This window comes from Oryctolagus cuniculus, chromosome 8 (genome assembly GCF_051225735.1).
Source record: "Oryctolagus cuniculus isolate XC-2025 breed Fujian yellow rabbit chromosome 8, ASM5122573v1, whole genome shotgun sequence".
Classification (NCBI taxonomy): Eukaryota; Metazoa; Chordata; class Mammalia; order Lagomorpha; family Leporidae; genus Oryctolagus; species Oryctolagus cuniculus.
The window spans coordinates 147,590,712-148,728,589 of NC_142874.1; the positions used below are offsets into that span (position 1 = coordinate 147,590,712).

At 55.9% G+C, this 1,137,878-nt stretch overlaps 7 protein-coding genes and 3 long non-coding RNA genes across 46 annotated transcripts; 4 read left to right on the top strand and 6 right to left on the bottom strand.

Moving 5' to 3' along the window:
• Nucleotides 1–4,312: 4,312 nt before the first annotated feature.
• On the top strand, nucleotides 4,313–7,083 carry LOC149125230 (uncharacterized). Its single transcript, XR_016212255.1, has 2 exons — nucleotides 4,313–5,619; nucleotides 5,910–7,083. It is a non-coding gene; the product is annotated as an uncharacterized LOC149125230 (long non-coding RNA).
• Nucleotides 7,084–15,834: 8,751 nt separating this feature from the next.
• KBTBD11 (kelch repeat and BTB domain containing 11) lies at nucleotides 15,835–41,586 on the bottom strand. 4 transcript variants are annotated; one of them, XM_051838787.3, is made up of 2 exons: nucleotides 41,202–41,586; nucleotides 15,835–18,310 (listed from the first exon to the last, which is right to left on the bottom strand). In XM_051838787.3, exon 2 carries the CDS (start codon nucleotides 17,968–17,970, stop codon nucleotides 15,979–15,981), a length of 1,992 nt encoding a protein of 663 aa, XP_051694747.1. In that variant the 5' UTR covers nucleotides 17,971–18,310; nucleotides 41,202–41,586; the 3' UTR covers nucleotides 15,835–15,978. The 4 variants fall into 4 exon arrangements, with proteins under 4 accessions (XP_051694747.1, XP_051694746.1, XP_089158968.1 ...); XM_051838786.3 differs by lacking the exon at nucleotides 41,202–41,586 and adding an exon at nucleotides 32,098–33,183; XM_089302842.1 differs by lacking the exon at nucleotides 41,202–41,586 and adding an exon at nucleotides 31,958–32,069.
• A 1,554-nt stretch (nucleotides 41,587–43,140) lies between these two features.
• On the bottom strand, nucleotides 43,141–161,260 carry ARHGEF10 (Rho guanine nucleotide exchange factor 10). 5 transcript variants are annotated; one of them, XM_089302831.1, is made up of 29 exons: nucleotides 156,960–156,991; nucleotides 146,017–146,106; nucleotides 145,296–145,436; nucleotides 137,864–138,004; nucleotides 137,074–137,361; nucleotides 134,080–134,143; nucleotides 131,365–131,441; nucleotides 129,849–129,905; nucleotides 124,552–124,715; nucleotides 119,114–119,228; nucleotides 115,582–115,688; nucleotides 107,505–107,582; nucleotides 106,453–106,632; nucleotides 104,416–104,532; nucleotides 102,480–102,572; nucleotides 99,890–100,060; nucleotides 98,195–98,340; nucleotides 95,156–95,331; nucleotides 76,556–76,671; nucleotides 76,042–76,169; nucleotides 75,792–75,892; nucleotides 73,685–73,806; nucleotides 72,174–72,260; nucleotides 70,389–70,612; nucleotides 69,374–69,531; nucleotides 62,279–62,421; nucleotides 52,985–53,159; nucleotides 47,024–47,146; nucleotides 43,141–44,631 (listed from the first exon to the last, which is right to left on the bottom strand). In XM_089302831.1, exons 3-29 carry the CDS (start codon nucleotides 145,330–145,332, stop codon nucleotides 44,150–44,152), a joined length of 3,870 nt encoding a protein of 1,289 aa, XP_089158957.1. In that variant the 5' UTR covers nucleotides 145,333–145,436; nucleotides 146,017–146,106; nucleotides 156,960–156,991; the 3' UTR covers nucleotides 43,141–44,149. The 5 variants fall into 5 exon arrangements, with proteins under 5 accessions (XP_089158957.1, XP_069903339.2, XP_069903340.2 ...); XM_070047238.2 differs by lacking the exons at nucleotides 146,017–146,106; nucleotides 156,960–156,991 and adding an exon at nucleotides 161,240–161,260; XM_070047239.2 differs by lacking the exon at nucleotides 146,017–146,106 and having other exon boundaries at nucleotides 102,480–102,569; nucleotides 156,960–157,058.
• LOC149125231 (uncharacterized) lies at nucleotides 48,699–49,365 on the top strand. Its single transcript, XR_016212249.1, has 2 exons — nucleotides 48,699–48,834; nucleotides 49,153–49,365. It is a non-coding gene; the product is annotated as an uncharacterized LOC149125231 (long non-coding RNA).
• A 9,265-nt stretch (nucleotides 161,261–170,525) lies between the features above and the next one.
• CLN8 (CLN8 transmembrane ER and ERGIC protein) lies at nucleotides 170,526–191,767 on the bottom strand. 3 transcript variants are annotated; one of them, XR_016212256.1, is made up of 4 exons: nucleotides 186,224–186,376; nucleotides 177,634–178,275; nucleotides 171,047–172,886; nucleotides 170,526–170,973 (listed from the first exon to the last, which is right to left on the bottom strand). XR_016212256.1 is itself a non-coding variant. In XM_002724257.6 (3 exons), the coding sequence occupies exons 2-3, from the start codon at nucleotides 178,174–178,176 to the stop codon at nucleotides 172,563–172,565; spliced, it is 867 nt and encodes a 288-aa protein (XP_002724303.3). In that variant the 5' UTR covers nucleotides 178,177–178,275; nucleotides 190,322–191,767; the 3' UTR covers nucleotides 170,526–172,562. The 3 variants fall into 3 exon arrangements, 2 of the variants coding, with proteins under 2 accessions (XP_002724303.3, XP_051684926.3); XM_002724257.6 differs by lacking the exon at nucleotides 186,224–186,376 and adding an exon at nucleotides 190,322–191,767 and having other exon boundaries at nucleotides 170,526–172,886; XM_051828966.3 differs by having other exon boundaries at nucleotides 170,526–172,886.
• A 45,606-nt stretch (nucleotides 191,768–237,373) lies between these two features.
• Nucleotides 237,374–808,813, bottom strand: DLGAP2 (DLG associated protein 2). 6 transcript variants are annotated; one of them, XM_070047250.2, is made up of 16 exons: nucleotides 807,500–808,813; nucleotides 711,733–711,837; nucleotides 662,745–662,799; nucleotides 447,641–447,673; nucleotides 345,818–345,883; nucleotides 331,311–332,377; nucleotides 322,860–323,062; nucleotides 289,142–289,289; nucleotides 284,563–284,782; nucleotides 258,321–258,667; nucleotides 257,737–257,778; nucleotides 253,045–253,130; nucleotides 251,594–252,009; nucleotides 242,682–242,773; nucleotides 239,765–239,917; nucleotides 237,374–238,620 (listed from the first exon to the last, which is right to left on the bottom strand). In XM_070047250.2, the coding sequence occupies exons 2-16, from the start codon at nucleotides 711,745–711,747 to the stop codon at nucleotides 238,402–238,404; spliced, it is 3,162 nt and encodes a 1,053-aa protein (XP_069903351.2). In that variant the 5' UTR covers nucleotides 711,748–711,837; nucleotides 807,500–808,813; the 3' UTR covers nucleotides 237,374–238,401. The 6 variants fall into 6 exon arrangements, with proteins under 6 accessions (XP_069903351.2, XP_069903350.2, XP_089158958.1 ...); XM_070047249.2 differs by lacking the exon at nucleotides 711,733–711,837; XM_089302832.1 differs by lacking the exons at nucleotides 662,745–662,799; nucleotides 807,500–808,813 and having other exon boundaries at nucleotides 711,733–711,832.
• Nucleotides 808,814–812,762: 3,949 nt separating this feature from the next.
• ERICH1 (glutamate rich 1) lies at nucleotides 812,763–891,759 on the top strand. 9 transcript variants are annotated; one of them, XR_016212250.1, is made up of 8 exons: nucleotides 812,809–812,907; nucleotides 816,508–816,644; nucleotides 834,616–834,762; nucleotides 859,263–859,388; nucleotides 881,714–882,181; nucleotides 884,766–884,960; nucleotides 888,762–888,897; nucleotides 890,678–891,660. XR_016212250.1 is itself a non-coding variant. In XM_089302835.1 (7 exons), exons 2-7 carry the CDS (start codon nucleotides 817,589–817,591, stop codon nucleotides 888,229–888,231), a joined length of 1,023 nt encoding a protein of 340 aa, XP_089158961.1. In that variant the 5' UTR covers nucleotides 812,782–812,907; nucleotides 817,512–817,588; the 3' UTR covers nucleotides 888,232–888,575. The 9 variants fall into 9 exon arrangements, 3 of the variants coding, with proteins under 3 accessions (XP_051695219.3, XP_089158961.1, XP_069903357.2); XR_011378083.2 differs by lacking the exon at nucleotides 816,508–816,644 and having other exon boundaries at nucleotides 812,763–812,907; nucleotides 890,678–891,759; XR_016212252.1 differs by lacking the exons at nucleotides 816,508–816,644; nucleotides 888,762–888,897; nucleotides 890,678–891,660 and adding exons at nucleotides 872,779–873,015; nucleotides 888,158–888,575 and having other exon boundaries at nucleotides 812,763–812,907.
• Nucleotides 891,760–990,238: 98,479 nt separating this feature from the next.
• Nucleotides 990,239–1,036,906, top strand: TDRP (testis development related protein). 3 transcript variants are annotated; one of them, XM_051839247.3, is made up of 5 exons: nucleotides 990,245–990,340; nucleotides 990,799–990,963; nucleotides 1,030,217–1,030,357; nucleotides 1,033,712–1,033,809; nucleotides 1,034,803–1,036,906. In XM_051839247.3, the coding sequence occupies exons 1-5, from the start codon at nucleotides 990,260–990,262 to the stop codon at nucleotides 1,035,146–1,035,148; spliced, it is 831 nt and encodes a 276-aa protein (XP_051695207.1). In that variant the 5' UTR covers nucleotides 990,245–990,259; the 3' UTR covers nucleotides 1,035,149–1,036,906. The 3 variants fall into 3 exon arrangements, with proteins under 3 accessions (XP_051695209.1, XP_051695207.1, XP_089158962.1); XM_051839249.3 differs by lacking the exon at nucleotides 1,030,217–1,030,357 and having other exon boundaries at nucleotides 990,239–990,340; XM_089302836.1 differs by lacking the exon at nucleotides 1,030,217–1,030,357 and having other exon boundaries at nucleotides 990,799–991,023.
• A 17,963-nt stretch (nucleotides 1,036,907–1,054,869) lies between these two features.
• On the bottom strand, nucleotides 1,054,870–1,098,457 carry FBXO25 (F-box protein 25). 13 transcript variants are annotated; one of them, XM_089302838.1, is made up of 13 exons: nucleotides 1,098,198–1,098,457; nucleotides 1,097,905–1,097,931; nucleotides 1,096,407–1,096,472; nucleotides 1,088,188–1,088,328; nucleotides 1,080,011–1,080,114; nucleotides 1,078,707–1,078,756; nucleotides 1,075,307–1,075,399; nucleotides 1,068,933–1,069,026; nucleotides 1,067,837–1,068,021; nucleotides 1,060,398–1,060,580; nucleotides 1,059,193–1,059,336; nucleotides 1,056,180–1,056,206; nucleotides 1,054,870–1,055,737 (listed from the first exon to the last, which is right to left on the bottom strand). In XM_089302838.1, the coding sequence occupies exons 4-13, from the start codon at nucleotides 1,088,319–1,088,321 to the stop codon at nucleotides 1,055,648–1,055,650; spliced, it is 1,104 nt and encodes a 367-aa protein (XP_089158964.1). In that variant the 5' UTR covers nucleotides 1,088,322–1,088,328; nucleotides 1,096,407–1,096,472; nucleotides 1,097,905–1,097,931; nucleotides 1,098,198–1,098,457; the 3' UTR covers nucleotides 1,054,870–1,055,647. The 13 variants fall into 13 exon arrangements, with proteins under 13 accessions (XP_089158964.1, XP_089158963.1, XP_089158965.1 ...); XM_089302837.1 differs by having other exon boundaries at nucleotides 1,097,872–1,097,931; XM_089302839.1 differs by lacking the exon at nucleotides 1,097,905–1,097,931.
• A 22,864-nt stretch (nucleotides 1,098,458–1,121,321) lies between these two features.
• Nucleotides 1,121,322–1,124,278, bottom strand: LOC138843404 (uncharacterized). Its single transcript, XR_011378088.2, has 2 exons — nucleotides 1,123,974–1,124,278; nucleotides 1,121,322–1,122,560 (listed from the first exon to the last, which is right to left on the bottom strand). It is a non-coding gene; the product is annotated as an uncharacterized LOC138843404 (long non-coding RNA).
• Between the last annotated feature and the right edge of the window lie 13,600 nt (nucleotides 1,124,279–1,137,878).

Genomic DNA, 1,137,878 nt, shown 5'->3' on the forward strand with positions numbered 1-1,137,878 from the left:
GTGTCACCGCGACCCCAGCCAACGGTCCCCCTGAGGCTGTGGCCCACGGCCTCTGCTGACCCCTACGGTGCCGGCCGCGGCAGACGGGGCCGTGGCCGTGCTGGGGGGGGGGGGGGCTCAGGCCCCTCTCAGAGGAGGCCACGGAGACCCTCACCGCTGCCACCGCATTGGGACACAGGGACCTCGGCGTCAGCCGCCGGGGCTGGGAGCGGAGTCTGTGCCCGCGGCCCCACCTGAGGCGCTCCGTGCCCGTAAACGGGAGAGAAGCCGGAAGCAGTACCTGCCGGCGCCGACCAGAGAGCGCGTGAGCCAGTCCTCGCTGGAAAACGCGCGCTCTCCCGCCATTGCCTCCTTTTAGAGGGACGGGGGCGGGGCCCACTTTGATAGACAACCGGTGTGGTGTCTGAGCATGCGCCCTGACCCCCGATGCGCGCAGGTGCATCCTGGGGGACGCCTCAGCCTGACTGGGAGACCGTGTCACTGTGCAGGGCCATGAGGGCTCCAGCGCGGAACGTCTCTAACGGTGACAGCGGGACGCACGGAGAGGGCTGTGGGCCTGGATTCCGACTTCGCCCGCGACGTCGCAGTGCAGTCGCACGGGGGTCTCGGTCTCGGTCTTCCCGGCAGGCGGCCCGAGGTCCGGGGTTCGAGACCCTGCCCTGCTTCCCGTCGTCCTCCCGCGGTGCACCTGCCAGGCCGACCTGGCCGGGGCTCCTGGCCCGGATCCGCGGGCACTGGGGAGGGAACCAGCACGCGGAGAGCTCTCCCCGCCGCCCTCTCGCTCCGTCGCTGCCTCAGATGAATACAAACCAACAAGCTTCCTGCGAGGGGTTGGAAAACCGCAGGGGCCGGAGCTGAGCCTCCCTCTCCGCGCTGCGCGGCGCCAGGCCCAGCATCGTAGGCACTCAGCAAGCGTTGCTAGAGTAGGCGTTTCAAAGGAAAGAAATGACGGAGCCAGGATGTGAGCTCGGGCCAGGAATGCAACGTTGTTTTTGAAATATTTATTTATTTGAAAGGCAGAGTGAGAGAGAGAGGTTCCATCCACTGGTTCACTCCCCAGATGGCCACAACGACTGGAGCTGCGCTGATCTGAAGCCAGGAGCCAGGCGCTTCCTCCCGGTCTCCCATGGGGTGCAGGGCCCAAGCACTTGGGCCATCCTCCACTGCACTCCCGGGCCACAGCAGAGAGCTGGATGGGAAGAGGGGCAACCGGGACAAGAACAGGCGCCCATATGGGACGCCGGCACTGCAGGCAGCGGCTGTACCCACTGTGCCACAGCGCCACCCTGGGGAGGGCTTTAATCCTATGAAAACTAAAGATGGGACATCAGCTGCCGGCTCTTCTGTTGTTGATTTATCAAAAACTAACGGTATGTTTGTATAAATTTATCATATAACAGGTCATTCCAGCTTGGGATTCAGTGTTATACTTTACGGTTGGTTATCTACAGGCTATAAAGTCCTATTCTTTATCCAAATGTTTTCAAACTTTTTGTTCTGAGGACACCCAGGAGCCTTAAAATCTACTGAGATCCCAAATAGTTGCCTGTAGGGTACATCTGTGCACACTTCATTCTGGAACTAGGCCGGGAGGTTCCCATACATGTACTTATTCATTTTAACATAACCGTGAACCCACTGTATGTTAATAAAGTGTTTATGAAAAGCAACTGAACTTTTCAAAATTATTTATTTTATGTATTTGAAAAGCATCAAGATGGGGGGGGGGTCCTTCTGCTGGTTCACTCCCCACATGGCCACAAGGCAGCCAGGGCTGGGCAGGAGCTGGGAACTCCTCCAGGTCCCCAGCGTGGGCGCAGGGATCCGAGCACTGGGCCGCCTCCCGCTGCTGCCCAAGTGCGTTAGCACAAAGGTGGGTTGGAAGCAGAGCAGCCATGACTCAAACCGGCACTCTGATGCAGGATGCCAGAGCTGCAAACAGCGGCCCAGCTGCCACAATGCCAGCCCTGACAACAAATTCCTTGAGGAAAAAAGCAAGAACAGGCCGCTTATCGCTTTGCAATCATGAACGTTGTTGGTCGCTGCTTGCACCCAGTTTGCTGCAATCCAGATTCTGTCTGAAACACACGAAGACATTGCAGCCTCAGTGCTGTGTGGGACAGAGCACCGAGGGCAGAGGACAGAGGGCAGAGGACTGGGGACTGGGGACAGAGGACAGGACCGAGAACAGAGGACAGAGGGCAGAGGACTGAGGGCAGAGGGCAGAGGACTGGGGACTGGGGACAGAGGACAGGACAGAGGACTGGGGACCGGAGACAGAGGACCGAGAACAGAGGACCGAGGGCAGAGGACAGAGGACCAAGGGCAGAGGACTGGGGACTAGGGACAGAGCACCAAGGACAGAGGACCGGCAACAGAGGACAGGACCGAGGACAGAGGACCAAGGGCAGAGGACTGGGGACAGAGCGTTGAGGACAGAGGACCGGCGACAGAGGACAGGACCGAGGACAGAGGCAGAGGACTGAGGACAGGGGACAGAGGATAGAGGACTGAGGACAGAGGACCAAGGACAGAGAGCAGAGGACTGAGGACAGAGGACCGAGGACAGGGGACCAGGGACAGAGGATGAGGACCAAGGACAGAGGACCGAGGACAGAGGGCAGAGGCCACTTGTAAGGTCCTTTCCGGGCCGCTCTGCCCAGCGTCTCGCGAGGCTGGAAATCCACAGGATGACTTCCCAAGGCTGGGGTGCACTGTGGAATCGGAACTCTTACGAAGCTTTTTGCTTGGCTCCATGGAAATCCTCGGGTCTCTCTTGCGCTGCGAGCTGACTGGACTTGCCCGTGATCTTGCCACAAGCATCAGTCATTTGGAAAATCAGAGCACACTGAGTGCGGTGGACGTCAGATGATAGCGTCCAGGACACAACGTCCACTGCTCTCAGCAGCAGCGCCCAAGTCAGGCCAACCTCCCGGCTTCCCCGAGAGCGAGGGACCCAGGGCTCTCCAAACCACGCCTGGAGATGGCCGCTGAGCCTCCCCCAAGGCCCCAGCCCCCAGCCCCAGATGCCCGAACGACCTGAAGATTCCACGGAGTCCACTAGAGGGAGCGGCGGCCACCAGGAAGCTTCATCCTGCGGGGGAAAGATCCACAAGTACCCATTCTGCTAGAAACACAGGCATTCACAGCGGAGAGGAACGCATGGCCAAGAACCAAGAACTAGGGCGTCCTTTACAGTTAAAATGGCTTTGTTAATTCTACTCATGACACGCTCACACCCAGCACGAGGCACACCCCCACACCCAGCCCACGACACACCCCCACTCCCAATCCACGACACACCCCCACACCCAGCCCACAACACACCCCCACTCCCAATCCACGACACACCCCCACTCCCAGCCCATGTCACAGCCCCACACCCAGCCCACGACACACCCACACACCAAACCCATGACACACCCCACACCCAGCCCACAGCACACCCCCACACCCAGCACGTGACACACCCCCCACACCAAGCCCGTGACACACCCCCACACCCAGCCCACGACACACCCCCACTCCCAGCCCACAACACACCCCCACACCCAGCCCACGACACACCCCCACTCCCAGCCCACAACACACCCCCACTCCCAACCCACGACACACCCACACACCCAACCCATGACACACCCCCACACCCAGCCCACGACACACCCCCACTCCCAGCCCGTGGCACAGCCCCACACCCAGCCCACGACACACCCCCACACCAAGCCCATGACATAGCCCCACACCCAGCCCGTGGCACACCCACACCCAGCCCCAGATACACACCCACAAGCCCCAGACTGCGTGCCTCTGAGCCTCCCAGCCGACCGTGCTGGCTGCTGGTCTGAGCGTGGTGTTGGCTAATTCTGATCTGTTGTCGCTCAAGACGTTTCTAACAAAAAGAGCAGGGGCCACACTGCGGCGTAGCAGGTAAAGCCGCCACCTGAGGCTTCAGCATCCCGTGTGGGCGACGGTTCAAGTCCCGGCTGCTCCACTTCCATTCCGGCTCCCTGCCAACGCCCCTGGGAAAGCAGCTGAAGACAGCGGCGCCCTCGGCCCCGCCCTTCCTGCCCCTGCATCCCGCCTGCATCAGCCCTGCTTCCTGAGAAGAGCAGGGCCTGGGGCCATGCCCACAGCTGCAGCCCCCAGCCCCCCCGGGGACGCCTGAACACCACAGATGACCCAGGTTAGGAAATGACACGTGGGACTTCCTCGGGGTGAACGCTCCCAAAACCTTCAAAACTGCGGCAGAGGAACGCACGGATTCCCAAGGAAGATGGAATTAAAAGAGAAGTTTATTTTGGTGCAAAAAAAAAAAAAAAAGAGAGAAGGAAATCTCTGCACTGCTTCTCCACAATGCGCACTTTGCACAAGACTTCATTCACGTGCACCAGCGCCACGGGCCGCCCTGCCAGGGACTCTTTGCAGACTGTCTATATTTTTTCAAGTGTTCACAGGAAATAAAGGAGACAAGGGGCTGGCGCCATGGCGCAGTAGGTTAATCCTCCACCCACGGCGCCGGCATCCCACATGGGCGCTGGTTCTTGTCCCGGCTGCTCCTCTTCCAGTCCAGCTCTCTGCTGTGGCCTGGGAAAGCAGTGGAAGATGGTCCAAGTGCTTGGGCCCTGCACCCACGTGGGCACCCAGAGGAGGCTCCTGGCTCCTGGATGCAGATTGGCTCAGCTCCAGCCACTGTGGCCATTTGGGGAGTGAACCAGTGGACGGAAGACCTTTCTCTCTGTCTCTACCTCTCACTGTAACTCTGCCTCTCAGATAAATCAATAAATCTGTAAGATAAATCAATAAATCTGTAAGAAAAATAAAGGAGAGCGAGTACTAATTCTTGTCTCTTTCTCCAGAATCTGAATTCAGTCCTCTGATCCACGCCTGGGAAGCCGCCTGAGTTCGCACACAGGACGAGCAGGAGCGTGCGTCTCGGCACACTGAGCTCCGAGTCCCGCGCTGTCACTGCACTCCTCACACACTGAGGGCAAGCATCTCAGGGCTGACGGGTCCTGCCCGTCGGTGTGGGAGGTGGGTGTCTAACCACTGTGCCACACGCCTGCCACAGTGTGCTCATGTCTGTGCTGTTGGATGGAACATCTCTGTGTCTCTCCCTCTTTCTAGTAACTCGGAATTCCAAGTAAATAAATAAATCTTAAAAAATTTTAAAAAGAAAAAATGCACCTCATTTCTTTAATTGGCAAGCAGTTAAAGAAATACTATATAAATAATATCAAATACACCTTGATATTTTTAAAATACCTTAAGTATTCCAATATACTTTTATAGCTGGAAAGTATTTGAAATATTGTGATATTTTTCTAATTCGATGTCCTGAATTTTTTCAGAACATTTACAGAAATGTAATGGTCCCTAATCACCAGCAGGTGGTGCTGTTGGATAAGGCGCTGCACCTGGAAGGCCTGTAGGGTGATTACCGGTTAGGGAGAAAACCTGGAACCACCTGGATCCACCTGGAGCCGCCTGGAGCCGCCAATTGCCTGGTGAGAATGGACACCCGGAAGCCACGCAGATCAGAAACGGGCCCGAGAGCTGTCTGAACCAGGGCCAAACGTGAGGACAGAAGTCCTGTTCCCTCACACAGAACGAGCTGAGCAGGTAGCCAGGGAAGCCGCGGCTTGGGACACCCACACCCCGCATCCCAGCGTCCCTGGGAAAGCAGCAGAGGACGGCCCCAGTGCTGGGGCCCCTGCACCCACGTGGGAGCCCTGGATGGAGCTCCGGGCTCCTGGCTTCGGCCTGGTGCAGCCTTGCAAGGAAGACCTGGCTGTCTCCTCTCGCTGTCACTCTGGTTGTCAAAGAATGAAAGGGAGGGAGGGAGGGAGGGGAGAAACTTTAAAAAGAAAAATAAAGCTGAGACCCACCTACTTGTCCGTATGTCATTTCAGAAGCTGAGGCAAGGGGCCAGCGCTGTGGCACAGCAGGTAAAGCCACTGCCTCCGACCCCAGCATCCCACGTTGGCACCGGTTCAAGACCCGGCTGCTCCACTTCCAATCCCGCTCCATGCTAATGTCCCTGGGAAAGCAGCAGCAGATGGCTCAAGTGCTGGGGCCCCTGCACCCACGTGGGAAGAAGCTCCTGGCTCCTGGCTTGGGCCTGGCCCAGCCCCAACCCTTGTGGCTGCTTGGGAAGTGAACCACGGGGTGGAAGACCTCCCTCTTTCAAATAATAAATAAATACATCTCTCTCTCTTTTTTTTTTTTTTGGAAAAAAAAGACACCGAGGCGAGTGTCGCGTAGGCATGCATGCAGCCCCCTGAGTGCTCGGGTGGCACCTAACCCAGACGAGGCAGTGTCCAGAGGTGGCCAGGGCTGGCCAGGCCCCGGAGGGCGGAGCGCGCGGTCCGCAGCAGGCGGAGCCGCCGCCAGAGGGCGCTGTGTGCGCCCGGGAGGCCCGGCCTGGACAGCGGACCACATCCTCCGGCCTGGAGCTCCGTCCAGCGGGCGGGGGCCGCAGACGCCCTCAACGCCACAGCCCCAGGGTGGCAGCCGGACGCCAGTGCGGCGACTTCCTGCCGCGGGCTAAGTGGACCAGCTGCTCAGAGCGGCTGCGGGCAGAAGCCCGGGGCCCCGCGAGCGCAGGATCTGCGGGCGGGAAAGGACACCGGCCTCGGTGCTCGCGGGCCTGGAGGGGAAAGGGCAGCCGTGGGCGCGTGTAGGAAGCAGGCGCGGCGACTTCCCGCGCTGACCTCCTGACCCGGGCGCGGTCACAGCCAGAAGCCCCAGGACACCCAGGTGCCGGACAGCTGTGCGGCCTTAGCACGCCATCCCTGCTGCTCCCACCGCGAGTGGACCCTGGACTTCCTGTGCTTGCAGGCGGCAAACAAAACGGACTCTGGACAATGTGGGCCGGGCCCTGAGGCCGCCGTGCGTGGCCGCCGGGGGCCCTCCCCGGTAGCAGAACAGTGGGGCGCCCCGTGGGGAGTGTGGGCCACTGCTCACTGCGTCTGCGCGCGGAGGAGCGCGGCTGAGCCACCTGCCAGGCAGGGTTCATGACGGACGCGGGCTCTGTGTTCCAGGAACTCGCAGCCCCAAAGAAAGTGCACTGGGGAGCAAACAGAATGGCCAAACGCGTAAGAGTCAGTTTCTCTACGGACCGCGTTCTTCATTCGAGGGTCACACAGAGCCACAGCGCAGAGCGTGGGCGGGAGACAGGGCTGGGAGATGGGGTTGGGAGAGGCGGGCAGGCAGACCCTGCCCGGCCCCGCCCCCGCCCCGCCCTGCCCCAGCTCTTGCCCCTGGCTTAACCTCAGCATGGTGCGTGTCTGTGGCTGGCTGGGAGCTGGCCCTGGCCTGCCCCTGGGGTGCGGATTCCAGGCAGCTGTCCCGGTCTCTGCTGGTTCTCAGCTGGCCTGAGCCAGGACCACCGCGGCCATGGTCACGGCCTCCCCGGGGAGCCGCCCGCCAGCAACATAGCGCTCTTCCCCAGGGAGCAGGCTTCAAGGCTATGTCGTGCCCCCAGCCCCGAGAGCCCGTGGTCACCCACCGCCTGCCACAGAGGCCCAGCAGGCCACAGCCCCGCTGCCCTTGCTCCTTGCACCATCCCCGTGTGCAGGGCCCTCCAGGAGCCTGGCCCAGGCCCCACCAGCCGCCCCAAGCTCCGGGCATCCTGCTGAGGCGGGGACAGGGACAGAGCTGCACAGGACCCCTCCCCCAAGGCCCCTCCCCCTCCTGTCAGGGTCAGAGCTGCACAAGTGATGAGAGAGAGAGAGGAGAGAGAGGAAGAGAGGACAGGAGAGAAAAAAGGGGAGGGGAGGAGAGACAGAAGGGGGGAGAGGACAGGAGGGGGCGTCCCGGCGGGGCCCACTGGGCAGCCACAGAGCCCGGCTCCCCCAGCCTGGCCGCGCTCCGACCAGGAACCCGCCGGCACCGTCGCTAACAAAGCTCAGGGGCTGACAAGCAAGCGTTCTTTGTCCCCGCGCGGTCCCAGGCGGTGCCCTGAGTGCCGGCCCGGCGGGGGAAGCCACAGGACAGAAAGCTTTTGTCTTCCACATCCGTCCGTCCCTTGTCCCTTCCTCTCCTTCCCCACGCAGGAGGCTGTGCTCGGGGCCACGCGTGACCGGTGCCTGTGGGGAAGGTGTCAGTGGGCGGGATGCAGCCGGGGCACCCAGGAGCCGGGGGCAGAAGGCAGGAAAGGGAAGGAGTGGGGTGGCCGGAGTGGCCGAGGCTGATCCCAAGCAGCCGCCTCCGACTGGCGGCCGTGGCTCCATGAGTGGCCCACGCAGTGCAGCCCTGCACTGGCCACCGATTCTGCTTCCATCCGGGCTATTTCTGGCCGGCCATGTGGCCGTCTTGTCTGCTCCATCTGCTGATGGTGGGAAAAGCCTCTGAGGGCCACTTGCATGCACAAAGGGAGGGACTGAGGGCAGAAGCTGGCACCACAGCAGCCGCCGTGTCACCTGAGGGTCCCCGGGAAAACTCTAAGCAGCAACAGCTGATGGTAAGGAAGTGGGACCCAGGCCTGGAATCCGTCTGAAGGGCGAGCATTCTCCCGTTGCAGGCGTGGCGCTTGCCCTGCCCGCACTTCACCCAAGGGGCTTGTGTCTCGTGCCACAGGGACCTGGGCCCGGGGGTGTGGCACCAGGATTCCACGGTGGGGGGCGCAAGCACATTTCGGATGGATTGCCCCTTTCCTGGCTTCTCAGGCCGGGCCAGCGGCCTGTCACCCTCCTGCGGCCAGCTTTCCAGGGGGCCTGCAGGCAGATCTTACGGCGGTGCTGCATGGGGCAACGCCACAGAGCAGCAGCCTGGTTGATTTTCATCCCCCCAGAGCTGAGTCCAGCGCCCGGAGCTGAGCTGCATAACCTGCTCAGGCTCCAGGCTCCACACGCAGCGGCACGCGGGCCCGGGCGAGCCGCCCGCGTCTTCCTGAGGACCCGGGCGCTGGGGCAGGCACGGGAGCTGCAGACCTGGGGGTCTCTCAGGGGCCCTCTCCAGGGATTCCAGCCTCACGCTGAGCCACGCGGCAGCACTCACCCAGGCTGGCAGTCAGGAACGGCTCCCAGTCCCCGGATGCTGGTAGAGCGCGCCCTGCACCTGAGCAGGTTTCCACGGCACCGCTCTGCGTCTGACACGGAGCTGGTCTCCCAGGCCCGGGCGAAGCCGTGGCCCCTCACGGGTGCTCCCTGTGGCCCGAGGCGGGGTCCTGCACGGGCAGCCTCCTCTCTCCAGGGCACCTGTCCCCTGCGCCAGCGCCACCTGTCCTCGTCACTTGGGTCCTCACGTTCTGCGTGGATCCCGTGCTGTTCCCTTTCCTGAGTGGCTTGGGTTTGTGGCGGGCGCCTAAGTTAACCAGCTGCATCTGGGGGCATCCGGGGTCTACCGGGTTACTGAATGTGCATCTGACGCCGCCCGACACTGAAGGGACCGGTCCTCGTCCACGTGCAGCCCCAGCCCGGGGCCCTGCCGGGGTCCTGTGGGACGCCGTGGCGCGCAGCTCCCCACGTGACATTGCTGCATCGCGTGCAGCGTCCTGATTTGTGTCATTGCCCCGTTCAGCTCGGTACAGCTTTCTGCATTAGAACAACCTTGTGGCAGTAGGATTTCCAGGTAAAATATGCCCTCCCGGGCACACTGGCTGGGAGCTACATCGGAAGTGAAGCCGCTGGCACTCGAACCAGCACCTGTATGGGATGCCAGCACTGCGGGCACCCGTTTTACCCACTACGCCACAGCGCCAGCCCTCCTGCTCCTCTTCCGATCCAGCTCTCTGCTGTGGCCTGGGAAAGCAGCAGAAGATGGCCAAGTGCTTGGGGCCCTGCACCCGCGTGGCAGACCAGGAAGAAGCTCCTGGCTCCTGGCTTCGGCCCGGCCCAGCCCTGGCAGGTACGGCCATTTGGGGGAGTGAACCAGCAGAACGAGATCTCTTTCTCTCTCTCTGTCCCTTTCCCTCTGTAACTCAGCCTTTCAAAATAAATAAATAAATACTTAAAATTTTAATTGAAAACTTAAATTTTTCCGAAGAGGAGTGGGTGCTGGGCTCACTGCTTGGGACTCCAGCGCCCCAGCTCTCTGCTTCCTGTCCAGCTCCTGCTAATGTGCACCTGGTGGCAGCGGGCGACGGCTGAAGTCCTTGGGTGCCTCCACCCATGTGGGAGAGCTGAGCAGAGTTCTGGGCTCCTGTTTGACAGGCAATGGTGGACGCCCGCCCTGTACCCCTGTCCACACACACGTACACACACAGGCACAGCCCCCTCAAGGGGACCCCACTTAGGCCTAGGGACTCTGGGTGCTCCTTGGACGGTGGCAGCTGCACCCGTGCAGGATGGACATTGTGGAGGCCGTGAGCACGCAGGGTGGGAGCTCCGTGGGCAACCCCTGAACCTCAGGTGGACGCGAGCCCGGCTCACGATCAGAGGGCGAGGAAGGGAACCTGGCGTCCTGGGGGTCTGCAAGGATTACCTAAGACCCTGGGCTGTCCCCACGAGGTCCCCAGTTTGGACCTCTCCCCGGGTCACTGGAGTGCGTGTGTGCCACGTGCCGATGTCACCGTCCCTGCTCTCAATCGCTGCTGGGAGCCGGGAGGCCAGACGACTGGGCTCTGAGTCGGCTCAGTGCTACTACCAGCCGGCCTCGTTACACGCCTGTTACCTGCGACTCGCAAGGGCTAAGCCAGATTCTAAAATGTCCTGAATTTGCAAAGTGATCTAAAGGAGGAACGAGCTCCTCGCTGGGTCTGCACAGAAGCCCCCCCCCCCCCAGTGACCCTGAGTCCCTCACTCCCTGAGGCTGGGAGCGGCCACCTCACTATCAGCTGCACACGGGCGCCAGCCCTGAGGTCTCTCACACCAGGAGACCCCTGCCTGAGGACGACAGTCTCCCCGGGGCCCCATCTGGACCCAGGCCAGCTGCTAGGGCTGCCCCAGGAAGGGACTCTCCTGCCACTCAGCCCTCCCGGGCCCTGCTCCCCACCACAGCGGCTCCCAGCTCAGTGGAGGGGGCCAGGGCGACCCCCACGTTCATTCCTCGTGGAAGACGTGGACTCTGGTGCCCCCTCCACAGCACCCCCTCCCGAACAGTCCTCCAAGTCTTTACAACTGGACAGGGCCTGTGTCCACCAGTGTGCTCCAGAGGGGGCACCTTGGGGGTCTGCCTGCCCAGCATGGCAGCCAGCAAGTCGACAGGCTGCAGGGGGCCTGAGGCTGAGACCAGGTGAGTGTGGGGTCCCAGGCCCAGGACGCCCCTTCTTCGGGGGCCTCGGGTGGGCGGAGGGGCCCACCCACCCATGTTCCGGGGCCCATGTGCCTGGCTCACAGCGCCTGAGTTAAGGGTAACCTCAAAGTTAGCTGCACAGGTGGCCCCCACGCCATGCTGACACCTACACGCCGGGGACACCGCGTCCAGGGGACCCCAGGGGCTTCCCACGCCCACATCCCGTCCGGGTCGGAGCCAGGCCCCGAGTGTGAGATGTGGACAGACTGACCACCCCCGTGGGCGGAAGGCAAGTCGCATGTCCCGGCAGCAGGCAGACGCTTCCTCAGCCCAGCGCGCCCCCAGCAAGCTCCGACAGGCAAGTCGCAGGAGCTGGGCACTGCTGGGTCTCCGCTGCGCCAGCAGGGGGTGGCTGTGTGCACCGGCGCCTTCGTTTCCTTGTGGCTTTGCCTGCAGGTGTCTAAGGCCCGACTCAGGGGCTGGGCGCTTCTGTCTGCTCCTGTGCCGGGGACCCTATTCAGCACTGCTGCTCCCCACCACTCAGTCCCCACCTTGCAGGAGAACAGCCGGTTTGCAGAGCCCTTTCAGCCGAAGGACCCTCGGTTCCATGCTGCTGCCCGGTGTGAATAACCAGGGCCCCAGCCTGAGACCAGTCAGGCGCCGAGGGTCCGCGTGCCCTGAGCGGCTTCTTCCGTGGGGGTGTGGGGCCCACCGCGCATCCCCACTGCAGGTGCCAAGCGTGACTGTGGTCCGAGGCCGGGCCGCAGGGCCCAGACCAGCACCTAAGACCTCCACCCCTGCTGCCGAGCCAGGAGCAGGACATGGCCTCTGCTCTCACGCGGGAGGACCAGGCTGGAGCCCTGCAGAGGGCGGTCCCTGGCGAGGCCCTGCCCCCTGGACGCGGATTCGGCAGCCGTCATGTGCTGGGCGCACTCTGGGATCCGCCCCCATCACTGATGCCAGAGGCCTGGCAGGCTTGGGGTCCCTGTGCACAACCCGCCGGTAGCAAAGGTGGCCTTCGGGTCTCTGCTGCTCACGGCCCCTGCTTCCTGTGCAGAACCTGGGGGAGATGTTAGCAGGACATGCGGTGGTGCCCCCCGAGGGGCGGGAGACACTCATCCCCACGGGGTCCATGCGGCTGGAGCCCTCCGGAGTGAGGGCAGCGGGCGGCCAGCTGTACCAGCAGGTCCTGCTCTCCATGCTTTGGGGGTCGCGCCTCCTTGCCCTACTAGGTTCAGGTGTGGGAGGAGCAGCCAGGGAGCAGGTGGGGGGCCATCCTGAGCCCAAAGCCTCCCCTACCCATCTCCTTCCCCGACTGCCACACCCAAGGCAGCCTTGACTCTGGGTCAGCCCTGCAGGGACCAGGCGACCAGGGACCCCACCACCACCCCAAGCCCTACGGTTTTCCCACCCAGGAGGGCCTAAGCCGTGTGCTGTGCCCTGGCGCCTGCCTCCCCCAGGGACGCCCTGATGAAGGCCCTGGCCTCGCCTCTGCTTGCTCCCGTCCAGGCTGCCCTGCAGGGTGCGGCCCAGCCCTCACCGGGACCTGGGAGTGTGAGGAGCTTTCTCCTCCCGGGCCTGGTTCTGGGGCCACCCTGCTCCCAGCAGCAGCCCCGGGAAGCCGGGCAGGGGAGGGGAGGGCTGGAACCCCGACTCCTCCCCAGCAGCCCACGCCCTGGCCCTGGCTCAGAATGGCCGTGCCAGAAGCCCCACCTTCCGGGACAAGACGGGCGCCCCGGCCCGTGCCGAGCGGGAGACGAGCGGCCCCACAGACCTCAGGAGCTCGGGCGTTTTCCACGGGTTTATTTCACCTCAGCATTAGGGGCACGTACAGTACAAGGCTCAACGGTGTCTCTGGCAAGCACTGGGGATACATCGGCCACACACAGGCAGCAGCTGGCCCCACGGTGCCTTGAACAGGTCCGGTTCATCTTTAACAAATGGCAGCACCTGAGTGCCAGGCAGAGAGCCTCGCCCAGCTTGGGAGGAGCTGCCGTCTCATGTTCCTCTTGGTTCCTGAAGTGTGGGTAAGGCACCTGCCAGGACCAGCCGCCGTGCACGGCGCTGGCCCGGCCTGGCTACTCCTGCAGGTGGGGAGGCACGAGGAACGCGGGCTGAAATCCACTCGGGAGCGGCACTCATCCGCACGCTCCCGCCTGGGCTCATGCCGTTGTCCTCTCCTGAATAACACGACACAGAGGAAGGAAGAACCCAAAACACTGATTTTTAGCTTCAAAATCAAACTCCTGGCTCCTTAGGGAAGCATCTAGAATGAGGACACAAAAGGACAAGTTTGTTTCCCGGTAAGCTACGGAGATGGTACAGCAGGTCACATCCTAAAGGATCCTGGTTCAGAACAGGGCAAGGGAACCCGAAACACCGCGTTCCCGGGGCGTCTGCGGGAAGCCACCTGGGAAACCAGCGCATGGAACAGCCGCCCCCACAATTCAGTGACAACAGATGACAGGGATTCCCTCCTCACTTCAGGATGCGCAGCCAGACGGAAGGTAAGAAGTTTAACCAGTGACCGAGGAACTGTCACAGCGTTCGTCTTACAGGGGAAGGTGGTGCCTCATAGACTCCGAAGCGAAACCACCACGTTCCCCGGCCACGCGCCGCAGAGCTGCTGGGAGTCCACGCCACGGGGGTGCAGGTGTCCCCGGGACAATGCACACAGCACACTGAAGAGCTCACGGTCCTCCCCTGGGTTCTAAATGAACCTCCAGTGGCAGCACAAAAGTCATTACTCGTCACCGACTTCCCCTCTTCAGCCACCCCGGCCCCGCAGACTGGGGAGTGTCGGAGCACACGGTGAGTTCTGAGTCCTGGGCTGACGTCGTGGGCACGGCGGCCCGAACGCTTGGAACCGACGGCGCCCAGCCACACAGCCTGGCACGCTCGCACCTTGGGGCAGCCCTCGGTCAGCGGTGGCTTCCCTGCGTGTCTGATGCTCCACACGCGCCCCAGGGACTGAGACCCCAGCACAGCACGAGATGGGGGGGCCCCGGTGTCTGTATGAGATGTTGGTGCTCAGAAACTGGGTCCACGCGTGTCTGTCTTTCCCCAGCAGGGCGGCTGGACGCCCGTGGGGACTCGCCCGCCCACTCCTCCCACTCAGGTCAGGCTTCCTCCAGGACCCTGCTCGGGCCCCCAGGGCGGGGATCCCTCGCAGTGCCGCTCACTGACTGCATTTGGAACCCGATTTCCAGGGGGACAACACAGGAGTCACTCCTCACGTCACAGTGATGACACGTTGCGGATCTGCCGTCTACTGAATGGAACTTCAGCACTCACAGTGGCGTTCCAGAGCAAAATCACATTCTCGCTCTGTGCGCTTTTACTACGACCATGTCTGCACCACAGTGCCACAAAGACCAGCAAGTCGGGGCGAGGTGGAGTCTGTTCACCATGCTAACAGGGCTGGCGGAGTTTCCGGTGCACTCTTGGTGTAGGAGGAACCGCGAGGTGCAGCTGGCAACCGGCATCGGCATACACTGGAATCGTGAATTGTAACTCCCGTCCCCCGCGTCAAGCCTAAGCATCACGCGGGTCATTTCTAAACACTTGGCCCGGAGCAGCACAGCCACGCACCTGTTCCCCCTTCCTGTCTGATCCCTGGAGAGAGATCCCACCCCTGGGCTCACAAGCACACCACGAGCCGTGGACTCATCTAATCACACTCCGGTGACTTCTGACGGGAACGGGTTGAATTCAGAGTCCTCGTGCACCTTATCCTACGAACATCAGTCCTCTGCTCATACTGGAGAAGCAAGCTGCTCCAACAGGGAAAGACGGCACATGGATGGCACGCTGCGCCCAGCCGAAGCAGCCGTCTCCCGTTCACTCTGGCAGGGCACTCCGCGACTCACAGGCGAGTGTCCGTTACCCCGCACTACCGTAGCCACGGCTTCGTCCCCCCCCCCCCCGTGGGTTCCTCGCCCTGCCCATCCTCACTGCCTGCTCTCCTCACAATGATGCCTGCGGAGTTAATCTGCCTGGTCAGTGTTACGTAACACACATTCAGACCATCGAACGGGCACTGTGTCCTTAACACGGCAGAGAAAGGACCTGGCCGCCTTCTCCCGGCAGTCACGCTGGCCTTCCGCTCACTCGCAACCAAAAGCTGAAGGCGGCTGGCCGCGGGCTGGCCAGGGCTCTCCTCTGGGCAGTCTCTCCTGCCCCGCCGCCAAGGGCTGGCCCTTCCCACACCGTGGATCACAGCCGTCACAGCCCAGGAGCCGGGGCGCCCTGGACCCGAGACTGCTGGTCCACTCGGGGTGTGCGGCTGCCCCCTGGGGTGCCACCCCGTCCAAGCCTCCCTGGCCGAGAAATCACCCTGGCGCTCGAGAGTGACCTTCAGTACTGGAACTGCTGCTGTGGCGCGGGGCCAGCGAACTGCAGCTCCACTCATCTGTGCTAATTTTAAACCTCAAGCCAAAAAAAAAAAATTAAAAATCCAAAAACTTAAAGGCGACATCTCCTTCTTGGTCCACCCACAGTGGGCACCGGCCTACTTGAGGGGCACAGCTCAGGCACAGGGCCCTGGCCACCCACAGCCACGCCCAGGCGCACCCCCGTGCCTCTGCAGCCAGGTCTCCCGCCCCCGAGTATCTCCTCCCCAGAGAGCTGCTCGCAAATACACGGCCCTTGGCCCCAGCGACCCCGTTAAGCAAAGCGAAGCAAAAACAAAACAAAACCGAAAAACACAAAGCAGGGCGGGGTCCCAAGAGGCTTCCCAGCGACCAGCGGCCCGGCCCGAGACGACGCTCGCCCTCCGCTTTCCACCTGCGACCTCCGTCCACTGCCCTAGGCCGTGCCCGGCTCGCCGCGCTCCGGCGGCTCCGGCAGGTGCAGCACGAACGGGAGGAGCACGCCGCGGGAGTCCGGAGCGGCCCCGAGCGGCTCGGGCTCGAAGCTGCCGCCCGCGTCCGCGTCGCCGTCCGGCGGGGGCACGAAGCGCCAGGTGCCCGCGCGGCCCACGCAGTAGATGGCCCCGTCGAGCGCGGCGCAGCGGAAGGGCTGCAGGGCGGCGGCGCCCGGGGGCCGCAGCTGCGAGGCGCAGGCGCTCCATTGCTTGGCCAGACAGTGGTAGCGGGAGACGCTGACGCCCGCGCCCGGGCCCGCCGCCGCCGCCGCCGGCCCGTCGCCGCGCGCCCCGCGCAGGTCGAAGCGGTAGAGGAAGCCGTCGAGGGCCACCATGTCGGCCGAGCGCTCGCGGCTGCTGCTGCACGGGCACTCCTGCCACTCGTCGCGCCGCGGGTCGTACTTGAGCAGCCGGTAGAACAGCGAGCCCCCCGACACGTAGATCTCGCCGTTGCAGGTCGCGGCCTCGTGCGCCACGGCGAAGGCGCCGCGGGGCAGCGGGGCCACGGCGGCCCAGCGGTCGGCGCGCGGGTCGTAGCGCTCCACGCTCAGCAGGCACTCGCCGCCCACGGCGTACAGGTAGCCGTCCAGGGCCAGCAGCTGCAGCTGCGAGCGCGCCTGGCGCAGCGGGCGCACGGCGCTCCAGCGGTCGGTGGCCGGGTTGTAGCAGAAGACCTGGTCGGACGGGCGCGCGCGGCCGTCGGGGCCCGCGGGCGCCACGCCGCCGGCCACGAAGAGGTAGTTGTAGAGCACACAGAGGCCGCAGCCGCGCGCCGGCGCGCCCTCGGGCAGCCGCGTGAGCTCGCGCCAGCCCTCCGCCGCCTGGAAGCAGTAGACGGCCGCGTCCGCGCGCGCGCCCGCCTCCCCCGAGGGGCTCTGCGGCCGGCTGCCCGCGCGCTCGCCGGCCGGCCCCAGCGCCGCGGCCAGCAGGCGCGCGCGGCCGGAGCGCAGGCGGCGGCGCAGCAGCAGGTCGCGCTCGGCGCCGGACAGGCGCCCGAACACGGCGGGCTCGCGCAGCACCTCCAGGTAGTGGTCGCTCATGAAGCGGTAGGCGGCGTCGCGCAGCTCGGTCAGCCGCTGCCGCTTGGCCGCGCTCAGCACTTCGAAGCAGTTGGCCAGGCTCAGCTGCGGCGCCACGGCGTCGGTGGCGCGCTGCGCGGCGCCGGGCAGCTGCAGGCGGCGCGCGCCGGCCACCACTTCGGCCACGTTGTCGGGCCGCACGCCCGCCATGCGCCCGCTGTACGCGTCGGCCAGCAGCAGCCGCAGCGCCGCGAAGCTCACGCCCTGCACCCGCAGCACGTCCCGCGACGCGCGCGCGCGGAAGTAGTCGCTACGCGCCGCCAGCACCGCCTTGTGCGCTCGCAGCCTGCGGCCGGACACCTCGAGGACCAGGTCGGGCTCCCCGTGCGCGGTCCCGACGCCGGGAGGCAGGGGCGCCAGCTCTCCGGGCTCCTCTGGGGACGCGGGCTCCTCCAGGGACCCGGGCTCCTCGGGGGTCGCGGGATCCTCCAAGGACACGAGCTCCTCCAGGGACGCGGGCTCCTCCGGGGACGCGAGCTCCTCCGGGGACGTGGGCTCCTCCGGGGACGCGGCCTCTTCCGGGGACGCGCGCTGCTCCGGGGCCCCGGCGCCCACGCCGCTGACTTTGCACTGCGTCTCCACTACCCGCTGGCCGCTGCACCGCGGGGGCGGGGAGCCCGCCGTGCACTCCGCCGCGGAGGCGCGAGACTGCGGCGGGGAGCCGTCCCCAGAGCTGAAGCACAGGGACGCGCCGAGGCTGCAGGGGGTCTGCGCCGCGTCCGGCGCGTGCGGGCTGCCCTCTCCCCCGGCGCCAGACTGGCCGCGCGCCGCGGGGACAGGGACGGCTCCGGGCTCGTCCCCGCCGACGCGGTCGTCCCCCGGGCGGAGCACGCAGGCGGCCCCCGAGTGCTCCATGGGAGCGCCGCAGCCCCCAGGTCTGCGCGAGGTCTAGCGCGGCGCGCGGGCGGGTTCCACTGCCTCCCCGGCCTGGCCTCTGCCGCGTCCCGCGGGGAGGGCGGGGCCAGCTCGCCCTGAACTTGCGACCCGCTGCGGCTTCGGCGGTCGGTGCCGCCTGGGTTCCGCGGGATCAGCCGTGGCCTCCGCGCAGCGCCGCCCCTGCAGGCCTTGGCGGGGTGCAGCTGGCTGCGTAGTTAGCTGGGCAGGTGGGCGGGGGCCGCGCGGCCACGGCGCGCATCCGAGCGGCGGTCCCGGTTCCTGCGGCGCCTCCCCTGGGCACTTGGGTACTCCCGCGTCCCTGTTTGGAGAGAAAAGGAGAGAGGCTGTCAGAATGTGCGTTTTTCAGCGCGGCTGCTTGTGCTGGTGGCGTCGGGCTTGCTTCCCTGCCTGGTGTTCGGATCTCAGAGTTTAGCCCTGGCGGTAAGGGCTTTGCGGCGCGTGGAGTGCACGGAATACCGGGGCGCTTGGTGTGGCAAGGCGGCCTGTCGAGGCTCCCCCTCTGCTTTGGCCCCAGCAGGCCAGACCCGGCTCTGGCGCGCCCCACAGAGCCGCTGTCTCTGCTGCACTTAAGGACCTAATGTAGCCCGGGGCAGAACGGAGGGCTCCTTTCCACGGGTGTAACTGCACTGATTTCATCAACACGTGGCGGCCTTCTGCCCTGCTGCCCGGTCACTTAGCTCAGGCTCTCTGGGACTGGCCTAAGAGGCTCCACCCCCAGGCCTGTTGGACAGGGTGGCTCCTGGAACTACCCCCTCAGTCTCCAGAGAAGCAGTCATCCAGACAGCGGGAGAGGCACCAGCAGGGACAGACGGTGAGAAGACAGAGGGGCACCTGCCGATGAGTGGCAGGACAGAGTGAGTGTCACTCCCACACGGACAGCAGGGCCACTGCCCCTCCCAGGCCTGCGGGGAGGGGGCTCCAAGTAGTGCCAGGAAGAGCAGAGACCACGACTCAGGGGGAGGGGGATGACGTGACAGCCCCCCCACCCCCCCGGGACGCTCTGCCTCTCCCACAATGCCCTTCCTGCCCCTGTGAAGGCTCAGGTGCACCTGCGGTCCTGCCCCTTCTGTGAGTCGCTGTCAGCAGCCAGCCCGTGTCTGGCACGGATGTCCCCACAGTGGTTTCCTGGCCTGCTCTCTGTGTGCTGGTGCACTTGTGGGCTCCGGAAAGCTGCAAGGGCCAAGGTCACGTGCTCACAGGATGCCGAGCAGGACCCAGCGCTCCTGTGTTTGTTCAGCTGTGCCGCACCCCACACGGGCCCCAGCCTGCACCTGGTGGCGCCCTGTCCCAGGACACGGCCGCGGGGACGTGAGGCCAAACAGGAAACCCCGTGTGGACCGCACATGTGAAGGCACCGCACCTTGGGGTTCTCAGGGCCATCCCAGCCATCTGAGCAGCCAGAGGGAGGGGGCCCAGATCCAGGCACACTCGTCAGAAGCGCACACAGGCCTCGTGTCTGAAACGCAAGCCCAGAGCTCGCTGTGCTCGGCACCCCACGGCTGCAGTACTGATTCAGACACCTCTGAAAGCTTTCCACCGCTTCTGTGCCTTTCGGCTAGAACCGAGTGCACCGTGTTCGCCCTGTGAGCCACAGAGGGGTCCCGGGGTCCCCAGGGCTCTCTGGCGGGACTGCCAGGGCAGCGTGGGGGTTCTTACAGAGCTCACACCAGCTGCGAAGGGAAGTCCCGCAACAGTTCCAGACACTCCGGGGCCAGCTGGGGGCCGGAGGACGCTAGGGAAGGCCACATGTTGTCATAACAGTGCTCCATCGCGAGCCACACCCCCGCGCTGGAGCAGACCAGACCCCAGGCGACACCACCGGGAGCAGTGCAGTGGCCCGGGGAGCTCCCGACGCCACACACGAGTACCACGCGGTGCCCTCAGAGCTAAGCCCCTCCTCCAGGCCCATCACCCCTCCCACTGGCAGGTACCAGAGCCAGTTGGCTGTTGGCCAAGGGTAGCATGGCCGGGCCTCCTGTGCTGGCCCCGTGGGTTCAGGACAGCCTTGGGTTTGTCCCTGCCTGCTGCACCGGGGAAAGAGGAGCCCGGGGCCCGTTTTGCAGTGGTAGTGAAAGACACGGAAGGTTGATGGTTGCTTTTTTTCCAGTGACCCACTGTGGTGGTTTTACCTTGACACAGATAAGCGGGCGTCAGCCCATCTACTCTTGACAGTGACTCAGCAACTCAGACTGCTCTGCGTCAGGTTTCTCTGGGCTGGAAGCAGCAGTATCCAGAGGATTCTCCCGTGTCTGTGGTGGCACTAGGACCAGGACCCCCAGAGAATCAGGGTCGCGTGCAGGAGCCCGTGCTGTGAAAGACGTGGACGCCCCCTCTGGTGGGGCAGGGGGGTTTCCACCCCCAAGGACCAGGCATGGGCTTTGTCACCATCAGGTGGGCAGTGGTGAGGAGTGTGGACAGGTGCACTTATTACCTCTGGTTAGTAACCCCTGTCCTGAGAACCAGTTTGTTGTTTAAAGATTTATTTATTTACTTGAAAGGCAGAGTTAGAGAAAGATCTTCCATTCCCTGGTTCACTCCCTAAATGGCCGTAACGGCCAGAGCTGGGCCGATCTGAAGCCAGGAGCCAGGAGCTTCTTCTGGGTCTCCCTCGTGGGTGCAGGGGCCCAAGCACTGGGGCCATCTTCTCCTGCTTTCCCAGGCCACAGCAGAGAGCTGGATCGGAAGTGGAGCATCCAGGACTCGAACTGGTGCCCGATTCACATGCCACCCTGCAGGCGGAAGCTTAACCCACTACGCCACAGCACCAGCCTGAGAACCAGTTTTCATTAAATACAATTAGGTAGCATTTTCCTCTGAAGGGTACACATTTCTTCTAGACCTTATAAATACCTAGAGATTTAGAGCTTGCGCTCGCTTTTCACTGTTATTTGAACTTTACGAGCGTAGGGGCTGGCGTTACGGCACAGCTGGTGAAGCTGTCTCGGGTGATGCCCGTAACCCGTGCTGGAGCGCCAGCCCGAGTCCCGGCTGACGTGCCTGGGAGGAGCAGCAGATGATGGATCAAGTACCGGGAGCCTGCCACCCGGGGGGCCTGAGCGCCTGGCCTCAGCTCGGCCAGCCCCGGCTGCCGCTGCTCTTTGCAGAATAAACCAGCACATGGAAGAGCCCTGTCTCTCCCTCCCTGTCACTCCACCTTTCAAATAAATCAGTAAGTCAAAAAGAAAAAAAAAAAGATGGTGTATGCTTTCCCAATATGGACATTACTGCCGTGTGGACATCAGTTTATTCAGAGTTAAATGTCACGCTTCGCTATAGTACTGCTTGCCAAAGGCTTCCCTTCCAAGAATTGTCAACCGCGGCTGTCAGAGGCAGGGCGTGACCAGAGTCGGGGCACGTGCTCGGCTTGTGAGGAGTTCCTTCTCGGTGTCCGGCACCCGGCATGGTCACAGCCCCCCGGGAACTGGTGCCCGTGCGGGCGTAGCAGACGGCCAGGGGATCGGGAAGAAAACCCACAGAAGAGATACGGCGTCCCAAACTCGCAGGGACCCGCGGCATTTGTTTGTTTATAACAATGTGCTGATTCACTTTCCTCCAGTGTTTTTCCGGGTTACCCCTCCCAGGCCCAGTTCCTGGGTGGGCAGGGAAGCCGGCCTGGGGGTGAGGAGCGCCGGCCCCAGGTGCCCAGGGCAGGCTGCCGGCCCTCACCCGTGCCCTGCCTCTCACCCTCAGTGCCTGCTGCGGCAGGGAACGCCGCCCTGCCCACGGCTGGCCACGAACAGGTCTCGCTTTGAGACACCTCCCCACGCCCCGCGCTGCCGTTGGGCCCCTAAACCCAGAGGCTGCACCGGCCCTGAGGGGTGGGAAGGGGTCTGCCCAACAGCCCAGCGCTGCTGACGGGGAACACACGCTGGCCCCAGGCACTGATGCCTGTGTGGACGACATGCAGCAGGGGCAGGGCGGTGCCGAGGCACAGCCGGGAGTCGCAGCCTGCCGCTTCCAGCTCCAGCTCCCTGCTAATGCCCCCGGCCAGCAGCAGCCGTGGGCCCTGATACCCACATGAGAGGCCCAGCTGGAATTCTGGGCTCCTGCCTTCGGCCTGGCCCAACCCCAGCTGTTGCGGCCACTTGGGGAGGGAGCGAGTGGATGGAAGAACTCCCTCCATCTCTGCCTTGCAAGTAGTCTTTAAAAAAAGAAACGGAGCCGCCATCCGAAGGGTGAGTGGACTCGTGGACATGCACTGTGTGCCGGGTGCTTCCCCGGGGTCCTTCCCAGCAGCGCCCAAGCCGCCGGCTCCCAACGCGAGCTGGAAGCAGCGCTTCTCCGGGCCCAGACAGACTGAGCATCCGGGCACTGCAGCACCAATGCTCGCCTCCTCACCGTGCTGTGCCGACTCCATGCCGGCCCACAGCCCACGGGCGTCCCCAGCCCGACCCTGGGAACTTGAGTCTTGTGGCCTGACACAGTTGGCGGAAGTAAAATTCGAGAATTCCCAGAGGCAGGTCTCGTCCTGCCCAGAACCTACCTCTCGCAGTGGCCCCGCCTCCCCAGCCACCACTTAGGGGGCACCTGGCCTGGGCCACCGCTGCCGGCCAGGACAGCTGGGCAGGCTCACTTCCCAGTCGCACAGGGCAGCCCCTCCAGGCCCCGCCCGGCAGGAGGCCTGAGCTCAGCGCCGGGCGTGTCGTTTCTCAAACAGGCACGGGGGAAACACGGGACGGGACCAGGAAGGAAGGGAGAGCACCTTAACTGGCATCCTGGGCGCACGGCGGCCTCTGCAGAGGAGTGAATGAATGAGTGAATGAATGAGTGAATGAATGAGTTACCCAGGAAAAGGACAGGTAGGGACAGCACCAGACAAAACCGTGCAACGGCGTGTTGTCACTGAGGTATGACGCCCTCACACGTCTGCTTCGTCCAAAGGTTCAGAGGTCACCTCTGGATTTGTCTTGGAGATAGGACTATGATCTCTGTAACTATGCTGAGTTTCCGTAGTTCCTAAAATAATTGGTTTAAAAATTGCTAAATCCATGCATAGTTTTTTTAATATAGTTTTCATAACTAAAAAGGATTTATTGATTTATTCAAGAAGCAGAGGTAGAGAGGGTGAGATCTTCCATCTGCTGGTCCATTCCCCAATGGCTGCAACACGCAGCCAGGACCCAGGAGCTTCTTCCAGGTCTCCCACGTGGGTGCAGGGCCCAAGCACTCAGGCCATTCCTGCTGTCTTCCCAGTGCATCAGCAGGGAGCTGGATTGGAAGTGGAGAAGCCCGGAGGGGACCTGGTGCCCATGTGGATGCCCGTGTTGTAAGCAACAGCTTTACCTGCTACACCACAATGCCAGCCCCAAATAACTGCTTGTATATAAAAAGTTGTAGACTTTTCATGTATAAACCAACTTTAAAAATAGTCTTAACTATCTAAAGAATGAAAGTAAGAATAGGGTCTAGGAGGTTTTTGTATTTTCTTTGTACATTTTTTCCCATCATAAACAGGTATGGTTTCTATGGTTCCATTCCTAAATTACTCGGCGCTCTCTCCGGCCACGTCTGCCTCCCACACCACCTGCTGGCTGGGGCAGCACAGCCACGGCAGCTCCAGGCCCGTCCCCGAGCCCACTGCCCGCGGCCCTCCTCTGCTGTGGGGCACCCGGGAGGCTCAGGCCAAGACCCGCGCATCTGTTCTGCGCTGGGTGCAGCGGGGTGCACGCCACATCCCTCACCTGTCCCCAGACAGCCCAGGGAGGTGTCCAGGGGCGACGAGGTTCCCCTTGTCCCTCTCCAGGCAGGGGTCTGGGACGGCCGTGCCCAGAGCACCTTTCAGAAGGGGTGGGGTTAAAACACTCAGGGCCAGGGTTTGGTGCGGGGCTCAGACGCCGCTTGGGCTGCACACAGCCCACACCGAGCGCCTGGGCCCAAGTTCCGGCTCCGGCTTCCTGTTGCCGCGCATGCTGGGAAGAAGCACATGCTGACTTGGGTTCTTGGGTCCCTGCCACCATGAGGAAGACCTGCCTTGGGATCCCAGTTCCTGGATTCAGCCTGGCTCTTGGCTTCCCTGAGACTCACCAGCCCTGGGCCCACCCGCCCACCTGCTGCTCTGAGATGCACCATGGCCCTCCCTGCCACGCCCTGTGCTGGGCCTGGGGGTGGTGCCGCCCCGGGAGACACACCGCCTGCTCCTGCCCGCCCTGCACACACGCTGGGCCTGTGGTCTGCAGCATAAGGACCGCATGGGCCGGGGCCAGGCTCACGCTGGGGGCACCTCAGCCTGCAGGTCTGTGGGGGAGAAAGGGCCCTGCCTAGGGATACCAGGAGCTGGAATGCAGGGGAAGCCTGGGTTCAGTAAGGAACCTCACACGTGTGTGAAAAGCTAAGACCCGCAGCCCACACCGCAGTGCCTGGCGTCCGGTGTCACCCTGGGCGGCCGTGGGGACGGCTCAAGCACTCAGGTGCCTGCCACTGACATGGGAGACCTGGATGGAGTTCCTGACTCCTGGCTTTGGCCTGGCCCAGCCCCAGGTGTTGCCAGCATTTGGAGAACCAACCAGCAGATGGGAACGTCTCTCTGCAGCCTCACTGCTGGCCGGAGCCAGCGTGAATGGAGCTCCCTCTTCGGAAACAGGCGTGAGCCTGGCAGGGAAGCCCAGCACCCTGGGAACCCGCGGAGCTCGGCTGGAACCCGCACGGCACAGCTCCCGGCGGAGAGGCCGTCACAGACAGTGAGAGCTTCCACCCCGAGGACAGCAGAACCCCCAGGAAGAGCCCGGACGGCGCCGCCATGGCAGTGAGGACCAGTCTCGCCCCTGCAGTCGCACCCCCAGAGCCATCACTGTCCTGACTCCGTGACAGGTGGCAAGCTGCTGTCAGAGAAGACCCGGCCAAGCTGGCCAGGGACCAAGCCAGCGCCCGCTGCCTCCCACCCGTCCCCGGAGCTCTCAACACGCCGCTTCAGCGACGCCACAGGCCACTGGCCACGTGGACGGGGGGGTACCCCGTGGTCAGGACCCAGGCGTGCTCAGCTGTAACTGCAGCACCCGTAAGGACCACACTCCCGGCCCAGGCCCACAGCGGATGCAGCCTTAGCTGCCGGGAGGGCGCCGAGGTGGCGGGCAGAGCAGCTGGGTCGCAGGTGTCCGGCTGGACGCCAGGGCGGCGGAAGCCTGCCGAGCAGACTGCCTGCTGCGCTCAGCCGTGGGTTTGTTCCAGTTCAGCAGTGCTGGGACCCGAGGCGCCGTGCCTCACATCTCCACGGCGTACCTTGGCGCACAGCCGCCGCCGTCACCGCACTGGGGGCAGGAGGGGCGTGCACCACGGCACAGGGCGGTGGGGTCCAGCCCAGTCCACTGCGTCACTGCCCCACCTCCCGGTGTCACAACACCGTCCAAGCCACAAAGGGCTGGGAGAAGAGCAGGTGGAAGTGAATCTGTTCACCACGTCGGACGGGAACTTGGTGAGGCGTCCACCCTTCCTTCCAGCGGCTCCGATCGCAACGTCAGGATTCAGCCAACACCCCACTCGCGGTCACAGACTCCGGAGAGCGCCACACATGGCACGGAACTGTCCTGAACCTCGTGGCTGTGAGATCCAGCTCTGAGCGATGTCCTGGGCAGCTTCTCTCAACCGTTTAGAACTCTATTCATTTTATTGGAAAGGCGGAGGAATAAGAGAGCCATCCTGCATCCACCAGTTCACGTCCCACACGCCCACGACAGCCAGGGCTGCGCCAGGTCGAAGCCAGGGCCAGGAACCCCACCCGGGCCTCCCAGGCACACAGCAGCAGGCAGCTGGGTGGAGGGCAGGGCCAGACTGGAACCCAGCACTCTGATGAGGGCCGTGGGCATCCCCCGCAGGGTCGCACCGGCCCGGCTTCACCCCACGAAGCAGATCTGTTTTGTGACTCCCCGAAAACAAGACCGAGCATCCCATCAATGACAGGCAGCTGGAGCCTGAATAAACCAGTTTGCACAGCTATCCGTCGGCTCCCTTTGATTCTTCCTCGCTGGCCAGTGGGGAGGGACACTCGGGCACTCATCTGCTCGCTGACTGGCAGATGTGCAAACTCGGCGCTCCTGCAAGGAGCAGACGGGGCAGGGCAGGCACCGGAGGCCCAGCCAGCGCTGGCCGTGAGCCTACACCTGTCCTAGCGGAGGTACCGCCCCTCGCCAGGGCACAAGGATCTCACACAACAGACACACGCTCCCAAGGGCTCACGGGGAACCCAAGTGAAAGCTGGCTTCATGTTGGTGCCAAAACTTGAAACCTGTGCCTACAGGAGTCTTCGGAAAGTTCATGGAGAGTGTCTATGCATGCATTTCCCATTTTTGTAGCAAAATAAACTTACCTTTAATTCTGTTCTCCCATGCACATTTTGAAGTGCCATCAGATGTACATTTTCAACATTAAGAAGACAGCTACATGGGGTGTGCCTTGTTCGGCGGGGAGGAAGACGTGGGCGGGCGGGTGGGCCCGGAGGGGCTGCCACCGGCACTCACTGGAGAGGAAGGAGCTGGAGTGGCTGCCCCAGGCTCCGAGTCACGGGCTTCCGAGGCCAGGATTTGCAGCAGACAGCACAATGACTGCTCAACCCTGGGGGCACGTGTGTGGTGACACTGCTTCTGTTGGAGACTTTACACACAGGATTGTGCCGCAGCGGCAGTGGCTGCCGTGGCCCAAGGTGGGCCCCACAGTCTCGAGCATGTAGAGCTAACCGCCAGGGACGAAGCGCCGACACCAGACGCTGCAGCCGGCCTGCATGGAGGGAGGTCCACGGGAAGTCAGGCTGTGGAGCTGCTACAGCTCCAAGGCTGTGCAAGGTCACCTCCAGCCGCGGCAGATGGCCAGCCGGCCCCCTGTAGCCATCGCACCTGCCCACTTGCCACAGCCGGTGCCTCGGAAGGCGGCCAGCAACCTGAGTCCTTCGCCCGACGCCCTAACTCCAGTGCCTCAGCCCTGCCGCCGACTCGTCAGAGCTGTCGGCCCGACTCCCAGAGGCCAGTGTCCAGCAACTGACACTTCCTGTCCATACCAGCAGGGAGGGATGTGAGCAGGAGCCAGACTGCAGCCAGGGGCGGGCTTCTGCCTGCAGGACGCCAGCGAAGCCACTCACGTCCCGCAGCAGTCTCTGGGTTCCACGGCAACGTCAGCTCCCTCCCGACGTGTTTCCTGCTAAGGCAGGCCTGGGGGCACAGGGATGGCTAAGTGGTGGGGACCTGGGTGGGGTTCCCAGCTCCAGGCTGCCCCGCTCCAGCTGCTGCAGGTACTTAGGAGTGGGAATGCTCTCTCCCTCTCTTGCTCGCTCCAATACCAGCTGCACAGAGCCACATTTCCTCTCTGCTGTGCCTGATACGAGGCTGGGAGGAGAGAACAGGGAGACGGCGGGATTTATCCAACTCAAGTGCATCCTGTCCCTCCAGCCAGCGGGGCGAGCGGACGCGAGGGAGCCGGCCGCCGCGAGCGCCGATCCTTCACGCTGGCTCTGAAGCAGGGGTACCAACACCAGTGCACTCCTGAGCAGGAAGACAAGTCTGCAACCAGCGCGCCTGCTTCAGGGTCCTGGCGTGGATGCCGAAGCTGTGCCTGTGCCGATGCCTCGAGGCTGACGCCGCTGTCCGTGCAAACCCCTGGACGACTAACCGGGCCCTACGTGTTGACCGTGGGAGGCTGACGCTGTGGCCGCCAGGGTGGGGCACGGCTTGGCCTCACAGACTGCACCGGGAACCAAGGACCCGGCCCTCGCAAACACCCCCGGAGGGCCCCCAGGTCCACAGGCTGCGGCTTGTGTGGGTCACGCCCGATTCCCGGACAGGCCGGCTGCAGTCTCGCCATGCAGACCTTCCAAGGAGCCCCAGGAGAGAGGGAGGACCCCGCAGGGCCCGAGACGGTTCCGGCAGCACTGCAGCAGGGCCAGGGCTGCACGGCTGCCTATGCACAGGGTCACGCGCCTCCGGCCTTCGCCCTTGAGCTCCTGGCAATGCACCCTGGCCACAGTGGACACAAGCTCCAGAGCTCGGAGCCAGCCCGGGGTGTGCATCCCTCCGTGACTGCCGCCTTCTCCCGCAGGTAGCCCCGTCCGGCCACGGCCACGGCCGCCACCTCAGACACAAGAGCCTGACATCAAAAAGGGGGCTGCTCCCTGGGGACCCTTCATCAAAGCACACGCCGGCCCCAAAGCCAGCAGCGAGTGACAGCAGCAGCCGCTGAACCCGTGCACGCAGGTGCTCCTGCGCACAGCGGGGGCCGTGCCCGGACACCGTGTCCTCCGAGTGGGCCTCATCCGCTGTCACCGTGCCCACTCCCACTTGTGCTGGTGTGGGAGTGGCTCTGTCTGCCGCAGGCACGCCAGCAGCGCCATGGAAAAGGTGCGGTATGCTCAAGGTAATTGCACAGGATGGAATCCTGCCAGCTCAGTAAATGGACCAGCTACCGAAAGGATGCGAGCAGGCCCTGGGCGCCCAGGCTGCCACGGGCGCGACGTGGCCAGGAAAGCACTCAGCTGCAAACAGAGCAGGAGGAGGAGGAGGAGGGGTGCGAAGCCAGGGCCTGGCTGAGAGCAGTGGGGGAGGAGGTACCCGGGAGTTGGGGCTGCGCCCCCTCCCGCCTGCCTCCTGTTTCCCTCTCCCTGAACGGCTTATGATGGTTAGTTTTACGGGCGCCTAGGCAGGCCGCAGTCCCCACGGATTGGTCAGACCGCAGCCTGAGCATCTGTGTGACAGTGAAGACCAGACCGGCAGCGGAGTCGGCAGACCCTGCACCGAGCAGCTCATCCTCCATGCGGGGGCCTCACCCCCCCTGCCGCAGGGGTCAGGAGGAGGAGACCCAGGCGTCCCACGGCACAGCCAGAGGCTCCAGATGCAAGTCTGTGGATTCACTTCTGCCTGCGACTTAGTCTGCTTCCTGTCACCATAATGGAGTCGGAGCAGGGGGCTGGTGACCAGAGCTCCCAGTTCTGAGGCTGGGACAGCCAAGAGCGCTGCCCTGGCCTCTGCCCGTGTGGTCCCCTCCCACGGTGCTGAGCCAGCGACCACGGCCATCACGGCCCCTGCTGACCTACAGGCCCCTGGTCTCCAGGCTGTGGCCCAGCCCCCTCGCTCCATCTCTCCCCCGCTCCGCCCAACCCAGCACATGCACACCTTGCTCGGGGGACGCCGGCCCCTGGCTGTCCACTGGGTGTGGGGCAGGGGTTGCTTCTCCGTGGTGTGAGGTCCTCACGGGGACAGAACAAGCTGTCCTGCAGGACTGGTGGCCGAGGAGGCTCCCCCACACGTGGCTTCAACAGAGCACCTCACCCTGCGGCCCAGGCCCAGTGCCACGGCAGGCAGGAGGGTGGCGAGCGTGGGGTCAGAGGCCAGGCAGGGGCAGGGCTGCTGTCGCCAGCTCGGGGAGGGGACCCAGTGTGAGTCCCCAGGCTCCTCCCAAGGCCGGCAGGCTTCCACCCTCCGCTTGCTCAGGCCCTCCCCGCGGCTGGGAGTCAACACGGACGGCCAGCTGTAGCCCACCACCACCGATGGCAAGAGGCCCAGGGGCTCCCCGTGGCTCCAGCCCTGCCGAGAACCCGCGAGGTGTAGCAGGACACCGGCTCCCTGAGAGCAAGACAAACATTGTTTGCGGCCACCAGTGCCCAGAACAAGGGTCTCTTTGATCACGGTGGGTACCGTGGGCTACATCCCACGGCAAGGAGGAGCCCCCGAGGGTCCAGCGCCACAGGACGCGTGGGTTCTGACCACGGCAGCTGCCCCACTGAGAGCAATCAGGACACACCTCACCTCGCCGGCACCCGGCTCTTTGCTTTCCCAACACTCCATCTGCATCCTGCCCTGTGGCAAGTTCACTTGGTGATGGCGAGAGCTCAGCTCTGTGGAGATTAACCCCGGGCCAGCAAGCCCTGAAGCGTGAGGCTCTGTCGACTTCCGGAACACCAGTGCTGACCGCACCTGCTGACCGGAGCGGAATCCAGCCGCCCACGTGCCGCAGTGCTGGGGGGCCCCTTGCTGCCCTGAGCCACAGGGCCCTGCTCAGGACGCCCCCGCCGTGCCCCGAGCCCCTGCCTGCTCTCAGGCCTCGGGGTGCCTTAGCCACGTTTCCACAGGAGATCATTCTTGCCCTTGCAGGAGCACCCACACGATCACAGGTTAAAGCCATTCGGGGCGCCGTTGTGTGCTGGCACCCAGGGCCTAGGGACTGTGCCTGGCCCACAGCGGTCACCCCGTAGATATCCACGTGTGACCCATCCAACGGAACCTGCACGAGATGTGCACCGGTTTTGCTTTCCAGGGCTCCGGTTATTTTATTAGAATATCGTTCCTGGCAGGAGCCACCGTGCTGTTGGCCAAAGAGGAGCTCCTGTAAGTTTTAATTTTATTGTAAAAGTTGTTCACTGTTAAGTCTTTGCAAATATGTGCCAGGTGCCAACACTATAATTTCAGCATAATTGTGGTGACTTCTAGGGCACTGACAAACTCAAGGCCACAGTGGAGACGGAATCCCTGAACTGCCGGGTCACTAGCAGAGGACATGGGCGGTCCAGAGGGCTCAGGGGACCTCTGCAGCCCCCTCCTCCGCGCCCCCCACCACAGCCCTGGAGCTCCTAAGTCATTCCAGATTGAGCACAGCTATGATTACCCACCAGTTTAAGCTGCTGGCATCTACAAACGCTGAAATTCGATCCCAGACAGAGGCGGTGGCCGGGGCTCCAGGGTGCCTTTGTTCCCGGTGCTGGGCAGCAGTGAGCCAGATGAGGCTGCAGGCCGCCCTGGCTGTCCCACCACCCCTGCGGCGACCCCCGCCGGGACAGGGGGCGGAACGCCTGGGAAAGCAAGTCTGCAGGATGCACCCGAGTTTCCCACCTTCGGGGTGGTGGGTCAGAGGTGGCCAACACGGGGGAGGGAGCTTGCCCTGCTTCAGCCCTGGTCTAAGGTTCGCCGTGACCCCAAGCCCAAGCCCAGAAACACTAACCAAAGCACTTCGGCAGTTTCCACACGGCTTCCTCAAGACCTGGCCTGAAAACCGCGGAGCCCGGAGCGCACAGGGGCCCTCGGAGCCTCGGGCACGACTCGGGGCCGCGCTCGGACAGCGGCGCCCACGGGGTCCCGACCAGGCTCCCCGGGGGCTGCGAGTGCAGCAGAGCGGGGCGCGCCGCGCCCACAGCGAGCGAGCAGGGGCTCCCGCGCCGTCCGCCCCCTTCCCGCCCCCGCAGAACCCGGGGGAGGGGGCAGCAGCGGGCCGTGCGGTTTGTCTGGGGCCTCCGCTACGATTCCGGGCGCGGCTGGGGGTCCCCCGGCGGGGAGGCAGGGGGAGGCCACGGAGTCAGCTCCGCCCCCGTCTGTCTGGGATGGCGGCGCGGGCTGGGCTGGGCTGGACGCGGGGTCTCCATCTGAATACGGGTCGTTCTCCCGATTCCCCCGCTCGTCCGCCCGCCCACCCACAGTGATGCTGGCGCTTTTGAGCGCCGCCGCCAGGGCTCTGGGGGCTGGACGCGCGCGAGTGCGGGCCCCAGACACCCCCGACCCCGGCACCCGGGCGCTCCGAGAGCGAGGGGCAGGGGCGCGGCGCCGCCTCCGCACGAACCTCCAGCCCTCGCTCCCTTCCCGGGGCCCCAAGTCCGGAAGAAGCCCGGTTCCCGCGGCCCCCGCCCGGCCCCCACGCCCGCCGGGCCACAGCCACTGGGGAACGAGGGCGGCTCGGCACGGCCACCACGGGCGCAGCGGCGCGTCGTCCCGGGGCGCCGGGGCCTTGGGAGACCCCGCACGGCCTTCGCCCCGCCGGCCGCCAGAGCAGGGCCCCCTCCCCCAGCAAGGCCATGCCCCTTGGAGCAGCGGCCCCTGGCTTTCATCCTCGGCCTCCAGGGGCGACCGCCACTGCCCTCCCCCGGGGCCCACCCCTACCTCGCCGCTCTGCGCTCTCCCTCCACCCCGGCGCCCACCCGAGCCCGCGACGCGCGGCCGGGCCGGTGGTCCGTCGCGCGCATGCGCCCGGGCCTCTTCCCGCGCACCTGTGCGAGCGCGGGGCAGTGCGCGGGCCTTCGTGGCGCACCTGTGTGAGCGCCCGCGGCCGGGGTGCTGCCCGCGCACCTGTGAGCGCGCCGGGCTCCTCGCGCGCGCCGGGCCCGACCGCGGGGCCCCGGGCACTCACCGCGTCCGCCGAGGCCGCGCCGGGGCCGAGCGCTCCGAGGGGCGCGCGCGGGAGCCCGGGTCGGGGGGCGGCGCGGCGCGGGGGTGGCTGCTGTGGGGCGCGCGTGCACTCGCAGCGTCGCCCCCGGGCCGAGCGCGCCGCCAGGCCAGAATCTGCCGAGAGGCTGTGGCGACCCAGCGGGCTTCCCGGCCGGCGCCGCGCACTCCGCCCGCCCGCCCGCCTGCTCCGGCGCTCGGCGGTTAACCCTTTCTCGTGCGGAAGCTCCTGGGCACCGAGGGCGGGCGCCCCCTGCAAGCGTGAGCCCTCCTCGGACTGTCTGCGTGGCCGCGGACAGGTGCTCGCGCAAGAAGGAGGTGTGGTGTTTGTCTTCGCCAAAGTAAAGCGAGTGCGTGGTGGACGTCTTCAGGGATCTGGATTTAGTCTGGGGTGACCCCCTGCCCTCGTCCTTATGGATTCCAGGACACGGAAGTGGACGCCAAGTGGGCATTTTCCCGAGGATCTGCGGGCGCGAGGCCTGGACCTGGGCAGCGCCTCTGACCCAGGCTGCTTCCTGCCGGGTACTGCTGAAAAAGCCTGGCCCCCCCAAGAGGGGATGCAAGGGGAAAAGGTTTTGTGCAAATTGATGGCCAGAGCGCCAGGAGCCCGGAGAATCCGGCCTTCTCTTCCCGGCTTTGGCGGTCTGCGGCCTGGCCCCAGAGCGAGCCTGTGCGGCCAGCACCCAGACCCCCCTCGGACTCCTTTCTCCACATTTGCAGGAGCGCCCCTGACGCCAGGATCTGCGCGAGGAGGCAGAAACGGAGCCAGCTGTCAATCAACTGTGCAGAAACAAACCCTCTGGGCTTAAACATTCTTATTTTTGCTACATTGTTCAGTTTTCAGCACAGACATTTCAGGGCTTGGGTGGGAAACACTGGCAGCTCCCGAGCTGCGGTGGGAAGTGTGGGTCCCCAACAGCTTCCAGAAGCCAGACCAGAGCCTGAGGCTCCCTCACCCACCCCTGAGACCCGGGCCCTGGCCCAGGCTGCCTCCATCACCCACCCCTGAGACCGGGCCCTGGTCCAGGCTGCCTCCATCACCCACCCCTGAGACCGGGCCCTGGCCCAGGCTGCCTCCCTCACCTACCCCTGAGATCCGGGCCCTGGCCCAGGCTGCCTCCCTCACCCACCCCTGAGACCGGGCCCTGGTCCAGGCTGCCTCCATCACCCACCCCCGAGACCGGGCCCTGGCCCAGGCTGCCTCCCTCACCCACCCCTGAGATCCGGGCCCTGGTCCAGGCTGCCTCCCTCACCCACCCCTGAGACCGGGCCCTGGCCCAGGCTGCCTCCCTCACCCACCCCTGAGACCCGGGCCCTGGCCCAGGCTGGCCTCCCTCACCCACCCCTGAGACCCGGGCCCTGGCCCAGGCTGCCTCCATCACCCACTCCTGAGACCCGGGCCCTGGCCCAGGCTGCCTCCCTCACCTACCCCTGAGATCCGGGCCCTGGCCCAGGCTGCCTCCATCACCCACCCCTGAGACCTGGGCCCTGGCCCCGGCTGCCTCCCTTAGCCAAGGCCACTGCCGCAGCAGACTGGGAGCAGGGCTCTGTCTTGCCCACACTGTGCCAGCTTCTGGAGATGGGGAGCGTGTCCTGGCCACCTGCACCCCCACCCCCACACACCTGTGGACTTACAATGCCCAAAGCACCGGAGGTTCTCAGCAGATAGCTACCGAGTGGGTGGGAAAGCCAAGGGACGCACCCTCCCCACCCTCTCGCAGATGGGGATGTGCAGGCCCCCCCGCCCCCGCCAGGCTCGAGCACTTCAGGGGTTTGTCTGTAAACCAGAGCGGAGCATTCAGAGCGTCCCCGGGCGCCGTCCTGCCGAGAAGCAGGCCACCCATCTTAGAGAGCAAACGTCTCTCCAGGTGACAGTGTTCCACGACGTGGCTTCCCTGGGCTCCGGTAGCCGTGGAGACGTGTGGGAACATCACGGTGCGAGACTGCCCCTCGGGATGGGCACCAAGCTTGCCCGACTCTCCAGAGAGGGCCAGGGGTCCAGGCTCAGAGGTCAGAACTCCCCTGGAGCTGTGGAGGCACAGGAGCTCCGCCAAGCTCGGGGTGTGCGGTGCTCAGCGTGGAGAGCGAGACACCCGACCACGCTGCCGGGTACCTACACCGGGGTCGGACCGCAGGACACCTGCCATGCCCTCCGCGGTGTCCCTTCTGTCCTTGCCACTCTTGGGGTGCTGAGCAAACGTGTTTTGGCCTCTGCACCCCTGCAGAGCACTGGGGCTCCCCAAGACGTGGGGGCCTGTCTGGCGCCATGGCACCCCTCCCAGGAGAGCACCTTGAAGGTACAGGATGCCGCCCTCACACCACACAGCAAATACTCCTGTGCGCTCAGCAGCCCCTCCCCCGGGCAGCCGCCCTGCAGTAACTCTCAGGAAAGGAGCCGAGTGCGATAAAGCACTTGCAGTTTCTTTCAAGGAAAAAGCCATTAGCACCTGTGTGGTGGTTCTGACACCGTGTTCCCCGGTTCAGACCGTATTGCAGCAGTCAGGTCGCTCCGCCGCACGCCTGGTCCCTGCCAGGGCTGCTCCCGCAGCGCGCGTGGCCTCGGCATGCACTGGCGTGAACGCGAAGCCCCGCGTGCTGCAGGCCAGTGCCCGAGACCCCGGCCCTCGAGACCCCCACCTGTTAGTTCTTGTCTCTCAGTGCTGACTCCAGGGGCAGGCGTGGCCGCACAGCAAGTCCAGTGCTGCTAGCGACACTGGCATCCCAGGTTGGCGTGCCGACTCGAACCCCGGCTACTCTGTCCTGAAGCTCCCTGCCAGTGTGCCCAGGAAAGCACCGGAAGATGACCCAAGTGCCTGGGCAACTGGGATGGGGATCCTGGCTCCTGGCTCCTGGCTTTGGCCCCAGCCCAGACCTTCTGCCCTCTCTCTCCCCGCCCTCCCTCTCTCGGCCACTTTCACATGAAGAAATAAATCTTTTCTTTAAAAATGGCTATTGCAGGGCCCACGCTGTGGCTCGATAGCTAAGCCTCTGCCAGCAATGTTTATCAGTGCCGGTTCGAGTCCCGGCTGCTCCTCTTCCCATCCAGCTCTCTGCTATGGCCTGGGAAAGCAGTAGAAGATGGCCCAAGTCCTTGGGCCCTTGCTCCTGCAAGGGAGACGGGGAAGAAGCTCCTGGCTCTTGGATTCGGATCAGCTCAGCTCTGGCTGTTGTGGCCAACTGGGGAGTGAGCAGCAGATGGAAGACCTTTCTCCCCTTCTATCTCTCTCCCTCCCTCTCTCTCTCCCTCCCTCTCTCTCTGCAACTCTACCTCTCAAATAAATAAACAAATCTTTCTTTAAAAATGCCTATTGCTGGCACACACATGCTGGCCAGGGGCTCGGGGGCCTTCTGGGAGTTCCACTTCCCCAGCGGGCCTCGGCAGGAGGAAGTTCTGCCCAGGACTTGCTGAACAAACACACCAGGACTGCGCGCCCTCCCTCCGCGTCCTCCGCCGTGGCTTCCCTCGGAGAGCAGGGACTGCCAGCCGCCAGGCGTAGTCTTGCGGAGTGAAAAGGTCTGGCAGGCACTGAATGGCGGTTAGTTCATCCTTGCTAACGCCGCTCAATGCTACGTGGGAAAACACACAGGAAGTTAACTGTAGCTGTGAGTTTGAGGAGTCCTCGAGGCCTGCATGGTAACTGGGGCACGTTATCCGCAACCCAATGTGGTTTTGTGCAGGTCCCTCCGTGCGTCCACCCACAGGGCATCTGTGGTCCTGCATGCGGCCGGCGGCTGGCAGTTGTGTGCGTCTGCAGCTGAGAGCACACGGCCCAGTGTAGCGCAGCTCGTTCACGCTGGGGACGGGGGCTCCAGTGCTGTCTAACCCGAAGCCCCAGCGCAGTCGACCCTCCCCATGGAGGCCCACCTGCAGACGGAGGCGGCCCCTCTCCCAGGAGGCCCACGCTGACCCGGCCGGAGCCAGCACCCTCACAGTTCTCACAGTGCAGTCCCCCCCACACACTGGAAAGGCCTCGTGCCACGAGTGGAAAGTGGACCACGGAGCTCGAGTGCCCCATGAGCTCTCCCTCTTGGAGTGGCTTGCGGCACCTGAAATGCAGGAACCCGAGTTTGGGGTTGGGTGCCCCCGCGCGCCTGGGCTCCAGTGGGTGACAGAGGCAGGAGTGGAACACCAGGAGGGAGGGAGCCCCTCAGAGCCAGGGCACCTGGCAGCCGCGTGGACTGTTCTGCACCATGCAGCGCCAGGCGGACGGGACACATCCAAACACAAGCCTGGTCTGCGAAGACACTGATCTCCCGGACGCAACACAGCAACGGCGGGGCCGACTTCCCCGGGCCGAGTACTTAGCGCAGGTCTGAACGGCGAACCCCCAGAGGCAGAAAAGCAACCAATCCTTCATCAGGGCACATTCCTGCGGACCTCACCGTGAGGGTGCCGTGGGCGGGATCGCGTCCCTGTAGCAAGGGAGCCTGCGGTCCCTGCCGTCCACCTCTGCAGAGGGGCTGTGGGGGCAGCCCTAATCCCCGGGGACCCGGGTCCTCACGGGAAATGGAGATCCGGACCCAGACTCGGCTGAGCCCAGGTGGCGGTGGAGCCCACGCAGAGCAGGCGGCCCAGCTGTAGCCGGGGCAGTCAGCTAGTGGCCAGCTCCCAACATCGCCCTCTGGGCAGGGACCCATGGCGGCTTTGTCCTGAAGGGACCGAGGCCTATAGCATGCTCAGAGGAGGCACAAGGCCTGGTGTGGCCCCAAGAGATCTCAGGGCCGGGCGGGCACAGCTGGGACTTCCCTCCACACTGCCTCCTGCGGAATTAGGCAACACACTTAAAAAAAAAAAAAAAAAGAAAAAAAACTAAGTTTTCATGAGTGTAAATATTTGAAAATGGTCTCGTAACTACTTCTGGCCATGTAAGTGGAAATCAAACTGCCTGCCAACAGACCCGGGACCCTGAGCAGTGGCCTCATCTCCCTGCTGCTGTCCGGGACCCATGCCACGCTGCAGGGCCGGGCTCAACAGCACTGCCGCTGCCCCGCTGCCCCGCTGCCCCGCCGTCCCTGCAGAACCCCGCCCGCTCCGACCCTGTGCTAAGGAGGTGGCCCAGTTCCCCCGGCCTCGGCTCCAGCGACAGGGAAGTGGGCAGCGTGGGCTCCGTGAGGCACCCGGCCACTTCCTCCCTTGCTGCCCCAGGTTGCTGGTTCTCTAGCGGGAGGCCCAGGAGGGGAGGGGTGAGCAGAGCAGGGCCGCCCAAGGCCTGGTCTCCCTCCAGCCCGAGCCTGGAGCCGCCTGATCCTGCCCGCTCAGAGCAGGGCGGAGCTGCCCTCCTGTTCCCTGCTTGCCCCCCCCCCCCCCCCCCGCGACTCTTGCTGCTCCCACCTGAGCCAGCGGGGGCCTGCTTCTGCCCCGGGCTCACACCTCACACAGCCCGGGCCTAACTGCTCACAGCTCACACACAGCCCGGGCCTAACTGCTCACAGCTCACACACAGCTGGGCTTGGCTTCTGAGGGCCCCCTCTTCCCAGGGAGCGTCTCCCAGCCCCCACCGCCCCAAGCACCCCAGGACTCTGTAGCCACCACCCTCTGCTCCAAACGCACACACATACCTCGCAGCCCCCACACCTGTGCTGCCTGGGAGGGGCTCCTCTGACCACTTCACCCCATCCCAGCACGGGTGTGTGTCCCCAACTACAGACACACGGCCCCCCCACTGCAGGCACACGGCCCCACTGCAGGCACAGGGTCCCCCACTGCAGGCACACGGCCCCACTGCAGGCACACAGCCCCCCACTGCAGGCACAGGGTCCCCCACTGCAGGCACACGGCCCCACTGCAGGCACACAGCCCCCCACTGCAGGCACACAGCCTCCCACTGCAGGCACACGGCCCCCCACTGCAGGCACAGGGTCACCCCACTGCAGGCACACAGCCTCCCACTGCAGGCACACGGCCCCCCACTGCAGGCACAGGGTCACCCCACTGCAGGCACACAGCCTCCCACTGCAGGCACACGGCCCCCCACTGCAGGCACAGGGTCACCCCACTGCAGGCACACGGCCCCCCCACTGCAGGCACACGGCCCCACTGCAGATACACGGGCCCCCCATTGCAGGCAGACGGCCCCCCACTGCAGGCACATGGCCCCCCCACTGCAGACACATGGCCCCCCACTGCAGGCACACGGCCCCCCACTGCAGGCACACGGCCCCACTGCAGACATACGCCCCCCTCCATTGCAGGCACACAGCCCCCCATTGCAGGCACACAGCCCCCACTACAGACACACGGCCCCCCACTGCAGGCACAGGGTCTGCTGCCACTGCCGGCTTCTGTCTGTCCCTCAACAGTGCAGGTGCGTGTCTGCAAGCCGGCTGGCCCCTCTAGTGCCCACCCAGGTGCCTCCTGTGCAGGGAGCCGCCTCTGGCACAGTGCTGGCAGGCAGCTGAGTTTGCAGCTGCACGGTGGTCCCCACCTGACGCCCTAGGGAAGACGACAGGGACTCAGCCCCCAGCCGCTCATCCGTGCTCTCCCCTGGGCTGGGCACAAAAAGTCCACTGGGCATTTTGTGAACTCTGCTCCAGGGCTCCTCACCACCCCCGCACTAAGCCCCCCAGCCCCGCCCCTGCAAGGATCAGCCAGGCTTCTGCACACCTGAGCTGTAGCGGGGCCTCCAGCCCAGGAGCCTGGGGTCAGGACCCCCCATCACAGCCTCATGGGCCTGGAGGACGCAGCCACTCAGGCCGGTGTTTCAGCACCTGCTGCTCGTCCCCGTTGAGTCCTGGGGTGCCACTGCCCCGGCAGGGCCTGGCAGGGCGCAGGAGCTGGTGGGCAGGCTTGGGTGGGATCCACGGCCCCCAGTCCTGTGGGCTGCACATCACAGACGAGGTGGGGACAGAGACCAGCCGGGCAGTGCCTGTGTCCACCCCTGCAGTCACCTCCCTCACCCTGGCCCCTCGCTGGAGGACCAGGCTGCCTGGGCCCCCGGGGGCTGGGAGTGGGCACTGCACTGCCACAGGCAGAGCTGCTGGCCTGGGGCGTCCCGCGCCCTGCCGCTTGGGGGGCCCAGTGCTCCTGGGCGGGCTCCCCTGTGGCACGTTTCACCTGCAGCACGCGCCAGCCCCCCATGGCCGATGGCCATCCTGACAAGCACACATGCGACGCTGGCTTTGAACGAATGTTGCACGCTGGTCCTGGCTCTCGCCTCTGTCTGCACAGCCTCCTGCCTGACCCCCTGCCTCACTTGCATTCAGAGCCCGAGGCCTCACACCCCCTCTGGGGCTGGGGAGGTCCCAGCGACCAGGAATGGGGACACCCACCCCTTGGGGCTATCGTTCCGCCCATCCTGGGGAGGGGGTTAGACCGCTGCTTACAGCACACACATCCCATGCAGGAGGGCTGGTTCCAGTCCCGGCTGCTCTGCTCCCCATCCAGCCCCCTGCCACCATGACTGGGAAGCACCAGATGATGGCCCAAGCGCTTGGAACCTTGCTACCCTCGTGGGAGGCCAGGATGGGGCTCCTGGCTCCCGGCTTCCGCCTGGTCCTGGCTATTGTGGCCATTTGGGGAATGAACCAGGAGATGGAAGATCTCTGTCTGTCTCTCTCTCTCTCTCTCTCTGTTGCTGTGCCTTTGCCTTTCAAATAAATCAATCAATCTATAAAAATGAAAATTGGGGGGGGGTGCGTGTGGGAGAAGACGGAGCACAGCGGTGGGTCAGGGCCTTGGGGAAGAGGCCCTGCCGCCTGGCTGTGCTCTGTGGCCCCGGGCAGGTGGGCAGGACACACGTGTTGAGAGCATGGGCCCGTTACTGGGAATCCGGGCACACCTAGAGCAGTCGTGGCTGTGCAGTCCCCGGAAGTCCCAGCTGCCGGTTCCTAACAGGAGCTGTGTGCCGGGCACGGTGTCCAGGCCCCTCCACCAGCCACCTCATCCACGTCCTCTGCCAGCCTTGTTCACCTGCTGCTACCAGACGGCAGCCCTGCGGCTTAGGGAGGCGGCGTGCGTGGCCCATGTCACCCCAAGTCCAGAGCGGGGGTCTGGGGTTCCACACTTGTTCAGTGCCCTGCGTGTGTCTCTCAAGAGCTCCGTGGAGGGAACACTCAGAGGCAAACAGGCGTAGGTGCTGGGGCCGGTTCTGCCTCACCCTGCGGCCGCCCTGTCGAGCAGCCCCGGGCCCGCAGAGGCTGGGCCGGAGAGCTGGAGGCTCCGACGGTGGGACGCCCACCACGCCAACAGCCTGCAGCGAGGCGTTCGGCGTGAAAATCTGGACACGCATATGCTGGGTTGCCGCAAATAGCGTCCATTCAGTGTGTACTGACAGGGAGCCCTTCTCTCTGTGTGTTGGCACGGAGAACCCACGCCCCTGGGTGTGACGTCACAGCGCGGCTGGCTGCCTGAGAACAGGGTGACTACACCGGTGCTCCCGTGTGGGCCCCGGAGCCTGCATTTCACCACCGAAACCGGAACAGCCGCGCTGAAAGGAGGCCGCTGAGACCCGTGCGTTCAGGAATGGCACAGGGATCCCGTGTGCTCACGACACCGAAGACAGCAGTCAGCGGTTCTCCACAGAAGAAAACAAACATGGACCCTCCCACACGCACCAGCTGGACCCAGGCTCTGGCCTCGGCTGCCCCTGCTCACCTCCCACCCGCCCAGCGGCTCCCGGCCCACTGGCAGCCAACAACGTCCCCAGACCGTGCCAGACATCTCCTGGCTGGGGTGGGGCGGCCCGCCGTGCCGAGACCCCTCCCTGAACAGGAGGATTACAGACAGAGCGGGAGCCCCTGCTGCACCAAAGCTCAATGGAAATTGGGACTGGGCCCAGCAGCGCCCCTCCCTCAGCGGACAGGAGCCCCGCACCATCTGTCCCCTTTCCCTGCCGGGAGGGGCCCTGTCCCCTGTCCCCAGCGCTGGCCCTGGGAGTCTGCCTTCCCACTTCCCGCGCGCTCCTGAGAGGTCCTGGCTCCCTGGTGCCACCCTCTCCCGCCAGCCCCCCGCCCCCGAGGGGCTGTGTCCAGAGGCTGTGGCCAAGGAGACCAGGCAGGAGCAGGCCAGCAGCCACAGACCCCGCAGCCCCTCTGCGGCTCAGGCCTGGTGCCCTGCACCCCGACACTCACCAGCGATTCCCCGGGCGCCTCCTGGTCTCAGTGTGGGGACGCCAAGCAGCCACTCCAGCTCCCTCTCCCAGACGTCATCTGGATTCCAAGCAGAGGCAGCTGGGAGTACATGAGCCACGGGACGCAGGACCCTGGGCCCTGGACGGCGACCGCCGAGTCAGAGGACCCAGCCCCGACCCTGGCCTGGGCTGCAGCCTCCTGTGGGTGTGTGCTGTGCCCGGGCTGGGTGCCGCGGAGGGCAGCTGTGCCATCCTGGCCGCGCCAGGGCCCTCCAGAGGGTCCCGGTCCCAGCCCCCCCCACCTCTGCGACCTCCACCCCGGCGACCTCACTGTGGTAAACTCCAGGAAGGACGGCTGCTGGCCCACACCCCGGGGTCCTGCTGGCTGCCCGGAAGGCGCTGCAGCCAGGGCGAGGAGCAGCTTCTAGCAGCCCGGGCTGAGTCACCCTTGGCAAGACTCCCGCCTGCCCTCCCAGAGTCACGCTGTGCCCATCTGCCCACACAGTGCAGCCGCCACCTGCCCTGCAGCCTTGAGGGAGATCCCCCAGGGCAGGGGCGCGGCCCCCCAGGAGTGGCCGGGGCGAGGACCCCCTCTTCCAGGAGAGGACAGGGGACTCCCAGCTGGGCGCCCAGCACTAGGGCCGTCTCGCCCAAGGCAGGCACAGGTGCCACCCACTGCAGGCCCACAGGCAGCACAGGCTCCGTGGGGCCCTGGGAAGGAGGGGTGTGTGTGTGGATGTGCGTGTGTGGATGTGCATGTATGTGTGTGTACGTGTACGTATATGTGCATAAGTGTGTCTGAGTGTGTGTTTATGTACATGTGTGTATGTGTGAGTCTATGAGTGTATGTGCATATGTGTGCATGGGTGTGCATAGGTGTGAGTGTATGTTGTGTATGTGTATTTATGTATGAGTGTGTATAGGTGACTGTATGTATGTGGGTATTAATGTGTGTATATGCATGTGAGTAAATGTGTGTATGTGTATGTGTATGTGTGTGTGTGGGCACGTGTATTAATGTATGTGCATGAGTGTGTGAAGTATGTATATATGTGTGTGTCTGTGTAAGTGTTGTATGTGTATGTGTATATTAATGTGTATGTGTGTATGAGGGTGTATGTACTTGTGAGTGTGAGAGTATGAGTGTGTATGAGTGTGTATGTGTGTGTGAATGCGTGTACTAATGTGTATGTATGAGTCTGTGTACATATATTGTATGTACTAATGTGTATATGAGTCTGTAAGTGTGTGTGTCTGAGTCTGTATAAGTATGTGTGTATTAATGTTGTGTGTACTAATGTGTGTGAGTGTGGGGGACATGGGCCCATCAGTCCCCTCACCAGCGTGCTGGGTGTCTGCCCTCCTGTGGTTGGTTAGCCACCACGCGGGAGAGCCCAGGGCTCCACGTAGGGTACAGCGTGTGAAGTTTCCATCCAAGGCCAGCTCTCGGCCTCTGTCCTACCCTGGGCCGGCACCGAGCTGTGGTCAATACGGGTTGTCCATGATCCAGCGCACAGACTGTCCATTCCACAGCAGGAGTCCCTGCTGGATGCCACCTCCAGGCTGGCCCCTCTGGTTGTCCTGGCTCCCCAAGGTGGCTGTGAGAGGGATGGCCAGCACGTGGGTCCCACTCTGCCCACCCCGGCATGATCCACCGTGTGGGAACATGGCTGCCCACCGGGCTTCCGTTCTCAGCTAACCCGGCGTCTCCCCCATCTCCGCAGATGAGCAGTCAGCCCGGGTCCCGCGAAACCCTGCAGTCCCAGGATTTCATCTGGCGCTCACTCAGCAGTCTCTCAGAGGACTCTGGACACCCGGGGGTGTCCCCGTGTCACAAAGTGGCGCCGTGGCCTCTGAAGGGGCCGGCCAGGTGCCCCGCTCCCCGGCAGGCTGCGGTGGCCCTGGGCGTGTGGTGGGGAAAAAGGCAGCTCACCGCTGTATTTTCAATACAAAGGCTTTATTTGTGAGCTACGGCAGCGGCTAGGAGTCCACGGGAGCTCGGGAGGCTGTCGCTCACACGGGGCGGGCACGCGGCTTAGCCCACGCTCGGCGAAGTCACAGCATTAGCGGTTTGGTCTCCAAAGTGCTGCGTCCTTTCTTTCTGGAATGCCTGTGCCAGGCGTCGCCTGCTCTCCCCGCAGGAAGCACAACCTTGCCCTGGAACTGTGGGCGGGCCACGGCGTGGGCAGGGAGGGCAGCGGCCGGCACGAGGGCTGCCCGCATCAGCAGGCGCAGGAGCACTGAGCACCGGGCACCGGGCACCGTCACTGCCTGCTGCCCGCCACGCGGCCACCTGCGTGTTTCCAGAGGGGCTCAGTCCAGGCAGCCCCGCCCTGGGCGCACGCCTCACCCGGCGTCCACAGCACGAGTTTTGGTTAGAGCCAACGTTCTTTAAGAGAAAGATACTGGCTAAAACATGAACTGTTAACTTCTTAATAGAAAAATGCGATTTAAAAATGCTACTTGTTAACATTTACAGCAGACACAGTTTATCACTTTGGGAAACCAAGCTCCCTTCCCACAGCAAATCGTGCGAGTTTCCGGCCTTTTACAATTGTTACAGGTTCAGCTCTGTAATTTAAACTATGGAATATAAATACCAGTAGCGAACCTGAAGCTGATACAATTGTTTTAGAAACTGTGAACCGATTCCTATGCTACGGAATTCGCTGCCTCGCAGGCCCTCCAGGTCACATGACACAGGAACAGGACTCCCGGACGGCCACAGCGGCTCCGAGGGGCGTGGTCTGTTCCCAGGGCGCAGCGGCCACGCAGGCCTCCGCCTTCTTCCAGGCCCCTGCACTGAGCTGTGTGTGCAGAGGAGGAGCGGGGAGCCCCGCAGAGCCCCTGCGGCCATATTGCACGTATCCCCCAGAACCGCGTCTGACCGGCCCCCAGCACACCCTGGGCAGCCCCGAGGCGAGCCGAGGCCAGGCATGGCCGTGTCACCTACACGCCCAGCAGGGGGATCTGCCAGACCATCACGGACGACACGGGCTCCTCCTGGGTGGGCGGCCTGGCCTTCCGGTGCACCCGCCGGTGGCCCTGACCCCCGCACACCACCAGTGCTGAGCTGGCCCTGGCCCTCCTCCCTCGCCTGGCTCTGCTCCTCGGGCAGAGGGCGGGGCCCTGCAGGAGGTCCTCCGACCTGTGCTCCAGGGAGCTGGAGCCCTGGGACAGGCTCAGGGAGCCGGAGGACGAGGACGCGTCGCTCCCCTGGGTCAGGGACCCCGCAGACTCCCCCAGCCACACTGCCGCCTCAGGCCCGGCCCCCTCGCTGGGGGGCGCCTCCTTGGGGTCCTCCTCTTGAGGCTCGTGGCCGGGAGGCGGGCTGTCCCTCGCACCGTCCTTGTCCCGCTTGTGTGAAGCCGTGGCGGTGACGATGAACTTGACCGGACCGCTGTGTGCATGGTAGGAGACCATGCCTCTTCCTGAGGGGCAGCAATGGGACAGTGAGACACGGGGCACCCGCTCCAACCTGGGGCCCCCAGCGCGCGTGCCTCCAGGGTATCCTCCGTGCGCTTTTGGTTTTTTTCAAGAAAGCCTTAGAAGCGGGGATCTGTAAGGCACGCCCGGGCCTCCCGCGCCACATCTCGGCCCGACACCCACGCTGTGTTTCCGAAGGAGGGACAGCGTTTTCCCGCGCTCCGCGAGCAGTGCCTTCCCACGTGCTCAGGAAACAAACTGAATTCTCCTAAGTCTCCGTTCTTGGAAATCTAAGCCTGCAACGTGTCAGGTTTTAGAACAAGATGCCTAAGTTACCAGTAGCTTCCTGTCAGTGTTCACTACAAAAGGGTGCAGGAGCTTAGCACAATTCTGCGGTCTCAGCTAAAATGAGCACTTCTCCATTTCCAGGGGACGGGGTTCGAATTTCAGCATCGCCACCCTGCAGGGCTTCCTGTGAGCCCCAGCCCCGTGCTGCTCCCTGCGTGCAGCTGCCTGCAGGGTGGAACAGGCCCCAGCGCCACCCTCGCCCTGCATGGCCACAGCCGGTGAAACTGCGGAACGCTGGGTGCCGAGGGCCTCGCTGGTGGTGAGCTGAGCCGCCCAGGCAGTCGGCCGTGCTGGGGGTGGAAGCCGGGACGCCGCCGCAGCGTCTGCCAGCACCGCTGGTGCCCGTGGGCTCCACCTCCAGCAGCTGCAGCCCTGGACCCACCGGGAGGAACTTGAGAAGACAGAGCGAGCCCCCAGCCACCAGGCCACTGTCTGGGTACCTGCAGCGGCCAGGCCTGGAAGCCAGGAACACCATCTGAGCCTCCCACGTGGGTGGCAGGGACCCAAGGCCTTGGGCCATCGCTGCTGTCTCCCAGGGCCTGAGCTGGGCGCCCGATCAAGGCACGGAGGTGGGATGTGGCTCTCCAGACACGAAGCTGAAGTCCCACCCCGGAAAATGAAAAGCTTTTTAAAGTGCAAATTGGCCAAACTCAGAGGGAACCCAGTACGCGGAGATGATGTGAAGCGTCCTGGGCACAGGGCGGGGGGTGCGAGTTCTGTGAGGGGCGGCTGGGCACAGGTGTCTGAGCCTTGTCCACTCCAGGCTGGGCACTGGCGGCGACTTCCACCGTCGCTGTCTAACTGCACAGGGTACTTATGGTGTGGGGCGCTTCAACCCACAGGGTGTCACGGAAGTAGAAGCGCAGACACGAATCCCTTAGCCCCAACAGGCGGGTCTACCTGCAGCCTCATGGGACCTGGGGTCCAGGGCGGGGGTGCTCGGGGGCCGACCCCATAGGTCAGCGTGGAAACACTGGCCAGTTCCCTACACATCCTCCCCCTTAATCCTGTCTCCCACGTGGACACTATCATATAAACTGGCTAAACCTCCGCACAGTTTTCCGCATCTTCTTTCTCTCAGGGGCAGAGTGAGTGAGCGAGCTCTCCTTCACGGCTCCCCCAGCGCCCGGAACAGCCCTGAGCAGGCCAGGCGCGGGAGCTGGGGACTCAGTCCAGGTTTCCCAGGTGGGAGGCAGGGATGCAGCGAGCGGAGCCACCACGGCTGCCCCCCCCCCCGGGGTGCCTCGTGTGGGCAGCAGGTGCCCCAACCACGGCGCTCCACGCTCAGCCCGGGCCCCCGTGGAAGCTCTGCTCCCCCCTCCTTTCTGCCGGCTGCCCACACAGCCCCTGGCAAGCACAGGCCTGCCCCTGCTCTGGGGCGGTCAGGCTGTGTCCTGGGCACAGCATCCTTGTGCACTGGGCTCTGAGCCCTGCGCTGGACGTCCTGCCCCCCGGGAAGAAGCGCATCTTACAGCGTGAGCTGCTCCCCCGAAAGGCTGCACCCATGTGAGCTGCTGCTGACGCTGCCTCGGGCACAGACGCCCGGGCATTCCCGGCCCCACTGGTGGAAACTGACCACTGGCTATAAAGGTAACAGGGACCTCACTGTGGCGTAGCGGGTAGAGCCGCTGCCTGCACCCCATATGGATGCCGGTTCAAGTCCCGGCTGCTCCACTTCTGATCCAGCTCCCTGCTAATGCACCTGGGAAATGGCGGAAGATGGGCCAAGTGCTTGGGCCCTGCACCCGCGTAGGAGACGTAGGAGACAGGGATGGAGCTCTTGGCTCCTGGCTTCAGCCTGGCCCCACGCTGGCCACTGTGGCCACCTGGGGAGTGAACCCTGGATAGAGGATCTCTGTCTCTGCCTCTCTCCGCAACTCTGCCTTTCTAATAAAATTAATAAATCTTACTTTTTATAAAGGTAACATGAACACGTACTCCTGGAACAAGATCTCCCGGGGCCACTAATGGGAGAGAACACAAGGCACAGACGAGGGCTCCACCCTGGCCGGCGCTGTGCGGCCTCCCGCACCCGGGGAGCCCACTCACCGGTCACCTTGGGGATGCCCTGCAGCCGGGGCACAGGCAGGGCCACGACCACGCCCAGGCTGGTGCCCACCATCAGCAAGCCGTGGCAGACGAGTAGGCTGGTGACGGAGAGCCGCTGGTGCCCTGGGTGGGAGACAGAGAGGGGCTCTGTGTCCTGCAGCCCGACCCCCACAGCACATGCATGTGCACACACAACACAGCACACACATGTATGCACACAGCACACACACAACACACACCCATACAACACCAGCACACACATATACAAACACACATTCAACAATAGCACACAACACACACATACAAAACACACAATAGAGCACACACATACAAAACACACAACACAGCACACACATGTATACACACAACACACAGCACACACAGCACACATAAAACACACACCCATACAACACCAGCACACACGTATACAAACACACATTCAAAAATAGCACACAACACACAACACAGCACACACATACAAAACACAAACAGCACACACGTATACACACAGCACACATACAACACTCACCCATACAACACCAGCACACATGTATACAAACACACATCCAACAATAGCACACAACACACACATAACACAGCACACACATATAATACACACCCATACAACACACAGCACATACAACCACATACAGCATGCATACACACCACACATACATACAACATACTGAAATACACACAGCACACACATATACCAAACACATGCCACACACAGCACACATATATAACACAACACACACAGCACAAAGAAGTACAAATAAAGACATCTGGTTTTGCTTCAACACTAGTTCCTGTTAGTTTTTTTTTTTTTTAAGATTTATTTTATTGATTTGAAAAGCAGAGTTACAGAGTGGAGAAAAAAAGAACAGGTGACTTTCCATCTACTGGTTCACTCCACAAATGGCCGCACCTGCCAGGGCTGGGCCAGGCTGAAGCCAGGAGCCAGGAGCTTCCTCTGGGTCTCCCATGTGGGTGCAGGGGCCCAAGAAGCCATCTTCCGCTGCCTTCCCAGGCCACAGCAGGGAGCTGGATGGGAAGTGCAGCAGCCGGGACTGGAACCAGCGCCCAGATGGGATGCTGGCGCTGCAGACGGCGGCCTCACGGCTGGGCAGCAGTGCCAGCCTGTGGGGAGCAACTCGGACTAGGCTAAGTTACTGGAATTAAGACTTATTCTATGCATCTGCTCTCCCACAATATGGCGCTGGGAGAGAAGTAAACAGCTTCCGCACAGCTGCCTCTCACCAACTTGACAAGCTGCAGGAGCTGCTCCTGATTGGAGGAGAGCAGCATACTCGGCGTGTGGGTAGCAGAGTTGGGATTGGCGGAAGAGGACTATAAAGGAGGAGAGAGACAACATGCACCAGGAACATCTAAGGGGAACACCTGTGCAGCCCCTGAGAGAGCCGGCTGGCGGTGTGCCGCTCCCCCGCGGAAGTGGGGAAAGTGGCAGGGGGAACCGCCCTTCCACGGAGGTGGAAGGGACAGTAGCCAACCCGGGAAGAACCAGCAGCAAACCCGGGGAGGGCCGAGCAGACGAAAGAACAGCGCAGGGTCCTGTGTCGTTCCTCCACGAAGAGGGGGAGCGACATAATGGTGCCGTGACTCGGATATGAAGCCTAGGCAGGGTTTAGTGTCGTTCCTCCATGAAGAGGGGGAGCGACACCAGCCCCTCACATTAGCTGTCAACAGCTGAGAATCCTTATGTCCCAGGGACTCTGAACGCTTGCCTGTTTTGAGTGACGCGGCCTCAGAGACAGGTCTCGGCCCAGTCCGTCCATGGAGCCATCCCACAGGTGTGTAGTGCTTGTTTCAAAACTGACGAGAAGCAAGGCAGGGTGAGAAGCTGGCGCCACAGGTGTTGACCGTTGCTTCCCGGCTTCCTGGACAGCAGCTCAGGGCATGGCAGCCTAGCGGGCGGGGGTGGGCCCCGGCAAGCCTGGGGAGTGCCGGGCGGGCACTGCATGCCAAGTCAGCACACGAGCCGCGAGCGGGCCAGCACTGCTGGTGGACAGCGGTGGCACCTGTCGACTGTGTGCACCTGTCCTTCTCGAAGGCACCCGGCTTCCCAACTGTGCCAGAGAACAGGGCTGACGTCTCGTTCTCCACCCCAGGCTTCCGGCGTTACCAATCTCACAGCAGGGACTTGGCTTCTGGCGTTACCAGTCTCACAGCAGGGACTCAGCTTCCGGTGTTACCAGTCTCACGGCAATGACTCCGGCTTCCAGCGTTAGCAATCTCACAGCAGGGACTCCGGCTTCCGGCATTACCAGTCTCACAGCAATGACTCCAGCTTCTGGCGTTAGCAATCTCACGGCAATGACTCCGGCTTCCGGCGTTACCAGTCTCACAGTAATGACTCCAGCTTCCGGCGTTACCAGTCTCATGGCAGGGACTCGGCTTCCGGCGTTACCAGTCTCACAGTAATGATTCCGGCTTCCGGCATTACCAGTCTCACGGCAGGGAGACTCTCACTGTCACCTCTGGATGGGGCTGCCAGGTGCCAGCACCCCTTCCTCAGCCACTGGATGTGGGGTGCACCTGCTGGAACACCCCCACTGCCCCTGTGTGGGGCCAACATCCTGAGAAATACTGCAGTACTGGAAGTGAGAGAAATGGCCCCTGGGCTAAAGGCATGGCCAGGGTCCCCCGGATTCTGTGGAGCTGGGCCACGGGGTCACTCTGTCACCTGGGTCCCTTCCCTGCCATGAGCAGGCACTGGGCTCCCTCTTGGTGGTCTGGCGTCGCCTCTCATGCATCTAACACTGGTGCTGCTGCCGGATCCTGGGACGCCTGGCCTGGGGGCGAGGCAGGGTGGCAGCAGACGTGGGGACCGAGCACACGGGTGGCACAGGTCTTTACAGGGCTCTGTGGGGCTCGACTCAGGGGGTGAGGGCGAGCCCAGCCGTGGCCGTGGAGAAGGGTTTGTCTGCAGATGGCTGGAGTGGACAGAGGCAGCGTCAGTGGCGCAGTGGTGGGGCTGGTGCTAGATGCTGTACGTGGCGCACACATATGTACGGCTGGAGTCGAAACACACACCGAGGGTGACCGGGAGCGACAGCGGTCTCTGTGAGGTGCCAGCCTGAAGGAGGCCTCCACTCGGCCCCTCTGAATCACAGACAGTGACCCGGGGCCACCTCGCCCAGCCCGTCCAATGACACCACAGCCCAGCACGACCGAGTGAGCGCGGGGACAGCCTCTGGCCCCTGCCCTCGCGAGCTGTGAACAAAGGGTCCAAGTCTCCTGCAGGTCATGCTCGGACAGAAGTCTGGAGCCTTCCGAGCCGCCTCCGGTGGCACCTGGGACCCCCAGGGACCCCGGGAGGTGCCTGTGCTTTGGTGGTGACCATGTGGCCTGAGAGGAAGGCACTCGAGGCCAGCCTGCGTCTGTGTCCTCCGGGCTGCCACAGCACAGGCCATGGGGCAGGGCTACAGAGCATGGAAGCTTCTAGGGGCTGTAGCCCGGGTCTGCAGCGAGGTCCCAGGTCTCAGTCGGCAGGCCGTGCCTTCTCGCTGGCCCGTGCAGGGAGAGAGGGACCGAGCCCTGGTCGCCTGCTCACTGTGCCAGGGCACGGGTCCCCTCATGGGGCTCCCCGCTCACGCCCTCCAAGAGGCCACGCCTCCTGGCCATGCCTCCGGGCACTGGGCTCCCTGTGGGAGTTAGGGATCACGTTCAGCCTGTAGCACCGACACTGAGGACGCTTGGGGAAAGCACAGCAGGTTGGGGGGCGGGTTACGGAGAGAGTGGGGCCGTCCTCGGACAGGGAGGGAGCCTGAGGGAGGAAGCTCCGTGGGGCTGCCCAGCCTGGCAGGCGAGGAGAGATCTACTTCCTGTGCAGTTGTGTTTGGGACACCCCGGCTCCTGTACAACTCCCAGCGAGGAAGTGGGGAGCACGGGGTGCACGAGTGGCTGCCCCCCCCCCGCTGCGCCTGCGTCAGACCCCAGAGCTAAGCCCTGCACTGACCTTTGCTGTTCGGCCCGGGGTCCCTGGGTTCGAGTCCTTGTCAGACCTGTCCTGCCTCCCCTCCAGACTGAGATACGCTGGGGGCTGAGGGGCTCCAGGGCCTGGGCGGCGTCTGTCCCAGGGTCTCCTGGCCGCCACGCCACCTGGGAACGGTCTTGTCCCCGTGCAGCAGCCGTGGTGACACCTCACCAGCACCGCAGCCCAGGACCACACACAACCCCTTCCACACACGCTGCAACAGCAGTGATGGACGTGCTCACACCAGGGACACACTCGCACACATATGTAACACACCAGCAACATGCTCACACATACCAGGGACACACACACGGCTGTGACACACACACCAGGGACACGCTCACAGCTGTGAAACACACACCAGGGACACGCTCACACACAGCTGTGACACAGGCACACAGCAGCCACATGCTCACACACACCAGGGACACGCTCACACACAGCTGTGACACACACACCAGGGACACGCTCACAGCTGTGACACACACACCAGGGACACGCACACACACAGCTGTGACACAGGCACACAGCAGCCACATGCTCACACACAGCTGTGACACAGGCACACAGCAGCCACATGCTCACACACACCAGGGACACGCTCACACACAGCTGTGACACACACACCAGGGACACACTCACACACAGCTGTGACACACACACCAGGGACACACACACGGCTGTGACACACACACCAGGGACACGCTCACACACAGCTGTGACACAGGCACACAGCAGCCACATGCTCACACACACAAGGGACACGCTCACACACAGCTGTGACACACACACCAGGGACACGCTCACAGCTGTGACACACACACCAGGGACACGCTCACACACAGCTGTGACACAGGCACACAGCAGCCACATGCTCACACACAGCTGTGACACAGGCACACAATAGCCACATGCTCACACACACAAGGGACACGCTCACACACAGCTGTGACACACACAAGGGACACGCTCACACATGCCTGTGACACAGGCACACAGCAGCCACATGCTCACACACACCAGGGACACGCTCACACACAGCTGTGACACACACAAGGGACACGCTCACACATGCCTGTGACACAGGTACACGAAAGCTACATGCACACACCAGCTACACACATACCCACCAGGGACATGTTCACACACACCAGCTACTTCACACACACCAGTGACACACCCATGAGTACACACCAGCTACAGGCCTACACACGCTGGTCACACACAGTTCAGGGCCCCTCCTGCTTTGTGCATGTGCAGCCCTGGGTAAGCCCTCCCCCGCTGCATCCTCACACCCAGCTCATGGCTTCGTCCTTCGCCCTCCCACCCAAGGTCCCGGCTCCGCCCAGCACGGAAACGGCCTGTAGCAACCACGCTCTGTCTTGGTGTGACTCTCACACGCGTGGGGTGGCCCCATGCCCCTCCCCCACACCTGGCAGCACGTGGTGCACGGGTGTTGGCGTCACTCTCACACGTGTGTAATGGTCCCGTCCCCCCCCACCTGGCAGCACGTGGTGCACGGGGTTTGGTGTCACTCTCACACGCATGTAATGGTCCTGTCCCCCCCCACCTGGCAGCATGTGGTGCCCGGGGTTTGGCGTCACTCTCACACGCGTGTAATGGTCCCGCCCCCCCACCTGGCAGCACGTGGTGCCCGGGGTTTGGCGTCACTCACACACGTGTAATGGTCCCGTCCCCCCCACCTGGCAGCACATGGTGCCCGGGGTTTGGCGTCACTCACACGCGTGTAATGGTCCCGCCCCCCCACCTGGCAGCATGTGGTGCACGGGGTTTGGCGTCACTCACATGCGTGTAATGGTCCCGTCCCCCCACCTGGCAGAATGTGGTGCACGGGGTTTGGCGTCACTCACACGCGTGTAATGGTCCCGCCCCCCCCACCTGGCAGCATGTGGTGCACGGGGTTTGGCGTCACTCACACGCGTGTAATGGTCCCGCCCCCCCACCTGGCAGCATGTGGTGCACGGGGGCCGCGATGTTCACGTCCTGCAGGTGCTTGAGTGTCTCGGTGTGGAAGAGCCGCAGCGTGGAGCCCGTGGTGAAGGCGATCCAGATGCCGACGCCGGCCACGGCCATGTGGGAGATGACCATGCCTTCCTCCTGGTGTGCCTCCAGCTGACTCTGTGGGAGGGGCGAGATGTCACAGGCGCAGGCCTTGGCCCCGGGCACTGGCAGCGCTGCACACAGACCCTGTCCCCACGCCCTGCCCTGCGGGGACCCACGGAGGCTCCCGCCTGGGCCCGTGTCCAGCACCCGGCTCTGCTCATGCCGTGGGTGCCCCCGGGCCTCAGGAGCTCCTCCCTGGTTGCAGCAACGGCTGCAGCTGCTGCTCCCGCCTGTCGGGAGGAAGCAGGAGGGTGGGGGTGGGGCTTCGAGACCCCGTGCACAGTCGCACACAGCAGGTCCTGTGCGGCTCTGACTTGGAACACACTAAGCTGACAGCTCCACAGGAGAGAGACAGATGGGCTGCCCTGGCCCTGGAGTCCGAGGACAGGGAGAGGCTGCTGGCCACCCAACACCGCAGGGGAGGCCCTGTCTGCTCAGCCTCTCAACGCCCTCCCCTCCCGAGCTTGGCCGTCAGGGTTCCGTGTGCCCCACGGCCAGCCCCGCACCGCTCTCACTAAACAGAGCTGAGGGGACGTGCTGACTTGCACTGGGGATGGCCAGCAGCCACATGGCTACAGCATCTGACCTCATTTCAAGGGAGGGGTCCATGGGGAGAGGTGGGCCTGGCTGGGGCTGGGCCCGGAGCTCAGGGCCCCAGGGAGCAGCTGTGAGGGGAGGGGAGGCCTGGGGCTGGGGATCGGGATTCCAGATTGGCCCAGCTGAGGCTGGCCTGAGCAGTCCCAAGCCCGACCACTGTGCTCCTCGGTGGACGCCACACTTTCTCTGCCCTAGGAGCAAACCCCACGTGCGTCGGGCAGGGCAGGGGCCCTGTCACCAGCCAGAAAGCAGGGTTAGCAGGTTTCTCTAAGGGCCACCCGCTGCTAAAACACCCCTCCCCCCCATAGTCAACTCTAAACCCCCTCCTCCCAAGCCCCTTTTTCCTCTTCCGACGTGGCCACGGCCATGCACCAGGGGACAGGAACCAGCGAGCGCTGTTACAGAGGGACCCTCAGGCCACTGACCTGAGGGGCTCTGGCTCCTCTGCCCGGCAGATCCACAGTATTTTCACGAATGGATTTCACAGGCCCCAGAGACGTGCAGACCAAGAGTTCTGGCCTGGAGTTCGGAGGTTGGGTTCTGATTCCGGATTATTCGAGCTCTGGTCTACTTCAACCCCCTTGCCTCCCGCTCCCCTCTGACTCTGCCCAGAGCAAGGGGCTCCAGGCCCACAGCCACCTGTCTGTCAACCTGCAACCTCGGCCCTGCCCTGCAGCACTGCAGGCGCCGGTGAGCGCCCCCCGCGCCCGCACCAGCTCCTGCGGCCCGACTCCTGTTTCCTGCTGGACTGCGCCCTCTCTGCCTGTGGCGCTCAGCCCCAGCGGGTGTCTCACTCACCTCACTGAGAAAGAGCAGCCTCGTACCCCTGTCCAGCTGTGGCTCCCGTGTCCCCCGCCTCTGTGGCCACTGGACACCTCCTCACTGTCCCCACTGGGCTCAGGCTGATGCCAGGAGGCCCCAGGACCTCCACAAGTGCCAAACCCAGTGGATGGCCCCCTTTTGGTGAAATCAAGATAAAACCCACACATCACAAGGTTGTGTGGTACCACATCTCACCCATTTCACAACACTTCACCGCCGATGAGCGGTCACTTCTCACTCCCACGCCCTCGGCCCCCGACGACTCACGGTCTACTTCCTGTCTGTGGGCCTGCCCATCCTGGATGCTGTCCATCAACAGAATCACGTGACACGGGGCCTGCATGTCGGCCTCCTTTTCTGCGACACGCGTGGAGCCTCAGGTCTCTGCAGCTGGGCAGTAAGCTCCCACAGACCACGTCCTGTTGGTCCACGCGCCAGCGGGTGGGCACCTGGGCTGCACACCCCTCTCCCTGACTGCTATGGGCAATGCAGCCGTGGAAGTGTGTCCGAGTTCTTGTGCACACGGATGTTGAATGCTCATGGGCGTGCACCTACGACTAGAAATGCCAGGTCACGAGGAACTCCGCGTGTCACTTTCTGAGGAGCTGAGAAACTGTTTTCCAAGAGCGCTCCACGTTACACCCCAGCCTGCAGCATACAAAGCCCGTGATTTACACATGCACACGCGTGTGCACACACTCACACTCACACACCCAGCGTCTGTGCAGCGGCAGCACAAGGCAGCTGGGCCCGGCTCCCTAATGACGCCGCGGTTCCACTCCGGTGTACGTGGGCCGACGGGATCTCTGGAGGAGTGTCCCGCAGCAGCTTGGCTCATTTTGAAGTCGGCTTATTTTTCTTTTCATCGGTAAGCACGTAGAGCCGGTCATGCCGTGTGGCTGCCCCCAGCCCCTCGCCACAGGCACCGCAAACGTCCCCCGCCCCAAGGGCTGTCTCCACACCGCCTTGATAGTGGTCTCGGCAGCAGCTACGCGTTGATTTTCAATGAAGTTCAGTTTCTCTGTTTTTCCCATCGGTTGCCTGGGCTGTGGGTGGCCTATCCCGGGAACCACGGCCTGGCCCAACGCCACGAGCTATCCCACGTTTCCTTCTAGCCTGCTATGGTCTGGCTCTCCCACGTGGGCTTGGCCTGCTGGGTTGAGCTGTGTGTGTGCTGTGCCGTCGGGTGAAATCTCTCAGGCGCGTGGCTTGCAGCTGCGCCAGCACTGTGTGGGGAAGTTTCTGCACCAAGCTGTGTTGGCTCCTCGCTGAAAATCAGTGGACCACGGGTGGACGCGCGGCTCCGCCGGGCTCTGTCCTCCATCTGCTGGTCTGCCCCGCGCCAGCGCCGCACCATCTCCATCGCGTGGCTGTGCAGGAAGAGCCGAGCGTGCGTTCAGCGCTGCCCCTCAGGGTGCTTGGGCATTCCGGGCCCTTGCATTTATTTGCATGTGAATTTCAGGCTCTGATTACGTTTTGTTTTAAGAAAGCACTGGTGTTCTGACAGGGACGGTGCTCAACCTGGATCCATCTGCGGCCTCTCCCTCCTACCAACACTGAGCCTTCAAGCCACAGACAGAGCACGCGCTGCCATCTGCTCGGGCCGGGGTTCTCCAACCTCTCCCAGGAGGCCCTGCGCCCTCAGAGCACAGGGCTCGAGCCGTTCCTGTCCCACTCCTCTCGGAGCGTGCTGTCCCGGATGCTCCGTAACACGGCTGCCTCACTGCTAGCGTAGAGAAATCAAACAGGTTTCACAAATCAATCTGCTTCCTGCGACCTTGCTGATCTGATTAGATCTCACAGGTCTGTGCAGGATGGGGGCAGACACACGAGAGCACGTCACACACACATGCACACACACATGACCACATGTCACACACATGCACACACGACAGCACGTCACACACACGACTCCCCCCCCAGGACTCCCCACACACGACTCCCCACATACGAGAGCACGTCAATCACACACACATGATCGCATGTCACACACACATGCACACACACGACTCCCCATACATGAGAGCACGTCACACATGACTTTCAACACATAGGACTCCCCACACAAGACTCCCCACATACGAGAGCATGCCACATATGCACAGACTGCCCACACATGACAGCACATCTCACACACACATGACTCTTCACACACAAGAGCACAAAACACAGACTCCCCACACACGAGAGCATGTCAACCACACACACATGACCGCATGTCACACACACACATGCACACATGACTCCCCATACATGAGAGCACGTCACACACAGGACAGCACATCACACACACGACTCCCCACACACGAGAGCATGCCACACACGCACAGACTCCCCACACATGACAGCACATCTAACACACACATGCACACACACACGACTCCCTACACACGAGCATGCCACACATACACACAACTCCCCACACAGGAGAGCACGTCAATAACACACACACATGACAGCATGTCACACACACACATGCACACACATGACTCCCTACACACGAGCATGCCACACATACAACTCCCCACGCAGGAGAGCATGTCACACACACATGCACACACACAACTCCCCACATATGAGAGCATGTCACACACATGACCACATGTCACACACACATGCACATACACCTCCCCACATATGAGAGCATGTCACACCCACATGACTGCATGTCACACATACACACATGACTCCCCACGAGAGCATGTCAATCACACACATGACCACATGTCACACACACATGCACACACACGACTCCCCATACACGAGAGCACGTCACACACACACAACAGCACATCACACACAACCCCCCACACACGAGAGCATGCCACACATGCACAGACTGCCCACACATGACAGCACATCTCACACACACATGCACACACACACGACTCCCTACACATGAGCATGCCACACATACACACAACTCCCCACACAGGAGAGCACGTCACACACACACATGCACACACACGACTCCCCACACAGGAGAGCACGTCAATCACACACACGACAGCATGTCACACACACATGCACACACATGACTCCCTACACACGAGCATGCCACACATACACACAACTCCCCCCACAGGAGAGCATGTCACACACACAGGATTTCCCGGGTTCCTTGCACCTGGGCGCCCCACTCTGTGTTCTGCACCCAGCCCTGGGGCTACAGCCCCCCTGCACTGAGTGAGAGGTAACGGCCGTGTCCTTTCCCTGCCCTCCGGGGGAAGCCAGCCATCCTTAAGCACCTGCGCGATGAAGCCCTGGGCTGGGCACCTGCCATCGTGAGCTGGCTGGGGGTTTTGTCAGACGGCTTTGCGGCTCCTTCCGCCCTGCCTCACGCTGTCCATGTGGAGTCCTGGGCTGACCCTGGGCTGCCCGGGGTCCGCAGGTTGAGTCACCCTCACACTCAGGGTGAATGTCAATTGGCCACGGTGGACGCTCGCTCAAGATGCTGTTGAAGTTATCTTCCAGGTATATCTCCCACCTCCACGCAAACTGGATTGCGAGATAACCCTGGGTGCAGGGAGGTTCCGAAATTCATGCACGCAGCCTCCAGACATTCATGAAAACCGCGCACCGTGGGAAAAGTCTGGCCGGCATTTTGACGCATGGGTAAAGCTGCTGCCTGCCATGCTGGTGGCCCAGATGGGCAGCGGTTCGAGTCCTGGCTGCTCCACTTGCCACCCAGCTCCTGGTAATGTGCTTGGGCCCCCACACCCACGGGGGAGACCCTGAGGAAGTTCCTGGCCTCTGCCTGGCCCAGCTGCAGCCACTGTGGCCACTTAGGGGGTGAACCAGTGAACAGATCTCTCCCTAACTCTGCCTTCCGAGTAAATCAATACATCTTTATTCATACACATAGAGAATAAAGTGTCACCTATCTCATTTTTTGCACCAACACAAGCTTATCTTTTAGTGCTATTTTCCCAGGAACTCCTGGAAACACCTTGTGCCCTGCTGAGGGTCCCGCATGCACGCAGGAGCGGCCCTGGCCTGCAGATCCCCGTGCTCGCCGCGTCTGCCTGGCCTTTAGTCAGTCACCCTTGCCGCAGAGTGCGAGAGGCAGTCTTCCCTCCTCCTCAGCCTGAGGCGGCGGGGCAGCCCTGAGGCTCTCTGGTGGCTGCTGGGAAGACCCTCGCCACCGCCGCCAAGACTCCGTGTCTTCCAGATCCAGCCCGGTGCTGTGTGTCCTTGGCTGGCTCCCCTCACCTGCTGCTAACGCTCACGCTCACGGTGCTTCTGGCCTTTGGGGCCGAGTGCAGAGCCCCGAGGAATCACGGCCGGGGCGGGGTGGCGGGCACGGCGCTCCAACCCTGCCTTCTCAGGGCCCCACTCGCCCCCTGCAGGGTCCCTGACGCCCCACCCCTGCTTCCTGGTGAGCCCGAGGCAGGCTGCCGCTCAGCTCTGCAATGACTACAGGGCGCCCACCACCCCAGCCTCCGACCCCACCACGGAATCCAGGAGCCTGTGGTAGTCGCCTGTGGGACTCCACGCTCCACTTCCCAGCTGCTCCCGCAGTCTCTGGGCAGCTGGCGGCCAGAGCAGACACGAGCCTGCTGCCGCACCTGTAAAAGCCCGACTCCTGCCCGCACCGGCAGCCCTGACCCCTGCGTAGACCCCAGGCAGCTCAACCCACGCCCACTGCCCACAGGGCCCCTGCACAGCCCCTGCCCTCCCAGCAGGTGGGCCCCGCCCACCAGCAACCTCAGTGTAAATTTCCCTCTTTAAGGCGGCAGCAGCTCTCTCTCTAAATGCAGTTATTTCAGCACTAAAATACGCACAGAAAGAGACATATTTGGATCCAAAAATATTATTTCTCAGTCTTTGAGATCTACAGCATATAAATTCCTTAGAACATTTGGAAACGGTATTTTGGTTACGACAGTCACAATTTTGGGACGTCCTGCTATTAGTGAAGGCTGCGGAAGCCATCGTTCCAGCCTCTCTGGGCAGAATTCACACAGAAGCGACGCATTATTTTTGGAGAAGCGTCCTAAAGGACTGCCGCACTATGATTATTCCTGATCTGCCGGAAAAGCAAAGCACACAGCACCTCACCAGATGCTATTCCCGGCCCTTGGGCGTCTCCCGGAACGAGGCTTCGTCCTGACCGCGAAGACGGCGACCACGCAGCGCTCTCTGCCAGGCACGCCGAGCTGTCGCCTTGCCCACGCCCAGCCTGGGGATGGGAGCCACCCAGCTACGCTCACTCGCTTGCTCGCTCGGGCAAGGGCAGGACTCAGGGCCCGCCGGCTCTGACAGTGGTGACCTCACTGGGGCAGTGCAGGGCTGGAGCTTCCGACTGGCTGTGCAGCCCCAGAGACGGCGCCAGCACCCACAGTCGGGGTCCCCAGGATGGAATGCGGGCGTCCCCCTCTAGGGGCGTGTGCGTGCGTGCACGCACGTGTGCATGTGTGTGTGTGTGACAAAGCTGGTCAAATGCAGGCAATTTAGCAAAACGCCACCACAGGGGCCAGCGGTTAGGCCGCCTGTGCCACTGGCACCCCCCATGCGGGTACTGGATAGAGTCCCGGCTGCTCCACTTCCCATCCAGCCCCTTGCCAATGCACCTGGGAGGGCACAGGAAGACGGCCCCAGTGCTGGGAGAGCGGATGGAGCTGCAGGCTCTTGCTGTGGCCTGGCCCAGCCCTGGAAGAGCTCCCAGGGGTGGCGCCCCTGAGTCTGCAGAACCCGGAAGCAGGAACCGTGTGTGTAGCTAGGCCTGATCTCCCGCCCTGGCCTGGGACAGCACCTGTGCAGCGCCTCCCAACACGGCCACTATGACCGCAGTGTGGCCAAGCCGTGCTCTGCCGTGGAGGGGCCCTGTGCTGGGGAGACACGGTGCTGTGACATGTATCTTGTGTGTGTCATGTGTCCTGTGTGCATACCACAGTGTGGGAGTGAATTGTTATGCTCTGTGTGGCAAGTGTCTGTCATGGTGAGTGAAGGCATGATTGCACGCATGCTTTGTATCACATACATGTCACCTATGTGGCACAGTATCTGTCACATGCATGTCACATATATGTTACACATGGTAGCATTTGTCATATTGCATCACATGCATACTACATGTGTCATAGTGTTTGTGTCGCATGTATGCTACATATGTATTTTAGTGTTTACATCAAGCATGTCACTTGTATGTTATGTTGAATTATAGCATTTATGTGTGTTTCACATGTTACATGCTACAGTGCTTGTGTCATATGCATGTTATAGGTGTATTATAGTGTTTACATCACATGTGCCGTGTGTTACACGTGTGTACAGCATGTATGTCACATGCATGTCAGTGTGTTACATGTGTGTTGTGATGGTTGTCCCATGTTACGTTGTGTTGTGGTGTGTGTCATGTGACATGTGCATACCATGTATGTTATGGCATTTATGTCACATGGGCTAGTTGTCATGGTCCATGGGAGTGCCACTGTATGTGTGTGCAGGCGGGGGACAGCGTGTGAGCGTGTCCCAGCGTGAGTGAGGTCAGGTCACTGCTCTGTGCACGTCTGCCTCCAGGCCTCGGCCTCTTCCTGGAAGGCTCTGGACAGAGTGCACAGGAGGCGTTTCCCGGCTCTGTCAGTCACACGCACCTCGGCGCACACTCACGCACAGCACTGGACGGGGCAGCAGTGACCCTGTACCACCCTAACCCACCGTCTTCTCTGTGCCACGACCACTGCTGGGTCCGTGGCGGCCGTGCAGAGACCTCTCCACTGTAAAGGAACAAAAGCGCTTGACCACCTGCTCCGGTCAGCTGATGCTTCCGTCCGTGTTCACCTGGGCTTTGGGCAGGGAGGGGCGGGCCTGCCTGCTCTGGACAGAGCACCCTGACCACAAGGAGCACCTCTAGATGGAGCACCTCTAGATGGAGCACCTCTAGATGGAGCACCCTGACCACACGGAGCACCCTGACCACATGGAGCACCTCTAGATGGAGCACCTCTAGATGGAGCACCCTGACCACACGGAGCACCCTGACCACATGGAGCACCTCTAGATGGAGCACCTCTAGATGGAGCACCCTGACCACATGGAGCACCCTGACCACATGGAGCACCTCTAGATGGAGCACCCTGACCACATGGAGCACCCTGACCACACAGAGCACCTCTAGATGGAGCACCCTGACCACACGGAGCACCCTGACCACACGGAGCACCTCTAGATGGAGCACCCTGACCACATGGAGCACCTCTAGATGGAGCACCCTGACCACATGGAGCACCCTGACCACATGGAGCACCCCGACCACACGGAGCACCCTGAACACACAGAGCACCTCTAGATGGAGCACCCTGACCACATGGAGCACCTCTAGATGGAGCACCCTGACCACATGGAGCACCTCTAGATGGAGCACCTCTAGATGGAGCACCCTGACCACATGGAGCACCTCTAGATGGAGCACCCTGACCACATGGAGCACCTCTAGATGGAGCACCCTGACCACATGGAGCACCCTGAACACACAGAGCACCTTCGGACGAGCACCCTGAACATCTCCAGTGGCTGTGCTCGCGCTAGGACGCCCCAGGACCTGGCCTCAGGGGATTCCCAGCTAAGCTTGTCTTCCCGACCATAACCCAGAGGGCGTCTGCTTCAGCTCACGGCCAGGCCGGCGCCGCCCGAGAGCTCTGTGTCAGAGGCTGCTCTGGTTTCCCGCGCTGGGAGCCGCGGGGACACGCGTGGGCGCGCACTAGAGGACCCACCTCCACGGTGTGCGTCTCCAGGCCGATGACGAAGACCTGGCCTCCGGAAGCCGCCCACAGCGTGTCCTCCATCACCAGCAGGCTTCGCACCGGGAGGACGCCCAGTTTGATCACGTGCTGAGGCTCGCAGTTCCAGGATCCATCTGGAAAGAAAACATGTCCTCGAATTCCCTTCAAGTTCAGGTCACACAGGGGCACAGGGACAGGGAGACGGGATCGCAGCTCACCCAAAACAGGCGACCACAGTCCACCTGCACCGTGGGTGCCGGGCTTGGTCCCGGGCGTGTGCAGAGGCCCAGGAGGCTACAAAGAGGCCATCGGCAGGTCTTCCACTGGGTACTGGACAAAGGACCCATTCGCCCTAAACCCAGCTTCCTGATGTGTAAAATGGGCACGGTGCTGCTGCTGGCCTCCAAGGCTGCGTTGAGAACTAGCAGGGAGGGTGCCTGTGCAAGCTCAGATCACAGGGCCTGGCGCACAGGCGTGCGGCACGACCATGACGGACGGCAACAGCACATGGCACAGCGTGGCCTGCCATGCCTGGAATGCACCCAGCGAGGCCAGCATCCATGCTCCCGTGCCCCCAGGACCTGCCTCCGTGTGAAAACGTCCTTTGGCGAAAACACTCAGAGGACGGACCACACTCATCCTCCCTGCAGAGGGAAACCAGAGCTGAGCGGAGGGGACTCCCTGTGTGGAAGCCGAGGGGCGAGGGCGCACAGGGGACGTCTATCAGGCCTCACAGAACATGCAGGCTGGCAGCTCGGACCCCAGTGGAATTATGCAGGACTGAACACAAAGGGGGCCGGCACTGCGGTACAACAGATAAACCACCACCTGCAATGCCACAGAACACGTGGGCGCTGGTTCGAGTCCCGGCTGCTTCCTGCTATGGCCTGAGGAAGCAGGTGCTCGGGCCCCTGCCCCCAGCTGGGAGACCCAGGTGAAGCTCCTGGCTCTGCCCTGGCCATTGAGGTCACTTGGGGAGTGACCTCTGTTAGCTGATGCTCTCTGTAACTTTTTTTTAAAATTATTTGAGATGTAAAGTTAGAGAAGGGGAGAGATAGAGAGAGAGATTTTTAATCTATTGGTTCACTCCCCAAAAGGCCAGAGTGGCCAGAGCTGAGCTGATGCAAAGCCAGGAGCCAGGAGCTTCTTCCAGGTCTCCCACGTGGGTGCAGGGGCCCAAGCACTTGCCCCGGCTTCCACTGCTTTCCCAGGCCACAGCAGGGAGCTGGATTGGAAGAGGAGCAGTTGGGACATGAACTGGTGCCCATATGGGATGCTGGTGCCACAGGCAGAGGTTTAGCCCACTATGCCACAGCACTGACCCTCTGACTTTCGAATAAACAAATCTTAAAAAAAAAAAAAAACAGCATTTACAAAAAGGATTTAACACAAGTTTCAGAAATGCCTGCAGTAATCGCCCCGCAGTAAATGCGGCTGGCCGAGGCCAGGGGCAGGACGCCTCTAAGCCCGAGCGCCTCTGGCCTCCTGGGGAATCAGCCTGCCCTGCTCACAGGGCACAGGGGCCGGCTCTGACCTCTCGGCTCTGGGTTTAGAAAGAGGAACCTGCGCACACACAAGTTCCTCTCCACCCTCGGGGCTGAGGGCAAGGCTGCAAGCTGTGGCTTGTGAGGCACACTTCCAGTCACGGCTCAGCCTTAGGGACAACGCGGCCACCTGCCATCAGGCTGAAAGGCCTCACCAGCCTTAGGGACAACGCGGCCACCTGCCATCAGGCTGAAAGGCCTGACGGGACAGCCCCTTATAGCCCTGACGGACATCGGACTTCCTTTATGAAGACTGCAGTGTCCACACTGGGTCCACACCATGTGGTCACACACTTCCATGCTCAGGCAAATGCATGCATGCACACTCACACACACGTGCGAGCACACTAGCACAACCACAATTCACCCACAAATGCATGCACACACATGCACACACATGACATGCATGCTTCCATGTACACTCCCACAGCAAACACATACCCTCATCCACAGGTGTGTGTACGCACAGGTCTAAGAGCCTCCCACCTGCCTCCAGCAGCCCTAGAGGCAACGCAGCCTCCACGTCGCATGGGGACACCTGGCTGCAGAGTAGAAGCAGGGTGTTCTCTGAGAGCCTCGTGCTCCATGGGTGCAGGGTCCCCGACCTGGGGGAGACCCCACCCCTGACTGCAGGGTCCCCGACCTGGGGGAGACCCCACCTCCTGACTGCAGGGTCCCCGACCTGGGGGAGACCCCACCTCCTGACTGCAGGGTCCCCGACCTGGGGAGACCCCACCCCTGACTGCAGGGTCCCTGACCTGGGGAGACCCCACCCCTGACTCCAGGGTCCCTGACCTGGGGGAGACCCCCACCCCCTGACTGCAGGGTCCCCGACCTGGGGAGACCCCCACCCCCTGACTGCAGGGTCCCCGACCTGGGGGAGACCCCCACACCTGCCTGACTGCAGGGTCCCCGACCTGGGGGAGACCCCACCCCCTGCCTGACTGTAGGGTCCCCGACCTGGGGGAGACCCCACCCCTGACTGCAGGGTCCCTGACCTGGGGAGACCCCACCCCTGACTCCAGGGTCCCTGACCTGGGGGAGACCCCCACCCCCTGACTGCAGGGTCCCCGACCTGGGGGAGACCCCCACCCCCTGACTGCAGGGTCCCCGACCTGGGGGAGACCCCCACACCTGCCTGACTGCAGGGTCCCCGACCTGGGGGAGACCCCACCCCCTGCCTGACTGTAGGGTCCCCGACCTGGGGGAGACCCCACCCCTGACTGCAGGGTCCCCGACCTGGGGAGAACCCACCCCTGACTGCAGGGTCCCCGACCTGGGGAGACCCCACCCCTGACTCCAGGGTCCCTGACCTGGGGGAGACCCCCACCCCCTGACTGCAGGGTCCCCGACCTGGGGGAGACCCCCACCCCCTGACTGCAGGGTCCCCGACCTAGGGGAGACCCCACCCCTGACTGCAGGGTCCCTGACCTGGGGGAGACCCCACCCCTGACTGCAGGGTCCCTGACCTGGGGGAGACCCCACCCCTGACTCCAGGGTCCCCGACCTGGGGGAGACCCCCACCCCCTGACTGCAGGGTCCCCGACCTGGGGGAGACCCCACCCCCTGACTGCAGGGTCCCCGACCTGGGGGAGACCCCACCCCCTGACTGCAGGGTCCCTGACCTGGGGGAGACCCCCACACCTGCCTGACTGCAGGGTCCCTGACCTGGGGAGACCCCTCCCCTGCCTGACTGCAGGGTCTCTGACCTGGGGAGACCCCACCCCCTGTGTGACTGCAGGGTCCTCGACATGGGGGAGACCCCACCCCTGACTGCAGGGTCCCTGACCTGGGGAGACCCCACCCCCTGACTGCAGGGTCCCTGACCTGGGGGAGACCCCACCCCTACCTGACTGCAGGGTCCCTGACCTGGGGAAACCCCACCCCTGACTGCAGGGTCCCTGACCTGGGGAGACCCCACCCCTGACTGCAGGGTCCCCGACCTGGGGAGACCCCACCCCCTGACTGCAGGGTCCCTGACCTGGGGAGACCCCACCCCTGACTGCAGGGTCCCTGACCTGGGGAGACCCCACCCCTGACTGCAGGGTCCCTGACCTGGGGGAGACCCCACCCCCACCCAATTGCAGGGTCCCTGACCTGGGGAGACCCCACCCCTGACTGCAGGGTCCCTGACCTTGGGAGACCCCACCCCTGACTGCAGGGTCCCTGACCTGGGGAGACCCCACCCCTGACTGCAGGGTCCCTGATCTGGGGGAGACCCCACCCCTGACTGCAGGGTCCCTGACCTGGGGAGACCCCCACACCTGCCTGACTGCAGGGTCCCCAAACTCGGGGAGACCCCCACCCCCTGACTGCAGGGTCCCTGTCCTGGGGGAGACCCCACACCTGCCTGACTGCAGGGTCCCCGACCTGGGGGAGGCCCCACCCCTGACTGCAGGGTCCCTGATCTGGGGGAGACCCCACCCCTGACTGCAGGGTCCCTGACCTGGGGAGACCCCCACACCTGCCTGACTGCAGGGTCCCTGATCTGGGGGAGACCCCACCCCTGACTTCAGGGTCCCTGACCTGGGGAGACCCCACCCCTGACTGCAGGGTCCCTGACCTGGGGAGACCCCACCCCTGACTGCAGGGTCCCTGACCTGGGGAGACCCCCACCCCCTGCCTGACTGCAGGGTCCCTGACCTGGGGAGACCCCACCCCTGACTGCAGGGTCCCTGACCTGGGGGAGACCCCCACACCTGCCTGACTGTAGGGTCCCTGACCTGGGGAAACCCCACCCCTGACTGCAGGGTCCCTGACCTGGGGAGACCCCACCCGACTGCAGGGTCCCTGACCTGGGGAGACCCCACCCCTGACTGCAGGGTCCCTGACCTGGGGAGACCCCACTCCCCGACTGCAGGGTCCCCGACCTGGGGGAGACCCCACCCCCACCCTGATTGCAGGGTCCCTGACCTGGGGGAGACCCGCACTGCCTGCTGGGACGGCCAACGCCATGCGGCTGACGGCAGCTCCTCTGGAACAGGAGCCGAGTGAGCTCGGCTAACCCAGTTCGGACACGGCCTCGGGTCAGCGCTGACGTCCAGCGGCAGCTCTGTTTTCCGATGCCTGAGCTGTGCCTCCTACAGACACCGAGAGCGCTGTCCAGGAGCGCGGCTGCTGGCGCCTCTCGGGCCGTGGCTCCCGGGTGTCTCTGTGACCCTGTGACGGAAGGGGCCGCCCTGTGCTACCTGACACCTCCCAGAGCCTGATGGCCCAGCTCCGCCTAGGTGACCTGGCTGCGAGCTGGCACCGCAGATGTGAGAAGCGGCTCCGCGGGGACACGGTGAGGGTGGGGTGGCTTCGCAGGAGCTGCACGCGGCTGCTGTAGTTCCAGCCCCCACGCGTGTGCACCTTACCCCTGGATAAATTCACTGTTACGTGTAAGGCTGGAGACAGGGACCCAAGCAGAAAGGGAGAACTCCCTGGCCGAGCAGCACCCAGAACCCAGCAACCAGAACTCTGGCAACATTTCACACACAGGGAAACCGTGTCCGACGAGGAACTACGAGAACGTGGCATCGCCGTTACTGGTGCGTCTGGGCGTCCGAGGGGACCAGCGAGGGGCTGGCAGCAGGTGTCAAGATGGAATATGGGAATGGGGGGGTCACACTGAAGAAAGCAAGGTCACCGGCAGAATGGAAATCAAGGGGCTAACGGGGAGACAGAGGCACGGGCGGGGCCAGTGAGGCCAGCTGGGGGGGACAGGGACCAGAGCAGGGGCCAGTGAGGCCAGCTGGGGCGGGCAGGGACCAGAGCAGGAGCCAGTGAGGCCAGCTTGGAGGGACAGGGACCAGAGCAGGAGCCAGTGAGGCCAGCTGGTGGGGGGACAGGGACCAGAGCAGGGGCCAGTGAGGTCAGCTGGGGGGGGGGGGCAGGGACCAGAGCAGGGTGGGAGCCAGTGAGGCCAGCTGGGGGGGAGACAGGGACCAGAGCAGGAGCCAGTGAGGCCAGCTGGGGGGGGGACAGGGACCAGAGCAGGAGCCAGTGAGGCCAGCTGGGGGGGGGACAGGGACCAGAGCAGGAGCCAGTGAGGCCAGCTGGGTGGGGGACAGGGACCAGAGCAGGAGCCAGTGAGGTCAGCTGGGGGGGGGGGCAGGGACCAGAGCAGGGCGGGAGCCCGTAGGCCAGCTGGGGGGGGACAGGGACCAGAGCAGGGGCCAGTGAGGCCAGCTGGGGGGGACAGGGACCAGAGCAGGAGCCAGTGAGGTCAGCTGGGGGTGGGGCAGGGACCAGAGCAGGGCGGGAGCCAGTGAGGCCAGCTGGGGGGGGGCAGGGACAGGTGAGGTTTACTGGCGGGAGAGAAAGGAGGGAAAGAGAGGGGGAGAAGGGGTTGGGGGGGAAAGGGAGAGAGAGAGAGAAAGGGAGGTGGGAGCCAGCTGAGGTTTACTGGAGAGAGGGAGGCACGGATGGGAGCCAGGTCAGCCTGGGCCCCCAGGGGGGATGGGAAGGGAAGTGCCCGGAGCCAGCAATGGCAAGGCTCAAGGTGCCAGCTGGGACGGCCGAGATGGCCGAGGGGCCAGGGCCGCCTGCTGCAGGTTGGGGAGAGAGAGAAAGAGACCGCATGCTTTGCAGGAGAGCGGGAATGAGGCTGCAGGGGACCGGGGATCCAGGCAGGGGGCAGGGGGCAGGGGGCAGGGGGCAGGGGGCAGGGGGCCAGGAACAGTGGAGCTTGTGGGTGGGTGATCTAGACATGGGGCCGTGGGGCGGGGGTGGGACCCAGACCGAGTCCCGTCCCCAGAGCAGCATTCACGGGCAAGACCCTCAGACCCCGTCTTGGGAACGCTGTCCCTGAGACTCCTGTCGGGTACCAGGGGGACTGGACTCGGGGCCACAGCATTGATGAGCTGAGCCTGGACAGGTCTGCAGTGAGACGGCGTCCTGGGGCAGGCTCCAGGCTCGTCTCCGGCGTGGCAGCACCGTCCCCGGGAGACTGGGCCAGCAGGGCTGAGGCAGCAAGGTGACCCCTCAAAAGGCAGGCTTCCAGAGAGGAAGCCGAAAACCCCTTTCGGGGAGTGCTCAAGAGAGCGGAACCCCAGCAGCGCCGCCTGCACCAGAGTCATGGATCGGGGTGCAGGAGGCTGGACAGAGCCCAGGAACGGGCAGCACACTGGCCAAGGGGCTCACAGCACAGCGAGGTGGCCCACGCCTCCACGGCGGTCTCTCCTGTCTTCCCAGGAGCCTTGCAGAGCTGGGGCCGTGCACGATGAGGAAGACTAGAGAGGGTTTGGGGGCTACACCAGGGCCACCAGGGATGCCCAGGCCAGAAGGGACCAGAGCACAGCCCCACGTGGGGACAGAGGAGTCCTGCCCCATGTGGGGACGGCTGGCCATGCAGTGACCCGGCGCAGCTTGTCCTGGAGGCCTCCAGGCTCCAAGGAGAACAGTAACAGGGCAGGAGTGTCTGAGGGCAGCAGGAGGCGCTTTGTGGGGTGCGGGGTGTCCCCAAAGGCCTCCCTTTTGGGAAGGAGAAGGTCACAAGGCCCACAGGGGACACGAGGTCGACACCGCCCCAGGGTCAGCCAGGAGCCAGAGGCGCCCTCACCTGCAGCCTTGGCGTAGCTGGCGACAGTCCCGTTGACGAGCCCGGCGTACAGACCCCGAGACGAGCAGGCCAAGCTCATGACCGTGGACTTCTCGGGTGTGAAAAAGTGCTGCAGCCTCACCTTCTTGGAGCCTTGACTGCTTTTGTAGACGGAGATGCTGTCAAGGAGAGACACACGCGGTGAGCGGGCCATTCCCAGGAAGGCGGCAGGTGCGCCTACCAGGAGGACCGCGGCGGGCCCCCCTCCCCCGCGCCTGGCCGCACCTCCACAGTCCCTGTGACCGCTTTGATTTCTTTCTTTTTTTTTTTTTTTTTTTTTTTTTTGGACAGGTAGAGTTATAAACAGTGAGAGAGAGAGAGAAAGGTCTTCCTTCTGTTGGTTCACCCCCAAAATGGCCGCAACGGCCGGCGCTGCGCCCATCTGAAGCCAGGAGCCAGGTGCCTCTTCCTGGTCTCCCATGCGGGTACAGGGCCCAAGCACCTGGGCCTTCCTCCACTGTCCTCCCGGGCCACAGCAGAGAGCTGGACTTGAAGAGGAGCAACCGAGACTAGAACCCGGTGCCCATAAGGGATGCCGGCGCTGCAGGCGGAGGATTAACCAAGTGAGCCATGGTGCCAGCCCCCAGTTTCTTTCATTTTGAAAGGGAATTCTTGGCTATAAAAACGTTAGCTCTTCCCATCTGTGTGGGACCCGTCGTGGGGACGATCGTCCCAACTTTCCTGTCAACAGGTGATTCTAACACAGATATGGCTGTTTTCTCCCTCAGTAAGGAAGGACTGGGCTATTTTAAAAAGCAGGAGTATAAATAAGACATTTCGGAAGCAGATAGTGTGGTGGGGCTGAAACCGCCCCCCCAAAGGACTACCTTTTCCTGGTGATTTCCCAGTGCACCCTGCCCCCCGAGTCCCACGGTTCCCACACACGGGGCCAGCGAGCCTCCTGCTGCTGGCTGCCTGGCCACCGTCCACGGACCCAGCGGACGCGGGTTGCTCAGGCGCAGTGACCAGATCCTACCTTCCCTCCTCCGTCCCCAAACAGACGGTGGGGACGTCCGCGGCTCTCGGGGCTGCAGGCTCAGGGTCAGGGGCCGTGCTGGGCTGCGTGTGGTTGCTCCGGACGGGGACGTACACCATGCACAGGATCCGGGACTCCACGTTGAAGCACTCGATGACTTTGGGGGCCGTGTTTTGGAAGGAGACGATGGCAATCTGACCCATCTGCTGGGTACAGCTTCCGATCTGGACAGAGGAGTCGAGGGGGACAAGTGATGAGGCCACACACGGACGCTTCCACACCATGCAAGGATAACGGCCACGGCACGCCACACCCCACCACATGAGGGCAAAATGGCCATGGCACACCACACCCCACCACACAAAGGCAATGGCCACAGCACACCACGCCTCACCACACAAGGGCAACGGCTATGGCACGCCACACCCCACCACATGAGGGCGATGGCCATGGCACGCCACACCCCACCATGAGAGGGCAATGACCATGGCACACCACACCCCACCACGCCACGCCCCACTCCATGAGAGCAACGGCCAGCACCGATTTCCCATGGGAAACGCAAGAACAGCAGGTGGGGACACACAGCCGGCTCACACAGCCTCCTTTCTGTTCAAGATACTCTACTCAACATATAGAATTACGTATTAACAGGGGCACAACGTTCAACCTTCAGAAAGCTACATGCTTCAAAAAACACAAACCCATCGCTGCACAAGGGTAACGGCCTGTCACACGCGATTCTGGGAAGCAGATGACGCAAATGCGTTCCCTCTGGGGCTAGAGCTTATCCAAGGGCCCAAGTCTTCCAAACAGTGACACTCATTAGGAACGGCCCCGCAGTGGGTCCCCGGCGTGCGACACCGGACGAGGAGGGGCACTGGGCTCTGGAATCCCAGTGTCTGGGTCTTTGCGTGGCCAGCGCCTCCCACGGCTGCCAGACGCTAACTGCGGGGTGTCAGCTGACAAGTGCCTGGTGAGCGCACGGCTCTTCTTCCCACCTATTTTGGGACTGGTTCTGCTTTGGGTCCACGCAGCCCAGGAGCCTGCCTGAGCTTCTCTGGGGATGGGCGCCCATGCAAACCCCAGAGCTGGGCCCCGGGAAGTACTGACGGCTACAGAACCAGCTGGATGGGAAACAGCGCTCTGCAAACGCAAACCCCGCGGGGACTGGGCCACCTCTTCACCCGCAGGCCGGCACAAACAAAACACCAGCCAGCTGATCAGGAGGTTCCAACAACACCTACCGAGGACGCAGACCAACCCGGAGCGGGAGAAGTGAGCCTGGAGGCAGGCACCAGGGCCGAAGTCTGGGATAGGCACGGGGCTGTGAGGAGGGCCAGGAAGGGAAGGGGGCTCCGGGGCGGAAGGAGAGGCCGAGACCCCAGGTCACTCCCCGACAGGAAGCAGAGAGGCCGGCTGCCGCTGAGCCCCACCCAGATGTTGGACTTCCCAGGGGACAAACTAACTTTAACCGCTGGGCTGCCACTGTGAGAGGCCAGCGAGGTCCCGGGGAGTGGGGGAAACAGGGAGCGTCACCCCCAAACCGGGAGCAGTCCTCAGATGGTCCTCGTGTGAGATCAGCGGCCCGGGTCTGGACTCAATCTAAGCTGGGAGAGTCTTACACGAGAAAGAAAAGAGCAAATGTTCTCATGGCATCCGACCCTGCCCCTGTGTGAGGACAGCGCTGGCAGCCCCCCGCCACGCTGGCCACAGCTCCGGCTCCCGTGAACGCGCGTCGACCACGACCAGGACCACGACCAGGACCAGGACACAGCAGCTCACCCACAGGAAGCCGCGGGCGGCCGAGCAGGGGTCCGGCTGGCTTTCGTTGCTGACGTACGGCTCAGGGTTGTAAGCAGCACATTCGATCTGAGACAGGAGGAGAGTGGACGCAGGCATCAAGGGACTGCGTGGCTCCCGGGCTCCGCGTGCCCCCAGAGCCTGGGGCCTGGCCTGTCACACGCGGAGGCAGCACGGGCAGGGGACTCAGGTGGACATCCCAGGGCTGATGTCCTACAGGGACATCTAAGGGGCTGCTGCTGGGGTCGTGTTCTGGGTCCCCTCACCCACCAGGAGGCAGCGACACAAGGAGGGGAAGCCCCAGGCAGAAGCACAGCCCAGGGACGGCTCGTCCCTGCCCGCCTGTGCCCTCGCTGCCCGGGCTGTGCTGTGAGGTGTCACAGGGAACAGTCCCGGGGGCCGGCGAGATACCCGGGCTCCGAGGGTCAGTGCAGCCACAGAGCAGCCAGAGCTCACGGTGTCCTGACTTAGTCTTTTTTTTTTTTATTTGACAGGCAGAGTTAGACAGTGATAGAGACAGAGAGAAAGGTCTTCCTTCCGCTGGTTCACCCCCAAAATGGCCACCATGGCCGGCGCACTGTGCTGATCCAAAGCCAGGAGCCAGGTCTCCCATGTGGGTGCAGGGCCCAAGCACTTGGGCCATCCTCCACTGCCCTCCTGGGCCACAGCAGAGAGCTGGACAGGAAGAGGAGCAACCGGGACAGAAACCTGGGGTACCAGTGCCGCAGGCGGAGGATTAGCCAAGTGAGCCGTGGCGCCGGCCCTGACTTAGTCTTACAGACAGGTCCCGAAGCCACCGAAGGGCCAGCATCCTGGCACATCTGGTTAAATTGCTGCCTGCAACACGGCATCCCATATGGGCGCAGGTTCAAGTCCTGGCTGCTCCACTTCCCATCCAGCTCCCTGCTAATGCACCTTGCACAGCAGTGGAAGATGCGCCCTGCAGCCACGAGGGAGACCTGGAAGGAGATGCAGGCTCCTGGCTTCAGCCTGGCCCAGCTGCAGACATTGTGGACATCTGGGGAGGGAACTAGCAGATGGACGATCCCTCTCTCTCTCTCTCTCTCTCTCTCTCTCTCTCTCTCTGTGTCTCCCCCCTCTAACTCTGCGCTGCCAATAAGTAAATAAATATCATTTAAAAGGACCGACCATTCTGCAGACGTCACCAAGCCCATCTCCTGCCCACCCTGCGCTGCAGGCAGACACCAGGCCAGGGGAGGGGGCACTCTGCCCAGCCACACCCCAGGGAGCCGGCAGAAGCCAGCAGGTCTCCATGCCTGGGCTGTAGCAGCAGAGCTCACGGCCCAGTGTCCTGCAGGGTCAGCCCCAGGGGCCTGCGCCCAGGACAACGGCCGAGCAGCATGAAACCGCTTGTGGGTGAACTTCCCCTGGGAAGCACTGGCCCGGGGAGGCGGGGTTGGGGCGATGCCCCCTTCAGGGCCCCCAGGGCGCCAGCTGGAGGAGGCGGGGATCCCGCAGGGCGCACAGGGCACCTTGAACTCCGGCTGCTTGGCCACCATCACAGGCGTGTGTCCCACGAGGAGGGGGTGCGTCTCCCTCTTGATCTGGTTACCGTCGTCCTCCACGCAGAACCAGCCCATGCGGTTCTCCTCTTCTGTGAGGAAAGAAAGAAGCAACGAGGGCCATGTGGGCTCGGCCGCCACAGAAACCCGTGGCTCCCCGGTGCCACAACGCCACTGATGCCCTGCTTGTAAACGGAGTACTACAGCCGCGCCATCTGCTCTCGGGTGCACCTCACGCCCATTGCTTTATTTTGCAGAGTGCCGCAGGCCACCTCCGTGGGACCCCGCACCCTCCGCGCTGCTCCTGGACTGCCACCGTGCAGACTGGGTCAGCCGGGTAGGTCTGATTTCTGATTTCCTGCCTCTGCTTAGTTCTGCTGTCAAGGCTGAGATTGGAAAGGTGGACACGCAGTGGATGTGTTAGACAGCATGTGATTCTGGGCGGTGCAGGTGTGCAGAGAAATGCAGAGCTCGTCCCCCAGCTCGGAAGATCATCTGGCTAACGTAAAGACGGAGGGGCCGAGCTGCACAGTCAGCTGATTCTGCCCTGCGGGGCCTCTCCAGGGCTGCTGAGTCACTGTGACCCGACCCAGCATGACGAAGCACTAATCACAGGGCAGCGAAGGGGCAGTACCGTGTCCAGGTGCAGCTCGCGGGAGAGACAGCCGCGGCGCCTCGGTCCTGCCTGATATTTACAGCCAACGGGTCAGATAGTGTGCACGTGATGGGTCTGTACACACACAGATACACACACACGCAAATGCACATATGCACACAATACACGCACACGCATATACACACATACACTCACACCCCAAACACATGCACACACACACAACTTCCCCACACACATGCATACACATACACAAACACAGCCCACACACATACACACAAATGCACATACACACAATACATGGACATACATACACATACACTCACACCCCAAACACATGCACACACAATACACACACCTTCCCCACACACATACATACACATACACAAACACAGCCCACACACATACACACATACACACAAATGCACATACACACACAATACATGGACATACATATACACACACATACACTCATACCTCAAACACATGCACACACAATACACACCTTCCCCAAACACATACACATATACCCACATACACACACCTCAAACACACATACACACAAACATACACACAGCCCACACATCTATACACACATACATACATAATACACGTACACATATACACACACACACCCCAAACACATACACACACATACATACACACATACACATACCCCAAACACACAATACACATATATACACACATAATATACAAATACATTTATATTCACAATCACACATACATCCATCCACACACATGTGTACACACAACATACACTCATATATGCACACATATGCAAACACACAATACACACATAAACATGCAGGTACATTCATACAAGCACACATATACACACGCACATGCACACATGCCCACCCCACACATACACATGTGCACATACACATATCCCACACATACACACACACCCCAAACACACACATACATATGCAAACAAAAATCCACACACATACATGCACATGCACAAATGCATTCGTACTCACCAGCACATGCACATACACACACATCCGCATGCCCACAGTGCGCCACCCCAGCGTGCTCGGGCAGCACCTCTGCGTGTGTGTGAGTTAGCGCACTACATGCCGTGTGACAGGCAGCAGTGAGGACCAGGCTGCCCGTCAGAGACCCACGCTGGACCCGGCACGAGGCCCACCTGTCCCCGCCACGGCACACAGGCTCACACAGCTGTCCAGTGCGCCTGCTGCATTGCTGCCGTGAAGGCACGCCACGGCTTGGCTCCTACCGTGCCTCCATCACGACAGCTGCTTCAGACTCACTGGTGTGGGGTTAACTTTTCCTGCGTCTAAGCACGCAGCCCTGCAGGTTAAAGGCGGGCAGAGCGCTATTTCCGGCCAGGCCTGTGTCCCGAGCCTGATCTCATCCTCACGGGTATGCACCCCTCACGTGGGTGTGCCTCAGCCCTGCCCATCAGGCACAGCTTACCCAGCGCGAGCTTGGCCATGTGCAGGCTGTGCACCCAGGACTCTTTGATGGCAGGGGTGAAGGTGTTGAACACGGCCGTGAAGAACGTGGGTCTCCCGGACCTGTCAGGAAACGCACACATGCCCTCAGTCGCGTCCCAGGACACGCTCCCCTGGCCGAAGCGGAAGCACGTGCCCGGCCGGCCTGGAGCAGCCCCCAAACCGCGAATGTGGACGTTGTGACAAGGCGGCGCTGGCCGGGCCCTGCTCACTTGTCCTGCTTGCCCGGGAGCTGCAGCTGGATCCTGCAGCGGTCAGCGGCTCTGATCTCATCTTCTTTCTTCAAGATAAGCCTCTGCAATCCTGCTGTCCAGTCGTGGGCGACCGCCTGGTTTAAGTTCTGCAAAGGAAATAAATACATTTGAGTGGCGTCCAAGGCAGGAGTATCGGAGCATCATCGCAGCAGGAGGGAAAGCAACACTGTAGCGTGAAGATTCCCGGGAGACAAAAAACACTTGCATCTGTCTAGGGACAGAAAACATTTGCATCTGTCTAGGGACAGAGGCCCGGTCAGGCCTGGCTGTGGCACCGCTGAGCCTCTGCTGGGACAGAACTGACACCCAGCTGTGCCTGCAGGAGAAGAAACCTGAAGCCCCATCGGCCGGGTGATTCTTACAGGCGGGGTGAACCCTCCCAGCCAGCAGGTGCAGCCTGGCGACACGACCACGCACACAGGGACCTCAGCCGGGACACCGGGGTCTCGCAGCCAGGTGCCCCGCGGCCTACCTGATAGACCCCTTTCAGGTTTCCTATCAGCTGAGTGATCTGGCCGATCACGTTGAGGTCGTGCAGCAAGTTCTGGAGGTCTTGGTACAGCTGCCCTGGGCCCATGTACACCTTGTCTGCAAGAGAGGAAGACCGCTGCCCTGAGGCCACGTCGCCCCAACACTTCGGGGCGGAAATGCCGGAATCCCACTTCAGGGCGTTCGGTGCTGAGGGACGCGGAATGATCTATAGCAGCCATTTCCACACATTCTGCCGCCCTCCCGCTTCTAACCTTTATTTTCAAAGAAACTAGACTTGGAGAAAAGTTGCAAAGGCGGCACAGACAGAGGCCCCTCATGCAGCGAGCCTGGAGGTCAATGTCATGCCCGAGCCTGGCACCAGGCTCACAGCCAGGAAGCTGTGTGGCCGCCACACCGGAACCCACGTCCTCGCCGCCCTTCCTCCCCTATCCTGTCCGGGCTGCCTCCAACCTGGGAGCGCTCAGCAGTCCCCTGTGTCTCTCGTGCCCAGCCAGCCTGGAGGGATGCTGGCGGAATGTCTCCCAACATGGCTTCGGTGATGTTCTGCCACTCTAGTGGTTCTTAAACACTGTTGATGTCATGGCTGTCAGTAAGGCATTTACTCTCAAACAAATTTCCAGTAACTGGGCTTAGGCAATGTCCAGTCTCCGTTCAAATGGAACAGAAATGGTTTACCTGCAGTGGGTTAGGTCAGTGGAATAACGTGTGCCCCGTGGTCTGCCTGCCCCAGCGAGCGCAGCTCCACACTGAGAACTCACCGCGTGCCCAGTGGGCAGCGGCCCACAGCAGACCGTGGGCTCCCATTTCCCACCTCACTGGCAGGGAAGACGCCTGCGGCCATACATGACAGGCAGGCAGGACCCACACTCAGGCCGTGCCCAAACCCAGGCTCTGATGCCGTATGTGGTCCAAACCTGCCTGGGTCCCACAGCCAGCAAGAAGAGGCCAGAGTTCACACCCAGGCAGAGCAGACGCATTCTGATGGAATAAAATGACAGCTTCCTGGCCTCCGTGTGCCAGCAGCGCCCGTGGTGGGGCCTGGCCCCAGGCAGGCTCTCGGCCCCAGCACCCGCGTGAGGATCTGAGGCTGACGTCTGGAAATCTCAGTGAAGCTCAACAAGGGACCCTGCCAACCGTGTGGCCTGCTCCACCTTCAGGGCTGGAGATACTACAGTCAGAGAGACAGCTGCCCCCGTGCACGTGTGTCAGAGAGACAGCTGTCCCCAGGCACGTGGGTCAGAGAGACAGCTGTCCCCAGGCACGTGGGCCAGAGACAGCTGTCCCCAGGCACGTGGGTCAGACAGACAGCTGCCCCCGTGCACATGTGTCAGAGAGACAGCTGCCCCCGTGCACGTGTGTCAGAGAGACAGCTGTCCCCAGGCACGTGGGTCAGAGAGACAGGTGTCCCCAGGCACGTGGGTCAGAGAGACAGGTGTCCCCAGGCACGTGTGTCAGACAGCTGTCCCCAGGCACGTGGGTCAGAGAGACAGGTGTCCCCAGGCACGTGTGTCAGACAGCTGTCCCCAGGCACATGTGTCAGAGATAGCTGTCCCCGCGCACGTGTGTCAGAGACACAGCTGTCCCCACGCACGTGTGTCAGAGACAGCTGTCACCAGGCACGTGGGTCAGAGACAGCTGTCCCCAGGCACATGGGTCAGAAAGACAGCTGTCCCCAGGTACGTGGGTCAGAGATAGCTGTCCCCAGGCAGTGTGTCAGACAGACAGCTGTCCTCATGCACATGTGTCAGAGACAGCTGTCACCAGGCACGTGTGTCAGAGAGACAGCTGTCCCCAGGCACGTGTGTCAGAAACAGCTGTCCCCAGGCACATGTGTCAGAGACAGCTATCCCCGTGCATGTGTGTCAGAGACAGCTGTCCTCATGCACGTGTGTCAGACAGCTGTCACCAGGCACGTGTATCAGAGACAGCTGTCCCCACACACGTGTGGCAGAGAGACAGCTGTCCCCAGGCACGTGTGTCAGAGATAGCTGTCCCCACACACGTGTGTCAGACAGCTGTCCTCATGCATGTGTGTCAGACAGCTGTCACCAGGCACATGTGTCAGAGAGACAGCTGTCCCCAGGCCCGTGTGTCAGAGAGACAGCTGCCCTCATGCATGTGTGTCAGAGAGACAGCTGTCCCCAGGCACGTGTGTCAGAGATAGCTGTCCCCGTGCACGTGTGTCACAGAGACAGCTGTCCCCAGGCACGTGTGTCAGAAACAGCTGTCACCAGGCACGTGTGTCAGAGAGATAGCTGTCCCCAGGCACGTGTGTCAGAGATAGCTGTCCCCGGGCATGTGGGTCAGAGAGACAGCTGTCCCCAGGCACGTGTGTCAGACAGCTGTACCCGTGCACGTGTGTCAGAGACAGCTGTCCTCAGGCACATGTGTCAGAAACAGCTGTCCCCATGCACGTGTGGCAGAGAGACAGCTGTCCCCAGGCACATGTCAGAAAGACAGCTGTCCCTGGGCATGTGTGTCAGAGACAGCTGTCCCCATGCATGTGTGGCAGAGAGACAGCTGTCCCCGTGCACATGTCAGAAAGACAACTGTCCCCGGGCACGTGTGTCAGAGACAGCTGTCCCCATGTGCATGTGACACAGACTACACATGTCAGCTGTCTCTGTGTGCATGTGACATAGATATTACACATGTGTCAGAGAGCTGTTCCTGTGTGCATGTAACATACTACATGTGTGTCAGAGAGCTGTCCCTCTGTGCACATGTGACAGATATTACACATATCAGCAAGACAGCTATCCCTGTGTGCATGTGACACATAGACTAACATTTCAGGTGTTCTTGTGTGCATGTGATAGATATTACTCATGTCAGAAAGAAAGCTGCCCCGTGTGACACACATACATGTATCAGACATCTGTCCATGTGTGCATGTGACAGATATTATACATGTGTCAGAAATACAGCTATCCCCATGCATGTGTGGCAGGTATTACATACATGTCAGAAGGAAAGACAGCTGTCCCTGTGAGCATGTGACACACACATTCTATATATTAGAAACACAGATAGCTAAACATGTATATATGATATAGAAGATGTTATATGTGTAAGAATGAAAGACAGGTCTGTGCGTTTCAATACAAATGTTTCAGATACACATATCTACACTCTTCATGCTTCACTGAGTGACACAACCACGTGTAATTAACAGGTATGGTATGTTGCAGACATGATTACGTGTTTACATACCTTATCGCTCATCTAGAAAAAGTAAAGTTGAAGTTGCACAAAAGGAGGCAAAAACACTCCAGCAGTTACGCATATCAACTCCACGTCCTTATAGTATGTGCATAATTTAAAATATTTTTTCTGTTAATACATGTTTATTTTTATAAAGTTTTGATGATAGACTCTATATACACAACCTTGTAATTAAATTTTAAGTATTCTATTAATAATTGTCAGCATCTATTTTTATGCAATTATTATTCAATAAAATTAGTTTTGTTGAGCAGTGCTTTGAATTTTAGTACATGTGTAGATGCAAGTAACCTCTCCCAGTCAGCCTGCAGAACGACTCGCACACCCCTCACAGCAGCTCAGCACTCCTGAGCCTAGCTCCTCACCCCTCACAACATCCCAGCCTGCCTCAGAACGCCTCAGCCCTCAGAGCAGCCCATCCCCCCAGAACACCCCATCCCCCTCAGAACCCCATCCCCCTCAGGACACTCCATCCCCTCAGAACACCCCATCCCCCTCAGGACACTCCATCCCCTCAGAACACCCCATCCCCCTCAGGACACCCCATCCCCTCAGAACCCCATCCCCCTCAGGACACCCCATCCCCCTCAGAATACCCCATCCCCACAGAACACCCCATCCCCACAGAACACCCCATCCCCTCAGGACACCCCATCCCCTCAGAACACCCCATCCCCCCAGAATACCCCATCCCCTCAGAACACCCCATCCCCCTCAGGACACCCCATCCCCTCAGAACCCCATCCCGCTCAGGACACCCCATCCCCTCAGGACACCCCATCCCCTCAGAACACCCCATCCCCTCAGAACCCCATCCTCCTCAGGACACCCCATCCCCCCCAGAATACCCCATCCCCCTCAGGACACCCCATCCCCTCAGAACCCCATCCCGCTCAGGACACCCCATCCTCCTCAGGACACCCCATCCCCCCCAGAATACCCCATCCCCCTCAGGACACCCCATCCCCTCAGGACACCCCATCCCCCCCAGAATACCCCATCCCCCTCAGGACACCCCATCCCCTCAGGACACCCCATCCCCTCAGAACAGCTGGATGGCCCACAGCTCCAACACCCGCAGAACACCCCACTGCTCCCCAGAACAGTGTCTGCACAGCCTGCAGCCGAGCTCCCTGTTGCTCAGCATGGCTCCATCACCAGGAAGTGTCTTGCCGACCCTTTAGGGTCACACAGTCTCCCCCTCTGCCCTGGGTACCCTGCCCCACAGATGAGCCCTTTGCCGGAAGTCCTTGCTTTTGGAGGACAAGTGTAACTTGTGTCACGATGTTATCGCCAGTCATCAAGGTCACCAGCAAACACTGCACAGGTACCCATCACAGACAACCCGAGCCGGCACTGTGGCGTGGCGAGACTCCGCTCCACGTCTCCCCCCACCAGCTCTGAAACACATGGCTGGCGAGCCGGAGGGGTGCCCACGCTTCTCAACTGGCTGTGCCAACAATCTGACGTCTGGGCTGGCAGTGGGAGAGCAAATTATGTCTTCCTCCTGCTAACCTACTCTGTGAGTAAGCGCACGTGAAAACAAACTCACTTTAACATTACACTAGCATCGCAGGAGACAGAGCCTGTGCTGCACAGCGAATGTGCGCTCTCGGCGGCAGGGTGGACGTTCTGTCTGCTGAGGGACCAGTGTTGCGTGGACTGCCCGTGACTCAGGGACCAGTGCTGCATGGACTGCCCGTGACTCAGGGACCAGTGCTGCGTGGACTGCCCGTGACTCAGGGACCAGTGCTGCGTGGACTCCCTGAGATCCCCCGTGGCTAAGGGACCAGTGCTGCGTGGACTCCCTGAGATCCCCCGTGGCTAAGGGACCAGTGCTGTGTGGACTCCCTGTGGCTAAGGGACCAGTGCTGCGTGGACTCCCTGAGATCCCCCGCGACGCAGGGACCAGTGCTGCGTGGACTCCCAGAGATTCCCCATGACTAAGGGACTAGTGCTGCATGGACTCCCTGAGATCCCCCGTGACGCAGGGACCAGTGCTGCGTAGACTCCCCGAGATCCCCTGTGACTCAGGGACCAGTGCTGCGTGGACTCCCAGAGATCCCCCGTGACTCAGGGACCAGTGCCACGTGGACTCCCAGAGATCCCCCGTGACTCAGGGACCAGTGCCGCGTGGACTCCCCGAGATCCCCCGTGACTCAGGGACCAGTGCCACGTGGACTCCCCGAGATCCCCCGTGACTCAGGGACCAGTGCCACGTGGACTCCCAGAGATCCCCCGTGACTAAGGGACTAGCGCCGCGTGGACTCCCCAAGATTCCCCGTGACTCAAGGACCAGTGCTGCGTGGACTCCCTGTGGCTAAGGGACCAGTGCTGCATGGACTCCCTGAGATCCCCCGTGGCTAAGGGACCAGTGCTGCGTGGACTCCCTGAGATCCCCCGTGACTCAGGGACCAGTGCTGCGTGGACTCCCAGAGATTCCCCATGACTAAGGGACTAGTGCCGCGTGGACTCCCTGAGATCCCCCGTGACTCAGGGACCAGTGCCGCGTGGACTCCCCGAGATCCCCTGTGACTCAGGGACCAGTGCCACGTGGACTCCCTGAGATCCCCCGTGGCTAAGGGACCAGTGCTGCATGGACTCCCTGAGATCCCCTGTGGCTAAGGGACCAGTGCTGTGTGGACTCCCTGTGGCTAAGGGACCAGTGCTGCGTGGACTCCCTGTGGCTAAGGGACCAGTGCTGCATGGACTCCCTGAGATCCCCCGTGGCTAAGGGACCAGTGCTGCATGGACTCCCTGAGATCCCCCGTGGCTAAGGGACCAGTGCTGCGTGGACTCCCTGAGATCCCCCGTGATGCAGGGACCAGTGCTGCGTGGACTCCCAGAGATTCCCCATGACTAAGGGACTAGTGCTGCGTGGACTCCCAGAGATCCCCTGTGACTCAGGGACCAGTGCCACGTGGACTCCCTGAGATCCCCCGTGACTCAGGGACTAGTGCCGCGTGGACTCCCCGAGATCCCCTGTGACTCAGGGACCAGTGCCACGTGGACTCCCTGAGATCCCCCGTGACTCAGGGACTAGCGATGCGTGAGGTCCCCAAGATTCCCTGTGACTCAAGGACCAGTGCTGCGTGGACTCCCCGAGATCCCCTGTGACTGAGGGACCAGTGCTGCGTGGACTCCCTGAGATCCCCCGTGGCTGAAGAACCAGTGCCACCAAAGAGCCCACCCCTGCCCAGGGATACCCCTTGCCAATCAGCCAAGCCCCACCAAATAGCCCGTTCCTGCCCAGGGGAGCCCTGTGGCAATCAGCCAAGCCCCACCAGAGCCTGCCCCTGCCCAGAGGTGCCCCTTGTCAATCAGCCAGGCCACAGCAGAGCCAGCTTTCACTCAGGAAAAGCAGGGTTTTAGTCGCACTGCCCAAGCTTTAGGGAAGTCAAGTGAGTGCCTGGTGTGGCCCTGTTGTAAATGCGCCGGCCTGTGCCCTGAACTGGGTGAGCGCGAGGCGCGGGAGGCCGGGCGCGGGCCTGAGCAGCGACTGAAGGCCCCGCGCCTCTCCCCAGGGCCCTCCCTGGCTCTGCCCCTGTTCTCCACTGGAGCACTTGGGGAGGGGCTGTGATTTGGTCTCTCCTGCAGTGGAAGCCCCCCACCTGCCAGACAGAGGCAGTGGCCGCTGTCTGCCTGCTGCTGTGAGAGGCAGGAGCGGGGCTGGGGCAAAGGAGAAAGCAGTGGCAGCTCTGCCCAGTGCAGCAGGTCTGTGGCCGAAGGACAGGAACAGAAGGGCCCAGGCACCCCCAGGGCAGCTCTGCACTGGGAGTCCACCGGTCACTGGCAATCTCACGGAGATGTCGCCCACGCTTCCCACAGGTGGGAGCAGACCCCGTGGGCCTACCCTGTCCTGGCCAGAGGGGTGGGCAGTGACAGAGACAAGACAGGGAGAGGGACCAAGGCCAGGAACGCAGCGCCAACGGGAATTTGGGCTGACGACGGGCAGCTGGTAGGTCTGGGCCCTCAGTGGGCAGGCCCTAGGTCAGTGGGGGTGGGATCTGTTCAGAGCAGCTGGCAGCTCTCACATAGGAGCAGGAACCAAGAGCAGCCCCCGCACCGCCCAGATTCTGGGGCCAGCAGGGCTGGGAGTCGGGGTGTGGCTTCTTCCTAACCTCCCACGCCTGCCCCATCCCTAACCTGAAGCTCACAGGGGCTGACACCTGTGAGAAAGGAGGAGGGTCCACAGCCCACCGCACAGCACAGCTGTGGTCCGTGACAAGGTGGACCCAGCCCTGGAAATCGCCCAGGGCAGATCCCAGCCTTCTCTCCGAGAGCAAACCAAACCCCGAGCTCGCCAATCAGCTCAACTGGGCCACCCCACGGCGCATGAGGCCACATGAGTGAGCCTGGGCAGCCACGGTGGGCGTCTGGTGCAGTGGCCAGCAGAGCAGGGGACACCCACGGCACCCAGCAGGATGGGGCCTGCACTGAGACAGAGCAGCAGAGCAGGGGTCTCTGCCAGCGGCACTTCCGGCTCAGAGAACCAGGGTCGGAGCCTCAGGTACCACATGCATACACGCCGTGGCCACACGCCTGAGCTCTCGGGGCAGCAGGGGATGCCATGGCGCCCAGCACACACCCTGCAGGACGGGGCCTGCACTGAGACAGAGCAGCAGAGCAGGGGTCTCTGCCAGCGGCACTTCCGGCTCAGAGAACCAGGGTCGGAGCCTCAGGTACCACATGCATACACGCCGTGGCCACACGCCTGAGCTCTCGGGGCAGCAGGGGATGCCATGGCGCCCAGCACACACCCTGCAGGACGGGGCCTGCACTGAGACAGAGCAGCAGAGCAGGGGTCTCTGCCAGCGGCACTTCCGGCTCAGAGAACCAGGGTCGGAGCCTCAGGTACCACATGCATACACGCCGCGGCCACACGCCTGAGCTCTCGGGGCAGCAGGGGATGCCATGGCGCCCAGCACACACCCTGCAGGACGGGGCCTGCACTGAGATGGAGCAGCAGAGCAGGGGTCTCTGCCAGAGGCACTTCCGGCTCAGAGAACCAGGGCCGGAGCCTCAGGCTGCAGCCAGGACCTGCGGAGCCACAGGGCACCTGCCAGTCAGGAGCTGTGTGAGCACGACTCCCAGCCAGGCTGCCGCACACGGCCCGGGCAGGAGGGCCGCGGTCGCAGCGCCCTCACACTGTTGCCCTGTTTCTCTGACCTTTCTCACGGGCGGACGCTGCCCGTTTCCATGGAAATCCCCGTGAGCGGTTTGAAAATCCAGGGGCTGTCGGCTCAATGGAGTCTTGTGTGGCAAACAAGGAAGGGGCTGTGTGGCTCCTTCAACAGCAAGGGCGGCCACAAAAGCCCTTGGCGAGGGGTCTCGGGATTCCCGAGAGCCCGGCCCGCGGGGTGACACCCCCTGACTCCTTGCAGGCTGGAATGGGGGCGAGGTGTGGGGACGCACCCAGGCAGGGGCCAGGCTCGTAGCAGCTCCCGGGGGTGCGTGGGGGTGGCATGGCAGGCGGAGGGGCCCCTTTCCGAGCTGTGCTGGGAGTCCCCTCCTCCCTGGAATCAGCAGGGCTTTCTGGCTGTGAGCTGTGCCCCAGGCCCTCACCTGAGCTCCCCCACCGCACACCTGCACCAGGTGGGACACCCGCACCAGGTCAGAGCCCCTCGGCCTCCTCCAGGGCAAGGCGGGGCTTCCCCAGGAGCCTGAGCCAACAGGGCCGCCTTCTCCTTTCAGAAGGAAGCAGCCCCATCCAGATCTCCCTCGCAGCTGGAGAAGCTGACCGTGCGATGCCCGCCATGCTTGGGGCCTGTGTGCCTGTGAGCAGCAGGAGGGCCAGGTCAGGGGCGGTCAGGAGGAAGTGGAGCCTCCCCAGCTGCAGCACCAAACTCCCAGAGAGAAAGGCCTCGGTCTCTGGCGGCTGGGCCACTCCCTGTGTCCGGAGGCAGAGCGGGGTCCAGGATCTCTACCTGGACGCCAAGAGCAGGAGCCCGGGCAGCAGCAGGAACCAGAGGGACAGCCGAGCCCTGATGGGCGAGGGGCAGGAGGCCGGGCAGCAGCAGGAACCAGAGGGACAGCCGAGCCCTGATGGGCGAGGGGCAGGAGCCCAGGCAGCAGCAGGAACCAGAGGGACAGCCGAGCCCTAATGGGTGAGGGGCAGGAGCCCAGGCAGCAGCAGGAACCAGAGGGACAGAGGAGCCCTGATGGGTAAGGGGCAGGAGCCCGGGCAGCAGCAGGAACCAGAGGGACAGAGGAGCCCTAATGGGCGAGGGGCAGGAGGCCGTGTAGCAGCAGGAACCAGAGGGGCAGAGGAGCCCTGATGGGCGAGGGGCAGGAGCCCGGGCAGCAGCAGGAACCAGAGGGGCAGAGGAGCCCTGATGGGTGAGGGCAGGAGGCCGGGCAGCAGCAGGAACCAGAGGGACAGCCGAGCCCTGATGGGTGAGAGGCAGGAGCCCGGGCAGCAGCAGGAACCAGAGGGACAGAGGAGCCCTAATGGGCGAGGGGCAGGAGGCCGCGTAGCAGCAGGAACCAGAGGGGCAGAGGAGCCCTGATGGGCGAGGGGCAGGAGCCCGGGCAGCAGCAGGAACCAGAGGGACAGAGGAGCCCTGATGGGTAAGGGGCAGGAGCCCGGGCAGCAGCAGGAACCAGAGGGACAGAGGAGCCCTAATGGGCGAGGGGCAGGAGGCCGCGTAGCAGCAGGAACCAGAGGGGCAGAGGAGCCCTGATGGGCGAGGGGCAGGAGCCCGGGCAGCAGCAGGAACCAGAGGGACAGCCGAGCCCTGATGGGTAAGGGGCAGGAGCCCGGGCAGCAGCAGGAACCAGAGGGACAGAGGAGCCCTAATGGGCGAGGGGCAGGAGGCCGCGTAGCAGCAGGAACCAGAGGGGCAGAGGAGCCCTGATGGGCGAGGGGCAGGAGCCCGGGCAGCAGCAGGAACCAGAGGGACAGCCGAGCCCTGATGGGTAAGGGGCAGGAGCCCGGGCAGCAGCAGGAACCAGAGGGACAGCCGAGCCCTGATGGGCGAGAGGCAGGAGCCCGGGCAGCAGCAGGAACCAGAGGGACAGCCAAGCCCTGATGGGCGAGAGGCAGGAGCCCGGGCAGCAGCAGGAACCAGAGGGACAGCCGAGCCCTGATGGGCGAGGGGCAGGAGCCCGGGCGCTTTCTCCCCCCACCCCGCCTCACTTCTGGCAGCAGCCCCGTCTGCTTCCTCTTCACCCAGAGCAGGGGCAGGAGCGCGCGCAGACTCGGGACACAGCTCCAGAGCTCACTCGTCCTGCACGAAACAGACTCTGTGCCCTCCATGTCCCACCCCTGCCCAGGCCCAGGCCAGCACCATCCCACCCTCTGCATCCACAGAGAGCCTACGCAGAGGCGGGGCTGTGCGGCGTCCCACCCCTGCCCGGGCCCAGGCCAGCACCATCCCACCCTCTGCATCCATGGAAAGCCTACGCAGAGGCGGGGCTGTGCGGCGTCCCACCCCTGCCCGGCCCCAGGCCAGCACCAACCCATCCCTACCCAGGCCCAGGCCAGCACCATCCCACCCCTGCCCGGGCCCAGGCCAGCACCGTCCCCTCTGCGTCCATGTCCACGGAGAGCCCATGGAGAGGCAGGGCTGTGCGGCTGCTGGGCCCTCTACACCTGGCTCACCTCGCCCAGCCCAGCCCCTGCCGGGTGCACCCAGGTTGTAACAGGAGCCAGAGGTCCCTTTCTGGGTTGAGGATGGTGCCAGTGTGCGTAAACATCGTCCTCACCCGGCTGATTCCCGGCCCTGGCTGCTGGGAACGGTGCTGCAGCACGCAGCAGTGCCCGCATCTCTTCCACCGACTCATCTTACATCCCGTGGACACGCCTGGTTCACGTCCCGTGGACACGCCCGGCCGGGGTGTGGACCGCACAGATCTGGATTTAACTGCCAGAGACCTGTGCTGTCCCACTTACAGCTGGGTGGCAGTGCGCCAGGGTTCACTCCCTCACATCCAGGCCCGCGCAACATCCCCTGTCCCACACTCGAGAGGTGGCGCCTCCCTGTGGCTGTGATCGGCACTTCTGCAAGGACTGGTCGGGCCCTGGCAGCTGCCAGCTCTCAGAAAGTGGCCGTGGTTCAGGGTCTGGAACAAACATGGGTGTTGACCTGACTGCTGTGGTCACAGCTCCCCACAGACTTGTGTTCTAGAAAATTCCAACTGGAGGGGCCGACGCTATGTCGTAGTAGGTAAAGCCACTGCCTGCAGTATCGGCATCCCATATGGGTGCCGGTTCGAGTCCTGGCTGTTCTGTTTCCAATCCAGCTCTCTGCTATGGCCTGGGAAAGCAGAAGATGGCCCAGACGCTTGGGCCCCTGCACCCGCACTGGGGACCTGGAAGAAGCTCCTGGCTCCTGGCTTCGGATCGGCGCAGCTCCGGCTGTTGCAGCCATCTGGAGAATAAGCCAGCAGATGGAAGATTTCTCTCTCTCTCTCTCTCTCTCTCTCTCTCTCTCTGCCTCTGCCTCTGCCTCTGCCTCTCCTCTCTGTAACTCTGCCTTTCAAATAAATGAATATTTAAGAGAAGAAAATCCCAATTGGGAAGGCTGACAAAAGTCCCTTGCAGACACGTTTGGTGCTTACTGACCCCTGGAGGAGGCAAGCTGGCACCTGCACGGCAGAATCCCACCAGGTCACACAGACGGCTCGGTTCTTCACAACCCCACTATTTAGAAGGACCACAGCAAGTTACCTGACACAGACACTGCCGACACAAAAACCCCTGAGCGTCTACAAACTCCTCCTGGTCACCTGGCTGCTAGCAGGGGCGGTCGGCCAGACCAACAGGTACAGGCAGAGCAGCAGGAGCCTGTGTGGGGCGCACAGGCCCAGGAGCTGCAGGCAGAGGGCGCTGTGAGCGGGTGTCCCTTCCCCACCTTCTGGGACACTCTGTCACGGCTGCCACTATTTCTTCCCCCGCAGGAGCGCCAAGCTCAGGGCTGTGAGCTCTGCCTCTCAGCCTCCAGGCTTTCCTGGCGGGCTCTTGCCGTGTGAAAGACTTTTCATGGTGTCCCACGTGGAGACTCGCCTCCTGCACGGAATCCTGGCCACGCGGGGTGCCGCTCCCAGGGCTCACCCACGGGCCCTGGGTCTCGATGATGGAGAGCTTGTATATCCAGGGAGGACCTGCCAACCTCCTGTCATATGGGAAAAGGGCACCGTGTCCCAGCATCACCACCCCACCACACACACACATATACAGACACACACAGATACACACATACACACACACAATACACACACAGATACACAGACACACAAAGACACACACAGATACACACAGATACACACAGACACACAGACATGCACGCACACATACACACACATGTGCACACAGACACAGACACACACATGCACACAGGATTCATGTTTTGGGTCCCTCACATCACAACTGCCTGTTTCAAGTCCCTCACAACTTGTCTGCGTGTTCCAGGTCCCTCATGGTTTGCCTGCGTGTTCCAGGTCCCTCATTTCTCGGCTGCATATTCCGGGTCCCTAGTGTCACAGCTCCGTGTTCTGGGTCCCTAGTGTCACAGCTCACTGTTCTGGGTCCCTAGTGTCACAGCTCTGTGTTCCGGGTCCCTCATGTCTTGTCTGCATGTTCCGGGTCCCTAGTATCACAGCTCCGTGTTCCAGGTCCCTAGTGTCACAGCTCCATGTTCCAGGTCCCTCACGTCTTGTCTGCATGTTCCAGGTCCTTCACATCTCATCTGTGTGTTCTGGGTCCCTCACGGCTCGTCTGTGTGTTCTGGGTCACTCATGTCATAGATCCATGTTCCAGGTCCCTCACGGCTCGTCTGTGTGTTCTAGGTCACACATGTCTTTCTGCGTGTTCTGGGTCCCTCAAGCTTCCACAGGGTGGGCTTTGTGACAAAGTTCGCCCTCGCACACTAAGGAACAAGAACTCTCCTGCTTCCAGCCAGGGGGAGGCTGGGCCACAGGCGCTGGTTTGCGAGTAGAGCACTGTCCCTGACCACAGCAAGGCAGTGCGGTTGCTGTCAAGGCCCAGAGTCCAGGCCGGCTCCTCTTTGCCACTGCAGAGGGACCAGGAGGCCTCGGAGTGACCTCACAGGGCCCTGGAGGCGACACAGTCTCACAAGGAGCAGTTGTACTTCTCTTTTCCACCTTAGCACTGGAGCTGGGCTTTAGGTTTGACATTTGCTCCTGTTTTTAGGGTCGAGTGACTACAGACAAAGTCATGGGACTGGTTGTTTCCTAATCAAATAAAAAATGATTGGTATTTGCACAACACGTCCAATGTGCACTCTCACTTCAGAAACACTGGAGAGCGTGTCCATGGGAGGCGTGGGAAACAGGTGTCCAGCAGCCCCTCCTGGAAGCACCCGAGGGTCACATCCTGTCTGGTGAGCACTGAGCGCTCCGGCCAAGTGGGGCCTGCAGGAGGCGTCTCTGTCCACTTCCTGTGCTCGCAACGGCTGCTGCGTCATAAGTCAGGAAACTGACCAGAGTCACGAAGACCCGCAGGAAGCAGGTGCGCTCGGGGCCACTTATCTCGGGCCCCAGGGAAGCTCCGCTTCCCCACCAGGATGGGGCAGGGCAGGAGGTGTCCTAGGACCTCCCGCAAAGCCGTCCTGTGGACCAGGGCAGCGGATGGCCCAGAACCTTCTCTCCCACCGCAGTCCCCTTCAAGAAAGTCAGTGAAAGCTGTTAAGCAACCTCAGAAAAATGCACAAAATTTTGCAAAATAACGTCAGGGGTTCCGGAAGCTCCGACCAACCCCTGGGCCCCTGGAGCAGGGTCCGAGGCCACTGGCTGGCGAGTCCTGGCCCGGAGGTAAGACGTTAATGTCCTCGCTCCAGGAGACAATCAGGCTCCAAGCAGTGTTTTTCCAGGGACGTGGTGGCCCCCACGCGGCGCCTCGCTGGTTCCTGTGCTGGTTGCCAAGCCGCCCTCGGCACAGGCAGAGGTTGCTAGGCAGGGCCGCCCACGCTGTGCCTTCCGCATGGAATAACAGCCCAGCCTTCCAGCGCTGCACGTGAAACAGCCGTGTAAACAGCGGAAGAGTCACACGGAAGTCACTGGAGAATGACCTCTACCTTAGCGTCCCAAAGCTACCTAGGGACGACAGACACAGGGGACGACAGGCAGAGTGCAGGTGGGCGGGGAATGCAGGCTGCTCTGCTCCGACTGCAACCAGAGGCGGCCAGGCCCAAGAGCCACTGAGCGTGCTCCACAGCCCATCGGCATGAACCAAGAGCAACACGGGGGTGTAACGACACTGCGGCTGGGTGCGATGGAGATCAACACCTCCGTGTGAGTCCAGAGCGCGCCCACCAAGCCCCCACGGACCCCCTGCTGCAGGCCAGCCTGCACCTGGGGCTCTGTCTCCTCCCAGCACCAGGACAACAGCTGTGCCAACCTGGCCAGCTGACTCCAGACAGCACAGAGGGTTCTCCCGGACCGACCATCCAACACAGAGAACACGGCAAACATGAAACGTCTTTAATCTAGCAGGCACTAGAAAGCCTCTCCGCACTTCCTGTCAACGCTTAGAGCAGAAATGAGACCTGTGTGGGTAGGGGGCTAGGGTCCTGGAGGCACCCAGCTCATGTGCACACTCGGGGCCACGAACCCAAGGGACCACCTGGTCCCAAGCCTGGCAGCAGCCTCTACACCGAGGACCCCAAATGGAGCCCCCCTGCCTCAGACTGGGCACCCAAAGAGTCCCCAGCCCCCTGCCCACCTGCTGGCCATGTGCACCTCCACGTAACATGTACTGAACACTCCCGGTGTGACAGCGTTACCACATGTGCAGACCAGGAGGGACAGATCCATGCCTACAAGAGGGACACATCCAACAGACGACCCAATTCTAGCCACCCCTGCAACCTGCTGGGCCTGACGTCTGTCTCAGGAGGAACTGGCTGCAGCCTGTGCGCTCCCAGCAAGCCCTGCCCAGTCCCTAGTAGGGCGAACATGCTTCCCAGCTCATGACTCACACTGTCAATGCTACTCGACTGAGACTGCTCTGTGAGTGCCGGCTCTAGTGTGGGGCAGCGTCTCTCACTGTGGGGGGATCACTGACCACACTGCTCTGTGAGAGCCGGCTCTAGTGTGGGGCAGCGTCTCTCACTGTGGGATGCACACACTGACCACACTGCTCTGTGAGAGCTGGCTCCAGTGTGGGGCAGCGTCTCTCACTGTGGGATGCACACACTGACCACACTGCTCTGTGAGAGCCGGCTCCAGTGTGGGGCAGCGTCTCTCACTGTGGGATGCACACACTGACCACACTGCTCTGTGAGAGCCGGCTCCAGTGTGGGGCAGCGTCTCTCACTGTGGAGGGATCACTGACCACACTGCTCTGAGAGAGCCGGCTCCAGTGTGGGGCAGCGTCTCTCACTGTGGGATGCACACACTGACCACACTGCTCTGTGAGAGCCGGCTCCAGTGTGGGGCAGCCTCTCTCAACATCTGGAATGTAAGAGCACCTCTGTTGTCAAGGTCAAGGATGACCACATAAGCAACAGCCGGGCCCCTCAGAGGCACTGGAGAAATGGCATTCAGGAGGAACAAAGGGAGGCCCAAACCTGCAAGCTTTGGGGTAGAAACTAGTCCAAGCCTCAGTTTCTTATTTGGAGGTTGGAAACAATCATGGAGAGCATCATTCCTTAAAGAGGAGTGGTGGTACCACTGCATGCCACGTGTGGCCTCCCTACCAATCACTGTGCACTGTAGTCACGGCTTAGACCTTCTGTGCCACGTGTGGCCTCCCTACCAACCACTGTGCACTGTAGTCATGGCTTAGACCTTCTGTGCCATGTGTGGCCTCCCTACCCAACCACTGTGCATTGTGGTCACTGCTGAGACCTTCCATGCCACGTGTGGCCTCCCTACCAATCACTGTGCACTGTAGTCAAGGCTTAGACCTTCTGTGCAACATGTGACCTCTCTACCCAACCACCATGCACTGTAGTCACTCCTGAGACCTTCCGTTTCCACGTGTGGCAACCCTACCCAACCACTGTGCACCGTGGTCACTGCTGAGATCTTCCGTGCCACGTGTGGTCTCCCTACCCAACCACTGTGCATCGTGGTCACTGCTGAGACCTTCTGTGCCACACGTGGTCTCCCTACCCAACCACTGTGCACCGTGGTCACTCCTGAGACCTTCCGTGCCATGTGTGGCCTCCCTACCCAACCACTGTGCACTGTGGTCACTCCTGAGACCTTCTGTGCCACATGTGGTCTCCCTACCCAACCACTGTGCACCGTGGTCACTGCTGAGATCTTCTGTGCCATGTGTGGTCTCCCTACCCAACCACTGTGCATCGTGGTCACTGCTGAGACCTTCCGTGCCACGTGTGGCCTCCCTACCCAACCACTGTGCGCCGTGGTCACTGCTGAGATCTTCCGTGCCACGTGTGGCCTCCCTACCCAACCACTGTGCGCCGTGGTCACTGCTGAGACCTTCCGTGCCACGTGTGGTCTGCCTACCCAACCACTGTGCACCGTGGTCACTGCTGAGACCTTCCGTGCCACGTGTGGCCTCCCTACCCAACCACTGTGCATCGTGGTCGCTGCTGAGACCTTCTGTGCCATGTGTGGCCTCCCTACCCAACCACTGTGCACTGTGGTCACTGCTGAGACCTTCTGTGCCATGTGTGGCCTCCCTACCCAACCACTGTGCACTGTGGTCACTGCTGAGACCTTCCGTGCCATGTGTGGCCTCCCTACCCAACCACCTGCCACATGACACAGGCATACACCTGCCAGCTATGTGTGAAGCTTAATTCAATCACCTGAGGCACAGACAACAGGCAGGCTCTCTGTCCATCCCAGTGAAAATGAGGAAATCCACTGAATAGAGCCTGAACCTCTTGCAATAATCAGCCTGACCCAGCAGGAGACGTCACAAACAGAGAGTGAGAGGCTGAGCAGCGTCAGGCAACCTTGGGGCAGGGGAGGCACCTGAGCTCCTGCGGGCCCACAGATGAGGGCCTGGACTCCACACCCAAGGTTTTGGTGGGGCCTGAGAACCCCTGGGCAGGGGTGAGCAGGACAGGAGGAGCAGAGGGTGGTGAGGGGCTCTTGTGGGCCTGCCTCTGCCACAGCAGGTGTGCCACCACCCTCTACTGCTCAGAGGCTTCGTGAAGACGAGGTGGGACAGGGCCATGGGACGTCTGATGGAGGCAAGGCTTCTGGGTGCTCCTGCCATGGGGGAGCGGCACCAGGAAAGACGGCGGCTAACTGTACTCTCACACCCACAGCCTGCTCTGAGAGCCGGCAGTGGGCTGGTGGCCTGGCACGCGAACCCATCCCACATGGGTGAGGATCACACACTAAACACCACGCTTCCCGACACCACGAGGCAGACAGGTGCATTGCTCACAACTGTGGTCCCAACTGTTCACAGCAGTAACTGAAACCGCAGACCAGGAGGACCAGTGGGGAAGACAGGACAAGGGCGCCTCCGTCTCCCACGGTAGCTTCTCAGTGCAGAAGTCTACGTGAGAAGTGACAGCAACAGGATGCAAACGAGAAGGTACCAAACTCAGAACCCACCGGGAGACCACCCAGCTCCACCCACACACAGACAGGGCACCTGTGGGCACCCAGCTCCACCCGCCCACACAGAAGGGCACCTGAGGGCACCCAGCTCCACCCGCCCACACAGACAGGGCACCTGTGGGCACCCAGTTCCACCCACACTCACAGACAGGCACCTGAGGGCACCCAGCTCCACCCACCCACACAGACAGGGCACCTGTGGGCACCCAGTTCCACCCACACTCACAGACAGGGCACCTGAGGGCACCCAGCTCCACCCACCCACACAGACAGGGCACCTGTGGGCACCCAGCTCCACCCACCCACACAGAAAGGGCACCTGTGGGCACCCAGCTCCACCTACCCACACAGACAGGGCACCTGTGGGCACCCAGCTCCACCCACCCACACAGACAGGGCACCTGAGGGCACCCAGCTCCACCCACCCACACAGGGCACCTGTGGGCACCCAGCTCCACCCACCCACACAGACAGGGCACCTGAGGGCACCCAGCTCCACCCACCCACACAGACAGGCACCTGTGAGCACCCAGCTCCACCCACCCACACAGACAGGGCACCTGTGGGCACCCAGCTCCACCCACCCACACAGACAGGCACCTGTGAGCACCCAGCTCTGGCCATTGTGGCCATTTAGGGGAACCAGCAGATGGAACATTTCTTTCTCTCTCTCTCCCTCCCTTTGTCACTCTGCTGTCAAATAAATAAATGTAAAAATAGGATAAACTGAAGATTCTAGACTGTGTACCCACTCAGCCCACTAAGCTCTGAGGCCAGAACAAGAGCCTGGACATCCACAGCCTGTGTGGGCCACATGTGTCGAGGACACGTGGGTGTCACTTACATGGCTTCACGTTGGCCACCACGGCCAGGCTCTCGGGCGGGTGCGTGGCGGGCAGCCTGCCGTGGTCTCCGGGGCCCGGGCCGTTGGTGTACTCCACCACCTGAACGTGTCCGAGGGGGACGCTCCACTTCAGCAGGTACCTCTGGCTGGTCACGGTGCTGCCTTCGTGGGAGGTGCTGCAACACGAACAGGTGTCACTCAGGAGTCCCGAGTGTGCCGGGCAGCTGGCCCTGCCACACCTGGGCACGTCAGAGAGCTCACGGAGACGAGGAACTAAAACGTGAAAACACACAACACTGAACCCACGCGTGGCTGCCACAGCACACTTTCCCTGTGCTCAGGTGGGGACTCTGGGTTGCTGCGCGTCTGGCTTTGCACTCGTAGTCAGTATTTAGATCCACAAGGAGACCTGTGCAGAGACCGTCCTTAATCCCAAAACGGGGACAGGGAGCTGACCTGCTCCCCAGGGAGCATGGTTTCCACAAAGCCGACGGGCGAGCTGCCAGACCAGAGCCGCCACGTGCAGAGGCGTCGCCTCACACGGGTCAGCGCCCGCGTCTTCCTCCCATGGCTGCGCTGTGTCCCAACCACGCCCATACAGTCCACATCACAGCACTACAGCTCTTATCTTACCGTAAAATGGAACACACGTGCGCACACAGACACAGAGAACCCTTGTGTGCAGCCCAGGGGAGCAGCCAGCACTGGGCCAAGGCTGGAGCTGGCCGCCACACCTCCCCATTCACCTGTGCCCAGGGTCCTCGGTTTGTTGTGGAACACAGGTAGGTAGGGGGAGGGGCTAATGATTGACAGCTCCACACTGATGCCGACTCCGCCCCAGAGCTTTAGTCAATGAGTGACAACTCCAGCTGGGGTTTGATAGTGAGGAGCCAAACGGAGTCTGACAGCCTGGCCAGACTGCGAGACGGTGCAGGTCAGACCAGCTCACAGTCACCGCCAGTCACGGAGGCCCTGACCACAGCCAAGGGCCGACCTGCCACAGCCTGCAGCTGTCCCTGTGAGAGGCCGGCCCGCCTGCGTGGCGGGGCCCCTTGTGTGCGCCACGCCGCTCTCCCACCCCCTCCTGTGCACAGGCCAGGCCTCCTACACAGGGTGCAGGCCCCACTCCCCTGCACCTGCTCCCTGCCCTCTGAGCAGCAGAATCCACAGGCCCCGCGACGCCAGAAATGTCCACAGGGCTGCAGGACGCGTCCCCTGGCCCCAGGACCTGTGGGTGACTAATGTCACTGGACTCGAATTACCATGGGGTACACCTGCACTCATCATGCCAACAAGACCATGACACTTCTAATACCTCAAGTGGGCAGGAAGGACTCCAGCCCCGCCCACAACCCCGCCCCTTTCGAATAGCCAAGTGGGCTCCACCCTGGACACCACCCCTTGGCCCCTGGAAAGGCCTAACCCTGTGCCTGCACTCTTTTTTTCTGAATGGGGGCTTTTTTGCAATCAGGGACTTTTCTTGGCTGGGGGCTTTCCCACGGCTGGATGCTTTTCTTTGGGGCCCTTTTTGCGTTTTTGGCTGTTTCTGGACTTGTACTTCTGTTTTGCTCTGGGTAACCCCTGCTCTCCTGTGCACCGCTGAACCTCCAGCAGAGGGGAGAACCTGTGGAAAACTCAGCCGGGAGCCCCCAGTCCCTCGGTCAGCACTGGTCCCGGCACTGTGGCAGGAGGCACGCCGAGCGGCAGACACAGCCCGCCCCCCATACAGTCTGGGCATTCACTCAGCTCTGCCTGTGTCCTGCCAGGCTGAGAGCTCTGTGTGGAGCCCAGCTGCCCAGGGCCCCATCTGCTCAGCCGCACCCACCACGTGCCCACCACTTGCCCCTGGAAACTGCCAAGCGTGGACAAGCCCACCAGTGGCCCTCAGGGCACTCGCCATGGGGCTCTCGACACTGTGGCCGGTGGTTTGGGAGCAGGGGCAGGGGTTGGCCTTCCCACCACGTTTAGACAGGTAAGGAAAGCTGTGCAAGGAGTGGCCGCGTGGGCACAGGCCGCTGCTGCTTACAAGGTGGCCCGCACGCAAGCTGTGCCTCCCGCCCGGGGTGTCCAGGACTGGGATCAGCTTTAAGATTCCCAACCTGCTGGGGCCGGTGCTGTGGCATAGTAGGTTAAGCCTGCACCTGTGAGGCTGGCAACCCATATGGGCGCCGGTTCAAGTCCTGGCTGTTCCTCTTATCCAGCTCTCTGCTGTGGCCTGGGAAAGCAGTAGATGGCTCATGCACTTGGGTCCCTGCACCTGCCTGGCAGACCCAGAAGAAGCTCCTGGCTCCTGGCTTCGGATTGGCCCAGGTCTGGCTGTTGCAGACATCAGTCTGGCCCAGGTGGATCAGCCCTGTGTGAACAGGGGGCCTGGCCCAGCACACAGAACATGGGGGAGCAGCCATGCTCTTACCGAGAGCTGACCGTGGCGCACATCAGAGCGCGGGGGAGGGGCGTGCTCTTACCGAGAGCTGACCGTGGCGCACACCAGAGCGCGGGGGAGGGGCGTGCCCTTACCGAGAGCTGACCGTGGCGCACACCAGAGCGCGGGGGAGGGGCGTGCCCTTACCGAGAGCTGACCGTGGCGCACATCAGAGCGCGGGGGAGGGGCGTGCCCTTACCGAGAGCTGACCGTGGCGCACATCAGAGCGCGGGGGAGGGGCGTGCCCTTACCGAGAGCTGACCGTGGCGCACACCAGAGCGCGGGGGAGGGGCGTGCTCTTACGGAGAGCTGACCGTGGCGCACACCAGAGTGCGGGGGAGGGGCGTGCTCTTACGGAGAGCTGACCGTGGTGCACATCAGAGCGTGGGGGAGGAGCCACGTTCTTACCGAGAGCTGACCGTGGCGCACATCAGAGCGCGGGGGAGGGGCGTGCTCTTACCGAGAGCTGACCGTGGCGCACACCAGAGCGCGGGGGAGGGGCGTGCCCTTACCGAGAGCTGACCGTGGCGCACATCAGAGCGCGGGGGAGGGGCGTGCTCTTACCGAGAGCTGACCGTGGCGCACACCAGAGCGCGGGGGAGCAGCCATGTTCTTACCGGGAGCTGACCGTGGCGCACATCAGCACGTCGTTCAGCATGAACAGCCGGCGTTCTTTGGTTTTCACGACCTCCCCTCTGTCATTGTACACTGTCTCTATCATGTCGTCAGACCGAATGAGGTACCGATTCCCACTGCTCAGGAGCTGAATGCAAAAGCAGCACACTTAGCACGCTGGTTGGCACCACGGAGAAAGCAACACAGAACGAGTCGTGCAAAGATATGTGTCAGGGCGTCCATGTGGGATGCAGTTTCCCTTTGGAGGGAGGCCCTGTGTTCCCGACACTTCACGGTGGAATCAGAGGTGACTTATTAAACACTGGCACGGACACCAGGGTGGGAGTGAGCCCCCGGTGACAGGAGCCGACCGTCCCCGCACCTCCGCCATGGGCTGCCTTCCTCACCCCTGCCTCCACGTGCGGTCTCTGAACCTACAGCCTCTCAGGCCACGGCCAAGTGCTCAGCGGCCTGGGCTCAGTGTGGCGGCTGCTCCCCCCTGCCCCGGTGAAGGCAGCAGAGGGCCCAAGTGCTTGGGACCCTGCCACCGGTGTGGGACACCCAGACGGAGCTCCTGGCTCCAGCCTGGTGGACGCCACATCTCGGTCTCAACCTCTCAATCTCCCTTTCTCTTGCTCCGCCTTTAGAATAAAGAAATCTAAAAACCACATTCCATCACTTGGAACAGCCGGAAGGGGAGGCACTTACTTTTCCCAGGGGCACCTGGCGCTCACTGAGCCCAGCAGACACTGGGGGAAGACGCCTGGGTCCACCCAGGGGCACTCACACCATCTACAGCAGTCAGCCCGGCAAGCAGCCCGGAGCCTCCCCACAGAGGCGCCCGCGGCCCTCTGAGCCTACACCTATGCTGGCGGCCCAGCTCCAGGCCACCACGGAGGAGCCGGCTCCTGTGTGACAAGGCCCCGTGCACATTCACACCTGCCCCAGGACTACCAGCCACGTCTGACTGCACACCACACCTGGCAACCCCCTGCCCTGTCCCCTCGTTTCCCCGTGCCCTGGCTTCTCAGGCCACGTGTGTGATCCAAGCCCTTCAGTACTGCAGGGAACCACGACCTCAACACAAGCCAACGTCAAGCACGTAACTGACAGCTGTCTCAGCCCCCTTTACAGAACACGAGCACTCTCGTTGCTTAATGTCACCGGCAAAGTGGTCACAGCCGTGCGACAGGAGGTTGCTCCCCCGTGGGAAAGTGCCCCTCCGGAGAGCACAACAGGTGACTGTAGCGAGGACGACCATTGGATGCGACTTATGCGACACAGCCTTGGAAGACCAGGGCCTTAACTAGACGTGGCAGAAGTCTCAGGTCAGGGCATGGCAGCAGGAAGACGGCTTCGTGCCTCAAAGCTGAAACGCGGCCCTGCCAACGACCACGTTCGGGCGTAAATCTGACTCCGTCTGCGTGCCGGTGAGCACAAGACATCGGCAGGCGTGTTCAGCTCTCAGTCGCCATGCCCGTAAACACGGCATCGGGAGCAAAGCTAAGAGGGAGGCTCCTGACCGCCTGGGGTGGCCCTGGGCCCCGCGACGGCCCGAGGAGTCTGCACAGCCCTTCTAAGACCTGCGCCGGGCCCCAGCCTCAGCCTGGCAGAGGAGCTGCTCCAGGTGTTCCAATGGGTTAATGAGAAGCCGCTCGTTAGCGCAAAGCAAACACCACGTCAGCGCAGGCGCGAACCTTGTTCAGGTATCTCTCGTTGATGGCTTTCGCTATCTGTTTAATCTCGCAGCGCTGATCGGCGTCCCTCTTCCTCTCATTCAGCTTCTCCGCCAGGGTTTCCAGCTCCGTCAGCGCCATCTGCAGGGGCAGCCGGTCAGGGTGTCCTTTGGCTGTGTTCTTCAGCATGTCCTGTGGGTGCCAGGGGAGGGCAGTGGTCAGCACAGGTGCTGCCCCTCCCCACCAGGGCACCACGTCACTCAGGACCGACACCTGGAGCCATGTGCAGCCATCGGCTCCTTCTGGAGGACACTCGATCGGCATCGGCAGGGCATGACCAGTAAGTGAGCAGTGCGCTTTGCAAAAGCCAAAATGATGCTGACGACAAACCACATCCTGCAGCCCAGGGCACTGGAACCACGAGCATGCCACAGCCCCAGAACTGTAAGCATGGCACAGTACCAGAGCCGCAAGCATGCCACAGCCCCAGAACCACTAACATGCCACAGTCCCAGAGCCGTGAACATGCTACAGCCCCAGAACCACTAACATGCCACAGTCCCAGAACCACAAGCATGCCACAGTCCCAGAACCACTAACATGCCACAGTCCCAGAGCCGTGAGCATGCCACAGTCCCAGAACCGTGAACATGCCACGGTCCCAGAACCATGAACATGCCACAGTCCCAGAACTGTGGACCTGGATGCTGCCTTGTCTCTGACTCCATCCCTGCCTCACTCACCCTGCTGCTCTCCAAACCCACTCCTACCCCACCAGCCACGGAGGCACAGAAGCACAGCGCCAGGCAGAGGAACCCACGCCTGCAAACCTGGGGCCTGGGCTTTGTTTCTGCCACAGAGGCTCCGTTTCCTGGGAGGGAACAACTGACAGGTCACCATGTGGGTGACAGTTTGAAAGAGCATGCTAAATTTTTTAAAGCACAGCTGGAGCCGGCGCTGTGGTGTAGCAGGTTAAAGCCATGGCCTGCAGTGCCGGCATCCCATATGGGCGCTGGTTCTAGTACCGGAGTCCACTTCTAATCTAGCTCTCTGTTATGGCCTGGGAAAGCAGTGGAGGATGGCTTGAGTGTGTGGGACCCTACTACCCACAGGGAGACCTGGAAGGAGCTCCTGGCTCCTGGCTTCAGCCTGGCCCAGCCCCGGCCATTGTGGTCATCTGGGGAATAAACCAGCGGATGGAAGATCTCTCATTCTCTCTCCTTCTCTGTAACTCTGACTTTCAAATAAGTAAAGAAATCTTTAAAACAAAACAAAGCACAGGTGTTTCTTGAATCTACAATAATGGCAATTCTGAGATTAAGAATTCATATGGGGGCGGGCTTTTGTGGTGCAGGAATGGAGCTACTCACCTGGGGCAGGTGGGGATGGAGCCACTGGCTCACCTGGGCAGGTGGGGATGGAGCCACTGGCTCACCTGGGCAGGTGGGGATGGAGCCACTGGCTCACCCGGGGCAGGTGGGGATGGAGCCACTCGCTCCCCTGGGCAGGTGGGGATGGAACCACTGGCTCACCTGGGGCAGGTGGGGATGGAACCACTGGCTCACCTGGGGCAGGTGGGGATGGAGCCATTCGCTCACCTGGGGCAGGTGGGGATGGAGCCACTGGCTCACCCGGGGCAGGTGGGGATGGAGCCACTGGCTCACCCGGGGCAGGTGGGGATGGAGCCACTCGCTCCCCTGGGCAGGTGGGGATGGAACCACTGGCTCACCTGGGGCAGGTGGGGATGGAGCCATTCGCTCACCTGGGGCAGGTGGGGATGGAGCCATTCGCTCACCTGGGGCAGGTGGGGATGGAGCCACTCGCTCCCCTGGGCAGGTGGGGATGGAACCACTGGCTCACCTGGGGCAGGTGGGGATGGAGCCACTGGCTCACCTGGGCAGGTGGGGATGGAGCCACTGGCTCACCTGGGGCAGGTGGGGATGGAGCCACTGGCTCACCTGGGGCAGGTGGGGATGGAGCCACTGGCTCACCTGGGCAGGTGGGGATGGAGCCGCTGGCTCACCTGGAGCAGGTGGGGATGGAGCCACTGGCTCACCTGGGGCAGGTGGGGATGGAGCCGCAGGCTCACCTGGAGCAGGTGGGGATGGAGCCATTCGCTCACCTGGGCAGGTGGGGATGGAGCCACTGGCTCACCGGGGCAGGTAGGGATGGAGCCACTGGCTCACCTGGAGCAGGTGGGGATGGAGCCACTGGCTCACCTGGGCAGGTGGGGATGGAGCCACTGGCTCACCTGGGGCAGGTGGGGATGGAGCCACTGGCTCACCTGGGGCAGGTGGGGATGGAGCCACTGGCTCACCTGGGCAGGTGGGGATGGAGCCGCTGGCTCACCTGGAGCAGGTGGGGATGGAGCCACTGGCTCACCTGGGGCAGGTGGGGATGGAGCCGCTGGCTCACCTGGAGCAGGTGGGGATGGAGCCATTCGCTCACCTGGGCAGGTGGGGATGGAGCCACTGGCTCACCGGGGCAGGTAGGGATGGAGCCACTGGCTCACCTGGAGCAGGTGGGGATGGAGCCACTGGCTCACCTGGGGCAGGTGGGGATGGAGCCACTGGCTCACCTGGGGCAGGTGGGGATGGAGCCGCTCACTTACCTGCAGCAGGAGGATGAACTGCGGGAACCTCTGGATGGGCTTCATCATCAGGCTGTAGAGCGTGACCCGGTCGGGACCAGACTCCTGGCTCTGCTGTAGGGACAGCATGCGGCTCTCACACTGCAGACCGCAGGGACGCCACACCACTATGCGGCAGCCCCAGACCCTGGTCTTTGACCAAGGTTCACCTCTAAGCACTTCCCACCCCAGCTTGCCCGAGCTGTCACCGCCTGTCCATGTGGGAAGAACGCTCTAGAGCAGAAGGGGCTCTGCCCGAGCTCTGTCTGCCCCAGAGGCTCCTGTCTGCCCCAGAGAGGCTCCTGTCTGCCCCAGAGAGGCTCTGTCTGCCCCGGAGAGGCTCCTGTCTGCCCCGGAGAGGCTCCTGTCTGCCCCAGAGAGGGTCTGTCTGCCCCAGAGAGGCTCTGTCTGCCCCAGAGGGGCTCCTGCCTGCCCCAGAGAGGCTCTGTCCGCCCCAGAGAGGCTCTGTCTGCCCCAGAGAGGCTCTGTCTGCCCCAGAGGGGCTCTGTCTGCCCCAGAGAGGCTCCTGCCTGCCCCAGAGAGGCTCTGTCTGCCCCAGAGAGGCTCCTGTCTGCCCCAGAGGCTCCTGTCTGCCCCAGAGAGGCTCCTGTCTGCCCCAGAGGGGCCCTGTCTGCCCCAGAGAGGCTCCTGTCTACCCCAGAGGGGCTCTGTCTGCCCCAGAGAGGCTCCTGTCTGCCCCAGAGAGGCTCTGTCTGCCCCAGAGGCTCCTGTCTGCCCCAGAGAGGCTCCTGTCTGCCCCAGAGGGGCTCTGTCTGCCCAGAGAGGCTCCTGTCTTCCCCAGAGGCTCCTGTCTGCCCCGGAGAGGCTCCTGTCTGCCCCAGAGAGGCTCCTGTCTGCCCCGGAGAGGCTCCTGTCTGCCCCGGAGGGGCTCCTGTCTGCCCCAGAGAGGCTCTATCTGCCCCAGAGGGTCCTGCCTCTTCCGAGCACCGCTCACCAGCAGGTCCCCCGGCTGTCCCAACCAGGGCTGCAGCTGGGGCATCTCCAGTGACCTGGTCGGGAGCTGCAGGCTGCACAGGGAGACCACGCAGCATGGCTTGGCCTGTGGCTCCCCAGCCAGCAGGCACCGGGCTCTGAAACTGGGCAGGGGCCCCAGCAAGACCCTAAGAACACCCTCGGCAGAGGGGAAGCCTCAGCTCAGCCCTGCTACCTCCCCCAGGGAGAGAAGCGCTGCAGCTCCTCCCTCCGCTGGGGCCGGGGCTTCACCTCTCAGCAAACCCTAACTGCCGACAGCAGCAGGGACACTGCCTCCCCGCGCCACGTGAGGAGGGAGCACGGCGAGATGCTATGGCTCACGTCACAGTGGCTGCTGACAAGAACACCTCCCCCGGGCGCACCTGCTGGGCCCGGGGAGTCTCCAGGCACACAGAGGGCATGGGCACAGCCCTGCCCTGAGGGCCTGTGACACAACAGGACCTGAGCTCAGTGGACAGACAGGTCTCTGAGTGCTGCCAAGGTCCTTTCTTATTGATGTCACTGCCTCTGACACACACCTCCCACTGGAGAGGCCCTGCCACGTCCCCTATCACGGCCATCGCCACCACCGCGGGAAGCCACAGGGTGTTTTCCCGATGTCAGTATGGACAAAGCCTGGATCTCACCAATCTCGGGGCCCGTCCAGGCCACTGCAGCCTGCCCCAAAGACCACTGCTGGGGTCTCGCAGTTCCCAACATCTGTGCAGGCACAGGCGTCCCTGCGTCGGCCCCTCCCCTTCTGTGCACCCACTTGGGAGCCGCACAGGTACGAGGCACTTTCAAGTAGCCATGTTCTTCACGCCCACCGCAGCACGCGGGCCCTGCTGCTCTGACGTCTCCGTACCAGCCTTCTGCGCTCAGGGCAGGGTCTGCGGCCTCCCCGTGTGGGATTCCGCCCAGCCCCAGGGCAGCCGGCGGCACTCACCTTCAGGAACTCCAGGAAGGCCGGCTTCGTGGCACATGTCTTCTTGAGGATCGCGACGGCGGTGCTGAAGTTGTTCACGTACTCGCTGTAGGCGTCCAGCACCATGGACTTGGAAAACTGGGGCACAGGAGGGGATGGAGGGAGACGTTACGGACAGGCCAACACTCACTTTTCAACTCAGGATGGAGGCTCGACACTGCCCTAATGCCCCCCTCCAGTGGCCATGATGTCTCATAGGAGAAATGTGTACGGGTCACTCTGCTCTTTACGAAGCCTCCGGGAGCTGTGTGAAAGGCCGGCTGGATCTAACTCTGTGCCCTAACGCACTTCCATGGCTCCTTGTGCAAAACCGTAGCCATCTGTGGCCGGCATCGTGGCACAGCACGTAAAGTTGCCACCTGCAGTGCCGGCATCCCATATGGGCGCCAGTTCAAGTCCCAGCTGCTCCATTTCCGATCCAGCTCCCTGCTAACGCACCTGGGAAAGCAAGAGAAGATGACCCAAGTGCTTGGGCCCCTGCACCACGTTGGAGACCCAGAAGAAGCTCCTGGCTTCAGAGCGGCCCAGCTCCGGCCATTTTGGTGGCCACTTGGGGAGTGAATCAGAGAATCAAAGTGCTCACTCACTCTCTCTCTCTCTCTCTCTCTGTAGCTGACATTCAAATAAATAAATCTTTAAAACAAAACACAAGACCGTGGTAATTTAGGCCGTGTTCTGCTGACAAAGGGGTGGAGATGACAAGTGTGGATGAATCTCCCGACGACCCTGCTGAGCCTCACTTGGTAAGGAAAGAGCACCAGGTAGCTCGCTGTGCAGGATCAGACGGTGGGGGGAAGGGCCCCGGGACGGGAGCGGGGCTGGCACGCGCCTCTGGGCCAACCCACGGCCGCCTAGGCTTGTTTTCCCAGAAGCACAAAGTTTCCAGAGGCAGAAACCTCTCGCCCTTGGTGGCAATGTCCACAGGGAGAACCCTCCAGAGGGCGCAGCGGCGAGAGCGGTGTGGACACCGGCACAGACATCGGAAGGGTTTCACCTGAGCAGGCTTTTTAGAAAAAGATTTGTTACATTGTTAAAATACTTTCCAAGGGGACCGGCGCTGTGGCTCACTTGGTTAATCCTCTGCCTGCAGCGCCGGCATCGCATATGGGTGCCAGTTCTAGTCCCGGTTGCCCCTCTTCCAGGCCAGCTCTCTGCTGTGGCCCAGGAGTGCAGTGGAGGATGGCCCAAGTGCTTGGACCCTGCACCCGCATGGGAGACCAGGAAGAAGCACCTGGCTCCTGGCTTCAGATCGGCATAGCTCCAGCCATGGCAGCCATTTGGGGGGTGAACCAACGGAAGGAAGACCTTTCTCTCTGTCTCTCTCTCTCTCTCTCTCACTGTCTAACTCTATCTGTCAAATAAATTAAAAAAAATAATTTGCAAGGAAAATATTTAAAGAAGAATGATAAAAGTTGAGGCAGAAGTGCAATAGCAAAGTAAATATCCCCTATTTCTCTTGTTCCGTCAGGTCCATGGAGGCTTTGCACAAATGTTTCAGCCAGAACTCTGCTTTCCCACACGGTCACAGCATCCTGTAACCCCCACAACTGCAGATGGAGAAACCCGGAGCCCACACTTCGCAGCAGGTGACCCGGGGCCCAGGTCTGCACTGCTGTCCCTGAGAATGTTCCAGATCCAAGAGGAGGCGTCTGGAAACCCTCCCGCTTGGGACTTCCTGCTGCTCCTGGGCACGGAGGACCCTGCACCCAGACGGTGAGGCCCGGCTCAGGAAGACAGGGCCCACACAGGGCTGGGATGGGGCTGCTCTGAGAGTGCCGGCAGCGGAAGCATCACACGGTGCAGGGATGCACCCGCGGCGGCTGCAGCCTCCGTCTCCTGCCCGCCAGCTGCATTGCCCGCCCCCCCGCCCCGCCTGCTGGTGTCTACCAGGTCACCTCCCAGGAGCCCAGGAGCCCTCAGCCTGGCCCTGGCGGCACTTCCTGTCCTCAATGAGAAGAGAGAAGAGAGCCCACGGGTGTGGGGGTGCCCGGCCGTTACCGAGGCCACGAAGACGTCGCCGATCATCTCCACAGAGTCCCACTCGGCCACGCGGCTGGCCAGCGCGATCTGGAACATGGAGTGGCACTGCAGGATCTCCTTGACGCGGTGGAAGACCGTCCTCAGCTTCCTGTCGCTCAGCAGCCGCGGCTCCATCTCGGACAGCGGCTTCTCGTATTGCTGCCACGGGACAAGCATGCGGCACCCGAGTCACCCCGACCTCCGTGCCACGACGCACATAGGACACGTGTCCTCGGGGACGCGGCACGGCGCCTGCCTTATCTCTGCAGTCACGCTTATTAACACACCAGTTAGGGTGGCACGTTGCCACACGCTGCCACACACTACCACACGCTGCCACACGCTGCCACACTGAATTCAGAACTACATAAGACAGGGCAATGAGACGTGCAGGCACACTACCACATGCTACCACACTGCCACATGCTGCCACACGCTACCACGTGACATTCAGAACTATGTACAACAGGGCAGTGAGATGCAAAGACATGCTGCCACACATTACCACATACTGCCACACGTTACCACACATTACCACACACTGCCACATGTTACTACACGGTACCACACACTGCCACATGTTACCACACATTACCACACACTGCCGCATGTTACTACACGTTACCACACACTGCCGCATGTTACTACACGTTACCACACTGCCGCACGTTACCACACATTACCACACACTGCCACATGTTACTACAGGTTACCACACACTGCCGCACGTTACCACATATTACCACACACTGCCGCATGTTACTACATGTTACCACACGTTACCACACACTGCCACATGTTACCACACGTTACCACACACTGCCGCATGTTACTACACATTACCACACGTTACCACACACTGCCACATGTTACCACATGTTACCACACACTGCCGCACGTTACCACACACTGCCACATGTTACTACACGTTACCACACACTGCCGCACGTTACCACACACTGCCACACATTACCACACACTGCCACATGTTACCACACATTACCACACACTGCCACATGCCGGTCAGGTACCTCCAAGATCCTCTTAAGAGCATCCACGTAGTTCTTTTCACTGTCAACAACGGAGCCCAGGATGTATCTTCTCACAACCTGCAGGAAATGTCACAGTATGATGGGTCCAGACCGCTTTGGAACACACACGAGAGAACTTTACTCCTGTGTGGGGGCTCGCTGACAATGCTGTCTTTGTAGAAAAGGCGTTGAACGGTGAGCTGACTAAACAGCATTACAGGAACAACCATTTCCCACATTAACACACAAATATAAATTATAACTACAGCCAAGTAAAATGCATGCACTCACGCAGTGACAACAGCCTGAATTAACCGATTGTGTTTCATGTGTCCGACACATACATTAGACGATATTTCAGTATAAATTAAATACAAAAAATTCCAGGGGTCAGCATTATGGCGCGGGGTGGGGGGGTTAGGCCGCCTCTTATGACGCAGGCGTCCCAAGCCGGACGTCCAGTTCAAGCCCCGCTGCTCCACTTCCAAGCCAGTTTCCTGCTAATGTGCCGGGAAAGCAGCTGCTGATGGCCCAGAAGGACGCAGTAGAGCTCCAGGCTCCCAGCTCTCCCTGGTCTGACCCAGCCCTGGCTATTGTGGGCAAGTGGGGAGGGAACCAATGGATAGAAGACATTTCTCTCTCTCTCCCTCTCTGTCAGTCTGCCTTTCAAATAAATACATTTTTAAAAATTCCACTCTTGATCAAAGAACGCTATTATTGACAGTTATCCACAATTACGGACAAACAGAAAGCGTGTGGAAGGCGGAGCAATTCTGGCACAGGTCCTTTGACCGCACGGAGACTGACCTAAGGCAGAAGCGGTGAATCCCTCACGTTCTGAGATGTCTGCATTCCAAGCACTGCCACCAATTTCAACCCACACGGTGTGGCCGAGACGCCTGTGAAAGGCCACCTGGTGCTTCCCTCACCCTCCACACAGTCCAGGAGGAGGAATTTGCCAGCAGATGGAGAATACAGCATAATATTACGACACAGTTGCTTTCAGACCAGCACATGTGCACTCGCTCGCATGCACACACACCAAACCATGTGCACACACTTATCACACACACACGCCCAACATGCACCACAAACCTGCATACCCACACACCACCACACATACCACACATGTGTGTATCCACATACCCAAAACACGCATATGAACACACATACCACACCACGTATAAACACATGCACAGAGTACATGCATCTGAACACACAGTCACACCACACCACACACAAGCACGCATCTGAGAACACAACACGCATGCATCTGCCCACACACTTGTAGAAGCATGCACACACCACACGTATGCATAAGAATACGTGTGCACACACACGCACACACAGGCATGCTCCAGAGTTTGGCTGGGCAATCCCTGCCTCTGAGTGAAGCCACTTAGAGAGACGTCGGTGCCACCCAGTGGGCAGAGAGAGCATTTCCACAGATGAGTTAAGTAGACCCCAGGGCAACCAAGAGTTACCCCCACGACCAACAAAGGGGCCACCATTCTATATGTCAAGAGCTAGTCCAATTCACAGAAGTAAGACAAGAATCAACCCTTGTAGGATACCTAATAAGAGACTGATGTATTAGAAAACACAGCCCCCCCCCCCAAAGATGGGGCTGGCATTATGGTATAGTGGCTAAAACTGCCACCTGCATGGCCAGCATCCCATATGGGCACTGGTTCGAGTCCCATTTGCTCCCCTTCTGATCCAGCTGCCTGCTAGCCTGCCTGGGAAAGCAGCAACAGATGAGCCAAGTGCTTGGGACCCTGCAGCCACGTGGGAGACCTGGAGGAAGCTCCTGGCTCCTGCCTGGTTCTAGCCCTGGCACTTGCAGCATTTGGGGAGTAAACCAGCGGATGGAACCCCCTTCCGCCCTCTCTAACTGTAAGTCTGCCTTTCAAATGAATAAAATAAAAATCTTAAGAAAAAATGAAAAAGCAAACACAGCCATGGCTATGCATGAACGCCTCCCACAGCCCAGAATGGATGCTGGGAAGCCACAGTGCTGAGCAGCCTGGCCCTGCTGTGTGGCTGACCCCAAGCCCTGGGTCCTCAGACCCTTCACTGCTGATGGTGACCGAGTGACTCCCCACCTCGTCTCTACCAGAACTCAGATCCCCAGACACCACCCAGGCCCCTGCGTACAATACTCGGGGAATCAGAGCCATCTTCCAAAGTCCTGAGATGATACAGACAAAGCAGGTCAAAAGGCCTAAGACTGGCATAAACTAATTGAAACACAAGCCAAACTGGTCTCCCAGATTTCACGGCCACTGCACGTGCTGTCGCTCATTTCAGGCAGTCACGTGGGACAGACCAAACGGGACGGCCGGCCAGGTGGTCAGGGGAGGGTTTGCAGGGTTCAGTGCTGTGACCATTGGCCGAGAAGCTCAACACAGGGCAAGGCCACGTGGGAGCGCTCAGCACTGAAGGGTGCTTTTCTGCCTACGTGAACGGAACAAAGCAGGGGACTTGTCCCCTGGCAGGAGGGAAAGTGGTGTGCGGATGTCCGGGTTTGTGGGCCAAGCCCAGGGAAAGCGGGGCTGAGGGAGGGGCAGCTGCTACTGTGTCTGAGGCCCGGACAGGCTCAGGAGAGCCCCCTCTCTGCCACTCCACACCCCGAGAGGGCGACAGGAGGACTTCCAGCTCCAAGGGTACGTTTCACACAAACAACCACACAGGAAGCAGGAAGACGCCCCTTCCCCCACGTGAGGCCTGCAAAGAGCTCAGCACGCGGCAGCTTTAGTTACGCATCCTGATGTCTGCTTTCAAGAAAAAACAGTAATTAAGGAGATCAACACCCAAGTTTGAGCTTTAAAGAGCAAACCCCACCAAGTGGTCAACAGGAAAACTAAAGCTGGATGGAGAAACAGAGTCCTGAACGCTGAGAAATCACTGTGTTCGTGAGCTGGCCACGTCTGCATGCAGTCCACAGCGCAGGCCCCTCACGTGGGCCCTGCCTGTGTGTCCCCTACCCCAAGACCAGCACGGCACCACAGGACGCGGTACCGCGAGTACAGGGAAGGTGAAGACACTGAGTGACGCTGAGTGACTAATCCACCCCGACTCTGCCACGCCCCACACGCAGGGACCTGCGACGGGATGCAGCTCGGACAGGTCCTCGCACCTCACAGAGTAAAAAAAAGCAGGTGGAAGTCACGCAGCCCAGAGAAGACCACGCGGCCAGGGGACAGACAGGTGCTCTACCCACTGTCCCCTCACAGACCCACAGCCACCAACGTCTCCTCAGACACACACCCCTACTGATCCCTCACAAAGTCACACACCCCTACCAATTGTCTCCTCAAAGACACACACCCCTACCCACTGTCCACACAGACCCACACCCCTGCCACTGTCCCCTCACAGACCCACATCCATCAACGTCTCCTCAGACACACCTCTATTGATCCCTCACAAAGTCACACACCCCTACCAATTGTCTCCTCAGAAACCCATAACCCTACCTACTGTCCCCTCAGAGACCAACACTTTTCTCCACTGTCCCCACAGACACACACCCCTACCCAGACTCCTGAAAGACCCATAGCCACCAATGTCTCTTCAGATACACACCCCTACCGATTGTCTTCCTAAAGCCATACAACCCTACCCACAGTTTCCTCACAGAGCAACACCCAAACCCACTGCTTACACAGGCCCACACCACTACCACTGTCTCTTCACAGACCACACCCCTACCCACGGTCCCCTCGCAGTCCACACACAATACTCAGTGTCCCTTCACAGACCACAGGACGTCCTCTCTCAGCAGAGGCTCACACCCCTACTCACTGTCACCACACAGACCACACCCCTCCCCATGGTCTCCTCACAGACCACACCCCTCAAAAGGGTCCCAACACAGACCACTCCCCTCCCCAGGGTCCCTCACAGACCACACCCTCCCCAGGGTCCTCTCACAGACCACACGCCTCCCCATGGTCTCCTCACAGACCACACCCTTCCCAGGGTCCCTCACAGACCACACCCCTCCCCACGGTCCCTCACAGACCACGCTCCTCCCCATGGTCTCCCACAGACCACACCCCTCCCCACGGTCCCTCACAGACCACTCCCCTCCCCACGGTCCCTCACAGACCACACCCTCCCCATGGTCTCCTCACAGACCACACCCTCCCCACTGTCCCTCACAGACCACACCCCTCCCCACGGTCCCTCACAGACCACTCCCCTCCCCACTGTCCTCTCACAGACCACACCCCTCCCCATGGTCTCCTCACAGACCACACCCTCCCCACTGTCCCTCACAGACCACTCCCCTCCCCAGGGTCCTCTCACAGAACACACCCCTCCCCATGGTCTCCTCACAGACCACACCCTTCCCAGGGTCCCTCACAGACCACACCCCTCACCACTGTCCTCTCACAGACCACTCCCCTCCCCATGGTCTCCTCACAGACCACACCCCTCCCCACTGTCCCTCACAGACCACGCCCCTCCCCATGGTCTCCCACAGACCACACCCCTCCCCACGGTCCCTCACAGACCACACCCTCCCCACGGCCCCTCAGACCACACCCCTCCTCACTGTCCCTCACAGACCACTCCCCTCCCCACGGTCCCTCACAGACCACACCCCTCTCCAGGGTCCCTCACAGACCACACCCTCCCCACTGTTCCTCACAGACCACACCCTCCCCACAGTCCCTCACAGACCACACCCTCCCCAGGGTCCTCTCACAGACCACACCCTCCCCAGGGTCCTCTCACAGACCACACCCCTCCCACGCTCCCCTCACAGACCACACCCCTCCCCAGGGTCCCTCACAGACCACTCCCCTTCCCAGGGTCCCTCACAGACCACACCCTCCCCAGGGTCCTCTCACAGACCACACCCCTCCCCAGGGTCCTCTCACAGACCACTCCCCTCCCCACTGTCCTCTCACAGACCACACCCTCCCACGCTCCCCTCACAGACCACACCCCTCCCCAGGGTCCCTCACAGACCACACCCCTCCCCAGGGTCCTCTCACAGACCACTCCCCTCCCCACTGTCCTCTCACAGACCACGCCCCTCCCCACTGTCCTCACACAGACCACACCCTCCCCACTGTCTCCTCACAGACCGCACCCCTCCCCAGGGTCCTCTCACAGACCACACCCCTCCCCATGGTCTCCTCACAGACCACACCCCTCCCCACTGTCCTCTCACAGACCACACCCTCCCCACGGTCTCCTCACAGACCTCACCCCTCCCCATGGTCTCCTCACAGACCACACCCTCCCCATGGTCTCCTCACAGACCACACCCCTCCCCACTGTCCTCTCACAGACCACACCCCTCCCCAGGGTCCTCTCACAGACCACACCCTCCCCAGGGTCCTCTCACAGGCCACACCCTCCCCAGGGTCCTCTCACAGACCACACCCCTCCCCAGGGTCCTCTCACAGACCACACCCCTCCCCATGGTCCTCTCACAGACCACACCCCTCCCCACTGTCCTCTCACAGACCACACCCTCCCCACGGTCTCCTCACAGACCACACCCCTCCCCACTGTCCTCTCACAGACCACACCCCTCCCCAGGGTCCTCTCACAGACCACACCCTCCCCAGGGTCCTCTCACAGACCACACCCTCCCCAGGGTCCTCTCACAGACCACACCCCTCTCCAGGGTCCTCTCACAGACCACACCCCTCCCCAGGGTCCCCTCACAGACCACACCCCTCCCCTCGCTGTCCTCTCACAGACCACACCCCTCCCCAGGGTCCTCTCACAGACCACACCCCTCCCCTCGCTGTCCTCTCACAGACCACACCCCTCCCCAGGGTCCTCTCACAGACCACACCCCTCCCCAGGGTCCTCTCACAGACCACACCCTCCCCAGGGTCCTCTCACAGACCACACCCTCCCCAGGGTCCTCTCACAGACCACACCCCTCTCCAGGGTCCTCTCACAGACCACACCCCTCCCCAGGGTCCTCTCACAGACCACACCCCTCCCCATGGTCCTCTCACAGACCACACCCCTCCCCACGGTCCTCTCACAGACCACACCCTCCCCAGGGTCCTCTCACAGACCACACCCCTCCCCACGGTCCTCTCACAGACCACACCCCTCCTCAGGGTCCTCTCACAGACCACACCCCTCTCCAGGGTCCTCTCACAGACCACACCCTCCCCAGGGTCCCTCACAGACCACACCCCTCCCCAGGGTCCTTCACAGACCACACCCCTCCCCAGGGTCCCTCACAGACCACACCCTCCCCATGGTCCTCTCACAGACCACACCCCTCCCCAGGGTCCCTCACAGACCACACCTTCACTCACTCTCCTCCTAGAGCCTGGTCCTACTTCCTGTCTCACAGGCACACTCGCTGCGCACCAGCCCACACTCAGGGCCCGGCTTGGCCACTGTTCGCCATCAATCACGTGTCATCCCGCCCACGTCCATCTCCACGCTCAGGGCCCAGGCCGTGCCAGCCCCGATCCTGCCATCCTCACAGCACTCCTCTTTGCCCTGGCTTTGGAAACCTCAATTTTCCTTCTCCACTGCAATGTCTGTCCAAGTCCTGTCCAAGTCTCACGTCTTCCGCCCTCACCCCAGGCCCTGGTAAGCGCTCACAGCAGTGACACGCGTGTCAGTGAGTTATCCAGCCTCAGGCCTGCAGAACCACGGAGGGGACGTCAGCCAAATCCCTTTTTCATTCTCACGCAGCTGTGATGAGACAAACGTGGAGCGGAAGTGCGAGATGCTTTGCTTCTGTGAAAATCCGCCGCAGGCCAGCCTGGCCAGCCGGCAAGGCGCAGGTCCCCACCGAGCAGAGGGCGCAGGTCCCCACCGAGCAGAGGGCGCAGGTCCCCACCGAGCAGAGGGCGCAGGTCCCCACCGAGCAGAGGGCGCAGGTCCCCACCGAGCAGAGGGCGCAGGTCCCCACCGAGCAGAGGGCGCAGGTCCCCACCGAGCAGAGGGCGCAGGTCCCCACCGAGCAGAGGGCGCAGGTCCCCACCGAGCAGAGGGCGCAGGTCCCCACCGAGCAGAGGGCGCAGGTCCCCACCGAGCAGAGAGGAGGTAAGAAGTGTGGGCTGAGAGCACAGACGGGCCAGGAATCGGACTCCCGCCGGCAGAGCTGCGGGCGTGATTTGGATGACTGACCTGCTCTGACCCTCGGCTCGTGTGCAACGCTTTGTGTGCATGACACGCCGCCGCCGTGCAGCCCGCGATGCAGCCTGCGGCCTTCCAGACCGAGCGCTGGGCAGCGGCACTTCCGCTGTCCCCGAGCTGTCTGCACCCCGTCGGCTCATGGAGCCCAGGGACATAATGTGTCTGCTTTTCCTCATTAATTTCAACCTGTGCTTCCCTGTCCGCTCAGAATGCAGCGCTCCTGCTGTGACCTGACCGATTACCAGCGCCTCCTCGGATGCTTTCCAGTTCCTTCCCAACTCTGAGCTGACCCCCGGGCATTTGACGTGGAGGAGGTGAGACCATATTGACCTATGTATCATCCATGTATCTATAATCTATTAATCAGCCTATTACCTATGCATTTACTCACCTTTTATCCTGCCACCTCACTCTCCACGCTCTACACAAATCTACCCTCGTGGAAAAGAACTCCAATCCCATCCAAAGACACCACCACCTGCCCTCAAGATGTTACAAAATGCATCATGTTCAGGCGATGTGACTGCCGATTTTAAACCTATTTTAGTGTCAATCTTGGTACACACATCACTTCGCGTACAGCACCCGTCTTGTCTTCCTGCAAGCGTCCTGTCAATGCAAACTCGTGCAAGTACCTGTCACCCAGAAGGAGGTTCCACCCGCTTCTCAGTTACACTCAGAACACGCGCTGAGTATCAGGAACCCAGATGAAGTCTCTGGCCCCAGCTGTGCCCGACATCAACCTTGCATGGCCAGACCAAGGCAGAAATGGAAGGCCCGAGAGGAGGGGAGTGGGGAGGGGCTGCAGACAGCGACCACAGGGCCTGTAAGTATCCACACGCTTTGGAGACCAGCCTGCTGCCCTGGTCACACCGCTGAGCTCAGCCCGGGCACAGGTGCAGGCCCCGACCCCACCCTCTGGAGGGGCCCACCCTACCTGCTGCGGAGACAGCCCCTCCGGCATGGGCAGCAACACGGCCTCCGGGTGCTTGCAGTCCACATCAATGAACAAGTTCTGCTCTTCTTCGAGACCAGATCTGTGATCTGAGGAGAGCGACCAAACGTGAGCTTCACGCTGACCGCGCGTCTCGGTAACACCCAGCTCCCTGGGCTGGCGCACCAACCTCCATGCAGCCAGCTCGACGCTACAATGGAATTTCAGCAAAGCCACTGAAACCTCTTTCCCTGATGGTAACGACGGCTGAAACGGTCAAAATCTGAAACTTGACCTCAGAGGGCAGAGGTGGCACCTGATGCTAGGTGGTCGGGTGGCTACGGGCATTTCTGTTCCTACCCTGTACAGCGCCCTGGTCAGAACACGCAGAGACAGCCGAGAACAGCTAAAATCTCTGCTCCTACCCTGTACAGCGCCCTGGTCAGAACACATAGAAAACTGAGAACCACTGGAATCAACCTGGGTTGCCTGGGATTCGGCCTATTTCTGGGTCTCCAAAGGAGGCTGCAAAGGTACAGTTTCCCACAGATCAGAACGTCTAACCAAAACTAAATCCAGTTTTGAGAAGTGGGACACAGCTGCCGACACGGAAGAGACCACAGAACGGCGGGGAGCCAGGAGGCCACGGAGCCTCCCGTAAGAGAAGCCCGAGGAGGCAGGACCTGGAGCCCAGGGCCTGGCCAGAGGGGCTTTCACAGTCCAGCATGGCTCCAGGCCCGCGTGGACGCTGATCAACTGCGGGTGGGGGATGCCTGGCACAGGGTAATGTTTGGAAATGCTCCAGGGACATTTTCGTGCGCCTGGAACAGGAAGCAGTGGTGCAGTGGGGACCACTCCCTTCCAGCTGAGGGAGTGAGGGCAGAGGGGTTGGGATTCTCCTGTTAACCAGTGACCTCCACCCGTGACCCGCCGAAGATCACCTCCCCTAACCAAGACGCACTTCACCGTATCGGGGCCTGCTCAGGACTTTCCGGGCCACCTGTGGGTCCACCCCCTGGGGCCCCGCCAGCCTGCAGGTCGGGCTACAGCCTGCATGGGGCCAGGCTGGGCATTTCTGACCAGCTCCCGGAAAGTGCTGCTGGCCACACAGCACAGAAGGTGGTGCAATTTCTCCCTGTGCGTCCAGGGGGTGGCCCAGGAGCCATCCCCGGGGAGCCTGTCCTTGGGCATCGCTCCACACGTGGCTGGCGTCCCGGCCAGGACACGGATGCCACCGCACAGCTTTCGGGAAGGCACCTTGACCCCTGCGGGGTCTGACAAACTTCCCTGCCGGGCTGGAGGTGCAGAAGTGGGGCTGGGGCTGGAGGGGTGAGGCCTCGCTGGTTTTCACGCACGAGTGCCCACCCGAGGAAACACTTGATGTCCTTTGTGCACACAGACACGCACACGCCACACGGGAAAGCTGCGGGAACCACAGCGGCTGCTTGGTTCTCTCAAGCACCCTCCCCACACATCAGGGCCCAGAGCTGACACGGGATTCCTCCCGACGCTAACGAGCTCGGCCGCTGGCTTGCCGCCAACGCGGGATCTACTGAGACATGTTCACTTGTCATGCGTAACCACACACGACTGGCCCCTCAGCAAGGCCTCGGGAAAACTTGAAAGCCCTGCCCTGCCCTGCCCTGCCCTGCCCCGCCCCGAGGGAGAGGGGTCTGAGCCCTGTGGTTAGAATGCCCCGGGCGGCCCACACACTCACCGGCTCATGGCCACTCCCCGAGTCGCTCAGAATGCACGTGGACCGGGGCCCTGCACACAGGCGGCACTACCCAGGACATCGGGGAAGGGCACACAGGCGGCACTACCCAGGACACCGGGGAAGGGCACACAGGCGGCACTACCCAGGACACCGGGGAAGGGCACACAGGCGGCACTACCCAGGACACCGGGGCCCTGCACACAGGCGGCACTACCCAGGACACCGGGGCCCTGCACACAGGAGGCACTACCCAGGACACCGGGGCCCTGCACACAGGAGGCACTACCCAGGACACCGGGGCCCTGCACACAGGCGGCACTACCCAGGACACCGGGGCCCTGCACATAGGAGGCACTACCCAGGACACCAGGGAAGGGCACACAGGCGGCACTACCCAGGACACCGGGGAAGGGCACACAGGCGGCACTACCCAGGACACTGGGGAAGGGCACACAGGCGGCACTACCCAGGACATCGGGGAAGGGCACACAGGCGGCACTACCCAGGACACCGGGGAAGGGCACACAGGCGGCACTACCCAGGACACCGGGGAAGGGCACACAGGCGGCACTACCCAGGACACCGGGGCCCTGCACACAGGCGGCACTACCCAGGACACCGGGGCCCTGCACACAGGAGGCACTACCCAGGACACCGGGGCCCTGCACACAGGAGGCACTACCCAGGACACCGGGGCCCTGCACACAGGCGGCACTACCCAGGACACCGGGGCCCTGCACATAGGAGGCACTACCCAGGACACCAGGGAAGGGCACACAGGCGGCACTACCCAGGACACCGGGGAAGGGCACACAGGCGGCACTACCCAGGACACTGGGGAAGGGCACACAGGCGGCACTACCCAGGACATCGGGGAAGGGCACACAGGCGGCACTACCCAGGACACCGGGGAAGGGCACACAGGCGGCACTACCCAGGACACCGGGGAAGGGCACACAGGCGGCACTACCCAGGACACCGGGGCCCTGCACACAGGCGGCACTACCCAGGACACCGGGGCCCTGCACACAGGAGGCACTACCCAGGACACCGGGGCCCTGCACACAGGAGGCACTACCCAGGACACCGGGGCCCTGCACACAGGCGGCACTACCCAGGACACCGGGGCCCTGCACATAGGAGGCACTACCCAGGACACCAGGGAAGGGCACACAGGCGGCACTACCCAGGACACCAGGGAAGGGCACACAGGCGGCACTACCCAGGACACCGGGGAAGGGCACACAGGCGGCACTACCCAGGACACCGGGGAAGGGCACACAGGCGGCACTACCCAGGACACCGGGGAAGGGCACACAGGCGGCACTACCCAGGACACCGGGGAAGGGCACACAGGCGGCACTACCCAGGACACAGGGGAAGGGCACACAGGCGGCACTACCCAGGACACCGAGGCCCTGCACACAGGCGGCACTACCCAGGACACCGGGGCCCTGCACACAGGCGGCACTACCCAGGACACCGGGGCCCTGCACACAGGCGGCACTACCCAGGACACCGGGGAAGGGCACACAGGCGGCACTACCCAGGACACCGGGGAAGGGCACACAGGCGGCACTACCCAGGACACCGGGGAAGCGGCAGTGCCATCGCCGCTGCCACAACTCCCCGCGTCGACAGCTGCTTACCGTGCAACGCCCCCTCTGTTTCTGGAGATCCCCAACCACCCCACAGCTGCCCCCATCTGAGAGGGGAGGCCCTGGCCGGCCAGGCTTGGTCTAACCCTGGGATCCACAGGTGTCCCACACCCCAAGGCTGTGTGAGAATGTTCCACGCCACGCCCACAAACATGCAGACCTGCGGAGATGAGGGACTTGGTCCTGATGAACGAGCGGCCCCTCTTCACAGCCGCCTTCGTCTTCTCCAGGCCGTCTCTGGTGCCCTCCTTCGCCGCCTTCATCAGCTTCTGCATCTGCCAGGCAAAGGGGGTACGCATGAGACGGGAGGGGAGACGGGACAGGAGACAGGAGCGGGAGATGGGAGGGGGGACAGGACAGGAGACAGGAGCGGGAGTAGGGATGTGGGACGGGAGGGGAGATGGGACAGGAGACAGGAGCGGGAGATGGGAGTGTGAGATGGGACAGGAGACAGGAGCGGGAGATGGGAGTGTGAGACAGGAGGGGAGATGGGATGTGGGACGGGAGGGGAGATGGGACAGGAGACAGGAGCAGGAGATGGGAGGGGAGATGGGACAGGAGACAGGAGCGGGAGATGGGAGGGGAGACGGGACAGGAGACGGGATGGGTATGAAGCCGCCAGCTGCTGCTGTTGTTCTAGAAGAAAACAGTCAATTGGCTTGGGCTCCAAACAGCGCCTGCAGCAGTGTGCATACCTCAGGGGAGAGAGAGAGGGAAGGAGGGGGTGGGGAGAGAAGGAGGGGGTCTGGGGCTACTTTCTGCTTCCCCGCTGTGGCTGCCACATTTAGAAGTCGGTCTTTATTTCTGTTATAATCACCGACGAACTCATGGCTCTGCCCAGGCTGCAAATGGCAAACTGCCTGCCCAGAGCCAGACGGTGCAGCCACTGCCCGTGGGCCCTTGCGGCTCCTGTTCCGCCTCTGCATGCTCTCTGCCGGCCCTGCCTGCAGCCCAGGGCCCTAACACCGAGGCAGCCCCGCCCCCATGGCCCCTGCCTGCAGCCCAGGGCCCTAACACCCGAGGCAGCCCAGGGCCCTAACACCCCAGGCAGCCCCGCCCCCATGGCCCCTGCCTGCAGCCCAGGGCCCTAACACCCCAGGCAGCCCCGCCCCCATGGCCCCTGCCTGCAGCCCAGGGCCCTAACACCTCAGGCAGCCCCGCCCCCATGGACCCTGCCTGCAGCCCAGGGCCCTAACACCCCAGGCAGCCCCGCCCCCATGGCCCCTGCCTGCAGCCCAGGGCCCTAACACCTCAGGCAGCCCCGCCCCCATGGCCCCTGCCTGCAGCCCAGGGCCCTAACACCCCAGGCAGCCCCGCCCCCATGGCCCCTGCCTGCAGCCCAGGACCCTAACACCCGAGGCAGCCCTGCCCCCATGGCCCTGTCCCCAGAACCTGGGCACCAAAAGGGCGAGACAGAGACCTGCGGCTGTGATGTGGGCAGAGACAAGGCCGCCCAGGAGCCAGGCTGCCCTGCAGAGAGGGCTCAGAAGGGGACGTCCCCTGTGGGCCGGGCCAGAGCCCACCAGCGGCACTTTCACCAGCCAGAGTCCTAGGTCAGAGTCTCAATGGGGGCCGCGCTGGGCACAGCAGGTGAAGCCGTGAGCATCCCATGCGTGCCCCGGTTCGAGTCCCAGCTCTTCCACTTCCAATCCAGCTCCCTGCTGATGGCCTGGGAAAGCAGCAGAGGAGGTCCCAAGTGCTCGGGCCCTGCACCCACGTGGGAGACCTGGAAGAAGTTCCTGGCTCCTGGCTGTGGCTTGGCTTGGCCCTGGCCATTGCAGTGATTTGGGGAGTGAGCGAGTAGATGGAAGACCTCTCTCGCTCTCTCTTTCAAGTAAACGAATAAATCTTATAAAACACTAATCCAAAGACCTGCACCTGCCTCCCACTGGCATTCTGAAACCCAGCACCCGAGGCCCTGATGCCGGAAGCCAAGCGAGTCTCCTCTCCCAGGAGGCAGCGCGTGCACCCCTTGCTGCGGCCCCGTCACCGGGGACAGGGCACCTGCCGACGCCGGCGCTGGCTCTGCCGACCCTGGCCCTGACCCTTGCATCCGTCGACGCCCACAGGTGCCCTTCCCGAGGAGGTCCACATAACCATGCTGAGGCCCGGCCACACCAGCCCCACATCAGAACCATCAACGCCGCCGTCAGCCCCTGCCGGCGCGGCCCTTAACCCCACACGGGAAGGCGACTCTGCTGGCACGTCCTTGTCCTGTTCCCGCCGGGCTCCCACTGCCGGTGGTCTCCAGCCTCACGTCCTGACCCCACCAGGCCTCGGCCACTTCCTGTCCAGCACTCTGCCAGGCCCTGCTCCTTCTCGCCCAGACCCGGGGCTGCTGTCCTCCCAGGGAGCAGAGCCTGGCAGGTGCGCAGCAAGGTGGGGGCTGCAGCAGACGGGGAGGGTAGGGGAGGGAAGGCTGCTTACATGCACCCCACCCTCCGCCAGCCCTTCTCCCTGAGGGAGCCTTGGGCAGGCTTACATCTCACCCTCACAGGTGCGCCCACTTCGCCTCAGACCCCCTTGCTACACCTGTGCCTGTGTCCAAACAAGACTCGGGCATCACCCTCCGTGGGGGCCACCTCTCTACAAGCTCCCGGCTCCCACCAAGCCGGTGGCTCCTGGAGAGCCTGGCAGGTGCCGCTGTCCCGGGGACCCACCTCTGGGGGCCGGCACCTGCCCACGGGGCTGGGGCTGGGGCCGCTCCTGGAGCCCGAGCAGGGGGTGGCTGCTCCAGGAGCCCCAGAAGGACCCCTGCTCTCACCGAGGCACCAGCCAGCACCCGGACAAATCACAAAGTATCCCTGGAAACAGGGCCGACGCGAGGGGACCTACTCCACAGTGAAGAACGGACCTCAGGACGTTCAGACCCAGCTGCTCTCAAACTTCCTGGTCCCAGGAACCTTTTAAGGAAAAAGCACTGAGAAGCCCAGGGAGCTCTGGTTCCCCTGGATCTCCATTTCCTGCACCAGCAGCTCCAACGGAATTCCCCATGCCTCGGCCAGCATTCAACGGCAGCACACCCATCACGTTACGTCAAATAACACTTACGCCAGGAACCGTATTTTCCCCAGCAAGAAAGAGCGGCACTGCTCTGCGCTTGTCTGGATCTCCCTTAGATGCAGTCGGACCCAGCGCGCAATTGGCAGAACTTCTAGAAAGTCCTGCACACGACAGTGAAACCCCGGTGCCCCGGAGCCCCAGGACCACCTTCTGAGAACTGCTGTTCCCACAGCACCGTCTGGTCCTCCCCAAGAAAGCAGGCGTCTGCTGCGGCGCTGGCCGAAGGTGGCGTGCACCAGCCTGGACTGCCATCAAGCGTCTCACTGTGTTCTCCTAGCGCTCTCTAAGCAGGCTCGGTCATGAGACCCACAGCACAGAGACACAAGCGGTTCCCACAGGCGCTCCACGGTGCCTGCAACACGCTCTCTCAGACAAACGGACCAACGGGCGGACAGGCTGACGGGAAGACAGACATCAGCCGCAGCAGGCTTGCCTGCACGTGCCGGCTCTTGAGAGATGAACATGCAGACGAGTGAGGCGTGCCATGGCAGCACAGGTGCACCCGAGCCAGGGCGCCACGTTCCGACACACAGATATGCCTGACACCTGTCCCACGTCGGACCCAGGAGACGCCTGAGTCCACCTGCACTGAGGGCAGCTGCCTGGGGACAGCCACCTGGGCACTGTCTCCACGATGGCGCCGGGCTCCCTGACGGGGGCGGCAGCACCTGTCCACCAGCCCTTGGCGCCTCCCACGTCCCCGGTGCACCCCTGGGGTCTCTTGTGTCAAGCACGGCGAGGGCACTTGCAGCAGTTTTCATAAAAAGCTGCTCTGAGGTGGTTTCCAGCAGCTTACAGGTGTTGCAGAAACACAGCTTCTGGAACCTGAGAACTCCACCCTGAGCGGGGCCTGACCGCGAGGCCCCACGTGGCCACACCCCTGCCGGGCTGTCTGGCAGTGTGGACGCAGAAGGGCAGGTGCTCCCTCCTGCTTTTCCCCTCCTGCTACCTCCCGCACTTCTCCCAGCAGCACGCAGCTCGGAGCCCCCACCAGGCGCCTGGCTTGCAGCGGGGACTCAGGTCCACTCAGCGCCAGGAGGGCAGATGGCCACCAGCCAGGCCTGGCCCAGTCCGTCTGCCCACAACCGTGAAAGGAAACCTGACTCAGCCAGCATGGAAGGAGCCCCGCCTGCTCACTGCTGAGGTCGGAGCCTGCACCGTCGTAAGTCTGTGTGCACTGAGCCTGACCCAGCTGCATCCACTCTAGCACCTCCTCGGGCGCCACAGCCCTCACTGTGCCACGGCCCTCACTGTGCCACGGCCCTCACTGTGCCACGGCCCTCACTGGGAGCCACGGCCCTCACTGGGTGCCATGGCCCTCACTGGGCCATGGCCCTCACTGGGAGCCACGGCCCTCACTGGGAGCCACGGCCCTCACTGTGCCACGGCCCTCACTGGGGGCCACAGTCCTCACTGTGCCACGGCCCTCACTGGGAGCCACGGCCACAGGGAGTCTCAAACTGCACAGGAGGCTTCAGGATCTCAACGTGTGAGAATACTGTTCCTGCTCTCCCACCGCACACGTGACAACACCCCGTCCCCGCACACGGACTGCACACGTGACAACACCCCGTCCCCACACACGGACTGCACACATGAGAACACCCCGTCCCCACACACGGACTGCACACGTGACAACACCCCGTCCCCACACACGGACTGCACACGTGACAACACCCCGTCCCCACACACGGACTGCACACATGAGAACACCCCGTCCCCACACACGGACTGCACACGTGACAACACCCCGTCCCCACACACGGACTGCACACGTGAGAACACCCCATCCCCACACACGGACTGCACACGTGACAACACCCCATCCCCACACACGGACTGCACACGTGACAACACCCCATCCCCACACACGGACTGCACACGTGAGAACACCCCATCCCCACACACGGACTGCACACGTGAGAACACCCCGTCCCCACACACGGACTGCACACGTGACAACACCCCGTCCCCGCACACGGACTGCACACGTGACAACACCCCGTCCCCGCACACGGACTGCACACGTGACAACACCCCGTCCCCGCACACGGACTGCACACGTGAGAACACCCCGTCCCCGCACACGGACTGCACACGTGACAACACCCCGTCCCCGCACACGGACTGCACACATGAGAACACCCCGTCCCCGCACACGGACTGCACACGTGACAACACCCCGTCCCCGCACACGGACTGCACACATGAGAACACCCCGTCCCCGCACACGGACTGCACACGTGACAACACCCCGTCCCTGCACACGGACTGCACACGTGACAACACCCCGTCCCCACACACGGACTGCACACGTGACAACACCCCGTCCCCGCACACGGACTGCACACGTGAGAACACCCCGTCCCCGCACACGGACTGCACACGTGACAACACCCCGTCCCCGCACACGGACTGCACACATGAGAACACCCCGTCCCCGCACACGGACTGCACACGTGACAACACCCCGTCCCCACACACGGACTGCACACGTGACAACACCGCGTCCCTGCACACGGACTGCACACGCACCTGCTTTTTGTGGTTGCTGCGCAGGAAGGGCCGCGGGAGCCCATGCTTGCACTCCGAGTCGCTCTGCTCTTCATAACTTTCAAATTCACTTGAGCTCCACCCGTACTCCAGAGAGCTGTTCCCACCTTCATCTCCGTTCTCCACGTCATCGTAAATCATCTCATCTGGAAACGCAATCACATTCAAGTGCAGTCACTCGACCCTGTCACAGAGCTGGGCACGCACAACGCAGACTCCTGAGCACAGCCCCGGCAAGGTCCCCTGGAACCCCTGAGGTGCAGACAGTGAGGCTGCGGTCTGAGGAAGGTCTCGGGGTTCTGACGAGTACCCAGCCCATGAACATTCTGACCACCAGGGATAAGAACCAATCACACCAACACCAAATAGCTGTGGTGATGTGGACTTTGCTTGAAGGAAATCACTCTATACATGAACACACAGAATACGAAATATTTGAGAAACTGAGAGATAACTGAGAGATGACAGAAGGATCGATGGACAGACATGAGGGAAGACTAGGTGGATAAACAGACATAAGTAGATGAGGGCCAAATAATGGCAGATGGATAGATGTACAGAGATATGATGGATCAATGGAAAGCTAAGTAATGGGTGGATGAATAGATGATGGATGGATAGATGGACTGAGGGAGGATGGATGGATGGACAGATGATGGATAGATGCATGGACATATGATGGCTGGATGGATGGACAGAAGATGGATGGATGGATGGGTGGATAGAAGATGGATGCATGGACAGATGATGGCTGGATGGAGAGATGATAGACGGATGGACAGATGATGATGGATGGATGGACAGATGATGATGGATGGATGGACAGATGATGGATGGATGGAGAGAAGATGGATGGGTTGATGGATGAACAGATGGGTGCAATGGATGGACAGGTGGAAGGATGGATGGACAGGTGATGGATAGATGACGGAAGAGATATTCAAATACTAACATAAGTGAAACTTACTTCAAATAGTTAAAATTTTTTGCTTTTGTGCTAAAAATGTTATAATAAAACTTACAAATACCCTGCTAACGTATTTAAGTGGCTTCCTCCCATGAGTCACTTCAGAATTACTGAAGACCACGTCATGCTCAGGCCACCAAACACAGTACAAAAGATCCTGATATCAACCCCCAGGGAGGGCTGCACATCTTCTATTTCATATCCTGTATTCTGCAAACATCCACTGAACCACGTGGTGCTGCCTCAGGACCCCCTGCTCCCCAGTCCTGGGTGAGGACTGAGACCCCAGTGCAGATGCCAGGAGAGCACCATGAGACACACACTAACAGGGAAATTAGCGGTGGGACAAGTCCACCCTGGCTCCCCACTCCCAGCGCCAACTGCACAGCACCAGGACTACAGAAAGTGAAGACAGCAGTTATCACCCCCAGATCACCGCCATTGCTCAGGAACTACGGCACACACGCTTCATGGTGCTCCAAGGTATACATGGCTTAAGAATGACTTGTGGGCTGGCGTTGTGGCACAGCGGGTTATGTTGCCGCCTGCAATGCCGGATCCCATGTGAGCACCGTGTGAGCCCCAGCTGCTCCATTGCCCATGCAGCTCTCTGCTGTGGCCTGGGAAAGCAGCAGAAGATGGCCCAAGTGCTTGGGCCCCCGCACCCACCTGGGAGACCTGGAAGAGTTCCTGGCTCCTGGGTCAGCCTGGCCCAGTCACAAAAACTTGGGGAGTGAATCAACAGATGGAAGTTCCCTTTCTCTCTTTTGGATAAATACATCTATTTTTTAAAAAAAAAGAATAATTTCTACAATTCTACTTTCCATATACTTGGTACTGGCCATACATTTTGCATTACACAAAAATTGGAATTCCCGAGATGTAAAAATATGAAACTGATTCCATATGCATGTCCAGCTGCCCACTCGAATGGAATTCAGCCTTCAAATCCTACGTAAGAAAGCCCTGGGGAAGCTCTTCTTTAAGACCAAGAGCAAGCTTGGCCCAACAATGACACTCAAAGGCTTTCACTGGGGCCGGCGCTGTGGCGCAGCAGGTCAAAGCCCTGGCCTGAAGTGCAGGCATCCCACATGGGCGCCGGTTCTAGTCCCAGCTGCTCCTCTTCCGGTCCAGCTCTATGCTATGGCCTGGGATGGCAGAGGAGGATGGCCCGGGTCCTTGGTCCCCTGCATGCACATGGGAGACCCAGAGGAGGCTCCTGGCTCCTGGCTTCAGATCCGCGCAGCTCCAGCCATTGCAACCAATTGGGGAGTGAACCATCAGATGGAAGACCTCTTTCTCTACCTCTCCTCTCTCTGTGTTTAACTCTGACTTTCAAATGAATGGATAAATCTTTAAAAAAAAAAAAAACTTTCACTGGCCAGAAGTCAGAATGAACTTCCCACTTTAAAAATCCCTACACGTTTCACGTTGCCCGAGCCTTGTAATACGTCTCCACCGAATTCAGGGTAGTTCTTTGGGCACACAAACCCCACCAGCTCACTTTCAACGCTCCCCAGAGCTTTTACGCAGAAACTCAGCAGCTGTGTCTCTCCTGACCAGCCCCGCTGTCCACGCTCAGCCACGGTGCAACCGAGGGGACCCCACTGCCAGCATGGGGAGGGAGGGCTCAGCGCCAAGGGCCAGGTTTATGCCACGTGAACTTCACCACAATAGAAACAGAGGGCAGCAACGTTCTGTGCCTCTCTGACGTTCCTCAAGGCCCTCCTCATCTCTGAGAACCTAACCCTGGGTGAGCACGGAGCAAGAAGCAACGTGGACCTGGGCGTCCCACAAACACCTGCAGCCCCACGTCCATCAGGCATGTCAACTGGTATGAGCAGCAAATTCCACAGTTTCTTAGACGGAGTCTCAGAGGTACAGTGCATCCAATTCCTTTAAAGCTATGTTTACTGGGGCAGCCATGGGATTGAGTGGCAAAGGCACCAGTTAAGGCTCCTGCACCCAGTATCAGCGCCTAGGCTCCAAGGCCAGCTGCAGCTCCCAATTCCAGCTTTCCTGGGAGGCAGCAGGTGCAGGCCCAAGCAGCTGGGTCCCCGTCACCCACACGGGAGACCTGGACTGAGTTATCAGCTCTCAGCTTCTGTCTGGCCCATCCCTGTCTGCTGCAGGCACTGGGGGAGCCAACGAGCAGATGGGGTCTCGCACTGGCCCTCTCTCACCCTACTTCTGCAAAATAAGCAAAAAGGAAACACGTGTGTGCGTGCGTGTGTGTGTGTGTGTGTGTGTAACAGTCACAATATACCACAGCACAAGGCAGGCATGTTTGAACATCACTTCTGAGCTATTAACGTATTATGCTACTTGTTCAGTGCTCGCTGAACTAAAGGCAGCAACACAGTGCTGCAGGGACACAGCTTAGGACCTGCCCCTCGCTGAGACTGGCACAGGTCTGTGCTGCAGTGAGCCACACACCCCCGGCCTAGGCTGGTCTAAGGTGATACGCTCAGGTGCCTCGATTCCTTCTCATCTTGCTTTGTGGTTGTCACTGTCTCTGACCACATACAAACACACACAGACACACACACACAGAGACACACACACACACGCATTAACGCAGATCACTGACTGTTAACCACGGTCTAACAGTCCACCCTGTAAATTCACCACGAAGACCACTCCAGCTGGACGGCCACCAGCGTCCCTCCTCTTCCTCTCCCACCAGAGCTGCACATCGGCACCGCACTCTTCTCTCCCTGCATTTGGGGGGGAGGGGAGGCTACTGGAGAAGGTACCACGGGGCCCCGGGCCAACGGCGGCACCGCGGTGGAGGACTGTCTGTGTGATCAAGTCAGACTCGTCTGCTTGACCTGGTCCCTCAGCTGTCACTGCTGAAGACTGTGCAGTTGCTTCTCTATTGTACACAGGTACACAGGTGTCGTCGCTGCTGGGCGCTGTGTGTCCCCCTCTGTAGTACACAGGTGTCCTCACTGCTGTGCACTGTGTGTCCTCTGTAGTACACAGGTGCACAGGTGTCCTCACTGCTGGGCACTGTGTGTCCCCCTCTGTAGTACACAGGTGTCCTCACTGCTGGGCTCTGTGTGTCCCCCTCTGTAGTACACAGGTGCACAGGTGTCCTCACTGCTGGGCGCTGTGTGTCCTCTGTTGTACACAGGTGCACAGGTGTTGTCACCTTGAGCACTGTGTGTTCTGTAGTACACAGGTGCATAGGTGTCGTCACAGCTGGGCACTGTGTGTCCCCCTCTGTAGTACACAGGTGTCGTCGCTGCTGGGCGCTGTGTGTCCCCCTCTGTAGTACACAGGTGTCCTCACTGCTGTGCACTGTGTGTCCTCTGTAGTACACAGGTGCACAGGTGTCCTCACTGCTGGGCACTGTGTGTCCCCCTCTGTAGTACACAGGTGTCCTCACTGCTGGGCTCTGTGTGTCCCCCTCTGTAGTACACAGGTGCACAGGTGTCCTCACTGCTGGGCGCTGTGTGTCCTCTGTTGTACACAGGTGCACAGGTGTTGTCACCTTGAGCACTGTGTGTTCTGTAGTACACAGGTGCACAGGTGTCGTCACAGCTGGGCACTGTGTGTCCCCCTCTGTAGTACACAGGTGTCGTCACAGCTGGGCACTGTGTGTTCTGTAGTACACAGGTGCACAGGTGTTGTCACTGCTGGGCGCTGTGTGTCCTGTTGTACACAGGTGCACAGGTGTCGTCACTGCTGGGCGCTGTGTGTCCGTCTCCTCTTCCTCACACACACCTTTGTGCCTGTCAGCCCTGATCACTGGGAACTCCCCCAGCAAGTGTTTGGATAACACTTCATTATTCAGGTCAAACTATTTACTGATCCACTCAGTGATCTTTTGGACCCTGAGCTAGAGAGCAGTGTGATTTCTGACTTCTAAATGTTTTGCTCAATCTCTTATTGCTGTTGCCGGGCTGTTATCTGGGAGTGAGATTGAACCAGTCGCTCTCCATCTGTTTATATTTTCTTTGAGTCACACTCACAGTTCATTCTTGGAAATAGTCTCCAAGTTCTGGAATCCACTTCCTCGAACACTCGGTTCAAGGATCCATGTCTCTAAGCCAGTCGTGCTACTGTCTTGTTCTGATCTCCCCAGTTTTTATTTGCATCCAACGTTAGTCAGTAGTTAACTCTTTCTGCTTGCTCAGGGTAATTAACTGCCTCACTCCCAGTGTTGTGGCACACACGTGCACACTCACACACACTCACACACACATACACATCCTACCACACGCCACCACTGAGCTGCAAGGCCACAGGTGAAAGTGGGGCCGCGCCACCAAGCTCAGTCTCCCAGAACCCAACCCAGAGATCCAACCTGGCTCAGAGTCTGAGTTTTCCCTTGGAACATCATCGTAAATTGCTTCTTCCGGATCTGGAATAAAAGGAAGGGACATTTTGAAAGCTTACCAAAGCCAACCAAGAGCAGTTCAAATCCGTCGTGTGCTCTGACGCTGTAGCCCTCCCCCAGGCTTCCCCAAGCACGAACCCCACTGCCTGGCAGAGCGTCTGCGTGGCGTGGGTGAGGGCAGCACACCAGCACCTGCCGGGAGCCCACGGCTTCCACGACTCCACGCTCAGTGACAGCTCTAGCGGCTCTGAGCACCTTCCAGCCGATGAGCTTAAGTGCAAAGCTGGGACAGAGATCCTGAAACACAGGGCGAACCAGGTGCTGCAGGCAACGGAGACCCTGACAGGCGATGACGCCACAGCGCTCTGCCTGCAGGGGCTGACGGCCAGACGTGGGCAAGCACGCGCAGCGCCCGGCCTCCCCTGGACTGCAGAACCGCGACCGCTTTCTCAGAAGCCAGGGGCTGGGGTGCGGGTTGTGGTCCACAGGAAAATATTTAGAATGTGCTGCAAGATGGCCACACAGCCATGAGCTTGGAATTTGTTCAGGTATCACGTGGAAATCCGTGTCTAAAAGAACGCTTGCGAGCCTCCAATGCACACGAGGAGTCCAAACCACAGGGCACCGCACGGAGCCGCGAAGCTGCTTCTGAGAAAGCAGTGGGAGAAAGGGACAAGACGGACACGCATGGACGGGGGCGGGGGGCACCCGCAGAAAGCCCTCCTCATGGCTGCGATCCAGGTCCGGCAGCACGGACGCTCATCGAACCGCAGCCACGGCGACGCCCTCCAGCCGGGCACTGCCCAGGGCTGGCTCCCAGGGCTTGTGTCCAGGCAGAGCCCCTGTCAGCGGCCGTCATGGGTCCCAGCACCAGGTAAGGGAGCACACAGCCGGATGTTACCCTGGAGCTGAGTGGCTACACCGTGATGTCAGCCTGGGACAGGTACCCCGGGAGCCCCGCTTAGCAGAGCCGTCATTCACGAGCACAACCCTCCAGGAGATAACCCCGTGAGCAGAATGCTCAGAGGGTTCTGCCCCGCCGGCCAGGCGTACGACCTAATGGCACAGTCGCCAGTGGCAGCAGGAGACCCGGTTAGGAAATCACCTTGGCTTTACCTTTACGGATTAAAAAACAGACACGCAGCTCTGGGTAAAGTAGTGCAATCTGTGAAATCACGCGTGGAAGCAAGGGAGGGAGCTCAGCGCACCCCCGCCTGCACCCCCACTCCCCGCTGGGGTCCCACTGTGAGCGGCTGCGCCCCCGAGGCCGGTGCGTCCTGGACGGCAGCCGGCATGCGGCAAGGCGCCCACACCCAGAGCGCGGCCTGGCAGCCCTGGAAGTCTCCGCACAGGCAGCTCGCGGCTGGGAACGTATCCCCAGCCCCCCCGCCCCAAGCCCGGGCAGCCCGGCGTGCACACTGCCCCTGTGCTGCTCAGGTGAGCCCGCGCCAGCGAGGACGAGACCGTGAGGGGCGGTACTCACTCTCCATCCACGCCGTGTTGGCCGGGTCAGCCACCCAGCGGGCCAGGGCACTGTCTTCCTTATTAACCTGGTCATCGCTTGGAGAAAAGAGACGTGGCATCAGAGGACTGCACACACTCTGCCGGGTCACTAGGCTGCTGACTGCGCCCAGAGTGTGTGGTGTGTACATGTGTGTGTGTGTGTGTGCATGTGTGCGACTACATGTGTGTACTTGTGTGTGCATGTGCATGTTCATGTGTGTAAACATGTGTGTGCGTGTGTATTGTATGTGTGCAGTCTGTGTATGTATTGTGAGTACGTGTGTACTTGTATGTGTGCATGTCTGTGTGGTAACTACATGTGTATGTGTGTATATGCATGCATGATTACATGTGTGCAGCTTTACGTGTGTCTCCGTAGGTGTGTGTGCATGTGCGTATTTGTGTGTGTAAACATGTGTGTGCATGTGTGTATTGTATGTGTGCACATCTGTGTATGTATTGTGAGTACGTGTGTACTTGTATGTGTGCAGTCTGTGTGGTAACTACATGTGTATGTGTGCATGTGTGAGTACATGCATGATTACATGTGTGCAGCTTTATGTGTGTCTCCGTAGGTATGTGTGCATGTGTGAATATGTGTGCACATGTGTGTATTGTATGTGTGCACATTCACAGATTCATAGAATTGCATACTAGGGAAAAAACTATGCAGAGACTTCAAGTCTCGCACCAAAGTGAACTCCCTAAACCTTAAATTCCACGTGTCCACTTGTGCAGTGCCTCGGGAGGCACGGATGCACGGGACAAGCAGGTCACTCATGCCGAGGGCTGGCTGGCGCGAGAGTTCATCACGCGGCTTATAAACCGCTTACTCCTGGGATTTGCCAGGAACATGTTCAGACTGCACTGACCGTGCGGAAACCAAGGACAGAGAAACAGTGGACGTGGTGGACGTAGAGCCCAGGGCAGGCTGCACGCAGCTTGTGGGCTGTGTGGATGGAAGCCAGGGCCACCCTCAGCGGGGTCGCCTAGGGCTGCATGTGCCAGCCTCCGTGGTGGGATCACATCTGGACACAAAAGAACGGCGGCCAGGAGGAACTGGGCCCGGTATCTAACCACCCTGCAGGTGTAAACTTCTTCCTAACGGCAGAAACCCCGAGGCTGTCGTCACACGGCATTCCACAGTCTTTTCCTTATAATACTCATTCTTTAAAACAGATTTTTATTTACTTATCTGAAAGGCAGAATTACACAGAGAGACGGGGGCGGGGGGACAGAGGGAGACGAGAGAGAGAGGGGGAGAGAGAGGTCTTCCATCCGCTGGCTCACTCCCCAGGTGGCCACCGCAGCCAGGCCGGGCCAGGCCGGAGCCAGGAGCCAGGAGCGCCACCCAGGCCTCCCACATGGAGACACCTGAGCCATCCTCTCTGCCTTTCCCAGGCCATGAGCAGGGAGCTGGATCAGAAGAGGAGCAGCCGGGACAGGAACCGGCGCCCACATGGGATGCTGGCGTCCCAGGCGGCAGCTCCACCTGCTGTGCCACAGCGCTGGCCCCAGGATCCACCCTTTGATGGGCATGTTTCTCTCAATCAGCGTGAGATCACCGGTGACAAAGCGCTGGTCTGGAAGTGTGTGTCCCACGAGGGGCCAGGCTGGCCGCACTCGTGGTGTAATCACATTCAGCCTCAGAGGGCGGGCGCTGTGGCGCACGGGTTAAGCCTCCATCTGTGACGCCAGAATCCCCCGTCAAGCCCTGGTTCAAGGTCCTGTCGCTCTGCTTCAGACCCAGCTCCCTGCTGCGGCCTGGGAAAGCAGCCGCCGACGGTCCAAGCGCTGGAGCCCCTGCACCCACGTGGGAGGCCCCGATGGCGTTGCAGGCTCCAGCACTGGCCATCATGGCCACTTAGGAAGTGAACAGCAGATGCAAGATGGATGACCCATCCTTCTCTCTGCCCTTACTTCCTGGAGAGATACTTTGTCTCTCCAAGCCCTGGCTGGCCAGATAAACAAAGCAACAAAGTAAGCGTACAAGCCAGCAAAGGGGCAAGGGCTCAGCGCCAGGGTCTGACTGATCCACCCCAATGCCTCAGGGAAGACTGGGGTCCCCTCTCTGCAGCCCCCCCTCCCTCCCTCTCTCCCCCTCCCTCTCCTTCTCTCTCTCTGCAGCTCCCCCTCCCTCCCTCTCTCTCCCCCTCCTTCTCCTTCTCTCTCTCTCTCTGCAGCTCCTCTCTCCCCCTCCCTCTCCCTCTCCTTCTCTCTCTCCTTCTCTCTCTCTCTCCCACTCTCCCGCCTTCTCTCTCTCTCTCCCCCATTCTCCCTCCCTCCCTCTCTCTCCCCCTCCCTCTCCTTCTCTCTGCAGCTCCCCCTCCCTCCCTCTCTCTCCCCCTCCCTCTCCCTCTCCTTCTCTCTCTCTCCCACTCTCCCTCCCTCTCTCTCCCCCTCCCTCTCCCTCTCCTTCTCCTTCTCTCTCTCTCTGCAGTTCCCCCTCCCTCCCTCTCTCTCCCCCACTCTCCCTCCCTCTCTCTCTCTCTCCCACTCTCCCTCCCTCTCTCTCTCTCCCCTCTCTCTGCAGCTCCCCTCCCCTCTCTGCTTTCTCTGATGTTGCACAAAGGGGCTGCCTGGTGACCAGGGAGGCCGGTGCACTGGGGAGGGCCCCCCGGGAGAGCTGGGGAATGGGCACTGGGCAGCGGATGCGCCTGGCGGGAGCGGTGCAGACGTGAAGTCCGTGAGGTACCTGTTCGGAGGGTCCTCGGAGCTCAGGGAGTTACAGGGGCGGTCTTCAGGGAATCCCGGTGTTTCTGTGGGGACAGAAAACAGCAGGGCTTTATGCCTGACCAGTGCTGTGACGACGACTTCCTGTTTCCCTTTCTTATCAATCACGGCCAGCCTTAAACAGCAGGAAGACGGCCACAGACAGGTTGGAAATTCTTAGCTTCTAGATAAAACGTACCCAAAAACAGAGAATACGATGTGATATCCCTCGGTCTTTTGAAACGGCGGCAGCAAAACACTGGCACCAGAATAAACCAGCCGGAGTGAAAAGGAAACACGATGCTCCCTCCCATGTCTTCAGTTTTCACGGGGACTTTGATTTATTTGAAGGCGCCCCTAACTGGCAAACTCAAAAGGTTTTCCAGGGAGAAGCAGGTAAGCTGGTGGCAGATGACAGCAAGCAGGCACACACACGCACACATTCAGTGCACGTCTGCCTGGGCTCTGTCCCGGAGGCCCGTGCCTGGCTCTCCAGCACCACCGGGGCTCGGCAGAGGCCCAGGTGCAAGCTCTGTTCCACCTGCGAGGGCGGGACGCGTGGCGTGTGCAGGAGTGAGGACCCCTCGCGTGCAGATGCAGGCGGCTGGCGGACAGGAGACGCAGCGACCACAGCTGCATACTGCGCATGGCCGCCTGCCCCCGAGGGCCCTGTCCCTGCCGTCAGCACAGCCCAAAGTCCACGTGGGCAACAGGAGAGGCCCTCGGCCCAGCCTGCATGTCCGTGAGCTGCACCGGCAACGCTGCCCGTCAACAGCCTTCCCAACAGGCTCACTGGACGGCTAAGCAATAGCTCCTGACCAAAGCCCAGTAGCACAGAGCTCAGCCACAGCAGCTGGGCCACCTCAGCCCCGAGGACGCTCTCCTGGCCACTAGGGGACGCCAAATTGTAGGGGAGGCACACGCTGAGTGGCGGGATCTGCCAGGCCACCAGGAAGGCAGGCACCCACCACCCGCACCCCGAGGACCACCACCGCCCATTCCTGCGCCAGGGCCCGCAGCAGGTCACGGGCAGCTCCAGGGAGACAGCGGGTCCACTTGCTCCAACACTCGCTCTCCCCACCACGGTACAAACAGCCCCGAGATGCTCACGTGCCACGCAGGTGGAGGGGCCGGGCCCAGCTGTCCGCCCCGTGGCTCTGGCGTGGATCCCACACTGCCCTGTCTGCTCTCACAGCCCCACCCAGGGAAGGTTTTCCTTCCTTGAGCTCCTCTTCCCAGGAAGTGGGGCCTGGGTGCCGAGTTGGGGGAGATGGAGAGCAGCGGCCGAGGTGGGGAGGCGGAGAGCAGCAGCCGGCACGACACAGCTGGCTCTGTGCCCCCCACCGCTCCACCACCCGCCCCGGCAGGCTTGGGGCCAGGGAAGCGTGCAGGCTGAGCGTCCCTCATCGTCAGTGCTCGGGGTAAGCAGGGCTGGGGTCCGGAGTTCTTCACTTGCTGGGACATCGGCAAATACGTTGGGCGGCCTCTTGCGTGGGACCGGGGTCCAGGCAGGAAACTGCCCCACACGCACGGATTCCCAAGGCCACCCTGTATCTCTCGTGTGCCTGTGTCAGGCACGGAGTGCCAGTGCGGGGCCGCGTCGGCGCTCGGCAGCTCTCAGATCTGGGGGTGTGCAGGGCCGAGGGTTGAGGCTCGGGCTCTGGGTGCGATTCCTGCCTGCTACTGCCTGGCCTGGCGCCACCCTGGGGAAAGCCACGTCGGGTGCCTGGGACCCTGAGCTGGCCCTTGGCGGGGCTGTGGTCACAGGGCAAGCCTGGCACCTGCCTGCCCTGTGGCCTGTCACACATGCACCACTGCCCCGAGTCCCCCGTGGGAGCAGGGCTGCAGTGGGCGCCGCGCCCTATAACCTCAGCACCGTGAGTGCAGGGGCCCTCTGCTCCCCAAGTGCCTGGCCTGCAGAGACAGGGAAAGTGACTGAGGGACGCTCTCCCCAATGCTGGCACGGACGGCAGGGCTCAGGTGGCAGCTCCAGCGCCGGCTCTAGGTGGGCAGTGTGGGGGTCAGCAAATTGGTTGAAAATCGCACCAAGCAAATATCTGTAAGTGGTGCTCCATTACGTAGAACGGTCACATAATTTCAAAGCGCAAGCAAACCGCACTGACACGGGTGCGACTTCCTTAACCACACACTCTCCACGGCCCCTGTGCCCTCATGGGCCTCACCCCTCCCTCGGTGACAGCAGCTCCAGCAGCGCCGTGAATCCCGGCAAATTCCCCGCAGACACTGCTCATCCCCGCGGGAGAACGCACGGAATGGGGGCCGGGGCCCGGGAGCTGACCCCTCCGGGGAAAGACGGCACGCGGTGGGATTCAGCGGGGAACACCGATGCTGCCTCAGCGTCTCAGCTGGGTCGACTCTGAACCCACCAGGAGGGGACCGCCCTGTCCCCCACCCTCCCCCGGCACCTGACCTGCAGCAGGCAGCTCGCAGCCCACCCCCGGCCTCAGCTGACTCACAGGGCCCCGGGCAGGCCTGAAGCAGCAGACCTGGCCGGGTCAGCCCAGCCACAGGGCGGCAGGGGGCCCTCCACCCTCCCTGGAGGGGATGCGGAGGCAACACCAACACCCGTCCCAGAGCCAGGGACACGCGGGCCTGACAGCTCCATGCAGCTGCTGCTCCCCCGTCCCTCTGCACCCCACCCCCCGCACCGCGCCCTCTGTGGCTGCAACCCCAGACCTCTGGCCCTGGGAGGCCCCTCACCCCAGCACCGCAGCGTGGGAACCAGCACTGCCAGTTGTCCTCGCCCGTCCCCCCACCCCCTTCCATCCAGCCCAGGTGCACAGCTGCTCCCCCATTGGCATAACCCTCGGGCAGAACAGCAGGTGACAAACCCCAGAAGGTGGCACAGGGCTGGGGCAAAGGTCACACAAGTCCTCCCTAGTTGACAGCTAGACTAAGCACACACCACCCAGCCAGCAGATCCCTGAGGCCGGCAGAGGGCAGAGGGCGGCCGTACCTTCTTCCTCCACCGACGTGGTGCGGATGATGACCGGGCTGGAGTAGGCCGGCAGCAGGAGGGGCAGGCTCGAGGGCACGGCATAGCCGCAGGGCACAGGCACCGAGTACCCACTGGGCACGTGCGGGCCCACACTTTCCTCCTCGGCGAGCGGGTCCGGGGCCGGAGGCGGGTCCTCCTGCAGGGGTGTGATGTCAATGACCGAGTAGGGGTTCACTCTGGTCGGGGCCACAGGCTTGGCTGGTTCTGCCACCAGGCCGGCTTCTGTTCCAGCTCCGGTTTCAGCCCCTGGAGGACCCAAAGGAGACCTGTCAGCAGGTGCAGGGCGCAGTGGACCGCCCCCCACCCAGTCCCACCTGGCCAATTGTCCAGGGCGTAGCCTGCCTGCCATCCAGGCACAGGCCGGAAGGGAAGGAGGTGCCAGACCCACGAGGTGGCTCCCAGGCACATCCACAGCTCCCGGGGGACTAGCTGAGCCAGGACGGCCTCACAGGGAGATGGGGGAGCCAGTGCAGCCAGAGGCACAGGAGCCCACAGGCTTCGGGGGCCACGTGGACTGCTCTGAATCCCTCCACCGCCTCTGCACTCAGAGCCTTGGCAAAGCCCTGTGGGAGGCGGCAGGACGTCCCCCTTCCGGGATACAAAGCCAGAGCGACAGGGCTGGAGCCCACTGGAGCCTGGGTGCCGTTCCGGTCCTCCGGCCCCTGGAAGGCGAGCCTCCCCTGCAGCACTCAATCTGGCAGGAGAGGAGGAACCAGGATTCCCGAGCCCAGGCCAGGGCGGGACTCACCCGAGGGGCCGGCAGCTGACGGGGCGCCTCCCCGGTCTGCTTCTGGGATTTCATCTCCGCTGTCAAAATCAAACTGCTCCCCCTCCTCCTCCTCCTCCTCCTCCTCCTCGTTGTTGTTGGTGTCGTATTTCACTTCGTTTTCTGAAATTACAGCCGCATCGGTTACAGCGCCGGCATCCAGGCACGTTCTGGACCGGAGAGGACCACGAGGCAGCTGTGGACAGCACACGCACCCACTGGGACGTGGCCAAGCCTCCCGTGGCACCTGCCGTCCGCCCTGCCCCAGGACAAGCACGCAGCTTGTCCGACTTCCTTTGAACAGGACCTGCAACCCAGCCCACGGCACGGTCACCCGCTGACACAGCGCATTCCACTACGCAGAACCCAAGACTGGGTGCCGACTTCTGGGAGCAGAGCAGTCGGCTGATCTCTTTCTAAGGCCCAGGGCGCTGCCATTCCTTCTACAGGTCTCTATCAGGAGACGCACGCCGTGGACGACGCTGAGGCAGCTCTGGAACCCACGAGTGTGAGTGTGGCCCCTCAGGACTCTGCAGGACTCTCAGTCCTCCGAACTGAGCACGTGCGGAGGTGGACACAGAGGCAGGCCTGCCCCAGGGTGGGTGCTTGCGGCCAGGGACATGGGGGCCTCCGGAAGGTGGGGCCAGTCCCTCCCTGCGCCACCCCCTGCGGGGGGCACCCAGGCCCCTTCTGTGCCCTCCCTGGCTCCCACCGAATTGGCTGAATTCCAGGGAAGTGGTCAGGGCTCAGCTCTCCAGCCCCTAGACGGAGAGGCACGGTCCCAGAGAAAGACTTTGCTGCCTCGGACCACGAACGGGGTCCACGAAAGCTCCCCTGCCAGGGATCAGGGCCAGCACAAGACCCCCAGCACCAGGATGCAAGAGAGAAGGGGACTGCAAGCGCAGGCGACAGAGTGGCCACTGTCAGGTGGGGAGGGACCCAGGGAGAGCATCCACAGAGCTGCCCCCGCCCCATCCGCCCCAGGAACCTGGATGGTCTCAGAGAGAGGCCTGCACATGCCAGACCTACCCATAGGCCACTGCAAAGAGCAACGTGCTCCGGAGACCTCTGCAGGGAACTGGGTCTCAGGTCTCCAACAACAAACAGCACCAGGCACGATCAGAACACACGACTAGGACACAGGTGCACACAGCACTGGGCACACCCAGGACACACGACTGTGACACAGGTGCACACAGCACTGGGCACACCCAGGACACATGACTAGGACACAGGTGCACACAGCACTGGGCACACTCAGGACACTTGACTGTGACACAGGTGCACACAGCACTGGCACACCCAGGACACATGACTGTGACACAGGAGCACACAGCACTGGGCACACTCAGGACACTTGACTGTGACACAGGTGCACACAGCACTGGACACACCCAGGACACACGACTGTGACACAGGGGCACACAGCACTGGACACACTCAGGACACATGACTGTGACACAGGTGCACACAGCACTGGGCACACTCAGGACACACGACTAGGACACAGGTGCACACAGCACTGGCACACCCAGGACACACGACTGTGACACAGGCGCACACAGCACTGGCACACCCAGGACACACGACTGTTGTCGCTCCCCCTCTTCGTGGAGGAACGACACAGGACCCTGCGCTGTTCTTTCGTCTGCTCGGCCCTCCCCGGGTTTGCTGCTGGTTCTTCCCGGGTTGGCTACTATCCCTTCCACCTCCGTGGAAGGGCAGTTCCCCCTGGCCGCATTCCCCACTTCCGCAGGGGAGCGGCACACCGCCGGCCGGTTTTCTCGGGGGCTGCACGGGTTCCCTTAGATGTTCCCCATAGATGTTCCTGGTGCATGCCGTCTCTCTCCTCCTTTATAGTCCTCCTCCGCCAATCCCAACTCGGCTGCCCACACGCCGAGTACGCTGCTCTCCTCCAATCAGGAGCAAGTCCTACAGTTTATTGGTTGAACTGGAGGCAGCTGGGTAGAAGCTGTTTTCTCCTCTCCCAGCGCCATATTGTGGGAGAGCAGATGCATAGAATAAGTCTTAATTCCAGTAACAGTCTAGTCCGAGCTGCTCCCCACAGAGGAGAGCAGATGCATAGAATAAGTCCTAATTCCAGTAACTTAGTCCAGTCCGAGCTGCTCCCCACAACTGTGACACAGGGGCACACAGCACTGGACACACTCAGGACACACGACTGTGACACAGGCCCACACAGCACTGGGCACACTCAGGACACACAACTATGACACAGATGCACACAGCACTGGCACACCCAGGACACACGACTGTGACACAGGGGCACACAGCACTGGGCACACTCAGGACACACGACTGTGACACAGGTGCACACAGCACTGGGCACACCCAGGACACATGACTAGGACACAGGTGCACACTGCACTGGGCACACCCAGGACACATGACTAGGACACAGGTCCACACTGCACTAGGCACACTCAGAACACATGACTAGGACACAGGTGCACTGGGCACACTCAGGACAAACAACTGAGGCAGGTCCACACTGCACTGGGAACACGCAGGACACATGACTAGGACACAGGTGCACACTGCACTGGGCACACTCAGGACACAAGACTGTGACACAGGTCCACACTGCACTGGGCACACTCAGGACACATGGCTATGACACAGGTCCACACAGCAGTAGGCACACTCAGGACACACGGCTATGACACAGGTCCACACTGCACTGGGCACACCCAGGACACACGACTGTGACACAGGTACACACAGCACTGTTGTGACACAGGAGCACATAGCACTATGCACACTCAGGACACATGACTATGACACAGGGGCACACTGCACTGGGCACACTCAGGACAGACTATGACACAGGAGCACACTGCACTGGGCACACTCAGGACACATGGCTATGACACAGGTCCACACTGCACTGGGCACACCCAGGACACACAACGATGACTCAGGTACACACAGCACTGGGCACACTCAGGACACACAACGATGACTCAGGTACACACAGCACTGTGCACACTCAGGACACACGACTGTGACACAGGGGCACACTGCACTGCGCACACTCAGGACACACAACTGAGGCAGGTGCACACTGCACTAGGCATACTCAGGACACACGACTGTGACACAGGAGCACACTGCACTGGGCACACTCAGGACACAAGACTATGACACAGGTGCACACTGCACTGGGCACACTCAGGACACAAGACTATGACACAGGTGCACTGTGCACACTCAGGACACACAACTGAGGCAGGTGCACACTGCACTGGGCACACTCAGGACACACGACTATGACACCGGTGCACACAGCACTGGGCACACTCAGCACACACTACTATGACACAGGTGCACACAGCACTGGGCACACCCAGCACACACTACTATGACACAGGTGTACTTGCTATGATTTCTCTGCCCACTTGTGCCATAAATCATATTTCATGGCTGCTGATCTAAATTGCATTTAGCAATGCATTTTTGAAAACTGATTTTTCTTCAAGTTTGGCCACATCTGGCACAAAACGGGCTCTTGGGTGTCAGTGACAGCTCCAGTGCAGGCTGTGGGAACCCACGTGCCCCTCGGCAGGGAAGCCCACGGCCGTCTCTGGGGCTTCAGGAAGGAAAGCTGACACAGCAGCCCGCAGGCTCTGGGGACAAGGACCTGTGTGTTCTCTAACAAACACGAGCATGCAGCCGGCACTGACTGCTCCCACGGGACACGCCCTGCCACGCGAGTGAGTGATGAGCAGGTGAGGGGCCTCCTGTGTCTCTAAACTGCACTCATTTCCACTGACAGAACTTGAAACCCACAAGTGGAAGAGAAACATCCAAGAAATTCCTCCCTTCCCAACACCAACCATCCTGTCCATGTCAGATAACACAGAACCAGCAGTGTACACCACACCTGTGTGCACAACACTGTCTCAGTGCACACACCTGTGTACACAACACTGTCCTCAGTACACACACCTGTGCACACTGTCCGCATGTACACACCTGTGTACACAACACCTGTGTACACAACACTCTCAGTGCACACAACTCCAGTGTACACAACACTCTCAGTGCACACACCTGTGTAAACACTGTCTCAGTGCACACACCTGTGTACACAACACTGTCCTCAGTACACACACCTGTGCATACTGTCAACATGTACACACCTGTGTACATAACACTCTCAGTGCACACACCCATGTACACAACACTCTCAGTGCACACAACTCCAGTGTACACAATGCTGTCTCAGTGCACACAGCTGCAAACACAATACTGTCTCAGTGCACACACCTGTGTACACAATACTCTCAGTGCACACACCTGTGTACACAACACTGTCTCAGTACACACACCTGTGTACACCACACTCTCAGTGCACACAACTCCAGTGTACACAACACTGTCTCAGTGCACACAATACCTGTGTAAACAACACTGTCTCAGTGCACACACTTGTATACACCACACTGTCCTCAGTGCACACACCTGTATTCACAACACTGTCCTCAGTGCACACACCCTTTTCACAACACTGTCCTCAGTGCACACAACACCTCTGTATATAACACCTGTGTACACAATACTGTCTCAGTACACACACCTGTGTACACAACACTGTCTCAGTGCACACACCTGTGTACACAACACTCTCAGTGCACACAACTCCAGTGTACACAACGCTGTCTCAGTGCACACAGTTGCAAACACAACACTGTCTCAGTGCACACACCTGTGTACACAACACTGTCTCAGTGCACACACCTGTGTACACAACACTGTCTCAGTGCACACAGCTGCATATACAACACTGTCCTCAGTACACACACCTGTGTACACAACACTGTCTCAGAGCACACAACACCTCTGTACATAACACCTGTGTACACAACACTGTCCTCAGTATTAGGGAAGAGTTGGCTCCCCCACCGTGGGGTCACAGGTCACAGTGAGAGAAGGGACAACTCTTGCACACTGGGGTCACAGGTCACGGAACTTTTCTGTACACACTGAAAATATGGAGGACTCTGTTCTCATCAGGCCGACACCTCTGCAGTGTGATGGTGACACTCATCTCTGTCGTTATGCCTTGTGTGTCATTACACCATGTGTGTCATTGCACCGTGTATTGTCACACCACGTGTGTCGTTACACCACATGTCGTTATGCCACGTGTTGTTACACCATGTGTGTTGTTGCACCATGTGTGTTGTTGCACCATGTGTGTTATTATGCCATGTGTGTTATTATGCCGTGTGTGTCGTTACACTGTGTGTCATTACACGTGTGTCGTTATGCCACATGTGTTGTTGCACCATGTGTGTTGTTATGCCGTGTGTCATTACACCATGTGTGTCGTTACACTGTGTGTCATTACACCACGTGTGTCGTTATGCCGCGTGTCGTTATACAGCTTGTTATTACACCGTGTGTATTGTTACACCATGTGTGTCGTTATACCATGTGTGTTGTTATGCTGTGTGTGTTGTCATGCCATGTGACATTACACCATGTGTGTCGTTACACTGTGTGTCATTACACCACGTGTCATGCTGCGTGTCATTATACAGCTTGTTATTACACCGTGTGTATTGTTACACCATGTGTGTCGTTACGTCGTGGTCTCTGTATGCAATCGTCTCAGTGAACTCCATGAATGTGCACAATTTTGCCGCAGAAAATCTTCCAGGTAAACAGAGTGGCGACAGGCGGTGCCTGCCTGAACTCGACCTTCACGGGCATGTGTGAGGGGCGGGTTCGCCTCACATGGGAAACTGTCTTTACGTGGACAGTGTCACCGTAAAAGCCAGAGCCGTGGACCAGCCACAGCGTCTGCCTCTGTCAGCGCGTCTGAGCGGGCGAAGCGCCACTGCTACTTCTCGGTCACCGCGCTCTCCCTACCCAGGCCCACGCTTCCCCAGCTGTCAGCCAGGAAAGACCACCGGCTGTGACGGACACGCACCCCGTTCCCTGGAGGCGGGGTGGGGTGCAGCTGGCAGACCGCAGGTGTGATGTCAGCAGCGGTGTCTGTGGGCATCCTACGTCCCGTGGCTGGGGCAGCCCAGCCCTGTCCCTGGCCAGACCCTCTGACTCCAGGTTCCCAACTTGGCTCTCTCCGTGCTGGGGTCCCCGAGGGCTCTGACCCGGGACGCATCAGCACCTGCAGATCTGAGGACGCCAGCGGCGTGAAGACGGAGGGTGGCGGGATTGGGGGTCCCAGCAGTGCCGTCGTGAGGTGCGCTTCCCGGGGGCACACTTGCCCAGCCACAGCCCGCAGCCAGCAGAGGTGCGCTTACAGGGAGGAGGCGGCCTTGGGCTCCCATGCACAGTGACAGGACAGGGTGGAGAGCGGCAGCCACGGCGCCAGGCCATGGCCACTCGATGGAACAGGCTCCCAACTCACCGCAGGGAGGGCCTCAGCCCACTCCCTGACCTCTCTCCTCCCCCCAAGACCTCAAAGCACGGTGGAAACGCTGCCCCCACCTCCCCTGTGCCGCAGCGGGCCACACAGGCGGGGAGACCCACACAGGCTGCTCAGACAGGACCCTGCCCCCAGACCAGGCACCGGTTCTCACGTTCCAGAACACTCCAGAAGGTGGACGCCCATGGCTGACCACACACAGCTCAGGAGAGTCCTGGGGGGTGTGGCCAGGGCCGCTGGCTGCTGCCTGGGCACTCCTCAGTCTACACAGTCCCCTTGCCTAGACCACGCGTGGCTTCTCCCAGGCCCTGCACACTCGGGGGACGACTTCACCTGCAGCTGCTTCTCTGTGACCCACATGCATCCCCCACCCTCGGCCAGAGCAGGACAGGGCAGCCCAGGCCCACAAGCAGGCTCTCCCAGCCCCCACCTCCCAAGCCTTGGCCCAGGCTGAGCCCACACGGCTCACCCAGACCTGTGGGGCTGCACCTGCTGTGGTTCCAGCCCGCCAGCCCCACAGCCCAGCAGGCACTGGGGCAGCGCAGGCCATGGCACAGACAGCCCCCTCCTTCCCCGCGGGCCGGTGTTCCAGCACACACTCCGTGGAAGTGACAACAGAAAACCGTGGCCGACAGCCCACACCCACACCGGCAGACAAAGGTCAGCGCCTGACCCTGAGCCAGGGAGGAAGGAAGCAGGAAGGAAGCCGAGGAGCCCGCGGCTACCGCTGGGGGCCAGCGGCGCGGGCGGAAACTGGGAGGCCCCGCTCCCGACAGCCTCCCCTCCCCACTCAGTTCTGGTGGACCAGGCGAGCGCAAGCCTGGCCCACAGGAGAGCCTGGGTGGACGGGCAGCGCGCCGGCACACGGGCACCGCGGCAGAACCGTGCCTTTCCTCCAGCAGCTCTCACCCAGGACGGCACAGCCGTCCCAAGAACGGAGTCCTGGGGTGGAGCCCTGCACCCCCGCGCCCCAGCCTGCCAGGGCCAGCGCGTCACCTGTGGGAGCCGGGGGCGGGGCCTCTCGCCGGTCCATGCTGCAGCTCCACTCCGTGAGGGAGACCCGGCCAGGGCGCAGGCGGCCGTCACGTTCCAGCGTCAGACATGGCCCTCGCCGTGCAGGGGTCTCAGAAGATGACCCTGGGGAGGAATGGCAACTGTCACTCAGGGCTCAGCGGAGGAACTCCAGGCCACCCTCCCTCGCAATGACATCGACTGCAGAACAAAGCAGCGGCTTCCCGGCCTCCCTGGCGTCACCTTGAATCCTGGCCAGGAGTTTATTTTGCCACTCGGCTTCCCCGGCCAGGCCCCTCCCGACTCAACCTGCGTGCCGAGAAACGCGATTCCAGACAGGAGCTGCTCCTCTCTCCTCCTCCCACATGCTCTCAGGAGGGGCTCGGGGGTGCAGCGGGAGATTTTCCTCTCGCCGCCCCGCGTTACCCCAGAGGCCGCGTCTACAGTGAGGTCAGCAGGCCCGGCAGGGCCACTTCTGTGCTCCCCCGCAGGCATCCAGGAGCTGGCTCCCGCCCGGCCCCCTGAGGCCGTGGAACACCTGCCCTGCCTTCTACACGCCCTGCGTGCACACCTTGGCCGTGAGCGCCCCGCCCCCGCACCTCCACCCCCTGCTCCCAAGCCAGGGCCGGCGCCGGCCTCACGCGATCCAGGATGAGAAGAGACAGGAAGAGCCGCAGGAAAGGCCTGGCCCGGGTCTGCACCACACCTGGCTGCGAGCCGGAGCTGACGGCAGGCGCTGGCACCTTCAGGGCAGCAGCACGGGGTGAGCCGGGAACTTGTGCCGGGGCTGTCCTGGCTGGGACAGAGAAGGCCCCACCGCTGCACACGGAGCCTGCCCTCTGCCCCAAGCCCCTGCCGGGGCCTCGCTCAGAGCTCGAGGCCGTCCCCCCACACCACAGCCTCAGCGACCGGGACAGAGAAGGCCCCACCACTGTGCACCGCCCTCTGCCCGTGTGCCCTCTCCCGGGGCCCTGCTTGGAGCCCAAGGCTGTCCCCCACACTCAGCAGCACTGGGACCCCCAGCCAGGGACTTAGCACAGCCCCCAAGTACCTGGCCCTCGTCATCCACCACATGCGGTCTCGGCCGGGAGGTCTGTGCCGTTTCGCACTCACAGGCGGCCACGTGGGCACACACACAGCTGCCCACGGTGGCCCTGCTCAGGCACGCTGTGACCCCACGTGGCAGCCACATAATCACCATCACAGCTCTGAGAGAGGGGCCGCATCTCCCACCCACGAGCTGGGAGCCCCACACAAGGCCTGCATCCTCCCGGTGCTATGGTCCGGCCGGGGACCCAGCGCTGGCAACGACGCCTAGCCCAGGGCACTGCTGCTAAGCAGGACATGCGGGCACAGGGCGCCGGCTGCAGCCCCGTTGCTGCCACAGTCGGCGGCACTCTGCTCCTGGTCAAACTCGTTCTCTGGCCACGCGGCACACGTCTCAGTGCAACGGGCTTCTCTACGTAAAAGGTGAAAACAGAGAGGCCAGCGGGGCTGCTGACCAGCGGACAGGCGCCAGGCAGGCCGGATAACGCTAGGGAGTGGTGTCCTCCACCCAGCAGTGCACGCGGCCAGCCGCACGCCTGAGCCCGCACCTCCCCACTTCATGTCCAGGGGCAGACGCATCCGCCCTCCGCGGCTGGCGCTCCCGCTACCAGCGCCCTGCAGCCCCAGGACCCCCGAGCAGTCCCGCAGCATCCCCTGCCCTGTGCCCAGGGGCTCCAGAGCCACACGCAGCTCTCCAGTGAGGACACCCGCCCAGGGCTCCACATGCCTACTTGTCTCGGCTTCCCAGAAGGATTTTCCCCACAGCGGCTGGGGGGTGGGGAGCGCGGGGCAGGGCCCTCCACCTGCCGAGGCCGGTGCACTCCAGACGGCCCCGGGGCAGAGCCCAAGACTGCACTTGCAAACATGAGATAATGCCAGGCTGCCTGCCGGCCTGTTTTCATTACTGCTGTCATTTTCCAATTTAAGCATTGTAATGAAAGATCGCATTGTGCATTCAGATTGTGGTTTAAACAGAAAGATGACACATCCGGGGAAAGAGAGGCTGGCGACGGACACAGGCGCCGGAGAGCAGCTCGCGGCCACACCGGGCACAGCTGGCCCCTGAGCCCCGCCCCTTTCTCAAGCAGGGTCCCACAGGGGTGAGCTCTTCACACCTCGATCGCCGTCTGCCCAGGTCTGTGCACCTCGCCCAGGTCTGTGCACCTCAGGGGCAGATGTCCAGGGATGGACCACACGTGGAGACCTCAGGACGTCCTCCAGGGCGCCTCGGTCCAGCAGGTGGCTTCTGGGCCCTGAGCGTGGCGCCATCAGCCTGGGCTCCCCTCGGCTCCCCACTCCCCACTGGATGAGGTGCTGACACTTACACGGGGCAGCCCCACTCACAGGCTGCTGAGGGGTGGAAGGACTCCCTGGTTCCCAGGAAGCACCTGGGCAGGGCCGGCACGGAGCACGCTGCCCACATGGTGAGCGCTCGCCCTTCCACACTAACTGCTCAGCCACGCGAGCCACGCAGGTCTCGGGCATCCTGGGCCCTGTGGCAGGGGCCCAAGTCCACCCTGCAGCTGTTGCTGTCCTGCAGAGGGGGGGCCCAGCCAGGGCCGGTCCTGAGTCCCCACCACAGTGCACCAGCAGGGGGCACCATGGCTCCTGCCAGATGGGCCCAGCTTGTCCAGCACACAGGCCTGCCCCGTAGTTCCCTCTCAGCTCCGCGCTCGCCCCGCATCCGTGGTTGTGCCCTGAACCTGCCCTGTCTGAGCCTTCTTGGTTGGCGCGTTCCGGGAGTGGACACGCGGAGGGCAGGACCTCGCTCTGTCCACAGACTCAGCCCTGAGCACCCTGGCAGTGTCCTGTGGATCGGGCAGCAGCAGCACCAGACACTGCTCTGGTGGCCGCCACCCCGCCCCCATCGGGGAGGCCCCAGCGTCCTCACCCTGCTGTGGCTGTCCCCAAGGAGGCCAGGGTCCACCCTGCTTCCTGAGCCATCAGCCTCAGGCCCCCCGGGTGAAGTCAGAAAACACATCTCGGGGCCTCCCCAGTGGCCTGGGCTGTGGCCTCCATGGCCGCCAGGCTGTACAACCTTGGGCCATCGGACACAGCTGCTGCTACGGCCAGCATGGCCCAGCAAACGAACACAAGCCCTGCTGGTTCCATGCGCAGCTGCTCTGTGAAGCAGACCGGAGTCACTGACGGCAAACAGTGACAGGTAGGTAAACTGTCCTCACAGCCCGCCCCCTCGGGACCACTCCTCCACGGTTTGCTTCCCCGCAGGCGGGGGTCCCACGGCAGCAGTGGGGTGGGGGTGGGCACCTGTGTCCACAACGGCTCAAGAGAGTGATGCACACAGGACAGCCATGGCTATGACCGCTTCATCCTAAAGGAACAAGCCGCTCGGCAAAGCCTTCCTGCCGTGAGCGCCGAGCGAGGGCGACCCAGCGGCAGGCGGGAGAAGTGCTCGGCGCTGTGGAACCACACAGGACTCCGGCCACAGAGTGGAGTCTGGCTGAGAGTGACCAACAGAAGCTCTGTGGGGACCAGCTGGCTGCAAGGAGCGGACGTGCTCTGTCACCACTGTGACATCACGCACCTGCCCCACCAGGGCGCCCCTCGTGGGTAGAAGCCAACAGTGGCACCGGCTGCTGGCCTCGTCCAGGCCACGACAGCCACCACCTCTCACACATGGCCATCAGTGGACGCGGCGCTCCAGGGCCACCCCGGCACCTTCCTTCCTGCCACACTGGAAGTGGGCAGCCCGCACCCCAAGGTCCCTGCCCACGTGAACTCTCAGCCCTTGCACACGGGCAGCGGCCACATCTCCAGCTCCCAGGAGCGCTCTTGGGGTGTCCGGGGCCACAGACTCTCCCTGCCCAGCATGGGCCCTCAGGACTCAGCATGTGGTGGAGCACAAAGGCCACAGACACCCAGGCGACGATGGCCCCTTACCAGGCTGGCACCCCACGGGCCGGCAGTGGCACCTGTTCATGGGCCGCCCCCTGGGCCTCCTCCGGGCCCACGTCAGCCCTGGTCCTAAGCGGCCCCAACATCAGCCTCACCGCCTCCTGTGGGTACCAGTGCTGCCACCTACGCCTGCAGCAGGTGGCGCTGAGCAGGACCCAGGCTCAGAGGAGTGCTGAGGATGGCAAGCTCTAGACCTGGCCCCCAGCCCTCACTCCAGGTCCCTGCGGCCCCCAGCGACCTGTCTGCCACCTGTGACTGGCACAGGCCACGCCCAGCCAGGCTCTGGGTCCTCCTGCTACAGCCGCTGCAGGTCTTGGCTCCTCCCCGCCCCCCAAGTCAGGGGACTCTATATCCCAGCACCCCTCCCACACACCCTGAAGCCCGGTCCCTTCTCTAGCCTGCTGCACCCCTTCTGCGGGGACCCCCATATGTCTGTGAACCTCAGGCTCCCAGACTGTTGCCCACAGCTGTCACAGGTGGACGTCAGGAGGAGCTCAGTCCAGCAGCCATGTCTGCCCAGGCCACGAAACCACACAAACCTCAGGACATTGCCCACTCAGAACAAACCCAAACCATCTCAGGGCCTCAGCCCTCCTCCTCCCCCACGCCCGCCATGACCTCCGTCACAGAGCTCGTTAGCTCCGGCATCCACACATCCACCGCCCTGCCTGGGCCACACCGCCCTGCTCTCGGCCAGGGTCACGTGGGGGCCAGCGCCTCCATCTTCACCTCCCTCCCTGCCGACAGTTCCCAGCTGTGCAGGGAGGGCGGCCCCCTAAAATGCTCAGACTTTCTCAAAAGCCCCCATGGCCCTGTCCTGCCAACCTCCACAGCCGCACCACTGACCCCTGGGCTCTCTGTCATGTCCACTCCTGTGGGTCTGTGGCACCAACCCCCGCTCACGGCACCTGCCACGCTGACTCCCCGCACACACCATGGCACCTGCGGCACCAGCCCTGGTCCTCACTCGGCAGTACCTGTCGTACCGTTGCTCACTGATAGGACGTCCAGGCCCCCAGCACGCAAGACTTCTGCAGCCACTGGCCTACCTGCTGCCTCTCAGACACGCTGGGACACGCAGGCCCCAGGACCTCTGCACATGCTGCGGCCAGTGCCCGCACAGCTCCGAATGTGCAGCCCGGCTCTAACTGGCCTCCCCTCATTCTCAAAGGCAGTTATCCCTTCCCGGGGAGGCTCCCCCGGCCACCAGCCTGCAGTGCCCGCTTCCCTACCCCCTCCCCAAGTCAGGGGGCCCCTCCTCAGCCCTCCCCACCTCACCCCACAGAGAACTTCCCTGTCCCCCTCCCCTCATGGGGACCCACCCCCTCCCAACCTCAGGGGGACCCTCCCCTCCCCTCCCCCCTCAGGGGGGCCTGCCGCAGCCATCTCCCCCAGAGAGACCCTCATCTCCACTCACCCCTCCAGGGGAACCCTCCCTCCCCTCCTCCCCTCATGAGGACCCACCCCCCCTCCCCAAGTCAGGGGGCCCCTCCTCAGCCCTCCCCACCTCACCCCACAGAGAACTTCCCTGTCCTCCTCCCCTCATGGGGACCCACCCCCTCCCAACCTCAGGGGGACCCTCCCCTCCCCTCCCCCCTCAGGGGGGCCTGCCCCAGCCATCTCCCCCAGAGAGACCCTCATCTCCACTCACCCCTCCAGGGGGACCCTCCCTCCCCTCCTCCCCTTATGAGGACCCACCCCCCGCCCCACCTCAGGGGGACCCTGCCCTGCCCTCTCCCCTCAGGAGGACCCCCTGCCCTCCCCACCTCCCCCTGCTGGCTCCCGCAGCCTGACTCCTCCCCTAACCCCCGTGCCGTTCTTGCTCGGGTCAGCTCCCTAGAGGTCTCCGGCTGAGAGCAGCAGGACTCTGCACGGGGCAGAGGCCCCGAACCCCTGAGCTGCCCAGAGCCCCCCGCAGGTGTACAGAGCCAGGCCGCGCCGCCACGGGACCCCAGCAAAGGCCCCCTGAAAAGGGCCTTTCTTTTTCAGCAATTGCCTTTTTCTTTTTTTAATACTTTTTTTTTTATTTAGAGAGAGAGAGAGAGAGAGAGAGAGAGAGAGAGAGAAAGGTCTTCCTTTTTCCGTTGGTTCACCCCCAAAATGGCCGCTACAGCAGGCGCACTGCAGCCGGCACACCACACCGATCCGAAGCCAGGAGCCAGGTGCTTCCTCCCGGTCTCCCATGGGGTGCAGGGCCCAAGCACCCGGGCCATCCTCCACTGCACTCCCGGGCCACAGCAGAGAGCTGGCCTGGAAGAGGAGCAACCAGGACAGAACCGGCGCCCCGACCGGGACTAGAACCCGGAGTGCCGGTGCCACAGGCGGAGGATCAGCCAAGTGAGCTGCAGCACCGGCCGGCAATTGCCTTTTTCAAAGCACAAGAAGTTGGTTTTAAAAACACAGGAGGACAAACGGGACTACACGTATTTCATCAGGAGAGATGGAGGCCTCGGGCCACCACTTCCCCGGCCCAGGAGGTGCCTTGTGGCGAGGGCACCAGGCAGCTGAGTAGCTCAGGGCCTGCCCAGCCCGGCTCTGAGGGATGCATGCGTCTGAAACTGGAGACCCTCTGCGACAGGGGTGCCCACCCAGCCCCAACCTCTGCAACAGGGACCCTCACCCCAGCCCTCCCGACCTCTGTGACAGGGACCGCCACCCTGGCCCTCCTGACCTCTGCCACAGGGCCCAGCCCTCCGACCTCTGCGACAGGGACCCCCACTCCAGCCCTCCCGACCTCTGCGACAGGGACCCCCACTCCAGCCCTCCCGACCTCTGTGACAGGGACCCCCCGCCCCGGCCCTCCCGACCTCTGCCTCAGGGCCCAGCACTCCAACCTCTGTGACAGGGACCCCCACCCCAACCCTCCCGACCTCTGTGACAGGGACCGCCACCCCAGCCCTTCGACTCTCTGTGACAGGGACCCCCACCCCAGCCCTTCGACTCTCTGTGACAGGGACCCCCACCCCAGCCCTCCCGACCTCTGTGACAGGGACCGCCACCCTGGCCCTCCTGACCTCTGCCACAGGGCCCAGCCCTCCGACCTCTGCGACAGGGACCCCCACTCCAGCCCTCCCGACCTCTGCGACAGGGACCCCCACTCCAGCCCTCCCGACCTCTGTGACAGGGACCCCCCGCCCCGGCCCTCCCGACCTCTGCCTCAGGGCCCAGCACTCCAACCTCTGTGACAGGGACCCCCACCCCAGCCCTTCCGACCTCTGTGACAGGGACCGCCACCCTGGCCCTCCCGACCTCTGCCACAGGGCCCAGCCCTCTGACCTCTGCGACAGGGACCCCCACCCCAGCCCTTCGACTCTCTGTGACAGGGACCCCCCGCCCCGGCCCTCCCCTCTCCAGGCTGGAAGGTCACCAGCACGCCCCACCCTCGCCTTAACACAGAGGCAGAGCACGCGCGATCACGCTGGCTGCGAGGCACCAAGCCCCACCTCGTTAACTTCCGACCGTTCCCGCCCTTGGCACCCTGCGCTATTACATCACCCAGAGCCACACAAGCCCAACGCGGCCCCAGCCACGCCCCAGCAGCCCACACCCCACCCGTTACTCTACCCTGGGTCTCCTGGGGTCCTCAGAACCTGAGGCCCCAACAGAAAAGCGGCCTCTTCTTCGGGGCCCAACGCTGGACTCCTGCTCCTGCCGGGGATCCCGGAGCCACCCCGCCCGGCCCCATGCTGCTTCTTGGGCGGGGCGGGCAGCTCACTGTCAGGGACCAGCGCCTCACTGGGCTGCGTCCGCCCACCTGCTGAGTGGGGTGCTGGGGAGCAGGGCCTCAGCCCACCTTCTCACCACTCTCGTGCGGCCAGGCCGGAGCAGGCTGGTCTGTCCCCCATGGAGCAACAGCCCCCAGCCCAGCTCAGCCCCATCGCACCTGTGGGGTCCCGGGGCCCTGCCTGGCGCAGCCTGCACACACCAGGAAACCAAGCCCCCCCAGCCCAGCTCAGCCCCATCGCACCTGTGGGGTCCCAGGGCCCCGCCTGGCACAGCCTGCACACACCAGGAAACCAAGCTCCCCAGCAGGGCTCGGCCCCATCGCACCTGTGGGGTCCCGGGGCCCTGCCTGGCACAGCCTGCACACACCAGGAAACCAAGCTCCCCAGCAGGGCTCGGCCCCATCGCACCTGTGGGGTCCCAGGGCCCCGCCTGGCACAGCCTGCACACACCAGGAAACCAAGCTCCCCAGCAGGGCTCGGCCCCATCGCACCTGTGGGGTCCCAGGGCCCCGCCTGGCGCAGGCCTGCACACACCAGGAAACCAAGCCCCCCAGCAGGGCTCGGCCCCATCGCACCTGTGGGGTCCCGGGGCCCTGCCTGGCGCAGGCCTGCACGTACCTGGAAAACCAAGCCCCCCCAGCAGGGCTCGGCCCCATCGCACCTGTGGGGTCCCGGGGCCCCGCCTGGCACAGGCCTGCACGCACAAGGATACCACACCCCCCAGCAGGGCTCGGCCCCATCGCACCTGTGGGGTCCCGGGGCCCTGCCTGGCGCAGGCCTGCACGTACCTGGAAAACCAAGCCCCCCCAGCAGGGCTCGGCCCCATCGCACCTGTGGGGTCCCGGGGCCCCGCCTGGCACAGGCCTGCACGCACAAGGATACCACACCCCCCAGCAGGGCTCGGCCCCATCGCACCTGTGGGGTCCCGGGGCCCTGCCTGGCGCAGCCTGCACACACCAGGAAACCAAGCCCTCCCAGCAGGGCTCGGTCCCATCGCACCTGTGGGGTCCCAGGGCCCTGCCTGGCGCAGGCCTGCACGTACCTGGAAAACCAAGCCCCCCCAGCAGGGCTCGGCCCCATCGCACCTGTGGGGTCCCAGGGCCCCGCCTGGCACAGGCCTGCACACACCAGGAAACCACGCCCCCCAGCAGGGCTCGGCCCCATCTCACCTGTGGGGTCCCGGGGCCCTGCCTGGCGCAGGCCTGCACGTACCTGGAAAACCAAGCCCCCCAGCAGGGCTCGGCCCCATCTCACCTGTGGGGTCCCGGGGCCCCGCCTGGCACAGGCCTGCACACACCAGGAAACCACGCCACGGAATTCCTTCCACCCCAGCTCAGCGCTTCCACACACACACACCGCGATCCTCACCAACACCACACTTGCCTGTATGTCTGCCCCGAGGGCCTCCCAGCACCACTCAGCACAGGCCCTAGTCCCAGGCCACTGCCACGGGGGGGGGCCAGCCACGGCCCAGACGCTCTGCTCAGCCAGGCCCGAGCCCCCTCACAGCGCCTTCAACTCATCACGCTCCCAAAGAAAACCTGAAACCACTGCCCGGCTTTCCTATCAGAAAACACAGAGCAGCCTCCGCTGCCTCCTGGTAAAGTCGCTCCTGCTGTGCACACCCAGAAACAGCAGGAATTGGAAACATTGTCTCCACGTTGCTGCTGGCTGTTTACCTTGAAAAGCCAACGACTGAACTGCTGTCCTGGGTACGAGGGCGAGGTCTGCCTGCTGACCCGGGCCAGCACCCTTGGCCGTGACCAGGACACACACTGCAACCCCAGGAGGCGGCCAGGCCCCCAAGGGCCCCCACTGCCTGCAGCCGTCAGCATAGGGAAGTGCCCAGGCATCGTGGCCGCCCCCAGCCGGACGCCAACCTGACTAGGCCTAGGTCCAGACCAGGGCACCCGGCGCTCTGCATGGACGCCAGCCCCGTGTCTGCTGCACCAAGCTGCACTTGACTACCATTTCCACAGCAGGAGGGGGCTCCTGGGAGAGAAGAGCCTTCCGCCTGAACTTCACTACTGTATCCTTTCCCTACTGTGTAATGGAAACAGCGATCGGCCGCACACAGGCCGCACCGGCCACACAGGCCACAGCAGGTGTCCATTACTCCAGGCCGCAGAGAGCAGGACCCAGCGAGGACGGAAGAGGAGCACACAGTCAGGACGGCAACCCCGCAGCCGTGGAGAAGCGAAGGCACGTTCCCGGCCTGCAGCTCTGGAGAGGCTGAGCCGGGAGGAGGCCGTGGGGACGGGGCTCAGGGTGCGGGCTGCTGGCACAGCCCCTGGCTGCACCCCCACGATGCCCACCTGTCCACACAGGCAACGCTGCCTCTCTCTGAGCACACGGGGCTACCGCCCAGGGCAGTGCCACGTGCTCGCCGTCGGAGCACGGTCACGGCCTCAGGCCCCTGCCCAGTCTCCCTGGACGCCAGCTCCCCGTCCCGCTGCAGGACTCCTCACGCTGGGCCCCGTCACCCTCCCAGAATTCCTCTGTAGCTGTCTCGGCAAGCACCAGGCCGAGCCGGGCATCGCTCCACCTGCCTGTCTCACGGGGGCGTGAACGGCGACCACACCCGAGTCTCTCAGCCTCTCCTTTCTAGGCTGCGTTGTGCAGTCAAAGAAACACGCATCATGCTACAGGGGGCTCTCGATGCAACAGGGGCCTCTCGTTTTTATCCTCACACACGGAAAAACAAAATAACCATTGTGCTTTCTTTTGCTCTAATTTCTGCAGAACGATTTAACTTCGAGAAGCATTTTCTTACAAAGTGCCTTCCAGCAATTTCCTAAGTGGGCAGCTGAAGTCCTGGGAGGGGCTGACTCACACAGGGCCCGGCCCTGGAGCTGCATCCCGCCCATCACCGGAACGCAATGGTCCCTGGTGCCCCAGAGGGGTCTTCTGACTTCACCAAGACGGCCGAGAAAAACAGCATCGACCTCTGGAAGATGAAGCCGACTGTGAGCAGCTTTCTTCCACCCCTCCCGGCCACCCGTAACGGCTCCGCCAGGAAGAGCTTTGGACGGGGGACTCCCAGCTCCGAAACAGCACCTGTCCCGCAGCTTGGCCACCCGGGGGTTACCTGGCAGCAGTGCCGGCCCCCCGAGGTCCTGCACAGATCCCGGCAGAGCGGGGCGGGCGGCACAGCGTGCAAACCTCAGTGACTACAGTCAGCCTGCCGCAACAGGTGCTCCGAAGCCAGGAACACCTGCCCCCAGGCAGGGCTCTCCCCCCGGGCTGCCCTCCCGCAGAATCCAACAGCAAGAACCCTGTGGCTCCCCAAAGACAGGACTGGAAAAGCCGGGGCCCTTCGAAGAGGGATTTTCACCTCCAGCCAAGCCAGTCAACGAAAGGACACTGACTAGGCCGCCGCTTCCTGGGAAGACCACATCCTAAAAGCCCAGCCTGTTGCAAGCACAGCTTAGGGTCCCGCACAGGGACACGCAGGGCCAGCTGGGGAAAGGGAGCACCTGCTGACTGACGGACCCCAAACTGAGCACGGGGGACTTTACCAGCGTCCTTTGTCCTAGTAGGAAAGTTAAACCACCACCCCCCCCCTCCACACACACACACACAAGCACCCGACCGGCCACTCCTCAGCACCAACAGCGGGCTGCAGGGCGGACCGCGCGTCTCCAGGCCCAGAGCGCCTGTGCCTCCCGCGGCCAGGGACCCCTCCCGGGACAGGGACCCCGGGGGTGGGGGAAGGGTGCTGCTGCCTGCACCATCTGTGCCCTGAGGACCCGGACACCCCACTGGGGGCGTCGCTCCTTGCACCGTCTGTGCCCTGAGGACCCCGGGCATCGCCGAGGTTGGGGGGCTGCAAACCTAGAGGTGGGATCAGCTATTTCGGGGGACACTGAGCAGGAGAGCAACTTTTGAAGGAAACTAGAAACCTCGCGAGTGGACGCTCGCCAGCCCGCCCGCCCGCCAGCCGCGGGACGCCAGCACTCACCTCTGGGGCCAGGAAGTCCCACCACCCCGGGGCCACCGTCCGTCCCGCGCCCCCAGCCGGCCCCCGACAGCGATGCGCCCCGGCCCCTCCCGTTCTGCGCGGCCGGCTCCACCCGCCACGCTGCGATTGGCAGGCCCGGGTCGTCCCGGGTTCCCATTGGCCGCCGCGCCTGCCGGTTCTCGGCCGCGCCCCGCCCCCGCGCCCGCGCATTCCTGCGAGGCCACGTGGCCGCCCTCGCCCCCCTTCCTCAGCCCAACGCCCCGCCCGGGCTGCGCACGCGTGGGAGGGGTTCGGGGCGGGGGCGCCCGGGTCTGCGGAGCATCGCCCGCACCCCCGTGACGCGTCGGGGTGCTCCGTGGGGAGGGGGCGCAGGGCGGACAGCCCACCCCGGCCACCGTCACCGGCGAGTCCGCCCCCACCGGCTGCGCTCACCCGGACTGTGGCGTCCGCGGCGCCCCTCTGAGTCCCGGGCGTCGGGGAGCGCGGCGGGACCGTCCCTGTCCTGGGCAGTTTGGCCGCTGGGAGCTGGGCAGCGGCAGTCCGTCGCAGGACCCCCGCAGAGCTGCGCCCTTGGGACCCTGGCCTGGGCTCCCGTGCGGGGCCTGGCGTGGCTGGCGTTTGGGGAGTGACCCGCGTGCACAGGCTTCCTCAGCTGCGCTCTGGGGACCCTGGCCTGGGGCACCTGGGAGGCCGCAGGTGCGGGGCCTGGCGCTGGGACTTCCCCGCTGTGTGCGGGCTCCCCGTGTCCACTAGGCTGCACTGAAGAAGCGGCGAGGGAGAAGGCTGTGCCACCCGGTGCCGGCAGCCTAGTCCTGACCTCTGCTCGCCGGAGTTCCCCGAGCGATGCGCATCCTGTTTCAGCGGTGGGCTTTCTAGGCCTGGGGCAGCAAGCTTGTCCCTGCGCAGGTGCGGCGGCCCGCAAGTGGACGGGTGGTTTCCGGGCAGTGTTCCCGGGGGCTCGTCACACTGCGGGTACAGGGCGTGGGGCCCCTCAGGGCGACTCTCCTCCCCTGCAGGGTGCTCTGACTTCCACAGGGACAGTGGAGGGTGAGGCGTCACCGCGGTGAGAAGTCCAGCACTCAGCCCTCGTCCACCCGACACCCGGGAGCCTGGCACTCAGCACCTTTCCCCAGGGACCAGAGACGGGGACGTGGAACAAACTGCGTTTCCTCGCGAGATCAGGCAGCGGGGGTGGGACCACAGGGCAGTGCCCGCCACGCCTGGCAGAGAGGACCCTGGCGGGCTGAGAACCCCGTCAGCTGGCACACTCTCCCACACCGGCCGCTGCTTCCGGAAGCGCTACCTGGAGAAGCTGGGATCATCCTGGGGTTCCCTCTGTAACCTATGGTGTTGTGAAAAGGTTGTAACATGTAAGGCCAGTCAGCACTTGCTGATCAACTATAGCCTAATTCCACTGCAGCTGAGAAAGAAAAAACTGGGATTTCAGTCTGAAAATTCAGAGACTGGGGCTGGCACCACAGCTTAGTGGGTAAGCTGCTGCCTGCAATGCCAGCATCTCATGTGGGCGCTGGTTCAAGTCCTGACTGCTCCACTTCTCACCAGGTGCTAATGCGCCTGGGAAAGCAGCAGGTGGCCCACGTGTGTGGTTCCTGCCACCCACATGGCAGGCCTGGATGGAGCTCCTGGCTCCTGGCTTCAGCCTGGCCCAGCCGTTGCAGCCATCTGGGGAGTGAGCCAGTGGAGGGAAGAGCCCTGTCTCTCCCCACCCCCATAGCTCTGCCTTTTAAATGAATAAATAAAATCTTTGAAACAGTTCTTCAGCCCTCTGTGCAGTGTTAGCACTTGTCATTTATCTAGTGCTATAAGAGAAGGCAGCAGGGGCTGGCGCTGTGGCGCAGCTGGTTAAGCCACTATCTACAGTGCTGGCATCTCACAGGGGCGCTGGTTCCAGTCCCAGCTGCTCCACTTCCGATCCAGCTCTCTGCCGTGGCCTGGGAAAGCAGCAGAAGATGGCCCAAGTCCTCGGGCCCCTGCACCCACTGGGGAGACCCAGAAGAAGCTCCTGGCTCTGGCCTGGCCCAGCCCGGGATGTTACAGGTATTTGGAGAGTGAACCAGCAGTTGGAAGATTCTCTGTCTCTGTCTCTCTCTCTCTTTCTCTCTCTCTCTCTCTCTCTCAACTTGCCTTTCAAATAAAATAAATAAATAATTAAATATTTTTTAAAAAGATAAGGGAATAGAGGTAGAAGGACCCAGCATGGGGGAGTGTGCAACTTCAGAGACAACATGAGTGTGTACACAGAAAACCCCAAATAGCGCACGAATAACCATGAGAACTGAAACTGGAGTGTGGGAGTTTGAGATGGATCAGAGTCCCTGGAGAGAGGCCAGCAAATGAGCCGCCAAGCTTCAGGACACAGAGCGCACCGGCCGCTCAGGAAGGACTAAGTGGCACGAGGCTGAGGCTGGGCAGGGTCCCCTCCTCTCGTGATGTAGGTGAGGAAGAAGGCGAGCCTCAGGCTGGGAGCGGACAGCGGGCGCCTCCCCTGCCCCGTGCTGTGCGGCCAGAACAGAGTGCCCGAGACCCGGCCATTTACAATGAACGGAAACTGACGGCCACATCCTGGAGTCGGCTGGCTCCTGCTGGGGACTTCCTGCAGGCCATCCGTGCAGAAGGCAGAGCAGGGGCAGCGCGGGGAAGCAGGGGAGAGCACCGGTGACAGCGAGCCTGGCCTTGGGTGAGGGACCCACCCCTGCTACAGGGGCAGGAAGGGCGGTGCGCATGTGACCACACCCCCAGGCCCCGCCCCCAACATTGCCCCATCGAGGGTCAAGTTGCCCACACGTGAACCATGGCCCCGTAAACACAGACCGGCTGAGAATCACAGATGAAGAGAGGCCTCTGAAACACGGCTGGAAGCCTTCCGTGCATCCCGGGAGAGCGACCGCAGGCCAGGGAGAACAGGAGTCGGGGCTCAGTGCTCTTACGTCCAGGAAAGTCCACGCTAAAATCACGATGCGATGCCGCAGCTCCCACGAGGAACTGGAATCCCGGCCCGAGAGAACACAGGTGGGCGGGGCTGTGGTGCACCTGCAGCCGCTACGTGGTACTGATGGGATGCGGCACGCACAGCACACACAGAACTGGCTGGCGTGCTCTCAGAGATCAAGATCATGGAAACCCACGCCTCCCAAGAGACTCTCAGGGGAATTTTCTATCGGATCAACTGTCCAGAAGAGGCCAGAACTACTGGAGAGAACCCAAATCCCATGCCCAGGTGAGGGCATCAACAAAGGGCGGCCCATCCAGCAGCGGGGTGTGGTGCTCAGAGGCAGGGCTTAACCTCCAAAGCACGGAGCTTATGGACCGAGACAGAGTGCACTTCCCCTGCCATCCACGGGTTCACTCCCCGGATGCCAGGGGCCTCACCTGGCTTCCCCTGCGAGTGGCAAGGATCCAAGACTGGGGCCGTCACCTCAAATCCCAGGGTCTGACCAGTGGGTGAACCCAGGACTGACAGCAGGGGTCCTACCAGTGGGTGAACCCAGGACTGACAGCAGGGGTCCTACCAGTGGGTGAACCCAGCACTGACAGCAGGGGTCCTACCAGTGGGTGAACCCAGGACTGACAGCAGGGGTCCTGACCAGTGGGTGAACCCAGGAATGACAGCAGGGGTCCTACCAGTGGGTGAACCCAGGACTGACAGTAGGGGTCCTGACCAGTGGGTGAACCCAGGACTGACAGCAGGGGTCCTACCAGTGGGTGAACCCAGCACTGACAGCAGGGGTCCTACCAGTGGGTGAACCCAGGACTGACAGCAGGGGTCCTACCAGTGGGTGAACCCAGGACTGACAGCATTGGTCCTACCAGTGGGTGAACCCAGGACTGACAGCAGGGGTCCTGACCAGTGGGTGAACCCAGGACTGACAGCAGGGGTCCTACCAGTGGGTGAACCCAGGACTGACAGCAGCTGTCCTACCAGTGGGTGAACCCAGGACTGACAGCAGGGGTCCTACCAGTGGGTGAACCCAGGACTGACAGCAGGGGTCCTGACCAGTGGGTGAACCCAGGACTGACAGCAGGGGTCCTGACCAGTGGGTGAACCCAGGACTGACAGCAGGGGTCCTACCAGTGGGTGAACCCAGGACTGACAGCAGGGGTCCTGACCAGTGGGTGAACCCAGGACTGACAGCAGGGGTCCTGACCAGTGGGTGAACCCAGGACTGACAGCAGGGGTCCTACCAGTGGGTGAACCCAGGACTGACAGCAGGGGTCCTGACCAGTGGGTGAACCCCACCCTGAGGATGAACCAAACCAACCTGTGCGATGCGACCAGGTGACGACCAACTAGGAAGGGGCACCGAGGAATCTGGGGAGCTGATGAAAATACCGGAGATGTAGACACAGACGAGATGACCAGAGGCTTGACGGACAGGAGGTGGAGGAGGGTGGGGGAGGGAGGAGGCAGCTTGGAGCCTCTTTGTGTGCAGAGGCGCCTGTCCTGCCCCCCCTCGCTGCACCGCAGGAAAGCCCCTGGCACACTGTGGGGGTGGCATAGGATGGGGCTCCCTCCCACACGGCCCTCTCCTGCCCGCGCCCTCCTGGCCGCTGGACAGCGGCTCTCTCTGCCCAGAGCTTGCTCTCTGCCTCCTGTTTGGCACTGAACGAAGCAAGAAAGCAGGCTCAGTTGTTGCAAGGGCTGCGGAGACAAAACGGCCACTGTTCGCCTCCCGGAACAATGCTTCCCTCTGCCATCCTCCTGACCCTCGGGACAGCGGCCTTATCGCCGAGGCCGCCCACCCCCAGCCCCTGCGCGGCTGCTCCTCGCTCCGTCCTGTCCTCCCCCACCCACGCTTCCACGGAGGGCCCGGCTGGCGGGCAGCCGGGAAGGACAGCGAGCACAAGGGTGGGCCATGCTGGAGTCCCTGTTCTGCTCCCTGCACGCCAGCACTGCGGCCTGGAGCTGAGGGGCGCAGGGGCTCCTCGGGGGCTGCTCTGTGCCGGGAGGCACAACAGCTTCCACGGGCAAAGAGTCTGCACCGGCGCTTCTGCAGCTGCCGGGCCCAGCCGGCCATTGGGTGCCCGGTGGGGCCCGAGCCAGATGCCGCCACCAGACCCCTCCTCCCTCGGAAAGGGAGGATCCCGCTCCGCCCCAGAACCCTGCGCTTCTCCAAGTTGGGTTTCCTGTGATACGGCTCAGCCCTGCCTCCCACTCCGATGGTCACAGTGTGCCCAAGGCTAGGGGAAGGCCAGGCCGGGGAGCAGCAGCCGCCCACACCTAAAGACCAACACACGGAAGACCCAGCCAGTGTCACCGGCTGGCCGTCCAGGAGAGCACAGGGCACACAAGGACTGGGCCAGCAGAGACTCAGGGAGAGGTCGGCACAGCAGAGAGGCCCTGAGAACGGGCGGCCACAGCACGTCCCTTCCACGCATAGGCCAACACGGGCACAGCGCCTGGGCTGTGTCCTGATGGCAGTGGGCAGGGCCCTGGCAGCTTCTAGATCCTGAGTGCCCGTCCGACGTGCCTGCTGGATGGGCGGCGGCTGTGCAGCGAGTGCTTGGGAAACACAGACTCTGAGAGGGCAGAGGGGGCTGCAGCAGGGACGTGGGGAGAGACAGGCCGCTCTGGGCAGACCGTGACCAGGCAAGCCACCTTTTGGTGACGTGGCTTCCGTTAGGAGCAGATGCGGCGAGTGGGTCCTAGTGGTTCCTTTTTGTTCGTCTGTCTCCACCTTTTATGCGGCAGTGGAGCGAATCAAACTGTGGTTTCGCGTCCGTCTCTCCCACGGCAGCGTCTGCAGATCCCGCTATGTTTAGGCCGTAATTACATGGAAGGCTGCAGATTTCGGATTCCTAGGGTGCGTGCAGTCGGGAGGAGAAAGGCCAGCAGCGGATGAAGCTGGGGTCACGGCGTCCCAGTGGGCATCCGTGTTCTAGCCTCTGATGCACCCGGGACGCCATGGCCAGGGCTCCTGCCGGACAGGAGCAGAGGAAGCCGGCTGGTGCCCCCCACCCGGGGCACAATGGGCCACTGTCCTTCCTTTTTCTTAATCATCTTTCTTCTCTTGTTTTGTCCCAAGTCACTCTTTGTTCCCTTTGGAATCCTCCTAAATGGCCCTACTCCGCGTTTATTGAGGCGCGACCCTAGGGCTGTGAGGTTAAAGACGCCCCAGCCCGCCGCGGCAGGGCCCTGGAGCAGCTGACCTTCTGACTGCGTGGGAGTGGAGGCAATGCACCCCGTTCTTCTACTGGAGAAGGGCCTGCCCGCCACGTGACCAAGCACACGCTCAGCACACACGCAGCAGTTCCACGCTCGCACCGGAGTGTCACATCAGCTTTGTCGTCCCACCCCGCGGACACAGCCAACAGCAGGCGAGCAGCCTCGGCCCAGCCACAGGGACGGACAGGATCGCTCACGCCAAAGCCGCACGACAGGCCACGGGGCTGCCTGGAGGCGGGGTCTGCGCGAGGCACGCTTCTGGAGAGGGGACACGCGGCTTTGACATGCCCCTGTGAGCGCTCAGTGAGCACCCGGTGAGCACCCTGTGTACACCCTGTGAGCACCCTGTGTGCACCCTGTGTACACCCCTGTGTGTACCTTGTGTATACCCTGTGAGCGCCCTGTGAGCACCCTGTGTACACCCTGTGAGCACCCTGTGTACACCCTGTGAGCACCCCTGTGAGCACCCCTGTGAGTACCCTGTGAGCACCCTGTGAGCACCCTGTGAACACCCTGTGTGCACCCTGTGAGCACCCTGTGAGCACCCTGTGAGCACCCTGAGAGCACCCCTGTGTGCACCCTGTGAGCACCCTGTGAGCACCCTGTGTACACCCTGTGAGCACCCTGTGTACACCCTGTAGGCACCCTGTGTACACCCTGTAGGCACCCTGTGAGCACCCCTGTGAGCACCCTGTGTACACCCTGTAGGCACCCTGTGTACACCCTGAGCACCCTGTGTACACCCTGTGAGCACCCCTGTGAGCACCCTGTGAGCACCCTGTGTACACCCTGTGAGCACCCCTGTGAGCACCCTGTGTACACCCTGTGGGCACCCTGTGAGCACCCCTGTGTGCACCCTGTGAGCACCCTGTGTACACCCTGTGAGCACCCTGTGTACACCCTGTGAGCACCCCTGTGAGCACTCTGTGAGCACTCTGTGTACACCCTGTGAGCACCCTGTGAGCACCCCTGCGTTCCCTGCTGAGGGAAGCTCAGGTTAAGTTCTCTCTTCCTTGACTTCGATGTAAGTAACCATAAAAGCACCTGAAGGCAGTATCTGGGGAAACTTACCTGCTCAGTTTTAAATAAAGATTTGTTTACTTGAAAGTCAGAGTTACACAGAGAAACAGAGAGAGTGGTCTTCCCTCTGCTGGTTCACTCCCTAAACGACACAATGCTAGGGCTTCGCCACACTGCAGCCAGGAGCCAGGAGCTCCCTCCGGTCTCACACGAGGCGCAGGGGCCGGACGTGGGCCGTCGTCCACTGCTTTCCCAGGTACATTAGCAGGGAGCCAGATTGGAAAGGGTGAACATACTTATTTCCCTTAAAATTCCTTGAAGTTACACTCCTGGGTGTCATGTGTGAGTGCGCATGGGAGTGCACGGGGGCCTCAGGTGTCCCTGTGTATGTACACACGGGAGTGCACGGGGGCCTCAGGTGTCCCGTGTGAGCACACACGGGAGTGCACGGGGGCCTCAGGTGTCCCTGTGTATGTACACACGGGAGTGCACGGGGCCTCAGGTGTCCCTGTGTATATACACACGGGAGTGCACGGGGCCTCAGGTGTCCCTGTGTATATACACACGGGAGTGCACGGGGGCCTCAGGTGTCCCTGTGTATATACACACGGGAGTGCACGGGGGCCTCAGGTGTCCCGTGTGAGCACACATGGGAGTGCACGGGGGCCTCAGGTGTCCCGTGTATATACACACGGGAGTGCACGGGGGCCTCAGGTGTCCCGTGTGAGCACACATGGGAGTGCACGGGGGCCTCAGGTGTCCCTGTGTATGTACACACGGGAGTGCACGGGGGCCTCAGGTATCCCTGTGTATATACACACGGGAGTGCACGGGGGCCTCAGGTGTCCCTGTGTATGTACACACGGGAGTGCACGGGGGCCTCAGGTGTCCCGTGTGAGCACACATGGGAGTGCACGGGGGCCTCAGGTGTCCCTGTGTATATACACACGGGAGTGCACGGGGGCCTCAGGTGTCCCGTGTGAGCACACACGGGAGTGCACGGGGGCCTCAGGTGTCCCTGTGTATATACACACGGGAGTGCACGGGGGCCTCAGGTGTCCCGTGTGAGCACACACGGGAGTGCACGGGGGCCTCAGGTGTCCCGTGTATGTACACACGGGAGTGCACGGGGGCCTCAGGTGTCCCGTGTGAGCACACACAGGAGTACACGGGGCCTCAGGTGTCCCGTGTGAGCACACACGGGAGTGCATGGGGGCCTCAGGTGTCCCGTGTGTGCTCACACAGAAGTGCACGGGGGCCTCAGGTGTCCCTGTGTATATACACACGGGAGTGCACGGGGGCCTCAGGTGTCCCTGTGTATGTACACACGGGAGTGCACGGGGCCTCAGGTGTCCCGTGTGTGCTCACACGGGAGTGCACGGGGGCCTCAGGTGTCCCTGTGTATGTACACATGGGAGTGCACGGGGGCCTCAGGTGTCCCCGTGTATATACACACGGGAGTGCACGGGGGCCTCAGGTGTCCCCATGTATATACACACGGGAGTGCACGGGGGCCTCAGGTGTCCCCGTGTATGTACACACAGGAGTGCACGGGGGCCTCAGGTGTCCCGTGTGAGCACACACGGGAGTGCACGGGGGCCTCAGGTGTCCCGTGTGAGCACACACGGGAGTGCACTGGTGTCACACGTTCTTGGAGCAAAGAAGAACTGCAGACGCATCATGATCCCCTCCCGGCAGCCCCGGCCTCGTGCTCGTGTGGGCACAGCAATCCCACCCTCCTAGCAGGTGCCAGGGCATCACCCCATGGCAAGGGGGGAGGGGGGTGTGGGTGGGAGGCCCACGGGCTGGGAGCGGCCTGCCGGGGTCTCGGGAGAAAGGCAGACCCAGCGCTGTGGCAGGGGGCGGCGCCTCCTCTCCACCCTCGGGGCTGCAGCAGGCCCCAGCCAGCAAGCCTGGGACGAGCTCAGCGTGGACACACGTGAGGACAGCAGGAGCTGGGCGCTACCAGACCGGAGCGAAGGCACAGGGAAGCCGTGGCCCCGCTGCTGTAACTGCAAACAGGCAGGCGGCAAAGCTCCTGGTACGGGCACTGCTGTGGCGGCCACCAGGCTGGGCAGAGGGCGCGGGGGCGCAGGACTGAGGCACGACGCAGCTGGTGGTCAGTGGGGCGGCCAGCCAGCACCTTCTGCTCGTGAGCAACTTGGCCACCGCCAGCAAGGGCCAGACAGACCGATGCCCCAGTGTGAAAAGTCTCCAGCAGGACAACACACAGCCCCAGGCTGCTAACTTGAACCCCACCCGGACCGAGGAGAGAGGGCCGGCTCCCACCCAGACCGGGCCGCAGGCTGGGCGGAGAGAGGCCCGGCTCCCACCCGGACCGGGCTGCAGGCAGGCGGAGAGAGGCCTGGCTCCCACCCGGACCGAGGAGAGAGGCCCGGCTCCCACCTGGACCAAGCTGCAGGCCAGCCTGGACAGACGCATGTTGCATAACAGCTGCTGGTATTTCTCAGGGAAGGTACAGCCGGGGGAGGCACCGAGGCAGTCGATGCCAAAGCGGAGGAATTACTGACTACAGTCTGTGGCCGTGACCGGTCCTGGGCAGGGGAGAGAAAGACCTGGAAGAAGTGTGCAGGTCGGAATGTGGACTGTGAGAAGGGAGGCCCCGACTCCTGCTCTGGTGACTGCTGTGGTTACACAGGGGGCGTCTTTCATGCAGGAAGCGAGCGCCAAGGCCCTGTGGGCACAGGGCAAGCAGAGAAGGGGGAGACAGGGGCGGGGAGCGAAGGGGGAGGGGTGGCGGAGAGATGGAAGAAAGAGGGAGGGAGGGAGAGAGAGGGCAAGGGAGAGGGAGAGAGGGGGAGGGAGAGGAAGGGGGGAGATGGGAAGGGAAGGTGTGTGTGGGTGGGTGGGTGGGTGGGAGAGAGGGAGGGAGAGGGAGGGAGAGAGAGGGAGAGAGAGGGAGAGAGAGGGAGAGAGAGGGAGAGAGAGAGAGAGAGAGAGAGAGAGACTGGAGGCTGGCGCCATGGCTCACTAAGCTAATCCTCCGCCTTGCGGCGCCGGCACACTGGGTTCTAGTCCCGATCGGGGCGCCGGATTCTGTCCCGGTTGCCCCTCTTCCAGGCCAGCTCTCTGCTATGGCCCGGGAGTGCAGTGGAGGATGGCCCAAGTGCTTCGGCCCTGCACCCCATGGGAGACCAGGAGAAGCACCTGGCTTCTGCCATCGGATCAGCGCGGTGCGCCAGCCGCGGCGGCCATTGGAGGGTGAACCAACGGCAAAAGAAAGACCTTTCTCTCTGTCTCTCTCTCTCTCACTGTCCACTCTGCCTGTCAAAAAGAGAGACAGAGACAGAGAGAGAGAGAGAGAGAGAAAGAGAGTAATGGATGGCAAACCTGGGCAGAGAGCATGGGAAGCATGGGGTTGGAACGACCACTCCCAGTTTTCTGTAAGTTAAGTCGGTTCAAGTAAACACAGAACAGAACGGAGCAGAGCAACTCAGCATCACAGTGGCGGCTCCTGAGACCCAGGGAAGACGGCCGAGGCTGCAGGTCCCCCTGGTGCTGCCCCGAGGGCGCTCCAACCCTGCCAGCAAGGGCTGAAGCGAGATTGCAGCTGGCCCAGGGGACGGCGCCCTGGTGGGTGGCTGAGACAGGAGGGTCTTCTCTGGGACCAGGGACTGGGAGGCGGGCCAGGGCGGAGCTGTGTGATGCTGCCCTGTGGCCGTGTCCCGGGAGTTCCCTCAGGAGGGCAGCAGGTGTCTGTAGCCCTCAGGACTGAATCTTAGGCAGAAAGGAGACAGGAAGGCAGCAGGAGGCCCTGCCCTCTGAGCCCATTTTCATCTGCAACGGAAATGTCACTACCCAGGGGCCCCATCCTCTCTAGCCAGAAACCCCATGGCCGGGGAGCCGCCGGGGAGCCAGGAGCTGAGCGACCAGAGTCCCCCGCACACTCGCAGGGCGCAAGGTGAGACGCCCTCGCTGCTGACGGCTCAGGGCGCTGGGGCGCAGGTGAGCAGGACACCACTCAGGAGGCACAGTGGGCGCGGGCGCGGCAGCCTGGCCCTCCCAGGCCCGCACGCTCTGCCAGACGCTGCCTCCGGCTCTCCTCTGGGTGGAAGCAAAGTCCCCAGGGCAGAGCAGATCTGAGACGGAAGCACCTGCCGCCCCGCCCCGTGCCTGTGCCCGGGATGTGACGGTCCAGGTGTCGCTTCTGACGGCTGCTCAGCTCCCCCTGCAAACGCCCCAAGGGCCCAGCACCCAGCACCTGTGCGACATCGGGCCCCTCCGCTGGTTTGGGCTTCCAGGTCTAAGGGCTGGGAGCGCCCCGAAACCGCCACACACAAAGCGCTGTGGGCTCAAGGCAGGGAGGCTGGAGCATCCTGGATTGGCGTCTGAGAATGCCTGGCCAGTTTCCCGGAAGCACGGGTGTGGCTGAAGACAGGGCGGCAGGCCCCGGACACCCCGCAGCCCGCTGCGGACCCGGAGCTGTCAGCAGAGCGAGGGCTGACACGCGCCACACCCACACAACTGATATGGCAGTTTGAGGTGAGAACACCCCGCATCTGACATGCACAGGCAGGCAGGGTGTGGGCCGAGTCACTGGTGCCCAGGTTCCAGGGAGCCGCTACTCGGAGTCAGCGGCCTCCAGCTCTCTCCTATGCCGGCTGCAGCAGGGCGGCACCTGTCACCCCGCGCAATCTCACCATCTTTGTCCCACGGACACCGATGTCCAGGGAGGGACACGGAGGCACAGTGGGCAGTCCCTGGGAGCCCTGCACCGGCCATGGTCTTCCTCTCCACTGGAGCTGCTGCGTGGGTGAGTGGCCACAGTGCCAGGGCTGCCCCTGTCCACCAGACAGTGCCAGGGCCCTGGGCTTCTGTGAGCCTGTGGCTGCCCCTTCTCTAAGCCTGCAGGCCATGTTGGAGGAGGGGCTACGAATATACCCAGTGCCGCCTGTGAGTCCCTGACACACTCGGCGCCCCGCCCTGCCATGCATTCCTAAGCCTGCACCCCAGCTGCGGGGGACGGGGCGGGGTCTCCGCGGCTGCGCTGGTGTGCAGAAGAGCAGTGTCCACACGGCAGCAGCCCAAGGCTGCATGTCAGGAACACGTCAGACACATGACAGGAGAGGCATCCGCACGCCATCGGCTGGCACCCTCCCCCGGGCTGGACTGGATCTCGGTGCCCGGAGGTAGCCACTGAGAAGGTCCTCTACGGCCACAGGCCTTGCCTGAAGACGCCCAAGGCCATGTGCACCCTCCGCCACTCACACGCACTCGCTGGCCAGGCCCAGGCTCGCATGTCAGGCGAGAGCCAGGCAGACCCCAGCGCACGTGGGGCTCCCGCTCCAGTGGCCCGGGGCATGGCTGCACGTCTCCCGCTGCATGCGGGAGCCTGGCTCCAGGCAGAGGGGTGGCCGCTTGGCTGCTGCGTCACCCTGGGGGTCGCGACCTCTCTGAGCCTGGAGATCCCTCAGCTGCCGAGAGAATGCATCAGCGCCCACGTGCCCCTGGACGTTGGCCCCGCACGGGAGACAGAAAACCCACATGCAGCACAGTCCCAGCTGTGTCTGGCGGTGCCACGGCGACTCGGGCGATGCGCTGAGACCGGTCCCGTCAGAGTAATGGGTGTGGGGCTCAACACAGAAAGGCGGAGAGGACACAGGCACCGCGGCCTGGAGGCCGGCGACGGGGGCACAGCCCGACCCCCGCGAGAATGCGCACTCCCTGCATCTGCTGTCACTCAGCTCCGGGCCTGCTCTGCTCCCGGGTTCCCGGGTTTGGAAGAACTACCCCTGGGTAGAGCAGCACCCCAGGGTGCACAGAACACGTGGTGCCCAGCAGGAGAGCACAGCCAGGCCGAGGGCAGCCGCTTCCCACTGTGGACACCTGCGGCCAGTGGGGCTTCGAGGCCAGTAACCGCCCAATCTTCTGGTTTCCCAAAAGACCCCTGAACTCCATGGTTCTGTGAATTCTCCCACTTAACAAAGGCTGTGCCAGTTGCACCAGGCACACAGGGGCCGCTGGCCAGCGCGGCCAGGCCCAGGCTCACACGGCGGGGGCAGGTGCCGGCCGCGGACGAGGTACCAGTGCTGGAAGCCCGGCCAGCATGGCCAGCGGTGCGACGCGGGCTCTGGTGACGCTCCGGGAAGGAGCTGAGGCCTTCCCACGCTTGGAAGCCCAGGCAGGCAGGGCCGAGCAGGGGCCCTCTGGGGGCGAGCAGGTGCCGGCGCTCCCGGCTCCGCACGGGGACCACGCAGCTGCTTACGGTGGGAGGTGAAGGGTGAGCCCGGGGAGGCCAAACCCTGCGAACTGCACCCCGAACCCGAGCTGGGGAGCTCTGCCCCCGCGTGGGCCTCTGAGGTGCCACTCCCCCCGACAGGAACCGACAGCTGCGCGGGCTCTGCACGCAGCAGGTACTTTATTAAACTTCAGCTGGCCGAGCAGACACGGCTCTCACTGACCCCGCGCGGAGGGCGACACTGCACGGGGAAGACATGGCTCTTGCTGACCCCACGCAGAGTGACACTGCACGGGGAAGACACGGCTCTCGCTGACCCCGCGCGGAGAGTGACACTGCACGGGGAAGACACGGCTCTCGCGGACACTGCACGGGGAAGACACGGCTCTCGCTGACCCCGCGCGGACACTGCACGGGGAAGACACGGCTCTCGCTGACCCCGCGCGGAGAGTGACACTGCACGGGGAAGACACGGCTCTCGCGGACACTGCACGGGGAAGACACGGCTCTCGCTGACCCCACGCAGAGTGACACTGCACGGGGAAGACACGGCTCTCGCGGACCCCGCGCGGAGAGTGACACTGCACGGGGAAGACACGGCTCTCGCTGACCTCACGCGGACACTGTACGGGGAAGACACAGCTCTCGCGGACACTGCACGGGGAAGACACGGCTCTCGCTGACCCCACGCAGAGAGTGACACTGCACGGGGAAGACACGGCTCTCGCGGACCCCGCCCGCAGGGCGACACTGCACGAGAGCCCTCCGGAGCCAGGGGTGGGGTTCACAGTCCCAGCAGGTGTAAAATGAGATCCGCAGGTAACGTCAGTCTTGACCCAAACGTCATCAGCAGTCCAGAGTCCAGCAGTCAGACCGCCTCCTGCGAGGGCCCACGGTGCACGAGCACGGCCACGCGTGGCGCTCTGCAGACACCTCACAGGTGCGTTCCCATCGCACACGCACGGCACACGGACTCCCGTGTGCCATGGCTAAAGCACTAGGCTGCTATACAAACTCCTCCTGGGCCTCACCGTCCCAGGCAGGGGACCACGGGGTGGCTGTGGCCTCTCTGGGTGGCCAGGGAGGCTGCAAGCTCGTAGGGAAAGTCGCCACGATGCTGCCTGGAGACCCACAGAGGAAGAGGAACAGAGCTGGGGGTGGGCGGGTCAACGCGGCTCCCAGAGCTACGCACCTGGCCACTGGCCACCGGCCTTGCTGCCGACTGGACAGCATGGCACAAATAAATAATTCATATTTCAGAACAGGTCCTTAATTAGAAAAAAACTTACAAGACTTCACTTCAACCAGGGCAAGGGGGTGTCCATAGGACCCCCCACCCCACCCCACGTCAGGGCAGGGAAGTGGGGGGCTCTGCTCTCAGGACCCCCACCCCACATCAGGGCAGGGGATGTGGGGGGCTCTGCTCTCAGGACCCCCACCCCACCCATCAGGGCAGGGGAAGTGGGGGGCTGTGCTAACACAGGACCCCCACCCCACCCCCACATCAGGGCAGGGAAGTGGGAGGCTCTGCTCACAGGACCCCAACTCCACCCCCACGCCAGGGCAGGGAAGTGGGGGGCTCTGCTCACAGGACCCCCACCCCACGTCAGGGCAGGGAAGTGGGGGGCTCTGCTCTCAGGACGCCCCCCACCCCACGTCAGGGCAGGGAAGTGGGGTCTCAAGGCTCCCTCAGGAAGGCAGTTACCCCAAGATGTCTTCATACCATTTGCCACCAGATGGCACTGTTCTACAAATGGTTTTCAGCTTCGGGACACTGGGGAATTTTGCTAAGGGTAACAAGCCTATTACTTCCTTGGGTTAATTCTTTCCAACTGAGACACGGATGGCGTCTCAAAGCACAAGACGTGCACATGAGACCAAGTGCTCCATGGCACTCGCCACGTGAGGATCAGACACGGCTCCCCAGCAGCCACCACAGCACCACGTCCCTCGCGCAGCCCTCCGCCCTCCTTGGTGCCCAATGCGTCCAACGCGGGCCAAGCTCGGACGCCAGCCGACGGTCAGGATCGAGCTCCTGAAGACACTGCGGCGACCTCCGTGTTAATGCTACACACAGCAAGTTAGTGTCCACGTAGAACCAGACGGTGTGCACGGCTCCATAGGCTGGGGGTCCTCGCGGGCAGAGCTCCCAGAGCCCGCCGCCCTCGTCCGCGGGGGTCCCGCCGCCCGGCGCGGGCAGCTACGGCCTCTTCTTCTGCAGCACCTGGCCGTTGGTCCTTTCTGGCCGGCTGCTCTTGGCTGCCGGCTGCGCGAAGTTCCAGTCCACCGGGTTGAGGAGCTGCTGCGTCTTCTTGTGGGTCCAGTACGGGTTCAGGACGAGCGTGAGCAGGGCCAGCCCCACGAGGAAGAGTGCGAAGTGGGGCAGGTACAGGCTGCCGACGAGGCCGTCCCAGTGCCAGAAGCACACCCACCACATGTGGTAGGTGAGCACCATGCGGCAGTGGAACATGTGGATCATCAGCCACTGATTGAGCTTCCAGAACAGGGAGTCCGACCAGCCGGCCTGCGGGACACAAAGCGCACGTCAGTCCTCCTGCCCAGCCCCCGAGCTCCCGCCACCTGATCCCCCCAACACAGGTTTCCTTCAGGGCCACAGGGCCTTCCTGCCCCCGCTCGGCCCGCACCGAAGAGGGGCTGTGCGTGCGGAGCGCTGGGGCCAGCGGGTAGCCTGGGCCGTGTGTGCAGAGCCCTGGGGCCGGCGGGTGGCCTGGGCTGTGCATGTGGAGCCCTGGGGCCGGCAGGTGGCCTGGGCCATGCGGGCCATGCGTGAGGAGCCCTGGGGCCGGCAGGTGGCCTGGGCCATGCGGGCCATGCGTGAGGAGCCCTGGGGCCGGCAGGTGGCCTGGGCCATGCGGGCCATGCGTGAGGAGCCCTGGGGCCGGCAGGTGGCCTGGGCCATGCGGGCCATGCGTGAGGAGCCCTGGGGCCGGCAGGTGGCCCAAGCTGTGCGTGTGGAGCGCTGGGGCCGGCAGGCCCAGCAATCCCACTCCTGGGTGTAAACTCTGTGCCAGAAACCTGCACCGTCACTCGTGTTCACAAGTCAACAAACAGAGCAGCCTAAGTGGGCGCCCACTGATGCATGGCTAAGCTAACACAGTGCACACCCACGATGGTTTGGGATAGCGCTCAGCCACACAAGGACGGAATCATGCCACGTCACGTGGAACAACACGCATGGAGCTGCAGGTGGCCACGTAAGTGAAATAGCTGAGAACAGAAGGGCCGATGCCCTGGGTCACAGGCGTATGTGGAGCCCAAGAGCATGAGTCCCACAGGCGCTGCCACAGAACGGCGTTGGCGGAGGCCGGGCAGCTGAGCGGGGTGGGCGGGGTTGACAGACGGGCGCGGAGTGGCGGCTGCACAGGACTGAGCCACTGCCCCACGGTGCAGATTCTGCACGCGTGCCGTGCACGTCTCAGACAAACTAGAAGGGAGGATTCTGAACGTCTCCCTGACACAGACAGGCTAAGTGTGGAGGGGAGAGCCGTCCGTCCTGATTGGCGCTGTGCGACAGTCACACAGCAGCCCAAAGAGGGACATTTCACGTCAGCTGAGAGAGTGGAGAAAGCAGTCAGCCCTCACAATACAACAGAATGTGCACACAGCTCTAACCAGAAGGGCAAACATGCCACGGAACCGATGCCTGAGGGATGGCCTCAGAAATGTATCCAACAGGAGTGGCGGGTGCTGTGGGGCAGCTGTGAGCCACAGCTGGGCTGCCCGTGGCCCTGTGGGAACACAGCTGCGGGGCTGCCCGTGGCCCTGTGGGAGCACAGCTGGTGGGCTGCCTGTGGCCCTGTGGGAGCACAGCTGGTGGGCTGTCTGTGGCCCTGTGGGAGCACAGCTGCGGGGCTGCCCGTGGCCCTGTGGGAGCACAGCTGGTGGGCTGTCTGTGGCCCTGTGGGAGCACAGCTGGTGGGCTGCCCGTGGCCCTGTGGAGCACCACAGGGACTCAGCGTTTCATCCCTCCCCACCAGCACCCTGCTCAGGAGGCCTCTCTGTCTCTCTGTTGCTCTGCCTTTCAAGTGAATGAAAAACAATAAATACTTAAAGGTACACAGGAAAAACAGACTAAAAAAAGACCCCAAAGAAATTAACTGTGATTTGAAAAACTGAGTTTCCCTAAAAATAACTTCATAAAAATGATTTTTTCAGGGCCTGTGTTGTGACACAGCAGGTAAAGCTGCTGCCCGCCAAGGCTGGCATCGCATCCGGGTACCAGCTCATGTTCTGGCTGCTCCACTTCCCATCCAGCTCCCTGCCAGTGGCCTGGGAAAGCAGCAGAAGATGGACCAAGTGCTTGAGCCCCTGCACCCACATAGGAGACCCCAATGGAGCTCCTGGTTCCTGGCTCCAGACTGGCCCAGCCCCAGACCTTGCAGCCATTAGAGGAGTGAACCAAAGGATGGAAGATCTGTCTCTCTCCCCTCTTCCTTTCCTTCCCTTCTCTCCAACTCTCTCCAATAAATACATCTTTAACATTTGACTTCTCTGCCACACTGCACTACTGATGCTGGTGCTAAGGACGTGACCTGTACACAGACCTGCTCTGCACTGCACCAGTGTGCCCCAGCCCGATGGCGGTGCCCGGGGGGGATCAGCGCAGGCTGTGGGTGGTCTCCACGATGAGACTGGTGTCCATTCCAGACAAGGGAGGGATGGAGCTCGCCACCCACCCCGAGGACACGGCCACCAAACTCCCTCACCAGGAACAGAGGTGGCCTGCGCCTCGCGCCGGCCGTGCAGCCTCCAGCAACTCATTTTAAATGGGTGAATAAATCCTCAAAACAAACAGAAACACACCTTGTATCTGCAGGTGCCAGGCCGGGGCCGGGAGGGGGACTGCCCAGACCAGAGACTCTGAGGACGTGAGGCTAAACCCAATGCTGTTTCTGCCGAGACACTGCACGGCCAGGCTGCGGGTCCCGTGGCTCCTCGGCCTGTCCACAGCCGAGGCCACGCAGGCAGCTGGTCCTCGGTTCACACTGCCTACAGTCCCGGGCGTCCTCTTTAAATCCCAAGTGGCCAAGTCTGGGCAGCAGAGGCCAAGGTCGCTGCCAACCACCAGTCTCCAGGTCTGAGGATGGTGCGGCAGGACCAGGCTGGGCACAGGTGCGTCCTCGTTGTCACGGCTTCCTCAGGCCCAGCAGAGTGGCCCCAGGGCTTGCTCCTTGGTGCAGGTGCCCAGCTGTGCCCACCAGGGGCGCTCCTGACGGGCGCGGCTGGGGGCAAACGTGTGAATTCCAAGTCTAAAGACGTTGCTATTCTCTACTTCCGTCCTCTGTTTGTTCATCTTTAAGAAGACACTGTTCATTTTATTAGAAAGGCAGAGACACTGTCCAGCTTCTTAAAAAATGGAACATACACATCGGGAAGTGAAAACCACGGGCGCATGCAGAAGACGGCAACCACGCGGGCCCAGAGTGACCGCCACAGCCAGGCGGCCCGCGGCTGCCCGCTCACCCCGAACATCTCCCCAGGACGAGCACAGCCCCTTGTGGAAAAGTGAAGTCGATTGACTGCCACAAAAAAATCAAGTTGAGGGGCTGGTGCTGTGGCGTAGTGAGCTGAGCCTCCATCTGTGGAGCCGGCATCCCATGTGGGCGCCAGTGCAAATCCCCGCTGCTCCACTTCCGGTCCAGCTCTCTGCTGTGGCCTGGGAAAGCAGCAGAAGATGGCCCAAGTGCTCGGCCCCTGCACCCACATGGGAGACCTGGAAGAAGCTCCTGGCTCCTGGCTTTGGATCGGCCCAGCTGCAGTCACTGTGGCCATCTGGGGAGTGAACCAGCAGGTGGAAGACCTCTCTGTCTCTCCGCCTCTCTGCTGTAACTCTGCCTCTCAAATAAACAAAATTTTTCAAAAAATTCAAGTTGAAACTTACTGGGAAATAGTTCACATATTCTTTTGAAAAGAATACCATAAATGTACTAGAAGAAAGCAAAGGGAATAATTCTGGAATTGTTGAGTGGGTAGTGGCTTTCTGAATATTATGTTCGAAGTCAAGAATCTCAGAAATAAAACCTGAGCTCCTAAGTGAAAAGGAAAGCTGGAAGAATGCGTGGAGAAACACTTTGAAGTCTTCAAACCAGCAGAGAAAGCCCCACCCACCAACTGAACAGGGGCGGGCCCAGGTACAGGGCCAGCACAGCCCCCACGTTCCTGACACACGGGCCTGGGTGCAGGGCCAGCACAGCCCCCACCACGTTCCTGACACACGGGCCTGGGTGCAGGGTGAGAGCAGTCCTCACTGGGAGACCCAGAAGGAGTTCCTGGCTCCTGACTTCAGCGTGGCCAGCTCTGGCTGTTAAGGGCATTTGGAGACTGAACCAACAGATAGAGATCTCTTTCCAAAAAACAACAAAAAACAAAACAAAACAAAAAAGGAAAAGCAGAAAGAAAGAATGGCTTTTTAAGATCTACAAACATCACATCTTTAAAAAAAATAATAATAAAATAAAATAAAAAAAGGGGCCGGCTCTGTGGCACAGTGGCTTAAAGCCCTGGCCTGGAGCACTGGCATCCCCTATGGGTGCCAGTTGGAGTCCCAGCTGCTCCTCTTCTGATCCAGCTCCCTGCTGTGGCCTGGGAAAGCAGTGGAAGACGGCCCAAGTGCTTGGGCCCTGCACCCACATGGGAGACCCAGAGGAAGCTCCTGGCTCCTGGCTTCAGATCAGCGCAGCTCTGGCCGTTGTGGCCAACTGGGGAGTGAACCAGCAGATGGAAGACCTCTCTCTCTGTCTCTACGTCTCTCTGTAACTCTGTCTTTCAAATAAATAAAATAAATCTTTAAAAAAATAAAAATAAAAAAGATTTACAAACATCAAGTACTGAGTTGTAAAATCCACTGAGATTTCTTTTAAGGAACAGGAAGCCCTAAAAGATGTGAAATTAAGACAATAGCATTTAACCCTTCTAATGAACACGCACGCTGTGGCACAGCCTGCCAATGACTCTGGCACGGATGGGCTGTCCTGACCACGGACCAGCGTGCAGGACACACCCACTTACGCTGTGGCACAGCCTGCCAATGACTCTGGCCCGGCCGGGGCCATCCTGGCCATTGACCAGCACGCAGGACACACCCACTTACGCTGTGGCACAGCCTGCCAATGACTCTGGCCCGGCCGGGGCCATCCTGGCCATTGACCAGCGCGCAGGACACACCCACTTACGCTGTGGCACAGCCTGCCAATGACTCTGGCCCGGCCGGGGCCATCCTGGCCACTGCCCAGCGCGCAGGACACACCCACCTTTAAGAGCATCCAGGAAGTGCAGGTGAAGGGGGTGCTCATCTCCAGGAGCAGCGTGGTCATGGCCAGGTAGTGGCCAGCTCCGAGGTTGGTCACCAAGCCGAGAAACCCCAGGAAGGCAAAGAGATGGTGGACAACCAGGAACACGTCGAAGGTCCGGAAGAACAGGTTGGACAGGTGAACGGCGACGTTTTCAAAGAAGAAGAAGCCGGTGGCGGTTGTGATGTGAAACCAGCACCAGTCCTGCTGGCCGAGCGCTTTGTCCGCCTGCAGCACTGGGTCCCCCAGCAGAGCCCACAGGCCCGCGGCCGTGCTCTGGACACCAAAGACGGCACGTGTGGCTGCCAGGTCCCAGAAGACCTTCTCTCTGGCCACCAGAGACCGGTAGGTGGCGTTCAGGGAAGAGGACAGCTGGTGGCAGACCACGAAGACGCCCAGGTAGAAGACAAAGCCCGCGACCACCAGCGTCGAGCGGATCTTCCAGGAGGCATAGTCCAGCTCAAAGACGCTCTCCAAGGGGCCCCCACTGCCGGCCGACGTCATTGTCCCACACTGCACAGCTGCTCAGCCCCACGCTGTGTCCTGTCCAGGGAGCAGAGCCGGGGCAGCCGCGTCGGGGGTCTTCATCTACCCATCTTCAATCTGCAGAAGACAGAGGCAGGTAATGCGCTCAGTGCTGGCTGACAGAGCTGGGACACGCTGCTGCCCCAGCAACACAGAAACACGCTAACAAGGGCGAGCGTGCGGTGCAGGCCCTGTCACGCTGCTCGCGACACCTGCATCTCACACGGCAGTGCCTGGCTTTGGGCCCGGACCCAGCTCCCTGCTAATGTGCACCCTGGGAGGCCGCAGGTGATGGCCTGAGTTCTTGGGTTCCCGTGATGCGACTGCCGGAGCCAGGCTGAGTTCCAGGCTCCTGCCCTTGGCCTGGCCCAGCCCCAGCTCTTGAGCGCATTTGGGGAGCGAGCCAGCAGGTGGAAGATAACTGCTTCTCCGACTTTCAAATAAATAAACATAAAAAAGACTACATTCGGTGCCTTAGTCTTCTGCATTTACAGAGATACTCAAACACAGCAAGATAACATCAACTGGTAGTACAGGAGGACCACATACAGTAAACTGAGGGCACAAGCCGAGGTGTGTGGCTGCCGTGGACATGGGGCCTGAACTCTAGCCACAGTCCACACGCTGGGTGCTCCCTTCAGAGCACCTGGGAGCCAGCTGCACGTTTGGTTTCATGGGGAAACAGAGTGGACCACACAGAATACACTCTGGTAAAGTGTCTTCCAGAACCTGGAATGAGAACATCACCTCAGCCATTTACGAGCCACGTTCAGCACAGTCCACGGCTCAAGGTCTCGTCAAGCTGGGCGTGTCTGGGTTAAAGCCCTGCTCTTCCATGTACCGGTCACGTGGGCTCTGGACTTGGGCTCAGCTCCTCATACAGAAATCGGCAGGAACGGCAGAGGAGGTAGCAGGCACCAAGGGACAGAAGCCAGGTCTGGCACGCGGTGCAGCCTGAGCACCCCGATCCACAGGTCTGTAACGCCCCAGAATCTGACACTCGCTGAGCCCCAACAAGAGATCTCAGTGGCAAAGGCTCATCTGACCTCATGGGGCGGAGCCATCAAAACACATGCTGTGACGCGTATTGTGTATTTAGTGTACTAAACGCTGCAAAATTACCCTCAGGCAACAGGTGTGAGGGGCGCTCAGTCATCCCCAAGGTACCTCCGCCTGTCCGTGCAAATGCTCCACCGCGCAACCGCGGACACTCAGCCTTCCAGGAAGGTGGCTCTCAGCCTGCAGGTGGGTGGGAGGAGCATCCAGCAGGCCAGCTGTCCTCATGGACAGCAGAGGCAGAGTGGGCCTCAGGCGCAGTGGTAACTGGCACAGTGTGAACCCACCGTCCTCAGCGCCCACCTGGGAGGAGCCCTGGACAGCCCGAGACCCGGCCACGCGTGCCGGCTGCAGAGCACGGCAGCAGGGGGCTCTGGTCCGTGGAATCTGCTCCCGTTCCACCCTCCTGGCGCCACACGGTTCCCGCCACGCTGAGAGGCACTTGCCAAGCGAAACCCCACCCCCAGATGAGAAAATCTTGACGGTTTCTCTAGCTCTCAGATGCGAGGTGCGACTTCTCACTGCAACCACGAGAAAAACACCCTGCCCTGATCGGCACACAACGACTTCACCCGAGTTCCAAACACACCTATCCTAACAACAGCGGCTGCCCCAGACAGCGGCGCGACCCCCTGCGAGCGTCCCCACTCCAGACCTAAGCGAAGGGAAGGCAGTCAGCGAGCTTCCTCCCCCACAGCGTTCCCCACTCCAGACCTAAGCGAAGGGAAGGCAGTCAGCGAGCTCCCTCCCCCACAGCGTTCCCCACTCCAGACCTAAGGGAAGGGAAGGCAGTCAGCGAGCTCCCTCCCCCACCGCGTTCCCCACTCCAGACCTAAGCGAAGGGAAGGCAGTCAGCGAGCTCCCTCCCCCACCGCGTTCCCCACTCCAGACCTAAGCGAAGGGAAGGCAGTCAGCGAGCTCCCTCCCCCACAGCGTTCCCCACTCCAGACCTAAGCGAAGGGAAGGCAGTCAGCGAGCTCCCTCCCCCACCCACCGCGTAGACGCCGAGTCTTCGTGCGCTGCGCCCTGCACAGCTCAGCTATTCGCCATCAGCCCATTTTCCATTCCGACTGAAGTCTGACTTCCTCAAACTCCGCTGCCTGCACTCGACGGGGGTCCTTCTGCTTGTTTCACTCCAGTCATCACCCTACGCGTGTCCTGAGAACCCCTGTTCCTATTTCCTGCTGGTTCTTGGCTGGGACCCTGCAGGGGCTCCCCAAGGCTGCATTCCTGCCCCGCGCCCCAGCAGGCTGTGGGCGCCTCACTCCACACTGCAAGGACGCCCGTTCTCCTTGCCTCTGGGCTTCCCGAGGGGCTGTGCTGACCTCAGCTCTCAGCTCAGCTGCTGCAGACACCCTCCCAGGCTCAAGGGGCACCGACGCACCCTGCGTCCCCCCTCTGCTGTTCCTGCAGCGCCAAACCTCCACTGGACACCCAGCTGTCCCAGGGCCCAGGCCACACCTGCCCGTCCACCTCCACACGCCACTGCCCAAGAGAGCAGGCTGTCACGGACTGCTGCACACGTATGCAGACCCACACTCTGCCCAAGTGGCCACATTTGCCTAAATTTGCACTTTTTTGGTTTGCAAAAGGAACCTGTGAATGCCCAGGAGCCCCTGCACAGAGAGGAGGCCTGAGCTCAGAGGCCTGGCCTGCAGCTCCCACAGCCCCAGGGCGCACCTGCCCCTCACCTCCTCACTCCTCTTGTGAGTCAAGGGCAGGAGCACCCTCCACCCCCACTGGAGCCCGGGGCAGTGCTGGCCTGGCTGCTACCTGTGCAGCTTCGGCGAGCAGCGGCCGTGTCGGCTGCCGGTCACATAGCCCGAACCGAAGCTCTCTCAGCCAACAGAGTGAGCTCCGGGACCTGCTGCACAGGCGACTCCCGATCTGGCAGTGGGCACGCCACGAGGGACAGCCACAGAGGTCTGCTTCCCGTCTCAAGAGCACTACACTTGGAGACAGGCAAGCTCTAGGGCAGCTACCTGGTTGTGCATTCTGCCACCGTCCTGGACCTGGGCCGGCATGGTGGGGGTTTGGGGGTCTGCCCTGAGGCGGGCGTGACCTCCACCTCCAGCACGCCCCCACCGACCGCTGGTGAGGCTCCAGTGTACTTACACAACACACACACACTTCAGGGTTGGCCTGTGCCCACAGCATGTTTAACACTGCAGCAAGAGGCTGGCAAGAGCTCTTGGCTCAGGCTCCCTGTCTCAGTCACCCATCACCCTGCACTCCACAGGTCCAGCGCCAGCCGGGGAGGAGGGCGGCCTCACCGCCCGGCCCTGCACAGCGACCCAACACGACGGCCCGTGCTGCTGACACACAGATGCCCACAAGTCAGCCAGCAGCTTGGGGTTCCGGCTCCCATCTGGCCACGACTGCATCCCGACGCTCTTGGCCGAGCCACCCAGCTTCTACCTGGCCTCTGCCTTGACAGAGGAGGGTGACTGAACAGCTGGCCCCGGGCAGTGACTGAATCCGGCCTGCAGAAGCCAGAAGCTCCCGGTCAGCTGGGTGTGAGGCACCCCAGGGCACCGAACCAAGGGCTTAGTGGGTCCCCCTCTTGGTTTCACTGTTTAGAAGCTAAGACAACAAGTTTCTTGTGGTTGTGGGAATAAGTGGCACACACACATACAGCACAGTGGGGCATAAAGCTCCTACTATGTGCCAGAAACATTGACCTTGTTTGTCTAACTTCACAACACAGAGAATGGTTTCCAGGCCTCCTGGGCCCCGTTTGGAGATGACATCATCGACAGAGAGAGAGCCGCAGACAAGTTACCGACACAGCCAGGCAGAGCTGAGCCCGGTGAACCTCCCTGCAGTCCAGGGCAGGCGGCAAACACAGACCCGGAAGCAGTCTCAGAATCCAATCTCAGCCTTCACACCTGCCACCAACTCCCCAGCTGCAATTCCACCCAGCAGCCCCTGGCCACGGCACTCCCCGTCACCCTGCGCACCCATCTCCGGTCTAACCTGCGACTGGGGGCCCATGGCGCTCCCCGTCACCCTGCCCACGCGTCTCCGGTCTAACCTGCGACTGGGGACCCACGGCGCTCCCCGTCACTCTGCTCACTCGTCTCTGGTCTAACCTGCGACTGGGGACCCACGGCGCTCCCCGTCACCCTGCGCACGCGTCTCCGGTCTAACCTGCGACTGGGGGCCCACGGCGCTCCCCGACACTCTGCGCACGCGTCTCCGGTCTAACCTGCGACTGGGGGCCCACGGCGCTCCCCGTCACCCTGCGCACGCGTCTCCGGTCTAACCTGCGACTGGGGGCCCACGGCGCTCCCCGACACTCTGCGCACGCGTCTCCGGTCTAACCTGCGACTGGGGGCCCACGGCGCTCCCCGACACTCTGCGCACGCGTCTCCGGTCTAACCTGCGACTGGGGCCCACGGCGCTCCCTGTCACTCTGTGCACGCGTCTCCGGTCTAACCTGCGACTGGGGACCCACGGCGCTCCCCGTCACCCTGCGCACGCGTCTCCGGTCTAACCTGTGACTGGGGGCCCACGGCGCTCCCCGACACTCTGCGCACGCGTCTCCAGTCTAACCTGCGACTGGGGGCCCACGGCGCTCCCTGTCACTCTGTGCACGCGTCTCCAGTCTAACCTGCGACTGGGGGCCCACGGCGCTCCCCGTCACCCTGCGCACGCGTCTCCAGTCTAACCTGCGACTGGGGGCCCACGGCGCTCCCCGACACTCTGCGCACGCGTCTCCAGTCTAACCTGCGACTGGGGGCCCACGGCGCTCCCCGACACTCTGCGCACGCGTCTCCGGTCTAACCTGCGACTGGGGGCCCACGGCGCTCCCTGTCACTCTGTGCACGCGTCTCCGGTCTAACCTGTGACTGGGGGCCCACGGCGCTCCCTGTCACTCTGTGCACGCGTCTCCAGTCTAACCTACGACTGGGGGCTCCAAGTTTTCTGAGTGACAATCAGCATCCTCCAGCCAGGGTGCAGGAGTGCAGCTCATCCCTCAACCGCCTGAGCTACGCGGGTGGAAGGCCAGGCCCTGCCCAGGACTGCAGATCCCGGGGGCCCTCCCTGGGTCAGTGCTACACTGGGAACCAACGCAGTTCACCCGGAGTCACAGACAGGCGGCCATGAGCAACAGCGGGCAGTGCAGACGGGCGTGGGAAGAGCCCCAGTTCTCCTTTTGCCTCTATTTCTGCTTCGCACCCCGACCACATCCCTCTCAGATTTGATGGACATAAGGGGACGCGGGGTCACCACCATTCCGCGCCTCGAGCCTGCGTGAGGACTTCCACAGGAAGTCGTAGGCAAAACCAGAGACCAAACGGCACAGTCTTATCACGCCCTTGCAACCCCGAAGGCTTCAACCGATCAGACCAGTGCTGTAGGCACCGGGACCAGGAAAGCGAGTCTTGGAGGGCTGCCAGCCCAGCCCAGCTCGGCGCAGCTCAGCTCAGCCCAGCTCAGCTTGGCCCAGTACAGCCCAGCCTGGTCCAGCTCAGTTCAGCCTAGTCTGGCTCAGCTTAGTGTGGCCTAGCTCAGCCCAGTGCAACCCAGCCCGGCCCAGCCCAGCTCAGCCCAGCTCGGCGCAGCTCAGCTCAGCCCAGCTCAGCTCGGCCCAGTGCAGCCCAGCCCGGCCCAGCCCGGCCCAGCTCAGTTCGGCCCAGCCCGGCTCAGCCCGGCTCAGCCCAGCTCAGCCCAGCTCAGCCCAGCCAGGCTCAGCCCAGCTCGGCTCAGCTCAGCGTGGCCCAGCTCAGCTCAGCTCAGTGCAGCCCAGTGCAGCCCAGTGCAGCCCAGCCCGGCTCAGCCCAGTGCAGCCCAGCCCAGCTCAGCCTAGGTCAGCCTGGCCCATCTCAGCCTAGCTCGGCCCAGCCCAGCCAGGCTCAGTCCAGCTCAGTCCAGGTCAGCCTGGCCCAGCTCGGCCCAGCCCAGCCCAGTCCAGGGCTCCATGTCTGGACTCTGCTGACCTGCATGGTCCTTGGGGAAAGCAGACTCGCCAGCCTCACTGGACGCTCTGTAAGAGGCAGCGGTTTAACCACGCATTACAGCAGACTGTGCCTTCTGACAATGAAAACGCGAACCCGTGGGTGAGAACGAGTCCACAGGTGCAGCGGGACCGGGCCGTGTCCTGCGTGCCCCAGCTCCTGCTGCTCGCCGGGGGCCAGCCCATGGACACCAGCACCGTGCTGGGTGCTCCGCGTATTTCACCCAGCCCCGAGTGCATGGGAGGATGGACGCTGTTTCCTCAGCACCCGCACTCCCTGCTCAGCGCAGAGGGCCCCGGACGGCTCAGCCCAGTGACAGGCGCACCACCCAGAGAGCTCTGAGGTTCACCCACCTGCTCTCCCCCCAGCAGGGAGAGAGAAAGCTCCCAAGGCGGGGCTTCCGGGCAGGGACCGGCAAGTGGCGCCCACAGGGCAACCTCCAGTCCGCCTTCCTCTCCCGCACTCCGTTTCTCTCTGGCACGGGGGGGCCCCCTGGGAACGAGTTCAACAGGACGTGACAGGGACAGTGTGCTTCTACCATGTCGACAGTTCCTAAAAACCCTTCCGGAGTTAAAGGACACAAAACTAAAAACGTGCACTCCTCCTGGGAGGCTCCGGGCACCACCATCGTGCCTTGGTGCCTGCTGGGTCTGAGATAAACAGAAGCCACCAGCGCCTGGGGGCTGTTTCTCTCCCCCCACGGGTCCTCTGGCACAGCCCAGGGCCCTAACCGGATTTATCCAGTTTGCTGCTGAAACAGGCTGCGGCGAACACCTCGGAGGCCAGCTAGGGCATCTCTGGAATTCTTCTAGGGGAGCAGCCACAGCTCCCAGGGCCCGCCACGGCCAGGCAGGTGCAGGGCAGCTGGGTGGGGCAGGGGCTGTCCCCAGCCCTGACCCACAGACGTCCTTCCTCACAGCGCTCCTGACAAGTTGTAAGCAGTCAGGTCAGTAAGCTGACCTGACCCAGCACCTGTCACCCCCACCCCCGGCCGACTTGACCCAGTGCCTGTCACCCCCACCCCCGGCCGACTTGACCCAGTGCCTGTCACCCCCACCCCCGGCTGACCTGACCCAGTGCTGGTCACCCCCACCCCCTGTTGACCCGACCTAGCACCTGTCACCCCCACCCCCTGCTGAACTGACCCAGCGACTGTCACCCCCACTCCCCGCTGAACTGTCACCCCCTCACACCCCCCGCTGACTTGACCCAGCGCCTGTCACCCCCACCCCCGGCCGACCTGACCCAGTGCCTGTCACCCCCACCCCCTGCTGACCTGACCCAGTGCCTGTCCTCCACCCCTGGCTGACCTGACCCAGTGCTGGTCACCCCCACCCCCTGCCGACCTGACCCAGCGACTGTCACCCCCACCCCCTGCTGACCTGACCCAGCGACTGTCACCCCCACTCCCCGCTGACCTGTCACCCCCCACACCCCCTGCTGACCTGACCCAGCGCCTGTCTCCCACCCCCTGCTGACCTGACCCAGTGCTGGTCACCCCCACCCCTGGCAGACCCGACCCAGCGCCTGTCTCCCACCCCTGGCAGACCTGACCCAGCGCCTGTCCCCCCACCCCCTGCTGACCTGACTCAGCTCTGTCCCCTGCAGCCCCAGATGACAGCGGAAGCCACACCCGTCTCCTGTGTCCTGGAAGGAGGCCTCCCCAGCCTCACCAGCACACAGGTGTGCGCCCATACCTGCCCAGCAGGTCCCCGGGAGCGAGGGACAGAGTGACATCGCCGCCTCATCAGCTGGTCCCCCTCCTCTGTCCTGCCGGTCGGCGCCCACCGGGACCTCCCACGCCCCTACACAAGCTCGCGCGGCTCGGCGCGTCCCGTCCAGGGTTCAGCACGGTCGGGGGGCTTCCAGCTCACAACGGAGGGGGCCGCCGGGGACCTGGACCAAGCCCCAACTCCGCCCTCGCCGGGGCTCCCCGCGCCCCCTCCCACACCCCGCCCCCGCCTGCGAGGCCACTGCCCTCGGACCCGACTGCCCCGCGGGCTCCTCACCTGCGCTGGCGCCCCTAGCCTGCGTCCCGACGCCCAGGGGACCCCCACAGGCCGCCGGCGTCACGGACGGCACAGGCGCGCGCACGACTCGCCGGCCGCAAGCACGCCCCGCGCACACGCACGCGCACGCGCACAGGGGCGTGGCGGCGGCCGCCCAGACCGGACGAGACCACGACGGGCGCGGGGGGATCGCGGGACGTACCACGGGCGGGGGGTGGGCGCCTGGCGGCGGCAGGCCGGAAGGAGCTCCGGCCGCGTGGACGCCGGGTTCCCGTCTGGGCAGTGAGGACGCGGCCATTGCGCCTCCCAGCCGCATGGGCCCCGGGACACCCGCTCGCGGATCCCCCCCAGAGACGCGGCCAAGTGCCCCCGTTAGGCGCGCGGCCGGCGGGACTGGTCGCGGCAGAGCGCGGCAGGGCTCCAGGCTCCATCCCGGAGCTCGCACCCCGCGCGGGCAGCCCCTCAGGGACTGCGGCGGGTCACTTCGGTGCGCTGAGGCGTCCGCTCCTGCGAAATGCGCCCCGGCGCTGACCCGGGGCCTCCGCGGAGGACGAGGGCCTGGGGCCGCGAGCTCGTGGTCGGGGGAGGGCGGCCTCAGGACCCCGCGGGCCCAGTGCGGCTGCGGCTGCCACGGATCCACGTCCAGCCTGGGCCCGGTACTCCCGCGGACGCCTCTGTCGTCCAGCCTGGGCCCGGTGCCCCCGCGGCCCTCGGGAGGGTTCTCTCAGTTGAGCTGGGAGCCACAGGCCCTGGGCTCCTGCTGTCTCTAGCACAGGGCGCTGTTCTGCCCAGGAAGCCACAGGGTCCGCGCCGCCCCTGTGGGGTTCAGCCCGACGCCAGCTCCCCCTCTGCTCACAGCCAAGGCAGGCTTTCCCTGCCCACGCTGATCACGCACAGGGAGGCGGTCACAGCCACCCTGCCTGCACCGGGCACCGCGCACGGGGAGGCGGTCACGGCCACCCTGCCTGCACCAGGCGTCAGGCACAGTGGGGCGGTCACGGCCACCCTGCCTGCACCGGGCACCTCACACGGGGAGGCCACGGCCACCCTGCCTGCACCAGGCACCAGGCACAGTGGGGCGGTCACGGCCACCCTGCCTGCACCGGGCACCAGGCACAGTGGGGCGGTCACGGCCACCCTGCCTGCACCGGGCACCGCGCACGGGGAGGCCACGGCCACCCTGCCTGCACCGGGCACCTCACACGGGGAGGCGGTCACGGCCACCCTGCCTGCACCGGGCACCAGGCACAGTGGGGCGGTCACGGCCACCCTGCCTGCACGGGGAGGCGGTCATGGCCACCCTGCCTGCACCAGGCGTCAGGCACAGTGGGGCGGTCACGGCCACCCTGCCTGCACCAGGCACCAGGCACAGTGGGGCGGTCACGGCCACCCTGCCTGCACCGGGCACCGCGCACGGGGAGGCCACGGCCACCCTGCCTGCACCGGGCACCTCACACGGGGAGGCGGTCACGGCCACCCTGCCTGCACCGGGCACCTCACACGGGGAGGCGGTCACGGCCACCCTGCCTGCACCGGGCACCAGGCACAGTGGGGCGGTCACGGCCACCCTGCCTGCACGGGGAGGCGGTCATGGCCACCCTGCCTGCACCAGGCGTCAGGCACAGTGGGGCAGTCACGGCCACCCTGCCTGCACCGGGCACCGCGCACGGGGAGGCGGTCACGGCCACCCTGCCTGCACCGGGCACCAGGCACAGTGGGGCGGTCACGGCCACCCTGCCTGCACCGGGCACCGCCCCAGACGCTCCCGGGAACGGGCTCACTCCTGGCTGCACTGGCTGCGGCACCACCATCTGCTTTTGGCAGAAGGAAAAGGAGCGTTCAGGGAGCTGGAGGCTCAGTCCCGTGTGCCCTCTGTGGCCCTGCTGAGGGGCGAAGCTGAGGTTTGAGATCCGGCGCGGCGCGGTGTTTGAAGATGAGAATGAGGCTTCCGGGGAGAGGCCGGCACAGACTCGGCCTTCTCTGCTGTCCCGGTCAGGGAGCGACTTGCTCACTGCAGCGTTCGGAGGTTTCAGGGAGATCCCAGCCCTCTGCCTGCTGCTCTCCCCTCAGCTCAGCAAAGTGGCAGCTCTCTGGGGGCTGGTGTGGTGCAGCCGTCTGCAATGCTGACATGCCACGGCTGTCAGTTCAAGTCCTGGCTGCCCTGCTCTGAGCCAGCTCCCTGCCAATGCGCCTGGGAAGGTAACAGAAGGTGGCCCAAGTGCTTGTGCCCTGCTACCCACGTGGGAGACCCGGATGGAGTTCTTGGTTCCTCTGTCTCTGTAACTCTGTATTTCAAATGCATAAAATAAGTATTTTAAAAATGACAGTTTGCAGAGGGTTGTATCAGAGTGGAAGGAGAAGAGAAATTTCCTGATTTCTAAACCCATAGAGAGTGCCCCTGGTCCTGTGGTGGGAGCAGAGCGTGGCCGACACTGGGACAGGGTGAGGGCTGCTGGCAGCGGCTCGGTGGCCGACACTGGGACAGGGTGAGGGCTGCTGGCAGCGGCTCGGTGGCCGACACTGGGACAGGGTGAGGGCTGCTGGCAGCGGCTCGGTGGCCGACACTGGGACAGGGTGAGGGCTGCTGGCAGCGGCTCGGTGGCCGACACTGGGACAGGGTGAGGGCTGCTGGCAGCGGCTCGGTGGCCGACACTGGAACAGGGTGAGGGCTGTTGGCAGCGGCTCAGCAGCGAGCACCTGATGCTTGGGGGTCTGTGGCTCTCGGGCGTCAGGTGCTCAGCACCGGGGGCAAGGACCCTTCCTGACTGAACTCTGCTCACACGCCCCAGGCCATGGGGCCAGATGTGGACCAGACTCGGCAAAACTCCTGCTGTCAGCTGAGGGAGCCCCCCCCCCCCTCTGCTCAGACCTGTCACGCTCGGTGTCTTCTGAGCTGGCCCGCCTGAAGCAGACCTGTGTGTCAGCTCCGGGGTTTCCTGGAGTCCTCTCCCACCCACGCCCCATCCGCCCTGCTCATAAACTGCCCTGGTCCTTGTTATGTTCAAAGCTGACCCAATCTCTCGCTCCCTGTAAAACCCACGTGAGCTCCAGTACCTGTATAAAGTCCGCCTGACTCCTCTTCGGCAAGTGCCGGAATGATTTCTTAACAACTGTGTCGAAAGTAAATCTAGGAAAAAAGTGGGTCCCAGAGAAATGTGCCACCGTACACACACTTCAGCTTCGGCGAGCCTTCGCCGTGTCCATGTTGGATTCTGAACAGCACGTCCTGCTGAAAACCTGAGGAATCTGCAGCCATAAAATGCACGCAGCGTGTATGGCCTGGATCCGAGGATGTGGCGCAGGGCCCTGACCGTCTTCCCAGCGCCCTTGCTCCCCCAGGATGCTGCTACTGCTGGCTGGGTGACCTCACGCAGGGGCGCAGCCTTTCTGAGCCACCCCGGCAGCGAGCTGAGGCCGGGGGCGGGGCTTCCCTGTGGGAGACCCTGACCCGGCGTGGATGATGGCCCTCAAGGAGTCCGTAGAGCTTGGGTGGCCAGAGGCTCTGCCAGCACAGCGGAGTGTGAGCGGCAGCCTGGCCAGAGGACGCTGACCTCAGAGCTCCCAGCACAGCGGAGTGTGAGTGGCAGCCTGGCCAGAGGACGCTGACCGCAGAGCTCCCAGGCAGGCTGTGTGGGGCAACTGGCAGTGTCCGGAGACACTTCTTGTCATCCCTAGAGATGGTGGAGAGCAGGGAGCTGCTGCCCAACGTCCCACAGCAGAGAAGCGTCCAGCCCGAAATGTTAGCCGCGCACAGGCGAGACCCTCACCCGGAAAGGGAACCCTCTGCAGGTAACCCTAAGACCACATGGAGCGGGTCGCGGTGCTCTAGGGACGCCCAGCTCGCCTGCCCAGTGACGGCCTGGCGTGACGTCTGCGGTCAGGAACCTGGGGAACTCCGGTGCAGTGTTAAGAGACGCGAGCTTCATATCCGCAGAGTGTAATCGCCTGATTTCACCACAATTGCTATTTAAGGAACAGATCTACAAGAATTCGTCTCCCCTCCCCCCAAACAACGCGCCATAAAACGAACCTGTAGGCACACTGGAATGTCAGAATGACACAAACTAGGCAGGCCCTGGCCGGGCGGTGAGAACTTACCAGAGAGTTTCCTTTCCAGACTTGTCTCCTAGGTGAGTTCAGACTTCGGGTCAGGCGGTCGGAAGTCACCAACAGTAGTCAAGAGACGAGATTCCAGGACGCGGCTTCTCCCTCTCCTTTAGCCAGACGCAAGTCCTGGGGAAGGGACGGGACTCCTGACACAGAGCTGAGACAGAGCGCACCCAGTCTCAGCGCCACGCCCACGTCCCAGAGAGCCAGGTGGAGCCAACTCTAATTCCAGCGAGGCCGCGGCCGGCCTGGTGCTCTTTAGCCAAGAGGTGTGAGTCAGTGGAGGCCAGCAGAGGGTGTCAGGACGCAGGCCTCCCCCGGGTGCAGCGCGGTCACTGTGCCTCCCACAGGCTGGGCCACGCAGCAGCGAGTGGCTCTGAGCAAAGCTGGCAGACTGGTGTTTCCTGTGTCACTGCAGGTGAGCAGGCCGCCAGGCGCTGGGCAGGCCTGGGACATGGCAACCCCTGTGCTGCCCCACCGGCTGGGGTGTGGCTCACTCATCTCTAGCCAACGGCCTTGTGGCTCCGGCTCAAGTGTAAACGAGGCTTCTTCAGCTCTCTCTGCCTCTTGGTCTCCACCAATCAGCAGGAACCATGGAGCTCCATTAGCTGCGGACTTCCGGGCACACAGCAGAATTCTTGTCAATGTACTCGCAGGAAGTAAAATGGCTTGTGCTTAGGTTTAAAATCACCAAGGAAAGGAGATATTAACCTTGGGGGCGACCACCACTTCCAGGAAGCAGTAACAACCACGTCCAAGGTGGTCGCTTGGTCGAGTGTTTCCTAAACAGCACTTTGGTACAGCGTGTGCTCAGGAAACAGTGATTAAAGGAGGAAGTCTAACCTACAGAACAGGCACGCGCGCTTTGGGACGCAGGGCGAAGAGAGTGTTCTGTAACAGAAGCACCCCCGGCTTAGTGGTACCGTTTATGTCACATATGCACAGGGTCACGCTTCTTTTTTTTTTTTTTTTTTTGACAGGCAGAGTGGACAGTGAGAGAGAGAGACAGAGAGAAAGGTCTTCCTTTGCCGTTGGTTCACCCTCCAATGGCCGCCACAGCTGGCGCACCGCGCTGATCCGATGGTAGAAGCCAGGTGCTTCTCCTGGTCTCCCATGGGGTGCAGGGCCCAACCACCTGGGCCATCCTCCACTGCACTCCCTGGCCATAGCGAGAGCTGGCCTGGAAGAGGGGCAACCGGGACAGAATCCGGCGCCCCGACCGGGACTAGAACCTGGGGTGCCGGCGCCGCAAGGCGGAGGATTAGCCTAGTGAGCCGCGGCGCCAGCTCTGGGTCACGCTTCTTAACTTTCTGCATTTGAGTTTCTGTATTTTGTGCTGCTCTGACTTCTTGGGGCCTTGCCACTCCCCTGCCCCAGGGCTGGCAGGCCCCTGGAGATAGCAGATGCACCCCTGTTCACACCGACCGCCCCAGCCCCAGCCCCAGCCGGTGTGAGCTCGGCTTTATCTGGCTGTTCCACTGGGGAGCCACAGCCTCCACCCTGCCTCCCACACTGGGCTGGGCGGCAGACGGGGCGGCCAGCACCCGGAGCCTGCTGTGAGGACTCCGCCTCTGTGCAAACCGGGTCAGCCAGCCCCTGCTCGCCAGTTGCTTCCCCCCAAAACCACAGCGAAGGTCCTGCCCACGCTGCCCGCGCTCCGCCTTGCCCTGTGGGGCAGCTAGAGTGTGACTTCCTCCTTCCTCAGCGCCCTTCTCACGACTTCACCTCCACAGTGCCAGGACGGATCCTGTCCCCCCGTCAGAAACGGACAGACACGGAAACAGGGGCCACGCCGACCCAACTCGGCCGCCATCTCGCCCACAACCTGCGGGCGTTGTACACACGCACAGGAGAGACTGAGCGGCAGCTCCTGCTGAGTCCAGCACGGAAACCCGAAGACACGGTGGTCACCTGCTTCCTAGAAGGGATGAGAAATTCCGAGAGACGCTTGTGCAGAGCGCTTACCGAGAAGCAGCAGGACAGCCAGCCCCGGCCACCGCCCGGTGCACTGACAGTCGTGGAGGTCCCCAACTCCCCAGGGACCTGCACAGCTCCATAGTCGCTCCCCGAGTTGGGTATTCAGGTCCCAGCTGAGGGCTCCTGGGCTGAGGCCATTGCAGGCCTGCCCTGGTCACCACCCAGGCGTCCTGCCCCGAGGAGATTCCTGTAGGACACGAGGGGGTCCTGGGTGTTGGGTCTGCTTCTGTGCAGCCACTGTTGAGGTGGGTAGCCCAGGAGTGGCCGTGCAGCTGGGGGAGGGGCAGGCCCAGGAGTGGCCATGCAGCTGGGGGAGGGGCAGGCCCAGGAGTAGCCATGCAGCTGGGGGAGGGGCAGGCCCAGGAGTGGCCATGCAGCTGGGGGGAGGGGTAGGTAGCCCAGGAGTGGTCATGTAGCTGGGGGAGGGGCAGGCCCAGGAGTAGCTGTGCCACCTTGGGGGGAGGGATGGGTAGCCTAGGAGTGGCTGTGCCACCTTGGGGGGAGGGGCAGGCCCAGGAGTGTCTGTGCCACCTTGGGGGGAGGGGTGAGTAGCCCAGGGGTAGCTGTGCTACCCTGGGGAGGGTATCCAGGGTAGCTAGCTGTGCCACCCGAGGGGACCCTGGTCCTGCAGAGCTGGGCAAGCTGCCCTCAAGCACACATAGAGCGTTCAGTGGGAGCAGCAGGGGCCTGGGGGCCTGGATGAACCTGCAGAGCACGGAGAACAAGGGTAGGGCTGGGGCTGGAGCTGCCGGCACTCAGCTGGGACAAGGGACAGAGGGCGTGGGCAGTGTGTGTGGCCAGAAGTAGGCCTCAAGTGGTCTTTTAAATGTTTATTTATGTACACTTATTTAAAATGCAGAGAGAGAGAGGGAGAGCGAGGCTTCATGTGCTGGTTCACTCCCCAGGTGTCTGCAGCACCCAGAGCCGGGCCAGGCTGAAGCCAGGAGGCAGAAGCTCCACCCAGGTCTCCCTGGAGAGAGAGAGAGAGAGAGAGAGAGAGATCCTTCATTTGCTGGTTCACTCCCCAGGTGTCTGCAGCACCCAGAGCTGGGCCAGGCTGCAACCAGGAGGCAGGAACTCCACCCAGGTCTCCCTGGAGAGAGAGTGAGAGAGAGAGAGAGAGAGCCAGAGAGAGAGAGATCAAGAGAGCGAGAGAGATCGAGAGTAAGAGAGATCTGTCAATTGCTGGTTCACTCCCCAGGTGTCTGCAGCACCCAGAGCTGGGCCAGGAGCTCCATCCAGGTCTCCCCGGGTAGGTGACGGGGCCCAAACACCTGAGCCAGCCCTGTGCCCTCCAGGATGCACGTGGGCAGGAACCAGAGTCAGAGCAGAGCTGTGTTCCAGTGCAGGCGCCCCCACACAGGACGCAGGTGTCCCCAGCAGGTGCCACAGCACCCACCTCGAGGTGTCCCTCACCATCGACAGGGCATGCAGCATGGCCCCACCCAATACTGAGCAGCAGCAGGCGAGCCTGGCCCACCAGGGTCGGCCCAGCCGGGGGGGAGGGCGCGGGAGCACCCCCACTCGCCGGACTGCAGGGGGCCAGGCTGTCCTCAGTGAGCTCCCACCAGCTCCTGGGGCGGCCAGTGCAGGAAGTGGCTGACAGGGGCTCCTCACCCCGGCCCCTCCCCCAGGCTCCTCTGCCACTCACCTGCGGAAGCAGAGCTTTGGGCCCACCCGGCAGTGCCCCGGTACATGGGCTGGACTCACTAACTGCAGTCAGCCCCTTCTGAGCCCGGTGTCAGAAGCAGCAGAGGCCAGGCCTGTCCAGAGCCGGCCCTTACGGCACAGGGGTCTGGGTCCCGAGCCCAGGGCCCAGCAGAGCCGTGTCTGCTGGTTCACAAGATCCCCACATGGTGACAGGGGCTGGGAGGCTTCACCCATGACCTAGCCACGCCCAAGACCCCAGCCCTCCCACGACCACCTTGGAGGCTGGGGTGCCACCATGTGGACTGGTGAATTTGGGGAACATGGGCACCCAGCCATAGGGTGGACTGGAAACCCGCGATTGCTCTCTGAGGCCCCTCCCTCCCCGACTCAGGGTCACTGTGCTGTGCTGAGCCCAACTCCTCCCTCTTCCAATCCAGCCTCCTGCTAATGTGCACCCCGGGAGGCAGCGGTGATGGCCCGAGTGCTTTGCCCCTGCCACTCACACAGGAGGCCCACCTGGAGTTCCAGGCTCCTGGCCTCCGCCTGGCCCAGCCAGGGCTGTTGTAGGTATTCAGGGGATGAACCGCTGGATGAAAGCGTGCGTTCTCTCTCTCTCTCTCTCTCTCTCTCTCTCTCTCCCAGCCTTCCTTCCTTTCCTTTTTAAAGATTTGATTTATTTATTTGACAGGTAGCGTTACAGAGGGAGAGACAAAGAGAAAGATTACCATCCGCTGCTTCACTCCCCAAATGGCCACAACGGCTGGAGCTTTTCCAGGTCTCCCATGTGGGTGCAGGGGCCCAAGCACCTTCCACTGCGTCCCCGGTCAAAGCAGGGGGCTGGATCAGAAGTGAGCAGCCGGGACTCGAACCGGCACCCTTATGGGATGCTGGCACTGCAGGTGGAGGCTTAGCCCACTACACCACAGCGCCAGCCCCTCTAGGTCTCTCTTTCTCTAAACAATGCCTGTGTGAACCCCGGGAGCCCCAAGACGTCCAGGCGCCTCAGTCCTGGGGGCTGTGGGTCCTAGCGGGCAGTCAGAGCTGGCCTGGACGCCTTGCCGGCCCATGAACTGCTCTGTGCCTCCTGTGACTGCTGTCCGGGGCCGAAGGACCTGCGTTCTGCCACTGGGCATTGTCCGGAAGGCTGGGCTCCGCATTCACAGGTCCAGGCAGATCCGGACCGAAAATGTTTGCAAAGTCCTGAGCATAGGCCGAGATCTCTGCGGCACGGTGCCGCGCCTACTTGCACAGCAGTGTGCGCGTGGGGTTTCCTCATCCCCGAGGGGGCCTGCAGATGTGTGCAGACACGGCGTCGTCTGTCAGAGCTGCTTGGGCACACACAGGCCCTGGAACCGAGACACTGTGGGCTCACATCCACACGATGGGCTCGGGGGTGCTTCCAAGGGGCCAGCGGCCCGGTTGGCGGTGCAGGTATGCGGCGGTCAGAGCTGCCTGGGCACACGCGGGTGTGGGTGGCCGCAGGACCCTGGAACCGAGACGCTGTGGGCTCACGTCCACGTGACAGGCTCAGGGGTGCTTCCAAGGGGCCAGCGGCCCGGTTGGCGGTGCAGGCGTGCGGGATGCCAATGGAGATGGATAAAACTGCCCTTCCCGCAATCCTGATGTGGTGGAGTGGGCGCACATCGGAAACAGATCACCAAGGCCATCCGCAGAGCATGGTGGGGCCCGTGGCGTGGGCCCAGCCCTCGTCTGCGTGTCGGCTCCGGGCAAGCCTCACCGTCAGAGGTGACAATGTTCGGGGACAGACACCCGCTCCCAGGCAGGATTCCACAGCACCCACTCACCGGGCCTAGAGAGACACCTGCAGCAGAGCGCAAGGAGCCGGTGACCCCGCGGAGGACGACACACCACAAGGGTGGACCCTGTCTCCTCCACCACTCAGGGGCGAGAGAGGACCATGCAGCCGGCATGGCGTCCGCACCGGGCCCCACAGCGCTCCCTACTGGAGAAGGGGGCTCAGCCACCTGGTTCCAGTAGACCCCTGTTGGGCATTGCCTAAAATCTCCATTACAGCATGGCGCCTGGCAGATGTTCGAGGGGCGTGTCTGCGGCTGCTGCGGTTAAGCTACATAAGATCAGACCACCGGCAGGGATAGGTCCGCTTTGGTTCCGGACACATGGACCGTGCGTGATCCCTATACTTTGCTTAAGGTGCCCCGTGCGTGGTCCACCCGTGCCTGCGTGACCTTTTCGCTGACTGGCTCCCCTACTGCACATGACCTTCGTAAGCTTTATAAGCCTGTACGCTTCCTCAATAAAGCGGTTCCTGCTTTGACAGAACCCACGGGTGCTGTGGTGTGTTCTTGACCCGTCGACCTTACCTCTCCCGTTCGCCTTGTTGGGGAGAGCTTGCGCTGCCCCTGCTGGTCAGGGGCTAGCATTGGGCTTGAGACCCCGGCAGACCCCTGCCCCTCCACCTGGACCCCAGGACCCAGGAGCACCCAAACTGCCCAGCGTTCTCCGGCGGTCCTGTCACTCACTGAAGCCTCGGCACACGGAAACCACAAACAGGTAGATCCAAAGCCAGGCCCGCCGGAAGCCGTGCCCGCCCGAAGCCGCGCCCACTGGAAGCCAAGGTCAGCCTGTGCGCGTGGACTCCCGCTGGGGTGTCCCTGCTGGCCCTGGGCGTGCCTGGGACAGCGGCTGCTCGCTGTGGTGACGGGGAGCGGCTACAGGGGCAGCCCTGAGACCAGAGAGCAAACCACAGCTCTGGCGCGGCCTGGCGGACCCTGCTTCCAGGCCGGCGTTTAGGGGACTGGACGTTGAGGAGTCACGGGCATGGGTGCGGCCAACACGGGCTTCCTGAGAGGCTCACCCCTGGGCTTCCGTGGGGCAGCAGCCTCGCTCCCTGGGGGCACAGGGGCTTCTCCCCGAGATACTGGGGAGGGAGGTGGCCGGAGCCCGGGACAGCGTGGCCGCGGCCAGACCCCTCCCGAGCGACCATGTGTCCCTGTCACCTTGCGGCTGCACACCCTCAGCCTGCTGTTTCCGGGCAAAGCCAGTCTGAGGGCCAAAAGGCTGAGCCCGCGCTCTCTGGCGCAGGAGCCACCACCGGCCACGGCTCCAGGCGGCCGGGTTTCCCGCATCGCATCTCAGGCTCAGTGACCGCTGCAGAGCATGGCCCCCTGGGACGGCAGGGCGCGTGACCACGGCAAGCGCTGTCATGCGGTGGAACTCGCTCTCCGCGCCCGCCACTGCTCTGCTGTCCTGCTGCACCTCTGCGCGTGCGCTGGCCCCGGGGTGCTGAGTCACGTTCCCCCGATTGATTCCACGGTGGGGCAGGGCCATCCTCCGTGGGTGCTGGGTCGTGTTCCCCTGATTCCACGCTGGGGCAGGGCCATCCTCCGTGGGTGCTGGGTCGTGTTCCCCTGATTCCACGCTGGGCAAGACCATCCTCCGTGGGTGCTGGGTTGTGTTCCCCTGATTCCACGCTGGGCAGGGCCCAGAGGTGCTGTCTTCCATGGGTGCTGAGTCATGTTCCCCTGATTCCACGGTGGGGCAGGGCCATCCTCCGTGGGTGCTGAGTCACATTCCCCTGATTCCGCGGTGGGGCAGGGCCCGGAGGGGCCTCTCCTGTGGGTGCTTGAGTCACGTTCCCATTCTGCGCTTGGGGCGAGCCGGGAGGAACCCTCTCCCTGGTTGCTGAGTCACGTTCCCAATTCCAAACTGGGCCAGGGCCCCGGGGGGGCGTGCACCAGGGCAACTATAGAGCAGATTCAGGCTAACGAGGGATGGGGTTGCTCATCAAGCCAGCTAACTAGTGTAGAGAGGCAGGAACAGCAGTGGAGTGGACGCTAGGTGCAGGACCACCCGCCGAGTGCCTCACACAACACACGTGTTAGAGTGAATCCAGGCTGGGACAAGCAGAAAGGAGCAAACACATGCAAAGCAGACTGCCTAGGAGCACTGTGACAGCAGTGTGAGGGCTCCCACGTAGGGGTACTGTGAGAGCACAGTGTGAGGGCTCCCACGTAGGAGCTGTGAGAGCAGTGTGAGGGCTCCCACGTAGGGGCTGTGAGAGCACAGTGTGAGGGCTCCCACGTAGGGGCTGTGACAGCACAGTGTGAGGGCTCCCACGTAGGAGCTGTGACAGCACAGTGTGAGGGCTCCCACATAGGGGCACTGTGAGAGAGGTGTGAGGGCTCCCACGTAGGGGTACTGTGAGAGCAGTGTGAGGGCTCCCACGTAGGGGCTGTGAGAGCAGTGTGAGGGCTCCCACGTAGGGGCACTGTGACAGCAGTGTGAGGGCTCCCACGTAGGGGCACTGTGACAGCAGTGTGAGGGCTCCCACGTAGGAGCTGTGAGAGCAGTGTGAGGGCTCCCACGTAGGGGCTGTGAGAGCACAGTGTGAGGGCTCCCACGTAGGAGCTGTGACAGCACAGTGTGAGGGCTCCCACATAGGGGCACTGTGAGAGAGGTGTGAGGGCTCCCACGTAGGGGTACTGTGAGAGCAGTGTGAGGGCTCCCACGTAGGGGCTGTGAGAGCAGTGTGAGGGCTCCCACGTAGGGGCACTGTGACAGCAGTGTGAGGGCTCCCACGTAGGGGCACTGTGAGAGAGGTGTGAGGGCTCCCACGTAGGGGCACTGTGAGAGAGGTGTGAGGGCTCCCACGTAGGGGCACTGTGAGAGCAGTGTGAAGGCTCCCACGTAAACTGTTACAGGATGACATGATTGCGCCGCTGCATGTTTTCTAGTGTGGAAAAGGAAATATGCATATGTATGCGGATTCTCTTATTCTTGTTTACTTGAAAGAGGGAGAGAGACAGGGAGCGCAATCTGCCGTCCACTGGTTCACTCCCCAGATGCTCTACAAATGCCGAGCCAGATCCGGGCTGCAGTCAGTAGCTGGGCACTCATTGAGGTCTCCCATGGGTGCCGGGGACCCAAGTACTTGGCCGTCACCTCTGCCTCCCAGGGTGTGCACCGGCAGAGAGCTGGAGTGGAGGCCGGGTCTCCAACCCAGGCGTGCGCTGTGGCGCGCTGTGCATCCCAGACCCCGTCGTCTGCGAGAGCCCTGTGCTGAGGCTCCGGAGCTCGTGGGTGTTTGGTCCAGTTGGACACTGCCCAGGTGGGACTGTGGGGACGTGAGTGAGCCGGAGGGACGCAGTGAATGCGACAGAAGTGTCGTCCCGGAACCTGGTCTTTGGCGCGTGTGCACTTAGCTTTGTGTTGCTTTTCTGAGCATTTGAAAACTCCCATGAGTGAGATGTTTGATTACTCCAGCTTTATTGTAGCCCAACCACGTGGTGCTTTTCTGATTGCAGTCTTGGACAGGACGGTGTGGGGGTCAGAGGTGCGGGGTGGAGCCGTCTGTCCATGCACCTGCTCCGTCGGCCAGCCCCTGGGAGCACTGCTCTGTCGTCTGCTTCAGTTCCCTTTGGTTCCAAATGGCGCTAATGTGCCTGCCGCTGAGGCCTCACCCGCATGGCTGTCCTTGTCAGCATCCGGACACTTCTCAGCCAGGTTGGTAAGGAGCCCATGCCCGGGACCCTCCCGTGGGCCGTGATCCAGGACCTCAGTTTGCACTGAACTGCTCGGTTTTGTGAGTGCTGCCCCTGTGCACCCCTTGGGGGACTGGGGTGAGCACACTCCACGGGGGTGGCTCCGTGCGTGTGAGCTGCAGGAAGCAAGTCCTTTGTTTTTACGGAAGCCCGGGGGTCCCGTCGTCATCTTATGGTCAAGGGGAAGATGGAGGGTTAATGTTGAGGTTGTTAATTTCTTAGCTGAAGTGGGTCATTAAAAAATAATTGAAAAGAAGGCGAGGTGGGTCGGCAGGCGGGCCACGACTGTCCTTCTCGGGCTGAAACGTGACCAGCAGATTCCAGTGACCTGAAGTTCCTAAAGCAGGCACATCCTGTGTGCAGATGGCCCGGAGGTCAGCCAGGTCAGCTGGGACCGGAAGCTCCCAGCAGCCGTCACGTCGACCTCAGACCCAGACTTTTTGTCCAGGTTCTTCAGGATGGTTTTGGGGAGAGGCGCTAGGCAGAAACCCATAGATGTGTGGAGCACCCATGGCTGACCTGGAATCGTGGCCACGCTGGACAGGAAGGAGGAGGCGTGGCTAATGTGTGTGGCTGGGGACACGGCTGGGAAGAGCCGGAGAGAGGGCACAGACTGCAGGGCAGAGGCTCAGGAAGTCGTCCAGAACCAATATGAGGTTCACTAGGCTAATCCTCCGCCTAGCGGCGCCGGCACACTGGGTTCTAGTCCCGGTCGGGGCGCCGGATTCTGTCCTGGTTGCCCCTCTTCCAGGCCAGCTCTCTGCTGTGGCCAGGGAGTGCAGTGGAGGATGGCCCAAGTCCTTGGGCCCTGCACCCCATGGGAGACCAGGAGAAGCACCTGGCTCCTGGCTCCTGCCATTGGATCAGTGTGGTGCGCCAGCCGCAGCACGCCGGCCACGGCGGCCATTGGAGGGTGAACCAATGGCAAAGTAAGACCTTTCTCTCTGTCTCTCTCTCTCTCACTGTCCACTCTGCCTGTCAAAAAATTAAAAAAATAATAAATAAATAAATAAATAAATAAATAAATAAAGAAAGAAAGAACCAGTATGAACTCAGTCATGTGGATCGGGCATTGAGTTAAGCTGGAAGCTCTGTGTGCCCCGATCTTTTGCAGGCCAGAGAACTTCCAGCAAGGCGGGGAGATTCCAACAGGCAGCAGCACCTGCCAGTTCATCTGCAGCCCCTGCCAGGTCGGAGCCCAGAGGAGCCACTGCCTGCCTGCTGGTGCCTGGGTCCAGCTGGAGTGCAGGCAGGAAGGCCTGAGGGGTCCTTCCCGCCCTCTAGGAGTGCCAGGTGTATGTGGGGTAAGGGGTGGACTTGGCCCTTATCCCAGCGCGGTGCGCCAGTCACATGTCCATGCCTGTTTCTGTCTGTAATTATGTCTGTCCATGTCCAAGCCCCGCCCCCTCCCACGCCTGTGTCCATATCCTGTCTCCACCTGTCTGTACAGCAGCCATGTGTCTGTGTGTGTGGATACTCATCTATGTCAGGTGCGGAGAAACCACGTGGCTGCCTCACGGGGCAGGTCAGGACCGGCTTTGCAGACAGAGTTGCATCTGTAACCGCAGCCCCCTCAGCCCTCTGTGTCTCAGGGTCTGTGTTAGCTTCTGAGGGCACCGTGGCACCCCACCCTCTGCCAGCCAGCACCGTGTATCCCAGAGCAAGGCAGATGCATGAGGGAGGGACCTGTCCAGGCCTGGCCTCTGTCCCTGGGGGCCTTGGCTACCCGCGTGTCCTAGACCAAGGCAGACGCGTGAGGGAGGGACCTGTCCAGGCCTGGCCTCTGTCCCTGGGGGCCTTGGCTACCCGCGTGTCCTAGACCAAGGCAGACGCGTGAGGGAGGGACCTGTCCAGGCCTGGCCTCTGTCCCTGGGGGCCTTGGCTACCCGCGTGTCCTAGACCAAGGCAGATGCGTGAGGGAGGGACCTGTCCAGGCCTGGCCTCTGTCCCTGGGGGCCTTGGCTGGCGGTGGCTGAACTACAGCTTCCCCGAGGTGCTCTTCCACTCTTGGGCCGGGTCCAGAATTCCCCTGCTCGTGGGGACGAACCCCAGTCGTGTTCAACTCAGACCCAATCCGATGACCTCATTTTCTTACCCGATGAGGTCTGTAAAGACCCAAACTCCATGTAAAGTCTCCCTCTGAGGTATGGGGGAGGGGCCGGGCTCCAGCCCTGAACCATAACTGTCACTCATGGGCTTCCACATCTGCCTTGATCCAAGCCCCTTGGCTAACCGCTAGGTGGCGCCAACAGCAAAGTGCCTGGGCCTTCCCACAGCGGCTTGGGTCTGGCCAACTTGAGAGCATCCCTGCGTGCATTCTGTTAACTGCGGCAGGGTCCTTGAATACTTACGTTTCATAAATGGGCACACTCCCGTCGGGATCCACTCTGCCAGGACCCGCATGGAGGCGTGACTCAGTGTCCACAGGGCAGGTCTCAGGATCAGGTGGCTCTGAGAGGCGGGCCTGCCAGGGTGACTCCTGGGTAGGAGCTGGGAGGGAGGAGCCCAGAGCTCTGCTGCTGTGGTGGGGGGTGTGGTTCCTGCAGCCTGAGCAGGAAGCCTTGCTCAGCAGTCACATGGCAGCAGCCAGGACCTGTCTTGCTTCAGCTCCCCCCGGGAGTCTTGGCGCTGTCTGCCTTCCCTCCGTGTGGTGGGGGTGGGTGGGACCGCGTCTCGGTATGGTCATCACCGTGGGAGGGTGGCCCTGTGCCGGGCGCTGTGACTCAGCGGGGCAGCCCCTGCAGGCCCAGTGCAGGCTCGTGGTGCCGGTTGTGTCACAGGGAAGCTCCCGTGGGAGGAGGGCACAGGCTGTGCGGGGGCCGAGCTTCCGTCCGGACAGACCGGATCCTCGTGTCCTGCGTGGGCAATGCTCTCTCAGGACCTCTGCTGGGGACAGCGCACGTGAGAGTCACGTCCTGGCCCGGGGACAGCCAGGAGGGCGGAGGACCACTGGTGCCATCGTGTTTCTGCTGTCAGGCACGGCAGAGTCGGCTTGTTTTTGTTTCTGGCTTCCAGAAGCGTTGGGCTGGAGGGAGTTGTCCATGATGCTCCTGGGCACAGATGTAGCTGCCAGGGCCTTCAGAGCTGAGCACAAACAGCAGGGACAGGCGGCACGGCCCTCGCGGGTAGGCACGACCTCGGGCTGCCCTGTACCAACTTCTCGGGTGCAAAGGCACCCACGGGGGAGGGGGGCTGGAGGGGGGGCTGCAGCCACCACTTCAGTTTACCACCCCGGGCTCCACGGCTGGATCTCTTCGGGAGCAGCCTCCGCCGTGAAGCCCAGAGTCCCGTCCCCGGAGCTCGTGGCCCTGCGTGGTTTTCATCACAGGAAGACTTTGTGACCCTCAGCAGGCACAGGCCATGCTCTGGGCTCCCGGGGGCTCACTGAGCCAGGCCCCGTGTGACCCTCAGCAGGCACAGGCCATGCTCCGGGCTCCCGGGGGCTCACTGAGCCAGGCCCCGTGTGACCCTCAGCAGGCACAGGCCATGCTCCGGGCTCCCCGGGGCTCACTGAACCAGGCCCCGTGTGACCCTCAGCAGGCACAGGCCATGCTCCGGGCTCCCGGGGGCTCACTGAGCCAGGCCCCGTGTGACCCTCAGCAGGCACAGGCCACTGCTCCGGGCTCCCGGGGCTCACTGAGCCAGGCCCCGTGTGACCCTCAGCAGGCACAGGCCATGCTCCAGGCTCCCGGGGGCTCACTGAGCCAGGCCCCGTGTGACCCTCAGCAGGCACAGGCCATGCTCCAGGCTCCCGGGGGCTCACTGAGCCAGGCCCCGTGTGACCCTCAGCAGGCACAGGCCACTGCTCCGGGCTCCCGGGGGCTCACTGAGCCAGGCCCCGTGGGACCCTCAGCAGGCACAGGCCATGCTCCGGGCTCCCGGGGGCTCACGGGTATGTGTGTGCAAGTGTGAGTCAGGCCCCGTGTGACCCTCAGCAGGCACAGGCCATGCTCCAGGCTCCCGGGGGCTCACTGAGCCAGGCCCCGTGTGACCCTCAGCAGGCACAGGCCATGCTCCGGGCTCCCGGGGGCTCACGGGTATGTGTGTGCGAGTGTGAGCCAGGCCCCGTGTGACCCTCAGCAGGCACAGGCCACTGCTCCGGGCTCCCGGGGCTCACTGAGCCAGGCCCGGTGCCAGGAGAAGCTGTGGGCTTTTTGTTGTCTTTCTTTGTCCTGACGTGTGGAAGGGAGATTTCAGCCTCGTGGTCACATTTGCACCGAGCGCCTCCCGTGCCCGCCCCGGGCCAGGTGCAGAGGTCAGAGCGAGTCTCTGCTCGGCAGACATTCCGTGCCCCCTGCCTCAGGGCCGCCCACCCACCAGCAGCCACTCGGCCAGTCCTGCTGTGCCAGACCTGCGCCTGGTGCGGAGCCTCCCTCCCAGCCCTGAGAGGGCCCGAGCTGCAGAGCACCCTGCCCCCCTCAGCCCTTCTCTGTCACAAAGCAGCCTGTGTCCAGTGCTTCGGCCACGTCAGGCTTGGAGTTCTGGGACCCAGGTCACATCTTAAATAAGCAGGACTACACTGAATTTTGTTCTTATTCCTTTGTCTCAGCTGTGGCTGGGACCCTCGGAGGATCACTCACGCCCTCACGTTTCCCCGGAGCCACTCCCTGTCGTGGGTGTCATCACTGTGCCTTAACTCGTCACTGCTGTTCACTTCCTGTTCTGCCCTCCTCCACCGCATAGGACTGTGACCTCCCTGCTGGGCACGTGTGTGTGTGTGTGTGTGTGTGTTTGGGTGTGGGTGTGTATATGTGTGTGCATGTGTTTGGGTGTGGGTGTGTATATGTGTGTGGATGTGTCTGTGTGTGGGTGTGTATATGTGTGTGTGGCTATGTGTACTTGTGTGTGGGTGTTTGTGTGGGGGTATATGTTGTCTGTGGATGTATATGGATGTGTTTGTAGGTGTATATGAGGTGTGTATGAATATGGGTTTAAGTGTGAATATGTGGGATGTATGTGTATACTGTCTGTGTGTGTATGTGGGAGTGTGTATGAGGGGGATATGTGTATGTGGGGGGTATTGTGTGCGGACATAAGTGTGTGGATATATATGTATGTTGGTGTATGTGTATGTGGAGATGTGTATTTGTGTATGTGAGGTGGCTATGTGTATGTTTATGTGGTATGCATGTATGTATGTAGGTGTGTGTGGCTATGTGTACATGTGTGGATGTGTTTGTGTAGATGTGTTTGTGGGTGTATGTGAGTGTCTGTGTGTATGTATATGTGTGGGTGTAACTGTGGATATGAGTGTGAGTATATGTGTGGGTGTATGTGGGCATATTGTGTATGGCTATATGTACATGTATGGATGTGTTTGGATATGTGTTTATGGGTATAGTTGTATGGCTATGTGTGTGGCTAGGTGTACATGTCTGTATGTGTGGGTGTGTGTATATATGTATGTGCATGGATATGTTTCTGTGTATGTGGGGGAGTTACATGTGTGTGTATATGTGCCTGGATATGTTTGTGTTTATGTGTGTGTGGCCATGTGTACAAATATGGATGCATTTGTGTAGATGTATACGTATATGGGTATATGTGTGTATGTGCGTGGACGTTTGTGTTTGTGTGTGTATATGGGTATAATTACAGATAGGTGTGTGTGTATATCTGTACATGTATGGATGTGTGTGTGTGGATATATGTGTATATGGGTGTGTATGTGTGTACATGCATGGGTGTGTGGATATGTGAGTATGTGTGTTTATGTGTGTGTGGATGTGTGTGTGGATATGCGTACATGTATGGATGTGTATGTGGATGTGTGTTTGGATGTATTTGTGTTTATGTATGTGTATGGATATGTGTACATGTATGGATGTATGTGTGTGCATATATGTGTATATGGGTGTATGTGTGGATATGTGTACATGTGGGATATGTGTATATGGGTGTGTGTGGATAGTGTGTGTGCGTGTATGTGTGGATATATGTGTATATGTGTACACATATGTATGTGTATGTGTGGATATGTGTATATAGGTGTGTGTACATGTATGGATGTATGTGGATATGTGTACATGTGTGGATGTGTATTTGCGGATATGCGTGTATATGGGTGTGTGTGGATATGTGTACATGTGTGGATATGTGTGTGGATATGTGCGGGAATGTAGACATTTATGGATGTGTATGTGTGGATATATGTGTGTATGGGTATGTGTACATGTATGTATGTGCATGTGTGGATATATGTATATAGGTGTGTGTACATGTATGGATGTATGTGGATATGTGTACATGTGTGGATGTGTATTTGTGGATATGCGTGTATATGGGTGTGTGTGGATATGTATGTGTGGATATATGTGTATATGTGTGGGGGTATGTGTACACATATGTATGCGCATGTGTGGATATATGTATATAGGTGTGTGTACATGTATGGAATTGTGTGGATATGTGTACATGTGTGGATGTGTATTTGCGGATATGCGTGTATATGGGTGTGTGTGGATATGTATTTGCGGATATATGTGTATATGGGTGTGTGTGGATATGTGTACATGTGTGGATATGTGTGTGGATATGTGCGGGAATGTAGACATGCATGGATGTGTATGTGTGGATATATGTGTCCATGTGTGGATCTGTATGTGCAGAGTATCGGGTGTCTTTTCCCTTTGATACAGGAAGAGACAGTTTTCCTGCTAATCATGGAGAAGTTATTCTGCACACAGGATTCTTCACTTAGTTTAATTTACTTGAAAGGCAGAGAGACAGACGCAGACAGAAAGAATCACACACAGAATTCTCACAATGGCCAGGCTGGAGGCAGAAGCCTGAGTGAGCCTCCTGGGAGCCGAGGTGCGCTGGCGTCACAGCAGGAATGTTGATGTTGGCGGAGGCTGTGCGTGTGTGTGGTGGGGGCGTGGCACTGCTGGGATTTCCTTGCAATTTTCCTGTGAACATAAAACTGATAAAAAATGAAATCATTGGAAAAGTTCTGATTGGGGCAGCGTTGTGGTGCAGCGGGCAAACCATGTGCAGGGCCCACCCAGAAGCTGGGCAGGGAGTCCCGGTGTGGCCCCAGGCTCTTAGATGAGCAGGAACGACCACAGTCCTCAGGGGACTGGGCACCATCTCCGCCCGTGTGGGAGTCTCCGTGTGGCGGGACAGAGGGACAAAGCAGAAGCAGAAATTCCATGTTCCAGCCACAGCCCCCGCCACGTTCCTGCCTGGGCCGCGGGACCCAGCAGCCGTGTCCGTGTGTCTGTCTCTCAACATCGGCTGACGTGATGTCTGCCCTTCACGGAGCACAGGGTGATGTGTCGATTCCTGTGGCTGTGCCCACTGTGCGGTGATCCAGCCGGGGGCCAACACACGCATGAGCACAGCCTCTCAGAGTCGCGGGAGAGCACGCGTGGTCTCCTCAGCTGTGGGACAAGCCAGGCCCCTGCACCTTGGTCTGGGGCCGTGCTGGGTGACTGCCGGGACAGCCTCAGCAGCACCCTCCTCCCTGCTGCTTTGGAGCTGGCAGCTGTTGGGGGGCGGCCGGCGCGGGAGGGCCTCTGGGCCCCCGGTGGTCGTGGCCTGGAAACTGACAGCAGGCTCCTCGGGGTCCGTCTCGATTCTGCAGGCCGCTCCTTCAACGCAGACGTGGACACTCGCTCTGCTTGGCCAAGTCTGGGCAAAGGCAGCTCAAGGCTGGGCTTCCAGGGCGCCCTGGGGGGCTACAGAGGCGGTGGCCACTGCCCTCCCAGGAGTCAGGACAAGCTGAGTGGGGACAAAGGCTTCTGGGAGTGACTTTGCGAAACGTGAAATTGCATGGACTTAGGCAAGGTGCCTGTCTGCAGTGCCTGTTAGGGCTGTGGGGTTCCAGAGGCGACACCCCCCTTTGAGACGCTGGAAGCTCAGACACTGGGGTCTTCGGCCTCAGCGTTGGGTGTGCCGTCGGCTGTCCAAACCTAGGCACAGGCGTTTCCTCAGGTGTCAGTCAGTTCTCAGTTCTGCCGATGCGCGCGGCCAGTGGGCTTGTGCCCCTGTGCGGCTGTAAGAGGGAGCAGCGCAGCACGGGGCCACGGCGGGAGCTCCAGGAGCACGCTGTATCTGGGCCACGCACCTGTTTTCCATCACAGCAAGAAAACAGGTCTGCTTCTGTAGCTTTACAACCGAGGCTCTTCAAGGAAGCCCCCTTTGGGGAAGCTGGCGTGGGAACTGTCCCAGCTCAGGCCGAGGTGGTGGCCACCTCCCTGTGGATCCGAGGGACTTGGCTTTTGAACGACTGTTCTGGTTCGCCAAGGGATGGAGAAACGGGTGTGGTCATTTCAGTCCCACCACCCAGAGCTGCTCCGCAGCCCCTCGCCTCCTGAGGATGGGGGGCTCTGTCCTGTGCCCCCCCGCATCCAGCAGGCACTGCTGTTGGAAGCCGCAGGCTGCGCTGGTTTGTCCGTGGTCTGTCCTGGCGCGGTGCCGAGAACCGTGGGGCCAGCAGGAGGGACGGACACCTCCCGCCTGGGCTGAGCCGGGGCCCTGGCGGGCCTGTGGCTGGGAGGAAGCCGCTGTGCACCTGCCCTGCACACGCCTGCGGCCTTGCTGCCCGCGCGCCACCAGAGATCCCTTCCCACGAGGCCTCCCAGAAGCCCCCGCGGCCGCCTCTGGAGCCGCAGAACCGTGAGATCTTGGGCTCCTGTTGGAGCCACACACAGCCGGGGGCGTGGGCCCTGCCTTCGAGGCGCGACCCTGGTTGCCTAAACGGCTTCACAGAATACAGCATTTCTTTCAATGAAAAAGTAACACTCATTTATCATGTTTTGAAAATATGCAATTTTAAAGTTACCTGTAATTACATTTCGTGATAATTTTTAGTTATTAAATATTTCTCTCTAGCCTGCACACATTTCTGAGAATGCTTATTCTTCCCGAATTTTTGTCATTTAACAAGTTGCCTACTAAATGACAAAAAAAGTTGTTACTAGAACTCTATTTTCTATTACGAAGTTACCACTTTTGTGACTTTATTGAATATGGTTTTGCACATTTTTTTTTACTGTGAAATATTTTTGTGAAGAGAATAGATGAAAATTTTAGTAGCAGTGATGTTTGGATTTTGTTGGTAATTTCCTTAATTTTTGATAGTTTTGAAGTGCTTTCCTTAGGAAATATTAATATAAAAAACCACCATCCTTATGAATGTGTCTCTATGTGAAATGTCAGAAATTTTGGTTGAATGTCTCTTGCAGAAAAAATTTGTTATTTTTTGGCTTTGTTATGGCTAAAAAATTAGTTGTGATTCCTTAGATGGTTTATGCTACTGTGAAACAAGGTTTGTGTGTCTCCTGACTTCAACCCTTGGAGACTTGATTTTAGGATAAACTATCTTTGTTAGCGTGTGCTGATGTTGCATAGGTTTTCATTAGAACATCGCCTTTAACACCAATTTAACAAGCACACCCCTGCGTGGAATTACGTCGTGCGTGGCTCTGTTCCAGCCAGGTGCAAACACCCTGCACGCTGGAGGGGTTGCGGACGCAGCCGTGGCCATGCCTGGGCTCTGGGAGGGAGCGGGGCGCAGAGAGGCTGGGCCATGCCTGGGCCCCGGGAGGGAGCGGGGCACGGAGAGGCTGGGCCGGGCCTGGGCCAGGGGCTGGGGGCTTGCGTCCCGTCCCTGCCCTCTCCCTGCCGCCGGCACCATGTGTCCGAGCGTTCCCGCAAGCCTTTTGGGTGTAAACCATAGGAGATGCACATTCTAGAAGTTCTCTTTAGATTTATGAGCCCACGTGGAGGTGGCGATGTGGAGCTGACCAGAGCCTGAAGTAGCCAAGCGGGCGTGGCTGCGCCCACGGGGAGCTCAGGGCCGCCCCCTCCCGTGACCCCTCCTCCCTGGGCTCAGGGCCGCCCCCTCCCATGACCCCTCCTCCCTGGGCTCGGGCCGCCCCCTCCCGTGACCCCTCCTCCCCCGGCTCGGGACCGCCCCCTCCCGTGACCCCTCCTCCATGGGCTCGGGGCCGCCCCCTCCCGTGACCCCTCCCTGGGCTCGGGGCCGCCCCCTCCCGTGACCCCTCCTCCCTGGGCTCGGGGCCGCCCCCTCCCGTGACCCCTCCTCCCCCGGCTCGGGCCGCCCCCTCCCGTGACCCCTCCTCCCCCGGCTCGGGCCGCCCCCTCCGTGACCCCTCCTCCCCCGGCTGGTTCGGGCCGCCCCCTCCCGTGACCCCTCCTCCCCCGGCTCAGGGCCGCCCCCTCCCGTGACCCCTCCTCCCCCGGCTCAGGGCCGCCCCCTCCCGTGACCCCTCCTCCCCCGGCTCAGGGCCGCCCCCTCCCGTGACCCCTCCTCCCCCGGCTCGGGCCGCCCCCTCCCGTGACCCCTCCTCCCCCGGCTCAGGGCCGCCCCCTCCCGTAACCCCTCCCCGGGCTCGGGGCCGCCCCCTCCCGTGACCCCTCCTCCCCCGACTCGGGCCGCCCCCTCCCGTGACCCCTCCTCCCTGGGCTCGGGGCCGCCCCCTCCCGTGACCCCTCCTCCCCCGGCTCGGGCCGCCCCCTCCCGTGACCCCTCCTCCCCCGGCTCGGGCCGCCCCCTCCGTGACCCCTCCTCCCCCGGCTGGTTCGGGCCGCCCCCTCCCGTGACCCCTCCTCCCCCGGCTCAGGGCCGCCCCCTCCCGTGACCCCTCCTCCCCCGGCTCAGGGCCGCCCCCTCCCGTGACCCCTCCTCCCCCGGCTGGTTCGGGCCGCCCCCTCCCGTGACCCCTCCTCCCCCGGCTCAGGGCCGCCTCCTCCCGTGACCCCTCCTCCCCCGGCTCAGGGCCGCCCCCTCCCGTGACCCCTCCTCCCTGGGCTCGGGCCGCCCCCTCCCGTGACCCCTCCTCCCCCGGCTCAGGGCCGCCCCCTCCCGTAACCCCTCCCCGGGCTCGGGGCCGCCCCCTCCCGTGACCCCTCCTCCCCCTGCTCGGGCCGCCCCCTCCGTGACCCCTCCTCCCCCGGCTGGTTCGGGCCGCCCCCTCCCGTGACCCCTCCTCCCCCGGCTCAGGGCCGCCCCCTCCCGTGACCCCTCCTCCCCCGGCTCAGGGCCGCCCCCTCCCGTGACCCCTCCCCGGGCTCAGGGCCGCCCCCTCCCGTGACCCCTCCTCCCCCGGCTCGGGCCGCCCCCTCCGTGACCCCTCCTCCCCCGGCTGGTTCGGGCCGCCCCCTCCCGTGACCCCTCCTCCCCCGGCTCAGGGCCGCCCCCTCCCGTGACCCCTCCTCCCCCGGCTCAGGGCCGCCCCCTCCCGTGACCCCTCCTCCCCCGGCTCGGGCCGCCCCCTCCCGTGACCCCTCCTCCCCCGGCTCGGGCCGCCCCCTCCCGTGACCCCTCCTCCCCCTGCTCGGGCCGCCCCCTCCGTGACCCCTCCTCCCCCGGCTGGTTCGGGCCGCCCCCTCCCGTGACCCCTCCTCCCCCGGCTCAGGGCCGCCCCCTCCCGTGACCCCTCCTCCCTGGGCTCGGGCCGCCCCCTCCCGTGACCCCTCCCCGGGCTCAGGGCCGCCCCCTCCCGTGACCCCTCCTCCCCCGGCTCGGGCCGCCCCCTCCCGTGACCCCTCCTCCCTGGGCTCGGGCCGCCCCCTCCCGTGACCCCTCCTCCCCCGGCTCAGGGCCGCCCCCTCCCGTGACCCCTCCCCGGGCTCAGGGCCGCCCCCTCCCGTGACCCCTCCTCCCCCGGCTCGGGCCGCCCCCTCCGTGACCCCTCTTCCCCCGGCTCGGGCCGCCCCCTCTCGTGACCCCTCCTCCCCCGGCTGGCTCGGGCCGCCCCCTCCCGTGACCCCTCCTCCCTGGGCTCAGGGCCGCCCCCTCCGTGACCCCTCCTCCCCCGGCTCGGGCCGCACCCCTCCAGGGCTGTGCCCCAGTGTCTGGGACTTGCTGGTGTGGAGGTCCGCACTTTCCTGCCAGGAGTGTTCCTGGTATCTAACGCTGTTCCTCTTCCTGTAACAGGTTTACTCTGTGCGGTTTTGGAATAATTACCTGCACTTTATAAAATGCGATCACACCAGCGTGGAAACAGGCCTGTGTGTCCCTCCACCCTTGTCGCCCGGGCAAAGTGGGGCCGTCCTGCTGACACAGGTGTCCCCGGGGAGTGGCGCCTGTGCTGGGGACACGTGTGCACCCCGGCTGCCGTCTCCAGTGTCTGAGTGGCGGGGGACGCTGCAGTCCCCTCTCAGGGAAGACCGGGCGGTGGCGGTGTGAATGGGACGCAGGGCAGGAGGGTAGGTCTCCGTGTCAGGGTGGAGCTGAGTGTCAGCCTGTCCCCGAAGGGCTCCCACCGGAGACTGCCCCGCCCGGGGGTCTGGGACAGAGGTGCAGCAGGAGCCCCCGCCGTTGCTGCGGGAGCCCCCTTATCGAGGACCTGTTTGCTCCCCCTCTGGCTCTGCGGCAGGCACAGCTCTCTCCCTGCACGAGCACGCCCCGCGTTCTGTCTGCGTGCAAACACTCACGCACATGCGTGCTCTGTCTCTGTGGCTCTGCATACATGCACTCGTGTCCCAGCTCTCTTGCTGTGTCTCTGACACACGCGTGTGCGCCCTCTCTGTTCTCTCTGTGCATACATGCACTCGTGTGCGCTCTCCCTTGCTGTGTCTCTGACACACGCGTGTGCGCTGTCTGTCGCTCTCTGTGCATACATGCACTCGTGTCCCAGCTCTCTTGCTGTCATGTGCACGCGTGTGCTCGCATGGGCACGTGGGTTCTCTGTCTCGCCTTCCTGTGCACGCTCTCACGCTGTCTGTGTTGCTCTCTGTGCATACATGCACTCATGTGCACGCTCTCTTGCTGTGTCTCTGACACACGCGTGTGCGCTGTCTGTCGCTCTCCGTGCATACATGCACTCGTGTGCACGCTCTCTTGCTGTGTCTCTGACACACGCGTGTGCACTGTCTGTCGCTCTCCGTGCATACATGCACTCATATGCACGCTCTCTTGCTGTGTCTCTGACACACGCGTGTGCGCCCTCTCTGTTCTCTCTGTGCATACATGCACTCGTGTTCGAGCTCTCTGGCTGTCACGTGCACGCGTGTGCTCGCATGGGCACGTGGGTTCTCTGTCTCGCCTTCGTGTGCGCTCTCACGCTGTCTCTGGCCCTGTCGTCGTCCTTCTCCTTTCTGCCCTGGAGTGGAGAATGATTCAGATGAGGGAATTACATAAAAGGACTTGAAACCATCGACAGGGAGTGAGAGTCAGATGTGTCAATCACAATGCAGACGCTCCTGTGCACCCCTGCCCAGGCGTGGAGCATCCACACCTGACTTACCCTTGGGTTCCGCTCTCCCCGGCAGGCAGCCTCCTCCTGGAAGTCCTCTAGGATTTCTTGCTGGACCTAACAGGAGGGGGAGGCCCATGTGGGTGGATGCCCCCTGACCACTGCCCAGTGCCGACTGGTAAGAATTGTGCACACGGGAAACAGGTGGGAAGGGGCGGCAGCGGTTGGTTGGTTTGACTGAGGTTGAACCTCTGTTCTAGGTGTCAGTAGCTGTGAGGGTCATGGCTCATTATTCCGAAGGGAGGCGCTAGGTTAGAAGACATAGTAAGTATTTCTTGCCAGCAGGGCAGCTGTAACTTTGTGATGATGTGTATCAAAGTGCCTGTTTGAAGCACAGTGTGGAGCGGTCGTTGGCCGGGTTGGTTAAGCTGGACGCCCTGATCCTGCATTAGGGAATCTGGGGTCCAACTCCGGCTTTGCTCTCGACTCCCGCGACCTGCTCCGGCTTTGCTCCCGACTCCCGCGACCTGCGCACGTGCACCCTGGGAGGCAGCAGACAGTGGCTCGAGTATCCAGGTCGCTGCAAGATGAGCGGAGGCCGGGGCTGAGTTCTGGCCCTGGCTTCAGCTGGCCCAGCCTCCGCTTTGTAGGCACCTGGGGGTGAACCTGGCAGCGACAAGGCTTCTGTGTGTGTCTTTCCTCTCTGCTCAGTCTCTACGATCAACTGAAGCACAAACAGAAACGTAGCAGGGCTTCACCAACGTCCACGCATTCAGCAGAAGTGATACTGGGTGTGATTGTCCTGGAAAATCCCCGTGTAAGGACGGCGTGTGCGGCGTGGGCCCGAGCACAGGCCGGGGGCGGATATGCCGCGTGGCCCTCACAGGTGTACGTCTGGGGCTGCCCGTCAGGCTGACACGCTGGGTGTGGATACTTAGTGCAGGCAAAGCGGCCCAGCCAGCCGATTGCTCCTGCCGGGAACTGCCGAACACAGCGTCTGTGCCTGTCTGGCCTGGCGCCACGGCTGGCGACGTGGGGCGGTCACGGGCTTGTGGGGAAAGCCTCAGGAAGCCACTCTCTCCTTTGTGAGGTTATAACAGCTCCTATTGGAACTGGACGTTTGAAAGCCCCCTGCTTTGTTTTCTAATAAAACGCAGGGCGGTGTCGTGGTGGGCACAGCAGTCACCTTGGGGGCTGAGGTGGACGGCTCCCGAGGTCCACTGGGAATGGGATTCAGGGTGACTGGCAGGCGCCTCTGGGCGGAGCCCTGCTCTCCTGCAGAGGCCTTGCCCTGGCCGGTGGCTCTGGTCACCCTGCACACTGGCAGTGAGGAGGGGCAGGCCTGGGACAGAGGCTATGTCCACACGGAGGAGGGCCAGGATGTGGCCTCAGGGGAATTCTCCCTGTAGGTCCTCCCGGCACCGGAGTGTGTTCCCAGGTGCCCCCGGGCTGCTGCTCCCTGGACGGGGCCTGCAGCCCAGGGAGGCAATGCTGCCCGAGGCGGTAGGAGCAGGCCGCCTCCGCTGCGGTTGCACAGGGGTGCCTGGTACACAGCCCGGGGGTCACATTCTCAGCCGGGGCGCTGTCCCCTGGAACCAGTGAAAAGGTCAGTGCGCACTGTCGCACACTGTCGCTGTGGGGAGAAGTAAAACCTTCGTCTCCAGCCCCCAGACTCCCACACATCGGCTTTCTGCCAGCAACAAGGCCGTGATGACGGGCAGTGGATTCCCTTGTACGTGACGTAGAAGGCCGTCTGGCGTGTCACGGCGCGGCCCCATTGTGGAGTAGACCCTCCTGCTGGTAGCCGGTGGCTGAAATTCCAGCAGGAGCCCCCACGCCCAGCAGGTGTGCATTCAGCAAGCACTGGGCCCGCGAGCGGCCAGTAGACGCCGGGGGCTTGGCTGTGCCCTCACCACTCGCTCATACGTGTACCAGGGATTTTATTGTCTTTTAGTCTTTAACAGCCTCGATATAGTTTGTGAACATAACACTCCTTTCCCCTTCCCTCTCCCTTTCTTCCTGTCTTTTTTTTTAGTTTTTGAGATAAAAACTTTTAAATTTATGTCGTAGTAAAAAGGCTTACTGCTTCACCCAATAAGAAGTTTAACAGGCTGGCGCCGCGGCTCACTTGGCTCATCCTCTGCCTGCGGCACTGGCACCCCGGGTTCTAGTCCCGGTCTGGGCGCCGGGTTCTGTCCTGGTTGCTCCTCTTCCAGGCCAGCTCTCTGCTGTGGCCCGGGAGGCAGTGGAGGATGGCCCAAGTGCTTGGGCCCTGCACCCGCATGGGAGACCAGGGGAAGCACCTGGCTCCTGGCTTCAGATCGGCACAGCGCACCAGTCGTAGCAGCCATTTGGGGGGGTGAACCAACGGCAGGAAGACCTTTCTCTCTGTCTCTCTCACTGTCTAACTCTGCCTGTCAAAATAACTAACTAACTAAATAAATAAATGAAAAAGAAGTTTAACAAGGAAAAAACGAAGACCCCAGTGTAAGAGGAATACACACAATGGCTATCAACAAAAATTGAATGGAAAATGGCGTTTTACCCGCATACAGTAAATTTTAAAGTCCTCACAGATCATACAACTATAGTAGCAGAACTTCTTAACCACTGGTTTGACAAAAGCATGAAAGTTTCACAAACCATATTTGCGGGTCTGGTGCTATTGCGTAGCAAGTAAAGCCACCGCCTGCAGTGCCAGCATCCCATGTGGGTGCCAGCTGGAGTCCCGGCTGCTCCACTTCCTATCCAGCTCCCTGCTGTGGCCTGGGAAAGCAGTAGAAGATGGTCCAAGCCCTTGGGCCCCTGCACCCACGTGGGAGACCCAGAGGAAGCTCCTGGCTCCTGGCTTCAGATCGGCGCAGCTCCGGCCGTTGTGGCCATCTAGGGAATGAATCAGCAGATGGAAGACCTCTCTCTCTCTCTCTCTCTCTCTCTCTCTCTCTCTCTCTCCCACATATAAAGGAGAACATGTGGCATTTGTCATTCTATGTCTGGCCTGTTTCACGCAGCATAATGTAGTATCTGGGCGCGTGTGAACAGAGTGGGGAGATAGTTTGCTGGTCCTTTATAGCCGGCGGTGGAGAGTGGGCTCATGCCCTAAAGAACTCTCGACCCCGAAGCCCAAAGCAACAGGGTTTATAAAGGCAAAAACCACAAAACTGGGAGGGGAATTCATGGTTACTGGGGTCAAGCTGACCTAAGGCCTATGTGAAACTAATATCAATTATAATCTTAACAATACCAGTTACAATCTTTAACAGTTTCAGTTATAATCTTGACATTAACCCAGGTATTGGCTTTAATCATATGTAGGACATAGACAAATTACACTTTATAATTAACGCAGGTGCAGCCTGTCGGCTTCCAAGCTTGAGCGATCACGCTGGGGGGTTCCTACGCTCTGCCAAGTGGGATGCAGGTTGCCAGGTGTGATGTGGTGGACTGCTGCTGTCTGGGTGTCTCAGGTCATAGTTTCAGACCAGAGTCTCACGGTGGAGGGTGCTTTCTCCAGATGGAAGTCTCAGGTGCTCCAAAATGGAGTCCCTCCTGTCGAGGTGTTACTTCAGTGTCCTCCAGCGGTGTCCATTTTGCTGCAAATGGTAGAATTTCACTTCCTAAGCAGCTGACTACTATTCCACGGTGTGTGTGTCAGTTTCTTTCAGGGTGCGTCTGCTGAAGGACACCTGGGCTCCAGATTTTGGCTGTTGTGAGCAGTGCCGGTAAACACATGGTGCAGGTGTCTGGCACAGTGTGTTCACGCCTTTTGGTCCGTGCCCGGGTCCTATGGCACGTCTGTTTCTAGTGGTTAAAGAAAGGCCCATGATAACTGCACTGAGTGAAATTCCCACCCGCCCGAGGCTGGAGGCCCGGTGGGAGAGGTCGCCAGCGCGCTGGGGACGCAGCGGACCCAGGCCGGGAGCCGGGAGCCGGGAGACTGGGCGACAGTGGCCTGGGAGAGGCAGCAGCCGGGCGAGGCCCACTCCCTCCAGGGCCCTCAGTCTCCAGATACCAAGGCCGGGGGACTTGCTTGCCCTCCCACCCACTTCCTTCCCCTTCTGGGGTCAGGCGGTGATCATGGGACAGTCTGGTTACGACCTGCGCGTGGAGCAGCTGCTGGGACAGCCTCTTGGCCTGGCGTCGGCGGGAATGGGCGGCGGTGACTGCAGGAGTCACAGCTGCAGGGGCACAGAGCGGTCCCTCCTGCTCACTCCCAGAGGGGCCCGTGGCCCTGCTTTTCCATATCCTGTCTGTGCCGCCTTCCATGGCCCGGGCACCAGCAGCGTGCGATGTCCCCTCCGTCTGCGTGCTCTTGCCCTCTGGGATTTTAGCCGTTCTGCCGGGTGAGGTGACATGGTGGCCTTGGTTGGCACGTCCCGGGTGACCAGCGGCGGTGAGCATTCTCGCACGCTTGTCGGCCACTTGCATTCTCTCGAGAACTGCCTCTGGAGAGCTTTTGCCGCCCCCGACCGGGTTGGCTGTGTATTTTGGTGGGCTGTTTCAGGTTGCTGGTGTTTACCGGTGTTAGTCCTCTGTCGGATACGTGGCTTACAAGTGTTTCCCCATTCTGTTGGCTGTGTCTTCACTCTTGAGCGCTCCTGGCTTTGATAAAGCCCCGTTTGCTCAGCTTTGCTTTCGTCGCCCGAGCTTTGAGGGTCTTGTCAAAGAAGCCGTCCCCTGCATCAGTGTCTGAGTGTCTCCTGTTTCCTCCAGCAAATTCAAAGTCTCAGCTTTTAAACTGAGTTCTTTGATTCATCTTGAGTTGATTTTTGTGTATGGTCAGGGGTATGGGTGTAACTTCATTCATACACACACACACACACACACACACAGTTTTGCCACCACCATTTGTGGAAGAGATTATCTATATTCCACTGAGCACTTTTGTCAAAAATCAGTTGGCTGTATGTACGTGGATTAATTTCTGGACTTTATTCCATTGATCTGTGTATTGGTTTTTATGTCAGTGCCATGCTGTTTTTTGTTTAAATTTTATTTTTTATTTATTTCAAGAGCAGAGTTACAGATGTAACAGGCAGATAGGATTAAATTGATTAGATTTGTGAGCTGGAGACCACGTCTTTCCCTGCCCCCCTCTTGATCGCACCTGACCTCACCTGTAAGCCCTCCTGCCAAACAGACTACGTAACCACGCCCCTTTGGAAGTGAATAAAAAGCCTGGAGCACCTGGGCCTTCTCGCTTATTCGCCCCCACACCTCTTGGCGTGGGCGCTCTTTTGGCCACCCCGATGCCTGCTCACCAGGGGGTCCACATGCTCCCCCACCCGGGGGGCTCCCCTGCCCGGGTACTCTCCTGCCCGGGTGCTCTCCCACGGTCCATGTACTCCCCTGCCCGGGGGGCTCCCCCGCCTGGGTGCTCCCCTGCCCGGGTACTCCCCTGCCTGGGTGCTCCCCTGCCCGGGTGCTCCCCTGCCTGGGTGCTCCCCTGCCCGGGTGCTCTCCCACCCAGGTGCTCTCTTGCCCGGGCAATGAGAGATTTAGAACCACAGGGTGCAGCGGGGTCATTACACAGATCGCCCCTGGTGGGAGCAGATTTTTTGAAGATTTATTTAGTTATTTGAAAGGCAGAGTCACAGAGGCAGAGAGGGAGGGAGGGAGAAAGGGAGGGAGGGAGGGAGGGAGGGATCTTCCTTCACTGGTTTATTCCCGAATGTCTGCAGTGGCTGGAGCTGGGCCAATCAGAAGCCAGGAGCTTCTTCCAGGTCTCCCAGTGGGGCCCAAGGACTTGGGCCATCCTCTACTGCTTTTCCAGGCTGTTAACAGGGAGCTGGATTGGGAGTGGAGCAGCCGGGACTTGAACTGGTGCCCATATGGGATGCTGGCACTGCAGGCGGCGGCTTTCCCTGCTGTGCCAGGGCCCCACCGGGCAGCAGATTCTTTTCGGGGCTGTGCTTGTGCTAGCCCCCAGTAGCCTGGGTGAGTCCCCGGCTCACATAGAGCGTGTGATTGCAGCTCTGGGCTGATGCCCCCAAACTCCCGCAGCTGCGGGATTGGGGGACCCGTCCTCTGTCCCACACATTGTCCTGACTCCGACAGAACAGAGGGCGCTGCACGGCTGCTCACTGCCAAGTACGGCGCTCCGCGTGGATGGAGCAGCGAGCAAAGCGTCGCGGCTTCCCTGGGCCCAGCCCTGCAGTCGCTCCGACCCCAGGCAGCTCCCCAGGCTGAGGCCAAAGTCAGCAGTGACTGCAGGGCTCCCCCTTGGCTCCAGCCGCGGCCGCAGGGCACGTGCCGATTTCTCCATCCTTGACGAGGAAGGTGGTGGCTCACAGCCAGCGCGGGCTGCGCCACACCGGTGTCCGTCCTCTCTGCTCTTGTCCCACGGGGTCTTTGCCGTTTTGTTACTTTGCAGAAGATTTCCATCGGACCCATGGAGACGTGTGCTTCTCTTCCTGTCCTGGAGCGGCTGAAGTTAGCCTGGCTGTACCCTTTCAGACGAACTTTGTGAGTCACCAGCTTTGATGAGAGCCAGGATAGCGGGAAAATGATGTTTTGCCCTCAAAAGCCAGTTAGCAAATGCTTTCTGTTTCGTGTGAGATCATATGGGGAGCAGGCTGGGCGTGGTTGTGGGGCAGGGAGCAAGAGTGTGGTGAGTTTGCCTGGGGTGGACAAGGCAGATCTGCAGGGCAGTGATGGGCGATGCCCGTCCAGGAGCTGCCGGGACAGCAGGTGCACAGCAGGGGGCCCAGGGGTCCAGGTGTGAGCCCACGAGAGCCATTGAGTGTTTTCACCTGGAGCAGCCCCTGGGAGTTGCAGGGTGGTGCAAGGCGGCTGCTTGAGCGGCGGCCAGGGGCCCGGAGGTTGGTGCCACTGACTGAGGGGAAGCCGAGAGCGGTGTGGATGCATCCCCACCCCAGGGGAGAACCCAGCCCCAGTTGTGCAGAGCAGGATGGAGAGGGGAGGCACAGGCAGCGGCGTCTCCTGGCTCTACCCACGTGGAGCACCCGTCACAGGCTGGGAAACTGAGGCAAGGCTGGGTGCCAGCCGTGCAGAGGTGGAGGACCCCGCCAGGGAGCTGTGCACGGGGACGCGGTGCTGAGCGGATGGAGCTTCTCACGAGGCAGGTTGCAAGGAGCACGGTGGGGCAGTGAGAGCCCGGGCCGTGGGGTCTCGTCTGCCGTAGCCCCTCTGCGGTGGACGGCCGAGCCGAGCAGCTGTCCCCAGACCCTGTTAGGTGACCCCAACTTCAGAGCTCACAGGATGACAAACCAGAGTCACGCGCAGAAGTCTTGCAGTTCCTAACTGTCACGCGGCAGTGCGGTTAAAACTTCACGCGTGGAAAACCTTCACATTGCTGCATCCGACATCCCCTGATGGCTGCCTCCTGTCTTGTTGCTGCTTTTGAGAAGTTTCGGCTTCCGCACGGCCCGCATCCCTGCCCTGCCTTCCCCTAGTGTTAACTCTGCGTGGGTGTTGTGCATCCCAGCCGAGAGGCCGTCAGGTGCATCGTGGGTAACCAACCCTCATGGTTACTAGTGTCCATGTCTGTGCTGCTGATGGAGGTCCCCACCGTGTCTCCCGCCCTGGCAGCCCTGCGCGCCCCCTGCTGGTTCCTTCAGGTAGGTGGCCTTGGCAGCCCGGCTTCTCAGCTGCTAACCCGCAGCCACGTTCCCACAGACCTCTTTGTGTCTTGCTGGTTTTAAATTGCTGAGCAGTGTTTCGTGGTCCCTTGCCTACTGAAGGGCGTCTTGGTTGCGTCCAAGTTTGGTAAGTGTGGACAAGTGTGTGTGGGCGTCCGTGTGGCTGTGTCCCCACCCCCTGCTGGACTGAGAGGCAGATGGGGCCGGAGCCTGCCATGCGTGGTCGGCAGTGAAGGCCTGGGGGAAGAGGTCAGGATCGCTCGGTTTAAGGGTCCTGGATCTGCGTTGTTCCCAGGGCTGGCGATGGGGGCTCACGCGCGTGGTTAATGCAACATCGATATTTCTGCAGACGAGACACTCGGTTCTCAGACGTTGTACTTCTCCTGGCTCACAGAACTGTTCAGGAACCCAATTCACTTCCTCACAATCTGTGAGTTCACAGCCTCGCTGTCGCCTTTGGTTTGTAAGGAACCGCCCGGAGGGCCGTGCCGTTTGCCCAGCCACCAGCAGTGGTGAGGGCCCTGGGCCCCACATCCTCGCCCGGCAGGCATGAGGTGGCGTCCGCTGCTGGCCTGGTGTCCGTCTCCCCTGTTGTGGGCTCACAGGCCGTGCCTGTGTCTTTAAGGCGGTCTCTCTCGAGGTCTTTCCCTTTTGTAAGTGGGGCTGCCTTTTCCTCACTGTTGAGTTTTAAGAGCTCTGTGTGTCCTGGACAGCAGCTGCGCCTCTGTTTTCTCCCAACCGTGAACTTGTTCCCCAGGGCGCCGTCTTTCCCAGAGCAGGTGGCTTTAACTGTAAGGCAGCCTGACCCGACGACGCGCTCTCGTGGACAGTGCTTCCCTGGTGATCTCAAAAGTCGGTACTGGGGCCGGCGCTGCGGCACTGTGGGCTAAGCCTCAGCCTACGGCGCCAGCATCCCATGTGGGCGCTGGTTCCTGTCCTGGCTGCTTCTCTTCTGATCCAGCCATCTGCTGTGGCCTGGGAAAGCAGCAGAAGATGGCCCAGGTCCTTGGCCCCTGAACCTGCATGAAAGACCTGGAAGAAGCTCCCGGTTCCAGATGGACCCAGTTCTGGCCGTTGTGGCCATTTGTGGAGTGAACCAGCAGAACTCTCTCTCTCCTTTCCTCTGTCTGCAATTCTACCTCTCGAGTAAATTAACAAAATCTTAAATAAAAAAGAAGGTGTCACCAAACTCAGGGCCACTAGACAGTGCCCTCTGTTCTCCTCTACGAGTTTTGTAGTTTTGGTTTTTCATTTGGTTCTGTGACCCATTTTTAGAAAAGGTGTGTTCATGTGTGTGTTGGAAGTTAGAGGGAGACAGGGTAAGCGGGAGATCCTCCATGCCCTGGTTCACTGCCTGTAGAGCCTCACTGGCTGCGCTGGGCCAGGCCACAGCCAGGAGCTTCCTCTGGGTCTCCCCCGTGGTGGGAGGGGCCCGGGCCCAGCCTTTGGTGCCTTTCCCAGGTGCATTAGCAGGGGCTGCATTGGAGTGGAGAGTGGGCACAGGATCCAGGACGCTGGTGTCCCAGCTGGCGGCTTTCCCTGCTGTGCCGCGCCGGCCCCTGTGATCTGTTTTAAAATCAGTGTCACAAAGGCGCAGGGTTAATTTGGACTTGCGTTTGGGTGATGTTTTGCGGATCTGTGCACTTGTCCCAGCACTGTGGGTATAGCTTTCCTTCTGGCCGCTGTGCACTTGTGTGGGTCTCTCAGAGCCCCCGTTTCTGCTCCATTTGATGTCTGTTCTTTACACAACAAGTCTAAGTCGCTGTCTCCAGCATGTAGCCTTGCAGTGAGTCTGAGCACGCGGCCACGCCAGGCCCACGTTCAGCTCCTGTCGACCGACTGCGGAGTGTTTTGTCCGTGACCGCAGGCTGCTCGGGTGACGTTGAAGAGGCCTGGAGTCTCAGACGGGGCCGTCAGAGCTGCCGCACCGGGCAGGGGCCGCCTCCTGCAGAGGAGCCGCGTGTCCTGTGGCCGTGCTGAGATCACGTCACCGTCAGGGTGGGTTTGCTGCCTTTAAGTCCCCTTCCTCTCCACGTGTCCACCTTTTGCTTTCTTATTGTCGCAACCAGGACTTCAGTATGATGACAAGTGGGAGGGCTGAGAGCAGGCGTCCTGGGAGGGAGGGGCGGGCGCCCTGGCTGTTCCCCGGTCTCGGGGGAAGGCGGAGTTTCATGCCTAAATGCAGCGTGAGCTGGGGGCTGCGGGTGGCGTGGATGCAGGTGTTCAGGTGGCGGCTTGGCCTCCTGCACAACACTGGTCCTGCTGCTGCTGCTGCTGCTTTTTTTTTTTTAAGATTTATTTATTTATTTGAAAGTCAGAGTTACACAGAGAGAGAAGAGGCAGAGAGAGAGAGAGAGAGAGAGAGAGAGAGGTCTTCCATCCAATGGTTCACTCCCCAGATGGCTGCAACGGCCAGAGCTACGCCGATCCGAAGCCAGGAGCCAGGAGCTTCTCCTGATCTCCCATGTGGGTGCAGGGCCCAAGCACTTGGGCCATCCTCCACTGCTTTTCCAGGCCACAGCAGAGAGCTGGATCGGAAGAGGAGCAGCCGGGACTAGAACCGGTGCCCATCTGGGATGCTGGCGCTGCAGGCTAGGGCTTTACCCCACTGCGCCACAGCTCCGGAATGCTGGCCCTCCTTCATGTGCGTTTGCTGACTTGTGTCTTTCAAGGTACTGGTCCATTTCCTCTGAGTTATCTGGTTTATAGGCAGAAAGCGATTCATAGTATTGATTTTCTTTTATAATTCTTTGTAAATTTTATTTCTATTTACTGGACAGGGACACACACAGCTTCCAACTACTGGATTACTCCCCCACATGCCCTCCCCGCTGGGACTGGGCAGGGCCACGGCCAGGAGCCCAGAAGTCAGCACACGGCTCCCACGTGGGTGGCAGGGACCCGGCTATGTGAGCCGTCACGGGCACAGGTGAGCAGCAGGCCAGGACGCAGGGCTGCGCCCACATGAGGCGGGGCTGCCCCACGCGGTGCCCTAGCTGCTGTGGGGCCAGGGCTCTGCGCCGTCTCTGCTCTCCTTCCTCACCTGGCTGGAGGCTTCTCGGTCTCACTGCTCCTTCCAAGGACTGGCTTTGGTGCCGGGAGCTCTCACGGTTCCGGTTCTCCGTGTCCTGGAGCTCCACAGCTCAGCGCTCGCGCTAGCTCTGCTCTCTCCTTCCAGTCGCGGGAGGGAGCAGTGCTGCGACTGATGCCCGATCAGCCGTCGTCCTGTGCAGATTGACGCGAGCTGTTTTCGTTTTCGTTGTGTTTCGACGCTAAAGCTTCTCAGGGACCCCTCAGACCCGCGTGTTACTGAGCGGCGGAGGCCTTGATTCCGAGTACTTCGGAACCTGCCGCTCTCTCTGCTGTTGGTTTGAGGCTTAACTCCACCGCAGGCTGGGTGCGTGCCTCCTAGGGTGTGTTGAGCGGGTGAGGGTGTGTTTCATGGCCCGGCGTGTGGTCTCTCCCGGCGAAGGTTCCATGCGAGGGGGAGAAGCGTGCGCTCTGTGGGGCCGGGTGCACAGCACGCGCGTGTCCCACTCAGCACTCCGTCGGCCGCTGGTGCCGTGCACTCCGGCTGCGCCCTGGCTGCCGGCGAATCCGTCCCTTCACAGCGCGGCAGTGAAGCCGTCCGTCTGCTGTCCTGTCACCCGGCGTTCTGATGCTCATCGAGGCGTGTGCAGACACCTTGGAGAGCTGCGCCGCCAGCACTGTGTGAGCCCCGTTCATCGCTGCCGGCACCGCGTGTTCGGAGGTTTGCTTTCTTGGACGTCGGCGCCGCTGCTGCTGTCTTCTGGTCAGTGTTAGCAGCATGTCCTGCTCCGTGCTTTGGCTTTAAAGCATTATCTTCAATGTGTGGACAAGGACTGCACATCTCTGGGGTAGAGTGATCTTCCGTTAGTCTTTTTTTTTTGACAGGCAGAGTGGACAGTGAGAGAGAGAGACACAGAGAAAGGTCTTCCTTTTGCAGTTGGTTCACCCTCCAATGGCCGCCGCGGCTGGTGCACTGTGGCCGGCACACCGCGCTGATCCAATGGCAGGAGCCAGGTTCTTATCCTGGTCTCCCATGGGGTGCAGGGCCCAAGGACTTGTGCCATCCTCCACTGCACTCCTGGCCATAGCAGAGAGCTGGCCTGGAAGAGGGGCAACCGGGACAGGACTGGTGCCCCAACCGGGACTAGAACCCGGTGTGCCGGCACCGCAAGGCGGAGGATTAGCCTAGTGAGCCGCGGCGCCGGCCCTGTTAGTCTTACACGCTGTGCGTGACCAGCTCAGGGCACTGGCTTACCTACCACCTCTTTGTGATGAGGGCGTCACCAGTCCTCTCCTCGAGGGTCGGGGCGTGTGACAGGGTTCCCTTCTGAGAGATGCAGTACCGGAGCCCAAGACCTTATTCTCCCACCTGGCCGTGGCTGTGCCTGCTCACCAGCCTCTGCCCGCCCCCTCGCCTCTCCTCCCCCACCTCTGGTAAACACACTCCCCTGCTCTGCGGTCAGTGAGACAGCGGGCCGCTGACGGAGGTCCCGCGTGGGAGCTGAGTGCTGCCCCGTGTGTGCGCAGGCTCACTCAGGGTCACCTGGGGAGGGCACGGTGCTCCGAGCCTGGACTGCGGTGAGTGGGGCTGCAGTGGGCGTGGGGTAGACATTCTCCCCTCTGCATCCCAGGGTCCCTCCGTCTGCATGTGATTTTCTGTCGTGGCCGCACTCCGGGTGTTCCCAGCGCCGTGTGAGGAGGTCCCCTTTGTGACGTCTTGTCTTCTAGATCACAGCCGTTCTAACCGCGGTGAGGTGTGATCCCACTGTGGCATTGTTTTATACCAGTTATCATTTGTGTGTCTCCTTCCGAGATGTGTATAGTCAGTTCTCTTGCCCACTTTTACGGATTATTACTATTTTTGCTGCTGAGTTATTGGAATTCCTTTTACATTCTGGATGTGAACTCCTTGTCAGATTTATAGCTCCTGACCATTTTCTCTATTTCTGTGGGTTGTCTGTGCAGAAGCTTTGCTTTGATGGAATTCCCTTCTATTCTGCGTTGCCGTCTGTGTTTGTGTTGTCTGAAACACCCATGCCGAGGCTGACATCGCGGGCGTGGCCCTGGGTTCCTCCTGTAGGTGTGCAGTTTTGGGTTTCAGCGTTGACTCCTTGCTCTATGTGAGTGGATTTGCCTGTGGTGGGAGACAGGGGCCTGGTCTCCCCTCCAGCCGCCATCCAGTGTTCCGGTGCTGTTTATTGAAGAGTGTCCTTGTGCCAACGCGTGCTCTTTGAGAACTTGCCTGGCGGCGCACAAGTCCATCTGTCACCTCTGCCCTGCCTGCCGTGCGAGTGCCGGCTATTGTGGTTCCTGTAACTGGAGTCTGTTCTGGAGCAGGTAGTGCACGGCTCCAGCTTTGGCCATTCAGGTTCTTTCATGGTTCCACAGAGTTGCTCTTGGCGTTTTGGTAGGGACTGTGTTCAGGACGCGCTGCCCTCGAGTGGCGTGGCACCGTTAGCGGTGCTGCTGTCCCCCGCAGCGGACTCTGCCTGCCTCTCCCTTTGTGTCCCCTTCAGTGTCTGCACCGTGTCTGTCCCGTGTCTGTCACCGTGTCTGTCACTGTGTCAGCACCGTGTCTGCACCATGTCTGTCACCGTGTCTGCACCGTGTCTGTCACCGTGTCTGCACTGTGTCTGTCACTGTGTCTTCACCGTGTCTACACCGTGTCTGTCACCGTGTTTGCACCGTGTCTACACCGTGTCTGCACCGTGTCTACACCGTGTCTGTCACCATGTCTGCACCATGTCTGTCACTGTGTCTGCACCATGTCTGTCACTGTGTCTGCACTGTGTCTACACCGTGTCTGTCACCATGTCTGCACCATGTCTGTCACCGTGTCTGCACTGTGTATGCCCCATGTCTGTCACTGTGTCTGCCCCGTGTCTGTCACCATGTCTACACCATGTCTGTCACCATGTCTGCACCGAGTCTGCACCGTGTCTGCCCCATGTCTGTCACTGTGTCTGCACCGTGTCTACACCGTGTCTGTCACCATGTCTGCACCGTGTCTGTCCCGTGTCTGTCACCGTGTCTGCACTGTGTCTGTCACCGTGTCTGCACCGTGTCTGCACTGTGTCTGTCACCGTGTCTGTCACCATGTCTGCACCGTGTCTGTCACCGTGTCTGCCCCGTGTCTGCACAGTGGAGAGGTGCTATGTGGGGAGAAGTGTGTGTGTCCAGCTGTGGACAGGTGCTGTGAGTGGGGAGACGTGTGTGTCCAGCTGTGGACAGATGTGTGTGTGTGGGGAGAAGGGTGTGTTCCCCAACTGTGGACAGGTGCTGTGTGTGGGGAGAAGTGTGTGTTCCCCAGCTGTGTGCAGGTGCTGTGTGTGGGGAGACGTGTGTGTCCAGCTGTGGACAGCTGTGTGTGTGTGGGGAGAAGTGTGTGTGTCTAGCTGTGGACAGGTGCTATGTGTGGGGAGATGTGTGTGTCCAGCTGTGGGCACGTGCTGTGTGTGGGGAGAAGTGTGTGTTCTCCAGTGTGGACAGGTGCTGTGTGTGGGAGAAGGGTGTGTTCCCAGCTGTGAACAGGTGTGTGTGTGGGGGGAGAAGTGTCGCTCCCCGTCTTCGTGGAGGAACGACACAGGACCCTGCGCTGTTCTTTCGTCTGCTCAGCCCTCCCCGGGTTTGCTGCTGGTTCTTCCCGGGTTGGCTACTATCCCTTCCACCTCCGTGGAAGGGCAGTTCCCCCTGGCCACATTCCCCACTTCCACAGGGGAGCGGCACACCGCCGGCCGGCTCTCTGGGGGCTGCACAGGTGTTCCCTTAGATGTTCCCCTTAGATGTTCCTTTAGATGTTCCTGGTGCATGCCGTCTCTCTCCTCCTTTATAGTCCTCCGCCAATCCCAACTCAGCTGCCCATATGCCGAGTACGCTGCTCTCCTCCAATCAGGAGCGAGTTCTACAGTTTATTGGCTGAACTGGAGGCACCTGTGTAGAAGCTGTTTTCTTCTCTTCCAGCGCCATATTGTGGGAGAGCAGATGCATAGAATAAGTCTTAATTCCAGTAACTCAGTCTAGTCCGGGTTGCTCCCCACAGATCCCCCTTTCTTTTTATTTTTTGGCGTTGATACGCGCCTGTCTTCGGTGTCCCGCGGCACACACTCTGCTCTACTTGCTAGAGTTGCCACAGGTTCTTACAAGTCCTATCAATCAGGCAAACCGAATCCGGGTCCTCTCTTCGCCATGTTGTGAAGAGGTTTTTAGGCGCTGATGTGTGCCTGTGTTCGGTGCCCTGCAGCGCATGCTCTGCTCTGCCTGCAGGGGCTTACAAGCCCTAACAATCAGGCAAACCGAATCCAAGCCTTCTCATTGCCGTATTGTGGGGGAGACTTATTAGTGTTGGTTCGTGCCTATCTTCGGTGACCTGCAGCTCATACTCTGGTCGAGCTGCTTGCTGGTGCTTACCGCCTTAATCAGGCAGACCGAATCCAAGCCTCCTAATTGCTGTATTGTGGGGAGGCCTTACTGATGTTAATTCGTGCCTGTCTTCGGTGACCTGCGGCGCATAAGCTGCTAGCCGCCCGCAGGTGCTCATCGCCTCACTTAATCAGGCAGACCGAATCCAAGCCTTCTCATTGCAGTATTGTGGGGAGGCCTTTCTATTTCTCTATTTCTCTATCTCCGGGCATTCCTATTTCTCCCATTTTACTTCTATCTTCCAGCATTCCTATTTCTCTCATTTTACTTCTAAACTTCTGTTTCTCTTATCCCCGTGGCTTCCCAGCGGCGCCCGCCCCGCAGCAGCTTCACGGCTCTGCGCGGCTTCCCGGCGCCTTGCCCCGCCGGCGGGTTCCCGGCTCTGCGCGCACACTCCGCGGTCTCCATGCACTTCGCGCCCGCACCACGGCCTCGCGCCAGCCCCGCGTTCCCTATTTATTCACGCCCCGTGCTCTCTCTGCACGCGGCGGCTTCCGCGAATGTTTCCGCCACCACCGGCATTCAGTCCAAGTTCCCCGGACTAACCTGGCGAATTTCAACCTGGCGGCCCACGTCTCTGCCTCTGGTTCCAGATCTTCGCCTCTTGCTCCCCGGGGTGACTTGAAGAATTCCAAGGTGGCTTATATCTCCGCCTCGGCCTGCATTCGCGGCTTCATCCTCCCTAACATTTTTCTCTACCCGGTATGTTTCCTTAAGTTTTCTTCCAACAATATTCCTCTCATTTCTCCTGGCTACTCCCCACAGTCCGTATCCGAGTCCAAGCCTCCTCCAGGTTTCACTTTCGCTTTCAATCTCCTAGCTTCCCCGCCATAGTCCGCATCCGAGTCTATGAAAGCTTTCACTTTCGCTTTCAATTCTAACTTCTTTCCCACAGTCCGTATCCAAGTCTATGCCTAGGCTTTCAATAGCTTCTTCCGGCACCTTTCTCGTCCGGCTTTCCCCTAGGCTCTTCGCTAGTCTCTCTCTCCAGTATTTTCCTGCTTCTTCCCGTTTCTTCCCTCCTAAGTTTTCTATCCGTCCTAGGTTTCCTATCCGAGTCACGGCACCATTATGTCGCTCCCCGTCTTCGTGGAGGAACGACACAGGACCCTGCGCTGTTCTTTCATCTGCTCGGCCCTCCCCGGGTTTGCTGCTGGTTCTTCCCGGGTTGGCTACTATCCCTTCCACCTCCGTGGAAGGGCAGTTCCCCCTGGCCACATTCCCCACTTCCGCAGGGGAGCGGCACACCGCCGGCCGGCTCTCTGGGGGCTGCACAGGTGTTCCCTTAGATGTTCCCCTTAGATGTTCCTTTAGATGTTCCTGGTGCATGCCATCTCTCTCCTCCTTTATAGTCCTCCGCCAATCCCAACTCAGCTGCCCACACGCCGAGTACGCTGCTCTCCTCCAATCAGGAGCGAGTCCTACAGTTTATTGGCTGAACTGGAGGCACCTGTGTAGAAGCTGTTTTCTTCTCTCCCAGCGCCATATTGTGGGAGAGCAGATGCATAGAATAAGTCTTAATTCCAGTAACTCAGTCTAGTCCGGGTTGCTCCCCACAAGAAGTGTGTGTCCAGCTGTGGGCAAGTGCTGTGTGTGGGGAGAAGTGTGTGTTCCCCAGATGTGGACAGGTGTGTGTGTGTGGGGAGAAGTGTGTGTCCAGCTGTGGGAAGGTGCTGTGTGTGGGGAGACGTGTGTGTCCAGCTGTGGACAGATGTGTGAGTGGGGAGAAGTGTGTGTGTCCAGCTGTGGACAGGTGCTTTGTGTGGAGAGAAGTGTGTGTCCAGCTGTGGACAGGTGTGTGTGTGGGGAGACGTGTAGGTGTCCAGCTGTGGGCGGGTGCTGTATGTGGGATGACGTGTGTGTTCAGCTGTGGACAGGTGCTGTATGTGGGGAGAAGTGTGTGTCCAGCTGTTGACAGGTGCTGTGTGTGGGGAGACGTGTGTGTCCAGCTGTGGACAGGTGTGTGTGTGGGGAGAAGTGTGTGTCCAGCTGTGGACAGGTGCTGTATGTGGGATGACGTGTGTGTTCAGCTGTGGACAGGTGTGGGGAGAATTGTGTGTCCAGCTGTGGACAGGTGTGTGTGTGGGGAGAAGTGTGTGTTCCCCTGCTGTGGGCAGATGCTGAGTGTGGGGAGAAGTGTGTGTCCAGCTGTGGACAGGTGTGTGTGGGGAGAAGTTTGTGTCCAGCTGTGGACGTGTGGTGTGTGTGGGGAGAAGTGTGTGTTCCCCAGCTGTGGACAGGTGTTGTGTGTGGGGAGAAGTGTGTGTCCAGCTGTGGACAGGTGTGTGTGTGGGGAGAAGTGTGTGTTCCCCTGCTGTGGACAGGTGTGTGTGTGTGGGGAGAAGTGTGTGTTCCCCAGCTGTGGACAGGTGCTGTGTGTGGGGAGAAGTGTGTGTTCCCCAGCTGTGGACAGGTGCTGTGTGTGGGGAGAAGTGTGTTTCCAGCTGTACACAGGTGTGCGTGTGGGGAGAAGTGTGTGTTCCCCAGCTGTGGACCGGTGTGTGTCTGGGCAGAAGTGTGTGTCCAGCTGCGGACAGGTGTGTGTGTGGGGAGAAGTGTGTGTCCAGCTGTGGACATGTGGTGTGTGTGGGGAGAAGTGTGTGTTCCCCTGCTGTGGACAGGTGTGTGTGTGTGGGGAGAAGTGTGTGTCCAGCTATGGACAGGTGTGTGTGTGTGGGGAAAAGTGTGTGTCCAGCTGTGGGCAGGTGCTGTGTGTGGGGAGACGTGTGTGTCCAGCTGTGGACAGATGTGTGTGTGGGGAGACGTGTAGGTGTCCAGCTGTGGGCGGGTGCTGTATGTGGGATGACGTGTGTGTTCAGCTGTGGACAGGTGTGGGGAGAATTGTGTGTCCAGCTGTACACAGGTGTGCGTGTGGGGAGAAGTGTGTGTTCCCCTGCTGTGGGCAGATGCTGAGTGTGGGGAGAAGTGTGTGTCCAGCTGTGGACAGGTGTGTGTGGGGAGAAGTTTGTGTCCAGCTGTGGACATGTGGTGTGTGTGGGGAGAAGTGTGTGTTCCCCTGCTGTGGGCAGATGCTGAGTGTGGGGAGAAGTGTGTGTCCAGCTGTGGACAGGTGTGTGTGGGGAGAAGTTTGTGTCCAGCTGTGGACGTGTGGTGTGTGTGGGGAGAAGTGTGTGTTCCCCAGCTGTGGACAGGTGCTGTGTGTGGGGAGAAGTGTGTGTTCCCCAGCTGTGGACAGGTGTGTGTGTGGGGAGAAGTGTGTGTTCCCCTGCTGTGGACAGGTGTGTGTGTGGGGGGAGAAGTGTGTGTCCAGCTGTGGACAGGTGCTGTGTGTGGGGAGAAGTGTGTGTCCAGCTGTGGACAGGTGCTGTGTGGGGAGAAGTGTGTGTTCCCCAGCTGTGGATAGGTGTGTGTGAGTGGGGAGAAGTGTGTGTGTCCAGCTGTGGACAGGTGCTGTGTGTGGGCAGACGTGTGTGTCCAGCTGTGGGCAGGTATGTGTGTGGGGAGAAGTGTGTGTCCAGCTGTGGACAAGTGCTGTGTGTGGGGAGAAGTGTGTGTTCCCCAGCTGTGGACAGGTGCTGTGTGTGGGCAGACGTGTGTGTCCAGCTGTGGGTAGGTGTGTGTGTTTATTGTCTCGTAGCAGTGTGGCCAGCTACTCATGTTTGGTATCCACTAGTGTAGCATTGTTTTCATTCCTTCAGATTCAGTGCCTGTGTGTCCTTACAGGTCAGCATGAAGCGAGTTATTTTTCTCATCTGTTCAGGGACTGAATTGTGTGACCCACTGCATTTGGATTCAAGGTAACCAGAGGTCAGGAAGGACTTACGTGCCGGCTGCTGTTTGTGTTCTGGATGTAGACGTTTTTCCTCCTCTTTTCCTTTGTGGTTGAGGCCTTTCTCTGGAGTGTGGTTGACCCCTTGCCTTTTATTTGTAGTGTCCGTATCACGATTTGTTGCTTTGTGGTCGCCATGGGACTCACACAAGCACCATACGGTTATAAAGTGACTCTCGCAGATGTAACTTGCCTTTGATCACAAAGGACAGACACACAGTGAAACTCAGTGTTGCAGCTCCATTTCCCCTCAATGTTGACTTTTTATGTCGCAATTTCCTTTTTATATTGCCTCGCCCTTGACAAGTGTCGCAGTTATAATCCCTTTTATACTTCTGTATCTTAGCCTTCTCATTAAGGATATAAGTGGGTTACACTTCACAGTTATTTGTGGGGTGGCACTGTGGGATAGTGGGTAAAGCCGCTGCCTGCAGTACCGGCATCCCATCTGAGCCTCCCAGGTTTGACTCCTGGCTGCTCCACTTCTGATCCAGCTCCCTGCTAATGTGCCCGGGGTAAGCAGCAGAGGATGGCCCAGTGCCTGGGGCCCTGGTACCCACATGGCAGACCTGGAGGAAGCTCCTGGCTCCTGCTTTTGGCCTGGTCCATATCCGGCCATTGTGGCTGTTTGGGGAGTGAACCAGTGGACAGAAGATCTCTTGGTGTCTGTCTGTCTGTCTCTTTCTGTAACTCTGCCTTCCAAATAAATAAATCTTGAAACATTTTATTTCTTAGTTTATTTGAAAAGCAGAGAGTATGAGAGAGACAGGTGGACTGATGATGACCAGCCTTGTCCTCACTGGCTCCATCCCCAAGTGCCTGTAGCACTCAGGCTTAGACCAGGCTGCAGCCAGGAGCCCGGGATTCCAGCTGGGCCTCTCCTGGGCGTGGCAGGGGTCCAGGTACACCTGCTGACGCCCAGCATGCAGGTGAGTGGGAAGCCGGAACTGCAGTGGGGCCAGGACTTCAGCCCAGGCACTGGCAGGCCAAGCGGGCGCCCCAAGGGACGGCATAACGGCTGTGCCCGACAGCTGCCCCTGCACAACTGCTGAGACAAGCCGAGCCCCTCTGCTGTTTCTTCTCGCGCACGGCGGTCGTGTTTTTGGGTTGGGAAACACCATTAGCATGTCCTTGTGGACGCTCTGGTGGTGAGTTCTGTGTTTGGGTTGCGTTTGTCTCACCGCCTGTCTGAGGGTCTGCTGTCGGCGGCCCAGTGCTCTCGGTGGGCGTGGCCGCGCTCAGCTCTCTGGACCGAGCACCCACTGACCTGCTGGTGTCCGGGCCCAGTGCTCTCGGTGGGCGTGGCCGCGCCCAGCTCTCTGGACCGAGCACCCACTGACCTGCTGGTGTCCGGGCCCAGTGCTCTCGGTGGGCGTGGCCGCGCCCAGCTCTCTGGACCGAGCACCCACTGACCTGCTGGTGTCCGGGCCCAGTGCTCTCGGTGGGCGTGGCCGCGCCCAGCTCTCTGGACAGAGCACCCACTGACCTGTTGGTGTCCGGGCCCAGTGCTCTCGGTGGGCGTGGCCGCGCTCAGCTCTCTGGACAGAGCACCCACTGACCTGTTGGTGTCCGGGCCCAGTGCTCTCGGTGGGCGTGGCCGCGCCCAGCTCTCTGGACCGAGCACCCACTGACCTGCTGGTGTCCGGGCCCAGTGCTCTCGGTGGGCGTGGCCGCGCCCAGCTCTCTGGACCGAGCACCCACTGACCTGCTGGTGTCCGGGCCCAGTGCTCTCGGTGGGCGTGGCCGCGCCCAGCTCTCTGGACCGAGCACCCACTGACCTGCTGTTGGCGGCCCAGTGCTCTCGGTGGGCGTGGCCGCGCCCAGCTCTCTGGACCGAGCACCCACTGACCTGCTGGTGTCCGGGCCCAGTGCTCTCGGTGGGCGTGGCCGCGCCCAGCTCTCTGGACCGAGCACCCACTGACCTGCTGGTGTCCGGGCCCAGTGCTCTCGGTGGGCGTGGCCGCGCCCAGCTCTCTGGACCGAGCACCCGGTGACGCCCAGGTCATTGCTTCTCTGTTCTCGCTGCCCTCCGAGCCCTCTGTCCCGGACTTCTGAGGGTTTTTCCTTGGCGTGGGCGTGGCTGCGAGGTGTGGGCCAGGTCTCTGCGGACCCCGACCTTGCTTGTGTGGACGCTTGTCTCCTCTCCAGGGCTGGGAGCTTTCTGTTCCGTAGAGGAGGCTTTCTGTCCCTTTGTCATGTCCAGGTCCCTCTGAACTGCAAGGAAGCTCTTCTCTCGGCCCCGCCCCGCGTGCCCTTGATCTGCTCTCTCCTCCACCTGCTGGCCGAGCCTCTCCTGCAAGCCTCTGGGGGTGTGGCGCAGCCGTGGGCCAGATGCCCTAGCGTTGGTCATCTCTGCCGGCTCTGTGGGTTGAGGTCTGTGGGGAACCTGACGCTGCCTCAGAGGTGAGACGCGCGATGGAGGGCGAGTGTGACCCCCACTCCAACAGGGCGCTCTGCTGTGTGACCCTGTGTGGAGAGACAGGAGGCGCCCCAGGAAGCACGACCGCAGGAGTCTGCAGGGAGCCGGCGGAGGGCGGCGCGCGGAGCAGGGCAGCCTCACAGCGGGCACTGCTGTGTGGGGCGCGGGGGCCCCGCGTCCACTCGCCCAGTCCCGCAGGCTGCTGAATAGAACGCACCAGAGGCCCCGGGGCGTCGGGGGCTGGGAGCCAGGACATCGTTTGCATAGTTGTATTCATATATTTATATATGCTCTTTTAAAATACTTATTTACTTGGAAGGCAGAGTTAGAGAGAGAGAGAGAGAGAGAGAGTCAGTCTTGCATCCACTGGTTCAATCCCCAGATGGCTGTTATGGCTGGAGCTGGCTGATCCGAAGCCAGGAGCTTCTTCTGTGTTTACCACGTGGGTGCAGGGGCCCAAGCACTTGGGCCGTCTTCTACTTTCCCAGGCCATGAGCGGGGAGCTGGGTCGGAAGACGAGCATCCGGAACATGAACCAGTGCCCGTATGAGATGCTGGCACTGCAGGCGGCAGGCGGCCTTACCCACTATGGCACAGCGCCGGCTCCTCTATATACCCTTTAAAAACTTCAGAACATTGCTTGGGGTCTTACGGGAGGCATTTCCTGCTGTCTCCGGCCACGCCTGCATCTCCAAGTGTGTGGGGAGGTGGCAGGCAAGGTGCCTCTGCCCACGGAGGGGACATACCTGAAGTCGTGCGATACCTGGGAGGCCAGGTGTGCTGGCAGTCCCTTCCTCCCGGCGAGGGAGCCCCCGTCTCAATTCAGCAAGCCAGTCACGGAGGAGTGGGGGTGCTCTGCAGGGACAGGATCCAGGGACGCCTGTGGGACCCTGTGCAGGGGACAGGATCCTGTGGCCGACTGGGGGTGGGGACGCCTGTGGGACCCTGTGCAGGGGACAGGATCCTGTGGCCGACTGGGGGTGGGGACGCCTGTGGGACCCTGTGCAGGGTTACAGGATCCTGTGGCCGACTGGGGGTGGGGACGCCTGTGGGACCCTGTGCAGGGTTACAGGATCCTGTGGCTGACTGGGGGTGGGGTGGGAGAGGAGTGATGGCGTCAGAGACTGGGCCAGGGCTTCTGTGTGGCACCAAGACCAGCCCCAGAGCCTGGCTCTGGCCTTCACAGACAGGCCTGGCAGGGTCTCCACGGAGGCCACGTGCTGCTGGGGAGTCGGGCAGGCGGGCAGGCGGCCTGGCACCTGGGGCGCTGAGGAAGCAGTCGGAGAGGGGTGGGGCGGGGGGAGGCGCTGGGGGCGGCTTGGACGCACAGCACCGTGGGAGGCGCCGTGGCAGGGCCCACTCTCAGCTCTGCTGTCCCGGCGGCGAGCATTGGCCTTGGCCACCTCGGCTGGATGGCAGAGGTGAGACCAGGGAGGCTGTACTGGGCAGGAAGCAGAAAGCGGAAGGTTCCTGGAGCTCTCTGTGGCCCCGAGGGAGCTGGGCTGCCATGGGAGTTTGGTCGGGCTCTCCATTCCACCCCGGGACTCCCCAGGCCCTCGGCTTCCTGCTGCTTCCAAATTTCTTTTCCTGGCGGCTTTCGGATCCTGCAGTTCACGTAAGCTGCAGCTGAGCTCCGGTCATGCTGAGGCAGGGCCGCCTGGCACAGGTGGGGTCAAGGCCAAGGCCAGGGCCCCTGGGAGAGCTGCACCTGAGGCACAAGGGCTGGACCCCATGCGTCCCCAGGCTCTCGGGATGCCTGTGTGGGAGGTCCAGCGCTCTGACCGCTGCAGTCCTGAGCACCGGAAGCTGGCAGACGCTTGTGCGAGAGTTTTCTGGTTCCCCTTCAACGGGGAGCCCCGCTTTTGGCCGGAACCTGTAGAGAAGCATGAAGAAATACACAGGGCCAACAGGTGAGGCCTCCGTGGCTGTGGGAGCGGGAAGCCACGGCGCAGAGTGCACACGTGGGCGGAGCGCCGTGAGGCCTGCTCGGGGGACCTGCCCTGGGGCTCGCAGAAGCGTGGGCAACCCCAGTGCTAGCGGCTCAGCGGGCAGGAGGCGCGTCCACGCCCACGCAGGCAGGCATCCCCCACCCTGCCTGCTCCGGCTCCTCGCAAGGTTCCTGGGCCCCGCCCTCATCCTGCGCTCACTGCGTGTGTGGACCTTCTGGGCACCTGTCATTCTACACAAGGCTGGTGGCTGAGTGGGTGTAGACGGTGCACGTGGTGGCTGTAGCTGTACCTGTCCTGACACAGATGCAGGAGGCCCGGCCTATGCCCCCTGCCCCACCCCCTGCTCGCCCCTGGCACATCTGACCCTGCCAGGGCGCGGGTCCCCAGACAGCACCTCCATGCACGGCCAGGCACGGCGCCCACCTGCCCGCAGCGTCACGGAGGAATGCGCCTGGCCCCACGGAGACACACCTGGCTGTGAGTACAGCGCGGAGCGAGCCTCTCGTGGCAGCCTGGACGATCGGCACCAGCACAGGCTGCCGGGGGGCGCCCCCCACAGTCCGACGAAGGCCGGCAGGTCCCGGCTGGTCTCCGGCAGTGGTGCTGTGGCCTTGGTTTTTTGGAAGAAACCAGCTGATTGTACTGGGCTTTCTTTACCACTTTAACCACTGATACAGAAAACATTCCTTTTAAAAAACAAAAATGCAGCTTTTTGGTTTGTGCAAGTCTGGCTCCTGGCACCCCGTTCTAGATGGTGAGTCTGCCGAGAGGACAGGGTGGCGACCATCACGGTGACAGCCAGGTTCACGTCGGACCACGGAGACAAAGCAGGGTGCCCATTCCGCTGTGGCGGCCCTGCTGGCTCCGGGACCTGCTCTGAAGGGCTGGGAGCCTCGCACTGAGGTCACCTGCTGGCCAGGAGGGGTCTCCCCGGGGACCGGTGTGGCCAGGATGCACTGTTGTGTTTGGCTGTGGTGGGGCTCACAGGAGGACTGAGTCCCGCATGAGCCTGGTGCATGAACTGTGCACCGTGAGACCTGCGTGCCTTCCTCACACCCACGCTGCGGTCACATGGCTTCTGTGTCCCGTGATGGAAGGCCACGGGACTGTGCCGAGTCCTGGGACACGAGTGTCCAGTGCCACCTCCAGTGACGCCAGGGGCAGCCGGGGGAGGGAAGGGGGGGCGCTCACTGCTAGAGGGTTGAGGCCAATGCCTTTGGGGATCCTGAGAGAAAAGGAACACACAAAACGTTAATCCAAATCCAGAGGCCGCCTCTGCTCCGGTGTCGACCCCGGAATCAGACCTGACGGGTACGTGTGGTCTAATTCAGGACCCTGTTCCAGCAGATGTGGCGAGCGAGCAGGTGCAGGCCGCTGCTCTCTGTGGATTTCCTAGGTGACGGCCTTCCTCGTGCCACCTGCTCTTGCTTCTGGCGTTCCGGGTGAACACAGGAGGAACGGCAGCGGCGCCCACTACTCAGGCTCCAGGTGTTTATTTGGGTAGAAAAGTGCGTTCCACACTGGGGAAACAGGATTTATTTCATAGAAGAATATTTCAGGGCTTTTTTTGCATTTTTCAAGGACATACATTCGTACTGATTTTTGCTTCCAAATATGTTTTAAGGCTGTTTGGTAAAATATATACCAGATACGAGGCTCAATTTACAGGGTTCTGTTCTTACAGGGAATTCTTAACTACTCAGCTTTAAAAAAGTAAAACTCTGAAGCTAAACATGCGTTACCCGCGGCTGCGCTCCAGGGCACCCCGCGCTTGCGCTCGGGAGGTGGCCTGGGAGGAGCGGGGCGGAGCGCACAGCCGCGCCCAGCCTCCCTGAGCAGCTCCCGCGGCCGGCCGAGAGCGCAGGGCTGGGGCCAGGGCGTGGAAGTGCGAGGGTCCGGGAAGAAACCAAGTTCCGGACGCGCAGGAACGCGCGCGGGGGAAGCCGTCTGCGTGGAACCCGCGCGCCAGGCTGCAAGCGCAGGGTCCGTGCGCGGACGCCCGCGGCCTGTTCCTCAGCCTGGGGGCCGGGGACGCACTCCTGTCCTCTGTCCCACTGCGGGCGTCGCGGCGCGCTCCCCTCCCCTCCCCACCGCACCGCAGGCGAGACCGAGAGCCTTTGCCACGTGTCTGCAGCTCTGAGCTCCTGGGGCTGCGGCGGCTCAGGGGCCTGAAACCAGCGAGCTTTCCAAGGGCGCCCTGGAGGCAGCCGGCCGCGCAGTTCGGGAAAACGCAGCCTCCGCGGGAGACGGAAGGTAAACGCCCGCCGGAGTGCGGGCTGCAAACCGTAGAAAACGCGGCGCTCTGGCACGAGGCGCGGCCCGCTCCGCTCCCGGCCGCTCCGGCCCGCGCCTGCGGCTGTAGCACCTGCCACCGGGGTCATCTGCCGCCTCTGGCGAGCGTGGGACGCGCCTGTCCGTGGTGAGGGTGCTGATTAGCGCGCGGTTTATAAAAATAGAAGTAACAAAACGTGGGCCGCGCGCCCTCTGGGAGGCGCCCACCGCGCTCCTGGCCACAGCGCGGCCTCTCCGGCACGGCGGGCAGCGGGGCTCAGAGCCGCGTCTGCGCCTCCGGGATGTAGATCTCTATGCTGTCCGCGCGCTCGGCCGCCGAGTTCTGCCGGAAGGACGCGGCGCGCTTGGCCGCCAGCAGCCGCCTTCGGGCCTCCTGGCGCTGCCTGTCGGGCAGGTCCAGAGACTTCTCTCGGGCGATGGGGAATTTCCCCTTGGGGGGCTTCTTTGGTATCGGCGGGGGCACCTTCCTCTCCTCCTGAAAAGCAGCACAAGCGAAAACGGGGGGGGGGTCAGAGCGGGACGTGGGGCCACAGAGCAGGCCCGCCCGGCTCCCACCCAGGCCCTGCGCGGGTGGCACTTGGGTCAGCTCGCTGGACCTCCTGCAGCAGGGGTGGTGAGGGGAAGGGAAGGGATGTGCCCGCAGCCCTCCCACGCGCACTCCCGCAGGCACAGGGGGCAGGTGCGGCCTGCACAGCTGGGCTAACCCGGGGCTGTGTGGGAGCTGCTGGCCAAGCCTCTGGCACCAGCAGTGCGTGGGGGTGCTGTGTGCGCTCAGCAGTTACTTCTGACCCTCGGCTCCAGCTCTCGGGTGAGTCACACCTGGACACCTGCACTCTGCAAAGATGAACTTGACAGTGCTGCAGCAGAAGCAACCCCGGGGGACGCTGTGTGTGGGGAGGTGGGGCCCGCCCTGGCCCGGTGCCTGGTATTGTTCAGCGGCGGCCGCTGGCTTTCTGAGCGGAGTGGACGGGTGCCCAGAGAACCTGCTCTGTGGCTTGACTCCGGCTATGGGGTGAGCCCTGCACCCACTCGGGTGAGTTCCGGTGATCCCCAGCCCCTGTGCGTGGGCCTCCTGTGCACCACCTGCTGCACCTCACCGGGCGGCGGGTCCCTGGGGCCTGCTGATGGGCCCCCGCGCTCCCACACTGTGCCTGAAGGAGGAGGGAGGGGGCGGGTGGTCGAGGAGGCTATGAGACCGCAGGGGTGTTCTGCAGCTCTGTCCGGACCCCGCCCAGGCACCTCGTCTCTGCCACACCACAGAAAGCTCAGCTCCCGAGTGCTACGAGAGGGCCCACCGTGGGAGCGCCGGGCCGGCGCGGGCCAGTGCGGCAGAGCTGCAGGCCGAGGTCAGGCGGCTGCCCACGGACAGTTAGGGCATCCTGTGTCTGACCCGAGAGCTCCCGTGGCCGCTCCAGCGACCCTGCTCCAAGTCTGATGTCAGTGATCTGGGGTTCACTGCCTCGGGAGGAAGGGCCTCAGCTTTACCTGGGGGGCCCTGACCCCTCCACATGGGAGCGCAGAGTGCCATGTGCTGCCTGCCCCGTCCGTGCTCGGCGTGCACATGGACACGGACGCGGGGGAGAACCGGGCCTGGCTGGGGACCCCATGGGCGCCCGAACCTTTCTCTCTGGCGACTCCACCAGCTTCCAGTCGTTGAGCTTCAGCCGGTGCAGCTCGTCGAACTTCATGCTGACGTCCTCGATGGACAGCTGCAGCATGTCCCAGTACCCGGCCAGGTCCTGCGACGTAGGCCTCGGCATGGCGCTGGGGTCCTGGGGACACAGGGCAGTTAGGGTCTGGGGCTCTGCCCGCGAGGCCGACCCTTGGGAAGGCTCACCGGGAGCTCGGGGCACTTGGCTTTGGCACAGGCTGTGTGCCGTCGGCTCGTGTGCACGTGGAGAGCCGTCAGTGCTCCCTGCGGAAGGTGCTGGATGGTGCACGAGACGCCCTCGGGGCCGTGGGGTGCAGTCACGGTGGGTGGCGAGGATGGAGGGCGTGGGCTCGGGGCCAGCTCCGTGCTCCCTGACCGACCCCGCATCTCATCCTGAGGTCTATCAGTGGTGCGTGCCCCTAGCCTGCCCCTGTGTGGGGGGTGGCAGCAAGGAAGCCCCTTGCTGAGTCCCAGGCCCAGGAGGCACAGGCCACGCCCACCACGGCCCGGGGGCACAGGCCACACCCGCTGCGGCCCAGAGTGCCAGCGCCTTCTGCCCTTCCCTGCAATAGTGTGCCGTGTGTGCGGTTGGTCACCTGCCCAGTGGGAGCCCAGCCCCCCGGTGACCTCACACAGCCGGATTCTGGGGGATGGGGGGGCAGGCAGCGCTGATCTGAACTGGCCTGAAGCGCGCGTACCCCCGGCCCCCAGGAACTTATGCTCGGCTTGGCGTCCGCCTCACACTCAGGCCCCCCAGCCTCCCTTGCACACTCTCCTGGGCAGACTCCAGGGACTCCTGCTCCCGCGTCCTTGCCTCTCCGTGTCTTTCACGCACACCTATTTGACAGCTGTCATTCAAAATCCAGCGTGAGGCTTCCTGGGACTCACAGTATCCATGCGAGTCCATGTCCTCGTGCCCAGCCAGGCCCCGGCTCCACTCCAACAGACCTCCGCGTGCGCCAGCAGAGGGCGGCCGCGCGCTGCTCCGAAGCCGGGCTGGAGCGAGGCTCTGAACACAGCGCTGAGCTCTCGCTCCAGGGGATCCCAGGGGCTCTCCGTGAGGTCGCCGTCCGGGGCTCGGCTGGCAGCTCCACAGATGCCTGTGGGCTCCGCGCCGGCCTGAGCCTGCGCGAACAGGGCAGCCGTGGCGCCCACGCCCGAGATCACACCTGGGGCTCCTTCCAGGGGAGGCCCAGGCTTGGGCGCAGGTTTCTGCTCACGGCCCCACGAGGCCGGCCCAGCTGTCCTGTGTGCAGCCTGGCTAGGATCCGGTTCTCTGGGTCAGTGCTGGGGGCAGGTGTTTCTGCCCTTGGGCATCTACCTGCACCGATGGGTTTAGGAACGCTCCCAAGGGCGTCCACGGCCGCACCACGTTGCCTCCCTCGGCCTAGCGTCCATACCCCGACGCTGACGTCAGCGCCTGCACCTCGGCCAGGCCTTCCTTGGTGGCCTCCGCCGGTCTGGGTCGGACGCTGGCGTCTGCCCCCGTTTCTCAAGCGCTCTGATCCCCTGCACCTGTCCTGCGGTTCCCCCTGAAGTGCACTGCACCTATCCTGCCCCAGTGCCATCGCGCTCTGCCAGGCCCGGCCCCCGCAAATTGGTCAGTTTAAAAAAGGAGCCCAGAAGGGGAGGAGCCCAGAGAGGCAGCCGCCCCACCTTCAGCGGCCTGACACCGGGGTGGGTAGGGAGGCCCCGCGGTGGCCGCATGCTGTGTGGGGTCGCCTGTGCTGCAGCCCCATGGGCAGAGGGGCCGAGCACAGGCAGCCGCGGAGCCTGCGCATTGGCGATAAAGGTGACAGGCTTGCGACAACTCTGGAGACAGCGATTTTTAGCAACCCTAACTGAATGCCAGGGGGCGCCGTCTGCTCCGGGAGATCTTGCAGATAGAAACGAAACGCAGCACCTGCCGCCTGTGCCTGCGTGTGCACGCAGCTAACATGCGGCTGGGAGAAGTCCCCACGCAGGCTGGAGGGGTGCAGGAGAGGGGGCGTGTACATGTGTGTGTGCACACACGCCGTGCGTGAATACGTCCTGAGGTGGCTTCAGACCGATGGGGAGATGGAGCTGGACAATGGGAATTCTCCACGGGCTTTCCGGACGCCCCTCCTGTGTGTGAACACGCACACGCGTGTTTAGTCGTGTGGATATGAGGATGCTGTAAAACAGTGGGAGTGCATACTGTGAAGAACTGTGCGTGGACTGCAAGTGTTGACAGCAGGGTTAGTTTAATCCGTCATTTCGCAAACCTCTCCCAGTCCCCGAGGTTTCTTCTCCTCGCTGCAGGAAGAACCGAGCCCGCCGCCACCAGGGCTGAGCCACCGCTCCGGCTCCTCTCAGCGCCTCGGGGGCCGTCTGCTCCAGGCCTGCCCGACCCTGCCCTTGGCTTGTCATGCGACCCAAGCACCAGTCCGCTTCTCTAAGTCTCCGGGCCCTCCAGCCAGGCCCCCACCAACGCGTGCCACTGGCGGCCTCTGCCCCGGCTGCACCTTTAACTGGGGCCCGGGGATGCGTCTGTCCCCCAGGCTGGCACCCTCCTGTCAGCCGTGTGCAGACCCTGGCCTGGGACGCGCGCTCTGCTGTAGGTGGGGCCCATCCCAGGGCTGGGTCCACCCTGCAACACGGACTTGCGGCCATCCCCAGGGCTGGTACACGTGTTCCGTAGCACGCATGCGTGTAGGAGTTCTTTAGTTTTTCACCTGCTTGTAAGAGCGGCGGAGACTGAGGGGGACCAGAGAGAGCCACCATCTGCGGGCAGCAGAGGAGCCGGCACTCGGACTGATGTGGGCCCGGGCCAGGGCCTGCTCCCCTGCAGGTGCTCCTGGGCAGGTCAGGGGCAGTGAGACCGGCAGTCAGGTGTCGAGGGAGGGTGTCCGGGCGGCACTCACCATGTTCTGCTGGCACAGCCAATAAAACTGCTGGAACTTCTGGGACATGAGGAGCTGGGCACTCCCCACGGCGCTCCGGATTTTACCGAGAACTGTGAAAAAACGAAGACAAGGAGGTTCAAGACTGGGTTCCAAGATGATGGGAGGGAGGGCAGCTGGCCTCGGGTGCCTGCCCCCTGCGCCTGCCCCCAGCCCCACTGCGCCTGCCCCCAGTCCCCTGTGCCTGCCCTTAGCCCCCTGCCCCCAGCCCCCTGCACCTGCCTTCAGTCCCCTGCACCTGCCTTCAGTCCCCTGCACCTGTCCCCAGTCCCCTGCGGCAGCCCTTAGCCCCCTGCCCCTAGCCCTGCCCTCAGCCCCCCTGTGCCTGCCCCCAGCCCCGCCCTCAGCCCCCCTGTGCCTGCCCCCAGTCCCCTGCACCTGCCCCCAGTCCCCTGTGCCTGCCCTTAGCCCTCTGTGCCTGCCCCCAGCCCCCTGCGCCAGCCCGCAGCCCCCTGCACCTGCCCCCAGTCCCCTGTGCCTGCCCTCAGTTCCCTGTGCCTGCCCCCAGCCCCACTGCGCCTGCCCCCAGTCCCCTGTGCCTGCCCTCAGCTCCCCTGTGCTGCCCCCTGCCCTCTGTGCCTGCCCTCAGTCCCTTGCACCTGCACTTAGCCCCCTGCTCCTGCCCTCAGCTCCCCTGTGCTTCCCCCTGCCCCCCTGCTCCTGCCCTCAGCCCCCCTGTCCCTGCCCCCTGTCCTCTGCGCCTGCCCCCTCAGCCCCCCTGTCCCTGCCCCCAGTCCTCTGCGCCTGCCCCCTGCGCCTGCCCTCAGCCCCCCTGTCCCTGCCCCCTGCGCCTGCCCTCAGCCCCCCTGTGCCTGCCCCCAGTCCTCTGCGCCTGCCCCCTGCCCCCTGCGCCTGCCCTCAGCCCCCCTGTGCCTGCCCCCAGTCCTCTGCGCCTGCCCCCTGCCCCCTGCGCCTGCCCTCAGCCCCCCTGTGCCTGCCCCCAGTCCTCTGCGCCTGCCCCCAGTCCTCTGCGCCTGCCCCCTGCCCCCTGCGCCTGCCCCCTCAGCCCCCCTGTCCCTGCCCCCAGTCCTCTGCGCCTGCCCCCTGCGCCTGCCCCCTCAGCCCACCTGTCCCTGCCCCCAGTCCTCTGCCCCCTGCGCCTGCCCTCAGCTCCCCTGTCCCTGCCCCCAGTCCTCTGCGCCTGCCCCCAGTCCTCTGCGCCTGCCCCTAGTCCTCTGCGCCTGCCCCCTGCCCCCTGTGCCTGCCCCCAGTCCCCTGCGCCTGCCCCCTGCCCCCTGCCCCCTGCGCCTGCCCTCAGCCCCCCTGTGCCTGCCCCCAGCGTCCCCAACGTCTAACGTGCCTTCCAACACTCGATTCCATTTGTGGTTCTCCGTGTGCTGCAGAAGCCACGGAGCCGATGCGTCACTAGGGAGGGCCGCAGGCTCTCAGCTCGGGGTCTGGTGGTCCACACCAGCCCTGCCCACGTCTCTGACACACTCATGATGTGAGCTCACCTTTTTAGGACATTTATTTGATCCTCCAGCCGTTCCCCAGATGGCCTCAGTGGCCAGGCGGAAGCCAGGAGCTGCTTCTGGCTCTCCCGTGTGGCTGCAGGGGCCCGAGCACCCAGGCCCTCTCCCACTGCTTTCCCAGACCACCAGCAGCGAGCTGGGTGAGAAGCGGAGCAGCCGGGCTGAACCATCGCCAGGACAGGTGGCGGCTGTGCCGGCTGGGCCACACCGCCGCCCGAGGGGACGCCCCGGTGAGGGTGAGCCTGTTTGGTAAGCAGTCAGCTTAATGCTCCTCATTCCTGCACGCTGAGCTTACTGTTTCATTGGTGGGATAAGCAGCAATGTGTGCGCTGGTGCCCACCCTCGGGACCTCACACCCTGAGGGCAGCTGTCACCGGCCACACTGCCAGCCTCCGGACGCTGGGGGAGGCTGCGGTGAGCACCCCTTCCGGGCACACGGCAGGGCGCGGGGTAGGACCCTGGAACCGGTGCAGGGACAAGGCCTGGCCATCCGAGGTCGAGCAGCTCTCTCGGGCCCCAGCCTGAAGGTGACGTCACGCGGCCCTCTCAGCGCTCCTCTGACCACCAGGCTGGGGCAGGGGCTCGGCCCGGGGGTGCAGCCCCGCACCCCACACACGGCCCTGGAACGCCGACTCCCAGCCCACGGGTTTCCTGACTTGAGTGCTGAACGCGTTTCAGGCGCTTGTTTTAGGAAGCCAGCGCCGCAGGAGCGCCCAAGGGATGAGCAAATGCGCCTGTTTCACTGCCCCGAGGCTGCTCTACAAGTCAATCTGTTATATAAAATGCAAGTTTACGTTCCTCATCTCCCCTTACCCTTAAAGCAGACCCCTGAGCCAAGACACTGGGATTTCTAGTCTTGTGCTGAACGTGGCGCTGAGTGCGGCGGGAGCTGCTACCCAGGGCACGAAGTGGGGCGTGGGGCTGGGGGCTGGGGCTGCGCACAGGAATTTGATCGCACTTGGTTCTTTCAGTTTCTTTTTCACGTCTTGTATAATCTCCATTTCCCTTGAAATCTGCTGCAACTTATTAGGACAGCACTGACAGGATTTTCAGGTTCTGACTGTGAGGGGATTTTTGTAGTCTGTGGAGTGTTTCCATGAGCCACGCTGTGCCTGGGGTTTCCAGAAGCTGGGGGAGACAATTGCTCTGGGTGCCTCATGGTCACAGCTGGGCACACCTGTCTTTCCCTGTTCATCTTCCCACGGCTGCTCAGCAGGAAGCCTGGTCTGCCGTGGACGTGGTCCTGGCTGAGCCCTGCAGCGGGGCCACCTCTGTCCTGCTCAGGGAGCGCCTCGGCCTCTCTCCAGCGATACTGTGAGTCCCAGGAAGCCTCGCGCTGGATTTTGAATGACAGCTGTCAAATAGGTGTGCGTGAAAGACACGGAGAGGCAAGGACGCGGGAGCAGGAGTCCCTGGTCTTGTTCCCTCAACAGGACACATCGTGGGGTGGACATTCGGCACAGTGGTTACAATGCTGCTTGGGATGCCCCCCCCCATCGGAGCACCAGGTTCAAGTCTGGGCTCGTCCACTTCTAATCCAGCCTCCTGCCAGTGCACCTGTGGGACCCAGAGTCCCGGCTGCTGGTGTCAGCCTGGCCCAGGCATGGCGGTGGCAGGCACTCGGGAGTGAGCCAGGGAGTGGATGATCCCTCTTGCTCTTCTCTCTCTGCCTCCCAGATCTGCAGGGAGAGGCGGGGCCACCCGACCCTCAGAACCCCTGGGGCTCAGGCATTCCCCACCCCCTTGAAGACAGGGGCTCACAGGGTAGGATGGCCCAAGCTCTGCCCTTCAGCCACCTTGGATGATCGTGTGTGATACGTGTTGGGATCTTCAGAAAGTTCGTGGAAATGCACCATGAGAAAACTGTGCATGGGTCCTTGTTTTTTTTTCCCGTGAACTTTTTAAAAAAAGATTTACTTGAAAGACAGAGATACCAGTGGGTGGGGAAGACCGTCCATCCACTGGTTCCCTCTCCAAATGGCCACAACTGCAGGGCAGAAGGCAGGAACCGGGGCTGCATCTGGATCTCGGAGGGCCCGTGGCTGTGCCCATCACGACACAGCAGGTGGGCAAGCGTCACACTGCCACCCACACGTCCGTGAGCACCTGAGAACCTCGGCTCTCTGTACTCACAGGGCTGGGAAGTAGCACGTGCACTCCCCTCCCCCACTCCACAGACAGCAGCTAAGTGACTGTGTCCTCACCCCACTACTGCTTCATCACGCAATGACACTGCTATAGCGCTGAACCCAGCACACAGGGGGTGGCTACACTGGATGCCTTTGACGTGTTTTCTCAGTGTCTTTCTGCACGGCTCACGCATCCCCACCTTCTGGAAACAAGACTGACAAGACTTGTACCGTGCCTCATCCGCCTGCTTTGCACCTAAAACTAGCACAATATTAATCAAGGTCAGATGTTCCTGGAATAATTCCAAAGGCGAGGCAACCCCAGATTATAGTTTTGTTCTAGGAATTGAACCAGGGTTACTGGTTAGGGCACTTTTAAAAATAAAGAGAAAATCGAGTGGTTTATTAAAACCACTGAGTTCTGACTCCTCTGTGACCAGATACACGCTGGCATGTGGTCACATCAGACCAAGCTTCCTGTTGTACGGACATGGAAATTCTCACATTGGCGTGTAAGCCAATGTGAGGCTGGCATGCCAGGATTTTATGGATCGTGTTAAACCAAATGGTGTATTTTCTGAAACAAATCATCCCAGATCTCCCACGTCCACCACGGTGGGAAACTCACGAGCAGCTCGATGGGGAGCACAGAGAGGATTTGGAAAGCACGTGGAGATGGATTCAAGTCTGTTTTATTGCAAAAAAAAAAAAAAATTGTGAAACTTTGAACGCCTCTTGTTTGCACTGATTTCTAAATTTCTTGCACAAAAAGCACCCGTGGTCCGTGCATTTCCACGGACCTTGTGACGCACCCTGGGATGCGCACAGGCGCTTGCTTACTGGTGGTGTCAGGAACTCCTGGCCCGGACAGCAGTAACGTACAGGTCCACCTGCTCAGCTTCCCCGAGCCATCGGGGCCCCGGGCACCCACTCCTGTCCCGGGTGAGCAGGCGGTCCGTGCCCAGGGACGTCCAGCTGCAGTGGACACTCACAGGGCGCAAGGAGCATGTGGACTGGACTGAGGCCTTGCCTGGGTGTGGCCTGGCCGCAGAGAGGAGGGCGGGCTGGGAGTGCTCAGAGCACTCCCGCGCTTCTCTGCCCACACGCAGCATTTCCCACAGCCTCTGAGCGGTTTTCCTCTGGTCTTGTTCCTCCCATTCTCAGCTTACTCAAGTCAGAGTCGATTCTACATCTTTCTAATTTGTATATCATTTTTCTTCTGTCGGAGGGCTTGCCCTGGTAAACGTTCAGTGTCTATCGACTGCACACATCACTGAGAGTCTGGAAGAGGGTACCCAGGTTTCAGAAAGGTTAGGAAGACACATTAGAGAGTCCTAACTGGGAGGTGGCAGGAATCCACTTTCCAGGAAGACAAAGAAAACCGGAGCAGACCAGTAACCACGGCGGAGACTGCATCAGCAACACAGACCCACGGCCGATGGCTCTGCTGAATTCTACCGGGCCTTTAAGGAAGAGCAAATCCCAATTCCCCATAAACAATTCAAACTCATTCTATGAGGCCAGCATCCCCTTTATTCCAGAACCAGAGAAAGACACCACTAAAAGGAGAACTACAGACCAAAATCGCTGATGAACGTAGATGCAAAAAGCCTGAGTAAAATGCAGCTAACAGCCCAACAGCACCTCAAAAAGATCGACCACCCGGACCTCGTGGGCTTTATCCCTGGTATGCAGGGGTGTTCAACACTTGCAGGCCAGCACACGTGATACATCACATCACGAAGATGAGGGACATGAACCCTATGACTATCCCAGTAGATGAGAAAAAGCATTTGATAAAACACGGTAGCCTTTCATGACAGAAACCTTAACAATCTGGGTGTGAAAGGACCGTATTTTACATGATTAAGGCAATACATGACAAGCCGCAGCCAGCATCATACTGGATGGGGAAGAGCTGGCAGCACCCACTAGGATCCGGAGCCAGACAAGGGCAGCCAACTTCACCAGTCCCGTTCAGTGTGGTTCTGTAGGTTTTAGCCAGAGCCATCAGGCAAGGACATCCGCTCACAGGGATCTGCGTTGGAAAGGAGGAAGCCACCTCCCCTTGTCGCAGATGACGTGATTCTATGTACAGGGCAGCCAGAGACGCCAGGAAGAGGCAAGCTGCAGGCTGCCACTGCCAACAGCATTCTCACACACCAGCAATGCTCTGGCCGAGACAGAACTTGTTCTCGGTTGCCAACGCCAGCATCTTAAATACCTTGGGAAAACTAACCAAGGACGTGAAAAATCTACCATGAAAATTGCAAACCGTTAAGGAGAGGTGTAGCAGACACACAAAAACGGAAAAATATATATTCATGGACTAAGGCAATTAATATTGCCAAAATGTCCATGAAGCAATTCACAGAGTCAACAAATACCAATCAAAATACCAAGGACATTCTCCAGATGTAGAAAAAATAATACTAAATTTTACATGGAAACACAAGACTCCAAATAACCACAGCAATCTTAAAAACAAAGCCAGAGACATCACAACACCAGACTTTATGTGACAGGGCTGTTAGAATCAAGAGACTTGTACTGGCACAACAATAGACACGTAGGCCAATGGAGCAGAATACAAACTCCAGAGTCAGTCCACACATCCACAGCCAACCAATCTTTGACAAAAAAGCCAAAGTCACTCCCTGGAGAGAAGACAGTCTCTTCAACAAATGGTGTTGGGGAAACTGGATTTCCACATGCAGAATTTGAAACAAAACCCCTACCTTACACCCACAGAAAAATTAACTCTCATTGGATCAAGGATCTAAACCTAAGACCTGAAACCATCAAATTCTTAGAGGAAAACATTGGGGAAATGCCCAAGACACTAGTTTAGGCAAATACTTCTTGGAGAAGACTCTACAAACACAGGCAATAAAAGTAAAATTCAACGAACAGGATTCTATCAAGCTAAGAGGCTTCTAGGCAACAGAGGAAACAATAAGGTGATGAGGCAACCAGCAGAATGGGAGAAAATATTCATAAACTATGCATCTGGTAAAGGAAAACATCCAGAATATGTAAAAGCTCTAGAAACTCAATGAAAAACCCGGTTAAGAAATGGGCAAATGACACGAACAGGCACTTTTCGAAAGAGAAAAAAACCAATGGCCAACACATATGTGAAAAGATGCTTAGGATCACTAGTCTTTAGGGGAACGCAAATAAAAACCACAGTGAGGTTTCACCGTTCCCATCCACAACTCATGAATGCTGGCAGGGCCCAGTCCACTGACGGTGGGAATGTACTGGCCCAGCCGCTGTGGAAGACAGTATGGAGATTCCTCAGAAACCTACCAGACGACACAGCAGTTCTACTCCTGGGAGCAGGAGGAAGTGAAATGCAATCAGCATGCCCAAGGTTACAGCTCAGTTCACAGTAGTGAAGATGTACAGTCAACCTGGATGTCCACCAGCTGATGACCGGACAGAACATACCAAAAAAGAACGAAAGAACGAAATCCTGGCATTTGCAGGGAAACAGATGTAACTGCAAGTCAGACCCAAGAAGAAAATAAAGCCACTTTTTCTCACTTGTGGTTCATATTTGTGGATTTGCTACCATAGTTGTAAATGAGTGAGACAGGCATCCTTTCATTTTATTACCATTTACAGCCCTTGTCTGTCCTCCTGCTGAACTGTGGCCATTTCTCTTTTGCTATGTGGAGATCCCAGGTCAAAGCCTGTTTTTTTAAACATAATTTTAAAAACTATAATTCTGAGAAACTACAAAAGTGCCCACTGAATATGGAAAACAGCATAAGGCGAGGATTTCTCTGTGCTGTCTTCAGACGCCAGGCCTCCGAGGGCGTGTGCTTAGCGGCGTCTGATGTGTGGGCGCCGTCTGACAGGGCTCACCTTCCTGAAGCCTCCTGCCCCTCCCCAGGGAGCTCTGAGGACGTGGCCCCGAGCAGGGCACGGGTCAAGCGGGCGGCACCCTCCCCTGCGTGTCGACTCCGAGGTCACAATGACGCATCCCTGTTGTGTTACGGGCAGCTTTGCCCAGGTGACGCACAGCACACGCTGACAGGAGAAATGCTGGAGACGGATGACCCCTCAGGTCCGGGGCCGTGGGCACAGGCTGCATCGTGTGAGCCTGGGCGGCTGAGCAAGCAGGGCGCACATGCCTAGGACACAGCTCCCACGGGCCTGGGACCACCCCTCTGCCCAGCCATGACTGACAGAGACGCACACGTAGGCCAAGGCTGCTTCTCCCCCCTCCCCAGGTGAATGCCGCAGGCTGAACAGCATAACCCTAACATACGACCTGCTAGCCACGGCATCCCAGGGCCCCCAAGCAGTACCCCGGGGAGGGATGGCAGGGCTCCAGGCCCATGGACACAGCTGTCATCTGACCTCAGAACTTCTAGGCACAGGCAAGGGCACCGGGCAGGGCAGCGAGCAAGCCGTCGGCGCGGCCCGGAGCCGCGGCGAGGCCTGGTGTTTCTGCAGCTGCGTAGGCAGCCGTGCGGCCTGGAAGGTGCGCATCCCCTGGCTGTTTGCTTCTGTGACCCTCACGCTTTAACTGACAAATGATCACGGCTTATTTACAGAGCGCAGTGTGGTGCTTTGATCCGTGTCTACAGCATAGAAAGTCAAGCTAAGTAACAGCCCCACGTGCCCCCCGCACTGTTCCTGTGGTCAGGGTGTGGGAGCCTTTTACCAGCTGAGGGCCCTGCAGGGCGACAGACACTGGGAGCTGTCTCCCCAGCGGAACAGAGACTGCGCCTTTGATCAGCCTCCGGCAGCCCCTTTCCACACGTCGCTTCAGCTAGGGGAGCAGATAGAGGAGGGGCTGCCTCTCTCTGCAGAGAGCCAGAGACCCATGAGCCAGTGGGGCTCTGCCCCTCTATGCACTGTGTGTCCGCACCTTCCCTGGGCCTGAAGCCAAGGGACTGGGGCTGATTCAGCAGCTGCCACCTGGGGGAAGCGGCAGGTGTCTGGGAGACGGACCGTGCGCACACGCGCTCTCACCTGCACCTGTGGCCACCACCCTGGGGAAGCGGCAGGTGTCTGGGAGATGGACCGTGCGTACACGCGCTCACCTGCACCTGTGGCCACCACCCTGGGGAAGCGGCAGGTGTCTGGGAGACGGACCGTGCAAATACACACTCTCACTGCACCTGTCAGCCAGGATGCTCGCGTCCAGCAGGGCCTCCAGGGCCGCTCCCCATGCCCTCGTGCCAGGAGCCAAGCCAGCCGGCGCTCTCCTTCCCTACCGGCCCGCCGCCTGGCCTCCCGCAGCCCCAGTGCTTACTCTCCTCGGCGAGGTCGTTCTCCTCGGCTTCCCGCTCCATCTCCTTGCGCCAGCCCTCCATGCGCTTGGTCTCCGTGTGCAGCAGCTTCAGGAACCAGGAGCCATCCCTGCGGCAGGGCGACATCCTCCCGCTGTCCACGGGCTCCAGCGAGGGCTCCAGCCAGGGGTCGGCGGGGGGCAGGCTGGCCGTGTCCGCCTGTGTGCGGTAGTCCTCCCGGTAGCTGAAGAGCCCCTGTGTCCGCACCGTCCGCACCGCCCCGTACTGTGTCGGGGTGCTGGGCTCTGAGCGCCGCTGGAATGAGGAGCCGAACTGCAGGCCCTTGTCCTCCGTAGCTGTGTGGCCGGCGAAGCCCTCCAGCTCCAGGTCGGCCTGCACGGCGGCCGTGACACTGTTGGAACGCTTGAACCGCCCGTGCCTGTGGAGAAGCCACGAGACGTGGTTGCCCTTTGGGGGCCACTGTGCATGTGCCACCCTGCGCCCCGCGGGACCCCTCTTCTCCGGTGCGGCTGTTCCCTCTGCACAACCCTTGCTCTGGAGATGGCTGGACGTTAGTCTCAGCGCACTAGCTGCCCATCCCTGGGCAAGCTTCCTGGATGGTGCGGGGGCCTCACAGGCCCAGCAAAACGAGCCCCCCAGGCTGGACCTCCGCCCAGGGCCACACCCACGGGCAGATAAAGCAGCCAGGATACCCCCGGGGCTGCAGCTGCTCTCTGTGTGCGGACTGATGAGGTCAGGCCTTTGGGTCCTGGGGGCGCTGTCCCGGTGTGTTTAACTGCCAACATTTCCACAGGGCTGACTGCAAGGAACACCCCTAGAACCGCGCACCCAGGGCTGCCTGCCAGTGACACGCGTGCATGTCTGTGCATCCCGTGGCTCTCTAGCTCTGCCCTGGGCGCACTATGTGTGCAGCTGCTTTCCTGTGCTGTAGGCTGTGGCCAGCAGGAGCCTGGGCTGGAGGCAGAAGCCAGGTTCCGAGGTGGTCATTGGCCAGCGTGGAACCTGGGAAGCCCTGGGCAATCTAAACCTTTCCAGGTGGGGTCCCAACCCCTTCCCTCAGTAGGGAGGCCACACCACACGTGGCAGGTGCTGTTGACACGCAAGCCGCCCATCCTGCACGTGTGTGCAGCTGGCGTCTGCAGAGGAAGCAGTCTTGTGGCACAGGCTGTGCCTCCGCAGCCTGCTCTCAGCACTGCCCGGTAGGGAGCACACGCCTGCTTTGCCCTCAGCCCCCTCCCCTCCAGAGAGAGGACCGGCAGTCCCTCCTGCTCCTAGCTGGTAAATTACTTTGAGAAGAATTACTCCCTCGCCTCTTGCAAAAGCCAGAGGTGGTGCTAAGTCATAGTTGAGCGACAGGCGTGGGAACTGCGCTCGGGCGGCCCCAGGTGCACAAACGGCGAGGGCCATGGAGGGCCAGTGTGACCGCGCGGCGCGGCACCGAGGGCTGAGTTACCGCTTGTCGTCTTCCACTTGCACCCCGACAGAGTGAAATTCCCGCAGGCCGCGGCTCTCCGTGTCGGAGTCCGTAGCTGTTTCCACCTAATGCAACACAGAACATCTCGTTGTAGAAGCAAAACATGGGGCCTGGGCCAGGGACTGCTTTTTTCGGTCATTCACTTGTCATTATGCATTTGTTTAATTAATACAGAAACGTACTTGACCCAGTAAAATCACAGAGGGGTGGAGACGCATTCACATTGGAATAGCTTTTCTGCTGCTCTGTGCCACCCAGTCTCACAGAACTACTTGAACACAAGGCTGCACTTCAGTTTTCTAAACATATGCAAATGAAATCGCTTAGATCAGCTCAGGCGAGAAACAAGCTTTGTCCAACTGCACTACAGCAGCCCTGGCTCTGGCCCCTGCACTGCAGCACCGGCAGCCCTGGCTCTGGCCCCTGCACTGTAGCACCGGCAGCCCTGGCTGTGGCCCCTGCACTGTAGCACCGGCAGCCCTGGCTCTGGCCCCTGCACTGTAGCACCGGCAGCCCTGGCTCTGGCCCTGCACTGTAGCACCGGCAGCCCTGGCTCTGGCCCTGCACTGTAGCACCGGCAGCCCTGGCTCTGGCCCCTGCACTGTAGCACCGGCAGCCCTGGCTCTGGCCCCTGCACTGTAGCACCGGCAGCCCTGGCTCTGGCCCCTGCACTGTAGCACTGGCAGCCCTGGCTCTGGCCCTGCACTGTAGCACCGGCAGCCCTGGCTCTGGCCCCTGCACTGTAGCACCGGCAGCCCTGGCTCTGGCCCCTGCACTGTAGCACCGGCAGCCCTGGCTCTGGCCCCTGCACTGTAGCACCGGCAGCCCTGGCTGTGGCCCCTGCACTGTAGCACCGGCAGCCCTGGCTCTGGCCCTGCACTGTAGCACCAGCAGCCCTGGCTCTGGCCCCTGCACTGTAGCACCAGCAGCCCTGGCTCTGACCCCTGCACTGTAGCACCAGCAGCCCTGGCTCTGACCCCTGCACTGTAGCACCAGCAGCCCTGGCTCTGGCCCCTGCACTGTAGCACCGGGCAGCTCTCGCCATGTTCTAGAACGAAGAACATGAGTACAGATGACAGGAGCAAACGAGCGACTTGATAGAATTATGCTGCCAGCTGCATCCACAGACACAGGAAGGAATCAGCGTGATCAGAACAGCCAGGCAAACTCTGCATCTGCATCCTACCCAGCTACGTGTTTATCTACAGGTAACTGTGCCTGTGCAGGTGCACCTGTGTCTACACAGAGCTCCGTGTAGCTCCATGTCCCTGTGCCTGTGCCCACAGGGGCACACATGGATCTAAATGTAGCTGCGTCCATGTAGAGCCACACATGTGTATCTGTGCACTGCCATACCTGCACCTACACGTGCGTGTCTACAGGAGTGCGGCAGCCCCACATCGGGAACAGGACTGCCATCAGGAAGAGGTCAGGGAGTCCACAGGAAACCCCTCCTGCTGCTGCCCCTGCAGGAGTCTCCCGGGAACCCTGAGACGCTCACTGGCTGTGTGACGTTATCCCAAGGGAGTCCTGCCACCAGGCATTTTTTGAGAAAAAATCACCACCTGGAACGTCTCAGTACCAACTGCTGAAACCAGAGGTTAGCGAAGCCGGAAGCACCCAGATGCGGAACCGGCTGTCTGCGTTCCCAGGAGTGTTCCCTGTTCTATGGGGAGGACTGCCGGCCCCCGTCCGGGGCATCATGACTGAGCTGTACACCTGCCTTTCCTTCAAAGCATCACTGATCTCTCCCAGGACAGTGTGAAGATTACAGGACAGCAGCCCCAGGGTCTTCCAAGAGCGTGGTGAGAGCTGCACTCTGAGTGATGGCCTCAAGGCAGAGCCAAACAAACAGGGCGGAGCCGACTCCAGCCACCAGAAGCAAGGCTGTGGGCCGCTTGGTGTTTCTGAGGTGTCCCCCTGCCCCAGGTGCCCTGCTGGGCAGCGTGGCTGCCTGTAATCCCAGAGGGGCAGCCAGGGAGCCAGGGGCGGAACTCGCCCGGGGCTCCCTGCTTGCTGAGGGCACAGCCAGGGGCCTTGCGTGCAGCTCTCTGCCCGCACGGATGCCCCGCGGCCCCTGGCGGGCTTCTGCCGCCTGCACTGGGGCTGCAGTGCATCTGTGCTCCAGTTTCCACAGCTGCAGGCCGAGCGTGGACTGCAGGCAGAATATTCATTCCTGGAGGAAATTCCTAGGCTTCCTGTTGGGATTCAGCCTCCTCCTCCTGGTCTTGTGTGGAGATGAGTTTACACAGGACGGTGATGATGCACTTCCAACGCCATGGCCGCGCCACGAGGCATCCTGGTGCATCTCACCATGGGACCTGACCTCGTCAAGCAGGGAAACTTTGTCTATTTCTAGACTTCTACACACGGCGTGCTGTGGGTCTGTCTACCTTGTGTGCATTTTACCAGTCTGGAAATAGGTCACGGGACACGCAGATGATGGGAAACCACGCATGGGTCTCAAAGTTCCTGCACGCGACTGAATGGCGTTGCTCGGGTCCTCAAATTCCTACCACGTTCGCCTCAGTGGCTGCACTGCTGGAGCCGAGCCTGCAGGCAGGGCCCAGAACACCCGGGAAACGGGGGAGGGGCAAGGCTGGGGGTGCAGCGTGGCGACACCACGCACTCACAGTGGTGGTGACCACTGCAAAATACGGGACTACAGAAAGTGGGTCAGGGACCGTGGACAACAGTGATGGGATGCACGCACACACACACACACACAAAGTGAGCACCAGTGCAAAATGCGGGACTACAGAAAGTGGGTCAGGGGCCGTGGACAACAGTGCCGGGACGCACGTGCATACACACATGCACACACACCCTTGCAGGCACGTACACACTGTGTGACTACAAGTATGAGGCAATCTCTGTATCCAGGTCTCTGACTTAATTTTGCTGGCTGAAGAGTGAAGTAGGAAGCTATAACTGGGCCTCGTCAGATTCTGCCTTTGCCGGCTGTGAAACTCAAGGGGCCCTTTCCTGAGCAAGCTGTCGGCTGGGTGTCAGGCACCTGCGGCAGGCCGAGAGGGCGGCCCGGCACCACGCTGCGTCTCCGGAGCTCCCAGGCACGAGCTGTTAGGAGCTCCCTGATGGAGCCGTGGTGAGCGACAGGTGATGGCTCACGGTGCTTCTGGGACAACCGGGGCTGAGCCGAGGGCCACTCTTGTACAGTCTGTTCAGGACAGGAGTCTGGTGTGTGCACACAGGGCTGATGAGAATGGGCTGGGGCGGGGAGGAGGCCTTGGCGCCTGGGCCCCAGCTTGTGCGTGCACCCGACAGGCCGAGAGGCCCTCTGGGCTCCTCGTGCGTCGCTGTTCCTCTCAGAGCCACATGCTGCACAAGCCACACTGCGTTAGGTGCAAACTGGCTCTGAGTCCGCAGGGACCCCTGGGCAGAGGCCGGGGTGCTGTGCTCAGGCCAGGCGTGTGCAGGAAACCCCACAGAGGTTTTCACCGACACTGCCCCGCACCCTCCCAGTCCCCGCCACCCGCCTGTAGTGAGGATGGGGGCCGGGGGCAGGAGGCATCTCCTGTCTCACACATGTGCCTGGAGAGAACACGGGCAGCTCTGCACGTGTAGCGGGACTCAGGGACGAGTCCCACAGTGAAGACAGCAAGGGGATTGGGCTTGTGGGCACTGGCCTGCACTCGGTGCTGCTGGACGGAGCTGTGCAGGAAGCACTGGCCATGGTCATGGTGTTGTGTGATGCCCTGACTCTGGGCCTGAGACCTGCGCTTCCTGCATGCAGGCTCAGCTCCACCTGCTTCCCTGTGGCCGTGGCTCTGGGAAGGGGCAGCAGCCAGGTGTCAGGCACGATTCGGCTGGCTTTCAGACGGCCGTCACCCTGCAGCTCAGGGGTCTTCACCTCTGCTTTGGGACACTTACCCTCCCTGCACCTTAGTGCAGCCAGCCACAGCCTGGAGGGGCCCACCACGGGCACAGAGCACGGCCACGCGGCCTGGAGGGGACCACCGCGGGCACAGAGCACGGCCACGTGGCCTGGAGGTGCACCCACGACAGCCCGCCGCCCGCTTACTCTGCTTTCACCCTGCCCGGCTTCTCTGCGGCCTGTGGGGTCTGTGCAGGACCCCTCCTTCTGCTCCCTGGCCATTTGTTCTCTGCCCCATCTTTACTCCTGGACTGGCTTCCCCACTGCTGTCTGCTCAGCCGCGGGGTTCCGAGCTCACACGGCCTGTGCCGTCTGCAGTGCCAGGAGAATAGAACCAGCAGACAGGCGTCCTCTCCAGCCCTCCCCCGACGGCCCCCCGTCCACTCACGTACCCAACATTGACCGAGCACTGGCTATGTGCCAGGCACTGTGCTAGGTGCCGGGGGTCATGTGCCCCAGGTGTGGTCCTGGCCCTCACACAACAGCTGTGTGTGGGGGGGGCTCGCAGCAGCCAGCCTGGAGCAGCATTGCCGGGGGCTGCCTTTGCCAGGAGATGTGACCTCCCTGGGTGGCTGAAGTCCCTCATGGCAGCGAGTGTGGCTGGAGGGCCTCTCCGGGCCTCAGCCCCCGAGGTCCCCGCCAGCGTGGAGTGGGTGCGCCCAGCAGGGTGCCTGGCACATAGAGTCAGGACAGAGGGGACGAGAGCAGTTGTGGGAGGGATTGGGGAGGGAAGGCCAAGCCCATGCGCACGTGGCCGACGGAGTCTCGGTACTTACGTCGGACCTTGGGGACGGCTGAGGCTCTGGGAACTCAGACTCCTAAACAAAACAACGAAGCCACAGTGTGGGCATCCAGCTCAGGGCGGAGGCCAGCGGGCCTCCCCCGGCTCCCCCGGCTCCGCCGGCCCCCGCCACGCTTCACGCTGGGCCGCATGGTCAGCTCCCACTCCTCTCCGGGGGCTGGCTGAAATGCCACTGGATGAGTGACGAGAGGCAGCCCCACCAGTCGGGGAGGGGAGAGCCTCTGGAGGCAGACCTGGAGGAAGTCCCTGCCTGCTGGGCTGCCACCTTGTGGCACCGGCCCTGAGCTTGCCAAGCAGGGGTGGGGACAGGAGGGAGCCGGCCGCCCTCTGAGCTGAGGCCCTGGGCCTGCACACGCTTCGTCCTCCCACGACCTTCCACCGCCCCCTCGACCAAGCACCGTGTGCAGAACCAGACGTTCACCACAACACGCCCTCCTCAGCCCGAGATGACGCCGTCCCCACACCGTCTGGGCAGCTGTGGCCCCTCGAGAATGCCCCACACGTGGGGTACGGGCCGCATGGGGCCTCGGCCCACCTCGCTGCCCACAGGGACGCTACCTGGACGCCGATGGAGGAGCGCCGGCTCTTGAGGAAGTCCTCGGCCTTGGATGCCAGCGCGCCTTTGTCACTGGTCCGTGAGGGGCCGCCCTGGCCGTCCGCGTGGCGCTGGGCTGCGGCCGTCTCCAGAGCCAGACTCACGGCCTTACTGCTGTCCAGGCTGTCCGTGGAGCCGTAGAGGCCGCGGCCGTCCTGGGCCCACGGGGCCATCCGCTGGGCCCGGCTGTCCTGGTAGGCGTCCTGCGTGGACTCGGTGCTGCTCTGCGCTGCCACTGAGATGAGAGGCTTGGAGGTGGTCCGGGGAGGGACGGGCGGGGGTGTTTTCTTGTAGTTTGGGTAGGAGACCGCTGCGAGAGAAAGACACAGGGTCAGCAAGAGGTGCCCCACGTGCACCCCGGACGTCCAGCCTGAGAGGGCGACACCAGATCTGGGAGAACACGGCGGTCTGGGCCTGTGACCCCTGCGTGACACGGCGCAGTCCTGGGATCACGGGAAGTGCACTGTTCCCCGCTAAACTATGGCAGACGAGACCCTGACGCCCAGAGAGCCGAGTACGGAGCGCTTGTAACAGGAACCTGCGGGGCAGGCGCTCAGCCCAGGGCCCGGTGCCTGGGTGCAGCCCTGGCTCTGCTAATGTGCCCCTGGGAGGCAGCAGTGCCTGCACCCACATGGGAGACACGGACGGAGTCCCGGCTTCAGCCTGACCCAACCCTGGCTGTTGGAACCAGTGCAGGGAAGACATTCCTCAGGAAACCCTGCCTTTCCGCCACAGCGTCTGCGGGTGGAGCGTCGGGGCTACAGTGCTGCACGTGCACAGGACCAGCACCCGCAGGCGGAGGCACAGCCCTCGGCGAGTGGGGTCTTCACACGACAGGGCAGCCCCTGGCCGGGTTCATCCGCAGGCAGGAGGGTCTCTGTCCTCCCAGGACGGACCTGCAGATCCACTGACCTGGCGGGGCGCGGGGAGCAGCAGCGCCCGCTCCACACTCTGAGGCCGACCGCGCTGGGGGTTCCTGGTGTTACACTGCTGGGGTTCTCACGCAGGAACGCTGATGTGAGCCCCATCTCGGCGCCAGTGCAGGGACCGAGAAGCCTCAGAGACACAAGAATCCATGTTTAAAAAGCACAGGTTCAGGGCTGGCACTGTGGTGTAGTGGGTAAAGCCGCTGCCTGCAGTGCCGGCATCCCATATGAGCACCAGTTCGAGTCCCGGCTGCTCCACTTCCGATCCAGCTCTCTGCTGTGGCCTGGGAAAGCAGCACAAGATGGCCCAAATCCTTGGGCCCCTGTACCTGTGTGGGAGGCCTGGAAGAAGTTCCTGGCTCCTGGCTTCGGATTGGCCCAGCTCCAGCCACTGTGGTCAACTGGGTATTGAACCAGCAGATGGAAGACCCCCCTCTCTCTAACTCTTTGAAAAAAATAAAAAATAAAAGCACGTGTTCTCCACGTAGCTGGGCTCATCTTCAGCGCTGGGCTGAGCAGGCACCACGGCGCACGCGCACATCACTGCAGACGTGGACAGTCACCGAGCGCAGGCTCTCCCAGCAAGCTGAAGCGAGGGCACGCGGAGGCGTCGCAGCCTGGCTCGCTCACACCTTCACGGTTATTCTCCAAGGCTTCCTGACAGACGTGTCCACAATCTAGACACTGAAAGGCTGACCACACCACTAGCTTCCCTCCTGCAGGGGATTCCTTTAAGGCAAAAAACATCTCCACGGTCTAGGAAAATCACCCATCAAATGCATTTGCAAGAGGATGAAGGAACTTTTGACTTCTTTGACACACATTATGGAAAGTCGAGGATTGGAAAAAAAAGATCCCATGTGGACGGAAGCCAAAAGGAAGCAGGCGTAGCCTCCGGAGAGGAGGCACGTATGAGGTTATAGACTGTGCAGCGGGACAGAGGACAGAGCCACCAGCACAGCTGACCCTGCAGATGCCCCCAGCGCTGGGGCACCGATGATGGGAGACCCTGTGCACTTCGCCACCTGACAGTGGGCCTGGGACGCCCCGCCTGCATCAAAGGATGGACACTCCAGTCGGAGAAACCAGTGATGGGAGAGCCAACCCCACCACACCACAGGACCTGGCCGATGAGTGTGGGTTCCCCCAACCCCAACTGCAGGCCATGGGCTCGGCCATGACGCACGTCCCAAGTGGCTCAGAAACGTTGAAATCAGGCATCTTCCCGTATCACAAAGAGCAAGACTAGAAACCGCCCAACACATGGAGACCAAGCCACACTCTCCTCAGTGAACAGAGTCAACACACAGATGAAAACTGAAATAAAAGATGAAAATGGAAACACAGCATCAGAGCTTGCAGGCTCACCCCAGGAGCAGGGCCGAGGGAAGCCGGCAGCAGCAAGAGGAAGCTTGCCAGGGAGGCAGCCTAGCCAGGAAGCAAGGCCAGATCACACCCGACCTAGGACGGAACAGCCCAGACCACGAGGCAGAGGCGCGTCAGTCACACCAACGATGAACAAATCCTGCTGCCCTCAACGGCTGCAGGCCATCACTCAGGAGTTCAATGGGGGACAAAGCAAAAGGCCCTGGTTTAGCAGAACCGTGTGCAGGGGCTACAAGCAATGATCAGTGGGAAGACGGCTGCTTCACCCGTATGTAGCAAATCTCACGGTGGTCACAGGCAATTAAAACTACAGGGCATTTCCAACCAGTCCCTCAGCAACACAAGGACCACTAGGGGCATCTGCAGGCCAGCACATGGGACAATGAGCAGAAAGGGATGAATCTGTAGATGCGTGCAACTTACCAAACCGAACCAGGAAGACACAGGAGACCCATACAGACCTTGAGACTGAGCCGGTAAGAAAGTGTCTCCCAACAAAGATGGCTCTTACTGGTGAATTCCACAAAACATTCAAAAAGAACTAATATAAATTCTTCCTAAACTCTTGCACAAAGTTGGAAAGCGGGACCCTACCAAACTCAGTTCATGAGGCCAGCATTACTGACAGGAAAACCCGACGGAAACCAGACCAGCACCCCCGAGGAACACAGAAGCAAATCCTCAACCACACACGTGCGGCCAGGGGTGCAAGGGGTCACCCCGTGCTACCGTGTGCACCCAGACGGGAGCACCTCCACAGAAACAGAAGCCAGAGAATCCAACACTGTTCACAGTGAGAACCCCCAACGCCACACCACGGCTGCAGAAGGACCATGTCTCAAGCTAATCAAGGCTGTCGATGAAGAACCCACAGCCTACGCCATGCCAAAGGGGCACAGCTCAAAGTGCCCCCTCTCAGACCTGGGCAAGCAGGCGGCCAGCTCTCCCCACACTTCAACAAGTCCTGGGAGTTTCAGAGCAACCAGAACAGAGAAAGAAAGGACATCCCGCCCGGAAAGAAGCCAAAGCCTCCCTGCTGGCGATGGCATCATATCCCACGTAGAAGAATGGACGCACCCCGAGAAGCTACTGGAACTGATAAATGAGTTCAGTGATGTCTCAGAAAGCAAACGCTATGTACAGGAATGAAGTATGTTATGTGTCAACATTAGGAAGTGAACAAGTAGTCCCACTCACACTATCTGCAAAAGACTCAATACGGAGGAACGCACTTCCCCAAGGAAGCGCAAGCTCTCTTCAGTGAAAACCAGGGCACGCTGATGGACTGGTGAGTCCTGTTACAACGTCCGTATGACCCAAGGAATCTGCAAATCCAGTGCAACCCCCACCAACGAACACAAAATAATCACAGAATTCAGACAAAGGGCCCAGGAGAGCCAAGCACGTCTGAGCCAAACAGAACTGGAGGCACTGGAACGTCTGAGTTCACAACACACCTCAAAGCTACAATGATCAGAACAGCTCACGGCTGGCACAGACAGACACAGAGACGAGGGACAGAGCAGGAGTCCAGAAACGGATGCACTGCCTCACAGGCTCCTAACGTTTGAACGAGGCGCCAGTGGAGAACGGATCCAGACGTGGACACTTAACTGGACCGCACCCCCAGGGAGAACACAGCCCTGCTCAAAACGGAGCAAGAGGGAAGCTGTGCGCACGGCTGTGAGGGCCCGAGAGTACTGCCAGGTCTTCAGGCGGTTAAAACCATTCCATCTACACACGTCCGGAACACACATCTGCTCCCGCACACGACGTGACGGCTCTCTGGACCTCTAGAAATCTCTGCCTCTGGCTTGACCCATCCGTGTGCAGGCTTCTCCGGGTTGCGTCCCTGTGCTGAATCTGAGACATTCCAGGCTGACCGCCTATGAGCAGTGGACGGCACAGCCTGTGCGGCCGGGCAAATGCCCAGAGTCCACCTTCTAACACTTGCCCCCACCTTCACAAACCTGGAAGCTGCAACCATCAGTGATTCCCCGGCTCAGCTTTGCAACACTGGGTCAGGGCCTGAGCCAGGTCAGTGGTGAGAGAGGGAGCAACCCAAAAGTCCTTGGAACCCCAGCTCCACTGTTTGTCTGCTGGCTGCCATCAAAGCAATGTGTCTGCCTCCGTGTCCCCTTCTGTGAGATGGAGACAGGACTCCACTGGCCTGGCCCGGCGTCCTGGACCACACAGTGCCCTGTGTGTGCCTGAGACTGAGTCTCGGGGCGGGGAGGCTGGGGAGGAGGCGTGTGGACGCCTGCTCCTTCTTGGCCTTCACTTGTAGAGCAAGGTGGACAGCGGGAGGCTGAGGGGACATCTCTCAGCTCACGCAGTGCCGTTCTTTTACGTCTGAAGTGGGAAGGACAGAGGGGAGCGTGTGGGATCCCCTTCCTGCAGAGCTGGCTGGGCGGGACGTGGCCACATCCATGTGACAGCCTGGGCTTGGCCTGTGATCCCCATGTGACAGCCCGGGCTCAGCCCGTGGGCCCCGCGTGACAGCCCGGGCTCGGCCCGTGGGCCCCGCATGACAGCCCGGGCTCGGCCCGTGGGCCCCGCGTGACAGCCCGGGCTCAGCCCGTGGGCCCCGCGTGGCTGCTGCTGCGACTCAGCTGTGTTGAGTCTCGTCATATGGGAAGGCGAACGCGTGCAGCTGTCAACTCAGGACACTGAAGTAACAGGCCCCGGGGAGGGCCTGGGCCTCCTGGCTCCAGCTCCCTGCTACTCCAGCCTTGGGTCTCTGCCACCCACGTGGGTGACCTGGATCAAGTTCCGGCTCCCTGCCTTGGCCCCAGCCCAGCCCTGGTTACTGTGTGCACTGGAGCAGTGGACCGACAGGTGCTAGTTCTCTCCCTCCGCCTCTGACATGAATCATCAGTTTCCAAAGGTGAACTCAATCCCCGTACATCTGGAAGGCACGGTTTCTCCCGCCTCTTCCCGCCTCACTTACACGGACTAAACCAGCGACGAAACTTCGCTTAAGCGTCCTGCATTTTTTGAAGCCCTTGTCAGAGCTGTATTGTGGGTCCATCCTGGAAAGCCTCAGCCACGAGCCCGCCCTGGAGTCAGAGGGAAGCTCTGCAGAGAGCCGCCGCCCGCGCCCTGGTGCTGAGAGGACAAAGCATAGGCACTGCCGCTGCACGGCCGGAGCGTCCTTGTGTTGTGCACTCGGCTAACCACCGCAGCCTGGCCGGCGTTTAAAGCCTCAGAACATCCGTGCAGAGCAGAATTAAAGTTTATTTTGGTGCAATACAATTTCCAAGTGTGTGTTGGCTTTCCTCATAACACACACGTCCTGTGAACATTAAACAGAGGCATGGTCTTCCTAGAACACTCAGGAGACCAGAAGATGTTTCTAGAAACTTCATCTGACAAGGACTGATATCCAGAATAAGGGACTCCAACAACTCAACAGCAAAACAAATAACCTGGCTCTCGAGTGAGTAAACTGGTGTGAGCCCTGGCCACTCTGCTTCTGGTCCAGCTCCATCAGATGGTGGCCCACGTGCTAGACTTCCTCCCATGTGCGAGACCAGGAGTTCTCTGCTCCTGGCTCGTGGCCTGGCCCCACTCTGGCCCCTGCAGCCATTTGGAGAGTAAAACATCGGACAGAAGATCCCTCAGAGGGTGACAGGCAGGAAGCTGTCACTGCCCAGCTCGCGCGTTATGTGTCTGTCTCAACCGCACCAGACAGCACGGCCCCGCAGTGCACGTTCAAGGATCTGGTTTCCACCACAGCTAAGTGACGGAAACACCTTCACCGACTCCAGTGAGGTCAGTCTGACTCCAGCTACACTTGAACTGCACACCAGGCATGTGTGGCCCAGGGCTGCTGCTCATGGCGCCGGCGGCCAAGGTCCAGCTTGCAGGCCGTGCGAGGGCAGTGACTGGGCACAGCACCCCATCTGCTCACAGAGTGACACGGGACTTGCCTGCAGGTCTGCAAGACGCTGGGTTAGCAACTCTGCTGGGGAAGTCAGGCAACATGCGGCCTGGAGATGAGCTGGGCAAAGCGTTCCCCAGTCTGCGCCTCTGCACAGCTCGGAGCAATCCCAGATCTGCGTGCACCCTGCTGTCCTCACCCGTCTGCACCTGCAGTGTGGACACTGCTTCTGAGCCCAGGCCTTGAAAAGCATTCTTAAGCCAGCAAGGAAATTTAAAAATAAGCATTCCATGGAGTGAGCACAAATGTGTAATCAAGATAAAGTCTCCTTTGAATGTAGCACCGCCGTCCTACACAGAGGCAACAGCCCTGCTTCAATGCACTGCACTCTTAATTAGCGCTTCAAGGAGAAAGGCATAAAAGGAATTACAGTCATCAAGCCTGGAGCGCCAGCTCGAGTGAGCAGGACGGAAGTGAACGCTGAAGGTGAACATTCTTCATCAGAGATCGACACCACGCTGGCACTTTAATTAACGTCGGTCACAAGACACACGCGTAAATCCAACAGCGCACACGCACACAGCGTGAGCCACACAAGTTCCGGCAGCCCCGGGGGTTAACAGCAGTGCTGTCTGCCTGGGACGTGTTAATTAGCAGGGAATCAGAGTAAGCAGCACTTAGCATCGCGCAGACAGTGAACGGATGTGATGACAGCTGGTTTGCTGGCTGATTGTGAATATCGGACAATCAATCACATCACACAGGGAGAGTGTGGGCCTTCTGGAATCTGAGAATGAATCCGCTCTGAATGACACAAATGACATCAACAGTCACCTCAATTTCTAAGCACAGAATTTTCAACGGTCAGGGGCCAGGCTGCAGAACACCAACCCAAGGCCGCTCACCCACAGCTACGGTGCCAGTAAGTGCCGCGGCTCTGATGAGGGGTCCAGAGAAGGGGACGCGTCAGCAACGGTCTGCTCACCAGGACACAAGCAGGCCGCATTCCCAGAGAGCGTAGGGAACAGGTGCTTTGTCAAAGGGCGGCCTTTCTCAGTGGAATCGCCGACAGTGCCCTAGGCACGACGCCGGGGAGGCAACCAGGGACCCGTGAACCTGCTCTGAGAAGCTGTGAGCTGGAGAGCAGATGGCTGGTGTGTGCGTGTGCGTGCATGTGAACACACATGCACGTCCAAGTGTGCAACACGAGTACCCGTGACTGCACGTGTCACTGTGAGTAGGCAGGTGTGTGTGCGTACACCATCTCACTTTGAAGGCCCATGTTAATGAACTGGGATTTGGAGGAAGCACTGTTCTTTTTTTAAATATTTTATTTATTGATTTGAGAGGTAGAGTTACAGTGAGAGAGAGAGAGACAGAGAAAGGTCTTCCTTCCGTTGGTTCACTCCCCAAATGACCACCATGGCCGGAGCTGTGCCAATTCAAAGCCAGGAGCCAGGTGCCTCTTCCTGGTCTCCCATGCGGGTACAGGGGCCCGCCCAAGCACTTGGGCCATCCTCCACTGCCCTCCTGGGCCACAGCAGAGGCTGGACTGGAAGAGGAGCAACCGGGAGTAGAACCCAGCGCCCATATGGGATGCTGGCGCTGCAGGTGGAGGATTAACCTAATGAGCCATGGCGCCGGCCCCTGAAGCACTGTTCTTGTGCGGTCAGTGCTCTGAGGATGCAGAGCCAGTTCTCATGAGTGTGTGTGGACACGCGTGTGAGACTGCTGGCCTGCGAAGCTGATGCATCAGGGCTACTGGGCCTCCTGAGGGAGAAAAAATGCCTTCCCATGGAAACCCAGGATGGAGGTCAGACGTGTGGTCAGTGAGGACGGAGGGCAGACGTGTGGTCAGTGAGCATGGAGGACAGACGTGTGGTCAGTGAGGACGGAGGGCAGACATGTGGTCAGTGAGCATGGAGGGCACACGTGTGGTCAGTGAGCATGGAGGACAGACGTGTGGTCAGTGAGCATGGAGGGCACACGTGTGGTCAGTGAGGACGGAGGGCAGACGTGTGGTCAGTGAGGAAGGAGGACAGACGTGTGGTCAGTGAGCATGGAGGGCACACGTGTGGTCAGTGAGGACGGAGGGCACACGTGTGGTCAGTGAGCATGGAGGGCACACGTGTGGTCAGTGAGGAAGGAGGACAGACATGTGGTCAGTTAGCATGGAGGACAGACGTGTGGTCAGTGAGCATGGAGGACAGACATGTGGTCAGTGAGGACGGATGGCAGATGCGTGGTCAGTGAGGACGGAGGTCACACGTGTGATCAGTGAGCATGGAGGGCAGACGTGTGGTCAATGAGCATGGAGGGCAGACGTGAGGTCAGTGAGGACGGAGGGCAGATGTGTGGTCAGTGAGGACGGAGGGCAGATGTGTGGTCAGTGAGCATGGAGGGCAGATGTGAGGTCAGTGAGGACGGAGGGCACACGTGTGGTCAGTGAGCATGGAGGGCACACATGTGGTCAGTGAGGACGGAGGGCACACGTGTGGTCAGTGAGGACGGAGGGCACACGCGTGGTCAGTGAGCATGGAGGGCAGACGTGTGGTCAGTGAGCATGGAGGACAGACATGTGGTCAGTGAGCATGGAGGGCAGACGTGTGGTCAGTGAGGACGGAGGACAGACGTGTGGTCAGTGAGCATGGAGGGCAGACGTGTGGTCAGTGAGGAAGGAGGACAGACGTGTGGTCAGTGAGCATGGAGGACAGACGTGTGGTCAGTGAGGACGGATGGCAGATGCGTGGTCAGTGAGGACGGAGGGCACACGTGTGGTCAGTGAGCATGGAGGACAGACGTGTGGTCAGTGAGCATGGAGGACAGACGTGTGGTCAGTGAGGACGGATGGCAGATGCGTGGTCAGTGAGGACGGAGGGCACACGTGTGGTCAGTGAGGACGGAGGGCAGACGTGTGGTCAGTGAGCATGGAGGGCACACGTGTGGTCAGTGAGCATGGAGGGCACATGTGTCGTGGCGGTGAGGACAGAGGGCAGATGTGGTCAGTGAGCATGGAGGGCACATGTGTCGTGGTGGTGAGGACAGAGGGCACACGCATGGTCAGTGAGGATGGAGGGCACACACATGGTCAGTGAGGACAGAGGGCACACGTGTCGTGGCGGTGAGGACGGCACACTGGGTGTCCTTGGCTGTTGATGTCTCAGTGCTGCTCCCTAGACCCGGCCTATTTCTCCCACAGCCTCTGTCAGGCAAGTGGGGGGGTCCCCAAGCCCACAAGCAGAGCACCTGGTCTTACCCTCAAGGCCAGCTCAGGGATCAATGCCTGCAGCACAGGACAAGGCCCGGGCCACTGCTGCCCAGGCCCACGGCTGAACTCGGCCTCAGCGGAGCAACAGATGAGCACCACGGGGCTCGCAGTGCCCCTCCCCGCAAGGAGGCAGAGGCTACAGAGACTCACGGCGAGTCGCGCACCAAGTGGCAGCAACTGCACTCAGCGGTCTGCCAGCTGGCACCCACCACCAAAGCACTGCACGTCCGCCTGCCCTGATGTAAGGATCTGGAGAGCCCGACCGTGTGAATCCTGAAACGACTGCCCAGAAGTCCTCTGTAGAGCCGCAGAGAGGATCGGCCATTGAGCTCCATGTCCCAGATGGCTGTGGATCGGGGCCACGCCAGGCGTTGCTGACGCAGCACGAGGAAGCACACTCGCCTAAGCCGCCCGCACGCCCCTGTGCCCGGCTCCCAGGAGAGGCATTCCTCTCCAGTCTGTCACCCATGCTCACTGAAGGCCCGCGGGGTGCCACGCCCTGTCCTAGGCACCAGGAACTCAGGGTTTCTGTTCCAGTGGGGGGGGGGCAGCCAGACCAGGGCTTTGACATCACTGAGAGGCACTCTGTGAGCTGAGGGGTGAGAGGGCCAGCAGGCCCCACCTGATCTCACTTAAAGCACCGCACGGTCCAAAGCCTGACCCGAGGGTCTCACTTAACACACAGCAGCAGAAGGGTGCGATCATGGGTGAGAAAGAAAGTGTCACGTGTGCACAGACACACACACGTGCACACACATGCACACACATACAGGCACACAGCAACCCACACATGCACACACACCCACACATCCACACACATGAACATGCACACATATACACACCCCCACATGCACACACACGCATACACACATGCACACCCGCACATGTACACGTGAACCCACACATGTGCGCACACACATGCACACCCACGGCTCAGCTGCACACCTGCATGTTACTGAATCTTGCACCAGGAAAAGCCCACCTTGTCCTTGAACGGAGAGGGAAGCATGAGGCGAGCGAGGCCTTAGCAAACGCACTCTGGTGCGCCAGGCCTGCCGAAAGCTTGGCCTGGGTTCTCTCGGGAGCCCTCCTCCGTGTGCCATCTCCCATCGAGCCAAGGGCTCCCACGTGTGCGGCCAGGAGTGGGGAGGCTTTGTGACCCTTCACGCATATGATGCTTTCTTATCTGCGGGGGTTCTGAAGCCTATTTCTGAGAGTACACGCGCATGGGGAGACTAAGGGCGGAACCTTCCCTGTAGGCCGGAGCGGCCTGCACATGCCTCTTTCCGCAGTTCACACGCATGGGGAGACTAAAGGCGGAACCTTCCCTGTAGGCCGGAGCGGCCTGCACATGCCTCTTTCCGCAGTTCACACGCATGGGGAGACTAAAGGCGGAACCTTCCCTGTAGGCCGGAGCAGCCTGCACATGCCTCTTCCCGCAGTTCACACGCATGGGGAGACTAAAGGCGGTACCTTCCCTGCAGGCCAGAGCAGCCTGCACACGCCTCTTCCCGCAGTTCACACGCATGGGGAGACTAAAGGCGGAACCTTCCCTGCAGGCCAGAGCGGCCTGCACATGCCTCTTCCCGCAGTTCACACGCATGGGGAGACTAAAGGCGGAACCTTCCCTGCAGGCCAGAGCGGCCTGCACACGCCTCTTCCCGCAGTTCACATGCATGGGGAGACTAAAGGTCAAACCTTCCCTGCAGGCCAGAGCGGCCTGCACACGCCTCTTCCCGCAGTTCACATGGACGACTACACTCCCCCCAGTCTTGGTTCTGCTGCTGGGCATGGCTCACAGACTGCTCACAGCCCCTGGGGCCGATGGACTTGGCAGGAGTGGGCATGGCAGGGCGGCATTTCCAGGAAGACTGGCCATCCCTGCAGCCCTGTGCTGAGGCCGCACCTGCTGTCCTGCCCTGGAGAGCAGCTGCTGTGAGGGCGGGGCAGGGCACCAATCACCAGAGGAGGGGGCTGGAACTCACAGGAGCTGAGCTGCAGACAGTGTGCTCTCTGGGTGGTTGCAAGGTCCTAACTCCCCAGCAGAGAGGACGCTACCGTGGGCATGGCAAAGTTCATTTCTGTCGGCCTAGGGCACCCCGCAAAGACAGGGCTCATGGAACCCAACAGCCACGCCCTGTACCCCAGTGCTCTTGCTTCAGTCTCGGCCCCTCTAGTGAGAAGTAGGCAGGGAGGAGGCGGGAGCCCAAGTCTACTGAGGAGTAGGGAGGGAGGAGATGGGAGCCCAGGTCTATGAGAAGTAGGGAGGACACGGGAGCCCAAGTCTACTGAGGAGTAGGGAGGAGGAGACGGGAGCCCAGGTCTATGAGAAGTAGGGAGGAGGAGACGGGAGCCCAGGTCTATGAGAAGTAGGAGGAGATGGGAGCCCGGGTCTATGAGAAGTAGGGAGGACACGGGAGCCCAAGTCTACTGAGGAGTAGGGAGGAGGAGACAGGAGCCCAGGTCTATGAGAAGTAGGGAGGAGGAGATGGGAGCCCGGGTCTATGAGAAGTAGGGAGGAGGAGATGGGAGCCCAGGTCTATGAGAAGTAGGGAGGGAGGAGACGGGAGCCCAGGTCTATGAGAAGTAGGGAGGGAGGAGACGGGAGCCCAGGTCTATGAGAAGTAGGGAGGAGGAGACGGGAGCCCAGGTCTATGAGAAGTAGGGAGGGAGAGATGGGAGCCCTGGTCCATGAGAAGTAGGGAGGAGGAGACGGGAGCCCAGGTCTATAAGTAGGGAGGGAGGACATGGGAGCCTGGGTCTATGAGAAGTAGGGAGGAGGAGACAGGAGCCCAGGTCTACTGAGAAGTAGGGAGGAGGAGATGGGAGCCCAGGTCCATGAGAAGTAGGGAGGGAGGAGGCGAGAGCCTGGGTCTATGAGAGGTAGGCAAGAGGAGACATGAGCCCGAATCTGCAAACCTCCTGCCAAACCAATCACCTTCAGAACCAGTCCCTGGCTGTGGGGGGCAGTGAGTCTGTCTGTTAGCATTGTCCCCAGATTGCACTTAGGGGGTTTTCTTGGTCATGGACAGTGCAGACAGGCACCTGGAGCTCCAGCAGCGGGCTACAGCCTCTGCCTTTCCCACTGCCCCTGCTGCTGTCACCTGTATCCTACTGACCAGATCCCCAGCACCCCTGCTGCTATACCCATATTGTACTGATCAGATCCCCTGTGCCCCTCTTGTTGTCACCCGTATCGTACTGACCAGATCCCCAGAACCCCTGCTGCTGTCACCCAAACCGTACTGACCGTATCCCCAGAACCCCTGCTGCTGTCACCCGTATTGTACTGACACAGATACTCAGTGCTCCTGCTGCTGTCACCCGTACTGTACTGACACAGATACTCAGTGCTCCTGCTGCTATACCCATATCGTACTGACCAGATCCCCTGTGCCCCTGCTGCTGTCACCCATACCGTACTGACCGTATCCCCAGTGCTCCTGCTGCTGTCACCCGTATTGTACTGACCAGATCCCCAGTGCTCCTGCTGCTATACCCATATCGTACTGACCAGATCCCCTGTGCCCCCCCTCCTGTTGTCACCCGTATTGTAATGATGCAGATCCCCAGCACCCCTGCTGCTGTCACCTGTACTGCACTGACACAGATACTCAGTGCCCCTGCTGCTGTCACCTGTATTGTACTGACAACTGACACAGATCCCCAGCACCCCTGCTGCTGTCACCTGTACTGTATTGACACAGATACTCAGTGCCCCTGCTGCTGTCACCCGTATTGTACTGACACAGATCCCCTGTGCCTCTGCTGCTGTCACCTGTATTGTACTGACACAGATACTCAGTGCCCCTGCTGCTGTCACCCGTATTGTACTGACACAGATCCCCTGTGCCTCTGCTGCTGTCACCTGTACTGTACTGACACAGATACTCAGTGCCCCTGCTGCTGTCACCTGTACTGTACTGACACAGATCCCCTGTGCCTTTGCTGCTGTCACCCATATTGTACTGACACAGATCCCCTGTGCCCCTGCTGCTGTCACCCATACCGTACTGACCGGATCCCCAGCACCCCTGCTGCTGTCACCCATATTGTACTGACACAGATCCCCTGTGCCTCTGCTGCTGTCACCTGTACTGTACTGACACAGATACCCAGTGCCCCTGCTGCTGTCACCCGTATTGTACTGACACAGATCCCCTGTGCCTCTGCTGCTGTCACCTGTACTGTACTGACACAGATACTCAGTGCCCCTGCTGCTGTCACCCGTACTGTACTGACACAGATACTCAGTGCTCCTGCTGCTGTCACCCGTATCGTACTGATCAGATCCCCAGTGCTCCTGCTGCTGTCACCTGTATTGTACTGACACAGATCCCCTGTGCCTCTGCTGCTGTCACCTGTACTGTACTGACACAGATACTCAGTGCCCCTGCTGCTGTCACCCGTACTGTACTGACACAGATACTCAGTGCCCCTGCTGCTGTCACCCGTATTGTACTGACACAGATCCCCTGTGCCTCTGCTGCTGTCACCTGTACTGTACTGACACAGATACCCAGTGCCCCTGCTGCTGTCACCCGTATTGTACTGACACAGATCCCCTGTGCCTCTGCTGCTGTCACCTGTACTGTACTGACACAGATACTCAGTGCCCCTGCTGCTGTCACCCGTATTGTACTGACACAGATACTCAGTGCCCCTGCTGCTGTCACCCGTATTGTACTGACACAGATACTCAGTGCCCCTGCTGCTGTCACCCGTATTGTACTGACACAGATCCCCTGTGCCTCTGCTGCTGTCACCTGACTGTACTGACACAGATGCTCCATCTAGCACCTGGCCTCTAGTACCTCAAAATGCCATGCAGTTCACTTCTGCTAAGTTCCTGTGCCGGGCACTACAAGCCTTCAGGAACTCCCTTGCAGCCACAGCCTTGCAGGCAGAAGAGAGAGGAATTATGACCACTTATGAACCATGGAACAGTTTGTAGCAATTCAAGGTTTATCACAAGGAGTTAAATGCTAACGAGAAGGCAGGAAGTACTTCAAAATGTCTGTGGAAAGGGGCGAGTGTTAGGTGCACCAGCCAGGATGCCATCGGGCACCTGCATTGTGCACCTGCGCGCCTGGCTAAGTCCCTGCCAGCCTGCTTCTGATCCACTTCCTGCCAGTGTGCAGCCAGTGAGGCAGCAGCTTATGGCTCAGGTACGTGGGCCCCAGCACTCACAGGGGAGCCCTGATTCAGCTCCTGGCTCCTGGCTTTGTAGTGGCCAGGCCTAGCTGCTCTGGACATCTAGGAAGTAAACCAGCAGATGGAAGATCTCTGTCTTTTCAACTAAAATTAAAACAAATAAATAAAAATCAATTACAAATGTTAGCAAAAAGATGGGAAATCCATGCCGTTTTTTATAATATGCTTTCTCTGAAAACCTTTCATATGCATGGATTTCAAAATTTCTTGCACCAAAATAAACTTAAAATATCTGAAAACTGTATTTATCGGCGAGGCAAAGGGAGGGAGAACGAAGGGCGAGAGCTATCATCTCATCTGCTGGTTCCTTCCCCAGACGCCACAAGACTGGACCTGGGACCCAGGAACTTCATCTGGGCGTCCCTGCAGATGGCAGGAGCCCGTGCACTGGGGCTGCACCGCTGTCCCCAGGGTCTGACGTGGGCTAGACACCCACCGCACCATCGAGTCTCTGAAGTACAGACATGTACTTCACACTAGTACAGACATGTTTTCATATGACATAGAGGCTGTGTGCACCACTCTGCTGCCCCTGGCATCAGCACTGAACTTGTGTGTGCTTCCAAGTTCTCTAATCTTGCAGCGAGGTCACTACCTGCCATGCAGCAACAGGCTGAGAAAGAAATGTCGGTGTCTGTGGGAGACATAGAGAGGCACAGGCGGACAGCTCAGCACCTGGGAACAGGACTGGCCCCTCTGTGCACTGTGGGCTGGGCAGTGTCTATGAGAGAGAGGGAGAGAGAGAGAGAGAGAGAGCACGAGAGGGAGGCACAGGCGGACAGCTCAGCACCTGGGAACAGGACTGGCTCCTCTGTGCACTGTGGGCTGAGCAGCATCTATGAGAGAGAGGCAGAGAGAGGGAGAGAGGGAGGGACACAGGCGGACAGCTCAGGAGCTGGTTCCTCTGTGCACTGTGGGCTGCTCCCCCAGGACTCCATCCGCGTGCAGCTGTCTGTGTCAGCAGCTGCCTCAGCCCGGCTCGTGCCCATGGGGTAGCTGATGTAATCCATCCTCTCATCTCTCATCGCTTTTCTCCTTGGTTTCCAAAATACAGTAACTGGACAAACCGAGGCATCGAATTCAGTGTGCTTTCCAAAGCCTCCCGTCCCGTCATTTGTGTGTGTGTGTGTGTGTGTGTGTGTTTTTGACAGGCAGAGTGGACAGTGAGAGAGACAGAGAGAAAGGTCTTCCTTATGCCATTGGTTCACCCTCCAATGGCCGCCGCGACTGGCGCACCGCACTGATCCGATGGCAGGAGCCAGGTGCTTCTCCTGGTCTCCCATGGGGTGCAGGGCCCAAGCACTTGGGCCATCCTCCACTGCACTCCCGGGCCACAGCAGAGAGCTGGCCTGGAAGAGGGGCAACCGGGACAGAATCCGGCGCCCCGACCGGGACTAGAACCTGGGGTGCCAGCACCACAAGGCGGAGGATTAGCCTAGTGAGCCGCAGCGCCGGCCACTTGAGTTTTAAAAGCACGTGGCGGTCCTCCACGCCTGTGGCCACTTCAGGATGAAATAAATCTGATGCAGCCGGCGATCTGGAAGTGAGTACTGCCATCCGCGCGTGCGTGTGACCTCACCGCCATCTTTGTGTCATGTGAACCCAGCTCAGCACATGCAGATGTTTCTGCCCAAGTCCCTGAACCGTGAACCTGGCTCAGCACACGCTACTGCAGACTCGAAAGCTGAGCCCTGGCGTGTGCTGGCGAGCAGGGTTGTGAGGACAGGTGCACCTGCACCTGCCACCTCCCCCCGCAGGGGCAACTCCTGCTCCCAGTGTGGACTGAGCCCTTGGGTGACAGTGCGGCTAAGTCTTCCATGATAAAACATGGGTGATAGCAAGGATACAATGACCACAAGCCCCTGTGGTGTGCAGGTGCCGGCCGTTCTAGAAGCTTCTGACAGAAAGGTCAATGGCCCCAAAAGGCAACTGTTCTCATGGAAAAGGGCAATCACTGAGCAAAAACGAAAATCGTTTCTGGGGCTGATGCTGTGGTGCAGCAGGTTAATGCCCTGGCCTGTAGTGCCAGCATCCCACATGAGTGCCGGTTTGGGTCCTGGCTGCTCCACTTCCAATCCAGCTCCTTGCTAATAACCTGGGAAAGCAGTGGGGGATGGCCCCAGTGCTTGGGCCCCTGCACACATGTGGGAGACTGAGAATAAGCTCTGGGCCTCAACCTGGCCTAGCCCTGGCCTGTTCGGCCATCTGGAGAGTGAACCACTGGATGCAAGATTTCTCTAATTCTGACTGTCAAAAAAATAAATAAAAAAAAAATGTCAAAAATAAACGCAGGTGGTTTTGAACAACTGGAATACGGCGCTCGTAACACTGAACTCTGAAACACGTACGCTTGTCTTAACACAGAGTAGGAATGCGGCTGCAGTGGACTGAGTGTCTGTGTGGATCCTCAGCCCAGTGTGATCACCTCAGGGGGTGGCCTTGGGAGGCAGCGGTGTCCGTGGAGCCCTCAGAGCCGAGGTCACAGGACACGGAGAGGGGCGTTGCCTCCGTCAGCATGAGGGCGTGATGAGCAGTGGCCCCTCAGCACTGGACACTGCCCCCCGTGGCCTGCACAGACCGGGCACGGGTCCCTGGGCAGAACAGCCTGTTAGGTTTCACGGCCCCCCTGGCTGCCCACACAGGGCTCTGCCGTCCGTGTCCTGACCGTGCCCCTGACCGAAGCAAACTGGAGATGCAAGTCCGAGGTGGGTGAAAGGAACGCATGTGACTAAGCCAGGCAGCCCTGGGAGAACACGGGGGCCCCTCGGAGCCAAGCAGCCCTGGGAGAATGCAGGGTCCTCGGAGCCGGGCAGCCCCGGGAGTGAGAACACGGGGGCCCCCTTGGAGCCGGGCAGCCCTGGGTGTGAGAATGCGGGGGCCCCTCGGAGCCGGGCAGCCCCAGGAGAACGCGGGGGGCCCCTCGGAGCTGGGAAGCCCCGGGAGAACGTGGGGGCCCCCTTGGAGCCGGGCAGCCTGGGAGTGAGAACACGGGGGCCCCCTCGGAGCCGGGCAGCCTGGGAGTGAGAACACGGGGGCCCCTCAGAGCCGGGCAGCCCCGGGAGAACGTGGGGGCCCCTCGGAGCCGGGCAGCCCCGGGAGAAGGCGGGGGCCCCTCGGAGCCGGGCAGCCCTTGAGTGAGAATGCGGGGGCCCCTCGGAGCTGGGCAGCCCTGGGGGTGAAACGCGGGGGCCCCTGTGCCCGGGCCTTGGGGATGGGGGCCTTGGCCCTGTGCTGAGGGAGCGCCTCACAGGCCTGAACCCAGTACCAGGGGATTCTACATGGTGGCTCACGGTGCCCGGCTTCCGAGCCTTGGCCTGTCACTCACGCCTCTGGGGTGGCGGCTCCAGCTCACAGGATCTTAGCCGTAGCCATGGCCCAAGGCCCTGCCTCGGGGACTGACCTCCAGATGTCTGGCCTCAGAGCCTCTGTGTGGGGCACACTGGCCGCCCTGACGCCCACACAGCTGTGACCCCAAGTCTGGGCCTCCACGGGCTTTCTGACACCAGTGGCTTTTATAGCACAATTTTCTCATATGATTTTCCACTGAGGCGTAACGGACACCCTGAGTCCTGTGACAGCCCACCAAGGGCCTCACTGTGAGTGAGTGCCAGCGCCCTTCACTTTAGCCAAGTTCCTCCAGCCCTGCCACCAGGACCGAGGCTTCTTTTTTAGTGGAGCAGCCAGGACTCAAGTGGTGCTGGGGTATTGGGTGCTGGCGTGGCACAGGGTGGCTTACGCCAGTGCACCACACCACCGGCCCCAGGGCCGAAGTTCTGCTGGGATTCTGAATTTCCCCACTGTTTCCAGGTGACACTTCAGTGGGGGGCTGGGAGATGCGGCCTGCAGGGTGTGGCTGGGAGGGCTCCTCAGAGGAGCAGGAGCCTCGGAAGTGTGTGTGTACAAGTAAGCTCACATGGTCACACACATACACACTCATGCACGGGTACACACACACACTCATGCACGGGTGGTGCACACTCCCACACACTCTCACATGCACTCACATCGTCATGCACACACACTCTTGTACAAGTGCACACCCACACCCACATGTGCACTCACACATGCACATTCATACACAGTCACACACACATACACACTCATGCACGGGTGGTGCACACTCCCACACAGTCATGCACACATACACACACAGGTGCACACTCCCACACATACTCACATGCACTCACATAGTCATGCACACACACATACATACACACTTATGTACAAGTACACACCCACATCCACATGTGCACTCACACATGCACATTCATACACACAGTCACACACATACACACTCATGCACAGGTACACACACAGTCGCACACACATACACACTCATGCACCGGTACACACAGTCACACACACATACACACTCATGCACGGGTGGTGCACACTCCCACACAGTCATGCACACATACACACACAGGTGCACACTCCCACACATACTCACATGCACTCACACACATACACACACACTCTTGTACAAGTACACACCCACACCCACATGTACGTACACACATGTGCACTCACACATGCACATTCATACACAGTCACACACATACACACTCATGCACGGGTGGTGCACACTCCCACACATACTCTCATGCACACTCACATCGTCATGCACACACACATACATACACACTCATGTACAAGTGCACACCCACACCCACATGTACGTACACACATGTGCACTCACACATGCACATTCATACAGTCACACACATACATACTCATGCACGGGTGGTGCACACTCCCACACAGTCATGCACACACACATACACAGGTGCACACTCCCACACATACTCACATGCACACTCACACAGTCATGCACACATGCATACACACATACACACTCATGCACGGGTGGTGCACACTCCCACATACTCTCACATGCACACTCACATCGTCATGCACACACACATACACACACACTTATGTACAAGTACACACCCACATCCACATGTATGTACACACATGCACATTCATACGCAGTCACACACATACACACTCATGCACGGGTGGTGCACACTCCCACACAGTCATGCACACTCAGTCATGCACACACATACATACACACTCATGCACAGGTACACACTCACACATTCTCACATGCACACTTCCACACAGTCATGCACACATGTGTACACACTCATGCACAGGTGGTGCACACTCCCACACAGTCCTGCATACACACATGCACAGGTGCACACTCACTCTCATGCACACTCCCAGTCTCACATACATCTACACACACACGTGTGCACTCACACACACTCATATGCATACTCCCAGTCATGCACATACATCCGCACACACACGTGCACACTCCCACATGTGTCACGCACAGGTGCACACACTCAGTACATGACGAGGCTGGTGCCCGAGAGGATGCTGGTGGCCCAGGCGGAGCAGCCGTCACAGCTCTCAGCTGGGAGTCAGAGGAAGCCTGTTTCTCAGGGGAAAGCTTGGGCTCTGTGCCCCATTCAGGCCCTCGACTGTGCAGGGCCCACCCACAAGGGGAGGCCCCTGCCATCTGGATGCCCTGGCCTCAGCTGGGGAAACCCTGGCCACACACCGTGGGAGGCCATGCTCGTTGACTGAGACCAAGCACAGGAAGGGCATGGGGAGGGCAGAGGTGGCTGGGTGTGCAGTGGCCAGGGTCCACTTCACCTGTGTGGAGGGCAGAGGTGGCCGGGTGTGCACGTGGCCAGGGTCCACTGCACCTGTGTGGAGGGCAGAGGTGGCTGGGTGTGCAGTGGCCAGGGTCAACTGCACCTGTGTGGAGGGCAGAGGTGGCCGGGTGTGCAGTGGCCAGGGTCCACTTTACCTGTGTGGAGGGCAGAGGTGGCCGGGTGTGCAGTGGCCAGGGTCCACCTCACCTGTGTGGAGGGCAGAGGTGGCTGGGTGTGCAGTGGCCAGGGCCCACTTCACCTGTGTGGAGGGCAGCGGTGGCTGGGAGTGCACGTGGCCAGGGCCCACTGCACCTGTGTGGAGGGCAGAGGTGGCTGGGTGTGCAGTGGCCAGGGCCCACTGCACCTGTGTGGAGGGCAGAGGTGGCTGGGTGTGCAGTGGCCAGGGCCCACTTCACCTGTGTGGAGGGCAGTGGTGGCTGGGTGTGCACGTGGCCAGGGCCCACTGCACCTGTGTGGAGGGCAGAGGTGGCTGGGTGTGCAGTGTCCAGGGCCCACTTCACCTGTGTGGAGGGCAGTGGTGGCTGGGAGTGCACGTGGCCAGGGTCCACTGCACCTGTGTGGAGGGCAGAGGTGGCTGGGTGTGCACGTGGCCAGGGCCCACTTCACCTGTGTGGAGGGCAGTGGTGGCCGGGTGTGCATGGCCAGGGCCCACCGCACCTGTGTGGAGGGCAGTGGTGGCCGGGTGTGCACGTGGCCAGGGTCCACTGCACCTGTGTGGAGGGCAGTGGTGGCTGGGTGTGCAGTGGCTAGGGCCCACTTCACCTGTGTGGAGGGCAGTGGTGGCTGGGAGTGCACGTGGCCAGGGTCCACTGCACCTGTGTGGAGGGCAGTGGTGGCTGGGTGTGCACGTGGCCAGGGTCCACTGCACCTGTGTGGAAGGCAGCGGTGGCTGGGTGTGCACGTGGCCAGGGTCCACTGCACCTGTGTGGAGGGCAGTGGTGGCTGGGTGTGCACGTGGCCAGGGTCCACTGCACCTGTGTGGAGGGCAGAGGTGGCTGGGTGTGCAGTGTCCAGGGCCCACTTCACCTGTGTGGAGGGCAGTGGTGGCTGGGTGTGCACGTGGCCAGGGCCCACTTCACCTGTGTGGAGGGCAGTGGTGGCTGGGTGTGCACGTGGCCAGGGCCCACTTCACCTGTGTGGAGGGCAGTGGTGGCCGGGTGTGCATGGCCAGGGCCCACCGCACCTGTGTGGAGGGCAGTGGTGGCCGGGTGTGCACGTGGCCAGGGTCCACTGCACCTGTGTGGAGGGCAGTGGTGGCTGGGTGTGCACGTGGCCAGGGTCCACTGCACCTGTGTGGAAGGCAGCGGTGGCTGGGTGTGCACGTGGCCAGGGTCCACTGCACCTGTGTGGAGGGCAGTGGTGGCTGGGTGTGCACGTGGCCAGGGTCCACTGCACCTGTGTGGAGGGCAGAGGTGGCTGGGTGTGCAGTGTCCAGGGCCCACTTCACCTGTGTGGAGGGCAGTGGTGGCTGGGTGTGCACGTGGCCAGGGCCCACTTCACCTGTGTGGAGGGCAGTGGTGGCTGGGTGTGCACGTGGCCAGGGCCCACTTCACCTGTGTGGAGGGCAGTGGTGGCTGGGTGTGCACGTGGCCAGGACCCACTTCACCTGTGTGGAGGGCAGTGGTGGCTGGGTGTGCATGGCCAGGGCCCACCGCACCTGTGTGGAGGGCAGTGGTGGCTGGGTGTGCACGTGGCCAGGGCCCACTTCACCTGTGTGGAGGGCAGTGGTGGCTGGGAGTGCACGTGGCCAGGGCCCACTTCACCTGTGTGGAGGGCAGCGGTGGCCGGGTGTGCACGTGGCCAGGGCCCACTTCACCTGTGTGGAGGGCAGCGGTGGCTGGGTGTGCACGTGGCCAGGGCCCACTGCACCTGTGTGGAGGGCAGCGGTGGCTGGGTGTGCACGTGGCCAGGGCCCACTTCACCTGTGTGGAGGGCAGTGGTGGCTGGGTGTGCACGTGGCCAGGGCCCACTGCACCTGTGTGGAGGGCAGTGGTGGCTGGGTGTGCACGTGGCCAGGGTCCACTGCACCTGTGTCCGTGTGCACTAGAGAAGGAGCTTTCACAGGCACAGTCTACATTCTAGACACATCTCATAGGAAACTGTTGAGGGTGCATTGTCCCTGTTTCCTGGAGCGCGGGGACTCAGAAGGGAGACTGCGGGACCGGAGCCCACAGCCAGGCTGCTGTTCCTGAGACGGCAGGCGTGGATTTACTCTGGGTGATCACCACCCCGACCACACATGGCGCCCTTCTTCTCGTCCCACTGTGGAGCTGTCCTTCAATCACTGCAAGAAAGACAACCGGACCCCAACGGCGAGTTCACTAAGACACCACAGCACCTATCTGTTTTCTGGGCAGCAGAGGTGTTTCCTTCTCTCTGTCTGTTGTTGGAATACTCTGAACTTTATGAAGCTAAATAATCTGTTTTTAACTCAGCGCTCTCAAAGCTTATGCACTGCAAGGAGCCAGGAGGAAGAAACTGGAGCTGAGCAGACGGCACAGGCAGTGGTGCGCAGGTGAGGAGATTTGGGAAGAGCGAGCCGGGGGAGGGGAAAGGTCCCCGGGATGTGATTGTGGGAGGAGGAGGGGGCTTCACTCAGCAGCTGGTGAGGCGCCACGAATGGGAAATCTCTGGAGCTTCTTCAAACTCAGCCCCACAGAGACCTACGCAGACAGCAGTCGGAAAGCCTGTCTCCTGCCCGCTGCGGTTCTCAACTGGAGACTCCTGTGTGCAGCCCACCCGCTCCTGGCGCAGGGGCTCCTGCTGGCCCTGAGACCGCCCTGGGCAAGGAGCAGGCGACAGTGAGAGCCACTGCTGGTGCCCGTCGGGCTCCCGAGACTCCCTTAGTTTTAATGACTCTGAGAACCAGCTGTGACATTTGTTCACACAATCCCTGACCCAGAGAAAAACCATTATAATCTAATTTACACCATCTTGCGCCGCCGTATCAATAATATTCCCTCCCTAGAAAAACTGGATGTGATGCATATTTAGACAAGAGAATCTGCCCAGTGAATCACTTCAGAGATGAGAAGGAAGCCGTGTGTGAAATGAGAGTTAGATGTTCCCAGAACCACTTCACGGGCTCCAGGACACTATTCTGATAAAGGGCCAGTGGCACAGGGGCCTGTGCGCACACTCCGGCTGCCCGCAATAGGCCGCTCTCGGGGAGCTCCAGGGATGCCAGGGGAGGGGCCGTGTGGGTCCCTGGGAGGGGAGGGGAGGGGCCGTGTGGGTCCTTGGGAGGGGAGGGGAGGGGCCGTGTGGGTCCCTGGGATGGAGGGGAGGGGCCGTGTGGGTCCCTGGGATGGAGGGGAGGGGCCGTGTGGGTCCCTGGGAGGGGAGGGGAGGGGCCGTGTGGGCACGCTCCTGCTGCCCATCCCGGGGTGGGGGGCTGTGAGCATGCTCCTGTGGCTCACCTCAGGCCCTCCCCAGGGGCTCCTGGGATGCCAGGGGAGGGGCCCTGTGAGCACACTCTTGCTGGCCTGCCTCAGGCCCATCCTGAGGAGGAGGAATCCTGGGATGCCAGGGGAGGGCCCGTGTGGGTCCATGGGATGGAGGGGAGGGGGGGCCCTGTGACCACAATCCTGCTGCCCGCCTCAGGCCCATGGTGGGAGGGGCTCCTGGGATGTCATGGGAGGGTCCGAGCAGGTCCCTGGGATGGAAGGGGAGGGGCCGTGTGGGTCTATGGGATGGAAGGGGAGGGGCCATGTGGGTCCATGAGATGGAGGGGAGAGGCCGTGTGGGTCCCTGGGATGGAGGGGAGGGGCCGTGTGGGTCCCTGGGATGGAGGGGAGGGGCCGTGTGGGTCCCTGGGATGGAGGGGAGGGGCCGTGTGGGTCCCTGGGATGGAGGGGGGGCCGTGTGGGTCCATGGGATGGAGGGGGGGCCGTGTGGGTCCATGGGATGGAAGGGGGGGCTGTGTGGGTCCCTAGGAGGGGAGAGAAGGGGAGGGGCCGTGTGTGTCCCTAGGATGGAGGGGAGGGGCCATGTGTGTCCCTAGGATGGAGGGGAGGGGCCGTGTGAGTCCCTGGGATGGAGGGGAGGGGCCATGTGGGTCCATGGGATGGAGGGGAGGGGCCGTGTGGGTCCCTGGGATGGAGGGGAGGGGCTGTACGGGTCCCTGGGATGGAGGGGAGGGGCCATGTGGGTCCATGGGATGTAGGGGGGGCCGTGTAAGTCCATGGGATGGAGGGGGGAGCTGTGTGTGTTCCTAGGAGGGGAGGGGAGGGGCCATCCTAGGGAGGGGCTGTGTGGGTCCCTGGGATGGAGGGGAGGGACCATATGGGTCCCTGGGATGGAGGGGAGGGGCCGTGTGGGTCCCTGGGATGGAGGGGGGGCCGTGTGGGTCCATGGGATGGAAGGGGGGGCTGTGTGGGTCCCTAGGAGGGGAGGGGAGGGGCCGTGTGAGTCCCTGGGATGGAGGGGAGGGGCCATGTGGGTCCATGGGATGGAGGGGAGGGGCCGTGTGGGTCCCTGGGATGGAGGGGAGGGGCTGTACGGGTCCCTGGGATGGAGGGGAGGGGCCATGTGGGTCCATGGGATGTAGGGGGGGCCGTGTAAGTCCATGGGATGGAGGGGGGAGCTGTGTGTGTTCCTAGGAGGGGAGGGGAGGGGCCATCCTAGGGAGGGGCTGTGTGGGTCCCTGGGATGGAGGGGAGGGGCCGTGTGGGTCCCTGGGATGGAGGGGGGGCCGTGTGGGTCCATGGGATGGAGGGGGGGCCATGTGGGTCCATGGGATGGAAGGGGGGGCTGTGTGGGTCCCTAGGAGGGGAGGGGAGGGGCCGTGTGAGTCCCTGGGATGGAGGGGAGGGGCCATGTGGGTCCATGGGATGGAGGGGAGGGGCCGTGTGGGTCCCTGGGATGGAGGGGAGGGGCTGTGCGAGTCCCTGGGATGGAGGGGAGGGGCCATGTGGGTCCATGGGATGTAGGGGGGGCCGTGTAAGTCCATGGGATGGAGGGGGGAGCTGTGTGTGTTCCTAGGAGGGGAGGGGAGGGGCCATCCTAGGGAGGGGCTGTGTGGGTCCCTGGGATGGAGGGGAAGGACCATGTGGGTCCATGGGATGTAGGGGGGGCTGTGTGGGTCCATGGGATGGAGGGGTGCTGTGTGGGTCCCTAGGAGGGGAGGGGAGGGGAGGGGCCGTGTGTGTCCCTAGGATGGAGGGGAGGGGCCGTGTGAGTCCCTGGGATGGAGGGGAGGGGCCATGTGGGTCCATGGGAGGGGAGGGGAGGGGCATTTTGGCTCAGCCCCCAGCTGCCTGCAGACAGAATGCGGAGACGTGAGTCCTGAGCGTCAATGGTAAGGGCAGAGCGTCCCCAGACATTGTCGTGGAGCCGCTCACACTCTCGCCTGATGCCCTGTTACGGTGACACTGAAATCACGCATCTGTGTGCATATAGCTAAGACTTCCTGACAACAACGGATCTTTGAATTCTCAGGCTTACATAAAGAATTCAGTTGAAAGGAGTGTATTCTTCAAAGAGATCTCTTTGGGGTGTTTCTGAAAATAAGGCTTTGGATGTAACTGCAAAGCTACTTAAGAACCATGAAAGAAAATAAATGTACAACAAAACACCTCTCCATCTGCACCCAGGTATGCACTATCAATAAAGACGCATTCACGTTTAAATGCCGGCACTTCGGCCTCCTACACCAAATGCTACACAAACTATCCTTGGTGATTTACGACACGTGGTGCGCAGCAGATTCCCTTCTAAGATGAAGGAGAGCACAGGAGAAAGCAGCGCTTCAGAGCCCCCTGCCATCTGGGCGACTGCCACAGGCAAAGCCGATGCGGCACCCCAGCTCCCGGCGTTCCCGGCGCGTCTCACCTGTGGTGGGCCTGACGGCTGAGGTCATGTCGCAGGGCGTGAGTGCGGGGACACACTCATCGTCCTGGGAGTAGCCAGCTTGAATGGCGCGCAGGTAGCTGTGGCTCCTGGTGCGGAAACACCCGGGGAGGTCGAGGGCGTCCATGGCCTGGGACTCTACCTCACTGAAGACTGACTCACAGACCGACTCCAGATGCCCATTCACCTCGGCCTCGCTCATCTGGAATAAGAACGGCACAGCTGAGGGCGGCCCAGCCAGGGCTGTCCCAGAGGTCAGCAGCCACTGCCGCCCTAGGCCCGCGGTCAGCACAGCTCGTCTGACACCAGCACTGGGGATCCGCTGGGCCTGGAGACACTCCCTGGGTCACTCCCCGCGAAAGCAGACGAGCAGCCGCCTCAGGACAGCCAGGGCTCCCTGGCCCCAGGGGGCAGGTGCTCAGGCAGCTGCCATGCTCCGTGAGGTCAGCGATGCCGTTGTGCTGGGGACAGCAGTGGAGTGGGCCTGGCTGTGCTGTGAGCACATAGGTAAGAGTGTGGCTGCTGTGTTCTTGGCCACGGAAACCACTCACAAACGTGGGGGACATGGGGGACATGCGCTTGCAGCTCACACCAAGGCAGCTGGCCTCAGTACAGGGGCGAGGGGACGGGGGCATGGCGCTAATGCCTGCACAAAGCCACCTGCAGCCCCAACCCTGCAGGGCCTCCCCATCAGGCCTGGGGTAGGGAGTGCACGCGTCAGTGGATGGCTGAGCAGATGTGGGCGTTGTTTCTCCACTCTGGGAACTAAAAGCCCCTGGCTGTGGGCGCAGGTGGCACAGGGGTGGGGGCTCCCAGGGCCGGACCCTCGCTGAGCCAAGGGCCTTTGCCTAGGGCAGCGACTGGGAAATGTGGGCCTCCCGGAGGTCCCACGTGGTCCCTGTGAACCCACTTGAGACGTTTCATGTGGAAACCCATGGCTGGGACATGACGAGACCAGGGCGGAGAGGCTGAGCCTGGGCTGGAAGCAGCAGACACCCACAGGCCCCAGGGCAGGAGGCCGCGCTCAACTGCTCTGCTCGGGCTGTTCGCACGGTGGGAACCAGGTACGACTCGTTTCCCGATGCTGGGGGTGTCTGCCGGGGCGGGGAGAGGATGGCTGCTCCAAGCAGCGCAGGCCGCAGCATGAGCGAGGGGCCCCCGGGCTGAGGACGAGGGCTCTGAGGATTTCCGACTGCGCAGAGACAGACAGTCCAGGGGAGAAGGTGGGCGAAAACCGGAGACCCTCGTACCAGTGCAAAGACGGCTTTTTGTGTTCCACAGACTTCTTCCAGCCTGAGTGTTCACCTGTGTGGACTTAGACCCCCGCGGCTGCAGCCACTCCTCCCAGGGGGGACCCTGCCCTGCCCCGTGACCTCTGCCCTCGAGGAGACGCCAGGAACACGCAGGTGCCTGTCCCAAGTGCGAGTCTGAGGCTCCGGCCAGGCCCCTGCGGAGCCACCAGCCATGGACACTCCCTGGGCAGCCCAGGGATGGGGTGGGTCCCCTTCCCCCAAACATGACAGGTGCCAGGAAGGCTGGGATCGCAAGCTGGCCCAGCAGGGGAGGGCGGCCTGGTCTCCAGACGGCTCTGCTGAGCCGGCTCACCCTGGGGCTTCCAGACAAGGCCGGCCGTGGCCATCGTCCACGTGGCTGATGCCTCTCAGAACTGGGACTCAAGTTGCTCCCAGACAGATGCAGGAGAAACGGGTGAGGGGCAGGATCCAGGACGAGGAAGCCGAGCGAGCGTCTCGGGGACCCCACGGGCGTGACACTGTGGGGACGCAACAGCGTAACTGCTGAGAGTGAGTATGGAGCCCAGCCCCTCCCGGTTATGCACCAGGGACCTGAATGTCGGCTGTGGACACGAGTGCAGGCTGCACACCCAGCAGCACTGGTCAGCGGCTAGGGGAGGCCCCGTGTCCACTGATAGAGATGGACACACACAGTGTGGGGTCAGCGGCTAGCGGAAGCCCCCGTGTCCACCGACAGAGGTGGACACACACAGTGTGGGGTCAGCAGCTAGGGGAGGCCTCCGTGTCCACTGACAGATGGACGCACACACAGTGTGGGATAAGCAGCTAGGGGAGGCCGCCGTGTCCACTGACAGAGATGGGCACACACACTGTGGGATCAGCAGCTAAGGGAGGCCTCCGTGTCCACTGACAGATGGACACACAGTGTGGGGTCAGCGGCTAGGGGAGGCCTCCGTGTCCACTGACAGAGATGGACACACAGTGTGGGGTCAGCGGCTAGGGGAGGCCTCCGTGTCCACTGAGAGATGGACACACAGTGTGGGGTCAGCGGCTAGGGGAGGCCGCCGTGTCCACTGACAGAGATGGGCACACACACTGTGGGATCAGCAGCTAAGGGAGGCCTCCGTGTCCACTGACAGATGGACACACAGTGTGGGGTCAGCGGCTAGGGGAGGCCCCCGTGTCCACTGACAGAGATGGACACACAGTGTGGGGTCAGCGGCTAGGGGAGGCCCCCGTGTCCACTGAGAGATGGACACACAGTGTGGGGTCAGCGGCTAGGGGAGGCCCCCGTGTCCACTGACAGAGATGGACACACAGTGTGGGGTCAGCGGCTAGGGGAGGCCTCCGTGTCCACTGAGAGATGGACACACAGTGTGGGGTCCACCTGTACACTGGAGCATCCTCCAGCCACGACAGGACAGAGACGACGCACGACTCCATGGGAGTGCACGGGGCTCAGGAACAGCCACATCGGCAGACGGACAGCCACCGACGGGCCGGCACGGCACCAGCACAGAGCTCCCTGCGGGAAGAGGGCGTTCTGGGCGTGGACACAGCCCGTCAGCTGAGGGACAGTAGCAAGGCTCTTATGTCCCCGAGTGGGCACTGGCATACAGTGGAGCCCGTGAGTGTATGTTGTGGGTTCTTTATCGCGGTCTTCTCAGACGCACCAAAACCAGGCATCCAGACAATGCACTCTGGAGCCCTGAGTGCTCACTCAGCGTGTGCACTGTGCACTGTGCCCTATTACCAGCACTGTGCAGTACTGAGGGAGGGACAGGGCTCTCATGCAGAGTGCTCACTGCGCACTAGTACCAGCACTGTGCCGTACTGAGGGAGGGACAGGGCTCTCATGCAGAGTGCTCACTGTGCACTGTGCACTAGTACCAGCACTGTGCAGTACTGAGGGAAGGACACAGCTCCCGCGCTCTCAGTACTTACTCAGCATGTGCACTGTGCACTGTGCCCTAGTACCACCACAGTGCAGTACTGAGGGAGGGACAGGGCTCTCATGCAGAGTGCTCACTGTGCACTAGTACCAGCACTGTGCAGTACTGAGGGAGGGACACAGCTCCCGCGCTCTCAGTACTTACTCAGCATGTGCACTGTGCACTGTGCCCTAGTACCAGCACTGTGCAGTACTGAGGGAGGGACAGGGCTCTCATGCAGAGTGCTCACTGTGCACTGTGCACTAGTACCAGCACTGTGCAGTACTGAGGGAAGGACACAGCTCCCGCGCTCTCAGTACTTACTCAGCATGTGCACTGTGCACTGTGCCCTAGTACCACCACAGTGCAGTACTGAGGGAGGGACAGGGCTCTCATGCAGAGTGCTCACTGTGCACTGTGCACTGGTACCAGCGCTGTGCAGCACTGAGGTGGGGACACGGCTCTTGTGCACTGAGTGCTCACTCTGTACTGTGCACTAGTACCACCACTCTGCAGTACTGAGGAGAGGGCACAGCTCTGGTGCTCTCAGTACTTACTCAGCGTGTGCACCTGGATCCTGTGGGTCGTTTGCCCCTCGATTTCTCCAAGTCCTGTGAGCGGGCAGTACACCAGCCAGGCCTCGCCTCAGACCCATGGATGCCGTCTGTGCCGGGTCATCTTCCCACAGAGCCAGCAGTGAGTGCTTCCCCGTCCTGGTGGCACCACACCTGCTGTGTGCCGATGTCCACGCTGTCGTCTGCCCAGCTCCTACTGCGTGCTGGCACAGTGCCCCCAGGCCCCGGTGGCACCACGCAGGGTCCTGTGTCACACTGCAGGTCCATGTGAGCCCTTTACGAGGAGGTTACCGTGGGGAAGCACCGTGCCTGTTTCTAACTCATGTGAGGTTCCGGTAGCGCGCTGCACTCGGGGCCCTGGGCCCAGCCGTGCCCACTGCGCTGCAGCCACACAGTCTCAGTGAGCCCCGGGCAGCACACTGGGCCTCACCCTCTCTCCTGCTCATCTCCATCACGTTCCCGCCGGGCGCCTCCGTGGCTGGCAGGGGAACGTGCCCTGGCTCGCATTAGCCTGGGGCAGTGCTGAGCGCACCAGCCCGCCCTCTGGAAGCCGGAGCCCTCCCTGGGCCGGGTTTTGTCAGAAGATGACCCAGCACAGACGGCCTGTGTGGGCCACAAGCAGGGCCTGGTCACGGGACTCAGGAGATCAGCGGGGAGACAACCCCGTCTTACAACGTCAGAACAGCTAACCTCTAAAGCTCCCAGATCCGTGGTCGGAGCCAAATACAGGCTCACGGTCTTTGCCCCTGGGATGCTGACCAGTGCCCAGCTGGACCGCAGAGCGGACGCAAGGGATCCCCACCTGGCTCACGCAGCTGGCCTGGCTCAGGGTGCTGACGGCCCGCATGTAGCTCTGGTTCCTGGAGCGGAACTTGGGGGAGTTGTGGTTGGCACAGGGGTCCAGGCTGTGGCCAACAGGCACGTCGCTGGCAGCTTGCAGGTAGCTCTGGCTGCAAGACAAGATGGGAGAGAGGCGTCTTAGAGCAGAAGGGGCTGCGGCCGGTGCAGACATCGGGGTCACCCTGCCTCAGACACGCCGGGCTGTCCCGGAAGCACCAGGGGACCCGAGCGGCACAGCTGCTGTGCCACCTGGTTCTCACGGCCAGGGAGACATCAAGCTGACCAGAGCTCGGCACAGAGGCACCACGAGCGCACACAGCAGACTGGACTCGGAATCTAGCCCCAGGCTCCAAGAGCCCCCAAAACTCAGGCGGGTGTTTTGGCAGCTTCACGGAGTTGGCACGCAGAGAACACGGAGGCTGGCGTTCAGCAGTCACTGCGTGCGGCGTGCTCTGGTTCATGGCCCTCAGAGCTGACGCAGAGTCACCTCTGCTCTGTGAGCACAAGGACCATTTTCTCCCACGATCCCTGGGAACACAGTGCTTGTCGCTGGGAGGACCCTGGGTGTGGGGACAGCCAGGCCAGCCCTTGTCACCGCTGACCTCTTCATGGTGCAGCCACGGCTGGAGCTCCGTGTGCAGCTGCTGCTACTTGCCCCTGACACAGCCCCACAGAGCCAGGCCCCTGGGCCAGCACGGCGGGCCATCACCCATGCTCAGCCTTCCCAAAGTCAACTCTCGGCACACTGTTTCCCTGTGATCTGCGTCCGTCTTTAGAAAATGGGAAAAACGTGGGTACGTGGACTGTGGTTGGGCAAAGCCCTTAAGGCCAGAGTGGAAGGCACACTGCCTGCTGTCAGTGATTCCCTCCCCAGAGAGGGAGGGTTGGGGCTCCTGGCTGCTGCCCACCTCTCCCACTGTAGCACAGCAGCCCCAGGCTGGGGACAATGCTGGTTCCAGCAGGCCATGGGCGCTGCCCCCGGCCTCCTCCTCAGTCCCCTAGGCTGTGCCAGTAGGACAAGGGGACCAACATGGACCCCACTCCAGCCTGACCAGGCTCACGGGGTAGCAGACAGCACCAGGCTCAAGTTGGCTTAGATGAGTGGACTCTCTGTGGTCCCGTGAGGCCATATCCTGCTTTCCTCACACATACGTGTGTGTCCCTGTGAGGCCATGGCTCACTTGTCTTGCACACACATGTGTGTCTGTGTGCATTTAATAAAGCATCACGTGCAGAACAGGCATGTACATGTGTGACATGTTAGCTTAAAACAGTATCACATGTGATCCGTGTGCAGGGGAGTGCTGAGTGTGTGAGCGTGCATGTGAAGGCATTGCGTGCAGGGACGGCATGTATGTGTGTGTATGTGAGGTACGTGAGTTTAATACCGCATCATGTACGAGGAAGGTGTGTGTGCACGTGTGTGTGATGTGAGTTTAAAACAGCATGGTGTGCAGGGAAGCCATGTGTGTGTGGACGTATGTGAGTTAAACAAGCATCGCGTGCAGGGACGGTGTGCATGTGCCGTGCACACGTGCATGGTGATGTATGCGAGGGAAGGCACAGGGGTGAGCTGAGCCCCGTGCGGGCTCGGCCCGACCCACCTCCGCCTCTGCACGTCCCTTCCCCGGAGAAGCTGCCACGCCCTGTGCTTCCCCAGTCGCACCGACATCTGTTTCCTCCCAACACAGCCTCCTCTGTCTCCTTAGACGGGGAATCGGAAGGAAGACTGCCAGTCACCAGGCCTGGCGCCGTGAGCGAGGGGCACGCTGACGCACACACATGGGCCACTTCTGTGGCTCCGTGTCAAACCGCCCTCAAGGCATGCTCCGGGCTCTGAGTCGGCTGCAGGCGAAGCAGGCACACTGTGCCTCCACCACCTGCCTCAGGGAGCCCAGTGTCCGGCTGCTGTGCAGGCCGTGGCAGCTGCCCACGGGCTCCGTGTGGGAGTCGCACCAGCCCTCTACACCCCACCTGATGCCAACAGCATCGGAGTCCACACGGCCTGCCCAGGGCTTCACAGCCACGGCCTCTCTTCCCTTCCCCAGCTACCGTGGGGTAGCTGGTCTGGTCCCAACCCAGCCGACACTGCTGATCCTGACCCTGTGGGCCAGCTGCCCTTGGGCTCCTCCAGGTGACTAGGTGCCCCCACTTTCCCATGTCCGGCAGGTTGGCAATGGCACAACCACAGCCAAGCTCCCTCCAGGGGGCACACCCGGAAGGCACTCACTGAGACCCTGGCAGAGAGAGGCAGTGGCAGCTCGAGAGGGGAGGGGCGGCCACAAGTCCACTTGGCTTTAGAAAGGGAAAACGGGATCTCTGCAAAGATGCTCAGAGGCGGGGAGCGGTCAGCAGCCACCCATATGTGCCTGGAGCCCCAAGGCTCTGCCACGTGTGACGCGGCCACTGTGTACAAATCACCACTGTGTCCCCGCCGTGCTCAGAGAGCAATGCGACACGGCTTCCGGTGCCTTGTCGCCATCTCGTCCGCCCACAGCTCCGGCCACACTCGGAGGAGGCTTGGGTGACAGTGACACCAGGTGCACCTGCCTTGGGTCTCCCAGCCGTGCTGAGTGACGTCATCTGTCCTAGTGTTTGCTCTGTGGTTCCCCAGGTTGTCTGTGTAAACAGTCACAGGACTGAGCAAATGTGAACAAAGTCCTGCATGGTCCATCTTGCGCCCACCCTTCCTCCACTGGATTGCTAAGCGCAATGGTGAGCGCTGACGTCCTTGTTTCCTGCTGACCTAGCGAGAGTGTGAATCTGTCCCCAGCTCCGTGCTCCAGGGCAGCATTTCCTCGCAGTCCTCGCTTGCTGAGTGGTCTTCTTCCGTGCGATGGTCATGTCTCGTCTCACGTCCGTGTGATCGCAGCTTTCCTACCTCACTCACCGATGCGGCAGGCCTCTGGCCAAGCTCTGTCACCTGATTCTTGAGTTCTATCTGGTCATGCATAAAACATACAAACTACTAGGTTTGGGCTGTTAGTTTTTTAATGATTTTTGAGAAATGTGGGCCACCAATGTCCTGTTCTGGTGAACTCTGGTATCAGAGCGGGGCTGCTCCCTCACACTCCACCGCGGGTCTGTGTAGGATTTGTTATTTCTTCCATCACGGCCAGAGCTTTCTCTGCGGGAATGTTTCTAACAAATCAGATTTTTTAAATTCATCCCAAGAGCCGTCCTTAGTTTTCTTTCCGGTGTCAGTTTTCCCAGGTGTTTTCTTCGAGGAACGGGAGTGCTACAGAATTTATTGACATGGATTTTCTACTCTTTTTCTTGCCTTTTCAAGTCTGTGAGGGCCACCAACTTGTCCCACAGATGTCGGGGTCCCCTGCCTGGCCCCAGACCGTCTGGGCTCCTGTCTCCTCGTTCTGGCAGCCCTGCGCCCCGCGCTGCCACCCACAGAGACGACGCGGCTGCTCGCTGTGCCTGCTGCTCCCGCCACACGGAGGGGAGAAAGCTTCGCTGATGTCACCGAGCGGGGCTCTCTGTTAGAACGCCAGCATCCCCCACTGTCTGCCTCTGCTCTCAAACAGGCTCACCGGGAGCTGTGGCTCTCACGTGTCACTGAGCTAAGCATTTGCCACGTGTGTGGGGAGTATGCCTTGTCCATTGTTCACTGCTATGCTTGGTGGATTCTTTGGGGAGACCCCTCCTCTGGGGCTGAAGCTGGACCCCCGGATCCCCAAGCTAAGGGGAAAACTGACGAGCTGCTCCAAGGACACCCAATTCCCCAGACCCTGGGGCGAAAGCCATGGTGGGAACCCACCTGTGGGGCAGTGGCCAAGCACGTGGCTCATAGGGTGGCTGCCCACTCCCCAGGACCCCCTCCCTTGTCCTGCGCCCCTGCAGCTGGCAGCTCTGCCTTCAGCACACTCCCATGGAGTGGAGGCTGCAGGCTGGGCCACCTCCCCACATGGCGCGTGCTCCCCGGAGTCTACTTTCCGTTCTGCCAGAGGGGGCTGCCGAGAGCTGCGTGCACACCACCCGCCCCCGTGCTGGGTGCAGGTCCCCGGCATCACCCACAGCACGCTGTGCCTCTGCAAGGCCCTGTTTCTACCGAGACCCCCACTGATCCCGGCCTCTGCAGTCACACAGGAAGAGCGGTGCTGACTCCCGGGCCGGGCAGTGGCTGCAGCAGCAGGTGCCGGCTCCACCGATGACACGGAACAGGACTGAGGTCGCTAAGGAACGCCGTTCCCTGCGATCTACTCTGAGAGGCAGCTCAAGGAGGAGGCCGGCATGAGGGAGCCACGCGCGGACAGGAGGAGAAGGTCAGCAGGGGCTGCAGCAGAGGGACTGGCCTGGGGCGGAGGCGGTCACCCGGCTCGGCCAGACGAGTCCCTGCCCAGCCTGGGACGGAGGCGGTCACTGCTTCACCAACGCCAGCGGGAGGCTCAGCGGAACTCGGCTTTCTCAAGGACAGGCTCGCTCCCGAGGACTAATGTCCTCTTGTAAAAATGCTTTTTCTCAGACTGCTTCAGATCTCACCATCTCAGACAGATGGGAGGGCAGGGCAGCAAGGCTGCACTGTGGACTAGGAATCCGGCTCCTGTCTGAGGGGGAGACTCAGAGCTCAGAACGAGAGTGTGCGTGCTCCTTCTCCCCCGGCCTGGACACCCGGCATCAACCCCACGCGAGAGGGCCCTCAGGACACACGCAAGGCGCTGCTTCTGACCGGAGAAGGCTCCAGAAGCCTCTGAGGTCAAAGAAGAGCAAAGGGATTCCTAAGTGAAGGCTAACTTTGGTGTAAATGTCTGTGCTCACGTACTAAGGCAGGCGCTCGACATTCAAGGGAAGGCCGACTCTGCGTCCACGTGCACACGTACTAAGGCAGGCACTCGACATTCAAGGGAAGGCCGACTCTGCGTCCACGTGCACACGTACTAAGGCAGGCACTCGACATTCAAGGGAAGGCTGACTCTGCGTCCACGTGCACACGTACTAAGGCAGGCGCTCGACATTCAAGCTGCATCACCACATGTTGTACCCACTTTGTAACCTCAGGGTTTCCCACAGATTAAATACTGAGGTATCGGAGAACAGAGTGACCCCGCACCCAAGCATGTACCAACACCAACAGCTGGGTCCCCGTTAAAACTTGTCAGGAGGACACTCAGAGCGGAACCACACACACCCTCAACATCCCCTGACCAGTAAGAGCTAGGCTGTGGTCACCCTTGCATGGGGACATTGTCCAGTCACCACGAGATGAAGCCTGGCCCCTGTGACAGCCAGCGAGCCTGGGAGGAGGCACAGCCACGGGCAGCACCAGCCAGACACCACGTGTCGTGGGACTGCATCTGTGCCGGCGACGGCGGCTCCAGGGGCTGGCAGAGTTGGGGACGTGGAGGCACAGGGCTTCTCGTTCGCATCAAGAAAATGCTCCAGGATGTATTGTGCTGGAACTCATGCAATTCTGTCTTAGAACCCTTGAACTCTGTGCTACAAATGGATGCTTTTTACGATGTCAATTTTATCTCAAGAAAGCCGTTGAAACTAAGACATGGAAAGCACTACAGTTTCACGCCACTTGTAAACGGAAATGAAACGTACGCTCGCACGATTTGGAGGGAGTTTTCACAAACATGCCTCGGCGCTCTGGGACGCATGGCTCTGACGGCTCCTGGGCTCCTGGGGCTGCGGAGGGACACGAGGGGCCTTGGCTGCTGCAGTTGTGGGGGCCACGTCCTCCTCTCTTTGGGGCTGCTCTCCCTGCTCTGAGGGCAGAGCAGTACCTGGGGTTGGGGTGGAGAAGGGAGGGTCCTGGCCGAGGGGGACGAGGCGGCCAGGTCCAGAGAGCTGGCTGTCAGGGCAGGGGCCGCCTGTCCCAGATCTGGCCCTCGTCATGTGAGCCTTACATCTTAGAGAGCCCTGGGTGGCTGTCCCAGCTCAAGGCAAAGCGATGCCGTGGCCAACTAAGTCCCGGCGAAGGCATACTTCCAGGTCAGAACACGGGGATCCCGGGTCCGGCTTCATCCTAACTCTCGTGTCAGCTCCACCAGGGCCTCCTGAACGCAGGCAGCACACTGGCAAGATGGGATGGCCGGGAACAACAGGGCACAGCAGACTCGAACTGCAACTGAGGGGTTCACCCTGAAGCCACGTCTTAAGGACAGCAGAATGGAGCCAGCTTCTTCTTCTTCTTCTTCTTTTTTTTTTTTTGACAGGCAGAGTGGACAGTGAGAGAGAGAGACAGAGAGAAAGGTCCTCTATTTCCGTTGGTTCACCCCACAATGGCTGCTGCAGCTGGCGTGCTGTGGCCGGCGCACCGCGCTGATCCGAAGCCAGGAACCAGGTGCTTCTCCTGGTCTCCCATGGGGTGCAGGGCCCAAGCACTTGGGCCATCCTCCACTGCACTCCCTGGCCACAGCAGAGAGCTGGCCTGGAAGAGGGGCAACTGGGACAGAATCTGGTGCCCTGACCGGGACTAGAACCCGGGATGCTGGCGCTGCAGGTGGAGGATTAGCCTACTGAGCTGCGGCACCGGCCCGGAGCCAGCTTCTAAAGCCAACGCGCATCGTCCAAGCTCCAGAGCCAGAGCTGGGCAGTCAGGAGCGATCCAGCTATCGTCTGCTTGCTTCACAGACAACTTGGCCCCCGCTTTGCTCCTACAGGACATCACACGCCTGCCTGGGAACCAGCCACAGCAGCAGCCACGCGGATGCCCCCAGGGCAGGAGGTCACACGCCTGCCTGGGAATGAGCCACAGCAGCCACGCGGATGCCTCCAGTGCAGGAGGTCACACGCCTGCCTGGGAATGAGCCACAGCACAGCCATGCAGATGCCCCCAGGGCAGGAGGTCACACGCCTGCCTGGGAACCAGCCACAGCGGCAGCCACGCGGATGCCCCCAGTGCAGGAGGTCACACGCCTGCCTGGGAATGAGCCACAGCACAGCCACGCGGATGCCCCCAATACAGGAGGTCACACGCCTGCCTGGGAACCAGCCACAGCAGCAGCCACGCGGATGCTGCCAGAAACACAGATGTGGGGTCTGGGCCGTGGTCTGCTCCACAGCTCCAGCTGCTCGGCCCTCACCAAGGAGACGGCACCGAGGCAGAAGACCTGGGTTTGGGTCTTCTTTCTGGCGTGCTGCTAGTACGAACCCGCGCAAGTCACAAAGTTTTTCACTGCAGGTTTCTTCATTTTTACAATGGAAACAGTACCTATGTACCACCTGCAGGGGGCGCGCTGAGGGCCCGTGAGTTCAACACAGGCAGAGTCTGCTCAACAGAGAAGGATCCCTGGTGCTGGCCGAGGAGCTACCAGCACAAACAGACATCTGGGGTCACTGGCTGAAGACTAAATGGATAGGGCTCTACAGAGAACACGGACTAGATGCAGTAAGCCATCCACAGGGAGCACTGTGCAGGGAGCCGTGTGCTGGGAGCACTGTGCAGGGAGCTGTGCTGGGAGCTGTGTGCTGGGAGCATTGTGCAGGGAGCACTGTGCAGGGGAGCCGTGTGCTGGGAGCACTGTGCAGGGGAGCCGTGTGCTGGGAGCACTGTGCAGGGAGCACTGTGCAGGGAGCATTGTGCAGGGGAGCTGTGTGCTGGGAGCACTGTGCAGAGGAGCTGTGTGCTGGGAGCACTGTGCTGGGAGCTGTGTGCAGGGGAGCTGTGTGCTGGGAGCTGTGTGCAGAGGGAGCCGTGTGCAGGGGAGCACTATGCAGGGAGCTGTGTGCAGGGAGCACTATGCAGGGAGCTGTGTGCAGGGAGCACTGTGCAGAGGGAGCCGTGTGCAGGGGAGCTGTGTGCTGGGAGCACTGTGCAGGGAGCACTGTGCAGGGAGCATTGTGCAGGGGAGCTGTGTGCTGGGAGCACTGTGCAGGGGAGCTGTGTGCTGGGAGCACTGTGCTGGGAGCTGTGTGCAGGGGAGCTGTGTGCTGGGAGCTGTGTGCAGGGAGCTGTGTGCAGAGGGAGCCGTGTGCAGGGAGCACTATGCAGGGAGCTGTGTGCAGGGAACACTGTGCAGGGAGCTGTGTGCAGGGAGCACTGTGCAGAGAGAGCTGTGTGCGGGGAACACTGTACAGGGAGCTGTGTGCAGGGAGCACTGTGCAGGGAGCTGTGTGCAGGGAGCACTGTGCAGGAGGCTGTGTGCAGGGAGCACTGTGCAGAGAGAGCTGTGTGCAGGGAGCACTGTACAGGGAGCTGTGTGCAGGGAGCACTGTGCAGGAGGCTGTGTGCAGGGAGCACTGTGCAGGAGGCTGTGTGCAGGGAGCACTGTGCAGGAGGCTGTGTGCTGGGAGCACTGCGCAGAGGGAGCTGTGTGCAGGGAGCACTATGCAGGGAGCTGTGTGCAGGGAGCACTGTGCAGGAGGCTGTGTGCTGGGAGCACTGTGCAGAGGGAGCCGTGTGCAGGGAGCCGTGCAGGGAGCTGTGTGCAGGGTATGTATGAATATATATAGTATATATATGTATACATATATAGCACAGGTATACTTATGTACACAGGTTTTTTGTAACCAAGTAAACTATTTCTGTAAACATTTCTCAGAGTTGCAATTTTATATATATTTTTTGACAGGCAAAGTTAGACAGTGAGAGAGACAGAGAGAAAGGTCTCCCTTAAGGTGGTTCACTACCAAATGCATGCTGCGGCCGGCGTGCTGTGCCGATCTGAAGCCAGGAGCCAGGTGCTTCTCCTGGTCTCCCATGTGGGTGCAGGGCCCAAGTACTTGGGCCATCCTCCACTGCCCTCCCGGGCCACAGCAGAGAGCTGGACTGGAAGAGGAGCAACCGTGACAGAATCCAACGCCCCGACCAGGACTAGGACCCGGGGTGCCGGCGCCACAGGCGGAGGATCAGCCTAGTGAGCCACGGTGCCGGCCGCAATTTTATATTTTAACACTGGCGTCTGGGCACCACAAACACCCCATCCCATGCTTTGTAATTTGAATCTGATTCACAATTTCTTGGGTGATTGAAAACACTGTAGGGGCTGGCGCTGTGGCAAAACAGGTAAAGCCACCACCTGCAGTGCCGGCATCACATATGGGCATCAGTTCAAGTCCCAGCTGCTCCATTTCCGATCCAGCTCTCTGCTGTGGCCTGGGAAAGCAGTAGAAGATGGCCCAAGTCCTTGGCCCCTGCACCCACGTGGGAGACCTGGATGAAGCTCCTGGCTCTGATAGGCGCAGCTCTAGCTGTTGCGGCCAATTGGAGAGTGAACCAGCGGATGGAAGACCTCTCTCTCTGTCTCTGCCTCTCTGTAGCTCTGCCTTTCAAATACATCTTAGAAATAATAATAACAACAACAACAAAGAAACCCACTGTGGATTCTGGGGTGTGGAAGGCTGGGGTCAGGTCCAGGTGCACGCAGGCAACAAACACTGCAGGCGTCTATGCGGCACCCGTGCATCTGCTGGTGCCCCTGGTGGTCTGAGACTCCGAGGTGTTGTCCGTGTCATGCACAACGCACACACGGCGGCCTCGGGGAATTCCTTTCCTGGGCTGAGAGACTTACAGCTGCATGTCCGGCACTGGTGCTTTACCCAGGTTTCCCGGGGAACCTGCCTGCCCCTGGGCCCCGCCTGACACAGGGCTAGCCTAGAGGGGCAGCAGAGGCAGAGCCGCTCACCCTGAAGCCTTACCCTGTCCGGCAGTAAGCCCCTGCAGCGGCTGCGAGAACGCTGACCACCCCAAGGTGGGGGCTGGCAGGTGTCAGACAACACTCCACACGGGGCAGGCCAAGCTTAAGAAGCTGCCTGGATTCTCAGGGAATATCAAATGGCTAACACTGGCAGTAGCTGCAGTCCAGCAGATGCTCGGGGGATGTGTGGCCTAGCCCACCCACCTAACACGTACTGCCACGGAGGTCATGAGTGGGTTCAGTGCAGCCTGCAGTGGCACCGGCCACAGCCTGGCAGGGTTTGGGAGAAGCAGGCACCTGAGCCCTTCAAGTTGGGGTGGCCTAAGCCCCCAGCCGAGCCAGCCTGGACACTGGCTGCATGGGTATTTCCTCCGTCTGCCTGAGCCCCTCGCCTCAAAGTGAGATTCCTGGTAACACAGCCCTAAGCCGAGCCTGCGGACCCTAGCCAACGTTTCAGACACACCCAGTCCCCGTGACATCCATCAGCCCCGGGGCGTCGGAAACACCAGTGTGTGGGAAATACTGATCCTACCAGAGGACGCCTGACTCCTGTGTCCCCTGGGGCCGCTCCACCCACGCTGGGTGAGCGTCTCAGCCGTGGCAGCAAACCACGAGCGTGGGCTGAGAGGCTCTGGGTGTCTGCACTTCTGACAGAGCTGTGGGAGAGCCGAGGTCTCCTCCACCCTGTCCTGTCCCCTCGCAGGTGCGCGGCCCCACCTCTCGCCCCACAGTAACAGCTGTGCAAGGGCGGCAGCTTTGGTGCTCTGAGCACCGGCTCACCCTGGTCACTCTCGACGTCTGTCGGGGCGCACGCTGTCCCTGGGGCCTGGGTTAGGACCGCGTGGGCGCCAGCGATTTCCCCATGTGGCCGGGTGGCGGGAACCAGCGCTGAGGGTGCGCAGGCGCCAAGGCAGGGCCGCCGCAGACACACCTGGCGGCCAAAGCCCAGGTGCAGGGCAGGGCCGTCGGCGCCCCGTCCACGCTGATGGCCACGCGGGGGCTGGGTCGCCGCGGAAGAGCAGAAAGAGCCCGTAGCCCCGCTACCCCGCCCCCAGCCTCACCTCCGGCGGCGGTGCCGCCTGCGCCCTCTGCGGCTGCCTGCGCCATTCCGCTCAGGTCTCAGCGCCGAGGAGGGCAGACGCCTAGTCTCCTGCACTCACAGCCCGGCCGCAGGGCTCAGTCCTTCCGCTCGGGCCGCGCCGGGGCTCGCCGGGATAGCACAGGCCTCCAGAGGCCACGGCGCCGCGGCGCGGGGGGACGTTCCGCGGGGTTCCACGCCGCCAACCGACGGCCAGGGCGGAAGGGACAGGCGGCGCGTCCACCCCAGCAGGCTGCGCTGAGGTCACGGCGGAACCCTTGAGGCCGGAGCGCGACCCTGAGCGGCTGGGGGTCAGAGGGCGCGACCCTGAGCAGCTGGGGGTCAGAGGGCGCGACCCTCCCCCTCCGCCGCTCGGGGCGGGCAGCCGCAGAGGCGCGTGGCGCGGTGCGTGGTCGCCGTACAGGGGCTCCAGGCCGGGCCCACAGTGGCTCTCAGGTCGCCAGAAGAGTGGCAGCCCCCTCCAAGCCACTCTCACGCCTCACTCAGCAAGGACTTTGGCAGGGTCGCGCGGCCTCAGCCCTTGGGTGCACTCAGGCCTGGGCTGTGGGGTCACGCCCTCTGACCCCAGGCCGCTCAGGGTCGCGCTCCAGGCCTAAGGGCACCTTCCTGACAGCGTCTGACCCGGGCGGAGCCTCTCGCGGGTGCCCTGTGGCCGCTCTGTGGTCCCCGCGGGAGTCCACAGACGGGTCAGCTCGCACCAGAACCGGCGGCTCCGGGGAAGGTGCTGGAGGAAGCGGGCCTGACGGTGTCGGGGACCGCGGTCGGCGCAGGTGCGGCCGCGAGCCGCAGCCTTTGGAGGGAGCTAGCGCGGGGCCTTCCTCCCGGCTCTGTGCCCAGCCCTCCAGGCCGCAGTGTCCTCTCGGCTCTCGGCCGTGTGCGTGCCTTCCTGCGGACAGCTGGCCCTGCCCGTCCTGTGACAGGTGCTCAGGTGGCTCCCTCGCCTTCAGCGTGCGGGCAGCGCCGCCAGGAACACGGGTGAAGGGCTGGTCAGTGCTGTGTCCACGTTCACCTGGGTTCTCAGTCTGGTTGCTGTCAAGCTGCAGGAATTCCGTACATATTTTGTATATTCATCTTTTATTTTCCTTTCAAACGCTTGGGATTCAGATTTGGGAATATTTGCGTTTAGGGAATGAAATGTCTGCGTGTTGAGACCAAAGTGTCAGAAATTCCTGGACGTGTCCCATACGCCTTACAACAGCCCGAACACGCTTTTACAGGAAACTGAAATGCGTGTACACGAAGCAGAGCCTCACAGGGTGGACTTTTCCGTTGGAAACGTTTTGGATGTTGGACTTGGAGCTTGGAGAGGCTGAGCCATGGGTGGTCGGCAGCGCTGCTCCGCTCCGTGAGCAGCTGTGCCCGCCGCAGGCCAACGCCTTCCTGCCTGTGCCCTTGGTGTGGGCCCACAGAGCCGTCCCGTCCCTGCCCCTCCGCCCCGGCTCTTCTTACAGTCACAGCGTTGCTCCTGCTTTGTTCTCCCGACCCTGGCGAGTGTCTTACCACAGTTCCGTGGCCGCCCTGCTCTCCTGAGTGCCCAGCAGATTGTCACGCTGGGCTGCTTCCTTCGAGATGTCTTCGTCCGATGTTCTCCTTTCTTGAAAGGACCTCGGTGTGGTGTGTGCTCGCTGCAAAACAGACCCCCCCCCCCCCGCCTCCTCTGTGCGGAGCTGGTGTGGAAGCTGTGGCTTCTCCCGGTGCCAGCCATCGTCTCTGGGCACAGCCGTGGCCACCAGAGCCCTGCCACTGGTAAGGCACATGACACTTCTCCAGGCAGCCCTGGAGAAGTGGGGTGGGGGGCGGTGGTGCACAGGACCGCCCGGCCCTCCCCAGCGAAGACGAGAGCTGGGCCGGCCAGGGCTGTGAGTCTGCCAGTGTATACCGCCACCTCTGTTCTCCTCGGGGACGAGACTGCCGGACCCTGCAAGTCAGAGCCAGACCCTGGGACCCTCTTGTCAGAGCTGGGGCACAGGATGGGCTAAGTGCTTCCTCCCAGGAAGGGGAGCCAGGGGGCTCCCCAGATCAGGGGCAGGAAGCCAGGGGTGGGGCTCTCAGGGGACCTCCCTATGCCCTTGGTGAGTTGGGTTTAGGTTTGCCCAGGGCGTGGGAGATGTTCAGTTAATCTCTGATTTCTCACAAAGGGAATCCCGCTGCCAGGCACCACTGAGTTGTGCATTTGTGGGGAGGGGTCTGGGGCGTCTACACCAGCACCTCACTAACTCACATCCAGGAGGGGTCTGGGTGTCTACACCACACACTAACTCATGTCCAGAGGGGTCTGGAGCGTCTACACCAGCACCTCGCTAACTCACATCCAGGAGGGGTCTGGGTGTCTACACCAGCACCTCACTTACATCCAGGAAGGGTCAGGGTATCTACACCAGCATCTCACTAACTCACATCCAGGAGGGGTCAGGGCGTCTACACCAGCACCTCACTTACATCCAGGAAGGGTCAGGGTGTCTACACCAGCATCTCACTAACTCACATCCAAGAGGGGTCAGGGTATCTGTGGGGAGCAGCCCGGACTGGACTGAGTTACTGGAATTAAGACTTATTCTATGCATCTGCTCTCCCACAATATGGCGCTGGGAGAGAAGTAAACAGCTTCCGCACAGCTGCCTCCAGTTCAGCTAATAAACTGTAGGACTTGCTCCTGATTGGAGGAGAGCAGCGTACTCGGCGTGTGGGCAGCCGAGTTAGGATTGGCGGAGGAGGACTATAAAGGAGGAGAGAGACGGCATGCACCAGGAACATCTAAGGGGAACATCTAGCTGAAGGAACACCTGTGCAGCCCCCGAGAAAGCCGGCCGGTGGTGTGCCGCTCCCCTGCGGAAGTGGGGAATGTGGCCAGGGGGAACTGCCCTTCCACGGAGGTGGAAGGGTCAGTAGCCAACCCGGGAAGAACCAGCAGCAAACCCGGGGAGGGCCGAGCAGACGAAAGAACAGCGCAGGGTCCTGTGTCGTTCCTCCACGAAGACGGGGAGCGACAGTATCTACACCAGCATCTCACTAACTCACATCCAGGAGGGGTCAGGGCGTCTACACCAGCACCTCACTGATGTAACACCCAGAGAGCATTTACTACTAATGTAAATACTGGTTTAACAACTCAAGTATTCCTTCCCACAAATGTAAAGATCAATGGACATTGGTCATTGGTCAGCAGATCACCTTGTTATGATTGCAGATCATCGGAGCGTTCACTGAGTATGCTCACATTGCAAGGCAGAATCATGGTGCGGTGGCACCAGGGGTTAGATCCCGAACAGCACCTAGCTGCGAGGGCACCCTGGGACAGATCACAACCAGTCCGCAGCCGGGACTGCTCCCTGGGACAGATCACAACCAGTCCCCAGCCAGGACTGCTCCCTGGGACAGATCACAACCACTGACCAGCCGGGACTGCTCCCTGGGACAGATCACAACCAGTCCCCAGCCGAGACTGCACCCTGGGACAGATCACGACCACTGACCAGCCGGGACTGCTCCCTGGGACAGATCACGACCACTGACCAGCCAGGACTGCATCCTGGGACAGATCACAACCAGTCCCCAGCCAGGGCTGCACACTGGGACAGATCACAACCAGTCCCCAGCCGGGGCTGCTCCCTGGGACAGATCACGACCACTGACCAGCCAGGACTGCTCCCTGGGACAGATCCCGACCACTGACCAGCCAGGACTGCTCCCTGGGACAGATCCCGACCACTGACCAGCCGGAACTGCTCCCTGGGACAGATCCCGACCACTGACCAGCCGGGACTGCTCCCTGGGACAGATCACTACCACTGACCAGCCGGGACTGCACCCTGGGACAGATCACGACCACTGACCAGCCGGGGCTGCTCCCTGGGACAGATCCCGACCACTGACCAGCCAGGACTGCTCCCTGGGACAGATCCCGACCACTGACCAGCCGGAACTGCTCCCTGGGACAGATCCCGACCACTGACCAGCCGAGTGGCAGTGTTCATTAGACAGCCACTGCGTGAGGATGACCGCAGCAGTAATAAGAGCAGGTGGGGGCATGCTGCCTGTCTTTGAGCACATAATTTAATCAGGAAGAGGAGAAAAACAGGAGACAAAAATAAGGAAACCACTCTCCGTGCAACTACAGGAAAGTTACAAGTGGAAAATTCCCACGACAGGAATTTTCCAACAGTTACAAGGCATTTGGTGCCGAGCAGGGCCCTTGGGAGGGAAGTCCCGTGGCCGAGGAGAAGGCGCGGGTGGTGGGCAGGGATCAGAGGGAAGCGTGACGAGACGGCGTTCGTGTGTGCAGGCTGGAGAGCCCCAGGAGGGGAGGTGCCCTTTGGGCCCGTCACTGACCTGTGTAGACGAGCGCTGGAGAAACCGCTGCACACCCTGGGAGGCAGCAGGTGACGGCTCCAGTACTTGGATTCCTGCCACCCACTCGGGAGACCAGATGAAGCTCCTGGCTCCTGTCTGGCTCAGGCCTGGTCCTCGCAGGCATGTGGGGAGTGAACCAGTGGATGGAAGGTCAATCTCTCTCTCTCTCTTTCTCTCTCTTTCTCTCTCTCTCTCTCTCTCTCTCTCTCTCTCTCTCTCTCCTCCCCTTAATCCGTAAGACGGCTCCTGGAGGACTGGAGAATGCTTTAAGGCCGAGGTGGAGGGCGGCAGTCCCCAGCTGTGACGGTGAAGCCCACCACGCGGGGCTTGGGCTCAGGGCAGTTCTGGGCCTGCAGCAGCAGTGTAGCAGGGACGCAGGCTCAGCAGCCGCTCCGTGCTCCCAGCAGTGGCATCGTGACAGTGGCAGGGAGGAGGAGTGTCCAGCAGCAGGGCCCAGGAGCAGGGAGACGGGAGGATGGCAGAGGCAGATCCTTGGAAGAGGTCTCACGCTCGGCTCCTTGTGCAGCTGTAGAGTGTCTGCGGCATGGAGATTTCAGCCTCAGACACGGAGAGCTGCCTGTTGTCACGAACAGTCACACAGGATTGAGGAAGGGACATCCGACCCCAGCTGAGTGATGCTGCTCTCGCAGGACGGGCGCGGCGGCACGGTGGTCCTGTCGGGGCACACCTGGGCCCGGCTGGTGGAGATTCCAGCAGAGAAAACTCAGAGCGCGGAAACTGGCTCCAGACGCTGCGAGACGAGAGCTGGGGACCCCGGGCTGCCTTACTCCTGTTTCCTTGTCAGGCCGGGGTCCTGCCTCCGGGTTTCCTGGAACTCAACCTGCTAGGCCAGCTCCACCCACATCTGCCCATACACACACAGCCCGTGGGCGCTGCCCTCTAAGAGCCTGACACACACCTGACCCGTGGCCACAGGCTGAGCGGCTCAGAGCACCAGCAAGGAGCAGCCCTGGCCTGCAGGTCCTGTGCCCAGCACCACTGGCTGGGCTCCCTGCTCAGGGTCTCACAGGCTGCGGTCAAGGCGTTGGCCACTCTGAGATTCATGTGACACTGGGGGAGAACCCAGGGCCTGGCTGGCTGTCAGGCAGGGCTGCCTTCAGCCCCTAATGGCCCCATCCCTCCCGCAGGCCCCTCCGTCGGTGAGACAGCAGCAGCCTCCCTGTCCTCTTCCTGGACCACAGCTCTGGACTCCACTTCTACCGCCAGCCACCAAAGGCTCCCTGCTCTCACCGTGCCCATGCAGCCACATAATCTAGGAACGGTGGCCTTGGAGCCCACTTAGCTCCACCACGGCAAGGAAAGGCCGTGGGGCCACACACAGGCTGCCCCTCAGGCCCTCACCGGTTTTGTTACAGGCGTTCCGCCATCTCTAGAAACTCATTCCTGAGTACAAGTGACGACTTCCTGACGCCATCAAAGCCCTCTGCAAGCCCTTCGAACTGACGGCAGTAGTAAACGCACGCGTCCTCCGCCCCCGGCAAGCGAGTGCTCCTCCACATCCGGTCACCGCCGACCAAAGGGAGGAAGCGGGGCTCTTCCAGCCCATGGCCTGTGTGGCCTGCTTAGGCCTCTTGCCGAATCTTCAGTTGGACGGCACTCGTGGAGCTCGTATGTGGGTTTTACACTTGCACGAGCCCTCAACGGTAGACTCTGTTCCTGATGACACAGCTACAGATGGTGCTGTGCAAGCTGGCTCCAGGTCCTGCAGCCGTGATCCGCACCACGTGGGCCCAGCAGTACCACGGCCGTCCATCTGCGAGTGCAGTGCGGGGCTCCAGACGAGCTGACAGCCCCGCGCACCGTCATCGCACACCGAGGAGCTGACAGCCCCCTGCACCGTCATCGCACACCGAGGAGCTGACAGCCCCGCGCACCGTCATTGCACACCGAGGAGCTGACCGCCCCACGCATTGTCATCGCACACCGAGGAGCTGACCGCCCCGCGCATTGTCATCGCACACCGAGGAGCTACAGCCCCGCGCACCGTCATCGCACACCGAGGAGCTACAGCCCCCTGCACCGTCATCGCACACCGAGGAGCTACAGCCCCCTGCACCGTCATCGCACACCGAGGAGCTACAGCCCCACACACCGTCATCGCACACCGAGGAGCTGACAGCCCCGCGCACCGTCATCGCACACCGAGGAGCTACAGCCCCTGCACCGTCATCGCACACCGAGGAGCTACAGCCCCGCGCACCGTCATCGCACACCGAGGAGCTGACAGCCCCGCGCACCGTCATCGCACACCGAGGAGCTGACAGCCCCGCGCACCGTCATCGCACACCGAGGAGCTGACAGCCCCGCGCACCGTCATCGCACACCGAGGAGCTACAGCCCCGCGCACCGTCATCGCACACCGAGGAGCTACAGCCCCCTGCACCGTCATCGCACACCGAGGAGCTACAGCCCCGCGCACCGTCATCGCACACCGAGGAGCTGACAGCCCCGCGCACCGTCATCGCACACCGAGGAGCTACAGCCCCGCGCACCGTCATCGAACACCGAGGAGCTACAGCCCTGTGCACCGTCATCGCACACCGAGGAGCTACAGCCCCGCGCATTGTCATCGCACACCGAGGAGCTACAGCCCCGCGCACCGTCATCGCACACCGAGGAGCTACAGCCCCTGCACCGTCATCGCACACCGAGCAGCTACAGCCCCTGCACCGTCATCGCACACCGAGGAGCTACAGCCCCGCGCACCGTCATCGCACACCGAGGAGCTACAGCCCCACGCACCGTCATTGCACACCGAGGAGCTGACAGCCCCGCGCACCGTCATCGCACACCGAGGAGCTGACAGCCCCGCGCACCGTCATCGCACACCGAGGAGCTACAGCCCCGCGCACCGTCATCGCACACCGAGGAGCTGACAGCCCCGCGCACCGTCATCGCACACCGAGGAGCTACAGCCCCGCGCATTGTCATCGCACACCGAGGAGCTACAGCCCCCTGCACCGTCATCGCACACCGAGGAGCTACAGCCCCGCGCACCGTCATCGCACACCGAGGAGCTACAGCCCCGCGCACCGTCATCGCACACCGAGGAGCTGACCGCCCCGCGCATTGTCATCGCACACCGAGGAGCTACAGCCCCACACACCATCATCGCACACCGAAGAGCTACAGTCCCGCACACCGTCATCGCACACCGAGGAGCTACAGCCCCGCGCACCGTCATCGCACACCGAGGAGCTGACCGCCCCGCGCATTGTCATCGCACACCGAGGAGCTACAGCCCCACACACCATCATCGCACACCGAAGAGCTACAGTCCCGCACACCGTCATCGCACACCGAGGAGCTACAGCCCCGCGCACCGTCATCGCACACCGAGGAGCTACAGCCCCTGCACCGTCATCGCACACCGAGCAGCTACAGCCCCTGCACCGTCATCGCACACCGAGGAGCTACAGCCCCGCGCACCGTCATCGCACACCGAGGAGCTACAGCCCCACGCACCGTCATTGCACACCGAGGAGCTGACAGCCCCGCGCACCGTCATCGCACACCGAGGAGCTGACAGCCCCGCGCACCGTCATCGCACACCGAGGAGCTACAGCCCCGCGCACCGTCATCGCACACCGAGGAGCTGACAGCCCCGCGCACCGTCATCGCACACCGAGGAGCTACAGCCCCGCGCATTGTCATCGCACACCGAGGAGCTACAGCCCCCTGCACCGTCATCGCACACCGAGGAGCTACAGCCCCGCGCACCGTCATCGCACACCGAGGAGCTACAGCCCCGCGCACCGTCATCGCACACCGAGGAGCTGACCGCCCCGCGCATTGTCATCGCACACCGAGGAGCTACAGCCCCACACACCATCATCGCACACCGAAGAGCTACAGTCCCGCACACCGTCATCGCACACCGAGGAGCTACAGCCCCGCGCACCGTCATCGCACACCGAGGAGCTGACAGCCCCGCGCACCGTCATCGCACACTGAGGAGCTACATCCCCGCGCACCGTCATCGCACACCGAGGAGCTGACAGCCCCGCACACCGTCATCGAACACCGAGGAGCTACAGCCCCACACACCGTCATCGCACACTGAGGAGCTGACAGCCCCGCGCACCGTCATCGAACACCGAGGAGCTACAGCCCCACACACCGTCATCGCACACCGAGGAGCTGACAGCCCCGCGCACCGTCATCGAACACCGAGGAGCTGACAGCCCCGCGCATTGTCATCGCACACCGAGGAGCTACAGCCCCGCGCACCGTCATCGCACACCGAGGAGCTGACAGCCCCGCACACCGTCATCGAACACCGAGGAGCTACAGCCCCACACACCGTCATCGCACACCGAGGAGCTGACAGCCCCGCGCACCGTCATCGAACACCGAGGAGCTGACAGCCCCGCGCATTGTCATCGCACACCGAGGAGCTACAGCCCCGCACACCGTCATCGCACACCGAGGAGCTGACAGCCCCGCACACCGTCATCGAACACCGAGGAGCTACAGCCCCACACACCGTCATCGCACACCGAGGAGCTGACAGCCCCGCGCACCGTCATCGCACACCGAGGAGCTGACAGCCCCGCGCATTGTCATCAAACACCGAGGAGCTACAGCCCCGCGCACCATCATCGCACACCGAGGAGCTACAGCCCCCTGCACTGTCATCGAACACTGAGGAGCTACAGCCCCCTGCACTGTCATCGCACACCGAGGAGCTACAGCCCCCTGCACCGTCATCGCACACCGAGGAGCTACAGCCCCCTGCACTGTCATCGCACACCGAAGAGCTACAGCCCCGCACACCGTCATCGAACACCGAGAGCTGACAGCCCCGCACACTGTCATCGCACACTGAGGAGCTGACAGCCCCGTGCACCGTCATCGCACACCGAGGAGCTACAGCCCCGTGCACCCTCATCGCACACCGAGGAGCTACAGCCCCGCGCACCGTCATCGCACACCGAGGAGCTACAGCCCCACGCACCGTCATCGCACACCGAGGAGCTACAGCCCCACGCACCGTCATCGCACACCGAGGAGCTGACAGCCCCGCGCACCGTCATCGCACACCGAGGAGCTACAGCCCCGCGCACCGTCATCGCACACCGAGGAGCTACAGCCCCGCGCACCGTCATCGCACACCGAGGAGCTACAGCCCCGCGCACCGTCATCGCACACCGAGGAGCTACAGCCCCGCGCACCGTCATCGCACACCGAGGAGCTGACAGCCCTGCGCACCGTCATCGCACACCGAGGAGCTACAGCCCCGCGCACCGTCATCGCACACCGAGGAGCGGCAAAGCTGCGCCCCTCACACAAGTCACTCTCAGGCTGACTCCAGCACGCCGGACAGCAGCGCCCAGACACAGCAGCTGGTTTTCTCCTTCTGGAAAGACAAGCTCTCCGGCTGGCCCGACGTGACCCGCCGGCCATCAGAGGCCTGACTGCAGGGCCTTCGAGATCTCAGGAGCAGCAGAGGCAGGTCTGTGGCCGAGGGGCGCAGCCAACCAGCCGACGCCGAGACTCGGCTTGAAACGGCAGCGAGTTTTACTAAACAGGTCCCATCAGGGGCGGGTCTCCCAAATCTTAAAGATCAGTGATTCTACTGAATTCACTGTCTTCTTTGGTGCACACCTAGGTATGGAGTCATTCACTCACTTGTTGAGTAATAATTAAGCGAAAGCAGTGAATTTATAAATGAATTAACTACCAAGTAAGCAACTCATAAACAAGTGTATAGTTAGGCCATTTCCTACATGCCTAAAGCTAAAGTTAATTAAAATTCCTAAAAGTTATTTTACAGGGGCCGGTTCTGTAGTGTAGGCGGTAAAGCTGCTGCCTGCAGTGTCGGCATCCTATATGGACACTAGTTCAAGTCCCAGCTGCTCCTCTTCTGATCCAGCTCTCTGCTGTGGCCTGGGAAAGCAGCAGAAGATGGCCCAAGTGCTTGGGCCCCTGCACCCATGTGGGAGACCCGGAAGAAGCTCCTGGCTCTTGGCTTCGGATCAGCGCAGCTCTGGCTGTTGTAGCCATTTGGGGAGTGAACCAGCGGATAGAAGACCTCTCGCTCTCTGTGTGTGTCTCTTCTCTCTGTGTAACTCTACCTTTTAAATAAATAAATAAATCCTTAAAAATTATTTTTTACTGATTTTAAAAGTGAGATGTTAATGATTATGATTAAATTGTTTTTAAAACCACCATTTGTGTTTGAAAACAAATGCTTTTGCAAAGCCCTTTACTGAGTAATCTGGTAATAGATACTTGTATTTTTCCAAGAAACCCTCTCTCCTTCATTTCGTTCACTCAGCTCTTCAAGTTGGAAAGCAAAGCAAACTGCAGAGGGCGCAGGAAACAGTGACGACAGAGGCACGGCCCAACAACACACGTGACGCAGCTAAAGACACACTCTTGGGGTCGTTCATAGTGCCACCTCCGTTACTACGTAAGCCTCCAGCTGAAGAATCAAACGACAAAATAGATATAAAGGAGGCAAAATGAAGACTTTAACACTGAGACCAGGAATACATGCATTGGAAAAGGACAGGGAATCGATTCCCCTACCTGAGACTGTCCTGCACGCGGTCCTCACCATGCTCTCTGGGCAGACCCCGAACCTCACAGACCACCGGGGCGACGCCACTTTCCCTAAGCAAGCTCACAAGAACATTCTCAGGTCGTCAGCCACTCAACCACGAATGCACCAGTGTCTCCTGCAGGTGGACAAGCCTTGTGGACGGGGTGCGGACCCGGGACCTCCGGCCCACGGCGTTACACCGGCAAATGTGGTGTCATGTGGAACAGGCAATGGATTGTTGCTGACCAGCAGACCGAGGGGGAGGAGCTGCGGATCCCCCGGCACTGCCGTCGGAGTGAGCAAGGCAGAGGACGGGCGTGTGCTAGGTTGTGAAGCAAAGTGGGGATGCGACTTGTGAGGCCTGAAGAGTCCCCTCAGGTGGACGTGGAGAAAGCAGACGGAGGCCACCTCCAACACACACGTGCGGGCGTGCCCAGGCCCTGGGAGCTGACCGGGGCCGACAGTGAGGACACGGCGGCCTCGATCCCACAACAGCAACAACTGATACGCAAGGAACCGACTCCCACCAGATCCCCAGGAGGGGGCTCAGCCTCTCAGCCCCCGGGGCCCCACTCCCGACTCGGCACCTGCAGACTTCCTGAGGCCGCTGCAGCCGGCACCGACGGCGGGGCAGAGCAGCTGAGAAACTCGGCGCACGCACAGCCGGCCCAGCTCTGTTTTCAAACTGCGTAGCTACGCACACTCGATGTGCACGTGTAGGTGTCCGGATGGGGACAGTGTGGGCAGTGGATCTCCCCAGCCCCAGGGATGTGAGGAGGAGCGAGCGCTACTCGCAGACAAACGCTCGGGTTGGCTTTTACAGCGAGTATAGCGAATTCTGCGCCCCTAACGGCAGCTAACGCCTAGCCGAGCGACGGCTTCCTGTGGGGTCGCTCCAACACCGCACAGACCCTGCCCACGGAGGCGGTGGTGAGGGCTCGGGGCCGCCGGACGGACTTCCTGTAGGCACGCTTCCCGGAGTCTCTCCCTGAGCTGCACTTCCTGTTTGCCCCACAGCGGCAGAGCTGGTTAGCAAAAGGAGCTGGGATGTTCTGGCGTTCTGGGTCTGTGCAGTTAGCCAATCCAGGGTCAGGCAGTCAGCACAGCACCTGCGTGGGCTACCTGCTCATGACCCAGAAGGGCAGGGGTCGGCAGCCTCCTTCTTTTTAAATTTTCATTCTATGAGAGAGAGAGAGAGAGAGAGAGACAGACAGACAGACAGACAGATGCACCTTCCATGCCCCAGTTCACTCCCCAAATGCATCCAACAGCCTGGGCTGGGACAGCCTGAAGCAGGAGCCCAGAACTCAGTCCAGGGCTCCCGCATGGGTGGCAGAGCCCGGCACCGGCATCAGGCACTGTGCTACGGCATGAGGGTGTCCCGAGCAGCTACTTAACTGCTGCATGGACCCCTCCACCCCAGGTCCTCACTGGGAGTTCTGGCTACAGCCAACAACTGGACATTGACATAAGACACTAGAAATACAGAGAGAGCAGAAAATAAGCCAAATGTGAACTTTCAAAACGTTTTGTTTTTCCTTTTCACTTAGGTTTTGAACTGACTACAAGAATCAAATGGCAGAGAAAAGCAGAGTGAGACCACAACTGTGTGCGTACAGGAGAAACAGGAAGTGGAACCGGTACGGAGCTGAGCCTTTACCAGGAAACGGCTGAAACCAATCAGCATCTGGGGAACAGCCACGGGCGGCTGCCCCGACGCTGCACAGTGTGTGGGGCCACCTCCCTAGGGGCAGAGGAAGGCGGTGCCAAGTGACGCTCTCCTGCCCTCGTCCTCACCCCGCCGACAGACATCTCCGGCTGCCCGGGAGCCACCAGGTACAACCCGGCGGGGCCGCCAGTCCACACGCCGGGTGCTGGCAGCAAGCTCGGCAGAGCCTGGCACGGAACGCTAACCTGGTTTCTTCCAGCTAAAATTAAAGCTCTGGGAGCCGACAGCCAAAGGCGGCGCGGGAGCTCCGTGGGAGCAGATGGCTTCCTATTCATTGAAGAATTGCACATTTAGGGTGCACCATGGTCTCAGGGAAGCTACATCTGGTCTCTTCTGACTGCCAGGAGGGGCCAGAGCCAAGGTTCACACACTTCTTGTAAATGGGTCTTCATGTTGAGTTTTCACAGATGAAGATTCTACCCGTGAACTTAATAGAGGCTTGTTATTAAGGTGATTGGCAACGATTCCTGACAAGTGAACCTCAGGACATTAGTGTCCTGGCTTGCTCTGTGGACACGGAGCACGTATGGCATGCTACGCAGAGGACACCTGTGCAGACACAGCCCTTGCCTGCGAGGTTGTGCAGAGCGTGTGCAAGTGAGCACGGAGCCTCACAAAGCCACGGCAGAGGCAGACTCCCTGGGAGAGGCGCTCCTGGGCTGAGGGTGGGGATAGCGCCCGAGGTGCATTGGGCTGAGGGTGGGATAGCGCCCGAGGGGCACTGGGCTGAGGGTGGGATAGCGCCCGAGGGGCACTGGGCTGAGGGTGGGGGTAGCGCCCGAGGGGCACTGGGCTGAGGGTGGGGGTAGCGCCCGAGGGGCACTGGGCTGAGGGTGGGATAGCGCCCGAGGGGCACTGGGCTGAGGGTGGGATAGCGCCCGAGGGGCACTGGGCTGAGGGTGGGATAGCGCCCGAGGGGCACTGGGCTGAGGGTGGGATAGCGCCCGAGGTGCACTGGGCTGAGGGTGGGATAGCACCCGAGGGGCACTGGGCTGAGGGTGGGATAGCGCCCGAGGGGCACTGGGCTGAGGGTGGGATAGCGCCCGAGGGGCACTGGGCTGAGGGTGGGGGTAGCACCCGAGGGGCACTGGGCTGAGGGTGGGATAGCACCCGAGGGGCACTGGGCTGAGGGTGGGATAGCGCCCGAGGGGCACTGGGCTGAGGGTGGGATAGCGCCCGAGGGGCACTGGGCTGAGGGTGGGGATAGCACCCGAGGTGCACCGAGGAGCTGCCTTGTGCACAGGGCCTGGGAGGCTGCCTTCAGGCCTGGAGAAGGGCCAGGACCACACCCTCCCAGGCTGCCAAGGGCTGGTCATGCCTACTGCCACAGTGAGAGGAGCCCGTGACACAGCAGCAGGGTCGGGGGGGGGGGTCTGAGAGAGGCTTAGACAGAGTGGAGCCCCAACATCAGGAAATGGCTGCGGTGAAAGTGTGGGAGCAGCTTGGAAGGGCCCCCCCCGGATGTGCTCTGGCCGCCGTGGCCTTTCGGGCGGCTGACCGCACCGCACCTGCACGCAGCCCTGCTGCCCGTTTGCATGAAGACTGTTTGCCTGGGGAGGTTCGCATCTGCGCACCTGTGAGCGCCTCTCAGCAGGCCCCGGAGGGACTCTCCCCTGCGTACTCAGCTGGCGCGGGGGCAGCGGGCGCCAGGAGCCAGCACGTGCCTTCTGTGCGACGAATGGGCCCACCCAAACCGGGAGCGTCAGGAGCTGAGGCCCACGCGGCGTCTCCTCAGCCTGGGGAGCCGCTTGCTCCCGATTCCACGGTGCTCTCTTCCACTCGCGGGTTCAGGTGCTGAGCCTGTCAGGGTCTCGGCTTCCGGCACAGCTCTGTGAATTTCAGCAAACCCTGTAAGTGCCACGGCACCGCCAGTGCAGCTACGGCGCTCGGCCTTCCGTGCTGACCACCCCACTCCCAGGCACAGGCCGCGTTACAGAGCTTCCTGCGGTAATTCTTACAGCGCGTGCCTGCTGGCCAGCATTTCCCCGGCTGTGGTTTTGTAAGCGAGCCGTTGTTTCGCTCTCCCTGAGGAGCGGTATTTTCTCTAGATCTAGAATTCTGGGTCAATATGGCTTTCTAATGAGGGCTTAAAGGTGTCCGTTCACCGTCCTCCGGGTGGAGTGGGCCCAACGAGGTCTGCCGCAGCTCCTCACTCCTCTGTGCACAGGGAGTTGATTTCACTCTGGTTTTCTTCAAGATCTTCTTTATCCTTCATTTTCCAGTAGCTTGACTGTGATGTGTGCGGTTTGTTTTTCGTGGTTATCTTTCTGGACAATTTCTTAAATACTCCAATCCGTGGCCTAAGGAGCACCTGCTCCGGAACGTCCCGGCTATTCCGTCTCCAGAGACCTCCTCTGTCTTGCCGTCTCTTGGCATTTTGTTCTGGGACCCTGACTGACATGTGTCTGACCATGCGATGTTGTCCCTGGCTCCTGGTCTGAGTTTCCCGCCTGCTCTCTCCCCCAGCTCCTGTGTGGTGACGTCCACAGCCCACCCCAGGGTCTCCGGTCAGTGACCCCCGGCTCCTGGTCTAAGTTTCCTGCCTGCTCTCCCCCAGCTCCTGTGTGGTGACGTCCACAGCCCACCCCAGGGTCTCTGGTCAGTCACCCCCGGCTCCTGGTCTAAGTTTCCTGCCTGTTCTCCCCCAGCTCCTGTGTGGTGACGTCCACGGCCCACCCCAGGGTCTCTGGTCAGCACTCCTCTGCAGCAGGCGCATCACACTGGCGCTCTCCATGGCGGCTCCCTGGCACGCCTCTGTCACCCACATCTCCTCCTGGTGGCCATTTCTTGAGTGGGCCTCTTTTTTCCTGTGGGTTTCCACGTCCTGAGGGAAGGCGGGGCATCCTGCAGAGTGGCACAGCCTGTTGGGGTGGGGGCGTGGACTGCAGCCATGCCTGGAGGTGACCTGCTCCTGCCCTGGCTCGCAGCAGCCCACGCTGACGCAGGCCCAAGCTGAGTGCTGAACGCTTCTTCTCCATGCTGCCTCCTCACCCGACCCAGGCCCGCTCACGGCCACTGGAGAATTCCCAACTTCTCCCACGGATGCACCTCACCCGACCCGGGCCCGCTCACGGCCACTGGAGGATTCCCAACTTCTCCCATGGACGCACCTCACCCGACCCAGGCCCGCTCACGGCCACTGGAGGATTCCCAACTTCTCCCACGGATGCACCATAAGAAAGTGAGCAAAGCTGCATTTTTCACTTCTCGGCATGAGTTTCAGAAATTTATTTGGTGTTGGCTGGCACTGAGGCATAGCGGGTAAAGTCTGAGTGCAGTGCCAGCATCCCATAATAGCACTGGTTCATGACCCGGCTGCTCCACTTCCAATCCACCTCTCTGCTATGGCCTGGGAAAGCAGTGGAAGATGGTCCAAGTCCTTGGGGCCCTGCACCCATGTGGGGGACATGGAAGAAGCTCCTGGCTTCTAATCGGCCCAGCTCCAGCCACTGCAGCCATTTGGGGAGTGAATCAGCAGATGGAATCTCTCTCTCCCTCTGCCTCTCTGTAATTTCCTTTCAAATAAATAAGAAAATCTTATAAAAATTTTATTTGGTGTAAATTTTAATATTTTTATTGTTGAGTGGTATAATCCCAGAAGTTAGTTTTAACATTTTAAGAACAGTGCTTTCCTGGCCTTTGTCAATTTTTACATTAGGGTACTACTTCCTTACATTAGAGTACTACTTCCTTACATTAGGGTACTGCTTCCTTACATTAGGGTACTACTTCCTTACATTAGGGTACTACTTCCTTACATTAGAGTACTACTTCCTGACATTAGGGTACTACTTCCTTACATTAGAGTACTACTTCCTTACATTAGAGTACTACTTCCTTACATTAGGGTACTACTTCCTTACATTAGGGTACTACTTCCTGACATTAGGGTACTACTTCCTGACATTAGGGTACTACTTCCTTACATTAGAGTACTACTTCCTGACATTAGGGTACTACTTCCTTACATTAGGGCACTACTTCCTTATACTAGGGTACTACTTCCTTACATTAGGGTACTACTTCCTTACATTAGGATACTAATGATTTGAGCAGCATCTTTACACATTCAGAACATGAGTATCTGTCTCTTATTCTTCAAAACTCTTTCCCAAGTTTTTGTTATTATTTTACCTTGGTGACAGTACCAACTTTGTTCATTTATTTTTGCCAAAAAGAAACTACATTCTTTAAATTCAAATCAGTCAATATCTTTGTTTCCTCCCATGGAATCATGTTTAAATACATCTGGAGCAAGATTACAGAGTATTCATATCCATACATGTATATGCATATATACACACATGCATGTATGTGAATGTGTCATATTTTATGCTTATATAAATCCATCAGGATTTATCTTTGCATATACTATGAAGTACATTTTTAAAAAGTCTTTAATTTTTCTTTCTTTGAAAAGGGGGGGGAGGGAGAGAGAGAGAGAGAGAGGGAGGGAGAGAGAGAGAGAGAGAGAGAGAGAAAGAGTGATCTTCCATTAACTGGTTTACTTCCCACATGCCTACAGTAGCCAGGGCTGGGCCAAGCTGAAGCCAGGAGCTGAAAACTATCTCGGTCTCCCACAGGAATGGTGGGGTCTCAAGTATGAGAGTCACCTCCTGCGCCCCATCCCAGGGGGTGAAATTAGCAGGAAGCTGGGATCAATCACGAAGGCGCCAGGACTCAAATCCAGGCTGTCCCAGCTGGGCTGCTGGTATTCCAGGTGGGGTCTCAATGACTGCACAATGCCCACCCTGAAGTAGTCTTGAAAGAAGCCCTTTTCCTATCAGCTTCAAGTGCTACCTTCTCCTGAGAATGACTCAGAGACGGCAAGAATCATGAGAGCTTTACAGTGAAAATCACAAAGCACCGATGAAAGAACATGAACAGAAAATCGAAAATCCATGCTCATGGATGAGAAGAATCGATATTGTGAAAAACCTAAGGCAAACCACAGGTTCAGTGTGATCTCCATCAGCACACCAATGGCATCCTTTACGTAATTAGAAAAATCCTACAATTCTAAGGAACGGGAGACCTGGCATAGCCAATGCGCTCCTGAGCAATGCGAATCAAGCTGCAGGCACAGCAACTCCCGGCTTCAAAGCATTCTGCAAAGCTGTAGTCACGGAAAGTGCATGGCACTGGCCTAGAAATAGACACAGCTGAATGAACAGAACAGAACTCCCACATACAGCTGACTGATTTCTCTCTCTCTCTCTTTTTTTTTTTTTGACAGGCAGAGTGGACAGTGAGAGAGAGAGACAGAGAGAGAAAGGTCTTCCTTTTGCCATTGGTTCACCCTCCAATGGCTGCCGCGGCCGGTGCACCGCGCTGATCCGATGGCAGGAGCCAGGTGCTTCTCCTGGTCTCCCATGGGGTGCAGGGCCCAAGCACCTGGGCCATCCTCCACTGCACTCCCGGGCCACAGCAGAGAGCTGGCCTGGAAGAGGGGCAACCGGGACAGAATCCGGCGCCCCGACCGGGACGAGAACCTGGTGTGCCGGCGTCACAAGGCAGAGGATTAGCCTAGTGAGCCACGGCATCAGCCTGGCTGACTGATTTCTGACAAGGTTTCCAAGAACATACATCAGCCTTTTCAATAAATGGTGCTGGCAAACCTGATATACATTTGTGTAAGAATGAAATTAGATTCCTATCTCTCACCCCCATACAAAAATCAACTCAAGATAGATCAAAGTCGTAAAGGTAAGATCTGAAACTAGGGAAAGCTAGAAGAAAATACGGGGGACTTCAAATCGTGGGACCAGGCAATGACTTCTGGATAAAGTCCCCACGTGCACGTGATGAAAGCAAAATAAGACAAATGGAAGTATATGGAACTCAGGAGTTTCTGCACAGCAAAGGGAGCCACCCAGTGAAGAGACACCTGTCAGAAGGCGAGAAGTATTTACAAGCTTCTAATTCAACAAAGGATTAAGAGCCAGAATATATGCAGAATTAAAACTCAACAACACCGCCAAAATCCCAACCAGGCAACAAATGACCGAAGGACCTGACTAGCAGGCACACAGACAGGTGACAAGTGAGCCGCTTGGTTTACTCTCTTCTGTGAGTGAAAGACTTCTATTAGCGTGCCCTATTTAGACAGAGTGTCAAGGTCCAAGTGAAAGGATAGATATGCACAATAAGATTCATATTAAATTACTTGAAGGACTGGGCTGATGTCGTCCATTTCACGGAAGGAAGACCAGGCCAGACAGAACAGCACCATACCAGGAGAACAAGCTCCTGGAGACAGAGCATCCGCGGCTCTGCGTCACATGGTCGATGACAAAGGCTGACAACAGCCACGTGAAAACCAGGCTTCTTCCAGCCCTAAAGCAGTCACCAGAGAATTGCTGGCACAGGCCCTGCCGCCTAACGGCAGCCTGGCATGGAAGGCTCCCGGTGCTAGTGCACCAATGGGATAACTCAATGAGAACCTGGGCCCCAGCTTATCACACTGAAGCCAAGTATCCCCAGCTCACCCTGCAGGTACACCTGTGTCCTTGTACACCTGCTGGAGTTCACAGGAGTCTGCACACAGTCACTCTGCACCTACACAGGTTCTGCCGTCCTGCTCCTGCCAAGAGCTTCTGTACAGAAGGTGGGGGCACTAGGGGCACGGGAAAGCCCAGTGATTTCAACTGTATCTTAATGATCATTTTAGAAGGATCAATTTTGTCTCATACGGCCATTTGGTGTTTAAAAAACCTCTAGAATGAACAGGGCATACGGATGCAAATTTACTTGCAAAACATGAGGTGACGTCAACGTAAGTGATTTCCACACTTTGCCTTGTGGTGTCTGGGAAGCGTCCCTTGGGGCCTGCACCTCCCAGGGTTCCGTGTCTCCCAGGGGCTCGTGTGTGGAGGGTGCAGGGTGGCACGGGCAGGAAGAGGCTAGGGAAAGCTAATCTTGGTCACTGAGTGTGACTTTGCTGACCAGGTCACGGGAATTCTGTCAAGCAGCTTGGAGGAGCGCCGTGGGAGGGAGGGGTTCGCAGGTCAGGACTGGGCGGCTCAGGAGTCGCATGGAAGCCTGCCATGATGGGCTGGTCAGGCAGAGAGCAAGGACGCGGAGACGGAAGCTAAGGTGAACATGGCTTCAGTGACCCACTGCCTCCCGAGAACAACCTCCGGGGTGAGCCCGTGACCGGCAGCCCCGCCCCCAGCGCACTGCCTAGCTGCCGGCATTGTACAGTCTCCACGTAACCCAGTGACCACTAGCACCCACCGGGGAACTGTCAACACGGACTGTGGGCTTGAACGTTCCTGTGTGTCTGGGGAGCCGAGTGCACCTCGGTCCATGCAGGGACCCTTCCACGGGAGCCCCAGGCTGCCGGCTCTCCATCACGTGGAGGCGGCCCCAGCTTCTAGTCACGATGCTTCCCCTTACATGTGTCTCATCTGGTCTGGCATTCTGACACCTCAGCTCCTGTATTTCATTGAGCGGGGTAATACAGACAGGTTCTAAGTTGGTGAAAACATTGTTTGTAATTCAATTTCTTTTTAAATTTTTATCCTGTAACCTAAAGTAAATGATTGGATCTGTCAGAAGTTGTATCCTTGTTGATGAGGCCTGAATGCAGAAAGCTGTAGAGCCGACAGGTGCACCCGGGCAGATCATCCCTCACCTGGTGACTCAGCACCAGGACAGGACACTGCAGAGCCGACAGGTGCACCCGGGCAGGTCATCCCTCACCTGGTGACTCAGCACCAGGACAGCACACTGCAGAGCCGACAGGTGCACCCGGGCAGGTCATCTCTCACCTGGTGACTCAGCACCAGGACAGGACACTGCAGAGCTGACAGGTGCACCCGGGCAGGTCATCCCTCACCTGGTAACTCAGCACCAGGACAGGACACTGCAGAGCCGACAGGTGCACCCGGCAGGTCATCCCTCACCTGGTAACTCAGCACCAGGACAGGACACTGCAGAGCCGACAGGTGCACCCGGCAGGTCATCTCTCACCTGGTGACTCAGCACCAGGGCAGGACACTACAGAGCCACCTCCCCCTCCACTCTGCAGGCACACGGATCCCCTGCTTGCCTGGGAAAGCAGGGGAGGCTCAGGCAGTGCCTGGCCTCCACCCCGGATGCTCCTGCCAGGACGACACATGCAGGGAATGGTGGGAAGCCAGTCATGTCCTTCGGGTCATGTGCATAGCTGACTTACCGGTTTTATCTGTTTATAATTTGGAAATGAGTAGAATTTATCAATAACGTATCTTTGTTCAAATGGACAAGGCATTGATATTCCACTTGTAAAGCTAGTTCTCTCCCCACCATGTGCGAAAACCTGTTTCTTAGAGATGCACTTACAGAGACACAGAAGTCCAGTGGGGGCTCTGTGCACACAGCCTCTGACGTTCACACAGTAGGGACACACACAGTAGGGGCATACACACAGTAGGGACACACGGTCACACAGCAGGAGCATGGGGGTGGAGGCCAGGAACACATTCCTACATCACACACATTCATACCCTCACAGAATAGGGACACACACTCGCACAGTGGGGACACACACAGTAGGAACACACTCATATAGCAGGGACATGCACACATCCCCACACATAACAGGGGCATGTGCCTGCACAGTAGGGACATGCTCACACAGTAGGGACACGCTCACACAGCAGGGACACACACTCACACAGCAGGGACACACACACTCACGTAGTAGGGGGGCACACACACACAGCAGGGACACACACACGGCAGGGACACACACACAGCAGGGACACACTCACACAGTAGGGACACACACAGTAGGGGGACACACACAGCAAGGATACACTCACACAGTAGGGACACACACTCACACAGTAGGGACACACACTCACACAGCAGGGATACACTTACACAGTAGGGACACACTCACACAGTAGGGACACACACAGTAGGGGCACACACACAGTAGGAACACACTCACACAGTAGGGGCACACACTCACACAGTAGAGGCACACACACAGCAGGGATACACTCACACAGTAGGGGCACACTCACGTAGTAGGGGGGCACACACACAGCAGGGACACACACACGGCAGGAGCATAGGCTTGCACACCGGAACATGCTCACACACATTCACACACTCTCGCACAGTGTGGACACACACAGTAGGGATGCACGTATATAGCAGGAACACACACACATACCCTCACATAGTGGGCATACACTCACAGAGCAGAGACACATCCTCACACACTAGGGACACACAGTAGGGACACATACCCTCACATAATGGGCAGGCTCACACGTTAGGGACATGTGCTCACATGACAGTGACACAGACACCCTCTCGTAACAGGGGCACATGCTTTCACTGTAGGTACACACAGACAACCTCACTTAATAGGGGCACACACTCAAACAGTAGGGACACACACACCCTCACACAAGAACCCTTGCATGGTAGGGACATGTGCTTGCATGATAGAGACATGTGATCATACAGTAAGGACTTGTGCTCATATGGTAGGGACACACGCTCACATGGTAGGGACATGTACTCACACAGTAGGGACACATGCTTGCATGGTAGGGACATGTGATCACACCATAGTGACATGTGGTAGGGACATGTGCCTGCATGGTAGGGACACATGCTCACACGGTAGGGACATGTGATCACACCGTAGTGATGTGTGGTAGGGACATGTGCTTGCAAGGTAGGGACACACGCTCACAGTGGGGACATGTGCTCACATGGCAGGGATATGCACTCACACGGTAGGGACATGTGATCACATAGTAGTGACATGTGGTAGGGACATGTGCTTGCATGGTAGGGACACATGCTCACACAGTAGGGACACGTGCTCGCACGGTAGGGACATGTGATCACACTGTAGTGACGTGTGGTAGGGACATGTGCTCACATGGTAGGGACACATGCTCACACAGTGGGGACACGTGTTCGCATGGTAGGGACATGTGATCATACCGTAGTGACATGTGGTAGGGACATGTGCTTGCATGGTAGGGACACACGCTCACACAGTGGGGACATGTGATCACACCGTAGTGACGTGTGGTAGGGACATGTGCTTGCATGGTAAGGACACACGCTCATAGTAGGGACATGTGCTCACATGGCAGGGATATGCACTCACACGGTAGGGACATGTGATCACACAGTAGGGACACACACTCGCAGGGTAGGCACGCGCATTCCCTGACGGAGGCCGGAGCCTGGGTGGCATCAGAGAGGCACCGGCGCATCACACTGCGTCTCAAATACTGTGCGGACGCCGCCATGACACTTCCTCAGAGCCGTCCGCACCGGGAAGTCACCGTCCCTGCTGAGGAGAGCCGGGGCCGCCTCGCTTACGTGTGCAGGGCTCCCAGCGGCCGGGGTCCCGCGGGCCTCAGCAGCGGCTCCCGCGCCGTCGGCGACGTCTTGGGACTGGAGTCCGAGCCGCCGCTCTCCTCGTCGCCCATGGCTTTGATGTAGCTGCCGCTGCGCATCCTGCGGCACGGGATCTCCTCGTCCTTGCCGCCCGCCGGGTACCCGGCCCACTCGTCCTGAGGCACCTAGGGGAGAGCAGGCACAGCCGATCAGTCTGCCCAGCGCGCCGCAGGGAGGACGCTCGCCTGGCGCCCGCCATCATGCACTGGGGCGGGCACGTGGCCCCGTGACAGGATGGGGCGGGAACATGAGGGCATGGGGCAGGGGATGCGGCCACGTGACAGGACGGGGGTGAGGATCATGGGAGTGGGGGATGCGGCCACGTGACAGGACAGGCGGGGAGTGAGGATCATGGGAGTGGGGGATGCGGCCACGTGACAGGACAGGCGGGGAGTGAGGACCATGGGAGTGGGGGATGCGGCCACGTGACAGGACAGGCGGGGAGTGAGGACCATGGGAGTGGAGGACGCTGCACGTGACAGGACAGGCGGGGAGTGAGGACCATGGGAGTGGGGGATGCAGCCATGTGACAGGAGAAACAGAGGAAACGTGAGGGCTTTCGGGCAGGAGGTGCGGCCATGTGACAGGACAGAGGTGGCTGGAAAGCAAGGGCCGCTGGGGCAGAGCTTGTCCCCTCATCAGCGAGAACTGTGCCACGGTGCCGCTCCTGTGGCAGCCTGAGAACAAGGCCAGGCATGGGGGAGGAAATGCGGGTCAGGGTCTGGCCCCCACCTGCCCGCACATGACGTGGCGAGAACCATGCCCGGGGCCAGTGCACATCCCCCTCCCATGCGAGAAGGAGCCCTCGTGCCTCACGCATGTCAGAGATTAGAACCAAGCCGCCCACGCAGTGCCGTCCACCCGGCGTCCAGTGCACAGCCACCAGGAGGAGATGGCCGGCCCACGCTGTGTCCACCCTCGGCGCCCAGCGCCCAGCGCAGCTCTCCCTGCCACTCCACCGGCTTTGGGCCACCACAGCCACGCTCACGGACACAAAACTACAGCAGCGTGTGGGACCCCACAACCACCACGTGGGCCTGCGGTGCGGGGCGCGGCTGCGTGCCTCCTGCCGCACTGCTTGAGGAGATAGGAGAGCCCCGGGGAGGGCGTGTGGGTTCCGTGCCATCATCATGAAAGGGCCTCTTGCTCCCGTCCTGACCCCCATCCCTCAGGCTCCTGGGAGGGAAGCCCCTCGCCCGGGGCCTTCGTTCGCTCTGGAACCGCACACGGATGGGATGCGTGGCTTTGGCAGGTCTGCCTTGTGCACACAGGAGCCCGGGAGTGGGGCAGCGCAGCCCACTGCACTCCTTACACGGCCTGCGCTGGGGTCTCATCAGGCAGGAGCACGACCCTAACCCTGGCTCCTGGTTTTGGCTACCAGCAGCCATCTGGGAGTGAACCAATGATGGAAGACCTCTCTTGCTCTAATTCTGCCTTTCAAAGGAATAAAAATCATTCAAAAAAATCTCAGGGTCAGCGTTGTGGCACAGCGGGTAAAGGTGCACATCTCATATGGCCACCGGTTCTGCCCCGGCTGCTCCACTTCCGATCCAGCTCCCTGCCACAGCTTGGGAAAGCGGCAGAAGATGGCCCAAGTGCTCAGGCCCCTGCACCCATGTGGGAGACCCGGAAGAAGCTCCTGGTTCATGGCTTCCACTTGGCCCAGCCTGGTTGTTGTGGCCATTTGGAAGATCTCTGGATCTCTGTGTCTCTGCCTTTCACATTAATGAATACCTTATTTTTAAAAGTTATCTATTTTATTTGAAAGTTGGAGTTACACACAGAGAGAAGGAGAAGCGGGGGGGGGGGGAGAGCGAGAGAAAATCTTCCATCTGCTGTTCACTCCCCAAAGGACTGCAACAGCTGGAGCTAAGCTGATTTGAATCTAAGAGCTACAAGCTTCTTCCAGGTCTCCCATGTGGGTGCAGGGCCCGAGCACTTGGGCATCTTCCACTGCTTTCCCAGGCCACAGCAGAGAGCTAGATTGGAAGTGGAGCAGCCAGGACTCAAACCGGCACCCATATGAGATACCGGTATTGCAGGCGGCTGCTTTAGCTGCTACACCACAGTGCCGGTCTCAATATCTTATTCTTAATGTAAGAAAAGTCTCCAATGACCCTACCTTTCTGTCCAGGAGACAGAGAGAGATTAATTTAGGTGGGATTAGGGCGAGAGAAGTGAAGAGAAGGGCCACAGGGACTGTGGGAGCAATGGGGGGTGAGGGTGACCGGCGAGGGGCAGGCGTCCCGGGGGCACGGCCTGGGGTTCTGCTTAACTCCTGCTGACCGGCAGGAGGGTACCTGCGGATGAACCGGAGCAGAGGTGCCGGCTCCTGGTGGAGGTGGAGGCAGCGAGGCGGCGGTCACGCACAGGGACAGCTGGAGCCAGGCCCACCTGCTGTCCGACCTGCTCTGGCAGCTTGAGGGAATTCGTTGTGACACGGAAACTGCATTTCCATAGAGAGCAAGGTGAAGACTTCTGCAGCAGACACATTAGCCACTGAGTCGGGCTTGTATGCTTCTGTCTGGTGTAACAAGCCGACACTGCTAACAGCAGAAACCTCTACAGAATCAGCCAGACCCAGAGTCCAATTCAGAAACCCGAGAACGAGGTCCGGCCCCCTGAGCGGGCGTTCTGGCTGTGAGAGGAGCGGCGGAGAGTGCCCGAGACACCCCCACCCCGTGCTCGTCCTGTCCAGGGCTGAAGCCCCCAGCAGGCTCCCGCGAGCAGACCAGGGTACGTCCTCTAGCCGTCACAGTCGTCGCCTGCGATGAGGACGGGGGGATGGGGCCCCTCTGGGGGCTGCAGGGTCCAGAGGCAGAGGGGGTTTGGACAGGGAGGGTGGGAGAGTCCAGCACAAAGGGGGCAGAGAGCAGTGTGGAAAGGGCCAAGCACACCCCTGGTGTACCACTGCATCCCCAGCCAGCTTCCCGACTGCACAGGGGACGCTGCTCCAATCGCCATGGAAACACCAGAGCCCAAGATTCCCCGAGAAGGCGACTCGGACGACCCTGCCAGTCCTGCCCTGTGCCCACCCAGCCTTGCTGGGTTCGTCTCACTTTTCTCGGCCGAAACTCCTTCCCCTCTCTCCTGCCCACACACGCTGTCTCCGTCTCAGCCTCTGCCCTATCTGAGTCCTCCGGCTGTCATTATGCAGGAGAGCAGACTCATGGGAGCATGACTGTGGGCAGGAGAGCACGGGGGGCTCACGGGGTCGGCAGATCTGTGGGGTGGGCACTCAGGGCGCCAAGGCCCCGGCTGAGACAAAGGCTGGGTCCCCGCCTGGGCCCCAGTCTGCCGGGAGCACGGGTGACATAGCCTTGTGTACCGCGGTTCACATCTCACATCTGCTCCGCAGGGGCTGGAGGGCCTGGGGGCGGCCCTTGACCCTGCTGCTGGGACAGCCAAGGAGAGCGCAGCGGGGACCTTTGCATTTACCTGAGCTCGGATGCCGCGTCTCACACGCTGCTGTCTCTCCCTGAGTTCTCTTGTTTTGGAGTGGACCTGGGAATCCAGGATTTTACGTCTGCTTTGGGAGCCGTTGGACACCTCAATAACCGCGTGTGTTGGCCACACCTACAGGCTGCTATGGCCCAACGCCTGGACACCTGGGGCCTTGCTCACTCTGGGCGGCAGCCCCCCCCCGGGGGGGGGGCTGACCAGCTCTGGGGAACAGTTGGCCACTCCCAGGCCATCCTGCCCTTCACAGGAAATCCCCAGAGCCCAATCCCCACCTCCTCCTCCGTGGGACCCCATGCCTGGGTCCGCACCCCATATGCTGCGCCCAGCAATGAGGGACAACATCTGGCCCCCAGCACTGTTGAAATCGCTCAGTTGTCCAACCCCAATGGTCACTGTGTCTGGCACGTTTCCCACGGAAGCAGTCAAGGCTCCGGCTCCTGTTTCTCTGTGCCTCTGGGTGTGGCCCATGTGGCGTGGCCCTGCCTGGTGTGCCCCGTCCTCCTGAGGTTGTGGCCCTGCTCCTGGCCTGCTGGCCTTGCCACACCTGAGTCACAGCAAACCCTGCATTTTAACTCAGCCCGGGACTCTGCGGTGCAGCCGGCCGAGCCGACCCCTTCTGCTCCTCTCACTTGGGCAGGATTCTGCTGCCGGCTTTGAAAGGAGCAGTGACTGCAACCCAGGTTCCTGCCAATCTGTAGATGCTCCCGTTCTGAACACCAGGGGTCTGCAGAAGCCGAGGCCCCCTTGCACCCCGCACACCTGTGCTGGGAGCAGGCCGTTTGGGTTCTCATCCCCAGGGACAGAAACCCGACTACAAGCTTTGTTTCTCACTCTCTGCCTCTGCAGCCAGTATTGTGGAGGATTTCTGAGGAGCTGTCAGTCACTAAGGCACACTCCCGCCTTCCTGGGAGACAGGACTCCTGGCGCTGGCCAGTGGCCACCTCAGCGCCTGCAGGTGCTCTGGCCTTGGAGCAGCAGAGTCTGGTGAGCCCGGGGGCCGGGTGGCACTCATGCCCTCCCTCTGGGATCTGACTGCCTGGCTACTGTCTGGTGGGGCGGAACAGCCCCGCACAGCACGAAGCCCGCATCTTGCAGGGAGACAGAAGTTAATTAGCAACTTGACTGATCGATAGAGACCAAAGTAGATGGACCTGGTGGAGTGGCCCCGGTTCCCAGCCCCAGAGACCAGCAGGTGTGCTGGACCTGCCCAGGCCCACAGGTGCGGCCCCACCCCTACAGGGCTTGTAGAGACGGCAGGTGCCTTTCTTCTGTCGTGAGCACCGTACCACCCCTGCCCAGACGCACTGGAGTGGCCGCACAGCAGGCGCCCTGCCCTCACTGCCGTGTCCGCGCCATGTCGCCTGCCCCGCAGAACACGTGGAATCTGATGGGCTCCCCAGGCAGAGCACCACAACCGCAGGTTGCGGCTGAGAGCTGGACAGAGGCTGCAGTCTGCTGCCCGTGGGGAAGCAGGCCGACCACGCACACCAACCAGCCCCGATGCACTGCCACGAGACAGGCTCTCCCCACCACGAGGCCAGGCTATGAGACGGGAGACAGCAGGAGGGCCACAGGAACACAGCAACTGGAAAAACACCCCGAGGAAAAGGACTGAGGGACGCTTCGCAAAATTCAAAGCGATGACTCTGGGGAAGTCTCAGAGAAAACACAAACAAGTCAATGAAGTTAGGGAAACCGTTACCGATCCGAGGAAGAAACCCAGCAAAGGGAGATCCCTCCAAAGAACCACACAGAAAACGCACAGCGGAGTAACTCGATACGTGAAATAAAAACATAGTCGAGAGTCCCCCAGATAGACTCGTTCTGAGAGGAGAAAGGATTGAAATGAAGACAGGCCTTTTGAGACAACTCAAACAAAAGGATTACAGAAGGCAGGCCTGGCGCTTCAGGGAGACCAGCAGCGGAACGACTGTTGGAATTACGGGTGCTGCAGGCGAGGAGACAGAGTGCTGGGGAGAGGGAAAACATCTGCCAAAACCGCCCAGCAAGGCCGCTCTCCAGACACCAGACTTGAGCCCATCACGAAAACACGCGTGCACACAGAACCCACGAGAACGGGCGCTGAAGAGGAAGGGCAGAGCTACACCCACAACCACGCGGAAGCAGCAGCACTCTGAAACCCACAGGGGCGCTCTTCAAGTCAGCATCCGTGCTGCCTGGACGCGGACTGCACACCGTGGCTGGAAACTCTGGGCGTGCACAGTGAGAAGGCAGGACCCGAGGACCGGCTCGGAGCAGCTCGCTGCAGAGTGAGACGCACACAGGGAAGGGGTGGCGGGGAGGAGGAGGGAGCTGGGAGCAGATCTGGATGGGGAGAGGCCACTGCCCCTCCCCCGGCCACCTCCTCCCCTGCCCAGGGGCAGAGCAGACCCTCAGACACAGCGGGGTCCAGGGCCAGGTGGATGCTGGGACTGGGGACAGCAGAGGACATGGCAGGTTACAAGAGGCCAAAAAGAGAAGGCACAGAGCAAGGGAGGGGCCCGAGGCTGGGGCCTTCAGGAAACTGGGAACCGGAGCCGTCCCAGGAAGTGCATGAGAGAGACCCCAGCTCTGCCCGCCACGCGCCTCTGCACAAGCAGACACGGGACTTTCCAGTCCACAGCTGCTGCCACGGGCGGGGGCACAGCTCTTTCCTACTTCTGCACAAACAGCATTCCATCTGGCCACCACCCAGTCCCAAGCGCCTCGCTGCCAGCCGTCAGCCAGGGCCACACACTGGGACCACCAGGCCGACGGCCGTACAGGGCTCCTGGGAAGAGAGGCGGCTGGCTGTCTGCTGCCTGCAGAGGGAGTCCCCAGCACTGAGCCCCCCACTCACGCGTCCAGGTGCTCTGGCAGGCACAGTGGTCTGCGCACGTTACGGAGAACCCTGGGCTTTCGGGGTCTGCTGGCAGCAGTGTCGGGCAGTGGAAGCAGGGGCAGAGCCGCTGTCGCAGAGGTGGGCGTCCCCAGGGGCTGACGTACACCGGCACCCTCAGGCGGCACGGGACGCACCAAGGCATCGAAACACAGAAGCCCCTCAGCGCACACGCTCCATTACCCACTTGCACTCCCCTTGGCCTTTGGCAAGTTCGTCTCATCCACCCCGGAGAAGCACACGCACCTGCAGAGGCAGACTCTGCGTCAGGTCTGGGAAATGGGCGCAGGATGGCCCTGGGCCCACTCCCGCGGGGACAGACACCAGTGTTCCAGTGAGCACGGATCTGGCGGGTGCTGCAGGCCCTGGGGTGGGGTGGAGGTGCCTGGGTAGACGAACAGCCTGCCTGTGTGGACAACTGGCCCCTAGAGCAGGACGGAGCCCCCATGACCCCGCCTGTGTAGACGAACAGCTCCCATGGCAGACCAGAACCCCCATGACACCTGCCTGTGTAGACGAACAGCCTGCCTGTGTAGACGAACGGCCTGCATGGATGACTGGCCCCCAGGGCAAGCCAGAGCCTCCATGACACCTGCCTGTGTAGACGAACGGTCCCCAGAGCAGGCCAGAACCCCTGTGATACCCTCCTGTATAGACAAATGGCTCCCAGAGCAGGCCAGAGCCCCTTCCACACCCACCTGTGTAGACGAACGGCCCCCAGAGCAGGCCAGAGCCCCTGTGACACCCACTGTGTAGACAAATGGCTCGCAGAGCAGGCCAGAGCCCCTTCCACACCCACCTGTGTAGACTAATGGCCCCCAGAACAGGACAGAGCCCCCATGACACCCGCTGTATAGACAAATGGCCCCAGAACAGGACAGAGCCCCCATGACACCCGCCTGTGTAGACAAATGGCCCCCAGAACAGGCCAGAGCCCCCGTGACACCTGCTGTGTAGACAACTGCCCCCAGAGCAGGCCAGAGCCCCCGTGATTATGTCCCCACAGCCCTTGCACAGCGGCCAGGAGATGGAGCTGACCTAGGCGTCTACAGGCGCACTGGGTAAGCAAGCATGGCGGGAGACCACAGTGGAACACTATTCCCCTGGGTCTACATGTGGGCCCTGGGAGGCCCCATGGTCAGGGAGGCAGGTGGGGCACAGGATGGGCATAGGCTGGGCACAGGACCACAACTGCCACACGTGTGCACTCCCGCACAGGAGCCACACAGAACCCACAGAAGTGGACACCAGTGGCGGTGGCCAGGGCCACAGCGGGAGGGGGCATGGAGGTCAAGGGCCGATCCCCAGGGAGACAGGGAGGAGCTCGGAGGGCCTGGTGATGATGACTGTGTATCAGCAACTGTTTCAGGTGGCACTGAAACTCACAGAGGGTGCCCAGACATGTTCTCACCCTGATGTGCATCCCACTGACACCTCACTCCATATTCCCAAGCAGACATGGCGACACGGATGTCAGCATCCCTAGGCACACGCAGCGATATGGATGTCGACACCCCCAGGCTCACATGGTGACATGGATGTCGACATCCCAGGCACATACAATGACACAGATGTCAACACCCCAGGCACATGCAGCAATATGGATGTCGACATCCCAGGCACACATGGTGACACAGATGTCAACATCCCAGGCACACGCGGTAGTGACGGATGTCACCATCCCCAGGCACATGCAACAACATGAGGTCAACATCCCAGGCACACGCGGTAGTGACAGATGTCACCATCCCCAGGCACATGCAACAACATGAGGTCAACATCCCAGGCACACGCGGTAGTGACAGATGTCACCATCCCCAGGCACATGCAACAACATGAGGTCAACATCCCCAGGCTCACATGGTGACATGGATGTCGACCTCCCCAGACACACAGCGACAGAGTTGTCGATACCCCAGGCACACAGGGCAACATGGACGTCGGCGTCCCCACGCACACATGTGTGTCCAGCACCACACTGGCTCCCACCCTGCATCTCCGTGATGCCTGACCGCTCGGCAGGGGCCTCTCACCTGGAGGTAGTGGCAGGGCCGCAGGGCTGGCTTGAGGCCCTGGGGGGCCAGGGCCTGGTCCAGGTTCAGGGAGCTCTTGCGGGAGGCCTCCTTGGCCTGGCTCACCGTGAGCGTGGACCAGGAGCTGCGCTTCATGTACTTGGCCTCAGGGGTGCCGGCAAAGCCCTCGCAGGCCGAGCACTTGACGTCACTGCTGCTCTTGGAGGTCTTGAGGGACAGGTCCCCGAAGGGGCCGGGCAGTGCCTCGGGATAGCAGTGGGCCATGCGGTCCACGTGGTGCCGGGCGGCCGCGCTGGGCGTCCGGTACGTGCTGTCGCTGTCCAGGTTGTCGTCCGAGCTCCACCAGCTGCTCAGGCCGGCCCTGTGCTTGCCCTCAGCCTTGCGGTCCTTGCTCTTGGCCCTCTTGCTGTGTTTGGAGTGGTGGCCGTGGTGGTGGTCGTCCGCCCGGCCGTCCCCCTTGTTCCCGTTGATGCTGCTCTTGGAGGCGCCCTCCAGCGAGTGCGACTTGGTGAAGAGCTTCTGCACCGAGTGCACGAGGTGCCGGATCCTGCCGGGGCTCTCGCTGCGCTGCTCGGCCGCGGCCGACGTCCGCTGGTACTGCAGGGTGTGGAAGCCGTCTCGGTGCAGCGGCAGCTGCTTCTCGAACTGGTCCAGGAGGTTGGCGGGGATGCGGTTGGCCTTGGTGCTGGTGTGGGCCACGGCGCAGGCGTCCCTGGCGTCGTAGTGCGAGCTGTAGTGCATCCTGGGGAATGTGCTGCTGGACACGTGCTCGCCCAGCGCCACGGGCATCACCACGCACTCCGAGTGGATGGAGCTGCGCGGCGAGCAGCGGTGATGCTCCAGGGGGCAGCCGTCCGTGGGGCTGAGCAGGTAGGGCGGCCTGGCCTCCGGCCCATGGTGCAGGTGGCCGTGGCTGTGCTCCAAGTCCGCAGGCGGCGTCAGGCCGCAGGTGTGGCTGGAGCACAGCGGGGCGGCGCTTCGGCTGGCCGACAGCCCTTTCATGTTCCTGGGAGGGGAGTAGCTCTCCTCATCGAAGGGCGGCGTGGGCGACCATGAGTACGGCCGGTCTGTGGGCAGAACAGAAGCGCCGTTAGCACCTGGGCACCAGCAGCCGGGTCACCGTGGGCAGGAAAGGTGAGATGCCTGGCGCCCATGGGAGGGCGGGATCTTTCCAGCCGTCATGGCCCACGAGGGGACGGTCACGTGTTCACACCACAGCGACCACTCCAGAGAACCAGGAGGCTGGGCAGGTGCCCGGTGCAGTGGCCAAGAGGACAGTCCCGGTTCTCACACTGCACACCATAGGCTCCTGGCTCCCTGCGGACACGGGCTCCCTGCCGACACACACCCCGGAGGCAGCAGGAAGGGTCCCCACCACCCACACGGGAGGTCCTGATGGAGGTCCCGGCTCCCTCGGGGGCATCTAGGGAGTACACCAGCAGACAACAGCTCTGTCTGCCGAGTCTGCCTCTCATAAATGGAAGCCGACACAAGACATTCCCCCTCGGAGCTCAGGAACTTAGGGACAGCAGGTGCCCCTCCCCGCAATGCTGTGTGATGGCGGACGCTCACTGGGGCTGGGCTCGGCAGGTCTCTGGACAGCCAGGGCTCGTGCTGCTCAAAAGCCGTCTAGGGGGACACAGAGCTACACAGAAGTGCATGTGTTATCTGATCCAGCAGCTTCCTGGATGATCCTGGATCCCCACACCCTGCCCCGTGCTCTCCATGGTGGCTCCCAGCTGTGGCCCCTCAGGAACTGGGACTCACAGTAGCCAGCAGGGATCATCGGGCCCCGAGGAACCTGAGAGAGGAGCGAGGTGCTTCTCACACCCGGCAGGGGAGTAAGGCCTCTCCTGCACCCCCGCACAGCGGCCTCAGGGTGGGACCCGGCCCTGCGCCTCCTCTGAGGAGCCGACAGGGTCCCGGGGAGCAGCCCCGTGGGCGGCCACTCGGCGTGCTGCCTGCTCCAGCGGCAGGTTCTAACCGTGCATGTGGCTACGCCAGGAGGGGACAACCAGCGTGGATTGTATCTTTCTACAATTACAGCAAGTTCAAGGGGAATTCAACACGCAGCCGGCAACAGCAAAGCCGTGTTTTGTAGTCAGAATCGGCAGCATCAAGTTGTCATCCCATTATCGTTTGCTTTGTTTCTCATTAACACATAATTTCACAGATCTCCCTTCTTATTAAAAAGCTGCTGATTGTGAATCCACTCACGTATGTATCTCTGTCTAACGTTCACTGTAGAAGCCACGTTATGAATGTGGCTTCATAAAACACGGTAGGAAAGATAAAATCTAACAGTCAGTTAAAGTGGAAGATGACACACTCCCAGTTCCACTGCACGGGGCGGATTCTCTTGAGGTGTGTATTATGATGTGCACGGACTTGATGTGTGCGAACTCGAAGATGACCTCACACTAACGGCAAGCCAGGAGCCACCCCGCTGGCGCCGACAGCGGCAGGGAGGAGCGGACGAGGGCTCCTGCTGGAGCTGGGTGCTGTGTTGGGGTCATTTCTCTTCGTGAAATGAGGCAGCAAACACACAACGCGGGAAGCATCTCAGCTTGCTCATTTCCATCTACGGAAGCCGCCATTTTTGTCACTGTGGCATTGCTGCCTGACCTGCCACGGTGTACCACAGTGCTGCTACCTGACCTGCCACGTGGTGATGGTGGCACTGATAACTTACCCCTCATGTGTGGCCATGTGCAGCTGCCTAACCTGACACAACATGACCACAGCACTGAAAACTGACCCACCACGTCATGACCACGGCACTGCTACCTGAGCTGCCACGTGGTAACCATGGCACTGGTAACTGCCCCGCCATGTCGTGGCCACAGCACTGATAACTGACCTGCCATGTGGTGACGGTGGCACTGGTAACAGACCCACCATGTCATGGCCATATGCTGCTATCTGACCTGCCACATCGTGACCACAGCGCTGCTACCTGAGCTGCCACGTGGTGACCATGGCACTGGTAACTGCCCCACCATGTCGTGGCCACAGCACTGATAACTGACCTGCCATGTGGTGATGGTGGCACTGGTAACTGCCCCACCATGTCATGGCCATATGCTGCTATCTGACCTGCCACATCGTGACCACAGCACTGCTACCTGAGCTGCCACGTGGTGACCATGGCACTGATAACTGACCCACCATGTCGTGGCCACAGCACTGATAACTGACCTGCCATGTGGTGATGGTGGCACTGGTAACAGACCCACCATGTCATGGCCATATGCTGCTACCTGACCTGCCACATCGTGACCACAGCACTGCTACCTGAGCTGCCACGTGGTGACCGTGGCACTGATAACTGACCCACCATGTTGTGGCCACAGCACTGATAACTGAGCTGCCACGTGGTGATGGTGGCACTGATAACAGACCCACCATGTCATGGCCATATGCTGCTACCTGACCTGCCACATCGTGACCACAGTGCTGCTACCTGACCTGCCACATCGTGACCACAGCGCTGCTACCTGAGCTGCCACATGGTGACCATGGCACTGCTACTTGACGCCACATCATGCCGCTGTGACCCTCCCCAAACTCACATGGCAGTGTTTCTTCAGAAAGTATAGTTGGTCTTGTGGGGATGTGAGGCAGCCAGGCCAGTCACTGGGGCCATGGACTCCTTGTCTCTGCTCCTCTTCCCTCCACCCACACTGCTGTCCCCACCTGGGACCCCCAGGGTAACCCCTGCTCAGCCTGCCTTCTCCAAACCCCCGCCGGATCCATGGCTGGCCAGCCGCTCTGTCAGGATGCTGCCTCATAAAAGCAGGACACGGAACATGGAGACGTGGCTGGGAGTGCATCCTGTCTTTGCCACGTGAGGGTCTGGAAGGTGTGGCCTCTGCACGTCACAGGGAACCCGGGTGAAACCCCCTTTAGAAAACTGGGTCCTTAAGATTCGAACAAAGAAAGCACAAGGTTTGAATGCTGACCGCTGTACATTTGTCTTGGGAGACAGAACAAACTAGATAGGGAGGCTCCACACCCAGACTGGCAAGCTGACGTCTTTAAGACAGACGAGCACTCCCCAGTTGTTCCGGGGAGTCCGTGCCGTCCCTCTCGAGTCCTGGCTGCTTCTCTGTAGGCATTCGAAGGCTGACCCTGCAATTCATGTGGGCAGAAAGAGCTAGCAGTAGGTGAGGAATAATAATCATTAGAGCACGCATAAATGAAATGGAGAAAAGGAGAGAGAGGGGGAGAGAGAGAGAGAGAGAGAGAATCAATAAAGCCAAAACCTGTTCTTTGAGGTCATCAAAGGTGATAAATGTTTTACTAGATTGGGAAGAGAGAACTCCTGATCTAACTCACACAGAAGTGGGGGTTACCGCCAGCGAGGGACCACCACGAGCAATTATACATCAACCCTCAGTCACCGGGCACAGCAACGGCTCCCAGAAACACACGCTTTAGCCCAAGAAGAAACCGGAAGTCTCCACACACGGAGAAGCAGGGACAGTGAGTCTGTCACCAAAGCCCCAACGAAAAAAAGCCCCAGCCCAGACGGCTTCACGGGACTCAACCAAACACCTCAGGAAGAACGGACACCAGTCCTAGTCAGACTCCCCAGAAACAGAACGGGGAGCCACTTCCGGCCCATTCCACAGGACCCCATTAGGGCCAGCCTCAGCCTGGCACGGTGGCCAGATGAGGCTGTGGAAGACTGTAGGCCAGCGTCCCCTGTGACTGCGGATATAAACACCCCCCATGAACCACGACCAGAATCCTGTAGCGCATCAGGTGTGCATGCTGGCCACGCGAGCCACGGCACAAACCTGTCAGCGCTTGCCCCGCCCTCACAGGACACGTGGAGACCCCCAGCAGGGGCCCGGGGCAGCACTGTATACAAGGGCAGAGGCTGACGTGGCCCGTTCTGGGTGCCCCGCCCTCACAGGACATGTGGAGACCCCCACCAGGGGCCGGGGCAGTGCTGTATACAAGGGCAGAGGCTGACGTGGCCCGTTCTGGGTGCCCCGCCCTCACAGGACACGCGGAGACCCCCACCGGGGGCCCGGGCAGTGCTGTACACAAGGGCAGAAGCTGACATGGCCCGTTCTGGGTGCCCCGCCCTCACAGGACACGCGGAGACCCCCACTGGGGGCCCGGGCAGTGCTGTACACAAGGGCAGAGGCTGACGTGGCCCGTTCTGTGTGCCCCGCCCTCACAGGACACGTGGAGACCCCCACCAGGGGCCCGGGGCAGCACTGTATGTGATGGCAGAAGCTGACGTGGCCCGTTCTGGGTGCCCTGCCCTCACAGGACACATGGAGACCCCCACCAGGGGCCCAGGGCCGCGCTGTACATGACCGAGTGCCCAGTCCGCACAGGCCAGCGCCGGGCTCAGGCCGAGGTCCTATGTCTCTCTTGCTCCTTTGCTTTGTCCTTTCCCCGATTTTGCATTTGGATTTTATCATCTTTCTTGTTCTTGTTAGTCACAGCTTCATTCCTGATGAAATGAACTGAGGTGTCCATTAGCAGGCAAATTAACTGACTGAACACTTCAACAGGCATTCAAGTTCAGCCACCGCTGGAGGGGGTGGAGGGGGAGGTGGCACTGGGCCTGGGCCGCAGATGCACTGGGGAGTGTCCTACGATGGCCTGTTCCCCTTGTGTGGGCCTGCCGCTGTCACAGGTGGACTGTGTCCCACGCATAGGCCTGCCGCTGTCACAGGGGGACTGTGCCCCACGCATAGGCCTGCCGCTGTCACAGGGGGACTGTGTCCCACGCATAGGCCTGCCGCTGTTGCAGGTGGACTGTGTCCCACGTATAGGCCTGCCGCTGTCACAGGGGGACTGTGTCTCATGCATAGGCCTTCCGGTGTCACAGGGGGACTGTGTCCCACGCATGGTCTGCCGCTGTTGCAGGTGGACTGTGTCCCACGTGTGGGCCTGCAGCTGCTGCATCGCACACTTCCCAACTACCCAGGGAGGCCTCTGAGAGCACCATCAGCCTCATGGCTGCTCAGGGCCGCCCTCCTGCTTGGCTCTGCCCAGAGATGCTGCCGTGTGTGGTTCCATGGAGGCCCTGGGGCTCTTCCTGCAGGTGGGAAACTCAGCCATGGCTTTGACCCAGGAGCCCGGGGGGTGGGGGGATGGCGCTGGGAAGAGGAGAGCTGGTGCTTTCAATTTTCTCCAGAAGCCACAGCAGCATAGAACTGGAGAGGCTGAGGGGGCGGGGCAGGGACCCCTGGCAGGGCAGAGAACACCCTGGGGCAGTGACGCCCGGGGGGGGGGGGGGGGGGGCGGGGCAGAGAACTTCCCGGGGCAGGGACGGCGGCGGGAGTGGGGCAGAGAACACCCTGGGGCAGGGAGGCCTGGCAGGGCAGACGCCACATCTCTCAGTGCAGTGCCTGGGTCCAGTCCCCAGCTGTGGTTCCCTTAGTGGAGTTCCTGCCACCCAAATGGGGGACCTGCGTGGAGCTCCTGGCTCCTGGCTTTGGTCCCAGCCCAGCCATGGCATTTGTTGGACTGAACCAGTGAAATGAGGAGAGGGGGGTGCTCTCTATTTTTCAAATAAATTTTTAAAAATTTAAAGAACAGGGGCCAGCATTGTAGCATAATGGATTAAGCTGCCTGCAATGCCAGTATCTCACATGAATGCCAGCTGGGGTCCTGGTTGCTCCACTTCCGATCCAGCTCCCTGCTGTGGCCTGGGGAAGCAGAAGAAGATGGCCCAAGTGCTTGGGCCCCTGCACCCTCGTGGGAGACCCAGAAGAAGCTCCTGGCTCCTGGCTTTGGCCTGGCCCAGCCCTGGCTTTTGTGGCCTTTTAGGGAATGAACCAGAGGTTGGAAGACCTCTCCCTCTCTGACTCTACCTTTAAAAATGTTTAAGTAATTAAAGGGTTTCTCTGCCTCCCTCTCCCTCTCTTCTACCCAGGCCACACTCCGCCACCGCATCAAACCCTGGAGCACCTGCCAGAGACCAGGACAGCCCCACTTCCTCCAGCCTCCCCTCCCCCACTCCTCCTTTCCAGCCAACCTGGCCACTGCGGAGTCTCGGCAGGTGCTCCTCTGTGTGGGGCTCATGTGCGCACGTGCATATGCGTTCACCTGCTCACTTCAGGAGCCTCATCACTCCATGCACCTGATCTGTGTCAGCACTTGGCGCGTCTGTCTTGGTTCAAGATGGGCCTGGAGTGAAAACACTGGAGCCGGGAGGAGGCCGTGGGGGCGGAGCACACAAGGAATTGGTGACTTTATGGCTCAATTTTGAGGTGAAGAGTGCTGGCGAACGTGGCATTCTGGCGCTCCCAGTCCTGCCATCCTGTGTGATGCTAACGTGATCTGCGACGGTGGGGTTTCGGTCTCTGAGTCTCTGAAGGACCAGACCACGCGCTCCCTGCGCCCGCCCTTCACTCTGCCTGCCGGGTTGGGTCAGTTAACTCTCGCACCACTCGCAGCAGTTTACGCTGGAGATCTTCAGTGCCTGCAAGGAGCGATTCGCCAGGTTTCTCGGAGTCCAAGCTCCACTCCTGTGATTGCCAAATGCTCACTCTGGTTGCTCCACGCCTGCCCTGGCCGTGAGAACAGCCGAACAGCGCGCTTTGCACTCGGGGCTTTCTATAAGCGCGGCCGCAGCCTCGGAACTCCCACGCGGCTTCCGCAGCCGGGAACTGGCGGGAGACTTCGGGTCAGGGTGGTGAAGGCTCGCACAGACACCTCAGGAAGGTGGGACGGGAGGGCTCAGCCCCCTTCCACATCAGCACTGCCTCAGCTCGCACAGAGCTCGCCTTGGCCGGTTGGTTCACGTCTGGTCCCCACCTGCACCTCGTCTGCTGGCCCAGCTCCTGTGTCCGTGCTGCAGGGCCCTTTCCAGGAGGTCATGCGGTCCCGAGCCCCCAGGTGGACACAGGGAGCTGGGCTGGGAACACAGCACTGCTCCTCTCCAGGCTTCCCGGCCGCTCCCCCAGGGGACCTGGCACAAGCTCCTCCTGTGGCCTGAAGCCCCTTCTTCCTCTCGCTCCGTCGCCCTGCCTGCCCTGCTCTGGTGAGAAGAGGACCCCAGCCCTCAGCGACTTTCTGGGAGCCGCAGGCAGTCAAATCCCTCTCCCGGGGGCTGGGTCCCGGCTGCGCCTGACTCAGGGTGGCCTCTGAGGACGTGAGTGGCCTGCCCACCACCGCCAGCCCCTGCCGCCTGGCATCCATCAGGGCGATCGTCTGACCGATCCTGGCTGCCCAGCTGGGCCACCTGCACCACAGGGACAAGGCTCTCGCTGCCGGCAGCAGCACTCGGTGAGAATCTCCCTGATCAGGCTCCAGCCTGACCGTGAGGACCCTGGCGGATGCCGACATCGCCTCTGTTGGAGACCCTGTCCTGGTCCTCGGGCTGCACTCTGCTTCCTTCCACCCCTGCCTGTCCGGTCAGCAGCTCCTAAGTTCTCCTCTCTCTCGTCGCTTCTCCACCTTTCATCAGATTTTTAAAGATGCTCAGGACGGCTCTTTCTCCATGTTTTATGGCAAACGCCTCGGCCCGGGCTGCCGCTCCCGCTGCCGCACATCTCTCACCCTTTCTCTGCCTTTCTCTCTCTGCAGCCTCTGCTGCAGGTGTGGCCACGCCCTCCAGGTCGCCCACCCATCAGTGCCGTCCACAGCGTTCCCCTCCTGGCCAGCGGCTTTGGCTGCCGGTCAGCTGACTCTAATCCCCGGCTGCTCCTCCGACCATGGCAGTCCTGAACTCATTCTTTGGTGTCCAAGTTCAAACACAGAAATGCAAAATGCAGCATGAGCAGCGTCGGCTCTCCAGGGAGCTCAGGACAGCGCGAGGCCCCGGCACCCTCCCCGCAGTGAGGCCGGGGTCCTCCAGACGCCGTCCCAGCTATGCAGAAAAGCGCCCGCAGGCCTCCCTGCTGTGAGTCGACCATCATGGCCGGAACCCGCTCGGCCTCCAGCCGTGCTTCTGCCACCGACCACACCATCCCACCTGGTTCTGTTCCCGTCCCAGCCTTCCCTTCCCTGTGCTCACCTACCCACCCCTTCTCCTGCCTTTGCCCACCTCTCTGTCCCACTTCTGGCTGTGACACGGAGCCAGCTGCCCTGCCAGCCACAGCTATCATGCATTCACGCCTTCCCCTCCCCTGCCGTCCCAGCGCACTGCACCTGCCATGTGTCCCACAGAGGAGACAGCTCACAGGGCGCGGGATGGGGCGTGGACGGCCCACCACCTGCCTCACCCTGCAGCAGCCCGGCCCCGAGACTGCAGCAGGATGTCAGGGCACCCCCCAGAGATGCAGCCGGGCACCCCGATTCCCAACTTCTCACCAATGGCAAGACGGGGGCTGGCTCCAGCTTGCACAGAAGCAGGAGTTTAAAACAGGGCAGATGAATCATGATGCCCCTCCTGCAGTCCCCTTGGTGGGCAGGTCTGAGCGTCCTGCTTGCCCCTGCAGTGCCGTCCCCAGGACCCACGCTGGGAGCAGGGAGGGGGCGGGGCCAGGGGAGCATGGAGGCCTGGGTGCCAAGGACCCAGGAAAAGGAACGGGTTCAGTCCCGGAGCTCTTTACTGCGTAGAGCTCTCAGCCCTGGGTTGGGTCTGGTGAGGGAGGGGGGATGTGGGGGGGGGAGGGAGGGGGGGAGGCAGAGTACCTTCGTATTCTCAGAATTCTATCTATGAGAGACGTGGAATCTGCAGAAACTAAAAATCAATTGAAAAAAGAAAATGAATACGCCAGCCCCAGGAGGATTTGCTACCCTCTTTCTATACAGAAATTCAACACAGCACTGCTTCCACTGTTTCTGGAAATTTCTAGAAATCTACCTTATGGAAGCGAGAGTGGCCAGTCATGGAGGTACAACGCTACAGTCTGAATATGCCCAGGGTGGACCGTGAAAGAGCACAGGAAAAATAAGCAGGTGCAGGGGACTCTGGTTAAGTAACACGTGTGCCCTGACCAGACACACACAACAGTGCTGGGTGGCGTCCCGTTCCCGGGCTTCACGTAACACGCCCTGCTACACACATGTTCAGGACACGCGTGCCTGCCGTGGAGGAAGGCCCTCCCTATGGTCGGGTTAATGCTCACATTTTAAACTGCACACTGTGTCCATTCCTTTCCTGCCGCGTTTCATATGTAATATGAACTTCATATTCTTTAATTATCTGATCACTTACTTTTTAACTGTCATTTTGCGGCGAACTTACCAATGCAAAATTTGGGCCAATACAATGTTTTCCAGAAGTGTGAACAAATCACCAACTAATCACAGTGGATTTTAACATAACTCCGGAGAAACGCCATCCCTCCAGGTCCCCGGGCACATGTGCCAGGCCCAGTGGACTACTGGACCCTGAGCGTGCTCCAGGCCCTGTGTAGGAGGGCGTGGGTCTGCACAGACGGCTGCCAGCCCCCAGGCCAGCCGTCGCTAGGGTGGGGGGTAACACGCACTCAGGACACTCGCAATGCAGAGATGCATTTGCTCTGTGTGGCTGAGTGCATCCACGGTGTGGGCTTGTGGCTGTGCAGAGCTGGCTGCCATCTGCTGTCCCAGGCCAAGATTACAACAGGCTGGGCCTGTGTTGTGGCACAGTGGGTTAAGCCGCCACCTGTACCTTGCATCCCACACCAGAGTCCAGGTTCAAGCCCTGCTGCTCTGCTTCTGATCCACTCCCTGCTGATGCACCTGGGAAGGAAGCAGAAGACGGCTGAGTGCTTGGGCCCTGCAGGCACGTGGAGACCGAGTGGAGCTCCTGGCTCCTGATGTGGCCTGGCCCTATCTGTTGTGGCCATCTGGGGAGTGAACCAGCAGATGGAAGACCTCCCCCTCTGTTGCTCTGCTTTTCAAACAAATAAAACAACTCTTTAAAAAGAATTACAGAAGTGAGTGAGAACAGGTATGTTCCTGCATGTGAAGGTGGTTCTTGCAGACATGACTTCCGGAAAGGGTGGACTGTTCTCACTACAGTCACTCTGTACCTGCTGTGTTACTCATGCTGTAGTCACTCTGCACCTGCCGTGTCACTCATGCTGTAGTCACTCTGCCTGTGCCATCACCCACTGTGTCACTCACATGGCAGTCACTGTGCCCGTGCCGTCACCCACTGTGTCACTCACACTGCAGTCATTCTGTACCTGCTGTGTTACTCACACTGCAGTCACTCTGCCTGTGCCGTCACCCACTGTGTCACTCACACTGCAGTCACTCTGCCTGTGCCATCACCCACTGTGTCACTCACACGGCAGTCACTCTGTACCTGCTGTGTCACTCACACTGCAGTCACTCTGCCTGTGCCATCACCCACTGTGTCACTCATGCTGTAGTCACTCTACCTGTGCCATCACTCACTGGAGGCCATCGCTCCAGTGACTGAGGACAACCAGACATTATCAACAGGAGAGTTTCTCTGTCCATGAGAAAGACACCTGTGGTTTGAACATGTCTGATTTTGGACCATGGAATAGAATATAAACTCCAGAAATCAATTCACGCATCCACAGCCAGCTTGTATTTGATACAGGAGCTAAAATCAACCATTGGAGAAGAGGCAGTATCTTTAACAAATGGTGCTGGAAAAAACTGGATCTCCATGTGCAGAAGTATGAGATTAGATGCCTCCTTATACCCTGCACAAAAATCCACTCAAAAGTGCTTTTAGTTCTAACTTGGCCCAGTGGTGTTACAGATCCGTAAACCTGAGACTTGGAACATGACTTTGAAAAGCTCATAGGTTAGCCCTGTTAACTTAGAGGGAAATGGGAGGTTTAATCTGGAGAAGTCAATGTCTAAAATCACGCCATTTGCTCCTGACACATTACTTTAATAACAGTGGGCTCTCACCCAGGCTTCTTCCTCTCCATTCTGCCTTTCCTGTTCATTGCCTTTTCCCACTCCTCTCCTCAGGGCTGGCCACCCTGGTGCCAAGAGCTCACAGGGTAGGGGCCAGCAATGCCCCCGGGGACACACTTGGGACCTGCAGGCGGCACTGGCATGCCCACGCCCACGCTCACGCCAGCTCCTGTCCCAGCACAGACTCAACCCAGTGTCCACCAGCGACGAGGGGCATGGAAACGGTGGCATCCACACTCTGGAGAAATGAGCAGACTAAGGAGGAGACCTGTCACTCAAGACAAAGTGGATGATGCTGGCGGATGCTGGGCAGCACAAGTGAGCCAGGTCCACAAAGTCAGAAAGGAAGTGGGACTGTGGGTGTGGCCAACAGCAGGGGGCGGGGATTAGGAGAACTCTGGTCAGAAGTCACAAAGTTCCCCACAGACAGGTGCAGTAGGCTCAAGAGATCCAGGGTAGACCTAGTCGGTGCCGGCAGCCCATATGGACCCTGGTTCAAGTCCCAGCTGCTCCTCTTCCAGTCTAGCTCCCTGCTAATGGCCTGGGAGAAGGGCAGAAGATGGCTCATGTCCTTGGGCCCCTGAACCCTCGTGGGAGACCCAGATGAAGCTCCTGGCTCCAAATCAGCCCAGTTCCGGCCACTGCAGCCATTTGGGGAGTAAACCAGTGGATGGAAGACATTTCTCTCTGTCTCACTCTCTCTCACTAACTCTGCCTGGCAAAAACAAACAAACAAAAAAACCCCAAGTGCTTTCCCTGCATAAAAACCTCAGGCCGGGAAGTTTCGATGTTACAGACGCCAAGACCAGCTTCAGACGTGGCATCAGAGCCCACGGGCCTGGGGCCAGGTGGTGGCGGCGGCAGTGCCGATGGACGCAGACCTGGGCCCGGGAGCCCACGGCTCAGCGCTGGGACCAGGACGATCCCCAGACACAGTGCCCGTGCAGCCGCTGCCTTCTCTCCTGAAATCCAGGTGGCAGACTCCCCGCTGTGAGCATGCCCCCCCCCCCCAGCACTGGGGCACGAGGCGCTATGTGTTGGCTGCCAGCCCCTGTGCTCCTGTCTTTGCAAAGCTCCCAGCCTCGCACGGCTCCTTCTCGTTCTAACCCACCAGCCACCTCCATGTGGCGAGATCCGAGGCAGAGCTCGCTGAGAACTTTACGGAAACATGGGGAAGGCGCCTCAGATGCTGAGTGCACACGGACACCCACACACCGTCTCACAGTGGCCACGCTGTCCACAGCCAATGAGGGGCGAGTTCGGCGTGGCGCGCCCACACCCAGCCCCTGAGGCACACTGTGATGTGGCGACCCTGAGAACGCGGTGCAGGGAGACGAGCCACCACCCAGCCAGGGCCGCTGGAGTCATCAGCCCCACACGGACAGGAAGTGGGCTGTGCGGTGCCGGGGCGGGGGAGGGGTCAAGGTTTGATGGGCAGATGCGGGTGATGGAGGGGCGGCAGCAGGAAGGCACTCGTGCACTCAGTGGTGCAGTTAACAATGGTTAAAACGGTAACGTTCGTGCTACGTGTATTTCATCTTGATAAAAGCAACACCATCCACCCGCAGCCCTCCTGCAGGACGCCCTCGCTGTGACTCGGACACGGTCCCCTCAGCCCTTTCCCGCCCCGTCCTGTGGCCCTGAGACAAGCCCAGGACTCCGCGGCCAGGCCTGAGCTGGCTGCCCTCAGAGAGGCCCGCTGTGCTCTCAGCTGGTCCCTTCCTGGGCTCAGGGTCTGAAACTCATCCCCAGTGCGCCTGGGAGCTGTCAGCAACATGAGGGACGGCCCGCCATGGAGGCCCAGGTCCCCTAGGGGGCGCCTGCTCCGGCTCACTTTGCTGCCACAGAAGCATGGCACAGGGATGGCTATTTCCAGGTCACCTTGGTGCTGTCCCCTCGCTCTACAGCCCCATCCCACAGAGTACTGGCGCCGTGGACTCACAGCGGTGGTGTCCTCCCAGATCCAGTACAGGGGGCGGGCACTTTGAGGGTCCCAGGGCATCGGAAGTCAGACGGCCACTGTGCCTGGCAGTCACAGCTCTCAGTGGAGACCTGGCCACCGCCCCCGCGAGGTCCCGGTCTCCCCTGATGGAGGCAGACCTGCTGCTCCGCCCACACTGCCAAGTGGAGACAGACTGTGTGGAACAAACTGAGGACCTGCCCACGGCGGATAACCCACCGCCACCCCTCTCAAACTCCACCTGTTCTCCTGATTCCAAGCAGAAGAGCCAAACTTCTTAGACTGATTTTCAAGAAAGACAATCACAGCTGTGCAAGGCCGGGTCCTTCCGTTCTGTCTTACCCCTTAAACCACGCCAGGAGCCACGGATCCCACGGCCACAGCTGTGAAACGTGAAGATTTCTGCCCACAGAAACCTGCTACCTCGGCTCAGGAGAGACCTGGGAAAAGGCCCCGGGGCGCCCTGGGCTTGCTGTGATGGACGCAGAGCGGGCCTGAGTGCCCAGCGGCAGTGGACGGGAGTCGTCCCTGTGGCGCCTGCTGCCCTGCAGGCCGGAACCAGCCTGTGCCCACCGCGCGTGCCACGTGAGCGGCTGCCATCGCTTAGCTCTGCTGATTCTGGAAGTCCTCATGGGCGTGAAGTCCCCATGCCGACACGTCCTGGCGGGGAGTGTGCCCGGCCACGGCAGGTGTGGCGTGGGCACCGCGTGTCTCTGCGTGGCCACCGGCCGTACTGTACCTAGGTCCTCCTCCGCTGGCCCGGGAAAGGTGAGGCCCGCCTGGGCCAGGTCTCCGCCTTCTTCCTCTGCAAAGAGAGAAACAGAGACAGAGACAGAGACAGTCACTCCTTCAGGTCTCCTCAGTGCAGACGGGAGGCCACCCAGGCCCCCTCAGACGCTGGCTATCAACACAGCCCTAGCACAGGCCACAGTCACAGCTCTCCGAACGCCACTGCCAGAACCGGGCGTCCGCCAATCCCCTCGCGCTGCTCTTCATTTTCTGGCAATCGGCAGTGTGTCCCCATCAGGCTGACGACGTCCCTGCGGAGGCTGGGCCTGGCCCTCTAGCTTCTCCCCACCCCCAGCTGCGTCCCCCGGGAGCCTGCAGCACCGCTTCCTGCTGTGCCGAAAGCTCAGCCCTGGGAGCCCCGTCCTGCGACGCTGGAGCCTGCAGGGGCTGCTGCCTGCTCAAACGTAGTCAGCGCAGGGCGGTGTGGCCCAGAGCAGCGACGCCAGCTCCTCACCCCACGCACCCGTCTGGCCACCTCCGCTCTGTGGGCACACACATCCTTGACCACAGCTACGGATGGAACCACGGGTGCAGACTCCGGACACCGACAGGCGCGTCCAGGACTCACTGCCCGGGCTCCAGCTCTGTGCACCTGCACTCACAGTCCGGGTGAGGACAAGGCCACACTGTCGTCTCCACAGACACCATGTGCACTCAGAGCCTGAGTGAGGAAGGGTCACACTCACCCCAGGGCTGTGACGCAGGATCAGAACCACACACAGGACACCCACACTCACCCCAGGGCTGTGACGCAGGATCAGAACCACACACAGGAGACCCACACTCAGGCCCAGGGCTGTGACGCAGGATCAGAACCACACACAGGACACCCACATTCACCCCAGGGCTGTGACGCAGGATCAGAACCACACACAGGAGACCCACATTCACCCTAGGGCTGTGACGCAGGATCAGAACCACACACAGGAGACCCACACTCAGGCCCAGGTCTCTGACGCAGGATCAGAACCACACACAGGAGACCCACACTCACCCCAGTGCTGTGACTCAGGATCAGAACCACACACAGGAGACCCACACTCAGGCCCAGAATCACACACAGGACACCCATACTTGGGCCCAGGGCTGTGACGCAGGATCAGAACCGCACACAGGAGATCCACACTCATCCCAGGGCTGACTCTGGATCAGAACCACACACAGGAGACCCACACTCAGGCCCAGGGCTGTGACTCAATCAGAACTATACACAGGAGACCCACATTCACCCCAGGGCTGTGACGCAGGATCAGAACCACACACAGGAGACCCACACTCACCCCAGGGCTGTGACGCAGGATCAGAACCACACACAGGACACCCACACTCACCCCAGGGCTGTGACGCAGGATCAGAATCACACACAGGAGACCCACACTCACCCCAGGGCTGTGACTCAGGATCAGAATCACAGCACAGGAGACCCACACTCAGGCCCAGGGCTGACTCTGGATCAGAACCACACACAGGAGACCCACACTCACCCCAGGGCTGTGATGCAGGATCAGAACCACACACAGGACACCCACACTCACCCCAGGGCTGTGACGCAGGATCAGAACCACACACAGGACACCCACACTCACCCTACCCCAGGTCTCTGACGCAGGATCAGAACCACACACAGGAGACCCACACTCATCCCAGGGCTGTGACGCAGGATCAGAACCACACACAGGACACCCACACTCACCCCAGGGTTGTGACGCAGGATCAGAACCACAGCACAGGAGACCCACACTCAGGCCCAGGGCTGACTCTGGATCAGAACCACACACAGGACACCTATACACAGGCCCAGGGCTGTGACGCAGGATCAGAACCACACACATGGCACCCACACTCACCCCAGGGCTGTGACTCAGGATCAGAACCACACACAGGGCACCCACACTCAGGCCCAGGGCTGTGACGCAGGATCAGAACCACACACAGGAGACCCACACTCACCCCAGGGCTGTGACTCAGGATCAGAACCACACACAGGACACCCACACTCAGGCCCAGAATCACACACAGGAGACCCACACTCAGGCCCAGGGCTGTGACGCAGGATCAGAACCACACACAGAACACCCACACTCAGGCCCAGAATCACACACAGGACACCCATACTCAGGCCCAGGGCTGTGACACAGGATCAGAACCACACACAGGAGACCCACACTCGGGCAGAAGGGGTTGGCTCCATGGAGTTGAGGCACCCCTGTCTCAGGGTCAGAGGCACCGGCTTGCACCTAGCGCCTCCTCCACCAAGCCGGCCACATCTGTACTTGCAGAATGCTCTGCGACACGGGCAGGGACCCAGGGTGCAGTGTCAGCCGGAGTCTGCTCTGTGCGCCTGTCCCTTTCCCCACGCCGCCACTTTCTAAGTTTACTTTTGGAGAAAGTGCGCTGAAGTCGACATTTTCGCTGTTTCCCTAATGACAGGCTTGCGAGGCTGCTGACACGGCCTCGTCTGCGCTGGGGAGGACAATGCCTCTGATTAGCTGCCACGCCGGCTCCCTCGCAGCTGTGTCCCCAGCCGGCACTCAGCCGCTGTAATGGGTGCTAATGGCTGTTCTCGGAAAGACAGAGATGAGCCTCATTTTATTTTGGACCAAGGATCAAGTTTCAGCAGGAACAGCCTTGGAGCTGAGTGACACTTACATCAGGCAGGGGAGGAGCCTGGCTGCTAAGGAGGTCAGCCACCCCACCACGTGACTGTGGTGGCTCAGAGCAGGTGGCGCCCAGCCCTGCAGCATGGCCCGGGGCCGTGCATGCCCCCACCCCACATCCTGGCTCTTGTACCCCAGCTCGGGGTCTGCTGGAGCACATACATTCAGCTACATTACAGAGCCGTCTTCAGGACAGCCCCGTGGAGGCTGGGAGAAACATGGGTTTCCTTCTGAATTCCTCTGCCAGAGCGGAGACGCCAACGTAAACAGGCAGACGGTTTCCTTCCTGAAAGCTGCGAGGCTTCACGACGAAGCCCCTCCGTCTGCCCTCCACGAGAGCAGCATCCGCTTGCAAAGTGACATCAGTTATCTTGTACAGCACGTCTGAGATCCGAGTCAACGCCTTGAGTCCTCGCATCTGTGTTTAATGAGGCTTTAGAGCAAACTCGCGCTACAGATCTGTCCATCACGTGCACAGGGAAAACACCGCTTTGGGGGCAGACGAGAGAGAAGTTGACAAAGTTTGGGGACCCTGGCTGCCGACACCTGCGTTACTCAGCTGTCTCCAGGGCAGGGCGACAGTGCTGACCCCAAACCTGTCCTGCCCTGACAAGCGCTCCCCTGCTCACCGCCTGCCTGACGGCCGGCACACAGGGCCAGCTGTCCACTCTGAGCTCCAGGGAAACAGTAAGCTAGTGCTGTATATCCCCCGTGGTACTAGCTCACTCGTCCCCCCCCACCCCCGGAAATGCAAACTCAGTGGAGCAGCCTGTATCTTCATTTGCTAAACCTCACCTCACAGCCCCGGGAGATTTTGTGGGCACAGGCGTCCATGCCTCACCGGGTGAGAGTCCGGCTCGGGGCCTGGGCTGGTCCACTCAGCAGCTCTGGGGCTGAGACGCAGCCGCTGCTCATAGCTCCGCCCCCCTCCCCAGCCACCCTCATTCCCGGACTGCCCACGTGTGTAGACGCAGGGGCCCCTGCTTCAAGGGACCGCCGCCCTCGCGGCCCCTCCGCGTCTGCCACGCAGCGTGCTTTCCGGAGAGCAGCTCCTGAGAAAAGCCAGCTTTGTGCACTCCGAAACTCCTTCGCCCTGTCCTAGCTGTCCCCGGGGGCCCCTCCAGCCTGGCTCTGTCCTGGCCAGGGCAGGGCGCTCGCTGCGGCAGGGGGAGGGTGGCTACGCGGAGGATGGAGCCTTTTCCCGGATCTGTGCAGAGAAATTGAAGGTCAGTAGTGAGGCCCTCATTTTCCTTTAAAAAACAAAACAGACCTGGGAGGCTCTGATTCTCTCTCTCTCTCTCTCTCTCTTTTTTTTTTTTTTTTTGACAGGCAGAGTTACAGACAGTGAGAGAGACAGAGAGAAAGGTCTTCCTTCCATTGGTTCACTCCCCAAAAGGCTGCTGCAGCTACTGCTGCGCCCATCTGAAGCCAGCCGGGTGCCTCTTCCTGGTCTCCCATGGGGTGCAGGGCCCAAGCACCTGGGCCATCCTCCACTGCCCTCCCAGCCACAGCAGAGAGCTGGACTAGAAGAGGGGCAACCGGGACAGAACCCGGCGCCCGTATGGGATGCTGGCGCCGCAGGAGGAGGACTGACCACGTGAGCTGCGGCGCCGGCCACTGGCTTTGATTCTCAAATATCCATTTAAGGCAGGACGGCTGGCACGAGTCTGCGGCTGAAGCGAGGGAAGCCGTGCGGCCCTCGGTCCCTGCTCTGGAGGAAACGGGACGTGCCTGACCACGTGCTGCTGGCCCTGCCACCTCAGCTGGGGGAGGACGGCTACCTGTCCTTTCCTCTCTGAGTTACCTCCATCGGGTCTGAGTCGAAAGAAACGGCGTTCGACGGGCCTCAGTGCAGGCGAGAGCCGGACGTCCCGCTCCGCGCTAACCAGACGGTTACAGTGAGCCGAACGTGCGGCCCCTCCTCCCTCTGACCGGGACCCCATCTGTCACTCTTCCTTCAGGCACATGGGATAACGGAGACTTGGCGGGAGGCCTGCAGAAAGAGCTATCCATCCTCCCTCCCTCCCTCCTTCCTCCCTCCCTCCCTCCCTCCTTCCTCCCTCCCTCCCCTCCTCCCTCCCCCCTTCCCTCCTTCCTCCCTTCCTTCCTCCCTCCCTCCCCTCCTCCCTCCCCCCTTCCCTCCTTCCTCCCCTCCTCCCTCCCCCTTCCCTCCTTCCTCCCTTCCTCCCTCCCCCCTTCCCTCCTTCCTCCCTTCCTCCCTCCCCCCTTCCCTCCTCCCTCCCTCCCTCCTTCCTCCCTTCTCCCTCCCCCCTTCCCTCCTTCCTCCCTTTCCCCCTCCCCCCTTCCCTCCTTCCTCCCTTCCCCCCTCCCCCCTTCCTCCCTTCCCTCCCTCCTTTCCTTCCTTCCCTCCTCCCTCCCTCCTTCCTCCCTTCCTCCCTCTTCCTCCCTTCCTCCCTTCCCCCCTCTCCCCCTTCCCCCTTCCCTCCCTCCTTTCCTTCCTTCCCTCTCCACTCTCCGAGCACCAGGTCTGTACAGGACATGCTGTGGGCTGAGGGGAGGACAGGGACATGTTCAGCCGTGTCTCTACCTGCCGAGGCTTGGGTCTGTGACAGGCACACAGTGAAGACGTGCCCAGCTCGACCTCCAGCCTGGACACTGGCCGAGCCCGGGCATTTCCTGCGGCCACGGGTGGGAGGTGCCGTTCCAGGTAGGGAGCTCTGCTCCGGGGGAGGCAGCTCACCCCGGTGGCAGCCTGAGCCCGTCCAGGCTTTGGTGCTTGGCCACGGCCCTGTCTTCCCGGAAACGGTTTCAGAGCAACAACTGACCATGCACACCCTCAAGCCAGCTGCCCACGAATGGTCTGGTTCCCGCTGAGAGGGAGGACCCCAGGGAGGAGCCCAGGGGATCGGCACCCTGAGACCCAGCGCTGGGAGGTGCACTCGGAGAGCCGCCGTGTCGTCAGCCAGGACTGCAACACAGAGCCGATCAGAGCCCAGCCCACACTCCCCTGCGGCTCTGGGGCCCTTACTCCCCCCACGCTGGGAGTCGGCACCCTGAGCCCCACCCCGGCGCACACCAGGCAGCCAGGAGGACCCATCCTGCAACAACAGCGGGGAGAGAAGCCGCTCGCCTGGCACTGCTCTGACTGCTGTCCTGGGTCTTCACACGGGTTCAGGCGCCCACTCCCCATCAGCACCTGTGCTCAGGAGAGACCCCCCCCCACTCCCTGCCCATCACAGGCTGCCCCTGGCCAGCCGAATTCCACCTTCATGTGGTCTGCCCCAGGTGGTCAGGCGTGGCGACAGACCTGCCTGGGGGGTGATGGCACTGGTGCAGGGGGCAGTGAGTGAGGACCCCCAAGTCTCCCGCCCGGCCCTCCTGGCCATGCCTCTGCTTCCAGCCAGCCCTGGGTGATCCCAAAGGAGCTGCCCAGGAAACTAAACACCTATGACCTGATCGTGGAACATTCTAGCAATGGCTACCTGCATAGCTCTGTGGCTTCACATCCTTAGAAACCTGATGCAAACGGCCACATTTCCACCATCGCGATTCGGCACAGCCGGCGTGCTCTGGAGACGGAAGCTGGAGGGGGTGCACTGAGGAGGATGCGGCCGGGCAGCTCTCGGCAACCTCGGTGGCCACACTCTCGCAGTCATGAACAAATGTATGTGTGGGTGCCTGCTAGGAGGCTTTGTGTGAACTGTCACAACCCACGCACGGCCACCAGCACTCGTGGGCAGTAGAGGCACGGGCCTGAGAAAGGATGCCTGCCACTGGGGCTGGAGACAGGCAGCATCACAGGCAGATGGATGAATGACAGACAGGGAGACACATGATGGACAGGCAGGGGTCATAGGTGGACAGATGATGGACAGGCGGGGTCACAGGTGGACACATGATGGACAGGCAGGGGTCACAGACAGACACATGATGGACAGGCAAGGGTCACAGGTGGACACATGATGGCAGGCAGGGGGTCACAGGCAGACACATGATGGACAGCGAGGGGTCATAGGCAGGCACATGATGGACAGGGAGGGGTCATAGGCAGACACATGATGGACGGGCAGGGGTCACAGACACATGATGGACAGGGAGGGGTCATAGGCAGACACATTATGGACAGGCAGGGGTCGGAGATGGACACATGATGAACAGGCAGGGGTCACAGGTGGACAAATGATGGACAGGCAGGTGTCACAGACACATGATGGACAGGCAGGGGTCACAGGTTTACAGATGGTGGACAGGCAGGGGTCACAGGTTTACAGATGATGGACAGGGAGGGGTCATAGGCGGACACATGATGGACAGGGAGGGATCATAGGCAGCACATGATGAACAGGCAGGGGTCACAAGTGGACACATGATGGATAGGCTGGTTCACAGGTAGACACATGATGGATAGGAAGGGGTCACATGTGGACACATAATGGACAGGCGGGGTCACAGGTGGACACATGATGGACAGGCTGTTTCACAGGTGGACACATGATGGACAGACTGTTTCACAGGTAGACACATGATGGACAGGTAGAGGTCACAGATGAACACATGATGGACAGGCTGGTTCACGGGTAGACACGCGATGGACAGGTAGGGGTCACATGTGGACACATGATGGACAGGCTGGTTCACGGGTAGAGAGTTGAGTTATGTGTGGAGACACTGGCTCTGGAACCAGCAGCTGCACTGTGGGTGTCAACCGTGCCGCCTGGGCTGGGTCCAGGACCTCATGCAGCAAATTAATTTAAAACCGACTGAAGCGTGTGCTGGTGGTTACACAGAATTCATAAACTCAGCACCCTGCACACAGCTCCCGCTTCATCAACCCAGACGCCGAAATGTTCCACAGCTGGCCTGCGACGCTTGTGCTCGGTTTCTGAGGCAACCTCAGGACCATGAGTTGTGTTTGACTGTTGCAAACCCAGAGCCCTGTCAACACCCACTGTCAGTACTGCTGAGCACAACACGGAATTTAGATCTTTGGTCGATATCCCCAGGCCTCGGCACTCCGCACTGACTGCACTCTGGATTTTAATGACAACAAATAGCATTTGTTAAGGGATGGCAGCCAGAAGTGTGTTCCGTTATTCTTCCCAGGGCACTGCTATTTTCAAGCACAGCACACGCCGGCCTCCCTCCCCACGACCACACAAGTGATGGCCCCACGCAGGACCTGGCTGCCAGGCACTCCTGGGGCCCCACATTCTAGGTGGGTGATGATGCAGTCCTCGCCCCAAACCCTCACCCAAACTGCATCACCCCTCCCCAGCTGCTGGCCCTGTGGGCGCCTGGTCCGGGGCAGGTGGGGATGAGTGAGTGGAGCCGGGGCTGCTACCCCAGTGCCCTGCTGGCTGCCCCAGTGCCCGATGCTCACAGATAGACCCTGGCCTTCTGCAATGCACACCGTCCACAGTGCTGGACCCTGGCAGGAAGCCCCTTTATGGCCACTCGGGGTTGGACCAGCAAGAGCAGGGGCCCTGCCACCCAGCCTGGCTCAGGAGCCCCCTCACTCAGGGCCTGGGCCACCCCGCTGACTGTTCTCAGGCAGCGAGTGCCACCCCAGCCCCCGTGTCCTGAGTGGACAACGTCCGGCCCTCGCCCCCATGGGATCTGAGGAGCCTTCACGCTGCTGTCACCTGGGGCTGCCAGAAGTCCCACCTTTCTCCAGGTCCTGGGCAGCTCCTGGTGTATTCGTGTTTTTGCTAACAGCTGTCCTAACTGTGGCTTTGATTCGCCCCTGCTCAGCTCCCCTTCGGCCAGCTGGCCATGCGTGTGCCCTGCTGAGACCTGTCTCCTTGGGCCTCTGGCCACTGAGGACCCCGAGGACTGTCTCTTTTGGCTGCCGTGACCCCAACTCCCTTGCAGCCCTGGACACTAGCTCCTTCTTGGGCACACAGCGTGCAGTCCCTTCTGTTTTGCGCATCCTCTCCTAACCACTGCTGCTTCCCACATCCTCCAGGAACAGAGGTCAGGGTTTCCACGAGTCACATGTCGAGACCTGCACAAACTACGCAGGAAGGGTGAGGTCAGCAGGACCACCCCTGCCACATCCAGTGAGTCCTCATGGCCTCTGCCCTACTGGCCACAGGGAAGTGACCCCAAGGCTCGTCTCTTTGTGTTAAAAGGAAAGCAACAACTTGAAAGCAACTGGGTCTCCCGATGCCACTGAAACCCACGTGTTCTGGAGCACAGAGCAGTTTCCTGACAACCTGTCACGTGAGCAGGACACGCGGCGTGGACAACATGGGAGCTGTTTGCCGTGACCTGGGTCACTGCGCCCTGCTGTGTGACCTCCCCTCCTGAGGGCGGCGGACTTGGCAAGGGGGTGCGTGAGCAGCAATGGTCGCTGGACCCTGCTCCTGCAGGCCCACCCTCAGCACAGCGGGCGAGGAGGCTGACCAGGCTGGGCTGAACGCGGCAGCCCCGCTCCGGTGAGTCCTGTGAGCCTGCTTCTGGAGGGCCCAGTGCTGACGGCATGGGCTGCAGCCACCTGCTCCACCCATCTGCCCAGCACAAGAAAGCAGCCTGCAGCCAGAGCCCAGGCCAGTTCTGGAGGAGGGAGGAGCCAGGGCAGGTGCAAGAGGAAAATGCCCCAGCTGGCCTTGGCCGAAATGAACTTGACGGCGCTGGGCTCAGCTGGGCTCAGCTGGGCTTCGAGAGACTGGGGAGGGTGGAGGAGAAGGTGCCAGGGACGCCGTGGAGCCCGGAGCAGGGCGCGGGCAGCACCGGGACAGGCTCCCACTCAGATGGTCATGGGGGTCGTGGGATCCCTCAGCAGCACGATGCCTCCCTCACACAGGTGTTGTTGTGAACCACAGTGTCTGAGTGCCTCACACGCATGACATGAGGCCGAGCAGCTATGGGGGATGCGTGTCGGGCAGGCTCTCAGGAGAGGATCCTGGCTCTGAGAGGATGTCAGGGAGACATCCTCGCTCAGCTCTGTTCTCCGGGTTCCACTCAGTCCCTGGACGAGCCCAGCAGAGCAGGGACAGCCCTGAGGCTCTGGGCCCTGGGGTCAGGGTTCCAACCTCTAGGGGAACAAGGGCCGGCTCTGCCTGCCGTGGGCTCACACCTGGGAGGAGTTACCACAGACAGCATCTCCCAAAGGACGAGAGTGCACTTCTGAGATGTCCTACAGAAAACACACACATGTAGACACACAGACACAACTGCACACACGTACACACATGAACACACATGGACACACAACTCCCACAGACATGCACATGCACCATAGATACATATACATGTACACAATGGACACACATGCATGCACAGGACACACACCACTCCCACACACATGCACACACACCATAGATACATACACATATACACATATATGTACACACAGGCACATAATATACACACATGCACACACCATAGACATACACACATATATACACACACACGGGCACACACACACCACTTGCAGACACACATGCACACACACACCATAGACACACAAATATATACACACATGGACACACATGCACATGCACAGACACACACACACACCAGTCTCACACAGACACACATGTATACACACACCACAGATACATACACATATATATACACACTCCTGGACACATATATAGACAACACATATACCTCCCTCCCACACACACACATGGACATATACACACACGTAACACCACTCCCACACAGAGAAACATAAACACACACCCCATAGATACATATACACATACATACACACACAGACACATACATAGATGCACACCCATACACCACCCCACACAGACACACACATGGACACATACAAGGAAACACACACATACATGTACCACAAATACCACCCCACAGACACACACACACGGACACACACACGTGGCCATGGACACTGACATAAATATATACACACGCACACACTTTCAGACAACTGCACCCTCCCCCCACACGCATGCACCCCACAGCGCCCACCACAGTGAAACCTGCACACAGAGCTTCCCTGCTGGCTAGCGGTGCAGCACGTATACAGAACACTCTAGAAATGCCCTCAGATGGCTGGCTGCCATAATTCTCCTAGCAAGCAGCTCCTCGACTGCCCAGGGCCAGCACTGGCCTGCGGCGGTGGACCGAGCACTGCTCAGGGCAGGAGCCCAGCTGAGCTGACACGGGAGATGAGCAGGCCCAGGCATTCACGACCTCCTCAGTGTCCAGGCACCACTGGGGGTCCCTCAGAAGACACTGCTGTGTGGGCAGGGCTGGCCGCTGGCTGGTTCTTGGTCACCCGCTGTTCCTCCTTGTGCAGCCACAGGCACCCCAGAAGACAGAAAGTGCGTTGTTCCCGCTGAGCTCCCATAAAGGCCCTGAGAACCCGGGACCACTCGCCTCCGAGCTGCCGCCGCTGGCTAAAACCGGACCCGGCTGCTGGCTAAAAGTGGACGCAGTTGCTAGCTAAAACCAGACGTGGGGAAGGAGGAGACAACAGCGGGCTGGAGGACCAGGCCTGGGTTTAGGGAGCCCACAGTCAGCTGAGAGCCATGGACTGTGGCGCGAAGTGCCTTCTACCCCACCTGCAGACCCTGCCCTGCCTGTCTCCTTTTAACCCAGAATTTCATGGAGGCGCCAGAAGGGGGGAGGGGCGGGGTGCAGGAGCCCAGGGCCCCCGGCTGCCTGCCCCTGGCTTGGCTCGGACTCCTGGGGCTGGGACGCAGGGCTCCCATTTCTGGAACTGGAGCAGGACTTCTGGGAAGCCAGTCCATTACAACTATAAGGTCATAACGATGCTCCATGTCAACGCGACCCCACTTATCCTGCGAGGACGTGAAAGAGGGCAGAGCCTGGTCCTGCTCACAGGCAACCCACGGCCTCGGGCTCTGCGGCGCAGCGTCCACAGTGGGACACGGGGCTGTGTGCAAGGTGCGAGCTCAGCTCTTAGGAACGGCCAGACTGTCTTCCGAAGCGGCCGGCCCCTGCTGCTCCCCCAGAGTCCCAGCCGGGCCCTGCTGCCCCTCCCAGAGTGCGGCGTCTGGTTTCCAGTTCTGGTCACGGTTGGTCGTGGCACTGAGTCAACGGTGAGGGAAAGCTGAAAGACTACAGCAGCTTCCAGTGGGATGCGAAGGCTCGGAGCGTGCGTCTGACCTCAAACACCTCCTGACGTTTACCGGAGCTCAGGACGAGAGCTCCTGCCGCACACACAGCAGGGCACGCACACAGCAAGGCCCAGTGAGGTCCCGTGAGGGAGACGCCACGGCTGAGGGCAGCACCATGAGCCCTGCGCTCCTTCCATCACCAGACATGCACCGAGGCCATGCCTGTGGGCGCTGCGCTGCACTAAGTGTGGGACACGGCTACAGGACAGCCGAGGACGTGGAACGAAACAGCGACTCCATCCAGGGACATTCCTGAGATCCAGTGTGGAAAGGGAGCTGCCCAGCTGCAGACGCGGGGGGGCCGGGGCGCTGCCCTGCCCTGCCGGGGAGGCTGAGCCATGGTGAATGTGCACCGTGCCCTGCTGTCCGTGCAGCCCGCCTGGCCGAGCTCAGAGGATCTGCGCACTGAGCCGTCTGGAGCCCTCACAGAGCCAGGGACTGCCGGCCTCTCAGCCTCTCTCCTCTGTCTGTCCTGTCCGCCCCCCGCACCTCTGCTGCCGGCCCTGGGCCCGAGGGTGTGTTTCTGCCCGGGCAGTGGCGAAACTTCTGCCTTGTCCTCGCTTACTTTATTCTAGAAGAAATGATAAGGCTGGGGCGGCTCTGATAAAACGTAACCCAGACCTGGTCACTCCTTACCATGAAACCCAACGAACCAAACTACAAAACCGCACCAGGCTGGAGGGACCCCATCCCCAGTCAGAGTGACAGCCCCCCCGTGCCCAGCACCTCTCTCAGCTGCCCAGCAGAGCAGGGGAGGACTGCAGAGGCAGGTGCGGTGCTGTCAGACCCTGTAGGGGGAGGTGCTGGGAAGGGGCTGTGGGTGCCTGGACGTGAGCCGAGCTGGTGATGGAGGCCCAGCCTGGGAGTGCAGGGAGGCAGTGGTCAGAGTCACGCCTTGGTCCAGGAACGCCGGCTGGGCAGACAGGCCAGCTCATCACTGTCACTCTTATTCTGCACTGACAGCCACGGTCAGACATGAGACACACAAGGTTCCACAACATTCCAGCCCTTCGTCACGTCTAAACTTTCTGTAGCTTCTTTCTGGGAAGCAAGGGCCACGTGTGTGAGGTCTGGTGCAGCTCACACTGGGGTCTGAGCCCCCGGTGCTCCCACGAGGCTGAGGGGTGTGGCCGGCCTCCCCTCACAACACCACGTGGGAGTCTGGGACCCGAGTGCATCCGTGGAGTAGCAGGGTTGGCCTGCAGCCCTGAGCTGCGTCTCCCAGCGCTCCTCGCTCCCCGCAGGCTGGACAGCCCAGCCCGGGGCCCCTGGGACGCCTGCTTCCCCCGTCACAGTGCGGCCTCGGGCGCAGGAAGAGCAGAGGTGGGAAGATTCTTCTAGAAATCTGCCATGCCCTCCCAGCCGCAGCCCCCGCCGGGCCCTGGCTCCTGGGCAGAGGCCTTCGGGGCCATGGTCTCTGAAGGCCTGGGGTGGCTGGGACAGGAGGGAGCCCTCACGACCCCCGCTGGCCTTCACTGGGGCCTGTCCCCTGCATCCCCAGCAACCCAGGGCTGCTGGGTGGTGCCTTGGGGCTTATGATGTGAGGCGCTCCCTCCCAGGCCCGGCTCACATCCAGCCCCGAACACCTGCACCGTCCAGGCCCTGCCGCCTGCACAGGCACCTGGTGGCGCTCTGGCTCCTGGCCCAAGCCGGCCGTGTGGGCGCCAGCCCAGCAGATGGACGCCCTCTCTCTCTCTCCGTGGTAAATGAAGAAGCTCATTCTCTCTCCTGCTTCGCAGACATTCCCAGGGCCGGCCCCACACGATGAGGACTTCCTCTAATGCTGAGAAAAACTTATGTGCCCCCACACACACGAGCGTCATGGAAGCCACGGGCGAATGGCTTGCAGGCCTGGGGGCTCAGGGACACAGGGGAGGGACCCCGACGCGGCCCTGCCCTGCCTGCAGTCCTGAACCTGCCACTCAGCTTCCCTGTCGTCACGGGGTCACCGTGGAGCCACTGCGCCTATGTGCCCCGGGAGCTGTGACCTAGGACACAGCACAGCCTGATTCTCTGTCACGACGTAAAACAGTGCAGCCATGAGCCTGGGGTGTGCAGACGGAGGCCGCAGCGCCCCCTGGTGGGGGTCTCGGGGTGGCTCGACCCTGGGCCCTGGCTGCTCCGCCATCCACAGGGGCCCGAGTGTAGGACCTGAAGGGGAAAGCGCTCAGGTCGCTCCTGGTCCCCGTGCACAGCTGGGCCCTCCTCTGCTTACTGAGAGTCCTCTGTCAGCCCCCGGGAACGGAAGTGCACACGGAACTTGTGCTGTCAAACTGAACGGTTTCCAGCCAGTGGCCCGCGGTCAGCCACTCCTGCTCCTGATTAAGGAAACAACAGGACTTGAAATGCCAGCAGACAGACGCTAACTGAAACCGACAGCTTGTCAGTGCCATGGGCCTGCCTGTTCCTCGTGCCTGTGCAATTAATCAGCGTAACAAGTCCTGCAGCCGGCACCGCAGCTCATCGGAAGGAAAAATGAGCCGGAGCCCACCGGCGTCTTCCTGCCAGTGACGGACACGCGTGCACGGGCCAGGACGTCTTCCCAGCACCCTTGGTGGCAACGCTAATGAGGGATAATGAGTATCACAGCCTCGAGACAGGAGAAAGACAGGACTGACAGCTGCTTGTCTCTTAACCCAGCCCCACAGATCACAAGACGCTTAGGAGAGCAGAGGGAGCCCCCAGTCACAGCTCTGAACCATCTGGGGTTTCTGGAGCCTGCATGCAAGTGCCGGGCACTGGGAGAGGGGCTGCAGAGGCCGCTGGGCACCGTGCGGCTGTCCCTGGGGCTACACAGCCCTGCGTCGCTGGAGGAGCCCCCACCCCCCGACGTGGAGTCCTCCCTGGTGCTCCTCTCCCCTGCTGGACCCAAATCCACACCCTGCTGCTGACATCAGAGCTGCTGTGGCGTGGAGGGGCTGGAGGCGTGGTCCCCAGGGTGGTGTTGCAAGAGGGGCGCTCTCAGGAGAGGCCCGGCTGGAGGTCCTGGGGGTGCAGTGCCCTCGGTCAGGGGAGGCCCGGCTGGAGGTCCTGGGGGGGCAGTGCCCTCGGTCAGGGGAGACCCGGCTGGAGGTCCTGGGGGGGCAGTGCCCTCGGTCAGGGGAGGCCCGGCTGGAGGTCCTGGGGGGCCAGTGCCCTCGGTCAGGGGAGGCCCGGCTGGAGGTCCTGGGGGTGTAGTGCCCTCGGTCAGGGGAGGCCCGGCTGGAGGTCCTGGGGGGGCAGTGCCCTCGGTCAGGGGAGGCCCGGCTGGAGGTCCTGGGGGTGCAGTGCCCTCGGTCAGGGGAGGCCCGGCTGGAGGTCCTGGGGGGGCAGTGCCCTCGGTCAGGGGAGGCCTGGCTGGAGGTCCTGGGGGGCCAATGCCCTCGGTCAGGGGAGGCCCGGCTGGAGGTTCTGGGGGTGCAGTGCCCTCAGTCAGGGGAGGCCCAGATGGGGGTCCTGGGGGGGGCAGTGCCCTCGGTCAGGGGAGGCCCAGCTGGGGGTCCTGGGGGGGTCAGTGCCCTCGGTCAGGGCAGGCCCAGCTGGAGGTCCTGGGGGCACAGGGCACTGCCCTCGGTCAGGGGAGGCCTGGCTGGAAGTCCTGGGGGCACAGGGCAGTGCCCTCAGTCAGGGGAGGCCTGGCTGGAGGTCCTGGGGGGGGCAGTGCCCTCGGTCAGGGCAGGCCTGGCTGGAGGTCCTGGGGGGGCAGTGCCCTCGGTCAGGGGAGGCCTGGCTGGGGGTCCTGGGGGGGCAGTGCCCTCGGTCAGGGGAGGCCCGGCTGGAGGTCCACCCTGGATCCCGCCGTGAGATGGCACGGCTCACCCCACCCAGGGTCCTGCTGTGAGGAGAGGCCGGGCTCCCACTGGGACCTGACGCTGTGCTGCTCTCGCCAGAGCCTGGACTGTGGGCCCTTGGCCTGAGCTCAGCCTGGCCCAGTACTCATCACGGGACACCGAGCAGCACAGTGGCCACAGCCTCCAGGAGGGCGGTGGAGCACCCCTGACCCCTGCACGCCTGGGCAGTGGGTGCCGGGAGGACCGCGTGCAGCCACCGTGGCGCTGGATGGCCAGAGAGGACTCTGAGGACAATAAAGGCCACAAGTGCATTGCACAGCCCTTTGCCGAGATGTTCAAGGCTTGAGCGACTCCCCGAAGCTCAGCCACGGCCGAGGCCGGCTGACGACTTTGCACGCGTTGGGCTGAGGTGCAGGAAGGCCAGAGCAGTGACGAGTCGGCCCCCCACTCTGTCCCCCCAGGAGGGGAAGTACTGCAGTGTGGGAGGGCGGCTGCCATGTGAAGTCACAGGGAACACGCTCTGTGCTCAGAGCAGGCAACTAACCCCTAATCCCTACCACAGCCATGCTAACCCCTAATCCCTACCACAGTCATACTAACCCCTAATCCCCAGCAGTCATACTAACCCCTAATCCCTACCACAGCCATGCTAACCCCCAATCCCTACCACAGTCATACTAACCCCTAATCCCCAGCAGTCATACTAACCCCTAATCCCTACCACAGTCATACTAACCCCTAATCCCCAGCAGTCATTCTAACCCCTAATCCCTACCACAATCATACTAACCCCTAATCCCTACCACAGTCATACTAACCCATAATCCCTACCACGGACACAACTAACCCTTAATTCCCACCATGGCCACGCTAACCTCTAATTCCCACCATGCCCATACTAACCCCTAATCCCTACCACAGTCATACTAACCCCTAGTCTCTACCATGGATGCAACTAACCCCTAATCCCTACCATGGACACAACTAACCCTTAATCCCTATCATGGTTGTACTAACCCCTAACCCCTACCATGGATGCAACTAACCTCTAATCCCTACAACACACATAACTAATCCATAATCCCTACCACAGTCATACTAACCCCTAGTTCCTACCACAGACACAACTAATCCATAATCCCTACCACGGACATACTGACCCTTAATCCCTACTACAGTCGTGCTGACCCTTAATCCCTGCCACGGTCGTACTGAGCACTCAGAGCTGCTGTACACTTCCACGCATGCTGTGGACACATAGAGGATGTATGACAGCACTTCAACAAGTCTGTGGAAAAGTGGTTTTAAGATAAGCATATTCTGATGCAAACCCTCTGAAATCTATGCTGTTTTCCATAACATTCTCCGTGAACTTCTCTATGATCCCTCTTATCAAGAGCATAGAACAGGCCCATTCCCAGGGTCGCAGGGCAGGAAGGACATCCCGGGGTGGGTGAGGAGCAGCAGGTCTTCCAGGATGAGGGGCGGGGGCGAGGCAGGCGGGCCTGGGGCACCCGGCTCCAACCAAGGAGGTCATGCTCTGCTTGAGAGGGAGGGGGAGTCCGGCAGGTGACATAAAATGAGGGAAAATCACCCCTAAGAAAGATGCCTTCGTTTCAGTTCTGAGAGGCAGAGACAGACAGACAGACAGTGGGACGGAAGGAAAATGAGAGTGAGCGAGGAGAGAACTCCATCCTCTGCTCACTCCCCAAGTGCCTACACAGCCAGGCCTGCCCAGGCGGAAGCCAGGAGCCCACAACTCTGTCTGGGTCTCCCTCACGGGTGGCAGGACCCAACGGCTTGAGCCATCTCTGCTGCCTCCCGGGAGCCTTAACCGCGGGACTGAACGCCCACGCACAGGACGGCATTTCATTAACAGCGGCTCTCGCTTTGTTTCGAAATGAGGCCAGTGTAGACTCAGTTTACGGGGGATCATCTGTCTTAGCAGACTGAAGTTCAGGTTTGGTGCCATAGCTTGCCTTGCCGGCACTGAGGCTGGACCCTGAGCCGCTAGCTGAGAGCACAGACCTGTTCCCGGGAGAAGGGGTCTACACTGACAGATCTGATTCTCCCAGTGCCCACAGGGCACGGACACTCAGGGTCCATCAGACAAGACGGTGCAGAAACGGGCCGGTCCCTCACCCCACAACGCCAGCGGCTGCCGGGGGCCAGGGCTTGCACTGCCAGGAGCAGGTTCCTCAGAGTCCTCACAGCCCCGGGGTCTGGAGATGGACCTGTCAGGGACACCCTGCTGGTGGCGGCCGGCACCTCTGCAGATGGTCAGGGAGTTTCGACTCAGAAGGCAGGGCTGCCTCACCCTCAAACATGTTGAGAAGGCAAAGCTGCGTCAGAGCCAGGAGATAAAACGCAAAATGCGTGGAGAAGCCAAAGCTCCCCAAGTCCACCCTGGCACATGGGTGCCAGAGATGCTGGCTGCAAGGCAGGGACCCCACACCCAGGCAAGACGTGCCCCGCGGACAGGTATGCATCCTGGGCACACTGCAGACGCACACACCTGTCAGACCATCACACCACACGTCACTCACACCACAGAGGCTTACACCTGTCAGACCACACATGCCTGTCAGACCACACACGCCTGTCAGACCACACACGCCTGTCAGACCATCACACCACACGTCACTCACACCACAGAGAATTACACCTGTCATACTACACGTGCCTGTCAGACCATCACACCACACGTCACTCACACCACAGAGGCTTACACCTGTCAGACCACACACACCTGTCAGACCACACATGCCTGTCAGACCATCACACCACACGTCACACCACAGAGGCTTACACCTGTCATACCACACATGCCTGTCAGACCACACACGCCTGTCAGACCATCACACCACACGTCACTCACACCACATGCTTATACCTGTCATACCACACGTGCCTGTCAGACCATCACACTGCAGACACGCTATTCACATCACATGTCATTCACACCACAGATGCACACGCCTGTCAGACCACACACGCCTGTCAGACCATCACAGTGCAGACACGCTATTCACATCACACATAATTTACACAACAGATGCATACACCTGTCACACCACACACACCTGTCACCCTCAGACTCACACGCCTGTCACACACACCCATCACACCAGTCACCCTGAAGACACACATGCCTGTCACATGAGTTGCACCCACACACGCCTGAGACACTGGGTTACATGCAGACACATGCCTGCAACCCTCAGACACACACGCCTGTCACACACACCCATCACGCCAGTCACCCTGAGACACACATGCCTGGCACACCTGCGCTCCCGCTCTGTGTGTGAAGACCCTGCCCTCCCCATGGTGCCGCCCCTGCAATCTGAATTTCCCACGTTTTTTCCTTCCCTGGAACGCAGCCTTTGAAGCTGCCGTTCAGTGCTGGCGTCTCTTCACTCGGATTCTGGACGCGTTCTGCCGGCCGGCACCAGGAGGCTCCGCTCGACACCTCACGTGCCATGAGGAACATCTGGCTTTTTGTCTGTGCACACGTCCAAATTCCAAGACACAAAAACTCCCAAGGCAAAAATATCTCAATGCATCTGAACACCCGGTTTCTATGGAGACTGAAACCAAAATGAACTCTCTAATGAGGGTGCTTTTTTCCATAATTCTTGCCTGATGCCTTACAGTTTTAGAGTGTGTTGAAATGCCTGCTGGTTATTATTCGAAACACATTTGCTAATATGCGATTGCATATGCTAATGAGAGAGCTGATGGCGCCAATGTTCAGCACCGGGCCCCAAAGTCCTCCTGCTCCCAGGGCTTCCTCTGCCCTTCCCGGGCCAGCCCTGGCGCTGGTTTTCTTCCGTGGCTGCCGCAGGTGGATCAAGTGGTGCCCGCTGCTTCCCAGGCAGCCTGCGGGTTTTGTGAGAGGCTGCTGCCCGGTGCAGCGTGTAGATGACTGCCCTTGGGGTCGTCTACTTCATTCTGGGTGCTGTGCTCAGAACACATGTGACTGCCCGGGCACTGGCCTGCATGCTGGCACACACATGGGCTGTCCCTTAGCAGCGCTGGCCCAGCCAGAGAGGGAGGTTCACCATAGCTGGCGCCGCTTTGGAAACACACCAGTCGGTCCTCTCTGGTTCTCAGAGGACGGTGAGGGAGGAACAGCTCCTGGCCAGGCTCCCAGCCCCTCCAGCCTCACCCCCTGACAGGGTCCCCACATCCAGCCCTACAGGACTGATGGCAACCCCACTGCCCGGAACATTCGTTCTCCCTTCAGCCTCACAGACGCATCCTGCCTCAGCCACTCGGCTCGCACTCCAGCACCTCCGTGAAACCTGCCCCTCCCGCCAGGGGCACTTGCGTCTGATACCTCAGCTCTGGCCGCAGGAGCTGCCTCTTCCTGACGGGGTGTCCCTGAGCCTCTCTGCCACCACAGTGCCTGCCTGGGGGTTGCTGACTCCCATACCCCACCTCACAGCAGGGGGCCTCCCCTCCACTGCAGCAAGGCTGTCACTCCAGGTGGCCTCACCCCATAATTCTTCTAAGGGCTGGGACAGGGCTGAGGACCTGACACTCAGAGGCTCATGTGGGCCATGTGTGGAGAGTGCATGGCCCAGGCATGGCTGGGACAGGGCTGAGGACCTGACACTCAGAGGCTCACGTGCGCCACGTGTGGAGAGTGCGTGGCCCAGGCATGGCTGGAACAGGGCTGAGGACCTGACACTCAGAGGCTCACGTGCGCCACGTGTGGAAAGTGCGTGGCCCAGGTGTGGCTGGGACAGGCTGAGGACCTGACACTCAGAGGCTCACGTGGGCCACGTGTGGAGAATGCGTGGCCCAGACATGTATGGGACAGGGCCGAGGACCTGCCACACAGAGGCTCACAGGGGCCACGTGTGGAGAGGTCGTGGCCCAGACATGTATGGGACAGGGCTGAGGACCTGCCACACAGAGGCTCACAGGGGCCACGTGTGGAGAGGCCGTGGCCCAGACTGTATGGGACAGGTCGGGGAGCGGCTCAGCCTCAGAATGAGCATGGGCCCTGGCTGTGGGTGCCTGTGCCCCCTGCCTTCCCCACTGGCCTGTTTCCCTCCAGAATCCTGCAACTCCTCTCCCGTCTCCGACCTCTGCCCGGGACTGGAACCTCAGCTCAGTCAACCAATCTCCGTCCCCTGCATCTGGCAACTCCTGGGTGTGTGGCTGCCATGTGGCCCTGAGAGGCACCTGCTTTCCTGCCTGCTAATGCCCAAAGCACAAAGCACGTGTTCTCCTGCCCTTCCCTGCATGGGGCACGGACCCACGGCACACAGTCCTGACGCCCTGTCCTGTCTCTAACAGGTGCCTCCTCCTGTGGACACCACCTGCCTGCAACATGCAGAGTCTGGGCCTCCTCACAGAATTCCCTGGGGACGGGGCCACCCTGCACCTCCTGAGCCAGTCAGCGTCACTCATCCCCGAACGAGGCTCAACCTAGAAGCAGCTCCCACCCCCTCCTGCCGTGGATCTCCAGGCCAACTCACAGCAAGCGTCCAGGCAGGGCCAAGGTGCCTGGTTGGCCTCTCGCTGCCCAGAGGAGACTTCTTCTGCCTCCTTCCCTAAGGCAACATCACTCGGACATAAAAGCAACTGGTCGGATGAAATCTGGAAGCCGTTCTGGTAGCAAAGTCAAGGGCAGTCAGTGAGGTACTCACAAATGCCACCACCTCCTTCTCGGCCATGGCCTTCAAACTGTGCATGCTGACGCGGTACAGATGAGGACGGGGCGGAGAGAGAATCATCTGATCCCTTAATGACCCAATGCCTGGGGTCAAGCCTGGGTGAGAGCAGCAAGGGCAACCATGCTATGTGGCAACCTTGGTACCAGCCGCTGGTCACTGAGGGTCAGAAGAATCAAGAGTCTATGCAGTGGACGCCTCCGTGTCTCTGAGCCACGGACAGAAACACTAGTGTGAAGGTGAGAGGTGACGTCCAAGGAAGTGGGCAGGGCCTCCAGTCTCACTGGAGAGGACGCTGGAGGGCCTGGCTCCTCCTGCAGGTGTGTCCGGGGGTGACGTGACCGGGAGGCAGTCTCCCAGCTCCACAGACAAGGGAGCATCACCAGCTGTGCGTTCGGTGGGAGGGCTGGAGGCACCAGACCAGCTGCTTCTCTTTCTCTTCCTCCATTCTGGTTCCCTGTGATGGGCTTTACGTGTTCTGCGGGCTCTGGGGCGGGGGTCCCCTGGCGGGTAGCTGGGGTGCACCTCCCTTGGGCACGCCGGGAGCACAGCAAAAGAGCAGGTGAGCCAGACGCCTACTCTGTCACTAAAACCTCAGAGCGATTTTTGGTCTTTAAAAAAAAAACTCACCCTCAAAAAGGGACAGGGCTTGAATGGCAGGATTCTGATCACATGTGGGACCCGAGCCGTCACTAACACAAACGGCCCCCAGCGTGTGGGAGTCCGCAGGCGACGGCCCAGCACTGCTCTCTGAACTCCAGGGAGGTGGGAACAGCCGCTCCTTCCACTCAGCACTCACCGGCAACACCTCCAGGCCCAAACACGGCCTCTGTCCCTCACGGTGGGAGGGGCAGGTGTGCCGGCATCCTTGGCCAATGAACAGCCTGAGCTCCCAGGGATGGTGAGGACGTGGCCAAGGCCCCAGGCAGGAGGAGACCCGGCCTCCTCACCCTCGCTCGCTGTGCTGTGCCTGGCACCCAAGGCGCTGCCCCTCCAGTCCGGCTGAACCCGCCAGCAGTCTAATTTTGAGAGCGTGCAAAGAGTTTTAATGACGGTTCCTTTCTTTCTTTATCCTGCAATTTAAAGCTACTTCTGAGTGGAAACAACTGTGATAGAAAAACACTGGCGACAACGGAGTCTCATTCTGCAAGGAAGCGGAGCTGGCGCTGTCTCTCTCATTCTCCCGGCTGAGACCTGAGCTCAGAGCCTCGTTTTAATTGGGAGACCCTGAGCCCAGACACAGGGTGGGTTTGTTCACGGCACTGCAGCCAACTGGGGCTCAGCCAGCCTGGCTCCCTCCACCAACGGACTCCCCCCAGCACGTGGGACCTCAGCCTCGTGAAACTGGACCAAACCAACCCCGGGGTAAACATCCCCATGATGTCCCTGGACTTGAACACACCCACCCACACACACACACACACATGCACACTCATACATGCTCACAACAAACATTTCCTCTGCTGACCCCTTCATGTGAATTCTGTGCTATCTTTCTCCTGCTTAGCAAGGAGGATTCCTCCGGCTTACTTAGGCTCTAAATGAGGACCTAAACCAAGGCATCACAGAAAACACTCCCCAGCTCCCCAGATCCCTCAACGGGCGCTGGGATGGCTGCTTTCACCTCCCATAAGAAAAGTGAGAGATGGGGGCCGGTGCTGTGGTGCAGTAGGCTAATCCTCCACCTGCGGCGCTGGCATCCAGTGTGGCCGCCAGTTCAAGTCCCAGCTGCTCCTCTTACGATCCAGCTCTCTGCTATGGCCTGGGAAAGCAGTGGAAAATGGCCCAGGTCCTTGAACCCCTATACCCATGTGGGAGACCCGGAAGAAGCTCCTGACTCCTGACTTCAGATCAGCCCAGCTCCGGCTGTTGCTGCCACTGGGGAATGCACCAATGGATGCAAGACCTCTCTCTCTCTCTCTCTTCCTCTCACTGTCTGTAGCTGTACCTCTCAAATAAGTAAATAAAATCTTTATAAAAGTGAGCTACATTCTCAGACACCTGCTGCCCCTGCCCTCCTGCGCCCCTGTGGCAGCACAATGCTGTCTCGTGACATCTGGGCCCATCTGAGGGGCACCGAGGAGGCCAAAGGCAGCAGATCTGAAAAGCACGCCGAGCAGACGCTGCCCACCATGTGCGGCCAAATCACCCCGCACAGTCGGACTGATGTTGCCAGAATTATTTTCCTAATCTCGGCACGAGAGGGAGGGTGTGGAGGGAGGTACACGCTGGGCCTCTAGGGGATGTGTCGATCAGGGGCACAGGGACAGACGTGAACAAGAGAGGAGAAACTGCACCCCAGGCTGTCCGTGCTGCCCGTGCCGCTTGGTGGTCCCAGCCATGCTGGCCCTGGGCGGTGCTGCACGTGTGTCCTTGCCTTCAAGGACCGTGGTTAGGTCCCTGCTGTAGGGACTCCCACCAGTGGCAGCATTAGCAGCCTTGGGTAATTTCTAGTTCACACATCAACAGTAAACAAATCCACATTTCACTCCTGTGTCTCCGGGGCTTTGTCCAGGATGGAAACCACAGCAAGGGGTGAGGCGTGGTCTCAACCCTGAGGACTTTCTGGCCGGGAGAGACCATCCTGGCTGTAAGAGACGTTTACTCGCAAGGCCGTTAGGTTGTGGATCAACGCTGTAAGTTCCTCCACGAGCAAACCACAGTCCAGTGAAAAACACAGATTTCACCCTCAGAAACCACCAAGAAATGACCAACAGGAAATATCAAAAACCACCAATGAACAGCCAACCAGAAACATGGCCTATGAGAAACCGTCAAACGCCCATCAATTGTAAGCACTGTTGGTCAGAAACCACTAACCGAGCACCCTCTAGAAACATCCGCAGTCAGAAACCACCAACCACCCACCAACTGGAGACACTGCCAATCAGAAACCTCCCACAGGTCACAACTCCAGGCATCACCAACGGAACGACCAGCCACCCACCAGCTCCAGACGGTCCCGGTCCCACTCAAACGCCAAATAGCTCCCCCAGCGACCTAACCTGGAGCTGCCACCTGAGCGGAGGACTCCCACTGCCTTGGAACTCGCCTCTCTCGGGCTCTGCACTCTAACCGTCGACTCTGAGAACTCCCAGGACAGCACTCCCAGTGTGAGCTGAGCTGCTCCGCTCTGGCACCGCCCACGCCACAGAATAAACTTCAGAATTTCAGTGCATCCAGTGGCAATGAGACAGGGCGACGGTGCACCAGAGAGGCGGCCAGGCACCGGGAGAGGCCGTCCTGCCCGTGGTGCTGCACTCAGGGGGCTGTGATGGCTCTCCCCTGACACGGGCACCGGGCAGACCTTCAATCTGACACCTGTGCCTACAGCACCCCGTCTTTGCGTCCCCGAGACACTCCCCACTGCAGTAAAGAAATGGGCAGGTGCAGACGCATTGAGGGATTTCACGTCTGCTTACTACCTGCGGATGTCTCTGGCATTTCCCACCTGTTGTCACCAGCCCAGCCGCCCGCACTCTCTCCCCTGTGCCGTCTTTGCCGGCTGCTGCGGTGCTAAGAGCTCTGGCGGAGCAGCTCTCCCTGGGCCTGTGGGCCGGGCACCTGCTCCCTGCCCTCCCCTCGTCTGCTCCTCGCTTGCTCTAGAAACAGGGCAGATCCAGATTTATGACGCTGGGGCCGGCGCTGTGGCGCAGTGGGTTAACGCCCTGGCCTGCAGTGCTGGCATCCCATATGGGCGCCAGTTCAAGACCTGGCTGCTCCACTTGCAATCCAGCTCTCTGTTATGGCCTGGGAAAGCAGCAGAGGGTGGCCCAAGTCCTTGGGTCCCTGCACCCACGTGGGAGGCCGGGAAGAAGCTCCTGGCTCCTGGCTTCGGATCGGCGCAGCTCCGGTCATTGAGGCCATCTGGGAAGTGAACCATCGGATGGAAGACCTCGCTCTCTCTCTCTCTCTCTCTGCCTCTCCTCTCTCTAACTATTTCAAATAAATAAATAAATCTTTAAAAAATAAATTGCTATAAAAACCAGATTTACGATGCTTTATGTACTGGTAATCGGTTTGTATGGATTTTTACGTTATCAGTCAACTTGATTTTTCAAAACATGTCCTTTTTAATCTGGATTTTAATTTTTTGTGACAGATTTGTACATTGTGTTATATGCATCTTTAACTACTATTTTTAAATGTCCCCTGATGCTTCTCCGTCACTTTGGAGAGAGGTTTGTATTTTCAGGGAACCAGCATTTCAGTTTCCGTCCCCACCAGGTCTCTTTCGTCGGTACCATTTGGCTTCTTACATTACTGGGATTTTTTTTCTCGTTTGTTTTGGTTTTGATTTAATGCATTTATTTCCCTTTTTTCCCTGTCATTTTCTGAAAAATACACTCACGGATTTCTAAAACTGCAATCTAAGTTACATTTCAGATGCATCCCCATAAGTATTCCTATTAATTCCTCTGATAACTGCTGATTCCATGTGCTTTATCATGTCACTGCTACGAGAGCGAGTCGCTGCATTATAGTTCTTCTTTATCATTCTATGGTTGTGGTTCGTCTTTAAAGCCACGTGCGCTTGAAAAGAATGCATGTGCCACGTCTGCTGATGTGTGTTTGCCACACGGCGCTTCTCCTCTGGTTCCTGTTCAAATTCTGCGACTGCACACTGTGCAGCGGCTTCTTTGCACTTTGTGTGGAGCTGAGGAGTGCAGCCCGTGCCTGCCGTGTGCTCCTGCCGGCACCGTGAGCCCAGAGCGCTTCCTAGGGCATCCTGTGGGTTTCGCCCTCCCTACGTCACTGCTGAAGCAGAAGGGTCTTGACTCAGTACCTGCCGCATGCATTTCTTTCAAAAAGACTTAGTGAAGTGCCGGTGTTTAGCTGGTTTCTCCACATGGTGCTCTCTGCACGCCCCACCTCCCCCCTTTTCCTTTCTTGCTTAAATCCCCAGGGCACCTTCGACACTCAGAACTCCAGGTGGGAGCGACTGTTCTTGGAGACCTGGAAGCCGTAATTCAGCGCTGTTTCGGGGTCTGCCACTGCCTGGGGAGCCTGTGGGTGCTGGGCACGCACCTTCTAATAAACAGGAAGTCCCTACAGGAGGGCTGAGTGAAGCCCCCTCCACCGTGACACACCCTCACGTGCTGACCAACCAGCCCAAGCCCGAGTCCAGCAGAGTTCAGAAGGCGCCACATCGACCTGGCTACACGAGGAACGCCTGGGGCTGCACCTGGTTTCTCTGGGGGAGAATCCCACATAGGCTGAATGATGCTGGCAGGAGCTGATGCGCCCGGGTCAGCCCCTGCACCCGTCAGCTTCCCTTGCTGTGCCTCACATGCCTGAGCCTCTCAGGAAGCAGGGGTGGGGCTGGGGCTGGGGGTGGGGCAAGGGGTGGGGTTCCTCTTGGCTTACAGGCTGCAGGGTCAAGATCTAGCGGCCCTGCTGGCTGGGACATCTGGCAAAGCTGTAGGACAGCAGCCAGGGAAGCAGAGGATCCTGGGCCAAACTCGTGTGGCCACTGCCTGCATGGCACATAACCCCAGACCGGCTGAGGCCTGCCTGCACGTAACCCCCAGACCGGCTGAGGCCTGCCTGCATGTAACCCCCAGACCAGCTGAAGCCCGCCTGCACGTAGCCCCAGACCGGCTGAGGCCCCCTGCACGTAACCCCAGACTGGCTGAGGCCTGCATGCACAGAACCCCCAGACAAACTGAGGTCTGCCTGCACGTAACCCCCAGACCAGCTGAAGCCTCCTGCATATAACCCCAGACCAGCTGAGGTCCGCCTGCATATAACCCCAGACCAGCTGAGGCACCCTGCACGTAACCCCAGACCGGCTGAGGTCCCCTGCACGTAACCCCAGACCAGCTGAGGCCTCCTGCACGTAACCCCAGACCGGCTGAGGCCCCCCTGGCCATCGAAACATGCCTTGCTGAGCCTGAGCTTCACTGGCCAAGGAGCCTGGACGCGAGCGGACACCTACGGCCCTACAGTCAATCTGGACAAACCTCCAGCGCGGCTCCTTGGGGAGCTGAGTTAAGCAAGAGCCTCCTGCCGTTTTGCTCTGGCTTCTGCAAATGGTTTCCTGTCTTCCACCACCCAGTGTCTGCATCAGGTGAGCAAACCCTGAGTCGGCCATCGACACACTGCAGTGCCTTGGGGCTTGTTGACTGACAACAGCGGAGTGGAGCGAGGAGAGGCTGAGCCAGGCTGCTAGGAGCGAGGAGAGGCTGAGCCAGGCTGCTAGGAGTGAGGAGAGGCTGAGCCAGGCTGCTAGGGGTGAGGAGAGGCTGAGCCAGGCTGCTAGGAGCGCATGTCCTGAGCAAGGGAGCTAGGAGTGGACGTCCTGAGCGAGGGAGCTAGGAGTGGACGTCCTGAGGGAGGGAGCTAGGAGTGGACGTCCTGAGGGAGGGAGCTAGGAGTGGACGTCCTGAGGGAGGGAGCTAGGAGTGGACGTCCTGAGGGAGGGAGCCAGGAGTGGACGTCCTGAGCGAGGGAGCTAGGAGTGGACGTCCTGAGCGAGGGAGCTAGGAGTGGACGTCCTGAGGGAGGGAGCCAGGAGTGGACATCCTGAGGGAGGGAGCCAGGAGTGGACGTCCTGAGCGAGGGAGCCAGGAGTGGACGTCCTGAGGGAGGGAGCTAGGAGTGGACGTGCTGAGGGAGGGAGCTAGGAGCGCACGTCCTGAGGGAGGGAGCTAGGAGTGGACGTCCTGAGGGAGGGGGCTAGGAGTGGATGTCCTGAGCGAGGGACTGTACAGCTTAGTCCCCCCATGTACAGCACAGTCCCTTCGTGTACAGCACAGTCCCTTCATGTACAGCACAGTCCCCCCGTGTACAGCACAGTCCCCCCGTGTACAACACAGTCCCCCTCCATGTACAGCACAGTTCCCTTGTATACAGCACAGTCGCCCCTATGCGTACAGCACAGTCCCCCCGTGTACAGCACAGTCCCCCCGTGTACAGCACAGTCCCCCCGTGTACAGCACAGTCTCCCTGTGTACAGCACAGTCCCCCCGTGTGTACAGCACAGTCCCCCCATGTATACAGCACAGTCCCCCCATGTACAGCACAGTCCCCCACTGTGTACAGCACAGTCCCCCCATGTGTACAACACAGTCCCCCGTGTGTACAGCACAGTCCCCCGTGTGTACAGCACAGTCCCCCCCGTGTATACAGCACAGTCCCTCCATGTACAGCACAGTCCCCCACTGTGTACAGCACAGTCCCCCACTGTGTACAGCACAGTCCCCCCATGTACAACACAGTCCCCCTCCGTGTACAGCACAGTCCCCTTGTATACATCACAGTCCCCCCTGTGTACAGCACAGTCCCCCCTGTGTATAGCACAGTCTCCCTGTGTACAGCAAGTCCCCCTTTGTACAGCTCAGTCCCCCACAGTGTACAGCAAGTCCCCCCTTGTATAGCACAGTCCCCCCGTGTACAACACAGTCCCCCTCCGTGTACAGCACAGTCCCCTTGTATACATCACAGTCCCCCCATGTGTACAGCACAGTCCCCCCCATGTACAGCAGTTTCCCCCCATGTACAGCACAGTCCCCCCGTGTATCACAGTCTCCCCATGTACAGCAGTCCCCCCCTTAGTACAGCACAGTCCCCCCGTGTGTACAGCACAGTCTCCCCTGTGTACAACAGTCTCCCCATGTACAGCAGTCCCCCCCTTAGTACAGCACAGTCCCCCCGTGTGTACAGCACAATCCTCTCTGTGTGTACAGCACAGTCTCCCCTGTGTACAACAGTCTCCCCATGTACAGCAGTCCCCCCCTTAGTACAGCACAGTCCCCCCGTGTGTACAGTACAACCCCCTCTGTGTGTACAGCACAGTCCCTTCCATGTGTACAGCACAGTCTCCCTGTGTGTACAACACAGTCCCCACCATGTACAGCAGTCCCCCCCTTTGTACAGCACAGTCTCCCCGTGTATCGCAGTCTCCCCTGTGTACAAGTCTCCCGTGTGTACAACAGTCTCCCCATGTACAGCACAGTCCCCCCGTGTGTACAGCACAGTCCCCCCGTGTGTACAGCACAGTCCCCCCGTGTACACCACAGTCCCCCCTGCATCCCCCACAGAGAAGTGTGGGGTTCACATGAAGCTAGAATCCTGTGTGTGGAGCTGTGGAGCGGTGGGCTAGCAGCCGGGGCTCATATCACAGCACTAGTTTGACTCCGGGCTGCCCGGCTTCTGATCCAGCTCCCTGCAATGCCCCTGGGAAAGCAGCAGAGGACGGCCCAGTGCTAAAGTCCCTGCGTCCATGTGGGAGACCTGGATGGAGTTCCAGGAATCTGACTTCAGCCTGGCCCAGCCCCAGGCACTGCGGCCATTTGGAGAGTGAATCAAGGAATGGAAGCTCTCGCTCTTTCAAATGAGGAAACACAGCTTGGAAAACAGTCCTGCCAAGGAAGAGCCGTGAGCAGGCACTGTGTGGTCTTGGACGGTGGTGGTCCTAGGGATTTGGACACGCGCATGCGCCTGCCAGAGGCCCTGTCTGTTCCCAGGAGGAAGGTCACCCTTAGCAAGGACGCACGCCCTCCCGGACACCGACACAGAGGCCCACTGCGCCCAGCAGCACACGCTGCCTCACGCACAGAGCGAGCCCGAGGCGGAGGTGGCACAGCACATGGGGCTCCGCCTGGGCCTCTGCTGGGATGCAGAACTGCTGGCTGAGCGCTGGCTGAGCGCTGGCTGAGCCCCAGAGCTGCCCTAGGGACTGCACCTGGGCCCAGCCACGGGCAGCCAGTCCAGCTCAGGGCTGCAAAGACCCCAGTCCGTCTGAGGCCACTTCTGACACGGGATGTCTGCCTCCGCTCGGCGACGCCCCAGCAGCAGGGGCACAGCAGGCTGAGTGCCACGGCGGCAGTGCCCACAGATGGAGTCTGGGCTCCTGGCACAACGTGAGCTGACTTTGCTGAGCGCTAGGAGCCCTCCCTAAGAGCACGTCTGTAACCCGGCAAACCTGCCCCCCCCCCCCAGTGCAGACCGATGGAGGCACCCATCACCCCCTCCCCTGCAGGGTCCTTGTCCACAACCAGGCAGCTCCGGGAGTCCAGGCCTGCAGGTCGGGAGCCCTCCCCAGCCTCTTCCGGCTCCTGCTGTGCCAGTCAGAGCCCGGATCCAGCAGAGCACGGCCCCAGGAGCTTCTGACGGGCTCTGGCGTGGGGAGCCATTCCTCCCATGACCCCGGGGCTCCTCGGGGGCCTGGTGGGTGCTTCCGGGTGGCTGCAGGCACGAGGAAGGTGGGGAGGGTCTGCCACCCCCAGAGACCAGCTGCCTGCAGGAAGTGCTCGTGCTGAAACACAGGGAATGCATCACTGGCACTAATGCAGCTGCTTCAACCTGCAGTGAGCCCTGCAGTGGGGAGGGACAGGCTCCTGCCCACCCGACCTAAGGGCCCAGAGGCCTCGCCGCTCTGCAAGCTGGCAGGGCACCGACTGTGGGCTCCCGGGTTTCCTGGCGCCCTCCAAGGCTGTCGATCCCCGTGAGGGTGTGGTCTCTGTCCTTGTGCGGAGTGCTACCCCGGACCCAGCCTGCCTGGAGCCTCGACTCCTCCGCTGCCCGCAGACACCAGACGGAGGCAGGGACACCGCCGGCCACGGAGCATGTTTTGATGGACAGGCACTTTTTGTCTTCCGAGAAATCCTAGGTCTGGAAACAGTGACTCGCTGGATTTTCCTGCCACACCCAGTGCCACGGTCCCTGGCCCTCCCAAGGCTGCCCTCCCATCCCAGCTGTCCCCACTAAATGCCCCCTGCTCTGGGCTGGTTCCAAAGTGGGCTTTGCTCTGCTCTTGCCCACTGAGGACCGCCGCCCTGCCCTCCACCCCCATGGACAACCACGGCCATGCTCTTTGCCGACTCCTGTCTTAGGAGGTCTGTCTTCTCCCCGCGACCTTCCTCCAGGCCTGGTCCTTTCTACAGCTTTTTCCATTAGCAATATCCAGGAGGCCCTGTTGTGAAAACAACAGCGAGCTGCACAGTGCTAACCCCGTGCTCCAGGGGGGACCAGCACCCTCAGCCAAACACTGCAGACTCCACTGGCACCTGGCACCTGGCCCTGCCTTGCGGGCAGGTAGCACCACCAGCCCTACACTGGGCCTCCTGCATCCTAACTGGCCTGCAGGCCAGTCCTGCCGAATTCTAACCCCAAGCACAAGAAGGGCTTCTGTACCCTAACTCACCTACACCCCAGCTCTGCTGAGTTCAACCCCACACACTGGGGGCGCCTGCACCCTAACTCACCTACACCCCAGCTCTGCTGAGTTCAACCCCACACACTGGGGGCGCCTGCACCCTAACTCACCTACACCCCAGCTCTGCTGAGTTCAACCCCACACACTGGGGGTGCCTGCACCCTAACTCACCTACACCCCAGTTCTGCTGAGTTCCAACCCCACACACTGGGGGCGCCTGCACCCTAACTCACCTACACCCCAGCTCTGCTGAGTTCCAACCCCACACACTGGGGGTGCCTGCACTCTAACTCACCTACACCCCAGCTCTGCTGAGTTCCAACCCCACACACTGGGGGCGCCTGCATCCTAACTCTCCTACACCCCAGCTCTGCTGAGTTCCAACCCCACACACTGGGGGCGCCTGCATCCTAACTCACCTACACCCCAGCTCTGCTGAGTTCAACCCCACACACTGGGGGTGCCTGCACTCTAACTCACCTACACCCCAGCTCTGCTGAGTTCCAACCCCACACACTGGGGGTGCCTGCACTCTAACTCACCTACACCCCAGCTCTGCTAAGTTCCAACCCCACACACTGGGGATGCCTGCACCCTAACTCACCTACACCCCAGCTCTGCTGAGTTCCAACCCCACACACTGGGGGTGCCTGCACCCTAACTCTCCTACACCCCAGCTCTGCTGAGTTCAACCCCACACACTGGGGGTGCCTGCACCCTAACTCACCTACACCCCAGCTCTGCTGAGTTCCAACCCCACACACTGGGGATGCCTGCACCCTAACTCACCTACACCCCAGCTCTGCTGAGTTCAACCCCACACACTGGGGGTGCCTGCATCCTAACTCACCTACACCCCAGCTCTGCTGAGTTCCAACCCCACACACTGGGGGCGCCTGCACCCTAACTCACCTACACCCCAGCTCTGCTGAGTTCCAACCCCACACACTGGGGGTGCCTGCATCCTAACTCACCTACACCCCAGCTCTGCTGAGTTCAACCCCACACACTGGGGGTGCCTGCACCCTAACTCACCTACACCCCAGTTCTGCTGAGTTCCAACCCCACACACTGGGGGTGCCTGCACTCTAACTCACCTGCACCCCAGCTCTGCTGAGTTCCAACCCCACACACTGGGGGCGCCTGCATCCTAACTCGTCTATACCCCAGCTCTGCTGAGTTCAACACCTTGGGAACCAACTCAGTGTCCTAGAGGTGAGGCTGCATCAACTCCTCCATGCTGCTGCCTGCAGTGAGCCCAGACCCACGTGGCCCCTGCCCACACCCAGACACAGGGCCGAGATCTATGTGGCCCCCGTCCACACCCAGACACAGCCCAGACCCACGTGGCTCCTGCCCACACCCAGACACAGCTCACACCCACGTGGTCCCCACCCACACCCAGACACAGCTCAGACTCATGTGGCCCCCATCCACACCCAGACACAGCCCAGACCCACGTGGTCCCATCCACACCCAGATACAACCCAAACCCATGTGGCCCCCGTCCACAAGCAGACAAGGGCCAAGACCTATGTGGCTCCCGTCCACACCCAGACACAGCCCAGACCCACATGGCCCCCGTCCACAAGCAGACAAGGGCCCAGACCCATGTGGCCCCCATCCACACCCAGACACAGCCCAGACCCATGTGGCTCCTGCCCACACCCGGACATAGGGCCCAGACCCATGTGGCTCCCACCCATACCTGGTTTCCCTCCTGGGTGTGTGTTTATTCTGGGCAGCGAGAGACCAGCCACGTGACGTGGACACACTGATGTCTAGCTCCCGCATCAGCCCCCAGGGCACCTGTTCGGGGGGTGCTGTGCCAGTCTGCTCTTCTCTGCATGTGGCAACTCTGCTGGGGGCCCAGATGGCTCCCACACAGCGCTGCACACTTGGACACTCGGCGCTGAAGACGGTCATCACCGTCCATAGCTGGAGGACACCTAGACGGCAACCTCTGGTTTAGCCAGAATTGTTCCTGTGACTGGTCACGCCCTGAAGCATCACCTGGGCTCTCGCACAGCTGCTCCTCAGGACTGTGCTCTGTCCACGTGGGGAGAGGTATGCACGAGTCACAGGAGCTCCACGCGCCCTCCCCTGCTGGGCACGCGGGAACCAGTGCTAGCGTCCACTCCTTGCTTGCCTGTGTGTCCCTCATGGCAGGGGGCTTCACCACCTCAGTGTGCCCAGGGCCACTGTTCCCAGCACCAGAGCCTCCTGCCCTTGGAGCTCGGGGCACTGGAAGGATGAGAGGCCTCTGGGAGTTCCCCAGACTACATGTGGCCCCAGGCTCAGGTGTGGCCCCAGGCTGTAAGTGTGGATCCAAGCTCAGGTGTGACCCCAGGCTGTAAGTGTGGATCCAAGCTCAGGTGTGGCCCCAGGCTCAGGTGTGGACCCAGGCTCAGGTGTGGATTGAGGCTGCAGGTGTGGCCCCAGGCTCAGGTGTGGCCAGAGGGAATAGGTCACACAGACCACAGCATTGTGCTCTGGGGACGGCACCATGGACAGCTTGTTCTTCTGTGCTGGCCCACCCCCTTCTCTCTGAGTGTGGACACTAGAATCGTGTGTTCTTGCCAGTTTGTTCTCTGGTCCTCTCCCATGAGACTCTTCTCCCAACCTCCTGTCAGTTTCACAGCCAGGATTCTTTCTGAGGGGCTCAGGAGAAAGGCGCCGACCCACCCCTCTGGGAGGGCAGAGTCCCCCAAGTGCTGCTCCCGACTGAGAAACCAACTCTGGTGCAGAAGACAGGAAGAGCACCCACCAATGCCAAGACCCTCACCCTTCACCCTCACAGCGTTGTCAGCATGGGGTCATGCTGACCTCAGGTGTGTATATGACTGATGGACAACTCAGTGGGTGGGGGCCCCCAGGACCCTTAGGGAGATGAGGAAGCTCAGCTGGGAGGGTGATGGGCAGAAATGTGCCAACCTCACGTCCGGTTGGAGACCCTTCCCTTTCCTTGGTATGTGCTGAGCAAGAACTGCTACGGGAGCTGGAGTGTCTCAAGAAGCAGTGCAGTGAGGACCAGCAGGAGGGGAGCACTCACAGGGCCAGCCCAGCAGACGCCATAGCACTGCATCGCTGCATCTGCGCTCATCAGCAATGGGCTTCATCACTCAATCATCACTCCACCACCACTCCACCATCACTCCATCATTCCACCATCACTCCATCACTCCACCATCACTCCATGAATCCACCATCACTCCACCATCACTCCATCACTCCATCACTCCACCATCACTCCACCATCACTCCATGACTCCATCATCACTCCACCATCACTCCATCACTCCACCATCACTCCATCACTCCACCATCACTCCACCATCACTCCATGACTCCACCATCACTCCATCACTCCATCACTCCACCATCACTCCACCATCACTCCATCACTCCACCATCACTCCATCACTCCACCACTCCACCATCACTCCATCACTCCACCACTCCACCATCACTCCACCATCACTCCACCATCACTCCATCACTCCACCATCACTCCATCACTCCATCACTCCACCATCACTCCACCATCACTCCACCATCACTCCATGACTCCACCATCACTCCATCACTCCACCATCACTCCACCATCACTCCATCACTCCATCACTCCACCATCACTCCACCATCACTCCACCATCACTCCACCATCACTCCATCACTCCACCATCACTCCACCATCACTCCATCACTCCATCACTCCACCATCACTCCACCATCACTCCACCATCACTCCATGACTCCACCATCACTCCATCACTCCACCATCACTCCACCATCACTCCATCACTCCACCATCACTCCATCACTCCACCATCACTCCATCACTCCATCACTCCACCATCACTCCACCATCACTCCACCATCACTCCATCACTCCACCACTCCACCATCACTCCACCATCACTCCACCATCACTCCATCACTCCACTATCACTCCATCACTCCACCATCACTCCATCACTCCACCATCACTCCATCACTCCACCATCACTCCATCACTCCATCACTCCACCATCACTCCATCACTCCACCATCACTCCACCATCACTCCATCACTCCACCATCACTCCACTATCACTCCATCACTCCACCATCACTCCATCACTCCATGACTCCACCATCACTCCATGACTCCACCCTCACTCCACCATCACTCCATCATTCCATCATCACTCCATCATCACTCCACCATCACTCCATCATTCCATCATCACTCCATCATCACTCCACCATCACTCCATCACTCCACCCTCACTCCATCACTCCATCATCACTCCACCCTCACTTCACCATCACTCCATCATTCCATCATCACTCCATCACTCTGTCATCACTCCATCACTCTGTCATCACTGGAAGTGCTGATTCCAGGGCTGTCCTCTGAGACAGTTGACCTGCGGTCAGACCAGGGACACAGGACTCCATCTCCATCCCTGGACCCTGCCTTGAGGTCAGAGCATCCCCCACCCTGCCCCTCGGGCATCCAGTGACAGGCCGGCTCTAACAGAAATGTGAGGACAGCCCTGTCCAGCACAGGAAAAAGGGGAGGAAGGTCCCAGCTGTGCCGTCACCCACACAGCCTAGCTCCAATTACCAGGACAGAATCCAGCATTTCACCTCCTGAAGGTGCCTGGCGAGAGAACGCACCACACCGCCAACCCCTGCCCACATGCTACCTCAAAGATGTGCCCACAGGCTGCGCCAGCTCAGCAGGCCCTCTCTCTAACACTGATCCATTGTGAACATGAATGCACTTGCGAGACAGAGAGAGTGAGCTCCCTCTACTGGGTCACTCCCCACGTGCCTGCACGCAATCCTGCTCTCCCATGTGGGTGACGGGGACCCAGTCACCGGAGCCCTCACCGCTGCCTCCCAGGGTCTGCATTAGTAGGAAGCTGGAGCCGGGGTTAGAAGTCAGAACCACAGCCACCCAGGCACGCCAGTGTGCTACGGCAAACATCTGTCCCCATTCTGAAAAAGGAGTCAATTAATGTACACTAGTGCTTTACAGCATGGTGCTGTAGGATACACATGGAACGTACATGTACAAGTTACCATGGTGAGGCAGACCAACAGCTGTCATCCAACAGGACCCTTTCTGGGGGACGAGAGCAGCTAGAACCTACCACCCTGAGGTGAGCCCCCAGGGTGGCCTCGCTGCCTGACTCGTGCATCTGACCCGTCTTTAGTCCTTCATTGCACCTGACATGTGGTGCAGAAGCCCAAGTGACGAAGTTACGAAGACAGAAAGCACCACAATGAAGCCACTTGGGCTGTCACCTGGTGCTGCGGCCAAGCCTCAACTCCCAGGTTCCCTCTTGTTCACTCACTTGCACCCTCTGATGCACCACAAAGCCACTCCCAGAAACAACATGTGCATCCACTCTATGACCTGCACTTGCCACCATGCACCCGTCCCCCCTCCCTTGGGTGGGCAGGAGCCCCTGAGACATTGTTCCCTAGGCCCAGAGGGTCTGGGTAAGCTTTGTGACCTCGTGAGCAGAGGCGGGAGAGCCAGGCCCGGGGGACTCGGCACAGGTGCCTGAATGCCTCCTTGGTTTCTGAGTTGGACAACCTGAGCCCTGGCACGCCTCTCGGGTGCAGTGGCCTGGAGCTCCCTGCACTCAGGCTGCTGCGTCTGCTGCAGATGCTGGAGTGCCCCTGTGCTATGGAGGACCCTGGGCATGCAGGGACGCTCCTGTGTGAATGACGGATGTCAGGACAGGAAGAGGCTGGGCACAAGGGAGATGCATCTTGGCAGATGCATCAGAAAGGCTGCCGTCCTCTGCTTTGAGCCTGAGATGCAGCCCAACGCACGCCTGCTCTTCCCGGTCAGCTACTGTCCACTGGTGTCAGTCCTCTGCTTTGAGCCTGAGATGCAGCCCAACGCAAGCCCTGCTCTTCCCGGTCAGCTACTGTCCACTGGTGTCAGTGCCCACAGCCTGCTGTCCAGGGCCATGGGGACGTGCCCTTACTGGACAGGACCTGACTTCAGCCACTGAGAAACCAGTGAGGGAGGAGCTGACTGCAGCAGGACAGGATCCGAGGGTGAAGTGCAGGTGTGCAGGATGGAGCTGCCCACCAGCTGGCCTGGGTGACACCTGGCCGGGGGAGACCCCCTCACCAAGGACCTTCCTCTGAGCGGAGGCTGCAGCCTCACTGCCAAGGACCACGGGCTCAACACCGAGACTCCCTGAGCCAAAGCCTGCACGCTGGACCTCCTGGAGGCTGGAACGTGGGCTGATGATGGTGGGTACCACGTCTCCTGGACCATGCTGCCAGCTCTCTGCAATGCCTTGGGGTGGGTCTGCAGGCAGTGCCACAGCTGCAGACCACAAGGTCTCCGGTAGGACTCGGCTCCATGTCCCGCCCCCGAGGGACCCGGTCCTCAGCACTTCCTGCCCACGGTGCTTGCTCAGCACTGCCGAGCTAGTCTTGGGTGTGCCAAGGATGTGACGACTTGCCCTGGCCACGAGTTCACCCTCCCCACATGGCCCGGGATGCCGTCACGCCCCGGAACGCTGTTCTCTGTCACCTGCTTCTGTCCTCATCACTGGCTTACCATCATGGATCCTAACACCGTCCCCTGTGTGGCACCCCCACACATCGCTGCCATACTCTGAGGGAGCCCCAGGGATACCAGCCTGACAGGCACGAGGGACGGCCTCTCACAGTGCCACCAGGAGCCAGAGTCCTTGGGGATGTCGCCCGGCTCCGTCACAGGCTCAGACTTTTATTGCTGGTGGTGGTGACGGTGGCATTTGGAAAGTCATTTGGTTCTGAAATCAAGGGGGAACACACTCACTGTGCTCACAGTCAGCCAGCCTTGCTGAGAACAGGGCCATGCAGAACAGGAGGACCTCACAGAGCAGTGGCCCCGCCCTCCTCCCGGAGACAGACGGAGAATGCCGACGGCGCCCAAAGGTCTCATGGTACCCACTCGGAAAACAGCTGTGATATAAGCACACATCCTGGAACAAACACGGGACTCGGCACGGTCAGGGAGAAGTACCAGAGCGCTCAAGTGGCAGGGCAACCACGGTCGACTACGCACTGTCCTCACGAAGCCAGAAACAGATCCACGAGCCACAGTCTCTACACCATGGCAACTACACACACTGCACTGTCCCCATCACAGCACAGCACCCACACTGCACTGTGCTCACCTCCACACAGCACCCACACTGCATTGTCCCCACCTCCACACAGCACCCACACTGCACTGTCCCCACCTCAGCACAGCACCCACACTGCACTGTCCCCACCTCTGCACAGCACCCACACTGCACTGTCCCCACCTCCGCACAGCACCCACACTGCACTGTCCCCAGCTCCACACAGCACCCACACTGCATTGTCCCCACCTCCACACAGCACCCACACTGCACTGTCCCCACCTCCACACAGCACCCACACTGCACTGTCCCCACCTCCACACAGCACCCACACTGCACTGTCCCCACCTCAGCACAGCACCCATGGTGGCCAGTATTTCACTATTGGAGGTTTTCTTTTTCTGAAAATGTCTCCCACTGACCAGGGGCTGTTTGCATGCTGAGAGAATGTCCTCCACAGTGAACTCCGCAACCACACGTCCAGGTCAGGGAATTGAGTCCCCTGAAACCTCTCCCACAGTCGTGACCCCAAAGGCTGCGTCTGTTCTCACAGAAGCAGGGCCAATTTTGTTGTAAGACATTCATGATGCAGTATGTGGAAAAACGATATAGATTTTTTAACTTAAAAAAATCCACATATTTTGCCACTAGGAATACTTGGAATTTTACATGTCCAATTAAAACTATGTTTTGTTTTACCTCTTCTCTTCAAGGCATAGCAGTTGTATTTTTCATATTGACTTGAGATTTTTTCCTACGTTAAAGTTTTCAAATCAATATCTTGCAAATGTTTTTCCCTCTTTTCTTTTTTCTGCCTCTTGGCTTTGCAGATAACATTTCTGGCGTACAAAAATTTGACGCTTGTGTTGCAATTCTGATTTGTCCAGATCTCCCTGCAGTCAGTTTCGTGCGTGCCCAGGCTCGCGTGCCCACGTTCGCCCAGTGCTTCACCCTTGTGCTGCTGCTGGAGGCCGAGTGAACACCTCCCTGTGCACCAGCCCCCGCGGTGCTGACACGAGCAGGCTGGGTCATCCTCACCTGCTCCCAGCCATGGGTCCCCAAGCAGCTGCGTGGAGCCCGCAGGCTCTCAGAGAACAGTGAGGGACCCTCAGCTGTGCCTTCTGGTCCCTGGTAGCTTCACTTTCCAAGCCAACCTAAGCCAGCCAGATGAGCTGGACCCCAGGAAGTTCTTCCTTGACCAGAATCCAAATACACCTGTTGGTCCCATGTGCATCTGCAGGCCTGGGAACAGCGTTCTAGAACCGTGTGAACACACCTGCTGGTCCTGTCGGCTTCGGCAGGCTTGGGGTCAGAATTCTAGAGCAGTCCGTGTTCCTGCTATTCTGCAGGGGTGCGCTGGGAGGCGCTGGCCACAGCTGCTTGGTCCCTGAGCCCCCATTCTAGCAAAGGCCATACCCTTCTCTGCTTCCCACCTCTGAGCCCCTCGCTCCTGTGTGGAATTCTCAGGAAGGTCAGGCTGGGACCGGGCCGGCAGCAGGGCGGTGGGAAACGGAGCTGTGCAGCACAGCAGTCCCGATGGAGAAGGGGCAGGCACAGGTCCCGGCTGCATTCCAACTGCTCAGTGACAACAGGCTCTGTGACCTGGGGAGGCACGGCAGCCACTAGGTGACAGCTGCACACAGGACAGGGGCTGCCCCCAGGCACCTCAGAGTACCCAGCAGTGGAGTGGGGCGAATGATTAGGAGCCCAGACCCTAAAATGGCAGGGCGATACTGAGGCACTGGCTCTCGGGGCAGCGCTGGCCCAGTGGGACAGGCGGCTCCTGGGTGTTGGGTGACTGATGTACTTCAGGGGCTTCTGGGACTAATGGCATCTACAAGGTGAAGAGACAAGGACCTGTTCCAATAGCAAAGCCACGCACCGCTGCCTTCAGCAGTTTGAGGGTTTTCATGGACAAAAGGAGCTTGTATAACCCAGCTCAAGGCAATCCTCATCCTGACGCCAACACAGCCATGAGGCATCTCCAGCCCAACTATTGTGAGTGCCGGATGCAGCAGAGAACGAAGGCAAAACACATCCCGGAGCACCAGGAGGCTGTGAGCCTCTCCGCAGTCACCTGCACATCACAGCCTCCTCTGTGGTGGCAGGGGAGAGGCCACGGAACACTCCACACAGTCACTCTGCTCTCCAATACCCAGCCTCAAACACCACTCACACTCACATCACAGGTCACACTGGGTGTCCACACACGGTCAGTGTCACTCATGTCACAGGTCACACTGGGTGTCCACACACATGACATCACTCCATCACAGGTCACACTGGGTGACCACACATACCTCCATGACAGGTCACAGGTTCATACTGGGTGTCCACACACACGGTCAGTGTCACTCACATCACAAGTTCACACTGGGTGCGCACACACAGCCTCAGTATCACATCACAGCTCACACTGGGTACGCACACACAGCCTAAGTGTCACGTCACAGGTCACACTGGGTGTCCCAATGCCCACACAGTGGCCTGTGCAACACCGTGTCTGGTTAAGTTAGAAGCAGCTGGAAACACTGCTGGAGGTTCTCGTCTTTATGACTGCAGTTCTTTGCTTGGATCCCCCGTGGGCACCCCTAGGAGTGAGCCAGGAGGCCGTGACACTGCTTGTAACACAGATCCCAGAAAGACAACAGGACCCTGACAGAACTCACCATGCCACTGGACAGGGAGACAGAGTGGGGACAAGGGTCCCCCAGATGCTGCTCCACGGGCACTGTAGAGCGATGCCTCTGGGGGTCCAGTCCTGGCAGGTGCACAGACGCCCCTCATCCAGGAAGCTGCTCTGCGTGCTCCCAGCCCTGAGAGGGAGCTGCTGCCCACCTGCTGACTCCCACCGGACATACGGAGCTGTCACCGCCTGGAGCCTCCCCCCCCGGCGGCCTCGGAGCCGAGAGCCAGCGCCACTGCTTCCTGCCTCAGGCCAGGCTCCCTCCGTGCTTGCTCCCTTTCTGCAGGGCACCCACCACGAGTGCCCATTTCATTTGCAGCAACTCTGGGCTGCATGTTGCCAGCCTTGCTATTCCGATAAAAGATGCTGAGGGAAACTAAACCATCTGGACTGGATAGCACTGACGTCTGATCCTCAGCCCGCTGCCCGAGTGCATGAGACACAGAACCACAGATAACGGGCGTCTCCCACCACCTCCTTGTTTATTTAAAAGGCAGAGGTGCAGAGAGGGAGACAGAGAACTTCCACACTCAGGTTCACTCTCCAGATGGTTCAACGGCCACGGTCAAGCCAGGCTGAAGCCAGGAGCCAGGAGCTCCCCCGAGTCTCCCACATGCGTGCAGGGGCCCGAGGACTTGGGCCATCACCTACTTCTTTCCCAGGCCATAGCAGGGAGCTGCTCAGAAAAGAGGCAGCCAGGACACGAACCAGTGCCCACGTGGGATGCTGGCGCCACAGGCGGTGGCTTCACCTGCCATGCCATAGTGCTGGCTCCAAGATACTCAACTGAACAGCATAAATTCACAGGAGTCCTGTGTGAACAGGAGCTGCTGCTCCAGCTCCTCTGAGGACGGCTCAGCCACAGGGCACGGCGGGAGTGGACACCCCACCCCCAACCAGGGCTGGGCCATGGCAGGGGGCAGGGGAGGAGCCTGGGAATGCTGAACAAAGGGCAGGGCCTCAGTGTGCCCCACTCTGCAGGGACTGCGCATGCAGGGCTCCCTCCCGGCCTGGTTTCCTCTGTTCTCTCAGGGTCATGTGTATGTGTGTAGTATGTATGTATGTATGTATGTATCTATCTATCTATCTATCTATCCATCTATCATCCATTCATCCATCCATCATCCATCTATCATCCATCCATCTATCATCCATTCATCCATCCATCTATCATCCTTCTATCATCCATCCATCCATCTATCATCCATCCATCTATCATCCATTCATCTATCTATCTATCATCCATTCATCCATCTATCTATCATCTATCTATCTATCTATCTTCCATCCATCCATCTGGAATCCACCTATCACCTGTCACTCTTCCTCTCACTCTCACCCTCCTGTCTGTCTTGCTGTCTGTGATGCGTCTGTATCGTATGCTGAGTCTACAGCACACCGAGTCCGGAGAACAAACCCCAGCCAGCCTTGCCAGGGCAGCAGGCGCCCCTCACCTGTGCTGCTGGCTCTTCCACACCCCTTCCACAGCAGACCACATGGGCTGGCAGGACGCTGTGAAGGGTGACTGATTTTGGACAAGTGGTTAGGGATCGCGGAAGTTCGCGGGGAACACCTGGAGCCCCACGCTTGTTTCCACATCAGCTCTGGTCTCTGGAGAGCCCAGGCCCCACGCCCGCCCCTTTGGGATTTCCTGAGGGCCAGGATCCTGGAACTGTGCAGCTGGAGTGGCCTCTTCCACCAGGGCCGGCCCCCAGGCAGCAGGGCAGGCCCTCTCACGACAGACCCTGGTGCCCACAGAGTCCCACCGCAGAGCCCTCACTGCAGAGCCCCGGGGGCCAGCCCTGCACATCCCTGGCCGGGCCACTGCTGCTCCCCGCACTGTGCCTCTCGGGTTCCCAGCCCCGGTTCCAGCTCAGCCCCATGTGCTGACACCACACCTGACGCCACCCTCAACAACCTGTCATCCCCATCCGCCTACGCCGTCCTGGGCACCACTCTCCCAACACACACTGTAGCACACTATCGGCTGTGCACCTGCTGCTTGCCTCTCCTCCCAAAGCACATCTCCAGGAGGCCCAGGGTCTCATCTGACGGCCTCCACGGGTCCTCGGGCAGAGCCGGCGCGGGCACATGCTGGTGATACGGCAAACACTGACGCAGCTGCGTCCCAAGGAGCGGACCTCTCGCTCTCATTCACCTGCCAGTTTCTAAACGATTCTCCATTTGTTAGGCCGGCAGCTGAGAGCACCTCCACCCAGTGAGCTCACCCCATCCAGATATGTGGACCGGAGCCACAGTCTGGCTCAGAGCCCTGACAGACAAGTGGGCACCTACAATAGAGCTTCAACGTGTCTTAGGACAGGGTGAGGTGGACATGCAGGACGCATGCAGGTTCATCAACGTGGTTTCTTTTCTTTTCTTTTCTTTCTTTCTTTTTTTTTTTGACAGGCAGAGTTAGAGAGAGAGAGACAGAGAGAGAAAGGTCTTCCTTTTTCCATTGGTTCACCCCCCAAATGGCTGCTATGGCTGGTGCTGCGCCAATCCAAAGCCAGGAGCCAGGTGCTTCTCCTGGTCTCCCATGGGGTGCAGGGCCCAAGCACTTGGGCCATCCTCCACTGCACTCCCGGGCCACAGCAGAGAGCTGGCCTGGAAGAGGAGCAACCGGGTCAGAATCTGGTGCCCCAACCAGGACTAGAACCCAGGTGCCGGTGCCGCGGGCGGAGGATTAGCCTAGTGAGCCGTGGTGCCAGCCTCAACATGGTTTCTACTAATAACTGGTTGATTATGAGTTGATCCATGGAACAGCAGAGTTGAATTTAAACTCAGATTTTCCCTGAGCTTTGGACCCAAGGATCCTTTCCCTCCCACTGACAGCTTCTTGGGGGAGGAATTTCTAAAGTGCTTCGTTTTCAGCCCCCGCATACGACTCCTATCCCAGCCATCCCTGCGTCTGTGCATTGAGCTTGCCGAAGTCCAGCCTCCCGTGGCCCACTGCTCCTTTTTTTTAAATAAAGTTTTGTCAGTGCACAGTCACACATCTTTGCTCACACCTTGTCCACGGCAGCTTCTCACCATGACAGTAAACCGTGGAGTGGACATGGAGGCCACGAGGCCTGCAGAACTCAGAGATCGACGTGAACAGGTCTCCGTTCCTCGGCAAGGCAAGAGTGGGTTTCAGGCTCACACATGCCACCGGCTTCCTTCACTTGGGACAAGACCAGGAGCCTCCACACGCCACAGAGGGAACCCACCATCCGTGCACACAGGGCTGGAAGCCCACCGGCCCTGGCGGGTGGCATTGTCTGGGATTCCCTGAACGCGGACTGGTCCTGACCCGGATACAGGAGCCAAGGTCCAGCCACTCAGGCCAGGAGACCCCACCTGGGCTTAGCCACAGCCAGAGAACAAAGCCCAGTGAGGGTGTTTGGTGATGTGTGTGCGTGAACCCACCCCTTCATCCCCACGTGCACACATGTGACAGCTTGCCATGTCCCACTATGGCCGTGTGATGACCCCTGCACCAGGGACCGGCCCCTCCCTCCTGAGGCCAGGCAGGAGAACGGTTTTGGCTTTGTATCCTGGGCCCTTCCTGAGGGCAGCCGAGCCCCAGGCAGCATTGCCCTCCCCTGCCCGCCCACTCCTGTCTGCTTCCTGTTTCAGCTGAGGACAGTGCTTTCCCTCACCTCCCGGCGCCATGCTCTCCCTGGGGCAGCAGCTGGACACGGCCGATGCCCCCTGCAGGGCCTGCCAGTGTGCAGTTGCCTTGCCCGCTCAAAGTCCTCCAACCTGAATGACAGTGAGTCCACTGCCAGGAGCTCTCTGCTGGGATTAGCGTGTGTGGATGGCCAGGTGGGGTTAATGCATGTGGATGGCCGGCTGGGGTTAGCGCACGTGGATGGCCAGGGTGGGGTTAGCACACGCGGATGGCCAGGTGGAGTTAGCGCACACGGATGGCCAGGGTGGGGTTAGCACAGGTGGATGGCCGGGGGGGGGCAGTTAGCACACGCGGATGGCCAGGGTAGGGTTAGTGCACACGGATGGCCAGGGTGGGGTTAGCACACGCGGATGGCCAGGTGGAGTTAGTGCACACAGATGGCCAGGTGGGGTTAGCGCACACGGATGGCCAGGGTGGGGTTAGCACACGCGGATGGCCAGGGTGGGGTTAGCGCACGTGGATGGCCAGGGTGGGGTTAGCACACACGGATGGCCAGGGTAGGGTTAGCACACATGGATGGCCAGGGTGGGGTTAGCACACGTGGATGGCTGGGGTGGGGTTAGCACACGTGGATGGCCAGGGTGGCGTTAGCACACGTGGATGGCCAGGGTGGGGCATGGCCAGGTCTGCTCCAGAGGGACTCCACTGGACACTAAGGCAGAAGCACCGGCCTGGGCCCAGGCCAGTAGACCCCAGGGCCCTCTGACCCTCTGACAGCCGTGAGTTGAGGACATGCTGTTGCTTGTGGATATAGGAAGTTACTGTTCCAGTCCTGTCGTCCATCTCACCTCCCCAGGTCCTTGTCTGAAGTCCCTCAGGGTGGCAGGAGGAGGGGGCCCTTCCTAACTCTGGGGACGGGCTGAGGGCAGGAGAGAGCCCTGGGTCCTGGCCTACACCCTGATCTTCAGCACCCGTGGGGGCTTCCCCTTACCAATGAGCATGGGCTTCCCTCCCCTCAGGGTCTGCAGGAACCACCCAGGCCTGGAAGCCTTAGGCAGCCCCCTCCTGCACCTGCACCCTCGCCCTGCTTTCTGGAATGTTCTCTCCCCCCCACTCCTAACCCTGCACCCTGGCCCTGCTTTCTGGAATGTTCTCACCCCCCCACTCCTAACCCTGCACCCTGGCCCTGCTTTCTGGAATGTTCTCCCCCCACCACTCCTAACCCTGCACCCTCGCCCTGCTTTCTGGAATGTTCTCTCCCCCACTCCTAAACCTGCACCCTGGCCCTGCTTTCTGGAATGTTCTCACCCCCCCACTCCTAACCCTGCACCCTGGCCCTGCTTTCTGGAATGTTCCCCCCCCCACTCCTAACCCTGCACCCTGGCCCTGCTTTCTGGAATGTTCTCCCCCCCACTCCTGTCCCTGCACCCTGGCCCTGCTTTCTGGAATGTTCTCCCCCCCCCCACTCCTGTCCCTGCACCCTGGCCCTGCTTTCTGGAATGTTCTCCCCCCTCCACTCCTAACCCTGCACCCTGGCCCTGCTTTCTGGAATGTTCTCCCCACACACACACACTCCTAACCCTGCACCCTGGCCCTGCTTTCTGGAATGTTCTCCCCCCTCCACTCCTAACCCTGCACCCTGGCCCTGCTTTCTGGAATGTTCTCCCCCCTCCACTCCTAACCCTGCACCCTGGCCCTGCTTTCTGGAATGTTCTCCCCACACACACACACTCCTAACCCTGCACCCTGGCCCTGCTTTCTGGAATGTTCTCCCCACACACACACACTCCTAACCCTGCACCCTGGCCCTGCTTTCTGGAATGTTCTCACCCCCCACTCCTAACCCTGCACCCTGGCCCTGCTTTCTGGAATGTTCTCCCCACACACACACACTCCTAACCCTGCACCCTGGCCCTGCTTTCTGGAATGTTCTCTCCCCCACTCCTAACCCTGCACCCTGGCCCTGCTTTCTGGAATGTTCTCCCCCCACCATTCCTAACCCTGCACCCTGGCCCTGCTTTCTGGAATGTTCTCTCCCCTCTGCCCACGAGGTGGCTCAATCCTACTCTTCTCCTCTCATTGGCCACAGAGTCCCTTTCTAAGCCCACAACACCTGGTCACCTGGCTCAGTGTCCTTGTCACCTGACCACAAAGACCCTGGGCGTGTACTCAGACTGGGACACACAGTCCCATTGGGATCACCAGACGCAGCCCCTGGCTCCCAGTGCACTCAAGGGCATGGACTCTACCCAACACACTCTCCACAGATGTGCTAACAGATCACCAGGCATGTAACTGCTGAGGGTAGATGCTGTGTGCCAGACTGTGGGGCACTGAGTGACAGCACTGCAGATGTGCTAGTGTCTGTGGGGTACTGAGTGACAACACTGTGGCTGTGCTAGTGAATGCAGGGTACTGAGTGACAGCACTGTGGCTGTGCCTGTAGGGTACTAAGTGACAATACCATGGCTGTGCTAGTGTCTGTGGGGGTACTGAGTGACAGCACTGTGGCTGTGCTAGTACCTGTGAGGTACTGAGTGACAGCACTGTGGCTGTGCCTGTAGGGTACTAAGTGACAATACCATGGCTGTGCTAGTGTCTGTGGGGGTACTGAGTGACAGCACTGTGGCTGTGCTAGTACCTGTGAGGTATTGAGTGACAGCACTATGGCTGTTCCTGTAGAGTTCTGAGTGACAGCACTGTGGCTGTGCTAGTGTCTGTGGAATACTGAGTGACAGCACTGTGTCTGTGCTAGTGTCTGTGGAGTACTGAGTGACAGCACTGCAGCTGTGCTAGTGCCTGTGGGGGTACTGAGTGACAGCACTGTGGCTGTGCTAGTGTCTGGGGTACTGAGTGACAGCACTGTGGCTATGCTAGTGCCTGTGGGGGTACTGAGTGACAGCACTGTTGCTGTGCTAGTGCTTGTAGGGTACTGAGTGACAGCACTGTGGCTGTGCTAGTGCCTGTGGGGGTACTGAGTGACAGCACTGGGCTATGCTAGTGTCTGTGGGTACTGAGTGACAGCACTGTGTCTGTGCTAGTGTCTGTGGAGTACTGAGTGACAGCACTGCAGCTGTGCTAGTGCCTGTAGGGTACTGAGTGACAGCACTGCGGCTGTGCTAGTGTCTGGGGTACTGAGTGACAGCACTGAGGCTGTGCTAGTCCCTGCCCTGGTGTGCAGGAGCAGTGCTGGTGCTGGTAGCACTGTGGCAGCCACTGCAGCGCCAGCCCTGATTCCGCCCAGTGTCTGAGATGGCTCTGCAGAGGCATCACAGCGCCCTCGCCGTGTCTGCATTAGGGCCAGTATAGACATCACAGCGCCCTCGCCGTGTCTGCATTAGGGCCAGTATAGACATCACAGCGCCCTCGCCGTGTCTGCATTAGGGCCAGTATAGACATCACAGCGCCCTCGCCGTGTCTGCATCAGTGTCTGTGTAGACATCACAGCGCCCTCGCCGTGTCTGCATCAGGGCCTGTGTAGACATCACAGCGCCCTCACCGTGTCTGCATTAGGGCCAGTATAGACATCACAGCGCCCTCACCGTGTCTGCATTAGGGCCAGTATAGACATCACAGCGCCCTCGCCGTGTCTGCATCTGCCTGTGTAGACATCACAGTATCACAGCTGTATCTGCATCAGTGCCTGTGTAGACATCACAGTATCACAGCTGTGTCTGCGTCAGTGCCTGTGTAGACACCACAGCACCATGGCTGTATCTGCATCAGTGCCTGTGTAGACACCACAGCACCGTCACTGTGTCTGCGTCAGTGCCTGTGTAGACGCCACAGCACCATCACTATATCTGATCAGTGCCTGTGTAGACACCGCAGCACCACGGCTGTACCTGCATCAGTGCCTGTGTAGACACCACAGTATCATAGCTGTACCTGCATCAGTGCCTGTGTAGACACGGCAGCACCACGGCTGTGTCTGTGTCAGTGCCTGTGTAGAAGCCGCAGCACCATCACTATATCTGATCAGTGCCTGTGTAGACACGGCAGCACCATCACTGTGTCTGCTCAGTGCCTGTGTAGACATCACAGCACCGTCACTGTGTCTGCTCAGTGCCTGTGTAGAAGCCGCAGCACCATCACTATATCTGATCAGTGCCTGTGTAGACACGGCAGCACCATCACTGTGTCTGCTCAGTGCCTGTGTAGATGCCGCAGCACCATCACTATATCTGATCAGTGCCTGTGTAGACACCACAGCACCATCACTGTGTCTGCTCAGTGCCTGTGTAAACATCACAGCACCGTCACTGTGTCTGCTCAGTGCCTGTGTAGATGCCGCAGCACCACGGCTGTGTCTGCATCAGAGCCTGTGTAGACACCACAGTATCACAGCTGTACCTGCATCAGTGCCTGTGTGGACACGGCAGCACCATGGCTGTGTCTGCGTCAGTGCCTGTGTAGACGCCACAGCACTGTCGCTGCGGTGGAGTTGGTGCCTGCCAGGCGCCGAGCACCAGCTCTGGGGCAGGGCTGCCCTAGCCGGCTTCTTGCTGCTGCTTTAGCACCACCAGTGGAGCCACGGCACGGGCCGCGGCACGGGGAGAGGCCGTCGGTAGTTAGTGGACACTTCTGCTGTGCGGTGCTGAGAGGTGTGGGGAGCTACACACACGTGTGCTGAAATGCCCACTGCCTGAAGCCGGGAACAGCACAAGGCAGACGAGCGAGGCCAGCGGAGCACTCGTGAGCAACGCCCCAGGTGCCGTGGGGAACAGAGAGCAGCCGCCACGGACCCATCTGGTCCAAACGGCTCCACCACACCCCTGAGCTGCGACCAGCACCACGCCCCGACGTATGTCAGAGTCCAGAACTGTGCCCTGAGACCCGGGCACCCCAAACCACCCCAGATGTCCAGCTCCACCACGCCTCTGAGCTGTGACCAGCACCACGCCCCGATGTATGTCAGAGTGCAGAACTGCGCCCTGAGACCCGGGCACCCCAAACCACCCCAGATGTCCTCACTTCTGGTCACTAAGGAGGAAAAGGCCTCGCGTGGCCTGGCCTCGGCCGGCTGCAGGGGAGGCTGGGCGGGTCCCAGGCCCCTTCCCGGCCCCACGATCCCTCACCTCCCTGCTCTCGCTGCCACAGACAGGCATCCTGCGGCTTCCAGGCAACGTCAGGGACCCCCAGTCCCATCACCCGGAACCCCACCCCACATGCCGCTCCTCCTGTGGTCTGCTGGGGGGCTGGCTGCTGTTGTCTGACAGCTCTGAGATGCCGGCGTGGGCGGGGCCTCAGCAGGTCCCCAGGGCCACCGTCCACGATGTGGACAGGGTCTAGCCCCTCACCAACACCCACCTGTAGATAGGTCACGCTCTGCCTTCCCAGAGCTGTTCCCCAGGGAAGGGAGAGTCACCCCTCAATCACACACCGGCAGCACGAGGGAGGGTCCCGGGATGTCTGAGAAGGGGGCGTCCAGGACATGTGTGCAGACACATGCACACACAGATATGCAGGCATGGCAGACACACAGGTACACACACAGCTATACACACCACACACACACTGACACCACCACCACCCCCTTTCTGTGCCAGGACACTGTGGCTGGGTGTGGAAAGGCAGCTGTGGGGCTGCTCTGAGACAGTGGACACCCTCACTCCAGCCTGCACCACAACTGGCCCACCAGCAAGGAAACCAGCACCTCCCACCCCGGCAGCCTTGGTGCTTCCAGACGTCAGCGGAGACGGCCATGACCTGCCCGAGGACCTGCGCTGGCAGCGGCTCGCGTGCCTACATGCTGGGCTGGCTGGCCAACCCCGTCTCAGCTTCCACGCCGATCAGAAACAAGGGAGAGTGGGGGAGGGGCCGGGGCAGGACAAGGAACAGCTCCAACGCCAAGGACCTCATCCTGGATTCGTCTCCACACGGCTGGGGTGCGCCTATCTCATTTGTCAGAATTGAGCAGCACAGAGGAAGGTTCCAGAAGACAGCGCCAGGCAGACTGCATTAGCCAGGACAACGGCGGCTTAGCAGCAAAGACAGGAAACTCATAAAGCACTCAGGGAAATGTGACCCAGGACGCATGACGTCACCAGAGGAAGCTTCACACCGGTGGGGCAGAGGGGCACAGCAAGGGTCCCACCGGGGCTTCCAGGAATGAGGGATGCAGTGGGGGAAGTGAGCCCTGAGTGGAGTCGGCCTGCAGGACCCTTGGGGACCCCCAGCCCAATTTCCACATGTGGACTTCTTCAGGAGCCTCCATGTCATGCTGAGTCACGTGTGTGTCTGGCTCCTGGACCCTGGGGCAGGGCTCACGTGTGTGTCTGGCTCCTGGACCCTGGGGCAGGGCTCACGTGTGTGTCTGGCTCCATGAGCCTGGGACAGGGCTGACGTGTGTGTCTGGCTCCTGGACCCTGGGACAGGGCTGACGTGTGTGTCTGGCTCCTGGACCCTGGGCCAGGCTCATATGTGTGTCTGGCTCCATGACCCTGGGACAGGGCTGACATGTGTGTCTGGCTCTTGGCTCCTGGCCCAGGCTCACGTATGTGTCTGGCTCTTGGCTCCTGGCCCAGGCTCACGTATGTTTCTGGCTCTTGGCTCCTGGACGAGGCTCACGTGTGTGTCTGGCTCCTGGACCCTAGGACAGGCTCACGTGTGTGTCTGGCTCCTGGGTCAGGCTCACACATGGTGTCTGAATCCCACCGTCAGCACCACAGCCAGCACCATGGGGCTCCCGCTGATCTTTATGGGAGTCTGCATCCTAACCCTTGCCCCAGGGGGCAAAGGTCTCACGTGAGCCTCGGCTGCACACAGCAGACTGCCACCTGCCTCTGGTACATTCAGGAGCTTCTGCCCTCCTGTGTGGGGACGTGTGGGCCACTCAGTTCCAGCCCTGCCAGACACCACATGGACTCAACCGCACACAGGGCACCCTGAGCAAGGAGACCTGTACAGGAGACACCTGTGAACTGCAGGCTTCCCACGACTCGGAAGAGAATGGCGGTGACCCACTCAACAGACGGGTGTCCTGAGGCAGCTGCTCCTTGGTCCCTACTATGCCCCAGGGTGCTGACCACACAGCAGTGAGTGACAGGGCATCTCCTGGGGAAGACAGGAGGTGAGATGCGAGTGTGCTTGTGCACAAGTGCACACGGCCGTGTGTGGTGTCTGCAAGATGGGACGGCTCCACACAGGCTAGTGCAGAGGGGAGGGGGCACTCAGGACACCTGAGGGGAGCGTTGGAGTAGAGCCTGCAGGAAGCTGCAGAGGGCATTCAGGGGCGCCGTGTGCATGGGGCATGGCGGGGGGCAGCGGGTGCAGCCCCACACGCATGACGAAAGCAAGTGGGTCTGTGGCCAGGAGGAGCTGCAGGAGGTAACGCTGGTGTCATTGTGCTCCACCCCACATGAGACACAACTCATTTCCATCACTCATACCCACGCTGGGTACACTTCCCGCCCGCCAGTCACTCCACAGCCGTCCTGGTCACCACATTGTCACCCTGCTATGGGCTGACAGTTCCTGCCCGCCAGTCACTCCACTGCCGTCCTGGTCACCACATTGTCACCCTGCTATGGGCTGACACTTCCCACCCACCAGTCACTCCACTGCCGTCCTGGTCACCACACTGTCACCCTGCTATGGGCTGACAGTTCCTGCTTAGCAGTCACTCCACAGCCATCCTGGTCATCCCACTGTCACCCTCCTATGGGCTAAACAGGTTTAGCTCCAAAACTCAAGCAGATGCTTAATCCCTTAAGTTGTACATCTATGGCAACAGGTTGGAAACTTAGTCTAACTACAGTGCGCAGGAAGCAGGCCTGGTGGGCGCCCTGGGTCTGCAGGCACTGCCCTCAGTGGAGGGTGGGGACAAGGTGACCACCCTGGGTCTGCAGGCACTGCCCTCAGTGTGGGTGGGGACGAGGTGGCAGGCCCAGCAGCTCGCTCTGCCTCCTGCTCTCCATGGGTAGTGGGGGGCTGAGATGAGAGTATGGGGGTCCTGATGTTGGGACGATGCTGGGCATCCTTGGAGAAGCTGAGTGCACTTTGGCCACGGACCTGAAGCCCGAAGTGACCAGCAGTGGAGACGCAGAGTCAGAGAATGGAAGCTGGAGGGGCAGACATGGTGGTGGAGAGAAACGCAGGGCCCAGGCCCCAAGTCTCCGTGGGAGGGAGCAGGGTCACAGGTCTGGTGGGTTGGTTTGCTTATTTGCTTGTGTTCTGCCCCTTAATTTATCACACCTCAGGAAGGGCACGGGAACTCCTAGGGGCCCTGGACTGCTCCAGGCGTGGCACACATGGGAGGGAGGCGGCCCAGCGGCACTGCGAGGCTCACAGCAGCACTGACGTGGGCTCAGAGGACACAGCAGCTGTCCTCAGTGCCCTGGCTGACCCCTGGGCCCAGGTCTGCTGTGGGGGCTCAGGGGGTGTAGTGGCTGTCCTCAGTGCCCTGGCTGACCCCTGGGCCCAGGTCTGCTGTGGGGGCTCAGGGGGTGTAGTGGCTGTCCTCAGTGCCCTGGCTGACCCCTGGGCCCAGGTCTGCTGTGGGGGCTCAGGGGATGTGGCGGCTGTCCTCAGCACCCTGGCTGACCCCTGGGCCCAGGTCTGCTGTGGGGGCTCAGGGGATGTGGCGGCTGTCCTCAGCACCCTGGCTGACCCCTGGGCCCAGGTCTGCTGTGGGGGCTCAGGGGATGTGGCAGCTGTCCTCAGCACCCTGGCTGACCCCTGGGCCCAGGTCTGCTGTGGGGGCTCAGGGGATGTGGCAGCTGTCCTCAGCACCCTGGCTGACCCCTGGGCCCAGGTCTGCTGTGGGGGCTCAGGGGTTGTGGCAGCTGCCCTCAGCGCCCTGGCTGACCCCTGGGCCCCAGGTCTGCTGTGGGGGCTCAGGGGATGTGGCGGCTGTCCTCAGCGCCCTGGCTGACCCCTGGGCCCCAAATCTTCTGTGGGAGCTCAGGGGATGTGGCGGCTGTCCTCAGCGCCCTGGCTGACCCCTGGGCCCCAAATCTTCTGTGGGAGCTCAGGGGATGTGGCAGCTGTCCTCAGCACCCTGGCTGACCCCTGGGCCCAGGTCTGCTGTGGGGGCTCAGGGGTTGTGGCAGCTGCCCTCAGTGCCCTGGCTGACCCCTGGGCCCCAGGTCTTCTGTGGGGGCTCAGGGGGTGTGGCAGCTGTCTTCAGCACTCTGGTCTGACCCCTGGGCCCAGGTCTGCTGTGGGGGCTCAGAGGACACAGTGGCTGTCCTCAGTGCCCTGGCTGACCCCTGGGCCCAGGTCTGCTGTGGGGGCTCAGAGGACACAGTGGCTGTCCTCAGCACCCTGGCTGACCCCTGGGCCCTGGGGCTCTGCTGTTGGGGGTGACTGTAAGCTTGGCTTCCAGGGACCCAGCACAGAGCCTGAGCAAGTGACACCAAGTACGCACTGAATTAGTGTCCCCAAGCTTTCAAACTAGAGTTCCCTCATGCTAAGCACGTGAACACACGCATGCAGGAGGAAAGGAGAGACATGTAAGAGTCATCATCACGTTTGGGTCTGAAACGACCTTCCCAGAGTGGACCCAGCCCCACATGGCCCACCCGCGATGCACTGAGGGCAGGAAGGACTCCGGGGTGTCGTGCCCGCCTGCCCCAGCTGACCAGAGGTTCTGCAGCTCAGTGCCCGGCTGCGGGTCACCTTTCTTCCCCCAGAGCTCTGCCCACACTGGGGGACCCTCTAGGGCCACGTTTATTAAAGCTCCCCTCTGCTGTGGGAAGGAGGACACGGGACCCTGGTCAGACTCCCTGAGACGCCCGAGGGTGACCGCAGAGCTTCGGGTTAAGTGGGGGTCTCTCTGGGCACAGGGCGCTCCAATTGCACTGGTCCATTCTTGAGGGAGGCCGAGTGCCGGGGCCAGCCTTGGGGCGCAGCAGCCGGGGACCTCGAAGCGTGGACGGACCTGACTCCTCCCTTCAGGGACTCTGGTTCAGAACACGTAGCTGCGGCCCCTCGGCTGGGAGGGGAGCTTCTAGCTCCTCCACAGACTGACTGACAGGTGTCTTCTGCCGGGTCCCAGGCAGCAGGCACATGGCTCGCCAAGGAGACCCCAGCTGTCGCGGTGACCCTCTGCTGACGACCCCTTCCCAGCAGGAGGCCACACGTGCTTTCCCTCGAGCAAGAGCGTGTGGGCCCCGTGGCGTCCGGCGATACTGCTGTGTGCCGTGGGGGTGGGTCACACTGCAATGTCACACCTGCAACCAGAACACACGTCTGTCCACACTCACCGTGCTGTTTTAAATTCACGTACCACGCGTGTCACATGTACTCATTGGAAAGGCAGACAGGAGCTCCACAGGCCTCCCATCTGCTGGTTTACTCCCCAAATGCCTGCAACAGCTGGGCTGGGCTGGGGCCAGAGCCAGGAGCTGGGAACCCACCCAGGTCTCCCGTGTGGGTGGCAGGGACCCGGCTACTTGGGCCATAACCACTGCTGCCCAGGGAGCCGGAGTCGGCAGCAAAGCAGAGACCGAGGCCGGGCACTCTTACGTGGGATGTAGCTGTCCTAACCTGCACCTTACCCACGTGTTTCCTTGTGTACAGCTGTCACTCAGCAGTCGTCCACCTGTACTGGGCATTTGGCTCACTTCTTAGTTACCGGGATTTACCGAAATGGACAAGTCTTTAATTTCCCCGCACTTGGAGACCCGGTATGTGCTCTCCGTGGGAAGACGATGGAGGGAAGGCCATGTGGCACCTCTGTGGGGACACGAACTGCCCACACGGCCTCATGCCACACCACGGCAGCCTCCCCGGGGACCCAGGCGAGCCCCGGGCCACTCCCACCCCCTGCTCGGGCCAACACACCTGTGTGCTGACCATCACACCCCCCTACCTTCTCTCGCTCTTGGCCCCTTCCACCCCAGAGACTTGGGCCCTGGACAGGTCAAGTTCAGCATCTCTGAGACTTCCTCTCCCACAGTTATCAGTGATGACCAAATGACCAGGCAGTGAGTGAGTCATTAGGGAGACAGCAATGATGGGGGCACAAATTGTCCCCAGGAACCAGTGCTGTCCGTGAACTTGCAGAAGCATACTCCGCACACTGCGGGCTCGGGGCAGTGCCCGTGACGTACAGGAAGCACCCAGCGCAACCCAGGGGCTCTCCGCCTCTCTCCTGGTGGAGACTTCCGGAACTGCAATTCCGTTAAGCACCGTGCCGGGACGGCTGCACCAGCAGGCTCAGCTTGGGGACCGGCTCCCTGGGCGACCTGCCTTGGCTTTCAGCTGTGGGCACCGCCACTTGATGTTTGTTTACAGCTGTTACGTATGTAATTGAGAGCGACTGACTGATCGCGATTCTTCCTCTTGTTCACTCCCCAAACACTTCCCACGCTTGCTTTTATCTGTTTGTTCTAACTTTTTCCTGATACAACGGGCACTAACGTGCAAAAATGGGAGAGGCACACTGAGACTATAAAATGCTTCGGAGCCGATCTAAGAAATACAACGTGGACAGACCCCAGAGTGAGTTAAGGAGCAGGCCTGCATTTCGGGTTCCACCCGCTCAGCCCCGGCCATCGAGCACCTGTTGTGTGCCAAGTGCTAGGTGGCGCCGAGCGTGTGCCCTGGGCACGCAGCGGCCTTGGCCCTCCATTGCAGCTCCTCCCTGCCCGCTCCCCGCACACGGCAGTGCCAGGGTCTCCCCACCTCCTGGCTGCTCTATGTGCTGGTCACCTTCACGGCGTCCTCTGAATGGGGAATCCCAGGGCCACGACGAGCAGACGCAGGGCAGAGATGGCGTCCTGAGGACAGGGACAGCCTGGGAACCCCGGGTCCCTCTCGCCTTGCTATCCTGCATCGGCCAGGCTCTCACGCAGAAGGCCGGGTGCCCGTGTGGACTGGAGACTGGCAGGGGAGCCCCTGTTCTGGGAAGAGGCGATCCTGCCCCAGGACCAGAACACGCAAGGCCTGGGCGTGGGGACAGCGCTCACGCTACATGTCTCGTTTCCCCCTGAGAGCCGGCATCACACAGAACACAGGCCAACGGCGAAATTCACGCTGACGACGGACACGCTGGGGTTTTCTCTACTTAGACAGATGTTGAAGAGCATGTAACAAATGCCAGGATAAGTCAAGAGACCACAGAAGGCGGGAAAGCGTCAGACCTTAGCCTGTTAGGGGACGAGCGGCCCCCGTTCCCATGCTGCCTGGGCCCTGTGCATGGGGCAGCTGCTGTGTCCTCAGGAGTTTGCAGCTGACGGTGACTGCACCTGACACAAGGCAATGAGAACTGCAGACGGGCATGAGCCGCTTGGCACTGTTGCACACAGGGACCCCTGCGGAGACTCCACGGGGAGCTGAGGGGACCTGACCAGTGTCACCTCCATCCTCCTCAAGGAAACAGACCCGAGTCTGCACAGCTTCCTTGAGCAAGATGTGCCAGGGACGCTGCTGTCACTTCCCTGCCACATCTGCAGGAGGGGACAACGAATAACGTGTGCAGAGCCTCCCCTGGGCTCTCCGTCCAGGCCCCTCTACCTGTGTCTGCACCTGCAGCTGCGTATCTCAGCCCCACCCACATCTACCTTGATCCATCTTCCTAAAGCATTTGGAGAGAGGTCCCTTTGCATCCCAAGTACACAGAAAGACAATGTTAATGAGTCTTAATTTGGGCTGAACTTACGATTTATGCATAGGAAGGTTTTCAAAAATAAATTCATCTTGTGCCCCCCAAGTCTTGAAGTCACAGAAAGCACGGAGCACTCAGGCAAACCACAGGCCGCCTCCCATTCCCTGTGGTGGCACCGTGAGAGCAGGGCTGGGCCCGCGCTGCCCCTGGCTGCAGGAGAGAGGGAGACTCGTGCCAGCTGGGCCTGGGCTCGGCCAGGGAAGGCGCATTGTGGGACTGCCTCAGTGTGCTCACCCCGAGCTCCTGGAATGCCCGCCTCACTGCACACGGGCGTCCAGGATCTCAGAGAGAAAAGGCACCCGCCCCACATTGCCCTGGGAGGGACAGGGACGCTGCCACCCGAGTGGGCGTGTGCTGCTGAGCCGAGCTGGCGACCCCAGGGGACGTCAGCAAAGGCAGAGAGGCACGGCCAAGACGGCGAGCTGGCCCTCACACAGCATGCTGCGGACTGGCCCGCACAGGACCCCTGTGGCCCCCAACTCCTGCCTCAAGTCTGAGTCTGCGTCCAGCAGCTGAGCGGCTGGGCTGGACCTCGGGGGAGGGGCAGGGCGGGCCAGAGAGCGTTTGGTTTTACAGACTGCAGTTCCCGCTCTGCTGGCATCATAGAGAGAGAGCAGGGGCACAGGAATCCCTGTCTGAGCGCCTGGTACACGGAGCCCTCCGCACAGGACAAACGAGAGGTGACACAAACCCAGACTGAGGCTGCAGGACCCGACCCCGCCCCGCCCAGAACTCCGGTTGGGATCGGATTTTGTGTCACATGGAGAAATCCAGCAAAAACGTTTATGAAAAGCAGATATTACAGTGTACTCGAATTACTTTACATTTGAGCGACATGCTAATGATCATGTCTGAAGAATGTGCCTACTGTGTACACTGAAACACGATGGATGAACAGCATGGAGTGACTGGACACGTGTGCAGATGTAACACACCCAATGAATGCCAGAGTGTGCACATGCATGTAGATGTGACACACCCTATGAATGCCAGAGTGTGCACATGCGTGTAGCTGTGACACACCCAATGAATGCCAGAGTAACTGTGCACATGCGTGTAGATGTGACACACCCAATGAATGCCAGAGTAACTGTGCACATGTGTGCAGATATAACACACCCAATGAAAGCAACAGAGTAACTGTGCACATGTGTGCAGATATAACACACCAAATGAAAGCCAGAGTAACTGTGCACATGTGTGTAGGTATAACATCCAAATGAACGCCTCGGAGTAATTCTGGACACATGTGTAAATGTAACATGTCAAATGAATGCCACAGAGTAAGGACATGCGTGTAGATGTTGCATGCCAAATGAATGCCATAGAGTGCACGTGCATGTAGGAATAACATGCTGAATGAACGCCACGGAGCAATTCCGGACACGCATGTAGACATGAGCCACCTGCAGCTTCAGAAGAGCAATGTGACACCCATCCCACTCTGCACAGTCCTCAGAGTCCACGCAGGGCCAGGCTGGTCCTCAGAAGACAGGGACACAGGACCTGGGGCGCCCTGGGAGGAGTGGCCGTGCCCACTACAAGCCGTGGCGCCATCGCAGGCCTCGTGCGTCACTGGGCACGGACACCGCCTGTGCTCGCCAGGGAGGGCCGGATGGTGCTCAGGGTGTGCACACGGCACAGCCCTCTGCCTCTCTCCGTGCACGCATCTGTGTAAGCAGGCTGAGCAGCTGACGAGAGGTGAGGACTGGTGACCGACACCACTGGGTGGCAGCCCGGCAGCGTCTCTGCACTCCACAGGGAGGCACCCGCCTGACCTCATCCCCCTGCTCAGCTCAGTGGCCTGCACAGCCCCGTCTTGGTCTTGTGGTCCATACCACGCTGCAGGGGGCAGATTGCTGACTCAGCACCTCCCACCATGGTGGAGGACGAGCCTGTGAAATCGGGGGTTCTGGTCAGCTTCACATAGTGAGTGAACATGGTCACCATGCTGGCCTTCATCACGGCCATTCCAGCCTCTCAAGCCAGAGGAGGAGGAAGGAGGAGAGGGGGGCAGAGGGAGGATAGCCAGGTGGGTGGACAGCCAGGGCAGAGGACAAGACGACAGATGACAGAAAGGCAGGTCGATCAGAGACGGGCGGGTCGATGGTAACTGTGTTCCCGGGTGCTCCGAGCGTGGCCTCTGCACCATGACAGCCCACTCCTGAGCCAGTCTGCATAGGTCACACTGGGGCTTCAGGGTATTGACTGGACACCCTGCGTGTGGCTCAGATGTGCCGTGGAGTGGACACAGTGCCCCCAGCAGTCCCTGCAGAGGTGGAGTGGACACAGGAGACATGCTGAGTGCACCCTGCAGCAATGGGGGGCTGACAGCCACACGACCTTTCTGCTGCACCCCCAAAGTCTCCATGGAGCTCGCAAGCAGGTGCCACATCCACAGCCGTCCATGCTGCGTTCTCATTCACCCTGCCTGGTGTCTATGGGCCGAGCCAGTGAGGAGAGATCATTGTTGGCTTTGTGCTTTGGAGAGGCGACTCTAGTGGCCGTTGGGGAGTGTGTGGGAGCCCCAGGCCAGCTGCTGGGATGGGAAATAGTCAGAAACACGGCCATCACTCACGAGCACCCTTTCACAAATGCTCAGTTCTGTTCCCCAGTAGGGAGTGATCTCACCAATGAGGGAAGTTGGACCTCAGCATCCACGCACTGTCCACACTCAGTCTGCAGCGTGAGGAGCAGTACTTGGCGTGAGCATCCGAGGGTGGGGGGACAATGCAGCTGTGATGGGTGTCACTCACGGAAGCTACGATGCAGAATGTGACAGGTGTCACTCACGGAAGCTATGGTGCACACTCTGACAGGTGTCACTCAAAGAAACTATGGTGCAGGCTTCAGTCATCTTTCAGTGGACACTGGGCACTTAACAGGACAGCACCTAGGAGGGGCACAAGAGGGCTTTCTCTCCAAAGGTTGAAAATTTATCAGGAGAAATCAGGTTCAACCGGAAGCTGGGTCAGGGACGTCCTGTGTCTCCTGCACAGGGAACAGGGCTCCTCCATGGGAAGTCAGGACAGTGCAGCCATGGCTGGGAGGGGTGTGTGTGTGTGTGTGAGGACAGCACAGCCATGGCTGGGAGGGGTGTGTGTGTGTGTGTGTGGGTGGGTGTGTGTTTCAAAACCTCCACTGGAGGGACGGTGGGTGACAGGGGCAGGGGCGGCCGGGGGATGGAGACCCACCCCAACCGCAGCCTCAGGCCGACCGATCCTCCTCCCCGTGAGCCTCCAAGTGCGTCCCTGTCGTCTCCCCATGCGTGACACACGTGGGGGGGCTGGCATCGTGTGTGCAGTGACACGTGGGGGGGGCTGGCATCGTGTGTGCAGTGACACACGTGGGGGGGCTGGCATCGTGTGTGCAGTGACACACGTGGGAGGGGCTGGCATCGTGTGTGCAGTGACACACGTGGGAGGGGCTGGCATCGTGTGTGCAGTGACACACGTGGGGGGGCTGGCATCGTGTGTGCAGTGACACACGTGGGGGGGCTGGCGTCATGTGTGCAGTGACACACGTGGGAGGGGCTGGCATCGTGTGTGCAGTGACACACGTGGGGGGGCTGGCATCGTGTGTGCAGTGACACACGTGGGAGGGGCTGGCGCCATGTGTGCAGTGACACACGTGGGAGGGCTGGCATCGTGTGTGCAGTGACACACGTGGGGGGGCTGGCATCGTGTGTGCAGTGACACACGTGGGGGGCTGGCATCGTGTGTGCAGTGACACACGTGGGAGGGGCTGGCGTCATGTGTGCAGTGACACACATGGGAGGGGCTGGCATCGTGTGTGCAGTGACACACGTGGGGGGGCTGGCGTCATGTGCACAGTGACACACGTGGGAGGGCTGGCATCGTGTGTGCAGTGACACACGTGGGGGGGCTGGCGTCATGTGCACAGTGACACACGTGGGAGGGCTGGCATCGTGTGTGCAGTGACACACGAGGGAGGGGCTGGCATCGTGTGTACAGTAACACACGTGGGAGGGCTGGCATCATGTGTGCAGTGACACACGTGGGAGGGGCTGGCATCGTGTGTGCAGTGACACACGTGGGGGGGCTGGCATCGTGTGTGCAGTGACACACGTGGGAGGGCTGGCATCGTGTGCACAGTGACACACGTGGGAGGGCTGGCATCGTGTGTGCAGTGACACACGTGGGAGGGGCTGGCGTTTTGTGTGCAGTGACACACATGGGAGGGGCTGGCATCGTGTGTGCAGTGACACACGAGGGAGGGGCTGGCATCGTGTGTGCAGTGACACACGTGGGAGGGGCTGGCGTCATGTGTGCAGTGACACACGTGGGGGGGCTGGCATCGTGTGTGCAGTGACACACGTGGGAGGGCTGGCATCGTGTGTGCAGTGACACACGTGGGAGGGGCTGGCATCGTGTGTGCAGTGACACACGTGGGGGGGCTGGCATCATGTGTGCAGTGACACACGTGGGAGGGGCTGGCATCGTGTGTGCAGTGACACACGTGGGGGGGCTGGCATCGTGTGTGCAGTGACACACGTGGGAGGGCTGGCATCGTGTGTGCAGTGACACACGTGGGAGGGGCTGGCATCGTGTGTGCAGTGACACACGTGGGGGGGCTGGCATCGTGGGTGCAGGACAAGCCCCTTCCCCAGACACCCACACTCCCTAGCAGAGGCTGTCCAACTCCCAGCCCCTCCTCTTCCTCTCTAGCTCCCTGCTGGCACCGGGGAAGGCAGCAGAGGGTGGCTCAGGTGTTTGGGCCCTGCCACCCATGTAGGAACCCAGGGCGGAGCTCCCCACTCCTGGTGTTGGACTGGAACAGCCCAGCTGGGCCATTTGGGGAGTGAACCAGTGGACGGAAGTGCGCTCTCTTTCCCTCTCTCTTGCTCTCTCACCAATAAACAAATCTTTAGCAAAAGCAGAGTGAAGTCAGAACAGCGACAGCTGAGCCCTCGCTGGAGGTGGTCAAAGTGCTGTTTCTGGTGGGGACTCCCCACGGCCTGTGTGGCACAGCGCAGCCCGGCACTTCTCTCACACCACGTATGTGCAGCGGAATGGTCCTGAAGCAGTCAGGAAGCGTGCGCGCCCTTTAGCTGCCTCCCGCTGGGAGACGGGCCCATGCAGGCCTGCAGCGCGTGGGGTTGCACGGCCTTGAGAGAGAGCAGGACTCTGCCCTCCGGGTCACTTTCCAGATCCTTCCGCACGCTTCACCACCTTAAGAGTGTTCAAGTTAGGAGCAAGCACAGGAACGCTGGAGCTGCTGCAGAGCCTAACGCCGACACGCAGGCCTGGAGCTGTTACAGAGCCTAACGCCGACACGCAGGCCTGGAGCTGCAGAGTCTAACGCCGACACGCAGGCCTGGAGCTGTTACAGAGTCTAACACTGACATGCAGGCCTGGAGCTGTTACAGAGCCTAACGCCGACACGCAGGCCTGGAGCTGTTACAGAGTCTAACGCCGACACGCAGGCCTGGAGCTGTTACAGAGTCTAACACTGACATGCAGGCCTGGAGCTGTTACAGAGCCTAACGCCGACACGCAGGCCTGGAGCTGTTACAGAGTCTAACACTGACATGCAGGCCTGGAGCTGTTACAGAGTCTAACGCCGACACGCAGGCCTGGAGCTGCAGAGTCTAACGCCGACACGCAGGCCTGGAGCTGTTACAGAGCCTAACGCCGACACGCAGGCCTGCTTCACGGGTCACTGCCTGAGTCTTAGCATAGCGGTGCAGCTGGATCATCCCCGTGGAAGCCACTGTGGCAGCCTCTGGTGGGAGTCGCGTCACTGCCGCTTTGGCTTGGAGGTCAGGGCGACTCTGTGTGGGGTGATGACCCTCCAGGCCCCCAACTCCGTGGACGTGCACTTTGCTCCGCAGCCACTGCCCCGCCCTGTGTGCGATTCCATCCTTTTAAATTCTCTACCAGAGGCTTTCCTTACTCTCTGGAAACACTGTGTGCGTGTCCCTGACTGGCCACATGGGTGGGTGGCGGGGGCCGTGGAACACGCGTGGGAGTGAGGGCCCCACACCCCCTGCACTGGCTCAGCCGAGGCCACACAGCTGCAGGAAGCCCCGAGCTTACGCAGAGAGAAGGGAAACCGCCAAGAACCTGCGCCAAGTGCTGCGTGTTCATCCAGACCCAGGAGAAATCAAGACTTCCCCAGAACTTTGGACGGGGAGGCACAGACACCGCGGAAGCCTGGGGTGACTCTGCACCCAGATGCACAGGCCCTGGAGCGGCCATGCGGTGAAGGAGGTGGGCTTTCTAAAGCGGCAGCCTCACATTTCACCCGTGAACCCAACGCTGGGTGTCTGAAGCACTCCCGTGGTAAACATGCACACACACTCATGCGCACACACATGTGCACACATGCACAGTGCCGCAGCTGCCGCCCTCACCAGGGTAACCTCTGCTACCACAGCCGTGTCCTGCTTCCTTTCCCAGAGACTCCGCCTGCGCCCCATGTAAGCACACATTCCACCCTGCGGACCCCTGCTCAAACATTCGACCTCTTGGGCTGAGGCCCCTGCACCCCGCAATGGGGTGGGGCTCACACGTGTGCCTCTCGCTCCTTGTTGGGAGCGCAGCGTCCTGGCCTCTGCCCCACTCACCGTGCTGTGAGCCTCCACTGCCCAGGGTCCCCTGGTGCAGGAGTCCCTGTCCCCAGAGATGGCCCTCCCGCCCAGCCCCTACTCCTGCAGCTCCTGGATGTCCACGGAACGAGTTCCAGGTTCAGCGTCGGGTCAGAAGCTGAGTGAACTTTATCAGGGTGAACATGTCTGTGGGGGAGTGCAGAGCACAGAGTCTGCCACTTCACCCGTCCCCTGTGTGCACGCCGGGGCGTCAGACGTACCACGCTGCCAGGAACATCGGCACGGCTTCCACCTGGGAGCCCTGAGACCACGGAGCAGGCGCCCCAGCCCACCAACCTCCCGTCTGCTCTCTCCGCATCTAATTCAATGAAGGCCAGCTGATTAACCCTGCCCTCTCTGGATGGTCCTTGCTGCTGCATGCGCAAAGTCATCGCCAGACCCACGGTCACCTTGATTCCCTCCTGTGTTCACTGCTGGAAGTTTCAGAGCTTTGTACACTTAAAAGGATGACTTCTTTGGGAATTAGAGACAGAGAGAGAGGCACAGAGAGGCCAAGACAGACAGACAATGATATCCCCATCTGCTGGTTCACTCCCCAAATGCTCACAATAGCTCCTGGCTGGAGTCAGGAGCCAGGAACGCAGTCTGGGTCTCCCGTGGAGGTGGCAGGGACCCAAGTACTTGAGCCGTCACCTGCTGCCTCCCAGCGTGCACATTAGCGGGAAGCTGGGCTCACTCAGGAGCAGAATTGGGTCTGAACACAGGCCCTTCCCACTGGCTCCTGTCCCTAGGACACGCCTTTCCCGTTCCTGTCCCAGCATGTTGGAGCCTCCTTCATGGGAGGGGAAGAAGGTCTGGGGTGTGGCCCAGATGTCTCCTGCAGGTGCACCCGGGCCCAGGTGAGGCTGCTGCAGGGGGCCAGGTTCCTGGCCCTGGGCCTGCCACTCACCGACAGGGCGTGCTGAGGTCTCCCCGCAGCTCTGCCGGTTTTACTGGACACTAAGGCCTGAATGGTGCTTGGAGAACTGAGTGCTGCATCCCCGTGGGATGGGATCAGAGCCTGCAGGTGTCGCGGTGAGCCTCTCGATGAAGAGTTCACCTCCTGTTCCTAATTTCCTTGGCGTTTTAGCACACAAGGTGTGAGACTTTGACAAAGGTCCTTTGTGAATCAACTGAGAGTACAGGTGTGGACGTGTCGTCTGGCCTGGTGGGTAAGACACCTCTTGGGCCTGTGTCCCATGTCAGGTGCCTGGGTTCAAGTCCAGCTCTGCTCCTGACGGCAGCTTCCCACCCACACAACCCTGGGAGGGGCAGATGGTGACTCACACAGTCGGGTCCCTGCCCATGTGCGAGACGCCAGTCGGGTTCTGGCTCTGTGTCAGTCTGGCCCAGCTCCAGCTGTCGCAGGCTCCGGGGGGAGGGTGAATCAACGGATGGGGGCGCTCTGTCAAATGCCATTTGTTTTAACCGAGACCTTCAGGTGCTTTGTCCTCCCTTCTGCGATTCTCCTTCATTTTCCTGGAGCGAGCCTTGCTTGTCTGAGGCTAACCCAAGGGGCTGGGTTGGCTCCTTCATGGACGGCTTTGCGCCTGCCGTTCCTGTTCTGATCTCTGATCAGACTTTGGCGCCAAGGGATACGCTAGGGAATAGCTCCTCCCCCTCCTCTGCTCCCTGGAAGTTTGGGAAGCGCTGGTGTTAACTCCTTTCCCTGTGTTTGCTGTAATTCACCAGCGCAGCCTCTTTCTTCCTCGGAATGCTGACACGGCATGCTCACACCTGCTGTGTGCCTGTGAGAGTCCCAGTTAGCCAGTATGGCTGACTTTCAGCCCAGCGATCGGTCCATGGCTCCTGGGTTGTCTAACTGGGTGTTTATTTGTCCACTGCACTGTCCACAGGCTGTTCTTTTTCTGTGGACAGTGGGACTGCCCCAACTTTTTTTTTCAAGATTTATTTATTCATTTGAGAGGCAGAGTTACAGAGAGGTCTTCCATCTGCTGATTCACTCCTCTAATGGCCAGAGCTGGGCCTATCTGAAGCCAGGAGCCAGAATCTTCTTGGGTCTTCCACGCATGTGCAGGGTCCCAAGCATGTGGGCCATCTTCCACTGCTTTCCCAGGCCATAGCAGAGAGCTGGGTGGGAAATGGAGCAGCCGGGACTCGAATCGGCACCCATATGGGATGCTGGCCCTGCAGGCGGCAGCTTTACCCGCTACACCACAGCGCCGGTCCCTGCTCCATTTCTGGATCCTGGTTGTTTATGCCTTCCTCTCTTTGTCCATGCAAGCAAAGCTTTGTGAAGGCTTTGCTCTTCCCCTAGGCTCACTCTGGGGGTGTTCATGCTGCCTTGTTCTGTTTTCACTCTCTGCTCCGTCTCTGTGCCGCCTTCCTTCCGCGCTGGCTACTTCTGGTCAGTGGCGTCATCTGGTCAGCTGGTTTCCCTTGGCTTCCCTTTGCTTCAAGGTAGGTGAGCTCACCCGTGGCAGTCTGTGAATCCTGACCGCCCGCTGTGCGCTCTCTTCCCCAGCTGTGACATTCCCTGTGGCTTCCTTGGACCTGGTGCCAGCTTCCATGTGTGGCCATCTGACCTCCACACACCGTGGATTTCCCAGCATTCCTTGTTACTGATTCCTCGCTTCACTTCACTGTGGCACAAACACTGTGCGATTCAAATGTTTCAGGTATGGAGACTTGTGTTCTGGCCTAACACGTGCTCTGGAGAATGTTCCGTGTGCACTCAGAGGCACGGAGACCTGTTACGGGTGCACTGCCCCGTGCTCATCCGCTGGACTGGCCTGGTTCATGCTGGTGTTCAAACCTTCTGGTTGCTTTGGGTTTTCGCTTTGTTTTCTTTTGCATCGACCTTCAGGCTATTGGAAGTGGTGAATTCAAGCCTTCAACTACTACTGTAGAACTGTCCTTTTCTTCCATTCTGTTTAATATTTATTTATTTTTATTTTATTTGAAAAGCAGAGAGAAATATAGAGGAAGACAGAGACAGAGAGACAGGAAAAAATCTTCCATGTCTGGTCCACTCGCCAAAGACCCACGAAAGCAGGGGCTGGGCAAGGACTGGCAGGAGCCAGGAGCCTGTGACTGGATCAGGGTCTCTGCTGTGGGTGGCAAGGACCTAAGTGCCTTGGCCGTCACCTGCTGCCCCCGGGGTGTGCATCAGCAGGCAGCTGGATGGGAGGAGCAGCTGGGACTCAGTCCCCAGCACTCTGTGGGCGCCCCGAGTGGTGTCTGAGCTGTGGCACCGAGCACTGCGCCCTTTCTCCAACTCCGCTGTTTGTGCTGCACATCTGGGCTCTGTCTCGTGGTGCACATGCACACACAGGGCTCTGTCTGCCCCAGGAACTGACCCTGGCATCAACATGCCCACGTCCACCATCCCTCACTCCCCCACTAAGGCCTTATGCATTCAGGTTTTGTTTTTGCTTACCGAACTCTTTCATCTTTCCTTTTGTGTGTATGTGTTTAAACATTTTATGGGCAAGGTCAGGGTGTTAAATATAATCCTAACATCCTACAGGTAGCCTAGTGTAAGCTAATACAGTGTTGAAAAATCTGCTCCCGCACGGTACTATCTCTCCCTGTTGCTATCACAAATTACGTTTATGCTTGTGTGCTCCACTATATAGACACACAGAACGATGGCTTATGCATTTGTCTTTGAATTTTTTAAGGTGATTTTCATCTACTTGAAAGGCAGTGAGACACAGACAGAGAAAGCAGGCAATCTTCCACCCACAGGTTCACTGCCCAAATGCCCACAGGAGCCCGGGATGGGTAGCGTGGGGGTCAGAAGCCCAGAACCCCATCTGGGTCTCCCATGTGAGCAGCAGGGGCTGGCGCATTTGGGCTGTCACCTGCTGCCTCCCAGGTGCTGGAGCAGGGAGCTGATTGGAGGCAGTGCCACTGGAATGCACACTGGCCCTGCAGTAAGGGACCGGGCACGACATGGCAAGCAGGGGCTGGCCTTCTGCACAACGCCTGCCTCTGTGCCCCCATTTCTGTGGCAGATGCAACGTGGAGTTACAAACCCAACCGTAATGACACCGGCTTCCCTAGGGTCTTTCTCCTTACCCAGCCCTGAGTTACTGCCGACGGTCTTCTTCCAGCCTGAAGGACTGCCTCCGGCACTTCTCTTAGCCCAGGTCTCGTCCTCCTCGCCTTCGCGTCTCTTGCAATGTCTTAATTTCTCCCTTATTAGGCAGAGCTTTTTGACCCACTATAAACTTGGTTGACGTATTTTCCTTTAAGCAGTACACTTATAAAATTCAGTTTCCTTCTGGCCTGTTTGGTCGCAAGTTGGGGCTCCACATGCAAGCCCCCTTGTGTGTGCCAGCCCCCTTTCTCCTGCGGGGTCCGGATTTCCCTTTGCTTCCGCCGCTGGCATCGGGAGCCACTGGTGGGCCTCTCTGCGTTTGCTCTACTTGAGGGTCTTAGGTTGGTAATTCACGTTACTTCCCCAAATGTTCCGAGTTTCGGCTTTCGTTTCTGCAAATGTGCCTTCATCCCTTGCTCTCCTGGGACTCTCATCAGGCGTGTGCCGGGCGCTGCCGGGGCCCAGGCCTCAGGGCTCGGTGCTTCTCCGCAGACTCCCTGCCCGCTGTGGTCACACGGCCAAGTCCGTGGACTCTGCCACACTCAGGTCTGAGTCACTGCGCAGAACTCTTTTCTTATTTTACATTCCTTCTGCGGAATTATTATTTGTATATTTATAATTCCCACCCCTTTGGCTTTTTAAAAGAGATTTATTTGAATGTCAGAGTTAGAGGGAAAGAGACAGAGTGAGAGAGAGGGAGGGAGAGAGCAAGAAAGGGAGAGAGGTCTTCCATGCAGTGTCTCACTCCCCAAATGACCACAACAGCCCCAGGCTGGGCCAGGCTGAAGCCAGAGCCAGAGCTTCCTCCAGGTCTCCCACGGGGTGCAGGGGCCCCAGCACCTGGGCATCCTCCACTGCTTTTTCCAGGCCATAAGAAGGGAGCGGGAGGAAGTGGAGCAGCCGGGACTTGAACCAGTGCTCACAAGGGACGCCAGCTTTACCGGCTACACCATAGCGCCGGCCCTTATCCCTCTGTTTTCACTCACATCTGTCACTTCATTGGTTTCCCATTGCCTTTAGTTTCTGAGCATGTTTAAGGCAGCTGTTTAAGAAACACTTCCCCAGGAAGAGTGATGCCTGGCCCCCTCAGCAATGGTCTCTTTCGATTACTGTTCCTCCAAACGGGCAGCCCTTCCCTGCTTCTTCTTAAGCCTCTGGCCTCTGCTCTGGCAGGACACCTGTGTACTGTGAGTGGCCGCTCTGGTCTCCCCCTCGCCGTGGCTTCTCGCCGCTGAAGGCTGTGCAGTCTGCTCCGTGCCTTTCAAACCCAGCTTGGTAAAGGCCGTGTCCTCTGCCGCTTGTGGCCACGGAATTCTCTCAGCTTCTGGCAGCCAGTGCTTTCACAGAGATCTCACTGCGTGTCAGGAGCTTAAGGCAAACACGAACACCTCCCAGGCCTCACGGATCCCCCGGGGCCGGGGCTTCTTCAGGACCTGGCCGGCTGGTGGGGGCGCCGGGGATCTGGCTGAGGTGTGACTTACGAAGCAAGCAGCTAAGGGCACTGTTCAGAGGTCTGAGGACAGCCACACGTCCACCCTCTCTCAGTCCCTCTGTTCTCAGATAAATAAAGCAGCAACTCACTAAAAATAACAAAAAAGCACACACACACATACACACATACATAAACACACACAGACACATGCATACATACACATACACACATACACACACTCAGATATACACAGAGATACACACATGCAGATATACACACATATTACACACATACACACATGCATATACATACACATACACACGCATACACACACACACACGCACATACACACGCACACACACACGCACACAGTCGTGAAGGCGGTCTCCTGCCCTGCTGCCTGAGGCAGTGGCCCAGACCTTCTCTCTCCCAGGCTGCCGCTGAGCAGGTGGTGTGGACCCTGCTGCTTTGCCATCACACCTGCACTCCATTCACGGCACCTCTGCACCTCACGCGGCAAACCTGTGTAAGTCATGGTATAGCCATCACAACTGAAGCTTCACGTTGTACGGCTCTACACCTCCCATCACACCTGTGCAACCTGTGTCCCATTCACGCACCTGAAGCACACCTGTGCGCCTTATGTCACAGGGCACCTGTAACCTTGAGGCAGAGCTGCGCACATTACACTGCACGTGTGTGCAGCTCTGTAGGCAGCCTTTGGACAAATCAAGGCCCGTCTTGGCTTGTGGAGTTCCTGGGATAAGAAAGTCACACACTCCCATCCGGAAGGAGGATGATAACCAAGAACGCTCTGTTGAAGTTATCTGTGCCACCAGAGGCCCCGATAAGTTGCTTACGTCTGTTGTTATCTTTTGTGCTTCTTTGTGCTGGTTATGTATAAATACCACCGAGACACTGGAATAAACGAGCCTTGATCGGCCTTGTTGTCTTGGCTCCATTCTCTGTGATCGCTCGTCTCTCTTTTAGGTCCCTCTCCCTCCCTCAGGTTCCGTTCGACTGGCGCGGCTGGCCCACACACACCTCGACCTGCCCTTCAGAGCCACAGTATCAGGCACGGTGGCGCTGACGGCTGCACCTGCGTGGGGCACGGAGACGCGTGTTGCTCCCCTCGGTGAGAATGAATAAAACACTGTATAAAGAACCCGCTGCAGGGAGAGGCTGTGCCTCTTCTTACGCGTTCAGGACTGATTGTGACGCATCTGTACAGGGTCTGGGTCCAGGCACACGTAGTGCACAGCAGCTGCGCGCTGTGGGCATTTGGTTCAGAAAGTGGCGAGGGTTAATCATTTGAGATCCTGCTGGCGTCCCCAGAGCAGATGGCCACGCGTGGTGCAGGGGTCAGAGTGGGGAGGCAGCGCGCGCCAGTGCAGGGAGGTGGCACTTCCCTGCAGGTTCCCCCGCTGTGCTTCCTCTCACAGCCCTGACCACGCTCGCTGGCACTTACAGATATGTCAAGGCCGACACAACACTCGGTGGCCGACCTGGGGAGCTGGGAGGAAGCTCAGCCCAGTAAGCACTGCGGACTTCACCAGCTGCAGCCAGGCAAGGGGAGGGCCTGTGTGTACAGCAGCCATGGCCTCTGACGAGGCAGGGGCAGCCTCACTCGGCCTGCAGCTGTGGGATCTTGGGGCACAGTGCGCCTTGCTCGGCATCAGCCACACACACCGGAGGCCCAAGGGCCAGGGAAAGCAGGCAGAGTGACACAGGTGTCCCAGGGATGGAAGCCGTGGGCCCTGGTCGGGAGAGCACCTGCAGGACGCAGACACACAATGCACGGGGCTGCTCCAGGCTGCGCAAACAAAACCCAGCTCTGACACTAGCTGTGCATGCCTGCTCCGTCGGGAGCTGGGGGATAATGACAGAACGGGATACGCCGTTCTATCAAGGCAGTGTCAGACAAGGCGTGTCGGCGACGCTGTCTGACGCGGTTCCCCAGGTACCATGCAAGTCCTCGCAGAGACCCCTTCTCAGGGCAAAGCTGAGGCTTGCCTAAGAGCCAGGAACTCATCCAGTTCTGTTGGAGGCGGAAACAGTGAAAGATGAACCTAGGGATTACCTAAGCCACACAGGGCGACCCTGAGGGGCCTGGTGTCCCGCCCCACGAAACCACTAGAGCAGCTGAGCACCGTGAGCCACCGGGGAGTGGGCACGGCTCCCTGAGCAGACGCATTCCGGTTGTTACAGAGGGAGACTCACACGGTCCCCTGAGACACAGACCACACATCGTGGGTCAGAGCCATCAGGTGTCGGCTCTGTGCCAAGGTCCCGGCCCCTGGACAGGCACGGGAGTGACCACTGCCAGGCAGCGATGGGTCACACACCATGGGTCAGGGCCGGCACAGGTCAGCTCTGTGCCAGGGTCACAGCCCCTGCTCCCCACAGGAACCTGGAACAGCGACGTGGCCCATCCTGCTGCTCATGGCACCAGGATCTCCCCTGATGGCGCTGATCCTGGACGGGGCATTCGCAAGGGAATGGCTGCTTTCTCTGGGTTTGCCAGGCTGGGCAGACATAGCTACCTGCAGTCAGGAGGCTTCCGGAGCAGACGGCAGGGAGCCCGGGGGATCCATGGGAAGTGAGGGCTGCCTGAGAGACCAGTGCCCAGCCCCTGCCCTCCCCCTTCACGTCAGCGCCCATACATGGGAGAACAGCACTCAACGGGTTTTAGCGCAGATGACTAAATTAGGGGCTGATGAAAGTTCAGCACAGCCCCAGATCAGAGCAGAGTGTCACGGGGTGACAGTCATTCCCTGCCACTCTTCCGCCACCACACGCACTCACACGCACACCTGTACATGCACACACACATGCACACTTGCACATACACGCACACACTTGCACATGCACATATACACATGTACACACTCTTGCCCATGCACACACAGGCATGCACATATACATGTACACACACACAAGTCAAATATACAACCCACACCCACACATGCGCACATACACAATCCAGAAACACATGCATCAGCGGGCAGCAGACATGCAGTGCCCACGAGAGCCCTGGGGCTTGGCCAGCAGCGGAGAGGGTGCTGTTCCCATAGGTAACGCCTGTCTTTTTGGCAGCCACAGGAAAGACTGGGAGGCCCCAGCTGGCGGCTCAGCCGCAGAAGCAGCCAGAGAGGGGAGTGAGGGCTGCACTGGACACACACAGAGGAAACCACGCCGGGCTGGCGTGGAAGGCCAGCTCCATCCCCCAGCCTCAGGGCCAGAACCAGGAGCGTTCGGGGAGATGAGCACCAGGCTCTGCTCCGCTTGCAGCCCTCTGCGGTGGGAAGCCGGTTAAGGTCCCGGGACCCCTCTGGCAATGGCGGGGCCGCACCCTGGCTGCAGCAGAGGCATCAGAGAGCCTGGTGCTTCTGCTGGTGAGGGCTGCCAGACTCCCACTGGCCTCTCGCTGGGAGGAATCATGCATGTCCCCTACACCCCATGGCCTGGGTGTTACAGGCGTCCCCGGAACCCAAGAAGAAGGAACCGCGGACGGTGACAGCCACGGCGGCTTTTTGGGTTTCTACAGTGCTTTCCTCTGAGATGCCCTCGGGGGAGCAGAGCTTGGAGACACCAGCACAGGAACAGCTTCCTGGCCTCCGACGGCAGCCTCACAAGGCGGGCGTTTGAAGTGAACCTCCCCACAGGGGCTCATCCATCAGCCGTGTCACACGTGACGTCCACGTCGCGACGGCACCGCTGCCATGAGATTTTACGTTAAATCTACACAGCGCAGCCCCAGAGTACCACAGGGCATCTATTATCAGACATCATTATCATTCTCTAGGGAAAGTCAGATGAAAACCACATGTGAACAACCACATCAAGACCTGATTTTCAGATTTCACACCTGCTCATCCATTAGGTGACGCAGCACAAAGTACCACCGGACCAGCCCAGTGGTCCCTGCAGCCCAAGCTGCCCCAGACAGCGGCAGGTGCGGGTGGCTCAGGAAGACACTGGGTGGCCCACAGTGGCCACTGCAAAAGCAGGGTGCTGCTCTTCATTGCGGAAGCCACGGTGAGCCTGGACTGCAGCTGGCTTCACCTTCTGAACGTGGCTACGAGAGCCCTGTTACCTCCTTCCACGTTCTCACCCTGTTACCTCCTTCCACGTTCTCACTGTCACCTCCTTCCACGTTCTCACCCTGTCGATGCCCATGAAGCTTCTGTTTCCCAGGACCCCAGGCACGGGGGCCCAGCCGTGTCCCTGCAGGGGCCTGATTCTGAGCTCACCCCTCTGCAGGAGGTGCACATCCTCACTCTGGCTGCCCCTGCTCTGGGAGCCACGTCTCTGCCTGTGGGGCGGGAGCCACACCGACGCTGTCACTGTGTGCCGTGAGCGACCACAGTGGAACCACAGCTCCTTCCAGGGCTACCTCTGAGAGAGGAGCGACCTCGCTGTGGGAATCTCAACAGAGAGGCCCTCCTGACCTCTGACCTCTGTGACCCTCTCTGACACGAGGGGGCCTCGGACCCCTCCTCAGGGCAGCCTGCGGCTCACCCTGCAGGACGCCCTGATGAACCACACTGCCCTCACCCCTCCCTGTGTCCCTGTGACGCCCAGGCCCATGGGTGTTTCTACACCCATGTGGGTGTATGGAGGGTGTTGGTATGTCTGTGTGTGAGTAGGAATGTGTATGTGAGTGCGTATGGGGGGTCTGTATGTATAGGGGTGTATGTGTGTGTGTGAGGGTCTGTGTGTGTGTAGTTGTATGCATATGTATGTGTGTGAGGGTCTGTGTGTGTAGTTATATGCATGCGTGTGTGTGTGAAGGTCTGTGTGTATGGGTAGTTGTGTGCATGTGTGTGTGAGCGCCGCCCTCACTGGGTCCCCCAGTGCACTCATGGTTGAGACCCCTGCAAAACGTCCCCCAGAAGTTCTCCCCCAGCACATCCCCACAGAGACCTCTCTTCCTTGAATCTGTGAAAACTGTGCTGCAGAGACAGACACGCATCCTCCGCTGCAGCCCTGGTCTTGGTGTCACCTCCATCATCCTCCCCCGGGTCAGGGTCGGACCACCCAGCCAGGACCTGGAGTCCACTGCAGAGCCAGGACTGCAGGAGGCACCCCCGAGAACGGCACCTGAGGACCCACGCGTGGCCCTGTCCTGCTGTGGCACAGGGACCTCTGGGCATTGCCGACAGTGCCGGCCACGCTTGTTGCAAGTCCTCTGAACCGTCCACAGAGCTGACATTCTCCAGGTTTTTCCTTTTTAAACCAGCAGGGGAAAGACCGTGCTGCTCGTTCACAGCGTTTAACAAAACGCAGAGTGCAGCGAGAGGCACTTGGGTCAGGAGCCGTGCCGTGCCAGCGCTCAGGTAGACGTTCATTCCTACAGAGCCTCAGACAACGGGCAGGGCCTGCGAGAGGGAAGTGGCACTCGCAGGGCTGAGGGCCAGCACACGCTCCACACCAGGAGTTCTGTTCCTAGAAGCTGCACTGCACACCAGGGCCACGAGGGCCATGCGGGTCCCAGCACCAGACGCTGACCCCAAGCAGGATTCCCCCAGGCTTCTTCTCAACAAGGGTAGCTGGCTCCTATGAAAGCTCTGTAAGACCGGGTTAGGAGACACTCAGACACACACACAGACACACATGTACACAACTACACACAGAGACACACATGTACACAACTACACACATACATCACACGCACACAACTACACATGCACACATCACACGCACACGACTATACACAGACACACATGTATACTACACATACACACAGACCCTCACACACACACACATATTCAACTACACACACACAGACCCTCACACACACACATGCACACAACTACACATACACACAGATCCTCACACACAGACACACATGCACACAACTATACATACACACAGATTCTCACACACACACTCAACTACACACACAGACCCTCACACACACATGCACACAACTACACATACACACAGATCCTCACACACAGACACACACACACACTCAACTACACACACACAGACCCTCACACACACATGCATATAACTACACACACAGACCCTCACACACACATGCACACAACTACACACACACACAGACCCTCACACACACATGCATATAACTACACACTCAGACCCTCACACACACATGCACACAACTACCCACACACACAGACCTTCACACACACATGCATATAACTACACACACACAGACCCTCACACACACACATACACCCCTATACACACAGATACCCCATACACACATACACATTCTCGCTCACACACAGACATACCAACACCCTCAACACACCCACATATATACACATACCTACTCACATACCTACACACACATCCATACCCACCTCACCCATATTTACCAATACATACTCACCCCCTCACACATCCATTTCCTCCCCCCACATCCACACCTAAATCACTCACATACACACACCAACACATACACATCCGTGACACACACTCACACACATCCATACCCCCTACACCCATACATACCCTGACACACAAACATACCCACATATCCTCACACACAACCTACATCCACACACCCCCACACTCACCCACACACACTTCCTCACACACATTCACCCACAGAAACACAACCCACACATCCACACACACACACGCACACACACACATCCATACTCCCCACACTCATACTTACTCAGATACACACACACACACACACACACACGTCCATTCCCCCAGAGACACCCACACTACACATCCTCATACCCACACATACTCACAAACACATAGACACACAACCTTTGAAGATGCTAAAATAAACGAAGCAAAAACAGGTGTGATCCTTGAGACAGCACCATAGCACGGCTCTGGGTAGGAGCAGGGCTGATAAACCGTCTCCTGGGTATGTAATTACACACTTAGCCAACTCCTCCCAGCCCCAAACAGGAAGGAAAACGCATGTTCTAGAGCTGACCAACTCAAGAGCGAGCCTGCAGCCATTTCCACTAGTGTCAGCTGTGAGACGCACCCCTGCTGGAGGGGGATTGTGAGACGCACCCTTGCTGGACGGGAGCTGTGAGACCATCCCTGCTGGAGGGGGATTGTGAGACCACCCCCACTGGACGGGGGCTGTGAGACCACCCCTGCTGGAGGGGGCTGTGAGACCATCCCTGCTGGACAGGGATTGTGAGATGCACCCTTGCTGGACGGGAGCTGTGAGACCACCCATGCTGGACAGGGGCTGTGAGACCACCCCCACTGGACGGGGGCTGTGAGACCACCCCTGCTGGATGGAGCTGTGAGACCACCCATGCTGGACAGGGGCTGTGAGACCACCCCCACTGGACGGGGGCTGTGAGACCACCCCTGCTGGAGGGGGATTGTGAGAGCACCCCTGCTGGACAGGGATTGTGAGATGCACCCTTGCTGGATGGGAGCTGTGAGACCACTCCTACTGGAAGGGGCTGTGAGACTACCCCACTGGATGGGGGCTGTGAGACCACACCTGCCGGATGGGGCTGTGAGACCACCCCACTGGACAGGGGCTGTGAGACCACCCCCACTGGACGGGGGCTGTGAGACCACCCCTGCTGGATGGGGCTGTGAGACCACCCCACCGGATGGGGGCTGTGAGACCACTCCTGCTGGACAGGGATTGTGAGACACACCCCTGCTGGACATTCCTGGAGTCCTTGGCCTCCAAGGTGCTGGAGCCACATCCCTGGTGTCTCTGTGTTGCTCCTGGCTTCCGGACCACGCTTTCTTATGGTAGAATTCACACACGGGAGGGAAGCACACATGACACCCAAGGGCAAGGGGCAGCCACCAGCCTCTCATCTCTCCCAAGGCACTGCTTGTGCCGGCAGCCGTGGTCACCACTCACGGACTCAGTGGGAAGGGTTGGCCACCTCTGATGGGAGCTGACATGGGACTCACACGGGCTCCTCCTGGGCAAGCAGGGGTGAGGACCGGTGGCCCAGTGTGGGTGGATGCTTGTCCCAGGCCTGGGTGTAGGCTGCCTGGGGCCTGGGCATGGGGCACGTGCTGACTCCTCCTGGTCAGGCCTGGCCCCCTAGCTGCATCTTGCTGGCATCCAGCTCGTCTGCCCCAGGAAGCGCTGGAGTCTCCATCTGTCCCTGACACCTGTGCCAGGTAGAGACAGACCCCTAACGTGCAGCGTCACCAACAGGCTGTGACCAGGACCCCAGGGACTACTGGGTTTCATGTGGCTTTCCTCATCTCAGGAATCACAGCTTGTAAGAAACGCTGGCTTGAAAGGGACCACTTCAAAACCACCTTGAGCACCTTGGGCAAAACTTGACTTTCTGTGTGCGGATGAAGTCCAGTGCTGGGGGTCAGGAGCTGGGTCAGCAGCAGGGGTAGGAGCCAGTCAGCAGCTGGGTCAGTAGCAGGGGCAGGAGCCGGTCAGCAGCTGGGTCAGCAGTGGGGCATGAGCGTGTTGTCCCATTGCTCTGTCAGCAGCAGAGCCAGCCGTGAAGGGCAGGGCAGTGTCCGAAGCTCACAAGAAGGCCAGGTCAGCTGGGGCAGCAGGATGGCCTGGGGTTTCAGCTCTGGTGGGTGTTTCCATGGGACTGACACTCAGTGGAGACGCTGACGTCCAGCTCTGGGGCACTTGGGGTGTGGGGAGTGCACGCACACAGATGTGGGGGAGCCCGGGGGTAGGTCCTCCCAGAGTGCATCAGGAGCTGACATGACCCAGGTCCACGAGGAGTAAAAGCGGCAAGGGGGGAATGATTGCACACAGAATCATGCATGTGCACACAGACTGACACATGTGCACACACAGGCACACACATGTACACAGGCACACATGGAATGCACACCACACGTAGACATACTCACAGATCTGCACTCAGCACACACATATGTACACATGCCCATGTACCACACAATGCACACACACACACACACACAGATGCATGTGTACACTCACACACACACGTACCATGTGCACAGAAATCCACACACAGACTTGTCAGCAGAGTCCAGCCTGCACAGAGGCTCGTAGGCACAGGACCAGTGACCTTGCTGACCAACAGGGCCCCCGAGTCTCGCACCCTTAGCCGGCTGACACAGACTGAAAACGGCAACACTGAATGCGCTGAGCACGGCCCACGGCTGGTGGCAGAATCGGGGTCTCCTCCCCAGCACTGAGACGGCCGACGCTGTGGGGAGAGATTCCCGGGGCCTCAGGCAGGCGTGAAGCTTCCTAGAGAGCTCGTCACCCCTCTCTTTCGTGGGGAGTGGTGGGAACCGCAGCCCAGGCCTGCTCCAGAGCACAGCTCGGTGCTGCGCACAGGGCGACAAGCTCGGCACACGCACAGATGGCTGGGACGCTGATTCCTCGGGGCCCGCCTTGGACTCAGCGACTCCGACGCACAGATGACCAGGATGTTCTACACCTGAGCGCTGTTAAAGTCCCACACGTGTTCTGGGGCCGGCGTTGTGGCTCAGCAGGCCAGCCAATGCCCGTGCAGCTGGCCACAGACATCAGGCCAAATCGCGTTCAAACCACAGCCGAGTGTCCCTTCACTAAAAACATCTGTGTACAAGCGATTTCTCTTCGCTTGAAACGGTGATCATGGTGTGAGTCGGTGGACAGCAGGCCTGCACCGCCCACACAGCGAGACCCACCAGCGGCATGTCTCCACCCCCAGGACCAGGTCTGTTCGCAAGCTCGCTCTTTTCAAACGCCCTCTCAAAGTCTTCTAACCGCACGACGGCACTTTACCTGTTGGCATCTCCTTTGAGATGTGGCCGAGCTCGCTGGGAAATGGGTCACAGGTCACTCGTGACCCAGAGCTGTACCCACTGTGTCTCCCACAGCCAAGCACAGCTACACACTGACACGGAAGCCACGGGGTCGTGTCCTCAGCAGCTGTGTCATCTGCCGGTGTCCTGGTTCCTCGGGGACACCTCTGACCAGGCACATGGAGAGAACAGCCTCCCGGCGACGCGGGGAACAGACATCGGCAGTCCGTGTGGCTGACGCTGGACTGGACCCCGGGGAGCACAGGCACCAGGGGGCGCTGACAGCAAACCTCAGGGCAGGAGGGTGATGAGTGTGGGGCCTGGGAGCCCCGGGCTTTAGTGCTGCTGGGCGGGAGCCGACGGGGAGCAGGAGACTGCAGGGTGCTTCCTGGGTGAACAGGAGGAGGAGGAGGAGGAGGAGCAGAGAGACGAGCCAGGACGGACAGCCGCTGTGTCCCGGGCAAATCCTGCGTCCTCGCGTGGATGTCGGAACCTGCACGGTGCTCAGGGACCCTGGTGCCCTCACTGTCCCCTGTTCACGAGAAGCCTCTGCTGTGCCAGGAGGACACGTGCACGGGGTCTTCTGAAGCGACTGGGAAACTCTACTGGACATGGGAGCCCGAGGCGGACCCCCGACGGCTCCAGCAGGCGGGCAGACACGCGGTGCCCCAGGCGAGCTCCCCGCTTCCCTGCTGGCCTAGGCCTGGCGATGGTAATCTGTAAACGAGTTTTCCCATAATGGAAACAATGCCACGTGCTTGTCATGGAACATCCAGAATATAAGAAGAAAGAGCAGAGAGGGCCGGCCCTGTGGCATAGTGGGCTAAGCCTCCACCTGCAGTGCCGGCGTCCCATCTAGGCACCGGTTCTAGTCCCGGCTGCTCCACTTCCCATCCAGCTTTCTGCTATGGCTTGGGAAAGCAGAACATGGCCCAAGTAGAAGTGGCACCTGTGTGGGAGACCTGGCAGAAGCTCCAGGCTCCTGGTTCTGTATTGGCCTAACTCCAGCCATTGCAACCATTTGGGGTGTGAACTAGCAGACGGAAGACCTCTCTGTCTCTCCCTCTCTCTATCTCTGACTACACCTCTCAAATAAATAAATGTGAAAGAAAGGAGGGAGAAAGAAAAAGAGAAAAGACAGACATCCAGAGATCTATTTCTAAAGAGAAGCACTTTTTATATGACTACATTTTCCGGATAATTCCGGGGTGATTCTAATCTGGAGATGCCGGCTGCGGCAGTTCCCAGGTTTGGCAAATGTCATAAAACCTCGGAGGGACTGTGCGTGATGTCACCGATGGACTCCGGGCGTTTGCCGGCCACTTTCTTCCTGCGGGGCTGAAGGTGACCTCCTGCTGCGACAGTGCGAGCATAAGCGTGCTGATGCTCACTCATCCTCACCACGGCGCCCCAGAGTCCCAGTGCCGGGCACAAAGCCTGCTAACACTCCCACAGCCTCCGGCGCAGAGAGAATCTGTACCGAGGGAAGGCTGAGCACTCAGCAAGTGTCGTCAGCCTCGCCACAACATCTCCTGAGTTTAACAACACGCCAGGGAACTGGACGTCGTCACCGAGCAGAGCCGTGCGCTGGGGCTGCGGTGAGCTTGACTGACCCAGCTTTCCAGCAGAGGGAAGGAAGACGAATCTCTGTTGACTGAACTTGCATTCGCCATGTTAGGAAGGTACTTTCAACCCAAAGAAAAGTGCGTCTCGAGGACGCGGAAGGTCTGGGCCCCGCTGGGGACAGTGTCCGTGTAGACACAGGACACGGCTACGGGCCTGGGGCCTCTCCCGGAGCAGACTGGAGACAAGCACCCTCAGAACCGAACCCCCGGCCACCCGGGAAGCCTCACAGGCGTGGTTCAGCCTGCCTGGTCGGCTCCTCCTCAGGGCATGCAGGCAGCCGGGGTCTTGTCTGTGTGTGGCCCTCGGAGCTCCCAGGTGAACACAGGGCCAAGTCAGAACCTTCTTTGATACTGGCTCAGCAGTGCTGCTGACCACAGGGACCCCAGGGTGCTGTCCGTGGGCTGACGTGTGGACAGCCAGCATTCAGGGCTGGGGACCCACAGGGGTCAGAACCTCGCCTGAGTGTTAGGCCAGAAGCTAGCAGGGTAGCCCCAAGGACAAGGGACTCTGCGGAGGTTGTGGACACAGCAGAAGCCGCCTGCAAAGCCTCGAGGGCCAAAGGCACGACAGTGCCGTCTTCCTCCCTCGCTGACCTGCACACGGGGCACTGGCTCCGCTGCTGTCTGAGGTCCGTGCTGCTGAGTCAGCGGGGCTCAGCCGCTTCTGGGACACAGACTAATCAACACACCTGCCACACACGTGAATCCGCTGGGAATCGAGCAGCACCACTGTCAGGTGCTTACAACCTCACAGCAACCGGTGAGGGCCTCTGAGCCGAGACGGCCTCATCCGCCCCTCACAGGAAGGCTGAGTAGGGCTGGCCCCGCCTGTCACCACGGGGAGCCCCGCGGGCTCCAAACACCCTGCCCCTCAGCTTCTGATGTGACAGCGATGCCTCATCCCCCAGAAAACACCAAACATGGACGGCGACTGCAGAGATGAGCTGTGGGACGCCCGGAGCGGGGGCGGGCGGTGCCCCCAGTCGCACCCAGGAGTCTTGGTGCCACAAGGTCCCCCGCGAGCGGGAGGTCTGCTCCCCCTGCAGCCTCACTGCACACCGGGTTTAGCCTTGTGTATGCTAACCAGAGCTCTGCCTTCCTGGCCCAAGGGTGTGAGACGGAGCCAGGGCAGCCACAGCGCCGCACCAGCACGAACTGTGGACGAGGGCAGTGGCAGCAACACTGGTGCCACCGAGGGAATGATCTGTGTGGAAACGCAAGTCTTATCAAACATGAATATTCATGATCCATCCAGTAACTGGCAGCGCCGATAAACAGAGCCACTCGAGGCTTGCTTTCAGGTTCTGACAAGGATTTATCTGAATTGGGCTTTGCTTATTCTTCCTGGCATCAACTCCTTCAGCCGGCTAGAAAGACGCTGGGCAGTGACCTGTTCAAGGTCACACAAACAGCAGGGGGCCAGGGCCAAGGTCATACAGATAGCAGGGGTCTCTGGGGAATTTGTCCCCACCCCATCCCTGGCATTCAGAAGGGAGGAGGCCTTGGAGGGGCACAGGTTCCCGCCCCACTCTTATCCACGACCACACCAAGAAACCAGGGAGCCAGGGGCAGCTCTCCCCCTCCAGGGATGGCTCTGCCTGCCGCGGTGTGAATCAACCAGAAAATGACGACGTCACCATCACCTCCCAGGTACGGGGAGGGAGGCCGCTGAGGGCCATCACTGCCCAAAGCCACCTGTCCTCCCGACACCCACAACACCAGCAAAGTGGTGAGACGCGGCGGGTTCTGCCATGCACCTGTCACTCACAGGACTCTGTGCTCCGAGGGGGTGTGGCTGTGCACTGTGTGCCCAGGGCCCTGGGGAGGATGCAGGCCATGTGTGCGAGCAGCAGGCCCTGGCCACAGACCAGCGTGGGTCCTGGACTTGGATAACAGTTCGCTGCCTGGACACTGCCACAGGATGCATCTCTCGGAAGACGCGTGGACACACCCAGCCACACCCTCGCAGGAGGCCACAAGCGGCTCCCACAAACCACCTGTGCGGTCTTCTGGAGCCGTGATTCTGTTGCTGTTGGACTAAGGTGGGACTTCAGGAGCTGGGCTGTCGAATGGGCTTTGTCAGTGCAGCCCCGTGGCACCGCAACGTTAATGAACAGAGAATTCCCTCCCGGGACCCGCAACACGCCGTCTGGGGCTTGTTCTCTCCGCCTTTCTCATGGCCATGGAGTCTCCATGGGAGACCGAGGCAAGGATGCTTCCTTTGGCCCCAAAGCACACGCAGAAAGTTCCAGAGCACGGAGCAGTGTCCCCGCGGCCTCAGTGTCCCACAGACGACAGCGAGGCCCTCTCCTAGGGCTGCACAGAGCAGGGAGCAGTGTCCCCACGGCCTCAGTGTCCCACAGAACAGCGAGGCCCTCTCCTAGGGCTGCACAGAGCAGGGAGCAGTGTCCCCACGGCCTCAGTGTCCCACAGACGACAGCGAGGCCCTCTCCTAGGGCTGCACAGAGCAGGGAGCAGTGTCCCCGCAGCCTCAGTGTCCCACAGAACAGCGAGGCCCTCTCCTAGGGCTGCACAGAGCAGGGAGCAGTGTCCCCACGGCCTCAGTGTCCCACAGACGACAGCGAGGCCCTCTCCTAGGGCTGCACAGAGCAGGGAGCAGTGTCCCCACGGCCTCAGCGTCCCACAGAACAGCGAGGCCCTCTCCTAGGGCTGCACAGAGCAGGGAGCAGTGTCCCCACGGCCTCAGTGTCCCACAGAACAGCGAGGCCCTCTCCTAGGGCTGCACAGAGCAGGGAGCGGTGTCCCCACGGCCTCAGTGTCCCACAGAACAGCGAGGCCCTCTCCTAGGGCTGCACAGAGCAGGGAGCAGTGTCCCCACGGCCTCAGCGTCCCACAGAACAGCGAGGCCCTCTCCTAGGGCTGCACAGAGCAGGGAGCGGTGTCCCCGCAGCCTCAGTGTCCCACAGAACAGCGAGGCCCTCTCCTAGGGCTGCACAGAGCAGGGAGCAGTGTCCCCACGGCCTCAGCGCCCCACAGAACAGCGAGGCCCTCTCCTAGGGCTGCACAGAGCAGGGAGCAGTGTCCCCACGGCCTCAGTGTCCCACAGAACAGCGAGGCCCTCTCCTAGGGCTGCACAGAGCAGGGAGCAGTGTCCCCACGGCCTCAGTGTCCCACAGAACAGCGAGGCCCTCTCCTAGGGCTGCACAGAGCAGGGAGCAGTGTCCCCACGGCCTCAGTGTCCCACAGAACAGCGAGGCCCTCTCCTAGGGCTGCACAGAGCAGGGAGCAGTGTCCCCACGGCCTCAGTGTCCCACAGAACAGCGAGGCCCTCTCCTAGGGCTGCACGGAGCAGGGAGCAGTGTCCCCACGGCCTCAGTGTCCCACAGAACAGCGAGGCCCTCTCCTAGGGCTGCACAGAGCAGGGTGTGGTGTCCTGGCGGCCTCAGCATCCCACAGACGACAGCGAGGCCCTCTCCTAGGGCTGCACAGAGCAGGGAGCAGTGTCCCCACGGCCTCAGTGTCCCACAGAACAGCGAGGCCCTCTCCTAGGGCTGCACAGAGCAGGGAGCGGTGTCCCCACGGCCTCAGTGTCCCACAGAACAGCGAGGCCCTCTCCTAGGGCTGCACAGAGCAGGGAGCAGTGTCCCCGCAGCCTCAGTGTCCCACAGAACAGCGAGGCCCTCTCCTAGGGCTGCACAGAGCAGGGAGCAGTGTCCCCACGGCCTCAGTGTCCCACAGAACAGCGAGGCCCTCTCCTAGGGCTGCACGGAGCAGGGAGCAGTGTCCCCACGGCCTCAGTGTCCCACAGAACAGCGAGGCCCTCTCCTAGGGCTGCACAGAGCAGGGTGTGGTGTCCTGGCGGCCTCAGCATCCCACAGACGACAGCGAGGCCCTCTCCTAGGGCTGCACAGAGCAGGGAGCAGTGTCCCCGCGGCCTCAGCATCCCACAGACGACAGCAAGACCCTCTCCTAGGGCTGCACAGAGCGGTCAGCAGGGTCTGGAGCACTGTCCAGGACCTGGCGGTGCCAAGAGGAAAGCAGGAATCCATGATCCTCTGACCCCTGAATCATGGCCCACTGTGGGTCTGAACCGCGTGTCCAGTGCCGGGCCTGCTGTGGGCGTGCAGCTGACCCCTTCCCTCTGGGTACACACTGGGGGGACAGCTCGGGGAGGGAAGGTTGCACAGGGCACCGAGCACAGTGGGATGGGGGGATGGGGGCCCCTGGCCCACAGCACAGTGGGATGGGGGGATGGGGGCCCCTGGCCCACAGCACAGTGGGATGGGGGGACGGGGGCCCCTGGCCCACAGCACAGTGGGATGGAGGGGTGGGGGCCCCTGGCCCACAGCACAGTGGGAGGGGGGGACGGGGGCCCCTGGCCCACAGCACAGTGGGATGGGGGGATGGGGGCTCCTGGCCCACAGCACAGTGGGATGGAGGGACGGGGGCCCCTGGCCCACAGCACAGTGGGATGGGGAGGTGGGGGCCCCTGGCCCACAGCACAGTGGGATGGAGGGATGGGGGCCCCTGGCCCACAGCACAGTGGGATGGAGGGATGGGGGCCCCTGGCCCACAGCATAGTGGGATGGAGGGGTGGGGGCCCCTGGCCCACAGCACAGTGGGATGGGGGGACGGGGGCTCCTGGCCCACAGCACAGTGGAATGGGGGCATGGGGACCCCGGCCCACAGCACAGTGGGATGGGGGGACGGGGGCCCCCGGCCCACAGCACAGTGGGATGGGGGGACGGGGGCCCCCGGCCCACAGCACAGTGGGAGGGGGGGACGGGGGCCCCCGGCCCACAGCACAGTGGGAGGGGGGGACGGGGGCCCCCGGCCCACAGCACAGTGGGATGGAGGGACGGGGGCCCCCGGCCCACAGCACAGTGGGATGGGGGGACGGGGGCCCCTGGCCCACAGCACAGTGGAATGGGGGGATGGGGACCCCGGCCCACAGCACAGTGGGATGGGGGGACGGGGGCCCCCGGCCCACAGCACAGTGGGATGGGGGGATGGGGGCCCCCGGCCCACAGCACAGTGGGAGGGGGGGACGGGGGCCCCTGGCCCACAGCACAGTGGGAGGGGGGGACGGGGGCCCCTGGCCCACAGCACAGTGGGATGGAGGGGTGGGGGCCCCTGGCCCACAGCACAGTGGAATGGGGGGGTGGGGGCCCCTGGCCCACAGCACAGTGGGATGGGGGGATGGGGGCCCCTGGCCCACAGCACAGTGGGATGGAGGGGTGGGGGCCCCCGGGCCACAGCACAGTGGGATGGAGGGATGGGGGCCCCTGGCCCACAGCACAGTGGGATGGGGGGACGGGGGCCCCCGGCCCACAGCACAGTGGGATGGGGGGACGGGGGCCCCTGGCCCACCGCACAGTGGGATGGGGGGACGGGGGCCCCTGGCCCACCGCACAGTGGGATGGAGGGGTGGGGGCCCCTGGCCCACAGCACAGTGGGATGGAGGGACGGGGGCCCCTGGCACAGTGGGATGGGGGGACGGGGGCTCCTGGCCCACAGCACAGTGGGATGGAGGGGTGGGGGCCCCTGGCCCACAGCACAGTGGAATGGGGGGGTGGGGGCCCCTGGCCCACAGCACAGTGGGATGGAGGGATGGGGACCCCGGCCCACAGCACAGTGGGATGGGGGGACGGGGGCCCCCGGCCCACAGCACAGTGGCGGCTGCAGCAGGCTGTGGTGCTCGTGTTAAATGCACAAGTATTACTCACTAATCCCCCGTGCTCACTGCACAGAAGTCAATCAAGCTGTCTCACACTTTACCTAAAGTGAGGACATTCCAGTTGCTTCTTAAGTTGGTTACATTAACACTCTTATTCTTGTTTCATGATGCCTAAGCCACCACCTTAGGATCTGGCAAAATGGAAAATAATGAGATCATTTTGATGCTGTTATTTTCCAAGTAACCCAGTCAGAATGCTCAATGGCAATTTCTAATTTTTATCGTGACTCATTCCCCGGCTCTGATTGCTTCTTCCTCGAAAGACTACTCAAGGTGTATTCTTGTTTTTACAAGATGTTTACTTACTTGAAAGGCAGAGAGAGAGGGAGGGAGGGAGGGAGGGAGGCACAGAGGGACAAAGAGAGAGATTTTCTATCCGTTGGTTCACTCCCCAAATGGCCACAATGGCCAGGGCTGGGCCAGACCAAAGCCAGGAGCCAGGAGCTTCTTCCAGGTCTCCCACATGAGTGCGGGGCCCAAGCCATCTTACGCTGCTTTCCCAGGCACATTAGCAGAGAGCTGAATTGGAAGGGAGCAGCCAGGATTTGAACCGGCGCCCATATAGTATACCAGCACTGCAGGTGGTGGCTTTACTGCTACGCCAGAGTGCAGCCCCTCAAGTTGTATTCTAGGGGAATCTTCTGCACTCCTTCCCAAACAGAGGCACACATCCCCGTGAGTCAGGGAGCGCGCTGGAGGCTCACTCCACTCTCATCCTGCTGTCTCTGCCACCTGCCCCCAGCCCAGCTCAGATGCTCACAGCATGTCCCTCCAGGTCGTCAGCCGGTTCTGCTTTGGTCTCTCGCCTCGGGAACACCAGCCTCCCACAGTTCCCTGCTGATTCTGTCCACAGACGGCCGTCAGAATGAACTGAGGGGGCCAGCAGGCAGCCACTGCACAACTCCCACAGGCCAGGCACCAAAGGAGCCGCGGGGGTGCACGACGGGTCCCCTGGAGGTGGCTCCTTCCCATTCCCCAGACATGCTAAAGTGTAAGCGTCAGAACTGTGCATTCCAGGGGTACAGAGTGAGCTCTGACATCCCTGGGCGTAACTCGCACGCCCTCCACGGCTCTTGCCACCACGTGTGTGCCCTGAGGACCCTACAGTGCTCTTGGCATTGCCAGCCTCGGCACCCTGGAGTGCGGTAGCTCACAGCTGTGCCTATGGAGCTCCTGACCACTCTGCTCACCACCCCACACCAACCCGGGGCCTGGTAACCACCCCCCCCCCCCAGGATCATGCAGCGTCTGGCTTATCTCACTTAGCATAACATCCTGCAGGCTCACCCATGGTGTTGCAAGGCCTTCCTTCCTTCCTGAGGCCAACCTGGCCCCTGGCATCCCCGTGCAGGCAGAGTGAGGCAGCTCTGCCCCTTCAGAGAGCACTGGGGGCCAGGACCCTGTGTCTTCGGGTGCCTCTCACCTCACCGGCCAATGGAACCCCACTGGGATCCTGTGATTTCCGTATTTGGGACGCAGTTTTTATAAAATAACAGATTAATAACAACTATTACTCTGCAACTACTGATTTCTTTACGACTGTTTATTCCAACTTTTTTTTTAGAAGATTCATTTTATTTATTTGAAAGACAGTTACAGAGAGAGGTAGAGGCAGTGAGAGAGGTCTTCCATCCACTGGTTCACTCCCCAGATGGCCACAACAGTCGGAGCCGTGCCGATCTGAAGCCAGGAGCCTCCTCTGGGTCTCTCACGTGGGTGCAGGGGCCCAAGGACAAGGGCCATCTTCTTCTGCTTTCCCAGGCCATAGCAGAGAGCTAGATCGGAAGAGGGGCAGCCGGGACTAGAACAGGCGCGATATGGGATGCTGGCACTTCAGGCCAGGGCTTTAACCCACTGTGCCACAGTGCCAGCCCCTATTCCAATACTTAAGCCTTAGATTTTCTTTAGAACCACAGCTGCCTGGTCCATCTCTGTATTTCTCCGACAGTGTGATAATTCCTCACAAACGAGGTGCGATGATGGACACAGAGACTGAACAGGCGAGAGTGGACAGGGAAGTGGACAAGAAGTGCACAACAGCACGGATGCCACGAGTGCCCGCCGCATCATATTCCGGAATATGGCTGGACCTACGGCTTCCGAGGCCGCCTTGGAACGTGGGCACCTGTTACCCTCTCTATAGAGGGGGCAGCTGCATCCAGCCGAGTCGCATATTTGCCCCAGGTCTGTAGCCACAATGTAGACTTGTATGAAAGCCTATCAATTCACAGTCTCATGTCACTAATTCATATATTCCTAATTTTGTATTCCCAATGTACATATCTCTGATATGTTGTTCCTAATTTATATTCCTTCTTAAATCACATATTTTCTATTTGGTGGATTTATGATTTATCTCACTGTGTAAATATTTATAATTTAATGTGAGAATGGTCCATCTGCCAAAAGCACCATGGGCTGCATGAAGATACGGGGGAGACCGTGAGCTCCGGCAGGAGGAGTGTGCACCTCCCTTGACACCGGCACCGGCTGCCTTCACCTCCTGCTCGCCAAGGAGGCCGAGGGCCCCGTGGCACAGAGCCCACCTCCGGGAGGCGTCTCCATCCTGTGCAGCTGAGGTTCTGAGCTGTTCAGGCTCCTGTCGCCTGCTCCACGGCCCTCTCCCGTGCACTCAGGGACGGTGATGACCTTGGACAGGCGGCAGGCATCAAAGCAGACGGTAAATTTTGTGCTTTCAGAGTGACACCAGCACTTCTGTCTCTCGTAAGTCAATACAGTGAGGACGATCGATGAAGTGCCTCCCCTCACTCACACTGTACTTGCTGCCGTTCTTCCTGTTTCTAGAAAATTCTCATACATGTCCAGCCCCTCTCCACACGATGCCTCTCCCGAGTGGAGCCCTGTCCACACCTTTAGTGCAAGCTCCTGCATTTCCTGTGTCCATCACGGCCCGGGGCATCTCCCATCCCTGAGACAAACTCCACACAACTCTGGAAAGCGCCGGTGACACCGGGGCAGCAGGGAAGGTGTTGGTGGTGGTCAGAAGCCAGCAGGCTCTCGGTGGAGCATGGGGTGTCCACAGCATGAACCGAAGATGCACTTCCCTCGGGGAGACTCCCAGGACACTGGAGACACGGGGAAGCCACTGTCAAGAACGAACTCACAGCACACAGGAGGCATGGGCATGGACCCTCAGCACACAGGAGGCATGGGCACGGACCCCCAGCACACAGGAGACACGGGCACGAACTCACAGCACACAGGAGGCACAGGCACGAACTCCAGCACACAGGAGACACGGGCACGAACTCACAGCACAAAGGAGGCAGGGGCGCGGAATCCCAGCACACAGGAGACACGGGCACAGACTCCCAGCACACAGGAGACACGGGCACGGACCCTCAGCACACAGGAGACACGGGCACGCACGGACCCCCAGCACACAGGAGACACGGGCACGCACGGACCCCCAGCACACAGGAGACACGGGCACGGACCCCCAGCTCACAGGAGACACGGGCACGAACTCCAGCACACAGGAGACACGGGCACAGACCCCCAGCACACAGGAGACACGGGCACGCACGGACCCCCAGCACACAGGAGACACGGGCATGGACTCCCAGCACACAGGAGACATGGGCATGGACCCCCAGCTCACAGGAGACACGGGCATGAACTCCCAGCACACAGGAGACACGGGCATGGACTCCCAGCACACAGGAGACACGGGCATGAACTCCAGCACACAGGAGACACGGGCATGGACTCCCAGCACACAGGAGACACGGGCATGGACTCCCAGCACACAGGAGACACGGGCATGGACTCCCAGCACACAGGAGACACGGGCATGGACTCCCAGCACACAGGAGACACAGGGAAGCCACCACTGAGCACTGGGCACTTTCAGAAGCTGTCGGGAAATGCACACACAGGGCAAGTTTCTGTCTTGGTGCAAACCACTCTGTGCACAGTTCCACCGCGGGCATCCTTCGTGGACTTTTGGAAAAGCCCTCTAACATGCAGAAGTGTGAGCCCTTCCTGGAGACACCACGCCCAGGAAATCCAGAGCCTGCTGCTGCACGCCCTCCCCAGGCCAGCATCAATGGGCGGGGAAGCAATGTGGGTGCGTGTAGTCTGCCTGGACTGCTCCTAACTCGCAGAGGTCCCGTCTCAGATGCACGGCCTCAGCATCTGTGAAACTCCAGATCCGAAATCATGAACTCTGAATCACAAAGCGGGTTTTCCACGGGGGCGGGGGGGGGGGGTGCACGGTCACGTGGGGTGTGAATATTTCCCTTCTGCGGTCATTCTACACAGACATGTGGGGGTGAGCAGAAGCAGCATTAGAACACACGGCAGGTCCACAAGGGCCTTCAGGAGGGCGGGTTTCTCACGGCTGCCAGTCACACAGACAGAAACACCTGGAACTCAGCCCAAATGTTTGAACCCGGGCACTGGAGCGAGGACTACACACGGCCCAGTGGTGGTGACCGAGCCACAGTGCCCGCCTCTGGAGGCTGTGTTGTGGACACAGGCAGCTTTCTGGAATATTCTCTGTGCACTGAGAGCCCCGTCGAAGCCCAGGGTCCCCTGCATTTCTCCTCAGCAGCCAGAGGAGTGGTTGGGGCTCTGCGAGGGCTCGTGCAGTGCAGGCAGCAGGGGGAGGGATGTCCAGGGGCGAGATGGGGGGCTCATGAACACACAGGTGCCCGGGGCGTTTGGGCCTGGTGGCACCACAACAAGAAGCCCTGCTGCACCAGGGTTTCTTCCCTGTCTCAGATGCATGGCCACGGCCACAGCCACACTGCTCTACAGCATGCAGCGGAGGCCACGGGGCTCACTGGGCCCCAGCACAAGTCCCGTCATGCCAAGACCCCACACGAGGCTCATCATGGCCAGTGGAGGGCGGGTTAGAGAGCCACAAGGACACGGGAGAGATCTGCGCTTGTGTCCCACTGCCGGGCACAGCCCTCTGCGGCTCAATGCAGATGTTAACCGGGTCTCGTATCCAGATCAGGAGGTGCCGTGGTGATACACAGCTTTAAATTACAATTTTTGATTTCAGAGTAGTGGCTTCTACCACGGGGGTCAGCTCTTGGACAGTCCCGTGTTGAATTCCATGTTTAGCTGTGTTTCTGGGGATCAGGAGCCTGCCAGGGATTCCAGGGATAATTCTAGTGTGTGCCTTCTTCCACATCCACCCCCACACACCCTGTTTCCAACCCTCAAATACGCTTCCAGTCCAGCAGACAAGCACCATTCAGCCACAAGGAAGCAGACAGTACTGCATCTAGACACCCACAACCGAGGCCGCGACTGGAACACATTCACTCTCCCCGGGAAGAGCACGGAGTCTCACGCTGCGATGCCAGTCAAGTCCTGGCCCTCAGACACCGGACACCGTTTTCTCTAAGGCAGACAGCAGATCAGCGTTCACTCGCACATCCGACGGCATTCTGTGCAGATGCAGAACTGTGGCGGGGCCCCAGACGCCACACGGCACGCGTGCTCCGCCACATTGTGTGTAACAGCGTGGCACACGTGCCCTTCCCCCGTCGTATGTAATAGCCATGGCAATGTACTCCTTCCTCCCTTCGAATGTAATGGCCACACAACACATGCACTCCTTCACCACCCCCTCACATCGTACGTAATAGCCACGGCTCCCCTCATTGTATGTAATAGCCATGGCTTCCCCCACTTTGTATGTAATAGCCACAGCTTCCCCCACATCGTATGTAATAGCCACAGCTTCATCCCCCCCATCACATGTAATAGTCACACCCCCATCACACATAACAGCCACAGCTCCCCCCCATCATATGTAACAGGCATGGCTTCCCCCATCATATGTAACAGGCATGGCTTCCCCCCCATCATATGTAATAGCCACGGCTCCCTCCTATCGAATGCAATAGCCACAGCTTCCCCCACATCGTATGTAATAGCCACAGCTCCCTCCATTGCATGTAATAGCCACAGCTCCCCCCAATGTGTGTAATAGCCACAGCTTCCCCCACATTGTACGTAATAGCCACAGCTCCCTCCATTGCATGTAATAGCCACAGCTTCATTCCCCCCCATCATATGTCATAGTCACACCCCCATCACATGTAATAGCCACAGCTCCCCCCAATGTGTGTAATAGCCATGGCTGCCCCCCATCGTATGTAACAGACATGGCTTCCCCCCATCATAGGTAATATCCATGCCCCCCCACATCGTATGTAATAGCCACGGCTCCCCCCCATTGTATGTAACAGCCAAGGCTCCCTCCCATCATATGTCACAGCCATGGCTTTCTCCCCCCTCATTGTATGTAACCGCCACGGCCACCTCTCTGACTCAGATGCAGCGTCTGAGAGCTGCCTGCGGGGACACGGCCAGCTCCTCTCACATCAGAAACCTTGGCTGTGAGGAGCAGGGACTGCTGGGCCCTGTGGCTCCCACAGGGAAACGGGCGCCGTCCTGCACCCACAGGGCTCCCGGTCGCCCCTGCTGACACCGGTGCTGCAGCAGTGCTTGCAGAGTGAGGAATACAGGCTCACAGTCACACATGTGCATGTGTGCACACAGCGACACGGCTGGCACACACGTGCGTGCAGCACCCACACAGCTCGCACAGAGGCACCTCTTCCCTCCTGTGCTGAGTCGGAGCATGGGGAACTCACTCAAGGTGGGACAGGTGCACGGCCAATTACTCTACCTTTGCACACGAGACCCATGCCAGATGGCTAGCAGTGCTGGCAACCCCGGGGAGGAACTGGCAGGTCTGCCCTGCACCCTGCCACTGTCACTCCAGCTGTCCATCAGCCCGATGCAATGGGAGCCCAGACTGGACACAGAGACTGCTTCCCAGCCCAGCAAGGCAGCGCTGTCCAGGGGCCTGCGTCCCCCTGGAAGCCATGTCCTTGGTCCCAGCACAAGCACAGAAGATCTGGGTGAGCGCTCGCTGAATCACACGGGGCCACACCAGAGGTCAAAGCTCTTGGACTTGCCAAGAACGGCCCTGTGCTCTGGGGGCAGGGGTGGGGCCCGGGGAGCCCCTGAGGGCGCCAGTCTGGTCACTGCCTGTCTGGTCGGCATCTCCAGCTCCCCCCAGCCCGGAGCCTCCTGTTGGAACTCAGGGGCTCCCACTTTGTCCTTGCACATTGTGAGTCTGTGCCGAAGCCCACGTTTGTTCCAGCTCCTTGGAGAAGCCGCCTTTGTCACCAAGCTCTGTCTTCATTCATCTACAAAACACGACCACCCCTCCCCGCTTTCCTTGACTTTGCCTCGGGTGCAGGGCGATGTCCTTGCTCCCTCTACGCTCAGCGAGTTTCAGACGTTGTTCCAGGGTGCTCGGGCATGGACTTAGATGCTGAAGGCCCTGTGGAGGTGGCTGCAGGCCGAGCGCCGGCATCCAGGATCCTGCCGCATCTCACTACTCGCTTCCCGCTCTGCCGCTCAGCTTCGGAAGGTTGGGTGGGTGGCTGTTTTCATTTACTTGGTTTCTGTCTTGCAAATCTTTGGGTCAGAGAGGCACAGGCATTTCTTCAGGTCTGGGAAATCTGACCTGCATTCCTGTATTCCTTAGACTTCGCCTCTCTTCCTCGTGTTCTAATTTCTGATTTCACTCCGTGCCCATGTGTCTCAATTCTGCTTCCATGTCACCCTTCACTTCAGGTTCGAAGGCCTGGGAATTATCCTCACGCCTGTTTCCTAGTTCACCAGTTCTCTTCTCAGCCGTGTCTGACCCACTTACAGCACTGTCTGCACAGCAACGTAAATGCCCCATCTTGTTTCTAGATTTTTTTTTACGTTAGAGATTTCTTATCAAAGCGTCCCTCGTCTTTTAAAAACCTCTGTAATTAGTTTATTTCATTTTAAAGAAAGACATATTTATGTGAAAAAGAGGCAGAGTGAGAGAGTGAGGGGAGGGGACAGTGAGAGACAGATGCACCTTCCATCTGCTGGGTCATTCCCCAAAGAGCTGCGACAGCCAGGGCTGGGCCAGGCCGAGGCCAGGAGCCAGCAGGGTCCAAGCACTTGAGCCATCACCTGCTGCCTCCCAGAATGCATCAGCAGGGAGCAACCAGGACTTGAACCTGCCATTGGACATGGGATGTGGCATCACAGGTGGCAGCTTGACCCGCTGGGCCACACGCTGACCTGATAATTCTGAGCGCACTCTGGCTGCTCACCCCCTCACGCTGCTTCTTCCTGCTGTGGAGTGCTCTGTGGTGGGGAGGGGATCCTGGGCCCCCACACAGGCAGATTCTGGAAGGAGGACCCGGGACTCTGCTCTCCAGACCCTCGGTGTCTGTCAGGATCGTCACAGGTTCTGGGCAATTTCACCCACGGCCCTCGCTCAGCAGGTCGGGGTGGACACAGACTTGGCCTCGCCCAAGCATGCACCTCTTGCTGCAGACTTTCTTGTATGAAGTGCTTCCTCTGTAGTCTCAGGCCATGTTTGTGGCCCTTGGCCTAGATAGGGAAGCTCCCGACTGAGAGAACTTGATGCCAGGGCACAGGGCACAGGGCACACGTGGATCCTCCACTGGAGCAGAGAGCCCGATGTGTTTCCTCCACTTGTGGTCCTTCCCTACCTCCTGGGGCTCACAACAGCCCAGCTGTGCACTGCAGAGGGCTACTGCAGGCCCCACGTGCCCCCACGTGTGCTCGGGGAGCAGTCACAGGCCCCACGTGCCCCCACGTGTGCTCGGGGAGCAGTCGCAGGCCCCACGTGCCCCCACGTGTGCTCGGGGAGCAGTCGCAGGCCCCACGTGCCCCCACGTGTGCTCGGGGAGCAGTCGCAGGCCCCACGTGCCCCCACGTGTGCTCGGGGAGCAGTCGCAGGCCCCACGTGCCCCCACGTGTGCTCGGGGAGCAGTCGCAGGCCCCACGTGCCCCCACGTGTGCTCGGGGAGCAGTCGCAGGCCCCACGTGCCCCCACGTGTGCTCGGGGAGCAGTCGCAGGCCCCACGTGCCCCCACGTGTGCTCGGGGAGCAGTCGCAGGCCCCACGTGCCCCCACGTGTGCTCGGGGAGCAGTCGCAGGCCCCACGTGCCCCCACGTGTGCTCGGGGAGCAGTCGCAGGCCCCACGTGCTTCCACGTGTGCTCGGGGAGTACTGTCAGAGGCACCACGCACTCCCACGTGTGCTCGGGGAGTACTGTCAGAGGCACCACGCACTCCCAGGTGTCGCTCCCCCTCTTCGTGGAGGAACGACACAGGACCCTGCGTTGTTCTTTTGTCTGCTCGGCCCTTCCCGGGTTTGCTGTTGGTTCTTCCCGGGTTGGCTACTGACCCTTCCACCTCCGTGGAAGGGCGGTTCCCCCTGCCACTTTCCCCACTTCCGCGGGGGAGGGGCACACTGCCGGCCGGCTCTCTCGGGGGCTGCACAGGTGTTCCTTCAGATAGATGTTCCCGGTGCATGTTGTCTCTCTCCTCCTTTATAGTCCTCTTCCACCAATCCCAACTCTGCTACCCACACGCCGAGTACGCTGCTCTCCTCCAATCAGGAGCAGGTCCTGCTGTTTATTGGCTGAACTGGAGGCAGCTGGGTAGAAGCTGTACGCTCCTCTCCCAGCGCCATATTGTGGGAGAGCAGATGCATAGAATAAGTCTTAATTCCAGTAACTTAGTCTAGTCCGAGTTGCTCCCAGTTGCTCCCCACACCAGGTGTGCTCGGGAAGCATTTTGCAGGCACCACGCGCTCCCACATATTCTTGGGGGGTGCTGTCACAGGCCCCCACATGCTCACACGTGTTTTTGGGGGGTGGGACTCGGTTTCTGCCCGGCTACATCGGCCCTGTATGAGCACGGTGTCCTCTCCTACTGACGTGTCTGCTGGTCCCTCGAGCCACGGCCACGCTGAGGTCTGGAGGCCAGGCTGTGGCTCAGGCTCCGGCCCTCAGAGGCAGCCCGGCTTGTCCTAACATGCTGCTCTGCAGGTCTCCCACTCAGCACCCAGAACACACCATTCTTGCCCTAAGCAGGCGGTTCTGAAGGCATGGCCACAGGGAACAAAAGGGCGACCGTGCCCCTTTAAATGCCAGCCCCAGGGGTCTGCAGAGAGGAGGGCTGCGTGGGGGGTGCTGGAGGGTCAACAGAGGTGGGAGGGGCCCTTCCCTCCGGACACCCCCGCAGGCAGTCACAGCCAGTCTGCAAAGGGCACCTTCGGTAGCCACTTCCCCGGAGGTGCTCAGAGGCCCTAAACTCTCAGGATGACTGGGAGCCAATTCAGGGTAGCAGCAGGGAGAAAATCCCCCCAGCCCCGCTGTCACCTGTGGGGAAAATCCTGCGTATCTGGCGTTAAAAACCAAGGGCAAGGTGCTACGAAAACAGTTAAAAGTCCCCACTGCTCCCAGTTCTGAGGCGCGGTGTGGTCTGTCTGCCCCCACCCCCACAGCAGGCAGCAGGTGGCCTGGGCTTCGAAGCCAGCAATGCAGAACAACACAGAATCGGCGTCAGAGAGAACGCCCCTCCCACTTTCTGTGGCAGACCGGAAGCTTGCACTTGAGCTGGAGCTTCCCTGGGCCCATTCCCAGGTGCTGGCCGTGAGTGCCCGCCCCGCTGAGGTCCAGCCCTCACAGAAGGCCGGCGGGGCTGGGTGCGCCCCGAATTCCAGCGGGGCTGGGTGCGCCCCGAATTCCAGCACGCCGAGCGTGCACCGTGGCGGCTTATCCCAGGCCTGGGTTTTCACCAGCTGCACAGCACAGACCCCACCCAGGGTTATTGTGCACTGGATCTCACATGCGCTCTCCTGAGATGCCAGGAAGGAAGCAGACAAGCCCTGGAGCTGACGTGCACAGCTGCCCACAGCGTCCCTCCACCGGTCTTGTTAAACAGCAGCTGGTCCCCCCGGGAAAGGGCTGCATGCCCGCCAGCCATTCCCCACGCAGTCGCGCTGTGGCGAGGCTCAGTCCTCTGTCACTTCCAGAGCCACCGACAAAAAACACTGGGACTGAGCGTCTTCACAGTTAGACTGGAAGACAATGTCAACGACGGAGACGGCTCCCGGTGACCCCGCGGACACTGTGAGACGGCCCTCGGTGAGCCTGCCGATACTTGTCTGTCTTCCCAGGAGCCGCCGCAGGGCGAAGGGCGTCAGAACTCATCCCTGGGAGCTGCACACGTAGCAGCCACACTGCCCACTCCACCAGCACACGGGGCGGGGTGGCGGGGGAGTCGTAAGAATCATCTCCTCAGGTGAGAGGGGCCATTAACAACCGCCAGGCCCCTAACATCCTCATCTCAGAAAAGCACAGTCGTCCACGCCACAGGAACCTTGCAACACGCATGTGCACCTAGAGGTGGCCGTCTCCGTTTGATGTACGATTACAATGTTGCATTCTCTGGAAAACAGGCCAGGCCACTGCAGGGACCCGGCAGCCGAGCTCCAGCGCCAGCCTGACATTGCCAGCTGGGATCTTGCTAATTATTCAGTATGAATCCAAACAACCAGCTCTCCAAAGACAATCATCCCGTGGCCAGCAGGTGCTTCCCCCTCGGCTGGCTTGGCCAGGGCAGAAAGGCTGTGAACGGCGTCCTGACACGGAAGAGTGGGCTGGCTGCCTCTTCCCCAAGCTAGCACAGGACCCCAGACCCCAGCAGCCGTGCCTCTCTGCGGCAGGCTGGTGAGTTACAGAACAGACAGCTGATTGCAGATTCCACTCCTGCACCAGCCAGCTCCCACTCAGGCTAATCACTTAAATGATTTACAGCTGCATGAATATTCATGCGCCCCTGCCTTTCAAAGGAGAAAGCACAGCTGAGACAGCAGCATCAGCTCTGGAGCCCCCCTCCCCCGCTGGAGCAACTTCGCATGGTGGGGGGTGGGGGGGTCAGCCGCGAGGTCTCCTCTCTGACCTGCGCTGTTCCTGCAGGAGTCCCTGTGTGCCTTGAGCCACTCACTCGTGACTGCCCTTTTTCCACTCCCGTGACGCTTGTGACACGGCTTCCCGCATCAGGGTCACGGACGCTGAACAGGGGCAAATGACCGTGGGGAGGCAGAGAGGCCCTCCAGGGCAGTGGGGTCCACTTGGGAGGAGTGACCTGTTTCTCCCACACTGCAGACCCCACGGGCAGTTTCAGGTCAGCTGGGATGATGGCTGGGTCCACTAAGTCAGCCATCAACTAGGATGTTCACAGGAATGGACCAAAGTGCATGCCTGGACCAGAACTCCAGAGACGGCAGAGCAGCCACGCGTCCCCTCCACGTGGGACCCACTGGAGCCACAGGACCCCCCCCCACAGCAGCCCCTACTCAGCCACGCGTCCCCTCCACGTGGGACCCACTGGAGCCACAGGACCCCCCACAGCAGCCCCACTCAGCCACGCGTCCCATCCACGTGGGACCCACTGGAGCCAAAGGACCCCCCACAGCAGCCCCACTCAGCCACACGTCCCATCCACGTGGGACCCACTGGAGCCACAGGACCCCCCACAGCAGCCCCTACTCAGCCACGCGTCCCCTCCACGTGGGACCCACTGGAGCCACAGGACCCCCCACAGCAGCCCCACTCAGCCACGCGTCCCATCCACGTGGGACCCACTGGAGCCAAAGGACCCCCCACAGCAGCCCCACTCAGCCATACGTCCCCTCCACGTGGGACCCACTGGAGCCACAGGACCCCCCACAGCAGCCCCTACTCAGCCATGTGTCCTCTCCACGTGGGACCCACTGGAGCCACAGGACCACCCACAGCAGCCCTTGCTCAGCCATGTGTCCCCTCCACGTGGGACCCACTGGAGCCACAGGACCCCCCACAGCAGCCCCTACTCAGCCATGTGTCCCCTCCACGTGGGACCCACTGAAGCCACAGGACCCCCCACAGCAGCCCCTACTCAGCCACGTGTCCCCTCCATGTGGGACCCACTGGAGCCACAGGACCCCCCACAGCAGCCCCTACTCAGCCACGCGTCCCCTCCACGTGGGACCCACTGGAGCCACAGGACCCCCCACAGCAGCCCCACTCAGCCACGCGTCCCATCCACGTGGGACCCACTGGAGCCAAAGGACCCCCCACAGCAGCCCCACTCAGCCATACGTCCCCTCCACGTGGGACCCACTGGAGCCACAGGACCCCCCACAGCAGCCCCTACTCAGCCATGTGTCCTCTCCACGTGGGACCCACTGGAGCCACAGGACCACCCACAGCAGCCCTTGCTCAGCCACGTGTCCCCTCCACGTGGGACCCACTGGAGCCACAGGACCCCCCACAGCAGCCCCTACTCAGCCATGTGTCCCCTCCACGTGGGACCCACTGGAGCCACAGGACCACACACTCAGCAGCCCCTACTCAGCCACATGTCCCCTCCACGTGGGACCCACTGGAGCCACAGGACCCCCCACAGCAGCCCCTACTCAGCCACGTGTCCCCTCCACGTGGGACCCACTGGAGCCACAGGACCACACACAGCAGCCCCTACTCAGCCATGTGTCCCCTCCACGTGGGACCCACTGGAGCCAGAATCTGCTATCCACATCTATTGCGGCAGCACACAGGAGCACATAGCCCGTGTGTGTTGCCTTTGTTGTTGGCTACTATGTGATGGAGCAGGTGTGTGGAGGTCTGTGTCTCCCGTTTCAGATTCTCGATTCTCAGTCACAGGACCTGACAGCCTTTAACAAAGCAAGGGTGCAAAGCAGCCTACACGTGAAGCCAAAGCTCAGCAGGCACATCCCAGTGTGGGAAACAAGGAAAAGTCGGAAGCATCAGAAAAAAGATAATTTTCTAAAACCTTGGAGGGACCTCACGGCCTCACACCTCCGTGTCTCCAGGCAGCATACGGCACAACCCACTCCTGTCCAGGACACCTCCCGAATCGCCTCCCCATCCTAGAACCGCCGTTTCTCTTGACCCAGGAAGTACCTGGGAGTCAGAACTCTGACCTTTCACACAAAAGTGAAGCCTGAGACTTTCGGACTTCCCACACTGCCTTCCGTGCCCTCTGCCTTTGCTAAACGACCCGGGAGAAAATCTTCCAACTTTGTCACAGCACCCGTCTGGAGCAAGTGTGCCCTGGGAGCCGCAGGCTGAGCCGGCACGGGGGCCCAGGCTTGGGATGGGGGCACAGCCAGGCCGAGCTGGCACTGGGACCCAGGCTTGGGACAGGGGCGCGGCCAGGCCGAGCTGGCACTGGGGCCTAGGCTTGGGACGGGGGCACGGCCAGGCCGAGCTGGCACTGGGACCCAGGCTTGGGATGGGGGTACAGCCAGGCCGAGCCGGCACTGGGACCCAGGCTTGGGACAGGGGCGCGGCCAGGCCGAGCTGGCACTGGGGCCTAGGCTTGGGACGGGGGCACGGCCAGGCCGAGCTGGCACTGGGACCCAGGCTTGGGATGGGGGTACAGCCAGGCCGAGCTGGCACTGGGACCCAGGCTTGGGACAGGGGCGCGGCCAGGCCGAGCTGGCACTGGGGCCCAGGCTTGGGACAGGGGCACGACCAGGCTGAGCTGGCACTGGGACCCAGGCTTGGGACGGGGGCGCAGCCAGGCCGAGCTGGCACGGGGGCCTAGGCTTGGGACGGGGGCACGGCCAGGCCGAGCTGGCACTGGGACCCAGGCTTGGGACGGGGGCACGGCCAGGCCGAGCTGGCACTGGGGCCCAGGCTTGGGGCAGGGTGTGTGCTCAGCATCTGGCGTAGCACGGGGGCCCATGGCAGCCATTCTCGCTCACTCTCCTCCAGTCACTCATGCTGGGTTCTGCACCCAAAGAGGGGGTGGGCTGGCCTGTCCCCCCAGCTCTGGCCAATCTGCCTCTTGCTGCTCACAGCAGACAAGCAGGAACTCTGGTGACGTCACAGCCCCGCGTGCTCACATCTGCTCTAATACACCACGGAAAATCGTGCATCAGCTGGGCTTCCACTGTTCCAGGACAGTTAGCAAGCTACACACACTATAAATGCTTCCCAGTGGGAACCTTGGCTGGAATCTGAGTTTCTGTCCATGCCCCTGTCACCAGGGCTGGCCACAGACTGGTGGCAGCGGCATTGCTGGCCCTGCAGAATCTGAGGCTCCTCGGCACCTCTGACCCCTGTCCATGTCTGGAGCAGACTGGCTAGTGTGCATCAATCAACACAAGCCAGGAGCCATGGCCACGTGGCTGTCAACTCTCCGCTTGAGGCGACCTCCTGCCAGGCTCACCCTGGGCTCCCTCCCCAGTCCTGCAGACACAGACACCGCCCCGACGTTGTTCCACACTCATCTTCCCACGCCCCACGGCAGCCCGCACGTGCATGCCCGCGAGCTACTCACCTTCCGGCTCCCCGCACAGGGTACACTGCGACTCTGCAAACAAAGAGACAGAAAAGCCATTACTCTCATGAGCCCAGACTGCGGCGGACACAGACAACAGGGCAGGATGTGGGCTCGGCGGCCACAGGGTGGACATCTCGGCACACAGGCTGGGCCCGCCTGCAGCCTCGGCCAGCGTCCCGCACGTGACGACAGTGACACCCTCTCTGTCCTGCACACAGCAAACACGACTTCACAACTCCTTCCACATGCTCAGCACACTCGGCACTTAGGGAAGGTAGTACTGGCTACTTTAGAACTCTGTAGCGGCGACTCCAGGCACCGCAACTACGAGCACAAATGTGACACCCTGTGTCAGTAAAACAGCAGCCTGACAAGTGCTGCTTAGTTAGCAGGTCCATGGGCTCAGATTTGGCTCAGCAGGACGGACGGAGCTATCTGAGGACCGTGGTGTTCGCAGTCCCACAGCGAGTTCTGACAGACACACGATGAAGCTAACACTCCAGGGCCAGGCACACCTGTGCGCCACTCTAGCCTCTGTCCACCTGCCCGCAGTACCGGGGCAGGGCTCTGACTGGGACAGTGACAAACCCCATGGAGCACAGGGCCGCACACCAGTGCACTGAACGTGCAAGCCCCTCGGACAGCAGTGGCCTGCACCAGGCCCTCAAGGAGTCCCTGGCCCTCGGTTCTGTCCTGTGCTGTCGGGGCCAGAGAACAGATGCTATCTAGGCTGGGATTTCTGAAGACAGGTGTTGGTCACCCTGCAGTGTCCACGCTAGGTCCAGGCAGGCCCAGTCAGAGCTGGCCCAGCCCCTGTGGCAAGGAGCAGGCACAGGACTCTGAGGGAAGCAGAAGTAGGTGGACGGTTGGCCTTCTGGGAGCTGAACAGTCCATGGTGGCCTGGAGAGCTCTGGAGGCTCCAGGCCCTTGGTCAGCCTGGATGGACGAGGAGGGACAGAGAGGAGCAGGCTCTCTATGGTGCGGTCACGACTGGCCGCGGGAAGGTGGGTGGGCCTCTGTGCACCTGTGATCCGCACCCTGAGTCCAGGACTCAGAACACGGGGAAGCCCCACATCTTCACCGTGAGCAGAAACAGTGAATCGCGCACCACCCCCCACGTCTGACCTGGCACATGTGTGACGCTCCCAGGAGAGCACTGGGGTAGCTGGCGTGGGCCCTGACACAGGGTGGGCAACTGCCCCCAAGCCAGGTAGTGCTGAGTCAGGCCCTCGGGTCCACAGCAGTCCTCCCAAAACTGCGCAGACAGAACCAAGCACCCCTCTCTGACGCCAAGGAGTGTTCACCTCTTTCCCTGTTTCCAAGGCCGGATCCCAGGGCGGCTTCTGGGCTGCACTAGCACACGCCCACGGCAGATAAGGGCTCAAGAGCTCCCGCGTGTGTGTGACTGGAGGGGACGTGTGGAGGACTGGGGCGGGGTGACGGCTCACCAGGGGGTGGCAGGGCTGGGGTGACAGTGACAGCTCACTGGGGAGGTGACACCCACAGCAGCAGCCCAGGTCCCCACGCCCCCACCCCAGGAATGCAAGGGGCTCTCTGCTGAGAAAAGCCTCCTGGAAACGCCATCCCCAAGCCAGAGACACGAGGGGGCTTCAAGAGTGCGGAGCCCGAATACCTCCTGTGGACTGAGAGGCCAGATGTCCGGGCTGCACAGTGGTCACTCCTGAACAAAAGGCTGGGTGCCTGGGACAGCCCCGCTCTGCAGGTCACCACAGCCTTCTCAGCTGAGGCTCCCGGGAGCCCACAGCCAGGGGCAGTTCAGCTCTGTCCCCAGGCCTGACCAAAACTCAGAACAGGAAGAGGAGCAAGCTCAGGGCTCAGGGGCCTGAGACCAGGCAGGGGACACAGCACTGACCACTGCACCCCACAGGGCACAGGGAGAGGCCGCTGGATGGCGCAGACACTGAGACCCCCCAAGCTGGCCCACAGGGGCAGCACCCGAAACAAGCAGGTGGCCCTGTCTCAAGGATCCAGGGCTGAGCTCCAGAGAGAATAAGCCCCAGGCCACCCCAGCCACAAATCTGTCCTCTGTGCTGCCCAGCCCACCTCACACAGGACTTTCCCCGTCTGCCCACGTGGCCTGACGGTCAGCACCTGGCTACTTCCAAAGGACGTGAGCAGGAGCTATGGTCTTGTGTCCACATTGGCTGTGGCTCCAGATCTTCTCAGTGGCCCTCTCTCTGCCAGGACACAGCCCTGTAAAACTGCCCGCCACGGCCGCTCAGCCGCAGCGACCTTGGGAACAAAGGCAGCAGCCCAGCAGCAGGTGTGGCGACGGGCGGCACTCGAGCCCTGAGCACGGCATTTCCTGAGGGACCGTTGGTTCCAGGAAGAGAGGCAGTAAGAACCTGTCCTCTTCGGACATGTTCCAGGGGCCAGCAGGGAGCCTCTGCCCTGGCTGTGGGGTCATCCAGGGGAACGAGGTTTCCTCCCACCGTTGAACGGGAATGCAAGTGGATGACCCCAGGGAGCACTTGAACCTCACCGTACCGCAGTCTCACGGCAGAAGTCAGCCCCCAGACACCAGGAATGGTGGCCAGAGTGTGGGAGGCTCCTGGACCCCGTCTCACTCCTGTTTATGCTGGACAGAGGCCTCCCTGGGAGCAGAGGTGCCTTCCACCATGACTACCTAGGCCCAGAGCAGTGGCCCACGTCAGCAGCGGCCTGCGGACCCCACTGTGCGATGCTCAGCCCTAAAGCCTCCCCGGTCACCTCTGCCAGCAACTCCAGCCACTTTGCAGAGACCGGCCGAATTGTAAGATGGGGGCTGTCCACTGGGGCTTCCTTCTCCCACTCCGCGGCCAAGGCGGGGTCTGCTCTCAGCCCCCTGGGGCTGTCAGACAAAGCTGGCCTCAGGGAGGTGAAACCAGGGCCCACACTGAGTCAGGGGTGAACGCCCCTTCTGGTCCCCCAGCTCCTTGCAACAGCAATCAGGGAAGCGTGTGTGCAAACAGGTGAAACGAAGCAGTCCCTGGTTTAGAGCTGTAACAGGTGGTAACAGCAGAACAGCCTGGGGGCCAGGAGGCTGGGGGAGGGGAAGGAGAACCCCGGCTGAACTGGGACCCTGCTCAGCAGGGGCAAGATGACACCAGCTTTCCTGCCGTTGGGGAGGGGCCCTCGGGCCCTCAGAGCCCAGGCAAGGTGTGAGAAGGGTGCAGCTCCCGCAGGGGCGGGAGGGGGTTGTGGGTGCAGTGAGGCAGGCTCTGGGCCCTCTCTCCTGGGAGGTGGGGCTGGCACTGCAGGCCATGGGGGAGGCAGTGGGAGGGAGCCTGAAGGCTGGCGCAGGGTCCCAGCAGAGGCAGGGACCTCCGTGAGGATAGCGGCAGCGTGGCTTATGGGTGGGTGGGTGGAGTCTCATCTCCTTTAGGTGACCTGAGACTCTGGGGGAGCTGGCAGCTGAGGGCACTGTCACTCATGATTTAAACCGGGCGCTAGGCCCTCTGCCCCACAGAGGGAGCAGTGGGATCCGGACCTTCCCAGGAAGGTTCAAACGCTGGCCAGAGGGTAGGCCCCAGCTTGGGTGTCCTGCAGGTGAGCGGAGCTGCTGCGGATGTGGGGGCAAAACACACCAGCACCCAGCGTCCAGCACCCAGAACCCAGCACCCAGAACCCAGTGCCCATTGCCCAGCACCCAGCGCCCAGCACCCAGAACCCAGCACCCAGCGCCCAGCACCCAGCGCCCAGCACCCAGAACCCAGCGCCCAGCACCCAGAACCCAGTGCCCAGTGCCCAGCACCCAGAACCCAGCGCCCAGCGCCCAGAACCCAGCACCCAGAACCCAGTGCCCAGCACCCAGCGCCCAGTGCCCAGCACCCAGCGCCCAGCGCCCAGTGCCCAGAACCCAGCGCCCAGCGCCCAGAACCCAGCGCCCAGCACCCAGCACCCAGAACCCAGCGCCCAGCACCCATCGCCCAGTGCCCAGCACCCAGCGCCCAGTGCCCAGAACCCAGCACCCAGTGCCCAGCGCCCAGCGTGGGCTGGGAACTGCAGAGCAGCGCCTGCGTCTCCAAGTCCTGCCACACTCGTGTCCATGGCTTCCTCGTCCTTACCCAAGGAACACCCATTCAGAAAATACTCGCAGTGTAGACGGGATGGGGCCGGACCCGTGGCTGAGTCATCCTCGCAGCAGTCTGCCACGGTGAGGGCCGCCCCAGCCCTGTGCAGACCCACGCGGCCATCCTTCCTGGGCAGGGTCCACTTGGGCGCCAGCACGCAAGGGGCCTGGCCCCTCCCACCTCGATCTGCACCAGGGCTGCCTCTCATTTCACTCTCCCGCAGAGGGCCACCCCACATCAGCAGAGGTCCGACCTGGTGCACACTCTCAGGGACGAGCCCTCAACCACGCCTCGCACACTTGGGCCCTGAGTGGGGCGTCCTGCGCATGCACCCTCTGCTGCTGCAGTGCCGGCCCTCACAGCCCTGTCCCCCACAGCTCCGGGACCCCCAGGGTTGGGGTGCACTTGACCTCAGCTCAAGGAGAGAGGGCAGAAAGTGCGGCAGCTCTCCCACCGGAGGCCACTTGGCTGGAACCAGGCTGAGTCCCAGGCTTCCTCACATCAGCCACAGACGTGGAGAGCTGTCCCCTGCACCCTCAGGGGCAGAGCCGGCTGCTGCTGGGACAGGTGGGCCAGCGCAGGCCAGGAGGCCAGCAGGAGGCAACAGGAAGGGCTGGCACCGGCTCCCAGAAACCAGAACTGCACTCATTTCCCTTTGCTCCTCCAAAGGGAACACAGGACTCACTGATGTCCCCTCCCCTGGGGCTCACAGCGCTCAGCCGTCCTCAGCACCTGACGCCCCTGCCAGCAGCCCCTCAACCCCATAACAGGAGCTGGGACCAGCTTCAGACGCCCTACCCAAGCCCCTCGGCCAATGCTGGTGCTTCCCAGGGGGGCTCTGTGCCAGGTGGACGGTGAGAAACGGGGAAGGGTGCCTGGGCTGACCTTCAAACCCTGCCTGGGAAAGCGAGGGGCATGCAGGGAAAATCCAGAGATCCTCAATTACTGCGTTTCTCAAGTTAATGGGAGCAAACAGAAAGCCGGGGATTGATCATGAGAGAGAAGAAAAATAAAGAGAACGAGAATGACCGATGCTGCCTGACAACAGAAAATCCAGACAGAAAAGACTTAAGCCGCCGGCGAAAAGGCACACATGGCACCGCTGAGCTCAGCCCACCTTGCAAAGCAAAGGAGCCCCAGGTGCACGTGCTATGAGATCCAGGGCTGGACGCTACTCAGGGGGCCCCGCGGGCCCTGGTCCTGCCACCTGACTGCCCTCTGACTGTGCCCTGGGCATGAGCAGGCACTGTCACTCCTCCCTCCAACCCTGAGGCCAGCAGGCGCCCAGCCAGGCTGCCTTCCAGAAAGAGGGAAGATTGGCTTAGCACCGTCAGCCACACAGGGACCCCCAAGGGATGCAAGACTCCGAGAGAAATAACACTCCCCTGCCTAGCAGAGGACACACAGGCCAAGGCCTCGGGGAGGGGGGGCAGTGCCTGTGTCCCTCAGGCTGACCCATCCCCAGTGCCCCCTGTCTCCAAGCGTGTGCTGGCCTCTCAGGGTCCCTCAGTGCCCAGGGCTCTGCCAGCAAACTGTGTAAACTGCTTAGGGCTCCCGTGGCAATGAATTTCTGTTGTTTAAGTAAAGCCAAGAGATTTCTGTGCCTGTGAGGGTCACTTCAGGTAAGTTGATGTACAAACAAGTCAGACCCAGTTACAGCAAATCGAGCTGGAGGGAGTCTGGAGGCAGGTCTTCCACCAGCTGCCCTGGGGGAGATCGCACCCCACAGAGAAGCGTGCTCGGACCCGGCACTGCAAAGGGACTTACCGGAAGGACATTCTGACGTGTGACACCTATATTCCTCCCTGCATTTCCGCCCTGTGAAAATTCATGTGTGTGTGTCCCCTCTGAACTGTAAAAGTAAGGCCAGCGTGCACAGCTCCAGCCTGGATTTTTTCACCACTTTCGTGTTTGTCTGATTTAGATCTGCTTCAAACTCGCGCTGAGAAAACCACACAGTTGATTCAAGTCCTTCTCTGTCAAAACGGACGAAGCCCAGGGCAGAGCTTGAAGGGCTCGCAAGCTGAGTGTTTCCTGCTGGGGACAGGCCACACCAGGGGCAGGAAAGGACCCACGCTCTACCTGCTCTCGTGGCCACACAGGCACCTGGGAGTGGCTGCAGCGACTCTGAGGGAGGAGCCCCGGGACTCCTGGCCACAGTGCGCAGCACTGGGGGCGTGGGTGCCAGGTTCGGCATGAATGCTGTACACAAAGCTCTCAAAAAGAAGGCAATGGAATTCTACCCATCTGCAGGTCCCACATGGACGCACCCTAGAACCAAGCCCTCTGGCCGTGAGATCAGGAACGCAGGCAAGGCCTTGCTTAACACGGTTCCCAGAAGCAAAGCCACCTGTCCCCGCTGAGCTGCGTCCTGCAAGATCCATGCGGCAGAGTCCCGACCCCAGCCCCTACAGGTTACGTTGGGGTCACACTCCTCGGAGCAGACCAGGCCCCTGTCCAACATGATGGGCGTGGACAGGAGAGACACACACAGGGACATCATGTGAAGATGGGCAGTGCTACCAGAAGCCACAGAGCTGCCCCACGCGAGGACAGGAGCCCTGCTTCCCCGTGGGGAGGTGCAGGACATGCAGAGCCCTGAGCTGGACGTGGGGCTCCCGGGCTGAGACCAGGCCTCGGTGCCCTGAATCCTCTGTTGTGCCAGTTTGTAAGCAGCAGCTCTGCCTGATGAAGCTCCCCGTGGAATGGTAACCACGCAGGTGTGAGCACGAGAGAAATACCCTGTAGTGAAAGGCTGCCCAGTGGAGAGCCTGTCTTTGCCGGTCTATCTTTGAAATATCTGCCTGCATCCGGGCTTTCGTGCTGCCTTTGCCCCGCACCCCAGCAGATACCTCTGCCTGCTGCTCCAATGCTCAGCACTACCAGTGCACCTAAGATGGTGCAAAAAAGGAATCCAAAGTATGGGCTTACTTTGCTGCAATTTTTTTCATAACATGCAGAAAATGTGTATTATGAAAAATCTATGCATGGGTTTCAAAAAACCAATATACAAACATATAATTTATTTTTGCACAAACTTTAAAAAGCTATTTTCATTTTGTGTGAAGGGGAGAGAGAGACAGAGACGCACAGAGAAATCTCTCGTTTGCTGCCTCACTCCTCAGATGTCTACAACAGCCAGTTTGTGGCCAAGGCACTTGGGAGCCCATGAGCTTGGGAGAAGCCCAAGTCCTTGACCTCACCTTCTGCTCCCAGGTGTGCACCTGCAGGAAGCTGGATGGGAAGTGGGGCTGGGGCTCCCAGGTGTGCACCTGCAGGAACTGGAGGGAGGCAGGGCTGGGGCTGCCCCCAGGGTGTGCACCTGCAGGAGGCTGGAGGGAGGCGGGGCTGGGGCTGCCCCCAGGGTGTGCACCTGCAGGAGGTTGGAGGGAGGCGGGGCTGGGGCTTCTCTCAGGTGTGCATCTGCAGGAAGCTGGAGGGAGGCAGGGCTGGGGCTTCTCTCAGGTGTGCATCTGCAGGAAGCTGGAGGGAGGCAGGGCTGGGGCTTCTCTCAGGTGTGCACCTGCAGGAAGCCAGGTCAGAGTGGCAGGCCTGGGGCTGCCCCCAGGGTGTGCACCTGCAGGAGGCTGGAGGGAGGCGGGGCTGGGGCTGCCCCCAGGGTGTGCACCTGCAGGAGGCTGGAGGGAGGCAGGGCTGGGGCTGCTCCCAGGTGTGCACCTGCAGGAGGCTGGAGGGAGGTAGGGCTGGGACTGCCCCCAGGGTGTGCACCTGTAGGAGGCTGGAAGGAGGCAGGGCTGGGGCTTCTCTCAGGTGTGCATCTGCAGGAGGCTGGAGGGAGGCGGGGCTGGGGCTGCTCCCAGGTGTGCACCTGTAGGAGGCTGGAGGGGGACAGGGCTGGGGCTGCCCTCAGGGTGTGCACCTGTAGGAGGCTGGAGGGAGGCAGGACTGGGGCTGCCCCCAGGGTGTGCACCTGCAGGAAGCTGGAGGGAGGCAGGGCTGGGGCTTGCTTCTCTCAGGTGTGCATCTGCAGGAGGCTGGAGGGAGGCGGGGCTGGGGCTGCCCCCAGGGTGTGCACCTGTAGGAACCTGGAAGGAGGCAGGGCTGGGGCTGCCCCCAGGGTGTGCACCTGTAGGAGGCTGGAGGGAGGCAGGGCTGGGGCTTCTCTCAGGTGTGCACCTGCAGGAGGTTGGAGGGAGGCGGGGCTGGGGCTGCCCCCAGGGTGTGCACCTGTAGGAGGCTGGAGGGAGGCGGGGCTGGGGCTTCTCTCAGGTGTGCACCTGCAGGAGGCTGGAGGGAGGCAAGACTGGGGCTGCCCCCAGGGTGTGCACCTGTAGGAGGCTGGAGGGAGGCGGGGCTGGGGCTTCTCTCAGGTGTGCACCTGCAGGAAGCCAGGTCAGAGTGGCAGGCCTGGGGCTGCCCCCAGGGTGTGCACCTGTAGGAGGCTGAGGGAGGCAGGACTGGGGCTGCCCCCAGGGTGTGCACCTGCAGGAAGCTGGAGGGAGGCAATACTGGGGCTGCTCCCAGGTGTGCACCTGCAGGAGGCTGGAGGGAGGCAGGACTGGGGCTGCTCCCAGGAGTGCACCTGCAGGAGGCTGGAGGGAGGCAGGGCTGGGGCTGCTCCCAGGTGTGCACCTGCAGGAGGTTGGAGGGAGGCGGGGCTGGGGCTGCCCCCAGGGTGTGCACCTGCAGGAGGTTGGAGGGAGGCAGGGCTAGGCTGCCCCCAGGGTGTGCACCTGCAGGAACTGGAGGGAGGCAGGGCTGGGCCTACAACCCAGGCTGAGAGCATCCTGAGCCATGTCTCATACATGTGCCCCTCTGTGAATCCTCTGAGGTGCCCTCATGAAGACCTTGTGTGTCACCAACACTGCTAACTGTCACCACATACACACATTTGTAAGCCACTGCTGTGTACAGAGGACGATGGTTTAGCTGTGGATTACAATGCTGCTTTTTAATGTGTATATTGAGGCACATGCAGAGTGAACCCCTCTGGGAAGCTAACAGTCAACATATCTGCATCCCCAGAGATTGCGTGATCAATACATTCTTTTTGACATAAGCATTTCCCAATAACTCTGAACTCGCACAGAAAACACGATGCCAGGGCTGCTGGATGTGGAGTTAGGCAGCTCTGAGTGGGAGCCCCCAGCCTCTTGCCAGCTGCAGGTTCTTTCAAATGGTCTCTGATTTCTGTGCGGCCACACCCCAGGGCGCCAGCTCCATGCCTTCCCCTGGGCTTACAACACAGGGACAAGACAGAGTCCCTGACCCGCTGGCGGGCACCACAGTCTTCCACTAAACTAAGGGCCCTGGGGGAACAAGCGAGACCAACTCATCTCTAAATACACTGCCTGGCACGCAGAGTCAGTGGATGCACTCAGTGGATGCACTCAGGGGACGCACAGGGACGGTCACAGCAGCAATGTCCCTCATGCCCACCAGTGGACAAACAACAAGGGGGCACCTTGAAAACAGCACGCAACGCGAAACGGAGCAGTCACAAGGGATGGTGACTGCACACACTGACCTGAACACTTGGAAAAGGTGCCATATACCGTGTGTTAACTTTAGCTGAGCTGGTGGAATAAGTGAACGTGTGGATGAGTTGGTGGCCTCAGACAAGCCCCTGCACGGGTACGGAAACATTTGTTCAATGACAGTGACAATGACCGCAGGGTTTCTATGAGGCTGCACAGCAGCATCTGTGTGTCCGACGCTGGGCCAGCGCAAATGTCTGTGGTCAGCCAGGAAGGATCCCATGACCGTTCCCTGTGCAGGCCCAGCTCGTGGAGCTCATGCTGACCCGTCCAGCCCAGCCCTGACAGGTCACTTAGCAGAGAACAGAGCCGCTGCAAGGCCAAGGCAGGAGGCAGTGTTCTCCCATCACCACCACCTGCAGGCCACGTTGTGGTCACCACCATGATAGCATGGAAGGGAGAACTGTAAAGAAGAGGGCAGGGGATGCCCCCACGGACCCCAGCTGTGTGGCTGCTCCACACCTACAGAGCCAGCGGTCATCCCAGGCCCGTGTCCAAGCTGCAACACCTGCTCTGCAACCCTTGGTGAAAAAGGAATCGGAAGTGTGGATTCACACCTTACAGTTCTTTCAAATCCCAAACCAATGCTTTCCTAGGCAATAAGTCAGAGAGCAGAAGGAGAGTGCAGCCTGGCACCCAAGGCTGACCTTCGCACGGCCCCTCTGCTGCCCCAACAGCTGTGTGACAGTGACCGAGGGCTGGGAACACGTTGTGACCTTAACCCTCTCTTTAGGCTGCAGTGCAATTAAGCAAGCCCACCAGAGGTGAGGATGCAGAGCACTCGGGGTGCTCCCACTTCTGTGTGGCCCCAACCATCCCCCGCAGGAACCTGTGCCTCCACAGACTCCCCTCCCTGCCCTGGCTCCCCGATTCTGGATATTCCAGTGAGGCCACACAACAGGTGGCCTTTCCTACCGGCTTCCTTCATTCGGCGATGCCATCTAGCACATGACCTCGGCTCTGGCCTGCTTCTTCCTTGTACCCTGTGAACTGCCTGCTACAAACATGCGTGTGCTGTTTCCTCTTGGTTCGTGTTTCCAGTTCTGGGCACAGAGCACCGTGAAACTGCTGGTCTTTCAGGACTTCTATGTGTGAATCTTTGTGGACAGCCAGAACGGGAGCTGTGTTCCACAGCTTGCATCCCCACTGACAGTGCTGGAGGGTGGACGCCATGCCTTCATTTTTTTCCCACTAACCCCTGCCAATTACTGGGTTTTAAGCTGTGTTTCCTGCCGACTGCTGATCTGGGGAATCCTATGGTTGGTTCACTGGTCATCTGGGCACTTCCTTTGAAGAAAGGTCTATTCTAGCTCTGTTTCAATTAGGTTGTTTATTCTGAATTGCAAGAGCTATCCAAAGGCCGCGAATGCTACATTGTAGCTCTATCCTGTACCTCTTCTTTCACTCTGGTTTTAGTAATCTGATGTCTCTTTTCCGCATCAGTAAACCAAAGGCTTGACAATTTTACGGAACTTCTCCAAGAGTCTACTTTGGTATCACTGATCCTCTCTCACTTTGCACTGTGTATTTCATGATTTTCTGCTCCACTCAGCTAAGGTGACTGTGACCCTGGATGTGAAAGTGACTTCGCAATGAACCTGTGGGCAAATATCAATTCAGTGAGTAAACTGTCTGCCAGCAGGCCCCGCCCTCAGTGCTAGGCAGTGGCAGTGACCACAGGTCTGGACTGGGCACCACCCTCTCACATGGCCCACCACAGAAGGCACCACAAAGTCAGGTGAAAAGTGAAATCCGGTTTCCCACACCTTCACGACTTGGCAGTTCCTTCGGGAAAATGCACCCTCTGAGGGCAGAGAGCCAGTCAGTCACCCCCGTGGAGTAACTCTGCTTTCCACTGTGCCTTGCACAGACCACCCCACGAACACCACAGCCATTAACTGCTTGGTGCTGCATGCTGATGCCTGCCAATCAACATTAAGAACACAGAAAAAAAGAGAAGTCACTAAGAGAGTGAGAAAATTAAGGGTAACAAACTTCACCGGGTTTTTATTGATGATAACCTTGCCTCCTGTTTCTAGTCCATTCCCTATAGATGCTGGGGGAGTGCACACATGGGATGACAGGGCTCAGGGTCACTGGGTGAGAGCACACATGGCGTGACGGGGCTCAGGGTCACTGGGTGAGTGCACACATGGGGTGACGGGGCTCAGGGTCACTGGGTGAGTGCACACATGGGGTAACAGGGCTCAGGGTCACTGGGTGAGAGCACACACGGGGTGACGGGTTTCAGGGGTCACTAGGTGAGTGTACACATGGGTGACGGGGCTCAGGGTCACTGGGTGAGTGCACACACACACACACACACGGGGTGACAGGGCTCAGGGTCATTGGGTGAGTGCACACACGGGGTGACGGGTTTCAGGGGTCACTAGGTGAGTGTACACACGGGGTGACGGGACTCAGGGTCACTGGGTGAGTGCACACACACACACACGGGGTGACGGGGCTCAGGGTCACTGGGTGAGTGCACACACACACACACGGGGTGAAAGGGCTCAGGGTCACTAGGTGAGTGCACACACGGGGTGACGGGTTTCAGGGATCACTAGGTGAGTGTACACACGGGTGATGGGGCTCAGGAGTCACTGGGTGAGTGCACACACGGGGTGACGGGGCTCAGGGTCACTGGGTGAGTGCACACACACACACATGGGGTGACAGGGCTCAGGGTCACTGGGTGAGTGCACACACACACACACAGGGTGACAGGGCTCAGGGGTCACTGGGTGAGAGTACACATGGGGTGACGGAGCTCAGGGTCACTGGGTGAGTGCACACACGGGTTGACAGGGCTCAGGGTCACTGGGTGAGTGCACACACGGGGTGACAGGGCTCATGGGTCACTGGGTAAGTGCACACACAGGGTGACAGGGCTCAGGGGTCACTGGGTGAGAGCACACACGGGGTGACAGGGCTCAGGGTCACTGGGTGAGTGCACACACGGGGTGATGGGTTTCAGGGGTCACTAGGTGAGTGTACACACGGGGTGACAGGGCTCATGGGTCACTGGGTAAGTGCACACACAGGGTGACAGGGCTCATGGGTCACTGGGTGAGTGCACACACACACACGGGGTGACGGGGTTCAGGGTCACTGGGTGAGAGCACACACATGGGGTGATGGGGCTCAGGGTCACTGGGTGAGTGCACACACGGGGTGACGGGTTTCAGGGGTCATTAGGTGAGTATACACACGGGGTGACGGGGCTCAGGGTCACTGGGTGAGTGCACACACACACGGGGTGACGGGGCTCAGGGTCACTGGGTGAGTGCACACACACACACACACACACATGGGGTGACAGGGCTCATGGGTCACTGGGTAAGTGCACACATGGGGTGACAGGGCTCAGGGTCATTGGGTGAGTGCACACACGGGGTGACGGGTTTCAGGGGTCACTAGGTGAGTGTACACACGGGGTGACAGGGCTCATGGGTCACTGGGTAAGTGCACACATGGAGTGACAGGGCTCAGGGGTCACTAGGTGAGTGCACACACGGGGTGACGGGTTTCAGGGGTCACTAGGTGAGTGTACACACGGGGTGACAGGGCTCAGGGGTCACTGGGTAAGTGCACACATGGGGTGACAGGGCTCAGGGTCACTGGGTGAGAGCACACACGGGGTGACAGGGCTCAGCGTCACTGGGTGAGTGCACACATGGGGTGATGGGGCTCAGGGTCACTAGGTGAGTGCACACACACACGGGGTGATGGGGCTCAGGGTCACTAGGTGAGTGCACACACACACGGGGTGATGGGGCTCAGGGGTCACTGGGTGTGTGCACACACGGGGTGATGGGGCTCTGGGGTCACTGGGTGAATTCACACACAGGTGACGGTTCTCAGGGGTCACTGGGTGAGTGCACACACAGGTGATGGGGCTCAGGGGTCACTGGGTGAGTGCACACATGGGGTGACAGGGCTCAGGGTCACTGGGTGAGTGCACACACACACGGGGTGACAGGGCTGAGGGTCACTGGGTGAGAGCACACACACGGGGTGATGGGGCTCAGGGATCACTGGGTGAGTGCACACACACATACACTCACGGGGTGACAGGGCTCAGGAGGTCACTGGGTGAGTGCACACACAGGGTGACAGGGCTCAGGGAATAATGTCTGTGTCGTCATAGCCTCCAGTGGCACTGTATGCAGCACGTGAGCCCCCAGGCTACTGCTGCCCCCAAGCTTGGGGAGATCTGCCTTGATGCTGGCAGAGAATGGAGTTACGGAGTGCGTGGTGGGACTGTGGTCTGGGGGACGACCCTGGGCACAGGACTCCCTGGGGGCCACGGGGACGCCACAGGAGCATGGGGCATCAGGGAGAGGGGCACAGCTGGAGCCACTGGGGGAGGTGGGGGTTGCCAGTTTCCCTCGTGTGGCCACAGGGACCCCAAAGCTCACTTCTCACTAATAAGCTGGATAACAGACACCCCTGTGAGACGGGCAGGCAGGAGACGCCGTCTGTCAAATCTGTGCCGGCTGCGGTCAGCAGAAAGACGGAGCGCTCCAGGATGAAGGTCATTTCCTGCTTTCACAGAGGTACTGTGACTGCTCAGCCCCTCCCCTAGTACTCCTCCTGTGGGCTTCCTCCCGGTGATGCCTTCCCTCACCTCCCCTGCACAGCCCCTGCAACTCCCCCCGTGCTGTGGGAAACCCCCAGCCCACTCTTGCTGCCCTCCGCACACTTCCTTCTCCCTTAACTGGAAACACCTCGGCTCCAGCAGCAAGCGCCCTGCGCCGCCTGGTTAGCGCTGCAGCTCCTGCTTCCTCAGGGAGCAGGCCTATCCCCCAGGGAGACCACCTGACCCCGGGAGCAGCACCTTGACCCCAGGGAGCAGCACCCTAACCCCTGGAAGCAGCACCCTGATTCCTGGGAAGACCACCCTGACCCCCGGGAGCAGCACTCTGATTCCTGGGAAGACCATTCTGACCCCAGGAGGCACCACCATGACCCCCAAGAGCAGCACTCTGACCCCAGGAGCAGCACCCTGACTCCATAGGGGAGCAGCACCCTAGGCCCAGGAGCAACCCCAGGGAGCACCACCATGACCCCGGGGAGCAGCACCCTGATCCCATGTGTGCACTCTCCCCACCCCCCTGTGGGACTTGGACTTGGCCCTGTCCTCCAGTAAGGAACAGAGTGACGAGTGGGCCGCGGTGGGCGCTGCGGGCCCTGGGCGATGGCCGGGGTGTGGGGAGTAGCGACCCCGTTCCCCTGCCAGTCCCACAGAGGCGTCCTGTCCCCTGACGTGCTGCCCTCTGAGGAGCAGGGAGAGGGGAGTTAGCGACGGCGCAGACTGCGGTGGACACTCCGAGAGCCGTGACCAACACAGGAGCCACACAGGGACAGAGAAGCACATGCACCCAGCCACGCGTGAGCTGAGAAATCGCCAATCCGCAAAGCGCAGCTCCCGCCACAGCAGAGCCATGGGGGCGCCCAGGCGAACCCCGCGGGAGGCGGCCGTCCTGGTGGCTGCTGGTTGCAGAACCGGTGCTGGCCGCACTGCTGATCTCGGCTGCCTGCCCGAGTCCTAAGCTGCCTTTGGTCAGCTCACATCAACACAAACGTGACTGCCGTGAGGGATGTCCCAGCAGCGTGGGAAGCTCCACCCGCCCGCGTGGTCACAGCCTCTCCTGAGTGCTCTGGAGCCCACCACCTGCCTGAGCTCAGGACAGGAGGGCCCCACGCAGCTGCCAGCCTCGCCCAGGCTCGCGGGGCTGACGGAGGAGAGGAGGAGTGATGAGGAACGGCAGTGTGTCCTTGGGGACCACTGCAGCCTTGGGTTGGGAAGCCGGGTTCAGGATCCAGACTCACCCACGGGACAAGGAGAGGGTGAGGACTCCGCAACGCGATGTCCAGCACCAGCCCCGACTGCCGAGAGCCACAACACTCCCCCGTGGCGCCACAGGCAACGGCTCGGCCGCCGTGACCTGGGCCATCTGTCGGCTCCCATCTCTTTGAGTCACTGATGTCTGAGGTTATTATTCACCGTGGAAAATACACTGCCACGTTCCAGATGGTGCTTCCTTCCCCGGGCGGGCGGCTCAGAGCCGGGCTGCGGTCAGGGTGAGGCGAGGATGTGGGGCAGCTGTGGGCACCTGCACCATAGCCCCAGCCGCTCTCCTCTGAGACAGGGCGTTTACCTGCCACCCGGCCACGAAGAAGTGGACGCCGAAACCAAGCACCACGCTGTTCACTGACCTCTCTGCACTGGTCACTGCAGACCTGCTGCCCTCTTCCTGCTGCTTTCCATGGAGTGGAGCAGAGGGTGGCCGCAGGCTTAGGAAAGGACAGAGACGTGGCAGAAAACCCCAGGTTGTGGTGGGTGCTTCAGCCAGGGCGAGGCCGCGTCCTGCTGTATGGGTTGCCTGTGGTGCTGAGCCCAGGGACCCCAGGAGCTCAGCCCCTCTCCCCAGAAGCCGCAGCTCCACCCTCAGGGGGCTCTCAGTGCAGCCTCCCTAACTTATGAATATCCTAAGCCAAACATGTTTTTGACACAGAACCTGCTGCACATCACAGCTCAGGGACAGTGCACGGCTGTCTCCCCGGTGGCCATGGGGCTGACCCAGCACCACGTCCACTGCCACTACCTAGCACCATGGGGGATGATGGCAGCAGGCAGCCAGGGAGAACCCCAGGCGTCCACCTCCAAGTGCGGGTCCCATGGGACGCCTGCTGCTTCCACACCCACCTCCGGTCAGAAAAATCCTAAGCAGAACCCCTCATTCGGAGCTCCTGTCTCTAAAACCCCTGGACACAGATACGCGTTTCTGAGCCCAGCGGCACCAGACGGCTGTGAGCCAGTGTTGTATCTGCCTTCCCTCCTCAGGGACAGGGCAGGAGCTGGAGTTATTTCCACGGGGCACACACATCCCCATGGGACACACACATCTGCACGGGGTGCATGCATCCCCATGGGGCGCACACATCTGCACGGGGCACACACATCCCCATGGGGCACACACATCCCCACGGGACACACGCATCCTCACGGGGCACACGCATCCCCCCGGGACACACGCATCCTCACGGGGCACACGCATCCCCCCGGGGCACACACATCCCCATGGGACACACACATCTGCACGGGGTGCATGCATCCCCATGGGGCGCATGCATCTGCATGGGGCACACGCATCCCCACGGGACACATGCATCCCCACGGGGCACACGCATCCCCACGGGGCACACACATCCCCACGGGGCACACGCATCCCCACGGGGCACACACATCCCCACGGGGCACACACATCCCCACGGGGCACACGCATCCCCACAGGGCACACACATCCCCACGGGACACACGCATCCCCACGGGACACACGCATCCCCACGGGGCACACACATCCCCACGGGGCACACACATCCCCACAGGACACACGCATCCCCACGGGACACGCGCATCCCCACGGGACACGCGCATCCCCACGGGGCACACACATCCCCACGGGGCACACACATCCACATGGGGCACGCACATCCCCTCAGGGCACGCACATTCCCACAGGGCACACGCATCCCCACGGGGCACACGCATCCCCACGGGGCACACACATCCCCACGGGGCACACACATCCCCACGGGGCACGCACATCCCCACAGGACACACGCATCCCCACGGGGCACACACATCCCCACGGGACACACACATCCCCACGGGGCACACACATCCCCATGGGGCACACGCATCCCAATGGGGTGCACACATTCCCATGGGACACACACATCTGCACGGGATGCATGCATCCCCATGGGGCACACACATCCCCACGGGGCACACACATCCCCACGGGACACACGCATCCTCACGGGGCACACACATCCCCCCGGGACACACGCATCCCCATGGGACACACACATCTGCACGGGGTGCATGCATCCCCATGGGGCACACGCATCCCCACGGGGCACACGCATCCCCACGGGACACACGCATCCCCACGGGACACAGGCATCCCCACGGGGCACACACATCCCCATGGGGCACACACATCCCAATGGGGCACATGCATCTGCATGGGGCACACGCATCCCCACGGGACACACACATCCCCACGGGACACACGCATCCCCACGCGGCACACACATCCGCACGGGGCACACACATCCCAATGGGGCACATGCATCTGCATGGGGCACACGCATCCCCACGGGACACACACATCCCCACGGGGCACACACATCCCCACGGGACACACGCATCCCCACGGGACACACGCATCCCCATGGGGCACGCGCATCCCCACGGGGCACACGCATCCCCACGGGGCACACACATCCCCACGGGGCACACGCATCCCCACGGGGCACACACATCCCATGGCTTTAGACACATCCCCACAGGGCACACACATCCCCACGGGGCACACACATCCTCACAGGGCACACGCATCCCCACGGGGCACACACATCCCCACGGGGCACACACATCCCCACAGGGAACACACATCCCCACGGGGCATGCACATCCCCACGGGGCACACACATCCCCACAGGACACACGCATCCCCCCAGGACACACACATCCCCACGGGACACACGCATCCCCACGGGGCACACACATCCCCACGGGACACACGCATCCCCACGGGGCAAACGCATCCCCACGGGGCACACACATCCCCACGGGACACACGCATCCCCACAGGGCACACGCATCCCCACGGGGCACACACATCCCCACGGGACACACGCATCCCCACGGGGCACACACATCCCCACGGGGCACACACATCCCCACAGGACACACGCATCCCCCCAGGACACACACATCCCCACGGGACACACGCATCCCCACGGGGCACACGCATCCCCACGGGGCACACGCATCCCCACGGGCACACGCATCCCCACAGCTTGTCGTGAGTGAGGCACCTGAGCTTGCGGAGGTGCCTAGGGTCTGTCGGCCTCTATCCAAGCCTCAGGTCCAAGTCCGTGCTTGCTGCTGAGTCACGAGCCCTCCCCAGGACCCCGGCCCCCTCTGCAGTCCACCTTCCTCTACAGAAACCCCCCGGCCCAGCCCCTTCTCTGAGGAGTCTGTGGGGCTCCGAGAAGAGGTTTGGCCTGGTGACCACGCCCACTCCACACCCCATTCACGCTAGCGATCCTGCATCCCACATGTGGGCTCACACTAACAGTCGCTCGCTCCATGCCCAGCTCCATCCTGTACACGCCTAGACACGTGCCTCACCCAGCTCCACCCTGCACACCCATGCACACGTCCCCCACTCAGCTCCACCCTGCACAGGTGTGCCAGGCCCATCACCCAGCTCCACCCTGCACATGCGTGCATACACCCCACATCCAGCTCCCACTTGTAAGGACCATCTCCCCTGGTCCCTTGGGAAGCCTGGGAACCAAGCCACAGCTGCCCAACGTGCTCTGTGCCATGACCAGCTTCTCCTCCCCACCACTGTCAGCAGCCACTGCTTGATGGATGTGGGGTGGGCAGGCCTCACCTCAGCTCCCACCACCACCAGTACCACCGACCCCAGCTCTCGCCTCGCATGCCCGGCAGTGCCTTGTGGCCTTCCTGGCTGTGCCTGTGGCCAGTACCCACCACAGCTCACCCAGTCACCTCCCGCTGCTTCATCTCCAGTTGCCAGGAGCTCTGCTCAAAGCCACACAGCACGGTGCTGGGCTTGGGTTTGGCTGAGAACACAGGGCCTCCCCTGCTCCTCTCCTTTCTTCCTTAGAATCTCTGCCCTCAGGGTCAGGAGCTGTGTCTCGGTCGTTTGTGTTCAATCCCCCAGGCCTACCAGTGCCACGTGTGACACCAGGGTGTCTCCTGCATGTCTGTCACGTTAACGTCAGAGAGATGTCTACAAGCCGAGGGCACGGCACTTTCCCACTCCCCGGCTGCCAGCACTCGACTTAAACGGCTTATGGCAGAGCCCACGTGCAGGGCATGTGAGGACCTGGGGGGCCGCCCACATCAGCAGCCCAGCAAGGAGCTGGCCAGGTGCCCACCATGATGTAGACAAGAAGGCGGGGTGTACACACGAGGGAAGTTACTCAGTGAGGTCAGGGTGAAGTTCAACAGCAGGCTGGGCCTGGGGGACACAGTGTTCAGGGAACTCAGCCAGGCACAGCACTGTGGTGCCACTGACACTCAGAGTGGGGTGGGCTTGGGGCGGGGGGAGACTCGGGGAAAGGCAGAGTCTTGGCTCGACAGGAGGGTGCAGGTGCCCAGGCTGCGGGCAGGTTGCGAGTGTGCCTCTGTGGGAGCAGATTGCCAGGGTTCTCAGCACAAGAAAGCACTGGGCTGTGCATATGCTAATTAGCTTAATTTAGCTGTTCGCTCGCGTACATATTTCAAAGCATCATGTTACACACTCTAAATATATGATTTGTAGTTGTCAACTGAAAAATTAACACATTTAAATTAGTGCTGTGGGGGAGCTAAGCATAGAGTGCACTCCAATTAGTGCCGGTGGGGGGGGGGGGCCTGGGTGGGCTGTGGTGGGGGTGCTGATGAGCAGCAGCAGCTGTGACCCCCACCGTGAGGGCAGCTTGGACCCCAGCCCATCACCGCAGCGAGCTTTCCTGGGCAGGAGAGAGCCATGCAGAACGCACAGGTGTTGGACAAATCTGAAACCACACCCAGGGGCCTGGAGCCCAGCACCAGCCACTGTCATGACCCTGCCTCCACAGCCGTGCCACAACCTTGGAACACCATAGGCAGGTGAGAAAAGCAGGACCACCACACGGGCCGGCCCTGAGCGTGAGGCTCTGGGACTGACGAGGCGAGGTCCCTGGGAGGAGGTCAGGATGACAGAGGTGGCCACTGTGAGCTGTGATGGGCTCCAGCCCCTTTGGGAGTCTGAGTGCCCTGCGTCTGAAACACAGCTGCACCACTCGTGACGACACGCAGGCTTGGCAGCCGCCGCCTTGTCCTCGGGGAGGAGATGTGGGGTGCATGTCCACTGTGAGGGCAACATGAGGCCTGGGGTGGCCACAAGGCCTGGCTCCCTCTGCCCCCAGCTCGAGGCAAATGGCCCCGGGCCTTGGCCTCCTCTCTTCCAGGGAGCCCCAGGGCAGGTGAACTTTGAGGTGTCTTCCAGGTCAAGGCACCCTGAACCCTACGGTGGACAGCGGCACACCTGTGTCTGCCCAGGTGCTGAGTGCAGGCAGACAGCACTTGAATGCGACCCGGCAGGAGCCGACCCTAGTGGCAGAGGTCAACGATGCCCTGGCCACTGACTGCTGCCCTTACTGTTCCCAGCATGCACCTGGCAATCTCCTCGTGATGCAGGGTTGATTTTATATTTCACCAGGCCACAGGCAGTGACACAGACAGGGACCGGAGGCTGTCTGGCGGCAGCTGGGAATTAAGAGACAGATGGACACATTTCTCTGGACAGAGGCATTTTTGGACAACTGTCATTGGGAGCACAGTCCCACAGCCCTGCCAGGCCCCTGTGTCCTCCTGGGCAGGTCCCACGCGCCCAGTCCCTGAGCTGTCCCAGTGCCCTCCTGCCTCTCCTCCCTGCGGCACCCCAAGGACGGACCCACGCCACAGCCCTGCTCCAGCACATCCGAGCGGGTGCCAAAGGTCAGCTCTCCAGGAAGGACCTGGCCCCGCCCCCGAGCGCCCCCAGACTCTGGCCGTGCGAGTGAAGCATGAAGGGCACTGTGCCTTCACGTTCAGGGCACGGCTTGCACTGGCCTTGTCCTGACAGCTGCAGATTCTGCCCTCGGGTGTGCATCTCCGCGTGGGGTGTGATAGTCGGGAACTGGCCCTGCTGCTGCGTCTGTAGGGAATTCGCTTCTCTCCCAGGGCAACTGGGTGTGGATGCGGGATCCCTGTTTGAACAGCTGAGTCTTCTGTCCCCTGCTCCCAGCCGCCCTGCTCCTGCCCTCCCTGCCCACAGGAGGGAGGCATCTGCGGTGCCGTGGGGTGGGAACATTCCAGCCACCCCTGGGTCTCAGGGACGCGTGTATCATCTGTATCCACGCTGTCTCCAACAGGCCCCCGTGAGTTACATCCTGTGGACACACAGAGAGGGGGACTGTCCTCTCAGATACCCATGAGGACGCCCCTGGGGCTGCCAGCAGTGAGTCGGGGGTGGGGGCACAGACGTGGCAACAGGAGAACGCCACGTGCATCCCAGGCGAGCTATTATTAGGCCAGGCTGCACTGGTGACAGGAGAGGCGGGTGCACTGCACACAGCGGTTCTCGGCAGCTGGGAGACCCATCCGCTCTGTCTCCCAGGTCCAGGCTGGCCATGCTGGGCCAGCAATGTGGGGAGGGATGATGTCCCCGTCCTCTTTTCTGACCCACACACGATTGCTCAAATGCCACCTGGTATCAGGGAGCACTCGGAAAGTGCCCATCTGTGCCTGACTATGGCGTAGGTTCTGAGGGCAGGCGTGGGGGTGCTGAGATGAGTGGAAACCATGGTGATGAGAGAGTCAAAAGGCAAATGCCACCCAGACACTCTGCAGGGGGCTCTGGGAGCCCCAGATGGGACCACCCCTCTGAGGGTCACAGCCCTGGGTAAGACCAGCCCTCTGAGCATCAGGGACCCCAGGCAGCTGAGGGCAGGGACCGCGGGCAGGGGAGGGTCACAGCCCCAGGCAGGACCAGCCCCTATGGGAGTGCAACAGGGCGAGGTGCAGGCGGCACACAGCACACAGTGGGCTCTCAGGGTCCTGGCTGTTGCTGCTGGCACCAGTGTCTGCCTGGCCTCGCCTTGGGGGACATACACCTCCCAGTTCTCGGGCCCCTCCCCCAGCTCTGCTCCATGGAGACCTCAGGCACAGCAGCACAGCCACAGCTCGGGGATGGCGGGCATATGGCAGCTCCCTTGGAAGGGTCCGAGTGCCCAGTGCAGCTGAGAGTTCTGCAGCCAGGTTGGAATCCACATGCACCCCCTCTCTGTCTGGGCCAAGTGGGGTCACCTTTACAGCTCTGAGCTTTTCCCCGAAGTTCTGTGACTGTCACACAGCATTACCGCTGGAGAAACACCCGGAGAAACCTTTCTATGCGCCAGGCACCATCACTTACATGTATTTAACTTAAAGACCACAAAACCACACAAGTTAGTCATTTCCTTGTTTTGTAAATAAACGCGTGGCGTCCAGACCCGCGGATTCACCAGTCAACGGCAGAGGTGAGGGCAAAGCCTGTGTGCGAAGGTTGCGGCATTTGTCTGGGGGCACCCTGCTCTGGAGTTGTAACTCAGAAGGGCAAAGGTCAGGACAGACACCGTGGGGCAGGACCACGGAGACACGAGTGGGACTTGCTTCTGCACTTGGAAACCTGTCTGGTCAGGGGCCGCCGTGGCTCTCGAGGAGGTGGACACCTGCGGTCACTCTCGGCAGCACGTGTGGCACCCTGAGGATGGGCGATGCTGAGGGATCCAACCAGACGCCGCCAGTGGGAAACACACGTGTACACCCGCCATGCACCGCCAAATCTGCAACCGAAAACTGGGCGACTGCTGCCCAGCCGTGCCATCTGTGTCTCTGTGTGGTATTTGCTAGGTCTGTTCGGAGCCCCTCCTCCCCCGAGCTCCCCATCTGCCATTCTATGCCTTTCCGTGGGGCTCCACGGCCACTGCCCTCACAGTTCGGCTCGCGTGTCCCTGTCCTCCCCATAACAGGTCCCAAGGGAGCTGACATCACCTGCTAAGCTCGGACCCAGCTCCTGCAGAGACTGCTCTGGCAGCGCGTGCCCCGCACTCTGCTTGTGCTGTTCCCGGGGGGCTGCCATGGCCCTTCCTGGGTCCAGCACACGGCAGGGTAGCCTCAGCCAGGGTCTCTGCCTGTGCAACTCACTCCCGCCTCTCTGCATTCGCAGCAACACACAGTTTTCCTCGCCTGCTTATGAGCCCCTTGGGGATAGAACTTTGTGTCTCTGTTTCTTTATGTCCTGAGCTCCCTGCAGGTCTGGGGCCTTGGGCTGAGCTTCCACAATCACAAAGCAGTTCCTTCCAACTAATCCCCTCCAAAGGCAGACATCTGATTTCTGTGCCTGCGCTGAGACGCCGGAGTTCCCGGCCACCTCCCGATGTGTATGTGAGGGGCTTCAGGGGAGAGGAGCGGCCGCATCCCTGGACTGGGTGGAGACCCACCCTCACCAGCGGGGTGGGCATCTCAGAATAGATGCCCAGGAAGGGTGGGTTCTGCCTTGTGCTCTGGGACTCCGGGACCCCTCCCTGGCCAGCCCCACATTCAGTCACTGCCATCCTGTGTCCTGTGACCCTGCCCTGCAGGACCCATCAGCCTCCATGCATCCCGTAACACCCCCTCCCCTGGACATCACATCTGTCTGCTGGCTCTGGCCCTGGAGGCCCCGACTCACACCCCCAAGGACCCAGCTCACCCTCCAGCTGCCAGCTCTGAGCTGTTTGCATCTCTCCTGCCCCCACACAGCAGCTGTCGGTGCCGGGAGCAGTGGCTGTGGCTCCCAGGGCTGCGTCTGCTCGCAGAGCTGCTGGGCTGTACTCTCACTTCCTCTCGGTGGCATCTGGTGGATGCTTGCTGCCCTTGGGGACATCTTCTCCCCCCTCACCTATTCTCCTCCCCTCTGCTGATTGAGGGCAGAGGATGGACACACGTGTATATCTGTACGTGTTCTAATGTTCAGTCATGGCTGCCTCCTCCATGAGGACAGAGGATGGACACACGTGTGCATCTGTACAGGCTCTAATGTTCAGTCATGGCTGCCTCCTCCACAAGGACAGAGGAAGGACACACGTGTGCATCTGTACAGGCTCTAATGTTCAGTCATGGCTTCCTCCTCCACGAGGACAGAGGATGGACACACGTGTGCATCTGCACGTGTTCTAATGTTCCGTCATGGCTGCCTCCTCCACGAGGACAGAGGATGGACACACGTGTGCATCTGCACGTGTTCTAATGTTCTGTCATGGCTGCCTCCTCCATGAGGACAGAGGATGGACACACGTGTGCATCTGTACAGGCTCTAATGTTCAGTCATGGCTGCCTCCTCCACAAGGACAGAGGAAGGACACACGTGTGCATCTGTACAGGCTCTAATGTTCAGTCATGGCTGCCTCCTCCATGAGGACAGAGGAAGGACACACGTGTGCATCTGTACAGGCTCTAATGTTCAGTCATGGCTGCCTCCTCCATGAGGACAGAGGATGGACACACGTGTATATCTGTACATGCTCTAATGTTCAGTCATGGCTGCCTCCTCCACAAGGACAGAGGATGGACACACGTGTATATCTGTACAGGCTCTAATGTTCAGTCATGGCTGCCTCCTCCACAAGGACAGAGGATGGACACACGTGTATATCTGTACAGGCTCTAATGTTCAGTCATGACTGCCTCCTCCATGAGAGCAGAGGATGGACACACGTGTGCATCTGTACAGGCTCTAATGTTCAGTCATGGCTGCCTCCTCCATGAGGGCAGAGGAAGGACACACGTGTGCATCTGCACGTGTTCTAATATTCAGTCATGGCTGCCTCCTCCATGAGGACAGAAGATGTACACACGTGTGCATCTGCACGTGTTCTAATAGTCATGGCTGCCTCCTCCATGAGGACAGAGGATGGACACACGTGTGCATCTGTACAGGCTCTAATGTTCAGTCATGGCTGCCTCCTCCATGAGGACAGAGGAAGGACACACGTGTGCATCTGTACAAGCTCTAATGTTCAGTCATGGCTGCCTCCTCCACGAGGACAGAGGATGAACACACGTGTGCATCTGTACAGGCTCTAATGTTCAGTCATGGCTGCCTCCTCCATGAGGACAGAGGATGGACACACGTGTATATCTGTACAGGCTCTAATGTTCAGTCATGACTGCCTCCTCCATGAGAGCAGAGGATGGACACACGTGTGCATCTGTACAGGCTCTAATGTTCAGTCATGGCTGCCTCCTCCATGAGGGCAGAGGAAGGACACACGTGTGCATCTGCACGTGTTCTAATATTCAGTCATGGCTGCCTCCTCCATGAGGACAGAAGATGTACACACGTGTGCATCTGCACGTGTTCTAATAGTCATGGCTGCCTCCTCCATGAGGACAGAGGATGGACACACGTGTGCATCTGTACAGGCTCTAATGTTCAGTCATGGCTGCCTCCTCCATGAGGACAGAGGAAGGACACACGTGTGCATCTGTACAGGCTCTAATGTTCAGTCATGGCTGCCTCCTCCACGAGGACAGAGGATGAACACACGTGTGCATCTGTACAGGCTCTAATGTTCAGTCATGGCTGCCTCCTCCATGAGGACAGAGGATGGACACACGTGTGCCCCTCCATGGGCACAGAGTTCAGACGTGTGTGGGAGCCAGGGCTTCCTGGGAGGGTCTTTCCTGGGTGTGCAGAAGTCTGCCCCTTGTCGGGGAGGGGGCTGTGCTGGGTTCCCTGCTGGGTGTCTGCCCGCTGCACAGTCTGTGAAACCAGGACTAAGCTGGCTTGGGAGACAACACCGCGATCCAGGTCCTCACTGTTGGGGAGGAGGGTGGCGTCTGTCCCAATTGACGTGTTCAATTTCACAGAACGGATGTACACAGAACATGAGCACCCAACAACCTCCTGCCACTGCTTCTCCATTCAGATAAAAACAAATTGGATTATATTTCCACCGTAATTGGCCAGTATAAAACACCAAGCATTTTAATTGCATTTACTTAAACGAGAAGCCCATCTTTATCTCTGGGGGAAGGTTTTAATTTTCTGTCTACTAATCATTTAGTTTTCACATAATTATTTGTGCACTCCAGCAACTGTCACGCATTCAATATTTTTCAATCTATTCTCAACAATCACTGGGCATAAATTTAAGGGTATGCTGTGAACTCTAAGACGCTTTTCCTGTTTAGTCTAAAATCTACACTCCCATCAACAACTGCCAAGAGCATTAACCCTGACAGTGTATAATAACTTGTAGCAGTGTAAATTAACACTGGGCAGTCCAGTGTTGGTCAATGTGTCTCTTTAAACACAGGTGGCACCTGCAGGATACAACGGGAAGCCCCAGCCCCTGCCAGGCAGGGCTCCCTGCTGGCCCTGCTCCGACGTCTGGAATCCCAAACTGCAGCCGGGACCAGCAGTGGGATCGTCCTCTCTGTCAGTGGTAAGGAGTGAAGACAGGAAGCCCACAGAGCAGCCTCGGCTTCCCAGAATGGCACAGACTGGAAGTGTCACTTCCTTCTCCCCAAACAGGCGACGTGTGTGAGTGCTTAAAACTCAGCTCCAGAGAGAAGCCACAGGGCCGGAGCAGAGGCACATGGTCACCTCTCGGAGCACGCCAGGTGACGCGGTAACTGAGCCGGAGGCAGGCGCAGAGGAGCTCCCAAGGGCGGGGTCGGGGCTGAGGTGGAGGGAGGAGGTGGGCAGGCTGGGGGGCCTGCAATGGCAGGGCTGGGCCACTGAGGTGCCTGTTCCTTCCTCGGGCCCCCGGGGTGGTGGGGATGGCCAGGGTCTTCCCAGGTCAGCAGAGCAGCGTTGCACATAAGAGTCGTCACCACAGGGCAGGCGCTGCAGCCCCAGCGTGGCTGACACCTGTGTGTTCTGTGCGTTTCCCAAAGTGATTCAAGGTGGGTTTGAAAGTCAAGATCTCTCCACGTTTCAGAGTTTGGAATAAGAATTCCAAAGAATTCCAGAATAAGCAGCGCTGCAGTTTTCCTGACGAGCAGCGAGAACAGCGCCGAGCAGTCGACGTCTCTGTAAATCCCACATGAGCGGTTCCCAGGCCTCGGGCACACGGCTGCCCTCAGCTCAGATACAAACCCAAGGTGTCCTGCAGGGGAGGGGCGGTGCCTGCCCAGCTGCCCCCGCCGCCCCCTCCCCTGAGGCATGGACTCACTCATCCTAGGGCTCTGCTGTGGTCTGAATGTGGCCCCGCCCCCAGTTCTCCCGTGGACAGGGGTATTTGGGAGGTGATCACATAATGAGGGGGGAGCCCTCACAAATGAGATCCCACCCTTTTACAGAGACCCCAGTGAGCCCCTCACCCTCCAGCACGTGCGGAGGCAGGGCTCCGGAAGGGGCCGAGCCCCTCGCCACACTCGAAGTCCTCCGTACCTGGGTCTCGGCCTTCCCACCTCCAGAACTTGAAGCACGTTTCTGCCGCTCAGACACTGCCCAGGCTACGGTATTGCCCAGGGCCATCCACGTGCACCAGCAAGGCATCGCCACGCCCTCACTGGACACTGAAACGGACACCGTGAATGCTGGAGTAAACCAAGCCACGTAGTCTGGTACCGCAATGCACAGCCTGTGTCAGCACTGGTGACATAAGCATGGACTCCGATTTGCACAAGCGTATGGGAAGTGAGGAGGCCTGGGGCAGCAGATGGCAAACTCAGGAAAATGGACAGAACACACAGCCTATGACACAGGGCCTCCCCTGGGCAACATCACTCTGGGAACATGCGGTTGTGGGAAAAATCTGGAACCAAGTGCGATGGTGTAACACAAAACACACTGCAAGCTGAGGTCTGAGGAAGGAATGCGGGCAAGCGCTGAGGTCTGCACTTACAGGGCGTGGTTCCCCCCGCTGAGACTCACACAGCATTGTGTGAGGGCACTGTGTGAGGGAGAGTGTGGGTGTGAGTGTGTGTGAGTGTGGGTGTGAGTGTGAGTGTGGGTGTGTGTGTGCTCTCTGGGGGCACTGTGTGAGGACACTGTGTGTGTGTGTGAGTGTGGGTGCTCTCTGAGGGCTCTGTGTGAGTGTGGGTGTGAGTGTGTGAGTGTGGGTGTGAGTGTAAATGTGAGTTTGGGTGTGTGTGTGCTCTCTGGGGGCACTGTGTGAGGGCACTGTGTGTGAGTGTGGGTGCTCTTTGGGGGCATTGTGTGATGTGGGTGCTCTCTGAGGGCCCTGTGTGATGTGGTTCTCTGAACTGTTATTGTGGGTGCTCTCTGAGGGCACTGTGTGAGTGTCAGTGTGTGTGTGCGTGTGGGTGCTCTCTGACGGCACTGTATGAGTGTGGGTGCTCTCTGGGGGCACTGTGTGAGGGCACTGTGTGTGAGTGTGGGTGCTCTCTGAGGGCACTGTGTGAGTGTGGGTGCTCTCTGAAGGCACTGTGTGATGTGGGTGCTCTCTGGGGCACTGTGTGTGTGTGCTCTCTGTGGGCACTTTGTGAGAATGTGGTATTCTCTGAGATACTGTGTGTGAGAGTGAGTGTTCTCTGAGGACACTGTTGTGTGTTGGTGTTCTGAGGGCACTGTGTGTGAGTGTGAGTGTTCTCTTAGGACACTGTTGTGAGTGTGGGTGTGAGTGTGTGTGTGGGTGCTGAGGGCTCTGTGTGATGTGGGTGCTCTCTGAGGGTATTGTATGAGTGTGGATGCTCTCTGAGGCACTGTGTGATGTGGGTGCTCTCTGAGGGCACTGTGTGCGTGTGGGTGCTCTCGGGGGCACTGTGTGATGTGGGTGCTCTCTGAGGCACTGTGTGATGTGGGTGCTCTCTGAGGCACTGTGTGATGTGGGTGCTCTCTGGGGCACTGTGTGATGTGGGTGCTCTCTGAGGCACTGTGTGATGTGGGTGCTCTCTGAGGCACTGTGTGATGTGGGTGCTTTCTGGGGCACTGTGTGATGTGGGTGCTCTCTGAGGGTATTGTGTGATGTGGGTGCTCTCTGAAGGCACTGTGTGATGTGGGTGCTCTCTGGGGCACTGTGTGATGTGTGTGCTCTCTGAGGGTATTGTGTGATGTGGGTGCTCTCTGAGGCACTGTGTGATGTGGGTGCTCTCTGAGGCACTGTGTGATGTGTGTGCTCTCTGAGGCACTGTGTGATGTGGGTGCTCTCTGACGGCACTGTATGAGTGTGGGTGCTCTCTGGGGACACTGTGTGATGTGGGTGCTCTCTGGGGACACTGTGTGATGTGGGTGCTCTCTGAGGCACTGTGTGATGTGGGTGCTCTCTGAGGCACTGTGTGATGTGGGTGCTCTCTGGGGCACTGTGTGATGTGGGTGCTCTCTGGGGCACTGTGTGTGTGTGTGCTCTCTGAGGCACTGTGTGATGTGGGTGCTCTCTGGGGCACTGTGTGATGTGGGTGCTCTCTGAGGGCACTGTGTGATGTGGGTGTTCTCTGGGGCACTGTGTGATGTGGGTGCTCTCTGACGGCACTGTATGAGTGTGGGTGCTCTCTGGGGGCACTGTGTGATGTGGGTGCTCCCTGGGGGCACTGTGTGATGTGGGTGCTCTCTGAGGGCATTGTGTGCGTGTGGGTGCTCTCTGGGGCACTGTGTGATGTGGGTGCTCTCTGGGGGCACTGTGTGATGTGGGTGCTCTCTGAGGGCATTGTGTGAGTGTGGGTGCTCTCTGGGGGCACTGTGTGATGTGGGTGCTCTCTGATGGCACTGTGTGATGTGGGTGCTCTCTGGGGCACTGTGTGATGTGGGTGCTCTCTGGGGCACTGTGTGTGTGTGTGCTCTCTGTGGGCACTTTGTGAGAATGTGGTATTCCCTGAGATACTGTGTGTGAGAGTGTTCTCTGAGGACACTATTGTGTGTTGGTGTTCTGAGGGCACTGTGTGTGTGAGTAGGAGTGTTCTCTTAGGACACTGTTGTGAGTGTGGGTGTTCTGAGGGCACTTTTTGCCACCATGCTGTGGTAGCACTCTGTTCCATGTGATTCCGGGACACATCTGTCTGTTTCTCATGAGACTTTTTAAAAGTCAGACTAGTGCTTGTGGAAAGGACAATGACTTCGGTCCATCGAGTCCTGGACAGCGCATTCTGGCAGGGCCAGGGCACTTGGTCTGCACTGCAGAGCCTCTCAGGACAGCAAGCTGCACTGCCACAGTGGCCATGCCCGCTCTGCTCTGGCTTCCCTGCCCCTCAGCCATCCTCTCTACTTCCCGTATTATTTCCCCATGGTAGACATCGGCAGACACCAGATGGAGGCCTGCGGGACCCAAGCTGCAGTCCTGTCCTTGAACTACTACACCCATAGGAAATAAGGCTGTGTCTCTGAGATTGGTCATTCCAAAAGTGACAAGGATGACTCTACCGTCATTCTGCATTGTGTTAAACAACCAGAATGAACTCTCAGAGTTCAGCTCTCGCTGGGCCCCATAGCCTCTGGGAAGATGGGCAAAGTCAGTCTATGCCAGAGATGGGTACACGGTAGACAGTGCACCAGCTGCTCCCACAAAATGAGCTCACTTTGCTCTGGTACTGCTGACGGCGGTCAGCACAGGGAGAGCCCAGGGCTCCCCAGGCTGCGTGGATTACAAGCTGATGGACACACTGCTTAAACTCAGCTCGATGTCCTCTCACCACCCTGTGTGGTCAAGCGCGGTGATGATTCACCACTTCCCTCTGAGCAATGCACTGAGTGCGGGGCAGCAGCCCAGCTCGTCCCTCACCCAAGCTGGGTCTGGGCTCACTGTCTCTGCAAGTGTGACAAATCAAGCCACAACAAAATGCAGGGGCTATATTGACTACAAGGCAGCCTGGCACTTAATCATGTCCACACTGTACTGCTGGACCAACACAGATAGCTGGGACACAGCATTCTCCCTCCCAATGACAGCCTCAATGACACATGATAAATAACTTGCATATTATGTGATCAAATCAAAGTTTTACAACAATATATCTTCCTTATCAATGCAGGGTACTTCAGCTCACCAATATATCCTTAAAACAATTTTTCTACCTGATGACATTCACCCGTAGTCTTGGGTAGAAATGCCACCCCACTCCTCTGGAAGCCAGCCTCCCCCCACAGGCTGGTGCCTCACTACTTCTTCAGCTTACAGGAAATCAAGCATATGCAGACATCACTGTGCTCACTGTGGGTTCCTAGTGAGTAATTTTACAGTCCAGGTGCAAGCATCAGTAGACACATTTTAACACTGAACAAAACAGATTCTCCCAGAACTAAAAACAGAAGGCAGCAAAGTGTGGGACGGAGAACCCTAGATTAGTTTTACTGAGAAACTGAATTCGTTTTGTGCTCCAGTCTGAACCTCCTCTTGTCTGCTGACTACTTTTAAAGATAAATAGCTAATTTTCATTCTTGGGGAAAAGAGGAAAGGGGTGTGTATTTCCTCTCAGTGTAACGACGAGGGCGGAAGAGCAGCAAGAACTCTCACAGAACTATCTCCAGCAGCCTTTGCCATCTCCACTGCTCTCACCCTTGGGAGTCTTCACACAGGATACACGGAACCCACCTGCCACGGTGTAGCCAATACAACAACAGTGATGACAACAGTGCTTGAGGGGATGTGATGGTGATGATGGTGATGGTGATATAGCGATGATTATGGTAGGGCTGACAGTGATGGTGGTGGTGGTGATACAATGATGGCAGTGATGAGGATGGTGGTGAAGATGATGTGATGATGGTGATGGTGGTAGTGACAGTGATGGTGGTGTTGATGATGATGTAATGACAACCACAATGGCGATGGTGTTGACAATGATGGTGATGACAATCACAATGGTGATGGTGGTAGTGATGACAGTAGTGATTATGATGGTGATGGTGGTGATGACAGTGATGGTGGTGATGACAATGATGGTAACAGCCACAATGGTGATGGTGGGGTTGACAATGATGGTGATGACAATCACAATGGTGATGGTGGTGTTGACAATGGTGGTGATGACAATCACAATGGTGATGGTGGTAGTGATGACAGTAGTGATTATGATGGTGATGGTGGTGATGACAGTGATGTTGGTGTTGACAATGACGGTAACAACAACCACAATGGTGATGGTGGTATTGACAATGATGGTGATGACAACCACAATGGTGATGGTGGTATTGACAATGATGGTGATGACAATCACAATGGTGATGGTGGTAGTGATGACAGTAGTGATTATGATGGTGATGGTGGTGATGACAGTGATGGTGGTGTTGACAATGATGGTAACAACAACCACAATGGTGATGGTGGTGTTGACAATGATGGTGATGACAATCACAATGGTGATGGTGGTAGTGATGATAGTAGTGGTTATGATGGTGATGGTGGTGATGATGGGTATTGACAACGATGGTAAGGACAACCACAGTGGTGATGGTGGTGTTGACAATGATGGTGATGAAAACCACAATGGTGATGGTGTTGACAATGATGGTGATGACAATCACAATGGTGATGGTGGTAGTGATGATGGTAGTGGTTATGATGGTGATGGTGGTGATGACAGTGATGTTGGTGTTGACAATGATGGTGATGAAAACCACAATGGTGATGGTGGTGTTGACAATGATGGTGATGACAATCACAATGGTGATGGTGGTAGTGATGATGGTAGTGGTTATGATGGTGATGGTGGTGATGACAGTGATGATGGGTATTGACAATGATGGTAACGACAACCACAGTGGTGATGGTGGTGTTGACAATGATGGTGATAACAATCACAATGGTAATGGTGGTAGTTATGACTGGTAAGGTTGATGGTGATGGTGGTGGTGACAATGATGATAATGGATTACGGTGGTGCTGATGGTGGCAGTGGTGATGGTAATGATGATGGTGAGATTGATGGTGATAGTGGTGATGGTGGTGTTGCAATGATGGTAATGAGGATGGTACTGGATTATGATGGTTGTACTGCTGGTGATGTTGGTAGCGGTGATGGTGATGGTGGTAGCGGTGATGGTAATGATGGTGACAGTGATGAAGGTGATGGTGGTGAAGGTGATGTGATGAAGGTGGTGGTGGTGATGATGGTAGGGAGTGATAATGATGGTGCTGTTGGTAATGGTGATGGTGGTTATGATGGTTGTACTGCTGGTGATGTTGGTAAAGTTGATGGTGATGGTGGTAGCGGTGATGGTAATAATGGTGACAGTGATGAAGGTGATGGTGGTGAACGTGATGTGATGAAGGTGGTGGTGGTGATGATGGTAGGGAGTGATAATGATGGTGCTGTTGGTAATGGTGGTGGTGGTTACGATGGTGAGGTTAATGGTGATGCTGGGAAGGTTGATGATGCCGCTGGTGGTAGTGATGGTGACGATCATGTATTTGTGTGTACACTTATCATACAACCTATAAAATGGCACTTTTTATTGCTGCTTTTCTCCTTTCCAGAATTCTGGAAAACCTACCTGATTCCAAATGCTCTCTTCAGTTCTCAGAGTCTCTGATGCCTATGGCCTCTGAAGTGGCAAGACAGCTGTCATGAATGGTCAGATCAGTCCAGCATTCACTCACTTGCCTGTCTCCATCTCACCACTGAGCACTTACTGGGGACCTGGAGCAGATGCTTAAACGTGACCTCAACTCTGGTGTCTGCCACCACATACATGCTGGCGCCACATGGTGTTCTGTGGATCAGTAGTTCCAGGTTTCCCTAGACCAAGAACAGCCAAGTGCATGTGGAGTGGCCACCCTCCATTTTCTACCACAGCTAATAAGCTAGGGTCACATTGCGTTCAACATAGGCTCAGGTGTTACCTCAAGTTCAGTGCTGTGACTGACTCATTCTCAGGACACTAGGCTGCGACTCGTGTTTAGGGTCCCCTGGGGCTGTGACATCCTAGAAGTCCACTCATTCCCATGGGCACAGCTGTCTGACAGCCACAGAAGCCTGCCCACCCCTGCCTGCGCCTGTTGCTCTGGTTTTGTGATGCTGGTGACAGCACTGCCAGCGGCCTCTCTCCTTCCTGGCTGAGGCTGGCGATGAGCCGTGGGGGCAAAGCCTGAGGGACTTATTCTCGTGGTTTGAAGCCTCCTCTTTTTATCCTAACTTATGTTTCTTATTTTTGGTCACATAAGTCAGGATGCTCTTGTAAATGTTTACGTTTTTTTCCTTGTGAAACTCACTGCTCCTTGGCAACATGACCGCTCCACACACAGAAAACCAGGAAGCGAGTCCTCCTTTCACCAGAGGCCACACTTTCAGAGTATGTGAAATCTGCGTTTAAAAATTGTATGTTAACCGTCAAATAATAACTGTCTATACTTTACCGGGTACCATGTGATGTGCTGGTATGTGTTTATAACGTGCAATGACTGCACTGGGCATTTTTTTAACCTAGGAGATTGAACTGTGACACCATGTTGAGCAGGGGCCTCACTGTTATCAGGAGGGATAAACGACAGAGAGCTAAGCCCCGCCCAAGTGCAGAGACACAGCTCACGAGCTCTGCCCTCAGAGGCCCACCCAGCACCGTGGGGCAGCTCCAGGGGGGGTAATGGGGGAAGCAGGATGCTACCACCCTCCTCCAGGGCCCCTTCCCCAGGCCCCTTCTCCAGGCCTCTCCTCCATGCCCCACCCTCCCCCAGACCCCCCACCAGAGTGCCCATTAACAGCGACTGGAAGGCAAATCGTGACCTTGAAGCCTCCAGGTCCTGGAGGCCCTGGTGAGGGTTTCACAGGGAGTGAGCCCTGGGGCCATCAGCAGGGACTTGGGAAGCAGCCTGTGGGGAAGGAGGAGGGGACTTGGGCGTTTGTTTAAAAAGGGAGAGGAGTTGTAAGACTGGAAGACCCAATGGGACCCAGGGAAGGCAGGGCCAGATCACAGAGGGTGCAGATGTGGGTGCTGGCGCTGCAAGTGCTAGGGCAGTGGGTGCTGGGACCGTGGGTGCTGGGGCTGTGGGTGCAGGGGCAGTGGGTGCTGGGGCTGTATGTGCAGGGGCAGTGGGTGCAGGGACTGTGGGTGGGGGGCTGTGGGTTCTGGGGCTGTGTGTGCAGGGGCAGTGGGTGCAGGGACTGTGGGTGGGGGGCTGTGGGTTCTGGGGCTGTGTGTGCAGGGGCTGCAGGTGCAGGGGATGTGGGTGCTGGGACCATGGGTGCTGGGGCTGTGTGTGCAGGGGCTGCGGGTGCAGGGGATGTGGGTGCTGGGACCATGGGTGCTGGGGCTGTGGGTGCAGGGGCTGTATGTACAGGGGCAGTGGGTGCTGGGGCTGTGGGTGCGGGGGCAGTGGGTGCTGGGGCTGTATGTACAGGGGCTGTGGGTGCTGGGGCTGTGGGTGCTGTGGGTGTGGGGGCAGTGGGTGCTGGGGCTGTGTGTTCAGGGGCTGCAGGTGCAGGGGCTGTGGGTGCTGGGACTATGGGTGCTGGGGCTGTGGGTGCTGGGGCTGTGTGTACAGGGGCTATGGGTGCAGGGACTGTCGGTAGGGGGCTGTGTGTGCAGGGACTGTGGGATGCTGTGGCTGTGGGTGTGGGGGTGCAGGTGCAGGGGCTGTGAGTGCAGGGGCTCTAGGTGTAGGGACTGTGGGTGCAGGGGCTGTGGGTGCTGGGTGGCTGTGGGTGTTGGGGCTGTGGGTATGGGGCCATGGGTGCTGGGGCTGTGGGTGTGAGGGCTGTGGGTGCTGGGGGCTGTGGGTGCTGGGGCTATGGGTGCTGGAGCTGTGGGTCCCAGGGAACCAGGGTAGAAGCCCTCCCCACACCAGGCCCTGACAATGGAGGACCCCCCAGGACCTGTGGGAAATTATTCATGGTCTTCCTAAGGATTATTAAGTTGCTTCCAAATATTACTAGAATTAAAAAAAATACCTAGCAACTACAAAATTTTGAAAGCGGTTAAAATGACACCAAATAAAATATCTTACTATCTTAAAAAGTGGTGGGAAGAATTAATATTTCTAAAGTGATGCACAAGAAATTCAGGCTTTGGGTAACCACAAAGGAAATTTCAAAGTAATAGCTTCAAATTGTGACATTTTAGAGTGTGTTTAACAAACTGAAAAAGCAAATCTTTATAACATAAAACTCACACAGGAAATAACTGAGCTAAAAACATAATACCAACAAATAAAACTAAAAATAGAGAGAAAAAAAAAAACCAGAAATCATTTACCAGCCGCACACTGAGTGCCGGCCCGTGGGCGGGGCTGCTGTCTGTCTCCCGGCTGTGCCTCCAGGGCTGCAGCTCTGCCTGGTCCACAGAGGAACCCCCGGCAGCAACAGCATCACCCTCACCAGAGCCCTGTGGTCTGCACCGAACCAGCGAACACGGGTGTGCACCGTGGGAAAAGGGGCCTCCGGCCTCTGCCTGTTTCCTCAGAGCTGAGTGACGGCAGTGCTGGTACCCAGGGATGGACGGTCTGGAGTCCAGGAAGACACCCTGGCCTGCCCACAGGCAGAGGCCACGAGTGGCCTAGAGAGAGGAGGGGGTCGGCCGGCTTTGCTCAGTGGATGGGGACCAGGAAGGCACTCCAGGCCACACTGTGAAGCCGCGTCCTGCTTCTGGTGTCTCTGCTCTGTCTACAGTGCCCTCATGGCATCGTCAGGATGCACTCACTTGCCACAGCACACAGCAGTGAGTGACAGGGCCCAGGTTGAGGACCCCAGCAAAAGTCACCTGGTCACCACCAGTGCCCCCATTGCTGCTGCCATGCCCAACACCATCACCACAGCCACCACCACCCCCATCACCATGGCTGCCAACCCCAACACCATCAACACGGCCACCACCACCCCCATCACCACTGCTGCCATGACCAACACCATCACCACGGCCACCACCACCCCCATCACCACTGCTGCCATGACCAACACCATCACCACAGCCACCACCACCCCCATCACCACTGTTGCCATGCCCAACACCATCACCACGGCCACCACCACCCCCATCACCACTGCTGCCATGCCCAACACCATCACCACGGCCACCACCACCCCCATCACCATGGCTGCCATGCCCAACACCATCACCACGGCCACCACCACCCCCATCACCACTGCTGCCATGACCAACACCATCACCACAGCCACCATCACCCCCATCACCACTGCTGCCATGACCAACACCATCACCACGGCCACCACCACCCCCATCACCACTGCTGCCATGCCCAACACCATCACCACGGCCACCACCACCCCCATCACCACTGCTGCCATGCCCAACACCATCACCGCGGCCACCACCACCCCCATCACCATGGCTTCCAACCCCAACACCATCACCACGGCCACCACCACCCCCATCACCACTGCTGCCATGCCCAACACCATCACCACGGCCACCACCACCCCCATCACCATGGCTGCCATGACCAACACCATCACCACAGCCACCACCACCCCCATCACCACTGCTGCCATGACCAACACCATCACCACAGCCACCACCACCCCCATCACCACTGCTGCCAACCCCAACACCATCAACACGGCCACCACCACCCCCATCACCACTGCTGCCATGCCCAACACCATCACCACGGCCACCACCACCCCCATCACCACTGCTGCCATGACCAACACCATCACCACGGCCACCACCACCCCCATCACCACTGCTGCCATGACCAACACCATCACCACAGCCACCACCACCCCCATCACCATGGCTGCCAACCCCAACACCATCACCGCGGCCACCACCACCCCCATCACCATGGCTGCCATGACCAACACCATCACCACAGCCACCACCCTCCAATCACCACTGCTGCCATGACCAACACCATCACCACGGCCACCACCACCCCCATCACCACTGCTGCCATGCCCAACACCATCACCACGGCCACCACCACCCCCATCACCACTGCTGCCATGACCAACACCATCACCACAGCCACCACCACCCCCATCACCATGGCTGCCATGCCCAACACCATCACCATGGCCACCACCCCCCCATCACCACTGCTGCCATGACCAACACCATCACCACAGCCACCACCACCCCCATCACCACTGCTGCCATGCCCAACACCATCACCACGGCCACCACCACCCCCATCACCACTGCTGCCATGCCCAACACCATCACCACGGCCACCACCACCCCATCACCACTGTTGCCACCAGGGCTGTCACCATCACTGCCACCACTGCCAGCACCACTGGCACAAGGGAACACCCCAAATATCAACAAGCCATGGAGCACATCCGGTAAAGAGCAAAGCCATTGCCGCTGCCTCCACCAGGAGTTCCTCCTGGGGCTACCTGTCACTCACTAGAGGATGACTCTGCCTCTGAGGCAGCCGTGCCTCCACCCTGACCCTCACAGGCCTCCTGCCACTGGGTCAGCGCCAACACCTGCCCTGCTGGCCTCACTGGGCGGCCACCCTGTGGCCTCTCCTGTGCCCCTGCTTTTTGGCTCAGCCCTGAGACAGCGTCTGCTCATGGCTCTGCACCAGAAAACACCTGCTCACAGCCAGTCTCTGGGTCAGTCACCGTCACAGTGCTCTCTGCCCACAGCAGGAACGCTGGCTCCCACTGCCCACTGCTCCCGGGCCAATCACAGCCAGTGCCCCAGGCCTGCTCGGTGGTGGAGGTGACATCCACAAAGGCAGTGGCCGTTCCCTCCCCCCAGGTCTGAAAACTGAGAGATTCCAGGCAGCTGTGGCACCGCCATGATTTCAGGGCCCAGTTGTAAGAGCGAGGACAGAGGGAAACCTGTGTAACCTGTGTTATTTAGATGGGCGCTGTTCAAATTCAGATTACTTGTGTTGAGCATCCTGTGTGATCCAGATTACCACATAGTTTACTGGCGGGTATTTCAAAGCCATTCCCCTTCCTCCTGGATTTCTGGTCTCTGTTCCCAATGACACCAGGGAGAAACCGCGCCAGTGCAGCACCAGGGACGTGTGACACCATGAAGGCCCAGGGCTCGGTGTGGCTGGAGCCCTGTCACCCATGCCGCGCTGACTCTGAAGCTCACAGATGTCAGTGACAACCGCCAGTGACAGATGTGGAGCCGCCACTCACCAGGGCCTGCACAGAAACCAGGCAGCTGGCAGCCCTGAGGGTAGGGGTGCTACAGCCTTACAAAATGATCAACCACCCAGCTACAAGAAAACAGTGCACGGTGCACCCTCCTTCCCTCCACCGCGAGTCCTGAGGGCAACGCCAGCTCTCCTGGCCGCCCTGCCGAGGGCTGTGCAGAGGCTCTGCTCCAAACTAAAGAACTGACGCTGTGCTCACTGGGCCAGCTGTGTGCACTCAGGCCCCCGCGGGGCAGGCATCCAGGAATAACGACGCAGCTCAGACTCCCAAGACGCCTCGCCGTGGTCTGAGACTCTGGGTGACACTCACTTTTCACCCACTTTAATCCCATGAGGGAGGTGAGAGCGTGAGTCCAGCTTCCGTGTGGTGACCAGGTTGTGACGTAGCCACCTGCTCTGCAGTACAGCCGGCGGTCAACTCCAGCCTGGGACCCCACCCCCGAGGTGGAAGCCACACAACCACATGAGGAGCGAACGCCTATTCAAGCTCCAGGTGGAGGTGCTCTCTGTGAATGCAGGTGTCAGACACACAGGAGGGCACAGGTCCACAGTGCTTTCACTGTGCCATGTCTCAATAACCAAGGATGCAGTCTCACGGCCCCGTGCTGTGAGCATCACACACTCCTGCCCTCCCCGCTGACAGGTGCACTGACGGACAGGCGGCTTCAGATCCCACAAAACAAGCCTCCTCTGGCAGGCAACCGCTTCCTGAGGCCCAGGCAGTTCCTCGGGGTGCTGTGCCCACACGGATTCGTCACACAGAGATCTGAGCTGAAAACACGTACGCCGATCCTCAGCTCACACCAGCTGCACCTGAGTTCAGGGACCTCAGTGTGTCCATGGAGGGGGCAGCAGGTGGCGGCTGTTGTGGTCAGGGAGAAACAACTCCACCAAGTGTGGAGATCCCGGGGCTCCTCGGCGTCTGTCCCGGTGAGCATCCTCTGATTTCACTCAGCCTTGCCCCCCACCCCTGGCCGGCCCCGCCTTCTGCACGAGGCCTATGGGAAGTGGGAAGAGAGGGTCTCCCTAACGTGGTGCCATGGTGCCAGGCCTGCTAGGTCCCTGCTGTGTGGACAGAGCTCCGCCTCCACCCAGGACCTGTCACTCAGATAGATGCAGCCCCACATGAATGCATGCACACCATACAGATGCACTCATACATGCATGCATATGCACACACACCTACACACATGTATGTCCACACATGTATACCTGCACACCTACCTGCACGTGCATGTACAGACATGCACATTTCACAATGTAATATATGTCTAACTACATACACATTACATGTGTAAACATACGTCTTACCTACATACCCACACACATAAATGCATGTGAACAGACATGTACATACACATACATGTATATATACACATGCATACACATACACAGGTCTACACATGTATACACATACATACACACAACTACCTACACACAAATGCCTGTGAGCACACATACATACAAGTGTACACATATATACATACACATATATAATGCACACATATATTCATGTGTACACACACCTACCTACTTACACACAAATGCATGCAAACACGCATAGACATATACATACAAGCATACATGTGCATGCATACACACAAGTGTATGTGCAGAGACACATGCACACATACATGCAAGCGTATAGATATATACATACATGCATAATACACACTTGCATGCATGTGTACAAACACACACACACCTGTGTAGGATGACTGCTACCTTGCAGGGGTGCCCAGAGAGCCGAGTGACCCTGCCTGGGGCAGGGGGACTCACACAGGGCTCAGACACTGCAGGCCTCCCAACCTCTCTGCAGCCAACAGAGGGGCTTTGAAAGCCATGCCAGTCGCTCCTCGCCCTGCACACAGGTGCTGGCAGGTGCTGGCGGGTGCTGGCAGGTGCTGGCGGGTGCTGGCCCTCTTGCACGCTGCCTGGGCCACTGCCACTATGAACCTATCTGCCATCAGGAGGTGTCCCCTGCTCACATATGCCAACGGAGCAGCTCAACACCACCGGGCGAAGGCAGCCCCTGGGGTTGGGGGTGGGAAGGGACCCCTCAGACCTAAAAGGGATGGCAGAAAGTCGCAGTGTCTAGTCTCTGGTGGTGATGCCACCACGGCTGGACCATGCGGGCAGAACAGTGTCCATCCAAGGAGGGTACAGACGTCGCCTGGGCTCCACTGCCCAGCTGTGAAAGGAGGACACAGGCATCTGTGCTTGGCTAATGGTGTGCACACTGCACACAGTGCCCAAGCTCGGGGGCACCCAGCACCACAGCCTCAGCCTCTCACACCTAAACTGTCCCTGGCAGCCACCAGCAAAAACCAAAAGCCCATGGACGACCAAAGGACATGGCAGAGAACATCAGGGTATATGTATGTAGGTGCACCCACGGATCCCACAGAAGGCCCAGTGGAGACACGCAGGTGGGCAGGACGGAGGGAGCAGGTGACAGTCGAACTGCATCATGGCCGACCTGGGCCCCCGGGACACAGCTGAGTCTTCCCCAGGGGCAGCTCCCAGGGTCGCCGTGGAAGGAAGGAGTCCTGTGCCACAGCCAGCACGGGCTCCCAGGGGACATGGGAAATGGATGTCTGGGGCAGACCAAGGATGGGCCTGGGAGGCGAGGACCTGGAGCGTAGGAAGCTCCACCCTCAATCCGCAGTGCGCAATAATTTCATCTCAGATTTATAGCCAGCTGCCTCCTAATGTCGCAGTGGCAGGAAGCCACCACCTTGTGCCCCAGCCGGGAACTGAACCCAAGTGCACTGATGTACGACGCGGGCACCTTGATCGCTAGGCCACACACCCACCCTGGGTCCAGCTTCTCTGATGAGGGGCTTGCATCTGCGGATCTCTGAGTCAGTGCAGGGTTTTTCAGAACCTGGTGGACGGTGCTGACCACAAGCCAGGCAGTCCCCACGGCGGGTGTCGTTTCTCATCAGAGCTGCAGACAGGCCCCCACCGACGCAGTCTGGGGGGCAGAGTGAGGTCGTGAAGCCAACGAGCTCCTCCCTTGGTGACCGCCCCTGAACTTCAATGACCAGCTCTTGCTTGCGACACCCCAAAATCCTGACACTGCACTGTTTGTCCTTCTCCCCACGAGTCCTAAATGAGCACTCCGGGGGTGCCCAAAGCACAAGGCGCCCCAGCTGCCTCTGGGACGCCCCTCGGTGCCTTGTGCCGGGCCTGGCCCTCAGCGCTGCTCCGTGATCTCCCCTCTCACACGGTCGCCCATCAGTCATTCTTCAGCATTCCCTGAAGACTCAGTAAATCTGCACTCGGTGTCCACCAGGAGCCAGCCGTGCTCTCAGTGCCCAGGTGTTCTCGCCCTCAAGGAGCTTAGGGCAGAGGCGGGACTCAGACCCGAGAATCTGCACGAGCTCACGGCCCGGGCAGGACTCAGACCAGGGAGATGACTCCTGAGAAAGCTGGAGAGAGGTGAAACTTCGAGGAATTTCCCAAAATGAGAAGTTTCTGGCAGAAGTTTCTTCTGGAAAGGGTGCACGGCTGTGTGCTCACATGGCAGAGAAAAAGGGCACGCAGCTGTGCAGAGGCAGGGACACGACGCAGACCCACTCACTGTGTGGGGCAGCCTGTTATGCCCCACGCATCACGAGGAGAAGGTCCCAGCGTGTGAACACACCCGTGTGCCAGGAGGGGAAGGTGAGAGTACCCCAGCGCCTGCCCTGTTACAGGTTCGGCCTCGGACAGCTCCAGAGGCCAGCACGGTGACAGCTCCTCCTCCGAGGGCTGTGAGCCTCTGTCACCTCCATGCCCAACCTGCCCGACAGCAGCTACACATCCAGCTGGGCACCATGTCCAGGCAGCCACGGTGGCCACCACTTTCCCTGTCCTCCAACTACTCACACACGTGTCTACTGCTCGGCCGCCAGCAAGGACAGGGAAGAGGCGGCGAGGCGGCCAGGGCTAAGGCGTCAGGACTTAGTGGGAGTGGGAGGAGGAGGGAAAGCGTCTGGAATCAAAGCAGCTGTGGACAACATGGAGCAGAAGATGAAGTGGGGGGTGCTGAGAGGAGCCCCCACCAGGGGAAAGTGAGGCTGCAGCAAGAACCTCCCTTGCCTTTAAACCCAAGTCCTGGCTGCTGAGTTCCCAGCTATCTCGAGGCAGGAGGGCAATGCAGCTGTGTGCAGAGTGCAGGGTGCTCCCAGCTCACGGCTGTGAGGGGCAGGAGGGATGCCACAGCCCTCACTGGGAAACCAACTGGGAGAGCGCAGGGGCGTGCAAAGCCTGCACCACAGAGGAGCTGGGCCACTCGGAGATGGCGAAAATCCAGACTGGAGTGGGGAGACAGGGAGATGGGGATGTGGGAACCTGGGCCAGAGGCAGAGAATCCTCCAGACTGGAGTGGGAGAGGGAGCTGGGGACTGGAAACAGAGCCATGGCCCTGAAGCAGGCGGCCTGGAATCCCAAGTGCAGGCACCCAGCTCCCTGGGGCCGCCGGCCAGGCCTTTGAGTCAGAGATGGACCCAGAAGAGCCTCCATGGGGCCAGTGCTGAAACGTGATGGAGCGTTGACCTCACAAAGCTGGAAGCCGAGTAGGCAGCAGAGGGCGGGGGACAGCTCCTCGGTGGAGACTCCGAGGACACAGAGAAAGGCAGGAGAGAGACAAACATTGCGGTGCACCGCGAGCGGGGATGGTCAGCGGAGGCCGGGGCGGAGGCCGAGGGTATGCCAGGGAGACTCTGCGCTGGAACACCGGAGGACAAGAAAGGAGGCTGCCCCAGGGAGTGATTGCACTGGCTAGGCCAAGGGCTGCCTGGCACATAGGACCCTCCCGGCCACCACCATCCCCAGCCCCGTCTCTGCTGGGGGACCCTGAGTCTCCACACCCAGCAGCCTGTAGTCCCCGCCCCTCCTGGCCTGGCCAGGTGGCCCCCAGTGCTGCTGTACGGTGCGCACAGCACCTAGCCAGCTTGATGCTGGGATGCAGACAGGCCCTAGGTGCAAGGGGTGGATGCCCCAGTGCCCTGGGAACCCTTTCTGTTGTCCAATTTTTATTTTATTTTTCTGAAAGGGAGACAGAAAGATAGCATTCCCATCTAATAGTTCACTCCCTAAATGCCCACAGTAGCTGGTGCTGGCCCAGAATTCCATCCAGGTCTCCCACACAGGTAGCAGAGACACAGCCACTGGAGCCGTCACTGCTGCCTCCCAGGGTGTGCATCAGCAGGAAGCTGGAGTCAGCAGCAGAGCCAGGACTCGAGCCAGGCACTCTGATATGGGATGCAGGTGCCCCGAGCAGCGTCTGATCCATGCTCCAAGTCCCAAAACGCTCCAGAAGCCCCTTTCTCACGTGGAGATGTCCACTGTGACCGAGTGTGTGGTGGCCAGAGCTGGCCCACGCCGCCTCCAGAGCTCATCGTCACAGTGCATGAACTGCACGAGCTGGGTGGTCCTTGCAAATCTTAGCAAAGTTCATGTTGAGCGCTAAATCGTGCCAAGAATAGTAACAGTATCAGTGAGATGTCACCACCAATGTGGTGGTGCTGTGACTTACACCCATGGGGTGACCCACCCAACCACGTCCCCGTCCTGGACGCACAGAACATGCGTGGAGGGAGCTTGCGCACCACGCGCATGGGCAAACATGAAACTCAGGCCCCTGGCTTCCAGAGACCACAGTTCAGACCTCCCACTGGCCTCAGCCCTGAGATGGCCCCACCTCCCAGCCAAGCGCTGGACTTGTCTGGAAAGGACCCCCACCCCCACCCCAAGAGTTCTAGAGGCAGCTGGGGCCCAGCTCCCCGCACCCGTCACACTGCCTAGCAACGCCGGGCCAGATTTGGGAGGATGGTGGTTGCCTAGCAACCTGCCTACACTGCATCACAAATCTGCCACCTTAAATATCCTCCTGCGACGGAAGCTGTTTGGGAAAGTTCCGGGGACCATTTTTAGAATGAATCTGCTAAGGTCGCTCAATGACAACGGGTGCTGCCAGCTGGGTGAGACCCAGGAGTCGGGGCCCCTCCTGGGGGGCTCACCAGTCCCCCCCAGCCAGAGGCCACCGAGGGACCACATTTTGGGAACAAAGTGGTGATGACTTCTTCACTACCCATTCACTCAACCATGGGAGGCTCACAGTGAGTGGGGTTTGTGCCCTGGTCACAGGGAGCCTGGCATGGCCAGCTCTAGTCCCATTTGGTGAACATGCTGTGGTCAGTAGCTATCCCCACAGTGAATGTGGCAGGGCCACCCTGTCCCTCAGTGACCATGACGTAGACACAATGTTCCTCAGTGACCATGGTGTGGACACCATGTCCCTCATTGACTGTGGCATGGACAGCCCTGTCCCCACTGGTGAACACGCTGTGGTCAGTAGCTATCCCCACAGTGAACGTGGCAGGGCCACCCTGTCCCTTGGTGACCATGACATAGACACAATGTTCCTCAGTGACCGTGGTGTAGACACCATGTCCCTCAGTGACTGTGGCATGGACAGCCCTGTCCCCATTGGTAAACATGCTGTGATCAGCAGCTATCCCCACAGTGAACGTAGCAGGGCCACCCTGTCCCTCACTGACTATGGCATGGTCAGCCCTGTCCCCATTGGTGAACACGCTGTGGTCAGCAGCTATCCCCACAGTGAACGTGGCAGGGCCACCCTATCCCTCAGTGACCGTGGCGTGGACACCATGTCCCTCAGTGAGTGTGGCAGGGCCAGCCCCTCCTCAGGAAGCCACATTAAACCCACAAATGGCCACTGGGAGCTAAGGGCAGGATGTGTGAGGAGCGCACCAGGCCAGGAGAAGCAGGTGGAGGCAGGGTCGGGGCCGGTGAGGTGTGCAGATGGCCAAGGGCCCAGGAAGGGCAGATTCTTGAGAGGCCAACATATGGGGTCCCCGCAGGCCATGCCATGACCTGGATGTGAACAGGTGTCCACAGCTGGGCAGTGCTGTGCTCTGCAGGCCACCACAGCCCCTTTTCTTGTAGACCCCTCGCAGGAACCGTCATAACCCCCAAAGGGTCATTGGGGTCACTCTGGGTAGGCACGCACACAGAGGCTCCTCTCCCTTCCCCCGCCAACAGGCACATGGACTCAAAGTGAGAGCGGCTTTGGAAATATGAGCTTGGCTTTCAGTCCTGAGCATACTCTGATGCCCGCCCCCACCCCAGGGGGGGTCTCCCCTGGACCCAGCACTGATAGCAGAGGTGGGAAACCCCAGAGTGCACTGCGCTGGCCACAGGCCGCCCACTGTACCACAGGCAGAGCCAGTTTTATGGCACTCTCAGCTGCCACCTGGCCCTTCCCGAGGGCCATGGCCCAGGAGAGTCAAGTGACCCCTACAAGCACAGGTGCAACAGGTCAGAGTGATGGAGCCTGCAGGCTGCAGGAAGGCGCTGTGCCTTGCCTCGGCATTCCCCCGGCCCCATCACAGGGTCCTGAGCTCAGCTCAGCCACACGGGCAAGGACTGCACCCAGGGACAGCAGGGCTGTTGCTTGGGTCGGGGTAGACTCGGTGCTCAACAACCAGCCTGGAGCACACCGGGCTACACCTGCACCTGCAGGGCTGCCCCCGGTGCTGGGGCCAGGCTCACGGTGCACCAAGGAGACATGAGACAGGGATGGGACCACCGCAGCCCGGGGGAAAGAACTCATCACAGACAGGGGGACGGGACTGCCTTAGCCTTGGTGACAGGAAAGCCCCAGCACCTGCACACAGGGTCCCCAGCTGGGCAGTCCCAGGATCCCACTCAAGGTATCGGCCCTCAGGACACAGTGTGGTGAGCCCTGTGTGTGCCTGGATGCATGGGTGCACGTGTGTGTCTGTACCTCTGTGCATTTGTGTGTGGGCTAAGCATGTGTGTTCAGGTCTGAGGGTGTGTATGCAATGCATGATTCTCTTGGAAGGTATGTCGGCGTGTGGGCTTTCATGTCTGTGGGCACACACATGTCTGTGTCTGTGGTGTCCATGTGTGTGGGAACGTGGATGTGCGTGTCTAATTGTATCCATACACATGGGTCTGTGTCTCCATGTCTGTGTGTCTGTGCATGTGTATCCATGTCCAGGGGTACATTCGTGTGCATGTGTCATTCTCATATCTGTGTGGGCATTCCACACCCCTGTGTGTATGTGTATGTGTGGGCACGCTCATGTCTGTGTGTGCACGTGTACTTCTTCATGTCTGTGTACACAGTCCTGGGTGTAGGTTGTGTGTGTCCATGTCTGTGTGTGTCAATGTCTGCATGGGTGTGTCCACACTCCTGTATGTGTTTGCAGGCGTATCCATGTTTCTGTGTGGGCATGGCTATGTCTATGTGGGTGTGTCCATGTTTCTCTGTGGGTGTGTCTATGTTTCTGTGGATGTGTCCATATCTGTGTGGGCATGTCCATGTCTAGGTGTGTCCATGTCTGTGTGGGCATATCCATCTCTATGTGAGTGTATCTATGTCTGTGTGTGCATGTCCATGTCTGTGGGCATGTCCATATCTGTGTGGGTATGGCCATGTCTGTGTAGGCGTGTCCATGTCTGTGTGGGTGTGTCCATGCCTATGCATTCATGTCCATATCTGTGTGGGCATGTCCATGTCTGGGTGTGTCCATGTCTGTGGGCATGTCCATGTCTGGGTGTGTCCATGTCTGTGGGCGTGTCCATGTCTGTGTGGGTGTGTCCATGCCTATGCACTCATGTCCATATCTGTGTGGGCATATCCATGTCTGGGTGTGTCCATGTCTGTGGGCATGTCCATGTCTGGGTGTGTCCATGTCTGTGGGCGTGTCCATGTCTGTGTGGGTGTGTCCATGCCTATGCACTCATGTCCATATCTGTGTGGGCATATCCATGTCTGGGTGTGTCCATGTCTGTGGGCATGCCCATATCTGTGTGGGTGTGTCCATGTCTGTGTGGGTGTGTCCATGTCTGTGTGGGCGTGTCCATGTCTGTGTGGGTGTGTCCATGCCTATGCACTCATGTCCATATCTGTGTGGGCATATCCATGTCTGGGTGTGTCCATGTTTCTCTGTGGGTGTGTCTATGTTTCTGTGGATGTGTCCATATCTGTGTGGGCATATCCATGTCTGGGTGTGTCCATGTCTGTGTGGGCATATCCATCTCTATGTGAGTGTATCTATGTCTGTGTGTGCATGTCCATGTCTGTGGGCATGTCCATATCTGTGTGGGTATGGCCATGTCTGTGTAGGCGTGTCCATGTCTGTGTGGGTGTGTCCATGCCTATGCATTCATGTCCATATCTGTGTGGGCATGTCCATGTCTGGGTGTGTCCATGTCTGTGGGCATGTCCATGTCTGGGTGTGTCCATGTCTGTGGGCGTGTCCATGTCTGTGTGGGTGTGTCCATGCCTATGCACTCATGTCCATATCTGTGTGGGCATATCCATGTCTGGGTGTGTCCATGTCTGTGGGCATGTCCATGTCTGGGTGTGTCCATGTCTGTGGGCATGTCCATGTCTGGGTGTGTCCATGTCTGTGGGCGTGTCCATGTCTGTGTGGGTGTGTCCATGCCTATGCACTCATGTCCATATCTGTGTGGGCATATCCATGTCTGGGTGTGTCCATGTTTCTCTGTGGGTGTGTCTATGTTTCTGTGGATGTGTCCATATCTGTGTGGGCATATCCATGTCTGGGTGTGTCCATGTCTGTGTGGGCATATCCATCTCTATGTGAGTGTATCTATGTCTGTGTGTGCATGTCCATGTCTGTGGGCATGTCCATATCTGTGTGGGTATGGCCATGTCTGTGTAGGCGTGTCCATGTCTGTGTGGGTGTGTCCATGCCTATGCATTCATGTCCATATCTGTGTGGGCATGTCCATGTCTGGGTGTGTCCATGTCTGTGGGCATGTCCATGTCTGGGTGTGTCCATGTCTGTGGGCGTGTCCATGTCTGTGTGGGTGTGTCCATGCCTATGCACTCATGTCCATATCTGTGTGGGCATATCCATGTCTGGGTGTGTCCATGTCTGTGGGCATGCCCATATCTGTGTGGGTATGGCCATGTCTGTGTAGGCGTGTCCATGTCTGTGTGGGTGTGTCCATGCCTATGCACTCATGTCCATATCTGTGTGGGCATATCCATGTCTGGGTGTGTCCATGTCTGTGGGCATGCCCATATCTGTGTGGGTGTGTCCATGTCTGTGTGGGCGTGTCCATGTCTGTGTGGGTGTGTCCATGCCTATGCACTCATGTCCATATCTGTGTGGGCATATCCATGTCTGGGTGTGTCCATGTTTCTCTGTGGGTGTGTCTATGTTTCTGTGGATGTGTCCATATCTGTGTGGGCATATCCATGTCTGGGTGTGTCCATGTCTGTGTGGGCATATCCATCTCTATGTGAGTGTATCTATGTCTGTGTGGGCATGTCCATGTCTGTGGGCATGTCCATATCTGTGTGGGTATGGCCATGTCTGTGTAGGCGTGTCCATGTCTGTGTGGGTGTGTCCATGCCTATGCACTCATGTCCATATCTGTGTGGGCATGTCCATGTCTGGGTGTGTCCATGTCTGTGGGCATGTCCATATCTGTGTGGGTGTGTCCATGTCTGTGTGGGCATGTCCATGTCTGTGTGGGCGTGTCCATGTCTGTGTGGGCATGTCTCCACAGTGCCATAAGCCACTGTGACACTCAAGTCTGCAGGGCATGCTTGCAACACCACCAGTCTCACTCCTGTAAATGCAGGGTTCTCATGGAATTTTGATGGAGGCCAGAACCTTTGTGCATAGGATGGGGTCTTGTCCCCAGCTCACCCTGGGGAGGTCTGCTACTCCCAGGGCCTGGGCGAGGAGTCAGGGCCGAGAAGAAAACCATAGAGCTGCCACAGACATCATCATAAGATCTCCCCAGGAATCTCCAAAGCAGAAACCAAGCATGGCTGCGAAGCACTCATTCAAAGAGGGCAGCCCGTGTGCACAGACAGAGACAGACGCCCTGATGTCATCCACACACACGCCAGAGGCATCCAGGATTCAGCAGAACAGCAACCGTGGCCCTCAGGATGTGACCTCGCAATGTCCCGAGTCCCCAGACGAGAGCAGGGAGCGCGACTGTGCCAAGTCACCTGGACTTGGACAGGAAGCAGGTGCACACCCGACACAAGCAGGAGCCCCTGTGTTAGCCGCACTGTGCTGGCAGGCACACGGACACCGCCTGACCACTGTCTGGAGGACACACTAGCACCCGTGACCTATCCCTGAAGAACACGTGGTTACCACATATGCGACCAGTCCCTGGAGGACATGCAAACACCACACACATGACCACTCCCTGGAGGACACATGGACAGCACATGCGTGACCAATCCCTGGAGGACACATGGACACTATACATGTGACAAGTCCTTGGAGAACATGTGGACAGCACACACATGACCAGTCGCTGATGGACACTATACACATGACCAGTCCCTGGAGGACACATGGACAGCACACATGTGACCAGTCCCTGGAGGACATGTGGACACCATACACATGACCAGTCCCTGGAGGGACACATGGACAGCACACACATGACCAGACGCTGGAGGACATGTGGACATCATAACATGACCAGTCCCTGGAGGACACATGTACACCACACATGTGACCATTTCCTGGAGGACACATGGACACTATACACATGACCTCTCCCTGAAGGACACATGGACAGCACACACCTGACCACTCCCTGGAGGACATGCAGACACCATGAGGGCAGACACGTGAGCTGTAACAGGGTTCACCCCTCCATGGAAGGTGGGGGACTGCCCCTCTGTGAGCCACACACTGAGGCTGGTCCAGAACCAGCACATCACAGCAGGCGTGCAGACATCGAGGTGACAAACCAGCGCATCACAGCAGGTGTGCAGACAGGGAGGCGACAAACCACAGCGCCCCAGGCCAGCTGCAGGATGTCAACGGACACTGTGCTGGCCACACTCATCTACCACGGCCATGAGGCCATCTGCGGGACCCCCAGGGGACTGGGGCTGGTGTCACACAGGGCTGCCCTCTGACCCATCACCCTGGACCGTTCCCGTGTGTCCACCCTCCTCCACGGCCCTCACCCGGGCGCTGCATCCCTGCCAAGGGTCTGCACACTGTGGTGAAGGGTGCCCGGGGAAGGCCCAGCCAGATGGAGGGGGAGCTGACTGTGCTCCTGGGAGCCCACTGGGGACACGGATGCAGTGAGGGCTCATGGCCCTGGCGGCGAGGACAAACGCAGACTCCATCTTCAGAGCAGCAGGAGGAAGATGGCGCCACCACCCATGGGGCCCTGGGGCCCAGGTCACAGCACAGAGATGTGACTCACACGACAGCAGCTCTGGGAGCAGACTCACAGCTGGGACTCAGGCTCCCCCCATGGGGGCTGCGACCCTGCCCTCGCCCAGGTGAGCCCAGCTGACACCCGCAGCAGATCTGGGCTTTGAACCTGGTACCAGGGCTGCTCTCCCTGCCGTGCAACCTCCATCCACCCGTGGGACTTTGCAGCCGCTTCCCACACTGATGCACCCGGTCTTTGAGGTGAAGCTGTGTGGCGTGTTTCCACGCTATGCACACGTCTGTTTTCTCGTGTTGGGCCTTGGGCCTAGCACTGAAGCTGCTGATTACAACGCCCAGGTGCCCCCGGGTGCACTCCAGACTCCAGCTTCCTGCTCAAGTAGACCGGGGGAGCAGAAGTGATGGTGCAAGGACTTGGGCCCCTGCCACCCACGTGGGAGACCTGGGGCTTCGGCCCAGCCCAGCCTGGGCATTTGGCCATGTTGGGAGGGAACCAGTGGGTGGAGGATCTCTTCATCTCTCCCTGCCTCTGGGACTCTATGTATCTGTCTCTCAAATAAATAATTTTTAGCTTTTAAAAATTTTTTTCTCAATTATCTTTGCCACTGTTTCTGTATTTGTTATTTTATGCCTTAATTCTTTAATATAATTATTTTGATAAGAAAACACAATAGAAGATTATTAGTGAACAGAACCATTGCAGAGTGGTTTGGCTAAGAAGAGGAAGAAGCAGACGAGGGTCTCTGGACTCCAATATCCCTGTTTCTGCCATGGGTGGTCCCAGATGCGTTCATTCAGAGCTCAGTGTGTGAGAACTTATCCCGACTTCTGCGACCATCTGCCCCCATGCAGAGTGAGCATCGGAGCGTCAGAGCAGCACACCTGGTCTGGCCAGGCAAGAAAAGCCGAGTGTCAATGGGCGACGTCCAGCCACGTTCACACCAGCGTGCCTGTGAGCGAAAACAGGCCCCTCATCTGTGCTGCCATGACGTCCTCAGCATTGCTGACAGCGTCACTCAGAAACAAGCAGAACAAGGAGACACAGACAGGGTCTCCGGGCCCTCCTCAGAGTCCTGGACCCCATCACCATAGGGCTCCCGGTCGGGGTCCACGCGGCTGGGAGAGCACCGCCCAGGCGGCGTCCCCAGCTGGCAGACCCAGGCTGCCCCGAAGACCATGCTCAGTTGTTTAGATGCCTGAAAGCCACTTTCATAGCTCTGGAGGGAACCCATGGCAACAGATGAATTTCCCCTTCTAAGGGCGTGAGCCTGGTCACCTGTGCATGCTGGGACAGGGGCTGCGGCTCCACTGCCTGGACCAGGGGGCAGTGACTGAGCCGACATCACCGCCTGGGCGCTGCCGGGGCTCAGGGGGGACCGGCTCAGGAGAGCAGGCAGGTACCCTTTCTTCAAACATACAGAGCTTGGGTGAACAGTAACTGCACATGTGCGTGGTTGCACCGTGACAGGTCAGTGCGTGTAGTGTGTGCTGAGCACATCAGGGTGCCCCAGGCTCCCCCTGACATCACGTGGCAGCGGGAGCCCTGCAGCTCCTTTATTTGCTGGGTTACCATGCAGGGTGGTCTCCCTGTGCTGTCAGCAGGAGCTTGTTCTGCCTGACTCTGACCTGCTGCCTGCACCCCTCCCAGACTCTGGGAATCACATCCTGGGCTCTCCCACACATGAAGGGGACACACAGTGTTGCCTTTCTATGTCTGGCTCATCTCACGGAACGCCTCATCCTCCAGGTCCTCCCACTGCACATACAGAATTCCATTGTTCTCCTGACTGCACAACACTCCCTTGGGTGTCCATGCCATCTTCTCTGCACTCACTGATGACAGGCACTTGCTTGATTCCGCATCCGGGCCGCCATGAACGCGGTGGAGCAGGTGTCTCTCTGAGGCAGCAAGCTCGGGGGACTCCCTGTGTTGCGGCGACCATGACCGGCCTTGAGCCCTGCCGTCCCCGCAGGGGCGATGTCATCTCACCCTGGCGTTGGGTCCCCTTTCCCTGAGCGCAGTGAAGCCGAGCGCTTTGAGCTCAGGGCAGTGGAGCAGGGAGGGCCCACAGCAACTTCTAGGGAGCGGCTTGAAATTCTGATGACTGCGAGCACCTTACAAGGAGCCACGGTCAGCGGGCAGGGCCTTCAAGGACACATCACTCTGCTTCAGTGCCCGTTGGCAAGGCTGAGGGAGGGCGTAGAAAGGACCCCGCTCTGCCCGGCTTCCCTGTGGCCTTAGCAGGGGGCTGGCTGTGAAGGGGCCAATTTGGCAATGTTCCCAAGGGGCAGGCCTGACCCCTTCCCCAACCCGATTTAGCTGTTCTTGACCTCCCTGGCAGCCCCCAGGACTCCATCCCCAACCCAGCCTCCCATTCTGACCCCCAGAGACGCCACAGTACCCTGCGGCCTCACTCAGGGACTGTAGGAAACACCAGGCTTGGCAAAGAGCTCGGATGTTCGGCCTCCCGGTCCACCGGCCCAGAACCAGGGCGCAGCGAGGGCTGCGATGTCACTGCGTGTTCAGAGCAGGGAGTTCTGTGGGAAGCAAAGCACAGCCCTAGGCAAACATGCAGGAAAAATGATTTGCATAATAAAAGACAAGAATATAAAGACACAGCTCCAAAGATAACTGGGAGTACCAGTATCAGCAATATACAAATAATTATTAGAAAAAATACAAAAATCACTAATACCCCCATAATGATAAATATGGATGTCTAAAAAGCTCCCAGCAAAAATATAAATAGGCAGTGAATGTCTGAGCACAGACTGTGTCTCTCCAGGAAAGAAAGGAATACAAACTAAAGCAAGACACAGTGTTGCTTTCTCAATTTTTAAAACATTAAAAATGAATGATAATTTAAAGCTAGTGAGATTGGAGTGACAGAACTGTTCATAAACTTTTGCGGGAATACAAACAAAATACAGATTCCGATGCAAGGCAGAACCGCTAGGATGATGCTGTACACAGAAAGCACGGCACCGAGTCTTCACATTGTTGCACACACACGTGTACGTGTACACGCCACACCCGTGCACACAAACACTGAAAAACAGGCGTCACTCAATCAGAAAAGGAATGAGTCTTTATATATCAGGACTCTCAAAAATGGTTACAATATTTGTCCCTATAATTTTAATTTCTTATTGTAAAGAAATTATCGTTAAGGAATCCAGAGACTCGTATACAAAGAGTTTTACAGCAATAGCACAAATGGCAGTTCTCAGAAACGAGAAGTTCCCAAACATCAGGTCATAGGGACAGCACCCCAGAAGATACCGCGCCGGCCCGGGACTGTCAGAGCAGAGGGCAAGTGAGAAACGGCGACAGCCTGGTAAGGCAGCAGGCGGTGGCTCAAGTACTGGGGCCCCTGCTGCCCACATGGGGACCAGGATGCAGCTCCCAGCTCCTGGCTTTAGCGTGGCCCAGCCCGGGCTGTTGCAGGCATCTGGGCAGTGAGCCGGCAGATGGGAGGTCTCCATCTGTGTCTCTCCCTCCCTCTGCCATTCTGCCTTCAAATAAAAAAGAAACGATGGGCATAGAAAGAGCTCTGGGCCCATCTGCCCACCCTGTTTCTCCTAGGAGCAGGACGTAAATTCCCATCCGCGCCCACACAGGAGATCCATCCACATCTCTGGAGACAGGAAGTCAGCTCCCAGACGGCTGCAAACAAACTCCACTGACGCAGCTGTGACCCTCGTGGGAACCAAGCCCTCTCCCGTGCCGAGTCCTTCTCCACCGTCTGTCACCTTGGTGACATGGTACACAGGCCTCCATGTCCAGCTGTGGCTTTGAGTTTTCAATTTGCTGCAAAGCCCCTTTATTTCAAATGCCAACATCAAACAAAAGGGGCTGTCTTACCCTGCTAATCTCCCTTGTCAGTGTAACTTGCAGGCTCAGTCACAAACCTAGAAGTGTGGAGGGAATGTGCTTCCCCCTTAGAAATAAAATTTGTCCGTGAGGGACATGGCGATCATTCCCAGGTGACCCCAGAGATTCCGATGCAAGGCAGAACTGTTAAGAGGATGCTTGGCCGGCACCGCGGCTCAACAGGCTAATCCTCCGCCTTGCGGTGCCGGCACCCCGGGTTCTAGTCCCGGTCGGGGCACCGGATTCTGTCCTGGTTGCCCCTCTTCCAGGCCAGCTCTCTGCTGTGGCCCGGGAGTGCAGTAGAGGATGGCCCAAGTGCTTGGGCCCTGCACCCCATGGGAGACAGGAGAAGCACCTGGCTCCTGGCTTCGGATCAGCGCGGTGTGCCAGGCGCAGCGCACCGGCCATGGCAGCCATTGGAGGGTGAACCAACGGCAAAAGGAAGACCTTTCTCTCTCTCTGTCTCTCTCTCCCTGTCCACTCTGCCTGTCAAAAAAAAAAAAAAAAAAAAGATGATGCTGTACACAGAAAGCACGACGGCACCAAGTCTTCACATTGTTGCACACACACGTGTACATGTACACGCCACACCCGTGCACGCAAACACTGAAAAACAGGAGTCACAGAATGATGCCGATTATCTCGGGAAGTGATACAATCTATGTCTTCATGCCTGTATTATGCTGTGTGTCGGAAAAAACATGTGACAAGAAGCAGCTTTACAATAAGACGTCTCAGGCGGCAGCACCTCACTTCTGTGGTTTCTGTCCCCCTTCCACCACGGGGTGACACGGCAGGAAGTGAGCGTGGCCCCTCTGCCCTGCCCCCTTGTCTGTCCCCCTTCCACCACGGGGTGACACGGCACCAGACATGGGCCTCCAGAACCGTGAGCCAACACGTCTCTTCAACAATGCTCTGTGGTATTCCTTTCTAACAGTGCAAGGAGCTCTGACGGTGAGACCACCAAGCCTTGTCTGCGGCATGGAGGGAGACTTGACCGTGGATGATGGCAGATACCACGGCGTCCCAGGCTCTCAGAGAGCAGATGGCAGCCAGCTCTGCTTGGGACGCTCAGATGCAGCTGGGGGGACCTGCAGGCAGAACTTCTCACAGGAAGAGACACAAAGCGTGAGACAAGGGAGCTGAGACCCGGGACTGGGGTCAGTGAGATCCCTGTCCACCTGATGAGAAGGGAGACGGGGTGGGGGGGGGTGTGGAGGGACACCTACACAGGGCTGAAGCAGTGGCCACCTCTGGACTCCACAGCCCAAGACAGAGCTTCAAGAAGGAGAGGGAACATGAAGTTGGTTGTTCCTGCACAATTAAAGGAGAGAACTGTGGACAAAAAATCGGGGGTGAAGGGAAAGGATCGCCCCAGAAGCCAAGGGAATGAATGAATGAATGAATGAGGAGCAAAGAAATGAATAAATGAATGTGGAGCAAAGAAAGGCAAACTCAGGAAGAGAAACCACACTCACATCCACAGCACCGAGCAGCCAGAGAAACGCCAGCTGAGCTCGGAGGGTGTGCAGGACTTCCGGCCCTGCGCAGAAGGGATGCGGCTCCACTTGTGCAGGGGCAGGGGCGCCCCCGGGGCCAGCCGAGAGAACAGCAGAGCCCATCAGAGAAGAGTTCTGGTCCATGGGACAGAAGGCAGAAGCGGAGAAGAGAGACCAGGCGACAAAGCAGGTGGGGCTGGAAGGCCAGCAGGTGGTGGGCTCAGAGCAGGCGTGTCAGGAGTTGCTGGAACCGCAGGGAGAACAGAGCTCCAGGACAGCACAGGTCAGGCCTGTGGGGAAGCGGGGGAAGCTGCAGCCCAGGCGTGAACCCAGCGCGGGCCAAGGTCACAGACGCGGGCTGCCCGACCAGGGGAAGGCTGAGTTTGCCCTGATGACTCGGAACCTACACTCCCCCAACGTGACCTCCAGGATTCGGATGACAAACGAGGACATCTGACAGAAAGACAGCAATCTATGCAGACAGATTAGTCAGCAAGTACGGGCAAGGCTTAAAGGGATCTTTAAGAAAGGGCTATTAACACCGAGCCATTGGTACATACAGACCACAGGAGCCAAGAATAAAATAATTTCCTCTTTGAGTGCACAAAGAACATTTGCAAAACCAACCACAGGCTGCAGCCTGAAGCTGGTCCCAGCCAATTTCAGTGATTGAAGTTGTTCAGAACATAACCCCTGACTACGCGGAACTGAAACAAGAGTGCTAACAGACAAATGGATAATTACATCAAAATTAAGTAATGTTCTTCAAAAATTCCTTCTGAGATGAGAAGTCCAACGGAAACCATAAAATATCCTGAGCTGCAGGTCATGGACATACTACAAATCAGAACTCGAGATGCAGCTCAGGGAACGAGAAAAGTCTGCAGTGCTAAACGCATGCACTATAACAGATGAGGGGCCGGCACTATGGCACAGCAGGTAAAGCCACTGCCTGCAGTCCCGGCATCCCTTAAGGGCGCCAGTTCGAGTCCCAGCTGCTCCACTTCCAATCCGGCTCTCTGCTATGGCCTGAGAAAGCAGTAGAAGGTGGTCAAAGTCCTTGGGCCCCTGCACCCACCTAGGAGACCTGGCTTTAGATCGGCTCAGCCTGGGCCATTGCAGCCATCTGGGGAGTGAACCAGTGGATGCAAGAACTTTCTCTCTCTCACTTTTTTTGTGTTTGCCTCCCTGTAACTCTTTCAAATAAAATAAATAAATCTTCAATGTAGAAAGTCAAAAAAGCCTGCAGAAAAACTCATCAGCAATAATTAACACATAAATAGCACAAGATCATAAGAAAAATTAATAAAATTTTTTTCTATAGAACAGCAATGAACCAGTAAATTATTTAAAATGTAGTTTCATTTTTGTAAAAACATCAATGTTTTTGATTTACATGAAACTTATTAATAGTGTGAGGAAATATCAAATACCCAGGATAAATGTAATGAAAATGCACAAGCTACACAAACATCTACCAAACCCTGGAGCTACCTGGGCAGGCCCGAGACAGGAGAATCTGGAGGACCAGAATGGCCAAAGTGCCAAGCCTCCCACACTAACCCACGCACGCAACCAACTCCTGCGAGCTGCTCTTCGTAACACTGAGAACACACCTGCACAAGCAGGGCAGGAACCAGAGCTAACCCCTGAAGGGCACGGATTCCCCTTCAGGACCCAAAGCACCGTGAGGCGGCCACAGCCACAGGGGTCAAAGGGCACAAATGGGCGGTGCCGGAGCTGGCACAGCCACAGAGGATACCCAGACACGTGGGGAAGCTGGGCTCCTACAGTCATTGGGCCTGGACCCACAGGAGGTGAATCAGACCCCACCACATACACGCATGGGGACACACATGCACACGCGTGCTGAGATCTACAGCTAACGGCAAACAGCAGAGCTCCTAGGATGCGGCAGGGTCCCAAGTGCCAGAGAGATATCGGGGAACTGATCCCGACGGCATTTAATAGCCTCCAGCCACCAGGGATTTCGTGGGGGCAGATTTACTAACTGGACTTAGAAAGGGCTCTGTGCAGGCCAGATCAGGAGAACAGACCACAAGGACCACGGGCTGCAGACCTGCAGGCACCTCTCAGAAGAGATGGGAAAGAGGCCCACACCCTGCCCACGGGGTACAGTCAAACGCACACAGAGCCCGGCTCACGTGCCAGCGTGGCTCACGGGAGAAGCTTGCCGTCACCTAGCACTGGCAAGGGCGTGGCCAGGCCTGCCCAGCCCACAGCTGCACTCGCCCTGCACAGGTACCTGTCCACCCAGACACAGGCAGGACGCACCCATGACGCCCGAGAGATCATGCAGCTCATCACACCGTGTGGTGAAACGATCACCAAACCTGACCAAGGGAGGAGGAGGAGGGGAGCCCAAGGCATCCCAGAGCTGTGGGCAGCCCCAGCACGGAACGCTTCTTTTCATGGGACAAACGTGGCTGCACTGGCCACGCCTGGTCAGAGGGACCCCCAGTCAGCGAGCGACACTCAGAACACAAGAATTCGGAAAGAACTCATGAAGGCTCCCGTGATCTGTGTCAATCTGCACAACCTGCTGACTGCTGAACCTCACCAGGTGCCTCCCAGCCCTGTGCACGGTGGCCTCCCCTGCAGACCCCTGCCCCAGCCTCCCCTGCAGGCCCCTGCCCCCAGCCTCAACCGTTCCCAGCCTCCCCTGCAGACCCCTGCCCCAGCCTCCCCTGCAGGCCCCTGCCCCCAGCCTCCCCTTCCCCCAGCCTCCCCTGCCCCCAGCCTCCCCTGCAGGACCCTGTCCCCAGCCTTCCCCTGCCCCCAGCCTCCCCTGCAGGACCCTGTCCCCAGCCTTCCCCTGCCCCCAGCCTCCCCTGCCCCCAGCCTCCCCTGCAGGACCCTGTCCCCAGCCTTCCCCTGCCCCCAGCCTCCCCTGCCCCCAGCCTTCCCCTGCCCCCAGCCTCCCCTGCAGGCCCCTGCCCCCAGCCTCCCCCTGCCCCCAGCCTCCCCTGCCCCTGTGCCCTTCCTGGCCTGCCCCAGTGTCCACACAACAAACATGTCCAGTCCGTCATGCTGGCTGCTGAATCCCACACACACCTGCACCCAGGTGTGCTCAGTGGTCATGGGGCTGTGCAGTCTGCAGGAGTGAACACGGCAACACTGCAGCACAAAGGGGCTGCTGATGGCTTGGGAGGTGGGTGCAGGGCACAGTACAAGAGGAAGACACAAAGCTCCCAGAGTGGCTGGCGTGCAGGACACGCGTGGCTCAGCGGCAGGAAGCACAGACACACCGGGCATCCCAGACGCCAGGCTGGGGGGTCTGCCGTCCTCGGGGAGGGGCGCCCAGGACTCCAGGGTTCCCAGCAGTGAGTTCAGAGGACCCCTGCTGGAGCCAACTGCAGATGCAGCTCCTTCTCCACGTCCTTAACCCAGTGCCTCCACTTCCCGTCAGCATCTCCCTGGCAGGAACCTGCCGACGCTGGACAGCGATGCACGGGGGACCCCTGAGGCGGGGCTGTAGATACAACGGGAAGGCAGAGATGGTGGAGAAGATGCCGGCACCGCTCCGCCGGGTGCCCTCCCAGTCGCAGAGGACTTCACTGAGCTCAGGGAAAGGGGAAGGTGTGCGTGTCTGGGGGCAGTAAGTTTTAAAAGTCACGCGCCGGATTCTCAGTAAGTTTTAAAAGCCACGTGCCGGATTCTCAGTGCATTTTCCACAAACTTTTGAGGACTTCCTTGTATCCCTCAGTTTGCAAATGACAGAACACTGGCCCAGAGGGTGGGGATTTAACTCCAGCACCTGGGAAGGGTGAGTGCTAAGGGCAGGGGCCACCGGCCCCTCCCCGTGCCAGATGCCAGCATCAGCCTGCAGACAGCAGGGGGGGGGGGTCGGAGAGCTCTAGCTTACTCCTGTGGTGTCCACTTCCTCTGCTGCCTCCCCCATGACTCTCAGAGGACAGGGCGGGCCCCATGCTGTCCATGTGCCTCTTCCTGCTCCCGGTCACTGCCGACTCCGCCCTGCAGATGCACACCTGTGGGCCCCGTCCTGCTCCGTGGCTGCAGGCCAGCAGCAAGGCCACCGCCCACCTGCCCGTCCCTTCCATCCAGGGTGCGTAGGGGGCATGAAGCCGGCCGCACTTCACGTCCTGTGTGCACACTTCCTGCCCAGGCTCCAGCAACTCACAAACCCAGCCTGGTCCTCAGGAACCCATGGCTTCCCTGTCTCCCTTTGGGCGCAGTCCAGGCCCCTCCTCACCGACCTCCACACCCAGGGCTGCGCTGACCCAGCCTCGGCAGCCACTGTCCACTGGACCTAAAACCAGGAGGCCTCGGGGCTGGGGCTCAGGGAGGAGAGGAAGGAAACTGTGTGGAGCCCTTGAATTCCCCTCCTGACGCTGATTTCATTATTACCCAGGTGACGCACAGGAGGGGCCACCTGGGGACCCCTGAGCTTCGAGAGCCTCGGTGCCTGGAGTTGAGAGGGAGTGTGGGAGGGCTCCTGGTGAAAGGGGACCACACACGTGGGCAGAACACAGAGAGGCTGAGGTCTGCTGGGAGACAGCAAATATTTGAGTTGTTTCCAGGGAAGTGAAAATGAAGACACTGGCATTTACACATTTGCCACATATAACTCATGGTATGCTCACTAATCGTAAGCTTAGCCGCAGTGCCTTTAGGAATCTACACGAGATTTCAGAGACTCTGAAGGGAACACAAATGTCCTCTAAAAGTCAGACTGAAGCATCAGAGTTCTTGGTGTTTACTGGTGACAGTCAACCTCGAACCACATGTGAGTCAAACACAGGGCTTTAGCTGCCACGTTCTGGTGCACGTTCATGCTGTAATTGCTCTACTTTGTTATTTTGTACGTTTATTTTCATCTACTTGAAAGGTAGAGTGACACAGAGGCATCTTTCATCCCCTGGTTCCCTCTCCAAATGCCTGTGAACGGCCGGGGCCGGGCCAGGCTGAAGCCAGAAACCCGAACTCCATCTGTGTCCCCCGCTGTGGGTGGCAGGGGCCCAAGTGCTTGAGCCACGACCTGCTGTGTCACAGGATGCATTAGCAAGAAGCTGGCTGGGAAGCAGAGCAGCCAGGATCACAGCAGGCACCCCGGTACAGGACGTGGGAGCCCCAGGGGCAGCTTAACCTCCTGCACCCCAACGTTTGCCCTGGGACTTGATTGCGGGGTTTTCAGATTTGTTTCCAAAACTTTGCTAATATAAATAAACAGCCAGCCATGTCTTAGATTACATCAAGGAAAGATTCTCAGGAGTTCTAGTCCTTTAAAGCTATGCATGTTGCATTCATCACGTAAGAAAGATCACATTTGAGGGGCAAGTGTTTGCGGCACAGCTGGTAAAGCCGCTGCCTGCAGTGCCAGCATCCCATATGGGCGTCGGTCTGACTCCCAGCTGCTCCACTTCTGATTCAGCTCTCTGCTAACTGCCTGGGATAGCAGTACAAGATGGCCCAAGTGCTTGGGCCCCTGCACCCATGTAGGAGACCCAGAGGAAGCTCCTGGCTCCTGGTTCCGGCCTGGTTCCAGCCCTGGCTGTTGAGGCCACTTGGGGACTGAACCAGGGGATGGATGCTCCTTCCCTCTCTTGCTCTCTGTAACTCTTCCTTTCAAATAAATGAGCGAGTTAGAAAGCCAGCATCCGACAGCACCGCCAGCAGCGTCTGGCAGCGTGGCCTCATGAGCTCCTCAGCAAAGTGAAGGAATCCACTCTGATTGCATTTCTCTCCCCAAACTTCATTTTACTGGGAAATTAAGTTATGGGATTTAAGAATGATTTAATTTAAAAATATTCAACATTCAAGCTCAATTAAAACAAGCACCTTTTCCTAAGTCAATCACCTCATTGAGATGCCGTCTCCCCAGGCCCATCTACGTCCTCCCTGAAGGCACCGGCCGTGGCCACTCCACACTTCTGTGGCTGGCACAAGGCAGGGGCCCCGAGGCTCTCCACGAGGGTCAGAGGAAACCAAGCAGCGCTTTTGCCCTTTCGTGAGGAAGACGAGGAGCCCACAGAAGTGAGGCTTCTGGCTACTGACAGGATGCCTGCCATGGGCATGCGGGACTGGCCACGAGGTAACCCCGGGGGTGACCTCAGCAGTAAGCTCCACCCTGTGGCTGGGGGGAGGGGGACCACCAGTCCCAGCCCTAGGGAGGGGCCTGGGGAGCAGGGAGAGGCCTCTGGAGGGGCCCGAGGGTCACCGTGGCTGGTCTGGAGCTGGAAACAGCCCCTGGTGGGGTACAAAGGTTCCAGGGCAACCGGGACAGGAGGGGCCATTAGGATGACGGGCAGGTGGTGGCATTCTGCTCTGCCGACGGCAGGGAGGCCACAGAGAGGGGCACAGCCTGGATGTGCTGACAGACTACGGCCAGCGGGAGCAGGGGGGCTACTACCCACCAGGCAGATGTGGGCATGAACCCAGCTCCAGCAGCCCCTCTTCCTGAGGGGCCCTTGTGTGGTGAGGGCCAGGGGCGTCCCTGCCTGAGTCTCAGTTTCCTATGAAGAAAACTGGGATGATTCTTTGGCAAGGCTGCCAGGAGCCTCATAAACACAGGCCCCATTTCAGCCCTGCAGGGAGGCCTCGGGGCACCCTGGAGACCCAGGGCCAGGCTGCAGACCCCAGGCTGCTCTTGCTCCGAAGCCTGGGGGAGTTCTCCCCGCGCTCACCCTGTCTCCTTCATGGTGAAACAGAACCGATCCCGCACTGAGGCCACAACTGCTGAGAGGGTTAAGTAAGTCCGTGCCTTCCAGATTTCTAGAATGGTCCAGGCACAGATTAGACCCACAAGACACCGTCCTCATCCCTCACAGTGACAGCTCCCAGGGGTAGGTGGGACATCAAGTAGAACACGCAGTCCTTGTGTGTTGTGCAGATAGGTGGCTGAATCTCCCAGAATGCATCTGCTGAGATGCAAACCCCAAAGCAACGGTGTCTGGGGCATGTCTGGCACCTGGGCTGGAGCCTCAGTGGATGGGCCCGTGCCCTGGTGAGAACATTCATGAGACGGCTCCCCCCACTGCCCTCTCTGCCACCCCCACCAGGACACAGCACCCGCCAGGCACCAGCTGCATCCACTGGTCTCCGTGCCCACCTGGCCCCTCCAGGGGCTGGACACGCTTTCACATCTCCCTTGGCCAGGGCACCGTGTGCACATAGTGGGCTCAGGAAAGTGCTTGACCACTGAATGAGGAGACACAGTCATTTTAGACACTCATTCAAGGAGAAAGCGCACAGCTGACAAGGCGGCTAACGTCACTGAACTTTGCTCATCAGCAAATGGGGATGCACACTGAACAGATAAAGGGACCAGGGGTCGGCCCCGAGACCCACAGCTGGGGTCTCGCGAGGCAAAGATCTTCCCAGAGCAGAAGTGGACCTGAGCACGCCAATCAGACAGCACTCTTGGCGAGTCTCACTCCATTCAGGACCACACCTGAGCTTCCTGGTGCCGCCTCACGTTCAAGTTAGCACCACGGCTTCCTGTCTTTCACACCCTGGAGCCCCTGGGCCTGATGACCGGCTGTGTCTCCTTCAGCCCCAGGGACTCGGCATCCTCTAAGTGGCTGGTGGGCGGCAGTGCACATGGGAAGGCCACTCAGCCACCCCCACAACACAGGAGGGCACCCATGGGGTCTCCAGAACTGTGGCTCAGCCCCCACCCCCACACAGCAGGGTGCCCACAGGGTCCCCACGGCTGCAGGTCAGCCCTCATCCCACACACAGGAGGCTGCCTATGGGGTCTCCGCAGCTGCAGCTCAGCTTCCTCCCCCGCCATACACAGGAGAGTGCCCACAGGGTCTCCATGGCTGTAGCTCAATTCCAAATTCCCCACACAGGAGGGCGCCCACAGGGTCTCCATGGCTGCAGGTCAGCCCCCACCCCACAAATAGGAGGGCACCCAAGGGATCTCCACGACTGCAGGTCAGCCCCCACCCCACAAATAGGAGGGCATCCAAGGGATCTCCACGGCTGCAGGTCAGCCCCCACCCCACACACAAGAAGGCTCCCACAGGGTCTCCACAGCTGTTCAGCCCCCACCCAACACACAGGATGGTGTCCACAAGGTCTCCACGGCTTCAGGTCAGCCCCTACCCCCCACACAGGAGGGCGCCCACGGGGTCTCCATGGCTGCAGGTCAGCCCCCACCCCACACACAGGAGGGCACCCAAGGGAACTCCACAGCTGTTCAGCCCCCACCCAACACACAGGAGGGTGTCCACAGGGTCTCCATGGCTACAGTTCAGCTCCTACCCCATACACAGGAGGGCACCCAGGGGATCTCCAGGGCTGCAGCTCAGCACCTACCCCCCAACACAGGAGGGCGCCCACGGGGTCTCCATGGCTGCAGGTCAGCCCTTGTCCCACACACAGGAAGGCGCCCACGGGGTCTGCACAGCTGTTCAGCCCCAACCCCACACACAGGAGGGTGCCCACAGGGTCTCCCAGCTATAGCTCAGCCTCTAACCCACACATAAGAGGGCACCCACGGGGTCTCCATGGCTGCAGCTCAGCCCCCACCCCACCAGTGGGGCAGCCTGGGTGGCCCACGCACAGCGGCAGATGCGGCTGCATCTCCCACCAGGCTGCCTGGTCCTACACCTGCCTCTCCTCAAGGCCCCTTCTCCTAGGCCCTGGGATCTGAGAGCATCCTGGCCTGCAGGCAGCTCGAAAGGAGGGAGCAGGGGCTGCAGGGGCACCTTGGAGGGAGGGGCCCATGGAGCTTGGCCAGGGTGGCTCCTTCCACACCCTGGTCCCCCCAAGTGGTAGCTGGGCAAGGGGGGACCCCTGGGAGAACCTGAGAGGGGCGACCAGGAGCTATGCTCTCCACTTAGCTGCTGGGGGCACATGCAGCTCGTCTCACCCCAGATCGATTTTTACAAATCCATCTTTCAGGTGCCCCACGTCAAAGGGACTCAAAGTGGCCGTCAGGGGGGTGTGCAGACATCAAGAAGGGAGCCAGGCCTGTGCCACTTTCTAAAATACACACTGCATTTCAGGAAAACGTTTCACCAGGGCCATCAGCAGGCATCACAGACAGGCGGGTGGGCCAGGGCCGTGAACAGAGACACTCACAGCACAATTCGCTACAGCATTCTGGAGTCAAACTTTCAGAACACTCATCGTCACAATCTGAGCGATTTCTGCAGTGCATGGGGCGAGGAGACGGAGCAGAAAGCCCTGGAGTGACCACTCAGAGACCCTGGGGGCCACCCAGGAAGCCCCTGCAGCCACAGCAGTGGCAGGGGTGCAGCTCTTGGCCAGTTCTGTGGTTTGGTGGGTGCTGTGGACTGACTGCTGCCCCAGCATGTGTGTGGACCTTCTCAACCTCAGTGAGCACAGGATCTTGGGGCAGGGCCTGGTCTAGGATGGCTGATGTCCTCCTACCAAGAGCAAGGGAGACCCAGGGGATGCACCTGCTACAAGCCAGAGAAAGGCCTCAGGAGAAACTGGCCCTGGGGGCTCCCCATCATCTAGCCGCAGACCTGAGGCCCAGTGTCTGCCACGTCAGCTGCTCTGGGTGGCAGGTGGTGACTGCCCCTCAAAGGGCAGCGTCACCGTTTCAGTCCCACAGACATCGCAGCTCAACACAGCCAACAACACCTCCAGAACAAGGTGCGACAGTCGGACTCCTTGCTTGTCACCATAACGGCACTGTTCATTGCTTGAGCCGTAAACACACATCATGGAGCCAGAGGGACTGCGCCTTCTGGGCCGCTGGTGGCACCTGCACACAGCACAGCGTTATCCAGCCAGCACATTCACTCAGAACCAGTCTCCACCTTCCCCGGCGTCCCATCATCGTGTACATCGTGTTGCTTGCATTTCCTGATGTCTCTCGGGTGAGAAAGAGCTCAGGTAGTCACAACTGGATTGCAGAACGCTAGGAGAGCTTGTTAGACATCATAGGGTCTGTCCTCCATATCTGTGACCTACTGTGTGTCAGGCACTGCACATGCTGCTATGACATCTGTACACCAGGCACCCTGCTCCGTGCTGTGTGCACTGTCTACACACCAGAGAGGACACTCAGTGCTGTGTGCACTGTCTACACAGAGACCCTGCTCCGTGATGTCTGCACTGTCTACACACCAGAGAGGACACTCAGTGCTGTGTGCACTGTCTACACAGAGACCCTGCTCAGTGCTGTGTGCACTGTCTACACACCAGAGAGGACGCTCAGTGCTGTGTGCACTGTCTACACAGAGACCCTGCTCCATGCTGTGTGCACTGTCTACACACCAGAGAGGATGCTCCATGCTGTGTGCACTGTCCACACAGAGACCCTGCTCCGTGCTGTGTGCACTGTCTACACACCAGAGAGGACGCTCAGTGCTGTGTGCACTGTCTACACAGAGACCCTGCTCCGTGCTGTGTGTACTGTCTACACAGAGGCCCTGCTCCATGCTGTGTGCACTGTCTACACACCAGAGAGGATGCTCAGTGCTGTGTGCACTGTCTACACACCAGAGAGGACGCTCAGTGCTGTGTGCACTGTCTACACAGAGACCCTGCTCAGTGCTGTGTGCACTGTCTACACACCAGAGAGGACGCTCAGTGCTGTGTGCACTGTCTACACAGAGACCCTGCTCCGTGATGTCTGCACTGTCTACACAGAGACCCTGCTCCGTGCTGTGTGCACTGTCTACACACCAGAGAGGACGCTCAGTGCTGTGTGCACTGTCTACACAGAGACCCTGCTCAGTGCTGTGTGCACTGTCTACACACCAGAGAGGACGCTCAGTGCTGTGTGCACTGTCTACACAGAGACCCTGCTCCGTGATGTCTGCACTGTCTACACAGAGACCCTGCTCCGTGCTGTGTGCACTGTCTACACACCAGAGAGGACGCTCAGTGCTGTGTGTACTATTTATACAGCACACATTCTACTCTGTTATCTGTGCACTATCTACTACTATCTATCTACTATGTTATCTTCAGTGCTGAATATAATGTCTACACAGTGAGCAGAGTTCTTTGATTATGTATCCACCAGACTCCATACTCAGCACTGAATACAGTGGGGTGTCAGCTGTACCCCCCCTCATTAGGACACTGCACTGGACACCGGGCCCTGGGTGTGGTCTGCTCAGCCTGACTCTGGAAACCTCACGTGGGAAGGTTCTGGTGGCAACTGCAATGTTACAGCCATGTTCACATCCAGGGTGGTCACTGCACTGCAGTGCCTCTGTCCTGAAGACACCAGGTGGGGCTGGACTCAGAAAACAGGGGTGCCCGTGCCCAAAGGACACAGGCAGGTAACCCCCTCCCCCGCCAGGGCTGCCCACGCTGCTGCAAAGTCCAGCCCTCCACAGCCAGCAGGTGCCCCTCCATCTCCCGCAGCTCAGTTTGTGGCTTCCCTTTGAATGGGTGCTGTCACTCTACAGGTGGCTTTAATCACTGTCGAATAAGGAATGACTCAAACACAAGTACATACAGCTATACATTAAAGTGAAATATGAGTTAACAAAACAGCTCTCTTTAAACAAGGGAGGCCGCAGCTGCCTGTGCTGGGTGTAACAACCACTAACCAAGGACCTGTTCTGCCCGCCTCCTCATGTCTGGTTTAACCCACGCACAGCAGACAGCGGCTCTGACGTCAACTTCTAATTAGCAGTCCTGTGCCCTGCCCACTGTTGCCACCTTTGTCTACAAGTGTGTGTCTGGAGGCTGCCATGATTTGGGTGTGCGGATATCGGGATCGGCGTGTTCACCTGTGAGTCCAACTGCGTGCATCTGTCAGCCACAACGGACGTCTCTTCCCAGACACACAAAGCAGAAGCGACACTAACATACTGAACATGAGGCCGTGAGAAACCCGACGCTCACAGGTCACGCTGCTTGGCTGGTTTCAGGAAATGCAAGCAACACGATGTACATCCACAAGCAGCCACCCTGCAAAGCCAGCTCAGAGGACCTGCCAAAGTCCAGGACGCCTGCGTGGGGAACAGGAGCTCTGTGCTAGGGTCAGGTCCCCAGCACAGGGACTAACCTCTGTGGAACCGGCAGACGCAGAAAATGTCGTGGAAGCAGCTGGAGAGAAGGTGCGGCAGCCCTCAAGAGTCGTGACTGTGCTGTCTGTGCTGCGCCTCCCACTTGGCCACCTGCCTGAATGCTTTGGGCAGTTGAGGCACAGCACTTAGGACATCAGATTGGTGCACACACCCTCCTGGAATGTCAGTTAGGGAATCGGCTTTAAAGTGCAACCACGTGTCCCACCTGGGAAACAGTATTCTTTCCCTTTTAATGTAAAACACTTATTCATGTTTGCACACCAGTTTTTCTTATAAAACAATGCAGCTACACGTCTGTGAACACATGCTGTCCACTGGAGAAGCTGGGAGCTTATGAAGCCAGCCAGATGACTGGATGTGCTACCCTCTTGTGGGCACCGGCCTGGGGGTATCTCATACACCTTAAGAATGTCAAAGATCCTGAGGTTTTATTGCAATCCCAGCTCACCCCACCATGGACACCAACTCCTCTTTCACTCCTGATTTTACTTAGTCCTAATTCCCACTCATCCTCTCAGGCATGCACCCCAGACCTGACACCTGGCCACGCATGCACTCTGGATCTGACACCTGGTCACATGTGCACCCCTGTTCTGACACCCGGTGACCCAGAACTCATGACATGTCCCCTACCAGGAGGTCAGGCATCTGGGTGACAGCTGCGGGACCAGAACTCCCAACTCCAGGCTGTGCACAGATGCTCAAGAGCGGTTTTTTTTCGGGATAAATGTCATCTGCCCCTAAATATGAGCTTGCTGTGGGTGCCAGTGTCCTTCCCACGGGGACCCGACATGGGGGATCCCCTTACACACACGTACCGGCACCCGGCATGGGGGAACCCCATACACACACATACCGGCACCATATGTCACTCAAGGACACGGTGAGAAAACAGTGAAAGGGGACACTGAGTGTTTCCAGACTTTCCCCTTGATAACGCACAGTGCAGGGGTGAAATGACCCGAGTTTTGTTTGTTTGTTTGTTTTGTTTTGTTTTCAGGTTTTGCAGAGAAGCAGGAAGCCTGGGTCTACCTGAAGGCTGCACGTCAGGTTTGCTTCTCAGCTTCCTTTTGGCAAAAGAAATCCTGGGGTTTCCCCCTCGCATGCTGAGCCAGGAGCTGTTGGCTGCAGACGGGCGTCTGCTTTGGATTCCGTCTCCCATCGACTGTGCTCAGATCCATATGCAACTAATTTCCTTGCTGCTCCCACCACATTCCAGGCACAGTGCTGAGTATTTTTAATGCATGACCTGACCCTGCTCACTCTGAGGTGGTTCCGTGGTGAGGCGTGTGTTACAAAAGGAAGTGAAGGCAGAAGGAAGTGTTTGGGGCGCTGAGGCCACACAGCCGCCTCAAAGCAGTGCTCAGGCCCAACCCAGGCCCCCTCCCACAGTGGGTCTTCCCAGGAGGAAAACCCCTGCGGGGAGCCAGCTCCTCCCTCGGCGACCTCTGTGCCTCTGACAGTGCCGACCTTTCCGGCACTCCCACCAGTTTGCAAGGAGACAGAGAAGACCCACACTGGCCCACACTGCCCAAGCCTCAGGACTCATGCTTGGAATAAGACAACCTAGCACTGAGGGAGCCCCACTCCCAGAACCCACGAGGCATCCTCCTCGGTCAGACCTGAGGGAGCCCCACTCCCAGAACCCACCAGGCGTCCTCCTTGGTCAGACCTGAGGGAGCCCCACTCCCAGAACCCACCGGGCTTCCTCCTCGGTCAGCTCTGAGGGAGCTCCACTCCCAGAATCCACCAGGCGTCCTCCTCAGTCAGCCCTGAGGGAGCTCCACTCCCAGAACCCACTGGGTGTCCTCCTTGGTCAGCCCTGAGGGAGCCCCACTCCCAGAACCCACCGGGTGTCCTCCTCATCAGCCCTGAGGGAGCCCCACTCCCAGAACCTACCGGGCGTCCTCCTCGGTCAGCCCTGAGCGAGCCCCACTCCCAGAACCCACCGGGTGTCCTCCTCATCAGCCCTGAGGGAGCCCCACTCCAGAACCCACCGGGCGTTCTTTTGGTCAGACCTGAGGGAGCCCCACTCCCAGAACCCACTGGGCGTCCTCCTCGGTCAGACCTGAGGGAGCCCCACTCCCAGAATCCACCGGGCGTCCTCCTTGGTCAGCCCTGAGGGAGCCCCACTCCCAGAACCCACGAGGCATCCTCCTCGGTCAGCCCTGAGGGAGCCCCACTCCCAGAACCCACCGGGCGTCCTCCTCAGTCAGCCCTGAGGGAGCCCCACTCCCAGAACCCACTGGGCGTCCTCCTCATCAGCACTGAGGGAGCCCCACTCCCAGAACCCACTGGGCGTCCTCCTATCAGCCCTGAGGGAGCTCCACTCCCAGAACCCACCGGGCGTCCTCCTCGGTCAGCCCTGAGGGAGCTCCCCTCCCAGAACCCACTGGGCGTCCTCCTCATCAGCACTGAGGGAGCCCCACTCCCAGAACCCACCGGGCGTCCTCCTCATTCCTGGGTGCTGGGCTCGGCAGGACACCAGCCCTAGAGGCGCACATGCAGTCCAGAGCAGGCACAGTGCACACACACTGGCCCAGGATGCCGCGCCCTGGCTGAGAGTCCCCGCGCCACCCTCCCACGCGCAAGAGAAAATAAATAGACAGGTTTTGCCACCCACTGAGAACAAATCCTGTGTGTACCTTGGAAGAACCGAGTCCTGGACATGGGCTCCAGCAAGATGGGCCCTGTGGGCCTTGGCATGGGTCCCCAGGGGCCACGCAAACATCCCGTGGGCAGCGCTGTGATTTGCCGTCATGCACGGAGAGCAGTGCCCTTGGCACAGTTAAGGTGAACACCAGCAGATAATGTGTGGTTTACACAAACGGTGACTGGGGAGACAGTGAGGGAGAAAAGAGGGACGCAACCTCAGAAGGAGCCTTAGAGCCGCCCTCGTGGTCAGCACCCCCAGGTCAGCGGCCAGCGGCGGCCACCCCAGACGCCTATACCGACTCCTGTGAGGGGCTGCAGCCCCCGCTGGGCGCCAGTTCCAGCCTGACCTGCACAGGACTGGGACACTTGGGGCGTCTGCAGCCACGACGCCGGGTGGGCAGCATCTTAGCCAGAGCTCCTAACCCTCCCTTACGCAGACGCTCTCAGTCCTCCTGCCTCTAACATGGCTGCAAGCTGTCTCCACCTCCATTTCACAGACAAGGAAACCGAGTCTTGGCCCAAAGTCACAGAACTGACGAGCTGCAAAGCCTGTGTGCTGAGAGTCTCGCTAAGGGCCGCAGAGCTCAAGGAGAGGGGAGTCAGAGAAATCCACTCTGGCACAGAACAGCTGAAATCCATGCCTTCCGGGGTCTTCAGGTAAAAGGCGTGTCATGAAAACTGCAGGGGTTTCAAAGGAGTCTGCATCAAAGCAAGCATCATTTAATTGTCCTTAAAAAGATTTGCTTATTCGAAGGGCACAAGAGAGAGGAGAGACAGAGACCAAGAGAGAGATTTTACATCTACTGGGTTCACTCCCCACATGGCTGCAACAGCCAGCCCTGGGCCAGGCCAAAGCCAGCATCCAAGATTTCCATCCAGGACTCCCACGTGGGTGGAGGGGTCTAAGCATCTGGACCATCTCCACTGCCTTCCCAGGCACATTAGCAGGAAGCTGGATTGGAAGTGGAGTAGCTGGGCCTCACACCGGGATGCCAGGTGGCAGCTTCACCTGCTGTGCCACAGCGCCTGCCGTCATGGAATTCTGTGGCAAGAACTCCTGGAGGTGCCCTCTCTATCTTTCAGTTCTCAGTTTTTGATGGCGGTGTGGTGTCTCCCCAAGCTGCAAAACTCACACCAGTTCTACTTCTGAGATTTTTGTCCATTTCATGCGTTTAACACTGCCTTCCAGATGCAGCTGGCAGGTTTGCTATCATCAACTCTCTGCCCTCATTCCACTCACACTCACGTGGTAAGACTCTCCCCAGGGGCTGGCGCTGTGGCACAGCGGGTTAACGCCCTGGCCTGAAGTGCCAGCATCCCATATGGGCACCGGTTTGCGACCTGGCGGCTCCACTTCCCATCCAGCTCTCTGACATGGCCTGGGAAAGCAGTAGGAGATGGCCCAAGATCTTTAGGCCCCTGCATCTGCGTGGGAGACCCAGAGGAAGCTCCTGGCTCCTGGCTCCAGATCAGCACAGCTCTAGCACTTGCGGTCAATTGGGAAGTGAACCATCAGACAGAAGACCTCTCTCTCTCTCTCCCTTTCCTCTCTCTGTGTAACTCTTTCATATAAATAAATTCGAAAAATTATAAAAAAAATTCTCCCCGAAGAAGCCATGTCTGGGAAGTGTAAGCACACCTACCTTCTAGAAACCTTCAGTTTTACCACGGAGTCTACCTGGCTCTACCCTCATTGTCAAGATTCCCCTTGAACCAGCTTCTCATATGACATTGCTTACAAGTGGTAAGCGTCTACACCCAACTGGAAGGAACCGTGTACAGGCAGTAGATGTCTACACTGAGGCATGATTTCTGCAAGAGGAAATTGTACCTGCTGATAATGTTGTTTTGTTTTTTTGTTTTTTGTTTTTTTTTTTTTTTTTTTGACAGGAAGAGTTAGAGAGAGAGAGAGAGAGAGAGAGAGAGAAAGGTCTTCCTTCCGTTGGCCCACCCCCGAAATGGCCACCACGGCCGGTGTGCTGAGCCGATCTGAAGCCAGGAGCCAGGTGCTTCTCCTGGTCTCCCATGCGGGTGCAGGGCCCAAGCACTTGGGCCATCCTCCACTGCCTTCCCAGGCCACAGCAGAGAGCTGGACCTGAAGAGGAGCAACCGGGACTAGAACCCAGGGTGCCGGCGCCACAGGCGGAGGATTAGCCAAGTGAGCCGAGGCGCCGGCCGAAAATGTTGTGTTCTATCCCCCAGACGTGTCTCTTGTCACTGGCTCCAGCTTAAAAATGCAAACTGTGTCTCTGCAACGTCTTCCTCGCCTGCCAGAAAACAAGGGTGCCCAGCATCACTGATCATCAGTGAAGCGCAGGTCAGCCACACTGGGATGGCAACTACCACAGAGACAAAGGCTCGGGAGTGTCAGGGAGGAGGTGTGCAGCCCAGAACTGTTGTGCCCTCGCTGGGAATGTGCAGTCGCTATGGATACATCCCAGGGGCTCCGCAAGAATTAAAGAGTGGCTTTGTGACCCAGCCATTCCGTGTCTGAGCATATCCCCAACTAATGCAAACAGGGACTGCATGCAACGTCTGCCCGCCCACAAGGATGCTTACGGAGGTGACAATCATGACATCATGAGTGTATACATAAGCCAGACTCATCCTAATGTATACATTACAGTGTTTGCCTGTCAAGTACACCTCAATAAAACTTTTTAAACAATGAATTTCCAAGGAGACCGTTTGGCCTGGTGATTAAGCTGCCAGCTATGCCACCCACATTGCATATCAAAGTGCCTGGGTTCAAGTCCTGGCTCTGCTTCTGGTCCAGCTTCCAGCTAATGTGCACCCTGGGATTCAGCAGCTGATGGCTTGAGCACTTGGGCTGGCACCATATAGGAGACCCAGACTGAATTCTTGGTCCTGGTATCAGCCTGGCCCAGTCCAGGCTGTTGGAGGCATCTGGAGAGTGACTCAGAAGCTAGAAGACATCTTTTTCCGTCTTCTCTTCTCTCTGCCTCTCAATTTAAATTAGCATGCCAATGGAAAAATATAATTTTAAGAACACACACACACACAAGAAAAAAAAAAAAACTGAAAGGGAAGAAACCACAGGTGTTTCTGTGCCGCTGCCCTGCCGCCACCTGTGGGGCAGTTGGCTGAGCTCATCTGGGCAACGCCTGTTCTCTGATAAATTAAAAATGCCAGGACATTATTGCATTAGCGACTTTGGCACTCAGGGGATGATTACATTTACAGGTCATTTTCAATTAGATCTTATTCTCTGTCTACAGAAAAGGAGTCTCCTAATCCTGTTGAGAGCCAAGGGAATTATTTTCTCAGAGAGCCAGCCTGGGAAGCAGCCTGTGTCCTCACTGTCGCCACGGCTGTCCGACAGCTCCTCCTGTGGGGGGCTCCCGCACAGCCTGACTCACAGCCTTGTGCTACACAACAGCCATGCCCTGGGACTGACTGCCTATGGTCATCACAACTCTACTGAGGCCACATACCTGGGTGGCACTGAGTGGGCACCAGGAACTCACAGCCACACCTCCCCACACACCAGACCTTGTCCACGTCCCTCGGCGAGGAGAGGATCAGGACAGCACAGCCCTGCATAGGGGCTTCTGCAACAGGACCCAGGGCCTGAACAGTGGAGGTGGGGCCGCGCACTCCCAGGGTCTGAACAGTGGGGCAGGGGCCATGCAGTTCCCAGGGCCTGATCAATGGGAGTGGGGGCTGTGTACTCCCCAGGGCCATCTGGGGAGTAAACCCCAGTGGATGGAAGATCTCTGTCTCTCCCTCTCTCTGAATAACTCTGACATTCGAATCAATAATAATCTTATCCCCCACACAAAAAGCAAGCAACTCCACAGCATCCACACCGCTGCGGCCGCCTCTCCTCCCCTCCAGGTGCATGGTGGCCGCCTCTCCTCCCCTCCAGGTGCATGGTGGCCGCCTAGGGCTGCTCTTTACCACTCAGGCGGCTGGGTGGCCATGTGAGGGCAGTGGCACAACCTCCTCTAGCACCGAGGAGCTGCTGGTGCTCTTGGGAACTTTACAGTTGTAAGGAGTGCCCCTCGATCCCATAAGGGATGCAGCTAATTGAGGTAATTAACCCAGCAGCAGACATGAGTGCTCCCCAAGGCTCCTCACTGATGAGGCCTGGGCCACACAGAAGCAGAACAGGAGAAGCAGCCTGGGGCTCTGAGACCAGTGTCACCTGGCTCTCAACCCACTCGGGGCCACCCAGCAGCCCTGGGACTTGGATGCACCTCTGATCTTTTATTTTTAAGATTCATGTATTTATTTGAAAAGCAGACATGCTGAAACAGGGAGAGACAGAGAGAGGCAGAAACATCTGCAACCCGCCGATTCATTCTCCAAATGGTCACAACAGCTGGGGCTGGGCCAGGGTGAAGCTCGGAGCCAGGAGCTTCATCCAGGTCTCCCACATGGGTGCAGGGTCCCAAGCTCTTGGGCCATCTTCTGCTGCTTTCCCAGGCCACAGTAGGGAGCTGGATGGTGGGAAGTGAACTGAAGCAGCCAGGATGGGACTGGCGCTCCTGTGGGAAGCTGGCATCGCCACTGTGCCACCCCACTTCTCTGAGCAGCGATATCTTCTCCCGGGAAGTGGGGCTGTGAAGCCTCCTAGGGCAGTCCCAAGGGTGAAACGAGACCAGCGTGCAAGTGGCCCAGCCAGGCCAGAGCATGTCGAGGTCTCTGTCACTGACCTTGCTCGTGGTCCTGCATGTCACAAGCCGGTGTCGCTCAGAAAACGCTCGCTGTCCCATGCCTCAACCCCTCAGGCCTCTGCTGCCACAACCTCCGTAGCTGTGTGGTCTCCGGTGACTTCTTGGGAATCTCCTGACAGAGACCTGGCTGGCACCAACCCCTCCTCAGTGTTGAGCTCTGCCTGTTCTGCTTTTCCCTGGAGGTCCCAGGTGGAGCCTGAGCTGGAAGCGCCTCCTTAACCCCTCCCAGGTAAGCTCCGTGTTGACAGCGTCACTGTGAAGGTGACACACTCGGGTGGTGGAGGCTCACACAGCCCCAGAACAGGACGGGGTCCCCATGAGTGTCCTCCCTCGGCCCGCACTGCTCTCTCTGCCCCATCAGCAGCCTTGGACATGTGGTGGGAATTCTGGGAAGGAAATGGCGGCAATGGCTTGGCTCCAGCTTGGCCGCAGGTCCAGCGTGCTGAGGACGCCACGGTGAGGAGCACCCCTCCACTCTTGAGGCCTCTGGTCTCCCCTTTTTGCCACAAAACGGGGTCTACATGTAAGAGCCCCAGTGGACAGAGGCTGGCTGCCAGCTTGGTTTACTGCAGCTCACCCAGCTCTGTCCCACGAAGTCACGGCCCTAGGGACCGTGTGAGTGTGATGAGGCGCAGGGGCAGGACACGTGGAGAAGGAGCCAGGGGCTACAGGGACTCCCACTGAGTGAGTTTAGACAGCAAGGCCTGGGAGTTAAAAGATTTCAAATACTCAACTAAAACCTCACTCCCAGCTTGAGAATCCACAGATGAATAAAAACAAAACACAACATGGAACAGAACATCTGCCACCGACTTCCTGATCATTTCATCAGTTTCATGAAAGACAACGTGTGTGTTCAGGAGGCCACAGCCTCAGTACAAACAGCAAGTGCTGCACCTGCCACGCAGGGGCCTGGCTTGTCTGTCTGCTGATCCTGTGGGTGACCCGCCATCTACACTGAAGATGCGGCACTGGCGTGTGTGAGTTCATTATACACACATATGTGTGCACACAACTGCACATCCCCAGTAACATATCAAGTCAGCTACTCAGTACTGTCAATTTGTTATATTAATTTATGTATTATAAAGTTATAATACTATCTAATAAACTTATAAATTTGTTATACATTATAAATTATATTAATTTATAAATCTGGTTATTAATTTATATTTCTGAATAAGCCATGCCTACATCACATGCACACACTGTTTTGATTGCTGTCTCCTAGTACGGACAATTCTCATGGCATTAAACATTACTTGCAGGTATGATGCAGGAAATGTGCCATTTCAGCCGTTTCTGGGTGAACTGTCCAGGATCAGTGAGCACATTCCCATCACTGCACAACCAGCACCGCCATCATCTCCACAGCTTTCTCATCTTCCTGGACTGAACCCTCCTCGGAGACAGCAGCGCCCTCCCCTCACAGCCCTGGGCCCGCTTTCCTGTGCTCAAGGCTCCGAGGACCAGGGGCTCTCGGGTCGGTGGCGCAGTGTCTGCACCGCACCTCACTCACCTCACTTACGCGGTATCCCCAAGGTTCCGCAATCATGCCTGAGTCAGTCTCCTGCCCTCTAGGCAGAACTCACCGGAATAACACCCCCCCTCTCCGGCATGACAAAACTAGCTTCTGGGGGCTGGCGCTGTGTAGTGGGCTAAGCTTCTGCCTGCAGTGCCAGCATACTGTATGGGCGCCGGTTCTAGTCCCGGCTGCTGCTCTTCTGATCCAGCTCTCTGCTATGGTCTGGGAAAGCAGTGGAAGGTAGCCCAAGTGCTTGGGCCTCTGCACCTACATGGGAGACCCTGAAGAGGTTCCTGGCTCCTGGCTTCAGATCGGCCCAGCTCCGGCCATTGCGGCCATTTGGGGAGTGAACCAGCGGATGGAAGACCTTTCTCCCTGTCTCTCCTTCTTTCTGTAACCCTGCCTCTCAAGTAAACAAAATTTTAAAAAGCAAAATATAAACAAAAAAAAATCTGGCTTCTGAGGCCCGCCTGAGACAGGGCTGTGTTGAACTCATTCCCAGTCATGGAGAGATGGCTTTGATCTCACGCACTCGCGTGTTCAGGAAAATTCACGGCATTCTCATGTAGCAAACGTTCTGGTCCCTGCCCTGCACGTGCGATCCTACATTAGACAGCCAGAGCAGCGCCACCCCGTCCCGAGGGCTCCAGGAGCTGCTGCTGCCGCCACTCCCTTAAGGATGCTCCAGTAAGCCCCAACGTTAGGGTGTCCAGGCATGAATTTCACTTCACTGAACTGTGCATTTGCAGCGCCCTACAGGGAAGATTCAAATTGCTGAAGTCCAACAGAAAACACCACTCTGGCACTCCATCCCTCAAAGAGCAGGTGTGCTCGCAGACACAGGACAACCAACGGTCCACACCCGGAACCAGCACAGCAACTGCCACTGGACACGACTCAGACAAAACTAAAACACCGTAAAGAAAATTTCAGGGCCAGCACTGTGGTATGGGGAGGTAAGCTGCCACCTGTCACATACGGTCCAGCTCCCTGCTAATGCACCTGGGAAAGCAGCAGAAGATGGCCAGTGCCTGAGTCCCTGCACCCACGTGGGAGACTCAGATGGAGCTTCAGGCTCCCTGTCGGCACTCTTCCCCGCCACAACCTCTGTGGGAGGGGTCACGCCCCTTGGCACTGCACCAGGGACCACAGCCATCTCGAGGGCACCACCAGTTCTGGTGGGCCCACCGCCACAGCCCCAGACTGCCCGTCACGCTTGGCACTCAGCGACCCACTGCTGGATGAGGGAGCCTCTCAGGCCCACAGCGAGCATCTCCAGAAAACACCCACACGGCACCCTGACTGCCCCAGGTGCTCCTTCCCGCCGAGGAGTCTCCATCGGTAGCAGAAACACCAACTCCTGGAAGCACTCTTGGCTCACACCACAGCTTGTACAAGCAGGGCCATCACCAGACGCTGGCGCACGTCGGAACGCCAGAAGCCGGAGCCTGGGACGCTGAGAGCCGGGGAACCCGCATGGGACGGCGTCATGGCAGTGTCTTCTGAGGGTCACGTCAGCCCAAGGGTGTGAGCTGTGAAGGGCTCCCCTCCCCACCTCTGAAGACTGCTCAGCCCGCGTCTTTATTACAGAAGAACTGACACTACGTGTTTTTTTTTCTACATGCTGCAAACGTTTTTAAAATCATCAGACTCTGTTGGTGTCAGATTCCACTGAAGCATTCATTCAACAAACATTTTTTACGTCTCACCAAGCACCAACATCATACACACCTCACTCTTAGGCCCCTGCTCAAAGATGAATCAGCACTTTTTAATGTGTGTAATTGCTTCATTGCCATTACTTCATGTTCTAGAATTGTACAGCTTCTTAGACATCTAGGTGTAGTCTCACCAGAGCTTTCTCCTGGGCCCCAGGACCACCATGCCCTGAGACCAACAAGGGCAATGCTAACACTCTTCCCTGCACATGCACTGACCATGGTCCACCCTGGACACCACTGACCATGGGCACAGAGCTGCATGAATAGCCCACCCTGGACACCACTGATCACAGGCACAGAGCTAGGAGAATGGCCCACCCTGGACACTGTTGACCATGGGCACAAGGCTGGGAGAACGGTCCACCCTGGACATGACTGGCCAGGGGCACGGAGCTGGGAGAATGACTCACCATGGACATCACTGACTACAGGTACAGGGCTGTGTGAACAGCCCAACATGAATACCACTGACCACAGACACAGGGCTGGGAGAACGGCCCATCCTGGACACTGTTGACCATGGGCACAAGGCTGGGAGAACGGCCCACCTTGGACACCACTGACCATGGGCGCAGGGTGGGAGAACGGCCCACCTTGGACACCACTGATCATGGGCGCAGGGTGGGAGAACGGCCCACTTTGGACACCACTGACCATGGGCACAGGGCTGTGTGAATAGCCCAACATAGATACCACTGACCATAGGCACAGGGCTGGGAGAACAGCCCTCACAGCTGTCCCAACAGGTGGGCGTAATTTCCCACTACTGAACAAAGCCGAGACTCAGACTTATCCAGAAGCAAATCCTAGGTTGCTTCATCCACAAGCCCTGTGCTTGGCACTAGGACAACCCTGGCCCACAGGGCAGCCACAGCGGAGGGCCTGCTGGGGGCCCACAGTGAGCAGTGAGCTCAGGCTGCTATGGGGACTGAGTGAGCAGCCAGCCGCTCAGCCAAGGGTCCTGCATCCAGCCAGGAGCCAACTGTGTGTCTGCCCATCCTGGTGCTCTTGCAGCCAACCCAGCTTCTGTTTTCCTCCTGACAAAACAATGGCCACCCCAGCCCTGTGCTCTTGTGTCCATTCTGCCTAAGAACCCCAGAAGACAGGCAACTGGGGCCCTATCTTCCCCCCAGTGAGGATGCGGCTGCCCCGACAGCACTGAGGGAGGGTGGTCCAGGGGCACACGCAGCCCCGGATCCCTGCCTGTCGTCCCAAAGAGGGCCCTATTCCCTTGGATGCGCTTGGACAACACCTCACAAAACAGCAAGACATCCACCTGGGGCTGGGAAGCCCGGTGATAGGGATTCTGATCTCAGCCCCGTGTGACCTGCACCCACAGAGAATGACTGGACACACACAGCCTGAACCACATCACACATGGCACACCAGAGCCCGCGTGCACACACAGCCTGAACCACGTCACACATGGCACACCAGAGCCCGTGTGCACACACAGGCTGAACCACATCACACATGGCACACCAGAGCCCGCGTGCACACACAGCCTGAACCACGTCACACATGCCGCACCAGAGCCTGCGTACACACACAGGCTGAACCACGTCACACATGCCGCACCAGAGCCCGTGTGCACACACAGCCTGAACCACATCACATATGCTGCACCAGAGCCCGCGTGCACACACAGACTGAACCACATCACATATGCCACACACAGAGCCAGCATGCACACACAGCCTGAACCACATCACATATGCCACACACAGAGCCAGCGTGCACACACAGCCTGTACCATGTTATGTGTGCCACATGCAAAGCCAGTGTGAACACACAACCTGCACATCATGCATGTCATAAGCAGAGCCAGCATGAATACACAGCCTGCACATCACGCATGTCACAGAGCCAGTGTACGCACACAGTTTGCACATCACGCATGCTACAAGCAGAGCCAGCATGCACACGCAGCCTGCACTGTGTCAGTTATGCTACAGAGCTGGTGTGCACACACAGGCTGCACATCATGCTTACCACACACAGAACCAGCATGCAAACACAGCCTGCATATCACACACACCATATGGAGAGTGCACACACAGTGTGCACACATAGCCTGCACATCACGCATGCCACAGAGCCAGAATGCACACACAGCCTGCACTGCATCAGTCATGCTAAAGAGCCAGTGTGCACACACAGCCTGCACATCATGTATCACACGCAGAGCCAGCATGCACACACATACCATGTCATGTTGCCTGTGCCACACGTGGAATGAGTGTGCACACACATCACCTATGACATGCAGAGCAAGCGTGGATTTGAGTTTTCTGGACAAGTCCCTAACAGAGCCTAGCACTGGGATGAGCTGCAGATTCGAGTGGCAGCTCATTGGCGTCTCCATGGAAACAAGACATGCTGCGAGGCGTGCTCGTCGTCAAAGGACTGAAAAATTTAAGCCTCAGCAGAAAACAGAGGAAGGCACTTGAAGGTGGTTCTTCTTTTTTTCTGATTTTTTAACCCAGAAAAACACAATCAATTATTCATTCTCTGCACCACGAGCCTCGTACTGCCCCGCTCACACCTGCCTCCACCCACCCCACCATTCTCAGGCTCTGCCCGTAGATGGGAAACCAATCATGTCCACAGCATGACTGTAGAAAAATGCCCAACAGTCTTCAACCTTTGGGGTTGGGAAACTCTAATCACACTGAGCACGCCCCTTCTCCCAGCTTCTGTGGAGGTTCCGTGCCTGGGAGTGGCCAGGCTCCCCGGGCCCTGACCCCCGACCCCCATGGCATGGAGATCTGCCTCCTCTGCAGATGGGAGGGTGTGGCCTCAGCTGACCTTCCAGTCCCAGACAAGCCCTCATGTGAACACTGGGTGATGTGAGCACAGACCCCTGCCCCACCTGAGACCCCCAGGTACACCTCCCCCACCCCAGGCCCCTGGGCCCACGTCCCCCTGCCTCCTGCACCCAAGACCTCCAGGCACATGCCGCACGCCTCCCCCACCCGAGACCTCTGGGCACATGACAACCTGTCCCACCCAAGACCCCTGGGCACACGCCCCATACCTCTCCCACTTAAGACTTCTAGGCACATGATAACCTCTATCCTACCCAAGACTCCTGGGCCCATGTCCCCCTGCCTCCCCAACCTGAGACTCCAGGTCCACGACCCCCTGCCCTCCTCATCCGAGACCCCAGGCCTGCGCCCCACTACAAAAAGAGCACGCGAGAGCCAGGGTGCATGTATGTTGGAGTGGGGACATCAGGCGTCTTGATGGTGGCCTGTGGGAGATGGCCGAGGGCCAAGGACAGCACTGCCCCGAGTATGGGGCAGACACCACTAGCCCTCAGGCCTCATCTGTGGTAGCCCCAACCACACCCATGTCCAGCGGGCGAAGGCACAGGACACAGTCAGGCCCTGTGTTCCTCCTGTGTTTTGTCCACTACCCCACTGGACAACTGGAAACTGCAGCTCAGGTGGAAGCTGACGGTGGAGGAAATGGAGCATCCAGCTGAGTGTCTGGCTGTGGCCCTGGACAGGGTGAGCAGAGGGTGGCAAGAAGGTGGGAAAGGGAGGGCAAGTGGGGGCTTGGGGGCCAGCAGGAGGGCAGAGGACGGGCACGGACATCACGTTCCTCCACCAGGCATTCAACCTCAGCACCCCGACATCTGTCTGCAGGCCCAGGGTCACAAGTCAGGGTTTCTCTGGGTCCCAAGCGACAGGGTGTGGCCCAGTTACCCCAAAACACAGAGCAAGACTAAGTGGGGGAGGGGTCCCTAGGACACGGTGCCATGTCATTTCATTTAGAACGAGCACACGCACGCACGCACACGGCACAGGCAGGCCACACCGCACACTGACTGGGTAGAGGATGACGAACAACGTCTCATTTTTCCTTTGCGACTTCGTCACTCAGCTTCTTTAATCACCTTGCACACTACCAAGAAAGCATCCGTCGTCATCCTGAAAACAAACCCTCGCGCTTGCACTCCCAACTCCAGGATCTCATGCTCTGACAGGTAGCATGGGCTAGAGAGAGCAGAGCTGCCCAGGTCAGCTCCCCGCTTCCCCTAGACCCCATACCACCCCCTCTCTGGATGTGCAGAGGGAAGGCCTTGAACTAGAAGTCAGGATCTCAGAACAGCCTGGAATGCGCAGCAGCAAGTGCAGGCTGCTCGAGGGAGGGACCTCCTGGACACAGACGCCCATCTGAAGCCACGGAAATGACAGCAATGGCTCTACAGGAGTCCCACAGACGTCCACACAGATGAGAGCCCTGGGGGCGGATGGGAGGAGTCTCCCTCACTTGGCTCCCATCTAAGAAAACAAGGGGCTGGTGTGCCAGGCAGCAGACACGTCACCTCCGGCCGCTGGGCTGACTGCCACTCACCCCAGGCCCTCCGCTAGGTGCTCACTGCGGGTGCTCAGACCTGTGTCTCCAGCCCTAGATGTTCAAACTCCTGCGGGCGCCCTCACAGAGGTAAAAACGCAAGAGCCAGACCCTGCCTGGCCAAGCTCTACACCTGCATTCACTCCCCTCACCTGCCACACCCTGTACCAGCACATCTTGCACCAGTCATCCCCTCACCTGCCACTCCCACACCTGCCACACCCTGTACTGCCACACACCCCACCTGCCACACCCTGCACCAGCCACACCCTGTAGCTGTCACTCCCACACCTGCCACACCCTGTACTGCCACACAGCCCACCTGCCACACCCTGCACCTGCCACACCCTGTACTGCCACACAGCCCACCTGCCACACCCCTCACCTGCCACTCCCACACCTGCCACACCCCTCACCTGCCACACCCTGTACCAGCACATCTTGCACCAGTCATCCCCTCACCTGCCACTCCCACACCTGCCACACCCTGTACTGCCACACACCCCACCTGCCACACCCTGCACCAGCCACACCCTGTAGCTGTCACTCCCACACCTGCCACACCCTGTACTGCCACACAGCCCACCTGCCACACCCCTCACCTGCCACACCCTGCACCAGCCACACCCTGTAGCTGCCACTTCCACACTTGCCACATCCTGTATGTGTCACACCCTGCACCTGCCACTCCCACACCTGCCATACCCTGTACAGCCACATAGCCCACCTGCCACACCCTGCACCTGCCACACCCTGTACTGCCACACCCTGTACTGCCACACAGCCCACCTGCCACACCCTGCACCTGCTACTCCCACACCTGCCACACCCTGCACCTGCCACACCCTGTACTGCCACACCCTGTACTGCCACACAGCCCACCTGCCACACCCCTCACCTGCCACTCCCACACCTGCCACTCCCCTCACTTGCCACACACCCCACCTGCCACACCCTGCACCAGCCACACCCTGTAGCTGTCACTCCCACACCTGCCATACCCTGTACTGCCACACAGCCCACCTGCCACACCCCTCACCTGCCACACCCTGTAGCTGCCACTCCCTGCACCTGCCACTCCCCTCACCTGCCACGTCCCTCACCTGCCACTCCCACACCTGCCACACCCCTCATATGTCACTCCCCTCACCTGCCACTCCCACACCTGCACAGCCTGCACACCCCTGTTGCTGCCTGCAGTCACAGCTCCACAGTGCATCCCAGCACCTGGCAGGACAGCAAGGCGGCAGGAGCCTCCACGTCACAGGTCCTGCAGGATGTGGCAGAGCCATGTGTGACAAAGGATCTCACAGGTGGGGATGTCCTCTCCTGTCCTTCAGAGGAAATTGGTCTTTGGTTTGCCGTGACAAACAACAGAACCCTAGATCAGCCCAGTACCTTCCTCACTGCCCCCTCCCCACTCAGCAGCTGTCAGTCAGGTGCACCCTGGGCCTAGACCTCCGCGTGTCTGCCATCGCCTCGGCCCCTCCTGGCACACGACCACAACTTCCTCAGAGGCCCAGGGTGAGCAGCAGACCAGGGAAGCAGGAGCAGCAGGCCCTGGACGCTGGTGGATGGGACGAGAGCATCAGGAGGGCGACGCTCCTTGGGGGGACGAGGGGCGCAGCCATGGGGAAGACACGCCTGGCCTCGTCACGAGACGTGTCCAGGCTGGCGGCACCTGTGCAGACCAACAGGAGCAGGATCTGACTCCTGGTTTGATGCTTACACAGCTGGGATGGCTGCAGGACTGCACAGCCCTTTGGGCGAGGGGCAGGGGAAGCAAGGGCCGTCACTGGCCTGTTTGCCCTCTGGAGACCCCCAGAGAGCTGGCTACTGAGCTGCTTACGATCTGTGACCGACCCTGTGACGATGCACGCATATCAGAGGTCTCACCACAGCCCCACTGCACAGGTGTGGAAGACAGAGGCTGAGGGCGACTGCTGACTTCCCCACAGCATCTCAGAGGCAGAGGTGAGCCAACGGAACACAGGAGGGAGGACAGCTCTCCACACAAGGACAATGGACAGACACAGGCAGCTGCTCACTGCCATGTGGTGGGAGCAGAGTGGTGGCTTTGTCGGCTGCGAGGCTGGCCACAGAAGTGACAGGGCCTGTCTGGAGCAACAAAGTGATTAGGGAGGGCAGGGTGACAGCCTCCTGGCGCCCTGTCTCAGGGCAGGCCCCGCAGGGCACAGTCACAGGAGGTTGAACGTGGCTAGGCAGAAGGCATAATTGGCATGGGATGGGCTGTGCACAAACCTTAAGCCGGCAGAAACACCATGGCTGTTACAGGACGAGACTAAGGGACACTCGCACAAATGGCCATGCATGGTGACACCAGAAATGGACACAGAGACAGCAAGAACCCAGGGCTGTAACCACACTGCAGGCTGCAGATGGCAGCAGGAAGACAAGACCGGGCTGAGGGTCCGAGGGCAGGGAGGTGGATGTGAAACATGGGTTTCTCAAGGCAAAGACACAGAGGCAGGAGGCCGGCCCTGTGATAAGAGGCCCGAGACCCCGAGACCACCCAGGCCTCTTTCAGCCTGAAGGTGGAGGAGATAGGGGAGGACGTGGTGCCCAGCACAGCAGTGCATCATGGTAAGAGACAGGCAGGCGGGGAGGGAGCTGCAATGCGGAATAATCCACAGAGACCCCAAAAGGCACAGGCAGGAACGGCCACATCGGGAGAACGGCCGGCCCCGCAGGTCAGGAAGAGAGGCTCAGCCTTTGGATGACTTCGTGTCCTTGACAGCATCAGGAAGAACTGGCTTTAACAGGGGTGCAGCTTCTCCGATGTTTTGTTTTACAACCAAGTGCGCTGAGGAATCATCGGCAAAGCCAACGGGACCTCAGGATGCTGCAGCTTCGTCCTGTCGGGACCACAGCATGGCCACCTAGGGCTGCCAGTCACTTTCTGCATTGGGAAAAAACTCATGGCTCTGCAAAGTAAGACTTCTTCCTCCCTCACACGTGCCCAGGGCTCTTGCTCGCCACGCAAATGAACGCTCTTAAACTGTTTTCTGGGGTCCTCAGAACAGCGTATGCCATGACTGAAAGACGAACACACACCTCATAAACCACCACAACTCGCTCGCCTGTGCACGGTTAACACTGTCAGGGTGGAAAACTACCGGGGAAGAGATAACCGCTAAATTCATGCTCAAAAGACTTGTGCACAAATATTCCACGAACAGATGATCTCAAAGTACAAACTCGAGTCACAAAATCAACACAAACCTGAACTTTGCAAAAGTCAAAATGACTTGAAAAGGCCCTAGAATACCCAAGACTTCCTGAAAGCAAGCAAGGAGCATCAGAACCCGAGAGGGTCGGCTGCCTCCCCAGCCACTCCAGGGAGTGGGAGGGAGCGGAGCAGGCGGCCCCCCGGCTGTCGCTGGCAGGGGCACAGCTGTCACCCAGGACACCCATCTGCAAAAGTCCCTTGCACAACTCAGCACTGCCCTCCCCAAAGGCGGATCCTCTGAAGAACAGGCACTTCCCTCACTCTGGCAGACTCGGGACCCAGTCCCCCGAGCTAGAACAGTGACCGAGGCAGACGTCTTCCTAGCGCGCTTCAGCGTGGATCCTACCATGGCAGCCGAATGCACAGAAGTGAGACTCCCCACTCTACCTCACTCCTAGTTCGGCGGGTTCTGCCCAGGCCCCGAGACCCCGACTTTGCCCTGCTCTTTTAGGGGCTCTGGACAGCTGGTCTTGAACTCTCTAGCCGCAGATCCATCGGCGGTCACCAAAAGGAAGCTTCTCGCGCCGCCAAGTTTCTGAACCTGCACAAAACGGCCAGGAGGAGGAGGAGCCAGCGCACCATCTTCCTGAGCCGTGGGCATCTCTGGTCCTCAGGCACCTCCCAGCCACGCAGCACTGCCCAAGGGCAGCCCCATGAGAGTAGACACACGCCCTTGCGCACTACCCACAGCTGCCCAGCACGCATCCCGTCCTTGGGGCACCACTGTGCCCGCGCTGCGCGTGTGCACACTTTGCAGCCTGCCTGACCTCGAGGCCCGCTCCTGAGAAGCCCTTTGGAAGGTGAAGACGGTGCAGACATGTCAAAGCCAAGGCAGACACAGGCAGGAGGAGAGGGGAAAGTTCACTAGCTGCCATCTTGCACTTTGAAATGAATTGGGAACCGGCCTGCCAACGCTGTTTGACAGCAGGAGCCAGAGGCCAGGAGCCACAGGCCCTGCACTCACCTGGCGGGCAGGAGGCAGCCCTGGGCCATCTCTCCCCAGGCGGCTCTCCTCAGGGGCTCCCAGCCCATTCTGTCCAGAACTGAGTGGGCCACATACCATTCCTCAGAAGCCAGCCCCGGGTCTGCTGTGAAACGGCCCCTTCGAGATCCCAGAGAAAGGTCTGCAGGAGTGGGCAGCCTGCTCTCACGCTTGCCCCTCAGGCTTGCCCCGCGCTGCTCGGGCTCTCTAGCCTCCCCTCACAGTGCTCCTGCCCCGCAGCTCTCTCTGCGACCCTCACACACTGCTGCCTGCAAAGGCGCCTCCACGAGCCGGAAGGATCGGGCCTGTGAGGAGAGCTCTGGAGCCAGGTGCCCCGCCCTGAGGTCTGGGGAAAATGGAGGAGCAGGAGGGTCCCCTGTGGACGTCCACCCCTGCTGCGTTCTGGATCCAGCCCCGCAGTCAGCAGCTGCTGCTGGAGCCCTGGGCCACCTCCCTTCCCTCCATGCATCCCTGTAACCAGAGAGGTCCGCAAGCCTCCATGGCACGACCCGGGTCAGGACGACACCCCTGCCAGGCCACGGGGCTCTCAAGTCCATGGTCTCCACGGCCTTCCGGCTCTGACCATCTTTTGATTTGGGTGCAGAGGTTCAAGCTGTGCCCAAGCCCAGGGTAAAGCTCCTTCCTGTGTGAGGCAGAGGAGAGGGGGGGGAGGGGGAGGGGAGAGGGAAGGAGGGGGAGGGGCAGGAGGGAGGGAAGGGGCGGTGAGAGGTGGCACAGAAGGCCTGGAGCCATCTGACCAAGAGGAGGAGGAAGTTCCTCTGTCCCCAGGGGCCCTCTGAGCCGCAGCTGAGGCACCCTGGGTGTGAGGGGAGCACCTCTGGTCAAGGTCGACCCCTAGTCTGAAGGAAAGCAGGTGAGGAGAAGCTGGACATACTTCGCTGGACTCTGCCACACTCACTGGGGTGGAGAATGCAGATGCAATGGGCGAGGCCCCTGGAGAACTAACAGAGGCACAGCGAGACCCAGCTGCCCCACACCCGGGTGTGCCCAGGGAAGCAAAGGGGCACCTGTGCTCCCAGGGTGACGGCCGCGCTCCTCACAACAGCCAGGCTATGGAATCGCCCAGGTGTCCGCCTGTGCATGCGTGAATACATGTACACAGACACACGTGCAATGTTATCCTGCCACGGAAGAGTGGAATCCCAGCATTCACAGTAAAATAGATGGAAGCAAAGATCACTGTGTTAACTGAAATAACTCAGACCCAGAAAGGCAAATATCACATGTCCTCCCACATATGAAGTTTTTTTTTTTTTTAAGATTTTATTTATTTGAAAAGAGTTATCGAGAGAGGTAGAAACAGAGAGAAAGGTCTTCCATCTGCTGGTTCACTCCCCAAATGGCTGCAACGGCCGGAGCTGAGCTGACCTGAAGACAGGAGCCAGGAGCTGTTTCTGGGTCTCCCACGTGGGTACTGGGGCCCAAAGACTTGAGCCATCCTCTGCTGCATTCCCAGGCCACAGCAGGGAGCTGGATTGGAAGTGGAGTACCTGGGATTCATAGTGGCGCCCATTTGGGATGTTGGTATTGCAGATGGTGGCTTTAGGCAGCTTTACCCACTCGGCCATGGCACTGCCCTCATGAAGAACTTTAAAAGAAGTGCAGGGGCCGGCACTGTGATGTAGCAAGTAAGGCTGCTGCCTGCAGTGCCAGCATCCCATATGGGCGCCGATTTGAGTTCCAGCTGCTCCACTTCCAATCCAGCTCTCGGCTATGGCCTGGCAAAGCAGTAGAAGATGGCCCAAATCCTTGGGCCCCTGCACCCACATGGGAGACCTGGAAGAAGCTCCTGGCTCCTGGCTTCAGATCGGTGCAGCTCTGGACATTGCAGCCAGTTGGAGAGTGAACCAGCAGATGGAAGATCTCTCTCTCACTCTCTCTCTCTCTCTCTCTGTAACTGACTTTCAAATAAATAAATAAATCTTTAAAAAATAAGTGGAACTGAGAATGGTGACTGGCAGAGGACGGGAAGAGCAGGGGCATGGAGGGCAGAGGGCCATGGGTGCCAATGGTGCCATGAAGCCATGGGTGCTGGCTCACAGTACCCACGCCAGTTCACAGCGCAAACAGGAAAGGAGAGCAGCAGGGCTCCAAGCACAGGGAACACCTAGCCATGCTGACAGTCACACACCGTACCCCCAAAAGGTACACAAATGAAAACATTCACCATGTGAGGAGATGGAAATGCTACCTACCCTGATGTGATCTTCACCTATAAACATGTATTGAGTTATCACACCGTGCCACACACATGTCCTACCCTGATGTGGGCTTCATGCTATACATGTACTAAGTTATCACACCATGCCCACACACATGTCCTACCCTGATGTGGTCTTCATGCTATACATGTACTAAGTTATCACACCGTGCCCACACACATGTCCTACCTTGATGTGGTCTTTCATGCTGCACATGCACTAAGTTATCACACCGTGCCCACACACATGTCCTACCCTGATGTGGGCTTCACCTATAAACATGTATTGAGTTATCACACTGTGCCACACACATGTCCTACCTTGATGTGGGCTTCATACTATACATGTACTAAGTTATCACACCATGCCCACACACATGTCCTACCCTGATGTGGTCTTCATGCTATACATGTACTAAGTTATCACACCGTGCCACACACATGTCCTACCTTGATGTGGGCTTCATGCTATACATGTACTAAGTTATCACACCGTGCCACACACATGTCCTACCTTGATGTGGGCTTCATGCTATACATGTACTAAGTTATCACACCATGCCTACACACATGTCCTACCTTGATGTGGGCTTCATACTATACATATACTGTAAGTTATCACACCGTGCCCACACACATGTCCTACCTTGATGTGGACTTCATGCTATACATGTACTAAGTTATCACACCGTGCCACACACATGTCCTACCTTGATGTGGGCTTCATGCTATACATGTACTGAGTTATCACACCATGCCTACACACATGTCCTACCTTGATGTGGGCTTCATGCTACACATGCACTAAGTTATCACACCGTGCCCACACACATGTCCTACCTTGATGTGGGCTTCATGCTATACATGCACCAAGTTATCATACCGTGCCCACACACATTTCCTTCCTTGATGTGGGATTCATACTGTACACGCCCTAAGTTATCACACCATGGCCACACACATGCCCTACCCTGATGTGGTCTTCATACTATACATGCACCAAGTTATCATGCCATGGCCCATACATGTGTCCTACCCTGATACGATGTTCACACTGAACACATGTACTGAGTTATCACACCATCTCCCTACACATGTACAATGAAAATAAAAAGGCATTAAAACATACATTTCTGTGTAGAAATTACAGAGGGTAAAGGGTAGTAGTTCTCTGGATTACTACCTTTGTGGGAGTTCATGTGTGTGGAGCAATCACACAGACCAATCAAGGCTCAATGGTCTACAAAGCTGCGCCAGCCCTGAGCCACCCACGCCCCACATGGCTGTCTCACTCCCTGTCTTTTCATTCAGGGAACAAAGACACTGGATCCATATTCTGGAGAAACAAAACCATGCTCTGAAAAGCAAGAATATGCCACTGCTTTGGGGTCAGGTGTCTCACTTTTAAGTTCTGAGCCTATCAGTCAGTATCAGTACTCGTGAGTCCCACACCGCGTGTCCATCTCAACCATGGAGATTTCTGTGGGCAAAGGCCTCAGCGGCTCCAGGACTATTTCTGAGAAAAACACAGGGACCGGTTCTTAATTGTGTTAGCTGCAAAACTTCACAGTTCCCATGTAATTTAATAAAGAAAATGCTTTGGCTATTTGTGTTAAATCCACTTTTAAAATTGCTTTTCTTTAGTGTAAATTTTAAAAAGGAAATACAAATTGGTTTCCTCTGAAGGCAGGAGAGAGATGAACTAGCTTCCTCCTACGGTTGTTTCCATTGGAAAAACTGTTCTGAAAGATTAGAAACACACTTTGAAACTGGCTACTAATGGGGCCGGTGCTGTGGGGTAGTGGGTAAAGCCGCTGTCTGCAGTGCTGGCATCCCATATGGGTGCCGGTTCGAGTCCCAGCTGCTCCACTTCCAATCCAGCTCTGCTATGGCCTGGGAAAGCAGTGGAGGATGGCCCAGGTCCTTGGACCCCTGCACCTACGTGGGAGACCTGGAAGAAGCTCCTGGCTTCGGATCAGCTCAGCTCTGGTCATTGCGGCCAACTGGGGAGTAAACCAGCAGATGGAAGACCTCTCTCTACCTGCTTCTCCATCTCTCTGTGTGTAACTCTGATTTTCAAATAAGTAAATCTTTAAAAATAAAAGAAAAAGAAACTGGCCACCGCCTCAACTGGCTCCTGCCGCTTCAGGATTGGCTCACTTACACACACTCTCCCCAGGTGAAATACCTGATGACCCAGAGGCACAGCCAGGCAGCAGTAGTCAGGGGGAGTAGTTAGAATCCTCACCAGGTTAGAACAGGAAGAGCACCTGCCCAAGTGTCTCAGGGCTGCTGGCTGGCAGGGAAGGTGCCAGACAGCGCCCACCTCACAGGGTGCCACCTCGGGAGCTTTCCTTTCCACTCAAGCATGAGCCTGGCAAGCGTCCGTTCCTCAAGCGCACAAAATGTCAGGAACCATAATCCTCGGTCCAAACAGAACCTGCTGGATTCTTGGTGTGCACACCTGACGTACGTCTTTCAAGCAGGAATTGCAAGGGTATCGGGAAGGCCAGGGAGCAGAGTGCTGCACTTAATTTGGCAAGCACACCACCCAGCAAACACCAGGAACCCAGGGAAGGCACCCGCTGCTGCCCTGGGAAGTGCACAGTGAGACTGAGCAATGGGCATGGTCCCACATTGGTGAGCATTCTGCATTGCAAGTTTCTGAATGTCCCGTGAGCTTGTTGAAGCTCCCTCACTGTACTAAAATATACACACATATATACAGTCACAGATCATCTACAGGCACACAGATACACAGTACTCCTGCATGCACAATATATTCACTGATCACACAGATACACATGTGTACTCCTATGCACATACACGTACACATTCACTGATCATCTACACGGACATACATAATGAGAACACATCTACACTCTGCCCGTGGCCAGCATCTCGCAGGCCACCCCACTAAGGGCCAGAGTAGTCACAACTGCCTCAAAGTGGAGTAAGTCAAGCACACAGGACAACGGAACTGTGAGACTGGGAGATGAGTGAGACGGGCAGGAGCTGGCACTGCGGAGCCTCTGTGCGGGGCACGTGCACTGCTCTGGTGCTAGGCGTCGGGGTCAGATGCAGCCAGTGCAGCCCGCAGTGCACCAGGGCTCCTCACAGGGGTCTGGGGGAATCACCTGAGAGACAAGGTCCACACAGGGGGCCAGAGCCACCACTGCTGCTAAGAGTGGGCTTTTCTGTCACCCACAAAGAGAAAGTGGCAGGTGGATCCACGTTTGTCACTACCTTTCAGGCTCTGTCCTGGCTGGGTCCACTGGAGAGAGCACAGCAGGCAATCATGGCGGATGTTCTGTGTGTGAGGACGTGGCACCCGCCCCACTGGCTCCACTTCCCATTCTGGTTCTCAAAGGCACATGAGTCCTAGGGTTGAGTGTCCACTCAGGGCCTCAGTGTGTCTGCTCCCTGGTAAGTCCAAGGCCTTGGGAGTGACCACACGCAGGCCTGGTCACACCAGTGCCAGCCTCAGGGTGAACCCATTCCATGTGACCCCATTCATTCACTAGAACACCAGCTGAGGGAGAGAGCTGCATCGAGCCTCGCTGTGTCAGCTACAGACACAGGGAAGCCCGGTTATGGAAGCGGTGACTCTAAGCTGGCCTCCTCCTCCGAGCACAGGTTGGCGGTGGGCACTGCAAGTCCAGCCTCTTACTCGCGAGGCCTCACGGTACGCCCACCTGACTTTGGTTTCAGGTATTTTGACTAGAAGCTTCCAGGCTGTGTGCTGACAGGATGAACTGCAGGGGACAGGGAATTGCAAACCTCTCCTCTTTACTGCGGGGTCAACCACACCCCGGCCTGGCCAGCTCAGCGGCCAGCGCCCTGTGAGCCCAGCAGTGGTGTCTACCGCACTAACATTCTCGCCCCCATGACCACGGAGCCTCCTTCATGAGAGAGGAAACCCCGCCAAGCGGCCAAGGCTGAGGCAGCCCCGGAACTCCTCCCAGGTTTGTCCACAGCTCCAGCAAACCACAGGGAGCAACCAGCTGGACAGCAAACCCTGGGGTCTCCATAGAGCATCCTCAGAGGGTCCAGGAAGCGGCTTCCTGGGACGGCACAGAATAAGAGACACCATTTTGAGTGCGAGAACCAACATGGGTGCACTGCCCTTTTGCTAGAAGGCCCTACTCGCACCACTTACCAGGGAGCAGACCCACTGAGGCCCTGAGTGGACACTCAACCCGAGGGGCTGGCAGAAGAGAAAGGTGGGCAGCGAGGACCCCCAGGCTCCAGCTGACCTCTGGCCTGTACCTGGCCTGTCATGAAAACCAGACATGACACGGGGCATGAGCGCAAGCCAGCAACTGGCCCTCAACAACACTACTGACCACTGTCATGGAAATACAAGGCACAGTAGGGTCATGTGTGTCATACATTGCCCTAAACACAGGACTGGTCTTGGCAAAGGCCAGGTCATTGTGGGGGCAGCAACAATGATCCCAAAGTGAGGGCGTGGTATGGCCCAGTCTCCCCATGAAACACTCCAAAGTGAGGGTATGGTGTGGCCCTGTCTCCCCAAGAGTTACCCCACGGGGAGGGCATGGTGTGGCCCTGTCTCCCCAAGAGTCACCCCACGGGGAGGGTGTGGTGTGTCTCAGTGTCCCATGGGTCACCCCACGGGGAGGGTGTGGTGTGTCTCAGTGTCCCATGGGTCACCCCACGGGCAGGGTATGGTGTGGCTCAGTGGTCCATGGGTCACCCCATAGGGAAGGCATGGTGTGGCTCAGTGGCCCATGGGTCACCCCATGGTCAGGGCGTGGCAGGGCTCAGTGGCCCATGGGTCACCCCATGGGGAGGGCGTGGTAGGGCCCAGTCTCCCCATGAGTTACCCCACGGGGAAGGCGTGGTGTGGCTCAGTGACCATGGATTACCCCACGGGGAAGGCGTGGTGTGGCTCAGTGGCCCATGGGTCACCCCATGGGGAGGGCGTGGTAGGGCCCAGTCTCCCCATGAGTTACCCCACGGGGAGGGTGTGGTGTGGCTCAGTGGCCCATGGGTCACCCCATGGGCAGGGCGTGGCAGGGCTCAGTGGCCCATGGGTCACCCCATGGGGAGGGCGTGGTAGGGCCCAGTCTCCCCATGAGTTACCCCACGGGGAGGGTGTGGTGTGGCTCAGTGGCCCATGGGTCACCCCATGGGCAGGGCGTGGCAGGGCTCAGTGGCCCATGGGTCACCCCACGGGGAGGGCATGGTAGGGCCCAGTCTCCCCATGAGTTACCCCACGGGGAAGGCGTGGTGTGGCTCAGTGGTCCATGGGTCACCCCACAGGCAGGGCGTGGTGAGGCTCGGCCTCCTTATATCTAACGCCGCAGTGAGGGGAAGTGTGGTCCAGTCTCTGAAATATTTACATTGGTCCCTCCTACCCAGAATCTCCTAAATCAGCCAAGTAAAATCTCCAGTCCTGTGGGCTTTTGCTTTTCACTGTAAAACTTTCAGAGTCGGATTCAGAGGAGGGCGCTGAGCTCGGAGAAGTGGAGTTTTGCTCCAGGCAGGTGCACATGCCCCAGGTCACTGTCTGCCCTGTGCCCTGCCTGGCCTGCTCCCTGGCCCTCCTTCCCTCCGCCCCCAGCCCAGTCTGCCCACTGAAAGAAGTGTACCTTAGCAAATGTGACTGGGGCCCAGTCACTCCGCAGAGATTTTCTGGCCAGCATACTTCTTCCAGCAACTGGAAATGCTGTCCCCATGTCAGGGCCACAACGGCGTGAGTCCTCGTGGGAGCCGCACCGTCTACCAGCCTTCACGCATGTTTGATGTCACCCCAGCCACGTCTCCGTCAGGCACCACCATGGGAGTCCCTCACGCCCGATGCGGCAGCAGCCAGCAGCTGGGAGAGTTCCGGCTGAGCCTCAGCACTCTGCCCTGTGTCCCAGCTTCCCTATCACACAAGTCCTCACAAAACACACACTCAGCAGACGGAGCTGGCTGCGGAGCAGGGGAGACTCACGGGAATGGCGGTTTGGCAGGGACCTCCGGGGTCTGGGCCAGGCCAGGGTCCTGCGGTGATGGGTGCCCCTGGCTCGTCTTTCCTGCTCCCCCCTCTCCTGTCCTGCTCTGCACAGCCTGCCCCTGCCCACACCACCATCACCCCCGGGAGCAGTGGGGAAGCCAGCACAGGACCCGAGACAGAAACTGCTGGCCCTCGGCCAGAACCGGGAGTCCCAGAGCAGCAGAGGCTGGGGGGTGGGGACGCAGGAGCTCTGGTTCATGGGCACACATAGGACACAGCTCCTCCACGTCTTAGGAAACACGAAACTACCACGCAAGCCCCTACCATGCAACCCAGCCGTCTCCCTGCCTGGCATTTACCCAGGCAAGCTGAGGGCTGTGTCCACAGGCAGCCGACACACGGACGCTTACGGTGACTCTACTTGTGATCACCAGAATGTTAGCAGCCAAAACACCCTGCAGGGCGTGAGTGGATTAATTTCCGGGGGCCTCTCAGACAACGGAGTGTCACTCACCACCAAAAGGACACGAAAGATGGAGCTTTGGAAGACATGGAGGAACCTCACCTGCCTTTTAGTAAGTAGAAGAAGCCAATTATTTCTCAGAAAAAGAAACATGCTTTCACATTTTTCATTTACTTATTTTCATTTTCTTTGAAAGGCAGAGAGAAGACGGAGCCAACTCTTCCACCCACTGTTCTCCCCACACCCTGGCAGGGGGCACGTTAGCAGGACACAGAGACCGGACTAGACCCAGGCACTCCGGTGTGGGATCAGGCTCTCCAGTGCGGCACCACGGCACCCACCAGCAGTCCGTGTTACAGGCCTCATGGTGCAGAGTATCCAGAAATCGTCACAAGTTAGAGACAGGAAAAGAGCAGTGGTTGAGCGGGGGAGGATGAGCCATGGCCACTCTGTCTGTCCAAGCCCACAAGGATGGACAGCACTGAGGGTGCTGGGCAGTGACTCCGGGTCACTGCAGCGTCACCAGGTCCAACAGATGCAGCTGCTGGCGGGGATGTTGGTGAGGGGCTCCACAGGACATCTCTGTACCTGCTGTGCAGCTTTGCTGCGTTCTGAACACTCTGGAACACGGAGCACAGGGCCGGCGCTGTGGGCAGCAGGTTAAGCCAGTGCCTGTGAGTGGGCGTCCCATGTGGGTGCTGGTTTGAGTCCCAGCTGCTCCACCTCTGATCCAGCTCCCTACTAATGCACCTAGGAAAGCAGCAGCAGGTGGCCCAAGTGCCAGGGCCTCTGCACCCATGTCGGCGACCTGGATGAAGCTCCTGGCCCCTGGCTTCAGCCTGCCCTAGCCTGGGCCATTGCAGCTATCTGGGGAGTAAACCAGTAGATCAAAGATTCCTCTCTCGCTCTCTGCAACTCTGCCTTTCAAATAAATACATCTTTAAAAAGAAACGCAAAGTGCAAGTCACTCAACCACATGAGTCTTGATTTTCTCATCTGCCAAATGGGCATGAACACAGCTGGTTAGCAGGTATGAGCAGGGACCACAGGACTGGAAAGACAGCCACACTGTGACCTGAACCGCTCCCACCTACAGAAGCCTATGCTGTGCCCTGTCTGCTCAAGAGCACCCCTGGCCTTTGAGGCACTGGGCGATGCACCCCAGGTCTGGGCCGCAGCTCAGACAGGCACCTCCTCCTGAAAACACCACCCAAACAGGAACCCAAAGCCAGGACCAGACTTCCCACAGCACCCAGTCCAGTAGGGTACCCACTCCTCAGCCTTCTCCTCCATAAATGGTAGTGGGGTAAGCCCAGGGATGGTATGCATGGCCAAGAGGTGCAGGTAGGGTGTGCAGGGACAGGAGGTGTAGGGACAGGAAGTGTAGGGACAGGAGGTGCACGGACAGGAAGTGCAGGGACAGGAGGTGCAGGGACAGGAGGTGCAGAGACAGGAAGTGCAGAGACAGGAGGTGCAGGGACAGGAAGTGCAGGGACAGGAAGTGCAGGAACAGGAAGTGCAGGGACAGGAGGTATAGGTTCAGGAGGTGCAGAGACAGGAAGTGCAGAGACAGGAGGTGCAGGGGTCAGGAGGTGCAGAGACAGGAGGTGCAGGGGTCAGGAGGTGTAGGGACAGGAGGTGCAGAGACAGGAGGTGTAGGGACAGGAGGTGCAGGGACAGGAGGTGCAGACAGGAGGTGCAGGGACAGGAGGTGCAGGGACAGGAAGTGCAGAGACAGGAGGTGCAGGGACAGGAAGTGCAGGGGCAGGAAGTGCAGGGACAGGAGGTATAGGTTCAGGAGGTGCAGAGACAGGAGGTGTAGGGACAGGAAGTGCAGAGACAGGAAGTGCAGGGACAGGAGGTGCAGGGACAGGAGGTGCAGAGACAGGAGGTGTAGGGACAGGAGGTGCAGGGACAGGAAGTACAGGGACAGGAGGTGCAGGGACAGGAAGTGCAGGGGCAGGAAGTGCAGGGACAGGAGGTATAGGTTCAGGAGGTGCAGAGACAGGAAGTGCAGGGACAGGAAGTGCAGAGACAGGAGGTGCAGGGGTCAGGAGGTGTAGGGACAGGAGGTGTAGGGACAGGAAGTGCAGGGACAGGAGGTGCAGGGACAGGAGGTGCAGAGACAGGAGGTGTAGGGACAGGAGGTGCAGGGACAGGAAGTGCAGAGACAGGAGGTGCAGGGACAGGAGGTGTAGTGACAGGAAGTGCAGGGACAGGAGGTGTAGGGACAGGAGGTGTAGGGACAGGAAGTGCAGGGACAGGCAGTGTAGGGACAGGAGGTGCAGGGACAGGAGGTGCAGAGACAGGAGGTGTAGGGACAGGAAGTGCAGGGGTCAGGAGGTGTAGGGACAGGAGGTGTAGGGACAGGAGGTGTAGGGACAGGAAGTGTAGGGACAGGAGGTGCAGGGACAGGAGGTGCAGGAACAGGAGGTGCAGAGATAGGAGGTGCAGGGACAGGAGGTGCAGGGACAGGAAGTGCAGAGACAGGAGGTGCAGGGACAGGAGGTGTAGTGACAGGAAGTGCAGGGACAGGAGGTGTAGGGACAGGAGGTGTAGGGACAGGAAGTGCAGGGACAGGCGGTGTAGGGACAGGAGGTGCAGGGACAGGAGGTGCAGAGACAGGAGGTGTAGGGACAGGAGGTGCAGGGACAGGAGGTGCAGGGACAGGAGGTGCAGAGACAGGAAGTGCAGGGACAGGAAGTGCAGAGACAGGAGGTGCAGAGACAGGAGGTGTAGGGACAGGAAGTGCAGAGACAGGAGGTGCAGGGACAGGAGGTGCAGGGACAGGAAGTGCAGAGACAGGAGGTGCAGAGACAGGAGGTGCAGGGACAGGAGGTGCAGGGACAGGAAGTGCAGGGACAGGCGGTGTAGGGACAGGAGGTGCAGAGACAGGAAGTGCAGGGACAGGAAGTGCAGAGACAGGAGGTGCAGAGACAGGAGGTGTAGGGACAGGAAGTGCAGAGACAGGAGGTGCAGAGACAGGAGGTGCAGAGACAGGAAGTGCAGGGACAGGAAGTGCAGGGACAGGAGGTGTAGGTTCAGGAGGTGCAGAGACAGGAGGTGCAGGGACAGGAAGTGCAGAGACAGGAGGTGCAGAGACAGGAGGTGCAGGGACAGGAGGTGCAGGGACAGGAGGTGTAGGGACAGGAGGTGTAGGGACAGGAAGTGCAGGGACAGGAGGTGCAGGGACAGGAGGTGCAGGGACAGGAAGTGCAGGGACAGGAAGTGCAGAGACAGGAGGTGCAGAGACAGGAGGTGTAGGGACAGGAAGTGCAGAGACAGGAGGTGCAGGGACAGGAGGTGCAAGGACAGGAGGTGTAGGGACAGGAAGTGCAGGGACAGGAAGTGCAGAGACAGGAGGTGCAGGGACAGGAAGTGCAGGGACAGGAAGTGCAGAGACAGGAGGTGCAGGGACAGGAGGTGTAGGGACAGGAAGTACAGGGGCAGGAGGTGCAGGGGCAGGAAGCGCAGGGAGGGTCTGCAGGAATGAGCATGGGTCCTGCCCATATGCAGGAGGTCTGGATGGGATATGAGGTAAGGAAGACATCCTAATGGGCAGAACAACCGGGGAGTGTGGCCAGCACCATCCTCCTGGGAGTGGTTGGCAAGAACTTAGAAGGGACAGGAAATACCCCCAGCCAAACCCGAGGCGGGTGTCAGTGCTGGGCTGGGAGCAGCCTGGATATGGGGCCAAGTTTGAGAACCCATGGAGCCCCAGAGGTGGGAGACACTTGGCGGTGGTGTCCCCCAGGTGCTGGGCCAGCCGAGATGCCCCACATGACCCCTGTCAGGGACCCCTAATGTGGACATTTCCTCTTCAGAGACTGCTACCTTCCTTCCCTGAGGGTGTGGATAAGAAACCTGCACTTGCTGAGGACGGGGGGGGGGGGGCTGACTCAGACCTGCACAAACACCGCCCACACAAGGCACCTGCACTGCACCTCATCCAAGGGTCTCAGGAGCCAGGTCAGGCTGGGTGTGGCTTCCCCCACGGAGCGAGGAAGTGAAGAGCAACTGGCAAACCCAGGACCCCCCGGAGCTGGGAGCCCACTGGAGCTCCACAGGTGATTCCGGGGCTCTCACATGGAGACTGGGCCCTGACCGTTCCCAGTGAGAAGAGAACGCCTTGGACAAGCAGGACCCGAGTGCCGGCCAGCCCTGAGCAGCGGCACAGCCGTCTGAGGGGCAGAATGAGGACGGCCGCTGTGTCTGACGATCCCGGGAGGCGGGCGACCATGGGCACGCCCCAGGACGCTGACCAAGGACAAGGTGTGTCCCGAGGTTGTCCTGTTTCCAGGGCTGAGGGTCTCACGCCTGTCCTGAATTCACCACAGATTAGCACAGCACTTTGCGCAGAGGCAGCAAGCAGCGGCTCCGTGCGGACGTGTAAGTTCCCATCCTACCAAGCACGGGACACACCAGACACGGGTGCTGGGATGCGATCTCACAAGGAGGATTCTCTGAACAGAAAATCCAGGGCTCTTTCCCTCCACGCCAGTCACGTGAGAGATGTTGATTCACCAGCACTGTTATCCTAAAGTAATCATGCAGAACATAAGGGCCCAAGAGTCAGATTTCTGGTTCCCGCTGCACCCTGGAAAGCAACTGACCGATCCAGAGCTTGGTTGGCGGCGGCAATGGACGGCGGTGCCGGGCGCAGAAGCCTGGGGCTGAACCCTGTGTGTTTCAGGCCGAGAGTTAATCGAGGCCGCAGTCGGCTCGTCGAAGTGGAACTTGCCCAGGTGTGTCCCTGCACATGCTGCACGCCAGCTCAGAACACCAAGTGGAGAGTCCGGCTGCTCTCAGGACTCAGGCACCAGCACTCAGCCAATGCCCAGGACCAAGGGCCACCCACCCCGTCTCTCTCTGGGGCTGCCCTGCTTGTCCATACCGCAGAAGGAAGCAAAGGCGGGGTGACAAGGCCCGCACTCTTGTCCTGAGAGGCACTCTTGCCGTCACGGCACACGGCAGCAGTGACCACACCACACGGAACGGCAAAGTGCAGCTCCCATGTGTCTGGAGCTCAGCCAGCCTGCCTGGGCAGAGCGTGGGCTTCCCTTGCTGGGGTCAAAGGTGACTCCCTGGAGAGAGAAGCTGCAGACTCAGCGGGGTTTATTCACGAGTGACAACCCTTGGAAAGCAGCGACTGTGGGTTTAAAGTGATGGATGTTGAGAGTGGGGCTGGTCTGCCCTCAGAGCCACAGGTCCTGGCATAGCGCCCGTGTGACCGTGAAGGTGTGTGAGTGCCACACTTGCAGATCCATGCGCAGGCTGCATGGTGCCCAGCGTGGACACCGCCACTGCCCCCAACCTGGCCTCTAGTTATGCGCTTTGCCTTTGATGACAACTGAATGGACAGATCTGATTGAAAAGTTACATTCATCCCATGCAAACACGTGTTACTGAGTGAGCCCCGCAGACCGGGCCGAGGTGCAGTGACGCCTGCCCCCGGGCAGGCACCTGTCAGACCCTGACGCCAGCATTCCGCAGGCACAGCGGCCCCAGGTGAGCTCCAAAGGCTGACCTCCAGGCTGTTCTGAGGACCTTGGCACCCTGTGCGTGGAGGCCTCTCAGCTGAGTGGCATTAGTGATGAATGATTCTGCGCGAGGCAGGACTTGTTGCTAAATAAGAAGCATGAATCACAAAGTGGGGGAAAGAACCCTGACTTGTTCTATTCTGCGAACAAGCGTAAGGTCACAGCATCTCCGCCCCACACCAGGCGTGCAGCTGCACCTGAGGGCTGCAGGAAAACTGTGAATGAAACCGTGTCCCCCCACCCCCCAGAGGTGGACACAGTGGTGACAGCTCCTGATTGGTGCAGTCTCCGTGCTAGGTATTCTGGCTGTTCTCAACAAGAACTTTCAGAGCGAGCAGTGACCTGGACGCCTGGGTGGGCAACGGCCCTCTTCACAGACACCCAGTCTCATCAGGAAGGGCTGGACGCGGCAGGGCCACTGAGAGAGACACAAGACAAAACAGCACAGCAAGGCGAGAAAGCCGGGGAAACGCTCGCAAAGCCCAACCGGAATCTTCCCCCAGAGGAGCAGGTGCAGGGCACTTGCTTAGGCTTCCCCACTGTGATGCCCCAAGCCTTTGCTCGCAGAAGCACGCCTCGTCTGGAGCCGCACAGCCCCGAGGACACTCGCACACCGCCTGCTCCCACAAGGCAGCGGCCGCTGCTCGGTCAGCACTAAACGCTGGGATCGCGTGCTTCGGAAACGGCTTTCGCTTTCAAAGCCAAACACAGGGCAGCTCTTCCCTGCGTCTCCTCAAACACCCTCTTCCTTTGATCCTGCTTCCTGCAGCTGCTGTGAGGCCCGAGTACCCGACTGCACTGGGCTCACAGAGGCACCTTCCCCGCAGGCTTCTGCCCCCAGAGTCTGCAGATCAAGCACCCGTCTTAACAGCTGCAGGGCCCTGGGTTTACTCGCTCCCCAGGGAGCTGGGCAGCAGACCAGCAGCTGCACCCTGGCTACGACAGACAGAGGCCAGCCAGCCAGAGCAGGTCCTGCATTACAAAGTGCTCTGGCATTCCGTGGCCATCCGAATCACGGAGAACTGGAGACTGAACTTGTCTTCTGAGAATGACAGCGCTGCAGTCCTGGGCGGCCGCGCGAGACCGTCCCCCAAACCCTCCATGGCAACTGACAGGCTCCCAGCTGCAGTCACGCCAGCCCCTGGCTGCTGCCGCTGCCTGTCCAGAGAGGAGCGCTTCACTCCCAGGAGCAGCGTAGACCATGGCTGGCGGGAAGGCAGGGAGACATGCCGCCTGGAGCCTGGGGCTGCTGGGCGCCCGTCCGCTCGCCACCCCTCCAGCCGAGGCCACCCTGCTGGGCAAGTGCCCACCCGAGATGGGAAAAGTGAGGAATGACTCATCCGGACTCACCGCCCGCAGCGTCCAGACGCAGAGCAGCAGGCTCCCGGCAGACAGGGCACCGGGCACCCCAGGGAAGCGCCAGCACCGCTGCCGCCGTGGAGCAGGCCAGGAGACTCAGCGTGTGTCCAGGGCTCCGGTCAGTCACAGCCTGGCCGAGGCCGCCACGGGGCTCTGCAAAGCAGGCACACTGCAGCGCGGCAGGCACAGGATGCGATGCATGTCCCATATATTCAAGCGTGATAGAAAACACGGATCTGGAGTTGGCTCCATGTGGATGTGGGGGCGGCCTGGCTCGCAGCACAACAGGCAGGCGCCTGGCTCCTGATGGAATTAGCCATGGACAGGGGCGTCTGAACGGTGGCGCAGTGCTGTCCCCCGGGACATCAATTACCCAGAGCAGGTGCCTCCGCCTCCTGCCTGCCAGATCAAGTCGCTAATCTCATTTCACAAATGATCCCTATTTAGACAGGAGCCACCTATTGTGATGATATCATTGGCTCTGGGAGCCAAACATGGGCAGCTTCCTGGGGAGCGTCACGGCACTGACGACACGGCCTTTAAAGAGCGAGAGGGCCGGGGCTCGCACAGGCCTGGCCACAGCACGCAGCACCACCAGGCTGGCTGACCCGGGATGAAGAGTGACAGAGGGAGCACACCTTTCCCAGCTGGGCTCACAGACGGGGCGGGGCTCAGCACACAGTGGGCACGCAGTGAGTCCCCCAGCTCCTGTCACATGGGGCACAGCACACAGTGGGCACTGCTGCCAGCTCCTCCAGGTCCTCTCACATGGGGCTCAGCACACAGTGGGCACGCAGTGAGTCCCCCAGCTCCTGTCACATGGGGCTCAGCACACAGTGGGCACGCAGTGAGCTCCCCCAGCTCCTGTCACATGGGGACAGCACACAGTAGGCACTGCTGCCAGCTCCCCCAGCTCCTGTCACATGGGGCTCAGCACACAGTGGGCACTGCTGCCAGCTCCTCCAGGTCCTCTCACATGGGGCTCAGCACACAGTGGGCACGCAGTGAGCTCCCCCAGCTCCTGTCACATAGGGACAGCACACAGTGGGCACTCAGTGAGCTCCCCCAGCTCCTGTCACATAGGTACAGCACACAGTGGGCACACAGTGAGCTCTCCCAGCTCCTGTCTCATAGGGACAGCACACAGTGGGCACGCAGTGAGCTCCCCCAGCTCCTGTCACATGGGGCTCAGCACACAGTGGGCACACAGTGAGCTCCCCCAGCTCCTGTCACATGGGGCTCAGCACACAGTGGGCACGCAGTGAGCTCCCCCAACTCCTCTGACACATGGGGCACAGCACACAGTGGGCACGCAGTGAGCTCCCCCAGCTCCTGTCATATAGGTACAGCACACAGTGGGCACGCAGTGAGCTCTCCCAGCTCCTGTCACATAGGGACAGCACACAGTGGGCACGCAGTGAGCTCCCCCAGCTCCTGTCACATGGGGCACAGCACACAGTGGGCACACAGTGAGCTCCCCCAGCTCCTGTCATATAGGGACAGCACACAGTGGGCACACAGTGAGTCCCCCCAGGTCCTGTCACATGGGGCTCAGCACACAGTGGGCACACAGTGAATTCCCCCAGCTCCTCTGTCACATTGGGCTTAGCACACAGTGGGCACACAGTGAGTTCCCCCAGCTCCTCTGACACATGGGGCTCAGCACACAGTGGGCACGCAGTGAGCTCCCCCAACTCCTCTGACACATGGGGCACAGCACACAGTGGGCACGCAGTGAGTCCCCCAGCTCCTGTCATATAGGGACAGCACACAGTGGGCACGCAGTGAGCTCCCCCAGCTCCTGTCACATGGGGCTCAGCACACAGTGGGCACGCAGTGAGTCCCCCCAGGTCCTGTCACATGGGGCTCAGCACACAGTGGGCACACAGTGAGTCCCCCCAGGTCCTGTCACATTGGGCTTAGCACACAGTGGGCACACAGTGAGTCCCCCAGCTCCTGTCATATAGGGACAGCACACAGTGGGCACGCAGTGAGTCCCCCTAGGTCCTGTCACATGGGGCACAGCACACAGTGGGCACACAGTGAATTCCCCCAGGTCCTGTCACATGGGGCACAGCACACAGTGGGGCAATGCAGCCAGGAGCATGCACCCTTCTCCAAATGCTCCCTGCACCTGAGCACAGCACCCACAGCCTGAGGCGCTGGCACAGGCACACAGGGACCCTGAGGAGTGTGGTCGCGGCACAGATTTTGTGCACAGAAGGCCAGGGTGCGCTGGCACTATCCACAGGTATGTGCTGCTTGGTCCTAACACGAGGATGGGCAAGAAGAGCCAGAGTCGCAGCTCCTGCTGCATTTCTCAGTCCTGAACCGCATCTTATGCATCACTGTGTGGTGCTGCTTGCTGCGTTAATGTAACCATTTCCCTCCCTCCGTGCAGTAACAGGCCTTGCTCTGGAGTCGGCGAGAGTGCGCACAGCCACACACTGAAGCATGCGAAGACACAGGCTGCTCACAGCTACAACTCCCTCAGACAGAACCACAGCGAGGCTGGCGTGCTAGCCGGTCCCTGCTCACATTCTCCCGAAAGATGTCCCTGACGCTCGGAATGGAGCTCTCTAATCATCTTTCACAGGCAGACAGGAGAAAGGAGACAGCACAACTAGCAAATTACAGACAGTAAGTAACCTGCAGACTGCTTAGGGTAATGCTGTTTACATCCACTGAGGGAAGAATAATTAGTCATGAAAGATGTATGCCCTTGTTTGCAGCGATGCGGCGAATGACGACTTAGTATAACTGAAAACACCTGCAACATTTGCATCTTCAGATTAACACACACATGGAAACTCCAAGTCCCCCAGCGAGCACTGGAATGTGTTTCCTTGTGGCCCAGGTGAGGGCAAAGGGGCGGCTGGGCTCATTGTCCATGCTGGGACAGCAAGATGGGACTCTGCATGTGCGGAGCCCGTGAGCCTCTTGCTGACCACCTTCTGGGTCCCCAGGGTAACAGGGTTTCCCCACAGTGGGGTGTGCATCACAGGGCAGGCATCAGGGCTTGACTGACACCCGCTCTGGTTGCTTCTCCCAGGGGATCTGTCTGTATGAAATCTGCCCCTATGTTCAGGTTGAATTCACTGGCAAACGAGATCAAAAGGACTAAGTGAGGATTGGTGTTTGCTAACACTCAGAGATGCCACGAACCCAAATGCATGGACACAGCTACATGGACTCTTGTGCCCAGTCTGGCTCTGGCACTGAGACGCCACAGACACAGCTGCATGGACCCCTGTGTCCAGTCTGGCTCAGGCTTTCAGAGACACCATGGACCCAGCTGCATGGACCCAGCTGCATGGACCCCTGTGTCTAGTCTGGCTCAGGCTTTCAGAGACACCATGGATCCAGCTGCATGGACTCAGCTGCATGGACCCCTGTGTCCAGTCCAGCTCAGGCACTCAGAGACGCCACGGACACAGCTGCACGGACACAGCTGCATGGACTCCCATGTCCAGTCTGGCTCAGGTGTTCAGATGCCACGGACACAGCTGCATGGACCTCTGTGTCCAGTCTGGCTCAGTGGGCACACAGAGACACCACGGACACAGACACATAGACACAGCTGCACGGACACAGCTGCATGGACTCCTGTAGCCAGTCTGGCTCAGGCGCTAAAGATGACGTGGACACGGCTACATGGACACAGCTGTGTGGACACTGCTGCATGGACCCCTGTGTCCAGCCTGGTTCAGTCACTCAGAGATGCCACAGACACAGCTGCATGGACACAGCTGCACGGACCCCTGTGTCCAGTCCGGCTCAGGTGCACAGATATCACGGATGCAGCTGCATGGCACTCAGAGATGCCACAGACACAGCCAGCTGCATGGACACAGCTGTGTGGCCCCCCATGTCCAGTCTGGCTCAGATGCTCAGGGACGCCACGGACAGAGCTGCATAGACACAGCTGTGTGGCCCCCCGTGTCCAGTCTGGCTCAGATGCTCAGGGACGCCACAGACACAGCTGCATGGACACAGCTGTGTGGCCCCCCGTGTCCAGTCTGGCTCAGATGCTCAGAGATGCCACAGACACAGCTGCATGGACACAGCTGTGTGGCCCGCCGTGTCCAGTCTGGCTCAGGCGCTCAGGGACACCATGGACAGAGCTGCCGGGACCCCCGCGGCCAGCCTGGCATCAGAGGTGATGCTCCTGTCCCGGAACCACAGGCCAAGGCTGTCGGAACAGCTGCCTCTGGAGCTGCTACCTGGCAGGGTCAGAATTCAGAGCAGTTCCATCTCCTGCAGGCACACTGTTGGTGCTGGCAGGAGCCCTGGCAAATCCGCATCCTGGCCCATGTGCGTGGTGCTCCTGCCCACATTCCCCAGGTCATACTCGGGTCGGTTCAAAGTCTGGGCCCTGCCCCAGGGCTGACCCCTCCTGAGCTTGCCCCTGCCCAACCCTGAAACACTCACTCATGCCATGCCCTCCCCAGCGCTCACAGAGACCACATGTGCTCCTCACAGCCACCATTTCCTGAGGCTCATGGCCCAACACTAAGCAGCAGCTGGTCAGAGACCTTAAATATTGGCCCAAATGCAAGAAGCAAGACTCTGGCTTCCAATTCCGGACTCCCAGCCTCGTGGGGGGCCCTTCTCTGCCAGTGAACCCTCCTCCCGGCTCCGGGGAAGCCACTGTTCACTTCTGCACCACAGCCTGTGGCTGGCAGACTCCGGAGGCCGGGGCTCCAGCATCAGTGCCGGCTGTGTGCTGCCGCTGGTCATCACCACGCCACGCAGGAGTTATGCACAGGGTCCCCAGCACAGCCTGCAAATGTCCACACTGAGAAAGGAAGGCGTTTGGCTCCAGGCTCGAGAAGGAAAGTGCCCAACACAGGACAGCGAAACAAGCAGCCCATGTGCAAATGCTCTGACCCACACAGTAACACAGACGTGGCCCGGGGACGCCTCTGCCACCTCTCACAGGAACGCTCACAGCTGGAAGAGGGACCTGCGACATGTGGGTGTTTCCAAATCACTGTCCCGGTTCAGCCCAAGTCTTTGATGAGCTCATCGTCTCCGTCTCCCCTAAACCAGGTCTTGTCGCCTGCAAACACCAGCAGAACCGCTTGGGGGAGGGGCCTCAACTCACCTGCTGTCAGTACACCTGGGGCAGTACACGAGGCCCTGCGAGCACCTGCCACAGGCCTCAGGACAGGTGACCCCACATTCAGTTTTGGATGTGACATTGTTTAGTGCAGGAAAAACGATTTCTGTGTGCCACTGGCCACATTGGTCATGTTTGTTCTGGCGCTTTCAGAAGACAAACAAAGCATTAATGAAAACATTCGGTGCCGGCACCACGGCTCACTAGGCTAATCCTCCACCTTGCGGCGCCAGCACACCGGGTTCTAGTCCCGGTCAGGGCGCCGGATTCTGTCCCAGTTGCCCCTCTTCCAGGCCAGCCCTCTGCTGTGGCCCGGGAAGGCAGTGGAGGATGGCCCAAGTGCTTGGGCCTTGCACCCCATGGGAGACCAGGATAAGCACCTGGCTCCTGGCTTCGGATCAGCACGGTGCACCAGCCGCAGCGCGCTGGCCCGGCGGCCATTGGAGGGTGAACCAACGGCAAAAAGGAAGACCTTTCTCTCTGTCTCTCTCTCACTGTCCACTCTGCCTGTCCAAAAAAAAAAAAAATCGGTTATGAAGAGTCATTCCAGGAAAGTTGTGGATTTTCCTTACAATTTAATCACGGGAGTCTTTGCTATCAGTGCCCAAAAGAGTTTTTGTTTTCATCTTGACCGTGCAGCCGTAGCACAACCCTAACGCAATGCAAAAACCGGGAACGCACATATTTCACGTAACTGTAATTTCTGTTGTGAACCCTGCTTTGAGCCACTAAATGAAGCAGCCAGCCTTGCTGGGCGCACAGAGCAGGACAGCGAGGCAAATGCCTGAGAATGTTGCAGCTAGTTTCCCATCAGTAAAGAATTCCTTGGGAAATGCAAACATTGTGGGAATCTAACTTTTATTTAATAAATATAAATTTCCAAAGAACAGCTTTTGGATTACAGTGGCTTTCCCCCCTACCATAACTTCCCTCCCACCCGCAACCCTCCCACCTCCCACTCTCTCTCCCATTCCATTCTCATCAAGATTAATTTTCAATTATCTTTATATAGGGAAGATCAATTTAGTATATATTAAGTAAATATTTCAACAGTTTGCACTCACACAGAAACACAAAGCGTAAAGTACTGTTAGAGTAAAAATTAATAAATAAATTAAAAAGTACTGTTAGAGTACTAGTTATAGCATTAATTCACATTGGATAACCCATTAAGGACAGATCCCACATGAGAAGTAAGTGCACAGTGACTCCTGTTGTTGGCTTAACAATTTGACACTCTTGTTTATAACGTCAGTAATCTCCCTAAGCTCTTGTCATGAATTGCCAAGGCTATGGAAGTCTTTTGAGTTTGCCAACTCTGATCTGATTTAGACAAGGTCATAGTCAAAGTGGAAGTTCTCTCCTCCCTTCAGAGAAAGGTGCCTCCTTCTTTGATGGTCCATTCTTTCCACTGGAATCTCACTCGCAGAGATCTTTCATTTAGGTTTTTTTTTTTTTTTCTAATTTTGTCAGAGTGTCTTGGCTTTCCATGCCTAAAATACTCTCATGGGCTCTTCAGCCAGATCCAAATGCCTTAAGGGCTGATTCTGAGGCCAGAGTGCTGTTTAGGATACCTGCCATTCTATGAGTCTGCTGTGCATCCCACTTCCCATGTCGGATCGTTCTCTCCCTTTTTTATTCTATCAGTATTAGCAGACACTACTCTTGTTTGCTCTTGTTTGTGTGATCCCTTTGGCTCTTAGTCCTATCATTATGATCAATTGTGAACTGATTACTTTGGCTAGTGAGATGGCACTGGTACATGCAACCTTGATGGGATTGTATTGGAATCCCCTGGCACGTTTCTAACTCCACCATTTGGGGCAAGTCCTATTGAGCATGACCCAAATTGTACATCTCCTCCCTCTCTTATTTCCAGTCTTATATTTAACAGGGATCAATTTTCAGTTAAATTTAAACACCTGAGAATAAATGTGTGTTAATTAAATAGCTCAACCAATAGTATTAAGTAGAACAAAAAAATACTAAAAGGGACAATGTATTAAGTTGATCATCGACAGTCAGGACAAGGGCTGATCAAGTCACTGTTTTTCATAGTGTCCATTTCACTTCAACAGGTTTCTGTTTTGGTGCTCAGTTGTCACCAATCAGTGAGAACATATGAGTCCCTTTGGGACTGGCTTAATTCACTCAGCATGATGTTTTCCAGATTCCTCCATTTTGTTGCAAATGACCGAATTTCATTGTTTTTGACTGCTATATAGTATTCTATAGAGTACATGTCCCATAATTTCTTCATCCAGTCTACTGTTGATGGGCATTTGGGTTGATTCCAGGTCTTAGCTATTGTGAATTGAGCTGCAATAAACATTAAGGTGCTGACCGCTTTTTTTGTTTGCCAATTTAATTTCCTTTGGGTAAATTCCAAGGAGTGGGATGGCTGGGTTGAATGGCAGGGTTATATTCAGGTTTCTGAGGCATCTCCAGACTGACTTCCATAGTGGCTTGACCAGTTTGCATTCCCACCAACAGTGGGTTAGTGTCCCTTTTTCCCCACATCCTCGCCAGCATCTGTTGTTGGTAGATTTCTGTATGGAATCTAAGACTTTCTAACACACAGTGACCAGATCTTCTCAATGGCCTTTCACCCCAATGCTGAGGTTTGCCTGGCGGCAAAGCTGACCCCTGGGCTACCTCCAGCTGTTTGGTGCAGACACGAACAGGGCCATACAATCTTACAGACTGGGTTGAATAAAGCGCGGCTCCCGAGGACTTCTAGGTACGGGTGAGTGTGTGTGTGGTGGGGGTGGCGGCATCTGTGTGCTCAGACCAGAAAAAGAACAAGCGAAAGAAACGGCCTTCCCGGAAAACACTCTGCAGCCTCCCTGAGCCGCCCGTCCCAGCACCCGAACAGCTCCCTTCCCAATGCGAGCCTGACCAGGAAGAGGAACCAAGGGGACACAGCAGCCGCAGTCCTCCTCACACGGAGACCCAGGCGAGAGTTCCTCTGGAAGACACCCACCCCCAGCACCGCCGAGGGCACACAGAGGGCCTGCTGTGGACAGAGCAGGACGTCGCTCCGCAAGGGAGGTGAGGGTGACGTTTTGGTGCTGGATAACCTGGCTGTGATGGCAATGCCGTGCTGGCCCCAGAATGGACCAGGGGAAGGGGCTCGGTGCCCCACACCCCCACCCCCGCTGACCTCATGTCTCAGTGCCCACCCCCACCCCCACCCCTGAGACCTCATGTCTCAGTGCCCACCCCCACCCCCACCCCTGAGACCTCATGTCTCAGTGCCCCACCGACCTCATGTCTCAGTGCCCACCCCCACCCCCACCCCTGAGACCTCATGTCTCAGTGCCCACCCCCACCCCCACCCCCGCCGACCTCATGTCTCAGTGCCCCACCCCCACCCCCACCCCTGAGACCTCATGTTTTAGTGCTCCACCCCCACCCCCGCCGACCTCATGTCTCCGTGCCCCACCCCCACCCCCACCCCCACCCCCGCCAACCTCATGTCTCAGTGCCCACCCCCACCCCCACCCCTGAGACCTCATGTCTCAGTGCCCCAACCCCACGCCCACCCCTGAGACCTCATGTTTTAGTGCTCCACCCCCACCCCCACCGACCTCATGTCTCGGTTCCCCACACCCCTGGACTTGACACACTCAGGCTGGTCCCTCCCCCCACACCCCCTGGACCTGACACACTCAGGCTGGGCCCTCCCCCCACACCCCCTGGACCTGACACACTCAGGCGGGGCCCTCCCCCCACACCCCCTGGACCTGACACACTCAGGCTGGGCCCTCCCCCCACACCCCCTGGACCTGACACACTCAGGCTGGGCCCTCCCCCCACACCCCTGGACCTGACACACTCAGGCCAGGGCCCTCCCCCCACACCCCCTGGACCTGACACACTCAGGCTGGGGCCCTCCCCCCACACCCCTGGACCTGACACACTTAGGCTGGGCCCTCCCCCCACACCCCTGGACCTGACACACTCAGGCCGGGGCCCTCCCCCCACACCCCCTGGACCTGACACACTCAGGCTGGGCCCTCCCCCCACACCCCCTGGACCTGACACACTCAGGCTGGGCCCTCCCCCCACACCCCCTGGACCTGACACACTCAGGCCGGGGCCCTCCCCCCACACCCCCTGGACCTGACACACTCAGGCCGGGGCCCTCCCCCCACACCCCCTGGACCTGACACACTCAGGCTGGGCCCTCCCCCCACACCCCCTGGACCTGACACACTCAGGCCGGGGCCCTCCCCCCACACCCCTGGACCTGACACACTCAGGCCGGGGCCCTCCCCCCACACCCCTGGACCTGACACACTCAGGCCGGGGCCCTCCCCCCACACCCCCTGGACCTGACACATTCAGGCCGGGCCCTCCCCCCATACCCCCTGGACCTGACACACTCAGGCTAGTCCCTCCCCCCATACCCCCTGGACCTGACACACTCAGGCTGGGGCCCTCCCCCCACACCCCCTGGACCTGACACACTCAGGCCGGGCCCTCCCCCCACACCCCCTGGACCTGACACACTCAGGCCGGGGCCCTCCCCACACACCCGCTGGACCTGACACACTCAGGCTGGGGCCCTCCCCCCACTGGACCTGACACACTCAGGCCGGGGCCTTCCCCCCACACCCCCTGGACCTGACACACTCAGGCCGGGGCCCTCCCCCCACACCCCCTGGACCTGACACACTCAGGCCGGAGCCCTCCCCCCACCCCCTGGACCTGACACACTCAGGCTGGGGCCCTCCCCCCACTGGACCTGACACACTCAGGCCGGGGCCCTCCCCCAACTGGACCTGACACACAGGCCGGGGCCCTCCCCCCACACCCCCTGGACCTGACACACTCAGGCCGGGGCCCTCCCCCCACTGGACCTGACACACAGGCTGGGCCCTCCCCAGCACACGTGCCTCATCCTTGCAGCCTGTGTCTCACATCTACCTCACCTGGTGCAGCCCACCTGGATCAGGACACCCCTGGTGGCACCAGGATAGAGGGCTGTGGCCACACCTCACCCCGGCTCCTGTCCGTCAGTTTCCTCCCCAGGGTGTGTGCTCAGTGGCACAGAGCACCTGGGCCGAGACGTCGTGCACTGTGCGGCCCTGTGAGAAGGAAGGCATTCTATGGCCCGGGAAGCTGGGCTCAGGAAAGGCCGAGGGATTCGCTCAAGAGGACTGAGCGCTACACAGGACAGAGGAGGTCACAGGTCTGCCCAGGATCCCATTTTGATTCTTGAATAAACTCAAATTAAAAAACAGAGCATCCCGTCACCCTTGTGGAAATGCACACAGTGCTGTGCATTGTGTCCATTTCTCTGTCTGTAGGCACACCAGGCACAGTCTGACTGCCATAGAGCAACTCTGCCACGAGAGGGAATGCCAGCAGACTTCCTGTGAAATCTTGTTTACTCATCTGAGGGGCAGGAAAACAGTGAGGGGGGAGGGGGAGGGAGGGAGGGCGGGAGGGAGGGAGAGAGGGAGGGAGAGAGAGGGAGGGAGAGAGGGGGAGAGAGAGAGGGAGGGAGAGAGGGAGGGAGAGAGAGGGAGGGAGAGAGGGGGAGAGAGAGAGGGAGGGAGGGAGGGAGGGGGAGAGAGGGAGGGAGAGAGGGAGGGAGGGAGAGTGGGGGAGGGAGGGAGAGAGAGAGGGAGGAAGGGAGGGAGGGAGAGAGGGGGAGAGAGAGATGGAGGGAGGGGAGAGAGAGGGGGAGGGAGGGAGGGGGAGGGAGGGAGGGAGAGAGGGGGAGAGAGAGAGGGAGGGAGGGAGGGAGAGAGGGGGAGAGAGAGATGGAGGGAGGGGAGAGAGAGAGAGAGGGAGGGAGGGGGAGAGAGGGAGGGAAGGAGGGAGGGAGATGGGGGCAGTAATCTCCCATCACTGGTTCCACCGGTTCACTCCCCAAATGCTTGCAATGCCCAGGGCTGAGAACTCAATCTAGGGCTCCCAAGTGAGTGGCAGAGACACAGCCACTTGCCGTGGCCTGCTGCCTCCCAAGGTGTGCATCAGCTGGGAGCTGGCGACCAGAGCTGGGGCGGGAACTCACACCCAGGCCCTCCAATGTGCGGACACCTTCACGTGCCAAATGCCTACGCCCAGCAGTCAGTGATCAGGGTCACCTTCTGTATTTGCTTAGCTGGGTAATTGCTTGGTTTTCTATATGGACAGACTTGTAGGCAGAGGTAATGAGTTTGTACACTGCGAGCAGCAGTGACTCCCGACTCCCGACAGAGTGTGCCACGGCTCAGAGCTTATTGGGGCTAGCTCTGTGAAAGGCTTACCAGCTCTCAGTATTGGTTAAAACTGATGTTGCAAACGTGCCCCAGCCCACTGAGCTAGCCCAGAAGACCCCTCTCTGTAGTGATCCCCCGGGACCATTCGAATCATCACGTCAACCAGCATAACGAGGCAAGGGAAGGCCCAGGAGGTTTGGCCCCAGATGACACCTGCCTCTGACCCCCTCTCCCTGCGGCAGTCTAAGGGCACCAGCTCCCGCGCCCCCCAGTGAGTCCTGGCTGCCTGGGGTGCAGTCATTCTGTCTTCCCTGATGTCTCCTCACCACTGGGGTGAGCGTTTCCCGTTCACAGTGCACATCAGACTGCGCAGACACCATCTGAGGTTGGGGTGAGGGCATTTAACTGAAAACATCGCGCAGTGCTCAGTCCCTTGGTGAAATCTGTCCTTAGCATCTGTGCAGAGACGGAAGGAACAGCTGAGGGAGTGGCGGGCGCATGGGGAGCGCTGCCCGCTGCACACCTGGGCCCTGCACAGCCCCACAGTCAGCCCAGCACCAGCAGCTTCCGGGGAGGCTTAGGGTCTGCTGCTGCCCTGGGGAGCGCTGCCCATTGCACACCTGGGCCCGACCACACTCAGGAGCTGGACGCAACCCTGGGAGACGGACCCTGATTGCCATTCGCAGAATGGCGGGGATGGGGAGTGGGGGGGGGCTGGGCTGGCTCTCTCTGCCACCTGTTGGAAGAATGAAGGAGCTGGCTCTACCCAGGTGACATCCGGTGACAGACACACGGTCACACCCACTGTGGTCACGAGCCCACACAAGGTCAGAATTAGGGGAAGGTCAGGGCTCTCCCAGGAGGGTCTGCTGGGATACAGAAGTACAGCACAGACACAGAAACCGCCCCTGCAGGGCACTCTAGCTGTGGGGGAGGGGGCAGCACAGAAGGCCCAGTCTGTGCACTCCCACGACTTGTGTGTGACACAAACAGGAACCCCAGCTCTCCAGGAGGTGTGCCACCTGGAGACTGCCCAGCTCCAGTCCCGGGAGTCCCAGGTCTCGGCCTCAGTCTCATGCGCCGCCATCACACGCCAGGGCGTGAGCACCGGCGTCCTCCCGCCTGCACTGGGAAGCTGTGCCAGCTCTTCCCCACGCCGCGGTGACCCAGGGTGAAAGACGCTGCACCTAGAAGATGCGGCCGCTCGCAGGGCCACCGAGCCTTGTGCCTCACTGTGTAGCCCAGGTCTGCCTGCCAGGAAGCAGCTCCCCTCGGAGCAACCACACCGCCATGTCTCCCCACAGCTGCAGTGCTAGAGCCCACAGGAAGCACAGGACACACACGGCACAGACTCCAGACCCCCGAGCCCTGGCTGTGTACAGCAGGCTGAGGAGACCGGCAGCATGACACGGGCACAAGAGGGCCCTGGGACGCTGGGTGCATGAGGAGACAGAGTGACACGGGTACAAGAGGGCCCCGGGACACTGGGTGCATGAGGAGACAGAGTGACACGGGTACAAGAGGGCCCCGGGACACAGGGTACATGAGGAGACAGAGTGACACGGGTATAGAGGGCCCCGGGACGCTGGGTGCGTGGGGAGACAGGCAGAGTGACACGGGCAGAGAGGGCCCCGGGACGCTGGGTGCGTGGGGAGACAGGCAGAGTGACATGGGCAGAGAGGGCCCCGGACGCTGGGTGCATGAGGAGACAGGCAGAGTGACACGGGCAGAGAGGGCCCCGGGACGCTGGGTGCGTGAGGAGACAGGCAGAGTGACATGGGCAGAGAGGGCCCCGGGATGCTGGGTGCATGAGGAGACAGAGTGACATGGGCAGAGAGGGCCCCGGACGCTGGGTGCATGAGGAGACAGGCAGAGTGACACGGGCAGAGAGGGCCCCGGGATGCTGGGTGCATGAGGAGACAGAGTGACATGGGCAGAGAGGGCCCCGGACGCTGGGTGCATGAGGAGACAGGCAGAGTGACATGGGCAGAGAGGGCCCCGGATGCTGGGTGCGTGGGGAGACTGAGTGACACGGGTACAAGAGGGCCCCGGGATGCTGGGTGCGTGGGGAGACAGGCAGAGTGACACGGGTATAGAGGGCCCCGGACGCTGGGTGCGTGGGGAGACTGAGTGACACGGGTACAAGAGGGCCCCGGGATGCTGGGTGCGTGGGGAGACAGGCAGAGTGACACGGGTATAGAGGGCCCTGGACACTGGGTGCATGAGGAGACAGAGTGACATGGGCAGAGAGGGCCCCGGATGCTGGGTGCATGAGGAGACAGAGTGACATGGGTATAGAGGGCCCCGGATGCTGGGTGCATGAGGAGACAGAGTGACATGGGCAGAGAGGGCCCTGGACGCTGGGTGCATGAGGAGACAGGCAGAGTGACACGGGTATAGAGGGCCCCGGATGCTGGGTGCATGAGGAGACAGAGTGACATGGGCAGAGAGGGCCCTGGACGCTGGGTGCATGAGGAGACAGGCAGAGTGACACGGGTATAGAGGGCCCCGGATGCTGGGTGCATGAGGAGACAGAGTGACATGGGCAGAGAGGGCCCTGGACGCTGGGTGCAGAGCCATTAGTGGGGCAGGAAATGAGCTCCTGGACAAGGAACATGAGGAGCCTCCAGGTGTGTGTCGTGCCAGAACACAGCTCCGCCGCAGTTCATGGAGCACACTTAAAAGCCGACTGGGAACACAAGTACGCCACAGACACTCTGGGAGGGCACGCACACATGTACGTACGACTGCACTCACGCACACGTGTGCCTGTGTTTGCACGGGCATTGGAGTTCCTCCACGGATACGTGTGCCTGTGTCTGCATACATGTGCACACATGCTCACACGTTCCTGTGTTTGCCTTTTTGTGTGGACCTGCCTGTGTTCCTGCATGTCTTGCTACATTCATATGTGTACGTGTCCGTGCCTTGTGCATGGGTGTGTTTGCATGTGCATTCTAAAGGTAAACCCAGCAAGCTGGCAGTAGTGGTTGTCTCAGATTGGTGAAACATGGAATAACTCAGTATCTTCTTCACAGTAACTCGTATTTATTTAACCACAGAGGGAAACAGTGGATTTAGCTTCTACAAGCAAAGCAGAAAAGGGTCAGTTTCATCCTGTGCGGCACCACTGGGGTTCTGAACGACGCTGGTGAGGGCAGAGCGAGCCCACACCTCTGCAGACGCTAAGGCTTGGAGGAAAAGGGCCCTTCTGAATTCTCAACACCACTCTCAACGCTGCTACAAGTTTTGTTCCCAGGAACTTAAGAGACAATAAACACAAAATCCTTTCAGAAGGAAAAGCCAGACACCCAGCAGTCTTCTAATGAACCGCTGGTGACTTCCTGAAACATACTTTTGGGAATTTACCCTAAAAGGAGTAAATTCTTCTCAGGGATGACAGCCATGTGGCTTCATGCACTCCTGCCAGTGCCAGGCTGAACACTGCCGTGGCCACCGCTCCCGGAACCATGACTCAAGCTATAATCACCGCGTTTCCCCTCTTCTCTCTGCTCGTGTGGTTTTAAACATGCCTGTGAGAGGCACTTAGTCCCATTTGCAGCTGTCTGAATTTCCAGGTCACGGAGTTCCTGGGAGAATGTCTAATCCCGGACGCTCACTGCACCAGGCCGGGAAGGGGCACACAGGCAGAGGGCCCGGGCTGCAGTACCAGCTGCAGGGCCGGGTAGGGGATGAGTCTCCTGCCCAGGATCAGATTCCCACACAGCCTCCTTCCCCCAGGGCAGCAGCCTCTCAGTACCCAAGTTAGAGCACACCCAGGTATCCGCATCCCGTTAGGGAGCAGGTGTTCCAGCACAGCTGGCTACGTCGCTGAGTACCACTTGGAGTCCTGGCTGCTCTGCTTCGGGTACAACTCCCTGCTAATGGCTTGGGAAAGCAGGGAAGACGGCCCAAGTTCTCAGCCCCTGACTACATGGGAGACCCAGATGGAGTTCGTCTGCCCCAGCTGTTAAGGCCATTTCTGGAATGAACCAGTGGATAAAGTTTTCACATTTCTCTTCCTTTTCTTAAAGCCACTCTGAGCAGACAAGGCAGGATGCCCTTATGGACAGCAGGTACCTCCTGGAGAGACACACGGTGCAGCCTTTGGAAGCTGCCTAAGCCGAGAAGCCTTCATGTGCACTGCACTCAGGGAGTCCTGGGAACCCTCATGTGTCACAGATGCCCTCGCCCCACTGAGGGTCAAGGGAACACCAGGCACCACTCTGGACAAAGTGCAAACTCGTCACATGTGTCTCACTGAAACTTCAGGTGGGTTCTGCAGATCAGGAATCTGAGGCTTAGGATATGGCCAACCCATCGAAGGCTTGAATTCTCACCCAGGACAAATCAGAGTCTCCCAGCCTCAGGGGCCCACGAGCTCTGGGCACAGAGCAAGGCTGGGACTGTCTGGGCTGTCTGAACAGGCTGGATTTGCAGGCTGCTGGGCCAGAACTGAAAGCCGGAACAAGCCATTCAGACAGATCTGTACCAAGGAAGCTGCTGTAGGCATACTATTTCCAGGCCCCAGACTCCTGCACGGGCACCTAACTCCCACGATGATGAGGGAGGTGATGAAGGCACACAGGGAGGGTGCCCTCATCACAGGGGCCCCTCCAGTGAGGGTGCAGGGAGAGGGCGCCCCTGGGAACCAGGACGCCGACCAGACACAGGACCCCGGCACACAGGGTGGGGCCCCCAGCGGATGTGGGCTCCCTCATGGTGGCTGAAGGACCAGGGCAGGTGCAGGACATGGCGTGGAAGACTCCACACAGGAAGCCCACGCGGGGAGAACAGAAGCTGCTGGGAAGTCACGCTGTTAACCTGGTGCAAAAACGTCTGACATTCGTGAATAGCTTCTCCACAATATGAGTTTTCCACGCACTTTGTGAAGACCCGTTTGTACCATACACAAAAACTATTCCAAACAGAGCGTCGACCTGGGTGTAAGCACGGGGGAACCTTTGTGACCAGGGACTAAGCAATGGCTCCCTGGATACAGCAGCAAGGATACGGAGAGCGAAAGCGACACAACCCAGATGAGGAGCCTGCGCTCCTCAAAAGGAGTTCTCCACCAAGAAAGCCAAGACAAAGCTCACAAATCCAAGAACATATTTGCAAACCTTACAACTGCTAAGAGGCTTACATCCAAAAGCCTCAGAAGATAACTGCTGCATACACCCAGTGTCAGAACACGTCTCTCTGACCAAGGGACACAGGCAACTGACAAGCACACAGAACGTCGGCAGTCACCCACCCCGGAAGACAAGCAAGATGGCCCAGCGTCCGCTGCACACCCAGGTCTGCAATGTGCCTGAAAATCCCAGATGCTAACAAGTGTCGGCAAGGACAGAGGGAAGCTGGAGCCACCACACGTAGACAGGGGATGGGGCAGGCAGTGTGGCCGAGTCTGCAGGTTCCTTGGAGAGTGAGTGACCACGGGACCGTCACCTGTGCCGGCACAGACAGGAGACAGGGCAGGCGGTGTGTGGCCAAGTCTGCAGGTTCCTCGGGGAATGAGTGACCATGGGACCATCACCTGTGCCGGCACAGACAGGAGACAGGACAGGCAGTGTGTCCAAGTCTGCAGGTTCCTCAGGGAATGAGTGACCATGGGACTGTCACCTGTGCCTGCACAGACAGGAGATGGGGCAGGCAGTGTGTCCAAGTCTGCAGGTTCCTCGGGGAGTGAGTGACCACGGGACCGTCACCTGTGCCGGCACAGACAGGAGACAGGGCAGGCGGTGTGGCCGAGTCTGCAGGTTCCTCGGGGAGTGAGTGACCACGGGACTGTCACCCATGTTGGCAGAGACAGGGATGGGACAGGTGGTGTGGCTGAGTCTGCAGGTTCCTCGGGGAATGAGTGACCACGGGACTGTCACCCGTGCTGGCACAGACAGGAGATGGGACAGGCGGTGTGGCCGAGTCTGCAGGTTCCTCGGGGAGTGAGTGACCACGGGACCGTCACCCATGCTGGCAGAGACAGGAGACGGGGCAGCTGGTATGGCTGACTCTGCTGGTTCCTCGGGGTGCGAGTGACCTCGGGACCTGGCAAACCCCCGCCCCTCTTATATGACCTGGGGCACTGGGCTGTACCTGGACGTTCACAACAGCATCAGGTAAAAACATCAAAATCAGCAACGATAAAACACTGCCACCCCACGAAAGAATAAACCACAGCATTTTCACAAAAGTTCATGGGAACTGTGAGTGATGGAAACTCGAGGCAGTGATCACAAGTGAGTGGATCCAGGGTGCGCGAGTGCTGTCAGTGAAGTTGCTCTCAGAAACCCACAAGAAGGGCCTGTGCTGGCCGCAGCCCCCACAGAGCTCACCAAGGCTGGCTGCTTGACCCCTGAGGTGCCGGTGGAAACCGGTGGGAGCTAGGAGTGAACTCCAGGTTGAGCCAAAAGCTGAGGGAGATGCACACTCCTCACCCTTCATGGGCTGAGTGGGGGTCGCAGGTGTCGGCACTTGGGGAGCAGCCTTGGGCCCTGATGTGAGGACGGCGCTCAACCCCCACAGCATCCTGGTGACAGCCACACGGGAAAGCTCCAGATGCTACAGCTGGGGGCTCCCTCCCCACCTTCCCCAGCTCTTGTCCTGTAACGCGGCAGAGGAGGCAGGTGACCGCCCCTGCATTGGTCACCAGACAGGGAGGTTCGGGGCATGAGCTGGGATCCGCAGAAGAAACTACAGGCAGAGTGCCGTGTACACTCGGGTGCATGGGTGCCATGGTGACAGCAGAGCAGTTCAAGGCAGGGCACAACAGAGGCAGTGTGGAAGGAGGTGAGACACCCACGTGTCCTCCAGGGAAGATGGAGACAGGGGGGAGGGAGGTGAGACTCCCACGTGTCCTCCAGGGAAGAGTGGAGGAGGTGTGGAGGGAGGTGAGACTCCCACGTGTCCTCCAGGGAAGAGTGGAGGAGGTGTGGAGCGAGGTGAGACTCCCACGTGTCCTCCAGGGAAGAGTGGAGGTGGTGAGGAGGGAGGTGAGACTCCCACGTGTCCTCCAGGGAAGAGTGGAGGAGGTGTGGAGGGAGGTGAGACTCCCACGTGTCCTCCAGGGAAGAGTGGAGGAGGTGTGGAGCAAGGTGAGACACCCACGTGTCCTCCAGGGAAGATGGAGACAGGGGGGAGGGAGGTGAGACTCCCACGTGTCCTCCAGGGAAGAGTGGAGGAGGTGTGGAGGGAGGTGAGACTCCCACGTGTCCTCCAGGGAAGAGTGGAGGAGCTGTGGAGGGAGATGAGACTCCCATGTGTCCTCCAGGGAAGAGTGGAGGAGGTGTGGAGCGAGGTGAGACTCCCACGTGTCCTCCAGGGAAGAGTGGAGGTGGTGAGGAGGGAGGTGAGACTCCCACGTGTCCTCCAGGGAAGAGTGGAGGAGGTGTGGAGGGAGGTGAGACTCCCACGTGTCCTCCAGGGAAGAGTAGAGGAGGTGTGGAGGGAGGTGAGACTCCCACGTGTCCTCCAGGGAAGAGTGAGGAGGGAGGTGAGACTCCCACGTGTCCTCCAGGGAAGAGTGGAGGAGGTGTGGAAGGAGGTGAGACTCCCACGTGTCCTCCAGGGAAGAGTGGAGGAGGTGAGGAGGGAGGTGAGACTCCCACGTGTCCTCCAGGGAAGATGGAGACAGTGGGGAGGGAGGTGAGACTCCCACATCTCCTCCAGGGAAGAGTGGAGGAGGTGTGGAGCAAGGTGAGACTCCCACGTGTCCTCCAGGGAAGAGTGGAGGAGGTGTGGAGCAAGGTGAGACACCCACGTGTCCTCCAGGGAAGATGGAGACAGGGGGGAGGGAGGTGAGACTCCCACGTGTCCTCCAGGGAAGAGTGGAGGAGGTGTGGAGGGAGGTGAGACTCCCACGTGTCCTCCAGGGAAGAGTGGAGGAGCTGTGGAGGGAGATGAGACTCCCATGTGTCCTCCAGGGAAGAGTGGAGGAGGTGTGGAGCGAGGTAAGACTCCCACGTGTCCTCCAGGGAAGAGTGGAGGTGGTGAGGAGGGAGGTGAGACTCCCACGTGTCCTCCAGGGAAGAGTGGAGGAGGTGTGGAGGGAGGTGAGACTCCCACGTGTCCTCCAGGGAAGAGTAGAGGAGGTGTGGAGGGAGGTGAGACTCCCACGTGTCCTCCAGGGAAGAGTGAGGAGGGAGGTGAGACTCCCACGTGTCCTCCAGGGAAGAGTGGAGGAGGTGTGGAAGGAGGTGAGACTCCCACGTGTCCTCCAGGGAAGAGTGGAGGAGGTGAGGAGGGAGGTGAGACTCCCACGTGTCCTCCAGGGAAGATGGAGACAGTGGGGAGGGAGGTGAGACTCCCACATCTCCTCCAGGGAAGAGTGGAGGAGGTGTGGAGCAAGGTGAGACTCCCACGTGTCCTCCAGGGAAGAGTGGAGGAGGTGTGGAGGGAGGTGAGACTCCCACGTGTCCTCCAGGGAAGAGTGAGGAGGGAGGTGAGACTCCCACGTGTCCTCCAGGGAAGAGTGGAGGAGGTGTGGAAGGAGGTGAGACTCCCACGTGTCCTCCAGGGAAGAGTGGAGGAGGTGAGGAGGGAGGTGAGACTCCCACGTGTCCTCCAGGGAAGATGGAGACAGTGGGGAGGGAGGTGAGACTCCCACGTGTCCTCCAGGGAAGAGTGGAGGAGGTGTGGTGGGAGGTGAGACTCCCACGTGTCCTCCAGGGAAGAGTGGAGGAGGTGTGGAGGGATGTGAGACTCCCATGTGTCCTCCAGGGAAGAGTGGAGGAGGTGTGGAGGGAGGTGAGACTCGCACGTGTCCTCCAGGGAAGAGTGGAAGAGGTGTGGTGGGAGGTGAGACTCCCACGTGTCCTCCAGGGAAGAGTGGAGGAGGTGTGGAGCGAGGTGAGACTCCCACGTGTCCTCCAGGGAAGAGTGAGGAGGGAGGTGAGACTCCCACGTGTCCTCTAGGGAAGAGTGGAGGAGGTGAGGAGGGAGGTGAGACTCCCACGTGTCCTCCAGGGAAGAGTGGAGGAGGTGTGGTGGGAGGTGAGACTCCCACGTGTCCTCCAGGGAAGATGGAGACAGTGGGGAGGGAGGTGAGACTCCCATGTGTCCTCCAGGGAAGAGTGGAGGAGGTGTGGAGGGAGGTGAGACTCCCACGTGTCCTCCAGGGAAGAGTGGAGGAGGTGTGGTGGGAGGTGAGACTCCCATGTGTCCTCCAGGGAAGAGTAGAGGAGATGTGGAGGGAGGTGAGACTCCCACGTGTCCTCCAGGGAAGAGTGGAGGAGGTGTGGAGGGAGGTGAGACTCCCATGTGTCCTCCAGGGAAGAGTGGAGGAGGTGAGGAGGGAGGTGAGACTCCCACGTGTCCTCCAGGGAAGAGTGGAGGAGGTGTGGTGGGAGGTGAGACCCCCACGTGTCCTCCAGGGAAGAGTGGAGGAGGTGTGGAGCGAGGTGAGACTCCCACGTGTCCTCCAGGGAAGAGTGGAGGAGGTGTGGAGGGAGGTGAGACTCCCACGTGTCCTCCAGGGAAGAGTGGAGGAGGTGTGGAGCGAGGTGAGACTCCCACGTGTCCTCCAGGGAAGAGTGGAGGAGGTGTGGAGGGAGGTGAGACTCCCACGTGTCCTCCAGGGAAGAGTGGAGGAGGTGTGGAGCGAGGTGAGACTCCACGTGTCCTCCAGGGAAGAGTGGAGGAGGTGTGGAAGGAGGTGAGACTCCACGTGTCCTCCAGGGAAGAGTGGAGGAGGTGTGGTGGGAGGTGAGACTCCCATGTGTCCTCCAGGGAAGAGTAGAGGAGGTGTGGAGGGAGGTGAGACTCCCACAAGTCCTCCAGTGAAGAGTGGAGGAGGTGTGGAGGGAGGTGAGACTCCCATGTAACCTCCAGGGTGAGGCTTCTGTTGCCAGCGGTCGTCACTAACCTCCTCATAACTGCAGGTTTTATGTCTCAATTCCTTTCCAGGATTCTTTTTTAATAGAAAAATCTTCAGCAAAATTTGAGTAGCACATCCCTAAAGTTCTCTCACCTACCACTTCTTCACCAGCAATTTGACCCTTGTATATCTTCACTTTAAAGAAATATTTATGTATGTATGTATTATTTGAAAGGTAGTGTGTTGAAAAGAGAGGCAGAGAGGAGGAATCTTCCGTCCATTGCTTCCCTCTCCAAACGGCCATTGTGCTCTGGGCTGGGCCAGGCTGAAGCCAGGAGCCTGGAACTCCACCCTGGTCTCCCACTTGGAGGCAGGGGCCCAAGCACTTGGGTCACACTCCACTGCTTTCCCAGGTGTACTAGCAGAGAACCGGATTGGAAGCAGAGCAGCTGGGATGCCTGTGTCACAGGCAGTGCCTTAAGCCGCTGCACCACAGCGCTGGCCCTGAATCCCTTCACTTTGAAGTCCCTGTGGGGCCTGGACCCCAGATGCAGGTCTCCTCGGCGTAAACACTCAAACCGTCCCATACCTGTGGGTGGCCATCACTTGCCCCTCCCCCCCAAGGCCCTCAGAGAACCCCTCCCTCCTTCTTAGGCAGATGTCCACTGAGCACTGGCTCTGCTCCAGGAGCTCCTCTGGGTGCTGACATTGAAAAGGGGACAAAAGGGACAGAGCAGGGGTCATGGTGTGGGGGGAGATGCAGGTCCCAGGGAGCACCATTTCCACGAGACAGGAGGGGCAACTCCAGGAGACCCACTGCCCAGCACAGGACCATAGCCAAGGATGACACATGCAGCCCCCAAGACAGTACAGGGCAGATGGCAGGTGTCCCCGGCACGCAAGTAGGCCAGCCCATGTCCCATTCCACAGTTGCACATGTTTCAGAACAGCACACGGCACCTCACAAATACCACGGACAATTTGTGTCAGTGAAATAAGAAAATAATTTTCATGGGCTGGGCACTGTGTTAAGTACTTTATGCAAATTAGCTACTTTACTGCTTACCACCGAGCTGCGCATTAGATACATTCCTCTTCCCTTTGCTAAAACAGGGACGCTGATGGTCAGGGAAAAGTCAAACAGCTCCCGAGCGGCAGGCGGAAGTGTGAAGCAGCGACAGCCCCGGCTCTGGCTTGTAAGGCTGCAGCTTAGGGGATGCACTGGCACTGGGCTGACCCCTCTCAGGAAGGTCGAAGGCTAGGCAGCAGGCCTCTGGCAACTCCATCTGAGTCTCCCATGTGGGTGGCAGGGCCATCCTCTGCTGCTTTCCCAGGTACACAAGCAGGGAGCAGGATCAGAAGTGGAGCTGCCGGGATTCGAGCTGACACTATGATGTGGGGTGCCTGTGTCGCAGGCGCTGGCTTAACCCACCCCCACCGCAGCACAGCACTGGCCCCTTGTGTGTTGATTGGGAAGTGACAGGGGCCTTGTATGCCTGGGGCCAGAGGCAAGCAGGGTGCTCCAGCCTCTGCTCACTAGTAGCCGGGCCCAGCACCTTGCCAGACCTGTCGGGATCTGTCACCATACCCGTCACTCACACACTAACCACCACCAGTAGCTGAGATCGGGGTACAGAGCCTTGCCAGACCTGTCGGGATCTGTCACCATACCCGTCACTCACACACTAACCGCCACCAGTAGCTGAGATCGGGGTACAGAGCCTTGCCAGACCTGTCGGGATCTGTCACCATGCCCGTTACTCACACACTAACCGCCACGTCTTCCAGCGCCCACACATTGGATTCTGAGAAAGAACATGCTCGAGTGAGATCCACTCGTAGCTGCCAAGCCACGGATTCAGCCCACAGAGGAGCCATAGCAAGGCTCAGCACCGCGCAGATTTGAAACACACGCATACAGCCATTGACCAAAACTCCTGCATCCGACAATCTCTGCCGACAGCATAAACTGCAAAATCCTTAGTAAATACCACATATCGTGTGCAGTTAATCTCACTGGTCGGTGTGAACGATGAAACGCTATCCCACGGAGCCGGCGCCCACATCCGGCTGAACAACAGGCACAGGTGAGTGGTGTGATGTGCAGATGCTGATAAAAGCAAGGGGGAAAGAGCAGAAAGCGAACACACATCCACGGGCAGCCGGGAACACAGGTGGCACCAGGAGGTGCAGGGCTCAGACCTGGGCAGGGCAGCTGGCACCTGTGGGGCACCCGCAGGCAGAGGCACAGGGCCAGAGAGGCTGAGGTCAGGGCCGGGGCAGGCAGCGTCCTGCAGTGTGTGACCAGAAGCCACTGGCGACCCTGGAACCTGGAGCACACAGCCTGGGGCTTGGAGGGTCGGGCCGGGCAGCAGGCAGCAGGCAGCAGGCAGTGGGCAGAGTGCACACAGCTAGGTGCTGCTGGCCCAGGAAAGTGGTCCCAGGTCCTGGGTCATGGATTCTGAAGTCAGCAGCAGCAGGAGTTGGTAGGTGACGCTCACAGAACCAGGCAGCGCCACAGGGGCCCTGGGAACCTGCCCCCAAGGAGCGAGGACATTGGGGACCAGGCACAAGGACAGAACCATGCAGCCTGAGGGAAGTCCTATGTCCTCCACAGGTGAGATGCTGACCCACAGGTGGGGGCAGGGCTGTCACAGGGAGGGCAGGGGCTCCTCTGATGGCTTCTGGCTTCCCCAGAGGAGTGGAATCAAAGGCGGGCACCGAGGGCAGGAGGAGGCTCACTGGGGCCACACGGAGTCCAGGGAAGCACATCTCAGGAGCAAACCTGCCCCCTGCGCCTCCATCACCTGTGCAGCTGTCACCTACGATGCTGTCACCAGTGCCTGTCACCTGTGCATCTCCAGTGTACAGCTGTCACTGATGAAGCTGTCGCCTGTGCACGGCCAGTGTGCAGCTGTCACTGGTGAAGCTGTCACCTGTGCACGGCCAGTGTGCAGCTGTCACTGGTAAAGCTGTCACCTGTGCACGGCCAGTGTGCAGCTGTCACTGATGAAGCTGTCACCTGTGCACGGCCAGTGTGCAGCTGTCACTGATGAAGCTGTCACCTGCGCATGGCCAGTGTGCAGCTGTCACTGACGAAGCTGTCACCTGTGCATCTCCAGTGTGCAGCTGTCACTGACGAAGCTGTCACCTGTGCATCTCCAGTGTGCAGCTGTCACTGATGAAGCTGTCACCTGTGCATCTCCAGTGTGCAGCTGTCACTGATGAAGCTGTCACCTGCGCATGGCCAGTGTGCAGCTGTCACTGACGAAGCTGTCACCTGTGCATCTCCAGTGTGCAGCTGTCACTGATGAAGCTGTCACCTGTGCATGGCCTGTGTGCATCTGTCACTGATAAAGCTGTCACCTGTGCACGGCCAGTGTGCATCTGTCACTGATAAAGCTGTCACCTGTGCATGGCCAGTGTGCAGCTGTCACTGATGAAGCTGTCACCTGTGCATGGCCTGTGTGCATCTGTCACTGATAAAGCTGTCACCTGTGCACGGCCAGTGTGCATCTGTCACTGATAAAGCTGTCACCTGTGCATGGCCAGTGTGCAGCTGTCACTGATGAAGCTCTTACCTGCGCACTGCCAGTGTGCAGCTGTCACTGAAGCTGTCACCTGTGTATGGCCAGTGTGCAGCTGTCACTGATGAAGCTGTCACCTGTCCTATCACCTACAATGCTGTCACCTATGCATGGCCAGTGTGCAGCTGTCACCTGTCCTATCACCTACGATGCTGTCACCTGTGCACGGCCAGTATGCAGCTGTCACTGATGAAGTTGTCACCTGTGCAGCTGCCACCTATGCTGCCGCCCCTGTACCCCTGTCACCTGTGCAGCTGCCACATGTGCTGCCGTCCCTGTACCCCTGTCACGTGTGCAGCTGCCTGACTGCAGGCAGGAGAGATGGCGCCCCACTGCACAGGACTGCTGTCGGGCAGAGCTGTGTCCCCAGGGAGGCAGCTGCAACTGAGGCCCCCTCCTCCCGTTTGCAGTCTTGCATGTTCTGCTCATCTGGACGGCACCAAGTCCTCAGGTTTTATGAGCCCCAGTTCACCTCAGCACTGAGGTCTGGGCAGGCGAAGGCAGAGGCCCAGCCTGGAGCTGACCTGCAGCAGAACTGGCAAGGGCAGCGGCCCTCTCAGGTGCCCACAGGTCACGGCTCTGTCTCCAGGGAGGGGCCTGGGCCTCACAGGCAAGAGGAACCCACAGCCCAGAACCATCACCATGGCTACCACCACCCCTCCCTTTGCCACACTTGGTACTACAGTTGTGCACGCCTGGTTACCATGGCCTTGTTCTGACTGTTCCATGGCAACCTCTCCGAAAGGAGCCACAGAGGCTCCGCCCGTCCACGGGGCACTGTGACTGCAGGTGGTCTGCTTGTCCACACAGAGTGCTGGGCATATGACCAAGGGACAGCAGGCTGCCCCAGCACTCGCTCCCTATCAGCTGCAGGATCCAGCCCATCCCTGGGTAGGTAGCCGCAGCCTCATGCCCTTGTCCCCACCCTCACCTGCTCAGCCATCAGTCTGCTGGGGTCACCTCTGGGAGTCCTGAGTCCAGGAGTCCTTGACCACTGCTCCCCTTTGAGACCTCCACTTTTCAAGACTAGAATTGATCTGACAGAGGCTCAGGGCAGAAACCAAACCCCACGCAGCCCCTGTATCATAAGTGTCTTCCCCAAGACCCCCAAACCCTATGCAGATCTGCTTCCTGTGGCACAGCGGTGTTGAAATCAGTGCGAACCAGATGGGCTGCTCTGGAGCAGAGTGGCTCCCATCCACAAGGCCCCCCCAGGCACGGCCCACAGAGGCCTGGCTGTGCCCCAGGAGGACCCTGCTGTCTCTACCCTCCCTGCAGATCTGCTCTGCAAGGTGGGTGGACAGCGCCACCTGGAGGACTCAGATTACTCTGCCAGCTGACTCCCCAGGTGACCTAAACCAGCCCCGGAGAGGACCTGGGGACACTGAAGTTAACCCTCACCCCTCACAACACCGCAGCTGGGTCCTGGAGCTCACCGGCCCAGACCCAGACATGCCCAGCCCTGTAGTGATCAGAGAAGCTTTGCCTGTCGCCACCTATATCCTAAAGCTGGAAAAGACACCTGTCTTCTATTCAGGCCACAGCTCCCTGCCCAAAAGAAGGCCAGAAGTATTGTGAGGGTCACTGCCTAATATCCACAGTTCGTGATCTATCACCCAGTTAACACCACCTCCTCCATCACTCATCAGAGGGGTCGTGACCTCTCACTGTGCTAACACCATCTCCACCATCACCCATCAGTGGGGCCGTGACCTGTCACCCAGCTAACACCATCACTATCTGGTTTTCTTGGGCGTGGTGGGTACTATGTGCCAAATCCTCCAACAGGGAAACAGAGACACAGGGGGAAGACAGGAGGGGACCACACATGGAGCCAAGAGCACAGAGCCACAAATCAGCAGACCCTGTCCCATGAGCCAGTGGCCAGCCCACATTGGCTGAGGGTGGGTGTGGGGGACATGGACAGAGCCCCACTGGCTGACAGAGCAGACGGGGAGATGCTGGGCTGGGGCAGGGAGCTGCTGACTCCGCAGAGGGGTGTGGGGAGGACTTGACAGTGAGGGTGTCCTCCGGGTTGGAGCAGAGCTTGCAGAGTCCCAGGGAACTGCAAGGAGCCAGGCATGCACAAGGTGCTGGGGTCTGGGGACAGTGAGGGGGCTGCTGAGGCCAGCACTGAGCAGCCAGGGCCCCAGCAGGGCAGCGCACCCACCAGCCCCTCCTTAGTGACCAAGGAGATGCTCCCTTGGTTCATAGCCCCCAGGGCACGGCAGGGGACAGAGGGTCTCTCCATGGCTTCCTGGACCCAGGAACATGCAGGCCAGGGCTGCTTCCAGGACAGGACATCCGATGAGCAGCCCCAGCAGCCACATTAAGGAGAAAGAACCTTTGTGGCCTCCTCCTCGGAGGCTGGACCTCAGCCTTTTGCCTCGCCTGCATTCTCTCCAGAACAGTAGCCCCCGGCCCTCCCACCTCACAGGTGACCACCACCCAGCCCCGACCACACCTGGCTGTGCCCTCACGCCCCCTGCCCAGCCCAGCGGGGCCTGCCTCAAGCTCACAGCCCCTAGGGCACCTCACTCCCCAGCCTCACTGTCACCACCAGGTTCACTCCCAGCCCCTGGTTCTGGGCTCAAGACTCCCTCCCTCGCAGCCCTCATCACCACGCTCGAGTCCCCAGGGGAGGGGGGCCAACAGGGAATCCCCCAGCCCTGATTGGGCCATGGGAGGACCCTGCTAACTCCTGTATCTACATCCCCCTCCCTCTGTCCTCCTGAGACCCCGAGCAGCAGCCCCAAGTCACGCCTGGCAGGAGAAGCTTCTGGGGGAGGGGATCTGAGACCCAGGGTTCGTCCAGGCCAGGGCTGCTCCCTGAGCGGGAGACTTGCAGCAGGCTCCCGGCCCTGGCACAGCAGGCCAGGCCCAGCACTGAGCATCCGGGGGAGGGGAGCTGTGCAGATCCCGAGGCGACGAGGGACTCCCATGCCCTCGTTCATCTGCCCACGAGAGGACAGAAGCCCGGCGTCACACACTAGGGCCCAAGGGGCGCCTGACTCCTGGGGCCATCAGGGAGCTCACCTCTCACCCCATGTTACATGCATGCACACCATGCACTGGAAGGATCTGGAACCACAGCGACTTTCCCAAAAAATCACTCTAACGAGGAGCGTCCCCACCAACTGCAGAGGTGCTCCTTTGGAAAGTGTCGCAGGTTTTTATCTTTTTTTTTTTTTTTTAAGATGGCGGCTTCTCTCCACTCTGCCACCTGCTCAGTCCACTCCCACCTCCTGGCCACATGGAGGCCTCCCATGACTCACCCTGATCTCATGCCCTGCGCCCAGGCTGCCACTCATCTCCACTCGAGCCTTAGGGGTGCCAGTGCAAGGGAACCCGGCTGGAACCTGAAAGGGAGTGCTGTCACTGCCTCTCCTTCTCCCCTTGACTTCAGAGGAACCTGATTGTTGAACTCAGTCTCACTGGTAACTGGCACACAGCTGTAGTGAGAACACCCAAGGTCCTCTTCTGTTAGGGACAGCCACCTGCTGCGCAAAAGACCCAGGTCAACACCTGCTGGTGAGATGCTGCGGGCTTTGTCTTGCTGTGCCTGGTTCAGTCCATGGAGCAAGAGGCTCTGTGGTTCTTCTGCGTTGTCACACCCACAGGGTCTCCTTCCAGGCGGAGATGGCCACGTTCCAGTCGCTCACTGCTGGACACCGGCTGTGTCCGCACCTTGGCCATGCACTGCGTGGAGCAGGCACCTCGTTGGCAGGCGTCCCCACTTCCCTTGCACGTGTTCCCAGAGGCACAGCAGTGGGGGCATGGGGCAGACCTGCCTCTGGGGTTCTGAGGAGCAGTTAGGGCGCTCCCTCCTCTGCACGCCTGGCCAGTACCTGCTCTCCTCTGTCTTGTGTAAGCACTGGGGTGTTGGCCTGCGTCTCCCTGATGACTGGCAGTATCGAGAATTTTTTAATGCACCTGTTGGCCACTTCTGAGAAATGTTTGCTCGTGTGCCTGTTTTTTTTTTTAAAGATTTATTTTATTTATTTGAAAGACAGTTACAGAGAGAGGTAGAGACAGAGAGAGAGTGGTCTTCCATCTGCTGGTTCACTCCCTAGATGGCTGCAACGGCTGGAGCTGTGCCGATCCGCAGCCAGGAGCCAGGAGCTTCTTCCGTGTCTCCCATGTGGGTGCAGGGGCCCAAGGAGTTAGGCCATCCTCTAATGCTTTCCCAGCCATAGCAGAGAGCTGGATCGGAAGAGGAGCAGCCAGGACTAGAACCGGCGCCCATATGGGATACTGGCACTTCAGGCCAGGGCTTACCCACTGCGCCACAGTGCCGGCCCTGTGTGCCCATTTTTAAACTGGAGTATCTTTTCCTATTCAGTTGTCTGAGTTCCTAAAATGCTTCTCAGATACACATTTTACAAACATTTCCCTATTGCTTTTTTTTTTTTTTTTTTTTTTTTTGACAGGCAGAATTAGACAGTGAGAGAGAGAGAGAAAGGTCTTCCTTCTGTTGGCCCACCCACCAAATGGCCGCCATGGCCGCTGCGCTGCACCGATCCGAAGCCAGGAGCCAGGTGCCTCCTCCTGGTCTCCCATGCGGGTGCAGGGCCCAAGCACTTGGGCCATCCTCCACTGCATTCCCAGGCCACAGCAGAGAGCTGGATTGGAAGAGGAGCAACCGGCACCCCAACGGGGAGCACCCCAACAGGGACTAGAACCCGGCGTGCTGGTGCCACAGGCGAAGGATTAGCCAAGTGAGCCGCGGCGCCGGCCTCCCCATTGCCTTTCTTTTTTTTTTCTTTTCTTTTTTTTTTTTTTAATCTTTTATTTAATGAATATAAATTTCCAAAGTACGACTCATGGGTTACAATGGCTTCCCCCCCCATACCGTCCCTCCCACCCACAACCCTCCCCTTTCCCACTCCCTCTCCCCTTCCATTCACATCAAGATTCATTTTCGATTATCTTAATATACAGAAGATCAGCTTAGTATACCTTAAGTAAGTATTTCAACAGTTTGCTCCCACACAGAAACATAAAGTGAAAAATAATAGATGATTTTTTTTAAATGATGATGAAATCAGATCAGACCTATTGTCATGTTTAATCCCAGTGAGAGTCAAGTTGGGAATTGATAATTTCTTTCTTTTTTTTTTTTTTTTCTTTACAGAAGATCAGTTTAGTGTACATTAAGTAAAGATTTCAGTCGTTTGCACCCCCATAGAAACACAAAGTGAAATATACTGTTTGAGTACTCGTTATAGCATTAAGCCTCAGTGTACAGCACGTTAAGGACAGAGATCCTACATGAGGAGTAAGTGCACAGTGACTCCTGTTGTTGACTTTACCAATTGACACTCCTGTTTATGGCATCAGTAATCTCCCTATGCACCAGTTATGAGTTTCCAAGGCTATGGAAGCCCCTTGAGTTCTCCGACTCTTATCTTGTTTAGACACGGTCATAGTCAAAGTGGAGGTTCTCTCCTCCCTTCAGAGAAAGGCACCTCCCTCTTTGAAGACCTGTTCTTTCCACTGGGATCTCACTCACAGAGATCTTTTTGCCAGAGTGTCTTGGCTTTCCATGCCTGAAATACTCTCATGGGCTTTTCCCCATTGCCTTTCAAAGTTGAAACTCTTCACTGTGGACAGATCTGACTCATCTTTTAAAAATGTTTATTTGTTATTTATCTGCTATACTTTGTTATTTATTATCACATATTATTTATAATTTATACTTCGATTATCACTACATTTTAAAGTATATTAGATATTCTATATTAAAATTACATATTTATTATTTATGGCTCATAATTACAGATTTATAAATAATATGTAAATCTATTTATTTGTTGTTTTATTGAAAGGCAGAGATAGATAGACAGAGATCTTCCATCTGCTGGTTTATTCCCCCAAAGCCAACAACAGCTACAGCTGGACCAGGCTAAGGCCAGGAGCCAGGAATCTAATCTGGGTCCCTTATGTGGGTGGCAGGGGGTCAGGAACTTGAGCTATGTGCTGCTACCCTCCAGCTGTGCGTCAGCAGGGCACTGGATCAGACACAGACAGACCCTAGAGCCCACGTCCTCGGATGCAGGTGCAGGACACAGGACGCAGGACGCAGGCAGTGACAGCTGCTGCACCACTGGCCCCGCAGGGGTCTGACTCATCTCTACCTCCCCAGCCTCCGTTCTGCTCAAGCCCCAGCTCCCAGCTCCCAGATCACCCCCAGCCACATGGATGCCCCCATCTCCAAGCACATCCTGGCCTCCCAGGCTGTGTCCACTGCCCAAGCAGCTGCACCTGGCACCAAGCCTGGAGCCAACAGGCACCAGGGAACATCTGCTGGATTAACTGTGCAGGATTCACAAGTAGGCCAAGTCTTTGTCGGCCTCTTTTATAACAAGCTGTGTAACTGAAGCATGGGGAACCTCTTTCCATTCCATTCTTTGTTTATAGTTTTTCTGCAAAACTGTGCTTAAATCCATCCTGAACTAAGATCTGAGAACGAGGGTCTGGCCACCACAGACGCACACTGCACCTGCCAGACACCTCCCCGCCACTCAACACCAGGAGAGGGGGTGGGGCCCTGGGTTCCGCAGCCATGGCCCGGGGCAGAGGTCGGTCAGTGCCGACATCAGCTTGCCCTGAACCTCCGAGGGCTGCTGCCACACTCTACCTAAAGCAAACAGAGGAGATCATGTTTGGTTAAATGCTGTCAAACAGCATCTGAGTCCATGAAATGTCTGACACGTGTTGGGTTCTGTGTCTGCTGTGTGCTGGGACACACGGGAAGGGGCTCCCTCAGCCACGGCAGAGCTCCTGGTTCCCAGGTTTGTGAGTTCTGTCAGTCTCCAGTGACTAATCAGAGACAGAGAGAGAGAGAAAAGAAACAAAGCCCTGGAGCCCCGGGGCCAGGGCTTGCATAGCGGGAGGCGGCCCATCCATGACCCGTCCCTGCGGGCGTGCCAAGGGAACGAGCGGCATCATCAGTAAAGCCGGTGGACACCGCCAAGGCCTGCCTGCCAACTGTGATGCTGGCGGGTGGCAGGCGCACAGTTCTGGCTCCCAGGCCTGTGCTGAGTGGCTGGTGGGCGGCAGCAGCAGGTGGCTTCTTAACAAGAGGTAGCCTGGGGGTCTGGCCGTGGTCAAGTCTGATCCCTGGCAATGGGAACTTGAGAGAACCCCCTGCCACGACCCCTCACCAAGGGTCCTCCTGAACAGCCAGCTCTGCTCCTGGGAACCACACAGTGACCTCCAATCCAGCACCTTCTTCAGTCACAAGAGGGTGGAGGCCAGCACCGGGCTCCCTGCATCAAGGCACTGGCTCGGTGCCGGGTCTGCCTGAGCCCCGCCCCTCCAGCAGGAGAAGGAAATGCTCAGAGGAGCTTCGAGTTCTAGGAGACCCCTGCACGCTGGGGGAAGAGGCCGCCCTGCTCAAGGCTGCGGCCACACGGCAGGAGCATGGCGGGGGCTGCTCCACAAGGTCTGGGCACAGCTATCGCCACACGACAGGCAGCCTGGGTGAGGCAGGAAGGAGAGAGGGGGCCCAGAGAGAGACAGGATTGGGGGACAGGAGCAGGAGGCTTCAGCTGCCCCGTGTAGAGTAAACAGCAGGCGGCCAGACTGTGCCTATGCAGGACAGAGCACTCCCTGCAGATTTGCTGGGCGCTGCAGATGGACACACTGAGGCCCCTGAGAACAGAATGAGGCAGACGTGGACCTGGGGTGCCACACGCCCTGCGGAGTGGCGGTGGGGTGCAGGGACAGCAGAAGTGGCTCAGGTGGAGGGCAGCGGGTGATGGTGCAGCCACACTCCAGCCCCTGCCATGGTAAAACTGGCCGCCGCCGCTGCCACACTGCACACGTGTGCTTATACTCTCACGCGTGCTCACACGTGGAAGCGTGCTTGTTCAGAGGCTGGGCTCGCTCTGGTGCCTAGCGCGTCTCTCCACAAAGGACCAAGGGCAGAAGAGGGCTTGAGTGCACTTGGCGATGGCCCCGCTCCCTCCCGAGCAGCGCTCCCAGGGTCGGCCTGTCCCCGACTCCTTCACAGAGCAGATCTGCCTTTCCAGTTAGGGCAGGCTTCTCTTCCTAGAATGCAGGCAGTTTTCTCAAGAATCGGCCAGAAACAAACTGTGCAGCTGCTCGGTTGCCGTCGCCAGGCAAAGCTCCAGTTCTGAGTGACCTCTGACATCGGCACCTGCCTCGTCACAGACAGGCCATGTTGCACCCTGTGAGCCAGTCCACCCTGGTGATCGCAGGGTCGGCACTGCCCCTTGCACGCCCTGGGACTTCTGCAGTGGCAACATCCCCTGGACGCGAGGCCCGTGCGCCCTCAGCTCCCTCCGTGCCTTCCTTGCCAGCACACTCATGAAGGCCCCCAAGGGTCTGACCAGGGCTGCTGAGATCTGCCCGACTCCACAGCTTGGGTCAGTCAATACCTCCTGAACATGGCGAACACCCATGGGGAGGGGCTCTCCCCCCTGGACCCTCCTCTTCTGCAGGCCCCCTGTGTTCTGTGTGGCTGCTTCTCTGAATCTCCTGGAGGCAGCAGCCAACTCCCGCCACCTGGGGCTCTGTAGGGGTCACCCTGCACCTGCCTCCGGCTATGTCCAGGACACAGCAGCAGCGTGGTAGCCTTGGGCCTGCGCAGCACTGGCCCAGCTGTCGGGAAGCTGGGGGTAGACGGGTGAGTGTATGCAAGAGAGGGGTCTCTCAACAACTGGTCCAAGATGTCAGCTGGCCTCAGCATGGCCAGCCCACACCTGCCAATGGTGGTGTTGGAAACCACCACAGATCGCCCTAATGGTTCCGTGTCTCAGAGTGTTTCTGCCTGTCGTCCATCTCTGCACGTCTTCCTGAACACACTGCTCCATGGCAGGGAAAATCTCCCCTCCCACAGGACAACCCTCACCTCCCGTGGTGTGACCTGCTGCTGGGGACACGTGGACATTAGTAGCCGCACAGGGACACACCGGTCACAGGAGCACAGCTCCAGGCCAAGCCAGGCTGGGGTACCCATCCCACGCCCAAGGATGTCATCAGCTGCTGTGGGGGCCTCTGTGAGCAGTTGCGTGAAGGGGAGTGTGGTGGGGGCCTGCCCTGCCCTCGCTGAGCCTGCAGACCCCACCCCCGGGACCCCAGAGCTGAGGAGACAGCTCACGCCTGCCGCACAGCCCAGAGCCAGGATGCTTTGGGCTGCGCCTGGGGGCTCTAACCTTTCTCCCAACACCACTCTGAATCCTCCAGCTGTGCAGGTGAGCTTTGGTACCTCAAGAGCCCCAGGATCTTACAACCAGGGTTGCCATCTGGCCCCACGTGTTCAGCTTACCCCAGCCTCTTGTCCCCAGACACCATCAAGGGCAATCCCAGCATCCTCAATCATTCACCTCCAAGGCCTCAGCCCAGAGAAAGTGCATAATCTGCAGGCAAGGCTTCCTGGGGGAGTAGCCCGGTGGAGTAAGGAAGGGACCTGCACCTGCTGATGGAAGACATCTGTCCACAGCTGCCCCCCAACCCGACACAGCCTGAGGACGGGGTCACGGTCCCCTCCTGACCCAGCCCGAGGACGGGGTCACAGCCCCTCCTGACCGAGCCCAAGGACGGGGTCACAGCCCCTCCTGACCCAGCCCGAGGACGGGGTCACAGCCCCTCCTGACCCAGCCCGAGGATGGGGTCACAGCCCCTCCTGACCCAGCCCGAGGACGGGGTCACAGCCCCTCCTGACCCAGCCCGAGGACGGGGTCACAGCCCCTCCTGACCCAGCCCAAGGACGGGGTCACAGCCCCTCCTGACCCAGCCCGAGGACGGGGTCAGAGGCCCCTCCTGACCCAGCCCGAGGACGGGGTCACAGCCCCCTCCTGACCCAGCCCAAGGACGGGGTCACAGCCCCTCCTGACCCAGCCCGAGGACAGGGTCACAGCCCCTCCTGACCCAGCCCAAGGATGGGGTCACAGCCCCTCCTGACCCAGCCCAAGGACGGGGTCATAGCCCCTCCTGACCCAGCCCAAGGACGGGGTCACGGCCTCATCATTCAGGCCCAAACTGTTCACTTCGGAGCTCAGAAAGATTTAATGGCAGGGTGCCCTCCTTGTATTTCAGAAACAAACAAGTGAACTTTGCTTTAAGACAAACAACAGAAACGGCCACATGGTACAAATACTTGAATAACTGCAGTTTCTCTCCTACTTAAAACATGTATTTGCCTTATAAAAGTTACTTTTTAGCCTTCAAATTCCAATACTTGTGTCTTAAATTAAATACCAAGCAGCTTGACAGCTGACATTTAAAGCATCTTTAATCAAAGTTCAGTCAGAGTTCACAGTAACCCTGGTGTCTGCCCTGCAAGGCAGGCCCGTGCCCTTGTCTGACTTCGCCTGCCACAAGGGGTCAGCAGCCAAGTGGACACCCCCGAGGTGGAGGCCACCCAGCCAGGTCTGCCTCTGTCCTTTCTGTGGAGCCAGGCAGGTCTGAAGGGAGAAGAGCCCAACAAAATCAAACACTACACTCACCACCCCAGGTACCACACCAAAGCCAGCCAGACATCTACAGGAGCCCCGACACCAGCCACAGTGCCACAGCTCATCTTCACAGCCAGCACCGGCTGCACCAGTGGTGGGCAGCGTCCCTGACCTCTCTGTAGAGATGGGGTCCTCCTCCAAGGGCAGCCTGGGGGCTGTGGTCGGCAGTAGTCCTGTGGAGCAGATGCCCCATCCCGGCTCTCCTTGGCTTGACGTAGAAGCCAAGACCTGCGAGACCTCCAAGGTCCCTCCAGCGAGACACCACTGCCTGTGTGTGGGGAAGGCAGCTTCCCAGGCTGCAGGGGCTTCGTGCTCTTTGTGAGAGAAGCATGCTTGCAGGAGGCCAGGTGAGGGTGCACGGTACACTCAGCGACACCTGCCAGGTGAGACCACCTTGGAGAGCTGACCTCCAGGAGGTTTCCCCAGGGCTTGTAGGCCCCGAGTGGGTGGACAGTGACCATCACCCTGCTGGTGCGCACAGGCAGCCCCAGGAGTCACGTGGGTGCACTGGAGCTATGGTGAGCGAGCCCCACAGATCAGCCACCAGGAGGATGGGTGTCAGCCCAGAATGACATTTCCAATCAAGGTGAAAACTATAAACTTTGCTTCCTGTGTATCTACTTTATGCTTTTTACTGAAAGGCAGAGAGACCGAGACAGAGACAGATCTCCTGCCCAACTGGCTGACTCCCCAAATGCCCTCCCACAGCCAGGGCTGGGACAGGCTGAAGCCAGCAGTCGGTAGCCAGTGCAGGTCTCCCACGTGGGTAGTGAGGACCGAAGCACTCCAGCCATCACCTGCTGCCCGCCAGGGTGCGCAGCAGCAGGGAGCTGGAATACAGTGTCAAGCAGGGACTCAAACCCAGGCCCAGCAACATGGACACAAGCAGTGGCCCCGCCGCTGCCCCAAGCTGTATTTGAATATGAGTTGCTTAATTCAAGAGTGTGACGTGATTATGAGGCTGAATCCACTTTACACCAAGAGGAACCGCTGCCGCCTGTCATGTTCACACAGAGCAGGGGACCGGGGTACTGGTCGACCCAGTGGGGCCAGGCTGGCTGGCCCTGACCCTGCCACAGCTGACAGAGCTCAGGCGGTAAAAGGAATAGTTTACAGGACAACTTCCAGCATCACAGCAGACACCATGGTCGGATGGAGGGCTCACGCATCCTCCTTCACAGGCGCCCGCCTGTGCCGGGAACAGCAGCCCCGGGCCCTGTGGGCAGAGCCGAGTCCGGCTCCTGGGAAGTTTGACATTGCATCCGGCGACCACAACAAGGGAGGTGGATCTGGTGGGGTGAGGGGATGGACCTAGGGGGGTGGGGTGAGGGGGATGGACCTGGGGCGGGGGTGAGGGGGATGGACCTGGGGCGGGGGTGAGGGGGATGGACCTGGGGTGGGGGTGAGAGGGATGGACCTGGGGTGGGGTGAGGGGGATGGACCTGGGGTGGGGGTGAGAGGGATGGACCTAGGGGGGTGGGGTGAGGGGGATGGACCTGGTGGGGGTGAGGGGGATGGACCTGGGGTGGGGTGAGGGGGATGGACCTGGGGTGGGGGTGAGAGGGATGGACCTAGGGGGGTGGGGTGAGGGGGATGGACCTGGTGGGGGTGAGGGGGATGGACCTGGGGTGGGGTGAGGGGGATGGACCTGGGGGGGTGGGGTGAGGGGGATGGACCTGGGGTGGGGTGAGGGAGATGGACCTGGGGTGGGGGTGAGAGAGATGGACCTAGGGTGGTGGGGTGAGGGGGATGGACCTGGTGTGGGTGAGGGGGGGTGGACCTGGGGTGGGGGTGAGAGGGATGGACCTAGGGGGGTGGGGTGAGGGGGATGGACATGGGGTGGGGTGAGGGGGATGGACCTGGGGCAGGGGTGAGGGGGATGGACCTGGGGCGGGGGTGAGGGGGATGGACCTGGGGTGGGGGTGAGAGGGATGGACCTGGGGTGGGGTGAGGGGGATGGACCTGGGGTGGGGGTGAGAGGGATGGACCTAGGGGGGTGGGGTGAGGGGGATGGACCTGGTGGGGGTGAGGGGGATGGACCTGGGGTGGGGTGAGGGGGATGGACCTGGGGGGGTGGGGTGAGGGGGATGGACCTGGGGTGGGGTGAGGGGGATGGACCTGGGGTGGGGGTGAGAGAGATGGACCTAGGGTGGTGGGGTGAGGGGGATGGACCTGGTGTGGGTGAGGGGGGGGTGGACCTGGGGTGGGGGTGAGAGGGATGGACCTAGGGGGGTGGGGTGAGGGGGATGGACCTGGGGTGGGGTGAGGGGGATGGACCTGGGGTGGGGGTGAGAGGGATGGACCTAGGGGGGTGGGGTGAGGGGGATGGACCTGGGGTGGGGTGAGGAAGATGGACCTGGGGTGGGGGTGAGAGGGATGGACCTAGGGGGGTTGGGTGAGGGGGATGGACCTGGGATGGGGTGAGGGGGATGGACCTGGGGTGGGGTGAGGGGGATGGACCTGGGGTGAGGTGAGGGGAGTGCACCTGGTGGGGGTGAGGAGAATGATCTGTTAGGGGAGGTGAGGGGGATGGATTTGTAGGGGTGAGAGGGATGGATCTGGAGGGGTGAGAGGATGGACCTGGGATGGGGTGAGGGGGATGGACCTGGGGTGGGGGTGAGAGGGATGGACCTGGGGCGGGGGTGAGGGGGATGGACCTGGGGTGGGGTGAGGGGGATGGACCTAGGGGGGTGGGGTGAGGGGGATGGACCTGGGGTGGGGTGAGGGGGATGGACCTGGGGTGGGGGTGAGAGGGATGGACCTGGGGCGGGGGTGAGGGGGATGGACCTGGGGTGGGGTGAGGGGGATGGACCTGGGGTGGGGGTGAGAGGGATGGACCTGGGGCGGGGGTGAGAGGGATGGACCTGGGGCAGGGGTGAGGGGGATGGACCTGGGGTGGGGTGAGGGGGATGGACATGGGTTGGGGTGAGAGGGATGGACCTGGGGTGGGGGTGAGGGGGATGGACCTGGGGTGGGGGTGAGGGGGATGGACCTGGGGTGGGGTGAGGGGGATGGACCTGGGGTGGGGTGAGGGGGATGGACCTGGGGGGTGGGGTGAGGGCAATGGATTTGAGGTGAGGGGGATGGATCTGGGGTGGAGTGAGGGGGATGGACCTGGGGTGGGGTGAGGGGGATGGACCTGGGGGGTGGGGTGAGGGCAATGGATTTGAGGTGAGGGGGATGGGTCTGGGGTGGAGTGAGGGAAATGGACCTGGGGTGAGGTGAGGGGGATGGACCTGGGGTGGGGTGAGGGGGATGGACCTGGTGGGGGTGAGGGATATGGATCTGGGAGTTAGGGTGAGGGGATGGATCTGGGAGTTAGGGTGAGGGGATGGAGCTGGTGGGGTGAGGGGATGGACCTGGGGTGGAGTGAGGGAGATGGACCTGGTGGGGGGTGAGGTGAGGGGGAGGTAAGGGACATGGATCTGGGAGTGAGGGACCTGGGGGTGGGGTGAGGGGGATGGACCTAGGGGGGTGGGGTGTGGGCAATGGATTTGAGGTGAGGGAAATGGACCTGGGGTGAGGTGAGGGGGATGGACTTGGGGTGGTGAAGTTGATGGACCTGGGGTGGGGTGAGGGGGATGGGTCTGGGGTGGGGTGAGGGGGATGGACCTGGGGTGGGGTGAGGGGGATGGACCTGGGGGGGTGAAGGGGATGGACCTGGTGGGGTGAGGGGATGGATCTGGGAATTAGGGTGAGGGGGATGGATCTGGGGTGGAGTGAGGGAAATGGACCTGGGGTGGGGTGAGGGGGATGGACCTGGGGGGGTGAGGGGGATGGACATGGTGGGGGTGAGGGATATGGATCTGGGAGTTAGGGTGAGGGGATGGATCTGGGAGTTAGGGTGAGGGGATGGATCTGGGAGTTAGGGTGAGGGGATGGATCTGGGGTGGAGTGAGCAGAATGATCTGCTGGTATGGAGCCCACAGGAGGACATGGTCCCAGCAAGCCAAAGGCCTCAGCACCTGTATTTGGTGGCCACCCCCCCACAGGGCCAGGCACCTGGGCCCACAGCACCTGGTCACACACAGGGCGATAGCATCATCAGTCCCTTTCTGGACAAGGACACATGGGCACTGCCTGGCACTCGAGCCCCCAACAAGCACAGCCTGTGGATGAGCCCGCTAGTGCCTCTGATGAGCCCCGTAAGGACCTCACTCACCCCAGCTCGGGCCACGCGGGTGCTGCAGGCTTTTGGGAAAGCCCCTCCCCCTCTGCATGTTTAACCCCAAGTGTCCTTGGAGACTGGACCCCCTGGAGCTCTGCTGACTCTCCACGGAGCTCTGCATGGTAAGGTCTGAGGTGAGGTTCCTCCACCCTGGGTCAGCGCTCCTGCTCGCACCCTCCACCCCCAGACACTCAGGCTCTTCCTGCGTGGGGGCCAGCACACGCCGGCACCCCCAAGATGCTTCTGACCTTCTCACACCCATGAATCAGATCCAAACTGCCGAGGACAACGTACCCTGCTTTCCTCAGGGGCACGCCCAGGATCGCAGTGGACGGCTAAAACCAGGGACAGTGCTGAGCCCTCCACGCCCTGCACGTCTTCCCATATGTCCACGCCTGTGATGAGGGGCACAGCAGGAGGCTAACAGGCTGCAATAAAAAAAGCACAGCACAGGCCGGCGCCATGGCTCAATAGGCTAAAACTCTGCCTGTGGCGCCAGAACCCCAGGTTCTAGTCCCGGTTGGAGTGCCGGATTCTATCCCAGTTGCTCCTCTTCCAGTCCAGCTCTCTGCTGTGGCCAGGGAGGGCAGTGGAGGATGGCCCAAGTGCTTGGGCCCTGCACCCGCATGGGAGACCAGGAGAAGCACCTGGCTCCTGGCTTCAGATCAGCGTGGTGCACCGGCCACATCATGCCAGCCGCAGCGGCCATTGTGGGGTGAACCAATGGCAAAGGAAGACCTTTCTCTCTGTCTCTCTCTCTCACTGTCCACTCTGCCTGTCAAAAAAAATTTTTAAAAAAAGCACAGCAGGTGACACCGCTCACGGCAGCCCAGGGCCACCAAGTACCAGCGCTGCGCTCCCACTGGAGTGGACCTAAGTGACCAGGGGGTGGCGCAGTACACATCTGCACACACTGGACATGGGATGGAGCCAGACAGCAAGAGATTTCACCACACTACTCAGGACGCAGCACAGTTTAAACACAGACACCCTTATTTCTGGAATTTTCCATTTAATGTCGTTGGGGCTCAGCTGGCCTCCAGTAACTGAAGCAGCAGATAAATGGGGGTGACCATGTGCAGAGACCACGCACACACGTAGGAGACCGCAGAAGTCACCCCGGGGTGGGAGCAGCCACAGGAGCCTCCCATCACTGAGGAGAGGTCCTGTCAGAACACCAGGCATGTGGCAAGCACCCGGTCTCCAGGGACCCTCCCAAGCCCACTGCTCCCAGTCCCTGAGCTATCCCAGCTGCGGTTCGCTCGCTGTCTGGTCGTCCTCCCCACCACTTTCTCTGGTCCACTTCAAAATCTCCAGCTGTTAGTGCATCCGGTTCAAGATGTAGGCAGAAGATGGCACAAGTGTTGGGCCCCTGCACCCATGTGGGAGACCCAAATGAAGCTCCTGGACCCTGGTTTCAGCCTGGCCCAGCCCTGGCCAAGGCAGCCAATCGAGGAGTGAACCAGCAGATGGAAGATTCTCTCTCTCTCTCTCTCTCTCTCTCTCTCTCTCTGTGTGTGTATATTTCTCCTCCTCTTTCTAAAAGTCCATCTTTCAAATAAATAAAATAACTCTTTGAAAAATGGCTAAAATTAAAAGACACACACAGACACACACACAGGAGCCCAGCCAGCTTCTGGGTGTAAACTTACTTCCAACAGTCTCCTACCAAGGTGTCTTAAGAAGGCAAAGGGGCCTGGAGTTGGATGACCTCCCTCCTTGAGACACTCGTCCGCACAGGCCCTGCCTCTACTTTGCAAGGAGACCGAGGCTGGACAAGGAGATGCTGCCCACTCTGCAAGCCAGCAGGAGCTGAAGAGAAAAGGTGAGGCCCCTGCTCCTCCAACGCAAACTCCTAGAGCAATGAGGACCTCAGGTGCTGCAAGGGGAGGTCCCAGCTCTGCTGCCCGCTGAGAAAGGCCTCGCTGACACCTGCCACTGCCCTGCAAACCTGACACTCTAACTCAGAATGAGAACCCCACCTCCTGTGCACACTCACAAGGAGACAAACACCAGTGACATCCCTGAAGGGCTCTACAGGGGGGCATCAACCCCGAAATGCAACCAGACCCTCAGTAGTTGCAGCCCCTTCAAAATATCCACCATGACAGGAAGAGCCAGCACTGCACATGAGGCTAGGAAACTCCTAGCAGCATGGGTGCTGGGCCCTGCCGGACCCAATTCTCCTATTTGAATGAAAAAAACCTGGTGGGGCAGGAAAAACAGCTGTGATCCACACAAAGAGGGACAGGAAGGAGAGCTGTGGTCTCACACAGGACGTACAGCTGTGGATACAGACAGGGAGGGGACAGGGAGCAGAACTGTGGGTGCACACAGGAGGGGACAGGAAGCAGAGCTGTGGATGCAGACAGGAGGGGACAGGAAGTAGAACTGTGGATGCACACAGGAGGGGACAGGAAGCAGAGCTGTGGGTGCACACAGGAGGGGACAGGAAGCAGAGCTGTGGGTGCACACAGGAGGGGACAGGAAGTAGAGCTGTGGGTGCACACATGAGAGACAGGAAGTAGAGCTGTGTTTGCACACAGGAGGGGACAGGAAGTAGAGCTGTGTTTGCACACAGGAGGGAACATGAAGTAGAGCTATGGGTGTACACAGGAGGGACAGGAAGTAGAGCTGTGGGTGCACACAGGAGGGGACAGGATGTAGAGCCGTGGGTGCAGGTGGGGAGCAACCCGGACTAGACTGTTACTGGAATTAAGACTTATTCTATGCATCTGCTCTCCCACAATATGGCGCTGAGAAGGGAGAAACAGCTTCTACACAGCTGCCTCCAGTTCAACCAATAAACTGTAGGACCTGCTCCTGATTGGAGGAGAGCAGCGTACTCGGCGTGTGGGTAGCAGAGTTGGGATTGGCGGAAAAGGACTATAAAGGAGGAGAGAGACAACATGCACCAGGAACATCTAAGGGGAACATCTAAAAGGAACACCCGTGCAGCCCCCGAGAGACCCAGCCGGCCGGCGGTGTGAAGCTCCCCCGCGGAAGTGGGGAAAGTGGCTAGGGGGAACCGCCCTTCCATGGAGGTGGAAGGGACGGTAGCCAACCCAGGAAGAACCAGCAGCAAACCCGGGGAGGGCTGAGCAGACAAAAGAACAACGCAGGGTCCTGTGTCGTTCCTCCGCGAAGAGGGGGAGCGACATAATGGTGCCGTGACTCGGATAGGAAGCCTAGGCAAGGTCCTGTGTCGTTCCTCCACGAAGAGGGGGAGCGACATAATGGTGCCGTGACTCGGATAGGAAACTTAGGAGGGAAGAAATGGGAAGAAGTGGGAAAATACCGGAGAGAGAGACTAGCAAAGAGCCTAGGGAAAAGCCGGACGAAAAAGGTGCCGGAAGAAGCTATTGAAAGCCTAGGCATAGATTTGGATACGGACTACGGGGGGAAGCTGGGAGAAATCTCTAAGGTCGAAAGCGAAAGTGAAAGCTAGAACAAACAGACTTGGATACGGACTGTGGGGGAAGCCAGGAGAAATGAGAGGGGAATATTGTTGGAAGAAAACTTAGGGAAACAAACCGGGTAGAGAAAAATGTTAGGGAAATTGAAGCCGCGGGGGCAGGCCAAGGCGGAGACGTAAGCCAGCTTGGAATTCTTCAAGTCAGCCCGGGGAGCAAAAGGCGAAATTCTGGAACCAGAGGCAGAGACGTGGGCCGCCAGGTTGGAATTCACCAGGTTAGTCCGGGGAACTTGGACTGAACACCGGTGGCGGAAACGTGAGCTACGCTGTGTGATTCGCGGAAGCCGCCGCGTGCAGAGAGAGCACGGGGCGTGAATAGATAGGGAACACGGGGCTGGCGCGAAGGCCGTGGTGCGGGCGCGAAGGGCGTGGAGACCGCGGAGCGCGGGAAGCCGAGCCACGCAGAGCCGGGAGCCCGCCGCAGGGCGGGCGCCGGGAAGCCGCGCAGATGAGAGAAGCGCGGGCTGAAGCGGCGCAAAGCCGGGAAGCCACTGCAGGGCGGCGAGGCACCAAGAAGCAGCCTCGGGGCGGGCGCCGGGAAGCCGAGCAGATGAGAGAAGTGCGGGCTGAAGCGGCACAGAGCAGAGAAGCCGCCATGGGGCGAGGTGCGGAGAAGCAGCCTCGGGGCGGGCGCCCGGATGCCGCAGGGATAAGAGAAGCAGAAGTTTAGAAGTAAAATGAGAGAAATAGGAATGCTGGCAGATAGAAGTAAAATAGGAGAAATAGGAATGCCCGGAGATAGAGAAATAGAGAAAAATAAGGCCTCCCCACAACACGGCAATGAGAGAGCTTGGATTCGGTCTGCCTAATTAGCAAGACGATAAGCACCTGCTGGCGGCTAGCAGCTTACCCGCTGCAGGTCACCGAAGACAGGCACGTTATCAACACCAATAAGTCTCCCCACAATACGGCAATGAGAAGGCTCGGATTCGGTTTGCCCGATTGATAGGGCTTGTAAGCACCTGCAGGCAGTTCTAGCAGAGCAGAGCATGTGCTGCAGGGCACCGAACACAGGCACGCATCAGCGCCTAAAAAACTCCTCACAACATGGCGAAGAGAGGACCTGGATTCGGTTTGCCTGATGGGTAGGGCTTGTGAGCACCTGTGGGCAACTCTAGCAAGCAGAGTGTGTGCCGCGGGGCACCGAAGACAGGCGTGTATCAACGCCAAAAAATAAAAAGAAAGGGGGATCTGTGGGGAGCAACCCGGACTAGACTAAGTTACTGGAATTAGGACTTATTCTATGCATCTGCTCTCCCACAATATGGCGCTGAGAAGGGAGAAACAGCTTCTACACAGCTGCCTCCAGTTCAACCAATAAACTGTAGGACCTGCTCCTGATTGGAGGAGAGCAGCGTACTCGGCGTGTGGGTAGCAGAGTTGGGATTAGTGGAAGAGGACTATAAAGGAGGAGAGAGACAACATGCACCAGGAACATCTATCTGAAGGAACACCTGAGCAGCCCCCGAGAGACCCAGCCGGCGGTGGTGTGCCGCTCCCCCGCGGAAGTGGGGAAAGTGGCTAGGGGGAATCGCCCTTCCACGGAGGTGGAAGGGACGGTAGCCAACCCAGGAAGAACCAGCAGCAAACCCGGGGAGGGCCGAGCAGACAGAAGAACAGCGCAGGGTCCTGTGTTGTTCCTCCACGAAGAGGGGAAGCGACAGGTGCACACAGGAGGGGACAGGTTTTAGAGCTGTGGGTGGACACAGCAGGGGACAGGATGTAGAGCTGTGGGTGCACACAGGAGGGGACAGGAAGTAGAGCTGTGGGTGCACACAGGAGGGGACAGGAAGTAGAGCTGTGAGTGCACACAGGAGGGGACAGGAAGTAGAAATGTGGGTACACAGGAGGAGCAGGTACTAGAGCTGTGGGTACACACGAGGGGACAGGAAGTAGAGCTGTGGGTACACACGAGGGGACAGGAAGTAGAGCTATGAGTGCCCACAAGAGGGACAGGAAGTAGAGCTGTGAGTGCACAAGGAGTGGACAGGATGTAGACATGTGGTGCACACAGGAGGAGCAGGAAGTAGAGCTGTGTTTGCACACAGGAGAGACAGGAAGTAGAGCTGTGGGTGCACACAGGAGGAGCAGGAATAGAGATGTGGGTGCACACAGGAGGGGACTGGAAGTAGAGTTGTGAGTGCACACAGGAGGAGCAGGAAGCAGAACTGTGGGTACACACAGGAGGGACAGGAAGTAGAGCCGTGGGTGCACACAGGAGGAGACAGGATGTAGAGCTGTGGGTGCCCACAAGAGGGACAAGAAGTAGAGCTCTGAGTGCACAAGGAAGACACAGGATGTAGACCTGTGGGTGCACACAGGAGGAGCAGGAAGTAGACGTGTGTTTGCACACAGGAGACAAAGGAAGTAGAGCTGTGGGTGCACACAGGAGGAGCAGGAAGTAGAGTTGTGGCTGTACACAGGAGAGACAGGAAGTAGAGCTGTGGGTGCACACAGAGGAGCAGGAAGTAGAGCTGTGGGTGCACACAGGAGGGACAGGAAGTAGAACTGTGTTGCACACAGGAGGAGCAGAAGGAGAGACGTGGGTGCACACAGGAAGGGAAAGGAAGCAGAGCTGTGGGTGCAAAGGACGGGAAAGGAAGTAGAGCTGTGAGTGCACACAGGATGGACAGGAAGTAGAGCTGTGGATGCACACAGGAGGAGCAGGAATTAGAGCCGTGGGTGCACACAGGAGGGGAGAGGAAGTAGAGCTGTGCATGCACACAGGAGGGGACAGGAAGTAGAACTGTGGGTGCACACAGGAGGGGAAAGGATGTAGAGCTGTGGGTAAACACAGGAGGGACAGGAAGTAGAGCTGTGTGTGCACACAGGAGGAGCAGCAGGTAGAGCTCTGGATGCACACAGGAGCGACAGGAAGTAGAGCTGTGGATGCACACAGGAGGGGACAGGAAGTAGAGCTGTGGGTGCACACTGGAGAGACAGGAAGTAGAGCTGTGGGTGCACGCAGGAGGGAAAGGAAGTAGAGCTGTGGATGTACACAGAAGGGGACAGGAAGTAGAGCTGTGGGTGCACACAGGAGGGGACAGGCGGTACAGCTGTGGGTGCACACAGGAGGAGCAGGAAGTAGAGCTGTGAGTGCACACAGGAGGGACAGAAAGTAGAGCTGTGGGTGCACACAGGAGGGGACATGAAGTAGAGCTGTGAGTGCCCACAGGAGGGAAAGGAAGTAGAGGTGTGGGTGCACACAGGAGGGGACAGGAAGTAGAGCTGTGAGGGCACAAAGGAGGGGACAGGAAGTAGAGCTGTGTTTGCACACAGGAGGGAACATGAAGTAGAGCTGTGGGTGCACACAGGAGGGACAGGTAGTATAGCTGTGAGTGCACACAGGAGGGGAGAGGATGTAGAGCTGTGGGTGCATACAGGAGGGGACAGGAAGTAGAGCTGTGTTTGCACACAGGAGGGACAGGAAGTAGAGCTGTGGGTGCACACAGGAGGGAAAGGAAGCAGAGCTGTGGGTACACACAGGAGGGAACAGCAAGTAGAACTGTGGGTGCACACAGGAGGGGACAAGAAGAAGAGCCGTGGGTGCACACAGGAGGAGCAGGAAGAAGAAATGTGGGTACAACAGGAGAGGACAGGTTTTAGAGCTGTGGGTGGACACAGGAGGGGACACGATGTAGAGCTGTGGGTGCACACAGGAGGGGACAGGAAGTAGAGCTGTGTTTGCACACAGGAGAGACAGGAAGTAGAGCTGTGGGTGCACACAGGAGGAACAGGAAGTAGAGCTGTGGGTGCACACAGGAGGAGACAGGAAGTAGAAATGTGGGTACACACAGGAGGAGTAGGTAGTAGAGCTGTGGGTACACACGAGGGGACAGGAAGTAGAAATGTGAGTGCCCACAAGAGGGACAGGAAGTAGAGCTGTGAGTGCACAAGGAGTGCACAGGATGTAGATATGTGGTGCACACAGGAGGACCAGGAAGTAGAGCTGTGTTTGCACACAGGAGAGACAGGAAGTAGAGCTGTGGGTGCACACAGGAGGAGCAGGAATAGAGATGTGGGTGCACACAGGAGGGGACTGGAAGTAGAGCTGTGAGTGCACACAGGAGGAGCAGGAAGCAGAACTGTGGGTACACACAGGAGGAGCAGGTAATAGAGCTGTGGGTGCACACACGAGGGACAGGAAGTAGAGGTGTGAGTGCCCACAAGAGGGACAAGAAGTAGAGCTCTGAGTGCACAAGGAAGACACAGGATGTAGACCTGTGGGTGCACACAGGAGGAGCAGGAAGTAGACGTGTGTTTGCACACAGGAGACAAAGGAAGTAGAGCTGTGGGTGCACACAGGAGGAACAGGAAGTAGAGTTGTGGCTGTACACAGGAGAGACAGGAAGTAGAGCTGTGGGTGCACACAGGAGGGACAGGAAGTAGAACTGTGGTGCACACAGGAGGAGCAGGAAGTAGAGACGTGGGTGCACACAGGAAGGGACAGGAAGCAGAGCTGTGGGTGCAAAGGACGGGACAGGAAGTAGAGCTGTGAGTGCACACAGGAGGAGCAGGTAGTAGAGCTGTGGGTGCACACAGGAGGGACAGGAAGTAGAACTGTGGGTGCACACAGGAGGGGACAGGAAGTAGAGCTGTGAGTGCACAAAGGAGGGGACAGGAAGTAGAGCTGTGAGTGCACACAGGAGGGGACAAGAAGTAGAGCTGTGTTTGCACACAGGAAGGAACATGAAGTAGAGCTGTGGGTGCACACAGGAGGGACAGGAAGTAGAGCCGTGGGTGCACACAGGAGGGGACAGGATGTAGAGCTGTGGGTGCACACAGGAGGGGACAGGAAGTAGAGCTGTGTTTCCACACAGGGGAGACAGGAATTAGAGCTGTGGGTGCACACAGGAGGGAAAGGAAGTCGAGCTGTGGGTACACACAGGAGGGAACAGCAAGTATAACTGTGGGTGCACACAGGAGGGGACAAGAAGAAGAGCCGTGGGTGCACACGGGAGGAGCAGTAAGAAGAAATGTGGGTACGACAGGAGAGGTCAGGTTTTAGAGCTGTGGGTGGACACAGGAGGGGACACGATGTAGAGTTGTGGGTGCACACAGAGGGGACAGGAAGTAGAGCTGTGTTTGCACACAGGAGAGACAGGAAGTAGAGCTGTGAGTGCACACAGGAGGAACAGGAATTAGAGCTGTGGGTGCACACAGGAGGGGACAGGAAGTAGAGCTGTGCATGCACACAGGAGGGGACAGGAAGTAGAACTGTGGGTACACACAGGAGGAGCAGGTAATAGAGCTGTGGGTGTACACACGAGGGGACAGGACGTAGAGCTGTGAGTGCCCACAACAGTGACAAGAAGTAGAGCTGTGAGTGCACAGGAGGGGACAGGATGTAGACCTGTGGGTGCACACAGGAGGAGCAGGAAGTAGAAGTGTGTTTGCACACAGGAGAGTAGGAAGTAGAGCTGTGGGTACACACAGGAGGGGACATGAAGGAGAGCTGTGGGTGCACACAGGATGGACAGGAAGTAGAGCTGTGGGTGCACACAGGAGAGACAAGAAGTAGCGCTGTGGGTGCATAAAGCAGGGGACAGGAAGTAGAGCTGTAGGTGCACACAGGATGGACATGAAGTAGAGCTGTGGGTGCACACAGGAGGGGACAGGAAGTAGAACTGTGGGTGCACAAAGGAGGGAATGGAAGTAGAGTTGTGGTTGCACACAGGAGGGGACAGGAAGTAGAGCTGTGGGTAATCACAGGAGGGACAGGAAGTAGAGCTGTGGTGCACACACGAGGAGCAGCAGGTAGAGCTCTGGATGCACACAGGAGGGGACAGGAAGTAGAGCTGTGGATGCACACAGGAGGGGACAGGAAGTAGAGCTGTGGATGCACACAGTAGGAGCAGGAAGTAGAGCTGTGGGTGCATACAGGGGGGAAAGGAAGTAGAGCTGTGGATGTACACAGGAGGGGACAGGAAGTAGAGCTGTGGGTGCACACAGGAGGGACAGGAGGTACAGCTGTGGGTGCACACAGTAGGAGCAGGAAGTAGAGCTGTGGGTGCACACAGGAGGGGACATGAAGTAGAACTGTGGGTGCACACAGGAGGGGACAGGAAGTAGAGCTGTTAGTGCACACAGGAGGGGACAGGATGTAGACCTGTGGGTGCACACAGGAAGAGCAGGACGTACAGCGGTGGGTAAACACAGGAAGGGACAGGAAGTAGAGCTGTGGGTGCACAGAGAAGGAGTAGGAAGTAGAGCTGTGGTGCACACAGGAGGGACAGGAAGTAGTGATGTGAGTGCACACAGGAGAGACAGGAAGTAGAGCTGTGGGTGCACACAGGAGGAGCAGGAAGTAGAGCTGTGGATGCACACAGGAGGGACAGGAAATAGAGCTGTGAGTGCACACAGGATGGACAGGAAGTAGAGCTGTGAGTTTACACAAGAGGGTACAGGAAGTAGAGCTGTGGGTGAACTAGGAGGATTAGGAAGTAGAGTGTTGGTGCACAAGGAGGGGACAGGAAGTAGAGCTGTGAGTGCACAGAGGAGGGGAAAGGAAGTAGAGTGCGGGTGCACAAGGATTGGACAGGAAGTAAAGCTGTGGGTGCACACAGGAGGGACAGGAAGTATAGCTGTGAGTGCACACAGGAGGAACAGCAGGTAGAGCTGTGAGTGCCCACAAGAGGGAAAGGTAGTATAACTGTGGGGGCACACAGGAGGGATAGGAGGTACAGCTGTGGGTACACACAGGAGGAGCAGGAAGTAGAGCTGTGAGTGCACACAGGTGGGGACAGGAAGTAGAGCTGTGGGTGCACACAGGAGTGGACAAGAAGTAGAACTGTGGATAACACAGGAGGAGCAGCTAATGGAGCTGTGGGTGCACACACGAGGGGACAGGAAGTAGAGCTGTGAGTGCCCACAGAGGGACAGGAAGTAAAGCTGTGAGTGCACAAGGAGTGGACAGGATGTAGTCATGTGGTACTCACAGGAAGAGCAGGAAGTAGAGCTGTGTTTGCACACAGGAGAGACATGAAGTAGAGCTGTGGGTGCACACAGCAGGAGCAGGAATAGAGATGTGGGTGCACACAGGAGGGGACTGGAAGTAGAGCTGTGGGTGCACACAGGAGGAGCAGGAAGTAGAGCTGTGGGTGCACACAGGAGGAGCAGGAAGTAGAGCTGTGGGTGCACACAGGACGACAGGAAATAGAGCTGTGGGTGCACACAGGAAGGGACAGTAAGTAGAGCTGTGGGTGCACTCAGGAGGTGCAGGAACTAGAACTGTGAGTGCACATAGGAGGGACAGGAAGTAAAACTGTGGGTGCACACAGGAGGGGACAGGAATAGAGGTGTGGATGCATACATCAGAGACAGGATTTAGAGCTGTGGGTGCTCACTGGAGGGGACAGAATGTAGAGCTGTGGGTGCACACAGGAGGGACAGGAAGTAGAGCTCTGGTGCACACTGGAGGGGACAGGAAGTAGAGCTGTGGGTGCACACAGGAGGGGACAGGAAGTAGAGCTGTGGGTGCAAACAGGAGGGACAGGAAATAGAGTTGTAGGGGCACACAGGAAGGGACAGAAGTAGAGCTGTGTGTGCACACAGGAGGAGCAGGAAGTAGAGCTGTGGGTGCGCACAGGAGGGACAGGAAGTAGAGCTGTGGTGCACACACGAGGAGCAGGAGGTAGAGCTGTGGGTGCACCGAGGAGGGAACAGCAAGTAGAACTATGGGTGCACACAGGAATGGACAGGAACTAGAGCTGTGGATGCACACAGGATGGGACAGGAAGTAGATCTTTGGTGCACACAATGAGGGACAGAAAGTAGACCTGTGGGTGCACACAGGAGGGCCAAGTAGTAGAACTGTGGATGCACACAGGAGGGGACAGGAAGTAGAGCTGTGGGTGCACACTGGAGGGACAGGAAGTAGAGCTGTGGGTGCACACAGGAGGGAAAGGAAGTAGAGCTGTGGGTACACACAGGAGGGAGCAGCAAGTAGAACTGTGGGTGCACACAGGAGGGGACAAGAAGTAGAGCTGTGGATGCACACAGGAGGAACAGGAATTTGAGCTGTGAATACACATAGGTGTAGCAGGAAGTAGAACTGTGGGTGCACACAGGAGGGACAGGAAATAGAGCTGTGGGTGCACACAGGAAGGGACAGTAAGTAGAGCTGTAGGTGCACACAGGAGGAGCAGGAAGTAGAGCTTTGAGTGCACATAGGAGGGACAGGAAGTAAAGCTGTGGGTGCACACAGGAGGGGACATGAAGGAGAGCTGTGGTGCATACTGGAGGGGACAGGATGTAGAGCTGTGAGTGCACACAGGAGGGGACAGGAATACAGCTGTGGTACACACTGGAGGGGACTGGAAGTAGAGCTGTGGGTGCACACAGGAATGGACAGGAAGTAGAGCTGTGGGTGTACACAGGAGGGGACAGGAAGTAGAGCTGTGGGTGCACACAGGAGGGGACAGGAAGTATTACTCTGGGTGCACACAGGAGGGACAAGGAGCTGTACTTTGCGTCCACTCCAGGATGATCAGGTCTTTTTCCCGTAAGGCAGGCAGGTGACCCAGTGGAGCCGGAGCCCCTGAGGCTGAGCTCTGCTCTGCGCCCCCCACCTGCTGTCTCACCTGGGGAGATCAGGACATCCCAGGGTTGTGGTTCTCTGCTCTCTGTGGAGGTCAGCACCTCTGGGCTGGTGGAATTTGGCCCTGGCTGTGAGGAAGTATGGTTGACCCAGTGCTGGCTTGGGAGGCATGAATGGGGCTGGGCCTCCCAGCTGCTCCTTGCCTCCCTCTGGTGGTGGTTCGGGTGGCAGGACCACATCTGGGGGACCAGCCAGAGACTGGGGGCTAGAGTGAAGGAGACCTGGTGGCTGCTTGCTCAGGTTTCGCATCGCAGGAGAGCAGGTGGCACTCAAGCACTTGCTTTGCTGGAGAGCCTTCACAGACACTTGAGCTGCTCTTCACTGGAATGTACTCATAATTACATAATTAGTGCAATTACATCGTTTTCACTATCCTGTGGCTTCGTGTACACTGGTCCATGCCAGCTGTAAAAGTAAATTAAAAGAAAACTGAAAATATTTTAACTTCTTGACGAAAACTAATGGCAATCCAATTTTCCAATGACCTTTTTATCTTAGCAATTGTTCTGAGTAATAACCGCTGACATTTATTTCTTATCAAAATCTTGACCTTTCATTTTTAAAATACTTCCTAATTTAAAAAGTAAATTACATCCAAATGGCAAGATAGATGAGGAACTTGCTTCATTAATCAATTTGGGTGAAAAATGGAAAATACTTAAAACCTTGTTCTAGCCTGAGGACTGCATGTCACTGTCAAGTGCTGGCTTGCAGGGAGCATGGGGCACTGCCGACGGCCCAGGGAGGGAGAACGGGCTTCCGCCTGCAGGTTCTCCAGGGGACAGGGCTTCCCCAGAGTCCCTGAAGGACGCTGGCGTGAAAGACCCCCCTGAGGCAGGCAGCCGCTCTGTGACAAGGAGGTGCAGGGTGTCGGCAGCTCTGCCTGCGCAGGCCAGGCTTTCAACCAGCAGCAGTTTCATGTGGCCAGCGCCGTCTCTGGCCCAGTTGTCTGGGGATGGAGCAGGAGCTGCCAAACGAAAAGGCAGCAGGAAAACCGCCCAAGGTCTCTTCTGCCCTCTCAACCTCCTGAGAGCAAAGGACAGGCACCACCAGGTCCTCCGCAAGGCAGCCCTGGGAACCCCCACAGCGTCAGAGACCAGACCTAGCAGGATCTGGCAGGCCATGGGGCAGCCAACCCAACCCTGCCCGACCGGGGACATCCCAAACCAAGGAGGATGAGGAGCAGCTGTGGCTGGCAGCCACTGATGAGGATTTCTGCAAGTCCCGTCCCCCATCAGGGTCCACAGTGGCCAATTACAAAAGCCCCTCCCGCTGCTGTCCACATGGGCTGACTTCCTACTTCAGACCCCAACCAACACCTGGTGAAAATCAGGACCCGCTCTGCATAGGAGCCAGTGGGAGGGCTCCCTGCACTGTGCCCCCTTCCTCTGTCCTGACAACGCCCCTCACAGGAGCGTGGAGCACTCTAGGACTCCCAGCAGGTATGCGTGCGGCATGCATGCCAGAGAGGTCAGCTGGGAGGCCCACATCCCACAGCACGGAGCAGCTGGGCTTGGATCCTGGCCCTCTTCCAATCACGGCTTCCTGGGAGGCTGCGGTGACAGCTCTGGTCCTTGGATCCCTGCAATGCACGTGGGAGACCTGGACGGAGTTCCTGGCTCCTGGCTCTGGTGCCAGCCTAGCCCTGGCAGTTGCATGCCTTTGGGGAGAGGACCGGTGGACAGCAGAAGACAGGTCTTTCCCACGTGTCTGCCCGCCACATTCTTTTCCCCTCAAACACACACACACATTTTAAATAAGGAAAGGAATGAAAACAGGGAACACTGTGCTTTCCAGCCCTTGGTAGGCCCCTCACAAAGCAGGTGCCACGTTCTCCAGGACACGCTGGGTAGGACACCCACGGCTTTCTCCAGGACTGCGTAGGATGCCCACAGCTTTCCCAGGACTGAGTACACACGTGAGTGCAGGTCTGAGTCCCAGCTGCTCTACCTGTGATCCCTGCTCTCTGCTGATGCACCTGGGAAGGCATTGGAAGGTGCCCAAGACCTTGGGCTCCTGCCAACCACATGGGAGACTCAGATGGATTTCCGGGCTCCTGGCTTCAGCCTGGCCCAACCTCAGGTGTCACAGCCACTTGGGGAGTGAACCATCAGGTGGGAGATCTTGCTCCCTCTGTGTCACTCTGCCTTTCAAATAAACCAGACGTCAAGGAAATTATCCCCAGGACTGTGTAGGATGCCCACATTTTTCCCAGGACTGAGTACAATGCCCACATCTTTCCCAGGACTGGGTACAATGCCCACATCTTTCCCCAGGACTGTGTAGAATGTCCATAACTTTCCCCAGGACTGTGTAGGATGTCCACGGCTTTCTGCAGGAAGCTCTGTGTAGGACACCCACGGAGTTCCCCAGGACTGTGTAGGATGCCCACGGATTTCCCCAGGACTGTGTAGGATGCCCACGGCTTTCTCCAGGAAGCTCTGTGCAGGATGCCTACGGAGTTCCTCAGGACTGTGTAGGATGTCCACAGCTTTCTCCGGGAAGCTCTGGGTAGGATGCCCGCGGATTTCTGATGGGAGCTGCAGGAAGCAGGCTCTGCTCGGCAGAAGCAGCCAGCAGACACCCTCTTGGGAAGATGCACCTGAAAGCCCACAGCAGCCCCAGCCAGCGGCCTGTGTTGCTCATGGCCAGTGAGCTTCAACCTTTCCTTTTGAAATAACCACAGACACAACGACGGAACGAGGTGCCTCGTCTGGTGTAGTGGTCATTATGCTGCATGGGGCTCCCCCATCTCAGATCCCAGTGCCTGGGCGCCAGTCCCAGCTCTGCTCTGCATCCCAGCCCCCTGCTAATGAGCACCCTCGAGACAGCAGTGTTGGCTCAACCAGTTGGGTCCTTGCCACACAAGGAGACCAGGATGGAGTTCCAGGCTCCAGGCTTCAGCCTGGGGAGTGAGCCAGGGATGGGAGACCTTTCTGTGTCTCTCTCCCTTTCAAATAAAATGCAAGTAAGAAAAACATTTAGCACAGAAAGGCCTGTGTGCCCTTCACCCCATTTCACCATCGACTCACCCACGGCACAGCTAACACATATCAGCTAAGTCACCATGGCTGAATGGCTCCACCCCGATCCACAGCCGCCCGCAACTCCACCACTGCAGACACCCCCTCAGCCCTCCCTGTACCCGCATGCTCTGAAGACGGCATCGCACCTCAGTTCTGCTAAGGTTGATACAAGACATCATGATAATTTCCTTGATGTCTGGTTTATTTGAAAGGCAGAGTGACACAGAGGGAGCAAGATCTCCCGCCTGATGGTTCACTCCCCAAGTGGCTGTGACACCTGAGGTTGGGCCAGGCTGAAGCCAGGAGCCCGGAAATCCATCTGAGTCTCCCATGTGGTTGGCAGGAGCCCAAGGTCTTGGGCACCTTCCAATGCCTTCCCAGGTGCATCAGCAGAGAGCGGGGATCACAGGTAGAGCAGCTGGGACTCAGACCTGCACTCACGTGTGGGATGCCACTGTTGTAAGCAGCTGAGCCGCAATGCAGGCTCCACGACGACCGCAGAGCTGCAATCCCGCCCCAGTGGGGTTCCGTTTGCTGCCAGGCTGGCGAGGAGAGAGACTGCTCTCTGTCTGCTCAAATCCCAAAGGCAGAGGAATGAGTTTGGTGAGTCGCCCTACACGGGACCAACCCCAAGACTGAGAGCTCAGATGTGACCTGGCTCCTGCACAGGTGCTACTCAGGTCTGAGTCCCCAGGGTCACAGGGCTGACAGCTGATACTCGAACACTGCCCAAGTGCCTTCCAGTCCCAGGTTTATCAAGTCTACACTGGACACATGGACAATGCAGCCAGTCAGAACCAGAACTGCCCACAGATCTCACACAGCTCACCTGCTCTCTGCCACCAGGACAGTAATCTCAAAGGCACACTTGGGCAAAACTGAAATGTCTTTGCAGCTAATCGGGTTTATGAAGACAGACAAAATCAAAATGGCCAAATGCGGGTTAGGCTGCGAAGCAAGTTTCTCTCATGTTTTCCAGGGACAGTAGTGTGGGCACTGAAGACAGTTTGTAGGGAGGCATCCAGAGTCCAGTACATGTACACGCCTGGGGCCGGGACCTCTAGAATCCAGCACATGCACACTCTTGAGGCCGGGACCTCCAGGGTCCAGAACACGCACACGCCTGGGCCATGACCTCCAGAGTCCAGAACACGCACATGCCTGGGCCATGACCTCCAGGGTCCAGAACATGCACACGCCTGGGCCATGACCTCCAGGGTCCAGAACACGCACATGCCTGGGCCATGACCTCCAGGGTCCAGAACACGCACACGCCTGGGCCATGACCTCCAGAGTCCAGAACACGCACACGCCTGGGCCATGACCTCCAGAGTCCAGAACACGTACACACCTGGGGCCAGGACCTCCAGAGTCCAGAACACGTACACACCTGGGGCCGGGACCTCCAGGGTCCAGAACACGCACACACCTGGGGCCGGGACCTCCAGGGTCCAGAACACGCACACACCTGGGGCCGGGACCTCCAGAGTCCAGAACACGCACACACCTGGGGCCGGGACCTCCAGGGTTCAGAACACGTACACACCTGGGGCTGGGACCTCCAGAGTCCAGAACACGTACACACCTGGGGCCGGGACCGCCAGAGTCCAGAACACGCACACACCTGGGGCCGGGACCTCCAGGGTTCAGAACACGTACACACCTGGGGCTGGGACCTCCAGAGTCCAGAACACGTACACACCTGGGGCCGGGACCGCCAGAGTCCAGAACACGAATATGCCTGGGGCCAGGACCTCCAGGGTCCAGAACACTCACACACTTGGGGCCAGGACTTTTCATTTCTACCCTCGGGGTTTTGATTTGCTCAGGGAAAGCTTCAGAAAATTAAACTTTAGTTTCAATATCACAAAAGCAAAAACAACATTCCCCTAAGCGTCAGCTCTGCTCTGTCACACCCTGAGCACCAGGGCTCATCATGGGAATAAGAAGTCGGCAGAAAGAGAAAACAAACTCCTGGTACTGGAAGAATTTGTGACCACTCCCGGCCGGCGTCAGCCTCTATGTGACCTCGGCCCAGGGTCCGTCTTCACAAGGTGCTGAGTCACAAGATCTGCCCTCACCCCTCACCTTGAAACAGGGATGGAAACCCCGGGATGGAGACCTGTCCATCACTCTGGAGCGACACAGGAACTGCAGACTGCTGCTGCCAGTCCCAGGACCGCTGCGTCCTTCAGAGCTGGACAGTACACCAGACGCCACAGCTAAAACCCAAGGGCCACGTGACCAAGAACCCCAGAGCCGCCTCTTGTCCTACCTGAGAACGGCTCCACATGGGAGACCCCTGACACTCACCCACGTCACCACGTGAGAGAGCTCTGCAGCCAACAGTGCTGACATGCTCAGTGACGGCTTCACATCACCCACAGAGTTTTCTAGATGGAAACTGAAAAACCACAGATCTCACTTACACTCTGACAAAGGACTGGCCCAGACAAGAATAAATGTTGGAAACAAGCAAAACATGGGACAGCGTGAAGCTGTTCCCAGCAATCACTCAGGCGGCTTTTGGGGGACACACTGTCAAACTGTCCGTCCAAGGCCAACAAGGAGGAGAGCTGTGCACATCTGTCCATCACAGCGTCTGAGGGGGTGGGACTGCGATGGGCAGATGCCCAGGCTCTGCCTACAATGGGGCAGTGACGGCCATCACAAGCATCGCCAGGGTCAGGTGCATCGTGCGTGGGGTGCACAGGTCACCCTCATCTAGAATTCAGACCCGTGTGTCCACGGATTATCAGACCACGTCTGCTTAAAGAGCGCTGATTTCACTCCCCACGGCTGTGGTTCTGCGTCCCCCTTTCTCTAGGAACTGGATTTTATACACTGTATTTTATGCACTGGTACAATCAGGGATGATGGGACAGTTTGACTTCAACAGCTGGCTCAGTAATTTGTCCGTATTTTGGCAATGCCTATGCAGTCTGGACCTTGCCACCATCAGCACACAAAAGCACCAGTTTTCTGTGCTCTAAACCAGATCACACCGTACAGTGACCCTTGGCCTCCTCCCACCCCCTCTCCTGCCCGGGTCTCCACCCCGGACGCCCGTGACAGAACAGCCTGTGCAGCGCCGGCTCACCTGGTCAGAGGTCCCCGCCCCCAGGGCCCAGCCCTGAGCCGCACTCTGGTTCCCCACCCAGGGCACAGTCGCTTCCCGGTCTCTGAGGCCACACACACACACATCACCAAGCGGCTGCCAGGTCTTGCCGACGGAACTCACACCTGCCCTCAGTGTCTCTGCTGCTCATGTGTCTGTCACTCTCAGCTCCCCACACCTTTCTCTCCATGGCCGCGGCTCAGACACAGAGCCACAGCCATTCTGAGCCAACTGAAACTTGCCCAGAGGACAAGGTGTACCGTTGGACTGTCCGTTTGCCACTCAGGGCACCTTGGGTCTACCGTGGTATCTGAACGCCTCACCATCTTTCATCAGCAAGGCAACCAGGAGCAGAGATGTGCGCCAGGTCCTGGACACAATGGGCCTAGTGCGTGGACTCACGGTGGTGGCCCCGCTCCAGGCTGTTTCCACCATCCCCGTTCTTCCTGCAGCCGGGGCAGAGCTCACGGATGATGGCACCAAGGGCAGGCACTGAGCTAGCAGCCAGGTGCCATCACCATGGCGACAGCACATTTTTAGGAAAAACAAGAGAACCTTGGGCCACCCTGTCTGCTCCATTTCTGCTGAGAGGCCTCTGACTCATCTCAACAGTGAAGTCCCCGAGCTTTGACACCTACCAGCACCCAGATTCGCTCCCCTCGTGGTCAGGGCCAGCGTCTGGACTGTGTATTCATGGATTCTGGTGTGAGCGGTGAGCAAGGGTGGGAGACTCGAGCAGCTCAAACCCCGGCAGGCCCTCCTGCCAGCCCCACCGCCATGGCAGTCTCTGGCCTCTGGCACGGGCAGTCACAGCGTTCGTGGTGGAGGAAGGGCCGACAGCTCACCTTGCAGGAGACGTCTGGTGTGTTTGTGGCCCCCAGAATCAGGAGTTGGCACTAGTTTTACCGTGCAATGCTTTCAGAAATCTGCTTTTGTCAGTTCTGCTCAAAGTCAGATTGTGTGACAGGCCCGAGCACAGTGTCCACACCGGGTTGTGACCGAGACAAGAGGCCCAGCCCTCCTCCCCAAGGTTCAACGGACTCTCCCAGGAGACAGCCCTAAGGGACTGTGCTCCACCAGCCTTGCAGAGCCCCTGGGTGTGACATACACCACCCCGCTGCACCCCGCTGAGCAGCCACAAGGAGGCCTGAGCTCAGCATGGGCAGCCATGTGAGGAAGCAGCCCCAGGTGGACCCTGCTGCAGGACACTTTTGTTGTAGAATGCGGCACGCTGTGGGTCCAGAAACCCAGAGTCTGACCCAGCTCATGCTGGGCGTGCCCTCTATGGTGACCAGCAGACACCACCACATCCACTGTGCACAAGGCAGGAGCCAGCGGCCGGCCACAGGCGGAGCAAGCGTGGACCTCACGCCGTCGGAGGAACACACAGCAGGACGTGGAGTGGGGGGTGCTCTTCAGGAGAGAGGACTCTGTCCTCTCAGCCCCTCCAGGAGGAGGCAAGCAAGCCGGCCTCTCTGGGCAGCAGAAGGGACACAGAAGCCTTGCATGACCCTGAAGGTCAGGATTTTGTACAAAGTCACGCCCTCGGTCAGGAATTCTAACAGATTCATGAGACGTACGTCGCTGACTGTGCAGGTCACTCACTCAGCGCGCACCATGGTTTATACCACAGTGAAAACAGCTCGACTGCTTCCCTACGCCCTCCTCACTGCACACGAAGCCCCTCACCCACGGTGGTCCCACCCCCATGTCCCGCAGTTCTACACATGCCCTACAGAGGGAGCCACCTGCCACGCGGCCTCATCTGTCTCCATCCACTCAGAGGAGCTCTTTCCCTTTACAAGAGCAGCAGAGCTGCCACCAAATGTCACCCAGGCCTCCCAGCAGCCGGACACTCACCCAGATGCAGGGGAGCTGGAACCCCAACGTGGACTTAACAACCCCACCACACGCCCACCCCAGCCCCTCCAGTCAGTGGAACGTTTTCAAGGCACGTCAAGGTGTGGCAGGTGTCAGACCCATTTCCACAAGGGTTTCCAAAGGGCATTCCCTGATCCACGGACGCAGCCTCACTCACCCATTCTCTGGTGATGAGTACCAGGCTGTCCTCACTCCTGACCTACAAGCAAGGCTGTGGCCAGCACCTGTGGATGCTGCCGCTGCTCCCGGTGCACCCTGGCAGTGGGACCGTGGGGTGACGCAGTAGCCCTTTGGTGGACACATGGAGGACGTCCCTGGCCAGGCCCTACAGCAGCCAAGATGTGTCCCATTCCTGCCAGCACCTGGGCTTGCCGCCTCTCTGCACCCTCAAAGCACATGCTGTTTCCGGGGCTGCCTGGGGCTATGAGGTGGTATCCCCATGCTTCTGCCTCAAGGCTAATGAGGCTGAACGCCTTTTACATGATTATCACCCACGTGTATGTGTGCCCTGGAGAAAAGTCCCCTCAGGTTCTTTCCCATTTTTCACAAGTCTTAGGTTCAGAGAAAAATTTAGCAGAAAGTACAGAAACTGTACACACAGCTCTGACACCGCCTTCTCCCTCCCCAGCCCTATCGCCTGCCTTGTTGACATCTGCATCTGTGAAACTCTTAGCTTAATGAATAAGCCAGTGTTGACAGAATCGAACACTGTCCATAATAAACATCAGGGCTCACTGCATCTTCTAGGGCTCTATGGGTTTGGACAAATGTACAGCAGCCGTGCCCACCAGTGCAGTGTCATTCAGAGCAGGTACACGGTCCCCCAAATTCCCTGTGCCCCAGCTGTTCAAACCCACCCCACAAATGGCTAGCCATCCCTGGACACTGATTTTCACTGTCTCCGTGGTGCTGTCCTGTCCAGAATGTCACACAGACAGCTGGGACAATACTGTGGGTGCCTTTCCACACTGGCTTCTTTCCCTGAGTAACATGCTCTGAGTTTCCTCGTGCATTATCTGGACGGGCCACAGGCTTCCACGCACCTACTGGGGGACACTGTGGGTGCTCTAGAGCTTTGTTGGTTACAAGCAAAGCTGCGACTTTTGTATCTACAGAGGTTAGCAGTGCACTTGGGCAGACACCTGGAAGGTCGAGTGTAGGATCCTCTAAGACTTGGCATCATGTCAGTACAAAAGGCCGTCCAGCTCCAAGGGCTGCATCCTGCATTTCTGCCAGCAGTGGGAGAGGGTTCCTGCTGCTCCGCACCCCAGTGGCACCTGACAGTGTCCACGTCTGTCCTGTGCCTGAGCCAATGCTCACCTCTGTGCAGCAGTTCTCTGCTTTAACCTGTAGGGCATGGGAAGCCCTTCATACCCTCATTTGTCACCTGCATATTTTGGTCTCCTAAGCTCTTTGTCTATCTTTAATTTTTTCCTTTCGGTTGAGTTTTAAGAGTTCTTTGCATATTGTGGATAACAGGTTTGTATCAGATCAGCATCTTGCAAATATTTTCCCGACACCTGGTCTATAGCTTGTCCTTTCACTCTCTGAGCAATGTCTCTTACAGAGCAGAGATCTTAATTTTAACCAAGTGCAAGCCATCATTTTTCCTGTCATGGACGGCGCTTCTGGCGCTGTTTATGAAGCTACTGCCAAGCCCAAGGTCACCCAGATGCTCGCCTGCATCATCTCCCAGGAGTCTGACAGCTCTGCGTTTGCATTCAGGTCCAGGGTCCACTCTGAGCTCATCTGTGTGCAGGGCGTAAGGGCTGGGCCTCGGTCTGGGCTGTGCATGTGGCTGACGGGTCCAGCACTGCTTCTTTGTGAAAGACTGGCTGGCTTTATCCACGACGGCTCCATCTGGGGGTCCCATTCTGTCCACAGAGCGAGATGCCTGTCCCCTCACGAGTGCCATGCGGTACTGAGGGCAGCGCCTCCCCTCAGGGCTGTGTCCCAGCGTCCTCCAACTTCACACTTGGCTGTCGTGCTGGCCACTCCTAGTCGTCCTCGGCTCCTATGTCTTGACTCCCCATGCCAGTACTCAGAAGGTAATTTGTGGGTCACTTACGGTCAGACAGGAGGTGACATCTCAACAACATGGAATCTTCCTTTGCATGAGGAAGAACTACCAATCCGCTTACTTAGATCTTTGATGTCTGTAACCAGCATTTTGTAGTTTTCCTTGTATAGTTCTTGTACATATTTTCTCAGATTTATACCTAACTATTTTTTGTTGTCAATTTTATTTTAAAATTGAGATTCCTATTTCTCATTGCCAGGTATGGGAAGCACTGACCTTTGTACAGCAGCCTCATATCTGCCAGCCTGGCTGAAACTGCTTGTTATTTGCAGAATTTCTGTTGTTCTTGGGGATTTCCACGGACACAGCCATACCATGTGTGGAGAAGACGGATTTGTTTCTTCCCTCTTGGTGCATGTATCACTGTTTCTGTTCTTGCTCCTTGTGCTAACTACAACTGCCAGTACTGACCAGGAGTGCCTGTACCTGATGTCAGCTGATGTCACTCAGTTCTTCCCACGAAATACGCGGTTGGCTGCAGGGTGGTGTAGATATGAACACGCGGTTGGCTGCAGGGTGGTGTAGATATGAGTACGCGGTTGGCTGCAGGGCGGTGAAGATATGAATACGCGGTTGGCTGCAGGGTGGTGTAGATATGAACACACGGTTGGCTGCAGGGTGGTGTAGATATGAGTACGCGGTTGGCTGCAGGGTGGTGTAGATATGAGTGCGTGGTTGGCTGCAGGGTGGTGTAGATATGAGTACGCGGTTGGCTGCAGGGTGGTGTAGATATGAGTACGCAGTTGGCTGCAGGGTGGTGAAGATATGAGTACACGGTTGGCTGCAGGGTGGTGTAGATATGAGTACGCAGTTGGCTGCAGGGTGGTGTAGATATGAGTACACGGTTGGCTGCAGGGTGGTGTAGATATGAACACATGGTTGGCTGCAGGGTGGTGTAGATATGAGTACGCGGTTGGCTGCAGGGTGGTGTAGATATGAGTACGCGGTTGGCTGCAGGGTGGTGTAGATATGAGTATGCGGTTGGCTGCAGGGTGGTGTAGATATGAATACGCGGTTGGCTGCAGGGTGATATAAATATGAACACACGGTTGGCTGCAGGGTGGTGTAGATATGAGTGTGTGGTTGGCTGCAGGGTGGTGAAGATATGAACACGCGGTTGGCTGCAGGGTGGTGTAGATATGAGTACGTGGTTGGCTGCAGGGTGGTGTAGATATGAGTACGTGGTTGCCTGCAGGGTGGTGTAGATATGAACACACGGTTGCCTGCAGGGTGGTGTAGATATGAGTACACGGTTGGCTGCAGGGTGGTGTAGATATGAATACACGGTTGGCTGCAGGGTGGTGTAGATATTAGTTATCGAGTTGAGGAAACGCCAACTATGAGTTGCAGCATTTTCATTACAAGAAGATGCTGGATTTTGTTGAGTGTTTTTTCGGCATCCATTGATATCATCATAAAATCTTTTCTTCTATAGCCTACTGATGTGATATCACATTCACTGATTTTCAAGTGCTGAGCCAGCCTTGCACGCCTCAGAGGTACCCAATTCAGTGATGGTGTATGAATCTTTTCATGCACTGCTGGATTTGATGTGCTCATATTTTCCTGGGGATGTCTGCACCTGTGCTTGTGAGAGAGACTGAGATGTCTTTGGTTTGTTACTCAGGTGCTGCTGGGTTCACTGGTGACTGAGGAAGAACTCCCTCTGCTTCTGTCCACTGGAAGGGGTAACATCCTCACACTGGGTGGCCGTGCTGGCTCAGCCTCTAGACACGGTAAGCCCACCTGGATTGCCTACTTCTCCTCCAGTGAGCTCGGCACTTCAAGGAATTCATCCAGCTCACCTAGGTCATCAAATCTGTGGGCACATGGTTGTTCATAATTTTGTTATATTTTTAATGGTTATGGGATCAGGAGTGATGGTGTCTCTTTAGTTTCTGATAGTAATAATCTTTTTTTTTTTTGGTTGTTCTGGCTGAAGGTTTGTCTTTTAATCTTGCTTCTTTAATTTTCTCTATTGATTTCCTATTTTAGTATTCACTGGCTGCCAGTTCACATTATTTTTCTGTTGATAATTTTGAATGTAATTTGGTCTTCCACTAGTTTCCAAAACAGAAGCACCTATTATTGATTTTATACCTTCTCCCATTTCTAACATATGCAATCAATACCATATGAATTTAAATACTGACAATTTGTATTTACATTTTCAATTAAGTTCATAACATTTCTTAATTTACCTGGAGAAATTTTCTTGACTTATGTGTTGTTTCAAAGAATATTGTTTAATATCTGAAGATTTGGGTCTCCTGGGTAGCCCTCCGTTACTGACTTGTAGGCAGCTCCACTGTGGTGTGAGGGTGTGTCTGCACTTGGGAGGGTGTGTGCCACGGCCCAGATGTGGGCACCATGGCGAGTGTTCCACGTGGGCTTCGGAAGAGCAGATTCCGCTGCTGCTGGAGGAGACGGCCACAGACGGACTCCAGGGCTGCGGGCTGTGTCCTGCTGCTTCTCCCAGCCCTTCAGATATCTGAGGCCACTTCTTGCCTGCCTAGCGAATTTTGAGGAGATTTTTGCACTTCTCATCTTTACTTTTCCATAGGTTACGTTTTAGTTCTGCGGTTTCTTACATGATTTTCTCTTTGCCTTTGCTTTTCTGAATTTTGAAGACGATTAAGGCGAAGTGTAGCTACAGCAAAGTGTAGCTATTTTTTGGCACGTCCCCTGCTTGTTTCCTTGGTTTCTGGACCTGTGAATTGGTGTCTGCTGTTAGTTTTGGAGAATTCTCAGCCACTTTTACTGAAATATTGTTCTGCTCTTCTATGTTTTCTCTCCATGGTGTTCTCCTTACGTGTGTGTTACAGCGTCTGCAGCTCTCCTACATGCTTCAGTAGTCTCTTCCACAACCTTAACTCTGCCTTCTTCCCAGCTCGAGAGACACCCAGTGACGCAGTCACAGCCTCCCTGATTCTCTGTGAGAATGGCTCTCTCAGGATGAGGCCACCGAAGGCGGTTTTCATTTCTGTTACAGTGCTTTCAATTCCCCGTATTTCTCTCTGGCTCTTTCTCAGAACAGAAGTCTCTACTTATATCACCCATCTGTTGTCCACTGTTTCCACTAGGGACCTGAGCACTCCTGGCCCAACGATTCCAAAACCACCTCTGCATCTCTCATTTGAATGCCTGCTTCCTGTTCTCAGACTCCAGCACAGCTGGGTGTGCTGTAGCACACTGGGTACGATGCAGCAAGTCCTGGGCACAGCTGGACATGATGTAGCACACTGGGTACAACACAGCAAGTCCTGGGCACAGCTGGATGTGCTGTAGCACACTGGGTACAACACAGCAAGTCCTGGGCACAGCTGGATGTGCTGTAGCACACTGGGTACAACACAGCAAGTCCTGGGCACAGCTGGATGTGCTGTAGCACACTGGGTACAACACAGCAAGTCCTGGGCACAGCTGGATGTGCTGTAGCACACTGGGTACGACGCAGCAAGTCCTGGGCACAGCTGGACGTGCTGTAGCACACTGGGTACAGCGCAGCAAGTCCTGAGCACAGCTGGATGTGCTGTAGCACACTGGGTACGACGCAGCAAGTCCTGGGCACAGCTGGACGTGCTGTAGCACACTGGGTACAGCGCAGCAAGTCCTGGGCACAGCTGGATGTGCTGTAGCACACTGGGTACAATGCAGCAAGTCCTGGGCACAGCTGGGTGTGCTGTAGCACACTGGGTACAATGCAGCAAGTCCTGGGCACAGCTGGATGTGCTGTAGCACACTGGGTACAACACAGCAAGTCCTGGGCACAGCTGGATGTGCTGTAGCACACTGGGTACAACGCAGTAAGTCCTGGGCACAGCTGGATGTGCTGTAGCACACTGGGTACAATGCAGCAAGTCCTGGGCACAGCTGGATGTACTGTAGCACACTGGGTACGACGCAGCAAGTCCTGGGCACAGCTGGATGTGCTGTAGCACACTGGGTACGACGCAGCAAGTCCTGGGCACAGCTGGATGTGCTGTAGCACACTGGGTACAATGCAGCAAGTCCTGGGCACAGCTGGATGTGCTGTAGCACACTGGGTACGACGCAGCAAGTCCTGGGCACAGCTGGATGTGCTATAGCACACTGGGTATGACGCAGCAAGTCCTGGGCACAGCTGGATGTGTTGTAGCACACTGGGTACAATGCAGCAAGTCCTGGGCACAGCTGGATGTGCTGTAGCACACTGGGTACGACGCAGCAAGTCCTGGGCACAGCTGGACGTGCTGTAGCACACTGGGTACAATGCAGCAAGTCCTGGGCACAGCTGGATGTGCTGTAGCACACTGGGTATGACGCAGCAAGTCCTGGGCACAGCTGAATGTGCTGTAGCACACTGGGTACAGCACAGCAAGTCCTGGGCACAGCTGGATGTGCTGTAGCACACTGGGTACAATGCAGCAAGTCCTGGGCACAGCTGGATGTGCTGTAGCACACTGGGTATGACGCAGCAAGTCCTGGGCACAGCTGAATGTGCTGTAGCACACTGGGTACAGCGCAGCAAGTCCTGGGCACAGCTGAATGTGCTGTAGCACACTGGGTACAATGCAGCAAGTCCTGGGCACTGAGTTAAATGAGCTGTTACTGTGAGGTTTCATGTTTCTGCAGAGTGCGGCTGTGTTAGTGTTTCCTGTCGGGAGTGGTTTAAGATGCTAAAATTTCTTCCAGCATTCTTAAAAAAAAAAGGTTATCTATTTGAGAGTCAGAGTTATAGACAGAAGATAGGAAGAGAGCGAGAGAGAGAAAGAGAGAGAGAGATTTCCCATCTGCTGGTTTACTCCCCAAATAGCCTCAACGGCTGAAGTTTTGCCAATACAAAACCAGGAGCTTCTTCTGGGTCTCCCACGCAGGTACAGGGGCCCAAGGACTTGGGCCATCTTCTACTGCCTTCCTAGGTCATAGCAGACAGCTGGATCGGAAGTGGAGCAGCCAGGACATGAACTGGTGCCCATATGGGATGCCAGCACTGCAGCTGCCGCCCCCCCCCCAATATTGTTGCTTTGGTCTCCAGAGCTATCTTTGAGTTTCCCTAGAGACTCCTTATACAGGGTCTGCCCCAGCAGTAAGGACTTTCAGCTCTGCCTCGCTATTGTTAACAAGAGCCCTGCTGACAGCATGGTTAAGATGTGCATGGTGGAAAGGAGCCCATGGCCCTGGGCTGTGACCTAAACAGGGGTCCCCTAGCTTTGTTCCCACTGTACAAAAAAGGAAGACTGGGAGAGGCTGGTGTTGGGTGTTTCCCTTCACTCCTATTGCTTAGGGTCGGTGAGTCTTGGCAAAATGGAATGGATTTCTGCTGAGAGCAGGCCTTGTGGAGAGACTCTAGGGCACACTGTGAGATGGTGACTTCCTACTCCTGGCGATGGCATGAAGGGGCTTCCTCTGCTCTTCTCCCTGGGGCCGGCTTCTCCTCACACAGGGACGTGGGTCCCAGGGCTTCTCGCCCTCATGCTGGCCCTGCTCACAGTGGCACCGCCAGTCCCAGATGAAATGCCCTTCTGCTGGGGCTTCCTGGGATAAAACCGGGGATTCCTGCATCCACCTGTCGGTCTCCCCCATCTGGGGACAGTAATTCTCTCCCCCAGTGGGTCTAAGAGAAGTCGTGGGGGCTCCACTGGCTCAGCATGTCTCAGTATGGAAGAACAGGAATGGGGACATCCAAGCTCTTTCAAGTCAGACCAGAATCTCTTGGACTACCTATCCACCAGGTTCTTTGTCCTCATGTTGCTGAGCGTGGAGAATCCTTTTTAAACCCTGCACATGTGTCCCTGTTTGGATACTTGGTTTGAAAACAGCCTACTGTTCAAGCTGTCTATTCAGTCTCTGATGGTGTCCACTGCTGCACAGAAGTGTTTTATTTTGATGAAGTCCAACCGCCTAAACACAGCTTGGATCCTAATCCGTGCTCCCAGTCTTCCCATCATCATTCACAGCCAGACCCTGAAGGCAGAGAGAACGCCCTGACACACAGGGGACCCAGAGTCCATGGTAAAAGGTGATCAGTGAAGGCCGAATCTGTCTCACTTTCACCTGCACCTAGCTGGAAGGAACACTGTTCATTGTGGAAGTGCTGAGATGTGATTTTGCTTAGAAGGCGACAGCTGGTGCCACGGTCAGGATGCTCTGGGCTGGACAAGGGAGTATCTCGAGTGTGTCAGGAGCCCGGGATGGAGGCCAGGGAACATGCCAGAAGCCTGCGCAGCTCAAGTCATACCAGCACCAGCTCAGTTCAACGGTTACGGCATCCCTCATACGCTAAAGCTAAAGCGTAAGAGCATTTTATCAAGGCTGATTACACGTTTGTAAGGACTCAGAGCACAGCTAGTCCCATGGCTTAATCAGCTCCAAGGAGCAAGTGCTTTCTGGCTTGAAAACAAAGCAAAGCTTCTCTAATAATATCCTCCCAAAATCTCACCCTACCGGTGTCTGCTTCAATCCACACAGCAGGCAGGTTGCCTCCTCCCAGGAAAGGTTCATGCCGCATCACAGGACCGGCCTGTGTGCTGGCAGTGGTGGGGTGCTGTGGATTCAAGGCGCATTTTCTACCCGTGGACACAGGAAACAGTGTGAATTGTTAAGTATGGGTATCACTTGGTTTGAACTGGCACACAAGATTTCTGCAGTAAGCCTGGTTCATGCCAACCTGGAGGAGCCTGCAGAACCCCCCCCCCCGCCAAATCCTGCACTGCCCAGTGCATTTGTGGGTCCCCCAGGGAAGCAGGAACCGAGCAGGAGCTGCATCCCAGACCCTGGTCACTCAGTTACGGAGGCCAGTGAGCCCATGACCTGCAGGCAGGTCAGTAAGCTCGGGAGCCGGGAGCCGTGGCAGTGTGAGGGCTGGCGCCAGTCCCAGCTCCCTGCCCAGGGCGGGAAGAACTCCTGCTTGGGGAGGATTGGCTGTCCTCTCCCTTCAGGCCCTGCTGAGTGCACGGGGCCACCCACACTGGGAGCTGTTTCCTTCACCCAGTCTATAGGTGTGACGCTGCCCTCATTGGGAAACACCAGAGACCACAGTGGATGGAAGGGCCAGGCACCTGCGGCCCAGATGTGCTGGCACCCGACGCTGTCCCCATGGTGCACAACTCAACTCTGTCACCAGTCCCTGTGTTTCCCAGTTTACCCAGCTTGCTTTTCTTTCTTTGGGATAGGAGAAAGGTAGAAAATGTCCAGCTGGCCAAGCCTGTGCCCGGCTCTCCTGCCTGGTTATGTGCCCTAGCACAGCCAGCCCTCAGCCATGCATCAGGGAGTGCAGGCACAGAGCGAGCTCCACAGGGGACCCAAGTGTGCCGAGAGTGGCAGGTAAGCCCAGAGGGTGAGCAGAGGCAGGTCCTGGGGGCGATGGCTGAGTCGCTGCGTGTGACCGGGCTGAGCTACACCACTTCTGCCTGAGCAGCCACGGGGTCCCCTCAGCCTGCTGGGCAAGTGTCCTCTCCCATCAGGGTGGAGAACTGTACAGACGGTAGATTGTTCCTGTGGAACTAACTGGGCCAATGCATTAAAGCAATCAGTAAAGTGCCTGGCAGGTGGTAAACACGCAAGAGGTAGCTCCATCGATCTTTTTATTTTTACTGCTCACAGAGGAATTCAGTGAAAAGCCAGATTTTTCAAACTTACAAAGTAAATTGAAGTTGCATTTCAGATTCTGCCTGAAGTCATCAAATTAAGAATAGAAACACAAGGTATGCCAAAAGGAAAAGCTGGTAAGACAGGGGACCGTGTGAGAGTGCAGTGTGCAAGCGTGTGCCTCTGTGTGTCAGAAAGCACAGTGAGAGTGCAGTGTGCAAGCATGTGCCTGTGTGTCAGAAAGCACAGTGAGAGTGCAGTGTGCAAGCATGTGCCTCTGTGTGTCAGAAAGCATAGTGAGAGTGCAGTGTGCAAGCGTGTGTCTCTGTGTGTCAGAGAGCATAGTGAGAGTGCAGTGTGCAAGCGTGTGCCTCTGTGTGTCAGAAAGCACAGTGAGAGTGCAGTGTGCAAGCGTGTGCCTCTGTGTGTCAGAGAGCACAGTGAGAGTGCAGTGTGCAAGCGTGTGCCTCTGTGTGTCAGAGAGCATAGTGAGAGTGCAGTGTGCAAGCGTGTGTCTCTGTGTGTCAGAGAGCATAGTGAGAGTGCAGTGTGCAAGCGTGTGTCTCTGTGTGTCAGAGAGCATAGTGAGAGTGCAGTGTGCAAGCGTGTGCCTCTGTGTGTCAGAAAGCACAGTGAGAGTGCAGTGTGCAAGCGTGTGCCTCTGTGTGTCAGAGAGCACAGTGAGAGTGCAGTGTGCAAGCATGTGCCTCTGTGTGTCAGAAAGCACAGTGAGAGTGCAGTGTGCAAGCGTGTGTCTCTGTGTGTCAGAGAGCATAGTGAGAGTGCAGTGTGCAAGCGTGTGCCCGTGTGTGTCAGAAAGCACAGTGAGAGTGCAGTGTGCAAGCGTGTGCCTGTGTGTGTCAGAAAGCATAGTGAGAGTGCAGTGTGCAAGCGTGTGCCTCTGTGTGTCAGAAAGCACAGTGAGAGTGCAGTGTGCAAGCGTGTGCCTCTGTGTGTCAGAAAGCATAGACAAAACCAGTGAAGGAACCGGAAGAGTGGAAATGTGTGTCTATCACTGCAGTCATCAGGATGGAAACACCCCTGTTGAACCTGACTTTCCAAGAACCGAAATAGGCTTCACAGCCGTGAAACACCGGCAGCAGCCAGCACCCCTCCACAGCACGCAGTCCATGCAAGGACACCACACCTCCAACAGTTGTGCATTTGGGGGCTGAGATAGAAGCCCGCGGCACAGTTCTCCACAGACCCTACTTCAGACTGAATTACTGGTTATCATCATTCTCTCTTCTCACAATGACTGACACACGCGAGCCTGCCATCACCAAGGTATCTGTGCTAGTGACAGCATCCTCAGGGCACCAACCAGAGAAGGCGGTGTTAGATTCAAGTATGAACAATCGACTCCCTCTCAAAGCACAGCACTCCACTCCCTCTCAAAACACAACAATCCACTCCCTCTCAAAACACAACAACCGGCTGGCACCAATCGCTCAATAGGCTAATCCTCCGCCTGCAGCGCTAGAACACCGGGTTCTAGTCCCAGTTGGGGCGCCGGATTCTGTCCCAGTAGCTCCTCTTCCAGGCCAGCTCTCTGCTGTGGCCCGGGAGTGCAGTGGAGGATGGCCCAAGTGCTTGGGCCCTGCACCCACATGGGAGACCAGGAGAAGCATCTGGCTCCTGGCTTCGGATCAGCGCAATGCGCCGGCCACAGTGCACCAGCCACGGTGGCCATTGGAGGGTGAACCAATGGCAAAAGAAAGACCTTTCTGTCTCTCTCTCTCTCACTGTCCACTCTGCCTGTCAAAAAACAAAACAAAACACAACAACCCACCCCTTCTCAAAACACAACAACCCACTCCCTCTCAAAACACAACAACCCACTGCTTCTCAAAACACAACCATCCACTCGCTCTCAAAACACAACAACCCACTCACTCTCAAAATACAAAACCACAACAATCCACTCTCTCTGAAAACCACACCACCACACTGGCTGTCTAAAACAACAATCCACTCATTCTCGAAACACAACAACCCACTCGCTCTCAAAACCAGAATGATCCACTCGCTCTCAAAACCAGAACAATCCACTCGCACTCAAAACACAATCCACACGTTCTCAAAGCACAACACACTTCCTCTCAAAACCACAACAACCCACTTGCTCTCAAAACACAATGACTCACTCACTCTCAAAACCACAAGCTCAAACAGAACAGGCACAGAATCCCCACATCCACACTTTGAAAATGGTTGGAACCTACGTGAGGTTCATCCCCTGCAGTGAATGTACACTGAGAGACACCAAGTTGGACAGGAACTAACCATCCGTGGGTGAGTTAGTGGTTAAACAAAGAGTGGCCCTGAGAGAGGAGTACCGGGGGCAGTGAACTCAGATGTGAGCACAGCACCTGTGGGTCTGAGTGACAGGCAGTGAACTCGTATGTGAACACAACACCTGCGGGTCTGAGCAACAGGCAGTGAAATCAGATGTGAGCACAGCACCTGTGGGTCTGAGTGACAGGCAGTGAACTCAGGTGTGAGCAGAGCACCTGTGGGTCTGAGTGACAGGCAGTGAAATCAGATGTGAGCACAGCACCTGTGGGTCTGAGTGACAGGCAGTGAACTCAGGCTGTGAGCACAGCACCTGTGGGTCTGAGTGACAGGCAGTGAAATCAGGCTGTGAACACAGCACCTGTGGGTCTGAGTGACAGGCAGTGAACTCAGATGTGAGCACAGCACCTGTGGGTCTGAGTGACAGGCAGTGAACTCAGATGTGAGCACAGCACCTGTGGGTCTGAGTGACAGTGAACTCAGATGTGAGCACAGCACCTGTGGGTCGGAGCGACAGGCAGTGAACTCAGGTGTGAGCACAGCACCTGTGGGTCTGAGTGACAGGCAGTGAACTCAGATGTGAGCACAGCACCTGTGAGTCTGAGTGACAGGCAGTGAACTCGGATGTGAGCACAGCACCTGTGGGTCTGAGCAACAGGCAGTGAACTCAGATGTGAGCACAGCACCTGTGAGTCTGAGTGACAGGCAGTGAACTCAGGCTGTGAGCACAGCACCTGCGGGTCTGAGTGACAGGCAGTGAACTCGGATGTGAACACAGCACCTGTGGGTCTGAGTGACAGGCAGTGAACTCGGATGTGAGCACAGCACCTGTGGGTCTGAGTGACAGGCAGTGAACTCAGATGTGAGCACAGCACCTGTGGGTCTGAGCAACAGGCAGTGAAATCAGATGTGAGCACAGCACCTGCGGGTCTGAGTGACAGGCAGTGAACTCGGATGTGAACACAGCACCTGTGGGTCTGAGTGACAGGCAGTGAACTCAGATGTGAGCACAGCACCTGTGGGTCGGAGCGACAGGCAGTGAAATCAGGCTGTGAGCACAGCATTTGTGGGTCAGAGTGACAGGCAGTGAACTCAGGTGTGAGCACGGCACCTGTGGGTCTGAGTGACAGGCAGTGAACTCGTATGTGAACACAGCACCTGCGGGTCTGAGTGACAGGCAGTGAACTCAGGCTGTGAGCACAGCACCTGCGGGTCTGAGTGACAGATAGTGAACTCAGGCTGTGAGCACAGCACCTGCGGGTCTGAGTGACAGATAGTGAACTCAGGCTGTGAGCACAGCATTTGTGGGTCTGAGTGACAGGCAGTGAACTCAGATGTGAGCACAGCACCTGTGGGTCTGAGTGACAGGCAGTGAACTCGGATGTGAGCACAGCACCTGTGGGTCTGAGTGACAGGCAGTGAACTCAGGCTGTGAACACAGCACCTGTGGGTCTGAGTGACAGGCAGTGAACTCAGGTGTGTGCACAGCACCTGTGGGTCTGAGCAACAGACGTTCATTTCTGCATTGTCCACACAAAACCACATGGTGCAGCTAGATCTGCCTCGGGGGAGGAGCAGTCCTGGCAATCCTGCCCACCCTGGGCATCTGCACAGGAGCAAGGCCAGGAGCAGCAGATAAGCAGAGCTGGGCCCTGGCAGAGAAAGGGCCACCCCCTTTCACAGGGAGACGTTCAATTCACAAGCAGGGGCGGAGTGTGGGCACCGCCTCCTCCTCGCCAAGGGCTATTTCCAGAGTGGGAAATGCAGAAGAGGTTACCATCACTCTCAATCCATTATCTCCTGTGCTGTTTAGACACAATCAGGCTACATGAACACACTGTTAGCAAACGTGGAGGAGGAGGAAGAGACGACAGCCCTCACACATGGCCCTGAGCACGGGCGGCAGGAACTCACTGTTACCAAGAGCACCTATTCTTCCAACCTCGCGTTCTGCAGTGTGGATCTTCATAGCTGTGGCTATCTCAGATATATTTTCATTTTTCCCTTAAAGATTTTAGCATCTTCTAGACTGTTTACAACGAGAATGCATTTGTGTATAATTAACATACACAATTAAAAATATCTAATTTTTTAAACTGATAAGAAAGCATCATCAAAACCATCATGGAGCAAATGAATAGATTTAGATTTATTCATTTAACAACAAGAGACGTTGTTTGATCTACCCAAAGGTGTTTAAAATGTAGACTTCCTCAATATGTCGAAGATTTTGAAGATTATATTAGTCACGACTTCTGAGACACTCTTCCTACCCAGATGCCCTGGACACGTGGCCTGCGCTGGCCGCCAGTCACAGGAAAAGCCAGATCCCTGCCGGATGCCACCTCCAGGGCAACATGGCAGGAAGAGGCTGCCATACTGCGGGCCAGGCTCGGCAGGGAGGGAAGACATACGGGGGTCGGGTGCTGAGCGCTTGGGGAACGGCAGCCTCAGAAGGGCTCTCGCCCAAGAGCCGCTCCCCAGTGCAAGAGCATCTAAGTAAAACAGGTGCCCTCATCCTGTGTCCCGGAGGGGAGGCCACACAGGACTTGTGGCCCCTTCTGCTGCCCAGCCCGAGCGTCGTCAAGATCAGAGGCCCTGCAGGGAAGGAAACGTCTCAGCCCCTGGGAGAGCCACATGCCCACCTCCCCTTCAGAAGTCGGCTCCTGAGGAGGCAAGCTCAGCCTCCTGCACACAAAGAGGACGAGAGGTCAGGCTGGACCAAGGGGATGCAGCACCCGCCCTTTCCTCTGTCCATACGCAGGGCCAGTGCCACCCATTGCAGACACAGGCTCCACTCTGGCTTCCTGGGTCCAACCAGGCTGGGAGGTTCTCTGTCTTCCTGTCATCAGCCCAGGAGCTTGGGTTCCAGAAAGCTCTCGTGTGAAAGCCGCCAGCCTCTGTTTCTTCATAAACCATAACTGTTCCTCGCTCTGCAAGACTCGGTTTTCCCTCTACATATACCGGCCTCTGAAATGCTCTCAAATACTAAACCACAACACAGAACCACGAGGCAGCCAACCCCGGCACGGGGGCCCTGCCTCCACCACCTGACCCCTCGGAAGACGACCTGCCACTCCTTTCTCCACGGCCTCTCTCCCTGTGCTCATACACAGGAGCTCCCGGGGCTGGGGCGCTGGCTACTGTGCTGCAGCTGACACCAGGTGCTTCTCGCTGGCCACACTGCAGGCCTCTGAGGACACAGACAGGTGCATCGACAGAAACACCATCCATGCCTGGGTTCTGGGAGGGAATCTGGTTCGGGTTTCAAGGCTCTTGCAGACCACAGTCAAACACCCTGCATGATGACTCAGAGGGCCGAGGTGCCCGTCCCCTTGCTGCCACAGCAGCCCAGCCTCAGTGGACTCACAATGCGCCACGTCTCCTGGAGCACCTGCTCTGTCCACCTCAGGTCACTGTCGACCACCAGACACCAGCCCTCCCACTGTGCCTCAAACAGCTGGACTCCACCTGCTCCTCTCGGATGTCACTCTGCCAGGGAAGGAGGGACTTCCTGAAACTGTTGGGAGGGGCACAGGCTCAGGGCCCGAGTGCACCGGCAGCAGCACAACAGGCATGGAGACTGCAGACCGAGGCCTGACGGGCGGAGTCAGGAGGGCCAAGTCACTTTGGCCTCACGGTGCAAGACCAGGCAGACGTCCACCACGGAGACGGAACGGCGCTGACGGGCTCTGTCTCTCACTCTGCATCCCGCCTCCCCTGCTCTGATGAGCACGTCCTGTCCATTCTTCAATTCTTACTTAGCATTAGTTTTTCAGCCTGAGATGATTTCTTGTTTGATCTAATCGCCTAGAAGTCAGTGAGAAGATCCTAGGAAAAGTCCCCCTTCCATGGGGACTAGAAGACAGGAACCGTCAGGGGGCATAGCTGTGAGGACGACTGTGGTCATCAGGATGCCAAGACAGCGTCCACAAGTACCAGGAGTTCCATCAGAGTCCACGTAAGCTGTGCTGTGCAAACTGCTGGACCCCTCTCCCCAATCCAATCCCTAGGCCAACAGCAGTGCTCTGCACAGCCTCAGAGAGACGAGTGGCATGTCACTGCCCCGTCAGCACCACTGCCCACCCACGGGAGGACATCATGACTGCTCACCCATTGGTGGACATCACGATGGCTCCCACAACGACCCAACCACAGGCGGACGGCCCCCATGACAGCCCACCTGTCAGGCGTACATCACAACGGCCCTCACGACTGCCCACCCATGGGCAGAGGGCCTGTCGCTCCCCCTCTTCGCGGAGGAACGACACAGGACCCTGCGCTGTTCTTTCGTCTGCTCGGCCCTCCCCGGGTTTGCTGCTGGTTCTTCCCGGGTTGGCTACCGACCCTTCCACCTCCGTGGAAGGGCGGTTCCCCCTGCCACTTTCCCCACTTCCGCGGGGGAGCGGCACACCGCCGGCCGGCTCTCTTGGGGGCTGCACAGGTGTTCTTCTTAGATGTTCCTTCAGGTAGATGTTCCTGGTGCATGTTGTCTCTCTCCTCCTTTATAGTCCTCTTCCACCAATCCCAACTCTGCTACCCACACACCGAGTACGCTGCTCTCCTCCAATCAGGAGCAGGTCCTGCTGTTTATTGGTTGAACTGGAGGCAGCTGTGTAGAAGCTGTTTCCTCCTCTCCCAGCGCCATATTGTGGGAGAGCAGATGCATAGAATAAGTCTTAATTCCAGTAACAGTCTAGTCCGAGTTGCTCCCCACAAGGGCCCTCAGGACTGCTCACCTGACAGGCAGATGGCCCCCTCGACAGCCCACCTGTCAGGCTTACAGCCCCCACAACGGCCCATCTGTCAGGCATACATCATGACGGCCCTCACGACTGCCCACCCACGGGCAAAGGGAGCAAACGACTGCTCACCTGACAGGCGGACAGCCCTCAACACTGCCCACCTGACAGATGGACGGCCCTCAACACTGCCCACCTGACGGGCGGACGGCCCTCACGACTTCCCACCTGATGGGCGGACAGCCCTCAACACTGCCCACCTGACGGCCGGACAGACCTCAACACTACCCACCTGATGGGCGGATGGCCCTCACGACTTCCCACCTGACGGGCGGACGGACCTCAACACTGCCCACCTGATGGGCGGACGGCCCTCAACACTGCCCACCTGATGGGCGGATGGCCCTCACGACTTCCCACCTGACAGGTGGACAGCCCTCAACACTGCCCACCTGACGGGTGGACGGCCCTCAACACTGCCCACCTGACGGGTGGACGGCCCTCAACACTGCCCACCTGACGGGCGGACAGACCTCATGACTTCCCACCTGACAGGTGGACGGACCTCAACACTGCTCACCTGATGGGCGGATGGACCTCAACACTGCTCACTTGACGGGCGGACGGCCCTCAACACTGCCCACCTGATGGGCGGACAGACCTCAACACTGCTCACCTGACGGGTGGACAGCCCTCAACACTACCCACCTGACGGGCGGACGGCCCTCACGACTTCCCACCTGACAGGTGGACAGCCCTCAACACTGCCCACCGGACGGGTGGACGGCCCTCAACACTGCCCACCTGAGGGGCGGACAGACTTCAACACTGCTCACCTGACAGGTGGACAGCCCTCAACACTGCCCACCGGACGGGTGGACGGCCCTCAACACTGCCCACCGGATGGGCGGATGGCCCTCAACACTGCCCACCTGACGGGCGGACAGACCTCATGACTTCCCACCTGACAGGTGGACGACCCTCAACACTGCTCACCTGATGGGCAGACGGCCCTCACAGAGTCTGTGCAAGTCTCAGCTACTTCTGAGTACAGTTTAACCATCTGTACTCTAAGAATCTCTTTCTCTACCAGAATAAAACATTTAGATAAACAAGAGTTGTAACCAGAACAAGGTCTGAAGGTCAAGATAAATGTCTTCTTTCAAGTCTGTTATACTGTTGATATAGTTTACAATTTTTAAAAAAATAAACACAAGGCTGGCGTCGCAGGTCAATAGGCTATTCCTCTGCCTGCGATGCCGGCACACAGGGTTCTAGTCCCGGTCAGGGCGCCGGATTCTGTCCCAGTTGCTCCTCTTCCAGTCCAGCTCTCTGCTGTGGCCCGGGAGTGCAGTGGAGGATGGCCCAAGTGCTTGGGCCCTGCACCTGCATGGGAGACCAGGAGAAGCACCTGGATCCTGGCTTTGGATCAGCAGGGTGCGCTGGCCGCAGTGCGCCAGCTTCAGTGGCCACTGGGGGGTGAACCAACGGAAAAAGAAGACCTTTCTCTCTGTCTCCCTCTCACTGTCCACTCTGCCTGTCAAAAAAAATCAACAAACATAAGAGCACTATGATACTACCTTAGAGTGGGTGTGCCCGTGACCCTGACTCCAGCCACCATGGGCCAGTGTGGAGCGTGGCGCTCAAGCTCCCACTTGGGACACTGTGTTCCAACTCGAGTGCCTGGATCTGAGCTGTGCCTCTGCTTCCGCTCCAGCTTCCTGAGAATGTGCACCCCGTAGGGCCCTGGACACCAGGTAGGAGACCTGGATAGACTTCATGGCTCCTGACTTCCACCTGGCCCAGCCCTGGCTGTCACAGCCATTTGGGGAGAGAGCCGGCAAATGCAAGACACATGTTTCTCACTTTGCCATAGCAGTCAAATATCATCTTGTACCACATATGGAGGCATTATATTGTACCCTGTAATTGTTATGTGTCCATAAAAATACACTCTGCTGACTGCACACAGGTATGCTAACTCTAATGTCTGTTAAAATCAGAACTGCTTTATATAGAGTGATGGCAAGGCTCATTATAGAAGGACACCTCTGTGGGGAGCAACCCGGACTGGACTGAGTTACTGGAATTAAGACTTATTCTATGCATCTGCTCTCCCACAATATGGCGCTGGGAGAGAAGAAAACAGCTTCTACACAGCTGCCTCCAGTTCAGCTAATAAACTGTAGGACTTGCTCCTGATTGGAGGAGAGCAGCGTACTCGGCGTGTGGGCAGCCGAGTTAGGATTGGCGGAGGAGGACTATAAAGGAGGAGAGACGGCATGCGCCAGGAACATCTATGGGGAACATCTAAGGGGAACACCTGTGCAGCCCCCGAGAGAGCCGGCCGGCGGTGTGCCGCTCCCCTGCGGAAGTGGGGAATGTGGCAGGGGGAACCACCCTTCCACGGAGGTGGAAGGGACAGTAGCCAACCCGGGAAGAACCAGCAGCAAACCCGGGGAGGGCCGAGCAGACGAAAGAACAGCGCAGGGTCCTGTGTCGTTCCTCCACGAAGAGGGGGAGTGACAACCTCCCCCGTTCAGAGTGGACATGAGGGCCCTGGCCCATCTGACACCAGGGGATATTTTCACACAGTGGACATGAGGGCCCTGGCCCACCTGACACCAGGGGACATTTTCCACAGTAGATGTGAGGGTCCTGGTTCACCTGACACCAGGGGACATTTTCCATAGTGGATGTGAGGGCCCTGGCCCACCTGACACCAGGGGACGTTTTCCCACAGTGGACGTGAGGACCCTGGCCCATATTTCGAAGCGTGAGTCATTAGGGCCCAGACACTCCCAACCCTTTGCAGTTGGTGCTAACTGGAACATGGTTAAGGGCTGGTGACCTGTTTCTCTCAGGAAGAGGACACAGCCTCCAGTGCAGTCTGCAGCTCTGCAGGCCTGCAGCCAGCTTCCTACCCCACACATATGTCTCATGGGGGCATTCACACCCCACATGTGTGTCTCAAGGGGGCATTTATACCCACACATGTCTCATGGGGGTGTTTATACCAACACACGCACATCAGTGGGGCATTCATACCAACTCACATTCATACCCAACATGTGTGTGCGTCATGGGGCATTCATACCACCACACGCATGTCCCATGGGGGCATTCATACCTCACATGTGTGTCTCATGAGGGGCATTTCTTTCTCCATTAGCGCCCTAAGCCTTGGTGAGCAACAGTTCTCCCGTCATTTGCCTTAGTGATGAGGTAAATTAAACCATTACTCATAAAAATGGAAACAACTTTTTTGTCAATGAGGATGTATTCGGGTAAACTTCCTGTTTAAGTATCAGAGGAATGCACAGGGACGAGAGACCTCCCCGAGGATGCAGGGGAGAGGTGACCTCCTGAGGACACGCAGGGAGAGTGACCTCCCCGAGGACGCGCAGGGAGAGTGACCTCCCCGAGGACACGCAGGGAGAGTGACCTCCCCAAGGACGCACAGGGAGAGGTGACCTCCCCGAGGACACGCAGGGAGAGTGACCTCCCCGAGGACACGCAGGGAGAGTGACCTCCCCGAGGATGCAGGGGAGGTGACCTCCCCAAGGACACGCAGGGAGAGTGACCTCCCCGAGGACGCGCAGGGAGAGTGACCTCCCCGAGGACACGCAGGGAGAGTGACCTCCCCAAGGACGCACAGGGAGAGGTGACCTCCCCGAGGACATGCAGACACTCTTACTTAGGGTAACTTTTGCCACCACGTGACAGAAGGCCGAGGGAAGCCACACCCATGAGAACACACCCAGCCCTATTCCATTCCACTAGGCTGGCCGTGCAGGAAGCACAAGGTAGGCTTGTAGGCTCCAAGTTCCTGGGTCTTCTCTCGTTGCCAACACAAGCTCCCCGGCACCACGGCTAAGGCTGCGGAGAAAGGGTGCCCTGGGTGGGGCAGTGCCACTTCTGCCAAGCCCCAGGCCCTGCATGCCTCGCCCCTGTCACACCCAGCATCACCTCCCCACACAAACCCGGAGTTCCACACGCACACGTGAAGGGCTCAACACTGGCCACTCAGGGAGCCCAGCAGCCCAGCTCTCCTTCCTCACAGACAGCTCCTTTCCTTTCCGCCACTGAGAGATACAGAACAAGTTCATAAAAAACGAGGAAACACCACTTTCTAGTCCAGCAACCCTGACCCCATAAATAGCACCGTTAGTGTGAGCCCAGTAGCATCTGGTCATACACAAGTCTCACCACCGTCTCTCGTGCCCACAGGCCTGCAGCTCTCACCGCCGTCCACCCTGGCCCAACACTCAGGCTCTCTCCACACCTGCTGGGGGCTCCATCCCCTCACCCCAGGCATAAGGACGTCATGAGGGAGCCCACTGCACTCCTGGAACCCAGGGCCTCCCTCCTCGCCCCTCTGCCTTGCCTGGCGCCTTGGGCTGCAAGAAGGCCCCTCCCTCCCCTCCAGGTGACTGACATGGGGCAGGCACTCCCACGGCCTTCAGAAACCACAGCCAGGAACATCCCAGGCCCGATGCTGCGTCTGCCCTGCCTGTGTCCCCTGAGCAACAGGGAAGGCAGGGACTGCTTGACAAAATGATTTGGGACTCACGCTGCACCCATTCTGCTACAGAAAATAAGAAGACAGGACAAAGGAGTAGCAAAGCCATTCAAACAGTGTGACCAGCACCAGGGACAGGAGCGAGCCGAGCACCAGGGCACCCTGACCATCTTGACTGACCTCGCCTGAGTCACCGCCACTCCTGTGATGTTTGCTGTCTGTGAACACATACATCAGATGTGCAAGTGTAATGTGTGTGTACATGTTTGTGCTTGTGTCTACTACATGTATATATGCATGCCTGGGGGGGCACTTGCATGTGTGCCCTGTGCATTTCTGTGTGCATGTGCAGGTGTGCACACACATGTGCCTTGTTTGTTCATGTGTCTGCATGTGCATACCTGAGTGTAGTGCATTCTCATGTGTGTGCCTGTGACGTATGCATGTGTGCATATGTTGCACACATCTGTGTACATACGTGTGACTTGTATGCATATCTGTGTGCATGTCTGTTTGCGTGGTGCAAGTGCATATGTGTGTCTGTAAAAGAAAGATAAAATATATGAATCTAAACTTCAGCTTTCAGGAGGGAGTGCTTACTGCCAGTTCTGGTCGGGGCCCCTTCTTGCCTCAGGCCATCTGTGGACTGGGCCTGTGGGGGCCGTGGCCCTGCACTGACTTCAGAGGCAGGGGACAACCTGCTTCTCAGGACAGAGAGGACACCATGTAGCCCCCAGCCGCTCTCACAAGCAGTGGTCTCAGAGCCTCCTGCAGACAAGCAGCGCTTGCTGTCAGCACCGCGGGTGTGCCAATTAATCACGAGCTTCCTGGGACACCGCAGACATGTCTCCTCGGACCGCAGCCAGGCCCTCAGGCAGTGCTGTTGCCACACGGGCAGGAGGTACCCACAGCACATTTCTTCTGCGCAGGAGGTGAGTAAGCCAGCAAGTACGCGGCCCCAAGGCTCACGGCACACACAGGACAAAGGACATGAGCCCGGGCTGGTCACGGTCTCCCACACAGCTGCCACCCAACGTTTCACAGACAAGCACGTGACAGAAGGTGATGAGAATCTCCCAAGATCACCAGTGCACAGCCAAGGCCAGGACTCAGTGCAAGCAGTGCCCATGTGCTCACAGCACGTGTGGCTGCTGGAACCCCTGGGTGACTCGTAACAGTGATCAACTTTATGGTATCTCGAATCTTGGGTCCATGTCTTCTGAGCATTCTGGAAGGTCACATAGCGCGTGTGTGAGTGCCCTTCTCCACAGGCCGTGTGACTGCTGCACACTTCCTGTCAGGGACAGGGACCGCACGTAGAACATGGAGACTCAGACATGGCTGCAGGGGACACGCGCCGCTTTTTAAAAATAATGGGACGGCATATGGCTTTGGATAAAACAACTGATAGTATTTGCTGTCAGTGATGGGATTCAAGATTTCAAAGCCAAAAACAACTCACAGTTTGGAAGATGTGTGTGCATTATCATGAGCATGACAGCTTTGAAAGCTCGAAGGTTTTTTCTGGTAGAACTGGGGTGATGTTTTACACACTGCAGAACGGGCTGTGCTCACATTTTGACAAAGTTTGTGCTTCCCAGTGAACCAGTAATTCCCAAGTGACCATTGAAAAATGCGACAAAATCAGACATGAGTAAAATAACTTTTCTAAGTACAAGATAAACCAATAATTTTTATAATTAATTGATTTATTAATTCGCACAGCAGAGTGAGAGAGAGAGAGAGAGAGAGAGGTATTCCATCTGCTGGTTCATTCTCCAAATGGCTGCGACAGCTGATGCTCATCTAGGCTGAAGCCAGGAGCCTGGAACTCCATCCAGGTCTCCCACAAGGGTGGCCAGGGCCCAGGTACTCAGGGCATCACCTGCTGATTCCCAGGTGCACTGGCAGGGAGCTGGATTGGAAGCTGAGTAGCCAAGAGTTGAACTTGTCTCAAACATGGGATGCCAGCAATGCAAGAGGCAGCTTAACTCAGTGCGTCACAATAGCTGCTCCAGACCAGCAGATTTCAATGCAAGAAAGGTCACAGTGCAGGAGAAAGGTCAGGTCACAGGTCACAGGAAAGGTCAGGTCACAGTGCAGGGGAAGGTCAGGTCACAGGTCACAGTGCAGAGGAAGGTCAGACCACAAGTGAGAGTGCAGGGGAGAGGTCAGGTCACAGGTCACGGGAAAGGTCAGGCCATAGGCCACAGTGCAGGGGAAAGGTCAGGCCACAGGTCACAGTGCAGGGGAAGGTCAGGTCACAGGTCACAGTGCAGGGGAAGGTCAGACCACATGTGAGTGCAGGGGAGAGGTCAGGTCACAAGTGGCATGTGGGGTCACCTCTCACAGCTGCCTCCTGCCCTGCAGGACACAGGTAGGGCCCCATCCCTAAATGCTGCTGTGAGTAGCAGGACATGCTCAGTACACTACATCTGTTCATACAGGTTATCTAAATGATCTGCAGGTTAAGGAAGTGTTCCTCTTCAGTTCTCTATGTCCCTGTCTAAGCTTATCGTGTTCAACAAATCAGATAGAACCAGTGAATCCCTTTCCCACTGAGAAGCTGCAGCACAGCCTGTGGCTGAGCCCAGCACCAAACCACAGCGTGAGGGATGCTGCAGCCCCCACAGCCTTCCTCACAGCCCCTGGACGCCACAGCCATGGCACACCAGGAATACCGGAGGCCCTGATCTGCCCGGCTATCTTCTCTTTGTGCCGTGCTTCAGCAATGTCACCAGAAGCAGCTGGCCCAGGTGAGCACCTCCCTGTAGCAGAAAACTGACACTGCTGCAACTCATGAGCCACGGGGTTCTGGCAGGCGGGAGGCTCACAGAGCCCTGTGTGCATTCAGACCAGCAGTGACCACCCCCAGGCCAGGACATCCTTCCCTCCGTGTAGCTCTGTGTGCTGTGACTGACAGGCAGCCATCTGTCCACGCTGCTGCAGGCACCTGAGAGTCACTTAGGACAACAGAGTCCTTTCTCTGGAAAGGAGGGTGGAGGACAGAGCCACCGTTGGGAAGAGAGAACTAGTTCTCTGACATAGAGAACTAAAGTAAGAAGATGAAACAATGACAAAACAGAACAGCTTCAGAAAACCCAGGCGTGGGCATGTGCCTGAGCGTGGAGGTACACCGTATGTGTGAGCAGGTGTGTACATCTGTGTGTCTGAATTTGGGTGGCTCTATACATGTGTATGAGCACAAAGCTGGTGTGTACTTGTATGTGTCTGAGTATGGGGGGCTCTGCACATGTGTGTGAGCACAGAGCAGGTATGTACATGTGTGTGCCTAGGTGTGGGGTCTCTGCAGGTGTGTGTGAGCACAGAGCAGGTGTGTACATGTGTGTGCCTAGGTGTGGGGTCTCTGCAGGTGTGTGTGAGCACTTAGCAGGTGTGTACATGTGTGTGCCTAGGTGTGGGGTCTCTGAAGGTGAGTGTGAGCACTTAGCAGGTGTGTACATGTGTGTGCCTAGGTGTGGGGTCTCTGCAGGTGAGTGTGAGCACAGAGCTGGTGTGTACATGTGTGTGCCTAGGTGTGGGGTCTCTGCAGGTGTGTGTGAGCACAGAGCAGGTGTGTACATGTGTGTGCCTAGGTCTGGTGTCTCTGCAGGTGTGTGTGAGCACTTAGCAGGTGTGTACATGTGTGTGCCTAGGTCTGGTGTCTCTGCAGGTGTGTGTGAGCATAGAGCTGGTGTGTACATGTGTGTGCCTAGGTGTGGGGTCTCTGCAGGTGTGTGTGAGCACAGAGCAGGTGTGTACATGTGTGTGCCTAGGTGTGGGGTCTCTGAAGGTGTGTGTGAGCACAGAGCAGGTGCGTACATGTGTGTGCCTAGGTCTGGTGTCTCTGCAGGTGTGTGTGAGCACAGAGTTGGTGCGTACATGTGTGTGCCTAGGTCTGGTGTCTCTGCAGGTGTGTGTGAGCACAGAGCAGGTGTGTACATGTGTGTGCCTAGGTGTGGGGTCTCTGCATGTGTGTGTAAGCACAGAGCAGGTGCGTACATGTGTGTGCCTAGGTGTGGGGTCTCTGCAGGTGTGTGTGAGCACAGAGCTGGTGTGTACATGTGTGTGCCTAGGTCTGGTGTCTCTGCAGGTGTGTGTGAGCATAGAGCAGGTGTGTACATGTGTGTGCCTAGGTGTGGGGTCTCTGCAGGTGTGTGTGAGCACAGAGCAGGTGTGTACATGTGTGTGCCTAGGTGTGGGGTCTCTGCAGGTGTGTGTGAGCACAGAGCAGGTGTGTACATGTGTGTACCTGAATTTGGGGAGCTCTGAATATCTGTGAGCACCCAGCAGGTATATAAATGTATGTGCCTGAGTATGGGGGATCTCTGCATGTGTGGGTCCATGGATACTGTGGTGCACCGTACATGTCTGTGCACCAATCAGGTGCATATGTATGTGCATGAGTAAGAGGAGTACTGCACATGTGTGAGCACAGAGCAGTTGCCTATATGTGTGTGAGCACGGGGTGCAGACAGACAAGGGCAGGGGGAAAGAAACAGGGGAGGACATGGGAGGGCCTATAGAAAGCAGAGAAGGTTCTTGCTAGTCTGCCCAACAAGGAACTCCTAGCGACCTGCACTGCACCCCACAGGCTGACACACGGCAGGCTCTCGGCAGACAGGGTCCTCAGGCTCTGTACACATGGACACCTCGGCTGCCCCAGAGGCTGGGTGAGAAAGACAGGGATGGGGCAGGGTCTCAGCCCGCAGGATCAGGGAGATCCAAGGATCAGGGCACACAGAGCGCCACGTGGGCACACGAGGCAGCACCTGTCAGTCTCCCCGGGGGGTTGGAAACTCTCTCCCAGGGTCAAGCACATGAAACTGAGCAACTGAGCAACGTCAGCAGCCCGGGCACCTGAGAGGGAGGAGCTGATGGCCAGCAGCCGACGCCTCGACCTTGAGGCACTGCCTGTGCACACCATAAACTCAGCAGAGAATGGAAACAAAATCAGGAAGTCTTGCTCTCGGGGCTGAAGCTGAGATCCTCACTCAGCCCAGCACTGGCGGCCTCACTGTAGCTCCTGAGACTGGAGAGAAAGGGGAGGAGGTGCTGGGAGTCTTTTTCTTGGACCTGGCACATCAAGGCACAAGGAAGGTGCCAGGCAGGGTCCGGCAGGGACGGCTCTACCCCTTGGAGTGCAGGAAGGGTTGGCTCCCGCCCAAAGGACCACCAGGAAGGGCAAGCAGCAGGCACACGTGTTCGCGTCCTGATGAGGCAAACTTCCCAGCACAGCCAGGCACCAGCCCAGAGCAGTCGCCGCCTTACAGGCACACAGCTGTGCCTCTGGCATGAGCTCCAGGGCATTTGCTCCCAGGGTCCCCGTGCCTCCAGGCCTGGCACTCAATACTCGCAGACCCAGAGCCTAACAGCGAGACTCAGGCCAGCTCCCAGGGCTCATGACCAGAACGTTTCCTCTAACACGAACGTTTTCAGCCTAATCAACACGTAATGTTCACAGATACCTTAATCCAAGTGTGCTTTGGCCGACCCGATGAAACCCCCGGATTCCCAGGCTCTGGCGAGCATCGCCAGCAGATCCGCTGCCACCAGGTGTTGCTGTGGGGACTGAGCTGTCCTGTGTTACTCCGTGGGGAGAGGCCCCGGAAGCTGGCTCCTGGGTCCCCCATACCCAGCCCATGTACCGCCTTCCTCTACAGAGGGTCCCTCTAGCAAACCAGAAGCCTGTGGCCGGCCTCGGGGACCCCGATGCCCTCAGGGTCAGCAGTGAGATCTGACAGCACCTGCTGGCTCCCAGACTCAGAACTGCTTGTACAAGTCAAGGAGAAGCACTGGATGTACCTCTGACCTCCACCGGCCTGGCTGGGAGGACAGAGTGCGGAGCTGGCACCTGTGTGAGGGGGAAAATCGTCATGAAATTCCAAGATGCGGGATCCCGGCCCAGGAGAGCTGGCTCGCAGATGTCCCAGCTGCTGTGAGCGGGAGAGGCAGAGCCGGAGATGCCTGCAGTTCCCGTCTGCCCGGGCGAGCCTTACGCTGCTGGGAGCATGAGAGCTGTTCCTTTGTGCTCCCAGCGGGGTGGAGAGGATGGGCCTCACCACAGGGTGGAGCGAAGAGCCCCCAACAATGCTGTGTGGCCCATAGGCTCCTGCCGGACCTTCCACAGCCAGCCGTGGTGCGGCCTCACCAGCCTGAAGTCCACACCGGAAGCACAGGGGACCTGCACTGGGAGGGTGAGCTCTGTGGCCATGCAGTCAGAACTCGCCGACAGACATGGGTGAAGTGCTACAGGCCTGCAGTGCCACACTCCAGGGGGACAGCTCCAGTGCACAGAAGCCACTCCAGGAAGCCAGCCCGTGGGGACGGTGCCCTGCCGGCCGCCTCTGGTGGCAGGTGGGGGTTTCCCATCAGTGCTTTGTCACCAAAGAGCTACAAGAACTAGGACCCCACTTGACGTGCACATCTCTGAGTGGGTAGCACGGTGCCCAAGACAGCAAAGCCGTGCACACTGCTCAGCCGTAGGTGTCCAGCCCCCAACACGTCACCTTCTCCAAAGTCCCTGACCTCGCTGCCTGATGAACCAATGGCCCCCAGTCCCAACACCAGCTGCCACTCCACTCAACACACACGATCTTCACCCAGGACCGTGCTGAGCTACCTGCCACAGATGCTGAACACATCTGGGTCACACATGATGTCCCCAGGGCCCAGGCCATCCACGCTGTGCTGTGAACTGCTGTGCATCTCCCATACGGACTGAGTGCTGTCGTGGTTCCGGCAAAACCTGCAGCTGGGGACTGTGGGGCTCCGCGCCTCCTGACACAGCAGCCACCCAGCTGCTTCAATGCACCCCACTTGGGCTGACCTGCGGGCTCTGCTGTCCGCTAACATGGCTTAACACAGACACCACCCCCACAGCTGACACACTAAATACACAGACACCACCCCCACAGCTGACACACTAAATACACAGATACCACCCCCACAGCTGACACACTAAATACACACAGACACCACCCCCACAGCTGACACACTAAATACACAGACACCACCACCACAGCTGACACACTAAATACACAGACACCACCCCCACAGCTGACACACTAAATACACAGATACCACCCCCACAGCTGACACACTAAATACACAGATACCACCCCCACAGCTGACACACTAAATACACAGATACCACCCCCACAGCTGACACACTAAATACACAGATACCACCCCCACAGCTGACACACTAAATACACAGATACCACCCCCACAGCTGACACACTAAATACACACAGACACCACCCCCACAGCTGACACACTAAATACACAGACACCACCCCCACAGCTGACACACTAAATACACAGACACCACCACCACAGCTGACACACTAAATACACAGATACCACCCCCACAGCTGACACACTAAATACACACAGACACCACCCCCACAGCTGACACACTAAATACACACAGACACCACCCCCACAGCTGACACACTAAATACACAGACACCACCCCCACAGCTGACACACTAAATACACAGATACCACCCCCACAGCTGACACACTAAATACACAGATACCACCCCCACAGCTGACACACTAAATACACAGATACCACCCCCACAGCTGACACACTAAATACACACAGACACCACCCCCACAGCTGACACACTAAATACACACAGACACCACCCCCACAGCTACACACTAAATACACACAGACACCACCCCCACAGCTGACACACTAAATACACACAGACACCACCCCCACAGCTGACACACTAAATACACACAGACACCACCCCCACAGCTGACACACTAAATACACACAGACACCACCCCCACAGCTGTCACACTAAATACACAGATAGCACCACCCCCACAGCTGACACACTAAATACACACAGACACCACCACCACAGCTGACACACTAAATACACAGACACCACCCCCACAGCTGACACACTAAATACACACAGACACCACCACCACAGCTGACACACTAAATACACACAGACACCACCCCCACAGCTGACACACTAAATACACAGATACCACCCCCACAGCTGACACACTAAATACACAGATACCACCACCACAGCTGACACACTAAATACACACAGACACCACCCCCACAGCTGACACACTAAATACACAGACACCACCCCCACAGCTGACACACTAAATACACACAGACACCACCCCCACAGCTGACACAATAAATACACACAGACACCACCCCCACAGCTGACACACTAAATACACAGATACCACCCCCACAGCTGACACACTAAATACACACAGACACCTCCCCCACAGCTGACACACTAAATACACAGATACCACCCCCACAGCTGACACAATAAATACACACAGACACCACCCCCACAGCTGACACACTAAATACACACAGACACCTCCCCCACAGCTGACACACTAAATACACAGATACCACCCCCACAGCTGACACACTAAATACACAGACACCACCACCACAGCTGACACACTAAATACACAGATACCACCCCCACAGCTGTCACACTAAATACACAGACACCACCACCACAGCTGACACACTAAATACACAGATATCACCCCCACAGCTGACACACTAAATACACAGATACACCTGCACACACAGACACCACCCCCACAGCTGACATGGCTGCACACACAGACACCACCTCCACAGCTGACATGGCTGCACACACAGACACCACCCCCACAGCTGACACGGCTGCACAGAGACAACACCTCCCCAAGCTGACACGGCTGCACACAGACACCACCACAGCTGACACGGCTGTACACACAAACCCACCCTCCAAAGCTGACATGGCTGCACACAGACAGCACCCCCACAGCTAACACACTACACACACAGATACCACTCCCACAGCTGACACGGCTGCATACAGACACCACCCCCATAGCTGACACATCTGCACACACAGACACCACCCCCACAGCTCACAGGGCTGCACATAGACACCACCCCCACATCTGACACGGCTGCACATAGACACCACCCCACAGCTGATAGGGCTGCACACACAGACACCACCCCCACAGCTAACATGGCTGCACACACAGCGGGCATGAGTCCCCCACAGCTGACACAGACACCACTCCCACAGCTGACATGGCTGCACACAGCCACCTCCCCCACAGCTGACACAGCTGTACACACAGCGGGCATGAGTCCCCCACAGCTGACATGGCTGCACACAGACACCATGTTGTGCCAGGCCATTTGCTGCATATGCTGTGAATGTCTGATGTAGAAATGCACATAGCACACACACACACACACACACACTGTGCCAGGCCATATACTACACATGCTGTGTATGCATGATGCAGAGATACATACAACACACACACACACACAATGTTGTGTCAGGCCATAAGCTATACAGGCTGTGTATGTGTGATGTAGAAATGCACACAACACACACATAGGACATACTGCATAGCATGTAGATGGGCACGGTCATGTACACAGCACAGGAGCACAGTATACTTATGTATGCCATGTGTTACGTAGGTCACAGTCTGTGTAGTATGTTGATGTGAAGTATTCTGTGTGTGTGCAGTGTAGACCAGGGTGTGTGTGTGTGTTGTATTGATCTGACCTATTCTGTATGTATTCAGTGTAGATCACATCATATATGTGTTGTGTTGATTTGACCTATGCTGTATGTATTCAGTGTAGACACAATGTGTGTGTGTGTGTTGATCTGAAGTACTCTGTGTGTATGCAGTGTAGACACAATGTGTGTGTTGTATTGATCTGAAATACTCTCTGTGTATTCAGTGTAGACCATAGCACCATGTCTTATGTTGATGTGAAGTACTCTGTGTGTATGCAGTGTAGACCACAGCATGCATATCTTGTGTTGGTCTGAAGTATGTGTGTATGCAGTATAGACCACAGCACACATGTGTTGTGTTGATGTGAAGTACTCTGTGTGCATGCAGTGTAGACCACAGCATGCATGTCTTGTGTTGATGTGAAGTACTCTGTGTATGCAGTGTAGACATCAGCACCATGTGTTGTGTTGATGTGAAGTACTCTGTGTGTATGCAGTGTAGACCACAGCATGCATATCTTGCGTTGATGTGAAGTACTCTGTGTGTATTTAGTGTAGACCACAGCACGCATGTGTTCTGTTGATGTGAAATACTCTGTGTGCATGCAGTATAGACCACAGCACCATGTCTTGTGTTGATGTGAAGTACTCTGTATATGCAGTGTAGACCACAGCATGCATGTCTTGTGTTGGTCTGAAGTACTCTGTGTGTATGCAGTGTAGACCACAGCACCATGTGTTGTGTTGATGTGAAGTACTCTGTGTGTATTCAGTGTAGACCACAGCACCATGTCTTGTGTTGGTCTGAAGTACTCTGTGTGTATTCAGTGTAGACCACAGCACTATGTGTTGTGTTGGTCTGAAGTACTCTGTGTATTCAGTGTAGACCACAGCACCATGTCTTGTGTTGGTCTGAAGTACTCTGTGTATTCAGTGTAGACCACAGTGTGCATGTCTTGTGTTGATGTGAAATACTCTGTGCATATTCAGTATAGACCACAGCACCATGTGTTGCATTGGTCTGAAGTACTCTGTATGTATGTAGTGTAGACCATGGCATGTGTACCTTGTGTTGATGGTGCCATTTGCTGCACATGTTCCCTGCTGACACAGCATGTGGCTGTTGTGCTCATGTGTCACATGCTATGTGCAGACACCACACAGACCATAGCCTTAGGGTGAGGGATGGCCCTGAGACCCAAGAGCCATCTCCACTGGTTTGCAAGGGGAACCAGAGCCCAGCATGGGTCTTCCCCAGGTAACTGCACAGCACGCCTGGGCTGGCCTGTTTTCCATCACAAGGCCGTCTCCTGTCCCCACAGCCACAGGCACCATTTGCTGTTCACATCCCCAGTCTGTCCCAGCCGTCTCCTGTAGCTGCACTAGGATTATCCTAACTTAAGGAGAGTTAGGTGAATGCCGTAACAGTCATAAAACATGCATCAAACTCCACTCATCAAGTGGCATCTCCCAGCTCCCCATCCCGTGGCCTTGCCCACTCTGTGCCCAGCGTCTCCCAGCTCCCCATCCCGTGGCCCTGCCCACTCTGTGCCCAGCGTCTCCAAGCTCCCCATCCCATGGCCCTGCCCACTCTGTGCCCAGCGTCTCCCAGCTCCCCATCCCATGGCCCTGCCCGCTCTGCAGCCAGCATCTCCCAGCTCCCCATCCCGTGGCCCTGCCCGCTCTGTGCCCAGTGTCTCCCAGCTCCCCATCCGTGGCCCTGCCCACTCTGTGCCCAGTGTCTCCCAGCTCCCCATCCCGTGGCCCTGCCCACTCTGTGCCCAGCGTCTCCCAGCTCCCCATCCCGTGGCCCTGCCCGCTCTGTGCCCAGCGTCTCCAAGCTCCCCATCCCATGGCCCTGCCCACTCTGTGCCCAGCGTCTCCCAGCTCCCCATCCCATTGCCCTGCCCGCTCTGCAGCCAGCATCTCCCAGCTCCCCATCCCGTGGCCCTGCCCGCTCTGTGCCCAGTGTCTCCCAGCTCCCCATCCCGTGGCCCTGCCCACTCTGTGCCCAGCGTCTCCCAGCTCCCCATCCCGTGGCCCTGCCCGCTCTGTGCCCAGCGTCTCCCAGCTCCCCATCCCGTGGCCCTGCCCGCTCTGTGCCCAGCGTCTCCAAGCTCCCCATCCCGTGGCCCTGCCCGCTCTGCAGCCAGCGTCTCCCAGCTCCCCATCCTGTGGCCCTGCCCACTCTGTGCCCAGCGTCTCCAAGCTCCCCATCCCGTGGCCCTGCCCGCTCTGTGCCCAGCGTCTCCCAGCTCCCCATCCCGTGGCCCTGCCCACTCTGTGCCCAGCGTCTCCAAGCTCCCCATCCCGTGGCCCTGCCCACTCTGTGCCCAGCGTCTCTCAGCTCCCCATCCCGTGGCCCTGCCCACTCTGTGCCCAGCGTCTCCCAGCTCCCCATCCCATGGCCCTGCCCGCTCTGTGCCCAGCATCTCCCAGCTCCCCATCCCGTGGCCCTGCCCGCTCTGCGGCCAACGTCTCAAAGCCGGCCACCTTTGCTGCTTTAAAATCACCAACGCAAGGTCCTGGGAGTCTTCTGGTGGGAGGGGCCTGAGGCATCTGTGGATCCCCACATGGGTCACACACACGCCAGCACCCGTGACAGCCTCAGACAGTCCTGTCGCATGGGGACGGAGTCCCAGCACCCCAGGTAGAAGCACCAAGTCTGGTGCATTCCGTCACCAGCAGACCTGGGACCAACACGGCAATTTTGCTGCATGTCTTGAGGTTTTCGGGGAGGTCTCTGGGTGTGTCCCCCACACGGCTCTGAGGCCACCACAGGACTTTCCTCCCATGTCCCCCAAGGCAGGCCAAGGCTGCTTCATGCCCTGTGCAGTGACCCTGAGCTAGACAGGCTCCACAGTGGGTCCAGCCCCGCAAGCCATCCTGCAGGCTCCCCACAACCCAGGCTGAGGGTTCCTGCATTTCCCTTGCTTCAGACTCAGCTTCGAGATTCCTCCACCCACACCGGCCAAACCCCCAGCATCAGCCCATAGCTCACACCCAACACATCCAGATTCCACACCAGCCCCTGACAGCCCCAGAGTCCACCAAGGGCAGCTGGGCTGCAACTGCCCCACACTCCTGACTGACACAGGGCACTCAGCTGGACTCACCATGACTAAGACGTGAGGAATTCCCAGAGGGAGCTGCCTCCCATCATCGGTGTGTGGGGCCTCCAGCCTCACCTCTGACCACTGCCCTCATTGGCTGTCAACTTGTTGCCTCACTGTCCAAATGCCACTGAGCACAGGCCCAGGCCACCTAAGGTCACTGTGTGTTCTCACAGCAAGAGTCTAATGAGTTCCAGGAGGCAGACTCGATCACTGCCCTCACCTCCCCAGCATGCCCCTGGGCTGGGCCCAGTCAGTGCCTTCACCTCCCCACCAGGCTCCTCTATAAGGCTGGGCTGGACCTAATCAGTGCCCTCACCTCCCCACTAGGCCCCTCTGCAAGACTGGGCTGGGCCCAGTCAGTGCCCTCACCTCCTACCAGGCCCCTCTGCAAGGCTGGGCTGCACCTAATCAGTGCCCTCACCTCCCCACCAGGCCCCTCTGCAAGGCTGGGCCCAGTCAGTGCCCTCACCTCCTACCAGGCCCCTCTGCAAGGCTGGGCTGGACCTAATCAGTGCCTCACCTCCCTACCAGGCCCCTCTGCATGGCTGGACCCAGTCAGTGCCCTCAACTCCCCACCAGGCCCCTCTGCATGACTGGGCCCAGTCAGTACCCTCAACTCCCCACCAGGCCCCTCTGCAAGGCTGGGCTGGACCTAATCAGTGCCCTCACCTCCCCACCAGGCCCTTCTGCATGGCCGGGCTAGACCCAGTTAGTGCCCTCACCTTCTACCAGGCCCCTCGGCATAGCTGGGCCCAGTCAGTGCCCTCAACTCCTCACCAGGCCCCTCTGCATTGCTGGGCTGGACCTAATCAGTGCCTTCACCTCCCCACTAGGCCCCTCTGCAAGGCTGGGCTGGGCCTAGTCAGTACCCTCACCTCCTACCAAGACCCTCTGCAAGGCTGGGCTGGACCTAATCAGTGCCCTCACCTCCTACCAGGCCCCTCTGCATGGCTGGACCCAGTCAGTGCCCTCAACTCCCCACCAGGCCCCTCTGCATGGCTGGACCCAGTCAGTGCCCTCAACTCCCCACCAGTCCCCTCTGCATGGCTGGACCCAGTCAGTGCCCTCAACTCCTCACCAGTCCCCTCTGCATTGCTGGGCTGGACCTAATCAGTGCCCTCACCTCCTACCAGGCCCCTCCGCATGGCTGGACTAGACCCAGTCAGTGCCCTCACCTCCTAGCAGGCCCCTCGGCATAGCTGGGCCCAGTCAGTGCCCTCACCTCCCCACCAGGCCCCTCTGCAAGGCTGGGCCCAGTCAGTGCCCTCACCTCCTACCAGGCCCCTCTGCAAGGCTGGGCTGGACCTAATCAGTGCCTCACCTCCCTACCAGGCCCCTCTGCATGGCTGGACCCAGTCAGTGCCCTCAACTCCTCACCAGGCCCCTCTGCATGGCTGGGCCCAGTCAGTGCCCTCAACTCCTCACCAGTCCCCTCTGCATTGCTGGGCTGGACCTAATCAGTGCCCTCACCTCCTACCAGGCCCCTCCGCATGGCTGGACTAGACCCAGTCAGTGCCCTCACCTCCTACCAGGCCCCTCGGCATAGCTGGGCCCAGTCAGTGCCCTCACCTCCTAGCAGGCCCCTCTGCATGGCTGGACTAGACCCAGTCAGTGCCCTCACCTCCTAGCAGGCCCCTCAGCATAGCTGGGCCCAGTCAGTGCCCTCACCTCCTAGCAGGCCCTTCTGCACATGCGTCCACTGCGGGCCTCCACCAGGAAATCTTCCCCGTGCTGGATTTCTCCGAGTGACGTGCCTCCAGTCCTGAGCCCACCTTGCCCTCGGTGACCTTGCCCAGGGAACTTCCCAGCTAGACCTCGGGACCCCAGCCTCTCCCCAGTCCCTGGCCCCCTCTCCTTGGCCGGTGGTCCCCTGGCCTTAGCCCTCACTCAGCTCACACAGAAGAGTGTCACACACACACCCCATGGAGTTCAGCTCCGACAGGGAATGCCTGGAGCTGCTCGGGAAGTTGTGCACGCGCCTTGTCCTGGGCTCCTGCGGGAGGAGAGCGGTCCCTGCGGTATCCTGCTGGGCACGGGCAGCTGTTCTCTTTGAGGTCCTGCATCGGTGCCGGCCCAGTCCCCGGCCAGCCCCTCAGCCTTGCGCCTTGAATTCACAATCGTGCATAGCCCTGGCCAGCCCCTCAGCCACCTCCCCCAGGAGCTGTGCAGCCCCCACTCGGCTCAGAGCTGCCGCCCCCTGTGCAGGACCTCACTCCACAGCCTGTCCTCTGCCATGCCTTGCTGAGGTCCACTCAAACTTCAGTCTCCCCTATACTGTGTGGAAGCAAAGAGCAGTCTATGCTGTGCATCTGTAAGTAAGGCCAGCTTTCGAGAGCAAAGCCAGGCCAAGCAAGGCCAACATGGTCCACTGCCCCGCCCCCTGCCTGGGCTCTGCCTGACCCCCAAGCGCCAACCTCAGCCCCGAGCTCAGACCCCACAAATTCCCACTCCCTTTCAGTGGGAGGGACACAGAGCACACAAGTCTGACTTTGATCCTTCACTCCGTGTGCATTACGGCCTCCAATGTACACACCTGGGACCTTGGGTTCCACCCGTCTCAGAGACCATGCTAGCATCACACACGGGGTGTCGGCCTGGCCACTGCCATCCTGAACACAGGTCAGAAGCCATGCCCCCTCCACCCCAAGGCTCTCAGATACCTCATGGTGATGCTGGTAGTGTCCACCTGGGCCCAAGGCCGGGAAGAACTCATCTGTCGCTCCCCCTCTTCGCGGAGGAACGACACTAAACCCTGCCTAGGCTTCCTATCCAAGTCACGGTACCATTATGTCGCTCCCCCTCTTCGTGGAGGAACGACACTAAACCCTGCCTAGGCTTCATATCCGAGTCACGGCACCATTATGTCGCTCCCCCTCTTTGCGGAGGAACGACACAGGACCCTGCGCTGTTCTTTCGTCTGCTCGGCCCTCCCCGGGTTTGCTGCTGGTTCTTCCCGGGTTGGTTACTGTCCCATCTACCTCCGTGGAAGGGCGATTCCCCCTGCCACTTTCCCCACTTCCGCGGGGGAGCGGCACACCGCCGGCCGGCTCTCTCGGGGGCTGCTCAGGTGTTCCTTCAGATAGATGTTCCTGGTGCATGTTGTCTCTCTCCTCTTTTATAGTCCTCTTCCACCAATCCCAACTCTGCTACCCACACGCCGAGTACGCTGCTCTCCTCCAATCAGGAGCAGGTCCTGCTGTTTATTGGTTGAACTGGAGGCAGCTGTGTACAAGCTGTTTCCTCCCTTCTCAGCGCCATATTGTGGGAGAGCAGATGCATAAAATAAGTCTTAATTCCAGTAACTTAGTCTAGTCTGAGTTGCTCCCCACAGATCCCCCTTTCTTTTTATTTTTTGGCGTTGATACGTGCCGGTCTTCGGTGCCCCACGGCACACACTCTGCTCTGCTTGCTAGAGTTGCCCACAGGTGCTTACAAGCCCTACCAATCAGGCAAACCGAGTCCGGGTCCTCTCTTCGCCATGTTGTGAGGAGGTTTTTAGGTGCTGATGCGTGCCTGTGTTCGGTGCCCTGCAGCGCATGCTCTGCTCTGCTAGAACTGCCTGCAGGTGCTTACAAGCCTTACCAATCAGGCAAACCGAATCCAAGCCCTCTCACTGTTTTCTTGTGGGGAGACTTATTGGTGTTGATAACGTGCCTGTCTTCGGTGACCTGCAGCGGGTAAGCTACTAGCCGCCAGCAGGTGCTTATCGTCTTACTAATCAGGCAGACCAAATCCAAGCTCTCTCATTGCCATGTTGTGGGGAGGCCTTATTTTTCTCTATTTCTCTACCTCCGGGCATTCCTATCTCTCCTATTTTACTTCTATCTGCCAGCATTCCTATTTCTCTCATTTTGCTTCTAAACTTCTGTTTCTCTTATCCCTGCGGCTTCCCGGCGCCCGCCCCGAGGCTGCTTCTCCGCGCCTCGCCCCGCGGCGGCTTCCCGGCTCTGCGCCGATTCCTGGCGCCCGCCCTGCGGTGGCTTCCCGGCTTAGCGCGCACTCTGCAGTCTCCGCACCCCTTTGCGCCCGCACCACGGCCTTCGCGCTAGCCCCACGTTCTTTTTTTTTTTTTTTTTAATGTTTTTTATACGGGAACCCCACGTTCTATCTACTTGCGCCCCGCGCGCTATCTCTGCGCTGCGGCTTCCGCGAGTCACACAGCCTAGCTCACGTTTCCGCCACCGGTATTCAGTCTAAGTTCCCCGGGCTAACCTGGCGAAATCAACCTAGCTCACGTCTGCGCCTTTCGGTTTGGCTTCCCGTCTTTTGCTCCCCGGGCTAATCTGACGGATTCCAACCTAGCTTTCGCGTCTCTGCCTCTGGTTTTAGCTTTTCGCCTTTTGTTCCCCGGGCTGACTTGAAGAATTCCAACATAGCTTACGTCTCCGCCTCAGCCTGCCCCCGCGGGTTCATCCTTCCTAACATATTTTTCTCTACCCGCTATGTTTCCTAACTTTTCTTCCAACAATATTCCCCTCTCATTTCTCCTGGCTTCTCCCCACAGTCCGTATCTGAGTCTAAGTTTCTTCTAGGTTTCACTTTAAATCCTAGCTTTCAATCCTAACTTCTTTCCCACAGTCCATATCCAAGTCTATGCCTAGGCTTTCAATAGCTTCTTCCGGCACCTTTTCTGTCCGGCTTTTCCCTAGGCTCTTTGCTAGTCTCTCTCTCTGGTATTTTCCCACTTCTTCCCGCTTCTTCCCTCCTAGGTTTCCTATCCGAGTCACGGCACCATTATGTCGCTCCCCCTCTTCGTGGAGGAACGACACTAAACCCTGCCTAGGCTTCCTATCCAAGTCACGGCACCATTATGTCGCTCCCCCTCTTCGTGGAGGAACGACACTAAACCCTGCCTAGGCTTCATATCCGAGTCATGGCACCATTATGTCGCTCCCCCTCTTCGTGGAGGAACGACACAGGACCCTGCGCTGTTCTTTCGTCTGCTTGGCCCTCCCTGGGTTTGCTGCTGGTTCTTCCCGGGTTGGCTACCGTCCCTTCCACCTCCGTGGAAGGGCGATTCCCCCTGCCACTTTCCCCACTTCCACGGGGGAGTGGCACACCGCCGGCCGGTTCTCTCGGGGGCTGCTCAGGTGTTCCTTCAGATAGATGTTCCTGGTGCATGTTGTCTCTCTCCTCCTTTATAGTCCTCTTCCACCAATCCCAACTCTGCTACCCACACGCTGAGTACGCTGCTCTCCTCCAATCAGGAGCAGGTCCTACAGTTTATTGGTTGAACTGGAGGCAGCTGTGTAGAAGCTGTTTCCTCCTCTCCCAGCGCCATATTGTGGGAAAGCAGATGCATAGAATAAGTCTTAATTCCAGTAACTTAGTCTAGTCCGAGTTGCTCCCAGTTGCTCCCCACACTCATCGCCTGCCCTCACAACACGGGAAGTATAGGCGCCTCCTGGAGGGAGTTACACTGCCAGCAGAACCACCCCCAACCAGCACAGGCGGCCAGCACGGGGCCCCAGGGCACAGGATGCGGCTGGAAGTCCCTTCTAGATGTGCACACACGCACTCAGGACTGCGTGCCCACATCCACAGGCAGGCAGCAGGTGAGGCGTGGCCCCACGCAACACAATGCCTGCAGCTCCCTGAGTCCCACAGGTAGAGGACCGGAGCACCCGCTGCACCCGCTGCATGGCTCAGCACGCATTCAGTAATAGCAGCTCTGGTGTCTTTGGGCGCTTGCTTATTTACAAGCCAGCCTCAGACATTTCCCTCTACCAGTGGTGCTCGGCCCTGTGGTGTGTCCCCGGGGATGGGGTCCCTGACATCTGACACAAACACAGGATGAACCCAGCTTGGCCTCAGAGGCTCCTGAGCTGCTCCCCGGGCACCCAGCGCAAGGTTCAGGCAAAGCAGCAAGGTGCACCCTGACTCCTGGCATCTTCCTCGGCAGCTTTGAAGAGGTGCATTTAAACATCACCAACTGTCTCCTTCCTGGCAAACACCCCAACGGTGAGTCGACCTCAGGAACTGCGAGTTCCAGGGGCAGCATGAGAACAGGCTCGGCTCTCTTCCTGCTGCAGCTCCTGGGTGGAAATTCACGCGTGCAACAGGACACACAGGGTAGAACCACCACAGCCGACTCCCCGTGGGCATCACAGATCCCCACAGCAATCTGTCCGTCAGGACCTTCCTCACACACTACCGCAGGAGGATAGCGGCACTGGAGCCAACTCCCCCCAGATCAGCATCGCCTTTACAACGATGCCCAGACACACAGCGGGCACCTGGTCACCCAGCTTGCTCTGCAGAAGCCTCTCACAAAGCAGGGCACACCCACCAGGCTGTGGTGTAGCTGGTTACACAGCACCCTGGCTGAGACACAGCCTGACATGTGGGAGCTTGTGCCATAGTCAACACAACACGCAGCACCCTGGCTGAGACACAGCCTGACATGTGGGAGCTTGTGCCATAGTCAACACAACACGCAGCACCCTGGCTGAGACACAGCCTGACATGTGGGAGCTTGTGCCATAGTCAACACAACACACAGTAGCCTGGCTATGACACGGCCTAACATGTGGTAGCTTGTGCCATAGTCAACACAACACACAGCACCCTGGCTGAGACACAGCCTGACATGTGGTAGCTTGTGCCATAGTCAACACAACACACAGCACCCTGGCTGAGACACAGTCTGACATGTGGTAGCTTGTGCCATAGTCAACACAACACACAGCACCCTGGCTGAGACATGGCCTAACATGTGGTAGCTTGTGCCATAGTCAACACAACACACAGTAGCCTGACTGAGACACAGCTTGACATGTGGGAGCTTGTGCCATAGTCAACACAACACGCAGTAGCCTGACTGAGACATGGCCTAACATGTGGTAGCTTGTGCCATAGTCAACACAACACGTAGTAGCCTGGCTGTGACACGGCCTCACACGTGGCAGCTTGTGCCATAGTCAACACAACACGCAGAAGCCTGACTGAGACACAGTCTGACATGTGGTAGCTTGTGCCATAGTCAACACAACACGTAGTAGCCTGGCTATGACACGGCTTGACATGTGGGAGCTTGTGCCATAGTCAACACAACACACAGTAGCCTGACTGAGACACAGTTTGACATGTGGTAGCTTGTGCCATAGTCAACACAACACGCAGTAGCCTGACTGTGATATGGCCTGACCCGTGGCAGCTTGTGCCATAGTCAACACAACACGCAGTAGCCTGACTGTGATATGGCCTGACCCGTGGTAGTTTGTGCCATAGTCAACACAACACGCAGAAGCCCGACTGAGACACAGTCTGACACGTGGTAGCTTGTGCCATGGCTAACGGAGCACGCAGAAGCCTGGCTGTGACAGGCTACAGTCAAAGAACAGCCTCAGGACCCAGAAATACTTCAAAATCCATGGCTGCTTTTCCCCACAAGAAACATTTTTTCTTGCCTTCATGGTCTGTGCACCAGTCCTTGATGTCCCTACATAGCAGCCCCAGCTCGCACCCGAGAGCATGCTGGCCATAAATCAAGACTTTCCCTTGTGACTCACGCGCCTCCCAAACACCCGGCTAGCAACTAAACTGCTCGGCCACATCGGCCAGCATCTGCAGGAAGAACCCATCACTGTCCACGTGAGCCCACGTCTGCACACCAGCACAGGAAGCACCCCATGGCCCTGGGCGCATGCAGGGTGCTGCGACACGCCCAGGAGTTTCCACCCCAAACAGCTGTCTTCATCTCAGAGGGACAGGCACGCCCGCTCCAGTCTCCACCTTCACGCACGCGTCTCCACATCAGATGCCTCCGTGGCACTGCTTGCTGTTTAGTTGGCAGCTGTTAAAACTGTCTCTGATCTTCAAACAGGAACTTAAGCAGCAGTTAATCACTCTCCCTCCCTTCCTCTCCCTTCCCACCTCTCCCTCCCTCCCCATCTCTCTATCCCCCTGCCTTCTCTCTCTCCCTCCTCATCTCTCTCCCTTTCCATCTCCCTCTCCATCTTTCTCTCCCCGTCTCTCTCACTCTCTCTCCCCATTTCTCTCTCTCCATCTCACTCCCTTCCCATCTCTCACTGTCTCCCCTTCGCCCTCCTTCCCCATCTCTCTCCCTCCTTCTCCCTCTCCATCTCCCCCTCCTTCTCCCTCCTCATCTCCCCCTCTCTCAACCTCCCCATCTCTTCCTCTCCCTCTCTCTCCCTCCCCGTCTCCCCTTCGTCCTCCATCCCCTTTTCTCCCTCTCCCTCTCTCTCCCTCCTCTTCTCCCCTTCTCTCAACCTCCCCATCTCTTCCTCTCCCTCTCTCTCCCTCCCCAACTCCCCTTCATCCTCCATCCCCTTCTCTCCCTCTCCCTCTATATCTCTCCCTCTCCCTCTATATCTCTCCCTCTCCCTCTCTCTCCCTCCCCATCTCTCCCTCTCCCTCCCTCCCCATCTCCCCCTCTCTCTCCCTTTCCCTCTCTCCCTCCCCATCTCTCACTCCCTCTGTCTCCATCTCTCCCTCTCCTTCCCTCCCCATCTTTCCCTCTCCTTCCTTCTCCCTCTCCCCCTCCCTTTCCCTCTCTCTCTGTCCTTCTCCTTCCCTCCCCATCTCTCTCTCCCTCTCCCTCCCTCTCTGATGCTGGTGGACAGCACATGCCATGGGGGTTGGTTGGGAATGCCTCCTGCCGCTGCTTTGCAGTCCCTGTCAGCTCCATCAAAGGGCTTTTGAGAACAGAAGCAGGAGCAGCCAAGGCCACACTAAACTGTGGTGTCATCTCCAGGGGTCTGACACCAACAACTCACATGGCTTCGGTGCAGGGTGACCTGTTGTCCCCTAGCCCACACTGCAGCCCCCCACTCACTTCCACCCAGGACTGGGGACAGTGTCATCTCAGAGAGAAGCTGTCCCGATCTGCTCCCCAGATGTCTCAGTGACCCTGGAGAGCAGAAGTCCCCCCACCAGGCTGCCTCTGTGGGGCTGACATGGCACACGCCACACACTCAGCACAGACAGGCAGGAAGAGGGGCCCACAGGGGCCGGCAGTCACTCCACACACTCAGCATGGACTGGTAGGAGGCGAGGGGGACAGTCACAGAAAATGAGGCTGAGGCTGCTACTCTGCCGGTAGAAGAGGGACCCCATCGGCCAGGGCCACCCCACACCCCATCGCTGGGGCAATACAAGAAGCCACACCCCTTCTCTCCAGCACGCGTGACCAGATACACAAACTGTCCAAGTCCCAGGAACACGTGGAATGCGGCCACAAAAATGGGAAAGGAACATCAAGAGTGGCTGCTTCTGGCAACACGAGAAAGACCGCTAGGAGCACAGGAGGAAGAGCAGAGAGGCTGCGAAGAGATGCACAGAACAAGATTTATCGGCGAGTGTGATGACACACAGAAAAGGCAGCGCAAGCTGCACCACGTCCCGAAGGTGACAAGGAAGACAAAGTGAGCACAGGCCCCAAGCACGAGGAAAATGATGGATGGGCCACGTGGTAGCAACAGGGAAGACTGGAGTGTGTGGTGGGAGGAGGGGGGAGGGGAAGGAGGGAGAGGGGGAGGGAAGGGAGGTAGGGAGAGGGGAGGTAAAAGGGGGGAGGGGGAGTTAGAGGGAGAGAGAGGGGAGGGAGGGGGAGGAGAGGTAAGAGGGGAGGGGAGTTAGAGGGAGAGAGAGGAGAGGGTGGGAGAGAGAGAGGGGCGGGAGGGAGAGGGAGGGAGAGGGGAGGGAGAAAGGAGGGAGAGAGGGAAAGGGAGGGAGAAGGGAGGGAGGGAGATGGAGAGAAAAGGAGAGGGGACAGGGAAGGCGAGAGTGGGGTGGGGGAGGGGAGGCATGAACCCCCCCCTCCTCACGGCAGGATGCAGACCCACAAGGAGCCAAGTCCTCTCACCATCCTCTCAAGCACTTTCCACAAACATGCTCCCTGGAAATCCTGGCTCCCCTACAACAGGCAGCTGCCCGTCACCCACATAACCCCATTTCTTATGTTCCCAATGCCAACACTAGGCCCTGTTCCTGAGCCACACCATGGCAAGACCTGCATGGCAAGGAACAGCTGGGACAAGCACCCCGTGGCACGCAGTGCTGCCCTGCCCCAGCGGTGGCCAGCCTGTGCCCAACGCTTTGGGCAGAGAAAGGAGAGTGAGCTTCAGAGCCTGCGCCTGGCGGGGTCCGACCTGGGCCATGCCAGCTGACCCCTCACTGGCACAGTTCCTGCTAGCACATTCAGCCAGTGTCAATCACAGCGCCAAGTCCTGTCAACTTCATATCCAATAATGACGGACATTTACACACCAAGACTTTCTCTCTCACAATATGCTTTTGCGGTTTAGTCGGCCTGGATTTGAATGTGTGTTAAAATGTGTTTTGATAATTTTGATTACTTATCAAAGCAATCTAATCCAGTTAGAGCCAGAGAGGAAGACAGCATCAAAGGGCTGGGCACCTTTAGTTCAGAACTGAAGCTGAGTCACTGTGGGCTCCCACAATCACCACTGTGGCCAGAGGACAGCCACGGCTCTGTGTACAGAAGACAGACACAGGCATCAGCATGAATACCAGAGACACGGAGTGACCACGAGGCCACACCATGACCCTCACTCTCCTCCACAGGAGCCGCAGGTCAGCCATCCACACGCCCAGATGACAACCATGAGAGCCCACACAGTAGCCGGGGCTGTCACAATTGGCCAACCCTAAGCTGGACCCAGTCCAGGTTGAAGCCACCAGCAAAGTCGCATGAGGGAAGCATAAGGGGCTGTAAGCAAACAGCAGAGGACCCCGTGAAACAGGGGCCCCCCAGCACAGCCCCTCGGGAAACACCCACCATTTCAACTGATGTCCTTTCGCATAGACTCCCGAATGGCAGTCACCCTTGTCCAGCCACACAGCCCATCCGCAGCTGCAGACATGAAATCCACCCACGAATGCAGAGGCAGGTGTCCCCGCAGGGGAGGGCATGGCCACGCTGTCCCGCAGCCCCTCCTCTTCAAGGGGACCCAGCATACCTCATGACAGAACAGGCAGGGTCACCAAGACAGGCAGGGAAGGGGTACACCGCAAAACACCATGCCCAGATCTCCAAACATGCATGCACCCAACAGTTCTCCGTTAATTCCAGTTTCTCCTCAGACTCTTTTTTTAAAGACTTTTTGAAAGAGTTATAGAGAGAGCCAGAGCCAGAGTGAGAGCCAGAGCGAGAGCCAGAGAGAGAGAGAGAGCAAGAGAGCGAGACAGAGAGGTCTTGCATCTGCTGGTTCACTCCCCAAATGGCTGCAATGGCCTAGAGCTGAGCTGATCTGAAGCCAGGAGCCAGAAATTTCTTCCAGGTCTCCCACAAGGGTACAGGGGACCAAGGACTTGGGTAATCTTCTACTGCCTTCCCAAGCCACAGCAGAGCTAGATCGGAACTGGAGCAGCCAGAACTCAAACTGGCACCCACATGGGATGCCGGCACTACAGGCCAGGGCATTAACCCACTATGCCACAGCACCAGCCCCTCTCCTCAGACCCGGGCAGTGCTGACCACACATCAGCCACGTCTAACCATGGTGTGTTCCTCACCTCTCAGAGTGTGAACCCAGGCAGTGCTGACCACACCTCAGCCACATCTCCACAACAGTCCCCTTAGCCAAGAAGCGAGCCCTTACTTTTTGCTTTTCATTTTCACTGGCGCTCTCGAGAAAATGGCTGCATCACAGAATAGTGGAGGTGGGCAGCTGGGGCCGACCACTGTTTGTTGGGCACTGAGAAGTGTGGACTGGGTTCTGGGTCAGTCCCTGGTGACACTGTGGACACTTTCACCTTCCCACATGTATGTACACGTGTCTCCTGTCACGCTGGGAGAACTACTGGAAGCTCACACACTAACACATGAGGAGCTGGGACTACCAGGAGCAGGAGGGACACAGGAAGCAGGGTCAATGTGGACACAGGGAGCAGGGGACAGGAGCAGAGGTCCTGCGGATGCCGCCAAGGGCCAGGAGCCAAGAGCCACGTGTCTCAGGGGGCTGTGAAACGCAGGCTGAGGGCCTCAGAGAGTCCTCGCTCCTGCAGTGGATTTCCTGAAACCTTCCTGCTCCCAGGGGATGGAGTGGCTGAGCCCGTGGTGAGGCGGCTGAGCCCAGAGGGCACCACACTGTCCATTCAGGCACACAGCAGACTCTGTCCCCACACAAGAGGCCTCGCCTCTGCCCCACAGTCCTCCCCTCACAGTCCACACTCCACCGGACACGCTCTCACAGGCTGCACACGCAGAGTCAGCACCAGGCATGCTGGGTAGCAGACAGAGCAGGTGCCATGGAGTCAGGAACTGCCTCTCCCACCCTAGGCCCCCAGAGCCAGCCGCTGGGGGTGCCCCCAACAATCTGTGCCTGTCTGAGGGCAGCAGATGTCCTCAGAGCTCAGGTGCAGCCCAGAGCTCAGCCTCGAGCCTCAGCTCCCTCCATCCCCATATCAGCCTGGTACAAACCACAGACCTCAGTGCGTGCTGTGGGGTTGGAGGGCAATGACGGCGGCCATGCCTGTCTGCTCTGCCAGCCGCATGGACAACGGGGCCAAGACCGAGCGAGCACTTCCCCAAAGCCATGCCCGTGTTTCCACTTAGCACAAAGAGGCCGTCTGGGCTGGTGCTAAGTTGGTAAAAAGGGGCCGCAGCAGTGAGCAGGGTCGGCCCCCGCCCGCTGACCCAGCCCTCCACTGTTCCAGTAGAGCCATTTCCAGTTCTGAGATGAAGCCCGTCCACGCGTGCCAGGGGTTCTGTCCGTAGTCGGTGGATGGGAGAGAGGGAGCGGGAAGTCGGGCCGCAGGCTGCCGGCCGTGAGTGGGAGGAGGCAGGCCCTGCTGCCTGCATTCACTCAGCTCGGGTTCTGCCTCCGCCACTCTCCGTCTGTGAATCACAGGTGTCCGTCTGCACAGCCTCCAGCCTCTTGGAGAGACAGAAGCCACTGTAAGTGTTCCCCGGCTCTGAGTAGAACAGACTGACCACGAGCAGTTGGTCTTTCAAGGTCAGGTCTGACCTTGAACCCACCTGGAGAGCCACCACCTGACGTTTTCAGGAGAGAAGCTTCTTTGTGGGCCTGGTGCCCTTCCAGCAGCAGGCCCGGCCACCTCATCCACAGGGGGGACTCGTGGGGGCCATTGTGCCACCACCGTGGACCCGGGGTGAGAGGCCTGCATGTGAGCCACAGCCGACACAGAGAGGACGTGGGACGTCCCAGGTCCTCTGAGTCACTTCCCATCTGCAAAACGGGCGTGGCACTTCCTGCCCCACAGGGAAGTGAGCCCTGGCCTGCAGAGGGAAAGCAGCGCAGACACTCGGCATCACACTCAGGCCAGAACCAAAGGTGGCACAGGGGACGGCGCCGCAGCCCCCGCAGGTGTGAGTCGGGTATGGGATGAGTGAAGCGCACTCTGGCTGTGTCACACGTCCACAGCGCCAATTCTCAGGAGCACCTGCCTTGGTGACGGGCCTGCAGAAAGCACAGCGCCTCTTCAGGGTTCTCCTGGTCTGTGCATCTGTCTGTCGCTGAGGCCAAAGCTCTTCACCACCTGTGGCTCACAGGAAACCTGGACGCCAGCACTTCAGCCGCCATGGCCTGGCTGGCTGGGGCAGCTGCTCATCCCTCAGCAGCCCTACTGCCCCTGAAGAGCTGAACAGCGGCTCGCTGTGCCTCTTCCCTGCAGGCAACACCCAAACAAGCAGCAAAATGCTCTGCCCACCCTCTGCAACTTTTTTTTTTTTTTTTGACAGGCAGAGTGGACAGTGAGAGAGAGAGACAGAGAGAAAGGTCTTCCTTTGCTGTTGGTTCACCCTCCAATGGCCACCGCAGCTGGCATGCTGCGGCCAGCGCACCACGCTATCTGATGGCAGGAGTCAGGTGCTTCTCCTGGTCTCCCATGGGGTGCAGGGCCCAAGCACTTGGGCCATCCTCCACTGCACTCCCTGGCCACAGCAGAGAGCTGGCCTGGAAGAGGGGCAACCGGGACAGAATCTGGCACCCCGACCAGGACTAGAACCCCGTGTGCCAGTGCCGGCCCTCTGCAGACTTTTTAAAATGGAAACTTGCGGGCCCAGTGTTCTTGCGAGAGAGTTGCTATGGAGGAGAGGAAACTCTCCTGCAAACAGAAGCGAGAGCAGTCTGCATGCTCACCCTCTGGCGAGATGATCAGATGCTGGCTGGAATCGAACTCGAGTGGGATCTGGGTCGTGGCACCAAAATGTAATGGGTAAAATGGAAGCAGAGAAAAGATTATCTCAGTTCTTTGTCTCACATGGAAGAATTTCCCAGTGGACAGGCAGAGAGAAAAGCAAGATTTATTTAAGTCAGAGACATCCTGGCAGAGTGGCCTGAAGGTGGGTTCCAAGAGAGGGAAAATGCTGTATGTTCCTTTTTAACCGGAAACTCTGCAGGTGTTATAGAAAAGAAAAAGTACACATGACAACTCTCACTCCTTTCCTTTAGCATTTTAATCTCCCTGGGATCATCCTCCACTGTTGTTTTTCATTTCATATTGATCAAAATAATTCAGAAGATCATCAAATCTTCTCCAATTCCACAATCCTAACTTTATGTGCTTCCCAGTATATGACCTGAAGTCCCTGCTGTGGACCCCCTGGCTTCATTCCAGCAGTCTTAAAGCCAAACCCCAAACTGAGTGAGGTTTCTGAGTGATGCTGCAGAATCAACTTTTTTATACCTCTTCACTCTTCTATGTTATGAATAATTATCCTTTGGAATGGTGATGGGATATAAATTTAAAAAATTTAAAAAAATAATTAAAAAAATAAAATAAAATGGAAACTTGCTACAAAGGTTAGATTTCACTCCAAGGCTTCATTTGGCCAATACATGACTGAAGGTTCTGCCATTGTGCAGGGCAGGCTCCAATCACAGCCACCAGTATGGTGTCAGGACGGGTTCTGGACACCAAAGGAGCCGAGGGAACTCCAGTCTGCATCTGCGAACTTCAGGGTAGCCCTACCAATGACCGTGGTGGCAGAATCCACACCACAGACCTCAACAGTGCCACAGACCAGTCACTCAGTGTTCAACAGTGACCGGCAGCTCGCCAGCGCCACCCGACCCCAGAGGCGGCAAGGCCTGTGTCTTTTGGAAGCATTCCATTACCTACCTGCCAATAAACAGCAGCCAGCCCCCTAGAACAAGGAGAACATGTAAACTCTCCCCGCCAACACCTGCACACAAACCGCTTCACCCATTCATGCCCACTGGAGGCGCAGCACTGTCACTCCTCTGTAGCTGTCGGAGTTTGCACGGGTGAGTGCCACCGATGTGCTGCAAAGCCGGCTCACTCTGGAAGCAGGCGACACTCTTGGCAGAAGAAGGGCCATCTTCTGAGACAGACAGGTGCCATGAGCAGTGCCCAGCCAGCGAACAGCCGAAAAAGTAGAATGTACTCCGCTCACTCCTGCCTCGGCGCCAGTCCCCAGGTGGTGTGAACATTCTAAGCCAGCCCCGCTGATCACCAAGACAAGAACTGGGCAGCTGCTTACCCTTCTTTGTCTACACCTCTTCCCAGCTCTCTGGGTGCAGCACACACAGATGTTACTGCAGTCCACCAAGTTGCCTTCAGTATCCACACCCAGTGACTGGAGCCCAGCCCCAACCAGCCCAGGGACACAGGGTGTAACAGCATTGACAGCTCTCTGCTGTGGCGAGGAGATGCTTAAAGATGCTTAAAGACCGGTCCAGTCCAGAACCGGCCACCGCAGGCAAATGCTGTTTATGAAAAGTCACTGCTCAAAAAGTCCCTAAGTCCAGGTGCACACGGGCTGGTGTTCTGCATTCTTAACTGTGCCTAGTCCTTGGATCCCACCCAAGACCTGGCAGCCTAAATCCAGATGCAAAGGAGCCGGCCCTGAATTGAAACAAGGTCAACTCCAGGACCCTGGGCCCCAGTGACCACTGCACTGGGTGATTCCCTCACAGGCACCCTGACAAGGGGAGGGAGGCCAGAGGCAGGGACCAACATGGCGCGCATTCCTGCAAGCCGCCCACGCACCCAGTGTCCGCAGCCTGATCTCTGCATCCTGTTCTTTCCTGCCAGTGGCCCAGAAGACCGGGTGCAAACCCAGGACACACCCAGGGCCGGAGAGTCGCGAGTCAGGGAGATGGGAACTGGGCAGACCGGTCAGGGTCAGGCTCATGCAAATGCGTCACGGAAGCAGCGTCTGCACCAGCTTCATGCTCTCACGAAAGCACGGTGCCTTTGCCAGGTCTGCCCTCAGCATGGAGAAGCAAGGAAACTCCATGGTTTCTCATTGCCGACCAGCTGGGCCACAGCAGTGACAACGGCAAGAGAACTTGGTGACCGGTGATGCTCTTGTCTTCCAAACAGCCGTGTTCAACCCAGAAGCACTTCACTGACCAAGTTATGGTGATTCTACAGGAAGTGAAACTCCAACAAGGAAACAGGGGTGGGATGGGTGACTCAGCTCAGCAAGACGCTCGCTGTAAAGCCACACAACTCAGGATTCACGATCATCGCCCTGTGGAGGAGCTCTGCTCGGAGTCACGAGGGGGGTTCAAGACACCACCATCCAGCTTCTAAATCAGGAACTCTGCCCCCTCCCAAAGCCAGTCTCCTTAATCAGGAATTATGGGAATTGTCCCACACAACCAGCAGGCAGACAGAAACCAGAGCCGCTCCAGGATCCCCGTGCACCATGGGAACGAAGTCTGCATACCTCTCCAGATGCAACCCCTCAATAACTCAGCAGCTTTGGGCAAAGCAGACCAAATCACCCAGCAAAAGCTAACGATCTCAACATCTTTAATTCCAAACGAATTAAAGTTCCAACCACCTCCCTCCCTTCCCACACCCAGTGCTGCAGCTGCAAGTCTGCTCGGACTTCAGAGAGAAGAGCGTGTGAGGTAAAAATGTTTTCAAGGAAACTGCCGAGCAAATGCGCTCAACATCCGGTCTCGAATGAAGGCAGCTTCTCAGTCCTAGAGCAGGACCCCAGGATTTCTACAAAGAGCCACGTTCCCACTGAGCACGAAGCATCTTATAGAACTGTCTAAGAGCACAGAAACTCACTTCAATATTTAAAGCCCACTTAGATTCCCACAGAACAGTACTTTATCCAATGGCTATGTTTTCACCCTCTCAGCATCACAGCAGTGATCCAGCTGGGAAATGTGGCCCAATCCAGACGTGAGCCCCTCTCAGGTGCCCCACACGCCCTGTGGAGCACGGACAGTACAGTATGCAGAAGTCTCTGCTTCCTCCCACCTGACCGTTCACCTTTCCATCAGAGCCCAAGACTTTCAGAAAATAAACAGAGGCTCAAAAACTACCCAACCACATTCCAAACCCACTGCTCCACAGGCAGTGGACTCCCACTGAACTGTAATAAAATCAACAGCAAGAGATTAAATTCTGCAGGCCATCACAAAGTGTCCATTCTGACTCATTTTGTTACAGGTAGAAAGCAATCAAGGAAATATCAGCAACTCTGTTTCACACCCAGCAAAACTCCTCTGCACGCGGACACTCGTGACCAGCGTGGCTGTTCCAGGGATGAATAAACCCCTCTAGAGTTTAGTGGAATCAGAGGCGGCGTTCTCTCTCCCTCAGGACTCAGGATGCCTGTGACAGAATCAATCGGAAGCCCCCACAGCAGAAGGAAACACAGGTCCCCAGGGTAACAGCTCCTGGCGGCTGCACTTTCATTCTTAGCTTGAAAGCAACAAAGTTCCAAAGGTTCCGGTTAGATCTTAGTTTTCTGCATTGTGTCTCCTTGAAAGCAGCACCACACGCCCACAGGTGCCCACAGGCCCTTGGCCACAGCGGCACCACTTCCCAGGCTGGACCCCCGCACTCGTCTCCCTCACTGAGCCCCCCTGTTCTCAAGGGTGGAACACACTCCAGCCCCTCCCCTGACGAGGAGCAAGGCCTCCACTGCAGCCAGCGGTGGTGCTTCCTTGTGAGCAGCTTTGAAAGACGTCTACTCAACGTCGTAAGACAACCAGTTTCTCTTAAAAATCCAAGACAACAATCATCTGAAACTTTGTCGAATAAAATCAGATCTGTATGTGCAGCTCACAGCTCATCATACAGCAGGAAGGTTTTTTTTTTTTAGGAATTTTTGCTTCTTTCAGTTACTATTAATCTTTCACCAAAAACAACAAAGAACAAGCACAAAAACCCACCAAATGCGAACTGCTAAGTCGAGCGCTCACAGACTCCGGCCAGACGAAGAGACGGTGCTTACCTGTGTTCCTGTCTGGGAGGATACAGCAGTGCTTCTGCAGGATGCCGGGCAGCACCTGTTCCAAAACACACAGGTAGAGAAAGCTCTCATTAGCCTCGGCAGGGCTTCCCTAAGGAGGGCGTTCAGTGCCAGGCGGTCACGGGGCCCAGAGCAGCCTGACCATCGTCCGACATCGCCGACACTTCAAGAGGGTGATCTGGACAGGGCTCAGGTTAGTGCAGGGCCCGGGACAGCCGAGCAGCTCGTGGGCCCTGCACTCAGGTAAACGTCCCCGTCCACATTCCCACAGCCTCTGACATAACAGCCCACTGGCAAGAGAGAGCTGCTGGGGCCTGACCCTTCTGTGGGCTCTAAAGGGAGACACGGTCACAGAGGGTGAGTCACCAAGGAGAACAGGGAAGACAGGGACGCGTTTAGTTCCCAGGGCCTCATCAGATGAATGAAGAAAAGCTGAAACTAACAGAAAAAGGCTTTCCCAGGGAAACTCAGCAACACAAAGCAACTGCAAAGCACAGAGGGAAAGGATGTGCAGCGGAGCAGCGCTCTGCAGGAGACTGACCACAGCAGAAGCTGCGGCACTCCGGAACACTGCGATCACAGGATGCCCCTGCCGCTCATTCCAGAACAATCTGCACCACGGAGCGCGAGGGCAGAGGTTCGGAGTGCAAGCACAGCAGGCACGGGGCCTGCCGCACTGCCCAGCAGGCACCGGTGTGATGGATGAAGACACGAGATCTCCCTTCTCTGCCACCCTCCAGCCACACTTCTGCCCTAAGAAAAGAACAATTCTCTCCCAAACGTAACCAGTCACCAACAAGACTGAGCCGCCAACTTCAGACTGGGCAAGTCTGACAGACAGAAGATGAAACAGAGCAGAGCTGTCATCCACTGAGCACCCAGCTAATGCCGTACACGTGTGGGACGGCAGGCTCAGAGCCTTGGCTGTTGGGCAGAAAAGACTGCGTACCATGGAAGAACCACACATGGATTTAAACAAAACGTTTGTGGGGCTGGTGCTGTGGCACATGGGTTAAGCTGCTGCCTGTGAGGCCAGCATCCCACATGAGTGCCACTGAACTCCGCCCCACCTCCAATCCAGCTTCCTGCCAGTGGCCTGGAAAGCAGCAGAAGACGGCCGGAGTGCTTGGGCCCTGCACCCATGTGAGAGACCCTGATGGAGTTCCAGGCTCCTGGCTTCAGCCTGGCCCAGCTGCAGCCATTGCAGCCATTTAGGGAGTGAACCAGCAGATGGAAAACCTCTCTCTCTCTCTCTCTCTCTCTCTCTCTGTGTGTGTGTGTGTGTGTATGTGCCTCTTCCTCTCTCTGTAACGCTTTCAAATAAATACATGGATATTTCAAAGTAGGTAAATAAGTAAATGTACCAAAGCAAACTTATCTTCAGTTCCATTCTCCGTGACTTTCTGAGGCAGTCCCACATAATTCTGATTGAAAACGCCCATCTTTCCATTTTCACACACAGTCTCCATTCTCTTTTCCAGGAGTGTCTGTTACTCAGCGCTGGACATTTGGACCTGGCGTTTATTTAAATCCTCACTTCTGTCTGCCCTTCCCCTCCTGTTCCATTCCTGGGAGCTTCTCTCAGGCCGATGCTCCAGCCCGCAACGGCTTAACTCCTGCCTGCCTCCTGTGGGCACTGCGAGCCTCCCTCCCCTGGTGGCCTGGTCTCTCGGAGGCCGGCGTAGCTCAGGTCCTCTCCTGTGCTTGCTCTGTCAGCCAGACTTTCATCACCAGAACAAAATCCCGGAGAGGCTATGCATGAAGGAAGGCAGATTCACGGCCAAGTCGGCCTCCACTGCTCCCTCTGCTGAGGCTGGAGGATGTGATGGGGGAGAGTGGAGAGGGAGCATAGGCCCCAGGGGGCTGCCCCCCTGGTGTGAGGACAGCCCCAGGCAGCGTCCTGACCACCACAGTGCACGTGCATTTCCACCCTCTCAGAGAGCTGACCACACAGACTGGGCCGTTTGCCCATCTGAGTGGGTTTAGGAGCCAAACCCCACCTAAGACAGAGCACCCGGTTGTCTTCACTCCCTTAGTCCTCATGGAGGTCGCTGTCTGTGAAAACGAGATTCCCCAGCTGCCTGCCCACATTCAGCACCACCCTACCCCCAGCACCACAGCACGAGGGCCTAGAAAGGCAGCAGCACCCACAGGAGCTGCCCGGTGCAGGGGAGGGTCTGGGAGAAGAGCCACACCCTCGGGGGATGACCCTGACTCTCCCTCTCACCCTTGATGTCTGGGATGAGTACTTCCTGTAGCTCTCCCCTCCTCACCTCTGTCTGGGACAAGGACTTCCTGTAGCTCTGTCTCCCTCACCTCTGTCTGGGACGAGGACTTCCTGTAGCTCTGTCTCCCTCACCTCTGTCTGGGACGAGGACTTCCTGTAGCTCTGTCCCCCTCACCTCTGTCTGGAATAAGGACATCCTGCAGCTCTCCCCCGCCCTCACCTCTGTCTGGAATGAGGATGTCCTACAGCTCTCCCCCCTCATCTCTGTCTGGAGCTCTCTGGAGCTCTCTCCTCCTCATCTCTGCCTGTCTAGGACAAGTATTTCCTGTAGCTTTCTCCCCATCACCTCTGCCTGTCTGGGACAAGGACTTCCTGCACTGTCTCCTCCTCACCTCTGCCTGGGATGAGGATTTCTTGTAGCTCTATCCTCCTCACCTCTGCCTGTCTGGGATAAGGACTTCCAGCAGCTCTCTACCCCCTCACCTCTGTCTCAGATGAAGACTTCCTGCAGCCCTCTCCCCCTCACCCCTGCCATCTGGAATGAGGACTTCCTGTAGTTCTCTGCCCCTCACCTCTGTCTGGGATGAAGACTTCCTGTAGCTTTCTAGCCCTCACCCCTGCCTATCTGGAATGAGGACCTCCTGCAGCCCTCTCCCCCTCACCTCTGCCTGTCTGGGACAAGGACTTCCTGTAGCTCTCTCCCTGTACCTGCTCTGTGATGGACCCTTTCTCACTGGACTGAATTCTGTGTAATCTCAATCAAAATTCCTAACGGTTTTTTCCCCAGAAATCTTCTATTTAAGGTATACAAACTTCATGCATTTCATAAATACAACTTTAGGAGCACAATGATCCTCTGCACAGTACCTGCACTCCCACCTTTCTTCCTCTTCCCTCTCTTAATTCCACTCCCACCTTTTACCAAGATCCATTTCAATCAACTTTATACAGAAGATCAACTCTATACTAAGCTTTCAACGGTGAGGGGTGCTGTTGGCAGAGGAAAGCACAAGGATGAGTGGAAACCCGGGTCTGACCCTGTGTCCACCTCAGTCCTGTTCACCAAGGGGGACGACAGACACATCAGTGCATTAGCCTGGGAGAGGGACAACCGGGCAGATGTCCACAGACAAGCATGTGGGCCCTGGATGCGGCTGTGACTTGGGGAGGCTCAGAGGCCTGTGTCAGTGGCCTGACTTGTATGCCTGGGAATCACGGCACAGAGGCCCAACAGGGCTTCTATCACCTCGGCAGTCTCACCACCCTGCGCCGGGGATGGCGAGGCTTCGGCAGACCAAGCATTCGCTGCCAGAGAGAGAACGTGGTAGGAAACAGTGATGGGACCAGTGGTCACCGGCACTCATTCTGAAGAACCGGCTTGGCTGCCCTCCAGGTCCACAGCACACACACTCAGAACCAGGAAATCACTGCCGGGCACACCGAGAGCTGGCTCCTGGATTCCTCAGAGCTCAGCTCAGCTCGGCTGTGTGGGCAGAGAGCTCCCAGCCCCAGGTCTGCCTCACAGCCCGACTTCCCTCACCACCCGGCTCCCCACTAACACCTGATGGTGCCAGAGCCAGGACAGAGGGGGGACCTGCGTCACAGGCTAGGGGCTCAGGAAGGCGAGGATGCGGCAGATGTTTCTGGAAGCCTTTCTCCAAGAAGCAGGAGATGAGAGAGTCAGGTAAAGGCCTGGTGAGGACAGCACAGGGAGCAGAAGGCAAAGGAGGGGTGCCTGGCGTGGTGGGCAGGCAGAGCTCAGGGGAAGGAAGCTGAGGACACCAACAGCCCCATGTGTAAGCACTGGTGTGAATGGGGCCCACCAACTCCGACAGGCCCATGTGAGAGGAGCTTTGTTTTATTTTAATATTTATTTTATTTATCTGAAAGACAAAGAGGGAGAGACAGAGATTCCATCTGCTGGTACATTCCCCAAATGGCCACAACAGCCAGGGCTGGGCCAGGCGAAAGCCAGGAGCCAAGAGCTTCATCCATGCCTCTCACATGGGTGCAGGGGCCCAAACACTTGAGCCACCTTCTGCTGCTTTCCCAGGTGTGTTAGTAGGGAGCTGGCTCGGAAGTGGAGAAGCTGGGACTTGAACCAGTGCCCATGTGGAATGCTGGCATTGCAGGTGGCAGCTTTACCCACTATGCTGAACACCAGCTCCTGAGGAGCTCTGCTTTTAAGGCACGTGGAATCCGGGGCGCAGCCCTGGGAGAGAGGCCACAGCTGAGCACACAAGTTCACCAGCATCACCATAGAGACCTAATCACTGACTGGGAGACCATGGCTCAGGGAGAGATGCAGACCACTGACTGCAGACACCCACACTGTGCAGAAAGAGACCAAGACACAGCCACAGAGAAGGAAGAGCAGGCAGTGTGGCACTGCAGAGGAAGAGGGGAGGTAAGGGCGAGGGCCCTGCAGGTACCACGTGGTCAGAGAACATGCCCGAGAAGCACCTGGAAGTGGACTCTGAGCCCACAGTCGTCTGTGGCTGCCCTGATGTCTCTCTGCTGCTGACCATATTCACTCTTTCTGAGGAACCCCCAGCTGGCTCTGCAGGAGCACCCGGCTGCTCAGACCAGCCCAGCCCAGCCGCTGGACCCCCTGAGGCCAGTCCCACCAACGGCAGCTGCAGGCCAGGCCCTCACCCACAGCCCAGACGGCCTCACCTCACCACAGGTCCCCTGACCAGTCCCTGGTCCCCATTGCCCCCCACAGCACCAGCCCGCCACACGCACTCCCTCGAGGACGGGGCATCTCACTGCTCTCTTTCTGCCCACTGAGCTCAGCTCTGAGCAGAGGTCGGGGATCCAGACGCCTGCTCCTGAGGTGCCTTTTCTTTGTGATTCGCCTCCTCTGAGAACATTAGGAAACATCTGAGTTGCACAATTCTCTCAGCCACAGAGAAATCTGGGGGACAGAGGCCCCAGGTGGGACTCGGCTCCCTCCAGGGGAAGGCATTGGATCCGTGGGTGGAGCAACTGCCTAGGGCCAGTGAGTAACAAGTGACACCAGAGGACGTGGCGGCTGAGGACATCAAAATGCACCCTGGGCAGCTCCAAGCGGCACCGAGTGTTCACTCCAACTCACCACCGCCGGCCTGTGAACTGGTTGGTTATAAGACGTGTGTCTGAGCCCCCTCCACAGGGAAGAACAGGAGAAATCCAGGCCCACACACCTCCCAGCTGCACCTGCAGATGCAGATGCACACAAACATCGCCCAAGCAGCAAAGGCAGCAGGATCTGAGCCCCTGCAGTCAGCGGCCACATCCACGGCCCTGGAGGGACTCACTTGCTGCCTCCTGTGTGCACAGAACCCAAGCTCACGTGGCCATGGGAAGCCCCTTGGCTAATTCTCTGATTCTATGGATCCACTATGCACACTAGTAAGTCAAACAAAACACAGCGGCAACGGTGGAGTCTAGGGAAGTCGAGAAGTCAGCATTTCAAAAGCGAGGCTTCAAATTAAATCACTTCTGTATTTGACTGGAGAGACATGGAATCCCAAGCCACCTGTGATGTGGTCATTCCACAACAGAAACCGAGGCCCAGGCAGAGTCCACTGGATTCCACAGAACCACCGGTTCTTTCCAGGAATAAAACCAGAGTCCTTAGTTGACCACCACCCTCTCCCAGATGCCCGGATGGTGGTGACTCAGCCTTCAGCACCATCCTCTTCCCAGGAGCCTGGGGCTCTCCCACATGGGCTGTGGTGGAGCAGCAGGCTGATTTCCGAGCAGCACCCACATTCAGTGTATTGCAACAGCCTGTGCACTACCCAAAAGCCAGGTTTAAATTATTTCAAATTCAATTATTTTGGATCAACCAAAAGACCCACACTCATGTACATTAGTGAAACTGAAATGATCGTTCATACGTAAATTTCAGAGGAATCATAGAACACTATGTCCAAATATCCATGCAGGAGGTGGGGATTTGTTTCCAAAGAAGGTAAGGGAAGGAGTTGGGGTGTGAGGATTCGATGTGTCCGCCTCTGCCATGGGTTCCTAACAGCCACACAGAGGAGCTGCCAAGCACCATCTGTAGAGTAGCGCACGGTGAGTCCTCGGCAGCAATGGACTCTCGGCCAGGTGAGCAGGAACCTGCCAGCACACGCGTCCCCACCTGGACGCAGGCAGGTGCCACCCACGAGTAGGTTACAGCTGCTGCTCTTACCTGTGCAGTCAGTGTGAAAAGGCTTCCGAGCAGGCCCCCTGCTTCAATAAACAGGCTCCATAGCCAAAGCTGCCAAACGCAGTCTGGCAGTTTCCTGAACGCGTCCCCAGCAGGTTTGGAATTCCCTATTTGATTTCATACTAAAAGGCACCAAGCTTGCAAAAACACTACTTAAAGTAAAAGACATCTCTGAATGCATTTAACTGACTATTGTGTATCTTGACTTTTATCTCTATATTTTATTTACCTTGAATGCTTCCCTCCTGTTGAGTTGGTTAATTTATCCTTCCATTCAACAGCACTTACAGCAGCACTGACAATGCCAACGGCAAGAGCCATGCTAAGAAGTATGAATCCAAGAAACACACATCCTTGTCATTAAAGCACAGCCACAGCGGAATCACTGTTAGGAGCTGAGAAACCCCAGCACACGTGCGAGAGCGGACTATGCACAAGGAAAGCAGTGGGAACGTGACGCAGAGAGGTGAATTCAATACCTGCGCTCACTCTTGTTCGATCCTTTCAGTTCCCTTGGTAATTCACTTGGAGACTAAAGCCGACTTAGCTGTGAATGCCACCTCCACGGGGTGAGTCAGCACCACAGGAACCCTGCTTTGTGGTCCCAGTGGGGTTCAACGCTCACAAAGGACAGCCAGGCCAGTTCCACTGGCATAGTAAGAATGAGACAGAAAACCTACAGGGAGCAAAAGTTCAACAACAGGCTGTAAAGTTCACAGACCAAAGGACCACAGACAGAGAGCCCCCGGGGCTGCTGCCTCCAGCTGTGAGGCCCAGCCCTGAGGCACCCTGGCCACACAGGACAGCAGGAGACTTAAAGTCCCATTCACAACTGGAACTAAAACTGCAAGACGTTTTCCAAGTTTAAATTTAACAAAACCTAAGTAGAACTTCAGTAAAACCCCAGTGGAGACAATGAACACCAGGACTCAGGGCTTAAGGGAAACCCTGACATGCGGACACACACAGCTGGCTCACGTCACAGATGAGTAAGCCCTATGACGCCATCACTCTCCACTGCCAATGCAGAAACCCACACGGACCAACAGCGCTCTGGGACCCTGGGCCAGAACACCAGGTGCAGTGAAATCAGATTTCTGGGTCTCAATGCCAATATGTGTCCCCCTGCAGGTTGGGCAGAGCCCAAGAACGTGTTTCTCACAAGCTCCCAGGTGAGAGCACAGCTGTTGGGCCCGAGATACTGATCCCTGACCCAGATGCAGGAGTCGTCACTGGCTCCCTGCTGCACAGCTGGCCACAGACAGCCTCTGCAAACAGCACCCCCCAACTGCTGCCCAAGAAAGTCACCCCAAGCAGCTTCCCACAGGGCAATGCCATATAGCCGTCAACCACGAGCAGGCAATGTGCCACTCAGAGAAACTCCCAACCACAGCCCCACAGCGGCACACACTTGTGGCCACGCAAGTCAGAACTGTGCACAGAAACTGGCGTGAGGCCAGCAGAGCCAGCACAGGCTAGAGGTGACCTCCGGCGTGAGAGCAGGGGAGAGGACATTCAGTCGCATTCTCCATGCTCTGTGTCTTGGAAGGAGCAGAGCACGAAGCAGTGACGGCTTGAGACTGAGGTTTAGGGAGATGAGGCATGGGTCCAGGGGTGTCATGTTTTCTGTTCTCAGTGAGTGCCTGGAACGGTTTGCAGTAGCAAAACCCTACAAGAATGAACCACACACAAGCAGACCGGGGCTATGTCACATCACTCCATTCATATAAAACTCCTCGCAAACTAACACCTCTCTGGGCAGGTGACAAAACCTCCTCAACTCTCAGTTTCTGATTCAGTCAAGTTGTTATAGGCTAGGTCAAACCAAAATTGATTTCCAGACTCTTGTCTTTTAGTTAGAGAAGAATTCTAAGTACAGACCCAAACACAGCATGCAGTGTGATCAACTTTACGTATAAAGTGAGAAAACTACACAGGCTCATTAGGGCTGAATCAAGGCAGAGCGAGGGAATTATAATTTACTGCTCCGCTCGTCCTGAGTCCACGAGGAGAGAGAGCTTCGTTCTACCTGGTTTTTTTATGAGCTTAGAAAAATGGAAGTATTTGCATGGCACCACCTCCATGTCCCGGGTAAGAATAGGTACTCCCTGGGGAGGGGTCCCTGATTGACAGGTAGGTGAACATGGCAACACAGAGCAAAGGAGGTGCGGCTTCCAGCTCATGAACTTAAAATCATCTAAGCTTCCCGCATCGAAGTCAGGTCCCTGTTGTCCTGGCAGGGTCCAGCAGGCCAGCCTCAAGGAACCTGGATGTATGGAGCGGGAGGGACTTGAGGAAGAGCACCTGTCCAGAAGATCCGTCAGGGAGCACACAGGTGAGAACCAGGGCCCATCACAGAGATGGTGTCACAGACAGGTCTTTCAACAAGCAGATTCACTGGGTAGGGGTGGGACCCGGCCACTGATGGCAGGAGAGGCCACTGCAGAGTGTGGTGTGCGCCTGCATGAGAGTCTGCTCTGCTGTGGCACCAGAGAGGAAGAGGAGGTGGCACACAGAAATTGTGTTTATGTTACATCACTGACAAAATGCTCAGGCCCAGACCAAACTCAGGCCTGATCACGAATTCTCTCATGTCCACATCCAACAGCTACCACCACTGATACAGGCAGGCAGACGGGATTAAATCGATCAGATTTGTGCGCTAGAAGACCACGCCCCCCGTCTGATCTCAACTGTACGCCCACCTGCCAATCAGACTATGTAACCACTCACTTTGGAAGTGAATAAAGGCCTGGAGCATGGTGGGCCCTCCCTTGCTGTCCAGCTCTCAGCCTCTGCTGTCCTGCCTGCATGCTTGCTCCACACGCCTCCATGCCTGCTCTCTGCCTGGTACACACCCGGCTTAGCTTCTAGACTTCTTTCTCCCCTAAATAAAGCCCTCACTCTCCTGTGCATTTCTCTCACTGAATAAATGTTACAACTTACCACATCGCCTGGTTTATCTTGAGCCAATATTCAGAATTCTTGTCTGAACAGATGGCAAGAACCCATAGAATTATGAATATTAAAATTATTAATAAGTCTGGCCAATATCACCATTACACCCTTACCCATCAGCCACCACCCTCACACCTACATCCAATCAATAAGCCACCTCTGAATCCCCTTGCTGCACCCTTCAGCTGCATCAGAATCCAGGAGCCCCACCTCCTCGGCCAAGGATGAGTCCAGGATTCCGCCTGGGCCCTCTGGGCCCTCTGCTGTGGTCACTGCATCCATGGCTCTGAAGGGATGCACCCCCACTCAGTGCCATCTCAGGAGAGCAAAGTCTCCCTGCGGTGTGGACAGCGCTGAGCTGCCTGCCCCAGACATCCACCACCTCCTCAGCCAAGGATGAGTCCAGGATTCCGCCTGGGCCCTCTGGGCCCTTTGCTGTGGTCACTGTGTCCATGAAGGGATGCACCCCCGCTCAGTGCCACCTCAGGAGAGCAAAGTCTCCCCGCGGTGTGGACAGCGCTGAGCTGCCTGCCCCAGGCGTCCACCACCTCCTCGGCCAAGGATGAGTCCAGGATTCCGCCTGGGCCCTCTGGGCCCTCTGCTGTGGTCACTGTGTTCATGAAGGGATGCACCCCCACTCAGTGCCATCTCAGGAGAGCAAAGTCTCCCCGCAGTGTGGACAGTGCTGAGCTGCCTGCCCCAGACGTCCACCACCTCCTCGGCCAAGGATGAGTCCAGGATTCCGCCTGGGCCCTCTGGGCCCTCTGCTGAGGTCACTGTGTCCATGAAGGGATGCACCCCGCTCAGTGCCATCTCAGGAGAGCAGTCTCCCCGCGGTGTGGACAGTGCTGAGCTACCTGCCCCAGATGTCCCCCACCTCCCTTCTGCACATTCCCTCCTATTTTTAAGGTTTTTTTTTTTTATTTGAAAGTGGGGGAGGGGAAGAGATCAATCTTCCATTTACTGGTTCACTCTCCAAAGGGCCACAAAGGCTGACACTGGGCTATGCCCAAGCCCAGAGTCCAAACCCAAGACATTGTGTGACAGATGGGCTAACAGGCAGCTAGGTCAGGTCCCTGTTGGATGAGAGAAGGGGGAGTCCCTTAACAATCAGGGGAGACGCTGGCTTCTCCCCAAAAGCTGTTGATCCCTCCCTTCTGAGTTTCTACTTTATTGTGAGAATAGAAAGATTACCCCCCATTTCTGGTGGCCTTTTGTTTTATCCTGAGCAGGCCAGACAGGAAGACAATGGGCTGATTGCTCCATGAATTGTGCTTTAAAGATTCCACTCTGATCAGTTTCTACGGAGGTTCTGACTTAAACTAAGCTTGCTTTGCTCACTGCCTTGTCTGCGTGGAGACAAGAACAGAAGCCTTCCTCATTGCCACTTTTCCCTGTAACACTTCGGGCCATCTTCCACTGCTTTCCCAGGCCCGTCAGCACAGAGCTGGGTTGAAAGTGGGGTAGCTGGGACTCTGTATGGGGGTGGGGGGCGCCTGCACTGCAGGGAGCAGTTGGCCTCCTCACATACAACTGACCTCAGGCCTTCTGCACATGGTGTTCCTGTTAGGTAGGAAGTTAGCAATCAGCCTGCGTGTGAGCAGGGCCTGAGACATGCAAAGCACCTGCAGAGGCTCACCTGGGAAGCAGCCATGGATTTTATACTTCCTAGGTCTGCCCAGACCCTGATAACTTTTCCTGTGGTCCCAGCCCTCCCCCCAAGGAGAGCTCCCCAGGAGAATCCTCTCTGCTCAGCACCACCCGGGTTACCTGGAGCAATAAATCCTTCACAGCCTTCCTCCAAGGCAGGCGCCCAGGGGAGGCTCCTCTGCCCTGCGCCAGGTGGGCTCCCCAGTCTGACAGCACTGAGCGGTGAAGCCTTGGGAGGAATTCCACCTAACTCACACTCAGCAAGCCCTTCGTCCTGGGGCGGGGGGAGGAGGAGAAGGAGGAGGAGGAGAAAGACTGAGAGAACCGGACCTTAGAAGCCCCAGTCTAAATACGGACTGCACACTCAGCACTGAGCTCTCTGCTGAGCCGCCCGCCTGGCCTGCATGGTGCACGCTCTCCATTTAACCATGCGCCCTTGCTCTCCCCAGTCTGAGTGACCAGGCACACTCCTGGATTCTGTCCCATCTGTTCTGATGGACGCCCTACCTCAATAAACCCTGCTGCCTTGCTTCCCACTGCTCTCTGTCTCAAGTCTGAACTCTTTGTTGCACGAGGACAAGAAGCCACTGCACCCACCTCTGCTGACATTCATGCTAGGTGGAGAGAGTCACCGAATTCTGTCCTCAGGCCATTCAGGTCTCTGCTCAAATGCCACCTTCCTAAGAACCCCCCCCCCTTTCCCTCACCTCGTCCCACTCGTGTGATCCAGACACTCGCTGCGGCCTAAAACATCACCACTGGCCTGCTGACTCATGGTCTGTCTCACCACTCAGACTGCACAGGGTGCCCGGGCCACTGCGTCTCCACCTCCAGCAAGCCTGCCTGGCACACACATGCACCAAGGAAATGCATGTGCAACACACAGATGAAGGTGTGAATCAAAGACGTTCATCATCTATGTGTTCTTGCGAAGAAACAGAAGGAAACGGGCAGATGCATGGTGAGGGGTTCAGGACGGAAAAGCAAGAAGGAATGTGACGGTCTCCGCAGTGAATCACCCGGTCACCCTGCGGGGAGTGGCTGAGGGCACCAGTCCCAGCCGGTCCACCACAGCCTCGGGCGCATCCAGTCCGCCACAGAGTGCAGAGCAGGGTGATGAATGAAAAGCGAGTCCTGGGAAGATGTCTGAAGTGGGGGCGGGCTTTATTTTCAGCCACCCAGTGGCATCAGTGGAGTTGGCAGCAGTCAGCCACTGGTAATTAAAGTGATTTTTCTGCAAAAACCTGGGAAGCCTTCCAGCTTCCAGCTTCTGACCAGTGATGTGAAAATTTCCCTCACAAAGGCCCTGAGAGTGCAGCTAGTGCCACCACAAGGGACGCCAGCTTCCCAGAGGCCACTGGACGGCCACAGCAGTAGGTCAAGGCGACCACAGACCCAGGGGTCACACGCCAGGAGAACACACGGACCCAGGGTCAGAGGTCAGACACCAGGTGAACACACAGAGATCCAGGGTCAGAGGCCACACATCAGGGAGAACACACAGATCCTGGGTCAGAAGTCACATACCAGGGAGAACACACAGAGATCCAGGGTCAGAAGTCACATACCAGGGAGAATACAAAAAGATCCAGGGTCAGAGGCCACACATCTGAACACACAGAGATCCAGGGTCAGAGGCCACACATCAGGTAGAAAACACACAGATCTGGGGTCAGAGGTCACACACCAAGGAGAACACAGATATCCAGGGTCAGAGGTCACACATCAGGGAGAACACACAGAGATCCAGGGTCAGAGGCCACACATCAGGTAGAAAACACACAGATCTGGGGTCAGAGGTCACACACCAAGGAGAACACAGATATCCAGGGTCAGAGGTCACACATCAGGGAGAACACACAGAGATCCAGGGTCAGAGGCATATGCCAGGGCGAACACACAGAGATCCAGGGTCAGAAGTCACACATCTGAACACACAGAGATCCTGGGTCAGAGGTCACACACCAGGGAGAACACACAGATCCTGGGTCAGAGGTCACTTGCCAAGGTGAACACACAAAGACCCAGGGTCAGAGGTCACACATCTGAACACACAGAGATCCAGGGTCAGAGGTCACATGCAAGGGTGAACACACAGAGATCCAGGGTCAGAGGCCACACATCAGGGAGAACACACACAGTTCTGGGGTCAGAGGTCACACACCAAGGAGAACACAGATATCCAGAGTCAGAAGTCACACATCAGGGAGAACACACGGATCCAGGGTCAGAGGTCACACACCAGGTGAACACACAGAGATCCAGGGTCAGAGGTCACACGCCAGGGAGAACACACAGATCCTGGGTCAGGGAGACCACATCAGGGAGAACACACAGAGATCCTGGAATCCTGAGGCCACTTCCTCTGTCGGTGGACTCAGCTCTTCACAAAGGCAGCCAGTGTTCTCATGTCCAGCCATGGGCAGCATCCCGAGGCTCACACATCCAAGGAACAGCAGCACATGGACACTGGGCAGAGGAGGTAGATGCCTCCTATGAACTAAGACTGAGTTGGAGAAACTGAGTTCAAATCCAGGTGTGACATTAGCTACCTCTCGAGGCAAGAGTATAAGTAAGAGTAACTGGTCTTTTTCACCTCTCAGTTTTTTGGTGACAACAGAATAAGTATATTAACTACATTTTTAAATTAGTAAGTTTCATTAGTTTATGGACGTACAGAACACCTGATCAGAAAGCACAGATGTCCAACTGTCTCAGCACCTTTGATGAACAGACTGCCTTTTCTCCTTCACACTGGTTATGCTCTGGGCCCCTCGCTGTAACTGATTTTAGCCATGGGCACACTTCCACCAAGTCCTGGAGTCCTCCAGGATATCCCCTGTGCAGGGTGGTCCTGGGAGCCCGGCGCAGAGCTGAGGCGCTGCACTAAAACTGCAGCAGTAACTACCCCTTTGTAATAGTCACAGCACCTGCAAATACTCAAGTGAGGACTGAAGAATTTCCCCAAAGATTGTGAGGTACTAGGTCTGATCTCACTGTGAAGATTCAGTGTCCAGCACAAGCAACAAGTTTACAAAAAACAGTTGCGGATGTAAGCAAATCACTCCGCAGTTCCATCAACAAATGCGGCCTGAAGTTGAATGCAATCTTGTTGAAAAGCCACAGAAGTTGCACCACTCAGAAAAGATAGTGGCATCTGACTTCCCGGAGTGGACAGAAGTCCATGTTGCTTTCTGGTGGGTATTTTACCCTTCGCAAAGATGTGGGTGCTGTCAAGACATTGGCAGGGCGCGGGGTAGAACCAGTATAAACTGTGTTTCAGAGGATACGGCACTCTGTCTGCAACGTGTATGAAAGCCAGAGATGCTGATCTGCTTACTCACGCAATCAGGCGATCGACGAAGCTGACAGGAGAAAAGCAGAGATGACCACCAACTGCCAAGCAGAATCACGTCGGTAATTCACTAGAATTTACAGCTGATAACAGATGACAGGATCAGGCTGCCTGACTGGATTTTTCATCCATTCTTCCTTCCAAAGAGAAGGCCAAGGAACATATGTGAGGAGTGAACCTCAGACTCCTGGGAGGAGCTAGCGAGGCAGGACAAGGGAGGCCCAGGGCCTGGCAACCGGTCCTTCTGCAGAAACCATGACCCAGGGGAGGACGAGCTGAGATCCATCCCATGGGACAGAGTAAGGGGGAGCAAAAGGCGAAACTGTCATCCCACTAGGTGGAATGCTTCCACTGTTATGTGCCTGTTCTAGCTTCAAATGTGCAGATTCTCGTCACGGAAGCACACACAGGGGAGGGGCATATGTCCTCAACTCCAAAGCAAACCTCTGAGCAGTCACAGGGCCAGCTGGAGCACAGCTCCTCTCTCCTGTCTGGGCCACTGTGACAGAGACTGGACCCTGCTGCTTGGCCCCTCGGGTGAGGTCGTGGACGCCTCTGAGCTCTGTTTCTGAGCACAGGACACAACACAGAGGCAGAGCGTACAGCGGTCTCCATGGCAGCAGCCAGCGCTGACGCTGACACCTCACAGCTCAGACAACTGGGCTGTTCTGGAAGTCCCTGCGCTTCTGAGGCGTGGGGTCTGCTGCCTGACCTGAGAACAAAGACCCTGGCTTCCCACCGAGTTCCTGAAAACGTGGCAACTGCCACCTGTTGACCTTTGAGGAAAAGCTTCCCTGCTCTAATAACACATGATGCCTCCACGTCCTGGGAACTATGTAGGGTGTCCACACTCGGGATCATGATGTCAGCTTCCGCCTGTCAGGGCCCAGCCACAGCTGCCTGCAGACACGGCCAAGCCACCCGAGTCCAGCCTGAGGATCTGCCAGGGGGTCTCCACAGTGACAAAAACCCACGGCGTGCAGCACTGAGGGCTGGGCCACCACTTAGGACGCCTGCGTCCTATACCAGGCCACGCCGCTTCTGATCCAGCTTCTGGCAAATGTGCCCTGGGAGGCTGGCAGCAGAGATGACCCAAGTACCTGTCCCCGTCATTCCTCGTGGGCACCCAGATGAAGCTCCTGGCTTCAGCCTGACCGGGCCATGGCTGTTGTAAGCATTTGGGAGCAAATCAGCAGGTGGAAGGTCTCCCTTCGTCCCTTCCTCATTCCTCCCTCTCCCTCCCCTGAGGCTGGTCTCACTTTGCCTTTCATACAGATAAAAATAAATAAACAAGTAAACATTTTTTCAAACCTACAGCTGTGGTGTGGTGCTGGGCCGGCTGCTGGGGCACAGAGCTGAGGGAGAGCAGTGCTGAACCAGAGCCAGAGGCAGCCTGAGGAGCTGCCTCCACCAGGCAGGCGGGGGCAGAGCCAGGAAGGTCTGAGAGCATCCTACAACTCCACACCGGCTGATATGAAAGCCATAAGCACAGGGGCCCTGAGCTGAGCCTGGGAGAGCAGGAGAGACTGACAGAGAGGGGACAGAGGGCACAGGGACATCTGGCCGACCTGCCATCCTTGTGCACACACTAGAAAGCAAATGCAGCACCACTGCCAGTAAAGCAGCCCAGGCCCCTGCTCAGGGTCGGGGTCTGACGTGGGATCCACAGGGTCATCTGTTTACCTGAGGAGAAGGGATGACGCGAGGAGACAGACACACTGAGTGCCACTGCAATGAGGCCACAGCTGTGCAGTGAGCGCCTGCAGCCCAGGGGCACTGGGGCTCTGGGGTCAGCACTGCTGCACTCCATGTCTGAAAACTGAGCTCAGTAAGTGCACTGGGCGCGGGGTGAGGCCCCTGTCGCACAGCTCCACTTGTGTCTGCCACCAGGGAGAGAGAAGGCAATGAGTTCCGATTGCTGGAAGGGTTTCCTACATCAAAGCTAACAGAAATCGCCTTCGCCAGGCTCACAAAACAAACGGCTCTCACTCAGTGAAATGGCATCCCATAAAATCCATCAGCGTGAATGCCCGGGACGTAAGACAGGCACCAGGCGGCCACAGCTCCTTTGAAACACATTCCCCATCTTGCCAATGTCTTGGCATCGTTCACTGATGGACCACATTCAGCAAATCAGCTGTCGCCTGAATGTCACAGGAGACAAAACAGCACAGTGATCAGTGTGCTAGAATCAAATCCCCACTACCCATGTGGCAAAGAATTTTTCAAGCTGTTTCAGATTTGTTCATGGATCTGATAAAATAAACCCAGACCCACGTGGGAGACCTGGAGGAGGCTCCGGCAGCTGCCTTTGGATCAGCCCAGCTCCAGATGTTGCTGCCATTTGGGGAGTGAACCAGCACATGGAGGGCCTTGCTCTCTATCTCTCCCACTCTCTGTGGCTCTGCTTTACAAATAAATAAATATTTAAGAAACAAGCAATGTTATAAAGAATAAATAAATAAACACAGATCAGGTAGGTCACTGTCTGCAGACTGATGGTTCGCACCACAGCAGGGCTGCTGATCCAGCTCCTGTGAGCAGTGAGGATTCTCTGCACAGTGAAGTCCCACAGTGCCGCCAATACATCCTAAAGTGAGTCAGGGCAACTGGTCACTTTCAGGAGAGGGGAAGGGGCCACTGCCAGGCTGTCACAGACTGGCTTCCCAGCTTTGAAACTAATGCCTTGCTTGGTCGCCAGCGCGTTCAGTGTGCTGGTGTTGCGTATTTTCTTGATCCAGGTCAAAAGATCAGGATTGGTGAAAAACAGCAAGCCAGGTTCTGACAGCCTCAAAGCACTGGGGAGAGAGGGGCAAGGGCGGCTGGGCTGAACTCGGACGGGGGCCTCCACTGGGCCTGCCTGCCGGACAAAGGGGCGTCGGCCGACGCTGCTCTGAGAGGAGTCTCCTGCCCCACCTGCTACTTAACACGGCGCAGGGCAAGGCCTCGTCACTAAATGAGTGAAAAGCGAACCACGCGAGAGAAAAGCGTGACCGATTCCCTCAGCAGGCGTCCGGGCTCTCCGGGGTGGAAGGTCCCACGTTTGCGTGGCTGGGAACGCAGCGCCCGCCACAGCACCGTGCCCCCGGTTCTGAGGAGCAGCACAAGCTCAAAGCAGAACTCCGGCTCCTGGGCACTACGGCTTCCACGCGCGCAAAGCGGCCCTTGCCGGCAGTTCCCTCTACTCCCAGCAAGAGGCGTCCGTGTGGGGCCCACTGCCCGCCGCCTCTGCCCCGACACCCCTCTCCACACACGGCCATGGCTTCATGCAGGGTCCTCAAGTGATCCACGGCAGTCGCTCCAGAAGACACCGCCACGGCCGCGCGCCTAGCCCTAGCCTCACACTCCAGCTAAATGGAGCCTCAGGCCTCAGCTCCGCCCCAGCGTCCAGACCACGCCCCTCCTCAGCGTCCAGAGCACGCCCCTCCTCAGAGTCCAGACCACGCCCCTCCTCAGCGTCCAGAGCACGCCTCTCCTCAAGGCTCAGACCACGCCTCTCCTCAGCATCCAGACCACCCCCTCCTCACAGTCCAGACCACCCCCTCCTCAGAGTCCAGACCACGCCTCTCCTCAGCATCCAGACCACGCCTCTCCTCAAGGCTCAGACCACGCCTCTCCTCAGCGTCCAGACCACGCCTCTCCTCAGAGTCCAGACCACGCCCCTCCTCAGAGTCCAGACCACCCCCTCCTCAGAGTCCAGACCACGCCTCTCCTCAGCGTCCAGACCACGCCCCTCCTCAGAGTCCAGACCACCCCCTCCTCAGCGTCCAGACCACGCCTCTCCTCAGCGTCCAGACCACGCCTCTCCTCAGAGTCCAGACCACCCCCTCCTCAGCGTCCAGACCACGTCTCTCCTCAAGGCTCAGACCACGACTCTCCTCAGCGTCCAGACCACCCCCTCCTCAGCGTCCAGACCACGTCTCTCCTCAAGGCTCAGGCCACGCCTCTCCTCAAGGCTAAGACCACGCCTCTCCTCAGCATCCAGGCTCCCTGCCAGCTCCTGAGTCCAGCCGCCCAGGTGAGGCAGCAGCACCCACAGGTCAGTGCCAGAGCTCCCTGCCCAGCTCCTGAGTTCAGCCGCCCAGGTGAGGCAGCAGCACCCACAGCTCAGCACCCAGCTCCCTGCCCAGCTCCTGAGTCCAGCCAACCAGGTGAGGCAGCAGCACCCACAGCTCAGCACCCAGCTCCTGAGTCCAGCCGCCCAGGTGAGGCAGCAGCACCCACAGCTCAGCACCCAGCTCCCTGCCCGGCTCCTGAGTCCAGCCGACCAGGTGAGGCAGCAGCACCCACAGCTCAGCACCCAGCTCCCTGCCAGCTCCTGAGTCCAGCCGCCCAGGTGAGGCAGCAGCACCCACAGCTCAGCACCCAGCTCCCTGCCCAGCTCCTGAGTCCAGCCAACCAGGTGAGGCAGCAGCACCCACAGGTCAGTGCCAGAGCTCCCTGCCAGCTCCCGAGTGACAGTCCTGCTAATGCAGACCCTGGGAGGTGACGAAGCTGTGGCTGAGTCCCTGCTTCTACCCTCAGTGGCCAGACCAGCAGTGCCCAGGCGACTCCCCCTGTACACACATCACCACCACCCTCCCAGACTCCTAAAGACCCCGAGATCTCTCCATGGGTGCACACCTGTTCTCTGGCAGCTCTTTCGCCCTCCCTTCCCCTGCGAGGTCAGAGATATTAGCCCCAAACCTGACCACGCTAGGGAACCAGTGACACTGCAGACATGAGCAGCCTTCACTCCCATGGCACTGACTCTTGCCAGGTTACACACAGGCCCCAGGTGGTGTGAGGAAACTTAGATGGATAATTCCAAGTTCATGAGCAGAAAGCAGCACCTCCTTTGCTCTGTGTTACCATGTCCAGCTGCCTGTCAATCAGGTGACACTTCCCCAGGAAGGACCTCTTCTTACCCGGGATGTGGGGGTGGAACCATGTAAACACTTCTGTTCTTCTAAGCTCATAAAAAGCTAGGAAGAACGGATGCTCTCTCTTCCTCGTGGACTCAGGACGAGCAGAGCATGGTATGATAACTCCCTTCTTGGGCCCACTTTCCCGAAATAAAACCCTAATGAGCCTATGTATTTTATCGTGTTTGGGCCTGCACTTAGAATTCTCCTCTAGGCAGAAGGCAAGAGTCTGGAAAATTAATTGAGGCCCAACCTGGCCCACAACACAGGGGCAGAGGCTAAGAGGGTAGAGGAAGTGTTTCCCCCTCTGGAAAGTTAGCATCTTTAAAATCACTGTGGTGTTGTGGCCTGTACTTGTGACTAAGTTCAAGATACAAGAACTATGAATAAAACATTTATAAATGGCCACAAACTTTAATTACATTTAAATATTTGGGGAACTTTTCTTTGTGAAATTCATGATTAGGGCAGGCATTGTGGCACGATGGCTAAAGCCACTGCCTGTGACACCAGCATCTCATACGGGCACCGGTTCGAGTCCTGGCTGCTCCACCTCCGATCCAGCTCTCTACTATGGCCTGGGAAAACGGTAGAAGATGGCCCAAGTCCTTGGGCCCCTGCACCCATGTGGGAGACCTGGAAGGAACTTCTGGTTCCTGGTTTTAGATCAGATCAGCACAGCTCTGTCCATTGCAGCCATTTGGGGAGTGAACCAGCAGATGGAAGCCCCCCGCCCCCCGCCGCCGTGCTTCTCTTCCTCTGCCCTCTGTAACTCTGCCTTTCAAATAAATAAATCTTTAAAAAATGAAATCCCTAGTGATTTAATTAATTTTGTATGTAATATGAAGATGTGTGTGCGCAGAGTGACTGACAAATATAAAAATTCAATTATTTAATAGATGCTTAAACTAGGAGTACCACATTAAATACAAATTCAGTAGTCCTCTCCTAAACAAAACCACTTGCAAAAAAAAAAAAAAAAGCTATGAGTAATAATCAACTCTTTCTAAGAGTAGGACAGGTTAGATACTATAATTAAAATTTTCACAGCAAAGAAATATTCAAAATAAAATCTTTCTAAGCTCTGTGTATACAGATATGCTGAAAAATGCAGTTTTGATTCAAAGGTTTAAAAAAATAAATGAAACATTTGAGGTTTTTAAAATGTCAAGAAGATAAAGGAGCTGAAAGCCCTGGAGCAAGGACAGTGGTACTAGGATCTGGGTCTCAACATGCACAAAACAGAGCAGGACCCCTACCTCACACCTTACACAGACATCACCCCTGAGGCAGGGGCAGTCTGTCCACACATAGTGCTGGGGAACTGGACCTCTGTGTGTGCACAAGTACAGAGCAGGACCCCTACCTCACACCTTATACAGACATCACCCCTGAGGCAGGGGCAGTCTGTCCACACATAGTGTTGGGGACCTTGACCTCTGTGTGTACACAACTACAGAGCAGGACCCCTACCTCACACCTTACACAGACATCACCCCTGGATCAGGGGCAGTCTGTCCACACATAGTGCTGGGGAACTGGACCTCTGTGTGTGCACAAGTATGGATAAAGACCCCTACCTCACACCTTACACAGACATCACCCCCCCCCCCAGAGCCTGGGTAGTCTGTCCAACACATAGTGCTGGACAAACAACAAATGCTAGCAAGGATTTGCTGAAAAAGGTACCGTAATCCACTCTTGGTGGGAATATAAACTGGTGCAGCCACTGTAGCAGACAGCATGGAGATATCTCAGACGTCTGAATGTACACCTACCATATGACCCAGACATCTCACTCCTGGGAATCTACCCAAACCAAAATAAATCTGCATATAAAAGGGTGACAGGTACCCCATGTTTACTACAGCTCAATTTATAATACCTAAGATACAGAATCAACCCAGATGTCCATCAGCTGTTGACTGGATAAAGAAAATGTGGTGTATATACACTATGGAGCACTTCTCAGCCCTAGAAAAAGTGAAATCCTGTCTTTGGTAACAAAATGGATGCAACTGGAAACCATTATGTTTAGTAAAACAAAGCCAGGACCCCAAAGGAACACCGTGTGTCTTCCTTGATCTGTGGCAACTAATATAGAACACAAAATTGTACAGGAATGGCAGGGATGTCTTTGGTGTAATTGTTGCTTTAGCCCTTGTTTATGCTCCTGTGGGACTGTGGTCTTTCTATTTTTACTTGTTGACTATTATGGTAAGTGGTAGATTATGCCTGTGATTTTAGAGGGGATTAAAATTATGTCTTTGCAAAAATTAAGAAAAAAAGGAAAGGAAAGAAATGGGGGGATTTAGGGAGGGAGAGAGGGAAGTATGCTTATCATATTAGAACTGCACCTATGAAATACATGAAATCCATTTTTATATTCATAAGTGTGGGGAGCAAACCGGACTAGACTGAGTTACTGGAATTAAGACTTATTCTATGCATCTGCTCTCCCACAATATGGCGCTGGGAGAGGAGTAAACAGCTTCCGCACAGCTGCCTCCAGTTCAACCAATAAACTGTAGGACTTGCTCCTGATTGGAGAGCAGCGTACTCGGCGTGTGGGCAGCCGAGTTGGGATTGGCGGAGGAGGACTATAAAGGAGGAGAGAGACGGCATGCACCAGGAACATCTATGGGGAACATCTAAGGGAACCCGTGCAGCCCCCGAGAGAGCCGGCCGGCGGTGTGCCGCTCCCCTGCGGAAGTGGGGAATGTGGCCAGGGGGAACTGCCCTTCCACGGAGGTGGAAGGGATAGTAGCCAACCCGGGAAGAACCAGCAGCAAACCCGGGGAGGGCCGAGCAGACGAAAGAACAGCGCAGGGTCCTGTGTTGCTCCTCCACGAAGAGGGGGAGCGACAATAAGCATTTTTAAAAAGAGAAAAAAAACTCTCAAGAAAATGAGAACAAAGTGAGAGGCTGGGAGACGATGGTGATGGTGTCTCAGGTGGCCCCACCCACTGGGACAGTGCACCCACAGGTGGGATGTTATGGTGACATCATCTCAGGGTGGCTGCACCCACTGGGACAGTGCACCCTCAGGTAGAGTGTTATGGGTGACAGTGTCTCTGACCCACCCACTGGGTAGTGTACCCTCGGGTGGAGTGTTATGGGTGATGGCAACTCAGGGTAGGAGAGGCTGTGACAAGCACGGTACACAGGAAATCCTACCTGCCTATCAACTTTACTATTAACTTGAAAGCACCCTAAAAAAGGTAACTCTTTTAAGAAAAATAAAAATGAACAAAATGCAATAAATAATCAAATCTCAACTTATTCCTGAAGCTGAAAAATCATTTTAAAACTGCATCATGGGGCAGGCACTGTGGCACAGTGAGTGAAGCCTCTGCCTGCGACACACAGAGACCTCACATGAGTACCGGTTCGAGTCCCACCTGCTCCACTTCAGATCCAGCTCCCTACTAATGTGCCTGGGAAAGCAGCGGAAAATGGCCCAATGCATGGGCCCCTGTACCCACGTGGGAGACCTGGAAGAAGCTCCTGGCCCCTGGCTGCTGCCTGGCTCAGTCCCATACATTGCAGCCATTTGTGGAGTGAACCAACAAATGAAAAATCTCTTTCTCCCTCTCTCTCTCTCTCTCTCCCTCCCTCCCTCCCCCTCTGCCTCTCCCTCTATCCCTCTCAAGTAAATAATTTTTGGAAATGCATTACAGACTTAAATATAGAACCCAAATTGCAAACTTTTTAAGAAATCACAATCTTTGCAGTCTTAAGTTAGGCTGAGTTCTTAAATACAACGCCAAAAGCACAATTCATTAAAAACCTGACGAAGTGTACACTATGAAAGTTAAGATATCTGTTGTTTGAAAGACGTCAGCGGAGGAAAAGACAAGACTAGCATTCAGATACACAAGGAACCTCAGAAACAACCATGAACATAGCCACCCCAACATCTTCCAACAGGTAAAGACCACAACTGACACTCCCCTTGGCGGTGCACAGTGACAGGGAGGGGCAGCAAAACCTCCTGAAGACACGTCCACCCCACGGAAGAGCGAGGGGACAGTGACATCCCCAGGAGGAGGTGCCCCATACCTGCCCATGACACGGGAACCCGGGAGCAGGAGAGCCTGGCAGCACTCAGCTGACATGGCTGCCCCGTCCTTGGCACTGCAGGAGCTGCCCACTGGAATAAAAACTACATTTACATGAACGCACATGGACGGTCAGGGCAGCTTTGTGGGAATGGCTGAGTCTCTGGTGGCTGAGTTCCTAAGAGCTCACAGCCCTTGGAACACTGTGGCGCACGGCAGCACAGATGGGTCTCCAGTGGGTTTGCCAATGGAAAGCAGCTGTGTCACAGGCTTCTGGGACGTGCAACTCCATTCATATGCATTCTGGGAAAAGCAGGGGTACAGGACAGAACACAGGCTGCTGTCTGCCGGAGGCTGGGGTGGGAGGTACAGTTTGAGCACAGCAGAGTGCCACACACCCCAGCTAACAGGAAGCAGCCCACGAGTATCCCAGAGGCAGCCATCGCCCTGTAGCTATTCACAGCTTTTTTCATTTACTTTTATTTGAAAGGCAGGTGTGTGCGCACACACGCACACACACACAGATGTGCAACCTGCTGGTTCACCCCATAAATGCCCACAACAGTCAGGGTTGGGCCAGGCTGTAGCCAGGAGCCTGGAACTCAATCTGGGTCTCCCCAGTGTGTGGTAGGGACTCAAGTAGTTGAGCCATGACCTGCTGCCTTCCAGGTCACACCAGCAGGAGCTGGACCAGACACACAGCAGCCAGGGTGTGAACTCAGGCACTCCAGATGTGGGATGTGACCGTCCCAAGCACCATGTTAACCACTGTAACAAATGCCCTCCACAAGTGTTCACATTAAGTTGAAATAACAGCATAAACAACAAACGAACCAGCGAGCTAAGCACCCCACCGACAAAGCCAGCCACCGAGTATCACCAGGGGAGTGCAGACAGAGATGTGCAAATAGTGACAGGAACAGAAAAGAGAAACCAGACAGGAATGTGCGCAGGGAGCTGAGCCAGCAAAACATTCATCGAGGAGTTGCAGCCAGAGTTACAGGGGAGAAAGACATGTAAAGAAAACTGAAGCTCTCATTAAAACCAATTTCCATTTAATTAAAAATTTAGAACAGCAGGTGTTCGGCACAGCAGCTAAGACACCTCCTGGGACAGCTGCACCCCATCTGGGAGTCGCCTCCATTCAGGTCCTGGCTCTGCCCCCAATTCCAGTGTCCTGCCAGTGTGACCCTGGGAGGCAGCAGGTAATGGCACAAGAGCTTGGGTTCCTGCCACACACTAGGCTTCCAGCCTCAACTGCGCCAGCCCCAGCCGTTGTGAGCACTAGGGGAGTAAAGACCGCACAGGAACTCCCTGCCTGCCTGCCTTTCTGCCTTTCAAGTCGTATAAATAAACACTGAAAAACAAAGAAAAACCCTAGAAAGCAATTACAGATACAACACTGACAATCATCACCATGAAAAGAGGACGGAACTACATGGGATGCAAAGACCACGAGAAATACAGAAATCAGCCAATACATTTGGAAACTAAAGACGGCAGGAAAAAATTCTAAGTACGTTTTCCTGAATTGTGTCAAAAGGAACCAGAAACCTTGAACATTTCTGTAAGTCTGACACTCTAAATCTTCCCAAGAGGAAAGCAACAGGCCCATGTGGGTTCCATGACAGCCGACCGAGTATGTGAGGTAAAGCACTCCTGCCACACGCAGGTTTTCCAGTGTCGGAGCCGCACATCCCGCAGCTCGTCCCGAGGGCTACATGCACCTAACAGCGAATCCTCACGAGGGAACAACAGAAGGAACACTACAGGCCTGCAGAGTGCATGGGAAAAGAATCCAAAACAAAGTAAAGGCAAGCCAAACAGGTAAACATAAGAGAAAGGAAAGTCCAACTGAGCCGCATTTTAAAGACACAAAGAAGATCAGACAGTACAGCAGGCACCAGAGTAACAGGCAAGAGGCAAACGTCACACACGGTTATATCAACAGGAAGCGGCAGCACCCGAGAGAATGTACATTCAGAATGCCTCGCAGTACTCAGTGAATCAGGGACAGAAGGCTGTTCTCCAAGCCTGGTAACCACAAATCAACAGTACTCTGCAGTGATGAAAAATACAGACGTGTGCACCAGAACTGCCCCTCCTCCTGACAGTAAACACACATGTGTGCACCAGTACTGCCTCTCCTGACAGGAAACATGAGAAACACACACATGGGCACCAGCACTGCCTATCCTCCTTACAGGAAACATGGGAAACACACATGTGTGCCAGAACTGCCTCCCCTCCTGACAAGAAACATGAGAAACACACATATGTGCACCAGCACTGCCCCTCCTCCTGACAGGAAACATGGGAAACACACACATGGGCACTAGTACTGCCTCCCCGCCTGACAAGAAACATGGGAAACACACATGTGCACCAGAACTGCCTCCCGTTCTGACAGGAAACATGGGAAACACACACGTGTACACTGGTGCTACCTCCCCACAACAGGAAACATGAGAAACACACACGTGTACACTGGTGCTACCTCCCCACAACAGGAAACATGAGAAACACACACGTGTACACTGGTGCTACCTCCCCACGACAGGAAACATGAGAAACACACATGTGTGCACCAACACTGCCTCTCCTGACAGAGAACATGAGAAACACACACGTGTGCACCAGCACCACCTCTCCTCCTGACAGGAAACATGAGGAACACACATGTGTGCACCAACACTGCCTCTCCTGACAGAGAACATGAGAAACACACACATGTGCACCAGCACCACCTCTCCTCCTGACAGGAAACATGAGGAACACACATGTGTGCACCAACACTGCCTCCCCTCCTGACAGGAAACATGAGAAACACACACATGGGCACCAGTACTGCCTCCCCGCCTGACAGGAAACATGGGAAACACACATGTGCACCAGAACTGCCTCCCGTTCTGACAGGAAACATGAGAAACACACACGTGTGCACTTGTCACCAAAAAGGCCGAAAATGCACACCAAGTGCCCCATTCCCCTGTAACCAAGAAACACGCCAAGTGCTCCATCCTCCTGCAACCAAAAAACACGCCAAGTGCTCCATCCTCCTGTAACCAAGAAACACACCAAGCGCCCGTCTCAGTCTCCTGTAGCCAAGAAACCCGCCAAGTGCCCGTCTCAGTCTCCTGTAACCAAGCAACACACCAAGTGCTCCATCCTCCTGTAACCAAGAAACACGCCAAGTGCTCCATCCTCCTGTAACCAAGAAACACGCCAAGTGCCCGTCTCAGTCTCCTATAACCAAGCAACACACCAAGTGCTCCATCCTCCTGTAACCAAGAAACACACCAAGTGCTCCATCCTCCTGTAACCAAGAAACACGCCAAGCGCCCGTCTCTGTCTCTTGTAGCCAAGAAACACGCCAAGTGCCCGTCTCAGTCTCCTGTAGCCGAGAAATACAAGTGCCCGTCTCAGTCTCCTGTAGCCGAGAAATACAAGTGCCCGTCTCAGTCTTCGTAGCTGAGAAATACAAGTGCCCGTCTCAGTCTCCTGTAGCCAAGAAACACGCCAAGTGCCCATCTCAGTCTCCTGTAGCCGAGAAATACAAGTGCCCATCTCAGTCTCCGTAGCCGAGAAATACAAGTGCCTGTCTCAGTCTCCTGTAACCAAGCAACATGCCAAGTGCTCCATCCTCCTGTAGCCAAGAAACACGCCAAGGGCCCCATCTCAGACTCCTGTAGCCAGCATATACAAATTCAGTGGGATGCCACTTCGTATCCACAGATCCGATCGTGCCACGTGCCAGCAGGACAGAGAGCCGTGGATGCTGATGAAGTGTGGAATGACACAGCAACTCTAGAAGGCAGCTCGTCTTCTAACAGAGGTGGAACAGGGCACACAGGAGTCTGAGCCACCAAGAGGAATATTCACAGAGCCCGAGGCAACAGCGGGACTGGGAACAATTCGCCTGTTCTCGCGCGGAGCATGTAGGAAGAAGTCATGAGCATTCATGCAGTTGAAATCCCAAAAACCGAGCTCCGCTGTGAGCACAGTGCAGTTGTGTCTAAGTCGTGAGACAGAGATAGGCAGAGGGAGCCCTCAGCACACAAAGTCAGAACACAGGGCATCCCCAACCCCCCAGTCCTCCAACATCTCAAATTCCTGAGAGCTGACTCAATGGCACAGGTAGAAAATCCCATCCGCCAGGGCAAGCGACAGGCAGCAGTCAGGACACAGGTGCATGGACGGTACTGTAGCAAACTGCCCCAGGCCCTGTGCATAGGCTGCAAGTACAAAGTGAAGGACTTCGTGCTCAGGCCCGGGTGCCCTCCCCAAGCTGCCTCATTGTGTGCAGGGGAACTGCAAACCATCGCGAGAAAATGGAACTTAAACCGACTGCACACTCACACAGATTTTTTTCAAGTGTCTTCATTTTGTGCAAATATTCCAAAGTCTGGAAAAAAAAAAAAAAAAACCAAGGAGAGACAGAGAGAATCTTTCATCTGCTGGTTCACTCTCCAAATGGCTTCAATGGCCAGGGCCTGGCCAGGCCAAAGCCAAGAGCCAGGAGCTTCCTCCACGTCTCCCACACGGATGCAGGGACCCAAGCACTTGGGCCACCTTCCATTGCTTTCCCACATTCATCACGGGATCCAAAGTGGAGCTGCTGAGACGTGAACTGGTGCCCATCACCACAGCACAGGCCCTGGAATTCTTGTCCAAGCACTGGGGATAAGAGACCCTCAACCTGTACTTGTAAAACTAAGTAATATTTTGTTTAGGGGATAGAAATATCTTAATAAATCTAATTATTAAAAAGACAGAGACTCAAAGGGGGCACAGGCAGACTCAAATGAAACAGCAAAATTTCTATTCTGTTCTGTCATCATTTGTCAGATATTTTACATCTGCATGATATTTAAGAAAATAACTTTAAACAAAAACAAATGCTATAGCCACTAGGAAAATTATCTAACAAAATTTACAAGAGCCCCAAAATCACGGCCTCAGCAGCAGAGGAACAACCAAGTTTCCAGCATGGGACTTCCCTGATCACGTGCCAGAGAGCCTGGCTGTCACCAGAGCTGGTCTGAGCTGGTCTGAGCTGGTTTGAGCTGGTGGGGTCCAGGAGCAGCTGCCCACACTCTGTCTACTTCCGGCCTGCAGGAACGCCTTGAGAGAAGCCACTGTGGCAGGCTGGGTCTGGGAAGAGCCAAGCCTGTGTCACACAGAGCAGCTGGATGCACAAGCAGGTCTGCCACAGCCACGGCTCACAGGCTGCTTCTGAGAACACGCGTGTCCTTGCCCCTCATGATGTGGGCGGGTGGTCCTCACGCAGGGAACATCCACAGCCCGGCGCCCCTGGGGGCTGACAGGGAGGCTGTGGCCGAGCTGGGGGAGACACGTGGGTCTGATGAGACTTGGCAGTGTGCACTTGGGGTGCCGGCCTTCCTGCAGCCCCTGCCGCTGGCACACAAACCACCAGCTGCCACCCATGGCTTGCGCCTCTCACGGCCTGATGGGCGCTGCCCAGAGCCGACAGCTTACAATTGGTGTTAAAAAGGAAAATAAAAACATGGTTACCGCGTCCTGCTGTCAGGCCAGACATGCACACAAGGTGGACAGGCCCCGCTGGGGGTGGTCCTGGGACGGCCCAGCTTTCAGTCTAGCCGGGACAGGACGGTAACACGGTGTTGGAGCTGCTGAGTGCACTCACATTGGAGTGATTCTCCACGCACGGAGAGAGGCACCACACAGGCCTTCTCTTCACTGTGAATAAAACATCGCAAACAACACAGTGACACGCACATCCCCAGGATATGCAGGCTTCTGGCTCTCCACCAGGTCACCGACCGCCGTCACGCCCACACACGCTTGTGTAAAAATGCACTATTTTATTACAAAGCATTTCCCTGTCTTCTACTTTCACATCCAAAGTAAGGACACTGTCAATATTCAATCACACAAACCTCAAAAAGTTCATGAAAAAGCTAAATTAAAACCCAAGTTATTCTGATGCAGAAAACTTCTGCAATCTGTGCACGGTTTTCCATGCCACATGGTCCATGGAGGAAGGCTGCACCAGCTATGACTTTCCTTCCAGGACCCTGAGAGGACACAACATGCATTCATGTGGAGAATGGGAACCCTGCGGGGAAGCCCCCCACCTCGTCCTCGCCGGCTCTGATTCCTGCTCCCACCAGCCTGGCCACGAACAGAGCCTGGAAACTCCCTCAAGGGCAGGCTGCACACAGGATGCCATGATTCAGCCAGGGTAGTGGGAAGACTGAGAACGGCAGCATCAGGGAGACCGGAGTAAGAGCCCTGGCTGGGCCTCGCATGGCCTGGGAGCCACCGCTGGGGACAGAAACCACAGGGCACTCACTGGTCACCTCCTGGGCCATTTCCACTGGCGACCTGCTCCAACCAGCCCTCCCAGATTTCCTCAATGCTCAGGATAAGAGCAGGGGTTCCAGGATCAGCACACTGCAGGAGAGACCCACCCCCCACACAGCACCCTCAGGAGAGACCCACCCTCCACACACAGCACCCTCAGGAGAGACCCAACCCCCCCCCACACAGCACCCTCAGGAATACCCACCCCACACATCCAGCACCCTCAGGAGAGAACCACACCTCACACACAAAACCCTCAGGAGGGACCCACCCCATACACAGCACCCTCAGGAGAGACCCACCCCACACAGCACCCTCAGGAATACACCCTCAGGAATACCCCACACATACAGCACTCTTAGGAGAGACCCACACCATACACACAGCATCCCTCAGGAGAGACCCACCCCACATACATCAACCTCAGGTAAGACCTATACCACACACACAGCACCCTCAGGAGAGACCCACCTCCCCAACAGCACCCTCAGGAGAGACCCACCCCACATACATCAACCTCAGGTAAGACCTATACCACACACACAGCACCCTTAGGAGAGACCCACCTCCCCAACAGCACCCTCAGGTGAGACCTACACCACACACACAGCACCCTCAGGAGAGACCCACCTCCCCAACAGCACCCTCAGGAGAGACCCACCCTCTACACACAGCACCCTCAGGAGAGACCCACCCTCCACACACAGCACCCTCAGGAGAGACCCACCCTCCACACACAGCACCCTCAGGAGAGACCCACCCTCCACACACAGCACCCTCAGGAGAGACCCACCCTCTGCACACAGCACCCTCAGGAGAGACCCACCCTCCACACACAGCACCCTCAGGAGAGACCCACCCCCCTCACAGCACCCTCAGGAGAGACCCAACCCCCCCCCACACAGCACCCTCAGAAGAGACCCATACTACACACAAAGCACCCTCAGGAGAGACCCACCCCACACACAGCACCCTCAGGAAGGACCCACCCCACACAAACAGCACCCTCAGGAGAGACACGCCACATACAGCACCCTCAGGTGAGACCCACCCCACACATAGAGCACTCTTAGGAGAGACCCACACCATACACACAGCACCCCTCAGGAGGGACCTACCCCACACACACATAGCACCCTCAGGAGAGACCCACCCCACACAAAGCACCTTCAGGAGAGAACCAACCACCCCCACACAGCACCCTCAGGAGAGACCCACCCCACACATAGCACCCTCAGGAGAGTCCTATCCCACACATAGCACCCCTCAGGAGAGACCCACCCCACACATAGCACCCCTCAGGAGAGACCCGCCCCACATACAGCACCCTCAGGAGAGACCCACCCCACACATAGCACCCCTCAGGAGAGTCCTATCCCACACACAGCACCCCTCAGGAGAGACCCGCCCCACACACAGCACCATCAGGAAGTACCTCCACGACAAAGGCTGTGCAGGACGAGGGAACCAGTAACACATTCTCAGCCATGGTGCTTCCTGTGCTGTGAGTGGTGAAATCCTGTCTCTGATCCAGGGGTCTCCCTTCTTCTGCCAGCACCCCCACTCATAAGAGACCCCTTCATCAGCTTGTCGGAAAGCAGCAGCCCACCCAGCCCACCCCCAGGTTCAAGGCCGTCTTCTCAACCTCCTCCCCGCTGACTTCCCTAGTCTGTCCCTTGGGGAATAGCTGCACACTTGTGAGCATGCCATGGACAGAGCTGTGGCACCAGGGCCACCGCGCACTGCTGCTGGGTGACTGGCGCCTCCAGCTTTCCAGAGCTATCAGACTCACTGAACACAAAGCCTACTTCACATTAAAAGCAAAACCACAGTTAAAGAAGAGAACTTAGGAAACCATCTCAGGATCCTAAAGTAGAAGATTTATTAAATAACATAAAAAAGAGTGCCAGCACACAGGACAAAATGATGAATTACTCTAAAATTGAGAATACCTGTTAATCAAAGCACACCATTAAGAAAATGAAATTCAGTCATGGAGTGGGACTAAATCATGCAATCAAAGATGGATGCCCATAATCTACAAACCAACCCCGCATAAATTTAATAGGAGCCAAGAAGGAATGCAATTCATTAGAAATTGGGCAGAACATTTTAATAAGCACCTTGAAAATGAGTCAACCATCAAATATATAAAATATTTAACTGCATTCGTCATCGGAGAATAAAAATCGACAGTATAACTGAATACCAACACACACTCCCCAGAAAAACTGAACTAAGAGAAAATGCTGAGAATCACTAAAAAGTGGAGAAACAGGGTCACACATGGCTGGCAGAGCGTGTGTCAGCAGCACCACGTGGGAAATTCCAAACCCAGCCAGATACCCCGCAGAGATGCGCACACAGCAAAGTCCGAGGAAGGACTGCCTCACAACAGCCAAACCACTAACTGACCAAATATCCACCAGAAAGAGACTGGATAAATGCACTGTGGCAAAATCAGAGACTGGATAAATGCACTGTGGCAAAATCACCCTGTGGAAGCCCACACGGTGGTGATGCTGATCGTCTGAAGTCAGAGCAGTGGGGTGGGCGTCAGGCACGGCAGTTAGGATGCCACTGGGACACCCGCATGGCGACTGAGTCCCAGATCCACTCTCCACTCTGGCTTCCTGCTAAGGCTACCCCGGGGGGCAGCAGATGACGGCTGAAGTAGCTCGCTCCCTGACACCCATGAGGGAAGCCTCAGCTGAGTTCTGGGCTCCTGGTTTCCGCCTGGCTCAGTCCTAGCTGTTGTGAGCATTTGAGGAGTGAATCAGAGGATGGAAGATCTCTGTCTCTCTCATTCTGTTTTTCAAATAAATGAAAATAAATAAAACTCGAAAATAAATAAAATGAATACAACAAAAAATCCACAGACAAGTGCTGAAGTGGAAAAACCAACATGGGAGAATGTTCCTGGACACCAGCCTCAGCCCAGGAAGGCAAGTCTGCGCAACATCCAAAGTCAAATGAATGTAACGCACGACAGCAGAGCAGAGGCCAGCACAACACATGCCCAGCTCGGCAGTCGCAAAGAGCGTTCGACAGACGTCAAACCCTCCTGTTCAACACACTCAGCAGACCCGAATGTCAACCCAAGGGGCAGTTCTAGAAATCCAGAGCTAACACCACAGCCCACGGCGAGAGACGAAACCCTTCTGCCAAAAGTGGGGAAGCAGGCAAGGACACCCACTATCTCCATTGCTGTTCCACGTTGTGCTGGAGGTTCTAGCCAGGAATACAGGCAAGAAAAGGGGAGGTGATGTGATCTTTAAAGATCATCCCAAGAAACTGATTTTCTAAAATTCCAGAATAAATTCAGTAAGGTTGTAGAATACAGGATAAACACACAAAAATAATTGTATTCTATACAGTTGCAACAGTCTGAAATTAAGAAAATAACTCCATTTATAATATTGTCTAAAAGAGTACTTAGCAACAAACTTAACTAAAGGATAAGTACCTGGCTCCTGCCATCGGATCAGCGTGGTGTGCCGGCTGCAGCGCGCCGGCCGCGCCGGCCATTGGAGGGTGAACCAATGGCAAAGGAAGACCTTTCTCTCTGTCTCTCTCTCTCTCACTGTCCACTCTGCCTGTCGAAAGGAAGAAAGGAAGAAAGGAAGAAAGGAAGAAAGGAAGAAAGGAAGGAAGGAAGGAAGGAAGGAAGGAAGGAAGGAAGGAAGAGAAGAGAAGAGAAGAGAAGAGAAGAGAAGAGAAGAGAAGAGAAGAGAAGAGAAGAGAAGAGAAGAGAAGAGAAGAGAAGAGAAGAGAAGAGAAGAGAAGAGAAGAGAAGAGAAGAGAAGAGAAGAGAAGAGAAGAGAAACAAAACGAAACCAGGGCCAATGTCATGGTGCAGTGGGGAAGGCTACCGCCTGAGATGCTGGCGTCCCATACAGGCACAAGTTTGTGTCCCGGCTGCTCCACTTCCAATCCAGCTCCTTGCTAAGGCCTGGGAAAGGCAATGGAAGATGGCCCAAGTACCTGGGCCCCTGCCACCCATGTGGGAGACCCAGATGAAGCTCTTGGCTCCTGGCTTTGGCCTGGCTTAGCCCTGGCCATTATGGCCATCTGGGCAATGAACCAGTGGACGGAAGATCTCCCTCTCCCTATAACTCTGACTTTCCAATAAATAAAAAAGACACTAAAAAAAAAAGGCAGCAAGAAGCTAATAGCATGAAAACTACATACACATCATTGGAAACAGCTGCAAACCCAACTAGCAGGAAACACAGCTCATACGCCTTGAGTCAAAGACCTGATAAAGACAGGAATGGACCCACAGTGTAAACGCTGTCTGTCACTCTGACCTTGCCTCTTTCCAGAAGCTGTTCAGTTTTCAAAGAGAGCAAAACTGAAATTCTCAACAAGTTTCAAGGCTTCTTATGATTCTCTTCAAAGTACCCCAAATCACAGTGAGCTACACCTCACACAAGTAAGGATGGGCAGAATCAAAAAGTCAGGTAATAAAGAGTTGGGGAGTGGGAGTGGAGAAGAGCCCCGCACCCTCTGGCAGGAAGGCAGCCTGCAAACCCCTCCTGGTAAACAGTGGCCCAGAGCGCGGGACTCCACCCCTGCATCTACAAGGCCAATGACAGGGCCTGTGCACAGAACCCTACACAGTCCACAGCAGAATGCTTCGAAATGGCAACGCTGCACAGCCACAAACCCCATCAAGTGACGATCGGGAAGTTACTGGTCTGTTCCTACAACTAACTTACTACACTGGAAGACACCCCACGGAGTGCAGTAAGCCCGGCACAAAGGCACACACGCCGAGCAACTGTGTCCCCAGGAAATCCCCGCTTCCAGGAGAACATGCGGACAAGGAGCTCTCCTCCACGCACGACAAACCTCCCCACTTCAAGGCCCTCCTCAGAAGCCCCCCAGACACACGCCAGCCCTGCTCCCAGACACGGCCCAGGTCTGCCTCCCGGCTGCCCACCCAGAACAAGCCCACACATGGAGCTGAGTGCAAATTTTCAGGAAAAGCGAAAGTGAGCCGCACTGTCACTTCCTTCCCTTTCATCCCCGATACCCAGTGCCACGGCCGATGCGGTGCTGCACCACCCATGTGTCCCCGCCCTCCTCAGGGGGTCTGTGTCTCCATCCTTGCCCATGTGTCCTGTGGCTGGCCTCCACCTGAGCTCACGGCCATCCAGTGAGGGGAGCCTGCCCCTCTGCCCCACCCCCTGCTCCGAGCAGGCCTGGGCTTCCTGCTGCAGCATCTGCGGCCTCCTCCACCCTCTGGCTCATTCACACTCGGGACAGAAGACAGCGTCCAAGCCCGCCAGCCACTCCCGAAGCTGCCCATTAAAATCACGCAGGTCCAGCAGGAATTTATTAAAATGCAAGAAAGGCTTCAGGGAGTTAACATAGCCTTTCCCTGTGCTGACCACCCCTTCACACAGAGCCAAAGGCACGGAGGCAGAGGCAGCTCTGAGCGACCACTGCCCCCCCAGCTGTTCAACACACATGTGGTCACATGGGGGAGAAACAACTGGCACCATCCATACACGCATGGCCAGCAGTTCAGCGCCTGCTTCAGTGGGTAAAGACTGCTCCCTCCAGCTGCCCCCTGAGGGGGAAGGGGGCTTTGTGTGAGGTTCATTCACTCGAGGACATCTGCTGATTACTCAGCAGCAGCCATGTCCAGGCCTCAGGCTGGGATCAGGGCCCAGGTCTGCAATCCTGCAGGGCAGCAGGCGGCACAAGGAGAGCTCAGAAGGACCGGCGCTCACTCGATGGCACTGAGTGCTGGCGGTGAAGCCAGTAGCAAAACGAAGGCCAGCCCCTGCATGTGGCTGCTGCTGGGCCAGGCGGCTAAGACTGGCTGGAGAGAACCTTCTGAGTCAGGCCTGGATGTGCTGGGGGACCAGCCTTGAGAGTATTGGGAGAGCATTCCTGGAGCGGAGTTCCCAGATAGCTCTCCCATGGCAGCAGGCACAGAGGCTGGAGAGGAAGTGTCGCCAGCGCATTAAAACAACTGTGGAGAAGAGCAGGGTGCTGGCTTGGGTGGAGGGGGCAGTGCGGCTGGTGAGTGCCAGCACCAGAACCGTGAGGAATCAGTGTGCACTGCCCATGCCCCTGGTGCATCCCTGAGGGCAAGCCCCATAGACCTGCACAGACAGCAAGCAGGTACGCCGCTGCTTGGAGCACCTGTGTTCACCCTCAGATTAGCTGAGCTGGGGCACTCCCACTTCCCAGTGGATCTGAGGGACCCCCACAGGTACCAGGCCACAGTTTGTAGGCGGTGTGCTCCAGGCGTTCATGCATGCCGAGGCTGACCCACTGCACTGGCAGCAACAGCACAGGCCTGGGTTCTATGGACCATTGCCAACCTTGGTTTTACTCTTTTTCACTATGTTGAAAATGGCAATCCTATCTGTCATGTTCTAGAATTCAGCTGAAAGACGAAATTGTATCCAAGTCCATGGTAAAAATGAAATGTCTAAGATGAAAACTACAGGTGGACAGGGCCTGCGCACCTTCAACCTCGGCCACCGGGGCTCCAAGGTGTGCTGGCCCTGCATGCCCTTTCCGGCCCTGTCTGCAGCAGGAATCTGGACTCACGTAGGGAAGGGAGGCAGGGCCTGGAGACCTGGGAAAGCACAGAACAGATCCTTCCCGGAGTCTCAGGGGACCCAGCCCAGCAGCCGCCAGGGCATCCCCCTGGGAGACCCACTTGGAATTCCAGCCACTCAACTCAGACTCAGTGGCCAGCCTGATCCCTCTCGGGAATGGGGCCTGGAAGTGCTGAGTCCACCACAAACCAGACTGCGGAAGAACCAGGGGAAGCGGTGACATGAATGATGATGAAGGAGCAGGGAGGGTGGGGAGCGGGGATGGGGACCTGCACCTTGAGGCCATGAGAACCCCCAGGACCCAGTGCCAGCACCACCCTGTCTCAGTGAATGACAGGAACCCCCTGCGGCAGAAGGAAGCATGGCCTTTCCCTACACCTCCAAGAAGATCAGCAGTGACTGAGGGCAGGGGTGGGGAAAATTAAATCAGAATGAGAGCAGCAAACTGATTGGTTTGTGTTGATGTTCTGTTGTTGGCAAAGAAGGGTTTTTAACAAGCTTCTAATGTATTAAAAAGATAGAGTTGAAACTCAAATGGCATCTGAGGAACAAAAAGCATTTGGATCATAAATCTATGCAATGATTCTGATTTCAAAATCGAACAGGGACCGTCACTGTGGCGTAGCTGCTGCCTCCAACACAAGCATCTCATGTGGGCGCCGGTTCGAGTCCCGGCTGCTCCACCTCCGATCCAGCTCCCTGCTAAGGGGCCTGGGAAAGCAGCTGAAGATGGCCCAAGTGCTTGGGGTAGCTCCAGGCTCCTGGTTCAGCCTGGCCCAGCCCCCGCCATTGCAGCCATCTGGGGAGTGAATCAGAGGCTGGAAGATCTCTCTGTCTCTCCTCTCTCTTTAACTCTGACTTTCAAATAAACAAATACATATATCTTTTAAAAAATATTAAAATAAACATCCTAATGTAGTTACATGGAAATGAGTAAAGACCCAACCATGCAACTCAAACACAAAAGGATGGAAAGGAGAAGGAACGAACTGAGCTCGGCGAGTTCCCTCAACGAGTGACGGTGCCTACCTCCCACCAGCTGCCAACCCTGGAATCAGAGATCCAAAGGAGCAAAAGTGAAGCACACAGGGCAGGGGGAGTGAGCCCTGTTTCCCTGGAAACCACAGCTGCACACACACAGGACCTCTGCGACGGTTCACGGCCAGATATATATTCTGAGTAAGTCATTAAGTCCACGAAAAGAGGGAAGTTGTCCATGTACTCTTTCTTAAACATTTATTTATTTATTTTGAAAGGCAGAGTTACAGAGAGAGGGAGGGAGAAACAGAGAGAGCAAGAAAGAAAAGTCTTCCATCCGATGGTTCACTCCCCAAATGGCTGCAACAGCTGGAGCTGTGCCAATCCGAAGCCAGGAGCCAGGAGCTTCTTCTGGGTCTCCCACGAGGGTGCAGGGGCCCAAGCACTTGGGCCATCTTCTACTGCTTTCCCAGGTCATAGCAGAGAGCTGGATCGGAAGTGAAGCAGCCGGGACTAGAACCAGCACCTACATGGGATGCTGGTGTTGCAGGATGCAGCTTTACCCTGTCCACACACTCTGTATTACCCGAAGATCGGACGTCACTGCCGGCAGTGAGAGACGAGAGTACGTGCTGAGGTGTGCCCACATGGCAGTGGGCTGCAAAGCTGCCCAGAACACCCTAAGAACCTCACCAGGAAGGGGGCTGCCTTAATGCATGGCTTAAATTGGCTGCACAGCTGTCACTGGGACATCAGGCACAGAAGCTCACGTCCTCAGAGCACACCGGCGGCAAACACACAGGCACTGCAAACGTGTGTGGAAGTGGAAAACAGACTTACTTTGGTGCGAAGAACTCTGAAATCCATGCATATGGGGAGGGGGTGTCCACAGCTCATGCAGAAGATGTGTTGGGAAAAACTGGACTTCAAAAGTTTGTGCACCAAAATAAACCTAGCCTTTCACCCCACTTTCCACAAACTTCTTTTCTTGTCTTTTTATTTTAATTTTAATTAATTTGTAACAGATTCAATATGATTTGTAGATACAAATCTAAGAACACAATGATATTCCCTTCCTCCCTCCCTCATCCTTCCTTCTACCCATCATTTTTATTGAGATAATGTATTTTAAATTTACATTGCAGTAAAAAAGCCTTAATAATTCACTGAATAAGAAGTTTAATAAGTAAAAAGCAAAAAGTGTCTAGTTTAGTGTTTGTATAGACAATGGTTATAAACTATAATTGAATGGAAAAATGACCACTTCACCCATGTTTTTTCTTAATATAATGTATAATTATTTGCATATGAAATCTCCATAAAATGATTTGTGTGCACAAAGTGTTGAGAAGAAATGGCTTAAAGTCTAAAGGAACTTAATTATTATCTTGTAACCACACACGAAATATTTAATTTTATGTTGTTAGTGATTCTATTTCACTGAGATAAGACAGAAATCATGAATGTCTAATGCATACTTCTTAAAGTACTTTCATCTAAATCAGGACGTAGAAAACTGTGGGGTGTGAACCCAAGTGTCAGTCATGGCCATCCACACACTTGTCCTCTGTGGTTAAAAAGCTAATTTTCTCCCCTTAGGACACACTGCCTGTAGAATTTCTTAGATGAGACTATTACAACTTGCAATTCAATTTTCACAATTTTTACAAGCTCTGAATTAGTTAAATACATGGTACTTTCACAAATAATTTTTTTAAATAAAAATTTACTTCCTAACTTTCAGAACCAAAAAACTACAAGCCTTTACTTCCAAAAGCTGTAAGAATTCTCACCCCACACTCAGAAGTCCTCCTGACACAAGCACCGTTACCATAAGAGCTGAATGCTGTCACTTCTGGCACAATGAAATGAGACGGCCTGGAACACACTCTCCCACCTCCAGTAAACAGACTGACAGCCCCAAACCACAACAGAGGTCTCCAACCACCAAGCAAAGACTGGCTCTGCACACACAGTCGGCACCCCCTCCTGTCACCCAGAAAGGGGACGCCCTCCGGTACAGCAGGTGACACCGCTGCTTCCTGCAAGAACAAGGAAACAGTCGACCTCTCCTGGGGAGGACAGGACACGGAAAACAAACTGGATTCGCAGGTTTAATAAAGAAAGTTGGGTAACACATTCTGAGAAGTCAGTGGGCATTCCCAAACCCTGCCCAGAAGAAAATGACTCAACACCCAACCAACGGAGCAACAGAACCCACACATTCTAGAGTCTTCTTGGAAGGTGACTGGATGACACACAGGCACTTGGGAGCTGTGGCATTTCTCTCCCTGCACCACCCTTCTTCTCCAAGCAACTCTGATCTACTCACACCTACCTTGAGGGAAGCAAATCTGTCACAAAATAAATTAGGTTCCTACAGACAGAATTTCTGTCTTCTGACCTGGAACAAACACTAAAAATGGTTTGTAAACTTCCTTTTACTTCGAGTGAGATGAAATACCCAAGGGCAACCTATTCTCATGCTTGTCCAAGCACACAAGGAACACCAATAACATTGTTCCATGTTCTGCATAAGGACTGCAGTGACCACCAAAGCAGGTCTACACATCCAATCATGCACACTAACTGTGCTGCCCATGAAACAGAAACAGCCGGAACCAAAGGGAGGCCACACTGGGCACCCACACTGAACCCTGCTGCCCATCAAACAGTAACAGCCGGAACCAAAGTAAGGCCACACTAGGCACCCACATTGATCTGTGCTGTCCATGAAACAGCCGGAACCAAAGCAAGGCCACACTGGGCACCCACACTGAACCCTGCTGCCCATCAAACAGTAACAGCCGGAACCAAATTGAAGCCACACTGATCACCACACTGAACCCTGCTGTCCATGAAACAGCCGGAACCAAAGTGAGGCCACACTGGTCACCCACACTGAACCCTGCTGTCCATGAAATGGAAACAGCCGGAACCAAAGGGAGGCCACACTGGGCACCCACACTGAACCCTGCTGCCCATCAAACAGTAACAGCCGGAACCAAAGTAAGGCCACACTAGGCACCCACATTGATCTGTGCTGTTCATGAAACAGCCGGAACCAAAGCAAGGCCACACTGGTCACCCACACGGAACCCTGCTGTCCATGAAACAGTAACAGCCGGAACCAAAGTGAAGCCACACTGGTCACCCACACTGAACCCTGTCCATGAAATGGAAACAGCTGGAACCAAATCGAGGCCACACTGGTCACCTGCCATGACTGCGCTGTCCCTACAACCCTCCACCTCACCTCTCCTGATTGTGCGAGGCCTCCTGGGTGTGGGGGCTACACACAGTACCCTGACCTCCCTCCCCAGGTGCCTCGTGGGTACATTCCATCCAGGCAAGACAACCAGCAAATGCCTCTGAGGCAGCCAAACGTCCCCTGAGGACCGGCCCCTCCTAGGGCAGCAATGCTGACAGAATGGGCAAGGGGAAGGTCAGCCCTCCAGGTCCTGACACACGCGCCCTTGCTGGGTGGCAGCAACGTGAATGAGGAGACTGTAGAGGCAGGCAGCGGGGACCTCTACCAGCTCTCTCCTCCCCTGAACCCACACAAACGAGGGTGATTTACAGTAATAGTAATGAATTTACAGTAACAGTAATAAACTCCAACACTCCAGGAGTGTACCACATGGTTGGTAAGAACAGAGCTGTCACCCAGACCCAGAGCCCAGAACCCCAGTGGGGATGGGTCTGGGCATACAGGGACCAGGCCACAGGCCCTGGAGGAAGAAGGGCTTCTGGCAAATTCCACCAAGCAAAACTCAGAAGACAATACTGTTCCCTGCATCTTAACCCCTTCCCAAGAACCTCCACAGAAACACAGAGACATACAGGGAGAAATGTAGGGACACGGGCAGCACGGGGACTGCGTCAGAGAACACGGGGGTCTTCATCACCGACCACATCCCTGACCTTGAAAACAAAGAAAGCAAGTGGAAACCAAGGCAAGCAGACAAAAAGGAAACACATAGAACTGCACGACAGACGTCAGGAGAATCCAGCCAGAACAAAACCCAGCTCATGGACAGCAGCACACCTGACACATGTCAGATGGAGGAGGGCAGAGGAAGACCCACAGACCACGCGGGACGAGACCATGGCACAGCCACAGGCGTGGTGGCGTGACTTGGGAGGATGAAGAGTTGTGCTGTCCCACAGGGCGTCTGCTCATCACAGCTGGCGCCATCAGGGTGGAAGCCAGGCAGGGTGCAGAGCACCTGTCCCACTGGGAGAAGCCTATGGCAAAGAACAATCTGGTCCAGATGTCGACCATGGCAACTGTTCACTCTGCATCTTCACCGGTCCACAGAAACTCCCCCTTCCCAACAAAGCCACCCTGTGCAGCAGGTGCAAGGGCACCCTACAGGCACGGGAGGGGCTCAGGCACCCAGGGGACCCTGCAGCAGTGGGCAGTGCTGTGGGGCCTCGGGACAGGGACAGAGGGCAGCCCCACCTCAGGTCAGGTTTGCAGCAGACTCTGGGTGCTGCTCCTAGAAACCTGTTCTGTTCTTTTGAATCTTGCAATATTCACACTGTCCCAAGATACAACACACAGCACGGCTCCTGCTATAGCCAGAACTCGAGCTCCAGGAAGCAGTGCAGGAACTGGGGCAGCAGAGGCTGGGGTGGGGTCTCTCATGTCTCTGTCTCCTGCCCCTGACTGATGGGGGTGGCCCAAATGATAAATGGTCTGGGGATAAGGGGTGGGGGGCGAGTCATGAGGTGTCGCTCCCCCTCTTCGTGGAGGAACGACACTAAACCCTGCCTAGGCTTCCTATCCGAGTCACGGCACCATTATCTCGCTCCCCGTCTTCGTGGAGGAACGACACAGGACCCTGCGCTGTTCTTTTGTCTGCTCGGCCCTTCCCGGGTTTGCTGCTGGTTCTTCCCGGGTTGGCTACCGCCCTTCCACCTCCGTGGAAGGGCGGTTCCCCCTGCCACATTCCCCACTTCCGCGGGGGAGCGGCACACCGCCGGCCGGCTCTCTCGGGGGCTGCACAGGTGTTCCTTCAGATAGATGTTCCTCGTGCATGTTGTCTCTCTCCTCCTTTATAGCCCTCTTCCACCAATCCCAACTCTGCTACCCACACGCCGAGTACGCTGCTCTCCTCCAATCAGGAGTAGGTCCTACAGTTTATTGGTTGAACTGGAGGCAGCTGTGTAGAAGCTGTTTCCCTTCTCAGCGCCATATTGTGGGAGAGCAGATGCATAGAATAAGTCTTAATTCCAGTAACTTAGTCTAGTCCGAGTTGCTCCCAGTTGCTCCCCACAGATCCCCCTTTCTTTTTATTTTTTGGCGTTGATACACGCCTGTCTTCGGTGCCCCGCGGCACACACTCTGCTCTGCTTGCTGGAGTTGCCCACAGGTGCTTACAAGCCCTACCAATCAGGCAAACCGAATCCGGGTCCTCTCTTCGCCATGTTGTGAGGAGGTTTTTAGGCGCTGATGCGTGCCTGTGTTCGGTGCCCTGCAGCGCATGCTCTGCTCTGCTAGAACTGCCTGCAGGTGCTTACAAGCCCTATCAATCAGGCAAACCGAATCCAAGCCTTCTCATTGCTGTATTGTGGGGAGACTTATTGGTGTTGATAACGTGCCTGTCTTCAGTGACCTGCAGCCGCCCACAGGTGCTTATCGTCTTCCTAATCAGGCAGACTGAATCCAAGCTCTCTCATTGCTGTGTTGTGGGGAGGCCTTATTTTTCTCTATTTCTCTATCTCCGGGCATTCCTATTTCTCCTATTTTACTTCTATCTACCAGCATTCCTATTTCTCTCATTTTACTTCTAAACTTCTGTTTCTCTTATCCCAGCGGCTTCCCGGTGCCCGCCCCGAGGCTGCTTCTCGGCACCTCGCCCCACAGCGGCTTTTCGGCTCTGCGCGGCTTCCCGGCGCCTGCCCTGTGGTGGCTTCCCACACACTCCGCGGTCTCTGCGCCCTTCACGCCCGCACCACGGCTTTCGCGCTAGCCCCGCGTTCCCTATGTATTCACGCCCCGTGCTCTCTCTGCACACGGCGGCTTCCGCGAATCACACAGCCTAGCTCACGTTTCCGCCACCGGTATTCAGTCTAAGTTCCCCGGGCTAACCTGGCGAATTCAACCTAGCTCACGTCTGTGCCTTTCGGTTTGGCTTCCCGTCTTTTGCTCACCGGGCTAATCTGATGGATTCCAACCTGGCCCACATCTCCGCCTCTGGTTCCAGATTTTCGCCCCTTGTTCCCCGGGCTGACTTGAAGAATCCCAAGATAGCTTACGTCTCCGCTTCAGCCTGCACCCGCAGCTTCATTTTCCCTAACATTTTTCTCTACCCGGTATGTTTCCTAACTTTTCTTCCAACAATATTCCCCTCTCATTTCTCCTGGCTTCTCCCCACAGTCCGTATCCAAGTCTAAGTTTCTTCTAGGTTTCACTTTCACTTTCAACCCTAACGTCCAATCCTAACTTCTTTCCTACAGTCCGTATCCGAGTCTATGCCTAGGCTTTTGATAGCTTCTTCCGGCCCCTTTTCCATCCGGCTTTTCCCTAGGCTCTTTGCTAGTCTCTCTCTCCGGTATTTTCCCACTTCTTCCTGCTTCTTCCCTCCTGGGTTTCCTATCCGAGTCACGGCACCATTATGTCGCTCCCCCTCTTCGTGGAGGAACAACACAAGACCCTGCCTAGGCTTCCTATCCGAGTCACGGCACCATTATGTCGCTCCCCCTCTTCGTGGAGGAACGACACTAAACCCTGCCTAAGCTTCCTATCCGAGTCACAGCACCATTATGTCGCTCCCCGTCTTCGTGGAGGAACGACACAGGACCCTGCACTGTTCTTTCGTCTGCTCGGCCCTTCCCAGGTTTGCTGCTGGTTCTTCCCGGGGTGGCTACCGTCCTTCCACCTCCGTGGAAGGGCGGTTCCCCCTGCCACATTCCCCACTTCCACGGGGGAGCGGCACACCGCCGGCCGGTTCTCTCGGGGGCTGCACAGGTGTTCCTTCAGATAGATGTTCCTGGTGCATGTTGTCTCTCTCCTCCTTTATAGTCCTCTTCCACCAATCCCAACTCTGCTACCCACACGCCAAGTACGCTGCTCTCCTCCAATCAGGAGCAGGTCCTGCCGTTTATTGGTTGAACTGGAGGCAGCTGTGTAGAAGCTGTTTCCTCCTCTCCCAGCGCCATATTGTGGGAGAGCAGATGCATAGAATAAGTCTTAATTCCAGTAACTTAGTCTAGTCCGAGTTGCTCCCAGTTGCTCCCCACAATGGGGAAGTCAGGGCCCCCAGTGCATGGCAGCGGAAGCCGAGTGGGAAGTCAAGCTGCCTAGCCACGAAGAGCTCCCCAGTCTCCTTCACCAAACGGTACAGGTCTTGACCCTTGGGACTGCTGGCCAAGGGTAGAAGGCATGTGAAGCAGGCATGGGGAACCCAGCCCAAGGGCTCCAGCGTGGCATGTGCTGCTCATGCACCAGCCATGGGCTTAGATGCAATGATGATGGCAGCACGCACCTGGCTCCCTGCAGGTGCTGGCCGCACTGGTGCCCACAGGCAGTGCGCAGGACACGGGCGCAGGCCCTGGAGCACGACTGCCGAGGCTGGGAAAGATGCATGCTGTGAGGAGTCCTGGGAGCACCTCTGGGCTCAAGGGCGCTTAACTGCACAAGGAGCAGCTGCACCTTACAGAGGAGCTACCACTGTAATCTGACAATCTGGGAAGGTGGGCGGCAGCTGTGGACTTCGGGGCTGTGTCCACTGGCAGCTGACCAGCACTTCTAATGCCTTTGGGGCTGCAAATGACCCCTTCCCCAAGTGGAAAGCAAAAGCAACACTCTGTGGCAATGACAACACTTTTCCCAAGCTCCATGGCAGCCAGCGGCCAGCAAGCCCCCCCCCCAGCTGCTTCCCGGCAGCACCCCCAGGAGGGGGCTCTGTGCAGGGGCCTCTGGGGTCTGCTGTCCAGAGGGGCTGAACCCTTCGTCCAGCTCTCTCAGAAGTCTGGAAGAGGCATGATCTCCTGGTTCTCAAGTCCCTTTCTGCTTAAATAAGGCAGAAAGACAAACACGTTGTGGGGAGCAATCCGGATTGGACTAAGTTACTGGAATTAAGACTTATTCTATGCATCTGCTCTCCCACAATATGGCGCTGGGAGAGAAGTAAACAGCTTCCGCACAGCTGCCTCCAGTTCAACCAATAAACTGTAGGACTTGCTCCTGATTGGAGGAGAGCAGCGTACTTGGCGTGTGGGCAGCCGAGTTGGGATTGGCGGAGGAGGACTATAAAGGAGGAGAGAGACGGCATGCACCGGGAACATCTAAGGGGAACATCTGAGGGAACACCTGTGCAGCCCCCGAGAGAACCGGCCGGCGGTGTGCCGCTCCCCTGCGGAAGTGGGGAATGTGGCCAGGGGGAACTGCCCTTCCACGGAGGTGGAAGGGATAGTAGCCAACCCGGGAAGAACCAGCAGCAAACCCGGGGAGGGCCGAGCAGACGAAAGAACAGCGCAGGGTCCTGTGTTGCTCCTCCATGAAGAGGGGGAGCGACATAATGGTGCCGTGACTCGGATATGAAGCCTAGGCAGGGCTTAGTGTCGTTCCTCCACGAAGAGGGGGAGCGACATAATGGTGCCGTGACTCGGATTAGGAAACCTGACTCGGATAGGAAACTTAGGACGGATATGAAACTTAGGAGGGAAGAAACGGGAAGAACTGGGAAAATATCGGAGAGAGAGACTAGCAAACAGCCTAGGGAAAATATCGGAGAGAGAGACTAGCAAACAGCCTAGGGAAAAGCCGGACGAAAAAGGTGCCGGAAGAAGCTATTGAAAGCCTAGGCATAGACTCAGATACGGACTACGGGGGGAAGCTGGGAGAAATCTCTAAGGTCGAAAGCGAAAGTGAAAGCTAGAACAAACAGACTCGGACGCGGACTGTGGGGAGAGGCCAGGAGAAATGAGGGAGGAATATTGTTGGAAGAAAACTTAGGGAAACATACCGGGTAGAGAAAAGTGTTAGGGAAATTGAAGCCGCCGGGGGCAGGCCGAGGCTGAAACGAAAGCCACTTTGGGATTCTCAAGTTAGCCCAGGAATAGGGGGCGAAAAGTTGAAACCAGAAGCTGAAACGTAAGCCAGATTGGGATCCGTCTGATTAGCCCGGGGAGCAAAGGACGGGAAGCCAAACCGTGGGGCGGAGACGTAAGCTGGGTTGAATTCGCCAGGCTAGCCCGGGGAACTTAGATTGAATGCTAGTGGCGGACATGTAAGCTACGCTGTGTGACTCGCGGAAGCCGCCGCGTGCAGAGAGAGCACGGGGCGTGAATAGATAGGGAACGGGGCTGGCGCAAGGCCGTGGTTCAGACGCGAAAGGGTTAAGTGAGAGACTGCGGAGTGTGCGCGCAAAGCGGGCTGAAGCGGCTCAGCCGGAAAGCCGCGGAGAAATAGCCTCGGGGCGGAGCCTGCCAGCAGGGCGAGGCACCGGGAAGCTGCGGGGATAAGAGAAACAGAAGTTTAGAAGTAAAGTGAGAGAAATAGGAATGCTGGAAGATAGAAGTAAAATGGGAGAAATAGGAATGCCCGGAGATAGAGAAATAGAGAAATAGAAAGGCCTCCCCTCAACATGGCAATGAGAGAGCTTGGATTCGGTCTGCCTGATTAAGTGAGGCGATGAGCACCTGCGGGCAGCTAGCAGCTTATGCGCCGCAGGTCACCGAAGACAGGCACGAATTAACATCAGTAAAGTCTCCCCCACAATACGGCAATGAGAAGGCTTGGATTCGGTTTGCCTGATTGTTAGGGCTTGTAAGCACCTGCAGGCAGAGCAGAGCATGCGCTGCGGGGCACCGAACACAGGCACGCATCAGCGCCTAAAAACCTCCTCACAACATGGCGAAGAGAGGACCCGGATTCGGTTTGCCTGATAGGACTTGTAAGAACCTGTGGCAACTTTAGCAAGTAGAGCAGAGTGTGTGCCGCGGGACACCGAAGACAGGCGCGTATCAACGCCAAAAAATAAAAAGAAAGGGGGATCTGTGGGGAGCAATCCGGATTGGACCAAGTTACTGGAATTAAGACTTATTCTATGCATCTGCTCTCCCACAATATGGCGCTGGGAGAGAAGTAAACAGCTTCCGCACAGCTGCCTCCAGTTCAACCAATAAACTGTAGGACTTGCTCCTGATTGGAGGAGAGCAGCGTACTCGGCGTGTGGGCAGCCGAGTTGGGATTGGCGGAGGAGGACTATAAAGGAGGAGAGAGACGGCATGCACCGGGAACATCTAAGGGGAACATCTAAGGGGAACATCTGAGGGAACACCTGTGCAGCCCCCGAGAGAACCGGCCGGCGGTGTGCCGCTCCCCTGCGGAAGTGGGGAATGTGGCCAGGGGGAACTGCCCTTCCACGGAGGTGGAAGGGATAGTAGCCAACCCGGGAAGAACCAGCAGCAAACCCGGGGAGGGCCGAGCAGACGAAAGAACAGCGCAGGGTCCTGTGTTGCCCCTCCACGAAGAGGGGGAGCGACACACGTGACTGCTCGGGCCAGCTCCAGGACGGGCAGGAGCAAGGGAGGTGGTGATGGCTGGGGGGGGGGGGGTGGCAAGCTTGCCCTTTGCCTCTCGAGGTCTCCACAAACCTCCTCAAGTCTCACAAAGCAGCACCACTTTCTGGGATTCCTGAGAGCAGAACGTCCAAGGCAGCCACCGCGTGACACAAGGGAGGCAGGAGACTGGAGCCACGGCCAGAGGCCACGGGAGCCACATGGGTGGGGCCCCCTGACATCTGCACAGTTTTCATGGACTTGGATCTCTTGTAGAGTAAGGCTTAAGGTCACATTAAACTCTGTCCCAGCTGTCCTTGCACAAATCCAGTGAGACGCACTTGCCTGATTTGCTGACTGGCAGTGGGGTAAGTGGTCACCACATGCCCCTAAACACACAGAGAGAGTGTGGGGGCTGTGAGTGCTGGGGAGCCCTGGGCTTCAGCCATGGCAGTGCGAGGGACACCACCGTCAGCATGACCTCTGGCCCACGAAGCCAGGAGTTAACAGCACGGAGAGGGCGGAAACTCAATCCTGTCCCTAAGAGAGAGTTGTTACAAAAGAATCAGCTCCACCCTTGCCATCCGCTGTCCAGCACAGAGCTGAGCAGTGGAGCTGCCCATCCTGGACTCGAACCCCCATAGCAGCAGCTAAGCAAACCGTGGCTGTTTGCAAAGTCAGTCACCTTGGGTGCTGGGTAGCAGTGATGAAATGCTGACTCATACAGATGCTGTCCTGTGAAGCCCTGTCCCTGCTGACCCTGAGTCAGCCCCATGGGCGGGGACCTGCACCCCTCAGTGTGGCAGCACACCAGGCCAGGGCTCCGTGGACGTCACTCTCTCGCCACAGCAAACACCCCTCAGGGACGCAGGCCAAACTGAACACTCCATGCCGCGTTGCCTCCTTGGAGCCCTGGCCAACAGCAGGGCACCTGCAGCTGCTGGCCACCACCAGGCCTCCCTGAGTTTCCTGATGATCCCCGCAGGTTCTCGCCCACCACACTCTGCTTCTGGGTGGTTCATGCACACAGCTCTGAGTAGCAATATCCCAGGGAGCCCCAGGACCCTTCCCCAGTGCAAGCCCATGTCCCTCGGGAAACCCACCCCCAACCCTCTCGCGTCAGCCCCTGCAGCGGGGGGGACTAGAGGGAGGAACCGTGCAGGACAGAGGAGATAGCAGGAGCACACAGTACCTGAGCCGTCCCCATTATGGCAGCCGGGCGCAGGCCGAGGGCAGTCACCAGAGGCTGGGGTGACACCGCGCAGAGCTATGGCTGTGCCTCAGATGGTGGGAAGGCCTAAGACAAGGAGCAGACAGAAATGGGGAGAACATGATCAGGAGCCAAGCACCATGCACCAGGGAAAGACACAGCATCAACTGAGTCAGCTGAGAACCACATCGTGGCAAGTGCCAGGGAGGCCCAAGGGAGAAGCCCAGACAGACAGCATTGGGTGTTGTTAAGGAAGTCCCCCGGGCCAGTGACTGGTGACTGTGAACCAGGAGGCCTACACCAACAGCATTGGGTGTTGCTAAGGAAGTTCCTGGCATGTGGTACACCTGCATTCAGTGTGACTGTGAACCAAGAGGCCTACACCAACAGCATCAGGTGTTGTTAAGGTAGTCATGGCCGGCGCCATGGCTCAATAGGCTAATCCTCTACCTTGCAGCACCGGCACACTGGGTTCTAGTCCTGGTTGGGGCTCCGGATTCTGTCCTGGTTGCCCCTCTTCCAGGCCAGCTCTCTGCTGTGGCCCTAGAGTGCAGTGTAGGATGGCCCAAGTGCTTGGGCCCTTCACCCCATGGGAGATCAGGAGAAGCACCTGGCTCCTGCCTTCGGATCAGTGTGGTGCACTGGCCATGGTGGCCATTGGAGGGTGAACCAACAGCAAAAGGAAGACCTTTCTCTCTCTCTCTCTCTCTCTCACTGTCCACTCTGCCTGTCAAAAAAAAAAAAAAAAGGTAGTCTCTGGGCCAGCACAACTGTGCACCAGGAAGCCTACACCAGCAGCATTGGGTGTTGTGAAGGAAGTCCCCAGGTCAGTGTAACTGTGAACCAGGGAGGCCTACACTGACAGCATCAGGTGTTGTTAAGGAAGTTCCTGGCATGTGGTACACCTGCATTCAGCTCAATTGTGAATCAAGGAAGCCTACACCGACAGCATTGGGTGTTGTGAAAGAAGTCCCCAGGCCAGCATGACTGTGAACCAGAAGGCCTACACCAACAGCATTAGGTGTTGTTAAGGAAGTTCCTGGCATGTGATACACCTGCATTCAGCTCAATTGTGAATCAAGGGGGCCTACACCAATAGCATCAGGTGTTGTTGAGGAAGTCCTCAGCATGTGGTACACCTGCATTCAGTATGATTGTGAACCAGGGAGGCCTATACCGAAAGCATCAGGTGTTGTTAAGGAAGTTACCGGCAAGTGGTACACCTGCATTCAGCTTGATTGTGAACCAGGAGGCCTGCACCAACAGCATTGGGTGCTGTTAAGGAAGTTCCTGGCATGTGGTACACCTGCATTCAGTATAATTGTGAACCAGGGAGGTCTACTCCAACAGCATTGGGTGTTGTTAAAGAAGTCCCTGGGCCAGCACAACTGTGAACCAGGAGGCCTACACTGACAGCATTGGGTGTTGTGAAGGAAGTCCCCGGGTCAGTGTGACTGTGAACCAGAGAGGCCTACACTGACAGCATTGGGTGTTGTGAAGGAAATTCTCAGGTTAATGCGACTGTGAACCAGGGAGGCCTACACCGACAGCATCGTATTTTATTAAGGAAGTTCCCGGGTTAGCATGATTGTGAACCAGGAGGCCTACACCAACAGCATTGGGTGTTGTTAAGGAAGTCCCTGGGTCAGTGCGACTGTGAACCAGAGAGGCCTACAGTGACAGCATCAGGTGTTGTTAAGGAAGTCCCTGGAATATGGTACACCTGCATTCAGCTCAACCTGTGAACCAGGGAGGCCTACACTGACAGTACTGGGTGTTGTGAAGGAAATTCCCAGGTTAATGTGACTGTGAACCAGGAGGCCTACACCAACAGCATTGGGTGTTGGTACACTTGTGTACAGTGGGTATAGTTGTGGAAACACCTCCAAACCTCTAAAACAGGACTTGAAATGGTAATGGTATAAAAAACTCCAGGAAATTAAACCAAAGAGAACAGTAAAACCACACTGTGATTTAGAAGTTGGTATCCTTCTGCCACTTGATGACAGAATCAGCATCTGTAAATTCAGACTGTCTCTGCAGAGAACCAGGCAGACCCCATGAAGGACACAAAGGAGCAGTTCCTACAAGTATTAATAACCGATGCTTTCCTTCCCAGGGAAAACCTGCTATCCACTCAGGTAACAAGGAGTATGGGTATACTATGAAATTCTGTCTTCTCACTGCATACTAACACAGGAAATCACTCTCCCCACAACGACCCAGACGAAGCTGAGTCGGAGGAAACTTGCTGGTCACGTGGCACTGAGCTGGCCCCATCAGCATTACCCTCCACATGCTCTGTGTGGCCCTCAGGAACTGGGATCACATCCGTGGGTCTCATGACACTCAGGGGCACTGCTTTGCGTCCATCTTCTGAAAACAGCCACCAACACCTCCAACCACATGTGCCTTTGATGAAGGTCACCAAATGCCAAGCAACAAGGAGGGAAAGCAGCTGTTGCTTCCTCTGACAAGCACCTCTGGTAAGTGATACACAACAGTGAATGAAGTGGAAAGTCAACCCCTGGCTCGCTCCCAGGAGACACAGGTCTGTGGTGGGAGTCATGCGGGCACGCTCGCTCCCAGGCACACACCCTGGGAGCTCTGCCTTCAGAACAGACAGCTGCCTGCTGACCAAACCCCTCACATTCTGGACGACGCTTCTCCTCGCCAGTACATGGACCACTGGATGCACTGACGAGTCGTAACTGGCCCTATGAGACCCTCATGCTTGGGCTTTGGGGCAGCTCCCGGTTTTCCTGGTTGTTAAGAGTTCTGCATGTTTCTGTAGGATCCTTGTGAGTTTCTGGAAGACAGAAGCCCATAAGTAGAGCACGCTCGCCCCACATGCTGCCAAAGGTCCTGTTCCAATGCACAGGTGCAAGTTACCAACCTTTTTGGTTTGGCTTCTGGGGGAAAATAAGTTTCTGGCCATTTCCACGGAGTTTAGATCTTCTAATAAGGCTTTTGAGCAACTGCATTCCTGTGTAATTTGCCTCTTCCTCACTTTTCCTTTGGGGGTAGATTTTTCAGTCACCACCTAAAATCCTGTTGAGTGTACCAGACCACTCTTTTCTCCACTGCAAACATCTTCGCTCTATTTCTCATTCACCTGTTAACCACATTACAGGATTTCAACTATGGAGAAGGGCTTTAATGTGTGTCCAAATATCAATCTTTCTTAATAGTTTCTGTAATTAAAAAGACCTTCAAAATGTACAGTATGAAAAGCACATTACATTATATTTCCTTTTAGAACTTTTGTAATGTTTTGATGATTAGATATTTAAAGTCTTCAATCCTTTGTGATATGAGGTGGAAATTAATTTTATTTTGTCTCTGATATATAACAAATTATCCCAGCAAATTTACCAAATAGACCATGTTTTCTTCACTGACTTGAACTGTGCCAGCCATACATATTTGTTCTTGCCGCTCCCCCTCTTCGCGGAGGAACGACACAGGACCCTGCGCTGTTCTTTTGTCTGCTCGGCCCTTCCCGGGTTTGCTGCTGGTCCTTCCCGGGTTGGCTACCGACCCCTCCACCTCTGTGGAGGGGCGGCTCCCCCTGCCACTTTCCCCACTTCCACGGGGGAGCGGCACACCGCCGGCCGGCTCTCTTGGGGGCTGCTCAGATGTTATCCGGATGTTCCTGGTGCATGTTGTCTCTCTCCTCTTTTATAGTCCTCTTCCACCAATCCCAACTCTGCTACCCACACGCGGAGCATGCTGCTCTCCTCCAATCAGGAGCAGGATCAGCTCCTGCAGCTTATCAGTCAAACTGGTGAGAGGCAGCTGTGTAGAGGTTGTTTGGTGTCTCTCTCAGCTCCATATTGTGGGAGAGCAGATGCATAGAATAAGTCTTAATTCCAGTAACTTAGTCTAGTCTCAGTTGCTCCCCACAGTTCTGTAGAACGACCTATCTCCCAGCACACCAGGACCCCCTCCCAGGTTTCCTTTAGAAGTCTGTGTCATTCCCCCCAGCAAATGTATTCTGCAAAGTTAATGCTCCCATCCCCTAACCAGATCCCCCATGCCTACATTCACTGCTGCCACAAACAGGAAGAGGTCCTGATGCAAGCTGTGCCATGGGTGTGCTCATATATGCATGTGCATGTGCACACAGACACACCCCTTAGGGCTCACACGCACTCTCACACATACATATCTAATGGCACACAGGCATGCAGGCGTGTACACACAGACACACACACACACCCCTTAGGGCTCACACACACTCTCACACACACATATCTAATGGCACACAGGCATACAGGTATGTTTGCAGACACACACACACACCCCTTAGGGCTCACACATACATATCTAATGGCACACAGGTATGCAGGCATGTACACACAGACACGCACACACACACACACCCCTTAGGGCTCACACACACTCTCACCACATACATATCTTATGACACAAAGGTGTGCATATGTGTGTGCATGCGCACACACACACACCCCTTAGGGCTCACACTCACTCTCATACATACATATCTTATGGTACACAGGCATACAGGTGTGTACACACAGACACAGGAAAAAGTCCTGATGCAAGACACACACACACACCCCTTAGGGCTCACACACACTCTCAAACATACATATCTTCACACAAGTATGCACATATGCACACATGCGCACACACACACCCCGTAGGGTACATGCATTCCCACATACACACACCCTTTCTGGCATACAGGCACACAGGCAGGCATACATGTACACACACATATGCACACACACTCACACATGTCATATGGCACACAGGTGTGCGTGTGTGTTCATGTACACACAGACACACATACCCCCTTAGGGCACACACACACTCACACACACATAGCCCTAACTGCATGCATGCACATATACACCCCTCAGAGTATTGCACACTCACACACACACACACGCACACCCCTTAGGGCACACACACACACACTCACACACATATCCATTACAGTATGCATGCACATATACACCCCTTAGGGTATGTGCAAACTCACACACACACACCTGTAGGGAGTGACAAGACTGCACACTGAATTTCCATTCAGCACCTGGTACTGTTTCATGTCCTTCCAACTCTTCTGTCATGGCTTCTTCCCCAGTTAATCTCCAGCACTCCTGTGCCATTTGTGGTTCTGGAGAGGTCTCTGAGAGCAGGACCCAGTCCCCCACGACTTCCCTACATGCTGTACAGTCACAACAGGACTCATCCTGAGACTGCGAAACCTATCAGAAAGAAGTCTTGGTTTCTCATAGCTCATGTGCTCTCCCAACATATTAAATGGAGACTGCAGACTCATAAACAGTAAAAGGAACTGTAGCATCTCTGTTTGTTCCATATTTTGGCTTTTCCCAATTACTTCCATGTTTGTGGTTGAGATGCCAAGTATACGAGGGGTACTTCAAGAAATTCATGGAAACATGGAAATAAAAGTTTATTTTGAAGCAAAAATTACTGAAGCCCATGCCTGGTTTCTCCATAATATTCATTTCCATGGACTTTAAAAAACCCTCAGGTTCTTATCCATGTTGAAGAAGTCTCCTGCCACTACACCTAGAATATCACCAGAGGGGCTGGCATTATGGTTAAGTTGCCGCCTGCGACACCAGCATCCCATATGGGTGCCGGTTCATGTCCTGGCTGCTCTTCTTTCAATCCAGCTCCTTGGTAATGGCCTGGGAAAGCAGAGGAAGATGGCCCACCTGCTGCCGCATTTCCCCACAAAACCCAGCTCTCAGCTTCCCTACAGAGCCAAGACCTCCCCCTGCACCCCTGCCCACTCTGCGCACTCCTTCCTGGCTCCTGGAGCCTCGACCACTCACGTGGAAGGCAGGACGAAAACTTGGTGAGCCAGCAGCCCAAGTGGAAATTCTGAATGCAGGTCCCCTGCCAATGTGAGACTGAGTGCTGGCTGTGCTCTCAGTCTGGATCCTGTCCAAACAAGAGAAACAAAAGTACATGCAGGACGTCAGCAGCCTCCAGAACCTCAGGTGACAAGCAACCCCAGGGGCCCCTGCACGGGGCCCTGCTGTGAGTGGGGAACTGCCTGGCTGTGGGCACAAGCTGGATTTCAGGGGGACCCTGAGTGAGGGGAGGAGTGAGACATGAGCAAGGACACAGCAGCAGTGCAGAGGGAACCCAGCCCCAAGACACTGGCAGAGCAGAGACCAGAGAACAGCTTCCTGGAACCGAGGGGTAATTCCAGGGACTATGGGGTGTGGCAGGGAAGACGGGGTCACCCTTTCTGAGATCCCCACTGAGACAGCTTCATCGAAATCATTACTATTCCGTCACTATCGCGAGAGAAGCCATTTCCTTTAGACAATAAGAGCGTGCAAACAGCCCGGGGAAGATCTGAAGCCTCCAAAGCGGAAGTCAGCGTGGGGCACTCGGCCCCCATGCTGCACGGCTTCAGCCGAGTTAGAGTGAGAGAAGCATGGTGGGGAAAAGAAGAGATAACTTTCCTTCTTCTGTCAGAATCTTCCTGGAAAAGTACAGGCAGCTCAGAGTGTCCACTGCACACTGCAGGACACAGAGCAAGCAATACCAGGTCAGCGCTTCCTGTGGTCCCTGATGACGTGGCAGTCAGGCAGTGCTGCTGGAAGCCGCTCACTGCAGCCACAGCTCACGCAGGGGCCAGCCAGGGGCTGAGTGCCTGGGGATGCTAAGTGCATGGAGCCCATTATCGCCAACCCTTCTCGGAACTGACAGCCTGGGAACTGGAGCACGAACATCTAAGAGGGTGAAGAGGGAAGCGGTCACCTCAGACGCCCCAGAGTCACCAAGCTAAGTCAGGCTTCAAGGAGCCATCAGAAGAGCTGGGACTCCAGGGAGCATAGAATTCTCCACTGACTGGACGGGCAGTGCATCCCCTGCTTCTAAAGATCTCTGTGGCAGGAACTCTCTGAGGCCAAGGGCAATGAATACCAGCGTGCGGCCATCGAGAAACAGGCTCTGTGAGCCCACAGCATGCACCCTCCCACCTGGAGAGAAGGGAGGCAGCTGGACACCCGCGCTGAGCCAAGCTGGACCATACCTGCAGACGCATCACTGTGTCCAGGACTGCGTCTCCTGCAGAGCTAGAGAAATGCCGATTCCTGACCAGCGGCACAGTACAAAGACAACGTGCTCATCCACTGTGCTCTTAAGCATGACTCGACTGTGATGAGGTGGGGCAGAAAAGCTAAGGCAATGGGCCTGTGCTGTGCTATAGCAGGTGAAGTCCAGGCCTGCAGAGCTGGCATCCCATATGGGCTCCGGTTCTAGTCCCATCTGCTCCACTTCTGATCAAGCTCCCTGCTGATGGCCTAGGAAAGCAGTAGATGATGTACAAGTGTGTGGGCCCCTGCACACACGTGGCAGAGCTGGAAGGAGCTCCTGGCTCCTGGCTTAGGCCTGGCCCAGCCCCAGTCATCGTAATTGTTTGGGGAGTGAACCAGTGGATGGAAGATCTCTCTCTGTCTCTGACTCTCTCTCTCTCTCTATAACTCCACCTTTCAAATAAATAAAGTAAATCTTGGAAGGAAGGAAGGATGAAAAGCCGAGGCACGGTGCACTTTGCCTGCCAAGCAGGAGAAATCGCATTCCTCACCATGAATCTGCTCTCAAGCTGGTTGGGAGCTGTCAAACCCCACACTGATGTGGAGAACAAGGCTCTGGAGTGATCAGAGGTCATGGAGAACAAGTGACATGACACTGGAACCAGTTATGACCACAGCAGCCACAGAGCCTTGGCCCCTGCTCCCATTCAACCTCACACAGAACAGCCATGGCCACAAAGATGCATCTCACTGTCAATCACTCAAATGGTGTTGTAACAGACTTCAGCTACACAGGAGATTCTGCCTATCTTTAGTCACATGCAAAGCATGTGAGATGATGGATGCCCTCAGCACCCTGACCACCTGACTATGGATGCTCTCACCCTGTGAGAGCATGGATGCCTTACCTTGTGAGACCATGGAAGTCCTCACCCTGTGACCCCCTGACCATGGATGCCCTCACCACACTGACCCCCCTGACCATGGATGTCCTCACTCTGTGAGATCATGGACACCCTCACCCTGTGACAACCTGACCGTGGATATCCTCACCACACTGACCCCTTGATCATGGACACCCTCACCCTGTGAGACTATGGACACCCTCACCCTGTGACCCTTTGACCATGGATGCCCTCACCACACTGACCCCTTGAACATGGACACCCTCAACCTGTAAGACCATGAACACCCTCACCCTGTGACCCCGACCATAGACATCCTCACCCTGTGAGACCATCTGTATCTGCAGTGTATCAACGATGTCAAATGATGGACATCTTCACCCTATTTAACCATTTCACTTTTTTATCCTATAAAATCACATTATAAACCTCAAAATACACAACAAAATTTTTCAGAAATGCAATAATTAATGAATAAAAGGTGATAATTTAGGTTACAAAAAGTTCGTGAAACTGTGCAACATGAAAATCCGTGTGTTTCAAAAATTTTGACAATGAACTTATGTTTTTCAATTTGCCATGACTTTTGGAGCACACTCCTACAGGGGAGCTGTAAAATGCAGTGGCACGGAGGTGCTGCCTCACAGGGCTGTGGCTACACACAAGGGCTGCACCACGGTGGATGTGGCCCTCATGCGACTCCTCTAACACTGGAGGAGCTGAAGTGTGAGGCCAGCTCTGTCCTGGCTGAGGCCGCCGCACTCAGGGGAACCCAGGAGGTCCCCTCAGAGGTGGCCTCTGAGCAGACCCCAGGGTGAAGCCAGGATCCTTCCCAGCTATGGGGACCACCCCAGGCCCTGTGCACTGCCGAGCTCAGCCGCGGTGGCACTGGTGTGAGCTGTTTCACGACCCATTCTCTGGCCTCAATCAAACCCCATACAGTGCTCACGGACCCTCTCCTGGCCCACACAGTCCTCCTGTTCTCAGCTGTGTCTGCTGTCACTGCCCCACCTGCACGCCTGTCTCTGCATCTGGAGAGGGGCCTCCCTGTCCACTTGTCTCAGAGGCCCATGCTGGCCCCTGAAAACAGGTACCTGATGGCTGGAAAGGCCTCAGATGTGACCTGCACATGGCCCCAGAACATACAGCATGAGCAAAGCACCTCTGGTCTTTAAATAAGTTAGGGAAAACCCAGCCTGACAAGCTTCCTTGTGGGGGGACCCTGGGAGGTGCTCAGAGGCGCCGCTCAGGGCTACAAGCACCAACCGTGGCCTCACCCACTGTGGTCCCCAGTGTTTTAGCACAGAGCAAGACACAAGGTTAGGGTTGAGAAAATGCAGATGGGTCAGCTGTGGTTCCTCCACCACCCACACACAATCAGGCAGGGCAGAAGCCAACAGAAAAACGGCCCAGGGCAGGAGTCCCTCCCTGTGCGGCTATCAGATCTCTGACTTTAACCCAGGACAGACAGGGTCAGGAATGAAGGTGTGGCCTGGACAGAGCACAGTGGATGGCCCGGGCTCCCAGGACACCACCCACTGCCTGACCTGCATGCCTGCAAACGAGCTGGAGCACAGGGAATGCCCGCAGCCCAGGACTGCACAGGGGTGACCCCAGTAGCACATGCAGCACAACCAGCGTGCTAGGTAGCGAACAGCACACAGGGAGGGCTGCTCGCGTTTGAACTCGGGAAGATAAAACGAGCTCCTGTGAACACATTGTCATTATGAGAGTCATGCTGTTGGACGGCGGGAAGACGCAGCCATGGACCCAGAGAGGCAGGTGTTCCAAATGCCCATTCAGCTGAGCCCACCCCACAGCCAGCCCCACTGCCACAGCAGCCTTCTGAGGAGGCCGTGCTAAGGGGAGATCCACAGCGACACCTCCCACAGCACTCCTGGGGCTCCCGCGCTCTTCCCTTCCTGAGCGAGGCTTGGTCTTGGAAAGCATCGAGATTCCACTTTAATGAAGGCCGGCGCTGCGAGCTGCAGGTTTTTGCATAAAACCAGGATCCACTGGGCCTTTGACAGCCCTGATCTTTCTCACTGGGTCTCTCCTCAAGGAGATGAGGCGCATTCATCAGCAGACACGTGACCACATCTTCACATTGCTTCTTCATGCACGAGCCCTTTCCTGTTCTCTCGTTTTAAAGAACTGTCTGACAGGCAGAGACTGGACAACAGTGAGATCTTGCACCCTGCAGTTCACTCCCTAGAAGACTGCAACAGCCAGGGCTGGGCCAGGCCAGAGCCAGAACCAGGGACTTCTCCAGGTATACTATGGGTGGTGGGAGGGGCCCAAGCACTTTCACCATCTTTTGGTGCCTTCGAGATGCACTAGGAGGAGGCTGGATGGGGATCAGAGCAGCCAAGATGTGAGCCAGCTCTCCGACACGGGTGCTGGTGTCACAAGCAGTGGCTTCACAACTGGGCCACAACACCATCCAGGCTTCCCTCACTAACCTGCACATTTTTTAATTCATGAAGTTCTATCAATAAAAATGACTGCTTCAGAGCTGCTTATTATGGTCTAATATCATGTATATTAACAACCAAAAGGTGCACAGAACACTGTGAAAAGGAAGAAATGGTCCACAAGAACAGTAGATGGTACTACACTGTGTGGTGTAAGGTGTACACACAGGGACAGGCACAGTGCTACACTCTGTGTGTGTGAGGTGTACACACAGGAACAGGAACAGTGCTACACTGTGTGTGTGAGGTATGCACACAGAGACAGGCACAGTACTACACTGTATGTGTGAGGTGTGCACACAGGGACAGGCACAGTGCTACACTCTGTGTGGTATGAGGTGGACACACGGGGACACACAGTGCTACACTGTGTGTTGTGAGGTATACACATGGGGACAGGCACAGTGCTATACTCTCTGTGTAGTGTGAGGTGTACACATGGGGACAGGCACAGTGCTATACCATGTGATGTGAGGTGTGAACATGGGACAGGCACAGTGCTACACCCTCTGTGTAGTGTGAGGTGTACACTCGGGGACAGGCACAGTGCTATACCGTGTGGTGTGAGGTGTGAACATGGGACAGGCACAGTGCTACACCCTCTGTGTAGTGTGAGGTGTACACATGGGGACAGGCACAGTGCTACACCCTCTGTGTGTGTGAGTGTGCACACAGAAAAAGGCACAGTGCTACACCCTCTGTGTAGTGTGAGGTGTACACTTGGGGACAGGCACAGTGCTATACCGTGTGGTGTGAGGTGTGCACACAGAAAAAGGCACAGTGCTACACTGTGTGTTGTGAGGTGTGCACACAGGGATAGGCACAGTGCTACACCCTCTGTGTGTGTGAGTGTGCACATGGGGACAGACACAGTGCTACACCTTCTGTGTGTATGAGGTGTACACACGGGGACAGGCACAGTGCTACACCCTCTGTGTGTGTGAGGTGTGCACATGGGGACAGGCACAGTGCTACACTGTGTGTGTGTGAGGTTTGCACACAGGGACAGGCACAGTGTTACACTCTGTGTGTGTGAGGAGTGCACACAGGGACAGGCACAGTGCTACACCCTCTGTGTGTGTGAGGTGTACACATGGGGACAGGCACAGTGCTACACCCTCTGTGTGTGTGAGGTGTACACATGGGGACAGGCACAGTGGTACACTATGTGTGGTATGAGGTGTACACATGGGGACAGGCACAGTGCTACACTGTGTGTGTGTGAGGTTTGCACACAGGGACAGGCACAGTGTTACACTCTGTGTGTGTGAGGAGTGCACACAGGGACAGGCACAGTGCTACACCCTCTGTGTGTGTGAGGTGTACACATGGGGACAGGCACAGTGGTACACTATGTGTGGTATGAGGTGTACACACGGGAACAGGCACAGTCCTACATTGTGTGGTGTGAGGTGTGCACACAGGGACAGACACAGTGCTACACTGTGTAGTGAGAGGTATACACATGGGGACAGGCACAGTGCTACACTGTGTGTGTGAGGTGTGCCACAGGTACAGGCATAGTGCTACACCCTCTGTGTGTGTGAGGTGTGCACATGGGGACAGGCACAGTGCTACACTGTGTGTGTGTGAGGTTTGCACACAGGGACAGGCACAGTGTTACACTCTGTGTGTGTGAGGAGTGCACACAGGGACAGGCACAGTGCTACACCCTCTGTGTGTGTGAGGTGTACACATGGGGACAGGCACAGTGCTACACCCTCTGTGTGTGTGAGGTGTACACATGGGGACAGGCACAGTGGTACACTATGTGTGGTATGAGGTGTACACATGGGGACAGGCACAGTGCTACACTGTGTGTGTGTGAGGTTTGCACACAGGGACAGGCACAGTGTTACACTCTGTGTGTGTGAGGAGTGCACACAGGGACAGGCACAGTGCTACACCCTCTGTGTGTGTGAGGTGTACACATGGGGACAGGCACAGTGGTACACTATGTGTGGTATGAGGTGTACACACGGGAACAGGCACAGTCCTACATTGTGTGGTGTGAGGTGTGCACACAGGGACAGACACAGTGCTACACTGTGTAGTGAGAGGTATACACATGGGGACAGACACAGTGCTACACCCTCTGTGTGTGTGAGGTGTGCACACAGGGACAGGCACAGTGCTACACTGTGTGTGTGAGGTGTGCACACAGGGACAGGCACAGTGCTACACTGTGTAGTGAGAGGTATACACATGGGGACAGGCACAGTGCTACACTGTGTGTGTGAGGTGTGCACACAGGTACAGACACAGTGCTACACCCTCTGTGTGTGTGAGGTATACACATGGGGACAGGCACAGTGCTACACTGTGTGTGTGAGGTGTACACATGGGGACAGACACAGTGCTACACCCTCTGTGTGTGTGAGGTGTACACATGGGGACAGGCACATACACTATGTGTAATATGAGGTGTACACACGGGGACAGGCACAGTGCTACACTGTGTGTGTGAAGTGTGCACATGGGGACAGGCACAGTGGTACACTATGTGTGGTATGAGGTGTACACATGGGGACAGGCACAGTGCTACACTGTGTGTTGTGAGGTGTGCACACAGGGACAGGCACAGTGCTACACTGTGTGTGTGAGGTGTGCACACTGGAACAGAAAAGCAGGACCTTTGGAGGAAATGCATTGATCTGCAGATGGCTCCTGAACCCCTCACCTGGATCATCCTCTAACAGGTCCTCAGCCTCCAAGGGTTTTGGTGAGTACTCAGAGGATGCCTCCTGTTCACACCTAAAGCATGGCCAGGACAGAGCTGGGCTGGACAGAAGCTGCCCCTGGGAGGGGGTGGTGGGGAAGCAAGGACTTTCCTTAGACTCGGATGGACCATGGGTCTCAGTCTCCTCAACAAATGTCACCAACTCCCCTGCACTCAGAAAACACAGGTGCACCCACAGATACACACACATGTGCATACACATGGTCACAGACATGTACCAGGCACACGAACATGCACACATGCATGTAGGTAGCAGAAACACACTCGCATGCCCACGTACACACACACAGAAGTTCCCTACTGTGGACATCAAACCATGCATCTTGTCTCGTGACTCAGCTTCCAGTGAGCTGGACCCCAGGCCCTGCCCCGCCGGGGCGCCACAGCATCACAGCAGGGTCTGGGCTCAAAGCACAAGCTGCCTCCGTCTGCCTTCTGTTACTTCAGCCGAAACACCTCAGATGGCAGTGCTCCTCCTAGCTTGGTCTACAGGCTCACAGTCCAGGGCAGGCAGCCTCATTACCCTGGCCTCTGCTGGACACTGTCAAGGACAGAGTGTGTGCAAGGCACAACCACGGGTCCAGGCGGGACTCAGACAACAGCGCCATTTCAACAGCTATCCTCCCAGTGACCCAAGGACCTCCCGCTGGGGCCATACTGGATCCACTGATATTAATGCATTGCATTCACGAAGACTGCGGGAACAAGACTGTAATGCAAGGTTCTTTGGAGGACAAATTATTTTCCTAACCATTATATGTTCAATTATCTAGACCCACGCTGCAGGCAAAGCTGACCCTACCACAGGAGATCCTACAGAAATCACGGAGGTTCCTAAGCCACCTCGGCAACCTGCTTTCTTGTCTTCAGAGAAGCAGCACCTCTGGAGCTTCTTTTAAAGTAAGAGAGATCTTGGCCGGCGCTGCGGCTCAATAGGCTAATCCTCTGCCTTGTGGCGCCGGCACACCGGGTTCTAGTCCCGGTCGGGGCGCCGGATTCTGTCCCGGTTGCCCCTCTTCCAGGCCAGCTCTCTGCTGTGGCCAGGGAGTGCAGTGAAGGATGGCCCAGGTGCTTGGGCCCTGCACCCCATGGGAGACCAGGATAAGTACCTGGCTCCTGCCATCGGATCAGCGTGGTGCGCCAGCCACAGCGCAAAGGCCGCGGCGGCCATTGGAGGGTGAACCAACGGCAAAAGGAAGACCTTTCTCACCTGTCTCTCTCTCTCACTGTCCACTCTGCCTGTCAAAAAAAAAAAAAAGTAAGAGAGATCTGACCTTTTTTTTTAAGAATTTATTTATTTATTTGAAAGGCAGAGGAAGAGAGAGAGGGAGGGAGGGAGGGAGGGAGGGAGGGAGGGAGGTCGGTCTTCCATCTACTGGTTCACTCCCCAAATGGTCACAACAGCCAAGGCTGGCCTGATCCAAAGCCAGGAGCTTCATCCAGGTCTCCCACGTGCATACAGGGACCCAAGGACTTGGGCCATCTTCCTCTGCTTTCTCAGGCCATAAGCAGGGAGCTTGATCAGAAGTGAAGCAGCCAGGACTTGAACCAGTGCCTACTATGAGATTCTAGTACTGCAGGCGGTGGCTTTACGGGCTATGCCACAGCACCAGCCCCTGAACAGCTTTAAAACATAGCAGAACCACGCAGGAGTGCTCTCAGATCCCCCCAAACCCTCAGTCAGACCACACTGGATCTTCAGAAAAGTCACTGGATGCTGTGGCTGCTCCTCTTCTGATCCAGCTCTTGCTATGGCCTGGGAAAGCAGTAGAAGGTGCCCCAGTGCATGGGCTCCTGCACCCAGATGAAGCTCCTGGCTTTAGACAGGTTCAGCTCCTGCCATTGTGGCCATTTGGGGAGTGAACCAAGTGGATGGAAGATCTCTCTCTTTCTCTCTCTCCAACTCTGCCTTTCATATAAATTAAATAAATCTTTTTAAAAATTGATAAAAAAGGAATCAACCAAACTAGCCATCAAAAAGAAAAAGACTTACTGAACCAAACATTCAATACTTGTCATTATTTTGTTGCATGAAAATCATTCCTCAGCATTAATTCATAAAGGAAGGCGGAAATCCAGGGTGTTCCAAAGGAAATAAATTTTATGCATAGGAGAGAATCCACAAATTGTTAAAGAATGGGATCCAAGGCAGGCTTCAAATTTAAAGGATACCTGACCTGAATCCCGAAAGGTAAACTGGTACTTGCCAAACAGAGTTGGGGCCAAGGGGACAGCAATTAATACCCTGAAGCTTCCAGGGAAACAAAGGTGGCCCCAGAAGCAACCTGTCACAGAGCAGGTGATGGGGGTGACTGGGAGTGGTGACCATCAGAAATGGCTGGACAGAGGGCAGTCCATGGAAAACCCCCCACATCTCACCAATGAGGCAGGACTACCTGGGGGGCACATGGAGCTGATGGAAACAACATAACCAGGCTGAGTTTGTTGAAATAGCATTGTCAGGGGCCAGCGCTGTGGCGCAGTGGATTAAAGCCCCGGCCTGAAGTGCCAGCATCCCATATGGGCGCCGGTTTGAGACCTGGATGCTCCACTTCCTGTCCAGCTCTCTGCTGTGGCCTGTGAAAGCAGCAGAAGAGGGCCCAAGTCCTTGGGCCCATTCACCCACATAGGAGACCCGGAGGAAGCTCCTGACTCCAGCCTTCGGATCAGTGCAGCTCTGGCTGTTGTGGCCATCTGGAGAGTGAACCAGCAGATGGAAGACCTCTCTCTTTCTCTCTCTTTCCCTCTCCCTATCCTCTCCTCTCTCTGTGTAACTCTGAGTTTTAAGTAAAATAAATAAATCTTTAAAAAAAGAGAGAGAGACAGCATTGTCAGCGAAAGGCAGGATGCACAGAGGGCGCTGGTGCCAATACCACAGTCAGAGAAAGAGAGCGCACAGGCAGCAGCTATGGGGAGAAGCAGCCATGAAAGAGGAATAGTCCCTCCCACTTCATATCTGTCCCCCACCCCCAAAATATAAAATACGTTTCAACAAACAGGACCAAAAATCAAGAAAGATTCCAATCAGTTATGCAGAAATGCTGAGGATTCCCTGAGAAGCACAGGCTGGCTTCAACAAGGGGGCAGCCGGTGACCAGCTCTCCCTGGATACGGCGGCGCGGGGCAGTGAGTACAGGGTGTGGGGAGGATCCCCGGCATGCAGCCACTCCTCACTGCTGGCAACTTCATGTTTGTGGGTTCACCCATTGGCTGAAAGCATTCGTGACACCAATACTCACATTAGCTATGTGAAGGTCCTTCAGAAAGTTCATGGAAGGTGGAATCGACAGGTAAGTTTATTTTTTTGCAAAAACAATGTAAAATTCATGACTTTTTTCTTAAATATTTACTTTTTTATTTATTTGAAAGGCAGAGTTAGAGAGAGAGGTAGAGAGAGAAAGGTCTTCCATCCAATGGTTCACTCCCAATTGGCCACAACAGCTGGAACTGTGCCGATCAGAAGCCAGGAGCCAGGAGCTTCTTCTGGGTCTCCCACTCAGGTGCAGGGACCCAAGGACTTGGGCCATCTTCTACTGCTTTCCCAGGCCACAGCAGAGAGCTGGATCAGAAGAAGAGCAGCTGGGACTAGAATCGGTGCCCATATGTGATGCCGGTGATTCAGACCAGGGCTTTAACCCACTGCGCCACAGCGCCAGCCCCTTTGACACAGCATGCATTTCCCAAGAACTTTTGGAAGACCCCTCATGCTTGCGGAGTTACCACATGTTTGAGTTACCTCTGCACTTGTTCCCACATAAGGCAGGAAAAGCAATCCCTTCCCTTGTCTCAACACATACCTTAAACAGACCTCCCTGTCACGCCCTACTGCTGCATTTTCATGCTTACTGCTGGTGACGTCACTGTTTAAAACTCCCCTGGGCAGTGCGTAAGTACTGCCTGATGTTCCCAGACACTCGGCTGTGAAGCGCCCTACAGAGGAAACAAGAGCCACGTAAACTTGAGTCACAGTTTTGCTGGACACAAGCTCAACACTAGTGAATCAAAGGCATAGGGCACATCAGCGTCTTCTGCCAGAAGCTCACATAGAGCAAGGCTGCGTGCTGATGGGCTGATGACCAAATGTGGCCGGAAGCTCGGCGGGAACAAAACCCTGACTTTCCCCAGGGAGCAGTGCTTCTGTGCTCACCAAGTCAGCAGGCACTGATTCAGTGCCTGTGGGAACAACTGAGAACAAGGAGAGCCGACTGCAGCCAGACGGCTCAGTGAGAAAACGTGACTGGCGTCTGCATGGTGGCTGTCACCCATCTTTGGTGCAGGTGTTGAGCCAAGGGCAGAGGGTCCCATTAGGAAAGGTCACCCCTTGGCTGGCGCTGTGGCTCACTTGGCTAATCCTCTGCCTGCGGCGTTGGCACACCGGGTTCTAGTCCCGGTGGGGCGCTGGATTCTGTCCCGGTTGCTCCTCTTCCAGTCCAGCTCACTGTTGTGGCCCGGGAAGGCAGTGGAGGATGGCCCAGGTTCTTGGGCCCTGCACCCGCATGGGAGACCAGGAAGAGGCACCTGGCTCCTGGCTATAGATCGGCACAGCACCGGCCGTGGCGGCCATTTTGGGGGTGAATAAATGGAAGGAAGACCTTTCTCTCTGTCTCTCTCTGCCTATAATTCTGCCTGTCAAATAAAAAAAAAAAGAAAAAAAGAAAAGGTCACCCCAAGGAGCAGATGCCAGGCCCAGAGAGGTGCTGAAGAACACCCGCGCCAACAAGCAGGAAACCAAGTAACACCAACAACGCCAACCAGTGGGTCAGCCAGCTGTGAGACGGGACTAGGGGGTCCTACCAGAAATTGCACAAATGCAGAGACTTAGTGAATACAAAAGGAAGAAGCATTAGTAATGGAGGAAGTTCCAAGGTCTATGTAACAGGAGTTTCATGGAGAAAATCACCAAGAGGAGAGAGAGGAGAGCAGCAAAAGAAGGGGTGGCACACAGGAGCTAAGAAGCTGTCGGGATGCCCACAGCCCACACCAGAGTGCTGGCGTTCAAGTTCTGTCTCTGCTTCCAACTCCTTTCCTGCTCCTGCACAGCCTTAGAGACAACAACGTTGACACAGCACTTGGGTACCTACCACCCACACAGGGAACGCAGAGTAAATTCTGAACTCCTAGCTTCAACCCCATACCAGCCCAGGCCCAGGCCTAGCTGCTGTGGGATTTCCCATCCACGGGGAGTGACCCAGTGGACGAGAAATCTGTGCGTGTGTGTGTCTGCCTCTCTGCCTTTCAAGCGGATAAAATACATAAACTGTTTAAACTAAAAGCATAAAGAAGTAACAGAAGGAGATTTCTCAGAACCAAAGGAGAAACAGCTTGAATGTAGAAGACCTCACAGAGCACCCAACAGCACAAAGCCTCGCATGTGCCAGGCACATCTTTGTGGAACGTCAATGCAACGCAGATAAAACCGGGACAAGGAAAGGAGGAAAGAGATGATCTTCTGAGAAAGCCCATGAGACTGGAATCTGTCATTCCAGTATCCACACTGTCTGGCAGATGGCAGTGGCTTTGCAGGAAAATAGTTGTGAATTGAGATTCCAATGCTCAGTAAAATTAGATTTTATGTGGGAATAACATTTTTAGACATCCAAGGATTCTAAAAGCTTTCCCACCTACAGATGTCTCTCTGGAAGACAGACATCAGAAAATGAAAACTGAACAAGAAACCAGAACACGGAGAACACTGAGTAGTGAGAAGAGGGGCAGTAACCATGGTCAACTATGGTATACCGTGGTAGATTGTACCTTGCTGTGGCAGACTGTAGCTGGCTGTGGTAGACTGTATCTGGCTATGATTGACTACAGTTGTCTGTGGCAGGCTGTAGTAGAATGTGGTAGGCTGTAGCTGACTGCAGCAGACTGTAGCTGGCTGTGGCAGACTGCAGTGGATTGTGATAGGTTGTAGCTGGCTGTGGCAGACTATAGCTGGCTGTGGCGGGCTATAGCCGACTGTGGTGGGCTATAGCTAGCTGTAGTCAACTGCAGCTGGCTGTGAAAGGCTGTAGTGGATTGTGGTGGGCTGTAGCTGACTGTGGTAGGCTGTACCTGGATGTGGTAGGCTGTAGTGGATTATGGTAGACTGCGATATAATTGAATATGTTGACTGTACAGGAGACTGTGGTAGAACACAGCTGACACTGGTAGATTGCAGTGGAGTACAATGAAGTCAAAGTCACATGGGGTGGCATGGAGTCCATTCAAGTTAAGCTCACACTACCCCAACTACAGAGGGGGTAAGGAGAAAGTGACATGAAGAACTGAAGGTAGGATATTGGGAGAAAACTACAGATCAAAATTGGTTACACTTAAAAAGATACTCCAACACATCAACAAAATGCAAATGTTTTCCAACAGAATATTAGCCAACAAAGTCCAGCAGTATATTAAGAGAACATATCCTAGGAGTTCAATATTAGAATAGCTTTTAATTCATTCAAACTCATAAAAGGAGGGGGATCTATTCAGACAGGCACTGAGTAGACAACTGATAAAACTCAACACTGTTGCTGGTTTTTAGAATGATTTTTAAACCAATTTTCAAAGGCAATGTCTTTAATTTGTTGAAGGATTATTTACCTTAACCCCATGCCAAACAATTATGCTGTGATGAGATAATTGAGCTGTTTTCATCACTCAGATATTATAGCTGTTTTCATTACTCACAAGGGAAAGGATGCCCATGGTTGCTTTCAATATTCAGTGCTGTGCTTTCTACCTTAAACTGTGAAATAAGACCAAAACAATAGGATCACAAATATTAAAAAGAGAAATAAAATTAGCACTTCTCATGACTCATCTCCTTAGAAAATCCAAGGATGTCAGTTGACAACCATTCAAGAATCCTCTTGTAAGAAACAGAATATGACAGCACCAAAACCTAAGCAGAGAATATGAAAATGTGATTGATGTAACAAAGTCTAGTGATTCTGGAAATTCTAACATCTGATAAGAATTTGCAAGTGTGTGAAATCACTGTAGTAATCTTGAAATGTAAACTGAACCACAGTACAACAATTCTTCAAGTTGTGAGACACAAAAGGTGATAAAATTCTGACTGGAGAACACAGCATCTCAGCCTCACGCAGGCCTATCCACCAAATCAGCAATCCCAGCATGACAGGCCTGCCGCTGACTCAGCAATCCTGGCAATCCCAGCACTACAGGCTTGCTTGGAAAGCTCACACCCCAGAGGAGGGCTATCCTGGCACTGCTCACTCTACAGGGCAGAGACAGGAACAACTTGGATGTCCATACATACCCAGGGGGTGGCCAAACAGGTGATTACAGACTCAGTCTAAAAGACACTGCAGAAGTTAAACACAGCAAAGTCAGGGACCTGGAGGCCCTGGACAGCCAACAGCAATCCCCTGTCTGGAACTGGATCAGCACAGGAGCAAAAGTTTCCACACACAGCACTGGGTCAGCTGACAGTTAGATGGCGGGTAGAGATGAGACAGACACTGTATCCATGTTCAGTTCACAGCTGGTAACCGCGCTGGCATCATGTCCTTCACCAACATCCCATTCTTAGGAAATGCATGCAGATTCACCTGGCGGCAAGGTGCAGAACTTCGTCTTCCAGGGAAAAGCAGAGCCCAGCACCGGCAAGAGAGAGCTAAAGGCACAGCGCCCACTCGGGATGAACGAGGGACACAACTGTGCCTGCTCATCGTCCTATTCTCTTCCTGTAATGCTGGTATTTAAAATCATTTCCAGATAAAAAAGTTTCTTCAAATGAAGTCTTTCACTTCAGAAAGATTTATTCGGCGTACTAACTGAAAACACATGCGCATCATCTTACATGTTAGAAGTTTCTACCTGGCATGTGAATATATGGTTCTATCTGTTCATGTTACAGGTGGGGCAGATTTCTAGGGTTAAAAATATATAGCATTCAATCATGAATTGTCTGGAATACTTAAAAATATTTTAAAAATGTATTCCTTGTTCAAATTATTTTCATTTCATAACTCTGTGAAAGGGGGAGGGGAGAGAGGAAACACTAGAATGACAACGCTGAGGAGACCAGGAGGCGACCCTAGGGTTCACAGGAAAATGCCCCCATTAAAATCCTTTTATCTGGAAATGATTTTAAACACCAGCATTACAGCGCTGATCGCTCCTGTTTTCCTTTTACTTTCTAACAATTGAGATTTTGTACCGCATGTCTATATTGCTTTAAAAACTGGAAAAATACAAAGTGAATGATACAACAACTGGAGATCCAATGTTAAGTACAAAGAACATTCAAAAATTTGTGTCAGTCGAAGGTGAAGATGCAAGGATGCCTCAGGAATGGGCACCGGGTTCCTGTCCACAAAGGCCAGGCACTACCTTGCCGCAGGGCAGGTCCCATGGGTTGACCGCGGCCTCGGGACGATCCGCACCGCACGCGGGCCCAGGGCCAGCTCCGCACCGCACTGGGGCCTACAGCCGGCTCTGCGCCACACGCTGGCTTCCCGGTCGCGCGCTCAGCGCACTCGGGTCTCCACCTCAGAGCTCTGGAAATGCGCGCTTGAGGGGAGGGCCCGGAAGGAAGAAGGAGGTGCACTGCGGGCACAGGAATCAGCAACAAACGCACGACAGGATGCCAATTTCTCAGGCACAGGATCCCTTCCCTCTCCAGACTCAGCGCAGGCCACGACGTCCGCCCGCGCCATGTCCCAGCCTCCCGGAGAATCCACCTGTCTGGAACCCGTCCAACATCTCTCCGCCCATTCCCTTCCTGTCAGAACCCCACCCATTCCCCGGGTCCACCATCACACAGCCAAGTCTCCCTGCCCGTCTTCAACAGGGCCGTTCCAGCCTTCAGTCTTCCCCTCACTAAAACTTGGGGCAGACAAAGAGAGAGGAGCTGAGGTCTCCTCACACACAGGCCAGCCGTCGCCTGCGGCCTCAGTCTTCCCAGGTCTCCCTCACAGGGTGAGCTAACTCACCACCCATCTTTTTTTTTTTTTTTTTAAGATTTTATTTATTTATTTAAGAGTTAGAGTTACAGACAGTGAGAAGGAGAAACAGAGAGAACGGTCTTCCGTCCTCTGGTTCACTCCCCAAATGGCTGCTATGGCCGGAGCTGCGCCGATCCGAAGCCAGGAGCCAGGAGTTTCCTCCAGTCTCCTACACAGGGGCAGGGGCCCAAGACTTGGGCCATCCTCTACTGCTTTCCCAGGTCATAGCAGAGAGCTGGATTGGAAGTGGAGCAGCTGGGACTAGAACCGGCGCCCATATGGGATGCTGGTGCTTCAGGCCAGGGCATTAACCCACTGTGCCACAGGGTTGGCCCCTCCCACCACCCATCTTACTGCACCCTCCGGGGTCTCCCTCACACGCAGGGCTAACCCACCACCCATCTTATGCACCCTCCGGGGTCTCCCTCACACGCAGGGCTAACCCACCACCCATCTTACTGCACCCTCCAGGGTCTCCCTCACATGCAGGGCTAACCCACCACCCATCTTACTGAATCCTCCGGGGTTTGCTTTGCAGGCTAAGCAAATCCCACCTTCTAACCCCCGACACACTTAATTGCTCTTCCAAGTTTTACCTCACATGGTTGGGCTTATGAAAACTTCAATTTACCTCACTTCCCAGAATTAACTCACAACCCTGGGCTAACTTTACCCTCCCCACTCCTTGAACATCCAGGATTAATTCACACTCTGGTCTAAGCTCACCCTCCCCAGGGGGCTAACCCCAGCCTCTCGACCACTTGAGCATGCGGCAAGAAGCCCAAGTAAGGAGTCCGAGCCCAGCATCAAATGCACAAACTCTGAAACACGACCTGGCATCTTGGATGGTGGCTTAACTACCATGCTAAAGGCCTACCCCATCAGAAGTGTGTTTGATTAGAGGAATTCACCTTGAAAGGAATATCTCTTTCCTCAAAGGAATAGGTTATTTGTAAACAGCTCTCATACGAAGGTCAAAAGTAGAATTATAAGCTATGTGACAGCCATTCCGGGATCTCGGTGAACTACCCAGGAAGCCCTCAGGCCAAGGCTACAGCCAGCCAGACCAGGAGCCCCGACACCAGTGCCTCTGAAACCACTGACCGCAGTCGTGTGTTGCGCAACAGCAGGGGAACACTCAGGTGGTTTTGTTGTGCTGATTGACAGCCCTCACACACTCTGGCAGCCACAGCCTGTCTCACACCCAGCCTACTGCATAGGGCCACAGTGAACAAGATGATGCCAAGTTAAACCAAACACAAAATATTGTGGTACAACGAAGAGACACACAGAACAGGAGACCTGTGAGGCCGCTGCCAGGTCTCAAGGCACACTGTGCCCATCAGCTCTCTTGTAAGTGGCAGCAGGGCACTGGCAAGTAAGGATGCAAGGTAGACACCACTACTACAGCTTCAGTACATCAAAGCGCCCACCCTGTGGACAGTACACATGGGGATTTGATCCAGCCGCAGCACAGAGGCCGTGCAGACCCCAGGTCGCCGCACACACTGGCAATATACCAAGCACGACGCACCAACTACCACCACCTGCGGGAGGACTCGCTCCACCACCAGCACGATCTCGGTGGAGCCACCGTCACATGGGGTTCTGTTGTGGACTGAAGCGTCGCAATGAAGCACATGACTTTGGCCACACAGCAACAAAAGGCATTGTGGGAAAGTAGAGGCCTGGATGTAAGATCCAGGGGACATGCACCAGTACTCCTCTCACACACTATTGCATTGCATTACCAACAAGCACACTTCTGCTTGTCCCACAGATAAGAAAGGCAGGCATGGATTTAGAAGCATGTGGGTGGACTGTGGAAGCAGTCTGCACCAGAGGGCGAGCAGAGCGCAGAGCCAGCCCCAGGTGAACATGGCACCTTTGGACGGTATCAAATTCTGAGCCATGACATTTGTGGCTCCATGCTGACAGGGTTCCCAAAGCTGTCACACTGTCACCCACATTCAGGCTGAGTCTGATGGGAAAACCTGAAATCCAATGGAGCCCCAGCCTCTTCAGATCCCACCCACCCCCGTCTTCCCAGGGCATTTCCTGTGGAAATGAGACTGTACCAACAAGGGTGGGGCACATGACTACAAGAGCAATTACTGTGGTGATAACCCTTAAGTCCCGGAACCCCTGAGGAATCCCTGAGCAGCTGCCATCAAGAACGGTTTTAATGAAGAGCTGATAGCTCTATGATTCCTCCTTTAACTGACATTGAAGGCAGAAGGTAGAAACCCCAAATCAGCCTGCCCTGCTCATTAGGGCATAGTGTCCTGCTTACTACCAGGCAAAGCCCCACAGTAGGTATGTGGTGGGATGCAGGTGGACACCTTCCTCTTGTGGAAGGGATGTGACTTTGAGAACAGACAAGGTGACCATGCCCCAGCACAGCCTGAAAACTTCCTCCCATCCTGCATTTCAGAGGGGCAGTCCAAGACCTTAAAATTCTCTCATTGCACAGACTCCTCAAGAAACCCTGAAGTCCACCACAAATCTAAGCACCTTTATGTGAAACTGCTGTATAGACTGAGCATCCTTAATCCAAACATCGAAAACCCAAAATGCTCCAAACATGGAATCTTGTTGCTCTCAGAAAGTTTCCAATTCTAGAACAACCTGAATTTCAGAGTTTCAGATTAGGGAGCCCCAATCAGCAAAGCCTGTGCAAATACTCCAAAATCTAGAAAACTCCAAACTCTCTTAAAACACTTCTGGTCCCAAGCATTTCAGATAAGGGCTATTCAACCTGTATCAAAAGTACTGGCTGACGTCGTGGTCCAGCAGGTTAAGCCGCCTGTGGCACCGGCATCCCATATCTGAGTGTTGGTTCCAGTCCTGGCTGTTCCACTTCTGATCCACCTCCCTGCTTATGCACCTGGGAAAGCAGCAGAAGGTGGCCCAATTGCTTGGGCCCCTGCCACCCACATGAGACCCAGATGGAGTTTAGTCTCCTGGATGTTACCTGGCCCAGCCCCAACTGTTGCAGCCATTTGCGGACTGAATCAGTGGATGGAAGCTTGCTCTCTCTCCTTCTCTCTGTCACTCTTCTTTCAAAGAAATATAATAAATCTTAAAAACAAAAAGTACTTAAATTCCTTTTCATATTCAGATTGTCAAGAAAACAGTGTCCTTTGCACTCTTAAACTCAATCATCAGTGATATTTTTCATGTCCATAATGTCATAAGATTTCAAACATATGAAAGCAAAAAGTCTAAACCAAGTCAAATGACAGAAATATTAGCACACATTTTAATTCCCTACCCTGTTCTCTCTGGAAAGCAAGTTTCCAAGGGAACGCAGTGGGGGCAGACATGTCTCAGAGCATTTGTGAGCAGTGACGGCACTGGCCAGCAGCAGCACAAAGGGCCACCTCTATTAACTCCTGGGGACGTTGCTGGGACACCTGCTGACTCCTGGGGATGCCGCAGGAGAAGGACGTGGTGGCAAAGGTTTGTGTCCAGACTTAAAATCTGTCAGTCACGTCCTGCTTTCACTGTGAAATCATCCCCAAGAGGCCAGGCTCTTTTGCAGCTGCAGTAACTAACTCCCTGAGCACCACACTCCGCGCCAGCTCAACTTGCCTTGCTCAGACCAGAGTCTGACCCTAAGTGCTGAGCCGCGTGGGGCGGGCACCCACTTCCTGCCATCCCACAGCCCGCTGCACAGTGCTGTCGCCCTGGGCGACCTGGGAGGAGGAAGTTCCGAGTAACCCCAGGGTGCTTCAACGCCTTCATGGAAAACTGAGGTAAAAGTCTGTTCTCGTGCAAAACTTCCTTGAGCTCCACGCATAGTTTATTCCCAGTATGGATTTCCCATGAACTTTTTGAAGGCACTCGTGTTTCTATACCTTTCTGCTTTATGACAGAAATGAAATGGTCAGACGATAAATTTTTGTGATTTAACACACTGCATATAACATAAATACGGCAAAAGCCATCAAGAGAAACAGTTGATAAAACGAGTGAAGTGGTAACAGCTTCAATTACCTTGATTTGTTGACCAATTTTCCACACTAGCGTAACTCCCGACTCGCCCTCAGTTCTGACTGCTCGATGAGAACTACAATTTTCGTCAGGTGTTGCAATTAACTAGCACGTGACTGACCAACAATTGAGGACGCTCCACGTGGACGAGCAGGGCGTCGGCAACCACGCAGAGCGGTCAGCGCGAGTCGGCCGCCCCTCCAGGAGCCGCGTGGCCCCTGGCACAGCAGAGGCACCGCCTCCGGAATGCCTTCCCTTTCTCTCCCTGACAAAGCGGGAGCTGCAGGGAGACACTGACTGCGGCACAAAACTCGGACACGTTCGAGTCAGCACTTCAGGCTGCGGCCCAGGGCAGCGATTCCACCACAGCCCTCAGCCAGACGCTGCCCAGCCCAGCTCCGTGGGCAACAGGGCTCTCACCGCCCCCAGGACACCCGCCGCGGCGCCGCGCCACGCGCGCACTGCCCCACGCCACCACGTCGGTCTCACTGTCACGTCACGTCCACAGTCTACCACCAAACGCCAGGCGCACAATGCCCCATGTCATCACATCGCGCCACGTCACGTCATGTCACGTCCGCACTCCACCACGCCAGGTGCGCACTGCGTCAAGACACGTCACGTCACGTATGCACTCCACCACGTTATGTATGCAGTCCACCACCAAATGACAAGCCCACACTGGCTCCCGTCATGTCACGTCGCTCACGTCATGTCACGTCCACGCTCCACCACGTCCAGCACGCACTGCACCACGTCGTGTCACCTCATGCATGTCACGTCCGCGCTCCACCACGTCCAGCACGCACTGCACCACGTCGTGTCACCTCATGCATGTCACGTCTGTGCTCCACCACACCAGGCACGCACTGCACCACGTCGTGTCACCTCACGCGTGTCACGTCCGCGCTCCACCACGTCCAGCATGCACTGGACCACGTCGTGTCACCTCACGTCATGTCACGTCCGCGCTCCACCACACCAGGCACGCACTGCACCACGTCGTGTCACCTCACGCGTGTCACGTCCGCGCTCCACCACACCAGGCACGCACTGCACCACGTTGTGTCACCTCACGCGTGTCACGTCCGCGCTCCACCACGTCCAGCACGCACTGGACCACGTCGTGTCACCTCACGTCATGTCACGTCCGCACTCCACCACACCACTCACTGCACCACGTCGTGTCACCTCACGCGTGTCACGTCCGCGCTCCACCACACCGGGCACGCACTGCACCACGTCGTGTCACCTCACGCGTGTCACGTCCGTGCTCCACCACGTCCAGCACACACTGCCCGCTCACAGTGCCTCTCTTTCCGGGCCCCACTCCAGCCCCCGGATCTTCACGCCCCGCGGATCCCACTGCTCGCCCTGCACTTCCTCTTTCCAGGGATCAGAGTTCCCAGTCACCAGCCATCAGAGTTCCCAGTCACCAGCCATCAGAGCTCCCAGTCCCAGGGTCAGAGGCCCCAGTCCCGGGGTCGGAGCTCCCAGTCCCAGGGTCAGAGGCCCCAGTCCCGGGGTCAGAGTCCCCAGTCACCAGCCATCAGAGCTCCCAGTCCCGGGGTCGGAGCTCCCAGTCACCAGCCATCAGAGCTCCCAGTCCCGGGGTCAGAGTCCCCAGTCACCAGCCATCAGAGCTCCCAGTCCCGGGGTCAGAGTCCTCAGTCACCAGCCATCAGAGCTCCCAGTCCCGGGGTCGGAGCTCCCAGTCACCAGCCATCAGAGCTCCCAGTCCCGGGGTCAGAGTCCCCAGTCACCAGCCATCAGAGCTCCCAGTCCCGGGGTCAGAGCTCCCAGTCCCGGGGTCAGAGCTCCCAGTCCCGGGGTCAGAGTCCCCAGTCACCAGCCATCAGAGCTCCCAGTCCCGGGGTCGGAGTTCCCAGTCACCAGCCATCAGAGCCCCCAGTCCTGGAGTCGGAGTTCCCAGTCACCAGCCATCAGAGCCCCCAGTCCCGGGGTCAGAGTCCCCAGTCACCAGCCATCAGAGCTCCCAGTCCCGGGGTCGGAGCTCCCAGTCACCAGCCATCAGAGCTCCCAGTCCTGGAGTCGGAGTCCCCAGTCACCAGCCATCAGAGCCCCCAGTCTGGGGGTCAGAGTCCCCAGTCACCAGCCATCAGAGCTCCCAGTCCCGGGGTCAGAGTCCCCAGTCACCAGCCATCAGAGCTCCCAGTCCCGGGGTCAGAGTTCCCAGTCCCGGGGTCAGAGTTCCTTATCCTGGCCGCAGCTATTCTCAGCCGCTTTCCTGCTGTCACTCATCCTGTGCATTGTCAAGGGACTGAACGCAAAAAAAAAAAAAAAAAAAAAAAAAAAAGCCCTGAGCTGAGCTGCACTATTTTCTCTGGTTCCTCAGCCGTCTGTGAGCCCCGTTAGGAATCTAGCTCCATTGTGACAAGGCCCAAGAAATAACAAGGAAAAGATGGTGACAGCACATGAATCATGAGAAGTGTAGGCGTAACTTCTGGACACAAACGTTTAACATCTGATTACTTCAGTGCATTTACAAATCTGTCAGGTGTAGCATGGCAAGCAATATAGCGCTAACTCTTTAATAGCAAAAACAGTGCTAATGTAAAAGTACTAGAACAACAGACATATGATATATCCATACATAAAGACAACTTGATAATGCAAGAAAAAGTAGTTATCTACAGATATTTTCATACCTGAAATAAAGCTACAAAATTGCTTTAAAAACCACAGAGGTGGCTGACGTGCAGAGGGGGTTAAACTGCCTGCAGTGTCAGCGTCCCACATCAGTGCTGGTTCAAATCCCAGCTACTCCACTTCTGATCCAGCTCCTGCTAATGCACCCAGGAAAGCAGCTGACGGAGGCTGAGTGCTTGGGCCCCTGCACCCACATGGGAGACCCGGGTGAAGCTCCTGGCTCCTGGCTTTGGTATGGCCCAGCCCTAGGTGCTGCAGACATTTGGGGATGAAAGAACTCTTTCTGTAATTCTGCCTTTCAAATAAATAAATAAATCTTTGAAAAAAATCACAGTGTTACAACCTATTGGGGAGTAATATATTGTATGTCCAAACACCAGCCTCCTTACACAGCCTAACAGAAGTGAGTATACCTCGGTATGTGCTTTTGGTGTCTTCAATAACTTCCATTCTGGTATGGGGGAAATTTCCTGGGATCTTCAGAAAAAGGAATGAATAAGGAAAAGGGTCAGGGAGAGGGTGGGGAAGGGTCTTGAAGAGTGTCCAGCAAACAGGAGGAATGAGTGAGTGGGTGGCCCCTGCACAGTGTGGGCACCGGAGCAGCTGGAGCCCACTGTTAGGTACCAAGTTTCAGATGGGCACGAGTGTCACTTCACACTGAGCTGGTCGGGCACGTGCTTAGAATGGCTATTTCCAAAAACATGGACCATAGCAAGTGTTGGGAGGACCTGGAGAGAGACAACCCTTGGGTGCAGCCATTGTGGGGAGCCAGACAACCTCTGAAGTACTGGAAAGGGAACTGCTCTATGATCCCACCACCCCCACATATGCTATCCCACCCCCACATACAATAACCCCACCCCCACATACGCTATCCCACCCCCACATACGCTATCCCAACCCCCACATACAATAACCCCACCCCCACATACGCTATCCCCACCCCCACATACGCTATCCCACCCCCACATATGCTATCCCCACCCCCACATATAATAACCCCACCCCCACATATGCTATCCCACCCCCACATACGCTATCCCCACCCCCACATACAATCCTCTCACCCCCACATATGATTCCCCCACCCCCCCCATAGGATCCCACCCATCCCCCAGCTGGATGTACACAAAAAGGAATTGAAAGCCCTGTCAAAATGGCATTCACACACCCAAATTCACTGCTGCACTGTGCACAACAGTCACGAAATGGAGGAAACCCAGTGTCCATCAACAAGTCAATGATCAAGGGCAAGGTGGTGCACATACATAGTGGAGTCTATCCCATCACGTTCCCGTCATCACAACGTGAACAGAACCAGAGGTTGATGAGTGAAAAAGCCAGGCAAAAAGGCAACAGCAGTCTCACTCTTACGTGGAACTAATTAAAGATGATCTCGCAGATACCAGGAACAGCATGGTGACTGCTAGAGGCTGTGGGGATGTTGCCAAAGGGGAAAACGTCTCAGAAAGGAGGAACAAGTGGAGGTTGTGGGACCACAGTCAGTATGACACGAGCTGAGGTCATCCACTGCCTGTGGGACCACAGTCAGTATGACACAAGCTGAGGTCATCCACTGCCTGTGGGACCACGGTCAGTATGATGACATGAGCTGAAGTCATCCACTGCACTGTGGGACCACGGTCAGTATGACACGAGCTGAGGTCATCCACTGCCTGTGGGACCACGGTCAGTATTATGGCATGAGCTGAGGTCATCTACTGACTGTAGGACCATGGTCAGTATGATGACATGAGCTGAGGTCGTGCACTGCACTGTGGGACCACAGTCAGTATGATGACATGAGCTGAAGTCATCCACTGCACTGTGGGACCACGGTCACTATGATGACACGAGCTGAGGTTTTCCACTGCCTGTGGGACCACGGTCACTATGACATGAGCTGAAGTCATCCACTGCACTGTGGGAGGAACACAGTCAGCCATGACAGAATACACATTTCAGCATTGCTAAAAGAGTAGCCCTGACTGTTAATGAACAACTTAATACATTATCCCTCTTAGTAGTTTTTTTGTCTGTTCTACTTAATATGACTGGTTTAATTCTGTAATTAATACACAGTTATTCTTAAGTGTTGAAATTTAAATGAAATGTGATCCCTGTTAAACATAAGAGTAGAAATAAGAGAGGGAAGAGATGTATAATTTGGGACATGCTCAAGCTGACTTGCCCCAAATGGTAGAGTTAGAAACATACCAGGGGACTCCAATTCAATCCCATCAAGGTGGCATGTACCAATGCCATCTCACTAGTCCAAGTGATCAATTTCAGTTCACAATTGATCATAATGAAAGGACTAAGAGTCAAAGGAAGCACATAAACAAGTCTAGTACCAGCTAATACTAACTGATAGAATAAATAAAGGGGAGAGTGATCCAACATGGGAAGCGAGATACTCAGCAGACTCATAGAATGGTGGATGTCCTAAACAGCACTCTGGCCTCAGAATCAGCCCTAAAGGCATTCGGATCTGGCTGAAAAGCCCATGAGAGTATTTCAGGCATGGAAAGCCAAGACACTCTGGCAAAAAAAAAAAAAAAAAACACCTAAATGAAAGATCTCTGTGAGTGAGATCCCAGTGGAAAGAACAGGTCTTCAAAGAAGGAGGTACCTTTCTCTGAAGGGAGGAGAGAACCTCCACTTTGACTATGACCTTGTCTAAACAAGATAAAAGTCGGTGAACTCAAAAGGCTTCCATAGCCTTGGAAACTCATGACTGGTGCATAGGGAGATTACTGATGCCATAAACAGGAGTGTCAATTTGTAAAGTCAACAACAGGAGTCACTGTGCACTTACTCCTCATGTAGGATCTCTGTCCTTAATGTGCTGTACATTGAGACTTAATGCTATAACGAGTACTCAAACAGTATATTTCACTTTGTGTTTCTGTGTGGGTGCAAACTGTTGAAATCTTTACTTAATGTATACTAAACTGATCTTCTGTAAAAAAAAAAAAAAAAAAAAAGAGAGAGAAGAAATTATCAATTCCCAACTTGACTCTCACTGGGATTAAACATGACAATAGGTCTGATCTGATTTCATCATCATTTAAAAAAATAATCTATTATTTTTCACTTTATGTTTGTGTGGGAGCAAACTGTTGAAATCTTTACTTAATGTATGCTAAACTGATCTTCTGTATATAAAGAGAATCGAAAATGAATCCTCATGTGAATGGAAGGGGAGAGGGAGTGGGAAAGGGGAGGGATGCGGGTGGGAGAGACGATATGGGGGGGAAACCATTATAATCCATAAGCCGTACTTTGGAAATTTATATTCATTAAATAAAAGCTAAAAATAAAAGAGTAGATTTCTAATGGTCTTACCACAAAACAAGTGGGTGTTAGGTGAGATTGATTTGACCTTTCCAAAACACTGTACTGCATCCCACACATGTACAGCATTATTGTTTGTCCATTCAAAATAGAACAAATCAATAAAAACACAATAAATGACAGCAAAGGAACCAAAGACTGTGAACGGACCCTGGCACAAATGCCTTCTGCTGATGTCTGAGCAACACAAGTGGTGAGAGGAAGCAGATGGTTGGGTGGCATGTGAGTACGGGAAGAAGGTTCTAGAAGCCAGAACAGGCAGACTCAGTCACTCCCATCTCCTAGAACATGATGAATAGTAACTGTGTCCACCCAAAGTGCACAGGGTGTGAGTATCTGAAAACGTGGACAGGGCGGTGTGTGTCACAGCGTCCACATCCGGTAACAGTGCCTGGCTCAAGGCCAAGACCCTTCACTTCCTATCCAGCTTCCTGGTAATGCAAACTGGGAGGCAGCAGCGATGGCTCGAGGACTTGGGTCCCGGCCATCCACATGCGAGACCTGATGCAGCTCCTGGCTCCTGGTTTGCCCAGACCGTCTCTTGCAGGCATTTGGGGAGTGACAAGCAGATGGAAGATCTCTCTCTCCCTGTCTCTTAAGTGCAAATAAATTTTAAAATGTTTTAAAATGAATTTGGAGTAAGGAAGTAAAATTTGGAGTAAGGAAGAATTCAGGCTGAATGATGTGATCAGGGCAGGCCTGAGCTGTGGACAAATGCCCTCAGCACAGCCAGGGAAGCTGGTACCTCCAGCATGTGAGTACACCCTGAGAAGACACTACATGTAAGCCAGGAAGTGGCCCTCGACAGCCACCAGCCCTGCCTGGGGCCTTGATCGCGGGCTTCCATCCCTGGAACTGTAAGATGGGTGTGCACTTTGTTAGGGCAGCCTGAGCTAACAATCTACCCAGGGACACCTTTCTACTTCCTCCATTTCACCCAGTGCGCAAGGTATTCATGGCTATGCTACTGCTGCTGGGAGCCACCTGCTTGGGTACCTGTGTGCTGATGGGCAGGTGCACCCTGGCTATGCTGTCACTGAAGGGAGTCACCTGCTTGGGTACCTGTGTGCTGATGGGCAGGTGCACCCTGGCTATGCTGTCACTGAAGGGAGCCACCTGCTTGGGTACCTGTGTGCTGATGGGCAGGAAGACACAGCAGCTGTACTGTCACTGCTGGGAGCCACCTGCCTGGGTACCTGTGTGCTGATGGGCAGGAAGACACAGCAGCTGTACTGTCACTGCTGGGAGCCACCTGCCTGGGTACCTGTGCTGATGAGCAGGTGAACCATGATTGTGCAATGTGCACCCCACCTCCAAATAGCCACCGAATGGAACAGAGAGCACCACACATGCCACAGAAACCCACAATGTGTGCAGTTCACAGAACCAAATGTCATTTGTGTACAAAGGAGCAGGAGGGTGTGGAACACACAGCCCAGCATGAGGTGCACTAACTCCCAGATCAAAGCTGGTCCACGTGAGGTGAGCTCCATGAGAGAAACACTCAGAATTTTGAAGCTTAGTCACAAAAAGTAAAATACTTTATCAACATTCTTGTAATGACTACAAGATTTGATGATATTTTAAATATAATGGCTTAAATAATTTATATTTTTGAACCTGACTTGCTTTGTTATTTACTTTTTCTAATGTGGCTCTGAGCAAACCTGAAATTACCCATGTGTTTGAGCTGCATTTCTGTTGGACCTGCTGGTCTAGGATCCTCACCAAACTGTGGACAATTTCTTTGCAGTGTGTGTGTTAGGGGAGGTGTCATGTATTTATGTGATATTCTAACTTCCACTATGTTAAGTATGGATAACCCCATAATTTTAGCTGGTTTTTAAAAGAGGGGTTTCAGAGGTTAAGTCTTTCTCCCCCACCCCAGGACAGGGAGGGCCACAGAGAGGCACAGCTGTGCCCAGTGGGTCAGGTATAATGCTATTGCCGTGGCCACGACGTATCTAATCCATCCAGGTCAGAAAAGTGCATCTTTCAACTAGGGATTGAGAGTTACACCCCAAATCTGTCGCTCCCCCTCTTCATGGAGGAACGACACTAAACCCTGCCTAGGCTTCTTATCCGAGTCACGGCACCATTATGTCGCTCCCCCTCTTCGCGGAGGAACGACACTAGACCCTGCGCTGTTCTTTCGTCTGCTCGGCCCTCCCCAGGTTTGCTGCTGGTTCTTCCCGGGTTGGCTACCGTCCCTTCCACCTCCGTGGAAGGGCGGTTCCCCCTGGCCACTTTCCCCACTTCCGCGGGGGAGCGGCACACCGCCGGCCGGCTCTCTCGGGGGCTGCACAGGTGTTCCTCTTAGATGTTCCCCTTAGATGTTCCTCGTGTATGTTGTCTCTCTCCTCCTTTATAGTCCTCTTCCACCAATCCCAACTCTGCTACCCACACGCCGAGTACGCTGCTCTCCTCCAATCAGGAGCAGGATCAGCTCCTGCAGCTCAGTCAATCAAATTGGCGAGAGGCAGCTGCGTAGAAGTTGTTTCTCCCTTCTCAGCGCCATATTGTGGGAGAGCAGATGCATAGAATAAGTCTTAATTCCAGGAACTTAGTCTAGTCCGAGTTGCTCCCCACACAAATCCACACATTAACACCTAGTTTTAAACCAACTACCCCAAGCTCAGGGGTTTGGGGTGATTAATGAAGATAAACCAATTTCAGGAAAACTGAACGTTCCTGCAGGTGTCCTCCTCCACTCATCAAGGAGACCTCCCTAAACACCCTCGGAGACTCACACTAATCTCAGGGTTGGCACAGGTCCCCCAGAGTCTCTCACAGAGAGCATTTGCATAGTGTGCCTGCACTGAACGTAGACCTGTGAGTGCTGAGCGTCTGCAAACAGACCAGGAGAAGAGAAGAAACAGACACAACCTAGAGAAACAAGGAATTTTGTAGTTACCACTCAATTCTGACACAGTCACAGATGCAACTGCACAAGATGTAGACCCAGAGCCAGACCCAGGCACTCCAGACGTGCAGTCTAAAACAGCAGCATGATGACACGTGAAATGTCGGTGTGGCAGGGTGGACCACGGTGCTGCCACACGTACCACTGTGTGGTCTCTGCTGCAAGTTCCAAAATTAACAGATCACCTGAGGGCTAGATTTTGCAATTTCCTTGCTTGTACTAAGTGGGCCAGGTCAGCACACCTCACAGGAAACAGGAACTGACCAGGACACCAGGTCAGCACACCTCACAGGAAACAGAAACTGACCAGGAGACTAGGTCAGCACACCTCACAGGAAACAGGAACTGACCAGGAGACTAGGTCAACACACCTCACAGGAAACAGGAACTGACCAGGATACCAGGTCAACACACCTCACAGGAAACAGGAACTGACCCAGGATACCAGGTCAACACACCTCACAGGAAACAGGAACTGACCCAGGATACCAGATCAACACACCTCACAGGAAACAGGGACTGACCAGGAGACCAGGTCAGCACACCTCACAGGAAACAGGAACTGACCAGGAGACCAGGTCAGCACACCTCACAGAAAACAGGAACTGCCCCAGGACACCAGGTCAGCACACCTCACAGAAAACAGGAACTGACCAGGACACCAGGTCAGCACACCTCACAGGAAACAGGAACTGACCAGGACACCAGGTCAGCACACCTCACAGGAAACAGGAACTGACCAGGACACCAGGTCGGCACACCTCAGAGGAAACAGGAACTGACCAGGACACCAGGTCGGCACACCTCACAGGAAACAGGAACTGACCAGGACACCAGGTCAGCACACCTCACAGGAAACAGGAACTGACCCAGGATACCAGGTCAACACACCTCACAGGAAACAGGAACTGACCCAGGATACCAGATCAACACACCTCACAGGAAACAGGGACTGACCAGGAGACCAGGTCAGCACACCTCACAGGAAACAGGAACTGCCCCAGGACACCAGGTCAGCACACCTCACAGGAAACAGGAACTGACCAGGACACCAGGTCAGCACACCTCAGAGGAAACAGGAACTGCCCCAGGACACCAGGTCAGCACACCTCACAGGAAACAGGAACTGACCAGGACACCAGGTCAGCACACCTCAGAGGAAACAGGAACTGCCCCAGGACACCAGGTCAGCACACCTCACAGGAAACAGGAACTGACCAGGAGACTAGGTCACCATGCTTCACATGAAACAGGAACTGACCCAGGATACCAGGTCACCATACCTCACAGAAAACAGGAACTGACCCAGGACACCAGGTCAACACACCTCACAGGAAACAGGAACTGACCAGGACACCAGGTTAGCACACCTCACAGCAAACAGGAACTGACCAGGACACCAGGTCAGCGCACCTCACAGGAAACAGGAACTGACCAGGAGACCAGGTCAACACACCTCACAGGAAACAGGAACTGACCAGGAGACTAGGTCACCATGCCTCACAGGAAACAGGAACTGACCCAGGACACCAGGTCAACACACCTCACAGGAAACAGGAACTGACCAGGACACCAGGTCAGCACACCTCACAGGAAACAGGAACTGCCCCAGGACACCATGTCAGCACACCTCACAGGAAACAGGAACTGACCAGGACACCAGGTCACCATGCCTCACAGGAAACAGGAACTGACCAGGAGACCAGGTCAACACACCTCACAGGAAACAGGAACTGACCAGGAGACTAGGTCACCATGCTTCACATGAAACAGGAACTGACCCAGGACACCAGGTCAGCACACCTCACAGAAAACAGGAACTGACCCAGGACACCAGGTCAGCACACCTCACAGGAAACAGGAACTGACCAGGAGACCATGTCAGCACACCTCACAGGAAACAGGAACTGACCAGGACACCAGGTCAGTACACCTCACAGGAAACAGGAACTGACCAGGACACCAGGTCAACACACCTCACAGGAAACAGGAACTGACGCAGGACACCAGGTCAGCACACCTCACAGGAAACAGGAACTGACCAGGACACCAGGTACAGGAAGTGACTGGGAGACCAGGTCAACCAGTGTCACAGAAAACAGGAAAGATTCCACAGCCCTGTACCTTTTTTAAATATTTATTTTATTTATTTGAAAGGCAGAGTTATAAAGAAATAGGATGAGACAGAGAGAGATCTTCCATCTGCTGGTTTACTTCCCAAATGGCTGCAATGGCTGGGGTGGGCCAGGCTGAAGCTAGGAGTTTCTTCCAGGTCTTCCACATGGGTGCAGGGACCCAAGCACTTGAGCCATCCTCTGCTGCTTTCCCGGGTGCACTAAAAAGGGTGACTTCTAAACCCTAGTCAAATTCATGAGCCCACATGGAGATCATCAGACAAGCAACCAGTGCCCAAGCCCAGTGGCCACCGGTCCCTACCCCTAACGGCTTTCACAGAGCAACTGCTCACCAAGCAAACATCCTGAGGCTTCGGAAGCAGTTACCACGGAGCCCCCACGTGGGAACGTGTGTGTCGCTGTCGTCACAGCTGGCGTGGGGCAGAAGGGCAGCTCCAGGAATTTCAGAGACTGCTGTAGGCGACAGCAAGCAGACTACAGTAATTCACGAGGATGAGGGGCTGCTTTGGTGGTCCCAGGATAGTGGAGACACGTGGCCTTTGTCAGTGGGCACCATCTTCTGAGTCAAACTGTTTCCATAAGGAAGAAAAGCCCTTTGGCCACCATGAAGGCTGCATGGGCAGAACCTGAGACCCTAATTAAACACGTCACCACAGGGAGACCACTCCCAGGGCAGGCTCAGAACAGGGAAAGGAGGAGCTACTGCCCCTTCACAGCCCACAGTCGCTGGCAAACAATGCCCCCAGCACTGAGCCAGACAGACGGCCATCATGCTCCCACGCCTCAAGACAGCTTGTTAGTAACTGTGTAACACGGGAATCAGGGTGAATAAATGGGAATTGTGTCTGTTTTTTCTACATAAGATCATACAAAATATGTAATAAATCAAGCAGAAAAGATATTGAAGGTTCTGGTAGGAAAATGACACATACATGTAAGACCTCCAGTGGGTACCAGTGGGCACATCCACCATGTTTCCCAGAACACGGCCCCTGGGACCTGCTGAGACCTCCAGAATAGCACCTGCTGCTCCTGGCTCGTCATTGTTGAGGAAGGACTGCCAGAGAGCACGGCGGCCCCTGTCCCCGGCATCCCCAGTGTCCCCAGCATCCCCAGTGTCCCCAGCATCCCCAGTGTCCCCGGCATCCCCAGTGTCCCCAGCATCCCCAATGTCCCCGGCATCCCCAGTGTCCCCGGCATCCCCAGTGTCCCCGGCATCCCCAGCCTGCACAGGGGGACTGCACAAACACAGCTCACGGTGCTGAGAGGCTTCCTCTCACCATCCCACCCCAGAGGCCCCCAGGCATCTCGGACTCAACAACAGTTGGCATCCATGTCTTGAAGTGGTTTCCTGGTATTTCTTTCAGTAGTTTTATAGTTGCTGGTCTTAAATTTCGAGGTCTGACCCATTTTGAGTTGATCTTTGCATAGGGTGAAAGGTGTGGAAATCTGCTTTTCCCAGCACCACCTATTGCAGAGGCTGCCTTCCTCAGGCAGCACTGCACCGCCTGCTTCCCTAAGCCACTCTGCTGACTGGATAAAGATGCGGGTATCACACAGCGGGCTAGCACTCAGCCACAAAGAACCAAATCCTGACATCTGCCACAAAATGGACGGGCTTGAGATCATGCAGTTAAGTGAAACAATCCAGACATAGAAAGCTAAACTCCACACATTCTCTCATACGTAGAAGTTAAGAAAAGTTAGACACACACATACATATGCATGTATACACACATATATACACACACATACACATATTTACAAACACACCCACACATGTATACATATACACATATATAGGTATAGATACATATATGCAAACACGCCCACACATACATACAGTCCACATACACACATGCATGTATGCACATATATACAAATATACACATATATCTACACATATTTACAAACACACCCACACATGTGTGCATATGTATGCACGCATACATGTATACACGTGCACGCACATGTGCATGCATACATATATGCAAACACACACATACATGTATATACACCATATACACACATACATGTATATACACAGATAGACATATATACACATATACACAAACACACACATACATCTACACATATTCACAAGCACACCCACACATGTATACAGACATACATGTAAACATATACACATGCACACGTATACACACATACATATATGCAAACACATCCACAGATGAATATGCACCATATATACATATGCATGTATATACACATATAGACATAAACACAAACACACCATACATCTACACATATTTACAAGCACACCCACACATGTATACACATACATATACACACATACATATATGCAAACACACCCACAGATGTGTACACATGTATACACACATACATGTATACACAAACATGCATACATACATATATGCATACATGCCCACACATGTAAATACACTGCATACACACATACATGTATATACAGATAGGCGTATACACACATATACACAAACACACACATACATCTACACATATTTACAAGCACACCCACACATGTATACACACATACATGTATACAGATACACATGCACACATATACACACATACATACATATATGCAAGCACACCCACAGATGTATGTGCCATATACACACATGCATGTATATATGCATATAGACATAAACACACACACATGCATCTACACATATTTACAAGCACACCCACACATGTATACACACATACATGTACACATATGCACATATACTACATGTGTGCAAACACACCACACATGCATACACACACATATAAGCAATGTAAGTCTAAGTTGTCACTGGAGCACGGGAGCGGTGTGGGTGAGGCCCGGGTAGCTGTGAGGATGCTTCTGGAGTTTCCAGAGCAGCAGGTGACTCAGTCTGTGCTCCCCTGGTATGACTGGCAGACTCTGTATTTCTGCTGAGATAGCACACTGTGGCCCACAAAATGTACAGGAACTTCATGTTAATACAGAATTCTTTAAATCAATAAAATACTTTGAATCAATATTAGCCCAAATTTATTCTCAATTCCTTCCCAGATTTCATGAAAGATTTCTCATAAATTAAAAAAGGGGCTCGGCGTGAGCATCTGTGACGCTGCAGGGTAAGCCGCTCCCTGCACGCTGGGATCCCATATCAGAGTGCCCAGGACCAAGCCCCGCCTCAGCCTCTCCACCCAGCCCTCTGCTAGTGCCCCACGAGGTAGCAGGGGCAGCCCCCAGCGTGTGGGTCCCTGCCTCCCTGGGGGACACCTGGGTGGAGTTCTTGATTCCTGGCATTGGCCTGGCCCAGCCCAGCTATTGCGGACCTCTGGGGAGTGAACCAGCAGGTGGGAGAGACAGCTCTCTCCACCCCTCCTTCCTCCTCCCTCTCTCTCTCTCTCTCTCTCTCCCCCCGCCTTTCAAATAAATAATGAATGAACAGTACTCAAAGGAGGGCCAGTACTGAAACACAGAGGGACAGGAGTGCCTGTTATTCCACTCCTCTGCACCAACCATGTCAGTTCTGTGCTTCGAGGCTGCCGCCGGCATGCCCAAGGCTGGCCACAGGGTGCCCTCCTCTGCTGGCCAGGCTGCCAGTCCCAGTGGACAAGCCCCGGGAGGCGCTGCCCTGGGGGGGGGGGTTGGTGGACATGGGACATGCAGGCATCGCCTGCTGCTGAATCAGGCACCAGAAGCACTCCCTGCATCTCCTCTTTTTGGTCTCTCACATTCAACAACCCTGCAGGCTGCGATTTTTCTGCTTCAAAGGGGTCCTGAGCTGAGTTTCCTACTGACCGCCTGCTTGTGCTAGGAGCCGCGCCCCACCTCGGTGGACAACCATACAGCCCCGGGGCGTCACCCGCCCTGTGCAGCAGCTAAGGGGAGGCCACCGCTGGGATCCAGCAACCGATGCCAACGTCCAGCCCCCAGGCCACAGCTTCTGCTCCACACAGCCTCCCTTTCGTTCTGCCCCAAACTCACGGCCCGGCAAACAGTTGTGCCCGAGGACACATTTTGTGTGCATCCCAGCGCCCTGAGGACACCGCCTGTTTGGCAGGAGTGGAGCTCACAGGGATGTGTTGGCTCAGAAGAGGAAATCCCAGTACCGCCAGTGCACCTCACTTCTGACCCACAACCGAGGCCCCCTGAACTCACTGCCTGCTCACGTGGCTGCCGAAGGTGGAGGGCGGGGAAGGCCACATGTGACTGGACACGGGAGCCGCCCTGCCGCCTGGCACCATCCCACCCCGTCCACAGCCCTGTTGGCGCCCCAGGCCCTCTCTGAGAAATGGGATTTCACTCGGTCTTTGGACCGCAAACCAGAGAGGGACAGGCTCATGTCTGCAGCCCACCGTTCCCGAAGCAGAGGGAGACGGGCAGGAGGAAGAGCTGGGACACCACCCTATCTGCCTCCTCTTCTATCACGTCCATGGGGCTGTTCCTTTTTGTTTGTTTGTTTGTTTGTTTGTTTAAGATTTATTTGTTTGTTTGAAAGGCAGAGTTACAGACAGAGAGGGAGAGACAGAGAGATCTTCCATCCACTAATTTACTCCCCTAATGGCGGCAAGAGCCAGAGCCGGGCCAGATGGAAGCCAGTAGCCAGAAGCTTCTTCCAGGTCTCCCACATGGATGCAGGGTCCCAAGCACTTGTGCCATCTTCTACTTCTTTCCCAGGTGCACCAGCAGGGAGCCAGATCAGAAGTGGAGCAGCCAGGGCTTGAACCGGCGTCCACACGGGATGCTGGTGCTGTAGATGGCAGCTTTACCCGCTATGCCACAGTGCCGGCCCCCATAGGTCTATTTTAATTATAAATTACACAGGTGTTGTTTTTCCAAGTTAATGCCAGGTTCTAGTCCCAGTCAGGGCGCTAGATTCTGTCCCGGTTGCCCCTCTTCCAGGCCAGCCCTCTGCTATGGCCCAGGAGTGCAGTGGAGGATGGCCCACATATAGACAGACCACAGAGCCCAGAACACAGAACACACAGACCAACAGACCACAGACCATATATAGACCACAGACCACAGACCGCAGACCCCATACCCTATATAAACTACAGACCACACAGACCAACAGACCACAGAGCACTGACCATATATAGACCAGAGACCGGATGGGTATGAGTCACGTCTCAGTGCAGATAAGGAAGGGAGGGAGCAGCAGGAGTCTGCACGGTGCTGGCACAGTGCTGAGTGCCAGGTTCTCGAGCCTAGGTGGAAAAGCCCAGGGTCCTACAAGGACCAACACTGGGGCGATGGCAAGACGGGCAGCCACCTTGCTCCTTGTGAAACTGGTTTTCTATATCCCCATTTTCTCATGATATTAAAATATAATCATGAAAACAACGGTGCCTCCTCAACGCTTGGCCTGTTGGTTGTCAGCAAATAGAAGCCTTCTGCGTTTGGAAAGAGACTTTCCGTGGTCCAACAGCTGCTAGCATTTCAGGCACGGCAGCAGAGGGGACAGTTTACACATCTGTGTCCAAACCATTTCGCCAAAAGCAACGGCCAAGATAATGGCTACTGGCGCGGCATTTAGCGTCGCCATTAGCAGTGTCTGGGTTCAAGACCAGCTCTCGCGGCTGACTCCAGCTTCCTGCTAATGCACTCTGGGAGGCAACTTTGCGGGCTCAGGTATCTGCATCCCTGCCACTCACGTGGGGAACCTGGCTTGACTTCCTGGTTCCCGGCCCCGGCCCCGCCCCAGCCATTGCACCATCTGGGGAGTGAACCAGCAAAAAGGAGTTCTCTGTGTTGGTCTCCTCTCTCCACCTTTCAAATAAATTAACATTTAAATAAAGGAAGTACCATATTTTTATTTTTAAAAAGATTTTATTTTATTTGAAAGTCAGAGTTGAGGGAGAGGGAGAGAGATCTTACATCTGCTGGTTCACTCCCCAGATGGCTGCAACAGCCAGGGCTGGGCCAGGCCTAAACCAGGAGCCAAGAGCTTCCCCCAGGTCTCCCATGAGGGTACAGGTGCCCAAGCACTTGGGACATCTTCTTCCACTTTCCTCAGGCAATGGGCATGGAGCCGATGGCAAGTGCAGCAGCTGGGACAACAGCCCTGAACCTGCAAAGCCACAACGCCAGCCCAGGGAAGTGGAGGAGACCTCATAACCACAAAGGATGACCTGATGTGTCGCACTTAACCAGCTGCCCACTGTCGCTCCCCGTCTTCATGGAGGAACGACACAGGACCCTGTGCTGTTCTTTTGCCTGCTCGGCCCTCCCCGGGTTTGCTGCTGGTTCTTCCCGGGTTGGCTACCGTCCCTCCACCTCCATGGAGGGGCGGTTCCCCCTGCCACTTTCCCCACTTCCGCGGGGGAGCGGCACACCGCCGGCCGGCTCTCTCGGGGGCTGCACAGGTGTTCCTTCAGATAGATGTTCCCTGGTGCATGTTGTCTCTCTCCTCCTTTATAGTCCTCTTCCACCAATCCCAACTCGGCTGCCCACACGCCGAGTACGCTGCTCTCCTCCAATCAGGAGCAGGTCCTACAGTTTATTGGTTGAACTGGAGGCAGCTGTGTAGAAGCTGTTACTCCCTTCTCAGCGCCATAATGTGGGAGAGCAGATGCATAGAATAAGTCTTAATTCCAGTAACTTAGTCTAGTCCGAGTTGCTCCCAGTTGCTCCCCACAGCCCACGAGTCTCCTTGCTTCAGGGGTGAGTGGGCACAGAAGGTGACTCAGCTGTGGGCAGCCTCTGAGACCCGCCCCTCACGTCATCACCAGCTCAGGCTCCCTCCTGTAGCCCACTGCGCCCCCGAGCAGCCCTCACTCCCAGGCACCAACCTGTGCTCAGCCTGCCGCGGCCAGAGGGGCTTCAGTTCTACTGCACTTGTCTGGCCTAGAGCGGACAGGGAAATGGGAGCTCTGCTGAGGACACCAGGACCCCACGAGGGCCCTGCACCGGGTTCTGAGATCCAGGACAAACCCAGGCTGGCGTTCAGCTCGGCCTCCTCCACGCAGCTGAGCCCTGTGCTCCTCCTGAACCAGCCCACCCTCTCCCACAGCCACCCAGCACTGAGAGCCCAAGCACCCTGAGAGAGCCCACAGCACGGAGAGAGAGCACCTAGCACTGTGTGAGAGCACCCAGCACTGAGAAAGAGCACCCAGCACTGTGAGAGAGCTCCTAGCTCTGACACAGCCTGCAGCACTGTGTGAGAGCACCCAGCACTGAGAGAGAGCACCCAGCACTGAGAGAGCATACAGCACTGAGAGAGCCCCCAGTACCCTGAGAGCCCCCAGCACTGAGAGAGAGCACCCAGCACTGATGAGAGCACACAGCACTGTGAGAGAGCACTCAGCACTGAGAGAGAGCACCCAGCACCATGAGAGAGCACCTAGCACTGAGAGAGCACCCAGCACTGAGAGAGACCACCCAGCACTGAGAGAGACCACCCAGCACTGAGAGAGAGCTCCTAGCTCTGACACAGCCTGCAGCACTGATGAGAGCACCCAGCACTGTGAGAGAGCACCCAGCACTGATGAGAGCACACAGCACTGAGAGAGAGCTCCTAGCTCTGACACAGCCTGCAGCACTGATGAGAGCACACAGCACTGTGAGAGAGCACCCAGCACTGATGAGAGCACACAGCACTGAGAGAGAGCTCCTAGCTCTGACACAGCCTGCAGCACTGATGAGAGCACACAGCACTGAGAGAGCACCCAGCACTGTGAGAGCACACAGCACTGAGAGAGCACCCAGCACTGTGAGAGAGCACCCAGCACTGAGAAAGCATACAGCACTTAGAGAGCCCCAGTACCCTGAGAGCCCCCAGCACTGAGAGAGAGCACCCAGCACTGAGAGAGAGCACCTAGCACTGATGAGAGCACACAGCACCCTGAGAGAGCACCCAGCACTGAGAGAGAGCACCCAGCACCATGAGAGAGCACCTAGCACTGAGAGAGCACCCAGCACTGAGAGACCACCCAGCACTGAGAGAGCACCCAGCACCACGAACTTACAGACGGAACTGTGCTGCACTTGACTGTAGCCACCTTTCAAAGATACCAGCTTTATCTTCTCATGGCTTTTTTAAAGATTTTTTTATATACTTGGAATTCAGAGTAACAGAGAGAGTGAGAGTGACTGAGAGAGAAAGAGAGACAGAGAGGTCTTCCATCCACTGGTTTACTCCCCAAATGGCCTCAATGGCCGGGGCTGGACCAGCTGGAAGCCAGGAGCCAGGAGCTCCAGTCGGTTCTCCCACACAGGTGCAGAGCCCCAAGCACTTGGACCATCTTCCACTGCTTTCCCAGGTGCCTTAGCAGGGAGCCAGATTGGAAGTGGAGCAGCTGGAACATGGACTGTGTCCATATGGGATGTCCGTGTCTCAGGTGGCAGCTCTACCTGCTACACAACACCACCCCCACCTTTTCCTGTTCAACACACTGTTCATTTATTTGCAAACCGCCTCCCTCTCTGATTTATTCCAGGCCTGGAGGGACGTGCAGACTCCTGCACTCCTGCGGCTGGGCCGCACTTGCACAAAGCATTGCTGCTGAGAATTCGGAAGGAAAAGTGCTAGGGGAGTGCAGGCCCGGCAGGGAGACAGGCGCCCTCTGCTGTCTGGAAGTTGATCTTCCACACAGGCCAGAGCCGGGCCTCTCCCATGTCCCATTAGAACCTGAAAAATCCGTTCTTGATTCTTTAATGAAAGCTGCCTTTGCTTTGGTAGAAGGGACCCGGGTTTCTTTGCAAATGATTTTCCATTTGTTCAGCACCTGGAGCACGATATTTGATGAAAACCCAGTGAGTTGGAAAATGAGGACAAAATTTATCATTCTTTAAACTTTTAGTTCATTCCTCCTGAATTTTATTTGAACTCACAGCTCTCCTGACAGAGCGGTGTCACCCAGGGGTGTCCATCTGCGTCTCTCCTCTGGCTGTGGCAGTCAGCTCAGGCTGCTGTCGCAAGCACAGCAGGCCAGGGTCAGACAACAGGCGTCTACTCTCACAGGCCTGGAGGCTGGAAAACCAGGGCTAAGGTGTTTGCCAGTGGTGTCTTCTAGGGCCGGCTCGCAGCTTGCAGTCAGCGCTCTCTCCCTGAGCTCTCCCGTCGGCGTCTTTCTGTGGGGTCTGCGTCCTCCTTGTCTGCTGCTGCACGGACCCCAGCAGGTTGGATCAGGGCCACCCACCCCCCGGCGACCTCGTCACACCTTGGTCATCTCCTCAGAGACCCAGTCTCCCAACAGGGTCACATCAGAGGCTGGGGCGCCCATGTGTGAACTTCGGGGGACAGAGCGCTGTCCACAACCCTGGTCAGAAGCCTTGAGTCCATCGTCACATGGATTGAACAGGAGCACTCATCACTGTCATCATGAGAATGCCTGTGTTTCGGTGGACATTTGGAAACAGGTAGTGACTTCCTTCACCAACATTTATTTCTGTGTATTTGAAAGACAATTACACAGAGAGGAGGAGAGAGAAGGGAGGGAGAGAGGGAGAGAAGGAGAGGAGGGAGATGTCTTCCATCTGCTGGTTCACTCCCCAAATGGCCACAACACCCAGGCTGGGCCAGGCTGAAGTGAGGAGCCAGGAGCTCCATCTGGGTCTCCCACGTGGGTGCAGGGGCCCAAGCACTTGGGTCATCTTCCACTGCTTTCCACTGCACTTTTCCACTGGTACTCCCAGGCCATCAGCAGGGAACTGGATTGGAAGTGGAGCAGCTAGGATTCATGGGATACCAATGTCACAGGCAGCATTTTTATCAACTATGCCACAGCATAGTTTAAAAATCTGTGTTTTGACAGGGACTCTTAGAATTGTTTTGAATATCATGCAGTGGCCAGAAAGTCTAGTTCCCCTAAATGAGGAAGTACTATGAGCCCACAGGCCATATCTCACGCTGACACGCCTGTCACAGCTGCCAGCCAGTGCAAGCAGGGGCGTCCACAGCATCTCACCTCTTCAAGGGGGTCTGTGTGATGCAGTCTGTTTGTCTTTCACATGGAGGAGAGCCCCAGCACTTGGAGGGGTCTCCTCCTGTCAAAATCACAAAACAGAGGTCTCAGTATTGATTCTGGGCTGTCTGAAGACTTGTGGGCCCAAGACCCAATTGGGAACCCTGCAGTGAGCAGTAAGAGACTGACTCATGGAGCTTCCTCGTGGGGGTGCACCTGTCTCATGCTGTGCAGCCCCGGCTTTCCCACTGCACTCTCGGTCTGTGCCTGGTACTGGTAACAGACAGAGGTGTGCTGCAGAATTTATGCGGGAAGGTTGTGAGTCGCTGGTTTCCAAGGAGACCAGGAAAGATTGTGTGGAAGGCACTGGACTCTTCTCAGTGTTCCTGGAAAACAGCTCAAGGGCACAGACCACTGGGAGGCCAAACATGGCTCTACACAGAGATAGCGCATTGTTCCTGTGAGACATTAATCAGGGAGGGTTTATTCTTCAAAGCTTGGTAAAAATAGATCCATGAACTCAAGGTATATCTCAACACCATTAATACTCAGTGTTACACTCAAAATTATAGGGGCCAGCATTGTGGGGTAGGGGATAAAAGCCACAGCCAGCATCCCATATGGGCACCAGTTCAAGTCTTGGATGCTCTGCTTCTGATCCAGCTCCCTGCCAATGCTCCTGGAAAAGCAGCAGAAGAAGGCCCAAGTGTTTGTTCACCACACCCACGTGGGAGACCTGGATGAAGCTCCTGGCTCCTGCCTCCTGCCTCCTGGCTTCTGCCTGGCCTAGACCCAGGTATTATGGCCATTTGAAATAGTAAACCAGCTGATGTAAATCTCTCTCCTTTTCTGTCTCTGTCTCCTCTGCCTATCTCTAACTCTGATTTTTAAATAAAAAATGAATGAAGAAATTGATTGTAAAAGCAACCTGATATTTCTCTGGATTGACTACAGAGTGTGATTCAGACAGTGACAGGTGTGAGTCAGCAGGTGCATGTGCACTGTGCAGTGTGACTCAGTGACAGGTGTGAGTCAGCAGGTGCATGTGCACTGAGCAGTGACTCAGACAGTGACAGGTGTGAGTCAGCAGGTGCATGTGCACTGAGCAGTGTGACTCAGTGACAGGTGTGAGTCAGCAGGTGCATGTGCACTGTGCAGTGTGACTTAGTGACAGGTGTGAGTCAGCAGGTGCATGTGTACTGTGCAGTGTGACTCAGTGACAGGTGTGAGTCAGCAGGTGCATGTGCACTGTGCAGTGTGACTCAGTGACAGGTGTGAGTCAGCAGGTGAATGTGCACTGCACAGTGTGACTCAGTGACAGGTGTGAGTCAGCAGGTGCATGTGCACTGTGCAGTGTGACCCAGTGACAGGTGTGAGTAAGCAGGTGCATGTACACTGTGCAGTGTGACACAGAGAGTGACAGGTGTGAGTCAGCAGGTGCATGTGCACTGTGCAGTGACTCAGAGAGTGACAGGTGTGAGTCAGCAGGTGCATGTGCACTGAGCAGTGTGACTAAGTGACAGGTGTGAGTCAGCAGGTGCATGTGCACTGTGCAGTGTGACTCAGTGACAGGTGTGAGTCAGCAGGTGCATGTGCACTGTGCAGTGTGACTCAGTGACAGGTGTGAGTCAGCAGGTGCATGTGCACTGTGCAGTGACTCAGAGAGTGACAGGTGTGAGTCAGCAGGTGCATGTGCACTGTGCAGTGTGACTCAGTGACAGGTGTGAGTCAGCAGGTGCATGTGCACTGTGCAGTGTGACTCAGTGACAGGTGTGAGTCAGCAGGTGCATGTGCACTGTGCAGTGTGACTCAGTGACAGGTGTGAGTCAGCAAGTGCATGTGCACTGAGCAGTGACTCAGAGAGTGACAGGTGTGAGTCAGCAGGTGCATGTGCACTGTGCAGTGTGACTCAGTGACAGGTGTAAGTCAGCAGGTGCATGTACACTGTGCAGTGTGACTCAGTGACAGGTGTGAGTCAGCAGCTGCATGTGCACTGTGCAGTGACTCAGAGAGTGACAGGTGTGAGTCAGCAGCTGCATGTGTACTGTGCAGTGTGACTCAGTGACAGGTGTGATTCAGCAGGTGAATGTGCACTGCACAGTGTGACTCAGTGACAGGTGTGAGTCAGCAGGTGCATGTGCACTGTGCAGTGTGACCCAGTGACAGGTGTGAGTAAGCAGGTGCATGTACACTGTGCAGTGTGACACAGAGAGTGACAGGTGTGAGTCAGCAGGTGCATGTGCACTGTGCAGTGACTCAGAGAGTGACAGGTGTGAGTCAGCAGGTGCATGTGCACTGAGCAGTGTGACTAAGTGACAGGTGTGAGTCAGCAGGTGCATGTGCACTGTGCAGTGTGACTCAGTGACAGGTGTGAGTCAGCAGGTGCATGTGCACTGTGCAGTGTGACTCAGTGACAGGTGTGAGTCAGCAGGTGCATGTGCACTGTGCAGTGACTCAGAGAGTGACAGGTGTGAGTCAGCAGGTGCATGTGCACTGTGCAGTGTGACTCAGTGACAGGTGTGAGTCAGCAGGTGCATGTGCACTGTGCAGTGTGACTCAGTGACAGGTGTGAGTCAGCAGGTGCATGTGCACTGTGCAGTGTGACTCAGTGACAGGTGTGAGTCAGCAAGTGCATGTGCACTGAGCAGTGACTCAGAGAGTGACAGGTGTGAGTCAGCAGGTGCATGTGCACTGTGCAGTGTGACTCAGTGACAGGTGTGAGTCAGCAGGTGCATGTACACTGTGCAGTGTGACTCAGTGACAGGTGTGAGTCAGCAGCTGCATGTGCACTGTGCAGTGACTCAGAGAGTGACAGGTGTGAGTCAGCAGCTGCATGTGCACTGTGCAGTGTGACTCAGTGACAGGTGTGAGTCAGCAGGTGCATGTGCACTGTGCAGTGTGACTCAGTGACAGGTGTGAGTCAGCAGGTGCATGTACACTGCAGTGTGACTCAGAGAGTGACAGGTGTGAGTCAGCAGGTGCAAGTGCACTGTGCAGTGACTCAGACAGTGACAGGTGTGAGTCAGCAGGTGCAAGTGCACTGTGCAGTGACTCAGAGATTGACAGGTGTGAATCAGCAGGTGCAAGTGCACTGTGCAGTGTGACTCAGTGACAGGTGTGAGTCAGCAGCTGCATGTGCACTGCGCAGTGACTCAGAGAGTGACAGGTGTGAGTCAGCAGGTGCATGTGCACTGTGCAGTGTGACTCAGAGAGTGACAGGTGTGAGTCAGCAGGTGCATGTACACTGTGCAGTGTGACTCAGTGACAGGTGTGAGTCAGCAGGTGCATGTGCACTGTGCAGTGTGACTCAGTGACAGGTATGAGTCAGCAGGTGCATGTGCACTGTGCAGTGACTCAGACAGTGACAGGTGTGAGTCAGCAGGTGCATGTGCACTGTGCAGTGTGACTCAGTGACAGGTGTGAGTCAGCAGGTGCATGTGCACTGTGCAGTGTGACTCAGTGACAGGTGTGAGTCAGCAGGTGCATGTGCACTGTGCAGTGTGACTCAGTGACAGGTGTGAGTCAGCAGGTGCATGTGCACTGAGCAGTGACTCAGAGAGTGACAGGTGTGAATCAGCAGGTGCAAGTGCACTGTGCAGTGACTCAGAGAGTGACAGGTGTGAGTCAGCAGGTGCATGTGCACTGTGCAGTGACTCAGAGAGTGACAGGTGTGAGTCAGCAGCTGCATGTGCACTGTGCAGTGTGACTCAGTGACAGGTGTGAGTCAGCAGGTGCATGTGCACTGTGCAGTGTGACTCAGTGACAGGTGTGAGTCAGCAGGTGCATGTACACTGTGCAGTGTGACTCAGAGAGTGACAGGTGTGAGTCAGCAGGTGCAAGTGCACTGTGCAGTGACTCAGACAGTGACAGGTGTGAGTCAGCAGGTGCAAGTGCACTGTGCAGTGACTCAGAGATTGACAGGTGTGAATCAGCAGGTGCAAGTGCACTGTGCAGTGTGACTCAGTGACAGGTGTGAGTCAGCAGCTGCATGTGCACTGCGCAGTGACTCAGAGAGTGACAGGTGTGAGTCAGCAGGTGCATGTGCACTGAGCAGTGTGACTCAGTGACAGGTGTGAGTCAGCAGGTGCAAGTGCACTGTGCAGTGACTCAGAGAGTGACAGGTGTGAGTCAGCAGGTGCATGTGCACTGTGCAGTGACTCAGAGAGTGACAGGTGTGAGTCAGCAGCTGCATGTGTACTGTGCAGTGTGACTCAGTGACAGGTGTGAGTCAGCAGGTGCATGTGCACTGTGCAGTGTGACTCAGTGACAGGTGTGAGTCAGCAGGTGCATGTACACTGTGCAGTGTGACTCAGTGACAGGTGTGAGTCAGCAGGTGCATGTGCACTGCACAGTGTGACTCAGACAGTGACAGGTGTGAGTCAGCAGGTGCAAGTGCACTGTGCAGTGACTCAGAGATTGACAGGTGTGAATCAGCAGGTGCAAGTGCACTGTGCAGTGTGACTCAGTGACAGGTGTGAGTCAGCAGGTGCATGTGCACTGTGCAGTGTGACTCAGTGACAGGTGTGAGTCAGCAGGTGCATGTGCACTGTGCAGTGACTCAGAGAGTGACAGGTGTGAGTCAGCAGGTGCATGTGCACTGTGCAGTGACTCAGTGACAGGTGTGAGTCAGCAGGTGCATGTGCACTGTGCAGTGTGACTCAGTGACGGGTGTGAGTCAGCAGGTGCATGTGCACTACTGGGTGTGACCCAGACAGTGGGATATGTGTTGAATCAATAGCTGTAGCCTTTCTGGGAATCTTGCCCTTTGCTAGTTCTCTAGCTGGTGCTCTGTCCTCCATTTGCCGAGGGGCAGCCCCTGCCACCCACAGCTGGTATCTGAGTTGATCAGCTGGTTGTTTTTAGATGTTGAACAGCTGACCGTGATCAAAGGCACAAGCTTATTTTGGGGGCACTTGTGTCTAATTCTGGGCTATTTCATCTCTCTGTCTAGGTGTCTGGACTTTCCAGGGCGAGGTTGTGGTCTCTCAGAGTGTCACTCAGGAGGCCAGAGGAGGGCTGGTTGCTGTGCCAATTTCTGTGCAGGTGCAGAGGTGGGTGGTGTTCACAGAGCCTGATGTGAGGTCACAGCCACCTGGGGATACCATATAGCTGGACTGGCTGGGTGGCCTGGGGTCATGGAAGGATGAAGGGCAGGGCAGGAGCTCCACCAAGCCCAGGCTCCAGATGACCCAGGGGAAGTGAGGGAGGCTGTGTGCCTGCCTAAGCGAGGTCCCTGGGGGAGAGCCTGGGCGGCTGAGGCTCACTGGAACCATCAGCAGGGGCCTTGGACAGGGGAAGTGAAAGCAGCTGGCATTGCCAGCTGAGCCTCAGACCAGGGAGCAACGTGCACAAGGACTCCGAGTCTGGAGAAGCAGCATCCGAGCCCCCGCGGAGCCTTCCGGCTGCCAGGGCTGTGGGAGGTTCTGGGACACGAGGTTCCCCAGGGAAATCAGGAGCGAGCGAGTTTCGAGATCCAGGCTGAGACTTCCTCTGTACCCCCTCAGGAGAGCAGTGTTCCCTGGGCAGTGTGGTTCTCGGGGGACCCAGCAGTCACCCTGCTCCCAGGGTGGGGGCAGGTGTTGGCAGCTGAAGAACTGAGAAACAGAGACCCCTGTCCACAGGCGCAAGTTAGAGGAAGCCATGGCCATTGTGTGGAACCCGGCGTGCAGGACCCAGGAGAGCCGTGTCTTTTCCAGGGCCCTTTCCCACACCATTCCTGCCACTCTCCTTGTCTGTCCCAGGGAACTGAGCACTGCCACAGCTATTTTACTCAATGGTGCACTAAACATTTGTAAATACCACAATCACGTATATATTAGTAAACAGTAGTAGTGTACTTCTAATTCATTAGGTCCCAACACAAAGGGAATATACTGCCTGGCTGGCCCCCATCTGTAGTCAAAGAAACCCAAGGAGACCAGGGTAGCTGTAGGAGATGATCTAAGATAAAGAAAAGAGAGAGAGAGAGAGAGAGAGAGAGAGAGAGAGAGAGAGAGAGAAAGAGAGGGAGGGGGAGGGAGAGAGGGAGGAGATAGATAAGACAACATGAGACAGGATGGATGTGCAAACAGATAGATAGGAGACAGACACAGAAAGATGACAGAAACAGAAACTGACAGAGCACAGGTAGAATGGATGGACAGATGGATGGATGGCAGATAGGTAGACACATAGATGACAGACAGATGTATAAGGCAGATGACTGTATTACTCATCATCTCACTGCCGTAACAAAATATCCAAGGAAGCCTGCTTCCGTGAGAAGAGGTTTACTCTGGAGTCCATGCAGCATGACACTGGTTTTGCAAGGGCCCCTTGGGCTGCACACTCCGTGGCAGGAGTTTGTGTGTCTCTGTGGTCCTCCTCTGCCTCTCCTTATAAAGGCACCGAGACTCAATTACAAGCACATGGCTCTGAGAACTGACTAATTCAATCAATCACTTCAGCCTCTGACAGCATCGTATGTGACTTTTCACCCCATGCCTCTGGGGTTTAAACCCCTGCATGAGCTTGGATAGCAAGTCATATTCACACCACACTGATGATGGACAGTTAGGAAGACAGAATGCACTCTTTGTTTATTAAAAAAAAGTTCATTAATGCAAAAATAAGAGATTTTCAAAAAGTTCAGGGGAAAATGCACATTACAGCAAAAGCTTTGCATGGATTTCAAATTTTTTGTGCCAAAATTAACTTAACTTTAATTTTGTTTTTCCACAAAGTTTTTGAAGTATCCCTGCATATAGCTAGCTAGCTAGCTAGCTAGCAAGCAAGGAAGAAGGAAGGAAGGAAGGAAGGAAGGAAGGAAGGAAGGAAGGAAGGAAGGAAGGAAAGAAGGAAGGAAGGGAGGGAGGAAGGGAGGGAGGGAGGGAGGAATGGAGGAAGGAAGGAAGCCACACTTTAAAGCATAACAGCTTAACTGGGTATTCAGGTTTTCTACTTAATGAAGGCTAAAAGCACAGCTTCTGTGGTCTGGGGACACGACAGGGTCCACACACACTTATCTCAGGACAAATGAACGGCTGTAGGCGTGGAGGTTGGCAACAGCCTGGTGAGTTTGGGGGGGGGGGGACACAAAGCACGAAACTCACCCCCAAACACCCCTTCCCTTTTTATTCTTGAAGTAGCCACACTCTGGGTTTTGACTTCTCTGTTGCAGTGGAAAACATAAAATTTTAGTCTTTCTCAAGTGCATGACTCATGGCACTAAGTTCACAACCGCTGCACAACCACTGGTGTTATCCATTTCAAAAGTGTTTCAACACTCACAAGTCACTGTATTTCCACTCTACAATGACCCCCTTGCCTGCTCCCCAGCCAGACAGCCTCCATTATACTCCTCTGCTTCAGTGTACCTGGTCCACATAGCTCGTGTAACTTGAATCGGCATCCATTTGTAATTCTGTGTCAGGCTTAGCAGGTGACGTCACCTGGGAGCTCAGATCAGATACTTTGTATCATTGCTTGTGGGTTTTTTTTTTTTTTTTTGTCATATTTAAGAAACCACTGCCAAATCCAAGGCTGTAAGATTCATGATGTTTTCTTTGGATGGCTTTATGGTTTAGCTCTTACAATTAGGTATTCAACTTCCTTTGATTTTTGTGCAAGGATGAGGTTGGAGTGCAACTTCATTTTCCCGCATGTGAATACCCAGTGATCCCAGAACTGTGTGTGGAAGAGGGCGCCCTTTTCTCATGGGATGGACCTACACCCCTTGCAGAAATACACTGACCACTGCAATGGCAGATGACCACTGCAATGGCGGATTTATGTGCTTATACCTTTGCCCAAACCCACAGAATGCTCAATACTAAGTGTAAGCCCTGGAATGCAGGACCCTCAGTGGAGACAATGCACCACTCAGATGGGGGACGCTGACAGCTGGGGGCTGCATGGGAGGAGTGGAGGTACATGGATACTACTGGACCTTCCTCTCAGTTTTGCTGTGAACCTAAAACTGCTCTAAAAATTGAAGATGTGTGACAAATAAATAAAATAAACTGGCTACAGGTGTGGGTTTTATTTCTGAACTCAAAATTCCTTCCCATTGGTTGTGAAGTCTGCCATATGCCAGTTCCACACTGTTTTCAACACAGTGTCTGCACTGCATTTCAGAATCAGTGTGCAGGGCTCCAACGCTTCCTTTTCAAGCTTGTTTTGGCTACTTGGGCTCTGCTGAAATCCCATGCGAATTTGAGGACGGAGTGTTCTATTTCTGCCCGAGCGGCAGTTGGGGTTGTGATCACAGGTGCAGCAAGCCTGTAAAACACTCTGGGTAGTGCTGCATTGTCTTCCCAACAACATCGAGTTTTCCAATCCATGAACACAGGATGTCTCGCCATGTGTTCGTCTCTTTAATTTCCTGCACCAGCGTTTTGTAGTTTTCCATGTACAAGTCTTTCTCCTCTTCAGTTTAAATGCATTCCTAAGTATTCTATTATTTTTGGTGCCATTATGAATTGAAGTATTTTATTGATTTCCTGTTTGGGTTATTCATTGCTGCAATACGGAAATACTCTATAGGTTGATCTCTATAGGTTGATTTTTGTATTCTGCAACATTGCAAGTGTATTTACTGGGTTTAATAGCTCGTGTGTGTGTATGTGTGTGTGTGTGGTGTGTATTCTTTAAAGCTTTTTTTAAAATATAACATGATTTGATCTGTGAATAGATACAGTTTTATTTATTTCCAATTTGGATTCATTGTATTGATTTTTCTTGCCTAACTGTGCTCCCTAGTCTCATTCTTGTGTTGAATAGAAGCAGGGGAGCAGGCATCCTTTTCTTGCTCCTGGTCTTAAGGAAAGGTTTCAGTCTCTCCCCACTGGGTTTCATGCTGCCCATGGCTGTTTCCTATTTGGCCTCTGCCATGATAGAAAGCCCATTCTTCTCCAAGGCTAACAAGCACTCGTATCACTCAAAGAGGTCGGGTTTTGCCCAGTGCTGCTCCTGGATCAATTGAGATGATCATGTGAGTTTTTAACTTCATTAGACTAGTGTGGCCCATTATGTTGACTGCTTTAATATTGAGTTTTCAATTTCCTTATTCATCTATGATGGAAGTGGGATACTAAAATCTCCAACCACCACTGTAGAACTATTTATTTCTCCTCCATTCTGTCAGTTCAGTTGCATATATTTTGGGGCTCTGTTACTATATGTTCATTGTTATATTTTCTTGATTTATTGAACCTTTGATCAACATAAAGCCCTTTCCTATTTCTAGAACACTTGAGCTTTGACTGGACTTTTGGCATTCCAGAATGGGATTGGGGCACACCAAGCCAGACAGCACTGCCAGTTTTCATATGGTCACAACTTTAAAATGGCTTTGACATTGTTAAATGATTGAAAAAAATCAAAACAATGATATTTCATGAAGTGTGAAAATTACATGGAATTCAAATTTCAGTGTCCATAAAGTCTGACTGGGATGTGCCAACACTTGGTCATTTATGTGTCGTCTAGGTTTGTGTTCAAACTGCATGGCAGAGACATAGCTGGAGCAGAAGCCAAATGGCCTAACGGATGTGGGACTCTTTACAGCACAAGTCTGCATAGTCCTGTTCTCAGAGACTACCTCCTGGCTTACCGCAATGTACGAATGGCCATCTGACAAACACCTGGATGGCAAGATGCTAACATGTGGTGTGTGAGCGGGAAATGCACCCAGCTTTGTCCTTTCCTTCCTACTGCTAGGTATAATGCAGATGAGATGACAGGAGCCCAGCAGCTCTCTTGGTCCATGAACTAGTAGAAATGAGTTAAGGATAACAAAGCAACAAGATAAAGACATCTGCAATCTGCTGACATGAGGATTTCTCCAGGGCCCTGGAGTTTCTGAATGTGGCCCTTGTTCATATGAAAGAAAGATCAACTCCTCTCTTTAAGTCACTGCTATTTCAGGACTTTTGAGGGAAGTGTAGAATATAATCTAGATCAGTGTTCACCTGCCCCTGAGAGCTGCTGTACTTCATTGTCATTTCAGTGTCAGAAACATCAAATCCAGGCATTTGGCAAATAATCATTTTGTTCCTAGCACAAGAAATCAACAGACTCTGCCCCTACCAATCTGTGGCACCAACGCTGTTAGACTCACTTGGCAAAGAATCCACCACATGATTGGTTTAAGGATATTCTCTACAAGCTACACGCAGACGGAATGCAGAGATCATTTACCAAACAGAGCTTAAACTATGCAGACCATCAAGTCCTCCAAGGCCCCTGAAAATCTTGTAGTGCATGTGATTATTTTTTATAATGGAACTACATTTCACATAAAACTGTATACTAATGTCATATTAAATGGGTAGAAGCTGAAGGCTTTTTCCCTAAGATCTGGAACAAGACAGGGAGACTCACTCTCACCACTTTCATTCAACATGGTACCAGAAGTCCTTGCAAGAGCAATTAGGTAAGAGAAAGAAACAAAGCACAACCAAATTGGAAAACAGGAAGTCAAACTGTCTCTGTTTGCAATCATGTGACCTCAAATATAGACAACTCAATGACACCACACAAAAAACTATCAGAAATAATAAACAGCTGGCGCCGCAGCTCACTAGGCTAATCCTCCGCCTAGCGGCACCGGCACACCGGGTTCTAGTCCCGGTTGGGGCGCCGGATTCTGTCCCGGTTGCCCCTCTTCCAGGCCAGCTCTCTGCTGTGGCCAGGGAGTGCAGTGGAGGATGGCCCAGGTGCTTGGGCCCTGCACCCCATGGGAGACCAGGAAAAGCACCTGGCTCCTGGCTCCTGCCACCGGATCAGTGCGGTGCGCCGGCTGCAGCGCACCGGCCGCGGCGGCCATTGGAGGGTGAACCAACGGCAAAGGAAGACCTTTCTCTCTGTCTCTCTCTCTCACTGTCCACTCTGCCTGTCAAAAAATAAAAAAAATAAAAATAAAAAAATAAAAAAAGAAATAATAAACAAATTCAGCAGTATTCAAAGATGCAGTATTCAAAGTCAGCACCTAAAACTCAGCAGTGCTATTACAGTGAGTTGTCATCTGGAAAACATCAGGAAGCAACCCTGTTTCTAAAAGGAACACACAGAACTCACCCAGGAACAAGTGTGATGAAAGAGGCAAGTGGTCTCTACGACGAAAACATAGCATTGCTGAAGGACACTGGAGAAGACACGAAGAAACGTAAGGGCATACCATGTTCATGGACTGCGAGCATCCACACTGCTAAAACACCCAGGTCGCCCAAAGCTACTTACAGATTCAATGTAATCCCCATAAAATGCCAATAACAGTTTCACAGAACAGAAAAAACACTGTATTTAAGTGAAATTGGTTTATGAAGTGATTATCTGTGTGCACCTCTACGATCCTCAGCAAGTAATTTACTTCTTTGAGCCGATTTCCTTCACTTGCACCTGAGTCTATATCAGGATATTTGTCCACAAGGCCAAGTCCAGGGCAAGGGCAGTGGGGCAGGCAGCCCCTCCCTCGGCCTCAGTAATCTGCACCCTCTGGTACTGACACCTTAATTCACTCCCCCAGGGTGTGACACAGGCTGACACACTCACTCCATTCATTCCCACTGGTTGTGACACAGGCTGAGGGACTCACTCCATTCACTGCCCTGTGTGTGACATGGGCTGACACACTCACTCCACTCACTCCCAGTGGGTGTGAAAAGGCTGACACACTCACTTCATCACTCCCCTGGGTGTGACACGGGCTGAGGGACTCACTCCATCACTGCCCTGTGTGTGACATGGGCTGACACACTTCATCACTCCCCTGGGTGTGACACGGGCTGAGGGACTCACTCCATTCATTGCCCTGGGTGTGATACAGGCAGACACACTCACTCCACCACTGCCCTGTGTGTGACACAGGCTGACACACTCACTCCATTCACTCCCAGTGGGTGTGAAAAGGCTGACATACTCACTCCATTCACTCCCCTGGGTGTGACACAGGCTGACACACCCACTTCACTCACTCCCCTGGGTGTGACACAGGCTGACACACTCACTTCATCACTCCCCTGGGTGTGACATGGGCTGACACACTCACTCCACTCACTCCCCTGGGTGTGACACAGGCTGACACACTCACTCCATTCACTCCCCTGGGTGTGACACAGGCTGAGGGACTCACTCCATTCACTCCCCTGGGTGTGACACAGGCTGACACACTCACTTCATCACTCCCCTGGGTTGACATGGGCTGACACACTCCACTCACTCCCCTGGGTGTGACACAGACTGACACACTCACTCCATTCACTCCCCTGGGTGTGACACAGGCTCAAGGACTCACTTCTAAGGAACCCAAGTCATGTGATGCCACCTCTCCTCTTAGTTTATAAAGAGACTCTGGCTTCCCTCTTGGAGAAAGATAAATAAAGAAAATAAACTTTACATGAAACCACAAAAGGTTCTGAATATGCAAAGCAATTGTGAGCAAAGAGAATGGAGCAAGAAGCATTGCTCTACCTGACTTTAAATACATTACAAAGCTACAGTTATTAGACCAGCAGGGCATTAGTATCAGAATGGACATACAGACCAATGAAGCAGCCCAGAGACCACAGCCAGATCACTGGACAAGGGACATCCTCCACACCCACATGCAGAAGAATGAAACTACAGCCCTTTCTGTCGCCATGTACAAAATCAACTCCAAAGGGTGTCAAAAGTGCTAGAAGAAAGCATGGGGGAGACGCTTCATGGTGTTGAAATGGGAAAGTATTTTTTTAATCAGACCCTCAAGCATAGGAAACAATGCCGAAATAGACAAATGGGATTTCATCAAACTAAACAGCTTCTGCACAGCAAAGGAAACTTTCAACAGAGTGAGACAACATACAGAGTGGGAGAAAATATGTGCAAGCTACGCATCCAACACGTGGTTAATATCCAGAATATACAAGGAGCCCAAGCAACTCAATAAAAAAATTTCAATCAAAACATGCAGAATATCCAAAGATTTTCCAAAGGAAGGCAGAAAAACGGCCAACATTAGATGAACGAAAGCACAACATCGTTAATCATCAGAGAAATGCAAATCAAAACGACAATGAAGACTCACCTTGCTCCAGCCAGAATGACTACTATCACAAACACAGGAGATAGACGCCAGCAAGGCTGAGGGGAAAGGAAGGCTTGCACACTGTTGGTGGGAATATGTAAATTAGCACACGCAGAATGCAGCATGGGGCTGCTTCAAAAACCTAAGCCCAGGAGCAGGTGCTTGGTGCGGTGGCTGGTACAGTACTTGGGGTGCACCCCATACCAGAGTGCCTGGGTTCAAGTCCAGCTCCCTGCCAATGTGTCCTAGGGTGGGGGCAGCGGTGGCTCAAGTGGCTCCCAGGGAGAAGGCAGCAGTGGCTCAAGTACTTGGGCCCCTGCCACCCACAAGGGAGACTTGAACTAAATTCCAGGCTCCTGGCTTCAGACTGTCCCAGTCTTACCATGTGAGTTTTTGGGGAGTGAACCAACAAATTAGAAATCAATCTGTCTCTCTTTCCCCCATCTCTCCCTTTTCCTCCCCCCTTTTTCTGTGTATGTAAGTAAATGCCTTTCAAATAACTAAATGTAGAAGCAGGGAACCAGGCACTGCAGCAAGGCAAGGTTAAGCAATGCTTGGGATGCCTGCATCCCACATCCCTGTGCTGGTTCAAGGCCTGGATACTCCACTTCCAACCCATCTCCCTGCTTAATGTGCCTGGGAAACAATGGATAATGGCCCAACTACTTGAGTTCCTGCCACCCAAATAGGAGGCCCACAGGAAGCTCCTGGCTTCAGCCTGGCCCAGGCATGGCTGTTGTGGCCATTTGGGGAGTGGCTCTCTCTCTCCATCACTATGCCTTTCAAATAAAAAATTACATATTTTTAAAAGTCAATAAATAAAAATAATTTTAAAGCCCTAAAAGCAGAACTACCATCTAGACTCCAGCAATCCCACTACGAGGTTTATACCCGTGAGAAATGCAATCAGCCCACGAAAGAGATACCGGCACACTCCTGTTCACTGTAGCTCTGTTCACAGCAGCCAGGAGACGAAGACACCCAAGTGTCCATGTATGATGGACAGAGATGCTGGAGCAGTCCTCAGCCACAAACAGTTAACTTTCCATGTAGCAACAGAGACGGCACTGCAGGCCACTCTGTGACGTGACCTGAGCACAAGCCCCACACGACCCCACGTGCACGCTCATCTCGGAGAACAATGCTGGCTACCAGGGCGGGAGAACGAATGACGGGCATCCAGGTATAACTGGTGAGCAGTAAGACATTCCAGTGCTGTACCATGGTAGGGTGAATATAGAAATGGTGTTACACTCCACATTTCTCTAAAAATGTACAGGTTCTTAATGTCTTCACCACACAAAAATGTTACTGTTTACCCAACTGGGCGCCACACTATCTGCAGCCACGGACACACCACACAGCACCCCAGAAATAGGTACAACTGTCACCTCTCATTTAAAAATAAGCATAATGGAATACTATGAATAAATTAACATTTGGCACTCATGGAAAAACTTGGATGCTTTTTAACAAACAGGAAATATCGTGCAGTAAAATAAATAAATAAATAAATGTATACACAAAACCCCAATGAGAAAGGCAGACAAGTGTGCTAAAACCTGGAGGGAGACATTGGTGCCCCACCTACCCTGGTTCCCCCTAATTCTCTAGGCTCCTTCCTGCAATTTTCCGAGTATTAAATCCAGACTTTCTAAACATTGACTCAGGGGCCGGCCTCTGTCCATGTCCCACATTGAGTCCTGGCTCTGCTCTGGATTCCAGCTTCCTGTTAAGGTGCACTGGGGGAGGCGGCAGGTGACGGCTTACATGGTTGGGTCCCTGCCTACTTGCAGGGAAGACCTGGGCCGAGTTGCTGGCTCATGGCTTTGACCTGGTCTACTCCTAGCCATTGCATGCATTTTAGGAATGACCGAGAGGATGGGAGGACTGTGTGTCTCTCTCTGTCTCTCTAATAAGTAAAATAAATGCCAGTGCACACTTTCTAATAAAATGTACTCATTGCCACCAGCCACCATCAAAGCAGATCAGTAAGACCCGCATGCTGTACTGAATCTCTTCTGGGACTGAGAAGTATTCTTTTCTCCTGGAATCTTCTTTGCTCTAAGTTAAATTAGCCAGCATCTGGATTTACGGGTTGTGGGGAGCAAACCGGACTAGACTGTTACTGGAATTAAGACTTATTCTATGCATCTGCTCTCCCACAATATGGCGCTGGGAGAGAAGTAAACAGCTTCCGCACAGCTGCCTCCAGTTCAACCAATTAACTGTAGGACTTGCTCCTGATTGGAGAGCAGCGTACTCGGCGTGTGGGCAGCCGAGTTGGGATTGGCAGAGAAGGACTATAAAGGAGGAGAGAGACGGCATGCACCAGGAAGATCTATGGGGAACATCTAAGGGAACCCGTGCAGCCCCCAGAGAGCCGGCCGGCGGTGTGCCACTCCCCTGCGGAAGTGGGGAATGCGGCCAGGGGGAACTGCCCTTCCACGGAGGTGGAAGGGATAGTAGCCAACCCGGGAAGAACCAGCAGCAAACCCGGGGAGGGCCGAGCAGACAGAAAGAACAGCGCAGGGTCCTGTGTTGCTCCTCCACGAAGAGGGGGAGCGACATAATGGTGCCGTGACTCGGATATGAAGCCTAGGCAGCGTTTAGTGTCGTTCCTCCATGAAGAGGGGGAGCGACAACGGGTGACTTCCAGCACGGCATTTTAAGCATGTGGTTGTGGTCCGGGATCCACGTGCTGCTTGCTGTCCGTGTCACACATGGATCTGCTAGGAGATCAGGCAGGTGGAGCCCTGAGCTCCCCAGCATTGTCGACAGCCAGGCTTCGGGTCCCCAGTGAGCAGGGTGAAGGACAGAGCCCTGTTTCACGTCCCTGTGCAGGCTGCCCACGTGTCCAGTCAGTAATGTGTGGGTGACTAGGACTCAGGCAACGGAGACAGGCCACAGAGCTGCGGCCAAGTCCGAGGGCTCCACAAACACTGATTGTTCAGCTGTCATTTGGTCAGAAGATGCATCGGGAACCCGCTAACTCCTCTTTAAACCCCAAAATGATGAAAGCATAGGAGAGGCATCTGCGTGTGACTCCATCTGCTCTCCCCCGGCATGGACAAGGAGCTGAGAGCAGCAGGAAATTACTGAGGTCTGAACAGACTGTGAGAGCAGTGCCTTCCCGAACAGGAACTGAAATGCAACATGGCCCACACTTACTCACCTCTGCAGAGAAGCCTCTGGCTCTGTAGCCGACACCCAACCTGTGACTGCTCCGTGTCACCACGCAGCAGCAGGAGAGGCAGTGCTGGGCTCTGTTTAGACAGACGTCATGCCTTCTGGGCAAGGAGTCATGACTCAGAATCTCACCAACATATTTAAGCCGTACAGCCTAAATTTGGCAGTAGATTGGGAAGCTGCAGGACATAAATATCCTGTTGGAACCAATGGGGCTCCTAAAAACGAAGCCTCCAGTGAAAAGCCACACATGCAGCCAAGCATGGGAGCACCCCAGCACCCCAAACACCACGTGAGTTATTGCTGGGTGCCACCATATTTGTTTAATTCTAAATACTGCTTCACATAGGAGATCATCAGCTGAACTTCACGGCTGCTAGAACAACTCTGCTCCACCATCTATTCCGGGATTTTTCTTTAATTCAAATCATACATGTGGAGTTCTTCACACATTCACATACCCAAGGCATGGTGCTCGGGAAACCATGTCCACATGTGAGTAGAGCACGTAAAGGAGCATGAGAGTGCACACACACGAGTACACAGAGACGAGAGCGTACAGAGGAGAGCATGTGAATGTACACAGTGAGTGTAACTTGTGTGGGTACACAGTGAGCAGAGCACATGAATGTGAACAGTGGGCAGAGCACTGTGTGCACAGTGAGTGGAGCATGTGAGTATGCACAATGCGTAGACATGTGTGGGTACACAGTGAACACAGCACTGTGTGTGCACAGTGAGTGGAGCATGTGAGTGTGCACAGTGAGTGTAACATGTATGGGTACACAGTGAACACAGCACTGTGTGTGCACAGTGAGTGGAGCATGTGAGTGTACACAATGCGTAGACATGTGTGGGTACACAGTGAACACAGCACTGTGTGTGCACAGTGAGTGGAGCTTGTGAGTGTGCACAATGCCTAGACATGTGTGGGTACACAGTGAACACAGCACTGTGTGTGCACAGTGAGTGGAGCATGTGAGTGTGCACAGTGAGAAGAGCATGTGTGTGTGCACAGTGAGTGGAACACGTGTGTATACACTGAGTGGAGCATGTGAGTGTGCACAGTGAGTGGAGCTTGTGAGTGTGCACAGTGAGTGTAACATGTGTGGGTACACAGTGAGCAGAGCATGTGAGTGTACACAGTGAGCAGAACACGTGAGTGTGAATAGTGAACAGAGCATTGTGTGTGCACAGTGAGTGGAGCACGTGAGTGTGCATAGTGAGTGGAACACGTGTGGGTACACAGTGAGCAGAGCACATGAGTGTGCAGTGAGAAGAGCACTGTGTGTGCACAGTGAGTGGAACACGTGAGTGTGAATAGTGAACAGAGCATTGTGGGTACACAGTGAGTGGAGCACTGTGTGTGCACAGTGAGTGGAGCATGTGAGTGTGCAGTGAGAAGAGCATATAAGTGTGCACAGTGAGTGTAACATGTGAGTGTGCACAGTGAGCGGAGCACTTTGTGTGCACAGTGAGTGGAGCATGTGAGTGTGCACAGTGAGTGTAACATGTGTGGGTACACAGTGAGTGGAGCACATGTGTGTGCACAGTGAGTAGAACATGTGAGTGTGCACAGTGAGCGGAGCATGTGAGTGTGCACAGTGAGTGGAGCACATGTGTATGCACAGTGAGTAGAACACGTGAGTGTGCACAGTGAGCGGAGCATGTGAGTGTGCAGTGAGTGGAACATATGTGGGTACACAGTGAGTGGAGCATGTGAGTGTGCACAGTGAGTGGAACACATGAGCGTACAGTGAATGGAGCACATGTGTGTGCACAGTGAGCTGAGCACTGTGTGCACAGTGAGAACACATGTGTGTACACAGTGAGTGGAGCACGTGAGTGTACAGTGAGTGGAGCACATGTGTGTGCACAGTGAGCTGAGCACTGTGTGCACAGTGAGAACACATGTGTGCACACAGTGAGTGGAGCACGTGAGTGTACTGTGAGTGGAGCACATGTGTGTGCACAGTGAGCTGAGCACTGTGTGCACAGTGAGAACACATGTGTGTACACAGTGAGTGGAGCACGTGAGTGTACAGTGAGTGGAGCACATGTGTGTGCACAGTGAGCTGAGCACTGTGTGCACAGTGAGAACACATGTGTGCACACAGTGAGTGGAGCACGTGAGTGTACAGTGAGTGGAGCACATGTGTGTGCACAGTGAGCTGAGCACTGTGTGCACAGTGAGAACACATGTGTGCACACAGTGAGTGGAGCACGTGAGTGTACAGTGAGTGGAGCACATGTGTGTGCACAGTGAGCTGAGCAGTGTGTGTGCACAGTGAGAACACATGTGTGTACACAGTGAGTGGAACACGTGAGTGTACAGTGAGTGGAGCACATGTGTGTGCACAGTGAGCTGAGCACTGTGTGCACAGTGAGAACACATGTGTGTACACAGTGAGTGGAGCACGTGAGTGTACAGTGAGTGGAGCACATGTGTGTGCACAGTGAGCTGAGCAGTGTGTATGCACAGTGAGAACACATGTGTGTACACAGTGAGTGGAGCACGTGAGTGTACAGTGAGTGGAGCACATGTGTGTGCACAGTGAGCTGAGCAGTGTGTATGCACAGTGAGAACACATGTGTGTACACAGTGAGTGGAGCACGTGAGTGCACAGTGAGTGGAGCACATGTGTGTGCACAGTGAGCTGAGCAGTGTGTATGCACAGTGAGAACACATGTGTGTACACAGTGAGTGGAGCACGTGAGTGTACAGTGAGTGGAGCACATGTGTGTGCACAGTGAGCTGAGCAGTGTGTGTGCACAGTGAGAACACATGTGTGTACACAGTGAGTGGAACACGTGAGTGTACAGTGAGTGGAGCACATGTGTGTGCACAGTGAGCTGAGCAGTGTGTGTGCACAGTGAGAACACATGTGTGTGCACACTGAGCACAGCACTCCGTGTGCACAATGAGCAGAGCAGGTGCGTGCCCCATGACCCTCACTGTGAACAGTGCTGTCCTAAGCCATACCCTCGAGCTACCTGCCTCAGTCTTTGTTGATCACTGCTTTATTCTTCTTTGCTGAAAAGACCGGAAATGAGCATTTGAAAAACCAGTTTCACACAGACTGTCCACATTCTCATTAACAATTTCCATACAAAGGCTTGCTGGACACCGCAGGGACCAGGAAGGGCCTCTTTCCCCCACTCCTCGTTGCTGCCACCATGCTGACCTCGGCTCTCTGAGACAGAAGCAAGAGAAACCTCTTCACATAAATGGAGACAAATGGGGTTTGGAAAAAGCTGTCAGGCTCTGGCTTCCTCAGGGTTTATTCCAAAACTCACAGTGATCAATTGTCATAATATTTATGACAACAGCTTCATCGGTTTCTCCTTGGGTTTTGTTGTAAATGGAAGAATCAGCTGACTTGTGGCCATGGGACAGCTCTTGGTCCGGGCACCAATGCTGCAGCCCCAGGTGGGTGCAGCGCCGAAGGCGGGTACCCCACTGGCCCCAGGTGCTCTGGCCAGCACTCACGTGGGAGGCGCAGACTGAGCCCAGCCTGCCCTCTGCAGAGGTTCCCTGGACACACCAGGGACCACTCCCTCCCCTCTGTGCTGCAGGCTGTCTGCTCTCAGCAACACAGAGGGAGACATGGAGGACCACCAGCCCAGCTCCGGGCACATGGGCTTCTCAGCATTTCCCTGTCCGCTCATGAAACCTGAAAAACCCACATTTAATAAAAATGCTGTGTGGAAATAAAAAATGCCATAATGCTACAGAAAGCCTGGCCTTATCACAGGAAGTATGTCAGGGGATTACAGGATCGCACAGGGCACTTGCTTCCCACTGCAGGGGAGCCCCAGGAACTGGCAGAGAGGAACTGAAAAGGCAGATCCTGTGACAACCAACGACCACCCAATCCCTGGAAACATCAGGTGGACAGAGAGGAACAAACTGGGGTGGAGGAAAGGCAGGAGGGCCACAGCCACCCTGCTGCACCCAGGACACCTGCCCTGGTCACCCTACACACAGATGGACATGGACAGGCACAGGGCACTGCATGGAGATGGACACCTGCCCTGGTCACCCTACACACAGACGGACGTGGACGGGCACAGGGCACTGTGTGGAGAGCCTGGACACCTGCCCTGGTCACCTACACACAGATGGACATGGACAGGCACAGGGCACTGCATGGAGATGGACACCTGCCCTGGTCACCCTACACACAGACGGACGTGGACAGGCACAGGGCACTGTGTGGAGAGCCTGGATACCTGCCCTGGTCACCCTACACACAGATGGACATGGACAGGCACAGGGCACTGCATGGAGATGGACACTGGCCCTGGTACTCCACACAGAGAGGTGTGGACAGGCACAGGGCACTGCATGGAGATGGACACCTGCCCTGGTCACCCTACACACAGACAGACGTGGACAGGCACAGGGCACTGTGTGGAGAGCCTGGACACCTGCCCTGGTCACCCTACACACAGACGGACGTGGACAGGCACAGGGCACTGCATGGAGATGGACACCTGCCCTGGTCACCCTACACACAGACGGACATGGACAGGCACAGGGCACTGTGTGGAGAGCCTGGACACCTGCCCTGGTCACCCTACACACAGACGGACGTGGACGGGCACAGGGCACTGTGTGGAGAGCCTGGACACCTGCCCTGGTCACCTACACACAGATGGACATGGACAGGCACAGGGCACTGCATGGAGATGGACACCTGCCCTGGTCACCCTACACACAGACGGACGTGGACAGGCACAGGGCACTGTGTGGAGAGCCTGGATACCTGCCCTGGTCACCCTACACACAGATGGACATGGACAGGCACAGGGCACTGCATGGAGATGGACACTGGCCCTGGTACTCCACACAGAGAGGTGTGGACAGGCACAGGGCACTGCATGGAGATGGACACCTGCCCTGGTCACCCTACACACAGACAGACGTGGACAGGCACAGGGCACTGTGTGGAGAGCCTGGACACCTGCCCTGGTCACCCTACACACAGACGGACGTGGACAGGCACAGGGCACTGCATGGAGATGGACACCTGCCCTGGTCACCCTACACACAGACGGACATGGACAGGCACAGGGCACTGTGTGGAGAGCCTGGACACCTGCCCTGGTCACCCTACACACAGACGGACGTGGACGGGCACAGGGCACTGTGTGGAGAGCCTGGACACCTGCCCTGGTCACCTACACACAGACGGACGTGGACAGGCACAGGGCACTGTGTGGAGAGCCTGGACACCTGCCCTGGTCACCCTACACACAGATGGACATGGACAGGCACAGGGCACTGCATGGAGATGGACACTGGCCCTGGTACTCCACACAGAGAGATGTGGACAGGCACAGGGCACTGCATGGAGATGGACACCTGCCCTGGTCACCCTACACACAGACGGACGTGGACAGGCACAGGGCACTGCATGGAGATGGACACCTGCCCTGGTCACCTACACACAGATGGACATGGACAGGCACGGGGCTCTGTGCGCAGAGCCTGCACCCATGGTCAGACAGTGCCTGGGTCACTCAAGAATGTCACCAGGTCAGGGTGGGCCTCGCCCCCTTCATGAGAGCACTGCTCAGCCTGGGAGCCCACCCCCATCGGGACACCCTTCCTTCAGAAAGCAGCACTGCTTGGCTCTAAGAGTGACCTGAATCCTGGGGTTCAGGGCTCTCTGGCCACGCGGCCTGCCCTGTTCCACCACAGAGCTGGTGTCAAAACACAGAGTGCACACCCTCAGCACACAGGCACTGCAGGGAGTGGAATTGGCTTGGGCAAACAAACAGTTTATCTGTACAGGTGCAGCTGAGAAAATACGGTATCATCTTAAAGAATATATTATTTTATAAAATGAAAGGGACTAAAAAATGAGGTCTTGAAAATTAAAAATAAAACTGCAACTAGAATTTCCATGGAAGTGTTAGAAGGTGACAGTGAGGAAACCTGCCAGAAAGTAGAACTAAGCAGATCAATAGACAGCAGGAAGCAGTCAGAGCAGTCGGAGCTAAACAGTAACAGGTCAAGAAATAAAACCAGCACAGAAAACAATCAGAAAAATTAGCAAAAAAAAAAAAAAAAAAGGCAGAAAGAAAACCAGCACGTGGGAGTTTCGCAGGTGGAAGGCACGGTGTGTAAGTGCAGACTAGGAGAGGCACACAGCCCAGGGTCTCAACAGCCGTGCCTGCAGCAAGGCCCAGAGAGGAGAAATCATATGGAGGAACAAAAGCAGACTCCCCAGGGTTCTTTTCCTCCCTTGGAGCCCCCTCCAGCTGCTCTGCCTGGAGGTCTCTGACACTAACAAATCTTTGTAAATCTCTCTGCTTGTCCACTTGGAAATTCTTCTTCCATGTGAGACAAAGAACCGAGGTAACAATAATTTCTCCGCTGCCATTTTGGTGCCGTGACTCGGATTGCAACTCCAACGTGATGCGGATGCGACATTGGATCATCGTGCCAGGCCAGACCAGTGAGCATACGAGAGCCTTGCTCTCCCTCATAGTAATTCGCATGTTCCCTAAAACACCAGGTCCCTGTCAGCCAGTTAAGAGTCATCAGCGCAGCTGCTTTTGTCTTAAGACTCACAGGCGAGGCTTGCTGACTAAGGCCAGATCAATGCCTGGAGCTGGGACTCTATCCTAACACCTCCCCTCCCTCTTGCGTGGATTGGTCCTTCATGTGGGACTAGACAAGGCCTAGAGACAACTGATGGATTCTGGCTGGGGCTGCACCCGAGAGTTTTCAGAAGATCTCCTGGCTGGGCACCAGGCTCTGACTGCTGGAATGGTGTTGGGCTGAGAAATGCAGTTTCCAGCAGGGAGCCAGTCCCCTGCCTCTTTGGAGTCCTCACAGGCTGGAAAGCCAGAGGCTCCACTCCTCACGCTTCTCATCTCAGCTCTGGGAATGTTGGTCTGGCCCTTCCTTTCACGGGGATCAGCCCGACACACGGGACTGGGAGAAAGGTTTGGAGTAACCTTGAAATTCAGGCCAGGGCCACTCTCTGGCGTTTTTCAACGCCAGATCCCAATGGCCCTTTAGGGTGTTGGCTGAAAACTGCATTCTGTTCTTCCTTCCCAGAGATTAATCTGTTGGTGAGACTGGGCACAGCCTGGAGTGAGGCCATGGGCTCCCAGCTCCATGCCTCTGCGAGTTTTTCCTTTACCCCAGATCTTGACAGGTCTCCATCTCTCTCTGCTTCTCTAAATGTTTTCTGTAACTCGTCAAGTCTCCACAATTTCTACAAACTTGATTTCCGGTCTCGTTAGTGGGTATTTCCTAGATAATCCATTCTTTAGTTCTGGGTTAAAGTCTAACTATCTCGTTTGCAGACAGGCAGTCTCTGGATCTGGACTCTCATTAGACACGGCTCCCCACGTGACCTGAACTTGTGCAGGCAAGTCTCAGCGTGTTTCTGGTACCCCCGCCTTCCTTCTCAAGCCTGCTCTTGTGGGTCTCCTCTGTCACATCTTTCCTACATACTAGCAAACTCAGAGTTTTACTAGGGAGAATTATATTCCCCCACTCTGCTGCTTTGTGACTTCACCTGTGTAGTCACCAATGAAAGTAGCCAGGGCTGGCACTCGAGCTTACAAACACCTCTGCTAAGGCTCTCGCTGTGAAAGCTCATTGTCTAAATCAGGCCTATTAGACTAGACTCAGGAGGGGCATAGAACAACTAGTTTTCCTTATGTATAAGAACAAAACGACAGTATATATTTGACCAAGCAGACGCCCAGTCTAGCACACTGCCAAGTAAGGGAACTGAGCACTCTCTGCGTGTGCTATTCTGACAACTATATACCCTAGGCTACAGGTGTGGAAGGCTGAGTGAGAGTGGGTGTCACGTGCTAACCCCACCCTCACCTTCCTCCCTCCCTGTGGGCTTCAGTGCACGTCTGGACGCCACAGGCAGCGAGACAGTTTTGAGAGACGTCTCAGACTCAGGAGACATGAGACCTGAAGTACCCTCTGTATTTATGCTCTCACTCCAGCCAGGAGGCAAACCATCGACTTTCTCTCTGTGATCCCTGAGCTTACAGAAAAGTGCCTCGTCATCTTCTGCACCACCACCTGGCCTGCTTACAAGCAGAGGGTGGAGAAGTTAGCTTAAGTGAGCTGTGAAAAGTGCCAGCCCCTCCACTCTGAGTCCCTTCTCAGAACTCTGTCTCCTAACAGGTCTCTTGCCTCTATCACCCTGCATGTGCTCCCATATGCATTAAATTCTTCTCCAGGGGGTCACAGAGTCCGTGGGTCTATTCAGGGAGCCCCAGGGTTCTTCTGTTACTGCCTGTGACTGTGGAGATTTTAATTCCAGTGGAGGATTTTTTTTATCAGATGCCCATTGCCCCATTGTTTTCATTCTGCCTGGGGGTTTCTAGGCAAGAATCTGGGCCCACTCACTTCAGATGCTACTGAATGCATGTGGATTAATCCACATGATGACTTCCTGAGACACCTTTGGACCTGATTCCTCATCCCTGAGACTGGTTTGAGTGACAGCCTCGCAATTAGACATGTCCAGTAGTGGCTTTTGCTTTTGGAGTATAAGGTTATTACCTCTTTGCAGGGCCTCCAGTTCTTCCCTCCAGACTGCCCCTTTGAGGTGGCTGGAGCCTCCTTGTACTAATTACCCTCTATTCCATCACCTGTCAGGTTCTCCTTAGGAATCTCTGGAGGGGCGGCAGTGTGGTGTAGCAGGTAAGCATCTGCCTGCAGTGCTGGCATCCCATATGGGCACTGGTTCAAGTCCCGGTTGCTCCACTTCTGGTCCAGCTCCCTGCTGATGGCCTGGGAAAGCATAAAAGATGGCCCAAGTCCTTGGCCCCTGCACCTCCATGGAAGACCCGGAAGAAGCTCTTGGCTCCTGGCTTTGGATCATCCCTGTCTTGCCATTGTGGCCGTCTGGGGAGTGAATCAGAGGATGGAATACCTCTTTTTCTGTCTCTCCCCATCTGTAATTCAGCCTCTCAAGTAAATAAATAAATCTTAAAAAAAAAAAAAAAGGAATCTCTGGAGGGGTGTCCATCTGCTCTGTTGAAGGGCTGCAGGTCAGAGCCACAGGCCTTGCTGGCCCTAAGCTGAAAAGCCCTTCACTCGGCCCAGCTTCTAAAGTAACCACTGCTGTTGAGGGGATGGCCAAGTAGGGTCAGCAACATCGCAAGCAGGACTGGAAATTAACTAAAAATGTTTTCCTTTTAGAGATGTCACCTACCTTCTAGCTCTCTTACCATGGCAGCTAGCTAATGGAAGTCAATAGGCTGCATCCCTCAGATGTACCCATGTGAAGAGAGCTGGGTCTAGGCCTCATAACTGGCAAGGCCTAAAAGACCACCTGATTATTATCGGGCCCCTTCTGTCAGTTTCTATTTGCCTCTCAACGGGAAAACTTGCTCATGGTTTAGACAGCACCTTTCTTTGGGCCTTTAATAATGACACTGTCCTCAGTTTTAGATCCTGTGAGTTTAAATTGCTTGTTAGATTCATTTTCTCCAGATCTGAAAAAGTAAAATTCTAGGTGGCCGTGCACATGAAACCTTGGATGGAAGCAGTTCCTGCAAACTGGCACTGCGTCCGCATCTCTACTAGGAATCCACCTCCTGCGGGAACCCCACCTTGACTTCCCTTCCCAAAGACGCCCCTTTTCAGCACAGAACAGAGTGATCATCGTCCAGTCCCCCTAACAGATGTCAGGGTCCATTCGTGTTCAGGGGAGGGGAGTTATGTGAGGAGTCATGGGTTCATACATAGTCTGGGTGGTCCCAGTGGAATTTGGGGTGTAAAATATTTGCTTCTTTCCTAAAACATTATCTTTAGCAAGAACAAACAGGCTGCCCCCCTTCCCTGGAATCTCCAAATTTACCATGAGAACAGCAAGGGAGTGGTGATCACAGTTCACTGGAAAAACAAGTTGCCTATCCCACCCTACCCAGGGTTTTTGTTTCATCATGAGAAAGCCAGACAGGACGGAGAATTGTAAATCAGGACTTTTGATGGGTTTTGTTCCTGCCAGGTAACTGAATGCCAATCTGATTGTCAAATTTTCTTTCCTTCAGAATTGTACTTAAGCACCCTACTACCACCAGCCCCTTTGGGTTTTTTTCCTCTCTTGGAGCCCTCCTCCATGCCACTGTGACTGGAGGTCTTTGACTCTAAGAAATCCTTTTTAAATCTAAAAACCAAGGGGCCAGCGCTGTGGTGCAGTGGGTTAACACCCTAGCCTGAGGCGTCGGCATCCCATGTGGGCGCTGGTTCTAGTCCCAGCGGCACCTCTTTTAATGCAGGTCTCTGCTGTGGCCTGGGATGGCAGCGGGGGATGGCCCGAGTCCTTGGGGCCCTGCACCCGCATCAGAGACCCAGAAGAAGCTCCTGGCTCCTGGCTTCGGGTCAGCGCAGCTCCGGCCTTTGCGGCCAACTGGGGAGTGAACCATCAGTTGGAGGACCTCTCTCTCTCTCTCTCTCTTGCCTCTCCTTCTCTCTCTGTGTAACTCTGACTTTCAAATAAATAAATAAATAAATAAATCTTTAAAAAAAAAAAACTAAAAGCCAAAAAAAAAAGCAAGCAGGCTTCCCAGCAGCAGCACTGAGTGAAACAAAGGCCCGTCCTCCAGAAGTGCTTCCGTCTTAGAATTCTAGACCCGGCCAAACCCGCAAACACGTGAGCATAGAACTTCAGACAGGCAAGATCAGCAACTCAGCCTTGCACTCGTATGTTCTCAGGAAATTGTTCGAAGAGGTGCATCCAGGGAATGAGGGTGCAAATCAAGACGGGAGAAAGTAAGCAACTTAAGAAACAGCAAGTCTCGCAGGATAGACACAGAGAGGACCCGGCCACCGTCCAGGGCTCTGGGGCGGCCAGTTCTGAACGTCAGAGCAGGGTTCTGAGAAAAGCAGCCCAGACTGGCAGCCTGGGAGGTAGGACGGGTGGTCACAGCAGGGCCGCGGGACAACCTCACCTGGCAGGAAGGACACACAAGGGGAGGAAAAGCCACTGGGAACTCCAGGGAGCAGAGTCTGCTCAGCCGTGCCCTGGGCGTCAGCATCTGCAGGCTAGCCAGGCTCAGTCAGCAGGAGGACAAGGGCTCAGGGGCCTTGAAGTGCCCTTGCCTCTGTACTGCAGAGCGGGCTGTTGGGGGCACAAGAAGCCAGGGTGGATTCGTCACTTATAGTGAAGGAGCCAGCGAAGGAAGCAGCCAGCAATGGTTCTGTTCCGGGGAGAGAAGGGGTACTCAGTCCAGAGCGCACAGAGTAGACTGACCGGGAGACAGGGGCGGGGGCTCGCAGCAGGATGGAGGCCCATGGGAGGTGTGCCTGGGGCAGCCAGGACACACCAGCAGGGATCCCGGCTGGTGACACACGTGCGGCCTGGAGGGGCGCCAACGGGGGAGGCTGTGCGTGTGCCTGGGTGGGAGCAGCACTTTCTGTGCACCCAAGGTTCTGTGAACCTGAACTGCTCCAGAGGAGTAGGTCTTTGACAGAGTGACTTGCAATTGCTCTCCTGGGGGCCCACCACCTAGCGGTGCTGAAGGCAGAACAAGACACTGCACTTTTAATTCTTTCTGCACTATTTGTTTTAACTCTATGCAAATGCTGCTTCCATTTAAGGTGTCTGTGTATATAATGGTCTTTCATTTTTCACATAAAACAAACCGGCAAAGCAGAAAAGGGAAGCTGTCATTAAGCTTTGCCTTTCCTGGGAAAAAAAGGAGTCTGACATTGTCTCAAAGTTTATGCGCAAAGTACAAGTCTATCACCTTTGAGTATCCATGGAAGGAAACAAGAAAGCGGCTCACAATGCAGGGGACCCCCAGTGACAGTCCCTGACCAGCTGCGAGCCCTGGCTGTCCCTGCGTCCTCACCTGTGAACCACACTGGCAGTGCTGCTGCTGACCAGGCTGTCGGAGACGGAGAGGCCATCCACGTGGCATTGTCCGAGCTCAGTATAGGGTATGGCATTTGCAGTGAACTTTGAAAATAACTCCTCACACGAAAAGTAAACAAGCAATGACAATTCTGCTCAACAGCTGAGCTCAGAGAAACACGGAAGATGGGAAATGTGTGTTTAAAACTGAAAACGCCTGTAGAAGTCGTCTAATAGCTGCATCCACTTAGACCTGGGAAGGCAGAGCCCAGCAGGAGGCTGGCGTGGGCCCCTTAGGGGAAGAGGCCTTGGGAAAAGGGGGCAGGAAGAAGAGGACACACACCAAAGTCGGCCATCAGCAATGTGACGGCTGTGAAACAGCCTCCACCTGGAAAGCAGCAGCCAGTGAAACCATCAGCTAGAGCAGCCGAGCGACTCTCAGCTCTGAGACGGGGCCGGGGCACCTGCTGAGGCTCTAATCCAGAGGCTGTCAGAGAAGGGTGCACACCTCACACCTGACCAAACAGGTGGCCGCGAGACAGACCTGGTGGTCAGGGCTCATCAAGGATGCACCTGGGAAAGGGAGGCAACCACAATGGACACACGGACAGCAAATCGACAGGCAAGTGAGAGGACGGAAAGCTGTCTCTGACCTGGTCACCGTCGCCCTGCGTGTGGATGGGGTGGTCATCCTGCACACACCTGCGGGCACCTGGGCACACCTGGAAGGTCTGCCTCAAGGCAAAGCCACCGGGGTCAAACAGCTGAGAGCACTAAGAAACCACATGCTTCCGGAAATGTCCATGAGCACCCGTGAGAGGGGGCGCCCAGGAGAGCCCGTGGGAGGGGGTGCCCAGTGCCTGTGAGGGGGGCGCCCAGGAGAGCCCATGGGAGGGGGCGCCCAGGAGAGCCCGTGGGAGGGGGTGCCCAGTGCCCATGGGAGGGGGCACCCAGTGCCCGTGGGAGAGAGCGCCCAGGAGAGCCCGTGGGAGGGGACACCCAGGAGAGCCCGTGGGAGGGGGTGCCCAGTGCCCATGGGAGGGGGTTCCCAGTGCCTGTGAGAGGGGGTGCCCAGGAGAGCCTGTGGGAGGGGGGGCCCAGTGCCCATGGGAGGCGGTGCCCAGTGCCCGTGAGAAGGGGCGCCCAGGAGAGCCCATGGGAGGGGGCACCCAGTGCCCATGGGAGGGGATGCTCAGGAGAGCCTGTGGGAGGGGGTGCCCAGGAGAGCCCGTGGGAGGGGGTGCCCAGGAGAGCCCATGGGAGGGGGCACCCAGTGCCCATGGGAGGGGATGCTCAGGAAAGCCTGTGAGAGGGGGTGCCCAGGAGAGCCTGTGGGAGGGGGGGCCCAGTGCCCATGGGAGGGGATGCTCAGGAGAGCCTGTGGGGGGGGTGCCCATGGGAGGGGTGCTCAGTGCCCATGGGAGGGGGTGCCCATGGGAGGGGTGCCCAGGAGAACCCATAGGAAGGGTGCCCAGTGCCTGTGGAAGGGGGTGTCCAGGAGAGCCCATGCAGTGACACTTGACATGCATCTGAGGACAGATCAGCCGTCGCTGTAGGAATCAGCCACAGAAGTATCCCAGGTCCAATGCACGCGGAAGGACCTCTAGCAGCAATTGCTGGTGCCGACAAGAACCAGTGGGAAGTGAGTGAAACCCTCTTCACTGAAACCTAGATGTGCACACACCTCCCAGCAAGTTCACTAGAGCATGCACACAAGGCCACAGACACTGTGTACTGAGGAACAACACAGGTGCTGGTCGAGAAACGCCCATCCTGTCCTCCCCGTCCCGTGGCCTCAGCTCAGCTGACACAACCTCCCTTGGCTGCAGTAGCTTCAACATTGTGTTGGCTGTCACAGCAGCCATGAGGGTGAGGTGCTGCAGTGATCACCATTTCCACTCCACAGATGGAAGGACTGAGGCTCAGAGACGCCAAGCAGCACAGCGAAGCCCACAGCACTAGGAAGCAGAGCACCAGGGCTGGGCCCCACACCCTGCCGCTGCCCCACACGCTGATGTCTGAGAAGTGAAGGGAGGGTGGAGCCGGGAGCAGCAGGCACACATGCACTGACACCCCTCCAGACACACCACGAGCGGATCCAGTCTCTCATTACTCAGAGGCTGACGGCGAGTGATGAACTGGATACTGCTTCTGAACAACTCCAACATGTCTAATCCCTGCCAGGAACACGGATCCAAAATAGGAAGATCAAAGACACACGGTGTCTAAATCAGAGACGTGTGAGGCTGGAGACAGTGCTGCACGCTTCCGACCCGCTCAGCCCTGGCACCGCTGAGTAGCGGGTCGGCACCATTTCTGGACGGCCACGACCAGCAACGGCACCGGTGGGGAACTGGTGGAACCCAAGGAAAGCGGGGGGGGGGGCCTCCCAGGGATCTGCTGGCATCCTGTCGTCAATGAGGTGTAGGTGTGACTGAGGGACACAGCAGCAGCACCTAAGACGCAGGCAAGATAAAGCGAATCCACACCACTGCACCACTGCCAACACACGAGGGCAACGACTTCTCACGTCGTCTCACGGCAGTGTGCTTGCCAGCATGCTTCATGAACGCAGGTCAGCTCCACACGAGGACATGCCTGCTGCATGAGGCTGACAGATATTTATATAAGCTGAATAATTAGATGCCAAAAGGGACCAAAAGGGTCACTGCTGAGGAAGGGAACGGTTTCTAACAGCAACTTCAGGAAGGAGTCTCCATGCTGCAGAGGAGTGGGGAGAGCAGCAACACAGGATGCAGGCTGATAAAGAATATTCCAGGTGGCAATGGCATGTGCAAAGGCCCAGTGGCAGGACAGAGTAAAGTATGGTCAGGGCTACACCAAGCAGCTCTCTGGGGCAAACGTCCCATAAAGGCTCATAATGGGATCCCAGAAAACAGGGTATTTTATAGAAAGTCTTGAGAGCCAGAAAGGAGAAATCTGGATTTGACAAAAGGCAACGGAAAACAGCAAGCAGAGAAGACATGATAAAAACGGCTTCAGAAAGATTATCCCAGCAGCTGTGTGTAGGATGGTTTCAAGCCGAGAGAGACTGGAGGCGGGAGATCTGCTAAAAGAATGTTCTCCTAATTCCAGTGCAGTGTGGGGAGGGCGTGGCCAGGGCACAGCATCCAGGGGAGGACAAGTGGGCTCTTGGCAAGCAGGACTCTTGGTTTCCCCATCTGCAAAGCGTGAGATTGGGCTGGCCGGTACTTCAGCCTGAGTCCCTTTTGACTCGACTGGCCTCTGCTCTGGGATCCTGGATCAGAAGTCCGGCTAAACTGGATATAGAAACAAAACCAAGGAGAAGGAAAGCAAACCCAGTACTCACGCCAATCAGCAAGACCTGCTTTGGCATGTTGAAGTTCATCAGTTTCTCGTTGTGCCTTCAATCTTCTCAGATACGTTAAGACTCCATCCACACTTACTAAACACCGATTTGAGAACATTCCCAAGGAGCAGGGGATGACCCGCACCTGCACCCTCTACCCACGGCTCAACCCTGAGGCCTCAGTGCCCCTTTCCTGCCCTGCTCCTCCCTGATGTGTGCGACCACGCCTGGCCATGTCCAAAGGGCCTCAAGTCCATCTCCGTCATCCCACCTCTCACCCCCGCATCACCGCGTGGACCTGTGGTGTCCCTGGGCATGCATTCTTTACACAGTCGCCTTCATGATGTTCCAGCCACAAGTCAATGGCTTCTTATGAGATCAGCCTGCGAGGTGAAGTCATCAGCATGAGTGAAAGGCCTTCCCCAGCCTGGCCCCAGATGACGAGTGCAGCACAAGGAAGCTCCCTAGTGTCCAGGAAGCAGGGGTTGAGCACCTGTGGGTCACCCTGCAGTAGACACCATCACCACTCCTCACCCTCCACCCTGGCTCCCACTGTGGTTTGCGATGTGGGCTCGGCAGAGCCCTGGGGTGTCACTGCCATCATGGAACCGTGGAACCACAATTTTCCAGCATTTGTGCTCCTGAAGAATCAGCACTGTGAGTCGTTGTGCTTTCCCAGGGTTCCAGGCCACACAGAGGCATTGCAGACGGCTCCACCACACCAGCTGTCTTGTGGCTTCCACCAAGAGGCAATGCCTGGGGCCTCGGCTCATCTGCTTCCCTCCTTCCTCCTGGGCCTGGTGGATGTTTGCTCTCCCCTCCACCTGCCCTTGGTTCCCGCCTTCTCCAAGTCTCTCCTCTCTGCTCCCCTCCTGCTCCCTGGCCCCACAATCCATCCTGTAACCAGAACTCTTCCTTCACAGCTCAGGAGAAAAACATCTGACCAGTTTAACGGTAAACTCATCTCCCTTCACAGACTTTCATCAATCTTTAGTCTTTCTTACTAAAGTATACCCCGTGCTGAGCAAACTGGGAAGTCATAAACAAACACATCCGGTGAACGAATAATGTGTCTGCAGTAAACATTAAGCTAAGGTCCTCTCTTGTGTCCCCCAGACATGCACCAAAGAGCACCATTCACAGGGCCATGCTACCAGCAGACTCCCAGAATTCCAGCAGAGGTCATCCAGACCACAAACCAGGACGAGGGCTGAGCGACTGGACTGAACACACACCGCGGCCACCCTCTCTTTCCCTCCTCTGGGGCTCTGGACACTTGTGGTAACTGCTCCTTCTGAGGGGCAGAGGGTACAACTCTGCAAACAACCACACCACCTGTTGGTGCAGACAACAGCATGGGGATGGGACAGACAGAACACACAGAAGTCCACACCGAATGTTTCCTTATTCCAGGACCCTCACCCACTCACAACATGGACATGGCACACCAGCACCCCCACTGTGGCCACAAACACCCATCTCAAGGCACACAGGCCACACAATCCAGCAGGTGCCAACCCTCCCCTGCAGGAGAATGGAGTGTGTGCTCCGCTTTGTTTGCACATTTGTGAAATACCCTGTAGGGGTTCCTCACGCTGTAGGGGTTTCTCACACTGTAGGGGTTCCTCAGGCTGCAGGGATTCCTCATGCTGTATGGATTCCTCACACTGTAGGAGTTCCTCACACTGTAGGGATTCCCCATGCTGTAGGGATTCCCCATGCTGTAGGGATTGCTCACGCTGTAGGGATTCCCCATGCTGTAGGGGTTCCTCACGCTGTAGGGATTCCCCATGCTGTAGGGATTCCCCATGCTGTAGGGATTGCTCACGCTGTAGGGATTCCCCATGCTGTAGGGGTTCCTCACACTGTAGGGATTCCCCATGCTGTAGGGATTCCCCATGCTGTAGGGATTGCTCACGCTGTAGGGATTCCCCATGCTGTAGGGATTGCTCACGCTGTAGGGATTGCTCACACTGTAGGGATTCCTCACAAACACTGTAGGGATTCCTAACACTGCAGTGTTTCCTCACACTGTAGGGGTTCCTCACGCTGTAGGGATTGCTCACGCTGTAGGGATTCCCCATGCTGTAGGGGTTCCTCATGCTGTAGGAATTTGTCATTTTGTAGGAATCCTTGTGCTGCAAGAGCTCCTCATGCTGTAAGGGTTCCTCACACTATAGGGATTCCTCATTCTGTAGTGGTTCCACACGCTGTAGGGATTCCTCACAAACACTGTAGGGATTCCTCATGCTGTAGGGGTTCCTCACAAACACTGTAGGGATTCCTCATGCTGTAGGGGTTCCTCACAAACACTGTAGGGATTCCTCATGCTGTAGGGGTTCCTCACAAACACTGTAGGGATTCCTCATGCTGTAGGGGTTCCTCACAAACACTGTAGGGATTCCTCATGCTGTAGGGGTTCCTCACAAACACTGTAGGGATTCCTCATGCTGTAGGGGTTCCTCACAAACACTGTAGGGATTCCTCATGCTGTAGTGTTTCCTCATGCTATAGGGGTTCCTCATGCTGTAGGGGTTCCTCATGCTGTAGGGGTTCTTCACACTGTAGGCATTCCTCACAAACATTGTAGGGATTCCTCAGTCTATAGGATTCCTCATGCTGTAGGTCTTCTCACACTGTAGGGATTCCTCAGTCTGTAGGATTCCTCATGTTGTAGGGATTCCTCATGCTGTAGGTCTTCTCACACTGTAGGGATTCCTCACAAACACTGTAGTGACTCCTTAAAGTACTGTAGTTATTCCTCTTAAATCCTATGTTCTTTCCCCTGATAAGGATCAGGGTCCTCAGCCACACTGTTACACCCTGAGGTCCTTCCCTTGCCTCTGTTTTTATGTTTGCAAAGGAGAGACTGTAATTCTAGACTGAAACATGCCAAGTTAAAGGACAGTCTCTTGGGACCAATGCTGGGACATGGTAAGCTAAGCCTCCACCTGCGGTACTCGCATCCCATAGGGCACCAGTTCCTGTCCTGGCTGCTCCTCTTCCAATCCAGCTCTGTGTTATGGCCTGGGAAAGCAGTGGAAGATGGCCCAAGTGCTTGGGTCCCCACACCCATGTGGCAGACCCACAAGAGGTTCCTGGCTCCTGGCTTTAGATCAGTGAAGCTCCGGTCGTTGCCACCATTTAGGGAGTAATCCAGCAGATGGAAGACCTCTCTCTTTGACTCTTCCTCTCTCTGTAACTGTGCCTCTCAAATAAATAAATAAAATCTTTAAAAAAAACTCAAAAGCTTGTATTGGAATAGAAGTTCCCACTGTTGTATGCTTTGGTACTTCATGCCCACCACAGCAGAGCAGGGCAGTGGACACACACACTGCTAGGCCTCAAAACCATTTCTGGTATAGAAAACAAAAGACAGTCTCTTTGCTGATAATCTATACTATTAAGGAGTGGGGGGGACAATGGTATGGTCACCACAGTTTTGCCATCATAATTCTGAAGACAGTAAGTGGGAGATAGAGTAAGTGTGAGAGTACTCAAACGCACTGATGAACAGAAGATGTGCAAGGAGGCTGCCCCGAGAAACCAGAGGTGCAGGTTCTTTAAGAAATCCAGACAGCTCTGGGCCTCCCTGGCTTAGCCTCAAGCAACCAGCAGTGAGGCCCACTTGTGCGTGCCTGGCCAGCTGCAGGTGGAGCACCTCCCAAGGGCTCAGCTGGGGCTTCAAGAGTGTGCACTTCCCCATTTGTAAATTTCAAAGCTGAATCCAAACCGCCCTGGCCATGGTTTCAGGGCAAGTCCAGTGACACAGTGAAGTGACTGATAAAGTCACCAGTGTGTGGCAATGACTTCCCGCCTTGCCTTATAACATCCTTGTAATATCACCATTGCACAAACACACAAAGTCATTCAAGATTTTATTAAATTACACAGGTATTACATACCACAGGCAATTGATAAGTCCAGAATTGCAGTAATACATGCGGGTGACCAAACAGCCATTTCCCCTCCCAAGTTCCAAGAAAAATCAGCTTTTTCCTGGTTCTCGCTCTGTACAGCCTTGGGGAGCCTTAAGCAAGCGAGTCCGGAGCAGAAAGCCAGAACAGGACCCCTGTGAGCTCCTACACCACCTGCAGTGCACTTTGTGCAGGTGACACAAAGATGACCCCAGGTCCTGCCCCCAAGGAAGCACCAGGGCCCAGCTCTCGTGCCCACCTCATTACTGGGTATGGGCCACTGAGACGAACACTTGTGCATCTCACCTGATTTAGCCCACAGGGCAGGGCCCACATCTGATCTGCCCTCTTAGCCCTGGCACAGGGCCTAGCCTTAACCCGTACACTCTGAAGCAACACAAGGGATGAATGTGGAGCCAAGGGGCACACAGCTCCCAGCTCCCACTGAGGCTAGACAAGCGGGGTCTCTGCTCTGCCTCTCTGCCTTATAGCAAGGCAACCAGAGGATGGGTCTCAGAGTAGAGGTTCAGGGGAGGAGACAAAGTGTGCCCACATAGCACCACCTCCAAGCAACAGGCAAGATGAAAACCATGAGCAAGTGCCTGGGATCGTCCTCAGCAACGTGCACAGACACCTAGAGGCCAACTCTACTCTAAGGCAACAGAAAATGATGATTCCTGTAAGAGAAGGTAATAAGCTTGAAAAGAATATCCGATGAGACAGGAATTCAAACCCACTATAAAGACGAGGAAAAGCACTGGGAACTTGGAAAGGCTCCCCTGTTTCAACCTTACCACTCAGCTTCTCACGGGACGGAAGAGTTGGAGGGCAGAGGGGCCCTTGTGGACTGTCATCAGAGAAGTCCCCAGGGCAACAGGAAAACAAGAAGTCCCAGCGGGAGAGGGGAACCAGCGCTGCTACTGACACCTGTATGCTGATGAAGAGACTTCCAGCCTCTGGTCACTCGGCCACTTCACCTTCCCAAATGAAAACGGCTGGGCCCAGGGACAGATATTTCAGAATAGATCTATTTTCAGACTGGACATTTTTCAGAAACTAAATTTAGCAAGCTTAAATTCTTTCTTAAAAATGCTATCCCATTAAGGCTTTAAAAGTAGGAAGTCTCCGTTGCATCACAGAGACAGAACACAGTGTTCTCTGATGGTGAGAAACCCAGGCCCCGGCAGGCACTGGCACTTGGCAGGTGCACACGTGGGGGCAGTGCTGCCAGGAAGACACGGATGTGTAAACAAAGGACTCGCACTCCAGACACCTGGACATCCACCTTCAGCGGCTGTGTCATCGTTTATTGTTAAAGAACCCATTTGGTAGTTTAATAGCAACGTTTTAATTTGCATTTTTGTTATCATTCATTAGTGATTCTAGCCATACCCCAAATGCTCACTGACCAAAATACTGACTCTTTCATAGATTTTCTATGAAATATACATCATCTGTTTTACGCTGTCATGAAAAAGTTACACATGAGAGGCACGGATCCCCCTAAAGCTGAGAACACGTATGCCCGAGCCCAGCTGCCCTGGGGCAGCTCTGCTTGCCAAGGCCCCGAGACCTTTCTGAGACTTTCCTTAGCTCTGTCAACCCACTCCCTTGTGGATTCTTGGTTGGTTTTTATTGTTCTTGTTGTTACTTTGACACTTCCAAAGTCCCTTCCTGTGCCACGATCAGCCCATACTTGTTTTAGCTTTTTCCTGGCATTGGCAAGAGTGCAACAATTGGGGCTCTCACATCTGCAGCAGGTCTGCCAGGCAGTGCAGATGCACTGTCCAGCTTCCCAAGGACATCCACACCCTCTGTGGAACCCCAAGAAGGCCCCACAAAGGACACTTGCAACCCCTGGAGCCTGTGACTGTGTCCTATGTGGACAAGGGTCTCCAGACAAGGCAGTCACTGATACCGGAGAGTCTGACCTCACAGAGGCCCAACAGAGATTTCAGACAGACAGACAGACAGACAAGGAAAATACACACACGGCAGAGACAGCTGCTCAAAGACTGACACAGAGGTAGGAGGGATACAGCCTTAAGCCATGGAGTACCAGAGGCAGCAGAGGCCAGAGGCTCCTCCCGCAGGGCTCAGACCCTGACTCCAGACCTGCAGCCTCCAGAACGGGGTGAGACTGTGCTTCCATCTTGTCTCACCTCCTGGTGTAGAGCAATTTACTGGGGCCCCAGAAAGATAATCTCAACGTTCAAAAACATCAAAAAAGATACTGACCATAGAAAAACAGCCCCAAGACTTTGCAAGTAACTTTAATATTGAGTAAAAGAGGAATGATTGAATCCTATTGCATGTTGGATTATTATGTAACTACAACCAAATTATCAGATAATCTCATATTTTGAACACACGGACAAATCCTTAGAAAAGAATACAATGTGGAAAACACAGAGCAGCACATTTTGATTTTAAATCTAAGAAAAGGTACCTACAGTTACTTAGCGGTCACAGTATTATTGGTGAATATCAACATATTAATTCATGATTCTCTGTAATTTCAAAAGATTTAGCAGATTATATATTTATGACCAGAAAAAGAAAAGAAAATGTACAAAGTAGCCCAAAGAGTTTACAATTTCACAGGACATGGGGTAGAACAAAGCTCACCTTAAGAGGGAACTCCAGCCTCAAAAGACCTAACAAATGTAACAGAAGTTAATAGGAAGGAGACATCTGGTAGCGAAGGAAATACGTTGCCAGAGTTTACAATAAAATACTGACCTCTGAGTTCTGCCTATTCTTATTCACTGGGATAATGCTGAGCACTTTTCAAGAATATCTCACACCTAGAATGGAGGAAGAATGTTAAAGAAACCAAAAAAATGCTGGCAGGCAGAACCAAAAGAATGAGCTGCAAGCACTGTGGATAATTAATACTTTGAGAAGTATTTACAACACCATGCATTTAGATGTTACCCAATACGTGTAAGTATTCTCTTTAAAAAAACATTCTAAAATGTGCTATGAGAAGGTATGCACATCTTGGCCTCTAGAGCTTTGCTGGGAGAAGACTGGGAGGGTGAGGTTCTTTGCAGGGCTCAGGAGCGAGTGGGAGTGGCTGCCCGGCCGACATCCCACGTGGCCCACTCCCTTCCCTCCAGCAGGGGCCCTGCTCTCCTCCAGCCCACGGGACCGTGGGACCATGTGGCTGAGCCACACAGCTCCGGGAAGCTCACTCTTGGAAGCTGCGAGGCAGAGGGAGCCGTGGTTAGAGCCAAGGCAGATCCACCCTGCTGTGGAGTGCTGCAGCTCACACCTGCTGACACCTGTTTCTTCAGCTTCCCCTCCACTCCAGGCACTGGTAACGTGTCCCACCTCGCCCACACTAGCTCGTGTTTGGTCTTGGGACTTGGGGACAGAGAAGCACAGTGCCACAGCCAGTGACAGCAGTCTCATAAGAAGTGTGGAAGGAGCTGATAAGCCACGAGTGTGTGGCGTGTGACAATATCTGGTAATCTTAATACTGGATGAACACCCAAGAAGTCCTTCATGAGTTTATTAAATTATACCAGTGTCATGTGCCACACATAACTGACATTCAGAACAGCAGTAATCAATGCTGGTTCCCAAGCAGCTGTTCCCCTCCCAAGCTCAAGAGAGCCCCAGTTCTCATCTCCTCTGCACGGTCTCTGAGGTACCTGGGGCCACTCAGCTTGGAGGGCAGGTCAGGGTCGTCCAGACCCAGGATGACAGGCCCCGGACTCCTGCCGGGAGCTGGTCTACCCTGAGGAGCTGTGAGATGGAGTGGACTGGACAATGCCTGACAAGTCCATTCCCTGCGAATACAAAACGGGAACCCAGAGAGAGCCTGTCAGCTGAGACCACACCTGGCTTCTCCTCTCCCTGGGCCACCCCCTTGCTGGTGATGGCGGCAGGTGGCAGAGACTAAGTGATTGCCAGCAAACCCCCAACACCCTCCTCCAAGCTCTCCCCTCTCACATTAGCTGACCATGAGGCCTCACTAATGGCCATGGCGGAGCCACAGTGTGCTGAGGGCTAGAACCGCCACATTAGGGGAGGCCCCTGCTGTGAATGTTAGGGCCATCCATGTGCCTCACGAAAAGAGGAACAGGGTCTCTCCTGCTGAAGCCTGCCGCCCTGTCCCTGGCTGACATCACAGCCAGGAGCAGGGTATATCAAGAGAGGTCCCAAGGGGTGGGAAGCCAGCCCCCGGGGACTTTCTTATGGCACCCTTACTGCAGGATAGACCAGGACTGGAGTTGTTTTGTGTAGGACTTTACGTTAGGCAAGATCAAAGGCTTTCTGATACAAACCACTCAGGAAGTCAGCATTCACAGATGCGTGTTCACTCTCCAGGCAAGGGCTGATGGGTGCCAGGGCCAGCAGTGCTCCAGGTACTTGGGATACAGCAGTGACCGACCCCAGGGGACATAACCCCAGTCCTCACGGAGGACTTCCACCCTGCAGGGTTGACTTCCAGCCACACAGCCCACCCACTGGCCATGGCTCCACCAGACCTCAGACAAGCAACGTGGCCTCATCCACAATGTGCCGCTCACAGCAGCACGACCTCCCAGGCTGTGCAGAAATTAATTAAGTAACTCCGGCAACACACTGAGCAGAGTGCATGAGGACTCAGACAATGCTCCTCATTATCAGGCAAACACAACGAATTATATGGTGCATGAGAAGGCCACAAGGAAGCGAGGGGTCACAGGGCACTCCAGGGAAGGTCAGATGAGAGGGGAAGAGAGTTGCAAGGAAGCCACAGGGAGCAACTGCCACCAAGGCCCTCAGCCAGGGGCACAGCTGGCTGATGGGGCCACAGCCAGAGGAAGCAGGACGACAATGCAGCACGGTGCAGACCACCACTCACCACTGCCTGGCTCTGAGCGAGATGCCGATGTGGCTGGGCCTAAAGGACCCCTCACTCTGCCTGCAGAGTGCCCTCGCAGGCCCTTCTCTGCTCAGACACAGGAGTCACGAGGGAATGGGACAACACTGCACACACTGCCTTGCCATCCACTGTCTTCAGTCCAGAGAGCAAGACTTTCTTTGTGTGACTTCCATCATTTAGTGGAGGTGGTTTGTTTTTTTTTTTTATAACATGGCCACATGGCTACATCATAACAAATGTATCCTCCTGTTGCTACTACTGTCCAATATTTTCCATGAAACAAAGCTGTGTGGACATCTATTTTGCTAACTTCTTGTAATTTCATGATTATTTCCTTAGGATAACTTTCCAGAAGTAAAATTTCTTGGACTGCAAAGAAGGGTTGCTTAACTAAGTTCTGTCACTCAAAAGAGGAAAGCACCAGAGAACTAAGTAAGGCTAAACTGAAGAGCTGTGTGGCTTATCTTTGTGATAACCTAGAACATCCTGTTTCATACCCAGAAACTTGGTGTGGTAAACTGCCCATGACAGGTATTTGAAACTACAACTTTAAACTGTTAATGAAGATTTCTGAATTATCTATAGATTCTTTTTTTTTTACTTTTTTTATTTTTTGACAGACAGAGTGGACAGTGAGAGAGAGAGACAGAGAGAGAAAGGTCTTCCTTTTCTGTTGGTTCACCCCCCAATGGCCACTGGGCCATCCTCCACTGTACTCCCAGGCCACAGCAGAGAGCTGGACAGGAAGAGGAGCAACTCGGACAGAATCCGGCGCCCCCACAGGGACTAGAACCTGGGGTGCTGGCACCGCAGGTGGAGGGTTAGCCTAGTGAGCTGCGGCGCTGGCCATCTATAGAATTCTATATGAAGTTTTGAACAGAGCTAGAAAAACAGATGTTCAGAAATTTGTTCAGAATCTGTCAAAATATTACAAAGAATGTCATAAGAATGGAAATTATCTTTAAAAATGCCAAGGTTTTATATTAAACACAAGCAGAAAAGGTATACAGCCCAGTGACATGTGCATAAGGCTGCCTGTCTCAATCACACATGCCACAAAGGAGCAATGGGTGAAGGCACATGACATGGTAAGGAGCTATGGGCTGTGGATCTGCTCATTCATGCTGTTGTCTGTGGACTGGGGCAGTCTGAAGCCCTGGCAGACCTTGGAGGACCAACTGCCAATTGTCTGCATCGCACCTTCTGCCAGCACCAAGGACAGAGCCTGGCACCTGGGCAAGAGGTGGCTGAGGAGCAAGTGCAGGGTTCATGCCCGGGCAGCATGGTGAAGGGAGAGGAGGGTGACTTCCTTCCAGCACCAAGGGCCTGGGAAACATGCCATGGGGAAGCAGCACCCCAGCTAGATCTGAAAGAATGATTATGAGGGAAAAACAGAAAAGAGAAATCACTAAGCGTGGCAAAACCATGGAGTCCTGAGGGTGTGCAGCCAAGTCTGGGGACAGGGAGCAACGCAGAGCAGCAGGACCGGTGGGAGAAGGGAGGTGATGATGAGCACACAGCGAAGCAAGCTCAGGCCTGGAGAGCCCAACCTGACATGTCTGATGCCCCTCCCCATTCACTATCGGGATGGGTGCAGTCCCGTGAGCCAGCAGTCAGGATGACTGGGGCAAGGCCCCTTCCTCACAGGCTGCTGTTCTAAAGGGGCAGGCTGGGGGACATGGAGGGCATTGAGGGTGAGGGGCTGTCTTCCCATCAGTGCACAGAGAACCCACCGAGCCGCTCTGTGGGTCTGGGGAGACTCACTGACAGAGTCTGTGAGCTTCTGCAGGGTGAGCAAGTACCTCTTCCAGTAGAGTGAGATGTGAGAAAGAAGAGAGGACTGGGGCTGTGGGCTGAGACATCACAGACAGCCTCATGTCCTGGCTCTGCGCTGGTGTGAGAGGCCACCCATAAAACCACTCTGGGTTTCACTTCCAGCCCAGTACTGGTGAATTACATGCACTATTCAACACTCTGCTGCCCTGCAGGCTCATGCTAGGAGAGTCTGTCCAGCTGACAGCTTGTGGGAGTGTTCTGGGCATGTTTCAGGTGGGCTGTGCAAAGCTGTGGTGCTCAGTAGGTGAGGGGCATTAAGTGCCATCAACTCTGGACGTTTTCAACCTGTGATGGTCGCAGAGTGGTCAGCCTGAATTGGTTCAAGGTGCTTCTGTACCTGCAGGGCATTCACATGCTGCAACACACACCGTGGGAAGTCACAGCCCTCACACTAGCACAGGTTTGCTGGGCATTCGCACACCAAGACCAGCAGGTCAGACACTCAGCCATCTTGGCCTGTGCACAGGGTGCACTCACAAATCCACACGTGCCTGTGGTACAGACATGGAGACGCGGCTCCAGCACACACACAGCCCACCAGCTTGTGGTGGAGCTGGACCCTCCTGTGGGTTTTGTTTTTTTTCAAAGTCTACTACAAGACACATTCATGAAAAATTGCTGTGTATCTGTGCAACTGTGACACATCACACAATCCATCCCCTCACGTGAGAACATCTTGCAGGATTAAGCACCAGGAAAACGGTTTTCTTCAGTGGAAAACGGGCATGCAGTGGCCACCCTGATAAAATGATCGAGTGAGGGCTTGTACCTTTCGGTTTTGTTGGCTTCACTGTCAAGAAGCTCAGAGTTGAATGTGACACCTGGAGAATTACACCAACCCTCTGGCTACCATACATGTCTGCTCCGATTTTCCAGTTTATTAGCATTTCTGTCCTGTGTATCTGTGGTTACGGTGACTCAAAAACTTTTTGAAAAGGAGTGGCAAACAGACCTACAGATAAGAAAAAGGAGACTAAATAAGAAGTGCTTGAGGGTCCCCACACAGGAGGCTCCAACTGTCAGCGCCATCCTCAGTGCTTTGCAGTCATCACTCACTGCATCCTCACAGGAACCCTGTCAATCAAGATTCTATCTGTCCCTCTTTTCACGATGAGGAAACGGAGATACAGGGAGGCCAAAAAAATCGCCCAAGGCCCCTCAGCTGCCCAGGCAGTGTGACGGCAGAACCCACACTCTTAGTCACCACCTTATGCTGCCAGCATAAAAAGCTGCTTGTCGGCGTTGTGCAAAAATAGCAGGACAAATGTTCATTAGGCACCAGCGGACTTTGTATGCGTGTATGTTACCCGGCTTAAAACATTTCCTCGGAGGGCCTGAGGGGATTGTTTCCTTTTTTTTTTCTTTCATGCACAGTCTGGGATTTCATTTAAAGACAATAAACAGATAGGATCACAAGGTTACTTTTTAAAATTTTTCTACAGATGGGCTGACTCCACATGCTTATTCCCTTTTGAAAAGGGCTGATTTAATCTTCTTTTCCTTCCCTGTGGATGCACACAAGTAGCCCAGATAAAAATGGTATCTGACACAAACAAACCTTGCAACGGGAGCTTTTGCGTGGGCTTTCCTAGAACCCGTTTGCTTTGTCAGGGGCAGAAAACGCAGGCCCCAGGAAGAGCTTCCCGGCTTCCGTAAGGGAAAACGTAGGGCAGGGACAGTGCAGGCACAACTTGGTCCAGCTTCCGATGCCAGAAGACCAGGTGTCCCCAGCCACACGGCGCCTTCTCTCCGTGCAGGCAGTCGCGAGTTGTGCCTTTCCTTAACTAACGCCACCCGCAAGAGGTTGTGGGACGACTGTGACGACCCCAAGCCTTGTGTCTCTTCCATCTTCTCCCCCGAAGCTTGCTTTGCTCAAGCTTTCAACATATAAAGTTCTAGTCTCAAGGAAGGTGTCCTGCTCCTCACTGACCCTAACACTCTGTCAAGGGCTGTGGGACGTGGTGACTGCCAGGACGTGGGCAGCGCAGCCTCAGTCTGAGCATGGGCAGGGAGTCCTCATGGTCTTCCTGGGCAAACACACAGGCGTCTCTGTAAGTGTCACTGTCACCTGCAGAGTGGACATATGGGGGTCTCTGTGATGGTACTGTCACTTGCAAAGCAGACACACAGGGGTCTCTGTTACTGTCACTGTCACCTGCAGAGCAGACACACGGGGTCTCTGTTACTGTCACTGTCACCTGCAGACACATGGTGGTCTCTGTTACTGTCACTGTCACCTGCAGAGCAGACACACAGGGGTCTCTGTAACTGTCACTGTCACCTGCAGAGTGGACATACGGGGGTCTCTGTGATGGTACTGTCACTTGCAAAGCAGACACACGGTCTCTGTTACTGTCACTGTCACCTGCAGACACACGGGGGTCTCTGTTACTGTCACTGTCACCTGCAGAACAGACACACGGATGTCTCTGTAACTGTCACTGTCACCTTCAGGGCAGACACACGGATGTCTCTGTAACTGTCACTGTCACCTTCAGGGCAGACACACGGGGGTCTCTGTTACTGTCACTGTCGCCTTCAGGGCAGACACACGGGGGTCTCTGTTACTGTCACTGTCGCCTTCAGGGCAGACACACGGGGGTCTCTGTTACTGTCACTGTCGCCTTCAGGGCAGACACACGGGGGTCTCTGTAACTGTCACTGTCGCCTTCAGGGCAGACACACGGGGGTCTCTGTTACTGTCACTGTCGCCTTCAGGGCAGACACACGGGGGTCTCTGTAACTGTCACTGTCACCTGCAGAGTGGACACACGGGGGTCTCTGTACCTGTCACTGTCACCTTCAGGGCAGACACACGGGGGTCTCTGTCACTGTCACCTGCAGAGTGGACACACGGGGGTCTCTGTACCTGTCACTGTCACCTTCAGGGCAGACACACGGGGGTCTCTGTCACTGTCACCTGCAGAGTGGACACACGGGGGTCTCTGTACCTGTCACTGTCACCTGCAGAACAGACACACGGGGGTCTCTGTAACTGTCACCGTTACCTGCAGAGCGGACACATGGGGGTCTCTGTCACTGTCACCTTCAGGGCAGACACACGGGGGTCTCTGTAACTGTCACTGTCACCTTCAGGGCAGACACACGGGGGTCTCTGTTACTGTCACTGTCACCTTCAGGGCAGACATACAGGGGTCTCTGTAACTGTCACTGTCACCTGCAGAGTGGACACACGGGGGTCTCTGTACCTGTCACTGTCACCTTCAGGGCAGACACACGGGGGTCTCTGTAACTGTCACCGTTACCTGCAGAGCGGACACATGGGGGACTCTGTCACTGTCACCTTCAGGGCAGACACATGGGGTCTGCTGTGACTGTCACTGTCACCTCCACAGCAGACACACCATGAGCAGTGGCAGGGGGAGGTGTACTCTCCCAGGAGCAACTGGGGCCCTCTGTGGAGAATGAATGAGCTGTCCGTTGTCTCTCCTGGAGCCCCAAGTGAGGTACAATCTGAGGAAACCATGAGCTGCTCACAGAGAGAGCTTCTTCAAAGGCAGATGAAGACAGTGCATAAAGAAAACACAAGTGGTGGATTACATCTGAGCTTTGATTGCCTTTGTTGTGTGCTCTTTGTGCCTGCAGTCCCTGAAGTTTATCCCTGGAGGAAAAGTGGTCAAGAGCAGATGCAGGACTTCAGACAGGGTCTCATCCCAAGAACCCCACACCTGGTCTTGTGATGGTGGGTGTCTTTGTCAGGAATTCACAAGATTGCCACACTCAGTTTCTCTACACACAGATACCTAGAAAACAACGAAACTCACTGACGAAGTGGGCATCAGCTAGCAATCCTTCCATGGAGAAAAATAACTAGTAAGTAACTCTACGATTCCCTGAGAATAATTTTTAACTGCAAGAAACGTCTTGCCCACTAACTTCCTGTATGGTACCCATAATTCTTTTTTAACTAACATGTTGGCAATGCTTTGCATATGACTCCCATCTGGCCAAAAATGATGAATCATAGTTATTTTTATTGTCTCCGATGAATGACCGTGGTGTATCCATTCCAAGGGTCGAAATACATTTAATTAATTTCCTTTTCAAATCTATAATCAAAGCGTACATCATTCGACTCCTTGGACAGCTGCGAAGTCATGAGGTTTTTCCTTGAACATAGTTAGAAAAGAATCATGGCAATTCTTCAATTTTAGCATTATGGGGGATAATGTGCTAAAAGCAGAGATGATGTATCCTCTAACACTTGAAAATATTAGAGCTCTCTCATTTCAAAATTGGTTGGATTATGGGTACACACAATCCAAAAGGATTTAGATGCAGCAAAGCACATTTCTTTTTGCTTTTAATACTTAATTTAGAATTTCTACCAATTTCCAAAATGAGCCAGATGAAAACAGAAGAAGCAATTGATCTCCACAGGAGGACATATGTACATCACTGGGGAGAACAGAGACAGTGCAATCTGAATTCCATAAAAATAAAGAACAGTCTCTCAACCCATGTAAAACAGAGTATAACCTAAGGAGCACAAAACACGGAAAAGAAATGCATAGGTGCACTTCTCTCTGAAGAACGCCATTTCAATAGTGATAAATGCCAAGTTCTTTGAGAAGTCACAAATGTTTGACATTCTGAAAAGTGGGCTTAGAATGCTTTTCTACGAAAAGTCTCTAAGGTGAGAAAACTTGCATCTTAATTACTTCATCCCTTTGACTTCCATGACATGGTGCACTAATTTACACCTTACACGCAGTAGATGGTAAAGTAAGTCATTCCACACTGCCAGGCTTCTGGGCCAAGAGCATGGGGGTGAGGAGGGCCCCTGGGGGGGGGGGGCAGGCAGGGTCTGGGGCTGCATTGGGAGACCTGGAAGAATGGACTGGCATTTCTTGGGTGGGAGTCTGAAGTGGGAGGTGGGGGGTGAGGGCAGGATCAGCCCCTGCTTCCTCTCCCAGACCTGCTGCCAGATGTGGAGTCCATAATACTCTAAATTGTTCCCTTCCAAGTGATGAAAAAGCCATGCTATGTAAAAGGAAACGGTGCACACACTCTACAATTATTACTGAAGCCCATCTGTGATTCACCCCACTGCCTGCACAAGACAATTTTGCTGCTGGAAAATCTTGGTTAAATACATTTGAAAAAAAACACCAGAGTGGCTTGACCTGCCAAAAATCAGCCTTTTTCATCATTTCGCCATCTTTTGCTTTGGTTACCTATTAGCTTTCACAGAGAATCTGAGGTAAAATGAAAATGGTGCTTTAATGTCCATTAATCTCAGGCCAAAACGTGTTCCCGGGCATGTCGGGAGCTGCTAGGTCAGGCCGGGGCTCCCTGGGGCTGTCCCTATCTCCCCCAGAGCGCTCACTGCTGTGTCCCAGGCTGTGACCCATGGGAACCCCCCCCCCCGGAACCGCCCCCCCCCGCCCGCCCCGGTCCCGTCCTCCGCCCCACGCTTAACCTCGCCTCTCCGGCCTCGGTCCAGAAGGGCAGAAACTAGGCTGTGCTCTGGGTCTCCAGCTCTGAGACCACCCGCAGCGGGGCTGGCGACTCAGTCTACACAGGGGCCAAACTGATCGCTTTATCTGTAGGGGATAGGAAGCAGTGGCGATGAGGGTCTCCAATCCCAAGCCCAGCGAGTGGCCGAGGAGGAGAGGAGCCCTTCCCGCAAGGAGCAGGAAGCGCGGGCATGCAAGGAGTTCCCACGCGTGCGGCCGGCCCGCGTGCGCTGCCGGCGACCCTCCTCCGCTTTCGGGGGGCCCCGCCCGGCCCCCTCCTCACTGCCTCTAACTCTTCCTCTCTGTGCCCACACCCAGATCCCAAGTCCAGCCCTCCTGGCCCAGGCAAGGCTAGGGTGGGAGAGACGCCCCCGCGCCCCCAGCCACACCTGGCCCGCGCCCGCCGCCCCCCACCCCCTGTAATAATCACATCCTCGTTATTTCTCCCGCAAGCGTTCGCGAAGGAGCCGAGAACAGCAACAGCCGCTGCCGGGGGAGGCTTAGTTACAAAACCCTGCGCTGGGTAGCGCCTCGCTTAGCAACCGCCCCTAAAAAAGCCCCCGAGCTCCTCGTGCGCACTTGGAGAACCGGGCGGCGGCCACCCCCTCCCGGCGCGCACCCTCGGCCCCCTTTCCGAGCCGGCAGCGGAAACCCGCGCAAGTGGCCCCTCCCGGTCTCCCTGGCCCGTCTCGTTCACCCCCGGTCCCCGTGGGTCTCCACCTGGGCTGCGAGCAGGGGCTTGCAGGTCGCTGGCCGCTGCCGCCCCCACTCCCTCACAGCAGCCCCGCCGGCGCCCCCACCCCGCGGGACCGAGCGTGGAATTTCACACCTCCGCGACACTCGCTGGGCGCCCGCTCCGGCTCCTGGCAGCCGAGGGTCTGCCGTGCCCGGCCCTGGCCGGCTACGCGCAGCCCAGCCTCGCTGCCCCCACCTTCCGGGTCCCCTGGCTCGGTTCGGGCGACGCATCCCTCAGCCGCCCCCGCCCCCCACCCTGCCGCCCGCGCAGGGTCCCCGTGGATCGGTCACGCCGCGCTGCGCTCTCCTCTGCCCGACGGCTCTCGCCGCCCGGCCTCCCGGTCCCTGCGCCCTGGTCCCCCCGGCCCCAGGCGGCTCGCACCTTCCTCAGGGCGGACATCCTCAGGCGCTCCTAGTTCAGCAGGTGCAGCGCGACATGGCGAGGTGACCACCGCTCAGGCCGAGCTGCGCACGGGGCCCTGCCGCCGACTCCAGACGCTCGCGGGTAGGGGGTCCGCGCGCCTGCCCACTGTCCGTCCGTCGGTCCGTCCGTCCGTCTGTCCTCAGCCGCCGCCGCTGCTACCGCTGCTGCCGCCGCGCGCTCCGACCGCGCTCGAGCCCGGCGCACTGTCGGTCCTCACGGCCGGCGCCTGCGCACTCGGCGCCCGGGGAGGCACCGGCGCACTGGGGGGCGGCCGGCGCGCGGCTCCATCTGGGGAAGGGCCGGGCGCCCGCGCGCCTCCGGGGGAGCGCCCAGGCCGCGACGCGGCGGCCGCTCCGGAGCCCGCCCCCCGCCGGCGCCCAGCGTGCACGGCCGGGGAGCGCGCGGACCGCCCCCTCCCCCGCCGCCGCGCGGCGGCCGGCCCCAACTGTTGCGCGCGGAGCTGCGGGTCACCTGGGGACAAGCGGGACGGGGGCGCCGGGGTGGGACCCATTGGTCTGGCAGCTGCGCGCACGGGCCGGAGCTCTGGGCGCCGAAAGTTCGCCGGGAAGCCGACACGCACCGCTCAACGCCTGGAAGGGGTAGCCCACGCCGGCCGCGGTCAGAGTCACGGGCGCATTCGTGCGCGGACTCCTGTGGTGAGCGGTCCGCACATCTCCTGACCCACATGGCAGCGACAGTACACCGGGAGAGTGGCGCGCTCCGTTCTGGGGAAGGCTCCAGCGTGCGCATCCTGCCGCGCCTCCACTGCCGCGCCGACCGGCCTGAGCGGGCCGCGGTTGCCTCGCACGAGGTAGGGAGACCCCCACCAACAGCACTGTCTGGTGGGACGCAGGGAGAGCCTCAGATTGGGTCCGCCGCCCCTGGTTCGCCGTCAGCAGCTCTACATCGTGAGAGCCACGGAGTGGGAAGGAGAGCAGATCCCGGAGAGGGCGACAGCCCCGCGGCAGCCCGGGAAAGTTAGCGACCCGGCCACGTGGGGCAGACCCTCCGGAGCCCACTGCCCCAGAAAAGGAACCGCCGGCCCTAGCTGGGCGCGCAGGGGCGCGTTGGTCTCTCCCCGGGTACCGGGGAGCTGACCTTGGTTTCAGTTCGCACGGAGTGATGGACTTCACAATTTTAGTGTGCCCTGAAGTTTAAAGGCGGTAAGAGATGTGAATCATACCGAGGATGTTTGCAGAGCAATAAATACGGGATACAAAATGGGGAGGGAAGCAGAAGATCAGAAATATTTGGAGTGGGACAAAATGACCTTTCCCTGAAATTCCAAGATTTTTAAAGAAAACAAATCTCCGTAAGATTTTTTTTCTATAATCCATCTTTTTCAAAACACAGTGCTGAAGGCCTGCAAAGATGAATAAAAGTTCTGACTTCCACCCAGGCTCTCCTCAGTGTCCTCAGCTCGTCCAGTTTGTCTCCACTGTCAAAACCTGGTACATTTTGTGTGCCACACTTCATTCAATATCTAGATTTTAGGCCAATTTTTTATTTTGAAATTTGCTTCTTCTCCACTTCCCTGCTCTCCATGTTGGTCCCCTTTCCTCTTTTTAGACATTTATGGAATCTTTCATGGAACAGCAAGCGCAGAAACAACAGAGTGCCCCTCTTACACTCAATGTGCAAGCAAAACAGTGAAAGGGCCTCGCGGAGCTTTCAGTCCAGAGGGAGGCAATTGAAAAGTTACACACAAATGGAGTTACTTCTCTGGAGGAAAGACACAGAGTGCATGTGGAAGGGGCAGCGCTGTCCCATGGCTTGGGATGTCCGGGAGGAGCTCTCAGAAGTGGTTACAAGTAAGCTAGGGTTTTTATTTATTTATTTATTTATTTTATTTTTTGACAGGCAGAGTGGACAGTGAGAGAGAGAGACAGAGAGAAAGGTCTTCCTTTGCCGCTGGTTCACCCTCCAATGGCCACATGCAGGTTCTGAGGCTAGGATTGGAGTGCAGATGTATTTGGGAGATTGATCCAGAAAATGAGAGGAGGCAGGAAGAGTGAGGCAGAACAGGAAGAAAAGTTCATGGAGGATGCATTAGTAAGCTGGTCTAGCCAGAAGGCATCCAGGGCTCAGTCCTGCTGAGTCTCCGAATTGGACACCCAGATATTTCCCTGTGGACTACTGTTCCCCAATGATTGATTGTTCTCCCTTACTTCGCCAGCAATGCTAATGGCTTCAAAGAGACCAGGGGTTTGAGGTGGAGGCAGGTGAGCACGTGGGGACGTTGTCATACAACCACAACTGAAGGCAGAGGTCAGCACTTGTCACAGCCCTGGGAGGAAGGAGACCTGGCAAGAAGAGGGTTCCAGAGAAGCAAGACATGTTATGGACACATAAATGTCACAGCTGTCCAAGGAAGCAGGGGCTGCAGACAGAATGACAGGACTAGGTGCTTCTTTCCAGACCTCAACAGTCAGAAAAGCCAGAAATGCATGAGCAAGGAGAGTTGTGCAAATGTGGCTGGACAAGAAGACAGGATTTCAGAAGTTCGTGAGGACTTTAACTGAATGAAATTCAGCACAGGATTTTGAGCAGGGTAGTGAGGTTTTGTTTTGTTTTTCTCACAATCATGTTATTTTCCACAAAGGCAGTTTTGTTTCTGCCTTGGAACTCTGTATACCTTTGATTTCCTTTTCTTGTCCTATTGCATTAGCTAGAATTCCCACACCATGTTGAAAAGCAGTGGTGAGAGAGGATACCCTAAGCTTGTTCTTGAGTTTAGTGGTAAAGTTTTCTCACCTTTAAGTGTGATGTGGGGTTTTTGTAATGTTTGGTAGTAGGTTGAAGAAGTAACCCTCTCTTTATACTTGGCTGGGAGGCTTAAAAAAATTTTTTTTATCATGAACATGCTGGATTTTGTCAAATGCTTCCCCTATGTCTGTTGATAGGAGTTCAAGATTTCTTTCTTCTGTTCCATACTGATGTGATGGATTACATCCATTAACTTTTTTAGTGGACACGAGATTGAGATTTTTACAAAACTAACTGCAGCCATGAATAGAGCTGGTGGTGAGGTAGAAGTGAGAAAACAAGAGTGGGATTGGGGAGCCCAGCTGAAAACCCCTGGAAAATCCTGGTCAGAGATGACCAAGACACAGAGAGGGCAGTGAAAGGAGGAAGTGAACAGAACAGACACCCTTGGTGTGACTTCTTTGGGTGGGCTATGCAGGAAGAGGGAGAGTAGGTGATGAGTCCCAAGTCCATCCCATCAACTGGGTCACAGTGTATTCTTGGGGGACTGTAGGTCACCTGAGTACCAGGTGTGCTAAGCTGGTGACCTGGGGGGCCTGGGGAATTTTAGCAGAAGGCACAGGGCAGGGATAGAGTGGAACACATACTGGGTCACAGGTCAAGTGAAAATAGCAGACACTGGCCTTGTAATCAACTTTCTCAAGCTCTGATGAGAAAAGAGATGGAGGAAACAGGCCCGGAGGAGCCTATCTGTGGTTCTGGGGAAGACTGTGGTGAGGTGGGAAGGGCCACAGCCCAGGCTCCAAGCACAGAACAAGTTCCTTCTGGCTCCTTCTGCTGTCTCACTCCTGTTCCAGCACCAAGCTGATCACAATTCAGATGGACTCAGGGCATGGATGTGCACTGTATGTCCCAGTGACCCTCCACTACTGCAGACTGCACTCAGGGTACGTGCTGCATCTCAGTGACCCTCCACTACCCAGACCACACACGGGGTGTGTGCTTGTCTCAGTGACCCTCCACTACCCCAGACCACACACGGGGTGTGTGCTGTGTCTCAGTGACCCTCCACTACCCAGACCACACATGGGGTGTGTGCTGCTTCTCAGTGACCCTCCACTACCCAGACTGCACACGGGGTGGTGCTGCTTCTCAGTGACCCTCCACTACTGCAGACTGCACATGGAGTGTGTGCTGTGTCCCAGTGACCCTCCACTACCCCAGACCACACATGGGGTGTGTGCTGCTTCTCAGTGACCCTCCACTACCCAGACTGCACACGGGGTGGTGCTGCTTCTCAGTGACCCTCCACTACCGCAGACTGCACATGGGGTGTGTGCTGTGTCTCAGTGACCCTCCACTACCCCAGACCACACACGGGGTGGTGCTGTCTCCCAGTGACCCTCCACTACTGCAGACTGCACACGGGGTGTGTGCTGTGTCTCAGTGACCTTCCACTACCCAGACCACACACGGGGTGTGTGCTGTGTCCCAGTGACCCTCCACTACTGCAGACCACACACGGGGTGGGTGCTGTGTCTCAGTGACCCTCCACTACCCCAGACCACACATGGGGTGTGTGCTGTGTCTCAGTGACCCTCCACTACCCCAGACCGCACACGGGGTGGTGCTGTCTCCCAGTGACCCTCTACTACCCCATTTCCCAGGCCCCCCAGACAGGTCTACATTCAGTCTCCAATTTCCCCTGCAGTTCTATGATTCCCATCAAGCCTTTGCCTCTATCACTCCAACAAAATTACTGTAACTGCTGAGCAGCCCACCTGCTCCTTACCAGGCCTCGCTAGGAGCCACGGACACCTGGGAGGCACAGCTTCGGTCCTGGCAGCCACCTGCGGGGCGCCCCTGTGCCCAGGCTGTGGCCTTCTGCGGGCCAGGGTCAAGGCTACAGCCGCTCACCGCCTGGCCTCGTGCTCCTCCCTCACGGCCTCGCTCTTGGACCCGCAGCACCCGCCTTCGGGCTCCAGACCCTCCCGGCCCACGCGCACCAACTGGAAGACCTCCGCGCCCCATTCCCGTGACGCCCGCGGCTGCTGCTGCCTGCGAGGCCGCATGCTCTGAACACTATCTGACGATGCGGGTTCCAGGCGAGGTCTGCAAGGGCAAGAAGCCCAGGGCAGTGGAGACCGCCGGGCCGCTGCCGCCTCCGCCCTGCAGGCGCTCGTGGGCTGGTCGGGCGCATGGAGGACGCCCCCAGGCGGAGGGGGCGGCGGGTTCGCGCGCTTCTCGGGCGCCGGAGCGTCTCGCTCCTCTTTCCCGAGACACTGTTCCCGACGCTCGCCCCCGGAGTCGCCACGGAGAGGAGCAGGGGCCGGCCCCGACAGCCAGAGTGCCGCCCACCCGCGCTCCAGAGCTCTGGAGCCACCTGCGGCCGCCTCGCCTTCCCTCCGCGCATGCTCCGCGGGAAGCTCCCAGAGGCGGGTCTCAAGGTCTCGGGGCACGCCCATGGAGGCCGCAGGAGCCAATCCGAAGCCAGACAGCGATGGTTGACATCATGCGGCAGGGAACGCGCATCCGCATTGGGCGGCCCTGCTGCTGTGGGTGGGCCCGAACGGGGAATCCGGAAGCTCCTTCGGCCGCGGGGCTGCAGCGGGGCTCCGGGGTCGCGGGCGAGCACGGCATGGCTGAGCGCCGGAGGCACGGTAGGCGGGGCTGAGGGTAGACGCGCGAGGGGCGCGAGGGTGGTTTAGGGCGTGGGGACTCAAGTGTGTTGGGGGAGCGCGAGACGTGAAGGGCCGCGGGACTGAGGGCCGCATCGTGTGAGGAGAGGGTCGGGTGTGAGGGGTCCTGAGAGCCGCGGGCTGAGAGCTGCGGCGTGCGAAGGTCGGGTCGGGTGTGAGGGGTCGTGAGCGACACGGTGCGCGAGGGGAGAGGGGTGAGAGGGGAGAGCGGTGTGAAGGGCACAGTGTGTGAGGGTCGGGTCGGGTGTGAGGGGAGAGGGGTGTGAGGGGCACAGTGTGTGAGGGTCGGGTCGGGTCGGGTGTGAGGGGTCGTGAGAGACGGTGCGTGAGGGGAGAGCGGTGTGAAGGGCACAGTGTGTGAGGGTCGGGTAGGGTGTGAGGGGTCGTGAGGGGAGAGGGGTGTGAGGGGCACAGTGTGTGAGGGTCGGGTCGGGTGTGAGGGGTCGTGAAGGGAGAGGGGTGTGAGGGGAGGGTCGGGGGTGAGGGGTCGTGATGGACAAGGTGCATGAGGGGAGAGGGGTGTGAGGGGCACAGAGTGTGAGGGGAGAGGGGTGTGAGGGGCACAGAGTGTGAGGGGAGACGGGTGTGAGGGGCACAGAGTGTGAGGGGAAAGGGGTGTGAGGGACACAGTGTGAGGGTCGGGTCGGGTGTGAGGGGTCGTGAGGGGAGAGGGGTGTGAGGGACACAGTGTGTGAGGGTCGGGTCGGGTGTGAGGGGTCGTGAAGGGAGAGGGGTGTGAGGGTCGGGTCGGGAGTGAGGGGTCGTGAGGGACACAGTGCATGAGGGGAGAGGGGTGTGAGGGGCACAGAGTGTGAGGGGAGAGGGGTGTGAGGGACACAGTGTGTGAGGGTCGGGTCGGGTGTGAGGGGTCGTGAGGGACACGGTGCGTGAGGGGATAGAGGTGAGGGGAGGGGGGTGTGAGGGACACAGCGTGCGAGGGGAGAGGGGTGTGAGGGACACAGGGTGTGAGGGGAGGGTGGGGTGTGAGAGGTCGTGAAGGACACAGTGTGTGAGGAGAGGGTCGGGTGTGAGGGGTCCTGAGAGCCGCGGGCTGAGAGCTGCAGCGTGCGAAGTTCGGGTCGGGTGTGAGAGGTCATGAGGGACACGGTGCGTGAGGGGAGAGGGGTATGAGGGACACAGTGTGTGAGGAGAGGGGAGGGTATGAGGGATTGTGAGGGACACAGGGAGTGAGAGGAGGGTGGGGTGTGAGGGGCACAGTGTGTGAGGGATAGTGTGAGGGGGGGTGAGGTGTGAGGGGTCGTGAGGGACACAGTGCGTGAGGGGAGAGGGGTGTGAGGGGCACAGGGTGTGAGGGGAGAGAGGTGTGAGGGACACAGTGTGTGAGGAGAGGGGAGAGTGTGAGGGGTCATGAGGGACACAGGGCGTGAGAGGAGGGTGGGGTATGAGGGGCACAGTGTGTGAGGGGGTGTGAGGTGTGAGAGGTCATGAGGGATAGTGTGGGGGGGTGAGGTGTGAGGGGTTGTGAGGGATAGTGTGAGGGGGGGTGAGGTGTGAGAGGTCGTGAGGGAAACAATGTGTGAGGGGAGAGGGATGTGAGGGGCACAGTGTGTGAGGGGGGTTGAGGTATGAGGGGTCGTGAGGTACATGGTGCCTGGGGGGAGAGGGGTGTGAGGGGGCGTGAGGGACACAGCGTGTGAGGGGAGGGTGGGGTATGAGGGGTCCTGAGGGGCACAGCGTGTGAGGGGAGGGTGGAGTATGAGGGGTCCTGAGGGGCACAGCGTGTGAGGGGAGGGTGGGGTATGAGGGATTGTGAGGGACACAGGGTGTGAAGGTAGGGTGGGGTGTGAGGGGTCCTGAGGGACAACATGTGAGGGGAAGGTGGGATGTGAGGGGTATGAGTTGCACAGCATGTGAGGGGAGGTGAGGGTGTGAGGAATCCTGAGAGACACAGGACATGAAGGGAAGGTGGTGTGTGAGGGGCACAGGGTGTGAGGGGAGGGTGGGATGTGAGGGGTCGTGAGAGACCCAGTGTGTGAGGGCAGGGGAGGGTGTGAGGAGTCCTGAGGGACACAGGGCGTGAGGGAAGGGCCAGGTGTGAGTGGTCATGAGATGGGGGGTTGGGAGTGTGTGAAGGAGCTGGGGAATGGGAAGCCATGGGGTGTGGGGGACACAGGATGAGAGGAGAGCTTGGGGCATGAGAGGCATTGAAGGCCGCCTGCCCAGTGCCCAGACTGCTGCAGGTGGCCTGAGGAGAGTGGGCGGTCGCTCAGCTCTGAAGTGCACAGACCCCTACATGGCAACAGTGGTGGTGATGACCATGGTGTTTCTGGTCACAGCCCCACTTCCATGTGGGTGGCTGGAGCAGTGTGGCAGTCAGTAAATGAAGGACACCAGGATCCCAAGTGTGGACTGCTGAGGAGTCTCACCCTGCTGGAGCAGGACCTTGGAGCCCTTGACTTGGTGCCCACCTTAGAACAGCCGGCTGGTGGGGCTGAGTGGGGCCAGAGTTGCAGGGACATCTGTTCTTCGGGGCCAGCTGCTCCTTGGGAGCACAGTAGCCCCAAGGGTAGGGGCGAGGCAAGGCCTTCATGCCTCCATGTGTCCCTGCAGGGAGATAGGTGTGGGTGCTGTGGAGCCTGAGTGTGCCTGACACACATGTGCCACGCATAGAGCTTGACAAGTCATTTCTGAAGCCAGAATCTGTCAATGTGTCAGGCAGGGATTCCCTCAGGGAATGGAGTGCAAAGTCCTTCCTCTTCCTCTAAGGTGCAGGTGCAGTGCAAGGCTGTACTCTGGCACAGACCCAGGAGGGACCCATAGTGTGTGAAGTTGCGGCAGTCAATCTGCAGCAACCACTCTAAGGTGGCTTTGTTGGATTTCTTTTTTTTTTTTTTTTTTTTCTGGAAGTAGGTTGCTTCAGCTAGGTAAGGTAGCCTGCTAATGCAGCAGTTTTTCCTGTGACAATTTGTACCAAGAGTGCAACCTCAGTGGGAAACCACACTGCCTGAGTAAGAAAAAAAAATTTTTTTGGATGCACATCATTTTAATGGCCAGGAAAAAAATATATGAAGAAAACCAGAGGCTGTCTCTTGGGCCTCTGAGAGTTACCATGGTTCTAGCAATGAGCATTTTCCGTTAATTGAAAACAGTTACCCAAAAGGTTTTGTATCTAGAGTTTAGTTGAAGTGTCCCTTCTGCTTTGGAAATATTGGGTGAGCATCTGACATATATATAGTTCAATGTTAGCACAGGCTTGGCTGTGACTGACATTCAGGGAAGCCTGCAGCAGGGTCACAGTGGAATCAGGAAGCTCTTGGAGGCCACAGTTTTCCCCTGGGGGCATGTGCTCCTCAGGAAAGACCTGTGCTGCATTCATCTTATGATCAGACCTTGCGCTGTGCCAGCCTCAGGAGCTCCTCAGTGGACTGTGGGAATGGAGGACTTGTGTCTGGCATCTGCCCAGGTGGGCCTCCCCACCACCTCCTTCTACATGGCACTGAGGCCTTGTCAAGGCATCTCCAGTTAGTAGCAGCGGAGTATGTCATGAGATAACTTGTTTCATATAGGAAATCTACCTGTTATACTCTTTTTTGTGTGTAGGTGTGCTGTTTGGAGGAGATATCTCCCTGCACCTTTGGGAGCAGACTGGAGAGCTTCATGCACCACCCAATTGTTGACACTCTCCATGGTGCTGGACCCAGTAATTGGTGCCTCTGTGCCTCTGCCTGTGTGTCTCTGTGAGTGCATGTGTCTATGTATGCATATGCATATGTGTGGCTGTGTATATTATGTATGGAGGTACATGTTGGTATGTGCATTTCTCCACTTAAACTTTCAGACACATCTGCAGGGCCAGCAGCTCTGGTGGAGTCTCAGAACTGGAGGAGCTGGTGAGAATGTGTCCCAGTTGGAAAGAGGTCCTTTTCCTTCTTACTGTGTTTTATTCCTAGGGCTGACTGGGTACATAGTGACTGTTGAGCAGAGCTTTCATTCTGGCCACAAGCTGTGGGTATCTGCACAGAGTTCAATAGTCACTCACTGGCCTATAGGCAGAGCCTGGCCATAATCATTTACTCAGAGTATCTGTGATGTGAAATAGCCCCTTTCTCCTAAAGTGGAAGTCAGGTAGCTCTTTTCTGTTTCAGAGATCTTATTTTTTTCTTTCAGGATTTATTTATTTGAAAATCAGAGTTATTGACATACACATACACACACACACACACACACACAATCTTCCATCCATGTTTTAACTCCCCAGATTGGTGCAATGGCCAAGGTTGGGCCAGGCTGAAGCCAGGAGCTTCATCCAAGTCTCCCACATGGATGGCAGGGCCCCAAACACTTGGGCCATCTTCCATTGCTTTCCCCAGACCATTAGAAGGGGACTGGATTGGGAGTAGAGCAGCTGGGACACGATTAGGCGCCAGTATGGATGCCGGCATTGCATGCAGTGGCTATGCTACAACACTGGCCCCACCTTTCAGGTATGTTTGAGAGTTGAGAGCACGCTCAAGAAGTATCTTGTGAATGTAGAAACCAGCTTTCAGGGAGCAGACAGATCTCTGAGAATGTTTCCCAATAGTAGGTTGTATATTGTTCCCTAGCAATGGAGAAGCTTCAGTCTCTGGTGGTGGAAACTAGGAAGCTGTGGTGGACTCTGAGCAGAGGATAGTAGGTGTTTATGCCTCTGAAAGGTAAGCCTAAATGTGGGTAGGCATCTGTGGGAAGAGGTGGGAGATGCAAAGGGAAATGTGAGAAGGATGGGTGCAGAGGATTCAGGAAGAGGCTATACTTGGTAAGGAACAGGCTGACGAGACTTGGAGTGGATGCTTGGGGCAATTGCCGACCTAGGTTCTTCCAGACTGGTCAAGAGTCAGGGTTGGGTATTGTCTGGAGAGGGGAAGTGAGGGAGCCTCATGGAAATTGGGTGAAATGTCTAAAGTGTTTCCTCCGCTGACAGCCTGTGAAACAGACACAGGAGGGCAAGTTCAGACCCTCCTTGGCTGATACCTCAGAGCTAATTCCCTGAAGTCCTCAGGCACTTCACCTATAAAACTAGGGCAATAACAGTGGCAGCATTGTGAGGGTTCAGTCAGGTAAAGTGCCCATGTGCTTGGGTCCAGAGGCAGCCAGCTGGGTGCTGTCACTGATTCCATAACCCCAAGTACACGAAGAGATGGCACACGGGGTGGCGGGAGGGGGGCTCACTTGCTGAGAAGAAAAAAACAGCACAGGTCACTAGAGGTGACAAGCAGGTGACACCCCTGTGTTACCTTGTTCAAGATGAGAGAAACACTTGAGCTTGTTTCAGAAACGAGAAATAGCCAGCACAGAGAGAATGCTGCTAGTCCTGCAGTGAAGACAGCTGAGGGACACAGTTCCATGGGAAGGTGGATTCAAGGAAGTCAGCAGTGAGGCAGCTGCCATACCCCCTTCCTCTGGGCCAGGGGATGAGGTAGAGCCAATGCAGGAGTGACAGCTGTTTGGGAGTCTTTGCGTCTTCCTTAATGGCATTTCCCATTATTGGGCCACAGAAAATACTTGTGCAAGTGGCATCATGGGTCTTGTCAGTGTCCAGTCTCTTGTCTGTTAGAAGTTCTTTGGGTCAAATTCAAGATTTATGTAATGGAAAAGCCAGTGTTAATGAAACTAGAAGAAATTAAAATATTGAGGTGAAATTTATATTTTATTCTGGGTCTTTAGTTATAATACAGGCAGCTTTCTGAGTGTCATCTGTCGCTCCCCCTCTTCGTGGAGGAGCAACACAGGACCCTGCGCTGTTCTTTCGTCTGCTCGGCCCTCCCCGGGTTTGCTGCTGGTTCTTCCCGGGTTGGCTACTATCCCTTCCACCTCCGTGGAAGGGCAGTTCCCCCTGGCCGCATTCCCCACTTCCGCAGGGGAGCGGCACACCGCCGGCCGGCTCGTCTTGGGGGCTGCACGGGTGTTCCTTCAGCTAGATGTTCCCCATAGATGTTCCCGGTGCATGCCGTCTCTCTCCTCCTTTATAGTCCTCCTCCGCCAATCCCAACTCGGCTGCCCACACGCCGAGTACGCTGCTCTCCTCCAATCAGGAGCAAGTCCTACAGTTAATTGGTTGAACTGGAGGCAGCTGTGCGGAAGCTGTTTACTTCTCTCCCAGCGCCATATTGTGGGAGAGCAGATGCATAGAATAAGTCCTAATTCGAGTAACTTAGTCTAGTCCGAGCTGCTCCCCACAGATCCCCCTTTCTTTTTATTTTTTTGGCGTTGATACGCGCCTGTCTTCGGTGTCCCGCAGCACACACTCTGCTCTACTTGCTAGAGTTGCCACAGGCTCTTACAAGTCCTATCCATCAGGCAAACCGAATCCGGGTCCTCTCTTCGCCATGTTGTGAGGAGGTTTTTAGGCGCTGATGCGTGCCTGTGTTCGGTGCCCTGCAGCGCATACTCTGCTCTGCTAGAACTGCCTGCAGGTGTTTACAAAACCTATCAGGCAAACCGAATCCAAGCCTTCTCATTGCCTTATTGTGGGGGAGACTTATTAGTGTTGGTTCGTGCCTATCTTCGGTGACCTGCAGCTCATACTCTGGTCGAGCTTTGCTGGCGTTTACCGCCTTAAATCAGGCAGACCGAATCCAAGCCTCCTAATTGTTGCATTGTGGGGAAGCTTTACTGATGTTAATTCGTGCCTGTCTTCGGTGACCTGCGGCTAGCCGCCCAGGTGCTCATCGCCTCACTAATCGGGCAGACCGAATCCAAGCCTTCTAATTGGCATGTTGAGGGGAGGCCTTATTTTTCTCTATTTCTCTATCTCCGGGCATTCCTACCTCTCCCATTTCACTTCTATCTTCCAGCATTCCCATTTCTCTTTTACTTCACTTCCAAACTTCTGTTTCTCTTATCCCCGCAGCTTCCCGGCACCTCGCCGCTTCAGCCCGCGCGCCTCTCTCATCTGCACAGCTTCCCGGCTTTGCGCGGCTCGGCTTCGCGCGCTCCGCGGTCTCCACGCTTAACCCTTTCGCGTCTGAACCACGGCCTACGCCAGCCCCGTTCCCTATCTATTCACGCCCCGTGCTCTCTCTGCACGCGGCGGCTTCCGCGAGTAACACAGCGTAGCTTGCGTCTCCACCACTAGCATTCAATCTAAGTTCCCCGGGCTAGCCTGGCGAATTCAACCCAGCGTACGTCTCCGCCCCACGGTTTGGCTTCCCGTCCTTTGCTCCCCGGGCTAATCAGACGGATCCCAACCTGGCTTGCGTCTCAGCTTCTAGTTTCAACTTTTCGCCCCCTAATCCCGGGCTAACTTGAGAACCCCAAAGTGGCTTTCGTTTCCGCCTTGGCCTGCCCCCCACGGCTTCAATTTCCCTAACATTTTTCTCTACCCGGTATGTTTCCCCAAGCTTTTCTCCAACGATACTCCTCCCTCATTTCTCCTGGCCTCTCCCCACAGTCGGCGTCCGAATCTGTTTGTTCTAGCTTTCACTTTCGCTTTCGACCTTAGAGATTTCTCCCAGCTTCCCCCCATAGTCCGTATCCGAGTCTATGCCTAGGCTTTCAATAGCTTCTTCCGGCACCCTTTTCGTCCGGCTTTTCCCTAGGCTGTTTGCTAGTCTCTCTCTCCGGTAATTTCCCTAGGCTGTTTGCTAGTTTCTCTCTCCGATATTTTCCCTAGGCTGTTTGCTAGTTTCTCTCTCCGATATTTTCCCTAGTTCTTCCCGTTTCTTCCCTCCTAAGTTTTTTATCCGTCCTAGGTTTCCTATCCAAGCTAGGTTTCCTATCCGAGTCACGGCACCATTATGTCGCTCCCCCTCTTCGTGGAGGAGCAACACAGGACCCTGCGCTGTTCTTTCGTCTGCTCGGCCCTCCCCGGGTTTGCTGCTGGTTCTTCCCGGGTTGGCTACTATCCCTTCCACCTCCGTGGAAGGGCAGTTCCCCCTGGCCGCATTCCCCACTTCCGCAGGGGAGCGGCACACCGCCGGCCGGCTCGTCTTGGGGGCTGCACGGGTGTTCCTTCAGCTAGATGTTCCCCATAGATGTTCCCGGTGCATGCCGTCTCTCTCCTCCTTTATAGTCCTCCTCCGCCAATCCCAACTCGGCTGCCCACACGCCGAGTACGCTGCTCTCCTCCAATCAGGAGCAAGTCCTACAGTTAATTGGTTGAACTGGAGGCAGCTGTGCGGAAGCTGTTTACTTCTCTCCCAGCGCCATATTGTGGGAGAGCAGATGCATAGAATAAGTCCTAATTCGAGTAACTTAGTCTAGTCCGAGCTGCTCCCCACATCATCTAAGTATTTTTTAAAATCAATCCTTCCTTCCTTCCTTCCTCTTTTTCTTTCTCTATCCTTTTTTTTTTTTTTTTTTTTTTTTTTTTTTTTTTTTTTGACAGGCAGAGTGGACAGTGAGAGAGAGAGACAGAGAGAAAGGTCTTCCTTTGCCGCTGGTTCACCCCCCAATGGCCACTGCAGCCAGCGCACCGCGCTGATCTGAAGCCAGAAACCAGGTGCTTCTCCTGATCTCCCATGTGGGTGCAGAGCCCAAGGAGTAGGGCCATCCTCCACTGCACTCCCGGGCCACAGCGGAGAGCTGGACTGGAAGAGGAGCAACCTGGACAGAATCCGGCGCCCCGACTGGGACTAGAATCCAGTGTGCCAGCGCCGCAGGTGGAGGATTAGCCTATTGAGCCACGGCGCAGGCCCTCTTTCTTTCTTGAAAGAGTCAGCGAGAGGGAGAGACGGAGGGAGAGATCTTCCATCCGCTGGCTCACTCCCCAAATGGCCCCAATGGCTGGAGCTGGGCCGATCCAGAGCCAGGAACCAGAAGCTTCTTCTGGGTTTCCCACATGGATGCAAGGGCCCATGGAGTTGGGCCATCCCCTGCTGCTTTACCAGGCACATTAGTAGGGGGCTGAATTTGAAGTGGAGCAGCTGGGACTTGAACTGGTGCCCATATAGGATGCCAGTGCCTCAAGCAGCAGCTTTAGCCAATACACCATAGTGCCAGCCCCTCAGTTTTTTTTTTTTAACTCAGTCCTGTTTTGGTGAGAAAACAACTCCCAAGGGCTGAGTAATTTGCTGGGGTCCAGTCAGGTCAGTGGCAGTACCTGGCCCCAAAGAAAGTGCCCCTTGCTTTCTCCTCTATTACTATATGTTTACCAATCCTTAATGAAAATTATCTCAACCTCTTATGATTTAAAATTATATCACAGTTAGTGATATAAATGCCACTCTACAACCATAAGAAAAAACTCTGGACAAAGTTTACTTGGAACTTGTTCCCTCTTTTTTTAAGTGTTGAAGTTTTAGTAGAAATTGAGTATTAAGTATATTTCTACAACTTAAATGAGAATACTGTATCAAAGTGGTCATGATTTAAGATTCCAGTAATATCCCATTTGAGTATTATTTCTGACCCTATTTTTAATATATTTTTTAAATTAATATTTCAAAAAACTCACTACCTTTTGCTTGAATCTTAGTATTTTTACAATTTACAATTATTTTGTGTAACTCATTAAGAATCTGTCTCTTGTTGAATTCATATGCTTTGCTGAACTTTTCTTTCTTGTGAAGTGATATATGCTATTATTAGTTCATCACTTTATTTGATTATAGACCAAAGTTAAGTACCTTTCCTCATTTTAGGAATAAAATTAGAAAAAAAAAAAGTCAAGTCAACAGATACCATTTTAAAGGAAGCTGTGTTAGCTGATATTTCTAGCAGACATTTAAACATAGGTCTTACTGTAAAGAGAAAATTCAGAATATCAGATTTGTACAAACTACAGGAATCTTAAGAAAATTTAAAAATGTCTTCTAAAATGAGCTAGGCAGATATCAGATAGGATGAAAAATGAAGTAGAGTTAATTTTACTGAGATACTCAGAGTTTCATAATTCTCCTTAATGAGATAATTTTGTCATGTGGTTTTAGCAATAACATGTTGGGAAATTATCTCTTCAGATGGTATGGTAAGGTGAGGGGGTGGGCATCCTCAGACTGACCACAGTGAAAGTTGCTATTAATAGTCATTTCTGTTTTACTTTATTATCAAGTTTTCATTTAAAAGTGATTTTAAAAATCCTGGCACCTCTTGTTTCAAAATCTCATCACTTTTCCACTCATAGGACTATTAAGTGTAAACTCTGAAAAGATATGTCATAAACCTATTTTTCTATGGTTTTCTGTCAAAGTGATATATCAGGAAGTTGCATTTTAAAAGTTACTTGTTAATATTTTTATTTTAATATAGTTCCAGTAGTCTCATGGTCCTGTCAGTTTTATAGCTATGGACAGCAACTTTTTGAAATACTTCTTTTAAATTGATATCATTCCTTCTATCTCCAAATTAGTTATGGACTTATTTTTTGTCTTTGGTCACACTTTTCTAAGAAACACTATTTTATATAGAGATGATAACCAAATTTTTGGTTAGAGAATCACAAATGAGCATCATATCTAATGCCTTCCATCACCATGGAGCTTTTTAAGTATCTCAGTGCTTAGTCAATGAAAAGAAATATATAATTTAAATAAAGTAATCAAGATGAATTTTTTAATGAAATAAGAACGTGCATGGGACCAGCGCTGTGGCATAGCAGGTAAAGCTGCTACCTGCAATGCCAGTGTCCCATATGGGCGCCAGTTTGAGTTCAGGTTGCTCCACTTCTGATCCAGCTCTTTGCTGTGGCCTGGGAAAGCAATAGAAGATGGCCCAAGTCCTTGGGCTCCTGCACCCACGTGGGAGACCTGGAAAAAGTTCCTAGCTCCTGGCTTCGGATTGGCATAGCTCCAGCTATTGCGGCTCTCTGGGGAGTGAACCAGTTGATGAAAGACTTCTGTCTCTGCTTCTGCCTCTCTCTAACTTTGCCTCTTCAAATAAATAAATAAATCTTTAAAAAAGAACATGCATAACATTCATAGGATAACATCTGCTTGTAGCAAAAGTAATGGTGTACTTTTTTTTTCCTGTCACTTATATTTTCATTTTAGTTTCCTTTTTCAAAAAGGAATGTGTTAGAAGGAAACGTTTCTATTTCCATTTTTTCCTAAGAGTCAAGTACGATGTACACCCAATTTTAATCCTCAGTGAAATCCTGTCATTTGTAGAAAAATAGATGGGCCTGGAGGACTTGATATTAAGTGAAATAAGGCAAACACAGGAAGATAAATATGTCATAAGCTCGCTTGTGGAATGTAAACACAGGGATTTTATAGACACAGTAGAATGGAGGTTAACTGAGACAGGGAAGGGTGTAGGAAGGGATAGAGAGAGACTGGATAAAAGAAGGAGAGATTCTGATGTTCTACAGCCCAGTGGAGTGACTGCGCCCCAGTATACCCTGTTATGTATTTTATGAAGAACTAGGAGTCTCTGAACACAAAGAAATGATAAGGAGATGAAAATGATAGTCACTCTGATTTGATCACTACACGTTGTACACATGTATTGAATTATCATATTGTAACCTTTAAATGTGTGCAATTACTATGTGTTAGTTAAAATTTTGAAAATAAATTTTCAGGAAGAAAGTCTACCTGGGCTAAGAACCATGCAGGAAGGCTGTGGGTCATTCTCATGAGTCTTCCCAGTTTTGCCTGCTTCCCTGAACGGGCACATTAGATACTTCATAACTTTTGGAGCTTCTGCTCTAGCAATATAAAAATAGGAAAAAAAATTCCTTGAAGTGCTGCTGTAACACCTTTGTTAAAAATGGAATAAAATCTTTCTTTTTTTATTCCAACTGTTAGGTTTTAAATCAAGTAACTGCTTTGAGGAGCAGTTTAGAATTGGATAGGTTTACTACCAGCAACCAAACTTCCCATTTTTTCCCTGAGGTACATATATGTACAATGTCTCCTGAGTGTCTAATTTCACTTTACCCCAAGATTTTATTTTTCTTTGGCTTATGTGTGTTTAAATTGAAACAGCAAGCTTAGGCAGCAGTTCTTTCTGAAATTATATCAAAATAACTCAATGCCCCTGTGTCAAGGAGACACAATGTCTCTGTTTGATATGGCAGCATATTAATTTTAGGTGGGATTTTTTTTTCACATCCACCTTTTTTTTCCTTTCGTTCGTCCTTTCCCAATTCCAGCTGCCTGCTCCACTCAGTAATTATATTTGTTTCCCTTAGGCTGTTTTTTTCTATTGGTCTTGAACAGCGTTCCCCTGCCTTTTTATTTTCTTATGATTGCTTTTTGACAGACACTAGAGTTTCAAGTTAAAACCTGTTTCTGCTGTTGGAAGAGCACATTGATGAGGTGTGAGAAAAACGAGAATGCAGGCAGGCTCAGATTTCTGGTGAGGGGTGTTAGAGTTCCTGTTATGACCACTAAGCAGTTTTTATTTGGTCCACATGATAGCTCTGAACTTTGGAAAGTTCTCAGATCTGCGAGACCGTACTGCTTCCAGAACTGCACTGCCCAGCTCTGTGGAGTTTCTTTGCTTTTAGCACATTGGAAATTAAACAGAAAAGAGATTTGATTTTAGGCCTCCATTTGCAATACATACGCACATACACACAAACATACACTCCAGGTCAAAAAGGAGCATTTGAACCAACCAAAAATGATAATTTCATTTAAAAATTATACATCACTGTTTTGGTACCCTGAAATAAACAGCCTTCAGTTATGTTCCACGAAGAGAGTTGGTCAGTTTAAAAGACATACTTTGTTTACCTAAGTTTGTCCATTTCCGTTTCTGTGGAAAGCCAGTAGGTAGTTCAGAGGGTACTTCATTCGTAACTCTGGGGATTTACAAGTAGCAGTGAAGGTTTAAGTGAATCTACAATATGTTTTTTGTTTAAAAAGTGACTGATTGCTTCGGTTTAGGTAAATGGTGTGAAGACCATTAGTGGTAGGACAGCAGTTCCATTTCCTCTTACAGTGAGTACACTGGATGTGCTGCATTGTCCCTTGTAAATACACAGATGCTCTTTGTTAACTATCGAAAGGTGAGGGAGAGGGAAGTGAGGACATCAAATGCCTGTTCTGATCCAGAAGACGGTTTTTCAGACATGAAGCCGTCAGTCTTAGCATCGTGGTGTAGTCTCAGATGCTGGGGCAAAGTGAAATTCAAATTGCTCTTCCGGCAATATTATTTAGTAGAAAGTAATTATTGTTTTTTTAATATTTTATTGTTTAACCTTTGTTCTTTAAAAACTGATATAAAAATATTATTTTCAGTTATTCATTATTCATTATTACTCAATTATTTCATTATTTTGTTCTTTGCAATACAGCACCTGAAGATACTTAGACATGCATATTTGTTGGCAAAATTGTTTTACTTTTGGATACCGAATTTCTGGATTAAGTTAGGTTAAGATTTATTAGTTGAAATTCTTGTTAAGGATAAAAATTCTCACTTTGTAATGAGATATCCATTTTGACATCTGGTTGAGATCTTCTGTTCTTATGCCTGAAAACAGTGTACTTTATAAATAACTCATGGATGATACAGCATAAAACTAACGTTTATCATTATTTATTACCAAAGTCATGCCTTTGCTCCCATCAAGAGGAGTTGTGTATTTTTTTAAAGACTTATTTATTAATCTCAAAGTCAGAGTTACACAGAGAGAAGAGAGGCAGAGAGAGAGAGAGAAGTCTTCCATCCGATGGTTCACTCCCCAACTGATTGCAACAGCCAGAGCTGCACTGATCTGTAGCCAGGAGCCAGGAGCTTCCTCTGGGTCTCCCATGTGAGTGCAGGGGTCCAAGGACTTGGGCCATCTTCCACTGCTTTCCCAGGCCATAGCAGAGAGCTGGATTGGAAGTGGAGCAGCCTGGGTCTCGAACCAGTGCCCATATGGGATGCAGGCACTTCAGGCCAGGGCATTAACGCACTGCGCCACAGCGCCAGCCCTGAGGGGTTATGTATAAATAGCTCATTTTTTCTGTAACTATGTTGTAACAAGCAGTGGGGGCAAAGACAGACTTCCTGAACTCATTCCATCTGTGCAACACATGTGAGCCACATGGATGTGGTTGATGCCAGAGGTCCACATCTGTGCTTAAGAGATTCTAAAATACACTAGTGTAGATCATTTTAGCCACTTGGGTTTACAAAGTACTTAAACCTGGGGATAATGAAAGGTGTTTTATTTTTTGTACGCCTCTGCTCAGTTTAAATTTGAAATGGAAAAGCCTCCCCCTTTGATAAAATGTCAACTGTGTAGTCCTTCTGGACCCTCATGGGTTAGCACACTGGAATCTGCATGGCATTTTTCCTGCTGTCACCTCCATGCAACAACTTGGGATTTAAACCTGAAGAACTAAAAACTTTTATGCCTAAATTATATTATCATTTTATTTAACATTTTTAAACAACCCATTTTTCTGCATCCTGGAGTTGTTGTGTGCTGTTATGGTAGCCCAGCTCATTGCTCTAGGTATCAGTTTTGTGGTCTTAATGTGTCTGAATGGGGATCAGCAAGGTGTGAATGTGCTTCCGTTTTCTTCCTCACAGGCTCCTCAGGGCTTTTATTTTGATTGGTTGTGCACTGCCTCCCCCTCCAGTGACTCAGGACCACCACAGATAAGATTTGTGGTCGGAAGGGTAGCAGTGGTTGCATTGAGTACCAAGTGTCCAGTCGTTCAAGGAAGGTCTGGATCCAGGCCTGGGCAGAGGACAGAAGGTGAGAAAGTGACTTTGTGCTCCTAGCAGGGTGGAGCATGCCAGAGGGCATCAGGCTCATGCTGACATAGCCAGTGGCCATAGCTGAGGTGATTTGAGTAACAAAGAATGTGGTGATAGCGCGTAGTTGTAACCCTTAGAAAGTGGAAATATCCATGAGCCCATAAATGATTTCTTAAAATCCAGTGAGCAGATAGGAAGTGAAAGCAATTCTTCCTTCTAAAAGAATCCCATGTGATGAGCATAGGTGGAACAAGGGAAACAGAACCACAGTAGGGTGCCATAGCCACATATGCAGCAGTGTGGCCAATAATGGAGAGGGAATGAATGAGATAAAGGATCTAGTCTCCAAGGTGCTTGTTAATTATAAAGGGAAGAACAGTAACTTTGCAGGTAGAAACCCAACAGACATCACCTTACCCAAGTGGTGATCAAGTTATCAGCAGGAATGAGACAAGTTGGCGTCCTGAATGCCACGGTGATATGTTGAGAACAACATCCTGTCTATGACCCAGAGTTAGTAAACTCAGTCTAACTGTGAGGAGGCATCAAACAAGCTCAAGTTGGCATGATTTCACAAAGTAACAGATGACAGTTTTCAAAAGTACCAAGGTGGTGAGAAAAAGGAAAATGGGAAGGAATTATCACTGATATAAGGAGAGTGAGGGGGCCTGAGGACAAAATGGGGTGTGGGATCTGGGAAAGACTGGACATCAAGGCAGGCTAGCAGGAGAGTCCAGTGTGTGGATGCCACCCCGTGTGCCAGTGGTTGTGTGAGACCTGGCAGACAGGAGTGCTTATGTGCAGGATTGTGTGAAAGTGGAAGGTTGAAAGGAGGAGGCAACCATCAGCATGGAGTATAGCAGGTGCACCTCACCAGAGTTGTTGTGTGATGGGTGAGTAGCAAAGACCTGACCAAGGCAGTGTAGGGATGGGCAGATGGAGGGCCCAGCCAAGGGCATGGGGACCCAGCTGTGTCTTTGTCAAGAGTACAAGTATCCTGGGTGGGTCACAGGGTGTGGGGTAGACAAGGTGAGTTCAGGTCGATGTGCTTGCTGAGTTGTTAAAGATGGGTGTGGGGTTCAAGCAAACTAGAGATGAGTCATATTGCGAAGGAGTCAGGAGTATATATGAGACAGCAAGGTGGTCAGAGAATGTCCCTGTACTCCATGGAATTGGGAAGAAGGGAGTAAGAGGAAGAGACAGAGACAGGGAGCTGGCAAAGGGGAGGGAAAGGGCTGTTCCACATCTACAGGTGGCTTGGAAGCCTTGCCACTCGTGTGTATTTCTGTGTCTTTGCTGTGTGGCCTCCCTATAAGGATGTTTTGTTTTGTTTTGTTTTTAATTTATTTATTTATTTGAAAGGCAGAGTTAGACAGAGGCAGAGAGAGAGAAAGGTCTTCCATAAGCTGGTTCACTCCCAAAATGACCACAATGGCCAGAGCTGGGCCTATGCAAAGCCAGGAGCCAGGAGCTTTTTGTAGGTCTCCCATGTGAGTGCAGGGGTCCAAGCACTTGGGCCATCTTCCAGTGCTTTCCCAGGTGCATTGGCAGGGAGTTGGATTGGAAGTGGAGCAGCCCAGACTCTAACTGATGCCCATACGGGTTGCTGGCACTGCAGGCAGCAGCTTTACCCACTACAGCATAGCACCAGCCCCAACGAAGTATTTTTTGTTTTCTGTTTTTTTTGTTGTTGTTTTTTTTTGTTTTGTTTTTTCCCTTCCATTTAGAAGAAAACATTGAGTGCCAGAAAGTAACATAACTTAGAGGTTTCCCACTTGGAAGCAGCAAGACTGTAACTCAGGCCAATTTATTATTATTTATTATTACCCTGAACCCAAGCCTATTTAAGAGAGTTTCTCTCTCTGGGGAAAGGGACAAGCTAAGAGCTGAAACCTGAATGGCACCATTGTGTATCATGAGGGGTGCCTGCCTTGAGGGGGTCACAGAACTCTGCTCCTCTGAGTGGAATACTGCAGCAGGCCACCTCCACACCTGGTGCTGGACTGAGAGGATAGCCTTGCAAGGAGCTTGTGTTCCATTTTTCTAACGTTCTTGGCTGTGCTTGACATGTCACCTCAAATGAGGTGGATGGGGGGAGGTCTCAGAACCAGGAGTGAGGGCCCCAGCCTTCCTGTGGACTACAGTAATTTATTTTCTTTTTCTTTCTTTTTTTAAGATTTATTTTGTTTCTTTGAAAGGCAGAGTGACCAAGAGAGAAGGAAAGACAGAACCAATTTCCATCCACTGGTTCACTCCCCAAGTGGCCACAAGGGCCAGGGCTGGGCCAGACCAAAGCCAGGAACCAGAAACTCTTTCCTGATCTCCCATGTCCCTGGCAGGGCCCAAGTATTTGGGCCATCACCTGCTGTTTTGCCAGGCCCATCAGCAGGGAGCTAGATCAAACACAGAACAGCTGGGACTCAAACCAGCACTCCAATACAGGATGCTAGCATTGAAAGCAGCAGCTTCTCTCACCATGCCACAGTGCCAGCTTCTACAGTGATTTCTTACTACCTCCCCTTAAAGAGCTTTCATTGTGGACCGTGGGCACTGAGAATCTTAATTGGGCTCATTGAACGGGGAGAGTTTACGTCCAGGTAGAAAAGAATAGAACAGGACTTCTCCTGAGTCCATGTCCAGTCTAGACCTTCACGTGGTTAGTGGCCTCTTGAGTCCTGGGCACTCTGGGATCCAGGGCTGGAAGCAAGACCAGAACCTGGCTGGGGCTTGCTCCTGGCAAAGTGGGCTGCAGGAAGACCTCCTGCTGTCATGGGATGTATTTCTGGATCTCTTGGCTTGTGGCCTAAATTACTGGGGTCTGCACCGAATCTTGTCCCCAAGGAAGGAGCTACCTGTCCTTAACCTCCAGACAATGCTGGACCACTGCAACCAGAATCCAAAAGGCCTTGAGATTCCCTGGTATTTGTGCTAGCCAACTGACTCTTGGCTTCTAGGCCGCATGGACACAAGGTGAGATTACAGTAAGTCTCTCCTGGGAGAGTAACCTGTAATTGTGAAGGAGGAAGTGACTGTGATTTCATGTATGGCTTGTTATATAGTGAATATGCTCAACAAAGAAATACCTATCCACTGTCAATCTATTTGTGAGTTTATTCTAACTGATTTTAAGATTGCTCCAGACGTTTACTTCCCATCTCAGAATTTTTATTATGACAGTGATAAACATTTTTATCTGGAACGTGAATTTTGTATTGGTGGAATACCATAGTTAATTAGACCGTAAATATAATTTACTCAGACAATAAATTCAATTCAGTGAAAATGATCCCTAATCTTTGTTCTCTAGCACATTGTGATGTTGCTTGTGTCGCAGCTCAGAAATCTATCAGAAAGCCTTGGGAGACAAGTAGCGCTGGGCCAGATGTGACTGGTTGTATGCTCTGATCCTTACCCTGTTTTGTTTTATGGATTTAAGTATCAGCTGTCTTTTGTAAATAATATTGTCCGGTGATTGATTCAGTGCATTCTTCCCAGTGGTGGCTGACTTCTCTTGGGTGCTTGACCATTTTCCGTTTTTGTTTTGCATCCTGTGCTGGGCAGCTGCACGACCATGGGCAGGAAGCATGTTGAGATGATTTTAGCCATATGTCCACATTAGCTGCCACCAGTCTGGCACATCTTTGAAGTTCTGAGCTTCCATGTCCTCTTTATTTGTAAAGCAGGGTAGCTGATTTGTTGTTATCTTAGAACTCTGTTTAACTTTTGTTTAAATAATTTTGGTTTATTGGTAGTTTGCAGGCAAGGTTATGTTTTATCTGCCTTTTGTTTCCCCTAGAAATTCCTACCTGGTCATCTGGAATAGCACATTTTCCTCTTTGCTACTTAAAAGGAAATGTGTATGGTATTTTGGTTTTACATACAATCTGTTGAGGAAGCTTGAAATACCTGGGATACTACAATCCATGCTTTTTTTTTTTTTTAATTCCATGAACTTTTTTTTTAAGAGATTGATTTATTTATTTAAAAGTCAGAAGTACACACAGAGAGAAGGAGAGGCACAGAGAGAGAGAGGTCTTCCATCTACTTGTTCACTTCCCAAATGACCACAATGGCCGGAGCTGCACCGATCCTAAGCCGGGAACCAGGAACTTCCTCTGGGTCTCCCATGCGGGTACAGAGGCCCAAGGACTTGGGCCATCTTTCATGCTTTCCCAGGCCACAGCAGAGAGCCAGATTAGAAGTGGAGCAGCCAGGACTTGAACCAGTGCCCATATGGGATGCCAGCACTGCAGGCGGCAGCCTCGCCCGCCATGCCACAGCACCGGCCCCAGTCCATGCTTTTTCACAGACTGCCTTGCTCTTCTCCAAGGCCAGGGCATCCTCTTCCAGTCTGGAAGCTGCTCTCAGCCACATTCCATGTGGATTGTCCACCATGCCTTTCTGTGGAGGATCTGGGATCTGGGATCAAACACCTCAACAGATTGTATGTAAACCATGCTTTGGCAGGATCCTGTGCTAATGACAATTTAATATAATATTTCAAAAAATAAAGCATAGGGGAGCTCTCTTATTTCCAGGACCTTGCCAGTGCTGGGGTCTTAAGTGATAATATCCTTATAGGTTACATTTTCCTTTCCTTCTTTTCCTCCCACCAAAGGGAGCTGTTTTATATGTTGTATCTGAGCAGGATGCCAAGAGTCCTGTTAATAAATGCCCCATTCATGGTATTAGTACTCACATGTCCCCAACTGAGTAATTTTGGCATTTGCTTATGTAATTGAGAAAGCATTAGGAGTTTTGGTTAACCTTGGTGTGATAGGAGCCCTCTTGTTTTTTAAACCCACATATCTGTGCTTTATAGCTTGAACATGTTAAAGGACTTATTTCTTTTTTAAAAATATTTATTTATTTGAGAGGTACAGTTGTAGACAGAAAGGTCTTCTTTCTGCTGGTTCACTCAGATGGCTACAACAGCTGGAACTGGGCCTATCCGAAGTCAGGAGCCAGGAGCCTCCTACCAGTCTCCCATGCCAGTGCAGGCCTATTCTCTATTGCTTTCCCAGGCAATAGTAGAGAGCTGGATCAGAAGAGAAGCAGCCAGGACTAGAACCAGCGCCCATATGGGATGCCGGTGCTGCAGGTGGAGGCTTAGCCCACTACACCACAGCACTGCCCCCCTAAAGAGATCAATATATGTTACCTTGTAGATGAAATCAGGGGAATCTATGGTGTTTATTTTATTTTATTTTATTTTATTTTATTTTTGACAGGCAGAGTTAGACAGTGAGAGAGAGAGAGAGAGAGAGAGAGAAAGGCCTTCCTTTTTCCGTTAGTTCACCCCGCAAGTGGCTGCTATGGCTGGCGCATTGTGGCCGGCGTGTTGTGGCCGGCGTGCTGTGCCTATCCAAAGCCAGGAGACAGGTGCTTCCTCCTGGTCTCCCATGCAGGTGCAGGGCCCAAGGACCTGGGCCATCCTCCCATATCTCCCACCATCCATCTACAAGGACTAAGGCACTTATGTTAGACATTGTGATTTCTGCCAGAGCAGCTCTCTGTTCTTTTAATTTCTAAATTTAATGAGATTTTTAAAAATTCATTTTATTAACTTATCCCTCTCACTCTTTCTAGTATGCTATTTTGAAACCAGAAATAATTCACTAACCATGTTTATGTCAGGACATAAATATTTATTATGATTATACTCATATTCCAGGTAAAGCCCATGGTAAACTAAGGCAAATATAGTGAAGAATCTGCACATGCTTGTTGGAAGTATGGTTTTCTCAGTTGTGATTGTCAGTGTGTTCATCTTGAAGGACAAAGTGCACATGGCACTCTCTCGCGAGGCAGGAGAGGGTGAATTACCCAGTCTCTGCTCTTCTGGTCTTCTCATACCCGGCTTGCCCACTCACCTGCCTCTGTTACTTTGTGTGGCCTGTGCTTGGGCTGTTCTTCTGAGAGAGCACCAGATCCTAGGATGTTCATGATCTACAGTGTGAGAAAAGCAACAAGAGATATAGCATCCCAGGGACAAAAGTGTTAAAATAATCACAGGGCAAAACTAGAGTACATTTCACACCTTAAAGGGGACTTCAAAAAGTTCCTGGAAAAATTAAATTATATTTTTAGTTGAGGGGTGGCATTGTGGCACAGCTGGTTGGGCCTATGATGCCAGATCTCATATTGGAGCTCAGGTTCAAGTCCTGGCTTCTCTGCTTCTGATCCAACTCCCTGCTGATATCCTTGGGCAAACACCAGAGGATGGCCCAAGTGTTTGGACCCCTGTTACCCATGCGAGAGACGCAGATGGAGTTAGAGGCTCCTGGCTTCATCCTCACTTAGCCTGGCCATTTGTGGAGAGAACCAGCAGATGGAAGATCTGTTTGTCTCTCCCTATCTCTGTCATTGTGCCTTTGGAATAAATAAAATAACTTAAAATATGTTATTTTGTTGTGAAAAACGTTTGAAATCTGTGTGTAGTTTTTTTAAATATATGATACACATTTTCCATGAACTTTTTGAAGAACTGTCTTCTATATAGTTTCTGAATTTTATTTTGACACTGTCTGGGTCCTATAGGAAGTGCCTGGGTCCTCCAGGGACAGTGTCTGGGGTCCTCCAGGGACAGAGTCTGGGGTCCTCCAGGGATGGAGTTCGGGTCCTCCAGGGATACTGTCTCAGTCCTCAGAGGACAGTGTCTGAGTGCTCCAGGGATGGAGTTGGGGTCCTCCAGGGACAGAGTCTGGGGTCCTCCAGGGACAGAGTCTGGGTGCTCTGGTGACAGAGTCTGGATCCTCTGGGGACAGTATCTGAAGTCCTCTTGGAACTGTCTGGGGTCCTCTGGGGACAGAGTCTGGGATCCTCCAGGCACACTTTCTGGGTCCTCCAGAGACAGTATCAGGTCCTCTAGGGATTGTGGGGTCCCCTAGAGGTCCTCTGATGTCTCCCAGAGGCTGCATCTGGAAAATTCCTGGTCACTTAACAGCTTTGAGGGAATCATTTTCCTGGATCCAGTGATAATGTTGCATGTGTATGTTTTGCCTCAAAAGCCGTATGTGGTATAGGTAAAATGCCATAAATCATTTCTTTAATTTGCTTTATTTTGTTAATTTTTTTCTTTTGTAGTATTTGTTGATAAAGTGCTGAAGAGACTTTTTCCTACTACTTCAAGTGGTCAAGAAAAAACGACTTCCCAGACGCCAGCCTCCGAGAAACCATGCAAGAGAGTGGCTCCTGAGACTGTGAAATCCAAGCCTGTGCAGTCTTTGACAGGTGAGGTTCGCTGCAGGTGACCTTAGGTTACAGGTGGTTTACTCTCAGTGCTCTGTGCCTATCCTGGAGAGCGTTCCCTCTGAGCCGGGGGCCTCTTATTTGGAGGTCAGCCTTGCAAAGGTGGATAGCAGGGATGGGCAGGGCAGGCATCATCCTACATATGCTCTAGTGATTCAGTAATTTACTTGGTCAGGGAAGAAGTCAGTGTTAGTACTTCCCAGCCAACGGCTAGGTTGGGAGCGGGCTTTTGTTAGGTTCATTTGCAAGCTGTGTTCTGGATGTGGACACTGGGGTAGGTGGACTCTTGGCTTGACCAAGCCTGGGCTGTCCTCTAATGAGAACATATGCCTCTTCCCCTGCACTATCACCCTGTCCCCAGTCACTGAATGGACCCCCAGTAGCCTCCTTGGTCCTGTTTGACTTGTTTCTCCTTGGTGACAGGCTCCTAATGTCCTATGTCCATTTGTCTTTGGCAGCCGTCTGTCCCAGTAACAGCCCTATACGAGATCGTGGGGGTGGCTGGAGCATCTAAACAACAGACCTGCCAGCTCTCATTTCTCAGCAGGATAGTATTATGAGCCCAGTGGGAGACACTAGCAGAGGCATGTAAGGAGCCCACATGAGGTACAAGCACATGTCAGTGAAGCCCCTTGGGACTCAATGGCACGTAAATACATAGAGCCAAACTCAGTTCCTGAGTACCCTTTCTCCGATCACTTCCATAGATGCCCTGCAAACCAATGTTTATAGCAGCTTTTTTCATAATTCCAAAACTTAGAAGCAACTGTAGCAGGTGAATGGATAAACTGTGCTCCATCTAGACATTGGAGTACTATTCAGTGCTAAATAGAAATGAGCTGTCAGGTCGTGAAAAGACACAGAGGAATCATAAGTGAAAGAAGCGATTCTGTAAAGGATGCATAGTGCAGGATTCCAGCATCCTGGAAAATCAAACTTATGAAGACAGTAAAATCAAAAAGGTCAGTGGTTGTCAGAGCCTCATGGGGGAGGGGAGGATGAATACAGAGAGCAGAAAAGATTCTTAGGAAAGCAAAACTATGTGTATGATATTCTAATTGTGGATACATGTCATATGCAATTGTCCAAACTCACAGAATGTATATCACCAAGAGTGACATGGACTCTGAGTGATAATGATCTCTCAATGCAGCTTCATCACTGGAAACAAATACACACTAGTGGGGGTGTTGTGGAGAAACTAGTATGTGTGGGGATAGGAGCTAAACATGAAATCTCCATACCTTCTGTTCAGTTTTGCTGTGAACTAAAACTGCTCCAAGAAATAAAGGCCTCTCCCACCCTGAAGAAAGGCAGGGGACATGCAGAGGATGTTTTGTACTGTTATGAAAGTCGTCTCAAAGATTTCTTGTTTTCACCCTGGAGTTTATTGAACCAACATTCTTAATTTTTTTTAAAAAAATTGATTTTTAGGGTCTGTTTTCCCCTTCCTTAACAAAAATTGTTTTGTTTTTGTTTATTGTTTTTTGTTTTTAAGATTTATTCATGTATTTGGGAAGCAGAGTTACAGAGAGAGAGAACTTGTATTGGCTGGTTCACTCCCTAAGTGGCAGCAATGGCCAGAGCTGGCTATAGTCTAGGCAGCTCATGTCAAGAGCCTTGGGTGATCACTGGCGTCATACATAAAATAAGAGTGTTAATTGTTAAATTTACAACAGAAGTCACTGTGTACTAACTTCCCATGTAGTGCCTCTGTCCTCAGAGTTGTATTATGAGAGTTTACAGTAAAACTTGTTCTCAAAGATTTATTTCGTTTTAGTGTATTAAGTGGAGGATATTCTTAAGTCTCGTAAGTTTTAGTTATGCCTAAGTGTCCAACTCCATTGCTTGTTTTCTTAGGTGCTTCCTTAATTGATGATAAAACTTATTCTCAAGGACTTACTTTCCTTTAATGTATTAAGTGGAGGATATTCTTATGTCTCACAAGTTATAGTTATGTGTAAGTGCTCACAAAAGATGTATCATTCTTGGGTGCTTCTTTAAAGTTAATCAAGTTTCTAAAAAAAAGTGAAATTAATTAGCTTTGAGATGCAGTGACTTTGAACAGCCCTTGTCTTGACTATTGAGGAACAGTTTTTTTCCCCCCATGCAAGTTGTTGAACTCTTTTACTTAGTATAGAGTTGGTCTTCTGTGTATAAAGTTAACTAAAAATGGATCTTGGTGGAGAATGGGACTGGGGATGGGAGAGGGAGGACGAGGGAAGGGAAGGGTAGAGGTGGCAGTGGGAGGGTAGTTATGGTGGGAAGAATCACAATATTCCTAAAGCTGTACTTATGAAATGCATGAAGTTTGTATTCCTTAAATAAAAGGTTTCTTTGGGAAAATTAAATCAAGCATTTTTAAAAAAGAGTAGCTTGAAAGGTTATAGAGGTGAGGACCCTTTCTTCTGCCAAGGATCATTTGGATATTTATAGCATCATTCATGGGCTGTACAAAGTTACCAGCGTAAAAATTAGCCTGCTGTACATTTATTCAATTTCAGTTCCTGCCTGTGGTTGCCTTGGCAGGGCCACACCAACTAATTTCATGGGCTTTACATGACCTGTGAGCCAGACGTTCCTCACCCTGGTAGAAGCTTGTTTTATCAAGCAAATGCATGATCCGAGTGGATGAAAGCATCATTGAGTATAAATGCAACGTTGATCACATCCACCAGTGTTCTGGGAGCTGCCCTGTGTGCACCGTAAGCCTGAGCTGTAACCCTGGCAGCGAGGGAAACTACTGGAGCTGCTGAAGTCTGTTCTGTCAGCACAGTGTTTGCAGTTTTGTTGTGTAACTAGAGCCCTTGTCCAGGTGGAGGTGTGAAAGCAGGCTGGTGACTGGTGGGACGTGTCCTGGAGAAGAGAGCAGAGGACAGGAGAGAGTGAGCTGTCACCCTGTCAGGGCAAGGTGCAGGTCCTTTCAGCTGCTCCCAGATCCTCAGTGACTGGCCTCACATGTGTGGTTTCTGAGGCGCCACTTCCACTGTGTCTAATGTCTTTCCTGTCCAGTAGTAGACATGGGTCAGATCAGTTGCATGGACATTGTAGACCCTTGGTTTGTAAGTGACCAAATCACTTGGCTCTGATGTGCCTAAAAGAGGTTTGAATAATGATGTAACATTGCAAGGGTCAGGATGTGTGTGCATGTCAGAGAGGCCTCCCACCAGCACCTGGAACATCAGGACTGCTGCTCCTGTTGTCTCTATACTCAAGCTTTATCCTGTCCTCTGCTCTCAGCACCATTCCCCTTCCTGACAGGGTGGGGATGGAGAATGAAGCTTCCTGCCGTTTCACATGGCTGTCGGCCACAAACACTGGAATAGGTGTCCATGAGGGTTTTGCCATTTCTCAGATGCCATTAAGCCTAACATGTAGCCTCTGAGAGAAAACTCCTTAACGTGCAATGACATATATTTCTAGATAACATTCACCTACCCTAAAATATATCATTTTAACCATTTCAGAGTTATAAAAGTCATTGATTTTTAGCATATTGTCAGTACTGTAGTCACTGCCTTCTTCTGATGTAGAACATTCTTATGACTGCAAGAAGAAACCCCTTATGTGTTAAACACTCACTCCTTATTCACTCCTCCCTTCAGCCCCTAGCAACCACTGATGTACTTTCTCTCTATATAAATTTGTCTACTCTATACATTTTGTATAAATGGAGTCATACAGTATGTGGCCTTTTGAGTCTGGTTTGTTTTACTCAATAAAAATAATGGTTTTTTCTTCTAAGATTTATTTTATTGATTTATTTAAAAGACAAAGTGACAGAGAAAGAGATCTTCCATCTACTGATTCACTTCCCAAATGGCCACAAAGCCAAGGTCTAGACCAAGCCAAAGCCCAGGTCTAGACCAAGCCAAAGCCCGGAGCTAGGAACCCTATACTGATCTGCATGAGTGGCAGGGGCCCACAGCCTTCTTAGGTGCATTAGCAGGAAAGTGGATCGGAAAAAGAACAGCAAGGATTTGAACCAATTCTCCAATATCGGATGCCAGCACTGCAAGCAGCAGCTTAACCTGCTGTGCCTCAATGCTGGCCCCAGCCTTATGTTTTTAAGGTCCATCCATGTTGCAGCACGTGTAGGGACTTCTTTCCTTTTCTGTGGCTGACTCATACTGTGTAGTGTGGACAGCTTATCCCATTTTGCTTATTCAGTTAGATATGCTCTTTGCCTATTAGTGCTAATGTTGCTGTAAAAATCCATGTGTATGTTTTTGTTTGGGTATGTATTTTCAGTTCTTGAGTATATACCTATGAGTAAAATAGCCGGGTCAAATGTTAACTATGCTTAACTTTCTGAGGAATGGTGACACTATTTTCCACAGCAGCTGAGCCATTTTACATCCCCATCAACTGTACACAAGTTCCCGTTTCTCCCCATCTTCACTGATACTTATTTTTTTCTGGTTTTTATTTGCTTGTTCGTTTTTCATAATAACCATCCTGGTAGGTGTGAAGTGGTATCTTGTTGTTTTGATTTGTTTCTCCCTGATTATTGATGTGTGTTGTCCATTTGTATATCTTCTTAGAGAAATGTCTATTTAAGTCCCTTGCCCATTTTTTTTTTTTTTTTTTTTTTTTTTTGCATCAGTGTTTGCCTTTCTGTTTCTGAGCTGCAGGATTGGTTATACATTCTGGATATTAGATCTTTATCAGATACATGGTTTGCAAATATTTCCTTCTATACCAAATGTTATCCTTTTTACTTTCTTGATAATATCTTTTGAAGCACAAAAGGTTTTAGTTTTGATGAAACCTGATTTATTTTTTCATGAAGTAGGGGTTGTTGTTAAAGAGACTTCTTTTCCTGTTGAATAGACTTGGCACCCTTAAAAAATTCAATTGGCAGGCCGGCGCCGCGGCTCAATAGGCTAATCCTCTGCCTAGCGGTGCCGGCACACCGGGTTCAAGTCCCGGTCGGGGCGCCGGATTCTGTCCCGGTTGCCCCTCTTCCAGGCCAGCTCTCTGCTGTGGCCAGGGAGTACAGTGGAGGATGGCCCAAGTGCTTGGGCCCTGCACCCCATGGGAGACCAGGAGAAGCACCTGGCTCCTGCCTTCGGATCAGCGCAGCGCGCCAGCCGCGGCAGCCATTGGAGGGTGAACCAACGACAAAGGAAGACCTTTCTCTCTGTCTCTCTCTCTCACTGTCCACTCTGCCTGTTAAAAAAAAAAAATTCAATTGGCTACAGGTGTGAGGATTTATTTCTAAATTTTCAGTTTTCTTCCATTGATCTGTATGTTTATATAATGTCAGTACTACTGTGTCTGACTGAGATTGAGAAGTATGGGTCCCTCAGCTTTGTTCTTTTCCAAGATTTGATGTCCCTTACAGTTTCATAGGAATTTTAGGATCAGCTTGTCTATTTTTGCAAAACAAAAAAAAAAAGCAGTTAGGAAGTTAGGGCTTACATGAATCTGTGGAACTCTTCGGGAAGTGTTACCATATTAAAAATATTCCATGGTCCAGTCCCTGACCTTAGAAAGTCTTTCCATTTATTTATATTTGGTGTCTTTCAGCAATGTTTATAGCTTTTAGACTGAAAGTTATGTATTTTTCTTAGTTTATTCCAGAGCATTTTGTTATTTCTCATCTTATTGTCATTGAAATAGCTTGTTTTTTTGTTTGTTTGTTTTCTTTTTTGGAATGTTCATTGCTAGTGTGTGGTTATACAAAGAACTTACTTATCATGTATTCTACAGCCTTGCTGAATTAGTTTATTAGCACTAACAGGTTTTTTTTTTTTTAATTTTTGGTGGATTCTTTAGGGTTTTCTATATTAAGGTCATGTCATCTGTAAAAAGAGATAGTTTTGCTTCGATGCCTTTTATTCCTTTTTTTTTCCTCAATCAGTTTTTTTCTGGCCAGAGTTCAGAGTTTCTAATATAACTTTGAAGAAATTGTCAAGAACAGGACTTCTGGTCTCATTCCTGATCTTAGGGAGGAACCATCTGGATTTTCACTATTGTGTAACATGTTAGCTATGGGTTTTTCTTACATGACCTTTACTGTGTTAAACAAATTCCTTTCTAGTCCCACTTTGTTGATTTTTTTTCATCATGGAGGAGCAGTATATTTTTTGAAGTGATATGTCTTAGAAATTTTGAAGGAAAAATATTATTTGCATTTGGAAAAGAAAAGTCTTGGCTGGGAGCAAAATGATGAAAGCATGTGATGTTTCTAGTGGCTGTTGGAATTCGCTGGAGGAAGGCTCGGGAGGAGGCTGATGATGAGGGTTGGATTGTGCACATGCCCCATAAGGGTCAGAATGAGGAGAGCCCTGCGAGCCCAGGACATGGGATAGAGGAAGACGTTCTTTAGACAGTTGGAACAGAGCACAGTGATTGTGGCAGTTATTTAGTCAGTGTATTAATATTTACTTTACAAAAGCCGAAACTCCTTTTGGTTCTAATAGGGTGTTGATAATTCCATTTACATTCAGAGATAAGTTCATCAACCTAAAAACAAGCAAAATACCCATGTGGATACATTTGGTAAACTTCCTTTACTGTAGGCCCTATTGGATTTTTTATTTAAAAAAATGATCAGTTATATCTTGCATATATTTTAGATGCAAATAGTTCTACAGTTAATTGTGTAACACAGCAGTATTCTGTCCCCTGCCCCCAGTAATACAAACACAAGTACATCCATCCCAGGATTTCATCATCATTTAGTCAGTGCTTCCCTATATCCAAATAACATACTTAGTACTGTCATTTCCTATTATCGTTTTCCCAATTCTTTCCTTTTTTGGGGGGTGATTAGATCTTCTCTGTTGACTTCTCAACCGTGGAAACAGCGTTTTGTTTTCTTTATCCCCTTTGCCTAATTGCAGACATGGCTAATTTTCCAACCCTTGGTTTTCCAATAATTGTATCATAATTGTGTTAGATCAGTATTGATTGCTCACATTTTTTTTTATTCAACAGGTAGAGTTATATTCAGTGAGAGAGAGACAGAGAGAAAGATCCCCTCTCTGTTGGTTCACCCCCCAAATGGCTGCCACGTCCAGCGTGCTGCGCCTATCCAAAGCCAGGAGCCAGGTACTTCTTCCTGGTCTCCCATGCGGGTGCAGGGCCCAAGCACTTGGGCCATCCTCCACTGCCTTCCGAGGCCACAGCAGAGAGCTGGACTGGAAGAGGAGCAACCAGGACTAGAACCCGGTGCCCATATGGGATGCTGGCGCCACAGGTGAAGGATCAGCCAAGTGAGCCATGGCGCTGGCCCCATGGCTCACATTTTTATGAATTTATGAGCACTGTCTCTAGCTGAGTCCCATAATTGAGTATCTGCTTTGTGTGACTTCTAGTAGAGTTAATGGAGTTGCAGGTAGAGTTAATAATGTTTTTAGGTTTTCAAAATTTTCTTCTAAATACTTAATACTCATTTTTCCACATATCTTCCCCCCACCCCCAAAACACACACTTCATTGTCAGAATTTCCTTTGGGGTTAGATGGATGAGGAATTTAACCAACTTTCTCTCTGGGTTTCTCTTAAGCCGTTATGTCCATAGTAGGCTGTTGCTCCTCAGGCCCACTATGGGCTCTGTCCTGGTGACCCTTCTCTGGTCACCACTTTTAGTCCCTTGTGTCTCTGGCCATCCTTTACTAGGGATGCCTTCACATTCTTTGCTTGTGTTTTCCTTTCCTGAGTTGCTTTCATTTTGTTGAAACACATTCCCTAGTAGCTTCCTGAGAAGTGATTTTTGGAAGATAAGTATGTTAGCAATCCTGAATGTCAAACATCACCACTCTTATTCTTTAAAGTTTCATAGTCTAGAGTTCTGAATTAGAAATAATTTTCTTTCATACCTTTGTTGACTTTTAATACTCATTGTCACTGTTGAGAAGTCACTTGTACTTCTGTTTCTTGGTCCCCTTGGATCTGAGCATTTCCCCTCTGGCATGTTTCAGGTTTTTCTTTTTGTCCTCTAAGTAATGGAATATGACCCTGAAGGTCTATTTTTATCCACTGTGCTATGTATTCATTGGCGCTTTCAGTCTGGAAATGTGTGTGTGATTGTTTCCTTGATCATTTCTTTCCCTTAGTTTTCTTTCTTTTCCTTGTGGAATTCCTGTTTTTCAGACTTTGAATATCCCAATAGAGCACCCCTTTTCCTCTTCTTGTTTTTTAACGTTTTATTTATTTCAGAGGCAGTGAGATAGAGAGTGCATGCTCCCATTTGCTGGTTCACTCCAGTGGCTGCCATGTCTGGGGATGGGCTGGACTGAAGCTGGGAGCCGGGAACACAATCCAGGTCTTCCACACTGGTAGCAGGAACCTGATTACTTGAGCCATCATCACTGCCACCCTGGATCCTTGTTGGCAGGAAGCTGGAATCAGGAGCTGGAAACAGGAAAGGAACCTAGGTACTCTGATATAGGACACGAGTTAACCAGCATGTTAACCACTGGGCCAAACACCCTCCCCCTTTCTCTTATTTTTAAAAATTTTCAATTAATTTTATTTGAAAAGCAGAGATAGAAACCTTCCATGTGCTTGTTTACTCCTCCAATGCCAACAACAGCTTAGCCTAGACCAGGCTAAAACCAGGAGCCCAGAACTTAATTTGAGTTTCCCACATAGGTGGCAGGTATCCAAGTACTTCAGCCATCCCAGAGTGTGCATTAGCAGGAAGCAGGTGGGAAGACTTAGACCAAGGCAGTCTGGTATGGGATGTGGACCGTCAGTTGCAACCCATCAGATGGGAGCCCTAAAGTCTCAGGTTAAGTCAGTCAACTGTCCCCCATCTAAGTGCCTGGTATTCTTTTCTCATTTCCCTTTTGTGACTGCTACTCTGTGCCTTTATGAAAGAAGGACTTTTGAGTCTAGAAGCCACTTTGGGAACTCATAAAGCAGATAGGAACCCTGGTTCTTGGCAAGAAAGTGAATTATTCTGATGACTGTGTACCCAACTCCTTTGCAAATCAAATGGTTTATATTTCTTTTCTTTCGGCAAAACTGAAGGAGCTAATTTTGATGATGGATTTCTGTGTGATTTTTGGCATGTAATGACTCAGAATTAATTCAGTGAATAAAGTGTGTTGCTGTGAATAACTAACTACATATACAGTCTTCTATTTATATGATCAGAGTTTCTCAGCAGCTCCCTCTATAGAAGTGAAAACTAGAAATAGAACTGTCTGATATAGCAATAATAAATATTCTTCCACAATTGAGGAGAAAAACCAAATTCCTTTCTGCTCAGTAGTGAAAGACTCATTTCCATTAACATTTTATTCTTTGTATTGAATAATTATCAAAAATAATAATTGCCATTTTGATCAATTGCATATTAATTTTAAAAAATTTTTAAAAAGAGGTACAATGGACATTTTTTTCAGAATACAGTTTGTTTAAAATTATGGCATGATATAGTTATTATACTAGAGTAAAATTTGAGGGAGTTAGAATTAAAGGAGAAAAATAGTCTCAGACTTCTGACTAAGCTAAGAGCTTGCTCACATACTTAAAATTGTATTTGAGAAGCAGAGAGGTAGGTGTCTACTGGTTCACTCCCCTAGATGCCCACAGCTTCCTGGGCTGGGCCGATCTGAAATCAGGAACTCAATCCAGGTGTCCCACATAGGTGGAGAAACTACATTACTTGATCCATCATTGCTGCTTCCTAATGCCTCCCAGGGTCTGCATTAGCAGGAAGCTAGTCAGGAGCCAGAGCTGCCAGGTATTTTCATATGGGATTGAATCTTAACCATTAGGCCAACCCCCAATCCCTGTTCACGCCTTTTAATTGGAAGAAGATGCCTGTCAACTTGCTGTGGTATTCAGTTCCTTTAGATGAATATATAAAAGAGAAAGTCATAAATTTATGTAAATATCTATTTACAGTACAGCAAAACTAGAGCTTTATATGGCAGCTTTGGTTTTTTTTTTGTTTTGTTTTGTTTTGTTTTGTTTTGTTTTGTTTTGACAGGCAGAGTGGACAGTGAGAGAGAGAGACAGAGAGAAAGGTCTTCCTTTTGCCATTGGTTCACCCTCCAATGGCCGCTGCACCGCACTGATCTGAAGGCAGGAGCCAGGTGCTTCTCCTGGTCTCCCATAGGGTGCAGGGCCCAAGCACTTGGGCCATCCTCCACTGCACTCCCTGACCACAGCAGAGAGCTGGTATATGGCAGCTTTTAAATGTGTGTGGGATTCATAGTTTAAAACGTTCTTTTGGGAATATAGGACTTGTGCTGTTTGCTATTAGATTCCACTCTGGTTTACTGGCTTGTGACTTTTCACAGACCCACAAACACTGCCACACAGAGGGACATTTGCATGGATCAAGGTGTTTCTAGGAAAATGTAGTCACATTCTCTGTCTCTTTTTCTTAGGAAACCTAGTCAATTTTCTGTTAAGATATGAGTATTTTCCTGGAAAACCATGAAGATATGAAGTATTTCTTCCTCCATCCTGCTTTTTCATAGCCTATAAAATGTAATTTTTATTTTATTTGAAAGGCAGAGTTACAGAGAGGGGGAGAGAGGAGGAGGGATGGAGGGAAAGAGAAAAGGAAGAAAAGGAAGGAAGAGAAAGAAAGAAAGAGAAAGAGAGAGAGAAAAAGGGAAGAAAAAAAGAAAAAGTTATTTTCCATCCATTGGTTCACTCCCCAAATGATTGTATTGGCCAGGGCTGGGCCAGATCCAAGCTAAGAGCCAGGAGCTTCATTCAGGTTTTCCACGTAGGTGCAGTAACCCAAGCATTTGAGCCATCTTCTGTTGCTTTTCACAAGCCATTAACAGGGAGCTGGATCAGAAGTAGAGCAACTGGGGCATGAACCAGTGCCTATACAGGATGCTGGTGCTGCAGGCCGTGGCTTAGCCTCCTGTGACACGGTGCCAGCCCCAGCTTTTTCATCTTTTTTTTTTTTTTTTTTTTTTTTTTTTTGACAGTAAGAGTTAGAGAGAGAGAGAGAAACAGAGAGAAAGGTCTTCCTTTTCTGTTGGTTCACCCCTCAAGTGGCTGCCACTGCCAGCGCACTGCAGCAGGAGCCAGCCCCCCCCACCCCGGTCTCCCATGCGGATGCAGAGCCCAAGGACCTGGGCCATCCTCTACTCCCCTCCTGGGCCACAGCAGAGAGCTGGACTGGAAGAGGAGCAACTGGGACAGAACAGGCGCCCCAACCAGGACTAGAACCCAGGATGCCGGCGCCGCAGACAGAGGATTAGCCTAGTGAGCTGGGGCGCCAGCCAGCTTTTTCATATCTTAACACTTTGCCTTACTTTCTTTTTTATTTATTTATTTTTTTTAACTTTTATTTAGTAAATATAAATTTCCAAAGTACAGTTTATGGATTACAATGGCTCCGCCACCATAACTTCCCTCCCACTCGCACCCCTCCCGTCTCCCGCTCCCTCTCCCATTCCATTCACATCAAGATTCATTTTCAATTATCTTTATATACAGAAGATCGATTTAGTATATATTAAGATTTCTTCAGTTTGCAACCACACAGAAACTCAAAGTGTAAAATACTGTTTGAGTACTAGTTATAGCATTGCTTCACATTGGTCAACACATTAAGGACAGATCCCACATGAGAAGTAAGTACACAGTGACTCCTGTTGTTGACTTAACAATTTGACACTCTTGTTTATGGCGTCAGTAGTCTCCCTAAGCTCTAGTCATGAGTTGCCACGGCTATGGAAGCCTTTTGAGTTCGCCGACTTCGATCTTCTTCCGATAGGGTCATAGTCAAACTGTAAGTTCTCTCCTCCCTTCAGAGAAAGGTACCTCCTTCTTTGATGGCCCGTTCTTTCCACTGGAATCTCACTCATAGAGATCTTTCATTTAGGTCTTCTCCTTTTTTTTTTTTTTTTTTTTTTCCCAGAGTGTCTTGGCTTTCCATGCCTAAAATATCCTCATGGGCTCTTCAGCCATACTTTCTTAAAAGTGTCTTGTTTAAGAAGCACAATGGGGCTGGCTTTGTGACATTATAGGTAAAGCCACCACCTGCAATGCTGACAGCCCACCCATATGGGTGCCAGTTCAAGTCCCAGCTGCCCCACTTCTGATCTAGCTCCCTGCTAATGCACCTGAGAAGGTTGCAGAAGATGACCCAAGTGCTTGGTACCCTGTACCCATATGGGAGTCCCAGATGAAAATCCTGGCTCCTGGCTCCTGGCTCCTGGCTTTGGCCTGACCCAGCACTAGCTGTTGTGGCCATTTGGGGAGTATACCAGTGGATGCAAGATTTCTCTCACTCTCTCTTTCTCTCCCTCTGTAACTTGGCCTTTAAAATAAATAATAAAATTTTTTAAAAAAATATAAATACAGTAATACTGACTTAAATAAATAAAGTTTTTAGATACCCTCTTCATTTCTGTTCTTGTCCAGTTATTCTCATGCATTGAGAATTTATGACATATAATACAGTTACATGAATAAATCAACACTTGTCCATCTATTTAGCTTTACGCAGTTGATTTTGTTGTGCTTTGGTGTTTTCTTCATATGTCTTACGCAAGGGGTTAGTTGAACTTCTTAAATCTGTGGATTTATTGTTTTCATAAAACTTGGGGATGTTAAGTCACTTCTCCTTCAGGTTATTTTTCTGTCCCTGTTTCTGTCATTTGCTTTGCAGACTCCATGAACATGTTGGATCATTTAAAGGTATCCCAAGGATGTTCTCTTCATCATTTTCTTTCCTCTTTGTGTTTCAGTTTAGTTTTTTAGGATGACTGGAGTGTCCTGACAACAAAGTAGCTCATGACAGCAAACAAGCCTTAAATCCACTGTATAGTCACATGCTCTCCTCCTATTTCACAGGTCAGCCTTGAGAGCATGTAGACTACACACACACTGTGGGGCTGGATCTTCTGTTGGTTGTCAATGTTCTTGAGAGTATGTGGAGTATAATTAAGTGCCCTGCTGCTGAGGAGGTCCTCTGAGCACTGTACTCCATGAATTGCCCCCTACGAAGGCTGAGACCCCTGTCGTGGGCCAGGGCAGCTGACTTGCTGCACAAGTTCCCATCACCCAGGAATGACATTCTGACACAACCTGAAGTTCGGTGTCAGAAAACTGCCATTTCTCTTCTTCTGTCCATCTTTGTGATGGTGTTATGCAAGAGATTCCTGCTGATTGCTATGGTATCCTGTCCAGAGTAGATATTTCTGCTGTTTGGCCTCCTGCCATCTTGACCTTCTGAGAGAAAATCTTATATGAAAGCTGAGGCCATGTCAGGGTTTTTACCCTGGTTTTAATTTTTTCCCCAAAGAAACCTTTTATTTAATGAGTACAAATTTCAAAAGTATAACTTTAGGAATCTAGGGATACTTCCCGTCATATCCGCCCTCCCACCCGTACTCCCACCCAACTTCTTCTTCCCTCTCCCACTCCCAGTCCCATTCTCCATTTAGGTTCATTTTCAATTAACTTTATCCACAGAAAACCAACTCTAAGCAAAGATTTCAACTGTACCCTTACAAGTAAGTCCATAGGCATGTATGCAGAAGTACACAGCTTTACAGTTACAAACTTCCTCCTCCCTCTCTTGTTCCCACTCTTTTTTTTTTTTTTTTTTTTTTTTTTTTACAGGCAGAGTGGACAGTGAGAGAGAGAGACAGAGAGAAAGGTCTTCCTTTGTCGTTGGTTCACCCTCCAATGGCTGCCGCAGCTGGCGCGCTGCGCTGATCTGAAGGCAGGAGCCAGGTGCTTCTCCTGGTCTCCCATAGGGTGCAGGGCCCAAGCACTTGGGCCATCCTCCACTGCACTCCCGGGCCACAGCAGAGAGCTGGCCTGGAAGAGGGGCAACCGGGACAGAATCCAGCGCCCTGACTGGGACTAGAACCCAGTGTGCCGGCGCCGCAAGGTGGAGGATTAGCCTAGTGAGCCGCGGCGCCGGCCTCCACTCTTATTTTTTACTGAGATCTATTTTCAAGTGACTTTATACACATGATTAACTCTATGTTCAGTAAAGAGTTCAACAAATAGTATGAAGAAGAGAAAAAAACACTGTTCCTTGACAGTCAAGAAAAGGGCTATTCAAGTCATCGCTTCTCAAAGTGTCAGTTTCACTTCTACATATTTCTTTTTAGGTGCTCTGTTAGTTCTCACAGATCAGAGAGAACATATGATCTTTGTCCCTTTGGGACTAGCTTATTTCACTAAGTATAATGTTTTCCAGATTCATCTATTTTGTTGCAAATGACCAGATTTTATTTTTCTTTTACCACTGTGTAGTATTCCATAGAGTACATTTCCCACAGTTTCTTATCCAGTCTTCTGATGACAGGGATTTAGGTTTATTCTATGTCTTAGTTATTGTGAATTGAACTGTGATAAACATGTGGGTACAGATAACTCTTTCATATGCTGATTTCATTTTCCTTGGGTAAATTCCCAGGAGTGGGATGACTGGGTCAAATGGTAGGTCTATATTCAGATTTCTGACGTATCTCCAAACTGCTGTCTTCCATAGTGTTTTTACCAGTTTACATTCCCACCAACATTGGATTATGATATCTTTTTACTCACATCCTCACCAGCATTTGTTGTTCATTGACATCTGTATGAAAGCCATTCTAACTGGGGTGATGTAAAACCTCATTGTGGTTTTGATTTGCATTTCCCTGACGGCTGGTGAACCTGAACACTTTTTCATGTTTCTGTTGGCCATTTGGATTTTCTCTTTTAAAAAATGTCTGTTTAAGGCCTTGACCCATTTCTTTACTGGGTTGTTTGTTTTGTTGGTGTTGAGTTTCTTGATCTCTTTGTAGATTCTGGTTATTAATCCTTTATTGGTTGCATAGTTTGCAAATATTTTTACCATTCTGTTGGTTGCCTCTTCACTTCCTTGGTGTTTCTTTTGCAGTACAGAAGCGTCTCAATTTGATGTAATCCCATTTGTCAGTTTTGCCTTTGCCTGTGCCTCTGGGGTCTTTTCCAAGAATTCTTTGCCTATACCAATGTCTTGCAGGGTTTCCCCAGTGCTCTCTTGTGGTGGAATGAGAAGGCCATGCCAAGATGGCTGCTGGCAAGCCAATGTCAGTTACTCAGGAATGGCTTTGAAACCCACCTGGCAATGGAGCCTGCCTGGCAACAGGCTGTGATTGGATGGCTTTGGAAACTGCCTGGCTGGAAACAGGCTGAGATTAGATGGCTTCGGATACTGCCTGGCAACAGTCTGTGATTGATTAGGGCATAAACCACCCCTTGACTGGATTAGCTGCCTTGGCTATTTAAGCGCTGTACCAACTGAAATAAACGAGTCTGTGGGCTGCTCACCTCTGGCCTGCTTTCACCCCACTCCCAGGGTCTGCGTGGTGACTCCGCACCTCTTGCCCCCACCACACTCCTCCTTTCAGAACGAATCCACCGCAACACTCTCTAGTAATTTGATGGTGTCAAGTCATAGATTTAGGTCTTTATTCATTTTGAATGGAATTTTGAGTAAGGTGTAAGGTAGGGGTTCTGTTTCATACTTATGCATGTGAAAATCCAGTTTTCCCAGCACCATTTGTGAAGAGACTGTCCTTTCTTCAGGAATTGGTTTTAGCTCTTTGGTCAAATATAAGTTAGTTGTAGATGCGTGGATTGATTTCTAGCATTTCTATTCTGTTCCATTGGTCTGTCCATCTGTTTTTCATACCAGTACCAGGCTGTTTTGATAGTAACTGTCCCGTAGTATTCTTGAAATCTGGTATTGTGATGCCTCCAGCTTTGTTTTTGTCATATAAGATTGTTTCAGCTATTTGAGGTCTCCTGTGTTTCCACTGGAATATCAGCATCATTTTTTCTAGATCTGAGAAGAATGTCTTTGGTATTTTGATTGGTATCACATTGAATCTGTAAATTTCTTTTGGAAGAATGGACATTTTGATGATATTGATTCTTCCAATCCATGAACATGGAAGATTTTTCCTTTTTTTATATCTTCTTCTATTTCTTTCTTTATTGTTTTGTAATTTTCATTGTAGAGATATTTGAAATCCTTGATTATATTTATTCCAAGGTTTTTTTTTTTTTTTTTTTTTAGCTATTGTGAATGGGATTGATCTTTGAAGTTCATTCTCAGCCCTGGCATTGTCTGTGTATACAAAGGCAGTTGATCTTTGTTTATTGACTTTGTATCCTGCTACTTTACCAAACTCTTCTGTGAGTTCCAATAGTCTCTTGGTGGAGTCTTTTGGATCATCCGCAATTAGGGATAGTTTAACTTCCTCCTTCCCAATTTGTTTGCCTTTGGTTTCTTTTGCTTGCTGGCTGAAACGTCCAGGACTATATTGAATAACAGTGGTGAGAGTGGGCATCCTTGTCTGGTTCCAGATCTCAGTGGGAATGCTTCCAACTGTTGCCAATTCAATAGGACACTGGCTGTGCATTTGTCATTAATTGCCTTGATTATGTTGAGGAATGTTCCTTCAATACCCAACTTGCTTAGTTTTCATCATGAAAGGGTGTTGTATTTTATCAAATGCTTTCTCTGCATCTATTGAGATAATCATATGGTTTTTGTCCTTCAGTTTGCTAATATGATGTATCACATTGATTGATTTGTGAATGTTGAACCAATCCTGCATACCAGGGATAAATCCCATTTGGTCTGGGTATCTTTCTGATGTGTTGTTGGATTTGGTTGGCTAGAATTTTGTTGAGGATTTTTGTGTCTGTGTTCATCAGGGAAATTGGTCTGTAGTTCTCTTTTTCTGTTGTATCTTTTCTGGGTTTAGAAATTAAGGTGATGCTGGCCTCATAGAATTCAGAAGGATTCCATCCCTTTCAGTTGTTTTGAATAACTTGAGAAGTATTGGGGTTAGTTCTTCTTTAAATGTGTGGTACAATTCAGCAGTGAAGCCATCTATCTGGTCCTGGGTTTTTCATTGTTGGAAGGGTCTTTTTTCCTGATTCAGTTTCCTTCTCGGTAATGGATCTATTTAGGTTTTCTATGTCTTCATGGCTCAGTTTAGGTAGGTTCTATGTGTCCAGGAATCTATCCATTTCTTCTAGGTTTCCCAGTTTGTTGACATATAGCTATTTGTAGTAATTTCTGATGACTCTTTATTTCTGTGGTGTCTGTTGTTACATTTTCTTTTTCATCTCTAATTTTATTGATTTGGGTCCTCTCTCCTTTTTTTTTCTTTTTGTTAGTTGGGTAAATGGTATGTCAATTTTGTTTATTTTCTCAAAAACCAAGTCTTTGTTTTGCTGATCTTTTGTATTGTTTCTTTGGCTTCAATTTTGTTGATTTCTTCCCTAATTTTTATTATTTCTTTTCTCCTACTAGTTTTGGGTTTGGTTTGCTGTTGTTTTTCTAGATCCTTGAAAGGAATTGATAGCTCATTAATTTAGTGCCTTTCCAATTTCTTGATGTAAGTACCAATTGCTATAAATTTTCCTCTTAACATTGCTTTTGCTGTATCCTGTAAGTTTTGATATGTTGTATTGTCTTCTTCATTTGTTTCCAGAAATTTTTTAAATTTTTCTTTTGACTTCTTCTGTGACCCACTGTTTATTTAGGAGCATGTTATTCAGTCTTCATATGTTTGTGTATGTTCTAGAGATTTCTGAGTTGCTAATTTCCAGCTTCATTCCATTGTGATCCGAGAAGATGCATGGTATTGTTTCCATGTTTTTGAATTTGCTGACTTGTTTTATGGCTTAGCATGTGGTTAATCCTAGAGAAAGTTCCATGCACTGCTGAAAAGAATATGTATTCTGCAACTGTAGGTTGAAATGTTCTGTGGATATCTGTTAGGTCCATGTGGTCTGTAGTGTTGATGAACTCTGCTGTTTCCTTGCTGTTTTTTTTTTTTTTTGTCTGTTTGAACTGTCCATTGCTGAAAATGGAGTATTGAAATCTCCCATTACTATTGTATTTGAGTTTATATCTCCCTTTAGATCCCTTAACATTTATTTTAAATAGCCAGGTGCCCTGTAATTAGGTGCATATACGTTTGTGACAGTTACATCTTCCTGTTGAATTGATCCCTTATTCATTACATAGTGCCCTTTTTTGTCTCTTTAACAGTTTTTGTGTTAAAGTCTATTTTGTCTGATACTACGATGGCTGCACCAGCTCTTTTTTTTTTTATTTCTGTTAGCATGGAATATCTTTTTCCATCCTTTCACTTTCAATCTGCATGCTTCTTTGTTGGTGAGATGTGTTTCTTATAGGCAGCAAATAGATGGGTTTTAATTTTTAATCCATTCAGCCTGTCTCTGTTTTAACTAGAGAGTTGAGGCCATGTAGTTTTACTGGAAGATTTTCTTCCTTTACCTTCTTCCATAGTTATTACTGTGTTTCTGTGTTTCTGTGTGTAGCATATCCTTAAGCATCTTCTGCGAGGTTAGACAAGCGGTGACAGATTGTTTCAATTTCTGTTTGTCATGGAAAGTTTTTATTTCCCCTTCATTCATAAATGAAAGCTTTGCCAGATATAGTATTCAGGGTTGACAGCTATTTTCTCTTAAGACTGGAATATATCTTTCCATTTTCTCCTAGCCTATAGGGTTTCTGATAAGACGTCAGCTGTGGGTCTGATTGGAGATCCTCTGAAAGTAATCTCGTGTTTCTCTTGTGCACATATTAGAATCTTTTCTTTATGTTTTACTGTGGAGAGTTTGACTACAATGTGTTGTGGTGAAGATCTTTTCTGGTCATGTCTATTAGGAGTTCTGTGTGCTTCTTGTACTTGGCTGTCTCTTTCTTTCTCCAAATTAGGGAAGTTTTCTGTAATTATTTCACTAAAAAGGCCATGTGATCCTTTCTCTCTTTCCATGCCTTTAGGAACTCTTAGGACCATTTGTTGGTTTTTTTGATAGTATCCTGTAGATTACCAACAGTATTTTTTAGTTGTCTAACTTCTTCTTGTGTTTGGTCTGATTTTATAATTTCCTGTGCTTGCTCTTCTAAATTGGATATTTTTTCTTCTGCTTCAACGATCCTGTTGCTATGGCTTTCCACTGCATTTTTTTTTTGTTCTATTGAATTCTTCATTTCTAAGATATCATTTTGATTTCTCTTTAAGATCTGAATTTTGTGGGGGAAATTTTCTTTCATGTCATGTATGGATTTCATTTGTTCATGCATTTGCTTCTGATTACTTCTAAGTAATCCTATGATCAATTTTTTGAATTCCATTTCTGGCATTTCTTCAATTTCATCATCTTTGCAATCTAGTATTTTGTTCTTTTGGGGGCATCATGTTGTCTTCCTTATTCTTTTTTTCTTGAATTGGCACATTTGTTATTTGCCATTTGTGGAGATATTCATTAGTTTCTTCTTTGTTTCGTTGCTTTGGCTGCTTTTCTCTATTTAGATTTAATTGCTTAAACTATCCTGATGCCAGGAGAGAGACCAGGGTACATCAGGACACAGAGGCAGGGTGTAATGTCACTCTCTTTTTGTAGAAATATTTTTCCATTTATTGCATACAGGTAGGAAATGCTATTTCTTGTTTTTCTCTGAGGATAATTAACCTTTCATATCTTACACTAAGGTAATTTTAGCTATTTTGCAGAATGGAATTAAGGTATGGGAGATTTCTGAGCTGACATTTTGGACAAAACAAAGCTGTGTGGTTAGAACTTGTGGCCTCCATACAAGATGATCCCAGAAAGAACCTCGCTTATAATTAAAATTTCAAGGTAAAGACAATCATAAGGTGCTATTTTCTGTCTACTTCATTGACAAAGTAGGTATGCTACCTTGTCATTGAGAACTCAAGAAAATAGTCACAAATTGCTGATGGAAATGCCATATCTTTGATATGTTGATCTTCCCCCACATTTAGTAGGGAGAGCCTCAGATTCATGTTACCCTACCAATTAGGACTGCAGATAGCACTGTTGCTAACTCAGCACACTGGCACAGACCACCAGGTCAGGATATGCTGAGACCGTGCCCTAGAGTGAAGATACACCACCCAGGTCAGACCACACTGAGACCCTGCCCCAGAGTGAGGTGACACAGACCCCACCACCACCTTTGTGCAGCTCAGAAAGGTGAATTTTGGACCTTGATCTCTGCTGTGTTTCTAGCTTCATTGGCCACTGTTTTGTGGAAGCTTAAGTACTTTATACATACAAACAGAACATGTTTTTCTGGCGGTATGTTTTGCTAGACTGGTCTAGGATATGGAGCTCAGGGTGGGCTGGGAGTAGTTCATGTGTTTTTTTTTTCGTTGGTGGGTGCCAACTGGGTACTGTCTGGGATAGAATGGATTGGAACCACAGTTTACCTGAAGCTCTTTGCACTCCAGATGGAGCCAGAATTTAAATCCTCAATGGAAACCATAAAAGTACTATAAGAAATTATGCAATTCTGAAACATAAACGAAAAATTCTTAACTACACCTCATAAAATTTAGAATTCTGTTTGGCAAAACAGAGGTTCATTTCCTTAACATCTAAAGAGCTCATGATGAAAGCTCAAAAGAGAAGTGTGCAAAGCATGGTGCAAGGCAGCTCGAAGAATAGATACACCATTGGCGCAGCCTTTAAGAAGAGATGCTGACCCTCAATGGTAACAAGAAATACAAGAGCATGTTGGAGTCCGTCTTCCTCTGTCATGTGTTTGTACAGCAAGCATTCATTTGTCCATGCCTGTGTCAGGAGTGGCTGGCCACTGAAGCCTGACTGTGGGAATATGAATCCCTACAGTGGTATGGAAAGGCAGGCTGAGAACATCCTTGGTTAAAAAATGCACACACCTTGGACCCAGCAGTGTTGCCTCCAGGAGACTTTCCTATTGATTCATTTATGTATGCCAGTTATTCATTATTGTTCAGAGTAAAATGAGATCGATACAAGTCTGAATTTCCAATGGTAGGAGGTCGGTTAAATGCAGTGATTTGTTTGTTCCTTACAGTTTATACAAAGTCATCAAAAGGGTTAGGGAGCCCGTTTGTGAATCACTGAAGTAACATTAAGATATGTCACTGGGCAAAAACCAAGAGAAAATGGGTGTTTGCAACTGATTCAAGGAAAGAAGAAATAACAGCGTGTTTGTGTCTGTTTCCTGCTCACCAGCAGCCTTGGAATAAGTGGCCACACACAGTAACCTTAGTTGCCCTGGGAGCAGAGTAGGTGGGGAGCAGAACAGGAGGGAGACTGATCACAGTGCAGCTATGCTACCTATTAAGAACAAGAATGAAATATCTAGAAAGAGATCAAGTTAAAATCTTTACATACCTACAAGGCATGAGAGATTTTTTTCCACCCACAGACCCTCACTGGGAGCAGACCTAGGTGGTAGGCATGGGGCAGTGGAAAGAGCATTGACATCAGAAGTTGGTAGAAATCATGGAATGTAATTAACAGCTGTTATATTCTGTATGTTTAGCAGAACTTGGAAGCCACTGTGGCTATACTAGAGTCCTCTGGAGGGTTAGAAAGAGAAGGGAGCAGTTAGAGGTAAGGAGCAAGAGCTTGGAGGTAGGGAGAGAAAGGGGAAGAGAAAAGAGGAGGAAGAGAGGGACTGGAGAGAGCTGCTAGAGCGTGTCTGAGGAGGGCGGGGTGGTGCTGGCCTTCTGCAGGTACAGAGTTGGAGGCCTGGTGTGATGAGGGCTCTGGTCACAGCAGCTGTGGGTCGGGGTCTGTGGGACTCTTGTGATTTATTTTTGTGATGAAACAAGAGCAAAGGCCCTTGGGAGAGAGGGTGGGCTTGAGAGCATTGCTGACAGAGCAAGGGTGTTTTTCAGGCAGTCCAAGGATGGTAGAAATTATTAGTCTTCCCTTGGCATGTCCCTAGGCAGCTGTCAGCTGGCCAGGATGAGCCCAGAGGAGGAGGAAGGCCCACCATAGCTAGAGTTGGGATGTAACCAGATGACAGAGAGGAGCATCATTCTGTGGACATATGAAGAACCACGGTCTGGGAAGAGGTGGGTTGAGGACTGTGAGAGAAGTCAGTGTGTGTAATTGCAAGGCAAGGTGAATGGTAGAATCCTACAGAACAACTCAGCCACCTAGGCTGGTGAAAGCTTTTCTCCTCTTACACTTGGGACTTCCAGCCTTCTTAGGCCTGCTGTGCTTGTGGATTCTGTCTGCAGATTGGATTTCTACCCATCTTCCTTGTCCCTTTCACTCTCACGTAGGGAGACTGAAGATCCCAGGGGGCTGTTCCCACAAATACTGCACTCCTCTGTGTTGAAAAGAAGAGGATTGTTTACAGAATTGCACAGCTACTGGCCAGCTGATCTCTTTGCTTATCCAGGACAAGGGACTCAATATCTAACTTGTGCAAGGGGTAAATGTCATTGCAGAGAATCATTTACCTAGAAACCTAGAAGAATACAAAAAATTAGAACCAGAAGCTGCTACAGATTACCTGGCCACTCACCTTCATCTACAGATGAACCTACAGGCAACACTTTCCTCCCCTTACTGGATTTGACATTATTTTCATTTACAGCCTAAAAACTCAGTGGTAATCAGTGGATGATTTCCTAATAGATGAGGACTGTCTCCTGGCATATTTCCATAAAAATTCTTTTTCTTGGATGTGTTGTTATTTCCTGTTGCATGAATCATCTCTTGCTTCATGTGCATAATACCTCCGATACTCATCCTAATAATTAGGTGAACAATGACATTTTAAGTTCCATTTAATTTTCTTATTAAGAAAGATTTAACTGATACAAAGCTTCCAAAAACATTCTGTGAAAAAGAATCAAATGCTGATGTTACTTGATAGGCGATAGTATACTTAGAAGCTTGTTTCCATCTGCACTTGGTTCTAGCAGGGAATGACATAGTAATTAATCAACTGTGGCAAAGCAAATTAACTTAAGAGCTAGAATTCTGGCAACATCACTTTAAGAAATGTTTCAAGATTTTTACATTTAATATCTTTAAATTTAAATATATTGTAACCACAATTCTATCATATGTACTATTCATCTCTTAATTTTTGTCATGGTTGATTTTTTTAAAAGATTTATTTACTTGAAAGGCAGAACAACAGAGAGGGAGGGAGAGAGATGGGGAAAGATGGAAAGATCTTCCATCCACTGGTTCACTCCCTAAATGACTGCATTGGCCAAGACTGGGCTAGGCCAAAGCTAGGAGCCAGAAACTCCATCTGGATCTCCCACATGTGTGGCAGGGGTCCAAATACTTGGGCCATCTTCTGCTATTTTCCAAGGCATATTAATCGGGGGCTGGGTTGGAAGTGGAGCAGCTGGGACTCAAACCATTACCCCATTAAGGAATGCTGGTGTTGCAAGCCACTGCTTAACCTGCTGTGCCACAGTGCCAACTCATAGTTGTTGATTCTAAGAGAAAATGCTTGCTACTCTGTGAAAAACAATTGGGACATCCACTTGTATATATCACGTGTAACAGCATCAGTTTTCCAGATTTTAAATGAAAATAAGTAGATTAAAAGATTGTTAAGGATGTGGAGATGCCAGCTGCCTTTTTTTTTTTTTTAAGATTTATTTTATTTATTGGAAAGAGTTACAGAGAGAGAGGTAGAGACAGAGAGAGAATTCTTCCATCCACTGGTTCACTCCCCAGATGGTTGCCAAGGCCAGAACTGCGCTGATCCAAAGCCAGGAGCCAGGAGCTTCTTCCAGGTCTCCCACGTGGGTGCAGGGGCCCAAGGACTTGGGCGATCTTCTACTGCTTTCCCAGGCCATAGCAGAGAGCTGGATCGGAAGAGGAGTAGCTGGGACTACAACTGGTGCCCCTATGGGATGCCGGCACTTCAGGCCAGGGCTTTAACCCACTGCACTACAGTGCTGGCCCCAACCAGCTCCCTTCTAATGGCTTTTCTAGACAGTGTATACAAATAGCCAGCAAAGAGGGAACCAGGTTGCCAAGTACACAGACCAGTATGCAGCCTGGATGACCATGTCACCTGTTTGTAACAGTGGGGATCTGAGGTCAGCCTTTGTGAACAGACTTTTGCAAAATGCTTAAATTATAATTTTCTTATAGCAAGGAATATTATGCAGTCATCAAAAGCGTATACAAATTTAAATATTGTAGCATTATTTTATCATAGTAGGTTCACTTTTAAATGGTATTTATACATGTGAGGTACACAGGCACAGTCTGTATAATAATAAAGTGTGTGTGGCCTAATTGCATAAAGATGTGCGTGTGTTAGTGTGTATGATTGTGGGTGTGTACATGTTAGTACATGTAAACTAATATGTACATGGAGACAACTTCCAGAAAATGAACTTTTTCTTCTTCATACTCCTGGCTTAGTAATATTTTTACATCACCTTGTGAAACCCAAAAGTTTACATAAGAAGTAACTTAATGTGAACTTGGATAATTACAGACAGTTCCTTTTTCCTGCCTAGATATATAGCTGACTTACTTTCCTAGCAAAATGCTTGGCTTATTACGATTACTATTTATGACTATGGTTAGGCTTTATTAAACTATTTGATTTCATGTCTTCCTTGAATTGAGTTGTAGAAATGATGACCATGTAATCAGGGCAAAGAATGTCTGATTGCATTATGTAAAATATAGCAGTTTCTCATTTCCCTTTGTTTTTTACAGATAGTGACACTAAGACGCAGTCTGAAAGGCGGCTCTATACTGTGAGTCTACCCCCAGAGGGGTATTTGCCAGAGTCACACAGCTGCTTGGATTCTGAGAATATCTCCACCGAGGAGGATGTAGAAGGTAAAAAGGGGAAGAGGAAAGGTGAACAGTATACATGTAAATCATTATTTTACAGTTTTCCATCATTTTAAATTAACTTTGTCTAAATGTATAATTATAATTATAGTTATAATTATAGTTGAGCATATCTTCACATAAACAGCCATAGTATGTCTTTTTTACCTATTTTATAGCCATAGAAAATTATTATAAAAAAACTTTTTATTTATTTGAAATACAGAAAGAGAGATATTCATCTTCTGTTTGCTGGTTTACTCCTCAAATGCCCAAAAAAAGCATGGACTGGGCCAGACTGATGCTAGAAGCTACAAACTCCATCCTGGTCTCCCACATAAGTAACAGGGACCCAAGCACTTCAGCCATCCTCTGCTGCCTTCCCAGGCACGTTAGCAAGGATCTGGGTTAGAAGCAGAATGGATGGCAGCTTAACTTGCTAGTGAGTGACAAAGCTTGCCTCACACATTAAGTTTCTACTTGAAAACTGAAATGGTTGGTTGTTTTCCTCTTTAAATTGGCTATTTGGAAGCTTCTGTGAGAATTTAGAACAATCAAATAAAAATTGTCCCTGGATGGTTTTTAGCAAGTGTAAACTAAGAAACTCTATATTATAAACTTTAGCTAATGTTAGGAAAGTATAGTTTTTGGCCAGCGCCATGACTCACTTGGCTAATCCTCTGCCTGCGGCGTCGGCTTCCCGGGTTCTAGTCCAGGTTGGGGCACTGAGTACTAGTCCCGGTTGCTCCTCTTCCAGTCCAACTCTCTGCCGTGGCCCGGGAGGGGAGTGGAAGATGGCCCAAGTGCTTGGGTCCCTGCACTTGCATGGGAGACCAGGAGGAAGCACCTGACTCCTGGCTTCGAATCGGCGCAGCGCCGGCCGTAGCGGCCATTAGGGGAGTAAACTAATGGAAGGAAGACCTGTCTGTCTCTCTCACTTGTCGCTCCCCCTCTTCGTGGAGGAACGACACAGGACCCTGTGCTGTTCTTTTGTCTGCTCGGCCCTCCCCGGGTTTGCTGCTGGTTCTTCCCGGGTTGGCTACCATCCCTTCCACCTCCGTGGAAGGGCGGTTCCCCCTGGCCACTTTCCCCACTTCCGCGGGGGAGCGGCACACCGCCGGCCGGCTCTCTCGGGGGCCGCACAGGTGTTCCTTCAGATAGATGTTCCCCCTAGATGTTCCTGGTGCATGTTGTCTCTCTCCTCCTTTATAGTCCTCTTCCACCAATCCCAACTCTGCTACCACACACCGAGTACGCTGCTCTCCTCCAATCAGGAGCAGGTCCTACAGTTTATTGGTTGAACTGGAGGCAGCTGTATAGAAGCTGTTTCCTCCTCTCCCAGCGCCATATTGTGGGAGAGCAGATGCATAGAATAAGTCTTAATTCCAGTAACTTAGTCTAGTCCGAGTTGCTCCCCACACTCACTGTCTATAATTCTCTCTGTCTCTCTCTCTCATTGTCAACTCTGCCTGTCAAAAAATTTTAAAAAAGGAAGTATAGTTTTCTTGTGCATTGATCTTTTTGGCTTTTGAATTAAAGAAAAACAAACAAAAATAGGGCTGGTATTTAGCCTAGCCGTTAAGATGCCTGTGTGTCAAATCAGAGTACCTAGGTTCAATCTCTAGCTCTTGCTCCTGACTCCAGCTTCCTGCTAATGCAGACCCTGAGAGGTGATGATGTAAGTAATTGGATTGCTGACACCCAAACCAGAGACCTGGATTGAAGTGCTGGCTCCTGTCTTCAGCCCAGCATAGCCCAGTACAGCTCCAGCCATTATAAGCATTTGGGGAGTGAATCAGAAGATAGGATCTCTCTCTCTCTCTCCTTTCTGTCTCCCTCTCTGTCTCTCCCCCTCCCTTGCCTCTGTTTCTGTTGCTCAAATAAATAAGGTTTTTAAAAGTAAAATATAAATATATATATATATTTATATATAAATATAAATATAAAATAAATATAAATAAATAAATAAAATAAATATAAAATAGGGGCTGGCGCTGTGGCGTAGCAGGTAAAGCTGCCACCTGCAGTGCCGGCATCCCATATGGGTGCTGGTTCAAGTTCCAGCTGCTCTACTTCCGATCCTCCTTTCTGCTGTGGCCTGGGAAAGCAGTAAAGGATGGCCAAGTCCTTGGGCCCCTGCACCCACGTGGGAGACCCGGAAGAGGCTCCTGGCTCTTGACTTCAGATCGGCACAGCTCTAGCCATTGTGGCCAACTGGGGAGTGAACCAGTGGACAGAAGCCCCCCACCCCTCCTCTCTCCGTGTAACTCTTTCAAATAAATAAATCTTTTTAAAAAAGTAACTGTAAAATTAAAAAAATGGAGTATTATTTTCCAGCCCTGTTAAAAATCTTTGAAATGCAATTACTAGATAGATTATTTCACTAGATAATTTACCATGTTCTTATGAAATTACTTTGGTAAATGTACTTCATGTGTACTTAATGAGTTTAATAAGAAAGTGTGTGGCCTGTTGTGGACAGTTGGCACTGGTTGCTCTGCTGCTGATGCGTGAGGGCAGACCTGTGTCAGCAGCACCTCTGAGGCTTGCTGGGAGGCCCATCCAGGTGATGCTCTAACAGGGAAAGTGGAGATAGCTTTGTCAAGTCTACAGCTGTTCTCCTGCAAAAGCTTTCTTGCAGATTGTGTGCCCTGATCCCGGAGTAGTCACTTTCCTTGTTGCCTTGGTCCTGAAGCCTCCTCCTCCCTGCAGGCAGCCAGAAAGTCTTGGCACCAGCAACTGCTCTACAATTATGGGCTGGTTAGAGCCAAGCTGACCACTCTGAAAAGAAAAGGAGAATCAAGCAATTGAGATTCATTCTAAATTTACCTAGTTGTAGCTTTCATTACAGTGTTTATTACAAGTTACATTTTTAGAAGTGGTTTTGGAATTGGGAACCTTTACTGAAAATTTCGAGGGTTCTTGCTGTATTTTTAGATAAGAATTCTAAATATCAGCTGCTTATAAATGAAACAGGTAACATGGTACAGTTTTTAGTATTTATTTAGTGAAAGAAATATACAAGAAAGTGGGAGCTTTATTTTGGGGAGAAAAATGTCTAGAAACTAAGTTGAGTCCATACCAGGCAGAGAGCAGGCTGGGAGCCACGTGGAGCAAGGGTGCAGTTAGGTTCGGCCAGCGGTAGCATAGTACAGGCAGGAAAGAAGGCAGCATACCTAGAGGTGGGAAGTGGGGGACAACAAGGGAGGGGGCTCAGGCACACCAGGTCTTTCATTTACTTCCAAAGGGGAGTGGTTACATAGTCTGATTGGCAGGTAGGCTACAGGTGAGGTCAGGTAGGGGTGTGAGATCACAAAAGGGGGCAGGGCAAAGGTGTGATCTCCAGCTCAGAAATATAATCAGTTTAATTCTATCTGCCAGCCTATATCAGTTTCTTAGGCAAAAATCTTCCTGTTGGTTCATGTACTTCTCTGTTGCCCAGTTCCTGGGAGTAGTCAGTGTGGGCAGGTCTTTTTCAGAGGTTGCCATGGGAGTTACAGGAATAGGTGAGCCAAGAGCATAAGGAAACACTCAGTCCGTTGTTACTCCAAGATCTGTGTGGTACTGACCCATTTCTGATCTCCCTTACTTCCTGGAGAGCCCTTCACAGGCCATAGGGGTGACTTGCCCTACCTTCCCAGTGTGTACTTCTGGGGCAGAGGCCCAGAGGCTTCTGCCACAGAAACTGTTGGTTCACCTTAATAAGTCAGTGTGAACTGAAAATGCTGACGAGTTTTTCAGAACAGCATTATGAACAACTTATCCATCAAATCCTGGGTGGGAAGTTGGTCTTTTAACTTTCAGCTCTTACCATTCACCTCCAAATGGTTCTGTTATGGGTGAACCGGTGGTGGAGAAAATATTATTACCTCGGTTCTTTGTCTCACATGGAAGAAGAATTTCTAAGCAGACAAGCAGAGAGATTTAAAAGCAAAATTTATTAGAGTCAGAGACCTCTAGCCAGAGCAGCATGGAAGGTCCCCCAAGAGAGGAAAAAACCCAAAGAGGCCAGTGGTACTGGAGTATTTAGGCACAATTTTGGGGGAAAAAAAAAACTTAACATTCAGTTACAAGGCCGGGACAAGACCCATGAAAAGACCTGATTCACAGTGTTTTACCCTCTGGCTTGCTCATGATAAAACAAAAGCACCATCAGAAGGGTGGGATACCTAACTTGCTTTATAGTAAACTGGGAGCTCAGAAGGAATCCTCACTCCCTTGCTGTTCTCATGATAAAAGTGGAAGCTTTCAAGGAGTGGGCAGGCTGGAACTTTTGACCTTGATAAAGATTTTGCACCCTCAGTTTCCACTGGGACCTCCCTGACTGCATTAACCCATCTGACTCCTCTCAGTTCCACTGGATGTTTTACAATGTATAGATTTAAATATATTCTTTCTCATTGTAAACCCATGAGGTGGCTCGTTTGAGAGCATTTTAAAGGGTTGAGTTGGAGAAAAGGTACTAGTGTCCACTGCTTCCTTGTGTTGTTCACATCTGTTTTCCAACATGATATTCAGCAAGAGCCCTGTGTCTGAGCCCCTGTGAGGCTAGGGTGCCTTCCTGGGAATCTGAGAGAAGGAGTCTGCCACACGAAGAGGCAGGGTCCAGGATATCCTCACTTTTTCTTTTCTTCTTTTTATTTTAAAGATTTATTTATTTGAAAGGCAGAGTTAGAGAGATTGATCTTCCATCTACTGGTTCATCCTGCAGATGGCCGCAACGGCTAGTTCTGGGCCAGGTTCCTCATTTTTTCTGACTGCACCCCAGGGTCCTGTGAAAGCAGGCAGAGAGACATCAAAGGGATGAGAAGGAAGAGTTTTTAATCTGTACTTTTCAGTTTTAAGCAAAGGGAATTTGAGAGCTGAAGCTGGAACACAAGAAAAGGTCAGATTGTTACTGTTTTCAGGGAAGCACTTCCAGTCTCTGACTTTCATCTTGAATACCCAGAACTAAGGAATAAGTGCATTGGTAACTTCTAGGAAGCTGCAGGAGACAATGATTGGTTCCTTTTTCTACTTGTACATCTCTGTGCCAGCCCCAGCACCAGTTGCTCCCCAGCTTTTACTTTGGAACTCACACAGCCCTGTTCTGCAGGTGCCACAGGCCAGTCTCCACAGTCCTCATCACCCAGGATGGATGGCAGAGCTGGTATTTACAATCAAGTCTGGACTCCTTCTGGTGCTCCTGGGCCCAGAGGCCCAGCTGCTCTCCTCCAGGAAGTGCCGTCCTGAGTTTCCTCAGTCCAGGACCGCTTCCTTGGTTTCATCACTGAGTACCTGACCCAGTACGTTGTGAAAGACAGAACTCTAGGGCTTATTAAGAGTGTCAGTTTGCTGTTCAGGGCCTGTGTATCTGTGATGAAGTGATGACAGAGACCTAGGTGTCAGTCACTTTTCTGCTTCCATCCTGTCTTTGTCTCAGTCCGTGAGAATCATTGAATATAACAAAAACAGCACCTAAATTATTCTAAGCTTACAGTTTGTTAGGAGTGGGTAGCAGGGAGCTGTGGGATGAGGAAGTACTATTGTCAAGCCTAAATCTCAATGCTAAATGCACCTGTTGGATTTTGTTCTAGGCTCTGCCCCTCCTGGGTTGGTGGGTTAGACTGCTTGCAGCCAGACGTAAATAGGGACTTGTGCTCTCCCTTCTACAGGGCGTGCTCCTCTCCTCTTACTGTCATGTGTGGTGTGTGCTGCTTTCACTAGGCCAGTAAACCTTTGGCCTGATACAGATAGAACAACCCACTCTAGAGTATGACAGAAGAAAGCGTTCTTTTTGGCAGTTTTTCTGGGGAAAATGCTCGACAACCTTATTTAGCATGTTAAGTCATTTATCTGGCAGGAACACTGTTTTGCTCACTGTCTTGGCACATCCATAGGAATGCTGTTCTGTGTAATGTTACGTAATCTATTACAGTGATACTGTAAGACCTAAGATTCTCTGGTGTGACTTAAATAATAAGGAATGTCTGATCTTGTCATCAGTCAAACGCCAATCTCCTAGCATATGACAGCCACACTGGGATTCTGGGGCTCCAGGTCACTACAGTGAAAGTTCACACCCCTTCCATGGATTCCAACAGCTTTTCCCTGGGAAGCTAGATAAGAAACAAGTTGAGTTACTTAATTTTTAGAAGAAAATATCCACTATGTCTCCAACATGCCTCTTTTCCCAGGTTTTTAAATGGTACAGTGGCTGGGGTGGTGATAAGGCATGGAGGGACTCCCAGTATTTAAGAGTATGGTTCAGGGTCCGGCACTGTGGCATAGTAGGCTAAGCCTCTGTCTGTGGTGCCAGCATCCCATATGGGTGCCGGTTCATGCCCTGGCTGCTCCTCTTCTGATCCATGGTCTGCAAAGGCTGTGGAAGATTGCCCAAGTGTTTGGGCCCCTGCATGTGGGAGACCCAGAGGAAGCTTCTGGCTCCTGGCTTCGCATTGGCCCAGCTCTGACTGTTGCAGCCATTTGGGGAGTGAACCAACAGATGGGAGACCTCCCCTTCCCTTTCCCTCTCCCTCTTCCCTCTCCCCTTCCCTCTCTGTAACTCTACCTTTCAAATAAATAATGTGGTTCAAAGAATTCACTAACTATTCAGTCCACTGGGTTTTGAAAATGTTCACTTCATACCAAGTCAGATCATAGGAAAGCTACATACCTAGTTTATATTATTTCTTATGAGATAAGAGAGATATACTCAAGTTACTCACAGATATCTTTTTTGTTTTTATGAACTAGCACACTGCTTTCTATCAGGTAAGAGATATACTTATTACTTACCGATACCCTTTTTGTTCCTGTGAATTGGTGCAAGATACATTATTCACTGATGATTTTTTTTTTATTTCTGTGAACTAGTACACTGCTTTTTATCAGATAAGAGAGATGCTCATATTACTCACTGATATCCTTTTTGTTCCTATGAACTGATACACTGCTTCCTGTCAGATAGGAGGTATATTCAGATTATTCGTTGGTAATTCCATTGGCTTTGGCTGCCAGGGAACTCAACTTTTAGTCTTTTGTGGTTTTTATTCTTTGTTCTTTCCTTGATCACTCTTGATAGTTAACTTTCCCCAGGTCTTAATTGCTTGATTCATTCTTTTTAGATTCAATCCTTAAAACACAAGGGTTTTCTGGCTGCATCCATTTATGGAAGTATGCAGAGTAATCAGGGCTTGACACTGATTCTCTTGATTAGATGCCTTTTTCTGTGTTTGTGTTTGGCAGTGTAATATGAAGATGGCAAATAGGACCCTTTTTAGGAACTCTTTCTGGTCAGGGCATTTCACATGTAAGCAATGAGGTTAGCAAACTATAAAAGTTTAGTAAATTCTCTAATGAATAAGTAATAGGGCTTGGAGAGTACAACACAGGAAACTGGGAACTCAGTCTGTGAGTGTTGAAGGAGGCAAAGCAAAGGCATGGGATCTAGTTGCAAATGGAGGCAGGACTGCTTAGGGACTAACAAGACAGAGGTGTTAAGAAAACATGCTATGTTCAGGAGCGGCAGATAAAGTGTGGTCAGCATGGCTTGGGCTGAGAAGATGAATGAGCAGGTGGTAAATGATTTTGTACCAATGGTTCAAGGCTTTGGATGGAAATGTCTGGTCTGGTCCCATAACCACGTGGAGCCAGGCCCCACTGTGAGTCCCTGGAGAGTCAAGACCAGGTTTGTGTCCAGATGTGATCATTCTGGGGCAGAGCAAAAGAGAGAGATGCCTGGAGCCTGTGAAAGGTAGAGGGAATAAAGGCCTGCCTGAAGAGGCTTCCAAGGTGGAACCCACGAGACACGTTGATGTTTCATCAGCTAAGTTGAAGGGAGAGATTTCTCCCTTCTCCTTGGTGGCAGCAGCAGCTGAGGGAGGGTAAAAGAAGGACTGCAGTGTTGAGTGCTTTCCCTGAGGTGAGAGTTGAAGGTGTTAAACAGAGCTTGCCTCAGGTGAGCCTCAGTGCCTGTGCCTACCATGGCCACAGACCATGTTCTTGGGCCTCTGCACAGAGACCCTACATTTACAAATTTACACAGAAATGGGGATTCAATGTTGATGAACTCAAAAATAGGCATCTCTAGGAAAGAGAATCCTTCCTTTTCTGTGTACTTTGATCTTTGGTGGTCTTTTTTCAAAAACAAAAGTGTTTTGTTTTTCTTGGCCACAAAAATGCTTATCATTAAAAAGTCAGACATCATAGAAGACATACGGAAGTGAAACTGCTGCAGGCCACCAATGAGAGGCACGTTAGGAAACAGCTGCTAAAGTCTATCTGGGCATGCTGTGTGTGTATATGCAACTTTATGTCCTTTTTGCCATATTTTATATACTGTATTATAGACTATTTTTGCTCTTAATATGTTATAGGAGATTTTCTCCTATTCACCGTATATAGATAACCTATCTCATATTTTCCTGTAAGAAAATTGCCCATCAGGGAAATTGGGTCTAACATCTGTAACTGACGGTTTTGACTATGAGGTAATTTCTAAGTTTCTTCATGGCAAGGCCAGTGTGAACAAGTTGCAAAACAGAGGAACAAAACAGGGAATGATACTTGCCCATTACATGGTAGATACATTAATTTCCTTAAAATTCAGTATGCTATTATGACTCAATGAGGAAAGACATCCCTCTAGTAGAATGAGCCAAGCAGAAATGACAACTCCTGATAGAACCAATAAGACTAGATATAATAATAAGCATATAATGCATCCTTTTATGGTTCCTTATCTTTGACTGTTGTACCTGAAATATTTGACCCATCTTAAATATATTTTATTAGGAAGCACAATAAGCCGGCACCGTGGCTCAATAGGCTAATCCTCCGCCTTGCGGCGCCGGCACACCAAATTCTAGTCCCGGTCGGGGCGCCAGATTCTGTCCCGGTTGCCCCTCTTCCAGGCCAGCTCTCTGCTGTGGCCAGGGAGTGCAGTGGAGGATGGCCCAAGTGCTTGGGCCCTGCACCCCATGGGAGACCAGGAGAAGCACCTGGCTCCTGCCTGCAGATCAGCATGGTGTGCCGGCCGCGGTGGCCATTGGAGGGTGAACCAACGGCAAAAAGGAAGACCTTTCTCTGTGTCTCTCTCTCACTATCCACTCTGCCTATCCAAAAAAAAAAAGTTAGCACAATATGTAGGTCCTTCTTTTTGTTAAATACATTTTTAAACAACACCTTTAAGTGAATTGTTAATCTTCCTCTATGAGTTAAAAGCATTTTTTCAGTACATCAGTTCGCATGTGTTCTCCCATCTCTCCTTGTTAGTCCTTCTAGACTAGCATTTTTCGCCAGCTGCACTCCCATGCTTGGGACTGGATGCTTCTTTCCCACACAGTTCTGTCTTATTTGTGCAGCCCATTTGTTGATGACAATGTCACATCCCAGGTAATGATTAAACCACATAATACCTTGGCTGATTTGCACTCTCCTCAGGGTCCTGGCTGGTGCCACAGACAGACCAATGCAGAGAGGAGTCTGCCCTGAAAGTCTCAGGACTCCTCGAAGGAACCCTGCCTGCCTATGGCCTAGGAGTCTGAAGACGTCCCTGTTGTCTTGTATTTCTTAAGAGCTCTGTCATTTTCAGTCATTGCCATATTTACCAATCTGTAAATTAATAGATTGTTGAAGCCTTAATTAACTATTATATTTCTTTGTGACATTTTCTAGTGTTGGTCTTTATGTCACAGTAGCACCTACTCTTTTCACTATAATAATGTGTTTTATGAACTTTTTTGTGAACATCACAGTTTGACAGGGGCTGACAGTCCTATTGCCTAGTTTCCAGGTTATAGTCTCCATCACAACAAAGCACTCCTGGTTTGTCCATACACCCCGGGCCCATCACCTCCGGAGGGGCTCCAGTTCTTCCTATTTTGATGAACACTTGGGCAGAAGCCTTTGAGACCTCAGCCCTCTCTCCTCTGGAGGACGGTGACTCCATGATGGTCTCTCCAACAATGATGCACCCTGTCGAGGTGCCAGGCTCATTCAGTGCCACACCAACCCATGCCTATGCCCAAGATGAGGGGTGTGTGGGACGGGCTGAGGCTCACTCCTTGTCTTGTCTCCTTCCTAATGTCCAAGCCCTGTGGCTCTGGCCTTGGCATGGTCTCAGGGCAACAAGAGTCAGAACCTCCTTCTCAGCACTTGCTATCTCTGACTTAGCCCTGACCCTTCAGGCTTGTGTTGCCACCTGGGTGACAGTGCTGTTTGGGAAAACCAGGAATCCCATGAGTGTCCCCTCACCAGTTTATTCTACTGGGAAGACTAACACGAGGAACCCAGTCAGACTCCCTGCAGAAACCGTTCCACATTGGGACCCCTCACTACCTCCAGGTGATCTGTCACCTTCCCTGCCCTCCCTGGGTTTTCAAATGCCTCCTTCCATTCCATTTCATGAATCATTTTGCTGCAAGGATATTTAAAGCCCAAGTAATTTAAGTAATAGCCTATGCCAGTAACTACTTACATCTCTTCATGACGTTTTCGGAACTCACCTCCCTGTGTTTGACAGGGCACCTGCGCTGCTGCTGCTGCTGGTTGTTATAGATGCAATGATTGCAACAGTGATGGTCCTTGCTTTCTGTCTGCTCACAGTGTTTGCGTTTCCCAGTGCAGCATCTCAGCAAGTGAGCAATGCCCTGTGAAGTTACTTCTGGATACTTCTTCCACATACCCAACCAGTCATTTTCAGGGTCGCTTCCCCATTTCTCCTCCCTGGGACCATCCCCAGGGTCTCATGTGAACCGTGTAGTTTCCCTGGTAATTAGATTCTGACCGTGAGTACATCTCCATGTTCCTGTGCAAGCTGGTGTGTAGTCTGCCCTGTCTGCATGCTCCCTTAACTGGCTCCTCACTCAGGGGTTCTGGCCATCTCCCTCCCCAGCAGTGTTCTCACTCATGGTAGTGCTGGGCCCAGCAGGTGTCCCCTGGCGCTGTTGTAACAGAGAGGTCCAACCTCCAGGAGGTTTGACCATTAGCAGAGCAGGCACGGTAGACCCAGCTGGGACAAAGGCAGAAGGGAAGGAGTTGAGGGATCCTGAGGGTGTCTAAGACACTGAGACAAGAATATGCTTTACACAGCTGTCTGGATGCACAGCCCATCTGTTGCCCTCCTGTTGTATGGGGGGCTCACTCCTACCTCTTCTCTCCCTCCAAATTTCTGTGATTGCAGTTCCTATAAACTCATTATGAACCCCCAGAATCCTGCCTGTCATTCACAGTTACCCCTAAATCGACCCTCCGGCACTAGCCCTGCACTGCCCTGTAAAGGCTTATGGCGTCTCCTCCATTCATCAAGGTGACTTCAGTGGAGTAGTTTGCCTTTCTAACCTGTTGCACCAGAGTGTCCTTGACCCCCTTTTTCTGGTCAACCAGGCAGAGCCCACTTCCTAATCCTGCTGTTTTTGCTGCCTCCTCAGGCCTCTACTTGGGCATCTAGCTGTTAGCAAGCCTCTTTAAAAAAAAAAAAAAAAGAAAAGAAAAAAAAGTTTTTATTTAATGAATGCAAATTTCTTAGGTACAACTTTAGGAACATAGTGGTTCTTCCCCCCCAAACCCACCCTCCCACCCCCACTCCCATCCCACCTCCTACTCCCTCTCCCATCCCATCCCATTCTTCATTAAGATTTACTTTTAATTAACTTTGTATACAGAAGACTAACTCTATACTAATTAAAGATTTCAACAGTTTGCACCCCCCACACACACAATGTATAAAGTACAGTTTGAGAACAAGTTTTGCAGTTAATTCTCATAGTACAACTCATTAAGAACTGAGGTCCTACATGGGGAGTAAGTACACAGTGACTTCTGTTGTTAATTAATAATTATCACTCTTATTTATGATGTTAGTGATCACCCAAGGCTCTTGCTATTAGCTGCCAAAGCTATGGAAGTCTTTTGTGACCACAGACTATGTCAGTATTTAGATAAGACCATAAGCAAAGTGGAAGTTCTCTCCTCCCTTCAGAGAAAAGCACATCCTTCTTTGATGGCCCCTTCTTTCCATGGAAGTCTCACTCTCAGATCTTTCATGTAGGATATTTTTTTGCCACAGTGTCTTGGCTTTCCATGTTTGGAATGCTCTCATAGGCTTTTCAGCCACATCTGAACGCTTACTTAAGAGCTGATTCTGAGGTCAGAATGTTACTTAAAGTGATTGTCTATGAGTCTGCTGTGTGAACTACTTCCCATGTTGGACATTCCCTCCTTTTTAACTCTGTCTATTATTATTACTAGGCACTTGATGCTATTTATATGATCTCTTTAACACTTAATCCTATCTATATGCTCACTTTAACACTTAATATGATCACTTTAACACTTCAGATGGCATTTTTACCACCCATCTTAATGGGATTTGGAGTCCCATGACAAATTTTTAAACTGTACCCATAGAAGTAATTCCATAGGGCTATATGCAGAACTATGCAGCTTTACAGTTACAAACTTTCTCCTCCCTCTCTTATTCCCCCTCTTATTTACTGAGATCTATTTTCAAATTACTTTATATGCATATGATTAACTCTGTTAGGTAAAGAGTTCAACATATAGTATGAAGAAGAGAAAAAAATAAAAAATTAAAAAACTGTTTCCCAGCAGTCAAAATGAGGGCTGTTCAAGTCATTGTGCAACCCTCTTCCTGTGGAAATCTCAACTTTACAGTGTCACTAACTGACCCTTGTTATCTAGCCTCTCTGTAAACAAAGAATGCCTCCTCCCCTGGCCACATACTTTGTGTAACCTTTTATAAGTTATTTTTTTTTTTTTGACAGGTCGAGTTATATTCAGTGAGAGAGAGAAACAGAGAGAAAGGTCTTCCTTCCGTTGGTTCGCCTCCCAAATGGCCACTACGGCCAGCACTGCGCCAATCCAAAGCCAGGAGCCAGGTGCTTCTTCCTGGTCTCCCGTGCAGGTGCAGGGGCCCAAGCACTTGGCCCATCCTCCACTGCCCTCCCGGGCCACAGCAGAGCTGGACTGGAGGAGGAGCAAACGGGACTAGAACCTGGCGCCCATATGGGATGCTGCCGCCACAGGTGGAAGATTAACCTAGTGAGCCACAGCACCGGCCCCAGTCTTTCATAAGTTCTTCAGGTCATCGTTTCCTCCTCTACCTAATGAGGGTGATAGTCCTGGACTAACAAACATGCATGTGACTTGTGCCGCTGAAGCGTGTCTGCTGCAAACTTGTATGACTACAAGCTGGCCCAGTGCCAGCTAGAGCCAAGTCTTTAATCAGGTTTTGGTGAACTTAGCTGAGTGATTAGTTATCCAAATAATCTATAAGGCAGCTGTCAGGACACCACTGAAGTTCCTAACCACAAGGGGGTCTGACAGCATTGACTTGGTTTTTGTGCTGAAAGCAAATCATTTGTGTGAAAAATGGTTATGGCTTTTGTTCTAGCAGCAAACACCAACTGAAGTCCGTGGCCTCTGGAAGCCTGACCTGAAAGCATGGTTCCAAGGTTCATTCTGTGTGAGCTGCACTCCATTCTTTGAGGGTATTTGGACAGAGGAGGCCTTAGTTTGAAGGTGTGTAGTTTTTAGATCTATGGATACTGTTTAGCATTTTGCCTCTGCTGAAGAAAATTCTGATCTCTGATTTTCTGATCCCTTCAAGAGTGACCCCTGTGATGGACAGGTAAGCATCCCTGCCCCTTGACTAATAGGAATGCAGGTTTTCACCAGATGTAGCCAGCCCATGTGTGTCAGGGCCATCACCCTGCACATCACACTTGTTCAGGGTGTGGCAAGCTTAGAGTTAGCAGTTTTTTGTTCTTGCTTTGCTGATTTATGGAAAAGAGATTTAAAACCTTTAATTATGGCAAAGTTTATCCATTCTGTCCATTTAGGTGAGGGTAGTCATGAGGGTTTCTCACCATGTACTCAAGATGGCCCCATTTAGACCATTCGCCTCTGCATCTATCAATGTCTAAATAAAAGACTTGACATGGGCACAAATTCCTGCATCTTGGGCTACCTAAGAAGGCCTGTGTTTGTTTTCAAAAGACTGGACCTTGTTTTGTGTGGTTGTGTTTTATGTTATTGAGTACCTGGATTCTTCTCTATCTCAGTGAACTGACTGGCATAAAAATTAGATATTTGTTTGATTAGATACTAAGTGGATACAGAATGTCAGAATTAATTTTGAAGTAATTCATCAGTGATATCTACAAGGACTGTTAGTCTGCCTAGGCAGGAATGGAGGAGAAAGGGAGAAAAGAAATAGGGTAGCACATTTTTTCTGATTGCCATTTATTTTCTTAAAACATAGTCACTTAATTTCCAAACCATTGTTGGCGCATATTCACAGGAAATATGGATTACAGGAATATCTAGATCTTGGTAAACTGTTATACTACTTTTGGCTTTGGTGAATGTGTTACAATAATAGAGTGATTTATGAGTACTTCTATTAAATATTGATTAGTAGTCAACCAGTAGAAGTTCTCGAGAGAGACAACTGAGAAGAATAGGTAGGAGATTATTTGAGAAATCATTTGTGAGCTTCCTGAAGCTGAAGGGACCAGTGCAGTGTCTACTTAATAGTGAAGACAGATCAGGAATCAGAACAGCAGGCCTGGGAAGAAGATGCTAAGATGTCTGCAGAAGAAAACAGGTGTTCTGACCAAAGAGTGAGAATGAAGCTGGAGGCACTGGAGGCACAGCCTCTCTGAAATACCATCCAGTCCTATGACCCACGTGAGTTTTGGGTGAGTTTTCCTCTCACAGTCATGAACCTGGTCAAGAGAGAACATTCTTAGAATACTGCCTCATTTCAAAGCCTTCCACATGCGCAGCCTCAGTTGATCTTGTGACCGTGGGGCTTGTCTGTGCAATAACTCAGTAATTCGAGTAAATAGAAAGATGGTAAGCAAAAATATACCTCCTGTGATGGCTGAAGCAGAAGGCAGTAGAATCTAGGGTTTCCATCGTAGTTAAATAATCTGCCTGGTTCCTGACCCCTTTTGCTCATATTTGTCTTATCTGTACAAGGGAAGATTTTAAGATTCAGTGAATTTAAATTTCTTTCAGCTACTTATTCTATAAGGGTAATACTGGGGAAGAAGACTAATTAAAGTAGTTTAATTAAGGAGTATCATTGATCTCTCCCTCTTCGGGCAGATAATCAGCGATGAGAAAACTGGTGGGTCACAACCCGCAGAGCAGGGAGGTGTGTGGCTAGCACTGAGTAACAGAAACATGCTGATAAACAGAGGGCACATTCAGCACAGGGTGTGTTCCCAGGTGGATGAGATTAAGTGAGAAAGAATCGGAAGAACAAGATCCAGGAATCAGACAAGCACAGGAGCGAAGATCTGAGACAGATGAACACGACAGGAGCAGGAGGAGGCAGAGGCACAGGGCAGGGCAAACCTGGAGCCCAGGCCTCCATCTTACACACCAGAATAAAGTCCAGACACACAGCTGTCCCTCCTCCCTCGTATCTCTACTCCTGGCGTGTACAAGGTGCAGGAGCTCTCACTGAGCCATAGCCGTCCCTGCACAGCCACATTCCAGAGGCTTTGGGGTGAGCTTTGGGGAAGGGGAAGATGCAGGCTCGATTCTGCGGGAATAGCATCTGACCGAACACTGGTCGGTCCCGAGTCCAGGAGTGCATCTGAGCCTGTCACACTTTTCTTTGACCGCTCGTACTGAGCCTATCCCAAGGACTTAGGTTTGGTGAAACAACAGAACTTGGGTCATTGAATGTGTAGGCCTTCCAATTTTCTTGTATGTATACAGATATAAATTTAGTTACTGGTTACATGTGGTTTCACATGGAATTTGTATAACTTTTTTAGGACTATCTGAGTCTTATAAATTGCCCATGAAATCAGGATAAAAATATAAATTATTCATGAAATGAGGATGAAAATTTTAATTTGGTTTTTTTTTTTTTGTTTTTTTTTTTTTGACAGGCAGAGTGGACAGTGAGAGAGAGACACAGAGAAAGGTCTTCCTTTTTGCCGTTGGTTCACCCTCCAATGGCTGCTGTGGCCGGCGCACCGCGCTGATCCAATGGCAGGAGCCAGGTGCTTCTCCTGGTCTCCCATGGGGTGCAGGGCCCAAGCACTTGGGCCATTCTGCACTGCACTCCCTGGCCATAGCAGAGAGCTGGCCTGGAAGAGGGGCAACCGGGACAGAATGCAGCGCCCCTACCGGGTCTAGAACCCGGTGTGCTGGCGCCGCTAGGCAGAGGATTAGCCTTTTGAGCCGTGGCGCCGGCCTAATTTGGTTATTTTCATCAACTTAAACACAGTATAAAAATAAGTCAGAGTACAAGGGTTTTCATAAGACCCTGTGCCAGGCCCTACAACCATGAAGTAACTTAAGAGTTGTGAGTTTTGAGTGTGAATTCTGTTGACTTCTCATGTCCAGTGCATTTCTTCATCTTAGGATAGTCAGGGCTTAACAACAAAAAGGACGTTTTCTTAAAAGTGGTTGTGTGAAGTAGCAGTCAGCCATGAGTGGGTAAATCTCTTGTGCATCCCAATGGCTGACCTCACAGAAGTGCCCCTGCACCCCACTTCTACCAGATGGCTCTCCTCTCCTATCTTGTCATCCTGAAGGTGCCCCTGGCTTCCTGGTCAGAGTCATCTTGGGGCTCACCGTGTTGGATTGGTTTCGGGAACCCACTGGCAACTTGAAATAATTCATTGATGGCTCAGGAATTCCCAGTTAGAGAAAGTCAAGGAGACCAGTTTTCCTACCTGAAATCACCCTAATCCATGTGGCTGAGAAAAAGAAGCCTTGAATAAGAGAGTACCTTTATGGTGATGTAAATACAAAGGAGAAATCTGATGATCAGCAGATTTAAGTGGACCACATTTAGCATCTCCTTTGGGCTCCAAAAGTCACTTGGCTCACTGACTTGTGGGGAAGATCAGCAGCTTTTGTGTTCAACTTTCAGAATGCACTGTCGTCATTTCTGTTGGATCTGGAATAAGAGCCATTTGTTGGAGATACAGAAATGGCTTTCGTACCAGGCTTACTCATGGGGAGTATGTAGGTTAAGGAGTGCTGAACAGATTCTGTCACTAAGTGTTACCAATGATGCGGACCAGGTGCTAGCTCACAAAGGATGGAGGAGCTAACTTTGTGGAATTGGGGGAATCATTTAAAGGACCTCAAATCTGAGCCGGTGCTCAGAAAAAGCTAGCCAGGTAAACCAGAGGAACAATTTATTTTTATCCAGAAAGGTCAGTAGGTGTGAAAAGGTCTGGTATGTTTATGGTGAAAGTACAGTTAAGTCAAACTCCATTTTTACAAATGATAACAGGGTTTGCCTGTAGCTTGCCAAACAGCTATAGTCACTTCTTTAAAATAATAATAATAATAATAATTGGGCTGACATTGTGGCATAGTGGGGGGTTAAGCCACTGGCTGCAATGTTGGCATCCCATATGGGTATTGGTTCATATCCCAGCTGCTCTACTTCTGATCCAGCTTCCTGCTAAAGTGCCTGGAAAAGCAGCAGCAAATGGCCCAGGTGCTTAGGCTCCTACCACACATGTGAGGGACCCAGATAAGGCTTCTGGTTCCTGGCTTCAGGCCAGCCCCGCCCTGGCCATCATGGACATCTGGGGAGTAAACCAGTAGATGGAAAATCTGTCTCTGTCTGCCTCTCTGTAACTCTGCCTTTAAAATAAATAAATAAATCTTAAATAATAATAATAATTAGAATGGGGCCAGCATGTTGGTACAGTGGGTTAAACCACTGCTGTGACACTGGCATCCCATATCATAGTGCCAGTTTGAGTCCCTCTGCTTTTTTTTTAAAGATTGATTTTATTTATTTGAAAGTCACAGTTACACAAAGAGAGAAGGAGAAGCATAGAGACAGAGAGGTCTTCCATCCTCTGGTTCACTCCCAAGTTGGCTTCCTTTAGGTCTCCCATGCAGGTACAGAGTCCCAAGGGCTTGGGTAACCTTCCACTGCTTTCTCAGGCCATAGCAGAGAGCTGGATTGGAAGTGGAGCAGCCAGGTCTCAAACTGGCACCCATGTGGGATGCTGGCACTACAGGTGGCGTTTTTACCTGCTATGCCACAGCGCCAGCCCCAGTCCCTCTGCTTCTGATCCAGCTCCCTGCTAATGTGCCTGAGAAAGCAGTGGACGATGGCCCAACTATTCGGACCTCTCCCACTAATGTGGGAGATCCAGATGCAGTTCCAGGCTCCAGGTTCCTGGCTTCATTCTGGCCCAACCCTGGCTGTTGTGAGCATTTGGGAAGTGAACCAGCAGATGGAAAATGGGTCTCTCTCTCTCTCTCTCTCTCTGTTTCATAGATATGACACATGTACATGATAGACATGACACATAGTTTATATAATCCATTTCAAGCTTCATTAATATTAACTTCTTTTTAAAGATCTATTTATTTGAAAGAGTTACAGAAAGAGAGGGAGAGAGAGAGACAGAGACAGAAAGATATTGATCTTCCATCCACTGGTTCACTTTCCAAATGGCCACAATGTCCAAGGATAGACCAGGCTGGAGCCAGAAGCTTCATCTGCATATCCCATGTTGGTGCAGGGGCCTAAGCACTTGGGCCATCTTCCGCTGCTTTCTCAGGCTCATTAGCAGGGAGCTGGACTGGAAGTGGAGCAGCCGGGACTCTAACTGGCGCGCATGTGGGATGGCAGCATCACAAGTGGCAGCTTAACACACTACGCCACAGTGCCAGCCCAGATATTAACATTTCCAGCAAAGCAGCCAGACCTGAGCCAGGCTGGAGTTGGGAGCCCAGAACTTGATCCATGTCTCCCACATGAGTGCCAAGAACTGAACTACTTGAGCCAGTACCTTCAGCTTCCCAGGGTACACATTAGCAAGAAGCTGAAATTGGAAACATCCAGGATTCAAACCTAGATACCCTAATAAGGGATGCAGACATACCAAGCAACATTTTAACTGGTATGTCAAATGCCTACTCCCATATTGAATCTTAGTATTAGCACGTATTACTATTTTTCAAAAGAAATGTTGAACCTTGTTTTTGTCTAAATTAACTAGAAAATCCTCAAGCTAAATGACATCAACACCTTATACTTAGGGAAGAAATATGGAAATTCTGGCCTTTGGGAAAACAATCTCTAAGCATTTGGCTTCCATGTAAGATGTAAGAAGGTGATCGATAATTGTGTGTTTAGGAGACTAGTTTTCCTTTAGTGACTACTGTTGATTATCCTAGGAAGATCAAGAGGTGATGTGAAGGTCAGGTGCACTTGCATGTCATGAAAGAGCTTAAGGTAATGAATATTTCTTCAGATTCATTAGTCTGGTCAGGTTCCATGAACAATACATAGCAAATACAGTCTGGCAGTCTTAACATTGAAAAATATCAGTGTATTCTGAGGGCTGACATTATGGCTCAGTGAGCTAAGCTGCGACTTGCAATGCCAGCATTCTATATTGGAGCACCAGTTTTGAGTCCCAGCTGCTCCATTTCTGATCCAGCTCCCTGTTAATTCACTTTGGAAAGCAGCAGAAAGTGGCCCAAATTCTTGAGTCCCTGCCCACAACATGGGAGCCTCGGTGGAGCTTTGCACACCTGGCTTCATCCTGGACCAGCCTTGGCCATTGCAGACATTTGGAGACTGAACCAGCAGATTGAAAATCAATCTCTCTCTCTTGCTCTCTCCCTCTTTCCTCCTACTCCATCCACCGCTCCCACATCACTCTTTTCCCTTCAAATAAGTAAACGGGTCATTTAAAAAAAAATCACAATACTAACATATTTGGATTGAGGTGTTGCCTGAGTACCCTTCCACTTCATGTCTGTTAGTTTCCAAGACTCAACTGCATACACATGAAAAATAAAAGTAATGTATGAATGCATGTACTTTAAGCCTATCCAAAACCAAGCTAGATAATTAGGTTATTTATTTCAGTATTAAAGTTTGTTTCAAGGAAGAATACAGAAACTACTCTTTTTGAAGATGACTGAATAATATATTTTAAATATTTGTCAAGCAGATGCATAGTTTGATGTGAACATCATTTGATATGATGTGAACCAATACTAACATCTTCACTTACGAGAGCAAAATCAGTCTTTCCTCAGATGGTGTCTCTTTACCATCAGGCATCCAAATTGAAAACTGTAAAAAGTCAGCATCTAGATTGTTGTGTTTCAATACAAATCCGTTTTTATAGCAGTAAGTCCTATGTGGAATTAAAAGCTAAAATTTATATCTTAACTGTAGGCAACCAAAACTGCTATTCCCAGTTTCGTGATTATTCTCTTGCTGTCTTTGGAAATAGTTGCTCTAGATCTAGATCAATTTAAAAAGGAGCCAGAGAACCCACTCTTTAAAAGTCATAGGCAACTCCTACAGTCCTCTTGATTCAAAGGGCGGCCAGTGCCTACTGACCAGGGAGACTGTCCCTCCCTCTCGAGAGCTCCATGGTCTCAGAGGCTGCAGCGCTTGGTGTGGAAATTCTGTCCAGGAGTTGATGTGGCACATCCCGTTCCAGGACACGTGTATGTTCAGTCTGACTTTTGTCTTCAACAGCCAAATCAGGCACAGTGATCCTCTCCACATGATGCTGTTCTGAAGGCAACTGCTGTGTCCACCAGCCATGCCTACCCCACATACATCCCTGAGTTCGCCAGGGATCCCAGGCCTGACCTGGGCCCCTCATGCCCACACACGATTTTCTCAACATTTCTCCCTATTTGTTTACATCTGTGAGACCCCAATTCTTCCTTGACTGACTGTGGATAACCAGTTTATGTTATTACAGAACGTTGTCCTGAACTGTAGGGAGCACTAGGTTATTGAAGTAATCAAAGTGTCTTATGTTATTACAGCTCAAATACTTATGTTCACATAGATGGTTTAGATCAACATTAAACAGGAACTTACTGCTTTTTATTTAGTACCTGCAAGACATTGCTAGCTTGAGGGTACTTATCAGATGCAGTTTGTGGTCTCAGCCTTGAATTTAGAAAACAACTCCTATTTCATTTGAAACATTTAGCCTGTTTTAATGTAACACCTATTTGAGAGTTCAGATAATCTGAAAATCTGTGACTACTGTCACTATCTACTCACGGTTCATCAGAATGTAAGTGTCAAATAGTGAAGAGAATTTTGACAATTATCATTATTTCTAAGGTTAGCATGTCTGAAGGGTGTGTTTTGAAGATAGCAGCTTGTGTGTGCCTCCCAGATGAGGTCACCAGTCAGGCCTTCGGCTTGCTGCTGTGTTTCCCTGTGACTTACGTCACAAATGGCTTGAGGAGCTGAGGTGGAAGGAAGGAGGGTCATGAGTGAGTGTGGAGCTGCCTTGCTTGGTCAGAGGCCTGTGTCTGGGTTTGGAGCCCTTAGAGAACGGAAAGGGCTGGCAAAGGTTTCCAAGTTGTGTACATCAAGCTCCAGTTGTCATCATCTCCCTGGCCTCTGGGCTGAACTGAGGGCTCCTCTGGGCTGTGGCCTCACAGGGTCCTTTTTTCCTGCTGTGGTGCCTGTCTGATCCTCTGGCACCTGAGATGCGAGAGTGACGTGTGGAAGCCAACCATGGCTTACTTCTCTCAGTGTCTGCTCAAGCCTGTTGTCAACACGTGGGCAGCAGCATGAGATCAGGAACGTCTGCCCTAAGGAGTAGATGGGGACCTTGACTCTGGTCAGGACAGCCATCGTGGCAGAGATGGCTGTGGAGCCGGCCTTCTGTCAGATGGCCTCAGGACAGGCATGCTCATGACAGAACCCCACATGGTAGTACCAGGGCTTGTGGAGTCCCCACTTCACAGCAGAGGCCTGGGAAGTAAAAGCTGATAAGCGGTGGTCATTTTGGGAAGTTAACATTCCATAGACCATCTCAAGAGTTAGCTGTTCTGCCTTGGTCTATCAGCTGCACTTGGCCAGGTCCCTGATACCAGTGCACACTTGGAAATGAAATAGAAAAAGTGCCCTGGTGATCAAGAGAAAATTATGGGTTTCATAATAATTTTAAAATATTTTATGTTCATAGGTAAGGTTCAGGGGAAACTGAGAACTCTCATTCAAGAACTAGCAGTGAAATTGTTCACAATACAGTGTCTACTTTGACAGTGACACAGCTGACCAGAGTGGGTTAGAAAGAGGATTATCTATGTCGGATGACAGAGATGACGCTTAATACTTATTAAAATACTTATTTTGTGTGTTCTCATGTTGGTAGTGTAACATCTTTGGTAGAGTAACTACTGTGACGTAAAGTTGAGAATCACTGAAGCAGATAGCTTAAATTCTTTCTCTACTGTAAGATCCTGAAAGAATATTTATTTAGCTTATATGTTTGTTATGGATCCATTATACTGAAGATTGTTCTATTTGATATTTTGAACAGATCAGGATTCTCATGATCAACCAAAGAGAAGAAGAATTAGAAAGCATAAATCAAAGAAAAATTTGAAAAATTCCAATTTTGTTCATGTAGAACAAGCAGAATTAGAGAAACATCAGAGTCTTTTACAAGAGAAATTACAGCACCAGCACACAGATGGCCCGTCAATCAGCAAAAATAAAAAAAGGAAACTGAAAAAGAAACGGCAGATTAAAAGGAAGAAAGCAGCTGGCTTAGCAACAAAGGCTTCAGGTGTCAATTTCATGTACCAACCTGCAGAGAGCACCAGTGAGCAAGAAAATGAAAGAGACAGTGAGGGAGAGGTTAGAGACAGCAGTGAGGAAGATGTCAGAGATGCCAAGGAGGAAGAAGCTGGAGACGCCAGTGAGGAAGAGGTTAAAGTCACCAATGAAAAGGCAGATGGCATCCTAAGCTTGCTGAAATCAATGCAAGAAATTTATTTTTATGATGGTATGTATTTTCCTGTTTTGACTAATGGCACCCACTTTCAATTGTGGAAAAGTGAACAATAAGTTAATATTTTGATGTTTACAATATAAAGCACATTAAAGTGTTCATGACAAATAATGAATTTCAAGGCAAAAATCAAGATATTTAAATTCTCTCCACCAAAGGGTTGGAATTGCTAATTACTCGAGACATTCTGAAAGAAGCAGCATGGCCAGCCCAGTAAAGCTGTGCCTCTGGGTTGGCTGGGCTCATGTTCTTCATTCCTCTAAAATCAGGCTTCAGAGTGTGTTGGTGTTCTACAGTGTTTCTAACTGAAAGGCGAATCTAGACCGGAGGTTTTCATGGACTTGTGTTCACCTTCATAAATTTATAGAGCAGTAGAAGCAGCACATTTCCTCTTTAGGAAACACAAGGACACATCAAAAGATCTGTGAGGAAATGGAACTAAAAGGTAAGTTTGGTGTAAAAACAACTTGAAATCCATGCATAAGACATGTTATAATTTTCTGCATATAGCTTACTGATTTAAGATTTTTCAGTTAGCATTTTCTGGAAACTATCTGAGTTCGTGTAGGATATGAAACTAAAGGTGTGTTTATTCTCATGACTGGCAGTTGCTTACATTTGTGTTACATTTTATTGATAACTGGCCAGAGGATTACAAAGAAGCAACTGCCAAAAGCCAGGAAGAAAAGCACTCCAACAATTTTCTTATTTTTATTTATTTATTTATTTATTTATTGACAGGCAGAGTTAGACCGTGAGAGAGAGAGAGAGAGACAGACAGGAAGGTCTTCCTACCGTTGGTTCACCCCCTAAATGGCCGCTATGGCCGGCACTCTGCGTCGATCTGAAGCCAGGAGGCAGGTGCTTCCTCCTGGTCTCCCATGTGGTTGCAGGGCCTAAGCACTTGGGCCATCCTCCACTGCACTCCCGGGCCACGGCAGAGAGCTGGACTGGAAGAGGAGCAACCGGGACAGAATCCAGCACCCCAATTGGGACTAGAACCCGGAGTGCCGGCACCACAGGCGGAGGATTAGCCAAGTGAGCCGCAGCGCCGGCCAATTTCCTTATTTTGATGACATTACTAATAGATTAGGGAATGTGGTGGGTTTAATAGTTCCAGATTTCAGCAAGACCAATTTGACCCAAGAAGATGATGCCAGGTGTCCTTAGCCCTTTTCTCTTTACCATGTTTATCAGTGATTTGTATCAACAGATTGAAAACGTAATATCCAAATGACACCAATTAGAAGACATAGCTGATACACTTTGAGATAGAAGGTAGGATTCAGAAAGATCTCAGTAGATTTTTCATTCTCTGTACAAATAGAATAGCTTATGGCAGACCAGCAGCCATGCCAAGAATAACTAGAAAATCAGATTAAAAGATCTGTTGAAGGAATGTCAGCTCCTGAAGAAGTGACACCTGGGGAAGTGAACCAGCCTCCTATAGCCACTTTTCATTCAGGGTATTGGCCAACTGTGGATGTGAGGCATCGGGTTAGGGTCTAGAAAAGGAGTCCTAAGAGGCAGACAAATCAGCAGAGTATATGTCAGTCTCATGGAATTATGGAGACAGAAAGTAGAAAGTCGGGGGCTGGTGAGGAAGAAAGTTGAAGAGACCCTAACACTGTGCTGGCCTTCCCTCAAAACCATCACCAAAATCTGACACCCAGGGAGGAGGTAAAAACCCACGTAAAGAGCCCCTGAGTATTACAGTGGACTTCTTGGCTGTGCTGATGTGCTGTGCAGACAAGGTTTCCCAGAGCCCAGGATACCAGAGGTAGATGACTTGGCAGACATGACAGACCCTGAATGAGCCAGGTTGACTCACCCTGACCCTGTTTGCCTAGCAGGCTAAGAGCAAATCCATCTTGTGCGTGCCAAGAGACAGGACCATAGAGCCAACACCGAGAGAATAGAGCCGTGGAAGTAGCCACAGGAGCAGAAGACATTGATTTCATCAGACAGGAAAGTTTAAGTAGATCTGGTTAAGTGTTTCAAGAAATTGGGGCTAAAATGAAGAAAAAAGATTTTAAAAAAATGGAGACTCTAATAACCGAAATTCAGAACTCAGTGTAAACAGAAGATTAAATTCTACATAAAACACAATAGCTAAAGCACCAGAGGAAAAGGAGCTGTAACCGTCACAAGACCAGCAGCTGAACTGATGGTTGTCCTTCAGTACAAACAGTAGGACCTGGCGCCTGGTTCTTGGTTTGCTTGACTCATCCTAAACCGCCGGCAGTCTTGTTCTTGTTGTTTAAAGACACGGGACAAGAAGATGAGGAGCTTGGCTTCGCTGGTTTATCCTAGAGCTGCTTGTGACTTGGAGTCCCATGTTATATTTGGACAGTGTCTTGCAAGGTCAAACACATAAAAGTTTCCATTGTTGTTCAAAAGTAGCGTTTTTGTTGTCCTCATGTACTTTTCAGAGGTCTCGTGTCCCAGTGCCTTTGTATGTCCCAGACATCTCATTCCAAGTAGAAATGTGTTTGAAGCTTTCCTTAGGAAATGAAATCTTATCGTCATCATTTACAAAAGTAAAGCTCTATTTCAACGTGATGCTGACTTCGTTTAGGTCTCTGCAAAGACTCAGATTCCTCTGTGTGTGTGGAAACCACTGAGGAGCTGCTGCGGCTCCTGGAGTCTCACTGCATGCCTGCCTCAGACGTGTTCGTTCTGGACCACATGAAAACACTGTTGCTTTTGCAAGATACTGAGAGACTGAAGAGTGCTCTGGAAATATTCCCAGAACACTGCATGATGCCTCCTGGTAAGTACTGTGTGGTTTACTTGTTGTACTGCTGACATGCTGTAGTCAAAGTTTTTCCGTGAAGTTACACTCCACCAGGACAGCAATGAATCAGAAACTGTAAGGATGCCCAGAGAGCTTAGAAGAGTAGAATACCACAGAGAAATGGGTTTCTTCTGTCTCTGCTTGCTATAAAATATGTCACAATATATGTGGAACTGCATGTGCAGTCTAATTTTCCAGACCTGTGAGCTCTCAACTCTTAGAGCGCATTTTCCTAAGTTTTAATAGAAGTGAAATAGTTCATTTCTTCCCTTTTCCTTCTCTTCTGCTGAGGTGATACAAAGTAAATTTTTTTCTGTCTTCCAAATATTTTGGTGTGCCTCATTGAACATCTACTGTTAGGAAGAGTGTTGAGATGTTATGAATCTCTTGTTTATTTCCAGCTTTTACTGGGTAACCATTCTATGCAGACTGTAGTGTGCAGGGGCCATGTGTGTGGTGGCATGGGCCAATGGTGGGCATAGGAATCATGGAGAAAGAGCCAGTAGGATTGGCCAACAGGGTGTGTGTAGAAGAGCCAAGAAGCTGGTAGGAGAAGAAGGACTGCAGGAAGGAGCAGGCTGGGGTGAAGAGCTGTCAGGAGCCCTGTGCTGCTTGCTGGACACCCACGTGGGCACCTGGACAGAGTAATGGGGAGTGGGAGAAGGGCTTCATCAGGAAGGGGCCAAGAGCAGACCATGACTGATGACCTTGCCACGAGGGTTGCTGTGAAAGAAAATGGAAAGTGAGGTTGCAGGAGCAGGCAGAGTCTAGAGGCACCGAGAGAGGAATCAGAGCAGGGCTGCTGTGGTGGGGAGCAGCCTGTGTGGAAGGAAAGAGGGAGACCACGGCTGGAGTCACAGGAGCAGGGGCAGCTCTGGAAGGGACACAAGATCAGGGGTCTCAACTCAGAGACTAGCATTCTTTGTTATTTGGTCCTCAGGCCTACTATATTATTTAACAAATTTAAACATCCACAATAACTGTTCATCTCAAATGGCAAAAAGCCTATTTTATTAAGTTCAATTAACATGAGATTTTTATGAGATGAACGAAAGTAAACCATTTAAAGTTTTGAATCTTGGGGCTGGCATTGTGGCGCAGCAGGTTAAGCCACTGTTTGCAATGCTGGTATCCTGTATCCTAGTGATGTGTTTGAGTCTTGGCTGCTCTGCTGCTGATCCAGCTACCCGCTAATAATCCTCAGAAGGCAATGAAAGATGTCCCAAGTGTTTGGGCCCCTGCCACCCACAAGGGAGACAGAAGTGGACTTACTGGCTCCTGGTTTCTGCCTGGTCCAGCCCTGGCTGTTGTGGCCTTTTGGGGAGTGAACCAATAAAAGATTTCTCTCTCTCTCTCTCTCCCTCTCTCTCTCTTTCTCTCCCCTTCTTGTCTCTCTTTCTCTCTCTTCCTCTCCCTCTCCTTTCCTCCCTCTCTGACTCTCTACCTTTCAAGTAAATAAGTCTTTAAAGATAAATTTAAGTTTTTTAGGATAACATTTCCATCTTTTTAAGAGTTGTGTTGTGTTTCTCATACTTGAGGGTTGTGTGTGTGTGCAGTGTTCTAAAATGCATCAGGCCGTGGTTAGCACTCTGCATTGTGAGATGCTTCAGAAGAGTGTGGACAGCTGTTAGGATATTCAGCAGATTCCTCAATATTAAGATCATTGTAAACCATTTTTTAATCATTGGAAGTCATTGTTTTTTTTAATTATTGATGGGTTTTGTCTACCAACATATTTATAATTGACCAAACTAAAACTTCTGTATGAATCTGTTTCTATAAAATTGATTCCCTTCAAATGCATGTAAATATGCATTTATAATATTCCTGGAGTCAGACTATTTTGTGAAATAATTTTTTTAAATGATGAAGCTTTATTTTCAATAAAATAAATAGATTTGAGTATTACAGATTTGGCTTACACTAATTTTTCAACTTATGTTTTCTTTTCCATAAAACTAGCTCATAAAGTTAAATTAATAGTTGTATCTCTCATTTCTGTGGGACAAGCATGGAATAGCATTCTGTGAGTAGGTACAGGTGCTTTCTGACCGTTGTATCTCTGCTGCCGTGTGGCTGACTCAGTAATTCTCTTTCCTGGATCATAGATGTCTCATTCAACAGGATACAGGCTACCCTTTCACAAATGTAGCACAGCTGCTTCATAGTGTTAGGCAAAGTGGGTGTTAGAAAAGTGACACCTTTTATCATATGCACCTGTTGTCGTAGGTAATATCTGCCATTCACTGAGTTGTGATCACTCACACATTGAGAAGGTGCTTCACGAGTTTTTCTGTTGAATCTTTGGTCCTCTGTATCAAAGTTTTATTATTCTGACTGTTGGGGAAACTAGGTGCAGAGGTCAAGCAATGTGAAGTCTGCTGTGGGTGTGTCTTGGTGTGTGCAGAGGGGCAGGTCTCCTGTGCTAAAAGTGCCCATCAGGTGTGGAAGTGAAACGTTTGCATGAGCAACAGTGGACTGAGTCCTGGGCATCCTGGGATCTTAGACTTGGGGAGTATATCTTTTTCCTGCAGGGCTCATGCCCAGTGTCCATGCTAATAACTTTAGAAGTGGCCAAAGCCCCTTATAAACTGGATTCTAGATCTTTATGAGTTGTAAAGTCTAACAAGGGAGGATCTTCACTCAAGTTACAGTTCTCCTGTGAGGTAAGGAAAGGACTGACTGCACAACAGTGTCAAAGAAACACTCATCTCCTTGACAGTTTCTTTGGGCTGTTCCCACAGGGCATTGGCATTCATGAAATGTGAATGCTGTATAATTTCTGTATTGTCTCATGGGAGATTCTACTTTACCTTTCTCTTCTAGTTAACCTGTGACATAACCTTCTATGTCCTTTCAATTTGTACATGGCTTTCTTTCAGATCAGATTTTAAACCTGTAATATTGTGCTGTGATAGCGTGAAGTTAAAACCTGAATAAAATACAAATATTCAGAACTCATCCACTATTCTGCCATATTTGTTGTGTATTGTGTAGTTAACAAGTGTAGTATGTCACTATCACATGCAATTGTGCCAAGTTTGCATTTTATTAGATTATTTCAGGATTTACTTTGGACCCCAAAACTAATATTCACAAAATAATAATTTATTATTTCTTTTTGTCTTTGTTTTATTTTACCTGTTGTTTTGTTTTTGTTTTTTGCTTTCCAGACCATGCCAGAGTAATCTCAGCTTTCTTTAATTACTGGATCACACATGTCCTTCCTGAGAAAAGCAATGAATAAAATCACTGTCTCTCTTTAAGAAGAGCTAATATTCAACAAGAAAATATAAAAGACAGAAATGAAGCAGGCTGAGAATTAAATCTTATTTACAAAGGTTAATTCTCAGTGTTTTCTTTGCAACCCAAATCCAGGGAACTTCAAAGACAATTTTGCCATGTTACTGATTCCTGTCTTTGTAAATAATGAATGAAACTTGAAGTCTCACCTGAAATTTAAAATGAGAAATAAGAGTGAAATTTATATTTTTCATTTATTTGTAATTGCATGTATCTTGAATTGATTCTGTTTAATTCCTGTAAAAATTGAAAATGGACATTCTATTAAATTAAGCTATATGGCTTGAAGATGTTATATATTTTTATAAAGTCACCTTGCATCTTAGAATCTTTGTTTTAAGAATACTTTATAGGTATTAAAATGTTCTAGTTTGGGCCTGCCTTGTGGTGCAGTAGGTTAAGCTGCCACATGCGATGCCAGCATCCCATATCGGAGCGCCAGTTCGAGCCCCTGCTGCTCTACTTCTGATTCAGGTTCCTGCTAATGCACCTGGGAAAGCAGCAGAAGATGGCCCAAGTACCTGGAACCATGCTACCCATGTAGGAGACCAGAATGGAGTCCAGGCTCCTGGCTTCAGCCTGACCCAACTACAGCCACTTCAGCCATTTGGTGAGTGAACCAGCAAATGGAAGATCTCTTTCTCTCTCTGTCTCTCCCTTTCTCTGTGTCACTCTGCCTTTCACATACATAAAATAAAACTTTTTTAAAATGTTCTAGTTTAGGGCCGGCGCCGTGGCTCACTAGACTAATCCTCCGCCTTGCAGCGCCGGCACACCGGGTTCTAGTCCCGGTTGGGGCGCCAGATTCTGTCCCGGTTGCCCCTCTTCCAGGCCAGCTCTCTGCTGTGGCCAGGGAGTGCAGTGGTGGATGGCCCAGGTGCTTGGGCCCTGCACCCCATGGGAGACCAGAAAAAGCACCTGGCTCCTGGCTCCTGCCATTGGATCAGCGCGGTGCGCCGGCCGCGGCGGCCATTGGAGGGTGAACCAACGGCAAAGGAAGACCTTTCTCTCTGTCTCTCTCTCTCACTGTCCACTCTGCCTGTCAAAAAATAAAAAAAAAAAATTAAAATGTTCTAGTTTAAGTAGTTTGCTTATAGTATAATTTGTAGCCGCCCTCCACCCCCACCCCCACCCCCAGCTTTACTTTGAGAAATAACAGCAAGAGCTAGTTTTCCTGATTTATCTTTGTTTTTGTCATGGAAGAAGTTCCTAGGTTTTAGCATTACTGAATTGGCAAAGCATCAGTCAATTTATGTAACATTTTAGGAGGGCGTTGACTCTATCCCTGAAAGTAAGAGTGGTAAAATATATATCACAGAAAGTATGATTTTTTTTTTAACTTTTATTTAATGAATATACGTTTCCAAAGTACGAATAATGGATTACTATGGCTTCCCCCCCATACCGTCCCTCCCACCCACAACCCTCCCCTTTCCCACGCCCTCTCCCCTTCCATTCACATCAAGATTCATTTTTGATTATCTTAATATACAGAAGATCAGCTTAGTATACATTAAGTAAGGATTTCAACAGTTTGCTCCCATACAGAAACATAAAGTGAAAAATAATAGATGATTTTTTTTTAATGATGATGAAATCAGATCAGACCTATTGTCATGTTTAATCCCAGTGAGAGTCAAGTTGGGAGTTGATAGTTTCTTTTCTTTTCTTTTCTTTTTTTTTTTTTTTTTCTTTTTTTTTTTTTTTACAGAGGATCAGTTTAGTATGCATTAAGTAAAGATTTCAACAGTTTGCACCCCCATAGAAACACAAAGTGAAATATATTATTTGAGTACTCGTTATAGCATTAAATCTCAATGCACAGCACATTAAGGACAGAGATCCTACATGAGGAGTAAGTGCACAGTGACTCCTGTTGTTGACTTTACCAATTGACACTCCTGTCTATGGCATCAGTAATCTCCCTATGCTCCAGTCATGAGTTTCCAAGGCTATGGAAGCCCTCTGAGTTCTCCGACTCTTATCTTGTTTAGACAAGGTCATAGTCAAAGTGGAGGTTCTCTCCTCCCTTCAGAGAAAGGTACCTCCTTCTTTGAAGACCTGTTCTTTCCACTGAGATCTCACTCACAGAGATCTTTTGCCAGAGTGTCTTGGCTTTCCATGCCTGAAATACTCTCATGGTCTTTTCAGCCAGATCTGAATGCCTTTAGGGCTGATTCTGAGGCCAGAGTCCTAGAAAGTACGATTTTAACCATTTCTAGGTATACAACTCAGTAACACTAAGTACATTCACCATATTGTGTGATTGTTGCCACTGTCATTTCTTTTTATGCCTGAAAGAATGTTCCTTGCTGTGGATATATGACTTTTTATTTATCCCTTTATCTGTTGGTGGACACTAAAAAGGATTGTCTCCCCATTGTGAACAGTGCTACTGTGAAGACTTGTCGACAAGATTCTGTGTGGATGTTTGTTTTCCTTCCTCTGAAGAATAGAAATGCTGACTCAGTCTGTGTTCAACATTGGAGGAACTGCTAGACTTTTCCGCAGTGCTGCACCATTTTATACTTCCCCACATGCTCCACACCACTTGTAATTCTCCGTTTTCTTGATAGTAGCCATCCTAATCAGTGTGAGGGGGGTGTCTCATGGTGGCTTTGATTTGCATTTTGCTAATGACTAGTGATATTGAGTACCTTGTAATGACTAATGGTAACTGGGTATATTTTCAAGGGCTGTTGGCCATCTGTATAGCCTCTCTGGAGAAATGTGTGAATATCTTGTCTGGAAAAATGGCATGGCACATATTCGTGAATTGTGCTGTTATTTCATTATAGAAGTTCTTTGTATATTCTGCATATTAACCCCTACTAGATACATGACTTGAAATGTTTTCTCCCATTCTGAGCCTTGTCCTTTCACTCTGAGTGGTGTCCTTTATGCACTAAAATTCTTAATTTTAGTAAATTGCAGCTTGTATGTGTTTTCCTTTGTTGCCTGTGCTTCCAGCTTCATATGTAAGAAATCGTTGTCAAACCCAGTGTCATAAAGATTTTACCTTATATTTTCTTCTAAGAGTTTTTAGTTTAACTTTTATGTTTAGATCTTTGACCCATTTTGAGTTAATTTTTGAACTGTTGTAAGATAAGAGTTCACCTTCATTCCTTTGCGTCTGGATATCCAGTTTTTCCAGCACCATTGCTGAAGAGACTGTCCTTTCTCCACTGAATGATCCTGGTACCCTTTTCAAGAATCATTTGACCAACATACATGCAAAGGCTTGTTTCTGTACTTTATTCCTTTGATCTGTGCATCTGTCTTATGCTAGAACCATGGTGTTTTGATTTCTGTAACTTTATAGTAAGTTTTCAGATGAAGAAATATAAACCCTTGAGCTTTGTATTTCAAGACTTCTTTTGGCTATTTGGAATCCCATTATATTTTATGTGAATTTTAGCCTTAGTTTTTCTATCTATGCAAATAAAAAGACATTCATTGGGGTGTTTTAAAAGATTTATTTAGTTAGTTGGTTATTTGAAAAGCAGAGTGACAGGGAGAGAGAGGAAGACAATAAGACATCTTCCATCCACTGGTCCATTCCCCAAATGACTGCAACAGCTAACGCTGGGCCAAGATGACGCCAAGAGCCAGGCATTCCATCTGGGTTTCCCACATCGGTGGCAAGGGCCTAAGTACTATAGCCATCTTCTGCTGCCTTCCCAGGCACATTAGCAGAGAAGTGGATTAGAAGCAGAACAGCCTAGACTTGAACCGGCAGTCTGATATGAGATGCCAACATTGCAAGAGATGGTTCAACTCACTACCCCACAAGGCCAGCCCCTGTGGATTTTGATAGGGATTTCATTGACTCTATCTTTATATTCCTTTTGGTAGTATTGATTTTTTTAATTAATTTATTTTTAAAGTGAACAAATTTCATATATTTCATGTATACAGATTTAGTAGCACTTCCCATCCATGAGCATAGGATGTCTTTCATCTATTTAGATTTTCTTTACTTTCCATCAGCAATGTTTTCTAGTTTTTAGTGTACAGGTCTTACACTTCCTTGGTTAAATGTATTTCTAAATATTGTTTTCTTTTGATTCTATTGCAAACAGAATTATTTCCTTAATTTTCTTTTTCAGATAATTCATTGCCAGTGATTTTTACTTTGTTGATTCAACTTTGCTGGGCTCATATATTAGATCTAAAAGGTTTTTTGTTTTTTAGAATCTCTAGAGTTTTCTATGTATGAGATCCTTTCATCTGTTAAATAGATAATTTCACCTCTTTTATAATTTGGATGCCTTTAATTTCTTTTATTTACTTATTAAATATACATATATTATTATATGTATACATATAATTATGTATATTATTATATTATAATAGTATATTATATATTATAGTATATTAATATATTATTATACATATGATACATATAATTATTAAGGCTAGGACTCTCACCATTGTGTTGAATTGGGGTGGCAAGAATGGGCCTTCTGGCCCGTCTCTGACGATAGAGGAAAGACTTTTATTCCTTTTTTTTTTTATTTGACAGATAGAGTTAGACAGTGAGAGTGAGACAGACAGACAGAAAGGTCTTCCTTCCATTGGTTCACCCCCAAAATGGCCACAACAGCTGCCATTCAGATCACGCTGTGCTGATCCGAAGCCAGGAGCCAGGTGCTTCTTCCTGGTCTCCCATGCAGGTGCAGGCACTCAAGCACTTAGACCATCCTCCACTGCCTTTCCGAGCCACAGCAGAGAGCTGGACTGGAAGAGGAGCAACCGGGACTAGAACCTATCACCCATATGGGATGCTGCCGCCACAGGTGGAGACTTAACCTAGTGAGCCACGGCGCTGGCCCTAAGACTTTTATTCTTTCAACATTGAGTATGACATCATCAGTGTTTTTCATATTGGTTGTGATTACACTTTGTACCAGACTGTCCGTCTCCCTTCTTTCACCTTTGTCAGGCTCAACTTTGGTGGCACCATATGGCAACAACAGCCACCAAGACCATAGGCTCTACTGCCCGTTCCAGTTCATTCCCATGTGGCTCACATCTAGCAAGTCTACACTGAAGCCTCGTGTGAATTTTCAAGCCCATTTGCAATTGCCTGACCTGGTCAGCCAAAGAGATGGGGAGTCCTGCAATGTCTAGAAATTTTCAGTAGATAAGGCCCAAAGCATTCACCACTCTCTACTGGTTCCATTCCAGCCTCTGCATAAACCCCCAAAATGCGCCCTAACAGAACCAGCCAGGCTCGCTGGAGAGGAATACCCAGCAGCCATCTGGCACTCCTGTGGGTGCAGCATCAGCCAGCAGGTCCCACCACAGCTCATACCCTCTTTATGCAATCAGCATGTTCGCTCTTTTTTTGAAAAATTATTTCTTATTCGAAGGAGTTACAGAGAAAGTGAGGGGTATGAGGAGAAACAGAGAAAAAGACAGAGGCAGAGAGAGATCTTCCATCTACTGGTTCACTCCCCAGATGGCCACAACAGCCAGGGCTGAGCCAGGTCAAAGCCAGGAGCCAGGAGCCTCATCTGGGTTCCCAAATGGGTGGTAGGGCCTAAGCACTTCCACTGCTTTTCTAGACCATTAGCAGAGAACTGGATAGGAAACAGCAGCCAGGATACAAACCGACACCCCTGCGGGATAGGTGCCAGCATTGCAGCCAGTGGCTTTACCCACTTACATAACACCTGCCCCCTGCCTTTTTTTTTTTTGAGTTGTGTTTTTGTTGTTGTTGTTCTTATTGTTTTTAAGATTGATTATGTGCAAATTTGGCTGTCATGAATCAGCACTTTGACAAACACACAAGGAAACACTACCTGGTATACGCCAAGGGCACTTCCACAGGAACACTACGTATTATTAACAAACAAGAGGGCCTGATCAGGATTCCTTCGTGGCACTCAGAGCTCACCAAGGACTTGAAGAGAAACTGTCCTCCTGCCTCAGAAGTAAATTGGGGATAGATGTCCACCTCTCCTCAGGAGTGAGTTGAAGACAGGTGTTCACCTACCTAAGAAGAGGATCGGGAACACTGTCTTAAGACCATTGTAGCTGCTCCATGCCCAGTTTAAATCAGAAGCCAAATCCCAGACCTGATCATTAAGAAATTTATGTTGTTCATCTGTGCACAGACCGCATCCTGCTGACAAAGCTTAAGACCCAGTGCCGTGTTTAGCTGAGGAATAACAGTGCTTTGCTAGTTACCCAGTCCGTCTTCCTGCCAAGGGCCAAAGCTCCAGACCCAACATGGAAGAAGAGGAAAGGACATGGCCACCTCCACCACTGCCCTCCAGGTTCCTAGGAGACACCCCTTCCACTATATGGGACTTTCTGGAAGCAAACTGAAACACAGGGCATTGTGTCTGGGTCTGGAAATTGGAGCGGCATGCCATTGATAACTTCAGCCAAATTCAGGCTGGACATCAGGCTGGGTCCCTGAGAATGAACAGTGGTGGCAGATGGATCATCATGGGGTCCTTGTCTTCACATAGTAAGAACAAGATTTAAGCCACTACCCACATGAGGTGTTCTGAGAAAAGGCCACACCACATGGGACCTGCAGTTGTCCATTGTTTTACACTCTTGACAGAAGAGACATTGTCATCATCTGCTGTGGAGTGTCCTCCCCCGTTCCTCCTCACTCAGAAGTCAGCCTAAAGTGTTGGTGATTCCAGAATCCTCATCACAGGATGCAGGATCCACACAGCCCATGACCCCTCAGCAGCACTGAAGTGTGTCCTTCTTCCTTCAAGAGCCTCCTGTGGTCTTGTGGAGCCTGGGTTCTCGGATACACCAAGGTGGAAGGTCCTCTGCATTAGTAATGTGCTTCTCTAATATGAAATTAAATATTGACACACAATATCCCATTAATTCTAAATACTATTTTCTCTTTTACTGATGACCCAATTACACATTTTCCATGCCCAGCAAGTTAATACACTGTTAATAGAGTGGAGATCTTCTAACATGGGATTGAATTTGCTGAATCCCTATGGACTGTTGTTCCTCCTGTTATCTTCTTTGGTTTTTGTGGGGAGCAACTCGGACTAGACTAAGTTACTGGAATTAAGACTTATTCTATGCATCTGCTCTCCCACAATATGGCGCTGAGAAGGGAGAAACAGCTTCTACGCAGCTGCCTCCAGTTCAACCAATAAACTGTAGGACCTACTCCTGATTGGAGGAGAGCAGCGTACTCGGCGTGTGGGTAGCAGAGTTGGGATTGGCGGAAGAGGACTATAAAGGAGGAGAGAGACAACAAGGGGAACATCTATCTGAAGGAACACCTGTGTAGCCCTCGAGAGAGCCGGCCGGCGGTGTGCTGCTCCCCTGCGGAAGTGGGGAAAGTGGCCAGGGGGAACCGCCCTTCCACGGAGGTGGAAGGGACAGTAGCCAACCCGGGAAGAACCAGCAGTAAACCCGGGGAGGGCCGAGCAGACGAAAGAACAACGCAGGGTCCTGTGTCGTTCCTCCACGAAGAGGGGGAGCGACAGTTTTACTTTGTAACCCTTTGTTGTTGTTGTTGTTGTTGTTGTTGTTGTTTGACAGGCAGAGTAGACAGTAAGAGAGAGAGAGAGAGAAAGGTCTTCCTTTACCGTTGGTTTGCCTTCCAATGGCCACTGCGGCCGGCGCACTGTGCTGATCCGAAGGCAGGAGCCAGGTGCTTCTCCTGGTCTTCCATGTGGGTACAGGGCCCAAGGACTTGGGCCATGGCAGAGAGCTGGACTGGAAGGGGGGCAACCGGGACAGAATCCAGCTCCCCGACCAGGACTAGAACCCCGTCTGCAGGCAGAGGATTAGCCTATTGAGCCGTGGCGCCAGACTGTAACACCTTTTATATCTTTTTTCCTGACATTGGAAGCACAGTATAGAGACAGCGTTCGTGTGCTGTTCTAATTCCAAGGAAAGAAAATGCAACTCTAGAAAACAAAAGTAAATAAATCTTATCTCTAACATGTTGGCAGAAAGATAATATTCTGTTTATCCCACTATGATTGAATTGGATGATAGACAAATTTACCTTCTACAGTAGTACAAAAAAAAATTCATTCAGTCCAGGGTTATCTTTTGTAAACCTTATCAGTTAAGACAAAGAGAAGTAGGTTCTCAAGAAATGTGAAGAATTTTTATTAGATTGCTAACATAAGACAGTTGAGCCTAAAAGAAAAAAGGTATTTACTAAGCCCTCAGCGTGGGGCTGATTGCTGTGCCTGAGTGCTGGCCTGTCATCAGACAAAAGCTCTACCAAGTCTTGTACACGTAGCACCCTCTTGGTTGATGCTGGATTTCCCTCGCTGTCCAGCTCTGCATGTGTCCAGAGCATTCTCAGAGCATGCATCTTGTTCCATTCCATGGCACATATTCTTCAGAGGACCCATTGAATGGATTCCACTCTCTCCAAAATAAGAAATATGGCTGTACCCTCTCCACTGCACATAAATGTCACGTACAGCTTTGAAGAGGCTGCAAATTCCTGAAACTCATTCCACAGTATATAATTTTCTATTGCTTCATAAGAAACTACATCAGACTCAGTGGCTTAAAAGAGCACCATTGAGCACCTCAGAGTCGGGGCCAAGGTCCAATGTGGCCAGACTCTGTCCTCTGCTCCAGTGTTACAGGGCTATGGGAAGACTTGTCCTTGTGGTCGGAAGGCAGATTCCTTTCTGACCTTTGGCTGCAACCACTTCCAGTTCCAGCAGCTGACTTCAAGACCTGCAGAGGAATTCCTCTGTCTTATTACCTTCTAAGAGGCTCCCCTTATAAAGTGAGGCCCACTCACACAGTCTCCCTTTTGCCTAAAGCCAAGTAATCACGTCCGCTGGAATTCACAGGTACATTTGGAGACACCCAGGGAACCCCTCACCGGGGCAGGCGTGAGGGCAGGGGCTTTCTAGGTCTCACTAGGCTCCTGCCCACCAAGCTCAGGAAAGCTTCTTGAAGACCTTCTGTTTACAAGCTCCACTCATGGTCTGCCACAGTCCTGGCTCCTGGTGCGTAGTTTCCTTATTCATAGTAGATCAGGAGGTGAGAAGTGGTCACCCCTGTTGTGGGAGGGATCTCGTCAGAACGCATTGCAGGGGAAGCTAGGCAGAGTGAGGAAGGCCGGCTGACAAAGCTGAGGTTTGTAGCCACGTACTCAGGGGATCCTGGAGGCTAACACCCTCGAGTTGGTCCCAGTCCACGTTGCCTGGTCAAGGCCTCCAGGGACTGCAGGTGCTCAAGCAGCCCCCAGGTATCCATCAAAGCAGTATGACAGGAACATGTCCCCAGAAAATGGGGAGGTGGCCAGAGTACCTCAGTGTGCCTTCCCCAAACCCCACACTGAAAATGAGAAAAGTTTGTAATTTCCTCTCATAGAGTCGGAATCTCACTAAGGTGAACGTGAGAAGTTGAGATAACAGCCTCAGAGCAGAGGCCAGCAGGGGTAGACAGTATGTGTCTCTGGGTCCCAGTCCACCTACTCTCCTGAGAGGAGCACCCAGAGGCAACTGTGTCTTTGCAAGCTTTGTGGATGTGGCCTGCCTCTGGGGTTGTCTGTTAGATATTGTAGTAACATTGCATTTGGAGTGTGGCCCTGGCCCTGAGCATGCAAATACTGGCCTCATTTATGAGAGATCTCATTAAACCGTGTAGGTGTGAAGAAGACCTGTGGGGTCACTGACTGATGTTTTAAAAAAATGTTTTATAAAAAACTGTGTTAGGGGCCAGCACCGTGGCTCACTTGGTTAATCCTCTGCCTGCAGTGCCGGCATCCCATATAGGCACCAGTTTCTAGTCCTGGTTGCTTCTCTTCCAGTCCAACTGTCTGCTGTGGCCCGGGAGGGCAGTGGAGGATGGCCCAGGTGCTTGGGCCCTTGCACCTGCGTGGGAGACCGGGAGGAAACACCTGGCTCCTGGCTTCGGATCGGTGCATTGCCGGCTATAGCAGCCATTTGGGGAGTGAACCAATGGAAGGAAGACCTTTCTCTCTGTTTCTCTTTCACTGTCTATAATTCTACCTGTCAAATTAAAAAAAAAAAAAAAAACTGTGTTAGTCCACTTTCAGTTGCTATAACAAAATACCTAAGGCTGGGAACTTTATAACATAAAGAGGTTTATTTAGCTCAGTTTTGAAAGCTGAAAGTCCAAGATTGGGTAGGTGGCCCACTGGTTCAGCCTCTGGTGAGACCCCTCCCCTCTTGGCTGCATTATATCTCAGTGGGTGGCATCATGACAGGAGAGGGTGTGCTCACATGGCAAGATAGGGAGCCAGAGAGCAGGAAGAGGCCAGACTTGTTCCTTCTTTCTTTATTTTTTTTTAATTTATTTTAGCAGCAGAAAAATAGAGTTGTCATCCACTTGTTCACTTCCAAAATGCCTACAGTGGTCTCCAGCCAGGGCCAAAGGAGGAGCCAGGACCTTAATCTACGTTTCCTATATGGTGGCAGGAGCCCAATCACTTGAGCCATTATGGCTGCCTCCCAGGGTCTACATTAGCAGGCAACTGAAGTCAAGGGCCAGAGCTGGGTATTGAACCTGGGCACTCCAGTGTGGGACATGAGCATCTTAACTGGCATCTTAACCCCTGGGCCAAAAGCCTTCCCCAAGTCTTGCTCTTTGTGTAACTCAATCTCATGGAAATAGCCAGGGTCTTCTGGAAACTACATCAACTCCTTACAAGGCCAGTGTCCCCAGTGACCTAACCAACTCCCACAATGCTCCTCCTAAAGGTTCCCCACCACACACACCACACTAGGACTGAGCTTTCAACACATGAACCTCTGGAGGGCAGAACACATCCAGCCCATATTGATAAGAAATGCGTGTCTATAAAATCAGCATGTGTGCAGAGAAAGAGCAGGAGGCTGGGTAGAATGCCAACTGTTGGTGGATGCAAGTGAAGCCTGGGGCAAGGAGGCATTTGCCTGGCAGGCGAGATGCCCGGAACCCAGAGATAAAGGCAGCATAATGACTTCATACTGTGAATTTTTTTCAAGGTATTTGTTGCAAAAGGCTTAATGTTTGGAGACTATTTTAATAAGATCTTTGTCTCTTTCTGTCTCTCTGTCTCTCAAGTAAATAAATTTAAAATTTTTAAAGACTAAAATAATTTCATGGAAAATTATATTTAATTAATTAAAAGGAAAATGAAACTGAGATGTATGAAAAGTACTTCTAAAAGGACTGAAAGAATTTAGGGTACAAGGTAGGCATTTGGTGTAGTGTTGAGATGCCTGCATCTGATACTGGAGTGCTGGGTTTGAGTCTCAGCTCCGTTTGCAATTACAGCTTCCTGCTAAAGCATAACCTGGGAAGCAGGAGATGATTCCTCGTGTACTTGGGCCCTTGCCACTCATGTGTTAGAACCGGACTGAGTTCCTGGTTCTTGGCTTCAGTCTGCCCCAGCCCTGGCTGTTGCAGACATTTAGGGAGTAAACCAGGGAATGGAAGATCTTTGTTTCGGTCACTATCTTTCTGTTTCTCTGCCTTAGTAAAATAAATAAAATTTTTTTAAAGTTCAGGGTCAAAAGGATTAGGAATGCTGATCCAGCTTTCCCTAAATACGGGGAAGAAATTGCCAGAAATCAAGTCATTTGATCTGGAAAAAAAAAAAATGAAGTCTTTGGAACTAGCCATTGAAAACTCACTTGGGAATAAGAAACGTCATCTCTGCTTCCTGCTTGGTTCGGAGTATTTATGTTTTGATGCACATAATGTTTATGGCAATACCATGAAGTGGGAATCACCTCTATTCTACAAACCAAAAAATGAAAGATTGCAGAATTCAAGTCCTGGCTGAACCACAGCTCATGAACAGCACAGCTGTGATTAAGCCAAGCCTTCCCCCACCTCTCGCTTCACCACAGAAGACATCACACAGACTTGAGATCCAGATGTTCCTGTATTCCAAGGCCTTTGCGAGTAGCCTCAAAGAAGAAAATGACAAATGGAAACTGTGGATTCAAGGAAAACTGCTGCCAGCTAACAACTGGAGGCCCTGAGGTGTGTTGACCAGAAGCCTCAGGCAGGTCTCTGCCTCGGAGGAGGAGCACACAGGCCTAAGCTTCTCTAAGGACTCAGCAGGGCCAGGGCCATCGGTCTGGCATCCAGCCAGCTCAGTGAGCTCCCCAGTGCAGGATGGTGAGCTGGGTCTGGAGATGCCTCTGTCTGGAGGGATGACAACAGTGGCCTCATGTACCTGCCAGCTGCTCACCTGTGGCCTGTGCTCATTCCTCTCCAGTTCCAGAAAGCTTTGATATCGTAGGGCCTGCTGGCAGTGGCTCTGACCTGAGCTGCCCTGTCTTGACACTTGGAGGTGAAATCTTGGAGGAGGTGACTAATGTCTATTACCTGGGACCTAGCACTGTGCTGTGAGCACCAGCTTCAGCTCCTCGCCACAACTTTGGAGCTGATGGGTCAGTTGCTGCTCTTAAGAGGCAAGCATTTGGGGCTAGGCCTAGCACTGATGGACACTCCCAGCAGGCTTGGCAGATTAGGAGCTGTGCACAGCAATGTGTCAGACCTGCGCAGAGCCAGATCGAGAACTATCGTGTCTGGGTCCTCTTTCCTTCTGGTGCAAGTCCCCAGTTTACAGCTGCCCTGGACTTAGCAGTCATTCCATCCAACTTCCGCATTCCAGTAACCTGGCCAGATTCAGCTTGTACATAGCATTGCTACGTAAAGAAAAGACTCTATAAGCGAACAGACAGAATTCTAGATATTTAGGGAAGTGTGTAGGTTTCTAGCTTCTCTTTACAAGCTGAAGACTTGGCATAGTCCTATCTGCTTCAGCTGGCGAGTGGTGGTTCCCTTCTTATGGCCCCGGGCATAGACCAAGTGTCTTCCTTACCACCCACTGGGCCCACAGGTTTTCAAATTGTGTTATCTGACCTGTTTCTCACAGGAGAAGTTGCTGAGCAGTCACACAGTGCTCTTTCCAGATGGAAAGTGAGATGATGAGTGAGCCAAGACTGTGTAGGTGAGAGGTTATCAGAAGTCAGGTAGAAACGACCTTCACAGAGGAATCAAGGAGGCATACAGCTTCATATCAGGCAACATCAGTTGCTCCCTGATAGACAGGTGGGGTCAGGACACGTGGAAATACTGGAGTGCCTCTGTCTACTCCAGTGAGGACTCCTTCCATCAGCAGCTGTGCTGTTGACATACATGGTAACGCTACTGCAGAAAATGATCTCTGAGTCTCTACTCAAATGTCATCACCGGGCCTTGCTGGTGTTGCTCCTGGATGTCCCTTGTGTCTTTGGAAATGCTAGAACACTCCAGTGTTGAGTACAACAGTGACAAAGGCACGGCAGTCACAGAACACGAACAGCAGATACACGGGCCTGCGGAGCCACAGCACAGCTCTGCTGTCCTCACAAGCTCGGCCAGAGTCTACCACCAACTTGGTGATGCTCTCACTTCAAGTTAGGTGCTTGTCAGTTTCTAGTTGACTCTTGTAATGGAGAGTGACAAGGAGAAGGGGGACTTGTATTTATTGAGCACCTGCTGAATGCATGTGACAGACATGCAGTGAGTTCCTTGTATATAGTATCTTGTGAAAACTCATTAAGGTTGTAGCAGCTATCCCCACTTTAAGATACACAAACGTTTGCTTGACCTTAGTGAAGATCACAATCACCCGCAAGTAATAAAACATTAGCACCCACAGCTAGCATCACTCACGGGCTTACCATTCTCAGAGGAGTACTTATCAAACCTAGCCTCACCCACTTTAGGTATACATTCAGATCCACAGGGTCAGTGTCACCTCCCTGCCAATGAGATTCTGAAGCCCGGAGCACAGCGTGTTCTCAGCACGTGCCAGCTGGATACACCCTGTGTGCAACCCAGGTGCTGGCTTGGAACACAAGCACAGTCATTAATAGCCTTGAGTACAGAAAGCATCACCTCGGTCTTTCCATGGGGACATTGAGACCCCAGCATCTCTGCTCACACATTTCTAGGGTGCCCCTGAAGCAGGTCAGACAGACGCATGCTACACAGCAGTTTATGGGAGCAAAGAAACAAAGTCCACATGACTGTAGTTTTGAAAAGTGCAACATGGAATTTTAGGATAGTATGAGAGTAAGGAAGCTTTGTGTGTACTGGCACCATCCTCATATCCCACGTGCCCCTGTATGTGTCCCCATGTAGTTGATTTCTCATGTGTGATTCAGGAGATGTTGGCTCAGGCAGGGCCACGTTGGGTGCTGTACTACAAGGGTGGAAATATTGGTCTCCTCGGGGAGCTGACAGTCATGGCCATGCATAGGGGAGCCTTGGCCAAATCTCCAGGTGCAGTGAAGGCATGAAAGGGGCTTGCTGGCAGGGGGAAGGAGTGGCCAGCAGGATACCTGTCAACTGTACTCAGTGGCTCAGCAGCCCCAGAGGGCAAGGCTATGGAGGCACCGAGGCCCCTAGCACTGCAGGCACAGCCCAGGTAAAACCATGCACACTGAACAGAGGGAACCAAGAAGATCAGTGGTCATGGCCACAGCCACGGTGCAAGGCCAGTGGGTCAGAGCCAGCCGTGAGAACACAAAGGGGAGGCTTGAGTCTAACCCACTTGTTAACCACACATGGCAGACAGCAGCCAAAGACCAGTGATCCACTCCCTGATGACCACACTGCCTCCAGCCCTGCACCCCCATGAAGGCTCCAAGTATTTTGTTTATTGATTTTAAGAAATTATTTTCACACCATTAAAAATTAAAGTAACACATAAAACACAAATAATGAAGTGGGAATATTACCTCTGTAATCCCACCACTTAGAAACAGACCACCCACATTTACTACACATCAGACAGATGGCTGGGAGGAATTTTATGGTATAAGACAAGAGCCAAAAGGCATTACAGCTCATTTCACTGATTCTAGCAAGTTAGTTGTGAGGCCATCTGAGCCAGCAATCCAATTTCTGGGAATTTATCTTGAATGTATTCTCCAAAAATTACAGCACACACACACACACACACACACACACACACATACATACCATATTGCACACATGTTGCCAGTGATAATAGTTAGATTACACACTTTGAGTCTGGGGACACTGTATCTGTCTCCATTACTTTTGCATTTTCATATTCCATACACAACTTTAAAAAAGCTACAACTGGTTGGATTTTGCTCTTGAATAAAACTACTCATTTATTTTTAAAAGTTAGTGACATGCTCCCCTCTTTTCCCATCCTATAAGAAATTTGCAAATAAGCTTGTTTGCTCAGTTTCTCATTTAAAAAATTTTAGGTTAACATATAAGGAGCTTCTTACTTATTTGCAAATGAATTAATACATGCTTAAATTTTTTCTGTTTTAAGTTCCAGAATAATAAACATGGATAGATACATATAACATAAATACAGCTGCTTCCTTCCTCAGAGAGTCTTCCAGGTCTAAGGGGATCCTGAGACCAAAGTTTGAGAACTGGTGCTATGTACCCTTCTGTGCTAAAATTAACCAAGACGCCTGGGAGAAATGCTAATTCCAGGCATGAAGCAGGGAAGGTACAACATGAGTCAGAATATCTCATTATTCCAGGAAGCAGGCAAATGCTGAAAATTAAAAAGGACTTATCAAAATGACAGGCCAGCTTAGAGATTCTCCCACTGCCAAATCTGGAGTAATTTAAGCCTCACCATGAACAATGATGTTAATGGATGATAACACTGTACATAGAAGAAAGAATCATTAACTCCTGGTACATAAAGTGTAATACTGAAAGGATGGGGCATGTGGGCAGAGGAAAAGGCTCTTTCTTACAGAAAGCCGGGAGCTGATAAATTAGATGAAATAACAGAAAGGTGCATTTGCTATTGACTGAAGCAAGGAGCACGCCTGGATACTAAAACCACTGAGTAAAATATTTTGGAGAAGGAAAAAGCCACATAGTCCCAATATTATCCCCTGCAGATGACTGGCTAATTGCCCATGAGGAACAATGCTCTCAGACTTCGCTGGCTCTGCCACAAGAAGGGGAGATGGTTCCACGCTGGAGACGTCTGACTGCGGGCGCCCAGCACAGGGCAGATGTGAAGCCATGGTTATGAACAAGTGATGATGTGAGTGCAGATTCCCTGCCTGTCCCTGTGTTGTCCTCTGGCACTTCTGGGCACTCGCGGGAGGGTGTCCCTGTTTTCTAAGACACACACTGATTCAGAGGTGAAGCTTGAGGAAATCATTTGTTTCCAGATGTCCCAAGAAAAATTGCATTCTCACAGGAGAAGCAGCAGGTGCAGTCACAAATCTGAGCCAGAATAGCTCAATCATGTCAACTCTGTAGGAGCAAGCATGTCATACTAAACAATGGTGTGGTAAGGGTTTGCTTCAGGAATGCCAAATGGTAATCGCCCTCATTTAACTTACTGACCACAGGGCTCTCATTGTTAAGCCAGGTTTGAACAATGTCTTTCATTAAGTACACAAAGGTTTGAGCGTAGTTTATGTGCAGATGGGAGTGAAGGAACCACAAAGTGGCACTCCTGTTCTCATCCCACCCTGACAGGCCCAAAGAAGCCCCAGGGTCCAAACTGAGCAAGGACATTCGGCTAAACAGGTACCTGATGGCAGGTGGGCAGCAGTGGCACAGGTGCCCCTTTGGGCTGTGGCCCCTGGAGACCCTCAGGAGCAGATGTTTCCCTCCATTTCTCAAGCAGGAAAAGAAAGAGGTGTTGCTGCTCCAAGTGGAGGTAGCATTTCCCCTAAAGTGTTCATGCAGCTCTTCACACGTGTGGATTCTCCACGTCTCACCTGGGCTGGTAAATCCCACCTGGGAGGGTTGGAGTCGAGTGCAGGGAGAAGCTCAGCCAGCCAGCCAGGGCCCTGTCCCCTGCCCGGAGGGAGCCAGGGGCCGAGGCAGGCCCACCAGTCTGGAGAGATTGAGCAATGTAGGGTATGGCGGAGCACCCAGGCCATGGAGACCTATTTTTAAACGTTCTCACAACCACAGGCATACATGTCAGGTATGAATCAGGAGCCTAAAGCAAAACGCCTTAGGCCCAGCCCCTCAGCCAGGAGTGACGCGGTGTGATGCAGTACCCTGGCTGTAGAGAGCTCCCCTCTGCTGCTGGGCATCTCACCTGTTGGCAGCACAGTCTCTGGAACGTTCTGGTCGTCACGGCAGCATGCTCCTCCTCCACCAGCTGTATCAGAGGCCTGTCAGTCAGCCCAGGGGAATGGGCAGTGCCTCCCAGCACTTGAGGTGGATCTGGGAAAAGCTGCAGTGTTAAGGCTGTTGGTGCATTTCTAGCCAGGAGCTCACGTGCAACTGAGTGAGCTTTCCACTGACCTCCCAAGAACAGCCGTGTGTGCCCCCTGGAGACAGCGACGCACACCTGAGCTATTTGTCTTTCTCTGCTTCCTCCTGTCAAGCAGCCTTCTTCTTCCCGTAAGTCAGATCAGAGCGTCTTCTTGCCCACAAGCCCTATCTGCAGTGGATTAGTTGGGAACTCCCCTGTGTGAAGAGACGACCTTTTTTGTTCTATAAAACTTTTTTTTAATTTTATTTTTTTTCATGTTAATGTGATATTAATACAAAGAAATTCAATGTAGTTACAGCTACAATTCTAAGAATATAAAGATGTTCCCTTCCTTAGTTTTTGAGATAACATGTTAAATTTATGTTATATTCAAAGGCTTACTGCTCCACTAAATAAAGAATTCAACAAGTAAAATGACCCTAGTTCAAAGGCTATAAACACTAATTAAATGAAAAAATTGGGGCCGGTGCCATGGCACAGTAGGTTAATCCTTTGCCTGTGGTGCCGGCATCCCACATGGGTGCTAGTTCTAGTCCTGGCTGCTCCACTTCCAATCCAGCTCTCTGCTATGTCCTGGGAATGCAATTGAAGATGGCCCAAGTGCTTGGGCCCCTGCACCCTCATGGGAGACTGGGAGGAAGCTCCTGGCTCCTGGGTTCGGATCGGTGCAGCTCCAGCTGTTGCAGCCATTTGGGGAGTGAGCCAACGGGAGGAAGACCTTTCTCTCTGTCTCTTCCTCTCAATGTCTTTAACTCTAGCTCTCAAATAAAATAAATGAAATCTTTAAAAAAGAAGAAAAAATTATCATTTCACTCCTGTACAGTCAATCATAGGTCATTAAAGTGATAGTGGTATATCACTACGTTTTTTTCTTTAAGATTTATTAATTTAAAAATCAGAGTTATAGCTGGCGCCGCGGCTCACTAGGCTAATCCTCCGCCTTGTGGCCCCAGCACACCAGGTTCTAGTCCCGGTCGGGGTGCCGGATTCTGTCCCAGTTGCCCCTCTTCCAGGCCAGCTCTCTGCTGTGACCCGGGAGTGCAGTGGAGGATGGCCCAAGTCCTTGGGCCCTGCACCCCACGGGAGACCAGGATAAGCACCTGGCTCCTGCCATCAGATCAGCGCGGTGCGCCGGCCACAGCGCACCGGCAGCGGTGGCCATTGGAGGGTGAACCAACGGCAAAAGGAAGTCCTTTCTCTCTGTCTCTCTCTCACTGTCCACTCTGTCAAAAAATAATAAAATAAAATAAAATTTTTAAAAAAATCAGTTACAATGGTGGAGGAGACAGAGATCTTCCATCTGCTGGGTCACCCCCCAAATGCTACAATGGCTAGGGCTGGGCCATGCTGAAGCCAGGAGCCAGGAACTCTATCAAGTTCTCCCACATGGGTTACAGAAGCCCAAGTACTTGGATTATCTTCTGCTGCTTTCCCAGGCACATTAGCAGAGAGCTGCATCAGAAGTGAAACAGTCAGGATGCAAACCAGTGCTTGTATGGAATGTCAGCTTCTTAGGTAGCACTTTAACCTGCTGTGCCACAACACCGGCCACAGTATCTTTTTTTTTTTTAAAGATGTATTTATTTGTTTGAAAGTCAGAGTTACACAGAGAGAAGGAGAGGCAGAGAGGTCTTCCATCCGCTAGTTCGCTCCCCACTTGGCTACAATGGCTGGAGCTGCACCGATCCAAAGCCAGGAGCCAGGAGCTTCTTCCAGGTCTCCCACGCAGGTGCAGGGGCCCAAGGACTTGGGCCACCTTCTACTGCTTTCCTAGGCCATAGCAGAGAGCTGGATCAGAAGTAGAGCAGCTGGGACTCAAACCGGTGCCTATATGGGATGCTGGCACTGCAGGCCAACTCCCCCCCCCCCGCCCCGCCCAGTATTATTTTTAACCATTGATTTGACAAAGATGTACAACAAAGTTTGACAAAACTATATTGCAGCAATACTGTTACACAGAAGCATCTTTCCTTTTATGTTTGATTTTTTTTCTTGTTTAGCTCCCACGTATAAGAGAGAACATGTAGTATCTGTCTTTCATGTCCGGCTTATTTCACTCAATGTGATGTCCTCCAGTTGCATCCATGTTGCTGTTGAGTTCATTATCTTTTCATAGTTGAATAATATTGTATGTATCGCATTTTCTTTAAGCATTAGTCTGATGATAAACACCGTGGTTGATTCCATATCTGGGCTGTTGTGAACAGTACTGCTGTAAACATGGTGGCGCAGGTCTCTAATACAACGCATTCATGTCTTTGGGGTTATGCTTAGTGTAGGATTGCTGGGTCCTATGGCAAGCATATTTTTAGTTTTTTAAGAAATCTCCACACTGTTTTCCACAATGCTTGTACTAACTTAAATTCCCACCAGTGTGAGCTGGTGTATGAGCTCCCCTTTCTTCACATCCTCATCAGCGTTTGTCACTCTGTCTTTTGGATAATAATCATTCTAACAGGAATGAGGTGATATTTTGGTTTTGATTTGCATTTCTTGATGGCTGGTGATGTTGACCTCTTTTTCCTATATTTGTTGGCCATTTGTAATTTGAGAGCTGTCTATTCAGGTCCTTTGTATTTCTTAACTGTATAGGTTGTTTTTATATTGTTGAGTTGTTTTTTTTTTAACTTTTATTTAGTAAATATAAATTTCCAAAGTACAGTTTATGGATTACAATGGCTTTCCCCCCCATAACTTCCTGCCCACTCGCAACCCTCCCGTCTCCCGCTCCTTCTCCCATTCCATTCACATCAAGATTCATTTTCAATTATCTTTATATACAGAAGATCAATTCAGTATATATTAAGTAAAGATTTCATCAGTTTGCACCCACACAGAACATAAAGTGTAAAATACTGTTTGAGTACTAGTTATAGCATTAATTCACATTGGACAACACATTAAGGACAGATCCCACATGAGGAGTAAGTGCACAGTGACTCCTGTTGCTGACTTAACAATTCAACACTCTTGTTTATGGTGTCAGAAATCTCCCTAGGCTCTTGTCATGAGTTGCCAAAGCTATGGAAGCCTTTTGAGTTCGCGGACTTTGATCTTATTTAGACAAGGTCATAGCAAGGTCATAGTCAAAGTGTAAGTTCTCTCCTCCCTTCAGAGAAAGGTACCTCCTTCTTTGATGGCCCATTCTTTCTACTGGGATCTCACTCCCAGAGATCTTTCATTTAGGTCTTTTTTTTTTTTTTTAAATTTTGCCAGAGTGTCTTGGCTTTCCATGCCTAAAATACTCTCATGGACTCTTCAGCCAGATCCGAATGCCTTAAGGGCTGATTCTGAGGCCAGAGTGCTGTTTAGGACATCTGCCATTCTATGAGTCTGCTGTATATCTTGCTTCCCATGTTGGATTATTCTCTCCCTTTTTGATTCTATCAGTTAGTAGTAGCAGACACTAGTCTTGTTTGTGTGATCCCTTTGACTCTTAGACCTATCAGTGTGATCAATTGTGAACTGAAATTGATCACTTGGACTAGTGAGATGGCATTGGTACATGCAACCTTGATGGGATTGTATTGGAATTCCCTGGCACGTTTCTAACTCCACCATTTGGGGCAAGTCCGATTGAGCATGTCCCAAATTGTACATCTCCTCCCTCTCTTATTCCCACTCTTATATTTAACAGGGATCACTTTTCAGTTAAATTTAAACAACTAAGAATAATTGTGTGTTAATTACAGAGTTCAACCAATAGTATTAACTAGAACAAAAAAAATACTAAAAGGGATAAAGTATTAAATTGTACGTCAACAGTCAGGACAAGGGCTGATCAAGTCACTGTTTCTCATAGTGTTCCTTTCACTTCAACAGGTTGCCTTTTTTGTGCTTGGTTACTTGTCACCGATCAGGGAGAACATACTATATCTGTCCCTTTGGGACTGGCTTAATTCACTCAGCATGATGTTTTCCAGATTCCTCCATTTTGTTGCAGATGACCGGATTTCATTGTTTTTGACTGCTGTATAGTATTCTATAGAGTACATGTCCCATAATTTCTTTATCCAGTCTACTGTTGATGGGCATTTGGGTTGATTCCAGGTCTTAGCTATTGTGAATTGAGCTGCAATAAACATTAAGGTGCAGACAGCTCTTTTGTTTGCCAATTTAATTTCCTTTGGGTAAATCCCAAGGAGTGAGATGGCTAGGTTGTATGGTAGGGTTATATTCAGGTTTCTGAGGAATCTCCAGACTGACTTCCATAGTGGCTTTACCAGTTTGCATTCCCACCAACAGTGGGTTAGTGTCCCTTTTCCCCCCACATCCTTGCCAGCATCTGTTGTTGGTAGATTTCTCTATGTGAGCCATTCTCACCGGGGTGAGGTGAAACCTCATTGTGGTTTTGATTTGCATTTCCCTAATTGCTAGTGATCCTGGACATTTTTTCATGTGTCTGTTGGCCATTTGGATTTCCTCTTTTGAAAAATGTCTATTGAGGTCCTTGGCCCATCTCTTAAGTAGGTTGTTTGTTTTGATGTTGTGGAGTTTCTTGATCTCTTTGTAGATTCTGGTTTTTAACCCTTTATCTGTTGCATAGCTTGCAAATATTTTTTTCCATTCTGTCGGTTGCCTCTTCACTTTCCTAACTGTTTGTTTTGCAGTACAGAAACTTCTCAATTTGATGCAATCCCAATAGTTAATTTTGGCTTTGACTGCCTGTGCTTCCAGGGTCTTTTCCAAGAAGTCTTTGCTGGTACCTATATCTTGCAGGGTTTCTCCAGTGTCCAGGAAGAGACAGTTTAATAGAAGTGGAGATACTGCAAGTTTATTGTTGAGTTTTTTGAGTTGTTGATAAATTGTGGATTTTAATCCTTTGTCAGATAGGTAGCTTGCAAATATTTTCCCATTCTGTTGGATGTCTCCTCACTCTATCAGTCGTTTCTTTGCTGCGCAGAAGCTTCTGAGTTTTCATTTTGAAAGGCAGAGGAACAGAGAGAGAGAGAGAGAGACAGCTCTTAGCTGGTTCACTCCCGAGATGGCCATAGTTACCAGGACTGGTCCGGACTGAAACCAGGAACCCAGAATTCCATCCAGGTATCCCACATGGGTGGCAGTTGGCCCAAGTACTTGGGCGATCTTTGGCTGCCTCTCAGGTGCATTATCTGGGAGCTGGTGGAGCAGTAGAGCAATGGAGCAGCGAGGAGTCAAACTGGTACTCTGAAATGGGATGCTGATGTCGTAAGTGGCTGTACCACAGTGCTGACTCTAAACCAGTTTTTAAATGTGAAACCCAGGCAGGTGCAGGCTGGCCCAGCCACCACCTGCTATGAGAGCTTGTTCCAACTACTTACCCCTGTGTTTCTCATTTGTTAGCCAGAGACAGTCACCCACCCCATGGGGTGTTGAGAGATTTGCCAAGGCTAGATCACCATGAGGATCGTAATGTGTGGTAGCAGTTCATATCAATTAGAGGATGTGGCCCTGTAAAGTTCATCCCATTTTTCCTGAGCCAGCTTCCTTCTGCAGGTGCGGAGAGAGACCTGCTCTGCCATATCTACTGACACTTGCATTCCCACCTGCCTCACTGGCAGAGAATGAAGAGAAGATTCTTTACACAGGAGCCTCACAGGGGCGCACACACCCTCAGGCCTCTCTGGGGGCCTTGGCAAGGCAAAAGCTTCTTTGGGGAAGAAGCCCTGGCAGTGGTGAGTGGGGGCTCCTATTGCCTTGGTTCTTCCCCAGTCCAACCAGCATCCACTCATCAAAAGCAAATTAAGTGCAGACACATGGCACCACTCCCGGGGTGGAGGCATATCCCCAGGGCTGGCAGGGAGCAACTAGTCCCAGACCTCTGTTTCCTCCATCCTAGGCTCAACCAGCATCCACCCCACTGACCAAGGCCCAGGAAGAGGGTGTCGGGGTGACAGCCTTGGACCAGAGAACTGTAAGTGTCAACCTAGAAGGGCCCCAATGCCCTGGTGTCATGGACAGGAACTTAAACCCATTGTTTCAAACTTCATTATTATGGAATAGAATTTTGACTTTACTTTTGCTTTAAAAAAAAATCCTCATTGACATATTTCCTTCTCCCAAATAATACGTTTTGCTCCCAAATGTGAATTGAATGCTAAAGTGTAGAGAATAAAGGGCAATCTGCATATAGTCTTTGTCCATGCCTCAGCTGCTGACAGGCATTGCCAGGCTTATGGAAGCCGAGTGCATGTGTATCCATGGACAGAGCTGCTCCCACACCTCCCTGTGTCCTGCCTCCTGCCACCCTCTGGGCTCTCAAATGCCCTTCTCTGAATGACGTCTTCCCACCTGAGTTCAGTGGAAGGTAGGTGGATCCCTCTGAGGGGCACTCCCTGTGGGAAGCACCTGCTCTGGCAGGAGGGAGGGGCTGTTTCCCAAACGTCACAGTGCTTCAGTTCAGCTTCTGTGGGTGTGCCAGTGGAGCATCAGAAACGAGATGTCTAGACTTCAGTGTAAAGGTGGTTTGCATCTTGCTGGGCCTTCCCTCCCCCCTATATACTAAAACAGGGCCTCTCTTGACAGGCACAAATGCATGGGTTACAATTACAGGGAAGTGGGAGAGGGAAACAGAGCCATCAGACTTCAGATATGGAAAATTCAGCTCTAGGAAACTAATGCAGAAACCAAGGACCAACTTTACATCGACGGAGAAGATCCCCTGTGATAGACTGGATGTGCCCTCCCAATTCATGTGTTGAAGCCCCGCCCCCAGTGGCATGGTATTAAGAGGTGGCGCCTTCTCTGGGAGGTGACTAGGGTAAGGTGAGGTCATGAAGATTACCCCCTAATACCGTGATGGATTAATGTCCTGATAAGAACACACCCGGAGAGCTGCCCCTCCCCTTTGACCTGCTCAGCTTGTGTAGCCCACGACTGCTCCTTGCTCACCCCAGTAAAGATGCAGCTTTCATGTCTAGGGAAGACACTGTGGAGATTCTCCAGAAGGCACCTCCAGGGTCTGTGAGGAGCGCTCTCCTGAGCTCTGGCCTGGTTCCCCAGGTCTGCCAGCGAGCACTAGTCCCACAGTGCTCCTCATGTCAGACCTGCATGCTTGCTCTGTGCCTCTACTTATAGATTGTGCATACCACAAAGTCAGAGAACATGCATTCTGATGTGTTCACTTTCTGTTCTGGGCACTGAAGCCCAGTGTTTGTTACATGGCAGAACTCAGTATTTGTTGAATAAATAAATAAATGAAGGCTTAGGATTCAGTGGAGGGTATAAGAAGCAAATACTGCAAGCAATCCTTTTGTGATCACTAAATCCACAAGATAAGAGAGAGCAGTTACAGTTTTTGTCTTATGAAAAATTAAAAAAAAAACACAGGGAAGTGTAGAAAGGTGTTGGTGAGAATGTTGGGCTGTGCACCTCTGAGGAAAGTGTAGATGGCAGAAGCATTCTGGAGAGCAGTCAAGAATGACTGTAGCCTCTAACACTTTGATTCCACTTTGGAGTCATAGCCCTAGGAAATTCTCATCAATCTGTAAGTGTCCGCGAATAGAGTTGTTCATGTCAGCATCATCTGTGGTGGCTAGTACTCAGAGCTGCCTGATGACCCTCTCAGGGAGAGAGGATGGATGCAGCACTCTGGTTGGGCACGCAGCATCATGTATGGACCTCTGAAAGAGCATGCTGGAGAAAATCATGAGAAACATGATGGGAGTATCACATAAAACAATAAGAACTTTTGCAAGAATGGGTTTAAATAAAAAAACTACAAAAGTTCTACCATGTATGACTGCCTAGAGAAGATGCAGAGAGTAAGAGTGGGGAATAGATAAAAGAATGAATGAATGAATGAATGAATGAGGATAATGAGAGAGCAAGCCAGAGAGGCCATGCAGAAATCAAAGGTAATAATGTGATGTAAAGTGAACTGCAGGATTAACTGAAAACTGGGGCCCAAACAATAAGGAACAACCAAATAAACAAGTAAACAACCATGCAAACAACAGCAAAAAAAAAAAAAAAAAAAACAAAGAGGAAGAGTGAGTTCACCAACAAGAGTACGTAGACCAAAAAATTCACAATCAGAAGACGTGCTTAGATAAAAATTGAACTCTACATGTAGAGAAGGGCAAAGACAATAAAGCTGAAACTAGATTTTTAAATGTCAAAAGATTCTAAGAGTCCTCTATGTAAACATAGAAGATCATTCTCTGCAGGTTTAATTATTACTTACTGAATTGAATTTACGTACACTTGCCTGTGGCTTTAGAGTGCCTGAGCATAAGAGTAAAATAGAGTTTAAAAATGTAAGTCTTACAACTACAGTGTCCTGTCTGAAGACAGTAAAAGTGTTAACTGTTAGAAAAGGCTAGGCCAATGTGAAACCTGGCATCGCTTGCTACTGCTCTTCCCAAGAGCCTTGGAATACAACATGGACCTGGGCTTGCTCTGAGGTCCAACCAGGTATGTGGCTCTGTGGAGACCTCCTAGGTCAGGGTTTCTCATTTATCATTCTCATAGACTTCCACTTTGGGGCTGGAGAGAATTGGTAATTAATGGTAGGTCTAGCAGCCAAGTAAGCACCAGGATGCAACACTGGTGGACTGGCATTCAGTGTGAGATGATGTTTGTCTCCATGAGCAGTGACCAGGTATCTTAAACTCATTCAGGTTTTCCTGCCATATGTCCACAGTAAGATAGTGGAAGCAGAGCTGGGTCCCTCTCCTGGGACAAAACCCTTGGAGTTTCCACCTTACTGTGATGACTTCCTGTCCCTTCAAAGAGTGAGCCCACTGCCTGCAGCCTCTGCAGTGGCAGCCAGGCTGATCCTGAGACACTTTGGTGTTGACCTGGGCCCTTGGAGGGATGAGAGCCCATGAATATGTTGGGCACCAAAAATATGTTGTGCCCAGATCATTAGATCCCTGCAGAGACCCCCAGAGAGTCAATCACACCAAACTGCAAAAGCAAGGTTCATTCGGGAGTACAAGCCACGACAGGGACCCCATCCAACCAACCGGCACAGCAGAGGAAGGAGTGAGGCCCCGGTCTTTATTGGGAGAGTTTTTAAAGGAAAAAAGGGCTACAGGGCTACATCAGCAGAAAAAAAGTGTTACATACAGCGTGGAAGCTTTGGGTACAGGGAGTTACAGTGGGGGCTTACAGCATGGAAGCTTTGGGCACAGGGAGTTACTTTGTTTAGCAGTCTCTACTGTGCTGTCCTTGGTCTACCGAGCTAGCTGTCCCTGGTAAGCTTTGATATCTCCAGAATGCCTGAATGCCTGAATGCCTGCTTTTACAAGGACCCGGGTCTGCTATGGGAAATGGAGGCTGCTTTTTTTTTATTGTTTTAAAATGGAGTCATTTTGGTTCTTCAGATGGTCATCACTGTGGGAGCCCTTGAAGAAGGTCACCATGAGAGTTTTTGGAGGTTCATTACCTGAGACTTATGCATGGTTATCGCCTCAAGAGCCCTTGCTGTCACTGTGGGAACTCTTGGGAGTACATCCCCATGGCAGTCCTTTTGGCCATCACCTGAAGAGCCCTAGGAAATCGTTGGCCTTGGAAGTATGGCAACAAGAGAGTCCTTGCAGGATGTCACTGTGAGAGCCTTGGGGTTGTCACCGTGGAAGCTGTGAAAGTATGTTACCATGGGAGCCTCTGGAGTGATGTCACAAAGAGAGTCTTTGGAGGTTGTCACAATGAGTGTCCTTGGAGGGATGTCCCCTTGAGGACCCTTAAAGCCTTTGGAGGTGCCTTTGTGATTCCCATTGAGTGTTGTACCTTGGAGTCCTTGCAGGGACATCGCTATGGGAACCAATGGAGCGATATCACCATGAGAGACCTTGGGGACTGTCACTGTGAGAACCCTGGTGTGTTCATCATGGAGCCCTTGGTGTGATGTCACCATGAGACTCTGGAGGCTGATCACTGCAGAACATTCGGAGCTTGTCACCATGATAGTCATTGAGTGGCATCTTAGATCCCTTTCAAGGCTATCACTATGGGAGCCCTTGGGGGTTCATCCCCATGAGAGATGATGGAAGGATGTCACCATGAGAACTTCTGAAGGGTTTCATGTCACTTTGAGAGCCCTTGGAGGGTTGTTAATATGGGAGCCCACAGAGGACATCAACTGGAGGGCCCTTAGAGGAGTCCTTGAGGAGATGTTACCTTGAGAATTGTCAGAGGGAGATCACCATGAGAACCCTTGGGAGGACAACACTGTGGGGTCCCTTGGACAGTGGAGCTTCTCTCCATGGAAGCCCTTGGAAGCATGTTACCGGGCAGTTTCACCACTGTGGGAGTCCTTGCAGGGCCATCACTGTGAAGCACCTGGAAGTTATCTCCATGATATCCATTGGTTTTCACCGTGGAGCCCTTGGAGAAGACATCATCTTCAGAGCTCCTGAAGGTTCATCACTATGAAATACATGTCACCAGGAGAGCCTTTGGGGTTCATCACATTGAGAGCCTATGAGGATGTCACTTTGGGAGCCTTTGGAAGGATGCTACTGTAAGAATCCATGAAGGAGAGAGGCATTGCCATGGGAACCCTTCAAAGGAAGTGACCATGAGAATCTTGGAGGGTCACCACATAAGATCCTGTGGAGGTTGTCACAATGTCCTGCTGAATATTGTGTCCTTATAACCTTTGCAAGCCCCTGGAGATTGTTACCATGCATCCCCCTGGAGAAGACATCACAGTGGAAGGCCTTTGAATGTCTTAACCATGAGAACTCCTGGAAGGTAACGACCATTAAAATCTTGTCGGGTTATCATGAGTAGAGCCCTTGGAGGTTGTCATCATGGTCCATTGACTGTTATCACCTTAGGCCCTTTGCAGGGACAACACCATGGGAGCCCTGGAAGGAATATCACCCTGAAAGGCCTTGGAGATTGTCACCATGAGTCCACTTGGAGAGATATCACCATGGGGACCTTTGGGAGCTGTTACTAGAGTCCATTAAGTGTCACCGCCCTACAGCCCTTGGTGTGCATCAGAGGCATCACTGTGAGATCCCTTGGAGAGTCCCCATTGTGAAGGATGTCACATGAGAGCTCTTGGCAGTCTTCACAAATGATATCCATTGACTGATGTCACCTTCGATCCCTTGGAGAGACATTACCGAGGGATCCCCTGAAGTGAGATCACCTTGGGAGTTCATGTAGTTGGTCATTGAGAGACCTCTTGGGAAGGATATTCCTGTGAGAGCCATGGATGTTGTCACTGTGAGAGCATTATTACCACAAGAGCCTTTGGAAATGACATACCTGACAGCCCATGGAGGTTGTCACTGTGGGAGCCTGTGGAGGATGTCATTGTAGGAGTCCATGGTGGGATAGCACTGCCAGAGGCCTTGGAGAGTTCTCGACGTGAGTGTCCTCAGAAGGACGTCACCACAGTAGCCCTTGGAGGATTGTTACTGCGGGAGCCCTTAGGGATGTCAGTGTGAGTGGCCTTGGAGGTTGTCAATGTTATCACTGTTGTCATTGCCCTGAAGAATGAGGAGCAAGATTACTCTGCAGTCCTTTGGAGGTCGTCAGTGTGAGGACCCTTGAAGAGTCATCACTGTGAGAGCACAGTGCGTGTCACTGTGAGAGTTCTTGGAGGATCATCACCTTGAGAATCCCTGGGGGTTGTTGCTGAGGGAACCCTGGAACAGATACCACTGTGGGAGTCCATGGAGTGACATCACCATGGGAGAGCATAGAGGGTGTTCTGTGTCCCTCTCTCTGTAACTCTGCCTTTCAGATATATATATTATATAAAAATATAAAAACTCTGTCTTTTAGAGTTTAAAAAAATCTTTTTAAAAAGGGCCATCACCATGGCAACCTTTAGAGGGACATCACCATGGGTGGTCTTGGAAATCATCACTGTGAGTGCCCTTGGAGATGTCACCTTTGAGACTTATCACTTTTAGAGTCCTGGGAAGTATATTGGCCTAAGAGTCCTTTTTAAAAAAAAAAAATTATTTATTTATTTAAGAGTTACAGAGAAGGGGGAAGAGGATAAGCAGAGGCAGAGAGAGAGATTTTTCCATCCAGGTCTCCCACAAGGGTGCAAAGGCCAAAGGACTTGGGCCATCTTCCATAGGGAGCTGGAGTGGAAGCTGAGCAGCCAGAAATCAAACCGGCATTCGTAGGGATGCCTGAGCTGCAGGCAGCAGCTTTACCCACTATGCCACAGCACCGGGCCTGGCCTGAGAGTCCTTGGAGAGTGGTTACCATGGAGTCCCTGGGAGGGATGTCACTGTGAGAGCCCTTGGTGATTGTCATTGTGAGAGTCTTTGGAGTTTGTCATCATGAGTTCCTTTTTTTATAAGAAAGATTTATTTATTTATTTATTTGAGAGAATTACCGAAAGAGAAGATAGAGAGAATGTGTTCCTTTTGAGAGCTCTTAGAGGGGCATCAATTAATCTCTTGGAGAGACCTCATCATGACAGTCCTTTGAGGCCCTTGGTAGTTGTCATCATGAATGTCCTTAGAGGTTGACACCATGAGACACCCTGCAGGTCATCACCATGAGTGCCCTTGGAGTGGTGTCACCATAAGCCATCATTGGTACCAGGAGGTGTAATTCCTACCCATATTTGTTCCTCAGAATCTACATGGTGGTGAGTGTGGAAGACATATTTTTTAATTTTAAAATTCATTTATAAAATCTAAGAATATTTCTGTGCTGTATAACATACAGAGGGAAATTTACATAAACCACAAGTTTACAACTTGATGAATTATGACAAGATGCAGACTCCTGTCACCAACACCTAGACCAGGAACAGGATTACAGGCACCGACAGCCCTCTAATGAGCCTATCCCCATCTCCACTCCTAGGAATGCACTGAGATTTGTTCCTACCAGTTTTCTAAATGAACATAACTGTTCATTTTCATTACTGGGTAATATTCAAATAAATGTGCTATCAACAGTTTAGCTATTCCTTTATGGGTGAGCAATTAAGTTTCCATAAGATAAACAGGGTTTTAAAAATCTTTTGCATATATGATTTTAAAGATTTATTTTACAGGCAGAGTGACAGAGAGAAAAGGAGAACCAGAGAGGTCTTCCATCCACTAGTTCGCTCCCCAAACGGCTGCAACAGCCAGAGCTGGGCCAGGCCAAAGCCAGGAGCCTGGAATTCTCCCCAGGTCTTCCATGTGAGTGGCAGGGACCCAGGTACTTGGGCCATCTTCTGCTGCCTTCCCAGGCACATGATTAGCAAAACAGAGCAGCTGTGGTTTGAATTGGAGTTCTGACTTGGGATGCCGATGTTGCAAGTGGCAGCTTAATCCACTCTGCCCCAGTACTGGCCCTTGCATATTTTTTGTTAGGTAACAAGAACTGGGACTACTGATATAAAAGCTACTATACTTGAAAAATATTTTATTATGATTATTTTGTGTATTAGAAGGTTTTGAACACATTAATGACATTAGGTGCATATACAGTCTTGTGCAAGCATTACCACCGTCCATTACACACTAGCTCCCCAGTCCCTGGCAACCACCGCCCTACTTTCTGCCTCTTGTTAGTCTGAGGACTTTAGATTCCTCAGATAAGTGGAGTCATACAGTAGTTGTCTTTTGGTGAACAGCTTATTTCACTTAATATAATGCCCTGAAACTTCATCCATGTGGTTGCATGTGCCAGAATTCCCTTCTTCTTAAAAGCTGAAAAGTACTCCATTGTATGGATAGATCACATTTTGTGTATCCGTTTGTTTATGGATGGGTGTTTGGGTTCACCTATTGTGAATAATGTTTCTGTGAACACGGTGTACAAGTACCTGTTCCAGTCGATGCTTTCCATTTATGGGGGGGGGGGGTGCACTCAGCCGTGTAATCACTTGATCATGTGGCAATTCTGTTTAAGTTTTTGAAAACTATCATACAGCATCCTACAGTTGTGGCAACAATCACAAAGGTTTCCATTTTTTCTACATCCTTGGTAATGCTTTTTATTTTCTGTCTTGTTTGTTATTATTGCTGTTTAAATAATAGCCATTCTACGGGGTTTAATGTGCTATCTTATTGTGGTTTTCATTTCTGTTTCCATACTGATCAGTGATATTGAGCATCTTTTCATGTGTTTATTGGCTATTTGTATATTTTTTTGGAGAGATGTCTATTCAAGTCATTTGCCCATTTTTTTTAAGATTTAATTATTTTATTTGAAAGACAGAGTTACAGAGAGGCAGAGAGAAAGGGCTTCCATCTGCTGGTTTACTCCCCAGATGGCCACAATGGCCGGAGCTGCGTCAATCCGAAGCCAGGAGCCAGGAGTTTCTTCCCGGTCTCCCACACAGGTGCAGGGGCCCAAGCACTTGGGCCAGCTCCTCTGCTGCTTTCCCAGACCATAGCAGAGAGCTGGATTGGAAATGGAGCAGCCGAGACTTGAACTGGCATCCATATGGGATGCTGGCACTGCAGGTGGCTGCTTTACCAGTTATGGCACAGTGCCGGCCCCAATCATTTGCCCATTTTTAATTGAGTTTTGTTGGTAAGCTTACCACACTTTCTACAAGCCGATTCTATGCCATATGATCTGTGTTCTGGAATATCCAAGGAGCTTAATTCCCGGAACCTTAGACTTCTAGGGATGAAGACACCCATCCTCCTACTAAATTCAGTACCGTTATGCACACCTAAGAAAATTAACAACAGTTTCCTACCTTTTGAGTGATCGCATAAAATATCACCCAAACCACAACACTTGGAAAATGAATGTCATGGTATTAATAGTTGGGGCTGAATAGCAGCCCTCGTGAAGGAAGGACACAGGTGCAGAATGCCATCCGGAGACTGTCCACCAGACAACACGGACAATGGAGGAGCCCATTGGGGCACTGACCTAGGCTCGGGGGTGGCTGCCAGGTCAGTCTGCAGGATGGTGCTTCTTCACCATGCACAAGTTCTGACCAGAACAGTCCCCAGTGGCCTCCTCACCAAGAGCCCTCTCCCAAGTCAGTTCTTTTGTTTGGATTGTCATTTTTTAAAAAATATTTTAGATAACATATTTTAAATTAACATTTCAGTAAAAAGGCTTAATACTTCACTGAATAAGTTTAACAAATTAAAAAAGTAAAAAGACCTAGTTTAGTGGGAATACAGACAACAGCTATAAACAATAATTCAATGGAAAAGTGACCATTTTACCCATATACAGTAAGTTTTAAAGTAATCACAGATCATTAAAGCTGTAGTAGTAGAACATTCTTAACCACTGGCTTGACAAGGGTATAAAATTTTTTCAGAACTATATTTGCAGTAATACTGCTACACATAGACTTTACTTTCTTCCTTTTTTCTTTTTTTTTTAATTTAGCTCCCATATATAAGGGACAACATGTAGTATTTGTCTTTCTGCATCTGGCTTATTTCACATAACATGATGTCCTCCAGTTGTGTCCATTTTGCTGCAAAGGGTAGAATTTCATTTTTTAAAAAAGCTGAATAATATTCTATGTGTATATTTACCACATTTTCTTTATTCATTCATCTGATCATGGACACCTTGGTTGAGTCCAGATTTTGGCTATTGTGAACAGTATTGCTATAAACACAGTGTGTAGGTATATCTTTGACTCATTGTGTTCAAGTCTTTGGGGTATATACCCAGTAGTAGGATTGCTGGATCATATGGCAAGTCTATTTCTCATTTTTTAAGAGACGTGGCACAAAATTAAAGGTATAAAGACCTGTATCCTTAAAGATTCTCAACAAGATTTTAGCAAATCAAATAAAAAACCACATCAAAAAGATCATACACCATTATCAAGTGGGATTTATCCCAGATACAAGGATGGTTCACCATTCATACATCAATAAATATCATAAATCATTTCAGAATGAAAAACAAAAACCATATGGTCATTTCAATAGATGCAAAGAAAGTAATTGATAAGATTAAACACCTAGGGGCCAGCACTGTAAAGTAGCGGGTAAAGCCGCTGCCTTCGGTGCCGGCATCCTATATGGGTGCCGATTCGAGTTCCAGCTGCTCCTCTTCCCACCCAACTCTTTGCTATGGCCTGGGAAAGCAGTGGAAGATGGCCCAAATGCTTGGGCCCCTGCACCTGCGTGGGAGACCCAGTGGAAGCTCCTGGCTCCTGGCTTCGGATCGACACAGCTCTGGCTATTGCAGCCAACTGAGGAGTGAACCAGCGGATGGAAGACCTCTCCTCCCCACCTCTTCCTCTCCTTCTCTCTCTGTGTAACTCTGACTTTCAAATAAATAAATAAATAAATCTTTTAATAAAATGATTAAACACCTATCATGATTTTAAAAAAAACTCCAGAAATTAGATGTAGAAGGAACATTCCTCAAAATTATAAAGGCAAAAATGACAAACCAACAGTCAGTATCATACTGAATGGGAAAAAGCTGAAAGGATTTCCCCTCAGATCTGGAATGAGACAAGGATGTCCACTTTTACCACTCATATTAAATATAGTACTGGAAATTTTAACAAGCAATTGAGGAGAAAGAAAGGGCATAAAAACTGGAAAAGAGGAATTCAAATTATCCATGTTCACAGATGATTTGATGTTTTACATGAAAAAACCTAAGCATTCCACCAAAAATGTGTTAGAATTGGTAAAACAATTCAGTGAAGTTGCAGATTAAAAAGTAAACATAAAAAGTTGCTTTTTGTATGCTAATGGTAAACTCACAGAGAAATCAAGAAAGAAATTCATTCATAATAGCTAAAAAATCAAATATTTAGGAATAAATTTAACCAAAGATATGAAATATCTTTACAATCAAAATTATCAAACACTGTTAAAAGAAATCATGAAGGACACACACAAAAAATGGAAAAATATTCCTTGCTCATGGGTTGGAATAATCAGTATCATTAAAATGCCTATACTATAGAACAGATTCAATGCAAACCTTATCAAAATATCAATGGTGTTCTTTACAGAACTAGGAAAAGCAATGCTAAAATTCATATGAAATCACAAAAAACCCAGAATAGCTAAAGGGATCCTGAACAAGAGAAAACAACCTGGAGACATCACAATACCTGACTTTAAAGCATATTACAAAGTTATAGTAATAAAAACAGCATGGTATTGGCATAAAAACCAACACGTAGATCAATGAAACAGAATAGAGAAATTAATCCACATATATACAGCCAATTGACTTTTGACAATAGTGCTTAGACCATACATGGAATAAGGATAGTCTCTTCAACAAATGGTGCTGGCAAAACTGGATGTGTATATTTAAAAATCAAATTAAATCCATATCTCTCACCATATACAAAAATAAACTCAAGATGGATCAAGAATTTAAATTTAAGACCTGGGACTTTGAAGTTGCTGGAAAAACCATAGCGAAAACACTCCAAGACATTGGTGTAGGGGATGACTTCTTGGATAAGACCCCCAAAACATGGGCAACAAAAGCAAAACTGAACAAATGGGATTTTTATCAAACTCAGAAGCTTTGCACAGCAAAGAAAATGATCAGTAAAGAGAAATCCAACAGTACGAGAAAAAATATTTGCAAAGCACCTATCTGAGGATTAACATCCAGATTATATAAGCAACTTAAAAAACTCAGCAACAACAAAAAACAACCAATCCAGTCGAGAAATAGGCAAAGGACCTCAATAGTTCTCAAATGAGGAAATACAAACGGCCAGCAAATATGTGAAAAAATGCTCAACATCACTAGTCATTAAGGAAATGAAAAATCAAAACCACAATGAGGTATCACCTCACCCCTGTCAGAACTAAAATCCAAAACACATAGAGTAACAAATGCTGATGAGGATATGGAGAAAGGGAAAACTTACACACTGTTGGTGGGGATGTAAATTAGAGCAGCCACTATGGAAAGCAGTGTGGAAATTTCTTTGTAGTATATGTTTTTAAAGATAGATTTATTTATTTATTTATTTATTTGAAAGGCAGAATTACAGAGAAGCAGAGAGAGAGAGGTCTTCCCTCCGTTGGTTCACTCCACAGATGGCCGCAATGGCTGGAGCTACGCCAATCCAAAGCCAGGAGCCAGGAGCTTCTTCCCGGTCTCCCACACGGGTACAGGAGCCCAAGTACTTGGGCCATCCTCTGCTGCTTTCCCAGACCATAGCAGAGAGCTGGATTGGAAATGGAGCAGCCAGGACTTGAACCAGCGTCCATATGGGATGCTGGCACTGCAGGCAGCGGCTTTACCCACTACACCACAGCGGTGGCCCCTGTAGTACATTTTAAAGTGAAGTAGTGTGATAGCTCAGGGTTGTTTAGGATATTTGGGATCTTTTGTGGTTCCGTGTAAATTTTAGAGTTTTCTCCTATTTCAGTGAAGTATGACATTGGCACTTTGACAGAGACTGCATTAAATGTGTAGATTGCTGTAGGAAGTGTAGACATTTTAACAATATGAACTCTTCCAACCCATGAATACTGGCTGTCTTTTCTTTTTTCTGTAGGTTTTTCAGTTTTCTTTTCAACAGTGTTTTATAATTTTCATGGTAAAGCTCTTTTTTCATTAGTTAAGTTTACTCCTGGTTATGTTTTTATAGCTGTTGTAAACAAGATTGTTTTCCTAATTTATTTTTCAGAGAGTTCACGAGTATATAGAAATGCTGCTGTTTTTTGTGTTCTTTTGTGTCATGACCCTCACTGATTTTGTTAACTCAACTTCCTTATCCTCAATTTAGATGACTTTTTTTCTTTTTCTTTTCTTGCCTAATTGTTCTGGCTAAGACTTTCAATTCTATATTGAATGGAAGTGGTGAAAGTGAGCACCCTTGTCTTGTTTCAGATCTTAGAGAGAAAGCTTTCAACTTTTCCTCCACCATACTGACATTGGTGGAGGGTTTGCTGTATATGGCCTTTATTCAAACAAAACTGCAGGCCAATATTCCTGAGGGACATAGATGAAAAATTTCTTGATAAAATACTAGCAAATCAGATTCAGGAGCACACTGTACAAGTCCATTCACCAGGAGTGGGCAGTCTTCCTAGCAGTCAGGTACCATGTCCCACATCAAATGGCCTGGGTTTGACTCCCAGCTTTAGCTTCTGACTCCAGCTTCCTGCCAGTGCAGACCCTGGGAGGCAGCAGGGATTGTTTCAAGTAACTGGGTCCCTGCCACTCATGTTGGAGACATGGATTGGGTTGCATTCCTGGCTCCTGGCTCCTGGCTTTGTCTCTGGCCCAGCCATTGGGAGTATTTGGGAGGTAAACCAACAGATGGGAGTTCTGTCCTATCCCTGTATTTGTCTTTCTCTCTCTACCCCTCGTGCTCTTTCTCTCACTCAAATAAGTTTTTTGAAAAAATAAATCACCATGATGAAATGGAATTCACCCCAGAAATGCAGGATGGTTCTGTATACACCACACCCACAGTATCAAAGGCAAAAGCCATATGATCGTTTCAGCAAATGCAGAGAAGTGTTTGATAGAATTCAATGCCCTTTCATAATCAAATCTCCATAATAAAGCAGAGCAGTGAAGGTCCCCACGCTCAACTTTGTACTTTCTTTACCCTCAAGTTAGACCAACTATTTCCCCCAAGGAGTCCTAAGATAATTTTTTTAAATACAGATTTCAGAATCAAAATTTATCAAAATTCTTTCTCCTCTCTTCCTCACTCTCTCACACCCAGTGTGATTCATTGCACCAGATTGGTTTGGGATCCTTCAGCCATGCACAGTTCCTTGTCCATAGAAGGTGCTCAATTAAAAAAATAATAAGGGCCGGCGCCGCGGCTCACTAGGCTAATCCTCCGCCTAGCGGCGCCGGCACACCGGGTTCTAGTCCCGGTTGGGGCGCCGGATTCTGTCCCGGTTGCCCCTCTTCCAGGCCAGCTCTCTGCTGTGGCCCGGGAGTGCAGTGGAGGATGGCCAGTGCTTGGGCCCTGCACCCCATGGGAGACCGGGAAAAGCACCTGGCTCCTGGCTCCTGCCATCGGATCAGCGCGGTGCGCCGGCCACAGCGCGCCGGCCACGGCGGCCATTGGAGGGTGAACCAACGGCAAGGGAAGACCTTTCTCTCTGTCTCTCTCTCTCACTGTCCACTCTGCCTGTCAAAAAAAATAAAAATAAAAAATAATAATAATAATTTTCCTTCCTACCTCTAGACCAGCAACTTGAGAAAAGTCAAGTGTGGATTCAGTCCCCACATAACCTGCATTTGTATGCAAGTCCAATTCAGCATAATCAGTACATTCATTCCATACTGACTGTAGCTATCGAAAAGAACACGTAATGAGCCAGGGGCCGCAGCTTCCAAGCAGTATGCTTTTCCAAAGCCACTGAACCCAAGCAAGACCAGAACACCAAGGCTTTGTAATGCATGAGTAAATTAAGCTCTGGCGGCTTCAAGCATTTCCACAGATGCACAGGGCACCCATTTGGAGTCCTCCGTGCTTGGCCTTGAGAGGAACACAGGCTTAAAGTCCCCTTCATAGCCGAGAAGGCAGCTTACCAGCTCCCACTCGTCATGGCACTCTGAATTGAAAGCCCTTTGGATTTACTAACTTCTTCACCAGTCCCTGCAAGCTCCATTATCCTTTTCAGGGGGAAATGCAAATGCAGCTCATGTTATACATGTTATTTTAGATAAATATTTATGTTACAAGTAAAATTCTGTGGGCACAGATGCAATTTCTGATCCCCCTGCGGTTTGGTAGAGAGGAGAAGGGCACGATGCCCAGTTTTTAATCTCTCGCATCCAAATTCATGGATCAGATCCGTCCGTCTGCATCTGTGCAGGTGTGCAGTCACATGGGGCAATGCACAGTTCCACAAAGAATCCTGCTATCAGGAGGGTATCTGAACAAATTCTGTAAATCATTTAAATTTTCACACCAGTAAATATCCCCAGACACACCCATTGGAACAAATCCACTAACAAATATGCAAGAGATTATGGTCAGCACAATGTTCTTTGTGCAAATGTGTGGGGAAATAACAGAACCGCTGTCTGCATCAACCCTTCAGAAAATTAGATTCCTACTATTTTATATTATATTTGAATCTACTGTCATGCAATTGTTAAATTTCTTTTTTCATTCTCATCTTGGGAATGCAGTTTTCTAACAGTCATCAAAATATAAAATAGCTGGTTGTTTTTCCCAATCACTTGCAGAAGAGCCACTTCTTTGTGTTATTTTCAAAACATAGAACATAAATGTAGATTTGCTGTGGTTCTGTGTTTAAAATGTGCTTCCATGGCGGACGTTTGGGTCAGTAACAGACGCAAACAGGCCACATCAACACACATGAGACAGAAGGAACGGACATAATGGCTAACAATCCAACTTCATTTTTGGGATCCATGAAAAAACCCCTTTGCTCCAAGTATCTTCTACTTTTTTTTTTTTGCTTTGTTTTTCTTTTCTCCTTTGACCTCAGCTACAGGACACTGAGGCAGTGCTATGTCCCAGCATGTGACGCAGGTGGTCTTGCTCCCTCAGGTCCCCTTGCTTTGCTGGTGTTTCCCTTGTGTCCCCATACCGCTCCCACAGCACTGCCCTGGAGCAAGGGTCCTCTTTGGTGGGCTTTATGTGTGCATTTGAAAACGCACATTTCCTCTAAAATGTGCAGCACTGTTTTGTATAGTATTCATTTCATTTCTTATTTCTCTTAACAGCCTTTTTAAATCGATGCACTTTAGCACTTGTGTGTCTGACTGTATGTTCTAACTGCTGCCTGACATTCAGTAGTGTGCACCGGCCACATTATACTCATCCACTCTGGTGGCAGAAGCTATCACAACATCCACACTCCCCTCCCATTTTAGTAATTGATGCAACAAGTTTTAACTTGCAGCTGGGCATGGCCAGATATGTATGTTCCAGGCCAGTGAGGTGTTGGAAGAAGGAAGCTGTGACTTCCAGGCCAGACCCTTACAAAGAATCCATCTCTTCATTCTTCTGCACCTCTTTCCAGGGTTTGGATGTGTTGATGCAGTCTGGGGCACATGATTTAGCCTGTGGAGGAGGCCATCATAAAGTTTTTGGGAACAGAAGTGCCAGACTGAAGAAACTGGAGTCCAGCTGAACACATGAGCACAGCCCTAACTGCAACCCTATGCCTTTACCTCAGCACACAGAGTTCCCCTAGCAGAGACCCCCCTGGTGCTACAGGCAACATCCTGATAAGCAGGCTTTGGACATAGCACCAGGTGAGGCCACGTGGAGTGTTTCTGGGATCCAAAGAGAAAAGCGGCATTCACAGAGATCCCTCTCTCTGTAACTGCCTCCAACTGCTTGCCCAGCGTGCTCGGCCTGACATGATATGTTACCTCACTGCCATGTGCATTGTTCTGCTCACTTGTCAGTGAGCAAGTGCCTTTATACCCACTTGCTTCTGAGGCTGCCCCTTCTGAAACTGCCTGTTCTTGACATTTCCTTGTACTCCTATTGCTGTGGATTCGTTCTGAGAGGAGGAGCACGTGGGGGGCAAGAGGTGCAGAGTCACCACACAGACCCCGGGAGTTGGGTGAAAGCAGGCCTGAGGCAAGCAGCCCGCAGACTTGTTTATTTCAGTTGGTACAGCAGCTTATATAGCTAAGGAAGCCAATCCAGTCAAGGGATGGTTTATGCCCTAACCAATCACAGCCTGTTGCCAGGCAGGCTCCGTTACCAGTGGCCATCTTGGCATGGCCTTCTCATTCCACCACATTTCCCCCTTTTCGTTTATTTTTGAGCAACAAGAGGCATGATCCTTGGCCATACCATTGTTGACCCCGTTTCCATGTGGTCTCTGTACGTGACTGTGCCTGTCTTAGGTTGTCCCCCAGGGGATCTTACCCATTGTTGACTAACCAGCCCTCAAAACAGGAGACCACGGGAGTGCTGGCTCAGATGGTAGGAATGAGGGGAGAGGTAATCAGGAATGGCATAACTGCATGCAGGCTGTGGGCTGATTGAGTGGATGACTGGGGCTAAGTGGGGTATAGAACAGTAGCAGATGTGGCTATGGGCAGTTCCTCAGGGTAGGATGATAGGGCAGGTACATCCACTAACAAGGCGGACTCAGTCTTTTTCAGCTGGTTCTAGTTGACTGTCAGTTGCAGGCTTGATATTTCTGGCTGGTACCCAAATGGGCTGTTACTCATTCTCTGGAAAGACACAAGCATATCCTTGACCCTTGGTTAGCAGAAGCCTTTATACGGGCATTGGAATCCAGGGCCTGAATTTTGCATCCACTCCTACATTAATGGCAAACATGCAGGTGAGATGGGGTCTAGGGGCTGCCCTGAGAGCCTGGGGTGCCTGGGAACTGCCACAAATGTGGGGATCCTCACTGGGTGTGGATGGGATGACCTCACGTGGGTTATCACCTCGAGGTTGTCTAAGTTCATCCCATGAATGTTTGGGGGGTGGCTGACTAGGCCTTGCTGCGTTGTCTGCTGTCATGTCATTTTCACTGTGGAGCTCTCTCCCTAAGTCATCAAGTGTTGCCTGTGGGGCAGACACCTGGAGTGACAGGCTCTTATCACTCACAGATTCATTATATTTGGTAGTCTGCGCGGGATTCTGAGAGGGGGGTATCTTTCCCATGTTTGAGTGCTTAAGAGCAGCATCCATGCCAACTCTAGCCAAAGGAAAGACACCCACAGCATTGCTGCCATAACAAAGCAAATTCCTAGCACCTCAGCAGCTGATGACATTATACAGGGTTTCCCTACCTTAGACAAACAGACAGTGGTGTATCAGATCTTATGTCCTGGCTTAGTAGGGGATTTCCTTGATTTGTTAGGTCAAGGCCAAGGCCATATGCCCACACGGTGTCTCCAGAGCGCCACCTTTCTAGAGTGAGGGAAGATGACTTGGTTCCGAATTCTGGGATAATCAGTCCCTTATGTGAATTCTCCAGGCGAACCTAAAGTAAAAGGAGGAGCCAAGAAGCGGCATTACATGTCTGGGTGGTGTGTGCCTAACCTGAGTCACTTGGACTGAGGACAAAGACAAGGAAAGGGGAGTAGGAGGGGGTTCTGTGCTCACCCTCACAGAACCAAACAGCACATAAAACATCGAGGGATCTACTTGCCAAAATCAAGGGGGGACCTTGCCAAGTCCGAAACGCTGTCTCTCTCAGTCACGTTGGGCGCCAGATGTTGCTGTGGATTCATTCTGAGAGGAGGAGCACGTGGGGGGCAAGAGGCACAGAGTCACCACACAGACCCCAGGAGCCGGGTGAAAGCAGGCCAGAGGTGAGCAGCCCGCAGACTCGTTTATTTCGGTTGGTACAGCAGCTTATATAGCCAAGGCAGCCAATCCGGTCAAGGGGCGGTTTATGCCCTAACCAATCACAGCCTGTTGCCAGGCAGTTTCCAAAGCCATCCAATCACAGCCTGTTGCCAGGCAGGCTCCGTTACCAGTGGCCATCTTGGCATGGCCTTCTCATTCCACCACATACTCCTAGGGTTTTCCTCTGATCTTGTTGGCCTGCAAGAGTCCTTTCAGTATTCTGTACGCAAAGCCCTTGCTGTTCTGGACACCGAAAAGATTCTCCAAAGTTCCAGTTGTCCATTAATTGTGCTTATTATGCCATTAGTAAATGCAAATAGTAATTATTTTGTGTGCTTTTTTAAAAAAGATACATTTATTTATTTGAATGTCAGAGTTACAGAGACAGAAGGAGAGACAGAAAGATCTTCCATTTGCTGGTTCACTCCCCAGATGGTAGCAATGGCCAGGCCTGAGCTAGGTCATGAACAGTAGCCAGAAGCTTCATCCAGGTCTCCCACATGATGGCAGGGTCCCAAATACTGGAGCCATATTCCACTGTTTTTCTCAGGCCATTAGCAGGGAACCAGATCAAGTGGAGCAACCAGAACATGAACCAATGCCCTTTGTTTTTGTTTTTTGTTTGTTTTTAAATTCAATTTATTTGAAAGTCAGAGTTATGTAGGGAGAGACACAAATAATTGCTTTGTTTCTGTATCTACCAATATTTTGCCTGATAATTTATACTCTTGTGGTTTTAGTATAAAAAAATCCTTATCCATTTCTTCATCTGACAAATCTTCATTTTCTTCTGGGCCTTATCCTTCCACTTTTTTATGTTAATGATAGCCTAGTTCATGTCCATGTTTGACATGTCAAAAGTAAGGAGACAGCCCCATTTTATCCCATACAAGGAGCAAGTTTCTCAGCCCTCAACTTTGAAAAGCCCCTCCTCCTTTCCCTTCTCCTGCCCATCTGCTCCCTTTGTTCTGCTCACATGGGACATCTACTCCACCTTCCCCTCTCAGCCTCTCTGTGTCCTCAGGTCTAAAGGCAGTCTCCTATAGACAGCACATGGGTGGATCCTGTTGTTGTTTTTCATCAAGTCCTCGCATAACTATAGATCTGTTTCTGAATCCTGTTTTGCTTCATTAATCCATGTACTCCTACAGAAATACCATATTTTAATAATGTGACTTTATGTCTCACTAGGAGCTAGGGCTCTTACTTACTCATGTATTGTAAAACTGACTTTGCTTTTCATATTTTGTTTTTCCATATAAATTTCAATGCTATCCATTAATTTATCCAAAATTCCAGCTGGGATATTTATTTGCACTCATTGAGTGGCTTCCAGCCACAACCACATCTTTACATCAGATAACCTTACCCAGAAGAACACCTCTTCCTATGTTCCCATCTTCTTTCTTGTCTTTCTGTAGCATCTAAGTGTCCCTTCATTAAAGTCTGCAGGGTTATTGCTCAGATTAACTCTAGATTCCACACTCAGTTGATATCCCTTAACACATTTACTGAGTGCCTTTCACTGTTCTAAGGACTGGGGATACAGTAATGAAAACAAACCGAGTGTCAGCACTCATGAGTGTGTGGAGTATAACACATATTTATAGCTCTGTGTTGATTATATATTAGTATAAATTGTGTAGAACACAAGGGGATATTCTAGTACTTGTATTTTCATCAGCATTGTGAATGGTATATTATTTTCCATAAGATTCTCTGGTTGATTGTTGCTGGGGCACAGGAATGATAATGAGTCTTGGCTCCTGATCTTGCATCTGGCCACCATGCTGGATTTCCTGTTAGTTCTAAAATTACATCCATCCTATTGGGGGAGGGTTTGATGCAGATGACCTTAACAACTACAAATAGTAGGAGTTTATCTCTTTCTTTCAATCTCTGTATTTACTACATCATTTTCATTTCTTATACCTTCAGCCACAACATCAATGTTGTGTTAAACAGTGACACAAGCATCTTTGTTTCATTGCTGATCTTAGTAGGAATTATACAAACTTAATGTAAATTATGTAAATTGAGTCCATGGTTGTCTGTGTGTTGCCTTTGTCAAGATAGGAAATTTCCTTTTATTCTGTTTTCTGAGACTTTTTCACAGAGGAATAAAACATTAACTTATTTTTCTGCATCCATTAGGGACACAATTTGCTTATTCTCCCTAAATTCTCTGTGAATTTTAAGAGAAATGGTCACAGATGACAGTCCCCCATTGGGAGGTGTGGTCTGTGTCCCCTCACCTGGAATCTGAGAAGACAGGATCTCTTTGGCCCAAGCCCACAGTACTGTGTGACTTCCAAGGTCCGGTCACAAGGTTCACCCAATCTTATGATCCCCACTTGGAGAGGTCAGCTCTATGCTCAGGACTGACTGTCCTGGGACTGCCCTGCCCAGGAGGCCATGGAGATACAGCTCCCAGCCCTGACCGTGAATGTGAACCACCTATGAGCCAGTCTAGTCGAGCCTTCAGAGGACTCTGCATGAGGGACTTCAGTAAAACTGCCAGGTGTCCCCACATTTCTCACCTATGACATCCTGAACAATGGAAGCCTTGAAGTTTGGGGGAAGGTTTCACGAATCTGTGGTGACTGATGTGTAGCTAGATTTTCTGATGTCCATTGTCCTTGCATTTGTGGGTTGAGGGTGACTCATCTGGGATGTTGTCTGAGATCTGGGTGGGTGCTTGCACTGGGACCTTCACATCCATCTTCACGCATGAGACAGGCTGTGATTCTCTTTCCACTCCCTTGGTGGAAGTGTACCACTTGCTCTCCTTTGCTGCAGAGATATGCAGCTGACAGCCCACTGCCCCTCTTAAGGACCCCACTCCTGCCCCACACTGAGCCCATGGTGACCTAGCTTAGTCGGAGACCCTGCCCCTAGGACTTCTCTAATGAGTGACTTGCTCTTGACTGCCCATCACCCTGTCCATGTGTCTCTCATGACTGCCTGGTAGCCTTTCTGCCCCACTCCCTGCTACCTCTCCACTCAGGGTGTCAGACCTGCAATGTGATCAGAAGCCCACCCACCACTTGACTTCTGTCTTTCCTGCTTATGAGTTGACATATGCCCCTCCCCCAAATCTGGCAAATCCATATGTTGAAATATAAACACTCCCCCCCCCAACTGACACCTCAGAAAGTGACATGTGGCGATAGCATTGTCACAGATAAAATTTGCTAGGATGAGATGAGGTTGTTCTACAGTAGGGCAGACCCCTAAGCCAACATGGCTAATGTCCTTATGAAAGGGGACACAGGTCAGGGGGCAGACAGGAGGAGAGATGAAGAAGAGGGACCTCTGGACCAGCACCTTTGTTGGGTGTAGTAGGGCAGGCAGGTGTGGGTTCCAGGAGGTCACTGTGGCAAATCTGCTCAGTCGCTGAGGGGCGTGCGGCCAGTCGTCCAGGCTGCATCCAGCTGTGCCCTGGAGAAGGTCAGATCTGAATTAACTACAGAATGAGTTGGGGAGCAGAGATCAGTACTAGACTCTCTCAGGGTGACTGAGCGCAGCTTCCAACGTGGATTCCAAGGAAACAAGCATTCCAAGACTTCACTACCCCCATATGCATGCACAGGTTCATAAATACGTTGAACCTTGATTTCAACACCAAATAAAAATGGGATAACAATGGGCTCAACAGGATTTTGATGAGGAATTTTTAAAAAAATCTTAAATTTGAAAGATGGAGAGACAAATCTTCCCGATACCCACAACAGCCAGGGCTGGGACAGGAGGAAGCCAGGAACCTGGAACTCCATTTAGGTTTCCCATGTGAGTGGCAGGGACCCTAGTATTTGAGGCATCATTTTCTCCACCCCAGGGTGCTCATTAGCAGGAAGCTGGATCAGTAGCTGGGACTCCAACCAGGCACTCAAGTATGGGATGAGGCATCCATATAGCTTAACGGCCACACCACATGCTTACCCCTTGATAAGTACTGAATGAGCAGCCTATATAAAATGCTGAGTGCTTGGCAGGTGCTGAAGTTGCAGGACTGTAGTGCAGGAATGCTTTGCTTTCCCAGAAGCACAGGCTCAGCCGCTACACTTCTTGGAAACACGGGGTCACCTTGGGTGGGGGATGCGCATAGCAAAGACTTAGGATGTCATTTACTGGATCCGTTTATTGTCACCAGCATGCCCCACATGCTGCCCCTTCCTCCTGTCTTCTTCTTGATAGATAAGTGCAGGTGAAACACAGAGGCCATGGCCACCATGTGTTCTGCTGGATTCAGCCCTTAGCAGAGGCTGGATCGCTGTCTGACCCTCAGAGACTCCATCAAGTCCGACTCCTGGAAAGGTTGTACCTCTGGGGACTGTGTCTGTGTGGGGCCGTACCTCAGTTCCCTCTGATAGCGGCCTTCTCACTTCCGAATGGGAAGCACTAAAAGTCATTTCAGTTCTGTATTTCACTAAATGACAAATTTAGGCAAATTTCCCAATTTTAGTCTTTGTGAGATCTGAATATTTTTCTCTTGCTTTCCTTGTTACTCTTCATAAGATTTTTTTATGTATGTAGGATTACCCTGAATACATGAGGTTGTTGCAGATAGAGGCCAGTGTCCTAATTTTTATCCTTTTAATTAGAGCATCTAAAACACTTTATCAATTTTGTTCAAAGTCATCCTGGCTCATAATATTATAAAATGAATTTGAGTGAACATAGACTTCTCCTGGGTATGTCTCGGAATAGTTCATGAAAGTCTTATTAAGCATCTGCTAAAAAGTAAATGAGCTGTGATAATTTTTGATAATGGCTATCGTTTTGGAACAGCTAATACCAAACATTTAGAGGAAGGGTTATAATAGTTCCTGATTTAATGAGATGATAAACATCCCTCCATTAGACTTCGTGTCGTAGTAAACATGTTAGAGATATGAGGGAAGTTTTAAAATGCAAGCAGTCCTGCATCCAAGCTAGGTCAGTACATCTCATCCAGCCTGCAAGGCCAGAATTCAGTATGCAGAAGTGGAACCCTGTGAGGGCAGATCAAAGTTACATGTCATTTGAAAAAAGCCAGAGTAAACCAAGCCTGAATTTGGAAATAATTAGGATCAAAACTCCATTAAAAGACACCATGAGCTGGAAGTTCTACATTTTCAAATTCTCACCAGCTTCTCTTCAGATTCCAAGTCCATCCATCAGGTCCCTGCCCCCCATCAGCTGGGCCCTGGAATTGGCATCTGATGAGATGGCTGGGCATGGGGGTGTCTGACCATAAAATGCCCCAAGGCTCTGGAAGGCACTGGTCTTACACGTCCAAGGGAGCCCATGGAGTCGGCAGGATAGATTTCTCCTCAGGAAGTGCTAAGGCCAGGGCACAGGTCTGCTTGTCATGACCCCCCTGCAGGACAGGAACCCTGTTGGGGGAAGAGAAGTGCTCCCCTCTGAGAGCCCATGCCTGCCTCCCTTCTCCGGACTGGAACTTGGGTTGCACTGCTGTTGCGTGCTTCCTCCTGGAATCTTCTAAACCCAACCCAGGCCTTTGACAAAGAATTCATTTTTCAGACAGCAGAGAATTGAGATCACGGCAGATCTCAGTAGGAGAGAGAGAATCTTGGTCCTTCATGTTCTCTGGTGTTGTGCCAGCTCCCGCCTCCAAGGAAGCCAAAAGTGTGTGATGCCTACTTTCCAGAAAATGCACAGATTTGTTCAGCACACTGGGAAGTGGGCACAGGATTGAGTCCCAAAGCTTATGTTGGTGTTTCTGATCATTTTTACCTGAAAACAAACCTCACCAAAACTAACACACATGCACATGAACTTATGCGTAGGGACTCTCAAGACTATGTGGGAGGCTGGAGGTGATTTGATGGGTTTACGATGGGTCTGTTCTACATGTTGGACCCCATCTTCCTCCTAGGACCACTGCCTGTGCAGACAGCTGAAGGCCAGCACAGCCCGAGGACCATAGCTCTGCCACTGGGCATGCAAGAGTATTAGGACTCCAGCGCACATCCAGGGAGACACTAAATACACAAACGGTCCATGGTCAGACCTCATACAAAACTAGACTCAGAGCCAAAAGGCCACTTAACCATAAGAGGCCTCCCAGGACACAGGCCTGCTCCAGATCAGGTCTGTAGGAAGTCGGACACCACCTCTGATAATCCAGGAAGCCAATCAATAACCACGGTAGCCATCAGCCCCAAACAGTCAGGATACCTTCCCAAGCTTTTGTCCCTGCTTCCAACTTCAGATCCACCAGGGGAAGCCTGCATTGCCCCTTGCAACACAGCTCCTGGACTGTAGGCACAGAAGGCTGCACACAGAGTGCTCTCAGGGAAACCCAGAGCCAAGTGGCATTTCGCAGCAGGCATCTCAAACCACTGCATTCTTGAATCAAGGAACAATGACACTCATGAGGTCATCAGAAGTTGTCTCTCGTCCTACCTCCCACCAGGAGCAGATCCTGGCATTCCCTCTGGAAAGACCTGGGATACAGCGGTATCATTGTGCACCTGCCCACTGTGCTCTCGGACAGGAGGTGTGGATGAGTCTGGAGCTGGCTCCAAAGGTTCCTGGCAGTGTCTCCTCTGCTGTAGCTGGGCCACACACAGCATCGTCAGCAGCAGGCCCGCAGCCACCCAGCTGGGAGCCCCTGAATGCAAGGTCACCCAAGACCTGGCTCCAGCCCTCCAGAAGCCAGGACGGCGAGGAGGGAGTCTGCCACCTGGCCTGTGCTGGGACCGTCTGCTGTTGGCCAGATCCAGGCTATCTTCACCCCTCGCAGTGTATGGAGTTCACCCCCCTCCCCCCATGAGCAATGAAACCCTGGCCCTCACCAATTTTCTACCTCACACAGCTGGCAGGTCCTGCTTGGTCCTTGAAACTGCAGCTCAGGCATCCCCAGCCGCGCCTGAGACCAAGTCCCGGGGCCTAGCTGGATGGGAGCCTCACTCTGGCCTGCACAGCTGCTGCTGAAACAGAAACATGGAAATGTAATGGCAAGAGCGCATACGTGGTATACAGTGCATGAGAGAGTGGTCAGTAAGATTCACATAGTCACACAGACCATGTACCCTGCTGACGAGTCGCACCACCTGTGGACCCTTCCCGTTCCTTCACAGTCTGTAAGCAGAGTTGTTTACATACTATTGGAAATGCTGTTAATACGATGCCTCCACTCACTTGGGAGCAGCTCACCTCACACCCTGGGCCTCTGCACACCTCCGTGAACACATGTGGGACATGACTCGGTGATCCCCGCTTCCCAATAAAATGAGCACTTTGTAAGCTGGGAAAGCTCCACCCAACTTGACTTCTCCTCTTGTCCTATCGATTTTGGTGCTTTAGGTGGAGCCAGGAGAGACTACAAATTCAAAGGGGCGAGCACAGCACAGCGTCCATCAAGGACGTATGTGCGGCAGAGTCCCCACTGAATGGTCAGCGAGGGTGTCGTCACCATGTGCTGCTGTCACAGTGGGTCTGCATGGCAGATGCCGGGGCCAGGCACATGCCTGCCTCTGCCAGGAACACCAGTCCAAGGCTCCAACTCCACGCTCCCTTGTTGGGTAGGATATCCTGCAATGCCCAGTTGGAATTCTGAATGTAACACTCAACATACAAACATACTTTTCAAAAATGTAATGCAATATCCTAACTCCAATAACAAGAAGCAGGGCCGGCACTGTAGCATAGCAGGTTAAGCCGCCACCTGTGGCACCAGCATCCCACCGGGTGGTGTCCTGGCAGCTCTACTTCTGATCCAACTCCCTGCTTAATGGCCTTGGAAAAGCAGCCTGCCACCCACATGGGAGACTCAGAGGAAGCTTCCAGCTCCTGGCTTTGGCCTGGCCCAGCACTGGCTGTTGTAGCCATCTGGGGAGTGAACCAACAGATGGAAGCTCTCTCTGTGTCTCTCCCCTCTCTCTGTAACTATTTACTTCAAAATAAATAAATGTGGCCGGCGCCGCAGCTCACTAGGCTAATCCTCCGCCTAGCGGCGCCGGCACACCGGGTTCTAGTCCCGGTCGGGGCGCCGGATTCTGTCCCGGTTGCCCCTCTTCCAGGCCAGCTCTCTGCTGTGGCCAGGGAGTGCAGTGGAGGATGGCCCAGGTGCTTGGGCCCTGCACCCCATGGGAGACCAGGAAAAGCACCTGGCTCCTGGCTCCTGCCATCGGATCAGCGCAGTGCGCCGGCCACGGCGGCCATTGGAGGGTGAACCAACGGCAAAGGAAGACCTTTCTCTCTGTCTCTCTCTCACTGTCCACTCTGCCTGTCAAAATAAATAAATAAATAAATAAATGATCTTTTTTTAAAAAAAGAGCGATGGAAAGGAAGTGGCATGTGATAAAAGGACATGGATTTCAACATACACATGTGTGAGAGACACGCTAGAGCAGGGGTTGCGTAGGTGACCACGTGACTAGGTCTCACGAGGTGCAGTGGCTGGATCACAATGCATGTGCCATGGATCTTCTCCAGGTAAAGCTCCAAACCGTGTTGCATCAGCATCCTAGGGTACAGATAAGGCGCCCAGTGGGACAAGTTGAGCAGAATCGTGGGGATCCTGTTAGCAAAGGGGTGGGCAATGCTGGCAACTGCTGGGGAGGGCTGCGGCAGGGGCTGCTGACTCATCTGATGGGGATTCTATCCAACTAACAGTGGCTCAGCAAAATTGCATGGCACACTTGAGGCTGCATTCCAGCAAATACGTCTGAGTCTGGGAGCTGTGCACTCAGTCAGCTGTCTTCCATCTGGCTGCATAACCTGAGGGCCCCATCTCTTACCCCCAGCTGCCTTCCCAGGTCCTGAGGCTCACGGAAGGACGGTGCTCATTTCTGACAGCCCAGCAGGTCCCTCACACATCTAGGTGTGCAGACCACCTTGCTGCACGGGGATTGACTGTCACGGGCAGGGCAGAGCTCTGCAGTGATGGAAGCCAGCATTTCATAAAAGTCACCTTGGGATAACATGTTTGTGAGATAAATGAACTCATATCTCGTTACAGCGCACAAATCTAAACAATTACTCTGAGAGATTCGACTGTTGTGTCTGTTATGTTAAAGCAGGCATTTCCAGACCTGTACGGGATTCTTTCTAGGAATGTTTTTAGTAGCAGTTTCCTTGATGAGAAGGCAAAGCAAAGCACACCAGTGGTGGGCTCTTTTGGCTCAGGCGTTTGGCGATGTGCTCCACCCTGGGAGCCTCCAGTCCCTGCCCATGTTGTCCCGCTCCTGGACAGTCTGCATGAGAATGTTTGAAATCTGTTGCCTGTATCTGAGAGGGATTTTTAAAAAAATCTACATGCACCCTCCCTATGTAGACTCACCACGAGCAAAATCACCCCTATGGGTGTTTCCTAAGTTTTCATTTAATTAGCAATCTGCAAGGGCAGCCTTGGGCCTCGCAACCCATTTTCCCACGTGGACCCCTCTTGCTCTGAGTGGCCTGGCAACGAGAAATCTGTTTCCTTGTGCTGGGCTCCCGAGCTAAGGCCAGTGGAGGCATGAAGTGGTCCTGTGTCCTTGGTGGGACACGCTGCAGGAGACCCGGGCAAGGAGGCGTCATCCGGAGCCCAAGAAGCCTCATCAAGAGAGAGGCCTTTACACAGAATCTCGGCCGGTGGAGAAGGGGAGGGGAGCGGAGGGAGCTCTCCCTGAGACAGGCGCTCTGCCAAGGCAGGTGGGGGACCAAGCCCTGGCTCTCCTTGGGGTGGGCGCACCTCAGGCTTCACACCCTTCTCCCAGGGCAGTTCACTGAGCAGTGCCACTCGCTGGAATCTGAACGCTCTGCGGGGGAAGCTCTTGCGGGTGTGGAATGAGAGGGACCTTTGCAGAGGCACCTCAGAGTCCAAGCTGACCGCCTTCCCCGAGCCAGCGAAAGCCCAGAAATGAGAGCCTGAGGGGCTCTGGGAGACACAGGTGGGCAGAGGCAAGGCTAACCCAAGTGGGGCAGAAGAGAACGGAAATGTTCTGGAGAAGTCTGCAGAACTCTGAACCCCGCTGACCACGGAAACACTTGCTGCAACAACACTGGGGTTTTTAGAACAAGAAGCAATTTCTGGCATTTCAAAATGTGAACTGTTTCAAGCTTTTATTGGTTCTATTAAAATCAAATTGTGGCCGCCGCCGTGGCTCACTAGGCTAATCCTCCGCCTAGCGGCGCCGGCACACCGGGTTCTAGTCCCGGTCGGGGCGCCGGATTCTGTCCCAGTTGCCCCTCTTCCAGGCCAGCTCTCTGCTGTGGCCAGGGAGTGCAGTAGAGGATGGCCCAAGTACTTGGGCCCTGCACCCCATGGGAGACCAGGAGAAGCACCTGGCTCCTGCCTTCCGATCAGCGTGGTGCGCCGGTTGCAGCGCACCGGCCACGGCGGCCATGGGAGGGTGAACCAATGGCAAAGGAAGACCTTTCTCTCTCTCTCTCTCTCTCTCTCTCTCACTGTCCACTCTGCCTATCAAAAAAAAAAATCAAATTGTAGGGGCCGGTGGTGTGGTGCAGCAGGTTAAAGCCCTGGCATGAAGTGCCGACATCCCATATGGGTGCCGGTTCTAGTCCCGGCTGCTCCACTTCCAATCCATCTCTCTGCTATAGCCTGGGAAAGCAGTAGAAAATGGCCCAAGTTCTTGGGCCCCTGCACCCATGTGGGAGACCCGGAAGAAGCTTCTGGCTCCTGTCTTCGGATCGGCACAGCTCCAGCCATTGCGGCCATCTGGGAGTGAACCAGTGGATGGAAGACCTCTCTGTCTCTCTGGCTCTACCTCTCTCTGGCATGCCCACATCCTGGAGGGGATGAGACAACTCACTGTGCTCAGTCAGCAGTTGCCTCCTTCTGTGAGTAGCCTGGTGTCACGTTGCACCTTCATCCTAAATCAGACAAAAGCCAAGTTCTTCAGTATGTGCCGGAGCAGAGCAATCCTGGAGAGCAGCAGCTGTACAGAGCTCATGGGCTCATGGGCCAGAGTGTCTCTCCTCTGCGGTGGGAACCACCAGCAGAGTGTGTTCTTTGGCTTTGGCAGTTTTTCAGGACCATGAGCAGGAAGACAGGAATGCAGAGACCCCACTCACATCGCTCAGCTGTGTGCATTACTGAAGAGGCTCACTGGAAGAGGACGAGGTGGCGTGACCCGCGTGGGAACTGTCCCCTCCCTGAGTGGCGGTGGGGTGGAGTGGGAACGCCAAACCTTTTAGATTTTCCTCTGCTGAGGGCAGAGACCCTGTGACAACTGGCAGAGGGGATTAATATGCTTTAGTGCCCGGGGCTGAGGGAGCCCCTGTCCAGTCAGCTGGCTGGGGTCCTGTCAGTGGCTCCAGAGAAGACCTGAGAGCAAAGAGCTCGGCCAATATATAAAGAAGTAATAAGTCTTCTGCGGAAGAATCATTGCTGCCTTCCCGTAAGCACCCATCCTGTACTGGTTCTTTAGGTGGCATGCTCAGGACTCTGCATCTGGGGTGGGCGTTCGGTGCAGCCATTGAGACGCTGGTGGTACATCCTCATCAGAGCGCCTGGCTCAAATCTTGGTCCCACTTCCAATTCCAGCTTCCTATTAATGTGCACCCCGAGAGGCTGCAGAGGATGCCTTCCATCCTGGGGCCCTGCCACCCACATGGGAGACTCAGGCTGAGTTCCTGGCTCCTGGTTTTGGATTGGCGCAGCTCCAGCCATTGCGGCCATCTGGGGAGTGAACCAGCGGATGGAAGACCTGACCATCTCACTGTTTCTATGCCCTCCAAATTTAAAATAATAATTATTATAAAATAAGATACATGTTTAAAATTTTTAAAAAATCTAAACTCCCAGTTCTACCATTTACCACGGGTGTGTATCAGACAAGTGATTTAACTGCTGTTTCCTCTTCAGTTGAAGGGAATGGTAGTGAGAGCTCTGTGATGTAAAGTGATGACTGGCTGTCAGGTGTCCAGGGCCAGTTTTCGTTCAATATTAGTGCCCATTGTCCTACCATTCATGAGCATCTCCACAAAACCTAACCCAAGTAAGAAGTGTATTTAAGGCCAGACGGGCTGGAGCTGTGGCATAGCGGGTAAAGCCACCACCTGTAGTTCCAGCATCCTGTATGGGTGCCTGTTAGAGTCCTGGCTGCTCCACTTCTGATTTGGCTCTCTGCTACGGCCTGGAAAGGCAGCCAAAGATGGCCCAAGTCCTTGGGCCCCTGCACCAAGTGGGAGACCTGGAGGAAGCTCCTGGCTCCTGGCTTTGGATCAGCACAGCTCTGGCTGTTGCGGCCATCTGGGGAGTGAACCAGAGGATAGAAGACCTCCCTCTTTCTCTGCCTCTGCCTCTCTGTAACTCTACCTCTCAAATAAATAAATAAATAAATTAAAAAAAAAAAGCCAGACAGCCCTTGTCAGCCACCGGGCTGGGTTTTGGGAGCCAATGTTCCTGTTTTCTGCTGATGATAACTGGCTGGGGCTGCCTCCCTACACAGGCTATTTGAGGTCGCCTGCTGCGCCTGGAGTCCTAAATTGCATTCTTAGTGCAAAGCGCCCTGCAAGTCACCACTTATTTATTTTTCCATCAATTCTTCTAGGACAATATTGTATTCCAATATTGTAAATCAAAATGTTCAACTTGAAGCAAGTACCATGAGCGAGGTCATGAAGACCCAAGCTCAGACGCTGGGCCGGTGCGTTTCCTTTGCCATTATGCCTGCAGTCCGTGACCAAGCGTGGCTGCCCTTGTCCTTTGTCAGAAAGGAAAAAGCAGAAGGAACAGGACCTGGGCTTGGGGACATTCCCACCGTGCTGGGCTCCTGTGCTCTCGGGTCAGTGTGTTCAGGGCAGTGGGGGTGTGCTCACCGTGTGGCTCACCACAGTGCTGTTGGTGGGTGAGAGTGAGCCTGGTGTGCTCTCGGGTCAGTGTGTTCAGGGCAGTGGGGGTGTGCTCACCGTGTGGCTCACCACAGTGCTGTTGGTGGGTGAGAGTGAGCCTGGAAGGAAGCAGTCACTGAAATGCAGGCTGCACCTGGGAGAAATGAGTTTCTTGGTTCAGAATCATCAGGTGAGAACCGAGTGGGCATCAGGACAGAGCCAGGGAAGCCATATCCTGGGTAGTGCATTGAGCACAGGGATAGTGACAGCCGTGTTGTGACAACAAACCTAGGATAACATGAGAATTCTCAGGCTGACACCTGGCACATGGACAAAGCTAAATTGCTTTGGGTCTGGGCAGGTTTACTGGTGTGCTAAACACGCTTCCTAGGACGACTTGTAGTTGGCCATTATAAGACAGGAGATTTTACCAGAATTTATGTTAAGTATCGTTAATGTTATTAACTGTTTACAAAAAGGTGTTCTGAGAAATTTCCATCATTTTTCAATTCCACTATGATGATGTAAACATCATCTTAGGGCCCCTAGAAAGTCTGAAATTAAAGTGTAAGTAAAAGAACCACCAAAGGCAAGAGTGCTCACTGGGGACGTTTCTGTCCTTCCTCAGCTGAAGGTTGCCGCCGTCTCCTCGGCTGCGTTTGTGCGGCCAACCAACGCCACAGAGTCCTCACGACGCAAACCCCCTCGCCACGATATCCTGAAGAAGACTGTTCGTTCACTCACTGTTTTGCTGTCATCCCCCAGCTTTCTCGCCAAATCCTACAGCCCACCCCAAGAAATGCAGATGCGGGCTCCAGGGCGTGACTAGATGCCCTAAGGAGCACTTGAGAGTGTGGCATGGGCACGGCGTCCTCGGAGGAGGGGAGGAGACGGTGTACCCAGGTCAGGCTTCGTTCGGTAAGGCATTTGGTAAAGCAGCAGCTGGCTGTGAAGGCTGTGGCTCTGCGGAAGGGGATGGGCGAGGCAGAGTGGTGGAGCGAGGGCTGTGGCCGTCAGCATGTGTGAGGAGGCGAGACTGGCCAGTTTGCAATCGGGGTGGACACCGTCTCTTTCCCAAGCGCCTTTTGCACTTTGACTCTCGGCTGCAGGTACAGGTTGCCGGAGGAGGTGACCGCATGTTTCTGATGGAGGTCTTTCAGCCGGCAGAAAAGGCAGAGGAGCAGGACAGGGAAGCCGCCTGGGGAAACACCTGCATGTGGGTCCCAGGACCCCAGGGAGGAGGGTGTTGAGGCCTGGGCACTGTGGGAGCCCAGGTCACCCCTAAGCAGCCCCCAGGCACCCACAGAGAGGCACTGCAGCAGCTGCCGACACCCAGGGAGGGTCTTCACCGTGGGACAGCAGGGCCTGCACAGTCCTGCCAGGGGCTGCCCCATGTTTGCACTGGGGGTTGTTGCCGCCAACCCTGTCCCTACCCCAGCAGCCTGCACTTGGAAGGGGGCTGGGGACAGCAAGCAGCTTGTGTGTAGTGGATAGACTTTGGTCCATGATGAACTATTTCTGGAACGGATAGGAGGGACCAACGAGTGTCCAGTCTTCAATTTTGAGCTACATGCCATAATAGGAAGGAACTTTGGGCTGTCCCCCTTGTGGTTCCTATGAGGAAAGAAACATTAAGGCAGTGACCAGAGGATAGTCTGGAGCGGAAACTGCTAATTACCCCCCAAATCCAGGCTCTGAGCTTCCTAGGCACACATCTGGACTCCGTTTCCCAGCCTCCTTTGTAACCTAGCTGATCATATGACCAAGTCTTCCAGAGGCTGCAGTCAGACCTGGCATGTGGGTTAGGGAGGGCGTGGGTGGTGGTTAGTGGACAACACTGAGCAGACACATGGGACAGGAGCCCTGGGATGTGTGTTTTTCGTGGAGAACGCCGTTGTCCAACTCTAGGTCACGGGGCACCTCCCAGTGCCCTCTGTGCTCTTTCTTGCTGTGGTTGGATGGACACAAGGCCTGGTCTTTGGGGCGGGGGTGAAGAGGCCCCACTTCCTGTATCACCACGTGAAGGGAGCTGCCTCTGAAGGAAGCGCAGGGAGCAGCTTCTCGGGAGAAGGCAGTCATCTGCACACGCTTGGCCCATGTGTATGACACAATGGCGGTGCCACGAGCAGCTGTGTCCCAGAGTGCTGTGCAGGTCAGATGGGATAGAACATTGTAACTGTTTGCTGCCATGCAGGGAACGGGAGTGTGTGTTGGCTGTAGAGGGCGTGCCTCGGTGCTGAGAGAGATCTGCATGCCATCAGTGTGCTGGGGCTGCAGCCTTGGCACTGCAAGCTTGGATTTAGCGACAGACTGGTTTTCCTCATGCGCCTGTGGGCAGGAAGGCTTCTCTTGGGCCTCTCCCCTTGGCTGTAGATGGTGTCTTCTCCCGTGTCTCACATGGCCATGCCTCCGTGTCAGGCTGCATCCTGATCTCTTCTCAGTGGGCCTGGTCAGTTAGGACCCATCCTATGGCTTCATTTCACCTTGATTACCCCCGCGAAGCCCCCATCTCCAAATGAGGTGTTGGCAGTTAAAACTCCAATGTGCCTTTTATGGGAGGACACAGTTCAATTCACAACAGTAAGGAAAAAAGCCCCTGAACTTGAGGTCAGGAGGCTGGCTGTGGAGGGCGTGTGGTCTGGGGAGGGACCACAGGGCTCTCAGGATCTCACCTGCCCCAGCCCTACACAGCCCTTTGTCCATGTGTCTGGGCGTTCCCAGTAGACAGGGCCGTGCCATCCTCCTCTGATAGACAGAGGTTTTCAGGAGCAATGGTGCCAAGATCCAAACTTGGGAATGTGAGGGTTGTGGCTTGGGGGCCAGCATTCCTTTTGACCAAACCTAAGGGCGTGTACAAGGTGGCGTCTTCGGTTTCCTTCCGTCTCATCATGTTTATGAGACTGTAGCTCACTTTTTAACATGGAAACTACTGGCAACCATCAACAGTTTGGTCCGAGAAGAATACCAAACCTGAGCCAACTACCAGTGCCTTGAGAAGTTGAGATGGTTAATATTTCCACATTATTCTCACAGAAACATGCTTGCTTGAGCTCATGCACTTAGCTTGCAAATTACCTCCTAATACTGTACTGTGCCATTTGTCAGTGTTTGCATGTTCTGTGCTTTCAAAGTGTAGACATGTTTAATTCTTCTGTCTGTTTTGTGGTATTTCCTCCAAGTGGTGTTATAGTTATAACATCATGTTCACTTTTGTTTGTTTGCTTTTTTTTTTTTTTTTAGCTCTTTGGGTGAATTTCTCTTTCTTATGCACCAATTTCAATGGCTAAGAAAATATACTAGCTAGAAATGAGATATTTTAACCAAGCAAGTTGTTGTTTGTTTTTTCTTTTTAAGATTTATTTTATGTATTTGAAAGGCAGAGTGACAGAGGAAAATCTTCCATCTGCTGGTTCACTCCCCAAATGGCCAGAAAAGCCAGGGCTGGGCCAGGTGGAAGTCAGGAGCCAGGAACTCTGTCAGGGTCTCCCATAAGGGTGGTAGAGGCCCAAGCACTTGGGCTGTCTTCTGCTGCTTTCCTGGGTGCATTAGCATGGAGCTGGATCAGAGTGGAGCAGCTGGGACTTAGCTGTCACTCCAGTATGGAATGCCAGTGTCACAGATGACAGCCCTACCCTCTGTGCTACAATGCCAGCCCCTGACAAATTGCTTTAAAGAGCCATCTTTAGCTGTGTGCAAGTTCTGGAAGCTAGTTTTTCATCAGGTGTTAGATAAGCCCAGACTTGGTCTGTCTGTTACTTTTTCTAGGGATTGGGCAGGAGAGAAAGTGCCAGTGGAGACTGGCGTAGCAAATGCTGCCCAGGAACGCTGTGCAGGAAGAGACCTCCACGCACCTGCCCTCTCTTGCCTTGGTGCCCCAGGCTCTGCTGTCCCTGGGATCAGGTTGTGCCTGTCGCTGAAATCAGAGCGCCCACCAGCCTCTGTGGGAGGCCTCAATAGAGCTTTGGTCCTGGGCCTTGCTTCGTGTGGAGCCGGGCCAGCAGCTCCAGGGTCGCTGTTGCTCAGGCTCACTGTCTGGAGGTGACTCTAGTCACAGACCTCTACCTGGTAAAAGGCACCTTCTGCTCTCTGTAGCAAGGCTGAGCACGTCCTCTCAGATGCTGAGCTGGTGGCTGGACACACAAACGCAGCTATGCCTGCAGGTGTTACCGGTGAATGGCAGGGTCCTTGTCTTTGCGCAAGAAAGAATTCAGGTGTGAGACAGAGAGTAATGAAAAGTAAAATAGCAAGGTTTATTAGGGAAGGGACATCCGTAAGAACAGATGGGCACCTCTCCAGACAGGACCTGGGAGAAAGTGCCCAGTCACTCAGACTGGGGGAGAGCGGGGTTACATGGTTGAGTGGAGTACACCTGGACAGGCAGGCAGGTGGCTCAGCATAGAGACAGAGGGCTGAGCGAGCTGCCTGGTTGAGGCCGGGGGTTTTTAAGGGGATGGGTCTTGTCTTCCCAAATCTTCTCCTCCTGAAACAGAAGACTTTTTGAATGTAAATACAAAAAATTCCTATCTGAGTTTTCCCCCTGAAGTTATCAGACAGGAGGAGCCTAGCTGGCGCCTTCCTCAGTTTAGAGGAAGGATGGGCAGGACCCCCTGGAGGATCTGGATGGGAGCAGGATATTCGAAATGCAGATACTGACCCTGGAAGGTTATCAGGCAGAAGGGGCGGGACCCCCACCTGGCAGGTTATTGGGTAGAAGGGGCAGGGCAGGATGCAGACACTGGGCTGGGGCTGCCCCTGAACCGTTATTGGGATGACCTTGAGATGCATATGCTGGACCTAGATGTCAATTCTTTAGGCATTTGTCACACACACATAAGCTCATATCTGACTTCCTACCTAACACAGGGAGCAATGTCCGCCTCTCAGGACCAGCAGGTGTGCATCTGCCCTTGAACTGAGATATAACTGACATGCAAAGAAGTGCACTTTCACTGTCCATTTATTTATACACACTGACTTTCCAAAAAGATGACAAGCAACCTGTTAGAAAAATGTCATATATTTGTCAAACCCTGAGCTGTAGGACAGCCCCTCAGGTAAATCAGTTCTCACCCTGTAGGCCCAATGTGAGGACCTGTTCTCTCTCCATGTACACCTGCTGTAAGGAACTGTCCCCTCTCTCCATATTCACCTGCTGCGAGCAATTGTCCCTCTATACCTACACCTGCTGTGAGCACCAGTCCCTCTCTGCACCTACACCTGCTGTCAGTACCTGCCCCTCTGCACCTACACCTGCTGTCAGCACCTGTCTCTCTCTGCACCTACACCTGCTGTCAGCACCTGTCCCTCTGCACTTACACCTGCTGTCAGTACCTGTCCCTCTCTATACCTACACCTGCTGTCAGCACCTGTCCCTCTCTGGACCTACACCTGCTGTCAGCACCTGTCCCTCTCTACACCTACCCCTGCTGTCAGCACCTGTCCCTCTGCACCTACACCTGCTGTCAGCACCAGTCCCTCTACACCTACACCTGCTGTCAGCACCTGTCTCTCTCTGTACCTACACCTGTGGTCAGCACCTGTCCCTCTCTGCACCTACACCGGCTGTCAGCACCTGTTCCTCTGCACCTACACCTGCTGTCAGCACCTGTTCCTCTGCACCTACACCGGCTGTCAGCACCTGTCCCTCTCTGCACCTACACCTGCTGTCAGTACCTGCCCCTCTGCATCTGCACCTGCTGTGAGCACCTGTCCCTCTCTACACCTATACCTGCTGTCAGCACCTGTCTCTCTCTGCACCTACACCTGCTATAGCACCTGTCCCTCTGCATCTGCACCTGCTGTGAGCACCTGTCCCTCTGCACCTACACCTGCTGTCAGCACCAGTCCCTCTACACCTACACCTGCTGTCAGCACCTGTCTCTCTCTGTACCTACACCTGCTGTGAGCACCTGTCCCTCTGCACCTACACCTGCTGTCAGCACCTGTCCCTCTCCACACCTACCCCTGCTGTCAGCACCTGTCCCTCTGCACCTACACCTGCTGTCTGCACCTGTCCCTCTGCACCTACACCTGCTGTCAGCTCCAGTCCCTCTACACCTACACCTGCTGTCAGCACCTGTCCCTCTCTGTACCTACACCTGCTGTGAGCACCTGTCCCTCTGCACCTACACCTGCTGTCAGCACCTGTCCCTCTCTGCACCTACACCTGCTGTCAGCACCTGTCCCTCTCTGTACCTACACCTGCTGTGAGCACCTGTCCCTCTACACCTACCCCTGCTGTGAGCACCTGTCCCTCTGCACCTACACCTGCTGTCTGCACCTGCCCCTCTCTGCATGGATACTGGCTGTGAGCACCTGTTTGCCTCTACACAGGCTGTGAGCACCTATCCCTCTCTGACAGCTTCATCTTTGGTTGGGGTGATGTTGAAGTCTTGTCTTCCTGTACTGTCAGGACTCCCTGGAACTAGGGATTCTGTGTGTGAAACTCATATGGCTACCACCACAATGAATGGATACCAGGGGGCCTCGGGATGGTGTGGTGAGAAAATTATCCCAATGGCCCATAAATCCTCACTTGAGGAACTCAGGCATTTAAAAGTGGAGAAACCTTGTGAGCTAATCATTAGCATATCCATATCCCACAGCAGACCACCTGGGTTTGACACCTGGCTCTGGCTCCTGAACCCTAGCTTCCTGCCAGTGCAGACCCTGGGAGGCAGCAGTGATGGCCCCATTGACTGGGCTCCTGGCACTCACCTGAGAGATACAGATTGTGTTCCTGGCTGTTGGCTCCAGCCCCAGCCCAGTCCTGGCTGTTGTGAGCATTTGGGGAGTGAACCAGCAATGAGGGTTCTCTCTTCTTCCCCTACCTCCTATCTCAAAATCTTTTTTGGAAGTAAAAAAATAAAATAAAAAACAGGAATGACCAAAACCAATATGTGACAAATATCCAAAGTGAGGAGTTAGGGATGCAGTGGAGACAGCAAATGCGACTGTCTGCAGGAGTGAAGTTGAAGGGTGGAAGTGAGCAGGAGTCAGATGCAGGAGGCTCCTCAGGGGACAGCTGTGCTGACTCGGGGTGGAGCTAAGCCTTCGTGGGGCTGCTCCTGGAACGGCTCCCCCAGATCCCTGCCCACAAGTGCAGAGCAGCATCAAGGAAGGCTGGGGCTGCCCCCTGACACCAGCACATCCAGCCAGCAGCCTGTGCATGTGCCCAGGACCCACCAGGCTGGCTGGGGCCAGCAGCCACCGGACAAGCAGCCAGGACCTCGGTGCTGAGGTAGGTGACAGTACCTGCTGAGGAGCACAGCTACGTGCACACGTGCGTGCTGTGGACAACTGCACACACACTGCACTTCCAAGTAGTGACCCAGACGAGCCAGACATGCGCTCCAGCCACTTTTGCTAGGACCTCCAGAGACCCCTCCTTCAGAAACAGCCCTCAGCCCCGGCCACTGTGTGCAGGCAGTGCCCTGTCCAGCTGTGTCCAGCACCGTGGTTCTTGGCCCCCTGTGTATGTGCTGTGAGACCTGGGAGAATCAGGTAAACCGTGGCCAGCGACCTGTGTCAGGGCCCGCAGCATTCTCTGAGTTTCTCCAGCTCCATTCAGCAGCAGAGCTTGTCCCAGAGTCTCCATGGAAACCTCTGTTCTCCCTCCTGACTTTGGTTACCGCCCACCTCTGTCCCCAGGGCACTTCTCGAGGCCTCTACAAGCCCCCCAGGCCCCAGCCCACCTGAGCCGCCCTGGGGGTCTGGCCTGCAGCTCCAAGCACCTCTTCCCTTCGGGAGCCCCTCAGTGCTGAATCTCAAGAGGGACCTGGAAGGACATTTTCTGTCACAGACTTTCTGTCTTCTGTTGTATTTGCCCCTGTCTGTCCTGACCCGGCTGTCAGCGTCCCCATGCCTGGGGGGAGATGGTCTCACCACCTCACGGAATAGATCTTTCACAGCTGGCTTGGAAGTACTTGTAAAATGACATTTGCAAATCCAACCAAAAAAGGGACTGTCCTGTGGGGAGCAACTCGGACTAGACTAAGTTACTGGAATTAAGACTTATTCTATGCATCTGCTCTCCTACAATATGGCGCTGGGAGAGGAGAAAACAGCTTCTACCCAGCTGCCTCCAGTTCAACCAATAAACAGCAGGACCTGCTCCTGATTGGAGGAGAGCAGCGTACTCGGCGTGTGGGCAGCCGAGTTAGGATTGGCGGAGGAGGACTATAAAGGAGGAGAGAGACGGCATGCACCAGGAATATCTAAGGGGAACATCTATCTGAAGGAACACCTGAGCAGCCCCCGAGAGAGCCGGCCGGCGGTGTGCCGCTCCCCCGCGGAAGTGGGGAATGTGGCAGGGGGAACCACCCTTCCACGGAGGTGGAAGGGTCGGTAGCCAACCCGGGAAGAACCAGCAGCAAACCCGGGGAGGGCCGAGCAGACGAAAGAACAGCGCAGGGTCCTGTGTCGTTCCTCCACGAAGACGGGGAGCGACATAATGGTGCCGTGACTTGGATAGGAAACCTAGGCAGGGTTTAGTGTCACTCCTCCACAAAGAGGGGGAGCGACATAATGGTGCCGTGACTCGGATAGGAAACCTAGGCAGGGTTTAGTGTCACTCCTCCACGAAGAGGGGGAGCGACATGATGGTGCCGTGACTTGGATAGGAAACCTAGGCAGGGCTTAGTGTCACTCCTCCACGAAGAGGGGGAGCGACATGATGGTGCCGTGACTTGGATAGGAAACCTAGGCAGGGCTTAGTGTCACTCCTCCACGAAGAGGGGGAGCGACATGATGGTGCCGTGACTCGGATAGGAAACCTAGGCAGGGCTTAGTGTCACTCCTCCACGAAGAGGGGGAGCGACATGATGGTGCCGTGACTTGGATAGGAAACCTAGGCAGGGCTTAGTGTCACTCCTCCACGAAGAGGGGGAGCGACATGATGGTGCCGTGACTCGGATAGGAAGCCTAGGCAGGGTTTAGTGTCGTTCCTCCACGAAGAGGGGGAGCGACACTGTCCCCCTTGCTCAATGGCAAGGGCTGCTGTGACCCCACGGAAAGAAGCTCTCAGACGTCCCGGTCCGAGCTCCTGGCCCTGGCACATGTATCACAGGCCGGCTCCACCCCGCACTGACTTGTGCCCCACGATGGATGGTGAGCTTCCAGAGGGGAGCTGTTAGGTAGGAAGTCAGATATGAGCTTAAGTGTGTGTGACAGGCCTAAAGAGAAGACGTCTATGTCCAGCATATGCATCTGCATCTCAGTCATCCCGATAATGTTTCGGGGGCAGCCCAGCCTTCGCATCCTGCCCTGCCCCCTTCTACCTGATAACCTGCCAGGTGGGGGTCCCCACCCCTTCTGCCTGACAAATTTTCCACAATCTCCCAGATGCAGCCCAGTATCTGCATCTCAAACACCCTGCTCCGGATCCCCATTCTCTAGGGGGTCCTGCTCACCCTTCCTCTGAACGAGGAAGGCGCCAGCTAGGCTTCCTCCTGTCTGATACCTTCAGGGGAAAACTCAGATAGGAGCTTCTTAATATCTACATCCATAAAATCCTTTGTTTCAGGAGGAGATGTGAAGACAAAGACCCATCTCCTTAAAAAGCCCCGGCCTCAACCGGGCGGTGCGCTCAGCCCTCTGCCTCTCTGCTGAGCTGCCCGCCTGGCCTGCCCAGGTGTAATCTCTCCACTCAACATGTAACCTCGCTCCCCCCTCCCCAGTCCGAGCGACTGGGCACTTTCAGGTCCTGTCTGGAGAGCTGCCCATCTGTTCTTACGGATGTCCCTACCCTAATAAACTTTGCTTTTTTACTTTCCACTACTCTGTCTCACGCCTGAATTCTTTCTTGCGTGAAGACAAGAACCCTGCCATTCTCCGGTAACAGAGCCACGGAGCCCTCGGGACCCAGCGTGGTCACTAAGCCGATTCTGTTGCAGGGATTCTCACATGAGAGCCCGGGACCTGCTTCTGCATCTGAGAGACAGAGGGGGACACCCTGCCTGGGTCAGTGCAGCAGGTGCTCTGCTCTGAGGCAGGGCTTGATGCAAAAAGGAGGCTCATGTCTGTGTTGTTGACTTCGGCTGTTAAGGAAATCAGCAATGAGCAAAAAAGAGGGGACGTGTGTCAGATTTCTCCTCCAGTACGTGCTCTTTTCTGTATGACGTCCAGTCGACACACACGTGTAAAATGCCATGGCGGCTGACGGTGCACTGGTTCACGCTGTCACCTGCAACTCATACCACAGGGCTGGTTCAAGTCCTGGCTGCTCCACTTCTGATCCAGCTCCCTGCCAATGCGCCTGGGAAGGTAGCAGAAAATGGTCCAGGTACTTGTATTCTTGCCCAAGCTGGAGACCCAGATGAAGCTCCTGGCTCCTGGCTTAGCCTCGTCCAACCCTGGCCATTGCAGCCATTTGGGGAGTAAAACAGCAGATGGAAGATGTCTCTCTCTCTCTCTGTCTCTCCCTCTCTGTCTGCTGTTCAGGTAAATAAACCATATTTAAAATAAAATAGGCCAGCGCCGCAGTTCAATGGGCTAATCCTCCACCTGTGGTGCCAGCACACTGGGTTCTAGTCCTGGCAGGGGCACCGGATTCTGTCCCGGTTGTCCCTCTTCCAGCCCAGCTCTCTGCTGTGGCCCGGGAGTGCAGTGGAGGATGGCCCTAGTCCTTGGGCCCTGCACCCACATGGGAGACCAGGAGAAGCACCTGGCTCCTGCCTTCGGATCAGTGCAGTGCGCCAGCTGCAGCAACTATTGAGGGGTGAACCAACGGCAAAGGAAGACCTTTCTGTCTGTCTCTCTCTCTCTCACACTGTCCACTCTGCCTGTCAAAAATAAATAAATAAATAAATAAATAAATAAATAAATAAAATGCCATCCAACGTGCAATTCCGTGGTCACCACAATCTCACCAGTGAGCCTGGCAGTGCCACAGAGCCCTCTTGCTGAGTGGCATCCCTGCAGCCACAGGAAAGCCCCATCCGTGGTCCTCAATGATGACACAAAATTAAATATTTCATGAAGTTCAATTTGTTTATTTTTCCCTTGGTTCTCCTAAGAGTTTTATAGCTTTAGGCTTCTATTTAGGTCATAGGTTGGTACATTTTAGGTTCATTTGTTATATGGGGTGTGGGGTAAGAGTCCAGCTTCATTTCTTTGCCCGTGGCACTGCAATTTTAAAAAAACTTTTTTAGAGGTTTATTTATTTATTTATTTGAAACTTAGAGTTACACACACACACACACACACACACACACATACAGAGAGAGAGAGAGAGGTCCTTCATCTGCTGGTTCATTCCCAAAATGGCCACAATAGCTGGGACTGGGCCAGGCTGAAGCCAAGAGTGTCTTCCTGGTCTCCCATGTGGGTGCAGGGACCCAGGGACTTGGGTCATCTTCCACTGATTTCCCAGGCATTTCAACAGGGAGCTGGAATGGAAGTGGAGCAGCTGGGACTTGAACCAGCATCCATATGGGATGCTGGTGTTGCAGGCAGTGGCTTTACCCACCACACCACAATCCCAGCCAAGAATCTTTTCAATAAATGGTACCAGTGGGGCGGTGTCGTAGCATAGCTGGTAAAGCCACCACCTGCAAAGCCAGGGTGCCATACGAGCACTGGTTCAAGTCCGGCTCTGCTCCAGTTCCAATCCAGCTCCCTGCTAAAACGCCTGGGAAAGCAGAGGAAGATGGTCCAAGTCCCTGAGCCCCTGCACCTGTGTGGGAGACCTGGAAGAAGCTCCTGGCTCCTGGCTTCGGCCCAGAATTGGCCATTGTGCCCTTTTCAGGAGTGAACCAGCAGATGGACGATCTCTCTCTCTCTCTCCATCTCTCTCTGTAACTCTGCCTTTCAATTAAATAAAGTAAATCTTAAAAAAGATTCCCCATTGTGTGGTCTCAGCGCCCTTGTTGAGCACATATTCACAGCTTTATTTTGGAGCTCTTGATGCGTGCCCTGGGCCTATGTCTCACTTTGTGCCTGATCACTGGGCCTTGCTCATAAAATTCGAAATCAGGGAGCAGGAGTCCTCCAGCTTTGCTCTTTTGAGGATTGTTTTGGCTAATTGTGATCTCTCGGAATTCCATATGATTTTTTAAGGATTTATTTATTTATTTGAAAGGCATAGTTACAGAGAGAAGAGATCTTCCATCTGCTGGTTCACTCCCTAAATGGCCACGACAGTCAGGGCTGGGCCAGGCTGAGGCCAGGAGCCAGGTACTCCATTCTGGTCTCCTGTGTGGCTGGCAGGGACCTCAGCACTTGGGCCATCCTCCACTGCCTTGCCAAGCACACCAGCAGGCAGCTGGAGCAGCAGTGGAGCAGCCGCAACTTCAACCATTGCTCACAGGGATTCTGGTGTCACAGGCAGCAGCTTAACCTGGCGTGCCGCAGTGCAGGCTCCGGGAATTCCATATGATTTTTAGGATGCATTTTCCTATTTCTGCCCAAAATGTCATTGAGATTTTGATAAGGATTCAGATAATATTATTTTGAAGGCTTTAAAGCTTTCTGTAAACATTATTGTCCATTTTTGCACTTATTTTTCTTGTCAACATTATGTCTAAGATGATCCCATGTTGATGTGTGTGCCCCAGTTGATTCAATGTAATGCGTTACAATTTACACCGTATATTTGATATCTCATGTTTGCGTCTCCTTTCCCCTATGGTAGATAAGCCGTGTTAGACCCTCGAAGACTGCTGCCGTGCACATTCCCGACAGTCTCCTTGGTCCTGAGGTCGGAGCTTTCCTAAGCCAGGAGCCTCCAAATACTCGCACATCCTCCGCCTTCACTCCATGTGGTTCCCACCAGCCACATCCAAGGCCACAATCGGTCCACACCTCCTCCTGGGTATCTCAGGCCCCCACCCGTGTCACAGGTGGTGTTCCGTGCCTGGGGCATGCTGTGCACGCCCATGTCACGGGGGTGTTGTCTGCCGTGGGACTGGCTGTGCTCCGCACCATGGGATGTGGAGCAACAGCCTGGCCTTGGCCCCTAGATGGCAGCAGCACCCCAAGCTGTGAGCATTCTCAGCTGTCCCCTGGGGCTGAATCACTCACCCTGGCTGCTCGTGCCCCTCCGTTTCAAGTGTGTAAATGATGCCACTGTTGTATTAGTTCACAAGTCTCTCTTCTTTACCCTTTGTGAATTTTCTATTTGTAACTTTTGTCCACTTTTCTGTGGGGTTGTCTGATGCTTTCTCACTGACCCCCTGTCCTCTGAGTGCCTTGGGGACTTACCTTCGTTGTTCCAGTGATCTTTCTGCTCCGGCTCTGGCTGGTAAAGGTGAGACAGGCAGCACATTCCCGCGTTTCAGAACAGGTGAACTTTACGGACCTCGGGCGTCTCTGACCTTTCGCTGTCTTTGAGCCACACGTAAGACGTGAACTTTTTTCTGTTTTCTGTCTGGCTTGGCATTTGTTCTTTTGTATTAAAATGGTGCTGCAAATCAAGAATTATTGTCACGATTTCATATGAGACTCAACAATAGTTTGAGAAAATCTATCTCAGGCTTTTTCACTGAAAGTATTAACTGTGAAGGTTATCAATGAACTCGAAAATGTGAAAGATTTCTCAGCACAAGGATTCTGGTTTTTAATGACTATTTTTTAAAAGATTTTTTTATTTAATTGAGAGGCAAAGTTACAGAGAGGCTGAGGTCTTCCATCCACTGGTTCACTCCCTGAATGGCCTCAAGGGCCTGAGCTGGGCTGATCTGGAGCCAGGAGCTTCCTCCAGTCTCCCATGCAGGTGCAGGGCCCCGAGCACTTGAGCCATCTTCTACTGCTTTCCCAGGCTGTAGCAGAGGAGCAGGACTCGAACCGGCATCCATTTGGGAATGCCAGCAGCACAGGTGGATGCCTAACCTACTAAACCACAGTGCCAGTCCCTTAATGATTGTTTTTTCAATCCTTTCAACAGACATGCGTGGGAAACCGCAGGTGTCGTCTCCACCTGGGCGGTCATTAGCTGGAAGCAGGAGGCCCTGGCACAGCCCTGTGAGTGCCTGAGCCCTGGGAGCACGGATCCAAGTCCACTCAGCCTCGCTGCCCTGCAGAACATCTGGGGCCGTGGAGGGAAGCAGGCCGCCAGGAGGCCGAGGTGGTTTTGGGTGTGGAGCTGGCGAGAGTTTAAGGGCACTGAGAACTCCCTGTGCGGCCCTCAGAGGACGTGGAGGAATCTTTGGGAAGAGGGGTGCACAAGCCGAGCTCAGCGCGGGGCTTTCATCCGCCTCCTGGAAACAAGCTCCACACGACCTGAGTGCCGCACCCAGGGCCCTGAGGAGCCGTGGCGGAGCCTCCCACCATCCGTGGGACCCTCCCAGAAAATTGGTCGCTTCTGGGGGGCCCGGGGGCGCTGGCCTGCATTACTGGTGCATGCATCACACACTGGAGTGCTGGGTTTGAGTCCAGACCCTGCTTTTGACTCCAGCCTCCCTAAGATGTGCACCCAGTACACATCAGGGGAGAATCAAGTACCGGGGCCCCTGCCACCCCCTAGGGAGACCTGGAATGAGTTCCCAGCATCCTGGCTTCAGCCTGGTCCTGCTGTGGCCATTGCAAGCACCTTGGGGTGTGAACCACAGGATGGGAGCTCAATGAAAACTCTCTCAAATAAATGAAAATCCATAAAATTAGTCAATGCCTACAAAAATGGCATTCTTGTGTGATTTAAGAGACCTGTATCGTCTTGGTCATCCCCAAATTAAAAATCAAGTGTGTCAGTCTGCTCCCTGATGAAGAAAGCTGCAGCCCTGGCTGGGGCAGGGGAGAGGGGTTCCTTTTACAAAGTTCCTAAGATTCACCTGGGGTCTTCCGTTCCTTCTCCCTGCTGTTTCTCAGCCTGTGATTTAAGACCTCTAGCCAAAAAAAAATAAAAATAAATTGCTTGGTGACTGATGTTTCAGCTCCATGCTGGTTGGCTAAATCCCACACACTTTCACACTGAAAAGACACTCAGCAAACCAGGAGTAGAAGGAAGCTTCTTGCTTATATGTGTGGTCCATTCATTTCAACAATGGTACCAAATCAACTCAAAAGGAAAAGAATCATTTTTTCCTGTTTTTTTTTACAGACTTATTGGAATATAATTGACAAATATTGCATGTATTTAAGGTTTACTATGTGATGGTTTGCTATTTGTGTACATTGTGAAATGGTTAAATCAAGCTAAATAATGCCATTATCTGACATACTTAATTTTTTGGTAAGATTCTTCTCATTTCTCAAAAAACTTTTCAAAATTCATTTTATGTATCTCTAGAGAGATAGAGTTAGACAGACACAGAGATCTTCTATCTGCCAGTTCACTCCCCAAATGCCTGCAACAGCCGGACCAGGGCCAGGCTACAGCCAGGAGCCAGGAACTCAATCCAGTTCTCCCCAGTGTGTGGCAGGGACCCGAGTGCTTGAGCCTTCATCCTGTGCCTGCCGGGATGCGCGTCAGCAGGAAGCTGGAATCAGACGTGGGTCTGAGACTCAAGCCCAGGGACTGCACTACAGGATGCGGAGTCCCAAGAAGCGTCTCACCGTCTACCCCAAATACCTGCCGCGCTTTTTCTAGTTTTTAGGCAGGCAGGTTGTTTGGCTATTAATTTCCCTCTGAGCACTGCTTTAGCTGTTTGTCTGTGGTTGTCTGTTTCATATGCAGTTTGGAAAGTGATTTTGCGGGACCTAAGGGTCTCGGGTGACACATTTCACGGCCAGCACTCTGGAGTGGTGTCCCACGGCCGCCTCCTGGTTTCTGAAACTCAGCTGCTGGCCTCGCTGGGCTCCCTCGGATGCGATCGCTCTTTTTTCTCCTTGCTACTTTCAACATTCTAATTGTGTCTCTGCTTTCATCCTGCACAGTGATCACTGGGCTTGGATGGATGTGTTAAGGTTTCCCATCACGCCTGGGAGTCTGAGCTATGATTTATTTTTACAGACACTTCCTGCTCCCTTTCTCTTTCTCTCCCTCAGGCCACATTCACGACGCATTTGCTGGCGCACTTAATGGCATCCCCATTTTCTGGCTCTGCTTACTTTGCCTTTGGCCTGCACATTGCCTTCTCATCTGTCTTCAAGTTCCCCGATTCTTTCTCCTACCGAATCCACTGTTGACAGCAGCCAGGGAAGTCCCACATCGGTTACTGTGCTGTTCAACTCTAGAATCCGTTTTGTTCCTTGGTAAAGCCCTGCACCGGTCTGTCTTAGTCTGCCACACGCCCCGTAGGCCTGTACACCCAGGCCTCTTTGGACCATTGGGCACAGTCAGGATGGCTGCTTGGATGTCTGTCTGCTGAGTCCAACATCTGGCTTTGTCCCAGTGCAGTTCCTGATGCCTGCTCCTTTTCCAGGTACTGGTCAATTTTCTGTTTCATGGCATGCCTTGTAATTTTGGTTGAAGATGGACATTTAAGTAATACCTTGTGGGCAACTCTGGGTACAACTTGCCCCATCCTGTTGTTTGCCTGTTCACTTGTTTACTTAGTGACTTGACTGTCTGACTCAGAGAATCCTGTCCCTGCAGCGTGCCGCCTCTGATGTCCCTGCTCAGAACTCGTTTTATGTCCTCACAGGGGCCTACCAGGGTTAGGATAAGCCATTTGTTAGTCACAGGTTGCAGCTCAGTGCTTTTGTCCAGTGAGATTTTACCCTTTGCCAGTGAGCATCTCCACAGACTCAGGGACCCCTGCCACAGTGCAGGGAGTTCACACTCAAGGAAACTATCACAGTTCAGAGAGTTCACACCCGAGGCCCCTGTCACAGTGCAGGTAGTTTACACCAGAGGCCCCTGACACAGCTCAGGGAGTTCACACCGAGGCCCCTGACACAGCTCAGGGAGTTCACACCGAGGTCCCTGTCACAGTGCAGGGAGTTCACACCGAGGCCCCTGACACAGCTCAGGGAGTTCACGCCGAGGTCCCTGTCACAGTGCAGGGAGTTCACACTCGAGACCCCTGACACAGCTCAGGGAGTTCACACCGAGGCCCCTGACACAGCTCAGGGAGTTCACACCGAGGTCCCTGTCACAGTGCAGGGAGTTCACACTCAAGACCCCTGACACAGCTCAGGGAGTTCACACCAGAGGCCCCTGACACAGCTCAGGGAGTTCACACCAGAGGCCCCTGACACAGCTCAGGGAGTTCACACCGAGGTCCCTGTCACAGTGCAGGGAGTTCACACTCGAGACCCCTGACACAGCTCAGGGAGTTCACACCGAGGCCCCTGACACAGCTCAGGGAGTTCACACCGAGGTCCCTGTCACAGTGCAGGGAGTTCACACCAGAGGCCCCTGACACAGCTCAGGGAGGTTACATTTTTTTTTGCCAGGGGAGCAGTTTGTATTTCCCCTCCCTGCTGACTCCCTGGAGGCACAGGCCTGGCCATGCATGGTCTTCTGGTTGTCAGGGATGCTCGTAATTTGAGTTTTAAGCACCTTCCTAGGAGTTGCTGCTGTGCCACAGTAGCTTCCGGCTCCAGGGTCGTTTGGTCAGAGGCTGTATGGGAGCCCGCGGTGCCCCTGGAGCTGTGAAGATGGGTCTGTGTGAGGCCCAGCCCTGCCCCGGGGCTGACTGTGGGCCTGGGAGAGCTCCCAGCTCTGTCTCCCGTCCCTGCCTTGTTGTATTACTGGTCTCAGGGAGCTGCCAGCACCTCCTCCAGGGCTGTCTGCCAAGGAATCCAGGTCACCACCGTTCTTGTCGCGTCCCTAGGTGTGGAGTTCCGCCTGAGGTGCACAGCCATGCCCTGTGCCTGTGGAAGTCCCACCATGGAGTCCCACATGGGGATAAATTCTGCTCCATTCCTGTCTCACCCTGGCATCACCTGTACGGCAGTCAGAGGCAGGACTTCTTAGGTTGTATTTACGAGTTTAGTCTGTGACAAGAGAATTAAGCACAATTTTTAAATGATGCATTTATTTACTTATGCATTTGAAAGGCCGAGTGACATAGAAAGAGAGACAGAGAGAATCTTCCCTTTGCTGGTTCCCTCCCCAAATGGCCCTAACAACTGAGTTGTTCAACTGGTTGAAGCCAGGAGCCGGAATCCCATGCTGGTCTCCCATGTCGCTGGCAGGGTCTCAAGCACTTGAGCCGTCGCCTGCTGCCTTCCCAGGACCAGAAGCAGGGAGCTGGACCAGAAGCAGGGTAGGCAGGACTTGAGCCAGCACTCCGGAACGGGATGCCCGCATCACCCAGGGCTCCACAGCACTTGCCCCTTGAGCACCTTCTAATGGTTGACGGTCGTGGCGTGCTTGCTACATGCAGGTATGCTCTGTGCACTGTCCGTGTGATACCACCACTGACGCTGTCCAGTGCCTGGACAGGAACTGCATCCTCACCCATTCTGTGGCCCAGCCCCGGAGGTGTTCGCTGTCTTGCCCAAGACTGCCAGGGTGGGGTTTGAGAGCCCCTGGGAGGCTGCAACACCACAGCCCTGGCCCTGCCTCTCCTCTGCTGCTGGCTACGTGGTGAGACCAGGCCTGGCCCTGGCTGCTGGCTCGGCTAGAGCCTGGCTGCCCCTCCCCAGCAGCCTCTGTGCCATCTGCCTCCCTCCCCACCTTGCCCTGCACATGTGTGTGCTGCCCCGAGGACACACAGCCCTGAACACAGCACGCTCCTGGCACGCGGAGGCGGCTCTCCAGCTGGAGTCAGACAAGGAGCCAGATGTGGACCACCAGCCCTGGAGAGCCGGAGTAGAGGGTGTCCCCAACAAACTGGGGAGTAGGGGGTGTCCCTGGAGAGCCGAGGTAGAGGGTGTCCCCAACATGCTGAGAGAGCCAGGGCAGAGGTGTCCCTGGGAGAGCCAGAGCGGGGGTTACCCTAACTCACTGGGAGAACCGGGGCAGGGGGTTTCCCTGACACACTGGGAGAGCTGAGGCAGGGGGTGTCCCTGGGAGAGCCGGGGCAGGGGTGTCGCTGAGCTGGCGTCAGCAACATGCCAGGAGCAGAGAACGGATGGAGAGACGGAGCCAGCTGGGTGGACGGGTGTGGAAGGAGCACTCCTCCCTCCTGTCGCTCAGCCCTCTGTGAAACACAAAACAAGGCACTGGGAACCTGCAGAACACGGACACACAGGCACCGGAGATCTGGCAGACTGTCCAGCGCCTGTCCACGCAGGGCGAGGGCAGTGACACAGTGTCAGCCTGGCCTCAGCCAGGCCCAGAAGGAGTGACCAGATGTCTGAGAACACAGGACTTGGCCCAAGGTGCCAGCTCTGAGAAAGCAGTGCCCACAGCTGGAGGATGCGGGGTCCAGGCAGGCACTGCCAGGCAGCCCAGGGTGTCACAGCCAAAGGCCTGTCAATCCCAGCTGCGTCAGGTGCGTGGAGCCACCTGAGAGGTTTCCAGGGAGCCTGCTGCACGTCCTGTGTCATTTCACCCACATCACAGCCACACTGACGTCCCGAGAAGCCCTAGCTCATCTTTGGGGCAGAGGCTGAGTGGAGGACGCCCCTCCCCCAGGGGCACCTGCCTCCCCTGCTTTAATCTGGCGTCAGCGCCTGCCCAGGAGCTGGGCCACTCCAAGCCCACAGAGGCCAGGCGCCAGCAAAGGGGCCCAGGATTCTTCGTGACACAGGGCTGCCAGGGAGGCTCCAGGGTGAGCGCGGCCGGATGCCAAGGAGGACGTAGGGAGAGACACAACCTTCTAGGCCCTGCCGGCCAGGAGGGCAGGAGTGACTGTGCCAGCATCGGAGTTCTGGGGGGCGTCCCAGGCTCCAGGCACGGTCGCTCCTCATCGGTTTACAGGGACACCCCGAGGGTCTCACTGGCTGGGGATGAGCGGAAAGATGGCAAGTTGTGCATCCAACGCCGGGCACGTTTCATAGCTAAACCGTCTCTGGGTGCAGGAAGGGCTCGGGGGGCATTTGAAGAAAGAATGGGCAGCCAGTAAGTCCACCCAGCATGGCTTTTGATTGTCCAAGCCCATGTGAGACTTTATTCAACTATGACAGCCTGAGGGCTGCATACGGCAACCCTGAGGCTGGAGCAGGGCCCAGCCGGGACGTTCAGGACAGGAGGCAAGGGTGGACACACGAGGCCCCGACGGCATGAGCTGGAGCTGCATGGGGTGGAGCTGGACGCAGCAGGGAGGCGCCGAGGAGAAACAGTGGGGTGAGGCAGCTGAGGTGAGGCCCAAGTGCCCTCTTGGCATTTCACGTCCACGCGTGTGGGCTTGTGGAGGCCATGTGGTGTGCCAGACTCTGCAAAAGTAGAGACGGGGCCCTCAGAGGAAGGGGGTGACGCCATCAGGGGCTGCTGCTCAGGGAAGCTCCCGGAGCAAGGAGCCAGCGCACAGCCCCAGGAGCCCCCGGAGTCGCCAGCCTGCCAAAGCAGCCTGGCGTGGGGCTCTGCACAGTGGCCATCACCCCTGGCAAGGGAGCTTCCTGATCCACTGAGTGCTTCAACAGTGCAGAGACACACAGCAGAGAGTGTTTCTGTAGCACAAGCACACCCGGGGTTAGAAACAGAAGAAACGGGTGTTGCTGTAATGTTTTCTCTTGAGTTCTTTTTTTTAACTTTTATTTAATAAATATAAATTTGAGTTCTTTTTTTAACTTTTATTCAATAAATATAAATTTCCAAAGTACAGCTTTTGGATTACAATGGCTCCCCCCCCACCCAGAACTTCCCTCCCACCTGCAAGAGAGGGAGGAGCAAACCATGGCATCAGCAGGGTGGTGGACAGGCTGGACGGGGCTGCGCAGGCTCAAGGAAGCCTAGAAAGAGGGCGCATCACTCAGGAGTCACGTGTTCCGTCAACGCCTGCTTTGGGGCAGGAGCTAAGTGTTGAAGGGGCGGGGTCCTCTGAGTTTGAAAGCTGGTATCCAGTTGTTCAGGGTCCCAGTCCCATCTTTCACCAGTGTCTGCCTACCTAAGTAAAAACGCTTATTTTCATTTAATTTCCATTTTTTATTTAAGACTAGAAGGTAGCAATGAGATCTGGGGCATCCACGCTGCACAAAACACACAGGTGGAAACAGCAGCCAGAGGCCCACATGACCCAGCCAGTGGTCATCCAGGGACATCACAGGGGCGAGGGGTCTCTATGGGCTCCCCGGTCAGGGTCACAGCCACAGAAAGGGCAGTGAGAGGTGGAGCTTCCATCTGGGGAGGGACAGGTGTGTTGGAAGCCCCAACCCACACCCTGGGAAGAGACTGAGAAGAGGTCGAGACAGCCCGAGGGTGTGGAGGAAGAGCAGTCTCACTCTGCTAGGCCTCCCCAGCTGCCTCTGCACTGCCCACACCAGCCCTGCCGCTGTTCCCTCCTGATCCAGTGGACCCTGAGGTGGCCCTGGTGGCCTCGATCCCAAGCCCCTGGCTGCCTTGCCCTTGCTCTGACAGACTAGCTAAAGCTTGGGGCCCTTGAGGCTTTGGGCTTGAATAGTTTGTTGCCACAGCTCTTGCTGCACAGGAAGAACATTGTAGGGTGCACCTCGGCAGCCAGCTGTGGCACAGAGGGGAAGCCGGAGGGGTTTCTGAGCTCCGGCGCTTTTCCTGCAGGTGTCCACGTGTTCCAGACTCTGTTCCAGGGATTTATGGTGCCTTCATTGCAAAGTCCTGACCCGAGCAGGAGCAGCCGTGTAGAAGTGTGATTGGATGGTGAGCTGCTGCCGGGGATGGGAACCCCCCCAGGGCCCGCCTGTCCTGTCCTTGTGTGGCCAGGTCGGGGTTCTTTACGGCTGCCTCCAAGCCAGAGAGGCGCGAGAGCAGACCATATCTTCAGTTTCTATGACCCACCTTGAGGAAGAGAAATTACAGTTTTTATGGCTGCCTTGGGGAGAGAAAGGAGTGGTGGGGAGAGGGCAGGAGGGCTCAGACAGAGGCTGCTTTTCAAGGCCCAAACGCCCCAGCAAGGTCACTAATGGGGTCGCCGGCCTTCTCTGCTCTGGAGCTGTCCTGAGGCTGCTTGGGGAGTGCAGGCCAAAGGCACACAGGCTGAGACGGGCACCCTGCCTGCTCCTGGTATCCATTGAGTGACGGGGCCATGGGGCTGAGCCAGGGACCACTCAGGAAACCAGACTGTGGTGTGTGCACCTTGCAGAGCCCAGGTTGTAGGTATCTGCACTGGTGTGTTCTTAAGTTCTGCATCCCCAAGTCCCCAACGCAGCCTTGCCCCGAAGCTTGGCCTAGGGAGCCTCAGCAGGGGCATCAGCAGCTTATCCGCAGACCCCAGAGAGCCCCTGCCCCACCTGTGAGCACACAGCAGACTTCACAGAGGGGCTCACAGGGCGGGGCAGGAGCTGTGGGGGGGGGGGCTGTGTGTGCTCACAGGTGCAGCAGGAGCTCTGTGGGGGAGGGGGCTGTGTGTGCTCACAGGTGCAGCAGGAGCTGTGGGGGGGAGGGGGCTGTGTGTGCTCACAGGTGCAGCAGGAGCTCTGTGGGGAGGGGGCTGTGTGTGCTCACAGGTGCAGCAGGAGCTCTGTGGGGGGGGGCTGTGTGTGCTCACAGGTGCAGCAGGAGCTCTTTGGGGGGGGCTGTGTGTGCTCACAGGTGCAGCAGGAGCTCTGTGGGGGGGCTGTGTGCTCACAGGTGCAGCAGGAGCTCTGTGGGGGGGCTGTGTGTGCTCACAGGTGCAGCAGGAGCTCTGTGGGGGAGGGGGCTGTGTGTGCTCACAGGTGCAGCAGGAGCTCTGTGGGGGAGGGGGCTGTGTGTGCTCACAGGTGCAGCAGGAGCTCTGTGGGGGAGGGGGCTGTGTGTGCTCACAGGTGCAGCAGGAGCTCTGTGGGGGAGGGGGCTGTGTGTGCTCACAGGTGCAGCAGGAGCTCTGTGGGGGAGGGGGCTGTGTGTGCTCACAGGTGCAGCAGGAGCTCTGTGGGGGGAGGGGGCTGTGTGTGCTCACAGGTGCAGCAGGAGCTCTGTGGGGGAGGGGGCTGTGTGTGCTCACAGGTGCAGCAGGAGCTCTGTGGGGGAGGGGGCTGTGTGTGCTCACAGGTGCAGCAGGAGCTCTGTGGGGGAGGGGGCTGTGTGTGCTCACAGGTGCAGCAGGAGCTCTGTGGGGGGGCTGTGTGTGCTCACAGGTGCAGCAGGAGCTCTGTGGGAGGGGGCTGTGTGTGCTCACAGGTGCAGCAGGAGCTCTGTGGGGAAGGGGGCGTGTGTGCTCACAGGTGCAGCAGGAGCTCTGTGGGGGGGCTGTGTGTGCTCACAGGTGCAGCAGGAGCTCTGTGGGGGGGCTGTGTGTGCTCACAGGTGCAGCAGGAGCTCTGTGGGGGGGGCTGTGTGTGCTCACAGGTGCAGCAGGAGCTCTGTGGGGGGGGCTGTGTGTGCTCACAGGTGCAGCAGGAGCTCTGTGGGGGGGCTGTGTGTGCTCACAGGTGCAGCAGGAGCTGTGCCATCAGTAGTGGACATGGTTCAGCTTGGCCACAGGAAACAAGCTGGTGTCAGTCATCTGGACCCACATGGGCCTATAAATGTGACCCTGATGACCCCTGTTTTCTCAGAATCACTTGGAAAGACTCTGTATCCCACATGAGATGAACTTGCTGAGCCAAACCTCTGTCCTTGGGAATATTTGCAGGTGTGTGCAGAGTTCTACAATTAGGTTGCACCCGATCTTCACAAGTAAGAAAGTCAAACACGGAAGCAACTCCAAACCTAGAAAGATCCTGCACATGAAGCCACTTAAAGGTGGCAGTCACTCACGTGTGGAAAACAAGGACTCACTGGTCCCAGGGCATCAGCGTATGAACCTCCTTTCAGAAATTCACTGAGGATAAAATAAGTGGGATTGGCTTTGTTTTTTTTCCTTAGATTTATTTATTTGAAAGGCAGAGTTACACACACACACACACAGAGAGAGAGAGAGAGAGAGAGCGAGATCTTCCATCTATTGATTCACTCCCCAAATGGCTATGCCTAGGCTGGGCCAGACTGAAGCCAAGAGCCAGGAGCTTCACCTGGATCTCTCATGTGGCTACAGGGGCCCAAGTACTTGGGCCATCTTCCACTGCTTTCCCAGGTGCATTAGCTGGGAGCTGGATCAGAAGTGGAACACTTAAGACTCCAACAGGTGCCCATACGGGATGCCAGCATTGCTGTGCCACAGCGCCGCCCCAGGGTTGGTTTTCACAGCAGTTAGCAACTCTGATGTCCATGGATCTGGACCGTGGGCCTGGAATTCTAACAGGGATAGCTGGCTCCACCTTCAGTCAAGAGCACCTTTCAGAAAGTGAAAGCCGTGGTGCTGGCATCCCATATAGGCACCGGTTCTAGTCCTGGCTGCTCCACTTCCAATCCAGCTCTCTGCTATGGCCTGAGAAAGCAGTGGAGGATGGCCAAGTCCTAGGACCCCTGCACCCGTGTGGGAGACCCGAAGGAGGCTCCTGGCTTTGGATTGGCTCAGCTTTGGCCATTGTGGCCATTTGGGGAGTGAATCAATAGATGGAAGATCTCTCTCTTTCTCTCTCTCTCTCCCTCTCCCTCTCTCTGTCTCCTCTTCCAACCCTCCACCCCCACCCCCACCCCTCCGTAACTGTGCTTTTCAAAAACAGGTGTTTGTTTTCTGGTCCCCTGTCCCTGCAGACGGCCACAGGGACTGACTCAGGGGACAGAGATGAAGTCTGCCTGAAAGAAGCAAAGGGCACAGCTCACAGGCGACAGGAAGGCCACTGAGCCAGTTCCGAAATGCAGCTCCACACTGCACGCTCTGTCCCCACCCCGCTCTGCCCAAGGCCTGGACCCTGAGCAGCGGCCTTGGGCTCTGTCCGCTGCTGCACCAGGTGCCAGCGAGGCCGTGAAGCCGCAGGAGCGACACTCACTGGGGCCGCACAGCAGAGCAGCACCGAAGGCGGCCTGGTGGTTCTTCCGTGCTCTGCACACTCATTCCCGGGGTCCAGCAGGCGTCCTTTTGGTGTTTATCCAAATAACCTGAAAACGTAAGACCACATAGAAGCCTACACCGGGTTGTCCACCCCAGAGAGAATAAGTGTGGACAAAGCCAGCTGTGTCTGCAGCTCGCTCAGAGCAGAAGTTACAGACGTGCTGGTGGAGCCTGCAGGAATTCAGAGCAACTTTCCGCCCCGCAGCCTAGAAGACGCCAGGCCCAGGGTGAAGCCGGGAGAAGCTGCCCTGGGTCTCGCAGTGGCCCTGGACGCTGGTGAGCTCTGCTGAGGCAGGGCCGGGTCGTCCTACTGCTGGTCCAGCTGTGACTTCGCTGATTCCCAGGTGTGCGGGCAGCAGCACACACAGGCTGGAGGAGGCCGAGCCCCGTGAGCTCACGGTTTTCTTCTGCTATTTGGGGTCCGCAACGTTTGCTTTTGCCTTGGGGCCTGCTGTGTTCTTTCGTTTCCCAAGAACCCCATCTCCTTCATAAGCTCCTGTCCCAGGCAAGGGTGACCTCTGGGTGACCATTTCCCAAGAACCCCATCTCCTTCATAAGCTCCTGTCCCAGGCAAGGGTGACCTCTGGGTGACCATTTCCCAAGAACCCCATCTCCTTCATAAGCTCCTGTCCCAGGCAAGGGTGACCTCTGGGTGACCATTTCCCAAGAACCCCATCTCCTTCATAAGCTCCTGTCCCAGGCAAGGGTGACCTCTGGGTGACCATTTCCCAAGAACCCCATCTCCTTCATAAGCTCCTGTCCCAGGCAAGGGTGACCTCTGGGTGACCATTTCCCAAGAACCCTATCTCCTTCATAAGCTCCTGTCCCAGGCAAGGGTGACCTCTGGGTGACCATTTCCCAAGAACCCCATCTCCTTCATAAGCTCCTGTCCCAGGCAAGGGTGACCTCTGGGTGACCATTTCCCAAGAACCCCATCTCCTTCATAAGCTCCTGTCCCAGGCAAGGGTGACCTCTGGGTGACCATTTCCCAAGAACCCCATCTCCTTCATAAGCTCCTGTCCCAGGCAAGGGTGACCTCTGGGTGACCATTTCCCAAGAACCCTATCTCCTTCATAAGCTCCTGTCCCAGGCAAGGGTGACCTCTGGGTGACCATTTCCCAAGAACCCCATCTCCTTCATAAGCTCCTGTCCCAGGCAAGGGTGACCTCTGGGTGACCATTTCCCAAGAACCCTATCTCCTTCGGAAGCTCGTGCCACAGACAAAGGTGACCTCTGGTCTGCAGGTCTGGCCCGCAGTGGCCTCAGGCAGTGGCCGGGCTGTGTTCAGTGGATGGGGACGCCTGGGGCTGCAGGCGCTGCCCATCACCTGGGGCTGTGGGGGCTGAGGAAGGCTGGAGCCTGCAGGTCTGGACAAGGGTAACCAAATACTGGCCCCGTGACCCAGGTAAACCTTGTGACCTGGGGGCCTCTTGTGGTTTCCACGGTGGGTTCTGGCCCAGAAACCTATGTTTAGATGCAACTTAATTGCACAGCAGATGCATCAGGAAGAGGTCCAGGAGGAGCCGCTCTGCCCCAAGCAGGGCATTCCTGGCGTCCTGGCCCCGCTGCGGCCTGGAGGGGCCAGGTGGACACAGCATGGCTGTATCACATGAGGCCCAGATCTCCGTAAGCTGGCTGTGCTGTGTGGAACACCTGTCCCTGGTCAGCCTTGCAACCAGCAGCCAGCAGTCAACCGACTACTCACTGGCCAGGAGACCTCTGGTGGCTGATGGTAGGTGGGAGAGGGAGAAGTGGGCCAGGTGACCGAGTCCTACCATGTCATCCCCAGGGCGCCAGTCACACAGGCGTGTCTGCGGGTGGCCATGGCCATGGTAGAGGGGCCCTTCCTGGCCCAGACGCTCACAGCAACGATTCCCTCACAAAACAGGGAGGTAGTGAGGGGCTTTCCCTGCGTCGGCTGCTCTCAGCTCTTCCAGCTCAGTGACCGGTGCACCCAGTGCACGTGTGCGGTGAGACCGCCTGAACCCTTCACATCAGCACCAGCCCAAGCACTCTCTCTTGGCCACTTCCGGCTGGTCTCCTGGGACAGGAAGTCCTGACAATGCCAAAGGTGCCACAGCGATGAGACTAGCATGATTTCTTGGAGAAACAGCCTCACAGACTGATGACCAGAGAAGAGCCCATAAAGCACGCCAGCTGACAGGTGATGGCTGAAGAGTGCTCAGCTGACAGCTGACAGGTGATGTGGCGCAGGTGCAACGCCAGGGAGGAAGGGACAGCGTTTGCAGCAAGTGATGCTGGGACAGCTGGACATTGTAGGCAAAGACGCCTCACCCAAAACCAACTCAGACCTCCGACGTGGTCTTCACGCCCAAAGCACAAAGGGCAATCATTATAACTTAGACTTCATCAGAGATTCAGAGCTGCTCAATGAGAGACTCATCCGAGAAGATAAAAGATGGGCTCGGGTGGGGGGAGCCCTCACAAACCCCACCTCAGCAATACTGTTGTGCTGAGTGTTAGAGAACATGTGACATTCAACAAGGAGAAAAGGGACCAACAATCCCATCAGAAAACAGGCGCAGACCTGCAGAGGCTGGCCCCGCACAGCACACAGGTGGAGGCAAGCGCCTGAGCCAGGCCGCGTCGGCAGGGCACAGGCCGCAGTCAGGCCAAGCTGCTGCTCCCCACCAGGAGTGCCGGTGCTGGCACAGGGGAGCCCACAGCCCCACAGAACACACCTGGGCAGCTCCCCAAACCGCCACACGGCTCCCCACAACCCACACTGTGACCCTGAGACACGAAAGCTCAGCACACGCGTGGTCCCAGCAGCCACAACGGCCGGTCACATTCTGAAGCCGGTGAAGGGTCAGACGCCACAGGTCCACGCCTCAGATCCTCCCCTACGGCCAACAGGGCCCCGGCAACACCCGTCCAGAGAACTGTGCCTTGTGGAGCTGGGGGCATGCTGCTGGGAGTGGAAGCGTGGACGTGAGTACAGGGGTGCCAGACGCTCCCAGGACCTGTTGGCATCCCAGTGGGGACGCTGGGACACAGGTTCACAAAGCATCACTGTGCGGCAGGCTGCAGGAAGGGTGCCAGGGTCTCAGCGAAGCTACACGGCCTCATATGGACGCTTGATCGCACTGACAAGTTACCAAGTAACCTCCCCTCTTCTGGGCTGGAGAGACTTAGATCTAAGGAGAGCACCATGCAGACTTCCTCTCCAAGTGCAGCCGCTGTGGCTTCACTCGGAGGGCCCTGCTCTCCAAAGCCCGACCTGGGGACCCAGCGAGCAGCCAAGCAAACCCTAAGCTCCAGCCGACCAGTGGCTCCCGCCCATGAGGGGCTCCAGCCGACCAGGGGCTCCCGCTGACCAGGGGCTTCCACTGACCAGGGACTCCCGCTGACCAGGGGCTTCCACTGACCAGGGGCTCCTGCCCATGAGGGGCTCCAGCCGACCAGGGACTCCCGCTGACCAGGGGCTTCCACTGACCAGGGGCTCCCGCTAACCAGGGGCTCCTGTCAACCAGGGGTTCCCACTGACCAGGGACTCCCGCTGACCAGGGGCTCTCCCCGCACACTGCTGGAGAACTGAAAGAAACCCAAGCTGTTTGGTCACGGAGCCATCTCTGGAGCCCGACGGACGGGTGGTGGTGAATCGTGGCAAAGTGTGGCGCCAGCTACGGCAGAGGCAGATCCGCCTCAGAGGGCAGCAGGACGACCTCTGAGTGACAGGAGCAGTGGGGCGGGGCTGCTTCATCTCAGTAAGAAGCCACCTGGGACCCTCAGGCTGTGGGGGTCGGCAGGGGCGCTGGACGTTGGGCACAGGAGGCCGTGCCCAGACAGAACCCTCTCCAGCTCCCCAGAGTCCTGAGCCGGCTGCTTGCAGGCAGGACACACAGAGTCCCCTGGGGTCCCCTCTCCTGACCACTGCTTTCAACCCTCTCTCCCAAGAGGCGCCCAAGACACATGGGGACTGGGCACAGTCCAGACACACTGCTGCTGCCCAGGGCCTATCTCCCTCTCGCGCTCCCAGCCGGCCCAGAGTGGGTCTGCACAGCTGTCGGCCGCAGCACACAGGCCGGGCGCCAGGCCAAGCGTGGGTGGTCAGACCGGGCACTGGGGCTGGCCTCCTCGCAAGTCCCACCCATGGACAGTGCTGGGGCCATGGAGCCTTCCTGTCAGGGGTGGCGGCAGCACGCACCCCTCAGGCGCCAGCGGGGGTACCCCTCAGGTATTGAGGCACAACTCAGGACTGCTCCTGGGCCAGGGACCCTCAGGGTGAGGGGCCCACCACTCCAGGCCTGTCCTTTCTCCTGTGGCCCTCAGACACCCCTGCTTTGGGGTTGCTGGCACAGCAGGGAGAGGGTGCCAGGGCCGAGCTCCCGCTGGCCACTCTGCAATGGCACAGCTGGCCAGGGCTGGATGTCCATGGGACTGAGCAAACTCCACTCCCGCCGCAGCCTCGATCCCGGTCCGAGCCCCTGTTGGCATCAGGGGAGGGGGCAGCGGTGCTGACAGTGCCCCAGGTCCAAGTCCCCTGATTTTCCAGCTGTGGTCAGAGCCCCCTTCAGCACATCCCCACTGGCATCTCCAATGAACCACCTCTCAGGGCCGCGGTCAGTCTGGGGCTTCACGTCCAACTCGCTTCCCACCTGGGGAGTCTGATGGACACATCCGTTAGAATCCACAGGTCTGGGGGCAGCCCTGGGGCAGGGAGGAGAGATGGGGCAGAGACAGAGGCAGATGATATGGAGTGAGGGAGAGAGACAGACAGAAACAGAGGAGGCGAAAGAGCACCTGCGGTGTGTTTGGGGTCCGGTTCTCAGTAGTTTTCCTGCCAGGTTCTGCACAGTTGCAGCTGACGTGCTGTCTGCTCCTTCAGCTTCTCCCTAAGGCCCCCAGGGACCCTCCTCCTGGGCTGCACGCCTCCCTCCCCTCTCAGCACCTTGCTCTCCAAGGGCATCTGCCCTCCTGACCCTCTCACTCAGTCCTTGTCTCTCTTCTGTCTCTCTCTGCTCCTCTTTCTTTGTTTCTTTTTCTGCCTGTCTGGAGCGCTCTCTCTCTCTCTCTCTCTCTCTCTTTCTCCCCCCACCTCTCTGTCTCTTGCTATTTCTCTGTCTCTCTATATCGCTCTCTGTCTGTCTCTGTCTCTCTGTGTCTCTGTTTCTGTCTGTCTGTCTTTATTGCACTCTATCTCTCTGTCTGTCTCTGTCTGTCTCTATTGCTCTCTGCCTGTCTGGCTCTCTCTGTCTCTCAGTCTGTCTGTCTCTGTCTCTTTCTGTCTCTGTCTGTCTGTCTCCATTGTTCTCTGTCTCTCTGTCTGTCTATTACTCTCTGTCTGTCTCTAGTACTCTCTGGCTCTCTCTCTGACTCTGTCTCCTCTCCTTTGAGCCTCCCTCCCCACCTCCTACACAGCTTTGAGGAGGGTGATGGCTGCCTACCTCCCTCTGACACTCACAGATCTGTGTCCGGGAGGACAAGTCCGTCAGCTCACGTGTGCGCTCTGTGCTGTGAGCAGTGGACAGCGCAGGGCTCACACACGCTCACCCTGGGAGGCCCGGGTCCCATGCCTCCCAGTCCCAGCCCAGCCCCGAAGATGCCAGGATCCCTGAGGGCGGCAAGGACTGGCCCTACTGTCGCCACGGTTACTGTGGAGGCTTCAGGGAGCCCATAGCTCCCAGGTCCCTGTGGAAAAGGCTTCAGAAGACACAACATGCCAGGGGCACAGACGGCGCTGTGCACAGCCAGACGTGGGGGAGACGACTCGGCTCGCCCTTCTCTCTCTCTCTCCTGGGCTCCTGGGAGCCCTGGGCTCCACTGCCCTCAGTCCACGCCAGCCCTGGGCTCCACTCTCCCCTCCTCCCTCAGTCCACACCAGCCCTGGGCTCCACTGGCCCCCTCCTCCCTCAGTCCACACCAGCCCTGGGCTCCACTGGCCCCTCCTCCCTCAGTCCACACCAGCCCTGGGCTCTACTGGCCCCCTCCTCCCTCAGTCCACGCCAGCCCTGGGCTCCACTCTCCCCTCCTCCCTCAGTCCACACCAGCCCTGGGCTCCACTGGCCCCTCCTCCCTCAGTCCACACCAGCCCTGGGCTCCACTGCCCCCTCCTCCCTCAGTCCACACCAGCCCTGGGCTCCACTGGCCCCCTCCTCCTTCAGTCCACACCAGCCCTGGGCTCCACTCTCCCCTCCTCCCTCAGTCCACGCCCAGCCCTGGGCTCCACTGGCCCCTCCTCCCTCAGTCCACACCCAGTCCTGGGCTTCACTGCCCTCTGTCAGTCCACACCAGCCCTGGACTCTACTGCCCCTCCCCCCTCAGTCCACACCAGCCCTGGGCTCCACTGGCCCCCTCCTCCTTCAGTCCACACCAGCCCTGGGCTCCACTCTCCCCTCCTCCCTCAGTCCACGCCCAGCCCTGGGCTCCACTGGCCCCTCCTCCCTCAGTCCACACCCAGTCCTGGGCTTCACTGCCCTCTGTCAGTCCACACCAGCCCTGGACTCTACTGCCCCTCCCCCCTCAGTCCACACCAGCCCTGGACTCTACTGTCCCTCCTCCCTCAGTCCACACCCAGTCCTGGGCTTCACTGCCCTCTGTCAGTCCACACTAGCCCTGGACTCTACTGCCCCTCCCCCCTCAGTCCACACCAGCCCTGGACTCTACTGTCCCTCCTCCCTCAGTCCACACCCAGTCCTGGGCTCCACTGGCCCCTCCTCCTCCCTCAGTCCATGCCCAGCCCTGGGCTCCACTGTCCCTCCTCCCTCAGTCTATACCAGTCCTGGGCACCACTGCCCTCTCTCAGTCCATGCCCAGCCCTGGGCTCCACTGTCCTCCCTCAGTCCACGCCCAGCCCTGGGCTCCACTGTCCCTCCTCCCTCAGTGTATACCAGTCCTGGGCACCACTGTCCTCCCTCAGTCCACGCCCAGCCCTGGGCTCCACTGCCCCCTCCTCCCTCAGTCCATGCCCAGCCTTGGGCTCCACTGTCCCTCCTCCCTCAGTCTATACCAGTCCTGGGCTCCACTGCCCTCTCTTAGTCCATGCCCAGCCTTGGGCTCCACTGTCCTCCCTCAGTCCACGCCCAGCCCTGGGCTCCACTGTCCCTCCTCCCTCAGTCTATACCAGCCCTGGGCTCCACTGTCCTCCCTCAGTTCACACCCAGCCCTGGGCGCCACTGCCCGCTCCTCTCTCAGTCCACACCTGCACTTGGGAGGATTGTGGTGCTGAGTAGGGTCCTTGGCCCAAGAGACAAGGGGGCGACCCCACCCAGGGTTTCACGCTGTGCGTCTTGGGGTCGTCACCACTCTGGCGTGCTAAGGAAAAATGTCCCACATCAGGATTGACACCCGGCAGCATTTGGCTCTGGAGGCAGAATCTGTCTGTGCAGATGAAGAGAAGCACCCAGGAGCGGGATGTGGGGCACCTGACAGGCCAGGCTATGAGCTGTGGTGCCCCTCTGTGCCTATGCACCCCGTCCTGCCCTCCGCACTGCCTGCTCCACCTTCCAGCCAGGCTGCTAGGCTGGGCTGTCTTTCACATTGAGACCCGAGAGCAGAGCGCCTTCCCGGAAGCAGGAACCAGGGGCCCTGCCCCCTGGACCTCCCAGCAGGACACCCTGTGCCTTGTTTCCCCACACAGGGACTTCTCTGGGCTGCAGAACAAACTCTCCTCCTTCCTGCCCACCCCGCTGTCCTCGTTCTGCCCCCTCGCCTCAGAGCCCGCCCTCCTCTGGGTTGTGACGCCCCTTGCCCCTCCCAGGAATGGCATAGGCAGGGCAGCACTGACCAGGACAAGGGGGCTTCCACCAGGCTTTGTTTACTTTAGAAGCTCAGCACCTGTCTGTGGGCTGGGGTCCCAGCTGCCCGCCCACCCGTGGTGTGAGCTGAGGGGAATAAAAACCCACATGTGTGAGACCTGGGTTTAGAACCACTTTTTGCATCAGCCTCTACTTTTGCCCCTTTGAGAGCTGAGCATCCCCAGTGCCCAGCTCCCCATAGCCAGAGAGGGATGCCCAGCAGGCGTCCTTGGCCAGCGGTCCTGGGCTGGTCACCACTCACTTGTGGTGTGGATTTGGAAACTGTGCGTTTCCTGGAGGAAGCTACTCCAGTTACTTCTCATGAGGACGCCATGCCTGGGCGCTGGCTGGCGCGCTTGGTGCTAATCACAGCCGTCAGGAGCTAAAGCACGTTGCTCCCAACTGCACACGTCATGGCATGTGCCCCACAGGGCAAAATCTGGACCCTCGGTGTGGCCAGCCGCCTCCTGTTTTCCTTAAGACAGTGTGGGACAACACACACATGTCCTGTGTGAGCCATGGGGATTTAGTCTTTCATCACCAAAGGTCAGAACCCCCAGCCAGCACTGCCTGCTCCCTGGACACAGCCGGGTCAACCCTGCCACTCCGTGGTCAGGGCTCTGTGGGTCCTATGGCCTCTGGACAGCTGGGCAGCCTGCCTGGGACAGGCAGTCACAAGGCAGAGTCAGGCTTGTAACATTTGGGCATGGACCCACCCTGAGTTTCCAAGCAACACAATGCCTCCCCCACCCCCAACCTGTGGACCTGGGTGGGCTGAGAAAGACCAAGGCCACAGCCACTGCAGCCATGTGTCCTGGGACTCATGTGAGTTCCTTCTGAGACCACTCACCTCCGTAAGCCAAGTCAGGTGACAGGCGCAGGACGGAGGAGCCTGCGTGTGTCTGCGTTTAGCCAGAACCCATTGGGAAATCCACATGTGCACAGCGCGTGGCACCAGGCTCAGCCTCGAAGGAGGCACAGCCGCAGCCGTGTGAGACTCGGGCAGGGAAGGGGCTCAGGCGCCACTGTGGCCAGGGCAGCGAGTCGGAGGGGCGCGGGGGGCCATGGGCGCCTGTCCTGTGGCTGCGCTCGTGAGGACCTGTGTTTGCCAGCTGCCTTCACACGTTCCCATGGTGCTGAGCACAGGCTCAGGGAAGGCACCCCCACATCTGTCGGGCCACAGGGACAGAGACCCTTGTAGCCACGTTCTGGAATCTTTCTTTTCCAGGGTATGCAGGCCTTGAGGTTCATTGCAAACATCTTGTCTCCAGGCCTCTGAGGGAGTCACACAGCCCTGCCCAGAGCTGCTTCCTGCAGGACCAGCAGGGCCTCCTGTGCCCCCAGGGCGCTCCGTCTGCCCAGCCTGCTCTCTTGTCTCTTGTATGTTTCCCCTTTTCATGACGCATCCTAAACAGTTCTCGTTCTTCGATTCCCTAAGCACCACGTCTCACAACGCACAGAACACGGGGTCTGGGCCTGTGCTTGTGGAGGTTGTGTATTTTTATCGTAGATCAGACACTCTTGGGCTACAACCGAGGAAGACAAAGACCCTTCTCCAGGACGAGGTTGCCTGGCCCCCAAGCAGACAGCACCCAGGGGAGGGGCCCCGGAACCCAGAACTCCCCCGGCCCCACCTCCAGCCCCAGGACGATTTGGGACTCAGGTTACAGGAAGGGGAGCCCTTTGACCTGGGAAGCAGTTGGGTGGATCTTTGTGTCACAGGGGAATATTCTGAATGATGGTGGGACGCTGCCGGCCAGGCCTTGCTGACCTCAGAGTCAGCCACTGTCGGCCCTGACCACCTGTGCTTCTGCTATTCTCACTGCCCAGGATAGATACTGGGTGGGGGCCCTGCCCAGGCTGCGGGAGATGGCTGGGGCCCACGTGCCGCTGGCCAGAGGGCAGGAGGCGGCCGTCTCGGCTGCTCTCCTCCTTTCTCAGCTCTCCCCTGCTGGTGCCTGGGAGGGTTCTGGGGCCTCAATCCTCGCGGCTCCAAGATGGTGCGAGCTGCAGGGAGATGTGAGGGGCATTGGCCACCAGCCCTGCTGCTCCCCCCAGCCCCGGTGCCCTGAGCCCACCCTTCTCCCCAGAGGAGAATCTGGTTTGCATCCATGGGGTCACCCACCCACATCTCCTCCACGCTGTGAAAGGAGTCCATAATTTCCCTTCATTCACATGTTTTCAGTATTACTTAGATTCTCAAATTGGACATGTATGACTTAGATTTAAAAACGTTTTCCTTTCCTTTTGAATTTTTGGAGACAGATTTTTATTCGCAGAATTTAAATGACTACACAGTATTTTTTTTTTATTTTTTTTTTTATCTTTTATTTAATGAATATAAATTTCCAAAGTACGTCTCATGGGTTACAATGGCTTTCCCCCCCATACCGTCCCTCCCACCCACCACCCTCCCCTTTCCCACTCCCTCTCCCCTTCCATTCACATCAAGATTCATTTTCGATTATCTTAGTATACAGAAGATCAGCTTAGTATACCTTAAGTAAGGATTTCAACAGTTTGTTCCCACACAGAAACATAAAGTGAAAAATAATAGATGATTTTTTTTTAAATGATGATGAAATCAGATCAGACCTATTGTCATGTTTAATCCCAGTGAGAGTCAAGTTGGGAATTGATAGTTTCTTTTTTTTTTTTTTTTTTTTAACAGAAGATCAGTTTAGTGTACATTAAGTAAAGATTTCAACAGTTTGCACCCCCATAGAAACACAAAGTGAAATATACTGTTTGAGTACTCGTTATAGCATTAAGCCTCAGTGTACAGCACATTAAGGACAGAGATCCTACATGAGGAGTAAGTGCACAGTGACTCCTGTTGTTGACTTTACAAATTGACACTCCTGTTTATGGCATCAGTAATCTCCCTATGCACCAGTCATGAGTTTCCAAGGCTATGGAAGCCCCTTGAGTTCTCCGACTCTTATCTTGTTTAGACAAGGTCATAGTCAAAGTGGAGGTTCTCTCCTCCCTTCAGAGAAAGGCACCTCCCTCTTTGAAGACCTGTTCTTTCCACTGGGATCTCACTCACAGAGATCTTTTTGCCAGAGTGTCTTGGCTTTCCATGCCTGAAATACTCTCATGGGCTTTTCAGCCAGATCCGAGTGCCTTTAGGGCTGATTCTGAGGCCAGAGTGCTATTAAATGACTACACAGTATTTCGACGTTCCATGTACCTGTCCGGGGATTTTGTGAACAGGGTTCACAAAATCTCACCGTCCAGCTTAGCTCAAGTGGTCTCTCTGGCCTGGGACAGCATTGGGGATGCACCCAGTCCCTGCCACAGCGGTGCCCACTCGGCCTCCAGCCTGCTCTTCCAGGCTGCACCGTGTCCAGCCTCAGGCTCTGGAGGGAGGCGGCTCTGTTTCTCTGCACCTGGCATCTTTGTCAGATTCCTATTGCCACAATCCCCACGGCAGGAGAAATCCTTTAAAATTAGAAGCACTGTAAAAAGGAGTCACAGCTGCACCCCCACGGCTGTGGCCATCCGAGCTAGGACAGCGTCTGCAAGGGGGACAGAAACCTGGGAGCTGCTGTGTGTGGCAGGGACCATGAATGACCAAGTGCCTGGACTTCTGAGACGGTGCCCGGGAGGCCGCCCTGGGACTTCCTGTCCTGTTGCTGGCTTTGCCAAGAGGAGGCAGGAATTTCAGTGGCCACCCATGCCTGGGTTGGGGACACCTCCTGCTTCCCTTGACCCAGTCACTGCCAAGGTCAGGGTGGATCCTGGGCACACAGGGAGGTGACTTCCATGGTGCTGCTACTGCCAGTGCTGGGCCTGTGCACGTCTGTGGGGGGTGGGATGTTGTAGGTGGCCTGTGTCATGTGTTTGCAGTGTGTGTGGTAGGGCTCTGCGGGGTGTACTGTGTGTCAGGTGGGGGTGGGGTGTGTTCTATGGTTTTGTGTGGATGGTGTAAATGTAAGTGGTGCATATGTGTAGAGTGTGGTGTGTGCAGGTATGTGTTCACATGTATATGGCATGTAGGATGTGTGTGGCATGGACAGGGTGTGTGTGTCTTGTGTTGAATATATTGCATGTACGATTGTGTGTTATGTATTCTGTGGTATATGGAGTGTTAGTCATGTGTGTATAGTTCTGTTGTATGTATGTCTTTGTGGTGTGATGCAGTGTATGTTGTCTGTCCGTGTGGATTCATGTTGTATGTATGGTATGTGTGTGGTGTGAGTTGTGTGTGTAGTATCTACCTGGTGTGTGTCTACCTGTGTGTGGTGTGAGTTACATGTGTGTGGTGTGTCCCTGGTGTGTGTGATACACCTGTCTGTGGTGTGAGTTGTGTGTGTGTGGTTTGTACCTGATGTGTGTGTTGTGCCTGTGTGTGGTGTGAGTTGTGTGTGTAGTGTGTACCTGGTGTGTGTCTACCTGTGTGTGGTGTGAGTTACATGTGTGTGGTGTGTCCCTGGTGTGTGTGATACACCTGTCTGTGGTGTGAGTTGTGTGTGTGTGGTTTGTACCTGATGTGTGTGTTGTGCCTGTGTGTGGTGTGAGTTGTGTGTGTAGTGTGTACCTGGTGTGTGTCTACCTGTGGGTGGTGTGAGTTGTGTATGTGTAATGTGTATCTGGTGTGTGTGTTGTGCCTGTGTGTGGTGTGAGTTGTGTGTGTGTGTGCAGTCTGTACTTGCTGTGTGAATCCGAGTGGGTGTGGGTTGGGCCGCCCTCTCACACCTGCCCCAGGTGAGTCCTTGTGCACAGACCTGCCTGTCCAGGGAGACAAGGAGAGGCTGCATCCCCACAGTCCTTGCCCTCGGCTGGTTTCCAGTCCTGGGTGCGAGCGTCACCACCAGCAAGGTCCAGGATTCCTGCTCCCCTCCACTGGTGCTCCCAAGTCTCCTCCCCCCTGCGCTGTGGGACCCCAATCGCCTGGTGAGGCCACTGGCCCTGCCACACTCTGCAGTTCCCAGGTAAGGGGCCCCTCCCCGAGTCCTGGGGTGGCTTTGTGGAGTGACCTCCTACAGGTCTCCCTTCAGCTTTAGGCTCCTCACCCCCTGAGAATGACGAGGAGGAGAGGCGAATGCCTCCGGGGTGGTGTTTTAGCCACGCAGACGCCGGCGCACAGCTGGACAGCGCTGCCGTCCTCTGTGACGGCCGCATCAGAGCAGGAGGAAACCCTGGCCAAGGGGAGGGTCCTCCCGTGTTGCACCTGTTGGATGCACGGTCCGGGCACAAACACAGAGTAAAGAGGTGAGTGGGTGCCGACTCAGGCTGAAACGCTGGCACAGGGAACCCCTCACGTCCTCTCTGCCTGCCTGCCAGTGCCCCCGAGGAATGTGTATCCGTGTGCCTGGTGTCACCTAGCCACCACCTCCCTTACGAAACCCTCGAAGGAGCTCCATTGAAATTGACTTACAGGAAAATAAGCATTTACATTCCTTAAATATTACCAAGCTCCCAGAAGCGGGAACCTCGCAGGGCGCTGTGCGGGTCTGCATTGGCACACAGGATGGGCCGCGTCTTGCTGCTTTGCTGAACAGAGTAGTGTGTTCTGAGTTACCAGTGCCAGGCCAACACCTGGGTTTACTCATGAAGCGAGGTTTCCATGGCTGCCGGGAAAACAGCTTGAGGTGAGAGCTAGCCTCATTAACATTCTGTCTGCTCAGAAAGAGTTTCTTTTTAGTGACTCGAAACGGTCGAGTTACACGACATTAAATTGAGAAGCAGATATTAGTTAAATGTCTCCAGTCACAGCGGCAAAGCAGCCAGCTAGATAAGCCACTGTAAGAAAACCCTACGTACAAGTTTAAGTTTCAGAGTCTTACTTCTATTTTAACGCAAAAGAAGAGCTGTTACATGCTTAAGAAACCTGCCGTTGTTGCTGCTTTGAGTTTGAACAGGGACGGCGCTGTGGGGTAGTGGGTAAAGCTGACGCCTGTAGTGCTGGCATCCTATGTGGGCACTGGTTCAAGTACCGGCTGCTCCATTTCCAATCCAGTTCCCTGCTAGTGCACCTGGGAAAGCAGCAGAAGATGGCCCAAGTGCTTGGGTGCCCACACCCACGTGGGAGACCCCGATGAAGTTCCTGGCTTGGCTGAGGCCATCTGGGGAGTTGAACCAGCAGGATGACCTCTCTCTGTGTGTGTCTGTCTCTCTAACTCTTTCAAAATAAATAGATCTTAAAAAAAAAAGAGTTTGGGCTTCGAAGCAGGTATCCATGAAAGGTGAGATTGTAGTTTCACGGTATGCAGGGAGAGGCACGGGAGAGGTGGGTCCAGGTGCCCACTCCCACACCTCACCAAGGGGTGAGCGTTGCAGCCACATGGAAGCCACTGTAAAAACAACACGGAAGCAGCCCATGGAGAGTGTGCCAGGGAGGCCAGGAGTGTTGCCGGGAAGGTGTGAGGTGTGCAGGGCTTCTGTCAATGAAAAGTGGGTGGTTTGGTCCTAGAGTCGGACGCCAGTGGTTTCAGGAAGAGCAAGAAGAAGGGACAAAGCCTGACTGGACGTGGAAAGCTGTGGGAAGCTCGCAGAGGAGGAACTCTGGATGTGGTTGGCTGGCGAGATTGTGGGGATTTACTCAAGAATTTATAGAACGAGATGTCCACAGTACGCGGTGCAAAGCCAGAATCCGGCCTCTCGCATTCGTTAGGACGACAATGCTTTCTTGTCTTAATACGAGATTGGCAGCAGGATCGTTTTCCTTTATTTCTATAAAGACTTGAAATCTCATTGAGAATGAGTCCCCATGCTTTCTGCAGGTCATGCCCTTGAATACTTAAGAAAATGGAGACTTCTCACCTTAAAAAAACAAAACAAAACAAAACAAAAACAAGCTTTGGAAAACGTGTTCGACATTTTTACCTTTCTAAAGCAGACCCTCCGTGAGATCTTGGCTGTGAGCTGGCCCTGGGGCTCCTCGGAGGAGCCCAGAAAATTCCCAAGGGTATGCTCCTCCACCGTCAATGCAGGTGAGAGACAGACGCGCACTTTGTGTCCTCTCTGTGTGGGGTTGCAGGAGGGGGCAGGCTCCGGGGCGCCTCCTCACAGGCAAGCTCACTTGAATAAGCATTACGGAAACACCCTTGCTGCACATCATCTGTGTCCAGTATGGCATCACGGCCCAAGCTTCCTGCTGTTCTAAGTTTTATGTGACACAAAAGCAAAAAGTTTCCAGGTGGACCTTGTGGTGCAGTGGATTAAGCCACCCATACTGGCGTGCCTGGCTCCAGTCCTGGCCGTGGCTATTGGCTTCCCGTGCAGCTCCCTGCTAATGTGTGTCCCCAGAGGAAGCAGGTGGCGGCTCAGGTTCTTGGGCCCCTGCCACCCATGGGGGAGACCCAGATGGAGTTCCAGGCTCCTGGCTTTGGCCTGGCACAGCCCTGGTTATTGTGGACATTTGGGGAGTGAACCAGCAAAAACCTGGAGTCTCTCTCTCTCTCTTTCTTTCAAATCAATTTAAATAAATAAAAACTGGAAAATATTTTTCTTGTCCACTGAACTCTCCCCAGATCCTTAACTGTAGCTGTTTTAAACATCTGTCATTTGCAGGTGGTTCGTGTGTGATTCTGACTTGTCCAGGACCACATCTGCTGTCAGCTGGAGGCGGGAGTCGCTGTGTGAGGGCCTTGCCCAGGCAGCTCTGAGACTGCCCTGCGTGACACTCACAGGAGTTCACCAGTGCCTGCGTTAGCCGGGGTTCTGCAGAGGGGCAGAGCCATCAGGAGCAAGACAACAGAGAGGTGGACACACACAGAGGGATGACATATATATGATGGATGGGTGGGTGGATGGGTGATAGACAGCTAGGCCTCTCTGTCCTGCCTCTGGTAGTTCTGTTTGGCCCTGGCGGCTGGGCAGTGCCAGCCCTGCTCAGCCCCTGTCTCAAATGCTGGTCTCTTGCAGCAGTGGCCTCACGGACACACCCAGAAGTAACGCTTCACCAGCTTCCTGGGACTGTGGAGAACTCTGGACCCAAGAGCAGACCCAGCAGGAATCCAGGGAGCTCGGTCACCCCTGCCCCCAGGGACAACACAGGCTGAAGGGAGCCATGTCGGAGCAACACTGATTCTGCTAAAACTGGTGCGAGGACGCATGTCAAGCTTACGGTGATGCTCAGGTGGGAGAGCGGTGAAGCCACCGACAGCCTGTGGGGACGGCACCCCAGAGAAGTCAGACGAGATGACGCACAGCAGTGTGTGAGGAGAGAGTGCCCGTGCTTGGGCCGTGGACACTGGGGGCTCCGCCTGCCCTGTTCCCACCGGGCACTGAAGCAGAGCCCACTCTCTGTTCCATGGACACCAACGAGGTTGTGCCCAGGCCAGCTGCAGACTGGCGGTGCCTCCCCGAGATTCCCACAGGTCAGATCAGATCCCGAAGCATGTCCTCCAGGAGCTGGACGGGAAACATGGAGCGTGGCTTTCCCAGCGCCACCCTGAGGACAAGGGTTCCAAGAGAGGGGGAGGTGGCCCCGTCAGAGCAGCCGTCACGGTGTCCTTCAGGGACGCCTGCCTGCGACGCGTGTCTGCGACGTGTGTCGGTCATCCTTTCTTACAACAGCAAAGCCCCAGGGGAGCTGGATGTGAGAAAGGGTCAGCTTGCAGCTGGGGCAGCCCCACTGGGCTGGCCTCTGAGAAGGGCAGTGGACGGCAGAGCAGAGCCCACCGAGGGGCTCACACGGGCCCAGCTGGGCCTGGGTCACGACGCTCTCTGGGCAGCCCCCAGTGGACGAAGCCCCAGGCCCACCCATGACGCCGCACGGGGCTTCTATGTCTCTACTATATCCCCCCAACACAGAGCTCTCCACCCTCCCAGAACCACTGGACCACTACTGGGGCTGGAAACCCTGCAGCACCCGGGCAGGTGGGAGCGCCAGGGGGCCAGGGCTGCAGGCACCTCCTCCCACCACTGCTCCCTGCACCCACTGCCTTCCCAGCCTTCAGCTCACAAAGCAGCGAAGGCCACACGCCCAGGACTGCAGCTCTGCAGGGGTGGACGCCCCGGGCGAACAGCACGCTACAGCGTCTCAGCCTGACGGAGCTTGTGTTGAGAAAGGAAGTTTGCATTTTTCATTTCCACCTTGTTCTATTTTCCCATTAACTATTAGTTTGTAAACTTGGCACAGTGAGAGATTAACAGTAGCTAATAATACAATGAAATAATTATATTCAAATGAAATTATTCAAAACTTATGCATTGTTTGCCTTCAGATTTCCATTTAATAATATTTTCAGATATATTTATATATTATTGTATTATCATCTCTGGCAACTGGAACCTTAGCAGTGGAACCACGGCTGAGGTGATGACTGTTTATCTGTCACATAGCTTTCTAACTTACAGACATACAGAAAACTACAAGACAACACAAGCTTACTATGAAAATATGGGTGACTGCTGGTGATACTTAGGGTGTACATTCTTTTAAATATGGCAATGTGAGCTTTATATATTCATTATCATTACATATGCATTTGGAAATTGTCGCATCATAGTAGGGTTTTTACATGAAAAATTAGAGCAATATTAGGAAAAAAAAATCACATTTAAATTTATTGTGAATTCCCTATCTATGCAATGTGCAAATTGGTTGTACTATGTAGAATAACAAATTTCTTAGAAATTCAAAATGGTAAATGCTTTTTAAACACATTCCTATGTATATTAAATAACTATTAAACTTATACGAATTATATATAATTATGAGGCTTGTTTACAATGGTTTTTTTTAATGTTAATTTTTTTTAACTTTTATTTAATGAATATAAATTTCCAGAGTACGGCTTATGGATTACAATGGCTTCCCCCCCATACCGTCCATTGGGGTGTTTATATATATAAAATCAGGGACCGGCACTGTGCTGTGGCAGGTAAAGCTACCACCTGCAGTGCTGGCCTCCCATATGGGTGCTGGTTCATGTCCCAGCTGCTCCACTTCTGATCCCGCTCTCTGCTATGGCCTGGGAAAGTAGTAGGAGTCCTTGGGCCCCTGCTCCAGTTGGGGAGAACCAGAAAGAAGCTCCTGGCTCCTGGCTTTGGACAGGTGCAGCTCTGGCCATTGCTGCCAATTGGGGAGTGAACCAGCAGATGGAAGAACTGTCTCTGTCTGCCTCTGCCTTTCTAACTTTGCCTTTCAAATAAATAAATAAATCTTAAAAAAATCATTCACATGTATGCACACAGTTCTATAAAAATATACAGTTTGTTTATATATATTATTCACACATAACTCTAATAGTGTGTATATATACACTATCACACACACAGCTGTATAATACACAGTGTGTTCACGTATATTATCACACACACAGAGCTCTGTATTACAGTGTGCATATATATACTATCACTCACACACAGCTATATAATACAAAGTTTTTACATACACTATCACACACACAGAGCTCTGTAATACACAGTGTTTATTTACACTATCACACACACAGTATACAGAGCTGTATATAGAATGTTTATATATACACTATCACACACACAGCTCTGTATACACAGTGTTTATATACACACTATGTCACACACACACACAGCTCTGTAATACAGTGTTTATATATACACTATCACACACAGCTCTGTATACACAGTGTTTATATATACACTATCACATACACACACACTGCTCTGTATACACAGTGTTTATATATACACTATCACACACAGCTCTGTATACACAGTGTTTATATACACACTATCACACACACACTGTTCTGTATACACAGTGTTTATATATACACTATCACACACACAGCTCTGTATACACAGTGTTTTTATACACACTATCACACACACAGCTCTATAATACAGTGTTTATATATACACTATCACACACAGCTCTGTATACACAGTGTTTATATACACACTATCACACACACACTGTTCCGTATACACAGTGTTTATATATACACTATCACATACACACACATTGCTCTGTATACACAGTGTTTATATACACACTATGTCACACACAGCTCTGTAATACACTGTTTATATATACACTATCACATACGCTGCTCTGTATACACAGTGTTTATATACACACTATGTCACACACACACAGCTCTGTATACACAGTGTTTATATATACACTATCACACACACACAGCTCTGTATACACAGTGTTTATATATACTATCACACACACAGCTCTGTATACTCAGTGTTTATATATACACTATCACATACACACACACTGCTCTGTATACACAGTGTTTATATATACACTATCACACACAGCTCTGTATACACAGTGTTTATATACACACTATGTCACACACACACACAGCTCTGTATACACAGTGTTTATATATACACTATCACACACACAGCTCTGTATACACAGTGTTTTTATACACACTATCACACACACAGCTCTGTAATACACAGTGTTTTTATACACACTATCACACACACAGCTCTGTAATACAGTGTTTATATATACACTATGTCACACACAGCTCTGTAATACACAGTGTTTATATATACACTATGTCACACACAGCTCTGTAATACACAGTGTTTATATATACACTATCACACACACAGCTCTGTAATACACAGTGTTTATATCACACACACAGCTCTGTATACACAATGTTTATATATACACTATCTCTCTCTCACACACACACACACACACAGCTGTGCAATACAGAGTGTTCTTTTGCAAGTCTCCCCAAGCCTACTCTCCACAGGGAACCAACATTACAGTGGGTCAAACCATGTTCCGTTCTTCCATCAATTGCAGGTTGCATTTTTCTCTAAGTAGAGCTAGGACTGCAATCTAGGTCAATGCGCACAAAATTCTGTGTTCTTTCCAGTAAGTGAGATAACACACAGATTCACCAAATACCAGGGAGTCCATGGTGACCCTCAGTCAACACTGGCTGTGGCTTCTGTCCTCACTTCCATATCACGGCTCAGTGGAGAGAATCTACTGACCATCAGTGACCGGCTGAGCGGCAGAACCTGTATGGCCAGGTGCGGAGAGGGCGGCTGTCCAGGGTGTTCTTGCCCTCAGTGCTGAGGGACGTTCAGGCCAGAGTGGGTGCAGAATGGTCCAAGAGGGAGCTTTTTCAGATAGGGTGAATTCCAGGCCTCAGGCGGGCACTGTGGCTGCCAGAGGAAGAAGAAATAGCACAGAGACCTGTCTGCTCCTGACTGGGTGGGGCGTCCCAGGGCCCCACAGGGGTTTCAACCCCCGATTGGACCAGGCCTGCAGGTGGGGGGCCCGCCTGGTCCTAACTTCCAAATCTGCACCTGAATAAAGCTGTCTTGGCTTTTAACCTGTCCTGGTCGTGTTGCTCTTAAAGTTTAGGATTACCTCAACTCTCCGATATGTGATCACTCCCTGGACAATGACGAGAACCCTCTGGGGACCAGGGCAGGTGCAGTTCTGGAGGGCGCCCCAGGGAAGGGCCGCTCATGGACTCGGGCTGCAGAGTCGGGGAGGCCTGGCAGAACCCTCTGCCCCCTTCACAGGCAGCCTCTACTCACTGGCTTCACTGTGTCCCGAGGCCGCTAGAAAGTTCCTCGTGGAACCCAAACCCTCCTGTCCTCCAACTCTAACTGCCAGAGTAAACTCACAGAGCTGAGCCTTGTGCTGGTGCTGGCACTTGCCACCGGGCAGAGGCAGGCTCTGTTGGGCGTGGAGGTGTTCCTGTGTCCCCTCAGCCAGGAAGACAGTCCACGCTGTAATTAGATTCCTGGGCTGGATCTTTTTTTTTTTTTTTTTTAAGACTTATTTATTTATGTGAAAGGATTACAGGGAGAGAGAAGGTGGGTGGGGGGAGATCTTTCATCTGCTGTGGCTTCAATGGCCAGGGCTGGGTCAGGCCTCATCCAACAGCCAGGAGTTTCATCCGAGCCTCTTGTGTGGGTGCAGGGGCCTAAGGACTTGGGCCATCTTCACTTGTCTTTTCCAGGCCATAGCAGAGAGCTTTATCAGAATTGGAGCGACCAGGACACGAATCGGCGCCCATACGGGATGCTGGTGTCACAGGCTTTACCCACTATGCCACAGCACCGGCCCCCAGCTGGGTCTCTAACCACGACTTTCTAGATGCAGTAGATTCATACTGACAGAGCTGTACTTTTGTAACTCTGGATTGTGCAAAATGCCCTTAGGAACTTAGCTGTGGAAGAATTCCAGGAAAGCCTGCAGGTGGCCCAGGTCAGCGGCTCCTCTCTCCCCGGCCCTCTCTCCCCCCGGGGTGTTCAGGCCTGGCGAGCCTTGTCCTCCTGATGGCCCTGCGGCAGCTTGCATTCCAGCCACAGTGGAGATCTTGGTGGGGTTGGGGGGAAGAGGGCAGAGGGACTGTGAGGGAGCCCCCGCTACCCCTCTTTTCCTCTGCGGTGTCTTGGGAGGGGCATCTGGTTTCTGGCTTTGTTATTTGACCCCTGCCTATGGATTTGACTTTTCTGCAGGTTGCTGCTTATAGCATGTCTCTTTGCATCCCATAATCACCAGGCCCTTGCCCTCCAGTCCCTGGAGTTTTCCTGGCCTGGAAATGGTACACAAGGGGCTGGCACCATGGTGCCATGGATGCAGCTAATGCTTGCCTCTTTGGGACATGGCTGCTCCATCTGGGGAGTGAATCAGTGGATGGAAGATCTCCATCTCTGACTCTCCATCTCTGTAATTCTGCCTTTCAAACAAATGAAATAATGATGAAACACACACTGTCCATCGGCGTGCATATGCTCTCCATTTGGTCGGTGGAGTCGTCTCTGGCAGGCCCCCTTCGGGTTTCCTAGATGTTCAAGGTTCATGCCTGTTGGGTGCAGCAGTCACTGGGGGAGGGCACGGGCATGTCTGAACCTTTTGCCTCCTGATTCCTGCTTCCGTCCGGGAACCTGAAGGGGGGTTGGCGTGATGGCTGCCACACTGCCTTGGTTTCCAGATGGCTGGTTGATGATTAATCTGTGGCTCCTGCCGCTTGGTTCTCGGGCTGTTCCTGGACCCTCACCGTAGCCTGCTGTGCACGCCTGAGCCCACCGTGCCTTCCCATGCCTCAGGTGCCCTTGGGATCCCCGCTGCCTCCTCTCAGAGACACCGCAGAGCCCCCTTTCCCTGGGGGAGTATCACTGCTGTTCACTCTGCAAAGCCCAGAAGGGCTTGGGGAGTTTTCACAGAGCCCAGTGTTCTGGATTTCTAGATGCATGTGGATCTAGATTTGGTGATGCAGCCACGTGCCAGCTGGGAAGATGCACAGCAGCCCTCGAGGCCACCAGCTCCAGGCAGCCTTCGAGGGTCCCCCCTCCACCCCCCGTCCAGGCCCTCCTGCCAGACGGCAGCGGGGCAGTCTCTGCATCTTACTGCTCGTTCCTGACTGTGCTGGGAGGCAGGAGTCCCCTGCGCTCTGGCTGCTGGGTGAGAGTCAGGACGGGTGCCTGGTGCTCACACACTCATTTCCATTCTGGAAAATACTCTCTGGGCAGCTGGGGTGGGCTGGGGCCACCTCGCTCCCTGCAAGTGAGATGGGGACCTGCCTTTGCCAGGGCAGACGCGTCCAGCGCCTGTGCACTGCACACTGCCCACCAGCCACACCTCTTACTTGTGGCTACTCTGCCTGCATCTGAACACAGGACCTGCCCCCACCCAGTCTGGGACCCTGCCTCCTGTCCTCTGCCACCCTAGGAACTTCCTGCACACGCACAGCCCCCCCTTTCCCTGCCTCTGGTTTGTTTGGACACCCACTGTCCATCTGTCCATCATCCATCCATCTATCCATGTGTACATCTGCATATCCATCTGTCCATCGACACGTCCATCCACCTCTCCGTCTATCTATCCATCTTCCATCTCTGTCCACCCATTTGTCCATCTATTTGTGAGTCCATCCATCCATTCCTCTGCCCACCCGTCCATCCATCTGTCCATCCACCCATCATCCATCTACCCATCCATCCAGCTCTATCCACCCGTTCGTCCATCTTTCTATCCATCTATCCGACCATCTGTCTATGTATCCATTCCTCTTTACACCCTTCCATCTTTCTGTCCATCCATCCGTCTGCCTATCTCTGCCCACCTGCTACGTGTCTGTCCATCTTTCCCCCTGTCTGTCCACCCATCCCCATCCACCCAAACACCCTCCCACCCACCGCGGCTGAGTCCAGGCCTTGGAACCGCAGGCCCGGACCCCTCGCCTGCTGCCCCACATGCCCAGGCCCTACACAGGCCGCGGGGTGGGAGCTCGGCCTTCTGGCCACGCCTCGCGGGGCCGCTCCGGCCACACCCCCACGCCCGGGGCCGCCCCCGCGCCCCAGGGGCCGCTGCAGGGCCGGGCATGCGCACTGAGCGGCTCCGTGACCTGAGGCTTTGCCATGGTAGCCAGGCGCCCGTGGCCACGCCCACCAGGCGGGGCGAGGTGGGGGTGAGGGGGTCCTGGGGAGAGGCTACAGTGAGGCCTCCGCCCCTGAGGGCTGCGAGGGGCGGGGGGTCGCTCCGGAAAGGGGGCGGGTACTCCCTGGGTCACCGCAGGCGGGGCGTGGCGGGCCGGACCTGGTCCTGGAGAGGGGGCGGGCCGCGCGGGGGGCTGGAGGGAGGGGGTCTGGTCCAGGTGAGGGGCTGGGCCTGGCCGGGGGTGGGGCTGAGCCTGGTTGGGGGTCGGGCTTGGTCCGGGTGAGGGGCTGAGCCTGGTTGGGGGTCGGGCTTGGTCCGGGTGAGGGGCTGGGCCTGTCCGGGGGTGGGGCTGAGCCTGGTTGGGGGTCGGGCCTGGTCCGGGTGAGGGGCCGGCTGGGGGGCTGGGCCTGGTGAGGGGTCAGGTGGGCGGGGCCGGCCGGGGAGAGGCGGCCCCGCCCGGCCGACTGGGCCCGCATCCCGCAGGAGCCGCAGCGCAGGAGGAGCGCGGACGCGGGGACGCGCGGACGCCGGCACTGCCCGAGCATGTGGAAGCTGAGCCGGGGTCGGGTGCTGCTGGACGAGCCCCCGGAGGAGGAGGACGGCCTGCCCGAGCTGCCGCCGCCCGCACTGGCCGCCGCCCCCGCGCAGGTGAGGGGCGCGCGCGGGGGGTCCGGTCAAGTGAGGGGCACGCAGTGCGGGGCCGGGCAGGTGAGGGGAGCGCGCGGGAGGGGTTCCGGACAGGTGAGGGAGCGCTGGGGGGGGAGGGGCCGGGCAGGTGAGGGGGCGCTGCGGGTTCCGGTCAGGGGTCAGGTGAGGGGCGCGCGCGGGTGGAGTCCGGGCAGGTGAGGGGGCGCTGGGGGGGAGGGGCCGGGCAGGTGGGGAGCGCGCTGGGGTGGGGGTCCGGTCAGGTGAGGGGGTGGGGGGGGTCCGGTCGGGTGAGGGGCATGCAGTGCGGGGCCGGGCAGGTGAGGGGGCGCTGGGGGGGAGGGGCCGGGCAGGTGGGGAGCGCGCTGGGGTGGGGGTCCGGTCAGGTGAGGGGGTGGGGGGGTCCGGTCGGGTGAGGGGCTCTCTGGGGGGTCCAATCAGGTGAGGGGCGTTCTGGGGGGTCCGGTCAGGTGAGGGGCGCGCTGGGGGGGCGAGTAGGTGAGGGGCGCGCTGGGGGGGTCCGGACAGGTGAGGGGTGCTCGAGAGGGGGCCGGACGGGTGAGGGGGGCGCGCAGGCAGGTTGTTGGGGCGGCCGGCAGAGCGCAGGTGAGGCCACTTGGGCAGGAGGGCAAGGCGGGCGAGGGCGCCAGGTGAGGCCAGGCTCCCGAGCGCAGGCTGAGTCCTTGACCCCTGGCAGCGGCGGGCTCCCCGCGGGTCTGTGCTCTCGGGGGTGCGGGCCCTGGCTGCGCGCACCCCGACCCCCGCAGGGGAGTCCGGGACGGCGCGGTGAGACGTGGAGCGGCGAAGCCCTCGTCCGCGGTCCCAGCGTTTCCTCCTGAGCCTCGGCTTTCCGGGGAGAAGCCCGGGCCCTCTGCGGAGAGCTGAGCGCTGGCCAGGTGTGGCCGTGCGTGGCATGTCCACAGCTTCTACCCCGGGGGCCCAAGTGGGCCCGTGCGTGCCGCCTCTTTCCCGGGCTGCCCCCTTTCACCTGCGCTGAAACGGAGGCCACAGAGCCGCGCGAGGGGCCTGAGGTTTGCGGGTGCTGACGTCAGCGCCCGGCCGCCCCCTGCCCCCAGCACTGTGGCGTCTGTGGCGTCCCAGGCGGGGCCCCCTGGTTGCAGCCCCTCGTGCGGAGCGGGTGTTCCAGGTGCTGCCAGCTCGCGCGGGGCACGGTCACCACCTGAACCTGCCACCCTGGGTCCTGTGTGCAGCGTCCCTCGCGTTCTTCAGTCTCAGGTTTAGGGTCAGGCCGAGGCTGCACCCCAGCTGCGGCTGCTGGAGGAGCCTGCAACACCCTGTGGCGCCCTGCAGGCCCGGCCCAGGGAAGTTGCCCGCAGAGGCCTCCATCAGAGCCACGGGCCCTAAGCTGTTATTGTAAAGTATTTCTAGCACGAGGGAGTGGGAGACCCGTGCCCCTCCCCTAGCGCCTATGTAAGTGGCATCCCTTAGTCTCTGTTGACACAACTGTCAGCTATTTTTTGAAGATTCATTTTATTTATTTGAAAGGCAAAAGGAAAGAGAGAAATCTTCTGTCCACTGGTTCACTCCCCAGATGGCTGCAGTGGTGGAGCCTGGAACTCCCATGAGTCTTCATGTGGGTGCAGGGGCCCACGCCCTTGGGCCATCTTCTTCTGCCTTCCCAGGCCATAGCAGAGAGCTGGATTGGAAGAGGAGCAGCCAGGACTTGAAGCGGCGCCTGTATGGGATGTGGGCACTGCAGGCAGAGGCTTAGCCCACTACACCACAGTGCCGGCCCCTGCTGCACTTCTGATCCAGCTCCCTGCTAATGGCCTGGGAAAGCAATGGAAGATGGCCCAAGAGCTTGGGCCCCTGCACCCACACAGGAGACCCCGATGAAGCTCCTGGCTGCGGCCTGGCCCAGCACTGGCCATCACAGCCATCTGGGGAGAGAACCAGCAGGTGGAAGAGCTCTGTCTCTCCCTCTCTGTAACGCTTCCTTTGAGTGCAGGCGCCTGCGGGGTGCTTTATGTCCCCGAGGGTGCGGCTGGGTTTGCTGGCCATCTCTGTCCCCGTCCCTCTCCTGCCCCACTGTCAGGTTTGTTTTCCTGTGCTTGTAGCGGCTCTCTGTAACAACCTCTGTCACAGGCGCCTGGCCAGCTTCTCCTGGCAGAGTCTCCCGCTCGGGTGGCCTGCGTCTGAGCGGTGCCTGACGTGTTGAAAGACCCTGTGACACTTAGTCATGCTCTCAGTTTCTTCATGAGAGTTGATTTGTTTCTCAGAGCTAACTTCTGGAATTAGATTTTAACATTCAGAACAAGTCTACCATGAAAGGGGAAGAGGGGAGACGGAGAGGGAGAAAAAGAGAGTGTGTGCCAGTGCCAGGGCCAGTGCGTCCGTCCGTCTGCTGATTCACTCCCTCAGTGCCTGCAGCAGCCATCACCTGCTGCCTCCTAGGTGTTAGCAGGGAGCTGGACCTGAGGGTGTTGGCAGGACTGCGTCCCAGGCACACTGACACAGAAGGTGGCTGTCCCAGCAGTGACGGAGAAAGCAGCCCACCGTGTCACATCTTGCTGCCTTCTAAGGAGGAACTGGCTCCTTGGGGTTCAGGGCCGCCCTCGGGAGACAAGGGGTAAGGCTGTGGAGTGGGATTGTGCGCTCACACCCATCTGGCGTGAAGGCACAGCGCTAGAGCAGAGAGAAGCTCTCATGAGTCTGATGGCTGCTGAAAGCAAAACCCCAGTGCCGACAGCGAAGTGTTGCTCACTGCTGCTCACGTGTTAGACTCTCGCCTGTCCCCTTGCCGTTGGGGATGCTGAGTGTCGTGTGTGTGCATGTGCCATGTGTATGTGTCATGTGTGCATGTGTTGAATGTCATGTGTGTACATCTGTTGTGTGCGCAAGTCGTGTGTCATTGTGCCGTGTACATGTCGCATGCATGTGTCATGTGTGTCACACAAGTGTGTCACATGTGTGCAAGCATGTGTTGTGTGTGCTTCTGCATGTCATGTGTGCATGTATGCATCGTATGTGCGTGTCTGTGTTGTGTGTGTGTCTTGTGTGTGCCTCTCCTGTGTTTGTACACTGGCTTCTGCTTTCACATCCCCCACGTGGGGCCTGGAATTGTTCCTCCGTGAGGTGCTTCCTGTCTGAGCTTGGCCAGCTGAGGAGAAAAGATGGGCTTTGAGACCGTGTGGCGTCCGTGCAGTTTCGTGGATGCACCAAAGGCTGTGGAGCTGGGCCTCTCCCCACGGGCCCTGGGATTGCCCAGCCCTTTCCTCTGCCCCCGTGTTCTGTGCAGACAGCGGGAGGGGCGGCGCACTGACCGTGTGGTCGGGTCGTCAGCCAGGCACCAGCCTCAGAGTATGGCCTTGAGCTGCTGGCCTGTGTTCCTGCTGAGAGGCTGGGACGTGTTCTCGGGGCTTGTGGAAACAAGGAAGGAAGGAAGGAACTCAAGGACTGTTTCAGTCAGACTTGGTGCAGGGCAGGGTCCAGGGTGTGACCGTCCACGCTGGCCCCTGCTCTGTGCTCCCGAGTGCAGAAAACCAGCGTGCCACGTCCTGGCCTGCGTGATGGATGGTGCACAGGAAGAGCTGGGCCTCCAGACAGAGCGAGGCCTTTGTGCCTCCATCCTGTCCCCCCCACCCTGCCTCCAGAGCGGACATTCCGCTACTGCTCTCATTACTTCCCTCAAAAATAGAAGCCAGGGTACACGCTGATGCAGAAAGTGACGGTTGGACTCGGTTCCTGCAGCCAGCCTTGTGGAGGAGAGAGACCTCTGGCTCTTCCTCATGCTTAGGGACCTCCGCCCGGGCCTCCCCATGCCCCTGCAGCCCCCACCACCTCATGCGCCATCCCCTTGTGGCAGGAGCAGGGGTGCATTCTGTTTACAAGGCTGGTCTCCTGGGGTGACCTTTGGGGGCTCACATCTCTGGTTCCATTCCAGACCACGGCTGTGGCGTCAGGGGGCCGCCTGCAGGTAGAGGAGCAGCAGCAGGTGGGAGCCGTCTTTCCTGCGGTGTCTCGTGCGGTTCTTGAGGAAGGCTACCCCCGATGGGGAAGGTGGTGCCTTAGTGTGTGGCTCAGATGTGTGTCATGTTATTGACTGTAGGATACAGCCATGTTCTGGCATCGCTGTGCTTCCATGGAAGTGCCTGGGCCTTGGTTTCTGCTGGCCTTGCCCGGCACAGCTGGCCCAGCCAGGCTTTGGGAGGGGAGAGCAGCCTGGTGCCCCCGGTGCTGCTGCAGCCCTGACTCTGGTCAGCGCCACTGCTTGCCGCGGGAGGGGACGAGTCATGAGGCAGGAGGGCAGCCGGGTAAGGCCTCGAGGTGATGGGTGGGTCGGCGCCTTTGCCTGCCTAGCCCAGTCTTCCCAGAAATCCTGCTGAGTTGGTTTGGTGAGAATCCTCTGACGCTGACCTGTGTCCCAGCCACTGACCTGCCTGTGGCAAGATTGTGCTGGGCATCTGGAGGAGCCTGGCTGTGGGCCCTCCCCCCTCCCCTTGTAACTCTGCTGGGAAATGGGTTTAAAAAGTCTGCCAGCCCACACACACACACACACACACAAGGCACATGCACACACAACAATGCAACACATGACACACATGCACACACGAAACATGCACATGACACATGTACACACAACATGCAAACACAACACACACCCAGATGACATGCACACAGATGACACACTCACAGACACACACAGTGTTTGCCAGCCCAGAACCTTCCCCATGGAGCTGGGAAGGGAAGCAAGGGTTGGACTGTGGCCGAGCATCTCAAGGGCACAGGTCGTCCCGGGGTCTTGTGTGGTCACCCTGGCTGGAAGAGGAGCAGTGTGTGGAGGGCCCTTCCTGTAGGCCAGGACAGAGTGACGGATAAAGCCGAGCCCCCTCCCCCAGCTTTCTCTGGAAAACCTGTGTGGCAGGAAGAAAGCAGGGCTGTGGGATGAGCTGCAGTGGTGAGCAGCTCTCGTCGGCTGCTTTACCCCCTGGCCCCCGGTGATGGTGGACGTCCCTGTGGAGGTGTGCGTAGAGCGCACCTGTCTCTCTGAGGTCTGGTCGACGTCCGGTGAGAAAGGACTTGATCTGTGTCAGTGTGGGGTCCCTGGGCCCAGGCTGAGGCCTGCAGGTGCTCAGGGGGCAGGCAGAGGAGGCCCAGGGGGCCCAGGCCCCCTGTCACCTGGTGACAACCCCTGTGCTGGTGTGTGACATGTGGCTGAAGGGCCTGTGACTGCACCTGGGAGAGCGAGTGGCTCTGCAGCCGTGGCAGGTCCGGTTTGTGGCTACATTCAGATTTGTGGCTGGAGACACGTACTCCTTTGTACCAAGGTCTTAGAGACGCGCGTCACAGCTGTAGATACTGAATGAGCTCCGTCAAATCTGGGTGGGTGAGTTCTGGGGAAAGAGACTCTAAGAGAGCAGGAGTGGGCCTCCTCCCTCTGTCCAGCTCCCTGGGGGTGAGGCCTCCTCCCTCTGTCCAGCTCCCTGGGGGTGAAGCCTCCTCCCTCTGTCCACCACACTGAGTGTGAGGCCTCCTCCCTCTGTAGCACCCTGGGTGTGAGGCCTCCTCCCTCTGCAGCACACTGGGTGTGAGGCCTCCTCCCTCTGTCTAGCTCTCTGATGTGAGGCCTCCTCTCTGTGTCCAGCTCTCTGGTGTGAGGCCTCCTCCCTCTGTCCAGCTCCCTGGGGGTGAGGCCTCCTCCCTCTGTCCAGCTCCCTGGGTGTGATGCCTCCTCCCTCTGTCTAGCTCTCTGATGTGAGGTCTCTTCCCTCTGTCCAGCTCTCTGGGTACAGGGCCTCCTCCCTCTGTCCAGCTCCCGGGCCTAAGGAAGGTTGGGGAGCCCAGACAGGACAGCAATGGACATGTCGTGGGTCGTGCAGGGTTTCTAGGAGCTGTGCTGGAACATCCACAGTGTTTAAGGTGGAATTGGTGATGTGACCTGAGTGGGGTGAGCTCGCTGGGGCGTGCTCCGTGTGTGCCACCATCATGTTCTTGTGCTTGCGGGATTTTCCTCAGCAGTGCTTGGCCAGCGTTGGCTGGTGTGAGTTTGCAGTTGAGGAAGCAGACTGGTCCATCCCAGTTGCTCTGTGCACTGTGAGACGTTTCCCAGCGGCAGGAATTGGGGGTGCACTTGGACCCGGTATGGGATGCCGTGTTCCGTGTCCCTGGTCCCCAGTTGCAGTCCCAGCTCTTCTGTGCCTCCAGCTTCCTGCCTGTGCGCACCCTGGAGGGTGGCAGTGAGGGCTGACGTGGCCAGGTCCCTGGCACCCACCTGGTGCATCCACAGTTAAGTGTCTGGCTTCAGCCTGGCCCGTCCTGGGCGTTTGTGGAGTGAAAAACGTGTGCTGGGACATCTCTGTCTGTCTGTGTCCCCGCCTCTCACAAAACAGAAATAACACAAATTTGAGAGTTTTCCAATAAACAAAATTGAGTATTTGTTTTTAAATTGAAAAATAACAGTTCAGTCCCACTGGCCCTGTTTCAGGCCAAAGAGCAGAGTCCTAGAATCTCTCCCAGATTCCGGGCCCCTGGAGGAGTGGGCTGCGGGGATTCCAAGGCCATGCCGTGTGCTGCTGTTGTGGCCGGTGAGGGCCTGGCATCCTGCTCTGTCCTGCTCACCTGGAGTGCCGGTGTGAGATGCTGAAGTGAGTTTAAGAAGAATGGCTGAGAGTCGCCTGGGCGGTCCTCGCTGGAGGACCCGGTGCATGACCCAGAGTTGCCCCTCTCGCTCAGCGTGTGTCAGACCCTGTGGGTTCTCCCGTGTCACTCAGGCTGAACCCTGGCTTGCTGGGCTAGGGCCCGGGCTCCAACCTGTGCCTGTGAGGTGGGGCCCACAGTGAGGGGGAGGTCACGGCATTGCCCTCTGGTGGAGTGGGGCCTATGTGGGGGCTCCAGGGGATCCACACCCCACAGGAGCCGCCGTGCACAGTGGTCGTGGGTCTTGCTGTCTGCGCCGTGTGGAGCCGGGTGTGTTGGTGCTGTGCGTCTGCTTTGGCCGTTTCTCACCTTGGCTTTGAGGGACTGCAGCCTCTGCTAACACCAGGAAACAGCATGGGTGTGGCCAGGGGGCTGGACAGCAGTGCACACAGGGCCCAGGGGGAGGCCCTGGACCAAGGTGGAGAAGGGGCTCCAGGGGTTCAAGATGTTAACAGATGTTTACTGAAGAAAGCGAGCTGCAGTTTAGCTTTATAACCTTGTGGATGGGAGACAGTCTTTGCAAATGCTGCCTCAGCTCCAGCCTTGGAGACCGGGTGGAGCCCTTCTGACTGCTTCCTTGCCTGCACAGTGGATGAAGGTTTACCCAACAGTTACTTTTGTAAGACAGTGTTGTTTGAGAGGAAGAGCGGCTACCCCCAGGGTCCACTGGCTCTCTCCCCAGCAGCCTGTAGGGGTGGTCCGGCTGCCTCCTGGGGTCTGCGTTGTCAGGAAGGTAGAGTCCGGCAGGAGCTGGAGCCGAGGAGCTCAGCCGGTGTCTTGGGCACAAAACCGCACGCCTGCCCCGAGCCGCTGCTGGTGACTGGGTGTGTGTTGGCTGGGAGGTGGCCATGCAGCCAGTGACCCTGCTGTGTGCTGGGAGCATGCTGTGGCAGACCTCACTAAGGGACTCCATTACTTGGGGGATCTGGTTTTGCAGATTCAGCTACTTGCTTACCATTTAGGTACAGTCCTCCTGTGCTCTCTCACTGGAGAGCTGAGCCCTGGCCAGCTGCACGGCTCAAGTGCTGTTTCCCCACTTCCGTGCCCTCTTTTGGAGGTTCCGCATTCCGAATGCTGGCTTGCTGTTGTCCTGTGTCTCCGAGCACAGTTGACGATGACTCACGTCAGACCTGTCCTGGCTGCTGGCCGTGAGTTCAGTGTAATGAATCGTGAGGCAAGGCCAGGAGGCCGTGGGTGAGAAGGCCTCAGCTGGCGTTGCCCCTGTCACTGGGAGGGTTTGGGGCAGCTGCCATGCTTCCTCTTACACTGGGGAGGTGAGGGGCGGCTGGTGACTGTGATGTGACATGGAGCCCAGCTGTGGATCTGTGGTCTCTGCCGTATCATCATTGCCCTCACGGTATGAGCTGTGGTCCGTGTAGGATGCTCTCTAAAACTATTTCCAAATTCTTATTTTTTTATCTAAAGGAATTAATGAGGGGTTCCAGGGTTGGTGTGTTCGGAGCATTGATAAAGGCACAGTGGGAAGTCTCCATTGCTAGGCCCAGAAGTGTGGGGAGCAAACCGGACTAGACTGAGTTACTGGAATTAAGACTTATTCTATGCATCTGCTCTCCCACAATATGGTGCTGGGAGAGAAGTAAACAGCTTCCGCACAGCTGCCTCCAGTTCAACCAATAAACTGTAGGACTTGCTCCTGATTGGAGAGCGGCGTACTCGGCGTGTGGGCAGCCGAGTTAGGATTGGCGGAGGAGGACTATAAAGGAGGAGAGAGACGGCATGCATCGGGAACATCTATGGGGAACATCTAAGGGGAACATCTGAAGGAACGCCTGTGCAGCCCCCAGAAAGCCGGCCGGCGGTGTGCCGCTCCCCTGCGGAAGTGGGGAATGTGGCCAGGGGGAACTGCCCTTCCACGGAGGTGGAAGGGATAGTAGCCAACCCGGGAAGAACCAGCAGCAAACCCGGGGAGGGCCGAGCAGACGAAAGAACAGCGCAGGGTCCTGTGTCGTTCCTCCACGAAGAGGGGGAGCGACACAGAAGCAAGCAGCTTGGAGCTCATCCGCCTTCTTCCTGAGCTTCCATATGGTTTTATTTACACTTTCCCATTTTTATTTGAAAGGCAGAAAGATGGAGAGAGAGACAAAGATCTATTGTCCGCTGGTTCACTCTCCAAATGCCTGCAGAAGCTGGGGCTAGGTGGGTCTGTGTCTTCACTTGGGTGCAGAAATCCAGCACTGAAGCCATCACCTGCTGCCAGGTGATGCCCGGGTGTGCGTTCACAGGGAGCAGAGCAGGGCCTTGAACCCAGGCCTGCAGTTTCTGGTGCAGGTGTCTCACCCAGCGTCTCCCCTGCTGCGCCACACCCACCTGTGAGCTTCCATTTTGTTAACAAATGTGCATTATAAGTGTAGCTCCAAGTGCTTGCACATAAATTGTCTCATCAGATCTGTTATCTCCTTCCGGGAGGAAATGAGTGACGACCGTGCATTGAGGAGCCGGCATTAAGAGCTGTGTGGTCGCATGTGTATCTCAACCCTGGCAGAGCAGAGAGGCCACAGGCACATGGGGTTTGTTGTACCCGCATCCCCACCATGGGGCCTGCAGGTGCGTCTGTTTCACCTCCCACTGTGGGGCCTGCAGGTGCTTCTGTGTCACCCCTCCCCCAGCCATGAGCCTGCAGGTGTGTCTGTCCCCCCTCCCCAGTGCCATGGGGCCTACTGGTGCGTTTGTGTCACCACTTAGACCTCCTAGTCCCTTGCAGGGCTCTGGCTGCGACCGAGCACAGATGTGTAACCCTTTCTGAAAACAAAGCTGTTTCATATTGGTGGTGGTTTTAAAAACAACTGCAGGCTTCCCCATAGTATAACTCACACATGTATTGTCTCATGTAGTGAGGTGTTCTTAGAAACATAAAACTTCTCATTTTGTCACAGGGAAAACTGTATGTCCCTATGTGTTTCTGATACCACCCAAACCCCAGTGCCAACCAGTATCCTGCAGTTGAGCTCAGGTCTGGGCCCACTGCTGAGAATTAGCACAGACCCCACGGACTAAGGTCCCGTCCCACCAGACGCATGCACATCAGATGCCAGCTGCAGCCAGGTGCCCACGTCTTTACCTGGGGTGTGAGATACAAGGTGGTGGGAGGGGAGGCCCAGGCCTCGCTCCCACGTGGGCCGGGCGAACAACAGCTGTGAGTGCGGAGAACCAACCAGCTGAGAAGTCTGAGCACCCAGGCAAGCACGAGCCAGGGCAGCCTGGGAGCCGGGGCCACGGTGGTATCCTAGCCTTCTGGGCACTGCCCGATTGACGGGGCTCTGCCTCTCCTGACCAGAGAAGGAGAATCAGAGCACCAGCGCCATGGTGGTGCCCTAGATGGAGGTAGGCACAGCTGGGCTCATCAGGAGGAGCCCTCCTCTCCTAACTCTTCCCTGAGGCTGGGCTGGGGCCTGGGGGCCCTGACAGAGAGCTCAGCAGATTGTTGCAGTGCCAGACAACCTGCAGCATCACAGCAAATCCCAGAGCAGTGCCGAGATCACGAGCAGCTGAGCAGACACCGGCCAGCCTGTGTGACTGGGAGGCACGGAGCAGACACCACCCCAGAGTCGCTCCCCAGACCCGGGACTCGCGGGATTTCAAACGATCACCTTGGAGTGCAGGGTGACACACACGACAGACAGGTCGGCCAAGTGAAATCAGAAACAGGGTGCACCAACAGACAAACGGTGGAAAGAACCAAACACCATCTGGGGAAGGAAAAGCTCAGTCGAGGGAGAAGAGAGTGCGTGAAATTCACGGGTTTGAAGTGGTCACGTCAGAGGAGGAGTACATACAAGGGAGAAAGCTTATGGACTCACATACACATGCAGTGGACCAATCCCGGAAGGAGGAGGGAGGAAGGACGAGCTTAGCCCCAAAGGAGCTGGGCACCATTCCAAGAAGTCCAGAGGGCTCCAGCAAGGATGAAGCCAAAAAGCCTACAGCCGGACAGGCTGTCCCCCACCCAAGAGCTGCAGCCGTCTCCCAGCAGAGGCGTGCAAGTGCCAAGAGCAGTGGGGGCTGCAGGCCGGGACCCCGAGGTGGCAGAGAGAAGGACCTCCCAATGAAGACAGAGGATGTCCATATGTACCACCTGCCTCGTGAGAAACACTGGGAGGATGTGCACAGCAACGTGGGCAAGACCAACCTGGAACCTTCCAATACAGGTGAACACAGGATCCTGTAATACCACCTGTGACACCAGTAAACCACTGTTAGTTCTAGTACAGCTCTTAAAAGGTGAAATATGCTGGGGCCAGTGCTGTGGCATAGCAGGTAAAGCTACCACCTGCAACACCGGTGTCCCTGTGGGTGCTGGTTTGAGTCCGGCTGCTCCACTTCTGATCCAGCTCCCTGCAAATGGCCTGGGAAGAGCTGCAGAAGGCCCAAGTGCTTGGGCCCCTGGACCCTCGTGGGAGAACAGGATAAAGCTCCCAGCTTCTGGCTTCAGCCTGACCCAGCAGCCAGTTGGGGAGTGAATCAGTGGATGGAAGATCTCTTTCTCTCTGTGTCTCTAACTCTTTCAAATAAATAGATAAATATTTTAAAAGGTGAAAGTAAAAGAGTGACTGTATTCAGGGATAAAATATATAATTTGTGACATCAACACAAAGGGTGGAATGTGGAGGCACGGAGTAAATTACTCATTTAAAACAGACAATTTTTTTAAGTAGAAGGTGTTTTGTGTAGTCTCAGGGGTGACCACAAGGAAGGTCCCTGGAGAAGATGCACAAAAGAAAATGAGAAAGGAATTGAAATGTTAGAAAAAAGGAAACAACGATGAAACAGAGGAAGGGAGCAAAGGAGGAACAGAATCAGTACAAGACCAGACCACGGAGAGCGAGGCAGCATCATCCGAATGTTGGGGTGGGACTCCACAGTTGAAAGACACCACGGTGGATGGATTTAAGGAAGGAGCCCTGGGCAGGCGTCTGGCTCGGTGGCTAAGCTGGCGTTGCCAATGCCTGTGTCCCCCATCAGAGGGCTGGGGTCTGAGACCTGGCCCCTCTCCTGTGTCCGTCATGCCGATGCACACCTGGAGAGGCCGTAGTTGATGGCTCAAGTACTCAGCTCTCTGCAACCTTCTCAGCTCCTGCATTTGTCCTGGCCCAGCCCCAGCTGATGCAGGCTTGTGGGGAATGAACTAGTGGATGGCTGATCTCTGAACCTGTCTGTTTGCCCTTCAAATAAGTGGCATCAATAAAAATAAATTTGAAAAAATGAGATCCAATTATATGCTATTCCTAAGTTACTTTAGATGAAAGGACACACATAGGATAAACATTAAAATATAGTAAAAGATAATTCATGAAAAGGATGTCCCCTGCTTTCCGTCCAGAGAAAGCCTGGTGACTGCTGGCGTCAGACAGAGGTGGAGAACTTTCACAAGACATGGAAAGACACATGCTGTGCAAGGGTCGGTTCGGCAGGCAGAAGCAGCGGTGACAGACCTCCCAGCCGCACAGCACACAGATGCCTGGAGTGGACACTGACAACTTGTAGGGAGAAACAGCCACACTGGGATAATGGAGCCTGTGGTCTTAGAAAACCCCAAAGATGCCACAGAATAAAGTTGCGACAAATTCCATATAATAAATTCCATAAAACAGATTTCACAAAACAAATTCCATAAAATTCCAGAATACAAAAATCTCTGGGCCAAAATGTATTTCTGTGCACTAACAATGAACAATCTGAAAAGGAAATTAAAAAACAATTCCACTTACAACAGTGTCAAAAAGAATAAAATGCTTAGAAATAAGCTTAGCCAAGGAAGTGGAAGTCTTGCACACTGAAAACTCTAAATATTGCTGGAAGAAATTAAGACACAAATGGAAAGAAATCTCATGTACATGGATGAGAAGACTTAATGGAGTTAAGGTGACCATATTACCCAAAGCAACCGACAGACTGAATGTAATTCCTATAGAAAGCCCAATGCAGTTTTTTGCAGTAGTAGGAAAAACACTCTAAAATTTATGTGGAACCTCAAAGGGCTCCACAGCCAGAAAAATCTTGAGGAAGAAAAGCAAAAGTGGGGCCGGCGCCGCGGCTCACTAGGCTAATCCTCCGCCTAGCGGCGCCGGCACACCGGGTTCTAGTCCCGGTCGGGGCGCCGGATTCTGTCCCGGTTGCCCCTCTTCCAGGCCAGCCCTCTGCTGTGGCCAGGGAGTGCAGTGGAGGATGGCCCAGGTGCTTGGGCCCTGCACCCCATGGGAGACCAGGAAAAGCACCTGGTTCCTGGCTCCTGCCATCGGATCAGCGCGGTGCGCCGGCCGCAGCGCGCCGGCTGCGGCGGCCATTGGAGGGTGAACCAACGGCAAAGGAAGACCTTTCTCTCTGTCTCTCTCTCTCACTGTCCACTCTGCCTGTCAAAAAAAAAAAAAAAAAAAAAAAAAAAAAAAGAAAAGCAAAAGTGGAGGCCTCCTGCTTCCCAACTTGAAAACTTGACAGAGTCACACGGGACTGACACAGAACCAGCCCTAGAGACTGGGGAGGGGCCTGTCACACAGGAGGGGCAGTGGGTAGGGGGGCTCTCTGAGGAGGCACCTGTTACACAGTAGGGACAGTGGATAGGAGGGCTCTCTGAGGAGGCACCTGTCACACAGTAGGGGCAGTGGGTAGGGGGGCTCTCTGTGGAGGGGCGTGTCACGCAGTAGGGATGGACAGTATCTCTAACCAGTGATATTGGGGAAACTGATCCCCAAGGAGCACAGGACAACGTTGGGCCCTTGGCTTAGGGACTGATGACCTGAAACCATAAAGCTAGAAGCCAGGGGGAAGCTCAGGACACTGGAGTTGGCAGTGACTTATTGGCTGTGACACCGAAGCCCAGGCAAATGTGACGGTATCACCGTTAGCTACTGCTGTGCAGCCGAGGAAGCCGTGAGCAGAGCACTGGGGTGCACGCCCTCTGAGGCGGGGTAAGTCTCTCCCAGGTGTGTGCTGGAGGGAGCGCCCACCTGGCCACCTGGATGGAGGCACAGAACACTGTGGACAGAGGAGAGGGAAAGAGGCCCAACTTTACCCTCCCCAGGGTAGCACACGTCCTCTCTGGTCCATGAGTGTGCCCACTAGCACAGCCCAGGAGACGACCAGCATGGAAGAGGGTGTGGAAAGCAGGGACACTCTTGCACTGCTGGTGGGAGTGTAGCGTGAAGCAGCCACAGTGGGAAATGGCAGCAGTCCCTCAGGCAATCTCATGGGATCCGTGTCCATGCGCTGGGCAGAGGCCACAGAACTGAAGGCAGACTCGGAGTCCTGCAGCGTCTTCATAGCAGCCAAGGGGTGGGAGCAGTCTTCATGCTCATGGGTGCGTCAGTAATGAGGGCATAGTGCATGGGGCATGTGCCTTGGTACAGTGGGTTAAGCTGCTGCCTGCCGTGCTGGCGTCCCATGCAGGTACTAGTTTGGATCTCAGCTGCTCCACTTCTGATCTGGGTCTCTGCTAATGTGCCTGGGAAAGCAGTGGAGGAAAGTCCAAGTGCTTGTGCCCCTGCGCCTATGTGGGAGACCCAGATAGAGCTCCTGGCTTCAGTCTGGCCCAGCCCTGACTGTTGTGACCATTCGAGGAGTGAACCAGCAGGTGGAAGAGCTCTCCCTCTCCCTCTCTCCCCTCCTCCATTCTTCCCTCCTCCTCTCCTCCTCTCTCTTCTTCCCTCCTCCTCTCCTTCTCTCTCTCCTTCCCTCTTTCTCTCCTTCCTTCCCTCTCCCTCTCCTCCAACTCTTCCTTTTCAAATAAATAAATCTTTATAAAAAGGTGGCACATGCATATAATGTAATATTAATCGGCATTAAAAAGACAACCAGTCATCTCTTCATGTGGTTTCACCTGGGACACTGGGCCGAGTGAAATGAGCCACACTCACTTCAGTGAGATGGACAGACACAGCCTGATCCTCTTAGGTGAGGCTATAACCTGGAACAGAAAGTCCTGAGCCTCACCGTACAGGATGAGAACTCAGATCTGCACCATGCACTGAGACATGGAATCCTTTTACCATAGCAACTGGTGGCCAGGTGCCATGATGCTTCTGTGTGGTTTCATTCCCTGGGCGCTGCTGGGCCTGGACTCGCTTATTCTGGGGCTCGCATGTGGGTGCAGGGGCCCGAGGACTTGGGCCGTCTTCCACTGCTATCCCAGGCCATAGCAGAGAGCTGGATCAGAAGAGGAGCAGCCGGGGCCGGGACCGGAACCGGAACCGGCGCCCATATGGGATGCCGGCGCCTCAGGCCAGGGTGTTAACCCGCTGTGCCACAGCACCGGCCCCAAGGAAAATTTTATTTTAAAGAAAATTTTATTTACAAATTTCATGTCTTTCATGTATAGGGATTTAGCAACACAGTGATATTCCTCACCCTACCCTCCCTCCCGCCCTCACTCCACCCTTTCTCCTCCCCCTCTCCCATTCCCTCCTCTTAATTTTTGCAATGATTTCCTTTTCAGTTTACTTTATACTCATAAGATCAACCCTATACTCAGTAAGGAGTTCAACAAATAGTATGAAGAAAAAAATCCCACTGTCCCACTTGTGGCGACAAGTGCTGTGAACATCAAAGCTCAGAATGTCCATTTAATGCCTATAGATTTGATTACCTTTTAGGTTATCTGTTAGTTACTACAGATCAGGAAAAACGTGAGTTATTTGTCCTTTTGGGGTCTGGCTTATTTCACTAAGTATAATGGTTTCCAGTTGCATCCATTTTGTTGCGAAAGACAGGACTTCATTTTTTACAGCAGAGTAGTACTCCTTAGTGTACATATCTCATAATTTATCTGGTCATTATTTGATGGACATCTGGGTTGATTCCATATCTTAGCTACTGTGAATTGAGCTGCAATAAACATGGGGTACAGATAATTTTCATATGCTGATTTCATTTCCCTTGGGTAGATTCCCAGAGTGGGATGGCTGGGTCATATGGTAGGTCTGTATTCAGATTTCTGAGGTGTCTCTTACTGTCTTCCACAGTGGCTAAACCAGTTTACATTCCCACCAACAGTGAATTACGGTAACTTTTTCCCTGCATCCTCACTAGCACCTGTTGTTGATTTCTGTATGAGAGTCATTCTAACTGGTGTGATGTGAAAACTCATTGTGGTTTTGACTTGAAGTTCCCTGACCGCTATAATCCTGAACATTTTTTCATGTGTCTGTTGGCCATTTGGATTTCCTCTTTTGAAAAATGCCTTTGCCCATTTCTTACTGGGTTGTTTTGTTGTTGAGTTTCATGATCTCTTTGTGTATTCTGGTTTTTCGTCCTTTGTGAGTTGCATAGTTTGCAAATAATCTTTCTCATTATGTCTGTTGCCTCTTCATTTTGCTGGGGTGTTTCTTTTGCAGTACAGAAGCGTCTCAGTTTGATGTAATCCCATTTGTCAACTTTGACTTTGATTGCCTGTACCTCTGGGGTCTTTTCCAAGAAGTCTTTGCCTGTGACAGTGTCTTGCAGAGTTTCCCCAATGTTCTCTTTTAGTAGTTAATGGTGTAATTTCAAAGATTTAGAACCTTGATCCATTTTGAGTTGATTTTTGCATAAGGTGTGAGGTAGGGGTCTTGCTTCCTACTTCTGCATGTGGAGATCCAGCTTTCCCAGCACCGTTTGTTGAACAGACTGTCCTTGCTCCAGAGATTAATTTTGGCTCCTTTGTCAAAGGTAAGTTTGTTGTAGATGTGTGGGTTGATTCCTGGAGTTTCTATTCTGTTCCATTAGTCTACATATCTATTGTTGTGCCAGTACAGGCTGTTTTGATAATAACTGCCCTGAAGTATGTCTTGAAATCTCAATTTGTGTTGCCTCAGGCTTTGGTGGTGTTGTGTAAGATTGCTTTAGTTATTCGAGGCTCCTATGTTTCCATATGAATTTCAACATCGTTTTTTTTTTCTAGATCTGAGAAGGATGCCTTTGCTATTTTGATTGGGATTGCACTGGGTCTGTAAATTGCTTTCAGTAGTATGGACGTTTTTATGATATGAGTCTTTCAATCCATGAACATGGAAGATTTTTCCGTTTTGTTCTCATCTTCTATTTCTTTCTTTAATGGCTTATAATTTTCATAGTAGAGATCTTCCACCTTTTTGGTTAACTGTATTCCAAGGTAATTAATATTTTCTGTAGCTATCCTTGTCTGGTTCTAGATCTCAGGCTCAGTGGGAATACTTCCAACTTTTCCCCATTCAATAGGATGCTGGCTGTGGGTTTGTCATAAATTTCCTTGATTGTGTTGAGGAATGTTCCTTCTATATCCAATTTGTTTAAGGTTTTCTTCATGAAGGGGTATTGTATTTTATCAAATGCTCTTTCTGCATCTATTTTTTAAGATTTATTTATTTATTTGAGTTACACAGAAGAGAAGGCAGAGAGAGAGAGAGAGAGAGAGGAGAGAGAGAGGAGAGAGAGAGAGAGAGAGAGAGAGAGAGAGAGAGAGAGAGAGGTGTCTTCCAACTGATGGTTTACTCCCCAGTTGGCCGCAATGGCCAGAGCTGCACCAATCCGAAGCCAGGAGCCAGGAGTCTCTTCTGGGTCTCCCATGCAGGTGCAGGGGCCCAAGGACTTGTCATCATCTACTGCCTTCCCAGGCCATAGCAGAGAGCTGGATTGGAAGTGGAGCAGCCGAGACTTGAACTGGCGCCCATATGGGATGCCAGCTCTTCAGGCCAGGGTGTTAACCCACTGCGCTACAGCGCTGCCCTCTCTTTCTGCATCTATTTAGATAATCATATGATTTCTATTCTTCAGTTTGCTAATGTGATGTACCACATTGATTTGCAAATATTGAGCCATCCCTGCATACCAGGGATAAATTTGACTTGGTACGGGTGAATATTCTTTTTGATCTGTTGCTGGGTCAATTGGCTAATATTTTGTTGAATTTTTGCATGTATATTCATCAGGGAAATTGGTCTGTAATTCTCTTTCTCTGTTGTATCGTTTTCAGGTTTAGGAATTAAGGAGATGCTGGCTTCATAGAAGGAGTTTGGGAGGATTCCCTCCCTTCGAATTGTTTGAACAGCTTGAGAAGAATTGGAGTTAGTTCTTATTTTTTTTCCTTTAAAATTACATTTTATTTCTCTTTATATTTGTGTGTTTTAGAAAAATTCTTCTTCGTATGGCTAGTAGAATTCAGCAGTGAAGCCATCCAGTCCTGAGCTTTTCCTTGGAGCATCTTTTTTTAGTGATTCAATCTCTGTATTGATTATGGGTTTGTTTAGGTTTTCTTTTATGTCTTCATGACTCAATTTTGTAGGTTGTGTCCAGGAATCTGTCAATTGCTTCTAGAGTTTCCATTTTGTTGGCACATAGCTCTGTGTAGTAATTCATAATGATTCTTTTTATTTCTGTGGTGTCATTAAATTTCCATTTTCATCTGTAATTTTATTGACTTGGATCTTTGCCTTTTTTTTTGTTAGTCGAGCCAATTTTATTTTATTTTTCAAAAAACTAGATCTTCATTTCACTGATCTTTTGTATTACTTTTTTGGTTTCAGTTTTGTTTCTTCTCTAATTTTAAGTGTTTGTTTCCTCTTACTAATTAGGGGTTTGTTTGTTTGTTTGTTTGTTTTGACAGGCAGAGTGGATAGTGAGAGAGAGAGACAGAGAGAAAGGTCTTCCTTTTGCTGTTGGTTCACCTTCCAATGGCCGCCATGGCTGGTGTGCTGTGGCCGGCGCACCACACTGATCCGATGGCAGGAGCCAGGTGCTTCTCCTGGTATCCCATGGGGTGCAGGGCCCAAGCACTTGGGCCATCCTCCACTGCCTTCCCGGGCCACAGCAGAGAGCTGGCCTGGAAGAGGGGCAACCGGGAAAGAATCTGGCGCCCCGACGAGAACTAGAACCCCGTGTGCCAGCACTGCTAGGTGGAGGATTAGCCTATTGAGCTGCGGCACCGGCAGGGGTTTGGTTTGTTGTTTTTCTAGTTCCTTGAGATTGATTTTAGATAATTTATTTGATGCTTTTCCAATTTGTTGATATAGTCACCAATTGCTATAAACTGCCCTCTTAACACTGCTTTTGCTGTATTCCATAAATTTTGATATGTTGTATTGTCAGCTTCATTTATTTCCAGAAAATTTTTGATTTCCCTTTTTTTTCTGTGACCCACTGTTCATTCAGGAGCATGTTGTTCAGTCTCCAGGTGTTTGCATATGTTCTAGAGATTCTTGAGTTGTTAATTTCCAGCTTCATTTCATTGTCAGAAAAGATGCATGGTATGATTCCAATTTCTTTGAATTGTGGTGTATCGTGGAGAATGCTCCATGCACTGGCGAGAAGAATGTGTGTTCTAAAGTTCTATAGGTATCTGTTAGGTCCATTTGGTCTGTAGTGTTGATTAACTGTTTCCTTGCTTTCTGTCTGGTTGATCTGTCCATTGATGAAAGTGGGGTATTGAGTTCCCCCATTACTATTGTATTGCAGTGTATGTCTCCCTTTACGTCCAGTAACATCTGTTTTAAGTAGCCAGGCACCCCGGCGCTGGGTGCATATACGTTTATTATAGTCACATTTTCCTGTTGAAGTGATCCCTTAATCATTACATAGTGCCCTTCTTTGTCTGTTTTAGCAGTTTTTTTTGTTAAAGTCTATTTGGTCTGTTATTAGGGTGGCTACACCTGCTTATTTTTGCTTTCCATTTGCATGGACTATCTTTTTCCATCCTTTGACTTTCTGTCTGTGTCTATCGTTGTTGGTGAGTTGAGTTTCTATTAGGCAGCAAATAGGTGGGTCTGTTTTTTAATCCATTCATTCAGTCTTTATCTTTTAATTGAAATTAATAATTGAAATTAATTTTTAATTTATCTTTTAATTAGGCCATTTACATTCAAGGTGACTATTGATAAGTAAAGACCTGGCCCTGCCATTTTTCCATAAATATTCCTGTTGTTTCATCAGATTTGCTTTTACTTTTACTGGGAGATTTTCTGCCTTCACCTTCTTTCATAATGATAACCATGTTTCTGTGTGTAGCACATCCTTAAGCATCTTTTGTAAGGCTGGATGAGTGATGACAAATTTTTTCAATTTCTGTTTGTTATGGAGGGTCTTTATTTCACTTTCATTCATAAATGAGAGCTCTGCAGGGTACAGCAATCTGGGTTGACAGAATTTTTCTCTAAAGACTTGGACTATGTCTCGCCATTCTTGGCAGTAGAGTTTCTGATGAGAAGTCTGCTGTGAATCTAATTGGAGATCCTCTGAAAGTAATCTGGCTTTTCTCTCTTGCGCATTTTAGAATTTTTTCTTTATGTTTTACTGTGTTGAGTTTGATTACAGTGTGTCATGGTGAAGATCTTTTCTGGTCATTTCTATTAGGAGTACTATATGCTTCCTGTACTTGGATGTCCTTTTCTTTCTCCAAATTAGGGACATTTTCTGTAATTGTATCACTCTAAAGGCCTTCTAATCCTTTCTTTCTTTCCATGCCTTCAGGAACTCCAAAGACCCGAATGGTAGGTTTTATCAAAGTATCCCATAAATTTCCAACACTGTTTTAAAATTTTCCTTCTTTTTTTTTTTGTCTGAACAAGAAACCTCCACAGATTTTCTTGTAACTCAGATGTTCTTTTTCTGCCTGATCAAGTCTGTTGTTAAGGCTTTCCACTGTATTTTTTATTTGACATTTTGAATTCTTCATTTCTAATATTTTAGTTTGATTTGTCTTCAAAATCTCAAATGGGAAGATTTTTCTTCCATGTCATCTATGGATTTCTTTAATTTGTGAATTTGTTTCTCATTAATTCTGAATAATCCTATGATTAATCTTTTGAGTTCTGTTTATAGCATTTCTTCAGTCTCCTCATCTTCACATCTTCAATACTATTGAAGCGTTGTTGTGTTGCTTTGAGGGGTCATGTTGTCTGCCTTATTCTTTTTTTTTTTTTTTTTTTTGGACAGGCAGAGTGGACAGTGAGAGAGACAGAGATAAAGGTCTTCCTTTGCCGTTGGTTCACCTCCAACGGCCGCCGCGGCTGGCGCGCTGCGGCCAGCGCACCACGCTGATCCGATGGCAGGAGCCAGGTGCTTCCTCCTGGTCTCCCATGCAGGTGCAGGCCCAAGGACTTGGGCCATCCTCCACTGCACTCCCGGGCCACAGCAGAGAGCTGGCCTGGAAGAGAGGCAACCAGGACAGAATCCGGCGCCCCGACCGGGACTAGAACCCGGTGTGCTGGCGCCGCAAGGCAGAGGATTAGCCTATTGAGCCGCGGCGCCGGTCCTGCCTTATTCTTGTTTCTTTACTTTTCTGCATTTATTTTTAGGCATTTGAGAATATACTTGGTTTTTTCCTCTGATGGCTTTTATCTTCAAACTGAACCTCTGTGGCTTAGTGGAGTGTCTGCCCTTTCAGTGAATACCCTGAGGCAGGCGCTGAGTATGGCCAGGGGGCTCCGGTTCATGCTCCAGGGTGAGGTTGAGTATCCTGGATGCCACTTACTTGGGCGTGGCAGATCGCCTCTGTTAACAGGAGGGTGTGATCACCCAAGAGAGGTGATCACACCCTCAGCGCCTCTCTTCCAAGGTGATCAGTGCCCAGATGTTAGCCCTCAGTAGGTGTAGTACTCATCTGCACTGCTGTGTGAACCACACTGAGGATCTGTGCAGTCCTGTGTGAGCACAGATCCCACTACCAGGACCCAGCCCAGGCAGTCGGAGAGTTCTGAGTGTGTGGAGCTGCTCCCAGTGACTGTCCAGAGACCCAGCTGCACCTGTGCCCTGCCATGTGTCACAGAGTTTTGCAGTCATGGGACTCTGTGAGAGGAAAGGCCACCACAGAACACACCAAACACTGGAGTAAGGGGGGTTTCTTGTCAGGTGGGGAACCCCGACAGGCTGCCTCCCCGTGCACGGAGACTAGCGGCCTGCACTGGGAGAACAGGTCTTATATGGCTTTGCAGAGGTGAGGAAGTGGGAGCCGCAAATCCCGTTAAGGTGGGGGTGGAGCTGACGCTTGTGATTGGGCCATTTGGTCACCTGACTTCTAGTAAGCCAGCTGGGCTTAGGAAGATGGTACATTTTACTAACAGGATGCAGAGTTCTCTCTCCATCCTGCTAGTCTGTCCCAGCACAGAGAGGCTGAGACAGCCCAGAGCCAGCTGCCTGTGGGTGCTCCACCTTGGCGGTCTGAGCCCTGGATCCGGTGATAGGCTGGGAGGCTGAGGGCGCCTCACAGTCCTGCACGGTGCCCAGCCCTTCTCAGTCTTCCCAGCCAGACTCAGGGGGGAATGTGGATGTTGCCTCTGTAAAATCCCTGGATCACACACATGCCAGGAGCCACTGCAGCTGCTGCTCATGTCAAAATGGCGCCTTCTCCTCGCCGGCTGCTGGGAGCATGGACAACAGCCACCTCGGCCACTGAGGTCACAGTGGCACCTTCTCCCCCGAGCCACTGGGCTCAGGCACACGAGCCGCCGCTGCTGCTGCTGGTGTCAAGATGGTGCCCTCTCCCAGCTGGTTGCTGGGTGCTGTTGTGGGGGACTGGGGAGGGAGAAATGGGCTCTTTTTTGCTGGGTTGCCAGGTAGCCTGTCCCCTGTAGAGCTGCGCCAGGCCCTCCTCTGGCAGCACTGGCAGTGGCTCGTGCCGCGGCAGTCTGCTCACCTCGCTCCCCGGAGCTGGCGCGGCTCCTGCTCTCACTATGGGGTCGGGTGTTGTGTGCTTGCTGTTGCCGCGCGTCTGCAGCTTCCACACTGCTCCATGGCATCCCTCCTCCTCCTGCAGAATTTCCACAGCAGACTTCCCTCCAGTTCTCCCTGGAAGTGCACGTCCTCCACTTCTTTGCTACCATTTCCCCCTAGCCTAAAGCAGTGCTGCTGTCTTAGAATCCCCCCACGCAGTCTCGATTCCTGTTGCTTGGTGGTAAGTTTGGCAGTGGGAAGTGTGAGTCCCCTGAACTATTTTTTTTTTTTTTGACAGGCAGAGTGGACAGTGAGAGAGAGACAGAGAGAAAGGTCTTCCTTTTGCCGTTGGTTCACCCTCCAATGGCCGCCGCGGCCGGCGCGCTGCGGCCGGTGCACCACGCTGATCTGAAGGCAGGAGCCAGGTGCTTCTCCTGGTCTCCCCTGGGGTGCAGGGCCCAAGCACTTGGGCCATCCTCCACTGCACTCCCTGGCCACAGCAGAGAGCTGGCCTGGAAGAGGGGCAACCGGGACAAAATCCAGCGCCCCGACCAGGACTAGAACCCGGTGTGCTGGCGCCGCAAGGTGGAGGATTAGCCTAGTGAGCCACGGCGCCGGCCCCCTTAACTATTCTTCAAAGTTGTTTTGGCTATGTGGAATCCCTTATTAGTTGATGTGAATTTTAGAGTCGTTGATTTTTACAAAGAAGTCAGCTGCAATTGCATCGAATCTGTTGATAGGTTTGGGGAGTATTGCTATCGTAACGGTGTATCTTCCGATCCATGAAAATGGGAAGATTTTCTGTTCATTCTGATCTTTTAAACATTTATTTCAACAATTATTTGTAATTTTCAGAAAATTGAATGTTCATTGAATTTACTCCTATGTGTGATTTTTGATGCAGTTGAAAGCGGAGTTGTTCCCTGAGTTTCTGGGTTCTTTGCTAAGGTGTTTGGGAACATGGCTGAGCTGTGTGTGTTGATTGGGTGTCCTCTAACATTGCTGCAGTCTTATATTCATCCTGATAGGTTTTTGGTGGACCACTAAGGTTTTTCTTTTCTTTTCTTTTTCTTTTTTTGACAGGCAGAATGGACAGTGAGAGAGAGAGACAGAAAGGTCTTCCTTTTTCCATTGGTTCACTCCCCCATTGGCCACTGCAGTTGGTGCACCGCGCTGATCTGAAGCCAGGAGCCAGGTGCTTCCTCCTGGTCTCCCATGCAGGTGCAGGCCCAAGCACTTGGGCCATCCTCCACTGCACTCCCGGGCCACAGCAGAGAGCTGGACTGGAAGAGGAGCAACCGGGACAGAGTCTGGCGCCCCGACTGGGACTAGAACCCCGTGTGCTAGTGCCGCAAGGCAGAGGATTAGCCTATTGAGCCTCGGTGCTGGCCTTTTGTTTCCTCTTGAGTCAGTTTGATAGCTGTGTCCTGGGAGTTTGTCCTTCTCATCTGAGTTTTCTGATGCGTTGATGTCCACTTGTTCATAGTGTTTCTTTATACCCTTTGTGTTTCTGTAGGGTCAACAGTGGTGTTCCTTCTTCTTCTTCTTCTTCTTCTTCTTTTTTTTTTTTTTTTTTTTTTTTGACAGGCAGAATTAGAGACAGAGAGAAAGGTCTTCCTTCCATTGGTTCACCCCCCAGATGGTTGCTCCGGCCAGCGCGCTGCACTGATCTGAAGCCAGGAGATAGATGCCTCCCCCTGGTCTCCCATGCGGGTGCAGGGCGCAAGCACTTGGGCCATCCTCCACTGCCTTCCTGGGCCACAGCAGAGAGCTGGACTGGAAGAGGAGCAACCGGGATAGAATCCGGTGCCCCAACCAGGACTAGAAACCGGGTGTTCCTTCTTTCATACTTCATCCTAGTAATTTGATTTTTCTCTTTTGTTGGTCAGTCTACCTGAAGATTTGTCAAATTGTTGCTCTTTGGAAAGAACCACATTTTAGCTGTGTTGATTGTTACTCTCTGTTGACTCATGTCTGTTGCCATTCTTGTTGCTTTCTTCCTGCCTGCTGTGCTGTTTGCTCTTCCTTTTCCCACTTCTGGTTTCTGATGTGCAGCTGCTTCTCTTCCTAGATGTTTCAGTCGCATGGTTCTCTCCAGCTGTCCAGTTCACTGTGCCCCACGAGCTGTGGTCAGAGCTCACTTCAGCTTACTGCAGAGTGTCTTCTGGCTTCCCTTTTGACAAAAGTCTCTGGAAATGCTAGATTGTCTGGTTCTTATTTCTCTCCATTTTTGCCTCTTGTATTTTATTACTCTGTTACTTGCATTTCTGTCTTTAGTAGTTTTATCTTTCAGATGGGTTAATTCATGTATCATTTTGAAATTATCTTTATATTCACTAACATTTATAAATTTGCTGTTCCCATGGCTTATCTTTTCCATTTCTTTTAGTCACTTTTATCTCAGAATAGCTTTTATCTTGCCTGTCTCTTATAGGCAGCTTTTAGTTGGATCATTTTTTGAAATGTTCAGTGTGGCAGTCTCTGCCTTTGTTTAGAGTTTTTAGTTCGTTTACATTTTTTTTTTTACAGGCAGAGTTAGATAGTAAGAGAGAGACAGAGAGAAAGGTCTTCCTTCCGTTGGTTCACTCCCCAAATGGCCGCCACAGTCGGTGCCGCTGCGCCAATCCAAAGCCAGGAGCCAGGTGCTTCCTCCTGGTCTCCCATGCGGGTGCAGGACCCAAGCACTTGGGCCATCCTCCACTGCCTTCTCAGGCCACAGCAGAGAGCTGGACTGGAAGAGGAGCAACTGGGACTGAACCTGCGCCCCAAATGGGACTAGAACCTGGGGTACTGGCGCTGCAGATGGAGGATTAGCCTAGTGCCATGGCGCTGGCCAGTTTGTTTACATTTAATATTACTTTTGTTTTCTGTAGTCTGTTTCTAACGAAGCATTTCAACTTTATTACTGTAGGACCCCAAAAGCGGTGTCCTCTTGTGACGACCCCAGAAACACAGACTCCAGACCAGACGATGCAATAGAGCAGGAGGTAATTTTATTTCATTTGCGCAAATGGGCCCCCCTACTGCTGCAAGCAGCAAGCAAGTGAGAGGAGCCCCGAGCAGCTATCTCACACAGCTTTTAAAGGGCAAAACCACAAAATTAACATATTATAGGCTGGCGTAAGTTCATTGGATAATTTTCAGTAGCGGGCCTTGTATGGCAGTCTAAAAGTGGTAATGTCGGTGGAAAAGTACTAGGTCAAAGGGATACATTAGGGGAGGGGGTCTCTAGGAGAGAGGAATAGGTTGCTACGTGCCTTGCAGCTTTCTTTGTTAACCTTGAGCAAGCGTAGGGAAGGGGCTTATCTACAAGGCAGGTGTTCTGTGTATCTCTGGTTAGTAGCTGACTGCTTTCTCTGTGAACCGGTTTACTCCCCATTTCCCAAGGCCGTCTCTGGAACGGTTTGTCTCAGGAGCCCCATTTTTTTATGGTGGCTCTTGGCTCCTTTCATTCCCCCATTTTCTCTTTGAACTAATTTTAATCCTAAAATTGTGTGCCGTTAATGAGGGGTTTCAATACGGTCACTGGTGGCCAGGGCTTGATACTGTTGCGTGAGGACTAATGCCAATGATCAGCAAGCCAGGCCTTAGCATGTGGGCCCATGGCCAGCCATGGGTTTTTATATATATATATATATTTTTATTAAATTGAGAATGGCCTCTGTCTTAGGTTGCCCTCAGTCATCTCTGTCCTTACCCGTCATCGGTAACTGGCAGCTTGGCCTAGAGCCCTGTCTTAGGTTGGTACAGGATGCTGAGCGTCTTACCCGTCTTTGAGTACCATTCCAGCCCCACATTAGGTGAGAGATGAGACATACAGCCAAATATCAATTATTTTGATTACAAAGGAGGCTTGGTATGAAGTTTTAAATGATGAATCTCAGTCCATTCATACTATAGGGAAGTCAGCATAAAATGCAGAACACACGGAAGACATCCCATACAAAGTGGGAAAAGCAGTAGCAGTCCAGCCAACATTAATAACCAATGAATCCATTGAAACCCTTCAAATGAATAGTGGGTTAGTAATAAACATATGTTGCATTTTACTCTTAAGTTTATCAATAACAGACTCTATATATGGCACATTGTTAGTAATGTTAAAGCAATATCCCCCAGGTACAGGTTTACAACTTAAATGATCTTTTTAACAGCAAGTAATTGTTAGCTGCATGGCTTAAAAGCACTCCTGAGTGAACTTGATCCAATTCTTTGGCTATATTGGATAGCACAGTAGCAGTAAGATTGATTGCTTTGGTCACCAAACATGTAAGCCTTTATAGTCCACGATTATTTCCAAAAGCCAGTCCAGGAACACTTACTACTGATGCAGCCATGGCAAGGGCAGTGTCCTCTCCTATTAGGATGACGTTGTTATTGTAGTCTTCAGGTAAAGCACGCCACTGACGTGCTCTATCCGCTGCTGTAAATACAGATGTTAGCATCAGGGCCACACGGCCCAGGGAGCAATTGCAGAAAGGCATGTTGGTTACATGGAAAAACCCATCCCTTAGGAGCCCTTGTCCCATACCAGTACTGGATCAGGTCCATTCCATTGATTGGTGATAGGATCCCTCCATTTCACCACTGCTCTTTTTACAGCTGTTTTTAAGCAGTTAGAATTTAACAGAGACATCAAGAGAACATAATAGATTACTTTAACTCATTGCTTTAACAGAGGATCAGATTTTGATTTTATGTCAAAGAAAATAACCAAAGATTTCTTCTTTCCATAACATTTTGCGACTTTCTCACACCTTCTGTAACTTGCTCAAACCTTTCTCTCCCCCCCCCCCTTTTTTTTCATTCCAGTATAAACCAGCCATTAAGATAAACAATTTTTACAAATTATATCCTTTTAAAAGTATCTCTTTTTTAAACTTTCCTTATCAAGAACACGCTTTTATGTTTGTGACCTTTTACATTAAAATGATGGTATCTGGGACTGTAGCAGTCAATGGGAGAGTAACTTTGTTTAATTCCCTGTAATCCACAGTCATTTTTCAGGTTTCATCTGATTTCTTAACATGCCAAATTAGATAATTCCTTTTAGTGATTATGGGAATCATCACTCCAGCACTAAGATAATTTTTTTTACTGTTTTAGATATTTCCTCATATCCACCTGGAATTCTGTATTGTTTACACTGAATAACCTTAGTTGGCCCTGGCAGCAGTACAGGAGCTTGATATAATTTTTTTACCACTACCTAGCAGTTTGACTCCAAAGGGCAGCATTTTTTTTTCCCAATTTACATTTATCCTGTACTTATTTTTCCAATTGCTTACACATGCATCAGTATGCAGATAACAAAATCCATTCTCACCTCCCCAAAGCCTATAGTTCATCCCCCTTTTCCACCGGCACTGATAGCAAAACCTCAATAACTTGTGGAGGCTGTGCACTCTGTAACTTGCCATCCCAATTCTCACTCGATTCTGAGCAGAGAGCCCATTCCTTCACCAAAGAGGCGAACTGAAGGTCTTTTCAGCCAGGAACATCACAGGTTACACATGCAACTTCAGTTTTTCTTTTAAAGAAAGGCATTGCTTTGCATACTTGCAGATCCTGCCAACTACGCCAATTTGTGACAGTAAATTACTTTTTAGCTGTCTGCTGTGCACAGACTTAGTTACTTTTAATCTGCAAGAAATACGCTGCAAGCCTTGTAGTGCACACTAAAATTATTTACAGGAAAGATGGTAAAGGAGCATAGATTAACAGAATGTTGCAATAAACATGGCTCCATTGCTTTAATGATACTATAGCAAGATGGTCCACTGATCCCTGTAGGGAGGGCCTGAGGCTGGCCCCGCTTCCAGTTTCCTGAACTCTGTTTTTTAATGAATTACCTTCTTTATCAGTTTTGGAGTGACACTTATTGGCCCAATGCCTTTCCCTTTAGCACTGGAAGCAAATCCCAGGAAGAGCCTTATTTTGATTTTTGACTTCTGGACAATTTTTGTACATGTCCCTGTTGCCCACACTTATAGCACCCTCATTTATCAGGCATAGCCCTCCTTGATGATTTTTGTAATGACATACCAAGCAGAGCGTCAGGTCCTGAATGTCCTGTTATTAATCCATTTTGTTAATTTTTCATTAAAGGGACTGTCACAGAACACCTCAATCACAGTAGCCAATTGATCATGTAATCATTACGGGCACATTTAACATTCAGCTTGACTGCGTGTTCCCCCAGGATGAAACAGCAGCAACAGAGGCTTGCTCCGGCTCCCCCCAAAGCCTCCAAGGACAAGGGTGGCTCATTGCCAAGATTTTAGGCAAGCAGTGCGTCCCATCTCGGGTCTTGGCCAGAGAGCCGAGACATGAAGCATGCCCACCTGTTTATCAGAAAACATTCCTTTATCCTCCTCCCCGGGAACTGGCCAGGCTCCCAAGGAGCAGGAGAAGGTCATTCGGCAGCAAAGTTTCTTGGTTACCAGAGCCAAATCTAGGTACAAGCCTCTCCAGCCCAAAAATTTGTCCTTACATTTGGCCCTAGAGTTGCATTGAGAGGTAGACATAATTAACACATTATAAGAATACAATATACATTTTTCATACAAGTATACATCTAGCAATCAAACACAACAATAAAAACAGACGGGGGAGACAGTAAGAGATAAAGGACAACAAAAACAGCGACACACAGAACACAAATCACAAGCCGCGCGGCAACAGACCGAGACAAAACCGAAACTATCAGAAGGGAGCGGCAGTCTGGCCAGGCTCTCCCCTGGAAGAAAGGAAATTCCCTCTTTCCCTCCTTCCCAGACCACCACTGGAGCGTTCTCCAGGGTTGCACCAGGGGTCTCAGGACACGTCTGAAATCACAAGCCGCGCAGCAACAGACCGAGACAAAACCAAAACCAAAATTTCAGAAGGGAGCGGCCGTTTGGCCAGGCTCTCCCCTGGAAGAAGGGAAACGCCCTCTTTCCCTCCTTCCCAGACCACCACTGGAGCGTCCTCCAGGGTTGGACCAGGGGCCTCAGGACACGTCTGTCTCCCCCTTCGGTCCAGTCAGTACTGAGCCTGTACAGGCGCCCCAGGACGGATTCCACGTCGTCCTGGCAGACAAGGACAAACAGTACAAACCACAGTTACAATGATACACAAGTAAGCAAACTTACCTCCGTCTGGCCGATGAAGTGTGGGAGTCTGGGGTCCCCCAAATCCCGGACGAGCCCCCAAATGTAGGACCCCAAAAGCGGTGTCCTCTTGTGACGACCCCAGAAACACAGACTCCAGACCAGACGATGCAATAGAGCAGGAGGTAATTTTATTTCATTTGCGCAAATGGGCCCCCCTACTGCTGCAAGCAGCAAGCAAGTGAGAGGAGCCCCGAGCAGCTATCTCACACAGCTTTTAAAGGGCAAAACCACAAAATTAACATATTATAGGCTGGCGTAAGTTCATTGGATAATTTTCAGTAGCGGGCCTTGTATGGCAGTCTAAAAGTGGTAATGTCAGTGGAAAAGTACTAGGTCAAAGGGATACATTAGGGGAGGGGGTCTCTAGGAGAGAGGAATAGGTTGCTACGTGCCTTGCAGCTTTCTTTGTTAACCTTGAGCAAGCGTAGGGAAGGGGCTTATCTACAAGGCAGGTGTTCTGTGTATCTCTGGTTAGTAGCTGACTGCTTTCTCTGTGAACCGGTTTACTCCCCATTTCCCAAGGCCGTCTCTGGAACGGTTTGTCTCAGGAGCCCCATTTTTTTATGGTGGCTCTTGGCTCCTTTCAATTACTTGCTGTCTGTGGTGGTTTCCTAGCCCCACACAATCAGCTCCTCCCAATCCGTGGTGCTGTTGGTCAGGGTATCAACGTGCATTACAGGTAAATTCCTAAGGCTGAGGCTTTTTGCTGTCTGCATACACCGTTTCCCACAATCGCATTTGCACTGTGCCGTGTCACAGTGCCCTCTGCCTGGACTCTGGTCCCCCGTGGTTGTGGCGTGTCCTCTCCTCTGTGGTGCCGTTGTCCCGCTGCCTGCTGAGGTCAGCTTTCCCTCTGGGTCCCTGGGTCGGTGGCAGTTGCTCTCTCATTGCCCCCAAGAGTCTCTGCTTGTTTCTATGTAGTGTTGAGAAGGGCACGCTAGTCTTCTCCCTGGTTCTCAGCCCCTCTGCTGAGTGGGAGGAGTGTCTGTTGGGCTAATGAAGTGGCTCAGGGTGGGCCTGGCTGGCTGCCAGGTGGGCGCTGGTGACCATGGAGACCAGGCACAGGCCTGGCTTGGGTAGTGGGAGGATTTCAGCTGCTAGACCTGCAGGGAGGGAGGGGAGCAGAGGCCGAGTTGAGTCCTGTGGCCAGTGACTTAGCAGTCATGCCTTCCCAACGAGATCCCCGTGAGAACTGCAGATATGTGCTGGTGCATGTATGTGCTGGGCAAGGGAGCATCCGGACCCCACGGGAACAGGGCCAGGAACTTGTGCCTCCACGAGACCTCTCCCTGTGTCTCCTGTGGTGCTTGAAAGGGCAGCACACGCCTGAGTTATGGAAACTGTGGTCAGCAGAGGGGGCAGCCCAGGGCTGGTGAAGTGTGGGTGGGGGCTGACGGGCAGTCTTCTGGAGCTGTGTTGAGCTTGATTCTGAGAGTACCGCCTGGTGGTTTTGCTCATGCTGTAGGTACAGTTGTCCTGGCCTCCCCTCCTAGTGGGGACTGTGGTTTCTAGCAGGAATGCTGCAGAAGTTGAGCACGGTGTGCAGATGGGGAGGCACAAGGCAGACTTGGGGGTCCCTGTGCTTTCCGTGACCTAGGCATGGGGAGGAAAGGGAGGGCACCGTGGGAGCCACGTGTGGAGCCCGTGGTCAGCCCCTCATCGCTGCAGGCAGCTCAGTGCATCCAGCCCTGACCAGACTGCTGCTTCCTCACCTGCTCAGTTCTGAAATCATTTTATTTATTTATTTGAGAGGCAGAGTTACAGAGAGGAGGAGAGACAGAGAGGTCTTCCATCTGCTGGTTCACTCCCCAAACGGTTGCAATGGCCAGAGCTGGGCTAACCTGAAGCCAGGAGCCAGGAGCTTCTTCTGGGTCTCCCACGTGGCTACAGGGCCAAGAACTTGGGTCATCCTCTGCTGCTGCTTTCCCAGGCAATAGCAGAGAGCTGGCACCACAGGAGGAGGTTTAGCCCACTAGGCCACAGTGCTGGCCCCTAAATCATTTTTTAAAATTGAGTTTGAGATTAGCTCTGTTAGTGTGTGCACAGGTCCCAGCGATTTCTAAGGGATGGTAACTCAAGACGCAATTCTTCTCTGTTTATTCTTTCTTATGCTTGCTCGTAAGCGTGTGCAGTTTTTTTTTTTTTTTTTTTAGAGGAAGAGCAGCAGGGATAGAGATCTCCCATCTGCTGGTTTACTCTCCCAGGTGCCTGCAGCAGCCAGGGCTGGTCCAGGTCGAAGCCAGGTGCTGGTACTGAATCCAGGCCTCCCATGCAGGAGGTGAGACCCATGTATTTGAACCACCCCCCGCTGCCTCTCAGTCTGCGTTAGCAGGAGGCTGGCACTGGGAGGGAGGCAGACTTCCCCACCACCTGGGCACCATGGTCTGCCCTGCCTCTGACCTGAGGTTCAAGCTGAGATCATGGCCAAGATGCTGCTATTGCCACGGACAGAAGCCACCTCTGGTCTGCATTTCAGATGTGTTTATTTTGGTGTCTTTACTCAATTTGGAAGTATTCTGTCTTGAAATTTCATATAATTTGGTTCTTATTACCAATTATTTTTATAGTGTGATTGCAAGTACTTAAAATTTAGGCTGACTTGTGACTGCTGCTTGTTCAGCTGTAGGAGCTGACAGCAGAGTCCCAGGCTGTTGGCAGAACCGTGAGTTCTGTTCCTGATCAGCCTGCACAGCGCCTGCGAAGCGGGAGGAGGGGAGCCGTGACACCTCTGGTTTGCTGTTTTGCTGTACGTGGTCATTTCTGTGTCTCTGCGGCTCCAAGTGCTGCTGGCTCCTCAGGGGTGGGCACGAGCTCAACCTTATGTGAACAGAAAGACTAGTGTGGCTGGAACAGCACGCAGCCGGCGACAGGCTCTGCAGGTGTGTGGGTGCTCAGGACGCTGCAGACTGGGGTGGGAGCCTCGGACGTGAGGGGAAGAGCAGCCCAGGTGCCTGTGAGCAGGAGCCCTGCACACTGCTGGTTCCAGGAGCATACAGAAGGTGAAGGGGCGTTGCTGCCCCCTTGTGGATGGATGGACCCTCTGCACCAGGGAGGTGGAGCTGCAAGCTTGGTTAACAACTGCAGGAAGGCACAGGCAAGGGGAGGAAGCCAGGCACCCCACGGCACAGGGCTGACCCTGGGCTGCCTGCGAGGCTGGAAGGGTGGTCAGCCCTTGGTCTGTGGAACCGAGGAGCCGGCAGCACTTAGAGCAAGGGTGGTGACACAGAAATGACCACTTACAGCAAAAGGTGGTATGTCAAAAGTTACTCTTTTCATTATTGTATCAGAGAGAGATTGATTTTCCGTTCACTAATTCACTCCCCAGATATCCATCACAGCTGGGGCTGAGCCAGGCTGAAGCCAGGAGCCAGGAGCTCCTTCTGGGTCTCCTGTGTTGGTGGCAGGGACCAAGTACTTGAGCCACCACCTGCTACCTCCCGTGGTGCATTAGCAGGAGCTGGAATTGGAAGTGGGGAGCTTAGCTGGAACTAGACTCCCGGGGGGGGGGGTGGGCGTCCCGAGCAGCGTCCTCAGTGCCGTAGGGGTGCCCTGTCTCCAGCTGTGCCCAGCCCTGCTCATCCCAGCAGCACCTCCCAGTGACCCCTGCACCCCTTTCTTCCTGTCTCCTACTGCACTTGCAGTTTGCTGTTGGAAGTCCCAGAAATCTGGGTGCTTTCCCCGTCCAGGGCCAGCCAGCTCCGTCCACAGCGCTCTGCGCACCATGCTCGGCCCTGCCTGGGTCCCCGCCACAGCGGGGACCTGGAGTGGCACAGCTGGGCAGCTGTCCTGGTTCCGGGGAGGCTCAGGAGCCCAGGCGCCTTCCCCTGGCTGAAGGGGCAGAGGAAGTCATTGCCTCGTCCACTTCTTACTGCCTGCGGCGACCTTGTTGAAAAAAATGGCATTTGTCTGAAGTGGACCTGGGCCCAGGAGGGAGGCGTTTGTGCTGGGGGGGGGGGGGACAACATGAACAGGAAGGAGGGGGGAAAGGAGGGAGGGTGGGGGAGAGGCAACAGCATCCAGCAGCTGCCGGCTCCGGACGTGATGCTCCCGTCCTGGGAGTGCCTGCAGCCACCCTGTGGCCCCTGGTGCTGATGCTTGGGTCCTGACGTCTGCACTGCTGTGCATGAGCCTGGACCGTGGATCCATGATTTCCCACATTATCCTCACCCCTGAGGCCTGGAGCTCCTATTCCATGGCTGTGGCTGAGACTGCAGGAAGTGGCGGGGGCGGGGTGGGGGTGGAACTGAGTGTGGGCTCTGGCAGCACGGCAGCAGCTCCCTCCCCCACCTCTGCTTTTGATTTTGGTTGATGAAGGTAGTGGGTTGTACGTTTCTGTGGTGGGACTGCCTTTTCAGTTCCTTAAGAGCAGGAGAGAAATTTGAAGGGTGAGAGGCGATGATCATCCCTCAGAGAGACAGAGGGCCATGTCATGGTGCAGCTGGTGCTCAGCGACAGCCCGTGTGGATGCTTGCAGCGTGGGTCAGCACACTCCGGGGAGCCCTCTGCGTGCCTCACAGCCTCACGCCGGCCTGCAGGCCACGTGCTGAGGGGGGCTCCCTGTGGCTTCGAGGCTGGGTTTCCTGAGCAATTCCACATGTGCCGAGCGGTGCATGTTGGTTTTCCTCAGGCTTGCACGGTCTTGTGAAGCTTGTGTGTACCAGCTCTGTAAATTGAATATTAAGTAATCATTTATAGAAGGTTACTTTTTATTTCAGCAAAATCACTTGTTAGAAAAGTTTGGCCTGGAGAGTGAAAGTTCCCTTCTCCCATTCCCCAACTCCTGTTCCAAGTCCATGATTACCGTTGTTAATATACAACAGACACTGAGTTGTCAAATACATATTTTGAAGGAGGTACTAGAAATGTTTCATGATGAGAATGATGGCCATGCAGCTTACAGGCTGTGAATTTATGAATTCTGGGTTCTGCAAAGTGCAAGGGAGAGCTCGGGGGCTGCCGTGTGCGTGAGGAGTTACGTGGTGCGAGCTCTCGGGGGCGAGGCTGGTCTCTGGCTGTCGCCTGCCGTCCCTCCAGGGAGCAGCGGGCACAGGCGGCTTCAGCAGGGTCGGTGCGCGTCTGGGGTCTACTGAACCCTGATGCAGAGGGGACACCATGTTGTGGAGAGGGGCCCTCTGCCTCCCTTCACAGCTTGGGCTCAGGAACCCTCACTACGACCTCCCCAGGGTGCATGGGAAAAAGAAAGGAGGGAAAGTACCCAGAAGTGGGAGCGTTGCTCAGAGTACGGGCACAGCCAGATGGGGCTGGCGGGGGTCTTTCTCGAGGACAACGCCTGCCTGGCTGGTGGAAACAGAAATCACAGGGGCAGAGTAACTCTCATATTGCTTCACTGCTGCCGGCCTGGGAACCTCTGCCCGCTCCTCAGTCCTGGGCTGGCTGGCTCAGGGCAGCAGAGTCTGTGCACCTTGCCCGGCTCCTGGGCGCTGAGCCTGCCTGCACTCCTCCGCTCGTCTGCCTGGCCCAGGCGTATCACGGAGGTGAAGGACTGGCCTAGGGCGGTGCCTGCCCGCCTGCTCCTGCGGCCCGGAGGGAGGCTCCTGTGGTCACAGGCACTCTTGCTCGGCCCATTCTTCTACGTGGCTGTTTTCCTTCTTGTTTTGTAAAAACACTGCTCTCGATGAAAAGTTTAGATTTTTATCATTCTATATTGCAGTTTCCCTAGAATCATGCCCCATTTTGTTTTTCAAATTCAGAAAAATCATGGCATTTGTGCTTTAAAAAGTAGTCATATGGAATGTCTCAGAGCAGCCAGCACCTCCCAGGCCGCATGCAGGGCCCACGCCCCCACGGTACACAGTAAGACCCTGGCAAGGCGTCGTCATTCTATGTTCCGGGAACTCAGTCCAGGGGTTAGGTGCCAGGTCTGTCTGGTTGGGCAGGGGTACAATGACCCTTGCTGGATCGGAACAGGAGCAGCGGCCTGGACCCCAGCACTCCTGTGTAGGATGCAGGCATCCCACGCGGCATCCTGGCTGCTGTGCACTAAAAGCCCATCCCTTTGAAACTTATTTTTTAAACATGTTAGAGGTTTCATTTACTTATTTTGGTCTTATATGAGTGAAAACAGAGAGCTTCCATCTGCAGGGTGGTTCTCTAAATGCCCGCATGCACCAGGGCTGGGCCAGGCTGAAGCCAGCAGCCTGGGGCTCTCAGGTCCCAAGAACTCTGAGGACATGGCCTTTGCTCACGTTGCAGGATACTTGAACAGAGACGCGACACCGAGGCTTTGGCGGGAGCAGCTTCATCCATGCCGGGCTGAGGCCCAGAGCACTCACATGCGAAAGACTGAGCCTGCACAGGGGGCTTTGCCTTACACAGCCCTCCGCTCCCGTGTGTCCTTACAGGGCTGCGCACGTTCCAGCGGGTGTCTGAAGCCACATGGTGGCTGTAGGGATTGCTGGCCGCGCCAACCAGTCTCCTTGTAGATCTGGTACTTTCCCCCTGTACACAGCAAACTGTCTGTTGATTGACATGGTGCTACAAGGAGTTGTTGAAACTGTCACAGAGAAACAGGTCGCAGGGACGCAAGTTGAAGCTGTCATGTCCCCTTCCCTGGGGAAGGCCCCGCCCTGTTCTGCCCCTGATGCTGGGACCCTCTCGGGTCAAGGAGCGTCACCTTGGTTCGGGGATGTACACTGGTGCAGCACCATCACTGGCCTCCGTGTGGCTGCAGATGGATCTCACCGTCGGGCACCAGGCAAGGTAGACTCAGACGATCCCCTGACATTAGAACTACAGCACTTACAAGGGGCTTGGATCTCCAAAGGTTGAAAGCCACCCCCCAAGCAAGTCTCTGGAGTTCCAGCCTTCCTCACTTACGACTTTGCCCTCATCATATGTAAGCAGCAGTTGCTTGAGTTAAATTTCCCATAAACCCCCTCAGAAGCAAGCAAGTGGGTTTTGACAGATGGCACTGCACATCTGTGTAGTCTGCCAGTGGAGACCTTGTAGCTTCCTTATAATTGCAGCAGCAGCCTGTAACCCGTGATACAGTTTCACATGTAGATGGGTGAATGATATCCCCAGGACCTGTCTGCCCAGGTGGCAGGACCCAAGTAGTGGATTACTCAGGCGGCTTTTCTGTCCTCCCTGGCTGGTGGGGGTAGGAAGGAGAGGTGGATAGTTCCAGCACACGAGACCCAGACCAGTATCAGGGCAGCTTAATGCGAGCGGCCTTCCTGCATTCCCAGGGCGGGGCCCCCAAGGGCTGTTGTCCCAGGCCAGCTGGAGTTTGGAGAAGTTGGACACGGAGTGGGGCTCTCGTTCTGTGTGGTTTGGGGCTCCCCACCATTGGGTTTCCTGAGTGGTTGTGTTAGAATTTTTGGCCCATGCATGTCAGGTTTCCAACTGGAGCATTACAGTCCTCCCCATCAGGCAAGGGTGTTTTTAGGAACTAAACACCCTTAGCTTGGCAGGGAGACTTTATCTCATTATAGGGTTCCGAGGGTCTAATTCTGTAGCCTCCCATGGCCACTGGTCCCCACATTGGTTCCTCCACAGACATGGCAGGAAGAGGCACCAAGATGAGCGTTAGTCTCTGCCAGGGTCAGGAACAGGTTCCTGGTTGTGATGGATGTGGTGGGGAGGGCTTTCTTTACTTCCTGTGAGAGCAGGCCTGGGGTTTGATCATAACTCTTGAAATCTAACGAGACTCCAGGGTCTTAGCCTCCTCCGTAGACATACATCCCAGCCTGCCAGCTCAGTCCCCACGCAGGGTCTTTTAGGTTGAGGACAGTGAAATTAACTGGGTTACAGGCCCCAGGACGACCATCTGATGTGGTGATGCCTTCGGGAAGAAGCGTGGTTTTGTCTGCACCAAGTGGCGCATGGATCACAGCTCTAACAAGGACAGTTAGGGGCACTGCCTGAGGTTGTTGTGCACATGCTCTGTCGTTGAGCCTGTATTCTTCACTCCCAAGACAGAGCTCCACGTGGGCTGTAGCAGCTGGTCTCCACCAGCACCCCTTACAGCTCACGTACAGGTGGGGTGGCTTGTTGTACACCAAGTCCCCACAGACACCAGAGGGGACTGGCTGTTCCGCATTGGTGATCTGGATTCCGCTATTTGACCTTCACTGTCACTGCTCCTGACCTCTGACTGCTCTTTGAGGAATTCCATGGGTCGGAACAAGTGTACGGCTCCTCTTGGCAGGTGGAGCTGCCTGCAGGCTCCTGAGACCGCTCCCTGGTAGGGGAAATGGGTGTGGGGAAGTGGAGTTGTGGTGATGCTGACCTGTTCATGTCACACGGATACACGAGTCACAGTGAGGGGCTTATGTCTATACAGCAAGCCAAGGAAGAAGCAGCCGAGGATGACAACGAGTCCCAGCCACAAGAGGGAAGTGAATTGACAGAACCATGGCTCCCGTTAGCTGGAGCGGTGGCCACCAGCCCTACTGCCGGCCGCAGGGGCCATTGGGGGGTGAACCAACGGAAAAGAAAGACCTTTCTCTCTCTCTCTCTCTCTCTCACTCTCACTCTCACTGTCCACTCTGTCAAAAATTAAAAAAAAAAAAAAAAAAAAAGACGCTGCAGCCTCCAACACAGGGAGCTCTGTGGAGTCCACAGTTACACCTTGGGCCTGGAGGGGGCAGTCTTGCCCCCAGCGAGGACTGTGTCAGGCACACGTTTTGCATTGTTCACATACTGCTCGAGCTGTGCAGGAGCACCTTGGGATGTCCAGGTGTTGGCCCAGTGTGGACTCCAGGGCCTTCTGGCTAGTACAAGCCCCTTGGTGGAACTGCTTGATGAAAGCTGGGGCCAGGGCCCCGGGACTGCAGCTCGCCTGTCCTCAGACTTCCACCGTCCACTGGGGATGTAACTTCCATTTTTTTTCATAAAACTTTATTTTATTTATTTGAAATGCAGAGTGAGAGAGAGAGTGATAGAGGTATCTTCCAGTTGTTGGTTCACTCCCCAGATGGCTGCAATAACCAGGGCTGGGCCAGGCTGAAGCCAGGAGCCAGGAGCTCCATCTGGGTGTCCCACATGGATGCAGGGGCCCAAGCACTTGGACAGTCCTCTGCTGCTTTCCTAGGCACATTAGCAGGGAGCAGGACTGGAAGTGGAGCAGCTGGGACTTGAACCGGTACCCATATGGGATGCTGGCATCACAGGCAGTACCTAACCCATTATACCACAGAGCTGGCTTCTCACTTTGAGTTTTAAACCACGCTGGCTCATGTTGGGAGTAGTTTGGGTCCCACTCTGCTAGGTGGACGGAGAACAAGGTCAGGGCGACTGGCTCTAGGATCGCTTGGTGGTGCCAGCTTGGCTTCCTGGTCAGTCTTTTGGTCGCCCCGGGCCATTGGCCCTGGCCACCCCAAGGGGCCCCCACAGTGTCCAACAGCTGGAGGGTTTCTTTCCCCCTTTTCCACAGGAAGCCCGTGCCCGTGCAGAGTGGTGAGCGTGTCCTGGGGGGTCTGTGTACCAGTCGCCAGCAACTCCTGCTGCAGGTTGGCAGGCTCCACCTTTGGTGCTGAAGCCGACACAAGCAGGGGCTCAGCTTCTGTGGCTGAGGGAACTGTCCTCACCTAGGGGCTGGCCCGGTCAGTCCGGTTGGTTGGAGAACACCTCTTCCGTGACCTCTGGGCAGCCAGGGTCTGGCCCGCCAGGCCTGACCAGACAGTGGAGCTGCTGGGTTTAAGGTTTCTGCCACCTCCAGGTGAGTGTGCAGGCTTCACACAGCATCCTGTGACACCGGCCAAGTGGGCCGTCGCCAGCTGGTACTGCCCTTTGTATTCCGTTCGTGAGGACTGGGTGAGGCACCTGGAGCGTTCGCTCTTGCCCCGTAGTAAGTTTATCTCCTCCCATCCTAGGAGGGCTCAGAGACAGGGTGGCCAGCCTTAGAGACACCACTGGAAGAAGCCAAGGCCCCAACACTGGAGTCAGTTCTCTGGCCACGTGCTTACAGGAGGAAAGGCTTAGCTACGCCCGGGAGCCCCAGAGCTGGGGCGCTGGTGAGTGCCCTTCTGCTCGAAGGCCCTTTCCCGTGCCTGTTCCCCAGCAAAGGTTCCCTGTCTCCTCCCTTTGTGGCTTCACACACAGGCTCTGCCGAAAGGGAGACATTAGGTATCCAGATCCTGCAGAACCTGGTGTCGGGTTGAGGGGGGTTGGGAGGGGGCAGACCATCTGCTCTCTCTCTGGACCGAGTTGATGCTGCCCTCGGGACAGGTGGAAGCCGAGGTACGTTACCTCCATTTCCTTGGCAGAGTTGAGCCTTTTTCCTAGAGACCTCGTAGCCAGCCTCCCACAGGAGGGTGAGGAGCAGGTGTATGCCCCCATGCAATCCTCCCCAATCTGCCCTTTTCACAGGAGGTCCACATACTGGAGTAGCATGCAGAGGCCAGCACGGAACTAACATGGCTGGAGAGTTTTTGAATCCTTGTGCAGTCTAGGCTCAGTCAGCTGGCCCTTGTCACTGTTCCAGAAAAAGCCCATAGCGCAGGCACCTTCATGGGGCTCTTCTCAGAGGATATAAGGCACCACTGTTCTCTCTGGGGAACTAAGAGCCATGATTTTTGCTTCCGGCCTTCCCTGGCTGAGGGCTGCTTGGCCACGGGAGTTGAAAGTTCTCTGAGCCTGCGGTTTCCCTCATATCTTCACCCATGGAGGCCACTGGACAGGGAGAGAGAGGAATTTGTATAACTTCATGGCCGCCTAAACCACATCGCCGTGGCAGAGAACAGGGTGACGAGCTTGGAGACCTGTGGCTCCCGTAGTAGAAGCCTCCTCCGTGCAAGGGGCCCACAGATGGGGTCACCCCTGAGAGCTCTGCCCCTGTGTCCTCCATGAAGTCCGTGGGCTGGCCCCCTACAGTCGTTCTGAGCATGGGCTCCTGGGGGCCCAGTCTATCCTGCTCTTCCCTGTAGTTCCCCGTGGTCCTGGGTGCACACAGGCCCCCTACAGTCGTTCTGAGCATGGGCTCCTGGGGGCCCAGTCTATCCTGCTCTTCCCCGTCGTTCCCCGTGGTCCTGGGTGCACACAGGCTCCCTCGTTGTTCCCCGTGGTCCTGGGTGCACACAGGCTCCCCCGTCGTTCCCTGTGGTCCTGGGTGCACACAGGCTCCCTCGTCGTTCCCCGTGGTCCTGGGTGCACACAGGCTCCCTCGTCGTTCCCCGTGGTCCTGGGTGCACACAGGCTCCCTCGTCGTTCCCCGTGGTCCTGGGTGCACAGAGTCTTCCCCTGAGGTCTTGGGCGGTCACTGTCAGGGCTGGTAGTGCTAGGGAGTTGGGTGACATTTTCCCAACTGTTGGGGACGCTTGTTTTCCAGTGGCCTTCCTGGTGACAGTGGCACGTTGGTTCCATCCCAGTCTGGCCGACCTCTCCCTGTCCTCACCATGCAGCTGCTGGAGTGCCTCTCTGGGGGTGTCCTGACTGTTGCACTGAGCTGTGGCATTGAGCAAGGCAGCTTCCCGGCAGGCTTCCAGAAGCCCCCGACAAGCCCTCTGGTGACGACCTCCAGCAAAGCCCTCTCGCTTGTGTTGCTTGGGTCTGATGTCTCCCTGGGCCTGGCCAACGAAGGTGGTGTCCACCACCCATTGATTTTCTGCCACTTCGGGGTCGAGGGCATGTGGACACAAAGCCTCACACGGCCTCTCAGAACGAACTTGGGTTCGCTTCAGGCCCTTGCAGCACTTCTGAGGTTTTGTTCACACTCACGGTCTTTCCCCCTCCTGCCTTCCCGCCATTTAACAGAGCCTCTTGACAGCTCTCCAGCATTCGAGACTCCAGGGCTTCATTTGTCTTCAGGAAAGTGGACCTTTACAGTCTCAGAGCATGCTCTTCCAGGCGTTTTAGCACTGACTGCGTGATTTGGCGATATTCCTGGGTGTTAAACAGCTGTGCCACGTAGGTCTGTGGGCCTGGGTGATGGATTGCGTCAGACCTGTCCGAGCCCGAGCTCCCTGTGAACGAGGAGGTGGGCGGTGGAGAGGGGCTGACACTTGACGCCGTGTCGGCCCCTTGCACCTGGCCACCGCTGTCACAGCTGATGGTCCCCAGATTTCTCTCGGCTTCTGTTGAGAGAAGGTCGTCAGTAGGGTCCTCTTGGTGCTTTCCAGTTGGAGAACGCGGGTTAGGAATGGCAGCCCTGCGGTGGCTGCAGGCCGAGGTGTCTCAGGTGGCTTCCTTCTGCTGAGGCTCTGGCCACGGAGTTCATCTCTCCCCTACGTGTGGGGAGTGCAGGTGGTAGCGGAGGTTCAAGCCTGCCCTGGCTGCTCGGCTGAGATGGACCCCTCAGGTTCTGGCCGGCACTGTGAAGGGGCCGTCGTGATGTGAGCTCTCTTCCAGACAAGACTGGAGCCAGGGTGGCTGAGACCTGTGACTTGCTGGCAGTCAATGTATGGGAACCGGTGGGGCGGCCTGGTTTTCAACGATGATCGATCTGCTCTGCTGACTGCCTCTTGTCCCAGGACCCTCAAGAGGGCCAGCAGGTTTCCCAGAAGCTCCGAGTTTTCCAGGAGTCAGCACTACCGTCTCGTTATTACCCCTTTTTGAAATTTCTCACCATATTTACTAACTCTTGGTTTGCTGTTTCCTTCTGCCCCCAGCTATGGATATGCATTCTCCTGGGGAACAGGGAGGCCATGGCTGGGCCTGGGGCTTCCACAGGGTCCCTGGGCCCCTCCCCTGCCCCTTCCAGGTGTGCACTGGCTTGTCAGGCAGGAGGGGTTGGTTTTATTGAAAGAGGACCTTAGGGTAGGGTCTAAGGTAGGAGAGGACCTGGGGTCCCTGGGGTGGGGGCCCCTGCACCTTGGGGCCCCTAGACCCCAGGTACATGTGACCTTGAGACAGCCACTATCATAGGACAGAACTTGGTGACTGTCGCTGACATCCTGTTGTTTCCCGGCTGTGCTGAAGGTCACACAATAGAAGCTTCCCCTTATTTGTTTTCAAAAAATTATTTCAGGTCACTCCTCAAATTTGGCAGGGTCCCAGCCATCACCTGCTGTCTCCCAGGGTGCAGTAGCAGGAAGCTGGAACTGAGAGCAGAGAGATGGATCATAAGTGGAGCAGCCAGGACTAGAACCAGCGCCCCTATGGGATGCCAGCATTGCCATTGGTGGCTTAACCTGCTGTACTACAGCGCCGGCCGCTCACCAAGGTGCTTGATTGTGTCACGAGGCTGGCCTGGCCACATGGGTGTGTGTGTGCCATTGGACAGGCACGTCTCAGGACGTGTCCTTGTTAAGCCATGCACAGGTGTGAGAATTCCAATGTTCCAGCGCCGTGGTTGCTGGGGTGGAAAACGTCTCTGGTTCTCACTCCGTGACGTGATTCTGACATCTCCCTCACCCTCTCGTTGGGTTCAGGGAGCCAGCTTCCGAGGCTGGAAAGAGGTGACTTCTCTGTTCAACAAAGACGATGAACAGTACCTGCTCGAAAGCCGCAAACCTCCCAAGTCCAGAGGGTAAGTCGGCTGGGCTCACCAGGACCGGGGCAGTGGTTTCCACGTGGGGAGGGCACCCTGCCTGCCCCTGCTGGGGGTCCCAGCTGGGTGCCGTGTCTCCTTCTCTCTTTGAGTCAGTAGAAATGGGCGGCCTTGCATGTTCCAGACAAAACAAAGCAGGCTTTCCTCTGGGGAGCGGCTTCTGAGAGGCCGAGCAGAGGCGAAGCGGCCTGAGCGCTGACCGCTGGACTTGCTGCAAAGCAGAGGGCGGAGGCACCGACCGTGAGAGATGTGAACCGGCATGTGGCTGCTAACTTTATTATAAACATTCCAGAATGTTAAGAAGGGTCCTTAAAGTTGAAAACAGATTCAGCAGCTACCTAGTGGTGTCACGGTCGCCGGTGGGCGCCGCTGAGCCTACCGATCGCCTGCCCCCAGGGCGTCCCTGCGCTGCTGTGCCCTGGCGGGGATTCACACCCTGTGTGCTCTGGCTGAGCAAGGCTTCACCTGTGTTCTGGGCCATGCAGGGCGAGGGGTGGGGGCCCCTCGTTGTCACGGCCTGCAGGGACAGCAGTGCCTGAGGGTCAGCCCGGCTCCCACTTCCTTAAAACAGAGGGACTCCTGGACTCTGACAGTGCCTCACCCCTGTGCTGTCAACAACGCCACTGAACGCCCGTCTGATGCTGGGGCACTTTCTCCCCTTGTTCCTCAGTCTGGACCCTGGATGTGTGAGCGTCTGTTTGCTCAGACGCTGGGGCTCTGCCCTCGCTCGGCCTCACTGAGGCCCCCACAGCCAAGTCTGGTCTGGGATGCGACTGTCCCCAGGTGTTGTCAGGTGCTCAGATACGGCCTCCACCAAGCATGCTAAGCAGTGGGTGGAACTGATTTTCCTTATTGTCTGCAATAATTTTCACATTCAGAAGTGTTCACATAGCTTTCTGCACACTGTAACTTTCTAGAAGAGAACTTTGTATGTAGGACACTTTCCTAAGATCCCTCTTTCGTCTCCTGTAGAGCTAATTCACGGCTAAAAGAAGAGTTGAAGACAGAGAAGAAGTCTGGGTTTTGGGACAGTTTGGTCTTAAAACAGAACACACAGTCCAAGAAGCCGGATGAGATTGAAGGCTGGGAGCCTCCCAGGCTTGCTCTGGAAGACGCAGCAGCCAACTCAGGGGACGCCCTGGGCAGCTGCCCGCCCTGGCCAGAGTGGGAGGATGCCACCAAGGGCTCCACCAAGTACACCAGCCTGGCCAGCTCAGGGGGCAGCTCCCGGTGGAGCCTCAGGTCCGCGGGGAAGCTGGTCAGCATCCGCCGACAGAGCAAGGGGCACCTGCGGGACGGCTGGGAGGAGGCCGAGTGAGGCTGAGCCGTGGCCGCGTCGGCGCCCTAGAGGAGGTAGAGAAGCCACTCTGTGCCTGACCTAATGCCTGAAGGTGACCTGACCTCCACACTGTGCCGTGGCGCCTGCGCGGGCTCCGTCCACTGCCTCACCACAGCGACGCTTGTCTGCGCGTCGCCGCTGTCTGCCGAGACCAAGATGAGGGTTTCTGCGCTGACCCCAGGGATGGCTGTGCCGCTGACCACAGCCGTCTGCCCCTCCTACCTCCTACCTGCTCCTGCATGCAACATGCGTGTCCCATGTGTGACACGGGAATGTAGCAGCCATGCAGTTGCCAGAAAATTGCAGTTCAGGAAATGAGATGAGTCTCCTGTGTAACTCAACAAATTAAACTTTTCCCTCCTGAATTAAAAACCTGTAGACAAGTCACTGAAAAGCAAGGCTTAAGTTTGCACACTCGTCTGCTGCTGAGGGGCGACGGCCTCCGTGCACCGGATGCAATGATGGCTCTTCTGGGAGTTTTATTTTTATGGCTCCTGAACTTTTAACTATTTATCTTTATTTTCTTTGAAAACTGGCTCTCTTTTTATTTGCATATTAGAGCAATGCTATAAAGTGTGGGTACAGGTCCGTCACTTTATGACTGAGTTTTGTTTGGAAGACGTTAAGCTGCTCACTGAGAATTAGAACTGTGTGTGCGCGCTGAAGTGCCTCTCTGTCGTGCCCAAGTGAGCCGTCTGTGTGCCTGGTGTCAGCCATGGGGAGCTGTGTTTCTCCCACACAGCCAGCCCCAGGTCCTCAGCCTGTATCCCAGATGTTGGATGTACACGTGTGCTCCTGGTTGTTTCGGTTAAAAGCAAAGGCTCCCGTTGCATGCTGGGGCTGAGCTCGGAGTCAGGGTCAGCGCTCCCGAGGGCCTGTGTTCTGGCAGAACAAGGTAGACCCTGCCATTCATCACCAGTGTCTCATCCGTGGCTGCTTTCAATCATCTCTGTCACAGCTGTGTCCCTGTTGTCTCATCTTATCCATGGGGTGGTGGAAAATGACCGTGGATCAACCTCTCATCCGTGGTCTGCATCTGTGTCCCTCTGTTGGCCTGCCACCTGAGTCTGGATCTGTCAGTGATCTAAAACTCACTCATCTGTCACCCATCTGTCATTCTTTGCTAGGACAAGAAGCTCACTTGGGAAGGGGACATGCTTTAAATGGTGTTCAGATAATTCCAGTTTGTGCTGAATCTTGAAATGCTGCATTGTAGGTTTTCTCTGTTTCATAAGCAGAGGAAAGTTTTGGATTCTTAGGGTAACAGTGGATTGGAAAATCCCGCGAGCTCAGGTGAATGCTGGTGTGAATCCCGGGCAGCCCCGGCCAGAGCCGTCCTGTGTGGGAACTTGAACGCCCAGCCCTGCCGTGGGTACGTGGGGACTCCATGCCCTCGTGCTGATGCTAAGTGCCTGCCGCCCGCCTCCCCGAGTGACTGATGTGCAGCTGGTCTCAACACTGGGACGGGCAGACTGGGGCAGCATGGGCACGCTCTCCACAGAGCCATGTGTCAGTGGTTGTCCTTCCTCTTCAACTAAAATAACTAGTTTTCATACAAGTACTGGTTGGTGTGCTCTTTTCTTGAGAGAACCTGCCAAGTCGCTCTGGAGTCATCGAGTGGGGCTGTGGCCTGGGGCCTGGCTGTGGGCGGCCCGTGTGCTGCCTCCTGCATTTGTTCTACTAGCTTCGGTGGTAACAGTGAGGTTTTTAAAAATAAAACTTGTTTCTGAACTCTCACAGTGAGTCTGCCTGGTTACTGGCCTCTGCTTACTGTGGCACTGATCAGTCACCGGAGCCGGTGGCACTTTTCCTGGCTTTTTCACACCATTTTCAGATGCAGAGGATGCGTTGGAGCTTTCACAGAGCAGTGAATGGTTTCTGAGAGAGGTGTGGCCAGGCAGGGCCTGTGCACCTTCCGCCCTCCCTCAAGGTGCGGGGGGCCTGGGGTTTTACCTCTCAGTATCCGCTGGCCATTGCACAGTGGCACCGTGTCATCTGTCTACAAACGGGACCCTCTCTAGAAGCAGTGGCTGGGCTGGGGCCGCAGACCCTGCTTGCCTGTGTGTGTCCGGGTTGCGGTCAGTGCCGGGCCCTCCTCCCAGAGCCCTGTCCTGACTGTGGGGTTTCTGTGCACTCCTGGAAGTGACAGACGAGGGGACCACATGTGTTCTCTCCCAAGGGGCTGGTAGCCTCTTACTCCTGGGTTTCTGCGTGGGCAAGGGGGAGACCCAACGTACACATTTGATTCCATGGACACGAATGCATCCATGAGCTGAGGACCACAGAAATGAGCACAGGCCGTGAGTGACGGTAGAGCGGCCGTGTTCGCCGCGCAGTGTGCCCGAGGCTCGCAGGGAGAGGGGCCATGGGAGCTGCTGGAGGGCAGCGGGCACTGCCAGTTTGCCTTTCAGGTCCACTGCAGGCCCCAGCCAGCTCTGGTGGCCACAGCTGTTTTCCTGCCTGGTCGGGCTGTGGGGAGGCAGGGCGTGCGTGCCCGGTCTGTGCAGCTCTGCCAGCCCTGGCCTCCCAGGGCGTCAGGGCTGCTGACGAGGCCACACCTGGCCCACAGCTGGTCTGTGCTGTGCTAAGCGTGACCCTGACCGCCCCGGGGCAGATGTGTGGCCTCTCCTGCCTCCCCTCTCTGAAGCCTCCTGGTGCTGCCCTCTGCCGCCTGGCCCTGCTGTGCAGGTTTCAGGGTGAGTGGTTTCTTGTGTTCCTATGTCTTTGTGTTCCCGCCCCCCCATGTCGTCCTCACCTCTGCTCTCAGAAGCTCTGCTGTCAGTCATGGCCTTGGGTTGGTGCTCTGGGGAGGGGTCCCGTGGGAATGACATGGTCTCAGCAAAGAGTGGCACACACTGGGCAGGGGTGAGGTGGGCCTCCCTGGGCCCTGTCAGGAGTGTGGTGCTTGCCCCAGCGTCCTGGCAGTGAGACCTGAGGCTTGGCCTTCTGTCAACAGATACGGTGTTCTTAGGCTGAGGGAACCAGGGACCCCTGAGCACCTGTGTCAACCCAGGGCTCCGTTCAGGATGCTGAAGGCATGGCTGTAGTGGGGGGGGGTCCTGGGGGCTGGGCAGCCACCAGCTGTGCTGTCAGCTATAGGCCTGGAATCAGCCTGTCTGCTGCAGGGTACAGGGTGGGAGGGGAGGGGCCTATAGGGTTCAGGGGTGGGGAGGGGAAGGGGCTGCTGGGTCCAGGATGGGAGGGGAGGGGCTGAGGGTCCAGGGTGGGAAGGGAGGGAGCTGTGTGGGTCCAGGGGTGGGAAGGGGAGGGGGCTGCAGGATCCAGGGTGGGAAGGGGAGGGGGCAGCAGGGTCAGGGGTGGGGAGAGGAGGGGGCTCTGTGGGTCCAGGGGTGGGAAGGGGAGGGGGCGGCAGGGTCGGGGTGGGGAGGGGAGGGGGCTCTGTGGGTCCAGGGGTGGGAAGGGGAGGGGGCGGCAGGGTCAGGGGTGGAAAGGGGAGGGGGCTGCAGGATCCAGGGTGGGAAGGGGAGGGGGCTGCAGGGTCCAGGAGTGGGAAGGGGAGGGGGCTGCAGGGTCCAGTGGTGGGGAGGGGAGGGGGCTGTGTGGGTCCAGGGGTGGAAAGGGGAGGGGGCGGCAGGGTCAGGGGTGGGGAGGGGAGGGGGCTGCAGGGTCCAGGGGTGGAAAGGGGAGGGGGCTGCAGGATCCAGGGTGGGAAGGGGAGGGGGCGGCAGGGTCCAGGGGTGGGAAGGGGAGGGGGCGGCAGGGTCCAGGGGTGGGAAGGGGAGGGGGCGGCAGGGTCCAGGGAAGGGGAGGGGGCGGCAGGGTCCAGGGGTGGGGAGGGGAGGGGGCGGCAGGGTCAGGGGTGGGAAGGGGAGGGGGCGGCAGGGTCCAGGGGTGGAAAGGGGAGGGGGCGGCAGGGTCAGGGGTGGGAAGGGGAGGGGGCTGCAGGGTCAGGGGTGGGAAGGGGAGGGGGCTGCAGGATCCAGGGTGGGAAGGGGAGGGGGCTGCAGGGTCCAGGGGTGGAAAGGGGAGGGGGCTGCAGGGTCAGGGGTGGGGAGGGGAGGGGGCTTCTGGGTATAGGGGTGGGGAGGGGAGGGGGCTCTGTGGGTCCAGGGGTGGAGAGGGGAGGGGGCGGCAGGGTTGGGGTGGGGAGGGGAGGGGGCTGCAGGGTCCAGGGGTGGGAAGGGGAGGGGGCTGCAGGGTCCAGGGGTGGGGAGGGGAGGGGGCGGCAGGGTCCAGGGGTGGGGAGGGGAGGGGGCGGCAGGGTCAGGGGTGGGGAGGGGAGGGGGCTTCTGGGTATGGGGGTGGGAAGGGGAGGGGGCTGCAGGGTCCAGGGGTGGGGAGGGGAGGGGGCTGCAGGGTCCAGGGGTGAGATCAGAAGACCTGTAGGGGTCCTGAGTGGGCTGTGTCCTGGCCCCTAGATGAGGTCACAAGGGAGGGGCAGGGCCAGGCCTTGTGAGGGCCAAGGTTGTGCTGTCCTTTGCCGGGTTCCCACACGGTGGCAGTCGGGCGCCAGGCCCCAGCTTCCTGTGAGAACCCGAGAGAGAGCTGCCTGTCTGGGTGTGCACATAGCTGGCACCAGAATAGGGCCTGCACAGCTTGGGCAAAGGGCTGGTTCTGCCTGCTGAGCTGGGGAACAGTGCCCACTGCTGGTCACCCACGTGGGGCCAGCTTCCGAGGCTGGCTGGTCCTCTCAGGTTGGTCACCATGGCTCTGAGACCTGCTGTTGGTTTCCTGGTTACGTTGGGAAATGGTCAGAACCCTGCAGGCAGCTGTCCCAAGAGGGTGATAGTGCACTGGGTAGTATTTTATAGGCACTGGTATGGCTCCCTGTGGGATTTCTTCTGTTTAACATAAATTAATTTTCTTACTAAGTCAGGATTCGTATTAGAGTTTTAGAAGTATTTTTATGATTTAAAAATTACAAAGTTCAGATAATTTATCTTTTCAAGAAAGCCGAACAAACTTGAATGTGGTGAGTGGAAGATAAGGGAAACACTGTTTTCTTTATTTGCATTTTAATTTTTGAGAAGTGATTTTTTCCTTTAGTCCAGGGGTCAGGGAAGTCCAGCCCTGCCAAAGCAACTGCAGACAAAACCCGAAATTCAATAAATCCACAACACGCTAATTTTTTCTTTAAAGATTTATTTATTTATCTACTTATTGGAAGAATTACACAGAGAGACAGGGAGACAGATCGTGTGTTCACTGATTCATTTCCCAAATGGCTGCAACAGCCAGGGCAGGACCAGGCAGAAGCTAGGAGCCTGGAGCTTCCTCAGGTACCTTCTGCTGCGTTTCCAGGCTCCTTAGCAGGGAGCTGAATCGGAAGTGGAGCAGCCAGGACTGGCACCAGCACCCGCAGGGATGCCAGCACTGCAGGTGACAGCTTTTCCCGCTACTTGACAGCACCAGCCCCAAGCAGCAGGCTAATTTTCCCCCAGAAACCTTTTATTTGAGGAGTACACGCTTCATGTATTTCATAAATACAACCTTAGGGTCATAATGACTCTTCCCACAGTACCTATACTCCCACCCCTCTCCCTCCTCCCTCTCCTATCCCTATTCTTATTTTCTTACTAAGAGATATTTTCTTTTTTAATTTTTTAACGTTTTTATTTAATGAATGTGTTTTTCATAGGCACAACCTTGGGAACATAGTGGTTCTTTCCCCAATACCCACCCTCCCATCCGACTCCCATCCCCTTCTTCATTATGGTTCATTTTTTGATTTTACAGAGGACCAACTCCATGTTAAGCACAGATTTCTACAGTTTGCATCCACACATATGTGCAATGTATAAAGAACAGTTTGAGAACAAGATTTGCAGTTACTTCTCATAGCACAACTCATCAAGGACAGAGGTCCCACATGGGGAGTAAGTGCACAATGACTTCTGTTGTTCCTTTAACACTCTTATTTATGACGTCAGTGATCACCCAAGGCTCTTGCCATGGTCTGCCAAGGCTATGGAAGCCTTTTGTGACCACAGACTCCATTAGTATTTGGACAAGGCATAAGCAAAGTGGAAGTTCTTTCCTCCCTTCAGAGAAAAGTACATCTTTCTTTGATGGCCCCTTTTTTCCACTGAGGTCTCAAAGAGATCCTCTGTGTAGGATATTTTTTGCCACAGAGTCTTGGCTTTCCATGCCTGAAATGCTCTTACAGACCTTTCAGCCAGACCAGGAAGCCTTAAGGGTTGATTCTGAGGTCAGAGTGTTATTTACAGTGAATGTCATTCTAAGAGACTAAGATCTATTTTCAGTTAAATTTATACCCATGAGATTAACTCTAAGTAAAGAGTTCAACAAATTGTACAAAAAAAAAAAAAAAAACAAAAAACAAAAAACCAAACCTGTTCCTCAGCAGTTGGGACAAGGGATGTGCAAAGTCACTACATCTCCAAGTGTCAGTTTCACTTCTATAGATTTCCTTTTAGTTAGTTCTCACAGATTTGTCCTTTTGGAACTAACTTATTTCACTAAGTATGATGCTTTCCAGTTTTATCTATTTTGTTTCAAACAACAGGATTTTTTTTTTTTGCCGCTGTGTAGTGTTCCATGGTGTACACACCTCATAATTTCTTTATTCAGTTTTCAGTTGACATACATTTGGGTTTATTCCATATCTTAGCTACTGTGAATTGAGCTGCAATAAACATGGGGGTACAGATAACTCTTTTTTCTTTTTTTTAATCTTTATTTATTTTACTTGAAGAGTTACACAGGAGAGGCAGAGAGAGAGAGAGGTTTCCATCCTCTGGTTTACTCCCCAATTGGCCGCAACGGCTGGAGCTGCACCGATCCGAAGCCAGGGGCAAGGAGCTAGGAGATTTTTCCAGGTCTCCCACGTGGATGCAGGGCCCCAAGGGCTTGGGCCATCTTCTGCTGCTTTCCCAGGCCATAGCAGAGAGCTGGATTGGAATTGGAGCAGCCAGGACTTGAACCGATGCCCACATAGGATGCCAGCACTGCAGGCAGCAGCTTTTATCCACTATGCCACAGTGCTGGTCCCAGTAACTCTTTCATATGCTGACTTCATTTCCCTTGGGTAAATTCACAGGAGTGGTATGGCTGGGTCGTGTGGAAGGTCTGTATTCAGATTTCTGAGGTATCTCCATACTGTCTTCCATAGCAGCTTTACCAGTTTGCATTCCCACCGACAGTGGATTAAGGTTAACTTTTCCCTACATCTTCACCAGCATTGTTATTTGTTGATTTCTGTATGACAGCCATTCTAACTGGGGTGAGGTGAAACCTCGTTTTTTTGTTTTTGTTTTTGTTTTTGTTTTTGTTTTTGTTTTTTTTTGACAGGCAGGGTGGACAGTGAGAGAGACAGAGAGAAAGGTCTTCCTTTGCCGTTGGTTCACCCTCCAGTGGCTGCCACGGCCAGCGCACTGCGCTGATCTGAAGGCAGGAGCCAAGTGCTTCTCCTGGTCTCCCATGGGGTGCAGGGCACAAGCACTTGGGCCGTCCTCCACTGCACTCCCAGGCCACAGCAGAGAGCTGGCCTGGAAGAGGGGCAACCGGGACAGAATCCGGTGCCCCAACTGGGACTAGAACCCGGTGTGCTGGCGCCACAAGGCGGAGGATTAGCCTATTGAGCCATGGTGCCGGCCTCTCATTGTGGTTTTGATTTGTATTTCCCTGACAGCTACTGATCCTGAGAATTTTTTCGTGTGTCTTTTGGCCATTTGGATTTCCTCTTTTGAAAAATGCCTAAGTACTTTGCCCATTTCTTAAAAGGGTTGTTTTGTTGTTGTTTTCTTGATCTCTTTGTATATTCTGGTTTTTAATCCATTATCAGTTGCATAGTTCGCAAGTAATTTTTCCCATCTGTCAGTTGCCTCTTCACTTTGCTGAGTGTTTTTTTTTTTTTTTGCAGTACAGAAGCTTTCAATTTGATGTAATCCCATTTGTTAATTTTGCCTTTGACTGCCTGTGCGCCTCTAGGGTCTTTTCCATAGGCTCTTTGCCTACGCCAATGTCTTACAGAGTTTCCCCAACGTTTTCTAATAATTTGACGGCATCAGGTCAGAAATTTAGGTCTTTAATCTATTTTGAGTGGATTTTTGTGTAAGGTGTTAGGTGGGGTCTTGCTTCACACTTGTGCATGCAAAGATCCAGTTTCACAGCACCATTTGTTGAACAGCTGTCCTTGCTCCAGGGATTGATTTTAGTTCCTTTATCAAAGATCAGCTTATTGTAGATGTGTAGGTAGATTTCTGAAGTTTCTATTCAGTTCCATTGATCTGTCAATCTTTTTATGTTAGTACTAGGCTGTCTTGATAATAACTGCCCTATGGTATGTCTTAAAATCTGGTATTGTGATGCCTCCAGCTTTGTTTTTGTTGTATAAGATTGCTTCAGCTATTCAAGGACTCCTGTGTTCCCATATGAATTTCTGTATCATTTTTTCTATATGAAAAGAATGTCCTTGATATTTTGATTGGTATCACATTGAATCTGTAAATTGCTTTCAGTAGTATGGACTTCTTGATGATACTGACTTTCCAATCCATGAATGTGGCAGATTTTTCCATTTTTGAGTGTCTTCTTCTATTTCTTTTTTTGTAATTCTCATCATAGAGATCTTTGACATTCTTGGTTAAATTTATTCCAAGGTATTTAATTTTTTTGTAGCTATTGTGAATGGATTGATCTTAGAAGTTCTTTCTCAGCCATGGCCTTGTCTGTGTTTACAAAGGATATTGATTTTTTGTGTGTTGAGTTTATATCCTGCCACTTTACCAAACTCTTCTATGAGTTCCAATAGTCTCTGAGTCTTTTGGATACCATATATATAGACTCATGTCATCTGCAAAGAGGGAGAGTTTGACTTCCTCCTTCCCAATTTGTATCCCTTTGATTTTTCTTGCTTCATGGCTCTGGATAAAACTTCCAGGACTGTATTGAATAGCAGTGGTGAGAGTGGGCATCCTTACCTGGTTCCATATCTTAGTGGGAATGCTTCCAACTTTCCCCATTCAATAGGATGCCTACCATTCATTTGTCATAAATTGCCTTGATTGTGTTGAGGAATGTTCCTTCTACACCAAATTTGCTTAAGGGTTTTCATCATGAAAGGGTGTTGTATTTTAGTAAATGCTTTTTCTGCATCTATTGAGATAATCATATGGTTTTTGTTCTTCAGTTTGCTAATGTGATGTACCACATTGATTGATTTGCAAATGCTGAAATATCCCTGCATACCAGGGATAAATCCCACTTGGTCTGGGTGAATGATCTTTCTGATGTGTTGCTGGATTCAATTGGCTAGTATTCTGTTGAGGATTGTTGCATCTGTGTTCATTAGGGAAACACATCTGTAGTTCCTTCTCTGTTGTATCTTTTTCAGAGTTAGGAATTAAGATGATGCTGGCTTCATAGAAGGAGTTTAGGTGGATTCCCTCCCTTGCAGTTGTTTTGAATAGCTTGAGAATAATTGGATGTAGTTCTATTTTAAATATCTGGTAGAATTCAGCAATGAAGCCCTCTGGTCCTAGGATTTTCTTTGCTGTGAGGGTCTTTGTTACTGATTCAATTTCTGTCTTGGTAATGGGTCTATTTAAGTTTTCTGTGTCTTCATGGCTCAATTTAGGTATGTTGCATGTGTCCAGGAATCTGTCCATTTCTTCAAGGTTTTCTGATTTGTTGGCATTACAGCTGAAATTTGTATTAATTTCTGATGATTTTTATTTCTGTGGTATCTTGTTACATTTCCTTTTTCCTGTCTAATTTTATTGATCTGCATCTTCTCCATCTTTTTTTAGTTAGTTGGGCCAATGGTGTGTCAATTTATTTTTTCAAAAAAAAAAAAACAGCTTTTCATTTCACTGATCTTTTGTATTTTTGGTTTATTTTTGTTTTAATTTTATTTAATTATGTCATTTCTCCTACTAGTTTTGGGTTTGGTTTGCTGTTGTTTTTCTAGGTCCTGGAGATGCATTGATAGCTCATTTGTTTCGTGCTTCTCCAATTTCTTGATGTAGGCTCCAATTGCAGTAAACTTTCCTCTTGATACTGCTTTTGCTGTATCCCATAGTTTTATATGTTGTATTGTTGTCTTCCTTTGTTTCCAGAAATTTTTTTATTTCTCTATTGATTTCTTCAATGACCCACTGTTCATTCAGGAGCATGTTGTTTAATCTCCATGTGTTTATATATGCTCTAGAGATTCCTGAGTTCTTGATTTCCAGCTTCATTGTGGTCAGAGAAGATGCATGGTATGACTTAATTTTTTTTTAATTTTCTTGAGACTTGCATTATGGCCTGGCATGTGGTCTGTCCTAGAGAAAGTTCCATGTGCTGGTGAGAATATGTATTCTGCACATATAGGATAGAAAGTTCTGTAGGTATCTGTTAGTCCATTTGGTCTATAGTGCTGATTAAATATGCTGTTTCCTTTTTGATTTTCTGTCAAGTTGATCTGTCCATTGCCTAAAGTGGGGTGCTGAAATCCCCCATTACTATCGTGTTGGAGTCTGTGTCTCCCTTTAGATCCCTTAACATTTCTCTTAAATAGCCTGATAACCTGTAATTAAGTGTATATATGTTTATAATAGTTACATATTCCTGTTGAATTGATCCCTTAATCTTTATATAGTGTGTTTTTTTTAACAGTTTTTGTGTTAAAGTCTATTTTGTCTGATATTAAGATGGCTACACTAGCTCTTATCTGGTTTCTGTTAGCATCCTTTCACTTTTGGTCTGTGTGCGTCTTTGTTGGTGAAATGTGTTTCTTGTAAGCAGCAAATAGATGGATTTTGTTTTTTAATCCATTCAGCCAGTCTGTGCCTTTTAACTGGAGAATTGAGGCCATTTACATTCAAGGTGACTATTGATAAGTAATGACTTGGCCCTGCCATTTTCTCATAAATATTCCTACTTTTTACTTTGGATTTCCTTTGTACTTTTACTGGGAGATTTTCTGCCTTCACCTTCTTCCATAGTGATGACCGTGTTTCTGTGTTTCTGTGTGTAGCTTATCCTTAAGCATCTTCTGCAGGGCTGGATGGGTGGTGACAAAATTTTTCAATTTCTGTTGGTTATGGAAGGGTCTTTATTTCACCTTCACTGATAAATGAGAGCTTAGCAGGGTACAGTATTCTGGGTTGACAGTTTTTTTCTCTTAAGATGAGGACTAAATCTCACCATTCTCTCCTACCCTGTGATAAGAAGTAAGCTGTGAGTCAAACTGGAGATCCAGTGAAAGTACTCTGGCGTTTCTCTTGTGCACACATTAGAATCTTTGTTTTACTGTGGAGAGTTTGATTACAATGTGTCATGGTGAGGATCTTTTCTGGCCACTTCTATTAGGAGTTCTATGTGCTTCCTGTACTTGGATGTCCCTTTCTTTCTCCAAATTAGGGAAATTTTCTATAATTATTTCACTAAAAAGACCTTCTAATTCATTCTGTCTTCTCAGGCCTCAAGAACTCCTATGACCTGCATGTTGGGTTGTTTGATAGTACCCCAGTAATCTCCAACACAGTTTTTTAGTTTTCTAATTTTTTTCTTGGTCTGCCTGTAAATTCCAGAGATTTGTCTTCTAATTCGGATGTTCTTTCTTCTGCCTCACGGAGTCTGTTCTTAAGGCTTTCCACCACATTTTTTATTCGTGCTATTGCATTCCTCACTTCCAATATTTCATTTTATTTCTCCTTGAAATCTCAATTTTATGGGAAATCATGCATAGATTTCTTTAGTTCATGAAATTGGTTTTGATTACATCTATGTAGCCCTACAATCAATTTTTTTGAATTCCATTTCTGGCATTTCATCAATCTCTTTATCTTCACATTTTGGTATTGAAGTGTTGTGTTCTTTTGGGGGTGTCATGTTGTCTTCCTTATTCTTGTTTCTTGAATTGCTGCATTTGTTTGTAGGCACTTGTGGAGCTATTTTTCCCCCATGATGGCTTTTATCTTTACACCGTGCCTCAGGGGATTAGTGGGGTGTCTGCTCTTTCAGTGAATACCCTGAGGTGTGTGCTGGCTGTGGCCAGGGAGCTCTGATCGTGCTCCAGAGTGAAAGAAGTGTCCAAGGTGACACTCAAGTTGGGCATTATCAGAGGGGAGGTTTGTTCTGCTCTGTTGGCTTAGTCTCATGTCACCTCCTAGAGACCAATGCCTGGGTGCTAGCCCCAGTGGGTGCAGTTTTCATCCGTGCTGCCACAAGAACCATACAAAGGACCTGTGCAGTCCTCGGTGTGAACCCAGATCCTGCAGCAGTGACCCTCGCCAGGGAACCAGGGAGCCCTGGGCATGTGGAGCTGCCCACAGAGTCTGCCCAAAGTCCCAGCCACAGTGTCTGCCCAAAGTCCCAGCCACACCGAGTGCCCTCACACGCAGCCACAGTGTTTTCACAGTCCCGGCACACAAGGCTCCCTCAGCCACGAGCACCCAGCCCCCTGTCAATTCTCCCAGCCAGACTCAGGCGGCTCCTCTCAGCTGGCTGCTGGGCGCGGGGACACAAGCTGGCACAGCTGTTATGCATGTCCAAAATGGCGCCCGACCTCTCCACTAGTTACAGTACGCAGGTGCCAGGTGGTCGGGGAGAGAAAAGTGTGCCCCCCCTTTTCCCCTCTGGGTGGGCAAGTACACTGTCCCCCCAGAGCCCCAAGCTGGAGTCATGTCGGGCTCTTCCGCAGCTTCATCACAGCGGCTAGGGCTGCTGCAGGTGGGTCTCATCTCCCTCCATAGCTGGTGCTGAGGCTCTCGGCCGCTGGGGTCCTGACTTGTACACATTCATGCCCTCCATGTAGGTCCACAGTGCCCCTCTAATCTGCAAGAATCTCCTCTGCGGTTTCCCCCTAACTCTTCCCTGAGATTGCTCGCTCCACGTTTTTTAAACTGCCTTCCTCTAGACTGGAGCAGTAAGCGCCCTCTCTATTCTGCCATCTTGAAAACTCTCCAGGCTAATTTCTAAGTTGATAATTCTGCATGGCCCACAATGATGCTATAACCTGGTCAGAACAAAGTGTCCCCACCCCTGTTTTGGAGACTAGGGTTTCCACACTTTCTCTTGGAGATCAGAATGGCCTGTGGGCCCCAAGGAGCTGGTGGTGGCCCTGTTCTGTAGGAAGCCTCTGGAGCACGACACACAGGCACCGGAAGAGTCCAGGCTGGGTGTGGGATCCGCAGGTGGCAGATCGGTGGGTGCACCCTGGCCCTGCCCTCTGCAGGCCCCACCCTGCATCTTCAACGAGTGAGGCAAGAGAAAGGCGGCTGAGAGCAGAGCGGACAGAGCTGCGTAGCCTGCTAAAGTCTTTGGGCCTTTTAAAAAAAACTCTACAATGTACGTATGTTACTTTGGCCATCAAGAAACAGGATAATAAGGACAGAAAAAGCAACATTGTTTGCCAAGTGTGACTGGAAAATGCAAAAAGAGGAGGCAGGACCAATCACAGGTTGGCAGGCTGCAGCCGCGTGTGGCCGTACCCACGGGGAAGGACGGATTCTACCTTTCTCAGCGGTGAGACGGTGAAGTGCTCTGTGGCAGATGAAAATCTGTGAAACTCCGGCATCAGCCGCTTGCAGTGTGGCAGGACACGGCCGTGCTCGCCTGTGCGTGGATGGCCAGGGCTGCTCCACGCTGCTTCAGCTCAGCTGAGACGGTTGCACAGCCAAATCGCATTTGCGTGCCTCAGCAGGAAACACGTGCCAACTCCAGGCCTCGCGCACTGCTTCCAGCCTCTCGCCAGCCACGGTTGTCTTCACCCCATCCCAGCGATGTCCAGACCTGTTATAATCTCACCTTCAATTGGCTCAAGTTTTAAAATTCTCCAGGAAAATAAATACATTTGTACCAAACATCAGAGTTCCAAAACATATAAAGCAGACTGACAGCTGGGGCAGGAAACAGCTCTGCAGTGGCAGAAGGGCCAGCAGCTCCCCTGCTCGAGACTGGACAGCACCTGACCCAAGACAGTGCAGCCGGGGGCGGGGCGCGACCGACGTCCACGGCAGCTCCAGCCACAGCTGCAGGCACAGCCATGCGGGCCTCCTCCAGGGAAGATCATGTTCTTAGTCAACTTCAGAAAACAAACACCACAAAGTATCTGGGAGAAGGAAACACGAGCAGTCCACAGTATGTGGAGATTAACCAACAGAAGCATCAGAGAAGGGACCACGGGGCTGGTGCTGGGACCTCTGCTGCTTTCCCGGGTGCATTAGCAGGGAGCTGGAACAGCTGGGACTTGAACCCGTGCCCACCTGGGATGCTGGCGTCGTAGTGGGCAGCCGCTGTCCTCCCGTGCTTTTGTAGTCTCAGTGCCCCAGTCTTTCACCCCAGGTTGAGCTTCTGAGTAGTTCCTTCTTTTTACCGTGTCCTTAATTCTTTGGGTTGCTCATTGTGAGTGCGTGGAAAGATGCTGGTGAAGCAGGAAGGGCGCGGTTCCGCTCTGCATGGGGTCCGCCCGGCCCCCTGGCAGTGCCGTGGGAGGGTCCCGCTCTGCGTGGGGTCCGCCCGGCCCCTGGCAGTGCCGTGGGAGCTGTGCCCATGGAAGCCTCAACGGTCAGGTGAGGAAAATCTGTGCTTCATCCCTGGCCACTGCTCCTGACACCTCTTCCTGCCAGTCACCTCTCTGCCTTAGCGCAGTAACGGCACCAAGGCTGTGTTGGTTCCGGTAAGGATTTTATTAAGAGTGGGAAAGGCACACGTTCTAATTCTCACAACACACTGGGCAAACTGACCACCCAAGGTTCCCACAGTACCTCCGGTGCTCCTCACGTGCCGTAGCCACAGAGGCGGATTCTTGCAGCATCCGCATGGGGGGTGGTGCTGCCTCTGGGCGGAAGGATGCGGGTCTTGAAGGGCGAGTGAGTGGACTCTCCACTTCAGGTGAGCAGAGCTTCCATGTAGGGTGAGCACAGGGCCTTGGCAGGCAAGCAGGCTCAGTGTTGGACGAGAGCAGAGCCTTGGCGTCGGGCGAGCAGGGCTGGCCAGGAGAACTCTCTCACGGGAAGGTCTCAGTGCAGTGGGTGAACCCAGAGCTTTCACTCTGCTGCTTTCAGGAGAGTGTTCAGGGATTTTCCCTGGGCCTCGTCAGTCTGCAGCTGATACTCACTTTTGGTGGTCAGTGTGGGGCTGATCAGGTCCCAGGAGGCTGTGGGGGCCAACGTGGTTCTTACCAAGTCCGTGCTGATCTTTGCAGTCAGCGTAGCTCTTGATGTTTCTTGCTAATACTACGCTGGAGCTGTTTAATTTCTGCTCCCTACAGTGTGACAGGACTGAGGGAAGAGGATGGAGGGCACGGCTTTCCCCGGAACCCGAGTGGGCCTGTGCCACTGCAGGCCTCTGCACCGTCAGTGCAGTGGGCTTTGTCACAGGGACATGCAGGAGGGGGTGAAAGGTGAAGGCATCCCACCCTGCACCAGTTGCCTGCTGTGAGCCTGACGGGTGGACATCACAGCTCTGAGTCGTGTCCGAGCAGACCAGTTTGGTCCAAACTGGGTCTTAAGTCAAGCGTGTTTCCACCGCAGGGCAGTGGCAGGGACGGGCCAGGATGGGGCGTGTGAGGGAAGCCTGAAGCTGCAATTGCCTTTAGACAGGCAAGGGTGCAACAAGCTGAGAACAGTGTGGAAACTGGACCTCCAGCCAAGGGGCATCGGGCGTCAGAGCCCTTGGGTGGAGTTGCTGGCCACCCAGGCCCTCAAGTTTCCTCCACACTTGCTTCAATCCTCTGCCCTTGTGGAGAGTAGGGGGAGGTGTATATTTCATGCACTGGTTTTCAGAGGTGGCCCTGGACCTACTGCTGGCCACAGAGCACAGCATCACAGCATCACAGCAGCTCTTCTGAGTTGGTTCTCTGCAGGCTTCTCCCAGGACATCCCAGGAAAACAGCCTCCTCCTGTCAGTTACAAGGCAAGGACTGTGCAAAAGGGCGTCTCCGCTGAGACAGCCACAGGAGTTCTCCTTGGCTCTTGGTTCTTTGTGTAAGGGGGTAGCGACAGGAAGTCGTCACCTCCCACAGGGTGGAGGGGGGCATTCTGGGCTCATCCTATCTGGTCCTTTTTCACCAAAACCAAAGACATCCCAAGAAAAGAGGCCAAAGACCTACATCTCATAAAAAAACAGATTCAAAAATCCTCAGTAAAATACCAGCATGCCACGTCCAACAGGTGGGTCTAAAGCCACACTGTGACCAAGTGGGTGTAACTGAGGAAGGCACAGTCTGCTCAACATCCAGAAACAGTGTGATTACACCTCACTGATAGAACGAGGGGAAAACCTATCACTCTCACATGATATACAACAAACTCGCGACAGAAGCGGACTTCCTCAACCTGAAGACCCCACAGCGGACCTCGCTGGCGAGGTTGAAGGATGGAAGTATTCCACTGGTTTCAGGACTAAGACAAGGATGTCAGCTGTGTCATGTCTGCTCAGCGTTGGGCTAGAGGGCCTAGCTGGGCAAGAACAGGAAACAGAGCAGTTAGACTGAAAGGAAGAAGTGAAACTGTCTATGTGCACATGACATCAGTCTGGATACAGCGCTACCACTCTTGGAGCTAATGCACTATTTTAGCAAGGTTGCAGGATACGAGATCAGCATACAAAGATCCTGCATGAGGGTTTGATTCTGCAGTCAGCACGTAAGGCACTTGTGCCCGTGTGTGCAGCCAGCACGCAGGTGCCCCTTGCAACTCTGCTGGCCACTGTGATGTGCGCCTGCTCACAGATGAAGTGAGAAACGCCTCAACCCACAAAGGGAAGTTGCGGTAGGAGGGCCACACAGAGGCTGGGAGGCAGGGTGGCACCTGGGTGAGCAGTGGGGGCACGGAGTATGGAGTGCGTGGCAATACCTGTGGGAGAGGTCTGGGGCCGGACTCCTAGGTCCCTCTGCCTCCTCTGCACTGCAAACAGACTCATGACTGAGTCTAATACAATGACAAGAGGCAGCCTAACAGGGTCTGCATTCAGGATTCTGTGTGAATGTATACATTTACGGCTGATTCTCGTCTGACCACCTGCAAGTAATCATGGGCTCAAAACTTTCTTTCTTCTGTGTTTGTCTGGCTCTTCTTAGTGGTAGAGGCCTCCACTTCCCAGCTGTGCTGGGGGCTGGCCTACCTGCATTCACAGTATGGGCTGGCTGCAGTGTGCCAGGGGAGGGGCACAGTTGCTTTTAAGCAGGAAGTGCTCAGTTTAAAAGCTCAAAGCATGTATGTGTGACTCCACAGAACAGCTCAGCCCACAACATCACATCAAGCAGAGGGGTCCTGGCAAATTGGAACTGAGACCTCAAGGGATTATTAGCCTCTGAAGAAGAAACTAACGTGATAAGAACAGCCCCAAAGAACAAAGGCAGAGAACAGCTCCAACTCTTACCCAGCACCAAGAGAGAAGGAAATGCCCTTACAGCAGTCACGCACACTCACGAGCATCTGCACGGGCAGGTAACACCGTGAGCTGCCGGAATCACTACCTGGATCCACTGCTGGCTTACCAGACGCACAGACGCAGTGTAGACTGGAGTTAGAACAGCCCAATGCGGAGATGATAAGGGTTGCTCATCTGTTTGATGCTGTAGAGCCAGTTTTGCAAATGACCATTAAGAAAGAGGTCGATCACTCAGGGGAAAAACACTGGTCAAAAAATGAAGAGGAATGAAGGGTGTTTATTGGGCTGGTCATGAAATGCAGGGTATTTCTGGGGTCAGAGTGAAGCAAAATGTATAATATTCACTGGGCCAGTCTTACAATAAAGTATAACTTGCAGTTATACTGCAGTTTCATGGAGCTGATCATAAAATGTAGACAAATACAGCATTGTCTTGGGGCTGCTCCCAAAATGCTGTGTATCACAGGGTGTTTCTGGGGTCACACACAGTGCGAGGTGGAATGTTTGCCGTCCAAAGGGCCACACAGAGAATCAAGTGCAATGTTTGTTGTTCCTGGGGCTCACACAGAATGAAGTAGAGTGTTGGCCATTCATGGGGCCAGTCACAAAATGAAGCTTAATGCAGGGTGTTCATGGGACATGAGTATGAGAGGTTTCAGGGATGATTATAAAATGAACATTGAATGCTAGTTGTTTATGAATCTGTTCAAAAAAAGTAAAGGGGAATGGAGGTGTTCATTGGACCAGTCATGAAATGAAATGGAATATATGGTGTTGACAGGGCTAGTGATAAAATTAATTTGTAGTTTGTTGATGGGTCTGTTGACAAAATGAAGTGAAATGTAGGGTATCTGTGGTGCTGGTCATTAAATGAAATAGAATATAGGGTGCTCCTGGGGCCACACTTTCAATGAAGTGGAATTTAAGTTGTTCAAGGGGTCCATGACAAAACGAACTACTGATTACTGGGTCTCAAGGGGCCAGGCATCAACTGAAGTGAAACATATTGTCTTTGGAGCTATACTTTCAATGAAGTGGAATACAGTTTTTTCATAGGGTTGGTTACAAAATGAAGTAGAATTCAGGGTGTTCATAGGGTTGGTCAAAAAACCTAGAGAAATGCAGGGTGCTTACGAATCTGTTCATTAGAACTGGAATGTAGGATGTTTTGGATGTGTTACCAAAATGCAGTGGAATGCAGAGTGCTCTTGGGGCTGATTATAAAATGAAGTGGGTGCAGGGTGTTCGTGGAGCCAGTCACACAGTGAAGCGTGACCTGGGCTGTTCATGGAATGTGGGTGAATGCAGTGTGTCCATGAACTTGGTCATGAAGTGAAGTGTACAGTGCTGATGGGTCTGTTCATAAGATGAAGTGGAAATTACGGTGCTTGTGGGCCTGGTCATAAGGTGAAGTGGCAGGTGGTGTGCTCACAGAGCCAGCCATAAAATAAACTGGAATGTACGTTGTCTTGCAGCCATTCACAAAATTAAGTGGAATATAGTATTCAGAGAGCCAGTTACAAGAAACAGCAGAATACAGGGTGGTGTGGTATCAGCCATAAGATGAACTGGAATTTAGGGTGTTTGCAGTTCTGTGCATAAAATGAAGTAGAAAGGTATTCTTGGGGATAGCCATAAATTGAACGTGGGATACGTGGTGTCTCATGGGCCATCAGAAAATGCAGAATACAGGGATTTTTAGACCTGGCCGTAACAAGAACACAGGATCTTCATGGTCGCAGTCATGACGTGAAGTGGAATATAGTGTTTGTTGTGTGGTCATACGGTGTTCACGGGCATGGTCATACATTAATGTACAACGAAGGTTGTTTATGTGGGTGTGTTAAAAAAAAAGAAGCGTTCACGCAGCCTGAATTAAACGAACTGGAACATAAATGTGTTCATCAAATGAAGTGGAACAGAGAATGTTCACAGGGCCAGTGATGAAGGTGAATTAGGATGCAGGGTGCCCTGGGGGCAGTTAGATTGCACTGTGGTCACAGGGCAACCATGCAGTCAGTTGTCAAAGTGGAACATCCAGTGTTCATGGATTAGCACATGCAATTAAATGGTTTGTAGGGTGTTTGATTTTGCACGTAGGGTGTTCATGGCCTGGCCATCAAGTGAGGTGAAATGCATGGTGTTCACGGTGCCCATGAAAATGTGCATGGACAATGTGAACACAAGGGCTTTGGCGGTTCAGGAGAAAGTCCAACGTGTGCATCTGCAGGTATCTGGTTGGAAACCTGAGTCACAAGTGCACTCCTGGGTGTCCAAGTGTTCAAGCCCAAATCTGTTGTCTCGTATTCATAAATGTGCCACAGGTATTTAAACTGGTTTGCTAGGCATCTGACCGTGTAAGATGAAAACAGACAAAATGTCTCTTTCCTGCAGTGTCTGATTATGGATGAATTTTATTTTCTTTTATAGACCCGTTTTCAAAATTTTCTGAAATAGACATGTATTATTTTAAAAGTCTTTGAAAGACTTAAGTAAATGATATCAAAATCACTAACAGTGTTTCTTTCAGCATGATGGAAAGCCACAATGCAGTCAGGACACACGATTTATCATTTTGTTTATAAAAGTAGTCGACACAGTAAAATCTGGTGATCACCAGCTGTTCCTGGCCATGACTGCTGGTGGTCTGCACAGCTCATAGCCCCAAGGACACTGGACAATGACAGCTTCCAGGTCCATTTGTATCCAGAGAGGCTCATGTGGACATGGCCAGTGACATCGTGAAAATACATTTTAAGAAAAAATAAATATTCTGCACAATGTATTTACAAGGATCAACTGTTTTACCTCCACCCCCAATTACCAGAACATTGGGAAGCTGTAATTTGACATTTAAGAAGCATATTCTTGGCCATTTGTGTCAGTTCAGCACAGAATGTGGGGCTGAAACCCCTAATATTTTGGTCCATTCTTATAAAATATGTAAAATTACAAATTTCAGTATGCTTACAAGTTTTAAGGAAAGAAATGAAATGATTTGCTTGCATCCCCCGACCCCCTCAAAGGTGGAAACCCAGCCCGTGCTTCCAGGCTCAGCACCCTGAACACTGCCCGTTATTTCCGGCTTTTTCTGAAAGTGCAGGCCTTGGGGGAGGACATGGCCAGTCCCCCAACCCCGATTGCTGCATCTGGTCACGGCGGGTGCCAGCAGTCTCAGTACTTGAAGAGGTCGATGAAGTGCTGGGGAGACACAGGCGTGAAGCAGCTGTTGGGGTCGGCCGCAGTGCAGGGGTGTCCAGAGTCCTGCAGGGGGAGGGGATAGGTCAGAAGCACTATACAGCCATCAGCCCTGCTCCTGTGGCCACGTGGACCCCAGCCCCACCTCTAACAGAATTACTGCAACAACGGCCAGCTTGCCTCGCGTGGTTGCCCAGGCAGTCTCAGAACCAGGTCTCTGCCTCACTCCCCCCTTCCTGTCCTCCTGCCCCACCACTCCTCCCTCAACCCCAGGAGGCTCCTGTGCAGGCAGCGGGTAGAGCTGACAATTCCACTGCTCAGGGCAAGTGGCAAAAGGACAATCCATTTTGTGGACCTCATCTCAGGGACGTGCGGGGCCCGCGCGTCTGTCGGTCCTGACCCTCTCGGCCAGAGCTTCCCTTCAGGCTAAGCCCCGATCACTCGGGTGCTGGTTCCTGCTCAGCTGCTGCAGGGCCCGACATTGCATGTGTGGACCACAGGGCAGTACCTTGAACAGTAAAGCAAGGTGGTAGTCCTTGGAAAACAGAAGAGTCGGCAAGGAGTGCAGCGAGGGGAGGAGAGAGAAAAGTCAGGATTAGAAAGAGCCAGACTGCGGAGGGCTGTCAGGGTTAGAGCACGTCATTCACAAAAGCCACTGGACGTCAGGCACAGTGACTGAGAACAGCACACAGCTCCCCATCAAACACCCCGAGTTCCAGCACAGCACAAGGACAGCGTGCAGCGCCCCATCAGACACCCCAAGTTATATCACAGTATTAGAACAGCGTGCAGTGCCCCAGACACCCCCGAGTTATATCTCAGTATTAGAACAGCACACAGGGCCCATCAGACACCCCTAGTTCCAGCACAGCACGAGGACAGCATGCAGCTCCCCATCAGGCACCCTGAGTTATATCACAGTATTAGAACAGCATACAGTGCCCCATCAGACACCCCGAGTTATATCACAGTATTAGAACAGTGTGCAGCGCCCCATCAGACACCCCGAGTTCCAGCACAGCACGAGGACAGCGTGCAGCGCCCCATCAGACACCCCGAGTTCCCACAGGACTTGAAGGCACCCGAGAAAATTTTCTTGGAAAAGCACTTCTGTCTCAAGTCTCAGACTGGCAGCAGCAAGGCAGCAACACAGGAGTTCACTGAGGAGTCGGCATGCTCGTCTCACACGTGGGCAGACTTGGGGGCGCCCTGGATCCCTGTGTGCTTGTGCCCCATGTGCAGCAAGATCAGCTTCTCTCTGTGGCCGCCCGAGCCAGCCCAACCTCCAGAACCCTGCTCTGTCCCGGTCTCAACTGCTCCACGGCAGCCCTGTCCCAGCTACTGTTTTGCTCTGATGCCCACGGGGCCAGCCCTGGCTTCAAGGAAACAGAAGTGCCCAATCCTTGTCCCAGCTTCCCCTGCCCACCCTACAAGCTCAGTTTCTGACAGCTGGAGAAGCAGAGGGCACAACTCTGTCCAGCCTTGGAACCCAGCAAGGTCACCTCACTGGACTCTCCAGGGGCCACTGAGGCTAGTCCTTAAAGGCCAGCACTGTGGTGTAGTAGGTTACACATCCACCTGCAGTGCTGGCATCCCACATGGGCGCCGGTTCGTGTCCTGGCTGCCCCACTTCTCATCCAGCTCTCTGCCTGGGAAAGCAGAAGATGGCCCAAGTGTTTGGGCCCCTGTACCCACATGGGAGTCTCAGAAGCAGCGCCTGGCTCCTGCCTACAGATGGGCCCAGCTCTGGCTGTGGAGGCCACTGGGGGAGTGAACCAGCAGATGGAAGACCTCTAACTCTGCCTCCCAAGTAAATTACTTGCATCTTTAAAAAAAAAAAAAAAAAAAAAAAAGGCAAGAAAGGGAGTCCACAGACAAAACCAGCTTCCCGTGTGTTCTGAGCCAGGGCACAGCCCCCGTCTGGCAGAAGCCCTACTAGGCACATAACCATGGCCTGGCTGGTGGATGGTCTGGGGCCAGGGAAGAATTCAGAGCTCCCTCCCCGTTTGTTAGTAGGTCTGATGTTACTTGAGTTTCTCAGTCAACACAAGCAGCCAGGGAGATGCTACAGAACACCAACAGTTGTCTGGCCTGGGGACCTGCTGTGGCCACACCCAAGACAGCCCCAGGCCTGTGATTCCATGACTGCTCTGCACCTGGACAGCTACAGCAGGACAGGAGGTAATGTGATCCCAGCAGGAGCAGCCGGGGAATGGCACTGTTCCACACCCGTGCACCTGCACTCAGAACTGTGAGCGGCTGCGAGGTAACCACCAACCTCCAGGGCCTCACAGAGGAGACCCAGTCTGATTCTCACCACAGACAAATGCCTTTGTGAAGCTAGAAAATCAGTTTAAAAAAGGAAACTCTAGCAGTGCCGAGTTCTGCCTGACAGCTCAGAGCCAGAAGACAGACGGAGTCTCATTCCATCACTCGCAAAACTGGAACCGTCTGCTCCAGGAACAGTGCCCCACGAGCATCTGCCTGACACTTCCACAGAGGGGCTGAGTGCACACTGCGGTCTGCTCACTGACACGGGAAGGAGTTTACACACAAGTCCCCACACCTGAGAGCAGCACCCACACACCTGTGCACATCTCGCAGTATCAATTTTTTGCATCAATTTTGCAAAGAGGGCAGGTACACCAACACACAAAACAAGCAGTCACTTAACACACTCTCTCCAGTTGCCCACACACGGAGCCATCTGCAGCTGGCTGTGGGGCCACTCACCTTGGAGACAAAACTCCTGAAGTGGCACAGGGGACCTCAGCCCTTCACATCCCTGCCAGCCACGGCTCAGAGCAGTGAAAAGCACCGACGAGGATGTGATTTGACAGAACAGTGGTCTAGAGCCTGCCTGAGACCCTCTGACAGCTGAGATGCACACAAAGCGGGGTCCCCCAGCAGACAGCGAGCAGAGGCAGACGCGCCCATTCCTGACGCCTGAGCAGGGAAAGCTCCAGGCAAATGGTGAGAACACACTCAAGGGTACTGCAGAAGTGGGGGCCGGCTGGGACAGTGCAGGCTGACTGGGAGGGCTCCCTGTTCACTCTGTGGACACAGACATGCTGGAGGACAGACGTGGTAACATACAGCAACTGTCCTGTCAGGTTACCATGCCAGTGGCTTCCTCTGGGCCCACTGCTCCTGTCGGACTGGAAGCCCTAGACCACTCCTGGCCACCTGCAGACCCTGGCAGGCCTGCCCTCGGCACGGCCATGTAGAGGGAGGGCTCTAGGCACTGGGGTTGCAGGCGAGAGCCAGGTGTGGAGACAGCAGGGAAAACCTGACTCTCATGCCCCAGCTGAGGGCTGGGGCAGGGGCCAGAGCCCTGTCCTGGACAGCCACACATGCCCACAGGATAAGGCCACCCTGCGGGGTCTGGTTCAAAGCCCTAGTTTTACCCTGTGACCCTGCCCTGTGTCATCACAAACAGTATTTTTCTTTTTCAAAAAAAAGCCTTTACACTTAAAATGTGAGTGAGTGGCTGCAGAGGTAAATCCACTTCCAGCGAGTACCTTCCAGAAGAGAATGCTGCAGTGCCGGCAGAAGTGCAGGGTGTCCCCATACTGCTCCTTGGTTGGGTAGTGCTTCTCCAGGGCAAAGTACATCAGCTTCCATTCGACGTGGCCCTTCTCGGAGAGGATCAAGTGTCTACAGAACTGAACACAGAGATCCCGCTCAGAACCAGGCACGCTCTGAGCTCAACATCCAACACTGGGGCGAGCTGTCTTTACAACGCCGGCTGGGCTGTGGCTCGTTTCGTTACTTGCATCAAGCTCGAGTGGCTGAGGTCACACCAGCAGGCCTGTGTCTGAGGGGCACCAGGCAGCTGCTAGAGATGCAGGTTCAGATCTGGAAGGACACCCACAGTGCATCGAGTTTACAGTACACACATCACAAACTGAGAGCACTCGCAGCTCAGAGGAAAGACGAACAACTCAGTTTAAAAACAGGCAAAGGACTCACAAGGCCTTCATCCTGAGGAAGAACACACCCACCAGGGTGGCCGTGAGGGTCTCAGCAGCCCGTGCTGGGGGTGTGGACAGCCGGTACCTCACTTGCCATAGGGGATGCAAAGCAGCACAACCCCTTTGAAAACCCTGCTTGTCCCTCAAAAGGTTGAGCCCAGAGCTGCCGCCTGACCCAGCAGCCACAGCCAGGACCTGTCACCTGTGCGTGAGCCAGCAAGGGCCACAGAGCCACAGGTGCATACAGACAGGAAAGCAGGAACACAGCCTGGTGACCACAGAGTGGACGTCAGGCAGCCATGGAAGGGAACGAGGCTCTGCTCCCGCTGCAGCTCAGAGCCTTGAGGACACTGCTCAGAGTGGTCATGAGGGGCACCCAGCATCCCCAGCACCAGGGACCACGTGATCGGTGGGGACCCCAGGCAGATGACGGGTGACAGCTGAAGGACATGGCAGCTCTGCAGCGCCTGCACCCACGGAAGCGGTACAAAGGCGCACACCAGGGAGCGTGGCCGAGGGTCAGTGGCTGCCGTGGTGGGGGTGGGGAGCCCACACTCTCTTGCCTATAAATCGTGGCACGGAGTGGAGCACATGAACAGGTTTTACTTTGTAGAACTGAAAGAAACACTGGAACAAATTTCACACGAAGGGCATGACTTGCGAGAGGGTGCTGACAGCCGGGTCACGGTAATGTCTATGCACTTCGTGCCTGTCACAGTCTCAGAGGACGGGGCCTGCCGCGTGGCACTCACCTGCTTCTCAGCAAAGTGGTACTGGCACAGTTTCTTCCACAGCTGCCTGTCTTCACTGAGCACGTGCAGTGTGGGGGTCACCTGGCCCAGAGTCACGATGTCCCACCCGTCCGAGAAGCGGTACAAGATGTTGCTCAGCATGTGCAGAGGGAGGTCCACCAGGGTGAGCCCTGTGTCCACCTGCTGGAAGCACAGCACGGGCAGCGAATGAGACACAGCCAGGAGGAGCAAGCACGCCCGAGATGCAGCAGCACCTCGCTCCCGCAGGGCGCTCAGTCCCACACTCACCAACCCCAGCAGCTGGAGCCTGGGTGGCTGGTAGGGCCAGGGTTACCCTGACTGGACCCTTCCATCCACCCAGGCACCAGGTCTACCCCGAACACCTGGAGGTGAGTTCCCCACTGGTACACCTGGAACAACCTTGAGGGACCCAAAGTCGATGAACCCTCGACTTCTCCACTGCAGTGACCGTTTCTTCCCAGACGTGGACCTGGAGACCACAGGAGCCTGCGCTGGGGCCACTAATGGGAAGGGTGCACAGTGGCTCGGCCCTGGGAGCTGGAGCCTCGGCTCTGGGATCCACCTGCTCTGGGGCTGAGCTGGGGGCCCTGGAAGCAGCCCTGGTGCCCACGTCCTGCTTGTCCCAGCATGGTCTGTGCTTCACCAGGCCTTGTCCCTAGCTGTGGGGACAGCTGGCTCTGCTGCCTTATCTGGACACTTATGACTTGCTCTTGCACAGCGCGGTTAACTTGTCATGGTGTGGGCCGCAGGGGACTAGCTGTCTTTCTCTGCTCCCCTCCTGTATCCTGCTAGGAACACTTCCTCACGACTTCAGCAGTGTCAGCCGCTCAGGGTCCTTCCTGTGCATCCTAGGGGAAGCACAGGGGCGTAAGTCCTGCTCCCGTGTCAGCACACTCAGAGTCCACCAGACAAGCCTGAGACCCTGTACGGCAGACACGGCATGCGGGTTAGGGGTGAGAGGTTGGGCTTTGGGTTACTGCTGCCGCAGTGACATCCTGGCTACGTCATGAGGTTTTCGCAGGCCATAACGTGCTGTTTTGCCCTGAGTTCCTCCCACCACCCTGTCTCTGCCATCAGCACCATCCTGGGCTGTGGAGCAGCAAGGCCCCTGCATGCACTGGACAAATACTTGGCATGTGCAGGACTGGAGGTGCAATACTGCACCTGGCAGACCAGGCACTGCTGGTGTGCACCCTCGTGACACCTGGTGACCCCGTGTGGAAGGCAGAGGCCCCAAGCTGAATCTCCACACCTTCCTCCAGGAGCCCAGGCGCCTGAAAAGCAGAAACTCCGTCGCTTCCGGCCTGCTCACAGCGGACCTCCTGTGGTGGCTGCAACCTGGGCACTTCTATCCCCAGAGCATCTGCAGCGCCCTGACCAGCACACTCACCCCCAGCAATCCTGCTTTTGTGTCCCTTGAGGTGCACACTGAGCAGGTGGGCTAGGAAGTGCTGAGTGAGGTAACCATGGGGACGGCACTAGGAGACGGAACCTGCTGGGACCACTCACACCTTCCAGCAGAGAGGAAGCTGCTGCCTGTGTCCCTCAGCGACTGTGCCTGCAAGACACCGTCCTAGACAGAGTGTGTGCGTGCAGCACTGGCATCCACACGCACACAGGGCAGTGCCTGGCCCCCAGCCCCTCAACCCTGTGTTGCGCTCCTGGGTGCAGAGGAGCTGATGCTTGTTCTGAGAATGGAAACGAGCCTTTTTCAACAGCAAAGTCATAAAACTAAGGCACCAGGTTAAGAGCACAAGAGCCTAAGTTGTTTTCAGTCCTCTTTTGCCTCCCTCTCCTGTGCACACTCACAGCTGACCACCACCTACACTCTGCCTCTGGACTCCAAGCAGCCTTTGTATTCTCTACCAGGACATTGACCACTGCCAGTCGTGACTGAGACCCTGGGCCACCATGCGGCCAGGAGCTGCTCCCAACACAGAACACAAGGTAGCAGAATTTTAGAAAACTTCACTTTTAAACCTAGTAAGTTGTACTTTTACTTCTAACAAGCAATCAATAAATTAGAAAAAGCTGGGGCCAGTGCTGTGGCGTAGTGGGTAAAGCTGCACCTGTAGTGCCAGCATCCCATAGGGGTGCCAGTTTGCATCCTGACTGCTCCACTTCCAATCCAGCTCTCTGCTAAAGCAGTAGAAGATGGCCCAAATCCTTGGGCTCCTGTACCCACGTGGGAGACCTGGATGAAGCTCCTGGCTCCTGCTAGGCGCAGCTCTGGCCGTTGTGGCCAATTGGAGAGTGAACCAGCGGATGGAAGACCTCTCTCTCTGCCTCTCCTCCTCTGTGTAACTCTTTCAAATTAATGAATAATCTTAAAAAAATCATTAATTTTAGAAGAAATTTTTTAAAAAGGAAACCAGGAGCTTGAGAACAAGGGCACGTGGCGTGTATCCATGCAGTGCTCCCTCAGTTAGGGCCCATGGGCGGACAGCATCAGTCTTGCTGAGCTGTCAGGCGGGTAAACTTGGGAGCAGGACCAGGAGAAGGTTCTAGTGTTCTCAGAAACTCAGCACTGCTGAAATGTGCTCAGCTTCCGCTTACTCTTGGGGGTCTGAGAATTCAGACTTTAGAAGGGAAAAAGACTCAGCTTGCAGAGGCCTTGCCCCTGTGCGGCTGGGCTGCCTGCCCCCAGGTCCCTGGAAGCTCTTGGCCCTGCTGCCCAATTGACAGCAAAAGAGCAGGTGGCCATCAGCCCATGGGCACCAACCAGGTGTGGCATACACAGGCTCAGAGCAGGCTGGCGGCCTGTCTACACACAGTGGAGTTAGCTGATCCTGCAAAGAGCTCTTTCTGGTTTCAAACTGTGTTCCCAGGAAAGCCAAATGCCCCAGCAGCTCAGACAGTCCAAGGTGTATGCCCCAAGCTCAATCCCAAACCAATGCCTCTTCTGCAGAGACCATGGCACAGCTCATGAGGGTGTCTTGGGAGCACAGTGGGCAAGAAGCAAGACCCAGAGGGTCAAGCCAGGTCTGGGGGCACCCAGGATGCCCTGAGGCCATACTCGTGTGCTGTCCTCACTGCTCCACTGCAGAATGGCCGACCTCACTGTACTGTGCCCTTCCTCCATCTGTTCAGTGAGCGCGAACAGTCAGCCAACGACAGGGACCCCTGTTCTGAGACGAAGACTCCCCTCCATGATCTGCACAGCTCTCTCTCGGGGCCCAGGCTGTCCTTCACCCACAATTCTCTCCCAGGACTGCGCGTGGCCGAGTCCCACCCAGAACTTCCTGGCCAGGCCAGGGAGGCTGCCTTCCCATGGACACCCTACTGTGGGCAAGGGTCACCACACGAGGGCTGAGTGGGACCTGGTGGCAGGTCCTTGCTTCTTGGTGTGACCGACCTGTGCATGTGCAGGCAGAGCTGCTGGGCTACTGGGAATATCCGGGGGTGGGAGGGGAGGGGGATGGAAGAGGAGGCAGGTGTACTTCCTCTACTCCCAGTGCTGCTGACTGCTGGATTTCAGGTGTGTGTTTCAGAGTCATAACTAGGAGTCACCTCTCTCCTTGCAAATCTCACACTCACAACTCCCTCTATGGGGAACCAGGGTGCAGTGTGAGGGCAGCACGGTCTGCAGCATCACTCACACCACTGCAGCCACACAGCCTGTGCCTGCAGGACACACAGAGCTGGGTTCCACTAACCGTGAGCTGACAATATAGGGGGAATGTGTCTCTGCTGAGCACATGCAGGTTATCTTCCTGTCATCATGACAACCACTGTGCCTAGCACTGTGTGAGGTGCTGTCAGTCACCCACACATTCCCCGAAGTGTGCAGGAAAGAGGAAGAGCAACTCCCCCATCTCCCAGAGATACCAGTGCTGAAGAGCTGTTCACACCCAGTCCAGCCCTGTAAGAGCCGGGAAGCCAGGTGAGATGCTCAGTGCCTGGTCTTACCACATCAAGAGAAGTCGGACTGTGCCCCAGCTCCCAGCAGCACATCCAGACACACATCACACCTGGCAGTGGGAATGGGAGCTGTCCAGACCTAGACCTGAACTTAGTGCCACGCAGACAACACAGCCCCTGCCCCCAGGCCAGTACCCAGGGACTGAGTCTCTGGGATCCTCAGGCAGCAGCACAGCCTGGGGGAAGACCCCACCCACTGGGAGCTGGGCAGCAAAGAGCACAGGGCTGGACACTGCAGAGCAAGCACACAGTGGCCTTGTGACCAGGGGAACTAAGCCCACAGCATCTGCTCCTGCCTCTCCTGAGATGCGCCTGGACCATGAGGGCCTTTGCTCAGTGGGAGGAGGGTGAGCAGCAGGCCCCTGGCAGGCCCCACTCACACCACTGGACGGCCCTGAGAGGCTGGATTAGGACAGCTCCACACTGTCCTGGAGAGCGAGCCCAGCCCACGCTACCCAGTCCCTGCCCACGCTGCCCTCTCCTTGCCCATGCTGCCCAGTCCCTGCCCTCACTGCCCCCCTCTGTCACACTGGCCCCTCACTGGCCCCAGGCACCTTCTATAGGAATCATCTTCAAGTCTCACCACCTGTGGGGCAGCTGCTCCCAGCAGTTCTGCAGAACCCACCTGGTGAGCCAGGAGGACACGCTCCCCCTCCCATAGCCTGGGAAGAAGCTGGACAGCACCCTGGACAGCTCATCCAGCAGGGAGCCCAGCAAACAGCTGGGAAGCCCTGTTTTGCTGCTGCCCCAGCAGCAGCCGGACAGCCCCACCTTCCTTACCTGGGAAGCAAATGGAAAATCAGCCCTGAGAAACTGGCCCATCCCTACAACCCTGCCTCACCAGACATCACCAGCCCTGACTACAGCTGGGCAATCGGCACCAACACAGCACCAAGGCACCAATGCAGCCCCACTTCAGTGTCCCCAAGGAAAAACCTGTCACCAACAAAGCTAGCCTTCAGAAATGAAGGGGAAATGTGGACTTTCCATGACAAAGCGAAACAGAAGGACGTCTTCATTACCAGAACACCACGCTACACGCCTGAGGTGTTCCCTTCGGAAGCAGGAGCAGAGAAGAGAAAGAAACATCTTAAGATGGGGATTCTACTGTCACTTATTTCTGGCTGTGCTTTGCTGCATATGTAGTTTTGGGACTGCAGCTCTGTAAATGCTTTTCTTGGGCTCATGAGGTTCTGATATCTGGATTGGACTGGTCTCTGAATATCAGCTAGAAAGCACTGGCTCCTTGTCTGCTCTCCCAAAGAGCCTACTATTGTGCTGTTTCTTTCTTTTTTTTTTTAAAGACTTTTTATTTTGTTTATTTGAGAGGTACAGTTATGGACAGTGAAAGAGAGAGACAGGTCTTCCATCTGCTGGTTCACTCCCCAAATGGCCACAATGGCCAGAGCTGTGCTGATCCAAAGCCAGGAACCAGGAGCTTCTTCCAGGTCTCCCATGCGGGTGCAGGGGCCCAAGGACTTGGGCCAACTTCTACTGCTTTCCCAGGCCATAGCAGAGAGCTGGATCAGAACAGGAGCAGCTGGGACTAGAACCGGTGCCCATCTGGGATGCCAGTGCTGCAGGCGGAAGATTAACCTACTGTGCCACAGCGCTGGCCCAACTGTTTCTTTAAATGTTCAGAAGAGCAGCCAGCACTGTGGTGTAGCAGGTTAAACCGTTGTCTGCAGCGCCAGCATCCCATATGGGTGCTGGTTCTAGTCCCAGCTGCTCCACTTCCCATCCAGCTTCAGCAAAGGCTCCTGGGAAAGCAGTGGAAGAAGGCCCAGGTACGTGGGCCCTGCACCACGTCAAGACCAGAAGAAGCTCCTGGCTTCAGCCTGGCCCTGCCCTGCCTTAGGTAGCCATTTGGGGAGTGAACCAGCAGATGGATGATCTCTGTCTCTCCATCTCTGTAGCTCTGCCTTTCAAATAAATAAATAAATAAATGTTCAGAATTATTCACGAGAGAAACAATTTAGGCCTTTAGTTACATCTCTGGAATAAAACCTTTAAACATGAATTAAATTTCTTAAACACATATGGAGCTATTTAAAATTTCTTTTCATTCCATATCAGTTTTCTGAATTGGGGTTGAGGAAATATGTGTGTTTTACCTAAGTTATCAAAACTCGTAGCATAAAATTGTTTAACATCCTCAGAAAGCTTACAACCAGAGCTGTCCTGGATACTACAGTCCCCATGCCTGAGTAAAAACCCGAGGTCACTGCTGCACCTCACAGCAGCAGTGCATCACCTGTGCCTACCACTGAGAGTGTACATGGAGGCATGCCCACACACAGGATGGGTCACTACCCAGACCCCACGCCCACCACTGAGGCCTCAAACAGGATGGGTCACTACCCAGACCCCACGCCCACCACTGAGGCCTCAAACAGGATGGGTCACTACCCAGACCCCATGCCAACACTGAGGCCACACACAGGATGGGTCACTACCCAGCCACAGAGAAGCTGAGATTCTGTCACTGAGTGACTTGGATAAATCTAGAGGGCGTCACATCACGTGACATGAGCCAGGTCAGAGGCCAGTACATATGTGAGAAGCTGGGAGCAGAGCACTGGTCAGCAGAGGCTGCACAGGGGAGGTAGCAGGCAACACAGAGTCCCAGGCAGGAGGCACAGGCCACCACGCTCACAGCATGGCAGTGGACTCTCTGAAGTAGTCAGGAGAAGGTGACAGATACGCCACTTCTCTAGCCCAATCACACGTCACACTGTGCCCGTGAATATGTATAATTATGTTGTCCAAGAACAGACGCCCACATAGATCAAACTGAAAAATAAAAACACAGTACAAAGGAGGCCATGTTACCAAGGACTTGAGCACCTGTAGATCTGATGTTTGTGGAGGTCTTTCTGTGATTCAGTATAGAAATAAACAAGAAGCCAAGTTAAAGACTTTAGTTGGTTCTACTACCATTTTTCTTGTTGAAATTATTTCTAGCATTAAAGAAGATCAACACCAACAACAGGAGCTGCACTTTCTTTCCTTGCTCACTCTTCTCAAAGAGCTGCAGGCACCCAGCAAAGGACAGCAGCAAGGGGAACGAGGCAGCACCTAGACTGACAGCTGCTCGGACAGCCTGACCTTCCCTGACTGGGTGCCTGTTCAGCCTGAAGCAGTGTCCTCTGAAGATGAGCATTTGACACCTCAGTACCCCGAGTATCAACCTGTTCAACGCTTCCCACCCTTGCTGCCTTCCCAGTAAACCTGTGAACCATTAATGCCATCTCTTGGTCCTATTATATTTTACGACAACTTAATGAATATATTTGAAATGACTGCAACAGTTGCTCATGTTTGCTTAGAAGGGATCATGACTTTGTCTACACAGCTGGGTGCAGTGAATTCTGGCTCGGGAAACCCTCACCTTCGTCATCCTCATCTGGAGGCGACTTTGTCTACACAGCAGGCACAGACCCTCACCTTCATCATCTGGAGGTGACTTTGTCTACACAGCAGGCACAGTCCCTCACCTTTGCCATCTGGAGGTTCTGCAGCTGCTGCTGCCAGGACAGAATGGTCTCCAGCCGGCAAATCCAGATGTTGATGTTCCCCACCAAGACGGACTTGCCAACCCCTCTGATGAGAACGCAGAGGGTGGAGCTCAGGTCCTGCAGGAGGTTTTTGATGAGGCGAGGATTGTGGTGGTCCCTGAGAACTGGATGCACAAAACAGAGCCAGAGATAGCACAGCTCCTTACACAAACCATGAGTGGGGCCACCCAAACGTGCAGCCAGATACCCGTGAGACAGCACCACGTGGCCCGTCCACAACAAGACGTTACTCAGCCGCACAAAGGACGGGAGCTCTGGCGCTGCTCCAATGCCAGGGACCTCTGAGAACATCACCCTCCATGAACCACGCCAGTCACAGGGGCCCACAGGCACCGAATCCACACACAGGAGGCAGAGTGGGGCCAGGGCTCGGGCAAGGGGGACAGGGGAGTTGCCATTCAATGGAACTCGGACTCTGGGAAGAGAAACTGCTCTGGGGAGGGAGGCTGGTGAGTCACACCACAAGGTGAGTGTACCAGCCACTGCCCAAGGGCTGCGAACAGTGGGAAACCAGGATCACACTTCAGAGTGACCCACAAGTGATGTCTCTTTTAAGATATCACCAGTATGTCTGATAGTACTTTTCAGTGGAGTCTATAGTTTTGCCATTAAATGGTTTATACTTCCTTTTGCTTTTATCATAAAGAGGATTAATAACGATTGTGGACATGTGGCGTGTAATCTGAAAGTTCAATGTACTAATAACCACTAATTAATCAAGCAAGCTTGTTAAATTAAAAGGAAAATTACTGGCTTATTGGATGCCTAAATGTGTAAGTCACAACCTTGCTGACCATGGAGACTCAGAGCTGCATGGAGCTTGGCTGGCAGTGAACGTGGAACAGCCTCCTCCGGCTCTGCGAGCAGGCGCCTTCCCATCACACTCGTGGCTCAATCGCAAGATCGGCTTTAACAGCTGTGACCAGCCAGCCAGCAAACGGAATGCCGCTGGGGCATGGCAGGCACGTACAGTTCTAGTTAGGATTTAGATTTAAAATACCAGTGGTCATCTTACCCTTTTGAACAATTTTATCCAAGATGTTGAAGTAGTTCTTTTGTGCCACACCACTCAGTGACGTTAGCTGGGATTTTGCAATGAGCTCTAGCAGCTGAAAGGCAAGAGTGGAAGAGTGAGCAACACAGAATCCACGGCAAAGTGCATCGCACATCAGTGAGGAGACTTCTCCAAGTGGTGCTGGCAGGGGATGCTCACCCTCAGTGCTAACCTGGGGAGAACAGATGCCTGCCGGGCGTGGGGTTACCAGCCTAAGTCCCTGGCTGCAGGGGAGCCTCAGATGCATTTTTTAGTTTCCCAACCTCCCTTGTGCAGGGCACCCAGGAGGAGGCTGAGGGATGTTTGGCCACCGACAGGCATCTGTCCAGGACTAGGCCAGAATCACTGTTCTCTGATGACCAGAAACCAGAAAATTAAAATGCCCTTCCATTTGGAATTTAAAAGCAAAACCAGACTAAAACTTAACGCAGCACTTTGGTCAAGCAAGAAAACGAAGCCTATCTAGAAAACAATGACCACAAACCAAAGAAACAGAGCTCACAAGGACAGGTCGGCTGTTACGGGAGGGGTGTACCCTGGAGTTCACTGCACATGCACACGCACACCTGCACCTTGGGCACTGCAGCCACACTGCCCTCCTCTAACGCTTTTGCTCCCCTGCATTTCTGCTCGAGTTTGCCTGGCACACCAGCCCTCCTGCCCACGTGAGTTGCTGACTCCCAGGTGTGCTCACACACAAGTGCGGGGGATGGGGGGTGGTGGTTTGCTTCTTGATCCAATCTGAAAACCTTCAGCAGCCATTGACATGACATGCACATTTACTGATACACACAGTTGGTCTTAATTCATGGCTCCTGTTTTTGTAGCTTTAAAAAATGTCGTTTTTCTGTGGGTTGGCACTTAGCAAAGGTATGCACGACTCTGCCTGCAGTCACCACTGTGGCTGCAACCACACAACGCCCAGCACTCTGGGTCACGTGAAGCAGCTCTCACTGCTCTCCTCCTCCCCGCCCCACCCGCACCGTGCTGACTGGCTCTGTGCACATGCGGCCTCCTCTGTCACCACTGTCCTGCCCTGGGGCCTGTTTCTCCAACCACCTCTAGATGGGGAAGTCAGCTTCTTCAGAAACACATGAGAACAATACCCCAAGTTCTCATGCTGTCTGTGGCCTGGCAGCAGAGCAGAACGGGGGCTGGCCATGACCTCAGGGGCACCCTTGGAGGACCCTGATGGCTTTCCCCAGGAGGGATTCGGTCCCCTCCAGAGGTGAAGGACCCCCTGGGCAGGGCTCCCTCTGTAGGCACAGACCCAAGTCTATTCCATACCACGAGAAGTTTTCTAGAACATTTGTCCCAGTGGTACCCATGCCCCACCCCCTCACAGTCCTGGGTACTGTGACCCTCTGACCCTTTAAGCTTGGTGTCACTGCCATCATCTCCAACACTCTCCCTGAGTCCTGCACCCACGTGACGTCTGCTTCAACAGCTCCCTCTCCTTTGCAGCACTTCTGCCCCGGGACCCTCTGTACAACCGTGCTCCTGTGCCCAGCCTGCTGCCTGACAGCTGTCTCGGCACTCCTCCTGCCTGCAGGCTCTGCACTCTGCCCAAAGGGTAACATCAGGGCTACAGCCGACTCCCCTGGGCATGGCAGCCATCCTGTAGGAGGTCAGAGCCGGGCCAGGGTGGCTCTAGGCCACTGTCTCGGTGGCTCCTGCCCCATTGCTGCTTCTCCTGTGTGGATCCCAGGAGCAGCCACACAGCCCATCTCTGAGTACATCTGGGCCTGGGCAGCCCTTTGCTGCCAGCCCTTGTCCTTGCAGTCTCGCTCCTCCCGCTGAGCAGGGGCTCAGCACAGCGGCCTCTGCCTTCCGCTAACAAGGTGTGAGCACCGCCAAGCCTGGCCCACTCTCATCTGTGCCTCAGCTGCCTCTGCTAAGCCTGGCACACATGAGTCCCATTCTTTCCCACCCTCCAGCAGGAGGAAGTTCCAGCACTCTCCTGCAACAGCCACAGGTAATGCCAGGCTGGTTACAGCAAGCCCTCCAGACACATGGAGCAGATGGCACTGAGCTCACAGAGAACCACTCAGGCCTCAAGCCTGTCCCAGGGCTTCCCCGCTTAGTCGAGCGCTACTGGAACCCCCTGCTGGCACCGCCAACTGGGCAGGTGCTGCTTACGGTCAGCTCATACCAGGACTCAAGACAGGTTGCCTCAGTGTCCTGCAGTAGAAGCTGACGTGGTGAGGCCAGAAGTGCAGCCCAGGGGATGTCATGAGGGCTCTCTTGCGTGATACAGCCTCCTTCTCCACCCACGGGTTTCCCTGAATTCCCCAAACTGCCCAAGGAGGCATCTTCCCACAGGCTGAGGGCACGAGAGAAACAGACCAGAAAATACAAAATCGTTTACTCCTGAGAGGAGACAGGAAACAGATAACTCACGAGCTCTATTCCACTCCCAGGACAGAAGTGAGGGCAGAGGCAGTGGGCAGGCTCCTGAGCCCCACGTCTGTCCCACTCCCACTTGGCTGCTCCCGTGGTCCTCTGAGATGCCGCCCCCAGCCCATCCTCCCATTCAGAGGCCCCGTGGCACCTGCGCCACAGACTGAAGTCAGAAACAGACCAGAGGCGTGGGAGGGAGGCCAAGCCACTCTTGAGGAGGAACACCGGACCTAACGAAGGGCTCTGCACTCCATCCCTGAGTCCACACTCGACAAGCACGACAAACATGAAGACGTGCATTTTCTGTACAAACTTTTTTTTTTTAAAGATTTATTTATCTGAAAGACAGAGTTAGAGAGGTAGAGAGAGAGAGAGAGAGAGAGAGAGAGAGAGAGAGAGAGGTCTCCCATTCGCTAGTTCACTCCCTAAATGGTCACAATGGCTGGAGCTGGCCAATCAGGAGGCAGGAGCTTCTTCCAGGTGTCCCACGTGGGTATGGGGGCCCAAGCACTTGAAGCCATCTTCTACTGCTTTCCCAGGCCATCAGCAGGGAGCTGGATTAGAAGAGGAGCAGCCAGGACTCGAACTGGCACGGCATGGGATGCCAGCACTACAGCGCCAAACCCAAGAAGCCAAGCTTTCTTGAAGAGAGGTAGCACCCGTACCCAGCCAGAGCCAAGCACCCAAGGCGTCCAGCCACTGCTCATGCTACTGGTGGGACTTGGGGGGTCATTTGAATCTGTGTGAATTTATGGACGATACCCAACAGTGGTAAAAAATAATTGAAAAAAATCCATGTGAACATAGTTTGTTCATTCATTCAACTTAGGAATAAAAATACCTACTATTTGTCAAGTGCATGGGATGCTAAGTTAGCATTTGATTTTCCCTTGAGATACAGTTCAGCAAAGCAGGAAAGGCTTGATTAGCAGTGTGACCAGTCCTGCGTGGCCACCCCATGCTGTGCCTATGACAGCCCCGCTGCCCATCAGAGAGGCCACAGAGCAAGGGCGACGCTTGTTGTCAGGATGGAGCATGTGGGCACTGTCCTTGCTCTCCTCCCACTAGGGTTGCAATGGGTCTGCACACACCGCTAACGCTTTGCCTGAACCATCCTCAAAGACGACCAACGTAGCAGCCGACAGTCGGCTCCGAGAGCTTCACATTATCGCACCTCCATGAAGGCCCAGCTATGGAAGCAGAGCTATGCCGCCCTAAGGGGAGGGAACAGGGTGGGGCACCTCAGGGCTACAGTGCGGACTCCAGATGCATCCACCTCAGCAAATACCACACAGTGAACACACCTAAGAGGTCAGCTGTCACAGAGAGCAGTTCTCAGCATGTCCGCACCACACCTGGGCTGTTCCTCAGCCCCCAGTGGGCAACCTGTGGTCAGAGCTGCCCAAGTGAGGTGCGGCTGGCTGCTCTCAGTGCTACAGGAAAAGACCACAAAGGGCTAAATAAAGACGCAGCCACTGGGGCTGGCACTGTGGCTTAGTGGGTAAAGCCACTGCCTGCAGAGCCAGCATCTCAACTGGGCACTGGTTCGAGTCCTGGGTGCTCCATTTCCAATCCAGCTCTCTGCTGTGGCCTGGGAGAGCAGAAGATGGCCCAAGTGCTTGGGCCCCTGCACCCATGTTGGAAACCCAGAAGATGCTCCTGGCTCCTGGCTTCAGATTGGCACAGCTATGACCATTGCGGCCACCTGGAGAGTGAACCAGTGGATGGAAGACCTCTCTCTATCTGCATCTGCCTCTTTGTAACTCTGCCTTTCAAATAAATAAATAAATCTTTAAATAAAAGATGCAGCCACATTAGCCCACAGCCTAACAGATGGACACAGCTCACCCACCTGTGCTGAGCCGCCCACTCTGATGGGCTCACCTGAGAACAGACCACATCCCTGCTCCCCTGGGCTCATGCTGGGGTCCTCACGTGAGGTGGTCGGCAGTACAGTCTGGAGGGTAGAGGGTCGGGCCCCGGCCGCCCAGGCCCCAGCCGGATCGCTGTGATCATCTTGCAGGACACCATGCCTGGTGAGTTTAGCTGGCCTCACTGGCACATGTGCCAAGAGATGCTAATGCTACAGGGAACCCGACACAGGACTCCAGAGGCATGGCATACCAGTGCTCAACACAGAAGGTGCTGGACAAGACTCATCAACGGGACAAATGAGCAGAGTGCTTGAAGATGGGCCAGCAGCTGAGAATCACCTGCTTCCAGGATCAGAACTACACTACACTGGATCTGACACTCTCTTCCAGTATCAAAGCTTCTCAGGCGTGTTGTGAAGAAATAACCAAGTCCCACACCAAGTGTGGCTGGCTCAAAGAGCCACATGGCCCCCTGGAGACACGGCAGTGTGTGGAGTGCAGAGCTGAGAGCAGAAGACAACTCGGGGGCCCTGGGCGCAATGGTGGAGGAGTGGGCAATGTCCCAGAGGCCAGGCCCAGGGGAAGCACCAGCTTTATCATGGATGTCGTCACAGGAGGGTTTGGTCTGGTTTTCAGCAGAAGGCAGCGTGATCACATCAATTTGGGAAAACTCCGCAGGACCTGGGGAGAAAGGCTCTGAAGCCAGCAGTCCCCAGCAACCTCTTAAACTCACCAGCTCCCCCTCCCACCACTGGAAGGTGGTCCCGAGGGACAGAGCTTCCCATGCTGCAAGCAGAGACCGGGACACAGGTGCACAGCACAACTTCTGGATCCCGGTCAGGTATTCATCTCACATGGACAGGTATAATCTGCAGGATCAAGCTAAGTAGGTAAACCTGAAGAAAAGTTACCAGTTACCTGATAAAGGACAGCAGCGTATGATACATGGACACAGCAAAATCACCAAGGGGTTCACAGGACAGAATGGACAAGAGACCCAGCCCTGGCCTGCAGAGGGCCCCTGCACAACATGGGGCACTGAACCTTCCCCCGGTCAACCCTGAGATGCCAAGCCACATCTTCCACCCACAGTGGCCAATAACTGCTTCTAAACCCACTTCAGGAAGGCTGCATGTAGAAGCGCTCCCTGTCAGACCTCTCTGCTGACCTGATTCCTGAACGTTCCCACAGCTGAGACAAGGCTCAGTCTCCCCACCTGCAACACGCACTTGAGGGGCGGTGGAGCCATCACCGAAAACCCAGGAGGGAACAGCCTAGACACGTGCACGGCGGCTGGGCATCCATCACGCAGGGGCCATGGCCATGCCTTGGAATATTCTGCCTGGGACTAAAAACTGAGGGGATCAACGCCCTGGGGCTTCCCTTCACTCACCCCTTTTGTTTGCCTCCCAGGAACACTTTCAGAAGTTGTGGGAGAAATTTTCCCAAGGTCTCACAGCCACACTGAAGCCCAGAACTGATGATCCCACACACCCTAACTCTCACTTCACCTCCAACAAAAGGAGAGTGGGCTGCACAGTAATCAGCCTCCAGACAAAGACAGCAAATGACAAATGCCAACAGGCTCAAGCATGCAACCTCTCAAATGCAGCCCAAGATAAAAATTTCAGGTAACTATTATTAATGCAATAAAACCTCTACATGAAAAGCTGTCTTAAGGGGTCAGCATTGTGGTGTAGTAGGCTAAGCCTCAGCCCGTGGCACCAGTATCCCATATGGGCACCAATCCATGTCCTGGCTGCTCCTCTTCTGATCCAGCTCTCTGCTCTGGCCTAGGAAAGCAGTGGAAGATGGCCCAAGTGCTTGGGCCCCTACATCCTTGTGGGAGACCTGGAAGAAGCTTTTGGCTGCTGATTGGCTCAGCTGCAGCCACTGTCTCCAGGCAACACCATCAGGATCTTCAGTTCCCAATGTTCCTCCTGAACCCACTCCACTTTTTGTCCAACACAGCAAACAGCATAGCTCTGTGAAGCTACCAGAGGCATCTGACACCCTCACATATATAAACTTCAAAGCATAGTTCCTATGAGGAACACTTACCTTCACCACATAGTTGAACCTCCGGGTGTCCTGGATGGCGCTCGAGAAGTCCAGCCGGTTGAAGGCTTCTCCCAGGGTGCAGTAGCCGTGCCTCTGGGAAGCAGCACAGGGGAGCTAGGTCAGTCGACTGTCGGAACAAGCCAACAGGCAATGGCAACTAAAATGCACACATGCGTTTCAACAAACTGGCAAGGGACATTTGTTTTTATTCTGAAGATTTATCCCAGGTTTAGAGGAGAGTAAAATCATAGCAGTACTAAATTTAAGCTACTTATGCATAAGCAAGATGTGATGCCTCAACTGACTTTTTTAGACCACTGATGAGACAATAACACAGCAAACATTTATTAAACGTTGTTGGTTTATTTTGCTGGAGACAGACTGAGGCAGACTCCATTAAGCCTAAGACCATAAAAACCTGGTGACATCCTCTGCTAAGACACAGATGACCTGCACAGCCCTAGTGTAAGGTGTGGGTGCTGGGAGCATGTGTGGACACCAGGATTCTTGGAGAGGCCCCTGGGTGGCCAGCGGCCATGTGGAAGGCATGGCCATGCAAGGCTGGCACCACGGTGCTGAGCACCAAAAACCCAAAGAAGCGAAAATCAGACCCAAGAATAGAAAAAGCAAGTGCTCTTCTGGTCTGGGATTTTCCTTTTCTACAGATTTGCATGTTAGGCTTAGGAGTCACTCTAAACTGCAACTTCTCTATCTGAAATACTAAAGGCAGAGATTTTCAGTTCAGAGTTGCGACAGCACGAACTGGGAAGAACGTGATCCTCAGATCTCTGCACGGCTTGGACACGGGGCAACAGCTCATCCTAGAATTCCAGTCAGCAGGGACGTGGGGGCGAGACAAGGCCGTCCTCGGTCTCAGTCACAGGTGTACTGTAGTAGTCAACAGCAGTCCTACCGTGTGCATGTCAGTGAAACGCATCCACATATGACGGCACACATGTTTACTCTGTGTCCTCCCAAGAACACAGAACCATGGCCGAGGGTGCACAGACACGGAGGAGGCAGCCTCCCTCACAGAGTGGATCCCAGCGAGCAGTCTGCCCCTGCAGGGGCCCAGAACCACTGACACCACACCATGTCCGTGGGGGCCCGTGGGGCAGCCGTGTGGGCACAGCAGGTGAGAGAGCCGGAGCTGCACCCTGACCTCCAGACCAGTGGGCTCCCAGTCAGATCCCTGTTCCCAGGACTCATGGAACATCCCTGCCTCACCTGCTGCACCAGTGGGGACTCTGTCCTGTGGTCAGGCATGGACACATGTCACAGTCTGTCTTAGCACTCAGCTTTGTGGTACAAACGAGGTTAGCCTGCCAAACAACCTTCCCCTGCAGGTTAGGAAGTGACCATCACCAAGCAGACTTGCTAGGATGGAGAGCTAGTGTCAGAACAGCTTGGCTTTCCCTAGCATGACACAACATGACGGACACCTGCTCCCACAGGATAAAGCCAACGCAGAGTTTCCAGGACTGTGAAAGGGACCAAGCTTGCCCAATACGGGCGAGCAGAAAGCAGCTGAAATAAACTAGTTTGCTTCACGGATCATAAAAGTTAGCCAACTCGGCAAGAGAAAGGCAGAGTTCAAACTGCACAGCAGGCTCCCTGCAGAGGGAGGACCAGGCACCCTCACCGAGGAAGCGAGCTCTGGGGGCTCCATAAGAAGGAACCCATGGCCAGAGGACCAGGTGCTGCACACATGTGAATGCACTTCCCATACGCTTACACCCTGCACACCACAGAAACTCGACACACTCAACACAATTCGCACTCAGAATCACACCCAACACACACCTTACATGCTCATATCACACACACCAAAACTCTACACCCACTGCACACTACAGATCTCTAACATGTCACACTCACAACCTGCACACTATACCCAACATATATACTCACCACATACTCATACCCACACATCAGACACCTGACACACACACCCATGAATGCACATCCCACATAGACCTAACACACCTCACACCTGACACACATCTCACACTCACATCCAATACAACCTGACATACACACTGCACATTCAATCCTGTCACTTACACACCTCACATTCTCACACCTGTCATACCCTACACATACCACACACCCAAGACACGCTTCCCACGCAACATGCTACACACTCCTCACACTCACCCAATACTATATCCCATATTCACACCAAAACATACTACACACACCTGATGCTATACAACCCACACCAACACACACTCAAGGCACAAACAAACCCAACACACACACACCCAATACCTGGTACACATTACATACATACCTCACACAGATATTCAGCACACATTCATATACCCCTTCACAGACACATCACACACTCACACCAGACACACTACACACCACATATCCCACACTCACACCCAACACACTATACATACCCTATACCCCACATTCACATCTGACTCACATATACAAAGCCCACACACTTGACACACACTACCACTTCCCATACTGCACACCCCTCACACTTGACACAACCCAGTCATGTGACACATAGCACACACACACACTCCATACTCCCACACTGTACACCCAACTCTTACCCTACACACACTACACACTGCACAGCCCCATGAACACTCTAAACACACCCTATACACACTTGTACTTGACATACTATACACATACTTGTACCTGACATACAAACACATACATTCGGCCGGCGCCGCGGCTCACTAGGCTAATCCTCCGCCTAGCGGCGCCGGCACACCGGGTTCTAGTCCCGGTTGGGGCGCCGGATTCTGTCCCGGTTGCCCCTCTTCCAGGCCAGCCCTCTGCTGTGGCCAGGGAGTGCAGTGGAGGATGGCCCAGGTGCTTGGGCCCTGCACCCCATGGGAGACCAGGAAAAGCACCTAGCTCCTGACTCCTGCCATCGGACCAGCGCGGTGCGCCGGCCGCAGCGCGCTGGCCGCGGCGGCCATTGGAGGGTGAACCAACGGCAAAGGAAGACCTTTCTCTCTGTCTCTCTCACTGTCCACTCTGCCTGTCAAAAAAAAAAAAAAAAAAAAAAAAAAAAAGAAACACATACATTCAATACACACCCATCACACCACATAACCACACCCCCATCATGCACAGCCAGCACATCACAATCACTACACTCACATACCCCACACAGTATTCACCCTGTACACCCACCATATGCTGAATACAACCACACACACATGAACTACACACACCACAAACTGACACATGTACGCATTACACATAAACCACTACCGCTCCCCATATAATGTGCTTTAAAAGTTCTGGTATGCGTTCAACAGTTGGAAAGGGAGCACAGATTTGACATTGCTGAGGAATTTATTTAATGTGATGTTACATACTTATCAGAAACGACAGAAGATGTATGCTATGACACAGTACTTACTTCTTTTGTGCTTTCTTTATGGACATAGATCCATTTTTCACGATAAAAACCTAGAATAAAAATTAACTTTTTTATATCTGGCAAATCACTTCAAAATGAAGATTTAAAATATTTCAATAACTGTCAGTCTTATGACTGACTATATTAATAGCTGGTTTTCTTAGTAAATATAAATGGTATTGCTTAGTTTGCTGGCATTATTTTCAAAAGCACTGAAGCACTCTTATGTGGAAAATAATTTAAAGGAGCATCAAGATCTAGCACCTTAGAAGAAAGTTGGTGTCAATAATGACTGTAGTCAAATAGAAACATATTTTTATACAAATGCAATTAAATTGTTCATAAGCTATTATGTACCTTAAAAAGAGTTCTAGTCTTCTTTCACCCTAGAAACACAATTCTCATATAACTCAAGTTCCAAAGGGTCCAGTGATGTGAGGCAGTGCATGCGGTAGTATGGTGAGTTGGAGTGATGGAAGGCAATGTGGTGACATTACCAGTGCCGTGAGGCTGTGTAGGAGGCAGTCACAGTGACGTCAGGCAGTGTGCAATGACAGCTGCAGCAATGTGAGGCGATGCGTGAGGCAGTGTTGCGACAGTCTCAGGGATGTGAGGAAGTGCAGTGACGATCACGATATGAGACAATGAGGTGACAGTCACAGTAACGTGAGCCAGTGTGGTGGCAGCTGTGTGATATGAGGCAGGGTGGTAACAATCCCTGGGATGTCAGGTTGTACGTATGACAGTATGGTGACAGTCATCACAGTGCTATGAGGCAATGCGTGAGCTAGTGTAGTGACAGTCCCAGCGATGTGAAGAAGTGTGGACTTCAGGCTGTGTGTGTCCTAGCACAGTGGTAGTTGTGCTGACTTGAGGCAGTGCGTGTGGTCACGCTCCCAAGGTCCTCAGGCAGTGTGTAAAGCAGATAGTTGTGGTGATGCATAGCTGTGTGGTGATGGAGGACCTCTGCCTTCCCGGCTCCCCCATCCCACACCAAATGCAGTGCCTCCAATCTCTGCTCCAACCACACTGCTCCCAATATCCAGTGACCCTATCCCGTCAAGACTGCTAGGTTTCGCCTTACTGCTCAGGAATGAACTGAATTTACGGCCATAATGGGGCCATTTGCACACCTTCCAACTTCGGCAAGTGGGCTGCAGTCACACATCAGTGGCCACATGGACTCAGAGCTGCCACTGACACACCTGCCTCCCCTTACCTTCATAAGCCAGCCCTGCCAAAACAACTCAGAACATCAAGCTGTTTAAGGAAAATGTCGAAAGTTGTTAATGAAATCATCTTACTTTGAGAATTTGCATCATTTCTAAAATGGTCCTTTTTCCTTTTCTTGGATGCATATTCATGCTCTTCGTTACTGAAAACTTCTTCATTCTCACTATTCAGGATACTGAAATAAAGGTACACTTTATTAAAATATTTTTTTCAGAGAGATCTTCCTTTGGTTTCTCTTTTTAAGAGAATGCAATAAATATTTGATTTACAATTCAGGAACCCAAAACAAAAACATGACATTAAGTTCTGAAGGTGCTGGTTAACAACAATCATGGGCTCAAAATTACAAGGGAAATGTGGAATACAGGGTTTTCACTTAGAGAAACCTCAGATGTTTCCTAGTCCTGGGGGAGGGTTACCCAGAACATGTCAAGAACATTTGAGAATTTCCCAAGCATTCTGATGTTGTTGCCAGGCTGCTTCAGACATCAAAATGATCAAAAATAACAGAGATGGTAAGCAAAACTCTGAAATTCCGGGAGCGAGTGAGTGACACCTGCACGGATGAGTGTGCACGCCTGGGCAGCACGTCTGCCCTCTTCTGTGCACTGTGCATCCTCTCACCAGCATCACCAAAAATCACGCAGCTTCACCATGTAAGTGCTTGAATTTAAAGTTTCCCACTATTTCTTTTTATGAAACATGGAAATAAGATCAGAAAGCAGTAACTAAACAACGTGAAAAGCTCTTCTTTCAAGTTTCTTCTTGGGGCCAGCATCGCGGCATAGCAGGTTAAGACTCCGACTGCAATGGCAGTGTGGGTGCCAGGTCCACGCTCGGCTGTTCCACTTCCTATCCAAGCTCCCTCCTACTACACCTGGGAAAGAGCAGAAGATGGCCCAAGTCTTTGGGCCTCTGCACCCATGTTAGAGACCTGGAAAAAGCCCAGCTCTTAGCTTCCGCGTGGCCCTGCCCTGGCCACTGCAACCATTTGGGGAATTAACCCGGGGAAGAAGATAGATACCCCTCCGCGCCACTACCCACCTTCGCCCCGTAACTTAAAAATAAAAATACCTTTTTTTAAAAAAAGGAAACTGGATGGAGTTGAAACTCTTTAAAAAAAATGTTTCTTCTTCATAGTAAAAAACAAGGAACCAACAACTGTAAATAGCAGTCCACAACCTCAAGACTAAAGATGTATACTGTTTTCACTTTTTACACCCTGGTGACTGGGGTGATGTCCAGTGAGCAGCTGAGGAAGCAGACACTACTGAGCCCAGCTGGCTGGCAGAGGATGTGGGGCTGGCACTCAAACTAGGACACTAAAGTTGTCTATCTCTTCATCATCACGTTTTAACATAAAAATCATATACAAGCCCCTTTCCCCTCACCAGTGTTCACTTTAGTAGGAGAGTTGAGATTGACACGTAACTCTATCACTGTCAGGACAAGCAATCAGCACCGGCACTGGCTGTCACCATCGAGACAAGCAAGGTGCACTTGGAAACACACACACCACTCCTAGGCTAGTTTGCTGTCATTGATTCAGATCATGAATGTGACGCTTTGGATCAGAAACACCTTTTCTCATGGACATAACAAACACACTGAAGACGACCCAGAGTGCCTTTGGCACCCAAAATGAAAACCTGGAAGGAGAAGGGAGGCTGCCCATGGTCTCATGAGGTGGAGCAGGCACCAGGTAAACACAGGGAGCCTGCACTCTGACTCGACTCTGCCCACAGGGAGGGAAGAGCCTCAGGCTGCTGTTATGGTGTCCTAGAGATCTGCTCCCAGACCCCTTGGCGGGCTCCACACACCAACAGGCTCTGCAGTGGAGCCAACTCAGTTCCACCAGGCATTGCCTAGGCAGGTGGGGGCAGCTGCTGGGTTCCAAAGATCTCAGGTCAGGCTTCTAGGGAATCTGCAAGCCCCAAGCCTGGGTCCAAAAGTGGTAACTGCAGGAAAATTGCTCCTTTAGAGAAACTATTAACTTAGTTATTATTTTTACAGTCTTTTAAACAGGGGGAGAAACATTTTTGGCAGTGGTTTTATACCACTGGGTAAACAAAAATCAAAAACAGGGAAGAAAAATACATGCTTCCAAAGTTACAATATATACATGAATTTTGTACAAATCTTTCTACATTACATGTATGTAAACAACAGATCCAAGACATTTCAAAGCAAACCCTTCCTCTTTTATGCCTAAGATAAACATCATCTACCCTGAGTTAAGAAACAATGGAACCTTGGTTGGCGCCAAGGCTCACTAGGCTAATCCTCTGCCTGTGGCGCTGGCAGCCTGGGGTTCTAGTCCCAGTTGCTCTTCTTCCAGTCTAGCTCTCTGCTGTGGCCCGGGAAGGCAGTGGAGGATGCCCCAGGTATTTGGGCCCTGCACCTGTGTGGGAGACCAGGAGGAAGTACCTGGCTCCTGGCTTCGGATCGGTGCAACGCGCCGGCCATGGCAGCCATTTGGGGGGTGAACTAACAGAAGGAAGACTTTTCTCTCTGTTTCTCTGTCAAAACTCTGACTGTCAAAAACTCTGGCGCGTCAAAAAGGAAAAAAAAAAAAAAAAAAAAATGGAACCTTGAACAACACACACAACCCAATCTAAAAATGCACAAAGGACTTCAGTAGATATTCCTGTAAAGATATACAAATGGACAAGTACACGAACAGATGCTCAACACCACTAATCATTAGGGAAATGCAAATTAACTTAGCAAATCAAAACAATGAGTTCATACTGAAGGAGGCAGCAAACACAGAAGAGAGGAGTTAAGCCAGCACGGCCCTGCAGCCCTGCCTGCACTGCTCAAACTCCCCTTTAGTGAACCACCCAAACCCTCCACTCCCTCCCCTGCACTGCCCAAGCCCCTGCTTCCATGCACCACCAATCACCCTCCTTCCGTGGAGTGAAAACTGCACTTCCACTGTTCCGCCACTCAGAACTAGTTAGTGCCAACTAAAAATATCCACTATGGGGGCTGGCGTGGTGGCGAAGCAGATTAAGCCTCCAGCTGCAGTGCCGGCATCCCATATGGGCACGGGTTCAAGACCCGGCTGCTCCACTTCCGATCCAGCTCCCTGCAAATGCACCTGGGAAAGTAGCAGAGGATGGCCCAAGTGCTTGGGCCCCTGCACCCACGTGGGTACAGGATGGAGCTCCTGGCTTCTGCCTGGCCCAGCCCTGGCTGGTGCAGCCATTTGGGGAGTGAACCAGCAGATGGAAGATCTCTCTCTCTCTCTCACTCCCTATAACTCTGACTTTCAAATAAATAAATAAATAAATATTTAAAAAAAAAAATATCCACTATGGCCGCAAGTGCATCCCTGGTATGACCTTCAGCTCATTACAATGTCATTATAATAAAATTTCCTTGACTGGTACTCCCCCACCCATGATGTATAACACTTCAAAGATTTCCAAAAAAAGCACAAGGAAATGGGTGGCACTCTGTCTAGCCTCAGACTCCACCCTCTTTGAATATTCAGTAAGTCTCCTTCCAAACACCACCCTGTATGCCTCTCAGCACACACAAAGGGATGGCCACAAAGCCTGCTGAGCAGCTGCCCTGAGCCTGCTTGCTTTCTCTCTCGTCACACTTGCCCTCACCGTGTAAATGAACCTTGCTTCTCTGCTGACCTGGATCTGCACCTATCCTTCAACTCCCTCTTGGAATTAAGAAAAGCACCTAGACCCATCCACCTCACAACATCAGCGGTGAGCCAGCCAGGAGCTTGGAGCAGGAGTTGGAAGCTGACCCAGACAATGCCAGTGAGTTCTTCTAACAAATATCACCTCGCCTTGAGCTTGAGGGTCTTTGTTTCTTTTTGTTTGTTTTTGTTTTTTGACAGGCAGAGTGGACAGTGAGAGAGAGAGACAGAGAGAAAGGTCTTCCTTTGCCGTTGGTTCACCCTCCAATGGCCGCTGCGGCCGGCGCACCGCGCTGATCCGATGGCAGGAGCCAGGAGCCAGGAGCTTTTCCTGGTCTCCCGTGGGGTGCAGGGCCCAAGCACTTGGGCCATCCTCCACTGCACTCCCTGGCCACAGCAGAGAGCTGGCCTGGAAGAGGGGCAACCGGGACAGAATCCGGCGCCCCGACCGGGACTAGAACCCAGTGTGCCGGCGCCGCTAGGCGGAGGATTAGCCTAGTGAGCCGCGGCGCCAGCCGAGGGTCTTCATTTCTTTCTGCCTTTCTCTCCTCCTCCACTTCGTTCTGATCCTCTCAGACCAACTCCTCTTAACCCAACCAGGAACTGGCCAGGAGCCAACGCTGTGCAAATCTGGTCCTTCATGAAGGTTTATGAGAGTGGCTGGGACTCGTTCCCAAGCAGTACAGTGCCCAGAGGGTCTTCTTTTTTTCCTATCGCTATCTGGCATGGACTTCCTACATTGCCTAGCCTCTCTTTCGCTTATGCTTCTAAACCTCCAGCCTTTTTGGTCCTTAAGGAAGATTTCCCCAGCCATATTCTGTCACCTTTTCCAATGAGATATTTGGTTCCTGTGCACTTAGCATCTTCCTATGTATGGAAAATAAATCCTGTCATCCACTGACCCCTAAGCACACTTGGAAACACTCATGTTCCAAGCTCCAATATCTACATGACCTGACACCGACTGCTCCCTCCCCCGACTTTTATCCTGGGGTTCTGTTTACTTCACTGTTTATTACAATGTTGTCATCCCCCATGGTACAGCCCAGAACAAAGGATCTGGATGTGGTCCTGGGACATGACTGACAAGTGCTCCAAGGAACACTCCACTCAAAAACTACTCTCCCTTCAACTGACACCTTTCAGAAGTATTTCAACATGCCTGAAGCAACGAGCAGGCCATCGCCTTGCTGAGACAGTACAACCAAGGCCCAAAGTCTCCCACAACCAACTCTGTAAACCACCCTCCTCGAAGAAAGCCCAGGGGCCACCAAGGGGCCCAAAGGCGCTCTATCACCAAGGATCCTATTTGAGATCTGGAAGACCAGGTCCAAATTAGCCCACATGGGGGCACCCAGAAATGCCTGAGGTGCCAAAGGACATGACTGAGATCCTGCAGATCTAACTTAGTCCATGGGCTCACAGAGAGCCTCAGGGGCCATGGGTGCCTGAGCAAAACAGGGACCATAACCCACTCCTTCCCCATCTAGCCCCATGGACTCACCCCTTAAGAATTAGGAAACTGGGGCCGGCATCATGGCACAGCAGGTAAAGCTGCCTCCTGTGATACCAGCATCCCATATAGGCACTAGTTTATATCCTGGCTGCTCCACTTCCAATCCAGTTCCCTGATAACAGCCAGGGAAAAGCAGGGGAAGATGGCTAAAGTCATGTGAGAGATCCAGATGAAGCTCCTGGCTCCAGCCTTGCCCAGCCAGGAGTGGCCACATGGGGAGAAAACCAGTGGATGGAAGATCAATCGATCAATCTTGATCTCTCTCTCTCTTCCCCCTCTTAACTGTCACTTTCAAAATAAATAAATCTTTAAAAAAAATTAGAAAACTTTAGATGCTATAAACAAGAAAAAAATTTTCTTTTTCAACACTGGACACAATAATAAGCTAGAGAATGGAGAATCTGGACCTCGATTTTAATACTATCTGCCAACTTGGCATCTTCTGTAAAGGACCAGTAAGAGTGGTCATAAATCTGTACACCCATGCCTGCACGTGATTCACCCCTAGGCCCCCACTTTTCAAGGAGATATGTACAGCCTGTGCTATGCCCCTGTCCTAGAGACACAAGACACACAGGAACAGGTACATAGGGTGATGACTTACTATTGAGTGATTCACCATCAGGGTCCAACTACCTTGAACTCAGCTTGTCCCAGTACTACCCCCAGGGGTACAGGCTCCCCCCTCAGACCTCAGTTCTCTTTCCCTTACCTGCCCACAGCCTGTACCCTACAACTTAACCTTTCCCCCTCTACTACAGGAAAGTGGGACCTGGTAGCACCCAGGCCAATGGTGATGCTGGAAAATTGGGAGTACATGTCCTTTTCTCCATGACTGGTCTAAATCAGTGTCAGCAAAATGAGGGGAGGTTTTTAGAAAATCCTACCACATATACTGAGGAATCTGGGGCGACATGCTTGTTGTATCCTGAAGGACAAACAGCAAATCTGGGATTAGGCCCATGCCCATGGTGTCTCCCCAGCGGCCCAACCAACATGCTGCAGGAGCCAGACGGTTTTACCAACAGATCCTCAATGGTATTAGCAAAGAGGTCATGAGGATTTAGGGTGCTGAGACCTTATGGTTTAGGGGCTGGGATGAAAAAATGTATTATCAAGCAAATAAATTATAACAAAGTCAGTGGGGTGACACAGCTAAGGAACAGAATCCAGCCTTATTCCAGAAATGGCTGGTAGAGGCCTTAAAGAGATACTAACACAGGGGCCGGTGCTGTGGCATAGTGGGTAGGGCCTCCACCTGCAGTGCCAGCATCTCCTGTGGGCACTGGTTCTAGTCCTGGCTGCTCCACTTCCGATCCATCTCTCTGCTATGGTCTGGGAAGGCAGTGGAGGATGGCCCAAGTCCTTGGGCCCCTGTACCCATGTGGGGCACCAGGAGGAGGCTCCTGGCTTCAGAATGGCACAGCTCCGGCCGTTGCAGTCATCTGGGACTCCTATCCTGAGAGTTGTGTTATCACAGGAGTGATGGCAAGTGCCATTTCCGACAACTTACTATGCCTCTGGTTTGCTAGACAGATGTCCTCATCTCCCACCAGCTTTTGGTGATGCCAGAATGTCCAATTACATCACTTGACAGGAACTTGCTATCCTCCCGAAGCACTTCTTCCTGGCTCATTATCCCTAAACATAAATATTTTATTATGATGTCAATGAGAACCAAGATCAGACCCAACTTGGATGATCTCCCTGTTGAAATCCAAAATAGAATAGATCCTCATCTCTGGGATTAGGGCACAGTGGACAGGCTACCCTTGCTGCCCTCCAAAAGACAGGCAAGGCTTCCTCATTGAGAACAGCACCCCTTAAAACCAGAAGCCAAGAGGGGACTCCCACCTTTCACTGATGAACTTCTCAGTCACCCTGTAACACCCACGTTCTGCCATTTTTAAAACCAACTGGAGGGGCCGGCGCCATGGTTCACTTGGTTAATCCTCCGCCTGAGGTGCCAGCATCCCATATGGGCGCCAGATTCTAGTCCCGGCTGCTACTCTTCCAGTCCAGCTCTCTGCTGTGGCCTAAGAAGGCAGTGGAGGATGGCCAAAGTGCTTGGGCCCCTGCACCCGCATGGGAGACCAGGAAGAAGCACCTGGCTCCTGGCTTTGGATCGGCGCAGCGCCCGCCGTAGCGGCCATTTGGGGAGTGAACCAACGGAAGGAAGACCTTTCTCTCTGTCTCTCTCACTGTCTATAACTCTACCTGTCAAAAAAAACAAAAAACAACTAGAGAGTATCTAATGGTTCAGTATCCCAGGGCTACAAATGAAGACAGTCATGATTTGAGAAATGCTCAACTACTCAAAGTAGACAAAGACATCCAGAGAACCAAGGTAATGCATTACATAAACGAAATTCCAAGGAGAGAAAGACTTTAAGCTACCTGTGACCTGGCTAGGCAAATTCTCAACTGTGGCCTCATACCGAGTCCAGATGGGCAAAATCTCAGGTGTCTCCTCATATCTGCCTCCCAAGTGAGAAAACTCTCAGCTGTTTCCTCTCACTTGTGTCCTTGGTGGAAAAAAATCCCAGCCATATCCTCAACACCTGCCTCCTAGGTATGCAAGTTCTCAACCATCACCTCACCCCTGCCTCCTGGTGGACAAACTCTCATCCACCTCACACCTCCATCTGGGTGGACAAACTCTCATCCACCTCACACCTACATCCTGGGTGGGCAAACTCTCATCCACCTCACACCTACCTCCTGGGTGGGCAAACTCTCATCCACCTCACACCTACCTCCTGGGTGGGCAAACTCTCATCCACCTCACACCTCCATCTGGGTGGACAAACTCTCATCCACTCACACCTGCCTCCTGGTGGACAAACTCTCATCCACCTCACACCTCCATCTGGAACTCTCATCCACCTCACCCCTGCCTCTTGGGTGGGCAAACTCTCATCCAACTCCTCACACCTCCATCTGGGTGGACAAACTCATTTGTCTCCTCACACCTGCCTCCTGGGTGGGCAAACTTTCCTTCTCACACCTGTGTCCAGGGTTTTTGTGAGCATTATTTGTTGTGCCCTGAGTAACAGATAAGGCTGACTTACATGTTGTGGCTGAGGCTGCACTGGTCAGTCTCTCTTTCAAGTTCCTGACTACAGGAGTCACACCTTTTCCAGCCATCTTCTGTTTTAATCCAGCTCCATCCAGGAGACCTCCAGTCCTGACCCAAAAATGGCATAGTTCTCCTAAAAAAAAAAGTTAAATGTGTATATACATCAAAAGTTTATTTTTATTTCAAGCAGTTGTTCATCGATCTTAACCACTAAAATCCTTACTTAATATTTACATGTCTGCTTATCAGTCAACATCAGCCAGATAGCATTGACCAAAAAAAAAATAATAATGCCAACAATGTGGCACTGTAGTCACCCTGAAGTGATAAACACATCTGAATTGTAGAAGCTCACAGAAAATATTACCAAAAAACTGCAGATTTCACTTTTGTTGCACCAAGATAAACATCTTTTATTTCTATTTCCAACAAATTTTTGAAGTGCCCTAATGTAGGTCAATTTACCAGCCCAATCAATATTATATCTGTTGTGAAAAGGTGACCAGAGGTGACATCAAAGCTCAGCCCTGAAGAACAGGCAGGGTTCTAGGTGTGGGAAAACCAACAGAATATTACTGCAAACAGAGTGTCCTACTGCCTGGAGTTACCCACGATATAGCACGGAATGGATTTGTGGGAGAAGCTAGACTACAATAGAGGTGAGGGAGGGGCCAGAAGCCAGAATGGAGAAGTCACTATCAGCCAGGTCAAGTCAGAGGGGCAATGAGAGCCCAAGAAAGGGACTCACACAGGCAAGAGATCTGCCCAGACCTGAGGTTTGCCAAGAACTCAGGATTAAGCTGTGGGGAGTGGCTGACTCCAGGAGGAAAGAGTAAGGACTAGCAGCTACCGAAGATGGCCATCACCAGGCGAGTATGGTGCCAAAGGAATGCCCAGGAGCAGAGTCCACAGCCCTGGAAGGCAGGCTGGACGTGCGAGGAAGAAATCACGTCGGTCTTTCAGCCCCTGGCTCTGCAGTGAGGAACACAAGGATGCAAGGATCTGCTGCCTCTGTTCTTGGCCTTCCTGCTGGGGTCCAATGGCCTGGCTTCCAGGTGAAGATTGTAATTTTCAAAATTTTTTAAATGACACATTATTACTTCACAGACCTTACAATTTGACAAGCCCAAAACCTAAACTGAGGTCTCCCCACTGACTGGGTTCCCTTTCCCTTGGCCAGTGGCTTTCAACAAGCAGGTGGCATTAAAATCAGTCTGGGAAACCTTTAAAAAACAGAACTGCTTAGCCCCACCTCAGACCACTTCTAAATTTTTTTGCTTTAAAGACATCCCTTATACCCCTGCACTACGTTGCTGGACCTAATCTTCCAAACCTGCCTCACAGCTACCACCACGCCAGGCAGCTCAGACTTAGCGTGGCCCACCTCCAAAGTGCGTACCTGGCCCGCATGAACACCAGCCACAGACGGGGAACACTCCACAGAAGAGGGCAGGGACTGGGAGGCAGCAACGACTACTTCAGTTTCAAGAACACAGCAGAAAAAAGGGCTGCTAGGACCCTAATAACTGCCCAAGTATTTCTCAATACATATCAAAACTGTAGACTCAGAAATGTCTTCTCAAAAAAATTAAGTGGTAATCCTGAAAAACCCCTGCCCTCAAGGTGTAAAAGTATACCATCGGGTCAAGGAACTTACCAAAAAAAAAAAAAAAAAAAAAAAAAGCCACAGCACATACACACACACTCTACCCACAGTTAATAAAATTAACCTATAATAAAACCAAGTATAATACATGCAAATGGGGCCGACGCTGTAGCATAGAGGGTAAAGGCCATCCCCTGCAGTGCTGGTATCCCATATGGGTGTCAGATTTGAGACCCAGCTGCTCTCCTTCTGATCCAGCTCTCAGCTATGGCCTGGGAAAGCAGAAGATGGCCCAAATCCTTGGGCTCCTGTACCCAAGTTGGGGACCCAGAAGCTCCTGGCTCCTGGCTTCATATCGGTGTAGCTCCTACCATTGCTGCCAACTGGAGACTGAACCAGTGGATGGAAGACCTCTTTCTCTCTCTCTCTGGCTCTCCTTCTCTATGTAACTCTTTCAAATAATAAATAAATCTTAAAAAAAAATGCAGATACATATACTGCATACATAAATGGATAATTAACATACTGCAATAAAACAAAGTACAAGACACACATATGCCATATACAGGCAATATAATTAACATACTGTAACAAAGTATAAAACACACACATATACAGGCACACACACACATAAGCAATCTTCTAACAAGACTACCCGATGAGTAGTAAAGACAGAAAAATTAAAATTGGAGACAGAAAGCCATTCAGTTAGGAAGGCTCTGAGGTGATAGGACACGTATGTGGCCTTAACATACATCTGTATTTCAAGGGACTGGAGAGGCAAGGAACAAAGCAGCCATCCCCGGAGTGGGAGGCCACAAGCATAGCAGGTGCCTACAGAGGCCTGATCCCAGCTGAGGCCAGCGGGAAGTCTGGAAAGGTGAGAAGCCAGGCCACTGCCAGCCTGCGGCACCAAAGGCATTCGGACTTTAATCTCTAGACATAAGCAGTGTTTCCTTAAGACTGATAATTTTCTAGAGTCTGTAGCAAAGGTCAAATGGAGACTGGAGATAGGAAAAACACAAAATCTGCCTGTGGACAGAGCTCGTCTGGAAGACTGCACACATGGGTGTGCAGACGTGGTGCCTCACAGCTGGAAGACACCACAGCCCTCACCACTAACACACTTATCTTCTGGCCTCCCAAACAAGCCCTGTGACGCTTACAGAAAGCGCCTGTGGGTGTTTCCAGTAGTAACCAACTCTTCTACACTCACCAAAACTCCAGGTGCTATCATTCATCGTGACTTTAACCACTTGGTGATAAAGGAGGGCAGTCTGGTCTGAATGTTTTAGCTGCAAACGTCTGCTCAAATGTTGCTAAGGACCGGAAGCAGGGAACTGCTCCAACAGCAGTGTGGTCAGAGTCCAGGGCTGTGCGTTAGAAACGCTGTGTTTCATGAGCCTGCCAGGCTCTGCTCTAGATCATGGTGAAGTTCTAGCTTAAGATGTAATCTATGCAGTTCATGAACTAAACAAAGACTCAACAGAACATGGGCTGGTGCTCTGGGTTAGCAAATGATACCAGCACCACATATGGGCATGGGCTCAAGTCCAGGCTGCTCCACTTCTGGGCGAGGCTCCTGGCTTTGCCCAGTCCCAGCTGTTGCTGCCATCTGGGGAGTGAACCAGAGGATGGAAGATCTCTCCTTCTCTAACTCTTCCAAATAAAACAAAATAAAAAACAGTAACCAAAAAGCTTTTGGGGAACAGAAAAAAAACTTTAAAAAGACAACTTGCAATCTCAAAGGCCTGTGTTTCCAGCATTCAAATTATTTCCAATCCAAGGTATGATTTTTTAAGTCAGAAAATGTTACTAAATAAATGTGAATGTATTAGGGCTTTATAGATTTATTTTAATTCAAAGTACCTTTGTTTTGAAAATCTGCAAATGCAAAAAAAAAAAAAAAAAAAAGAAAATCTGCACATGCAAAAATAAAAAACTAGTATCACGCCTGGGAGTGGGTGTCTGGCACAACTCCCACATCCTACATCAGAGTGCCTGGGTCCAAATTCCAGCTCTGCTCCCAAGTCCACCTTCCTGCGAGGCAGCAAGTGATGGCTCAGGCACTTGGTCCCTGCTACCCACAAAGGAGATCTGGACTGAGGTCTCAGCTCCTTGGCTTCAGCCCGGCTCAGTCCCAGCTCCTGGCAGGCACTTGGGCTGGGAATCAGTGGATGAGAAGGCTCTCTGCCTTGAAAATACATACATACAATAGAAATTACTTCTTACACCACTCAGTTGTGATGTACCTCATTCATTAAGTACATTTCACACTGACACATGTGGGCAAGTACCTGGGGCTGAGCCGCTTAAATTCTTCCCGACCCCTGGGCTGGGAACTGAAGGAGAATGGACTTCACCACGCCCGTGTGCCGTGGAAATTCTCGGCAGGAGTCAGACCTGACCAAAGCTCTCTTCGTCCACCAGCAGCTTTTTCTTAGCTAATGGTACTAACAAGGACCAGCACCTGCCGGGGCTTGGTGCCGGCCGACTCTCAACAGCCTACAACCACCACCTCACGTCGGCCCTCACTCTCACCGCACCCTACAAGGCAGGAAGCTTCAATTATCCTCGTTTTTCAGGCTTAATTCTCTACTGATGCCGACACGCAGCTGGGAATAAAATGAGACTCCAAGATCCCTGCTGTAGTACTCAGTAGCAGCAACACCGGACACCCCACCACGTAAAATTACCAGGTTAGGAGCGTTTGTTACATTAACGTGCATCCCCCATATCACCAACATGACCTAACCCGGGATGGCTCTGAGCACGAAAACAAGGAGAACAAGACAGGAAAGTCCACGAAGGGCTCCGTGTCTTCGCGCTCCGCAGGACGGAAGGTAAATGCAGTAACTGGAACAGCCAGCGCTGGCGCGGTCACCCTGATCCGCACGGCCAAGGCTCCACACAGCACAGAAACGTGAAACAATGGCAAGGCATCGCGTATTCGGGGGAAAGCAGCTGGCAAAGGGCGCTTCCCCCTCTCACTTTTCGTTATGATAGACTAATCTGCACTGCGCTGGGGTGAGGGAAAAGGCCTTCACTTCATACGCGTCTGCTTCTCTCTTGCTCACGGCAGGGAGAGGGCTGGGGTGTGAGGAGGAAACGTCTGCGCTCTCAGACCAGACGCGCTGACCCGCAGGAGGCGTCGCGGGCAAAAGCCTCTCACCAGGAGAGGCTCGGACCTCTCCCTCCGCCGGCGGGGAAGCGGGCGGCGAGGGCAACTGACCGGAAGCCAGGAGAGCAGGCGCCCAGGGCGGTTACCCACAGGCCGGGCTGGCGGCCGGCAGCACAAGGTCGGGGGGCAGGGGGCGCAGGAGCGCGCGGAGGATGCGCCGGAGCGGCCAGGCCCGTCCCGGTGGGCTGCGGGCGGGCTGAGGCGTGGGCCAGGGGGGCCGGCAGGACCCGGGGCCACGGGGCCGGCCACGCCGAGCCGGCAGACCCTGGGAGGGCGGCGTCCACCGAGAGCAGCGGCTGCGAGGTGCACCAACCTCCATCCCACCGCACCACCCACGGCCACATGGGCACGGCACTGCCCGTGGCTTCGTCCCCCCCGGACCGTCACGGCCTCGCACTCACCCGGCACGTCCGCCAGACTGTCCCAGTGCCCAACCCGAACGCCAAAGCCCCGTCCGCCCCTGGCGCGCCCCGCCTCAGTCCGCACCTGAAGCCGACGCGTCTGGGATTATTGCCGGAAGTCACCCGCCGCGTCCAGGGCGTGCGGAAAGCCCCGCCCCCGGCCGCTGATTGGCCACAGAGGCTCCGCGTGGCCTTGTTGCTACCCCGTCCCCGAGGCCCGTGGCGCGCGTGCGCAATGGGTTCGGCCGGCGGGTGCCGGGGGCGGGCCTGGGCGGCCCTGGGCGGGCCAGGGCGCGGAGGGCGGGGCCGCCCTTTGACCCGCCCCGCAGGCCGGCCCCTGTGGGCGCCCGGACCCTCCGCTTCCCGGGGCGGCCAGACACGACAAGGCCCGGCCCAGGCGCGCGTCCCAGCCGCGTGCGCTCGGTGCGCGGTGCGGCCGCCACGCCCTGTGGCCCGGCTGCCTTCCGGCTGCGGGCCTCGAGTGCCGAGAGAAGCGGAGGCGGCCCGGAGGCCCTGCGATCCGAGTTCGGGGCGCTTGTCTTCCGGGGTTTCTGCGGGAACGAGCGAGATGGCGCGCTCGAAGCGGCTGGAAGTGCAGTGACCAAGCACGAACGTGCGTGTTTCGCGCGGGAAGTGCTTCCGCCTCCGCAGCGCGCGCGGGAGGGGCTGCTGCTGGAAAACAGCTCGTGCGTGACCCGTGCGGGCGATGCAGGGCTGTGCGGTGCCGCGCGGTCGCAGAGTCGGCCCAGTGGCTCCGAAGCCTTCGCCCTCCCTGCGCTCCGCGCTGTCCTCCGCCGACCTCGCCCCTGCCTCCCCCTCCTTTCCGGACCTGCCCTGGTTTAGTCAGAGCCTCAGCCTGGGTAGACGCTGCCGGCCCTCAGCCTCTCGTCAGAGCCGCCAGCGCCTCCCTGGTGGTCAACGCACCGGAGCCCACCGCCCGGCGAAATCATCCAACCAAAGCCCAGTGACACAGATTGGTTTCCGTGCCAGAAGTGGGGAACAGAACGGTTGTAGGGGTACCTCATTCGCAGCCTTCGAAGTAAAAAAAAAATTAAATAAATAAATGTTGAGCCATCCTGTATCAAGGACCATCCGAACCAATTGTAGCCTAATTGTCCAGCAGGAACACAGTTCCCAACGAAAGAATTCCCCAGGTTGCATGTTGAGGAGTCAAAATAATTGAAGGAACTCAAGGATAGAAAAAAAGTCTGCAGTGTAAAAGTAGAACCCACAGAGTAACAGCAGTCCACAGAGTAACAGGAGGAGCCCACATAAGAGAGGAGATCAGAGTATCAGAGGGATCCGCAGAGGAACAGCGGGAGCCCAGGGCAACATAGAGCTCACAGAGTAGCAGGAATCCAGAGTAATAGGGAGTCCACAGAGCAACAAGGAGTCCGCAGAGTAACAGGGAGTCCACAGAGCACCAGAGGAGTCCACAGAGTAACAGGGAGTCCACATACTAACGGAGTCCACAGAGTAACACGGTAGCCCACAGAGCATCAGAGGAGTCCACAGAGCATCAGAGGAGTCCACAGAGCATCAGAGGAGTCCACAGAATAACAAGGTAGCCCACAGAGTAACAGAGGAGCCTACACAGTAACAGAGAGCCCAGAGAGTAATAGAGGAGTCCACAGAGTAACACAGTACCCACAGAGCATCAGAGGAGTCCACAGAGCATCAGAAGAGCCCACAGAGTAATAGAGGAGTCCACAGAGTAACACAGTACCCACAGAGCATCAGAGGAGTCCACAGAGCATCAGAAGAGCCCACAGAGTAACAGAGGAGCCTACACAGTAACAGAGAGCCCAGAGAGTAATAGAGGAGCCCACAGAGTAACACAGTAGCTCACAGAGTAACAGCTGCAGCCCAGGAGTCACCCGGGTCCCTACACATCCCCAACTCTCACCGAGCCTGTGCTTTGCCCCTGTCACACACAGCTCTCTCCTGAGAATGTTAACTGGTGTAGTGCCCTCTGCAATCTCACCAAGAACCAGGGCAGATGCCCACACAGCAGGGAAAAGTTTCTCAAATAGGTGGAGTGGCTGGGGATTGTGGCGCAGTGGTGACCACAGATGTTTGAGCATTCAGATGTCTATTTGCAAGCTCATACTCTCGGGGAGGAAAATACCATGTGTTTTCATTTTCTTCAAAGCAAAACAGACCTGTCGGCAGCCAAGGGGTTGGGGAAATTTAAGCTCATTTTTGTTGCTGCTTCTCATGTTGGTCCCTCGTGGCATGAACAAGATGGCCACTGCTCCCTGGCACCATGAGAGACACTACAGATATCAAGCAGAAATCCCAGATTTTCAGGAGTCTACCCTGTGATGTGGACCTCGGATGCCAAATGTGCAGTGAGAGAACGGGGTGAGGAGTGCTGAGCGTGTGCCAAATATTTCAGGATCCTGGCACAAAAACAGCCCTCTGAGTTTGCCTGCTGCGAGGTCAAGGGTTGTGGATGTCAGGTGTGAGCAGGCAGCAGCAGGGAGTCCAGGACGGCACACAGGGCCAGGAGAGCTCTCGTTTGCCATTCGAATCTCTTGGTCCTGGTCTCGTTATCGTTCAGATAAGGTTTTTACACAGGATCTCAGAGCCATGCACTTAGGCACTTGTGATGTCAGAATGGGCAGGCCACAGTGTTGACCGTGTCACCACAGCTTGACCCACGCTCCTGAAACTGCCTGCCATGAACCTCAGCAGGACCCGTCCTGAGAGTGGCTGGTCGTCCCAGACCCCACAGGCACCGAGTCCTCTGCTTCAGCCTGGCACAATGCCCAGCCACTGTCCGCAGGTAGAAGCATGGGGTGGGCAGGGTCACAGGCTGGGGCTGTCCTCTGTATTTTGAGCATACAGCTTGGAGCAACTAACTGAAATTTGCTGAGACTCAGTTCTCACAGGAGAGGGGCAGGCATGCACAGCTGCTCGCCTGAGAGAGGAAAAAAAATCACACAGCATCACACGTGAAAGAGGAAAAAAAACAAACACAGGTTCACATATTAGAAGGACAGGTACAAACATGGACTCACCTGAAAGGGAGGCAGATACAGACAAGGTCTCACGTGAGCAGGAGGCAGCTACGTACAGGGTCTCACCTGAGGGAGGCAGATACACACAGGGTCTCACCTGAGGGGGTGCAGATACACACAGGGTCTCACCTGAGGGAGGCAGATACACACAGGATCTCACCTGAGGGGGGGCAGATACACACAGGGTCTCACCTGAGGGGGGGCAGATACACACAGGGTCTCACCTGAGGGAGGCAGATACGTACAGGGTCTCACCTGAGGGGGTGCAGATACACACAGGGTCTCACCTGAGGGAGGCAGATACACACAGGGTCTCACCTGAGGGGGTGCAGATACACACAGGGTCTCACCTGAGGGGGGCAGATACACACAGGGTCTCACCTGAGGGGGGGCAGATACACACAGGGTCTCACCTGAGGGGGGGCAGATACACACAGGGTCTCACCTGAGGGGGTGCAGATACGTACAGGGTCTCACCTGAGGGGGGGCAGATACACACAGGGTCTCACCTGAGGGAGGCAGATACACAAGGGTCTCACATGAGGTGGGGCAGATACACACAGGGTCTCACCTGAGGGGGGGCAGATACACACAGGGTCTCACCTGAGGGAGGCAGATACACACAGTATCTCACCTGAGGGGGAGACAGACACACAGGGTCTCACCTGAGAGAGGGGCAGATACACACAGGGTCTCACCTGAGGGGGGGCAGATACACACAGGGTCTCACCTGAGGGGGGGCAGATACACACAGGGTCTCACCTGAGGGGGGGCAGATACACACAGGGTCTCACCTGAGGGGGTGCAGATACACACAGGGTCTCACCTGAGGGAGGCAGATACACACAGGGTCTCACCTGAGGGGGGGCAGATACACACAGGGTCTCACCTGAGGGGATACAGATACATACAGGGTCTCACCTGAGAGAGGGGCAGATACACACAGGGTCTCACCTGAGGGGGGGGGCAGATACACACAGGGTCTCACCTGAGGGGGGGCAGATACACACAGGGTCTCACCTGAGGGAGGCAGATACACACAGGGTCTCACCTGAGGGGGGGCAGATACACACAGGGTCTCACCTGAGAGAGGGGCAGATACACACAGGGTCTCACCTGAGGGGGGGTGCAGATACACACAGGGTCTCACCTGAGGGGGGGCAGATACACACAGGGTCTCACCTGAGGGAGGCAGATACACACAGGGTCTCACCTGAGGGGGGGCAGATACACACAGGGTCTCACCTGAGGGAGGCAGATACACACAGGGTCTCACCTGAGGGGGGCAGATACACACAGGGTCTCACCTGAGGGAGGCAGATACACACAGGGTCTCACCTGAGGGGGGGCAGATACACACAGGGTCTCACCTGAGGGGGGCAGATACACACAGGGTCTCACCTGAGGGAGGCAGATACGCGCAGGGTCTCACCTGAGGGGGTCAGGGATACACACAGTATCTCACCTGAGACAGGGGCAAAGTCACATAGGGTCTCACCTGATGGGGGCAGATACAGGGTCTCACCTGAGGGAGGCAGATACACACAGAGTCTCATCAGGGAGGGGTAAGGTAGACAGAGGTTCTTACCTGAGGGGACAGCCATGCACAGGTGTCCAGTGGTGGCCTGGGCGATATTTTTAGTGAGTGGCCCTGCCTCAGTGCTCCTAGCCTACTTTCGCATCCCTCACTGGTCAGTCTGCCCCAAGGGTTGTTGAGACTCCAGCCTAGCCCTGCCTCTGCCTCTGCTGTGAGGGGTCCCAGTTCCCCAGGGAGAGTCCAGGCAGACATACCATTCTGTCAGCTTTGGAGCCCTGTAGTCTCAGCAGGAAACAGCACCCAGAGCAGCCCTTCCTGCTTGGAGCATTACCATGGCGACGCAGGCAGTGCGCTGAGGGGACATTTGTGGGAGCCTTGCCCTGCCTCTCTACAAGGCCGCTCCCCTGCCCCCAGAGCTGCACTCCTTTGTCCAGCAGGTAATGCCTGGCCACAGGGCAGTCCTGCCAAGTACGCTGCTCTCCTCCAATCAGGAGCAAGTCCTACAGTTTATTGGTTGAACTGGAGGCAGCTGTGCGGAAGCTGTTTACTTCTCTCCCAGCGCCATATTGTGGGAGAGCAGATGCATAGAATAAGTCTTAATTCCAGTAACTCAGTCCAGTCCGGGCTGCTCCCCACAATCTGGGTTTAGTAAATCATTATGTTGATGTACTACATAATTTTGGAAAATTAATTCTGGTCTGGTCAAGAGCAATAAAATAAAGAAATGACTAATGTGCATTGGCGATAAGTTGAAGCACATTCAACTAGCAGGGGCTCTTTGTAAATCAGAAAAGAAATAGAAGCAAATGGGTGAAAATGTTGACACGAATGGTGCTGACCTTTTAGAAAAAAATGCCTCATGCCCCATGGAAAAGGCAAAATCGAAATATGAAAATCCATTCTGTCTGGGTGCAAAACTCAGCTGCACCTGAAGATGGCAAGGCAGGGAGGGGCTGGATTCATGACTGGGGCTCAGCATCTCCAGAACCACGTTGGTGACAGCCACAGTGGCCTGGGGACTAAGGACGGGCCCAGCAAGGGGTTGCAGGGAGGGAGGCACTTCCTGACCGGGCAGCACCTGCACTTCACCAGTCCCTGGAGCCCACCATCCAGGTGGCTTCTGCAGGGAGCTGAAGAGCAGCAAACACGTTTCCGTGTGTTTCTGCTTCTTTTATTTGGCTGCAGTGACATAAGAGCGGTTGCACTGTGCATGACGTGAGCCAGAAGTGAGTTGTGGCATCAGCAGAAGCCTGTATTTCAGGCCCATGTGCAGAGGTGCAGGAGCTTGTAGCTTCTGGAAAAGTCCTTCTGAGAAGCACTTCCCCATGGTGCCTCAGTGGACTGCAGCAGAGAGGCCATTGCCAATGCTAAGAGCACCAGGCAGGGACCCAAGTCAGTTACACAAAGAGGGAGAGATACAGAGTGAGAGAATCTTCCACCCACTGGTTCACTCCCCAGTTGGCCACAACAGGCAGGGCTGAGCTAGGCCAAAGCCAGGAGTCAGGAGCTTCTTCCAGGTCTCCCACCTGGGTGGCAGGCACCCAAGCACTTGACCCTCTTCAGCTGCTTTCTTAGGCCTTTAACAGGGAGCTGGATTAGAAATGGAGCAGCCAGGACAGGAACCAGCCCCGATGTGGGATGACGGTGTTGCAGGCGGCAGCTTTACCTGCTGTGCCACCACGCCGCCCCCAGGTTGTGTGTTTCATAGACAGAGCCAAGCATGGGAAGGGGTCTGAGCCACAGCATCAGAAAGGGCAACCAGGCAGAGCTCACTCAGCAGCAGCTCTGGGCCAGCATCAGCCCTGTTGGTGGGGACACCCTGTGCTAGGGCAGAGGAATACGTGGGAGCAATAGTCCTAAATTACTAAGATTTGGGGGCCCCATAATACAATGTTGAAAACAAGTGAGGCCATAGCTTCCTGAGAGAAGGCTAGGTAGCATAACTTCCAATGTTTGTAAGTAAGTAGGTACATCACATCATCTCTGGGGGAGAAACTGGAAGCAACTTATTATACCTATTAATTTCAGGTCCCTGAAAAAAACCCATAAACTGTAAGTTTTACAACCTGATGGTGTCTCACTCATTTGTATGACTTTAGAGAGTTTTATTGCTTGCATGATACATGGGTTAGGAACAGATTTCATTGTCTATCCCAGAAAATCCAAAATAAGAACAGCTTAACCCAGGTATACGTTTACTTCTCTGGCACACAGAAGAAATCTAGAAATACATCTGTATATTGACAAGCCCAGAGCATGGCAGCTGCCTTCCCTTCCAGCACTCTGACACGTGAGGTCTCCGTCCTCAGGCTTAGGATATTTGTGGCAGCTCTAGCCATTGCATCCACATTCCAAACCTCAGAAAGGAAGAAGGGCATGTGTGGGGAGCAACTCGGACTATACTGTTACTGGAATTAAGACTTATTCTATGCATCTGCTCTCCCACAATGTGGCGCTGGGAGGTGGAGCGTACAGCTTCTACCCAGCTGCCCCTTACCAACTTGATAAGCTGCAAGAGCCGCTCCTGATTGGAGGAGAGCGGCGCGCTCGGCGTGTGGGTAGCAGAGCACGGATTGGTGGAGAGGACTATAAAGGAGGAGAGAGACAACATGCACCAGGGAACATCTAAGGGGAACATCCGAAGGAACACCTGTGCAGCCCCCGAGAGAGCCGGCCGGCGGTGTGCCGCTCCCCCGCGGAAGTGGGGAATGTGGCAGGGGGAACCGCCCTTCCACGGAGGTGGAAGGGACAGTAGCCAACCCGGGAAGAACCAGCAGCAAACCCGGGGAGGGCCGAGCAGACAAAAGAACAGCGCAGGGTCCTGTGTCGTTCCTCCACGAAGACGGGGAGCGACATAATGGTGCCGTGACTCGGATATGAAGCCTAGGCAGGGTTTAGTGTCGTTCCTCCACGAAGAGGGGGAGCAACATAATGGTGCCGTGACTCGGATAGGAAACTTAGGAGGGAAGAAATGGGAAAATACCGGAGAGAGAGACTAGCAAACAGCCTAGGGAAAAGCTGGACGAAAAAGGTGCCAGAAGAAGCTATTGAAAGCCTAGGCATAGACTCGGATACGGACTGTGGGAAAGAAGTTAGGATTTAAAGTGAAAGCAAGAAGAAACTTAGACTCAGATACGGACTGCAGGTTGAAAGTGAAAGTGAAACCTATAAGAAACTTAGACTTGGATACGGACTGTGGGGAGAGGCCAGGAGAAATGAGGGAGGAATATTGTTGGAAGAAAACTTAGGGAAACATACCGGGTAGAGAAAAATGTTAGGGAGGATGAAGCCACGAGTGCAGGCCGAGGTGGAGACTTAAGCCAGCTTGGAATTCTTCAAGTCAGCCCGGGGAGCAAGAGGCGAAGATCTGGAACCAGAGGCAGAGACGTGGGCCGCCAGGTTGGAATTCGCCAGGTTAGTCCGGGGAACTTGGATTGAATGCTAGTGGCGGAGACGTAAGCTACGCTGTGTGACTCACGGAAGCCGCCGCGTGCAGAGAGAGCACGGGGCGTGAATAGATAGGGAACGCGGGGCTGGCGCGAGGCCGTGGTGCGGACGCGAAGGGGCGTGGAGACCGCGGAGTGTGCGCGCGAAGCCGAGCCACGCAGAGCCGGGAGCCCGCCGGGGGGGCGGGCGCCGGGAAGCCACAGGGATAAGAGAAACAGAAGTTTAGAAGTAAAATGAAGCCGGCGCCGTGGCTCAATAGGCTAATCCTCCACCTTGCGGCGCCGGCACACCGGGTTCTAGTCCCGGTTGGGGCGCCGGATTCTGTCCCGGTTGCCCCTCTTCCAGGCCAGCTCTCTGCTATGGCCAGGGAGTGCAGTGGAGGATGGCCCAGGTGCTTGGGCCCTGCACCCCATGGGAGACCAGGAAAAGCACCTGGCTCCTGGCTCCTGCCAGGATCAGCGCGGTGCGCCGGCTGCAGCGGCGGCCATTGGAGGGTGAACCAACGGCAAAGGAAGACCTTTCTCTCTGTCTCTCTCTCTCACTGTCCACTCTGCCTGTCAAAAAAAAAAAAAAAAAAAAAAAAAAAAAAAAAAAAGAAGTAAAATGAGAGAAATAGGAATGCTGGAAGATAGAAGTAAAATGGAAGAAATAGGAATGCCCGGAGATAGAGAAATAGAGAAATAGAAAGGCCTCCCCACAACGTGGCAATGAGAGAGCTTGGATTCGGTCTGCCTGATTAGTAAGGCGGTAAGCATCAGCAGGCAGCTCGACCAGAGTATGAGCTGCAGGTCACCGAAGACAGGCACATTATCAACACCAATAAGTCTCCCCACAATACGGCAATGAGAAGGCTTGGATTCGGTTTGCCTGATAGGACTTGGAAGCACCTGCAGGCAGAGCAGAGCATGCGCTGCAGGGCACCGAACACAGGCACGCATCAGCGCCTAAAAACCTCCTCACAACATGGCGAAGAGAGGACCCGGTTTCGGTTTGCCTGATTGATAGGACTTGTAAGAACCTGTGGGCAACTCTAGCAAGCAGAGCAGAGTGTGTGCCGTGGGGCACCGAAGACAGGTGCGTATCAACACCAAAAATAAAAAGAAAGGGGGATCTGTGGGGAGCAACTGGGAGCAACTCGGACTAGACTAAGTTACTGGAATTAAGACTTATTCTATGCATCTGCTTTCCCACAATATGGCACTGAGAAGGGAAACAGCTTCTACACAGCTGCCTCCAGTTCAACCAATAAACTGTGGGACCTGCTCCTGATTGGAGGAGAGCAGTGTACTTGGTGTGTGGGTAGCAGAGTTGGGATTGGTGGAAGAGGACTATAAAGGAGGAGAGAGACGGCATGCACCAGGAACATCTAAGGGGAACATCTGAAGGAACACCTGTGCAGCCCCCGAGAGAGCCGGCCGGCGGTGTGCCACTCCCCCGCGGAAGTGGGGAATGTGGCAGGGGGAACTGCCCTTCCACGGAGGTGGAGGGACGGCAGCCAACCTGGGAAGAACCAGCAGCAAACCCGGGGAGGGCCAAGCAGACGAAAGAACAGCGCAGGGTCCTGTGTCGTTCCTCCACGAAGACGGGGAGCGACAGGCATGTCTCCGCTCCAAGGAGAATTTCTGATAGTCTCTTCCTGCTCTTCCACTTACATCTCAACCGCAGCCCAGATGTAGCTGCAAAATAGAAAAGAAGATAAAGAAAGAGGAGCACTAACTGAGACCGGCAAAGCCCATGAAATTCCCCAGCAGAGGTATCGCTGGGGCCCGAGCAGGTGAGGACAGAGAGAAGAGAGCACAAGGTGTATCTGAAGATGCAGTGGTCTGCCTTCTGAAGCTCCATGGAAAGTGATCATCTACACATCCAAGAGACTCCAGGCTTCCAAGTTTACTCCCTCGTGGGATAAACCCAGATATTCACACCTGGACCCATCATCACTGTCCAAAAGGGAAGCAGAGCCTTGAGAGCAGTAGAGCGAGATGTAAGAGGTTCTGGGATGAGACTGACAGCTGAATTCTTTTTTTTTTTTTTGACAGGCAGAGTGGACAGTGAGAGAGAGAGAAAGGTCTTCCTTTGCCATTGGTTCACCCTCCAATGGCTGCCGCGACCGGCGCACCGCGCTGATCTGATGGCAGGAGCCAGGTGCTTCTCCTGGTCTCCCATGGGGTGCAGGGCCCAAGCACTTGGGCCATCCTCCACTGCACTCCCGGGCCACAGCAGAGAGCTGGCCTGGAAGAGGGGCAACTGGGACAGAATCCGGCGCCCCAACCAGGACTAGAACCCGGTGTGCTGGCGCCGCAAGGCGGAGGATTAGCCTAGTGAGCCGCGGCGCCGGCCTGACAGCTGATTTCTTACCAGAACCACGCAGGCCGGAGGCATGGGGTGGAAAACTCGGATTGCACAAGCACAAGAACAGGGCTCTATAGCAAAATCAGTCTGAAAATGCGGCAGTGAAGGTGTTTCAAAATAAGCCAAACCACAGAACTCATAACTAGCAGGAATGCTCTGTACAAAATACCGGGGAGCGCTTCAGACTTCAAGAAAAGGGGAACGTAGTAAGGGGAATGACTGAGGAATGCAGCAGATGGCAGTTCATCAGTGTGGTTATAACTGTTGTATGCCCAGTTCTCAAAGACCTGAGAGAATCTATGGGAATGCGTCAAGAACCACATTAATCTGGGAGGATGAAAATACTCACAAAGCAAGGATGCATATAAGAGGTGTACTTGAGCCCTGGTTGTGCAAAGTGGTGGTGTGTGGAGTGTGCAGTCTTAACCTGGCTATGCACATGGTGGTGTGTGGAGTGTGTACTCTGCATCCTGGCTGTGCACATAGTGGAGTGTGGTGTGTGCACTCTGAGCCTGGCTGTGCACATGGTGGAGTGTGGAGTGTGCACACTGAGCCTTGCAGTGCACATGGTGGAGTGTGGAATGTGTACTCTGAGCCTGGCTGTGCACATGGTGGTGTGTGGAGTGTGCACTCTGAGCCTGGCTGTGCACAGGGTGGAGTGTGGAGAGTGTACTCTGAGCCTGTCTGTGCACAGTGATCGTGTGTGTTGTGTGCTCTAGCCTGGCTATGCACAGTGGTGGTGTATGGAGTGTGTAATCTAGCCTGGCTCTGCACATGGTGGAATGTGGAGTGTGCACTGTGCACCCTGTCTGTGCAGAGTGGAGGTGTGTGGTGTGTGCACTCTAGCCTGGCTGTGCACATGGTGGTGTGTGGAGTGTGCACTCTATCCTGGCTGTGCACATGGTGGAGTGTGGAGTGTGCACTCTGAGCCTGGCTATGCATATGGTGGTGTATGGAGTGTGCACTCTGAGCCTGGCTGTGCACAGGGTGGAGTGTGGAGAGTGTACTCTGAGCCTGTCTGTGCACAGTGATCGTCTGTGTTGTGTGCTCTAGCCTGGCTATGCACAGTGGTGGAGTGTGGAGTGTGCACTCTGAGCCTGGCTGTGCACATGGTGGAGTGTGGAGTGTGCACCCTGAGCTTGGCTGTGCACATGGTGGAGTGTGGAGTGTGCACTCTGAGCCTGGCTGTGCACATGGTGGAGTGTGGAGTGTGCACCCTGAGCTTGGCTGTGCACAGTGGTGGTATGTGTTGTATGCTCTAGCCTGGCTGTGTACATTGTTGGATTGTGGAGTGTGCACTCTGAGCTTGGCTGTGCACAAGGTGGTATGTGGAGTGTGCACTCTAGCCTGGCTGTGCACATGTTGGTGTGTGGTGTGTGCACTCTAGCCTGGCTGTGCACATGGTGGAGTGTGGAGTGTGCACTTTGAGACTGGCTATGCACAGTCGTGGTGTGTAGAGTGTGCACTCTGAGCCTGGCTGTGCACATGGTGGTGTGTGGAGTTTGCACTCTGAGCCTGTATGTGCACAGAGGTGGTGTGTAGAGTGTGCACTCTGAGCCTGGCTGTGCACAGAGGTGGTGTGTAGAGTGTGCACTCTAGCCTGGCTGTTTACATGGTGGTTTGTGGAGTGTGCACTCTGAGGTTACCTTGTCCATAGCTGTTTTCCTGGCCCATTGTTGAGTTTGCAGGCAGAGAAATATGGACCCAACCCAGCGTTCCTCTGCTGCACTGCAGCCCGCACTCCCATGGCTAGGCACTGCCTCTCCTCTTCCCAGACCCACCCATGCACAGGTGGACTCTGGGGCTTCGTTACATTAGGGAAGCTGGGCTGGGGCAGCCCCACAGGGACAAAGTCCGAGCCTGCATGCTGGTTTTGCTTCCTGGAGCTGGGTTGCTCTTATATGGGAGCTGGTGAAGCCACACCCTTTCTGCAGCTCCACTTCCTTTCAAGGCAGTGCGGCCACTCTGCCACCTCAGAGGGTAAAGTCTCACAGAAGGGCGTGGAGAGAGGACTGCTTTGTCCAGGAAGCCAGAGAGGGAAGTCATCGCACACTCTGGACAGAGGCCTCTCCTTTGACCCAGGGCCAGCTTTGCTCCCTGCAGTACTCGTTGGGGCTGTGGGCATCTGTGAGAAACAGATGCAGACTGTGTCCCTGCAGGTGCCAGAGAAGTGCCTCCTGCTCCACCCCTTGCTCTCCTGGGATGGAAGGGGAATTGCCCGTAGGCAGCCTCTGCACCCTATCTTGCAAAAGCCAGATGCTCTGTGTGGGGAAGCTGGCTGGAGAGCAGGCCCTTCCCAGCCTCAGCTGGCAGGTGCACCTGCCACAAACACTTCCTCTCCTCATCCGACCCGCACTTCCCATGTCAGCTAGAGCCGCAGCCTCCTCCCATACTCAGGGACCTGGCGCTGTGCTCCTGGGGTTCTGCAGAGTGTGCAGGTGCTGGGTACACACAAGGGACCAGCAGGGAGAGGGGAGGGAGCCGCTTCTCAGAGACTGCCTCACAGCTTCGTTCCGGAAAGCCTGTTCCTGGCCGGCACGTGGACAGGAGGAGGGCAGCAGGTGGATGGGCCAGTGATGCCTCTCACCTAGCATCCTTACCGCCCCTCTGCCCAGCACAGAGACACCGGGTCCCTGTGTTAGGGACAGGGTCAAAGCAGGGAGTTGGTAGGAAGAAGAGAGCAGTGAGTGAGCAGGAAGAGGAGGCAGAGAATAAAAAGACAACAGGGAAGGAAGGTCAGGAGGAAGAGGAAGGGAGAGAGCCCAGGGCAGCACAGGGGGCAGGGGCCACACTGGCTTGCCAGTAACCCAGAGGTGTTATGATGTGATTTCTGTGAAACAGGTGGCCAAGAACCAAAGTACTAAAAATTAGACCAAAAAACACCTCCCTGAAATTGCTGCCTAGAAGGCAGAGAGGGTTCTCAGCTGTATGCCTATCAGTCATCAGATTCTGTCACCAACTGTGGTTCTGTTGCTGAAGCAGAATAGTAGGCAGCTCATGCTGTGTGTCAGCCTCCCCACTGCCAGTGTCGCCTGGCTTAGGGCCCCGCTGCCCTTGTGGGTCCTGCTGTTCCCCTTGCTCTGTTCCAGTGACTGGGCTCTGAGTTGGAAATCTGGGACCCATGGGCTCCTGCTCCCTGCGACCCTGTCCTCATTCAGAGGATTCCAGGTAAAGGTGGGGCTTGTGGGGCCTCCCTGCTGACCCTGGGCCCGCCTGGGGCTGAGCTGTGCCCTCTGAAGATGGCCCCAGGCAGTTCTCATTCATGGTCGCCCAGGGCACACGCCAGAGGGGCCAGGGTGTGGCATTGAGGGGGCAGGGCAAAGTCACGCCATGGCACCAGAACACGGTGGGCTCTGCCTTGAGCATGGGAAACTGTGTGGCTTCCTCTTAGCAATGCTGGTTTCTAGGAGCAAGAACATCTCCCAGCAGGTGCTGTAAATGCCACAGGGCCAGTTCCTAAGACAAGCTGAAGATGAATTATTCCTGTGTGTTTATTGCCAAGAGCACTTTTCATGATGGTGACAGAGTGACAGGGTATCTTGGGCGGTGTCGGGTTGGGGACAGGGACAAGAAAGTCTTTCTGTGGCAGCACTAGGCCAGGACACAGGAACCAGGCCTCTTTGGGGTACCAGGTCCCAGCCATTGCACCCTGCAGCTCTGGAACCCTCTGGGCGCCAGCTTCTCCCAAGCAGAGGCAGAGAGGGCCCAGGGCTGCCCCAGCCCAGAGCCGGGAACCTGGTCAGAACAGCAGCCAAGGAGAGGGAAGAGGCCTGCATCTCTTCCTTATTCTCTGCCCTTCCAGGTGTGCCGGGTCCTGGGAGGGCCAGGGCGGCACACTCCTGTCTGGATGACGAAGGGCACTGCATGTGGCTGGGAGAATCGGTCAGGATGAGGCAGCACTCAGGGCTGGCTATGGGGAGGACCGAGCTCCATGTGGCAGCCTCCCTGTCTCTCCCTGTCTCTCTGTCTCTCTCTGTCCCTCTGCCCCGTCTCTCTCTCTTCCGTCTCTCTCTCTCTCTGTGTCCCTCTGCCCTGTCTGACTCTCTGTCTCTGTCTCCTTCTCTCTGAGTCTCTCTTTCTCCTCTTCCCTCTGCCCTGTCTCTCCCTCCTCCCCATCCCCATTTCTCCCCACCCCGTCCATCTGTCCTCTCTCTCTCCCTCTCTCTTTCCCTCTGTCCTGACTCTCTGTCTCTGTCTCCTTCTCTCTGTGTCTCTTTCTCCTCTTCGCCCCCTTCCCTCTGCCCTGTCTCTCCCTCCTCCCCATCCCCATTTCTCCCCCCGCCCGTCTGTCCTCTCTCTCTCCCCCTCTCTCTGTCCCTCTGTCCTGACTCTCTATCTCTGTCTCCTTCTCTCTGTGTCTCTTTCTCCTCTCTCTCCCTCACTCCCGCTCACCTCTGCCTCTGTGCTCCCCTCACCCACCCCTCGCCGGTGCGAGGACCACGTTTTTACCTTGGGCCCACCTGGGAGTGCCAGCATGATCTCCTGTCTTGAGTGCCTGCAAGGTTCCTTTCCACATCTGTATTTGTGAATGCCCTTCACATGCATGTGCATACACTGCCACATATGTGTTCATACGAACCTGCATGTGTGTTCATATATGTGAGTGTGTGCACAGACACATTTACATCCATAGACACAAACACGTGGGTGCACAACCAGATATTACCAGTCACACACACGCGCACACATACACCTTGCACTATTACTGAAATTCACACACAGTCACACACACACACACACACACACACACACACACACACTGGAGAGGCTGCTTCCCTGGACAGGGCTGGAGTGCAAACTGCAGACACGCAGGCATGCTGCAAGCTCTCAGGGAAGTCGGTGTGGAGCTGGCTGAGGGAGGGGCGAGCTGGAGAGGCCTGGGGGCCAGAGATGCTGCGTCCTGCACATTCTGGGCCTACACTGGCCTCCCCCTGCCTCATTTTTGGAGTCAGAATGTGTGGTGGTGTCCGTGTGGATGTGGTTTCTTCCTGGGTCTGCAAATGCCACAGAGGGTCTGACCATCGAGGCAAGTGGGAGCCAGGGCCACAGTGGGGACCTGGTCCAACACCCCAGCAGTGGGGGTCTCTACACACCGTCGGGATTCCATGGCAGTGCCCTTGTGTTTTCCTGAGCATAATTTCATGTTCAAAGACCTTGGCAAAGCAGTGGTTATGAAGGGCTGTCTCTGGGAACAGATGCAGCTGCAGCAGCAGGAAGGGCCCCACAGAGGGGCAGGCCTCCAGGCCAGGCTGGAGCCTCATGGTCTCTGCATCCATTCAGGTGGCTGGTGCTCTGCCCACTCCTGAGTTTAAAGATTTATTATTTATTTGAAATGCAGAGTGACACAGAGAGAGGGGGAAAGACACACACAGAGAGAGGTATCTTCCATCCACTGATTCACTCCCCAGATGGCCGCCGTGCCTGGCATAAGCCAGGAGCCAGGAACTCCATCTAAGTCTCCCATGTGGGTCCAGGGGCCCAAGCTCCTGGGCCATCTTCTGCTGCTTTCTCAGGTCATAGTAGGGAGCTGGATTGGAAGTGGAGCAGCTGGGACTTATATGGGATGACAGCACCCCTCACTGTGCCACAGCATCAGCCCTATACTCCCATATATAAAACAGCAAATATCGGTATCTCCCATGGTTTTGACAATTTTGAGAATATCCCATGGGAAAAAAAAAGAAACATAAAATGAGATGCTAAATCCTGTATATCTTTGTCCAGATTTCTAGAGATGAGAAATTGTACACGTTAATATCTCTGTAACTATCGGTTTTGTAAAATGGAATCCTATAAATGCCGCGAGGGGCATGATTCAGAAGTACTCTCAGGGCAGAAGTGTGGCACTGTGGCTCAGCTGCTGTGTGACATGCCTGAGTGCCTGGTTCAGGTCCAGACTCCCGGCTTCTGATCCAGCCTCCAGCCAGTGGGCACCTGGGAGGCAGCAGGGGATGGTCCATGTGGTTAGGTCCCTGCCACCCACGTGGGAGAGCTGGATGGGATTCCTGGCTTCTGCCCAGTCTTGGCTGCTATGGGAATTTCAGGAGTAAACCAGCAGATGGGAGCTCTCTGTCCATCTGTCTGTCTTTCAAATTTAAAAAGACAAGAAAAGAGAAATGTGCCCCAGATTCCACCAGGCGGTGTCAGCCTGATGTTCAGAGCTGCAGATCAGTGGGAAAGGAGGAGCTGTATCCATTTCCTGTGGCTGCTGTGAAAACTCACATTGACCTAACAGCTCAATGCACAGTGTGCTGTCTGCCAGCCCTGTGTTCCCTGGCAAGGTCCAGGGAGAGTCTGCGTCCCACCCTCCCAGCTTCCAGAGCCGCCCTGTCCATGGCCTGGGCCCTTCCCCCCAGTGTAGTCCTGCTTGTTGATAATTTTCAGTATTGATAATCCTGTGTGTTCTTGCCATTTATTCAGAGAAGAATCCTGAATGCTGGCTCACATAGACCAGACGACATGGTGAGTTTTTAAGGGTTTATTTAGTGAGAGAAGTGCACAGGAGAGTGAGGGTTTTAATTAGGGGAGAGAAGTCTGGAAGCTAAGTTGGATCCATCCCAGGCAGAGAGCAGGCAGGGAGCAAGCCATGCGGAGCAAGCGTGCAGGCAAGAAAGCAGAGAGCGGGCAGCCCAAATGCCACAAGGCAACCAGGGCACAACCAAAAAACAGCAGCCACTGTGCTCCAGGCCTTTAATCTGCTCCCAAAGGGGAGTGGTTACATAGTCTGATTGGCAGGTGGGCTTCCAGGCGAGATCGGAGAGGGACATGAGATCACAGGGGGCGTGGTCTCCAGCTTACACATCTAATCAGTTTCATCCTATCTGCCAGCCTGCTGCACCCCCACAGCTGCTGTCACTGACCAGACTCCCCCAGGGTCCCGCCTGGACTTCCCCTTGCCTTCCACTAGAGGGAGCTGTGTGAACGCCGTGGTGCACAGCACCAGCAGTCACACCGCCCACCACATCCCCTCCCCAGACACCCACAGGTGCTGTGTGCTCAGGAGACCAGAGGGACCTCGGGCATGCTGCTGGCCTTGCTGCTGCGGGTCCTGCCCCCACCTGCTGCAGGTCCCACTTCACCCCAGGCCCCCCAGTGCTTCTTCTGCCTCCTCCCCCTAGCTCCCGGTGCCTCTGGGCCCTCACAGACAGTGTGGTCTTCAAGCAGGCAGTGTGGAGCAGGTGAGGGGTCACCTCCCAGCTCCTGGTGTTTTACCCTTTAGCAATGACCTCACTTGCCCTGTTGTCCCATCGCCTCCTTCCTAAGTGGGCAGTGAGCTCTGTGGGGAAGCGAATGGTGCTTTGTTTGCTGCTGAAGTTCAAGACTCACCCAGTTTGGAGATGTTTTGTGACCTCCCTAAGGAAGTGCCCACAGGAAGGCCTGGGGCTGTTGGCAGTGGGGCGCGTGCAGGCCCTCGGCCAGCTGCAGGCCAGGACCCCCCTCCCATAGCGGCCTCAGTTCCCTCTTTGGCTAATGGGGCTGGTGGTCACTGTCCCTCGCAGCAGCTTTTGTCCCTGGACTCGTCGTGGGGCCTGGGTGTGGGGGTCGTGTTAGCAGAGATGGGTGTGGTGGGTTCTTGTCCTCATTCAAGAAAGAGTTCAGACATGAGACAGAGAGCAGTGGGAAGCAAGGTAGCAGGGTTTATTGGGGTAGGGCGTCCATCAGAACAGATGGGACAGAATCCAGGAGTGTGCCTGGTCACTCAGACTGGGGAGAGCAAGGGCGCATGGTTAAATGGACAGCGTGCACCATGCAGGCCAGGCAGGCGGCTCAGCAGAGAGCTCAGTGCTGAGTGTGCAGTCCGTATTTAGACTGGGGCTTCTAAGGTCCAGTTCTCTCAGTCTTTCTCCTCCTCCTCCTTCTCCTCCTCCCCCCGCCCCAGGACGAAGGGCTTGCTGAGTGTGAGTTAGGTGGAATTCCTCCCAAGGCTTCACCGCTCAGTGCTGTCAGACTGGGGAGCCCACCTGGCGCAGGGCAGAGGAGCCTCCCCTGGGCGCCTGCCTTGGAGGAAGGCTGTGAAGGATTTATTGCTCCAGGTAACCCGTGTGGTGCTGAGCAGAGAGGATTCTCCCAGGGAGCTCTCCTTGGGGGGAGGGCTGGGACCACATGAAAAGTTATCAGGGTCTGGGCAGACCTAGGAAGTATAAAATCCATGGCTGCTTCCCAGGTGAGCCTCTGCAGGTGCTTTGCATGTCTCAGGCCCTGCTCACACGCAGGCTGATTGCTAACTTCCTACCTAACACTAGGACACTCAAAGCTGTGCCTGTGTGAATCAGAGTGGCCTCATGAGCTCGGGGCCAAGGACCCAGCGCGGCCCCCTCTTTGCGCAGTCAGGAGGATGCTGGCCCTGCACAACAGGGCAGCTGCCGGTTCTGCTGGGTGCTGGCGTCCTCGTCAGTATAGGCGAGGTCCAGTTGTGGGCAACACTTATTCTGTGGCAGGGACGCCATGGACACTATGTGATAGAGGTGCCGAGGGAGGGTGTGTGAATGCAGCCTAGTGTTTTACAACTGTTCCCTGAGCATGGTCAGGGGCCATGGAACCCGTGGGGAAGGGGACCTCGCGGAGGGCAGAGGACCTGGGTTGAGGACACAGGCAGGGGTGAGCTTGGTGTCCTGCGGAGGTGCTGCTGTCCCTCCCCTGAGAAGTGAGGAAGGAGGCCCCCTGCCTGCTGACAGCCAGGGCCTGATGGGGAGAGTGTCAGGTGCTCGCGGCTCCAGGGCAGACTCACGGGTGCCCTCTCATGGTGGGCCCCGACAGACTCCCCACGGAAGGAGACTCGGGCCATCTGGTGTTCCCCACAGCGAAGACCCCTCTGCTACAGACTCATGTTCAGCCCTGGGGAAGAGCTCTCTTGGCCAGCGAAGCTGTGGCAACGGAGCCGCCCCTTCATGACCACGTTTGTGTGATCCACAGTGCTTGCTTGTGCTGCCAGCCTCCTCACAGGCTTCTAGAACCTTCTGAAAGTACACGTGAGGAACAGAAATGTTGGTACCGATGCTGCCCTCCAGGGAGCAGAGCAGGAGCCCTCAGGCCAGTTCATGCACAGCTCAGCTCCGAGAGAAAAGTCATCTCTGGGTCTTGCCACAGGCGCGCTGAGCGTGGCCCGGAGAACTCTGCTGCAAGGGCTTCTCTGCAGCAGCAACTGTGCCCCCTGCGTGGACCCCCACAGCCCTTGCAGCTCAGTGAGACGGGCAGTGGGCATCCATCCAGTTGCCACCAGCCCATGAGGCTTTGTTCTTCTAAGCCACAGAGAACTTTTGCAGTTGTGTGTTGTGTGGCAGAACTTCGGCCGTCCTGATACACACACTTGTCAAGGGAGGCCAGTGGCCGAGTTGCCCTGGGTGGAGTAGCCCATGCTTGCGCTGGTCTGCCTGGCACCTTTGAGAGAACCTGGGAACGAGACAGATACGGTGTGAGTCTTGCCTTGAAGGCCTTGGAGCGCAGAGGACAGAGCAAACTGCAGGATGACTAAGAACAGTCGCTGTCAGTGCCTGACAGTAGCTGGGGTGAGCCCTGGGTTTTGTTTTCTTTTAATTTTTTTAATTAAAATTTTTTTTTTGACAGGCAGAGTGGATAGTGAGAGAGAGAGAGACAGAGAGAAAGGTCTTCCTTTTTCCGTTGGTTCACCCCACAATGGCTGCTGCGGCCAGCGCACTGCGGCGGGCACACCGCGCCCATCCGAAGCCAGGAGCCAGGTGTCCCCTCCTGGTCTCCCATGTAGGTGCAGGGCCCAAGGACCTGGGCCATCCTCCACTGCCTTCCCGGGCCACAGTGGAGAGCTGGACTGGAAGAGGAGCAACTGGGACAGAATCCGTCGCCCCAACCAGGACTAGAACCCAGGGTCCCAGCGCCGCAGGCGGAGGATTAGCCTATTGAACCGCGTTGCCAGCCAAGCCTTGGGATTTTGAAACAATTCCCAAGGAGACCCTGGAGTGACACGTTGGTGAGTCCTCTTCTCTTCCCGTCACGTCCAAGGTACAGGACGAGTGCATATTTCAGAAGAGAAGCCTCGATGAGGCAGCCTGTTTCTGCTGGCATTTTATGACTATAACAAAATACCTGAAGCCAGGTAATCTGTAAAGACAGGGCAGGTGTTCAGCGTGGGGTGCTGGAGGCTGCAAAATGCGAGACGGCTCTGGCGTCTGCTGGAGTTGGGCGACAGCCTTTGGGTTGCATTGCACATGGCGTGGGGAGTGGCCATCACCCAGCAAGCCGCCTCCTTGGTCTCTCCCCCTCTTCTTACGAAGCTGCCAGCACCAAAACAGGGTTCCCACCCTCAGACCCCACGTAATCCCCATCGCCTCCCTCCTACTCACTGGTTCACTCCAAAAGGGCCCCAACAGCCAGGGCTGGTCCAGGCCAAAGCCTGGAGCCCAGAGCCTAGAGCTCCATCCAGGACGCCCATGTGGGTGCAGGGCCCAGATACTTGGGCCATCCTCTGCTTCCCTCTCAAGCACATTGGCAGGGAGCTGCATCAGACCTGGAGCAGCTGGGACCCAAAGTGACGCTCCGATACGGATGCTGGCGTCGCAGGGGCACCTTAGCTCACTGCACCACAACGCCGGCCTCACCCATCTGATATTGCGACAGCAACACTTCATAAAAAGAGCAAATGGAGCAAGATACTCAGGAAAATGAAACGCACAACAAGGAGGTGAACATCACAGCAGAAACACTGCAGGCAGCCTGCGACAAGTCAGGGCAGCTCTTCCCACAGACGCGTTTCGAGGATGCTGCTGCTCCAGCTCATTTCAGACAGCAGATCCATGAGAGGCATCAGCTTAGGTGTACTGGTGAAGATGGAGGGTACAGGGACAAAACAGATGAGTATTTAGGAAAGCCAACACAGCACGTGCTGGCTACTGGCACTATCGTGCAGGTACACCACAGCAAGGAGACGGAGGACACCGAGACCGCTGAGCACACAGTCAGTTAACCATCAGACACGATTATGCTTATTCTCAGGTTGTGGCGTGCGGGAAGTGTGACAGTCCTGGCATTGCTGCCGTTCCTGTGTGGGGGAGGGGCTGTGGGGCTGGCCTGTGGAGTAGAGTGTGAGTTCAGGCCGGGTTCTCCCCGGCTGGGTCTCGACATGATGAAGCCCCTGGAGAGTGAGCACTCTGGTGTCCAGATCTGAGGCCTTGAGATCCAGACCACCTGGAGCGGCTGTGTCACACAGTCAGGCAGGGGAAGAGGCCATCTGAAGTCACATAAGCGTGGGCAACTTTGTTCTGCCAGGCCACGTGAATCGTGGCCACACAACATTATCAGCCTAAACACCAGCCTGCTGTGCAGGGGTTGAATTCTGAGTCTCGCCTGTGGCTGCCCTGGCAGGCCAGACAAAATTACTTCACAGACCTCGTACAGCCAGCTGGAGCCAGGACCAAAACTTAAGAGGTTTCCACTGGTCCAGATGGTACCATTAAGGTTCCAAACTGATGGGGCCAGCGCTGTGGCATAGCAGGTAAAGCCACTGCCTTCAGTGCCAGCATCCTATGTGGGCGCCGGTTCAAGTCCTAGCTGCTCTACTTCCAATCCAGCTCTCTGCTATGGCCTGGGAAAGCAGTGGACGATGGTCCAAGTCCTTGGGCCCCTGCACCTGTTTGGGGGACCTGGAGGAAACTCCTGGCTCCTGGCTTTGAATCGGCACAGCTCTGGCCTTTGTAGCCATCTAGGGAGTGAACCAGCGGATGGTTCACTCTCTCTGCCTCCCTGTAGCTCTGCCTTTCAAATAAATAAATAAATCTTTTAAAAAAAGGAAAAAGAAAACAGTGAAGAAAAATTTATTTAAAAAACTCCAAACTGATAATAATTGTAATTGAGTAAAACCCTAATTATGCTTAAACCCATGGCTTCAAAATGAGATTAAAATATGTCATTGGTCACTTTTCTAGAATGACAAGGAAGCAATTTCCTATGTAGAAAACTCATAAAAAAAAAAAAGAATCAGCACTTATCCTCTCTTTCCTAAATATACTTTACCGCTGGGTAATCAAATTGTTGATAAGGGAAAGTATTTCTTTAAAAGTATTCTGACTAACAAATTCAAAAGTAGAATTTGAGCATTTTAATTGAACTAATAGATCTAGAAATTGAGAATTAATAGCAACTAAATTAAAAAAAATCAGCAACCATGGCTCCCATGCCTCATGATAAGCACACCACCAGCTCCAATCTGACAGAGTACACCACTGGCTCCAGTCTGATGACGGAGGTCACCCTCTGTGTCCAGTCAGATGATGGAGGTCATCCTTTGTGTCCAGTCTGACGATGGAGGCCATACTCTGTGTCCAGTCAAATGATGGAGGTCACCTTCTGTGTCCAGTCAGATGATGGAGGCCACCCTCTGTGTCCAGTCTGCTGATGGAGGTCACCTTCTGTGTCCAGTCAGATGATGGAGGCCACCCTCTGTGTCCAGTGTGATAACAGAGTAACCCTCTGTGTCCAGTCTGATGATGAGGTCATCCTCTATGTCCAGTCAGATGATGGAGGCCACCCTTTGTGTCCAGTCTGATGATGGAGATCACCTTCTGTGTCCAGTCAGATGATGGAGGTCACCCTCTATGTCCAGTCAGATGATGGAGGTCACCCTCTATGTCCAGTCTGATGATGGAGGTCACCCTCTATGTCCAGTGTGATAACAGAGTAACCCTCTGTGTCCAGTCTGATGATGGAGGCCACCCTCTGTGTCCAGTCTGCTGATGGAAGTCACCCTCTTTGTCCAGTCTGATGATGGAGGTCATCCTCTATGTCCAGTGTGATAACAGAGTAACCCTCTGTGTCCAGTCTGATGATGGAAGCCACCCTGTGTGTCCAGTCTGATGATGGAGGTCATCCTCTATGTCCAGTGTGATGATGGAGGTCATCCTCTATGTCCAGAGTGAAAACAGTGTAACCCTCTGTGTCCAGTCTGATGATGGAGGCCACCCTGTGTGTCCAGTCTGATGATGGAAGTCACCCTCTTTGTCCAGTCTGATGATGGAGGTCATCCCTATGTCCAGAGTGAAAACAGAGTAACCCTCTGTGTCCAGTCTGATGATGGAGGCCACCCTGTGTGTCCAGTCTGATGATAGAAGTCACCCTCTTTTTCCAGTCTGATGATGGAGGTCATCCTCTATGTCCAGTGTGATAACAGAGTAACCCTCTGTGTCCAGTCTGATGATGGAGGCCACCCTCTGTGTCCAGTCTGATGATGGAAGTCACTCTCTGTGTCCAGTCTGATGATGGAGGTCATCCTCTATGTCCAAAGTGAAAACAGAGTAACCCTCTATGTCCAGTCTGATGATGGAGGTCACCCTCTTTGTCCATTCTGATGATGGAGGTCACCCCCTGTGTCCAGTCTGCAAAGAGGTCCTGTCTGATGCAGCCACTGGACCCAGCTGCTGACTGACCACATCTGAGTATGCTGTTGGCTAACCAGGACCTGAGAAATTCTGCAGGTCAAATTGTTTGTGCTCCCCCCCAGATAAATAGGTAGACAAGAAAAAGAAGAGAGGGGACGTGGTAACTGTAAAGGAAGAGAAACTATAAAAAGTGATGATCAGGGGGCCGGCACTGTGGTGTAGAGTGTAAAGCTGCCACCTGCAGTGCTGGCATCCCATATGGGCACTAGTTCGAGTCCCAGCTGCTTCACTTCTGATCCAGCTCTCTGCTATGGCCTGGGAAAGCAGTGGAGGATGGCCAAAGTCCTTGGGGCCCTGCACCTGCATGGGAGACCTGGAAGAAGTTCCTGGCTTCAGGTCAGCTCAGCTTTGGCCACTGTGGCCAATTGGGAAGTGAACCAGTGGATCAAAGACCTCTCTCTCTCTCTCTCTCTCTCTCTCTCTCTGTCTCTGTCTCTCTGTAACTCTTTCAAGTAAATAAATCTTAGAAAATAAATTTTTAAAAAGTGACAAAGAGGGAGAGGTGGAATTAAATTATAGGGCCTGGATTAAATGCTGAGCAGTCAATCTACCAGAGCCCCAGGAGTGCAGACAATGCAGTAGGATCCATCCTCAGAAAGGAAGGCAGTGGCCGGCGCCGCGGCTCACTAGGCTAATCCTCCACCTTGCAGCGCCAGCACACCGGGTTCTAGTCCTGGTCAGGGCACCGGGTTCTGTCCCGGTTGCATCTCTTCCAGGCCAGCTCTCTGCTGTGGCCAGGGAGTGCAGTGGAGGATGGCCCAAGTGCTTGGGCCCTGCACCCCATGGGAGACCAGGAAAAGCACCTGGCTCCTGGCTTTGGATCAGCGCGATGCGCTGGCCGCAGTGCGCCAGCCGTGGCGGCCATTGGAGGGTGAACCAACGGCAAAGGAAGACCTTTCTCTCTCTGTCTCTCTCTTTTACTATCCACTCTGCCTGTCAAAAAAAAAAAAAAAAAAAAGAAGGCTGTGTGCTGCCACCTGCTGCTGCATGGGTGGCCTTGAGACCATCAGCCAAAGTCCAGTGCAGTTGCCCATTTCCAGGAGGCCTGGGCTCATCAGGTCACAGCAACAGGAGGTGGAATGGGGAGGCAGGTGCCGGACAGGACAGTGGACAGTGAGTGTTCAGTGGGGGCAGGGTTTCAGTCTTAAAAGATTTCTGCAGATGGATCTGTCTGTTCTGTGTGTGCTGTTTTGTTTTACTTGTGATTTATTTAAAACAAAAGGGTTGGGGATAGCACTGTGGCATAGCGGGTAAAGCCACTGTGTATGGTGCTGGCATCCCATATGGGTGCTGGTTTGAGTCCCAGCTGCTCCACTTCTGATCCAGCTCTCTGCTATGGCCTGGGAAAGCAGAAGAAAGCCCAAGTCCTTTGGCCCCTGCACCCATGTGGGAGACCTGGAAGAAGCTCTTGGCTCCTGATTGGCCCAGCTCTGGCCGTTGCAGCCATCTGGGGAATAAACCAGTGGATTAAAGATCTCTCCCTCTCCCTCTCCCTCTCCCTCTCCCTCTCCCTCTCCCTCTCCCTCTCCCTCTGCATCTGCCTCTCTGTAACTCTGCATTTCAGATAAATAAATAAATCTTTAAAAATTATAGAAATACAAAAGAGTCAGGCTGTTGATGTGCCATAGCAAGTGAAGCTGCCTGTAACCCTGGTATCCCATATGGGTACTGGTCCGACACCAGGCTGATCCACTTTTGATCCAGCTCCCTGCTAATGCACCTGGAAAAGCAGTAGAAGATGGCCCAAGTGCTTGGGCCCCTGTGTCGCGTCCCTCGACCAGCAAGGAAGACACGACCCGAACTCTTCTTCAAGCAGTTTATTCAGGAACCTTGAACAAGCTTCTTCTTCTGCCTCCTTCCCTCTCCCATCCCTCTTATAGCCATCAGCACACCAATCAAAAGCAGCCAAGTGGCAAGGATTGATAGGTACAGCAATGTGGAAGCCAGAAGGGAGCTCAGCCATCTCCTTATTAGGAGTTGTTTGTTTCTCGCCAGTCCTTCCGGGAGAAAGGAGCCGGCGCCATCTTTAGGGCGCAGTGCAATGGCTCCCCACAGTTCCCCCTTTTTGTTTTAGAACCAGGTATCTAAGGATTACAGGAGAAGGTAGGGGTCTGTCCCCCACTGCCAGGCATCCACCTGGAACAGCATCCTTTTCGCGGGGGTGGGATCTGGGATGCCAACCCACATGCAGACAGACTTGCCTTCCAGAGAACGTAATGGCTCGTTCTCTCTGCAGTGCTTTGCCTCGCACCCTGCACCCATGCCTAGCATTCAAGAAAGGCCAGCCATGCTTGCGGCGATTGTCCAGCCTCAAGGGCATAAAAGGCTTGAGCTATCATGGCCAATTCCCGCCGATGAGCTGTCCTCATCCTGCACAAACACCACAGGCAAAATAACACAACAAGTAACAGCAACCCCGTCAAAGCTCCAAGTCCCGCCCACTCCTTCAGGCTGGAGACGGCTGTGCGGATCCAGGATGACAATCCAGATGCGAAGGAGACATCCACACATGTGGAGTTGATGGTGACCACGGCAAGGCACAGTTGCTTCAAGGTGTAGTCAAATTCTGCGGACCAATTCTGCAAGAGCATCTGAGACAACTGTTTAGAGTAATTTGCTGCCTGAGTCATGCTATCGTACTGAACAGAGGTCACACACAACCCTGAAAATTTCCACTCACATTCTAGCTGAGCAAGCTGCCAGAGAGTATCCACCTGCTCCTGTACCAAATCCACACGCTGATTAACAATCATCAAGCCTCCCTTTATTTGTGCATTTAAGGATGTCTGAGTATCCAAAGCAGCAGCCACGGAGGCCGTTAAATTATTCAGGACAGTTTGAACTGTCCCTGTGAGCGCTATAGCAGCTGTTGTAGCACCCACAGCTGCAATGGAAATGGCAGTTATAACGGCTGCAGTAACGATCCCAATCAGCAATGTTATCATAATGAAGATCGAGGGGCTGCTTTGTGACTTTGTCTGTTTGCCACACCAGTCGCTCAGGTAACCATTGAGAATATAGAAACATGTCCACATCCCCATATTAAAACAGGGTCAGGTCCATACCATTGAGAAGTTAGAGGGTCTTTCCACTTCACATAGACTTGTTGTCTTTTGGTTTCAGGATGCCAGTGACGATCAGCTGCAGTTTTCTCTTGATTATCCAGTATTAGAAAATTTAAAATGAAAAGAGCATGTGATAGCCATTTTTGTGGGGAATATGCCATGGTCCCGTATTCCCCCTTTTTTATTTTTTGTAAATAATTTTTTAATGTGGCATGTGCTCGTTCCACAATACCTTGTTCCTGGGGATTATAAGGAATCCCGGTGAAGAGAGATGTGGAAGTTAGTACAGAAGTGCTTAAAAGAGTTGGAAGTATACGCTGGGCCATTATTAGTTTTTATCTGTATAGGGGTTCCTAGAACAGCAAAGGCCTGAAGGCAATGAGAGATGTTTGGCAGCCTCGCCGCATTGCGGGGTGGCAAAAACAAAACCTGAACATGTATCTAAAGAAACATGTATGTATTTTAGTTTACCAAATTCAGAAAAATGGGTAACATTCATCTGCCAAAGCTGATTAGGCATAAAACCTCTAGGATTTACACCACAATAAGGGACCGGGAGAAATGTGACACAGGAAGGGCAGGATTTTACAATTTGCCTTGCCTGTTCCCGGGTGATTCCGTATCTTAATCGTAAGGTTTGGACATTGAGGTGATGCAAATCATGACCATGGGATGCTTCTTAGACTTTGTCAGTCTTTCTTTAAAGGATCTGGCTTCTGAGCCAGAGACTGGAGCAGCTAGAAAGAAACACGTTTATAACTGAAGTTTAGCATCATTTCACATCTTGGCACCACTTTTAATCTAAACAGCCCGATTGGTTATTATCTCTGCAAGATGAGAGATATATATCTTGACATCTCCAGGGGCCCTCTGGAGATACCAAAAGTCCAGAGAATTTAGAACTTTGATTTTCAGAAAGTCTGTTAAAGGTGCCAAGAGAACTTAGAGTATCTGGTCAAAATAGAATTCCTTAACATTTAGTCAGGGCGATTTTAACACTTTTAGACCAGATCTGATCATAATAATATTTAACATAACTTTTTAAGACTTAATACTTTTTATCAATCATAACTTAACAGACAGTAGAGTACACATTTACTTGGCAGAACATGAATTTTTAGGTAAACCAGAAATACAAAAACCTTGAACATAAGAGTTAGCACATGAAATTATCACATAACTCAGAACTATTTAACAGAGTTAAAAAGAGCTTACACGACCTAACTTTAGAAATGGCAGAGTAACTGATTAAGCAGACACTGTTAAAAAGAGACGTTACAGTTTTTGCAACAACAGATTTTAAGATTTACAATTGAGACCATTTCCAGATAATTAATAACATTAGTACACATTTTAAAAAATCCCATTGTTATAACAGAAGATCAGACTTCAACTTTAGGTTAGTGTAATTTTGGCATTAACATTTAACTTATAGAAAATTCTGTAAACAATGTTTTAAAATCATAAACTTTTTACAACTTTTCATGACTTGCTCACACCTTCTGAAACTTTATACCTGTAGTTACTTTTACAGTCTTGAATTATCATGTATGGACAACCTATGAGAATACATGCTGGCAAACTTAAAAGTCTCTCTTATCAAATTTAAGATGTTAAAAGTACACATAATACGTTTTCCATATTTTACTTAGCACCAATGCCTGGATAACTTAAAACACTGAGCTATTAATGAATACCACACCATTATCTGAATTAAAAGTCAAAATTACATTTCCATGCTTTTAAGTAACATAAGGATAACACCACTTGGGCAGCAACAGTCACTAGTGCATATTTACAACTTTGAAAAGATCTTCATCCTTAAGAGAAACAAGTTTAAAGCATATCAAAGACATGTAAATGTAAAACTGAGCAAGTGAACCAAAGGGCGTTTGCATTAACCCAATTTTCTGAACCAATCTGTATTGGCTTACTTGAGTTAACAACATAAAGACTTGTATACACAGAATTTACTCTCATTTTTATAAGACTACTCTAGCTGAAAAGCAAAAACATGAATACAACATAGATTTGACATCATTTACTACATTTTAATACACTTCGTACAATTTGAATTGACTCAAACAGCTGTTACTTTAACAAATTTAGAGTCCCATCCTTTGAGAGTTCCAGGGATCCGACTGCAAGCCCCAAAGTTGAAAGACTCAGTTTAGAATTTAAACTATCAGAGAGTCAAACCATTTTAGTCAAAAATTAGTACGTTTAACCAAGGCTGTGGACTAGATCTAATCAGAGTTAGGTAATCACTCAAACATTAAATATATAACGTAAACAGCTTCATGGTGCAGTTTTTCCAATCAAGACTCATACTGGCAATAGAAAAATGCGAAACCTTCAAGACACATGAAAACTCTCATTAGATAAGTTAGCTACAGCAGCACAGAAAAGAATTGATTATCAGTGTATGAGCCCATTGCTTAAGTTTTTATTAACTGTAAAGAGAAAAACCCATCAAGTTGGAAAGGGTTATCGAATTAAGACTTTTCTCTAGGTCAAGATACCTGTGGAATTTTTCCTCTCTCTTTCTCCTGGCCTGTCGCGTCCTCCTTTTTGTTTTAAAAGATATTCTTTCAGTGTGCGGTGTGCTCGCTCAATTATGCCCTGGCCCTGAGGATTGTACGGCAATCCATGGACAAGTTGAACCTCCATTTTTTGGCAAAAGGTGGTAAAGGTTTGAGATGTATAGGCCGGGCCATTATCAGTTTTTAGCACCTGGGGTCTCCCCCAGGCGGCCCATGCATCCAGACAATGAGCAATCATCTGACGTTAGGGATGCAATTGGGCTAGAAGGTTTAATCGGTCCTGCGGTTTCCAATATCTTTAATGCGTTCACCACATATAAGGAATCTGACAACAAGTTAAAGGCAAAAGAGCACTGCTTAAGGACTTCAATAACTATTTTTAATTCCACAACTTGAGGTGAGCCTGGCTGAAACTGATGAAATACCGGGTCATTACCCTCTACCATATAAACCCCACAGCCTGTTTTTGACCCATCCGTAAATATATTTGGAGCACCTGGTAAGGGCTCAGCGGCTGTAATTTTTGGAAATCCTCATTTGCCGATTCAATTCCCGTACTTGCTTTATACCAGACTCTTTGTTATCGCCACACTCTTCAGACTCACTGCTGCTTTCTGAGCTACTTTCTGCAATAGTACTACTTACTAAGGAGGGGCTACACAACTCGGAAAGATCGGGGTACAGTTTTTTCCTAGTTCTTTTCTGACTCTCCTTCAAAGTTTTCCCTTTTTCACTGGCAGCTCTCTCGGAGCGCTCTTCCTGAAGCTCCTCCAAGGCAGCTTGACCGCTCAGAATAGTTTCACTACACCGCTCATCCTCGAGGCATGCTCGCACTAACTTCCATATTGGTCTCACTCCCCTTTCGAGATTACCCTGTTCGAATGCAAAATCCAAATCCCTGCCTAGTTTGTCCCATGAAGGGATAGTAAGGCTTCCCGAAACCCCATACCAGGGTGCAATGGTATCACAGTTACGTAAAAACCTATGCAATGTACTAGGCTTAAGTTTCAAACCGTTTTCTCAAAGCAGCGCCAGAAAAATTGGATGGGACTGTGAATTACCCACCGTCAAAAATTGTACTCTTTCCCTGGCCACGGGTCAGAGTCCTTCTGCTTTTGTCGCAGAACTTCCTCTGCTTTAATCGCAGAACTATCCTCCCGCTATTGTCGCAGGACTGCCCGCTCTTATCGCGGATCCCCACCTTATTTTCCTGGGGGACTTACCAGCGCTGCCCTGACTGCAGGAAGTTCTGAGTTCGCGTTTGAGATGGTTCCCCGTACGGGCCACCAGTTGTCGCGTCCCTCGACCAGCAAGGAAGACACGACCCGAACTCTTCTTCAAGCAGTTTATTCAGGAACCTTGAACAAGCTTCTTCTTCTGCCTCCTTCCCTCTCCCATCCCTCTTATAGCCATCAGCACACCAATCAAAAGCAGCCAAGTGGCAAGGATTGATAGGTACAGCAATGTGGAAGCCAGAAGGGAGCTCAGCCATCTCCTTATTAGGAGTTGTTTGTTTCTCGCCAGTCCTTCCGGGAGAAAGGAGCCGGCGCCATCTTTAGGGCGTGGTGCAATGGCTCCCCACACCCCTGCACCCACCTAGGAGACCCAGATGAAGCTCCTGGCTCCTGGCTTTGGCCTGGCCTAGCTCTGGCTGTTTTTTGTTTGGGGGGTGACCCAGTGGATGAAAGACCTCTCTCTCTGCCCTCCCCACCCCCACCCCATTAACTCCGGCTTTCAAATAAAGAAAATAAATCTTTTTTAAAGCAAGAAAATAAATAAAATGAAAGGATTATAAATGGTCAAATCTAAGACTATGGATGCTGCAGTGAATCCGTGCTGGACCAGAGGGAAGGAAGAGTGTCTGGGCTCCACAGCCCCGCAGCTGAGTCACCTTGGACTGGTTACTCGGTTTCTCCAGGCTTTGTCTGTCAGGGTTGAAACACATTTTTCTTGAAGTTCATTTGCACTTTGAAAAGTGGATGTGTCCCTCTCTGTGGGTTAGAACTTGGCTGAAACACAGGTTCTGGTGGTGTGAGCAGGGGCGCAGTGCAGAAAGCAGTGGGCACCAAGAGGACGGCAGGAGTCCTTGAGGGCACAGCTGGGACAGCTGGAACAGAATAGGGAAGGAGAGGGTGCAAGCCAGGGGCTCCCCTTGCCTGCTTCTCTCGGGAGCAGCCACAAGGAGCCCCTGCTCCCCGACTTGCAGGAACTCTCCCGAGATCCTCAAAGCTAGAATGCGTCCAAGGGCTTCCCCTCAGTTGGCGTGCGGCTGCGGTTTGCTGTGCAGTAGAAGCTCCTGCCCCCAGGGACCTTCTGCTGTTGCTGAGCAGCCTGGAGCTTCCCTGTGCTCAGCAGGCCGAGTGCCTGTGCTGACGGGGATTCTGTCCTTGACTCTGTGCTGTAGCCCAGACTGCTTACAAGGGTCCCAGGGCCTCCCAAAGCTGGGCAACGGTGGTGGTCCTTCCTGGGACCTCCAGCACCCGATGCCAAGGAACCGTGTGCAGGTGCATGTGAGTAGTTGCTGGCAAAAAGGAGCTGGCCCAGCAGCAAGCTCGCCCCCGGCTGGGAGGGACCCATCCTCTGGGAACGGAGATGAAGCCCCTCACCTGCCTCCTGAGCGCTCAGTTTGTGGTTTTCTGGGTGAGAAAGCTCCTGGATAGCTCCTTTCACTGATCCAGTTAGGAGCGAGGCTTGCTCCTTCTGGCCACGCCCCACCAGTCACGGAAGCCTGGGCTCTGTACCTGGGTATGTGAAGAGGGAGAGTCAGTGGTGCTGAGGTCGGCCAGGACTGGCATAACTGAATAATTCGCAGCATTTGTCAGTCCCCTAACTGAACAGTGACTCACACTTCCTATGAATTTCTAACTAGGATGAATTATACCGATAATAAGTACCTTGTGTGTGTGGGGGGGCGGTCCAGACTTGGAAATGGCAGCTTTTCAAAGTCAGCGTCTGCTTCACCAAAAGTAGCAATGCCACTAGCAGTGGCAGGGAGGGTGACTTTCCCACTGCGAGCTTGGGGAGCAGCTGGGCCCCACGGGAGCGGCTGAAGCATGGGCTCTGTGGAGTCCCCAGGGCTTTGCTTCCTGACTGTACACACCATGACAAGGGATCCGAGGACTGGGTGGGTGGTGGTTAGTAGCTCTGGGTGCATGGAGGAGCCTATGGCGGCATCCCAACTATCTCTAATGATAACGAAGCAGGAGAGTGAAAATTTCTCAGCAACTCCAACCTGTACCCTGATCGAAATGTTCAAGTACAGAGTGACCACACAGATTCACCTGGCTAAGAAGGTGTCCAAGAGCAGGGCCTGGTCTCCGGAGAAGCCTTGCTGAAGGCCCCGACTCTGAAAAAATGAAACCGTCCTTCCTCTGTGGCCCAGATCCCAGGACCACAGAGTAGTGTCTTCCAGACACGCAGGTCCCAGCTCCACCCTGGACCGGCTGGGCCAGTGGCAGGAGAACTGACGCTGAGGTTGCCAGAGTGCTGAGATCATGTGGGCAGATCCCTGCTGTGTGTGGGAAAAATAAGTTCCTGGATTGCCCTCTGAGTGGGGGTCCCACACTTGGGCCAGTGGGCACAGAGTAGGAAGCACTGGCCCAATGGGAGCCAAGGTCCTGCAAGGCAAGCTGCACAGTTCTGTTTTCCAGATCTGGTCACTGAAACTCAGATGTGAAATAGGTTGATTTAGTGAGGCCAGTGTCTGCTAATAATCACTGATAGAATTTAAAAGGAGGGAACGATCCAACATGGGAAGCGGGATACACAGCAGACTCATGGAATGACAAATGCCCCAAACAGCACTCTGGCCTCAGAATCAGCCCTTAAGGCATTTAGATCCAGCTAAAAAGCCCATGAGAATATATCAGGCATGGAAAGCCAAGATACTGTGGCAAAAAAATGAACTAAATGAAAGATCTCCGTGAGTGAGATCCCAGCGGGAAAAATGAGCCATCAAAGAAGGAGGTACCTTTCTCTGAAGGGAGGAGAGAACTTCCACTTTGATTATGGCCTTGTCTAAGTAAGGTCGGAGTTTGTGAACACAAGAGGCTTCCATAGCCTTGGCAGCTCATGACAAGAGCCTCGGGTGATTACTGACGTCATAAATAAGAGTGTCAATTGTTAAATCAACAACAGGAGTCACTGTGCACTTACTCCCCATGTAGTATCTTTGTCCTTAATGTGTTGTACTATGAGAATTAATGGTATAACTAGTATTCAAACAGTACTTTATACTTTGTGTGTCTGTGTGGGTGCAAACTGTTGAAATCGTTACTTAGTATAGAGTTGATCTTCTGTATATAAAGATAATTAAAAATGACTCTTAATGAAGAATGGGATGGGAGAGGGAGTAGGAGATGGGACGGTTTGCAGGTGGTTATGGGGGGAAGAACCACTATAATCCAAAAGTTGTATTTTTGAAATTTATATTTATTAAATAAAAGTTTTCTGTTAAAAAAATTGGTTGATTTAGTGAGATGCAAGCCCAGGCACACTTGGCTGCAGAGCCACCTGGCGCGGAGTATTCGGAAGCTCACTCAGTTCCTTCATATTTCACAGCACCAGCTGCATTCCCCAGGCCCTGTTACAGCCACTCCAGGGCTCTGCTGCTCCTCACGCCTCTCTTCCTGCTACATGGAAGTGTCTTCCTCCCATACCAGTGGGTGCCTTCCTCAAAGCCTAGAACTGGACCTGTTTATTTGGCTTCTTCAGTGCCTGGCACTAAGTAAAGACTTAAAATATTTGTGGCAGGGGCCGGCGCCGTGATGCAGTAGGTTAATCCTCTGCCTGTGGCACTGGCATCCCATATGGGCACCGGTTCTTGTCTTATTTATTCATTTGAAAGCAGAGTTACAGAGAGGCACAGAGAGAGAGAGAGAGAGAGAGAGAGAAAGTCTTCCATCCATTGGTTCACTCCCAAGTGGCTGCAACAGCTGGAACTGCACCAATCCAAAACCAGTAGCCAGGAGCTTCTTTCTGGTCTCCCATGCAGGTGCAAGGGCCCAAGGACTTGGACCATCTTCCACTGCTTTCCCAGGCCAGAGCAGAAAAGCTGGACTGGAAGAGGAGCAGCCAGGTCTCGAACCAGCGCCCATATGGGATGCCTGAACTGCAGGCTGCAGCTTTACCCACTATGCCACAGTGCCAGCCCCAGAGATAACATATTTTTAATTAACTTTGTAGTCAAAGCTTAAATGCTGCACCAAGTAAAGAGATCAGCAAATGAAAAGTTAAAAGGCCATAGCTGAGCAGGAAAATAGGCAGGGGCTACAAAGTATAATCCAGTGAAAGATGTTCAGCTTCACTCATATGAGGTAAGTTTTAAAATAATCACAGAACCTGGGGCTGGCGCTGTGGCGCAACGGGTTAATGCCCTGCCTGAAGCACCGGCATCCCATATGGGCACTGGTTCTAGTCCCGGCTTCTCCTCTTCTGATCCAGCTCTCTGCTATGGACTGGGCGAGCAGTGGAGGATGGCCCAAGCCCTTGGGCCCTGCACCCGCGTGGGAGACCCAGAAGAAGCTCCTGGCTCCTGGCTTCGGATCTGTGGAGCTCCGGCTGTTGCGGCCATCTGGGGAGTGAACCGTCGGATGGAAGACCTCTCTCACTGTCTCTACCTCTCTCTGTAACTCTGTCTTTCAAATAAATAAAATAAATCTTTAAAAAAAAATAGTCACAGAGCCTTGAGGACTATAGCAGGACGTAATTCTGACTTAAAGTGCTTCTGAAACTCATTCTAATTCTCTGTTCCACTGAAGCCCAGCACATGTGCCACAGCTGATGGTATCCTCCTGGTTGAACCTCATTTCTATATCCAGGAGCTGATCCACTCACAAGGTTTCACTAAACACCACCGGTGATGGCAAAGCATGCGTTATTGCCTAGAAATTTTATTTTCTTCCCAATTTGTCTTTATTTTTCCTAGTTCTTATGCATTTAACTGGCAGATAAAAATGGCACAAACATGGTTGACAACATAGCATTTTGCTAAAGGCACACACTACAGAATGATTAAATCAAGCGAGTCCACACATCCTCTGCTGAGAGCATTTGCCATCTGCTCCCAGCTCGGTCCTGGTATGTGGCACGCTGTGCAACTGACCTCCAGACCTAGAGATCTGCATTTTCATTACTGACAGCCCAGATTCTAAAAGGCTTCATCTCCAAAGAGCCACGAACTTGTGAGCACGGAGTCGCAGCAGCCTGGCACCATGAAGGAGACTCACGCTTGCAAGAAGAGGTAGGAACAGGCAAGAAGAGACCAAGATGAAGACAGTCCTGAACCAGCCAGAAGCTAGAAATAAGACGGCTCGGCAGGGGCTAGGCCAGCCATCCTGGAGCACATTTGAGGTGTGTAGAAGAAACGCGGGAGGCGGGGGGGGGGGGGTGGCAAAGATGGGAGAGGACAGAATTCACAGCAGTCACTGCGCCAGCACCACAGGGGCTGGTCACATGCAGGGGAGAGGCCCTCCAGGTGCATCGGGCTGTTGGTCTGTGAGTGTGTGGGAGTGGAGCGAGAAGGCTTCACAGCAGAGCATGGGAAGGCGATGACTTCTGCCCAGGCGTGTGCCGCTCAGGCCGTGTGCACCTGCTCAGGTAGCACACAGCTGCACAGTCGTGCATGTAGCCTGCAGAGCGGGACTGCACAGGTGACAGCAACTCACTGCATGACACACACGAGGGCAGCACTTTCCACATCTGCAGCCTTTGTCGGCATGAAGTCCTTGGGCAGCCAGAGTGTGACACAAGGCAAAGCCCGCCTTGATTGGAGAGGTGGGGTTTCCAGAGGGGCGAGGGCCAAAGTTCAGTGCAGAATATGGCGCTTCCTGGACGTGGAAGAAGGGAGCTGCACCTGCTGCAAACAGGTGCTGCTTCTGCATGCGGAGACACCCCATCAGAGCACTCTGGGTGTGACGTGGGCATGGCTCCTGCACACACGGAGGGCGTCCCTTCCTGAGACAGCAGCGTCCTGATGCCGAGACCAGGCTCTGTGTGCTGACGTCACTGGAAACAAGACTGACTGTCAGCCGGAGCAACCAGGCCGCGCTCGCACAAGCCTTGTGCTACACAGTAGTCAGAGGGTTCTGCCCACCGCCCTCCTCCTCCTCCACCCCCAGCCGCAGGCCCAGCCCAGAGAGGAGCCACTTACCCAGGAAACTGAATTCTGGCAGGTGTCTCTGCCACATCCTCTGTATCAGGGCAGGGGTTTCAGAAATCTGAAATAAAGATGACTCAGCAAAAGCCCTGGGCTGACAAAGCGCTCCTACAGGTCTTCATTTAGGGCCGTGAGGATGAGGGCCTGGGCGTCAGCTGCCGGCACAGTTTCCCCAGCCTAACCCTAGCCCTAGCCCTAGCCCTAACCCTAACCCTAACTCTCACCCTAACCCTCACCCTCATCCTAACCCTCACCCTCACCCTCACCCTCACCAGGCACTCAAACACAGGAGCCATGGACTTTTAGGATTGCTGGGAAAATGAGAGGAGCAGACCCAGCCCAGACTTACACCTGTGTGGATATGATCCACAGTGGGTCGGTCTAAACACTTTGGCATCCGGCCTCACCCTCCCCAACCTGAAGATCACGCCCACTCAGCAGCAGGTGTTTTTGCAAGAGAACAGGGAAGCTCCACCTTGGCTATTGTAGAATAACCTGCTCCATCTGGTAATTGTGTGAGTAACAGGTGTTTTTTTATCTCTCTCTCTTTTTAAATATTTTTATTTTTAGTTATTTGAAAGACAGAGTTAGAGAGAGAGAGAGAAAGAGAGAGAGAAAGAGAGAAAGAGAGAGAGAGAGAGAGAGGTCTTCCATTCACTGGTTCACTCCCCAGATGGCCACAATGGCCAGGGCTGGGCCAGGCTGAAGCCAGGAGACTGGAAGTCCATCCAGGTCTCCCATACGGGTGCAGGGGCCCAAGCACATCAGGACATTAGCAAGGGATCATTGTCTGGAATCTCCAAGATCTGAGACGAGGACAGAATGAAGCTCATTGTCCTAATCAGTCAGGAGCCAGCCAGGTGAACCACACACTTTCTAAGGGACACTTGCTCCCTGCCTTCTACTTGCTGTCTCTGTGCTTGTGCACTGGGGCTTGGTGATTCGGCAGCTGGGGACCATGTTCTATGTGGCGTTGAGTCACGGCCTGGGGTCAACTTGCAGTGTCAGCTTCTGCCACCCACGTGGGAGACCTGGATGAGCCTGACCCAGCCCTGGCCATTGTGACCCATCTCAGGCTGTGGGAGGCCAAGTCCCCATCAGAGACTCATGGGGACAGGACAACACTACCAGCTGTGCGAGAAAGCCTAGGGAAAGGCAACACGTGTCGGTGTCCCCATTTTTGGAAAGATGAATCTGCTAACTTGCTGCTGGCACATCAGGTATCCAGACAGAGTGTGAGTGGCTCTGGCTGCACAAGGAAGCCTTTCTTTCTCCGAACTCAGTGTGTTCCCGAGCCCTGACCTGCTCAGTGGTGCAGCCTTGGCCGGGCACAGGCTCACCCACACTGTCCCTGGATGCCCAGGCACACATGGCATCAGTGCTGGCCTGCTCTGTACCCTGCCATGAGTGCAGTTGCCAAGTGTCCATCATTCTCATCAGAGGCCTTTGATCTATACACTCAGGCAATGAGGATGTTTCCCTGTGGTCAGTGCTCCTGGGTGTGGAGGGAGGCCGTGTCCCTGTGGTCAGAGCCTCTGGGTGCAAAGACTTCTCCTTACCTCTCCAGAACCCTCTTGGCTCCTGAGCCCCCAGGTCTGTAGAGTGACACGTGGCCTCTGTGAGTTCTGCTGAGCTCAGCCTCCTGCTGTGTTCCTTCCAGCTTCTGTGTGGCTGGCTCACACTCTCCTGATCTGGGGCCCGGTGGGAACATGGGAAGCCCAGCCCCCAGGTCTTTGGCCAAGTGTGTTCCTGTGCTTGGGACCCTGTCTGTTCTGCCGGCTCCTGGATTCTGACCTGCATTCTCTCTCGACAGCTGTTAGGGCAGCAGGCCTGGCGGCAGGGAAGGAATGGTGGGAAGGGTCAGGGGCTGGGCCCCAAGCCAGCAGGGGAGGCCCTGGTGAATATCAAAACATGACTCCACATTATGATACATACTTCCATGCTTGTGTGCAGGTGTCACTGCTGTTTAAGTGATGTGTTCGGGGCCATCTTCCAGGGAGGAGCTGTAGGGTGAGCCCAGCATTCTGACATCAGACACCTCTTAGGGGTGTCCCTCAGGGACTGCAGGGGGACACAGAGAATGGAAGCTACTGGCCAGGAATGTGCCAGCCCCGCGGGACACCTCCTGCAAGCTCCCAAGACCTGGAGGGAAGTGCGATCCCCAACTGCGCAAGAGGCAGTCGGGCTTGGGAGATGGGCAGCTGGGTTCTGACCAGGAGCCTCCCCTCTGGGCTGCCCCTTCACATAGCTCTTCCCTCCCCACTCCTGGTGCAGGCAGGGGCGGCAGACTGATGGCTGTGGCTCAGCCGCGGAGGATGAGGAGGGACTCGCCCAGTACAGTGGCTGCACTGATGCCGATGTCACTGCTCTGCTGCCATTGGCATTGGCCTTGGCTACCGTCTCTGGACTCCCGGGGAGGAGGCGTTGACAGCTCTCATTATTCCTGCTGTCCTGGCAACGGAAACACCACAGGCACCCTGTGGATGGGCTGCAGCCATGGATTTTACATTGCTGTGAAAACTTGGTCAGCAACAGGAATGGGTGGTGCCAGCTTGCCCACCCAGCTCTTGCTGCTGTTGGGCAGGGAGTGGCACCATGGTGACCAGCAGACTCCAGAGATGCTGTGCTCAGGGCCTGCCATGTGGGCCTGGATGTCCACATCACCCACATTCACAGCTGAGACCCTAACCCCCACGGTGGTGGGGCCTCACAAGGGGGTTCCTGACCTTTCAGAAGAGGCCCTGTATTCCCTATGGCACCATGCTTAGCTGCACTGCTCAGCAACTGTGTGGCTGAAGCTGGCTGACAGCCCTTGGAGCTCTGGGTTGTGTGGCTGAGAGTTGCAGGTTAGCGAGGATGTGGCTGAGCTCATGTGTGGGCTGTGTCTCCACCATCTGCAGCTTCCCCCAATGCCTGGCTGCTCCCAGCTCTTCCTCTGATGTTGACACCTCCAGTGAGAGCCACACGAGCTTTTTGCCTGCTCCAGCCTCATGGGAATATCATGAGGCACCCAGACAAAAGGCCTTAACTTCGCAGATCCCACACATAGCTGGTCCTGTCTTTCAGGGAAAGGCTGCCCTCCAGGCTCTGCTTGGTGCCTCTGACTATTTTTCAAAATTTCATACAGACTGCATCGATGTTGTCTGCAATAAGGTGATCTCACCAAATTGATCTTGTTGCTGTATCTGTAAACACCTGATACATTTAGAGCTTATTTTTTTGTGCACAGTGTGAGGTTTATCCTCCTTTTATTGATTTTAATTTAATTTAATTTATTTATTTAAGTAGTTGCCCAGGTGCCTATTATCATTTATTGAAGTCAATTTGTGACCCAATGCCATAAAATTATTAGAGAACATTGGGGAAACCCTGCAAGACATTGGCATAAGCAAAGGGTTCTTGGAAAAGACCCCAGAAGCACAGGCAATCAAAGTCAAAGTTAATAAATGGGATTACATCAAATTGAGAAGTTTCTGCACTGCAAAAGAAACACTCAGCAAAGTGAAAAGACAACAGACAGAATGGGAGAAATTATTTGCAAATTATGCAACCGATAAAGGATTAATAACCTTAAAAGGATTAATATAGAGACAAAGAAACTCAACAACAAAACAAACGGCCCAGTTAAGAAATGGGCAAAAGACTTAAACAGGCATTTTTCAAAAGAGGAAATCCAAATGGCCAACAGACACATGAAAAAAAATGCTCAGGATCATTAGCCATCAGGGAAATGCAAATCAAAACCACAATGAGATTTCCTCTCATCCCCCTTAGAATGGCTTTCATACAGAAATCAACGAACAATTGCCGGTGAGGATGTGGGGAAAAAGGTACCCCAATCCACTGTTGGTGGGACTGTAAACTGGTGCTGTCACTGTGGTAGACAGTATGGAGATACCTTAGAAATCTGAATACAGACCTACCATATGACCCAGCCATCCCACTGCTGGGAATTTACCCAAGGGAAATGAAATCAGCATATGAAAGAGTAATCTGTACCCCATGTTTATTGCAGCTCAATTCACAACAGTCAAGTTATGGAATCAACCCAAATGTACATAAACTGAAGACTGGATAAAGAAATTATGAAGTGTGTACACAATGGAATACTACACAGCAGTAAAACAAAAATGAAATTGTGTCATTTGCAACAAATCAAAGACACTGGAAAACACCACACTTAGTGAAATAAGCCAGTCCCCAAAAGACAAATACCATAGTTTCCCTGATCTGTGAGAACCAACAGAGCACCTAAAAGGTAATCTAAAGAAGTGAAACTGACACTTGGAGATGCAGTGACTTTGAACAGCCCTTGTCCCGACTGCTGAGGAACGTTTATTTTTTCCCATGCAATTTGTTGAACTCTTTACTTAGTATAAGGTTAATCTTATGTGTATAAATTTAATTGAAAATAGATCTTAATAAAAATAAGAATGGGAACAGAACAGGAGAGGGAGGAGGAGGAGGGGTGGGGTGTGGGTGGGAGGGCAGGTATGTTGGGAAGAATCACTATGTTCCTAAAGTTGTATTTATGAAATGCATGAAGTGTGTTTTCCTTAAATAAAAGGTTTCTGGGGAAAAAAAGTCAATCTATCTCAGTTATTGCAATGCCACTTTACACAGATTGAATATCACGGTGCTGCAGCGATTTTCTTGATTTTTATTGTACCTGTCGGTTGGGCAGAGACCACATTGCTCTGACTACAGAGACGGCTGTCTTTGAACCTGCAGCTTCTCCTTACTGATGTTTTCCCAGCTGCCCCTATGTGCAGACCTGGATTTCCATACAGCCATCACTCATGTCCATGGGTTCTGCATCCATACATTCAACCAGTGGCAAATAAAAAATATTTGAAAAACAAGGGGGCCTTTGACCTAGTGGTCAAATCTTCTGTTGGGACCCCGTACCCAGTACAAGAGTAGCCAGGTTCATATTGCAACTCTGCTCTTGACTCCAGCTTCCTGCCAGTGCACCTGGGAGGCAGTGGTGATGACTCAATTAGTTGGGTCCCTGCCACCATGTGGGAGACCTGGATTGAGTTCCAGCTCCTGACTTCAGCCTGGCTGAGCCCCAGCAGAGTGGGTGTTTGGAGTCCAAGCAAGCAGATAGGAGCTCTCTCTGTCCATCTCTCTCTCTTTGTATCTCGTTGGCACCTGGCCACGCCCTGGAGCTCTCCCCAGCCTCTCTCCTCCACAGCCCACACTAGTGCATGGGAAATGGCTGCTTGTCCTGACTGCTGATTTTCATGTTTTATTTTCTCCCTGGTCTGCCAGAGCTTCAGATACCTCAGACTCCTTCCACGCGTTTCTGGGCCCCTGCTCCAGGCATCCCTTCACTGAAGTTGCTCCAGTAGGTTTGCTGCTCCTATTGGGGGTGTGACTCAGTGTACCTGATCTTTGAAAATTCTCATAGTGGACACATGGCTAGGAAGTAGCTGGTCAGGATGGCCCTCCCCAGTGAGGCTGTGTCATGGTCAAGGCAGGAGGAACCCATGCCAGCAGCTGCGGAGGGAGGCTGTCACCTGTTTGGCCCTGTCCCAGAATCCTGTTGCCCAGTATCCCCAGGGAGGATTCCCTATGTGCTGCTGGGTGGTGGCAGCGAGGGAGCCTGGGTGCTCCTGCCTTCTACCTCGCGGGCCATATGGGCCCCAAGTCTCCAGCTCTCACCCTCTTGGAGCTCATGTGACTGTGTCCACCTCTCCCGCTGCTTCCTGTGGCTTGGGGGCCTCTGCCCAGGTGGTGGCTTCCTGCACTTCTTCACTGCTGGTGCTGCTGCTGGTACCGTGTCTGCCTCCACAGGGTCACTCGTGAAGTAATTCTTGTGCTTGCACTTTGAGAAGGGTTTCAGGGGAAGCAGAAGTAAATTCTCTGTTAAATCTATCACATTTAAAAAATATGTATTTTTTTTTGACAGGCAGAGTTAGAGAGAGAGAGACAGAAAGGTCTTCCTTTTCTGTTAGTTCACCCCACAAATGGCTGCTATGATCGGCGTGCTGTGCTGATCCGAAGCCAGGAGCCAGGTGCTTCCTCCTGGTCTCTCATGCAGCTGCAGGGCCCAGGCACTTGGGCCATCCTCCACTGCCTTCCCAGGCCACAGCAGAGAGCTGGATTGGAAGAGGAGCAACCGGGACAGAATCTGGCGCCCCAACCGGGACTAGAACCCAGGGTGCCAGCGCTGCAGGCGGAGGATTAGCCAAGTGAGCCGCGGCGCCAGCCTTAAAAAATAAGTTTTTAAGATTTGTTTATTTGCTTCAGAGTCAGAGTCTCAGACAGAGGGAGAGACAGAGAAGGGTCTTCCATCCCCTGGTTCACTTGCCAAATGGCTGCAATGGCCATAGATGGGCCGATCTGAGGCCAGGAGCCAGGAGCTTCTTCTGGGTCTCCCCCATGGGAGCAGGGGCCCAAGGACTTGGGCCATCTTCTATTGCTTCCCCAGCCATTAACAGGGAGCTGGATTGGAAGTGGAGTAGCCAGGACTCAAACTGTCGCCTATATGGGATGCTGGCACTACGGGCGGTGGCCTTACCTGCTATGCCACAACACCAGACCCTTAAAAATATTTTATTTATATATCTGATTTATTTGAAAGGCAAGAGAGAGACAGACAGGGAGATCTCTGTGGTTCATTCCCAACAACATACAGGGCTGAGCCAAGTCAAAGCCAGAAGACAGGAGCTCAATCCAGGTCTCCCACATAGGGGCAAGGACTCAAGTCCTTGAGCCATTGCCTCTCTCAGGTGAGCATCAGCAGGAAGCTGGATGAGAAGCAGAGCCAGGACTTGAACCCTGGCACACCAGTGTGCATTGTGGGCATCTCTCATCTCTCATTCACCATCTTTAACAGAAAACTGAGTCGTTCATTCTCGATTGCTTCTCTCAGTACCCAGCAGTGCACACAGGTGTTCAACAAATTGTGCTTGTCTTTCTGATTTCATAAACGTACTCACATTTTATCTTATTGACTCAATTTTAAAGTTTTCTGGGTGTGATACCCACTCCCTAAAATATTTTTATATTTTTGCTCTGCTTTAAAGAAACACTTCAGCTAAGCCTTCGAGAATGTAACTCTGCTGCCCTGCCCACAGAGCTCACCCAAGGCACAGCACCACACAGGGCAGAGAGCACCAGGGGCACATCTCAGATGAGGTCACAATCACTGCAGATGTTAAAATCCTCAGAGCATATGTCCCAAAGGCCATCCTGGCCCTGCCTGGCAGGCCAGGCGTCCAGCTGGAGGAGGCCTGGTTGGCTGCAGCTCCAAAGATCATCTGCACCACTCACCCTCCTTCCTGGCTGCCCAGAACCGTGCCTGTGTCCAGCACTTGGAAAGAGGCCAGGTTCACGGAGGAACTGAACATCTCGCTCATTTGGTTTGATTTGACATTGATTTCAGAATCCGCATGTGGCCAGATGGCTGTCCTAGGTGGCTGATTACTCACTCTGATCTCGTATCTCCCAGGGATGAAGGCCGCCCTGCACTCTGATGGGAAGTGTCAGGGCCATGGCTCTTCCCAGGAGCTGAGCCTCTAGGATGTAGCCTGGGAGGGGGCAGCTCTCATGGCCCCGCTCACAGGATCTGTGTCTTAGACCTGTACGTGTTGTTTCCTGTGTTTCCTGCAGTTTCACCTTAGTCCCACCTGGCCTAAGGCCCAGGGGCTGTGGGGGAAGCTTCAGAATCTGCAGCCCGAGAGCTCTTGGTCCAGCACAAGGACACTAGGAGCTGCTTTGCTGATGGCCAAACTGGGCTCCTGAGCCATCTGTGTCACTCTGGGCCACACCTGAAAGCTCGTGAGACACTTCCTCGTGTGCTCAGTGAGGTGAGTCCAGGCGCTCATGAGTCCACTCTGGTCAGTGGTAGATTTATCAATCCTGATGTTGATTTTGAAACATGGACAATTGTGCTGGCTTCAGTGTGGGGTGGTTTGCTGTTGATCTGAGGTAGCTGTTTGCCACAGCACTTAAGATAGCACTT

Excerpts from the sequence above, each read along its gene's own strand:
- KBTBD11 (XM_051838787.3), bottom strand. The coding sequence starts at position 17,970 with ATGGAGCACTCGGGGGCCGCCTGCGTGCTCCGCCCGGGGGACGACCGC.
- ARHGEF10 (XM_070047238.2), bottom strand. The coding sequence starts at position 145,332 with ATGGACCGGCGAGAGGCCCCGCCCCCGGCTCCCACAG. Across the intron at positions 70,613-72,173 it reads CCGCCCGCGGCTTCCTGTGG|ATCGGAAGCTGTACCCAGCA; the intron begins GTGAGCTGCTGT and ends TCCTCTGTCCAG. Across the intron at positions 44,632-47,023 it reads GGGCATCCCCAAGGTGACCG|GAAGAGGCATGGTCTCCTAC; the intron begins GTGAGTGGGCTC and ends GCTGCCCCTCAG.
- CLN8 (XM_002724257.6), bottom strand. The coding sequence starts at position 178,176 with ATGACGTCGGCCGGCAGTGGGGGCCCCTTGGAGAGCGTCTTTGAGCTG. Across the intron at positions 172,887-177,633 it reads CTTCCTGGATGCTCTTAAAG|GCCGGCTGGTCGGACTCCCT; the intron begins GTGGGTGTGTCC and ends TGTGTCCCGCAG.
- DLGAP2 (XM_070047246.2), bottom strand. The coding sequence starts at position 551,407 with ATGGGACATGCATCGCATCCTGTGCCTGCCGCGCTGCAGTGTGCCTGC. Across the intron at positions 345,884-447,640 it reads CCTGTGCGGGGAGCCGGAAG|AGGAAGAAGGCGGAGACCTG; the intron begins GTGAGTAGCTCG and ends CTCTCTTTGCAG. Across the intron at positions 239,918-242,681 it reads GGCTGTGCCAGCAGAACATG|GACCCCAGCGCCATGCCGAG; the intron begins GTGAGTGCCGCC and ends CTGTGTCCCCAG.
- ERICH1 (XM_070047256.2), top strand. The coding sequence starts at position 816,593 with ATGGTGCTGGACCCAGTAATTGGTGCCTCTGTGCCTCTGCCTGTGTGT. Across the intron at positions 816,645-834,615 it reads GCCTCTGCCTGTGTGTCTCT|TATTTGTTGATAAAGTGCTG; the intron begins GTGAGTGCATGT and ends TTTCTTTTGTAG. Across the intron at positions 882,182-884,765 it reads AGAAATTTATTTTTATGATG|GTCTCTGCAAAGACTCAGAT; the intron begins GTATGTATTTTC and ends GACTTCGTTTAG.
- TDRP (XM_051839247.3), top strand. The coding sequence starts at position 990,260 with ATGCGCACTGAGCGGCTCCGTGACCTGAGGCTTTGCCATGGTAGCCAG. Across the intron at positions 990,964-1,030,216 it reads TGGCCGCCGCCCCCGCGCAG|GAGGGCTCAGAGACAGGGTG; the intron begins GTGAGGGGCGCG and ends CTCCCATCCTAG. Across the intron at positions 1,033,810-1,034,802 it reads AAACCTCCCAAGTCCAGAGG|AGCTAATTCACGGCTAAAAG; the intron begins GTAAGTCGGCTG and ends CGTCTCCTGTAG.
- FBXO25 (XM_089302839.1), bottom strand. The coding sequence starts at position 1,088,321 with ATGCCATTTTTGGGTCAGGACTGGAGGTCTCCTGGATGGAGCTGGATT. Across the intron at positions 1,078,757-1,080,010 it reads AAATGATGCAAATTCTCAAA|GTTTTTATCGTGAAAAATGG; the intron begins GTAAGATGATTT and ends TTTTTATTCTAG. Across the intron at positions 1,075,400-1,078,706 it reads ATAAAGAAAGCACAAAAGAA|AGGCACGGCTACTGCACCCT; the intron begins GTAAGTACTGTG and ends GCTGCTTCCCAG.